The 1,153,433-nt window shown below is 45.8% G+C and overlaps 3 protein-coding genes and 2 non-coding genes across 10 annotated transcripts; 3 read left to right on the forward strand and 2 right to left on the reverse strand.

Annotated features, from left to right (window-relative positions):
• The first annotated feature begins 24,758 nt into the window (after positions 1–24,758).
• Positions 24,759–526,994, forward strand: PLXNA4 (plexin A4). Its single transcript, XM_059471897.1, has 32 exons — positions 24,759–24,831; positions 58,397–59,657; positions 80,365–80,547; positions 281,645–281,776; positions 361,298–361,398; positions 406,910–407,033; positions 410,599–410,752; positions 414,034–414,133; positions 417,543–417,657; positions 435,476–435,676; positions 445,986–446,082; positions 450,098–450,288; positions 454,873–455,024; positions 455,612–455,729; positions 461,014–461,150; positions 462,734–462,901; positions 469,206–469,299; positions 470,241–470,480; positions 471,413–471,559; positions 476,891–477,125; positions 477,555–477,697; positions 481,745–482,013; positions 485,681–485,747; positions 488,118–488,264; positions 493,706–493,865; positions 502,289–502,392; positions 504,757–504,856; positions 507,847–508,037; positions 510,509–510,678; positions 514,184–514,396; positions 526,004–526,154; positions 526,850–526,994. The coding sequence occupies exons 2-32, from the start codon at positions 58,479–58,481 to the stop codon at positions 526,943–526,945; spliced, it is 5,679 nt and encodes a 1,892-aa protein (XP_059327880.1). The 5' UTR covers positions 24,759–24,831; positions 58,397–58,478; the 3' UTR covers positions 526,946–526,994.
• A 70,412-nt stretch (positions 526,995–597,406) lies between these two features.
• LOC132074030 (U5 spliceosomal RNA) lies at positions 597,407–597,521 on the reverse strand. The gene has a single exon (XR_009418573.1). It is a non-coding gene; the product is annotated as a U5 spliceosomal RNA (small nuclear RNA).
• Positions 597,522–599,603: 2,082 nt separating this feature from the next.
• LOC132074029 (U5 spliceosomal RNA) lies at positions 599,604–599,718 on the forward strand. Its single transcript, XR_009418572.1, has one exon. It is a non-coding gene; the product is annotated as a U5 spliceosomal RNA (small nuclear RNA).
• Positions 599,719–869,132: 269,414 nt separating this feature from the next.
• PODXL (podocalyxin like) lies at positions 869,133–915,834 on the forward strand. 4 transcript variants are annotated; one of them, XM_059473188.1, is made up of 9 exons: positions 869,133–869,258; positions 898,972–899,811; positions 902,662–902,819; positions 903,306–903,371; positions 909,568–909,724; positions 910,483–910,544; positions 910,640–910,804; positions 912,489–912,545; positions 913,646–915,834. In XM_059473188.1, exons 1-9 carry the CDS (start codon positions 869,207–869,209, stop codon positions 913,838–913,840), a joined length of 1,752 nt encoding a protein of 583 aa, XP_059329171.1. In that variant the 5' UTR covers positions 869,133–869,206; the 3' UTR covers positions 913,841–915,834. The 4 variants fall into 4 exon arrangements, with proteins under 4 accessions (XP_059329171.1, XP_059329172.1, XP_059329173.1 ...); XM_059473189.1 differs by having other exon boundaries at positions 913,649–915,834; XM_059473190.1 differs by lacking the exon at positions 912,489–912,545.
• A 10,934-nt stretch (positions 915,835–926,768) lies between these two features.
• On the reverse strand, positions 926,769–1,023,918 carry MKLN1 (muskelin 1). 3 transcript variants are annotated; one of them, XM_059471971.1, is made up of 18 exons: positions 1,023,800–1,023,918; positions 1,007,358–1,007,427; positions 999,362–999,504; positions 997,922–998,010; positions 992,062–992,171; positions 987,537–987,729; positions 980,367–980,444; positions 979,151–979,216; positions 971,345–971,457; positions 954,908–955,120; positions 952,210–952,431; positions 950,575–950,704; positions 942,531–942,678; positions 941,360–941,474; positions 939,607–939,746; positions 937,308–937,410; positions 928,996–929,050; positions 926,769–927,096 (listed from the first exon to the last, which is right to left on the reverse strand). In XM_059471971.1, the coding sequence occupies exons 1-18, from the start codon at positions 1,023,892–1,023,894 to the stop codon at positions 926,975–926,977; spliced, it is 2,205 nt and encodes a 734-aa protein (XP_059327954.1). In that variant the 5' UTR covers positions 1,023,895–1,023,918; the 3' UTR covers positions 926,769–926,974. The 3 variants fall into 3 exon arrangements, with proteins under 3 accessions (XP_059327954.1, XP_059327956.1, XP_059327955.1); XM_059471973.1 differs by lacking the exons at positions 997,922–998,010; positions 1,023,800–1,023,918 and having other exon boundaries at positions 987,537–987,732; positions 1,007,358–1,007,398; XM_059471972.1 differs by lacking the exons at positions 997,922–998,010; positions 1,023,800–1,023,918 and having other exon boundaries at positions 1,007,358–1,007,397.
• Positions 1,023,919–1,153,433: the final 129,515 nt, after the last annotated feature.

Genomic DNA, 1,153,433 nt, shown 5'->3' on the forward strand with positions numbered 1-1,153,433 from the left:
CAGTGCTGTCCCCGTTACCATGATACTGCTATTGTTGCCTGCTTCTCCCCTCTCCCTCCCATTGCTGGGAGCAGAGAGATGATGGATGGCTGGATTAGATGCTGCACACCTACTTCAGGCTGACAAAGTGATATTTTTCTGTCCTATTTGGATGCATCTCTCTCCCATTGTGAGCAGGGAACAATTGTGGCAGGGCAGTGCCTGTGCCTTACACTGACGTGTGCTGCATCCTCCCATTCATGGCATTCAAAAAGAGAAAAAGCAGGCTGGCAAATATCATCAATTACAGCAGGAATGCTGCAAAGTGAAATGGAATAACCATGTGCTTCACTGTTCAAGGTTCACTGAAGGTCCCAGGCAGGGAGAAAGGAGGCATTGCTGATGGCCTTTAAGGACAGCTACCTCTCTCTGCTCTGAGGCTGAGTCCCATGTAATCCAATTTCATATCCTGCCTTTAAACTGTTATTGAATCTTCCTGGAATTCACAAAAGTTGGAACTCCCAGGAGGGAAACAGCAAGATCCCAAGACTCCAAAGTGTATTCACAGGGCTGGAGCAACACAAAAAAATTTTGTTCTCCTACCTTGTTCTCAGGCCCTGGAGCTGAAGGGGAGATAAAAATGAAACAGGTGGGTCCTGAAGAAAAGCTGGCAATTAAAAGTGTCCTCTCTGGGGCTGGACTTGCTCTTGAGGGGCTACATTATGCAGCTGAGTTTCCAACAGAGCTCTTGGTTTCAGGTCTATAATTTCCCCAATATTTCCCCAATCATTTCCAGCAACCTGGTCCAGTGGAAGGTGTCCCTGCCCATGGCAGGGGGTTGGAACTGGATGGGCTTTAAAGTCCCTTCCAACCCAAGCCATTCTGTGATTCAATGATTTAATGCTGGTAACAGTGACTAAATTTCAATCAAGGCAATCAAGGATCCTCTTCCCACATTCCCACCTCACTGAGACCTTCTGGGGGTCTCACATTGCCCTTGGGGGAAAGCCAGAAGATCATGGACAGTGCAAATAAACAACCCCATCTCAGTGAATCCACCAGGAGAATGTGGTCCCAGAAGGATGGGTGACACACCAAACCATCCTGGGACACCAGCCTCCCTCCTCCAACCAAAAATAAACCACAAGTGACCAAGAGACCTGCCTGAACCACCAGAGAGATGCTGGGGAGCTGCTGGAGTGGCTGGGGCCTTGCAGCACTGCTGTCACAGCCAAGAGAGGAGAGGGGATGGAAATTTCTGAATTCCCAGCTGCCACAGCAGCAGGATTCCTGTGGGGAGCATTTATTTGGAAATCTTGCAGTGACTGCTTTTACAAATATAGGCCCAGGATTTCCAGGGAAGGAGCTGTATCAGGAAAGATCTGGCACACCCTAAATAATAATCATTATTATTAGCGTAATTATATTAATTACTGTAATTACAAGCAGGGCAAGACACTACAGGAATTACAGATGAGTAGGGTGCGTGCAGATGCCAAATGTTAGCGGGTTTTCCCTTCCTCTCTGCAGTCTGAAAGCATCTGCAGTGCTGAGGAAGAGGAATGCACACACAACACACCCAGCGCACACATGGCTCCAGCCCGGTGTCAGGATCAGAGTGTCAGGTAGAAAATGCTGCCAGAGCCTGGTAGGCAAAAATTGACAAGAGAATCCAGTGTTATCTGGAACTGCTCTCTCCAGAGAGGCTGAAAATCTTTGATAGGTTCACTCCAGGGGAAATAACTTCGGAGGATAAGAGGCATTGATGTGTGCTGAGCAAAGGCAGCCCGCGTGCGGCAGCTTGGAGCTGACATGCATTCTTCTTTTCCCCAGCTCTCTTTTTTCCCTCTGCTCATTTTCCCATTTTCCCTGAGTTTTTTTTTTTTTTTCCTCTCTCTCTCTTTTTTTTTCCCTCTCCCTTTCTTATAATTTTGCTTTATTATCATTTTTCAAAGCAGCCCGGGGTCTCGCAGTGATGGTGAAGGATAGAAAGGATCGAGCTGTGCCAGTGGGGGAAATGAGGACCAGGAGATGAGGGGAAATGTCAACAGGCAAATCTGAAAAGCAAACCTGGGGAAGGGCTGTGTATCTAGGCTGGTGTGTGTGTTTGTGCTGATGGAGCCTCTGATGGAGCACAGGAAATATTTTCAGGATTTTTTTCCCCATCTTTGGAAAGGAGGGAAAGGTGGAGCCTTGTAGGAATGTGCCCCAAAACCATCCTTTGTCCCCTTAAAAAGGAAATAAGCCCAGAAGTTTCTCTCCTTAGTTAGGTGGAAATACATCTCATAGGACCTGGGGGATTTCACCTCAAATTTAAGGATGGCCAATTGGACAGGAGCCAAAAAGCCCCATCTAAGCAATTTACTAGAAAAAGGAGAGAACAAAGAAACCAATGGCTTTTGTGGGGTGTTTTACCAGGGGCAGGAGAGCTTCTTGCACCTGGATCGGTTTTTCTCTGTAAAGAGTTTTGTTATTTTGCCTTTTATTAAAACTTTTTTTGTTTCCAACACTGCCACCGAAGCCATCCTGCTGATTTTATGCCTTCCAAGGCAGCTGAGCTATGTTAGGTGTGAAATAGATCTCCAAGAGCTTATGAGATCTGTCTCAAGGAGACTCTTATTTCAGATCCTCCTTTGCCAGGAAAACCTGCAGCAATATTCCCATCCCTTTGCAATCCAGTGGTCTGTCCTTGTACCTCAGGGACTGCTGCTCCTGCCACGGCACAGCCCACACCACTCTGTGAGGGTTTGCATCCTCTTTAATGCCTTCCAACTTTTCCACTGCAAAACCATGCTGCAAAACCATGATGTCTCCCCGTTCTTCTAAAGTTCTTCTAAGCCTTCTGATGTTTGCAGTTTTGTAATGGAGTTTCTCACGCACTTTTCATGTAAATAATGATTGGTTTGCGTTCCTTGCTTGATTTCGCATTCCATTTCTGGAGGAAGAGAGAATTGATGGACTGTTGTTTTGATCAGTGTGGTTGGAGAGGTGGCAATTTCTTCCTCCAATTCATGGTCACTTTTAGAATTCTATAAATATTGGGGTTTGTAAATAAAACCCCCTTTTTTGCCTTGGACATCTCAGCGTGTGAATGTCATTCATTTCGTGTCCTATTTGTGACACCATAACCTGGGCAAGCACAAGCTCTGACACAACACAAATTCTAAATTCTGTGAACACAAATTCACAAATTCTAATTCTGGATGAGCTCACTGTGCTCACAGACTCTCGGGACTTCTCCTGCTCAGAGTGACCCCGAGATGTGTTAGAAAGTCTCTTTTCCCAGCCTGGCAGTCGAAGAAGGAGTCAGAGCTCTGCAGTTCTTGTTCTCAAGGTTGTTTATTGTTTCTTATCTATAACATTCTCTCTCTGAGGTCTGCCCAGCAGGTCAGACAGAGGCACACTGACCACCTTGGGGTGGTGTTGTCTTTTTATACTAAAAACTATGTGTACATTATTTACCATAAATTCCCAATGCCTATCACCCATGTCAGACAGTGAGTTTCTACCTTAAACCAATCCAAAAGTGCCAACATCACCCAGAAAATGGAGGCCAAGAAGAAGGAGAAAGGCTGGACATGCCCAGATTCCTCCATCTTGCCCCTTGAACCCCATTCTAAAACTCAAAAAATCTATTTTTAACATCATGACAAACTAATTATTATTCTGCTTAAACTTTTGTGGCTTGCAGATCCTCATATAAGGTTGGTAATTTTTTCCATGGGTCAAAATCAAAGTCACAGGTGCCTTGGGCTCTGTGCCAGGGTCTCTGAGCCCTCTGGCAAGGGTTTGGGCCATCCAGGACAGCCAGAGGGATGTTCTGAATTCCAGCAACAGTCTTTGCTGGTTTCAGGTCTGTGGGAAGCACGTTGCTCTCACTCTTCTCCACCCTTATTTCTGTTTAGGGCAACTGGTGGTTTTTTGGGCGTTATTTGGGACTTTTTGCCTCTGCCTGCAGCATGCTGAGGGCTGGGTGGTTGTGTCTGAGCTGCTTTATGGTCAGGAAAGAGGAGGATTCACAATTCTTGTCTCCCAGCTGGGCTGGGTTGCACGGGGGATTTTCCTCTTTCTCTCCATCCACTACAAAAGGCACCCAGACAACTCACGCAGATTCGCTCATCCCTGCTGATGGCACAGTGTGGGATCTCAGCACCTCAGGATGGAGGTGCAGAGAGGCCGAGAACACCCTTAGGGGGCTCGGGAGTCCTGGAATGTTGCCAGAAGTGTCTGGTGGCTGGACTTTGATCCGACACAGGAGACGACGCCTGTATGAGGACTGGGAGGGTTTCACTGGGTGAATGGTGAAGGGATAAGTTAATTAGAGTGTAAAACACAGGGTTTAGGATTTTGGTACAGGGGGGTCTAAAGAAGTAAGATGGAGGAATTGGGGCGTGTCCTGTTCCTCTTCTTCTTCTTCTTGGCCTCCATCTTCTGTGGTGATGGTGGCACTTTGGGATTGGTCATTACTAAAAGTGCACCGGTTAATAAGGGTAGAAGGTATTGGGGAAAAATGATAAATATTGTACACGTAACTTCGGGTATAAAGATAAGTGACCGCCCCGGGGGCTCGCAGTGTGCCCATGGCTGACTTGCTGTGCAGACCTCTGTCGGGCTGAAAGAAAATCTTTTAGATAAACAATTAATAAACACCGAGACCGAGACAAGATCAGAAGTCTCTTCTCATCCTTTGAAGCGTCGGCTCTTCAAGGCCATCCCTGGGCCTCTCCAGGCCACCTAGACAGCACAGAAAACTTACAGCACAGCAAGCTGGATGGATGGAACCTGGACAGGAATCATTCCTTCCTTTTCCAAGCCTGAGGATTTTTCTTTCATCCTGCTCCAGTTTTGGGGGTTTTTATGCTCCTGCAGGACAGAAAGGGCAGGAAAATGGTGCTGTGGGGGTTCAGACACCTTGGGGACATTGCAAAGCCTCTGGATGGAGAAGGGGGATCTCTAAATGTTGCTATGGGGCATCCAAAGAAGTTCTGGGATGGGATTCCAAACCTTTCCTTTTGCATAAACCCACCCACAGGGAGATGCAATGAACTCAAAGCCTTGTGGGACCACCACAGCCCCTCCAAACCTCCAAACCTCCCTCTCCTGGGGACACTGCACCCCAAAGTTCTTCTTCTCTCACTACACCTGCCCTTGGAAGAGGATTATTTTATTTAAAGGTGTAGCACAAGGCAGGAACTCTGGTTCTCACCAGGCTAAAGTAAAGGAAAAGAACATTCCCAAGTCCAAAGGGCTCTTCTTCTTATTTTTATTTTTATTTCCTGTTTTCTTGCATTCACCAAATCCCAGGCAGACTCAAGGGGCTGTAACTTCGCTTCCATCATGTGGTCCAAAACCTGTGCAGCATCCTGGCTAAACCAGTTCCCTGTGCTCTCTGTGTGTGAACCTCCAATTTCAGAGCTGTGCTGGTTTCACCAACCCCAGAAGGGCTGAACAAAGACAACAATTGTTATTATTCATTGCATTGCAGCAGATTTTACACATGCCAAGCAGAACTGCCATTCCATCCTTTTGGGAAGTGCAGCTTGGCCTCCTGCTCTCCAGCAATTCCCACTCCAAGTGCCCAAAGCCTGTAATCTGATCTGCAGAAGAGGAAGATGTGGCAGGAATTGCCCTTCCTGTGGATATAAACTCATGTTTTAACCACAAGGCCATCTCTGTTTGCTGTCCCTCTTCCAGTGTCAGAGGATCTGGAATGATTGCTCAGGGAGTGTGGCTGATTTATCCCCCTGGAATTCTCGTAAGGATAATCACTTATGGAATTTGGGAACAACAGAGAGCCTCTGTTAAGTGTCCCATCAACATTTTTCTGTCCCAGTTAAGCACAGTGCACATTCTCACTGGGGTTATAAAGGAAATTATGGATTTTAGGAGGATGAGTGTCCAAAACAGCTGCTTGTTGTTTGAAACCACCATGGATTGCAGTTCTAGGGAAGCTTTGGCTTTTTCTCTTCATTTCCAGCAAGAAATCAGGGGTTTTGCTGCACAGGTGAGAGGTGGTTCCAGCCTTGCAGTCTGTCCAGACACATCCCAATTCCACTAGCAGTTTTACCCCGATTCCACCAGCAGATTTACCTCAATTCCATCAACAGATTCATCCCAATTCCACCAGCAGTTTTGCCTCAATTCTATCAGCAGTTTTACCCCAATTCCATCACCAGTCTTTCCCCAATTCCATCAGCAGTCTTATCCTAATTCCACCAGCAGATTCTTCCCAATTCCATCAGCAGTTTTATACCGATTCCATGAGCAGTTTTACCCCAATTCTACCAACAGTTTTACCCCAATTCCATCAGCAGTTTTACCCCAATTCCATCAGCAGTTTTACCCCAACTCCACCAGCAGTTTTACCTCGATTCCATCAGCAGATTTACCCCGATTCCATCAACACATTCATCCCAATTCCACCAGCAGATTCATCCCAATTCCACCAGCAGTTTCACCCCGATTCCACCAGCAGTTTTTACCCAAATTCCATCAGCAGTTTTACCCCAATTCTACCGGCAGTTTTACCCCAACTCCGTCAGCAGATTTACCCCAATCCCACCAGCAGTTTTACCCCAACTCCATCAGCAGATTTACCCCAATTCCACAGCAGTTTTACCCCAATTCCACAGCAGTTTTACCCCAATCCCACCATCAGATGTGTCCCAGTTTCCCCAGGATAGCTGAGCTGGTGGGATGGGGTGCTCTGGGCCATCAGGAGCTCGGGCAGAGCTGTGGGTTGCAGGTAGCCCAGCGCCTTTTGGCCAGGAGCCTCAAAACTCACAGGGAAGTCAGTCTGAAAGCTCAAAAAGTTTAATTGGTTCAGGAGCCAGCTCAGAAGTCATCTTTGTGTCCCAGGAGATGTCTTCCAGATTAAAAAAAATAAATTTAAAAATTAAAAAAATCCTGCCTTGCCTTTGGAAAACTCTCAAATGCCTTCCTGGATTGACTTCTTACAACATTGTGGGCTGAGTTATGTGAAACATTTCCTTCCAGCTATTGCAGAAGGAGGCAGGCTGGAGCTGGAAAAGCCTTTCCCAAAATCACCCAGCACACTTGGAGCTTCCAGCACTGAGGATTTTGGAGCTCCTAGGTTCTGGTTTCGTGCTCGGGAGGCCATGTTTTGTCTCTGGATGAGGGAAAGCAGCCACATCCAGGGAAGCTTTTAGCCTAGGATCAGTTTCCACCTGGAAGATGCAGGATTTGTTTTGGAAAAATCAGCAGGCAACACTTATTTAGAAGGAAATAATTCCCAGTGAGAGATTGAGCTGACCTTATAAACTGTGCAAGTGAACTTGTGGGTTCTTTCCCTCCCCTGATGGAATTAGCTCCATAAAATGCTTCGCAGTCCATTTCTTGTGGTCTGCATTTATACATATTTTACTCCATAAACATACATTTAATGTCCCCTTGGAAATTATTTCCTGCCCGTACTTAAAGCTCCACATCATCCTAGGGCAGCAAGTGGATGAAAAATAATTGAAACCATTAAGATCAGCTTTTATTTCAAAGGAGGAGAAAAAAAAAAATCCCCACAAGGTAATTGCTGGAATGTGTCTTTTTCAAATTACACAGTCCCTGGGATGCCTCTGCCACCGATGTGTTTTAATGCTGTAACAAAAATGAGGTTTTCCAGTGAGTTGTGATATTACATTTCTGACCACGTGGCACCAGAGGGACCTGGTGACATCTGAGCTGTTCCTCCACCTCCAGCCAGGGACTCACCTCCATCCTCAGGCTGCTTTCCAACATTTCCAACAGTTAGAATGCCAAAAAACTGCAATTCTGAGAGAAAGGTGGGAGCATTTCTCTCCAGTTTTTATCCTAATGTTATTCCTAAAATTCTAACCCCTCGCTTTTCCTGGTTTGGCATGAAAAGGGTAACTCTGACTAGAGTGAGGCTGTTGTACTGATCCTAGGAAATTTGAGCTAAGTTAGGTTATTATTTTTCCTCTTTCACCAATTCTCTGCATCACCTGCCTAATTTCAGGTGAGTCTGCATGAGATTTAACACAGGTTGGTGTTTCTGTGGGCAGAATTGATGTGAGTGAAGATGTGTGAGGGGCTGAAGTGTGACAAGATGGGATCTTCAGAATTAAACTGATAGTTCAGATTGATTTCAGGTGAGCACATGCCCAAACAACCTCAGGCTGCTTTCCAGCATTTCCAACATTTCCAATAGTTATGCTCCCACCTTTCCCTCAGAATTGCAATTCTTTGGGATTCTTTTTCTCCAGTTTTTATCTTAATGTTATTCCTAAAATTGTAAACCCCCTCACTTTTCCTGGTTTGGCATGAAAAGGGTAACCCTGACTAGAGTGAGGCTGTTGTACTGATCCTAGGAAATTTGAGCTAAATTATTCTTTTTCCTCTTTTACCAATTCTCTGCACCACCTAATTTCAGGTGAGTCTGCATGAGATTTAACACAGGTTGGTATTTCTGTGGGTAAAACTGATGTGAGTGAAGGTGTGTGAGGGACTGAAGTGTGACAAGATGGGATCTTCAAATTTAAACCGATCCTCCAGGTTGATCTCAGATCTCAAACCATAATTGTATTTATTAACTGTATCTCACCAAATTCACCTGCAATGGCATCTGTGACATCTACACTGGGGTAAATATCACATTTTTAGACAGTTAACAGCACCCTTTGTCCACAGTGAGGGTCCTGGTGGTCATTTCCCACTGACCCTCTGACCCCCAGCTATTCCAAAAATTCCCACCTGAGTGAACTCCCCCCATCCAGCTCCCTGGTTTGCTTTAATTACAGCTGCTCCTGCTCGTTGCGGGCTCCTAATTAGATGTAAGTGGCAAAGAGAGAACCGATCTGAGCTGCTGCTTGAGAAACACAGCCTGAAATCAAAGAAATTGGGGTCAGCACCTGACTACACTTCTCTAATGCTGGCTGCTGATTAGCTGCTGTTTACACGAGTGGCTGCAGCTCCTGTTTCTGTGGGAGGCTCCTCTGCAGTGCTGGGCAGTGGGCACTGATGGATTTGTCAGCTCACAGCTTTTAATTGGCTGGAGGGGGCAGCAGGACTCATGGGAGTGGGAGAAATGTTGGTTGTAATGTTGGTTGTAACGTTACTAGAACACTACGGGGGGAAATGAGGCATGGATGGGGTGAGATAGGAATAAGAGCAGAGCCTAAATCAAGCAGATGGGTTGTCTGGCTGTTGTGAATTGTCCCCCAAATGATGGAGGGGTGGTTTGGAGGCCCAGCTCAGCCTAATTCCTTCCCAGCATGGCCTGGCCACGGTCCAGCAGCACAGAAACCCAGCTTGGGCAGCAGTGGAGGGATGGGGGATTCTGCCCCTCTCAGGTGAGACCCTGTCGGTTTTCTGTTTCTCCCGGCTGATTTATGACCGGAGATAGCTCAGGGACGCCACTTGTCGATTTCTCGGCTGTTTAGGTGTTCTGGAAAGGCCCAGGGATGGCCTTGAAGAGCCGACGCTTCAAAGGATGAGAAGAGACTTCTGATCTTGTCTCGGTCTCGGTGTTTATTAATTGTTTATCTAAAAGATTTTCTTTCAGCCCGACAGAGGTCTGCACAGCAAGTCAGCCATGGGCACACTCCGCAAGCCCCCGGGCGGTCACTTATCTTTATACTTGAAGTTACGTGTACAATATTTATCATTTTTCCCCAATACCTTCTACCCTTATTAACCGGTGCACTTCTAGTAATGACCAATCCCAAAGTGCCACCACCACCAGAGAAGATGGAGGCCAAGAAGAAGAAGAAGAGGAACAGGACACGCCCCAATTCCTCCATCTTACTTCTTTAGACCCCCCTGTACCAAAATCCTAAACCCTGTGTTTTACACTCTAATTAACTTATCCCTTCACCATTCACCCAGTGAAATCCTCCCAGTCCTCATACAGGCGTCGTCTCCTGTGTCGGATCAAAGTGCAGCCACCAGACACTTCTGGCAACATTCCAGGACTCCCGAGCCCCCCAAGGGTGTTCTCGGCCACTCTGCACCTCCATCCTGAGGTGCTGAGATCCCACAAGACCCTACCTGCAGAGCTGCCCCCAGTCCAACAGCAACAGCCCCTGGAGCTGCTGGAGAGATTCCAGAGGAATCATGGAGCTGCTCCAGGGCTGGAGCCAGGCTGGGAGAGCTGGGGGTGCTCACCTGGAGAAGGGAAGGATCCGGGAAAGGTTTTAGCATCCATGGCAGGGGTGGCACTGGATGGGTTTTAAGGTCCCTTCCAACCCAAACCATTCTGGGATTCCCTGAAATGAATGAAGCATGAGGATTCAAGACATGCAAAAGAATTTGAGAGTGGATAAACTGTGTTTGGTTCCATGTGGAAATAATTGAAATATGTGTGAGTACTAGTGCAGTGAATCAGTGCAGGAGAAACAGAACCTGGTGTTCCTGTCCTGAAACAGAACCTGGAGAAACAGAACAGGAGAAACAGAACCTGGTGTTTGTGTGCTGAGTGGTTCATGGAGCCAGGCTGGGGGAGCTGGGAATGTTCCCCTGGAGCAGGGAAGGCTCCAGGGAGAGCTCCCAGCACATTGCAGGGCCTGCAGGGGCTCCAGCAGAGCTGCAGAGGGACTGGGGACAAGGCCTGCAGGGACAGCACCCAGGGAATGGCTCCCACTGCCAGAGGGCAGCCATGGGTGGCATCTTGGAAGAGCCTGGAGCTGCTCAGGGGTGGAATCAACTGAAGATGTGGAAGAGCCCACACAGCTCTAACTCCATCCAGGGCTTCTCCATGGTGTGGATATGACTCAGGAAATGCCCATGGCAGGGTTGGGGACTGGACCCTTCTCTCCAAGCCTTGACTCAAGAGCCACCACTGGGCTGTGACCTTCAGTGGTCAGATCTTCTGTCAAAGTCAGGAACCTCCAAGGAGTTGGGACTTTGCAGGAGAAAGACTTTGGTGAGAGCTGGAGGATGAGCCAAACTAACAAAGAACTAATTGCTATGAGGACAGAAGAAAAAAACCCAAACAAACTAAAAAAATCTGTAAATGCCTATAGAATCACAGAATGACCAGGTTGGGAGAGACCTTCAAGGTCATGGAGTCCAGCCCAGCCCCAACACCTCAGGCAGCCCCTGCACCCAGTCTGAGGTACACCCACAGGGTGCTGTGTGCTAAAACTGAATCTGCCCCATCAAACAGGAAACTTGCAAACAGAGGTGGAGGAGACTCCAGATTTGTTTAGAAACCTTGGTTTTTTTCCACATTTGCTGTGGACATCTATGTGAACAAAATACTCCATCCTCTGGAAGCTCTGTGGTTTGGCAGCTCCAGCTGAGCTCTCTGGGCCTGTGACAGCCTGTGGGACCTGCCATGGTGCCAGGAAAAGCATTGCACAGGATCACAGAATGACCAGGTTGGGACACCTGTTTTTCTCATTGAACTGTTGAATGGTTTGGGTTGGAAGGGGCCATCAGGATCATCCAGTTCCATCCCCTGCCACGGGCAGGGACATTTGCCACTAGACCAGGTCGCTCCAAACCTGGTCTTGGAGAGAGGGAATAAAACCTTGGGATGTTCATGCAGCCTCTGGGTGTTGTGTTGGAGAAGGTTGGTTTGGGGAGGGTGTAAAATCACAAAAACCCAAACTTTGCCTTTCTCCTTCACACACAGAATTCACAGGATCCCTGGGTTGGGAGAGGCCTCCAAGGCCCTGGAGCCCAGCCCAGCCCTGGCACCCAGTGCCACCTCCAGGCTGGTTAAACACACCCAGGGGTGGTGACTGCACCCCCTCCCCGGGCAGCCATTGCAGAACTTTCTCCCCCTTGCTGGAAAAGCTTTTTGCTGCTCTCCAAGCTGGATTTCCCTTGGCCCAGCTCAGACTGTGTGCTCTGATTGTGTCAGTGCTGCTGCAGAAGGAGACTGAGGTTTGAACTAATTGCTACGAGGATACAAAAAATAAAAAACAAACCCAAACAAGCTAAAATAATCTGTCAATTGCTGTAGCTGAGGTTTGTGCTCTGCCACAAGCTCGAGGCAAGAATCATTGTCACACCCAGCCACGGACAGTGTGTGGGTTTCTCTCTGTGCAAGAGCCATAAGTTTAAAAAATTTATTGATTTTATAATTAAGGAACTCTGCAATACATAAAGTTAAAAGCCGTGCAAGCGTCTACACAGAGACCACATAAAGATAAACAAACATTTAGATTTAACACAGCATAAGTGCAATAATCACCCATAAATGTAGTCATCACCAACTGTTTAATATAGATCAGTAGCAAACAAAAGAATAGATGGGATGGAAATTATTATTTGTACTAGAGGAGCTGCAGAGGCCACAGGCAAGATCACATCTCTGCTGTGGCAAACAGCACCCACATGCATAATGAGAGGCAGCCCTGGGTGGAAACAGCTCCAAAATTAAGTCCAAATTCAAGAAGAGGAGCGGTGGAAGGAGGGACATGCTCCCATCTGGAGGTCACCAGATGAGTCCTCCTGGTGCCCAGATCCACTTCCAGCCCAGAGAATGCAAATGAGATTAAACTGGTAATTGCTTTTATTTCTTTTATGTAACTTTTATATAACATAAAATGATCAGGAAAAATAATGTGATTTCTTCCCAGGCAGTTTTGGCAGGGGTGGAAGCACTTTTTTCAGCTGGTGGGGTGTGATGGTGTTCACAGGGGTTCTTGGATTGGGGAAGAGATGAGGATCTGACTCCATGTTTCAGAAGGCTGATTTATTATTTTATGATATATATTACATTAAAACTACGCTAAAAGAATAGAAGAAAGGATTTCATCAGAAGGCTGGCTAAGAATAGAATAGCAAAGAATGATAACAAAGGTTTGTGGCTCAGACAGAGATTCTGAGCCAGCTGACTGTGATTGGCCATTAATTAGAAACAACCACATGAGACCAATCCCAGATGCACCTGTTGCATTCCACAGCAGCAGATAATCAATGTTTACATGTTGTTCCTGAGGCTTCTCAGCTTCTCAGGAGCAAAAATCCTAAGGAAAGGATTTTTCATAAAAGATGTCTGTGACAGTGGGGGAGCTGAGTTCATGGACCACCTGCCCAATGTGTGTGGGGAGAAACTCTCCCTCTTTCCTTCTCTGTTTTCTTTTTTGCTCTTTAGACATCACAAAATGTTCACTGAGCAGGAGCTCTGGACACGCTGTCCCAGCAAGGAGCTCACTGGGTCATTTTTCTTCTGCAGTCACAGGGTAGGATTCATCTCATTTAACCGGAGATATTTATATTTAAGATATATCCCTTGATGCTCTGCAGAAAAAAAAATAAATTACAAAACCCTTTTTTGGCTCTTTATGGAATGTTCAGAGATTTATCCAAGGCATGGCATCCCCTGAGTGTGAGCTGAGGGTGATGCCTCAGCTGGGTGCCAGGGGTGGCCATCGTGGTGATGTCCCAAATCCCCAAAACTTCATCTCATTTAACTGGAGATATTTATATTTAAGATACCTCCCTCAATGCTCAGCAGAGAAAAAAAAATTTAAAAATAATTTTTTAGCTTTTTAGGGAATATTCAGATATTTATCCAAGGCATGGCAGCCCCTGAGTGTGAGCTGAGGGCTGTCTGCAGTGGGATGATGCCTCAGCCAGGGGTGGCCATTGTAGTGGAGGTATCCCAAATCCCCAAACCTTCATCTCATTTAAATGGAGATATTTATATTTAAGATACCTCCCTTGATGCTCAGCAGAAAAAAAACTCAAAAAACCAAAAAATCCCAAACTTTTTTTCGGTTTTTAGGGAATGTTCACAGATTTATCCAAGGCATGGCAACCCCTGAGTGTGAGCTGAGGGTGCTGCCTCAGCTGGGTGCCAGGGTGCCCATCGTGGTGGAGGCATCCCGAATCCCCAAACCTTACTCTCATTTAACTGGAGATATTTATATTTAAGATACCTCCCTTGATGCTCAGCAGGAAAAAACAAAACAAAAGAACTATTTTATCTTTTGCTGGGTGCCAGGGTTGCCATCGTGGTGGAGGTGTCCCAAATCCCCAAACCTTCATCTCATTTAACTGGAGATATTTATATTTAAGACACCTCCCTTGATGCTCAACAGAAAATAAAAATTAAAAACCCCTTTTTTAGCTTTTTAGGGAATATTCAGATATTCATCCAAGGCATGGCAGCCCCTGAGTTCGAGCTGAGGGTGATGCCTCAGCCAGGGGTGCCCATTGTGGTGGAGGTGTCCCAAATCCCCAGATCCCCAAATCCAAACCCTCTCCCTTCCCTGCTGCAGCAGGAATTTGGAGAATGCTCTCCCAGAGCATCCCACAGGGCACAGAAGGGATGAGGAGCAGGATGGACTTGCTGTTGGTCACCACCTCCTGCCTTTGCCTGGGACATTTCCTCTGCCATGCGCTGCCCCTGGCATTGTTTGCCTGATCCTCTGATGAGCCTTTCATGGTTTCTTCAGCTCCTTGAAAATAATGGAGGTTAATTTGGTTAATTTATCACCTCAAATTGCTGCAGCATCTCCAAGCCATGAGGAGAAAGCTGTGCATCGTCTCTCCTGTTGCCCACCCTCCCTCTGCTCCAGTGAGGGCTGCGGTCCCAGGACGTGCAGAATATGTCAAGTTTCACGTTGTCTAATTCCCCCCAAAACAGATTTTTCAGAAATAAAGACAACTCCTGTGGCTTTGCAATTAAATATTAAAAGGCCTTGATTAAAGAGCCATAAATCACTGAAAGGCCTTTAGATTTCTGTGATGTCTCCTAGCCTGGCATTGCAATCTCTGATTGCAACCTCATTTTGCAGTGGTGAGAGACAGGTACCTCCAAATATTGGCCATTAGCTGTTGATGTCTACAAGTTAAAGGAGAATGGGGAAGGAGTGAAAGAAACATTTAAATCAGGGTGATAAAAATCTGCTGGTGGGACAAGAAGTGAGCAGGAGAGCTGGAAATGGGTGCAGCAAATGCGGCATGGGGCAAAGTGTAAGTTTAAAATCTCCTGGGGAGTGGAAGGTGGCCCTGCCCATGGGGGGGAGTGGAATGAGATTTTTAGGTCCCTTCCATCCCAAACTGTTCTGTCATTCTCTGGTTTTCACCTGTGGCTTTGTCCTGCTCGGTTCAGGGATTCCTGTGCAGGATGGAAGCAGAGCTGTGGTGTCTGCAGGGCTGGGGATTCTCCCTCCTGTCCTGTGCACTCCACGTCTGCTGCCCTGGGGAAAATCCTCATCAAATTCCCTCTGCTGGGGTGCAGGAATGAGCTCCAGAATGTTCCATCAGCACAGCTGGCCCTGGGCTGGAGCAGAGCAGGGATGAGGAATATCCTCATCATCCCCACAAACTCCAACTTCACCTCGTTCAGCTGAGGCCCATACCATGCTCTTTAAACTCTCCTTTAAGCCCACCATGAGTCCATTCCTGATGTTCTGCAGGGAAGAACATCTGGAGATCTGAGATCTCCAGATGTTTCTGCAGAAACATCTCCCTCTCCACTCTGGGCACAAGGACTGACAGATCCAGGATCTGCTCCTGCTCTATGTGCTCAGAATCCTTGGATCTTTAAGACTGGAAAAGTCCTGTGCAGGAACATTGGCTCAGGGACATGCCAGGGGAATATTGGCAATTTCTACATCTGTTTTGGAACCCCCAAGACCCTCATCACCAGCCAAGGGGGTGAAGAGGGGCTCCCCACTGCTGCCCCTCCTGTGCTGCAGAATTTAATGCCACGCCTCGAAACGTGGTGTGGAAATTAATTATTTGGAAATGAAGTGCGGGAAGGGAGGGTCAGACCTAGTGGATAATTTATTCATTACTAATATCTCCAGCAGCTGTAATTGAGATGCTCTTTTAATTGTCCAAGCCACTCCAAAAAAAAACCCCCAGCTTTTCTAACAATGGCTTGGAAGGTAACTATCATTCAGCTGTATAAACCTCTATCAAAGCTGGCTTTTGACTGGCTGATGGCATCACCCAGTGCCTTGGCTTTATTTTAGCTTATTAAAATTGATCCTAAATAAACCTGATCTGCCCCAAATTATTTTTTTTTTCCTTAAATTAATTTGAATGCAATTTGTTCTCAGCGAGATTTGCTGCCATGTTGCATCTCGCAATGCAAACACGAGTTTGTTGGGTCACTCTAATTAATTTGATTTTGTATCTCAGCCCTCCTACCCATCACCAGCACTAAATGGAATTATTTAGAAATAACAGAGATAATGCTGGCAAAATAACATGCTGTGACAGGACCAAGCTTTGCTTCTTTAGGAGGGAAAAAAAATATAATAATACACAACATATTGAGGTGGTTTATTTTTTGATTAAACGCTTCTGCTTCGCCTCGGCATTTATCTTTCTGAGACAGCTCCAGATCAGAGCAAATGCATCATTCCATTACCATTATCTCTCTGCACATTTGAGTGGGGGTCCCCAGATAATAAAGGGCTACAACGTGTGCGTGGCCAGCTCACACCTCCAGCAGCTCTGATTCCTTCAAGGGGATTTCTACAGGAGGTGTTGGCAGGGAAGGGAAGGGGGAGGAGGTTTCTGCCTTGTTGGTTGGTGGGGGGAGGCAAAAGGCTTCAAAGAGATGGGCGGAACAACTTAATTCAGAGATTTTTATAAGGATATTGGTGTCAGGAGCTGCTCACAGTGACCTGGGTTTGAGGAGAGGATGTTGGGTGATTTTATTCAAGAGCTTTGACACAAGAGCTCAGCAGCTTGAGGATGTGAGATATCTCCTGCTCCTGCAGGGTGTGGAAAGAGGAAAGGGAGACAGGCAGGTGTTGCAGGTGATCCAAAACATGGGAGGGATTTGGGATGAATGGATTCCCAAAAGGAGCACATGGTGGTGTAGGGGTTTTGTGCAGATTCTTTGTTTCTTTTTTTCTGTGGTCAGGATTAAATGTGTGAGATGGTATTGCTTGTTGGACTCAGATGTTTATTAGCTCTTATCCATGTCACACTCTCACAAACCCTGAGTTCTACAGCACTTCACTAACAAACTAAAAATGGAGCCCCATCTCTCTCTCTTCAAGGCCTTTTAAGGATAAACTGTCCAATTAAGAAATGAAACTTGAATTACTTTCACTTTTAACCCAATAACCAACCACCCATGGCTGAAATGGGGACTTTTTATTCAATTACACAAAATCACCCAAACCCCTGGAGAAGGAGGTGAAGAAGAAAGTGAAGAAGAAGAAGAAGAAGAAGAAGAAGAAGAAGAAGAAGAAGAAGAAGAAGAAGAAGAAGAAGAAGAAGAAGAAGAAGAAGAAGAAAGTGAAGGACCAGCACTGCCCCAAAACCTCTGTCTTGCTTTATATCTATCACTGTATTTTAAACCCTTAAACTCTGGGTTTCCCAGCCTGTGATCTCACACACTCCTGTTCAAACTGCACACCCACAGTCCCAGTTCCATCATTCCATTCTGGAAGCTTCTCCAGGCCTCAGGGCAGTGCAGGGTTCTCTGGTGGTCATTGCTGGCAGCACAGAAATCTCCAATTCTCAGCACCCAGGGTTCCAGCAGTTTTGGTTCACCAATTTGGGATTTCCCAGCCAATGCACTGCTTTGGGTGAGTGGTGGAATAAAATAATCCAGAATAATCCTGGCTGAGGGGAAAAATCCATTGTGCCCTTTTTGCTCCTGAATTTAGGAGAGCTTTCCATGAGGTGGGGAAAGCAGAGAGGGGGAGATCTCAGCATGATCCAGAAACAGAATAAATACTGGTGGTGAGAACATCCATAGGGATAACACATGTCAAAGGATGTTCCTCTATAGAGGGGAAGGCTCTTATCCCACATTTTGCTTTGTGAGTGAGGGCCCCAAGCACCCCCAGTGGCTTTGGCCAAAGGCTGAATTCCAGACCATCATCCCAATCTGCTTGGAAATATACATAGAGGTGGAAGGAGGTTAAAAAAAAAGGAATTAGGAGGGAAAAAAATTGGAATTTGTACACTTGAGGTGCTGCATCATCAGTTTGTAGCACTGCAAAGGGGCCACAGGTCTTCAAAGCTGTTTATTTTCACCATAGATGAATCCACCCAGGATAACAGGAGAGTGAATTCCCTGTGTTTTGTACAGGTCCTACCAGTGAACAAAGGAGAGAAAGCAGATGTCTTCTTGTGAATATGCAGTTTTTTGTGAATATATTTATATTTTTACTCAAGTTTTTAGGAAGGGCTGACTGCACCAGCCCCAGCCCAGCATTCCAGAAAGGACCTACTCTTGTGAATTTGGGAACATGATAAGAGGTCCTTTCTAAAGGGCCCAGAGCATCTCTCAGTCCGCAAACCCAGGGTACCCCACACCAACTATTTAACCAGTGACACTGCCCATCAGGGAAACATCTTCCTTTTGCCTTCCTGTTTGTCTCCTCAGTCTCTCCCCGCTGTTTTCTGCCATTTCTGCCTCTGCTCTCCCTCCCTGATGCCATGGTGATGGAGCAGACACGTAAGAGCAGCTACTCTTCACTGGGGTTCCCACAGCATCCCCAGATGAGCTCCTGCTTCTCCCCCTCTCCCGTCTCCCACCTTCCCTACGTGGGTAAATCTGAGTGCTGCCAGCCCCACGTGCTAAAAAAGATGGGCCAACATTCCCCCTCCTGCCTGCCTGTCTGCCTCCAACTGGCTTTAAAAGCATGAATTGCAGCAAGGAAAAAAAAAAAAAAGCACAAATGTTGGGCTTGGTTTGTGGGTTTTTCTGGTTTTCTTTGGAGCTCGGGGTTCTAACAAAATAAATCTTTCACCCCCTGCTGTTGACAGGGTCCACTGCTGGTTTGGGGCATTTTCAGCCAGATTTGACAGGCAGCAGGGAGATCTTATTGCTGCAAGTTTTTGGAAGTAGTTTTTGGCTGGGTGGATGTTCCCTGAGTGAGAGAAATGCCAAGGTAGGATTTACAAATCCCCCCTGTTCAGGATTAGCCTCCAGCGACATCCACGATTAGCTGTGAGATCTGGGAGGGTGTCAAGTGCATTTTGTGTGTCCTTTCTCCGCTATCTGAGGGAGGCAAACTTCCCAAAAGGACCTTTCCAGAGTGTTACCCACTGCAGATTCTGTGAAAATCCCTGCAGCTCTGTCCTGGCTCCTCATCTCTCTCCTGGAACCCACCGGGGCTGCACCAGCAGCAAGAATGGCCCAGGTTCTGAAATCCCAAATCAAAGCCCTAATCTGTGGATAAACCCTTCCCCTCTTCAGGCTGCCCTATTTCCCTTTGGATTTATTCTGATTTAAGGGCTGTTCCTCCTCAGGTGAACGCAGCATTCCCCTCTCTCCTTCCAGACACTCTCCAGCTCCTCCTGGGTATCCCTGGATTGTTTCCCTCTGATTTCTCCATCTCATCCCTCCATCCCCACTCCTCCTTCTCCTCTCTTCTTTCAGACACTCTCCAGCTCCTCCTGGGTGTCCCTGGACTGTTTTCCTCTGATTCTTTACCCATTTCTTCATCTCATCCCTCCATCCCCACTCTTCCTTCCCCTCTCCCTTTCCAGACACTCTCCAGCTCCTCCTGGGTGTCCCTGGACTGTTTTCCTCTGACTCTTTACCCATTTCTCTGTCTCATCCCTCCATCCCCACTCCTTATCTTGCCCCAACGCTCTCCAGCCCTCCTGAGCAGGGATTGATTGCTCTTCCTCCTGCTATTGCCCTCCAAAATGAAACAACAATGAATTCCTCTGACTTTCTGTGGTTGTGTATCTTATCACTCCACCTGCCTGCCTCCAATATTATTCCCTTTCACTCCTTGTCCCCTCTCAGATGCCCGGGTTTAATTGGCCAGGCCCAGCCTGGGTTTTTTGGTTCCCTTATCATGATGGGCTGAGTGCTCCCCTGGCTCCCATCTCACCCTGCCTGCATCCACCTGCCCCTCTCCCCTGTCCCTCCTGCCGCTGTTTTGTTTGGCCAAATGACGGCTTGGGTGTGACCAGAGGCGATAATGGTCGGCAAATATTTGAAGGGGGAAGGAGAAAAATTGTCCCTGGGGGGGTTTGGAGGGGAGGGCAGGGATGGGGTTGGGAAGATGTGCAGATGATGCTGTCGGCCTGAGGACATCATAAATCCCCTCTGGGTGGGCGGGTGGGGATGGGGAAGGAGCATCTCTCTCATCCCTGGCTCTGCTTGGAAGGGCAGGTCCTCTCTGGAAATGGCATTTTGCTGGGGAGATTGGAGTTGGAGCAGAGGGGCAGAGAAAAGGGGATGGGAAGGGAGAAAACGGGAATGAAATAGCAGCAAAAAGGGGAAACTTTGGCTGGAAATACTGGAAATGTTTAACTGGAGGGGTTGGTGAGTTGGTGTCTGACTCAAGTGCTAACATGGACTGGAGCACACAGTGATGGGAAGGAGCTCTGGACAGGGAGGGGACAGTCAGACCCTGCAGGTTTGTGGCTCCTGTGAATTGCTGGATTTGCCCCTGGGACAACATAAATGGAGATTCTGCTTCCCTCAAAAACACCCAAATAAATGGCAAAAAAAAAAAAAAAAAAAAAAAAAAGAGAGAGAGAAAGCACACCTCCCCTCTGTTTGACAGTTGATTGTGCCTGCTGAAGGGCTGGGAAGAGGGAGATGCTGCATTAACGGATAAAAATGTTATTTGTAAATATCCTATTGAAAAATCTGTCCCAAAAAATAAGAGGGAGATGCTGCATAACTGATAAAAATGTTATTTATAAATATCCTACTGGAAAATCTGCCCCAAAAACATCCCTGCAAAGACTGGCAGGGGAGTTAAGGGAGTTGCCAGAGGCTGTGCAGCAAATCAGTGACAGAGGAGAAAGGGCATGTGTAACCCCTCTGCTCCATGGCAGGACACCCCGAACTTCCCAAAAAAATCCCCCAAGACTCCAAGGGAATGCTGGACAAACACAAACAGAGGGTGGCTGAGATGGACCCTCCCAAGAGCTTTTTTCTCCACCCATCACCCAAAATTGGTTGTACAATGCTGCTAAAGAAGGGGAAGGAGACCAAGTGACACAATCCTGCTCTTCTTTACAAACTTCTCTTACATTTTTTTGGGGGGGGCAGCGCTCTCATCCCGTTTTCTGCCAGCACAACCCTTCCTGAGGCTGGCAAAAAAATGAGAGAGCGACACCCCTAAAGGTGTCACTTAGGGGCAAAGCTCACCCTGAGCTCACCCAGAGCCCTGGCCCAGCTTTAAACCAGCTTTCCCAGCATTCCCCACCCTCCCCAAGCACGACGAAGACATCCTTCGTCAGCAGCAGGGATGGTGACAGCTACCCAGGAGAGCCCAATTTTATTCCGTGTACCAGCAGAGAGGGGCACGTTGGAAGGACCTGAGAGACGCGAGGGCAGGAGGGGGTGACAAAGAGACCTGGAGGGAGGGGATTCCGAGCTGGCAGCCGTGTCCCCGGGCCGGTTCGGGGCGTTTTGGAGGTGCCACCAAGCGCGGCCGCTGCAGGTGGCGCTGCGATGTTGGGTTTGAGCGCTGCGCTCGCTGCAGCCCGAGCTGGAACCACCAGCGCCGGCTCCCAGCCACTTAAACACCGCGCTGCTTTAACAAACTTGTAAAATGGCGGGGGAAAAGAATCACGGAAAAAATCCCCGCTCAATCTGACTTAGATTTTCCGTCTCTCTCCATTTTTTCTTTTTTTTTTTTTAATTTTTTTTCCTTCTTCGTTCCTCTGATTGGCTCGTCCTCTGTTGTTGGAGCCTTGAGGTGTACAGGTGGATGTTCTGGCAAAAATGGGGTTTTACTGTTCTTTAGGTGTTGGTGGAAGTGATTCCTATGTGCCACTGTGTGTGGCTCAGGTAATAATGCAAGAAATGAAAGAAAGGAGGGAATGAGCACATCAGTGAGGGAGGAACCACAGAGGGATTCAGGGAGGCTGTTGGCACCCAGGACTTCAGGGGCATTGGGGGATCTTTTGGGACAGCAGGAGGGAAATCCGATGTGTGAGGTTGTTTGGATGGAGAGAACAGGATTTTGCCTCATCCAGATGATGCTGAGACAGCTTTGGTGCTGCTTGGTTTTCCCCTGGAGCAGAGAATGGGGTGCCCTCTCAGTGATCTCTGCTGTGACTTGGGGGGGAAAATACCCACCAGGGTGAGCCTGAACCCTGCTTGTCCTTGGGCCCTTTTGCTGCACAAATTCCCAGGTCAGGGGAGGTCACTTGGGTTCTGCAGTCCCAACCCTTTCCCGCCCCCGCTGCCTGGTTCATGAGCAGGCCTATAAATAAAGTCTCATTTGTCACTCACTCCTTCATGAACCCAAACAGCACGGGCATCTATTGACTCCTGCCATTGTCTTAAGAAGCAGAAAGAGCTGGTATTAATTTCTTCCTCCCCACCAGCTCGTGGGAAGTAATCTGAGCATATCCAGATTATCCGTGTTTAGGGAACAGGTTTTAAACACGAGACCAAATTTCCTTGAGATTTTCATATGTTTTTATTAAATGGAGCTGTGAGCCAGGCTGGACACTCAATAATGCTGTAGCCCTCAGAGCAGCAGTGATCTTTAGAGGTTACTAACCTGCCATTGTATCTCTCAGATTCCTGTCTGGCTCCTCCGTTGTCATTTCGCTGCGTTATTACTCTTCAGGCTTCGCATCGCATTCATTTCTCTGAATGAAAACAAATGACTCCTTGCGAGAGGTAGGAGATAAAGAATAATAAATACATTTTATGCACCACCTTAAAAAAAAAGAAGAAAAAAAAAGGGCTGTGAATCCCCCATCCATCCATCCATCCATCAGGAAATGTAAACGGGAGCTCAGGCAAAACACACACACACACACAGGCGCGCGCCGGGGAGATAAAACTTGTTTTAAGGAAAACATGATATTGTTTCTAAATAAATATCTTGGAGGATGCAAATAGACAGCCCCCGGCCCCCGTGCTTTGTGGCATAAATTTAAGATAATTAAAAATACTAAGCTGGGATTAAGGCTGATTTTCTGTCAATGGCTGTGGGGAGGAGGGGGGAGTCCTGCTGTGCTTGGTGCTGCACAGCCCCTGGAGAGGAGATTCCTGCCTCTGATCTCGGCTGCTGGCACCCCTTCCCCAGCACCCCCTGCCTGCCCGCCGGATGTCTGTGCCTTCTGCTGGGCGAGGGGAAGCTGCGGGGCCACTTGCAGAGTTTTCTCCTTGGCCTGAGCACGGCCAGCCCCCCTGGAAGCAGAGGAGATGTCCCCCAGCTGCTTCTCTCCTCTTTTCAGACCTTTGTGAGGAGCCCATCCTCGGGGACCCGGGGCTCCCTGGGGAGCAGCCCTGTTGCTGCCACCACCCCGAGAGCATCCCTGCCCTTCCCGCACCTGCTGCCGGCTCTGGCATCGCCTGCGGGGAGGAGCGCGGCTCTCACACACGGAATGAACTTTTGGGGTGGGCGCCGGGGGACACCAAACTCAGGTAGGAAGCACCAACAGCTTCTGAAAAATCCCTTTATTCCTGCGGCTGCCGGGAGTGGGAGGCAGCCCGGGCCAGGGGAGCCGCTCGCAGCCGCTCTCCGGGATTATTGCTCACCCCAGCTGAGGGATTGATCTTCCTCAATCCTCCCCACGCCCCGCTCCCCTCCTCGCTGCCTCCGAGCCGGGGGAGAGCCTCAGAGAGGGAAGGGAAGGCACGGAAAAGCGAAGAGAGATACCAAGCAAAGCCGGGAAAGGTTTTTTTTTTTTTTTTTTTGAGGAGCAGATAGGGGCAGGCAGCGAGATGCCCTTGATTCCGTGAGTGCGTTTTGGGTTTTATTCCTTTTTCGAAAATTTTTTTCCCCGATTTTTCGGGGAGGGCAGAGACGTTTCCCAATTAGCCCAATCAGGCTGGAGCTCCTAGGTGTCAGTAGTGAGTAGGAGCGAGGGAAGGCGCCGCGGCAGGAGGAATCCAGCAGCCGGAGTTGCAGCCGGGGGAGAGCGGCGCCGGCAGCCCCGGGAGGCGGCCCCGCTCCCCGCCCGTCCCCAGCCCCTTCCCCAGCCCCTGCAAACTTTAGGACGACGAAAAGCGCCTTGGGGGACCCCGGTCCAGAGGCAACCTGCGCTCCTCCGCCTTCTCCCCTCTCCCGGAGGTGGGTGGGCTGGAGAAAGGAGGAGCGAGCGGCCACTCTCTCTGCAAAGCTAAAAAAATAATAGGAAAGAAAGAGAAAAGGGATAGAAAGGGATTTTTATTATCGCTTCAATTTTTTATTTATTATTTTTTATTATCCCTCCCCCGTGCATTAGGCTGCGGTTGCCACAGCACTTCTACACCTCTCTCCAGCTATTCTTTCTTTAATTTTTTTTTTTTATTTTTTTTTTTTTCGGAAAGGGGTGTGTGCCTGTGTTTGCCAAAGAGCCTGGGTGTCCAAGCCGGCTCCGCAGCCACCATTGGAGAGAGAGGAGGGCTGGGGAGGAAGGAAGGGCTGGCTGGCGAGACAGCCGCAGTGCGAGCCCTCCCCGGCGGGCGGGCGGGCGGCAGAGAGGCCGCGGAGCCGGGCATGGCCCCGTAGCGCATCCCCTGCCCGCATCCCGCATCCCCTGCCCGCATCCCCTGCCCGCATCCCGCATCCCCTGCCCGCATCCCCTGCCCGGCTCCCCCCGCTGCCGGCTGGGTTAGAGGCGGAGGGGGGGAAGGGCTGGGGGAGGGAGGGAGGGGAGGGGTGATTTGGGGGGGGAGTGAAAACTGGAGCTGCGTTCTGGAGCTGCGTTTCCCCCCCTCCGTTCTCCCCCCCTCCTCCTCCGGCTCTGGGCGAGCCAGACACGGTTTGCCCAGTGCAGAGAGAGGGGCTCCGTGTTCCGCCTCCGTGGAGTATTTGGGATTGGAGAGAGACACACGCGCGCACACACACACACACACACACACACGCACAGAGACCATCTGCAGTGTCAATGCGGCGCCTGCTCTGAAGACTGAAGTGGGGGGAAAGGAGAGGAGAGAAATATAATATATATATATATACATATATATATATATATATATATACACACCAAAACCCACCCAAAGCAAGCCAGGAGCATTCCCAGGTAAGGAGCCCCCCCCCGCCCGGGCAGCGGGAGGATGCCCCGGAGGATGCCCCGGAGGATGCCCCGGAGGATGCCCCGGAGGATGCCCCGGCAGGGCTGGCGGGGCTGCAGCGGTACCTGCCCTGCACACCTGGCGGCACCAAGGGAGGGGGTCTGGGAGGCGCCCCCACCGCTGCTCGCCACCCGCGGGTCCCGGGAAGGGGGTCTGGGATGGAGGGATGGAGCGCAGGGACCCCCGGGGACCGCGGGCTGAGACGGGGCTTCGGGCACGGCCCCTCCCGGCCCGCCTTGGGAGGATGCTGGGCGGGGGGCGCGGCGGGGACCCCCCTGCTGCACATCCCCAGCGCTGTCCCCCGTTGCTGATGCCCTTTTCCCCATGCACAAGGCTCAACTTTTCTGCCCGGAGGTAGCGGCTCAGCCCGCAGCCCGTCCCTCCTCACCCTCGGCATCCCCGGCTGCGGGCTCGCCTCCCCTCGGGGGGGGTTTTCCCCCTGCGATGCTCCGGAGCTCTCCTCGGGCGAGGAGCTGGAGGCATTTCCAAACTTTTGCTGCTCCCGGTGAGGTTGCAGCTGGACTGGGCTGGAGACAGAGCCAAATTCCCGGGGAGGATAACCCATGGATGGGGACAGGGGACAGGGGACAGGGGCCATCCCTGGTGGTGAACACCTGAAAGGGAAGGGCAGACCCTCGTGGCTTCCCTTCCTGCAAGGTGCTGGAGAGTTTCCCTGCCCAAATCCCGGCTGCGGAGTCAGCGCAGCCGAAGCTGCCTCCTTTCCCTCGGTGCATGTGTGTGTGCTGCGTATCGATGCTCCGCGTTGATCAGACATATGCCCTTAAATGATGTACACCGGGAGAAGTGATCTGAACACCGAGCCGCGCGTTGTTTCGCTGGAAATCCTCGTTGTTTCGCTGGAAATCTAATACTCCGGCAGCAGCCGAGTTGCTCCCAGACAAACAAACCCGCTTGCTCAGCCCCAGCAGGGCTGTTTGGGTTTGTAGCGGCTGCATGTGGCTGCTCCATCCTGAAATCCTCCTCCCGGAGCTCCATCTGCTCGCTGTGCCGGGAAGGGATGGATGAAGGGATGGATGAAGGGATGCGGGGGTAGGAGCCCCGGGCAGGGCTCGCTCTGATGGGAAGGAGCCGCTGGATCGCGTTGTGGCTCCGCGCCTCTCCCGCAAAACTTCCCCACCCCGCTCTGCTTCCCAGCCCTGCTCGCTGCAAACGCACCTGACAGCCCACGGCTTCCCTTCGCTGCCGGGAAAAAGAGATTTTGGGAAAAGCGAGGAGGGTCTGGTGCTCCCCGGGCTGCGGGGTGAGTGATGCAGAGAGGTTCGGTTCGGAGCGGGACCCCCGAGATGCCGGGGATGCTCTCACGATCCGCGGGAACAATGACGGTGCCGGGGGATTTTTACAGCCCATGCAAAGTGCTGGCAGCCTTCTAGGGACTTATCTTGAGCGTGCACAGATATTTCGGAGGGTGGAAAGCGTGCTAACTTATTTTCCTTAGCTGCCCTCTGTTTCAGCCGGGTGTTGTTTGTAGAAACCCGCGAGCGGGGCACGGGGGGCTCGGGCTTGTGTGATTATTCTAATTTCTGTGATTTTAATTACGGCGTGTGCCTCCCAGCGTGGGATTAGGTGCTTCCTCCCCCCGCCTAAGCCTCTGGCTGGAGGTGCAGGGGATGCGAGCAGCGTTTCGCTTGTGTTTTTGTGTTTTTGTTGTTTTTTTTTTTTTTTTTTTTTTTGCCGGGGGAAGTGCGCGTTTGTTTGTTTGTTTGTTTGTGTGTGGGGGATCCTTCGCTAAGCCGGGCTTCAAGCGGTGCAACAGATGTGTGTGTGTGTGTTTCTCGTGTGTAGCCAGGTTTAAACACGCAACCCCAGCCCCGGCACGAAAGTCTGGGCTTTTTTCCCCCTCCTTTGCCCAGACCCACCCTCCGTGGGGTGTCTCCTTTCCGAAAGCATCACTCCAAGGCTTCTTCTCTCCCTGTCCCATCCCGAACGTGCGGCGCTCGGCGGTGTCGACACCACCTAAAATAAATGCCAGCCGCATGATCTAAGCGCTGTTTCTGCCCAAGACGGGTGTTTTAGATGCTCAGTCGCGGTGCTGTAGGGAAGCATTTGCTCGAGGATCGCCGGCGCTGCTGTCAAACGCGCTGTGCGCGGCTGGGGAGGGATGCTGCGAGCCCAAAGGGACGCGCCGAACTTCTCCGCAGGGAGAGCGAATATTTGAGCATTTTCTCAGCGGATTCACCCGCCAGCAGCGCAGAGAGCAGGGAGGGGGTGGGTGAGGCTCAGCCAAGGGCTGAGCAGAGGCAGGAGAGCGGCTGGGCTGAGCTGCGCTGCCGGGAAGGCAGGAGCCGTCTGTGGCAGCTCCATCCCGGGGGGCTCAGCCTTGCCGGAGCCGCTTTCATATCAATTCCTGCACTTTCGCAGGCTGACGAGGGGGAGGAGAGATGCCGGCGCCCCTTTTGTGTTGCATCTTTTTCCTCTTACCGCGCCGCTTTGTCTCTGCCTCCCGATGCCGAGGGGATGCAGTAAAACCAAGCGGCCAAACCGAGCTCCCGCTCGCAGCGCCGGGGCTGGGCTCGTGTGATGAGCCCGGCGAGGTTTTACGATGCCCGGGGTTGTGCTGAGGGTTAAAGCCGTGTGGGAATCAGTTTCTTGTGAGGAAGGGAGCCCTGAGGAGGATGCTGCGGTGCTCCACGCTGCTCTGGCCTGGGGAGGTGTCAGAGGTGGGGCTGCTGCTGAGTTTTGGAGTTTGCAGTGCCAGAGTTTGGGGCTTGGCACTGCCCGCATGTGTTTGGGAGCGGGATGGCGTGGTGTCCTGGGGATCGTTTGGCTGCTCCTGATCTATTTATTATTTATAACCCCTCTAAAGCGGGGTCCCACATAGGTGAGACTCCCAAGTCTCATGTGCTGCCCATGAGGGAGCTGTCCATGCGCTCCCTCCCCAGCCAGGGATGCGTTTTGTGACTGGGGAGGTGACTGCTCCCCCCAGCAAAGCCCTCAAACTGCTTCATGCTCTAACACAAAGCATCTGGGGAGCATTTCTGGCTCTCTGGAAGGCTTCAGAGGGCTCTTTCTCCCTCCTTGCTTCTGGCTGGAAGGGACAGCAGCTCCAGGCGCCCAAGGCAAGGAGGGAGACTTCCCGTCTGTGCAGAGTCCAGTGCCTTCCTGCAGGGCATCAGTGATGAGCGTGCTTCCCTGCCCGCCTGTCTTCCTCTGAAAAGTGCTTTATATCCTCAGCTTTGAGCTCTCAAGGAGCCTGTGACAAAAAGAAAAAAAGGAGAAGAAGAAGAAGAAAAAAAAATTACGTAGTGCTGCCCACATGTTTTTCACTCAGGCTCTGAGTGGTTTTAAAACAGAGCCATTCACTCAATTCCCGTGGTGTGGATGGGGAAACTGAGGCACAGGGTTTAAAACATCACTATTCACTCAGTTCCCGTGGTGTGGATGGGGAAACTGAGGCACAGAGTTTAAAACATAACCATCTACTCCATTCCCATGGTGTGGATGGGGAAACTGAGGCACAGGGTTTAAAACACCACTATTCACTCAGTTCCTGTGGTGTGGATGGGGAAACTGAGGCACAGGGTTTAAAAACAGAACCATCTATTCCACTCCCATGGTATGGATAGGGAAACTGAGGCACGGGGTTTAAAAACATAACCATCTACTCCATTCCCATGGTGTGGATGGGGAAACTGAGGCACAGGTTTTTAAAACAGAACCTTCTACTCCATTCCTGTGGTGTGGATAGGGAAACTGAGGCACAGGGTTTTGAAACATAAACATCTACTCCATTCCTGTGTTATGCATAGGGAAACTGAGGCACAGGTTTTAAATATAACCATTCACTCCATTTCCATGGTATGGATAGGGAAACTGAGGCACAGGGTTTTAAACATAACCATCACTCAATTCTTGTGGTGTGGTTAGGGAAACCGAGGCAAGGTTTTTAAAACAGAACCATTCACTCAATTCCCATGGTATGGATGGTGAAACTGAGGCACAGGGTTTAAAACATAATCATTCACTCAATTTCTGAGTAATTGGAAACCGAGGCACAAGGTTTTAAAACAGAACCATCCACTCATTTCCTGAGTGATTGGGAAACTGAGGCACAGAGAGGCAAACAGCTCAGCCCACATTTATTGATGAGGAATTCTCACTCACCAGCCTGAAATGCAAACTGAGCCCCCAGTGGGACTTTTATGAGAGCAGGGAGTGGTGCCCTGCTGTCCAGTCTGTGCTTCAACAGCCAGGAGCAGCCCTTGGACACAAAAGGACATTTTTGATTGAATTTTTTCCAGTTAAAATGGCAAATGGGTGCTTTGAAGTGAGAAAGAATCATGGAATTACAGAACAGTTTGGGATGGAAGGGACTTTAAAGATCACCTAGTTCCAATACCTTGCCATGGGCAGAGACAAGCAAATATTTCAGGTTAGAGAACTGGCCTGGGAGCAGCTGTGCGTTCATGGATCTCAGTCCCAGTGCCTTTAAAATTTGCTGCAAAATGTTTTTAATCACCTTTGGGGATGGAGACATCACTGCAAAAATGACCTGCTGAGTTCCCCAGCCTGTGTGGTGATTCTCTGTGTCTGGCATTATCCCTTGGGGCTTTTTTGACTCATCCCAAAGAACAGTCTGGGTTTTTTTGTTGGTGAATGAGCTCTGTGAGTTTGCCTCATCCTTGAGGGGCTGAGCAGCCACCCAGGTTAGAGGTGCCAACTCTGTGTCCCTGTGTCATATGGCTCTGTCCTGAACCCTTTCCTTGGTAAAAACCTCTGTGAGCCCTCAGAGATGCTCTGAAGGCCCTGAACAGTGGTTTGAAAACCCAATTGAAAACCCTACTTCATTTTAGACACCTGTAGCCCTCCAGTTGATGTGAATGTTGCCAGGGACATGCTCCCTTCCAAGGGGATTCCTGCAGCCATGGAGGAAGCCAACTTTTTGCTGAAATATGATATTCCCCACTGTTCCTACCTGAAATACCAATGCTTGTAGAAGACACCAAACTCTCAGAGGCTGAAGCCCTGGGGGAGAGCAGTGACTGGGTTCAAACCCCCATCCCTGGCTCTGACCTCACCTGGAATCACTACAGAGAGGGAGATAGATCATTTGCAGGCTCTGTGACTTGCTTTTACACCAGGCTTTGCTGCTGAGAGGGTTTCCCCCCCTTTAAAAAAGTGTTTTTTAAATGCTTCATGCAGTGAAACAGGAATCCAGACCCAAAAGTGAAGTGGCTGAGACTCCCAGGCTTCTTTTGCATGGGGATAAATAAAAAGTCCTGCTGAGCGTGGCAGGATTTGCACTTGTGACCCAAAAGGGAGATGTGGGACATCTGATTCTCCTGCTTCTCATGCCTGATCTCTGAGTTTCCTTCCACCTCTGTTATCCCCACACTGATCTGCTGGGACTTTCCCACCCAGCCATTGGAAATAAATAAATCTATGGGATTTGCCAGGACGAATGTGTGGCTCTGATGCAGATAATACAGGTTAGCTTTCCACTACAGGCATTTGCACGATCTAAACCCACTCATTTCCCCCTCCTCTGCTCTCCTGCAAGGGCCAGAGGGATGAATCTTGATCCTTGAGCCAAATGAACATAAATGTTTGTGAAATGAGGCTCCACGACCTCTGTGTGTTTCTCCTGGAGCTAAAACACTCCATGAGGGAGGAAAGGTGAGGTTGGTGAAAATGTTTATTCCCAGTAGTGTTTTCCTGGGAAACAGTGAGGTGATGCTGGCCTGGTGACCACCTGTAGATGGTTAATATTTCTATATTTGCTGGTTTTTCTGAATGAGGAGCTCACACTTGCTGCCAGCAGCGCCCTGATGCTCATTCATGCCGAGCCTCGCTGGAGACCGGCCGGGCATTCCACTGCTTGGTGATTTCTAGAGTTATAGGGATCAGGAGGATGAATTAGCAGTAAATTACAGCCTGGATGGCTTCATCCTCAGCAGTGACAGGGTTTAAATTAAAAATATCTTGCTGGGATGAAGCACCACTAAGTCAAGCTCTGGTGTTGTGTCAGTCTAGGTGAGAGCTCAGCCCCGGTGGAGCAGGAGCACGAGGAGCCCTCACATCGATTCCCAGCTGAAATGGGAAATTGCCACTTTGTTTCTCCCATCAAATGTTCTTCCTTTCCTCTCCTTTTTGCCTCTTTCCCCAGCTGGAGGGAGGATGGCCAGGCTGGGCAGGTGGGGGAAGCTTTGCGGATTCGCTGCACGCGCGTGTGGCCCTGTTTGACTTGGTTAGAGCATATTTGATTGTGAAAAGGGATTTATTTGTTTTTTGTGACAGGGGATTTGTCTATAATGTAGTGCTGGAAAGAAAACTCATTTAGAGACTAAGGAGGTGTATCCTGTTACAATTGCCTATTGATGGAATAGCAAGTGCTTGGTGTGCTACACAGCTTCATTTTACTTTAGGGAAACTTCTCCTGGGCTGCCGAAGGGAGACCTGGGTTTGATGGAGAGCTGTCCCACAGCCCTCAGGGGCTTCTTTGGCTTTTTGTTTCCCCATCTGTCAAAAGGGAGAGGTCTCCTAGAAGTCATTGTCCCTTCAGCCACCGCCTAATTCTTCCTTTGCTCTTATGATCTTTAAAAATGACTCATTTTTGTGAAGGGAGTAAAACCAGAGGGGGCCTTGTTGGGAACTCACTCAGCAGCTGAGGAATGGCATCATGTCCATGGATAATTGTCACTAATGGGCACTGTCCCACCACCTTCTTCTGCTGGCTGGGGAGAGGCTTTCAGAGGCGCTGAGGGACAGCAGGTTCTGTATTCAAGGCAAAGGCTCTGCCAGGGAGAGGAGGTGAGCTGGGAATACAACCACACCAATTGTGGAACCAATCAAAAGCTTGGGTTTTTCTTAAATGGACAATCTAGGGAAGAAAAACCCACAGCCAAATTAGGGTGGGCATGTGTGCCTTGGAAAAAATGAGTTTTGGGGCTGTTTTGGAAAACTCCTGCTTTGAAAAAAGGAGTTTTTGGGCAGTTTTGGGAAACTCGTTCTACTTGTCAGGGTTTTGGTGTAAGTTTCTGGGTCTTGCTAAAAGCAGAGCAACACATGGAGTTTTTAAGCTGTTCTCCTGAGTTGTGTGAGTGTTGAGGGGTATTTGCACGGATAATTCTGGGTGTTTCCTCCTTTTGGTTGTGCCTCATCCTTTGCACTCTCCCCTTTCCTGCTGGCTGGACAGTGAGTGGGGCTGTCCCCTGTCACAGCCTCCTTTCCTTCCATCCCCTCTGGATCCCAGGGGTGATTTGGGGGGTTTAATGACCTCAGTACCCAGTGCTTTTGAGCTTCCTACCCCCATCCTTCCTTGGATCCCAGCAGTGATTTGGAGATTGCAATGACCTCAATACCTGGTGCTTTTGAGGCTCCACACCCCAATCACCACTTGGATCCCAGCAGTGATTTGGGGGATTGCAATAACATCAGTTTTTGAGACTTCCTACCCCATCCCTCCTTGGATCCCAGGAATGATTTGGGGATTGTAATGACATCAGTGCCTGGTGGTTTTGAGACTCCATACCCCCATCCCTCCTTGCAACCCAGGAATGATCTGAGGGGTTACTATGACCTCAACAGGTTCTTTAGAGACTTCCTACCCCATCCCTCCTTGCATCCCAGCAATGACATCAGTATTATATTAAATATCAGTATATATTAAATACCTGGTATTTTTGAGGCTCCACACCCCAATCACTGCTTCGATCCCAGGAGTGATTTGGGGGATTGCAATGACATCAGTACCTGGTGTTTTTGAGATTTCCTACCCCATCCTTCCTTGGATCCCAGGAGTGATTTTGGGGGCTGCAATGACCCCAATACCTGGTGTTTTTGAGACTCCACACCCCAAATCCCTGCTTGGATCCCAGGAGTGATTTGGGAATTGCAATAACATCAGTTCCTGGTGCTTTTTAGACTTCCTACTCCATCCCTCCTTGGATCCCAGAAATGACATTAGTACCTGATATTTTTGAGATTCCCTACCCCATCCTTCCTTGGATCCCAGGAATGACCCCAATACCTGGTGTTTTTAGACTCCATACCCAAATCCCTGCTTGGATCCCAGGAGTGATTTGGGGATTGCAATGACATCAGTACCTGGTGCTTTTGAGACTCCCTACCCCATCCTTCCTTGGATCCCAGAAATGACATCAGTACCTGATATTTTTGAGACTCCCTACCCCATCCTTCCTTGGATCCCAGGAATGATTTGGAGGATTGCAATGACCTCAGTATCCAGTGTTTTTGAGGCTTCATACCCCATCCCTCCTTGGATCACAGCAGTGATTTGGGGTGTTGTAATGACATCTGTACCTGATGTTTTTGAGACTCCACACCCCAATCGATGCTTGGATCCCAGGAGTGATTTGGGGATTGTAATGACCTCAGTACCTGATATTTTTGAGCCTCATACCCCATCCCTCCTTGGATCCCAGCAGTGATTTTGGGGGTTACAATGACCTCAGTCCCCAGTATTTTTGAGCCTCATACCCCATCCCTCCTTGGATCCCAGGAATGATTTAAGGATTTCAGTGACATCAGTACTTGGTGTTTTTGAGACTCCACACCCCAATCACTGCTTGGATCCCTGACTGCTCCTCTCCAGCTCATGCCCACAGCTTCCCCAGGGAGGGCAGTGCTCAGGGACAGCCTGGAGGGGGACTTCTTGCTCTAAGTCCATCTGTGCCACCACTGAAGCCCCCTCTGGGAGGGCAGCTGTCTCCTCACCCTGAAGACGGTGGGATGAGCTCCGAGTTCTCTCCTGTGCTGAGCTGCTATGGTGATGAGTTGCTATAGAAACACATATTTAGCATTATTATTTATTATTGAAAGGTGCTTCTTTTCATGCCTTAAAAGCAGGGTTGTGCCCAGCAGACCCCAGCGGTGGCTGTGGGACACTGCCCACCCTGTCCATGTGGGAAGGGGGGGTTAAGCTTCCTGGGAATGCAGGTTTATCCACGCTGGAGGCAGGGAACCGTGCTGTGCTGGCCCAGCAGGCTGATCTGGTTAAACAAATCCCTCAGTTTGTTCCTGTCACAGGTCCCTTCCCTCCTCAGATCCCTCCTTTGGAGGGGGATTTCAGGGGGGATTTTGTTGTAATGAGCTTACTCATCTCCAAACTGGTAAATCTTGTGTCACCACTCGGGGTGCATCAAGTTCTGGGACAATGTCTGCTCATCCAGCACAAATCTGCATTCACAGCTCCTCGTGGGCATTGCCTGGTGAATACCTGCTCTTATCTCTGCCTCTGCTGCTCCTCAATGTTTGCTGGAGTCTGCAAGTCCCTCCTCTGATGCTCCTGTGCTGGGGTCCTGCTCTGCTGAGCCCCCCTGGGTCTGCAAGGGGCCAAGCAGAGCAAGCCCTGCTCAGGGCATGGCTCTGCCTGCCCTCCCCATCACTCCCCAGTGCCCATGGGTGGGATGGATCCTGCTTTGGTGGGTCTTGCCCCCCAGGAATGTGTGCAGGGGGTAGGAGCAGCAGGGACCCCCTTTATCCAGCACATCCCTGGGTTTTGGGGATGCTCAGGAGGTGCAAGAGGGATGCAAAGGGCTCTCCTGTATTCTCAGGGATTCACAGCTTCCCTTAAAGCTGGCAGTGCTGCAGAGGTGGCTCTTAAGGAAACCTCCCTGCTGCTGTCCTTGACAGCGTGGCAGCCCTGAGGATGCTGCACAGGGGTGGCTCGGTGGGGACAGGAGGTGCTGGCAGGATGGACGGGTGTCCAGGGGCACTGGGAGGAGTGGGGCTGCCTTCCCTCTCTGGCTGGGGCTTGGCTTGCAGCAGGGATTAGCTGTGCAGTTCTTTCTTGTTCCTTGGGAATTGCCTAGTGGGAAAAAAAAAAAAAAAAAAGAAAAAAAAAAAGAGAAAGAAAAGGAAAGAGAAAAGGAAAACAACACAGCTTTTCTAGATGCTGAATGAACAACTGGGAGGTGAAGTTCTGGAGCAGCTGCAGGGGGTGGCTCAGCCCCTCCTCTCACACAGGTGCTGCAGCTGCAGGTGGAGATGGGCCGGGGAGGGATGCAGGAATGGCTGGACCACTGCAGGATGCTGGGGAGGCAGAGAGAGACCTGGGCTTGGGGGAATCTCTGCTGCTGCTGCTTGCAGGGTGAGTTCCCTGAATGCCTGCAGGTCTCCACCTTTGGCAGCCTTTGAGGAAACAAAGGGAGGTTCTTGAAAGCACCCCCTCAGGCAGGAATAAAACACCTTCCTTTGCAGAGCCCTCTCCCTGCTTGAAGTCGTTCCCTTTGGGCTTTGCATTTTCATTCTTGGAAGCTCTGCTCCCTGCAGGGAAGAGAAAAAAAATTCCTGGGGTGAAGGAGCAGGGCTGAGGGGGATGGGGGCTGTTCCTGGAAATGGAGGAAGGGATAAAGGGGTTCAGTGGAGGGGTCTAGGGGTGAATGGAGACCCCAGAGTCACATCCAGCCTGGCTCTGTTGTAGGGATGGTTGGGAGCATCCTGAGGCGTGGGAGGTGCTCCTGCACATCCCAACCCCTTCTGGGGATGAAAGGCAGCAGAGTGGGGTTTCTCTGGCTATGGGAAATGAGGGCTTGCTGTGTCCTGGTTGGGTCACCTTTGTCCATGTGGGTCTAGAGAGTTTGGGTTTGCTTCTACCACCCCTTTTTTTCCACTCTGAGCTGCACCAGCTGCTTGCATATGTGATTGGGAGAGGTCATCCAAATGGTGGAATGGATTTGGGGCTGATTTGGGAATCCCTGTGGGTCCCACCAGCCCTGAGACCATCCAGTGTCAGGTCTGTCTCCAAAAGCCCACTGAGGGTGGAGTCATTTTGGCCACTTTTGCATCCTCGGGCTTTCCCTTGCTGGTCTCCAAGGCCACTCCCAGAGATCAGGAGCTGCTCACCTGGGCCAGGAGGCACCTTGGAGCTGCACCCTCTGCCTGGGTGAGGGATGGAGAAGGGAGGAGAGCCATGGCAGGAGCTGGGGACCTAAACCAGCACCCCTTAGAGCCACTCAGGAGGGATTTTCCCCCTCCTTTAGGAAGGAGTTGCTCCTTTAGCAAGGCAAATATTCATGGGGATGCCCCTGAATGAAAGCACCGACTTTTAGGACAAATTTCTCTCTGCATAATATCTCAAAGAAAGCAAAGAGAGGAAACAGCAAGCAGGCCTAATTAGGTAAGTATTCCCCATTAGGAAGGGGAAGGAGCTATCAAGTCGATTTCCATTTCCTCCTTGTTTTACATGCCTGATTGTTCCGCCTCTCCGGGAGGCGGTGTGTGAAGTAGGTCTCTCCTTAGCTTGGAGAAGTAAATAATCAGGACACCACCAGCTCCTGAAGCTCTTCCCAAAGCTTTCCAAATCTGGGCTGAGCTGAGGATTTTTAGCATCTTCACCAGCCTTCCAGGAGCTCCTCAGCATCCATGAGACCTGGCAGGGACTCATTTCCCCGTTTCATGCTGAGAACCAAGCTGGGCAGCAGAAATTGAATATTCCTGCAGATATTTCTCCCTGATTGACCTGTTCTGGGTGGAATTTCTGGAATTTCCTGGCTGCTTCCCAGTATAAACCTGGGTGTGAGCACATGGAGGTGCATTGGGAAATGAGATTGGGATCAGCACCCAGTCCAGCCCTACCTGAGCCCAGTGTGTCCCCATGACATCCCCATGTCCTCCAAAGCTGCTCTGATTGGCATCAGCCCCTAAACCCCCACCCAGCCCACCTCTGCCTGAGCCCAGCATGTCCCCATGATGTCCCCATGTCCTCCAAAGCTGCTCTGATTGGCATCAGCGCCTAAACCCCCACCCAGACTACCCCTACCTGAGCCCAGTGTGTCCCCATGACATCCCCATGTCCTCCAAAGATGCTCTGATTGGCATCAGCCCCTAAAATCCCACCCAGCCCACCTCGACCTGAGCCCAGCATGTCCCCATGATGTCCCCAGTGTCCCCACGTTGTCCCCACGTCCTCCTGGCCGTGCACCCAAATCTGCTCTCCTGGCTGTGCTCTCTGCTGCCTCTCAGAACAACACATTGCAGCGTGGGCTGCAATTATGGAGCCATCAACGGGTTCTTGTGACACATTTTGGCGAGCCTGGGGACGCTTTGTGAGCACCAGGCTGCGAGGGAAGCTCTCTCCTCCCCCCTTGTGCTGCCTCCCCCTGCTCCAGAGCCTGTAAGTGGTGTTATTAAAGGCTGTCATTGGCACAGTCAATGGCTGACACAAGGCAGCCCTCAGACTTTGACTCATCACACACACACACACACACACACACACACACACACACACACTTTGCAATGCATGAGCCACAAAAAAAGCCCATTTCTCACCAGCATCACCCTTTCCCCAGCTGCTTGGGCCCTTTCTCTGCATTCATTTCAGAGAAGAAGCCTTGATTGTCCTGCAGAGTGAGCAAGGGATGGGAGTTGCATCATGCTGCCTGCACGATTCCCAGCTCTCTCATTATCTTTTGCTGGAAGTTGTGATGCCTTTTTTTCTTTTTTTTTTCCCTAAATACAACTCCATATATATAGATATATATGTGTGTGTGTGTATGTTTTATACATATACATAAAAATACACATTTATATGCACATTGCTACACACAAATGCAAACTGCACATGCTTTGGAAATGCCAATCTGTTCACCCTGCACTTTTCACAGATCACTGCCAATTTTCCCTCACAGTTCAGGAAAGGTTCTGCAGGTCCAGATTTTTGGAGAAGGAAGAGCAGCCTTGCTGCAATAGCTGGAGTTAGGAGGGATTTAGGCAAAAAAATAAAAAAAAATTACTTTTTCCTGTAGCATCCTTAGATCAGATGCTGGTGGCAGAGAGATGTTTTCCAGCTGGTAGGGAGGAGAGGGAAGAAAGAAAAGAGTTTGAGTTTTTCCTCCACCACAGAACTGGGAATAAATAGAGCAAATTTGGATAAACCTTTGTGTCTGGGCATGCGCTCCAGTTGGGCTTGGCTGCCTCAGTGCATTTCAGAAGGTGCTGGTCCAGGCCCTGCTGGTGACAAAGGACTCTCTGAGGGGCTCTCAGGGGTAGGGGATGATTGTGAGCATTTCTCCTCCTTCCCAGTGGCTCAGCTGGACCCTGGCCACGAGCACTCAAGTGGGGCAGCACGAGGTGCCACGAGCCTGGAGGAGATCCCAAGCAGATTGGAGCTCCATGACAATCTGCTTTTCTGCTTTCCAGTCCTTGGCAGTGCATGGACACGTGCAGAGGTCTCCCTGCCTCCTGCTGGGTGATGCACAGGGCTCTTGGAGCCACATTTCCCTCACTGTCAGCCCTGCTGGCCATTCAGGCTGCTGCCCTGCTCTGCTGCCCTGCTGTGCCTCCCCTCCTTTGTGTGGGAGGATAATTCTGAGGCTGCTCCAGTACTTGTACAAGGATATGGGAAAAGTGACTCTGAGATGCTTGTGATGCCTCAGGGTTTGGCTTTTATATTTTTCACATTCTGTGCTGCTTTAGTGTGTGGCTCTGGGCTTCATATTATGGGATGGTGAGCTCTGTGCACAGAGCAGGGAGACAAAACAATTCCTGCTCCAGCTGGGCACCAAGGACAAATGCCCCAAATCTCAGCCCAGGAGCACAAACCCCGTGGGCTGGAGAGAGAAAAACAAGCAGGGTGGGACTGCCTGGGCTAAAGCTGCAATGGGACAATGAACTGCAAGGTGCAAATGGAGCAGAGCTGATCCCAGGGACAGACCCCGGCAGCGCTCGTGCATTTTGGGGCCGTTTTGGGTCATCTTGGGTGCAGCCCTGGCTGGGCTCTGGTGCTGCCCAAGATGCAGCCATGCAGGAGATCCTTTGAATAAATCCCTGCTTTATTTAATTCTGCCCAGCCTCTGTTCTGGGTCAGCCTTCTCAAGGCATCATCTGAAGCCTTTTCACTCAGTGATTTGCCTCTTGGTATCACTTGGTTGTTGTCTCCTCTCCTGCCTTGCCTCTCCCTTCCCAGGAACACAGGCAGCAGAATCAGCTTTATTTTATAAAAAGCAAAAAACAAAAAGGTCTCCCTCCAGGTGCAGGGCTGTTGTCACTGTCCTGCACTGCTCTCTGCACTTCTCTCACCACCCATCATCAGCCTCTCCCAAGGTCTCTCTGTTGCTGGCTCAGGCAGAAGGTTTTACAGTACTGCCTCTTCTCAAGCACAGGAATAAAATAATCCCTTCTTCAGCTCAAGGAGCAGGTTTTAAACTGGTTCCTGCTCATGCTGAGGCAGGAGGGGCCCAGCCCAGCCCCTGGCAATGCTGGGGATGGATGGATGGATGGATGGATGGATGGATGGATGGATGGATGGATGGATGGATGGATGGAGGATGTGTGTGTCGGGCTCCCCACGCAGAGGAAGGAATCAAATATCTGCCCTATCTCAAATGCCATGCCGGGCTCCTCTGGGACAGAGTTATTGGTGAGGAGGAAGCTGACCTTCTCCTGTGTTTATGAACTGAATCTCTGGTTCACTTTGGGTTTGATTTTCCTCCCCCCTTCCCTCCTGTTACAGAGTGCAGTACTCCATTTCAAAGGAAATAACATTTTCTTCATTTTCTCCTTTGCTGGGATTTTTTTAAAGTGCTGCTCAAGATGAACAGGATTTTTTGCCCTCAGTCTTCCATGCTTTACCCTTGGCTTGTCACCCTGGAAGGGGATGTTGCTTGCCCATGTTTTTGGGGCAGCAGGGATATTCCCCTGTTACAGCTGTTGAGAGTGCACAAATTCTCCTGGAGCTGGGAAAACACAGAATTATTTTAGTAGTCAAGCAAGTCTGAGAATTAAAAATTCTCCTTATTTCCCTCAGTGCCACATGGATCTGTCCTTCTTCCTCCTGGCTGACTTATCTCCAGCCTTCCCTGGCACAGCTTTTGCTGCAAATCCTCTCCTGCAAGGGCTGGACTTGAGCATCCTCAGAGCAGCAAGTCCTTTGGAGCCCCATTTCCTTTTCCTTCTGCTTCTACCTGTGGAGAGCAGATTTTAGGAAGCTCAAGAGCTCTGTCTCTCCTGTGCACAGGTCCCTTGGAGATATTTGAAGGCACTTTCCTGAAGTTCACATGTGACTTTTGAAAACCTTGGCCATTCATGTATATATAAGTATATCTGTTCTCTCTTCCCTCCTGTTTTCTTTCTCTGTCAGGAATCCAGCTGTGCAACATGTGGCACTTGTAGGGCTTGGAAGGCAGGAAGATCAAGCAAACACAGAGCTTTCAGCAAGAAGAGATAAATTTCCAGCATAAATTCAAGCCACGTAGGCCCAGTCTGTTTTAGTTTTAAAGCCCTGCTGGTAGTGATGTGTGGGAGCTGTAGATATAAAGCCAGGGAGAGAAGAAGAGTTTATTTGTATTATTTCTGGCACCTTGGTAGAAAGAAAACCCCAGCTTTGAGTTCGTGGGGCTTGGCACAATGTTTGTCTGCATGGTCTGGAGCAGCAAACTGCCTGTTGAGCTCTGCCTTCGTGTCTGGCTGGAAGGCAGAGGGAAAAAAGGGAATTATCTGCCCTGGCTGTTGTAACTGGAAGAGGAAAGTGCAGGATTTGTGGGGGTGTGTGGGATGCAGATGGTCCCAGAGGAGAAATATCTTGTTATTAATAACTCCTGGATAGCAATTTCCCACCTGTGTGGAAACGCCGCTGCCGTTTTTATCTCAGCACAGGAACTGGGGGCTCCCTGCTCAGGCAGCTGCTGGGGTTTCCTATTTACTGTGGAGACAGAGGGCAGGATTTGGGGTGTTGAGCCCTGATCATAAATTGGTCCCAGAGTAGAAATATCTTGTTATTAATAACCCTTGGAATTGTGATAGCAATTTCCCACCTGGGTGGAAATGCTGCCGCGGTTTTTATCCCAGAGGTGTGGCAGGAGCACAGCTGGGAGCTGGGGGCACCCTGCTCAGCAGCTGCTGGGGTTTCCTATTTTCTGCAGAGACAGAGGGCAGGATTTGGGGTGTTGAGTCCTGATCATAAATTGGCTTCAGAGAAGAAATACCTTGTTATTAATACCCCCCGGAATTGTGATAGCAATTTCCCACCTGTGTGGAAACACCGCCGCCGTTTTTATCTCAGCACAGGAGCTGGGGGCTCCCTGCTCAGGCAGCTGCTGGGGTTTCCTATTTTCTGCAAAGACAGAGGACAGGGCAGGATTTGGGGTGTTGAGCCCTTTTCACAAATTGGCTGCAGGGTGTGGTATTTTCTGAGACCCCTGATGAAGGCAGGAATGATGAATCTGACTCCATGTTCTCAGAAGGCTGATTTATTATTTTATGATGCTATATTATATTAAAGAATACTAAACTAAACCATACTAAAGAATACAGAAAGGATACTTACAGAAGGCAAAAAAGATAATAATAAAAACTCGTGACTCCTTCCAGAGTCCTGACACAGCTTGGCCCTGATTGGCCAAAGAGTCAAAACAATCCACAGCAAAATCCAATGAAACAATCGCCTGTTGGACAAGCAGCAAAACACAGGAGAAGCAAATGAGATAATATTGTTTTCCTTTTTCTCTGAGGCTTCTAAGCTTCCCAGGAGAAGAATCCTGGGCAAGGGGATTTTTCAGAAGATGTGACAGTGACAGCAGGGCTTTGGTGCTGTGCTCCTGGGGGTGTTTGCTGACCCTGACCTGGCAAAGTCACTCTGGCTTGGGAGCTGCTCTGTGGGCTGCTGCTTTTTCTTCAGAGCATCACTGAGTAGTTTGGGTGGGAAGGGATCTCAAAATCCTACTTCCAGCTGCCCTCAGGGGTGCCTTCTATCCCAGGGTGCTCCATCCAACCTGGCCTTGGACACTCCCGGGGATGGAGCAGCCACAGCTTCTCTGGTTACCCTGTGCCAGGGCCTCACCACCCTCACAGGGAACAATTTCTTCCAAATATCCAATCTAAACTTGCCCTCTTTCAATTTAAAGCCTTGTTCTATTTATTTTTTTTCCCAGAAGTCCTTTCCCCCCCCTATTTACTACTATATTTTTTGCTTTACTAAGGTAAAAATATAAATAAACCCAGAGGTGACCCCTGGATGCAATCCCCAGCTCTAACATTAGTTTGTTAGTCTTCTATGCTTAATTTTAGAAAAAAAAAACTAAGTAGTTTTGGAAGAATTTTTATTTTTACAGGATTTTCTTGGTCACAAAGAGATACTGTGCTCATGCTTGACTGGAATGTTTAGGATCTTATATGTTTTACATTTTTTTATGTTTCATTTGTGAGTTACAGTAGTATGGTGACAAATTCTATATCTTAAGATATAGACAGGTGACAAATTCTATATCTTCAGATATAGAATATCTAAGACAAATCTTATGAATGAAAATAAGAAATCTTGAAAATCTTATGATGAAATGAAGATAAGACATCTATATCTTATCTTTCCCAATAAGATAAAAAGCACAACAGCACCCAGCACAAAACATGCTGATTTTGGCCTAATGCCAGCACTAACAACCCAGACTTCATTTCCATCTCTTTCCCTCTGCCTGTTTCCTCTAATCCAGACTTCATTTCCATCTCTTTCCCTCTGCCTGTTTCCTCTAATCCAGACTTCATCTCCATCCCTCTTTCCCTTTGCCTTTTTCCTCTAATCCAAACTAAAACATTACAGGCTCTAACTCGAGTCAAGGGCAAAATTCAGCCCAGCTGAATTTACATTTATGTTTACAATTTTTATGTTTACATTTTTATGTTTACATTTTTTATGTTTCATTTGTGGAGTTACAGTAGTATGGTGACAAATTCTATATCTAAAGATATAGCATATCTGAGACAAATCTTACGAATTAAGATAAGAAAGGGCAAAATTCAGCCCAGCTGAATTTACATTTATGTTTATGATTTTTATGTTTACATTTTTATGTTTACATTTTATGTTTAGATTTCATGTTTACATTTTTATGTTTACATTTCTATGTTTTCATTTTTTATGTTTCATTTGTGGAGTTACAGTAGTATGGTGACAAATTCTATATCTTAAGATATAGACATGTGACAAATTCTGTTTTCAGCCTAATGCCAGCACTAACAACCCAGACTTCATTTCCATCCCTCTTTCCCTCTGCCTTTTTCCTCTAATCCAGACTTCATCTCCATCCCTCTTTCCCTCTGCCTTTTTCCTCTGGTCCAAACTAAAACATTACAGGCTCTAACTCGAGTCAAGCACAAAATTCAGCCCATCCTCCTGCCTGAGTGATGCTGGGTCATTAAAACCAGTCCCCAGATATGTCCCAGCCACACAGGGAGCAGGAGAAGGCCCTGTGTCCTCCAGCCCTGGGAGGTGGAGCGCAGGTGATGCTCTCCAGCAGCAGGGAGGATGCTCCTACCTCATGTCCTAACAGCTGTGATTGCATCCCCAAGGGTAATGGGCACTGATTTACAGCCTTTCACAGCATTAGAGGCTTGTGTGGCATCCCAAGTGCAGCTCTGGGGTCCTGTGAGGAGAGGGAAGGGAGCAGCAGGTCCTGTTTTGGAGGGAGTGGAGAGGTGGAGGCAGTACCAGGTGAGGATAAGGGGCTGGAGCACACATTGGTACAGTGCTTGTGGGTTTTACTGTTTTAGCACCTGGGCATCTGCTTAATAGTGTTTCTGCTTAATGGTGTCTCCTCAGCTCTTAAAAGCTGTGTTATCAAGGCCTCCATTTCCTGTGAGCAGGATTTCATGAACAGAGGTGACCTTTGCACGCCCCCCACATTAAAAACACCTCTTGCCTCAGCCACAGGTGCCTTTATCCTGTGCGAGCAGAGATGAACAAAGCAGATGGTGTTTGGATCTAGATTAAATTAGAATTCTGCTTGCAGCTGGCTTAGCAAACAAATAACTTTCTTCTGGGTAGCACAACCCCAGATCTCTCACTGCAAACTAAAGTGTCCTTTGCGGCCTGCCCTGCTCACGTGCCCCTCTCTGCTGCTGGGTTTCTGTCTAACACCTGTCCTAACACAGCCAGTGCTTTGTGGGGATGCATCTGCAATGATGAGGCTGTGCAAACAGCTAAAACAATTGCATCACCCTCCCTGTGGCTGCTCTGGGGTGTGACCGTGTTCACAGGGGTCTGAGGATGAGGGAAGAGACGAGGATCTGACTCCTTGATTCAGAAGGCTGATTGATTATTTTATTATATATATATTATGTAATATCATATATATATGATATATATTATATGATATATATATAATATATTATATTAAAACTATACCAAAAGAATAGAAGAAAGGATTTCCTCAGAAGGCTGGCTAAGAATAGAATAAGAAGGAATCATAAAAAAGGTGACACAGCTGGGCTGTGATTGGCCATTAATTACAAACATCCAACATGGGCCAATCCCAGATGCACCTGTTGCATTCCACAGCAGCAGATAATCATTGTTTGCATTTTGTTCCTGAGGCCTCCAGCTTCTCAGGAGGAAAAATCCCAAGGAAAGGATTTTTCATAGAAGATGTCTGTGACGTGGGGTGATTTGTGGGGCTGCTGATAGCACCAGGCACGATCTGTGCAGATGAAGGGTCAGGTCTGTGAAGTGCAGGGCACCTGCAGCCCCCATCGGTGTCTGAGTGGACATGGGGAGATATTTATGGGAGGAAGAGTGGAGATTTTGCCTTTTTGCAGCAGCAGCAAGCTGCCCACATGGAGCAGGAGGTGCTGGCAGTGTGTCCTCTCATTGCTGGTCAGTGCTGGGGAACACAGGGGTGAACTGCAGGAAGCTTTAGCAGCAGAGCAGCAGGAGCAGACACCTCCTCCCTTCCTGCCCCCGGCCTGCCAGGCTGGGTGCCAGCAGCTGGGCTCTGCTGTATCATTTCAGGACGTGCTGGATGCATCCCTGCATCCCACAGCTCAGCAGGGTGACCACTGAACTATTTGAAGCGGCTCCAGCGCTGACACTCGGGTGTGAGATGCAAATTCTGCTGATGCTGGGAAAGTGCTGGGGCAGGGGATGGGTGAGGACTGAGGGGAATTTATCACTGTGAGCACTTTGGGGTGTGTATCCCTCATACAAACACCGAAGGAGATAAGAAAAAAGAAAATCAGAGGTGAAGGAGCTTCCCCTGGTGCTGCTGAGTGGCTCTGTGTTATAGTAACTTTTTTGAGTTAGGTCTAATAAGCTCTTAGAGGCTTATAACCCACTTAAGATAGCTCAGCTATCTTTGGAGGCATAAAAATCAGCAACATAGCTTTTGTTGCAGTGTTAGAAACAAAAAAGTTTCATAAAAAGCAAAATAACAAACAGAAAAACTAAACTAGGTGCTAAACATTTTTGCTCTTAGTAAAACACTTTACAAAAGCAATTAGTTTTTGTGTTCTTTTATTTTTCTACTGGATTGCTTAAAGAAAACTTTTTAGTTTTTGTCTAATTAAATAGAGAAAATCATCAGTGAAGGAGGTTTCCCTGGTGCTGCATGCCTGGCTCTGTGTTATAGTAACTTTTTTGAGTTAGGTCTAATAAGCTCTTAGAAGCTTATAACACACTTAAACAAAACTTTTTAGTTTTTGTCTAATTAACTATCTTTAAATTTAAAGTCCTCTGGGTCCTATATAGTGTTTTTCATTTAATAAAAAAAAACTTATAAACTTCTTTCCTTTTAAAAAGACAAAAAATAATTTTATCACTCTATCAACAAAAACCACACTCCTACAGCTCTGCAAAATAAAAGTTGTTGCTGTGGCACTGAGCTGGGAATTCAACCTGTGGGATGAAGATTTGTCTCTGCTTTGCTGGCTCTGTGTGACCTTGGGCAAGTCACAGAATCTCAGACTGGTTTATGTTGAATAGCACAATAATTTCAATAACTATTAATAATAATAACACAATAACTTCAATATTTGTGGGCAGGGACACTTTCCACTAGCCCAGGTTTCTCATCAGGATCAAGTTCTCCTCCTCTCTTGGTAAGCTCAAGTTTGTCTGATCCATCCTAGGAGCAGTGGAAAAGTCAAAACTTTTCCTTGCAATATTTATGTTGTTAGATGCTCAACTTGGTCAAATTTACACAGACTTTTAGCCCCAAGAGAAGGAGCATTCTGATTTTTCCTCCCTGCCCCAAAGCCTGCCACCTTTTCAGTGAGGCAGCGGGAAGAATCTAACAGAGGTCAAATATAGAAAATAAAAAGTTAAAACCAGTAACTTGCAAAAACTTTTCCCCTAATTTAGTTCTCAGCATTGCCCAAGTCATTCTGAATGCAGCTTTCCACTGAGCTGGTAGCCTGAGGCAGACACTGAGCTCAGGAAATTGTCCCCTGAGTGGTTCAGGTCTGTCAAAGTAATGAGGACCTTAAAAGTGAGCCTTGGCACAGAACATGTCAGACAAGCTGAGCTGTAGGTGTTGCTGCTAATGCTCACTGGAATTATGCATGCCCACAGTGCCCTGCACGGGAATTGCAGCATTTTGGTGCAAAAATAAATGTGTCTGTACAGGATGGAGTCGTGTATGTCCCTGCAAACACTGTCTGTGTGTGTTTGTGTGTGCAGCAGCTCCTCTCTAATCTGCCTGTTAACAACCAGAGCATGAGATGATCTCCTCACCCACATGAGCTCTGTTCTGTCTCCTGCCTGCCTCTGATCCTGGCCATGGGTGTCCTGTCCTGCTCAGCAGCAGCTCAGGACTCTCAGGCATGATTTGGGATTATTTATCCTGCAGCAACAGCCGGGCTGGCCTCTAAGAATAACTTTCCTTTGGCCTTTGGATGTGTTGGCAGTAGCTGGGCTTGTCACAAAGTCACTGGGAGAGAGAATTAACAGCAAATTAATAATGCTTTATCCATGCTTTTATTTCTGCAAGGAGGAATTGAGTTTTGCAGCTGATTCTCTGCTTTTGTGGTCCTGCTGTGCCACCTGTAAATTGGGACATCACAGCACGGTGGTGGGACAGATGTCAGGCTGCTTTTTATTTTTTCTTTTCCCTTGAAATGCTCCCAAAGCTGCAGCTTATCAGGGCTTGTGTCCACAGTGCCTCATTACAGCTCTCAGCACAGAGAGTCCTTCCCCAGTGCTGCTGCTGGGCTGGAAATTGGGTCTCAGCTGGAAGTCTCTGCTTGGAAAACGTGGGGCTCTCCATCAGTGCTGTCCCTGCGCCTCCCTTTTGGCTCAGGAGCAGCTCAGCTGCCCTTCAGCCTCCTCAAAGCATCCAAGTCAAGTGGGGACAGAAGTTTTAAGTTGTTTTTTTTTAACCAGAATGCTCTGAGGGGAAGTGTCTGAAGAGGGCAGATCTTGTTTGGTCTGATCTTGGGTGTTTCTTGCTCTGGATGCAGCAGCTGTGCTGTGCCCTGGTTCATTCTGAACATCACAAAAAGTACTCTTATGCCAGAATGGTTTAAAATGATAAACAATTGTAATGCAGTTTTTATGGGGTTTGTAAGGGAAAGCCAAGAATAGCATGCAGGAAATTAGCATTAGTTTTAAAATGTCTGTTTGGTGCTATTATTTGTGAAGGAGAGGTCGTGCTCTGTAGCAATCTCATATCTGCAGAAGATGCCTGGAATTTGGTGAGCTTTGGGGCAGAAATATGGACTTTTTATCCTTCTGACACTCCTTAAAGAGCCCTTTCCAAGCCCTTGGAGGCAGCAGGAATAGATTACTTCAGCTGACACGTGCAAGTTTTGAACGTCCAGACTGGGACCTAATTGCCCTGGGTGCTACAAGATGAAAAAAAAAGAATTCACCTGACCTCATCTGACCTGCAGGAGGGCTGAAAGATAGGCAGCAGTTGGTGGAAGAGCTTTCAAGCAGAAGGCAGAGTGACAAAATGAGCAGCACATGTCTGCCCAGGAGGTTCAGGGTGCCTAAAAACCCACCCAGAGGCGTTTAGGAATTTGGTCAGAGTTAGGAAGTGCAGAGCAAATAAAAGGTATCTGAAAGTTTCTTTTTCAGAATCTCCTGTCAATATCAAAATTCTGCTAATGGTTGCACTGAAATGCAGCTTTTTTTTAGGGTTGGGAGAGCAAATGCCAGCAGCAAATGCTGCTTCCCAGGGGTGTGCTGGGCTGGAGATCTGGCTGGGATTTGGGATGGCCCAGGCACCCCAAATTTTATGTTTTATGGGGCTGGCCCATCTGCTCCCTGCAGCCACTCACAGGAGAAGCTGAGCATGAAGAATTTGCTGTGTCAGATCTTTTTCCCTGGCCTCATCCAGAGCTGGTGGCTGCTGCTCCAAAAGGGGCTGGATGCCTGCCATAAATGAAAGCAGGAGATTTTATGCTGAGTAAAGCATAAAGAGGGACTCTGTTCTCGCCTCTGCTGCAAACCCTGCGCCACAGAAGAGAAATTATCACACCTCTGACTCTGCCTGCCAGCAGTACAGCACTGCTAACAGCATTTCCTTGATGTTGCCACTCCTGCTGGGTGTCCAGCCCATTTCCTGCGAGGTTTGGAGCAGTTGCAGGATTGATGGTGATTCCCTGGGGGATCCTGGCTCTCCAGGAGCACACAGCTGTGCCCTGCATTAACCACATCAGCCTGGCCTTGTAAACTCTTCATTAGGGAGGAGTTCCCATTTGCTATGAGCCAGCAAATGCTGGTCACTGCTGACTGATGCCCCTCTGGTGTGCAGAGTGCCTGATCCTGTGCAGCAAATCCACTGCTCTGCGTCCCTCTGAAGCTTGGTTTCCAAACCTTATTCCCCATCCCCATCCAGGCATTGAGCAACCTGGTCTATGGAAGGTGTCCCTGCCCGTGTCAGAGGGCTGAAACAAGATTTCTTTTAGGTCCCTTCCAACCCAAAATGTTGAGTTTTTATCTATTTTTTTTTGCCAGAGTTGGGGTTAAATGTGTGAGTTGGTATTTATTGTTGGACTCAGATGTTTATTAGTTCTTATCTATGTTACAGTCCCACAAACCCTGAGTTTTACAGCACTTCAATAACTAAAAATGATGGAGCCCCATCTCTCTCTCTACAAGGCCTTTTAAGGATAGACTGTCCAATTAAGAAATGAAACTTGAATTACTTTCACTTTTAACCCAATAACCAACCACCCATGCCCACAATGGGGAACTTTTTTGTCCAATTACACAAAACCACCCAAACCCCTGGAGAAGAAGGTGAAGAAGAAGGACCAGCAGTGCCCCAAAACCTCCATCTTGCTTTATATCTATTACTTATTCTAAACCCTTAAACTCTGAGTTTCCCACCCTGTGATATCACACACTCCTGTTCAAACCGCACACCCACAGTTCCATCATTCCATCATTCCATTCTGGAAGCTTCTCCAGGTCTCAGGGCAGTGCAGGGTTCTCTGGGGGTCAGTGCTGGCAGCACAGAAATCTCCAGTTCTCAGCACCCAGGGTTCCAGCACCAAACCATTCTGGGATTCCCTGATCCTGCTATCATCTCTGATTTTCCCAGTCCTGTTGCTTTTACTTTTTCCCTCAGAGCACTCTGCTCCAGCTGTGTTTTGAATACATAGCAAAATCTCAGACTTTGAAGGCTGGGGATTCTCTGCTGCCTTCTTTGCCAGTGTTTTCCCCTGTTCCAAATTTAGATCTCAGTGCTCCCACAGCCAGCTGATCAAGGTTTTGGTTTTTTCCCTTGAAGTCCCATGTTTTGTCTCACAGAGATGCGGAGAGTGAAGTAGCCAGTGGCCACCAAGTCCCTGTGAATGCAGAGTGGCTCTCCCTGCCAGAAGAACAGTGAGATTTGGCTCCTGAGGATACACACTGTGCTAATTGTGAGCATTCAGCCTGACACGGGAGACTTGTGTCTCACAGATCTTCCCAAAATTGCCAGGAAGGGGGAAACATCCACCCACAGGCATCCAGAGCAGCATAAACTCTGCTAAAACAGCTTCAGCCAACAAGGAAACAGAACAGCTGCCTGGAAATTCATGGGGAAAGCCAGGTCACCTGTGCTAGGGCTCCCACCTGAACCAAACCCAGCATATTCTGATTTCTTCTGGGCTTTTTCAGAGCCCCCAAAGCCTCAAAGGGAATGTGTGAGCATAAGCTGAGCTTCTAAGGAAGGAAATGCCATTTTCCTCAAGGCTGTCCTAAAATGCTGTAATGGATACACGAGCAGGGGAGACCTGCTGGGATGAAACCCAGCTCATTTTCTTTTCAATATTCATCACTCCTTTAGGGGCACAGGCTGGGTTTATTCCTCTTTGTGTCTAGAGCTCATCAGGGTCTCCTTCCCAGTGAATTGCTGTCCCAGTTTCTGCTGGAATAAAGTTAATTTTCTTCCTGGGATGGTGTGTTTTGGATTTGGTGTGAGAATTGTGGTGATAACACACTGATGGTTTCAGTTGCTGTTAAATAGGGTTTAAATGAACTCAAGGACTTTTCAGCTTCTCATGGCCTGACAGGGAGAAGGCTGGATGTGCACCAGGAATTGGGAAAGCACAAAGCTGACCCTGAATATTAGGAACAGTCCATAAAATTTTAATTTTATTTTTGCTAACATGGTGCTGCTAACACTGTGAGAGCTGCACCTCAGTGAAACACAGCAGAGAAACTCTTAGTGCTGGGGAGAGCAGAGTGCCAGCAATGTGTGATGGCCTTGCTGGGGACAGGAATGAGACAGAAGTCAACCTGACATTGGCAATATTTCCCTTTTCTCAGTGCCTCTATGATCTCACACCCACAAAATGTGGGACCAGCCAAGCTGGGCACTGCTGTGACATGAAATCAGTGACCTTGGGTGCTCTTGCTACACCAGTTTGTTTGTTGGGGGGGGGTTTACATTCCTCCAGTTACTGTGATAAGGAGTCATTTCCATGGATTTGTCCTCAGGACACTTTCAGGAGGCTGGGAAATACCCGTGTCATGTAATTGGAAGGTTGGGTCCCTTCCAGTTCTGGATGTTCCATAACACCCAGCCCTGGGGACTCACATGCCTGTCTGCTCCAGAAAAGAGAGTTTAACTCCACTCTTTGGATTTGTAGGTTATTTCCATGACCTCAAAACTCCATTCTTGTTTCTGTGACACTGAATATTTGTGTTCTTTCATTCAGGTCTCTGTAGCAAATTCCTGGAGGAGCAGAGAAATCATTACAAACCCCTCTGCTCTCCCAAGCACAGAGGAACACAGCTCTGACCTGCTTTTGCTGCTAGAAAACCAAATTTGGAATGCAGGCAGAAACAACATCCACATGCAGTTTTATCACATGGGAAGAGCTGGGAAAAAAGGGAATAAAGTCCCACTCATGGCATGTGTTAATCCCATCATTTAATACTCTTCTGGCACAGACACAGGTAACAAGGTGATGGGCAGCATCTGAGTGCCTGAGAAAAATAATCTGTGTGATGAGGGAAGGCTGTGTTGTGCCTCTGTATTTTAATTCTCTTGCAAACAAACCGCTCCTGAAATAAATCCCTTTATTTGGGACAAGCTGCAGCTCCTGCAGGGATCTGTTCTTTTTGGTGAGCTCCAAAGTAAAGCTGCTCTGCTGTGGGGTGTCCCCAAAGTGAGACTTGCCCTCAGCTTGGGCAGGTTGTAAGTTCAGGGAGAAAGGATTTAGCCAAAGTTAGAATCCAGTCTTTGTTGGGGAAGCTGTTGACAATGTCCCTATATGGGTTTTTCTTGCCATGTTGGCTCCCAAAGAAAAGCTTCTGTCCATGGTAATCAGTGTTTATTAAAGGAAACCATGAACAAAAGTCTTTAGATGAGATTAAAGGGATTGTGTAGCTGCACTTGGTGCTGAATTGCTCTGTGCTGGCTCCAGCACTTGGAGTCTGCCTCATCAGCATCTCCTGCATCCCAGGCATGAACAGCCTGTGAAAAATGCCTATTTTATGATTGACTTTTCACCAATATTAAAATGAATGTTGTATGTGTTGTGTTTGAAAGTTAGGCTGTATTAATTTTCTTAAGTATGTGTTAAATATAGCGTTAGGTTATAACAAAATGTTAAAATAGAAACTATGCTATGTAGGATACATTTTTTTTTTCTAAAGAAAGGACTTGCAGTGAGATAGCAGCCACAGGACAACTGAATCTTTCAGAGAAAGAGAATTTATTGCTCCATTAGCAGGAGAAACAAACTTCTTCCCACCTTGCTCAGCTCTGAAGATGCAGTTAGGATTCAGAGGAAGAAGTTGACACTGCCCAGACAGAATCCTGTGTTTGAATGGAATTTATGCATCATGTATGAGGTGTATGAATATGCAACAGGTTATTGTTTTTAAGGGTTAATCCTCTATTGATGTGGGTCCTTTTTTGGGCTTATTTTGCCCAGAAATGGTACCCGGACATCCGTAACTCTTTGTTTCTATTGTCTCATATTGTCCTAATCCAAATTGTCCAAAACTTTTATTACATTAAAACATACTCTAATTACATTACTATTTTTATAACCATTTTATTACTATTAAACTTTTAAAATTTAAAAACAAGTGATTGGCATTTTTCACAAGCCTGAGTGTGGGAAAAGTGTCGCCACATTTCTCTTCACAGTGAAAAGCAAAGCACGACTTCCCAAGAATATTTCTGAGATTCACATTCTCTGAACCTCAGAGAAAGGAAAAACAATTCTTATCATTTGCTGTGCCTGTGTTTGTGCAAAAGTAGAATGCAATATGGAGATGGTTTACCCACAGTGATGGGGTTTTGTTTCCTTGGCCTGTCAGGGCCGAGTGTGTAGCCTCACATTTCTCTTCACAGAGAAAAGCAAAGCACAATTCCTCTCAAGAATATTCTTATCATTTGCTGTGCCTGTGTTTGTGCAAAAGTAGAGTGCAATATGGAGATTTTTTACTCAAAGTGATGGTGTTTTGTTTCTTTGGCCTATCAGGGCCTATCAGGGCCAGATGTGTGTGTGTGTGTTGGGACTGTTGGGACAGTCATGAGATTCTGTGCAGTGTGTGCAGAGTTCAGTGTTTAACAGATTCAGTTTATATGTAGTGTAATATAATATAGAATATTATAGTATAATAAAGTAATTAATTAGCCTTCTGATAAGATGGAGTCCTCCTCATCATTTCCTCCCTCGTTGGGGCCTACTCAGCACAGCTTTAGAAAAGCAAACACAGGAACGTGCTGCCTCATTAGCTGGGCTTCACTAACCACCCTGGCACTGCCCAGGAGCCCTGGGTGCTCCTGGCTTCCCCCCAGCCAGGTGGGCAACTCACCCTGCCAGAGCTTTGGGGTGCTGCCAGGCCCCATCCATGAGGATGTGCTGAGTTTTCCCACCCTCCCTTCCTCCCTCCCAGAGCTGTTTTTCAGCTCATTTTGGCTGTATTCAAGTTTTAACATGTATTTTTTTGCTCTGAGCTAGACCCAGGGTGGGATTGCTTCTATGGCTTTCTGTATCCAGGCTCTTCCTGCTGACTTTGTGGCATCCCTGCTGCCACACGTGGCCGTGACAGGGGACCTGGTGAGGTGGCTCTGTCTGACACCTTTGATGGCAGAAGGGCTGCGTGTGTGTGTCTCTGAGGAAATGCTGTGGTAATCACATGTTCTCTGAGCAGAGAGAAACACGGTTCTCCCAGGATTTTCCCGGGAAACTGTGAGAAGCTGTGGGAAACTTGGAGAGAAGGATTCAAACAATTATTATATCTTTCTGTAAAAAATTATATTAAAACAATATAAATATAAATATAAATATAAATATAAATATAAATATAAATATAAATATAAATATAAATATAAATATAAATATAAATATAAATATAAATATAAATATAAATATAAATATAAATATAGGGGGTTTTAACAGATATTTGGTTTTTTTTATAGATACGCTTCTCCAGAGTGTGCTGTTCATAGATCACCAATAGGTGAGAGAAGATTCCTTTCACCAAGGCCGATCAGGTCTTAGGTCCACCATTGTTTCTACAAAAACTGTAGATTTCTAATAAGGTGTCTTTTCATGCTCTCTGACAATGGAGTCTCTGTATCACCTCTGTCCCATATACCCCTTTGGTGGTAAAATGCTCTTATGTTCACCCAGTGTTGTGTTCCTTTCAGGAGCTGTCACTGGAGTGGGGTGGATTTGTCTCAGACTCCAGTTTAGGGACATGACCATGGATTTTGTGAGATTGTCAATCAAAACCCAGCTCTCTCTTTCCCCTCTCCCTGTACACTTCCTCCCGAGTCCTTCCCTCTCTCTCAGTTGACAGATCAGTCCTTTGTGTCCTCTTTATTCCTGATTTATTCCTACTTCCTCAGGCATAACTCATCCTTGACTTTGTCCCCTTGCACACTGCTGCATTTCAAGGATGTATTCATCATTCCCTAAATTTTCCATCTAATAATCAGAGTTAAAAGACATTTGGAGTGTTTCTTCCTCTGAGACACTTTCACACCCAAGCTGTTTTTGCCCAGAATCCCATCTATTTACCACACAGTTTCATGTTCTGGAATCTTGGGATTGTGTCCTGGAGATCCCTGGGGAGAGCCAAACTGCAACCTTTAACTCAGTGGTCTCAAACCTTTGCTGGAAATGCTCAATAACAACAAAAAGTAACCAGGCTGTGGGGTAGCACCATAATTTGCTGTTTTCCAGGGGGAAAACAGTATTTAAACCAAACTCTGGGAGTTCAAGGCACCTTCTGGGCAATGTGTTGTTTGCAAGCTATAAAGTCATGATTCTACCGGCAAGACAGTGGTGTGAAACCTCTGAAACAGCTGTGTGAAACAGCTGGATTTGCTCTGTGATCTTCCCAGGGACCTTGGGTGTGCTGATGGATAGGACATGTGGCAGGAGCCACGTTGAGGGGTGACCTGGCCTCACACAGGAGCCCTGTGTGGTGGCTCATGGCATCCCTGCTGGCCACATCCCCAGTGGAAAAGGCACTTTGGGTTTATTTTGGAAACAGCCAGCTCAGAGCCCAAGTCCAGCCCTTGCTGGCTGTGGCCTTTTGTTTATTTGCTTTGTTTTTAGAACATAATTACTCTCTTGTAGTCTCTGCATGTCCATGGCAGTGATTATTGCCTTCCCAGCTGCTGTGATTCCTGCCATCCAGACACAGGGAAAAAAAAACCCCATCCACAATTCCCTTCTCCTTGGTGCATCCTCTGAGGGCTTGTACAAACCCTGCTCTATTCTGCAGGCTAAACATCCAGGCCTCCTTGCCCCTGACCTCTGCTGGTATTTATTAATTAAGCCAAATTATAAATTATGAGGCTCCAGGACTGACTGGGGCTCCAGGACAGAGGGTACAGCACGAGCAGATGGGAAAGCAGAGAGTGCCAGCAGCAAGCAGAGAGAAAATCCTGCTCCTAGGGTCACTCAGATGGCTGCTGGAAGATGGCAAAACAGCCCCAGGCTCTCCCTGCTTTGTCCCAAAAAGCTGCTCCTGGTGCTCTCAGGCTGCTGATGCTCTTTCTTCAACAGGTGAGCTTCCTCCCCTGTGAGGTTCAGTGTTTTGGAAAGCATCCTTGCCTGCTATAAAGCCTTCCTGGAGTTTCTCACTGGAATCTCTCTGGTCTCCAGATCAAATTTGCTGTGTTTTCATAGAATGGTTTGGGTTGGAAGGGATCTAGCAAGGTTCTCCTCACCACTCCTTTCTCCTGTGAGTGATAGCCTGACCTCAAATCAATTCTCACCTGGATGGGCCTAGAAGAATTTATGTCTGGAGCCTGTCTCTTCTCATTTTGTGTTGGCTGTTTGTTTTAGTGGGCAGGTGCTGTGTCCTGGTACTGTGATGAATTTTGGACAGAGGGGCTGCTTGGTATCAGTCCTGGGATTGCAGCAGTTCTCGTTTCCCTGCAGCTCTGCTGACTCTGCAGAGCAAAACACAGTAAAATATAGCAAAATACCGTAACTCCTTCCTGGAGTTTCTCACTGGAGTCTCTCTGGTGTCCAGACCAAATTTGCTGTCTTTTCCTGCAGGGATCACAGAAGGGTTTGGGTTGGAAGGGATCTAGCAAGGTTCTCATCATTCCTTTCCTCTGCAAGTGATAGTGTGACCTCAAATCAATTCTCACCTGCATGGACCTCGAAGAATTTCTGTCTGGAGCCTGTCTCTTCTCATTTTGTCTTGGCTGTTTGCTTGAATTGGCAGATTTTATCCCATTTTTGCAGGTGCTGTGATGAATTTTGGACAGAGGGGCTGCTCAGTATCAGCATTGAGATTGCAGCAGTTCCCATTTCCCTGCAGCTCTGCTGACTCTGCAGAGCAAAATACAGTAAAGTAGAGGGGTAAAACAGGTACCTTTTTAGTACTTGAAAAGAATAATTTCTCCCTAGATCTGCCTAGCTCCTGATCAAACCAGTGCCTGTTAGAAAGGTGGATCATAACTCATCAGTGACGGGAGCTGGTGTTCAGGGTCGCCACGTGATGCTTCTGAACACAGGGCTCAAACAGGGACAGCTTTCCTCTTCTGCTGCTCCCTCAAGGATGGGCCCTTTTGAAGGAGGAATGGTTGTGGGGGGAGAGCTCATCCCACCACTGCTCTATCCATCATTATAAAGGTTATTAACAGCCTACGTGACCAGCCTGCCTATCCCTGCAGAGCCAGTCCTGCAAACTCTGCACTATAAGCTTGGTTTTATTAAATATTTGCTTGACCAGAGAGGCAAAGCAGAACAGGGTAAACATGACTAAAGCAAATGTGGGCTGACCTTTGTCCATCATCCATGCAATGCCTGCGGCTGCTGCAGCAGGGAGGGCAGCAGGAGGTGAAGGTGATGCTACAACAGACTGGGAATTCTGGCTGCTGTGAGAGAATTTTGAAATATTTGTGGTGGCATAAAAGTGGTGGCTGCTCTACAAGCCCAGACTTACCCTTTCCACTATCAGATCTTGAGGTGTTGTGAAGTCCCCAGGATGAGGTGAGAGATGAGAATTTGTGACTCCATGTTTCAGAAGGCTGATTTATTATTTTATGATATTATATTAAAAGAAATTATATACTAAAACTATACAAAAGAGAAAGATACATCAGAAGGCTAAACAAGAATGATAATGAAAGCTTGTGACTGACTACTCAGTCTGACACAGCTGATGGTGATTGGTCATAATTAAAAACAATTCACATGGAACCAATCAACGCCCAGACCACATTCCAAAGCAATCAGATAATTATTGCTTATATTTATTTTTTGAGGCTTCTCAGCTTCTCAGGAGAAAAATCCTGGCAAACGGATTTTTCAGAAAATATCACGGTGACAGGATCTAATCAGCCTATGGGTCAAAAGAATGTGGGGTTTATTCTTCCTATTATTTCTGAAGTAAATTTTTCAGTTTTACTGGCGTTAGCAGAACTGCAGAGATCTGAAAAAGCTGCACATCCAGGCCTGTGTCACTGTCACATCTTCCTCCCTGCTGGGATCTGCACGCAGGGATTTTTTCCTTGCCTCCTACTTGTGCCAGCCTGTCTGTCATCACTGATGACACCCCTGATTTCAGCAAAGTCACTCTGTGACAGAGGGGCTGGGACACGGCGGGAGTGGAACTGTTTGGCTTGTGTCCTTTCTAAAATCAAGAGCAGCTTTGTGATGTTCTCATCTGGATGACAGAGAGATGAAGGGCCTGGCCACCAGGTTTGTGTGGTCAGCGCTCAGTGAGGAGCTTGGCTTGTAAGGCCTGAGCTGGTAGAACTCCATGTCCCACATGCTCTGTGAGGCCATGAAGGGGTAAAGCTGTTCCTAGTACAGAAGCAACCAAAAAAGTGGAGGTAAAGGAAGCAGATGGATGTGCTGAGTAGGAAGAGGTGTTTCCATGGGGCTTGGGGATGTGCCCACCAAATGTTTGAACCTCACACTGCTTCCATCACCATAGTCAAAACCTGGGAGATTTTAAGGGACTGAGTGGTGCAAGGACAGCCTTTTCCTTCTCTCTGGAAAGGTACCAGGGTGGTTCTTGGGTTGTTGTTTTTCCTCCTTCACGGTGCTTTAGGCTTTATCACTGCTGGTGGATAAGCAACCCCTTTCTCCTCACTCAGCTGAGATCCCGAGGAGAGCTGGATCTCTTTTAGATGATATTCCCTTGGCTGTGAAGTGGTTGGAGAGTGGTTTGTGGTGAGAGCCCAGGGCAGAGAGGACACTCAGTGACCCTCTTGGTCCCAGCCCTTTGCAGATGTGGCAGTGACAGCTGGCACACCACAACCCCTGGGTCTGTACTGCAGGCTGGGCTGCTGTGAGGCCGCTTTGATCTGGATTCACAGAGCTCCTGCTCAAACAGAGCTGTTCTGGGCTGAGATCTCCCTGAAAGGATGTTAATGTCACACCAGAGCAGGCTCCTTCCTGGCAAACTTCAAGGGCTGCAGGAGAGCTCAGCATCCATCTGGCCCCATCCCTGTAGGCAGATCCCTGACCTTCTCCAGGCTTCAGTGCCTCATCCAGAAGAGCAGGACAATAATCCTTCTCCAGTTCTGGCGTCTCAGATAGCAAATCCACAGCTGGGCTGATGCTGGCAGTGCAGGCAGCAATGCTGGGTGATGTTTTTACCATTACCCTTCTGCACTTGCAGTCAATATTTGTGCTGCACCGTGGGGCATGTGGGTGTGTAATGGAGAGGGAAAGGGTGCTGATTTATTACTCTGCTGTGTGATTTCTGCTTTTTCTCCCAGCATCTTTTCTGTCAGGAGGGTTCCCTTTGTGCTGGTTTTAAGTAGAGAGCTCAGAGTGGAGAAAGGGAGGATTAGCAATTAAATACGCTCTGATGATGGCATGGTTGTGAAGGAGGGAGGAGGAAGGAATACTCCGTAGTAATGCACTTTTGTTTTCTTTTTTCTCTGCTTGTAGGACAGAATCTGCCAGGGAATTGGCGTTTTGAGTTGTACAGCTTCTAATCCTTGTTGCCTTGGGAATACAAACCTCTCTAATCATGTCGCCGGCCATGTGGAAATGGACTTGCCTGGTTTCCCACCTCCTGCTGTCCACCACAGTGTCACCTCTGGGCAGACAGCAGCCACCCCATCCAAAGAGGCCCTTCATCACCTTCACTGCAGAGCAAGCAGAGGGAAACTTCAACCACTTGGTGGTGGACGAAAGGACTGGGCACATTTACTTGGGGGCCGTCAACAGGATCTACAAACTCTCCAGTGACCTGAAGGTCCTGGTGACCCATGAGACTGGTCCTGATGATGACAATCCCAAGTGTTATCCTCCCAGGATAGTCCAAACCTGCAACGAACCCTTGACGCCCACCAACAACATAAACAAAATGCTCCTCATAGACTACAAGGAGAATCGGTTGATAGCCTGTGGGAGCCTGTACCAGGGCATCTGCAAGCTCCTGAGGCTGGATGACCTCTTCAAACTGGGAGAGCCCTTCCACAAGAAGGAGCATTACCTCTCTGGGGTGAACGAGAGTGGCTCTGTTTTTGGAGTCATTGTTTCTTACAGCAACATGGACGACAAGCTGTTCATCGCCACGGCCGTGGACGGCAAGCCGGAGTATTTCCCCACCATCTCCAGCAGGAAGCTCACCAAGAACTCTGAGGCTGATGGGATGTTTGCATATGTCTTTCATGATGAGTTTGTGGCCTCCATGATCAAGATCCCCTCAGACACCTTTACCATCATCCCCGACTTTGATATCTACTACATCTACGGCTTCAGCAGCGGGAACTTTGTCTACTTCCTGACTCTGCAGCCTGAGATGATCTCCCCACCCGGCTCCACCACGAAGGAGCAGGTTTATACCTCCAAGCTGGTGAGGCTTTGTAAGGAGGATACGGCCTTCAACTCCTACGTGGAGGTGCCCATTGGCTGTGAGAAGAACGGGGTGGAATATCGATTGCTGCAGGCTGCCTACCTGTCCAAGGCTGGAGCCATCCTGGCCAGGTCTCTGGGGGTTGGCCCTGAGGATGATATCCTCTTCACAGTCTTCTCCAAGGGGCAGAAAAGGAAGATGAAGTCCTTGGATGAGTCTGCTCTTTGCATCTTTGTCCTGAAGAACATCAACGACCGCATCAAGGACAGGCTTCAGTCCTGCTACAGGGGAGAGGGGACGTTAGATCTGGCCTGGCTCAAGGTCAAGGACATTCCCTGTAGCAGCGCGGTAAGTGAGCCCCTGAGCACCCCTTTGCCCTCCTCAACTGTCAACAGGTCTTGTCTTCTGATAACCAACAGGTCTTGTCTTCAAATAACCAACAGATCTTGTCTTCAAATAACCAACAGGTCTTGTCTTCAAATAACCAACCTTAAAGCAGAGGCCAAGGAGCTGAGACTGCCTTGTCCCAGTGCTGGCTCTGCCTCCAGCTCACCACACCACCCAATTTAACCAGTTCATGCCCCCAGTTATCTCATGGACAAGCTGGTGAAGGTATCAGAACAAGCAGAAATTCTGTGTTTGCTGATGAGCTAAAGCAAGGGGCCTTGGAATATTTGGGAGGAATATACCTGTTGTAGTTACTTCATGGTGCAAATCCTTGTCCCAGTGCTGGCTCTGCCTCCAGCTCACCACACCACCCAATTTAACCAGTTCATGCCCCAATTAGCTCATGGACAAGCTGGTGAAGGTTACGTCATGGTGCAAATCACAGGGGTGAAATCACTTAGACCCAGGTGCACTCTCAGCTCAAACCTAAACCAAAACAAGACCTAGAAATGTCACAGCTTGTGCCAGTTTCTGTGTGTGCTGGTGTCCTTTTGCTTCCCTGGGCTGTAGCTGGGGCAGGATTTATTCAGGGGACTTTCTGAAGCCAGGGCTTCATTTCATCCAGGGCTGAGAAGCACTGGCCATTAACCATCAAAGCCCATCACCTTCCGGTCTCCAGCCAGCTCTGCACTGAGAAATTAAGGCCTGGCTGCAGATCAAGGATTAAACACTGCAAGATTTAAGGGCAGGATTGGGGAAGAGGCTGGTCTGTCTGACCTACAAATGGTCTGAAGAAATTGCCTCGGTTTATTCTGAGTGCCACTGCGGGAATGTGCACAGGGCTGGCTTTGATGGCAGGCACAGACAGGGGCATTACAGCCCAGGGCTGCAGGAGCTGCTCCCCAGACTTTGATTGCCACCCTTAATGAGCTCTTTCAAGTGAGAGGCCAGTTCCAGTCTGAGCAAAGGGAATAGGGAGAAATGCCAGAGTGCTTTCCTGCCCAAAATCTCCAGGCAGGCAGTGCTCAGGATATGGGATTGCTCCTTGGTGCTCCAGCCTTGGTAGCTGGGGGGTTCTCCTGATGCTCCAAGGATGGCCCATGAGGAATGTGGATGGCAGTCTCATTGCAAGGACACTGCTCCTGCCTTATTCTGCCCTAATTCCCCTTTACACCCCTCAGTGTCCTTGCTTGACCTTGCCCTGCTCTCATTCTCCCACAGCAAAGGGACAAATCCTTGATTTCAGTTGGGATCTCCTCTGCCTAGACCCTCAAATCTCCCTGTGGAGCATTGCACAGGGAGAAAGGCTGTGCCCAAATCTGGCTTTGATTTTTTTGTTTAGCCTCAAGGCCTGTGCACATTCAAAGAGCTGCCTTTAGATTTAAGCTGGGAGCTTCCCACTGGAGTTTCCTTCCTGGGCTCTTAAGCCTCTCCGTGCATTTGCATATTTGCTCTGCTTGTGCTCCACACTAACGTTTTGCAGTGCTGGACCTCTCCAATTAGGAGGCCTGAAACCTCTCAGTCCTGCTTTCTGTGGCTTTAGACAGGAGCAAAAAAAGCCAACAGAGCTTTCTTGTGTCCCATGGGGTGAGTCCCAAACCAGGAAAACTGGTGTCAGACTGAGCAGGGACAGGAGTGCAGAGCTTAGAGAGAGGACACGGTGAGGAAAAGTGTCAGAGCATATTTATGAGTGTACATCTTCACTGTGAATCAGAGGCACTGCAAAAGGACCTGGAGATGCTTGAATTAAAAGCAGCAAGTCTGAAGTGCGTAACTAAGTAGGCTGAACTCCCCTTAAATGAGCCTGCTTAGAGCTGCTGGCAAGCCCTGCCTGAGATCAGCTGCGCTGCCTGAGGGAAGGGGTATTAGTGACTTGGCTGCTGAAAGGGGCTGCAGAGTCCAGCTGCTAAGCTTGGAAAATATTTGATGGTTGGTGAAGTGTTTTGGAGGCTGGATGTGTGTCTGTGAGAGCCTGCTCTCCTCTGCTGGTGTCCTGCTTGCCAGCCAAGCCCCAGCACTGCTGCTCAGCCACTCACACATGTGTTAGAGGCAGCTCTAAAAGCAATCACTGAGCCATCAGTGAGCCTTTCCCTGCCTTTGTGGGATGTCAAATGTTTCTCTGCTGGTGCAAACAGAGCCTTGACCTGCCTATGGTCCAGGCTGGAAATGAATTTCAGCTTTGCTGGCAGCTAAAATCCTGTATGAGAACAGGTCCAGTGGTGGGCACTGAGCATTCCAAAGGGACAGAGGAGAGATTTGGATTTGGTGTCAGGGAGAAATTCTTTACACAGAGGGTAGGGAGGCATTGGAACAGCTTCCCCAGAGAAGCTGTGGCTGTCCTTGGATCCCTGGAAGTGTCCAAGGCCAGGCTGGATGGGGCTTGGAGCAACCTGGGATAGCGGAAGGTGTCCCTGCCCATGGCAGGGGGTGGCACTGGATGGGATTTAAGATCCTTTTCAACCCAAGCCATTCTGTGATTCTTTGTAGGACCGAGGAGCTGCTTTCACTGCTCTGTCCTTGCCTATCAAGACACCAATTTGTTTTAGTAACAAACATTCTTCTATTTTTTCTAGTATTTCTAACCGGGCAATAACTGACTCAAAGGGGATCCACGTGACAGGATACTTCCGCTCCTTCCTTGGTGTAATCCTTGCTCAAGGCTATTTCGGGGCTAGAGAAACCTCCTGGCCACCATTCCCAGCACAACTCTGCACACAAATAATTCCAGGGATGTGGGGGAACAATGCTCTGGTCCCCAGCAGCAGATTCTGTAGCTCCCCTGGTCAGGCAGCTTGGTTACATCTGGAGCTGAGAGAGTTGAGGTCAGAAAAGACCTTGGCCGGACAAACATTGTCTCATGGTCAGTGTTCAGCAGGAGGCATTGAGTCCCCAGATGTCCTGCAGGGTTGGATGTCCTGGAGGCTTGTTCCAGTTTGGTTTGCAAAGGTCAAGGCAAAGACAAAACCAAAATAACTCTGTGATGAGCCTGTGGTTGCCCCCAAGTCCCTGTTGTAGATGTCAGCAGTGTGGTAGCAGAATTTCTAGAGTGGGAAAGGTGAAAGTCCAATGATAAATGGAGAATCCTCAGTGTTCATTCTTCTCCCATCTCTGTGTTACAGCTGTCCTCCCATTCATCTTCAGCATAAATCGAAAACAATGACAGATTTTTATGTCTGGGCAGTTGATTTGCAAATTGGTGATGTTCACTCAGGTGATGAATGGTCTCAGGTAATACCTCTCTGCAAAAGCAGGATAATAGCTGATATTTAAGCAGTACACTTGACCCCAAATGCTTAGAAATTCATATAATCAGAGAAAAATGAGGCTGGGAAAAAAAGGATTCTTCTGAGGTCATCTGATTTGCCCTTCTGCCCTACTTATAACGCTTCTGACAGATGTTTGTCTCACCTGTTCTTAACCTCTGGCTATGGAGATTCCTCTCTCTCCCTAAAATCTGTCTGTGCTGTGCTGAAGCTTTCCCTCATGTGAAATCTAAATCTCCTCTCTGGATGCTGAAACCCTTCCTGCTTATACAGTCAGAGGGCACCTTCAAACCCTGTGGACAAGCAGGGTGTTGGCAGAGGCAGGGCTGCTCTGGATGGGAAAAGAAAAGGTTTATCAAAACAGAAAAGCAGCTTCATGTTGGGTAAAGAAGGCTGTGGTTTCAGTGTCCTTCATAAATTTGGTAATGGGGCAGCCTGAGCTGGTTGAAGTTACCCCTGCTCATGGCAGGAGGCTGGGCTGGATGAACTTTTAGGGTCCCTTCCAACCATTCTGGGGTTCTGTGACAGTGTTGGGAAATGCTGGATTTCTTAAAAAATAAAAGGGAGGGGAAAAAAGGCAGTTTTAGAGGAGGATGGAGATGTAAATGTGTAATTTCTGTACAGGAGTTGATCACTGGGGGATTTGTTGATTGTCATCACGATGAAATTAGATTATTGGGTGCATTTTAAAGCCCGGTGAGAGTTCCCCTCCTGGGATGCTCAGCAGAGGAGGCAGGGGAGCCTTCCCCTGTACCCTGGGGACCAAGCAGGTGAAAGCTGTGAGACAAAAAGTGGATGAAGAAGAGGAGGGTACTGGAGACTGACCCCAAAGCAGCCTGGGGGTGTCAGGGCTGTGGGGAGAGCAGAGGAGCAGGAATCCTGCTGGAACTTTGGCTGGAAAGGAAGTCCCAAACCCGGGGTGCTGCTGGTGTGTGACCCTGGCTCACATCCCAGGGCTGCTCTCCTGGCTGATCCTGACTCCTCCTCATCCTCATCCTCATCCTCATCCTCATCCTCGTCCTCATCCTCATCCTCATCCTCATCCTCATCCTCATCCTCATCCTCATCCTCGTCCTCATCCTCATCCTCATCCTCATCCTCATCCTCATCCTCATCCTCATCCTCACCCACCTCCCAGCCTAAGAGACTCCAGTCCCTGTCATGAAACGCTGTCACCTCCACCACTGCAGCTTCCACCAATATCTGCCCAAGATAATCCAAGTGTCAGTCCCCAACTCCTGCCTGGCCTCTGCCTTTTGCTGGTGTTTTCCTTTCCTTTTGGCAGGAAATGGGGTTTGACTGTTTAAATTGCTGCATTCAGTCTCTTCCTGTTTTTCATGGCAGCGCTGTCACTTGGGGGAGAACAGAAATGTTTTCAGAGCTCACTGGCCAACAAAAGCCCTTGTGTGAAGAGCTGGGCAATATTTTCCCAACACTTTGCTACCAGAAGTGGATGTTTGGGTCCCAAGCCATTGTCTGACGAGTGACTTGGCTGTGAAGGCTTCCTGTGGCTGTTGGTAACTCCCCAAAACCTCTCTGCAGATGCTGCTGGGGAAATCTCTGGGAGTCCTGCACCACCTCCATGCATTTGTTCCTCAAATGGGCTCCTCCTGCTCTCTCCTGTTTTCCCTACATCCCCTGCCCATCCCTGCTGTTCTCATGGGGCTTATCTGCATTCAGGAGGAGTTTTGTGATTCGTTTTTGGATTTGGTCATGTTTGGAGGCCAGCTGGGTGCACAGACATTTTCCTTTAGCAGCACTGGGATGAACACTGCCTGCTCCTTGGGGATCACCTTTGGGGTCCCTCCTGCTCCGTCCCACCAGGTTAGGAAAGGCATTTCCAGCTCAGGTGGTGGACAGACTTTGTGTAAGGGATGGGACAGTCAGCTTGACTCCTGGGAAGGGGGAGAGATGGCTGAGATTTTGGGTTTTTCAGTCTATTTTATATTCTTCTTTCTCCAGGGCTTCTCTTTGCAATCACTGGTGTTAACAGGGATGGATTTTTCAGCCTGTTTCATGTTCCTCTTCCTCCCAGGCTTGTGTTCACCATTCCTGGTGGTCACAGGGCACAGAGCACCTCTGAGACACCAGGATGGGGAGCAGCAGCAGGCTGTTTTACAGGGGGGCTTGCTAAGGCAAAACCCCTCAATTTATGGCCCAGGGTCTCCTGGATCTTGGTGCTTTGCCCATCTGTTGCAGGAATTGGAAATATCTCCCTTGCTCTTTTATTTCTCTCTGGCATGGTGGGCAGAAGAACAGGGTCAATTAGAAAGAAGGACCAGTTGGAGCTGCTAGAAATAAGGGGTGTTTTGAGGAGAAAAATCACTTTACAAGCAAAAAAGCAGGAATTGCCACCCCTATCTGTCATTTTTCCCATTTTCCCTTAAAAATGAAAGGTTGTGGGAAAGGAGTGTTAGCTTTTGATGAGTCCTTGGGAAGAGGAAGGTGAGGAAGGAGATCCATGGGGTTTGGCAGCCCTGCCCATTTCTCCTGGCTGCACTGGTGAGGACGTGAGCCTGACTCTTTCCCAGGGGCATGGATCAATCCCAGGGATGAGTTATCAGCTTTATTTCACCTCAAAGTCTCCCTGTTTGCCAGCTGGACTATCCTAAATAAATCCCTGTGTGTGTCAGTGCCACTGCTGCTTGCACAACAGCACTCTTTGCTCATCCCAGTGTTATGGTGTTGTGTCCCCAGGACGAGGTGAGAATGAGAATCTGATTCCAAGTTCTTAGAAGGCGATTATATTATATTATATTATATTATATTATATTATATTATATTATATTATATTATATTATATTATATTATATTATATTATATTATATTATATTATCATATTTACCATATAATATCATATCATATATTCTATTATATTCTAAAATTATATTAAAGAAAGAGAAAGGGACATCAGAAGGCTTAACAAGAATGAATAATAAAACCTGTGACAGACTAGAGTCTGACACAGCTGATGGTGATTGGTCATTAAGTACAAACAATTCACATGCTGGGTAAACAATTCTTTAAATCACATTCTAGAGGAACAAAACATGGAGCAGCTGAGGCTTCTCATCTTCCCAGGAGAAGAAATCCTGGTGAAGGGATTTTTCATAAAATATCACAGTGACATCCCAGCTGGACAGATCATGCACAAGTTTTGTGCACGTCTTTATTCCAAATTTTACAGGCTGGAGTTTCTGATTCAAAGGGTTTGTGGACAGCTGAGGTCAATTCTTGGTCAATTTTTAACAGCATTTCTTCCTTTGAAAATGCAAATAAGAGCAGGAAACCCCCACAAAAACGATAAAGTTCAGTTTTTGGGAGGGCAGTACCCTGAGCAATGCTGTAATGCCTCTCTGGGAATGCTCGCTGGAGCAAACAGGCTGGTGGCTGCCAGATCTGTGTTTGTGCACTTGCTCACATCAGTTTGTGTTGGATGCTGGGTGTGCAGAGCTGGTGCTGGCCCAGCAGCTGTGATAAGGGGTGACAAGTGTCCTCCTGGTGACACTGGGGCTGGAGAGGGGGGGATCTGAGCTGGGGAGGAAGAGGGACACAATCACTTCTGATTGTGATGGGGTGAATTATGACATGTGTGTTGTCTCACCCTTCTCATGAGACTGAAAATGGAATAAAAGTTTTGAAATGTCTCTCATTGCCCCATCTCTGGGTCTGAAAAGGGTTTAATCCAACAGGTAGGGCTCTGGCTCAGGATTTCTGCAGCTGAGCTCTGGGATTTGCAAATCTCCCCCTGCATCTTCCATCTCCATCACCTCCCCTGCAAAGCTGGCTCTGCTCCGGGGTGAAAAACTTCCACAGAGAGAAATTCCAGCTTTTTCCCCACAGGAGGCAGCTCAGGGAGATACACAGATGGTATTTGTCAGGGTTGTGGTGGAAGTGGCCAGAGATGTCTGGGGCTGTGCCCTTTGGAAAGCAACTGAGTTCATGTCTCCAGTGCTCCCAGTAAGGTCCTGGCCCTCTGAACTGGGATTGGGAAATCCTCCCCAGTGTGGGGTGAGCTCAGGCAGAGTGTGGGTTCATCTCTTTGCCCTGGGGGAATGTTCTCTCTGCTTTCAGCCAGCAGGGATGAGGACAGGTCCCTGCCTCTGCAAAGTGCTCTGCACTCCAGGCAGGGAGAAAAGGGGCTTCGGGTGCTCTGGGGGAGAGCAAAACAAAAACTCTTAATCCCCTACATCAACAGAAGCTTGCACTTAAGGGCTGTAAATCAGGGCCTAATTGAGTGGAGAGGATGATTGTATTTGAGGTATTAAGTAGGTTTCTCAGTATTAAACACCTGTCCTTGAAAGGATACTGCCTGACCAGTGGGTGCAGAAGTAATTCTGGCAGTAATTAATTACCTTCACCATGAAACATCCCCACCCCGAAACCTCTCCTTCACAAATCCTCATTGTCCTGGGGGGAAAAACCCGAATATGCATTGGAAACAACCTTCTCAAACCCTTTTATTTCCTTCCAAAGCACAAACCAGGAGGAAAGCCTGTGCCTGAAAGTGGCTGGGTGCCAAACCCTCTCACAGAGCTGCTCTCTCACGTCGGGGTGACCCCGCTCACACAAAATGTTCATTGAGTGTGATGGTGCTCACAGGGGTCTGAGGATGAGGGAAGAGATGAGGATCTGATTCCATGTTTCAGAAGGCTGACTTATTATTTTATGATATATATTATATTTAAACTATTCTAAAAGAACAGAAGAAAGGATTTCATCAGAAGGCTGGCTAAGAATAGAAAAAGAAAGAATGATAACAAAGGTTTGTGGCTCAGACTCTCTGTCTGAGCCAGCTGGCTGTGATTGGCCATTAATTAGAAACAACCAATATGGATCAATCACAGATGCACCTGTTGCATTCCACAGCAGCAGATAATCATTGTTTACATTTTGTTCCTGAGGCCTGTCAGCTTCTCAGGAGGAAAAATCCTAAAGAAAAGATTTTTCATAAAAGATGTCTGTAACAATTGAGGGCAGAGCTGCTGGGTCTGAGATATCCCAGGCACAGCTCCCTCCCCCAGCATCCCTCTCATCCCTGCACCACTTGGCTCTTCAGGCAGCTCAGCATCAGCCCAGGTGCTGCAGCTCCCTGGTGTGCAGGTGAGCAGAGTCCCAGACCCTCCCTGCACCACCTCCCCGCCACATGCACAATTAGATTTATTCCTGGGAACTGCTCTTTGCTTCTTCCCCTGCCAGAAACCCAAGCTGTTTTCTTCTGTGGTCGAGCCCTGAGGTTGTCTGTGGCTCAGCTTTGCATTTTTGGAGGCCTCCACGTGATCTGCTCACATTCTCCCCCTCGCCAGGACTTTGCAAAGCTGACCTCGCCTTGCCTCGCCAGGAGGTCGCCTGGCAGGCCAAGAGACTTGTGCAAGAGGGTGGTTTTTTTTTAAATTAGAAAAAAAGAAATTGCAGAGAAAGCAAACCCCAGATGTCCTGGAAGAGCCAGAAGCAAAATGACTCCATCTCCCTTGGTGAGGCTGCTGCTATTTAAAGCAGCCGGAGCAGGGGCGGTTGTACAATGCCCATTCTGTTGAGGAGGGGGTCGAGGGGGTGCTGGATTCAGCTTTGCTCTCTGGGATAAATCCTGCACAGACCCTTCCTCCTTCACTCTCCTGATGCCAGTGGGGCTGTGGGGGTGGAACACAGTGCAGGCTCTGTCTCAGAACTTGGAGGCTCAGTGAAGATATTCAGCCTCCGGGAGCGACCTGATGTGTGTGTCTATTTATTGATATTCCAGGATTATAACATAAGACTTATCTGTTTTTTCCCTCCTTGAAATATCTCTATTTATCCAAATTGCATGGATGGGTTCCTATTGTACCTGGTAGGGTAACACATATATTTGAAGAGTGGATAGAGTGGAGATGGAGATGAAAAAAGATGTTTTACTCACAGAGAGATGCCTGAATCACATCTGACCATATTTCTGCCCCAGACACTCCCAGCCTGGCACCTGCACGGCTTTGCTGTTGGAGGATAGAGTTTTTGCTCTGAGTTTGTTTGAGAAGCATTTTACTGAGAATGGGACTGTGACCATGTTCACAGGGGTCTCAGCTTGAGGGAAGAGACGAGGATCTGACTCCATGTTTCAGAAGGCTGATTTATTATTTTATTATATATATTATATTAAAACTATACTAGAAGAATAGAAGAAAGGATTTCATCAGAAGGCTAGCTAAGCTAAGAATAGAATAGAAAAGGATGATAACAAAAGCTGGTGGCTCTGCTGTCTGTCCGAGCCAGCTGGGCTGTGATTGGCCATTAATTAGAAACAACCACATGAGCCCAATCCCAGATGCACCTGTTGCATTCCACAGCAGCAGATAATCAATGTTTGCATTTTGTTCCTGAGGCTTCTCAGCTTCTCAGGAGGAAAATCCTAAGGAAAGAATTTTCCATAAAAGATGTCTGCGACATGGGACAATATTTGGGTAACCTAGCAACAACTTTAGGACAAAATTTGGTGTTTGCAGAGTCGGCACAGACCTGGTTGTGCAGCTGGTGCATCCAGTTCAGGATGGAGCTGGAGTTCCATCTCTGGAAGTGCTCAAGGCCAGTCTGGATGAGGCTTTGAACACCCTGATTCAGTGAAAATGTCCCTGCTCATGGCACGGGGTGGGACTGACTGGTCTTTAAAATCTCTGTCAAGCCAAATCATCCTGTGATCCTTTATTTAAAGAAATACTCAACACTAGGAAAGGCAAGACAGCCAGATAGGACTGGAGCTAAATGGTAAAGACAGAGTTTGCTCTGTTTCCTCCATGCAGCACTGGGAGCTGGTGCAGCTGATGGAACATGTGGGTGACATTAGAGGAGTACGTTGCATTTCCCTGTTTCAATGTCATTACCCCGTCGTTGTCAGTGATCCAAAATAGAATAGGATTTGTACAGCTGATTTATCCTGTAAACCAGCTATATTAGCCAGGCACGTATTTAGACAAGGAGAGAGAGTGGGAGAGGCAGAGTGAGGGAATGTGCAGCAGGGAATAATAAAAATTCACTCCTCCTAATGAGGGAATGACCCGGTGTGGTGGTGTTTGAGGGTCCCCAGGACGAGGGAAGAGATGAGAATCTTGACTCCATGTTTCAGAAGGCTGATTTATTATTTTATGATATATATTAAAAGAAAATGATATACTAAAAGTGTACTAAAGAAAGAGAAAGGAGACATCAGAAGGCTAGAAAGGAATGATAATAAAAACCCATGACTGACCAGAGAGTCTGACACAGCTGGACTGGGATTGATCATCAAGTAAAAACAAATCACATGTGACCAATCAAATATGCACCTGTTGGTAAACAGCCTCCAGACCACATTCCACAGACATCAGATAGTTATTGTTTACAATTTTTTTTCTCAGGAGAAAAATTCTGGCAAATGGATTTTTCAGAAAATATCTCATTGACAACCCAGCACTCTTGGGTTGGAGCTGTTGGTGGGGATCCCACTCCAGGCAACACCGGGCTGTGACTGTGATGGTGTCCCTGCAGCCTCCCAACTGCTCAGTCCTGCTTCCAGATTCGGGAGCAGTTGGAATTCCAGTGAATTGACACTGCCTGGTACAAACGCTCTGAATTCCTCAAGCACCAGGATCTGCCCAGATAAGCAGCTACAAGCTGGAGATTTTCCCTTTCAGGGCTCGAGTGCTTTAGTTTGTTGTTCAAACTGATAACCAGGCCTCTTTAGTGCATCTTCTGTGAGATGATGGCACCAGACACATCTCCATTCTCCCTGATGCAGGATCTCCACTCTGTTATTTGTTGAGCGAGCCAAGCTCTCTCACCGTTTCCAGCAGCACATACATCTCACTCATTACAGCACTTAAATCACCTTTGCAGGACCGTGGTGAGGCTTAATTAATGCTTTTAAGAGGCTCAGGGCTCTCGGGGTGAAGGTGTTGCCTGCATGCAAAGCAGCTTTGTTATTTCATTTCTGCAGCGCTGCTGGCACGGGTGCCACTTTGCAGCCCAAATGATAATTTTTTTTTTTTTTTTGTTTCCCTGTGTAACAAAATAATAATTATGGCAATTGTGATTGCAGCAGCAGTGAATTGCTGGTGGTGCCATCAAAGGGAGGCAGCCAGACTTTATCTGACCAGTGCTGGTGTGTGTTCAATAGGAATGAGAGGGCTGATCAGGGACATCCTTTAGGATAAATGCAGCACCTTCTCTCAAAGGTGTCTTTCTGCTTACACAAAACCCCCTTTTCACCTAAGATTTCCTCTCTCTGGGACTCATTCTCCCCATTTCAGGTATATATATACCAGTGCTGCTGTGTTTCAGGTGTGTAGCCGAGCTTTGCTGCTGGAATAAGTTCTTACAGAAGAGCTCCAGCAGCTTATTTGATCAATACTTCCCTTTTGAAAAATCCCTAAATGCTTATTTACCCAACAGCCCGTGCCAGTTTCAAAGGCAGAGTCTCCACACTCGATAATCTCTTTTTTTTTTTGGGGGTGTGAAAAATTTTAAGTGAATTTTTCAAAGCAGTGATCTGAGAGGCACAGAGATTATATTCCTCTGTTTATCCCTCAGCGCCGCAGCCACACGATCCTCTGAGCCAGCAAGGGGAAGTTTATGGGACCACAGGAGAGCTCAGCTTCCTTTTACACCTTTTACAGTCACACTTGCTGCTCTTCAGCTCACATCCATCCTTCTGGCTCGTAGGAATGAACCTCAGTGGCCACACAGCTCTGGGGTGTGCTTTTCACCCCACCTGCATGGTTTGGAGTGCTGGGATTTGGAGTTGTGATGCTGGAAATTTTCTGGAGAGAAGGAAATGCAATATTGTGAAAAACGCCGATCACTTGTTAAAATTTTAAAGGTTTAATAGTAATAAAATGGTTATAAAAATAGTAATATAATTAGAATAATAATTGGACAATTTGGATTGGGACAATATGAGACAATAGAAACAAAGAGTTAGGGACGTCTGGGTACCTTTTCTGGGCAGCACAAGCCCAAAAAAGGACCCACGTTAACAGAGGATTAACCCTTAAAAACAATAACCTGTTGCATATTCATACATCTCATACATGATGCATAAATTCCATTCAAACACAGGATTCTGTCTGGCCAGGGTCAGCTTCTTCCTCTGAATCCTGACAGTATCTTCAGAGCTGAGCGAGGCAGGAAGAAGTTCATTTCTCCTGATAATGGAGCAATAAATTCTCTTCCTCTGAAAGATTCAGGTGTCCCATGGCTGGTATCTTGGTATGAGTCCTTTCCTTAGAAAAAAAGTATCTTACATAGCATAGTTTCTATTTAAACATTTTGTTATAACCTAAAACTATATTTAACACACTACTTAAGAGAATTAACACAGCATAACTTTCTAACACAACACATGTAATATTAATTTTAATATTTGTGAAAAGCCTATCATAAAATACACATTTTCCACAAATATGCAAAAGGGAGATTTTGCTGTCACAGGGATGTTTGAGATTTGAGATGGGAAGATCTCCATGAATGGAATATTTTATTTATTATGTTTTATTATCTCGGTCTGCATTGCTCCTGGAGGTACTGTCCCTTCTCAGACTTCTGGGGTCTAACCAAGGCAATGGAAATACCACTTAAATCACAATATCCCTTTCCTTCATGGAGAAATGAGCAATTTCACTTAATCACAGCATCTTAGAATGGTTTGGTTAGAAAGGACCTTAAAGCTCATCCAGTTCCACCCCCTGCCATGGACAGAGACCGGAGTAGGTTGCTCAGAGCCCACAACAGCCCAGTGCTGCTTCCAGAGCAGTCCCAGCAAAAATGGGAACCAGAGATGGAGAACAAATGAAAAACAATCTTTGCAATGGTGTCACCATGGCTGTGACAGGGTCAGCTGAAAGCAGGGCTCTGCATCTCTGAGGTGTGACAAAAAAATAAAGGAAAGCAGCCAGAATTATTTAAATTTTGTAATACTGAGCCTAGAAAATGTAGGGGCTCACTAATGGATTTAGCTTGTGCACATCTTTGGGTACTTAAAAAGGCAGAACTTGGAGGATGCTACATTTATAGCACAAATTTGCAGCACAATTCCTTTTATCCACAATTACTGACAATCACCCAGCTCTGAAAACTGAAGGAACCTGTTGCTCTCTGCAAGAAAGGCAGCCTCTTCTTCAGGAAATTGCAAATTTTACGACGTGGAGGAGCGTGGAGTGGACTGTTGGGGAGCCTCACACTCACAGCAGAGCAGGAACATAAATGCAGGCATAAAAAGTCTGTACTCCATTAAGATTCTGCAGCACTCTGGAAACTTGACACCAGTCCTTGAACTGGTGCTTAAACTACAGACCTAAAATCCAAATGCCTGTAGCAGTTCTAGTCAATTTGAGTAACTTTCCCTCTTGTTCTTGTGTTCCTGAGCTGTGTCTGAACGAAAACCTCTTCAGCATAGTGGGTGCAATTTCCCTATAATTGGTAAAGTTCCTGTAACTGCCCTGTCATTTGTATATGGTGACATGTAATTGCACAGCAAGCGCTGCTGTGGGTGCACAAGTGAAAAGCAGTGTGCAATTAGAATGTATTTCCAAATGCTGGCTCTTGATCCAGCTTCTGTTCTATCACTATTCTATCCCTGGGGAAACAGGGCTGGGTATTTTTGAATGTCACAAACTCCAGACTGACCACTGAGGAGGGGTGGGTTGGTGATCTGTGCTATCTTTGGTCGCTGCCCACCTCTTTGAACACAAAATTTTGAGCTGCAGATGACAAATATCTGCAACCAGGCAAACCTGGCCTTTTCCTGACCCAGGATGGGGAGTGTTGGAATCCTGGATGCTGAGAATTTTAGACTTTCTGTGCTTAATGGCACTGACCCACAAGAGAACACTGCATTTGACCTGAGGAGAAGGCTTCCAAAGTTGATTGATAGCACTGGGATTATAGGTGTGGAGTTGGTTAGAAGCGTTTAATATCACAGGGTGGAAAACTTAGAGTTTGGGGTTTTAGAATATAGAAATAAATATGAAGCAAGATGGAGGTTTTAGGGTGGAGGCAGGTTGTTCTTCTTCACCTTCTTCCTTCTTCACCTTTTCCTTCCTTCTTCTCCATGAGTTTGGGTGGCATTTTTTAATTGGACAGAAAAACCCACATTGCAGGTTTCAAGTGATCAGTTATTGGGTAAAAAGGGAAATAATCTAGGTGTCTTTTCTTAATTGGATAGTTTAGTCTTAAAAGACCTTGTAACAAGAGATTGTTGGCCATTTTGTGCCTTCTAATGAAAGGGTGCAGAACTCATGATTGTGAGGCTGTAACACTGATAAGAAATAATAAACAGCTGAGTCTGAACATGAACTGCCATCTCAAGTGCCTTCAATCCAGACCCAGAGAAGCCAAGAGGGGAGGGCACTGACAGACATCAAATTCCAGGAATTCTAGATATTTAAATATCCTATTGAGTGGACATGTGCCCACCTTCACCCTCATTCAGCTCTTGCAGCCAGGTGATGGAAAAGACCTTGGATGTCTCCTTGCAAAGACTCAAATGCCTGTAACTGTTGATTTCTTACTGCTGCTGGCTGCCTGGCCCTGCTGGCAGCACAGACATCCATTAATGTGTGTTCCCTCCATCCTCTGCCTCAGCCAAGCCTGAGATAACAGGAGAGAGGAGCCAAGTACCTGCCACCACATGATGAAGGCAGGGCTGTTAGGTATTAGCTGTAAATCAAAGGCAAGGCTTGGCCACTGGGACAGCCTTTATCCCTGGTGAGTCTGTGGAATTGCTTTGGAGCCTGCTGAGATATCTGGGAATAAAAAAAAAGCTTCCAGTGCTTTGATTGAGGAGGAAGATTCTGCTGGAGTGAAAGCAAGGAGGAGTGAGGGGCGGCTAATCCTTTATTGAGGCTCTTCCCCAAATGTGGATTAGGCTGTGTTTGATTATCAGGGGCTGCTTCAGAGCAAACAGTGAAAGCAGATGTTTAAGGGACAATTGGTGTATTATGAGCACTGTTTGCCCCTGTCTCCTGATATTTGGTGCTTCTGCCACTCCTGCAGTGCCAGCACACTCATTCCTGCTGGGAATGAGAGGAGGACAGGCAAGGAGGTGATGGAATCAAATCTCCAACCCTTCTGCTGAATTTGGGGTTTTGGGGGCTCAGCCAATCCCTCCAGGACTGAGCCAGCACCAGCCTTGTAAACCCACCCTCTCCAGGAGGGTTTGGATGTGTTAATTATTTATTTGATAGGTTTAATCCTGGAGGAGGCAAACTCTTGCCAGAACCCTGTAAATCAGGGCCACTCTTTTGCACACCCTTCCTGTTTCAGTGGTGGCTGTGACACTTGGCCATGGTGTCAGGGCTGCAGATGGTTGGTGACGCAGACAGAGGTGACAGGAGCAGAACACAACCAGGTAGAGAGGCAGCTGGTGGGACTGGGGAGGGCATTTATACCCTGATTGTTGTCTTATATATATCAAGAATTCTATTACCATTATAGGGCAAGGATTCCATATCACCCGAGCCTCGTACCGCCTCAATGTTTCTCACAGGCAACTCCTCTAAGCTCTGACTCTTCCTTGTCCTCACAGCAGCCAACTGACTCCAGTTCCCACCAATCCACTCTTTTATACCACTTATTGGCTACAGCTGTGGCCTGTTAACATCAGGCCTGCTCCTGATCTTTAGTAATTGGTTCAGCTGTAACTCTTTAGGGGATAAGATTACATTCTATATCACCTTCATTCACCCATACTGTATCCCCCTACACCCTGGGAGCTGCCAGTGCATCTCAGATGAAGATATTTTGGATATGCAGACATTTTGGATATGCAGACCACCTGTGCTTCTGAGTTTCCCTGGGGCAGGGTGGTGGTGAGAAATTTTCTCTTATTTGCAAGTGGGAATTTGGTGTGGGATGATGAAGTGGTTGATCCTAGCCCAGCAATCCAACTGCAGGGCCCCATTCCCTTCCAAGTTACCTCTGGCTGTGACTTTCTGGGTTGGATTTTAACTGCCCAGGATGTGAGAATTGCTGATATCATCCCCACCTCTTCAGACCTTCCCTTTGCCTCTCCCTGCTATCCCAGCCACCGCTAGAAGTGAATTCCTGCCCTCACCTCCCCCTTCATTCTGCAAAGTCGTTAACACGAAATTGCCAGGCAGAGAAGCTCCAGAGAGTTTAATGTGGCTACTTTATATTGCTGCTAGGAGTGTCTGGAATTGAAAATAAACCTGTGCTTGCAACTCCTGACCCTTTCATCATAAATCCAAACTTCCTTACGTGTCTGTCTTTGCTGCAGAGGATGACTGTATTTCTGGCTCTACAAAGGCCTGTGTGCAGCTGAGAGCCACAGCTGTGCAGGAGCTGGGTGCTGTTTATTTGGAGGGTTTTGCTTGCTGGCATTTTTTTGGCAGATGGTCCCCCAGAGGAAATAACCCAAATATGTTCAAAGAAAATAGTTTTCGTGTGGCTTGCTGGCCTTGTTTCTGGGGGAGGGTTGTCCACACGGCAAACCAGCAATGCTGTGATTGCTTCTCTGGCACCCAACCAGCAGCACACAGAGTTCTAGAATGGTTTGGGTTGCAAGTGACCTAAAGACCATCAAATTCCACCCCTGTCATGGGCAGAGACACCTTCTCTTATCCCATCCTGGCCTTGGGCACTTCCAGGGATCCAGGGGCAGCCACAACTTCTCTGTTCCCAACCCTCATCATAAACAATTTCTTATTTAAACCTAGTGTGACTTTACCTTCTTTAAAAAAATCTGCCCCCCTATTTCTGTGTAAGCCCTTCTTATAAGGATTCTCCTGTAACTAATGCCAGAGGAAAAAGATGAAATAAATTGGCTTAAGTTTAATTTTGTGTCAATGTGGGATTATCAGCCCCATTAAGGGTAGGTCTGAGCTCAGTTGGAGCCCCTATTCCTGTGTAAGCCCCTCTAATAAGGATGTGTTCTTCTGTAAATAATGTCAGGGGGAAAAAAGTTGAAATAAATAGGTTTAAATTTAATTTTGTGTCTGTGTGGGATTATCAGCCCCATTAAGGGTAGGTCTGAGTTCAGCTGGAGCCCAATCAGGTGCAGGGGGAACTACCCAGTGGCAATCAGATTATTGAAACCTCAACAGGTTGGAGACAAATCAGCCACGGGTGTTTGTGCTTAATGCTGTGATTTTGGGGGCTGTGTCCTCCCAGGCTCCTGCCCCTGGGGTTGGGAGGGTCTGGATGGAGTAGAAAAGCAGCCAGAGGAGTCTGTGGGTCCTTTCTGGGCTCAATGGCTTCAGCTGGAGGGGTTGGTTTTGCCTGTGCTCTGCTGGATTCATCTCATTTCACTGCTTGTCAGAATAATTTTCTCTGGTTTGGGATGGAGCTTTGCACCCTGCACCTTAGGTAAGATGTCTGCTGGCACTTTCAAGCTTTTCATCATCTTGGTGGTGGAGAAAGCTGTCCTGTTTTCCTTGGAAACTTTCCTCCCTTTGCCCTCTTTCTGCAGTTTGGGATTTTCCTGCTTTCAGCCTGATGTGACTCTTTCCAGCTTGTCAGGGTGAGCACTTAGGCAGTTTGGTTATACCCCTGAAATACAATTTGTGCTCATCTCTGAGCTTAATGGTTTCTGGGCAAATTGGGGCTGACTTGGAGACCTGGACGCTTGGATCTTACAAGATCCAAGAATCTAATTGTCACAGGACAATTCAGCTTGGAGGGACATCAAGCAGGGACCACACAGTTGGGCTGATTGGCGATTTGAAATTTTGGGGCCGATTGTGGGTTGGAATTTGGGGCCGATCACGGATTGAAATTTTGGGGCCGAGTATGGGTTGAAATTTGGGGCTGAGGAGATTTGAAACTTGGGCCCGATTATGGGATGAAATTTTAGGGCTGATTACGGGTTGGAATTGGGGGCCGATTATGGGTCGGAATTTGGGGCCGATTGGATCACCTGGAGTCGTTTTGTGGCCACCCAGCTGTGTTGGAAGGTGCATTTCCAGTTTGGTTGGGTGGTTCCTTCTCTGGCACACCTCCTTTCCCTGCTGATTATGGATTTCCACGTACTAGAGCTGGGTTGCAGATTTATCTTGGACTTGTTGCTGTCATTTTGGACTAGCAGCATCCTGCCTGCTGCTGATCTGCTCCCTAATTGCTCTTTTAGCTCTGCTAAAAAGGGCAGTCCACAAACACTAATGACTCCTGCAGGCCAGAGCTCAGGCTAGCTGATCCCTCCTAATGGCCCTTTGAATTCCTCCTAGGTTTTATGTATTTATAAACACATTTAGGACGCATTATTCTTCTATTCAGCAAAACCATCTGTAATTATTGCCCGTAATTGCTGGGTGAGGATAAAATGAATCAACTATCAGGCTTTTACTGCTGGTGAACTCAAGCAGGGACCATCACTTTTTTTAGCTGTGTTTCCAGGAAGATGTGAGCTCAAAGAAAATTGTCGTGGTCCTTTAGTTCTGATATATCAAAACTAGGCAACCTTCCTGTACACTTCATTATTGCTTCTCTAGGCCTTACCTAAACATTTTAAGTGTTGAAATCTGTGAGTGGCCCCAGCGAAGTTAATAAAGTCCAACTACTCTGGCTCATGTGCTGGGATATTTGGAGTTTTATTTGATTTATTCTGTGGAGATCTGTGACCTGTATTAACTTCACCTGCCTTGATGGTGCCTGAAGGTAGAAGAGCTGCCTGTGCCACATTCCTGGAACTCCCTGAAGCCCAAGGAAACACCTTTAGGGACAAATAGACATGACATTAATTTAAGTGAAAGGGATCCCAGTGGAACATCATGTGCTGAAAATGCTGCTGAGTTCAAATGCAGTGGGTGTTGGAGCTCAGGCAGCAGTATTGATGGATAGGAATTTTTCTCTGGTTGTTGGGAGTTCATGGGTATCTCCAAAAAAAAAAAAAAGCTGGAAATTCCTCATGGTAGCTGTGGAAGCTTCCCTCCTCTCCAAAGAACTACAGGAAATTACAGAATCCCAGTTAAATCACAGAATGGTTTTGGTTGGAAGGCACCTTAAAGGAAGGAAAGATGGGTGCTAATGTCCTTACATACAACTCGATGGGTGAGGGGTCTTTAGGAGGAATGGGTGTTAATGTCTTTGAAATGGGCCTAAATGTCTGTACCAACCACAAAACATGGGAATTTGGGAATTTTAACTATGGTTTGAACTCCTGAGCTTTAGGGTTGGACAAATGGGTCTGGGTAATATCTGAGGCACTTCTGGTGGATCCCCTGAAGGTAGACAGCCAAAACTGCTGAGTTTTGGGGGAAATTATAGGTTCAAGAGGGGATATGTGGGAGGTGGATTGGGAAGGCTGCACCTTCCTGGTAATGGGGAAAGGAAGAGGGTGAGTTTAGAATAAAAGGAGGCTGTGTGCTCTGAAACCTAGAGAGTGAAACCCCATGGGGGTATGCCCCAGTGAGCTCTCTCTCCATTTATTCAAATAAAATTGCAGAACTCCTCTGTCTCTTTTATGGACACTGGCATTTCACAGAGTGTTTTTTCCCCACACCATCCAGTCTCGCCCCTCTGCCATGGTCAGGGACACCTTCTGCTATCCCAGGTTGCTCCAAGCCCCATCCAGCCTGGCCTTGGACACTTCCAGGGGCAGCCACAGCTTCTCTGGACCATGTGTGCCAGGACCTCACCACCCTCACAGCCAAACATTTCTCCCCATGTAATGCTGCTCTCTGGCAGTTTGAAGCAATTTCCTCTTGTCCTGTCCCTCCATCCATTGTCCCAGGTTCTGCTCCAGTTCTCTTGGAGCCCCCTGAGGCACTGGAAAGGGCTTTAAGTTCATGATATTTAATTCTTACCATGGTCCCTTCTGCAGATTCAGCCTGGGCTGACCAACTGACCATCTCTCTCTTGGATAATGCCTGGGCACTCCATGGGGGATGATAATTTCCAAAGATGTAACATAAGCAACCTTACTGAGTTTAAAATTAGGAGAGGAGTGGCTATTTAGGCTTGGTAGATGTGATCTTTAGTGTTGGGTCCAGAGGACAGGTCAGGGTCTATTTTATAATTTTATTTGCCAGTGCAGATTTAGCTCAGTAGTTCTTACTCTGGATCTACAGGAATAGTGTACTTTTTTTTTTTTTTTTTGACAGAACTTAGGTATGTTTAAGACATTTTCAGCAGACTTGCACTTGATTGGTGAGTCTTGACTGGTAAAACTGACTGGTACAGCAGTAGGAAAAAGGCTTAATGTAATGTATCCTGCTGGGCTGTCATTCAACAGAACCAACTTTCCAGTTCTCCTTCTGGCTGTAACTCATTGTGTAACTTCAGAGAGGTTTTTTTTTTCTTTTTTCCACCTCTTTCTCCAGTCCTCCTTGATTTTTGTCAGCCTGCATAAGTTACAGGCACGTTACGCAACGGATGGATACTTTTCAAATGGCTGAAAAATTGGTGACTTCAGCTGTTTACCCACTTTTTTCTTTCTTCCTTTGCAGCTGTTAACAATTGATGACAATTTCTGTGGCCTGGATATGAATGCCCCCTTGGGAGTATCATCCATGGTGCGAGGGCTCCCCATTTTCACTGAGGATGGGGACAGGATGACCTCGGTGATTGCCTACGTCTACAAGAACCACTCCCTGGCTTTTGTGGGCACCAAGAGTGGGAAGCTCAAGAAGGTAAGACCTACGTGGTCCTCTAACTCAGATTTTCATGTTTTTATGGTGATTTAAGTGTTGCGTCGAGCATGAGCGCGGTCCTTGTCCTAAGGTGCTCCTATTTTGAGGATGAAAAATGGTTTGGTTGGCAAAGAAACTGCATTTCACCCTCAAGGGATAAAGATGATCTGAGAAAGGATAAAATCCTCCTTCCAAGTGGTTATTCATCAGGAAATTAATGCTTCAGAAGTCAAACCACAGTCGCAGATGGACGTGATGTGATTTGCATCCAACAGAATTTTTTGGTGTTCAGACCATCTCTAATTGAGTCATTGACCAAAGGGTGTCTGTGCATGCTTGGAGAAAATCAGACTGGGGCTGAAGTTTGGGAAACAGGATCCATGCTCTGGAGATCTTTCTTCAGGGCAGTGTGACTGGGTTGTGATCTCACCACGAGCCCAGCATGGGATCGGGGGCTGCCCTGCTGATGTCAGCCTGGGGTTTGTGCTGAAGGAAGAGGGTTTGCATCAAAGGAAAGCTGTGTCCTGAGCCATAATGAGCTTTGTGTTTATGGCTAGTTTATGGCCTCACAAACAGAATCAAGAGTGTGTCTGGGTTCCTCTCTGGGCATTCTCACTGAAATGTGGCCATTGCATGGCTGGGGTTTGCCTTGTGAAGCCCCCAGAGAGACTGGGGAGGTACCTGTGGCTTTCCCAGGGTAAGATGAGTTGTTGGAAGTGGGCTAATGATGGGCACTGGCTCCATTTCAGCCCCTCTGTGCCAGTCTGGCAATGTTGGTCTGAATGTTCAGCCCAGGGGTGTTGTAAGCCATTGCTTGTGCAAGGAGATGGTGGCTTGGCCATGGTCATGGAGATGGGGGAGAAGCTGGGAAGGGAGGTTGGGCAGAGCCTGGAGATGTTTTAGGATGCTGTTTCCTGTTTAAATCCCTTTTGTGAGTGAAGACTTCCAAGTTGGGGCAAGTAAGGTGATGTGAAAAGGTGACCCACTGTGGCTTGTGGGGAGCGAAGGGAGTTGTTTGTTCATGGATGCTTAGGGATAGTCTGGAATCTCTGGTTTTATTCTCTACCTGTTTCTTCACTTGAAAAGCAAATCTGGGCTGTAAATTCAGATGGCATTTCCCCCATGCTGAGGGAGGAATGGGATCCTGCCCACTGGCAAATGTCTCTGGCTTTGCTCAAAGCAGAGGAAAGGCTGCTCGTGCTTTTGAAAAGAAAATATGGTAGGTTTTTTTTATTATTATTCAGGCATGTGAAAAAGGAGCCAAATGGTTTTAAAAAATGGTCATAATAAAAATAATCTCCTCCCCTGGCTAATTAGCTTTTGCTTCCCTGTCATGTGTGATATCATAATAAACTGTTCAGTTCTCCAGTCAGTCTCTTGGAGGGAGGGAATGGGGCAGCTGAGATCTGAATGGTAAATATCAAAAAGACCTAAACACTTAATGACTGCTCTCCCTGCACTCACAAGCTTTTGGTTGGGGTTTTTTTTGGCTTCAGGAGAAGAAAACTCAGCCATGGCTCTGTCTTTGCCTTTGCAGGTTGCACTGCAGAGTCCAAGATCTGATTCCTCTTTAATAGGGGAAAATAGGAGAGAAATCTTTCTGTGCTTTATGAAGTGTGGTAGGGAGCAGGGACAGCCTTATAGGGTAAAGAATGAGCAGAGGAGAGCAGAAGTGGCTGGTGTAACTTGAGAAAGGAAACAAAATGAAGCTTTTTCCTAACATGCTGAATATTCCACTTGTGGTAGTTCTAACTTTGGGTGAGTTGGAGTGGGGCTGGAGCCTTGGGCTGAGATTTGCTCAGGTGAATGAATTTCCCCCAAAGGGGCAGAACACAAAGCAAAATGAGGCTCCCCTAACCATGTGTGATTGTTTTGGACCACTTGATCCAGACTCCTGGAAACCTTTAGGTCCACCCCAATCCTTGCTGTGTCTTCTGCAATCCCTGACTTTCCTCCTCACATTGTCCCCCTCCAGTGCTCCTGAGGGTGTCTGACCCTGGGACAGCAACCTGTCACCTTCTCTGCGTGGTTTGGCACTCAGGACTTTCCCTTGATGCTCCTTGACCCCTGCCATGGGCCTTTGGATGCTTTATTTTCCACCTTGGCTCATCAATCAGGTGCTGCCAGGAAAATGCTGCATTGGGATTGCAGCTCCAGCATAAGCCATTATTTCAGCACAAAGTTTGTTTTCTGTTCAAAAACACTGGTAAATTGGAGTAAGCCTTGTAGGATTAGATGTAACCCCTGGATAAAACCCAGGAGCTGGGATTTCTTTTTTATATTTTTTGTGCTGTTGGGTCCTACCAGGCGTGTCACACTCTGCTGCTTCTCCTGGTGCACTGCAGCTCCTCGGTCAAGCTGCAGTGGAATATTTGGGATGGCATGAAAAAGGAGTTCTTAGATTATCCCCAAGATAGCAGGATTTATTCTGTGCTTGGAAGACTTGCTGAAAGTCATTACAAGATGGTTTTGGAGAAACTTTGCTGCTTTTTTTCCCCTGCAGTTTCAGTATTTTCCTATGTGTTTTTTTTTTTTTTCATTTTTTTGTATGAAAGTGGCAGACTGTGTATCAGATTTTGATTTATGTGATCCATGAATGCTCTGCAAAATACCCACAGTCATAAAGCAATATCTGTTAGTTGATATACAAATGTCACATGTGTCAAAGGAATTTATCCAGTGGCACACACAACTGAAGGAAAATATTGTGCTTTACGGGAACATATCATTAAAATGAATACTAGCAGAGTATCAGGAGTCTGCCCATGTAACCAAGACAACAAAGAGGGAAAGAAAAGGAAAAACCAAGATAGAGATAGGGTAGGGAAAGTGTGAGTGAAACCAAATGACACGCTTGGCCCCAGCTATTTCACTGCCCCAGGCAAAATACATTTTGCAACCCCTGCTCATTCACAAAGCTCCCTGTGCAGTCCATCAGGAAGGCAAAGAATAATGTGCTGGAGAAATATTCCCTCCAATTCTGCTGCCTTGTCCATGGCACAGCCCTATTGTATTTGTGGGGTTCCCAGATGAAAGAGGGAATGATGAATCTGACTCCATGTTCTCAGAAGGCTAATTCATTTTTTATGATACTATATTATATTAAAGAATACTACATAAACTATACTAAAGAATACAGAAAGGATACTTAAGGTAGAAAGTTAAAAAGATAATAATGGAAACTTTTGACTCTCTCCAGAGTCTCAACACAGTTTGGCCCCACTTGGCTAAAGAGTGAAAACAACTCACACCAGAATCCAATGAAACAATCTCCAAACACATTCCACATGAGCACAACACAGGAGAAGCAAATGAGATAAGAATTGTTCCCCTTTTTTCTGAGGCTTCTCAGGAGAAAAATCCTGGGTGAAGGGATTTTTCCAGAGAATGTGAATGCCACACAGCCCAGCCCTGCAGAATGAAAAAATAAATAGGATAAAAATGAAGAGCTGTGGAAAAGGAAAAATTCTCCTTGTCCATATAAGAACTACTGTCCTTACATTAAAGGTTTCATGGGGATTTGTGGGTTCTTGAAGATGGAGAAGGGTGGCCCAGGGAGGAGAAGTTCAGTCCTTTGCTCTGCCAGGAACTTCTGGTGTGCCTCCATGTCTCGTTTCCTCTCCTGCAAATGGCAGGGAATGTTTTCCTTGCTCAAAGAGTGCTGGAGAAAGTTGTACTATAGGACACAAAAGAACACCAGCGCACACTGCTGCTCTCAAGGTGAAGAAAAAGGGAAGTTTATTTTCTGACTTAAACATTTATAGTTTTCCAAGAGTGACAGCGGATTGGAGGGTGACAGTGCCACCTCTCCAATGACACTGGTCAAACCAACAGTCCATCAACTTTCTCCTCCTCCATAAAGGAATGCAAAACATTGAGTTATTTACAGAAAGTGTGTGAGAAAGTTCAGTACAAAAATGTCAACATCAGAAGGCCTAGAAAATGTTAAAAAAACAGAGTGACAGAAAATGAGCGTGTTAAGTGCTGTGAGGTGTGTGATCACCTCAAACAGCTTAATTCAACAGATCAGGTGGGATGGAAAACCACTCTTGGCCACTCGTTTCATTTTTAATGAGAAATATTTAATCTTGCTGTGCTTTGGTTAGAACCCAGTGTCTGATTTCCCCCTGTGCTGGCTGTCCCACGTGTCTGTGCCACTTTGGTGGTGAGTGTTCCCACAGTTTGGTGCAATCCATGGATCCTGATGGGCTTCCTTGGCTGCCAACCCCTCTGCACCCTGGGGAATGCTTCAGGCAAAACCCGTGGCTGAAATGCAGTTGGCAACCCTGGGAGTTTTTAGTGATTTCTTCCAGGAGATGCGAAAAGAAACTCGAGTTTAGCAAATGTCTGGTTTGTCTCCCTGCAAACAGCACAGGAGCTATTCCTGGGATTGTTCTCCCTACAAACCACTCTGCTGTGAAACAACCAGGTGCCAAAATTCCCTGGCTTTTTATTTTTTCCTTTGCTCACTCTCTCATTCACACTCAGCTCTTCAGTGCAGGAGAAAAGCAGGGATGTACCCATGGGATTGATTTGGATTTCTTTCCTGGTGCCACTAATACCTGGCATCACTAAAAGAGCATAGCAATATTCCATATTCCTTGTATTCCCTCCCCAGGCATTTAATTTATGGGTCACTGCTTCTGTACAGATCATTTCCAGTCAAAGAAATACAACTTACCTGCAATAATTCTGTGTGGAGGTGCAGGTGTAAAGGGAGAGTTGAGCTTACAAAAATGTCAGCCTGGGAGCAGCCCCAGGAATTGTATATCTCACCAAAAAAAAAAAAAAAAAAAAAAAAAATCTGGTCTGTTTTGAAATGTTTATTTGATAATGGAGTAGTAGAAATTTTCATTTATTTGAAACTTGTAAGAAATTGTTTGGTTTTTTTTTATTCCATCCAAATATTTCACTCAAAGCCTTTTCTATGCTGAATTCCTTGCGGAGAGGGAACTTTAACTTAAAAACCAACACTTTCATTCTGTGGGCTGTATTTAATTCTTCATCAGATCCAATCAGTTTGTGGTCTTTGAAGGGTTTTTAGATGTGGAATGTTGTGTGGGGTGAAGGTTTTCTTTTGGATCCAACAGCTCTGAAATCTGGCCAGCACTTCCCACCAGGTATCAACTCTGTTTAGGAGAACATCCTCAGTTCCATGGTTTATCCATCCTCTGGATAACCCTGAGCCCTTGGGACCCTGCTTTCCCTGGATCCAGAGACAAAGCACCACAAGGAGTGTGACCGTGTTCACAGGGGTCCCAGGATGAGGGAAGAGATGAGGATCTCACTCCATGTTTCAGAAGGCTGATTTATTTTTTTATGATATACATTACATTAAAACTATACTAAAAGAATAGATGAAAGGATTTCATCAGAAGGCTGGCTAAGAATAGAAAAAGAAAGAATGATAACAAAGGCTTGTGGCTTGGACAGAGAGTCTGATACAGCCAGACTGTGATTGGCCATTAATTAGAAGCAACCACATGAGACCAATCCCAGATGCACCTGTTGCATTCCACAGCAGCAGATAATCATTGTTTGCATTTTGTTCCTGAGGCTTCTCGGCTTCTCAGGAGGAAAAATCCTAAGGAAAGGATTTTTCATAAAAGATGTCTGTGACAAGGGAGAATTTTAAATCTGGGAGCTGGGATTTGCAGTTCTCATTTTGGCCCCTCACTGTGGTGCTGGGGAAGTGCTCAGCTGTGACTGGAAGTGTTCAAGACCAGGTTGGATGACGAGGTCTCTGGTGTTGAGATGACCCCGAGATGTTGGAAAGCCTCTTTTTCCTTGCCCCGAGACCAAAGAAGAAGTCAAGATTAGTTGGTTCTGCTTTTCAAGGTTGTTTATTTTCTCTTATAGATAACATTTTTTTTCTCTGACCTGCTGAGATTTGTCCAGCAGGTCGGGTTGTGGCACGATCCCTGCCCTTGGGGTGGTGTTGGCTTTTTATCCTAAGAACTACCTGTACTTTACTTACCATAATTTTCCAGTACCTATCGCCTATGTTAGACAGTCTGTCTCTGCTCTAAACCAATCCAGAAGTGCCACCATCACAGCAGAAGATGGAGGACAAGAAGAAGGACAGAACACGCCCAGATTCCTCCATCTTGCTTCTTGAACCCCCATTCTAAATCCCCACAATTCTCCTTTTTCACCCTTTGACGAATTCACTATCATTCTACTCAAACTCTGATGGCTTGTAACTCCTCACACAAAGTTGGGAATTGTTTCCATGGGCTAAAATCAAAGGCACAGGTGTTTGTGACTTTGTGCCAGGGTCTCTGAGCCCCTGCCAGGGTCTGGAATCACCCAGGGCAGCCAGAGGAGTGTCCTGGGTTCCAACAGTTGGATGGGGCTTGGAGCAGCCTGGTGGAGTGGAAGGTGCTCCTGCCCATGGAATTGGTGTCCCAGTTCCAGCCAGGGGGTTGGGATTTACCTCCCATCTGAGGAGGGAGCAGCTCTGGGATTTCCATGCTTGGAATGTCAGTCTGATTGTAGCTGCACAGAGATCCCCACTGCTCCTCCAGGCCAGGGGGTTTCTGAATACACACAAAACAAGAAGCCCTGCTCAGTTTTGATACTCCCTGAAGGGAATTCTACAGCTGACAGCTCTGTGTGAATCCCAGCAGGGAAACTCAGCTCCCTCTCCTTCCCTCTGATGCCTTTAAAGACTTTGGGGATCTTTTGAATTTTATTTTTTTCCCCCAGCTGTTTGGCAGGTGGACTTGACTGCTATGGAAATGTGCTGGAGAGGCTCTGGCTCCTGCTGGGAAGATGGTTTCTGCAAGAGGGGCTGGTTCACCCAGGCCTCTCCTCACAGCTTCCTGAGCCAGCAGGAGTCCAGGTGCTTCACTGACTCGTGATGGAGCGATGCTGGTTCCTGTCAGAATTTGATGTTTGTAGATGTCTGTGCTCTACCTTGATGTGCAGCCCCTCTTTGAGAGGTTGGTGCCAGCGTAGATGCCTGGAAATTAGTTAATTTTTCTGGCTGAAGCAGTCAAAGTTGTGGTTTTGGTAGCTGTGGTGAACTCTGCACTTGGTTGGGTGAAAGGGGTCGTGGGAAGTTGTTGGTTTCTCTGGGTCTGGATTGAAGGCACTGGAGATGGCAGTTCATGTTCAGACTCAGGTGTTTATTATTTCTTATCAGTAAAACAGTCTCACTACTGTGAGTTCAGCGGCTTTTCATTAGAAGGCACAAAATGGCCAACAATCTCTTGTTAGAAGGTCTTTTAAGAATAATTAAGAACTGACACCTGGATTATTTTCCCTTTTAACCCAATAACTGATCCCACAGAGCCCACAATGCAGGTTTTTCCGCCCATTTACAAAATGCCACCCAAACCCATGAAGGAGAAGGAAGAAGAAGCATGAGGAAGAAACCCAGGATGGCACCTGGTGCCCTCCATCTTGCTTCCATCCACAACACACTAAAAATCCCAAAACCTCAATTTCTCACCAAGTGATGCACCTACACTGCTCTCTATAATGTATTGCACACTTTTGTGGGTTCCAGTCTATCTTGAAGTCCAGGAAACTTTCTCCATGGATGAGGGTCACAGTCAGTGCTGCCCTGGGGGTCAGGGCACCCCAGAGCAGACACAGAAATATTCCCAGTGCCCTGGGTTTCCACAGGAATCAATGTGGACATTGGGCAGTGGCACAATTTCTTCTGGGTCATTTAATAATCATTGTGATCATAAAGTCCTCAAACATCACCTAAATATGAATGGATTCTGTTCCATGGGTGAAATCAAAGATGCAGGTTATAGATGGAGGAAAAGTGATCACCTTGGGCTCAATTGCCAGGCCACATCCAGATGCTGCCCCCAGTTTTAGGCTACTCAGAGCAAAAGCTTTGTTGACAACCAGAACAAGTTCAGGAAAGGGTCAAGAGTTTGGGCAGGAGCTGGAGAACCTGCCCTGAGAGGAGGGGATGAGAGGAATGAGCTTATTCAGGCTGGGATGAGAAAACGTGGAGAGACCAGGTTACAGCATTGCTGTGCCAACAGGGAGGTTATTGAGGAGCTGGAGACAGGCTCTTCATGTTGGTGAGTGAGGAGAGGATGTGGAACAGCAGGCATAAGCTGGCATGAAAAAATTCCAATTGGACACAAGGTAAGGCTTTTTGTCCATGGGGACCTTGAAGAAGCAGTTCCTGTTCTTGGAGACTTTCAAGGCCAGAATGGACAAAACAACCTGGTCTGATCTCCCAGCAGAACCTGCTTTGAGCAGGAGGTTGGGTTAGATCTTGGGGTCTCTAGCTGGTCAGTGACCCCAAGATGTGTCAGAAAATCTCTTTTCCCAGCCTGGTGATTGAAGGAGGAGACAGAGCTCTTCAGTTATCGGTCTCAAGGTTGTTCATTGTTTCTTATCTACAAAATTCTTTCTCCTGTCCAGCTGAGGTCCACTCAGCAGGACAGTCAGAGGCACTCTGCCTGCCCCTGGGGTGGTGTTATCTTTTTGTACCAAAAACTACATGTACAATATTTACCATAACTTCCCAATACCTATCACCTATGTTAGACAGTGAGTTTCTACCCTAAACCAATCCAAAAGTGCCACCATCGCAGCAGAAGATGGAGGTCAAGAAGAAGAAGGAGAAAGGTTGGACACCCCCAGATTCCTTCATCTTGCCCCCTGAACCCCCATTCTAAAAACTCCAAAAGTCTATTTTTCACCCCATGATAAATTCACTATTATTCTGCTTAAACTTTCATGGCTTGAAATTCTTCATATAAGGTTGGTAATTGTTTTTTCCAAGGGCTAAATCAAAATCACAGGGGTCTTGGGCTCTGTGCCAGGGTCTCGAGTCCTCCAGGGCAGCCAAAGGAATTTCTGGGTTCTGACAGAGACCCTGTGAGGTCCCTTCCAGCCTGGATTACCCTGATCCATCCTCTGCCCTAAACCCACACCAGAGGGGCTCTGTCCAGGCTCTGCTGCTGACCTGCTGCAGCCAGCACTTGTTTGAAACACCCACTGAGGGTTCCATCGCTGCAGGTGGCTGCTTTGCCTCTCACATCCCTCATTTCCATTGCTCTGAGACTTCCAGCTACAACTTCTCCACGTCTCACACTGCAGCTTGTTGCAGTGTAAAACTGCAGGAGGAAAACTCTTTTTTTTTTTTTTTTTCTTTTCTTTTTTTTTTTTTCCTGTGACTTGAAGGCTGCTGTTCCTGGGAAGAACTGGAGCCTGCTTTTTGGCAGAGAGCAATTAATTTTCTATGTCTCTCCTTCGAGTACCCCACTCTGCTTTCTGACTACTCAGCAATCTCCGTGCTGGTGTGCAGGGTTTGGCTGAGCTGTGCTTTCGCTGGGTGCTTTTCCTACATGTGTTGAGTGCTGCTCTTTTTTTTTTTGGATATTCTGGTTTAGCTATGACTCAGAGCCTTGTCAGAGATGGAATCTTGTGATCATGCAGTGAGATTTGCAAATAACTGTCTAATCCCTCCAAATTCTACACCAGCAGTTGTGCACTGTGTGTTTTTGCTCCCAGCTCCAGGAGATAGAGCAGGCTCCAGTGAGCCCAGGGAAGGCAGCAGGCTGTGCTTTAATCTCTTCAAACCCTTCCTTTAAATGCAGCCTGCATTTGACAGCTTTGCAGAGCTGGGTTTCCCCTCAGAGGGCTGAGGATGTGCATTGAGCAGGCAGGGGGATGTTAGTGATAAAACCAAACAGGAGGGGACAGGTAACAATGTCCTGCTGCCTGTTCCTTGCTGGAATCCTTGGGTCCTGCAGCCTCCTGGGGGGACACCTGGCTGTGTCACCTGCCCTGTGGTGGAGTGTGACGGTGCTCACAGGGGTTCTTGGATGAGGGAAGAGATGAGGATCTGACTCCATGTTTCAGAAGGCTTGATTTATTATTTTATGATATATATTACATTAAAACTATACTAAAAGAATAGAAGAAAAGGTTTCATCAGAAGGCTAGCTAAGAATAGAATAGGAAAGAATGAATAACAAAGGTTTGTGGCTCGGCTGTCTGTCCGAGCCAGCTGGGCTGTGATTGGCCATTAATTACAAACAACCACATGAGACCAATCCCAGATGCACCTGTTGCATTCCACAGCAGCAGATAACCATTGTTTACATTTTGTTCCTGAGGCCTGTCAGCTTCTCAGGAGGAAAAATCCTAAGGAAAGGATTTTTCATAAAAGATGTCTGTGACAGTGGTGGTGGCAGGTGATGTTCTGCATGGTGTCAGGCTGCAGAGCCTGGCATGGCACCTTGATGGAAATCATGTAGGGGTGGGGTACAAGGAAAAGCAAATCCATTCCCATGTCCCTCTGGTCTGTTTCCTTCTCATTGTCCCTTTGTTCTCAGGGAAATGCTGTGGCTGGGACATCAGGTGATCAGCTTTGGTCTTCACCTGCTCCTTCTGCTCTCCAGCCTCCAGAGAGGCTGTTGAGCTCTCCATGCACTCCAGTGAATTCCCAGATGGATGCCCAGCCAAAAAGGCTCTTGTGGTGCCTTCCTCCTCTCTAGCCCCTTCCTTTTTGACTGGGATAATGACTTTTCAGGGAGCCCTTGAAGTGCCTCTTGCATCTGCCTTTGATTTGAATGCCTCTTGCCTGCTGACCTTTCTTAAGGGAAGTCGGCTTAAGTGTGGTTCTCCTAATTAGTTTTGCTTTAATTTAATAGTTTGAAATAATTTTATCAAAAAGAGGAAACCTTCTCCTCACTCCCTTATTTTATTTTATCGGCTTGTTTTCATGCACGGTCTCTGGGTTTATTTCTCTGTTTCCCTTGTCTCTAGATAGGACATCATTTGCATATTTGATTACGCTCCATATGTTATCAGGGAGCCAGTTGAAAGAAGACCAAGTCCCTGATAAGGTGCTGTGCATCCATCTCTCCTTTTCACTTTGCATGTGGTTGTAGCAAGCTGATCTTTTTAAGAAGTTCTCCTGATGATTTTTTTTGGGGGGGTGATTCTTCACATTGTCTTAATTTTTGTCTGGACTCCCCACTAAGTAGTTAGTGCTAGGAAAGCATTGAAGCTTTAGAAAATGGATGTAGTTTATTGAAATGCCATCTTTCTACAAACTCTTTGCAGAAGACCCAAAATGAGCCTGGGTGATGATCACTGGCCCTTGGCTGCTTGTTTCTCACTGTCCTCCACTCCATCATCTTCACCACCCTGCTGCTCTATCTGCGCCCAAAATCAGCTCCTCCCTCTCCCTCTGGCCACATGTGTGATCTCTGCCTCAGCTGCTGGTGGGGGAATGCAGAGAGCACAGTCTGACAGCTCCTGGCCTCAGGAAGGGATGGGCAGAGGAGAGGTGTCACAGACATCTTTTCTGAAAAATCCTTTCCTTAGCATTGTTCCTCCCGAGAAGCTGAGAGGCCTCAGGAACAAAATGTAAACATTGATTATCTGCTGCTGTGGAATGCAACAGGTGCATCTGGGATTGGTCTCATGTGGTTGTTTGTAATTAATGGCCAATCACAGTCAGCTGGCTTGGACAGAGAGTCTGAGCCACAAGCCTTTGTTATCATTCTTTCTTTTTCTATTCTTAGCCAGCCTTCTGATGAAATCCTTTCCTCTATTCTTTTAGTATAGTTTTAATATAATATATATAATAAAATAATAAATCAGCCTTCTGAAACATGGAGTCAGATCCTCGTCTCTTCTCTCATCCTCAGACCCCTGTGAACACGGTCACAAAAAGTTCTCCCCCAGAGGGTGGTGGGCACTGCCCAGGCTCCCCGAGGAATGGCCACATTCCCAAGGCTCCCTGAGCTCCAGGAACACTTGGACAATGCTCTCAGGGATGCACAGGGTGGGATTTTAGGGTGTCTTGAGCAGGACTGGATGATCCTCGTGGGTCCATTCCAAATGAGGATATTCTGTGGTTCTCTGGAGCTCCTTACAGGATCCCATTGTGCCTGTGGGGAATGTTCTGCACAGAAATTTCGTGTCCCCACTCTTCACGTTGACTCTGCTTTGTTGAGTCTCAGCTGAGCTATTTCCTGCAGGTAGCTGCTGCACTCAGGGCTGACACCTTCTCCCAGGTGCTGGAAATCACTGCTGTGCAGGGCTGGAGGGGCTGAAAACACAACAGCCACAGATGCATAATTCTGAAATGTATTTTGTGCAAATATGTGTATGAATGCAAAAAAAAAAATCTCCTAAGTAAACACATGCCTTGCAGCTTTTGTTCTCTGACTGTTGCACTATGAAAACAATTTGCCTTAAGCAGCTCTCCCAGCCCACCTCTAGGAACCCTCTAATTTGAGAGCAGCTGTGGGATGCCCCTGAGGAAATGCAGGGGAATGTGCATTTAACAGTAATTTTCTCCTCCTTTCTGCTGATGCTCAAGCTGGGGTAGGCTTTGTTTGGTTTGTGACCCATAATTAGTAATTTGTGGTGGTGATCAGAGTCCAACTCCTGGCCTGGCAAAGGCAGGGTGAGTTCATAGCAAACAAAAGCAGTGTAATTAGTTGTGTTGGAGCTGGAGAAGGGACACAGCTTGGAAAAAGAGCTTTTTCCCCTCAAATGACAACGAAGTGTAGCAACCAGAGGTTTGCTTTGAGCCAGCTTTTAATTAGAAGGCAAAAAGGAATGTGCCTCTCTTTGTTAGGATAAGCAGCAATGGGCTGGGGATGGTTTGGAGATCTCTCTCCACATCTCCCCTGCACACACCCCATGTCCTGATCAGTGCAGAGGCTGTGAACCCCCAAGAGGGAACTTCAGTGCCACCAGCACATCCAGGAGTTGTGAACGCTGCTGGTGGGGCTTAAGAAACAAAAGTAGAAATAAAATAAAATAGAATTAAATAAATCCCCCTTGCTCCTTTCCAACTTGAGCCCTTCCCCTCATCTTTCTTTAATTTTGGTTTAAGGACTCTTTGGAACTGTTATGTCCCATTCTGTGGTGCAGCCTGGCTGGGAAGGGCTCAGGCTCTGATGGATTGCTGGTGGTTGGAATGGTGTGTGAGGTTGCTTGTGCTGGTGTGGGGAGGCAAGCTTTGCTGGATTGCTGTTGTGTGAAGAGTTGTGCTGGTTTTTGGAGGCAAGATTTGATGGATTGCTGGTTATTGGACTGGTGTGTGAGGAGTTGTACTGGTTTTTGGAGGAAAAACCTGCTGGTTGTTGGACTGGTCTGTGAGGAGTTATGCTGGTTTTTGGAGGCAAGTTTGATGGATTGCTTGTTATTGGTTTGAGGAGTTATGCTGGTTTTTGAAGGCAAAAACCTGCTGGTTGTTGAACTGGTGTGTGAGGAGTTGTGCTGGTGTTTGGAGGTAAAAACATGCTGACTGATGGAATGGCGTGTGAGGTTGGTTGTGCTGGTTTTTAGAGGTAAGCTGTGCTGGATTGCTGATGTGTGAGGGGTTGTGCTGGTTTTAGAGGCAAGTTTGATGGATTTCTGATGGTTGGACTGGTGTGTGAGGAGTTGTGCTGGTTTTTGGAGGCAAGCTTTGATGGATTGCTTGTCTGTGAGAAGTTGTGCTGGTTTTTGGAGGCCCCAGCCTCCAAATTTGATGGATTTCTGGTTGTTAGACTGGTGTGTGAGGAGTTGTGCTAGTTTTGGAGGCCCCAGCCCACCTGGTGTCTGTGGGAGTGAAGATGTGCTGCTCTGTGGGACTCAGGGGTCTGTTCCTGCTTGTTCTGACACTTGTCTTTTTGTTTTTCTTTGGATTTTTTTCCCTTTAACCTCCCAAACCCTGTTGGTGACCTCTCACCTCTCCTAAATGGAACCATATGGAAGAGCTGCAGGTTCCTGGCCCCAAATGGAATTAGGAAGGCTTTGATTGCTGGGTGAGGGGTGCAGAAATATGGACTGAAGGCCAGGCCAGGGCAGTCCATCAAAGATGTGATTTGCCAAGTCCCCCTGGGTTGCTGTGCCTAGGGTGACACAAAAGAATCTTCCTGGCTGTGACAGCAGCAGCTAAACCTATAGACCTGCCTGTAACCTGGGGGTGTAAAATCTTGGTTGATGTCAATGATTTTTTTTTCTCATTATTTGACTCTAATTTCTTGGATTTCTTCATCCTGGCCAATGTCACTATGGCACCAAGGATGGTCTCTCCTCCTCTAAACTAAAAGAGACATTGAATTATAAAGAGTTCGAGTGGTATTTGAAAACACTCGAAAAACACTCCTAAAAACACTCCCAAAAAAAAGGTTTACCAGCTGGGTTGGTGTCCACACTCGACTAGAGATGGCAGGACTGTGTTTGTGGAGATACCCCCTAACCTATGGAACATCACTCCTGAGAGCTGTTCACCCAGGAGGCACCAAGCTGGGATCCCCCTTCCTTGGAGCAGCCAGCCTGGAAGTGTGTGCTGGAATCCAGTGCTGGAATCCATTGGAACACTCCAAGGTTCTAAAGAGAGATGGTTTGGAACCCCAGGGGGTGCCAAGAGAAGCAAAGTCTGTGTCACAGTCCTATTTTCTGTAAAAAATCCTCTTTGCCCAGGATTCTTCTCCTGGGAAGCTGAGAAGCCTCAGAGAAAAAGGAAAACAATATTATCTCATTTGCTTCTCCTGTGTTTTGCTGCTTTGGAATGTGGTTGGAGATTGTTTATCCAACAGGTGATTGTTTCATTGGTTTCATGTGAGTTGTTTTCGCTCATTGGCCAATCAGGGCCAAGGTGTGTCAGGACTCAGGAGAGAGTTACGAGTTTTCATTATTATCTTTTTAGCCTTCTGTCTGTATCCTTTCTGTATTCTTTAGTATAGTTTAGTATAGCATTCTTTAATATAATATAAATCATAAAATAATAAATTATCCTTCTGAGAACATGGAGTCACATTCATCATTCCTCCCTGCAATGGGGCACCCAGCAAATGCAATAAAGTCTGGAGAGGAAAGTTGGGAGCAAGTTCCTCTGTGGGTTTGAGCTCTGGTTGCACTCTTGTGCTGAACGTGTTCTGCTGGTGATTCCCAGGGCTGGGTCACTCTGGATAACAAAGCAGCAGCTCCTGGGGCGTTCTGGTGGCTTTGGGAAGCTGTGCTGAGGGTTGTTTTTGCAGCTGATGTGGTGCATTGGCAGAGGAGCCCAGCACACTCCATCTGTGGCACCCTGGCAGCTGTGCTGGCATCCCACCCTGCTGAGATCCTCATGGATGAGCTCTGGAGTCATCCTCCTGACTTCTTGTAATTTCATTAATTATTTTTAAACTGAAGCTGGCAATAAATCCCAGTGATGTCAGAGGAAAAAGGTTATCACTGAGACTAGCAGAATTCATCATATGAATTTTTCAGGACCCCTCCAGATGAATTCTAATTAAACACCACCACTGGCACTGTGCACATCTCCCTGTGTTTGTCATGTGGCTGATCAGGGCTGGGTTACCAGGGGGAGTTTATGGCTTGTGATATCTGCTGGGCTGGATGTGGTTTCACACAGCACAGGCACTTTGATCTTTTCCCTCCCACTGCTCACAAATTTCTGTGGGTTTTTCTCGGGTTTCCTGTGCCACTGATTGATCTCCTTGGGGTCTAAGGGAAGGTGTTGAGGACAGAGAGAGAACCTGAGTGACAAGGACACTTCTCCTGTGTTCTGGGAAGAGGTGGGACCCTGGCACCCTGTTAGTTTGGAGTGTCTCTTACAATGAGAATAACTCATTTTGTTGTTTTCTTATGGAACGGAGCAGCATTTTACAAGAAATAAACCCAACCCAAACGCAGCCCCGTGCCAAATCAAAACTGATTGCTTCTCCCTCCTCTCCTTTTCAATACAACAAACAAGCTGTGAAAGTTCTGTGGTCTATGAAACAACCACTTATGGTTATTTGACCTCCTCTCCTCCCTTTCCCTCCTTTCTTTTTTATTTTTATTTAATTAGTTCTCTTCTCACAGATATTTCTACCGTGAGATTGAAAAGTCAAAATGTTTTGATGCTTTCAAGCCCCTTCTCCCCCTGCAATGATGTAAATTAATTCCCCAAATCCCACCTAAATTCTGAATTTTTAGCTAATTTTTCTATTAATGTAGAGAGCGGGGTGGGGGGGGGAAGAGAATGTTTGCAAATTTGTGTGTCTGTTTTCCTTGCACGTCTCTCTTAGTCTGCAATATGTGGAGAGGTGGGAGATCTTATGAGACTGCTGCCTTTTAGTCTCTTTGTTAAACTTCTTCTGCCGGGTTAGCATTTTTGTCTGCTTGGAAGCTGGAGGATTGAACTCACCTGGGAGCTGCAGTAGTGAAATAAATTATCATAATAGAGCAGGAAAAGAATATATTTTAAGATGGTGAGCAGTGCAGGACTGCCCTGGTGTATTACATCTGTTCATGTAGAGATGTGAGATGTGGCTTTGGTGCACATGACTGGGATATTCTTATTTTGAGGGGAGGGGACTGAAAGGATGCAGGTAAATATAACATAAATACAATCCCAAACACATCCTGACACTGATAGCAACTATAATAGCAAGATAAAGCTGAGCACTGATTGTTAATTTGTGATTTTTCAGGCCAACCTCTCAGTTTTTAGAGGAATCTGGTTCTTCTTAGGGGACTGGCAGAGAGATGGAGGGCAGGAGATTGGAAGATCTCTTGTAATTAATATTCCAATGCTCTGCTTTAACAAATTGTCAGCACAATGGGTGGAAGTGCAGGTGCAGGGCTGTTCACCAAGGTGTTTTATGCCCTTCTGTTAAAAAAGCATGAATCTTTAGCTTGAACCAGAGTACCTGGCAAGGGGGATCTGAGCTCAACCTCTCCAGAAAAGCTCAGAGCAACAGGAGCTGAGCAACCCCAAAGTCATTACACAGATTCTGTCATTTTTTGTTAACCAACATTGATATCCTGTGGGGTTATTTATTCCCCCCGGGGGTTTTCACCTTGCTTATTTTGCAGCCCCTGCCCTGTGGTGGAGCCTCTGTGCTGCTTCCTTCCCTGTTAAGGAAATCTCAGGTTCTCCCCTCTGCAAGCCCTGCCTGACATTGCCATGGCAGTGCTGCCCTTCTCCTCACTGCTAGGAAAGATGAGATCACTGGCACTAAATATATCCCCTTGTCCATGCCAGGGATGCTCTGGCAGACTCTGCAGTGACTTATTTTCTATGTTTTGTCAATTCTCTGTGGCAGGTGATTTCATTAACTGCTCTTTGATGGCTCTTGCTTTTTGCTATTTTCACTCTCCTGATGGAAAGGTGCTGGTGGCAACCTTGCAATCCCTTCCTCCAGGTCAGCCTTGTCACCTGCCTCCCAAATTGACATCTTTATTTTTATTTTTTAAATAAAAATAAGCTTCAAAATGTGGAATTGGAGCCAAACTGCCCAGAATTTCCCTCTCAGGGTTTCAGGCTGGGATGGGATCTGCTCCCAGTTTGTTCCATGGGTGATCTCTGGATGATCTCAGGCATGTCTGTCTGCTCTCCCTGTTTATCCTGCAGTTATTCAAATGAAGACCAGGGTGGGAAGATGATGTTTGGGGCAGGACTGAGTTCCCCCTTTACAATATCTGGGCTGGAGATGGTGTCTTAGCAAGATTTTTCCCATATATATTCACTGGGACAGTCAGTGTGTGCTCCTGTGGATCATCCTCACATCTGCAGTGTTTTATGAGCAGTGTGACCCCCAGCTCTGCTGTTCTGTCATCTCTCCCCTTTCTTCCACTAATCACCTTGTCTCAATGTCCTTTTAACTTGCTTTTTAGGATATTCCAGTTCTCCATCCCCTCTGTTCCTTACCCATGAGGAGCTTCCTTCAAGCCCCCACAATTTTTTTACTCCTGGAGTGACCCTTTGGCTCTGTTCACCTTTGATGTCCACCTACAGTTTGATCAGACTAAAAGATAAGAATCCTGCACTCACTTCCTGCTTTGCTACTGACTTTTATGGACCTAGCTTTTGGAGAGTGGGGTTTCAGCTCATTAAATGGGGAAATCTCCATTCCCAGGAAGTTCTGTCAGCTTCATTCCCACTCCAAGGAGAGAAATCAGACCTTTCAACACACAGATCATCTCATTCTGCAAGGGAATGAGACTGCCCTAAAGCAGGGCAGGTGAATTATGTCCAAAAATGTTCTTTTTTTCTCTCCATTAGAGCTTAGGAGAGCTGAGGACAACTTGTTCAGATGTGAACATCCCTTATTTCTCTGTTCCCTGGCTGTAAGTGACAGTAATGGTGTTTCTCTGCTCTGATAAGGGTCTCATCAACAGCTGGTGGTCGTGAGGTGCTCCAGCATGATGATAATAGAAAAGCACAATGCAGGGTTATTTCATGCAGGGTTTTCCTGATGAAAATCTGATTTACATGTTCAGATGGGGCCATTTCTTTTGGTCCTTCCTGTTTTCTTCATTCTGCTGCAGGTGGAATCGAAACTTTTCTGTGAAGGTCAGGGTCTCCTACCTGGGCCAGGCAAAGAATATAGAGGAGGTGGCTCGAGAGCAGGGACACTGGGCTGCAACTTCAATTCAGGGTGAAAAAGGGGCTGGAACAGACCTGGCACATCAGCACTCCCTAATCCATGGATTCCTTTTGATGCCATCACAAACTGTCCCCAAACTGCTCAAAGCTGAGTGAAAAACCTTCAGCCTTGCTTAGAAGGGAAAGGAAGCCTGCAGGATTTATGGCACCTGCAGTGAGCAGGGGTTCTGCGTGTGAGTCCAGGGAGGAGGCTGGGACCTCCTTGAGATCACACATCTGACACTCACAGCTGAGTTTTGATGCCTCAGGTTTTGGCTTTTCTATTTTTCACATTCTGTGCTGCTTTAGCGTGTGGGTATGAGCTTCATATTATGGGATGGTGAGCTCTGTGCACAGAGCAGGGAGACAAAACAATTCCTGCTCCAGCTGGGCACCAAGGACAAATGCCCCAAATCTCAGCCCAGGAGCACAAACCCCGTGGGCTGGAGAGAGAAAAACAAGCAGGGTGGGACTGCCTGGGCTAAAGCTGCAATGGGACAATGAACTGCAAGGTGCAAATGGAGCAGAGCTGATCCCAGGGACAGACCCCGGCAGCGCTCGTGCATTTTGGGGCCGTTTTGGGTCATCTTGGGTGCAGCCCTGGCTGGGCTCTGGTGCTGCCCAAGGTGCAGCCATGGAGGAGATCCTTTTCATCAATCCCTGTTTTATTCTGGAAATCTAGCCCAGACTCTGCTTTAGCTCAGCCTTCTCAAGGCATCAGCAGCAGCACCATGGGATGCTTTGGGTGGCACAGCACACTTGAGAATATTTTGGAATGCCCAAAGTACTTCCATGTGATTTGGAGACTGGAGTTGGCAGGATGGGGTGAATTAAAGAAGCAAGGAAGTATTTAGGCATGCAAAGCTGAAATCAATATACCTTCAGGTGCATGCTTGCACTTACAGCAGGCCCTGACACCCAGGAACTTGCAATCAAAAGGGCACAAGTAACTGGAGCAGACCCTGAAATGGGTGAGTGTGGAGAAGAGCAAATTCCATAGAAGGAGTGGATGGGAAAGGCCAGCTTGGGCTGGGGGGTGATGTGGAGAGCATGAGGAATTGTCACTCTCATACTTTCTGGAAAAATCCCCTTGCCCAGGATGTCTTCTCCTGGGAAGCTGGAAGCCTCAGAGAAAAAGGAAAACAATATTATCTCATTTGCTTCTCCTGTGTTTTGCTGCTTTGGAATGTGGTTGGAGATTGTTTATCCAACAGGTGATTGTTTCATTGGTTTCATGTGAGTTGTTTTGACTTAATGACCAATCAGGATCAGGCTGTATCAGAACTCTGGAAGGAGTCAGGAGTTTTCATTGTTATCTTTGTAGCCATCTGTCTGTATCCTTTCTGCACTCTTTAGTATAGTTTAGTATAGCATTCTTTAATATAATATAGTATCATAAAATAATAAATTAGCCTTTTAAGAACATGGAGTCAGATTCATCATTCCTCCCTTCATCTGGGAACTCCACAAATACAACAAGGAATGGTCAGAAACAACCCAGTGTGAGATCATGGCAGAGCAGGAAGCCTTGATCTATTCCTGGCTCTGTTGCTGATTGCAGAATGACCTCGGGCAATTCACTCCCCTCTCCCCATCCCTGCCGTGCTCCTCCCCGAGCTCTTCAGGGGAATGGGCTGTCACTTGCAATGAGCCTGTCCTGAACACACAGCCACCCTTTGATTCCATCCTGATGCTTCCCAGGCTGCTGAGCCCAGAGTTCAAAGCTGGGTGCTGTCGTGGGTTCAGCTGCTTTCAGATGCAGAAATTTCCACGTGCAAAATTTCCCTGATGGGAGTGGGGGCTCCTCCCCTGTGTGTTTGTGCAAGGGCTTGGGCTGAGCTCTGTCAACACAAGGCTTTCCCCAGCTCCCTGAGTATCCCTGATTTCCTCACCCCCTCCCAACAGGTTGGCCATAAATTAGGTTCTGATGTGGGGATTGGATTTCACTCCAGCTGCCAGAGCTGTGGCACATCTGGGGTCCTCCTGTGGTTAATGACTTCACAAAAATGAAGCAATAAAGGTTATGATGGCTGTGTTTTAACCCCGTGGCCCTCGTTCTGCTCAACAGGAAGGTTTCCCTGTCTGCATTTAAATATCTCCCAGTGATGTGCCATCTCTGAGCAGCTTTTTATGAAGTGATTTGAGTTTTGAAATTTAACAAAGCTGAAGCATTTTTCGTTCAGGTTTTTATTCATAAAAGATAAACTGGTTCTCTTTAAACTGAAAAAAAGCTCTGTCTCTAATTTATGCCATGATTTAGAATTTACATACAGCAGAGCAGGGAGTGTAAAGAAGGAAGGGGGAAAAACCCACCTAAAATTGATGGGTTTTGGTGTAATTCTTTTTAAGGGATGATTTGTCTGTGAAGAGCAGTTCTCAGCTCTGGTCACCAATGATCCCTTCAAGGGATGGTGTTTCTACTCTCCAACAAATTCAAACACAAACTCAAAAGCCATGGTCAGGAAAGCTCAGATGTGACTTGGGGCACTGAGCTCTTGCTCCATCAGAAATGCTGGCATTTCAGAATGTGTGGATTCTTAGAAATCAAGGTGTCTTTTCCCAGTCTTCCTCTCCTTATAAAAAAAATCTCTACAGATTTTTTTGAAGGAAAGTGAAGTTTTGGTGCTCCAACCAAACCATGGTTGTGTCTGTTGGGAGCTGTGGATGCTGCTAAAGGTGCCACTCTGATTCTCCAGCTGTAGGATTTGGCTGCCCAGCAGATCAAATCAATAAATGTATTTATCCTCCCAGCTCTGCTGATAGGTGTGGAACTGGGACCGTCCCTGAGTTGCAGAGGGAGCAAAACCATTCAGGCTCTGAGCTAAAGTGGATTTACCTGGAAAAGAGGCAGATATTTAATTTTGAGAGTGGTTCACATCACCTCCTAGCCAGGATGTCCTTGTGTGTATAGTCAGTGGCATTCAAAGCATCATTTGTGGGTATATCTTGGAGATATTTGCCTATTTTCTTTAGAAATAACTCCAGTCCTTAAGGGGAGGGCCACATAATTCCCTTCCTGACTTGCTGCAGGGGTGGCTCCATGGGGGAAATCACAGCAGAAACTCTGGGTTTGCACCAAGCTGCACAACAGGAACAAACCTCAAGGTCCTTGGGCTGACAGCAAAATTATTCCCTTAATCACAGCAGTTGTCCTTAACAAGTTATTCTGCTGCACTTAGGGAAGAGGGTTTTTTCCCTGACCCTACTTCTGCCCTAAATTGTGTTTTACCCTTGGTCCCAACATCCTCAGGATGTGCTGGTGGTGCTTGGTGTGCCAAATTCTTGTTAAAAAGCAAGAAAGGCATGGCAGACACACACTCAGAGGAGATAAACATCTCCCATTTATTTATTTAACTGTTTATTCATTGCAAAGGACACTCATCTGTTATGAAGTGTATTGACTTCCCCTCCACAGGAGATTTCCAGGAGATTTGCTGCTCCAGCACAAATCCTGAGAGAGCCCTGGGTCAGTTTTTGAGGACCAGAGGGGCTGATGTTGGAGCTAATGAGCTTGTTATGAGACATATCCTGGGATCTCTGGCAGTTCCAGCCTCTGCCACCGTGTCCAGCCAGCCTGCAATTAGGAACAAGGTCTGTGACACTGCTTTATCCCAAATCTGCAACCAGAAAGAAATGTTTGATTTTCACTGAACACACAGAAACTCCTGATCTGCAGAGTGGGAACAAATTTTTCTTCTTTATGACTCAAAAATCTTTAGAAGTTCAGAAGTCCTCAAGGACTTACCTTTAAAAATTGGATAAAATTGGATTTTTTTTTTTTTATTATTATTTTTTGGCAGAGCTGCTGCCCATTTTTTCCAGGGATCCAGAAATCAGAACAGTGTTACCCCAGGTAGCTGGAGCTATAAGCCAGGGCAGAGTGCTCATGAGAGCTTGTTATGTAATTGATATTGATAAATTGCTGTGGTGGAAGGTAAAAGATTATCTGGATGGCTGTGACAGATGCAGAGACACACAGACCTGGGGCCATGCTGACTCCCTGCCATGGAATCATGGACTGGTTTGGGTTGGGAGGGATGTTAAAATCATCCAGTTCCAAGCACATCTCCCACTCTGCCAGGTGCTCCAAGCCTCATCCAGCCTGGCCTTGGACATGTCCAGGGATGGGCAAGATGGCTCTTGGCTGGAGCTGGAAGAGCTCAGTCATAATTCAGATGCAAATCCAAGATGCCAGAGCATTCCTGCAAGTGATTCCTTCTTCTTTGATCCAGATGAGTTAAATCAGGGAATACAGGTATGGAAGTGACCTCAGGAAATCTCCTGTGCCCCAAAGCAAAGCCAATGTAGCCAAACCATTCCTCTGGGATGTTCCCATTAACTCAGCCACTGCAGAATCTCTAGCCAGACCCTGGAGTCCAGTGGCCTCTGCCTGACTTGGATCATTTCTGACTGTTGGGTTTTCAGGTTTCACCCTTATTTTATTTTAATGAATATCACAAGCCTGCAAGGTCTGTCCTATATCTGGAGATGTGCTCTTCCGGGGGATTATCCAGCCATTGTCAGAGCATTCATCTGAATTACCCCATTCATTTCAGCCCTATTCACTCCCAGCCATCCATTATCCTCACCTTTCTTTCCCTACCCAGAATATCACCCAAGCTGCTCTTTCTTCCTGCCCTGGAAACTTTAAATATAGATAGATATGTTAATTGGAATCATTGCAACAAACGGTCCCAGTCACCCTGCAAGTCAGGGAACATTTCATGTTGCCATTTAAATGATGAGGGTTTCTTTCCTTTTTTTTCCTTTAACGCCACTGACAGCTACTTGTGTTTAATTCATTTTGATTTTGTTAGGAGGGGGAAGTTATCAGGATCGTATCATTAAAAATGCATGCTTGGGTTATTCATGCATGTTTCACATATCCCTGTGTATGATCCATCATAATTCAACATTAGCCAATGGGGATACCAAGTGGAAAAGGGTCTGCTGAGCATACACATAATTCAATTACACCCATGACGTCACATTGATTGGATTCTTAATGACACCTCTGAGCTGGGCTGGGAAAAAGGAGGGTCTGGGAAAAAGGAGGATTTCCACCAAGGCTACAGGGTTTGTGCTCCTGATCCTGGCTGGCACAAGTTTGGAGCTGCTTGGGAGCTGAAGAACAGACGTGAAGCAGCTCAGGCACAAACCCTGAGTGCCACAGGAGTTGTGCTGCTTGGGCTGTAGTAAAGAAATTCGATGTTTTCCGTGATGTTTTATGAAAGGGCTCTTACCAGGACATCAGTTCCGGTGTGTCTTGGTTTGGAAAGCCAGGTGTCTGCTAAGGAAGGCAGGAGCCTCCCAGAAATGGAAAATGTAAACCCCCTCCTTCTATAAATTATTATAATTTTGAAATTAAGAGGCTCTCAGACAAAGATATGGGAGTAAGAATAACAGTTCTGTACTGGGGAAATAGATGGGAATGGGAATAGTTCTTTATTAGGAAAAGATATGGGAATAGGAAAGTTCTTCACTAGGAAAATTAAAGATACAAATGCAATAGTACAAACATACACAGTCAGAGTGAGAGCAGGCCCTGCCCCCTGTGTGTCAGGGGGGTGTCCCAGCCCCATGCCATGGGGGCTCAGCCCTCCTGCAGTGCCAGCTGTGGCTCTGCTGCAGCAGGGATCCTGCACAAGGGGGGAGTTTTCCTCTGCAGCTCCAGGGCTGCTGCAGATGGGCCTGGGCTCCCTCTGGCCATGCAGGGCAGCAGAAAGCTGCTCCTCTGGCAGTGCAGGGGGCAAAGGCTGCTGTGCTGTGCCAGGCTCAGATTGGATCCAGGTAGGAATGCTTGGCTCCTCCCCTGGGCGGAGCATCTCCCCATGGGATGCTGGGATTGGATCAGCCCTGCAGGGACACTCAGTGGCCATGGACAGCAGAGATCTCCTGGAGGGAGGGTTGGCTGTGGCAGAGATAAAGAAACCTGCCCCATGGACAGAGAGAACTGCCCCACCTCTGACAGGAGGAAATAGAATATATATTTATTTTGCAACCCAGGACACCGTGGCACAGGGACAATGTGTCCTGTGGCAGCAAATCCTCCTGATCTGGGATAGCTCTGCTCCCACTGGAGCATTGATTTGGTTAAAACCCCTGTTCTCCTTGGTGGGTAATGTGGAACAGTGCATGGTGGAATTCTCTGCAGTTGAGGGGGAAACAGATTGATTTTTGATTGACTGATTGATTGATTTAAAGACAATGTAGCTGATGGCACCTTTATCTTCTCCTCTTGTCATACATCCTGACTTAGGATAAATCAGTAATTACACCTTCCTTCCTTTCACCTCCACAATGGTCTCTCACCCTGTTAGTGAAATGAATCCCTTTTTTCCCGAGCCTGCTGACAATATCCATAAAGAGGCAGTGCCATTCCTGGGGCTCCAGGTGCCAGAGGTCAGGGAATGTAAAAAAGTCCATTATTTTGATAGCAAGGATGGGCTCCCTCTGTGACAGGAAGGTTTGGGCTGGATATCAACAAAGGTTCTTCATTCAGAGGTTGTTTGGGCCCCAAGGCTGCCAGAGCTCCAGGAATGTTTGGGCAATGCTCTCAGGCATAGGGTGAGATATTTTGTGTAGTCCTTTTTGGGGCCAGGAATTGGATTGGATGATCCCTGTGGGTCCATTCCAAATGAGGATATTTTATCTGTAATTCCACCTAAGGCAGCACTGGCATGCTGAGCTCAGTTGGGGTGTCCTGGCACTGCTGCTCCTTGGCATCAGTCAGGTGGAGCAAGGATTGCTGATGCAGAGTTTTCTTTGATGGCCCTAAAAAAATAAAAAGGAGGGAGGCTCGGCATCCCTCGCTGCCTCTCACTGCAATATATTTAAAAATAACTCCTCTGTGAGCGTGTCCCAGCAGCTCTCTGCCTCAGCACTTTTGAAGCTCTGGTGCATTCCAACCCAACACTGGATTATCTCCATTTTACTGGTGCTGGATCACAAGCTGAGAGAACTAAAAAATATCTCTCCTTATGGTCATGGCTGGGAGGAGAAATCACTCCTGACTCCCAGAGCTCTGCTTTAAGCACATGAACATTCCAGCTACCAATCCTATTGATTTTCAATTATGGCTCAAATGGAAGTGGTTGTAGCTTTGTGTTTACCCTCGGGAGGCTTTGCCTTGTCATTGCTGCTGGGGAAATTCAGTGCTGATGTGGACGTGTGGTTTTGGGGCTGGAACTCACTCCTGGGCAGAAATGAGGGTTAAAACAACAAAATCCCTTTGTATGGGACTGGATGTGCTGTTGGGGGGTGTGGCATGGAGAAATCATGACTATAAATACAGAGCCAGCGTGGCGTGGCACAGAGTTATTGTTGGCATGAGAGTGGGGTATTTTTAATGACGTGGGGAGACTCGATTTCAAATGAGAGCAATGCTGAACCTTGTTGGCATGTCCAGGGTGGGCCAGGCAGGAGGCACATGAGAAGCTGGAAGCTGCAAAATTCACACTCTCCCTTCCATTATTTGTTGCTTGGTCAGTGTTTGCCATGGCTGCTGTGAGCAGGTGGGTGTGAAGGTGGCCTGGAAAAAACACAATTCCAGTTTTGAAGGGACTTTCCTCCTTGGATTTCTCAATTTGCCAAAGGCAGGAAATACTGGAAATACAGGAAATACTGGATATTCAGGAAACACTGGAAATACAGGAAATCCATTCCCTTGGGTGGGAATGCAAAGGAGTTAAATAATTTATAGAGCCAGGTTAGGATTATGGAACCACAGACTGGTTTGGATTGGAAGAGACCTTAGAGATCATCCAATTCCAATCCCTGCCATGGCTGGGATACCTTCCACTACCTCAGGTTGCTCCAAGCATGGTCCAACCTGTCCAACCTGAGATGCAAAGGAGTTAAATAATTTATTATAGAGCCAGGTTAGGATTATGGAACCACAGAATGGTTTGGGTTGAAAGGGACCTTAAAGATCATCAAATTCCACCCCCTGCCATGGCAGGGACACCTTCCACCATCCCAGGTTGCTCCAAGCCCTGTCCAACCTGGCCTTGAGCACTTCCAGGGATTGAAGGGCAGCCACAGCTGCTCTGGGTGCCCTGTGCCAGGACCTGCCTGTGTAAGAAGTTAATTTTCCTCTTTTCTAAAAGCTTCCTTTAGTCCCTGGAAGGGGCTCTGAGGTCTCCCTGGAGCCTTCTCTTCTCCAGGCTGGACACAGCAGAGGAGCTCCAGCCCTTGGAGAGCATCTCCATCACCTCCTCTGGACCCTCTTTGACAGGTCCATGTCCTGAGAGCTGTATGTGGTTCTCCAGCTGAAGTCTCACAAGGGCTGAGCAGAGGCCCCATCTTTCAGAGATTCTCTGAAATCCCTGAATTTTTCCCCCCAAACTCAAGGATTATCATTCTCCCCAGCCTGCCCAAGAGCTGAGATGTGTTTCCCAGGATTTGGATTTGCCTTGCCATGCCCTGCCCCACATGTGTGGGGTGCCCTGATCCCTGTGTTTGCTGCCCTGGCTTTCCCTGAGAGCCATCAGGGTGTTATTTATAGCAGCTGGGGCAGCTGGAGCCCAGCTTGGGTTTCCATCACCTGCTCCCCTGCCCTGCAGCAGGGCTGGATTTCAGCCCAGGGTCAGGAGCTGACCCTGACCCATCGCTGCCCTTGGCCACAGGGCTCTGGCTTCATCCTCTTCATCCTCATTTTCCCCTCAGGGCAGAGCCTGCAGGGAATGAAATGCAGCAAAAACCTGAATTATATATTGCAGGATGATGTTAGGAAGGACTAAAGGGAATATTCTTCAAGGTTTTATACCTCTGTAGTTTGTGTGTTCGCCTTGAGCCAAACCCATTTATTGTTAATAATATTAAAAATGAACACAATTTCTGTGCAGGAACGGGCTCTCTTTGGGATGTGCCCTCTTGAAGGTCCAGGAGATCTTTTTGGGGTCCTGCAAGTCAGTGCTGAGCATTCCTGAATGGCAGGAGGAGAGAATCTGTGTTAGATGGAATCAGGATCCTCACAGGGAAGGTACCAGGCTGCTCTGAGCTGTGGTTTTATCTCACTTCTTCTCCCTGGAGGGCAGCAAGCAGCCCTACCTGCCTCTTTTCCCTCCCTTATCAGCAGCATCTGGCATTATCACATTTGCTGTATCTCCTCCTTGCAGTGCTGACATGAGGGGACGTCTCCCAGGGTTGACAACAGCACAAAAAAGTGGAGAATTAGCAAAGCCTGGATGAGTCTCCATGAGTGCTTCCTTTCCAGACTGAACACCAGCCCTGGGGTGTTCAGGAGGTGACCACACTCCTCCTGCCTCTTCCATGGATAATGCTCCTCTGCAGGGTGCAAACTCTGTCCACATGCTGGCAATAACCAGGAGACAGTGGCCAGAGTAGCATTTAAAATAAACTGATTTTTATTTTGCCAGGGAAGCTGCTGAGAGCCAATCTGTATTTTTTTTCAGCCTGAGAGTGCCTGTGAGGAGGGATAACAGAGGTGGAAGGGCTGCAGCTTGATTATAGGATTCCTTTCCCTGTTTTTTTGAGTCCCAATTGGAAACAGCTCCCCGCAGTGGCTCTGCTTCAAACCCTGCTCCTTGGAGCTGACTCTGCATCCCTGTGGGAGGCCCTGGCTTCCCAGAAGTTCACAGCCTTCCCTCCCTGCCCCTTGCAGCTCCCTGGAAAAGCTCTGTGGGCTCCCTCCTCCCTCTGCCTCGCTGGGGAAATGCCCTTTGTAATGCTCCCAGCTTTTGTTTTTTGCATGAGCTGTGTTGGGGTGAGCTTGGCAAGCCTGCCAGAACATCATGAATAAGTTAGGAGGGAAGCAGAGCTCGGGGTGTGCACGGGCAGGGAAAGCAGGCTTGGTGCTCAAACAGCCTCCTGAGTGCCTTGTAGTGGCATTTTATACCCTCTTTATTTCTATACCCTCGCTGATCCCACATTTCTTCAGGAGTCTTCACTGGTCTTGTAGCTCCCCAGCCATGGCTGGCTTCATTTTTCAATTTTGGTGCCCTATCCTGATATTTTGATGTCAAAGAGGTTTCTTGCCTCAAAACATCCTCAACCCATAGAGTTCATGGCAGAGTTTTGTGTCTCCTCAAAGCCTCTGCCATCACAGCATCCCATTGCCCAAGGGATGTCCTGCAGGCTCTGGTTCTCCCACTAAAATAGAGAAATGTTTAAAAGGGCAGAGGGGACACTATGGTCATTCATTGCCACCAAACACACATGGCCCTGTAATTGTTGTTATTTTTTTATGCGATTTTCCTAGGAGATGTAACATCTGTGATGTTGGGGTGAAATTTCCCAAAACTATTTTTGCACAATTGGCCAAATGGGGAGCACCTTCCTCTTCCTGGGAACATCTCAGCTCCCCTTCTACTCAACTGCTGGTGCTTTTTGATTCCTGAAGGCCAGGAGTTCTCAGTCTCAGGGATGTCTCTGTGCCAGGGAGAACAGCCACACTTTGCTCTCAGCCTCTAATGCATCAGCCAGATATTTTTGCATTTTACCCCATTCTCCCTCTGTCTCTGAGCCCCTTGTCACCATGATTTCATTCATGCTGTACCTGGAGGGTCATTGCCAGTCACCTCTCTGCAGTTATTTCTGCACAGTTGGGGCTTTGTGATGAAAAACAAAACTCTCACTCTGCTTCGTTCCCAGAGCTGCTGGATCAGTTCCTGATTCCTTCCTTGGCTTCATTTCAAACCACAGCAGGTCAAGGAAGGAGGTAGATCAATGTCCTCTCCAAAATGTGACCTGCTCTGGATTAGGAGGACTTTTCTGACTGCTACATCAGGACTTGTTGAAGGGTCAGGGAGCAGAGCTCCTGTATCGAGATCTAGGACTGGAAAGGGAATTTTGGGTCAAATCCCTGTCCCTGCCATGTCATCCCCTCGTGTGCTTCTGACTGCAAACCTTGAAGGCTCCATCCTCGCCTTCATCATTTTCTTCTTGGCCCATTCTTGGCTTCATTCTTTCTGCTTGGCCCAGCCCAAGGGATCCTCACTGCTGGTGAGGGAGAGGTGGGATCAGCTGGGCCTAAACTCAGACCCAGGAACTGGGCCTAAACTCAGATCCAGGAACTGGGCCTAAACTCAGACCCAGGAGCTGGACACAGGAACTGGACCTAAACTGAGACCCAGGAACTGGACCTAAACTCAGACCCAGGAGCTGGGCCTAAACTCAGACCCAGGAACTGGACCTAAACTCAGACCCAGGAGCTGGACACAGGAACTGGGCCTAAACTCAGACCCAGGAACTGGGCCTAAACTCAAACCCAGGAGCTGGACACAGGAACTGGACCTAAACTGAGGCCCAGGAAGGTGCCTCCTCCACCAGATGTCCTTCCTGGAGCCCAGAGGTGACATCCTATGGCTGGGCCAAAGGCACTTTTTGGCTTAAGTGTCGGGAGAGAAGATCTCCCCAAACAAGGAGAGGTTTTTCATCTGTGTGCACAAAGCTGGTGAGCTCAGGATGCCCAAATGCTGCCTTGTGCAAGGTGTCTGTGGGGTGCAGCTGCTTTGGGGGTGCAACCCCAGCCCCAATGTCCCGTTCTCGGCTGTTTTTTATGGCCTGGAAAGGCTCGGGATGGCCTTGGACAGCCCGCGCTCCAAAGGACAAAAAGAGTCTTCAGGTTTTTTCTCCGTCTTCAGTGTTTATTAGTTTTTTATCTACAAGATTTTCTCTCGGCCCGACAGAGGTCTGCACAGCAAGCCAGCCATGAGCACACTGAGAGCCCCCGGGGCGGTCACTTATCTTTATACCCAAAACTACGTATAAGATATTTACCTATTTTCCCCAATACCTTTCACCCTTATTGACAAGTACACTTTTAGTAAGAACCAATCCCAAAGTGCCACCACCACCACAGAAGATGGAGGCCAAGGAGAAGAAGAAGAAGGACAGGACACGCCCCAATTCCTCCATCTTACTTCTCTAGACCCCCCTGTACCGAAATTCTAAACCCTGTGTTTCACTCTCTAATTAACCTATCCCTTCACCATTTATCCCAGTGAAATCCTCCCATCCTCATACAGGTGTCGTCTCCTGTGCAGGATCAAAGTCCAGCCACCAGATGCTTCTGGCAACATTCCAGGACCTCCGAGCCCCCCAAGGGTGGTCTCGGTGACTCGGCACATCAGTCCTGAGGTGCTGAGATCCCACACCCCAAAGCCACAGAACCATTGTCCCAGAATCATTGGGGTTGGGAAAGACCTCCAAGGTCATCAAGTCCAACCTGTGGCCACCTTTTCAGCTAAAGCAGAGCATTGAGTGCATCCTCCAGTGATTCCTTGGACACTTTTAGGGATGGGGACACCAATCCCTCCTTGTGCAGCCCATTCCAGTGTTTGACTGGAATTTCTTCTTTCCATGAAGAAGTTCCTCCTGACTCCAAGGTCATCAAGTCCAACCTGAGCCTGGCCTGTTTGCTGTGATGGGAAGTGACCCCAGCTTTGGAGTGATGCTTAAAAATTGCCTCTCCCATGGGTTTTTTTCCATAAAAAGCAGCAAAACCAGTGCATTGAGCATATCTTTTCTGCAAGTGCTTCCACCAGGAATATTTGATAGAGGCGTGTGCTCACCTCACACAGAGCAGCTAAATGTGATGAAGGGATTTATTAGCAGATAATATGAAATGTGCTCCTGCTGCTTCCTCCTCTGATTTTGTGGTGCAGAACAAGGTTAGTTTTGTCTTTTTGTTTGGTTTTCCTTCTGAGTGCTCCCCTGATGGCTGCTTTTCCTTCTGCTCTGTGTCCTGGGGGAGCTGAGTCAGCACAGAGCACCCAGCCCTTGCTCAGAGGAATTTGCACTGATTTTATTTGTTATTTTGGGTACAGCCAGTTCTGCTTTGCCTTTAATTGACAAGCAGGAAATATCTCTTGGTCTTTTCAGAGAGCTGAGTCCATTGTTTGGAGGAGAGGGGAAGCTCATAGGAAACTGGGGTTTGAGTGATTAGCAAACAGAACATGATTTTGTTGCAAATGTAGCTCTTAATACTCAAGGTGTCAAATACTCTGAGTAATGATCATGTTTTAAATATAGTTTATAACTTTCTTCTCATGCATACACCTCCTACTGTATCTGCATGGTGGAATTTACACCCAGGGTGGCTGTGTATAGATGATGTCTCTGAATAATTACACCTCCAGAGGAAGAGAGAGATCTGTTGCTGTTTATTTTTAAATATTATCTATATCTGTGCATCTAAAGAGAGAGAGGGTTTTTACACAGATGGAATCCCTTTTAGGTCACATTTCAATCATAATTACAACTTAATGATGCTGTGGCTATTTTATTTTATCTTGTATTATTTTAGCTGCTTCTAATAATTGCTAATTTCCCAACCACAAAGGTCACGGCGCGGATGAGAATAAACACGTTGTAAACTGGGTGTAGTAAATAAATCCACTCCCCAGAAGCCGTGGTGCTGAGCACAGTGAGAGTGCAAGGACTGGGAAAGCCTTGCCACTCATTTTCTGCCTGTATTAATGGCAGTTGTGTAATGAAAGATCAGACTGAGGTAATTGATTGCTGTGTCTTTGATGTGGGGTTAAACTTTTAGTAAGTGCTCTGTAGCTACAGGACCTTTTTTACAAGACCTGTCTTGGTTTGAAAAGCCAGGTGTCTGCTAAGGAAGGCAGGAGCCTTCCCAGAAATGGAAAATGTAAACCCCCTCCCTCTGAATTATTATAATTTTGAAATTAAGGGGCTCTCAGGCAAAGATATGGGAATAGAAATAACAGTTCTTTAATAGGAAAGTTAAAAATACAAATGCAATAGCACAAAAAAATTCCAAAAACCACAGTCAGAGTGAGAGCAGGCCCTGCCCCCTGTGTGCCAGGGGGGTGTCCCAGCCCCATGCCAGGGGGGCTCAGCCCTCCTGCAGTGCCAGCTGTGGCTCTGCTGCAGCAGGGATCCTGCACAAGGGGGGAGTTTTCCTCTGCAGCTCCAGGGCTGCTGCAGATGGGCCTGGGCTCCCTCTGGCCATGCAGGGCAGCAGAAAGCTGCTCCTCTGGCAATGCAGGGGGCAAAGGCTGCTGTGCTGTGCCAGGCTCAGATTGGATCCAGGTAGGAATGCTTGGCTCCTCCCCTGGGCGGAGCATCTCCCCATGGGATGCTGGGATTGGATCAGCCCTGCAGGGACACTCAGTGGCCATGGACAGCAGAGATCTCCTGGAGGGAGGGTTGGCTGTGGGAGAGATAAAGAAACAACTGCCCCATGGACAGAGAGAACTGCCCCATCTCTAATAGACAGGAATAGAACACACAGCCCCATTTCCAACCTAAGACACTGACCCAAAGTTATTCACTGGTTATACCTCCACCAATTCCTCCAGCTTGGATTTGTAAAGCTCCATCACCTACCTCCTTTCTCCTTGCTGTTGTGTTTGGGTGTTATGTGTCTGCTGAGATTTTCCCGAGCTTATTTCCTGCACTGGAGGAAAAATCAGTTTGCTCCCTGTGCCATCAAATGTCATCTCATTCCTTTTGGAGACAGGAGGCAAGATTTGGATAGACTCAGTACCACCAAAATCTGACTCTAAAACTTGTGACTGAGAGAGTTGCTTTGGTTTTATTTGTTTAGACCCTGGTTGAAGATTACTGGTAGACTCTGGTTTAGATTAGATTCTGGTTTAGATTACTGCTTGAAGAAAATTTGATGGGCCACAGAGGGCTGGGGCTGAGTGGCTGCTTAGTGTAAGGAAATTATCAGAGAATCCCAGAATGGCTTGGGTTGGAAGGGACATTAAAGGTCATCTTGTTCCACCCCTGCCCTGGCAGGAACACCTTGCACTGTCCCAGGGTGCTCCAAGCCCCATCCAGCCTGGCCTTGGACATTCCAGGGATCCAGGGGCAGCCACAACTTCTCTGGGAAACCTATCCAGAAAATTCAGGAGCAGTCTTTGATCAGCACTGCCAGGGATGGAGCTCATGGAGGGTGATGAGCTGCTGGCTGTGCCGAGGATTAACTGGAGAGGGAAGGTAATCCCAAGGGAGCAGGTGGGATATGCTGAATTTGCAGGACAGAGAGCCCACCCCAGAGGGAGGGATTGAGCTGCTGAGGTGCCAATACTTTCACACAGAGCAGTTTATTTTGGGTGTGTGTCTGGGATGTGTGAAACCATCCTGTGTGACCGTGTTCACAGAGGTCTTAGGATGAGGGAAAGATGAGGATCTGACTCCATGTTTCAGAAGGCTGATTTATTATTTTATGATATATATTGCATTAAAACTATACTAAAAGAATAGAAGAAAGGATTTCATCAGAAGGCTAGCTAAGAATAAAATAGGAAAGAATGATAACAAAGGTTTGTGGCTCGGACTCTCTGTCCGAGCCAGCTGGACTGTGATTGGCCATTAATTAGAAACAACCAACATGAGACCAATCCCAGATGCACCTGTTGCATTCCACAGCAGCAGATAACCATTGTTTACATTTTGTTATTGAGGCCTCTCAGCTTCTCGAGAGGAAAAATCCTAAGGAAAGGATTTTTCATAAAAGATGTCTGCAACAATCGTGGGTTTGGGTTTTTTTAGCTGAATGGGTAAAATACTTGTCCTGCTGAAACTTCTGTCAGAGTGGACAGCCCTGGAGATATCTGGGGGAATTCTGTGGCAGTGGAATGAAGCATCTTTTCTGGAGAGAGTGCTTGTGGGAGGAGGGGAGTGGATTGTTCTCACCTGCTTCCATCCTGCTTTCTGCACCGCTGCTCACATCTCAGTTATCTCCACCACAGTGCTGTTTTTTCACCCCTCCCTTCCAACTGTGCTGGCTCTGGAGGAGATAAAGCACAGCCTGACACATTTCTGTCTGCAGCTCTCCCTCTGCATGGCTGGGCTCCTCACACCTGCCTGCTGGGAGGAGCAGAGGTGGGAGCAGCTTTGGCTGCTTGGCTCCTGCCACACGATCCCACTTCACGGAATGTTCCTGTGAGACAGGGAACATCCTTTGTGCTGAGGGAGGAAAACCCTTAATGTTTCAGGGGCTGCTGGTTGACCTGGCTGCTTAAAAATGATTTTCAGGTGCTGCTCCATTGAGGGTAAATGTTTCTGCAGGTCAGATATTGGACCTGAGTTTGTTGGGCCCCCACAACTCTGTGTTCAAACTCTCAGCCGTGCCTGATCCTTCATTATCCCACCCAAACCATTCCATGAGTCTTTGTTTCTATCCCCTCACCTGGCTGGGGTGATGGGGTGGGTTTGGGGTGCCTGGAGGTCTCTTTGGGGAGCAACAGCCTCTTCCTCTCTCACACCTCTATTATTTCAAGCAATACCTTCTCACACCATCTGAAGGGATGTTTTCACATCCAGAGAACCTCCTGGACACATCCTGCATATTCTGGGGGTTTCCAGAAGGTGAGAGGTGGTGTTGCAGAAGCTCCTGAGGATCCCACTGGGGCTCCTGGCCCTTTTCTCCCTCTTTTTCCATAGTTTGGAAACACCAGAGAGCAGTGACAGGCAGTGCTGTGTGAGCACCCTGTGCTTGTGCTGCTGCTGCTTTCCATTGATAATTCACCCCGGGATCAGCACTCACAATTAATTCAATTAAAGGGCCCTCATCACTCATTTATGAGGAAGGGAGGCTTACAAAGGGCTGTGCACAGGGAACATCTCTTTGTGTGCTGAGGATGGAGCTGTGTCTAGCTGGGTGCTGTTCTTGTGGGGTCTGTGGTGGGGTACTGGGCATCCTCTGGCATGGGGAGGGCATCAGACTGGGGGTTTATGCAGTGATGTAGCAGGGAAGCCTGAGCTAACACTGAGCTGTGCTTTTGGCATGATTTGTGAGGTTTTGTGTCCAATCTAAACTATTTTAGTGGGGCAGTGCAGTGCAGGGATCCCTCCTGGGGGTGTGCAGGTGCATCTGCCTCTGGAATCCCCAGGTCAGCCATTTTAACTTTGATAACAGCCCCAAATTTTATATGTTTTCCTCTCCAGCTCTGTGATAAACACATTTTTTGTATTTTTAAAATCTGCCTCTCACAGATTTTAGCTCTCTGTCCCTGTCCTCATTTCATCCTGCCCTTCAGACCCTCTCTCCTCTCCAGCCACAGCTGGAGATGATCATCACAAGAGCTCTTCTCTCTCTTCTTCCACATCCACATTGAATCGTTGGCTGTTCTATCATCAGGGAGAGGCTTTTCCAGCTTGGAAATTTGGGGATTTACTTGGGGGTTTGGGCTCACACCATTGACCAGCTGGAACCTGGGTCTTTAGCTTTCCAGATTCTGGCTCACAATCTTTCTCCTGGAATGAGCTGGGAAGAGAGAGAAATGTTTGGCTTTTGCACTCAGGTGTGGCTGGATTTTTTTGGGAATTGGGAAATTTGCTTGACAGTGCAAAGGTGCTGTAAAAAAGGTGATTACTTCACCCCTGGTGCACTTGGGGACTGGGTAAACACTCCTGGTAAGTCAAAGTCCACCAAATGCCAACAGGATTGTGTCACCTCATGGGCAAAAGCTACCTGTGAAAATGATTTCTGGGTGACTTTTTTCCTCAAATTGCTTTTCCTCCTTCAGTTGTGGCTATTTGAGGTTCTCCAATCACCATCACAGCTCCACACCATCTCCAGGATAATGAGGATGGAGCACCTTGCTGTGCCTAGCTCAGGGTGGCAGCTGCTGGCGCTCCACATTTCCTAGAAGTGACTTGACAGGGAGCTGTTCCCAGACTCTGTCCTTTTCCTTCCTTATTTCTGAGCAAAAACCACAATTTTGACAGGCCAGTGATGCAGAAAATAACTTGCTGCTCTCCAACTGTTGCATCCCCTGACCCCAATTAGAATGTGGTGCATGTAGAAGTGTCAGCTTCTTGCTTTCTCTCCGCTCGCCGTCTCCCTGACCAAAATTCCCATTACAGAGATGACACCTGAGTGCTTCACGGGGCAGAAAGAGCCGCTGACCAAAGAGAGAATCTGAGTGGATGTGAAGTCCAGCTCCTCTGGGGTTTTTTCTGCCCTTGGTTCCAGGACAAGGAGCGGGAAAACTGTCAGAAAATGAGCGTGGTGGTGTTTGTTGATGGTTGGGTTGGATGATCTTAGAGATATTTTCCAGCTGTAGTGAGTTTATGATGGAATTAAATATTCCAACCTATGGGAATATTTCTCCTTCACCTGCCTTTGTAGGTGTGGATCCATAGGATTGAAATGTAAAGTTCCATTGAAATGTAAAGTTTCAAGGCCAAAGCACCTTGAAGTTGTGGCTGCCCCTTCCCTGAAAGTGTTTCAGGAAAGGATGGATTGGGCTCTGAGCATGCTGGGATAATGGAAGCTGTCCCTGCCCATGGAAGAGGTTGGAACTGGATGGTGTTGAAGGACCTTTCCAACCCAAACAATTCTGTGATTCCATGATAAATGTCTGTGTTCCTTGCAGAACTCCAGAGCTTTTCAACAACTGATGCCCTGAGGGCTGTGAAGGATAAATAATAGTGTCTGTGGAAGGGGTGTGAGGCAGCCCATGGATCAGTGGGATTTCAGTGGGTTTCAGCCCATTTCAGGGAGATTCAGCCCATTTCAGTGGGATTCAGCCCATTTCAGTGGGATTTAGCCCATTTCAGCGGGATTCACCCATTTCAGGGATATTTCAGTGGGATTCAGCCCATTTCAGTGGGATTCACCCATTTCAGGGATATTTCAGTGGGATTCAGCCCATTTCAGTGGTATTTCAGTGGGATTCAGCCCATTTCAGTGGGATTCAGCCCATTTCAGTGGGATTCACCCATTTCGGGGATATTTCAGTGGGATTCAGCCCATTTCAGTAGTATTCAGTCCATTTCAGGGGTATTTCAGTGGGATTCAGCCCATTTGAGTGGGATTCAGCCCATTTCAGTGGGATTCAGCCCATTTCAGTGGTATTTCAGTGGGATTCAGCCCATTTCAGTGGGATTCACCCATTTCGGGGGTATTTCAGTGGGATTCAGCCTATTTCAATGGGATTCAGCCCATTTCAGTAGGATTCAGTCCATTTCAGGGGTATTTCAGTAGGATTCGGCCCATTTCAGTAGGATTCAGTCCATTTCAGGGGTATTTCAGTAGGATTCGGCCCATTTCAGTGGGATTCAGCCCATTTCAGTGGTATTTCAGTGGGATTCAGCCCATTTCAGTGGGATTCAGCCCATTTCAGTGGTATTTCAGTGGGATTCAGCCCATTTCAGTGGGATTCACCCATTTCAGGGGTATTTCAGTGGGATTCGGCCTATTTCAGTGGGATTCAGCCCATTTCAGTGGGATTCAGCCCATTTCAGTGGTATTTCAGTGGGATTCAGCCCATTTCAGTGGGATTCAGCCCATTTCAGTGGTATTTCAGTGGGATTCAGGCCATTTCAGTGGGATTCACCCATTTCAGGGGTATTTCAGTGGGATTCAGCCTATTTCAATGGGATTCAGCCCATTTCAGTAGGATTCAGTCCATTTCAGGGGTATTTCAGTAGGATTCGGCCCATTTCAGTGGGATTCAGCCCATTTCAGTGGGATTCAGCCCATTTCAGTGGGATTCAGGACCATCCAAAACCCCTCCTCATGTTCTTTTACCACCCCATGACCCTGCCCTTCACGTTGAGCACCCACTGGCAGCTCCCTCACGTTCTCCTGCAAGCTTGGCATGAGCTCGGAGGCTGAGAGAGCAGAAAGCAGGGCTGGATTTGTGCCTGAGCTGGCTCTGGCTTCTCCTCCCACTGCTCTGAAAGTTGAGTTTTCGGGATGGGACATTGGGCAATGTTCCAAAGTGAGGCACAGCCTCTCCTCAGGTTATCTGAGTGTGATTCAAGGGGATGGCAGGAGGGCAGAGCTCCAGCCTCTAACTCATTCACTCTTTTCCCACTGCTGCTGTAATTCAAGTGGAAATCTCAGGAGATGGTGAAACCTTCAGGCATGTGAAAGATGCCAGGATTTGAGTGCATGTGAATGAATCCAGGGCTCATTTCTGAACTTGGAGAAACAGGGTAGGATTGCTGGGATCTGCCTGATGCTATGGAGGGGCAGAATAAGGGGGAATGGCTTTCAGCTGGGAGAGAGAAGGTTTAGATTAGATATTAGGGGCAAAAAATCATTATTGGAAGGGTGGTGAGGCCTTGGCAGAGGTTTCCCAGAGAAGCTGTGGCTGCCCCATCCTTGGAAGTGCTCAAAGCCAGATTGGACAGAGCTTGGAGCAACCTGGGACAGTGGGACATGTCCCTGCCCATGGCAGAGAGTGGAATGAGATGATCTTTGAGGTCCCTTCCAACCCAAACCATCTTAATGGTTGTATTTTTTTTCAAATGACTTTTCTGACCTAAAGGATTCAATGATTCTGTGATTTTTATCATGGTGAAGCTCAGGAGCAGCACAGGGACACAGCTGAGCATGCAGAGCAGGATGTTCCATCAAAGCTCCTGTGGGATTTCCCTCCCTGCTGGGTGCCCTGGGACCTCCTGTAATCACTGAGGATGGACCTGGCCATGAGTTTGCCTCCCTGTCAGGCCATTGGGATTCATCAGCATGCTCTGGATATTCCTGCTGGATTCCTTCGTGCTCCCTCTGACACTCCCTGTGGCCTTTTTAGGCAGATATGGAGTTGAAGGTGGAATATTCTCCTGCCATGGGGTGATGGAGCTCGGTGCCAGGGTCAGTGCATCCAGACCTCCCTCAGTCCTGCTCCTGACATCGAGTCTCTGCTCATCCTGACCTTCCCTGCAGTGCAGGGCACAGGGAGGGTCCATTCCCAAAGCCTGGGTGTTGGCTGTCCCTCACAGCTCCCTGCTTCCAGGAACCTCAAAGAGCTCCAGAAACCCTCCAGTGCTGCAGCAGGGAACATCCTGCTGGCTGGAAAATCCGTGAGGAAAACCCAAGCTGTGATCAGAAAGCTGATCAAATATTTCAAATCAAAATACCATCACTATTTGGATTCAAAATCACTGGAGGTATGAGTCATGCCAGAAAAAAAACAAAAACAAAAACCCCAAGTGTGACGGTGTTCACAGGGGTCTTAGGATGAGGGAAGAGATGAGGATCTGACTCCATGTTTCAGAAGGCTGATTTATTATTTTATAATATATATTACATTAAAACTATACTAAAAGAATAGAAGAAAAGGTTTTATCAGAAGGCTGGCTAAGAATAGAATAGGAAGGAATGATAACAAAAGCTTGTGGCTCAGACTCTCTGAGCCAGCTGACTGTGATTGGCCATTAATTACCAACATCCAACATGGGCCAATCCCAGATGCACCTGTTGCATTCCACAGCAGCAGATAATCATTGTTTACATTTTGCTCCTGAGGCCTCTCATCTTCTCAGGAGGAAAAATCCTCAGGAAAGGATTTTCATAAAAGATGTCTGTGACACCCAAACACCTTTTTTTTGGCCCTGGAAGAGTTCTTTTGCCCATTAAACAACAGCAACAACCACCACTGCAGCTTCCAAAGCTCCTGAATGAACTCTTTCCTTTGTTCCTGCTGTGTGAGGAGCAGGTGATGCCGAGGTGTTTCAGAGCTTCAGCTCTGAGGAGGTCTTTAATCTGAAGGAATCATGCAATCTGTGAGTGACAGGAGTAATTGTGACACTGATTGAGCTGTGGTGGCTCCACTCAGAAGACTTTTGTCTCTGCACTTGGGATGAGTGGCAGATTAAAAGATCTGCTTCTTAATTTGTGCCATGAGAGCAGGAGAAATGATGTGGGAGGGAAGAACTGAGCCCTCTGAACGGATCAACCCCTTCATTCATTTTCCTCTGCACTCTGCATTGGGATGGTGAAGACTGCTGCTCTTGGAAGGACCACTCCAGATGAGGAATGGTCTTCCATTCCATTTCTGATCCTTCTTTTTGCTGGCCATGAAAAAGGATCAGAAACTCCCCTTTTTTTCTGACCGTCTTCCCCAGAGATGATAACCAGAACCAGAGGGAGAAAACAGAAAATCTGTTCTGGTCAACACTGATGTCAACAAAGCCCTGTCTTGGCTCTCTGGCTGGAGAGCTCAGAACATGGTGAAAAATTGTAGTAATGTTTATTTTACAGAAGATAAGTTTAAGCTGAATATATGATGGTGTTTTGGCTGACAGCAATCGGGGAATTTTTTTTCCCCCTAAAATAAGAAAATAGCTGCCCAGTCTCCAGCTTCATTTTAATATGAAAAATGTTGGTGGCTTGACAATGGTTTGGAAAAAGAAATCTGGTTGAAAACCTAATGAATGGCTCAAAGTTGATTAAGAAGGAGGGGAGATGCTAAGTCAAAGTTTTCTAGCTAGAAATAGTGATTTATTATCCAGCTATCTTTACAAATGACAAAATAACTAATTAGATACAATTCGTCATCAGAACTTTATACTGCCATGGGTGTAAGATGGAAGGTTTTATGTAGAATTCATAGTCTCAAATTCTGATTTAAATGTAGCATAATATGTATTGAGAGTTAGTCAAACACACTGAGGCACTGGGAAAGGCTTAATCAGATTCTGCAATTCTGACCCCCTGTAGATTTTTTACTTTTTTTTCTGATGAAGGATTTGAAAAGTGCGTTTTGGAAAGATGTTTTATCTGGTAGGAGTCTTTTCCCATAAAACATCAGCCACAATAATTATTTTTATGCAGATCCCGAGGCACAGAAAGATTAAATGACTTTCTCAAGGTCAGACAGTGAGTCAGAGGCTGATCCAGAGAATGAAGGTGAGCTTTGATTCAGTTTTTGATTCTCAAGTAGCTCTCACTCAGATCTCCAGGGCTGCATGCACTCAATCTTTCTGGGTCTGATGTCCCAGCATCTCCTATCCCAGTCAGGAGGATTTCAACCCTGGAAGTGGATAATCCCAACCATTTTTTGATTTATCTTTGGAATCAGCATGACCTTCATGGAGCTGTTGATATCCTTGGTGGGTGAACTCCCCTGGGATCAGTGTGATGATGAATGGCTTCTCCAGTGGCTTCTCAATACTTAAAAAGGACTTATAAAAAAGGAGAGAAGGATTTTTTTCCATGGGCAGATGGTGATAGGTCACAGGCGAATGGTTTCATACTGGCAGTGGGCGGCTTTGGATTAGATGTTAGGAAGAAATTCTTTATTCAGAGGGTGGTGAGGCCCTGGAGCAGGTTTCTCAGACAAGTTGTGGATATCCCATTCCTGGAAGTGTTCAAGGCCAGGTTGGATGGGGCTTGGAGTAAAGTGGGATAGTGGAAAGTGTCCCTGTCTGTGGCAGGGGCTGGAACTGGACGATCTTTTAGGTTCCTTCCAACCCAAACCATTCTGTCATTCTTATTTGGCTGTACTGCCATACCCAAGGTGAAAATTGTGGGAAGGGATCAGGCAGAGACTTTCCTGCATGGCTTTCTACTGATAAAAGACCGGTCCTTAATTTCAAATCTTCACTGAATGATTCTCAAACCATTCCCTGGGATTACCTGGAGACTGGAAGCCTCAGATCATTCCTGGATCACCTGGAGACCGTCACAGACTGAAGTGCTGTGACATTGCTGCCTGTAAGAACACGTGTAGTGGTGAATCTTGCATTGCTGCTGCTGCTGGCCAGTGCTGGGGAGGGATTTGCATTCTGGCCTTTTTGCAAATCTCTGTGTTCAGCCCAGTTCAGCTGCACCAGCTCCCAGGGGACACACGAGCTGGAGAAGTTGTTCGCTCGCTCGGTGAAGTTGGATATGTCAACTGCATTCCTCTCTGGACATTGTTTGTGTCTCCAGATATCTCCTCGTGAATTATTAGCTATGGAAAAGACTTATTGCTAAGATACTGGGCTTAGTTTAGTCTCCTGGTCACTGCAGGTTTCTTTGCAGATATATTTTGTTCTGAGTGTCTCGAGTGCTGCTCCTCCCGACGTTTCCCCCCGGCCTCTCCCCTGCAGTCTGGTGGTTGTTGCTGTCGGGAAGTTATCCCTCATGCTCAGGCTATTTCTTATCAGTCTGTCACTTTTTCAACTCATTGGGCTGATAGTTCTCCCAGTGCAAGAGCTGTCTCTCTGTGTCCTTTTGCCCTGGTCTCCCCAAGGGAGCCTTTTCTTTCACTAAAAGGGGCTCAATGACTTTACAGATCTTTTTCTGTTCTCGTGCTCTGGCTGCTTAGAGTCTCAATTTCAGAGTCTCTAGATCCAGTCTCAAAGATTCTGGATCTGTCCTGCAATGAACTCTGGCAGAATGAGCAAAAGAACAGATTTTACAAAACAGAATCATGGAATCATTTAGGTTGTAAAAATCCTCTAAGATCATCAAGTCCAATGATTCCCTCAGTGCTGCCAAGGCCACCACTACTCACTGTCCCCAAGTGCCACATCCACATGACTTTTAAATCTCTTCAGGGATGGGGACTCACCCCTGTCCTGGCCAGCCTGTTCCCAGGCTTGACAACTCTTCCCATTAATTCTTTTCCCCTAAAAAATTCAACCTCAACCTTCCCTGGTGCAACTTGAGGCCATTTCCTCAAGTAAGCGATGAAGATTTTGGGGTCCATAAATCCCAAGGGTTAGACATTCTCATAAACATGAGAATTGTACCCATGAAGGTATGAAATGGTCCTTTCTGTCCTGGGTGTACATTATTTCTGGGGCCACAGGGAAAGCCTGAGTTTTTGCAGCACTGTTTCTGAGTTATTCCCTCAGCACTTCCGAGGCCACCACTACTCACTGTCCCCAAGTGCCACATCCACATGGCTTTTAAATCCCTCCAAGGATGGGGACTCACCCCTGTCCTGGCCAGCCTGTTCCCAGGCTTGACAACTCTTTCCATTGATTTTTTTCCCTAATATTCAACCTCAGCCTTCCCTGGTGCAACTTGAGGCCATTTCCTCAAGTAAGCGATGAAGATTTTGGGGTCCATAAATCCCAAGGGTTAGACATTCTCATAAACATGAGAATTGTACCCATGAAGTTGTGAAATGGTCCTTTCTGTCCTGGGTGTACATTATTTCTGGGGGCATGGGGAAAGCCTGAGTTTTTGCAGCACTGTTTCTGAGTTATTCCCTCAGCACTTCCAAGGCCACCACTACACAGTGTCCCCAAGTGCTACATCCACATGGCTTTTAAATCCCTCCAAGGATGGGGACTCACCCCTGTCCTGGCCAGCCTGCTCCCAGGCTTGACAACTCTTCCCATTAATTCTTTTCCCCTAAAAAATTCAACCTCAACCTTCTCTGGTGCAGCTTGAGGCCATTTCCTCAAGTAAGTGATGAAGATATTGGAGTTCATAAATCCCAAGGGTTAGACATTCTCATAAACATGAGAATTGTACCCATAAAGTTGTGAAATGGTCCTTTCTGTCCTGGGTGTACATTATTTCTGGGGCCACAGGGAAAGCCTGAGTTATTTCAGCACTGAGACTGTTTCTCAGATTTGCAGCAGGGATGTGAAGAAGCAGGGAAGAGAAGGCAGGAAAAAAACAAAAACAAAAACACAAGAAAGATGATTTTTGATGCTCATCTGAGGAACCGGGAAAAGGCTGAATCTGAATCTCCTCATAGATTCAGTTCAGGGCTTGGACACCACAGAAATCTTCCAGACACCCCATCCGTTTGGGGCTCATAAAGGCAGCTATCCCATCTTGGCTCCAGATGTGCACAGATGTTGAGCAGAGCCTTGCCCTGCCATGCACCATCATCTGGCATCCCCATCCTCCTCTCTGGAGGACACCTCAGCAGCTGGGCTGGAGAGGAGAGCAGCAGAGCTCAGTGCTGATGAAGCACTAATGTAATTAATAGCCTCTTACCGTCCTTACATTACCAACAACGTCAGCGTGTCAGGAACTATTTACAATATAACTTACACAAATGTCATTTTGCTACACTGAGCACTTCATATTTTGCAATTCTCTGCCACAGTAATAAAATCAGTCAGCCAGTCGGACGGGAAACACACCCAGGAGATATCCTTATTAATGGCACTGGGCCAGGCTTTCCACGAGCTGTGCAGGAGGCAGAGGAGCAGAGAGGAGCTCATTCCTGCACTGAGATGCCCTCAGGTCTCTGCAAGGATCACTTTGAATCCAGCTGAAGGAGGGCTAGTTTTCCAGTCAGCAAACTTGGGAAGGGTTTGTCAATTATCTCTCCTCGTGGTTAACATCATCCCAGTGTGTTACCCGGGGCTCTGCACAATTGGGTTTTAAAGGTCTCAAATAATTTCATTTGTCTTGAATTGATTGTTTCCTGCACTAAAATAACTTCCTGCTTAACATCCTGAACCATCCAAAGGCCCCTTGGCCTCGTGGGCTGGGGATTCTGCATTGGTACTGAGTGAAGGTGGCTTTGATGCCCTGGTGCTTTGTTTTGAAGTCATAAATTAGTAGATGGATGGGACCTTGGCATCCTTAATTGGTCATTTGCAGGGAGAGCTGATCTCTGACATTGTAGTCCAGGCTCATTGTGGCCTTGCAGCTCTTAGAGGGGTTAGAAAAAAGGGAGGAAGATAAAGGACTTTATCCCCAGGCAGAGGATGAGGGGAGCAGTTTTAAACTAAGAGGAGAGTTATTAGGAGAAAATTTTTCCCTGTGAGGGTGGGCAGGCCCTGGCACAGATGTCCAGAGAAGATGTGGCTGTCCCTGGATCCCTGGAAGTGTCCAAGCCTGGCTTGGAGAAACCTGGGATAGTGGAAGGTGTCCCTGCCCATGGAAATGGGGTTGGAACTGGGTGATTTTAAGGTCCCTTCCAACCCCAACCATTCTGGGATTCTCTGATTCATGAGGGTGTGAGGACACTTTATTACTGAAGGTAATAAAGCAGTGCAAAAATTCCTGCAGATTTCCCTGGGAGCTACACAGATCCCAAAAGGACTTTTTATATCCTGTTGTCTTCTCTGATGAGAAGAAAGACTTTTCACAGTGCCACCTTCACATGGATTGGTCTGTTGGCATTGATCTTCCAGCAAGGCCCAGCTTTGCAAAACTGGGATCAAATAATTTCCTGCTGTTGGCCCTTTATTTTCCTCTGCAAGATCCTAAACTTATCTATGCAAATCTGCCACATCAGGATCCAGGAATATGTGTGATTTTTATAATGGGTGTGAGACCCATTATTATGGATCTCTATGCAAGCAAATTATGTGACAGCATTTGAAGGTATTTTGCTGTGGTTTCAGATCTAACAGCAGCCATGGCAAATTCACATTTGTCTGTTAAAAAAAGAAAAAAAAACACACACAGGAAAAAGGAAAAATTCCCAGCACTTGATGGATTAAATAGTGCATTGACTGCCTAGAGCATTGGAAGTCTGGGTGGGATAAAAATGCACATCTTGAAATATGTATTGAAATCAGTGGAATCACATGAAATGTAGAATTTGCCCCCTCAGTCCCCACTTTTCACTGTCACATTCTGATGCCAAGGCAAAGCAGGGATAAATCAGGTACAGAATGGGGAAATGTGGAGCCTGTGTCAGCTAACACAGGTGCCTGAGCTCCTGCAAGCTCTTGAGTCCTTGCAGAAGAACTGATGAGCACAAGTGGCTGCAGGGAGAAACCTCCAAGGGCTCAAATCAAGCAGAAGTGTCAGTCAAGTAGCCTGACAATGCCTGGAAATCAGCTCTGAATTCTCCAGGAAGAGTGTGAGGGGAAAATGATGCCATTTGTTTGCAGTTCTATTACAGTGCATCAACAGATCCCTTGCAAAATGCTCCTAATGAAAATGTGCACGATGGGTGTGCACAACCAGAGGCTGTGAGGAGAGAGGGGATCTGGGCCTGGATTTGCTGCTGAAATTTGGAAGTGGTTTGGTCAGGCTGAGATGGATCCCACATATCCATAAAGTCAAATGTTGGGAGAGCATGGCAGTGAAAAAGGTCGGGTTTTCGTGCTGAAAAGGAGGTTTTGGTAAAGAAGGAGCTGTTATGGAATGGTTAAATGTTTGGTAAAAACAGCAAATGTGGTTTTGGTAAAGAAGGAGTTGTTATGGAGTGGTTTAAGTGTTTGGTAAAAACAGAAAAACATGGACTCAAAATATAAAGTCTGAATGGATTAAAAATCACCTGGAAACTGATACAGGTTTCCTACCAGACATAATTCCTCTATTTCACTTTCCTGCTGAGAAATCCAGCTTTTAGCACTGTTTGATTGTTGTTGCATTGGTGAGTTCTTTTTGGGGGTAGAGAGAGGAATTTCCATGGGAAATGGATAGAAATCAGCTTTTCATTGTCTTTTTTTGCTGTAAGAATGAGGGACTTTTTGCAGGGAATGAGTCACCTCTGGAATGATCTGGGCCTGGATTTGCTGCTGAAATTTGGAAGTGGTTTGGTTAGGCTGAGATGGATCCCACATATCCATAAAGTCAAGTGTTGGGAGAGCATGGCAGTGAAAAATGTCATTTTTGGTGCTGAAAATGAGGTTTTGGCAAAGGAGTTGTTATGGAGTGGTTAAATGTTTGGTAAAAACAGCAAATGTGGTTTTGGTAGAGTTGTTATGGAGTGGTTTAAGTGTTTGGTAAAAACAGCAAAATGTGGACAAAAGATATAAAGTTTGAATGGATTAAAAATCACCTGGAAACTGAGACAGATCTCCTACCAGACATAATTCCTCTATTTCCCTTTCTTGCTGAGAAATCCAGCTTTTAGCAGTTTGATTGTTGTTGCATTGGTGAGTTCTTTTTGGGGCTGGAGGGAGGAATTTCCGTGGGAATTGGATAGAAATCAGCTTTTCATTGTCTTTTTGTGCTGTAAGAATGAGGGACTTTTTGCAGGGAATGAGTCATCTCTGGAATGATCTGGGCCTGGATTTGCTGCTGAAATTTGGAAGTGGTTTGGTCAGGCTGAGATGGATCCCACATATCCATAAAGTCAAATGTTGGGAGAGCATGGAAGTGAAAAATGTCAGTTTTGGTGCTGAAAAGGAGGTTTTAGTAAAGAAGGAGCTGTTATGGAGTGATTAAGTGCTTGGTAAAAACAGCAAATATGGACAAAAGATACAAAGTCTGAATGGATTAAAAATCACCTGGAAACTGATACAGGTTTCCTACCAGACATAATTCCTCTATTTCCCTTTCTTGCTGAGAAATCCAGCTTTTAGCAGTTTGATTGTTGTTTCATTTGTGAGTTCTTTTTGGCGGTAGAGAGAGGAATTTCCATGGGAATTGGAAAGAAATCAACTGTTCATTGTCTTTTTTGTAAGAATGAGAGACTTTTGCAGGGAATGAGTCATCTCTGGAATGAAAAAATTGCAAGTTTTAATTATTTTCAAATTACTACTTTTTGCCAGTTGTACCAAGGACAAGCAGAACCTCAATCCTTTGCCCAGTCAGAAAAAAGCAATTAGGCTGCCACAGGAAAAAATAGGTGATATGGGATGACCTGTTGGGGATCTGAATAAAACTTCTGAGCCAGGTGATCTCAGGGATTACCTGGGATTTGTTGTTTTTTGGGGGGGAAATGTTCTGTGGATGAGAAACAAGCTGGTTCTGAAGGTTACTGGTGATCTGGTCTCTGCTTCTTCTGGAGTTTCAGCTTTTCAGGCAGAGGTGGGAATTGCTCAAAACTTTCTGCAGTATAATGTTGGAGGTTACAAGCATTTCCCTATGAGTGGGAAGGTTGAGTGAGGCTGGAAGCAGCAGTGTGATAGCACAGAATTCCCACTGTGCAGTCCATTTATCCCACAAACTGTGTGTCAAAAATACCAGATTACACCCATGGAACAAAGTGCCAGGTCTGAAAAGCTGGAATTCTCTGCCATCACACATCTGCTCATCTTGGCTTCAGATCCAGAAGGATCCATTGCTTTCTCCCTTAAAGGACTATTGGGCAGCAGAACAACAAATTCCTTGAAGGATTGGAGCAGAGCATCTGTGTTTTTCTTTCCTCCACCGTGCAAATATAAATTATTATGGCATTAAATATGGCCTGGTATGGTGGGAATACTCTGCTGTGTTGGCGCTGAGAATTTCCATTGAAGAAGGGCAGGAAATTGAGCTCCCTGACCCTTCTTACCTCCCTGGGATGATGCCTAAAAGATCAGGACTAATTTGTGTCAGGGCAGAATTTCTACTAATTATATATTTTTTAATGTAGATTTTTTTTTCTCCTACCTCTTCATTAGTTTTTTGTTTTCTCTGTCTTTTTCTCCCACTTCTGCTTCTTCCATTTTCTCTTTTCCCTAATGCTTCCATAAAGCAAAATAAATGAACTTATGGTAAAACACAGTTTTTATTGTCGACACTGAAATTTCACTGAAGTTTTACACCTGCTATTCCATGTGACCTTTCTTTTGTCTGGACTGAGAGAGGTTAAATAAGAAGTAGAGTTGTCTTTCATCTTCACACAGGTGCTTGAAGTGCTGCCTGGTCAAGGTCACTTTTAGGACCAGTGTGTCCAAAAAGTGAGCAGGACCCTGAGGAAGAGTGTGAAGATGAAGCAGCTCCATTTTCCCAGCTTCCAGTAGTGTAGGTGTTGTAAGGAAGAGTTCTGAGGGAAATTTTTAAAAAAAGTCATTGGGATTTAACCTCAATTTTTCATGAGGGGCAGCTGAGGTGTCTGAGCATCCTTTGGAGCATGGAGGTGGTGCTGTCTCTCCTGGGAAGATGGAACTGCTCTCTTCCTTTCTTTTCTCCATGCTTTAGGATGGATGATGCTTTTATGAGCCCCAGGAACATAAAAGAGACCTGCTGGCCCAAATAGGAGGAAAGCAGGGAGAAAAGAGTGATTTTGGGGTGGTTTGGAGGGAAACTGGGCAGGCTTTTAATTAATTGTTTAATTAATCATGTTTCTGAGAGCACCTGCACAACAGAGGAGCTGAACTGGACTCACTGCTGGATCTTTTCAAGATTGAAAAGCCCTTGACTATCTCACGGCTTTATATGAAGGGTAAATACTACCCTGAGCTATTTGACAGCAGGACCTGGCTGTTGTTATCACCTCTTGTCCTTCTTCTACTTTAAATTTACATTTTTATTTAAAGCTATTTTCTCTCCTCCCAGTAGATGGAAAACCTGGAGTTATCTCCAAGGTTATCACTGGCTGTCCCTTCCCGAGGTCTGTAGCACAGGTAATTTGGGGAAAGTCAAGCAGCAAGGAGAATGTGAAGGGAGTTCAGAGCAGGCAAAAAACAGATTTAAGTGGGAGGAGAGTCCAATTACCATGAGATGGAGATTTGCCTTTGGAACAAATAAATAAGGCTCTCTCTTTAGTCAGATCCTTTTTGCTCTTTCAGAAATAGCAAAACCATATCAGCCCTGGGAGACAGGGACAGCCCAGGCTGTGGTTGATGCTCCAGGTGTGAGGAGGACACAAAGAGAAGGAAGAGCTGCAGATAACTTCTCTCCTATCAGCACTTGAGGGAAATTCATTGCTGATGTCTCTGCTTGGATCCAGACTTGGGGGGGTGAAGTCTGCCCTATCACAGACCTGCTGTGAGCCAGCAGCTCCCCCCTGTCTGGGTGACATGGCAGGTGAATAATCTCTTTCAAACACTTGCTTTTATTCATGGGGATTGAAGCTTCCCTTTTGAACCATCAGATCCCACAGTGGAATTCTGCGTGGTGTACACAGGAGAAATCATCTTTTCTGTGGCTGCTGAATTCCTCAGAACGGGCTGGGGGTCGGGGGGGAAAGAGGCTCCCAGGAGCAGTTCAACTTTTGTGGAGGTTTGATAAAACCATCCCTGCTTCTTGTTGGTTTTCATTTTCTTTTAACACTGTAATACAGGGAAAGGATTTCCAGGGGCTGTTTCTGGCTAAGGTTCTGCTGGGGATGGCTTTGTGCTCTTGGTGCTTTTTTCCCCCCCTTTCCTCTGGTGTGGCTCTTGCCTTCAAGACTCCTTCTTTTTTAAACTTTTTTTCCCTCTAAGAAGAGATTTTATTTTTTTTTCCTTCTGCAGAGATAAACATGATGATTATTTCATGAGCATGGAAAAGCTCAGAAGCACTTGCAAAGCCCCAGCTCTTGTTTGATTTGTCCTTTGGACAAACAAGGGACAGTTCATAACTGTCCATGGAGGAGAGATTTGTTTGATTCCATCAGCAGCATTGCAGGGAGTTATGGTGGATTTGAGCTTTATTTGTCTTTTTGTTTTGTTTTGTTTTTTTATTTTTTTTTAAAGTGGAAATATATAAAGGAGAATTATTGATTTCATTCTCCCACAACTGTTTAATGTAAACTTCTCTTCCACAGGTGTAACTCTTTTCTGATTCACTTGACGACCTCTCATCTTTAAGGGAAATTATTTCCCTCCACCATAGTATAAATTACATGTCAGGCTGTTTTTAGGCACTTTCAGGCTGGTTAGTTCAGAGACAGCACTGCAAAAAGGAGGCAAATTGGCTTTTATTGGGGGACAATTTCCTTTCTCTCCCAAGCTGGCTGTTTTGTATCATAATGGATTTTCTGACCTGCAGTCGAGTGTGTGGCTTGACAGGCCTGGGCAAATGTGATATCCCAACAGGATCCACGTCAGCTTTTCTGGATTATTTACTCTTATTTACTTATTTATGCTATTTCTGAAGTGGAAGTGGCTCTTACTCAATATAGAAGCCCACGCTGTGCTGTGTGATAATGGAGGATTTATTCCTGTTGGGCGTAGAAAGGAGCCCCAGTGCACAACAACATCCCAGTCACTCGTGTGCTGCACGAAATTTTGCCAGAAATACTTCTCCATCTCCCTCTTTTCAGTTATTTTCCCATTGTGTGAGGCTGGAATAACCCTGGGAAGAGGATTAACCTTGCATCTGATGCACACCTTGCTCTTGGGAGATGACACGAGAAGATTTTTTGGGGTTTTTTTTTGGTTTCACTTGGATAACACAGCTGAGATCCACAGCCAGGAGGTGGGAAGGGCAGAGGAGGGTGACAGAGAAGAGGAGGTCACTTTTTCATACCTTGCCCGTGGAGGTTCAAGGCTGAGAGAGCAGAAAAACGGGCACATGTTTGTTATGAATGTGGATTTCAGAGTGGAAAACATCCCTCTGCCCATTTCCACCACATGGTTTCCTTCAAGGGCAAAGCAGGAAAAAATCCTAAAACTGATCTTCCCTGTCCTTAGGTCTCTTTCTGCCCAATCTAGGTTCAGCTAAAAAGACCCAAAACCAGACCCAGCCTGGTTTGAGGTCTTTTTATTTTCATTTCCCATTGCTGACAACACAGGTGTCCATGAAGCCTTGAAAAATCCATCAATTCTGGAATAAGTGCTGAAAAGTAGATGTAGGCAGGGTTCGGATTTCAGCCCCTGGGCGCAAACCTGTTAAAAGTTTGAAAATTAAATACTTCAGGGGGATAAGGAACTTAGAGCTTGTAGGTAAATGCAGCTTTTAAATAATAATTTATGTCTGTGCTTTTAGTGCTGTATATTTTATCCTTTTGGTTGTTTCCTCTCCCTCTGTACATCAGTGTATTACTGGGGATGGAATGAAACCTGAGCTCAAAGGCAGACAGAAAACTGGAGGGTAGAATATTACACACCCCTGTTTTACAACTGACTGAATTTGGGAATTCATCTGTGTGACTGTAGGACACAAAATATTCCCTCTGAGTGCTTGATTCTCCATTTCTCCCCAGCTGACAAAAATCAAGCAAAACTTGTATTTTCCACCTGGGAGGCCAAAAGGTTTCCAATAAAGTCCATGATGCAGGGAAATGAGGGATGCAGAATCTTCCAGGGCTGGGTGTAGGATCCAGTTAACAACACACTGGACAAGCTGTTCTGATTTCAGGGTTTTCTCTGTGCCTTTGCCACCAAATTTCTCAGAATCCTTGGCCAAATGCCTTGACCTGGTGTTCAGGTCCATGTTTTTAGAAAGTGAGGCAGTTCTGATAACATGCATGTGATAAAGAGGGAACCTTGAGCAGCAGGAAATCCATACTGAAGGCATGACTTTCTAACATTGACTAACATCATTTTGGGTTTGTTTTTTTTTCTTGGTTTTGCCTGTGGTTTTTGGTTTTTTTTGCCTCATGAATGTGCTGGTCTAACCTTGCAAATGTAAGCTCAACCTTATAGCCATGAGAAATGCTGGAGTAATTATGCATGAACATTAATTAATCCTGAGCATGTTGGGTGTCAGGGTATTGGGGGACAGTTATTCTCTTCCTCTGCTTGCATTCTGCATGAAAGTGTAGAAAAAGCCCACAACACTTAGAATTTTGTGTATCTTTTTTGCCTGTTCCCAGGAATTCCTATTTAGATGGAGGTTTTCCCAGCCAGGGACCACTTCCAGCAGCGTGCAGTGCCTGGCACAATGGGCCCCTGCTCTTGGTGGTGACCTCCAAATGTTGCCACAATAATAATAATAATAATAATAATAATAATAATAATAATAATAATAATAGTCTGTGGCTTTTGGCACATCACCTATTAATCACAGCAGCTGTCAGGCAAAGCATTAGATTGGGAATAGCTCCCCGCAAGAAAAAACAAATACAGCAACACCCTGTGGCTTGTGGAGCTCCAATCCACACTCTGGAGGGTGCCATGGAGGGAAGGAAGGGCTAAGCTGTGACATTCCACTCTGATTTGTTAACCTTGGCTGCTGTTCAGCTGCTCGATGCTCAGCCCAGGGGGTCCCCAGGGACATCCAGCACTTGAAATATTTACAGTGAGCACATGCTGCAGGGAAGGTGCACGGAGGCACCAGGGACACAGTTTGCTATGGGGAAGAGGAATTCCTGGCACGGTTTATGTGCTGAACCTGTGTTTAAGGCAGGTGGTGGATTTTTCTCCACTGAATTTTGTTTTGTGCAAAGAACTTTTTTTGTTTCAGGTCCATGGAAAGAGCAGGGAGCTTTACCAGGCACTTCCCTCAATGAAAATTGAGGTGGTCTGATGCCACAGACCACTTGTTTCTGTGCTCTGCCCTAGGCAGAAAAGTAGGCAAATGTGTTCAAAATTCACCCTCCAGAGGCATTCCCTGAAAATTGCTCCCCATGTTTATGCTTGAAAAATTCCCTGGAATTTTGTTTTGTGCAAAGAATTTTTTTTTTTGTTTCAGGTCCACAGGGTGATCCCTGCTGGAAAAAGCAGGGAGCTTTATCAAGCACTTCCCTCAATCCCATGAAATTTGGGGGTCTGATGCCACAGACCACTTGTTTCTGTGCTCAGAAAAGCAGGTGAATGTGTTCAAAATTCACCCTCCACAGGCAATCCCTGAAAATTGCTCCCCATGTTTATGCTTGAAAAATTCCCTGGTGCTGCACTGGTCCATCTGCAGAAAGCAAACTGGTCCATTAGAACATCTGCAGAGAGCAAACCCAAACAAATGAGATTACTGTCAATTTGTGCTTATTTGAATTACTGGATAAGTCCTAGTCATGGATCAGGGCTAAACATGTACAAATAATTGATTTTAGGTTCAGTGGCTCAAAGCAAAAACACATGGAAAATCTTCTGGTTGACCTAAACTACTCTTTTTTCCCAGTTTTCTGTTAAATGAAGGCATTTAAAAAGCAGCAAGAGAATGCAATTCTTTAACACAGAGCATTGTTAAATATTTGAAGCTTCATGAAATATTTTCCTCCTCACTTTGATACCTTCTAACTTTTGTAATTTAAAATATCTACTAAAAATTCCTTCAAAATGAAACGCCAACATCTTTAATGCTGCAATTTTACAAAGAAACTTCTCAAATTTTCCAAGTTATTAACAAATGTTTTGCTGTGGGTAATGCTGGCCCTGTGTTGATTGATGACAAGCCAACATCTCTATCCAGTTGTAACTCAGACCCCAATGGGAGAGATGCTGTTTAAGGAGTGAGCAGGAAGATTTTTAACTGAGGATTCTGACACTTCCTGCTTGAGGATTTTATTTTATTTTATTTTATTTTATTTTATTTTATTTTATTTTATTTTATTTTATTTTATTTTATTTTATTTTATTTTCAGAGGCCAAGCACATTATGGAATTTTGATCAGTTGTGTTAATTTTGCACTGTGGAATACTGGGGGAATTGGGGTGAACTTGGACTGGAGGTTGATTTGAACCCTCTAACCAAGACCTGCTGTTCTGGGGTTGAACCAGAGCTGAATTTCAACCTTTTCTTCTTGGACTCCTTATAAATGACACCATTACAAATCCAAGGAAAATTTCGCATCTCACAGGCTCCAGGCAGGAAACAGCAAAGTGTGCTTGGGCCAGACCAGTGGGAATAACCCAAACCAAGATCCCCTGTGTGCAGCGCTGAGGACTGAGCTGTTCACCTCCTCCAGGTGCCACCTCCATGAGCACAGTGTGTCCCTGTGTCCTCCACCCCAGCAGCTCCCTGTCACAGACATCTTTTATGAAAAATCCTTTCCTTAGGATTTTTCCTCCTGAGAAGCTGAGAAGCCTCAGGAACAAAATGTAAATAATGGTTATCTGCTGCTGTGGAATGCAACAGGTGCATCTGGGATTGGCCCATGTTGGATGTTTGTAATTAATGGCCAATCACAGTCAGCTTTTTGTTATCAAGCCTTTGTTATCATTCCTTCTTTTTCTATTCTTAGCTAGCCTTCTGATGAAATCCTTTCTTCTATTCTTTTAGTATAGTTTTAATGTAATATATATCATAAAATAATAAATCAGTCTTCTGAAACATGGAGCCAGATCCTCATCTCTTCCCTCATCCTTAGACCCCTGTGAACACGGTCACAGCTCCCTCTGGACCTTTTCCACCTGGTTTGTTCCCTACAGCCAGCAATGCCACCTGAAGGCTTTTGGGGCAGATTTGCAAAGCACCAAGGGCTAAATTTGGTGGTTGAGGAGGCTGTGGAGCTGTTTGGGTTGAGGTTTTCCAGGAGGAGGGGTGGGAATGAGGGTGGTGGCAGAGGTGAGTGTGCCTGGAGCATCCCTGGCACCCCATCCCTGCCATGGGGGAGGCAATGGGGCAGGAAGCCCCATGGAACAAACATGGAACAAACCATGGAACAAAGAATTTCCCTGTTCCCTGCCTCTGGGGATGCCTGGCCCCACCCATCCCAGCTCAGGTACTCTGGGAAGGGAGTGCACACCCCAGCAGAGTTTATTGGTAAATGCTACCACTGATTAAAACAGGCTTGAGCTGCTGTAGGAACAAGAGGTTGCCATGGAAACACTCTCTTGATGTGTCCAGGTTTTGAAACCACTTTTCCCTCCTCTCCCACCCTCCAGGCTGCTTTTCTGCTGTTGTTTTGTTGGAGATTTGCTCTCCTGGGGTGCGGTGGTGCAGGTGTTCTCTGGGGACCAGGAAGGTACCGAGAGAGCTGCTCATCCCTGGGAGGGTGGGAGACCCTCTCTGCTCATAGGGACGCTGCAAAGTGGGGTGTGGATGGACCCTGGAGGGTCACAGTGTTGTGGGGGCATGTCAGAACTCAGTGCTTCCCTCTGGGTGTCCAGAGTTGCCACTGGAGAACTCGGAGACCCTGGCATGCAGCCCAAAACACCTGGGGATTTTATTATGACCTGTGGAACAAATTACCAGCTTTGTACGAGGACCTGAAAGTCACAGAAGTTTAAATAGTATGATAATAAAAATTACCACAGGCTGAAAATGTAGATTTTAGGATTTTTTGTGTGGGGGTTATGGGGACAAGATGGAGGAAGTTGGGTGTGTCCAGCCTTTCTTCTTCTTGTTCTCCATCTTCTGCAGTGATGGTGGCACTTTGGGATTGGTTTAGAGTAGAAGTGCACTGTCTAACATAGGTGATAGGTATTGGGAATTGAATGTAAGTATGTTATACATAGTTTGTGGCATAAAAAGACAGCACTGCCTTGGGGGTGGTCAGAGTGCCTGAGGCTGCCTTGCTGAGCAGATCTCAGCTGGGCAGAAAGAAAATTTTATAGATAAGAATTAATAAACAACCTCAAGAGCAAAAAGTGAAGAGCTCTGACTCGTTCTTCAGACGCATGGGCCAAAACAGAGACATCCTGCACATCTTGGGGCAGCAATTAACAACCAACAACCCGAGAGGAGCAGGGGAGAATATCCCAGGGAAACCCTCTGCCATCAGAGCTGGGGTGCTCGGAGCCCCTGCAGGGCTCTGCCCCACTCATCTCAGTGGTGACTCTGCTCCATCCCCTCTTGGGAATGGTGGCAGTGATGGGAAGCCACCTTTGGAGCAATGGAAAGTCAAGCCAGTGCCATGAGGAGCGGTTCTGAGAGGCAGAAGAGGAGCCCCCTCCTCCTTCCCCATCCCTGCCTGGGCTCCCCACCTTGGCAGAGGAGCTTTAATTCCTCTCAGGTGGGTGAGAAGCAGCCCCTGCCCTGTGCTGGTGTCACTATGCAGCTGTGCTGAAGGGCCATTGAGGGCCCCTGCAAAGCTCTGAGGAGAATTTTCCTTGTGGATCATTCAGCCCTCCTTTCAGACGTGGAATTTTTTATTTTTGCCAACCTCCTGCCTTGTTTTTGCGTCTTCTTCCAAAACACAGAAGCATCTGCATAAGCATAGGCTCCTCCCTGTGTGCTGCTGCTTTTGTTTCTTCCCTGGGAACTCCCCTGGCTCTTTCCAAGTCCATCCTAAGCTCCTCAAATCCTGCATGAAACTCCTCTCTGCAGGAGCTATTGAGGATATGATACTATAATGTTATATATTGTTTTACTATATTGCTTGAAGGAGTTATTTCATTGTTTTACTGCATCCAGAGCATGCCTGGGAAATCCTAAACCTGGGATGGCTTTTCTGTTGTGTTCTAAAAGTTCCAAGGATTTTCCTCTACAGCTCTCTGGAGGGTGGAGCCAGGTGAGGGTTGGGCTCTGCTCCAAGGGAATAAGGGGCAGGACAAGAGGAAACAACCTCAAATTGTGCCGGAGGATGTTTAGATTGGATATTTGGGAAAATTTCTTGAAGGCCCTGAGAAGTGCTGGAATTCCCATCCCTGAATTTAAAATCTGTGGATGTGGCACTTGGGGACACTTGGGTCAGTGGTGGCCTGGGCAGTGCTGGGGGAACAGTTGGACTCGATGCTCTTGGAGGGTTATTCCAACCCAAATGATGGCAGGGGTTATGAAATCCGAGGTAACCTTACATGGATTTGCTAAAATAAATGGAAAATCTGTTAATTTTTTTCAGTATTGCTTCATTGTCCAGACTTCCTCAGCAGGAAGGAAGCTAATGACACTACAGTCCCAATTTGTGGTTTATTTTATGTATTTATGGTAAAATCCCCAAGTAACAGAGGCCATAAAGATAAAGAATATAAAGAATGACCTGCCAGGTCTCCCCTGAGCTTTGTGGAATCACAGAATGGTTTGGAAGGGACTTTAAAGACCATCAAGTTCCAACCCCCTGCCATGGGCAAGAAGAGCTCCACCAGAACCTTCCGCAGGCCCTGCTGGGCCATTTCAGCATCCAGGTGTGAACTCCCTTGGACCTGAGCTGCTCTCCAAAGGTGCCTTCCCCCTCTCATTGCCTGCTGCAGCAGCAGTGACTGGTTTCCTGAATTACCTTAAATTTATGTGATGTGAATCCAGGTCTGAACACTCCTTGTGATGATGGACCTCAGAGGAGATAATTTGTAAATTTGTCCATCTTTTTGTCTGTGTAATTCCCCAAATTTGGTCTCCACTGACTTACTTTAAATGACAAAATGGTTTTTTTTTGGACAAAGGTCTCCTAATGCTTTGCCTGCCCATCAAGACCTGATGATACGTGGGGAACACCCAGCAGCCAAAATTGGAGAAGAAACCTCCAAAAAGCCCGGCCCTTTTGCTCCAAGCTTGTAGGAACTTCTGTACATCCCCATGTTGTGTGTTATTTCTCAGATTTTTCAAATTTCAAGCCCTCCCTCAAAGCTTGGACAGTTCCTCACTTTCATGGCATCTTAAAAGGGAGCAGAGAGGCCCTGGAGTCCTTCAGCAGGAATGTCTCAATCAAAGGTGCCATGAAAGGGCTTTAATTTCAAAAAGCTCTGAATTACACCTCGATCAGGAAGGATGTGGCAATGGTGGAATTGCTGAGCTCAGGAGGTTAAAAATGAAGGGAAATTCACAGTTCACATCAGGATGAGAGAGCCTCCATCCTCAGAGCAGCTATCAAAGCCATTTCCTTGTTCCCATGCTTTTGGGAGATTTTTAATTACTCTGGTGTTGGTTAAGAGTCACTTTACGGCCAAAGAAGTGGATTCTTAAATTCAAGGGTGTTTGGTTCTTTTGCTCCCAGAAATAATGGCTGAGCAGCAAACCAACCCCAGCAAGGCAAGGAGGATGCAGTGAGCTCAGAGCTGCTCTGAAGCCAGATCAAATATCAGTTCACATTGCAGCCCCTGCCTCCACCTGCACCAGCATGATGACAGCAGAATTGCTTTGAAACCCTCTAAAAAAAACCATCCAAGACAGTGCTCTCCTGGGAAAACCTCTCCTTTCCAGGCCTCCTATTCCCTGCAGCTCTAATGCCAGAGGTGGCAGGTGGTGAACCTGTGCTGTGGGGAGGGCCAGGGGAATTGGAGAAGGGGAATTAGGCAGGTGTTCAGCAAGGCAAGCAGCAGCCATTCAGCGCTGGAATTCCTGGCTTCACCTCCCGGCCACCTGGAGCAACCTGGGCTCTTGTGTCACTGCAGAAAATTGGGAAAATACTGGAACAATGAGGGGCTGGGGCCACACAGGTGAAATGCCCAGCAGGACTTGGGTGTGAGGGGTATTTTATATTGTATTTGTGGGGTGCCCTGTGGCAGGGAGGAATGATGAATCTGACTCCATGCTCTCAGAAGGCTAATTTATTATTATACTATTTTATATTAAATAATACTATACTAAAGAATACAGAAAGGATACTTACATGATACCTAAAGGATACTTAAAAAGATAAAAATGAAAACTTGTGATTCTTTCCAGAGTCCCAACACAGCTTGGCACTGATTGGCCAAAGAGTGAAAACAACTCACACCAGAATCCAATTAAACAATCACCTGTGGGTAAACAATTTCCAAACACATTCCAAAGCAGCAAAACACAGGAGAAGCAAATGAGATAATATTGTTTTCCTTTTTCTCTGAGGCTTCTCAGCTTCTCAGGAGAAAAATCTTGGGTGAAAGGGATTTTTCTAGAAAATGTGAATGCCACACTCAGGTGGAGGAGAGGTTAGGGGTGTAACCTGGCTGAGCTACAGCCCCACAAGCAGATTTCCTTGGAGCAAAACATCCTTGGGGGAATGGGTTTGGGATGGTGCTCGTAATATGGGCACAGCTTTGTCCCAGTGTGTGGAGCTGCCCTTGGTTTCTTGCTGGCAGTCCCTGATCTTCCTGCTGGCACATCAGAGCCTGGCTTAGCTGGGAAATATTGCATAAACCTCACTGGGGACCTGGAGAGCAGATTAATTCCTTGAGCATCTTCCTTCTGGCTGCTGGTGAAGTCTGCTGCTCTGAGAGATCCAGCTGGTCAGGGCTGAAACCTCCCCCAGACACATAAGGCATGGCAGGAAGATTTCCCTTCCTCAAGGGCCCAAAAATGAATTTTTGGGAGAAACCCTTTCTTGTGGCAGCTTAGAGTGTCCAGCTACAGAAGGGACCTCTCTGAAGGTACCACAGTGATGATGATGATGGTGAGACAGTCAAGTTAAGGCAAAGACAGACAAAGCATGGCAGGAGGAAAGATTTCCCTTCCTCAAGAGCCCAATTCTCGATTTTTGGGAGAAACCCTTTCTTGTGGCAGCTTGCAGTGTTCAGCTGCAGAAGTGATCTCTGTCCAGGTACCACACTGATGATGATGATGATGATGATGGTGATGGTGAGACAGTCAAGTTAAGGCAAAGACAGACAAGGCATGGCAGGAAGAAAGATTTCCCTTCCTCAAGAGCCCAATAATGGATTTTTGGGAGAAACCCTTTCTTGAGGCAGCTTGCAGTGTCCGGCTACAGAAGGGACCTCTCTGTAGGTACCACACTGATGATGATGATGATGATGATGATGGTGAGACAGTCAAGTTAAGGCAAAGACAGAGTGTGATGAAGTTCCTCTCCCTCCCCCAGGCAGAGCTCAGACTGGGAAAATGCTTTGGATGCGGTGGCCTGTAATTATGTAATTCTTCCTCGTTATCTTTTCTAATTGTTCTCAGTGCTGTTTCCTAAACTGATTGGAAACAATGGCAGATGGGGGTGAAGTGGGAGGCAGACGTGAGCATGGCAGGCTGCCAGTGCAGCACTCTCCAGGAAGGGAAAGAGGAGAGGAAAAAGAGGGGAAAAAAAATAAAATATCCACGGTGGAGACTTGGATGGCAGGACCTGAATGGAGGGGACACCTGAACCTCTGCCAGGCTGGGAGGTGCTGCCTGGGGATGTCTCATTCAGGCTCATGAATATGGAATTTTCCGTGTTGCATTCAAGAAATTCCAAGCCTTCCCCCATCCCTGGCACAACTCTGCTCCCCAGAAAACAGCAGAGCAGCTCTGGCTTTGGAGGAGGACAGGGTAGCTCTGGTAAATTCTGTTTTTCCCCTCCCTCATCAGCATCTTGCCCAGCTACCAGCACTGCCAGGACATGGGGGCTGAGAGAGAAATTAAACACTCAGAGGCTGGGATGGGGAAGGTAAATCAGCACCAGGGAAATCATCCAGGGGTGGCTCAGAGCCTCCTCCAGAGCTGATCCTGATCCCAAAAGGACCAGGAGGGTTTGTTTGCTGTAGGGGAACCTCCCATCCCATAAGTGAGATACATCAGTGTGAAAAATGCCTATTTTATGATTGGCTCTTCACAGATATTAAAATGAATATTGTATGTGTTGTGTTAGAAAGCGATGCTGTATTAATTCTCTTAGGTAGTGTGTTAAATATAGTTTTAGGTTATAAAAAATGTTAAAATAGAAACTATGCTATGTAGGATACTTTTTTCCTAAAGAAAGGACTCGCAGTGAGATAGCAGCCACAGGACACCTGAATCTTTCAGAGAAAGAGAATTTATTGCTCCATTATCAGGAGAAACAAACTTTTTCCTGCCTTGAAGGCACTGTCAAGATTCAGAGGAAGATGTTGAGGATGACCAGACAGAATCCTGTGTTTGAATGGAATTTATGCATCATTTATGAGGTATATAAATATGCAACAGGCTGTTGTTTTTAAGGGTTAAGTTTTGGATAAAAATATTTACACAGCAACCAGACTCACCAGCATCAGCATCCTTGCAGCACTCCTGCTGTCCCTCTATCCTTTTCCTGTTTTTTTTTTTTTCCCTGGAATATTCTGTTTTCCAGTTAAATCTCCTCCAGGTCCCTGCTCCCTACAGACCTTGTTTCCTTCTGCACACAGGCAGCAGCACCAAAGCTGTTTTCTCCTCTTGGCCTCAAGTTGTGACAGGAAATGTCAAAAAAAGGTTGTTTAGCACTGCCCAGGGTAGTGGTGTCCCCATCCCTGGAGGGATTTGGGGATATTGGTTAGTGTGGGCTTGGCAGTGCTGGCTTCATGGTGGACTTGATGGTCTCAGAGGGTTTTTTGAGCCTAAATGAATTTATGGTTGTTTTTGCCTGGATTCCTTGTGTGTGAGGGAGTGCTCAGCTCAGAGGTGATCTCTGCATCCACTCCCCTCCTGTCCTGGTCTCAGGTTTCCCCATTTGAGCCATTGAATGGAGCTCCTGGGTGCTGCAGAAAGCTGTTGTGAGATGGTTCTTGTTCCTTTCCTGCTTCAGTGCAGCTCAGGGAGGCTGTGGAGGGCATGGGGACAGTTAGCCCTTGGTGGTGGGAACAGTCATGTCTTGACTTCTGGTCATCAAAAAATCCAGAGATGTTTCCTTCAGAGCTGAGCTGGGAAATCCCAGCCTCTCTCTTCCAGCCACGTTCCTCTGCAGGATCTTGCTTTTGTTCTGTTTACCTGAATCCCCTAGCTGCCTGTGGATTTGCAGCTCATTTTACCCAGTATAAAACCCTAAGTTGTTTTTTTAATTTTTTTCCCCCCTTCAGGAGCAATGTTTTTATTTGCTTGCTGTTTTTAATGCCTTTCTCTTTGGGGAGTCTGAGTCAATACACTATATTTTTTTTTGGTGATGAATAAACTTTGCTGTCTCAGTTTATCCTTGTGAATGACTTTAACAACCTGCCAAACGCTCTCTGCTTTGCTTCTGTGGCTCCAGTCTGATTTCTTGTGGTCCTAAACCCCCATAGGCTGCTCCCAACTCCATCCTGTAAATCCATATCCCTCCCACTTTCTGTGTCTCTCCTACCAGGGCACTGAAACTGCTGGAAAATCGGTTTCAACCTTCAAAATGAGCATTCAGAGCTGTCTGTAGGTGTAAGATAATGAGGCAAAACATTCACCAGGGGCTGTCATTTACTCCTGCTCCTCAGTGATGATCCAAAATCCAGGGCAGAGGGTGAGGCTCTTGCTGGAATGAGCTTCCTGATGCTCAGCTCATCTCATAAAAGTGCATTAAGCATTAAGGTATGGGCTTAAATAAACAACACAGAGCTCAAAGGGAAATCCTTCATGTGATGAAGGCCTATTCAATGACTAATTTGATTTAAAACCAGGCCTCAGAGCCATCCTTCAAGAGCTCTGTGCCAATATTTCCAGGGAGCCTGGGTTTTTCTGTCTCTGCACAGGTCAACGCTGCCATGAACTCTACAGGAGTGGGGCTGAGCTGTGTCCAGGCTGTGGCATGTTCAGCACTAACACAAAATTAGAGATTATTCAAGGCTGTCAAGCTCTCTGTGGCCTACAGAGCAGGGGTGCAGGGTATCCATCCTTTTGGACAACACTGACCCCTGAATCAAACCCCTGGGTTGAGGATCTCCTAAAACAATACTGAAATGGGCTGTGGCACTGCTGGTGCTATAAAAATGTTGCCAAGCTCCATTACAATCCCTGTAGTTTCATCTCATCTTCCAGAGCCATGTTAAACTCTGACACAAAGATCAGGAACCCCAAAACCTTCCTCTAAAACCCTCTGGTTTGGATGCAGCTCCTTGGGAAGCCCACTCACCTCTGAGCCCCGAGGAAGCATTTGCAAGGCAGAAAAGCTGCAGTGAAAATCCCCACACAAAGCTGAGTTCCTGGAGTTTATTTTCCAGGTTTGAAAGTGACAACTTGTTGGCCTTGAAGATTTTTCACCAGAGCCAGAATAATCCGGAGGGAGAGATTTCTACTTCTTTCTCAGACCATGGGATAATTAGCAGATTTTAATGACTGCTGGAGAAAGCTGGCTAATGAGCTATTAAAAACACCCCTTACTCAGCCCCTAAATGAAAGCCACAAAGCAGTTGGTCATCGTTCTGACCATGTGCACCTAAAGATATTTTTCTTTTCAAGCTAATTGTGGCTGCTTGGTATTTGCTGGGGAAAACTCCAATTGGGAATGCAGCAGGATGAAAAATGGTCTGTTCTGCTTCCACAGAAGTGTGGAGTATAGCCAGAGCCTGGTGCAGGAATTATACAATCCTTTAGGTTGGAAAAGGCCCTTAAGGTTGAGTCCAACCATTAATCTAACACTACTACTAACATTAACTACTAACTCAGCACTACTGCTGACTCACTCATGAGAAATCTTGTGCTCTCTGTGGCCTCTTGAAATCCAAATGCGTCCTGTGAGCCAAATTCCTGCCACATGGATGCTGATATAACATGGTAGCACCAGGGCTGGGACTCTTTGGTGCCACAAACTCTTGTTTTTAGAGTCATTTTCACACTTGGTTTAGTGACACCTTGGCAGCCAGGCTGCTCTGCCTGGCTTCCTTGGGGTGTTCTCTTAGGTAACAGGAAGAAATTCTTCCCTGGGAGGGAAGAGCTGCTCTCTTCCCACAGAGCAGCTGTGGCTGCTCCATCCATGGAAGTGTCCAAGGCTGGCTTGGATGGGACTTGGAGCAGCCTGGGATGCTGGAAAGTGTCCCTGAAGATTGTGGAAGATTGTTAAGCTCCTTTCCAACCCCTGGAGAGGGGCTGGGACACAAACCCTGAGGGAGCCCTGAGGGAGCTGGGGGTGCTCAGCCTGCAGGAAAGGAGACTCAGGGTGCCCCCAGCACTCTCACAGCTCCTGAAAGGTGCCTGTGCCCAGCTGCCCCTGGGCTCTGTCTGCAGCAGCACTGGCACACCCAGGGCACACAGCCTGAGCTGGGCCGAGGGAAATCCAGCTTGGAGAGCAGCAAAAAGCTTTTCCAGCAAGGGGGAGAAAGTTCTGCAATGGCTGCCCGGGGAGGGGGTGCAGTCACCACCCCTGGGTGTGTTTAACCAGCCTGGAGGTGGCACTGGGTGCCAGGGGCTGGCTCAGGGGTCAGGGAACAGGTTGGGCTCCATGGCCTTGAAGGGCTCTCCCAAGCCAGGGATTCTGTAAATTCTGTGCAATGCTTTTCCTGGCACCATGGCAGGTCCCACAGGCAGTCACAGGCCCAGAGAGCTCAGCTGGTGCTGCCAAACCACAGAGCTTCCAGAGGATGGAGTATTTTGTCCACAGCAAATGTGGAGAAAACCAGGTTTCTAAACAAATCGGGAGTCTCCTCCACTTCTATTTGCAAGTTTATTTCCTGTTTGATGGGGTAGATTCAGTTTTAGCACACAGCACCCTGTGGATGTGTGACCGTGTTCACAGGGGTCCCAGGATGAGGGAAGAGACGAGGATCTGACTCCATGTTTCAGAAGGCTGATTTATTATTTTATTATATATATTGCATTAAAACTATACTAAAAGAATAGAAGAAAGGATTTCATCAGAAGGCTGGCTAAGAATAGAATAGGAAGGAATGATAACAAAGGCTTGTGGCTCAGCGAGAGAGCCCGAGCCAGCTGACTGTGATTGGCCATTAATTAGAAACAAACGCATAAGACTAATCACAGATGCACCTGTTGCATTCCACAGCAGCAGATAATCAATGTTTACATTTTGTTCTTGAGGCCTCTCAGCTTCTCAGGAGGAAAAATCCTAAGGAAAGGATTTTCATAAAAGATATCTGTGACAGATGTCCACAGCAAATGTGAAAAAAACCAGGTTTCTAAACAGATCTGGAGTGTCCTCCACTTCTGTTTGCAAGTTTATTTCATGTTTGATGGGGAAGATTTAGTTTTAGCACACAGCACCCTGTGGATGTACCTCAGACTGGGTGCAGGGTCTGGCTGAGGCGTTGGGGCTGGGCTGGACTCCATGACACTGAAGGTCTCTCCCAACCTGGTCATTCTGCGTGTGAATTCTGTGAGTTCTGTGATCCTTCCTGAGCATGCTGAGCGCTGAGGTGAAGGGAGGACACGGCCAGGGTGGTCTGTGCTCCCCACGTGTCTGTCCTGCGTGACTCAGGCCAGGCAGGAGATCGCCCTCGGTGCCTCCCGTCTGTGCTCCCGCAGACACTGACAACTGCTCCTGCTCTCCACGGCAGAGGTGGACAGCTTTGCAGAGCGAAATAGCTCCACACCCTCTGGCTGTGAACTCTGATGCTTCTTCGCTCAGCTCTTGGCATGTTCTCCCTTCATTAGTGCTCCTTGCCTCCTCCCAGGGTTGTTTCCCTCCCTGTTCCCCTGTCCCCCCATGTAATGTGGTTTCAGAGGGACAAAATGTTAGCGTGACAAGACTGAGGCCCCTTTTGCTTTTTGAGGTGACTTCTTCTCCTGTCACTTGCCATTCTCTTCAAAAGCACTGAGGTTGTGCAACCCACAGAGCTGGGGTGGCAGCTCCTGCTCAGGGGCTGTCGCTCTCCCCATCTGCTCCCACCACAGGTCCTGCCCTGCCACACCAGGGAAAGAGCCTCGTCCCTGCTTTTGGGGAGATGCTGGCCTCTTGCACCTCTTACATGAGGACAAAGGACCTCACTGTGACACAAATCAGAGCATGTGGGGTTTGTTTAGGGATTGATAAGTGACAGGGTTTGTTTATCTCCTCCAGCCTTGACAATCAGCTGCAGAGAGGTCTTGGAGTCTCTGCTGCTCACAGTGACCCCAAGATGTGTTAGAAAGTCTCTTTTCCCTGCCTGGCAGTTGCAGAAGGAGTCAGGATTCTTCTGTTCTCGTTCTCAAGGTTGTTTATTGTTTCTTATCTATAAAATTCTCTCTCTGGACTGCTGAGGTCTGTCCAGCAGCTCAGACAGAGGCACACTGACCACCACCCTTGGGGCAGTGTTATCTTTTCATACTAAAAACTACGTGTACATTATTTACAATAACTTCCCAATGCCTATCACCTATGTTAGACAGTGAGCTTCTATCTCAAACCAGTCCAAAAGTGTCAATATCACCCAGAAGATGGAGGCCAGGAAGAAGAAAGAAGGACAGGGCACACCCAAATTCCTCCCTCTTGGGACCCCAAGCCCCCATTCTAAAAACCCCAAAAATCTATTTTTCACCCTGTGACAAACTATTATTCTACTTAAACTCTCTTGACTTGTAATTCCTCATATAAAAGTGGTAATTTGCTCTATGGGTCATAATCAAAGGCACAGTGTCTTTGGCTCTGTGCCAGGGTCTCTGAGCCCCCTGGCAGGGGCTGGAGCCATCCAGGACAGCCAGAGGGATGTCCTGGGTTCTGACAGAGAGGCTCCACATTTGCTCCTTCCTTTGGTGTTGGTGGGCACGAGCCTCAACTGGAGTAACTGGTGTCGCCCCAGTGAGTTTTCATGGGGTGGTTTGGGTGTTGCTTCTCCCCAGGTCCCATTCAGCAAACAAGAAACGTGGAGAAATTAAGTCCTCCTACGTGGCTGATTTCCTTTTCCAGCCTCTCATGTGCAGCTCTCTGATCTCACAGTCTGTTGTTATGGAAATAATGCAATTACAGTCACTGTGAGTAACGAGGAAACACAGTCTGCCACAGGGAGAAAAAGGAGACCAATTTTCCAAGGTTTCCTTAAGTATTTGGTGAGAGGAAGAGGAGGGAGAGACACAAGTGCCATGGGGCAGACCTGTATCGGTTTCCAGCTCTTATCCCCCTTTCCCCAAGCATTCACATAATTTTTTTTGCTCTTCTGTAGATAATGGCCAAACCTTGGCGAGTGTGTTCACTGCTGCTTGGCTAATTAATACTTCTTAATCAAGCCAGTGAAGGTGGATAGCTTTTCAAAACAAAGCAGGTCCCCAGCCTCCAGCTGTGGGCTCTGATGCTTTTCAGCTTTGGCCCTTGATGTATTTCTTCATTAGTGCTCCCTCGACCTTCAGGGGGCTGCTGGCACCTCCTGCCATCGTCCTTCCTTTCCATTTCCATCCTTCCCTTCCATTTCCATCCTTCCACTTCCATCTTCCACTTCCATTTCCATCCTTCCCTTGCACTTCCATCTTTCCCCTCCATTTCCATCCTTCCTTTGCACTTCCACCCTTCCTTTGTACTTCCATCCTTCCCTTCTATTTACATCTTTCCTTTCCATTTCCATCCTTCCCTTCCACTTCCATCCATCCCTTCCATTTCCATCCTTCCCTTGCATTTCCATCCTTCCCTTCCACTTCCATCCTTTTCTTCCACTTCCATCCTTCCCTTTCCATTTCCATCCTTCCCTTCCATTTTCATCCTTCCCTTCCACTTCCATCCTTCCTTTGCACTTCCATCCTTCCTTTCCATTTCCACCCTTCTATTTCCATCCTTCCTCTTCACTTCCATCCTTCCCTTCCACTTCTATCCTTCTCTTCTGTTTCTATCCTTCCTTTGCACTTCCATCCTTCCATTTTCATCCTTCCCTTCCACTTCCACCTTTTCTTTACACTTCCATCCCTCCCTTCCACTTCTATCCTTCCTTTCAATTTCCATCTTCCCTTCCACTTCCATCCTTCCCTTCCACTTCCATCCTTCCTTTCCATTTCCATCCTTCCTTTCCATTTCCATCCTTCCCTTCTATTTTCATCCTGCCCTTCCACTCCACTTCATCAGCTGCTCTCACAGGTACTGCTCCTAATCTGGCTCCTGTCACAGAGTTTCCAGCTCTCTGCTCTTGCAAAACCTCTGGAATTTCTTCTTCCAGACCATGGTACCAGGAGTGGTCTGTGCTGAGGGGATGCCTGAGAGCCTGGGGGAGGAGGTTGATGGAGCAGCCCTATGGAGCCCAAATGCTGCTGCCCTGTCCAGTGCCAACACATCAGACAGGGGAGCATGTGCAAAGATAATGTAAAAAGAGATGTGAAACAATGAGGGATGAGGCACAGAGGAGGAGATGGAGGCTCTGTTTGAGTGTTGGTTATGGAGTCTGTAGGATATAGGGAAACATATTTTTATTTCCTGTGCCTTTGTTCAAAAAGTCTTTAAACAGGGAAGATGAAACCTTAATTTTAACTGTCCTAGGGACAGGGAGTATTGCTGTCTCTGGAAGCATCTGACTTGGGGTGATCACTGATTTCTCTGAAGATGAAAATGTTCTTTTCTTTAAACTATTTGCTGTCAAGCAAGGGCTTGAATGGCTCCGATTGCTCAGGCCTGGGGCAGTGACCCATTCCTGAGGCCAGTTTGCAAATGACTCTGTGCTGCTCAATCCGACAGCATTCATTCCTCTCTCCTCCTTCCACCCCCCCCAAAAAAAAAGCTTCAGGGAGAGAAAGACAGAGAGAAACAGAGTGGAAGCTCTGGAAGGGTTGTCTCAGTTCCCAGCAGTCACATTGCTCTCGTCAAAGCCAGCCAAGTGGAACTGGTGACACTCACCAGAAGAGCTGCTCTAAATTAAGCAAAGCTGCACAAACTTTGTAAACAAGAGCTGAGGGCTCCAGGCTGCAGGAGGGAGAGGTGGCAAGTGTGGTTTTTCCTGTGGAGGAAACCAGAGTGGAGCAGAGCCCTCTGGAATGGCTCTGCTGAGATCTACATGATGTAGGTGTTCCATGGGTCTCCCAGTTAGCTGGAAAAGCAGATGCCTGTAAGTGCTCAGGACCAAACTGGAGCTGGGCTTTGAGCAGCCTGGTTGAGTGGAAGGTGCCCCTGTGATGCTTTGAGAAGGCTGAGCTAGAACAGAAACCAGACAGAGCTAAAGAATAAAGCAGGAATTCATTCAAAGAATCTCCTGCATGGCTGCACCTTGGGCAGCACCAGAGCCCAGCCAGAGCTGCACCCAAGATGACCCAAAACGGCCCCAAAATGCACGAGCGCTGCCGGGGTCTGTCCCTGGGATCAGCTCTGCTCCATTTGCACCTTGCAGTTCATTGTCCCATTGCAGCTTTAGCCCAGGCAGTCCCACCCTGCTTGTTTTTCTCTCTCCAGCCCACGGGGTTTGTGCTCCTGGGCTGAGATTTGGGGCATTTGTCCTTGGTGCCCAGCTGGAGCAGGAATTGTAATATGAAGCTTAGAACTGCACACTAAAGCAGCACAGAATGTGAAAAATAGAAAAGCTCAAACCTGAGGCATCACCTGCCCATGGAAGTGGGGTTGGAATAAGATGATCATTGAGGCCACTTCCAACCCAAAACCATTCTGGGATTCCGTGGTGTCCTCTGGGCCAGTGTGAGGAACAGGAACCTCACTGGGAGTTGGACAAGAGGCTGACAAGATGTACAGGCACAAAACAAGTAGAGGAAGAGTTGATGAGGTTTTGTCCAGGGAATTATTCTTGGTTTTGAGCGTCCCATCCTTTTTTGCAGTGAGGATATTCACCCTGTTCTGGATAACAGGACAGAGATGGGTTGGGACAGATGCTCATCCTACTCACATCTTTTTATATCCATTTTACAGCACTAGGCAGAGTAAGGAGGCTTTAATGTGAATTGGAGCCCCTGTTTTCCCTGTCTGGCCAATCCAGGTGTGTTTTACACATTGTCTGACTCCCTGAGAATCCCTCCAGAGGGTAGGAAGAGGTTGAATTTGCCAGGCAAGTGATGCTGCTCTGTGGTTAGCTTGCTCTGTGGAATTGCCCTGCATTATGTTTATTTTTGATGATTTCTTCTTGATTTTGATGGAATTTGGTGATTTCTCCTTAGGCTGTCCTACAATTGTTGGAGATACCTGAAGGTTCTTCCCAACCTTAACAATTCTGTGATGCTGTGACCTGGGGATTTGCTTTGTGGGCACTGAGGGCAGGGAAGGAGAAGTTTGAGTGTCCCAGCAAATTGTAATCTTCTTTTCCTTGTTCTGCTTCCCCTCTTCCCAGCTAGAAAAGAATCTCTGTTGTGTGCAAGGTTTATCATGAATTGGCTGTGTCTCATCCTGGAGAAAACCACTGCCCTTTGTGACTAGAGGAATCTTTCAAGATAAAAGAGCCCTGTAAGAAAATGCTTTTACTGTTGAGCATTTCATTATAATTACAATTTATTTTGAATCGCGTCTTACAGCAAGAATTTAATCTAATTTCGATTATCCAGAGGATTTAAACCTCTTCAGCTCCTGTCTTAACACGCATAAATAAAACTCCTATCTTCTTTAACTTATATTCCTCAGCAAGTCCTCCTGGTAGGAGAAGTTTCTTTTTTGTACCCCATTTCCAGAGCTATTGGCATGACAATATTGTGCAGAATGTAACAGACCAAACACAGAGGTCTGGATAACTTTTTCCTCAAAGAAAAAGCTCCCCATGGCTTTTTTTTTGGGGGAGAAAACACTTTATCTTGCTGATGTACTGCATTACCTTTAATTCCTACAAACTGCTAAAAGGAGGATCCTAAATATTCCTCCCTTAAGGGGCTCTTGCCAAGCTCAGTGCAGCCCTGAGTATGCAGTGAAAAAGTGGGGTGGGAAATGAGAGTCAGGAAGGGCCTGAGCCAGTTGCCGGTTTTCTTATTAACAATTAAAGTTTGAGGCAGCATCAAAGAGGGATGTGGTTGTCTCTGTCTGACAGAGACAGAAAATTGCTTCTCATTTCTGATGGATCCTGCCAGTCTGTGCCAAGGGCAGGGTTGCTGTGGCTTACCTGGAAAAACTCCTGCAGCCAGCATGGATTTCAGCTGTAAATGCCTGGGATAATGCTGCATCCAGAATGTGGGAGGTGAGGGGTGAAAATATTTGGACTGCTCTGCTCCAATCTCAGTTTCCAGAATTTGACTGTTCCACCAAAAACCCTTTACTGGATAAAAAAAACCCCTTTCCATTTACTGGAAAACCACCTGATAATGCTAAAGAAATCCCTTTTGGTGTTGACAGGCACTATAAAATATTGAATCCAACCATGATAATTATATGTCTAATTTATAATTTAGCTGTGTCCATTTCCACTGTATAAAACTAGTCTAGATACCAGTGTGGTGAGTACAATAACAATAAATATATGATCTTCTAAATGTCTAATGTGGATTTAGCCGTGGTCATTCCAGATTGATGGAATGTGTCAAATCTTCCAGAAGAGGTAAAAAAATCTTCTGCATCTCCAGATAGAACCCAAAACAAACAGGCTCCAGTTTTCTAAAGAAATCTCTTCATGGGATCTGAAAAGAAACAGCAAAATCCCGGTTAAATACTAGTTAGACACAATTATTGTTCTTCCTTTAATCTAATTAAGCCTTCAATTTAGTGAGAAAAGCAATTAGCATCTGAAAAGCCGAGAGGGGTGGTAGAAACAGTGGAGGAGGCAGGTCCCACACAGTGGGAGAGAGGAAAAAATGCTCTCAATTCCAGTGCAGAAGGGAGATGCCATCACTGAATATGGCCATAAAACTGATAGTTCTGCACAACCCATGGTCTTTAATTTCAGTGAAAACAGGAATTTTAGTTCCCCAAACTGATTTTGAAAATATTTTATGAATTTACAATGAAGGCCAAAAATGAAAAAAAAAAAAAAAAATCTGAGCAGGGTTATTTTTTTTTTTTAAGGAAAAAATGTTCCTCCCATCAATTCTGCTCATGATCTTTTTTAGCTCATTTTTGTGGTAGAGTCGTGGTTTTGTGCTAACTCTGTAGTTTCCATGAGGAACCTTGGGTTCTTTGGATGAAATGAGCTGTGTTTTGGAATGATCCTTCATGGAATGATCCAGGGGTTTGCATGGATATCTTGTAGAGCAGAGTTACAGCAGAGTTTGAGCTCCTTCCCAGAGAAACAAGGCGAGAACGGGAAGTGCCAAGGTCTGGTTTCATTTGTGATTTTTTGGCTCGTGGAATGTTTGATGGAAGAAGTGATTGCAGTGGAGACTGCTGGGCTGCTTGGAAGCTGGGGCACGGATTGGGAGAATGCTGCCACCAAGGCAAGGTCTTCACTCAACACAGCTTTAAATTATTTAATTGTCTCTGGTAAAATCCAGCATGGGACAGTATTCGGTAGTAGAAATTTAGAGATGTTGGGAGATTTTTATTTTTTTTTTTAGTGTGTGTGGTGGTTTTAGTTCAAAACCAGGCAGAAACTTCCATGGTGCAAAACCAGCACACTGTGATAGTTGTAGGAAAATACAAGTTAATTATTTGTTTCTGGTAAATTCCAACATGGGACAGTATATGGTAGTAGAAGTTTAGCGATGTTGGGAGATTTTTTTTTTTTATTGTGTGTGGCAGTTTTAGTTCGAAACTGGGCAGAAACTTCCATGGTGCAAAACCAGCACATTGTGGTAGCTGTAGGAAAATACAATTGGAGACTCAAAAAATAGTGAAAAGAATAAGCAGTTAAGACTAGGAGAGAATTATTCCTAAAATATTGAAGTAAAAAATTTGAAGGAGGGGGTCAAGAGGCAGAATAACCACACTTGGGAATATTATTACAAGGGTCTTAATTCCAGGACATGAATATAGTGATTCCAAAGGTATTTTGAGAAAATATTGCTGCATAAGGATGCTTTTGAGAGATGTGACCCAAATTCATATTAGCTGCATGCACAGAGGGAGGTGGAGTTATCCTAGCAAAGACAGGATCCATGGGGTGGCACTGAGGGATGTGTTGGCCAAGCAGCGAAGAGCTGCCGTAAAAACTTCCAAAACGTGAGCCCAGCTCAGCAGTAAGAGGATCCCAGCCTGGAAAGTGCTGGCATGGGATTATATCAAGTGCTTTCCACACACAAATGTATTTCAGAAAGTGTCACAGGAGTAATTGAAAAACATCAATAACCATTGATAAAAACACAGGACTGGACACGCCTGGCGGAACCTCTGTCCTCAGGAAGCCAAGAGTGAGGATCCATAAAGGGCTGAAATGAATTGTTATTCTCTTGCTACTTAGATGAGATTCACGGGAAAGTTGCTGATTTTTGCATGAAAAGATGACCTTGTCCTGCAACCAGATAAATCTCTCAAGTCTTTCCACCCATTGGAATTGCTTTATTGGAGTTGTGAGAGGAATTTATTTGGTCCGCAGTCAGGCAGTTTTGCTGGAAGCAGCATCCTTAGCTGAAGTTAGGGATCCCAAAGCATTAATTTTCCTCTAACTTTTAAGCTAAAATATTTGGGGTGGGTTAGCATTTGGACAGGAGCTTTAATACCCCAAAGTGGCAGAAGCTGGAGCAGTGGGACAATGGGGTGCGTGGTATTTTCTGGAATGTGCTGATGCTTTGGCAGGATGTTAGGCTGGAGTTGTTAAAGTTGTTAAAGTTTCATTCCTGACTTCCTTGTGGTTGTTTTAAATGGACAGTGCCCCACAGCACAAACCAGCAGACTGAGGTGATGGATCTCAGCATCCTGGCCAAGTCCAGTTTAGGTCTTCAGAACAACTTGAGTGGGATTAACTGTTCTGTGGGTGTTTTCCGAGTTCTTGGGTTTATGGACTATTTTTTTTTATTAGGACTGTCATGTACAATGTTTTCCTCATAGTATCTATGGATTACTTTGCTTTTTTCTCACCTTTTTATGTGGCTAGAGAAGGTGCCTATGGAGACTAAAAAACCATTGAGTCCTAACATTCTCCAGATCTTCAGGTATTGAGTAGGAAGGAGTATTAAGCTGATCATCTCGAGATGATGTGAAGGCGTTTTAAGACCACCTGTGGAAACCTCTCTGGGAGAATTTGGGTTTATCTTCATATAAACCAGGGCTGAGATTCAGAATCCTTCTAGAACACTTAGTCTAAGGTCTTAGACTAAGGTCTTCACTAAATGACCCCTTCTCTCTTTTCTGGATGTTTTCTATCCATGGCTGAGAAGGGAAGAGTTAGGACAAAGCTATAGGAAGAGAGACAAGAAAGAGTGAAGGAAAAAGTGATGTGCACTTTATGGTTTGGGTTGGAAGAGACCTTAAAGATCATCAAATTCCACCCCCTGCCATGGGCAGAGACATCTCCCACTATCCCAGATTTCTCTAAACCTTTTCCAACCTGGCCTTGGACACTTCCAGGAATGGGGCAGCTACAACTTCTCTGGGCAATCCTCACAGGGAAAAAATTCTTCCTAATATCCAATCTAAATCATCCCTTTTTCCCAGATGGATGTTGCATGGGTAGGCAGAGGGTTGTGAAGGCTGTAAATTAAGGGATGTGCAGTTGCAGAGAGAAAAAAAGCTGTGTGTCAGAAGCAGGAAAGCAGGTGCAGGAATGTTATGGGATAGGGAATAAGGATCTGGTTGTTTCACCCTGGCAGTGAAGTGAGGAAATGCCCTGACACTGCTTTGTTGTGGGAAGTAAAGGGGTAGAAGTGGGACATTAAACCTGGGACAAAGCAAGCAAGAGGAGAGCCACGTGTATCCCATGGGAATGTGGGGCTGCAGGAAGCTGAATCCCTGGGTCAGGAGCTCTGCTAGGACTGGGCTCTGGTGTCTTCTCATGTGTAACAAAACATTTCAGCTGTCTCTGATGCTGTGCTGCTGATTCCTGTCTGAAACCCTTGTCTGATCGCTGAGCAACATTTGGAACTCCTGTTCCTGCCCTCACCCTCCCCATGAATTTTGGATTGATTTATTCAGCCTGCATCTCAAATGTCCAAACCTCTTTGGTGCCTGATTGCTGTCTGGTGGTGGCTGCTGGTCCCTCCCTGAGCTCTGATCCTTTTTGACCATTTCCAACCCCCAGCCCAGCAATGGGTCAGCTGGGAGAGACAGAGGATTGATTCCTTTAGGAATCTCTGTGCCTGTGATAGGAACTGCGTTTGCACTCAGATCTTCTGTGGGTTGCTCAGTGCAACAGGTGAGTGTAGTTTGCAAGTGGTATTTCCTCAGACAATTTTTTTTTAATGCTTCTGCTTAGCCCGCACTAGAATTCCCTCATTTTTTCTTCTTCTCTTAGATGTATTTGATAGAGGCTTTCATGTAACTGCTGGGAAAGGCCTCCTCACTAAAATGCCTCTGTTCTTGAAAGCTTTTTTTGAAGGATTTAACACAGAAGATCTCTCCATTGAGCTATAGTCTTGGTGGTCCTCAGAGGGACTCTGATTCTGCTGAGATTTCTGCTCTTGCTTTCAGCTGGCAGTGCCACCTGTGTGCCCTGAAAGGCCAAGGTAAAGCACTGACCTCATGTGGGACAAGGTCTGCACTCTGAATTTGCTCCCTTGCCCCAGCAGTCTCCTGTGCACCTTTAGGAGGACGATGTAAAAGCATCTGGTGAAGCTGATGCACTAAGCTTTAGCTTTTATATTTTTCACATTCTGTGCTGCTTTGGTGTGCAGTTCTGAGTTTCATATTAAGTGTTGGTGAGCTCTGTGCACAGAGCAGGGAGACAAAACAATTCCTGCTCCAGCTGGGCACCAAGGACAAATGCCCCAAATCTCAGCCCAGGAGCACAAACCCCGTGGGCTGGAGAGAGAAAAACAAGCAGGGTGGGACTGCCTGGGCTAAAGCTGCAATGGGACAATGAACTGCAAGGTGCAAATGGAGCAGAGCTGATCCCAGGGACAGACCCCGGCAGTGCTCGTGCATTTTGGGGCCGTTTTGGTTCATCTTGGGTGCAGCCCTGGCTGGGCTCTGGTGCTGCCCAAGGTGCAGCCATGGAGGAGATCCTTTTCATCAATCCCTGCTTTATTCTGGAACTCTGCCCAGCCTCTGTCCTAGCTCAGCCTTCTCAAGGCATCAAGGTAGCAGCTCTTTAAAGGGATCTCCAGTGCCGGGAATGTTGTAAATCAGCTCCTCCCCATGGTGTTAGCAATGAGGATCTCAGCCCCAGTGTTCTGGGAGTTCGGAGAGTTTTCCTCAGACCTTTACAGACCTCAGAGCACCCTGCAGGGACTGAGTTCAAGCGTGGCTAAATCCTCTGTCCTCTGCCAGCAGCCTGCAGTCACTTTGCTTTCCTGAGGACCAATTTCATGGGTGGCATTTCCAAATCCAGCAGAAAATCCCAAACCATGTGAGCAAGGAAGAGAGGAAATCCAGGTCTCTATTCATCCCACTTAAAGGAAATCTGGGTGTGGATGAGGATGCAGCTGCAAATTCCCCACTTAGCTGAGTTTGGGTTGAGGGTGATGGTCCTGCAGTGTCCCAGTACTCAGAAAATGAGAACTGGGAGTGGAATGGGAACAGAATTCCTGGATCCATTGGGATGAAAAGGCAGCACAGATAAAATCCTCAGTAATACTGATGTGGAAAATGCCGAGGACAGCCTGTGCATCCCTTATCACTGTGCTGTGAGCCTGGCTCAGCGAGGTTTAATGAGATGAGACTTTACCCTGAACCTGATGCTGGAGACAAATCCAGTTTTGTTTCCAGTCTGCCAAAGCTGCTGCAGCTCCACCTCAGCTCCCCCATGGCAGATCCCTGCTGCTGCCATACGGAGGAGTCTCACAGAATTAAGCAACAAACTTTTCACTTTAGCCAACTTCTGTCCTGAGGAGTTTTGTACCTACACTGAGGTCCTAGAGGATGTTAAAAATAGCTTAATATAGTAACTCTGTGCAGAGAGGCTCATCCTCAGCTGTGCCATGGAATCACAGAATATTCTGGCTTGGAAGTGAGCTACAAGGTACATTGAGTCCAGCTCTTGCACAGGCACCCCAAAATCCCACCCTGCAGTGTCCAAACTCTCTCCAGAATCCTTGGCAGCCTTGAGGCTCTGCCCATTCCCTGGGGATCCTTTTACCCTCTGGGGAAAGAGCCTTTCCCTGATATCCAGCCAAAATCTTCCCTAACACAGCTTCCTGCAATTCCCCCAGGATCTGTCATCTCAGTGACACTTGGATGCACACCAGGGTTTGTCTCTGCTAAAATCCAGAGGAAGTTTCTCCATTGAGCACCGTCATTGCTGCTTCACAACCTGCTTTTCATCCTCAGAAGTTCCAGTTTGTCAATTTTTTTTCCTTTATTTTTTTTTCCTCTACACTTCTAAGCAATTCTAGAGAGCAAGAGGGATAAGGGGACTAAAGCTGTTGGCTTGGGACTTGATAAATATTTTGCCTCTGGAAGATTTAGTGTTTGCAGAAGGCGAGTGATTGATTCCGCCGGTCACTTAATTGAAGCAAAATGAAAAGCGAATTTCCAATAAGCTAAACCATTATTCATCCAGGATCTCCAACCTGCACCCAGGCAGCCCTCAGCAAACCCCAGGCTCTGTGTGAGTTATCAGTGGAGGGCTTGGGAGGATCTCTCTTTTTCATTCCTGTGCACTGGAGGGGCTGCACAACACCAAAACACTGTTGAGGATTTTCCTTTAGCTTTGGTGGGGTGCTGTGAGAACTCAGATGTTGCAGTGACAGCAGATCAAATAAATATCCTGGGAGATAGATGGCTGGAGGGGAAAATGAAGTTGGACTCTGTGGAATTATATTTTCTGAAAATTCCCTTGGCCCTGGATTTTTCTCCTGGGAAGCTGAGAAGCCTCAGAGAAAAAGGAAAACAATTCTTATCTCATTTGCTTCTCCTGTGTTTTGCTCACATGTGGAATGTGTTTGGAGATTGTTTCCCCACAGGTGATTGTTTCATTGGATTCTGGTGTGAGTTGTTTTGACTCTTTGGCCAATCAGTGCCAAGCTGTGTTGAGGCTCTGGAAGGAGTCAAAAGTTTTCATTATTATCTTTTAGCCTTCTGTCTGTATCCTTTCTCTATTATTTAGTATAGTTTAGTATAGCATTCTTTAATATTATATAGTATCATAAAATAATAAATTAGCCTTCTGAGACATAGAGTCAGATTCATCATTCCTTCCAGCAAACACAGTAGGACTCCACTCACTCTGTTCCTTGATGTGTTGGGGAAGTTTGGTGGTGCCTGGTCAGAGTTTCAGAGTTAACTTCAGCAGAGCTGAGGGTTGGCTGCTGGGTTTCCAGCACAGTGAAATGAGATGAATAAAAAAACAAGCATGGCACTTAATTGCAGCTCCTCCTGGGACCAAACCTGTCAACCTTTAAACAGTGACATGACAGCAAACAGTGCAATACTCCATGCAGATGCAGCTGGGATGGGTAAAACATGCAGGCAGGAGCTGGATTGGTTTTTATTTCCATTTGCAGTGAGCCTGTGTAGAAGTTGTAGGGTGCCCCTGTCATGGGAATGATTGGTATTTAGGTTTTGGAATGTTGAATATTTGTTTTATTAAAACTATATTATATGATACTATGCTATATTATACTATACTATACTATACTATACTATACTATACTATACTATACTTATATTGCAGAGAATATTAAAAAATACTTACTACTAACTAAAAACTTGTGACTGTCTGTAGTTTGACATAGCTTGGACTTGATAGGCTAATTAACATAAACAATTTCCACTAGAATTTAATTAAATAAATTCTTTTAGGTAACAACTTTTTCAACACATTCTACATATGCAAAACACCAGGAGCAGCAAGCAGAGATTAAAAACAAAAAATTTCTTTCTGTACTTCTCCAGGAAAAAACCTGAGAGGGAGAATTTTGTCTCTCTGTTCAGAGAATGTGAATGCCACAAGCCTGGAGCCCAGGAAGGCTGTGGGCAGCACATCCCACATCCCTGCCAGGCACTGAGTGCCATGTCTACCTGGCCAGGACCCAGAACTGCTCCTCCTGAATTGTGTCATGAGAGAGGAGCTGGTGATGAGACAGGGTGACAAAGGCCTGCCAGGAATGTGGCAGGAGGTTTATGCAGCCAGGTAAAATGTCACTGAAGGATCCCACAGCCCTGGGAGTGCCCAATGCCAGATTGGATGGGGCTTTGAGCAACCGGGGATAGTGGAAGGTGTCCCAGCCCGTGGCAGGGGATTGGAATTGGATGATCTTGAAGGTTCCTCCTGACCCAAATCCTTCTCTATAATTCTATTTTATGGTTTTATGATTAGTGTTAACAGAGAGGTCTCCTCTCTGGGGGGAAATTCTGGGCAGCAAAGGCTGGGCTGTTCTTGTTGAGCAGCTGCAGTTTCATGTCAAAGCCCAGTATAATCCCTTCAGAAGTCCTGAAGTGCATGTGGGCAGGGTGGTAACTTGTGAGGAAAATGATAGGAGTTTGGGGACTGAAGTTTAATATACAGCTCCTATAAAATATAATAATTGTGGTCTCCACATGTGCAAGCCAACCCCCACACATGGTTTGGATTAGTGCTGGGAGTGGGTGGAATGACCATGTTGGAGAAGCAGAGCTCCTTCAGCACTAACACCACATCTCCTGAGCTAAAATGTGATCCCAGCAGCCTTAAAAAATGGGATATTCATCTTTATTCAGAGCCAAACACAGATAAGGAATGTAATCCCAAGTCCTGATGCAGGGATCACGGGTGCAGAAGGGAAATCTTGGAGCTGAATGGGGATCCCACAGTTAAAACCCAACTTGCAGCAGTGTGTTAGTGATGGTATTTCTTATTGTGGCAAATGGATTGTACAGAGAAACCAAAGCAAATGCAGAGCCTGAACTGCTCACAGAATTAAGGTCTGCCTTCAATGTGGGACTGAATTTCTGGGGCTGGCTTTTGTCGTGCTTCCTTTGGCAGCCATCCCCGTCCCTCTTCACTTTCCCTGTAGCATTCCAGTTCAGTCTGCCAGGACATCCCACCCCTGATGGGATGAATTGCCCAGACTGCAGCCTTCCAACCAGAGTCAGAGGAGCTCAGGAAGCCACGGGGACACTGCTCAGGGATCAGCTGTACCTGTGGGCTGTGTGGCAGCAGCATTTCACAGCTCGGGCTGATCCAACTAATTTCACTCTTAGGCCATTGTGCTCATCCACTCCCCTCTATTATTAATGTGAAAACACACAATGGCAGGAGAGCTTTGTTTGGGGATGTGTTTCATTAAAATAAGCAGGTCCTGCTTAGTTCTAATTCCACAAATTCATCCCGGAGGTACCTGAGACAGATGAGCTGCTCGAATACTTTGCCATTTGTGACACTGGGGACTATTTTTGGGGAACAGCACAGTTTTCTCACAGTGCTCCAGAGAGATGCTCTTTTTAGGGGGTTAGAAAGTGAGGGATTATGGGGATTTTTGAAGGTATTTTCAATGAGTTAGAGAGGGACTTCTGAGTTGTTTTTGATGATGCAATTTATTTTCTTCTATATAGGCAGGAAGGCTGAGTTCAGCTCACATCTTCACTGCATGGCTCAGAAGGTCACAATACCCCTAGTTACAGGATCTTTTAAGAAGTTATTGACCAATAAAATACTACCAAGAAGGATATTTATGGTTTTGACCCAATCCTTAAATATTTGGTCTTATGGACCCATGCTACAGTGTGAGCTTTCTTAACCAATCATGTTATGGCACACAAACCTACAGTATTGCACTCTAAACTCATTGTTTACCTCTGGAACTGCTTTTATTTTTTCTAAAAATATCCTAAACTCTAAAACTCTAAACTTTCCTCTACTTAGCTTAAACTCTAAAACTCTAAACTTTCCTCCACTTAGTTTAATGTGTCTCCACTTCAAACTGTAAATCCACATTCTTGCTTCTAACACATGAGTTTGGAAGCCTTTTCCAAGTTCTCAAATCAAATCCTGTGTTTAGTTATAATCTTTGGCTTAGAATTAAAACCAAAGTTTATTTGGCTTTAATTTAATGGCCAAAGTAATTCTCAAAGTTCTGAGAATTCCTTACATTTCAGATTCCAACATGGGATGGATCATGAGCCCCATGTGAGTGTATGTGCAGATGTAATCAGAGCCTCCACCGTGTGTGACTTTATGTCAATACATGTTGTGTTGCATCTATAATATTTGTGTGGTGACTTGCAGGTGGTTTTTTTTTAAATGAATTGGGCTTGGAGGGAGGTCACATCCTTGGAGGGGTCGCACTGATAGCCACAACATTCCCATGCTGAGGTGTGCTGTGTCCATCAGTGTCTCTGGCATCACTTGCCCTTTTCATGCTGAGATGGAAAGGAGCTCAAAGCCCTCAGCCCAAGCTGCTGCAGCATCGCTGTTTTCTGAGCCTGTCCACTCAGCTGCTGTCTCCACAAACCCACAGGCTGCTGAGGGAGGAGGCAGGTGAGTGATGGCAAAGTTAGTTGTATTTTCCAATGGCTTTCCCTCGGCGCCGCCGCCATCGACCTGGGCTGAACCCACGGCACTCACAAAAATGAGAACCATTTCTCATCCCAAGCCTCTGCCCCGGGCTCTGTCATTTTTTTTCAAGAGAAATGCTTAAACACCTACCAGGCTCCACGTGCTGTGCTGAGGGAGCCTGGGAGCTTTGGGATGAAGCAGAAATGGAGCAAGACCAAAAAGCTTCTCCTCACCTCTGAAATCTTGTCCAGTAACATGCTGGATTTTTCTGCCTTGTCCCAGCCAGCTCTAGGTTATAGAGAAGAAAATGAAAATTATGTATGTTTGTAACCAGAGCTGCCCAAAATATGGGCAGAAGGTCATTTTCATGCTCTACCATGGAATGATGCTGCTGCTCAGCTGCTGTGGTTGGGAGGGAGCAGCAGTGGCATGCAGCGTATCCTGAAGAGCCAGCAGCTTTCCTTCTTCCAGCCCTGTTTGGTCTGGCAGCATGGCCCATGTGCCCCAAAATGCATCCAAATGAGTGGGAATACCCACTGCTGAATCAGTGCCTGTTTTTCTCATTGAATTGTTGAATGGTTTGGGTTGGAGGGGGCCATCAGGATCATCCAGCTACATCCCCTGGAGTTTTCACTAGACCAGGTTGCGCCAAACCTGGTCTTGAAGAGTGGCAATAAAACCTGGGCATGTTTGTGCAGCCTCTGAGAGTTGTGTTGGAGCAGGTTTGGGGGTCATATAAACCCAAACTTTGCCTCTCTCCTTCATATACAAAATTCACAGAATGACCAGGTTGGGAGAGCCCTCCAAGACCCTGGAGCCCAGCCCAGCCCCTGGCACCCAGTGCCACCTCCAGGCTGGTTAAACACACCCAGGGGTGGTGACTGCACCCCCTCCCCGGGCAGCCATTGCAGAACTTTCTCCCCCTTGCTGGAAAAGCTTTTTGCTGCTCTCCAAGCTGGATTTCCCTCGGCCCAGCTCAGGCTGTGTGCCCTGGGTGTGCCAGTGCTGCTGCAGACAGAGCCCAGGGGCAGCTGGGCACAGGCACCTTTCAGGAGCTGTGAGAGTGCTGGGGGCACCCTGAGTCTCCTTTCCTGCAGGCTGAGCACCCCCAGCTCCCTCAGGGCTCCCTCAGGGTTTGTGTCCCAGCCCCTCTCCAGCCCCGCTGCCCCTCTGGCCCTGCTCAGTGTCCCAAGGTCCTGCCCGGGCTGAGGGGGCAGAGCTGGCACAGCCCTGGAGCTGAGCCCTGCCCGTGCCCAGGGCAGGGCAGGATGACCTTCAGCCTCTGTGGAAGTTCAGTCCCTCAGAGTGGCAGCGGCTTCTGAGCTCCACTCGTGTCCCTGGAGTCCCATCACAGCAAAAGAAGGGATGGTAATGTAACTCAGTGCCAGGTCATTCCTTCACTTATTTTGTCCAGCCAGAATGTTCCTGCTGAGGGTAATGGAGTTTCCCCTTGTTGCAAGAGGACACGAAATGAATGACATGCAGAAGCTGGGACATCCAAGGTAAAAAGAGCATAGTTTATTTCTGACTCCAATATTTATAGACTTTCAAAAGTGACCACGGATTGGAGGATGAAACTTCTCCAGCCACACTGGTCAAACCAACAGTCCATCAAATTTCTCCTCCTCCAGAAAGGAATGCAAGACAATCATTATTTACATGAAAAGTATGTGAGAAACTCCATTACAAAAATGTAAACATTAGAAGGCTTAGAAGAACTTAGAAGAACAGGGAGACACTCCTCTTTCCTCTCCTTCTTGGAGAGGAAGTTTCAGAGTCTAATAGATGCTGCTCTCAGTATATTTTCTGTAGATACCACTCAAGTTTCTTCCAGCCATTCCTCATGATAATCAGTCAATATCCTTCTTTAGAGCCATTTCACCCTCCCGCTTCTCACCTTTGCTGTTTATCCAACCTAGCTCCACAGCTGAGCCCTCCTGAACTCCACACACTCTTTTCCCAATTTGCAGAAAGCTGGATTAGCTTTTCAGTCGCCTGGGTCATCTTGTGAGAGGGAAAAAAAAGGTGTGTTAGAGGGCAACCAATTTATTTGTTTAATATTCTGAGAGCAGCAGCCTCTTGTTTCCCCTGCCGCGTGTGCCTGTGTATAATAAATCTTCTGGGAAGCAGGGGTGGATAGATTGGGGAGCTTTTTTAAAAACAAGCCCATGGTGTGTGGAGTCATTTGGTTTGCTGAACGCCCAGGCTGCAGCAGAGTGCACAGAAAATTGCTCTGGCAGGATCAGGAGGTCTGGGATGTTTGGCAGCAGGAGCCGTGGAGGGCAGAAAGTTTCGCAGCTCCTCGGTGCTGCAGGTGGCAGGGAGCCCTCAAGGACATCACATCTCATCATATCCAGCTTTGTGTTGGTGTTCTCTGCAGTTTGGGATCACACCCAGCTCTCCTGAGCCCCAAACAGGGACCTGGGCACCTGTTTCATCCTTCAGTTAACAGGCTGAGTGTGGCCTTTCCCTGTGATTGGCATGGCAGCACACGAGCCACAGGAGATGCTCTTCCCAAAAAAAAACCCCAAAACACTGAAGATTTGTTTTTAGCCCAGCTATTTCTACAGCCTGTAAAACACACTACAAACTCCTCATCTTAATGCCCAAAAGGATGCAGCCACACGCCCCTCCAGTGGCACTAATACAATAATGTAAAATGAAATTAATCCACCTGCTAAACCCCGACATGTCACCAGATAATTATCAGCAACACACAATCTCCTCCAAGGAAGATCTTATTCTATTAAAGAGAAATTGGCCGACACTTCAGCTGCAAGAATGACAATGTACTCTTTAGATGAGGTTTCCAGTCTTGGAGTTAAAGCATACAGAGATCTCTGATAAGCAGCTTTTTTTTTTTTTCCCAGAAAACTCGGAGGCTTATTCCAAAATAAGGCGATTATAATTATTTTCAATAATGATTGTTTGTTGCAAACTTGCATCTGGGGTTTAGATGCCATCTAATCTTGCACAGTTAAGAGTTCTTGAAGGTCAGATCTTTCTGCTCAGCACAGAGGTGATGGACTAACACAGAGTTGATGGTTTCTGGAGTGAGCCTGCAATACCTCCACAGGAGTTAATTTGCAAATCCCACCTGATCTGAGTAATTAAGGGATCCATGATACACTACCAGGGATTCTTGGTAGGAAGAATGTGATCACCTAAGCAATGAGCAATCCCTGGCTTGCTGGGGGATGTGGGAAGCACCCTCTCTCTCTCAATTTCCCTACCTTTTTCCAGGGAGGTTCATTCTGCTGTCCCTCTATCCTGGGAGCCTTCAGCTGGTGAGATCAGCGTGGGACAGATTTTGCTGGATTTTTTTTGAGTGATGGGACGACCCCAGTGCACTCCTGGCAGCTGGTACTATTTTGTCGAGTTTACCATGTGGATTAACTTAAGTTCAGTCTCATTAAGGGCCTTTAAGCAAAATCAAATGCAACTTTCCCTTTATTACAAGACTTTGTGTGAGATCCAGTGGAGGAATGAAGCATTTTACATTTTTGTGTGAGATCCAGTGGAGGAATGAAGATTTTTCACCCCTCTTCTCCAGCCCTGATGGGGCTCTGAGCATCCTAGTGGAACCATGGTAGGGGTTGGGATGAGATGATCTTTAAGATTCCTTCCCACCCAAACCATTCTGGATCATGCTGAGATCTGACTCAGGATCCTCATGTTCTGTCTTCTCACTGAATGCCCAGGCTGCCCAAGCTCAGCTGGAATCCCACCCTCTCCTACATCACTGCAAAGCATGGATCAGCTGTGGGGTGCTCTGGCTGAGCTGCTTTTTCCTGAAACATCAGCGTGAAGCTCTGTCTTGGTTTAGAAGGACAGGAGCCTGCTAAGGAAGGCAGGAGCCTCCCCTGAAATGGAGAATGTAAACCCTCCCCGCCCCTCCAAATTGCTAGAAATTTTAAATTAAGGGGCTCTAGGCAAAAATATGTGAGCAGGAAATGACAGTTCTTTAATAGGGAAGAAAATAAAAAGATAAAATAAACAATGCAGTAAATCAAAACAACACTGACAGAGTCAGAACCCAACCTGACACCCTGTGGGTCAGGGTGTTGGTGTCAGTCCCATTGGAATTGTGGCTGCAGCCCTCCTGAAGTGTCAGGGGTGGTTCTGGTGGAGCAGGGATCCTGTAGGGAAGGATCTGAAGATCCAGTGGGAGAAGAGGCAGCTGCTGTTCCTCTGGGGAATCCCGTGGAGAAAGCCGTGCTGGTGTTCCAGAATCTCCAGATTATATCTGGGTAGCAATGCTTGGCTCCTCCCTCTGGGCTCACATCTCCCAATGGGATGTTATAGTTCTTATCAGTCATGCAGTGACATTCAATAGCTGTTATCAGCAGGTGTCCCCTCCTGAGGGAGGAGTGATTGTGGTCACTCAAAGAGAGAGAGATAAGGCAAACTGCCCACTTGACAAAGACAATCTGCCATACAGATGGTAATAGAAAACATCTTGCATTGCAATCCAGAACAAGCCCTGCCAGAGGTGGGATGGAGGCTGGAGGGAGCTTTGGCCCACCCTGGCTCCCAGCATCTCCCACCCCTCTGCCAGCAAAGTCATCAATGAATGGATGAATGAAGGAAATCATCTCTCTTTCCACCAGGAGGAAAGGGACTCCAAGATATTCAGTTCATTTATGGAAACAAAGAGACACAAATCAGAGCTGTCCCCTGGGGCAAATCTCAGTGTGAGCACAGGCCTTGTTACAGGACACCAGGGGCTCCATAGTGTGGGGCTGGCAGGAGAACCTGTTCTGAGGGAATGGCAGGAGGAGTGGGCCTTTAAAAGCTGAGCTTTGCACTGAGGTATTTGTCTAATAAGTGTGTGGCCAGATGTTGGTGCTTGGGAAAGCAGAAATTCCCCTTGCACGTGCAGCAGGAGCAGATGAGGTTTGCAAAGCCCTCAAATTATGGTGGTAGTTTATGAGCCTTTCTCCAGAGACTCAGAAACACTGGGTTTAAATAATTTTATTCTTTTTAAAGTATGAAACTCTGGAGTGTGGGGACCTCTGTTCTGCTCCAGCCCATGGAGCAGTGCATGGACAGCATTAGCAGCTGGATTTCTTCTTCCAAGGAGGGGATGGGATGTTGGGTGTTCCCTTGATCTTGAATGCCTGCTCACAGGCAGCCAGAGCTCTCCTGCCATGCAGAGCAGCTCTACCTGAGCTCTTTCCACCCAACAATCATCCCTCTTTCCAAGGCTACCATGCTCCCAAAATCCCAGTGCAGCCAGGAAAGGGTTTTGGGATGGCAAGGCAAGATCAGGTGTTACTGCCTGGAAGGGGTGTTTAAGAAGTGACAGATTAACAGCCTTTGGGAGCAGGTCCAGAGGAGGCCACAGGGATGCTCAGAGGGTTGAAGCCCCTCTGCTTCCCAGCCAGGCTGGAAGAGCCTGGAGAAAGCTCCAGGGAGAGATCAGAGCCCCTGGCAGGGCCTAAAGGGGGCTGGAAGAAAGATGGGAACAGACTTTTTATCAGGGCCTTTTGCAATAGGACAAGGAGGGATGGTTTTAAAGTGAAAAAGGTTGGATTTAGGTAAGTTAGAGAAGAAAGTTTTTTACAATGAGGGTGGTGAGGCCCTGGCACAGGGTGCCCAGAGAAGCTGTGGCTGCCCCTGGATACTTGGAAGTGTTCAAGGCCAGCTTGGAGCACCCTGGGATAGTGGGGGAGGTCTCTGCTTAGATTAGTTGACCCTTAAATGTCCCTTCCAACCCAACCCGTTCTGTGATTCTGGGTTCCTGGATAATGATTGTCCTCGTCCCACCTTCCCCACCTTCTAGCATTTCCTATTTTCCCTCAAAACACCATCAGCAGCCCACCAAAACTCTAAAATCCCCTTGGGATCCCTGTTCCCTGTGACTCTGTTCCTGCAGGGCTCCATGTCCATGACAAATGCATGGCCAAGGATAACCCTGCATTTAGAGCTTGGCTGTGACTGGAATCTTTCCCTGCTCTCTCCTGCAGAAAATAGGGGTCCCTGATGGCTGTGAGAATTGCGTGACATGGAAAAGGGGGCGCACGCAGGGTGTTGGGTTTCTTGGGTGCCTCAAATGACCCCCAAGGTGTTAGAAAGTCTCTTTTTCCATGACTGAAGAAGAAGTCGAGATTCCTCAGCTCTGCTTTTCAAGGTTGTTTATTTTCTCTTATCTATTCCATTCTTTCTCTGACCTGCTGAGATCTGTCCAGCAGGTTGGGTTGTGGCACAGTCCCTGCCCTTGGGGTGGTGTTGGCTTTTTATACCAAGAACTACCTGTACTTTATTTACAATAATTTTCCAATACTTATCACCTATGTTAGACAGTCTGTCTCTGCTCTAAACCAATCCAGAAGTGTCACCATCACAGCAGAAGATGGAGGACAAGAAGAAGGAGAAGAAAGACAGGACATGCTCAGATTCCTCCATCTTGCCTCTTGAACCCCCATTCTAAACCCCCAAAATTCTACTTTTCCACCCTGTGACAAATTCATTATCATTCTACTCAAACCCTTGTGGCTTGTAACTCCTCACACAAAGTTGGGAATTGTTTCCATGGGCTAAAATCAAAGGCACAGGTGTTTGTGACTCTGTGCCAAGGTCTCTGAGCCCCTGCCAGGGTCTGGAATCACCCAGGGCAGCCAGAGGAGTGTCCTGGGTTCTGACAGCAGCGTGGGCAGTGGAAGAAACGTGTTTCCTTCCTGAGGCAGACAGAGCGGGAGCTCCAAATCAATTTGGGAAGGTGCAGGGGCTCAGGCACTCTGGCTAATCCCTTTTCTGAGCACAGCTCACCTCTGTGCTCTCCTCCTCTCCTCTCCTTTCCTTTCTCCCCAGGGACTGATTTCCACCCCCTCCTCTCCCCTCTGCACATCCTCTTTGAGCTCTGCCTGCTGATCCGTCCTGCAGTGGCCGGGGTGCCCTGCAGCTCTCAGGGTTTGCAGGTGACCTATGCTGGGGGATAAATCTGTAGGGGGATACAGTATGGGTAGATGAAGGTGGTATAGAATGTAATCTTATCCCTAAAGAGTTGCAGCTGAACCAATTACCAAAGATTAGGGGCAGGCCTGATGTTAACAGGCCACAGCTGCAGCCAATAAGAGCAGTGTTATAAAAGAGTGGATTGGTGGGAACTGGAATCAGTTGTGTACTGTAAGGATGGGGAAGAGTCAGTGCCTAGAGGAGATGTCCATGAGAAACATCAAGGAGGTGTGAAACTCTGGCAATATGGAACCCTCACAATGTAATGGCAATAGAACTCTTGGAATATAACATAAATAACATAAATTATAACATAAATTTATAACATAAATCCTGCTGGGACACTTCAAATATTGTGTTATCCACAATAATAATGGTCAGGAACCAAGTGGGGATGGGGGGGCACCACTTTGCCATTTCCTGCAGTATCGTGAGTAGCACTGGGGGCTTTTTGGGGAGGGGGCATTTATGTTTGTATTTCCACGTATTCGTTTTTAAAGCAAGGCCACACAAATCAGGAACTTTGGAGTAGAGCATGGAGTGACAGGATGGAGGGGAATGATTTCAAACTGGTGGGGTTAGATGGGATATTGGGAAGGCTGGGATGGGATTCCCAGAACAGCTGTGGATCTCTGGAAGTGCCCAAGGCCAGGTTGGACAAGGCTTGGAGCACCCTGGGATAGTGCAAGGTGTCCCTGCCCATGGCAGGGGGTGGAATTAAAAGCTCTTTAAAGTCCCTTCCCATACAAACTATCCTATGATTCTGTAAATCTTTCTGTGAGGGTTTATTGATTTTGATGGGGGGGGGGGGGGCTTTTGTGCTGAAAGCAGCTACTTTGTGTTCGATCAGGAGGTAAAATTACGTACTTTGCCTTTTTTAATGAACTCTTGCCCTGCAATGTGTGGTTTTTCCTGCCATGTTCATTTAAGGAAACCCAAAGTGAAGCCTCCCCACTGACAATAAAGAAGCCTCCCAGTGTCACTCACAGAAATATCCAAATATGACATTTTATCTGCTTGAGCAAACACAAACAGAAGCCCAAACTTGTGGAATTTGCTGTGAACCAGAAGTTGGGGTCCCCACATAACTTTGATTTCCCAACTGCAGGGCACAGAAATTTGGGGTTTCAGACCCAAACCTTCCTGTGGCTCAGGTGGGAGCTGGGATTTCAGATCTGTTTTGACAGGAGGATCCTGAGCTCTCAGGCAGCAGCAAATCCAGTCCTGCTAGAACCAATTTTCTTTGAAACCTCAACCCTCATCAGTGATATTTCTCCTTGTGAGTTTTTCCAGCTCCTCTGCTCCTTTTAGGCTGCAAAACAAAAAAAAAAAAAAAGAGTAGAGGCCAGGCTTGAAGGCATATTGCAGGCGTTCAAAACTCAGTGCCCATGGAGGTAGTTTTGGTGCTTCCAAACCACCAAATGTCCCCTCATGTTATGTCACAGACATCTTTTATGGAAAACCCTTTCCTTGGGATTTTTCCTCCTGAGAAGCCTCAGGAACAAAATGTAAACAATGGTTGTCTGCTGCTGTGGAATGCAACAGGTGCATCTGGGATTGGCCCATGTTGGATGTTTCTAATTAATGGCCAATCACAGCCAGCTGGCTCAGACAAAGAGCTGAGCCACAAACCTTTGTTATCATTCTTTCCTGTTCTATTCTTAGCCAGCCTTCTGATGAAATCCTTTCTTCTATTCTTTTAGTATAGTTTTAATGTAATATATATAATAAAATAATATATCAGCCTTCTGAAACATGGAGTCAGATCCTCGTCTCTTCCCTCATCCTAAGACCCCTGTGAACACGGTCACAATGTTGACAGAATCTTTCTCCTGCTTTCAGTGTGTTTCTGCTCATGGGTTCAATCAGGGCTCTGCTAATTATTCCCCTTGATTAATTGCTTGGTAATTTTGCTGTGTGTTAAGTGTTTGTTAGTCCAATGGCGCAGCAGCTGCTGTGTCCTCCTGCCCTGTGTGTTTGCCCTGGCTCTGCTCTCCCAGGAAAAGCAGAGGCTAAGCAGGGACAATCTACTTCAATGGAAGTGCCACTGCTGGCCCCAGAGCTTGTGGTCACCTCTGCAATTAAACCTAAACCAAGGCCAGGGCTGGCTGGGCAGGAGAGCAAGGCAGGTGCAGAGGATGGAGTCAATTTTGGCACTGACCTCCAAATTTGAGGTTGCTGGTGGTTGGTTGAGATCTCCCACCCTGCTGTGAGGGCTGGAGACATGCACCAGGTAAAGCCTGGCTTGGATTTTCAGGCTGTGCCAGTGTGACCGTGTTCACAGGGGTCTTAGCATGAGGGAGGAGATGAGGATCTGACTCCATGTTTCAGAAGGCTGATTTATTATTTTATGATATATATTATATTAAAACTATACTAAAAGAATAGAAGAAAGGATTTCATCAGAAGGCTGGCTAAGAACAGAATAGGAAAGAATGAAAACAAAGGTTTGTGGCTCGGACAGAGAGTCTAAGCCAGCTGGCTGTGATTGGCCATTAATTAGAAACACCCACCATGGGCCCAATCCCAGATGCACCTGTTGCATTCCACAGCAGCAGATAATCGTTGTTTACATTTTGTTCCTGATGTCTCTCAGCTTCTCAGGAGGAAAAAATCCCAAGGAAAGCATTTTCCATAAAAGATGTGTGTGACAGTGCCAGGGTTAGAAGTTCCACCAGGCACAAGCTGTGGCCTATGGCTGTCCCCAGAGTTTAATTCCCTGCTCATGCCCTGATGAGGTTTGGGGTAGTTTGGGCTGGAGTTCACCCCAAGACAGCAGCTCAGCCCTGGTAGGAGTGTGGTCATGAACTGGTTTAGGAAGCAAGGAGAATATCAGCTCTGATCTGACTTATTGGCTTATCCACAGATGTAGCCACCCACTCCTCCAGAAAACGCAAGGAAAAAGGGTCTAAACCTGCTCTTCTCCCTGCCAGCAGCTGCTCCTCCAAAACCTGCTGGCACCAGGTGTAAAACCACAAGGTTTGGCCATTTTTTGTGCAATTTCTTCATCATCTGGATGTCCCTCTCATTAATGAATGAAATGCTTTTTTTGAGATTTAAGTCACACTTGGCCAGAGGCCTGAGCATGATCACTGCGAATAAAGCTTCCTCTACTGAGCCTCCCAATAAAGCATCTGTACTTATTTAAAAGAGCAACAAAATAACCCTCTGAAGCCTTATGAACCCTGAGAAATCATTGCATTATCCAGAAAATAGTAAATGCTGTTTTCCACAGAAAAATCACCCAAATTCTCAAGACTGTTTTGGGTTGGTTTGTTTGTTTGCTTGTTTTGCTGTCAGAAATCAGATAGATGGAGGAAATTGGGCTTTCTGCAAGTGGTTCATTCGAAATCCCCATTCCCCATCCTAATAATGCTTGATGGGAAATTTTCAATTAGCCCCGATCATTATCAACATTTTGCAAATTAGGGAGACTCAGGCACAGAAGCGTAATCATTTGTTTATGGGCGTTGTGCATGTCAGAAAGCAGATTAGGGCTGTCCCCTGGGCCATTCCTGATAGCCTGGCCAGTTCCACTGGGGCTGAACTCCACACAGGCCTGCTCAGAATGAGAAGAGGCTGTTTGTTCAAGGCTAATTTTAATTATTTTTGTGTCTTTTAAAGAGGAAACCCTGTCATAGATCTGGGAATCCGAGCTGTCTCTGCATGTTTCTCCAGCTCTGGTCTCAAATTCAGGTGATATGGGAAGTGTGGAATGTGTGACTTCAGTTTTCCAATTAGACCTTCCTGCTATGGTCTGAGACCTTAATTTTGTTTGATCTCCTAAATTAAACTTTGAAATTAAAAGAATCTTCCAAAACTGAGAGAAAAATAACCCCTAAGCTTCTGTGTCTTTTTGATTCATAGAATCATGGCATGGTTTGGGTTGGAAAGGATCTTAAAGGCCATCTCACTCCAAGCCTCTGCTGTGCTCAGGCACACCTTCCACTACGCCAGATTTTTAACTGCAGCACTCCAGAGCAGCTTTGATTCAAACCATAACACTTGGCAGGTGATCAGTCCATAAATATCCTAATTGCTGATAGAGTTTTAAATTAGATGTGTAATGAGATCCTTTTCCCCCTTTTCATCTATTTTTCACTACGGTTGCAGAAGGAATTTTTAATTTTTTTTTTTTTTTTTTTTTAGTGAATCGAGTGAGAAAGGGGAAAACAAAGTACAACAAACGGGCTGCGGAGCTCGATTCAGCTCTGCTTAGTGCCTGCTCATGCTTTATTAATTGTGAGAGCACTGCTGCCCCTCATAGGTGTTGAGCTGGGTCCCTGGGGAAGCTCATCTGTGTTTGTGTTTGTGAGGAGAGACACGGCAGGCTTGTTTGGACAGATCCTGGGATGCACTAATTAGGAGTTAAAGATCCACATTCTGGCACGAGATGGGAATGCATTAGAGCAGGGAGCACTTCCTAATGCTCTGACTCCTCGGCAACACACGCCGCATTAAAGCCCGTGGTGCTTCTTTGATCCACGCCACCAAAATAATTCCAGGGACGAACACAAATGAGGGATAATAACTAATTTAACTGGACTTATTGGAGAGAGACACTGCAGAAGATTAGGATATCCAGAGCAGACTGTAATTGCTGGGAGATTGGGGTCTGATGCCTGTTTATCTATTCTATTAATCTTTCTCTGCATCTGTCCTTCCACTCGATCAGTTGCCCATTAGCCATCATTTAGCTCCTGTTCCTGTCTTTCCTGCCTTCAGTGTCTCACCCTTTCTGTCTGCTTGTTAGCCAGAACAGATGCAAGGAAATTGCGTTCTGCACAGAACGTAAATGGCAGCTCTGAGCGGGCCAGATTTGGGTTTTGAATGTTCTGGTGTGACTTTGAAGAAGTTAAGAAACTCTTCAGCATTCAGAGCAGCACTGTGGCACCAAAATTGGTCCCCCACCAGTGATCCCCCCTTCAGTACCTGTTAAATCATCTCTACAGGATGCTGGTGAATGAGGGAGATTCCAGGTTTTAAGACATTGGGATCATGATTGGATTGTGACCATTTTTGGGGAAGCACTTTCCCCCTGGCAGGAAATAAATAAATAAAGGACAGTTGTTTATTTCCTTTATTTTTGATTCTCTTCTTGTGAGCCTGACTTGGTGTTCAAGTGCTGTTTTTAGGGAAGTGCTGAGGGGTGAAGAGCCAGGACAGGTCTAGGTTGAACACAGTGGAATTGCCTGCATTTGCCATCCATCCATCCATCCATCCATCCATCCATCCATCCATCCATCCATCCATCCATCCATCCATCCATCCATCCCTCTTCCTATTCCTGCCTCTCCTTGTGCTCTCCCACTCCTCTGCCTGTCCTCCCTCTGCTCTTCTCAGCCCTGGACTGTTCATTTAGACTCCATTTACCTATTCACTGTTGATTTTGCACGTTAAAATCCCTGCCCATCTTTGCTTAGCTAATGGGGATATTCTCTGGGTCTCATTTTCTAATAGGGCATTAATTAGACTTTTCTAATGGGATCCCTTTGGAATCGCACGTTGCATCCACAATAGACCTTAATGCTTATATATTTATTTTTTTTTCTTGTGGGAACTAAAGGAGTTGGACATGTTTTCACTCTGATCTTGAAGCCTGGCCACCAAGCTCCCAAAAAACAAGGTGTGCCTCAAGAGTGGGGCCCTGAATCCCCCTCTCTGTCATCAAAAACTCTTTCAATTCCATCTAGAGGAAACACACACTACACAGGAGGAACAAGGAGATGGAATTAAGGAGATATATTGATGTGTCTGTATAAAATGAAGAAAACATAGGCCTTGGAGACTTCTGGGAATGTTGGGCTTGAGTATTCTTAAAGCTTCCATGGATTTTTGCCTGTGTTAAAAATATTGTTAACCCCTGAGGAAATTCAGTGCCCAGAATCAATGAACATAACACACAGGTGTCTAATAATGGAAAATGGGATTGATGGGCTGGGCTGGTAAAATCAGCCCAGCAGTTAATTCTGCTGCCCCAACAAGCCTGTCAATAAAGCTCCCTGCTGATTCCTGCAAGGATTTATGGATACTGAAAGACATCTGGGGAGACAAGAGTTGAGTTTGCCTCAGCAGAGTTGGAAAAAAGGTGGGAATTCAGCTCCAGCAGGGAAGTGTGTGTTCTCTAGAACAGGTCTGGGCACTGAATCAGGGACAGCACATGGCAGCACCTCCCACTCCCAAATGCTGGGAAGATATTCCCCAAAACCCCCACAGCTCCAGCCTCTCGTCTCCCTCCCAGCTATTCCTGGCTGCTTTGGGGCACACTGACAGACTTCCTGATCTTTCCCAGGTTGGTAGGCTGAAAGAAAGTTTTCACTGCATTTCAGTTCCCTCTGGGTCAGACCTAGCACTGATTCTGGAGTGTGAGCAAAGCAATCCAGAATTTCTTGTTTTATCAGTAATTATAGAATCTGGGAAGGAATAAAAGTGATTTTCTTTACCTGACCCTTGTATGATGGTGCTGAGACCATGTGTGAAAGGAAGAGAGATTCATTTTGTAGGAGGCAGCATTTGGGAGACTGTCCTGCAGGAAAACATCCCAAATGATGGGACCTTGGGAACATGAGCTGCTGCCCCTTCCAGTCTCAGCACATTATGGTAATCTCACTCCTTCTTGGAGCAGATTAAGTTGCCTCTGGGTTTCTCTTCTGGTGGAGAAGTATTTGGCTCTCTCCTGCTTCCCTGCCAGGCTCTGAGCTGGGATTTATCTCCTGGATGTGTCCAACACCCCGAGCCACGAAGCAGGAGAGAAAGCAGGACAGCACCATGCTGATGTCGCCAGTCTTTGGGTCCTGTGCCCAAGGTTTTGCCTCCTCCATGCCACAGGAGCAGAAGTGGGGTTGGGATTGTTCTTGGAAAGAAAACCTCTGGCAATATTGACTTACAGATGTTGCTCATTTTTCTCTCTGTAATTTGCTCCATCAGGGGTTTGGTTGGACCTTTAAAGATCACCAGGTCCTACAAGAAAATGTTGCTCAGAGCCCTGTCCAAGCTGACCTGAAGGTTTCCAGGGATGGGGCAGTCACCACCTCTCTGGGCAACCTGTGCCAATGTTTCACCACCACTATCATCAAAAAATTGCTCCTTATACGGATGTTTCCCCAGCCTGAACTCTTTGTTTGCTCAGAGGTTGTCCTTGTTTTGAAGTTGATCCTCTTTTTTTCTTTCTTAAGCTCCGAGCTCATGAGGAAATCAGCTGTTGGTTGCTAGGCTGCAGCAAGCCCCAAAGTGCTGATGGAGCCGGGCTGTGTCTGAGAAATTTGGGTCTGAGGCCAAATTTTAGACACCCACAGATTTCAGGGCAGCCTAGATGTGACTCTTCAGTTCTTTCCCTTCGTGGGAGGTGAATCTCTAATCTCTTCCTCGGCTCTTCCCAGACACGGGGATTTTGGGGTTACGGCTCAGATCCACCTCTGTGTCTCTAAATAACAATAAGGGGATTATCCTCCTTGAGGGGTGGGAATTGGAGGCAGGAGTGGGCTCTGCAGGAGACTCTCTGGGACCCATATGTTGGGTGGATGGTTAATTTTTGCACTAGGCCAAAGACCAGCAAATCTGCCTTGTGTCGATGCTGGGTGCCCCAGATCCTGTCCTGCCTGTGTTTTATTAAGGATCAGGAAAAAAATTGCTGATGGTGCCCACTCCATGGAGAGGGGGGAGGTGTCTGGGCAAGTCTATTACATCTGGGCTTCTTTCCAGCATGAATAAAAACGTTCTGTATGTCCAGAGTTATCAACATACTCTTTTTTATTCCTGTCAATTAATCTGATCTGAATGAGTCGCTGCTGCTCGTGGAATAATAGCCTGGAATGTAAAGTCTTATTTCTCATCTGCTTCATGGACTACACTCCGATGTTGCTGGCCCCAGAATGATGCTGTTCAATTATTTTGAGCTAAATCAAGCCTTCTTTGGCCTAAAAACCTGCCAGCCTTGCTGAAGGAGCTCAGTGGTGAGGAGGGAGCATCCCAGCTCCACCCTGGCTCGCACACTGCTCTTCCAACCCTGTCCTGGCTCTTGGCACCTCTTGCCCTTCTCCCCGTGCTGTTTATTTTTCCTTCCCACAGATGAAAGGCAGGGAAGCAAACTGCACCAGGGCTAGATTGTTCATGGCTTATTGAACAATTAGTTTCAGCTCGGGGTCTAATCTTCCGGCATTTCTTTTCTTCCCTTTGTGTGCCAAGCGTGCCTTGCAAACTTGTTGGCTTCAGGGCTCGCGTGGTGCTGGGGCTCAGGGCTCCAACTCGGCTCCAGTGCCCGCAGCAAAGCAGGTGTGAACAGCTCTGACGGGAGCAGGAGTGGGGCTGCAAGCAAAAATAAAGAATAAAAGATGCAAAAATAAAGAATAAAAACTGCAAAAGAAGTGTTGCATGGTGAAGCTGCCTGCTCAGGCTGGAGTATGCCCCTCTGGCATTCCTCTTCCTGATGTCTCTCCATCAGCTGGATTCTCAGAATCTCTGCTGGTCAGAGTGACTGAGATAGCTACAAGCCTCTTTTTCCCAGCCTGGCAGTCAAAGAAGGAGTCAGGATTCTTCTGTTCTCATTCTCAAGGTTGTTTGTTATTTTTTATCCATAACGTTCTTTCTCTGGCCTGCCTCTGTCTGTCCAGCAGGTCAGACAGAGGCACACTGACTGCCTTGGGGTGGTGTTGTCTTTTTATACTAAAAACTACGTGTACATTATTTACCATAACTTCCCAATACCTATCACCTATGTTAGACAGTGAGTTTCTACTTTAAACCAATCTAAAAGTGCCAACATCACCCAGAAGATGGAGGCCAGGAAGAAGGACAGGGTACACCCAAATTCCTCCATCTTGGGACCTCAAGCCCCCATTCTAAAACCCCAAAAATCTATTTTTCATCTCGTGACAAACTAACTATTATTCTATTTAAACTCTCTTGACTTGTAATTTTTCATTTAAAGGTGGTAATTTGCTCTATGGATCATAATCAAAGTCACAGGGGTCTTGGGCTCTGTGCCAGGGTCTCTGAGCCCCCTGGGCAGAGGGGCTGAAGCCCTCCAGGACAGCCAGAGGGATGTCCTAGGTTCTGGATGAGGCTTTTTCAACCTTTTAACCCCTTTTCAAGTCTCTCCATGGTTCCTTTGGCTGGTGGGCTGTGTCAGGAATGCAGGATCTGGCTCCCTGGAGTTCTGGGAGGGTGTCAGGCATTGGGACACGTCTTGGCAGGGTGGGACAGTGCCAACACCATCCTGTGGCACCACAATGGGGCTGCACGTGCTCCTTGCTGCCTCCTGGATGAGCTTTGCTGCCGTGTGCCAGGAGCTGGAGTGTTTGTGCTTGTGGAGGAGGAAAGGTTTGGGTGCTGTCTCTCAGGATCTCAGGGCCATCCCAAGGCTTGGGACTGGGGGAGAAACCTGACTGAGAGGAGAGGAGAGCTGTGCCTCATTTCCTGCCCAGCACCTTCCTCCTCTGGGCTCTGCTCTGTCTTACTCCAGCCTGCCACATTTCTCATCCCCACTGTTTGTTTGGGATTTTTTCCAGCTGTAGCAATTCCTGACCTCTCCCTGCACAGGCTCACACGTGAATGGATTTTTTTCCTCCCACATTTGCGCCCTCCCAACCCCAGCTCAGCAATCTTGCTACTGTTCACTACTCCATAAAGAGGGTTCAGTTCACGTGATCCCCCCCTCCCTCCCATTAGCTGCTCCAACTTAAGCCTCGGGCAAATAGTCATTGAGGATTTATTTTTATTAAAAAATAAAAAAAAAAGTCGGATTAAATATTCTGATGAACAAGAATAACATTAGCAGCTGTGCCTGCTCAGCCAGCATGATCCCATCCCTCATATCATAAGCTGATTGCCTGGATGGGTCAGTCACTTGTGCCAGCAGCCCTGCGCTGATAATGCTTCACATGTTGTTTTCATAGTGCATGAGGGATCTGGGAAGGGTTGTGATACCCAGAGAGGCTCCACGGGTGCAGAAATCCCTTCTTCAGGTGCCTTTGAGTGTTGTTGAGCATGTCTGAGGGCTGTGGCTGCAAGAGCCCACCTGGCAGAGGTGCCATGCATGGCCAGGGTGTGCTCCCTGCAGCACAGAAACTTCTCCGTCTCCTGGAGGCGGTGATGGGGACGTGTCACAGACATCTTTTCATTAAAAATCCTTTCGTAGGATTTTTCCCTTCTGAGAAGCTGAGAGGCTTCAGAAACAAAGTGTAAACAATGGTTATCTGCTGCTGTGGAATGCAACAGGTGCATCTGGGATTGGTCTCATGTGGATGTTTGGAATTAATGGCCAATCACAGCAGAGCTGGCGCTCTCTCTGTCCGAGCCACAAACCTTTGTTGATTCATTCTTTTCTATTCTTAGTTAGCCTTCTGATAAGAACTTTTTCTCCTATTATTTTAGTGTAGTTTTAATGTAATATATATAATAAAATAATAAATCAGCCTTCTGAAACGTGGAGTCAGATCCTCATCTTTTCCCTCATCCTCAGACCCCTGTGAACACGGTCACAGGGACACTGGGGAACCTCAGCTCAGGTGGGGAGAGGTGACCTGGAGCCTTCTGCTCAGGCAGTGTGGAGCTTTGCCTCTGATGGCTCAAAGGGAGGCACAGGGTGCGGGCAATGTGGGGCAGCAAATCTCCTGCCACACCCTGAGGAGCAGGGCATGAGCGATGCTGTCACCCCCTGACATGAAACTGAGCGGTGTCCTTGGGTCACTCTCATTTCAAGGTGCTCAGTTATTACTTGGAGCAGTAAAATCCCTTCCTCTGCCCCCACAGCAGCCAGAATTAGGGTTCCTTCCCCCTGGGGAGCAGTCCCCAGGCCCATGCTCTCCCTTTCCGTGTTCCAGTGTTTGTATTAATGGTACCAACACTCACCTTAAATCCTGCTGCTGCTGAACCCTGGCCTGGCTCCTGCTTCACAGGGCCCTGCCAAAAGCTGTGGGATGCCCTTTGAAGATGGAGAAGCAGGAGCCATAAAATTATGCAGCCTTATTAGTGGTGTTATTATTTCTTCTCTGCAAACATCTGAGACTCTTCTTCATCCCCCCCTGCCCTGCTCCCAAATCCTGTGGCAGCTTCCAGAAACCTTCAGTCAGGGACACCACTCAGCAGCTCCAAACTGCACATGGGGGTCCCAAGGGGGGTGAATTCTTGTCCCCTTCCCAGATTCATCTCTCCAGGAGGGCCGTGTGTGCCTCAGAAGCTTCTGTGCCATGCAGCTCTGCTGCCAAGAGATAAATCCCAGTGTGGGCACTCAGCTTGGCAGAGGGGAGCATCCTCCTGGGCTGCCAGCCCTTGGGAGCTGGGCAACTGAGGAGAAACAGAGGAGAAAGCCCAGTTTTCACTGGAAATCGTAGAATTATAGAATGGTTTGGGTTGGGAGGGTACTTAAAGGTAATCTCATTCCAAACCCCCTTCAGGGACACATTCCACTATCCCAGGTTGATCCAAGGCCCCTCCAACCTGGCCTTGGACACCTCCAGGATGGGGAATTGACAACTTGGAAACCTTTTCCCAGCTGGAAAATGGGATCTTGTACCCTGCAGGTCTTGTCCTGAAGTGTGGGAAGGTGGATGAGGTCTTTCTGGGGTTTTCACCCTCATGTTTTGTTACTTAAGGCTTTGCCATGGAGGAAACTTCCCTGTTGGAAGTGGAAACTGCCACAGAGGCACTGCTGAGCCACATTCTCCTTGAGGGATTGGTGTAACCTCCAAAAGGCATCAGCATCAATAGCTTCTAGCTGAAAATCTGTTTGGTTTTTCATTGATTTGTTTTGTATCTTTTGTGTTATTTTTTTTTTTAATTTTATTTGCTTGTTTTTGGTTTGGGTTCTTTTTGGTGTTTTTTGGTTTGGGTTTTTTGTCTTTTTGGTTTTGTTTGTTTTATGTTTTACTTTTGGAGGATTTTGTTAGTTACAGTGTATGAAAAACAAGACTGTGACTTTGTCCATTTGTTGGTTTGGGCTTTTCTCTTTTATCCTGGAATATCTTGAATTATTTTAGGACCTCTGTCTGGATGTGTTTAAAAAAGACTGGACATGGCACGTGGTGCTATAGTCTAGTTGAGGTGTTAGGGCATGGCTTGGACTCGATGATCTGAGAGGTCTCTCCCAACCTCATGTGATTCTGTCTCAGCGCTACAAACTAGACAAACTGCAAATATTACATTTCTGCTCTCCGTAATCTTCCAAGAATTCCTAGTGGATGCAGGGACTTCCATTGGGATTTTCATCCACATGGCAGGGAAGTTGGAATCAGAAGATATTTCCAACCCAACCCCTTCTGTAATTCTGTTATTTTATGATGTTTTCTCTCTGTGGGGATGACACTGTCACAGGGATGAAGAGCAGAGTGTGTTTCTCTTCAGAGGGTGATGGATATGGTAGGAAATGCTGCACAAAGGTGTTGCTCCCCTTATTCTGCAGACAAAACCCTTTTTTGTGTGTTTGGGGAAAAGCAGCTGCTCTGTCCCAAAAAAGCAGAGCTTCTCTGGTGCTTCAGAAGTTGTTCCACAAATTTCCCTGGGTCCCTTGTGAACAGGACTTGTGTAAACATTGTGATCTGTGAGTTGAAGTTGGCCAGAATTTAACAGGGAAAAAGAGTCAGGAGAGGCTCTCCCAGCCTGGGACAATTATCCAACATAGAATCATGGTGGTGTTCAGGCTGGAAAAGACTTTGAGTCATGGAATAAAATTGTAGAATCATTTAGGTTGGAAAAGCCCTTTAAGATCAAGTCCAGCCTTTCCTCAGCACTGCCAAGGCCACCATTGACCCATGTCCCCAAGTGCCACATCCACAGAGCTTTTAAATCCCTCCAGGGATGACGGCCGTGATTATGGGAATGGGATAAGAGCAGAGAGTGGACTTGATGCCTAACCCTTGGCTTCCACCAAAAAAAATGAGGAATCCATACAAAAAGTTGCATTGGGATGGTTTTGTTGAGTTGCTGTGGACGATTTTTCCACCCCTGCACATTTAACTCATTTTCTGAACCCTTCCCCCAAATCTCCTGCCATTGGCACCCAAACTGCATCAGGGCAATACCTGTTCCATATTCTAGTGCGGGAGAGAATTGGAAGGAGAAAAAAAAGGGGCAGAAAAAGGAGCAAAAGACCCACTTATGACACGGGAGATTAAATAATTAGCAAATGTGGCAGGAAAGACTATGAAAAACAAGTGCAATGATTCATGTTCTATGTCTCCTACTGTAGAGAACACTTTCAAGTGTCAGACAGCACGACAGTCACTCTTTAAAGCCAATTAAAGTTTTATAATAAATAGAAGCCTTTTATTTTTTTTTAATCTCTCTCTCCCCATGAGATGGTGATGGAGTTCGCTGGCGAGAGCTGGATGTGATGCATTTGCCAGAAATCCACAACAAATGGGTACAGAGACCTGCTTTTCAAAAGCCTCTTTTATGCCAATTATTTACCTTCCTTAAATTCAGCTCCGGAGGGGAAAGTAGCTGTAATAATATCGCATTTTCTCATTGTGCTTTTCATTGGAGGAGATTACAGCCGATAACCTGGAGAGGGCAGGGAGAGGGGCTCTCTTTTCATGCTTGGGCAAGGTGATTTTCGGGAGCTCAGAGAACAGCAGAGCAAGACGTGAGCTGGCAGCAGATTTTGGGATCCCCGTGGGCAGGGATTTCATTTGGAGAAGGCGGGTTGCTCTGAGCTCTGCAGGTGGAGGTGGGTTTGGAGGTCAGGTGGGGGTCCAATTAAGTGAAGCAGGGTCATTTTGGGGGCCAGGAGAGCAAAGGATGCGAGAGAAGGAGCTGGAATTTTTATTTTCTTTGTGCGCCATCTCTCCGAGGGAGACTGGTGCTTGTTGACCTCTTGGACTGGTGACACTGGAAGATGCTGTGAATTGTGAGCAGCTCTGGTGAAGGCTGTGCAGAGGAGGGGACTCTGGTTTTGTGGCTCTTTTTCCTTCCCCTCTAAGGTAACATGGACTTGCACAGGATTCATTTCACCAAACTCGTCCTTGGCTGTTCATCCTGCACAGCTCATTGTTTTGTCTTTGTATTAATGGTACTTCTTGCCAAAAAACAAACAAAAGAAAGGATTTCCCACCGTTCCAGGCTGGGGGTAAGATCAAGTTCACAGCTCTGAATAAAGAGATCTTGCTGGAGAAGAAGCTGTGGGTGATGCTCCTCTCTGAGCCACCACGGCCTCTTCATCCTCCTCTCTCCCCATTTCCTCTCCCATCGACAGCGCTTGCGTTGGTGCGCCTTTATCACACACATACAAAAATACATCTCCAACCAATTGAAATGTTAATCCAATTAACACTCAAAGAAAATGAAAGGACACTGAAATTGAAGGTCCCCCTCGCCGTGGCCCCCAGTCTCCCTTGGCTGCAGTAGCTCTGTGAAGCTCCTCAGACCGGAGCCGCGATTCCCCGAGCGGCGCCACTTTCATGTTTTGGAGTGGGCAGGTCTGAGATGCAGGCAAACAGCTCCTTTGTTCCCCATCTCCTCAGCTTCTTTCGGGAGGGTGACGAAATTATTCCTCAGCTTTGCTGCCAGAGGGGAGCTGGAGGAGCGGTGTTCCCGCTATTAGGCAAAGATCCCTTTAATTGGACAGAGTGAATATTCACTCTTTAATAACGCCGGGGCTCTAATCCTTCGTTAGGTGCCTGCATCCCCCTCCCCGATGGTTTTTAATGACCCGTTGCCTGCATCATTAATATCACAAGTGCTGACACTGGGAGGAAATGCAACAATCAAAGGGACACCCTCAGAGGTCCGGGAGCAACAACATTTTCCATCTCCCCTTTGTTGTGGAAAATGTCCTGCACAACCAAACCGGCCTCAAGTTCTGGCCTCCCGCGGTGGGCAAGGGGAGGGTTAACTCCTGCAAATTGCAGGAGCTCAATTAGTTCAATTAGGAGCTTGATAACTAAAGCAGCTCTTCCTGAACACTGTCTAGGAGCCGTGGGCTCTGCCTGCAGGCTCTGAGCACTCCCACACTGCCCCGTTCCCTGGGGCTTGCAGCTTTTGAGGGCAGCCTCACTTCCAGAGGCAAGGTGGGATTCCCACCGCCTTTACTCCATCCTGGGCTGGAGCAGCTCTCTGTAGGAATCCATGCCATTACTCCTGCATATTCTTGAAGGCAGATTCTGGTCCAGGGAGTCCCAACTGGGAGATATTCCATAAATCAGAAGAAAAATGGCAAAATCCTTTTTTTCCCTCTGTTTTTTTCAGTGTTTTTTTGAGTGCCTTCCCAGCAGTGCATGAGCAATAAGCAATAACCAGTCACATCCATCCATCCCCAACTGTAATTTTTTTTTTCCTGCGTGACAGCACTTGCCTTTTGATAATCTCAGAAGGAGACGAGGGGGTATTAACATAACAAATCTGTGGCTGTCTAGAGAGTTCCATGTTGTTGGCACGTCACAGGATGTGTACGTTGAGCGCTGCTCAGTTCTCATTGTTCTAAATCCACCTTGTGTATTAAGACCTAATGAATTACTACCTGACAAATTAAGCAGCTGCTGCAAGGAGCCCGTGTTGGCATTGTCCTTCTCTCCCTCCTCCTGTGCCATTTGGATTTTACAGCTTTTTATCCTCGTGCTGTCAGTCTTGGGGAACACTTTCGTGACTCTGCATTGTGGTGAGTGCAGGGGATGCTCTGCAGAGCCACTGAATTAAAGGTACACGTGGTGACATTGGGAGCTGGATGTGGCCAAAGTGATCCTGTATGAGGTTTTTAGGCTTAAAATGGGAGGTTTTGTTCATAGAATCATACAATATCTCAAGTTGGAAGGGACCCATAAGGATCACAGAGTCCAATCCCTTGTGAGCAACCAAATCTGGGAAAGGGCACAGGGAAGGGCTCTGGTCTATCCCACTGTGCTGCACTCAGGAGAGAAAAGCTGCTCTCCCTGCAGTGGGGGAACAGCCCAGCAGTGCTTTTGACAGCTGTGGAGAGGGAGAAGTGACTCATCTCTCTGGGTTACATTAGATGAGAGAAAAGTGTTTGTCTAAGCTAGAATTTAATGAGAAAATAGGGGTTAATAACCTCCAAGTCCTGGCTATTCTGGGAATATTAGCTTCAGTTTTCATGTCCTTTTCCATCTAATTTATACCAGGGGGGGTACAGCTCACAGAGATGCCCCAGCTGTGATCTCTCCCTGGTGCAGCACAGGGCTGGGCTCGGAGCTGTCGCCTTCTTCCATCAAGGCACAAGGATGCTGCTCTGGGGAAAAAAATTATGTTTACTCCCAAGTTTCCTTTCACTTCCTAAAGTGCTCATTGATTGACTTCCCGGTCTCCTCGCAGTGCAGACAGTGTTTGTGCAGCTTTTATTACCTGAGCTGCTCTGGCAGGGGAAGTTGTGTGCCGTGGGTGAACCGCTCGTCTCTCCAGAACATCTCAAGTGGCCACACATCTCTCCTTCCATCTTCATCCTCCTGCCCCCTCGAGCTGCTGCAGGAAGGGAGGCAGACTCCTCTTGCAAACCACAGCAAGATGCTTTCCTCCTCCACCCCATCAGTCCTCTTGTGGCTGGCATCACCACAGTGCTTGTGCCAAGCCAAGGGTTTTGTGGTGTAGGATGCTGCGTGCAGACTGCCTGTCTCAGCCCTGCAGGATGGATGGGGTCAGGGCTGGGGAGATGCTGATGCTGATACCTGCTTGTCTTTCCACGCCTGGTTGCCCCAGCCTCAGCATGTGTTTGCAGCACATTCTCTGCTCTGCTCTTTGTTACTGCGATGTGCACCGAGGGGTGTGGACTGGAAAGGGTGAGGAAGGTGGGATGTTGGAATTTAGGCTTATGAGGGCTAAACCTGGTGCTGGAGTGATTTATAATAACATCAATCTCCTCCCACAGACCCTCTAGTCTCAAAGGAGCTGCTCATGTGGATACATTCATTGCCATTCATTGGGATGGGGCTTGGAGCAGCCTGGTCTGGTGGGAGGTGTCCTGCCCATGGAGGGGTGTGACCGTGTTCACAGGGTCTGAGGATGAGGGAAGAGACGAGGATCTGACTCCATGTTTCAGAAGGCTGATTTATTATTTTATGATATATATTACATTAAAACTATACTAAAAGAATAGAAGAAAAGGTTTCATCAGAAGGCTGGCTAAGAATAGAATAGGAAGGAATGATAACAAAGGTTTGTGGCTTGGCTCTCTGTCTGAGCCAGCTGACTGTGATTGGCCATTAATTACAAACAACCACATGAGACCAATCCCAGATGCACCTGTTGCATTCCACAGCAGCAGATAACCATTGTTTACATTTTGTTCCTGAGGCCTGTCAGCTTCTCAGGAGGAAAAATCCTAAGGAAAGGATTTTTTATAGAAGACGTGACACAGGGGATTGGAACTGGATGAGTTTTAAGATCCCTTTCAACCCAAACCACTCTGTGATTCCTTTTTCTGGAAGGTGTGAACCTCCAGGCTGGGCTTTTCTTTTGAGTTATAAAATCAGGCACACCTCAAATGGGATATATCCAGATAGTGGGGCTGTGACACTGCCCAGGGACTACTCCATGCTCCTGTCTGTGCCACACAAAACAGGTGGCACTAGCTGGGTTATCATCTGTTCTCAGATTGGATGAACATCATATCCTTGAAAACCGACACGTGGCTTCACACACACCTCATTGCAGAGCTCGAAATCACACCAGGCACTTTGCCTGTGCACAGTTCCCTGCTGAGCTGCTCTAAGAACCAGCTCCCAGGGCAGAAACACGCTCAGATATCTGTGTACAACCTCCACACACAGGGAACATCCGAGGGCACGCTCCTCTCCATGCAGAGCTGGAGGCAGTTCTGCATTTCTCCGTGGCTCCTGGATCCTGGCAGGCTGCCCCACGCCACAAGGCTCTGACTGTGCCTACTCTGCAGGTGCCACGCTCGGTCTGCAAGCACAGGCGTCCCACAGAGGGATGCTGTGTGGCCAAGAAGCCCAGCTGTCCCCAGTGGGTGTGACAGCTCCGTGTGTGACATCAGCCACAGCCACCCTGAGCACACGGAGTGACGCAGCTCAGCCTGGGAAATGTGTGTGCACCCTGGGGGAAAATGGGGATCTGGGAGTCCTGCTGCCTTGGCAGATATGGGGAAAGAGCTGGAAGTCCTAAGGAATGCTATCATGGCTTGCTGTGTCACAGCTCTTTTTGATACCTTCCATGAGACATAGAATAATTTGGGTTGAAAGGGACTTTCCAAGGTGTAGTTCAACCCACAGCTTCCACTATACCAGATTGTCCAGAGCCCTGTCCAAATTGAACATGAATTTTTCCAGGGATGAAGCAACTGTGCGACTTGTGCCTCATCATGCCCACTGTAAAAAAATTACTCTTTTACCTCTAATTTGAAGAGCTCCTGCCTGTGTAGCTGTGCCTGAATAGTCCCTCCCTCCCCAGTGCTCAGGAAGAACACCCCCAAATGTTGGACCATTGGTGTCTCTCTGGCAAAAAGATGAAAGAAGAAGATGGAACATTAATTGAACATGAATTTTTCCAGGGATGAGGCATCCAGAACATCTCTGAGCAACTTGTGCCTTATCATGTCTACTGTAAAATGATTTCTTCTTTACTTCTAATTGGAAGAGCTCCTGCCTGTGTAGCTGTGCCTGAATAGTCCCTCCCTCCCCAGTGCTCAGGGAGAACACCCCCAAATTCACAAAATCATTGTCCTGGTCCAGCTGGGACCCTGCTCCCCCAAAACCAGTGGAAGGAGCTCTTTGGTTAAGGGTTTGCACCATTGGTGCCTCTCTGGCAAAAAGATGAAAGAAGAAGATGGAACCTCTAAGAGCCTCTGGCAAAACTCCTGATCCTTGGAAGGAGTTATTACAACTTTTTGTCATATGTCAAGTCCAATAAAAGACACAACCACGTGAACTGGAACAGCTTTACAGGCCAGTGGGGACTATTTCTTGATTTATTTCCTTGATCTGCTGCAGACAAGTGTCCCTTTCCTGCATTTCATGGCGCTTTATTGGTATCACCTTTTTTGCCAGGCCATGTTCAATCATAACCATCCATGACAGCATTTCAAAAGCTTCTTACAGTTAGTACAAACTGAGTCCAGCTTCCCAGTATCAGTGCACTGCCTTCCCCTTCCCAATCTCAATTCTCTCCCCCAGCTAGCCCAGTTTAATCCACTTGATTGTTTTTTCCTCACCTTACCCCCTCTATCTACTCTGTCCCATCTTCCTTCATTCCCACCATCCTTCCCTCTTCCCTTTGCACTCTGACCCCTTAACCTGTGGCCATCCCTTCTGTGATGCTGCTCCCTCTTTGTCTTCATTCATCCCTGCCTTGCCTCCCTGCTCCATCCCTTCCCCAGTCTGTTCAAGGCTCCTGTTGCAGACACTCTCTCAGCTCTGGAACAGCACATGACACTCCTGGCAGTCGTTCTGAGCTTGGCTGCTGTCCCCAAGTTGTCTGAGGCTCTTCTGAGAATGATGAGAAGCTGCTGTGTGCCTTCAAAGTCACAGCTAATTGCATTAGCTCCAGATCATGTAACTCCTGTAGATGACAGCTGCCAAATTTAGGAGCACTTGAGAGGTCTTACAGAAGATGACGGGGATGGTGTGCTGGATTCAGCAGAAGGGAAGTCCTGGGTGTTTGCAAAGGCATTGGTGGTGGGTTCTGTGTTTTTCAAAATTTTATGCTCTCTTATTCTGTCTTTATGGGAGTATTATCTATATCATCTATATATTATCTGCATAATCTATATATTATCAATTTATTATCTATTTATCAGCCCATTCTTTAGCCCAGCATTGCCCACCATCCCCACTGAAAATTCAGGATATGGAGGAATATAATCTAAACAGAGTAAATCCTCAGCTCCCTCATCTCCCTCTGTCTGTTCTCCTCCCTGTTTTTCTGGTGGTCTCTGGAAGCAAATTGCAGTTCCCAAACCATCTCAAACCCCAAAGCACTTGCATCAGAGGCATCTTGGTGTTAAATACTGGCTTTGAGACCTGCTTTGCTCATCTCTGTCTCAGTGCTTTTTATATCCTTGTGTTGGCAGAATTTAGGAGAAAAATGATGAAATTAACCACCTCCACCAAAAGCTTGAGGTGGTTTGGATTAATATTTCCCTCTCCCAGGACACTGAAGCCTTGAGGTGGGACTTTTCTCTTTTTAGTCAGTCTCACAAGACCAGCTGCTGTGTTTTCCTCCTCATGGAGGATATTAACAACACCTGAACTTGAGAGCACACCTTTCTCTGGGGAGGTCACACACGCAAGTTCACAGAAGGTGGCATCCTTTTTCTCTAGGATCATTGATGATTCCTCTGTCTGGAGCAGTCCTCTCAACCTGAGAGCAAAACAAGCATCCACAATGCAGCAGGAGATCTAAACCCAGTGCTGGTTTAGATGAAATGAAGGCTGTGATCACCCAGGCCCTGTAGCTGGAGGGCAGAAATGTCACGGCCAGAGTGATCGGGGATAAGGCAGAAATTTTATCTGCTGAGATCTCACACAGCTCTGCTCCTGTTTATCTCAGGGTCAGATAGGAGCTCACACCCCAGTATCGCAAAATCCTGTGCTTTAATTTGGCCTCAGAAAATAATAATTTCTCTCATTAATAATAAGAGACAAGATTAAATATAGCATGGTTTCTATTCCTCCCTGCGCTTGCACTGCTTCCTTTGGTGGAGCCCACAAGAGATCTCATAGCAAGTTTAGTTCCAGCTGCATGGGAAGACCAAGGAGAACTTTTAAATCTGGTCCAGTTCCAGGTCACCTGAGGTGTCTGAGTCCTGCTGAGCAGGATGATTGGTGTGAAGGAATGAGCTGCATGGTGTTTGCAGCTCATTTCTGTCTGCTCTGTCTGGACACTCTCACAAAGTGTTTTTTTAGCACTCTTACAGATGATTTCTTTTTTTTCAAGTACCACAATTAATGTTCAGTTTTGCAATGAAATTTGATTCTGAAAAGTCAGTTTATGTGGTCAAACTGTGAAATTATAATATGGGGACCATACCTTCAGTCCAAAGAACTTGACATTCATTAATGATCACATAGAGCAGTTGGATCTGCTGCATGGCTTGAAATTCATTAATGATCACATAGAGCAGTTGGATCTGCTGCACGGCTTGAAATTCATTAATGATCACATAGAGCAGTTGGATCTGCTGCATCTGCAACCCAAGCAGATTAGGATTGAGATATTTGAAGCCACCTAACAGATTTAAGAGAAATGGAAAAAAAAAAAAAAAACCCAAGCCAACCCCTAAGTAAAGCCTTCCTGCTAGTTTGAAGGAATATTATTTTAAATCCCCTAATCGGCTCGGAGATGAACCTCTAAGCAGCACGTTCAGGGTCAGATGGGGAGCCTGTCGCAAGGGGGGTGCTAACCCACATCTGTGGGGCTCCAACCATGTAGCATCCTCCACTCACCTGCCTTAGGGAGCAGGCAATCCCTCAGAGCAGGCTTTTCCCAGGGAGGAGGGACCATCACCACCCTCCTCCCAGCACTCTGCAGGGCCATTCACTCCCTGGAAAGCATCAGCCACTTGTGGGCCGGCTGGGAATAATTTAAAAAATAAATTTAAAAAACCCACAAAATACTAAATCTTAAGGAAATTTTTGTTTAGTTTTCCATGCAGTAGGTGAGAGGAAAGGCAGCAATGTCTTGCCTCACTGGATCCAGTGAATATCACTCTGATGCTTCCCACGTTTTGCAGCCAGACGGCTCAAGGCTGTGTTAATCTCCCTTCCATGCCTAAGCCCTTCCCAAATCTCTGTGCTCACAATGCCCCCGTGGTGAGAGATCCCCCTTGTTATGGAAGGAGGAACTGAGGTGCAGCTCTGGCAGGAAACAGATGGGAACTCTGGGTGTATCCCCAATTTCCCCAATATTGACAACAGGCATGCAGAGCTCTCCCATCAATACTCGTGGGCAAAGCAGAGATTGCTGATTATTATTTATTATTTATTATTTATTATTTATTATTTATTATTTATTATTATTATTAATTTTATGCAGAGAGAAGCAGAGATGAAAACAACCTGGTTGATTCAGTTGTGGGTCTTGTATTTTTGGGGTGCCCCATGGCAGGGAGGAATGATGAATCTGACTCCATGTTCTCAGAAGGCTAATTTATCATTTTATGATACTATAGTATATTAAAGAATGCTATACTAAACTATACTAAAGAATACAGAAATAATACTTACAGAAGGCTAAAGTATAAGAATGATAACTTGTGACTCCTTCCAAAGGGCACAGCCTGGCTGTGATTGGTCATTAAGTCAAAACAATTCACATTAAACCAATGAACAATCACCTGTTGGATAAACAATCTCCAACAACATTCCAAAGCAGCAAAACACAGGAGAAGCAAATGAGATAATATTGTTTTCCTTTTTTTCTCTGAGGCTTCTCAGCTTCCCAGGAGAAGAATCCTGGGCAAGGGGATTTTTCAGAAAATGTGACAATGACAGTGGGACCCAAGCTGAGTTTCTGGGCTGTGTTTGCATTCAGGGCAGGGCATGGAGATGCTCAGAGGGAAACATCCCAAAGGTGACTCCAAGTTCTCCTGATGACAAATGGCTGCAAACTGATCCAGCAGATTCTCCCCAGCGTGGAGCAGGCTGAGAGATATCAGCAGTGCTCAGAGGTGATGTGAGGGCATTCTGTGCCAGAGGTTTTTCAGTCAGTGCCCACTGTACTGTCACATGGGCACAGAGCTGTTCAGCATCCCTCTCAGGCACTGGGAGCTTGTGCACAGGATGCTGCCATGGCCTCTGGGGATGTGGGGAAGGTCAGCTGGTGTAATTTACTCTGCATTAATTCTCCAGAGAGATGAGTCTGTTTGCTGTGTCCCTGATTCTCCAGGGTGCTCATGGATGCCTGGAAATGCCAGGATATCCTTCAGTATGGACTGAATCCTCCCAAGCTGGCACTGCCAGGTGAACTGCACCAGGGAGAATGGGAAATGTGGTTTATAAGGTTGATAAGATTTTAAACACAGATTTAAGAAGATTTGTGTCATGCTGGAGAAATTTCAGAGGGTTCATTAAGTGTTTGAGACTCAGTTGTTTGGTGACACACGTGAACCTTTGCGATGTTTGGTGGTGAACCCAATGTGCCCGATTTGCCTGTGAGATTTGCAGGCTTGCCACTGAGCCAGACTTCACATCTGAAAAGTCTTTCTCATGTGAGCTCAGATGGCTCAACTTCTGGCTGAGATGGAGCTGTGAAGAAACTGTGAAAGGAAAAGCAAGGGAGTCGAGAGGTTTGGAAACAGTCTCGTGAAGCAGAGGCAGCGTTGAGGGGAGGGAAAGCTCCATTTCCTTATCAGGTCAGCTCTGATTTTCCTTGTCATCATCTGGGCACGGGCAGCCCCTGGAAAGACATCCCTGTCTTGGGCTGGATGTGACTTGCTGATGTCTGGTGTCTTCCTGTGCCATCTGGACCCCGTTTAGCTCAATATCCCCAGGGGTTTACGGCGAGCTGGAGATTGGCTGGGCAAAGCTTCAGAGAAATCCCATCTTGGTGTGTGATGAGCTGTGCTCAGAAAGGAAATCCCACAGCTCTCAAACACCCTTTGGAGAGGGCCACAGACCTGTCATGTGGGCAAGCTGGCAGAGCTGGCACTGGAGCTGCCCAGCCAAGCTCTCCGGGCATGTGGAGCATCCCACGCTGGCGGAGGAGCAGGGATATTGGAGCAGGGATGGACCAAGTGAATCAGAGCTGATGAGTGGGAGGAATGAATGCTGGCATCAGGACTGGATTGGGATTGTGTGTCTTCTGGTGTGAGCTGAACTCGGTTTAGGATGGGAACTTTGGAGAAGCCATAAGGAAAATGTGGAGCCTGGACTGAGCTCAAAGAGCCCCTGCTCTCTGTAGGAAGCTGAATCCAGGCAGGAGCACATCCAGCATTTACCTGACAGCCCTAAAGTCCAGGATTGACTCATTTATTAATTCAAGACCATAATGAAAGGTACAATGCAGACACAATTTATGCTTCCCATCTCCAATTCCTCAGTTTAAAGAAGACCCAAGATTTGGAGAGGCAACAGGACTCAAATATCTGAATTTTACCATTCTCTCGTTGTCCTCTCTTTGAACTTTTCCTTCTTTTTTATAGAATCCTAAAATGGTTTGAGTTGGAAGGGACCTTAAAGACCATTTCATTCCAGTCCCCATGCCATGGGCAGGGACATCTCCCACCAAATATTTGCTATCTTTACACCCTTCCTGCTTCCCTCCAGAGAGAGATTTCACTGGACACAGTGGCTATTTCACAGTTAAAAAAAAATAAAATTCTTGCTTCATTGCTGTTGTAGAAATAAAGCCCAGGAGAGGCTGGATTAGACTGGGCTCAGATCTGAAACAGGAGACAGGATGGAAAGAATATAATCCTTTTCCTGGTCCTACATGCTGACCTGGACCTCACTCTTCCTTCCCTTCTGATGTTTTCCTTTTAAATCTCCCTTCCTAAGAGAGATTTAAGGACAGATCTTTAACATGCAGAATTTTGGGTTCCTGATGATCTGGGAGGGTGGATGGGACAACAAATCTCCCCCAGTTTCCCGTGTGCATCCCTCCCAGGGCCTGCGTGTGTCCCAGCAGGACCTGCCTTTGGCTCTCAGTCAGCCTTGGCTCCTGTCCAGAGGCTTGCACCAGGCCTGGCATTGCTGGGATGGGCTGCCAGACACAATCCTCAGATCTCCCCGCTCCTGAGTTAATTCAGGGCTCTCTGTGGATTAATTCCAGAGCCAAAGACAGATATGGAGAGCAGTAATTACCTCTCTCCCACACGGATCTGTTCCCCGAGACGGCACACGGTATTTTTGTGTCACTGGAAGTTTCTCACTGGCTGAGATCCTGCTGTGCTGACTAATGAATTAAAAAAAATAATAAAAAATTGAGGGAAATAAAAGGGAAAAAAGAAAAAAAATGGAAAAAGGGGAAAAATTAAAGAAGTGGTAAAAAGGAAAAGAAAAGAAAAAGAAGGAAGGAAGGAAGGAAGGAAGGAAGGAAGGAAGGAAGGAAGGAAGGAAGGAAGGAAGGAAGGAAGGAAGGAAGGAAGGAAGGAAGGAAGGAAGGAAGGAAGGAAGGAAGGAAGGAAGGAAGGAAGGAAGGAAGGAAGGAAGGAAGGAAGGAAGGAAGGAAGGAAGGAAGGAAGGAAGGAAGGAAGGAAGGAAGGAAGGAAGGAAGGAAGGAAGGAAGGAAGGAAGGAAGGAAGGAAGGAAGGAAGGAAGGAAGGAAGGAAGGAAGGAAGGAAGGAAGGAAGGAAGGAAGGAAGGAAGGAAGGAAGGAAGGAAGGAAGGAAGGAAGGAAGGAAGGAAGGTTCTGGATGTTATTGTAAATGGGTTAATAGCTGGACATGATCTCAGAGATCTCTTCCAACCTTAATGATTCTGTAACAAAACTGCTGTTTCCAGCTAAAAATCTCCCCATAAATCCCCATTCCAGTTTGCTTCTTTGTGACCTGTGTAAAAGCAGTTTAGGTGTCAATTTGACGTCAGTTTGAATCCCAACACGAAACTTCAAGCATGGAGAGAAACTCCACGAAGATTTGATGTCCTGGAGAGCTCCTTGGGTGGAGGGGATGAGGAGTCTGCCTGCTCAGCTGCTTCCCCTTGGGGGAAAACACCCTGCTTGGCTTTGCTGCACGCCCCGTGGCTGGGTTTTGGGGCTACAAAACCACGTCAGATGCCCTGGTGCGTGTCCAGGTGGCCCAGCCAGGCTGATTCCAGGCTGCTTGGAGAGGGAGATGCTGCTGCAAGCAGCTCCCCTTCCAGGCACACATTTGGGCGACTGTTTTTAGAAGCGAGCAGATGATGTGCTAATTAGAAACAGGGCCAGAGCCATCCCGGCTGGTTTCAAGTGTCTCTCCTTTCATCAGGGCCCAGACGGGGAAAAGGAGCTCCCTGGCTGGGGAACAGAGCTCTCCCTTTGCTGGGAGGAACAAAAGTCCCACAGAGACAGAGCTGGGAAAAGAGCGCCAGGGCTGGAGGCAGAGAAAGTTCACAGCAGTGAAAGGCTCCCAACAGGAGCTGGGGGTGCTCAGCCTGCAGGAAAGGAGACTCAGGGTGCCCCCAGCACTCTCACAGCTCCTGAAAGGTGCTGTGGAATTTGCAGGCAACCCCGACAAGGGAAGAGATGGGAATCTTGATTCCATGTTTCAGAAGGCTGATTTATTATTTTATGATATTTATATATTTAAAGAAAATTATAAATTAAATCTATACTAAAGAAAGAGAAAGGAGACATCAGAAACCTAGAAAGGAATGAATAATAAAATCTTGTGACTGACCAGAGTCTGACACAGCTGGACCTATGATTGGTCATTAATTAAAAATAATTCACATCCTGGGTAAACAATTCTCCAAATCACATTACAAAGCAGCAAAATGGAGAAGCTGAAGCTTCCCAGCTTCTCAGGAGAAAAGATCCTGCTAAAAGGATTTTTCATAAAAGATGTCAGTGTCAAGGTGCCTGTGCCCAGCTGCCCCTGGGCTCTGTCTGCAGCAGCACTGGCACACCCAGGGCACACAGCCTGAGCTGGGCCAAGGGAAATCCAGCTTGGAGAGCAGCAAAAAGCTTTTCCAGCAAGGGGGAGAAAGTTCTGCAATGGCTGCCCGGGGAGGGGGTGCAGTCACCACCCCTGGGTGTGTTTAACCAGCCTGGAGGTGGCACTGGGTGCCAGGGGCTGGGCTGGGCTCCAGGGCCTTGAAGGGCTCTCCCAGCCCGGGGATTCTGTGAATCCTGTGAATTCTGTGAGCTCTGTCAGCACTGTGGGAAGATGAGGAGGAAGCTGGAGTTGAGACTTTGGGGTAGGTGGTGTGAGCCCATGGGGAGGGAGAGTACCAGGATGCACTCTTGGGCTTGGTCCTTGGCATCAGGGCAGGAAAATACCTGCCTTGGGAGCAGAGGGCTGAGTGGTTTGGGTTCACAGGACGTGGTTTGGCAGTGCTGGACTCGATGGCCTTTGAGAGCTTCCCCAACCTCAATGCTTTTGTGATCCTGTGTTGTAGGACCCGTCACAGCCCTCGTCAGTATTTAAATCAGTGCACAGTACTGGGTCAGATGTGAATGTCAGCTGTGTCCTGGCTGCTCTTCCAAACTCATGAAGGAAAAGGCTTCCCATGACTGTTTTACATCTTGGTTTTCACTGTTGAGTTTGACTCAGTCCTCCTGAATTGCTGATCCTTCTCAAAGGCAGGCATAGAGTTAGGCAGGGGATAGAGGGGGTCCAGACTTATCCTTAATCTTTAGCCTGGATTCTGTAGTGCTCCAGAATCCCCTCTACTTTTCTCTACATGTGGATGAACTCCCAAGTTTCCTTTCAAGTCCTGGTGCCTCTCCCAAAGACTAGATTGTACCATGCAGGAAGAGCCCATCTGGGGATTCCCTGCATATCACAAATGGAGGAGGAAAGATTTGCTCCAGTTCCTGCAATTTTTGGTTTCCTCAGCACAGGGGAGTGAAAAGCTCTCTGTGGGTTTTGTCTGCAGCCTTTTGAAGCCAGTGGGAAACTCCTGTTACTTTGGGAGGCTCCAGGCAATGTGCAGAGTCATTTTCTTGCAGCAACGTTGGGTGAGTTTTATTCCAATCCCAAAAGTCCTCCCCTCCTTCTGCAAAGGCAGCATCTAGCTGTCCTTCCTCCTTTTATTTTTTTCCATGGTGCCTTTTGCTCTCTCTTTTATATTATCCCATTCAAGTCTCACAAACCACAGGGGAGTTTCCAAACACACAAATTTGAAGCCTTGTGGTCAATAAGAAGTTTATTGGCAGACCCTACTGGGGCCAGAATGAAATTCAGCTCTTGCACCCAGGTTTTCTTGGTGAAGGGTTTGGCAACTGAGGGTTTGGATTTACCTGACAGCCCTAAAGTCCAGGATTGATTCATTTATTAATTCAAGACCATAATGAAAAGTACAACACAGATGCAAATTTATGCTTCCCATCTCTGATTCCTCAATTTAAAACCCAAGCTTTGGAGAGGCAACAGGACCCAAATATCTGAGTTTTACCATTCGCCTTTCATCCTTTCTTTCAATCTTTGCTTCTTTTTTTATAGAATCCTAAAATAGTTTGAGTTGGATGGTGGTTCCCACTGTCAGTTCTGGGAAAAAGGGATGGGAACAGAAAATCACCAGGGATTGAAGAGGGTTGTGCCCCTTGTAGTGCAAATTCACACCGAGGCTCTTGATTTACCATGTTTCTGATTAAAAAGGCAATCCTAAATCCATGATTTTCATGTCGGGGTCATGGTGGGATGACCCTGACATCATGGTGGGATTCTTGGGGGTGTCCTGTGCAGGGCAGGACTCGATGATCCCTATGGGCCCCTTCCAGCTCAGGATATTCTGTGATGGGCTGAGGGAGGTGAATGAGGAGCAGGAAAAGCAGCTTTGCAGCCCAGGCCACTGAGCCAGCACCTTCCACAAATCCTCAGTTCCCTTTGCCCTGAACTCTGGAGTGGCTTGAACTCCATCTGCCCCCCTTCAGAGCAGTCATTTGCTCTGCTCCCATCCTCTCCCAGCGAGCTGCACAAACCCTCTTCCTTCCCTGCTTTATATAAGTCCCTGTTGCTCTCTGGGCTAATAACTTCCCCCTCATTTTTGCAGCTGTGAGGTTGCTTGATGGAGAGGATAATAAGTATGTCTGAGCTTTCAACTAAAAAACCCAAACCAACTGAAAAACAACCCAACCAAAAATGAAAACACCTAAAGGAGATAAAAAAGAAATCTTCATTGGAGAGAAGTGAACTCAAGTTTCCCATGCAGAGCAGCAAAGCAGCTCTGCAGCCTTCTCGCTGCCACTATAATCAGAAAAAGCATTTCTTTTTTCTTGTACCAGCGTGCATATCAGCACTTAAAAAGGGAAAATAAATTACGAGGAGTGGAGCTGGAGGCAGGAATCATCTTCCAGGAAAGAGGAATGAAGCCTGCAGCTCCATTTAGTTAATATGTTCTCACGAGGCGGGGGTGCTTGAGCGTTTTATATGAGCTCCTAAGCCACTGCAGGCAGGGAGTTTCTAGAGGTGGTACTACGGAGAGTAAGTCACTAGGAGAGCAGGTGTTATTTCTAAAACAAAGATTATGGTTTATGGCATTGCAATTACAGACTTCTTTCCAGCACTGTTATTGCTACTGCTGTTGGCTTCTGCATTCAGGCAATGTTTGGGTTTCATTTCAAAGGAGAAATTGATGATGCAGTTATTATCCCTTTGATGCAATCCCACTCTCGTATAAAGGATGCATAAAGTTCTGCTCCCTGAATACGTCTGGCAGCCAAACAACGGGGGTAAAGTTGCTTGTGGTTCCTTTTTCTACTTAGCACGTTGCCTAAAAACTTTCCCTCCACCCTTCCAGCTATCTATGGGGAGCCCAGCCTGATTTCTTTATGGCTCTGGCACCTCATCAAACCCCAGGATCTGAATCCATCCAATCCATGACTTCCAATCGGGCTTGGCCTCTGGGGCTCCTCTTCTGACATTGCACATGGACTTAGTTTTGAGCATTGCCTTCTGCTTCTTCTCTTTCCCTCCCCTCCCTGGGTGCCGGGCAAGGAGCAGTTCTCAGGCTTTCCAAATTTAATGAGGTTTTACCCAGCCCTCAGTGCATTGTTATTTATAGAGGTTTACCAGGAGGAGAACTCAGAACTGGTGTTCACCAGAGCAGATGTTCTTTAGAGAGGGCTGTTGTCTGCAGGCAGTACCTAAAATATCTGTCACTTCAAGGGAAATTTGAGGGCAGATGTTGTTTGGTTTTTTTATGCACCCAGTGCTGTCACCTCCACTTTTATCAAAGTAACTCCTTGCCTGCTGGTCAGCTTCCAATCTGGGGAGGGGGAGAAAAATGCAGGCAGAATTTGGTATTTCCAAACTGCAGCCACTGGGAGGAAATGGATTTGATTTTTGAGATTTCAGCCCACATCCAAGCAATTTTATCCCACTGGGACTCAGCAATGCACTGCCTGGAGGGAACAGAAGTGAAAGGACATGACAGGTCCTGGAAGTGTTGCTGCAAGCAGGAAAGAACATTTATTTGTGTCCTCACCTATTTGCTCGAAAAATCAGCCTCCTAAAAGGGGAGCTTAAAGCCTGTTGTAAATACTAAAGGAAGGACTTGCCTGGCTGTGCAGGCAGTGCAGGAGCCCTCAAATCCCCACAGCTTCCAGGAGTTTGAGTCCTCTGTTGTTTAACAGGGACCTGGGAAATCACAAGCAAAGCCTGGATCCTAATGGTCGATGATATCAGCAACACGGTTCCGGTTCAGCAGCACCAAACATTCCACGTCTGATAATGGAACTTCCTGGTGCATTCAACCAGAAAAGTAGAAACTAGATTGAAATAAAGATGCTACTGCCCCTGCCAGGCTCGGGGAGTGGGGTTTTGCTGCTTTCTGCACAGGGACACCCAGCCTATCTCAAATACATCTGGACTCTGCTGCTGCTGTTGCTTCATCGGAGCGTGTCTGGCCAGAGATGAAATAGCTGGATGCTGGTGAATGCACCATGCTGGCTTCTGACTCCTGGGTTTGAGCCCAAAGCAGGTCAAAAGGAAAGACAAGTTCTTTTTTTTTTTTTGGTGTGTTTTCTTATCCCAAGGGTGGAGTTTGTCCACATCATGTAACCAGGCTGACGATTTGACCTCGGTGGATTCAAGTGTGCAAGAGCAAGCCAAGGCTGTCCATGCATGTGAACACAGAATAAGGCTCTGCATCCTTCCTCTAGGATTTTAGAAGAGCCAGAGAAGCATTATGTGCCTAAAATAACTTTATTCCTTCTTATTATTGTGATTGTTTTCAGCACAAAGCCAGCTTTTTACTGAGCAGGTTTTATTTTCAGAAGAATGTGGACTATGCAGAGATTTCTGGTATTTCTATCAAAAGCAAAAATCCAGTAAAATAAAGAAGAAAGAGAAGAATACTGAAAAAGAAAATATACCAGCTGGGATTGGGGATTGCTATGGTTTGTTTGCTTGTCCTCCTTTGCTCCAGCAACAACACCCCAAATTTGCCAGAGAATCACAATTTTCCTTATTTGAGACAGAATTTGCCAATTTTCCCCATTTGCCAGAGAATGACATGATGCCTTTTTTTCCTACCACTCACAGTGTCCTGTAATGAGGGGCGGTGTTCATCTGGAGACCTCAGGCTGCCCAGAAGCTTGGAATGTGAGGGTAAACTTAAATTGCAGCTTTGAATGGGCTGCCTGGATTATAAAGAAACCTTTTTTTTTTTTTTTTTGGTGGGGAATTTCTCTGGACACATCCAGTATCTTATGGCTTTTCATAGCTTAACTCTGTTCTTGCTGTGTGTTTTCCAGCAGATCCTTTTTTGCCTCCCTCTGCTTTCTGTAAACCCCTTGGAAAAGTTGCAGTGCCCTGGAAGACATCTCATGGTTGTCTCCAAAAGCCTTGTGATGTCTGCACAGGGTGTAGTCATCCCATACCTTTGTGTGGGGAGGGATGGGAATTTCTGAACTGAAATCCTCTCATCCCACCTCAAAGAGCTCAGGGGGATGGTGCCCAGAGCTGCCCATTTCTCTGTTGGCTGAGGGTGGTGAGTGACCAGCTCAGGATGAAGGAAAGCACATGCAGCCTGAGTTTCTAGGCAAAGCTATGAGGTCTGAGGGGTCACAGAGAGATTTAGGACCAGCACATTGACTTCAGCATCTGCTTCTTTCTAAGCAAACCCCAGCAGGAGCTGAGAATAAACCAGCCCCACTCTTCCCTTCTGGTGACCAAGGGCAGGATGACTTTGAGGTGTTCAAGACCAAGCTGGACTGGGCTCAGAACACTCTGCTTTGGTAGAAGATGATCTTCCATGGCAGGGAAATTGGAATTTGATGATCTTTTAGGCCCTTTCCAACCTGAACCATTCTGTAATTCTGTGACCATTTTCACCGACCCACCTCTTGAGCAGCCACACTTTCATTTCTGATGTTCCCAGGCTGAGCTTCTCTCCTAAATTTCAGAACCCCTGAGACCTGCATAGGCTTCACAAAACAGAAGCAGTTTAAACAGAAATAATGCAAAACCAAGTGCTGGGTTGAGACTTTTTTTCTCTGATATCCTACAACCAACTTAAAATCTTTATATCCTCTGTGCCCTGCTGACCTGGCCTCAGCACCTTTGCTGCAGAAAGCATCCCAAATATTGATCAGGAGCATGATGGGGACACTTCCCTGCCTGTCCCTTCCTGCACACAACACGTCCACAGGCACACATTGACATGCAGGGTTTCCATTGCTGCTCTTAACCCAGGCATTTACAATTCCTCTCGCGCTCCTTGCGCTTTCTTCTCAAAGAAGGCAAATAAAAGTGTGAATAATCAATTTCCTAACTGGAATTAAAAAAGGCTCCAGTTAAAATAAGGGAAAGCGTGAACCAGCATGTAAAGTAGGATGGAGGGGTTATCTGAGCCCCTATTAGTATCCTGCTCATGCAGGAGAACAATTAACGTGTGCATGAGAACGATTAAGCAGAAGGTAAATTACACGGAACGCGCCCATCCACCAAACAGGAGGGCTCGTGGTCAGGGCTGGTGTGAGAGTTTTTATGGCTCAGTTGAAATGAGTGCCAGAAAAAAACCTTGTTTCTCTGCTTGCTCAGGGCTGGAGACCAAAATAGGGTGATAAAGATCCAGTCTCATCTCGGGCTTTTATCAGAAGTCTGTTCTGTCTGAATAAAGGCAGAATTGGGGTGGGTTTAATGAGCTCTTCAAAGGGAGATTTTAAGTTCTCTTGCATGTGGAGCATGATGTCAATGCTAGACCAGGGGCTGGGAGTGGGGTTTTCTGTGTGACTCACCAGTGAATGTTTCCTGGGGCAAATCTTTGCCTTTGATTGTCTCCTGGGTAGAGCGATGAGGGCAATGGCTCCATGTCAGGTTCGGATGCTCTTTGAAATATTCTTGTGAAAAAACTACCCGACAAATGTGAAATGTGGGGCTGCCAGCCCGGAACCTGAAGGATGCAGGAGGCTGGATGACCCCAAACCCTGTGCACAGCTTCTCAGGGATGGTGGAAGGGATCACGAGAACTGTGGCTGGCAAAGTGGCCAATTTAAGGAAGGATAAGTCCTACCATAAAAGAGAAAAGGGAGCAGCAGGATGTGTTTGGTTGCTTCTCCATGTGGAAGATTTCCAAGATCTCTCTAGTGAGAGCAGGTAATGGATTTTGAAGGTGATCTCAAATATAAGAACAACTCTGCTCATTAAAGTCTCCACAGCCACTACAGCAAATCACAGCAGACGCCTTCCAGGAGTTTTGACAACAGACATCAACCATCAACAAGGATAAAATAAGGACAAGTCAAAGGCTAGTATTGATTCCAGGAGCCTTTGAATTAAATCCTCATTGGCCCACTCAGCATGTGGAGCTCAGACCAGTTTCACAATGCCTGTTCTTTGTGGCTGTAAGGCTCAGTGATATATATCCTTAAAAAAAAAAAAAAAAAGGGTGAAAAAAGCAGAAAAAAATAGATTGGCTCTTGCTGTAATCAATAAACAGAGAAAGGGCAATAGAAACAAAGTGGTAATGGGAGAAGTGTGTGTAGGGGAGCCAGTCTACTGGTATTTGTAACAAAAGAGGGTGATAAATGAAGAATAAAAATGAGATAGTTCTCAGTAAAAAAAAAAAATATTAAGAAGAAATAAAAAGAAAAAGCCTAATTTTTAAGTGGAACATTTCTCCTAATGAGGGCTTTGTGTGCAATGGAAATATTATCTCCATGCTGTCAGATAAAGGTAAAAATGTGCTTTGGTGCAATTTAAAGAAAAGTCACAATTTTAAAAAGTCTCCCCAATCTTCCACTTTTTCTTTTCTTGTTTGGAATTAACATTTTCCTCACGGGTTGGGGAAAGTCTCTCAATAGTACAGCTCAGATCTGTTGGAATGAGACCCTGAAAGGACTGAAATCAGTCAGGCTCATCTCATCACCCAGGCAGAAGAAAGTGCCCAAAGTAACTCAATCCCAGTGCTGCAGAGAGGGTGAGTTCAGATGCCAAACTTGCAATTTCACAGCCTGGTTGTTTACAACTTTCTCATAATTTATGGCTCATTAGGATGTGAATCAGAGACTGCCTTGTCCAGGTGATGTCCTCATCCATGGATTTGACTGGTGTTAAACACCCAGGGGTGCTCCTGGCCTCTGGAAGGGAAATGTGCCTTTTCCTTCTTCCCTGGGTCTGTTCTCCTTTTCTTTGCTGCATTTGAGGTTTGTGTACAGCCTCTGCTCATCCTCTCTCCCGGGGGGTTGTTGTATGATTGGTGTCACGTGGAAGGCTTTTATAATAATTTTATAGGGGGTCAAGAGGCAACCAGGAAGTCTGTGGACCATCAAACTCACAGGCCTGATGTAGTGACCTCTCTAAAACTCAACCATTTCCCTTCTGCAAATCCCAGGGGAAGGGGAGGAAGAAATGAATTAAAAAAAAAAAAAAAGCAGAAAAATAGAAACCAGAAAGAGCTCTTTCAAAATTCATGAAAGAGGAAAGTGAGGTTTTGTTGACATTCATGTTTGATGAAGAGCAAGCACGCAGGCAGGACGAGTTCCCCCGTAAGCAAACACTGCTCCGGGCTGCATCCCGCTTTTCCTGCTCCAATCAAGTGATCTAATTAGCTCCAGGAGACTTCAAAGCGCGGGGGGCAACAGCAAGGGGACGGAGGGGACAGATCTCAGGTGGGGTGAAACCTTAGATGGCAGGGGAAGAATGGCGTTGGGGTGGCACGTTGTGGGTGGGTGGCAGAGGAGGGGGTCTGCAGGAGCTGAGCACAACCCGCGAGCGGAAAGGAGCCGATTTCATCCCTGGCCGCTCCCCACCAAGAATGAAAGGGCAGGGGATGTTAAGTCGAGTCCATTGAATCAGATTAAGGGAGATTAGCTCTTATGCTGTTGCTAGACTGGGAGATCAGTTGACCAGTTTTTTACTAATTTTCCCTCTTGGGGTTCGGCGTTATCTGAGATTGATCAAAACCCTGGGAGCATTTTATCTGGAAGGCAAGGGCCTCCCTCCCGGGCCTCAGATGTAAGCCCTGCATTCTGAGCCTTGATGAGCTGCATCTTGCCCAACGCCCCTTCGTTACAAAGCCTGTGTTCACTTGACACGGCTTGAAAGGTGCTCATTCAAAAAGATTTTCTTCCTTCCAGATGTATTTTGAAACAACTCTGAATGAGTTGTTTCAGAGGGTTGATGGGGGATGCTGTGGGCTCGGGGTCCCTCATTGTGTCTATTCATGTAGGAAATGGAAAAAGGGATTTTGAGGCTGACTTTGTCTGATGCTATTATTTTTTTTAATTTTTAATTTACAATCAGGGGAATAGGAAACAGTTATCTTTAATCATTTTTGCTTAGCTGTTGACATATGAACGTTCTTCCAGAGCATAACAGAGTGTGAATTTAAAGGCAGTGAGTTTTTCCAGAAGACAAGTCCTCGGGGAGGCAATGTTTCCACTGTTTTAATATAAGTGGATGAGCCCCTGGTTAATGCTTTGGGCTGCAATTTAGGAGTTCAAGGTGCAATTCCCAGCTCTGATGTAAAATATCTGCAGCTTTTGATGAGTCCCCAAAGGTCCCATCTGTTGCTGACCAGGACCATTTACAGAAGCACGACGTGGGTAAAAACTACACAGACCAGGGGATTTCTGGTTTGCAGCAATTATTGCAGCTCTGCAAGGAGCTGGGTGGGATTTCACTCTTAAGACCATTGCTCCCTACAATGTGACATGAGATAGGCCTTCCCTCTTTGCACCTTTGCTCACTTGATACCTTCAAAACGTTGACAGAGAAATGGCAGCTGCAGTTTCACAGAATCGTGGAATATTCTGAGCTGGAAGGGATCCACAAGGATCATCCAGTGCAGCCCCTGCACAGACACCCCAACAACCCCACCCTGGGCATCCCTGACAGCATTGTCCAAATGCTCCTGGAGCTCTGGCAGCCTTGGGAATGTGCCCATTCCCTGGGGAGCCTGGCCAGTGCCCCACCACCCTCTGGTTGGAGAAACTTTTCCTGATCTCCAACCTAAACCCCCCTGGCACAGCTCCAGGCATTGCCTCATCCCCTGTGCTTGGTCACAGAGAGCAGAGATTGAGCTGCCCCTCAGGTGAAACCTGCAGCCTTTGGTGAGTCTCCCTTCAGTCTCCTCCAGGGTTAAAGAGCCAAGCTGCCTCTTAAAACTCTGCTTCTGCTTTTGGGAAGGATTTCAGGCTGTGTTTTTGTGCGCATGGAGGGGCACCGTGGTGGAGGTGGTGGTTTTCTGCAGGACAGGAGGGTGTGATGGTGTTCACAGGGGTTCTTGGATGAGGGAAAAGACAAGAATGTTGACTCCATGTTTCAGAAGGTTTGATTTATTATTTTATTATATATATTACATTAACACTACACTATAAGAATAGAAGAAAAGGTTTTGTCAGAAGGCTAGCTAAGAATAGAAAGGAATGATAACAAAGGCTTCTGTCTTGGACAGAGAGTCCAAGCCAGCTGACTGTGATTGGCCATTAATTACAAACAACTCCATGAGACCAATCACAGATGCACCTGCTGCATTCCACAGCAGCAGATAATCATTGTTTGCCTTTTGTTCCTGAGGCCTCTCAGCTTCTCAGGAGGAAAAATTCTAAAGAAAGGATTTTTCATAAAAGTTGCCTGCGACAGGAGGGAGGCTCAGGAACATCAGCTGGAAGTAGGGAGCTTCCAAATGAGGCTGGCTTCTGAGGGAAGCACTGGGGATAACACACCTTGGATTTCCAGTGGAGACCTGCTCCCTCCATATCTTATTGCAAAGTAACATTGGAAGCAGGAAAACAAGACTTTCTGGGTCCTCTGCCACAGATCCTGATATTTAAAGCTTCTCTGCCTCAATCACAGGATGGATGGGGCTGGAAGGGAGCTCTGGAGATCACACAGTCCAACCCTGCTGCCAAAGCAGGATCACCTGGAGCAGATTCTTCATCCAGGCACATTCTGATTATCTCCAGAGGAGGAGGAGACCCCACAACCTCCCTGGGCAGCCTGTTCCAGTGTCCTCAAGCTCCCTACCTCCACAGGCAGGATGGTGTCTCGCTGGCTTCATAGAGGAGGTTGAAGTTCCCTCAGGTTGTGAGAAACTTTGTGGATTTGTCACCTTTCCTTGCTTGGGCATTTCCTTTGTGCCCAAATTCACCAACCTGACCCCAATTATTGCACTTCAAATGTCGCCACCACTCAGTCCTGGCTATGGGAAGGCTCCTTTCCCCTGTGTCCTGCTCTGAAGGGACCTGTTTTGACCTTGACTGGGATGACCAGTCAGTGCAGATCCAGCAAGTCCTGCCAGTTAATCCTGGCCATCTCTGACTGTGAGATCCTGTATTTGGAAGGCTGCAGGCAGGGCCAGAAATTCCTAAATTGATGCTCAGCAGGGCACCACAGATCCATTACGTCTTGTTTAGCTGCCCCCCACGTTCTCCCTTCTGCAGCAACAACCTGGCTGTGCCTCCCAGAAATGCATGGAGGAATATCACAGGGCAGAAAACGCTGCAAATAAAATCAGAAGTTGGCTGGACTCAGCTTTACAACCAGAACAAAGAATTTCCTTCAGTGCTGCATCAGCTCTGGAAGCTCCTTTTGGTGAGCTGCTCTTAGGAAGACACAATTTATTGGAATACATCTTTGATAACAAACCAAGAAAATCAAAAACCAAAATGCCCCAATGCTCTTGGGTAGTGCTGTGGCAGAGAATATTTCTCTGTACTGAAATCCATCCCAATTCAGGAGTATTTCTGAAAGATCTGGTGAGTGACGCTGTGTGACAGAGGATCACCCTTGGAACTCTAAGTGAAATCCATTTATGGAATCATATGTGACAACAAAAATGAATTCATCAGGGCCAGTGATCCTAATGAACATGATATCCCTGTCCTAATGAAAACCTAAAGGAGTTCTGCAGGGAATAAAACTCTAGAGGTTCACAGAAAACATACCCCTGATAATAAAAAATAATTTCAAAATCCAACAAAAATGCAGCAAGCAATCATTTGTAAAAATGTTGAAACTTTTTTTTTATTTTCATTTCTTTGTTGCTTCCAAAAAGAAAAAGTGAGTGTTGATTGTGCTCCCTCTCTTCACAGCTGCATGCATGTCTCTTTGATTTGGGCTGGCTGGCTGGATTGTTAATTGAATATAGTAAGGTCTTTTCAGATCTTGGAAAAGAGAAAGAAATAAAGAAAAAAAAATAAAAGGGAAGAGTTTTTTATTGCTGTTTATATTCCCCATCAGGGCTTGACAATCCAGCCTGTCTGTTCCAGAGGGCTTGGACCACCTGAGTCTAAGTTTAGATCATATCCTGCTACATTAAACTCCACACATAATACGTTGGCCACATGGGAAAATTTAAGGAAAATGAGATTTTATTAAAACCAGGAGACCGCCTGACTGCAGAGGGATATAATAACAGTGTTATGAGGTTCTTATCTCACATGAAAGTTTCACATTCCCCTGGTTTCCTTTCCTTTATGCTACTGTGGCCTCCCCCTCCCCCCAGTTCCATATGGGTGTCTCATTATTTAATGCAGCAGCTGAAAAGGCAATTAATAACCCTATCACCACAAATGTTTGATTGTTTAAGGAAGGCCCCATAGAAGTCCTAAATTAGCACAATGGCATCAAAGATTCCCATCGGCATCCCAAGCACTGGTGGGTCATGCAATCCCCCTTCCCAGAGGGAAGCAGATGGAAAGGGGAGAGCAAAGTTGGTTTGTGTGTCAAGGAGAGTGTCTTGGGCGTTGTGCTTGAATTCCTTCTGCTTTCACATTCTGAAGATGCTGTTCTGTGAGGTTTCCCCAGGTTCTGGAGGACATCTGGACTTCATGGTCCGCCAGGCACGTCATGGTTTGCTCTGGAAGCACCACAGATCTGAGCAAGCCTCTGTCACAGACATCTTCTATGAAAAATCCTTTCCTTAGGATTTTTCCTCCTGAGAAGCTGAGAACAAAAGGTAAACAATGATTATCTGCTGCTGTGGAATGCAACAGGTGCATCTGTGATTGGTCTCATGTGGTTGTTTTGAATTAATGGCCAATCACAGTCAACTGGCTTGGACTCTCTGTCCAAGTCACAAGCTTTTGTTTTCATTCTTTCTATTCTTAGCTAGCCTTCTGATGAAATCCTTTCTTCTATTCTTTTAGTATAGTTTTAATGTAATATATATAATAAAATAATAAATCAGCCTTCTGAAACATGGAGTCAGATCCTCGTCTCTTCCCTCATCCTCGGACCGGTGTGAACACTGGCACTACCCTCCCTGACCTTGTCTGCTGGAGCTGAAGGTGACATCCCCCATCTTGGGGACAGTTTTGGAATTCCTCTCTTGGATGGCTCCATCAGTTCACTTTCACACCTGGTGTCCTGTTTTGCCCTGGCCACATCTGTGCCCATCCTGAGACATTCCTGGGATGTCAAAGGACCTCTGAACAGCTTTGGCTCTTCTCAAAACTTGGCTCTGGTTGGACTCCAGCAGCAGATCTTCTATAGCTGATGGTGTGGTGGAATTATCAGAAAGGGGACAAATGCAGACTGGCACTAAGTGTTGGAAGTGAAAAACCTCCATAATTCATCTTCCTTGAATGAACTTTTGAACTTCCTTCATGAAGCCTGAGGATTCTTCTGGGTTTGTTTTTTTTTCCCCCTTACTTTTATCTCCTTCACTCAGATAATCGCAGAACTCGCCAAAGTTCACTAAAAAATCGTGTGCTTGATCACCCCAGTCTTCAGAGACCCACCTCAGCCTTCCCCAGGGAACATTCCTGCAGCACTTCCCACAGGTGCTCTGATCCACACATTGCTGTGCCTCGGGTTTGCTGCTCTAATTATCCTCCTGAGATCCATTCCGTGGCTGGGAGCTGTGGGAAGGCCCTCCAGAGACAGCAACAGGCAAACCTCTGGCATTCCCACTATTCCACATAGGTGAAATCTGAGGGAGGTTTTCTAATAAAGTTCTTTGAGTGGGGAAGGTTTTGTAGCACTGCTGTGCTCCTTCCCAGGCCCTTCTCAGGGCTTTGTCAGGAACAGATCAGATGTTAGATTAGGCATTCTGGAGAAATTGTATGAGAACTAAATGCTTTTGATGAGTTTTATGTTCAAAGCAATGCATTCAGGGCAGGGAAGGAGCGCTGGCTGCACACTTTGCACAGTTATTACTTTTTATCAGTTCGAGTCACTTATCTCTTAAACGATTTCTTTTATCCTTTCTGGGTTACTCCACTCCTGGGATGGTGTCTCAGGGACAGAAATGCAGCTCCTATGGCTTCTCCAGTCTCACCTTGGAGTTGGGGACACTTTTTCTGGGTAGCCCATCTGGGCAGCCTTGGTTTGTTTTCTCTGGGGATTGGCTGTTTACAGAGCAAGCAAGGTATTTAATTATGGCACTTGCACCCTGGTGGTTTGCTGGGAATTGTAATCAAAGAAGAGGCTTAGTGAAAAGCTTAATACAGCCTGTGCAAGTGATTTTTGCCTGAGGGGACGAGGAGAGTTGAAAGGAGCAGCAGTGGTCAGAAAAACAAACATACAACTCAAACTAATGAGACAATTGCCTCTTCCTATGCCAGAGCTCCTGTGGAGACCTCGCTGCTCCCTCACAAGGTCCACGAGACCTTCTCAGGGTGCAAGGTCATTTCCTTTCTTTCCTAATGAACTTCCAGGGAGGAAAAGGTGGGTAGAATGTATTGCTGTGCTTTTGAGGGATCTGTGCTGTTCTGAGCACATCTCCTGGCCCATGTTCTCTCATGGCCCTTCTGTCCCTGGGATGGGCTGGATGAAATCGTGCTCTTAGAGATGGATGCTGTGTTCCAGTGTGTTATCACAGAATCCACAGTGACCAGGTTGGGAGAGCCCTTCAAGGCCATGTAGTCCAATTCAGCCCCTGGCACCCAGTGCCACCTCCAGGCTGGTCCCCAGGATGAAGGAGGAATTGATGAATCTGACTTTATGTTCTTAGAAGGCTTAACAAGATACTAATGAAAAACCCGTGATTTCTTCCAGAGTTTTGACACAGCTGGCTGTGATTGGTCATTAAATCAAAACAATCCACATGAAACCAATTAAACAATCACCTGTTGGATAAACAATCTCCAACCACATTCAATTCCAAAGCAGCAAAACACAGGAGAAGAAAATGAGATAATTATTGTTTTCATTCTCCTCTGAGGCTTCTCAGGAGAAAAAAACCTGGTGAAGGAATTTTTCCAAAAAATATGATAGTGACGCTGTGGGATTGCTGAGACTGTTGTGGGGCAGGTTTTGGGTGGGATAATCCAGATACTGAGGTAAAAACCTGAGGATGTCCCATTATTTTTTACGTGGAACTGGTAGCTTCTATTTCAGAACTTGAATGCTGTGAAGAGAAACGTGTCTGAAGCTTGTGGTTCCTCTGCTGATGGAGAGCTGATGGATCAGGAAGGGTTTGTGTCCCTGGATGGGTAGCATGAAGGATTAAGGAAATGTTTTCTTCACTGTCTGTCCACTCTGTGGACTGCAAATGCAGTGGTGGAAGAAATGCATATTTGGAGAAATATAATAATTTGATTATATTTCCCCAAATCATGATGTTTGACTTTACATTTATGGGATTTTTTTTTTTCCTGCAATAGGAATCCCAAATTCAAGGAGGCATTTACCCACATTCTCAGGCAGGTGCTTGGGTGTGTAAGAAGGTCTTTGCCTTTGTATTTTAATTTGTCACTTGGACAAGAGGTGGACACGCTGATGGATCATGTATTCCTGGAATAGAGAGACAGCTGCCATATAACTTGGGAGAGGAACACCTGGAAAGAGGAGGGAGGAGAAATGGCAGCAGCCATGGGAGGATGGGATTGAGATGAAGGATCACCCTCATCCTCTTGTGTGTCTCATCAATGACCCTTTTCCCAGCAATGGCAGATAATTGCAATACATTGCAATTACATTAATTATAATACAGATGAATTTGCTCTACAGGGAGCAAAGAGAAGGCTTTTAAAAGCAGAAATCTTCCCTGTTTGTTTTGTTTTTTAATGTTAAGGCTGAACACTTTAAAAATTCCCACTCTTAAAGAGTCTGCACATTTGTTTCTAAAGGTTTAATAAAGGAGAAGAGGTGACATCACTCCTAATTTGTAAATATGGATATGTGTGTCTCTGGTTCAGTGAGGGGTGTCCCTGATCATGGCAAAAGGGTTGGAATTGAATCATCTTTGGGGTTCCTTCCAACCCAAACTATTCTGTGATTCTATATGGGCAGTGGTGCTGTGACCTGGCAGTGTCCAAGGCCAAGTTGGACAGGGCTTGGAGCCACCTGGGACAGTGGAAGGTGTCCCTGCCCATGGCAGGGATGGAATGAGATGATCTTTAATGTCCCTTTCAACACAAACCATTCTGGGAATTTGTGACTTGTCCAGCATGTGTTTCGGCAGAGCTGGGAATGGAACTGGATTCATGAATCCATTTTCCATACACACCTGGCAGCCTGGGACCCAAGGCTTATATTTATATTTATATTTATATTTATATTTATATTTATATTTATATTTATATTTATATTTATATTTATATTTATATTTATATTTATATTTATATTTATACTGTAATATATTTTATATATTTATATCTTTTTTATATTTATATTCATATATATTTATATTTAGATGTAGATTTATATTTTACAGTTTATTTTTGTTGTATTTTTATTTTTATTTGTCTCCCACTCTGCCAGTGTGGGAAATGCAGCTCCAGGGCTGCTGAGAGGCCATGTCCCTGTCCCCTCTGAGGCACATAAAGTTGGCTCTGGTGGCCACAGCAGCCTGGCTGCGATGGGATGGGGGCAGGGAGCAGAGCCAGCCCAGTAATTTGGTGTTATTGGAAATATTGCTTTCGCAGCCCAGCATTTGGTTTTCATTTGGTGCCTTGCTCAGCTCATTTCTGCTGGCGCTTCACTTCTGATCCAATTGAGTTATCGATGCAGGCAGGGAGAAGGAGGCAAACAAGATTGGTGTCACTTTTTTTTGTAGTTTTCTTCTTTCTTTTTTTTTTTGTTTCCCTACCTCCCTCTTGCTTCTTTGCTTTCAAAGATCAAAAGAGGACAAAATAAAACTTTCTATATAATGAAACACAGGCAGAGGGAAAAATGGCAGCGCACAAAATTGTTTTCAGTCTTCCTTTAAGGGTGCTGTTGGTATCTTTGATTTAGGCACCAAGGCTTTAATCAGAGTGTTGGAGACGACACAAAAATTATTCATCTAACCAAGTTCCCCTCTCTTTTTCTCTGTTTTTCTGTCTCTCTTTTTTTATTAATGTGGGTTTAAAAAGATTCTCAAAGTACAGTGCTGGCTCAATTTTGTTTTCCCAACTAATAACCCAAAGCAGGATCAGCTATTTTGCAGCTGACAGATCTGTCTCTAAACTAGATTGTCTTTCTTGCTGAGTTCATCCATCATGTATGAAGTTAAAAAAATACAGAAAAAGATAGAAAAAAGAAAAGGATAATAAAAAAATACTTCTTTTCCACGGGCTCATCTCTCCCTGCAGCAGCAATGACCTGAGCTCATCCATGCCTTGAAAATCCCACTCCCAGCATGGGATAACCAGGACAACACTGCAATAGCAGGTATCTTTTGGGGTGCTTTTCCTGCTCCCAGGGGGCTCAGTGGGGCATTTATGGGATATTTTCTAAGGCATCCCCATGGATCAACCAGTGCTGTTTGTGCCTCTGAGGGAGAATTGGGCAGCTCTGTTGTCACTCTGCCCCTTTTGTGGCACTTGGACCTTTGTGGTATTTTCTGAGTCCCCCATCATAGGGAGGAATGATGAATCTGACTTCATGTTCTTAGAAGGTAAATTTATTATTTTATGATCTGTATTTTATTAAAGAATGATATACTAAACTATACAAAAGAATACAGAAAGGATACTAACAGAAGGCTAAAAGATAACAATGAAAACTCGTGACTCTCTCCAGAGTCCTGACATAGCCTGACCCTGATTGGTCATTAATTCAAAACAATTCCCATGAAACCAATGAAACAATCACCTGTTGGATAAACAATCTCCAACCACATTCCAAAGCAGCAAAACACAGGAGAAGCAAATGAGATAATATTGTTTTCCTTTTTCTCCGAGGCTTCCAGCTTCCCAGGAGAAGAATCCTGGGCAAAGGGATTTTTCCAGAAAATATGAGGGTAACAAACCTTGTTGTGAAGAGGCCAAAAAATGTTGGTGGTGAGCACTGATGTGCTTAACCTGCACCATGGAGATGAACATGGAAATTCAGCTTCTCCTGGGTATCCTGTGGACTTCCAGCAGACAGTGGTGTAAGGAGTTCCTGAGGTGAAGGTTATATCCTGAGCAGTGTTTAACAGCTCTTAATGGACTCATCCTCCTTCAACCACCCGAGCTTTAATTTATTTTTTCTTTAATTCATTCATATTTTGTTGGCCTGCCTGACATCCTGCCCAGACCAGTTCTGTAATTTAATTACACACTGGATGAAAAAGTGCTTCCCTTCTTTTGTCTTCAACCTGCTGCCTGCTGCTTTCTCTGCCAGATCCCTTTGCTCCTGTGTGCCAGAAAAGGAAAATATGTTTGCTCTTCCTTGCCTCTGATCTGTGATTTCATAGACACCTCATCACTTCTCTCTTCTCCAGGCTAAAAGCTACTGGTCCAATACCTCCTTTTCTGAAGCTGTTTTGTACTTCTGCTTATTTTATGCCCTTCTTCTGCATGGAGATAACAAAATAAATATGAGGCATAAATATAAAAGCACCTGTTTGTGTCAGGCCTTCTCTCACACTGGCTGTAGCAGATCAATTCTGCATGGTACCAACCTGGAGCAATCTGAGCCGTGTTTTCCCCTCTGAGGGACAGGAATTATCCACAGGGATATGAGGAGGAGGAAGGGGAGAAAATTAACAAAGAGGTTTTTGAGGAATCGTATCCAATTTCCAGGCAGCAGGGGTTGTTAGAGGGGAGAGCATCCTTCCTTACAGGGTGAGGAGAGTCTGGTGACACTCTTTAACCCAAAGCTGTCAGATCTCTGTGGTGTTGGCTGTGCTTTGTTTCACCTTTTTCTCTAAAACTGCTTTTTTCCTTGGTTCATTTCTTAGTTTACTTTTTCCCTTTCCCTTTTCCTTTCCTTTCCTTTCCTTTCCTTTCCTTTCCTTTCCTTTCCTTTCCTTTCCTTTCCTTTCCTTTCCTTTCCTTTCCTTTCCTTTCCTTTCCTTTCCTTTCCTTTCCTTTCCTTTCCTTTCCTTTCCTTTCCTTTCCTTTCCTTTCCTTTCCTTTCCTTTCCTTTCCTTTCCTTTCCTTTCCCTTTCCCTTTCCCTTTCCCTTTCCCTTTCCCTTTCCCTTTCCCTTTCCCTTTCCCTTTCCCTTTCCCTTTCCCTTTCCCTTTCCCTTTCCCTTTCCCTTTCCCTTTCCCTTTCCCTTTCCCTTTCCCTTTCCCTTTCCCTTTCCTCCCCCCTTCCAGGACAAAATCCAACCATTTTATGGAAAAACAAAGAGAAATGCCAGAAAGGAGAGGAAACCCTCAGAATCTGGTGGTGGAAGCGCACCAGGAGGGGAAACCAGGACATGGTATCTCTTAACTGCAGTCCCCCAAAGGGAATATATTTGTTAAACATTATAATTACCCTTCAGTGCTGAACTCCACAGCAGTTGAATCCACAGCAATGCACATTATCATTTCTGAAATGATGCTTTCATTTAGATAAGGCATGCAATTATACATCTTGATTAGGTCACTGTTCCCAGGAGCTCCAGCTTATTTATGATGAGTTGCCCCCTTTTGTAAATCGTATGGTGAGGTTGTGAATAAAGTCAGATTCCCTCCCTCTGCTCCTTACCCCTTCCTTACCCTCCACAGACCCTTTTGCTCTTCTCCTTCTTCCCTCAAAGCACAAAACCAAAACCCCATCAGTCAAAGAGAGAAAAATGTCATATACATAGAGGGGACATTGCCATGAGAAGGGAGATCTGGGAGTTCTGCTCATCCCTTGGTTTCTTTGTGAGACCTGCTACGGGTGGTATTGAGGCTGGGATGCCCACCCATGCATTTTAGACCTCTAAAATTGCCACTTTTGACCTCTGAAATTGTCATTTTTTTTGCACAGCAGTCAGCTCAGGGATCAGTGGCACCTCCTGGGGGTGCCTTGTCTCAAGCTGTGACCTGGGGACCTGGTTTCCAGCCCAGCCCATGAGCTGTGTGCTCTCCAGAGCTGAAATAACTGCCCTGGCAACAGACCCCACGCAGGACTCCCCTTCTCTCCTCACTCCCCAGTTCCATTGAACCACTGCTGAAAACTCCCCCAGTTTCCACAGAACAAGTGGAAATGAGCTATGCTCCTGTTGATGAACAGGGAAGTGTTGGTTGAGGCAAGGAAAGTGGGATGAGAAAGTTCCCAGGGAAGAAAAGTGATATGAAAAGAACTAAAGAGAAAGAGCAGGAAAATTATATTCTTGAACTGTTTCTGGAGTGCTTCTGCTTTCATATTTTATGAAAAAGCCTTTCCTTAGGATTTTTTCCCTGAGAAGCTGACAGGCCTCAGGAACAAAATGTAAACAATGATTATCTGCTGCTGTGGAATGCAACAGGTGCATCTGGGATTGGTCTCATGTGGTTGTTTCTAATTAATGGCCAATCACAGTCAGCTGTCCAGACTTTCTGCCCGAGCCACAAACCTTTGTTATCATTCTTTCCTATTCTATTCTTAGCCAGCCTTCTGATGAAATGTATTCTTTTAGTAGAGTTTTAATATAATATATATCATAAAATAATAAATCAGCCTTCTGAAACATGGAGTCATATCCTTGTCTCTTCCCTCATCCTGGGACCCCTGTGAACACCACACAGCTTCTAAAGAGCACCTCCCTGCTGGGAACTGGAAGGGCCTTTTTTTTCTCCAGGCTGTTCCAGTAAATCCAAGTTCAGGAAGGGAATATTGAGGAATCACAGTCAGGATGAAGCCAGTCTGCTTCTATGATATCATTTTGGACAAATAAGGATCTTGTCACAGAATTATTCAGGCTGGGGAAGAACTTTGAGGCCAACCATTCCCTCAGCACTGCCAAACCCACCATGGAACAATGTCCCCAAGTGCCACATCCACATGGCTTTTGAACACTTCCAGGGATGGTGATGCCACCACTGCCCTGGGCAGCTTGTTCCATTGCCTGATGACTCCTCCAGTGGAGAAATATTCCCAACATCCAACCTAAACCTGCCCTGGCCCAGCCTGAGGCCGTTCCCTCTCCTCCTGTCCCTGTTCCCTGTCCCCTCCTGGCAGGGACTTGTGCAGAGCCACAAGGGCCCCTGAGCCTCCTTTGCTCCAGGCTCAGCCCCTGCCCAGCTCCCTCAGCCCCTCCTGGTTCTCCAGACCCTTCCCAGCCCCCTCAGCCCCTCCTGGTTCTCCAGGCCCTTCCCAGCTCCCTCAGCCCCTCCTGGTTCTCCAGGCCCTTCCCAGCTCCCTCAGCCCCTCCTGGTTCTCCAGACCCTTCCCAGCTCCCTCAGCCCCTCCTGGTTCTCCAGGCCCTTCCCAGCTCCCTCAGCCCCTCCTGGTTCTCCAGGCCCTTCCCAGCTCCCTCAGCCCCTCCTGGTTCTCCAGACCCTTCCCAGCTCCCTCAGCCTCTCCAGACCCTTCCCAGCTCCATTCCCGGACCCTCTCCAGCCCCTCCAGGCCCTTCCTGCCCTGAGGATCCCAGAGCTGCCCCCAAGGTTCCAGGGGGTCCCTCAGCAGTGCCGGCTCAGGGGACAGTCCCTTCCCTAACCCTGCTGGCCCCTCCATTCCTGCTGAAATCCAGGTGCCAGCGGCCTCCTGCCCACCTGGGCACCCCTGGGCATGTCCAGCCACTGTCACCAGCACCCCCAGGGACATTTCCAGCCCCTCTGGCCCAGCCTGTGGAGCTCCATGGGGTTGGTGGGACCCAAGGACACAACACTTGGCCCTGGTGAACCTCATCCAGCTGCTCCCAGCCCATGGATCCAGCCTGTCCAGATCCCTCTGCAGAGCCTCCCCACCCAATCTGGCGTCCATAAATTGACTGAGGGTGGCCCCAGCATTGTGATCCAGATAATTGATAAAGATATTAATATATGAGAGAGAACTCCTATCCCAAAGATTTCAATGTGGGATGGGCATAGATAGAGGCAATCCAGGTTGTATCAGGGTACAGGAATGAGAAATGGGACAAATTCACCAGGCTCAGGAGAGAGTGAGCAGGACCTGAGCAGTCCTGAGAGGCAAGACAGCGCCAAGGATAATCCTACATGGTCAGGGGAGAGATGGGCTGCTATTGATGGGGTTTTACACAGCTCTCAGTTGCCTTAACTGTTTCCATCTGCCACCTTCCAAAGCTGCCTCGGGGCCAAAGTGCAAGTCCCACCCCAGATGACCTGGAGGCTCATTCCTAACTCTGGCTCCTCTGCATCCACAGTTCCTCAAAGAACACAGCACATCTTAAGCAGATTAATGTAATCTTGATCTTCCTCCCTTGCAGATCTGTCATCCTTTCTCCCCCTCTGTGCATCCCAGCAGCTCATAATCACCTTTTGGGGTATTAAAGAGGTGTTTTCACTTGGTGCACTTGGCCTACCCCACTCTCCCCTCCCAATTTTTTAAGAAGAAGCAGAGAGAGGAGAGGTGCTGTCAAATGGGACAGTGTTTCCCATTTGCAAATATTTATTTGCAATAATTATCCCTTTTTTTTTGAGATTAAAAGAGCCATTCACATGTGGAAAGCAAACTGTCTTATCTCTCTTTTTAAATAATATGTTTAGAAAGTTTGACCGAGCATGAAAGTTCATCCTTCAATATTGCTACTTGTAATCCAACAAGAAATATTTACTGTGTTATAATTGGCATCATTAAGCTTAGGTGACGTTATTAATACTAATTAATACTAATTAAACTGCTATAAACCTAGTTTGCAGTTACATAAACACATCATCTCCTGAACCGCCTGCCTACATGTTTTGGCATTGGGGGGGAGGGGGGGGTTGGATAAAAGCAAATTCAAATGCAAATGATATGAACATACTTTAATCAGAGGATCAGAGGAATCAGACACAGGGAAGGCTGATTAGGGCTGCTCTGCTCTCCAGAGGCAGGGCTGTCTCCCCACAGAGACTCTCAGGAGCTTTGGGCAGTCTCACTCTAAATGCCCCAAGCCATGGGACTTGTCCTCTGTGTCTCAGGAAGAAATATTCCCAAAATCCCCCATATCAAGAAAAGGGACTTGATATTCTGTCAGAACCAGGACATCCCTCTGGCTGCCCTGGATTGCCCAAACCCCTGTCAGGGGACTCAGAGACCCTGGCACAGAACCCAAGACCCCTGTGACTTTGATTGTGACCCATGGAAAAAATTACCAACCTTGTATGAGGATCTGCAAGCCATGAAAGTGCCGCAGACATCCTTTATGAAAAATCCTTTCCTTAGGATTATTTCCTTCTGAGAAGCTGAGAGACCTTAGGAACAAAATGCAAACATTGATTATCTGCTGCTGTGGAATGCAACAGGTGCATCTGTGATTGGCCCATGTTGGTTGTTTCTAATTAATGGCCAATCACAGTCAGCTGGCTCGGACAGAGAGCCTGATCCACAAACCTTTGTTATCATTCCTTCCTTTTCTATTCTTAGCCAGCCTTCTGATGAAATAATTTCTTCTATTCTTTTAGTATAGTTTTAATATAATACATATCATAAAATAATAAATCAGCCTTCTGAAACATGGAGTCAGATCCTCGTCTCTTCCCTCAACCTGAGATCCCTGTCAACACCATAACATGAAAGTTTAAGTAGAATGATAGCTAGTTTGTCACAGGGTGAAATGTAGAATTTTGGGGTTTTTAGAATGAGAGCTCGGAGTCCCAAAATTGAGGAATTTAGGCGTGCCTTGCCCTTTTTTCTCCTTCTTCTTGGCCTCCATGTTCTGGGTGATGGTGGTACTTTTGGATAGGTTTAAGGTAGAGATGGACAGTCTAACAGGTGATAGGTATTGGAAAATAATTGTAAATAAAGTACATGTAGTTTTTAGTATAAAAAGACAAAACTGCCCTGAAGGTGGGGAGTGTGCCACTGACTGATCTGCTGAATGGACCTCAGCAAGTCAGGAAAAGAATGCTATGGATAACAGCAAATAAAACCAGAACAGAAGAATCCTGACTCCTTCTTCAGCTGCTGAGCTGAGAAAAGAGACTTTCTAACACATCTTGGGGTCATCCTGACTGCAGAGACCCCCAAGCCATGGGATTTCTCCTCAGTGTCTCAGGAGGGAGCTGCCTGCAGACTGACAGAAATGGAACTCTAAAATCAGCCTCTGCTTTCCTGCTGGAGCAGAATTCAGCTGCAAAACAGAGAAAATCCATTCTTGACTCTTGAAGAAGGGCTTGAGATCATACCTGAGGGCAGAGGAGAAGAGAAAGGCATTTGTAAGGCATCTCTAAAGCTGCCTGGAAAATCATCTCCTCCTCTTGGTTTGGCTTTCTGGCAGCATTGGGTCGTCCTGGCACCTCGGGCAAGAATTGGCCATAGGCAGCACCCAAAAGCTCAAACGTTTGACCCAGTTTCTCTACAGCAGGGAAATCCATCTTCTGTCTAGAATTTCCCTGAGTTTGGCTACTTCAGGAATATCCTGAGGACAGCATTTTCCCTGATCCAATGGTATTTGGGTCCCATCTGGAGCCACAAAATGCAGAATCATGTGGAGCATTAAAAATAGGAATGCCCTGAGGAGGCAGCTCCTGCTTGCTCCAAGTTCCTGCTCTCTCCTCCTTTTCCATCACCTGTTTCCCACTGGACCAGAAGGCTGTGGGAGCATCTAGGGCAGAGACCAGAGCAGCCCTGTCAGGATGGTGTTTATCCAAAGGAGCCCATGTCAGAGGCGCTTATTTCAGAAACGGCTTTAAAGCATTGCAGCTCCATTCCTTGGCTCATCTGCAGAGTGGCACAGATCACCTTAACTCTTAAACAAGCTTTTCTCAGTCCAAACTGACGGAAAAAGATCCCTACTACCACTGAGAAGTAACTCGGCAAAGCAAGGGCATGTTTTCCATGATGCGTGCACTACGAACATTGCTCTGGTGTTTGCAGGTGAGGTAAATGAATAGTGGAGGTTGCTCAGAGAGACTTTTGAGTCTCAAGTTCACAGCTGTGACTCTCAACCAGCAAATCTACCTTTATTCCTGATGTTCAGTAGCAAATTGGGGTTCCCAGCTTTGTTTTTCCTTCCTCTGGCTCCCCTGGGCACTGCCCAACAAATTTATCTGAGCTTTTTTAATAGACCTGATTAAAGCCAAGCGCAAAGATTGAGATCTCAGTGCAATCAAAGATTTTTGTCTAGCTCCAGCTACTCTCATGTAGTTTTACTGACCACTGAGAGGCAGGTAGGTCCCACAGAGTTCAAACTGGGCTGAGTGAGTGTCAGGGAGCCAGGACAGCATGGATAAAACTGTGTTCATTCAGGCCAATGGGAAGGGATGTGACAGCAAAAGGTTTGTGGCTGTTGGGAGCCACAGAGCCTTGCTGGGCTGTGCTGCCAGCCTGGATCCATCAGCCCCATTTGGCCTGTCTGAGCTCCCCAGATACATCTTGAAGCAATCCCCAGGCTGTTAGAAAAGGAATAAGGTTTGTTTCATCAGATGAAAAGCATAATCTTCTTGGGCAGCTCGATGTTTGTGCTAATGGGCTGCAGCTGCAGAGCTGTGACATGTCAGATCTCACCACACACACACACTCCCCATGCGTGGACAAATGCAGCCACATCTGGAACGTGAAATAACAGAATTTCTCCTAAAATCTACTTCACAAAAATGCCCATCCCCACCTGGGAGCATCCTTTGAAATTTCTTTGAAGAGAAAGACCAAACTCATTCCTTTTCTTAATATTCCACTAATGATGAACATGTTTGTCTAGGGACTATGGACTGGGAAGTTCAGAAGGGAAGCTTTAGTAGCATCCCCCAAAACTTAAGAGGTCATGGGTTGGGAGAGGAAAGACTCTAAAGCTTCTCTAGAAACTTTCATTTCTTGGAAGAATGGATCTTGAATCATCCTGTCAGGAAAACCTGAAGTTTGGCTGGACCTGGACTTAAACTCCTTTTCCTGATACCTTGAGAAGGCTGAGCTAGAGCAGAGGCTGGGCAGAGTTCCAGAACAAAGCAGGGATTTATTCACAGCATCTCCTCCATGGATCCCCCTTGGGCAGCACCAGAGCCCAGCCAGGGCTGCACCCAAGATGAACCAAAACGGCCCCAAAATGCACGAGCGCTGCCGGGGTCTGTCCCTGGGATCAGCTCTGCTCCATTTGCACCTTGCAGTTCATTGTCCCATTGCAGCTTTAGCCCAGGCAGTCCCACCCTGCTTGTTTTTCTCTCTCCAGCCCACGGGGTTTGTGCTCCTGGGCTGAGATTTGGGGCATTTGTCCTTGGTGCCCAGCTGGAGCAGGAATTGTTTTGTCTCCCTGCTCTGTGCACACAGCTCACCATCCCATAATATGAAGCCCAGACCCACACACTAAAGCAGCACAGAATGTGAAAAATATAAAAGTTAAACCTGAGGCACCATCCCCTTGCAGGATCTGCTTTATGGGCACCCCATCCCTGACACAGCCAGACAGAATGGTTGGTGGTATGAAAGATGGGTTGTATTGTTTAACAAAATTGTCACAGGATGTCACCAGGATGTGGATAAGCTCCTAACATCAGTACTGATGTACAAAGTGGTATTTTCATGGTGGAAGGTTCCTCTGTGTCTCTGGGGCTTCAGGAGGGCTCAGATGCCTTTTGATAGAGCCAGTTTTGGCACATTTAAATGTGAAATAAGGGACATTTCTCAAGGTGCAGGGTGAATGATCACTCAGCTCCTGCTCCTATTAAACCTGAGGTGCTCCACCCAGTATTTGAGTGAGTTTTGTTATCTCCTTCCCAAGTTTTCATATTTCATATGGGGTGGATGACTCAGGAGCAGACAGAAAACAAAAATTACTAATTTCTCCAGCATCTCCTTCAGAGGAGAGCAGCCTGGGGACTGCTGAGTGTAAAACCCACCACGTTCCACATGTCTGTGCACGTCTCAGGGCTGCTCTCAGTGGTTTTTTTGGGAGAGGGAGGGACGTGTCACAGAGAGCCCCTGACCTCCGAGCTCCTGAGACCCTCCCGTGTCTAATCAGGGGACACATGAAACAAGCCAGGTCGTGGCAGTGACTCCTGACTCACCCTCCCAGCACGGAGGGGACCAGCAGGGTCATGTTTTCATTACTGCCTGTGGCTCTGATGCTCTCAGCTCTCTGGAGGTTAAGTCAAGGTCTTGGCTTTGAGATTTTTTGTTGTTCTAACCTTGCACGGGCAGATACTTCACGTGAAGTTCTGGCAGGCAGGCTGCGGCCAAGAAAATGCCATTTTCTGCCCAGGCTGCCAGAGAAGCAGAGCTCTGGCCATGGCAGCCAGGCTTTGGCTAACAAACAGTGGTGAGTGCTGTGTTTTGGCAGCCAGCTTGCTTATCAAGTTGATATAGGAGCCTATAAGCAATTGCATCTGGATTTCAATGGGTTCCCCAGCCTGCTCGGCTGCTTGGGATCCACGCCAAGGGAAAGGAGAGGAGTTGTGAGGAGAATACCCAATTTCCCTCTGTGAGGACTGATTTTAGTTTAATGCAGCCTCCTCGCCCTTAAATCCAATTAAAAGCCTATATTATGTCAGTGGAAATTTATGCCAATCCTAATATAGTCTAATAAGCCTTAAAATAGCACTTTGCTAGTGAAAAGTCCTGTGGTTTAATTTGATTCTGAGCCTAATAACAGGCTTAATATGAGGGAATTGGCCCCTTTTTCTCTTCTAACGGGGCTCCACATGGCTGCTCCCTTTTTAGGAAGGAAAAGGTTCTCTCCAAAGCAGGGGCAGGAGACAGCTCACCTCAGCAGGTTGCCTCTTTTCCACTTGTTTCATTTGTTGGCTGTGGGAAGTCTCTCTAAAGGCATCCCAGGTTGGAATCTGTAATGAAAAGCAGTGAATATCAGACTGCAAAGGCTCAGGTCTCTCTTTCAGCTTTTCTGTGGCTTACTTTTTCTTAGGCACCACGGTCAAAATCATTACCTTGACCATCACTCAGTCCCAGCTCAGGATCTGACCTTCAGAACAAGCTTTTTGCAGGTGCCTTTCACTGACAGCTTCAGATACACAGCTCTTTCTATCCATCCATACTCCTAAAACTTTCCCTGGCCCCATCCTCTTTCAGGGTTTCTGTTTCTAAACCTCCCTGTGCCCTCCCTCTATGCCAACATTGCAATGTCCATTAACAGCCCATGGTGCCCTCTTCCCTGGCTTGCTTGGGAGATGCTCATTCTCTTCCGTAAATTTAGGATATTACAGAAAACTCCTCCTCAACAGCCTCATTATCGTCCCACAGTTTGTTCTCTGGGATAAATTTCATAAATCCCTGATTCCTTTAGGATTATTAGACCACAGCCTCCAACATTAACGTTTCATAGAATCACAGAATATCTCAAGTAGGAAAGGACCATAAAGATCAAGTCCAATTTCCTCCTCCTCTTCACAGATCTACCTGAAACTAAACCAGCACTGTCCAAATGCTCCTTGAAATCTGACGGGTTTGGTGAGACTTCCTTTCCCTGCAGGGTGTTCTCAGGAGATAAAAACTGCAATGTTTAGGCAATGGTCATTCTGGGGATGCTTTGAGGGAGCTTGTTTGGGTGGGAATCTGATCTTTTTAAGATGCTGATTAGAATCAGAGAATCACGGGATGGTTTGGGCTGGAAGGGACCTTCAAGATCATCCAGTGCCATGGGCAGGGACACTTTCAACTATCCCAGATTGCTCCAAGCTCTATCCAGCCTGGCCTTGGACACTTCCAGGGATGCAGGGGCTTCTCTGGGCTTCTCCACTCTCCCAGCAGCAAAATTCTTTTGTAATGTTTAATCTACAACTGCTTGGACCTGCTTCAGGCTGCTGAACCCTTTGCAGAGCCCATCTGCTCTGAGGTACCACTTGATTTGGAGGGGGGCTGTCAGCTCCAAGCTCACCCCCTGCTCCCCTGCCCTGGCTGTCCTGCTCAGCTTTCCTGCACACACTTACCCAGCTGCTGCTCTGCAGCCCACAGATGACTGAATTTCGGGAGTGGGCGGGGTGATTTTGATGTAGCACTTACTAAAATGCGTGGAGATAAAAGCCTCTGCAGGAACATAAAAGGCCTTTTGTACTCGCAAGTTGTTACTGTTATTTTTCGATTAAGAACAATAGTAAACAGAGCTGCTTCCAGGAAAAGAAATAAAGGGGGAATAAGGAATGATTTGATCTTAAAATAAGAGAAAACACTTTTTTTTTTTTGGAGCACCTACTATATTTAGGTGCCTAAGCCCCTTTGAGTCAAGCAGTCTGACACCCCAGCTGGCACAGCTCCGCTCTCCTGCCTGAACCAAAGGCCACAAACCCTCCCCATCGGGTCCAACCCATCTCTGGGCTACTCTCTTGGCATCAAACAGATTTATGCTGGTAGGAAATTTGGCCCAGAGCCCTGATGAGCAGCGCTGTGGCTCTGCAGTCCCAGGTGGCAGTTTTGTGTCTCCGGCACCTCTTATTCCTCCTCTCCTTTGCACGGAAGGCGACTTCACGCTGCCACCCCTTTATCCCTGTCCCTGCCCTGCCCAGCCCTGTCCCCCCATCCACCTAGGGGCAGGCTGGTGGGTTAAGGGAGCTTTGTTACTGCCCTAATCCTCACGTGTGCTCAGCCTGACAAAGCCCCGTAAATGTCCCGTGTCCAATCGATTGCCGCGCTCGCTCCGGCTGCTCGGCAGCTCCTCCAGCCAGGGCCAGATTGCTCTGGCAAGCTCATCCATCCTGCAGGGATGGATGGGGGCAGAAGGGTGGGGGATGGATGCCTGGGATTGGGTGTTTGGGATTCAGGGAGGAGGGAGAGCTGGCAGGCAGTGGGCAAGGGAAGGGTTGGAGTAGTGCAGGAGATGGTGACGGGCACGGAGCTGTCGTCTTCTTCATCCCAAAGCCCTCCCTATTGATGGTGACCCCATGCCAGATCTCAGACCCCAAGCCTCATTCATCCTGCAGGGATGGGGGCAGAAAGGTGGGGGATGGATGCCTGGGATTGAAGGGGGAGGGAGAGCTGGCAGGCAGTGAGGGAAGGAAGGGTTGGAGTAGTGCTGGAGATGGTGACGGGCACGGAGTTGTTCTCTTCTTCATCCCAAAGCTTTCCCTGCTGATGGTGACTCCATAATCTCATGGAGCATGTGGGATTTGATTGCACCACTCCTCATGGCCATGGAATGCTCAGCTGGCCCCTCCTCCTCATCCATGTCCCTCAATTCACTCTCACCCCCCCCAAACTCTTGTGCATCCTCAGCGACCAAGTGTCACAGACAACTTTTATAAAAAATCCTTTCCTTAGGATTTTTCCTCCTGAGAAGCTGAGAGGCCTCAGGAACAAAATGTAAACAATGGTTATCTGCTGCTGTGGAATGCAACAGGTGCATCTGGGATTGGTCTCATGTGGTTGTTTGTAATTAATGGCCAATCACAGTCTGGCTGTATCAGACACAGAGTCCGAGCCACAAACCTTTGTTATCATTCTTTCCTTTTCTATTCTTAGCTAGCCTTCTGATGAAACCTTTTCTTCTATTCTTTTAGTATAGTTTTAATGTAATATATATCATAAAATAATAAATCAGCCTTCTGAAACATGGAGTCAGATCCTTCATCTCTTCCCTCATCTAAGAACCCCTGTGAACACGGTCACAACCAAGGACATGGAAAAATGAAATTATTCTGCCAAGGTTTGTACTTCCCATCTCTGCCCCAAATTCTGCAGTTTCAATTCCTTGCCTAATCCTTCCCATAGCTCAGGACAGGCAAGTTTCCAAAATTTCTTGGGCCTAAAAATGTCTTTATAAGCGAGGTGGAGAAGTGGAAGTTCTCTTATCCAAGGGACTGGGTCTGCATTAGGAAGTGTCATATTTATTTCTAATCCTAGAAGCATTTAAATGCTAGATATAAAAATGTGATTTTTTTTTTAATGCATAGTGAAGCTGTTCAGGATTCTTTTCAAGGTTTTTATGGCTCCTTCTGTGCTCTGCATATTTAAGCCCAGAGTGACTCAGTCATCCAGTTTCATAGAGGGCAAGAATCCTTGTCCCAGTAAATTACTTTACAAACTTCTTGAAAGGTTCCTAAAGTTCCTTAAATGTCTCTGGCTTATTGAGGCAAGAGAGAAGAATGTGAGAAGCAAGGGGGAAATGGATTTATTTCCAAAGGCTGTGCACTGAGAGCCTCATGTGTTAGGAAATTGCATTCCCTCCTCATCTTTAAAGCTTTGTGCAGCAGCACAACTCATGTTGGTGTGTCCTGTGCCCCTTCCCTGCCCTGCTGTTTCCAGGAGTGGGCTTTGGGGTGCTCTTCCATGGGAAAAGGTGACACGATTTGGGAAATATCCATTCCCAGCCGTGGTACTGGGTATTTCCTCTCTCCCTTATTTACCTGTGTTCCCCAAGGCTCATGAATGCACCCCAGCAGCAAAGCCTGACCTGCTCCAAGAGAGCTGGAGAGAGACTTTGGACAAGGGTCTGGAGAGGCAGGACAAGAGGGAATAGCTTCAGACTGACAGAGGGCAGGGCTAGATTGGATGTTAAGAGACAATATTGTGGCTGATAGGAAGGAAGATGCTAAAGCCATGGTTTGAACCTTTCATGGAGTGAAAAAGCAGCACTGAAAGCCAGTGGCCACCTGGGGCCATCTTCTCTGCAGTCCCTCAGGTTCTGAAATCCTGAGTCAAGCATCAGGAATCATCAAATTTAAAAATTGTCATAAATTTGAACTTTTTTGGTTGTCTTACAGTTTCTCTGTGTTTGCGGCTGATTTCCAGCCTCCTTTCTTTATCTTGGATTCTCCTTGTATTCTGCAAGCCCTCGAGGCAGTGCTTTCTGTTTGGTGGTGTCCATAAAATGGGTGGCTGCTTCAAGATTGGCCCTGCTCAGTTTGAAGTAGTTGAGGTTGTATTTTGAGGCCTCACCCACCCAAGAACTCAGAATTTCCTTTTACACGAAGAAGCCAACTTTGGGATTCCAAATGAATCACTTGAATCCAGACGCTGGAGAATCCAGAAGCCTGGAAATATTTGAGCCAGGTTGGATGGGACTCTGAGCACCCTGCTCTAGTTGAAGACGTCCCTGCTGGTTGAAGGGGGACAAGATGACCTTTAAATGTCCCTCCCAACCCAAATGGTTCAGCGATTCCATGAATTCCAAATAAACTCTGAGCTGCTGTGAAAACCTCCCCTGATTCAGGAGAGCAGACAGGGAATAGCTCACACCAGACAGTGCCTTGGATGAAGCCAAACTCTCTGGAAGGCTCCAGGTCAATCCTTGCTCCGTGATGGTTTAGTTGCCATAGAGACAACCAGGTCTCACTTCAACCCCCAGCACTGTTGCTATTCACTGGTGACCCCTCTGGATTAAAGTTGGAGTGTTTTGGATCATTCTCTTTATTTTATCAGTGCTGTAGCACACTGCCTAATCCTAGCTGTACCTCTCAGGAAGGGAAAAAAAATAAAAAGAAAGAGACAAAAAAAAGCCAACCTCCTTCCCCACCATTTGTTGTAGAGGCCAATTATCCAAAGGGGTGACAAGTAGAAAAATGAATTAACCAGAGCTTTGTAATGTCAGCGTTATTTATCATGCCTAACTTTGCCCAGCTCAGCTGTGGATCAGCAAAGAAGTGCTTTTATTCTTTCCTCCTCTTTTTGATGCTGTTTTTACCTTTCCCCCCTTTCTTGGCCTTCTGTAGGTCCTTTGCTCTGCCACACCATTGTGACCGTGTTCACAGGGGTCTTAGGATGAGGGAAGAGATGAAGGATCTGACTCCGTGTTTCAGAAGGCTGATTTATTATTTTATGATATGTATTATATTAAAACTATACTGAAAGAATAGAAGAAAGGATTTCATCAGAAGGCTGGCTAAGAATTGAATAGGAAAGAATGATAACAAAGGTTTGTGGCTCAGACTCTGTGTCCAAGCTAGCTGGGCTGTGATTGGCCATTAATCAGAAACAACTCTATACCAATCACAGATGCACCTGTTGCATTCCACAGCAGCAGATAATCATTGTCTACATTTTGTTCCTGAGGCCTCTCATCTTCTCAGGAGGAAAAATCCTAAGGAAAGGATTTTCCATAAAGGATGTCTGTGACACACCATCCTTACGGAATATTTTTCTCCTGCTCCAAACCAGGTGGGTTGCCCAGCTGAGATGAGGGGTTGGGGAAGAGATGCCCTGCAGGAGGTGAAGGAGGGGAGATTCTCCATCTCTCATCTTCCCTTCTGCCCCTATGACAATCAAACCACTCTATTGGTTTTATCTCCTTTCATCTCCAACTCACACAAGAAGTAGGAGCTGAGACTGGAACCTCTGTTCCCCTTTTTCGCCCCCCCTCTGCCTTTTCCTGTGCACACTTAGCTGAGTCTACGCCCTCTCCCACCTGCTGCAGTGAAGACTTTTCAAAAGGGAAAAAAAAAATGGCACTTGCTGGCAGGAGGCAGGAAAACAAGGGACACTCAAGCAGGATCCAGCCTGAAAGCAACGCCCTGGCAAGGAGCCCACAAACACTTCAGATGTGAAGCACCGAGTCACAGAGAGCAAAGAGGCAAAAAATGCATCCTTGTAAAGCCACAGTGAGGCTGCACCTGCTCCAAACGGCTGCAGCCAGTACACTGTGACACTTCAAAGCTGCCAGGGAATGAGATACTGGAATCAGATACCCCTGGCAGGGTGTAAAAGTAGCCAAATCTTGCACTGAGGCAGCCGGAGTGCTGCTTGACGTAGGGAGCAAGCCTGGAGGATAGTATGTGTGTATCCAAATGACAGATGATGGGGAAAGAAATAAATTATCTTGCAGTGTGTCTGTCCCTGTGTGAGTGTTGCTGGCTTCCCTGCATGGATTTTGAGACCATCTTCACTGTGAATTTCTCCTTCCAACACCCACAGCCTGCAGATCCTACACATGCATTAATAAATCAGTCAAGTTATTGGCTCCAGAGGTGATAGCTGGTTTGCTGGTTCAACTGGGCTGGGTTTTGCTGTTTAAAATCCAGTTGTTTCTTCTCTGAAGGTATCTTGGTGGGCTAGGCCAGCCCAGATCCGACAGCACGTCAGGAATTTTCCTGGAGGAGTGGGCAGCTGCACCAGTGTGGCATGCAGGCTGTCAACTGGCAGTAAATCTGCTTCAAGCTCTTTTGTTGTGCCAAGCAATTGCTGAATAACTTCTCTGAATTACTTCCAGTCGATATCTCTTATATGAAAAGCTCACAGAAAGCTTATTATGTTCAAAATTCGCCAGATACGGATTCTCACACGCTAAACATCCATTAGCAACTGGATAAAGGCAACTCTTGGGATCACATTTCTATAGGGGCAGCTTTTTTACAGACATGCAGGTGAAGTTGGCTTTGTGTGAGGCATTTTCGATGCATTCTCATACGAGTGAAAATAAATTCTTAATAAAATCTGGTGGTTGACGCCAGGCATGAGATGAGCAGGACTGCAGGCAAAGCTAAAACATGGAATAATCCTGAAGAGAAGGGGAAATTTAGGTTTTTTGTAGGTGATTTTTTAGCTCCATCCTTCAAGGGTTAATTTTTGAGAGATGAGATCTTCGAATGGTGAGAAGAACATCTCTATCCCTGCTGCCTGGGCATGCTCTCAGCGCACTCACTGCCATGAGGCTGCTGAGTCTCAGGATCTCTGGTTGGTCAGAAGGACCTCGAGATGCATTAGAAAGTTTTTTTTCCCAACTTGGCAGTCAAAGAAGGAGTCAGAACTTTTCATTTCTCAGTCTCAAGGTTGTTTGTTGTATCTTATTTATAAAATTCTTTCTCCTGTCTTGCTAAGGTCTGCTCAGCAAGACAGAGGCACTTTGTCTGCCTGAGAGGTGGTGTTATCTTTTTATACTAAAAACTACATGTACAATATTTACAATTACCTTCTAATACTTATCACCTATGTTAGACAGTGAGCTTCTACTTTAAACTAATTTAAAAGTGCCAACATCACCCAGAAGATTGAGGCCAAGAACAAGAAGGAGAAAGGCTGGACATGCCAAGGTTCTTCTATCTTGTTCTCTGAACCCTCATGCTAAAAACTCCAAAAATCTATTTTTCACCCCGTGATAAATTCACTATCATTCTACTTAAAATTTTGTGACTTGTAATCCTTCATACAAGGTTGGTAATTGTTTTTTTCCAAGGGCTAAATCAAAGGCACAGGGGTCTTGGGCTCTGTGCCAGGGTCTCTGAGCCCCTCTGGCAGGGGTTTGAGTCCTCCAGGGCAGCCAGAGGAATTTCCTGGGTTCTGACAACTGAGTGGGCATTTCAGTGGATTGTTTTGTTTTAAATGTGAGGTGGTTGTTAACACACTGGGTAAAATGTCATGGCAGGGTTTTCAAAGGTGGCCAGCACAGGGCTGACCCTTCTCTAATTAGAGATCCTGGGGAAGCAGCAGAGATGGCTTGTCCCAAAATGACCCCTTCCAAAAGAGCTGCCAACAGCCAGATTCTTGCTTTAGAAGAAACAAGAGGCTGTACAGCTGGATCCCATGAAGGTGAAATTATTTCCCATTGTCCAGCTGCTAGAAATGACTTAAAAATAACCGGTTAAGTCAATGCACCAATTACTCTGTAGTTACAGTCTCTAGAAGGTAATTCAGATCTCATTTGTCCTGGCAAGGGATCTGTCTTTTTCCTGTTGACTGGATGGGAAGCCTGAGATGACAATTTCCAGCTCAAGATTGTGGCTAACTGAAGCTCAGTGGGGTAAAAGTAGTCACAAGCCTGGTTTTGACTTCATTTTTCTGTGCTAAGATAATTTTTTGTGAAAGGGGCTGTCACATCTCAGAAAGGAAAAGAAAAAGTGGAGTGTTGGAAAAGTAAAAACTAATAATTTATACAGCTTTTAGGGCCTCCTATTTGAACCAACTTGTGTTTGAAGCAAAAATTATCTCTGTTAGACTTGATATTGATTATGATGGATTCAAAGCAGAGCCCCAAAACCTCCAATCTTTGTTTTGAGGAGCTTTCAATGATGAATCAGACTATTTTTCTGGCCCTTCAGAGTTGATGTTCTGCACCAAAACCCACCATCCAAACTGCCACCAATCTGCTGCTGTCTGTGAGCTGAACTTCTCAGAGTTAGTCCTTGCTATTTTCTTCTGAGAAGACAAATCTTTAGAGATGACTTCAGGCTGAGTCACAGCTGAAGAAGACCCTGAGATCAGCTCAGTTGGTTGGAGGATGGTGCTAATAATGCCAAGATTGAAGGTTTGGTCCCCATATGGACTCATTTAAGAGCTGGACCCGATGATCCTTATGGGTTCCTTCCAGCTAAGAATATTCTGTGATTCTGTGTGATTGTTGTGGTGAAAAGTTGGATTTGGCTACAGTGAAAGGGGAGATCTCCACAGAGATATTCAAACCACTTGGGGCTGGTGGTTTGAATATCTCTGCAGGGACTCATGGTCTGTGCCCTGAAGGTTAGTCCACCCAGGCTTGGTGACCAATTGCTTTGACCCCTTCCAGCCAGACCAAGGTTCCACCTTTGCCATCTTCTGCAACTGGTCACCAAGCAATTGGTCACCAAGCAATTGGTCTTCTGGTCTCACCCCCTTGATGCTCCAGGCCAGCTGGACATCAGCCTGCTGCAAACTGGAAGCCACAGAGTGGCGCTGGTTTCGTTTTCACCCCATGGCTGTCGATGCCACTGGGAGCCCAAAGCACAGCCAGTGGTGGCAGCAGGGGCTGGGAAGGGGCTGGTGTGATATCCTAAATCCCTCTGTGTGTGTTTTTATGCCCATGAGTTCATTCATCTGGGACAGAAATCTGACCTGAACCTGCATTAACCCCTGAGCAGTGACTATGGGTAACATGGGAAGGATGGACCTGCACCTTTGCTGGCCATAACTTGTGTCACTGGTCTGGCTTCATTGCCACAGAGGTGGCAGGGAAAGAAATGAGTGGTGATTCAGGCCAGTAATATTTGGTATCATCCAGGCTCTTGGCCAGCAGGGCTGCTCTTCCCTCTGCATTCAGCAGCTTGAGCGATTTGGCCAGCAAAGCATCCAAAATTCCAGCATCACCTGATGGATGTTATCCACCTCTCTTCCCACTCTCCTGTCCTTTCATTCTCCTTGGGGCTGGCAGAGCAGGAATGCAGGCTGCCATGCGGGCAGCAATCTCATGGCCAGGGGGATTAAAAGGGTCTGGGAACGTGGGATGCTCCCTGGAGCTCCTGGCTTTGACTCCCCGCTGCTCAGAGTCAGATGGTGCCATGCCTCAGAGGCAGAGGATTAAAACCCATCGTGTCCCTCGTCACCCAGCTGTCACCAGGCTCCTGCTGCAGCAGGACATAGGCAAGGATGTGGTTTGTTTACTCGCTGCTGAGGGTTCATTAGATCCAGCCCTTATTCCTGGAAGTTTCCAGGATCCCAGGGGAAGCTGACACAATGCCCTGGGCAGCCCTGAGTGGCAGAGGAGGAGAACAGAGGGATGAGAGAGCTGGAAGCACCCATGGCATTAGGGCTGGGAAAGGACATTGCTCCATTTCCGCAGCAGATGTCCCAGTGAGAGCTGGAGCTTCTTGCCCAAGTAAATGCCTTCATTTATCATTGTCAGGGTGATTTCTTGACCACCCAGGCTCTTCTGGTTGTCCCATCTCTACTTTTCAGTTGCCACCACCTCTGGAGAACAGGGCTGCCCAAGCCCTTAGGGAGACCAATCTCCATTGCCTGTGCAACTGCAGCTCCCCACTTCCATCACCTGCATTTCTCTGACACCCTAAAAATGCCCTCTGGGGGCATTAGATTTGGGGAAATAGATTTGTAGAAAATCTATTTTTGGGCGAAATAGATTTGCAGAAAATTCTTAAGTGTTGATAGAATGTTTATATAGTATATAAGTGTATGTAAATATGTGTGTATATTTGTATGTAAATATGTGTGTATATTTGTATGGAAATATGTATGTGCATGTAAATATATATGTATGTTTGTATGTAAATATGTGTGTGTGTGTATGTATGTTTGTATGTAAATTTGTATGTATGTATATGTAAATATGTATATGTTTATATGTAAATATGTGTGTATGTTTCTACGTAAATATGTGTGTATGCTTGTATGTAAATATGTATGGGGTTTTTTTGGAGTATAATGATGTGTTTGGGGTTTTTTTTGAGGAGTTGTGGTTTTTTCTGCTGGTGGTTGGAAGTGGAAAGGTAAATTGAGGAGCATCCTCTGGATGCAGTGGAATGTTGAAAATATATTCTTTACTTTGATGACAACAAGAGGTTAGTTTTTTGGAACTATTGAAAGAGAAGGAAGTCTAGGCTGTAGATGGTTTATGTTTTCTATGATTTTGTTGATTGGGCTTAATCCAACATCCTGAGCCTTGCCTGTTTGCTTCACCACACTGGAGATGGATTATGCTCTAATTTGGGAGAAATGGATCTCACATCCATTATTTAGAGCTCCCCATGCCTGTGCATGGACAAGTGTGTTTAACATATTTTGTTTGTTTGGTGCAGGTTGAAATACACCTGTTCCTCCTGACATTTTGCTCTCCACAGCTCCCTGATGTTGTGGAGAGCTGGGGGTTGCTCTTGTTTCCCAGGTAACAAGTGATAGGACTGGAGGGAATGGCTTCACTGAGCCAGCTGAGGTTTAGATTGGATACTAGGAAAAAAATTCTTCATGGAAAAGATTGTCAAACATGGGAACAAGCTGCCCAGGGAAGTGGTGGAATCACTGCCCCTGGAAATGTCCCAAAAATGAGTAAATGTGTTGCACAGGGACATGGTTTAGTGCTGAAGATGTCAGTGTCAGACTGATGGTTGAACTCAATGATGTTCTCTGGCTTTAATGACTCCTTGATTCTGTTCTTTGATGGTGTCTCTTGGTTTGAAGATGTGGCTTTGTTTGCATATTCACTTTCCCCATGTTCACTGCTCATTTAGGCACCTTGGGAACATCTGTGAGAGTTTCAGAGGCTGAACAAACTTTCCATTGCTGCTGTGTCTCACCCTGAAATCAGCTGCATTTCTTCAGTGGATTAAGGGATTTTCTGTACTTTCTAATTTACAGCAATCTTGATATTCTCAGATCTGAGCTGGGTTCTCCCCTCACTCATCACTGCTGTAAACTGGGAGTGAACTTGACTGAAAGTTTTACATGGGCAGGTATTGACAGAGCAAGGATGTTTTAAAGTTTTAAAGTGTGTTTTGAGTGTTTTAAACTGGGAGAAGAGAGATTCAGATTGGTTATTAACCAGAAATACTTGTGAGGGTGGTGAGGCCTTGGCACAGGGTGCTCAGAAAAGTTGTGGCTGTCCCTGGAAGTGTCCCAGGCCAGGCTGGATGGGGCTTGAAACAACCTGAGATGGTGGAAGGTGTCCCTGCACATGGCAGGGGGTGGAACAAGATGATCTTGAAGATCAAACAATTGTCTGATTTTAAGAACTTTCCTATCTATCTATCTATCTATCTATCTATCTATCTATCTAATCTCTCTCTCTCTCTTTCTCCTTCTCTGTGGTGCTCCAAGAGGAGGATATAACTCTGATTATGCTGTTTAAAATCACAGTGTGCCCATCTGAAGTATAAACCTGGCACACTGGTGCACACTGGTTGATTTCTAGCCCTGGATGTGCATTGGCTCTAAATCCCCTGGAGGCATTTGGGATGGAAGTTTTTTTACAAAATAAACTGTTTAAAATGTTTAAACTCTAAGTTTTCCACCATGTGATAGTACACACTTCTATTTAAACTATACACCCATTATCCTTGCTCTATAATTTAATTTTGGACTCTTTTTCCACAGCCTCAGGTCAATGCAGTGTTTTCTTGGGGGTCAGTGCTTGTTAGCACAGAAAGTTTAAAATTCTCAGCAATCAGGGCTCCAACAACTATTGTCTGATTTTAAAAACTTAAAGAACTCGAGAACATCCCACTTGGGATGGAATTTCCTTTAACAAAATCATCTGTGCTATATTAAGTTCTGTGTGTAAACACTTGCACAAGGTTTGGCTTTCTAGAAATAAACCCAGAGGCAGCAGTTTGGGGTGTGCTGTGTACTAGGGCAACAAAGTGCAAGGGAAATGAGAGACCAGAGCCTTGAGGAGTTAAATGAACACTTTGGAGCTTCAGAACCTCCTGATGCTTCATGGGAATATGGGAAAATATTCTATTTAGAGACTCTACTGCTCACACATCAGATGTTTTCTGCAGTTCTCTCTCTCTCTCTCTCTCTCTCTCTCTGTGTAATTTTTTTTTCTTTTTTAAATTATCATCGGGGGCAATTTGCATGAGAGGGATCTTTGTCTGTGAAGTGCCCATCTGCTGTGCAGCCCCACCTCCCCCCTGACGACAGAGCCATCTGCTTTTGACATCACAGCCACGAAGGGCTGAGACCCAGGCAGCCTCAGGCACCTGATAACACCTTGCCTCCATCTCACCCTGCTGCCTGAAAGGGCTCCCAAATGCTTTCCCTGGCTTTTTCCCCCCAGACAGGGATGAGTGGCTCAGGATGGGCTGGGCTGCTGAGTGGGAGGTGCACAAGACCAAAGTCAGGAGCAGTTTTGAGCAGGGACTGTGATTTTTGATTTGCCTTTGTGTGACACGTCATGTGAAGGAGAAGTCCCCTTGTCTCTGCCTCCTGGGAATTGAATAATAATAATTATGAGGCTGATGATCACTCTTGTGAAGCAGTGCTTGATTAGCTTCACTTGCATCTGCTTGAGACACTTCTAATTACACAGCAGTGTCCTGGTGTCATTCATCCTCCAAACTAAAACTGATTTGCCCTTCAGAGCTCGTCCCACCCCAGTTAGGGATGCTCAAAACCAAGAAGGGAAAATATCCACTACAGACCTCATCTCTGACTGATTTACCTGCTCAGGGCTTAGGTATTACATGGATTAGCACAACATATCTGAAAAAAAATAAAGTGTATCCAACAGCCCAGATGGTCATGGCTTGGTGAAAACAGTGGCACCTTCCAAAGTGCCAGCACTTGTCTGGCTGTGTGTCCTCAGGTGGGTAACAGCACGAGCTGTCACCAGTGCTGCACATTGAAGGAATTTGCTGTGCTGAATTAAGAGAGTTGCCTTCAGGTTAAAGCTCTGCTGCATCTGGATTTTTGGGCATTTATATTAATTTTCCTGCCTAGAGTCCTTGTCCAGGTGGTGTTTGAGGTTTGAGGTTTTCATGTGCTGTGGTTTTTTTGTTTGGGTTTGGTTTTTTGTTTTTTTTTTTCCCTGTATATAAATCTGCAGTGGGTTTCTCTCCTTTGGGAAGGAGCAGAACCACTGCAAAGCCTCTCTGGTCTGGCTGCCATCCACCCAGAAACCCTGAGCAGCTCCCAGGCACGTGTAGGGATCAGCTGTAAATCCAGCACGTCCGGGAAGGGCTGTGCTCTGCCCAACCCCGCTGGAGCAGGCTGGGCGATCCCACTTCATTTCATGGAGTGTGGAAATGCTGCTGCAAGCTCTTTTTCCTGGTTATTTTAATCACCAAAAAGTGCAGGGTGATGCTAACTGAAAACTTGTATCGAATTCAAGGCGATTTTTGATTATTTTCTTTTCAATGAAAGCAATCTGTAAGCAAGGCTTGAATAGGAATTTGGAAAATGTTGTGGGTTTAGGGTTTTGTAAATGAAACTTGTGAATTGTTCCTCTGGGAACCGAGCTTATCTTCAAAATTCACTGAAACAAAACAGCCAACTGTAATATTATTGATTAACATCAGCATGGTTGTGACATTGGTTTTGATGATAATAATAAAAGACTAAGAACAGAAGAGGTAAAAAATATGTTTTGTTTCAGGTCAAGCAAGTTGTTTTGTTTTACCTGACCCATTTCCCTTCACTAGGCTTTCATTTAAGTAAGAAAAGCTCAGGAGACAAGTGGTGTGGATTAACCCTGACCAAAATTAAGACCAACAAGAGAGGTTTTCCTGGGCTTGTAAACAGGATGTTTGATCCTGGGAATGACCGTGGCGTTCAGTGTGTGCACAGCCACTCCTCACCACACTCCCTCAAGGCAGGGAGGTTAAATCCTGGAGTGAAGAGCTTCTAAGCATGTTCCCAGCCTCTCCAGCCTCTCCTGCTTTGCATGGGAAATACCAATGCACAATCCCAAATTCCTCTTGAATCCAGACCTATTCTTCCCCCTTCTGCCACGGCCGGGGGGAATTGAAAGAAGCAGCAGGGCAGATTGCTCCCCAAAGTTTTCCTTGCCCATCAGCAGGTCCATTAATCTCATTGCAGAGCTGCTGCTGCACCAGGTGCCCAGATTATTCTAATATTGCACCGTGCCTGCCAGGAGCGGCTCGTGCTGGATGATAACACTCCTCTAATCCACTTACTGAGGTGCTTTCTTGCTGCAGCTTGAATACAGCTTCCCCCTCTGATCGTGTCCCCATCAGTGCCACTGGAAACTCTTAATCCTTTGCAAGCATCTGTCAAATTCTTCTCCCACCTGGGACCCCTCTGCTGGTGAGCCCTGAATTCCATGGGAGACGAAAGCCAGCAGCACCTTGGGGGATCAAATGTGCATTTACAAGCTGCAGTGCCGGGGGCACATGGGTGCTTTGAAAGCTCCACGGAGAGTGGGCAGGAAATCCTCTCCTTCCCTGTCAGAACCCAGGACACTCCTCTGGCTGCCCTGGAGGACTCCAGACCCTGGCAGGGGGCTCAGAGACCTTGGCACAGAGTCACAAACACCTGTGCCTTCCATTTTAACCCATGGAAACAATTCCCAACTTTGTGTGAGGAGTTACAAGCCACAAGGGTTTGAGTAGAATGATAGTGAATTTGTCGCAGGGTGAAAAAGTAGAATTTTGGGATTTTAGAATGGGGGTTCAGAAGGCAAGATGGGTTAATCTGAGCATGTCCAGTCTTTCTCCTTCTTCTTCTTCTTCTTAGCTCTTCTTCTGCTGTGATGGTGACAGTTCTGGATTGGTTTAGAGTAGAGACAGACTGTCTAACATAGGTGATAGGTATTGGAAAATTATTGTAAATAATGTACAAGTAGTTTTTAGTATAAAAAGCTAACACCACCCCAAGGGCAGGGACTGTGCCACAACCCAACCTGCTGGACAGATCTCAGCAGGTCAGAGAAAGAATGGAATAGATAAGAGAAAATAAACAACCTTGAGAAAGCCAAGGAATCCTGTCTTCTTCTTCAGTCTCGAGGCTGAGAAAAAGAGACTTTCCAACACCTCGAAGTCATCTCAACACCAGAGATGACCGCATCACTTCCCAAATCTTGTCTTGGAGAGGCCATCCTGTAACAAACCCACCAGCAGTCGAACACTGAAGCATCCCCCTCCCTTCCTTGTCCTGGAGCTCGGGGAATGCCGGTGCTGGTGGGAGCTGGCAGCGTGCCGGGGCTGCACAGAAGGCTGGGGGGCTTGTGCCATGTGGGAGCCGGGCAGACTGGGAGCAGCTGTTGGAAAGGCAGCCAGTTTGGGCTTGTTTGCAAAGCAGGACGTGGGGGTGAGAGGCTGGGGGGGAGCAGACAGCCTTCCCCGTCTCCCCCTCTCGAGGGTGGGGAGCTGCTTTTCTTCTCAACTTAGAGAGGTTTATTTTCCTCTGTGCCCCGTGAAATAGGGGAGTGATGGAGTTATTCAAGTCTATTGAAAGCAGCGTGCAAAAGCTGCTTCACTTTGTGGGGCAGGTCTCCACCCAACAGGCTGGGGGGGCTTGAGGGCATTTTTAGCTGTATGCTGGGATTTTTCTCCACCCATGCTCGTGGCCAGTCCCTTTCCATGCAAGGGTGGCCTTCGCCCAATTTCCTTAGTTGGTCAAATTAATTGACTCTGTTTTATTAAACAACTCATAACTGAAGTATTGAAGGCTTTTGGGTTGCCTTAAAGCCTTGATCTATTACTGTGCTCGTCATTGTTTAAAGTAAAAAAATGTCTCAGTTATCCCTTTCTTCTCCTTGGGAAGTCCAAAGCAGTGAAGCTTTGCAGATTGTGGATGTCACAGAACATCATACATTTGTTTTCCCCCTTTTCTAGCAATTTAACACATTGTGCTTTTGCAGAGGTTCAAAAGTTCGCTCAACAACAGTTGGTTCCTGGAGCTCGTGCAAAGGCCTGTGAGGAAACTAAAAAAAAACCCCAACCAACACCATTCCATGGCTGCAGGACATAACAGCAACAAACCACATGTAATGCCCTTAATGTTGCTTAAATTATGCTAGAATGCAACCCCTCAAACCCCTGAAAACCCATGTTTTCTCTTTCCTCACCATATGTCAGTGTGTTCTGCGAGTCGTTAGAGGTAAAGCCTGACCTGGCGCTTTCTGACTTTCTTTTAATTTGACCCAGCAGCTGGGATCAAAGCCCTGGTACATTGAAACAGCCTAAAAATATGGAAAAAATCCTGTTTGTCCTTCAGCACGCTTTAGCATGCAGTGGGGAGAAGGGCTGGGTGAAGGGCTGGGTTAGCAGATGTTGCCCACACTGTGCCTGCCATTGGTGCCATCTCCAGAGCCAAGAGTTGGGCTCTGCTCTCCTAAATGCCTGCAGATGTTTGACGGCCTGACAGATGGGACCCAAAATCATGTGGAATACACCCAAACAGTGAAATCATCAAATGGGAATGGCTGCTGGGGTTTGATGGATGGTGGGGCTGGTTCATGAGTCAGCTGGAGAGAAAGGGGCATCCCCTCCTGATAGGAGAGGTGAAAAATGTCATGGGATGTCTGTTGGTTGTGAAGGATGGTGAGTGAAGGTTCCTCTGAGAAAGATGGTTCAGGGAAATCATTAATTTACTGGGTTTTATCTTGTTCTGAGGTAATTCAGGAGTGGGTAGCAGTGTGCGGCCTACCAGGGAAACTGGGGTGAGCTGGGTGCTCCTGTGGAGTGATTCTGCCTTCTGGTTTGGTGCTGGGAGGGCACTCAGGGTGACGGGGCCAGGCTCTTCCTGAAGCTCCTAAGGGTGACAATAATGACCCTAACGCACAAAAATTATGACAGATCTGATGAGCAGCCCTGAGTTCATTAACATTGCCAAAATCTGGCCCTGACCCTGATCATTGCAGGGGAGCTGGACTATGTGACCTTTAAAGTTCTCTTCCACCCCAAACCATTCTATGATTCTGTAATTCTACAATCAGGATTCGGACCTGCCCATGCATTTATCCACAGATAGGTGCACACAGCTGTCCCTGGGTACATTCTGCCACCCCCTCTTGTCCCAGTTCCAGCAGAGTTTTCCCCACACGTCCCTTCTGTAGCTGTAAAAGAGTCCCCAGAGCATCGCAGCCAGGCTGGTGACACGGGGGCTCACACTGCGTGTCCCCAGACCTCTGAGCAGCCCACAGGAGCACTCTGTGCACAATGAAGGTGGCAGACTGTCAAACCTTTAGCTGTGCTTTCCTGCCTCCTCAGCCAGCTTCCAGAGAGGGGCTGCAGTATCTTCTGGGCTGTCAGCCATGCCAGAGAGCTGGAATTCCGGAATCTGTCTCTTGGCACTGCTGCTGGCTGCCGTGCCTCCTCTGTCTGCTGCTGCTGCACGCACTTTGCAGGTCTTGTCTCTGGGAGGATGCTAAACACCCTCCCCGCCCCTTTGAATGCCCACTTTGTCTAATTACCAGCACATTTGCCAACGTGGTTTTGGCACCGGCCAATCTGTTGTGTCTCAACAAGGGCTGAGCTGCTCCAAGGGTTAACACGTCCCAAAACCCATCCTCAGTGAGCAGAGTCGAGGCAATCCCCCTGATTTGGTGGCAAAAGAATATGAAAGCACAAACCCAAGCTGTGCCATGTCATTTGCGGACAGCAAAAGTGATTGTGGCTCGTTTTACATTCCAGCTGGGAGTTAACAGAGGAGCCAGGATTTGCAGTTTGACTTTTTGCTCAGCAGCACCGTGGTGCTCCTGCACTCCCCCGAGCACCTTCCCTCCAACAGGAAACCCAGCAACACCTCCTTGGAGGAGATTTATGAGCCAGCAGAGCTGACACCACTTTGCTCAGCCCCTCAAGGCACAAGCAGAGCCCCAACCCTTTTTTTTTGTCAGCGTGGAGGGTCCCCTTAGCAGCAAAAAATGTGGCGTGGCATCGAACTTCAAAGGCTGCTTCTTCAAACTTCTCCAGTCTGGTGCCACATGGCGAGGAGGGACAGGGCTGGAGTGGCAGATGCACCCACACATGCACAATCAGGGGACAGATGTGCCCCTTGGCAAGGGGCAGAGCTGTAGGAGAAGAGGTGCAGACCCCAACTGCTGTTTCACACCCCATCCCTTTACAGGCTACCCTGTATTTTGTAGGGATTTTACTTTGATGGAAATTTAGTGGCAATTCCTGCTGTGGAGTGGAGCCTGGTCAGTATGTTCCCATCTTCTGGTTGGGTTTTGCGCAGGGGGATTTGGTTTTTGTGGTGTGACCTGGTGCAGACCCCAATTGCTGTTTCACGCCCCATCCCTTTACTGGCCACCCTATATTTTGTAGGGATTTTGCTTTGATGGAAATTTAGTGGCCCTGAGGGAAGGAGGAGCAATTCCTGCTGTGGGGTGGAGCCTGGCCTGTGTGTTCCCATCTTCTGGTTGGAGTTTTGCTCCGGGGGATTTGTTTTTTTCTGGTGTGATCTGGTGAGCAGCACATGGGGACAATTGCAGGATGCTGGTGGGCCACATCTCAGAGGATCCCCAGCTCCAGTCCTCAGGATGGCATTGAAAGGATTGAGACTGTGTGAAATAAATGCCATTAATTTCCCCTTAAATGGAGATTTCTTTCGCTGCCCTCTCACAGCACTTTCCCTGCAGAGTGCCCACACAAGCTGCTCCCTCCTGGGGTGCACTGGGACCCGCTAATTCCACCCTGGAGGTGTTAAACTGCATCTGCACTAGGTGCTAAAAGGTGTTCAGTCTGAGGAATAAAAGGGAACACGGAAAGAAAAAGCACTTATTTCTCCTGTCTGTGCACTCTGTGTGGCTGGGACATCTCCCCTGCTGCTCTTGGTGTTTTTCAAGTCTGGAAAAACATAGAAAGCAGGAGTTTGTGTGTCTGCGAAGGAATTCTCCCATAGCCTGGCAGCAAACCTCATCTCTTGGTCAAGGTTGGGAATAAGCTTTATTGTCCCTTTGTCGTCCCTTGTTTGTTTTCTGTATTTTGCCATTTAACTGCAAATCCTGGTGGAACACTGATGCCATGTGCCCTGCAGCCACACTGCCTCAGCTTCTCCATGGTGAATTATCCAGCATTGCAGTGCTGGGAATGAGAATAAAAGTGTATAAAAGTGGAGGAAAAGAGTATAAAAGTGGAGAAGACAAAGCTTTTCTTGCCCTCTTCTCCGTGCTTATCTCCCAGGTGTCCACAAGCAGGTGTCCACCGCCTTCCCTGGCTGCCTGGCTTCTCCTTGGACTCTGGAATTTCCTGCATTTGCTTCTTGACCAGCGGTCAGGCTGCCCAGGGCAGAACCTTGGAGGGTCCTGGGCAGAGCTGCATCAGGCTTGACAAATTTGAGCAAATCCAGAAGCAGTCTCTGCTCTTATCCCAACCTGCAAACACTCAGGGAGGCAAATAACCACAATTCACAACAAAGCAAAGCTGTTAGGATTCGCTTTCATGCTGTTAATGAAGGTAATTAAGCTGTATACAAAGAGACAGAGGTTGGAAGGCATGGAGAGCAGAGCATGATTTCACCAGAATATGATTTTTGTGGTTTCCTTTTTTAGGAGCACCTTTTATCCTTTAATAGGGTGAAGGGAAGGGGCTGGCAGGAAGAGCAGAGCTCATCCAGTATTCTATGAGATGTGCTACAGCTGCAACAGGTTGGAGAAAGGGTTTTTAGGGGTGGGTGTGAACAGGGCTCTTCCTGCATCCGTGGAGCTGAGTTTTTCTTTACTGTCAGTGGTTTCCTCCTACCCTGATGGTGGAGAAATTTTATCAATTCCTCCACTGGGACAGCACTGGCAGCTCCCACCATCTCTGGCTGTGTCCATTTAGAAGGAAGGGGACAGCAGAGTGTCCATCTGTCCATCCTGACAGGCAGGGGGCTGGAACTCGATGGTTTCAAGATCTTTTCCAGCCCAACACCACGGCACAGGAAAAGGGGGATGTGATTTCTTTACCACAACACAATCTCTCCTCCCTTCCTACAAAAGGAAAACAAACCCCAAGCCACCAGCCAGCAAATAAATAAGTAAATAAATAAATAAATCAGTGTCCCACTGCAATGGTGGCTGAGGGTGATGGTGATGATGATGAGGAGGAGGAAGAGGCCTTCCAGGCAAGTTGTGCCAGTGGATCCCAGTTAGCAGAGGTGTCTGGTGCCTGAGAGGGATGTCTATGAACAGAGGGAATTTGTGAAGCTGTGCAGAAACCCAGGGCACCGGGAATATTTCTGTGTCTGCTCTGGGGTGCCCTGACCCCCAGGGGAGCACTGACTTTGACCCTCATCCATGGAGAAAGTTTCCCAGACTTCAAGATAGACTGGAACCCACAAAAGCGTGAAATGGATTATAGAGAGCAGTGTAGGTGCATCACTTGGTGAGAAACTGAGGGTTTGGGGAATTTTTCTATGTTGTGGATGGAAGCAAGATGGAGGGCACAGGATGTCATCCTAGGTTTCTTCTTCATGATTCTTCATGGGTTTGGGTGGCATTTTGTAACTGGGCAGAAAAGTCCACATTGCAGTTCTGTGGGATCAGTTATTGGGTTAAAAGGGAAAATAATCTAGATGTCAGTTCTTAATTGGATAGTTCAGTCTTAAAAGACCTTGTAACAAGAGATTGTTGGCCATTTTGTGCAGTGCTTTTCCAGTGTGCTGAGCCTGGTGTGGACAGCGTGCAAAACTCTAGATAAGATAATACCAAACAAGAACCTGAAGACCGAAAAGATCCAGTGGGTCTCTTTCCTGACACAAGACCACTCCAGGAAGATCTCCCTGGACAGGGAAGCCCCCTGGGAGGGCCCAGCCTGAGTCCCAGAAGTCAGGGAATTGGCAACAGGTACTGTCTGGGTTTAGGGCAAATTTGGGAGAAAGCCTCCAAAGGGGCCCCTCCAGAAAGCAAACCCACCCGGCCCCTCCCCGCAACTGGTTTGGGAAGGATTCCTCGGAGAGAAGTGGAAAGAACCTGTTTATTTAACAGGCACAGCACCCCTCAGCACACAAAATGAACAAAACCGGGTGACAACACTCTTTCACTGCTCTGAAAAAGATGACAAATTCAGAAAGACTCTCTGGGGCTGGACACTCTGTTATCAGTCCCTTAGGTGCTGGGAATGGCTGCTGCCCAGAGTAGGCCCCAGTAGGCCACAAGGTGCAAACTCTTCGAGTTCCCAGGCCCCAGTCCAGAGCAGGCTCGAGTAGTTGCAAAAAAGGGAAAGGAGAAACAGTCCAGGGAAAAATTCAGACTGCTTAGCTAAACTAACTAATGAGCAGAAGCAAAGAGCAAGAGCAAAGCAGGAGCAAAGCAGAAGCAAGAGCAAAGCAAAAAGCAAAAGCAGCACTATCTACTGCCCTGTGTGTCCCACCAGATGTGGGGGAGCAGGCTGATAATAAAACCAAAACAAAACTTTCACTCTTCAGAGTCAGTCTTAAAGGCCCAGAACATGATATCCAGCATAAACAGAACACACGAATGGGGATACAAGCATCATAACGTCACCCTAGGACAGGCACCCCGGCAAAGCTGCTGCCACATGCTGCAGATGAGGCATGTGAACTCACATCCATCTTACCCAAACTTGGGGATTTGTTAATGCACATCTATCTCACCCAAACTTGGGGATTTGTGAACGCACACCCATCTTACCCAAATTTGGGGATTTCCTCCCCAGTTCTACAGGCTGTAGGAGCAGAGCTGCTGCACAAGGCGGCTGCTGCAGCCTCCCTCACCTCATTGTGGATTCCTGGGGAGTGCACATTGCAAGGGGGAGCAGGTGCAGCCTTTGGAGGAGGTGGGACTAGCAATTATCAGCCCGAGCGTTAATTGTTGAATTAACATCACACTGTGTAACACGAGTAAATAAGAGTCGGCAGTTTGGGTTTCTTGTGGAAACCTTCATTGCAAGGGCTTTGTGTCTGCTCTGATCTCTCTTCCACCTCACGTTACAGAGCCTGGCAGGAGCGGCTGGTGTTGTCTGAAACAGCCTGGATGATTTTTCCTCCCCCCAAAGTGGGATGAACATGCAGAACTGGCCTGGACATAATTTCTGCAGAAGTGCCTGTATTAACACAGTCTATTATCTGGCTGCAGATTGGGTGTGAGTGGCTCTCCATCCTTTTGGCAATTCCTGTGGTTTTTTTGCTGGTAACTTTGACGAGAAGCTGTTAAAAATCCACTGTGTGCATTCCGGCTGCATTTCAGGAGTGCAGTGACACTGGGAGCTGAACCCCCCTTTTCTCCAGGCATCTTCATCTGCCAGGCACTGCAGGTCCTTGGGGATGATTATAAGGTATTTATAGTTGAGGAGATGGATGACTTGGTCCTAACAGTCTGAGTGATATCTCAGCCATGGCAGCCTTAAACACAGACAGCTAGAGGTCACATTTGATTACATAAAAACTGGATTTCAGCCCAAGCAGCTGGGAGACATGTTCCTCCCTCCTTGAGAAATGACAAGTGCAAAAAAACCCTCCATCCTTCCTGACTTGGGTTCCTGAGACAGCCAGGAGCAGAGTGCAGGGTTGGGTGCCAGTGGCTCTGTTATCCTTGGCAGCAGGAAGCAGCTTGTTAGTGGTGGCAGCACAGCCCAGCTGGCAGGTTGGAGAGGCTGGATGCCCCCAGCATCCCTGTCCCCTTGCAGGGAGGGCACCAGGATGATGTGTCTGCTTTCTGTGCTGATTGTTCCTTTGTGGGTGTGTAAATTCCTGCTGCTATTACACGGTGAGGTGGTGCAGAACAAAGCTGCTGATTAACACATGCAGGAGCCATGGATGCTCCTGGGAAGGGACAGGGACTCTGCTCCAGACACTGCCAGCTGGACAAGGGCCTGGCCAGTCCCTCCAGAAGGAAAACCCAACAGCTCAGGCATCCCCCATGCTGGGAATGGTGGGATGGGATGTGCAGGTTGGTACTTTGTCCCCCATGCCCCAGAATAAAATAAAATGTGTGTGGGACAGGTCTCCTGCCCTAAATGAACTTGTTGGCATCTTCTCTGTGGTCAGACGTTCTCACAGCCTGGCAAAAAGGGACTGGTACAAGTTGGAGAATGTGACCGTGTTCACAGGGGTCCGAGGATGACGGAAGATACTAGGATCTGACTCCATGTTTCAGAAGACTGATTTATTATTTTATGATATATATTATATTAAAACTATACCAAAAGAATAGAAGAAAGGATTTCATCAGAAGGCTAGCTAAGAATAGAAAAAGGAAGAATGATAACAAAGGCTTGTGTGTCAGACAGTCTGAGCCAGCTGACTGTGATTGGCCATTAATTAGAAACAACCACATGAGACCAATCACAGATGCACCTGTTGCATTCCACAGCAGCAGATAATCAATGTTTACATTTTGTTCCTGAGGCATCTCAGCTTCTCAGGAGGAAAAATCCTAAGGAAAGGATTTTTCATAAAAGATGTCTGTGACAGGAGAGGACCTGGTTTTGTGTGGAGAGGGCAAGAATAGAACAGGAGAAGGGACAGGAGTGTGGGAAGTGGGAAGAGAGAGCCAGACACCAGAAAGCTCTGCTGGTTGGGAGCCAGGCACATGCACCTGAGGGGAAGAGAACAAAACAGGTGAGAGGAAGTGGGGCTGGCTCTGAGCTGTTGAGGCTTGCTGGCTTGGTTCCCTCTTGCAGAGACAGCACAGAGCAGAGCAGATCCATCACTGGATGGATTTTAGCTGGATGCTGCTCAGATGGAGAGCTGCCAAAAAGTGGCTGACCCTAGGAGAAGCCTGGGTCTGGGAGGGATCAGCTCCTGCAGGAGCCACAAGATTTGCAGTTTCTGTGGTCCTCTGGCTTTGCCACATCATCAAAACCAGAGAGGCTGAAGCTGCATCCAGGTGGAGACGAGGGTTGGAGGTGCTTCCAGCCAGGAGGGCAAAGAAGGTTTGATGGTGTCCTGCTTATCACCTTTTTCCTTTCCCTGTCAGAGTTTTCCTCACTCTCAGTCCTCAATTCCTGCAGCTCCAGCAGGAGCTTGCCTGCAATCCTCCATCCTCTTCCAATCTGGTGTGGTGCTCAGCCAGGCTGGGCTTTTCCAGACCCTTTTCCACGTGAGCTTTGTTGTCTGTTGAATAAGGCTGGGACAAAAAGGGAGGGCTGGAGGTTCTGCTGTCTTGCCAGAGCTGAACAACGATGGGGAAGGGAGGTCAGACCTGGCCCCATGCAGGCAGAGCTGCAGGAAACACATCAGCAGCAGCTCCTTTGTGTCCTCCTGCCCTCGAGCTGGAGGGGCAGTGGCAGGCATGAAATTGCCCCTGCAGTCCTGTCAGCCTGATGGACAGAGTGGCCCCTTGGCCCTCCTGAGGGTGTGGAGAGGCCAAGCAGCATGGAAAGGAGTTGTGCCCTGAGGGAAGAAGCAGCTTTGTGTGTCTGGGGTCCCTTCTGCAGCCTGTGCTGGGCTTATCTCACACAGTTTTATCACCAGTGTTGGACACAACCTCAGCTCTTGGGGCCACAGGGTTCATGGAAGTGAGTTCTTGCATTTTGTATGTCCCTGTGGATAAGGAATGTAGAGCACAGCTACTCCAGGGTCATCATCACCTTTCCAACAAGCTGCTCTGTGAAGGCTGAACATTTTTCCTACCCCTTAAGCAAACCCAGATTCCTGTCAGGAGCACAGCCAAAGTCTCTGAGGTTTTGTAGAAATAAACAAAAGCCACACAGAGTGAGCCCAGATGCGGAGCCCAGATGTGGGATGGTGGCCACATGTGCATCTCTATGCAAACCTTGCTGTCACCTGGAATAATACTCAATGCTGTGAAGCAGGAGGTGTTAATCACACTGATGTGAGAGACCTGAGCCTCCCCATTTGTGCAGCTATCCAGCTCTCCAGCAGTGATATTTGACCCACCAGAGGCAGGGAGATGTAGATGTCAGAGCCAGAGTGCAGTAGACCCTATTTTTCCCAAGCTGTCACTCTGTTTAGTGTTTTATCACAGACGTGTTCCTCCACAGCTGGGAAAGTATGAAAATATGTGTTGGGTGTCTTGATGGAGACCCAGGAGTTCCTGAGCTGGTTGTCTCCAGCTTTGTGTAGTAAACCAGAAACCAGAATTAATTAAACCAGAATATTTGTGTATTAAACTAGAATATCTATGTATTAAACCAGAAACACACAGGTGTATGAGCATGGGACACATGGGCAGACTCTGACCTGTCCACTTGGCTCTGGACATATGCATCTCACTGGGAATGGAGTGACTCCTTCAAAAGTCCTTTGGAGCACTTGGTGTCAAACAAAGGAGGGGTCCCAGACACCACAGAGCCATAGAACAGTTGGGGTTGGAAGGGACCCTAATGCTCCCGTGGTGAAGTTCTGTGTTCCCTGGACAAAGGAGTGGTCCCAGACACCACAGAACCATGCAATGGATAGGGTTGGAGAGACCCCTAATGCCCCCATGATGTTCTGTGTTCACTGGTAACACCAAGGCAGAACCCGAGAAATGAAGCCCAGGCTCTGGTAATTCCTTGGTGCTGGATAAGCATGGATTTTGGGTAAGTTCTGGCCAAAACCTCTGGCTGATGTTTGCATTTGCTTCCTGAGGATTCAGTGTCCAAGTCAGCTCCCAGCACTCCTCACTTATTGCTGACTCTTGAGCTCAGTGGTTTTGCTGCTCTGGGAAGTTATTCCCACCATCAGACTCTCTCAAAACAATCCTGCCAAGATGCTCTGACTCCCCCTGTTAAGCAGCAGGAAACTTCAGGCTGTGCCTCAGAATAATTATGCACAAGACACAGTGTCAAAACAAAGGCAGAGGATCCCAAAACACTCACGGCTGTGCTGCACTGTTCCCATCCGTGTCCTTGAGACACTTCAGCACCTTCCAGAAAAAGAACTATCAGGTGCCAAATGCTGGCTGCAGTCTGCAGTCCCCTTCTCTCCCAGGTGCTGCTTCTCAGGAGATGTAGACTTGGCTGGGAAGGGAACAGGGGTTATTCAAGGCTGTTTGCTGGGGATGCTGGGGTGATGCTGGGACAGGCTGTGGCACTGGAGCCTCAGGATGGACCCTCGTGGGGTCAGCACCAAACTTCCTCTGTGGGAAGGCTGCAGGCTTGTCACAGACATGTTTTATGAAAAATCCTTTCCTTAGGATTTTTCCTCCTGAGAAGATGAGATGCCTCAGGAACAAAATGTAAACAATGATTATCTGCTGCTGTGGAATGCAACAGGTGCATCTGGGATTGGTCTCATGTTGTTGTTTTCAATTAATGGCCAATCACAGTCTGGCTGGCTCGGACAGAGAGCCTGAGCCACAAAACTTTGTTATCATTCTTTTCTATTCTATTCTTAGCCAGTCTTCTGATGAAATCCTTTCTTCTATTCTTTTGGTATAGTTTTAATATAATATATATCATAAAATAATAAATCAGTCTTCTGAAACATGGAGTCAGATCCTAGTATCTTCCGTCATCCTGGGATCCCTGTGAACATGGTCACTCAGGCTCTCCTGTGATAGAGCTCTAACAGAGAGGAGCCAAAGTTCTGCAGTCTGATCAGGAGCACTTCAGGTCCCTCCTGTTTCAGACCCCCAAAGTCTGTTTGTATCTGCAGTTCTCTGCTTTTGGAGGTGAGCTGTGACCGTGTTCACAGGGGTCCCAGGATGAGGGAAGAGATGAAGGATCTGACTCCATGTTTCAGAAGGCTGATTTATTATTTTATGATATATATTATATTAAAACCATACTAAAAGAATAGAAGAAAGGATTTCATCAGAAGGCTAGCTAAGAATAGAATAGCAAAGAATGATAACAAAGGCTTCTGTCTCAGAAGCCTTCTGTCTCCGAGCCAGCTGACTGTGATTGGCTGTTAATTAGAAACAACCAACATGGGCCAATCCCAGATGTACCTGTTGCATTCCACAGCAGCAGATAATAATTGTTTACATTTTGTTCCTGAGGCCTCTCAGATTCTCAGGAGGAAAAATCCTAAGGAAAGGATTTTTCATAAAAGATGTCTGTGACAGGGAGCCACTGCATCCTGGGAATGCTGGCTCTAGGACCCTTTAGGATGTGGAGGCAAGTGACAACTGCACTGTTTTGAGCTGGCCTTACATCAGCTTTTTCCTCCTTTCCCTTGATTCCCACACTTTTATTGCATTTATTTTATAGAGAACCTTCTGAGGGAGGTACAGACATGAGGCTGTCATAGAGCAACTGTCCCATGGTGCCCCCAAGCCAGAGACATCAAATCTGCCAGCTGGGATGAATTTAGGGCTCCTTCCAGCCCATCTTTCCTGTTATCACTCACATGAGGAGCTTTGGGAGAGGCGTGGACATCACCAAGACATTTTCCAGACTATTCTGGCATCAGGCAGTGCAAAAGGAAGCAGCAGAGCTGTTTCTCTGGAGAATGCCCCGTGGGGCAGGGCTCTGGCTCTCCATCCTGCTGCCACCATCCAAGGCAGTGTCAGCAGCCTGGCAGCCACCAGCTAAGGGAGGCTGATGTCATTTGTGGCCCCACGTTGTGCTCAAAGCTCTTCAGCCTCAATTTGCAGCATGGGGGCAGCCAGGGCTGTGTCCCACTGGCACATACTCACAGATGGGTGGATCCATCCTCTCCTGCTGCTGGTGGAGCCAGAAGTTCCTTTAATCAATGTTCTTCCTTGGGGTTTTCAAATGTGGCCAGGCAAGGTGATTTTTAGGCTACTTAAAACCACAAGTTATCCCAATAATTGATGTATTGCCACTGTCTGAGGCTCTTTGGATGCTGGAAGCATCCCAAACTGGCTGTCACTGGAATGCTGGTCATGCTTTAAGCTGTAATCAGCCAGGTGAGACCACTGGATCCTGGCAGATACCTGCACCAAGAAGAGGTTATTTTATCCAGCCTATTCCCCTAATCCCTTTGATACACGCTCCTGGGGCTTTGAAGGGGATTTGGGATCCTGCACAGGGATCATCCTGTGGGATCAGCCCGGGGATGGAGGAGGGGATGGTGCCTCTGTGCTCCCAGGGTTTCCAGCTGCCTGTTGTTGTGCTCTGATGTCAGGGAGGCAGCTCTGCCAGGGAAATCACAAAGGCAGCCACAGGTGGGGCTTAAAATAGCTCTGCATGGAGGAGAGAGGGGAGGGAGGGGGACAGGGCGCTGCCTGCCACATTGACAGCGTTCCCAGGGAGCCTGGACTCTGCTGCCTGCCTGTGCTCTGCCTCTTCCCAAATGGAAACCCCCGAGGGGAGGAGGAACCTGGTGCCTCTTGGGTTCTGCAGTGCGTTGAATGCGAGCCAGCAGGGTGCCTTGGTGGCCAAAAAGGCCAATGGTATGCTGGCCTGGATCAGGAATGGCGTGGGCAGCAGGAGCAGGGAGGTCATTCTGCCCGGCACTGGGCACTGGGGAGGGCACAGCTTGAGGGCTGTGCCCAGCTCTGCCCCCTCAGTTTGGAAAGGTCTCAGAATTTCTGCTGGTCAGAGTGACTCTGAGATAGGTACAAGTCTCTTTTCCCAGCCCAGCCATCAAAGAAGGAGTCAGAACTCTTCAATTCTCGTTCTCAAGGTTGTTTATTATTTTTTATCTATAAAATTCTCTTTCTGACCGGCTGAGGTCTGTCCAGCAGGTCAGACAGAGGCACGCTGACCACCCTGGGGTGGTGTTATCTTTTATACTAAATACTATGTGTGCATTATTTACCATAACTTCCCAATACCTATCACCTATGTTAGACAGTGAGTTTCTACCTTAAACCAATCCAAAAGTGCCAACGTCACCCAGAAGATGGAGGCCAGGAAGAAGAAGGAAGGAGGACAGGGCGCACCCAAATTCCTCCATCTTGAGACCCCGAGCCTCCATTCTAAAACCTCAAAAATATATTTTTCACCCCGTGACAAACTAACTGTTATTCTACTTAAACTCTCTTGACTTGTAATTCCTCATATAAAGGTTGGTAATTGTTTTTCCATGGGTCATAGCCAAAGCCACAGGGGGGTCTTGGGCTCTGTGCCAAGATCTCTTGAGGCCCCCTGGCAGGGGCTGGAGCCATCCAGGACAGCCAGAGGATTCCAACAGGAAGGATGTTGAGATGTTTGAGCACATCCAGAGGAGGCAACGAGGCTGGAGAGGGGCTGGGAACACAAACCCCGTGAGGAATGTTTGAAGGAGCTGGGGCTGTTTGGGAACACAAACCCTGTGAGGAACGTTTGAAGGAGCTGGGGCTGTTTGGGAACACAAACCCTGTGAGGAACGTTTGAAGGAGCTGGGGCTGTTTATCCTGGAGAAGGGAGGCTCAGAGGTGCCCTCATTGCTCTCTGCACCTTCCTGCAGGGAGGCTGCACACAGGTGGGGTCGGTCCCTGACAGAACCAGAGGACACAGCCTCCAGCTATGGCAGGGAAGGGACAGGTTGGATATTAGGGAAAAGTTTTTCACTGAAAGAATAATGAAGTGCTGGAATGCTCTTCCCAGGGAGGTGGTACAATCACCATCTCTGGATGAGTTTAAAACAAGACTGGACATGGCACTGGGTGCTGTAGTCTGGTTGAGGTGTTAGGGCATGGGTTGGACTCGATGATCTGGGAGGTCCCTTCCAAACTCATTATTCTGTGATTCTGTGATTCTGGGAGGTTTCCAGCTGGCTGTGAGAAGGGGACAGAGTCAAAGTGGATCCCGGTGGAGGGAGGCGGACAGCCCCTTCCTGGCTGGTGGCTGAGTTCATTCCAGTGCCAAGTCCCCCTTCCCACATTCCCACTCCTCCTGTGGCATCCCTGAGATGCCAAGGGCAGTGATTCCATGGTGTTTGCTCACCAAGTCCCTGCAGATGCCAAGGCTGGAGGCTTCAGGGATAAATGAGGTGGTTGTTCAAGCAGAGAATGTGGCCACCACACTGAGGGCTGATAAACCAAAAAACACTTATAATGTCTTGTAATTAGGAAATTGTTGGCTTCTGATTGTGATGGAGTGAATTATAACATCTGTATTGTCTCACCCTTCACATGAGACTGAAAATGGAATAAAACTTTTTAAAATTCCTTGTGGTGTTGTGAGGTCCCCAGGATGAGGTGAGAGATGAGAATTTGACTCCATGTCAGTCATGAGTTTTTATTCATTCTTTTCTAGTCTTCTGATGTCTCCTTTCTCTTTCTTTAGTATAGTTTTAGTATAGCATAATATAATGTAATATAATATAATATAATATAATATAATATAATATAATATAATATAATATAATATAATATAACATAACATTATATTATATTATATTATATTATATTATATTATATTATATTATATTATATTAGCCTTCTGAGAACACGGAGTCAAATTCTCATCTCTCACCTCGTCCTGGGGACCCTCACAAACACGACACTCCAAGAGCTGCCATCACACCTGGTTAGTGCCAGTTTGGAGAGGTGTGAGGTTAATGCCAACACACCTCGTTGTGACTAAGCTGAGGAGATGTCCCCTAGAGCGGGTGGCCAGCCTGGGGAACCTCCTGGCCATACAGATGTAGATGTATTACGTATTATTTATGTATAATACTTCTGTTATACCCATAAGAGTATTTCCTGAATTCCTTTTTGGCAAAACCCGGCAGAATAATGCCCTTACAGCACCCTGGCTCTGTCTTCGCTCCACAACTCTAGAGCTGATAACCCACCTCTCCTCTGACCAGTTGGGATTTTTTATATCATTCCTTTTGCCAAGCTGCAACCTGTGTTGTGTAGTTGTGCTGATCCTTGTCTGGCACTCATAAATATTCAGCGTGTGCTGCAGGAGGCTTTGGGCTGGAGTGTGTCACACAGCAAGGAGCCTGACTTTGCTGGGCACACAGCACTACAGGAGCTTCCCTGACCCTCCTCCCAGGGGACAATGCTCCCATTCTGCACGTTTTTGTCCTTAAAATGGAAAAAACTTCAGCCAGAGGAACCTTTGGTAGAGCAGGGCTGAGGGGTTTGTGTTGGGGCAGGCAAGGTTTGCAAATTTCTGGTGCAGAGAAATTATGAAGTGCTCTGAGATAAGGTACATGACTCCAAAAATGCACTTTTTCCTTTATGGTTATCCCAAACACAAAATATCCCCAGTTTTTGCCATCTGATCCATGTCCCCTGTGCCCCCAGCAGTGCCAAACTTGACCTGTGTCATCCTGGCTGCTCTCCTTGGCAAAGAAGGGTGAACGTGACTCATGGCAGTGTCCATGTCCATGTGTGCAGCCTCAAACATTTTGTTCTGCTCTCTCCCCGGTTTGGGGCCCTCCTTTGGGGATTCCACATCTCCTGTTACCCCACAGCTTTCAGCTGATGTGAGGCTGCAGCCAACTTTCTGCTTTGGATTAAATTTACCAGGGGTCTAAGAAGATCACTGCTCTTCTCTGTCCTGTGTCCAAACTGGGATTTGGATGTATTACATCCAAACTGGGATTTGGATATATCACAGAATCATAGAAAGGCTTAGGTGGGAAGGAACTTCAAAGATCATCAGGGACACCTTCCCCTAGAGCAGGCTGCCCCAAGCCCCATCCAGCCTGGCCTGGAACACTTGAAAGAGATATTTAGTGCAGCATAACTCTCAGGCTGTCTGTCCTACCTCCCCATCCTCTAATTTAGGGACTATCTTGCCTGAATCAGATGAAATTCTACCTCAAGTTTCCTATAAAATCACACATTTTGTGGAAAAAATTGGGAATTTTTGTAACATGTGAACTGCTTTAAAATCATTGAGTCAGTGAATGGTTTTTCTTGAAACAAACCTTAAAGATCATCTTGTTCAGGGCAGGGATGCCACGCTCTATTCCAGGTTGCTCCAAGCCCTGTCCACCATGGCCTTGAACACTTCCAGGGGTTTTGAGCACCCTGGGATAGTGGGAGATGTCCCTGCCCATGGCAGGGAGTTGTAACTGGATGGTCCTGAAGGTCCTTCCAACCCAAAGCATTCAATGATTCCATGATCTCTCTGACAAGACCTTTTCAATAGCTCGGTTTGGAGTGTATTTTATTTCTTTGAAGTCTTGGCCTGCTCTCTCCAGGATGGGAGTTTGGGGCTCCTTTGTCTTTTTTTCTGCTTTTCTGTCTATCCAGAGAAGATACACTGAGAAATTATGCTAATTTCTGATTTTATCATCTTTATCTGCATCATTTAAAGTGTGACCATCCCACCTTCCACACCCACTCAGCCCACCTGGGTGAGAGATTTGCTGTGGAAGGTTTTACATCCTCAAATCTCCATTTTGTACTTTAACAAGGAATAAGCACTTCACAACTTATTCAATTCATAGCTGCAAAGATTAAACTCTGCTGGAGCCTCAGACCATAACCCTGAGCACATTTAATTCATGTAACAATGAACTAAATGCATTTATAAACTTGCACAACAAGCTCTGGATTTGTCAGGTAAATTGCACAGTGATTGACAACAAACCTGACTCAACATGACCCATTACCAGGAAGGTTTGGGAGCTGCAGGTGGGGATGGATAACTGCATTCTGTGTGCCAGGAGGTTCTTGTATGTCCAGCCTGAGCAACCATCCCTAAATCCACGATCTGGAGTGAAATTCCACCTAAATAGATTCACCCTGTGAATCTAGGAGGGGTTCTGTGTGGCTGCTGTGTGTTTTTTGGGGTCCAGCAGAGGCTGCACAGCCTCCAAGGTGTTTTTGCACCCCAAAGAGTGTTTTGACAGCTGCTGTTACCTTTTCCATGGCTTGTGCTGGGAAAAGGACCTGGTGGTGATATTTGTGATGGACTCTAGGACTGCTCTCCATTGCCTCTCATTCCCTGCCATGGACAAATATCCTTTGGTGTGCTGGTGCAGTTTAATTATTCCAGGAGGGAACACCACATTTTCCCCCCAAAAATCCTTGCCATATCTTTGCCCCCATGTGCACAGAAAATCACCTCCCATGGTGTCCAAGGAAAGAAGCAATTAAAAAGTGCTTTGTTTTCCTGCAGCACTGAGAACAACAGAGTGCAGCAAGATGCAGCCCATGCCCCGGGATAAATGTCCTCAGGAGAGCTGTGGCTCCCTGGAAGTGCAGGTGGCTGCTAATTTGAACAGTATCCACTCTTTGAATGAAGCCAGCAGGGGTGAGGAACAGGGATTTGTCATTTCTAGGAGGTGGCTTTGGGTCCCTGCCAGCTCAGCGGGGTTGGGAAGCTCCTCTCATCCAAAGCAGCAGCTGCAGAGTCAGCCCCAGCCAGAACCTCCCCTGTGCATGGGGAGGCTCTCCAAAAACAAGGGATAATTGTGTTGGGAGACACCTGAGAGCTTGCCCAGCCCATCCCACTGAAGGCAGGATCCACTCTTACCCACATCCAGCCTGGCAGAAGCTCCTCCAGCCTGTTAATCTACTTCCAAGCTCCCCAAACCACTAAAAAGCTTCTTCAGTGCCTAAAGCCAGCCTCCCTACTGTTATCCACAGAATACCCACCCCAGAAAGGGAGAAAGATTTATTTTCTTCATTTTTCTGCTCCACATTTGAAGCTGATTATTCTGCTTCCCCTCTAAACAACCCTCCAGTTCCTCCTGTGTTGCCATGGAATTTCAGGCTCTCCAAGGTCCCCCTTGAGTCTGGTGCCCTGGAGTGCCCCACTCCTGGCCTTGGCAGCACCATCCGGGCAGCTGGACTGTGCCATGTGCCCACATGGCCATTTTCCCTGGGACTGGGGTCTGTATCTGCTACAGCAGCTCATTTAAGCACATTTATCCCCCTTTTTCCTCAGTCCCACAGTGCCACCGAGTCCTGTTCTGACTCTGTGCTTTCATTTCTTGTTTCCTGAGTGTATTTGCCCTCCCTGAGTCCAGTCCTGTTTCTTTTTCCTTTTCCTGAACTGTTCTTTCAGTTCACCCAGCTCATTTTGCATCCCAGGCTCTCCAGTGCTCTCACAGCCTTTCCTGATTTAACAACCTTCTTCCTTCACCCTGGTCATCCAGGGAATATCAGCCAGCCAAAGGGCTTGGGTGTCTTCCCACAGCTCCCAGGAGCTTGATGCACCCTCCAAAAGCTCAGGCTGCCCTAGGCTGGTGCTCTCAAAGGAGGGATTGAATTCCCAGAGGCAGCAGAAGGATGAGATCTCTTGGAGATTGCTCACCTACATTTCTTTTCTCTTGCATCCCATGATGGGAAGGACTCCTTTGTCGGGATCTCTGCTGCTCAGAGTGACCCCGAGATTGTTAAAAGTCTCTTTTCCGAGCCCAGTGCTTGAAGAGGGAGTCAGAGCTCTTCATTTCTCGGTCTCAAGGTTTTTTATTGTTTCTTATCTATAAAAAATTTTCTCCTGCCCTGCTGAGGTCTGTCCAGCAGGACAGTCCCAGGCACTCTGGCTGCCCCCAGGGTGGTGTGATGTCTTTATACTAAAAACTACCTGTACAATATTTACAATTACTTCACAATACCCATCACCTATGTTAGACAGAGAGCTTCTACTCTAAACCAATCCAAAAGTACCAACATCACAGCAGGAGACGGAGGCCAAGAAGAAGAAGAAGAAAGGCTGGACATGCTCAGATTTCTCCATCTTGCTTCCTGAACCCCCATACCAAAAACCCCAAAATCTACTTTTCCACCCTGTGATAACTTCACTAATATTCTGCCTAAACTGTTGTGGCTTGCTGATCTTCATCTAAGGTTGGTAATTTGCTTCACGGGTCATAATCCAAACCACAGGGGCATCGTGGGCTCTGTGCCAGGGTCTCTGAGCCTCCTGGTGGGGGTCTTGGCTGCTCAGGACAGCCAGAGGGATGTCCTGGGTCCTGACACTCCTTCCCTCACCAGCAGCAGCCTGTGGCATCCAGGGCTCTGGATCCACATGCCCAGGATTTCCCAGCTAGTGGACAAGCAAGGAAGGATGGTTTTGAGGCAGGCAAGAGGATCTGGGTCAGGGATCCTGAAAACAATGGAGAGTTTTCCTCAGCAAGGTGCCAAATGCCCTTTGAAGTGTCAATCACATCATTTGGCATTGATTTTCCTGTAAAGCTTTCCCTGCTGCTGCCCTCCTGGAGCCAGGCTTTCTGCTGACAGGCTGTCTGGTGTGGGAATTTCGAGGATGTGCAGTGCAAAACTTCCACAACCTGCCTTGGGTTTGGGTTCCTGGAAATGGGGGCACCCCTGCTCCCCAAATGAGAGTGTTCCCATGTCCTGCTGCTGCACTGGCTGGGAACAGAGCTTTGCATGAGCAGGGAATTGGATGCCTGGTCCTGGGGGCTCTTCTTGGCAGGGAATGGAATTTAGGAGGTGATTTTGCCCTTGATGCTGTGGGATAAACCCAGAAAACTTCCATGTAGTACAACAGTGGGGTTTTCCCCATGGCCTTGGATGGCATTGGACTGACAACAGAGTAGGTATAGATTTGATATTAGGATGAAATTCTTCCCTTTGAGGGTGCTGAGGCCCTGGCAGAGGTTCCCCAGGGAAATTATGGATAAGCCATTCAAGGTCAGATTGGATGGAGTTCTGAGCACCCTGGGCAAGTGGAAGTTGTCCCTGCCCATGGAATGATCCTTAAGGTCCCTTCCAACCCAAACCATCCCATGATTTTATGACTTTGATTTCAATATTTTTTCTTTTTTGCTGGACTCACATCAAACCTCCAGACCCCTGTCCTCTCCAGGACATATTTCAATTACTTTTCACATCTTGTAGCAGGGATTCTACTTTTACTCAAAGAAGTGGATGTCTCTGCATTTAAATGATGACGTTTTATTTTCCTGGGACTGACAGCTGGGAAGTTCTAGGTGGCTCCAGCTTTATAATTACCTCTGTCTGTCTTGCCTGTGTGTTCATGCACACTCACACGTGCACTTGCACTCAAAAGGAAGCAGTAAATTCAAGGAACAGCTGGATCCACTATGTGACACGTCAGAAAGGATTGTTTTGCTTTAAACATCTTTTTATCTCCCTCTCAATGCTGCTTTTCCTGAATGAAAAACCCTGGAAATCCTCAGCCTGTTGAGGGAAAAAAAATAATGGAGGTTTGCTAAATATTGGTTGTGTCTGTGTGAACTTGGCTCCTGCCTGGGGATGGTGTATCAAGGAGAGTTCCCCAGGGATTGGGCTCCTGGGACTCTTGTGAGGAGGATGCCTTCAGGTTAAACTTCATGACAGGCAAGGCAGAACAGCCCTGGGGATGGCTGGGATTGAACCAGAATTGTGTTTGTGCAGAATTCCTCTGTTTCCCTCTGTCCTTCCCACTCCCTGCTCCATCCCGGTTGGATTTCCTCATATTGAACCCATCCTATCCTTTCATTGCAAAGACATTTAAATGTTCCATCTTCTGAAATGGAGAAACCATCCCTCTCCAGAGCATCTGTCTCTCCAGCAGAGAGATATCTGCTGGTCAAAGAGACCTGATCCCTGTGGATTTCCTTCTGAGTCCTTGCTCCATCCCAGTTGGATTTCCTCATGTTGGACCAATTCTATCCTTTCATTGCAAAGACATTTCAATGTTCCATCTACAGAAATGGAGAAGATCTTCATTTCTCTCTCCAGAGCATCTATCTCTCCAGCAGAGAGATAAATCCTGACCAGAGAGATCCTATCCCTGTGGATGTCCTTCCCACTCCCTGCTCCATCCCAGTTGGATTTCCTCATGTTGAACCCATCCTATCCTTTCATTGCAAAGATATTTTAATGTTCCATCTACAGAAATGGAGAAACCATCCCTCTCCAGAGCATCTGTCTCTCCAGCAGAGAGATATCTGCTGGCCAGAGAGACCTGATCCCTGTGGATGTCCTTCCCACTCCCTGCTCCATCCCAGTTGGATTTCCTCATGCCGAACCATTCCTATCCTTTCATTGCAAAGACATTTCAATGTTCCATCTTCAGGCAGGTGTCCAGCAGAGAGACATCTCCTGGCCAGAGAGATAGATATCTCCTGATCCCTGTGGATGTGTGGGCAGGCAGAAGCTGGGGCTGGGATTTTGGGAGTGAGATCTTTCCCCATCAGCCTGAGAGGCCGTGGAGCGAGGTTTGGAGAGGCCTCATCTCGCAGTCTGTTTCCTTTTCCTTTTAATGTGTTTGCTCTCTAATGTGTGTTGACACAGTAAATACGCATGTTTGTACAAACATCCCAGCTGAGGGCTGCTCTGAGAGCCCCTTGCAGGGGATGGGAAATGTGCCTGGCAGATGTTGGGAGCCTGGCACGCTCCACTTGTGGCAGAGGTGCTGGGAATGGTCCCCACTGGGAGGAATTCCATGGGACAGCAGGAGGAAGAGTGTTGGATTTTCTGGGTTCCCCAGATGGAGAAGGAAAAGATGAATCTGACTCTATGTTCTCAGATGGCTAATTTATTATTTTATGATGCTATATTGTATTATATAATCCTATACTAAACTATACTAAAGAATTCAGAAAGGATACAGACAGAAGGCTAAAAGGTAATAATGAAAAACTTGTGACTCTCTACAGAGTCCCGACACAGCTTGGCACTGATTGGTCATTAAGCAAAACAATTCACATGAAACCAACAAAACAATCACCTGTTGGATAAACAATCTCCAACCACATTCCCAAGCAGCACAACAGAGGAGAAGCAAATGAGATAATATTGTTTTCCTTTTTCTCTCAGGCTTCTCAGCTTCCCAGGAGAAAATCCTGGGCAAGGCGATTTTTCCAGAAAATATGACAGTGACAGAAGAGGAGGCTTTTGAGAGATTTTTTTGTTTGCTGCAGAAATACACAGGAGCCCAGTGCTGTCCAGGGGCAAAAAGTGTTCCATTGTGGATTTGAGCCGGTGTTGGATGTGAGATGGTGAGGAAAACATGGATAAGGGTGGGGAGAGGGGCACTGGACAGAGCTCCCATGGAGGAGGCTCTTGGATGGAGATGGAGCTGAGATTGTGGGAAATGAAGGGGAGAGCCAAAGCTTTTTGAGGTGCTGCCAAAGCTCCCTTCAAACCCAACACTGGATGTTGAATGGGGCAGGAACCAAGTTTCCCCATGGAAGTGGTGGAGTAATCACCCCTGGAAGTGTTCAAAATGCAAATAGAATTTGTGATCTGGCTTAGTGGGTGTGGTAGTATTTGGCTAAAGGCTGACTTGATGATCCCAATAATTATCTGATTTGCTTCTCCTGTGTTTTGCTGCTTTGGAACGTGTTTTGAGATTGTTTATCCAACAGGTGATTGTTTCATTGGTTTCATGTGAAATGATGGTGACTTGATGATCTTGGAGGTCTTTTCCAAGCTTAATGATTTTATGATTGTAATTTCTTCCAGATTGCCCTCACAGCTGATCAATGTGCTTTGGCACCTGAATTGATCCTCAGAGTTGTCTTGTGGGATTTTATTCCCAACCATAAAATGCAGGAACCAGGGTCATGGGGAGCTGAAAATTGGTTAAATTATGTTAAAACTGATTCCATTGTGAAATTATAGAATATCCTGAGTTGGAAGGGACCCCCAAAGATCATCAAGCCCAACTCCTGGGCTTGCACAAGACACCCCAACAATCCCACTGTGTGCCAGTTGAGTATAACAAGAAAAACAGAGATTAAAGCACAGTTCTTGGACCCTCTTGTTGCAATAGGCCACATTGAGCAAACCAAATTAATTAATTAATTTTGCCCTCAAAATTAAGATTTTCTGCACTAGCCCATGCACACCTTTTAGCACAGGGAAGCCAGGAAAGGTGGAGATGAGTGAAAGTGAGTCTGGCCCAGCTGTGAGAGATGCCAGACACTCACTGAGCCTGAAATTTGTCTCACCCAATGCTGGTCATCAGCACTGAATCGAAATGAGCTGCTGTTTATAGATAATGGAGAGAGACTGGCACCTCCAGAGAACAATTCACTCCATCTGCCTGAGACACCTATTTAGGATGGCACAGATCACCCCGTGGTGAAACCTGTCTCTTCCCATCCACTCCAGGGGAAACCTGCCTGACTCATTAGGTGAGATGTCTAATTTTGGGCAGGACCATGTTAAACAAGATGAATCCCACATTTAGTGCGTGCCTGGAGGGCAGGAAGGTGATTCTGGTGACAGCAAAATGTCTCTGGAGCCAGCAGAGCCTGGCTGCTCTCTCCTCAGCTGTTTGCTTTCAGGTTGGTTTCATTTGCCCCTCTTTACACCCAAAATATCCTGCTCTGAGCTGGTTTACTATGAGTGACACCTCATTTTGTCACAGTCAGGGGAGAGGATGGGGCAGTGTTTGTGACAAATGTGGAATTTAAAGGGTTTCTGCCACGTTTCTCCATCCTTGAGGCAGCTTCTGCTGCCCAGGCTTTGGAAGGGAGGGAGATTTCACTGCTGCCATAATGAAGGCATAGAATGAGTGACAAGGAAGGGCAGAGTGGGACTGGCACAGGATTTGATCCTTCCCAACACCAGGGATGGCTGTGCCCATGGATTTTTCCCTGCCCAGGTGGAGCTGGGAAGGCCAAGGGCAGTTTTTAACTCTTTGGTGGGTTAGAAACCTCTGTGTTAATGAAACCATACCGGTGGTGTTTGAGGTGGGAATTGGCTGTCCCCAATCCCAATGGTGTGCCCTGGGAATATGTCCTGGCAGTTGGTTTCAAACCTTCAGAAACACAGGAATTTGGAAATTTAGACCATTTTCACGCCTGTCATCTCTGGGTTTTTTCTCCTTCTAAACCCCCCTTCCAACCCTAAAAACCCTTCTATGCCAGGACATGCCACCAACTCAAACTCATGGATCATTTTGGATAATTTAACCTCTGGGGAAGAACTGACATCACCCTAAAATCCCCCAAATCTTCTGTGTGTAGGGCTTGGGGCAAATCCTGGCTGCAGTCTGTGGGACAAAGTTCTGCTCTGCCCACTGGGATCTCTGATGGAAGGATGATTCCCAAATCATTGCTCCAGCTCCGGGGCATCTCAGGGAATTGGGATCCCTTTAGGAACCCACTCCATAGAGCTGCTGACACCCTGTGGCTGTCGGGGAGAAACGCAGAGACTTTCACGGGAGGGTTGGGCAAATTTGGGCTTGAAAAATGTTCTTCCAGGAAAAAGAGGGAAAAAAAGGGACTGTTCTAGGAATTAAAAAAAAAAAAAAAAAAAAAAAAAAAAAGAAAGAAAAGAGGGAAACAAATGCAGCAGACATTTCCCAGCTGTGCTGCCACAGGGACAAAGGTGGCACCTGCCTGCCTGCCTGCCTGCTTGTGGCTGTCCCTGCTCCTCTCCCAAGGACATGGGCTGAGGGCAGGAAACTTTGTAGAGCTCCCAATTTGGGGTGGGGAAAGGCCAGGGCCAACAGAGATATGAGACATGGCCACTTCTTCACCAAAATAACTTCTTTAACTCTTTCTCCTTCCTTCTCCTCTCATGGTTTGTCACAGCTTCCACACAGAACAATATTTTCCTCTTGGTGTTCTCCTTCCCAGCCTCCAAGAGGTCTGTGTGAAAACACCAATCTCTCCCTTTTACAAGCCCCCAACTCCTCCTCCTCCTCCAAGAGAGAGCAAGAAAAGGAGAGGAAGAATAAAAAAAAATAGAAGGAGAGGCAGGATCATGCTCTGCTCCTTGACTCAAAAAGGGATGGGGGGAGTTGTTGGCCTGGAATAAAATTGGCAGTGTGATGAGTTTTAGCTGCAGCCTTTGAAGATGAGAGGAGAAGCAGCTGATTGTCGTGGAGGGAGCAGGCTTGGCCCTTTAAACAACAAAGCCTGCAAAGATAGATAGCCTCAAAAAGAAAAGGCTTCACACTGCCTGCCTCTGTCACTGCCCCACAGAAAAATGTTCATTTATTCTGAAACAGAAATAGCAGCCCAGGGGGAACCATTAAGGGCAGGATGAGAAGCTCCAGTCTCCTGCCATGAATGAAGGAGGGTGCAGGCAGTGGGAGGGGGATGGCTGCTGGTTCCTGGGGCAGCTGGATGGGGTCTGGCCTCCATCACCCAGGCTGGCACTGCCCTGCCAGGGATGCAGCTCTGCGCTCCTGCTGGGGAAATGAAGCACCTGAGCCAGCCCTGGATTGCTCCCAATGGTCCCTTTTGGGGTTTGTCCTTTGTTTCACCCTGTTTTAAACAGCCTGGGAAGAGCTGCAGGGCTGTGAATGATGCCAGGGTCCCAGGAGGCATCAAGTTTTAATGGCACATCCATGATGGAGTTGTGCCTCCTGCATCCCTGGTGGGCTTGTCCCCCTGTCTGGGACAGCTGGTGTGGCTTTTCATCCCTCTGAACTCCTTGGAGAGTCCTAAAATCCAGTGCTGGGGCCAGACTCAGCCAAAAAAGGGCAGGAGGGGACCCCCAGATGTGACCGTGTTCACAGGGGTCTGAGGTTGAGGGAAGAGACGAGAATGTTGACTCCATGTTTCAGAAGGCTGATTTATTATTGTATGATATATATTACATTAAAACTATACTAAAAGAATAGAAGAAAGGATTTCATCAGAAGGCTGGCTAAGAATAGAACAAGAAAGAATGATAACAAAGGCTTGGACTCTCTGCCCAAGCCAGCTGACTGTGATTGGCCATTAATTAGAAACAACCACATGAGACCAATCCCAGATGCACCTGTTACATTCCACAGCAGCAGATAATCATTGTTTGCATTTTGTTCCTGAGGCCCTCAGTTTTTCAGGAGGAAAAATCCTCAGGAAAGGATTTTCATAAAAGATGTCTGTGACTCCCAGACAGAGGGACAGCCTTTGGGATGGTCCTGGAGCTGTTGTGGGGACACTGGGGACAGAGGTGGCAGTGGGACAGCCACTGCAGCTGCGCCATCTGCTGCACACGTGGAGAAGCTCTGGCCAAAAAGGAGCATTTTGGGGTTGTTCGCTTCCAAAAATAATCACCAGCCCTAGCCCCTTCTCCTTCCCTGTGACCGTGTTCACAGCGATCTCATGTTGAGGGAAGAGATGAGGATCTGACTCCATGTTTCACAAGGCTGATTTATTATTTTATGATATATATTATATTAAAACTATACTAAAAGAATAGAAGAAAGGATTTAATCGGGACGCTAGCTAAGAATAGAATAGCAAAGAATGAATAACAAAGGTTTGTGGCTCGGCTCTCTGTTCGAGCCAGCTGACTGTGATTGGTCATTAATTAGAAACAACCACATGAGCCCAATCACAGATGCACCTGTTGCTCCTACTTTGGAGGTTAAAGTCCTTTTTTTAGCTGCAGTCATCAGCACACATGGATGTACTTCAGTCTTTGGTGCTGCTGGTGTGGGGTAACCTTGGTAGAGCCAGGGGTGCTCACCTGGAGCAGGGAAGGCTCCAGGGAGAGCTCCCAGCACATTGCAGGGCCTGCAGGGGCTCCAGCAGAGCTGCAGAGGGACTGGGGACAAGGCCTGCAGGGACAGCACACAGGGAATGGCTCCCACTGCCAGAGGGCAGCCATGGGTGGCATCTTGGCAATGAGGAATTCCTGCCTGGGCTGGCATTGCCACAGCAGCTGGGGCTGCCCCTGATCCCTGCAATGCCCAAGGCCAGGCTGGATGTGGCTTGAACCCCCCTGGGAATGGAACTGGATGAGTTTTAATGTCTCTCCCAACCCAAAACATCCTGTGATTCCATGATTTTCTCCACCACAAAGCTGATCATGGATACACCTGGTTGCTCTCAGGAGTGGTTGTGCTGAAACCTTCAGGGGGGGTTCAGCTCTGACACCCCTCCCCTTCCAGCCGCTTTTTGGCATGGCTTTGGTGGGGGGGGACCCTGCTGGGACACAGCCCATGCAAGGACAGAGCCAGGAGAGCCGTGTGAACGAGGGAAGGAGCAGCAGGGATGAAAGGAGCAGTAATTATGCATCTCAATGCCCTCCCTCCCCAGCAGTCCTCTCAGGTACATCTGATCCCAGCGCTTTTGTGTCCTGGCTGGCACTGGCTGTATTGAGGCTGAACTCCTGACCTTGCTTTGTCTCCAGCCACGACCTGATGTCAGAGTGGCTTTGGGTCGGGTTTCAGTGCCCGGGTTACCCTGAGGTCCCAGAGGAAAGTGATCCCTCTGTTTGTATGAGGGACATGATCCTGCTGTCCCTCCCTGCCCACGGGACAGAGGGGATGGCTGTGGAGACAGCAGGTGCTGCCCAGGCTCTTCTTCCATCACCTTCCCATCACCATGGGTGCAGCTGAGCTTGCTGTGTGTTCTCCTCCTTGATGGACATGTTCAAAATAGTGGGGAAATATCCAGTTTGGGAACCCTGGTGCAGTGCCGTGATTGTCTTAGGGAAGCAGTATTTTCCCCAAATTCTGCTGTCCAAATGTGCCAGGGGAAGTTTAGGTTAGAAATCCAGAAAAATTTCTTCACTGAAAGAGTGATTGGGCACTGGAATTGTCTGCTCAGGGAGGAGCTGGAGTCACCTGTCGAGAATTTGAGATTTCTGTGCTGCCAGGCACTGACCCCCAGAGAACCCTGCACTGACCTGAGGCCTGGAGAAGCTTCCAGAATGGAATGATGGAACTGGGATTGTGGGTGTGCAGTTTGAACGGAAGTGTGTGATATCACAGGGTGGGAAACTCAGAGTTTAAGGGTTTAGAATATGACAATATATATAAAGCAAGATGCAGGTTTTGGGGCAGTGCTGGTCCTTCTTCTTCACCTTCTTCTCCATGGGTTTGGGTGGTTTTGTGTAATTGGATAAAAAAGCCCACATTGCAGGCCATGGGTGGTTGGTTATTGGGTTAAAAGTGAAAATAATTTTGGGTGTCATTTCTTAATTGGACAGTTTATCCTTAAAAGACCTGGTAGAGAGAGAGATGGGGCTCCGTTTTTAGTTTGTTAGAGTGGAGTGCTGTAGAACTCAGGGTTTGTGACTGTAACAGAGATAAGAACTAATAAACATCTGAGTCCCAACAAGAAATACCAGCTCATTTCATGAGATCTACATTTAATCCCAGCCTTAACAAAAAAGAAGCAAAGATTCTGCGCAGTCACCATCCCTGGTGGTGTTTTAAAAAGCCTGGATTCCCACCTTTTGTTTCCATCTGAACGAGGGCTTCACTCTGATGGTCCTGGCTGGTGATTTACTGACATTAAAAATGGGCCTGCCACACTGTTATTTTAAAATTCATTTGAAATGGTTTTGGATAATTCAATCAAGAGGTTTGAATACACTTGTGGTTAATTCTGATTGATGTGCCAGGAACCCCTGTGATTAAGGGTCTGGGGATATGTGCCATTCTTGCACTATTGGAGGTAATAATTAAAATTATACAATGATAGAGTTGTTAAGGTTGGAAAACACCTCTAAGATCATGGAGTCCAACTAAGGCCACCACTAAATCATGTCCCCAAGGGCCACATCTACATGGCTTTTAAATCCCCAAGGGCTGGAATGAAATGATCTTTGAAGTCACTTCCAACACAAACCAGTCTGTGATTCTCTGAATGGAGAGGACCAACAAATTGTCTGGTGTTCCTGGAAGGAAAAAAAAAAGCATGAGAGACATCTTTGGGTCACTAAAGGAGTTTTTGGGGGCACAAAGACCTCAGTGGGACCTTTGCTGAGGTTGGCTGGTGGAAGAGCTGGGGCTTGCTGGGCTCAGTGCTGCTCATTTGGGGCTGGATGGGGAGAAAGGAGTCTGTGCTGGGGCTGTGCTGCAGAGAGTCCTCCCTGGTCAGGTGTCAGACACAAAATCAGAGAACCTGTGGTAGATTGGTAGCATCCTTTAGTCTATGGGACATGAATGGATGAGGCCTCGTCCACTGTTTCAGTGCTGGATCAGTTTTCTGGCCACTTTCATGAGAGGGGAGAAAGGTCAAATGTGAGGTTTTGTCCCCAGATGGTGCTTCCCTTTTATCTGAGGTAATATTGGAAGATAAGCATTCGCTTTCTCTTCTTCTCTCCTCCTTCTATTTTCTGTGGATAAACATAGATTATGAAGGTTAAAAAAGCTTTGAGGGATGTTTTTTTTATCTGATATTAAGTTCTTAATAGGTCACCTTGGCATTGAGGAGCCCAGGAGCTGAAAGAGTCAGCAATTGAATCACAATAACCTTTTTGCAGAGCGCAGCCCTGTCAGTGGGGCTGGGGCCCAGAGATATGTGGGCCCTCATTATCTCAACCTTAGCCCCAGGGGTGTCAGCTGACAAAAGGGGCTGGGGACAGCTTTTCTTCCAGGTTCCCCTTTCCCCTGGCCCTGGAGATAACATGTCCCCATTTGCTGACAGGGATTGTTCCCGTGGCACCCACCCAAACCCAGTGCTCTCAGTGAGGGAGTGAGGAAAGAGCTGTGGGTCCCAGATTTCTCTCTTTTCAGTGATGCACTCACAGCCCATCACTCTGCAATTCTGAAGCCATTTAGCACCAGCATCTGACACAAATATCAGTGCAAGAACAGCACTGTTCTCACTTGACCGGTGATATCATCTCTGGGATACGACTTTTGATATTTTTTTTTTTAAGAGAAAGTGCCCAAATCCTCAGCAAAGCAGGAGCTTTGGTCTGCCTCTCTTAAGCTTGAAAGGGAGATTGCAAATGTGTCTCTCTATCTCCAAGATTGAATGTGACAGGCTGTGATTGAGTTCGCTGCCCTTGCTGGTGCCTGGAGCTGCCCAGGGCCCTGCGCCACACAAGGTGTGGAAATGCCCTCCTTGGGATCTGATCCCTGGGTTATCTATCCCAGCTCCTTTTGGGGGAATGCCTGTGGTCTCCACAGGGTCTCCACAGACTCTGCTGGGTGTGATAGGACAAGGGGTGATGGTTTTATCCTGAAGGATGGTTGATTTAGATGAGATATAAAGGAGTTTTTACAACTGGCTCACGTTGTACAGAGAGCTGGTGGATGTACCTTCCCTGGAATCATTCCAGGCCAGGCTACACGGGACTCTGAGCAACCTGATCCAGTTGGAGATGTCCCTGGCTGTTGAACCATGTGACCTTTAGAGGTGTCCTCTCCAGCCCAAGTATTCCATGATTCTGTTTTTCTCTCATTTTTGGTCAGCACATGTGTGTGCTCATCTCTCCATCACCCCTTGGTGATCACATCCTCGAGCCAGGAGGATGATCCTGGATGATCCAGGTGCCTCCACACCCCCTGTTTTGCCTGCCTGGATACCCTTTCACACTGCTGTGCTGATGTATGCCCTGCTGCCTGCATCTCCACAAGAATTCCCGCGTCTCCATGAGAATTCCCGCGTCTCCACTCTTCCCTCCCGTTGCCAAAGGGCGGCTGGCTCCCTCTCAAGTGCCACAGTGTGGTGAGGATCCGTGGGTGTCTCCAAGCTCTCCCTGTCTGGCCACACTCAAAGGACCCTTTGTGGTGCTGCCCTGCACCCCCTCCCCATGGCTCCCAACCCTCGGGGTCAGCGCGTTCCTGGCGGGATGAGCTCATCCCTGCCCGAGTCTGGTCCCTCAGCCCCGTGAACAGACACTTATAAAGGGCTTGCATTCATCATCCAGCCTGTCTTGTGGTGCATCTGTCTTCATTCCATGCCATATTACTCCCTGACTGGGTTTTTGAGCTGTCCCACAGAAGGGTTTGTGCTCTGGGCCAGCTGCGTTGGGATCGTTGTGTCTGGTCAGTCCTGGTCACACACACTGGGTGAAATTTCTGAGGCAAAACTCTGAGTCTGTCTGGTGTTGCAACTTGTCTGAATTATTTTTATCTAGGGTTTGAGCTTTGCTGAAGAGCTGACCAGATTTGAGGGAGCATTTTGGTTTCTGCAGCTCGCGAGCTGACATCCATGCTCTCATATGTAAAAATTTAATTTTCATACTTTTTTTCATTATTTTTCCCTTAATCCCAATCAAAGCCACTGTGACCCAAAGCAGTCTCTTTATGAAGAACCAGGAGTGATGGTAATAACAGCCATAAACATTTAAAAGTTAGGAAGTTCCCAAAATATTGGTCTTTTAAAAGAAATTCCACCAGTTTGGGAGAAACAAAAGCACATGAGTGGCACTGGGGTGACCTTTGAGATTATCCACTGGGATCATAAATATGAACATCCAGCAGCAGGACCCTCTCTGTGAGACCTGAACTTTAACTCTGGGAATGTCAAACAGAGAATCCTCATTTTCCATGAAGGACCTGGAGTGGCTCTGCAGAGCACCCATGGCAGGATTTGTGCCTGAGAATGACCCAAGGATGAAGAGACTCCTCTGTTGCCAATGGGACTGAAATCCTGCAGAGCTTGGGAGGCAGACACAGAGCCTGGATGGGCTCCTGTGGGACAGGAGCAGAGTTGTCCCACCCTTGTCCCTTCCACAGGATGGTCAGTGGTGACATATCCTTCCCTGATGGAGTTTCATTCCCCCAAAGCACTCACTCAGCTGGACAGAGCTTGTAAGAGTCTGAGGCCAGAAATTTGGATGTTAAATCTGGTGGCTGCAGCATTCCAATGGCCTCTTTATTCGGCCAGGCACAATTTGGTGCAGTCATTGTCCTTTAGAGATGCCACTGATGCCAGCATGGGCTTTCCTAGGACACACCTGCAGGTCAACACCTTGAATACCCACCTTCATTTTCCATTGATAAAGGACAGAACACAGTTTTTCAAGCTTAAATAACTTCAATTTTAGGTTGCAAGGTTGGGGTAAGTGGAGAACAAATGTCCAGGTGATGCCTTAAGAAGGCTGAGCTAGAGCAGAGGCTGGGCAGAGTTCCAGAATAAAGCAGGGATTCATTCACAGCATCTCCTGCATGGCTGCACCTTGGGCAGCACCAGAGCCCAGCCAGGGCTGCACCCAAGATGACCCAAAATGGCCCCAAAATGCACGAGTGCTGCCGGGGTCTGTCCCTGGGATCAGCTCTGCTCCATTTGCACCTTGCAGTTCATTGTCCCATTGCAGCTTTAGCCCAGGCAGTCCCACCCTGCTTGTTTTTCTCTCTCCAGCCCACGGGGTTTGTGCTCCTGGGCTGAGATTTGGCTCATTTGTTGTGGTATTTGCTGGGTGCCCAGGATGAAGGAGGAAATGGTGAATCTGACTCCATGTTCTCAGAAGGATAATTTATTATTATATTATATTATATTATATTATATTATAATATTATATTATATTATATTATATTATATTATATTATATTATATTATATTATATTATATTATATTATATTATGCTATACTACACTATACTAAAGAATACAGAAATAATACAGACAGAAGGCTAAAAGCTAATAATGAGTACTTGTGACTCTCTCCGGAGTCCCAACACAGCTTGGCACTGAGTGGTCATTAATCTAAACAATTCACGTGAAACCAGTGAAAAATCACCTGTTGGATAAACAATCTCCAACCACATTCCAAAGCAGCAAAACACAGGAGAAGCAAATGAGATAATATTGTTTTCCTTTTTCTCTGAGGCTTCTCAGCTTCCCAGGAGAAGAAATCCTGGGCAAAGAGGATTTTTCAGAAAATATGACAGTGACAGTTTGTCCTTGGTGCCCAGCTGGAGCAGGAATTGTTTTGTCTCCCTGCTCTGTGCACAGAGATCACCATCCCATAATATGAAGCCCAGACCCACACACTAAAGCAGCAGGGAATGTGAAAAATATAAAAGCTAAAACCTGATGCATCACAGAAGAGAATCTGAAAAATATAAAAGCTAAACCTGAGGCACCACAGGGTCTGTGGGAGCAAGTGCATTCCAAATGTCTGGGTCTAGGGTGGCCACTGGCAGCATGAGCTGAGGAGGAGGAGGAGGAGGAGGAGGAGGAGGAGGAAGAGCAGGAAGAGCAGGTTTGGAGCCCTTGCACTGCTCACAGCCCTTGGTGGGGACTGGAACGCAGAGGCCTCACTCAGCCTGGTGCCATAGGTGAGTGCCAGCAGCCCCGTAATGGATTGCCTGGCAGGGCTCAGAGCTGAACACGGATGCTTGGCAGGCCATTACCTTGAAAAATGAGCCGTGCCGAGCTTGCCTTGTGTTGTTACAAACTAATGATTTGCATTGATTAGCACATGGCTCGTGAGTGTCTAATTTATCAATCAGGGAGCGCCGGGGGAGCGCGTGTAAACCACGCTCTCAAAAATGATGTCATCTGTCAAGGGGCTCCTGCTTGTGAGAGCTGCATATACCTGACAGCTCTCCCTGCTGGGGGACAGGGACCTGCTCATGTCCTTCCCTTCCCTCTGCTGTTTCACTGTGGGGTGAGCCCTGCAGTTCACTTCAAGCTGTAATTGTTAATTTTTATGGTGCTGGGAGCAGCAGTCAGAAGCCCTCACTGTGTTAGGTGATGTCCAAGCCCAGAATGAAGGGCTTGAAGAGAAAGTCATTCTTTGTAGGGGGATAGAATATAAGAAAATAAAGATAGTGTAGAAAGTAATCTCACCCCTAAGGAGCTGCAGCTGGGCCAATTATCAAAGATTAGGAACAGGCCTGACTTTAACAGGCCACAGCTGTAACCAGTGAGAAGAAGATGCTATAAAAGAGTGGGGTGGTGTTGAGAAGGGAACTGGAGTCAGTTTGCTGCTTTGTGAAGAAGAAAGAGTCAGAGCTCTGAGGAGCTGCTCAAATGCTAAGAAAGTATGGAACCCCTGCGATAAGATGACAGCAATTCTTTCACTTTGTCTAATTTAATTCATAACTCCGTTGCAGCCAGGAGTATGTCTTGCAATAAATGTTAATGGGGATGGGGCAGCAGTCCTGTGCTGTGGACTGGAAAAAGGGGATTTCTGTCAGCTGGGAATTTGTCTTTGGGCTTGAAGGACTCTCTGGCCCAAAGAAGGTGGCTTTAAGCTGACAAAGTGTAGATTTAGATTGGATATTAAGGAGAAATTCTTCCCTGTGAGGGTGGGCAGGCCCTGGCACAAGGTGCTCAGAGAAGCTGTGGCTGCCCCTGGATCCCTGGAAATGTCCAAGGCCAGGCTGGACAGGGCTCGGAGGAACCTGGTGTAGTCAGAGGTGTCCTTGCCCATGGCAGGCGGTGGAATGAGCTGAGCTTTAAGATCCTTTCCAACCCAAACCAGTCTATGATCCCAGTGGATCCCACTGTGCTGGATGTGTGTGAGACAGTGACCCACCATGGAACCCCAACACCCAGGAGCTCTGTCATGCACAGTGACCCACAAGTCCTCAGAAAACCAAGCAGATGCTGCCAGCATCTTGTCCCCTGTTTCTCTTGGGCCTCCTGAAGCAGGAGCCCTCTGCTCTGGCTCTGCAGGGTGATCTCCTCCTATCCAGCAGCCAGGCACAGCTGTATTTGACCTAATTTTCCAGGATTACACCAGAGGTCAGTGGGTGACTCCAGTGCAGGGATTAAACCTTGTGGCCTGCCCAATGCAGGCCCTGTGCCCCCTGGCCTGGGGTGGGGATTACACTGCAGTGCCTGCAGATGATCAGGATTAGACAGCAGTTATTCTAGGAAAGCTGTCTTCTTCAAAACCCTGTATTGCTGCTGGGAGAAAAGGGCCTGGGGGAGAGCTGAGGAAGAACCATTCTCCCTGGATGTTGCTGTGCTGTAGGTGCAGCAAACAAGCCTTGTTTGCTGACAGTAAGATTTGTTCTGTGAGATTGGATTTGATGATCTTGGAGGTCTTTTCCAACCTTAGTGATTCTGTCACATGAGAACTGGACAAAGGAAATACAAACCAGGAACCTCATGGGATTGCAAGGCCAGCCTGCTTTGCTGTCCCTTCTGTTTTGTGGGTGCACTCAGGGGCACCTACATTTTGGGACAGTGACTTTTACCTGGGTGATAGAGGAACCCTTTTAAAGTAAAAGAGGAGGGATTTAGATAAGATATTAGGCAGAAATTCCTCATTGTGAGGGTGGAGAGGCCCTGGCACAGAGGAGCTGTGGCTGCCCCTGGATCCCTGGAAGTGCCCAAGACCAGGTTGGACAAGGCTTGGAGCAACCTGGGATAGTGGAAGGTGCCCCTGTCCATGGCAGGGAGGGAACTGGATTGTCTTTAAGGTAACTTCCCACCCAAACCATCCCATGATTCCATGACTCTCCTGTCCAGATCAGCTCTCTCCTCTGCTCAGAGTGGCTCCTGTCATGGCACTTGGGGTTCTGGACTGCACTGAGAGCAGGAGCTTCAAGAACACTGGAAACACCAGGATTTCCTGGTGTCCACATGGCTGGAGGTGCTCTGAGATCTGTGTTTGGCTGGGCTGGCATGGTCCAGGCACACAGCACTTTAAAACACGTGTACAGGAGAAGAGAGACAGCTGATGGCTGAGGCAGGAGTTAAGGATACCTCATGCCTTGCTTTTTCAATTAGTGTTTCTAAAGGTCTTTAGGATCCGTGGATAGACAGGGCTATTGAAATGCCATGTTCTATTAGGAATTGATCTCCTGTTAATAGGCTTTAGGCAAATTAGAACAGATTATTTTACTGGAAAAAGGAGGGAAATGGGCAGAACATGGAGTGTCACCAGCCCTTTCCCTGTCTTTGCTGGGATCAATAGAGCTCCATAATGAGACCCAAATCAATGGAAAAGCAGGAATAGGTGATCAGCAGAAGGGCCTGACATGAGCTCATGTTTGCTGTGTCCTTTCTCCCTCTCCATGCCAGGAACAGCAGCCAGCAGTCCTGGCATCCTCTGGGGAACATTAGGTTCATAAAAGAGGGAGGAACTGCTATTGGAAAAGCAATGAAGTATTAGTGGCCCCTGTGCAGTTGTAAGGCTCTGGCTGGGCCCTTCTCAGAGCAGCCTGGATTGATGTGCTGGGCTCCAGGACTGCTTGGATGCCCTGGAAATGGTGTTTGGAAATGGTGTTTGCAGATCCTTAATCCAATAGTGAGAAATGATGATGGTGATTTGAGTGAGGTACCCTGCAAGAAGGAGAGGCAGGGACAGCAAAGGAAGGCTGCCTGAGAGGATGGGGAGGATAAAGCTTGTCCTTCCACCTCTTGCTTTCCCTGCCCAAAACATTTTCTCTACTTTCCAAGGCTGTACCACAGTCATGGTTGCTCCCTTGCACCCTGGCAGAAGCAGCAGGGCCTGATTCCATGACCTGAAGGATTTTCTCTTTGAAATCCACCCTTGCAATTTTCCTGGCAGCCCATTTAATCCCCTTGTCCTAGGGTGATGTTATGATGCTTGTATCCCCATTCATGTGTTCTGTTTATGCTGGTTATTATGTTCTGTGCCTTTAAGACTGGCTCTGAAGAGAAAAAGTTTTGTTTAAGTTTTCTTATCAGCTTCTCCCCCACGGCTGGCGGAACACAGAGATGGGGCAGTGCATAGTGCTGCTTTTGCTTTTTGCTGGGCTTTTTGCTTTGCTGTCTTGCTCTTGCTTCTGCTTGCTCTTGCTTCTGCTTGTTAGCTAGTTTAGCTAAACAGTCCAAGTTTCTTCCTGGACTGTTTCTCCTTTTCTTTTTTGAACCAGTTTGAACCTGCTCTGGACTGGGGCCTGGGAACACTGAGAGTTTGCACCTTGAGGCCTACTGGGGCCTACTCTGGGCAGCAGCCATCCCCAGCACCTGAGGGACTGATAACAGAGCAACCACCCCCATGAGAGACTTTCTGAATTTGTCATCTTTTTCAGAGCAGTGAAAGAGTGGTGTCATCTGGTATTGTTCATTTTGTGTGCTGGGGGGTGCTTTGCCTGTTAAATAAACAGGTTCTTTCCACTTCTCTCCGAGGAATCCTTCCCAAAGCAGTTGAGGGGAGGGGTTGTGTGGGCTTGCTTTCTGGAGGGGCCCCTTTGGAGATTCTCTACCAAATTTGCCCTAAACCAGGACACCCCTCCCTGGGGAACTGGGGCAATTTCATGGCCAAAAGAAGCCACCAGCATGACTTGAGTGAGAGTGGCTGGAAGCGCTGGGGCAGGATGTGATGAATTCCCTGGAACTTCGTCAGCCCAGGGGCTGCTGACACTGCACAAAAAGCAGAGTGGTGGGGAGGGATGGCTTGGCCGAGCGTGCCATGGTTCACCGAGCTCCTCTTCTGCTTAGTTATTGGTTTAATTATTTGTAATGACTCTCATCCACCCAGCGTCTGCTCCTGCTGCCTGCCTGGCTGGTCATTGTGATCTGCTCCCCACCATGCTCCCAGCATCACTAGATGGTTTTAAAGTGCTTTATACAGAGATATTAATTGAAGGGGACCTTATTTTAACTCTGGTGGGCCAGGAGTGATGGTTTTAAAGGAGCAGGAAACAGCTGAGCCCAGTTGGCACAGTGGAAGTTTTCCTTTTTTTTATTTTGCTGCCAGAGACCAGTCCAAGCTGCTTGGACAAATAAAATAGAAGTGAGGTTGCAGCAGGAGATTGGGTTAGGAGTGTGTTTCTGAAGTGAGTCTGGAGATAATTTTGAAAGGACACATTGCTAGATCAGGCTCCAAGTCCCATCCAACCTGGCCTTGAACACTTCCTAGGATGGGACATCAAAAACCTCTCTGAGCAACCTGTGCCAGTGCTTTTTCTTGAATAAACCAAAACTGGATAATGTTAACATGCTCCAAACACTGATTCAGTCTACAGGATCAGGCTTTGATGGGCCTGGAATAAAACTCCTGAAGTATATCTGTGTGGATGGATTTTAGCAGGAAATGTCCCTTTATAGGAAAGAATAGAGGTGCTAACAGAAGTATGTGGCCCTCTCTGGAAGGCAGGTGTTTCTGTTGCTCTGCTGAGCCTAAAAATATTTTCTTTTTTGCCACAATCATGATTTATCTTCCAGCAAAGGCACCACATGCTTGCTACCACCAATTCCTTTTGTCCTCCAATCCCACTGTTCTTTCCTTGACAATTTTGAGTCCATCCCCATGATTTGGAGGATTTATTGTGTCCCTCTCTTTGATAACTATGTGATACCAACCTCCATGCCCCTCTTAGAAGTGTGATTGAGGCATCTGCCACCAACTTGCTGGGGAAACTGTCCTTGAGCATCAGCTTCCTGTGGATCCCTCAGCAGCTGGGGAGGCCCAGATAAGGCTGAAAACCACCAGCCAAGGGATGGAAGGTATCTTTTACCTTCTTTCATCTACCAGACCCGTGGGCTGCTTGCCAGGGATGCCTGTGGGTGTAGCCATGGCCAGGGTGGGAGCTCAGAGAAGGCCGGAGCCTGTGTCTTTAAAGATTAATGGTGTTGTTTGCTCATTAAGGAGATCTTTTTGAAGCCAGAACATTTGAGTGCAAGCATCTGTTTGCTACTGGGAGAGGATATTTATTGTCTGATACTTCAATGGATGTAAATAAACAGCCAGCCCTAGATAATGTTCAGACAAACAAACAAACAGCTGCCAGAATGGGTCCCTTGGTAGTTGACCTTCGGGAAGCATCACGCTGATGTTTTAATAGCAGCCAAGCCCAGGGAGTGAAGCCTTCCAGGAAGAAACAGGATTAATGTGCAGCCTGAGAGTGCTGGGCCCTCCCACATGTCCGGGGTTAAAGGAGGACAAGGGAGCTGAGCTGAGTGTGACCGTGTTCACAGGGGTCTCAGGTTGAGGGAAGAGACGAGAATGTTGACTCCACGTTTCAGAAGGCTTGATTTATTATTTTATGATATATATTATATTAAAACTATACTAAAAGGATAGAAAAAAGGATTTCATCAGAAGGCTGGCTAAGAATAGAATAACAAAGAATGAATAACAAAAACTTCTGTCTTGGACAGAGAGTCTGAGCCAGCTGACTGTGATTGGCTATTAATTAGAAACAACCAACAGGGGCCAATCAAAGATCCACCTGTTGCATTCCACAGCAGCAGATAATCAATGTTTACATTTTGTTCCTGAGGCGTCTCAGCTTCTCAGGAGGAAAAATCCTAAGGAAAGGATTTTTCATAAAAGATGTCTGTGACAGCTGAGCATCTGGGGCTCTGAGGGGTGGGCATGTCCAGGACAGACATTCAGGGAGGGGCAGCAGGTGGATGATCCTGTTGTGGAGGTGATGGGGGTGTTTGTGGATTGTGGGTTGTGGTGGACTGGGTGTTTTGAGACTGATACATGGTCCTGGAGCCCTTCTGTCACTTATTGTCCCCTTCCCTCTTGCCCTGCTGAAGAGCTCATGGTTCACAGGCAGCTCCCAGAAGTGGTCCCCACTTGGACTGTTTGTCAGGTTCTCATCCCCCACAGCCCCCAAAAAACATCTTGAATATGGAAATGTCCATAATTCAGTCAGAAGAAAACTCCATCCATGCCAGCACCCCAACTTCAGGTGGGGCTTGGGGCTGAGGCCAGCAGAGAAGAGCAGGAGCAGAAGGAAGGGGTGGTACATTCTTCAAATTCCCTGCAGCTGGAAAGTTGTGTTTCCGAGCAGAGATTGTCTCTGGCTCCCTGACTTTAGTGGTGATCACTGCAGGCTTTGATGAGAATATTCCCATTTTTCCTTCACAGACTCTTCTCTGATTTTTTTTTTTTTTTCACCAGCCCAAGTGCCCTGGTTCTAGCAGGAGCCTTGGAGCCAGGAATAAATCTCTAAGAGAAAATCCAGTTGTGTTGTCTGATGCTCAGGACTGTGAAGAATGTGCAGGACAGGTGGAGATTCTCAGGGTTCTGTGCCTGGGGTCCAACATAGGAGAGAGAGTATTTAAGACAGGTAAAGGGATGGTTGGAGTTAGAGGCTACACTTGTGGCTGCAGTCTCCAATAATCACCTCATTGCTGGCACAGGGCTCGCACAGGCTGTGCAGCGTGGGTTGGTGTCTGCCAGATTTTCTGGCCTTTTTCTGAACTTTCCTTTTTATTAGCCACTAGATTTAATAGAGAGAGGGCTTTCTGTATGTGGAGCTCTGGGTGTGTGACACGTGTGTGTGTTTGCACATGTACAGCACAAGGAGCCGTGTCCCTCCTTCCCTCCCTCCCCCTATGCCAAATAATGACTTTTCAGGCTATTAGGCCAGCAATAGCTGTTAAATCACTTCCGAGTAGCTCTGCATTCCTGGTGTGAAGCCTCTGCAATCTTTTACCTGCACCAAATGCACAGGGGAGATCCCTGGGGGCTGTGCCTCCTGTCTCCATGGTTTGTTAACTCCTCTCCAGCCTGCCTCTTCCATCTCCGTTTTCTTTCCCCTCTAATGGGGCCTGGCAAAGGCTGAGGACAGTGAGTGAGCCCTGGGGTGATAATTGGCTGCTTACATATCTGGCAGCCTGCAGATCTGACCACGGTGGTGCTGGAAATTCAAGGTCAAAGTGGAGATGTGAGGTTTGTTTAGCACAGGGATCAGCAGAGAGTGAGGATGCTGTGATGGGAATGAGAAGCTGAGGGACTGAGGGGAGGCAGAGTGGAGACAGCAGAAAAAGCTCTCTGAGAGGTAGAACTTGGAGCTGGAAAGGCTCCTGTCCTGAGGGTATTTGGTGTGCTTGGAGAAGAGCCCCAACAGGGAGCCCCCTGTGCTCCTCAGCCTGCAGCTCCTCCTGCCTCCTTCCTTTCCCCTGCTTGTCCTAAGGGGAATGAATCAGCCCAAGCCTCTTGGCATCTTTGCCCTTGACCTCATGGGTGATTTACATCAGGGTCCACTTTCAAGAAGGAAGGACTCAGAGGAGCTGAATTTCCCTGTGAGAGACCACAGAAATGAGCAAGTCTTGGCTCCCAGGCAGCTAGAGCTTGTGGGAGTCAGGGATGTTCAGTGCTGGCGTTTAGGTTCTGAATTCTTTGTGTTTCAGTCATGTTCAGTGTTTGGACCCTGAATTCTTTGGGATTCAGACCCCAAATTCTTTGTGTTTCAGGGATGTTCAGTGCTGGACTTCAGACCCTGAATTCTTGTATTTCAGGGATGTTCAGTGCTGGGCTTCAGACTCTGAATTCTTTGTGTTTTGGGGATGTTCAGTGCTGGGCTTCAGACTCTGAATTCTTTGTGTTTCAAGAATGTTCAGTGCTGGGCTTTAGACCTCGAGTCCTTTGTATTTAAGGCATGTTCAGTGCTGGGATTCAGTCCCTGACCCCTTGGTGCATCAGGGATGCTCAGTGCTGGACTTCATGCCCTGACCTCTGTTTGTTATGCTGTTGGATGTGTGTTGCTCTCATCAGCAGCTCCATCAAAATGACAAATTAACTGCAAATCCTCCCCTGTCATTGGGGCAGCCCAGCAGCCAAGGCCAGCACGTGCTCCCACTTCTGGGGAGTCTGATGGATAATATGCAGGATCTGAGCATCCCTGAGCACCCTCCACGCCCTTTGCTGGCACAGAGAGCCCCTCTAAGTCCTTTCTGCTTCATTTTCCTTATCTTTCTTGGGGAAATAATATTCCTTTGTTGTCCCACAGCAGGTGAGCACATCAAGGAAGGACAAAGATAACAATCTGTATATCACTGCTGTCCTTTCCTCATACAGACTTTCCAGACCCTTTATCATTCCCTCTGTTCCCTTCTCTTTGACTTTCCAGTACAGAAGATGATTCAGGCTCAGTTTCTTGGCTGAGAGGTTGATACAGAAGGAGCAAACCCAAGGACTGTGCCCTGTGCCAGGGAATAGTGGGAACAGGTCTTGACACCATAAGTTCTCCACAGCTTGTTATTTCCCTTGGATGGGAAGGGTGCTTTTTGCTCAGCTATCCAACTGCAGGCTGGGAATCTTTGGTCAGGAAGGAATGGAGATGATAATGTGGGGCAGGATGAAGATCTCCTACAACTTTGTTTCTTTCAGGGAAAGGTGCTGTGGTGTTTGTGTTGCTGCAGGATAGAATATTTTCAGGAAGTGAAAGGCAACACATGGGAAATAGAGGGAGATAAGGAATGTGGAAACGTGAAACTGCAACATGATTGTGGGGTTTGCTGCTGTAGAGAGCCTCACAAGGTTCAGGAGAACTCCTGAGAACACCTATTTTATCATGACTTGCTCTATATTGAAAGAGGTTGCAAACCTTCTCCAGCTGCTTTTGAGCCCAAACTCTAGAAATTGTTTTTAAGCAGGCAAAGAAAAGTCTGTAATTTTCTGCATTTTCTTCTGCATCACTGGATCACTGTCAGGGACAGACTGGGACTGTTTGTCTGGTTCCTCCTCATAATCCCAGTTATTGATGTCCCTCAGTGACACCCTGTTATGAGAGGTGTCTGGAATCATAAGGTGCCACACTGGTGCAGGACTGATTTCAACACCTGATATATGCAATCAACAAGAGAAATAGTCTGTGTTGCACTGAACACCCTGCAATAATAAATTGCCCCGTGGAACATTAGCAATAAGAGCAATAATATTATCTGAGTGGCATGCCAGTGAGTCACTCCTGCAGATTTACATGGTTTTTTATCTCCTGCTCATCACCACCACAGATCCTTCCCTCATTGCCATCATTTTGAGCGTGGTGGATTTGTCCAGGCGGTGACAGGAGCATAGTGACAGTGCCAGATAAAAGCCAGCAGGATCTGCATTGTTCTTACAATGCTCTTGTGTTGATGGGAGCAGCAGAAGTGATGAAATCTGCTCTGTCCTTTTGGTGGGGAGGCTGGGAAAAGTTCACTTTTTGTTGGCAGTGGTTGTAGTCTGAAAGACCTGGGGCACAATGCGTTTGTCTAGTGATTATTTTGTGTAATATATATATAATATTGTATATTTATTTATATCTATCTATCTATAATATATATGTACATAGATAGATATGTATATATGTAAATAAATATACAGTATATGTTATATATTATATATTGTATTATATATTATGTATACACACTATATATTATATATCTATGCATACGTATATATTTATGATAACATATAATATATGCATATAATATAAATAATGTGCATATATAATATATCATTATGTATAAAAATAAATATATAACATATACAAAATATAACTAATGTAAATATTACTATAACTATAAAAACCATATAACTATAAATAGAAACATATGAATAAACCTAGGAATATAAATAAAAAAATAAAAATAGATATAAATTTTAAAATAAGTATATAAATATATAAATATATAAATATAATTTTGTGTATATATTATAGGTAGATATATATTACTGTGAGTGCAGTGAGAGAGAAGGCTTCCCAGAGCAGCTGTGGTTGCCCCTGGATCCCTGGCAGTGTCCAAGGCCAGATTGGACAGGGCTTGGAGCAGCCTGGGATGGTGGAAGCCGTCCCTGCCCATGGCAGGAAGTTTGGAATGAGATGGTCTTTAAGCTTCATTTCAACACAAAGCATTCTGTGGTTCTGTAATTATTTGTTTTCAGTGGAAGGAGGGGAAAATCCTCATGTTCTCCCTCTGCTCTTATTTTTGCCGCACAGATCCGCGTGGATGGCACCACCAAGAACACGCTGGAGTACGAGATCGTGCAGGTGGTGGACACTGGCCCCATCCTCCGGGACATGGCCTTCTCCATGGACCATGAACACCTCTACATCATGTCTGAGAAGCAGGTAAGGAACTCCAGCAGCCCGGGGTGCTTTATAAACCTTTCAGCACCATCCTGCTGTGGACATCAGGCTGCTCATGAATTCATGAATTTACTACAAGGATGTGCTTTGTTGTCAACCTCGGGGTTTTTATGCCATAAATCCATGGCATTTACACACTTTTGTAATATTGAGGGACCAGGGGTACAGAGCTCAAGGGGCAGGAACCACCCACAGAATTGCTTTGTCCTGCTGGCTGCTGGACAAGGAATTGCTGCTGCATTGTTCTCCATCCCCACCCAAACTGTGGCTGCATCTGCCACAGACACAGGAAGGTGTAGCATTGAATAATTTGGCTCTAACTGGAGTTTTTGGAGAGGCTGGAGCCTCTTTGGGACACTGGGCAGGAGTGCAGGATGCTACCAGCCAGTGTGCAGGCCAAGTTTAGTGTGGTGTTTCTGCTGTGTTGTTGGCATTGTGATTGAAAATGCTGGCAGCCAGATCCCAGGGAAGGAATCTGGGTATTCAGCATGGAATCCTGGCTGATTTCACTGGAATTCATGGCCTTGGGAAGTTTGCTGCTTGGGATGATGGTGGGAGGAGGAGCTACTTTTACATGAAGAACTCACTGTTTATACTTATTCCTGTGGGTGTGCAGGATTACTTGAGCTATCATACCTGGCTGATTCACAGATGCTCGTGAGGAGCTTTAAATCCACAAAAAGAATGGGAGCAATGAGGGATTGTGGTGGGTGATGGCATTTGCCCTGTAGTGGAGGCCTGCAGTTTGAGTGAGACATGTTCACCCATACATGTTCAATGATTTATTATAGGAGTAGTACTGGTTATATTTTTAATCTACAAGTGTCATTTCTTCCTCCTGCATTTCTTCCTCCTGCATTTCTTCCTCCTTCCAACCATTTCCCTCTACTGTGCATATTTATACCTGAAATTTGGTGTGGGGTGGGGAGGGGAGCAGCTCTGTAAATTCCTCCTGATTAAAGAGAGGTACCATAACTCAGGAGAAAGGACAGGATGACAGCTGGGATTCCTTCTCATCTGCTCCGTGCTGGGCACGGATGGGATTTCCCTTCCAGTCCTGAAGGGAGAACAGTTCCAATCACTTGTGAGATGGGTGAGAAGCTGGAGGCAGGTGATGCTGAACTCCTGTAAGGCTTTGAGCATGACACCATTCCTTTTCCTCATCTTTTTGCTCTCTGGGCACTTTCTTTTTCCTTCTGCACAGAGTGGGGCTCCTTGAGGGCCAAAACCCTGGAGAAGAACATTGAATGTGCCAATAACCAACCCAGGGTTTTCAAGTGTGCTCAGTGTCCTCTTTGTGCAGCCCCACCTGAGGTCACCTCACATGTTGGGACCCAGGACATTCCTCTGGCTGCCCTGGGTGATTACAGACCCTGGCACAGAGTCACAAACACCTGTGCCTTTGATTTTAGCCCATGGAAACAATTACCAACTTTGTGTGAGGAGTTACAAGCCACAAGGGTTTGAGTGGAATGATAGTGAATTTGTCACAGGGTGAAAAAGTAGAATTTTGAGGATTTAGAATGGGGGTTCAAGAGGCAAGATGGAGGAATCTGGGTGTGTCCTGTCCTTCTTCTCCTTCTTCTTGTCCTCCATCTTCTGCTGTGATGGTGGCACTTCTGGATTGGTTTAGAGTAGAGACAGACTGTCTAACATAGGTGATAGGTATTGGGAAATTATTATAAAGTACACGTAGTTCTTAGTATAAAAAGCCAACACCACCCCAAGGACAGGGACTGTGCCACAACCCAACCTGCTGGACAGATCTCAGCAGGTCAGAGAAAGAATGTCATAGATAAGAGAAAATAAACAACCTTGAAAAGCAGAGCAGAGAAATCTCGATGACTTCTTCAGTCATGGGGCTGGGAAAAAAGGCTTTGAATACCTTGGGGGTCATTTCAGGCACAGAAACCCAAGACTCTGCACCACTGCTGCCTTTGCACAGCCCTTCAGATTTACAGACACTCCCAGGGGCTGCCTCAAGCCTCTGGGGTAGAGGGCAGTGGGACAGCAACCTTCATTCCCTCACATCCTTAAAACATGAAATCTGGAACAAGAGAAACAATTCATTTTTCCTCCGGAGACTTCCAAAAACAACTTCCTGCTGGTCCGTTGACTATCTGCACTTCCCTGACCATGACAGCATGAGCAGGTTCATTTTGGACTTGGCTGTTCCAAAGTACAAATCAAAGCTGGTGTTTTTGGGACTCCCAAGCCCTGTAGAGAGCTCTTGGCACCTTAGTTAAGGTGTTTAGGGCATGGGTTGGACTTGATGATCTCAAAGGTCTCTTCCAACCTAGCTATTCTGTGATTCTGAGCTCTGAGCCCCCTGTGATTTATCAATCATCTCCTCCCACTCACCTTTAACGCCCATGGGTGTCTCTGTGAGAGAGGCTGGTGAAAAAGGCAGTGGCTGTTGTTATTTAAAATCTGATGTGAGCCTGTGAACACTGAGCACTACATCAGCCTTTGCCCAAATCTGATTTTATCTGAGGCAGGCAGTGTGAGTGACAGTGCTGCCATCCCAGCAGTGCAGTCACTACCTGTGTGCTCATGGCAGAACACACTTTAATGCTGGAATAAATTAACATTTGGAGAGCCTCAGTGAGTGGGTGCAGGGGTTTGCCTTTGCTGGAGGCAGGATTATGGAGAGGCTGCCCTTGGGGAGCAAATATCCCACCCACTCTACAAACCATGTACACATCTTTTATGAAAGGGTGAAATCTGACTTATCAGAGGTTTTCACTGCCCAAAGTGGTACTGGGGGATCTGTGGAGATGAGGGACAGGGGGGTGATGACTTAACCTGACCTTTTTAAAGATAGACAGGCACCAGGGCTTCTGCTATCCCTGGGGAAGGAGGAGGTTTCTCCTTGTTTTGTATTTTTTTTTTTTCCTCAGCTCAGCCCTGTCTGTGCCCCAGAGATAAGAGTGGTTCTGTTATTACCTGTATGGTTATTAAAAGCTGTTTTCACAGAATCATAAAATCATTAAAGTTAGAAAAGTCCTCTAAGATGATGAAGTCCAACCTTTGACCAAATACTCCTGTGTTCACTGAACCATATTATGAAGTGCCACTTCTACTTGTGTTTTGAACACTTCTGGAGATGGTGACCCCACCACTGCCTTGGGCCTCTTCTGTGACCGTGTTCACAGGGGTTTTTGGATGAGGGAAGAGATGAGGATCTGACTCCATGTTTCAGAGGGCTGATTTATTATTTTATGATATATATTACATTAAAACTATACTAAAAGAATAGAAGAAAGCTAGCCTTCTGATGAAATCCTAAGCTAAGAATAGAAAAGCAAGAATGATAAAGGTTTGTGTCTCAGTTTTGTGTCCAAGCCAGCTGACTGTGATTGGCCGTTAATTAGAAACAACCAACATGAGACCAATCACAGCTGCACCTGTTGCATTCCACAGCAGCAGATAATCATTGTTTACATTTTGTTCCTGAGGCCTGTCAGCTTCTCAGGAGGAAAAATCCTAAGGAAAGGATTTTTCATAAAAATATGTCTGTGACAAGCTTCTGCATGCGAGAGTTTTCCCCAGTGAACCTGGGGGTCCTTGGTTTGCACATGGGGGTTTTCCTATGGAGCTGAACTCCCTGGGCTCCAAGGAAGATGGAACCCAGCTCAGCCTTGTGGTCTGTGGCTGAAACAAGCCCTGCCTTGCTGTTCCTCTGGGATATGAGAGGTGACAAGCAGCATTGCCCACTCAATCAGAGGTGCGATGCTCTGAGGAGCAGAGTCAACAGCTTTTCACCATTATCTAGGAATACATATTTTATACAGACAGTGATTGAAGGAGGGAGAGATTTGTCAGTGAGACCCAGAGACCGAGCATACAGAGGTCCCATCATTTCCCAGAGGTGTGGACATCTCTGTGCTTTAGGTGTGAATGGGTTTCGAGTCCCTGTTGACAGAACAGGGAAGGGTTGGTGCACACATGGGAACTGCCAGGATGGATCAGGAGATCATCCCCGTAACTTCAGCCTTCATAAACACTCTGATGGAGCTACAGCCACTATCCCAGCTTGCTCCAAGCCCCATCCAGCCCAATCTTATATCTTGCATGCATCCAGAGGCAGCCACAGCTTTTCTGTGCCAGTGCTCATCCCCCTCATAGCCAAGAATTTCCTCCTGATATCCCATTTAAACCCACTCCCTTTGTCTGAAGCCATTCTCCTCCTGTCCCACAAACATCTCCTCTCCACATTTCTTATGGCAGTGCCCTGGAGGCTGGGGCAGTTTCTTTCTCCTTTTTCTGTTTCTGGAGTGCAGAGGAGCCTTGTGCCTCACATGCTGATCTTAGGGGATGAGGAGCAGATGGGAAATGCTGGAGGAACAGGAGGGTCTCTGCTGCAGCTTCTCTGCATCTTCCCTGCTCCTCGTCACACATGCCTGGGCTTCCTTCCCTCACCTCATCATCTCTGAATTTCTTTCTCTTCCCAGATGAGGAACTCCCTGGAAGTCCTTGCAGGGATGGAGATAATTCTTCCACCCCTTTCTCATTCTCCCTGCCTTTATCTCTGATTCTTTGCAGCCCTTTCCTCTAATTTCCAGGCTTGCACTTGCTTTTCCAGCCCTCCTGTGTGACCGTGTTCACATGGGTCTCAGGCTGAGGGAAGAGATGAGGATCTGACTCCATGTTTCAGAAGGCCTAATTTATTATTTTATTATATGTATTATATTAAAAGTAAATGATACACTAAAACTATGCTAAAAGAATAGAAGAAAGGATTTCATCAGAAGGCTAGCTAAGAATAGAATAAGAAAGAATGTAACAAAGTTTTGTGGCTCGGCTCTCACAGCCAGCTAACTGTGATTGGCCATTAATTAGAAACAACCACATGAGACCAATCCCAGATGCACCTGTTGCATTCCACAGCAGCAGATAACCATTGTTTGCATTTTGTTCCTGAGGGCTCTCAGCTTCTCAGGAGGAAAAATTCTAAGGAAAGGATTTTTCATAAAAGATGCCTGCGACACTCCTGCACTCCTGGCATCCCTGTTTCTCTGCTCTCCTGGCTGTCTCCACACTGCTGTCTCCTTGTTCCCTTGCTGCCCAAGTGTTGACACACACACAGAGCCCACCTCTGCATGCCAGGAGGTGCAGGATGCTCCCTCCCCTCTCCAACCTTTGGAAGGTCACCTCCATCACCCCTAAAAAACTGTTTCTGCAAGTTGGGCCCCTGGATCTCTCCCATCATTTTTCAAAGCTCATACAACACATGGAAGCAACTCCAAGACAGGAATCTCAGCCCTTCCTTTTGATACAGAGGTATCAAAGGCAAGAGTTGGAGGAAATAACCTTAAAGGCTCAAAATCCAGAAGGTAAAGGGAAAGAAGTGTCAACTTCATATTATTTAAATCTCATGGTTCTGAGCTTGCTCTTACTTTCGACTTACTGAAGGTTAGAGAAGACTGTTCTGCAACCAGGTTTTGAGCAACCTTGTGTTACTCATAAGTAACTTTACCCATCCCTGGAAGTGTCCAAGGCCAGGTTGGATTGGGGTGGAGCAACCTGGGATGGTGGAAGGTGTCCCTGCCCATTGCAGAGGTGGAAATGAGTTTTTATTGTCCCTTAAAACCATCCTGTGCTTCAGTATTTGCCCCAAGGAAGGAGATTTTCTGTCCCTCCCTGTGCAGGCAGGTTTGTTCTGTGGGTCAGCTTCATCCTCCAGTGGAAAGCTGTGCTTTTTCCCCTGTAAATTAGCAGAAAGTCACCCACAATCTGTGAATAAATCACATCTGTGCAGTGCTATCATTCCCTAAAACCATTACAGTGTGTCGGAGGTGAGGCTGGTAGGGTCATGCGTAGCAGAAGCAGATGGGTATTTTGGAGGCTCTTTTAAACTGTGCCAGCGAAATATCAAATAAATATGTACTTCAACTAAAGCGTGGCAGAAAGCACATTTGGTAAAAATTAAGTAACTGTACTGCAAATCATGTTGACAGGGTCTTTTTGGCCTTTTTGTGTCTGTTTCTCATTAAAATGGGGAAGGCTTATACCTATTTGTCTCCTGAGATTTATTCTTCTCCCCTCAGCCGCTGAGTCACTATCAGCAGCAGAATTATTGTTTGCAAATTAGCTGCCAAAGAGGAGGGGGTGTCTGGCCAGTTTACTTCTGGTTTCATGACCACTGTGATTAAAATCTTGTCTGCTGCTTATGTAATCGTATCAATTAGTTAAAGCAATCATTAATAACTTTGCTTAATTATGGCTTAATTTCTTCAAATGTGGTCTTTGCACAAGATATCAAGCAGCATTAACTCCCAGGGTTGGAGTGGCTGTTTCTAGGGGATTGTCAGTTTAAGGCTGTCCCCAAAAACACTGGCTCAAGATCACAAGTTTTAAAAATAACTCAAGAGATTTTGTTTGTTTTTTTTTTTTTTATTTTAACTTGAATTTGTTTGGTTGTGAACCATCAGGTTGTGTGCAGACCATGTTTTTCATAATTGAACCAGATCCACAAATTGCAGAAAGATCTTGTTTGAAAACAGAAAGCTGAGATTATCTCATAGGTGTGACTTTTTAACCTGGGGATTTAAAAGCAGCAGAGACACCCAGAAACTGTAAATTTTGGTGCTGTTGTTGCAGATTTCTGTTATTCTGCCATTTTGGGATGTTGATTTAGAAGGGACTGTGAAAGATGGCCACTGTGCACATCCACTCTTTGGAGATGCTCAGGTCTTCTGCAGGACTTCACTACTCAACTTCTGGAAGGGTATTGTCAGCATCATCTCTTCCCTTGATTAATTATCAGGCAATTAGGAAGAAATTTTTGGCTGTGAGGGTGGCAGGCCCTGGCACAGGGTGCTCAGAGCAGCTGTGGCTGCCCCTGGATCCCTGGAAGTGTCCAAGGCCAGGTTGGAAGGGGTTTGGGCACCCTGGCATAGTGGATGGTTTCCCTGGTGGAACTGCATGATCTTTAAGGTCCCTTCCAACCCAAACCATTCCATGATTCCATAACTGGCTGTTCCTAAACAAGTCTGGCATCCTACATAAGATCAGGGCCACCAGAGCTTCTAAGGCATCCAAAACTTGGTCGAATTCACCATTCCATGATTCCATAACTGGCTGTTCCTAAACAAGTCTGGCATCCTACATAAGATCAGGGCCACCAGAGCTTCTAAGGCACCCAAAACTTGGTCGAATTCACCATCTTTGCAAAAATGTGTCACATTCCTCTCCCTCTAAATCCTCCAAAGCAGAGGACTCCAAACCACCCATCTCCTTGCCAGCTGTCCCGCTCTTGGGCAGCCCTGCACGAAATTGATAGGCAAGAGCAGTTCCTAGAGTTCACTCAACCCCTCTCAAGCAATGAGTGTAATCCCAGTTGGCAGCAAAGGCAACTTTTGTTCTCTTTGATTGTTCTTTGCTGCCCCTGGAACACTCCTCATTACCCTCAGCAATATCAGAGGCTGAACTCCGCTCTCCCTCGCATTTGCTTTCACCTAATTAAGGGCTTGTTAAATAAGGTCAGATGCCCTCTGAGAAATGGATGAATAGATGGAAAATCCCGCATGGATGCTCAGCTATGGATGGAAAAGACACTGTGTGAGTGCCTGTGTTTCTCAGCCAAGAAGGATAAAAGTGATTTGGCCCACTGGCAAAAACAGCAGTGCATTGTGCTGCTGACTCTTTTGAAATAATTCTTTATCAGCAAAAGGCAAATTATTGCAAAAAGTCATAATTGAGCTTGATTTTAACTCATTTGCTGCTTTAATGTGGGCATTTTGGAGTAAGCTGGGATAATTCAGGGAGTAGGGAGTCCCTTAACCTCCTGCTGGGTTGGTTGTGTGTTCCAGAAGGGATGTGAATAACTGAGAAAGCTGAGCAGGAGAGGAACAGATTCGAGGTCTTGGAGGTGTCCCAAATGCATCATTCATGGCAAAGGAAGGAATTCCACTTGGGGCTGTCTCCATCCCATGAGATGCATTGGCAGCTGGAATTCCAGCTCTCACTTTTCCACAACCTTGGGTTTTTCACACTTGAACTAAGCTCTTTTTGTGCTTTGGAAAGGTTTTCATGAGCCAGTTGATGCTGTCTTCAAGTGTCTCACTTTGCTGTAAAACCAGGACTCTGCAAAGTGCGCTGGGAAGGAGGAAAGGCTGGGAGAAAGTCCTGGATTTGGGAGACCTTGAGTCATTCCCTGCCTTGCTCACAGACTCCTGGCACTCTTAAACACACAATATGATTTTTGGGGTTGGACTTGGTGATCCTTCCGACCCAGGATATTTAGGAATTTATGATTCACTCACAGTTGAGGGCAACAAGGCTGGAGAGGGGCTGGGACACAAACCCTGAGGGAGCCCTGAGGGAGCTGGGGGTGCTCAGCCTGCAGGAAAGGAGACTCAGGGTGCCCCCAGCACTCTCACAGCTCCTGAAAGGTGCCTGTGCCCAGCTGCCCCTGGGCTCTGTCTGCAGCAGCACTGGCACACCCAGGGCACACAGCCTGAGCTGGGCCGAGGGAAATCCAGCTTGGAGAGCAGCAAAAAGCTTTTCCAGCAAGGGGGAGAAAGTTCTGCAATGGCTGCCCGGGGAGGGGGTGCAGTCACCACCCCTGGGTGTGTTTAACCAGCCTGGAGGTGGCACTGGGTGCCAGGGGCTGGGCTGGGCTCCAGGGCCCTGAAGGGCTCTCCCAACCTGGTCATTCTGGGAATTCTGTGACATCAGCTGTGGGCAAACAGCAAAAGATCAGGACCTCTTTTGGAACTCTCTGTAGCACCTGCCACTGACCATTGAAAACTCAGCTGTCCTCCTGTCCATGCCCTGATGAGAGCTTTGGTTCCCAAAGGTCAGAAAGACTTTTGCTTTGTCACCATCAGATGTCCAGTCTGAGTTTTTCTGTGCATCAGAGAGAAATGCTCCTTCAGAAAACAATTTGTAGCCACCCTGTCCTCTAAGTGTCATGAGTTAGAGCTTCCTTGATCCCATCTAGAGGAACCTTGATGAGCCAAATCTGTGTGGAGAGGACCAGCAGGGAGCAGTTTGACAGCTGCTCACTGGAGGGAAGGATTTCACACAAAATGCAGGTTGGGATCCCTTTGCTTCGTGCTTGGCCTTGCTGATCCATGCCAGAATCATCCCAGAGAAATCACCTCCCTACAAGCACATTGCATTAATCACTGGGCCCAGCTGTGGGGGAGGATCTGCAGCTGCTGCAGGACTTTGGGTTCATGGATCCTGGTCATGGGCAGAGCCTAAACCCTCCCTGCTGGCAGGACATGAATTCCTCTAACTCTGGATTGTCACAGACATCTTTTATGAAAAATCCTTTCCTTAGGATTTTTCCTCTTGAGAAGCTGAGAGGCCTCAGGAGTGAAATGAAAACAATTATTTTCTGCTGCTGTGGAATGCAACAGGTGCATCTGTGATTGGCTCATGTTGGATGTTTCTAATTAATGGCCAATCACAGCCAGCTGGCTCGGACAGAGAGCTGAGCCACAAACCTTTGTTATCATTCTTCCCTATTCTATTCTTAGCCAGCCTTCTGGCTAAGAATATGATGAAATGATGAAATCCTTTCTTCTATTCTTTTAGTATAGTTTTAATATAATATATATCATAAAATAATAAATCAGCCTCCTGAAACATGGGGTCAGATCCTTCATCTCTTCCCTCATCCTCACACCCCTGTGAACACTGTCACACTGGGTCAGAGCACTGCTGGTGAAATTTTGCATCTGATGAGCATCCTTGGTTGTGCCTGTGAGAGAGCAGAGCAGCAGGACTGAGTCTCTGGGTCCCCCTGGGCCAGGATTTGGGTGCATTTAGCCCACATTAACACAATTTATTGCCTGTCACACTAAAAGACCTGTGTTCAGACACAGTGGTGGCATATTTGTGCCTGAACTCTCCAGTTGTATCCTGCTCTGCGTGTTCAATATTTGAGGGTAGAACCACAGCTTTCCCAGTGCCATCTGTGGATCTGCATTTGGCTCGAGCTGCAGCCTGAACTAATGTCAGCATCCATCTCTCAGCCTGCCAAAAAAGCCATGTCCCCATGCCAGGATAGCTCCTCCACAGACTGCTCAAAGAAGCAGCACAGGAGCTGGAGGATTCCTGGAGGGTTCTGAGGGTGCTGTGGTATTTAGAGATTGGTTTAATTCATCTTTGGGATTCCTTGCCTTAAGGTGAGGGGGATACACCTTCAGGGCTTTGCCTGCTGCCAGGACGTGAGGAATGGGATGGGTCATTCAGTCTAACCAGGTCTCCTTCCTCCTGCACCTTGTTTGTATGTTTTAACTATTCCCTCTAGTTCATGGGGTCTGCTGACAGCTCCCCCGACTTGCAGAGGAGACAGAAAACAACAAAGGGTGGAGGAAGGAGTGAGCAATGCCCAGAAATGCAGAAAAAAACCACTTTCAGAGTCACCCCCTGGGTGAGGAGAGCAGGGACTATTGATCCTGGGGTGGGAAGCCATGGAGATGTGTCCCCTGGGGCACAGTGCTGCCCAGCTCATGGCCTGGGGGTCACCTGGCACTATTGATTGTGCTGCTGCTCCTCTGTGCAGTCGCACACAGGCTGCTCACTGCAGCTGTTCTGGGAGAAAGAAGGTGGATGTGTGGAGTTTAATGCATCCCTCTCATGTTTTAAACAAATAAAACCACCCACTCTTATCTCCCTGAGTCCTGTCAGACTGGTAGGTTGTGTTTTCAACTAGGAATAGGTCACAGTATTAAGGGCAGCTCAAGGAATTGAGCTGGAAATCTGAAAATCTCCCTCCATCCCTTCCCCCAGCCTTGACCCTGTAACAGACCCAGGAGAAGGGGAGAAGAAAGAGGAAACCTAAGAAGTTGGTGATTACATGTGAAGCCTGGCAGATGTGTAATCCTGGGCTCCATTAAACATCTGTCTGCTCCAATCTCCCTGACAGCCAGGTCCCCTCCTCTGCTGCCCTTGCAGGTCACCCAGGGGCAGGGGTTGTTAATCACCATCCTCTGCTTTGGGGTTCCACAGCCCAGCCAGAGCTCCCAGGGAGGGGGATTTGGGCAGGACAATGCCTAAATTGGCAGGATAATGCCCCAAAAGGCACAGAGCTACAGGCACATCCACAGATCTTGGGGTGGAGCTTTTCCATCTAACACATCCTTGAGTGCTTTCCCAGATCCTGTGATGCCTCAGGTTTTGGGTTTATATTTTTCACATTCTGTGCTGCTTTAGTGTGTGGCTCTGGGCTTCATATTATGGGATGGTGAGCTGTGTGTACAGAGCAGGGAGACAAAACAATTCCTGCTCCAGCTGGGCACCAAGGACAAATGCCCCAAATCTCAGCCCAGGAGCACAAACCCCGTGGGCTGGAGAGAGAAAAACAAGCAGGGTGGGACTGCCTGGGCTAAAGCTGCAATGGGACAATGAACTGCAAGGTGCAAATGGAGCAGAGCTGATCCCAGGGACAGACCCCGGCAGCGCTCGTGCATTTTGGGGCCGTTTTGGTTCATCTTGGGTGCAGCCCTGGCTGGGCTCTGGTGCTGCCCAAGGTGCAGCCATGGAGGAGATCCTGTGAATGAATCCCTGCTTTATTCTGGAACTCTGCCCAGCCTCTGCTCTAGCTCAGCCTTTAGAAGGCATAAGGTGCCCAGTGCCTGTCTGGGACCATTCTCTTAATTATTGTATTTTAAACATTTTTCCAAAGTTCTTTCCATTTCAGGCTCATGTGTCTTATTACTTTCTTTGAGGCAAGTTATTTGCTCTCTTGGGGCATTTCCTTGCACCATAAGTGCACAGAGTTATCATTTTCTAATGCATTTTCTACTTTTCATGTGATATCCCTGAACTCCTAAGCACACTCTATGTTAGTGGATTAATAGGAATTTCATTGTAAGACTCGGGGAGAATTTTTTTCAATGTTCCAGAGTTTGCTGTGTCTTCTGCACTCATGGCTTTGAGTCTTTCTTGCTTAAGGCCCCTGCTAAATATCTTTCATCACTTTATATTACTTGATACAGTCATAATCATCATATGTAGTAGGAACTGGAAAATGAAATTCATTCCAGAACCTGCCCTTGAAAGGCAAACTGGCTTTTATGTTCTTTTCTATTAAAAAACCTCTTTAAAGTCATACTGTAATGTTATTTTTTCCCTATTTTTTCAGGGTTTGGGTTTTCTTCCCAGTTCTTGTGATTTTCCATTTTGTGATTGGAGACAAGAGTACTCAGCTACCCTGAAAATTATTTTCTTGTTTTATATCCTAACTGGATGAAGAAATAATGGGAATACTTGAGACCTAAATTAGTCTGTCTTGCTCTGTTGTTTGTTGTTTTGGTTTTGTTTATTTTTTGTTTTTATTTTTTCCTTTAGAAAGACATTTTGAATCAGCAATCTGAGCACTTGGTCAATACTCTGCTGTATTTTAGTTTGTAGTGTAAACTTGGCTTTCATTCGTGTTTGGGTGGTTGAGAAGATTTGAGGGGACAGCAAAATCCATGCAAAAAGTTGTGTGGATGAATCAGTGGCTGTTTGCACACAGAAAAGGGAATTTCTCTGCCAAATGTCCCTCATGTCCTTGCCTGGATAAAGGCTGTGTTAAGATTTTTTTTAATAATGGGATTTTTTGAAATAATGGTCCTTAAACTTTTAGTTTTACTGTCTCATCCCAATTGCAGCATTTCTCACATCATTCCTAGGAATCCTTTCCTTCAGTTCACCTCCTGAATTCACTTCTTTTCCTACATAAACACCTGCTCTTGTGTCCCTCCTCTGAGAGCCTGGATCCACGGATGCCTTCGTGATGGATTTATAACTTGCAAAGCCCTTTGGGTTTCTGGAGGATGAAAGACAGTGTTTGTACAAGATCCCTGCCCTCGTGACATAATTTGGGAAGCTTTCCCTGGAAGGAACCTTCCAAGCACTTGTGAGTTCATGTGTCAGTAGTTTCTGCCCCTAGGAGGAAAGGTAACCCAAGCATCACACCAGGAATGTGTTTTGATGGAGCATGGACCCCAGGGTGATTCACATAATTAATGCTGGATTCATGGAGCACTGGAAAGAGGGAGATGTTTGCACTGACCTGGGCTCCATCAGGACAAAGCTTCCTTTATTCCCACAAGTTATATCCTTGTTTTATTCCACTTTTTGGTTAAATGCAATAAAACAGTGAACAGTGAAGCCAAAAGTTGCCTTGTGTCTGTAGATCTCAGCTTTCTTCTCTCCCTGAATAAAGGATAACCCCATTCAAATTAATAGGGAATAAACCCAAGCCATCCCTAGACTCTTGGATGTTTCCTCTTTCTTCCTTTCCCCCAGAAAAGGACAACTCCATTCAAATTAATAGGGAATAAACCCAAGCCATCCCTGGGCTCTGGGAGGTTTCCTCTTTCTTCCTCTCCCCCAAAAAAGGATAACTCCATTCAAATTGATAGGGAATAAACCCAAGCCATCCCTGGGCTCTGGGAGGTTTTCTCTTTCTTCATCTCCCCCCAAAAAAAGGAAACCCCATTCAAATTGATAGGGAATAAACCCAAGCCAACCCTAGACTCTTGGATGTTTCCTCTTTCTTCCTTTCCCCCAGAAAAGGATAACTCCATTCAAATTAATAGGGAATAAACCCAAGCCATCCCTGGGCTCTGGGAGGCTTCCTCCTCCTCTCCAAGAGCATTATCTCCTTCTGAAACTTAATTCACATAATTAATGCTGGATTCATGGAGCACTGGAAAGAGGGAGATGTTTGCACTGACCTGGGCTCCATCGGACAAAGCTTCCTTTATTCCCACAAGTTATATCCTTGTTTTATTCCACTTTTTGGTTAAATGCAATAAAACAGTGAACAGTTTTACTGCCTTGTTCCTCTACATCTCAGCTTTCTTCCTTTCCCCAAAAAAGGGATAACCCCATTCAAATTGATAGGGAATAAACGCAAGCCATCCCTGGGCTCTGGGAGGTTTCCTCCTCCTCTCCAAGAGCATTATCTCCTCCTGAAACTTCCACCTCAGGCCATGAACTGGCAGCTTGGCCATTAGGACCCCCTTGGCAGTGACTGATGGTGGGGATCTCTTTTGCTGTGGAAAATGTGGAACTGATTGTGTGGGCGACCCCACTTGACCTGGGCAATTCTGCATTTAACCTGGCTTTAGACATAATAAACTGGAGTAATTAGCAGGGAAATTCAGTGGTGACACTTGTAATTGATTGGAAATGCCAGTCCCCGATGAGAGCAGAGCTGTGGTGAGGGCTGTGCTGGGAAGGGGTGGTGGGGATGCTGTCAGGAGGCAGGAAAATGCAGGCAAGGAATGTGGAGCCTGCTGGAGGTTTGCTTTTCTTTGCAGTTGAGAATGCTGCAGGTTTGCTTTTCTTTCCAGCTAATGGCCTTGGTGAATGCACTATCCATCACTAATTACTGATCCCTCCACTCAGCACTTTCCCAAGGTTGAGCTCACACCTCTGGGAAAATCCACCTCAATCTCTGCACAGCCCATCTCAACTGGGTTTGCAAAGAGAAAAAACACCTTTTGTGCTGCTCATCTGAAAATCCAGCAGTTTGTGGCCCACCAAGGAGGCAAAGATGGGGCTTTTTTGGGAGAACATTTATTTCAGATCATGGACTGATGGTATTCTAATCTCCTGTGTCAATGTGGATTAGTGATAGCCCTTCCTGGGCTTTGTGCTTCTAGATTGATGACAGCTGAAAAATAAAATATTTAAACTAATTTCTCTTTCAGAATTGTGTTTAAAAGTGGGAATTTTGCTGTCCTGGCTCATGGCAAGGCGTCAGGTCTGTGTTGGAGCAAGGTACCTGTGGCATGGGAGCAGGAATGGCCTGGGAGTGACTCCCAGACAGTCTTGGACATGGTTCAGAGATGACCACAGCCAGTGACAGTTCCTGAGAGGCATTTTGGCTGCAGCTGCTCCATTTGCAGGCTAAGGGAGCCAAATGAGGTGTAATTCTGATGTTCTGTGTTCGCTGGCCTTAGGAGCAAAGTGAGGGAGGCACACGAAACTTCCCAGTGCAGACAAAACTGTCCAGACTGGTACAAAATTGTATTTGCTGGGAAAGGCCCTGATGGAGGCAGGAATGATGAATCTGACTCCATGCTCTCAGAAGGCTAATTTATTATTTTATGATACTATGTTTTATCAAAGAATGCTAAACTATACTAAAGAATACAGAAAAGATATTTAATGCTAAAAAGATAATACTGAAAAATTGTGACTCTTTCCACAGTCCCAACACAGCTTGGCCCTGATTGGCCCAAGAGTGAAAACAACCCACACCAGAATCCAATGAAACAATCACCTGTGGATAAGCAATCTCCAAACACATTCCACATGAACAAAACACAGGAGAAGCAAATGAGATAAGAATTGTTTTCCTTCACTCTGAAAGTGAAGGAAAGCTTCTCAGCTTCCCAGGAAGAAAATCCTATGTGAAGGGATTTTTCCAGAGAATGTGAATGCCACAGTACAGGGCTGTGTGATTTGTGCAGGAGGGTACAGGGTCTCTGCTATTCTAGTGCTTAAAGAGAGCTTATAAAAAAAGAGGAAGAATGATTATTTACATGGACAGGAAGTGATAGGACAAGGGGACGATGGTTTTAAATTAAAAAAAAGGAAGGATTTTATTTAGATTATGGGAAGGAATTCTTGCCTGTGACGGTGGGCAGGCCCTGGCACAGGGTGCCCAGAGCAGCTGTGGCTGCCCCTGGATCCCTGCAAGTGTCCAAGGCCAGGTTGGATGGGGCTTGGAGCAGCCTGGGATAGTGGAAGGTGTCCCTGCTCATGGCAGGAGTTGGAATTAAATGATCTCCAAGATCCTTTCCAACCCATTCCATGATTCTGTGATACTTCACGGGACAGGAGCCATTGCAAGGTGTCAAGCATTTAGTGTTTTTTTCCCTTGTGGTGCTAATTAAACATTTAAAATCTTGATGAGGAGCTTCCTATAAACAGGAGTGAAAGAGAAAAGTGGGTCCCTGTTTGGGGAAAGCTGAAGCAGCCTTGGGAGGGAGATATATCAACCGAATCTTATAGAAAAAGGTGAGAAAATAAAATGTGGGGGTCATTGGCCTCTTTTATCTCATAACAGGGACACAGCCCCAGAGGTTACAGCTGTTACACCATGAGAAATCTCCATTTGCTGAGGTTTTTTTCTTCAAGGACTGGTTTTGTTGAGGTGCACCCTCCTCCCACCAACAGGAACCTCTGGAAACCAATCCTGGGCTTGGGGAACACTTTCCTGTGCTGGATCAATAAATAAAAAGGGAAAAGGCAATACAGTGACACCACCATATGCACTGAAGCATCCCGTGGAGATTGTGGAGTCTCCAAACAAACATTAGATGTGCAAACAGTGGAACAGCATTCCTTCACTGCAGACCCACTTATTGCCTTCCTGATGATTTATTTTCATTAATTTTCATAGCTAAACAGACAAAAGTGCTTGTGGCAAACATCCCTGCTCCCACACAACTCAACATCCCCCGTTCCTCTTTTCCAGATTTTCTTTTTCTGCTGACAGCCAATCCAGCTGCTGCTTCTTTGCGGCACAAAGTTTGCGCAGCCCAAAATTTGTAGGGACTCCTTTCCGCAGTCTTCAGTGCTCTGACACTTTTGGGATGTTATTCTCTCTACTTAAGAGGAGCAGTGGTAAAGGTGGAGATGCAAAAGATCTTTTAAATACTGAAATATTTTTGGGTATTTTTGTGTTTGTGGCCTTTTGTTTGCTTCCTCCTGCGCAGTTTGGAAGGAAGGAGGATTCACACCTGACAACTGCACTTTGGAATAATTTTTCCTTAAATCAGAGGGACTATTTGTAGGTTTAGGCATTGGCAGTTTTACCCCAGGATCCTGGAAAAAGAGAAAAAAGCATTTTTACTGGGTGCCTGGATGTGGCACTGGGTGCCAGGAGCTGCCTGAGGGGTTGGGGCTGGGCTGAACTCCATGGCCTTGAAGGTCTCTCCCAACCTGGTCATTCTGTGAATTCTGTGAAATTCTGTGATTCTGTGATCCTGTGCAATGCTTTTCCTGGCACCATGGCAGGTCCCACAGGCAGTCACAGGCCCAGAGAGCTCAGCTGGTGCTGCCAAACCACAGAGCTTCCAGAGGATGGAGTATTTTATCCACAGCAAATGTGGAGAAAACCAGGTTTCTAAACAAATCTGGAGTCTCCTCCACCTGTATTTGCAAGTTTATTTCCTGTTTGATGGGGAAGATTCAGTTTTAGCACACAGCACCCTGTGGATGTACCTCAGACTGGGTGCCAGGAGCTGGCTGAGCTCTTGGGGCTGGGCTGGACTTGATGCTCTTGAAGGTTTCTCCCAACCTGGTCATTCTGTGAATTCCGTGAATTCATGTCACAGAGGCATTACCTGGCACTTTTAGACATTTCTATATCCAAACCCAGCGGGATCACCTTATCTGCCAGGGAAGCATGGCTGGGCTGGAAGGCAGCCTGGGCCTGGCAGGGCACAGCACCATTCCAGTAATGCATCCACAGATGGGAGCCTGCCCAGGGGCTCTGGGGATAATGGAGTGCCTGGGCTAATAAAATTAACCTGGCATTCACAGCCTGAGTGGGGAGGAGGGGAACTGTCCCTTTCAGTCTTCCCAATCATCCCCTGACATCTCATTCCAGCCCAGGAAGGGAAGGAGGCGAAGGGGAGCCTTGCAGCAGAGTGAAAATGTGCTGCTGTGTTGGAGTCTTATTTTATAATGAACTGACCACCCATGGCCTGCAATGGGGACTTTTTTATCCAATTACACAAAACCACCCAAACCCCTGGAGAAGAAGGTGAAGAAGAAGGACCAGCACTGCCCCAAAACCTCCATCTTGCTTTATATCCATTACTGCAATCTAAACCCTTAAACTCTGGGTTTCCCAGCCTGTGATCTCACACACTCCTGTTCAAACTGCACACCCACAGTCCCAGTTCCATCATTCCATTCTGGAAGCTTCTCCAGGCCTCAGGGCAGTGCAGGGTTCTCTGGGGGTCAGTGCTGGCAGCACAGAAATCTCCAATTCCCAGCACCCAGGGTTCCAAAGAGTTAATTTCTGATTTCCTCTGGGATAATTAGGAATTGAGGGACAGCAGGTTGTTGAGTTTATCTTCTTTTTGCCAAGGTTGGGATTAAATATGTGAGATGATATTTTTTGTTGGGACTCATGTTTATTAGTTCTTATCTATGTTACAGTCTCACAAACCCTGAGTTCTACAGCACTTCAATAACAAACTAAAAATGGAGCCCCATCTCTCTCTCTACAAGGCCTTGTAAGGATAAACTGTCCCATTAAGAAATGACATCTGAATTATTTTTATTTTTAACCCAATAACCAACTACTCATGGCCCACAATGGGGACTTTTTTATCCAATTACACAAAACCACCCAAACCTGTGGAGAAAAAGGTGAAGAAGAAGGACCAACCCAAAACCTCCATCTTGCTTTATATCTTCTACTGTATTCTAAACCCTTAAACTCTGAGTATCACACACTTCTGTTCAAACTGCACACCCACAATCCCAGTTCCATCATTCCATTCTGGAAGCTTCTCCAGGCCTCAGGTCAGAAGAGAACCTTCTGTTCTCTTGGGGGTCACAGAAATCTCACATTCTCAGCCCCCAGGGTTCCAACACTGCTGCACTGATGCAGTGCTGGGGCCTCCTGAAGAACCAAAGGGGGCTGGGCTGTGGTGGCTCCAGCTGGGTGACAATGTCAGCACAGGCTCGGGGAGCCCTGAGCCACCATCACTTGGCAATACATTTGTCACCCCAGCTCCAGACAGCAAATGAGGCTGATTTAATTAACCCAGGGAGCCCGGCTGGCCTTGTCTGTGAGAGCTCTGGACAGCAGGACGTGGATGAGGGGAGGCAGGGAGAGGAGGGAGAGGGGAAGAGGGCAAAGACTCGAGGCTGGTGGAGCGTCAGGAGCCATCTCAAAGCACTTTGCTTCTTGCCACTGAAAGCCCTTCACAATTAGTCTTGATGTGATTTACATTTACTTTAAGGCATCTGCATAATGGGATGTAATGTGCAGGAAATGCAGTCATGAGCTCCTGAAAGCTTTTGGGGACTGACAATTCCTGCAGAGCACGAAATGTCCCTTTTCCCTGCAGCTGGAATTGAGTCTGGCCTTTACAGAGCGTGTGCTCATGGGCTAAAATGCCCAAAATTTCCCTTTTTAGTGTGTCTGAACAATCAGTTCTATTCATGAAGCATCCAGACTTGCCTTTCCTTTCCCACCTTTCTGAGGGATTTATTGGGACCTTGAACTTCTTACTTAAGCACCAAGCAGGGGGATTTTCATTCTAGATTTTAAAATTCTAGATCTAAATTCATCTGGATTCATTTTCAATCTCTAGATTCCCATTCTCATCCAGGTGAATGTTGCTTTGGGGCAGACCTGAGGCTGGGGGGAACTGAACCACCTCTGCCCACACCTGGCAGAGCTTTGGTGGGCAGGTTTGCTGTGAGAGACAATCCCTCCTGCCTGTAGAAAGTCACCTTGGCCAAGGAGCTCTGAAATTTTAATGCTCCCCACCAAATATTGACTCTCTGAGGGCGTCTGAGTAAGCCCTTAGTGGAGAAGTCGATATTTGTCTGATGTTTCAATGGATAATGTTGCTTTTCTCTGAATTTCCCCTGGACTCTCCCAAACTCGCTGCACAGTGGCAGAAGCAAGATAAAAATGTGGGAGAAGGAGGAGGAGGGAGTGATCCTCTTGGAGGGTTATTTAGTGCTGTCCACTTCTCCCTGCCTTAATGAGGCTCTTTGGTGGGTTCCTCTCTCCAAACTCAGCCTCTGAGCCTGGTGTAATCACTTCCAGCACACAGCAATCCTTCCCCATTTGCCTCTCCCTGACTCTCTGAGGAATTTGGACAGCCAAATTTCAACATGGACACATAGAAACATTGCAAGAAATGCAAACACATCAGCAATTTTCCATGACAAAAATTTCCTCTTTTCACTGGAGATCAGTGCAGGATAATCTTGTCACTCCATCCCAGTGGGTCTCACCTGTCCTGCTGGCAAAAGAAGCTCCAGGTGAGATTTTAGGCAGGGTTGTAGCCATATATTGGTAATAGAAGGCAAATGTGTCACTGTTTCCTTGCTTTACTACACAGCAATCCTTCCCCATTTGGCTCTCCCTCGCTCTCTGAGACATTTAGACAGCCAAAATTTAACATGGACACTGCAAAAATATTGCAAGAAATGCAAACACATCAGCAATTTTCCATTAACAAATATTCCTCTTCCCACTGGAGATCAGTGCAGGACAATCTTGTCACTCCATCCCAAGTGTGTCTCACCTGTCCTGCTGGCAAAAGAAGCTCCAGGTGAGATTTTAGGCAGGGTTTTAGCCTTATATTGGTAATAGATGACAAATGTGTCTCTGTTTCCCTGCTTTACTGCAGCTCCTCAGTTGAACTCTGCAGCAAAGGCTCCATCCTGCCCTTGTACATGGCCATTCTGCCTCCTTGGGCAATTTAACATCTGTCCCCTACAAGTCGGAGCTGCAGAGGTGTCCCAGTGGGGTACAAGTAAATACATTGCCTTGCAGGTAGCAAAATCACTGCTGCAGGTTAAATTTCTGCCAATTTACCAACCATTAGGGACTCAGTCTAAGTTGGCTGTGCCTCCTAAGAAAGAATAATCCTGTAAACAGTGTAGCTCTAATATACTGAACAATTAAAGAACTTGTTTCTGATTGAAGCTGAAATTCATTATATTTCCGTTTGCAAGGCGAGCTGGGCAGGTTTCAAAATAAGTGAGAAAAGGAGCTAATTTATATTTCTGTTCGTGCTTGTAGCAGCTAGTAAATAAATCCAGGTGCTCAAGGGGAGCTGGGGGAGACTTTAATTTCAATGGCAGCTTGGGTGTTTGGTAACCGTGGGAGTCTGGAGCTAAAATAAATGCAGAGGAACAGTTTTGAGCAGCAAAGAGCACGGGATTTGTGGGTGCATCTTCTTTGTTGTTTTAAATTTGTTCACAGAATCTCAGAATGCTTTCTGGTGGAGGAGACTTAGAGATTATCTCATTCCAAGCCTAACTCCCACTATCCCAGGGTGCTCCAAGCCCTGTCCAGCCTGGCCTTGGACATTTCCAGGGATGGGGCAGCCCCAGTTTGATTCCCCAATAGAGATTTTATCCCACCCAACTGCTGCTGGATGCCTCCCCAGCTCTGTGGCACATCTGAAAGGCATCCCAGTCTGGAACTGATGTTTTTGGGGTGGTCATCTCAGCAGGGCAGGCTGGGCTGGCAGGAGGTCTGATCAATATTTATGTGGCCAAGAAAGGGAGTGAGTGATGCTGGTATGAGCAGTGTCATATTTAAAAGGTGTCTCCACTTAACTGGAGGTCACAGTGTACACTCTCCTTGAGTGGTGGCATCATTTCATAAAAAAGCTTTTTCATTAATTAAAGTCCCTTAACCTTGCTTCGTGCTCAGGGTTTGCTATAGAAGCTTATTTTTTTTCTGATCAATATATATTACCATATTTCCTAGAAAGAAGCTTTCACCCCCTCAATTAGCTGAGGAAAAAATAATTGTGTGCATTTGAAAGCATTTTTGTGCCTCTAGTATCCATTAAGTAGATCATAGCTGCAGTTTGCTTGTTCTGATGGACTTTTGTCCATATCAGTTACCCAAAGGAGCAGAAAACATTGTTTGCTCTCATTCAGATGACATTTCAATAAATGCCAGAGGAAAATGATGATTCTGTTCTGCCTATTTTTATTTTATTTTTATTTTTATTTTTATTTTTATTTTTATTTTTATTTTTATTTTTATTTTTATTTTTATTTTTATTTTTATTTTTGCTTGAGAGTGACAGTATGAACTCATGAAAACACCCTAGCCCATAAATCAGGAGTTTTCGGGTTGTGATTTCTATGTGGTCTCCATGTGATCCCCAAGGCCACAAAAAGCTCTTTGCAGCAAGGTTTGGCATTTATTCTTACGTAACACCCAGAGCCACTGATTTTGGTGAGGTTTCCAGGCAGGAACATGCTTATTAATTTATTCTCAGAATTAATGGAATTGAGCAGGAGAGGAGAACTTGTTTCATCTCCCAAACCTTGCCTTGCTTCCAGCTCCCAGCACTCTGGGAAGCCTTTGGGCAACTCTGCACTCCCAACCCATGGGCAGAGCCCTGCAGGTGCACTCACCCCCCTCAGCAAAACGTCCTGCTGGGCTGGAATTAATATCCTTATTTCAATCCCTTTGTACAGGAAAAGCTAAAAATTAATTGCCTGTGCACAGGAGAGGTGAACAAGCAGATGCCCAGGAAAGCACAACAGAATTATTGAGTGATTCTGCTTTAATTAAGTGCATCAGAGAGCTGGGAATGGTGGGGCCCCGTGCTTGGTGCCAGGAACATCATTGAGAGGAGGATGTGAAGGGATGGCTGCTGCCAAGGGATGATGGAAGGTACTCAAGGAATATAGAAAGCTATTTTAATTCTGGCTTCCTTTGAGAAAGCTGCAGCTACGGCCAATAACCATAAAACTACTGGGGCAAAGCTGCAAATGCACCGAGGGCATCCCTCAAGCACTTATCTCTGTGAGCCCTGTGAGCAGGGACACCTTTTATCAATGAGAGGGGAGCACAGCAGAGCTGCAGATGTGTGTTCCCTGCCAAAAAAAGGGCTGCAGGCAGCATCTTTAACCTCTGTCTGGAGCTGGCAGCATCCAAACCCACCCAAGAGGGAGGAATCTGGGGGCATCCTCCCTTCTGAGCAGGTGAAGCATCCAGAGAAAGCATCCAGACACCTGCTGCTGGTGGGAGTGGGAAATTGGTGGGAATTGGGTGAAATACGCTGGATTTCCTGCAGGTTCAGCTTTAGGATAACATGAGGGACCCTCAGCAGTGGCTGCTTCACAGCAGTGCTTTGCAAAGAGAGCCAAAGCAGCTCATTTTAGGGAGTTATTTGCAATGTCTGTCAAAAATTATTTTTACTTCAAGTCTTTATAGCACAGCTAAGGGATCTTGGCTTGTCTCCAGTGTCTGTGTTTTTACTCCTCAGGATTCCCTGAGATCCTTACAGAGATGTTGGAATCTCTGGCTCTGCCTCCAAGGAGCAGCTCAGGTTTTTGTTTAAGGCTCATACCCAACAACACCCAATAACCAGGGTGTTGACAATTATTCCAATCATTCTGCCACAGTGGCAGCACATGCCTTTGTCTCTGCTGGGCAATAAATACATTTTCCCCCTCGAGGGAATGCATTCTCATCCCTTTGGGAGGGTGCAGCATTTCCCTTTTCATTTCTTTCCATCCCCAGCTTGCCCAGGTCGTTGCTCTCAGGTGGCCTGAACAGTGATGATTTTGGGGTCTGCCACCCAAAGAATGGCCAGAAATGGGTTCATCACTTCTTCAGCTTTAAATCTGAGTGCTTGGACTGAACATTCGGTCAAGCTCAAGCTGTGCTTTTCTTTAGAGTGTCATGGTTTGACACTGGTGCAATGCCAGTGCCCCCATGAAAATATATTCTTAATGTCTGCTGTGAGATGTGACCAGAAACAGAGCAGAGCAGGTTCAAGTGTGTTTCCTGGGGAAGCCTATGGTACAAGAGGGCCTTCTCTCACCTTGATGAACTGGGAGTTGATTACCTGAGGGGTGGTAACTGGATTGAGAATCCAAGGTTCTGTCTCACTGTGCTGTGGTGGAAATTGGGAGGAGGAGTCTCAGGTCTCTAGCTGCTCAGTGACCCTGAGATGTGTCAGAAAGTCTCTTTTCCCAGCCTGGCACTCGAAGGAGGAGTCAGGACTCTTAATTTCTTGGTCTCAAGGTTGTTTATTGTTTCTTATCTATAAAATTCTTTCTCCTGTCCAACCGAGGTCTGCTCAGCAGGACAGACAGAGGCACACTGCCCACCTCAGAGGCGGTGTTATCTTTTTATACTAAAAAAATATGTGTACAATATTTATAATTACTTCCCAATACCTATCACCTATGTTAGACAGTGAGCTTCTACCTTAAACCAATCCAAAAGTGCCAACATCACAGCAGAACATGGAGGCCAAGAAGAAGAAGGAGAAAGGCTGGGCACACCCAGATTCCTCCATCTTACCCCCTGAACCCCCGTTCTAAAAACCCCAAAAATCTATTTTTCACCCTGTGATAAATTCACTATCATTCTACTTAAACTGTCATGGCCTGCAGATCTTCATATGAGGTTGGTAATTTGCTCCATGGGTCATAATCCAAACCACAGGGGCATCTTTGGCTCTGTGCCAGGGTCTCTGAGCCCCCTGGCAGGAGTTTGGGCAGTCCAGGACAGCCAGAGAGATGTCCTGAATTCCAACAGAGGAGGAGGAATGTTTTGGAAAGTTTTCATTCTGAGTCCTGTGTGTGTTCCTTTTTTCACATGGTAAATTAATACTTTTTTTTTCCTTTATTCCTAAGCTGGAGCCTGCTTTGCTCTATTACTGGTCACATCTCAGAGCAGACATTAAGGGGAATATATTTATATATTTTCATGGGGGCACTGGCATTGCACCAGCATCAAACCATGACATTAGCTATTGAGATTTTCTTCTCACCTCCTTCTGTTCTGGCTCCCAGGCACTCTGTGAAGGACACATCACACTCCAGGGACACAGACCCCACACTAGAGATGACCCACCTGGAATCAGCAGCGTGGCTCAGACATCAAGGGGTGTCAGGATGACTGCACATGATCTCCCATTAATTAAAGCATTTTAGCCCTCAGTTCCACGGCTTTAAAGACCCAAACCCACATCACTGCTGCAGGAAATGTGTCTGGGGATGCCAGAGGTGAAAGTGCTGACAGAGAACTCCAGAGAAATTAGGAAAATCAGTGATCCATGGCAAAGCCCTTCAAGGACATTTGTGGGGTTGTTTCTCTGAGTGCATCAAGCACAGAGGGAAGCAGGGAATTTGTGGGAATGACTTCCTGGGGGAGCTGAGGTGTGGAAACTCCTTGGCTTGGTTCTTAAGGACAAATTGCAGTAGGGATCAGGACATTCTTCCTAAAATTTTGTTCATCCCCTGGGTTATTTCCATCCTCCTCTGACCTTCTGGGCACTGCACTGGTTCAGCTGCTGATTCTTAGATGTTGGAGGATATTCTGTTAAACATTGCAGTGGGGCTTCAATGCATAAAGTTGTTCTTCAAAAAAAAAAAAAAAAAACAAAACCAAAGTTGTTCTTTTTGAACAAGTTGTTGAAAAAGTAAAGTTGTAAAGTTGATCTCCAAATCACAGAATCATTAGGGCTGGAAAAGCCCTCTAAGATCATCAAGTCCAAGCATCAACCCGGCACTGCCAAGCCCAGCACCAAACCATATCCTTAAGAGCCCCATCCATGCATTTTTGGAACACTTTCAGGCTTATGTGTAACTGAAGGATAAACTTAACAAAAGTCCCAGATCAAGTGCTAAGGGTCTAGAAACAGTTAAAGGTGGACTTAAAGTTTAAACCAAGCTGAAGGAAAAGAAAATATAAATTATCTCCATTTATCATCATAACTGGAACCTCAAAGGTGCTGTCAAGCTTTGGTAGAGGTGCAGTGGGGAAGCTGGGCATGGCCTGTGGATGGAAAAATAGAGCTGCAGGAGAGCAGTAAAACTGAAAAACAGCTTCAAAACTGTGGAGATTTTGGCACATCCACTGTGGTGTTGCTACCAACCAACCTGGGACCATGGGGAGTCTTTGGGCACATTTGGGATTGTGTAGAGAGGAAACTGCAGGGAAAAATTAGGGAGATATTGGGGTCTTCATTGGTGTTTGTGCACAGTGGCCTTTTAGGGCAGCCCTAATCACATTTTGTGCATTTTGTGGGCATTGTCCCAGGTCTAGCACAGCCTGAAGATAGAGAGGAGATCATCTGGCAAAAATCACCTCTATACCCTGAAAGTGAACAGCCATTTCCAGTATCCAGAGCAAACTGGACCTCTTCCTTTTTATGTGCCCACAAAAACACTGCAATTCTGCACTGCTCTTTTAATTTTTATGGCATTTTGCTTCTTTCTGTGGCGTGCAGGAACTTGCAGCCTGCTCATAACAACATAAGATCACAGCGTGGTCTGCTTTATATCTGCATATGTACAGAGACACACAATGTTTCTCCCAGCATGCAGAAAGAATAAATTCTGGAGTAACTTTTTAATTGTTGCCTTTATGAGCTTCAAGAAAAAAAAAATAAACTCCAAAAGCCTCAAAAACTAATAAATAATTTATTCTGAAGAAATTGCAGTTTATTGTGCCAGACTTTAGATAGCTTTGGAGTGCACGTGGGAGCTGGGACATCTTGTCTATATTCTCATTATATAATTTTTATTAGTTTTTTTCAGGGAGTCCATGAAGTTTTTGTGTGTGTACTTGCATTTGTGGGAGAGCATGTGCATGTGAAGGCAACAAACAAGAACAAAGAAATGTAATTTCTGTCTGTACATGAACCATAGAATGGTTTGGCTTGGAAGGGATCTTAGAGAACATCCAGTTAATTATTTGTAAAAAAAAAGATCTCCAGCCCTCTGTTTTGGATGTGCAGGCTCCCTTCATAATCCAACACAAATTTGGATTCTTGACACCTCTCTCCAGAGCAGGACTGGTCACTGGTGGTCACTGGGACTCCTGGTGAGCTTTTTTTTTCATTCTAAACAACCATTTAAAACACACCAGATGAACTGTGTCCTCTTTATATCGGTACACATGTGTGGGGTTTGTGTAGTGGACCATAATAATATAATTTTATGTGGCTGTATAATTAGCAAATTGCAGTTTTCCAGGTGAGTGCCTGGTATGGGGATGCTGCATGGACAGAAGTGTCTGATCACAAAGCACTTTATAACACTACCCAGTGTAATGAGACACCAGAGAAAATAAACCCAGAACAAAATGACAAAATACCCAAATCTGTGGGGCCTTTTTGAGGGTCTGCCTTAGAACCACCAAAAAGGTGACATTCAGGGTCATCTTCTGTGACCGTGTTCACAGGGGTTTTTGGATGAGGGAAGAGACGAGGATCTGACTCCATGTTTCAGAAGGCTGATTTATTATTTTATGATATATATTACATTAAAACTCTACTAAAAGAATAGAAGAAAAGTTTTCATCAGAAGGCTAGCCAAGCTAAGGATAGAAAAGCAAGAATGAATAACAAAGGTTTGTGTCTCGGCTCTCTGTCTGAGCCAGCTGACTGTGATTGGCCATTAATTAGAAATAACCACATAAGACCAATCACAGATGCACCTGTTGCATTCCACAGCAGCAGATAACCATTGTTTACATTTTGTTCTTAAAGGCTCTCAGCTTCTCAGGAGGAAAAATTCTAAGGAAAGGATTTTTCATGAAAAGATGCCTGCGACAATCTGTAGCTGAGAGGCTGAAGTTACCTGTGGAGCCATGGAATCATGGAATGGTTTGGGTTGGAAGGATTTTAAAGCTCCTCCAGTCCAAGCCCTGCCATGAGCAGGGACACTTCCCAGCAGATCAGGGTGCTCAAGGTTTTATTCAACCTGCATTGGCAACCAGGCCTTCCAGAAACAGGGCTTTGCCACTGACCTCAGGGTAAATCATTTCTCTTTTCTCTCTTTGGTATTCTGATCTGTAGGAGATCAATCTATTAAATTTCCAGTGCCTTGTGACTCTTTTCTCCCTGAATTTTCTGCCTCTCTCATCATTTAGATGTGGACCAGAATGTCTTTTACTCCATGTGTGCAGCAGGGTTGGGGTGGGCTGGCCTTGGCTGGACACCAGGTGCCCTCCACCCAACCAGTCCATCACTCCCTTCCTCAGCAGGACAGAAAATGAGATTTTAAAACCTGGTGAGTCAGCATAAAGGCAGTTAAATAAAGCAGAAAGGAGAACTGTGCACAGAAGCAAAGGAGGATAAAAGATTTATCCTTTATTTTCCATCAGCATGTGATGCCCAGGAAGTAGGACTTCAGTATGTCTGGCAAATATTTTACTAACAAACCCAACTCCTCTTCCTCCTTTTTCTTATCTTTTATTGCTGAGCAGACACCATATGGTCTGCAATATCCCTCTGGTCAGTTTGGGACAGCCATCCTGGCTGTGTCCCTCCCAGGATCTTTCCCACCCCCAGCCTGCTGCTGAGGGGGAAATGTTGGAGAGACAGCCTTGATATTGTGGCCAAAACACTGGAGTGTTACCAACACCTTCCCATCTGCCAGTCCCCAGCACTGAGAGGGATCTGGGAGAATTAACTCCATCCCAGCCAGGCCCAATTGGAGGGCACAGCACCTCCCAGCAGGGAAACCTTGGCACATCAATAAAAGAGCAGAGATAAACGACTGCTTTGCCACTGGATGGTTTGATGCCATCGTTTGATGGTTGATGCTTAAAATGAAACAACCCCCAAATCTGCACGGAGCGGAAAAGAGGGAGCTGTGGAAAGCAATTCCTGAGCTCTTCCCTTGCTGATTCCAGGGGCTGGTTTGCATTGGTAAAGCCAGAGCAAAGCCTGGGATGTGACATCCCTGCGAGATGAGGTCTTAGGGAGATGAGGCAGCCAAAGCAGAGGGGCACGGGGTCGCTGCTGCTCCCGATTGCTGCTGCCCATTGCTCAGGCACGCTCCAGGATCAGCATTTCCAAGCAAAGCCGGATCTGTATTTCCCTTAATGTGCCACTGGCTGCTTGTCCTGACCTCTTCCATGCTGCCTATTACCTCAGCTCTGCTTCCCCTCCCTTCTGATCGAATTACTAAAGCACACAGTGGAGTCTCTTGGCTCAACAAAATTTAATGACAGTGACAACAGAGGAGGATAATAAAGATAAATCAGCTGCTCCCAGGAAGGAAAGATGAAGTAAGAGCAGAGTGAGTTAGAAGGATACACCATGTGGTGACCCTGGCGTGTGCACGTTCCTCATCATCCCTTTTCTCCAAACATCTGTGAGAGGAAAAGCAGATTTTCCTGCTTTTTGGGGGGATTTGACAGGGAAAGCAGGGAGCAGAGGGAACCAAGGCACTGGAGATTTCTGCCTTTGGCTTGTATTTGCCATGGAATTTGGGATACATCACCACCTCTTCCCCACCTCCTTGCCAGGCTGGAGGCTAAGAAGAGATCAGGAGAAGTTTTTCATTATGGAAAACCGTAATGAAGATCAGAGCTGGGGTTTTCATCTCATCCCTAGCCCTGAATACACATTACTAACTCAATTTCCCTTTACTAACTGTGTGGATCACATGAATACACATGGATTACATGTGTATTCATGTGATCCACACAGTTAGTAAAGGGAAATAGAGTTGGTAAAGGAGCTCCTTCATTCTCAATGCCTATAAACCCCTGGGCACACCAAGTCTTGTCAATCCAGCCTTTTCTGACAGGATTTCTCATGGAAGCCAATGGAAGCAGAGCCTTCAGTGACTGTGACTACTGAAATCTCTTCTCTGACATTCCCCATGTTTCCAGTTGCAGAGAATTTAGTTTTTAATGATAATTCCTGGGGAAAAAAAACCCTCACTCTTCAACCGCAATCCTCTCTCCCCTCCCATCAGGTTATTAAATGTTTACAGCCTTGCCCTAAACAGTGAGCTGTAGCTGAGACCTCCTGCAAGCTCAATAAACTTAATGGACGTCCTCAAGAACTTTTAAGTGGGAAGATTTAGTTCCTGAAGAAGAAGAAGGAAACAAACAGCCAGAGCAGCTTTGTCTGCCTGTTGTCCCTCATTTTGCCAGAAACAGCTGTTCACGCTGGGATTAGCTCAGAGGTTTGTACTGAGCAGAGTCTGACTCACAAGAACAAAAACAGGAGATCATTACATCTCAGTGCAGGCTCCAACTGCTGCGGGCTGCACAGGGAGAGAGAAAATTAACTGGAGTGGGAGCTCGATCTGCAGAGATGCTGCACAACTTGTGTGTGTGACAAAGCGCAGGGAGGAGGGAGCACATCCAGCACTGCAGGGCTGGGATGGAGCTGCAGCCAGGGGCATGGAGGAGATGACTGCCAGACTTCCCTCAATGCAGCCCCTTTGGTCAGGATTCCTGTGAAGCAAATGCTCAGAAGAGGAGGAACAAAGTTAATTATTTTACAAAGATGCTGCTTACGCAGAAATTCTGCTTCCCTCCAGACGGTGAGTGATGGGAACAATTTCCCCATCTTTTTAAGGCAGGTGGCAGAGTCTTCACCCTCACATGAATTTCTCAGTGAAGGATAATATCTGAGTTAGGTTTGAAGCATTATTTCCACACTTTAGTGAAAGGTGTCCCTGTGTGTGGCATTCACATTCTCTGCAAAAATCCCTTCACCCAGGATTTTTCTCCTGGGAAGTTGAGAAGCCTCAGAGAAAAGGAAAACAATATTATCTCATTTGCTTCTCCTGTGTTGTGCTCATGTGGAATGTGGTTGGAGATCGTTTACCCACAGGTGATTGTTTCATTGGTTTCTGCTGTGAGTTGTTTTCACTTTTTGGCCAATTGGGGCCAAGTTGCATCAGGACTCTGGAAAGAGTCACGAGTTTTCATTATTATCTTTTTAGCATTTAGTAAGTATCTTTTCTGTTTAGTATAGTAAATATTCTTTATTATAACATAGAATTATAAAATAATAAATTAGCCTTCTGAGAACATGGAGTCAGATTCATCATTCCTGCCCTCGTTGGGACATTTCCCAAAAATGTCCTCACTCTGTGAGATGACAATGAATCTGTTCCAGAAGGTGCTCAAAATAACCCTTGGAGACTTAACAGAGGGGAAATCTGAGCATTCATCCATCTCCCCACTTGAGAAGAGAGAGATGGAGCTGGGGTATAAATAACCACCCCTGCAAGGCAGAACTGGTGGGGCTGAGCACTAAAACACAACTCCAGGACTTTGGCCAATGTGGAAGGGTTGCCAGGGCTTCAGGAGCATTAATTACAGGCAGCCAAGGGGCCTGGTACCCCTGAAGCAGCAGCTCCAGGGCTTGTTGTCAGGAGGGTTTTCTCATCAATTTTGGCATTGGGGCTGGAAAGAGATGACCTTGAAGGTCCCTTCTAACCCAAACCATTCCATGCTTCCATGGAAATGGGTGATCTGCTTCAGGAAGTCATGTCGGACAAATATAAGGCTTGGAACAAATGTCTGAAACACAAGACAGAACCAACTGAGAGCTCTCCATCCTCACCTTATTATTGCTATAAAGAAGGAACCAGCATCCCTCTACCCAACATGACAATTTAATAGCATGTGGAATATCAGAGAGCAGCTACTGATTTAACAACAACTTCCTTTCTTCTAATAACTTCTTTTCTAACAGTGATGAAAGCCCTGGAGGTGGGGAGAGGAAAGCAGGAGGTTAAAAGGTTGCTTGGACAGTCTTTCACATTAAATCTGTGCTTGCAGCTCAGGGGCTCTGCTCTACTCATCCTTGTCAGGGGATGGCTTGTGGGTGGGAACAGCTCTGCAGACTGTTCTTATAAGTCCTGAGGAGCCCACAGGGCTTCACCAGACAGGCTCTCAGCCCCAGTTCAGTGCTGATGTGAACTCGGGGTCACCTTTCTTTTTCTTTCTGTCTTTCAGCCCTGTAACATAATAAACAGTGCCCCGAAATGCTCAGTAAGCCCATTCCTCCATGGGTAAGCCATCATTGCCTGGAACAGAGCAGGCTGCACTTCCATCATCTGCTGATGGCGGCTGCTAAGTAATTTTATTTTTTTTTTGGCCTTAATTTATTTTTGTACTCCTCATTAAATAACTCAGTATTGTCATGGCCCAGTGGCTAAACCACAGAGCACCAAAATTGATGAGAAAACCCTCCTGACAACAAGCCCTGGAGCTGCTGCCTCAGGGGTACCAGGCACCTTGACTGGCTGTAATTAATGCTCCTGAAGCCCTGGCAACCCTTCCACATTGGCCAAAGACCTGGAGTTGTGTTTTAGTGCTCAGCCCCATCAGTTCTGCCTTGCAGGGGTGGTTATTTATACCCCAGCTCCATCTCTTTCTTCTCAAGTGGGGAGACGGATGAAAGTTCAAATTTCCCCTCTGTTAAGTCTCCAAGGGTTATTTTGAGCACCTTCTGGAACAGATTCATAGTCATTTCACAGAGTGAGGACATTGGAAGGCTCTGCCACGTGCTGTATTGATCCCTTGACTTGATTAGTTGGTGTATTGAATACCCCTGCTTTTCTAATCTAATTAATGCAAGATAAATACTCCATGCAGGGGCCTGGAGTCACGTTCCAAGAGTAATCAGGGACTGGGACTGATTAAAACCAGAAGGCTTCAAGGATAATTTATGGACTACTTGACACTGCTGGCAGGTTGGGGTATTTTGGAGGGCTCTGTGTTGTCTCTGGCTCAAAATTGCCTCCTTGGCGAGCTCCACATCCAAATTCCTGCTCAACCCTCAGTAAGACAGCTTTGGGTTTGGAGGGGTTTCATCTCTGGGGTGAGACACCAGCCTGGAGGTGAGGACATCTGGTTTCACATCTCACCAGCAGTGAGGACACTGTGCCAGAAAGGCAGATGTGTCACTTCATCTTTGACCTTCAGAAAATCACGTCATGGTCTGGTAAAAATGCTGAGCACCAGGCATGCCAGGACTTCACTCTTATTTGGGAATCTGTAAGGAAATATGGCTAAATTATTGAGGTGGAGCTCAGTTCCAGTTTGTCCCTGTTTCAATCCAGATCTTGGTGTTTCAGCACAAATGAAGGCTCTGGATCAAGAGGAATAACTGGAGCTGGGAAGGTGAGAGTGGCAAATCATGTATCATGAATTAATTAATTAACTCACTAGGAGGGAAGGAACACAATCACTGCTGTGAGGAGCAGGGAAAAGACACAGAGGGGATTTTCATGCCCAAACCAGTGTGCTGCAGATGTGGTTGAGACCTTGGAGGTGAATTTGGTTCCAGTCCCCTCCTGAGGTAAACCCTAATCCTATGGAAGGAAGTCTGGCTGGGTAGGTTATGACAGAGAATTCATCTTCCCTCTGCTTTGTCCTCCAACCATGGTGGCTCCTGTGACACCTGGCCATGGGATGTTCACCCTCCCGTACCTGGATGAGTATGCAGGAGGGGAAGTGAGGAGTTGAAGGGTGGAATTCAGTGCAGTCTGTGGAGAAAAGGCTCTAAAATGTCTCCAGAGCGTGGGATGAGATTTCTGTGAGAGGTGGTTGGGCCAAGCTCCACCTGCCCCAATTGCAATTACTCTGTGTCACTGTCATGTTTTCTGGAAAAATCCCCTTGCCCTGGATTTTTCTCCTGGGAAGCTGAGAAGCCTCAGAGAAAAAGGAAAACAATATTATCTCATTTGCTTCTCCTGTGTTTTGCTGCTTTGCAATGTGTTTGGAGATTGTTTATCCAACAGGTGATTGTTTCATTGGTTTCATGTGAATTGTTTTGACTCTTTGGCCAATCACATTCAAGCTGTATCAGGGCTCTGGAAGGAGTCACAAGTTTTCATTATTATCTTTTAGCCTTCTGTAAGTATCCTTTCTCTATTTTTTAGTAAAGTTTAGTATAGTGTTCTTAATATTTTATCATAAAATTATAAATTAACCTTCTGAGAACATGGAGTCAGATTCATCCTTCCTGTCTTTGTTGGGACATTCCCAGCAAATGCAATAATGTAGTGGTCCCTTCTAATCTTAAAAGTTTTGCATTTATATGATGCCTGAATTAAATATCCTTGGCTTTTGTTTTATGTCTGGGAACCCCACAAACACAAGAACCCTGTGGTTGGAACAGCATGACCATTTTTTCCAGGGAGCAGGGAGCCTGGGCACGGGGTCACTGATAGGAATGGCAGGGCCATCTATCCCAATCCCTTCCTTTTGCATGGCTGTTTTCCCAGGCGGGAGCACAGCTCGTACAGCCAGGGGAAGGCAAGGGCAAGTTCAGCAGCCAGATGTAATTGCATTTTCTTCCACAATTGCCTGCAGGGCTAGACCACGGCCCGCCTGCGCCTGCCTCTCTCCTCACAATGCATCAGAGAGAATTGGTGTAAAATCCAGTTAAAAGGCCACTCTGGGGTCTCAGCTGCTGCTACAGCACAAATTGCGGATGAATTTCCCCTCTCCCGTATCTGCCTGATGGGTTTTGTCACCCAGCCCCATATGGCTGGGTTGGATTTCTGCTCTCAGCCTGCTCTGTTGGTCTCTCCTCACAGCCCCTGTAGCTGAGCTCTTTCTGCACTTCAGGCTCCCTGTTTTACAGCGCTGTCATTACACCAAGATTTCTCTCCCTACACGTGTAAAAGGGAGCCTGAGATTAATGGGGTGTTGGAGTGGATAATCACAAATCCAGCTGCCCCAAGGTAGCTGAGAACAGAGATGGTGCAGGGCAGGGGGAAAAGGGTAGTGGGGCCTGAGGGAGCTTTGTAGGGTGCATTTATCACACTGTTGGCAGAGATGCAATTTATATGGACGGAGCATAAATCCTGTTGGAGTTGCAGGAGGCTCCATATGGGCAGCTGAGCACCTGGGCCTGTGTTGGTGCTGGAGCCTGAAATGTGCTGCTGTGGCCGTCCTGCCAGCTCTCTGCTGCTCCCCTTCCCTCTCCTGCATTTCCTTTTCCCTTTCACGTCCTGGTAATTTCCATTCTCAGCCCTCCCTCTCTGTGGGTGCAGGTGAGCAGGAAGGGCATTTCCCTGTGCTCTGCTCACAGGGACACATCTCCGCTGGAGTTACTGAATTATTGGAAATAATTGGAGTTAGTGGATTACTGGAAAAGCACTGCTCACCAAGTTACCAACAGATTCTGCTCCAGGGATTGCTCTCCTAAGATCTCAAAGAACCACAGAATGGTTTGGTTGGAAGGGACGTTAAATCTCATCCAGTGCCACCCCAGCCATGGCAGGGACACCTCCCACTGTCCCAGGCTGCTCCAGCCCCAGTGTCCAGCCTGGCCTTGGCCATTGCAGGGATCAGGGGCAGCCCCAGCTGCTCTGGGAATCCCTTCCCAAAATCCCACCCCAGGCTCCCTCTCCAGGGAATTCCCTCCATTCCCAGCTCTCCCAGCCTGGCATTGGATCCATCCCCACCCCGACTCCTCTCTAGGAAGGGATTTTGGGGTCTGGGGGCTTCACTGGCAATCTCAGCACTCCAGGAAGGGTCTCCCTTCCCTTTGCCATCCCCAACTTCCATAAAAACCCCTGGGGATGGATTCTGAGTGTCCCAAATCCCAGAATGGTTTGGGTGGGAAGGGCCCTTCAAGCCCATCCCATTCCAATGCCACCATCCCAGGCTGCTCCAGCCTGGCCTTGGGCACTGCAGGGATCAGGGGCAGCCCCAGCTGCTCTGGCAATGCCAGCCCAGGCAGGAATTCCTCATTGCCAAGATGCCACCCATGGCTGCCCTCTGGCAGTGGGAGCCATTCCCTGTGTGCTGTCCCTGCAGGCCTTGTCCCCAGTCCCTCTGCAGCTCTCCTTTAGGCCCTGGAAGAGGCTCTGAGGTCTCCTTGGATCCTTCTCCTCTCCAGGATGAAGAGCCTGGGAATAAGGATGGTGTCCCACTGGTTCTCCCTGGGTTTTGTGCTGTACCTTCATACTCTTCCCAAAAACCTACCAAGCACATCTCTCCTATATCATTAATTGTCCTCTTAACATCTTGTTAAATCTTGTTTGCTTTTTCACAATCCTGAAAAAAACTTCTCCTTTTGGTTTTAGGTTTTAGAACACAGAGCACCAGTTTCTCCATTATTCTGTCCCTGTCACTATCCAGTCACTCTTCCCTGGATTTCAGCCATCCTTTGTTGCACCCTCATCTTCTACTCCCGATTTAACAACCACAAATTCGTTATTCAGCTCCAGTCTGCACACACACACACATGGAGAGGTCCCAAGAACTTGGAATAAGGCTTGGAAATGAAATAATAAATAGAGACCCTCCTCCCTCCCTTCCTTCCTCACACGTGTTGCTCCAGCAAACGTTGAATAAATCACTGAGCTATGGGGTAATAAATCTTTCATGAGATTAGGACCATCTGAACCTCAGCGATTGTGTGGGGAATGTATAAATTCACATGCAGATATAGAGTGCAGGAGGGGGAAAAAAAAAGAATCTTTAGATTAGTTATTAACTTTGGAAACACTTGATGAGTTTTGATTCATTAAGTGTTTCAAAGTCTTGTTAATTTAATAAGTACCGATGAGGCTGTAATGTAAGACAACAATCAGTAATTTGGAGGGGGGAAATAATAAAGTAGTCATTACACAGCAGAATGTTTAATCAAAGAATGTGGAAACTTACAGTTTCACATTAATTTGAAAAGGTTGGAGATTTAAAATTAATATTAGCTCTGACACAGGGAGGCTTTCTCTACAAGCAGATAGGGTTTATATAATTGCCTGGAATTAAAATGCCTGTAAATTTAATGGCTTCACCTCTATAACTGGATCCTCAGGCTCTATAGAATTGAAATAGACCTAAACCAGTCACGGTCCTTCAAATCCATTTGGAATTTTGGCTGCAAACCTCAGGCTTTGGTATTCTTCTGGTGTCCTGTGCTGGGATGGAAAGAGGAAACTGAGACACACCAAGGAAAACTGAACTAACTTTTGTCTACCATGGAAACATCTCTTCTTGCCCAGAAAGTTTTGGATGATCTTGGATCCCTGGAAGTGTCCAAGGCCAGGTTGGATGGGGCTTGGAGCAACCTGGGATAGTGGGAAGGGGGATGGAACTCAGGGGTGGAACTGGATGATCTTCAAGGTCCTCTTGATCCCAAATCATTCTGGGATGATTCTGTAATGATGATTTTCATAATTCCTTAGAATTGAAATGCCTGTCAATTTAATGGCTTCACCTCTATAATTGGAAGGCAGACACAGATCTTTAAGGTCCTGTTGAACCCAAACCATTCTGGGATGATTTTGTGATGATGATTTTCATCTGGTTTGTTACCTGAGACTCCACTGGCAGAGTTATTTTTATGCTGTGACCTCTCTCACTTCCTTAGCTGTCCGTACCAGGATTCCACCAATCCTTCCCCAGATCCTTCCTGCATCTCTGTGCTCCCCAGGGAGGCAGCATGGACAGCTTGTTTGCACACAGCCACGGGCATTTCACACATCCAATTTTATCCCCAGCTCTGTGTCTGCCTGTACCTGTGAGCGTGTGGGATGTGTTTGTGCTGTACCTGTTTGTAGGACAGGGAAGGCAAACCCAGGTGGGCACTGGTGCTGTGTCCAGCCCAAGACAAGCAAAGTCATTGCAAAACTACCTCTGGAGCAAGGGCAGCTGGATGAGTTCTTGGAGCTGTTGGTGCTCCACCTTTTGCCAGGCAAGCCCCATAATTCTAAGACTCATTATTTTCACATTTCTCCCCATCCTGACAGGGTTCACTCTACCCATGACTCTTCATTTGGTGTGGCTCTGTAGAGGACAGGGTGACACTGTCCAGCTAAGCAGAGTGGGAATGATGGTCTGACAAGCAGCAGGAGCAGATAAATGTGATTTAATTTGTCCTCTGTCTGGACTCAACTTAGGTAAGCAGGACAAATCTGTCCAGACACAGTTTGTCACTCTTTAAGTGTCTGTCCAGGCTTTCTCCTGTTCAAGGGCAGAAGGAGCAGGGAGCAGCCTCCTCTCACAGCCAAGCTGCTGGAAAACCCAGTTGGGATTCAGCTTGGATTCACCATTAGCAGGCTGGAAAGGTGGGCTAATTAGATGGATTTCAGGCCTGTGTGGGCTCAGCTTTGCCTTGCTGCTGCTGCTGGTGTCCTATGGGACTGCTGGGTATGGAAAAGAGCTGACTTTGGGAAAAGCAGAGCACAAGCCCTGCCTGGCTCTGCAAGGCTCTGCTTCCAGCATGCAAACCACCAGCTCCGCTCTTTGGGTGCACAGGGAATTTCCCCTCTGCAGAAACTCAAGAAATTCAGTGTGTTTCTGCTCTCCCTGGGGAATCCTCATTGTGCAGTGGAAAGAGAAAACCCTGGACAAAACAAGTTGGGCTATTTGGAGGAGTCAGTTTTTTTTGTAAAGGAAAAGTCTGTGTTCAACCACTTTGGAGAACAACCAATCTTGGATGCATATTTTGTCCTGAAAGCTATTGTTTAAAGACATGTTGACTTTCTCCTCTCTTATAAATAGAAGTTCATTTCTTCCCTTTCCTTGCAAGAGACAAAAATGAAATTATTTTTTCCTTTACAGACCACTTCAACCATTCTTAATTTTTTTTGTTACTGTCCTTTTGGTAAGGGGAGGGAAAAAACCCCACAAATATCCAAATTTCAGTTTGATCCCAGTTCCTAGATTTATTCTGAGGGCTGGCAGACATAACAAGAGAAAATTTGTTTACTATAATTTTTTTCCCTAACTTCTGCCCTTGTACAGCTTCAGTATTCTCCCAGTTTTTGACATTATTTCCTGCGCCCACTGAACACTTTTGCTCTGTATTTTTGACCCAGTTTCCATTGGCTGCACCATTGGGTTGACAGGTCATGCTTTCAAATGATCCCTGTTCTTCCAAATAATGTCCTCTCTAAGACTTTTTTTTTTTTTAACGATTATTTTTATTATGTGCTTTCATGGCACCAGGAGATGAATAATGATAAGGAGACAAAGACACCTAATATTTATAAGATTATTTCAAACTACTGTGTGTCCTCAGGTGGTTTTATGCTCAGCAAAGAGATTTATTTTGGGGTGAATAGTAGTTTCCAAATATATCTATATGGAGGCATGGATGATTTGTAAGCTCTACTGATCTTCCCACAAAAAAAAAAAAAAAAAGAAAAGGAGATTTTTTTTTTTTTCCTGAAAGAACTGAGTGTGTGATTTTTATGGCATTCCCTTGATGTAGGGATGCACTTTGTTCTTCCTGTGCTATCCATTAATTCCATGCAACGTTCAGGTAAACTGGAGGGCAGGCAGCCTCCAGTGCTGACCTGCAGCATCACAGCTCCTGCCACTTTCTGGGCCAGCAGATAGGGAGGGCAGTGAGATGAATTGTAATAAAATTTGTCATTTTCCTTTGTCCAAAAGTCCTGAGTCCTCCCATGACAATGGAGTGGGAATGAAAGGATTGGCTTTGAAGAGGGAATCAGAGGGAGCAAAAAGCTACAAAAGCCTCTAATGACCATGGGCACAGGGAAAAAACGTTGATGTAGGTGAGATGAAACTGATGATTCCTGAAGTGAGTTTGATCAGAAAACTGGCACAGAAGGAGCCCTGGAGGGGCTGGGAGTTGGGCTCTGTGCGCAGGCACATGTTGAGGTGTTGGCGACAGTGTTCAGACACCTGGTTCAGCAGCAAGTTGTTACAAGAGTTATTTTGAGGCTGGAATTGATAATTTAATTTCTTCTGCTGTTCTGTTTTATTTGTGGGGTGGAAATGAGCATATCCTGCAAGAGAAACTTGAAACGCAGGTTTTTCTCTGGCCTGAAACTGCATTTTTAGAGCCTTTTCTGTGCAGCTAAATGGTCAGAGCCAGACAGGGAATGCTCTAGATTTGAGTCAAATTAAAGAATAGGAAGAAAGGTCTTGGAATGCTGCACTGGCCCCCTTCGAACTTGGAGATTTAGTTTGATTTTTTTCTTTGAACTTTCTTTAAAAATTATGGAAGTTACAATGCGGATAGAAAAGATGAGAATAGGTTAAAAAATGTTACAGTGGTGCAAAACACTCTTCCCATTTACCTGTCTCTATAAATTCATCAGTGCTAACCCATTAGTGCAAATAAATGATGGTGTGCATGGGGAGATGTTTTCAGCAGCAGATGTCAGATTGTACCACAGAATGAAGATAAAAACCCAAATTTCCTGGGTTTTTTGGGGAGCTCTGGTGCCCAACCCAGAGCCTACAGGAATCTCAGCTCTTTGGCTGCCCTGTGGGGTGTGGGGGGAGCACTGTCCTCACTCTGACACTATTTCAGGATGAATTTTGTTCCTGTAGCCAAACTGCGTCCGTGACTGGCTTCTGTCATCATCACAAAGGTCCAGTTTCAGGGAGGGATGGGCAGTGATGATGTTGTCAAGAGCTGTGTCTTACACCTGCAGAAAACACTTCAGAAAAGGAGGAGAAGCTCAAATATTCCAGTAGAGAGGTGGAGGAAGGAGTCCTCAGGTGACAATGACAATTTTCAGTGATGGTCATCCCTTGTGGTGGTGTTTGAGGGGAGCCAGGATGAGGGAAGAGATGAGAATCTTGACTCCATGTTTCAGAAGGCTGATTTATTATATATATTATATTAAAAGAATATGATATACTAAAACTACACTAAAGAATAGAAGAAAGGATTCCATCAGAAGGTTTGCAAAGAAAAGAATGGAATGATAAAATCTCACAGCCTCGACACAGGTGGCTGTCATTGGTCATCAAGTAAAAACAGTTTCACACGCTGGGTGAACAATTCTCCAAATCACATTCCAAAGCAGCAAAACGTGGAGAAGCTGAAGCTCCTCAGGAGAAAAGATCCTGGCGAAAGGATTTTTCAGGAAATATGTCAGTGACAATCCCTAGGCTGTGTCTTCACTGGTTAGCCCCTGTCATGGCTCAGGGACTCCTCACAGGTGGGGAAGGTAAAAGTGGGATGAGAGCAGCTTTGTGTGTGCCTGGTGATGGATCTACAGGGAAATCCTGCAGCTCCTCTGCAGGGAGGATGCTCTGATCCCACAGTTCTCCAGCACTCAAATATCAGGCACAGCCAAGAGCTCCAAACAACCAGGAGCTTTCAAATCCACCATCTCCACACCACCTTCCCAGAAGGGATGGCCAAGACCATATTTTGGCAGGAACAGGGCTGATTTTATCTCTCACACCAAAGGATTTGGCTCTTTGACCTTTAGGGTGCCGCCTGAGCTCGTTGGGATAGGGACAAGGACATTCCCTGTGATCTGGTGTCACAGTCATATTTTCTAAAACATCCTCTTTGCCCAGGATTTTCTCCTGGGAAGCTCAGAAAAGAATGAAAACAATAATTATCTGATTGCTGCTCCTGTGTTTGCTGCTTTGGAATGTGGTCTGGAGATGGTTTCCCAACAGGTGAATGTTTGATTGGTTTCATGTGAATTGTTTTTCATTAATGACCAATCACAATCAGCTGTGTTGGACTCTGAGGAGTCAGTCACAGGTTTTTATTATTCATTCTTGTTAAGCCTTCTGATGTATCTTCTTCTTTAGCACAGTTTTAATATAGCATAATATATAATATAACGTAATATGGTATAATATAATATAATGTAATATGGTATAATATAATATAATGTAATATGGTATAATATAATATAATATAATATAATATAATATAATATAATATAATATAATATAATATAACGTAATATGGTATAATATAATGTAATGTAATATGGTATAATATAATGTAATATAATATAATATAATATGGTATAATATAATATGGTATAATATAATATAATATAATATAATATAATATAATATAATATAAATCAGCCTTCTGAGAACATGGAGTCAGATTTTCATCTCTCACCTCATCCTGGGGACCCCACAAGCACCACAGTCTGTGCTTGGCCCTGCTGAGGAGTTTGGGATGCTGTGCTGAGTCAGGGGCAGCATTGCTGATGGGGAGGCTGTTCCTGGGAGTGTTTGCAAAGCAGAGGCTGGCCTGGAATTCTCTCCATCTGCTGCAGAAGCAGGGCTGGTGCTGCCCATGCCATTTAATGCCAGGGATTTTCACACCGAGCTGAGCAGTCCTGGGCCACCTTCCAACAAACTCCAGAAGCCTTTGCAGGACAGCTGTCCCAGAGGAGCATCCTGCTGTGGCCTGGATGGACACACAGACCTGGCCAGACGGGCTTCTTGATCGAAGCCTGCAGGAATTTCTGCAATCCCTCTGTGGTCCCAAACCACATTGGACACACCAACTGTGATAACGGGAAGGGACAGTCAACAGCCCAGCCTGCTGCTCCTCGGTGCTGCCAGACCCTGCAAGCAGCACAGGAATGCCAGAATTCTCCTCAAAGCAGTCACATGTTTCAGGAGTGTTTCTCTCTATTCACCCTGTCAGGGGGCAAAGCCTGGCATTCCTGGCTAATTGTACATCTGAAAGGGTCATCAGGGGCACTGGAGTGGATTTGGTGTCTGATTGTGGCACAGGCAACACGTTTTGGGGGTTGATATCCTACCTCCCTCTAAGATATTACATAGACCATAAGATACTCTTATTTTTATGAATTTTGAATTCCCATCCATGGCATGCCTGGCTTTATCCACGACTTAACCTCCCTTGCTCCACTGTCTCTTTTTACCAAACAAAGCAAATTAAACAACCCTCTGTCACCATTTTCGACCTTCCACTATTTTTTGCCTTTTGCTGGGAATCCTGCTGAAACACTGGGATGTGCAGTGGTGGATCCTACAGAAGAGACTCCTGCTGCTGCCCAATATTCCAGACATTATCTGCCTTTAAATTTTCATAATTTTCCTTTGGGATACCTCAGCCAAGAAGGGATCTTAAATCTAGTGATGCTGCATCTATGGAAGGGTTTTAATTCTGCTCATCATGGACAAGTCCATCCCAAAATGCCACACAGCCAGGGCTTAGTGTGAATAATAATTGAGAAAACCAGGAATAAATGGCCTGTATATGCCACAGGATAAATGTGGGGGGATTTTTCTACATCTACAAGTCAGATAATGTGTTTAGAGAAAATGAGTTAAATGGAAGCATCGCCCTGTAGCAGATCTAATAATCAGCTTAAATGTCTGCAAAAGAAATGGAGAAAAAAAAGTGTGGATATTCAAGTCTAGCCCAAACCTGCACATGATTTATTCAATTTTGAGTTTATCCAATAAAAGGTGGGAATTTAATCTGTTCTATTTAACATTTTATACACAAAGACACAGATAGAGAGGAGCAAGAGATGGGTTGGAAATGGCTGGTCAGCTTGAGATGGGAGTTGGGCCTGCACAGTCTGACAATCCTGCTAGAAAAGGTAATTTCTAGCAGTAGAGCACCAATCCTTCAGTCATTGTAGGAAGAGAAGACAATCAAGAGGTGAGGGATGAGACTGAAGAGAGAATCAACATTGTTAGGGGCAGTGTGACAACCCAGCTGCTCTGATCACAGCTTTGTCCTTTTGTTATTTCATTTCCATTACTTATATTCACATTCATAACTTCCTCTTTTTCCTGCTTTTTTTTTTTTTTTTTTTTTCCTGTCCTCCTGCCTCCCTCCATGGCTGATAACACTTTTTTTTTGGAAGGAATGAGACAGAGAGTGAAGGTTCAGAGTGTCTCATGCATGCAGAGCTTTCCAGACTGCTGCTTTTGCCATCCCCATCCTGGAGATGAGATGCAAGATGGATCTCCTTTTCCCTTGACTTGTTTGACAAACCTAATGTGCAGCTGCATAAAATATTTTCCCTCCAGGCCGTGGAAATGTCAGACTGTGTCTCTGTTGGTGACACGAGCATATTTAAATTGGGTTTTTCTTACCAGACAGCACTTTAGGGGACTTTGTCCTGTCAAGTATCCCCCGGTGTTGGGCACTGCAGGGGATCTGGGGCACACTGCACACACACATGCCTGGCACAGGGGTGATGCAGCACCGTCTCTAATGTGTATTTGAACATTATTATTGCAGGATTCATGCGGTTGAAGCACACACCTCAATCTAGATTACAAACACTCTCCCATGAAGATAGGCAGAGAGAGTGGGGGAATTCAAGCTGGAGAAGGGTCTGGGGAGATCTTCCAGGGCCTGAAGGGGGCTCCAGGAGAGCTGGAGAGGGACTTGAGACAAGGGCATGGAGTGATAGGGCAAGGGGGAATGGCTTTATATTGACTGAGGGAAGGATTAGTTTGGATAGTGGGAAGAAATTCTTATCTGAGAGGGTGGTGAGGCCCCGGCACAGGGTGCCCAGAGCAGCTGTGGCTGTTCCTGGATCCCTGGAAGTGTCCAAGGCCAGGCTGGATGGGGTGTGGAGCACCCTGGGATGGTGGGAGATATCCCTGACTATGGCAGAGGGAGTGGAATGAGCCCCATCTCTCTCTCCAAGGCCTCTTAAGGATAAACTGTCCAATTAAGAAATGACACCTGCATTATTTTCACTTTTAACCCAATAACCAACCATCTGTGTCCTGCAATGGGGACTGTTTCATCCAATTACGCAAAACCACACAAACCCATGGAGAAGAAGGTGAAGAAGAAGGAGCAGCCTTCACCCTAAAACCTCCATCTTGCTTTACATAAATTACTATATTCTTAAACTTTAAAAAGTTTTCCCACCCTGTGATCTCACAAACTCCTGTTCAAACTGCACACCCACAGTCCCAGTTCCATCATTCCATTCTGGAAGCTTCTCCAGGCCTCAGCTCAGTGCAGGGTTCTCTGGGGGTCAGTGCCTGGCAGCACAGAAATCTCAGATTCTCGGCCCCCAGGGTTCCAACATTTTGTGGATGAGTTTTCTGGCAAGGATGAGTTTTCCATGTGTTGCAGATGTCAGCTCATGTTGTGGGGCATGTTCCTCCTTGTTTCTTAAATTGCTGCCCCTGAATTTTTTTTTTTTTTTTTTTTGTCCTAGAGGTGTTTTCATGCAGAAGAGGAGATTTTGAGCCTGAAGGGGAACACATAAAATAGAAACCCACAGGGGAAATGGTGAATCACGCATTAAAACATGCTGGGAGTCAGGGATTTCATTCTAATGCCATGGGACAACATGCACATGCCAGTGCCCCCAGGATGGCCAGAAATGCCTGGCAAAATTCTTTGCCCAAAGAATCTTGTTCTGTTGTCTCTTCTGATTCTCTTCTGACTCTTTAAGCAGAAGAGTCTGGCTTCCTCTGATGATGCCCATTTGAAAATAGTGTGATCACACAGGGCCGTGCTGAACTCCCAGCTCCTTCTCCCCAGGGAATCAGTGTCAAGCAGCTCTGGCTAGGAGCTGAATGGAATCTTCCATCCTTTTCTCAGGAGAAAGCAAAATAAGAGATTTTCAAAGCACTCCTAGGTGCCACACTAAAATCCAGACACTCAAGATTTATTCCAGTGTCCATTTTTAAACTGGTGTGTTTAGATGTGCTCAGCATTTTTTATGGTCCTGTTCTATTTATTTATTCATAGTTTCTATGTCTGTTTAGCTGCTGTTGGATGATGCAGAGCAGTAGCTCAGCTAAAAAAAAAAAAAACAAAAAACAAAACAACAAAATAAAGTTTTAAACTGAAATAAAAGTCAATGAACAACGTGCTCAGGTTGAAATATGCTAGTTGAAATTAAATTCTGGTTGAAATATGCTAGGTTAAATTAAATTCACATAAAGCTTGTGTGTAAACAAGACCAAAGTCTAACTTCACTTCTGTGGACATATAAACTGGTGGTTTTGGATGAGCCCTGCACTCAAATATACAGTTTATAGTGCTGAAGTTTTGCCCCACAGTGTGTGAGCTCTGATGATGAAATCCACATTTTTACCATGTTGTAAGAGGAGAAACCAATGAAAATGGAGGTTTGAGACTTAGTACATAGAAGAACAGAGTTTTCCTTTGCTTTTACTGGTTTATGACTTTTTTACTAAACTGAACAAATGGAAATTAAAGGAAAGCAATGCAAGCAAACCTTTTCCCAGGGTGGGGACTGCAAAACTTGTGCAAACAGCATTTGCAAAAGCAGCCCTGCAGGTTTTACATCTTGTCACCAACACCTAGAGCATATCAACATTTTGGAGTTGGCTGTAACACGTGCCTGGGGGAATAAACACAAGGATACAGCTAAAGGAATATAAATATAAGACTAAATATAACTCAGAGGAAGAAACGCAGGAGCTGCAACTTGTCAGGTATTTGCTCTAATGAAGGTTGATCTGTGAGGAATTAGCACCAGGGAGATCTGCACACCAGATGCTCCACAGTGCAGGGCTGGGGAGTTTTAACTCCAGAGTCCACCCAGGGCCAGCTCTGTGTGGCACAGAGGTGTCAGGAGCTCTCAGCTGCCTCTCACCACTGTGGATCTGTGGTTTAACTAATCCAGAACTCAACCAGCCCCGACTAACAACATGCTGATGTGGGTCTGACCACTTCTCCACAGCTGATCTTAATTTTGGCTCTGTTTTGGCCAGTTTAGGTTCAAATCAAGGAGCAAGATCTGATTTGTTTCTCCTGGAGAACATTAATGGACAGCTGTTTGTGGGGGGGAAGGGTTGTTTGATGATCAGTGAGCTCTGGAATTCAGCAATAGGTAGGAGACAGCTAAAAACTCTCCCATGGGAGAAGGAAGTCTTTGGTTTTACTTAGAGCAGAAAAAAAAGAAACCAAAAAATCAGAAGTACAAACCCCCTTCTGTCAGTGGAACAGACGTGGCCCAGTTTACCACTGTGCTGAAGGACCTTGGTGGAAATGCAGAAAATCAGGTCAATGGTTAATTTTCATCCTTGGACCTCACTGACCTCCTGGCCTTCAGGCCTTGCTAGTGCTGTCTGAGCTGTTTGCCTTCCCCTGATGCTCATCTCTTTTTTTTCCCCCTCTCCCTGTTCTCTCCTTCTTCCCATCCTCCTGGATCTGGTATCCAAAGGTTCCCTGTGTCCCTGCCCCTGGCAGAGGAGTGGAGCTGGGTGATCTCTAAGGTTCTTCCAGGCCATTCTGTGATAACCCACAGAAATCCACGGATTTCTGTGATAATCTGACTCAGCACAAGCAATTCTCTATGCTGGGTCCTCTGCAGTTCTGGGACGGGATCAGACACAAGGAAATGGGTCCAGGACAAGCTGAATTACAGATGTTTTATCCAAGCACCATTTCATTCCACGTCTCTCCAGCTGGCTTTCAGCAATTCCTTGCAATTCTGCACTCATTCCTCTAAGTTAATTCCAGTGATAAATGCCTGATATGCAGCTTAACAGGGAATCTGTTAATCAGGTAAATAATTGACTGTTAGCCAGGATTCCTGGAAGTCTTGCTGGGATTGCCTCTGCGTGGGGACACAGCAATGCATGCCACCAACAGGATCTTTACCTGGCATGAAACCATTTATTAAAGCAGGATCAGGATTATGAAGCATAAATTGCTCCTAATTTCATCAGCTTTCTCTGCTGCCCCAGGAGCCTTTCCTTGTTTGTCTTCCAGACTTTGTTATTTAACCAGACACTGATCAGGTGACGATGAGATAATTGCTAGGTATCAAAATTAACAAATCAATTAATTAAGAGGAGACCTAGGACTTCCTCTGGCCAGCAGTTCTCCACTTTGCTGAGTTGGAACAGAAATCACTGCCAGCTTTATTTGGGCAGAGTTGTGTGATTATCTGGGCAGTACTTGCCCTCTTGGGAAAATTACATTTGTTTGCATTTGCTATGCTTTTCCAGAAGTCCTCCAAAGGTTTGTTTGGGAATACAAGCCAGCTCCAGATGAACAAGCTGAATAGATAAGGTTGTCCCAGCCAGCTGGGGTCCAGGAGTTTGCTCATTGTCCCCTGCCACTGACCCTGCTGTCACCACCCAGCCCATGGAAATTTGTGGTTATTTTCCATTCAGAGACAACTGGGAGAATTTTCTGGAGGATATTCATCTCCCAAACTTGCAGGCTCCTGCCTGCCCACGGTCCCCATTCCCCATCTGCTGCACAGCCTCCCATTATGCAAATAGAGGCAGCTCGCTTCAAGTTTATTTCTTAATTTAATAAATGTAATTTAATAAATCTTAACACGATACATTTCTGGTGAATGAAAGGATAGCTGAGTGCACAAAACAGCATCAGCTGTCAGACATCCCGAGTGTTCTCCAGGAGCTCCGACTGCTCTGGGAATTGTTTCTTTTCTGAAGATTTTGCCAAATCAGATCTGTAGCTGTGCCTGGGCCTTGCTTTTGATCATGGCTAGGGGGAAAAATTACCTGACTCATCACTGAAATGGAGCCAGGAGAAGGAGGAGATGGCTGGAAGGAGAGGGAGTGTGTGCAGTGTGACCCTGGACGTGGTTTTCTGCCTAGGACAGCAGTGTCACCTCTCCTTGATCTCCCCTCTGTCCCTGCTCTAGAGATTCCAGCTCAGGGCTTCCCTGCTGCTTGTGACAGCAGAAGTAAGTGGGCACTGCATTTATCCCCTTCTGCAGAATTAACTCACTTCCTGGTGCAGCCCACCCAGATTTGGGTGTGCAAGGCACCAGATGTTTGAAAGGAACTTCTTTTGGGGTGTGACAGTTCAGCCTGGTGATCCCTATTTCCCAGGAACGCCCTCAGGATCTGATAAGACTTCAATCCTGCAAGGTGGGAGTGGACTGTGGCAATCTCCTAACCAAAAAAAAAAAAAAAACCCCAATAAATCAAACCAGGGACTCCCCTGAATGAACTCCTCTTTGAAATAGAGCAAAGGGTAAGAGAGGCTCAGGTCTTTTTCATGTCTCCACCAAGGGGACACATCAAGGTGTCCACTCTGGGCTAAACACCTGCTTGAAGGCCAGCTCAAGTGAGGTTTAAAGTCCAAATCCAAAGAGGAGGGTCAGCATTTAGGAGATTTTGCTATCTTGCATCAAGGCACCCCAAAGAAATTTTAAGGTTTCTGCACTGGGGGGCTTTACTGTACGTGTTTGAATAATAAAACAATCCCCATGCTGATAACCATAAAACTGTCTAAATATGATAAAAAACCCCATCCACAAGTAAAATTTCTCTGCCAAGTAGCAAGGATATATCCTTCAGCTGAAGCAGGAAACCAAACTGGGGACTGAACTATTGAAACTTTGGCAAAAATAAAGAGGAAAGAAGCAACTCATTGGAATCTCATTATGTGGATGCCATTCCTGCAAGGATGATTTTTCTGACTTGTCCTGTGCCATGATAACCTCATGCAGAAAGAGGGAAAAGTCCAACTTTTGTTTTCCCCATTTTTCCCTTTTTTGCATCATTATCGTAAAAAAAACCCCAAAACCCAATCAACAAAAGACTGCTCTGCCTTCATAAGGAATCTTGGGTCAAATGTTCAGCCACTTGAAAAAAATATATAAAATAAAACACATGTATGTGCTGTGGAGGCAGTTGCTGGGTGATGGGTAACATATGCAAGAAACCAGCATCCAAATGCAAAAGGAGGCTCTGGAGGCACCAACAAAGATAGATATTTTTGGTCACAGAGACAATTGTGCCTTTTATTTTTTACCTCATTCAAAATTTTTCATGAATGCATTCATCTCCCTCTTAATATCAGTCTTTTATTTATAGATTTTTATTTAAAACTTGACTGTCATTGTTTGGGAAAGACAATGAGAACCAAATTTGTGTCATTTCTTACTCTTGTTCTGTGATTTTCCAGGAAGAAAAAAAATTCTGTGTCTCTGTGAAAAAATTTCTCTGTGTGAATTTATTAAAGTGGAAAAAACCCAAAGAAATGCAAATCAGAAAAAAAAAACCCAAAAAAACCAACCAAAATACCAAACCCAGAAAATCCTTAAATTTCTTTTTCTACAGAATCAAAGAACTGTTTAGGTTGGAAAAGACCTCCAAGATCATCAAGTCCAACCTTTAACAAAGCATTTCCAAAGTCACTACTAAACAATGTCCCCACATGCCACATCTGTAAGTCCTCAAACACAGAGCAGAAGAACCATTATTCCACCTGATGGTCCCTTGTTAGGGTTTAGGATTATTAGGAAGATAAAAGACAAAATTCCTCTACCTGCTGGGTTTCAATGTTTGGGAGGAGGGTTTGAGAACTCATATTTGAGGCCCAAAGCTCTTTTCAACCATCCAGCAAACCCTTGGCCCCTTTCCTGCAGGTGCCTCCAGCAAAACTTCATTTGTATCTTGGTTTGGAAAGCCAGGTGCCTGCTAAGGAAGGCAGGAGCCTCCCCTGAAATGGAAACTGTAAACCCTCCCTCCAAATTGCTACAAATTTTAAATTAAGGGGCTCTCAGGCAAAAAATATGGGAGCAGGAAATAACAGTTCTTTAATAGGGAAGAAAATAAAAAGATAAAATAAACAATGCAGTAAACTAAAACAACACTGACAGAGTCAGAACACAACCTGACACCCTGTGGGTCAGGATGTTGGCTGCAGCCCTCCTGGAGTGTCAGGGGTGGTTCTGTTGGAGCAGAGATCCTGTGGAAAGGTGCAGTCTCTTCCTCTGAAGATCCAGTGGCAGAGACAGCTGCTGTTCCTCTGGGAAATCCAGTGGAGAAAGCCGTGCTGGTGTTCCAGAATCTCCAGATTATATCCAGGTAGGAATGCTTGGCTCCTCCCTCTGGGCTCACATCTCCCAATGGGATGCTGTAGTTCTTATCAGTCATGCAGTGACATTCAATAGCCTGTTATCAGCAGATGTCTCCCCAGTTGTGGAAGAGATAAGGAAAACTGCCCCCTTAACGGAAGACAACTGCCATCAGATAGCAAATAGAATACAATTTGCTTGACAACCCAGGACACATAGGAAGCATGGGAATGGAGTGCCTGGCTAATATTAGCATCTGGGAAGGGCCCTGAGCACAGCAATCCTCTGTGGAAAGGAGAGCATGGCAAGAGGGGCCATCTGTGGAGGAGCAGAGTCATCCTCTCTTGCAATCACTCAGCGCTGCAAATTCCCAGAAAATTCCTCCCTGTGCATCAGTCCCGGGCGTTGGGAGAGGACACGTGGGGCCGTGGGTGGGTGAAAAGCACACAGACTTCCAGCAGCTGGCACTCCTGCTGCCACCCACGGCAGAAAAAGGGCAAGGGAGTTGGAAAAACACCAGGCCCAGCAGAGAGAAGCTGCCAAAAATCCTCCTCATTCCTGTCGGCCGGCTCATCCGCACCGGGGTCTTGCTGACACAGGATTGGGTTTTTCCTGTCCTTCTGTACCCTGATTCACTCAGGGAATGCTCCTGCCCCAAATGGAGGCTCAGCTGGTTGAAATTCTCATGGTTTATGTGATAGAGAGCTGAGATGGCCTCGTGAGGTTACAGAGAAAAGGGATGCAGGCCCTGGAAGCTGCATCCAGCAAGGGCCCAGCTGTGTGTTGTCCATGCAGGATGAACAGGGGGGGATACAATGTGAGGAGATGGGCTGTGAGAGGGAACTTATCACCTCCAATAACTCCTGGGGGTTTAGCACTAGAGGAAACTGCCAGAGATCCAGCCAGGAGCTGTTATCACCTCTGGTGGGAAGATCTGACTGGGCCATCGCTGACCTCATTTCCCTGGCAGCATCATCTGGGTGCTCATAAAAGTATCAGGGAGATAAAGGAGGTATCTTTGCAAGAAATGTCTCTGTTGACTGCCAAGGAAGCTCTTTTTCCTCACAGATGGAGAAAACAAAGCTTCCTCACAGGAGCTTTGTTTTCTCCATCTGAGTCTGAGTTTGTCTGACTCTCTCCAGTTTGGATGCAGTTCCCACATCCAGGATGCAGGAGAAGGGTGTAGGAAGTCTCTGGGCTTTTCTCAAATTCACCATCTCTCACCTCTCTCTTTTTGGAACTGCTTTCTGTGTTTCTCCTGTTTCTGCCCTGATGGGAGTACCATTTATTCCATTAAATTCCAATTTATTTATTTATTTGCTCCCTGGTACCCTGCCTGATGTATCCATTAGAGGGGAATTGAGAGCCAAGGGAGAGCAACTCTGATGGATGAGACAATGTGGGTCTGTTCCCAGGTGCTTCTGGACAGCTCTCTGAACACAATTTTTCCCCCCAGTTTTTCACCAATTGTCCCTCACACTTGGTCTAATTTTGCAAGGGAAGATGCAGAAAGTCCTTGGCAGTTATACATCAGGAAAAAAAAAGACAATACTCAAGCTTTTATTTTAATTAGACTTTCCTCAGGAGATGCAAATTTATATAAATCCCCAGGGTTTGGCCCTGATTATGTGGATTCCCAAAAGGCTCAGCCCCAAGTGCTGAGAAGTGTCCAGGGAAAGGGTCTGGGGCTGACAAGAGCAGTGAAATTCTTGTGTCTGTCTTGGAGAGTTGGTGTGATCATGGCTTTCTGCTCTGGGCTGATCTCAGATTATTTAATCTTTTTCTTCACTCTGATGTCAGTGATGGCAACCCTCTACATCCCTTTGTGGATCTGGACACGAAGGTGCATAAATAATTGTCAAATAATAATTGTCAAATCAGGCTTGATTTGTCTATGGTGGCCTCTCCGAGGGTGCCTGAAGTTTGGCACTGGGTGGGCCTTGGCTTTCTTCTGAAAAAAGATTTATCCTTTATCATGGTACAGGAGCCAAGAACCTTTTGGGATACCCCATATCCCACCCACCCTCTGGGTTGGAGCCTCTTTCCTCTTCTAGCTTTGGGTCTGTCTTGAAAAATAGAATAGAAAGAATAGAAAGAATAGAAAGAATAGAAAGAATAGAAAGAATAGAAAGAATAGAAAGAATAGAAAGAATAGAAAGAAGAAATGGAAATAGAAAGAAGAAAATCTCTTGAAGCAGCACATGCCCCAATAAGGCTGACTCTGGTAGAAATGGTGATGGGTAATCACAACTATCCTAAATATGTATTTTTTTAAAAGCTCTGGTCAGGAGGTCACTGGTTAATCAAGTTTCAGCTAACACTATTTGCTTAAAGCTAGCTCCAGTTTTATTCATGTCCCTTTTGTAGCTTTTTACATATTAATACGAAAGATAATGACACTGATGAATATTGTCCAGTGAATGCAGGGGAAAATGAGCCATTATCTCCAGTTCACATCCAGGTGCAACCTTCTGTCTGTGTCTCCAAGAGGCCCCAAGTGATTTATTGATACAGCAATCTGATTTTGGTAATTAAAATTGATTTTCAGCTTAAGCTTTGTAAATACAATGATCCATAACAAACGTGGGTCATGTTGTGGGGGAAAGGGGGAAGAGGGAATCAGGTAACTGAGGATGCCAGGAGGAGTGATGTGGATGACACACAGTGCTGGAGGAGGAGAGAGGCAGGGTGAGGTCTGTGAGCTGGGCTGGGCTCTGCAGGGCATCCCACAAAAGCCTGGCAGAGTCCCTGGGAATGTGCTGATCCCACTGTTGGGTGGCAGCAGGGCTGCCCTGAACCTGGGTTCCAACATTATCAGCTCTGGAGGCTCCAAGGGCAGCCAAGAAAAGCAGCTGGGCCTGGGAGTAAAATCCTGCTTGCTGCTGAGACATGGACTGGAAAAGGAGCACAGGGAACAGCTGGCTCCTGGGATGAGCTTTGGGGACTCTGGTTGAAATCCCATCACTCACACCCTCTCCTTTAACCTCCTCCTGATGGAAATCCACTGATCTCAGAGCAGGCCCAGAGATGGGAGAGCTGGAGGTGTCCGGCCTGAGGAAGAGAAGGCTCTGGGCAGAATTTATTGTGGCTTTTCAGTACTTAACGACGGCTTAGAAGAATGCTGGCCAAGTCCTGATAGGAAGTAGTTTAAAACTAGAAGAGGAGAGGTTTACATTTGATGTTAGGAGGGAATTCCTCACTGTGAGGGTGGGCAGGCCCTGGCACAGGGTGCCCAGAGCAGCTGTGGCTGCCCTGGATCCCTGAAAGTGCCCAAGGCCAGGTTGGAAGGTCTTGGAGCAACCTGGGATAGTGGAAGGTGTCCCTGCCATGGTAGAGGTGGCACTGGGTGATCTTTGAGGTCCTTTCCAACCTAAACCTCTCTGTGAGTCCATGAAATTTGTCTGTGGCTACAGCTGAGGGTTGAGAGCAGAGCATCTCCTGCTGCAGGGCTCTGCCCACTCACTCCCTGAAGCATCCATCCATCCCAAAACCTTTCCTCTCTCCCTGTGGCAAGGACAGGCTGTGCCCACCCTGCACATGCACAAACCTCCTCTGCTTTGAGCCAGAGGGATCTGTGCTCCTTTTGTCACTGATCAGGGCGAGCCCAAGCACCTTTTCCGGCTTGTGCTTCAATTTCCTCACTCATTCAGGGCAAGGAAAGTTGGTTTTTCCTTCTGTGAGCAGCCTGTGCTGCCTTTGAAGAGTCTGGAGGAGGAATGATGTCCCTGGGCTGTCCCCATCCTGGGCACTGATAAACTGAGCTCTGCTGGCAGATGTGCACGTTGCAAAGGGCTGCGAGCTCTCTGAAATCCCAGCACAAGAGATCTCTAAGCCTGGAGCCCTCCACCTCCTTCTTCCCCAGGCCAAGCACTTAAATCACTCCCTTTTGAGGTTGAGAGGGAACATGGCAAGCCAGCCCACACACTGGCTGTTTTCTGCTTCTGAGCCATTTTTCCAAGCCAGCCCACTTTTGTAGCAGGGCTGCTTCCATTAGCAGATAATCTCACTGTACAACTTGTGCAATTGCTTTTGGGAAATCTCAGTGCATAACTTCTATTACATTTCCCTTGCCTACCTTGGCAGTAATGCTGCAGCTTCAAAGAACTCCCCACAAGTTAGTTAAGCAAAAAGACCTCCTGCTTGTAAATCCATGCTGGCTGTCTCCTCTAATCCAATTATGCTTTACAAGGTGCTTCCCTCACTAAATCCTGAAAAATTGTTTCTGATATTTTTACCCACAATTTATGTTAAGCTCCTCGGTGTATAATTGCTTGTCTAATCTCATGCTCCTATTTTTGAATAATGGGGTTAGGTTTGACATTTTTGCAGTTCTCCTGTGTCATCTGAGAACTGCTAAAATGTTATTACTCCTGACTTCACTCACGTGTGTGTGCTTATTTCCTCCAAAACTGAAGTTCATGCACCTGAACCGTGCTTGCACTGATGGCTTTGGTTGCCATTAATGTCCACTCATCAGCTGAACCCTCTTTTTTGACTCAAAACAGGTGGGAAATGCAGATGAAGTAGCACAAATCCTACTCACAGTAGTAATACTGCTTTTACTCTGAGTATGAGAGCTGGGACTTAATTCACTCTTCACCTTCAGGCACCAGGAACCATCAGCAAAAGATGTGGGGCTTTGTGCTGAGCAGAAAGAATAATTCCAATTATTTTCTGCATAAAATGATGCTCAGGGGAGACTTTATTACACCCTACAAATACCTACAAGGAACTTGTGGTGAGGTGGGTCAGGTTCTTCTCCCAGACAAGTGACAGCATGAGAGGAAACAGCCTCAAGTTGTGGCGGGGGAGGTTCACGTTGAATCTTAGACAAAATTTCTTCAATGAAAGAGTGGCTAAGCATTAGAAGAGGCTGCCAAAAGCAGTGGTGGAATTACCACCTCTGGAAACATTCAAAAACTGAGCAGATCTGGCACTTCACCCCATGGTTCAGTGGGTTTTAGTGGTTCTAGGGGTATTTTGATTGAAGGTTGGATTTGATGGTCTTGGAGGTCTTTCCCCACCTTGATGATTCCATGGTAAAGGACAATTAAATGGGTCTCCCACACCCCAGAATCTGAAGGTTTTGCCGCTCAAATCAGGGATTTTTTTGGGTTCTAGGGCTATTTTGATTGAAGGTTGGATTTGATGGTCTTGGAGGTCTTTTCCCACCTTGATGACTCCATGGTAAGGGACAATTAAATGGGTCTCCAACACCCCAGAATCTGAAGGTTTTGCTGCTAAAATCTGGGATTCTTTTGGGTTCAGGAAGACACAATACCCCTGATTAGGAAGCTGGCTTTAAGTTTTGAGGACACCAGCAGGTAGCAGGCAATATTAGAGGAGGGAGCTGAGCAGGAGGAGGTTTATTTGCCTGCCCTTTTCCTGTTTTCCAAGGCAGCAGCAACTTCCCAGGCAAATGTCTCTGTCTGTGATGGTGGCATCAGCTGGGAGTGTTTTTTACACAGCATTGGCAGGGAGCTCTGTTGAGATGTCACATCCTCACACAAGCAAGATTTAGGGAATAATCCGTGCTGTACCATCAGCAACACCATGGGTTTGAGCCAGATGAAGGAAAGTGGCATCCTCTGTGCTGGCAGCCAGGCAACAAAAGGGATGGAGCTGCACTGGGGATGGAGCAACAGATGGGTTTGAACCTTAAATAGACTGGTCTTTTCAAACCAAGAGGAAGAGTTGTGGTTCCTCGTGCTAGAATCCTTCCTAGCCAAATATCACATTTGCAATCCTCAGCCTTTCCTTAAAGTTTAACTGAAAAAAAATTTAAAAATGAGGAGAAAAGAGCAGAACAGCTTCTCTAGCAAATCCCTCCTTTAAGGTTTTAACCTCTAAAAAGGAGGAACAGCTCCTCAAGCCTGAGCTCCAGGTGAGATCCTGCCCCACAAGCAGCACCGAGCAGATTCCAGTTCCCAATCCTGCTTGGTGGCTGCAGGGACCTGGAGAAAACACAGCAGAAAAGGTAAAAACTGAAAACCAAACCAGTTTGTTAAAGGTGGATCTGCACTCTGACCCCCCTCCTTTCCCAATGATCCATGGGGTTTGTCCTGAGCTTATCAACATCCAGCAGCCAGAGGAGCTCAAGGATGCTCTGGGAATTCAGCTTTGTTTCCCAAGCCTGGGAATTCTGTAACAACCAGGAGAGGTTTTAATTTCCTTCCTTTTGGTGCACAGTTTGAAAAGCATCTCTTGCTCTCATGAAAGGTGAAAATTACCTGTCCTCACTCACCATTTCTGCCTCTCAGGATGTGCAACCCAGGATTTCAGTGATCTCTTGTAACAGGGACAGGTTCTGCAGAGAGATCTCCCAAACTTCTACTCATTAATGACTTATTAATGCTGGCTCATATATATTTATCCAAATTATGATCTCTGGAGGATTATTCTGCATCAGATCCTTCATCTCCTGTGCTTTGGGTCCAAGTTCTTCCCACCTCCCACCCCTCCAGCTGTCCCAGATAAATTGCTACCACAGATATTTCCAGCAGAACTCCTGATCCTCTAATTCCTTTCTGGGGGGAAAGGTTTATTTTGGAAAAAAAGATTATTCTTATTGCTCCTAAACCAGCTCAGCATTTCTAAGTTCAGGTGCACAACTTGCAAATTACAAGTTTTTTTGCCTCCTCTCTGATGTGCTGAGCCTAAAAACAGCTCCTTGCAATCTGTCAGGGCTCAGTGGACTGAATTCTGTGAAGAAGCCTCTCCCCATGGAAGTTTAATTTTTAGCCCTTGCAGTGGGTCCTGGCAGTGATTCTCTCCATTGCTGGACAGCATTTCCCCAGGACAAGGACTGAGGTGGTTATTTATGTTTTAGTCCTCATTCTTTCATTCTAAACAACATTCCTGGAGGTGCATTTGTAAGAAAAGACTGGAAAAAACCCACCCTCAAAACAAAAAGGAAACATTTTGCAGCTTAATGCTTTAATGTGATTTTTAATTTTAAAAATATTAACTACCTAGACATTTAGAAGACTTAAAGTATTCAGTTTATAAACCATTCTCTAGGTGCTAGAAAATGCAGACACCTAATACAAGGCCCTGGCTTTTATAGGATACTTTCCCCTTTTATGAAGCATCTCACTGGAACTGACAGCAGAAACAGGAGATGGAGAGGGCTGGATATTAGTTTTTATTAAATCTGTCGATTTCTAAATAATTAAGGAAGCATTTTATATAAATTGTACTTCTAAATCACGCTTTAATCTCAGTTATTTTGCCAAAATGGTTTCTTAGTGAGCCTTTATAGCTAAAAGCACCCCAGGGCATTTGCTCCCATCTGTGGGGTGATGGGGGAGCTGGTGGCCTTTAGCTCAGCTTTTGGCTTCCCCCACCTTGTCACTCAGAGGATAAACCCCCTGATAGATGGCAGAGTCCATAAAAAGGTTAATATTTTTAAAAGCTAGATAGATCTTTGTTCAGCTGCCATTTTGTGGCAGTCCTGCAGTTGTGTTAGGAGGAGCTTGCCCATCCCTGGGTTGACTAATTGGTCTCTGAGCTATCCTTTGCAAGGAGGGCCATGCATCAACTTCTGCCTGACAAATTGTATGAAAAAAAAATAAATTAAAAACCACAAACAAAGCCAAGGAAATGGAGAAGTTAATTCTAAACTATGACTAAATGTTCCGGTGAGATGGAATTTTACGGGAGTCATAGGATAATGAATCAATTAGATTCTTTTATGAAAGGATTATGATTTCTGCAGATATTATCTGAGAATAACTGTTCAGTCTACATTCAAAAAACCAGTTTTGATGATTTTTCATGGGCTATTCTGAATTTGAAGTTAGAGATTCAGATGTGGCCAAGTTGTAGGAACTACCAGTGATGGTTTCACTGATGCTACAGACCAACATCTTGGAGGAAAATAAATTTGGGCTGCCCCTGAATCCCTGGAAATGTCCAAGGCCAGGTTGGATGGGGCTTGGAGCACCCTGGGATAGTGAAAAGTGTCCCTGCCCATGGCAGGGGGTGGCACTGGATGATCTTGAAGGTTCCTTCCCATCTAAACCATTCTGGGATTCTGTGAAATCAGTAGGAAAAGACTGGGGTGTTTTTTTAAACCCTGGTCTAATTAGGTGGGAATAGATTTAATTACTCTCAACTTGGTAAATAATCTTTTACACCACCAGCCAACATCCTCCTCTTTCCCAGAGTTTCCAGCGTCACAAATGCTCTAAATCTGTGAGAGATTCCAAACCAGCAAAGAATTCAGATTTATGAACTAATATTTGAGGAATTTTGCTGGAATTGTGATAGAATCACAGAATTGCTCAGGCTTGGAAAAAACCCCTCCAAGATCATCAAGACCAACCACTAACCCAGCACTGCCAAGGCAAACACCAAGCCATGTCCCTAAGTGCCACATCCAGGTGATTTTGAACACTTCCAAGGATGTGATTCCTTGGGCAGGCTCCAATGTCTGACCACTCTTTATTTCCCTGTGAATTGTCTTAAAAGCCTGTGCTGTCAATAGGCCATAAAACCTCTGACATAAACAGGAAAATGAGGTGGAAAAGGGAGCCCCTAACACAGCAAGCTAATTGCTGGGACGTTTATGCATCAGCAGAAAACAAAACACATCTAGGGCGATGATAAACTTCATCTCTGCTGTCTGTGAGGCTCATCTGGAAGAGGCAATTCATCCTTGTCTGGCAAATATGGCAATTACTGTCCCAGTCCCATTACAGGCCTGGTCACAGGGTCAGGCAACTTGTCTTGTGAAATCTGCATCCTGATGGAGAAAATGGAGTTTAAAGCTGAGCGAGACGAAACCCGTCTGCTATAAAAATAAAAATAACAATAATAATAATAAAAAAAACCCTTTTCACTTCACATAAAGCCTGTGTGCCTAGCTAAGCTCTTTTCAGCCCAGGCTGACAATTATGGTTGGAACTATTTGGTGGCTAGTTATAAATTCATGGGATTGAAAGCAAAAAGAGACTGGTGTGATTGTCTAATGTGATCTGCATAACTCGGGTCACAGAGCTCCTCAGGGAGATGTCTGCTCTGAGCCCTCAGCTCAGCAATATTTCATATCTTTTAGGAAAACAAACTGAGCTGAGCTAAATGTTTCCAGGGATTCAGAACATGCTTTTCTAAACATCCCCCATTAGCACCAGGCAATCCCAGCAGTCCTGGAGCCTCACAGCATCCTTGGGAGCTGCAAATAGGATCTAACTCTTGCTGTGCATGTGAAAGGGAAAAAAAAATAGAAAAAAAAAGCCTGCTCCAGATTTATCCCACCTCCCTTCATAAGGAATGGGCAGAAATTGTCCTGGGTGGGGTTTGTGTCCATTTCAGAGATTCTTTGGCTGCATGGAAGGAATTGGAGATTAAATAAATTCTAAATAAAGGGTCTCTGGCCAGGGAGGGATTAGAGCTGGGCTCCTACCTGGCTTGTATTCCTTTCTTTCCAGACTATTTCTGTTTGCAAAGGTATAAATAAGATCTTCAGACAGGAAAGGATGTTTGGAGTTGCTGATTCAGGGAGTGATGGCTGAAACAAGAAATAAAATAAGTGTTAAACCTCACTTTTCCTTCACCTCCTTTTGGGACAAACACCTATAAAATCTGCGTGTCCTCTGGAGGAGATAAAGGAACAGGGGCATGAACTCTTGTGTTTCCCTGAAACGTGAGCCAAAAAGGTGATATTGTAACTCCTGGCATTAAAGCAGGACATCTACAGCTCTCCTCAGGTAAAATCCCAGACAGCTGGAAGAAAACTCTCCTCCTCACCCATTATTTTGGTGAGATTTGAACCTGATCCTCATCTGGCTTGGTAACACATCCCTAATTTCCTGCTCTCCATAAATGCTGAGGAAACCACTCTCCTGCCTGTGCCGGGTGAGGGCTTTTCTCCACGCCTGCTGTTGGGTTAATAAAGCAGGGGCAGGGATTGCTGCTTTGGGAAGAGGCAGCCTGTAATCCTGGGGAAGCAGAGGTGAAATTGCTCCTTCAGGACATCCATTATTGCCACCAGGCTGCACCCGTGTGGGTAGGAGGGAGACAGACAGACAGATGTCACAGATCCGTAACGGGCCGGCGAAAAGCTGTGGTTATAATTTTATGGTTCACTGGTGTGAAATGGAATCTGAGAAATAAAAGAAATGTTCCCCACAGCCCCTCTGCTGTGCTGTACAAACCTGACAGGGCTTACAAACACCGTGAGCTGGCTGCCAGGGTCAGGAGGAGTGGGACTGCGGATCATCAGTTTGAAAAACACCAATCAGTTTTAAAATTTTAAAAAGTTTAATGGTAATAAAATGGTTATAGAAATAGCAATGTAATTAGAGTAATAAGAGTTTTAGACAATTAGGATTAGGACAATATGAGACAATAGAAACTAAGAGGTATGGACAGTCAGACAGACAGTGGGATTGGGGGTCATCAGTGTGAAAAACACCAATCACTTGGTTTCAAAATTTTATAAGTTTAATAGTAATAAAATGGTTATAAAAATAGCAATGTAATTAGAGTAATAATAATCTGGACAACTTGGATTAGGACAATATGAGACAATAGAAACAGAGAGTTATGGACAGTCAGACAGTGGGATTGGGGGTCATCAGTGTGAAAAACACCAATCGGTTTTAAATTTTTAAAAGTTTAATAATAATAAAATGGTTATAAAAATAGCAATGTAATTAGAGTAATAATACTTTGGACAATTTGGATGAGGACAATATGAGACAATAGAAACAAAGAGTTACAGACAGTCTGGGTACCTTTTCTGGGCAAAATAAGCCTGAAAAAGGACCCACGTTAACAGAGGATTAACCCTTAAAAACAACAGCCTGTTGCATATTTATACACCTCATACATGATGCATAAATTCCATTCAAACACAGGATTCTGTCTGGGCAGGGTCAGCTTCTTCCTCTGAATCCTAGAGGTGTTGTCCTTCTCAAGCAAGGCAGGAAGAAGTTCATTTCTCCTGATAATGGGGCAACAAATTCTCTTTCTCTGAAAGATTCAGGTGTCCTGTGGCTGCTGTCTCACTGCGAGTCCTTTCTTTAGAAAAAAAGTATCCTACATAGCATAGTTTCTATTTTAACATTTTGTTATAACCTAAAACTATATTTACCACACTACTTAAGAGAATCAACACAGCATAACTTTCTAACACAACATATATAATATTAATTTTAATATTTGTGAAAAGCCAGTCATAAAATACACATTTTTCACAATCAGCACCTCTGCTGATCCTGTGCATGCCTCAAGCCTGTTGTGGCTGGAAGGAGGCCAGGGCAGTGTCCAGAGCTCAGGAGAAGGGATCTCAGCTTGCCCAGCTTCCCTGCACTTCAGCCAGTCTGTGCATCAGAGGGTTTCTTAGCCAGGCCGTGTGTGGCCATAGCAGTATTTATTCAGTGGCCAGATTGCTTTAATAAAACTGGTGTCAATTCTCATGCCAATCAAAGGATGAGTGTGTTTGACCTTCAGGCAGCCACTTCAGTGCTAGGCCTGGCTTTCTCCTCATCCCTGATGCTTTTTATTCCCTGTTCCCTTCCTGGAAGGGCCTGAGAGGCACAGGTGAAAAGCACTGGCCCTGTTGTGAGTGTGTGCGCATTGGCTGGAGAGAAGGAGGAGTAAAGAGCAGCAATGAGAAGGTCACCTCTGCTACTGAGATGGAGAAGGCAAGTGCCCTGAGCTCTGCAAGGAGACTCCAGACTCTTTGAAGCCACTGGTTTCTTTTTTGGGGTGAGGATGAGACACAGATAAAGGGATTCAGGAGACTTCAAAATCTTTGAAGATACTGGCTTCTTTTTGGGATGATGGTGAGACATGGATAAAGGGGTTCAGGGGACTCCAAAATCTTTGAAGCCATTGGCTTCTTTTTGGGATGTGGGTGAGACATGGATAAAGGGGTTCAGGAGGCTCCAAACTCTCTGAAGCCATTTGTTTCTTTTTGGGGTGAGGGTGAGACAGGGATAAAGGGGTTCAGGAGACTCCAAACGCTTTGAAGCCACTTCTTTTTGGGGTGAGGGTGAGACAGGGATAAAGGGGTTTAGGAGGCTCAGCAGTGTCCTGCCAAGAGGCAGAAATGTCACCTGCCTGTGAGCCAGCCCTGCAGGGAGGTGCTGGGGCAGTGAGGAAGCTTTGCCCTCCCATCTGCTGGAGGTGGAGGGCAGGAGAAAGTCCTTTGAGCTGCACAGGGTGTCTTGTGTTTCAGAGGTGCTCTCTGAGCACCTGGCACTGCTCCTTGCTCTCCTTTCTGTCCCCTTGCATGACAAGCCAAGCACGGCTCCCTCCTTTGTGACCAGGGACAAAAGGGTATGTAGGAGTTGTATTATTAGGGTTTTTTTTCTTTTGGTGAGCACTGTGAAATGCACCTGAGCAAATCCCCCAGCCCAAACCCTATTGTAAGGGAGGCAGGTGTAACCAGAGCCCTGGAGCCAGCGTGCCTTTGATCTTTGAGGTGGAGGGCTCCTTTAGGGTGCCTTAGCAGGATAATCCCGCCCTCATTCAGGGTGCCACTTTGGGAACCACATGGATGGAGCTGGCAGGGGCTTTGTGGGGCCTCTTGGGTCTCTGTGCTTTGTGCACAGGCCAGCTGGCAATGTTCACCTTGTTCATGAAATTTTTCTATAGATTTGGGCCCAGTATTGATCCCTGGAGAATACTACTAGGAAAACCCTCAGGCTCTTTGAGAGCTACCAAGTATTAAGCCATTTCAGAGATCTCTTCATGCTATTTTTAGGGTTTGGGACTTTTTTTTTTTTAATGGGAACAGGCTGTGGAGTTTTCTCAAGCACTGTGTGGAAAAGTAAAGACTGGGCATCCACAAAGAAAACTTCATTATTTCCTTCCAGAGTGGATCACCTATTTCCTTACGGATTGACAAATATCCTATTTTTTCCTAAAATCATACTGCCCAGATGCCATTTGGCCCAAATCAGGAGCTCCAGATTTATTCAACATTCTTTAATATTGCCCCTTGTAGCCCTCAGGAATCAGTAGGGCAGGAGGCTGAATGCTCCTAAATCATGAATGTAGTCCCCAGCATTTTAGATGTAGGACAACAAAGAAAATTTCATTATTTCCTTCCAGAATGGATCACCTATTCCCTTACAGACTGACAAATATCCTATTTTTTCCTAAAATCATACTGCCCAGATGCCATTTGGCATCCAAGAACACCATCCCCATCCCCGTCCCTGCCTCCCTACACGGCAGCTTTTGTGAACTCAGGGCTTGGCTGGAGGAGCTGAAACGGGATCTCCCTGTTATATACAGCACCAAAGCCGTGCCTCAAATCAAATTTGAATAGTTCCCTGCAGGGACAAAAGTTCTGTTTCTCTGCAGAGCCTCATGGCAGCTGTTTCTTTCCCCAGGAAATCTGGGCGCCGGGTCTGTCGCTCCATAAAAAGAAAGGTGCGGTGGGAGTCTCATCTTTCTGCTTTGGCTGGGGAGGAATGCGAAAAAACTCACCAGTGTACGAATGAAACTAATTGGAGGAATGAGAACCTTGTGTGCTGCTGCACAAGCTTGGGGATGGTGAAGAGGCCTAAATTTGGGGTTGTTACCTGGAGTCAGGAGGGTTTTGCAGCTCCACAGGTTTCCCAGGTTGATCCTGTGTAACTTTGGGATCTTCAGCAGGGAATTTAGGTGTAAAGCTACAATAAAGAGGCACTGGTTAATGCATGGCTCTTCTGAGGATCACCTTGCACACCGGAGACCTGAGTTATCTGACCTCTAAAATGCTGGGGACTGCATTAATGATTTAGGAGCATCCAGCCTCCCATTCTAAGGATTCCTGAGGTCTAGAAGGGGCAATATTAAAGAATGTTGAATAAATCTGAAGTTCCTCATTTGGGCCAAATGGCATCTGTTCAGTATGATTTTATGAAAAATAGGATATTTGTCAATCTGTGAGGAAATAGGTGAGCCATTCTTGAAGGAAATAATGAAGTTTTCTTTGTGGATGCACTGTCTTTACCTTTCCACACAGTGCTTGAGACAACTCCTCAGCCTGTTCCCATTTACAAAAAAAAAAGCCCCAAAACCCTAAAAATAGCATGAAGAGATCTCTGAAGTGGGTTAAAACTCGGCAGTTCTCAAAGAGCCTGAGGGTTTTCCTAGTAGTATTCTCCAGGGATCAATACTGGGCCCAAATCTATAGAAAACTTTCATGAATGAGCAGGAAGTTGATATTAAATCCCACAGATAAAATATTCAGTGGAACAATGATTAGCTCAGCATTAACCACCACCAGGGCACAGAGGCTGGGCCACTTTGGCTCCCTCAGACAAAACAAACTTTGCTGTGTCACAGGAAGGAATTTAGGTCAGGCTGGGGATTGAGAGACTGAAATGGATGAGGGGCCCATTTCTTCACATCCTTCCAAAGGGTTTTTTCCTCATCTGGCCTGTTGTAGAAGCAGGTTGACATCATCCTGCACTTTGAGGAGAATGGGAGAGCTGTAGTCATGCTCTGTGGCCAGGTGGGAAAAGCAGGACTAAAGAACCACAAAAATTATTTGTAGGAAGTGGGCAGGTCCTCATGGCGTTTGAAAGCATCTCAGTGCTAATTTATCACTAGGAATGTTGAGGGATAACTTGATCAGGATCTCTGAGCATCTTCATGGGGTGAAAACAGCATGTAAAAGGGCTTTACAACCTGGAAGAGAAAACCAAAACAAAGATCAGTGGTTGGAAGCCAAAGCCTGATGAATTCACAAGAAAAGTAAAGCATGTGCAAGCTTTTAATGGTGTGAGTGATTAGCAACCCTTGCTGCACTCAGTAGGAATTCTGCATTTGAAGACCCCTTTGTGAGTTAAAACCACCGAGAGAAGGAGCTGTGTAAGAGCCTGAATGAGAGATGTGGGACTCCAGGGGCTGTCCAAAATGCAGTTTATTGCATCCAAAATGCAGTTTATTGTATCCAAAATGCAGTTTATTGCATCCAAAATGCAGTTTATTGTATCCAAGGTGTCACAGCAGCCCAGGGTGGGTGACAGAGCTGTGCCCACAGCTGTCAGCTCCAGCTGCAGGCAGGCCTGGAGCCCCTTTGGTTTTGGTCACAATGCATTACAGACTTTTCTTTGCTGAGCATCTTCATGCAGTAGAACCAATCTATACCTGAACTGTTACCTACAGCCCATCATAACTACTGTAATTACCATATTCATGTTACTGTTCTCCAATCATTCAAAGTCAGTACATTACAGTTTAAGCTAGAAGTTGTTTTTCAGTTTTCTTGCAGTGGAAAATTCTGAGACCTTTTTTCTACTTGCAGCATTTGCTGACTTGTTTGCCTGTGCTCTCTTTGTGCTTGGTAAAAACATCTTCTTGTTTGGGGTGGGTTTATCCTTTGCTCTAAGCCATAAAACCCCTTCTAACTCACACACCCTTTGCCTCCTTGGTTATCCAGTCAGACTGGCTCAGCAATTCTTTTCTTCTAGATCAAAACTTGCTTCCAACTCTATTCCTTCATCAGACTCAAGATTTAAAAATCTTTCTGCTAGGCACACATATCTGTGAGACCTTCTTGTCAAACTTTCATCCTTCCCAACAGAGCTGGGCTTTGCTGGTATTTTCTTCCCTCTAATTCCACGCCAAAACAAACATCAGGGATATCTAAAGACAAATGGATGTGCCCCAAAATTGTGGCTGGCATCTCTGCCTGGCCACTGCCCCTTTTGGTAGCACTGATTACCCGCCAAACCTTGAGGGATCCCACAGGCACCAGCTGAGCAGGGAGTGCTGTCTGCTTTTCTCTCCTTTAATAAACTGACACACACATTTAAAGGTCTGGGAATTTTCACATCTTCTCCCTGAATCCTGCTTAGCTCTTGAGTGAAACCCTCAGGAAGGCTGCTGGTGGTGAGAGCTCTGCCGAGGCAGAGGTGCTGTGATAGCCCTGAAAACCCCAATTTTGGGGCTGTTGGTGTGTGTCTGCTCAGGAACAGCTGCAAGCAAACGTTATCACGGCTCTGCCTGCCTCACATCTGAAGATTCTGGGCTGCAGATTAAGCAGTGTGACCTCAGAACTCTCCAGCTGATGTTATCACTCTGATTGATGCTGCCTGTGGAGCTCCTGTCAGAGAGATTTGAGGGCACTGCTTGGAGAATGACGTGTGAAAGGAGAGGGGGTAGTGATAGGGGGAGAAAATTTGGGATGGGGTGTGTTTGAGGGTGTCTCCAAATGCCCCTTTTTGTGGGCTCTGAGGAGCTTTGTGAAGATCAGTGCCACTGAACACTCACTCTAAAAGCAATCAAGATTTATGAGCTACCTGCCTCTGATAAAACAGTCACAGGTCAACCTGATGTGCTGTGTTTGTCACCTGGGATGAGCCTGAGGGATGTGGACACCCCTGTGCATCAAACTGAGAGGTGACACCCTGCTAAAGGCAGTGATTTAGTAAGCGATTTAATAGCTTTTGGTGAGATAAGGGCCTGAGAGGGAGGGGACAAGATGGTGAAGGCTACAAAGAGATGACCGCCATGTAGCCTCTCCTTTTGCCCAACATGTGGCTAAAAAGGGTGAATAAATGGTTAAAAGAGAAAGGATGAGTAGAAGTCTGATGAGAAGAAGCTGAGGGAGCTGGGAAAGGGCAGAAAAGGAGGCTCAGGGGCCCTTGTGGCTCTGCGCAAGTCCCTGCCAGGAGGGGACAGCCAGGATGGGGTCAGGCTGTGCTCCAGGGAAGAGGGACAGGATGAACAACCTCAGATTGTACCAGGGGAGGTTTAGATTGGAAATTCAGGAAAATTTGTTCATGGAAATGGTGGTCAGGCATTGGAACAGACTGCCCAGAGCAGTGATGGAACCACCATCCCTGGAAATGCTCCAAAGCCCTGTGGATGTGGCACCTGGGGGCACATCAGTGGTGGCCTTGGCAGGGCTGGGTTGGACTCCATGACCTTGGAGGGCTTTTCCCACCTTAATGATTCTTCACCTTAATCTGATCAGAGGTTGTTTCCATGTGGGAGGTGACTGGAGAAGCAGGAGCTCCTCAGCCTTGAGGGAGGTGAGCTGGAGACATTGGCAAACTCAGGAGTGGCAGGAGGGGATGGATAGGAGCTGACTGCTCAACACCTCTGCAAATACAAGAATTACAGGGCATGAAATTAAACTGTTGAAAAATCAAGCCCTGAACAAATGAAAGCAGGTGATTCCTTCAAGCAAGAGGGGCTCTGTGGATCTGTGAAAATCCCTGGCAAAGCATACTGTGGATGCAACAATGCAATTTCAATGATAAAGCAGAATAATAAATAAATAAAGAAATAGCTCTTGGGGTTATGATGGAGAAACAGACAAAATACAGAAGTTCTCCTGAATGGAAATAGCTGAAAGCTGGGCAGCTGCTGGGGACATAAATGTGTTTACTTTGGTCTTATTCTTTCAGGCCATGGCTGATGGAACTGGGATTTTGGGGTGTTGCCCCAGCCAGCACAGCTTTTCTTGTGTGTTATTATGGGGGATTTAAAATCTGATTTTAAAGGGGCATTTATCAAACTGCCCCAGTTTCTGTAGCCTGGTAGTGCTGGCAGGGGTTGCATCCTGCCCAAGGGAGTTGGATCAGCACAGTCCTTCAGGAACTGCCTGGGTCCGGAGTGGTGGAGCCAGAAACCTGGGACAGGGTCAGGGTGCCAGGGCAGAGAGAGGAGGCAAAGTTCCTACAGGCTCTTGGATGAGGATGGAACTTCATAGCCCAGGGAGATATTTTACTGGTTTTGTGTCATTGAAATGGCTCCCAAGGTATTAGAGAGTCTTTTTTTTAGCCCCATGACTGAAGAAGTTGTTGAGATTCTTCAGCTATGGCTTTTAAGGTTATTTTCTCTTTAATACATTCTTTTTTGGACTTGTGGAGATCTGTCCAGCAGGTTGGGTTGTGGCACAGTCCCTGCCCTTGGGGTGGTGTTGGCTTTTTATACTAAGAACTACGTGTACTTTATTTACCATAATTTTCCAGTACCTATCACCTATGTTAGACAGTCTGTCTCTACTCTAAACCAATCCAGAAGTGCCACCATCACAGCAGAAGATGGAGGACAAGAAGAAGAAGAATAAAGACAGGACACGCTTAGATTCTTCTATCTAGCTTCTTGAACTTCTATTCTAAATCCCTAAAATTCTACTTTTTCACTTTGTGACAAATTCACCATCATTCTACTCAAACTCTTGTGGCTTGTAACTCCTCACACAAGGCTGGTAATTGTTTCCATGGGCTAAAATCAAAGGCACAGGTGTTTGTGACTCTGTGCCAAGGTCTCTGAGCCCCCTGCCAGGGTCTGGAATCAGCCAGGGCAGCCAGAGCAATGTCCTGAGTTTTGATAATGTTAAATATGTAAAGATGGAATCTGTAGTGGTGACAGGATTGAATAGATGGGAATGGACACAATGAGATACCTGAGAGGGCTGCTGAGGGGAATTAATTTACACAAAGACGCTCACTGATAACTGAGGATAAGGATCCCTTCCCATGATGGGGTGTTGGACCAGATGATCTTTAAGGTCCCTTCCAACCCAAGACTTCCTCTGATTCTGTGGTGGGAACATCTGGAAAGAACAACATGACCTGCAAAGCACCATCACCAGCAGAAACAACTCCTAACTTCTCCCTGTGTTTTTTAACTTTCCAAGCCTCCACCAAGAGCCTTCAAGGGTTGCTGAGCTTTAACAAACCCATTGCAGTGGTATGAATTCCTTCAGAGGCCCCAATTAAATCTATTTATAGCCTTTTTGGAGCCTGGGTAACAACCTCTCCCTTGCTCAGCAGCCACGCTCCAGTGGCCACACAGGCACCAGCTCTCATTAAGCCTGGGCTGGCCCTGCATTAATTGTGACACGAATCTCTTTTTTTGAAGGCTTTTGAACACAAATGCTTAGCCAAACCTCATTTGTTTCACAGTTTACAGAGTGAAACACTTGACCAGGGGATCAAGATTTATTGTAAACAGGGCAGGGGGAGTGTGAAGGTACCTGGATGAAGCAGGGAGAAACAAGGATGGAGTGGTGCAGGCAGGGGAAATCAGGCAGAGCTGATGGTTTGTAGGGTGGGGAAGAAGGTGGTTGGTTTCATCAGGTTTGGGTTAAATCATCTCTGTCTCCTTCCACACCTCTGAGCTGGTGAACCCTGATTTTTACAAGGAAAATTAAAGATTTTCCTGCCTTTTGCCAATGGGATGCAGTACCATATGAGGAAGGGTTTGGCACCCTTGGGTAAGGGAAAAATGGGTTAATTTGGTGGAAATCTGAACTGAAACCTCTGAATGTGTGAAACACTTTTCTATCACTGGCCGAGGTCTCTGTACAAATCCCCAACAGGGCAGGGCTGCTGGGAACGTGCCTTGAGCTGTTTGATTTTCCAGCACCAGCCTCATTCCATGGCTATGGCAATGGGAAGATGCCCTCAGCTCACACCCCAGGCAGCAGACACAGAACTCAATGTCACAGCTCACTTTAACAGTTTTGTGACCAATCCCACACAGCAAAAGCACATTGACAGCAGCTCCATCCAACCACTGTAAGCACAGGTACCTTTGGTTAAACAATGCTGGCTTATTTCAAATCCAATCCCTGCTTGTGAGCCTTAAACACAATGCACAGAGCTCCATTATTAAGCTTCAAACTTCTTAATATCTTGCTAGATGAACTATTCTGTAGCTTAGAGAGTTATTCTAGACAAGTGTTTATACACAGACCATTGCTCTATTTGTCCTTGCTTTTCTACTTTTTAAAAAATTTTCTGCTAACCAATCTCATAGCTGCTGCTTAGCTCCAATCACAGTTCTGCTGCCTCTGAGGCTGCCTTTTGCAGATTTCCTAAAACCCCTTAATTTTGTGGATTCCCACACTTTTCAACCCTCAGGATGCCAACCAAGGTCCCAGCAGGATGCTGTGTCCCTGCTCCTCCTGGACTGATGTTTTTGGGAGGTCAGTCACCAGGAGAGGAGGAATTCTTTGAAGAAGGGACAGCACAGGGCAGAGGCTGAGCAGGGAAAACTGGCAACTTGCCAAACCTCTAAGAAAAGGACTGAGATAATCTTTGTTATCTGTCCGTTCCCTTGTAAATACAGCCAGGAGAGAGAGCAGGGATGAGGTTGGTGTGAGGGCTGTGATAAAGCAGATGGAGAAAGGCTCTTGCTCAAACCCCTGTCACCACACAGGGGTTTTGGAGTTCTGCAATGGTTCACAAGCTGTGCAACATGGGGGATTTCCTACAGCACTCCCCAGGAAATTTAAGAAAATATATTTTATGTTGTGACACAAAATTCTGTTATTCTGGTGCTGTGATTAGGAAGAGGAAAGGCCTGAACACATCTGGGGATTGTTCTCAGTGATAAAAATTTGAGGATGAGCAGAAAATGTTCTTCCAGCAGTGTGGCATTGGTGTGGGAGTCACCTCAGCCAGTGACTGTGGTGTACATTGTGTCTCCACCTGACCTGGCTGTCCTTTCTATTCACTGAACAGACACAGAAACATCCAGGGTGTGATTTATCTCATCCCTGCTTGACATCTGAAACAGAGAGCAGACAAATCCTGCCCTGCAAAAGGCCTCTCCTTCAACAGAGCACGAGTTCCTAGCTCAGAATTGGACTCTGATGTTGCAGACAGAGTTTAGTGAGAAGGCAGAGCCCTCCCTTTTCACACCTGCCATGACAAAGCTGTTCCCTACGAGCTGCCAGACTGACAGACCTGATAGATCAGAAATGCAGCCCAGCATGGTTTACATAGAAAACCCCTGATCTGAGGGGTTTTCTGAGCCAGCTGCAGGGCAGGGTCCTGCCAAGGGGTGGATGAAGAGAAGAGCTGCACTGCAAGGTGTGCAAAGCCAATTTCACTGCTGTAGGAGCAGCAGTCTCATCCTGAGAGCTTCTCAGGGGAGCTGCCAGCACTCAGCCTCACCTCAAAGCTTCCTGGAGCTGTTGCCACAGACGCTGTGGGGACCAAATCATTCTGTTCATCTTTTCATCTTCTTGGCGTGCCTCTGTTGGTGTGAGTGTTGTGTGGTTGTGACTGGAGATTTGCTCTGGCAGTGCCAGAGTAGAGAAATCTCTCACCAAAGGTGCCCAGAACAGAGACAGGAGAGGAGGAGGAGGAGGAACAGCAAACACACAACTGGAGGTAGGGGTGAGCAAGGATATTTGATCAGGTAATTTATCCTGCCACACAGCAGGACACTGACCCCCACTTTAATTATTGTGTCATTTGTCCTTGACAGCTACTGCTGCTTCCAATTAACACCCTTAATTAAACCCCCCAGTTTTCCAAGGATGTAAGCATGGATTTACTGGGAAGAGAGCTACAATGAAGAGGCAGAGCTTGGAGGGGTCTGATGAGAAATGACATTCCCTGTCCCAGTGGGACTGGCAGGTTCTGTGCTTATCCTGCAGACGTGGCAGGCTGGGATCACACCCAGCTCCTCTCCCAGCAGTCCGACATCTCCCTGTCTGTGAGTCCTGTTTCTCACCAGGGTAAATAAATAAAAACTATTTATTTACCCTGATGATATATAAATTTAAACGAATATAAATATAAATATAAATATAAATATAATTTTTTTGCCTTCCTCTATTTAATAAACTGTATTATCATGAACACTCTACTCAGGGCTTTGAAATCAAATCAGCTCCACTCCTAATCTTCCTGCAGTTTTTCAGGGGTTCTCACCACGGTAAATAAATAATTTTTATTTATTTTTTTAATACTTATTTGCCCTGGTAAGATATAATAGTACTAATACTAGTACTAGTACTAATACTAATAATTTATTTTATTTAATTTTTATTTTATTTAATAAATTATTAATGTTAATAAAATATATCAATATTGATATTAATATATTATTTTTAATAATATATTTTATTTTTATTTATAGATATATAATTTTTATTTATTTACCATAGTGAGATATAATAATACTAATACTAATAATAATTTATTTAATTTCTATTTTATTTAATAAATTATTAATGTTAAATTCTTTTATTTAATAATGCATTTTATTTTTTTAATAGAGATATAATTTTTGTTTATTTACCCTGGTGATATATATAATAACAACAACAATAATATTCAAAATAAAATTTTATTATTTTTTTTATTTTATTTCATTAAATAAATTACTACTATTAATAATTTATATTAATATTATTAATAATAAATTAATTTATTTTATAGTTATTTTATTTTATTTTTTATTTATAGATATATAATTTTTATTTATTTACCCTCTCTGGGCTTTGCTTTTCCCTGTTCCTGCTTTTATTACTGGGTCTCTAGATCAGGTAATAAGGGCCAGGATATCAAACATGACAGGGAAAATCCAAGTCCCTTTGTCCATAATTCAGGCCAGAATAGAATCAGCATCTTGGGATGCTGTGCAGGTGATTGAACACCCTCACTGACTGCTATAAAGGTGCAGAAGTGCTTCAACCTGTGCTTCCTTCAGGTGGTTTTTTTGCCTTCCTCTATTTAATAAACTGTATTATCATGAACACTCTATTCAGGGCTTTGAAATCAAATCAGCTCCACTCTTAATCTCCCTGCAGTTTTGTGGGGCTGGCTGAGCCTTGAAAGATAGCAGCATTCACAGAACCCACATGGCTTGACAGAGCCACTGTTCAGTGTTTTGGAAATGTATCTTTTGACTGTTGGGAAGGAAATTGGCTACTTAAGATGCCTTTTTGTACATTTAAATTAGCTTAGTCCATCACACTGAATAAATCCTGCCGCTGTATTAACATCCAATTATAACAACAGAGATTGAGCAATGATTCAGGTTTTGACCAGAATGTTGGCAGTTTAAGGGGGAAAAGAGAAGTAATGTATATTGAAACAAAAAAGTCAAAAATGGGAGCCAGAAAATTGTGACTGAGCACATAGCAGGAGCTTTTGTGAATGCATAATGGCAGAAGCAGGAGCCAAATTTCTAACAGGATTAGCTGTTCCTGTCTATCAGATCCAAAAAAACTCAATCATTTTGTTTTAAACGACTTTTTATAACTCATTCATACTAGGAATAGGGAGGGGAAGGGAGGCTGGGAGCTGGGGAATGTGCAGTTTGGAATTTAGGCAGAATCAGAGGTGAGTGTTGTGTGAAACACCCTGAAGCAGCAGTTGAGCCCTGAACCATTCAGCACTTTGCAGATTTCGCCAGATTTTAAAGATGTCATTGTGAGCCAGAAACTTGTGTGTGATTTCTTTGGGGAGCAGTGAATGAATGTGTTGATGAGGTGAAATATCTCTTGCAATCCTGATGCAGCCATGGCAGCTGGGCCTGCTCATTGTCCCTGAGAAAGACACAAGAGTCACCTTCCCCTTGTCCAGCCCTGGCTCTGGGATTGCATCTCACTGGGACAGGGATCATCTGTCATCACCTTACCTTCGTATCTTCAATATTCCAATGAACCCAGAGCCTGAATATATTGTATTTAATAACCTAATTTACAGCAATTTGCCAAGAAATGGCAAATTTCAGTCCTCCAGGACTTCTCTCTTGTACCTATATCAGAGCCAGCAGCTGCTGGATGTCCACCAGGAGTGTGGACAGGCATCTGAAGGGACCTTGCCTTCACATCTTCAATATTCCAGTGAATTCAGAGCCTGAATATATTGTATTTAATAACCCAATTTACAGCAATTTGCCGAGAAATGGAAAATTTCAGTCCTCCAGGACTTCTCTCTTGTACCTATATCAGAGCCAGCAGCTGCTGGATGTCCACCAGGAGTGTGGACAGGCATCTGAAGGGACCTTACCTTCATATCTTCAATATTCCCATGAACCCGGGGCCTGAATATGTTGTATTTAATAACCTGGTGCTCAGTGAGTGGGTGTTACCTGAACTTCCTCCTCAAATGTGCTCAGATTCCTCTCACTGGGACAGGGATCATCTGTCCCTCTGCTCTGCCCTGGGCAGATCTTTGGAAGCACAGCAACTCCTGGATGTCAACCAGGAGTGTGGACAGGCATCTGAAGGGACCTTGCCTTCACATCTTCAATATTCCAGTGAATTCAGAGCCTGAATATATTGTATTTAATAACCCAATTTACAGCAATTTGCCAAGAAATGGAAAATTTCAGTCCTCCAGGACTTCTCTCTTGTACCTATATCAGAGCCAGCAGCTGCTGGATGTCCACCAGGAGTGTGGACAGGCATCTGAAGGGACCTTACCTTCATATCTTCAATATTCCCATGAACCCGGGGCCTGAATATGTTGTATTTAATAACCTGGTGCTCAGTGAGTGGGTGTTACCTGAACTTCCTCCTCAAACTTGCTCAGATAAGCCCAAACCTTCAGAGACACTGAGACAGCTCCTCCTTCTGCTGCTGAGACCTCACTTCCAGCTTCAGCTCTGCTTGATGAAATGGGGAGATGTGGGGATGCAATCAGGGAATATTCTGAGCTGGAAGGGACCTGTGAGGATCATCCAGCGCAGCTCCTGGTCCTGCACAGACACCACAGATGCCACCCTGGGCATCCCTGAGAGCATTGTCCAAATGCTCCTGGAGCTCTGGCAGCCTTGGGAATGTGACCATTCCTTGGGGAGCCTGTTCAGTGTCCCACCACTCTCTGGGGGCAGAAACTTTTCCTGATATCATGTATTTTCTTAATATATGGGATTTAAGCCCTGAGGACAACAGCAGTCTGTTCTTACATCCATATATTGCTCTGGCACAGTGAGACTAAAATACCAGTGAAGCTGTGACCACTGCAGGAATATAAATTACTCCAAACTGGCTCCTAATGCCCCAAAATGAAAGAAAGACGCTTTCCTTTTCTAATCCTGCTGAATCCCTGGTTATATGTGGGATATATCTCAGGCATGTGGTGGATTCTTGGAGTTGCCCTTCAATCAAGGACTGAACTTCAATGATCCTTGTGGGTCCCTTTCCAACACAGGATATTCCAGGATTCTGTGATATTTGTTGCAAAATGTTGAATCCAGGTTTCACCCCCACTAAGAACCAGGGGTAGGGACCCTCACCAAGGTCAGGGAATAACCTTGAAGAGTTTGTCAGGCTTTCCAGGGATGGAGAAGGGGTGGAGGGAGTGAGCACAGCCTGGTTTGCCATGGAGATTTCCACCTCCAGCACTGCCTTGGTCCCTTCATCACTATTCATCAAGTGAATAATGGCAAGGCTCTGTAACTGGGAGGCTGCATGGACTTCCCTTGTGCTGACATTTCAGTGGCTGTTCCCTGGAGGGACACAGTCAGCTCTCAAACCACTCAAACCCTTCAACGTGGAAAGCTGAGCTGAATTAATTACAGTTTATGCTCCAAAAAGGAAAATAAGACCTCTGATGTGCCTTATTTGCTTGATATTCTTCCTCTTTTCAGCAGAGGACCCTTAGGTGGCTTTTCTTTCTGCTGCAGCTCCTTTGTTTTTTTGTGTTTTCTTTCTGCATTAATTGGAAGGTCTGACACTTGCAGCCCGAGACATTTATCAGCGTGGTACAGTTTTAATTAATCTCACAATAAAGCTGCTAGAGGTGAGCTCCTAAAAGGACTTTTAGGGCAGGAATAATGCACACAGAGACACACCCTGGTGGGATTGAGAGGATTTGGGATGTGGGCAGCTCCTGACACATCCCTGTGGGCTCTGGGGCAGCAGCACAAGCCAGGTGTGCTCCTAAAAACAACAAATATCCCACAAAATATCCCCAAACACACTGAAAAGAAAACATTTCTGCAAAGATGAAGTCTGGGTTCCCAGTAGGTTTCTCCTGCCAATGAGCTTGGCTGTCCTTTGATGGCTAATTAACTAATAAGAGTAAAACATACAGAGACCAACTTTTATCTCCTTTTTTTACAGCAATTTGCCAAGAAATGGCAAATTTCAGTCCTCTAGGACTTCTTTCTTCTACCTATATCTGAGCCACAGGTGGATTTTAACTCTGAACATTCAAGCCAGGATCACCAGGTGTTGGAAAAGTTCATTTTCTGATCTAAACTTCTCAACCAAGGCTCACTTTTACCAGACAGGTGTAAACTGGCTCAGAAATGAGGTTGGATGGAACTATCTAGAGCTAATGAGGATAAATCAAGCAGCACCATATGTCAAACTGAGGGTGGTTTGGGTGGGAACTGCAGAGCCAAACCCAACTGTGCTCACAAAATTCTAATTACCAGGTGGGAATTGCATCTGGATTGAGGAATGGCAGGTTTAGAGTCTTTCAAAATTAAATTATCTGCTTCTTCTTCAAATCTTCTGGTGGCCACAGTGCAGACATGGCCAAGCTTGATGTGATTGAGATAAATCACAATGTATTTTTCTCAGGTGGAAATACAACATGGGAATGGCGGACATAATGAATTATAATGTGAGCCTGATAGATTATAAATTTATAAATAATAATTTGTAAATTACAAATTATAATGTGATATAATATATAATATACAATATATAATATATTGTATATTATATATTATACATTATATATTATATATTATATGTTATATATTATATATTATATATTATATATTATATATTATATATTATATATTATATATTATATATTATATATTATATATTATATATTATATATTATATATTATATATTATATATTATATATTATATATTATATATTATATAATATATAATATATATTATATATATTATATTATATATTATATGATACCTTTTGGTATCTTCTTGTAAAAACTTTTGTCTTTTTGGAATTTGGATTCAACACAGACTATTGGGTTCAACAAGTTTAATTGGGTGAAAACCTGAGGCATAAAATTTGTTCTTCATAAATAGGTGATACTTTCTTGATCGGAAGCTTGAGGAAGGTGAAACAACTTCATTCATGGCCAATCTTAATTTTTAAGCTTCTTGGAAGAATCATAAAATCTTGGAAAATACCTTTAAAAACATCAAATCCAACCATTAATTCACCACTGGCAGGGTCATGATAATTAGAGAAATCTCAATTACTCCCTCCCTGTCTTGTTCTTATAACTTTTACTGCTCTGTGGTTTGTTCTGATTGTGTTTTTATGCTCATGGCTATAGATGCACTTGAGAAAAGTGAGTTTGTGTTGGTTTTTGTTTGAGTTTTTTCCCCCCATTCTCACGTTTTCATTAAAGGCTTTCAGTAGCCGCAGTTGGCTCCTCTGGGTGACTTGGCACAGGCACTGGTGCAATGGTAAATAAATAAACTCCATCGTGTTTCTACCTGGAGTTTTCTAAAGCTTCTGCCACTTGCCAGAGGCAAAGCTGCACATTTTCAGCTTGTGCTTGTAGACTATCAACTGGGATTTGGGGTGAGAAAAACAATTTCTGATACAACCAGAAAAAGGTCTTCGTACGGAGCTGGAATTTTGCCTGTTATATATATATTTATATTAAAATAGATAAATATGAAAATTTAAAAGCCAGTTCTTAGTTCATTTGCAGACACAGTCGAGATGGATCTTAGTCTGTCACTCCACAGCTCAGACTCTCCTGAATGCAGTGCCAAGTAAAAAAATTGTCCCTGGGATCCAGGTGCATTCCCTCGTCATTTGTCAGGAGTAACTGTTCTGCAGTTTAGAGCTGGCAGCTCTCAGTGGCGTTTCATCAGGATAATGCCTCACTCCATCATCTGCGGGAATAAACTCTCCCTGCTGACAGGAACTGGGGTGAAGACACCAGCAATTGACTGGATATTACAGAGGCTCTCTGAAGCTTATTGAATGGAAAAGGGACTAGCAGGTCATTGGGCCCAAATTGTGTGTTTGGCTTCAAAAGCTGTGAGGGGCTTACAAAATGTAAAGGGAATCAAAATCTGTGAGACAGGAGGTCAGGCTGGGCAGTCCCTTCAACCTTTGAAACCTCTCGCTGAAACACTTTAATTAAAAAGGAAAAATAAAAGAAAAAATAGATGATAAAATGAGGTATTTTGGCAGTACCTGGATGTTTCAGGTCCTACTCTAATGCCTTCTGAGCTGCAAAAGCAGGGCTATAGGAAGAAAATATCCAGCCTGGTAGCCTTTGTCCCTTCCCTGCTGGGAGCAACCTCTCCTGGGATGGGACAAGAGATGGTTGGAAAGATGCATGGACAAAAGGGAGTGGAGTTAATCCTTCCCTGGGACCAGCAGTGGTGGTGGCAGTGGGAACTGGGGGTGGCAGGAGGTCATGGGAGGCAGACAAAGACATCACAAGACCTCAGTTCTCACAGGAAGCCAGAAAGAAACAAGAGTCCAAAACCAGAGAGATCAATGAGGTCCAGGGAGTTTAACTTACTGCAGAAGATCTCAAAATGAATTAACTTAATTTCACAGTACCACATCCCCACAGCTTGCCTAATTTGCTGATTGCTGGGAAATCCTGCAAGGCATGAAGGGCTACAGGGAATGTGGAGCAGGATATGCACAGGGATTGCTCCAGGCTGAGCTCTGGAGAAAACCATCCCCATCCCCATCCCCATCTATCCCCATCCCCATCCCCATCCCCATCCCCATCTATCCCCATCCCCATCCCTCTGCCTGCCAGCCGTGCATGGGTGTTCCTGCAGGAGGACAGGTGTGGCCACGTTTCTCTTCACAGAGAAAAGCAAAGCACAATTTTTCAATAATATTTCTGGGTTTCACATTCTCTGAACCTCAGAGAAAGGAAAAACAATTCTTATCTCATTTGCTATGCCTGTGTTTGTGCAAAAGTGGAATGCAATATGGAGATGGTTTACCCAAAGTGATAGTGTTTGGTTTCCTTGGGCTATCAGGGCCAAGTGTGTTGTCACAGACATGTTTTATGAAAAATCCTTTCCTTAGGATTTTTCCTCCTGAGAAGCTGAGGCGCCTCAGGAACAAAATGTAAACAATGGTTATCTGCTGCTGTGGAATGCAACAGGTGGATCTTTGATTGGCTCATGTGGTTGTTTCTAATTAATGGCCAATCACAGTCAGCTGGCTCAGACTCTCTGTCTGAGACACAAGCCTTTGTTTTTCATTCTTTCTTTTTCTATTCTTTACTAGCCTTCTGATGAAATCCTTTCTTCTATCCTTTTAGTATAGTTTTAATATAATATATATCATAAAATAATCAATCAGCCTTCTGAAATATGGAGTCAGATCCTCCTCTCTTCCCTCATCCTCAAACCCCTGCGAACACGGTCACAGTGTGTAGCCCCACATTTCTCTTCACAGAGAAAAGCAAGGCACAATTCTTCCCAAGAATATTCTTATCTCATTTGCCGTGCCTGTGTTTGTGCAAAAGTAGAATGCAATATGGAGATGGGTTACCCACAGTGATGGTGTTTTGGTTCATTGGTCTGTCAGGGCCAGGTGTGTGTGTGTGTGTCAGGACTGTCAGCTGAGATTCTGTGCAGTGTGTGCAGAGTTGAATGCTTGGCAGATTCAGTTTAGATGTAATGTAATATAATATAATATAGACTAATATAGTGTAATAAAGTGATTAATTAGCCTTCTGATACCCATGGAGCCCTCCTCCACCCCCCATTCCTCCTTCATTGGGGGCGAAAAAATATCCACTATAAGCAGGCAGCAGGGGAAGGGGACAGGGAGGGTGGCACTTCCACCAAGCCATCCTGAGTTATGTAAGGAGCCTGACAGGTTTTCCCTTTCCTCCTGCAGCTCACCAGGGTGCCCGTGGAGTCGTGCAGCCAGCACGAGACCTGCAGCGAGTGCCTGGGCTCGGGAGACCCGCACTGCGGATGGTGCGTCCTCCACAACACGTGAGTACCTCTGGGCTCTGCCACCAGCCCAGCCCTGCCTGTCCCACCTCCTGCCCTCACAGAAACACAGCTGAGGCCTGCAGAGGCTGCCTAGAGCAGAGGCTACTCAGGAAAACAGTAGTTTTCTTCATTAAGTAGGGATTTAAGTGGTTACATGAAGGTAATACGTATACCTGAAATCATCTTTCATGAAAAACCCGACTTACTTGGTAGCAAAGCCATATCCAGCAAAATGAAGTGAGCAGTGGCGTTATTAAAACCTAAGAAAACAGTGATGGTTGGATGATGATCCAACCCTTTAAGATGATAATCTTAACCCTTGATTCTAATGCAAACTCTATAATGGAAATATTTCAAAACTAACAGGTTCAGGGTGTTCAGTGTAACAGTTTTCTTTGGACCAAAATGTGCTTGCTTACCTCACTGCATCATCTCTTACCATTGTGAGGAAAAATGTGAGTACACTTCATTTTCTTATGTTTTGCACTTAGCAGCACACCATACTATGGTTTATTTCAACAGCCTAAATAATCACTCAACTCAATCCAGATTATTTATCTACTTTCCTGCATAGGGATTTCCTGTTAAAGGAATAAAGTAGGGATTTATTAAAAGGTCTTCAAAGGATACACCTTGGGCAGTGCAAGAGCCTGGCTGTGGCTACACCAAAGATAGACTCTGAGTCATGAGTTTTCACACTTTTACAAGTTTTGGTCCATTTCCATATTGGGGTCAATTGTCCAATTAGAGCTCCAGGTTATGCAGTCCCATCCTCCCAGATTGCTCTCTTCAATGTGCTGTTGTTTGTACTTTTTGGGTCCGAAGCTACAATGGTGTCCTTGGTTCTGGGGCTGGAAAAGGATTGTTCTGTCTGACTGAGCTGTGAGGAGAACTTGAAGTTAAGAGTTGAAGTTATATGAAGTTAAGAGTTACACACCAATGCAGAATCTGGAAAATATGAAAGCTAAAACTTAAGGCATCAAGGTAGAGGGGCAAAATGATGTCTCAGTCCCTGGCTGAGCCAAGAAACTCCAAAAAAGTCTCTGGGATTTGCTGGGGAGTGATTTCCAGGGTTTTTTTGGAAGAGTTTTTTTGGAAGACTCAGAGAAAGAAGGGTGGCAGAGGCTGGACAGAGCTTCTCCACCAGTTGGCTGTTTTGAATTCAGCACTCCAGCATCTCTTCTCTGGGTCACATTTTCCTGGTGGTTCCCATTCCATTCGAAGAAATTTGACTCTGGCCATCAGGCCCTGTCCCAGCACCTCCAGCTTTGCAATGCTGACCTGAACCTCTCCTCTTCTGGACTTGTCAGGATCTCCATCACCCTTAGAGAGGAATCCATGGGCGTCCACTCCAAGGGGTCCACTCCAAGGTAGTTTTCATTGGTACCTTATGGTTTAACAGGCCAAGCAGGGGCCTCATTCCTCTCTCCCATCACTTTGTTGTACTGGTTTATCCACTGCCTCACAAGGAATATTGGATCCAGGTGTCCTCAGTATTGGGATATCAGTTATTGGGATATCAGTTATTGGGATATCAGTTCATTGGGACATCAGTTCATTGGGATATCAGTTTGTTCTTGTTTTTCTTTAAGCTTTTTAGTGATGCCATTGATCTTGAAGATGCCTCTCTGCAGCCTTTCCCTGAGTGATCTCCTCCTGCCAAAGCCCTGCAGAGGGAGGTGTCAGCTTGGCTGAGCTCCTGGCCATGAGTGGCAGGGAGGTCTCCTTTGCCAAGCCCCCCTGAGCACAGACAGGGGCTGGGAAGGGCTGGGATCTGTCCAGCCCAGGGTTCCAGCTGAGAGTGGTTCTGCAGGATGCTGTCACTCCAAGGCTCACGGTGTCCTTGGCAGCCTTGGAGGGTTTTTCTGATTGTCTTGTTGGTCTTCACCCTCTGAGCTCACCTGAATGGTTCCTGTGAAGTTGCAAACCCTCCAGGTGGAGACAGGGATCCAGTTGATGTGATAGACTTTGCTGCCTCTCCTTGCAGGAACAGAAGGGAACAAACCTGGACCATATTCCAGCCTTCTGTCGGTGCTCTGAATGCTCTGCTTCTGTCAGCTTGTGTGACCCTCATCCAAAATCACGGCAGTCTGCCTGATTCCAGATCAGATCTGGGGGATCCATCCCAAAACATGCCCAAAAATGGGGCTCATGCTCTGGAATTGTTCAAGAGAACCTTGGCAAACCAGCCCTGAATTGTGGTGCGGTGGGTAAGAGCCCAGAAAACTTTCATACTGTGACCTGAGGATATTTCCATTTGACACAGAGCTTTATAGTGTGTTCCCACCCCATCTCATCCTGCATCCATCCTCCAGTGTGTTTGCTGTCAGTGAAGGGACAGCACAGAGATGTGCAAGCAGCGCAGAAAGGCATGAATTTGTTCACTGGTTCTACCACAGCCATGCTGGATGTTTCATCTCCTTGCATCCAAGGTCAGTGGCAACAAAGAGTCAAAACTTGCAGCAATAAATCCCCAAAGAGAGAGAAGGGGCACAGACAATGCAGAGTGAGGAGTGCTGGAAATGGAATGGAGGGTGATGGGTGGGTCTGGCAGATTGAATTTGGTTAAAAACACCTCTGTGCAGGCTCAGTCCTTGAGGGAGAAGTGAGGCTGGAGTCTGGACCTGGCTGATGGCAGTGTCCCCTCCTCCCTCTGGCCACTTAGCCTCTGATTCCTTTTCTGGAAAAGAGAAACTCCTCTTGTTTATGTACCTCGCAGCAGGGTCACTCAGATTGACTCCCCGAGGGGTTTTCTTGAAGCACTTTGAAGGCAATCGTTATCAAATCCCCCTTCAAGTCTGTTGCTTCCCTCTCAGTTAAGGAATCTGATTTTCAGTCCTAGTTTGGGAGGGGTTTTCAGGGCAGCCTCAGGTGCTCCTTTCTGAGTCTCAGTTTCCTCATCCTTTTGGGCAGCCCTGAGAGCAAAGGAGCCAATTACATCCCACTCAACAAGTTTTGGCTGTGCAGGATATTCAGGCTAAGGACACTGGAATACTGAGTCTCTAATTAGACATTTTTGCACATCAGAACCCCTCAAGCCTCATTAACAGACTTTTCCTCGAGTGGGACACGCCACCAACAACTCCTGCACGAGAATCCCTGGGGGTAAATGCCACAAACATTTCCCATCCTGGCTGCCAACCCTTCCCTCTGCCCTCCCAGTCAGGAATCCCAGGGGATTCTCAGTGCAGGGCTGGATCCAGTGATGTGGAAGGCACGGAGGAAGCAGCTGGGCTGTGCTGGAGCTGGGGTACAGCAGGGCTGGGAGCCAGATTATTGGGCAGAGCCACAATGTTCCCTCATCCTCCTCCAGTATAAACCGTCAAGAGGAGCAGAGGTGGACTGGGAGACAGGTGAAATCTGCCCAGTGGGTTACAGCAGGGTGGTTTTGTCTCTCCCATGCACTCTTCTGTCACTACAGAACATGAAATAAAACTACATCTACACTGGAACTTTTAAGGTAAAAAGAAGGGAAGTTTATTGTCACAGGCATCTTTTCTGAAAAATCCTTTCCTTAGGATTTTTCCTCCTGAGAAGCTGACAGGCCTCAGGAACAAAATGTAAACAATGATTATCTGCTGCTGTGGAATGCAACAGGTGCATCTGGGATTGGTCTCATGTGGTTGTTTGTAATTAATGGCCAATCACAGTCAGCTGGCTTGAACTCTCTGTCCAAGCCACAAACCTTTGTTATTCATTCATTCTTTTCCTATTCTTAGCCAGCCTTCTAAAGAAATCCTTTCTTCTACTCTTTTAGTATAGTTTTAATATAATATATATCATAAAATAATAAATCAAGCCTTCTGAAACATGGAGTCAGATCCTTGTCTCTTCCCTCATCCTTGGACCCCTGTGAACACAGTCACAGTTTATTTTTTGATTTTAACATTTATAGATTTTCAAAAGTGACAGTGGATTGGAGGATGAAAGTGCTACTTCTTTAATAATACTGGACAAACTAACAGTTTAATAAACTTTTCTTCTTCTAGAGAAGAATGTAAAACAATAATTATTTACATTAAAATGCATGAGAAAGTTTATTACAAGAATGTAAACATCAGAAGGTTTAGAAGAGCAGGGTGACACACCTCTCTTATTTTGGGATATTCCCTACAAGGGCTGATGTAACTCCTCTCCCCCAGACCCCCATTTCCAGCTCTCCTCAGCTCCCTCTCCCCATCCACGTTTTCCCAGCAGAGCTGGGCTCTCTGTGCCCAGGGCAGCACGCCAGGGCTCAGGAATTGATTTCCACAGCTCTGCTGTCCTAGCCTTACACTGAGAAACTCGAGTCCTCTGAGAGAGAGGCAGAGACAGACAGAGCCACAGACAGCAGAGAGGGGGGAGCATTGATTGGCTGCTGCCCCGAGGAGAGGAGTGATACAGAGCAGGTTAACCGAGCTTTTCATCTCTGTATCTTTACCCCCATCTTGTCCCCCCTCCTTTTCCCAGCCCTGCTCCCTCCCGGGCTCTCTCCGGCCTCTTTAGGTGGTGATGAATCATTTACTTGGTGTAAATTGAAATTGTGGCTTTGCTGGCTGGGGTGGGAGCAGTGGGGATGGAGCAGAGCTGGCACTGGGTGCCTGCTGCAAGGTCACAGCAATGTCACCAGCCTGGATGGGCTCTGCACAGAGGGCTGGGAGCAAAGGGAAGTTTACTGCGAGCCTGAAATGAATTCAGCAGCTTCCTCCTGTGTCAGAGGCAGCGCTGCCCAAAGATGCCACCCAAATCTGACCGCTCTTGTAATCCCCTGGCAAGTCACTCCTGCCTCGCCCACACCCAAGCTGTAACCACCCCTCTTCCTTTTTTCCCATCCATAGTTCAAACTCTTTATCCCCAGAGCACAGGTAAACCCTTCAGCTACTGAAAGAGCTCTCCTTAATTGGATATTTGGAAGGAATCCTTCCCTGTGAGGGTGCTGAGGCCCTGGCACAGGGTACCCAGAGCAGCTGTGGCTGCCCCTGGATCTCTGGAAGTGTCCAAGGCCAGGCTGGACAGGGCTGGGAGCACCCTGGGACGGTGGAAGGTGTCTCTGCACATGGCAGGGGGTGGAATTGGATGATTTTGAGGTTCCCTTCCAACCAAACCATTCCAGGTTTATTCTATGTACATTCCCTGGTCCATCTGCATGTGGTCACCACGCAGCTTTTCAACCCTGCACAGCATCCCTGGGTTGTGCTTATCACCCCAGACTGGAAATTTGGGGCAGAAAAGCAGCATCCCAATAGAGAAGGGCAACATTTTATTAGAGGGAAATCCCCTGCTGGGGGCAAAGGGACCTGTCTGTCACAGACATCTTTTATGGAAAATCCTTTTCTTAGGATTTTTCCTCCTGAGAAGCTGACAGGCCTCAGGAGCAAAATGTAAACAATGATTATCTGCTGCTGTGGAATGCAACAGGTGCATCTGGGATTGGTCTCATGTGGTTGTTTGTAATTAATGGCCAATCACAGTCAGCTGGCTCAGACTCTCTGTCCGAGCCACAAACCTTTGTTTTCATTCTTTCTTTTTCTATTCTTTACTAGCCTTCTGATGAAATCCTTTCTTCTATTCTTTTAGTATAGTTTTAATATAATATATACAATAAAATAATAAATCAGCCTTCTGAAACATGGAGTCAGATCCTCGTCTCTTCCCTCATCCTGGGACCCCTGTGAACACGGTCACAGCTTTCCCAGGCTCTGCTGTGTCAGTGACACTCCTGGATTTGGGCTTTGCTGCCTCATTCCATCCCATGCAGCATCCATCCAGTTCCAGGGGGATTAGCTGAGCACACACAAGCTGTCCTCCAGGAGGATGCAGCCCCAGGCAGGAGCCTCCTCCTGCTCTGGAATCTGCCCTTGCAGGTCTGGGGACTCCTTGCCTGGCAGGTCATTAATTGCAATCAGAGAGGGAAACAGTCCCATTTTCTGGGAGAACTTGTGATATTTCAAAACTTTTTTTTTTTCCCCTCCAGCTCGCAGTGGCCAATTATATTTTTAATAAGAAATGTTCTTGAAAGCTGTTCTGGAAGGGGCTGATTCTATTTAGGAATTGGAGAATGATTCATTTAGACTTTGGAAGTCCTCGTTTTGGGGTTTGATTTCAGTTTTTAGCAAATTGCTTGAGATTTCAAAATAAAAAATCATTCTGGAAGGAAGCATTATTACTTTTTAATTTTATTTTTTTTCCATTAGAATGAAACATTTGGGCATCTGTGATTTCTTTCTCCCCCAGAAACCTTTACCAGCCCTTGAGACTGAGCAAAGCAGTCAACAAGAGCTGTTGGTTTAGAGAAGCTGACATTTGCTGTGGAGGGAAGAGGGATTGTTTGGGCATCTCCAGTCTGTCCTGTTTGGAGATATCTGAGCCAGGAGCTGGCTCTGCTCCCTGCACTCCTCTGCTCAGCTCTGAGGAGCTGCTCGTGTCCTCTGTGTGTCCTTCTGGCACCCAGAGGCTCCCAAAGGCACCCAAGCTGGCTCTGTTGGCTTTGCAGAGCATGTGCCAGCAGATCCTGCTGCTCCTGAGCCTTGGGAATGGGAGCCAGTGGCCCCCTGAAGGCATCCTCACCCCATGGAAGAAGCAATGAGATAAATCCAGTGATCTCTAATGTCTGGGCCACCTTCCTGGATCCCTCTGACTCTGGGTCAGTCAAGGGATGGCCAAAATCTCCCCCACACAATTCCTCAGGTGGAGCTGGTCTGGATTAACTATTTAATTTTTGGATCCTGTTATAAGATGCCTCAGAAGTCGCTGTGATGCCTTGTGCAGGCTGAGCTAGAGCAGAGGCTGGCAGAGTTCCAGAATAAAGCAGGGATTGATGAAAAGGATCTCCTCCATGGCTGCACCTTGGGCAGCACCAGAGCCCAGCCAGGGCTGCACCCAAGATGAACCAAAACGGCCCCAAAATGCACGAGCGCTGCCGGGGTCTGTCCCTGGGATCAGCTCTGCTCCATTTGCACCTTGCAGTTCATTGTCCCATTGCAGCTTTAGCCCAGGCAGTCCCACCCTGCTTGTTTTTCTCTCTCCAGCCCACGGGGTTTGTGCTCCTGGGCTGAGATTTGGGGCATTTGTTGTGGTTTTTGCTGGGTGCCCAGGATGAAGGAGGAAATGGTGAATCTGACTCCATGTTCTCAGAAGGCTGATTTATTATTTTATGATACTATAGTATATTAAAGAATGCTATACTGAACTATATTAAAGAAAACAGGAAGGATACAGACAGAAGGCTAAAAGATAATAATGAAAATGCCTGACTCCTTCCAGAGTCCTGACACAGCCTGGCACTGATTGGACATTAATTAAAACAATTCCCATGAAACCAATGAAACAATCAGCTGTTGGATAAACAATCTCCAGCCACATTCCAAAGCAGCAAAACACAGGAGAGGCAAATGAGATAATATTGTTTTCCTTTTTCTCTGAGGCGTCTCAGCTTCCCAGGAGAAGAAATCCTGGTGAAGGGATTTTCCAGAAAATATGACAGTGACAATTTTTCCTTGGTGCCCAGCTGGAGCAGGAATTGTTTTGTCTCCCTGCTCTGTGCACAGAGATCACCATCCCATAATATGAAGCCCAGACCCACACACTAAAGCAGCACAGAATGTGAAACATATAAAAACTAAAACCTGAGGCTTAAGAGGAGAATATTTTTGGTCTCCCAACATAAACCAGCCCTGTCCAGAGGGGTTTGATGCCATTCTCTGGCACAGACACCCACTCTGGTGTCCAGGACTGACCCTCCACATCCTCCTGCTCTCCACCTCTTCCCATCCACCACAGCCCCTTGTGTGAGCAACTTATCCACCCTGAAACTACAGCTCTCCTTTATAACATGGCATGAAGAGGGAAAAAAAAAAGCCATTTAAACAAGCTGTTTTCCAGTGATCACAGTGGAGGGGGAGGGAGGTTTGTTTTCCACACTCAGACTCACTGCCAGACCGGGAGGAAAAAAAGGAAAAAGTTCCAAAGTGCAGCTCGTGGTGCCTGGGCTCAGCAGGTAACCTGATGCACTGCCTCTGGCAGAGCTCATTGATCGACCCTGGCTTTAACTTTCTTGGTCAAAGTCTTCTGAACCACCAGAGAGTCTCAGGTAACCCCAGCTGCCTGCACAGGCTGCAATAAGACCTTTCTTGAAGGGTCTTTTTCTTGTTTGACTTTCTGCTGTCTGAAAGCCAGTGACTCTTTCAGGCTGAGGGGTTTTGTTATTTCTTTTTTTTCCCCTTTTTTACCTCCTTGTTTTTGTCTCACAGTTTTTTCCTCCAGTGCTGCTTCCAGAAAGGGATGTGTGGGTCAGGCTGCAGGGACTCAGTAGGGCAGGAGGTTGGAATATCACTCCTGAGCTTTATCAGTGAGAAAAGAGGGATTTCCTGACTCTTATAGGGGTTTCTGATCCTGTAAACACTCAGCTGTCCCTGCTTGGTTCTCCCCACACTGTTTTTTCCCAACGTGCAGACTGGAGTCTCTCCAATAAGGCAGAAATTTGTGGGCACTTTGCACTCGCCTGAAATGATGAAAAAGTCATAGAATTAGGGAATATCCCGAGCTGGAACGGACCATATTGTCACAGACATGTTTTTTTATGAAAAATTCTTTCCTTAGGATTTTTCCTCCTGAGAAGCTGACAGGCCTCAGGAACAAAATGTAAACAATGATTATCTGCTGCTGTGAAATGCAACAGGTGCATCTGGGATTGGTCTCATGTGGTTGTTTCTAATTAATGGCCAATCACAGTCAGCTGGCTTGAACTCTCTGTCCGAGCCACAAACCTTTGCTATTCATTCATTCTTTTCCTATTCTTAGCTAGCCTTCTGATGAAATCCTTTCTTCTATTCTTTTAGTAGAGTTTTAATGTAATATATATCATAAAATAATAAATCAGCCTTCTGAAACATGGAGTCAGATCCTTGTCTCTTCCCTCATCCTCAAACCCCTGGAAACATCGTCACGCCATATGGATCATCAAGGTCCAACTCCTCGCCCTGCACAGAACAGCCCCAAAAATCACATCAGGTGATTTTTGAGAGAATTGTCCAAACTCTTCCTGAGCTCTGGCAGGGTTGGTGCCATCATCACATTTCTGGGGAGCCTGTTCCACTGCCTGACCACCCTCTGATTCTCACAATCATGGCTGGTGCCACTTTTATAGGAAAATCTTTCTCCTTTCCTGCCCCAACACATTCCCATCCTAAAACCCCAAAATTCTACCTTTTCACCCTGTGACAAATTCACTATCATTCTACTCAAACCCTTGTGGCTTGTAACTCCTCACACAAAGTTGGGAATTGTTTCCATGGGCTAAAATCACAGGCACAGGTGTTTGTGACTCTGTGCCAAGGTCTCTGAGCCCCTTGCCAGGGTCTGGAATCACCCAGGGTAGCCAGAGGAATGTCCTGGGACAGTGATGGGAACTGGAGCTGGTGTTTCAGAGGGAACCACAGCAGGGGGACATCAAAGCATCCTGCCTGAGCCCGGGGAATCTCTGATCTGCCTGCTGAGATACAGCTAAAATACCCATCCTTTCACACCTTTGGACAAGGAAATAGCCCCAAATGGGACAGCTCTGCAATGGCCTTTTGAAATGAGATCCCCAGGGAGGAGGAGGAGGGAATTCTCAGCACTGGGAGCGTGGCTATTGATGGTGATAAAGCCGTGGGTGAATCAGAGGCTCCTGGGAATCCTGTTTCTCTGCAGATATCTCTGAATAAACCCCTCTGAGCAGATCCCCAGCCCTGGAGTGTCGCCACATTTCTCTTCACAGAGGAAAGCAAGGCATGACTTCCCAAGAAATTTCTGGGGTTCATATTCTCTGAATCTCAGAGAAAGGAAAAACAATCTTATCTCATTTGCTGTGCCTGTGTTTGTTCAAAAGTGGAGGAAAAGGCTGACCTCTCATTGTCAGTTCAAAGTGCTGGAAAGCCACAAGTCAGCCTCAGCCCGAGTGGTTCAATTAAGGGCTGTGGCCAGGGCATTCCAGGAGTTTTCTCAATGTTTTTCAATACTATCAATGGATTTCTAATAGTTATTTGTGACGGTGTTCACAGGGGTCCGAGGATGAGGGAAGAGACAAGGATCTGACTCCATGTTTCAGAAGGTTTATTTATGACATATATTGTATTAAAACTATACTAAAAGAATAGAAGAAAGGATTTCATCAGAAGGCTGGCTAACAATAGAATAGGAAGGAATGATAACAAAGGTTTGTGGCTCGGACAGAGAGTCTGAGCCAGCTGACTGTGATTGGCCATTAATTAGAAACAACCACATGAGACCAATCCCAGATGCACCTGTTGCATTCCACAGCTGCAGATAATCAATGTTTACATTTTGTTCCTGAGGCCTGTCAGCTTCTCAGGAGGAAAAATCCTAAGGAAAGGATTTTCCATAAAAGATGTCTGCGACATCTTTTATTAGTGACCTTTTTTTTTTTTTATCAGAACCTTTCTCTGAGATTCAGAGAACATGAACCCCAAAAATTTCTTGGGAAGCTGTGCCTTGCTTTTCTCTATGAAGAGAAATGTGGCGACACCGGAGAAGCGACCCATGGCTGCATCCCTTCCCTCAATGCCATCGTGTCCCCTTTGGGAGCACTTTTCCTGCCCTGGTGAGCCAGGCAGTGCAGGGCAGAGCTGTGCCCTTCACAGGTTGATTATCTTTGTGGCTGTACCTGCCTGAGGCAACTCAGGGACGGCACTGGGCACTGTGGGCCATAAGACGCAGGCGTGTGGTAAATGTGTTTTGATAACAACCTTTCCTTTGATTAGCTTATTTTGCTAGAGGGCAGTGGGGAAGGGTGGGAAGATAATTAGTTTGTGCAGTGGGTTCCAGCAGAAGCTTTCTCCTCCTGCAGCCCTGTTAGTTTGGTGTCCTACTTGGGATTTGTCTCCGTCACAGGAACGTTGGCAGCTCGGGTTTAGCGTTGCTGAAAGTTCAGCCCCTCCAGGGGAAGGTTTCTGGGTGAAATGTCTACATATCCCACAGGAGACATCCAGGGAGGGAACAGGGACAGGGGAAAGCTGCATGGCCACCCCAAGCAGCTTTAAAAATCTAAAAATCATCAGACATGAGATGAAAAGTTACAAGAAAGGGGTATTCCCTGACTGGAATTGTAACGTGGATGTTGGCAAAGCCAGCAGGGAGATTCAGACCCTAGGAAGCAGCAAAATAAGGAATAATTCAGGTGCTTAAACACAGATGGATTGAGAATATAAGGAGACTTTGAATTATAGGTGGTTTTATGTACAAAAGGAACTCAGTTCAGTGGCTCATCCCTGTGACGGTGTTCACAGGGGTCTTAGGATGAGGGAAGAGACAAGGATCTGACTCCATGTTTCAGAAGGCTGATTTATTATTTTATGATATATATTATATTAAAACTATACTAAAAGAATAGAAGAAAGGATTTCATCAGAAGGCTGGCTAAGAATAGAATAGAAAGGAATGATAACAAAAGCCTGTGGCTCGGACTCTCTGTCTGAGCCAGCTGGGCTGTGATTTGCCATTAATTAGAAACATCCAACATGGGCCAATCCCAGATGCACCTGTTGCATTCCACAGCAGCAGATAACCATTGTTTACATTTTGTTCTTGAGGCCTCTCAGCTTCTCAGGAGGAAAAATCCTAAGGAAAGGATTTTCATGAAAAGCTGTCTGTGACACATCCCTGCTGTGTGCTGCAACTGGGGGACCTCAGGTGTGAGACCTGGGGCTGACAAATATGGCACAGAGTCTACATTTCTTCTGCAGAATAAGATGGGATCCTGAGGACATCTCAAGTGACTTTAGAGCTCTGCATGTTGGCAACACAATAGAGCCTAACCCCAGTTTGGGATGTTTTCCCCTTTCAAATTCTCAGAATGGACAAATTCTGTGGTTTTTGCAATGTGATCACTCTCACCCCTCCCCTGAATTTTAAAGTCTTGAATGCCCTAATTTGCAATGGAGCAGGGCTAGGCTTTGCTGCAGGGTTGTGGCTCTCAGTGAGTGCCAGGGAATACGGATGGTTCAGGGAGCTGGGCTGTTTGTAGGGGATATCTCTCTTTTAAGGAATCTGTGTTGCTGTCAGGTGTTCCCTGGCGTTTTTGCAGCCAGTGAGCTGCCAATGAGGGAAAATAGCACATAAAACCAGGGTGGGGAGGTGGGGAGGCATGGCCTTGTGCTGCCACTGCTGCCTCTGTGACATTTCATCAGCCTCCACCCGTGACAAGTCTCAGAAGGGAATGGAGCAGAGGGGGATCAGGGAGAAATCCCTCCTAAAGAAAAGCACAGCAAACCTTTAAGGTGTTTCTTTGACCAGCCTCAGTCTCTCCATGGATCTGCTCACACTCCTGCCCATAAATTCAGGCCATCAGAGAACCATTTGTGTGGGAAGAACCCTTCAAAAATCATCCCATTCCATGCCCTGACATGGCAGGGACACCTTCCACTATCCCAGGGTGCTCCAAGCCCTGTCCAACCTGGCCTTGGACACTTCCAGGGTTCCAGGGGCAGCCACAGCTGCTCTGGGAATTCTATTCCAGCCCCTTCCCAACCTCTCAGCCAGAAATTCCTTCCCAATATCTTCTGTTGCACATTCCCACACTCAGTGACCTGCCACCCAATCTGTCCTTCTGTCACCAGCACAGCCCCCAAATCTCCCCATTGCTCCCACATCCCCTGCACCCCATTCCCCAAGCAGAGCTGCAGAGGGAGATGCTTTCCCTTTGACTTCTGTACCAGGGAAATATTATTATTACTACTACTACTATTATTATTATTATTATTATTATTATTATTATTAATAATAATAATAATAATAATAATAATAATAATAATAATAATAACCACCTTTTGGATACAAGAATTGGGTATTTTTGGAACCGACTCTGCAGGGCAATGGTGACAGCATGAAGCCTTCCAGAGCTCAGGAAGAGTTTGGGCAACACTCTCATGCCCAGGATGGGATTTTTGGGATATTCTGTGCAGGACCAGGAGTTGGATTTTTGGGGTGTTCTGGAGTTGATCCTTGTGGGTCCCTTCCAACTGAGGATTCCCTTCCAAGCTGAGCTGTGGTTCCAGAGGGAGGCTCTGAGAGTTCACAGGAGCTTCTGGGCTTGAAGCTGATTCTCTCATCCTGCTCTGGGGCTTTGTTTTGTGGAGGATCCTCCTCAGAGTCTTGTTCTTTCTAACCCCAGCAACATCTGCATTTCTTTTGCCTGGTGAGTGGCTCTGAGCAACTCATTGTCCTGTTTCCTTGAACATCTTCTCTTCCATTGCTTCCAACTTCAGATATGGGTGCAAGAAACCAGGATATTCAAAGAAAACATGTTTTTTCTGCAGGGAAGCCTGAATTCCCAGTGAAGAACAGAGGTATTGGCTCTGAATTTCTCCTGCCACTGCTTCCTTGTGTGCTGTAGGGACATGGGGCAGCCCCAGAGCAAACAGCTTGGCTGTTTCTTGCAGAAAAGCATCCACCTGGTAATGGAAGGACGAGCAGGTTTCTTTGCATTTCCCTCCATCATCTTCCCTGCCTGGGAAGTTTCAGCAGCAATTAGCCCATCTTTTTGTGGCAAAAAAAAATAAAGAGGATAAAGAGGAATCTGAGGAAAAGTTGACATAAATATTCTGAGGAGGGGAAATGGGAAAGGGTGGAGGAGCTGGAGGATGATCCTGCCTAGCCTGGATAAAGGGATTTGAGAGGTCAGGGATGTAGGAATTGCTGTGGGCTGAAGGACTGAGTCACTGTTGTAAGACAAGATCTGGGACAGGTTCTGGCTGCAGAAAACACGTCCTAAAGCCCTTGGAACACTGAGAAAGGAACGTCAGCATGATCCACTGCTCACAGGGTTTTCCTTAGGCAAGAGAGAGCAGAATTAATTTCCTTGCTCTGCCATGGTACCTTGCGTGAATCTGGACAAATGACTGAGGATGGGATTTATCTCATCTGCTCCTTGGTTTCCTGTCCCTGCACACAGTGGAGACAGGGACTTTTCTGAGCACATTCCTCCTAACCCTGAGCTGTTGAAGGCAGTGGAATAATTGCCCTCTGGAAGTGCCAGTTTCTTTTAGTAGCCATTGAGGAACCTTAAAGGACAATTTCAAACAATGCCTGACTTAAAATGACTCCAATCCTTAATTTCCTTGTGTTTTAGCCCCTTTTTTGTAGGACAGGAGCAGCTCATGAGTGGGTGTGAGATCCTAAGGCTTAAAGTATTTTGGACAAGGGGTCGATTGCAGAAGTCCTGTCAGGAGCTGGATGTGATGACTGCAGTAAAACACACACATATATATATATAAAATACTATATATATATATATATATAAAATATATATATATAATGTATTTTATATATTTATTTTTATATATAATGTATTATATGTATAATACATTATATATATAAAATACATTATATGTATTTATAAATAAAAACATTATATATAATACATTATATATAATATATATGCATATATATAAAATGCATAAATATCTATAAATGCAGTAAAATATATAAATATATATAAATAGAAAACATATATAAAGCATATATAAAGCACAAAAATAATAATTTTATCTCACAAGTGTCTGAGTAAGTTGTGAGTTTGTGTAATTAGAGCAGAAGGAGCCTTGGCAGACATGACAAGGTGCAAACACACGTGCAATTCCTTGATTATCCCAGTGAAGCCCCTTCTGTCAGAGCAGGGGTGGCAGCAGAAGGGTTAAGGCAGACAGCAAACACTCCCCATACCTTGCTTCTCCCTCCCACATCTCATTCCCAGTGCCTCCTGCCCCTCTGCCCCAGGCAGTGGAGGAGATCTGCATTTTAATTGAGACGTGAAGAAAATAACCTCAATCTAACCGAGTCTACCTTCCCATGCCTGGAAGGCTTCTCCCTTGCTAGCTTGGTGCATATTTTGGGGTGAGGGTGGTTTAGAGCCCCATCCAACCTGACCTTGGATGTTCCCAAAGATCCAGGGATGGCCACAGCTTCTCTGGGCAGCCTCTGCCAGTATTTTACCACCCTTATTGGAAAAAAAATCTTTCTATATCTCACCTAAATTGACCCTCCTTCAGTTTAAAACCAGCATTAATGAGGGCCCTGTATTGATGAGGCCCCTGGATTAATGAGTCTCCTTTATTAAGGAAACTTCAATCTAATGGCACAGAGCTGAGGTGAGATGACCACAACAAAACCAAGCTCCCTTTGTCCTTCAGACCCAAGCTCCCACCACAAAGAGGTTTTGCCTGCAGATTTTCTCAGCTGTAGCTGAGGGACAGGAGCCCCCCTGTGTGCATTCACATTCTCTGAAAAATCCCTTTGCCCAGGATTTTTCTCCTGGGAAGCTGAGAACCCTCAGGGAAAAGGAAAACAATTCTTATCTCATTTGCTTCTCCTGTGTTTTGCTGCTTTGGAATATGGTTGGAAATTGTTTATCCAACAGGTGATTGTTTCATTGGAGTCTGCTGTGAGTTGTTTTCACTCTTTGGCCAATTGGGGCCAAACTACGTCAGGGCTCTGGAGAGAGTCAGGAGTTTTCATTATTATCTTTTTAGCCTTCTGTAAGTATCCTTTCTGTATTCTTTAGTACAGTTTAGTTTTCTTTAATAATATATTTAATAATGATTTTATTTTTATAGATTCATATTTATTTATTTATGTTTATGTATTTTACATAATAATATATTTAATAATAATATATTTCATATGAAAATATAAATATTTTATATTTATATATTTTTATAAAATATATAATGTTTTATATAATACATATTATTTATTTTATAAATATATAGAAGTAGATAATAGTAGTAAGTTATAAGGTTAATAATAATAATAATAATAATAATAATAAGGTAATAAATTAGCCTTCTAAAAACATGGAGTCAGTCAGATTCATTATTCCAGCAAATACAATACCCTTAGACCTTGTGCCTCCCCATAGCTGGGAACAGGCAGCCAGACACGTCCTGACCCCAACACCACTTTGGAAGGGATGCCAGCCAGCCCTGCCAGGGAGCACAGGGTTATTTTGTGCAGGGCTAGAGGGCAGGGATTCAGTTCAGATAACATTTGCCCGCTTTGTCTGCTCTCTCAGAGCTTGCCTGGCCTGATAAGGTGTTATCAGAGCAGAGCATCTCTGAGATGTGGCAGGGCCAGAGGTGGCTTTTCTGCAGGTGGTCCTGGCCCTTTTCCACCCAGCACTTCTGAATAGGCAGCCAGTTAATAACAGGAGGAGGAGGATGGTGTTGGGATGATTGCCAGGGGCTTTAGCTCTCTGCTTTTCTCAGGGAGAAGAGAAAATGCAAACGTGGATACAAACAAATCAACCTGATCCCTTCCTCATTCTCACCCAGCCCCAGCCCTGCAAACAAGCTCACAAATAACTTTCAGTGTATGATTAGCCAAGAAAGCAGAAATGATTTCTCCATCTTGAGGCTATTGCCTATTTCCAGAAAATTTTCTGAATTTTGGAGTACTTCTGGGCAAGGTCTCAGTGTACCTGGACCTGTGTGGTGGAGAGTTAAATTTTACCAGAATTGTAGGGCAACAGTAAATCTTTGTTCTTTGTTCCCCTCTCTGCTTTTAAGGACATAAAAAAAAAATCCTGACCTGAAGAATTCCCTCCTGGGTTTATCTGGTAGAAGATAATAGATTTAGAGAATCCTAGGATGGTTTGGGTGGAAAGGGACCTAAAAGATTATCCAGTGCCACCCCTGCCATGGGCAGGGACATATTCCACTATCCCAGGGTGCTCCAAGCCCTGTCCAACCTGACCTTGGACATTCCAGGGATCCATTTGGATCAGGATCAGAAAGGGCTGATGAGAAAGGAAGGGGAGTGGACACACAGCATAAACTCATCTGTCCAATTGACAAAATATCATTTGATGGCCTCTTGAGCTGTTGAGGAGCACATCAGTCCTGTTATTGAGTGTTATATTTGATCTGCTATTGATTGGGGTGAGCTGGAGAGGACAGCCTTCCCCACTTCCCCCATCCCCAAATTTAAAAATAAAATAAGTAAATGCTTTGACTTTTTCATTCTGCCTGGATGTTTAGGGAATTTACTGCTAATAAAAAAAAAAAAAAAACAAAAAACAAAAACCAAAAACCAAGCAAGAAAAAACTCAACCCTTAAGCGTGAAAACATGAGTAGAATGAATTATAGCAAAATCAATTAATACTAACAGTATCTATTAAATATTGCACTCTGGAGCTTTGCAGGAGTACATTGCTGCTCTGATATGATCATGACATCATTAACATAATATAAAGAATCAAAAAATCAATAGCTTGCTGGAGCCCAAAATTAAGGCCAAGCAGTGTGTTATAGCATATCTTTAAAAATCTGAAATAGCAACTTGTCTCTGTCATGTACAACCCATTTGCAGATGAAACATCTCTCCCAAAGTGGATGGGAATTTGTCTGGCCTGCCTGCCGCTCCTGCAGCTGCCCCTTTGCGATACTTGGCATGAAGTTATCTCACATTTTCCAATACAAATGGAGCAGGAAAACTGAGCAGGGTTATATTGGCATAACCCTGGAGGAGAAAATCTGAGCAGGGTTACGTTGGAGTAATTCCGGAGGAGAAAATCTGAGCAGGGTTACACTGGAGTAACCCTGGAGCAGAAAATCTGCTCCAAGGTAACATTGGAGTAACCCTGGAGCAGAAAATCTGGTTCAGGTTTACACTGGAGTAATCCTGGAGCAGAAAATCTGAGCAGGATTACTCTGGCATAATCTTGGAGCAGAAAATCTGTTCAAGGCTACATTGGTGTAACCCTGGAGGGATCCAGAGCAGGCCCAGGGTGACTGCACTGCTGGACAGACTGACAGATCTCTGTAGGGTGAGAACATGGGCCAAGTGTCTTCTGCTGCTGCCTTGGTTTCTATTTTACAGTGTTCATGTTGAGGATGTTCTTTTCCCTGCCTTACCAGGTTAGGACACTTCAACTCTTATGTTTGCATTGGGGAAAAATATCCAAAAAACCCACAAATAGAGATAGGAGAGGTTTTCAGGTGGGCTGGGAGAGATGTTTGGGCAAAAAGAGACTGGTGCGAAGAGTAAAATGGTTTGGGTTGGAAGGAGCTTCAAAGACCACCTCATTCCACCCCTGCCATGGCAAGGACACCTTCCACTGTCCCAGGGTGCTCCAAGCCCCATCCAAGATGGCCTTGGACACTTCCAGGGATTCAGGGGCAGCCACAGCTGCTCTGGGCACCCTGTACCACGGCCTCCCCACCCTCACAATAAAGATTTTTTTCCTAATCTCCAACCTAAATCTGCCCTCTGTCAGTGTGAAGCCATTAGTTGGTGGCAGGAGAACATCTCTGCACATTTCTGAGGGCAATCAGAGAGACACCAGTGGGAGGAAGCCCGTGGTGCTGGGCCATATAACAATATATTTACAGCAGGAATTAAAACAACTCCATAGAATATTATTAGACACTGGAAGACAATTCCTAAAGCTGCAAATTTATTAGGATGGAGTTTGCCTTGGGCCAGCTATGGCTCCTTCAAACAATTCCTGGACGTGTTTGGGCATTAAAAGGATCAGGGAGGGTTTCCAGGAGGTGTTTTGGAAGTTAATAGAGTTCAGTAACATGGCTGTGATCAGACCATATCATTTGCCCCCAGAATTAGGGAATATTTCCTGGTATTGTTCAGTGCACTAATGGGATGTTGCCACAGCTCCCAGTTGCAGGGGGACAGTGGGAGGAAAATCCTGAAGGAAAGACTCACACTGTTGAGATAACGGGCTAAAAATCAATGTTTTTATGGAGACATTTTCTCAAATGCAAAGCCAGGGACAGAGAAAATGTTTCACTGCATTAGTTAAGAAAACAGAGTAGGAAAAATCTGGGAGGAATAAGGAAACCTTTTCAAAGAATGGGAACTGACAGAGGAAGCAAGATATTTGTTGCCAGTTAAATAAAAATTAGGCAGGGAAGAGGTTTTAAAGGTTGAAACTCATTGTCTAAAGGTGAAGTCATAACATGCCTTTATCCTTGGAAGGCAATTGGATTGGAACTTGATGAAATTCAGGTTAAAGCATCAAAAATCAATGCCAATGAATGTCCCTTTTAATCAAGGCACGTGAGAATAGGCAATCAGGCAGAATTAAATATATACTTGCTCCTGTGCACAGACTGCTTTAAATGAAGATGCTAATGGGATACACAGCCTGAAACCTCGATAAAGGGAAGCTCATTTATGGCATAAATCACCCAGGAACAATAGAGGAGGCCAAAATGATAAAGGAAGGGCTTCCGTGTTAAAGAAAATGTAAAATCAAAGAAAGAAAATAAGGTCAATGTGCGCACAAGTGACAAGGTGTCCCCAGGGAAGTGCAGGGTGTTAAGGCTGCTTTATTGACCACTTGAAGGCTGTGACAGTGACAGTGACACGCTGAGAGAAATGCAGGAGGTTGGGAGGGCAGAGAATGTGGTAATGAGAGGCTTCAAGTGGCCTCGGTACCGAGCAAATGTCACAACGCTCGGAGCTCCTACCTGTGAACCCAGGAAAAGAGACACAAATGTGGGTTTATTCTTGATTTACTCCCAGGATGTGCTGCAGGACACAGATATTCAGTGCATTGCTCTGAAAGGGCGACCACGTGGTGCTCAAATCCTGTAAAGGCAGAGTAAAATAAATAAATAAAAATTAGCGGAGTTCAAAGTGGAGACAACGTAAAATTGAGTAGCTTGTTAAAAGGACCAGATAGGGTAAAAAAAAAAAGGTGCAGTGCCTCACAGTATCCTGCATAAAAACATCATGTAACAGGCTTGTGAAGTTATATGAGCTGTGAAAAAAGACCTAAAGATAGTAAAAGTGAATGAAAAAAGAATTAAAATACCTACTTAAATGGCAAAGTCAAGAGACATTATTTAAAATTAGAAGTTGCACTCAATGAAAGATAAAAACAAAGAATAAAATGATCACTGAGTCTGGGGTGTGAATTGCAAAGCAATCATCAGGCAGCCCACATAGGAAACACATTGCTAACCTCATAAAATTAACTGATTAAAATTTAACGAGGTTCCCCCGGAAGTTTACTTTCCAAAGGGCACAAGCTGTGTGAAGTGGCTGAGGCCTCAGCAAAAAAATGCTTTTACAGCATAAAAGTGATGTTCACTGTAAGATCTTGGGAAACTCTGGTGTGAAATTGCCACGTTATTGAATCTGCTCTACACCTCATTGCCTATTCTGGCTTTGATGGAAGAATGAAAGGTAGAAAACATATATATTTGTTGTTTTATTTTTTTTTTTTAATCAAACTGCTGAAAGGTTCAAGATCTGGAATTTGAAACCATGAAATTTGAATCCAGCTTTAGCTGCCCCATCCCTGGAAGTGTTCCAGCTCAGATTGGATGGGGTTGGGAGCAACCTGGGATAGTGGAAGGAAACCATGGCAGAGGGACTGGAATTAGATCATCTTTGAGATCCCTTCCAAGCCACCATTCTGGGATTTTATGATTCCGTGGAATATTTTTATTCCCATTGATTTGATTGAGCCATGATTAAGAATAGATGAAATAAAAAAAGAAGCACATGACACGCTGGGGGAGGGCGGTGGGTGTCACGAGTCAATTATTGCTCTTTAAATAAATCAAAGTCCATGTGATAGGGATGATGTGGTTAATACAAAGGAATTTATGCTTTTCCCATAGCTAGGAACCTCAACAATGCTGTCATGGGACAGGAAGATGAGTCCTCTGATAGATCAGCAGCCAGTTCAAAGGTGGGAAATAAAGATCATGAATAAAGGGTTGTGGTGGAGGGAGGGAGACTCTGAGAGGGTCCCATGGGAATGTCTGCTGCGGGTGTTTGGTGTATTTATAAATGGGCTAAAAATGGGTGAAGAATGAAGTAGAAAAGATAATTTGTGCTAGAGGGGGTTTTTCAGAGTTGTCAGAGGTACACAAGGAGAGATTGTGTGACTTGGCAATTTTCATCTTAAAAGAGAGATGACTGAGAGGGCCACAATAGATCCAGACAATCAGGAGGGCAATGAAGACAGGGAAGAAGGGATGATTACTGCCCATTTCTCATAACACAAGATCTGGGGAACTTTATATGAGCTTATCAAGCGGAATATTAAAACAAACAGAAGAAAGGACATTTTCATACAGTGTATCATTCATCTGTGCAGCACTGAGAGGCACATTATAGAGACCAGCAACACAACTGGCTGGAAAGCAATTAGACAAATTAATGAAAAAAAGATCTGTTGAGAGCTGTTCAATACAATGACATCAGTGCAGGCTCCAGGGCAGGCAGTCCCTTGCCAGTGCTGGCTGGAAGCTGGGAGCTTAAACCAGGAGAATTTTCACTTTATTATCTTTGTTTTGTCATTTTTATCCTGCCATTGGAGCGGGAGAATGAATGAAGGGCTCTATGGATGTTTGGGCTGAGCTGTTGCAGCCATTTCTACTTTTCTGCCTTTTCAAGATCCTCTGAAATGTAATTTTGCTCATGAAAACCCCCTGATCTGTGTCCTCAGCTCTCAGAGTCTCTCTCCTGCCTTCACCCAGGTCTGTGTGTGTGTCACTGCAAACTGGCACTGTCACTCCTCACATGTAAGGATTTCTCCTGGGAATTAAATTATTTAATATCTTTAGAGCTCTCTGAGTCTCTCTCCTGCTTCCCCCCAGGCCTATGTGTGTGTCACTGAAAACTGGCACTGTCACTCCTCACATGTAAGGATTTCTCTGAATTTTGTGGTTTTTGGGCCTAGGGAAGGAATTAGGGCTGGAATTAATAGCCTGGGCCTGGCTGAGCATTCCAGTTTGTCCCTGTCCTCCTTGGCAAGGCCATGGGCAGAAATCTCTGATTCTTTCCTTGAAACACCCATGAAATCAGAAGGAACAATTCAAGGCTATGACAGAAGCACAAAAAATACTATTTGTACCTCAGGGGCTGTGTGAGACCAGAGAGTGGGACATTTCCTGGGTGGGAATAGGAATTAATACTTCTCGCAAAGTTCTGGACCAACTGTTGCTTCCTCAGACCAGCTCCAACAAATCCCTCCATGGGTGCTGCTCATGCTTTAATTAGATATTGAATCAGTGACTAATAATGAGACCCCTCCATAAATGTGTCCTTGCCAGTCCAGCCCCCAGCACTGACCCAGAGCTGCTGATGTGGAACCTGATGAGCACCTTGGCCTTGCCCATCCAGTCAGGAGGAGTCTGGACACTCTTTGCAGACATGGAGCCACCAAACTGCTCTTCCCCATGCCCAGCACTCCTTGGAGGTGGCCCTGGCTCTGCTCTTGCAGGTTTGCTGCTCTGGCTCTTTGGAGTGGTGTTTGGCCATTTCCTTTGTGGCATTTCCCTGCAGCAGAGGCTTCTCTCCCATTCAGCCACCCCGTGCTCCTGCTCCAAACTGCCTCTCAGCCGCTGTGGATTTTGCTGGCTCACAGTCCAGACTGAATTGTGTTTGATTAGCTCAGTAAATCCAGGAAGGGGAAGCCAAGATTGTTGCAGAAGCCTTTCAGCAGCAGCAGCGGGGAGTCCAAATCCCCATTAAAATGTGTGCTCAGCTCATCTCCACTCTCTCATTTTTGCTGTGTCCTTCCATCCCCTCCTTTGTTTTCCTGCCTTTTTTGATTGCAGCTGATGAAGTTTGGATCAGTGCTGTCATGCTGGGTTCATTTTAAGTGGTCTTTTCCCTGCAGAATCCATCAGGATTCATGGTTTCCATCTAAAACTTGAGGTTCCATGGGTGAGTGATATTTCTCCTGTGGATCTCAGGTTCCACAGCCTGTAAAATAAAATAAAAAATTGACTAAAAGTTTTACTCCCCTCCAGCACAGGGGAGACATGTGCTGGATTTATGGATTCCCTTTGGACGTGTGATGGGGAATGCTTTAAGGGTGGATTTTGAAGGACAACTTTATCCGCTCATCTAAACGGTTCCAGCGTGAGGCGTGTCAATGTCACAGCCACCAGCTGGGCTAAAATTCAACCTGCACTCACTGTGACAAGGTCGTGAGAGATAGCAGGGTGGAGAAGTCCCTGAGCTGAGCTGCAGGAAGCCTTCAGGGAATTAGTGCATGCATCTTGCTGGACCTCAGACTTAATGGTAGATTTGAGAAAACTCTGAATGTGGATGTCTGGTGAGATCTGTGCCCACTGTGAGCTCTGAGATGAGCTGGTGGGCACCAATTCTGGTCAGACTGGGAATAAAGGAAGAGTTATTTTAATAGGATCAGTTTCTTGAGCCTGAGAGGGATCTGACTTGCTGCTGCTGGCTCCTCTTTTCCAGCCACCTCCTCAGTGCTGAGGATCTTTCTGGAAAGAATCCCCTTTCCTTCCATGTGACAATTGCCTAAGACCTGAAGGGGAAAGTATGGAAAGGAATCCATAAAGCAAACACAAACTGGGACTGAGCTGTTTGAAGGGATGGAAGGAAAGTGCAAAAAAAAGAAACACCAACCTTGCAGCAGGATGGAAATAATGATCAACAACCTGAATCACCCAGCATCCCACAGACCCTCCAAGTCAATTTCCTCTTGTGTTACAAGAAAAGCTCCTTAGAAGAGCTTCTCAGGATGCATCACGATCCTTGTTCCAGAGGAATTAAGTTTTTAAATATCTTTAGAGCTCTCTGAGTCTCTCTCCTGCTTCCACCCAGGTCTGTGTATGTGTCACTGCGAACTGATGCTGTCACTCCTCACATGTAAGGATTTCTCCTCTGAATTTTGGTTTTTTGAGCCTAGGGAAGGAATTAAGGCTGGAATTAATAACCTGGCTGAACATTCCAGTTTGTCCCCATCCTTCTTGGCATAAATCTCTGATTCTTTCCTTTCAACACCCTTGAAATAAGAGGGAACAATTCAAGGTTATTACAGAAGCACAAAAAATACAATTACCTCAGGGGCTGTGTGAGAGTGGGGCATTGCTGGGTGGGAATAGGGATTTGCTTCTCACAAAGTTCTGGACCAACTGGTGCTTCCTCAGAGCAGCTCCAACAAATCCCTCCATGGGTGCTGCTCATGCTTTAATTAGATATTGAATCAGTGACTAGAAATGAGACCCCTACATAAATCTGAGGTCAGCATCTCCCACCTGCTGTGCCTGAGCTGGCTGCCTCAGTGCAGGCAGAAGGTCTGTACCTGCCCCTGACCTTCCTCTAATTATTTGGAATCCATATTATGGACCTTGCTGCACAAGGCAGCCAAGGCCAGGTGTTAAATTAATAAGCTGAACCCGGTTTTCTGATCAGTGCTCTGGGCTGTGTGCCATTGCTTTTTCTCCTCAACATCTGACAAAATAACCCAGGGCTTTGGTAAAAAAAAAAAAAAAAGTATTTTGTGATATTGATAGCACTTTGAAAGTGTTGGGTATTTTTTTCCTGCTGGGTAAGAAAGAGAGAAAAAAATGGGGAAAACTGATCAAGTCAGGGAAAAAAGTAGGAGGGAAACTGATCAAGTCAGGGAAAAAGTAAGCAAAAAGGTGTTGGGGAGGACAGTGTGTAAAGGTGATCACAGACATCTGCTGAAGGTGCAGTGCTGGTAATTTAGTGCTGTTGAACTGAAAATACAAGGAGATAAAGTGCTGGGAAGATTTTAATCCATCCTGGCACACATTCAGCCATGGAATGAGCAAGGACAACTGCCCAGCTCTTACCAGTTCCATGATTCTGAATTAAGGTCTTGTTCGAAAGCAGGCTGAGGAACATCTCATCATTATGGCCAAAACAGCTAAGTCCACGTGCTGGAGGTAAAGAATTAACAGACTGGGGGAGGGAATATCAGTGTGGGACAGGGATTCTGCAGAGTGGCTGGTTGGGAGTGAACCTGTCACCTGAGACTGCCACCAGGGAAATCCCTGACATGGGCATTCATTTGCTTGTGGAGTACTTTTCCTAATAGAAGAGGCAGCAACACGTCAATAAAGCATCCAGGAGGGGCTGGAGAACATCATGGACTGGAAAACACAGAGAGGGTGGTTTGATATGTTGGCTCCAGGTTCAGATTTTGGGGTGAATAACTAAGAGGGGCCCAAGGAGCTGCTACAGGCAGAGCTACTGGGCGGGACCTACTGTGTCACTGATTTGCTGGTTCTCTGGAGAGATTTTGTGGCTGGTTTTAGGGCTGTGTTTGGGGTTGGAAGGCTCTGGTGTGCTCAGTGTGGTTTTTGGGATGGCTTGGCCACCTTCTCCCTATGGAGGAAGGTCCTACCACTCTCATCCTGCAGGGTCTCCCATGGGGAATCTCATTTTGGACTCAGTGATCCCTGAGGGTCCCTTACAGCTCAGGATATTCTCTGACTTTCTGGTTTTATGCTGCTTCTGGCAGCAACAGTTCAAGGTTGAACAGTTTGAGGCAGAGCATCCTCCTTGCGCACCATAAGGAGATTTTTGGCATCAGAACATGGGGTTGGAGGACAAAAATAATTAAGAAAGTAATAGTTGATTGATGTCTCTAAAGTTCACAGATATATCTGTTTTTTACATCCAGTACCCTCCTTTCGGTCACTATGCTGGCTGTAAATTTATTAAAGAGAAAACAGAAAGATTACAGAATTGTGGTATTTTTGGGGTCCCCAGGATGAAGGAGGAATTGATGAATTTGACTCTATGTTTTCAGAAGGCTAATTTATTATTTTATGATATTATATTATATTAAAGAATGCTAAACTAAACTATACTAAAGAATACAGAAAGGATGCTTACAGAAGGCTAAAAGATAACAATGAAAACCCGTGACTCTCGCCAGAGTCCTGACACAGCTTGAATGTTATTGGTCATTAAGTCAAAACAATTCCCATGAAACCAATGAAACAATCACCTCTGGGTAAACAATCTCCAACCACATTCCAAAGCAGCAAAACACAGGAGAAGCAAATGAGATAATATTGTTTTCCTTTTTCTCTGAGGCTTCTCAGCTTCCCAGGAAAAGAATCCTGGCAAAGGGATTTTTCAGAAAATATGATGGTGACACAGAATTTCTGCTGGAATGGACAGAGGGGAAGGTTCCCTCTTAAAGACAGCAGGGATAAAAACAGATCTTCTGTCCATCCATCCATCCATCCATCCATCCATCCATCCATCCATCCCCCGCGTGTAATAATCCTGATTGCAGCAGACATCTACCTCCAGGTATCTCTCCACTCCTCCCCATCAGAACAGAAATCCATTCAGAGCACAGGGAGAGTGATTGGTGTTGTGTGGATGCTCCTATGGATTTTTTATTGCACTTCCATGCAGTTTGCAAGCCCCCAGCCATCCCAAGGCTGCCTTTGCTTCATCAATTCTTGTGACTGCTTAATGCTGATGCTGTAGAGTTTGGCAGCCTCCATTAGGGATGGCTTTCCCCATGATATTAACAGGCAGGGGAGCTTTGTGCTGATGGATAAAGCCTGGTGTAAAACCTGATTGGAATCAATCAGAGTAATTGTCTGGATGTGTGGTGGTTAATAGGAAACCTCCTGCATATTATTGGCTGGTTTATGCAGCACAAGGATTAACTTCTGCTGCCTTTCATGGCTCACATCCTCTCCCGAGCTGCTGGGGGAGGTGATGGATCTGTTGGGAGGCTCATGGAGCTTGGGGAGTGCCCTGCAGCTTTTATTTGTCCCAGTGATTATTCTGCTTTTCTGTCTGTGGCTACCAACTGGGCAAAGGGCGACTGGCAGCCTGTTCCTTGGGTGATCTGAGCCCAGAGCAGGGAGCAGAGAGCAGGAGCAAGGGTGGAGCAGAGGTTCTTTGAGCCTCATGTGTGCCTCAGACTCACACACTGGCCATTAAACACAGCCCTGAATCCATCCAGGTGTTCCCATAGCTGTGTTTGGGAGGAAACACACGGAGAACCCACCAGGATCCCTCAGGATCAGGGTGCAGAGCCAGCCTGGCAGGGCTGAATGTGAGCAGGCACTGTCTCATCGAGCCAGGGACCACCACAACCGCCCTGGAACAGGCTTCAGAGGCAACAAACACAGTGAGGTGTCACCCACAGCCCAGGAGGACCCAGACAGCTTCTGCCTGGTGAGAAACTCTGTGATCAGACACTCAGCTAAACCCTCTATGGCTGCAGGAAGCAACTGGACCACAGCCTGGAATGGTTACACATAAACTGGGAGCAGCTCCCTTTCCTTTCCCTCTCCTCTCCTTTCCTGAAATTTCCTTTCCTGAAATTTCCTTTCCTGAAATTTCCTTTCCTGAAATTTCTTTTCCTGAAATTTCTTTTCCTGAAATTTCCTTTCCTCCTTTTCCCTCTCCTCTCCTCTCCTGTCCTCTCTTCTCCTCTCCTGAAATTTCTGTCCTTTTTCTCCTTTATTTCATCCTTTTTTTCCTCCTTTTCCTCCTCCTTTCCTTTCCTTTCCTTTCCTTTCCTTTCCTTTCCTTTCCTTTCCTTTCCTTTCCTTTCCTTTCCTTTCCTTTCCTTTCCTTTCCTTTCCTTTCCTTTCCTTTCCTTTCCTTTCCTTTCCTTTCCTTTCCTTTCCTTTCCTTTCCTTTCCTTTCCTTTCCTTTCCTTCTTATCAAAAAGCACATTAATCTTCCTCGGGGAAGCATCTCCCCAGCTGCCTGGCAGCTGTGGGTGCAGCATCCCCTGACCTGCATCTGTACCCCCAAATTCTACTGAGGCTGTTCTTGGCTGGCCTCTGGGTCAGTGAGGACTCAGCTTTCTCCCTGCCACAAAGATTGGGCTTTTCTCCCACTCTGCTTTGGAGAATTTATCATTTTTAAGGTTGATAAATCCCCCCAAAGCACAGAGACACCACTGGCGTTTCATGAGCAAGGGGCTGACTCTTGCCTCAGGTCAGGAGTAGTACCTTTAATTTAAATTCAGTGCTGGAAACTTCTGAATTCCTTAGAAAGAGATCTTGCTTGCCAAAGAGCAGGAGGGGAGGGAGGGCAGGGTTTGGCTAGGAGAGGCCAATTCCCCTCAATGCCCAGAGCCCTGGGTACCACCTGAAGTGCAGCAGGCTGGGATTTGAATGAAAGAGCTTCCTGAGCACTCCTTTCTTCCCTCAGTGAGTCGAATACTATTAACCTTTAAGGCAAAATTATATTTTGTGCCTCTGGGAAGCAGTAACATTTCACAGAGCTGCACTGGGGAATCAGGTAAACAATTGTTAACTCTCTCCAGCCCTATTTCGAGGCCGTCTGTGCAAACCCAGCCAGGCTGAGAAGGTCCCTGAGCTCAGGAACCCCTGAGATGGAAGGCTCAGCTGGAGATCCTCTGTCCCTGACTCAGCCTGAGGTCCCAATTTTGTGTGGCTGTTCAGTTGAACCCATAGTCCTGGCACAGAATTATCAAATCCCAGAAGGGTTTGGGTTGGAAGAGACCTCAAAGATGATCCAGTTCCTGTCCCATGCCATGGGCAGGGACACCTCCCACTGGACCAGGCTGTGACCAAAGGCTCAGCATTGTTATTTTGCCATTTCTCTGGTCCACACAGACTTTTGGGGAAGAGGCCTGGCATTTCATGGCTGAGGATGTGCTTTTTGCAAGTCAGGTTGTAAGAAACCATTCATGAACCTGTGTTGAGACATCTCTGACAACAGGGGACAGATCTGCTGTTTGCATCACTGCTATTAAACAAATACATGCTGGCTTTGAATTAAATATCCAGCTGTGCTTAGAAGCTGCTTCACAAACAGCTGTGACACTCCAGAGGCTCTGACCAGGTCCTGTCCTGTCCTTGGACAGAGTGTGGGACCCCAGCCCACCAAAGGCACGTGGACATTTTACTATCAGGGTGGAGCTGGTGTTGGCTGTGAACACCACCAAGCCTTAGTGTGCTTTGCACAAGAGCTTCTGAATCTGTTGAATGCTGGGATCCATTCCTGTGGGGAATAATTAAAAAAAAACCCAAAAATCAAACCCAAAGAGAATTAAAAAGTGAGGCCTTACCCTTCCCAGCAGCAGGCAGTGCAGGTTGGGCAACCAGCAGCAGTGAGGGGGCTCTGAGCCACTGCAGCCTTGGCAGGAGCCACAATCCCAGGACAAAGTCAACACCTTGGGTGGAAAATTAAATCAGTGAAGCAGCAGGAGCCAGAAAGCGAACGATGCACCAGCAGCAGAGCTGGCTTCCAAATTGAAATATGTTTGCTGGGGATTGTCCATTGGCTTGGGGAGTTGTTATTTCCATTTCTCTAGTTATGAATTAATTTCTAGAGGACTTAATCATCCCCTCCCTTTTCCCCTCCACAACCCCCTCTTCCCTTCTCCTTCTAATTTTCCACTTGACTGGGGATCCTCTGACAGTGAAAATTCAGGCTTAGAGGAGGTCCACGCAAGCTGCTCCATTAGGCTGGATAATCTCATTGGAACCAGTGGCTTGGATAATAACACCTTCACCTCCTGCACAGCACCTGATTCCAGTGGCACTTAACACCCTGGGCTGGAGGGATGGATACACAGGAGAAGGGGAAGGGGCAGAGCCTGTAGCCAGCACCCTTTGTGCCCTGTATTTGCCAATCTGCCAAGAACACTTCTGCAGTTTGAGGTAAAAGCCTTCTCCACTGCTGGGGCATCACAGAATCATCATGTTGGAAAGACGTCAAAGATCATCAGACTCAAACTTTGTCTTGAACCTCCCTGCCCATAGAGCCAAGTGCCACATCCACTCATTTTTTGAACATTTCCAAGGATGGTGATTCCACCACTTTCTTGGGAAGCCTGTCCCAATGCTTAACCACTCTTTCAATGAAGAAACTTTTCCTAATATGCATCCTGACCCACCTCTGGCACAACTTGAGGCCATTGCCTCTTGTCCTGCTGCTTATTACCTGGAAGGAGAGACTGAAAACTGGGAGGTGCAATTAAAAACCTAAATTCTGCCACCAACCCATAAGATGGATAGCTCAAATCCGGGATTCTGGATTGGATGTTGATCCTGAGGGACTTCAAGCAGGACATTTTTGCCCTTCAAGTACATAGATGGACTTCTGTCCATCACAAATGATCAGGTTGGGAGAAGATGTCTTGTATGGGTGGATGAGGGACAACACTTGAATTCCTGCCTCCTTCAGCATTCCCAGCCTTTTCCAACCACCTGCCCACACTGGATGCCTCCTGTGTTGTAGCACTGTATTGTATTTGCAGGGTGCCCCATGGCAGGAAGGAATGATGGAATCTGACTCCATGTTCTCAGGATGCTAATTTATTATTTAATGATGCTATATTATGTTAAAGAATTCAATACTAAACTATACTAAAGAATATAGAAAAGATACTTTCACAAGGCTGAAAGGATAATAATGAAGACTTGTGACTCTCTCCAGAGTCCTGACATAGCTTGGCCCCAAATGGCCAAAGAGTCAAAACAACTCCCAGCAGAATCCAATGAAACAATCACCTGTGGATAAACAATCTCCAACCACATTCCACATGAGCAAAACACAGGAGAAGCAAATGAGATAAGAATTGTTTTCCTTTCCTCTGAGGCTTCTCAGCTTCCCAGGAGAAGAGTCCTGGGCAAAGGGATTTTTCAGACAATGTGAATATGACACAGCACTGCATCAGCCAGAAGAAATAACCCCTTCCCACAGTCACTCCCATCACATCCTCTTGTCTGGCTCACCCAGCATCCCCAGGCATGCCCAGAGAGCAGCACCACATGAGCTGTGTCCAGAAATTCCGTGCTTTTAAAGGACAGGGAACCAGGAAATGAGTCTGGGAGAGGCACACCTGGAATGTGTAATGGATGGCTCCATCACCGTGCATCCGACAGCCCAGGCTGCTGGAGGTCACCCCCAGCACCAGGGCGATTTCTCAGTGCTTAACCCACCCCCTCCAGCCATGCACACAGGGGGGGAAATCCATCCATCACCTGCTGACAGCGTTTTCCTGGCAGCTGGAGTGTGAGCAGGGGTTCCTGGGGTAGCCTCAGGTCAGGGAGTGCTTCCCAGAGCCTCACGGTGTGAGGGGGGCTGTGCCTGACCTGATTGCTTCAGGAGAATTACTCCTAAAATAGGAATAATTAAAATTTTAAAAAAGCCAAAACCAACAACAACAAACAACAACTATTATTATTATTATTATTATTATTATTATTATTATTATTATTATTATTATTATTATTATTTATTTTGGCTGCATATTTAAACTACCAGAGGGATGAAGCCAGGATTGGTTTTAAGGTGTTTTGGAGCCCCAAAATTTTCTATTTCTGTTTCTTATGGCTTGGTTCTGGATGGATCCTCCCTCCACTCCAAACCTCTCTGCAGACCCAGCCCAAGAGGAGGCTTAGGAAGAGAGAAACTCAGCTTGTTCCTTGACTTTTTGGCTGGATCAGGCTTGGGCAGAGAAAGGCAGTGAGACTAAAATTAAAATCCTTCTTGCTCCATTTTTCCTCTTATCATTCTGCCCCCCAAATTCCCATTCCTAGAAGGAGCTGGGGTATGAAAGCCAGAATTCTTATTGATGTTTTTGTCAGAACTGGGGAGAAATGCTGATTTAAGTAGCTGGGTAGCTGCAGCTCTGATCCAAAGCCTGTGCATTGGTCATGTGAGGATCTGAAAACTGCCATGGAAACATAGCTTCTCCTTATTTCTGATCTCTGTTCACCTGTTGAAGGCTGTGCACCCAGCTCAGCCCAGCCTTTTTCCTTGCTCCAAGGAAACAAATAGCTTAGGGATGGATCCAGAGCCTCAGGCATGGTCTGAGTGGGGTTGGTGGAGGTGCATGGGTGCCTTTTTCAGGTAGCAAATCCCATCCCACTGATTTTACAGCCCACAGGGAAAGCCCAGCCTGGGCTGAGAGGTTCCTTGGCTTATTTTTCCCAGTTCCCTGCACAGTCTCCTCTCCCACCAGAGCCACGGAGCTACTGGAGAGTTCCTTCCCAGGCCTGTGAGGGAATGGGGACTCAATGCAACTCCCTCTGTGCTGTCCTCTGGCTTTTCTGGCTGCTCACTGCAGAAATTCTGCTTTTGCTGCAGAAAAGTCTGGGCCCAGAGGGAGGAAATGTCTCTGCCAGGAGCAAATACTGGAGTTACAGCACCCATCAGTGTGGGCTCTGCTGCTGGGGGATGGACGGACGGACAGACGGACGGATGGATGATGGAGGGATAGATGGATGGATGGATGGATGGATGGATGGATGGATGGATGGATGGATGGATGGATGGACGGATGGAGGGATGGATGGATGGATGGATGGATGGATGGATGGATGGATGGATGATGGATGGATGGATGGATGGATGGATGGATGGATGGATGGATGGATGATGGATGGATGATGGATGGATGGATGATGGATGGATGGATGGATGGATGGATGGATGGATGGATGATGGATGGATGGATGGATGGATGGATGGATGGATGGATGGATGATGGATGGATGGATGGATGGATGGATGGATGGATGGATGGATGGAGGGATGGATAAGGAGGAGGAAGGGAGGTTATCAGCAGTGTGAAAATAGAGATAGTGATGAAGATTAAAAGGAGCAGTGGATTGTGAGAATCAGGTTTGAGGAACTCTGTGGGATCCCCTCTGCCTCGCACCTTTCTGGGTAAAACTGCTCCAGAGGTTTCCAGGGGTGGGACATTTGGATGAGAAGTGTTCAGGCCTGATCAGCCTGTGGGTGTGGCATTCATATTTTCTGGAAAAATCCTTTTGCCCAGGATTCTTCTCCTGGGAAGCTGAGAAGCCTCAAAGAAAAAGGAAAACAATATTATCTCATTTTCTTCTCCTGTGTTTTGCTGCTTTGGAATGTGGTTGGAGATTGTTTATTCAACAGGTGATTGTTTGATTGGTTTCATGTGAATTGTTTTGAATTAATGACCAATCAGGGTCAGGCTGTGTTGGGACTCTGGACGGAGTCACAAGTTTTCATTATTATGTTTTAGCCTTCTGTAAGGATCTTTTCTGTATTCTTTAGTATAGTTTAGCATAGTATTCTTTAATACAATATAGTATCATAAAATAATAAATTAGCCTTCTGAGAACATGATTCATCATTCCTTCCTGCCATGGGTCACCCCACAAATACAATATGTGAGAATGTTTTCCCTCTCCTTGCTGTGCTCCCCCAAGGCAGGACAGCAGATGCTGACAGGAGAAGAGCAGTGAAACGAGATGCTGGTGAGCCTGGCAGGGATTCAGTGTCTGTGTGAGTGGGGACTCCTTCCCATGGCTCCCTGACCTCCTGGAAAACCTCCTTGAACACAAATCCTCATTTGCCTTTTAAGAGACAAGGCTGAAGTGGCACCAAACCTTCCCACCTGGAGGACTTTTTGGCCACATTTTCAACAGTCACTTCAAACTATACCGCCTTGAGAAGCAGTCCAATCATCTGGCTCCAGCTGCTCTGGTTGTTCCTTTATCTTCTCCTTTCCTCCTGCTGGCACAAGTGTTTGTGGAGCCAAGTGGGAAGGAGCTGGGGCCGGAAGGAGCCATTTTCTGTGCTGAGCTCATGTGGGTTGGTTCCCAGTGTGGATCACCCAAGAGCTGTGGGGATGCTGGTGCCAGCAGGAGGAGGAGGGCAGCACGCAGGGCTGGGTCACTGCTCCTTCTGTTGGCTTGCATCTCTTCCAAGTGTTTAAGACATCTTTTTAGCTTGAATTTTGAGCATTGGTTTCCAAATTCTTGTTACTGTTTGCCCTTTGTCTGCTGCAACAAAAGGACCTTGAAGATCAGCTTGTTGCTTGTGAGTGTTTGCAAGTTGTTATTTACAGATCATCCTTGAACACAGACCTGATTTGCCTTCTAAGACAAGGCTGAAGTGGCACCAAACCCTCCACCTGGAGGACTTCCAGGTCTCACTGCAGCCTTGAGGAAGCCTCAGCACCATTAATCAGGCACAGGACACCCCAAATTTGACCTTTCTGAAGGCAAGGGTATCTCCCATCATTTTCACCAACAGATATTTTGCATTTGGATGACAGTGACAGGGAAAATACCAAATGAATTTCCTTGGAGTTACTTGAGAGAAGCTCCCACGAAGAATTTGGGGATGATTCTCTGAATCAGGCCAGGAACAAAGAACCTGAGCCCCTTTGAACAGATCATTTGCATCAGCCTTGCAGAGGAGAGCATGTAGGAGCACAGGAGAGTGTAGGTGTTATCAGCCCAGGTTCTGGGGAAGACACTCACAAATATTATTAGCATGAATAGGAAGCACCATGATAGGATGCTCTCTGGGAAAAGTAATTTTGTTCATTAATTACTTGCCTTATCTAGCAGCCTCGTTCCCTTTTCTCTCTCTTTCGTCTTCTTTTAATTTTCTTTAAAATGCCTCTAAGTGAATTCAGTGTGGGGAAAGTTATTTTGCTGCCTCCTCAGAGACAGGAGCTTGTATTACTCAGGTAGCCTTCAGCTGAGCCTCCAGGGGTTTCTCCATCTCCATTTGAAGCTCAGCCATTCACAGGCAGATGGCAAAAGGCAGATTCCTGTGATTCCTTTTCTGTCCCCTGGACTGAGTGCAGTTCTCATGCCTTTGGCTCAAGTTCTGCCTCTTTTCTGTGGTTTTTGTGCTCTAAGATTTTCCTCCTGCTTTCAGCTACCAGGCTTGTGTTGTGCCTGGTAAGTTCAGCAGCAAAAGGAGCTGGAGGGCTGTGACTGAAGGGGCAGCAAAGCAGAGACACTGCAGCTTCAGAGATGTCCTTTCCTTGTGTCTTTGACCCTTGCAGAGGTTGGGAAGGGTCAGAGGATGGAGGGAGGAGATCCCCCATGTGTGCTGGCTGTTTTAAGGCTGCTTTCTACAGCAGGAAATTATTTAGGAATGGATTTTTGAGAGGAATTATTGGCTGTGAGGAAGGGGAGGCCCTGGCACAGGGTGTCCAGAGAAGCTGTGGCTGCCCCTGGATCCCTGGAAGTGTCCAAGGTTGGGTGAGGCTTGGAGCAGCCTGGTGTGGTGAAAGGTTCCTGCACATGGATGATCTTTATTGTCCCTTTCAAGCCAAACCTGTCCATGATCCTGTGATTCACTGAGGAACTCCACTTTTCCATGTCAACCAGCTGAGGAGTTGATATGGATGGATGGATGGATGGATGGATGGATGGATGGATGGATGGATGGATGGATGGATGGATGATTTCAACAGCTTATTTCAGCACCACCTTCCACAGAGCCCCTCCCTCATTCTCCCTCATTCCCACACCCTCCTTCCCCTGTGCCAGCAAACGATTTTCACTCTTCTATCGGACAAAGGCTCCAAATTTCCAGGGATTTGCATGTGAAAAATGCTCAAATCCCTGGTCCCTGGCCACACCCCAGCCATGCATGATCTGGGTTGGTTCTTGGGGCCACCCCATCTTAGATTGCAGATCCCCAATTTTGATGATCTGTTCCATTTTTCCAGTTTGGACTCTTGCCTGCAGGTACAGCCTGGCTTGCCATGGGCTCTGGCTGTGGTGGAAATTCTCAGATTTTCCCTTGGAGATGGGAAAATGGAAAATCATTGTCTCTTAGCCTGTCTTGATGCAGGACAGGATCTGGGCTACTCGTGGTTGCATTTGATGCTCCAACCTCGCCTCCCCTAGGCAAGATTAGCAGGGCCAAGACAATGCACAGCTCTGGAAATTTGGTGAGGGGGCTGGCAGAAAGGAGAAGGGGCATGAAATCCCCCAAAACAGGGGGGAGGGATGCTGAAAGTTGGGCGAAAGGAGAAGGGACATGAAATCCCTCAAAGGAGGGGGGAGAGATGCTGAGACTTGGGGAGGGGGCTCAGGGAAAGGAAAAGGAGCATGAAATCCCCCAAAGGAGAGGGAGAGGGATGCTGGGGGAGAGGAGAAGGGGCATGAAATCCTCCAAGGCAGGGGAAGGATGCTGTTTGTGGATCTCTTGGCTTTGTAGGGCGGGAGATGGAGGATAAATCCCTTGCCCCCACGCCCCGTGGGGCTCCGGGGGTGGGCTGGCACAATGGCTGGGCTGCAGGGAGGAGCCCACCTGGGGACAGAGATAAGGGGCGGGCGGGGGGATTGCGGTTCCGCAGCGTGAGCCGCACGAGTTATCAGGGCAGAAACTCGGCTTCTATTACCATGCATTAGAATAGATTAGCAGGCAGAGCAATTAGCAGCCTCGATCCTCTTTGGCCAGGCGACAGGGGCGGTGATGCTGGGGGGAGCAGCTTTGGCAGGGCAGATTTTCCCTCCCCAAACTGCAGCACAAGGACAGGGATGGAGTTCTGCTCTTTCAAACCAGGACTGGCCCGCTGGGACATTGAGAAGAGCAGCTTTGGATGGTGGTTCTGAAGAATTTTGTGGCTTGTGGCCCCTTAAAAATTGCATCCTTGGAAGATGCAAAGCTCCAAAGAGTGAAATTCCCAGTGATTATTCCCAGCAATAATCCAGATTTTTTGAGTTTCTACTTCCAGGTCCTTTTGGAAAAATCTACAGATCTCTTGGTGCCCATGTTAAAGACCCTACAGCTTTTACTTCCCCCAGTGTCTTTCCCCCCTCTTTGTCCAGTTTATCTCAATGCCCCACTGGGACGTTGAGAAGAGCAGCTTTGGATGGTGGTCTGGAGATTTTTGTGGCTTGTGGTCAATTAAAAATTGCCCTGAGGAGATGCAAAGCTTCAAAGAATGAATTCCAGATTTTTTGAGTTTCTACTTCCAGGTCCTTTTGGAAAAATCTACAGATCTCTTGGTGCCCATATTAAAGACCATACAGCTTTTACTTCCCCCAATGGCTTTCTCCCCTTTGTCCAGTTCATCTTTGATGCCCAAACAGCAGCTTTTGGTGAGTTGAGCCTGTTTGTGGTTAGAACCAAAGATGAAATATTCAACTCCTTCCTCAGATACTCATGAAGTTGCTGAGAAAACTCCTCGCCAGCAGGACAGGTTTCCCAGCAATAATCCTGTGCATTATCCCAGCTCAAGTTTGTCACTTTTCCTGGAGCATCTCCTGCCTTTTTTTGTCCAGAATGGAGTATCCTGGGCAGTTGGTCAAATTAAACTTCTTGGTGCCAGGGAGAGCTAAATTTCAGCCATGCCCTGGGCAGCCTGGAGGCCAAACAGAGAGGGCAGGGAGGGAGTGGGGTGTTCACCACATGGCCATGTAAAGTTTAAGGTCAATTATGTCTGTGTCTCGACATTTATGGCATCCCTGTTCTCAGGACCCCCAGGGAACCTGGAAAATGTCAAAACATTGCTAAAACTGACCTTAAACTTTACATGAGAGTGGGACTGAGTCTTCTCCCTTTTCCTGGCTCCAGCCAGAAAATTGCTTTGGCTGCAGCAGAGGGAAAGGCAAATTTCAGCTGCTCCCTCCTTCCCCAGCCTTGCTCCCCCTTGGTGATAAATCCACCTCAGGAGACCCAAAGCTGGCTCTGAACATTGGTCAGATTTGGGCTAAAACAAATTTCTTCATGCATCCCCAGATTCCTTTAATTGCTCTGTTCTCCTCTCACCCTTCTTTCTGACTGGAAAATCAAAAAAAAAACTTTTGCCCACTAAGGAATGAAGCTGTCACATTTCATCTCACCCTGAAAGAGGGACCAGACTGATGAGCCTGAGCCGGATAACTTAGATCTCCAGAGCCTCCCAAAGCCAAGCATCTCTGTCCTGAATCTTTCCTAGATTGCTGCCCCCCAGTTCTGGCTGAAAATTCCATTCCCAGGGTTTGCACTTGGCTTCCACTGAGCTCCCTCTGCTGATCACTCCCCAAAGGCACCTCAGACCTATCTGTTCCTCATGGGAACAGGGACAGGCACCCCTGGGTGATGCTGGCACAGTGCTCTGGGATCCATCAGTCCGTGCTTGCTTGGGGAATGTGGGGAACAGGCACCTCAGTCCTACCTTTTCCTCATGGGAACAGGGACAGGCACCCCTGGGTGATGCTGGCACGGTGCTCTGGGGATCCATCAGCCTCTGCTTGCTTGGGGAACTTGAGGCTATGTAGAGAGAGAGGGGGATCCCCAAGGGCTGCAGCAGTGTCAGTAACCCCTTTGCCACCTCCTAGGTTCCCTGCTGCTCCAGCTTAAAGTATGTCCTGGTTCAGGGCAAATTTTGGAGAGAACCCCCCAAAGGGGCTCCTCCAGGAAAGCAGATTCAATCGGCCTCTCCCCCCAGCTGGCTTGGGAGAAAAGACCTCCTTGGAGAAAAGTGGAAAAAAACTGTTTATTAAACAATAAAACCTAAACAATATTAAAGAATAAAACCTCTTGCTGCTCCAGAAAGAGAGACAAACTGACAAAGTCCCCTCCCTGGGTTGCAGCTCAGCTCACTCAGTCTCTTATCAGTCCCTCAGTGCTGGAAATGTCGCAGGCCTGGCCCGGCCCAGTGGGCCACAGGTGGGAGCTGCTGTGCTCCTCTGGTGTTCAGGCCAGAGCAGGTTTAAACAGGTCCAAAGAAAAGGGAAAAAAGAAAAAAAAAAAAAAAACAAAATCCAGGGAACTTCTTTGCCTCAGCAATGGATATAATAGAACCTTGAGTTTACCAGGACTTTGAGACCTTCCCGACGTGACTAGGCAAACTATTGGCTGGACTATGAGGACTTAGTCTCTTCACGTTTGGTAGCTATACTCCTGTCCTGGTTCAGGGCAAATTTTGGAGAGAACCCCCAAAGGGGCTCCTCCAGGAAAGCAGATTCAATCGGCCCCTCATCCAACTGGTCTGGGAGAAAATACCTCCTTGGAGAAAAGTGGGAAAAAACTGTTTATTAAACAATAAAACCTAAACAATATTAAACAATAAAACCTCTTGCTGCTCTAGAAGAGATGACAAACTCAGAAAGTCACCCCATGGTCTGTAGCTTCCAATCTCTTATCAGTGCTGGAAATGTCGCGGCCCAGGCTCGGCCTGGTGGGCCACAGGTGGGAGCTGCTGTGCTCCTCTGGTGTTCAGGACAGAGCAGATTTAAACAGGTCCAAAGAAAAGGGAAAAAGGAAAAAAAAAAAAAAACTCACAATCCAGGGAACTTTTTTGCCTCAGCAATGGATATAATAGAACCTTGAGTTAACCAGGACTTTGAGATCTTCCCAACGTGACAAGGGGAGGACCCTACACCACAAAGAAGCTTAGGAATGAAGAGTTTGGGGGTGAAAATAAGAATTCCAACGTGAAACTTGTATCTTATCAAAATATCCCACCCTGGCCTGGTGACCCCTCCTCACCCTGATTGCCCCCCAGCACTGGAGGGAAGGTGTGAGGAAAGGGGGGCTGAGATGATCCATCAGAGGCGAGAGAATTTATCCCCTGAGGGAAATAGGGAACCAGAAAGGAAAACTGAAATGTCAAAACCTTTTGCAAAAGCGTGATTCCAGCAAATTACCTGTTTGGAGGTGGTGGAAAGGTGTCATTTGGGGCTGCTGGGTTGACCCAAACCATTGAGCTGTCTCTGAGCTTTGCCATCAAACACAGATTTTTCACATCCCTCTCCTTCCCTGAGAGGCCACTTGAACACCCAGAGTCAAAAGAAAACTGCTGTGCATCAAATGGTGAGGCTTCTCCAAAAAGGATTAATTTCTTTAGAATTTATTTCTGGGAATTAAAAATTTTTGATGTTTTTTTTTCCTCACTGAATAAAAAAAAAAAATTACATTGTGTGCTAATTACCACTTGTAAAAAGCCCCCAAACACTCTGTTCTGAGTAGCAATTTCTGATCAGATCCAATCACCGCTCTTTTGTCTTGAAATTTGTTATTAATTAACAGAATTGCAGATAAGACCTTTTCCATTGCCAGAAAACTGACTTTTTTGGGTCTCACATTCAAAAAGCTGGATATTTTAGTCTGCTTCTTGGGAAATCATGGGGAAAAATGTCAAACAGAATCCAAATCTTCTCCTTTTTCAACAGTTATGGTTATGAGCAAGCAAGGCTTGGTCAGGAGAAAAATAAAGGTTATTTTTGGGGGCTGGGGGGGGTTATGTGTGTTACGTGGTGGTTTGGGGTTTTTGTCTACAACAGGATGATGGAGATGAGAGTCTGGCTTGGTTTGGCCAAGATTTAGGGAAATAATGGCTGGATGTAGGGAATTAATGGCCTGATTTAGTGATTTAATGATGATTTGGTGTCCCAAACCAGGACCTCCACCTCAGACTTTGCCTTGCTCTCAGTCTGTGCCTCGTTTTCCTGTCTCTGCCTTCTAATTCCAACCTCATGGACATATCCTGAAGTTTAATTAGCTGCAGGCAAAGCCCTCTGAGGTTCTCTTGGGGGAGAGACACGAGAGAAGAGGAAAGTATTAATTGAACATTATTAAAATAATTGGTTGGCGGCTGGCGAGCAGAGGGTGAGCACCAGTGGTATTTATTCTTAATGGGAGATGAGGAGGAAATCACATTCCTCATGGTTCAGTGGTAGGAGCAGCTCCTCAGTGTTTGTGCTGATGGTTTTGGACCAAGCAGGACACTTGGAATTGTTGAAGTCACAGCTGATGGTGAAAGAGAAGCTGCTGGTGAGGCACCCAGAGGTGTGTGGTGTCTGCACCATGATCAAAACAAGCTCAGGGGTGGGAAATGCTCTTTTAGTGGCCTGGAGTGGGATGTGGTGCCACTGGGTGGGAGCTACACATCCCCCAATTAAGGAATTAGGGAGTGTGGCAGTGGAAATAGATCTTGGAATGTTGGGGGTACAGAGATTTTATTATATATACAGGTGTTTTTTTATTTTATTATATTAAATTTGGCAGTAAAAGGGTTTTTTTCTGTGTAAACAATTATAAACACAGCAGGTGAGAGCCACAGGAGCTCCCAGGGTAGACAATGACTGCCACCAGGGACAGCAGAAATGATGAGTTGAGGTTAGGATATTTCATTATCCCTCCCTCAGCCCAGCTGCCTGCCAGGTGACCACTTTCATCAGCAGGGCCTGGATGTACTTGTTTATTAAAAGTCCATCTGCCTTTATTTACAGTTTGGTGAACTTCTGGGGCTGCCACATCCCCTCTGGGCAGATCCTTCTGTGACCAGATCCTTTGTCACTTTTGTTCCTGTGTCTCAACCTCACCACCCAGGGATCTGAGGCTGCTGCTGGAGGGAAAGACTTTCCTCTGCATGTGTTGGAACAACTTTCTCTGCTGTTTTTTCCTCATTTGGGGAGGGCAGAACAATTTTGGTGGTTCAAAGGAAGGCTGGAGGGAGAAGGTTGCTTTGTGTCAGGTATCTTTTTCTGAATTGTAGGATCACAGAAGGATTTGGGGTGGAAGGGACATTAAAAATCATCCAGTTCCTCCCCCTGCCAAGGGCAGGGACTATCCCAGGCTGCTCTAAGCCTTGTGCAACCTTGGACACTTCCAGGGATCCAGGGGCAGCCACAGTTTTTCTGAACAACTTGTGCCAGGGCCTCACCACCCTCTAAGAATTTTTTTCATAATATCCAACCTAAATCTCCCTTCCTTCAGGGCAATCCATCACAGGAGAACCCACCACATGGAGAACTTCAGCTGCAGTGCTGGGCAGACACCTTGGGTGATGTGTGAACCCACAGGGTGCTCCAGCTTAGGAGAGATGAGGTGGTCATGGGAGAGGGGATGGGGGAAACCATGGTCAAAATGATCTGAATAGGAGCTCTCGGAGTCTCTGTGGTCAGGATGACCCCGAGATGTGTCAGAGAGTCTCTTCTCCCAGCCTGGCAGCCAAAGGAGTCAGGATTCTTCTGTTCTGCTTTTCAAGGTTATTTATTTGCTGTTAACCATTACATTCTTTCTCTGACCTGCTGAGATCTGTCCAGCAGGTTGGGTTGAGGCACACTGACCGCCTTGGGGTGGTGTTATATTTTTATACTAAAATGACATTAATTACAATAATTTTCCAATACCTATCACCTCTGTTGGACAGTCTATCTCTATCCTAAACCAATCCAAAAATGCCACCATCACCCAGAAGATGGAGGACAAGAAGAAGAAGGACAAGGCACACCCAAATCTCTCCAACTTGGCTTCTGAACCCCCATTCTAAAAACTCAAAATTCTACTTTTTCACCCTGTGATAAATTCACTAACATTCTATTCAAACTCTTGTGGCTTGTAAATTCTCACACAAAGTTGGTAATTGTTTCCATGGGCTAAAATCAAAGGCACAGGTGTTTGTGACTCTGTGCCAAGGTCTCTGAGCCTCCTGCCAGGGTCTGGAGTCCTCCATGGCAGACAGAGGAATGTCCTGGCACCACCATCACTCCTTTCTGCATGCACAAACCTCCCAAAGCCACTGGCAGGTGGCTCCATCCCTTCATGTTTGATTCCTGAGGCAGCTGTGGGTGCTGACCCCAGAGCCTGAACCCTGACCCAGAGCCCAGCTCAGCAGAACTCCCCCACCACCAGACTCCAGCTCCAGGTATTTAGAGCTTTTCCAACTGAGGAATTGCACTGAAAAAGTCAGACAGTGAAAGTCAAAAGTTAGGAAGTGGCAGAATTGAGGTCACCGTGGAAAAAAAGGAATAATAACCTGTGATCCTGTAGTTAAAATCTGGCTTGCAGTGTGTGAGTGCAGGCAGCAGATTTGGAAGTACAGAAGCTGCTTTCAGTCTGGCAGTCCCTAATTCCTGAGACCCTGACACAGCAGCCTTAACATTATGTTAAACCCAGGCTTAGTTTGGTTTGGTTTTTCATAAATTCATGCTTTGGATGACGTTATTTTCACCTTATGGCAGATGATATCAAGGCTGCAACGCACATCAGTCTAATATGCAGCAAGAGTTTGGTCTGAAAAGTTTCATTTTTTAAATATGTATGACCTGTAAACAGCAAGGTGAAATGTGGATTATTATATTCCTGCTCAGTGGTGGGATTGGGAATACAAACCACAGTCCTGGATGCTTAATCCATATCCACAGATTTGAACTGAGCCTATTTAATTTTAGAAAATCCAAATATTTCTGTTGTGCTGCAGCTGAAAGAAATAAATGGGAGATAACTGAACATCTTGAAGAATTTGAGCGCTTGTGTTTTGATTCTGAGCCCAAAAAGGTTTCCCTTCCAAGCTATTCCTGGGAGAGGAGCTCCCACACACCCTGTGGAGCTTTAATGGCATTGCTGTGGCTGTTTGTTTTATGGAAGTGCTTGGAAAAATCTCAGGTCAGCATTTTGCCTTTTGGCTTTTGTCCCACCATGGGGGACTCAGAGTTTTGGGGATATTTAATGGGCTGTTGGTCCAACCCTCTGGAGAGTGCCCATTTAAAATTCCTGATCCAGCGTGTGGCAGTGCCAGAGGAGATTTACTGGGATGAGGACTCGTGGGGAGCAGAGAACAGGAGCTGCAGTGCTCCTTTTGCTCTCTCAAACCTGCAAAGTGTGCTGAGAATGGCCTAAATATCCCTTTATGGGTTCTTCCTCTGGAAATACAAAACTTTGCCAGAAAGATGGAGAAACTGGAGTTTGGAGTTGGGGTTATCACTTTATCTAGTCATTCCATAGAGAGAAGCCAAGCCCTGAAGTTTTAGCCAGCCTCAAGCTTTGTAACATTTGGATTAACCACATATAAAGATTTTTTGTGTGTGTTTCCATGGATCCTCATCTGCAAATCCCCGTGCACAAGGGTGCAGTGTCTGCTCCAAGGAGCAGGGATGCTGAGGGGTGATCTTGGAGCTCCAGCAGCCCCCAGGTTCTCTCACAAGTGAGACTCTGAAGTCTGGGAGCGGGTGAATAATTTAACATCCGCACTTAAGTCTTTATAGCTGCTTTTAATGGGGGGTAATAGCACTGCTAATAACAAAATCCATTGAAGACACCCTGTGCAAGTCCATAACATTAACTTAATGGCAGGAGGTAATTGGCATACAGCTGGAGCTGTCCTTTTGGATTAACCCTGTGGATTTCCAGGCAGACACCTTCCTTGGAGCAGTGGCCTTGGCAGCGGGTGTGGAGTGAATTACAGATGTGGTTTATGTTAAACGAGTGCAAACCTGGGTAGAAACGGGGGAAACAGCCACCAATCCACTTTTCTGGGTTGTGTTTGCACCTCACAGGTGAGATGAGGGGTAGTGACAGCACTGAAAACATCAACAATTAATGAGTGGTGTGAACTTCATGCATTTGTGCAGCCCAAGTGTGTGCACACAGATTTCACTGGGCTGTCACTTACTGGGGACACCTAAATTTTTAAGATTCAACTCTCAGCACTTCTAGTCAGCCATTTTCAATACATGTAGAATTATACTCTTTTCTGACCTAGAGATGGGGCAACTGAGAAGTGTTTTAAAAACTTTTATTCTATTTTTAGTCTTATGAGAAAGGTGAGACAACACACATGTTATCATTCACACCATCACAATCAGAAGCTAACTACTTCTGAATTACAATACATTATAAGTATTTATTGGTCTATCCCACAAAGGCAGATGCAAAAAACTCCTTAATCTGCAGGCATAACTGCTTGGGGGCTGGGGCTGGCTCCATCCCAGAGGTGAGGTACCAGCAGCCCAGAGGCACCACAAGTGCGCAGCATTCTCAGGAGAAACAAAAACCATGGGCTGTGCATGGCTTCCCTACAAGGACAGCCCTGCCTAAGGTGTTCCCCAGCCCTTGGGCAGCAGAGTTTGAAGGGCTGGGGGTTTGGCCCAGGGAAGGTTGTGCTGGTGTGTGGGGAGACAGAGAATTCCTGCAGCTGGGATGGAGCTTTCACCCATCACACTCCCTCCTCTTACAGGTTCCTTGTGACTCCTCAGTCTGCTTCAGCAACCCCACAGCTGCCAGCAGCAGTTAATGCTCTCAGACCCATGGTGGGGCTCTTGGGAATCCTGTGCAGGGCCAGGAGTTGGGCATGATGATCCTTGTGGTTCCCTTGCAGTTCAGTATATTCCCCACGATCCCATCAGCGCGCCAGGGCGCAAGTGTGGTTTTCCACTTGTGCCCTCCCAAAGAGCACAGAGCTGATTTTCTGTCCACACTAACTGAAATAGACACGGGCAGGAGACCTTTCTCCTTTTTAATGCCTTTATTAAAAGTGATCAGCTCGGGTGGGGAAAACTAACGGGTCTGTGCTCACGCCACCGCTACTCCCAGGAGTGACTCCAAGGAGGAGGAAGAGGAACAGCGCAGCTTTGTCCACTGGTCTGTGGGCAGAGCTGGGAGTTCTCTCCTCATGAGAGGATCAGGAGATTCTCTGCTTTCCTGGTTTAACATTTGAGGTCCTCTGTCTATCTGACAGGTTAGGGTGAGGGGTAAAAATGGTCTTAGCAGATACTAGATCCTGTTCTTCACGTCTAGACATCACTTTGATTCATCCATTTCATGTAAGCTCATTTTTTGTAGGGTTTTTGGCTAGGTTTGGTGAGGGGTCTCTCCTGTTGCATGAGGTCATTTGCATGCTAACTTCGAGGTCTCCTCTTCACCGTCTGGGTGCTATCCTCCAGGAAGCAGCAGGGTGTCACTCAACAAAATGGGGAATTCTTAACCATCAATGACAAGTGATTACAATAACAAACAGTTAGAACTCCACCCTGGCAGCAACTGGCCCAACCTGAGAACTCTGCAACATTTTAAAATAAATTGGCAGCTTTTTCTACTTATAACACCCTGCAGCTCAGGATATTCCCCATCATCCCATGAGCCGGAGCGCGCCAGGGCGCGAGCATGGTTTTCCACTTGTGCCCTCCCAAAGAGCACAGAGTCGACTTTCTATCCCATAGTGCTGCTCCCACTGCCCAGGTCTGTCCCCACACTGCCAGCCTGGCTGTGTGCTCACCCTGTCCCTGTCTGTTCGTGTTTCCCCAGCTGCACGAGGAAGGAGCGGTGCGAGCGCTCCAGTGAGCCGCGCAGATTCGCCTCAGAGATGAAGCAGTGCGTCCGCCTCACCGTGCACCCCAACAACATCTCCGTGTCCCAGTACAACGTTCTGGTGAGCAATGACAACCCCTGCCCCCTCTCCTTGGGTTTCACCTGCCTGTGCAGCATGGTAGATCCAGAGATTCAGCAGCAAGAGGTTCTCCAGATTGCGGTAACTTCCCCAGTGGCTCTGCTGGCGCAGGGAAGGATTCACCACAGGAGAAGGTTTTGGCATTGGTTATTCTCTGACATTTTGCCATTGGTTATTTTCTGTTTAGAAGTCTAGAAGTGGACTAGGAAGAGTCTTCTTTGTTGTCTATGAGGACAGGTCTGAAGGGACTCTGTGTCCTGCAAGTGTTTTGTGTTGCCATGGGAGAGGAATTAATGAATTGCTTCAGGCAAGGGACATTTTTGTGGTTAGAAATTGCATTCTAGAAGAAAGCCAAGTGAAGGATGATGTTAATTATGTCAGTGAGCTCCAAGTCCTATCATTTTGGGTGGAAATGTCTCCTTCTAAGTCCCCAGGAAGTCCATCCTGCTCCAGCACTAGGGAGGAGAGAGGCAGGAGGCCGTGTAGAGGAACCTGAGGTTTCCAGGGCTCCTGCTGTCTCCTGTGACTTTCCACATCACAAGGTTTAGCCTTTCTGGCTTCCAGCTACTCAGGCAGCAGCCAAGGAAACCACACAGTGAGTGCTGGCAGAGCAGCAGATGATCCTGATCATCCCTGGACTTGAGGCAGGAAATCTCTGCTGAAAACCTGACCAGTTTGTGGTTTCCCTCCTGACTCATGGCAGCAGCACCAGATGTGATAAGATCCCAACATGCCCCAAGAAGAAGACAAAACCCCATTTCTCTCGGGCTACCAGTGCTCTGTCTTTTTGACCATGCTAATTTGGGCTGCAATTAAGTTAATAATGCAGGCCCTAAAAGCTCCATCCCTAGACAAGCTGGTCATTAGCCCCACACCCTGAAAGGCCTAAATGGAATTTAGGCAGCTGCCAGACCCCTTCCAGCAGGTGACAAGTTTGGATTTCTCCAGGGATAATGAAATCAGCCTTTCAAAGCCTGCATGTCCAATCACTGCTGCTTTGTTTCAGCCTCTTAACTTTGCTGTGACTTTACTTTCCCCAGGCTTCAAACAAAACTGATCTGAGACATCTTAAGTTCTTTGTTCTTCTGGGAGTTCAAGGTTTCCTTTCCGTATTCTCTCAGTAGCTGTTGAATTCTTTCATGTTGGAATAAATCCTGGGGGACTGGCTGGCTCGGGGAGACTGAAAATGATAACAGAATAAGAGACCTTTTCCTCTGGGTTACTCCCAGGGTGAGTCAGCCCAGAGCTGCTGGGATCAGAAGTTGCCATCATCTGTTACCCAACATTCTGCATGGGCCTTTTGATGGAAGTCTCAGCCCAGTCCCAGCTAAACTGGTGACCCAGCTCATCCCATCACCAGAGGCAAACCAGGAGGGGAACAAACAGAGGGTTGATGGTGTCCTTGGCAAATCTCAAATCTAGAATGCTAGGATCTTGAGTTCTAGCAAAGTGTCAGTGACAGTGAGTTCTTGCCCATGGAGGCAGAGCAGGTGTTTGTGTGGTCAGCCATGCTTTTAAATTTTGGGCACTAACAGAGCCTTGGAAAATCTTACCTGAGTCTGTTTCACTGCTCTGGGCTCTCTGAGAGGAGCTGCTTGCCGAGGGAAGGGTCCAGGCTGTCCCAGGAGTGTGGGATGTAGGACTTCTTGTCTGCTTGGGGTATGCCCTGGCTCATGGAGGTTGTGGCCAAGCACTGCTCTGCCCACCAGACAGTGTCATCTTCTGCATGGCACAGCTTCCTCCTGCATCACCCATGCCCAGAGGGAGATTTGTTAAGAGGACAGATTCCAGATTCCACTGCTAGCAGGGAGAATGAATTCAGCCTCAGTATTAAATCCATCAAAATAACCAAACATTTTTCCTGTTCCCCATCCAAAACAAAAAAGCATCTTTCCCACTGCCATTCCCATGGCCCCAAAATGATCCTACTCTCACAAAGGCTTAATGGCATCCAGGACTAAGGCCTGTTTGCTCAGCCTTCCTCCCTGATGGTCCTCAGTGTGGAGAAACAGCTCCAGCCTTTCCCTAAGAGAGGAAAGCACAGTGTGTGGGAGCACTGAGTGTCACCTTCTCATCTGTCCTGGACTGACCCCTGCTCTTTGTGCTGGTACAACAACACCTCAGCATGCACCTGTGTCTCCTTTCAGTGGCTGTCACCGCAGAGGGACCTCAGCCAGCTCAGGGATGAGGCAAGTGTGGAGAACATCTGCAGTTGATCCTGTGCTGAGTGGTTGGCTCCAGTGTTTGGTCACAAAACCATTAAATTTACACTAATTACCAGGTGCTGGGGTCCCCTGGGGTGCCCTCTGTGTTCAGGCATGGCCTGGTGAGTTGAGCAGGACCCTCAGTGATGGAGAGCCGTGGGACAGGACCTTTATTTGGGAAGCTGGCAGCATGACTGTGCTCTTCCAAAGCATGGACATGGTGCAAACCAGCCCTGAGATTCATTTTCCCATGAGCAATGCCAGAGGATGCTGTGAACTCCAAAAACACGGGGAAATCCTCCTTCATGTTTTTTTCCCATATGGAACCCCAGGATAGCACGAGGAGCCAACTGGTGGGATGAGCAGGAGAGGTTTCTGTGCCTGTAGAGACAGGGGATTTTTTGTGGTGGACTGAAGGCTGTTGCGACCGTGTTCACAGGGGTCTCAGGTTGAGGGAAGAGATGAGGATCTGACTCCATGTTTCAGAAGGCTGATTTATTATTTTATGATATATATTATATTTAAATGATACTAAAAGAATAGAAGAAAGGATTTCATCAGAAGGCTGGCTAAGAATAGAATAGGAAAGAATGATAACAAAGGCTTGTGGCTCAGACAGAGAGTCTGAGCCGGCCAGACTATGATTGGCCATTAATTAGAAACAACCAACATGGACCAATCCCAGATGCACCTGTTGCATTCCACAGCAGCAGATAATCAATGTTTACATTTTGTTCCTGAGGCCTCTGAGCTTCTCAGGAGGAAAAATCCTCAGGAAAGGATTTTCCATAAAAGATGTCTGTGACAGGCTGTAACTAGACTCTCCTCACACAGGAAACTTGGGGACAGAGTGCTCCCCCCTGCTGGTGCTGGCAGAGCAGCCCGTAGAGAGTTAGACTGGAGCGCTCCAGTTTCTCTGGAGTCTGCAGAGTGCCTCTTGTGAGTAGCAGTCACCTTCCTCAGAAACCCTGGGGGCCACCACAGCCCTGGGACCCACGGCTGGCTCCAAAGACTCCCTGCCTAACCTGACACCTGCATGACAGACAGCGAGCACTCCCTGCCCTGCACCTCCCAGCCAGCAGTGGGACACTGCAGTGCAGGTGTCCCTGCACAGCCACCTGCCACCTGTGCCAGCACCAGCATCTCGTGCCCTCCCCTCCTCACTCGTCCCTCTCCCCAGTCGCTGCTTTCTGCTGAAGGAGGATGCTCTCTCTAGCAAGAGGCTCTTTGTGCGACCTCTCCAGTGTAATTCTCTGCTGCTGGCCCAGCTCTGGTGTTTGGCTGAGTGTTCTTTCTTCTCTCTTTTTCTGCTTCTCCTTCTCTCCCTCCGTCTTTGCCTGCAGCTGGTCCTGGAGACCTACAACGTCCCCGAGCTGTCTGCAGGAGTCAACTGCACCTTCGAGGACCTGTCGGAGATGGATGGGCTGGTGGTGGGCAGCCAGATCCAGTGCATCTCTCCAGCTGCCAAGGAGGTGCCCCAGATCATCACAGAGAATGGTGAGTACCCCACAGCTCCTCCACCTGCACCTCTCCCTCCCATCCTCACCCCACACCCTGCATCTGTCCTTGATGCCCTGTGAATCTGCCCTAGAGCAGAGGCTGGGCAGAGTTCCAGAATAAAGCAGGGATTTATTCAAAGGATCTCTTGCATGGGTGCACCTTGGGCAGCACCAGAGCCCAGCCAGGGCTGCACCCAAGATGAACCAAAACGGCCCCAAAATGCACGAGCGCTGCCGGGGTCTGTCCCTGGGATCAGCTCTGCTCCATTTGCACCTTGCAGTTCATTGTCCCATTGCAGCTTTAGCCCAGGCAGTCCCACCCTGCTTGTTTTTCTCTCTCCAGCCCACGGGGTTTGTGCTCCTGGGCTGAGATTTGGGGCATTTGTCCTTGGTGCCCAGCTGGAGCAGGAATTGTTTTGTCTCCCTGCTCTGTGCACACAGCTCACTAATATGAAGCTCAGACCCACACACTACAGTAGTACAGAGTGTGAAAAATATAAAAGCTAAAACCTGAGGCATCATCCTGCATCCTCACAAAGCAGGATTTGGCTCCTGAGAGCCTGAAGAGAGGGTAAGAAAAGCCCTGGGAGCAGGAGGGATTCTGGAGCTGCACATCATGACACGAGTTGTGTGGATGTGAATGTTTCAGAAGCGCCAGCCTTTAGCTGCAGCCCCAGCACCTGCCCTGAGGTGCTCCTCTGTGTGACACGAGGTGTTTGCAGGCTGCCACCGAGTGGCAATTGCACGAATCCAGCAGAGACACGACATGGATGTGAGATACTCCCTCTCCTTTTGGCCAGGCTGGAGTTACACACCAGGGGTACAGGCTTACAGGCTCCCAACACATCCCATCCCATATAACAGACAGAAATTCCTCCAGAGCTGGACAATCCTGCCTGTACTGCCTGTAATTTCACCCTGCTCCTCCCAGATTTAAGTCTGTGTGATCAGCTCCTTGTCTCCATTCCTGGCTTTACTGCCTTCAGTTGTTCCAGGTTTGCTTCTGGCTCCTTCTCCCACACTGGTCCAGCATAGAAAAATGCCTTGTCTCCAAGGGTGCTTCCCCTATCCACAATTTCCTGCACTTTTTTCTTTCCCTTTTTGAACAAACTTTCTAGGTAATTTCAAGAATTCCTGTGACTCTTTACAGGGACTTACTACAAAGACCTTTACCCTGCTATCACCCCCATCACAGAGAGGATGCTGCCAATTTTTGTCCTTGGCTTCCTGTGAAAATTTGCTGTAAAATTTCCCTCTGGGGATCCTCAGACCGCAGAAAATGAGGTGACAGGGACTGTCACCATCACCTGTGCTCTCCCTGAGCTGCGCACAGCTGCTGTGCTCTGCACTGCAGCCCCAAAACAAGCTCCCAGGAGGCTGTCACCACTTTCAAGTCCCACTGAGTTATCAGTCATGTTTGCTTACCAAGACAGGCACCAGAAATTCTTTCCTTGCATCTGTCCCAGGCCAGGCTATCATCAACCAGCAAACAAAAACAGCAGTGAAAGGTGGAGACAGGAAAAGAGGGAGAGATTTATCTGCTTTCAGGGCACCTGCAGCTTGTCTCAGCTTCAGAGGTACTGCTCTGCACCTCTGCAAAAACCAAGTTCTCCCTGCAGTGCCAGAGGCTGGATTTGAACCAATGGATGTGCGACTATCACACCTGGGGCCATCCAATCCTCATATCCTGGTTTAAAATCTGCAAGATGGTGGCAAAGTCATTAAATATGGCAGAGCAGATGTGCAGCAAGGCCAAGCAAGATGTGTCCGGTGGAGTGTGTGTGGGGTGTGTGTGCCCCAAGGTGGGTGAGAGAGCACCAGGTGCTCATTGTGACCCCTTGTCAAGTTCACTCTAGCCTCGATGATTAATGAATCTTCCAGGTGAGGAGGAAAATTATACAATTATAGACTGGTTTGGGTTGGAAGGGCCTGAAAGATAATCTCATTCAAACCCCCAGCCATGGGCAGGGACACCTTCCACCATCCCAGGGTGCTCCAAGCCCTGTCCAGCCTGGCCTTGGACACTTCCAGGGATCCAGAGGCAGCCACAGCTTCTCTGAGCACCCTGTGCCAGGGCCCCCCCACCCTCACAGGGAAGGATTTCTTTTTAATATCCCATCTAAATCTGCCCTCTTTCAGTTTAAGGCCATTCCCCCTTGTCTTATCACTCTGTGCCCTTTTATAAATAACAAGGAAAGGGCCACCCAGGTGAATCTTGAATTAAACCTGGGTCACTTCCACTGCACCCATTGATTGCCCTGTCTGAACTGTGGGGAGAAGCAGCAGCTGACTGCCCAGCTTGGGAGCAGTGGGAAAAGGGATGGGGAAATGGTATGGAGGAGCTGAGGTGAGAAGGGAAAGCTGCAGAAATGGGTGGGTCCCCCTGGAAGTGCAACGGATTTCACATCTCTCACACTGAGATGGGTTCTTTGCAGCCACAGGCTGAGGGGAATGGAGCTTGGGGTGAGTGGGGCAAGTGAACATTTAAGGAATGTCCACATGCTCTTTTTCTCTGGGAACATTGAGTGAACCAGCAGTACAGACCAATTTAAGGACAAAATTTTATTTTAATAGCCTCCAAATTCCAGACATCTGCACTCATTCGTTGAGCTTGGTTTTCCTACTTGATGAATTCAGTCACCACAGTTTGAAATCAGACCTGCTGTCCAGACGCTGCTACCAGGAACAATTTCCAGTGGCAAAGACACACCATACCTGTGGGAGAACTGGGCTCTAGAAGGAGTTTATAACACTTTTTACCTCTATTTTACATCTGTACTGAGGACAGCCCAGCCAAGGTGCTGTGGGACAGCTCCAGGCTCAGGTTGGTTTCCTGGCCAGCAGGGCTAACAGAGCAGTCATACCCTGATGTGTGATGGTGTTCACAGGGGTCTCAGGTTGAGGGAAAAGTTGAGGATCTGACTCCATGTTTCAGAAGGCTGATTTATTATTTTATGATATATATTGTATTAAAACTATACTAAAAGAATAGAAGAAAGGATTTCATCAGAAGGCTAGCTAAGAATAGAATAACAAAGAATGACAACAAAAGCTTGTGGCTCGGACAGAGAGCCCAAGCCATCTGACTGTGATTGGCCATTAATTAGAAACAACCAACATGGGCCAATCCCAGATGCACCTGTTGCATTCCACAGCAGCAGATAACCATTGTTTACATTTCGTTCCTGAGGCCTCTCAGCTTATCAGAAGGAAAAATCCTAAGGAAAGGATTTTTCATAAAAGATGTCTGTGACACTGATGTGCCTATTTTTCCCCCAGGTGACCATCACATTGTCCAGCTGCAGCTCAAGTCCAAGGAAACGGGGATGACCTTTGCCAGCACCAGCTTTGTCTTCTACAACTGCAGCGTCCACAACTCGTATGTTCAGTTGCTTTGGTACCTGTTTCTTGTGGGCACGTGTCCCTCAGGAGGATGTTAAAGTGTGGAGGTGACCAGGGGCTGGGGTCACTTGTGTGGTGCCCACAATGGTGTGTCCCTCCTGAGACGACTCAGAGTGTGGGGACCACTTAATCTGCAGGCAGAGCATCAAATTAGGAGCAATTTGCCACAGAATTCAGTCAAAACAGAATTGTGCCGTCAGCACATGTGACACCAGCCGTTCAAATCATGAACGAGATGGGGCTGCTGTGGAACGTGCCTTGAGCTGTTTTATTTTTCAGCACCAGCCTCATTCCGTGGTTATGACAATGGGAAGATGCCAGCAGCTCGCATCCCAGGCAGCAGACCAAGAACTTAATGTTACAACTTACTTTATAAGTTTTTTGACCAATCCCACACAGCAAAAGCACATTGACAGCAGTTCTATCCAACCACTGTAAGCACAGGTACCTTTGGTTAAACAATGCTGGCTTATTTCGAATACAATACCTGCTTTTAAGCCTTAAAACACAATACACAGAGCTCCATTATTAGGCTTCTAACTTCCTAATATCTTGCTAGATAAACTTTTCTTCAGCTTAGGGAGTTATTCTAGACAAGTGTTAATGCACAGACCATTGTTCTATTTGTCCTTGCTTCTCTACTTTTTAAATAATTTTTCTGCTGACCAATCTCATGGCTGCTGCTTAGCTCTAATCACAGTTCTGCTGCCTCTGAGGCCTGCATCTTGCAGGTTCCCAAAACCTTTTAGTTTTGAGGATTCCCACACACATGGTCCCCTTATTTTGGCTCCTCATATGCACCTCCAGCCCTCATCCATGCTGCCAGTCCCACCAGTAGCCCACCCCAGATGGTTAACACAGACTTAAACCTCCCAACCTGGAAAAATAAAGCTTGTGGTTCCTGCAGGACATGCACTGAGCCCAGCTCATCCTAGAGACCACGTTCCCATGATGTGAGCACCTTCCCTGCCTCACACCCCGTTTTTCTCAGATTTTGCTGCCACCCAGGATCTGCCCCAGTGGAGCAGACGCCCAAATACCTGCAGAAGATGTCCTTGCAGCAGGCTGCTCCAGCCCTGAGCAAGGCTGAGTGGCTCTGTCCCCACCACTGAGCCGTCACAAGTGCCAAAAGCAGATAATTACTGCGGCTCAGCAATTCACAAGGAAAGGCAAATCTTATTTCCATGTTCCTGCTGCTTTGACAAACAGTGTCAGAAAGCAAGTGTTGGGGAAGGCGGGGGGAGAGCAGCAGAGATGGTGCTGTTAAATATTTATGGCGTGTTTTGGTTTCTTACTTGACAAACTATAATACGCTATCCATTTTTAATTCGATATATCAGAGCAAGCACTTGTTACCAATTTGAAGAATAAGTTGCTGTACCAGAGCTGAGAGTGGATTGGGGTTGAGAAAGATTTCACAGAGACAGGAGAGAGGGGGTGTGTCTGCCTGTTGGGCTCACACAGGAGCTCTGGAGGTTTTTCTCCCCTGCCCATTAAAAACCCAGTGGCATAGAAGGACCAGGAAAATTCACTTCCCTGTAGTCTCCTCAAGGTACTCTCCAGGTACTGCAGCTGCATAGAATCAGAAAATTTTAAAGGTTGGAAAAGCCCTCTAGAATTGTTAAGGCTGGAAAAGCCCTCTAAGGTTAGGCCCTCTAAAAGCCCAAGCTAAAATTGTTAAGGTTTAAAAAGCCTTCATAGAATCATAAAATTTTTAAGGTTGGAAAAGCCCTCTAAGACCCCTAAATTGTTAAGGTTGGAAAAGCCCTCATAGAATCAAAAATTGTTAAGGTTGGAAAAGCCCTCTAAGATCACCAAGCCCAAGTCAACCAGCACCACCACCATGGTCACCATTAACCTTGTCCCCGAGTGCTTTTTGACACTTCCAGGGATGGTGACTCCACCACTGTCCTGGGCAGCCTGTCCCAGTGCTCTACAACACTTTCCATGAAAAAAAATTCCTAATATCCCACCTAAACCTCCCCTGGCACAGCCTGAGGCAGTTTCCGCTCATTTTGGCACTTGTTACCTGACACAAGAGCCTGGCTGTCGGCTCCTGTCAGGAGTTGTGCAGAGCCACAAGGTCCCCCCTGAGCCTCCTTTTTTCCAGGCTGAGACCCTTCCCAGCTCCCTCAGCCCCTCCTGGCTCTCCAGACCCATTTCCAGCTCCATTCCCTTCCCTGGACACTCTCCAGCCCCTCCAGGTGTTTGTCATGAAGGTCTCCAGAGTGTGAATGACCAGGACTGTGCAGAGAGCAGGGTTTGGTTGCTGCTGAGCAGACATCACATTAAATTGAAAGGGAAGTGTGATGTAGGTCCTGTCGGTGCTGTAACACAGCCAGGGGAGGTGTTTGCAGCCCTGACTCTGTGCACAGGAGAGCAAAACCTTGTAAGATGAAGGGAATGGCTCTTTCCTGCACCCAGAGGAGGTGATGCCCTAAATATGCCCTCTGCTTCCCAGGTACCTGCTCCACTAGTCTTTACTTCTCCTCTGAGATGAAAAATATGAGTTAATATATTGGCAGGAACCTCATCACCCTGAGCAGAACTCACACCAATAAACCTGTGTGACCCAGGGGGAGAAAATTCCCTGCTTCATCTTTGGTTTTCTGGCTTTGGTACATCCCAGTTTGTCTCTGGCCTCTGTGTCATGTGTGGGAGAATTAACCAGACTGGATTGTTGGTGCCCAGAGCAGCCGAAATATAATAAATATTTATTATTCCTCTAGTTGCAGTGATATGAATGTAATCTAAATTATTTAATCCTATCAGACATTTGAGATGCCAGTGACAACCAGCTCGGGCCAGAGAAAATCCAGCTCTTTGGGTCAGTGCAAAGCCTGTGTCTTTCTGCAAAAACAATTCTCCAGGCTGTGGAGAACATTTCCCATTTTCCTCTGGGAAAAGCTGTGAGTGGTGCCTTGGACTACCTAGAACAGAGGCTGGACAGAGCTAGAGAATAAAGTGGGGATTTATTAAAGGCATTCAACAGATACACCCTGGGCAGTGCAAGAACCTGGCAGAGGCTACACCAAAGATGGATCCAGGATTCGCCACAGTCACGAGTTTTTTTGGCAGATAAAAGTTTGGTCCATTTGCATATCAGAGGTTAATTGTCCAGTTACAGCTTCAGGTGATGGAGTCACATTCCCCCAGTTTGCCCCTCACAGTTCACTTTTGTTTGTGCTTTTTGGGCCTGAGGCTGTGAGGTGTCCTTGGTTCTCAGGGCAGAGGGATTGTTCTGTGTGCCCAAACTGTGAGGAGAGCTCACAAACACTGCAGGGAGTTCAGAGCTACACACTGAGGCAGGACAGGAGCTGGGAAATGTAAAAACTAAAATTTAAGGACCCAGCTGGCCGAGTGATTGCTCTCTGTGTCTGTTGCAGGTGCCTGTCGTGTGTGGAGAGCCCCTACCGCTGCCACTGGTGCAAGTACCGGCACGTGTGCACCCACGACCCCAGCTCCTGCTCCTTCCAGGAGGGACGAGTCAAGATGCCTGAGGTAGGCACAGGCACAGGGAATGTGCCACACAGGGCTGGCGTCACCTTCACAGAATCACAGAATGACTGGGTTGGAAGAGACCTTCAATGTCATGGAGTCCAGCCCAGCCCCTGGCACCCAGTGCCACCTCCAGGCTGGTTAAACACACCCAGGGGTGGTGACTGCACCCCCTCCCCGGGCAGCCATTGCAGAACTTTCTCCCCCTTGCTGGAAAAGCTTTTTCCTGTAGGTGGATACAGCGTGGGTAGATGAAGGTGGTATAGAATGTAATCTTATCCCCTAAAGAGTTGCAGCTGAACCAGTTACTAAAGATCAGGAGCAGGCCTGATGTTAACAGGCCACAGCTGCAGCCAATAAGAGCAGTGTTATAAAAGAGTGGATTGGTGGAAACTGGAGTCAGTTGGCTGCTGTGAGGACAAGGAAGAGTCAGTGTCTAGAGGAGATGCCTACAAGAAACATCAAGGAGGTATGAAACTCTGGCAACATGGAACTCTTGCAATGTAATGACAGTAGAACTCTTGGAATATAATGATGACATTTCCTGCTCTCCAAGCTGGATTTCCCTTGGCCCAGCTCAGCTGTGTGCTCTGGGTGTGCCAGTGCTGCTGCAGACAGAGCCCAGGGGCAGCTGGGCACAGGCACCTTTCAGGAGCTGTGAGAGTGCTGGGGGCACCCTGAGTCTCCTTTCCTGCAGGCTGAGCACCCCCAGCTCCCTCAGGGCTCCCTCAGGGTTTGTGTCCCAGCCCCTCTCCAGCCCCGCTGCCCCTCTGGCCCTGCTCAGTGTCCCAAGGTCCTGCCCGGGCTGAGGGGGCAGAGCTGGCACAGCCCTGGAGCTGAGCCCTGCCCGTGCCAGGGCACAGTGCCCTCCGTGCTGCTGTGCCCTCCAGTGTGGCACAGCCAGGTGGCACTGGGCCCTTGGCCACCAGGGCACAGTGACCTCCCTGCTCCTGCTGACCTTGTTAGACCACAAAGCCTTCTCCACCTCCAGTCCCACCCTTTCCCTCCTCTGCTCACTCTCCCCTCTGCTCTGCCAAACCCCAGAGACCTGATCCCTCCCTCCCTCCTGTACACCACAGGCAGCGTAATGTGGGAAATGGATTTGTAGAGAATTCTCAAAGCCTGACAGAGAGCTCACATCTGTATGCAAACTTTGAGATGAGAAATGCTGATTTAGGAGTGCCCTGGAATGGGACAGACATTGCTGAGAGAGAAATGGGACTGGAAACAAGTTCCAAAGGGTGGCCTTGCAAATAAGAGTGGATTCTTTGGAGAAACAGAACTGTGAAAGATGCATTGCAGTGGGACCCACCAGGGGTAATTTTAGATGATTGGCTTTAAGACATTTACAGACTGGTGTGGCTAAAGCTGATAGGCCAAGAAACACTTATAATATCTTGTAATTAAGAAATAGCTGGCTTCTGATTGTGATGCTGTGAATTAAAACATCTGTATTGTATCACCCTTCACATGAGACTGAAAATGGAATAAAAGTTTTTAACATGCCTCTCAGCTGCCCCATCTCTGGGTCAGAAAAGGGCATAATCCAACAGTGTGTGACCTTGGAAACTCATCACAAACTCCTGGCCCCAAAGCTCAGGGAGGGATGGTAAACACTGGTTGTGCATTTCCTCCAAGAGAGAAGGAGGTTACCAACCCCAGGGGAGAATTTAGGGCTTTGGCCGTGGGTTCAGTAGATCCCAGCTGTGTTTGGAACACCTCTGGGGCTTTGTGGGTTTGGTGCCTAATGGCAGATTCATCCAGCTGCCCCCCAGATTGCCACTGACAGAGCTGAACTGGAGCTTGGGTCTTAAGACAGAGCTGCAAATGCTGCCTGGCTGGTGTTGTAAGCAAGGAGCCCTTGCAGGCAAGGAGAATACAAATAGGAAACCACTTAATTCCTTCCTGGTGCCACATGTAGTGTCTGTGACATTGCCATTCCCTCCCACCCCTTCTGTAAATGCTGGTGGAGCTGTCACATTTGTGCTGGTTGAGATGTCCTGCATCAGATGTCCTGACCTGCTCTGGCACTGGGAAAAGCCATAAATACTCATGAGTTCTCCATCTGCCAGGATTCAGGATTTTCTGTAGAGCTACTGGAAAATGTGCTGAGGAGCTGGAGAGTTTGATACCCTGAGCTTGGTGGTGGAGGGGTGAGGAAAGGCAGACCTTTATTATTCCAGAATTTGAGTTATTCCAAAGTCTTGTCATACTTTGGCCAGTCCTGCTGGCGACAGGTTTCTGTCCCATCAACTCCAGGCACTGTGGGAACCTCATTTTCTCACTCAGTGGGATCTTCTGGGACATTTTGTCTTAGTTTTCCACTGTGCCATGTCACCACCACCACCACCCCTGCTCTCCTCTGGTGTGCTTCAAGCCCAGGACTCACCTTCCCAGCTCTCCTCCCCTCCAATCCCCTGCCCAAAGTGAGATGCCCACAAACCTCAGTGGATCTCCTGATCCACCAGAAAAGAGATCATGAGAATTATCCCAGTTTCTTAGGGAAGGGACAGGGGGTGGCACAGCCATTGCTCTTTGCTTTGTTCTCTCCAAGGTGTTGCTCTGCAGAGCTGGGGATAGGCAGGAATTCATCAAACTCTGCATGGTTTTAGCTTCATCACTTCTGTCTAGTTCTGTTTCTGAAAGATGTCCTCTTCAGGAGGCAGCTCCATTCTGGGGGGGCTTTGTCAGCAGAGTTTGCTGTTCCTCTCTTCTACCCCCTTTAACAGAGAATTCCCTGCTAAGCTTTGTGTACTCCCTTTATGATCTTGTAAAAGTGAGAATTTCATGGCAGCAGGAAGAGGCACAGACCTGACCTGGGAAAGCCACAACTGATCTACAAGGCAATGACAGCATCGTGGATGTCACACTGCTAATGGGGGCTGCAGCATTTTTTTGCCTTCTCTGGGTACAAATGGGATCTCATTCCTCTGGGATCGAACATTTGGAATTATCTGCTAAGCTCAGGAGCTGGTTTTGCTGTCTGCTCCACAGAGGAAGGAATGGAATGATAAAATCTGCAAGAATAAAGGGCTTGCAACTCCCAGAACTTTCAGAGCTTGCTTTGTGCCTGGCAGTGCGAGAAATGCCCTGCAGCTCTGGGCTCCTTCTCATTCCCTCTGAGTGTTTGTGCCTCTCAAGGGCTGGGGAAGGATGGCATCTCAAGTGCCCTCTGACAAACAGATTTGCAATCACTCTATGGCCAGAAAGGTTTTTTTTTTTTTGTTTTTCTTCTTTTTTGTCAAATGGCACTTTGAAGGAATGTCTGTCTCCCACGCTTCTCCTCAAAGACATCTTGTCACTGACTCACTGCTCTCACCAAAACTTCCACTGCCTGTTTTTCACTGTCACCTGCAATTCTATCATTTTCTGTCCTGTGCACTTTAGTGGATTCTCTGAGCAATATAAACCATTCAGTTCCCTGAAGAATCCCAGCCTGGCTCCTCACTGCCAACCCAAACTGTGACAGTGTTCGCAGGGGTCTCAGGATGAGGGAAGAGAGGAGGATCTCACGCCATGTTTCAGAAGGCTGATTTATTATTTTATGATATAAATTACAGTAAAACTATACTAAAAGAATAGAAGAAAGGATTTCATCAGAAGGCTAGCTAAGAATAGAATAACAAGGAATGACAACAAAGGCTTGTGTCTCAGAGAGTCCAAGCCAGCTGAGTGTGATTGTCCATTAATTAGAAACAACCAACATGAGAGCAATCACAGATGCACCTGTTGCATTCCACAGGAGCAGATAATCAATGTTTACATTTTGTTCCTGAGGCTTCTCAGCTTCTCAGGAGGAAAAATCCTCAGGAAAGGATTTCTCATAAAAGATATCTGTGACACCCAGACCTTCCCTGGTTCCTGGTGGTGCAATGTGACTCACTTGGTTGGCAAGACCCAGGTCTGTCCCCATCTTCAGCAGAGCTCAAAGTCACCCTCACTATAATAGTGGCTCTATTTTCTCTGGCCTCTCACATCCATTCTCCTTTCAATCCTTTCCTCTGCCAGCATTTGGAGCCCTGGAGGATGAGGAGAGGGAAGGCTTTGCCACCAGCCAGGCATGAGTACCTGCTAAGTAAATCTTACTGGGAAGCATGGAGTGGTTGGACCATCCCATTTGCTGTCTCTCCATGAGTTTGCTGAGCAATTAACTCAGGCATCCTCCCAAAACAAATATTGGTGTTACTCTGTCACATGGACCTGTGCCATGGACTCCTTCCCTCTGGAGCCATCAGTGCTGGCACACCAAGCCTTCCCCCTCCCCATCACTGTGGCCTTCACCTTCTCTTGCTATGCCCACCCTCAGATGATTTTTTTTTCTGTATTTGCCCATACAATATCTTGCCATCCTGTGGGAAAAGGCTTCCCACTCTCCAGATGGTCTGGGCTGCAAATGGGCTCATTTGGGCTGGCATCCCTCAGCCAGTCTGAGGTGCTCTCAAAGGAAGGTTGTGCCTTTGTGTCCTCATAACTCCATCATTTCCTTAGGATGCCTCACAAATTTCTGGGCTCAGCCTTTCATCTAGGCCTTATTTGTGTTCTCTGAGAGTATCTTGGGGTTTTTGCTTGTAGTGTGAGATGCTGGTTAGTGCAGGATGCTGGATGGATGTGAGACTGACCCAGAGGGACAGCAGAAAGGCTTTGGCAGTGACACACATTGTCCAGGAAATGCTGTAAGCTGCCATCCAAGGACAGCCTTTGAATTGCCTTGTGGATAGGCTGGGAATGGCAAAACAACCAGAGATGGAGAAAGGACAGGAAATGTCTGTTCCCTCACCACCAGCTCTGAGATCTGACTTTCTTACCTGTCAGGTGAATCAGCTCTGTCTGTAACAGATGTGGATCAGCCACTCTGGGAGCTTTGGGAAAGCCCAGGTTTGCTCCAGTGAAGAGCTCCAGCTTAGTCATAAAGCAGGAGTATTTATGATTGTGGCACTGATCTTAATCACAAAGGGTTCATGATGTCCCCAGATGATTTGTAGAAGAAATACTTCACCTTGGCGTGTAATTTCCCTTTACAGCGTGGTTTTTAAAGCCAGGCCCACTCACTTGAAATATACTGAGTGACTTCTTGCTTTAGAAAGGGGAGCTGATATTATTGTTACTGAGGCAGGAAGGGAAAGCATGAGGGAAAAAGGACGTTTTAATACTGGAGTGGGTTGTTGCTGCTGCTGTTGTTGTTTTTCCCAAAGAGCTGATGGCAAAAGTAGAGAGAATTAGTCTCAGAGATAGAAGGGAGTGGACTTCTGGGGGTTTTTCTTTGTCATCCTGTCTCTGCTTTTGACATCTGCTGCTGACCAGAGCTGAAGTCAGAGTGCAGGCTCAGAGTCTAAGCACAAACCATTGCATTGCAGATTCCTGTTCTGAAATCAACCCTCACCTGACACAATCCCCAGGCAAGAGAGGTCAGCCACTTCTTCTGCAAATGGGCAAGACAGTCAACAAGAACTGGGGGGAAACTGAGGCAAGAGGGGTGAAACAATGGATTTGAGGGTCTCCAGTGTGACAGGGGCTGTAGAAACAACACCTGTGGTTTCAATTAGATATCAGATAAAATATATCAATTACCCAATGCTGATTACATCATCTGTCTTGTCCCCATTCAGATCTGCTCTGATCCAGGGAGGAGTTTTCATATCAATGTTTCTGTAAAAGGATGGGATGCTGGGATAGCCTGCTTGAGTTGATGGGATAAAGGACTAAACCTTTTATTTGTGCTTTTTTTCTCTGAGATGAACATTATCTTGTTCCAGGCCTCGCAAGGATTTTAGCTTTGTGTAGGGAAAAAAAGGAGGGGAAAAATGGCACAAGCCAAAAGCAAGCCTAGATAACAAATCTGTTATTCACCAGGTTTAACAGATACATAATAATTTAATTACCTTGAAGGAGGTTTTCATCTCTTCCTGCTCAGCCGACATGTGTGTGCATGTGTTTTTCTTTCTCCCCCAAACAAGCCTTTCATTAAAAGGATTTTCATCTGCTGCCTAAAAAGGGGAGAGAAGAAAAGATCTCTCACTGAGGTGTTTTATGTGGAGTTGTACGTGCTAATGACAGCAAAGCCCACATAAAAGGAACAACTGCTTCAAATATTCATTTGTCAGGAGTGATGGGGAGCCCTGTGAGCTGCATGCTGGTGAGCAGCTGTTGAGGAGCAGAGCATGGCTTTGCTCCTGCCTTGGGCCAAACCAAGAGCTGCCCTGGTGGCCTCCATCACCCCTGCACTGATTTGGCTCTGCCTGGCTGCTGGTCCTTCTTGGGAAGGTGTTTGTTGGGAAATGGAGTGGAAGGAAGGGGGGGAAAAGAAGGAGGGTGATGATGCCTGAACTGACAGGCATCCAAGAGGCATTTGGATAATGTCGTTGGTAACAGGCTCTAAATTTTTGTTAGTCCTGAAGTGGTCAGGAAGTAGGGCAGGATGGTGATTGTAGGTCCCTTTGAACCAAAAATACAATATTTTATTCTACTCCATTAGGGAAAATTATTCTGTTCCATTCCTATACCATCCCAATTTATTTGTTTAATATCCATGTCTCCTTATCATGGACTGTGTAATAAACTCAGCAGTGCCTTCCCCATCCTGCTGCTCCCTCTCATACTCAGAGGGGACTTTGCCCCAAGGCCTCCAAAACCCAGACGTGTTTCCAGGCCCTCCAAATGTTTAGCTTTGTCCTCTTTTTGAGGTGCAGAAGGAAGTCACGGCACCCACCTGCTCCCAAAATGCACCCCAGTGAACGGGGTGGCTGCACTGGGGAGGGGACAGAGGACCTGCTGGGCCATTGGGGAGGAGCACGGCCAACTCCTTGCTCCCTTGTATCAAAAACCCTTCTGGTGATGCATCTTCAGCTGTTGCTGTGGCAACTGCTCAGTTTCCATCCCTCTCCTCTTTCCAGCTTCACTTAACCCATCTAGAGAGGCGACTGCTGGAAGCCTCAGTATGGGGAGAGGAGAAAACCCATCCCTGTTCAAATGAATGCACCTCTCCTCTCTCAGGGGCCGCAATGACAGCTCCAGCCAGGCCAATCCCAGAGCTCCAAACCCTCTCCTGGCTTGTCAATTATCCCTTCACTTATCCTGGCACCTGCCTGTCATTGAGGGGAGGGTGTGAGGTGGAGTTTCTATGGCAACTGCAGGCAGCTTGCTGGGCAAGGCAGGGGTGATGCCTTGAGAAGGCTGAGCTAGGACAGAGGCTGTGCAGAGCTCCAGAATAAAGCAGGGATTCATTCACAGGATCTCCTCCATGGCTGCACCTTGGGCAGCACCAGAGCCCAGCCAGGGCTGCACCCAAGATGACCCAAAACGGCCCCAAAATGCACGAGCGCTGCCGGGGTCTGTCCCTGGGATCAGCTCTGCTCCATTTGCACCTTGCAGTTCATTGTCCCATTGCAGCTTTAGCCCAGGCAGTCCCACCCTGCTTGTTTTTCTCTCTCCAGCCCACGGGGTTTGTGCTCCTGGGCTGAGATTTGGGGCATTTGTCCTTGGTGCCCAGCTGGAGCAGGAATTGTTTTGTCTCCCTGCTCTGTGCACACAGCTCACCATCCCATAATATGAAGCTCATACCCACACACTAAAGCAGCACAGAATGTGAAAAATAATATAAAAGACATATAAAATATGCCTTTTTTATACCTTGTATATGCCTCAGGTATATTATTTTATACCTGAGGCATCAGGGGCACTGGCAGCCACCCCATGCAGGTAGGATCTGCACACATTTCACGGTACCTGCAGCACAGGGGGTTGGTGTTTAGCATCTGTTTCACCCCTAGAAGGGTTTCCAGGCACGTGTGATGGAGTTTTGTCTGCTCTGCATCATGCCCAGGGAAGGCAGGGGTAATCCAGGAGGAGGCTGCAGCTGGTGGTTTGGATCCAGCTGTGCCTTGGGACTCCTGGTGGTTTGGCATTTCAGGCTGTGGCATTTCAGCCCCCATCTATCATTACAGCACTTTCCCAGAAAAGGAGATGTGTCCTGTAGTGGGTACATCCTCTTCAGAGGGGGTGCTTCAGATAATGATGAGAGGAAATTAAACACAGAAAATGGAGGCTGGGCAAAAAGCTGCCCTTTTTTCAGGGAGCCTTGTTAGAGCATGAAAATGCTGCTCAGAGCCACAGGTTCGATTTCAGCAGATGAGAGTTGTATTTCTGACTCTGAGTTGGCTTGGACACGTTCACCTTTCCGTGCCCCTGATTCCCTCACACCTTCTGATTTGGGTAAGCACTTCCAGTTAATGGGTGCTTGTACCATCCTTAGTTCCTGGAGCTGTGATCTCACAGTGGGGGCTGCTTGTGAGAAGCCTTTGAACACGTAAAAACAAATTAGATAATTTGCTATTGTTTGCCAGTCACGATGACTTGCACTGAGGTGAAGAAGAAGGAAAGTCTGAAGAGGCTTCTTCTGTTATTTTTGGGTATCTTTTGCCATCTCTGAGCCTTTCTGCCCTGCAGTCATCCAGCTGGCAGGGAAAAAGGCTGGTAACTTGTTCCATTTCTGCAGAGTTTCAGAGATGTATTAATTCATAGAATCATAGAGTGGTTTGGGTTGGAAAGGATCTTAAAGATCATCTCATTCCATGGGCAGGGACACCTTCCACTATCCCAGGGTGCTCCAAGCCCTGTCCAGCCTGGCCTTGGACACTTCCAGGGATCCAGGGGCAGCCACAGTTTCTCTGGGCAACCTGTGCCAGGGCCTCCCCACCCACAGAATAAATAATTTCTTCTTAATATATATCTCATGTGTCTAATATCTAATCTATTTCTGATCATTATGGTGGTGAATCTTCAGGAAATCTGCCCTGGTGCACAACAGCTCCATCCTTTCTCCTCTTGTTGAGATGTCCAACCAAACCATCAGAGGATCTGAGAAATGATGGAAAAGGGTTTTTCTGAGAGCAGCAAATCCTACCTTAATGCACATCTTGTTTTCTTAGAGCTCAGCCTCACCTTGTGAGTGACTCATCAAGGACCTGCTCGTGTGATTTCGAGGAGAGGCTCAGGGATGGAATGAGAAATACAAGAAACATCTGACACTCAGCACTGTGTCCCTGCTGTTTTTCATAACAGTTGGGCTGCTCATCTTTGTCATGCAGGATTATCTATCCCACAGGACAGAGTGATCTCAGAATGCAGCAGGCTAATGTTCATCTGTCCCCGCCAACACAGCATCCTTGACAAAACACCGGGAAGAGCTTATGTTGTTTTGAAAGCCCAGCTCAGTGCAGTGCTGTTGTAATGCCTCAAGTGGCTACAGGGTTTTCTGGCTCTCTGGATATCTGTCAGGACTGCTGAGATCCCTGTGGCACCCTGCAGTCTGAGGGAGGAAGGACAATTCCCCATTCACGCAGTCCAGGGTGATGTCTTGGCTTGGAAGAATTTGCTTTTCTGCATTGTAGCATCAGCTGCGTTCACCGCTTTGGGGGCTGGCCAAGGAGAAACATTCTCAGGATGTTGAGGCTGCAGATAAGAGGTGAGGCTGGAATGTGAGTCCTGCCTCTCTTGGGGCATCTCCAGGAGCCCAAACCCTCCTTTCCTGCCTGCACTTTGAGTATGAGTCCATTTGCTTTGGCTTGGTGTTATCCCACGTTGCCGTGGATCTCGGGGAGGGAAAGGATGATAAGAGCTCTGATATCGTGGTCTTGACCTTCCCACTGTGGGAGCCAAGCTGTGATGATTCCTGGGGCTTCTGTCCTGGTTTCTAAAGGAAGTGACCTCTGTGCAACCTCCAGCCCATCTGTTCCTCTGTCTCCTCCATCCTCTGCCAAGCTCACTGACCATTCTGGGCCTCGTTGGGCCAAAGTCTGGAGCCCTCAAAGTTCCAGAGAGTCTGGAGTTCTCAGGGTCCTAGTGACTTTCAAAATGCACAGCTTTAGAGGTGAAATAGGCCTTCAGTCCTCTTAGGAAGAAGGCACTACAGCTTGGGCTCAACCCTTGTTAGACCCCAGAAATCCCCATGGGAGGGTGTTGTCATGGGAATGCCTCCCACTTCTGAGGAATTCTTAGTTGGATAATGTCCCTTGTGTGTGCCAAATCCATTTCTTGGCACTGGTTAATAATGAACTTCATTGAGGAGTGACAGGTCAATGTCATTATCATAGAATCAGAGTGATTTTGGTTGGAAGGGACCTTAAACATCCTCTAATTCCAACCCCTCTGTTGTGGGCAGGAACATGCACAGAAGTTCTTGTGAACTTCTGGTAGAACTCCTTACAGAAGGCTGGCTGGGAAGGGTGCAGATTTATATAGGCATAATTAGAGAAGGAATTAATTACTGTTTTATGAGCTGTCTGTGCTCTACTCCGTGCCTTCCACAGCTTTGCACAATCCACTTTTCCTGTGTGAGTTGTTCGGAAGAACTCCCTTACTTAACCAGGGTTTTCCTTTAACAAAAAGCAGATTGCCCAAGTAAATACATGGTTTTCTTGTCTCTTGCACACACACCACCTTTCTCAATGCACATATTCATATTATTTATTATTTCCAAGCTCAGGAAGCATCAGGACTGAGGCTGCTCATGTGTCCCTAGTAGCCTCTTTCCAGCGAGCAGATGGACCTCATGACAAAACCATTGACTATTTTTATCAGTGGTCCACTCCCCTAATCCAGTGACCAGAAGGCTCCTGCTCTCTGGATCATTACTTCTCCTTCTGAGAGTGTGTCAAAGCAGCAAAGGGCTGAAAGAAAGCTAATGTTGTGTCTCTATTTAAAAAGGATAAATGTGGCGCTTGGATAATTATGGCAGCCTGACCTTGATCCTCGTGAAATAATGGACCAGCTAAGAAAGACTCTATTAATAAAGAATTAAAGGAGGGTAAAATCATTAATGTTCATCAGCAGTGATGTGTGGACTGACTTCAGAGGCAGAACAGTCCTGGGTTAGGATCAAGCTCTCAACAGACCTGGGTCATTTCCCAGCGCTGCCTGCCTGGCCTTGGGGGAATCACTTTGCTCCCAATCACCATGAGTGGGCAGTGAGCCATGGCAGGGGAGGTTGCTTATCTTCATTTAGATCCTGCTTGTGAGCAGCCACTCTCTGGTGATCAGCATCACTCCCCAGCCTCCACAGCACCAGGCCAGGGACCCAGGGCAGCTGAGCTGATGATCTCCAGTCCATCAGTGAGGAGGCTCTGCTAGAGGTTTCCCTGAGGAATTTTGGATGTTCCATCCCTGGGAGGGTTCAATGCCAGGTTGAAGCCACCTGGGATAGTGGAAGGGGGTGAAACTGGATGACTTTCAACGTCCCTTCCAGCCCAGCCCATTTTATGACCTGCTGGTCTCCCTCCAGCTGTGGTATCTGTGCCCTGATCTGTGCAAGCCACCACTGACGTGTGTCACAGTCATATTTTCTGAAAAATCCCTTTGCCCAGGATTTTCTCCTGGGAAGCTGAGAAGCCTCAGAGAAAAAGGAAAACAATATTGTCTGATTTGCTTCTCCTGTGTTTTGCTGCTTTGGAATGTGGTTGGAGATTGTTTATCCAACAGGTGATTGTTTCATTGGGTTCTGCTGTGAGTTGTTTTCACTCTTTGGCCAATCAGTGCCAAGCTGTGTCGGGACTCTGGAAGGAGTCACAAGTTTTCATTATTGTCTTTTTAGCCTTCTGTCTGTATCCTTTCTATATTCTTTAGTACAGTTTAGTATAGTATTCTTTAATATAATACAGTAACATAAAACAATAAATTAGCCTTCTGAGAACATGGAATCAGATTCAGTATTCCTTCCTGCCATGGGGCACCCCACAAATACAATAGACATGTGCAGCTGCCAGAGTGCACAGAGCTAAAACAGAACCAAATCTTTCCCTAGCCTGGCCACCAGCCTCCAGGCCAACCCCCTTTTGCCAGGCACCAGAACCCCTTGCAATGCCTGACAAAAGAGAGCTGGAATTTGCTCCTGAGTGAGTGGAAGACTCTTGACTAGAAAGGAGCCCCCAGAAGTGACAGAGATGCAGGGACTCAATTATTCCTTTGTTGTCTCTGCAGATGTTTACAGTTCCCGTAAATCCTGTTGCTTTCTCCTCATCAGCTGCCTTTAAAGTTCGGAGCGTTTTCCTCATGTATTATTACTTTTGCTGTGCCAATAAATAAGCACACCATCAATCAGGCTAACAACACTGTAAACTTAGGAAGTGCAGATAAAATATATGGTGCATTAAAAAATTCTTTGACCGGGTGAGCTTTTTTTCGGAGCTGGTTTGATTGCTGCTGGTGCCGATGTAAATTTGGGAGAAGTATATCCAGAAATTTATGGAGCTTGGATTCCTGCCTACAAGGCATTGACCTGATTCCACTTTATAACATAATAACGTTCCCCAGCACTGTTTGTGTAAATTTTAAATATAATTTTTACGACGCTAAGAATTAGTGGTATAATAATGTAAACACAGCGTGGACTGTAACTCACCCCTTCTCCTCCTGCACTGGGGATGGAGAGCTCCTTGCTGCTTCCTTCTCCAGACTATCCAAGGTCTGGGAGGCTGTGCAGGAGTTTAAAAGAAACCAGCTTGGCAGTCCTGGAGCCCTGGGTTTGCAGTACAGGGTGGTGACCCTGTGTGACTGTGCAGAGGTGTGAGAGACAACTTCAGGAAACAAATTCCAGGCAGTCCCTGCTGCCTCTCATTTGTAAACTTGCTTTTTCCCTGCGTTTTATCCAGGTGAAATCTGATTTCTGCAAGGTCAGTGAAAGGTCAGGGGATTTTTGCCTCTCTTTTGCCTTTTTTCCCTCTCCTTTTTCTCATTCTTTGTCTGCCTTTTCTTTCTCTTCCCTTGGTCTGTTTTTGTTTTTAATCTAGTTTTTTTTAAATTTAGTTTAATTTACAGAGCATCCAGATGCTGTGGTCTAGATATCTTTATAAAAACCCAATCCCTGCCTCTCAGCTCTTACCCTCTTGACTTGATTACAGCAGAGTGGGCGGGTGACAAAGCCAGAGGGAACGCAGAGAAAACAGAACATTGCAGCTCGGCAGAGCAGATGAACAAAAGATGTATTTGTTTACGTAATAACTGAGTAAATAACATTCTGAGTTTCATTTCTTACAGGGTCCCAAAGGGCCTGAGTGAGTCAATCTTGGTCACCGCTTAGATTCACTGTGTGGTCATTTTTTTTTTCAGGCAAGATGCCTTAGATAAGGTACAAATATGTTCGCTGGATGAGGGATATAGAAAGGAAAGTCTTAAAAAAAATCCTGTAAAGTTAAAGAAATGGATTTTAATGGCAGAAGAAAAGAGGAACTGGATGTTTTGAGTAATGATGACGTTAGTGCTGGAATGAAGTAATGAAGGAGCAGTGAAGGAATTAATGGTCTGTTCCTGAATGGAGGTGACTCCTACTCTTCTGGGAGAGGAAGGGTGAAAACCCATTGCCAAGGGTTGAGTAAAGAAATAAAGAAAATTAATATCTGGGCAGTGGTGCCCCCAGTGCCCTCAGCATTAGGTGAGCTTTATTTTTGTGCCATGAAGAGTGGAGATACAGGCAATGCTGCCAGGGATGGTGAGGGAGGAGTATGAAGGAAAAGCTGGAAAGGTTCCCTCCCCTGGATGCTCTGGCTGACAAGAGATGCACAAGTGGGGATGGGTGAGCCCCAGTAAAACCTGGGGGCTGTTCGTAGGTGGGGGGTTCATTGTATTAAACCTCCATGGATGTGTTCCCTGTTCCCATGTGGAATGCCTGCCACCCAAGGTAGATAAAACTCCTTTTCTACTGGGAACTGGAAAACACTTTGATGATCCTTTGGATCATAATCATGGCCAAAAATATTAACAGATAGACAAACTGTGCAAAATAAGTTGGGAGAAAGCCTGTGCAGTATCACAAGGCTGTGAGACATCCCAACGTGCCATTTCCTAGGAGAGGAACTTAGGATGTTTTGTCAGTCTCTAGCTTATACTGAGAAACAACACAGTGAAACCTCCATGAAATCATAACTCTGGATGTATGAAGCATCATAAAGAAACCAAACTAATTAGTTCAGGGCTAAGACCACACAGCCTCAGAGAAGCCTCCTCATCCTCTTTAGCAGCATCCTCTCAATGGCTCTCACATTGAGAGACCAACTCAGCTCAACACACATGTGAAAGAAAAGGTCCTCATATTTCTGAGACTTTATTATTCCTGCTAGCTACAACAAAAACACATTTGCAGGCGCTCTATGAGGAGTTATAAATAAAGAAAATTAAACTACCATCGACCCAATGAGTACAGCTCATTTCGTGCAGTGGTTTCACTGCAAAAGCTCTCTGACTTGGTAATTGGCAAAATTTTGGTGATGTGAGGTGTGCATCGCTGCTGATACCAGTAATTGGCAAGGGTGGAGGATATTATTTTAAATGGACTGACTCATTTGAAAGCATTCAAGAGCTAGAATGAAGCTACACACACAAAATGAATCAACAATGATTCTCTGGATTGCCAGCTCCCCTAAGAGTCAGGCAAAAGGTTTAATTTATTATATATCAAAGGCAAAAAAGAGATGGGATTGTGCCCATCCTTGGTGCAGCTGTTGGCAGTCTATGATTTTTTTTTTCCCTACGTCCTGTGAAAACTGTATTTTTCCAACCAAGGAGAAGGATGAAGAGAAAGTGTCTCCACTGCAAAATGTCCAAAATAACTCTTTTTTACAAAGCCTTCTGCTTGGGTCTGCTCTGGTCAGCTTGATGCTTTACCCTCAAAAATACAAACCTGGCCCATTTTACTCCCAAAATTACAAACCTGGTCTGTTTTACTCCCAAAAATACAAGCCACCCAAAGCTTGATACAGGCTGCAAAAGGAGTTCTGTGTTTGAATCTGAACCCAGAGCCTGGTCCAAGCTCTGAGGTTTTATGCAGTACATCACCCAATGAAATTGCCTTTTCCCCTCCCTGTTTCAATTAGAAAGAACATTAGGTCAATCAGATAAAGCCACATTGGGAGGATTTCCTCTTTATGGCGCTTGCCTCTTCAATTATCTATAATGAACTTCCTCACAGCACTGCAAAGCTTTTTATATGCAAACGAACCCTGTTTTGGGGCTGCCTCAATCACGGCTCGTTAATGAACTTGAAACAAGTGTTATCGGAAAGGTTACAGCACCAGTGGTGGAGGGGGACAGGATAAAGCCCCACAAGAAAGACCAGGCTGGAGGGCTGGGATTGGCCTGCAGGTAGCAGAGTGGACTATCTCCATCCTCCACGCCACAGCCCCCACCAGAGGCTTTTCTCCGTGACACACATCAAGTGAAACGCCCGCTCCTGGGGAACGGCTGCGCAGCGGCTGATAGGGCTCACCCACCCTCCTGCCCCGCTGATTCCCTCTGCCAGGGCATCTCTCTCTCTCTCAGCTCCTGGAAACAAACAAGGAGAGGCTGCTGCCAATGTCTTTCCTTGTGCCAGGAGAAAGAGAGGGAGCTGAGGCAGAGGCTCCAGGATTTGTTGGGCAGGTGATGGGGAAGGGTCAGGGGTGTTGAAGATATAAGGTCCCAAATCGTGTTTGCGTCTGCTGGTGTGATCAGTACTGAAAACTCTTTATTATAGCCTAGATCACCTCCTTCTTTTGCTCTCTGGGGTTTTTATTGGTCTTAAATCAGCCAGGATTATAGATTATGCCTCACTTTTTTGTGCTGAGCAGCTGCAAGGAGCCTTAATGCTGGTGTGCCACGGTATGGTGGAACCATTGGACCCAAGCTTGGGAAGACTTTTCAGATGGTTAAACCTTGCTCTTTTATCAAGAAAAATACTTCAGTGACACTTTACCCATTGTGTGTCAGCCTTAGGAGATCCCTGGAGAGGTTCCATCACAGAACAGAGCAGCAGTGAGGACAGGGAGGGCTGGATCAGGGAGTAGCTCCTCAGCCCTGCACCCCCAAGAGTGCAGAGGGTGGCAGTGATAAAGCTCATCCCTGCATTGCAGTACTGCAAGGGTTTTCCACCTCCAACCCTTCCTCCTTCCAGCCAGGTTAATGGCATGGCCTGTTAAGCCTTGGCAGCACAAATCAAGCCAGGCCTTGTGCCAGATTATCTCAGGCAAAGAGCCACTGGATCTGAGGTGGTTCAGCTCCACCCAGCTCCAGGGGCTGTGCTTGGCTCTCCTGCTCTGGTGCCAGCCCAGTTTAAGCCCATCAGTGGCTCTCAGTCACTTCCACCATGAGCATCACCCTGTAAATGCAGATAAAAATCATCTCTCAGCTCCTCAGTCTGGCAGCCCCTTAGGACAGATCCTCAGATCCTCTTTGGGCCTGGCGAAGGTTCTGGACTTCACTGCAGGGATGCATTGGGTGGTTACTGGATTTTCTGCCTGCCCCTGGCCAGGGATGAGCTCACATCCTCCATGTGCTAAGTGTTGGCTCTGTAATTCTGTCTCTGGTTGGTGAAACTACAGATGTTGCACATCTGATCCATTTCTTTATCTCCCTCAGCTATTTCCTTCGCTAAGATGCTCCCACCATCTGCTCTAACAAGATCCCAGGCTCTCAATGAGCCATAAATTCCACTTTTGAACCCTTCCCTACTCTTCTGTCCTGAATCAGTCACTTTCCTCTCGCCCTCACCTTCAATTCCCTGTCTCTACTGGAACCAACTGGATCTGGGTTTAACTTTGGGCAGGACAGGCAAAGGCTGCAGTAATTTCCTAAAGAGCTGATATTGCCCCAGAATCCATGAAAGGGACATCTTGCAGCTGTCTGACTGTGCTATGAAGAAGCAGAGCATGTCTACTCTGTCTAATTAAGCTGTGCTAATTAATGAAATTTTAAATGCAGCCACCTGTTAGGCAGCTTTGGGTGCCCAGGGTTCACCTGTGTGAGGAACCCATGAAGATGCACCACATTAGCAACATCCACTTGGCATTTCTCCTTTTGTGAGCCAGTGGGAAGCTTTTCCAAGGGGTCTCCATGCTCTTTGTGACTGTTGTTTCTTGGCAGCTGGGTCTAGATCTCTGTAATGAATATTTTCTCCTCTTCTGAGCCAAAATAAATTCTCTTTTTAGCAACCCTGACTCCATAGGTTCCAACAGGTCTTGCTGGAGCTGTGCCTTTTGTACAGGGGTGTGCTGGCTGTTGGGAACTGAGGAATTGTGCTCAGATTTTTCCTTGATTCACTTTTATCATGGCATTGTGACCGAGTTAAGTCTGTGGAGAGAACATGATTGCTTTTCCATTACCTGAATAAACAGGGCAGGTATGAGAAAGCACCAGAGGTGTCTCCCCTGGGTCCTGGAGGCTGAAATAAACCAGGGAGATAGGAAAGGATGGTATGTAGGAAAGGAGGAAGGAAAGCAATCCCTCCTCACTTGTTTATCTGAGCCTACCCAGGAATGCTCCTTGAGTAGCTCAGTAATAAACCAAAGCCCAGGGAGCTGCAAAGGCTTTGTAATCAGGCAAACTGAGAAGGTTGGGAAGCACCACAGTGTCACAGTGTTCACAGGGATCTTATGCTGAGGGAAGAGACAAGAATTTGACTCCATATTTCAGAAGGCTTGATTTATTATTTTATTATATATATTACATTAAAACTATACTAAAAGAATAGAAAAGGTTTCATCTCAGAAGGCTAGCTAAGCTAAGAATGGAAAGGAATGAATAACAAAGGCAGCTGTCCCAGACTCTCTGTCCAAGCCAGCTGGGCTGTGATTGGCCATTAATTAAAAACAACCAACATGAGACCAATCACAGATGCACCTGTTGCATTCCACAGCAGCAGATAACCATTGTTTATATTTGTTCCTGAAGCCTCTCAGCTTCTCAGGGGGAAAAAATCCTAAGGAAAGGATTTTCATAAAAAGACATCTGGGACACCACAGGACTCTTCCTGAGGCTGGCAAACCCCTGTGCTGACTTGCTTTGGTGTCTTCTCTCTCCCCAGGACTGCCCCCAGCTGCTGCAGGCCGAGAAGATCCTGGTGCCCGTGGAGGTGATCAAACCCATCACTCTGAAGGCCAAGAACCTGCCCCAGCCCCAGTCGGGCCAGCGGGGCTACGAGTGCATCCTCAACATCCAGGGCAGCGAGCAGAGGGTGCCAGCCCTGAGGTTCAACAGCTCCAGCGTGCAGTGCCAGAACACCTCGGTGAGCTGCAGGGGACACACGTGCCCACAGCACTGTCCCCAGGGGGCATGGGGTCCTGCCACAGCCCTTCTCACCTCATTCAGGGTGCTGGAGTTGGTTATCTGGAGGAAAGAAGGCTCGAGGGAGAGTTTATTGCTCTCTAGAACCACCTGGAGGTTGTGGTGGGCTTGGGGTTTGGCTTTTCTCCCAGGCTGCTGGTGACAGGACAAGGGGAAATGGCCTCAAAATGCCAGGGGAGGTTCAGGTTGGATATTAAGAAAAATTTCTTCACTGGAAGACTAGTTAAACATTAAAATAGAATGAAGGCAAGAGTCACCATCCCTGGGAGAGGTTCAGGGGAGGTTCAGGTTGGATATTAAGAAAAATTTCTTCACTGGAAGACTAGTTAAACATTAAAATAGAATGAAGGCAAGAGTCACCATCCCTGGAAGAGTTCAAACGAGGTGTACGCTTAATAATAGGGTCTAGTGGGCATGAAGGTGTTCAGTCAAAGGTTGGATTTGATGATCTTGGAGGCCTTTTCCAGCTTTCATGATTCTGTGGTTCCAAACTCAGGCAGGAGAAGGTTGGCTGGTAGCTTGAGACTGCCCATTTTTCGCCTTGGGCTGGCTGGTGCCACCACTCAGTTGTTGCTTCTGGGTCCCATCCTCAGGCTGGGCTGGAGCACCTCAGCTGTGACCCACAGGCAGCAATATCAGCTTAACCTGCTCATATTTCCACAAAAAGGGCTTACAGTGGGACAGGTGTGGATGTCAACGTGAGAGTGAAGGTTATTTTGGGGGAGTTTGATGATAAAACCCCATATGAACAGTCTGACACGTGCGAGCATGTAACAGATCAGGAAAAAGGTGAGAACACAGAATCCCAGAATGGGTTGGGTTAAAAGGAACCTTGAAGATCATCCAGTTCCAACCCCTTATGTGGGCAGGTGTGACCGTGTTCACAGGGGTCTTAGGATGAGGGAAGAGATGAGGATCTGACTCCATGTTTCAGAAGGCTGATTTATTATTTTATAATATATATTACATTAAAACTATACTAAAAGAATAGAAGAAAAGATTTCATCAGAAGATTAGCTAAGAATAGAAAAAGAAAGAATGGATAACAAAGGCTTGTGGCTCAGACTCTCTGTCTGAGCCAGCTGGCTGTGATTTGCCATTAATTACAAACAACCACATGAGACCAATCCCAGATGCACCTGTTGCATTCCACAGCAGCAGATAACCAATGTTTACATTTTGTTCCTGAGGCCTGTCAGCTTCTCAGGAGGAAAAATCCTAAGGAAAGAATTTTTCATAAAAGATGTCTGCAACAGGCAGGGACACCTTGCACTGCACCAGGTTGCACCAAATGCCATCCAAGGATGGATGGGATTAGGCTGAGTCAAACCTTCCTGCAGCCCTCACATGCCCTCTGAGCAGTCTGTGCCCACCTCCAGTTCCCCACCTGAAGGGCAGGACCTTGCAAGGACCCTGTGTGAGTCATGACAGTGCTGTCACCACAGCAATGTCACTTTGGGGACAAACCCAGTCAGCACCCAGTGCAATGGAGGCCCCTGCTTCTCCAGAGGTTTATCCATGTCTCCAGGATATGCATTGAGTCATCTCCATTGCTGCTGCTGTGAGATGATTTATTAGTCAAAGAGCTAATTACAGGCTTTAGCCACTCCACGCTGGGCAGTGCTTGTCACAACACATTCTGCTGCATTAAGCAGGGCTGAGGACTGCAGGCAGTTCACACATTTTACATCTGTTGCAAACAAGCAACTTCCCAACCGATGCTCTTTTATTTGTTCCTTTGTCTCTCTCCCTCCCTCCCATCTCTCCCTGATTTCCATTACTGGTTAATGACCTGTGAGCATTCAGGTTTCAGGTTAGAAATGGACAGACTGGGAAGTTCAGGAGGGATGCACATTTTATTTAGAGTGTTATTTTTAAAATGGTGGAAGCTAAGGGGGAATTGCATGGTGGTGGGCAGAGATTATATCTGTCCAAAGAGCCTTAGCAGGCAACAATGACCTTTAATGATCCTTTAGAGTCAGGAATTCTCTGGCACACGTAGGCATTCCAATGAATTATCCCATTTAAGGATTATTTAAGCAGAGTTGGGCTGAACAGGAAAGTAACTCCAGCCAGCCTCAGCCACTTTGCAGAACCCAACAAAAGAGTGGTTTTGACAGGCGATGGCGATTATTCCCACACTACCTGCATGCTCCAAGAAATTGCCAGTGCCTGGGACTGGAGAAGTGGGGTTTGATGAGTCCCCGGGTGGATTTGCTCATAGGATGCCTGAGTGCTGTGACTGCACCATTTTGACTTTAATGTGTGTTTTCCTAAGCCAGAGCTGCAGAGGGTGGCAGGGCTGAGCCTCAGGCTGGTGCCAAGGCACTGCAGGGCCTGACTTGCTTAGTGCTGTCTGCAGGATGCTTGTCCTGTGTTTTTGGTGGCCCAGGTGGATTTAATTCTTCTCCAGGGAGAGAAGCTCATTTGGGAATAAAACCAACTCTTTTCTATCCTGTTTCTGCCTCTTCTCTCCCTCTGCCCTCCCCTTTTCCTCTCCCTCGCTTTCCTCCTTTTTCCCTCTTTTTGCTTCCCTTGTCTTTCCTCCTCTTTCCTTCTCTTGTCTTTCCTTTCCACCCCTTTTCTTCCCCTTCCTTTTGAAGGAGCTTTGACTCTCTGATTTGAGGTCTTTCTTCTTTTCTTCTTTCCTCTTTTTTCCTCCTGAGAAATGTTATTTCATTGTTGCTTGGAATTTGCCAGACACTGAGAGAAAGAGATGTGGAAGGGAGAGACAGACAAAAGAAAGCAGCATTCAGAGAGATACAAAAAGGCAGCAGAGAAGCCCTGGCTGGTGGAGCAGGTGGCACAGGACACAGACAATAGGCAAGGAGTGCTGGAGATCTGTCTCCATCATGATTATTTCCTTCCCTGCCAGAATTAGCATTCAGGCAGGAGCCACTGCAGCACAATGAGCCTCTGCTCCGGGGGTCACCTGGCTTTGGAGAGAGCTGTCTGAGCCTGTTTGCAAACCCAACCAACCCCCTCTGACAGAGCTGTTTTACTCAGCACAGTTGCTGGAGGAGGCTCTGAAGGTAGCACCTGCATTGCAGGCTTGGAGGAGGTCCAGGGGAGGGTGGGAGCATGTGCTGTGATGGTGTGTCCCTGAAGGGATGCTGTCCTGCCAGCAGATCCCTCTGTTGGTGCTGCATGCTAGACTAAGCAATCATTCCTGCCTTGTTTTCCAAGATCTGCCCCCTCCCATCTCACACAAGGCACCAAATTTGTCTCTCACAGAAAAACTTCTGCAAAACTCAGGATTTTTCCTGTTTTCACACGGGATAGAATCAGGGAAAGAGCCTTAACTTCTGCTCTGCATTTCCTGATCCCTCAAGATTTACACCAAGGGTCAGAGCCAGCTTAAGCACCTTTTCCAAGTGGCTCCAAGTTCAGTGAAAGATGCTCTGAGGACACCCAGGTGTGAGCAGCCTGTGATGGTGTGTCCCTGAAGGGATGCTGCCCTGCCAGCAGATCCCTCTGTTGGTGCTGCATGCTAGTCTAAGCAGTCAGCCCTGCCTTGTTTCCCAAGATCTGCCCCCTCCCATCTCACATGAGGCACCCAGGAGCTCAAATGTCCCTCTTGCAGAAAAAGAATTCAGGATTTTTCCTACTTTCCACAGGATAGAATCAGGGAAAGAGCCTTAACTTCTGCTCTGCGTTTCCTGATCCCTCAGGATTTACACCAGGGGTCTGAGCCAGCTTAGGCACCTTTTCTAAGTGGCTCCAAGTTCAGTGAAAGATGCTCTGAGGACACCCAGGTGTGAGCAGCCTGTCTGTCACTAATGCCACATCCAGCACTGATGATCCCTGGGTGCTCAGCCCTGTCAGGAGGCAGATCTGCCTCTCTCCCTGTCTTTCCCAGAGATATTTCATTTGATAACAGCAATAAGTCTCTGCAGGCAGCACCATTCAGGACAATTATTGTTCTTGTCAAGTGGTTTGAGACTCAGCTCTGGGCTTTGTCCTCTGTCACACCACCCAAGGCACACAATTATCACTCACAGGGACCCTTCCTGCCATCCCTTATTGCGCTGGTGATAGCTCTGCCAACAGCCTGGACGTGGAGGGATGGGAGGGGATGAAAAGCAGGGGAGCTAAGGAGACGCAGAAATAAGGAAGTAAAAATGTCAGCAGGAAGGGCTGAAATTGCTGGATGTATAAGGGCAGAGTGCAATCTTCCCGGTGGGAAGCAATGGGAGCCCCAGCACTTCAATCAGCCCAAAATGATCGAGGAAGAGGGAATGGGGAGGGCTGACCCACTGAGCATGTTATGATCAGGGCCATTACCTGCTCCAGGGGCTGATCCCTCATCCTTGCTTGGTTCCTGGCCTTGGCACACCCTGGATCCCACCAGCAAAATCCCTGCTGATGATTTTGTCCTGAATCCCTCACAGCTCTGCCTGCTGTGAGACCCGAGGTGGTGCAGCTGGGAGTGCTGTGTGGCTCAGGGACAGGAGAGAAGTCAGCTCTATTTGTCACATCATTGCACTCCAGCAAGAGATCTCGGTGGCTTTTGACTCCGTGGTGTGGCTCACAGTGAAGGGAGTGATAAAAAAAAAAAATCCAATAGAAAGCAAAGCTGAGAAAAAAAATGAGCTATTCACAGAAATTATGGGAAAACACAGTTGTGGGTTGTGACCATGTTCACAGGGGTTTTCGGATTGGGGAAGAGACGAGGATCTGACTCCATGTTTCAGAAGGCGGATTTATTATTTTATGATATATATTATATTAAAACTATACTAAAAGAGTAGAAGAAAAGGTTTCATCAGAAGGCTAGCTAAGAATAGAATAGGAAAGAATGAAAACAAAGGCTTGTGGCTCGGACAGAGAGACCAAGCCAGCTGACTGTGATTGGCCATTAATTAGAAACATCCACATGAGACCAATCCCAGATCCACCTGTTGCATTCCACAGAAGCTGATAATCATTGTTTACATTTTGTTCCTGAGGCCTCTAAGCTTCTCAGGAGAAAAAATCCTAAAGAAAGGATTTTTCATAAAAGATGTCCGCGACAGTGGGTGGCTAAAAGACAAGCACAGGGCTGCGAGTTGTAGAATAAGAGAATGGTTTGGGTTGGAAGGGATCTTAAATCTCATCTAGTTCCAAACCTCCCACTGGGAATGTCACCCTTGTGCGTCCACTTCTCTAATTGTTATTTATCTATATTTAAATGAAAGAGAAAGCCCCATAATCACGTGGACTCCGTTTGTGGGTGATACCCAGATACAAAAATTCAGTCCCAGCTCTGGGAAGCAAAGGATCCAATGAAATAGAATGACAGTGAGCAAGAAGTTTTCTGCCTTTTTATGGCTGGAAAACTGATGCAAGGAAAGATTAAATGGTTTCCACAGGATCATGAAAGGGGTTGATGGCAGAGCCAGGTACAGAAATCAATCCCTGGATTTGAGCTCTAATCACAAAAGTGGTGTCAGAGAAAACAGACCAACACTAAAATTCTGCTAAAATTCTGCAGAAGTTTCCCCACTATTGGACATGTTTGAGGTACAAAGGCGAGCTATACCATGAAACCACTCTGGATTTATCATTCTGAGTGTGCTCAAGCCAAATTACGAAAGGGCAGAATGCTGCAAGTGGTCAGGCATAGATATGGATTTGCACAAACTGCAGGAGCATCTGATGCTATTGGAGAGTTTAAAAAGCAAAAGAAAGGATATTTGTGAGTTCTAAACGTTGCTCCTGTGAAGTGCAACAGCTCCTTCTAGTAGATTTTTGGCATTTCCTGAAGAGAGCCAGTCTGTGTTCCAGGCAGCACAGCCTTTCCTTCTCAGGAATTGCCCACAATTCCCTGCTTTGATGAGATTATTGTGATTAGAATCCAGACTGGTCAGACTTAGGGATCAGATTTACATATTCTGGGGTGCTTTGCCTGTGTTGGAGGCAGCTGTGCCAGGAAAGGTGGAGACACAAGCCCTGATGGTATGAGCATTGCTCAGGAGTGTCCAGTAAACTCCACTCTCCTGGAGATCGATGCTCCAGCCCTTTATTCTCCCCTGAAACACATTCCCATCTTATTGTCACGGCTGAGCAAGTCCTTTTCAAAGACTCCTGTTGAGCTCAGTGGGCTTTGAAGAGGGGTCACAATGAGTGAGCAGCTCCTGTGGTCTGAGGGGGACGGAGCATTTCCTCGCGGTTCCTTTGCAAATTGCTCTGTTCCACTGCCCTGCAGCCCACACAGCGTCAGATAGGCTCGGGCAGGGCCAGTGTGAGCATCCTCATCCCAGCTGGCTTCATCCTCACAGCTCTGCCATGGGATTCATGCCCTCACACCCCTTTCCAGCTCTGGATCGAGCCTGATGGGTTAAAAAGTCTAATATATCTAAAACTCACCTCCAAGGACAAGTAAAAGGAAAAGAACTTTTTGGAGTCACTTGTTTCTTTAAGTGAGCCTGTGGTATTTGTTTTTTGTTAATTTAAAAAAAAAAACAACAACAACAAAAAAAAACCCTGTGCTGTTACCAGTGACAGCTGAGATCTACTTTTCTGAGCTTTTATTAGGGGAAATATTTTCTCTGTTAATGACATGTGGTAAATAGCTTTTTTAATTATTATTAATATTATTTTACTGTTTTTATTCATTGTGGAATTTCTAGCAGGTGCTGAGCGTTTATTAAGGAAACGTGCTTGGTTGGGGGATTGACTCTGCTGGTGGATTCTTGTATTTTGTCAGTGGTAGCCCATTTTCATGAAGTCCCTGGAAGACTTGCTTACATTCTCTAAGTGACTTGGCAGACTCACTTCTGAGGTGCAAAGCACATACAATACTGAACATTTCTGGAAACAGAAAATATGTGCTAACACCCAGACACGTACTGAAACTTGTCTCAAAAATGCATATCTATGATTACAGTAGGAAAAAAAAAAGCCATAACTTGCTGAAATCAACAATCTCCAGCTTTTAATACAAATACTTGTCTTACTTTTTTAGAGATGAATATAGAATTTTTCAAAGCTAGATTGCTTCTTACAAAGGAAAACAAAGTTCTCGCTAAAGCAAAATGGTGAAGGTGGTGTCAAAATTATGAAACATTTCCTCATGGTTCCTTTTCAAATTGCCAGTGAGAGCATCCTCATCCCAGCTGGCTTCATCCTCACAGCTCTGCCATGGGATTCATCCCCTTTCCAGGTCTGGATTGAGCCTGCTGGGTTAAAAGTTTAATATGTGTTTGCCCCTGGTGCTGCAGACAGACAAGGTCTAAAATCCCAACTGAGCTCCTGCTGTGGGGTCTTCCATGGGAAGAAAGGCTCCAGAGATTCCCTTGCCTGTCCCTGCCTAGCTCTTCTTCCAGCTCAATCCCAAAACACACACAAGGCTCTGGGAGATCCTTTCCAAGACTCATTTTCTGACTTCAGGATGACCAGTTATTCTGAATATATCCCATTTTTCCATTCCCAATCAGTGTTTTCAAAGTGCTGTGCAAAGCAGGTGTTCCTGAGTGGCAGAAGTTTAATTATTCACCACTCTTCAGGCACTCTCCTTCCCATTCCTGTCTTCCCATCCTTGCATCCAGTGGTGTGAGTCCAGACAGCTCTGCATCATCTTGGATCTTGCTGGCAGTGACACCCAAAATTGTCCTAAAAATGCAAATCCTGAATGATGGCATGTCTACTGCAAAGCACCTGGCTCACCTGGGCTGCTCTTTACCTCCATGGAAACCACAAATACCCATCAATTCCCCACAACTGGATCATAATCACAGCGTTTTGCAGATTAATGGCTAATTGTGTTTAGTCTGTGCAAAGAGGAATTACTGAGCAAGCAGCTCCCACTCTGCTGTAATGGACAGAAATCACCAGTTACCATTTACTCCCCAATTATAGAGCAATTAATGGATCCAGGAAAACCTACCTGCAAAGCTCAGAGCTTTGGCATCTCTGTGGATAATCACAACAGGAGTTTAAGGGATGGGGGACTCTTTAGTGACTTTTTTGGCCCAGCCAAACCAGTTTGATGAGTTATATCTTGTTGGAAGAATATTTTTCTTTCAAAGTGGGATTTTGTCCTGCTGGAGATCCCAGTGTAGTGGGGGATCCCTGCTCTTAAAATTCTGCAGAAGTTTCCCCACTATTGGAAATGTGTGAGGTACAAGGGGGGATATACCATGAAACCACTCTGGATTTATCATCCTGAGTGTGCTCAAGCCAAATCACCAAAGGGCAGGATGCTGCAAGTGGTCAGGCATGGATATAGATTTGCACAAACTGCAAATTTGATGCTACTGGAGAGGGTAAATCCTATTGTACACTCTGCTCAGCAATAGTAGCAGACACAAAATGTTTCTCCCCTTCTTTCTTTCTCCCTTCTGTCCTTTCATCAAGCATCTCCTCTCCCACCATGAGGCTTTGGCCTTTTGGTGAGGTGCTGGGTGGAAGCTGCTGATGGAGGTGAGGAGTGGGGTGAGCCCTGGGTGAACTGGCTTGAGATAAATCAAAATCTAGGTGGAAAAAAGCACTCAGCACCACGTGGAGAGGGCCTCCAGAGAGCAGCTTCCATTTCCTTCCTTGGGGTCACCTCTGTGTGCCTTGACTGCCCCTGACAAGCGTTTGTTTAATTCTGTCCAACTCTCTCAGAAGATTTTTTTTTGCAGCTTTTTAAGACATATTTGCTGGAAACTGGATACTCCTTGCTCCAGCTGAAGCTTTTCTGGATCCAAGTAGGGAAAAGTGATTGCCTCCAGGGGTTTACACATGTAACAAGCTCTATCTGCTCCATCCCCAAAGGAGAATTGTTTGGGTTTTGGCAGCAATATGGCATTGTTGATTTACAGTCTGTTCATGATCCCCAGCACTCCCCAGACCCTCTCCTGCAGCACTGCCCAGCCACTCCAGTTTCAGAGCAGTTTGCATCAATTCCTCCTACTGAAAAAAATAGTCCCCATTTGCCAGCATTGAATTTCATTTGGTTGATTTTGGCCCGGTTCTACAATTTGTCAAGTTTGTTTTGAATTCTTAACCCTGGTGTTGAAGGTTCTTACAGCCCCGCCAGAACAGTCATGAAATCATCCAAGTCAGTAGTGAAAATACTGAGTAATGCCATACTCAGGACAATATTCCTTTTGAAACATCCTCCCAGCTTGACATGGAATTATCTGACTTTTTTTTTGTTTAATGGTTTTTTGCATAAACCTTATGGTGGCCTTTCTTAGGTCATATTTCCCTGGTTTGTTTATGGGGATCTGCTGTAGGATAGTAGCAAACACTCTCCTGAAATCAGGATAAATCACATCTGCTGCCTCCCCTTTATCCACAGTCATTAAGCCTGTCAAAAAGGAAATTAGATTGGGTTGACACAATTTGTTCTTGACAAATCTGTGCTGGCTGATTTTTATCACCTTATCATCTCGCAGGTGCTTATAAATTGATTATTTAATAATTTGATGTACTTTCTTTCTTTCTGGGAAGCCAAGTTAGGCTGACAGGTCTATAATTACACAGTGGCTCCATTTTCCCCCTTTTTCAGAGGATTTCCCTGATTTTGAGACTTTACGCAGCTTCCAAGAGTTCTTCAGGACATCCCAAGTGTAAATAACCTCACCTACCCCCTCAGCACCTATGGGATACCCAGCAGAGGCACAGCTGGATGCAAGACCCAGAATGTGTGATTTACACCTTAAAGTTGCTCCCAACTTGGGAAAAATACTTTTCAAAGCTGTGCTCAACACCCAAAAAATGTATTTCAAAGTTAAGGCCCATCACGTGCAAACCCACTTAGATCATGGAATATTTTTCTGACTGATAGGCCAAGAGGGAGTGGCTCTAAATTGGAGAAAGGTTCAGATATATATTAGGAAGGAGTTCTTGGCTGTGAGGCTCTGGCTGTCCAGAGCAGCTGTGGCTGCCCTTGGCAGTGTCCAAGGCCAGGCTGGACAGGGCTTGGAGCAACCTGGGATAGTGGAAGATGTCCCTGCCCATGGCAGGGATGGCACTGGATGATCTTTAATGTCCTTTCCATCCCCATTCTGGGATTCTATGAATGTTCATCTAATGGATAAATGGGTTTTTGTGAGGGGCATGGTTGATGCTCCACAGCTTTGGGAGCATCCCATGGCATTCTGGCAGGTGCTGCTGATTAGGGAGGTGAGTGACATCTCCATTTCTCTTGTTCTCCATGCTCAGCACCGCCTCTTGCCTCATCCCATCCCCTCCCCATCTCCAGGCACTCTCTAAGTCTGGTTTTGGGGTTTATTTTATTTTTTTGTTTGTTTGTTTTGTCTTTCCTCTCCCACTTCTAGTACTCGTACGAAGGGATGGAGATTAACAGCCTGCCAGTGGAGCTGACAGTCGTGTGGAACGGGAATTTCAACATTGACAACCCGGCACAGAACAAAGGTAAAGAGTTATTTCAACTTGTCCTTGGAAGCAGTAACCTTAGCAACGGGCCCTCGCTCCCTACACTTAACAAAGCCGCCACCGTCTCCCCGTGCTGGCTGCCGCACACTTGTTCTCTGCACTCTGCAAATTACCAATTTCTGAGTGCTTTGTGTGCCTCCCCCCAGCCCTCCAGTTCTCTCATTCCACCTGAGAAACGCGGCTCTCCCTCCCACTTGTGTTGCTCCCCCTCTCCCTTCACCGTCCCTGCTTCTCCCCGCATCCTCGTGTCTGCTTTTCACGCCCCTCCCTCTCCAGGTTTTTTTTTCTCCCCCTCTTTATTTCTCCTGCAGTGATGCTCTTCAAGTTAACATGCCAGGAGAACGGGCTCTCTGCTCAGAGGCAATTTAGTAATGAGCAGGGGAAGGCAGGAGGGGAGCGGGAAGGTTGCAGCTCTGCAGTGCGAGAATTCTGAGCAAAATGAAATGATGATGATGATGATAAAAAGGATCTGAAAACCACCTGTGTTTAACCACCACCAATGGCACAGGTTTGGTGTGCCCCTCGCAGAGGGGGCTGCGCATCCAGCCACAACCCTGGGTGTTTCTGGAGATGGATGGTTTGTCCACATCTTCTTCTTCCTTCTCGTCTTTCCTGGAACCTTCCCCCCAGGCAACCCCTCCCCTTGGCTCCCCTGCATTTGCAGCTCACACCTGCAGATTCTCTTCTTCTCACATCATCACGTCTCAGAAATGTCTCCCTCCCTCTCTTTACCTTGTCGTGGACACTTCCCACACCTTCTCCCACTCAATCTGTCCCCAGCAGGTTCTGCCATGATGCTGTCACACAGTTCCACACTGTCGTGGTTTGGAAAGACAGGTGTCTGCTAGGGAAGGCAGGAGCATCCCCTGAAATGGAAAATGTAAATCCCCTTCCTCAAATTGTTATAATTTTGAAATTAAGGGGGGCTCTCAGGCAAAGATATGGGAATAGGAATAACAGTTCTTTATTAGGGAAGAAAATAAAAATGAAATAATGCAGTAAAATAAAAAAACACTGACAGAATCAGAACACAACCTGACACCCTGTGGGTCAGGGTGTTGGTAGAGTCCAATTGGAATTGCGGCTGCAGCCCTCCTGAAGTGCCAGGTGTTGTTCTGTTGGAGCAGGGATCCTGTAGAAAGGTGCAGTCTCTTCCTCTGAAGATCGAGTGGAAGAGGCAGCTGCTGCTCCTCTGGCAGTGCAGGGGGCAAAGGCTGCTGTGCTGTGCCAGGCTCAGATTGGATCCAGGCAGGAATGCTTGGCTCCTCCCCTGGGCGGAGCATCTCCCCATGGGATGCTGGGATTGGCTCAGCCCTGCAGGGACACTCAGTGGCCATGGACAGCAGAGATCTGCTGGAGAGAGGGCTGGCTGTGGGAGAGATAAAGAAACAACTGCCCCATGGACAGAGAGAACTGCCCCACCTCTGACAGATGGGGACAGAACTGACATTGCTTGGCAATCCAGGGCACACACCCACCCTCATGCTGAGGGGTGGTGGGTGAGGTTCCCACCAACACCACATCCAACCTGGACAGCAACACAGAAGGCAACACTTCTCCCCATGGCACAGCCCCATCTGCCCTTCTCCCCCTCTGAATGGCAGAGATCTGGCAACAAAACCCCAAAACTGTGGCTTTTGAGGGTTAAATCCACTCAGTAAACACAACAGGCTGGAAATTCCTGCCCAGCCCTGGCACTCAGGCACAGCCTGTGCTGAAAGTGCCACCCTGCCTCTGCTCTGAAGTTGTCTCCTTCTCTCCAAGCTATGTTTCAGGACACTGCTGATTTCCATGGGCCCAAAGAGTGACATGGACTGGGAGAACCTTTAACAGTATAGGTTGAGGTCAGAATTTGGATGCTTGCCTCAGTCCTGATTAGTTTTGTGCTACCATAAAATGAGCACCCTTGACACAAGGTGATCCACACCAAAAATGTAAATCCTTTTCTTGGTCTGCGTTGAGCTATCCTAGGTGATGTGGGAGTGAAATAAATCTCATAATCATGATGACAATATTTTATGACTGTTTGTGCCAGTAACATAAAACAGACCAGGGGATGAACTCAAGAGTCATCTCCAGCACCTTCTTGGGTTATTCCAAGCCAAAATGTTGCAAATAATGACTAGGAAAAAATCTGGGAAGCAGCACTGGCTGGTGGCTCTCCCAGGTGAGTAATTTGGATATTATCATCATGATTTTGGTCAGGAGGAGAGTTTAGGCATGTGTCCATAGAGATACCACATGGAAGCAGTGCCACACAGAGGTGGCCAAGATGCCACTGCTTTCACATCCAGCATCACCATGGGCTGGGAGGTTCAAATGCCAAACTGACCCAAACCTGCTAAATTATCTACAGAAATACCCACTGGTAGCAGCTCGCAGAACAACTCAGCAAATTTGAGGAAATCCCACAAAAAAACTAATGAAAGAAGTATATTCCACGAGGTCTGGAAAACACTGTATTTGACAGATGTTTTTCAGGTACTTTTATATACTGTTCTTGCACACAGCCTGCAGAAGTAAAGAGTTTATGAGATTTTCTTGCATTGGCCAATACTTGCTGACATTAAGGGGGAAGGTATGGAGAGACAGAGCCTTTCAGCATAAATATTTCCAAAGCCTTTGAGCTCTGGGATTGTGTATAAAGATAAAAACCACTTTAGTCACCCACAGACACAGCAAAACACAAGCACAGAGGGAAAATTTCCCAACATGCCCACAAATGAAGGAAAGAAAAAAGTCTGAGAGCCTTGGTTCTGTCACTTTCATCTTCCAGGAGGAGAATCCTGCTATCAGTCTCCTGTGCAAGCCAGGCCTCCATTTCTACATCTGTAAAATAAGGATAAATAATATGATCTCATTTTGTAGGAGGACTTCAATATTTTTAGGTTTTATTAGGAAAACCTCAGAGTGCTTCTAATTACTTAACAGCTCAAAATGGAGCTAAGCATTAATCACTGCTGTCTGTATTAGAGTGGAATCAACTCTGCTTCAAAGCAGGAAGCAGACTGAATTTCTGGAGCAGAAGAAAGGGTAAAGGCTGGTTGTGGATCCATGATAATAATGAGCCATTCTGTATTTACTGTTGCCTTTTGGGATTTCTGTCAAGTGGGAAACCTGAGTGGCATCACCTGAACACAAAATCCTGGGGAGTTTCACACCCAAGTTTAATCTGTGGGTTGGCCAGTGTCACTATAGGACATGAAAGAACACAAGCTCACACCGCTGTTCTCAAGGTGAAGAAAAATGGAAGTTTATTTTCTGACTCTAACATTTATAGTTTTCCAAAAGTGACAGCAGAGTGGAAGGTGACAGTGCCGCCTCTCCAATGACACTGGACAAACCAACAGTCTATCAACTTTCTCCTCCTCCATAAAGGAATGCAAAACAATGAGTTATTTACAGAAAGTGTGTGAGAAAGTTCGCTACAAGAATGTCAACATCAGAAGGCTTAGAAAATCTTAAAAACCAGGGTGACAGGCCACGGCTAGAAAATTCCTTTAGGATGAAGTGCCGAGTCTGAGGCTGGTTGTTGGTGACACTTTATGACATTCAGTCTGTGAGAAAGGAAGGGACTGAGGCCAAATCACTGCCTAGGCATCATTTCCTCCAACCTCGTGCTTGTAGTCCCTCATCTTACTTTCTGCTCCCATACCTCTTCCTCTCCCATAACCTCTTCCTCTCCCGTACCTCCTCCTCTCCTATACCTCTTCCTCTTCATACCTCTACCTCTTCCATACCCCTTCCTTTCCCATACCTCATCCCTCCTGCTCTCAGTTTCCAAAACCACCATTGATGAAGAATGAACTAACGAACTTTATTTCAAGAAGGATGTCCATGTTTTTCGCCCATTACTCACCTCCCTGGAGAGTTTCCATCCTGCCTCTGGCACGAGCAGCCCAGAACAGTTTCCCCTCTTTCTCCCAGTGCCATCCCACCCTCCCCTGAGCTGCCTGCCTCCCTCAGGCCCTGTGTGTGTTTGCTGTCCCTGCAGTTCACCTGTACAAGTGCGGGGCCATGCGGGACAGCTGCGGACTCTGCCTGAAAGCCGACCCCGACTTCGAGTGCGGCTGGTGCCAGGGGCAGAACCAGTGCACGCTGAAGCAGCACTGCCCAGCCCAGGACAGCCAGTGGCTGGAGCTCTCCAGCACCAAGGGCAAGTGCACCAACCCCAAGATCACGGATGTAAGTCGTGGATCTGCCAGAAGCTGGGGGATTCCCTTTCCTTGGTTTGTTTTCCTGGTTTGGGCTTGGGTTGGGGACGGGGAGGTCAGGGCTGAGTTCTGATGGGTCAGGAAAAGCCTCAGGCATTCTGGGGGTGTGACGCCATGGTGCCTTCAAAGGCAGGAACAGAATTTTTATAGATTTTTTTTTCAACCCAGGGGTGACACTGGGTGTTGGAATCCTGGTTACTGAGAATTTCAGACTTTGTGCTGCCAGGCACTGACCCCCAAGAGAACACTGCATTGACCTGAGGCTGTGGAGAAGCTTCCAGAATGGAATGATGGAAACTGGGATTGTGGGTGTGGAGTATAGAATGTGTTTGAATAGAACTGTGTAATATCACAGGGTGGAAAACTTAGAGTTTAAGGGTTTAGAACATAGTAATATCTATAAAGTAAGATGGAAGTTTTAGGGTGGAGGCTGCTCCTTCTTCATCTTCTTCTTCTTCTTCTTCTTCTCCTTATTCTTCACCTTCTTCTCCATGGGTTTGGGTGGTTTTGTGTAATTGGATAAAAAAGTCCACATTACAAGACATGGGTGGTTAGTAATTGGGTTAAAAGTGAAAATAATTCAGGTGTCATTTCTTAATTGGACAGTTTATCCTTAAAAGGCCTTGTAGAGAGAGAGATGGGGCTCCATTTTTAGCTTGTTAGAGTTATCTATTGAACATGTTGACTGGGCCAAAGGAAAAGCTGGAGGAAAGGTTCAAAAAGGAAATAAGAGAATAGGAAGACCATAAAGACAAGGAGCAGAATAAGGGAGAGAAGGCAGGGGAGGCAAGTCAGGCCTGAAATCTAAAGGGATTTTTGTCTGCTGTCTTAGGATGCCATAATGCCAGGCACATTTTCAGGGTCACAGGACAGACCAGAGCCTTGAAAATGAGGGCTCCGTCCCTGCCTTGAGCATCTCTCAGTCACCAGTCACCAGGCCTTACCATGAGCACCCTTTCAATGTGGCCAGGGCCTGATTTACAAATGGGAAAATCAGGAGGGAAACGAAACAGGGAAAACACGGAGAAATGCAAAAGAGGAAAATCCAGCCTCCACAGTGGTGCTTTAATAGGAATAGTTAGGTGGGTTATTTTCCTAGAAAGCAAGAAAAGCTTTTTAAAGTTGTATTTGATTCAGATTCAAAAAGTGTGGGTGTTATGGAAGAGCCCTAAACCAATATCTGTGCTTGAACATTTGGGGAGAGCAAAGGCTGGGTTGAATCTGTTTTTCCTAGATGTTACTGAAAATAACCTTTTTTCCTGTGTTTTGAGCCATCTCCCTGTCATTCACCAGCTTTCAAAACTCTCTCTCAGTTGAACTGTTGGAGTTCAGTTTATTCTGATGTTTATGGCTCATTCTGGTGTTTCCAAGGTGAAGGTCTCTACTTTACTTGGATTTATCTCAGACTGGTAATTCTGACCCCACCTGAACCACCTGAAGCTGTGAAATCAAACCCAGACAGCCAGAAAGCACAGCTAAATTCAACTGAAAATTCAGCTTTGAGGTCTTGAAAATCACTTGGAGCTGGGGGAAACATTTAAAAATATTTTCAGATTCTCAGACCCTGTGAAACAATGATAGAATTTGGTATAGGGGTAGCTGATGGATGATCAGCTAAAGCAGAAATCCAAAACACAAGGACATGGGTGTGCAGAAGGTTCACCCACATTTCCCTGCCATGCTTTAACCCTAATCCTTCATCTCCAGCCTCATTTTGCAGAGCAAACCCCTCATTCTCCACCCTACAGCTCCTGAGTGCTTCAAATTCTGCTGGCATTTCCTCCAACAGCTCTCTGAGCTCAAACAGATCATTGCAACACTCACTCATGAAATATTCCAGCTGCCTGCTGCAAGCCTTAAGTAGCTCTTGGAAGGCCTTTTTTTCTGAGCCATTAGCATGGAAGTAATCTCAAGTGACTGGATATATATTGCAGCTAATGGTAGGTCTGGAGCAGTGGGGTGGGAGCATCCAGAGCCTGGAGGGGAGCCAGGGCTGGGTCTCTGCAGGGAAGAACACGTGTACTCACACTTGTAGGGGCACTCACACCCCCTGCAGCACTGATCCCCCCGTTTCTGTACCAGCCCTGGCATTTGCAGAGCCACACAGGGAAATTAAGGGACTCAGAGGCTCGCTGAGCCACAAAAAACTCCTTTAGGAGTGACAAGCAGCAGTTGATGTGAGCACAGACTGGAAATTGAGATGCAGCTAGCTCTGGGTCTTCCAGAGGAAGCTGAGGCTTCCTGGCAGCTTTTGTTTCCCTGCCTGGATTTTCCTCTCCAAAACTGACAGGTCTAGTGCCACGATTTTCCACCTGTGATAGAACAGACTCCTCCTCTCCTGCTGTGAAAACAACCTGGCAACACCTTCCTCTTGGTTGAATCTATGGCAGAGCTGTTAGGGTTAAAAAATCTTCCATGTAATCCTGGGAGAACCCCAGGCCCTCCTGATTTGAGGAAATAAGTGGTTTTTAAGGAAATAAGTGGGTTTTGAAGCTGGCCTTCACAAATAGAATATTGGCCAGGGAAGGATTCCGTGGTGCTGTGTTGGCTTTGCTCTAGGAAGTTTCCTGTTGATGCTTTTTGAGTCATAGCAAGAATTTTTTTAAATCTTGTGTTTTAGACAGCTTTCCCTTTCCCTTTCCCTTTCCCTTTCCCTTTCCCTTTCCCTCTCCTTTTCCCCTTTCGCTTTCCCCTTTCCCTTTCCCTTTCCCTTTCCTTTTCCCTTTCCCTTTCCCTTTCCCTTTCCCTTTCCCTTTCCCTTTCCCTTTCCCTTTCCCCTTTCCCTCTCGCCTTCCCTTTTCCCTTTCCTCTTTCCCTTTCTTTTTTCTTTCCTGTCAAACCACCGCAAACACCTCCTGGTTCCCTTTAGAGTCAGAGATAACTCACACTCACTGAGGAGCTGGTTCACAACACCTAAAATTACTATCCTAAAGTTAATATCCTGAAATTAAATATCCCCTAGAGGTGCCTGGCTCTCCCTCCTTTTATTAAAGGTTGGCCCTTCTAAAAATCACCCTTTGGGTGGGAATCACACCAACGCTGGTGCCAGGCTGGGTGCTGGGAGCAGCAGGGCATGGCTGCCAGCCCTGGATTCCCACCTGGCAGAGCCAGGGGCAGGTGGGAATGGGCCTGAGACAGGGAATTCCCCTTTGCTCACTGCAGGGAGAGCTGTGCCAGCCCTGGCAGATGGCAGCCGTGGCATCCTGGGCAGGCAGCAGGGAACACCCTGCAAGGGAAGTGTTTGAACCCTTCTCAAGAGGGCAGTGGCATGGCAAAGTGGGCATGGTGAGGAAGGGCAGGATGGAGATAATTAAGGGCCAGCCTTGTGATTCTGGTGTTGTTCCAATGCTCAGGAGACAGTTCTAGTGCTGATTCCCACCTGGCTCTGGACAAGGGGGATGGAGCAAGGCCCTGTGAGGGTCTGGTGCAGGGCCAGGCTGGCATGCAAACACCATTCCAGCAGCCCCCAGGCTGGTTGGGATGGTTGCTCCTCTTATGCTCAGACCCAGAGGCTCCACAAATAATCTGTCCATGCTCCCTGCCTACATTTCCAATGGCCCCAGCTCTCCCAGGAGGGAAACTGGAGCTCTTTCAGGAAGAGGTGTTGGCACAGAGCAGCTGCTGCTGCTGTCTCAGTCACCATCCACCTCCTCCACACCTAACCCAACACCCTCTTCCTACTGTGGCTTGGCTGGATATTTTCCAGGTGGACATTTTCAGCTGAATTTCTGCTGCATGGCCATTCCCTCCATGTGCTGTGGGCTGGGAATTTAGGATTTCAAGTGACTGGCTCAACCCTTTATGTCCTCGTCTTGTCCTTTCTCCCATTTCTCTCCACCGTGTCCCTCTGCTGCCTTTCCATGGCTCACGTCTACAAAGTGCAGAGCTCAGCTGCAGCTCCATGAATCCCTACAAAAAAATCTTCAACTCATCTCTGGATGTTTTGCAAGTAGTTAAAAGAGAGTAAATGAGGTCTGAGGCAGAATTTTGCATACTCTGTGTATCTGAAGTAGGTTTGTTCAGCATTTATAAGTGTCCCTAGTGATCCCCAAAAGTTGTCTGTTCTTTCACCTGACAGGTTTTGTATTTGTGTTGCCCCCAGATGAAGGCAGGAATGATGAATCTGACTCCATGTTCTCAGAAGGCTAATTTATTATTTTATGATACTATATTATATTAAATAATGCTAAACTTTACTATACGAAAGAACACAGAAAGGATACAGACAGAAGGCTAAAAGATAATAATGAAAATCCATTACTCTCTCCAGAGTCTCAACACAGCTTGGCACTGATTGGCCAAAGAGCGGAAACAACTCACACTAGAATCCAATGAAACAATCACCTGTGGGTAAACAACCTCCAAATACATTCCACATGAGCAAAACACAGGAGAAGCAAATGAGATAATATTGTTTTCCTTTTTCTCTGAGACTTCTCAGCTTCCCAGGAGAAAAATCCCAGGTGAAGGGATTTTTCCAGAAAACGTGAATGCCACAGCCAGGATTCTGGTGCCTGCTTTGATCGTTCTCCTTTCTCTTGGCTTGTTTCCCCAGATCAACCCTGTGACGGGCCCTCGTGAGGGAGGCACCAGAGTGACCATCCGCGGGGAGAACCTGGGGCTGGAATTCCGCGATATCGCCTCCCACGTCAAAGTGGCCGGCGTGGAGTGCAAGCCCCTGGTGGAAGGGTACATCCCAGCAGAGCAGTAAGTGGGGTGTGTGGCACAGCAAAGGCCACAGCACACCTAATGACATTCCTACCTACAGGGGCCTTCCAAGGGATCCATTCTGACTTGGGAATTGAGGGATGAAGAAGCCATTCCTCATGTACAGCTCAGGATAATCTATTTATTTCATAACCCAGTTATTACTGTGTTTGGATTGCATATTTAGGTGATCCTCATGGCAAATGCCCTGAAGTTATCCTGGTTTTCACCAAGCAGTCACCCCAAGCTGTTCAATTCCTGAAAAGCCTCTTGCTAAATGCAGGAGTGATCATTAAACCTTAGAGCTGCCTCCACCACACCAGGCTGGAGCTGAGAGGGATGGAGCCAGACCTCAGCCCAACATTTCTCTGTGCATTAAAGTGGATTTACACCACCTCAGCACTTGTCCCAGCCAGAAGCCACCACTTTCTAAAGAATAACTTCATCCACAATTTTGGTTCTGGATGGGACAGAAGAGGGTAGATTAATCTTCAGTCCATCCCCCAGCAGTGTGGGTTCTTAGCTGCAATTCCATCTTACCAAAACCACCCCTCAAACTCTGCTCCTGGTTGGTGTTTTCCTCTTAGGATCGTGTGTGAGATGGGGGAGGCCAAGCCCAGCCAGCACGCCGGATTCGTGGAAATCTGCGTGGCCGAGTGCAAGCCAGAGTTCATGGCCAGGTCTTCTCAGCTCTACTACTTCATGGTAAGTTCCTGAAAAAGTTCTCCTTGGCCCTGAACTCCTTGGCCTTGCTCCTCTTACTCCCTCTGTCCATTGTCCTTCACCACATTGTGCCTCCAAGCTCTTCGCTGCCGTTCTGGTGCACCAGATTGTTCATTCCATTTCCTTTCAACATCTTGTTCCCAGCAAAAATAGCTAGTCTAATTAAAGTTTGAACAACCTAATAATAGTCCAGATTATTAGTCCAGTTACAGTTCCATGCAGTCGCGGTCGAAATTAATACAGAAAATTCTCATTAATAGTTAAAAGTGCTGTACAGGAAAGAATAAAAAGGAGCTTAAAAGAGGAAAATTTCCCTAGTATCTTTTTTTTGGGGGTTGTGATGCTTTTGCTACCAACGCCCCTCTGCTTGGGGCCACTGGTGTCCTCCAGAAGAAATTTGAGGGCTGTCACTACTGATTGCAACCCCAGAATCTTCAGCAGCATGAGTGTGATGGTCTTGATTGGGTTTCTTTCTCCTCCTTCCTGGATTCCCCCAGGTGTTTATTCATCCCATCCACACCAGGAGCACTGGGATCAGGACAGATCCAGCTCAGGCTGCTGGTGAGCTGTAGGATGTGACTGGGGCTCAGTGCTGCTTTTGGATGCTCCATGATGAAACAAGAGACACCTGCAAGCTTCAGCTTCAGTTCAAGTGCAAACACATGTTGTACACTCAACCTGTGCTTTATTCCTCCCTTCTGATGATGTTGCTTGTCCAAGAGACCTGATTATTCCTCTAAGACCCCTTGCTGGGGACATGCAAGCATTGTCTGGCCTTGATCTGTTCAGATCTGTGCAGGTTTGAGATGAGAGGGTCCCTTTGTTCCCATCAAAAGCTCTCAGCTCTTGCAAGAGAATGGGTCTCTTCTGAAATTATTCACATGCCTGAGCATTTCTTTATGGTAAAGGGAACTTGTAATGAATGCAAATGTCTTGGATTCCCCCCTCGAGCTACAGAAATTCCTCTGTTCTCTGCATCTCCCAGTGTCACTCAGGTGTTGCAGTGGCGGGGGCACAGAAACACCTTGAGAGAAAGCCCCTACCAGGCAGCCAGAAGGGCTCTTTCCAGGACATTACACTTCAACGTGTCACCTTTTGCTACTCCTGGAATTACTGTCTGCTTTTGATCATCCGTGTCCATCTGTGACAGCTTTTCCCTCCGCTCACCGCCTTCCCGGCTGCCAGGGCGTGAGCACGAAGCCACCAGGGTTTTTCTCTGCTCAATACCTCCATACCTTTGTGCTAGACAAAAAAAAACCCCAAAATACAGGCACTCTGCAGCCTGCCATCATATTCCCTCTCCCGTGTCCTCTGCTTTCACAGTGGGAGCTGTATTTTTTTGGCTTCCTTGGGTTTTTTCTGCCAGGAGGGCAGAGATGCTGCTGCAGGAATCTCAACGCGCCTTGGCATCCCGCAGCGGTGCGTGGCAGCTTGAAGGGAAAGAAGATGTTTGAAAAGCAAGGAAGGGCAGCACCTGGGAGATAAATGTCACTTCTTGACTCATAGCAAATCTTCTGGAAAATTGGTTTTTGAGAGGTTTGAAGGAAAACTTGGTCAGAGTTGGCCAATTGGTTCAGCCTTTCCCTGTCTTGCAAGAATTCAAAGAGATGATGGTTTGGGCTCAGATGAGTATCTAATTTCAGTGTTTTAAGAAAGAGGTGGCTTAGTTTAGAGATGCCAGAATGGTTCTTCTCCATCTTTCTAAACCAGAACTTTTAAATTCAAATAGCTGCTCATTTGTTTTAAACTCGTCTGTGATCAAAACCTGCAAATTGCATTAGGAAGTACAATAAGCCAAGAGGGAAACAAAGCTGAAATGAAATTTATGATGATCTAAATGAAATATATTTTTTTTAGTTATTCATTTTCTTGCTGTAATTATTGCCCCAGTCTTTCAATGAAAAAAATGTTACATTTACTGAAGAATATTTATCTTTATTCTGGCTTTAGATGAAAATATTGTGTCTCAGTGCAGGTGTTGCGGGCTGCTCCACATTTCTTCCTAAAATCCTTGTTTTGGGGAGCACTTCCCATCCATCCTTTTCATCTTTTCCCCTCTTGCTGCTACTGTGGAACCTCTAGGAAGGAAACCCAGGTGCACAAGCTGTGTTTAAGTCACAGCTTGCTCTTCCTGTGTTCCCAGGAGGAATGGAATAGGAACCAAGGTCCTGACAAGCTCCATGGGGGACAGTTTAGACCCACCTCTGATGGTGCTTCTCTGTGGAAAACCTGTGTGCAGGAGATGCTGGAGGAAAGAAAGGGTTGGGAAGCTGAAGAAAGTAGATAACATCCTAAAAAATGCAGAAAATTTCATGTCCTCTTTCCCTCGTTGTCACTCTCCAGCCTATCCACAAGACTCTCTTTGCATTTTCCACCACCTTCCACCAGCGAGGAAATGGTGAATAATCTGGAGTTTTGCTGTGAATGTGCTGTGCAATATTCAGGAAGGCCACTGTGAAAAATTTAAGGCTGATCACACCTTTAAAAGCTGAGCCACAAACCCATTTGTAAGATTGACTCCAGGCACAGCAGGGCTTTGCCAAGGAGCCTTCCTGGTGTGGCTGTGGCCTGTGAGGATCCTCAAAATGCCATGGCTGCTTTATCTACCCCCAGGAGAGGGCAGGGAGCCCACCCAGGGGTGAGACAAAGCTCTTTTGGGTCTTTAACTCAGATATTCTTTATGATTTTTGAATCAGATACTGCTGCAGTGGTGCTGTGTGGGCTTTGGCACCAGGTTGGCCATTCCCAACCCATTTTCTGCCAGCCATCAAGGTCAGCAGGAATTTGCACTTGGTGGAGGTTTCCATCAGTAAGGGAGCTGCTATCAAAGCTTGAGGTGGTACCCAAAATATAAATGAGCAGTACTGAAGTGCATCCTTTGCATTTCCATACTCTTCCTGTGGTTTTTTATCCCATTTAAAGACAATGGTAGAGAATATTCCCAGAAAATCACACTCCAAGCTTGGAGAATGGCTGGAATGCTGCCCAATGAAAAAGGACCTGTGGCTGAACATAAGGCCAGGTGTGTCCTGGTGACCAAGAAGTCAACGCCACCTGGGTTGTATCAGGAATGGTATGGCCAGCAGGAGCAGGGCAGTGCCCACCCCACTCTGCTGGCACTGCTGAGACCCCACCTCAAATCCTGGATTTTGAGCCCCTCAGGAAAGAGAACAGAGCTGGGGAAGGGTCTGGAGCAGCAGGAATGGCTGAGGGAGCTGGGCAGGGTCTGGAGAACCAGGAGAGGCTGAGGGAGCTGGGCAGGGTCTGGAGAACCAGGAGGGGCTGAGGGAGCTGGGCAGGGGCTGAGCCTGGAGCAAAGGAGGCTCAGGGAGGACCTTGTGCTTTAGTTGTGGGTTAAAGCCTGGACTTAGCAGATCATAGGGGTCCTTCAAAAACCTCAAAAATTCCATGATTCTAAGTATAAAACCAGCTTCCAAACCATCAGGTGAAAACCAGCCAGGTTTAAACACACAAAGTGCCCAGCTCTGACAGCAGATCCTTCTACAGAGCTGTAAGTCTGGTTTTCATGTTCTGCCCTTCCTGCAAGAGCTGCATTTAGAACAGGAGCAAAATGGAAAAATGGAAATCTTACCGCTGTTTTTCAAAATGATTAAACCAGAGGGGCCTGGGAACAGAGGTGGCTCTGTGTGTGTGAGAGTGGGAGCTGTGGTGTGTGTCAGGTGGTTTTATAAATATGGATTAATGGTCTCCAAAGCTCAATAAGGTGACTGCATGATGTACCTGCTCGCTCAGAGGAGCTGAGAGCTTCAAGCACTTGTGTCATCATTCTTAAAGAGAGGGGGAAAGAAATAATCTTCATTTAAATGCATATAGTAGCTTTTCACTTGGGACTGAATGGAAAGTTTTTCTATTAAAATGCAAATGAAAGAATAAACTGTAACACCAAATTTCTCCCTGAATATTGATGTCTCCTCTCTGCATTGTGGTAACAGGGTGATCTGTGCCTTCAGAGTGCGAGTATTTTATCTTGATTTGGGGAAGAAGGGAGGGTGGCAAGGTAAGAAAAAGAGTTTTGAGATTTGGGGCCTCTAAAGGAATTGTGGCCCTTTTTGATATATTAACAGAACACTGTGTTAGGCTGGGAAAAGAGGCTCAGAAAATCAGCAGGAAAAGGGAAAAGGTGTTCAGGGGGCAGTGCTGCTTCTGAGGCTGTGGCATTTCAGAGAAGCACCACCATGTCTCACTGAAGGAAAGCTCAAGGCTGTCTCAACATCCAGGTCAGAAAAGAGAAAGATTTAGGGTCGTGTGTGAGCATTTTGCACCACGGCAGGTCCAGGTTGGACATCAGGAGGAATTTCTTCATGGAAAGGGTTGTTGGATATTGGAATTGCGCCAGGAGGTGATGGAGTCCCATCCCTAGAGGTGTTCAAAGAATGAGCTCTGTTTTGGTTGTCGGGGTGGGGATGGGTCACAGGCTGGACTTGGATGACCTTGGAGTGATTCTGGGATCCTGTGTGGGAGAGGCAAGAACACACTCAGGTGTTCGGCTGAGCTCTCCTCCATCCAAGGGGGATGGCTTCCCACTAGCAGAGGGCAGGGTTGGATGGAATATTGGGAAGGAGTTGTTCCCTGTGAGAGTGGTGAAGCCAAAGAAGCTGTGCCTCATCCCTAGCAGTGTCCAGGGCCAGGTTGGACAGGGATTGGAGCAATCTGGGATAGTGGAAAGTGTCCCTGACCGTGGCTGGGGTGGGACTGGCTGATCTTTGAGGTCCCTTCCCACTCAAACTATCCTGTGATTCTGAGAATCAATAAAGTTGAGTGATCTTCTCAAAATCAAGCAATTTTCATCACTTGTGAGTTGCACAGTTTGGAGGTGGAGATTCCCCATCCAGATGCAATCAAACCAGTTCACTGCCTGAGTTATCCTGCAGAGCTGGTGGTGTGTGACAGCAAAAGGAGCCCTGGTCTGTGCCAAACAAGCAGTGGAGATGAGAGGTTGTGACCCAGAGTGCTCCAGGCACGGACCTGTCTTTGTGGGATTATTTCTGAGTGGGTACAAGGGCAGATCTCGTTTTGGAGGAGTGAGAACAGACTGGGGTTGGGTCTGAACTCATCCCACCAAGCTGGCATTCGAGCAGGGAGTCTCTGACAGGTCTGGTGTCACTCCAGGCTCCTTTATCAGCCAGATGTGGCCAACTTCAGAATTACCCTGATTAATCCTTGGGGGTGCCTCCCTCTCTCCAGCACTAACAGGAGAGGGAAGGTCCCTGTGCTGTGTCTCCAACACCTCCCTTTGCCTCCACAGACTCTGACCCTCTCTGACCTGAAGCCGAAGCGAGGACCAGTGTCGGGTGGCACCCAGGTGACAATCACAGGCAACAACCTCAACGCTGGCAGCAATGTCATTGTGACCTTTGGGAGACAGCCCTGCCTCTTCTACAGGTACAGATGAGCCCTTCCTGCTGCTCATGCCTGAGTGTGAAAGATTAAATGCCAATTAAAGGCAGGAAACTTCTCCTGCAGTCCTGACACCTTGTCCCTCAAGTGCCTCCTTTGCTGCAACAGGACTTGTGCATTCTGCAACATGCACAGCCTTGCTGGCCATGTTTTTGGGGAAAGAAAGTAGGATTTATTTCATTGTTTTGACTAGTATTTGATGTGCTTTTTCCCGTGGCCTCTTGTCAGATTTCAGTACAATTCTCCACGGTCCTGCGCTCTGCTACTTGCTCTGGGAGTGTGTCGTTTAAAAGATTCATTTTCATGTCCCTGCTTTAGTGGAGGTGACAAAGAAAATCTGACAACATCAGTTCGAAGTACTAAACCACCTCCCTTTTATCCCAGAATAGTCCTGTAGTGCTAAGAAATGGATGATTTGCAACATTTCAGCTCCGTGTTGGCTCCTGCTCAATGGCGCTTCAGAGAGGCTTAATGTCAGTGTTACCTGCTGGATGTTCCCTGATCCCTGTGAGAATGAGCCTGAATCCCATTCCCAGGGGCTCCTGCAGCTCCAAACTACCCAGAGCAACACATTTTGCTGCCAGTAGAGATGGGGGCTGAAGATGAAGTTGGCACATTTCTCCCAAATATGTCCTTGGCAGAGGAAGAGCTCATTCACAGGAGACCTGGGAGCACTGCCCTGGGGCAATGCCCTTCCCTCTCCTGGCTGTGGGGATCCTCTTTAGCAGCCTGTCATGGCTGTGGAGCGATCCAGCATCCAAAATTCAGCAGGGTGAAGTCACAGGCTGTGATTTGAAATGCCAAGTGGGAGCCACAGCTGCTTGGAGATGCTCACTGAAGGCTGGGGAATTTTAGGAGGGATTGAGCACTGTCTTTTGGGGGAATTCAGAGGGCACCTGGAGGGTGCAGTCATTGGAGGTGTCTTACACTCCCATTTTAGGGGCATAAGGTGAGGCTTTGTGATTTGCATCACAAATCACAGGACTGGGAAGTCTGAGAATGTTTAGTGCCCGGATTTTTGACTCATTTTGAAAGAAACGCAGACCTGGAGCTGGGTTTGAGCCCTGCCAAAAAGGAAAGGTTTATGCAGAATCCTCTTTAATCGTAAAATGCTTCCCACTGTATTAGCACTTCCAGAGGTCCCAGGCATGCTGCAAACTGCACTTAAAACAAGACTTACAGTCCTAATGCAAAGCAAACTTTATGATCCCAGGCTGCAAAGCTGAGGTGCAAACACCCCTTTTACGAGCTGCTGCTGCACATGTCTGCAGGCAGGAAGGAAACATCCATCAAATGTTTAATCACAGAGAAATACTTCTGCAGAGAGGCCTGCTTTGGACTGCCCTTGGGGTTCAGATTTTACTCTGAGTCCTGAGAGATGAGGGCTCTTGTGGTTTTGTTTAACGCAGTGAAAAGGCAATGCCACTTCCCCAGAGACTGCTACAGGAACACACTGAGTTCCACCTCTTCAGTGCACAGGTTTGGGCCACAGGACATGAGAATAAATATCTGGGCTCTTTTTGGCACCATTTTGCTGCTGGTTCACATTTACTTTCTCCTCCTCCCAGGAGATCCACCAAGCACATTGTCTGTAACACCACGGCCTCCTATGAAGGCTTTGAGAAGGTGAAGGTGTCTGTGAGAGTGGACAAGGCCAAGATACACCAAGAGCTGCACTATGAATATGTAGAGGATCCCACCATCCTGAGGATCGAGCCTGAGTGGAGCATCTTCAGGTGAGAATCCCAGGAAAACCCTTCTCCCAACTCCCGTGGTTTTTTAAAGGAGCACTGCCCTGATAACTTTGGCCCTTGGTGTAGAAAACTGAATTCCAAGCATTGTGTCCACCAAGAATTTGTGCAGTGATACTTTCCAGAGCCAATAGATCCCTCAGGGTGGATTAGAGTGAAATGACACTGAATGATTAGTGTTTGTATAATATAATAGATATGTAAAAAATATATATATACATATATGTATAGATATATAGATATATAGACACATATATAGATATAGACACATATATAGATATAGATATATATGTATGTAAATATATAATATATATTTTATATATATATAGGTTTATTTTAGAACAATTTGGTTTTAAGAGAAAGCAGCTACAAAGCCATTCTGGTTGTTATTATCTCCAGCAATATGAAAATACAAAAGCCTAAAATATCACATAAGAAAAAGCATAAGGAAGAAAAGGAAAGGATGAGAGTAGAAAGATTGCACCTCATCATAGACTCCACAGAACTTGGTCATTGCAATTTTGATGTCTGTCAGTTGAAGTGATGGTCACAGACTGGATCCATCAGAGGCCAAGGGGATCCCAAAGAAATGATGAAGAAAATCCCCAGAACACAACCTCTCTTGGGTTTATACTCAGGTGGGAACACCCAGCAGGGAGTTTCCCACTGGATGATGGAAAGCTGTGGATCAGGGACACCTGGATGATGGAACGTGGTGGATCATGAGTTTTTTTACACCTTCTAAGTCAACATAGCTGCCTTTTGCACCAGCCCAGCTCACTCCATCAGAGTTTAGCTTTTATATTTTTCACATTCTGAGCTGTTTTAGTGTGTGGGTCTGAGCTTCATATTATGGGATGGTGAGCTCTGTGCACAGAGCAGGGAGACAAAACAATTCCTGCTCCAGCTGGGCACCAAGGACAAATGCCCCAAATCTCAGCCCAGGAGCACAAACCCCGTGGGCTGGAGAGAGAAAAACAAGCAGGGTGGGACTGCTTTCCATGACTCTATCAATATTTAAGTCAAGAACCATTTCATTCTCTCACAGTTTGTAAGCTGCAATTCCTGCCTTTCCCACACCCTGTATGGACTTGAAATTCCTGTATTTCCTACAGCCTTCATGGACTTGAAATTTCTACATTTTTTATAACTCTCATTGACTTGAAATTCCTACAATTCCCACAGCCTTCATGGACTTGAAATTTTACATTTTTCATAGCCCTCATGGACTTGAAATTCCTACAGTTCTCACAGCCTTCATGGACTTGAAATTTTACATTTTTCATATCTCTCATGGACTTGAAATTCCTACATTTCCCCCAGCCCTCATGGACTTGAAATTCCTACAGTTCTCACAGCCTTCATGGACTTGAAATTTCTACATTTTTCATAACTCTCATGGACTTGAAATTCCTACAGTTCTCACAGCCTTCATGGACTTGAAATTCCCACATTTCCCCCAGCCCTCATGGATTTGAAATTCCTATATTTCCCACAGCTTTCACGAACCTGAAATTTCTACATTTCCTCCAGCCCTCATGGATTTGAAATTCCTGTATTTCACACAGCTTCAATGGAATTGAAATTTCTACATTTCCCACAGCCTTCATGGCCTTGATGCCTCAGGACTAAGCTCTGCCTCCTTGGCCATGGTGCCTGGAAGCCCCAGGGCTCTGTCCTGAGATGAAACACAAAGGGAGCCCTGCTCCCTGCCCCATCCAAGAGCCTTTCTCCTCGTTAGGGATCCCTTTTTCTCCTCACCCCCTTGATGCTGCTTTGGTGGATTCACAGGGTTCACATGAAGGTGCCTGAGAGAAGCGTTTGCCCTGGTTGTGGAAAGCATCAAAGTGATGCCCAAACTCTCAGAAGCCTGGAGGAATGGCCTCAGGAAGGGAGAATTTGGTCATTAAATGCACTGGTATTTCCTTGAAAAGATACAAAATAAGAAATCTTAGTCTCCCCTCATTCATCCAGGCAGCTCTCTGCTTCCCTGTCAAACTGGACTGATTGGAGTCCCTGGGGATTAGGAGCAGGGCTTGTAAATCCCCCCACTTCAGCTCCCATCCCAAAGATGTTTTCACAAATCAATTAGTGCCTTTAATTACCATGAGGGAATTTACTGATTTAGCCGGATTGAGTCTTTGCACGTTGGGCTTGAAGCTTTAATGTCAGGATTTTCCATTTGGGGCTTTTATTTCCAGTCAGAGTCCAGGTTATCAGTGAAATGAGAAATCACTTTACTCCCTTAGAAAGCCAGTTCAGTGCTGCTTAAAAAAAGGTGCAAGATTGACAGCCTAGGAGAGTGAATTCCTGAAAATCCCCTGGAAAGCTGCAGCACAGGGACCTTCCTCTTCCTCTCTGGCCTCAGGTGTGTCAGCACAGCTTTGCCCAGCCTGCAGGCGCAGGGACTCTGTGTCCCATGGCTGGATGGGTGGGATCTCCCATCCCAAATCCCCCAAAAATGGAAATAAGGGTGAGGTGTTTATTTAGGGGGTACTGGGTTATTTGTGGGGTGTGTAGCTGCTGGGATGGATGGGATCTGCCATACCAAATCCCAGAAAAACGGAAATAAGAGTAAGGAGTTTGTTTAGGGGGTACTGGGTTATTTGTGGGGTATGTAGCTGCTAGGATGGATGGGATCTCCCATCCCAAATCCCCCAAAAATGGAAATAAGGGTGAGGTGCTTGTTTAGGGGGACTAGGTTATTTGTGGAGTGTGTAGCTGCTAGGATTGATGGGATCTTCCATCCCAAATCGCAGAAAAAATGGAAATAAGGGTGAGGTGCTTGTTTAGGGTGTACTGGGTTATTTGTGGGGTGTGTAGCTGCTGGGATGGATGGGATCTCCCATCCCAAATCCTAAAAATCCCAGAAAAATGGAAATAAGGGTGAGATGTTTGTTTAGGGAGTACTAGGTTATTTGTGGGGTATGTTGCTGCTGGGATGGATGGCTTGGACTTGCACATGTCTCATCACTCACGGAATTATTAAGGCTGGAAAAGACCTCTAGGATAATTGTCTCCAATTCTTTACCCAGCACTGACATGTTCACCACCAAAATGTGTCCCCAGCTGACACATCCACACAGCTTTTGAACACTTCCAGGGATTATTTGAGCATTTCCAGGGATGGAGCATTTTGGGGTACAATCTCTCCCCTTTGCTTTCTTCATCTGAAATCAGGAAGCATCAACTTGAGCATTTTTAACCAGACCTCTCCAATTTCATCCTCCTTCTTAAGCACTTTTGAGTCCTTCCAAAGGTGCACAACCCTCGAGAGAGAAGACGGAATATCCAGGATTATCATGGGGATTTGTGGTGTCAGGGACAGTTTTAGGTGCTATAACTGTGGGGCTGAGCTGTTCCCAGGGAGAGATGATTGCCACTAAACCAGCTTTGCAAAACCAGTGAAGGAATGCAGCAAGCCTGGCTTAAAACCTTTATTTTTTCAAAACAATAAAGAAAACATTACTGCTAATTTATTTCCATAGCCAAAAAAAAAAGTCACGCTGGGTTGGCAAGTAAATAAAATTTTATGACCTCCATTAATACTTTTGATCTCGGTTTGATTTGAGTTACATCCAGCAATTATCTGAGTCTGAAGGCATAAAATGATACTCAGGGTCTTTTGGGGCAATAAACTGTTAAATTCTGAGGGCTTTTGGCACCTCTGTTATTTTGCTGGGCAGCAGCAGGTCTCCAGGCTCTACTCCCACCTGGCTCAGCATCCAGATGCCAATGGCCAGTGATTTTCAAGGCAAGAAACAGTTTTATTTCCTTTATTTTCAAGCCAGAGAGGGTTTGGGGGCGATTTTAAGTCTTCAGCAAACAAAAAACTGCTTTCCATTTTTTCTTTCCCTCTCTCTGGTCGGGTGCTGTGGCTGTGTTTATTACCTGTGGTCTGAGCCTGCAAGCTCAGATTCCAACCCAAATAGAGGATATTTAACTCGTGGGTTTAAAGCTGTGTGCACAGATTTAGTTGATTAAATAAAAGGATTTGTCTGTATATAGACACACATACCTGTAGGTGTGTTCACACATTGGAGTTTTGTGGAACACATAAAACTTTCAGCCAGGTAAAGATATAAAATCCCTTCTAGTTTGAATCAGCAGAGATTAATTATAATATATATATATTTTATATATATATATATATATATATATATATATATATATATATATATATATATATATATATAAAAATATGTAATATATATACTATATGTACTAGATATAATATATATAATATATATGATATATATAATATATATAATATATAATATATATACTATATGTACTATATATAATATATATTATTTATGGTAGTAATTATATTATTATTAAATTATACAATAATAGCAATAAAATTATATTTTTATTATTAACATAAAGGCTCACAGCCAATATTCAGAAGACCCAGGACAGTGGAGAAAGAGCAGTTTGGTTTATACACTTCTGGGTTCTGAAGAATTCTCCCTGGATGATGTCAGGAATCTTTACATGGAAGCTGAATTTTGGAGAGAGGATATTTTTTTCTGTAAAGCAGGGAAGGTCTTTTGTAAGACATGTGAATTCATCAGGATCCCTTGTGCATTCAAAAAAACTCATCCAGATCTTATAGAAACAGCAATATGTGAGTTTGCACAGTAAAATTTCCCATTATAGCTGATATTTCAGAGAGAAAAAACTTGAGATACTCTGCAAAACTCAAGGTCAAATATTGCCCTAAGCATGGACCAGTCCAGCCCTTGAGGGAAAGACCACAAGGAGCCTCCCGGAGAAGTGTCCCCCAACATCTGCTGAGAGATGTGGTTGTGCCAATTCTCTCTGGATAAACCCCAAAAGTGTTTGGTTCATCGGTGTGGGCACCACTGGAGGGGTTGGAGCAGAGCTCACCCAAACCTGGCAGCTCTCCTGTGTGTGTCTGCATTCACTCCTGCCTCCCCGGCTGGTTAATAATGGAAGATCAATCAGGAGCACTGAAAACAAAGGTCAGAAACGGGGGAGATTGCTGCCTTCTACCTCCCAGGGTGTTTATTCTCTGGTGTTTCCTCATTTATAATGGACATGCCTCACCTTTCCTGTACGTGCAGCTTTACCTGGGGGCAGGAAAGGGATTCTGAGCTTTCTTCTCACAGCCCCATTGATTTCCACATGGCCTCCCTTTCCCAGCAGGAAATAAACTGCATCCTGGACAGTTTCCAAAGGGAGTTATAGAGGCAAGTGCTGAAACTGCTGAGAGCACTGTCCACCCTGGGAAACCATCAGAGATGGGGCTGTGTGCTGATGGCAAATCCTCCTCCTGTCCTGGCTGTGGGAGCCCTGACAGGTGAAGGTTTTGCTTTCTTGGACATCTCTTCTCCTTTCAGCCCTGGCTCACTCTGCCCCCACCTCCTGCTGTACCAGCCCTGCATCCATACCCAGAGGCTGCCTGACATGGCAGTTTCAGCAAAATGCAGTTTATTGTACCCAAAATGCAGTTTATTGTACCCAAAATGCAGTTTATTGTATCCAAGGTGTCACAGCAGCCCAGGGTGGGTGACAGAGCTGTGCCCACAGCTGTCAGCTCCAGCTGCAGGCAGGCCTAGAGCCCCTTTGGTTTTGGTCACAATGCATTACAGACTTTTCTTTGCTGAGCATCTTCATGCAGTAGAACCAATCTATACCTGAACTGTTATCTATAGCCCATCATAACTACTGTAATTACCATATTCATGTTACTGTTCTCCAATCATTCAAAGTCAGTGCATTACAGTTTAAGCTAGAAGTTGTTTTTCAGTTTTCTTGCAGTGGAAAATTCTGAGCCCTTTTTTCTACTTGCACCATTTGCTGCCTTGTTTGCCTGTGCTCTCTTTGTGCTTGGTAAAAACATCTTCTTGTTTGGGGTGGGTTTATCCTTTGCTCTAAGCCATAAAAACCCCTTCTAACTAACACACCCTTTGCCTCCTTGGTTATCCAGTAAGACTGGCTTAGCAATTCTTTTCTTCTATATCAAAACTTGCTTTCATTTTTATTCCTTCATCAGACTCTACGTTTAAAAATCTTTTTGCTAAGCATAAATATCTGTGAGACTTTCTTGTCAAAATTTCATCCTTCCCAACAACTTATTTCTCCCCTTATGAATGAATGAAAACTTTTTGTGTTGTTCTTCCTTCCCTCTCTAAGGGACTATGAGGTGTGGTCAGACACTTTGCCACCAACATTTAGGAACACAGATCACCCATTCCTGGTGTGATGAGCTCTGACATCCCTCACCTGGGTTTCTTCTTTAATTCCATTTCTTATTCTCCAGTGGCAACACTCCCATTGCTGTGTGGGGAACTCACCTGGACCTCATCCAAAACCCCCAGATCCGAGCAAAGCACGGTGGAAAGGAGCATGTCAATGTGAGTATGACTGCAGAGCTGGAATATTGGTAATATTCCAGTAGGAGGGGACATGCCACGCTGGGGACAGGGCCTGGCTGACACATCTGCAGCTTGAAATCTCCTATCGCAGCCCAAAAAAGAGGGCATGGTTTGTTTCCATAAGTATTACCCCATCCCTGAAAAACACACACACAAAAAAGAAGGTTTTTGGCAGGGCTGGAACCAAATTTCAGGGTCTTCTGAGACCTTCACCTTTTGTTTTTGCTTCTCCAGCTTGCTGGGATTCATTTCAGGTAACCTGATATCCAAACTGAGCACAACTGAGCATACACTGCACAAACACTTTTGGAAAAACAACCAGAGTGAGAGACCTGATTGCAAGGTGGTAGCAAGGTTTTGACTAATCTGTGCTGTGCAAAAAATAAGGGAAGAATCTTCTGTTTCCAGAAGGAAACAAAGTCAGGGGAAGATTCTGACACTGGCAACAGAGTCTGAGCTCTCTCAAGAGGCACAGGAGGCCCTGTTGAAGTGCAAACTGCTCCACACACCTGCCCCAGCAAGGCTTTCCTAACCTTGATTGTGTGGTGGGGAATAAGATAGGAATAACCCATGGGAGTCTGCTCCTCCCTCTCCCTGAGAGCCACCTGCCCACCAGGAAGGGTGGGGGCATTTCCCATAAACACTCCTTGTGTTGGGTCTCTCCTTCCCCAGAACTGTGAGGTGCAGAACAGAGATGACCTGCCAAGGTCCCTATTTCCATAAGCACTCCTTGTTTTGGGTCTCTCCTTCCTCAGAACTGTGAGGTGCAGAACAAAGATGACCTGCCAAGGTCCCTATTCCCATAAACACTCCTTGTTTTGGGTCTCTCTTTCCCCAGAACTGTGAGGTGCAGAACAGCACAGAGATGACCTGCCAGGGTGCCTATTTCCCATAAACATTTTGGGTTTCTTTTTCCCCAGAACTGTGAGGTGCAGAACAGCACAGAGATGACCTGCCAGGCCCCAGCTCTGGCTGTGGACCCCAATCACCAGTCTGAGCTCGCCGAGCGCCCGGAGGAGTTTGGCTTCATCCTTGACAATGTGCAGTCCCTGCTGATCCTCAACAAAACCAACTTCACCTACTACCCCAACCCCATCTTTGAGGTTTTCAATCCCTCAGGGATCCTGGAGCTGAAGCCTGGAAGTCCCATCATCCTGAAGGTGAGATGGGCACCAAGGACTGGACTGAAATTCTGCCTCTTGCCTCTCTGTGCCTGCCCGCACCCCCATAAATCATCCTGATTCCACCCCAGAAACTTCCTCTATTCCTCCATTCCAACTATATCAGAGTCACCATCAGCAAACACTAAGCACTGCCCACAATCATAACTAAAAATTATAAACCCCTGGGTGCAGCCTAAATTTGCACCCACTGCTGTTCACCAGAGAACATCTTCTACCCTTGCAATGTGGCTGATAAGGAAATACTCAACTCTGTTTCATTTCTTGTTCATTCAAGACCTTCCTCTTCCCTTTGTTTTAACCCAAATCAGTCCCTTGAAATTTCTGTAAACTTCACAGCAGTACAGAGAAGGAATTTTATGATGCAGCATTTCTGTATCACTATTTTTACACTGTGAATATGCAAAGAGGTTATTTTACCTGCAGATGCATTTTGCATGTTTGGAAAGGGGTCTGACTTGCTTACCTGCCTAGGTTTAGTGAGGGCTTTATTGTGCAGGACTTAGATGGAGCATTTCCCACTCAGCTGCAGAGAGGGAGGAGCAGGACAGGCTGTTGTGATGCTTTGAGTCTGTGACCACTCATGCTGTTCTCTGCGTGAGTTCCTAAATTGGCTTTTCCTCTCTGTGTGAGCAAATGGCGAGCTACAAATGTCATAATGGAATCATATTTACCTTGGAAGGGACCTTAAAGGCCATCTCATTCCAACCCCCTGCCATGGGCAGGGACACTTTCCATTAGACCAGGCTGCTCCAAGCCCCATCCATCCAACCTGGCCTGGAGCAGTGTCAGTGATCCCATCAAATGCAATATCAACACTTGCATCCCAAGAATGAACCAGAGGGGGAAAGAAAACTCTTTCCTGGTGTTTATTTGGTTATTTTTGGGGTGTGATGTTCCTCTCTGTGCAGGGCAGGAATCTGATCCCACCTGTGGCAGGAGGCAATGCCAGGCTGAACTACACCGTGCTGGTGGGGGAGAAGCCCTGTGCGGTGACCGTGTCAGACGTGCAGCTCCTCTGTGAGTCCCCAAACCTCATTGGGAGGCACAAGGTGATGGTAAGTGATGCCTGACCCCCAGCCTCTTCTCCCTGGGTGGTTTGAGAGGGCACAGCAGAGCTGGAGAGCTGGCAGAGGGCTCTAAGGGGTTTGCATCACTGCTTGAGTTCCCAGAAAGATCAAGACCCCTTCTTCATATAATATTCTCATCAAGGGTAGCTTGGAGAGGTACGACAGTGGAACAGTGACCTGGAGGTCTTTGTGTGCAGTGAGACACCTTTCATGATCAAACCCCAGTAGGAGAGTTTGCCTCTCTTCTGTTTTTGTATGGGCTGTATGAACCTTGAATTCTCATGTGAGATCACGTGTAACATGTTCCTACATGGAAGTGTTAAATTCAGCACAGTCCCCATCACTTTGTTGACAGGATGGTGACTAAAATTTGCCTTTATGTAAGAGAGAAAAAAACCCCAAAAAAACAGCATGTGGACAGTAGTGTGACTGGACTCCAGAATTTTGAGTTCTATAAAACTCAGTGTGCTCCTACAAATCCTTCCTGGATGAAGAATGGACCTGGTGATTACATCAGAGGGAGCTTCTCCTCCTCTCACCATTTATTTATTTACTCCTTTTTTTCACTTTCCTCTCAATAATTTGAATTCTTTGATGCTGGTGCTTGATAAACATCATATCAGCAAATACCCTGGAGTTGTACCAAGCTGTGGGTGGGAACAACAAAAGCTGACAACTGACATCAGTGTTTCTCATTCCTTGTGAACAACCTGTTCTTCTGTTGTGCCTCCCAAAGCTGTATCTGTCACATATTAATTTATTTATTTATTTCAGTGCAATGAGACTCAGAGAGTTTGATCTTTAAAAAGATTTTTCTGGGAACTTTGAAGGAAGCAGAGCTCATGATGACCATTTTGGGTCTTGTTTGTGGCTGCTGCTGGGATCCCTTGTAGTGGCTACTTAACTTCTCTGTGCCAAAGTTTGTCATCTGGAAAATAGAGGCAATAATCCTCTCCAGCCATGCAAATACACCATGACTCTCGATTCATTGCAAAGCACATTAAGACTCTCCAAGAAGAGCAATAATGAAGTGAGAGATTTTCTCTGTGTGAAAACCAAAGCTTTTGAGCATGGCAATAAATGTTCCCTGTAATTTTCATGGATATGATTAAACATATGGTTAGTCAGAGACGGACAAAGCCAATCCTGGGGAGACAAAACTCAAAGCCAGGTGAGCAATAATCAACCCCTGGGGATCCAGGATGATGGCATCTGGCCAGGCTGCACTAGTTGGGAAGACTCCCATGCTCCTGCAGCTTTGGACAGTTTAAGTGAAGCAAAGATTAAAAAACAATCCTTTTTTGAGAATGCTGGACTGCTGGGAAACTTGGAAGATGATGGAGGTGCTCAAGGATGGATTTTGCATCTGGAACCAGGGCTGGAAAATGCCTCCTCCAGCATGGCACAGCATCTCTGCTGCTCGGGCTGGGACCACGTTTCACACAAACTGATGCCTCACATTTTAGCTTTTCTATTTTTCACATTCTGTGCTGCTTTAGTGTGCAGTTCTGAGCTTCACATTCAGGGATAGTGAGCTCTGTGCACAGAGCAGGGAGACAAAACAATTCCTGCTCCAGCTGGGCACCAAGGACAAATGCCCCAAATCTCAGCCCAGGAGCACAAACCCCGTGGGCTGGAGAGAGAAAAACAAGCAGGGTGGGACTGCCTGGGCTAAAGCTGCAATGGGACAATGAACTGCAAGGTGCAAATGGAGCAGAGCTGATCCCAGGGACAGACCCCGGCAGCGCTCGTGCATTTTGGGGCCGTTTTGGGTCATCTTGGGTGCAGCCCTGGCTGGGCTCTGGTGCTGCTCAAGGTGCAGCCACAGGAGATCCTGTGAATGAATCCCTGCTTTATTCTGGAACTCTGCCCAGCCTCTGCTCTAGCTCAGCCTTCTTAAGGCATCAAATCATCTCTCTGATGCCCAGGATGACTGATAGAAGTTCCTCCTCCTGATTTTGCCAAAGATTTACTCTCTGACCTTGAGGAAATTGTTGAACAAACCATTTCTTGCAAAGTGAGGTGGCATAAACTGAGTGGGAGCCATGGGAATGAATCAACTGTTGCAACACAGATTATTTCTAAGTAAAGGAGCAGTGGCAACGACACACGTTGATGTCAACATGCTTTTGATCTGTCTTCTTTTGAGCTGTCTGATTTTGAGCTGTCTTTTACACAATGACAGAGTTAAGTGTTCGAAAAAAAAATAGCAAGGAAATAAAAGGTTTGGGTGATGGTTAAAAAGAAGATTGACTAAAACCCAGAGGCAAGTTTTTCCAAGGAAAAGAAAGAGATGTGAGAAAAATCCATGAGTGGCTATGCCAGAGAAGGTCTGCAGGGAAGATGTGGAACACATCTGAAGGGTTGCTGGTTTCTAACACAGTCTGAAAAGTGCACCAAACTCTTTATAATGAATGGAGAGATGGTCAAATGCAGCAGCTGAAGGTCAGGACATGATTCATCTCATCCTTAAAGGGATAATTTTATTTGCACCAGGAAAGACACTCCTTCAGAACTCCTGAACTCCTACAGGCGGCCACTAAGACTTCATTGGAGAAAACATTTAGAACATTTAGTCTAATTTAAGACAAATTCATTATTAATAGTCTATAAAAATGGCCAGATTGTTGTTCTTTGGTGGGTTCATGGTCAGTCTTCAGGAAGATAAAATGCGCTTCCTCCAGAACCACTGGGTGGATTAAGAAGTAAAGGTTGGGCCGCATGTGCATATTTTCTTGTGTTTCTTTTAAAAGCTCACAATAACACTGCAGCCTCATAGGCTTTCTTCTTCAAGAGCCAGATTCCCTCAGATCATGGTAGCTTCACTTGTGGATTGTGAGACCTTCCCAGTGATGAAACCACCTTTGAAGGGGAACACGCTGGGCCTGACTTTGAACATCTGCTTTTTTGGAGCTTAGATCCCCTTGTCATGAATGGAGAAAAATGGGAACTTTCACTCAATGAAATGCCTCATCCCAATGTCAAAAGTGTCGGGAGCAGCTCACATAAATCACATCCTGAAAGTGTTTTTTCTCTTTGTTGGCTCTGGAATCATGCTGCAGTGTTGAACTCGGATGTGCACGCGGAATATTTGGTGAGAGAAATCCCACCCATGGAGAGGGGCTGTTCTTTCAGCTTTGAGGATGGATCTGCACTGGGATTTGGGACTGGGGTTGTCTGAGTCTAGTCTGATATTCCTTGAATGGACTCGTCTGACTGCAGGGCTTGGAGAAAGAGAAAATGGAAAAGAATTAAGCAATTTATTGATCCACTGACGGAAGGAAAGCGTGCGAGCTGTGAGAAAATTTTGGGACAGCGGTCTAGGGCAAAAGGGAACAATTTCCAGTGCATGGATTAGGATGTGATTTTGGCAGTTTGCTTTCTCAGTTGAGCAGGCCACGTTCCAACAACAAACCTCAGGATTTATGAGTGAGTTGGATCTTTTATCTTGAAATAGATGGGAAAACTCATTACTGCTGCATCCCAACTGTGTGTCTGAGGTTCTTTGGCCACCGAAAATGCTCTACAAGCCCTTAGTATCATGGTAGCAATTGGTCATTCTGAAACTGTTACGTTTCAAGATGAGTTTAAGATTGGCTTTGTTTTTCATTGTGGACATTTCATCTCTCCAGTCCTCTCCCAAAATGGCATGAGCGGGATGGATGGAAATTAGCAGTTTTTAGACATTCACTTTGGTCTTGTCCATGACATGAGGGTTCTAGTTGTGTCTCTTTGGCCACTGAGGAGCAGCCTACACCTGGTGGTAGAGCAAAACAACCTTCTTCCCTGAGACTGCAACTGGGGCCACAATGACTTCTAGGAGATGATAAAGTCACTGAGATTCATGTCTCAGAAAGTGTTAGGGTGGAGAGCACCTGGGAAAATTCATTAATTCATGATTATGCCGTGTAGTCCCTTCTGCTGGCTCCAGCTGGCCCAGGTTCTTCCTCTGCAGCCTCGAGAGGAAACCTGAGTAGGTGCCTGAGCTGAGATGGGGGAAGCCCTGGGATTAGTAAATGCAGGCAGGCTGGAGATTAACTGAGAGCCAGTGGGATGCAGGACAAGGCTGAACACCAGGCTGGGGTGTGGGGGAGAAACGTGAGGAAATGTGAGGGAGAGTTCCTCACAACAGAGGAAGAAAACAGTTTAATTCCACACTGCAGTGGTCCCAGGTGCAATGGGAGCAGGAAACAGCCATTCCTGGGGTCTTAATTGCATTTCTGCCTGGCAATTAGAGTTTGCCCTTTGTGCAGGGCCAGCTGTGCCTCTCTGTGACACAGCTCAGCTGGGGTGAAGTGATGGAGCTCATCATCCTTCAAGCTCTTTGCATGGCATCTTCCCAGCTTTCTGCTGACCTCCAACCAGCATTCCCAACCACAACACAGCCCTAGAAGCCTTTTTATACTGCAGTCCAGCCAGAACAGCTTTCCTCCCACCACTCAAGCTTTGCCTACTCTACAAATAGCTTTGAACAGCCTTGCAGTAGCCTAAAGCCAGTGGTATCCTGTGGGATTCCTGCTGGGAGTGGTGTTCATGTTGTAAAAAAGGGCTCCAAGGGACTGGCTTCAGCAGAACATTTTGCTCAGAACAGGAGTGCTTGCAGGGTTTCTTTCTTTCTTGGTCGTTAAAACCAAGGCCCTTTCACAGCTACTTCTTCCAGAGGCTGGAAGCAGCTATGGAAACCTCTGGAAGTAGATGGAGAACAAAAAGCTGTGTTCAGCTCCTACTGGTGAACATCTGCAGTCACCCTGACAATGTGTGGCTAGGATAGGGGCTGTAAAGAGAGTGGGCCAGGCTTTGTGGGGTTTGTAGTGGATCTTCACTATCCCAGAGGCTCCCAAGTAGAGTTTTATCTGGTGGGAGAGTCAAAAGAAAATAGTGGCTCTGATTTCTGCAGTCCCACTGTACTCAATGGGTGAGCTCTCCTCTGCCCCACTGTGGGGTTAGGACCCATCAAACCATACCTTGAGCTCTGTTTTCTGGGTGTATTTTGGGCCTGAGTGACATCAGCGCCCCACACAACACATCAAGATGGGGTATGAAAAGTCCAGAATGAAACCCAAACTGATTTGGAGAAATTGTGATCGGTGACTTCTCTCACCACAAATCCTTTTGTGGCTAGGTTCATAGTGACTGCCAACAGACGTGATTCTATCATTTCAAGTGTTTTTAAGCTGTTCCATATCCAAATACCTCCCCTTTTGGCTTGAGAGACAAGGGGCTGTCACCATTCACCCTCAGCCAGAGGGTGACAGAGCTCCTCTGTGCTCCTGCTCAGTTTGACAGTCTCAGTGCAGCTCTTTGCTTCTTTCCCTCCAGGCTCGTGTAGGAGGGATGGAGTTCTCCCCAGGGATGGTGTACATCTCCCCAGACAGCCCTCTGAGCTTGCCAGCCATCGTCAGCATCGCGGTGGCTGGCGGGCTGCTCATCATCTTCATCGTGGCCGTGCTCATCGCCTACAAGCGCAAGTCCAGGGAGAGCGACCTCACCCTCAAGCGCCTGCAGATGCAGATGGACAACCTGGAGTCCAGGGTGGCCCTGGAGTGCAAAGAAGGTAGGCTGAGGGAGGCAGGATGACACTGTGTCAGTGTTGGTAGAAGGGAGACATCAGTCACAAAGCTTTGAGCCAAAATCACAGTGTTGAACCACGGTGTTGAACCCTGTGGGTGCGGCTCAAGCCTGGATCTAATCTGACATTCCTTGTTTTCACTTAGTTCAGACTTTCTCCACCCTATCCTAGAGTTCAGGAAAGTTCAGACTTTCTCTCACCCAATCCTCTCCTAACTGGAATTGATAATTCAAAATCCACAGAAAGCCTTGGCACATGCCCCTGGGGAATGGTGACCCTGCTCTCGTCCACCTTCTTCCTCTCCACATGTTGCCTTATTCCTTATTCTCATTCATGAGGGTCAAGAGTTTTCCCCTTCTGGTGAGGCTGATCTGGATTTTCACTGCTCCCTGAGTTGTTCTGCTTTTGTGCCAGCCTTTGCAGAGCTGCAGACAGACATCCATGAGCTGACGAGTGACCTGGATGGAGCTGGGATCCCTTTCCTTGACTACCGAACCTACACGATGAGAGTGCTTTTCCCTGGCATTGAAGATCATCCAGTCCTAAGGGATTTGGAGGTAAAACAACAACATTTCCGGTTTCTAGCTCCTCTCATGCCTCCCTGTTCGGTCCTGAATTCCAGAGATTCTGTGTCAGTGGTAGGAATGTGATGACTTTATAAAGGGTGAAACAGGTCCTTATTAAAATTCTGGTTGAAATATTTGATGTTTTCTTAGATCATATTGGATCATAAAATCATTTAGGTCATAAAAGACTTCCAAGACCATCAGTTCCAATCATCAACCCAAAGCTGTCAATTCCATCACTAAGCCATGTCCCCCTGTGTGACATCCACACACTTTTTGAAAACCTCTAGGGATTGTGATCCCAGAACTCCCCTAGACAGCTTGTTACACCATCTTTCATCCTTTCAATTAAGAAATTTTTTTCAATTTCCAATCTGAACCTCCCCTGGCACAACTTAAGGCTGTTTCCTCTCATCCTGTCACTTGTTACCTGCTAAATTCTGTTTGATTACTCCCTTATTTGGAAAACTCATAAATCATAGGTCTATTCAATTAAGCTTCTCTTTGGTCTTAACTCTTCTGTGGCTTGAGTTTTAGACTGGATTCAATATTTTCTGCCATGCAGGGGCAAGGAAAACCTGTTGTGTGACAGAGGAGCATGTTTGCCTGTGCCATCCAGCTTTGCATGACCCTCACACTACTACGAGGCCAGGTTTTCTTTGTGGCAACCCCTATAAAAAATAACCCACCCCTATAAAAATAACCCTCTGCCACTGAGGGAGGTTCACCTTTGCTGCATCCTGGTTTTCAGTGAGGTCAGAAAACACAGTGTCAGTCTGTCCATACACTGCCCACATCATCCTCCTCCACCCCAACGTTCTGGATGGAGATTTGTGAGACATTGTTCACAAACCTTGGGGTCTACACAGAGCCTGTATCACCTGAGTGGTGACAGGAGCTTGGTGGGAGCTCAGGTGAGGTCTGCCAGGCTAAAATGTGCTCCAGGCTCTGGCAGATGGACAGGCTCTGCTCTAGGAATACCTGGGCTGGAGAATCAGGAGCCACACCACGGCCAAGGTGTTGGCTGAGCTCTCTGCAAAGCCTTTGGCAGGCTCTGAGCTCCAGAGAGGTTCTGGCATGGGCCTGGGAGATTGCTGGAGGCCAGGCCTGGGCTTGGTTGGCAGGGAGGAGGAGCAGGAGCTGGCACAGGCAGGCCCACGCTTGGCTGGCTGTGTAATCAGAGATGCCTGCTCGCCTTTGCTCCTGACACGGGGAAGAGCCAAAATTCGCCCGACTGTGTGGAGAGAGACATTATAAAACCTGATCTGTCAGCAAGGAGGGCTGGTGGGGCTGGGCAGGAGGCTGAGTTACACGTAGCTGCCATACAGATTTGGAGTGCAGATTTGGAGGGGCTTCCAGCTGCTTTCCCTCAGGACGAGCAGCTCCAACAAAGGAGGAACGAGGGGTGCTGAACCTCCCTCTCACATGTGTGTACACACAAACATTTCCATCATCCCCAAGCCAATTTCCATCCCTACATTCATTAACCCCATCCAGCTGATACAGAGCAGCATCTGACCCCTGCAGAGGCCTTAGCACGGATGCTCCCCTATGTAGATACACACTGAGCTAATGTTCCAATCCAACACCTTTGATCTCTCCTTCCTTTCATTCCATTTGTTGGGTTTTTTTTCCCCTTAATCCTTTGTAAAGCTTCACCAGCTCTCTCTGTGTCAGCATCTTTGGCTACCAATGTGAAGGCAGCTCCCATTCTGCTCCCTTCTCTGTAGCACCCAGAAGGAATTGCTATTTATTGCAAAAGGCCCCAGCACAGATCCCACAGTGAGGCCTTACTTATTTCCAGTTCATTTGCTAATTAACTGCTTCCAGATGCAGCACAAAATACTTTTCTTGTTATTTTGTTTTAATTCTCCATAATAACCCTGGGATAGACAATATTAAATGTTCAAGTGAGTGAGTTAAAAATAATTATTGGTGGGATGGGTGGTGGTGGTTTGTTGGTTGGTTGGTTGCCTCAATCTATTTAGGAAGTAATTTATTTGTTGGATGCAAAAAGAGTTCAGAACTCCAATTTCCAGAATTAAAAAGTAACAACTCTATAAGAGGCCTTGCACTGCTTGTCTGTTTAAGCAAGCCAACTTATTTTGAATTAAAGTGCCACATTTGGGTGGTTATTAATTCACATATGCCTTGGTGACATGTGCTGCTCTGTGGTGAGACCCTCCAGCTTCCAATAAAAGTTTTCAAGGGCTGGAACAGCTTCAGCAAGTAGAGGGATGAGTTTGGGGTTCTCTTTTTAGGTTCCATCTTTGCCTTGAGCCAGAAGGATCTAAAAGACCTCTGTGGAGCCCAGAATCCAGCACTGAGGTCCATATAATTTGTTCCATATAAAAATGAGTTCATCAGTCTCTCACAGCTGAGAAATAAGAGACTTATCAATCACTGTTCCCAAAACAGCTCAGCTCCCAAGCCCTGGGGTTCTGCTGGAGCTCAGGGTGTGCTCTCACAGCTTCACCGGCCTGGCTCTTCACACCAAGGCCCAGTTCCATGGTCACCATCTCAGCCACTTCCTCACTGCCTCTCTTCATCTCCTCAAAACCTCACCCTGGGCTCTTTTCCCCAGTCACTCTCTTGCTGCCTCTCCCAGCTCCCTAAAGCTGAACTCCACACCTCTGCAAGCAGGATTCTTCCAGGAATGAGAAAGAAGTTTTGGATGAAATCAGAGTAAGACTTCAGTCTGACTAAAATAAAAACATGGCATGGTGACACATTTAGGCACCAGAAATCCCTTTTGGATGTATTGAAAGCCCTTGAAAACCTTTCTTGGAAGCTGGAGGGTCTCACCACAGAGCAACACATGTCACCAAGGCATATATGAATTAATAACCACCCAAATTTGGCATTTTAACACAAGTAGGACCCCAGCTGGGTAATAACTAGCATAGGCCCCATGCATTTCAGAAGGATGACTATAATAATCTTTATTAAGAAACCCATACTTTTATACCTTAGGTCACTACAAGTAGACCTAATTTGTCCTCTAATTAAAACACCATCACCATTGGCAAATTAAGAAACCACCCTTTGGTAAACAGATCTCCATAACACATTCCACACGTTCACAATACCAGGTGCAGCAAGTGAAGATAAGAATTGTTTCTCATTCTTTTCTCTGTTCTTCTCACAGCCTTTCCCAGAACAATTCCTGGGAAAGTTGTGTTTCTCTCTGCAGCCAGAGAGCTGCTGCCACAGGTGTTCTGATCAGAGAGGGGAATACAGAACTGGAAACATCATCTGAACGTGGCTGGGAGTCTTCTCAGGCTTCCTAATCTTTAGATAATATATGAATTCCCTTCCTGTCTTTCCGTAGCGGAGGAGCTGGAGGGATGAGAGCAAAGAGAGAGTAACAACAGTACATTTGGCAGTGGGAAAATGAGGGAAAGGGAAAAACTCCTGTTGGGACCCAGGACATTCCTCTGGCTGCCCTGGAGGACTCAAGAACCTGGCAGGGGCTCAGAGACCTTGGCATGGAGTCAAAGACACCTGTGCCTTTGATTTTAACCCATGGAAACAATTACCAACTTTGTATGAGGCTTTACAAGCCACAAGGGTTTGAGTAGAATGATAGTGAATTTGTTACAGGGTGAAAAAGTAGAATTTTGGGGATTTAGAATGGGGGTTCAAGAGGCAAGATGGAGGAATCTGGGCTTCTCCTTCTTCTTCTTCTTAGCCTCCATCTTCTACTGTGATGGTGGCACTTCTGGATTGGTTTAGAGACAGACTGTCTAACATAGGTGATAGGTGTGGAAAAATTATTGTAAATAAAGTACACTTAGTTCTTGGTATAAAAAGCCAACACCACCCCAAGGGCAGGGACTGTGCCACAACCCAACCTGCTGGACAGATCCCAGCAGGTCAAAGAATGTTATAGAAAAGAGAAAATAAACAACCTTGAAAAGCAGAGCTGAGGAATCCTGACTTCTTCTTCGGTCGCGGGGCTGCGAAAAAAGACTTTGAATACCTCAGGAGCCATTCCAGCAACACAAAACCTGAGAAACTCCCTTTCTTCTTGCTCAGGTCCCTGGCTACCGTCAGGAGCGTGTGGAGAAGGGCCTGAAGCTCTTTGCCCAGCTCATCAACAACAAGGTGTTCCTGCTGTCCTTCATCCGCACGCTGGAGTCGCAGCGCAGCTTCTCCATGCGCGACCGCGGCAACGTGGCCTCGCTGATCATGACGGTGCTGCAGAGCAAGCTGGAGTACGCCACCGACGTCCTCAAACAGCTCCTGGCCGACCTCATCGACAAGAACCTGGAGAGCAAGAACCACCCCAAGCTGCTGCTACGGAGGTAAGGATGGCTGGGCATGGAGGGAGCCGGGCTGGGAGGGCTGTGCCTGGGTTGGGGTTTTTCATGAACAGGATGGGAGTGCCTGGGAGATGTTCCTCGAGCTTTACTGCAGCCTCATTAAGTGGTTGAGATAATTGGAAGATGACAATAGCTGATGTACAACCAGCAGGAGCCAAAGATTTCTTTGTGTCTTGGTTTGAAAAGACTGTCTGCTAAGGAAGGCAGGAGCTTCTCCTGAAATAGAAAATGCAAACCCCTCCCTCTGAATTATATAATTTTGAAATTAAAAGGCTCTCAGTCAAAGATATGGGAGCAGGAATAAAAGTTCTTTACTAGGAAAATTAAAAATACAAATGCAATAGTACAAATAAAGAAACCAATTCACTGTCAGAGTGAGAGCAGGCCCTGCCCCCTGTGTGCCAGGGGGTGTCCCAGCCCCATGCCATGGGGGCTCAGCCCTCCTGCAGTGCCAGCTGTGGCTCTGCTGCAGCAGGGATCCTGCACAAGGGGGGAGTTTTCCTCTGCAGCTCCAGGGCTGCTGCAGATGGGCCTGGGCTCCCTCTGGCCATGCAGGGCAGCAGAAAGCTGCTCCTCTGGCAGTGCAGGGGGCAAAGGCTGCTGTGCTGTGCCAGGCTCAGATTGGATCCAGGTAGGAATGCTTGGCTCCTCCCCTGGGCGGAGCATCTCCCCATGGGATGCTGGGATTGGATCAGCCCTGCAGGGACACTCAGTGGCCATGGACAGCAGAGATCTGCTGGAGGGAGGGTTGGCTGTGGGAGAGACAAAGAAACCTGCCCCATGAACAGAGAGAACTGCCCCACCTCTGACAGATGGGAATAGAATACCCCCATTTCCAACCTAAGGCACTGTTACAGAGCATTTAAAAACTTCCTAGCCAATAGTACATTGCTAAAGCTTACACACAATTTTTCTAGCCAATTACTAAAAGCACATGTACACCTGCTTCACACAGTGCTTGCTTGTATGCTTTCTATTAGCAATACACAATTAAGCTTAAAACCTTCTATCTAAACCATTATTAAGCTTAAAACCTTCTACTGTCTTGCTGAGCATTTTTTCTGCAGTCTTTAGGTCTATCTTAGCCAACCCTAAAACTCAAGCTATTGTTTCATGTCTTTGCTTGCTTGTACTATTGTAACTTTTCCTACTTTCAGACATTGCAGCTGCAGCTAGTTCTAAGTTTTCCGTTCTTTCTATTTCTAAGGCCTGCTTTTACAGCTTTCTGGAAGTCTTCTTACTTGTAGTATTTCCCACGGTGCCCACATAAACATCATAATCATCTTTTGAGATGATTGCTCTGTTTCCTCCCTAACCAGAAAGTAATCAATGATCAAAATTTACAGAATGAATCTACCTCTGGATTTTCATGTGGATCCTCAGAAAGTTTCACAAGGAGAGGAAAAGCTCAATCCTTATTTTGAGCTCTTTGCATGCTTACAATATTAATTTATGCTTACATTTCCTTTTAATCTGAAAACCCTGATCATGTTGTGTAGGAGCTATAGGAATATCACTTATATAGTCTATTAAATCCCTGGTGAGAGGATGTCATCTTCCATCTCCTGCCTGGGACATGGATTTCCCAGCTTTGTCTCTTGTTCCTGAGTTAACTACGGACACCTGGAGAGTCTTCAGCTGCATTTTGGGATCTCATTTTTCTCCCAGAGCTGGGAGTTAGTGGAAATCAGCAGAAGAGAGGGACAACAGAACTGGATTCATACAGGGAACAAGTTTGAATTGATGCTTCTTGGCCTGGCCTAAGGTCTGAACTCCACAGTTATGGGGGAAGCCTCAAGTTTGGAATCTGCTGCTCGGTAATTCATGTCCTTTCCTTGCCTAGGGAAGTGCTCCCTCTTCTGCCTTTAGGATCAGATTCATCTCCCTTTCACAGATTGGACCAACCCTCCTGGTTCAAGGACACTACATAAAATCAGGGGGTTATTCTGGAGATGAGTGGCCTTTGCCACAGCTCAGAGCTGACTCTGAGGAGCCCCCAGATGATTACAATGGACAGCTTGGACACAGAGGAGATCTCTGCTGCCTGCTGGGCTGGGGGGATTTTTCATCTGGCACATGGCCCACTGTGGAGAACCAGCAGCAAAGGAGCAGAAGGCACTTGCTGGCATTCAGGGCAGCAATGCCAGGGGCAGAGGCTTTGCTTTGGTGTCAGTTGACTCCCTGACTCCCTGATGTGCCCTACAGCCTGGCTGGTGACCACCCTCCAGCTGTCCCCAGGCTTCCTGCCTGAGCTTCTCCTCTGATGCTGGACGGCACTGCCTCCCCGCTTCATTTTCTCCTTTTCCTTCCCTTTTCTCCATCTGTCTTCCCTTCTTGCTCACTCTGAGCATCCCATCCTTCCTCTTTCTCCTTCCTCCAGCCCTTTTTTAAGTCTCATCCTTTCTGTTGGACGTCAGTTGTGACCTTTGGAAGGAGAGCCAGTGAACAAAGAAGGCACATCCAGTGCTCCAAACCCTGGGAGCACCAGGAGAAATCAGAGAAGTTCAGCACTGAGCAGCACCAGAACAAAACATGTGAATAGCTCAGTGCCTTGGGTTAGATGTTGGTGTGAGGCCCTCAGACAGCTCTTTGGAGCAGCTGGATTCAACTTGGTGCTTCCCTTCTCTTCCCTCCCCATGAGTCTATGAAAGGGAATCTTTTGCAGTTTTGGAGTTTGACAGAAAAAAGGAGCTGGTAGAAGTGATTTTCCCACCTCACGTGTGTCCAGTATTCACCCTGCACTACATTTATGGCCCCAAAAAGATTTTCTGGACAGAGAGCAGCAGCAACAACAAGCAAGAACCTCTGCATGGCTTTGGTGAGAGCCATGACGAGGAGGACCCACTTTAATTCTTCCAGGCAGGGACTCTTCTTTTTTCTTGGTTTCCCCAAATTTCTCTTGTTTTCTCTTGTTTTTTCTCCATCTCCTGCCTAGGACATGGATTTCCCAGCTTTGTCTCTTGTTCCTGAGTTAACTACAGACACCTGGAGAGTCTTCAGCTGCATTTTGGGATCTCATTTCTCTCCCAGAGCTGGGAGTTAGTGGAAATCAGCAGAAGAGAGGGACAACAGTGCATGGGCTGCAGCCAGCACAAGTTTCTGCAGGAGAAGCTCACCCTGAAGCCTGGAGATGGATTTTTGTTTGATTGAGGACAGAGCGCTCAAGGGCAGAAGGATGAGCTCTGAGCGTGTGCCACAGTGACACATTGAGGAGTGTAATCACTCCCAAATGCCAGGGAGATAGGCAGTGCCAGATAACTGCTCCCCAGAGATTTAGATCTGTCTCTCCTGAGTATTTATCCAGCCTCCTTGACATATGGCCTCGCTCTGAGCTCCTCAGATTTGATGGATTTATCCGCCCCGAGCTCTTTGGAGAAGATTCCCTCAAATGTCATCAACTCCTCCTCGTTGTTGGAGACACTGGAAAACAGACACACACAGGGACTTGTAGCCACAGGAGAATCAACAGGGCAGCAAGGGTTTTCCTGCAGGTTTCCTAAATCCAAAACTAAAACAGGGAACCCAGGACGTGCTAAATCCTGATGGTGCCGTGCCAGATTGCCCACTGGGCAGGAAGATAGAAAAGTGCAATATTTTAATAGGACCAGCATGACAAACTCATTTCCAATCTCTCTTTTCTCCACTTTAGGACAGAGTCTGTGGCTGAGAAAATGCTCACCAACTGGTTCACCTTCCTCCTCTACAAGTTCCTCAAGGTAAGAGCAGGAGCATGCCTGGAAAAATAGCTGCTCTAAAGCATTCCTTCTTGGTGAGGATCACGTGGGGTGAAAACTTCCCAGATGACAAGTTAAAGGCTTTTTTTTTTGCCTCTGGAAGGAGGTCACTGCCTAATAGGAGCTGGGCTATTTTCTGACCCAGGGAGAACAAAGAGGGACAATTTGTTAGAGAGAGGCAACTTGTTGGTCCCTCTCTTGTACAGAGATGGGATCTAAGGGTCAGTGTGGAAATGGGAAGGATTTCAGAGCCTGCCTGAGACCTGTGTGGAAAAAGCTGTCCTTTCAACAGCAGCCTGAGGTCTCCATCATGTGGTGACCCATATTTCCAGTGCACAGGGGATGGAGATCTCCTTCCACCCCAGCTCTGGGGCAGCACTGAGACAGCCCCACGAGGAGTGGAGGGGCGCCCATCAGCAAAGCTTGAGTGCAAGGATTTGGGGCACCCCCTGAGCTCTCTCATTCCTCCTGGAAGGTCTCCTTGGGCTTTGTGGAGTTGAAAAAGTATTTCAGTCCTTGAGCCCTGCCACTGACTGCACGGGGATCCAATTTTCCCTGAGCCTCAAGAATCACAATTGCTAAGCTCAGAGCCAGCCTTCATGGAAGGAGCTGAGCTCTGCACCTCTCCCCCACTCCCACTGCAGCTGCTAAATATCCTCCCACCTCACATCCTCATTTGGACACAATAACCAACTCTGCCAGGCAATTTGAGGCTGCACAAATAAACCCCAATCCCCCTGAGCCTTCCCCAGTTCAAGGACGAGCACATGGGAAAGTTTTGAAGGTCCCTGGAAGGTAATTTCAGTGACTCCAGTATCAGATCCCTGCTTTCAGCTGAAAGGAAAGGATATAAGGAGGTGACTCTCTAAAGAGCTGCTTTTATAATAGGCTTTTTTCACCCCACTCAGCTACTTGTCTTCTTGCCTTAGCCTGAACAGAGGCCTGATAAGGGCAGGAGACAGGCACACAGAGGCAATATGCTGCTGGCAGATAAGCTAATTAAGTGGGAGACAGGTGTAGGGACTGAAAAAGGGGCCACTTTGCCTCGATTATTAACTTGTTTTCGCCGGGATTTACACCAGAGGAAAATGACCTGGCTGGTTGAGCTGGGACACGAGAGGAGAGGGCGAGGAGGGCAGGAAGGAGGGAGGGATGAAGGGGAAGGGAAGCAGGAGCAGAAAGCTCAGAATGCAGCAAGAGAGGAAAAACGTGGGAAGAGTGAGTGGAAACGATGAGGAGGAGAAATTAGGGACAGATGAGCTGGGCTGTGCCTGCCTGGGGCTGCTTTTGGCTGTCCTGTGCAGGGCCCCACACCTCTGTCACCTCCACACGGGTCCAGGGGCACATCTGGGCCTGACAATTCCTGTTTGCCTGCAGCATGAGAGTGCTCAGGGAGTCTGTGGACTCTGCCCAGACACCCAGGACATGGCACCAGCCATCCATCTCCCTTTAAAATCTCCTTCCAGGCCATTTGGGACCTATCCCACTACCTGCTCCACCAGTGCAAAGCTCTGGCCTGGTGGCAATCACCAGAACAGCCCTGGCATTGCCAGGAAACACCGACACCATGGCAGGACAGTCAAAGGGTCACAGAATAAGCTGAGCTGGAAGGGACCCAAAAGGATCATGAAGTCCAGCTCCTGGGGCTGCACAGGACCATCCCCAGGGGTCCCAAGGGTCTGAGATAACTTCTCCATGTGCTCCCATTCCCATTCATGTTGACCCCACATTCTGATGGGACACAGACTTCTTAATGACAGAACAGTGCTGGTGTCTTCTCAGTGCCCAAACAGTCCCATCCTTGAGTGACCCTGAAGCCCAAATGAAGCTGGTGGGTGATGGAGCAGCAGCACTGCATTTGGGAGACCCACATCACAAAACTTCCCTCATGAGCCCAAGAGCTTTGTACCATCAAGTCCAGCTCCTGGGCTTGCACAGGACCATCCCCAAGGGTCCCACCATGTGCCCAAGAGCTTTTTACTATCAAGTTTAATTCCTGGGGCTGCATAGGACCATCCCCAAGGGTCCCACCATATGCCCAAGAGCTTTTTACTATCAAGTTTAATTCCTGGGGCTGCATAGGACCATCCCCAAGGGTCCCACCATGTGCCCAAGAGGTTTGTACCATCAAGTTTAATTCCTGGGGCTGCATAGGACCATCCCTAAGGGTCCCACCATGCTGGCTGCACTCTGTGGAAGCTGAGGGTCACCTCTGATCCTGTGCTGTTGGAATGGACTGGTTTCCATTGATATCCACCGTGAGCGATTTTGAATGGTGGACCTGGGATGCCCATGCTGGACTCTCAATTCTGTCCTGTAGTTTCACCTGGTGGTTGCCTCTCATCCCTGCAGGAGTGTGCTGGAGAGCCCCTCTTCTCCCTTTTCTGTGCCATCAAGCAGCAGATGGAGAAGGGCCCCATCGACTCCATCACGGGCGAGGCGCGGTACTCGCTGAGCGAGGACAAGCTCATCCGGCAGCAGATCGACTACAAGACCCTGGTGAGTGCTCTGGGACTACAAGACCCTGGTGAGTGCTCTGGGCACGCCTTCCTCTGGGCTGATCCACAACCTTCCAAGGCCTAAAGGGCATTTAGACAGCAGAAACCTGTGGTTGAACCTCTGGGGTGATTTATTCTTGTGTTTTAGCAGGGTAATGCTGCCTAAAGCTGGGTACGAAAATTTAAAATTTTGAGGATTTCAGCATCAAGGAATAGTCAGAGACTATAGATAGACCTATCAGGTCAGCTCTAGAGCTGGTGCAACCCTCCCTCCTGAGAGAGCACAAGTCAAAGAAAAAGGAGCTTGATTTAAAGATTTCAAGGGAAAGAAAACCAATCCCTGTCCCTGAGCCATTTCCCCCAAAATGGAATTGTCTGCTTAGGGTAAGATACACGTTGCATATGTGCAGCTTTAGCTTCTGCTCTGAGATTACACCCTCTTCCCACTTGATTAAAGAGCATCAATTAAAGAGCATTAGATATCTCTTCTTAGAGTGTTTGTGGGCCTTCATTCTTCCCTGGATGCATTAAATCCACTCTAAGTCTCTGCTGGATGAAGAACACTTTCTAAGCCTTCAATGATCCTTGTAATTTTTCTCTTTCCCATCTTTATTCTCAGCAAATCCCAAGTTTTAGGACAGTCAGAAGATGCTCTAAACTGATCAGATTATTTTATTTGCACTTTCAAATGAGGGGAATTCATCTCACTTAGCTCCAGATATCTCTGAGGGCTGTGTCCAATCACAGAATCATGGGGTGGTTTGGGAGGGGACCCTAAAGATCATTTAGTTCCAAGTCTTAGATCTTAACCTGTCTTAGACCTGTCTGACTTTAGCCCGGGCAGGCTGATGCTAGAAATGCCCTTTCATGTTTTTCAACTCCAGTTTAGAGCTGAGCTTTGATTGAATCCAAGTCTGATGAGGGGGTGGACTTAATTCTTAAATAAGGCCACAGTTGTATTCTGCATATTAAAAACGTGACTTTCCTACTGAATTTGGCAGAGTGCTGCTTCTCTGCTGTTATGTGTGGCTGTCTAAAATTTCAGAAGACTGATCACACATGGAGAAAATGAGCAGAAAAGAGAAAAAAATGCAGCCACAGAGCGATCACTTTCACCCAAGGAAATCCCCCCGATCCTTTTAGGCTTGATCTGAAGCAGCCAGCAAAGGGTAGTAATTATACATCAGGCTGAACAAAGCTCTCCTCTGCTGGCTTTGTGCTGTTTGATGATAATCAGCTCTCCCTCTTACATCTCAAGAGCAGACAAATATACCCCGATAGGAATCTCAGCAGATTTACAGAGATCAGCTCTGGTGAAGGAGATTAGGAAGGAGCAGAATATGAATAGGATTGTTCTTCGTTTCTGTTTCTCTTTATTTCTGTTTTATTTTGTCCTTCTTCTACCTTCCTTGAGCTGCCTGGCATCTTTTATTAAAAATATAGAGTAATGAAATAAAGCCAGAACTGATTCAATGGTTGCAATATGGGAATTCCAACAGAAAAATGGAGAGAGAATATTTACAGAGGCCTGGAGTGACAAGACAAGAGGGAATGACTTCAAACTGAAAGAGAGTAGGTTTAGATTGGAAATTAGAGAAATATTCTAGCCTGTAAGATGGGGAGGCCCTGGGTACAGGGTGCCCAGAGCAGCTGTGGCTGCCCCTGGATCCCTGGAAGTGTCCAAGGCCAGGTTGGACAGGGCTTGGAGCAACCTGGGATGGTGGAAGGTGTCCCTGCCACCTTGGATTACTCCCTCACCATGGGAGTAATCACAAGCTGTGCCTTTATTATTTAAATGCCACTAATGTGTAGTGGAAATCAGGGCTTAGCTGAGCCAAGCTTTGCATGTACACAGGCACTCAGAGACAGATCATGGCTGGAAGAGCTGACAGATTAAAAAAAAAAAAGACTGCCCAAGGATGGAGTTAAAGGTCAATAAACAGAAATCCAGAGAAATGAGATGTCCCAAGGCCACACAGAGTCAGTGGGAGAGCAGGGCTCAGAGATAACTTCTCCATGTGCTCCCACTCCCATTCCCATCCATGCTGACCCCACATCCTGAAAGGACACAGACTTCTTAATGACAGAACAGTGCTGGTGTCTTCTCAGCGCCCAAACAGTCCCATCCTTGAGTGACCCTGAAGCCCAAATGAAGCTGGTGGGTGATGGAGCAGCAGCACTGCATTTGGGAGACCCACAAACCACAAAACTTCCCTCAGAGTGACCAGTCCTGAAAGAACAAAACCCATCATGGGTTTTGTTCTTTCAGGACCCACCAGCTGATATCAGAGATTGTGTTGAAGGCTCTGAGCAGCACTGCTGGAGCCCTGAGATTTGTTTCTGGCTTGGTTTGTATGGGTATGGAGAAAAGTGTCATACTCCACTCGAGAACAGCTGGAAAACTCCACTGGGAAGATGATGTAAAACCTGGGGAATATATGCCAAAGCCACTGTGCTCTGGAAGTGGAGTTGGCTTCCATAACTGGGGTTAGAATTCCCTAAAATGTTGGAGGGACAGCCTTGACAGTCATTGTAATGAACACAGAGGTGTTCTGGGGTTTTCAAGGGTCACCAACCGCCCCATCTGTGCCTGGAGCACAAGAACAGCCCTTGGAAGAATTGCCTGCCCTGCTCCTTCTTCCAGCTGAGCTGGAAAAGAGGCAAGCAAGGATTTCTGCAGGCAGGGTGGGATTGAGTGTGGTTCACTCAGACACAGTTTTTCCTGGCACCTTCTAAAGGTGATTAATCCCTGTGAAACTCCAGGATAACCCAGATCAAGTAACCACTGTCATCTTCCAGCTGGGTGCTGGTGTGGGGACACTGGTCAGCACCTTCAGGAGATTTTGGGGTATTCTGCCCCATCTGCTGGCCTGGCATCATCAGCTCAGATCATTTTAAAGATCACCAAGTGCCTTCTGTGGGAAACTGACCCAAAATCCAGCTGTTTGTATCAGAGATTTATCACACCACAGAGCTTGCCTTGACTGGCACCAGCTCATTTTAGCTGAGCTCAGACCACTGAGAGAGAAACCTGGAGAGTAACTTGGTCCCCATAGCCAGGTGTGACCCCAAAGAGCTGTCCCAGGCTGCCCTCACTGCTCCATTTCCCTGTGATAGAATAATTTAGGCTGGAAAACACCTTTAAGATCATTAAGATCATAAACTAAACACCAGTGCAAGTTTATGCAGCTTGTGGTGGGATTTTGTGCAGCAATCAGGTGGGATTTTCTGGATGCACCCAAGAAGTTTGCAGAGGAAGAGGTTCCTGTGGGCTGGGAATGGGCATAACCCAGGAGAGCTGCAGACCAACTAATGGCGTTCAACACTGGACTCATTTCAACAGTTTTGTGTACAATTCTGTGATCCTTTGAGATGAAAGGTGCCCCAGAACTGTAAATCTGTGCTGTTATTATGATGTGAATTGATGCTTTTTCAATACTTCTGGAAGTGACATACAAATAATAACATTATGATCTAATCAATATCTCCTATTTACATCTCCCCTTTCATCCAGCAAGATCACAGAGCTCTTTGTAAGCAGTATCTTCACAAGTCCCTCTTGGCTGAGCACATCACCACCAAAGGGAGCCTGGTGAGGCAGTGTGTAATTAGGCTGATGGGATTTCACCCCATTTTTGAGTTCCCACTGCATTTTAGGAGGTGAAGATGGAAAGTGATGCACAGTCCAGCACCTCTTGCATGCTACAGGAGGGAATTTAGGTCAAGTTAAAATTTGTCTGAGGCACCAAAACCAACATCTCTATGCTTGTAAAAGTGCCACAGGAACATTTTGATGACCATGTACAGCCTGGAGCATCACTGAACACTCCTTTCAAGTGCAAAGGTGTGCTAAGTTTATAAAACTTTATAGACTTCACACTTGTGCCACCAGAAATGAGCAGAATGATCAACAGAGACACAGGCAAGGCTTAGCAGGGAGATTGCTGTTAAATGCTCTGTGTTTAAGGTATCCCCCCTCACCACATGCTTTGCATTTACTCTTGGACAGAGCGGAGAAAATTAAATTTTCCTTCTGAGAAAAGAGAGGCCTCTCCAGTTAGGTTGATTTTCTTATTCTGTATGTGAAAGCAAAGGCTGCTGATGTTGCTTTGTGTTTCATTTCTTAAGGCGCCCTGCATTTCAGATGAATAACATTCTTCTGAGGAGGGTCTGCTCAGCTCCATGGCTGTGCTGATGGACAAACATAAAGCTTTTCACTGGGATTATCAAAACCAGGTGACAATGCAAGGAGGCCACTCCTGAATTAGGTCACCTTGACATCTCAATGAACATTTTTTACTGAAAGCACTCAGCTGGTGTTCATGGGTTTTCTGCTGTTAAGAAAGAAATTCTCCCCTGTGAGGGTGGTGAGGGTTAGGGTTAGAGGTGCCCAGAGCAGCTGTGGCTGCCCCTGGATCCCTGGAAATGTCCAAGGCCATGCTGGATGGGGCTTGGAGCAACCTGGGATAGTGGAAAGTGTTCCTGCCCATGGCAGGGGGTGGAATGAGGTGATCATTGAGAGCCCTCCAACCCAAACCCTTTTGTGACTCCATGATTAAATACAATGAAGATACCCCCAGGTGAAACCACATCTCTGTGCCCATGTGAGGGAGGGAATACCCTTGGTACCCATTTTTTGTGGCAGTCACATTTTCTGGAAAAATCCCTTTGCCCAGGATCTTTCTCCTGAGAAGCCTCAGAGAAAAAGGAAAACAATAATTATCTGATTTGCTTCTCCTGTGTTTTGCTGCTTTTGAATGTGGTTGGAGATTGTTTATCCAACAGGTGATTGTTTCATTGGTTTCATGTGAATTGTTTTTACTCTTTGGCCAATCAGGGCCAAGCTGTATCGAGGTTCTGCAAAGAGTCATGAGTTTTTCTTTAATATATTTTTAGCCTTTTGTCTGTATCCTTTCAGTATTCTTTAGTATAGTTTAGTATTCTTTAATATATTCTAGTATCATGTCGCTATAGGACACGAAAGAACACCAGCGCACACCGCTGTTCTCAAGGTGAAGGAAAAAGGGAAGTTTATTTTCTGACTGTAACATTTATAGCTTTTCAAGAGTGACAGTGGATTGAAGCGTGACAGTGCCACCTCTCCAATGACACAATGAAAGTCCATCAACTTTCTCCTCTTCCACAGAGGAATGCAAAACAATGAGTTATTTACAGAAAGTGTATGAGAAAGTTCACTACAAGAATGTCAACATTGGACGGCTTAGAAAATCTAAAAAAAACCAGGGTGATAGTATCATAAAACAATAAGTTAGCCTTCTAAGAACATGGAGTCAGATTCATAATTTCCTTCCTGCCATGGGGTACCCCATAAATACAACAATTTTCTGCACCCTAGACCCCTCTTGTAGGATGCAGACACCTCAAGGGGGGTGCAGGCAGAGGGTTTGAGTGCCCTGTGCAAGGTGTGGTGCCTCTCCTCAGGTGCTGAGCTGCGTGAACCCCGACAACGTGAACAGCCCCGAGATCCCGGTGAAGATCCTCAACTGCGACACCATCACCCAGGTCAAGGAGAAGATCCTGGATGCCATCTTCAAGAACGTGCCCTGCTCCCACAGGCCCAAAGCTGCTGACATGGACCTGGGTAGGAGATTGCTGCTGGCCGGAGGGGGATAGGGGTGCTGGGAGATGGACAAACTCCATGCAGAGACTTTCCTCTAGACAAAGAGCAAAGAGGTGTTTTGGGGTTTTCAGGGGTCTCCAACTGCCCCATCTGTGCTTGGAGCACAAGAACAGCCCGTGGAAGAATTGCCTGCCCTGCTCCTTCTTCCAGCTGAGCTGGAAAAGAAGGAAGCAAGGATTACTGCAGTTAAGGTGGTGTTGTCTTATATATCAAGAGTTCTATTATCATTATAGAGTAAGGATTCCATACTGCCAGAGTTTTGTGCCTCCTCAATGTTTCTTGCAGGCATCTCCTCTAGGCACTGACTGTTCCTGGTCCTTGCAGCAGCCAATCACTCCAGTTTCTACCAATCTACTCTTTTATAACACTCTTCTTATTGGCTACAAGTATGGCCTGTTAACATCAGGCCTGCTCCTGATCTTTAGTAATTGGTCCAGCTGCAACTCTTTAGGGGATAAGATTTACATTCTATGCCACCTTCATTTACCCACACTGTATTCCCATACAGGGTGGGATTGAGTGTGGTTCACCCAGGCAGAGTTTTCCTGGCACCTTCTAAAGCTGATGTATCCCTGTGCAATTCCAGGATATCCCAGATCAAGTAACCACTGTCACCTTCCAGCTGGGTGCTGGTGTGGGGACACTGGTCAGCACCTTCAGGAGATTTCTGCACCAGCTGCTGGCCTGGCAGGGCAGCTCAGATAATTTTAAAGAACACCAAGTGCCCCTCTCCACACTCCCTGCAAGGCAGAGAAACCACAGTGGGGCAGAGGGGACATTTTGGTGATGTTTATGCTCCTGGCTTAGGAAATGTTTGGCCATAAAAAGACAGTGCCATGCATTTCTGCCCATAGAATTCATCTTGGACAAGGGTTTTGAAAAAGCATGAGTGGGGCTGTTCTTGTTCTCTTGCCAAAGACCCCTGGAAAAAAGAAACCTGGAGAGAGAATGCTGTTTGTAGTCTGAATTTGGGGTCCACAGACAGGTGTGGTACCACACCTGGAGAATATGAAAAAAATGCAGAAAAATCTGGAGGAAATGAAAAATCGTAGAAAAATCTGCTCAGGCCATTGCTGAGATGTCTGGTGGGGAGCTGGGGACTCCATTGTGGCTGAATCTGCCAGAATTTGCTCTCAGTGACCTTCAGTGAAAGAGACTGGGCTGGAAAATGATGGAGTCTATAAAACCAGCTGAGCTGTAGAGGAACCAAAAGGAGAAGGAATGGACCGAGGCCAAGAAACTATTCACAGCAATAATGAAGGCAGCAATGAGAGGTCAGGGATTGAAGTTAAGTGTCTGAGTGTGTGTATGTGTAGGGGAGGGAGGAGTTCCTGACAGAAATTGCCCATCAAAGGCAGTTAGAATAACGGAAGGAGCTGCCAAAACCAGCAGCAGTAAAGAGCAGATCACGTACATCATCCAGAAGAGGACCCACGATGGCTCTGGAGTGCTGAGAGGTGGGGAGAGCCTGGGGGAAGGCAGGGCAGGGTGCCAGGGCACAGCACAGCACAGCAATGGGGTTCACAGCCACATCTCCTGGCCCATCTGGTGGCCACAGAGAGCAATTCCTGCAGATCTCAGGCTGGATGTGGCTGGGGATTGTTTGTTCTGCTGTGAGGATGAGGGATGTGTCCATAATGAGATGCAGGAATTTTACCTGCAGATTGTAAATACAGGGATTAACTGGATTCCATTGTGGTTCTGGGAACCAGAAGTGTGTGTGTGCGTGCAGGGTTTCAGCTGGGGCTGACAATTCTGCATCCAGAATTGCTGCTGGTTTAGGAAATATTGACCTCTTCAAGACCAGACTGGACAGGGCTTGAAGCAACCTGGTCTGGCGGAAGCTAGAAAGGGGATGGAGATTTCAGATCTCTTCCCACCCAGCCCAGACTGTGATTCTCTATCCCACCCAACACACTCTGTGATTCTGTCACCTCCTGAATGGTGCTGAGGAGCAGAAAGTTCCAGAAAGTTGGCATGAGCATGTGCACCCCCTCAGAGAACAGGCTTGCTCACAGTGATGACAGACTGGCTAATGGGCAGCTCTGGGAGCATTGATGAGGCAGCTGGGGTGGGAAAAACAATTAAAATATAAATAAAAAGCCCTTATCCAGTAGAAGATAGCAGCAATGCAGACAACAAGGTGAGAGGAGCATGGGTGAAACAGGAACAAGAGTGTAGCATTCACTTCTCTGAAAGAAATCCCTTTACCCAGGATTTTCTCCTGGGAAGCTGAGAAGCCTCAGAGAAAAAGGAAAATAATTCTTATCTCATTTGCTTCTCCTGTGTTTTGCTCATGTGGAATGCATTTGGAGATTGGTTATCACAGGTGACTGTTTCATTGGATTCTGCTGTGAGTTGTTTTCACTCTTTGGCCAATCAGTGCCAAGCTGTGTTGGGACTCTGGAAAGAGTCCTGAGTTTTCATTGTTATCTTTTTAGCATTCAGTAAGTGTCCTTTCTGTATTCTTTAGTATAATTTAGTATAGCATTGCATAATATATCATATCATATCATATCATATCACCTTCTGAGAACATGGAGTCAGATTCATCATTCCTCCCTTCATCTGGGGGGAACACAAATACAAGAGGGTCCACACACCCAGCCACAGCTCCATCCCAGCTTTTCCTCAAAGAAATGATGCTCCTTGGCACCTGGCATCCTTCAGAGATGCTGCAGGCAGCAAGGGGAGTGCAGAAAGCCCTGCTGGCCCTCGGGAACCATCCCAGAGCTCTCAGGATCAGCCTGCCCTGAGCTCAGGGGCTGGAGCGGAGCAGAGCAGAGCAGATGGCTGCAATCTGGCCTTGGAACCCGTGGCTTTCAAACAGCAGCATCATTTCCTGCTCCCATCACCATTTTCTGGGCTTTCTGTCCACGCTCAGGCCAGATTGCTCGCAAGGCAGAAAGCAAACAAGCTAATGAGTTGTTTTGAGCTGTTAAATGCAGGGTAGCTGCAGGCAGAGGGACTTGTGTGTGTGGCAAATGTCACAACGTTTGGCAGTTGCCCAGGCAACTCCTGGAGGGGGTTGTCAGCTGAAAGCCTTGATTTTGGACACCCTGAGGTTAGGTTTTAGTGCAAACCCCCAAATTGCAGCCCTCTGAGTAATGACTTCTTTCCATGGTGGTGATTTTTGTTATTATCATTTTTTAAAAGATCTCTCCCGCACATGAAACACCCCATCTCTGGGAAAGCAGTAAGGTGTGAGGGTCACAAAACAGGAATGTGGCTTCATGCCAAGGTGTTTGCTCTTCCCTGGGGTCTGGATGCTGTTTGGAAGGTGGTGCTGAGGTCAGAGGTGCTGGGAGGGAGCTGCTGGCTTGGCTTGCCCTCAGTGATGCTGTCCCAGGCTCATTGTGGACCATGCCAGGTGAGATTTCACTGCCTCACCAGCCCTGCAGGGCTGGGATGTGGGTTCATTTAAGCTGGAAACATTTAAACTGGGTCTAATTTAGCATGCATGGAGTAAGACAGAGAGTTTGCATTCACCTCTCCTGAAGACAGGTTGGGAGAGCTGGAGGAGACCCCAGAGAGACTTCAGAGCAACTTCCAGGGCCTAAAGGGGCTCCAAGAGAGCTGGAGAGGGACTTTGGGCAAGGGCCTGGAGTGACAGGACATGGGAAAATGGTTTAATACTAAAAGAAGGGGAGTTTCAGATTAGATTTTAAGAAAGAAATTCTTTACTCTGCGGATGATGAAGCCCTGGCACAAGGTGCTCAGAGAAGCTGTGGCTGCCCCTGGATCCCTGGAATGTCCAAGGCCAGGCTGGACAGGTTCTGGAGCACCCTGGGATAGTGAAAGGTTTCCTGCCATGGCAGGGGTGGCACTGGATGGGCTTTGAGGTCCCTCCCAACCCAAACCAATCTGTGATTCTATATTCACTCCATACAGGATGAAATATTTCTCTGTCGTTTCCCAGCTCCGTGTTCTGAGATAAACTTTTGTTCCCATCCCTTTCTCCACCCCAGAAACAGAGCTGAGTTTCTCCTCTCTTCCTAGGCCTGGATCAGAGGGAGATGTAACATTTTCTGTAGGATTTGAGGTGCAGGGTGACATCTCCCCATCTTCTCTCTCCTCACAGAGTCACCCCCTAGCCAGGCATTGCTGCCTTCACCTCATTGCCAAAGGGCCCCTGGAATTTCCTTTTTCCCAGTCAAGTTGAACAGAAAGGTTGTTCCTTAAAAAAAAAAAAAAAAAAAAAAAAAGAGAGAAAGAAAAAAAGAGGCAAAGAAGTAATTCCTGCGTGCAATAAAAAGATACACTATCTGCTGAATGAAATATAAAGGCTTCACAGCAGCTGTCTCCTGAGTTTGCATTTACCACTGCTCCTGATTGGAAGGCTTGATAAAGTTAATGGGATTTTTACCTCCCTCCCCCTCTCCTCCCTCTCTCTGGAAGGTGGGAGTGTAACAAATTGGATTGGAGTGTGTCTGTCCTTTGTGCTGGATCCCAGCAGAGAGGGGACAGGGTGCTGCCAGCAGGACAGAGCTGACACTGAATGCTGTGAGGATGGATGGCAGGGTCACCTTCTCCCTCCCCATTCCCTTGCAGGTCTGTTTGGGACCCCCTGAGCTCGTGGAGAAGGGGAGCAGTGAGGCCAGGAAGAGCTGGGGACAACTGGGGCTCCTTTCCCCATCATTTCCCTGTCATTGCTCAGGGGCTCAGTGAACTATCAGAGGTGGAGTGATTTGTGTTAGGGCAGGGAAATCAGGCTGCAAAACTGAGACTGGAGACTCCAAGCCTGCCCTGAAGGTTTTCCTCCTTGTTTTGTGCAGCCAGGCTGGCCCTGAGTCTTCCTCACAGGACCCTTCCCTGCAGGGAGGCCAAGGAAAGGCCTCAGGGATGCCCTGAGTCTCTGCACAAAAGACTTGATGAAACATCTCAGGATGTCCCTGGAGCAGGGGGAAATCTGCTCTGAGCGCCTTGTCCAGCCCTGGGATACAAATAAAGCCCAGGAACTATCAGAGGTGAAGTGATTTGTGTTTGGGCGGGGAAATCAGGCTGCAAAACTGAAACTGGAGACTCTAAGCCTGCCCTGGAGGTTTTCCTCCTTGTTTTGTGCAGCCAGGCTGGCCCTGAGTCTTCCTCACACGACCCTTCCCTGCAGGAAGGCCAAGGAAAGGCCTCAGGGATCCCCAGAGCCTGCACAAAAGACTTGATGAAACATCTCAGAGTGTCCCTGGAGCAGGGGGAAACCTGCTCTGAGCACCTTGCCCAGCCCTGAGATACAAATAAAGCCCAGAATGAGGAAATCTGTGCTCAAAAACCTGTGCATCCCTCCCAAAACATGAGTGTGTGTCTCTCCAAAGGTGAGCCAGGGCAGAAAACATGCAGAAAACAGGAATATGCAGAGCCATGAAGGAGGGAGGTCAATGTGACACTGTCCCCATGACCCCATGAGGAAAGCACACAAGAAACACTCCGTGACAGCAGAATTGGCTTTGGCCTTGAGTGGGGCACTTCCTAAGAGCACCATTTCCCATCCCAGCCCAAACTTCAGCATTTTTTTTGCTTTTCTAAGCAGTGTCTGGGAGCAATTGGATGGCAGGGATCTGGCCGAGGTGGGAATGAGCAGAGAGCATCATCCTCAGACTCCACAGGGATGATGTAGATATAGTGGTTTTTAATAGTTTATTGCATTTCTTTGTATTTGGTGTATGGTAGGGGATATGGTACACCCAATGTCATGTTCTTTAGTTTGGGTGCTAATAAGGTTGGTTTTGAAATTAGTTTTGTTGTTTGATTCAATTTTTTTAGGGGTATTATGTTTTTAAAGGACTTGTTTTTTAAGACCTAAGATGGTGTTACAGGCTATAGCATGAGGTGTAGGGTAAGTCTCTAATTATTTTGTGGTGGTTTTTATTATTGTGAGTACAATAAACATTGTGAGTCCCCAGTGTTTACTTTGGTGTGTTTGGGGTAGTGTGATATAGTTAATTTATTAGGCTTTTCTATACTTATATTTGGAATATTGTCCGCTATTCTGTATGGCTTTTATTTGTTTGGTTTGTTTGATGGTAGTCTCACAGTTTTTGATAATCTGAAAAAAATTGTTTATGGTTAGGTTTATTTTTTAGTCTTGTGCTACTTATAGGTGGTGTCTGTACCTCCTGAAAGTTCCTGAGCTTCTTTCACCTTTAACATTTGTTTTTCACAAGAGTGTGTACAATTTCCTGGTAGCTAGAAGCTTTCCATCCCTTCCATAAATGCCTCCCATGCAAAGCCACCCAGCAGGTGAGGATGTGAGGGGCTGCAGTGGCTGAAGGGCAGTTCAGGATCAGTGCTCAGCCAACACAACCCCTGCTCACCCTCAGTGTCTCCAGCCAAAGTAACACCCAGCAATAAGCACAGTTGCTGACCTCTCCCTGCTAATTTCAATGAATAATAAAGGCAAGTGCAGCTTTCCCATTGCATTTTAATTATGTGATAAGAAAAGTGCTGAAACCAAAAGAAATTTGCAGCGGTCCTTGCATTTTTATATTGGGAAAAACAAACAAGGGTGGCAGGTGATGTCTCCATATCCAAGAGTTCATTTTAATTAACTCCTGCTAATGAATGGACTTTTAGATGTGTCTCTGGCTAAGCTGTATTTGGCTGGGTCGGTGTGACTGAAATGTGACAACCAAGAATGGTCCAGCTTGAAAGCACAGGATGTTTTCCTTGCTTTAGACAAGTCCATGAGTCCTATGTGGGGAAAGCTGTAGCAATCCTCCCCAAGGCTCCAATATCTCAGAAGTCTTTTCTAACCTTAATGATTCTGTGAATTTATGGAAAGTTCTTCAAGATTTGAGCAAAAAATGGCACGCAGGGAGGTGAGGGGCTGCTCCAGTACTGCAGGATTCATCATTCCAGGGCAGAGCCTGGAGAAGTGGCAGAAGCAGGAGCCCTTCTGCCCACAAGCAGGTGCTGAAGATTTGTAAAATTTACATCCTCCATGGAGCAGAAGTTGGATCTGTCCCTGGCTTTTCCGCCCAGTTGTGCCCCTCCTATTTTTGCCTAATATCAAAAGAGAAAAACTTTTGCAATGGTGTTAAAATGGTAAAATAAAAAGCAGACCTTTATCTGGAAGCTTCCAGGTGTCCCAGTGGTCATGGGTATACCCAGTATTGCCTTTCTACAAGTTTTATAGGTTTAACAGATTATCATATCTAACAAACATTGGCCAATTGGAAGAGCAGTTGATTAGGTAATTTTCCCCCTGGATTCAGAATTCAGGCAATTTTACCCCTGGATTCTGCTCCATTGGATTTGATCCAGGGCTTCTTTGCGCCCCATTTCTTATTGTGTCTTCTCAGATTCTGACTGGAAAACAAAATGTTCTTCTTGTAGGTCCTCTCCCTGAAAATAAGACTAAACAGTATTTCAGGAATGTGTTAGAAGATTAGCTTATTATTTTAAAATCTAAGAGGAAGGGCAGGAAAAAATCCTAGGAGCTAGGTAGCTATGGAATAGCAGTCTACAGAGTGATGAGTGATGTGCCCACATAGGTGTGTCCACGTGGATTCTGGGCACAGGGAGTGCCAAAGTTCTGTCCCTGGGATGCCATTTGGTTTTTCCTTTTTTTTCCTACGTTCCCTGTATTATTCACTCATCACTCTCTGCAGCTCCTGAAAGGTGCCTGTGCCCAGCTGCCCCTGGGCTCTGTCTGCAGCAGCACTGGCACACCCAGGGCACACAGCCTGAGCTGGGCCGAGGGAAATCCAGCTTGGAGAGCAGCAAAAAGCTTTTCCAGCAAGGGGGAGAAAGTTCTGCAATGGCTGCCCGGGGAGGGGGTGCAGTCACCATCCCTGGGTGTGTTTAACCAGCCTGGAGGTGGCACTGGGTGCCAGGGGCTGGGCAGGGCTCCAGGGCCTTGGAGGGCTCTCCCAACCTGGTCATTGTGGGAATTCTGTGAATTCACACATATACTGGTAGCTCTGTAGCCTATTGTATTTATGGCTAGTTTTCCCAGTAATTTTCCATGTCCTTTCCCCAGGCAGAAAGACAACACAAATCCCAGAGCCCCAAGCCCCAGGAGGTACAGGGTCCCAGTGCTACCTTGGCTCTTCTTTGAGTTGCATTCTCATGGACAAAGCACAGCCAGTGCCAAGGGGAGCTCCAGAGAAGGGACTTGACCTGGTGGGGAATTGCATCACCACTTGTCCTCCTAACTGGTGCTTTTTACCTAAAACCTATAAAATCATACTCGTTGGACTTTTTTGGACATCTTTCCACAACTGCCCCTGAAGACCTTCAAATAAAGATCAGCTCTTATATTACTAAATGTTGCTAAAATTGCCTCGAGTTTCATTTCCAGGTGGGCAAAAAGGCAACACCTGTCTCGTTTATTTATTTATTTATTTATTTATTTGGTTGTTTATTTGTTTGTTTGTTTCTCCTTGCAGAGTGGCGGCAGGCAAGCGGGGCGAGGATGATCCTTCAGGATGAGGACATCACCACCAAGATAGAGAACGACTGGAAGAGACTCAACACGCTGGCACACTACCAGGTATCTGTGGGAGAGGGTGGGCAGGAGTTGGGTCTTCTTTCTGCCAAAGCAGAAAGCAAAATATTATTGTTTTGCCCACAGAAGTGGTGGAATCAGCACTCCTGGAAACGTTCAAAAACTTGTGGATGTGGCACTTGGGGACGTGGGTTGGTGGAGGCTTTGGCAGTGCTGGGTGAACAGTTGAGCTCGATGATCTTAAAGGTCTTTTCCAAACTTAATAATTCTGTGGTTTTTATTGTGCTAAGATGCAGAGGTAAAGAGAGGTTGAGTGGGCAGTAACTGGGCAGAACCCCCGTGTTGAGCACATCCCTCCTGCCCTTGTCCCAATTATCCTGAACAGCTCTAGAGAGGAACACAAGGGAAGAAAAAAATATCTTTTTTCCCTCTCAAAGGACGCCCCTGGTGAGTGGAGGGGGTGAAGAGGAGATGAGGACAACATGAGCTAACATTTCTCATGCAGACAAACAAATCCACGGCCTCTCTTGCCCCTTTTCCCAATGTATCCATGGCCTTTTAATGCAGGCAGAGTTCAGAAGGATGGAAAAAGGAAAAATGGAAAGAGAGAGGCTTGGTGACTGGAAAAGGGAGGTGGAAAACAGCGTGGCTGCAGAGCATGGAGCAGTGGAGTTGTTATTACAAGGAACTTTTTGATCTTTAACCTGGTCCAGGTGACCTGCTCTGCTTCCCTTCCTCCCTACATGACCTGAAATTCATAATAGAGGGTTAGAGATGTCTGAAAATGTCTTACACAAGTGGTAGATTTAATGAAAAAAAGTGAAGTTTTGGTGAAAGTCTTCTCCCTTGCAAAAAAAAAAACACCTACAAAAAAGACCTCATTAAATTTAATCCGATGCTGACAATTTTGTCATTTCCTCCATCACACCTCAGCAACCTCTGTTTCATAACAAGATTATTTTCTCTTGTCACTTAAGAGCTGAGCTGAGGAGGCAGCAAGCAATAATTTGAAAAGGAAACAAAACTTTTACTTCAGATTGATTGAAGCATTGCTGGCTGATTTTGATTTTATTTTTTTTCCCCCAGACAGAGCAAGGATGTTTCCTGCTTTATTTCATCAACAAACCAGGCATAATTTTCTTCCCTCTCTGTGCTTTTTCCATGTTTTCTTTGCCTCAGGCAATGAGCTCCCAGCTGTATGATGAGCTGGGCCAGGTCCTCAGGAAACATCATTTTCCTGGCTGTCCTGGAGGCTGACACAGATCATGCTGGGAGAGACACTGAGATTGCCTTTGCCTCAGTTTCCCCATCTATGGTGTGGGGCTAAAACTACAAAGAGCCAATAATTGCCTTCCCTGATAGCTGAGGGGCTATTTAATTAGCCTCTGCAGTGCTTTGAAGATGAAAAACTCCATGCAAGTGCTAATTATTATTATTATTATTACACAGACAAGAGTTAGATGTCGTTAGAAGGGATTATTTCACCCATCTCCTCTTTATGATGTCTTATTTATCACAGATGTTCCTGATACGGCTCTTTTGAGCCACGGGCTTGTTAACATTTCTGACATGGGACCCACATGATTTGCCTTGTTGTAGAAACAGAAAGCCTGGCTCCTTTAAAAGAGTCCTGTGGTCCCTCAAAACATTGTCCCACGACATGCTGGACATCAGCCACTCCAAACCTGCTGCTTTTCCACCCTCTGACACCACAAAGAGAGAGAAGTTGTGCCTGTCCCTTCAGTCCAGCAGTGCCTTTGTCACAGGGAAAGGTGACAGGATCACAGTGGAAAATTGTAGACGGGAATTTTTGAACCAGGCACCCAGATGTCACCTGCAATCCAGGAGGAAGGAATGGAACATTTCACATCAGTTTTATCATCCTAATGGAACAGCCAGGCCTGTTTGAAGTAGCTCAGATGATTTTATTATTCTCATGCTCCTTCTCTGCCTAAGAGCTTCCCTGGGATGAACCTATTGTCAGATTTACTGGGGTTAATGCAAAAACCACCCCTGGAAGTGTTTAAAAGGCCTCTGGATGTGGCCCTTGGGGACATGGCTTAGTGGTGAACACAGTGGGGCTGAGTTAATGGTTGAACTCCATGATCTTAAAGGCCTTTTCCAACCTAAATGACTCAGTGACTCACACTGTCGTCAGTGGGCTTTGAATCAGGGCCTGGATGGAGCAGAATCTGTTTGTCACCACTTGTCCCTTTGTCCAAGTGCAGATTCTGCAGCAGCTTTTGTCCCTTTTTATTACTAGACCAACTCAACAAAGCAAGAAATCGAAGCTTTGAGCGTAAAATGTGCCCTGGCTACGGAGACACTGATTTGCAGCTCATGCTGCCCTGGGCATGGTCCTCAGCCACTTTTCAGAAGTTTATTGACCCAGTCATTTTTGTAATGCAGGTCCCAGATGGATCTGTGGTGGCTTTGGTCTCCAAGCAAGTCACTGCCTACAACGCAGTCAACAACTCCACGGTGTCCCGGACGTCAGCCAGCAAGTATGGTAAGGGTGTGTATGTCTTGGGTTTCTGTGGCTGAAATGACCCCCAAGGTGTTAGAAACTCTTTTTTCCCAGCTCCACAACCAAAGAAGAAGTCAGGATTCCTCAGTTCTGCTTTTCAAGGTCGTTTATTTTCTCTTATCTATTCCATTCTTTCTCTGACCTGCTGAGATCTGTCCAGCAGGTTGGGTTGTGGCACAGTCCCTGCCCTTGGGGTGGTGTTGGCTTTTTATACCAAGAACTACCTGTACTTTATTCACAATAATTTTCCAATACCTATCACCTATGTTAGACAGTCTGTCTCTACTCTAAACCAATCCAGAACTGCCACCATCACAGCAGAAGATGGAGGACAAGGAGAAGGACAGGACACACCCAGATTCCTCCATCTTGCCTCTTGAACCCCCATTCTAAACCCCAAAATTCTACTTTTTCACCCAGTGATAAATTAACCATCATTCTACTCAAACCCTTGTGGCTTGTAACTCCTCACACAAAGTTGGGAATTGTTTCCATGGGCTAAAATCAAAGGCACAGGTGTTTGTGACTCTGTGCCAGGGTCTCTGAGCACTGGGAAGAGATCCCAAATGTCACAGTGGTCACCAGACTCTAAGCACCATCAGGACAATGATGGGCAGATGATTATTTGGTGAAATTAGGCAGGAGGGGAGGATTTAGCCATCTAAAACTCTGGCAGCTCATTCAAAGTGTTGGTCCAAGTGGTTGGGCTGCTCTTGGGAGGTTCTCCTCCCTCATTAATGAAAGGAGGAGTCTGTATAATTAACTGCCTCCCTCTTAGATCACCAAATGTCACTCTTTAGAGTCTGAGGTCTTTATCAGCAGATCTCAAGGCAGTGGACTGTTGTTCCCACTGTCCCCATGAGACAGCAGAGTGACACAGTTGTGGAAGGGACACCAGGTGGGAACTCCTCTGCAGGGCCGAACAGGGACCTCCTGAGTTTCACCGACCCCCTCCACACCTTCCTCCCTGCACTAGAATTGCAACCATCTCCTGTCTCACTAAGGTGATGCTGGACAGCAAAGCAAAACATCCCTGATGCACAACCAGGGTGCTGCAGACCCCCCTCCAGCCTGAATGCTGCTGTCATATACTTTATTCATATTTTTAATTTATGGAAGCATCTCCAATCCTCCTTACTCCCTTTATCTTAAAGGAAAGAGCAGTTACTCAATGTCCAGAGGTGCCCCCTTCCACTTTCTCCAAGGACATAAATGATCCATGAGGCCTTATTAATATTCATCCTCTTTGCCATGTTGTTGCAATTACTGAAAGACACAGTGACCTTTGGAAAGGAAGATTTGAGGGGGGTTAATTTCTGTTGGATTTCTTTAATTCTTTTGCCATTTGATTTTTTCAGGAGGAGGGAATAGGGAAGGAGGCAGGGGGAGGAGAAGATGTGGTGGGTCAAAAAGTGATTGTTAATTGCAATTAAGAAAACAGCATCCAGAGAGAAAAAGGATATTCCATCTGATAATTAATATGTAGAGATTGGTAATGCATTAATGAGGCTGATTCAGATCTTGCTACAGAAAGGTGCAACACTTCTGATAATTATGGTTGGAAAAGGCAACATTGCTAGAAGGTCAGGGAGAGGGGAATGCCTTGTGCCATCACACAGAGGCAAAGAGAGGTAAAATTTGGAGCCTAAAAGTATTCTTGGAAAGGAAATTTGTGGATATCCACCTGGGGTTCTGGCTGATTTCTGCCAAAACAAGATTTTGGAGCAGGGAGTAAGGAGGATGGCTGGGCAGGAATTGTTTGCTTTGATACCAAGGGAGGGAGGGGAGGCAGCTCCTTCTAAATCTGGGGATAAGGAGCTAAATAGGAGATCACATTAGAGACACCATTATTTTTATGTTAAGCAGCATGGCATGGCATGGCATGGATAAAATATGGGAAAACCAGTCACGTAATGAACTGGTTACCAAAAGGAACTGGTGCTATACCCTGAACTGAACCGAAATGTCTGACAGGGACAGTGACACTTGCCAGGGAGCATGATAAGAGGTAAAGATTATAGAGAGCTGGAAATCAGTGTTTGAACCTCACTTAATTTAGTAGTGTAGACATTGACATTGCACCTGGCTCTGTGACATCACACCTGGCTCGTGGTTGTTGAGCCAACCGCACGGGCAATGCTTTGAAAAACGCACTTGGTGGCACGTCACAAACAGAATTCCTGAAAACCCCAATATCAATGTTATGAATATGAACAAGGCCAAACTTTCTCTGGAGAAAGAGGTTCTAGTTTATTAAAATAGCTTCAAGGAATGGAGTACCCAGGATAAGCCCAGGCACCCACACAGCAAGCCAAAAACAGAACAGTGCACTAACCCCAAGTGCACTGGGTTCTCCCCACAAAACAAGTTTCCAAAAATAAGAACTTTGACCCAACTGAACTTCTGCCATTTATAGCCCCCTTTGAGTCCAGGATTGGTCCATTTTGGATCCGCATGGTGATTTGTCCATTTCCAGGCTTCTCATTGGTCTTTAACGCCGTTTATTCTGGGCCAATCATTTCTGCAGGGCTTCGAATCATGGTCAGATCTTCCATCCAATCCGTCTTCAACCTCGTCTTGTCCCGCCAGACTACTGTTCCACCAAACCCTGGACCCTTCTCCTAGAACACTCTAATCAGCCTCCCCCCACTCTTAACATAATACAATTAATATAACATCATTAATACAATATAATGAACTATACCCCAATTTAACATAACTTAACTTTTACTTATAACACCAAGAACTGCTGAGACATGTGGGGGACCCCTGTTTTTTTGTGTGTCTCTGCAGAAAACATGATCCGCTACACGGGCAGCCCCGACAGCCTCTTAACATAATACAATTAATATAACATCATTAATACAATATAATGAACTATACCCCAATTTAACATAACTAAACTTTTACTTATAACACCAAGAACTGCTGAGACATGTGGGAGACCCCTGTTTTTGTGTGTGTCTCTGCAGAAAACATGATCCGCTACACGGGCAGCCCCGACAGCCTCCGCTCGCGCACGCCCATGATCACCCCCGACCTGGAGAGCGGCGTCAAGATGTGGCACCTGGTCAAGAACCACGAGCATGGAGACCAAAAAGAGGGTGACCGAGGCAGCAAGATGGTTTCTGAGATCTACCTGACCAGGTTACTGGCCACCAAGGTATGTGGTGAGGGCAGGGGACAGGGCGGGTTTGAAAGCGAGGTGGAATTTCTTGTCGGAAAGAAGTGAGAGGCTGCTCAAAGGATGCCAAAGTTGGGTAAAAAGGGAGGAACAGAAGGGAAAAAGAGCAAGGGGAGAGTTCTGAGCATGTGGAGAAGGAGCTTGAGCTTTGAAAGCAGAGTCCAAAAAGAGACACTGAAAAAGCAAGGAGTAGTAACAATCCAGGGCCATGAGATTGGTGGGGAAAGCACAGCAGGACGTGCTGGAGTTGTCAATTATACTGGTTTGTAATTTGTACCAAAATTGAGCAAGCGAAGAGCCAGGGCAGGTGCTCAGAGCAAGCTCCAAAGATGTGTTGGGCCTCACAGTCTGAAATGGTTCCTATACCACAAAATCCTGAGTTTTGTGGTAAAAATCCTCCTCCACATTTTCCCTGGGCCAATAAAGACTCTTGTGCTGATGACTTGGAGAGGGTTACATTGACATTACAGTGAGACATGAAAACTCAGCATGCACAGAGAGAAAATACAGATGAAATCAAGCGGGGGCAGAGCAGGGACATCCTGACCTGAGTCTCCAAACGCATCCGTAACTTTTTCATTTTCTGTCAGGTATTAATAGGCACAAACACAATTCCCACATTTCCATCACTAGTTTAAGTCCTACTTTCCAGATTTACCTGCTCATTTATTCCTCAGCTCATTTTGCCTCTGATGTCTGGCTGTCCCTGCAGCCTCACTCAGGCTGGCTGAGCTGCAGAGGGATTTGGAGGAAAGGCAGCTTTGTCTTTAGCCCCTGGTCCATGCCCCATTCCCTGGCATCAGGAGGCTTTTATGAATCACACAGCACGTGAAAAATGTCGAAAAAGGAAAGTGTTGCTCCCCAGGGCTCAGGGCCCAGCTGGTGTAGACCAGCAAGCATTGGACTGGTGCTGATTTATGTTGTCTGGGGATGCAGCCCCTACCCCACCACTGAACTGCTTTTGCTTTGTGTTCTGAGTCACAAACTCAACACTTGGGTTGGATTTTTTGTTATGTGTTTTTTTATTGTTTTTGCTTTTTTTGTTTGGTTTGATTTTTGGGTTTTGGGGTCTTTTTTTGTTTGTTTGGTTGGGTTTTTTTGTGGAGATATCTGGAAAGCAGCTGCAAAACCTGCACAGCAACAGAAAGAGTAGGAAGGTTGGAGTTTTATTGTTTCCCCTCTTGGGCCGAGCAATTTTCTCTTCTGATTGTGGCCGTTTGAGGGAGGGAAGGAGAGAGAGCAGTTGCTGTAGCACAATCCCCAGGAAGACTTTGTTAAATTGACAATGATTTTTATTCTGGTAAATCCCTGACCTCTGATACCCAAGAGCCTCTTCCCTAAAAGCCTCAAAGGTTTCTGTGGCATTTGTGAGGGTGAGCATGTAGAGAACTAATTCCCTGCAGGAACTGAACCTGAGGGCAGCTCTCCCATGTCAGACCAAGAGGATTTCCCTCCTGAGCCCTTTCTGAGTCAGATGTGCTGCAGGGCTTTGTTCACCCCGCAGGAGTTCACACAAACAAAAAGGTGCCTCTGTTTGTTTCCCAAAGAATAAATCAGGTGGTGAATCAGCCAGAGACACCAGCTTTCTAATTAAGTGTTTGTTATCTCTAGGTAAACTTGAGCCACTCTGGTGGAACCTGGGGCTTTGTTTCTAGAAAGGAGACATTTCTTCCCTAGGTCCTTGGAGAAAGGGCAGAGCTTTATCTTGCAGGAGAGGAAATTTGTCATAGCAGGGAATTTTTGTTGGAAATTCAGTTGATTTTTGGTTATTTTAGCAGCTGTTTATCCACACATAAATGCTCTGGTGACAGAGAAAACGTGTCCTGCCTGGTTCTACCCCAAACCCAGCCTAGAACTCCTAGCTGTCCCCTTATCCAAGCCTGGCCACCCTCAGATATTCCAGCTCCTCTCCTTCCTGCTAAAAGTCAATTGTCCTCACAAGGGTGACTCCAAGCTCTCAATCTGAGATTCTTCTGCCAGTGGGGAATAGAAGATGAGGAGGCCTCTTGGGAATTGAAGTTTGTGTTATTTAGGACACTGGCCACACATTAACCACCCACCTCTCTAGGTTCTCTTGTCCTTTTTGTCTCTGTGACACCTTCTACAGACTTCTCTTCCCAGTTTAGATGCCCTGGGTGAAAGCCAGCCTGGAAAATGGCTAGGTTTTGTCTCATGGATGCACTAAAGCATTGAGGATGGGATGCAGAGAGAGGAATCCGAGTGGAAATGAGGTGTAATGGTTCTTGCCATGATGAACGTTCCTGCTTAAAGACATTTGTATTGAAATTCTCAGGTCATGTCACATTTAACTGATATTAGAGAGCCCTCAATTTTCTATCACACCTTGGTTTATCCACAGACATGCCCTGTTTTAGTGGAGTACCAAAATTAAACATCCTCTGCCCACTTGTACCTCATGCTCTTCTTTCCTTCTTTCTTTCTCCCACCAGGGCACCCTGCAGAAATTCGTGGACGACCTCTTTGAGACTATCTTCAGCACTGCCCACCGTGGCAGTGCCCTCCCCCTGGCCATCAAGTACATGTTTGATTTCCTGGATGAGCAGGCAGACAAGCACAACATCCACGACCCCCACGTGCGGCACACCTGGAAAAGCAACTGGTGAGTGAGAGAGACATCCCAGCACAGCCCAGCATGGATACTGGGCTGGAAGGAGACCAGAGGGAAGTGTGGTTGGCATCTGGTTGCTGGAAGAGCTGAGGAATCTGGTGTGGGGCTCAAAGGATGAGGCTCAGTCTTGCCAAGTCAATGGAGAAGTCAGAAGATCCCAAAATCTAAAGGATCAGCACTTTTTGGCTAAATGGGTCCCAGATTGCCCTGTATTACATGGAAATGACAGGATTTGTGAGGGATTTGATGAGGAAAAATTAAGTTTTTAATTGCTGCAGTGCCCAGGCTCTGCATAGGAATATGCAGAATATCCCCAGGCTCACACAGGAATATCTAGGGAGGCATGGGAGAGTATTCAACACCACTGCCTTCATCTGCACTGGGTGTTTTAATTCCCAGCCTATCTGTTTGCCAACACAGAGGTATCTCATACCAACTGAGAATTTTAAGGTACCCAAGACGTCCTCAGATGATGTGGAGCACCCACAGGAGATTTGTGCCCTCCTGAGTAGAGGCCAGGAGAGCATCTCCAATGGTGCAAAGTATTTAAAGGATCTGGAGCTGGATGTGAGTGCTCTTTGGAGTGAGTAACAAAGGGTGACATCAGTGGCAAAGTGTGACATCAGTGGCAATGTGTGACATCAGCCCCCTGCTGCATAGGAATATGCAGAAGATGCCAGAATATGCCCAGGCTCACACAGGAATATTTAGGGAAGAATGGGAGAATATTCAACACCACTGGCTTCACGTGCACTGGGTGTTTTAATTCCCAGCCCTATTTGTTTGCCCACACATGGAGCTGGATGTGAGTCTTCTTTGGAGTGAGTAACAAAGGGTGAGACCAGTGGCAAAGTGTGACATCAGTGACAAAGTGTGACATCAGCCTCCCGCTCCAGCTCCTCATCCCTGCAATGGGACAGTGGGAAAAGCCAGGATCGGTGAAGAAAATTCTCCTTTCTGCTGAGTCTCCCGGTTGGAAAGAGCTCCCTGGGGAATGGCTCCCTCCCCTTCTCCTGTGCAAACACAGGGACTATAAAAGGAGCAGCAGAGGAGAGCCGTGGGGCTCCCAGCTCATGCATTTTTTCCTTTTCCCAGCCATGCAGTTGGCAGATCGTCACAGCGCCGGTGACATAAAAAAAGAAACCCCATGCACCAAAGAGGCTTTCAACTAATGAAACATTAGCATATTATTAACATTATCTGCGGCACTAATCTAAGGCTGATTGCAGCCACTCAGCCTAAATGAGCAGGAGGTTTATTTAAGGGGGGAGGGGGGAAGGCAGAGCGTGTGTGTTTGTGGGAAAAGGGGCAGTGTGAAGAAATCTGTTCAATCAGATCAAATTAACTCAAAGTCACATCACAGGGCTTCTGTATTCCCAGCCAGGGACATCGTCCCCTATCCCCTCCCCACAGCCAGGCACACAAACACACACTCTGCTCCTCACCAAACACCTGCACAAGGACTTCTGCAAGGTTCACCCATCCACCTCATCCCCCCAGTGATGATTCTCCATTCCCAGCATAAATTCCCACAACTCCATCCTGTCTCATTGACATTTTTTACTTATTCTTCCCCGAGACCCTGTGGAACAGGCTGTCCAGAAAAGCTGTGGCTGCCCCATCCCTGGATTGTTCAAATCCCGGTTGGATGGGGCTTGGAGCAACCTGGCATAGTGGAAGGTGTCCCTATACCTGGATAATCCTTAAGGTCTCTTCCCACCCAAAGCACTCTATAATTCTGTGTTTTCCAGCATCTCTCTCTTCTCCTGAACTTGGCTGACCAGATTCCCTGTGTGGAGCTTTTCTTTACATTTGTTCTGTAATTTTGCTGCTCAGGAGAACACACAGAGGTTTAGGAAAACACTCTGTCAGGAAAGTTGTTACCCAAAATCCATCAGGCTCGGGGATGAGTTTTTTACAGTGCTGTGAATGCAATCAGCAAATGGGAGGAACTGGGGAGTTTGTCCTGAATATCAGGAGAATTTTTTAAGCTGAAAGATGCAGAGAGTGAAGGTAGATTTAGCAATCTGCCTGAGAGAGACACAGGGGCTGGGCTCTGTGCTCAGTGACACATTCCAGCTCCTGGGCCTGATCACTGCAGTGCATCTGCCCTGACAAAAGGCTCCAGGCAAAGGCTGGAGGTACCTCATACATGTACCTCAGGGCATCTCATACAAGTGAGCTGCTCTTTGGAGAAAAAGGGGGAAAAGGGCTTTGGGTTGCAACTGGAATAGCTTTTCCTTGGTTAGGGCAGATATATTTTCATATCAAAGGCTGTGGTACTTGTTTCCCAGCTCCTTTTTTTTTTTTTCCTTGAGGCAATGGGGCTTTCCCTGTCATGTAGCAACTGCTTGCTGCTCTGGGTACTGGGAGTGTGTGCAGGCTTGGGCTGGAGCAGCAGAGAGTGACAGGACATGGTGTCCTACAGGGTGTGCCATGAGCATTCCCAGTCTCCACCTGGGAGCTCTACCTGCCTCTCTTCCCATGGGATTGCTGTGAGGGATAAAAGCCAAGTCCCTCAACAAATGTGTAGAATCCCAGAATAGTTTGGGTTGGAAGGGACCTTAAACTCATCAAGTGCCACCCCCACCATGGTCAGGGACACCTTCCACTATCCCAGGCTGCTCCAAGCCCTGTCCAAGCTGTTCTTGGACACTTCCAGGGACCCAGGGGCAGCCACAACTCCTCTGGGCAGCCTGTCCCAGTGCTTCATAACCCACACCGTAGTAATTTTTGTGGGTTCAATGCCTGTCTTCATCTGATGGAGCAACCAATAGGGTCAACTTTCCATTGCAACTTAATACAGAGCGATTCAGAGTGTTTGTCATCATCACCCAAATTTTACTCCCATTAATTTATGGGCACCTTCAACAAGATTGTATAAAGACTGAAAAAAATCTGCCTTGTTTTACAAGGACAAGAGGTGATGTCTCTACCATCCTTAGACTTTGTAGGGGAGGGATTCAATTTCATAGCAATGTTAATCCCAGAATCTTCATATCCAGATTCAGATTCAGAGTGTTTGTCATCACCTAAATTTTACTCCCATTAATTTATGGGCACCTTCAACAAGATTGTACTGACTCTAAGACTCACAAAATCTGCCTTGTAATGATTACAGGGACAAAAGGTGATGTCTCTACCATTCCTAGACTTTGTAGGGGAGGGATTCATTTCGTAGCAATGTTTATCCCAGAATCTTCATATTGAGATCCAGAGTCTTTGTCATCATCACCTAAACTTTACTCCCATTAATTTATGGGTCCCTTCAACAAGACTGCATTGTCTCTAAGACTCACAAAATCTGCCTTATAAGGATTACAGGGACAAAAGGTGATTCCCAGACTTTGTAGGGGAGGGATTCATTGCATAGCAAAGTTTATCCCAGAATCTTCATATCCACAGCCCGATCTTTGATCCCCACCCTCCATTTGCTGCTGAGGTGTCTCCTATGAGCTGTGCCCTGACTGTGTCCCCTCTGCCACCTCTCCTGCAGCCTCCCCTTGCGGTTCTGGGTCAACATGATCAAGAACCCCCAGTTTGTGTTCGACATTCACAAAAACAGCATCACAGACGCCTGTCTGTCCGTGGTGGCTCAGACCTTCATGGACTCCTGCTCCACCTCAGAGCACCGCCTGGGCAAAGACTCCCCCTCCAACAAGCTCCTCTATGCCAAGGACATCCCCAGCTACAAGAACTGGGTGGAAAGGTGAGTTTCAGCTATGCAATGATGTCGATTCTTTATCTTCTTTTTCTGCCTGGGTCAGGGTCGGGATTAAATGCGCAGAGAGGGAATTTCGTGTTCGTACTCAGATGTTGATTAATTCTTATCTATGTTACAGTCTCACGAGCTGTGAGTTCTACAGTACTTTAACAAGCTGCAAAATGGTCCCATATCTATCTCTACAAGGCCTTTTAAGGATTATTAAGAATTTTAAAAATTACACCTAAATTGTTTTTACTTTTAACTCAATAACCAACCACCCATGCCCACAATATGGACTTTTTTATCCAATTACACAAAGCCAGCCAAACCCATGGAGAAGAAGGTAAAGAAGAAGGATCAATCACTACCCTAAACCCTCCATCTTGTTTTATATATATTATTATATTCTAAACCCTTAAACTCTGAGTTTCCCACCCTGTGATATCACACACTTCTATTCAAACTGCACACCCACAATCCCAGTGCTATCATTGAATTTTGGAAGCTTCTCCAGGCCTCAGGTCAGTGCAGTGTTCTCTTGGGGGTCAGTGCCTGGCAGCACAGAAATTCTGAAATTCTCAGCACCCAGGGTTCCAACAGAATGACATAAAGTGGCACAACCAAGCTCTGCTTTGTGGGTGGAGGTGGGAGGCAGCATCACTGTTGCTTTTGGAAACTGCCCTTGGGGCTTTTTTGTCTCTGACTTTTACTTAGTAGAAATCTCCATGTTAGCCTTTTATTCCTCTACCTTGAAGCAGAGATGGAAATTTAACTAATGGTGGGAGCTGAAGGTGTTTGCCATCGTTGTTTCCTTTGAGGAGAAACTCTTGAGAAGTGGCAGAGGGAGGAAGGAAGGGGAGGTGATGTGTGTGAGCCCCGGGAAGCACATGGGCTTCTCAGCCTTTCCACACAGGCCTGGAGTGGTTTGCTGCTCTCAGCACCATTGTGACAGTCCCCATACTGTCTGGATCCCAAGGGATTTATAATTATCCCCCAGCAAATTCCCTTGGAGGATCTTTGCCTTGAGTGAGATGCCGGACGAATGACAGGCTGCTGAATGAAGCTCTGCAGGTATTTTATGTCCACTCAGAGGTCTTTCCAAGCATTTTGTCCACACTCCCAAGACCTGTGGCTGTACTTCCATCTGCTGTACTGAGGGTCAGTGCCTGGCAAAGCTGCTCCACAGGGAATATAACCAGAACATCTCTTCCTGCAGCATGTTGGGGCCTCATTTTCCATAGCGTTTCCCCTAGGACAAGCAAACAGCACATCCTGTTCTTCATCCAGCAGGAGCTGGGCTTTGCTTTCCAATATTCTGCACTTGCCTGGCGTTATTGACAGGTTTGGGAACTGCACAGATGGGGAACAGTTGCTGCTCTGTAAATACAAAGGCGGGTTTATCCTACAGATCATTCCTGTGCACTGCACCCAGCTTCCAGCCTTGATTTCCTCTGAATGACTTCCCAGGCATGGCCTAAAATTGACACCATGTCCTGCAGGCTGTACAAGGCCTCTGCTGCTGCAGACACCTCACACTGGGCTATAAATCCCTGTATTGCCTTTGCTGGGGATGATTTTCTCTTGTTTTGTGACAGGAGCGTGGTTGATCAAAGAGCTCTGTCCCCTGCTCGGCACGAGGCAGCTTTTTTTCCCAACAATTCTCCCATTGGTCTGTGATTTGTCTGGACAATTATTTTTAGATGTGGTTAAACACTTCAGCAAATGTTGTTTCTAGGCAACCTGCAAGGCTCTTATGAGCTACCTTGCTTAATTATGACCTACTTTTGGTACCGTGTCCAAGTTTCTTAGAATGTATTGAGGCTGATTGCTGGATTGACCTGGATAATGGGAAGCAAGTGTTGGAGGTTCCATTTAGAAATCAAGTTTGCACCATCAGTGACCCAAAGGTGTCATTCTCTAGTGATGCTTTAGCTGCACTCTGTGTGGTTGGGCTGTTTCTGTAGACAAATAATGGTTTTCATCTCAAAGGGGTTGATTTTATCCTTGGAGATGCTACATGTGAGTGACAAACTGAGGTATTTAAGTGGAGAATGGGATATTTCCTTATTCAACAAACACCTTTTTTTCTCTTTTTCCTCTGGATAAACAAAAAGCTGCAGTTTCCATTTTGTTTTATTTTTTTCCAGTATTGATTTCACTTTACAGTTTTTTGGAGCTAAATCCTGGTGCCCAGTGATCTTCAGCAATAGGTGCTGCATTTCCTTGGAAGTTTTCCCAAACAACTGGGTTTGCAAACGAGGTACATAACACCTCCTGCTGCTTGTAAACAGCCCTGGATTCCTGTCCCCAGCATGTGCTGGGTTGTTATCTGCACTGATGTCTGACAACTTGAACTGAAGCCCAAGGGGAGACTGCAGGTTTTGGAATATGGTCAGAGCTTCCTCCCTGCTTTTATTTTTGTGTGTCAGTTCCACTGACTCAAGGCAGTGGCACCTGGATGCTGTGGGAGATGAAAGAAAAAACCTATCAGGGATGAATAAAATATAATTTGAGTTCTACCCCGAGCTAATGAATTCCTTCTCTCCGTTCTGCGATTGTGCTTTGAGGGAGTTTTTTCCAAATCCAAAGGCTTCCAGTGCTGGTTGGAGCTATTTCTGTAGTCAGCATCAGCTGGAGATGGCATCCTTCAAGACCACTAGACTTCTTCAAAGAGTGAATCAGGAGATAAAAAGTCAGGGAGTTTAAGAAGTGGTTGAGTAAATCAGAAAAACCTGAAATCAAACAAACTTCTTTGAGAAAGAGGAAACTCTAAGAGGGTTAATTAGTCAGTGGTAGATTGTACCCAACTTGAGGCACTCTGGATTAAAACATGACTGGATTTAGAGGTCTGGAAATGGAGCTGAGCTGAGTTACTCCAAGCCATCCCTTTTTCTTTTTTTTTCTTCCTTTCCTTTCCTTTTCCTTTCCTTTCCTTTCCTTTCCTTTCCTTTCCTTTCCTTTCCTTTCCTTTCCTTTCCTTTCCTTTCCTTTCCTTTCCTTTCCTTTCCTTTCCTTTCCTTTCCTTTCCTTTCCTTTCCTTTCCTTTCCTTTCCTTTCCTTTCCTTTCCTTTCCTTTCCTTTCCTTTCCTTTCCTTTCCTTTCCTTTCCTTTCCTTTCACCTTTAGGGCTCACAAAACCCAGAGCAGGGAATGACCTTGGCATGAGAAGGAGGCAGGGATGAAAGGACTTTTCTCCAATCCTTCAAAAATTTGTTTTCCACCTGGGAATGTGCATTGGGAAGGGAATAGTTACAGCTTCTGGCCTTACCAGTTGACCACAGGGTGGTCAACTGGAAATTTGATTCCAAAAGATTTCAACAGCAAGACTGTCAGGAATCTTCCCTGGTTTTATTTGTTTGTTTGGCTCATGTTTTAGCGTGGGATTTTTTCATGTTTTCACTTATTTTGTGGTGAGGCAAGTGTTGCCTTCAGAATCAGGATGCATGACAATGACTAATTAAGACATTTTAAAATTTACCAATTTTTGTAATTTCCTGTCGACCTAATGGAAAACTATATAAGAAATGGACATCTTCCATGACATTTTGGGAGGTTGGTTGTTTCAGTGCCCATTTCTATAATTATTCAAGATAGTGGATTTGCTGACAACAGCAATAGAAAGATTATTGTACATCAGTTAAATTTAGTTGAAGATTCTCCCTGCTCATTGCAGGGGGGTTGGACTAGATGACTTCTAAATGTCCCTTCCAACCCAAACTATTCTGTGATTTTATGAAAGTCCTTTTATAACATTGTTGGAAGCAGAGGTGGACTCTGCCTGCTGAAGCAATCCAGCTGAGAAATTCTGGCTTTTGGGAAAAAGCAGGTTCCCTGTTCAAATGGGACACAGAGAGCTGGAAACACGTGGCTAAAAAGTGTCCTGGTGCAGGCACATCTTGGATTTCCTGCTGCAGAACACGAGGCCTGATGAGGCAGGACAATTAACCCAGGAAATTGGGACAGGCTATTTGGCTTTTGTTGAAGCCACCACGAAGAGTCAGGCTGTAGTTCTAAAACAAAGTGGAGGCTTTTCAATTATCATTTAAAAAAATAAAATAAAAGGAAAAGAATGGTAACGATAGAGCAGAATCTCATCTGACTTCAGTTAGTAAAACTCCATAGGCTCTGCTGAATTTACATTAGAGCAGCTTCAGATCTGCATCTTTTCAAGTTTACTTCAAATGTCCCCTTTGAGCCTGGAAATCTGGAGAACTTGGGAGCATTTGATGCAATCCCCAAGCAATACAAAGGGGAGCCTGTTCTAATTGGGACTGTCTCATTAGCATTCAACACCACACTGAAAAATGACAAAGGGCTGTGGCTGACCTTTCATTTCTCTCCATGCTGCCAAGCTTATGATAACACTTGTTTGAACTTCATTAACACCATTTAATTGCCTGCATCACAATCAATATGATGTTTCCCTACTGGAGCCTGGCACGGAGGCAAGGATGTGGGAGACTGAAAAGGGGCAGAGCACAAAAAGCAGAAGTCAAAGAGTTTTTCCATTTCACACTGGTGCCCAAAACACCTGCAGGGCTGCAAGGAGAGGATCTGGTGCTCTTTTTTTTCCTCTCATCCCTGCAGGGACCTGGTCTCCTTTTGGCTGCTTATTGTGCATTGTAAAGGGCCCCTCTAAGAAAAACTTAAGGAGACATCACAAGTGTTCTTAACTTAGGAGTCATCCAATGAAGACCGTTCAAAATAGGTTTGCCAGGTTCATGATCAAAAAAAGCTTAAAGTGATCTGATACGTGGGTTCAGAATTAGAACATTTGCATTTCATTGTGTTAACCTGGGTGCAAACAGTGCCTGACACAGCTGGTGCTGCTCCTGATGCCATGATCCCATCTACCTTTTTTCCTTAAAAGTACAGATACTGTTAGGAGAAGGGGGAACAATTTTTAACTAAAAGGGAGAGATTTAAGTGAGATTTTTGGAAGCCATTCTTTACTCAGAGGGTGGGCAGACCCTGGCACAGGTTACCCAGAGCAGCTGTGGCTGTCTCTGGATCTCTGGAAGTGTCCAAGACCCAGCTGGATGGGCTTGGAGCAACCTGGGACAGGGGAAAGTGTCCCTGCCTATGTCAGGGGTTGGAACTGTATGATCTTTAAGGTCCCTTCCAACCCAAACCATTTTTGAATTGGTGATTCATGCAGCAGCTATGATTTGCATCCCATTAGCCTTTAGATGTCAAGGTCTAGGTCTTGTTAGGAAGAGCTTTATGAGCATGTTTGGAGTACACAAAACAGACAGCCTGTACCCATTTGGGATTTCACCCACCTGGTGTATCAGCCTGGGGTTTCAGGCCTCTCAAATCACTGGGAAATCTCTACCTGTGCAATGCTTGTCATGTCTGTTGGCCACTTTGCAGCTAACTTTAGAAAGAAAGACAAACTGGACCAGTTTAAAGCAATAAAAAGTTGTATGTGCCTTAACATTGTGAGTTATTGAGGTTTTAAGCAGAAACTCTGAGGGCTTTAAAAAAGAGAGGTGCAAATCCTGGCTCTACTTTAAAAAAATGAGTTTTCTGTGCCCCCTCTTTCTCTGCTGGAAAGAAGGCTCAAGAAGTAGCATACCAAAGGTCAAGGCAGGGGGTGTTGTCGGTGGAGATAATAAAAAACAGTGCTGGAAGGGGCCTCGGGAGGTCAACCCGACCATCTCCTGCCTCAGGGCAGGATCAGCTCTGTCTAAAGCCTTCCTGACAGATGCTTGTCTACCCCCATCTTAAAGGCCTCCAACAACAGAGCCTCTGCTGTCCTCAGGCAATTCATTCCCGTGCTTCCCTGTCCTTCCCATCAGAGTTTTCCCTGCTGGGCAGCCAAAATCTCCCTGGCTGTAATTAAAGCTCAGGCATGGCCGTGGCAGGGGGTACAGCTCATTCCCTGCCTCTCTGGGGCAGCTTTTGGTGTGTCTGAAGATTGCTCACTTGTCTTTCTTCACTTTTCGTCTCAAAAGAAAAAAAAATAAAATCATCCCAATGTTTTCTCATCACGCCAAGGAGCTGTTTTTACACAGTGCAGAAAATATGGCAAGATGAAAATGTGTCCATATGGGGAGGGTGCAGCCCCACTCATCTTCTGCTTTGAGGTGCTGCTGGATGATCTCCTCTCCCAGAGGAGCTACCTGTGCACCAATTCACAGTTCAGCCACCAAGGCAGAGCTGCCCATCAGCCCTGCACTCTTTATTCTGAGGGGACAAGCAGCAGGAAAAGCCAGGAACAGGCAAAATAAAAGCATTGCCCTGTCTAGGGCTTGCACACACAGAATTGTTCCTTTCAACAGCTTGGGTTGGAAGGGACCTTGAAGCTCATCTCATTCCATCCCTGCCATGGGCAGGGACACCTTCCACTGTCCCAGGGAGCTCCAAGCCCCAGCCTGTCACCACCAGAGAAAAGCAAGGCACAATTCTTCCCAAGAATATTTCTGGGATTCACATTCTCTGAACCTCAGAGAAAGGAAAAACGATTCTTATCATTTGCTGTGCAAAAGTAGAATGCAGTATGGAGATGGTTTACCCAAAGTGATGGTGCTTTATTTCCTTGGCCAAGTGTGTAGCCACATTTCTCTTCACAGAGAAAAGCAAAGCACGACTTCCCAAGAACATTTCTGGGTTTCACATTCTCTGAACCTCACAGAAAGGAAAAACAATTCTTATCATTTGCTGTGCCTGTGTTTGTGCCAAAGTGGAATGCAATATGGAGATGGTTTACCCACAGTGATGGTGTTTGGTTTCCTTGGCCTATCAGGGCCAAATGTGTAGCCCCACATTTCTCTTCACAGAGAAAAGCAAGGCACAATTGTTCCCAAGAGTATTGTTATTTGCTGTGCAAAAGTGGAATGCAACATGGAGATGGGTTACCCACAGTGATGGCGCTTTGGCTCCTTGGCCTATCAGGGCCAGGTGTGTGTGTGTGTGTGTGAGGACTGTTGGTGACAGTCATGAAGTTCTGTGCAGTGTGTGCAGAGCTGAGTGCTTGGGAGATTCAGTTTAGATGTAATCTAATATAATGCAATATAATATAGACTAATATAGTATAATAAAGTAATTAATTAGCCTTGGATAAGATGGAGTCCTCCTCATCATTTCTCCCTGCCATGAGGGTCGTCCTGTTTTGATGCCATCCAGCCTGGTCTTGGACACTTCCAGCGATGGGGCATCCCTGGATTTCCCTGGGCAATCCATTCCAGTGCCTCACCAGCAGCTCAGATGCTCCCCAGGAACTCAAAGTGCCCTTCTGTGTCAGTGCATGTCCTTGCAATGCTCCAGTACATCCCAAAAACAGAGCTGGTTGTTCCCAAGCTTTCCACCAGCCCTTCCCTGCTGGAAGAGCCCCCCAGATCCCTTTCACACACCTCTCCACCCTTCAGTGGTCTGGATCCAGCCAGCTATTGCATAACCCTAATTATGTTATTGCTGTAATTGCGTCTGCCGTCTGCAGCACATGGATTCGTTACAAGCTTTTCATATGCTAAAATGATTATTAATGAGTGCAGTCCCATCCCAGCGACAAACAACAGGCATGACAAAAAGATCTTTTGGAAGGCAATTAGCTCCATGCTAAGCTGCCTAAACCATGGGCTGTGCTGGGAAATTTCGGGCTGGGGAGGGAGCACTGGCAAACGTGGTTTTTCTCTTCTCTTTTGATGAGTTAATGAGTTACTGAGCGGCAGCAGGCACAGTCATTCTTGTGAAACAGCTCCACTAAGGAGCCTTTCCCTGTCGGTGCCGAGGGAAAGAGCATTTATCCCTGGATAAACAGAGGACAAAATGTATTCCCAGGTCGCTGTGATGGATGCCCAGGTCACTGTTGTGTCGCTTTCCTTGGGAAAACAAAACAAAACACAAAACAAAAAACAAAACACAACCTAGGGAAAGATGAGGTTGGAAGGACCAAGAATAATTATTTTTTCAGTAGAATAGTACCAGCTGTATCCTGGTACATCCCAAATCCTTCTCCATCCTCCAGTGGCAATGTGGGGTCTCTTGGGCTCTCTCTCCATTCAAGGCAGATTGGGGTGGGTTGTTTTACCCTTTATATCTGTGAGGACACATCCCATGGCCTGGTTATCCTCACATCCTGGAGTACTGGAATGATGGGTTCACCCCAGTTCCTCATCATTTTAATTGCTTATGAAGCCTAACGAACAAATTTCCTGTGGTCACATCAGAGGATGGAGAGCCTTGAGGCAAGAATGGAGGCTGCTCCTGTGAATCCAGGGAAACTCAGACACATAAGGCTGGATCAGAAGATCCTCAATCTGAGGATCCTCTGGAAACAGCTGGGGAAGGATCCAATGGAGATGAGCAAAACTGGATACAGCAATAGCAGCAAATCTGCTCAGGATTATAATTTTTAGGAGCAGATTAAACTGCATTTACTGCTTTGCTTTGCTATTTTCTGTCTCATTCAGAGAGAATATGGCTCAGTGTTGTGTTCCCAACCTTCTGCTGGCTGTGGAAGTGTGTCAGAGCCCTGTCCTTGTCTCAGGTGAGACCAGGTGTCCCTCCACAGGTGACAGAGCCCCTCTGTGCCCCTGGCACTGCCTCCCAGCCCAGCTGTGCTGTGGGAGCTGTCAGCTGCAGGGCTGATGGAAGCAGCACAGGAAATTCCACTGCAAATTCCAGCAGTGGGAATGCAAGGGCCTCTGGGGTTTGGTGACAGCTCCTCAGTGGTTTTTGCATTAGGGGTATGCAAATGGCAGAGAGGCTCTAAGCACCTCTGAGGATCTGGGCTGGAATGGAAGGTAAATAAAGACTCAGCAGGGATGTTGTCATCTCCCTTCTAGGATGCTTTAATACACACATTCATCATTTCTTTAGAGAGCACAGTGATGGCTTCATTAGAGACTCTTCTGCATAAATAAGTCACTGGGCCATGGCAGAATTTGGATGGAAGGATATTACATCTTCTCACTCAGCTAGATTGAGGCATTGGTACATGTTTGTTTCCACTTCTTTCTCTTTTATTTTTGCCCCAAAACACCTTGGTTGAATGGGAAATGGCTGTTTAGGTGTGAGATGCCAGGGAATTGAGTCTGGAGAAGACTTTGGTGGGTGATGGCCTGTGACCCCAGAACATCCTAGGAGTCTGTCATGGCCAGAGCCCTGAAACTGTGCTTCTTGAAACTCAGATCTGTGCATGCCATCCCTGGCTCCAGGGAACATTTCCTGCTGCTTTTCCTTGTTTGGATGAGTCACAGGAGTGTTGTGCTGCTGGGGAATGATCTCTGCAGGGCTGGAGAGGGGTGGGGAGCTTTCAAACCCTTGTGAGTCACAGACTCAAGAGTCTGTTTGCTACCAGGTGGAAAGGAAACAGGACAAACTTGCAGAAGGAGTTGGTAAGTGTGTCTGTGCTCCAGTTTTTGGGAGCACCCTGTCCCTACACCCACTATCCTGCCACCACTTGGTGACAGCTCAACCAGAGAGGAAAAGGAGGATTTTAACTTCTTGTCAGAGCCAGACTGGCATCTCTGATATCCTCCACCAACCCCATTTATTTTTGCTGTGATGAGAACCCTTCTCTTCTCATTTCACCCATCAGGAGGGTGCCTATCCAACATTCATGAGGAGCTGCTCCCTTTTCAGGGGTCATAAATCAATGCATTTCACTGCTTTGCAGCCTGTTTTCCCCACAAGTCTGTGAATTGTGCTGGTGGCACATGGATTTTTTTTTCCAGTGCCAAGCACACCTTGCTTTTTGACCATTAGATTCCTTGCTTTTTGACCCTCAGATTCCTTGTTTTCTCAGCCATGTTATGCATGCCACCAATTCCTATGTGCAGCACAGATCTGATCTTCTCCACAGGTGATGTCAAGACCTGTTTGGGTTTTTCTGCAAGTGGCAAACATCTAAGAAATATTTATTCCTCCTGCTCAGCATCTTCTCCTGGGGGCAGTTCTGCAGGACAGAGCCTCCTGGGATTTCTAGATGCTCACTTTATTCACTGTCCAGGTCCACCTGGACTTGGATCCCCAGGTCCACCTCAATCCCTGGGGACTGAGGGTCAGGCAGAGTGTAAAGAAAATCAAACCCACACCACTTTTCACTGGAGCACTGGCAATGAGGAATATTTAGACCACAGGACTGAGTTAGCCTCAGATTTCTGGCTGGTCCTAAGCCCAGAAGACAAAATGCCAGGGCTCCAGGGAGAGAGATGTTTCTGTGCCTGCTGGAAGTTGCAGTAAAATTAATGAGGTTTGTACAAGTTTTTATGGTGAAACAGAGTTTAGCTTTGGAAACTGTCAAGCAAGAAGGACCTCTGCCTCCTGAGCCTCCTTCTGCCGAGGATTACATCAGCATCCCACCACCAAAAACAGGTTATCAACAGGGACTGACTCATTGGGGTAAATCAGGGCACAAAACCAGACTGGGCACAGCTGGAGCCTCCTGGTGTAGAAGGGTTTCCCCCCATGCTCTTGCACTGCTCTGTCTTCACTCCAGCAGCTGCTCATCCTGCTCTGTCATGGAGTATTTTCCCATTCACCCACCTCAAGGATGCTCACCACACAGCATTTCCATGTCCAATTCCTCTGCAGTGGCACACAGCCCCCATCTCAGCAGGTGTCTCCACGCTGTTTACAGGACACCTGTCAGCTCTTTTGGCTCCCTGTCCCCTCTGCCTCCTAATTATAAAATTGTGGATTGCTGCAGCTATGGGCTTTTTTTTTTTTTTTTTTTTCTCCTTCTTCTTCTTATTTTTTTTTTCCTTCTGCACAAAATGTCAAATTGCAGAAATTAAAAATGTAAATGATGGCGTCTAATTAACCAGTTGACAGCAGAGCACAGCTGCGAGTGACAGTGACTGATTACCTTCTGCAAACCTTGTCCTCCAAGACCTGCCTTACCCAGGGGAGAAAGGACAACCAAAATAGCAACTTCCTTAAAGAGACATCACTCTGCACATGGAGCCTGCTGGGCAGTGGTTCTGGGGGATCCAGAGCCTATGGATAAGCCCCCAGTCCTCCTGAGCTCCAGGGGAATGCTGTTGACTCCTAGGAAAAGCAGATTCTTCTAGGAAAAGCAGATTTTTTCCCAGTCAGACTGGAGTTGAAGGCTGTTGCCACAAATATCAGGCTAGCTTAAAATATGGGGCAAAAAAGGAGATGCTGAGCAAGAGAGTTGTTGGGATAGACTGGACTGAGTGTGGAAGGTGGGGGATGTCAGCAATGGGGCAGATGTAGTGGTGAGAATGGTGCAAGAAAAAAATACAAATATTTAGGGTTTTTCTCTATGTGGGAGTGAAATCATGAGTGGGCAGCAAGATCTCTCTGGGAAGAGAGGCAGGGCTAAAAACCCTTGAGTATCTGACAAAGTGATCCAGCTTCAGTCCAGCTCCTGTTGACTGGGAAAGTTTACAGGATACTCTTTGGGGCTTCATTCTCAGATTGGGGTGAATAAAAAGACATATGTGGTGCTCAGGATGAGTGCTCAGTCACTTCCACCTTGGCTAAGTCACCTTTCTAGATGTAAAAGAAGAGCATGAGCAGGTGTTTGAGGAACCAGAAAAACCCAACACTACGTGTGGAGTTTTTTTCTCTGTTTTGCTTGTGCCTTTCACTTCTTGATCTCCTTCTCTTCCCCACAAACTGCTGTGTTTGTGCCCCTCAGGTACTACTCAGACATCGCCAAGATGCCAGCAATCAGTGACCAGGACATGAATGCTTACCTGGCTGAGCAGTCCCGCATGCACATGAACGAGTTCAACACCATGAGCGCGCTCTCCGAGATCTACTCCTACGTGGGCAAGTACAGCGAGGAGGTGAGAGCTTGGGGACACCTTTGAGGGGCCATGGGAGAGGAGGTGAGAGCCTGGGAACACCTCTGGAGGGCCAGGGGACTGTCTGCATCCTGGCTGGGAGGGTGGAGGATTTAAGGAATGAGAGACAAGGCTTGGGGTTTGGAAAGAGAAGGTCTGGGATTTTGGATCCCTGTTTTGTGTCTCTCTCATTCAGTCAGGCTCAGCTGAAGTAGTTGATGGTCAGATGTTAACTCACTGGAGCCCTACATGAGTTTTACATCCACAATGGCCAAAAATTCCTTAAGGACTGTGCCCAATGTCATTCCAGATACCCTAAACACCCCAAAATGGTCCAACACAGACTTGAAGGTGTCCAGCATGGTTCTTTGTACTGAAGGCCATGTGAGACCCCTTAGGGCATCTCAAGTGGCATGGCCAGGTGATGGATAAAGCTCATAAATAGATAAATAACAGATCACCAAGATAAAAATCCACTTGATTGGTTACAATCCAAAGGTCTGCATTGAGTCAGATCAAATCCAAACTCCCCACCTAGCTCCTTCCTGGCTGACTGACTTGCCTTGCATTATCTAAGCTAAGCCTGGGACGTGCCTTAGAGAAAGCTCAACCTCCTCTGCTGCTTTAAGATGCTGGACTCAGTCATTTTGGGGTAAAAAACTGAAATCCTTAGCACTTCTTCCTCTCTCCTTTTCCAGATTCTCGGAGCACTTGATCAAGACGACCAGGCTGGGAAACAGAAACTTGCCTACAAACTTGAACAAGTTATAACCCTCATGAGCATAGACAGCTGAGAACTGTCCTGCCAGGGACACCCTGGGAGGGATAAACCAAGTCGTGCCTCACTCAAGATCATCATCTTTACCAAGTGCAAGTTTTGATGGGCTGTAAGCAGAGTCACCCGAACAGCACTCCTCTCTCTCTCTCTCTCTCTCTCCTCCCCCTCTCTCTTTCTCTCTTTTCCTTCTCTTTCCAAACCTATGGACAAAGCAACAGAGCCCCAAGGGTTAAAAGAAAAGACTGCAGAGGAATCTTGGCTCTGGGGCCATGAAGACATTTGGGTGGAGCTCTCCTTTTCACAGCTTCCCCTCTGCCTTTTGCCCTAGAGAGAAACTACTGAACACACGCGAAAACCCCACCAACCCTCGCCCAGCATCGCATCCTCGCTCTGCAGAGGTGAAACTGGGGGGTAACTTCTGTCATGCTGCTTTAACTGCCCTCTGAGGGCTGTAGCCTCTGGAGAGGACATGGAAATGAACTCAGTATTACTCAAGTGTCCCCAAGGGGAAGGCAGCCTGCCTGCAGGGCTCCTGAAGGGCAGAGCCATTGCAATTCTATCCCTCGATAGCCACCCACTGGGAGAGGAGGCTCCCCGAAAAATGCCACAGCTGTGTCCAGAGCAGGGCCACCATGGCTCATCCTGCCTGTGCAAACAGCTGCTCTCCTGGGGCAGGGAAAGGGTCAAGAGGGGACGAGGAGACCGACGCTGCCCTGCCCATGTGTTTCATATGGTTCTTCTTATTTTCCCAAGAGCCGCGTGTCCCCCTCCGTCTTTCCCGTCGTGTCCTGTTGGTCGTAGCACTGCAGCAAAACGCTCTCTCTGCTGGGTGGCATCCTGTCTGTGGTGGTGGTCCTGCTCCTCCTGGCCATGGAGAGCACAGCATCATGCCCCTTGTTCCCACCTTGGCTTGGAAAGCAGGAGCCACAGGCCTCGGGTTGTTCCAGGCAAGGAGCTCAGCCTCAAAAGAAGAACCAGAAGGATTTTTTGTTTTGTTTTGTTTTTTTAAGCTGTTCTTTCCATTTTGTTTCCTCAACTGGAACACAGCTGTTGTTTTCCCACAGTGGAGTATCAGAGGGTTACTGAAATGCTTGCTGTGAAGTGAGGTGGTGCATGAGGCTGATGGTGAAGCCTTCCTTCCAAGCCGCTCCTAAGAGGAAATGTCACCACACACTTTGGAAGGAGATCTTGGAGGAAATCCAAATGAAACACTGCAAAAAAATTCTTCTACCTAGATCCCCTCAGCCGAACTGCCCGTCTCCTGGAGGTCTCTGAACTGCTGTGAGCCCATCTGCCTTTTGGTGCCAACTCCTGGCCTTTCCTCTCCTCCATTTCTGGAACCAACAGGCCTTGCTGAAGGCACAGTTGCTGCCTAGGAAGGATTTTATCTCTCTTTGCACTTCTTATCCCTTCAGGGATCACTGTCACCATGGGACAATTGTGGGGGATCACCCTGTCCCTGTGCCATCCTCTGCTCAGCTTCTCCAGAACATCTCGACTTGTTTCATGGCCAGCCAAAGGGGAGTGAGCTCCTGCATCTCTTTTTGCCTTCAGCTGTTCCATCCACACGGCTGCCAGCCCAGATAACACCATGACCAGAGACCCTCGGGGTGTGGAGAACCTTCCTTGTTCACCAGGGAGGCATGAGCTGCCTCAACATTCATCTCCCCAGCCATGAGCAGAGCTCCCTGGTAGATGGAGGAGCGGCTGGAGGATCAGCCCACGTCCACCTCGCCCCGTCCTTGGAGCAACAGCCTGGATCTGCTTTGCACCTGGAGGGAGGAAGGGGTGCAGGGTGTGTAAAGTGATTACAGAGCGAGTTTGTTTGGGTTCATTCCTGTCTCTTGCTGTCAAACCGGAACGTTTTGGGAGTGACAGATCCCGGGTGCGCGTGAGGGGTGGTGTGGTGCAAGCAGGAGCCAGGCAGCGGGAGGGTTTCCTTCAGCCAGGCAGATACACACGTAGGCGAGTCCAAAACCACTCAGTCCAACACTGGACGTGTCTGTGGGGAGAAAAATCACCAGATTCACGTTGAAACAGCAAACTTAGGGACACGTCTTGGTTTTAAACCCCCCAGACATTTCTCTCTTGATTGCAATTCCAATTATTTTGTGCGTGTGCGTGTGTATCTGTGTGCGCGTGTGCGTTTCCTTCCTCTTTTATTTTTGGTTCTGCTTGCTTTCTGTGGGATTGCTGAGCTGATGGACTCATCATGCACCTTATGGACGTCTCAGCAGTTTTAAGAGGCCTGCGCATTGGGGATGGTTTGGGTTTGGTTGGTTCTGCCATGGTTTTGTTGATCCATTTTAGTAATGTCGGCGCATGTTCCAGATCCATTGATTAATGGCTGTGAAAGTGGGAAGTCCCACCAGAGCCAGTAGTAAGAAAATGACAACAAACAACACACAAACACAGTATTTTTTATAAGTACGTAAATTTAAAAAAAAGAAAAAGAAAAAAAAAAAAAAAGAGGAAAAATTAAAAAAAAAAAAAAAAGGAAGAAACCAAAGGTTTTGACAAACAAAGTGCCACAACAGATAAATATGGACCCTATTGTCATGCCTTGTACTCACAGCTGGATGGTAGGAGTCTAAGGACAAAGAGCTGGCTTGGAGGGAAGTGGTTATGAGTGATGGGCGATCCTGCCTGGACATGCGCACATGAGAGGAAGAAGAAGCTGTTTAACAAAAAAAACCAACAAAAAAAAAAAGTCTCCAAATGAACTGGTGTGATCCTGTACTGTTACTGAAGTCAGAGGAACACCACAGGGGAAATCTGAGACTCACCCTGTTTCTTTTCGATGTTTTCAGGGCTGTGTTTTTGGTTTGTTATGGTTGTTTTCCATGGTTGTTATTTTATTTCTTCTTGCTGGTACGGAGTTTTTCATCTGTATATTATATATATATATTTTTCAAGGAAAAACTTGAACACCTCAGAGACACTGAGAATGAAACACTTAGGGGAAATGGGAAGCACCAGGAGATTGGTGTCTTAACCCTTTCCAAACTTCCCATTTAGGCATTTCTGCTTTTCCCCCACCCTCTTCTTTCCCCCCATGCCCAGGATTTGAAAGAAAATCTGCGTTTTGCTTCTCTTTCATCTCCTCTTTATTTCTTTGTCTTTCTGTTTCTCTTTAGTTTGGTGTTTGAGCTGGATTTGCTTTTTTGCTTGGAAAATGTGCCAGAATTGTGATGTAAATGCGTGGGCTTCCTCCCCTGTCCCCTTCAGTGCCCTTCCCATTTCCAACCAGTGTCCCAGAATCCCCCAGTCTATGAGAAGTCTTGGCATCTTTCTTCCCAGCCTCACCTGTTGAGCTAACTATTTTTTAAGTGCATGTAAAACACAACTAAAAACAAAGACACAAGCAGAAGAATGAGCCCTACTACAACACGGATGCTTTATTTTCCTTTTATTTCTTTTCCCCCACCTCCCTCTCAACACTTGACCAAAAATTCCTGATAAATAAGTAGTGTCCCACACTGTTTTTCAAGCCCCATGGAGAGAACTGGACCCAAAGTTCCTAAAAGCCCATGGACAGGCTCCTAATATCCAGAATATTCCAGATGATAGGCTGATATTTATGGGCATTTCTCAAACACTGCAATCAAATAATTAATGCTGGCACCTGCAGCACCATCTGAAACAGGGGAAAGGGAACTCAGGAAGGCTCTCTGAAGTTCTATGGAGAGAGTCAAGATTCTTCCTTCACTGCAGGGTTTACAGCACAGGAGAACAATCGAGGAGAAATTCAGCCACCTTCCTCTCCTAGCACAGAATCATAGAATGATTTAGGCTGGAAAAGACCTCCAAGATCACAGAGTTTGAATGTAATATCGTTCCCCAGTCCTTCTCTTCCCACTCTTTATCCTATCCTGAACATATCCAAAGGTTTGGTCCCACCCAGCACACATCAGCCTTGCTCCATTAGAGAAGAGGGCTATTCCAATTTTCATCCCTGTAGTTGTACCACTGCAGTTGTCTTATCTTGCATCTTTGACACTGAAGACCATAAAATTTATTGGGTCATAAAGAAGATTTACCAGAATTTCATTTGGTAATTGCTTAGATTGAAAAGTGATTATCAAATTTTCCCAATCTTCTGCATTCACCCACATGAAAATGTTTGCCATGAAGGGAATGAGACCAAGCAAATCAGATAATTGTAATTATTTTTAATGGTGCTGTTGAAAACCAATAGATCAAATTTGAGGAGACCAGTCAGCGATCAGCATTCCTGTGGAGTCCCCTCTGAATTTCCTGGAGTCTGGGATGCCTGTGAGGTAAAAACCCAAACACACAACAGCCAATATCAGAAGGACAATTTTTCGGAACTAAGTCAAAACATGAAATGTAGATTTGTCCTTCTCCAAGGCTTTAACAAAGTGCTTTGGGAAGAGACACTGCTATTTGGGGACTCTTCCAAAAGAGGAGAAAAGAAAATATAAGTAGTGAGAGTTGTCCTTCAGGGCAGGTGGAGGTTTTGGGATGTCCTAACTCTTGCCATCCAAACTTGGTGTGCTGTGTGGCAGGAAATTGGTGAAACACATGAACCTCAACATCATGGTGTGAACCTCAACCTCCTGCCCATTCCCAGCCTGAATTTTCCTGCTTTGCGCCTGGTGCAGCTCCCATTTCAGGGTAGTGCTTGGCCCATTAAATCCTGCAGTTTTCCCTCACCTGTGTGACTGTGCAATGCCCCTTTCCCAAAAAAAAAAAAATATTTTGCTGTCTTACTGGGAGCAATGACTTTATGCAGAATGCTTTGAAAATAGAGCTTGTCAACCGTGTTTTATTTGGGGTGGCCCAGTTCTCTACACTTGGAGAAGCATCCAAGGGGACACAGGCTTACAGCCAAAAAAAAAAAAAATTTGTAGAAAGATGTCAAAAAAAAGTTAAAAAAAAACCAAACAGGATTTACACTTGGAGAAATAAATAAACCACCAAAAACCCCACAGAAGTTACAAAGCTACTTAGTCTAATCAGCCTGTCACGTGTTTGATTTCTGTTGTCGTCGTTGTTTGTTCATTGTTTGGTTGGTTTGCTTTTTTGTTGTGTTGTTTTTGGGTTTTTTTTTTTTTAATCTTCTGTTCTAAAAACGGAGAGTTTACCTCAAGAAATTCTTTCTGCTTGGAAACAGATCACCTCAAAGACGCTCGCAGCAGAGAGCAGTGTGCAGGGAAGCTCAGTAAAGCAAACTTGGGTGTGGAAAACAAGAGGGAAAACCAGGACATCCAGGCTCTTCTCAGCATTCCCTTCTTTTACTGGTGTGGTCTGGCATTCCCCAGTGGAGAAGCTGCTGCTCACTTTCACACAGAACTGAGGCACAAGAGCCAGTTGGAGAAATCGAGGCACATGTCCAAGCTTGAAGTCCTTTCTGAAGTATCTTAAGAGAAACTTGGTGGTATTTAAACTTTCTATGCTGCTCTTTCTCCATTCCCTGGAGAAATTCCGCTTTCCAGCCCAGGCTGGGGTAAGGAAGCAGAGAGATTAGGTGCTAGCTAAATGCTCCCAGTGTTTTCCCCAAGGATTAGAGAGGCAACTGGATTATTTGAGGTCACAAGAGAGGCCCTTCCTTGTGTCTGACCCCGTGTCTTGGACATACACGTGAGCCCAGAAGTCTCATTCTCTGTTTTGCTAAAGCTTCCAACTCAAAATCAATGGAAAGACATTTCCTTTCACCACAGTGTTACTAACAGCCTCAAAGAGATGTCAAGACAGCATTAGAAAGGAGGTTGGGATCCTTTTTCTTAGGTTGTTGTTGTTGTTAGTTTGATTTTCTTTTGAACTGATCCTAGTTAAAAAAAAGAAAGAAATAAAATCTATACTATTTAAATTGGAATCCCGTTGTTACTTGGTAAAGGCAAAGCTTCTGTACCTTTGTTATAATTAATTGTATACCTGTGTATGTAAATATAAGGCATTCCTATTTTGCAGTCCAGAACAAAAAAAGAAAAAAAAAACCAACTATTTGTAATATAGAATAAAGTTTATTAAAAAAAAAATAAAGAAATAAAAATGCCCCAGGCTTTGATTGCTGCTTTCTGTGTCAAATGGAGCCAGAGGGAGGGAACTGAAGTCAAGGAAAAGTTAGAAAAAGATCTTAAAGATCATTGAGTCCAGCTGTTAACCCAGCACTGCCACATCCAGCACTAAACCATGTCCCCATATCCACATTTTGGAAACAAACTTCCCTTCCCTTCCCTTCCCTTCCCTTCCCTTCCCTTCCCTTCCCTTCCCTTCCCTTCCCTTCCCTTCCCTTCCCTTCCCTTCCCTTCCCTTCCCTTCCCTTCCCTTCCCTTCCCTTCCCTTCCCTTCCCTTCCCTTCCCTTCCCTTCCCTTCCCTTCCCTTCCCTTCCCTTCTTGTCATTTTTCCTTCCTCCATCACACAAAAAGACATTTATTGGATCATTTGATTTTTTTCCTTGCAGAGGTGGAATCCAGACAGGTTATACCTTTCCAAATGCTTTAGAGGTGTCATCAGCTCTATTAAAAAATAAAAATAAACAAAAAAATATTGACAAGCTGACTAATTCGGGGATGCTACTAAAGGAACCACATACGAGGTTTGTGGAAAGCAAACAGCTTTCCACAGTCTCAGCTCCATGGAGACCACGAAAAGGAAGCAAGAGGGTGGATTTCAGAGAGGGAAGGGAGTTGAATGAAGCCCTGACAGCTTCAGGCTGGTTCTGCTCAGCAATCTCTGGGCACCTATGGAAGAGCAGCATATGGACACCTGTAACTGACCACATCCAGCCATGGAAACGAGACATCTCTGTCCTGCTGCTCCTTGGGACACAGAGGAAAAGGCCTGGGGCTCAAATAATGTAAATTCTTTTGCTTCTTTTCTCTGCCAAGGTCGGGATTAAATGTGTGAGATGCTATTTCTTGTTGGGATTCAGATGTTTATTAGTTCTTATCTGTGTTACAGTCTCACAAACTGTGAGTTCTACAGTACTTTAATAAGCTGCAAAATGGTCCCATCTCTCTCTACAAGGTCTTTTAAGGATAAACTGTCCAATTAAGAAATGACACCTAAATTATTTTCACTTTTAACCCAATAACCAACCACCCATGGCCTGCAATGGGGACTTTTTTATCCAACGACACAAAACCACCCAAACCCCTGGAGAAGATGGTGAAGAAGAAGGACCAGCCCAAAACCCAAAACCTCCATCTTGCTTTATATATCTATTACTGTGTTCTAAACCCTTAAACTCTGAGTTTCCCACCTTGTGATCTCACACGCTTCTGTTCAAACTGCACACCCACAGTCCCAGGGCTGTCAGTGAATTTTTGAAGCCTTCTCCATGGCCTGAGGTCATGCAGTATTCTCTTGGGGGTCAACCCCAGCTCAGCCAGTCCAAGCAGTGTCACCCCCACGAGCATCCCCCACCAGAGCCCTCAGGCCAGCAGGGTGACTTGTGGGAATTGATGCTAAAAACTTCTGTGTGCAATGAAGAGCTTCAGGTTTTGGATCTTCTGAATTATCACTGGGTTGAGGGTAAAACCCAAAACCACCTCAAAATAAAGAATTACAAAGTGTTTTGTTTTCCAGGGCATTGTTTAAACCTAAAATATCTCACTAAAAGCTTCCTTTCAGACAAAGTGGTTGTATTTACACTTCCACCAGAGTAGTTTTAGGCTGTCTCTCCATCAGAAACTGCATAACAAGAGAGAGAATGTCCCTGTAGAAATAACAGCTTCCATGTCAGTAAGACCAGACAGGAGAAGGAGAAGGAAAAGGAAAAGGAAAAGGAAAAGGAAAAGGAAAAGGAAAAGGAAAAGGAAAAGGAAAAGGAAAAGGAAAAGGAAAAGGAAAAGGAAAAGGAAAAGGAAAAGGAAAAGGGGAACCTGAAGCACAAAGAGGTGAAATGGATTGCCTGGAATCTCAGAAGCAAAGCTCTCTGCAGCCCAATACCAACCCCAAGCCACCCAGTCACTGTTTTTGTGTCTGGCCACAGCTTTGGGAGAATCCATAGGGCAGGGCATGGTTGGCACCAATATTGTGACCCTGCTGATAAATCCTGGACCAGTTTCCTCTTGTCTCTCACGCCAAGACAGGGAAAAAACAAAACACCAACTATTCCCACAAAAACACCCTTCCAAATATTAAATGGAGCTGCAATTACTGAGCACAGCCAAGCAAACAGACTCCAGGGTTGTGGGAACTCCCTGTTGTCAGCTGGAAAATGTTTGTTTTGGGGGGATTACATGTGTGGGCTTCCTGCTGCTCAGCAGAGAATTTCCCTGTGGATTTAATGAAAGAACAGGAGGAAGGAGGAAAGGCTCTGACATGGATCTGTCTGCAGCAGGACAGGGCATCATTCTGATGCTTGGCTGTGGTCACATTTGTGTGACAGAGACTGGAGGCAACAGCCTCTTCTCCCAGTTCCAGCCTCTGGAATGGCTCTGTCCAGCTCCCAAATGAGCTAAGTTGGATACTCTAGGCCAAGCAGGTGTTTACAAAGGAGGCAGGAGCCACCTTCCCATCATTAAAGTTGGAACAGCACTCTAAGATCACCAAATTCAAATGGTAACCCAGCACTGCCAAGCCACATCTAACCCATGTCCCCAAGTGCCACATCCTTTCCCCAAAGTTTCTCTGTCGCAGACATCTTTTATGAAAAATCCTTTCCTTAGAATTTTTCCTCCTGAGAAGCTGAGAGGCCTCAGGAACAAAATATAAACATTGATTATCTGCTGCTGTGGAGTGCAACAGGTGCATCTGGGATTGGTTTCATGGGGTTGTTTCTAATTAATGGCCAATCACAGTCAGCTGGCTCGGACAGAGAGCCCGAGCCACAAACCTTTGTTATCATTCCTTCCTATTCTATTCCTAGCTAGCCTTCTGATGAAACGTTTTTGTCTATTCTTTTAGTATAGTTTTAATGTAAAATATATAATAAAATAATAAATCAGCCCTCTGAAACATGGAGTCAGATCCTCATCTCTTCCCTCATCCAAGAACCCCCGTGAGCACTGTCACACTCTGTCCATGCTGGATTCTCCCTCCCACAAGCAACAGAAAAGCGGCATTTTCAAAGCTTTCAAGGCTTTTCTGCTTTTATGGTCCATGAGAAATCAGGGCCATTTGCTGCACCTCAGTCCTTGCCTTCTTCCAGTTCCTCCAGTGAGGAAATGGTGACCATTTTCTTCAGGTCTGTGACATCCCTGGAGTAAATAACATCCCCCAAGTGTCCCACAGAAACCTGGCAGGGGAAAGGGCCTTGCAAAGCTCAGAGATGATCTTTATCTCTCAGGTAAAAGCTGGGAGCTCCTCTGCATCTCAGCTTCCCAAAGCAATCCCAGATGTCAGCTGAGACACCATTTCCAGCACCCTGCGGAGGATTCCATTTGCCTTTATGATTTCCTGTTTCCTGCTTTCTGCCTCTTCCCATGCTCCGTTGCCTGGATTGCATTAAGATGTTTCTCTCACCATTCCCCATCCTGCTTCAGCAGAGAATGACTCCAGCATCAGCTCTCTCTGGATATCACTTGTCCAAGGTGTCCCTTCCCTGTGTTCAGCCCCAGGTGCACCTCACCAAGGTGGTGACAGGGGTAGGGACCATAAATCTGAATCCTTTGCCATGCAGAGACCTGCCAGCTTTAGTGCCAAGGTGTTCCAGCTTATTGAGCAGCAAGAAAATGATCCTGGGGTCAATGAGGCTTTATTCATAAAACCACAGAATGGTTTGGCTTGGAAGGAAACTCAAAGATGATCCAGTTCCATCCCCCTGGAATGGGCAAGGACACTTCCCACTAGATCAGGTTGATCAGAGCAGGATCTCTGCAGAATCACCTCTTCTGATGAGTTTTCTGAGTGGGTGTTTTCTCCTGGGGGGCTTGTCCTGTCTCTCTGTGCAGCCACCAGTGAAAACTGAGCCCTTCCAGGATCCAATTAATCTCATTACAGCCCTGCTGCTCAGAGCAGTGGCTGACAGAGGGAAATGCTGTTTCCTCTGGCTGGCTCCAGGGAGGAGCTCACCCAGCTGCACTGTGCCTTTCCAAAGCCAGGTGGGATGAATCCCAGCAGTGGCTCTCCCTTGACCTTTTTCCTGTAATGGTTTTAGGAAGAAACTCTCTTTTTCTCTGCACAGCAGAGCCCTGAACTTCTCTGCCATGTGCTATGTGTTCCCACAATGAAACAAGCATTTGGGAGGAAAGCAGGAATCAATTTGGTATTTGGTCTTTTGCCTTCAGCAAAGACATTCAAGGAAAGAAAATTGAGAGAAGAACAACAACAACTTCTTCTTCTTCTCCTTCTCCTTTTTCTTCTTTCTTCTTCTTCTTCTTCTTCTTCTTCTTCTTCTTCTTCTTCTTTTTCTTTCTTCTTCTTCTCCTCCTCCTCCTCCTTCTCCTCCTTCTTCTCCTCCTTCTTCTCCTCCTTCTTCTCCTCATTCTTCTTCTTCTCATTCTTCTTTCTCCTTCTCCTCCTTCTTCCTATTATTATTATCATTATCATCATCATCATCATCATCATCATTATCATTATCATTATTATTATATTTACTCTTTGAATTTCCTGCCTTCTCATAAATTCTAGTGGGAAATGTACTCACTGACCTTATAACTCCCCAAACCAAACCACGATGCCACGACTTCTCCACAGGCCAGCTTTCCTCCAGATTGCCATCTGGGATGCAGCCCTCATTCCTACCACACAGGCAGGCAGGTCAGCACTCAGGCACAGCTCATGGCACACAAACTTGTTGTGGGGAGGGACATGGCAAGCAGAGAACACCAGCAGGAATCGTGTTTTTCCTGGCTGCATCTGTGCTAGTAAATAAAAGGAGGCCAAGGTGGAGAACCAGGCTCTGTGATGAGTTGTCTGTGGTGTTCAGCTGTTAGCAGACGCCCAGCACAATTTTTTGGATGATTTTCTCCCAGAAAATGGCCAGGCACAGCTTGGGATGAGCATCTATCATGGATTTTTTTTTTTTCTTCATGGATAAAAATGCATCCAGTCTGGCTCTCTCTGTCCCATAAGCTCTAAGACATTGTGGCTTCAGATGGCCAAATATACAGAGCTAAAGAAAAAAAAAAAAACTGGGAAAAGGTCTACTGGATCAGGAGATGTTTGTTAAAAAATATTGGAAAAGGAGGCGCTTTAAAGGTTCAATCTTCTCTGACAGTGACAGTGTGGTGTTCACTTCTTTGGGGCTGGTAGGGGGAGAGAATGAGCCCTAAAAATGGTCTGGAGTTGGATTTAAGTTTTGAAACACAGAGTTTGGGGGCAGAGAGAGGATGCCAGAGGGAAATCTATCGGCTGGAAAAAGTGCTGTATCCCAGGACACCCCAGCTTTGTCTCAGACTGGCTGGGGTCAGGTTAGTCCTGGACATGGGGTCCTGTTGGGTTGGATGAACTTTTGCTGGAGGAGCACTGGGGTGTCAAAATACAGACCCTGAGCTACCATCAGGACCTGTCCTTCTCTGGAATGTTATGGAATGGGGCCACAGGCGTGGAACTGAGCCAGATCTCATGTCCTGGATTGTAGCAATGCATTTGCAAGGTTTGGGCCACAGTGTGCTCCAGCCAAAGCGCTTTTGGTTATTCTTACCAGAGTAAGAATAACTGGAATTCATCAAGGTTGCTAAGACATAAATTGTGCTAAATTAAGAAAGAAGAGAGTGAGGAACAGAATGCCAAGACCACAAGAACTAGGTAGAAGAGGGTGGTGGTGCACCTGGACCAATCACATACCCTGAGAAGTGCATGAAGAACAGGTGGACAAGACAGAGGAATCAGACAAGAAATGCGTGATCAGTGTGAGCTCAAAGATGAAATGACAAAGTGTTTGTGGTGCTCTGACCTAGGCAGCAGCTCCAGAACACTTGGAATGTTTTTTCCTGACAATTGGTACAAATTTTGAGGGTATCTTGTGCTCCTGACTCTGGGAAGATTCTTTCACCAGTCAAAAATACAGGTAGGGTCATATGTGGGCTTTAAGCCAAATAACAAACCGCGAAACGTTATGGGACAAAGCATCTGGGAAAAAATGGATGAAAACAACTCTGAACTCTTAAAAAAACAACTGATAAGAAACCATCAAGGGTCTTGGTGAATCCCAGCAGAAAAGTGCTCTGTACACTGGATTGTGCCCTGTGATCAGCATTGTGGGGTTTCATTTATATGTATAAACTCTCCAGTTACTAAGATTACCCCATGTAATATTTGATAATACAGCCCCTTTGGGAAGCTGTAAGGGAAAGGAATAAAGCATTGTTCCAGATTTCTAGCCTGGGGAATTGCCTTAGAGGCTTGTTTTGGTTTACTTTTTTTGCCTTGCTATTTCTTGCCCCCCTTTGGAAATCTCTCATTTTTTCTTCCTTAGGACAGAATTTCAATTAACAGAAGGATAATGCCATTGGGAAGCACTGAATATCCTTGGAGATAAATCTAGCTGGGAATTGTCAATGCAATATCTGGAGCAGCCTGACAACAGAGGTCCTGTAAAGCTTAGATTACCCTTAAAAATAAAAAAAAAAAAAGACAAATAATCACTGTGCCTTTCAGAGAGAGAATGAAATGGGTGGGAATGAGGCTGTTTTATGAATTGCTGCTTTCAACTGCAAAAGAAGATGATAAAAGAAAAAAAGGGTATATTAGGGACACCCAAACCGCAGCATCTGACTCATAAAATGTCAAGATAAACTTCTAGGCACGCCTATAAACACTTTTTGGCTGGATATTTTCACCATCCAGCTGAAAGTTTCTTGTTGAACCTTTCCTCATGAGAGGGTTGACAGAGACCCATGAAAGCTGCAGGAACCCAGGTGGGGTGGAGGACATTGAGATGGTTCTAGAGCACTAATGAGCATGCAGGAGCCTTCATTTGGTGTTTTCTCATTCTTAAAAAACAGGATTTCAATGTAAGGTAACTTTCCTATTTTTGAAGTATGGGCTGATCCTAAGACATTGTACATGACCAGTTAATGGCAGATTTGAGTGTTGCAGACAACTTTTATGAAAAACCCTTTCCTTAGGATTTTTCCTCCTGAGAAGCTGAGACCCCTCAGGAACAAAATGTAAACAATGATTATCTGCTGCTGTGGAATGCAACAGGTACATCTGGGATTGGCCTATCTTGGATGTTTGTAATTAATGGCCAATCACAGCCCAGCTGGCTCGGACACAGAGCCGAGCCACAAACCTTTGTTATCATTCTTATTCTATTCTTAGCCAGCCTTGTGATGAAATCCTTTCTTCTATTCTTTTAGTATCGTTTTAATATAATATATATCATAAAATAATAAATCAGCCTTCTGAAACATGGAGTCAGATCCTCATCTCTTCCCTCAAGCTGAGACCCCTGTGAACACTGTCACATTTGGGCTTTAAAACTGTGTTTCTTCAGTCACTGTTGCAACTGAATGGGCATTTTCACACTAAAAACATTGTGTTTCAACTCCTTTTCTCTTTTTTTTTAATTACTCAACTTGCTTGAGAGTGGGATTTCTGCAGCAAGTTGAGTGTTTGTGCCATTGCCAATATCTCCCTTAAATATTTTCAGGATAAATACCTGCAACAGAAAAGTGTGCCCAGCTCCAGGCACCTGGCCAATGTCTTTGAATATTCACTATCAGCAAAGAGAAAAGAGGAGGAAAAAAACCCACTCTTTCCAGTCAGGAAGCAGAAACAAAAATCGTAATTAAAACATTAAATGCAGAACAAACCATGATTGCTTTTTGCAGCAATTTGGAGCATAAAAATCCTGTTTAAGAAATGCTGGAAAACATGTGACTAGCATAGATTTGATGAGGAATGTGACATAATTCACAGGAAAAATGGCAAATTCTCAGTCTGGGGGATGAGTTAAACCTCCAAAATAATCTGTCAAGTCCCACAGTTCAAGCCTGCATGGGGCCAGCAGCAGTTTTTGGAGGATGAACTCTTCCCTGAGACTTTCCTCAGGGTTAGATTCTGGCTTCTTTAAGAACAGCAGGAATTTCCTTGTGATGGGAGGGGAATCCCTCCACATCTTCATCTCAGAGGAGAGAGGACAAAGTGTAACTCAGAATAGTGGCATCAAAGGGGAGGAAACCACTCTAAGCACACAGAGAGAGGGCTCTGATCTGCAGAGATGCTATCAGCAGCAGAAGATTGAACACAGAAGATTTGGGGTTCCCCACAGGCCTGCTGAGCAATTTTTTGGGGACTTCTGCTTTGGTTGAAGCCCATATTAACCCTTCAAGCACTGAAAAGAGCCCAGCTCTGCCATCACTGCTCCCTGGTCCTGCTGGTGACTTCCCTGTGCTGAGAAAAATCTCCTAATTTTTTCTTTCTCAGTGACATGAAAAGACAAAAAAACCCAAAAGTCTTTCTAAAACCATGAGGCCAGTAAGTGTTGGTGAAACAATATTTCCTTTTCCAGTCACAGCATGATCTTGGGGGAAAAAAAATTCCTGTTCTGCCTTTATCCACCTGTATAGAGATCATTGCAGAAACATCCAGTGGGACTATCTGAGTGTCACCTTCAGCCTGAGCCTTGCAGGAATGAAATACCTCAGCTCTCCTACTCTCCTGTCTGCTGTGGGCTCAGCAATGCATGGAAGCACCTCTCAAACTCAATTTATTTCAAGCACAAGCAGCCCTGATGGATTAATGTGCCCTGAGACACCAGCAAATCATTCTGGGGATGTGGGAAAGGAGCTGAGCCATCCTCAGACACCAAAGCCACACTGGCTTGGCCATGGACTCCAAACTTGCCAGCCACCAGCATCACAAAGATTCCAGGTGAAGTTTCTTCTGTAGAGAAGTCATGACCAGTCCTCTGAGGCCAAAAATTGTCCCTGGAAAAAGACCTCAGGTGAAGTTTCCTTGGGAGAAAAGTCATGGCCAGTCCTCTGAGGCCAGAAAATGTCCCTGTGTTGAAGACTGCAATGCAAGTGGTTTTCAATTACCATCTGTATGGCAGATTGTCTTTTGTCAAGTGGGCAGTTTGCCTTATCTCTCTCTCTGAGTGCTCACAATCACTCCTCCCTTGGGAGGGGACATCTGCTGATAACAGCTATTGAATGTCACTGCATGACTGATAGGAACTGCAGCATCCCGTGGGGAGATGTGAGCCCAGAGGGAGGAGCCAAGCATTCCTACCTGGATATAATCTGGAGATTCTGGAACACCAGCACAGCTTCTCCACTGGATTCCCCAGAGCAACAGCAGCTGCCTCTTCTTCCACTGGATCTTCAGAGGAAGAATACATCCTTCTCTACAGATCCCCTTGCTCCAATAGAACCACCCCTCACACTCCAGGAGGGCTGCAGCCACAATTCCAATGGGACTGACACCAACACCCTGACCCACAGGGTGTCAGGTTGGGTTCTGATACTGTCAGTGTTGTTCTAGTGCACTGCATTGTTTGTTTTATCCTTTTTTTTTCTTTTCCCTATTAAAGAACTGTTATTTCCTGCTCCCATATTTTTGCCTGAGAGCCCCTTAATTTAAAATTCATAGCAATTCAGAGAAATGGGGAGGGTTTATGTTCTCCATTTCAGGAAGGCTCCTGCCTTCCTTAGCAGACTCCTGTCTTTCTAAACCAAGACACCCTGGAAAGACCCCAGGTGAAGTTTCCTCTGGAGAGAAGTCATGGCAAATCCTCCGAGGCCAAAAAATGTCCTTGGAAAGACCCCAGGAGAAGGTGAGCTGGTGCTGGAAGGCAGATCCAGTCCACAGGCACCCAGATGAGAAATGTGCATGGGGTTGTGTCTCCAGGAAGGAAGGAAGGGAAAGTTTGCAGCTCTTTTCTTTGCCTAGGAGGGAAATTACACAAACCTCAGGAGCAGCAAGCCAAGATCAAAGGGGAGAAAGTGAGGAAAAGAGAGAAGAATGGAGAAGTGGGAATAATTCATGCTAGGGTAGAGCTCCAGGGCTTGTTCTTTCTTCTGCTGAAGCTTTCAAGTCCACAGCGCTGTGGAATGCAGCTTTTCTTCTCCTCCTTGTCTTGTGAAGGGATCCCTCCTCTCTCCCTTGGCTTGGACACATGAGGTGCAGGAATTAAAAATAACAGAATTAATAATAAATAATAAAAATAATAGAATTAAAACTATCCCTCCTTGGCTGGGCTGGTCCCTTGGAGGCAGGTAGGGCAGATCACCTGCCTCCTCCTGGTTCCTGGGTGGACTTGAGCCACACCAGATGTCTGTCAGCAAAAGAGAAAAATTAAATTCTTACTCCTTGTTGCACATCTTGTTTTTTCACTTAAATTGGGCACAAATGTTTCATATTTTTATCCTGTTTTGGGCTCAGAGGAACCTCCCCACCTTAAATCATCAGCAAGGCTGATCCATCAGCTGGATTCAAGGGGGATGAAAATGCCAACAGCCCCACACAGGACTGGTAAAGGAGAAACATGTAATACAGAAACCTGTGGCTCAGCAGGAGCACCTGGAGGCTGGGCACATAATTCAGGGTGTTAGGAATGGTTAAAGAAGTGAAATACAAGATTTATCCATCCCCTTCTTTTCTTCTGCCATGGATGGTTTTACAGTGAGAAACAACAGGAAAAGCAGAAGGCAAACACAGTTCACAATCCTCAGCACTGAGAAAGTGAGAGGGCTGAGCAGCACCTTTTGGAAGCAGAACAAAACTCAAAGTAATACAGGGTCCAGAGGGCTGTGGAGCATTACATTTTGTAATAAAAAAATCTGCTTCAAACTTTGCCAGCTTCTCCCTTTAGCTGCCCACCTGCTTCTCTCTGTGCCCAGGGAAGGAGCAGAGGGCTCTCCCTTCCTACTGCAGTGTTGGTATATTGGAAACTCTGCCTCCCCTTGCACCAGGGGATCTGTCCTAGCTCACTGCTCACAGCCCAGGAAAATTGCCAGGGATGGGTGATGGCTGAGAGGAACCCCTTGGGGACCACAAAGATGACAGCAGCAATATTGAAGAGAGTGTGTTTGGCTTCCCACTTCAGTCTCCAGTCTGCTTTACTTTGGAAAACAAAAAAAATCTGTTTATTTCCCAGAGAGGAAGAGAGATAAGTGACTTGGATTAATGCACATTCAGGGTTTGCTAATAAGTTTCCTCAGAAGTTTGCCTGCAGAATGATTTTATACTTTTTGGGTAGGTCCACAATATCTGCAAGATCACCTAAGACTTGATCTCTCCATGGCAATGAAGTGAGACAATTCCTCAGAGGAGCCCAGACTCAGCTGTGGCACGAGTGGAAGCAAACAGGCTCCTGATGACTGATTGCTGAAATGTGTTCATTATCCCTTGGGAACATCAGCTGGCAGCAGCAGAGCTTGTGGGCTTGGAGTCCTGCAAGCCAGGCTGGGTGGGAGGGAGGTGAATCCCAGCTCAGGTGACGCTTGGGTGGCACTCTCGGGTTGTTGGTTGGTGATTGCTGCCCTGAGATGTGCAGGATGTCTCTGCTTCAGCCTGTGCAACTGAAGAACGAGTTTGGGCTCTTCGCTTTTCAGTCTTGAGGTTGTTTATTAATTCTTATCTATAAAATTTTCTTTCTGCCCAGCTGAGATCTGCTCTGCAGGGCAGCCACAGGCACTCTGACCACCCTCAAGGTGGTGTTGTCTTTTTATACTACAAACTTCATATAACATATTTATACTTAATTCCCAATGCCTATCACCTATGTTAGACAGTGCACTTCTACTCTAGACCAATCCCAAAGTGCCAACACCACTGCAGAAACTGGAGACCAAGAAGAAGAAGAAGAAAGGCTGGACATGCCCAAGTTCCTCCATCTTGTCCCCATAACCTCCATACCAAAAATCCTAAAATCTACATTTTCACCCTGTGATAATTTTAATATTATACTATTCAAACCTCTGTGACTTTCAGGTCCTCATTCAAAGCTGGTAACTTGCTCCAAGGGTCACAATCAAATCCCCAGGTGCTCTGGGCTGTGTGCCAGGGTCTCTGAGCCCCCCGGCAGGGTCCTCAGCAACTCTGGGCACCCGGAGGGATGTGCTGAGTTCCAACAGCACCAGCTGGGCAGATATCATTTTTTTGGTGGTACAAGCTGGGTATTTTGGGTGTCAGGATCAGAGTCCAGCTCTCTGCAAGGCATTTGGTGTGAAGTGCACCCCCAGCAGCAGATCCAGAATGTTTTCCTTCTGCTGGTCACTGACAATTTTACAAGGCAGTTTCTTTACCTCTGAACGATGTCTCCTCACATATAATCAGAATTGTAACAAACACATAATTTCTCCATCTACTACTTCCTTGACTGAGTGGTTTTTGCACAGCTTTCAAGGGTTTCCAGCATAGCAAACTGTTCTTTTATCAAGAACATGCTCTTAAATTGGGCACAAATGTTTCATGTGCTTTCAAATTTACAGCATATCACAGGCGAGGCCTTGGTTTTATAAGTGACAGGGCATACCCCTGAATGAAATTAATAGGACAACACAAATCAACCAGGTGCTGAAATATTTGAGTAGTGATTTATAGAAGTTGACAAAATCAACATTTCTGCTTTTAGGGTAATGTTAGTTGATCTAGAAGGGAGGAGCAGCATTTTGGCGTCTGGAGAAAATACAGAAAATTAAGGGTGAATCTCAAATCTGGTCTGGAAAAGGAAAATTTTGGGAGAGCAAGATGAGGGGAAAATACCAAGAAGCAGCTTTCTTGCTGGTGTCAGGTTAATTACACCTTCCCACGGTGTCACAAAAGAACAGGGAGCTCTAAGAGGTGTCTGTGTTGCTTGAGGGGTGTTTGAGTCAGGAGCCAGCCCAGCACTGGCTCTGATTAGGGCCTGTAAATGCTGTTATTATCATTAGGAACAATCAGGATCACAGAAATGGAGGTGGAACAGGGCTGGGGCTGCCCTGCTGCTGCTTCTACAGCAAAGGCAAGGAGAACAGAACTTTTAGAAGGGCATGGTGTGTCTTTGTCAAGGGCATTTTACAAGTGATTTTAAACAGAAATAAATAGGTTTATACTGGATATTAGGGAGAAACTCTTCCCTGTGATGGTGGTGAGGCCCTGGGACAGGGTGCCCAGAGAAGCTGTGGCTGCCCCTGGATCCCTGGAAATGTCCACGGCCAGGCTGGACAGGGCTTGGAGCAACCTGGGATGGTGGAAGGTGTCCCTGCCATGGCAGGGGTGGCACTGGGTTGTCTTAGGTTGAAAGATGTGGCTGGGAGCATTCTATCCCCACCTGTCAGAGGTGGGGCAGTTCTCTCTGTCCTTGGGGCAGTTTTTTCTTTATCTCTCCCACAGCCAACCCTCCCTCCAGGAGATCTCTGCTGTCCATGGCCACTGAGTGTCCCTGCAGGGCTGAGCCAATCCCAGCATCCCATGGGGAGATGCTCCGCCCAGGGGAGGAGCCAAGCATTCCTACCTGGATCCAATCTGAGCCTGGCACAGCACAGCAGCCTTTGCCCCCTGCACTGCCAGAGGAGCAGCTTTCTGCTGCCCTGCATGGCCAGAGGGAGCCCAGGCCCATCTGCAGCAGCCCTGGAGCTGCAGAGGAAAACTCCCCCCTTGTGCAGGATCCCTGCTGCAGCAGAGCCACAGCTGGCACTGCAGGAGGGCTGAGCCCCCATGGCATGGGGCTGGGACACCCCCTGACACACAGGGGGCAGGGACTGCTCTCACTCTGACTGTGGGTTGGTTTCTTTATTTGTACTATTGCATTTGCATTTTAGTTTTCCTAGTAAAGAACTGTAATTCTTATTCCCATATATTTGCCTGACAGCCCTTTAATTTCAAAAATATAATAATTTGGAAGGAGGGGGTTTGTATTTTCTGTTTCAAAGGAGGCTCCTGCCTTCCTTAGCAGACACCTGAATTTCCAAACTAAGACATTACCTCTCTTGATTCCTTTTTCCATCCCTGCCACCCACCTGGCTACAGCACTTCCCCAGCTCTGTTTCATCCCAGCCCCTCCAGCAGTTTTTCCCTCTCCCGCCCCCATTCCCTGCACCTCCAGCAGCATCCTCAATCTCCATTCTCCAGAGAATGACCTTTCCTCTGGCTGCCAGTCCCAGTTATCCTTCCCCCAGCTCCACCACACCCTGTAGGTGATATCTCTGTATGGTCAGGAATGGACATTCCCTCCTTCCCCTACAGATTCTTCACACCCTATTTATTCCTTCCCTGCCCTCAGCCCCCTGAGGAGGTTTCTGTGAGTCCCTGGCTGGGGACAAGCTGAGCTGTGCCATCATCCATCACAGTGACAGACACGCTGTGGAAGGGCTTGGTGGCACAGAGCCAGGGCTAATGGCCCGAGACACCACTTGCCTTCACTCCCAGCTGCTCTGGGAGCACTCCCAGGTGCCAATCCCAGCTCCCCATGGCCCCTGAAGGAAGGATGAGGTGGTTCAATGTCACATTCACATTTTCTGGAAAAATCCCTTCACACAGGATTCTTCTCCTGGGAAGCTGAGAAGCCTCAGAGAAAAAGGAAAACAATATTATCTGATTTGCTTCTTCTGTGTTTTGCTGCTTTGGAATGTGGTTGGAGATTGTTTACCAACAGGTGATTGTTTCATTGGATTCTGCTGTGAGTTGTTTTGACTCATTGGCCAATCAGTGCCAAGCTGTGTCAGGACTCTGGAAAGGGTCAAGAGTTTTCATTTTTATCTTTTTAGCCTTCTGTAAGTACCCTTTCTGTACTCTTTAGTACAGTTTAGTTTAGTATAATATAATATAATATAATATAATATAATATAATATAATATAATATAATATAATATAATATAATATAATATGATGTAATATAATATAATGTAATATAATATAATCCTTCAAGAACATGGAGTCAGATTCATCATTCCTTCCTGCCACAGGGCACCCAGCAAATACAATAGTTCAAGGCAGGGGGAGATTTGTAATGGTGGACCTTGGGAACAAAAGCTGCCAGCAGCTCTTGGGTTGTGCCACAATCAAGACAGAGTGACCTTGAAATCCCTCCCATGTGCCCCAGGAGAGCTGTGGTTTGTGGCCATGCTCTGTCCAGAGCCCAGGGCTCCTCATGGGTGACCAGCATGGAATGGGCACAGCCCTGCTCTGCTTCATCAAAGGACATGGAATAAGCATGGCAGCAAAATCTGCAGTAAAATTACCTAGAAATGGTATTTTAGAGCTGGGAATATCTCTTCTCCCTGAGGCCAGGTGTCACTGTCCATTACCCCATGGTATTTCTCTCTGTTTCTGGATGCCTGTTCACCTCTGATGGCAGCAGGAAACACCAATGGGGCCAAGAGGAATATGTCTCACTGAATCTGCTCTTTGCTTTCTGTGGCTTTGCCTTCACAGAGAGCCAGGAACAGTTTCTTTTGCTCCCTGTTTTATTTCCTTCTTCCACAGCCTTCAAATAAATGCTGTTCCACAACCTTTATTTCTTAAATGGCCTATCTTGCAGAGGGAGAGATGATCTTGTCAAAGCTGAATAAAACCCCATTTTCACCATGAATCCGTGAGGTAACAAAAATGTGAGGGAACTGTGAAGTGCTACAGCACCAAAATTTGCTGCCTCCACAGCCTGTTCCTGCACTCAGCTCAATAATTTTACCTTCCACCACCTCAGCCCCTGGGAGTTAACCTGATCATCACTGCTGGCCCTTCCCCTGACATGTTCACTGATGGATTTGCTGCCCCTCACCTGCACAGACAGATTGGTTATTCCTAATGTGGGGCTGGGATGCATACCTTGCAATTCCATCCTTTCCAGAGGACTCAGAAAGGAAAAGTCTTTTAAGGGGCAGCAAGAATTGAGTGAATCTTATTTATGTGAGGTGAAACTCTAGAGATCATTTTGACTTTTCAGGCAGCAAAAAAACATTGTGATCCAGTATAAAAATTATCTTTTTGTGTGAGAGTGGGTGTGTAGGAGATGGAGCCATCACACTAGTGTTCGCCAGACAGCCAATAGAAGGGTACATAAAACCACCACCTCTTCCACCTACCATGAGCAACACAAGACTCCCCAGTGCCTTCAGCTGACACCAAAAGCCTGTAAAACCTGTGAACCCTTCTGTGAAGAGAGCTCCTAGAGTTCTCAGCCATAGAAATGTTCGAAAAATGAGTGGATGTGGCATTTTGTGGTATGGTTTGTTGGGCAGGGTGCTGTTCAGACAAAGGTTGGACTTGATGATCTTGGAGGTCTTTTCCAACCTTAATAATTCTATAATTCTCTGCAGCTCATTAATGGCCCCAGTTACTTCCCCTTCCTTTTCCTTTCCTGATGTTGGGACAAAAGCTGTGACCTGTGGGGGAGGCAGACACTCCCTGACTGATCCAGCAGGGTTTTAGGGGCTGTAACTGCTTCCTCTTTTCACCTTTTATATGTGTGCCATCCCCACCTTGCATCCCCATTCTCCCATCCCAAAAGCCAAAAGAACCCTGCTGCCTGTGCTGATTGCTCTGCTCAAATGAAACCAGCCTTGATTCCAGCTCCAAATTCTGTTTGCATCCCCTTCCAGGCTGCTCTCAAAGCTGGGATTAAGTGAAAAAAATAAAACAAGGGAGAAGTTAGCAACATTTGAAAGCAATTTAACCAGAGAACAACTTTTAAATGAAGCCATTTAAGGGCAGATCCTCCCAGCTGTCTGGGTGTCCCTGCTGAGCCCGCTGCAAATCAGAGTTCAGGACATCCCTGTCACTGACTGCAGGCTGCCAGGGAAGATGCATTAGCCAGGAATGGCCAGAGCATGATTAATCTCTCCCTCCTCATTGGGATGCTGCTGCAGCTGCCACAGATGTTCCAGAGCCTCCTGGCAGTGACAATCCCTGCGTGGTCCTGACTCCTTACCAGGCAAGTAATGACAACAGCCACGGATTCCCAGGGCTGTGTCAGCTGGATTTTATGGGTTTCTTCCTCCTCTGGAAAGTTCTGTCTATTTTCTGGGATGAGTTGTGATGTGTTGGAATCATGCTTTGACTCTTTCCCACAGTCCACAGGGGTAGATTGGAGATCTGGATTGGGGAAAACATCCTCCTTTCTCATCATCCCAGCCTGGAATTTGTCCATGGAGGAGGAGGGAGGTTGCATCAGAGCAAGGAGGGGAGGCAAAAATCTGTGTTTTGCCACCAACCATTATTTTATTTTTAGGGAGAACTGGTCAATCTGTGGGAATCCACAAAATTTGAGGGTTTTGGGAAAGCTGCAAAAGGCAGCCTCAGAGACAGCAGAACTGTGATTAGAGCTAAACAGCATGAGATTGGTCAGCAGAAAAATTATTTAAAAAGTAGAAAAGTAAGGACAAATAGAACAATGGTTTGTGTATTAAAGCTTGTCTAGAATAACTCTCTAAGCTACAGAAAGTTTATCAGTGAGATATTAGGAAGGTAAAAGCTTAATAATGGAGCTCTGTGCATTGTATTTGAAGGCTCACAAGCAGGGATTGGATTTGAAATAAGCCAGCATTGTTTAACCAAAGGTACCTGTGCTTACAGTGGTTGGATGGAACTGCTGTCAATGTGCTTTTGCTGTGTGGGATTGGTCAAGAAGCTTATAAAGTAAGTTGTAACATTAAGTTCTGTGTCTGCTGCCTGGGATGCGAGCTGCTGGCATCTTCCCATTGTCATAGCCATGTAATGAGACTGATGCTGAAAAATAAAACAGCTCAAGGCGTGTTCCACAGCAGGGATCCCAGTTCCCAGGGGTAGATTGGAGATCTGGGGAAAACATTCTCCTTTCTCATCATCCCAACCTGGAACTTCCCTGTGGAGGAGGAGGAGGAGGAGGGAGGTTGTATCAGAGCAAGGAGGGGAGCCCAAGATCTATGTTCTACCTCCAGCCATTATTTTATTTTTAGGGAGAACTGGCCAATCCTGCAGGCAGCTTTGCTTTCCTTGCATTGCCCTTCCTGACATAGGAGCAGAGCCAAGAACCTGCACTGGGGCTGAGCCTGCACCTCCTGGGAGCCCATGGAAAACCAAGGATGAGGTGGGAGAAGCCATTCCCTGGGAGAAGGGGAAGCGACCAGTTCCTCAGGGTGCCTGAGAACCACAGAAACCCTGAAAAGTTTGGGTTGGGACAAGAAAGACCGTCGCAGACATCTTTTATGAAAAATCCTACCCTTAGGATTTTTCCTCCTGAGAAGCTGCGAGGCCTCAGGAACAAAATGTAAACAATGATTATCTGCTGCTGTGGAATGCAACAGGTGCATCTGTGATTGGGCCCATGTTGGTTGTATCTAATTAATGGCCAATCACAGTCAGATGGCTTGGACTCTATCCCAGCCACAAGCCTTTGTTATCATTCTTTCCTATTCTATTTTTAGCTGGCCTTCTGATGAAATCCTTTCTTCTATTCTTTTAGTATAGTTTTAATGTAATATATATCATAAAATAATAAATCAGCCTTCTGAAACATGGAGTCAGATCCTCATCTCTTCCCTCATCCTAAGACTCCTGCGAACACGGTCACAAAAGACCAGCTCGTTCCAACCCCCTGCCATGGGCAGGGATGCCACCCACCAGACCAGGCTGCTCCAAGCCCCATCCAAACTAGATGGACACTTCCAGGGATGAAGCAGCCACAGCTTCTCTGGGCAGAATTCCCTTTATTGCTCATCCTGAGTTCTCAGGATGCCCCTTGCTGCCCCCAGATTTGCTTCCCCTGTCCATAAACAGGGGTGTTCTGCCCTGCAAGGTGAGATTCCTTGCTGTTAAAACCACAAGATCCTGCCTGACCTCCAGAGAAATCAGACCACTCTCTCTTAGCTTTGAGGCAGGCATAGTTTTCTCTCATTCTTTAAAGGTCTCAATGGCAGGACTGATCAACTTATCTCACTCCTTGCCCAAGATGATTAATTTTGCTGATGATCCATCCCACCAGAAAAAAAAAAAAAAAAAAAAAAAAAAAAAAAAAAAAAAAAAAAACAAAATGACAAGTTTGCTTCACATTTTCATTTTAAATTTTCCACCTTCATTTATTTTCCACCTTCCCCTTCATGCCATCAAATCTCATTTTGCATTTGTCTGCCAGCTGCGTTCAGACAGTGCTGACAAGAGCCTTCAAAGGAAAACCCTTCAGCTCCTCCTCCTCAAGTACAACCCTGTTTACAAATCAGCAATGAACTTATTTTGTGTGGAATTACAAAGCTGCAACCCCTGCTTGGCAGACAAAAAGTCACTCAGAATTCTTCCCGCTCCTCGTATTATATCCAGCAAGGTGTATCCCACTGTCAGAGATGAAATCTTAGCAGCAACCACGAGAAAAATTACTCCCCACACTGCAGTGGCCATGCAAGCCTGAAATGTGAGGGATGTCATGTGCATATAAAACACTTCTGGACCCTGTGGATAAAATCCTGATGTGGAGAGAGGCAGCTGTGAAGCACAAGGACTCCAGTGGGTCCTGAGGCTCTGAGTCTCCTTTCCTGTGGATGTTGCTGCATTTCAGCTCACTCTTAGCTCTCATTCAAAGGGGAAGATATCCACAGGGCTCATCCAGCCTGCTTTTAGCCAGATCCAGGACATATGGCTGCATCCCATCCTTGGCACTCTTTAAGGTCAGAACTTTTGGGTCCTAAATCAAGAAGCCTTATGCACTCCCCAGGCTGTAAAGGCAGCTGTGGGTGATTGCCCAAAGAGAAGTGTCCATCTTATGCTTTAAATTGAAAGAAAGTTGGTTTAAGGTGGGTTTTAGGAAGAAATTGCCCTGGCACAGGTGTCTAGAGAATCTGTGGCTGCCCCTGGATCCTGGAAGTGCCCAAGGCCTGGTTGGACAGGGCTTGGAGCAACCTGGGATGGTGGAAGGTGGAGTTGTAATCAGGTGATCTTCCTTCCCACCCAAACCACCCTGTGATTCCATGATTCTGTGATTCTATGATTCCATGATTCTGTGCCCACACCCAGCCAGACAAATTCCAGGCAGGTCCTGGGTTTGCAGAGAAATCCCTGAATTGTGCAGCAGATGAAAACAGAGCCAGCAGCATCTGCAGAGGGCAGGACCCCACATCTCTGAGGCACAGCTGTCTCCACTCCTCTCAGGGGGTTGCTGTTTCCAAGCTCTGGTACAAGTCATGATTGCCAGTTGCTTTGATGCTGATTAAAAAATGCATAAAAGGAACCCCGGAGAGCCAAAGTTGTGCTGGCACTGCTTCCTTATGGTACCAGACGTGATGGATCCCGTCTCAGGCATGATCTTGGGAATAATATCCAGCCTCTCCCATCTGTCTTCCACTCCCATATATTCCCTGATAACTCTCTCTGTGAAATTGAGTTTCTTTGCAGGTCAGCACAATCTCATTTTGTGTTGGTGAGGAGGTAAATACAGTGTGCAGTTTGGGACATGAGTGTTGTCTTGGTTTAAACAGACAGGTATCTGCTAAGGAAGGCAGGAGCCTCTTGTGAAATGGAAAATGCAAACCCCCTCCTTCCAAATTATCATTTTGAAATTAAGGGGATTTCAGGTAAAGATATGGGAGCAGGAATAAAAGTTCTTTACTAGGAAAATTAAAAATACAAATGCAATAGTACTAACAAAAAAACCAAAACCAAACACTGGCAGAGTGAGAGCAGGCCCTGCCCCCTGTGTGCCAGGGGGTGTCCCAGCCCCATGCCATGGGGGGCTCAGCCCTCCTGCAGTGCCAGCTGTGGCTCTGCTGCAGCAGGGATCCTGCACAAGGGGGGAGTTTTCCTCTGCAGCTCCAGGGCTGCTGCAGATGGGCCTGGGCTCCCTCTGGCCATGCAGGGCAGCAGAAAGCTGCTCCTCTGGCAGTGCAGGGGGCAAAGGCTGCTGTGCTGTGCCAGGCTCAGATTGGATCCAGGTAGGAATGCTTGGCTCCTCCCCTGGGCGGAGCATCTCCCATGGGATGCTGGGATTGGATCAGCCCTGCAGGGACACTCAGTGGCCATGGACAGCAGAGATCTGCTGGAGGGAGGGTTGGCTGTGGGAGAGATAAAGAAAAAACTGCCCCATGGACAGAGAGAACTGCCCCACCTCTGACAGGTGGCAAATAGAACACACACTCCCAACCACATCCTGCATTTCCAGCCTAAGGCATTATTCCATAAATTAACTTTTCCTGGGAGCAAGCACAGGGAAGGGCTGATCAGGTGGTTGAGGGGCAGCAAGGCATGTTTTTGGAGAGGAGATTCACCACATTTCATTTCCTGAAGGAAGCTATCACTCAGAAAAATCCCACTGGACTGCGTGAAAACAAGGGAAGGTGGTAAAACCTCTTCATACAAGTTTAGGTTGGGTTTTAGGAAGAAGGGCAGGACTGACACCATGAACACAGAAAGAGAGAGATCAGAGAGCTCATGAATAAATTTTGGCTGATAATGAAGAAAAATCAGCTAAATCATCAGAACCAGATAGTTTAGATGAGCTATAATAGGAGAGAGGGTAAGGAACCAAGTTGCTGAAATGGATCTTAATGCCTTTATTTAAATTATTTTATTTAAAAGATTTTATAGTATAGATATCATAACAGCAGAGGACTGAGGCATCTCACCTGGTCTTGTGTCCCTAAAACCATCCCTCTTCCCTCCATCTTCTGTTTCCTTGCAGAAATGCAGAATAAAGGAGCCAGAAACCCCACAGCAGCCAAGCCCAGCCTGGGTGAAGCCAGCCCAAAGCAGGGCTAAGATTTAGCACAGAGGCTTGGGATGAAGGAGCAGGTGGAAATACCTCACACCCCAGACAAGCACCTGATTGATGCTGGCAGCCAGAGGGAGTCAAAGGGAGGACTTCATGATTCCAAGGCCACTAATCTCACCACCATCCAACATCCAGGAGAGGATGGATCCTTCTTCTTCCACGAGGGGGTCTGGCTGAAAAATGTGAGTGCCAGAGTGAGCAGCCATTAATTATCTTTATGAGCCAGCTCCTCTCTGGCTGTGCTGTTGGATTCACTGTCACAGCCCCATTCCCACTGCCCTCCCTTGCTTCCAGAGCTTCCACACCTCCCTGCCAGGCCTGTGACCGTGTTCCCAGGGGTTCTTGGATCGGGGAGGAGATGAGGATCTGACTCCATATTTCAGAAGGCTGATTTATTGTTTTATGATATATATTACATTAAAACGATACTAAAAGAATAGAAGAAAAGGTTTCATTAGAAGGCTAGCTAAGGATAAAATAGCCAAAAATGATAACAAAGGTTTGTGGCTCAGCTCTCTGTCCAAGCCAGCTGGGCTGTGATTGGCCATTAATTACAAACAACCACATGAGACCAATCCCAGATGCACCTGTTGCATTCCCCAGCAGCAGATAATCATTGTTTACATTTTGTTCCTGAGGCCTCCAGCTTCTCAGGAGGAAAAGTCCTAAGGGTAGGATTTTTCATAAAGATGTCTGTGACACCAAGCCTTTCCCTGTTGGAAGATCGCAGCTCTGCAGAGATGGGGCAGCTGAGTAGTGTTGTAAAAGATTTTATTCCATTTCCAGTCTCATGAAAAAGTGAAACATTCCATTCTATCAGAAACCAACTTATTTCCTAATTATAAATATTTTTCAACCCATTAACTTTTGCCATACAATGCTACCAACACTTCTAACACCAATCACCTATTATTTTACCCCACCTGATCTTACTACCATACATCTTTCACAGTTCTAATTCTATAAAATACCTGGTCTTTTTTGCAAAGCCATCTTTAAACTTGTTTCTAGTTTTTTTCTGCCAAGCCTTTCCCCAGCACCTCAGCATGTCAGGAGTGCTCCCTTCTTCCCTGCGACACAAATTTTCCTGCTCACTGTCTGGGTGTTAAAGACAGTTCTCCTTCTCCTGACCTCTGCAGTGCTGGCTCATCCATGCAGAGAAAGTGGATGCATATCCCATTATCCCTTGAAGTGTTTTATAGCTTATGTTAAAGCTTTGGAGTTTGGACCCAATTTTAGGATCATGATACCTATAAGGGGAAAAGTGATGGGATGTTATCTGAAAATTATACTAACCATCAGAAGACAGATCAAAGTATTTATTTTATTTATTTATGAAATCTGAACTAGATGGTACAGCTAGGAAAGGAATGAATAGGAAAAAAATAAACCAAATAAAAATGAACAAAGAAACCAACCACAAATATACCTAGAATTTAAATGATGTGAAAACTATCTCTTTCTCTGAATGGTTCAGCTAGCAAGAGGACAGGCATTTCCCTGGCTTCCCACACAATCCTCACTCCTTGGAGGAGCCCAAATCCATTTTTGGGGATGTTATGAAAAGGAACTATTTACAAGGGAATGAAGTGATAGGAAGTAATGGCTTGAAACTGATAGCGAGCAGGTCTTGATGTGATACTAAAAAGGAAATTTTCCCTGGGAGGGTGAGGAGGCCCTGGCATAGATTCCCAGGGAAGCTGTGGCTGCCCCTGGATCCCTGGCAGTGCCCAAGGCCAGGCTGGATGGGGCTTGGAGCAACCTGGGACGGTGGAAGGTGTCCCTGCCCGTGGCAGGGGGTGGCACTGGATGAAACTTAAGAATCATTCTATCCCAAACCTGTTAAGGACTCTATCACCAAAATTCAAACTTTTATCCATCAGCTGAAGCAATGAATCTTCTCTCCAGCATCTCACTCTGGGAATACTGGTGTCAAACATTCAGAAATTATATCTTGAATGATTTTGTGGAAGCACATTGCTGCACAGGCAGGAGGGACTTTGTTACAGCTTGATCTGGGTGAGGTCTACAAGAATAATCCATATGAAGGATGGATTAATAATTATTCTACAAGAATAATCCATATGAAGGATGGATTAATAATTATTCTACAAGAATAATCCATATGAAGGATGGATTAATAATTATTCTACAAGAATAATCCATATGAAGGATGGAGCAACTGGTGTCAGCCCAACCCTGCAAGGGGTGTCAGTGCCAATTTAACACCAGAGAATCCACTCCTGAAGTCTAAGGGATGCTTGTCCAGATGCCATGGGCAACATTAATTGCTAAAAATGCTCTTTTTTCCCATATGCAGCTTAGTTCCCATCCCAGCAGGGGCCATTTCAGCAGCTGGTGGCTTTTCTTGCACTACCTGAGTCAATCATTGACTGCAAATTAATTCCAATAGTTTTGGGTACTCATTTCCTGCAGTCTGTACTTGGAATCCATTTGTTTATCTCATAAGGCAAGAGAAGATTATTTCCTTGGCCAGACATGCCTTCACCATGAATTAGACTTGAATGGAGGAGAAATGCAGCAGAGGACAAATGTGCAGACCCCATTGCACCCGGGAGTTCACTCAGAGCCCTTTTAAATCCATGCTCATAAAGAAAAGACAACCAAACACTGATTTCCTTGTCCAAACTCTGATTTTCACTGATTGTCCCTGGTCCCCAGTGCTGCTGTCAGATTCCCAGTGCCCAGCCCAGGCACATCCAGATCTGATATTTTTCTGGGCACTGCCCTAGTCCTCAGGACATTTGTGACCCCAGAGATACCCAGCTTAAGGCACAGCAAGCCCAGAGTGGTTTTTTTGTTTTTTTTCAGAAAATAATCCTTCCATGCTGCATTTAGGATAAAACTGCCCAGCATAATTTCCATGAGTTTTTAAAAAAATAAGAGAACTGAGGGTTGAAAATAGCCCCAGAGTAAATGTGTTTCAGAGATAGGTCCTTGATGAATGGGATTTTCCCTGCAGAAATCAAATTGTGAAGTCAAGCATTAGAGAACTAAAGTCCCTTTCTGTATTTTCTATTTTGTCATGGTTTGTTTTCTGATAGGAGTTACCAGTGTGACCAAAGGATTTCTCATTTTTTTTGTTTTAACTTCACTCTTCAGCAAACTCATTATATCATAAATTCCTTCTCATGCAACATCAGACTGTTTTACTTTTATGACTGTGCCATTAAAGAAAAGAAAAAGAAAAAAAAATAAAAGAAAATCAAGAAACTCCACAACGCAGATCAGCTTTTAACTTTCTGTGAAAAGAAATGAAATCAGTTAGAGTTCCTAAAAGTATCATCTCCATTTTCATCATCCTTCAGGAATATGAAAATTGTAGCTGATCAATTTTCTCCTGCCATAATAGTTAATTTCTAATAACTGGGAAATGTCGTAAGACTCACTCAGGTTATTCAGCCATCCATTTACTGGTGCCATTCCTCAGTGTTTTCATATATTCCACAGTGAAAGCTATTAAGTCTCTTCTGTCATTCTGAAACCTTTTGCTAGATGAGGAAAAGTGAATTAAAAGTTAGTTATATAACCTGCAGAACCAAATGACAACTTAAATATAGCACATTCTGCAGTATGTGAACTTAGCAATTAATCTGCAGCTAATATTCCTCTTATTTGTCATTAATTTGTGGACAAAATGGTTTCTCCCAAGGTTAACATTTTCATTATCATCTGCAAACGATGGTACATCACCAAAGTTCAAGCCATTTGAATGTAGAGCACTTTTTACAGTTTTAAATATTCCTAATTCAGTTTTTATTGCTCTCCTGAAAATAATTAGGCAGAAAATGGATTATTCCTCTTTCAATGAACAACATTCTGAAATTTCATGCTTTCAGGCACCAGTGGCCACAGAGAGAAATATGCCCTTTCAACCAAGCCCTTAATTATTTCATCAATTGAAAGAGGAGCTAATATATTGTTGGCAATACACAAAGCACTGTCCTCCAGATCTGCATGATTTTATCCATGGGCTAATCCTGGAAAACAATTAACTGCCCCAATCCAGTGATCTACACAAAGAGCCACAATAATGACACTACAGAGCACCTCTGTCCCTCCTCCAGAACAAAAAAAGCCTTTTAAGAGTTTTGTTTTTAGGAGCTGCAATAGAACTATTTTTATCATCTTTTATATTCCCCTGCTTTCCTGTATTTGCCAATCTATGTCAAGCAACTTGGAGACAACTTTAATATTTCTTCTGGGGAAGGCTTTTTGCTCTCCCCAATGATCCATTCCCATTCTTTGGGCAGGAGCAGAGGATTCTGGCTGTGTTTGGACCTGCTGATTGATAAGGACAGATCCACGTGGGGATTTAATTCAATTAACTAATGGAAACCATGGGCAGAGTCCTCAGATTTGACATGAGGTCATGATTGCTTTCCTTGATTCATCCCCTGCATGTGCTGCCCAGAGATTTTTAGAAAATGTGCCACATCTGGGCCAGATTTAGTGCACAATAAACACATGAGATAAAGTTTTCTTTGGAGACCAAGGGGTTGGATGTCCAGGGCTACCCTCCTGCACTTCCAGCAGACTGGATCTGTTCAGCTTTTTGTATTTTAAGGGGGAAAAAAAATCATTCATGTAACATTGGGAGAAGAGAGTTAGGCTGCTGCCTAAGAAAGAAGATGGGAAACAACAAATTTGTTTTTATTTAAGAGATGGACAGTCACAAACTTAGGCTAAGTGCACCCCAACATGTTCAGTTGCCATGGAGATAGGCAGGTTTTTATGAACCTCTTCCCAAAAAAATCACCCCAATTAGATCTGCCTTCATGCATCACATATGCCTGAACTGTTCCCTGAGGTTCCTTAAGTACTTGTGACTGATTCATTCTCCTTGCTGACATCTAAAGAAATAACCTTTACTTCCCAGTTCCCGGGCCAGCTTCAGTTCTGGTTTCATCTCTCCACAGTTTCCCCACAGCCCAAAATGGGTCACTCGTTGCTGTAATCCTAAATTCCTGCCAGGGATCACCCAAGGAGAAAGGCCTGTCAAAAAGCATGGAAAAGAACCAAGTTTGGAGGCAGGAGCATGGGAAAAAGGAGGAGGAGGAAGCACCAGGGTGCCTCTCTTGTGCTGCTTGACAGCTGCAGAGCTTGGTCTTAAAAACACTGATATTTCCCAACCTGACCATGCTCAGCATGGCAGAGGCAGCTTTTTCTGGAGCAGGGAGTGGGACAGGCCAGCTTTAAGTTTCCCTTTTTATCCTGAGTTGTTCAGCTCAGCTCTGAGTGCCTGGAGGCTGCACATCTGCCATCAACAGGGCAGCACTCTGTCGCTCAAACGTTGCTTCCCAGCACGTCCCATCACCTTCAGACAAAACCTTGTGAGACTGGTGGGTCCTCCCATGATTTCAGAGCAGGAAAAAAGAGCACAAACGACCCTCTGAAGACCTGGGTGGGATTCCTTTGACTGAGTGCAAACATCTGTGCAGTAGGAGATCACATTTGGAACTTTTAGGGAGACCCTGGCATTTCCAGGGGATGATTCAGCTCACCCAAATGCAGTCAGGATTAAGGCAGGTGCTGATTTCACTTCAGTGCCTGTCAGAGGAGAGTTCAGCACAGCTGGAGGCCCTGGCAGCAAGGCCTGACTAAAATTAATTTCATGCAAACCCTTCTGAGTTCAGCCTCATGCTGGACCCACGAGCTCCCATTGACTGGTACCAATCGTGTTGGGAAATTCTAATGACACTGACTAATTTAGTTTTACAGAGAAATGCCACTTTTAGTGATTAATCTTCGGTGAATTGTTGCAAAATTCAGGGGGGTGGATGAAATGAACATTTTGGAAGGCAGAAAGAGTGTTATGTTAATTAGCTGCAATCATAAAGGGAGGAGAGAGCTTCTCCAAAAGCTGCACTCCTCTGATTTACAAGGATTTCAGCTGATTTTGCTGAAGCTGATTTTGTTGTCCATCTGAAAGGTCATTTCCAGCCTAAATGAGCCCAAGCTTTAAGGGGAGAAATTACTATTAAAAACTCACATTAAAGTGCAAGGTGCTTACATAATTGCATTATAACTGGTTACAAAAAGAATAATGGGAACTCTTCTGGTGGCCAAAGCAATTTTTCCTGCACATTTTGTGATGGTTTGGAAGCTGAAAGCCACGGGATTACAATTCTGACCTCCACAAGTTATCACAAAATCAGGTCAGCTTTGAGAGTCTGTGGTCACATGAAGAATTTCCAGATGAAACACAAAGATTTTCTCTGGACGGGCTGATATTCCTTCTAAACAGCCCCCAAAAAATTCAGGCTTTGTGCTGGTGATTCTGCAATCAGGTGAGTTCACAGGGGATGTTTTAAGTCAAGGCCAGAGGACATCTTTTGTGTTGTTTAAAACCACCCAAGCCATAAAAAAGACTCTTCACTTGGAATTTATGAACCCCATTAACTTCCCCAGGAAAAGTCCCTCTCTCTTATTAAATCATTCCCGGGGAAGAGACAACCACACAAGTCATCCTTGGAGGAGGGAAAACCACAGCACTGCTTTAGAGGCTTCCAGATAAAAATTAATTAGCAAAACACACTGTGTAAATTCAGCAATATGCAAATGAGAGAAAATCCGAAGGCGTGTGTGCAGGGCTGAGCTGGTGCTGAATTACTGTCATATTTTGCATAAAAAGTATAAATAGTTTACCTGTTTCATGAAATTTTCAAAGATTTGTGATGTAATTGGGGATAATAATGATACCATTAAATATACATACAGAGATAAAAAATATTTTGTATAATTTACGTCTTCTGTGGGTTCTGCACTCCCAGTTTATAGATCTAAAAGTGGAATTATTTTTTTTTTCAGTTTTAATTAAGGTTTAACAGGTTGTGTGCTTGTGTAGCTCTTAATATTCTCAGCAATAGTGAAATATATTTCTTGAGAAGAGTTGAAGATGAACTTTACAGAACATTTTTTGATGCTTTTCATGACTGTCCTAGGCAGCATTTTTCCCTTCTTCTTAAAGGTGTAAAACTTATTTTTGGGCAAAACAGACAAATGGGGATACAGGAATCATAAAGTCAGCAATAATGTATGTGTCTTGATTTAGGGTAAATTGGGAGAGAACTTCTGAAGGGGTTCTTCTAGAAAGTAGATTTAGTTGTCTCTTCTTTAAAGTGGTTTGGGGAAAATACTTCTTTGGAGAACAGTGGGAAAAAGTGTTTATTTTACAGGTAAAGTATTCGCTAGCACAAAAACAAAAAAAAAGAACAATATTAAAAAGTAAAATTTCTTGCTGCTCTAAATGAGATGACAAGCTCAGAAAGTGTGCTCCAATCCAGACCCTTTTCCAGAGCTGGAGCTGCGCGTTTGGGGACAGCACTCACAAGGTGTGTGGATATCTGTTGGGAAGGATGAAAGTTTGACAAGAAGGTCTCACAGATATGTTTGCTTAGCAGAAAGATTTTTGAATGTAGAGTCTGATGAAGGAATAGAGATGGAAGCAAGTTTTGATCTAGAAGAAAAGAATTGCTGAGCCAGTCTCACTGGATAACCAAGGAGGCAAAGGGTGTGTGAGTTAGAAGGGGTTTTTATGGCTTAGAGCAAAGGATAAACCCACCCCAAACAAGAAGATGTTTTTACCCAGCACAAAGAGAGCACAGGCAAACAAGGCAGCAAATGGTGCAAGTAGAAAAAAGGTCTCAGAATTTTCCACTGCAAGAAAACTGAAAAACAACTTCTAGCTTAAACTGTAATGTGCTGACTTCGAGTGATTGGAGAACAGTAACATGAATATGGTAATTACAGTAGTTATGATGGGCTGTAGATAACAGTTCAGGTATAGATTGGTTCTACTGCATGAAGATGCTCAGCAAAGAAAAGTCTGTAATGCATTGTGACCAAAACCAAAGGGGCTCCAGGCCTGCCTGCAGCTGGAGCTGACAGCTGTGGGCACAGCTGTGTCACCCATGGCCCTGGATACAATAAACTGAATTTGGGAGAGCCCCTGGAGTCTCACATCTCTCATTTAGGTTCTTACAGATATACACTCTTGATAAGCCCAAACATGATTTGTTCTCATGACATGGATCCCCATTCATGTACAAACGTGTTATGCTTAAAAAAACAACTTTATCTACTGCCAGGAAGAGAGAAAAGAGCAGGAAAAGAGTCCTGGACTATGGGAATAAATCACACAGACTCCATTTTCTTCGTGGTGGAAAAAAGGCCATTTTTTATACACATAACTCCTTTTTATACATGTTTATATAGCTCGTGTGGGACTCCAATTGGTTAGGAGATTTCTTGCCAATTACTTTATTGGTTAGTAATTGTTATTCTGCATTGATTGGTCACTCAAACTCTCAGGGTGTACATGTAGAGAAAGTTGTTTGTGAAAGATAGTTTTCATTTTTCTATCTAACAGTGTAAAACCAGTTTATACAGGTGCTGGTTGTTTTTACCCAGGAATAGATTGTTATGTTAATGAACTGCTCACGCCAGGATTGCTTTCACATGGGAACTTGCAAAATGCCAGCTTGGACAAGGCCAGCCACTGATTCCAGGAGAGCAGGCTGGGTTTTATGAAGCCTTTCTCTCGGAATATCTGCTGGTCAGGATGACCCCAAGATGTGTCAGAGAGTCTCTTTTCCCAGCCCAGCAGTCGAAGAAGGAGTCAGAATTCTTCAGCTGTGGTTTTCAATGTTATTTTTCTGTTATCCATAACATTCTTTCTCTGGCCTGCTGAGGTCTGTCCAGCAGGACAGACAGAGGCACACTGACCACCTTGGGGTGGTGTCAACATTTTATACTAAAAACTACGTGTACTTTATTTACAATAATTTTCCAATACCTATCACCTCTGTTAGACAGTGAGTTTCTACCCTAAACCAATCCAAAAGTGCCACCATCACCCAGAAGATGGAGGCCAAGAAGAAGAAGAAGGAAGAAGGATAGGGCACACACAAATTCCTCCATCTTGGAACCCCGAACCTCCATTCTAAAACCCCCAAAATTCTACTTTTCACCCTGTGGCAAACTAACTATCATTCTACTTAAACTTTTGTGGTTTGTAATTCCTCATATGAGGTTGGTAATTTTTTGCATGGGTCAAAATCAAAGTCACAGGGAGGTCTTGGGCTCTGTGCCAGAGTCTCTGAGCCCCCTGGCAGGGGTTTGGGCAATCCAGGGCGGCCAGAGAGATGTCCTGGGCTCGAAACCTTACTTTATGATTTTTCTATCTTATTGCAACACTGGACAATTTTCCATGACCTGTCTGGTCTGGTGTTGAGTGCAGCCAAGGCTGGATGGAGCTCAGCTCCATTCCAGCTGGAATTCCTTTGGTTTGACCTTAGACATCCCCTGGCCACCAAGCTGAGTTTGTGTCTGAGCCACTCAGCCACAAATCATTCCCGTATCCAAAGCACAATCCATAATTTTCTCCTTGAGGCCAAAGGAGAAAATTCCTGCCTCCTGCAGAATGAGGTGTGAGGTGTCTGGAGGTGCTTCTTTCTCGCGCTGCTCACAAGGTTTGTACAAATAACCAGGCAAGAGTGGATTGTCTTTTCAGGGTCCCCTAAACCAGGACTGATGGACGCTCCCCAAGCATCTCAGCAGTCTGGAGAAGAAAAAGCTCCAAGGAGATCTTACAGAACATTCCAGGACCTAAAGGAGCCAGGAGAGAGCTGGAGAAGGACTTTGGACAAGGGATGGAGGGACCGGGCAAGGAGGAATGGCTTAAAACTGCCAGAAGGCTGGGTCAAGTGGGATATTGGGGAGGAATTCCTGGCTGGGCTGGAATTCCCAGAGCAGCTGTGGCTGCCCCTGCATCCCTGCAATGTCCAAGGCCAGGCTGGATGGGGCTTGGAACAGCCTGGGATGGTGGAAGGTGTCCCTACGTGGCAGGAACTGCAACAAGATGATCCTTAAGGTCCATTCCCACCCAAACCATTCCAATATTCCACAATTAGACAGTTCATTATGAGCAGACACAATTTTACCCTGCTCCCCCCCCAGCAGGTCCCAGACTGGACAGAGGTCAAGCCCTTGCACCACATCTAGAGGAAAGATTTCAGTATTTCAATATTTCGGTGACTTTTAGCCAGGAAAATTGTTCCAGTGATTTTCCAATTCATGTTGTGCTCCTAAGAAGAGCTGTGCAGAGATTGCTTTGCATAAAAGACATGAATTTGAGTTGTGGGTACTGTCATCAGACATCTGAGATGGGGGAAGATGAATCCCATCACAATTCCACTCGGGCAAGTGGGCAATTAACCTTTCTTTCCCCTTTCCACGCTGAGTTATGGATTTATGAGGTAAAAGGGGCAACAAAGAAGTGCTTTAACGTGAATTATTTAGCCCAAAGAATTACCATGTACCTCTCCATCATTTGAGTCATGGCACGGATCTGATTAACAAAATGCATCATGTAGCAGCCTGCCCTCAGGCACCTTCCTGGGAGGAACAGGGGCTCTTCTCATGGAGAGTGGGGCAGGAGGGAGAAAAGTCTGGGATTTCACTGTGACAGGGAGATTTAGCCCATGAGGAATGACAAAGGACAAGAGCATCAGGGTGCTGGAACTGGGAAAGGTCCCTTGATCACCAGAGATATGGAAGAAGTTGGACAATGTTTTGCCCCCTGACAATCAATGAGCAGGATTGCTACAAGGATCAGAACAATCTTCCCCAATTGTTCCTCACTTTTCACTGTTTCCTAATATCAAGGTTAATCTTCCTGCTGTAATTTAACCCCATGGCTTTCCTCTCCTGCCTCAAATGTCTGTGGAGAATCCTGATTTATGTCATAAAAGGAACTGTGAGGTGGACACCACTGTCAGAGAAAGGGACTTAAATTTGAGGGCTCATCCACCCCATAAGGATGCAACAGAGAAATTGGTAGGAAACAGCAGGAAGAGCAGTGGAACAGGGAGAAAAATGGAATGACAAAGGATAAGAGCATCAGGATGCTGGAACTGGGAAAGGTCCCTTGACCACCAGGGATCCAGGAACAAGTTGGACAATGGTTTTGCTCCTTGAAAAACAATGATCAGGATTGGGGATCAGAACAATCTTCTCCTTTTCACTGTTTCCTAACATCAAGGTTAATCTTCCTGCTGTAATTTAACCCCATGGCTTTCCTCTTCTGCCTCCAATGCCTGTGGAGAATTCTGATTTATGGCATAAAAGGGACTGTGAGGTGGACACCACTGACAGAGAAAGGGACTTAAATTTGAGGGCTCATCCACCCCATAAAGATGTAACAGAGAAATTGGTAGGAACCAGCAGGAAGAGCAGTGGAACAGGGAGAAAAACAGGTATCTTGTTTGTTTTCCTTTTTCATAAAGGAAAAAAATGAAACTTATAAAAATTGCATGAGCTGGGTCACACAGGAATTCTGCAACAGAGCTGGAAACTGCATTCAAGCCTTCTGAGAGCCTGCAGGAGCTGTAACAGCTTGGTGGCCAAAACTTTCTCCTTTTTCAGCAGCTGTAAAGAGAATCACAGGTTCAAACCAACCAAATCTTTGTAAAAAAAATGGAAAAGTGCAAAAAATTCCCTTCCTTGGTCAGAAAGGAAAGCCACCTGCAGAAAAGCAAGGGACAGCAAATACAGATGTGCAGGCAGGAGTGTTTACGACATGGAGCAGTGCTGGGTTTGGCAGTGCTGGGTTAACAGCTGGAATTGGTGATCTTAGGGGTCCTTCCCAACCCAAATGATTCTGTGTTAGAGGCACAGGAGAGATCTGGCATGGAAGGTGGGGACCTGGCTGATTTCCACTCATCCTGGGTCATTTCTGTACAGTTGTGTGTTCCCAGGATTATGCTTCAATCCCAGCTGGTGTAAAATTCCAGACTTGTCTTACCTGGCGCTGGAAAATGAGGGATACAGAGGATTTCCCTTATTTGTTGTCCACCACCGCTCAGATGGTGCCCACAGCACCTCATTCCTGCCCAGAATCAAACAGCACTGGTGCATTTTCCACAAATTCTGTGTGACCGTGTTCACAGGGGTCTGAGGAAGAGGGAAGAGACAAGAATGTTGACTCCATGTTTCAGAAGGTTTGATTTATTATTTTATGATATATATTACATTAAAACTATACTAAAAGAATAGAAGAAATGATTTCATCAGAAGGCTAGCTAAGAATAGAAAAAGAAAGAATGAATTACAAAGGTTTGTGGCTTGGACAGAGAGTCTGAGCCAGCTGACTGTGATTGGCCATTAATTAGAAACAACCACATGAGCCCAATCCCAGATGCACCTGTTGCATTCCACAGCAGCAGATAATCATTGTTTACATTTTGTTCCTGAGGCCTCTCAGCTCATTAGGAGAAAAATCTGAAGGAAAGGATTTTTCAGAAAATATCATGGCTACAATTCTGCTAACTGGGATAGGTCTTGAGAGAGAGAAAAAGGTGGGGACACACATAAACCAAAACCAATTTATCCTCTCCTGAGCACTCCTCTTGCCTTCTGGCGTCCCTGTGCTCACATCTCCAAACAGGGGTGGAGAACTTGATCACATCCTCAAATTTCAGACAGAGAGCAGGAAAAACACTGAGGTTAACATTGCCATGCCAGGTTGTTTTATCAAGGAAAAGGGGATTAGCAAACAGGAGATGAAAAGTCTTCCCTGCACGAGCCATCTGCCAATTCCAGTGAATATAGACATGATCAGGAAGCCTCTCCTGACCTGGCAGCCTGTGGGACAGTGGGCTGGGACAGTGGGACCAGCCAGGATGGCTCTGTGACCCCAAGCCCTACAAGAACCCTCAGTGCCTTCTGCCCTGTCAGAACCCAGGACATCCCTCTGGCTGCCCTGGATGGCTCCAGCCCCTGCCAGGGGGCTCAGAGACCCTGGCACAGAGCCCAAGACCCCTGTGCCTTTGATTTTGACCCATGGAAAAAATTACCAACCTTATATGAGGATCTGCAAGCCACGAAAGTTTAAATAGAATAATAATTAGTTTGTCATAGAGTGAAAAATATATTTTTGGGTTTTTTAGAATGAGGGCTCAGGGTCCCAAGATGGAGGATTTTGGGTGTACCCTGTCCTCCTTCTTAGCCTCCATCTTCTGGGTGATGGTGGCACTTTTGGATTGGTTTAGAGTAGAAGCTCACTGTCTAACAGAGGTGATAGGTATTGGGAAGTTATGGTAAATAATGTACACATAGTTTTTAGTATAAAAAGGTAAGAGTGCCCTGAGGGCACGAACAGTGCCGCTCTCTGACCTGCTGGACAGGCCTCAGCAGGCCAGAGAAAGAATGTTACAGATCAAAAATAATAAAACAACCTTGAGAATGAGAACAGAAGAGCTCTGACTCCTTCTTCAACTGCTGGGCTGGGAAAGGAGACTTTCTAGCACATCTTGGGGTCATCCTGACCACAGAGAATCCGAGACTCAACCCCCTTTCCTCAAGAACAGGAACAGAGAGCAGAAAACAACCCAACCCAAGCTCCCCCCTCAGAGACTGATTTATTCTGTGCTGGCAGGAAAACGAGGAGCCAGCGTGAACTGGAGACAAGAAATGCAATTAAAAGGGAAGGGAGGCATTCCCTGGAATGGCTGTTTCCAGCAGGCAATATGCTGTGGATTACAACGGCTCAGGCCTGGAGTGGCAACATATGGCAAAACTCCCTCCGTCCCACATTAAATCCTGGCATTTTGCAGTTGTCAAGATTAAGCTGCTTGTATGAGTAACATTGTAGTTTGCTTATAGGGAAATAATATGTAGCCAGTTATGATTAATCAAGGTGTCCAAAAGCTGCTGCAGGCGCCTGGAAAAGATTGGGTTCCGTGGCAGGAGCTTTGTCTATTAAATTATTGACGTATTTTTCCTTTTTTGTTTTTTTCTTTTTCTTCTTCTGTGTGTTTTCTTTTTCTTCTTCTTTTCCTTCTCCTCCCCAGGGTGCACAGGCAGTTGGGAAGGGGCAGATTTTATCCCTGTGGTCCTCTCAGGAAAAATCCAACAGATAGGGCTGGCCTCATTCATCAGATGAGGGATGATGCCTTAGCTTCATTGACCTGAGTGGGCACAAGGCTGTTCCTTGCAGAGGAGAAAATGTCCTTTTCTTGGAAAAAAAAAACCAACCAAAAAACCAAACCAAAACAAACAAACAAAAACAACCAAAAAGCAAAACAAACAAACAAACAAAAAACACACCCCCCCAAAAAAACAACACCACAAAAAACCAAAAAAAAACCAAAAAAAACCAACAAAAAAAAACCACCAAAAAGCACAAAAACAAACCTAAAAACAAAAGAACCCCACAAAAACAAAAACAAAAAAAAAAAAAACAAAAAAAAAAAACAAAAAAAAACCCAAAACCAAAAAACAGAAAACAAAAAAAAAAAAACAAAAAAAAACCCAAAAAAACCCAAAAAAACCAAACCAACAAAAAAAAAAAAAAAACCCAAAAAAAATCCCAAACTTTCTGCCTTTGGAAATCTGGAGGTTTTTCTCTGCAAGGGATCATGTTATTTTTGTTGCTATAGATCCTGGCTGTCCCTCTCTCCTGCCAAGAGAACATGTGGATGCCTCACCCCTGGAAGAGTCCTTTGGACAGGTGTTTGTGTGCCCTTCCTGCTGGATTCTCCATTTGGGGGGATTCTCTTGTGCTTTTTCCCAGTCTTGCCCAAATCTTGTTTTTCAAATTGCACATAAGGCAGCCAGCAGCTCCTGATGGGAAGACAAAGAACCGGCTCTGTTCCTGGCTATGCCTCTTGGCAGGGAGGCTGTAAATCTTGGTTATTTAGGGGCAGAGAACAGGTGATGTACAGCAGAACAACTCTACAGAAATCAATGGGAAGTTATGCTAGAAAATGCTGCATGTTTTTCTGAGATCCTCCTGGGAAGGGTTTTACAGCCAGCCTGTCCTGGTTGTGACAGTTTCCTCTGGACAGTTCAACAGGACACCCAAATCTCTCCCTCTTACCTTGGGCAAGGTTTTTACCCAGCCTTCTATACAAACACACAGGACAAGCTTTGGGATCTGGCCTAAAACACTTTAACACATCCTATCCTTGCCTAATGATAACTCAACAGCCTTTTAATCTGCAGATTCATCACTGTTGTCCTCCCCCCACGAGCCCCCGAGGAGATTTATCCCTCCTCCTCTGCCCCATCCACATTTGTTGCTGATTATTCAATATTTTCAGGCTGATGGTTTGGAATAGGACGCCTGGCAAAGGCAGCCACCCCATCTCCCTGGATGAGCCACTTATGGGAAACAATCCTCTCCATAGGAGGCTGTTAATAGGGGCTGCAGGGAGAGTTATAGATAATCAATGCAGAAATCACATTTGTAAATGGCCCCTGTAGCTGCTTAATTAAGCACGGGGTTCTGGCATCAGGCATTAAAGCGCTTTAAGTCCTATTTGTCTTCACAGAAAGTATCCCAATAATATATTTGCAATTCTCTGCCAACCCAGCCTAATCTCACCTGCCTTTTGTGGATTAACAGGATAAAGTGATTTGAATAACAGCGAGGAACTCTGGGGCAGGTGTGGAATCAATGACAGTGCCAAAGGAATATTTGCTTTTGATGCTCCGCTGAACAAAATTTTTTCTCTCTTTTAACTTTCCTCTTGCATCTGACACCTGGGATGTGCTCTGCAAACCTCTGAGCCACCAGGAAACTTTCCCTTCCTAACAGAGAGCTTGGGATGTGGCAGGGAGCGCATCCTCAGCCAAATTATTCCTGCAAGAGGGAGAAAATGAGGGATTCAGAGGCAGGTAGGAGAGTCGAGTTGTTTATGCTACTGTTGTTGTTGTTATTATTTTATCTCCCACACTCCCTCCTAACAGATGTTCATTTTGAAAATGTCTTTGGGGATTGTTTTTTACCCTCCTCCTCTTCTTATCTCTCTTGCAATTCCTCGTTCTTCAGTCCCTCTCCTGCTTCCATCTCCGGTGCAAATTCAGTCTTGGAGCGTGTGATCAGCTGCTCCTGGGAGACTGGGCTGGATCTCAGGAGCACCTCAGTCCAATCAATGTCCTTCCCAAAATCCACCTGCTCCCCAGGTGCAAGACATCCAAATTCCCTCTCAGGTTTCCAGACAGAAAACAGCTGGGACAGAGATAATAAATTGCACATTTCAAACCTGCAGAGTTTGACCAAAACAAATCCCCAAATGCTGAAGTTTTTCCTCCTTTCTCTTCACTTTTCCACTAAGTCACAGCACAGATTTTTTTTTTTTTTTAAGTCTAAAAATGCCATGATGAGGTGCAGGCAATGCCACAGAAATTAGAATTGGGATCCTGGACAAAAGTGACTTCATCTCATATTAATAATATCAATTTTCATCTCGCTAAGAACCTCAGCTATTTAAAATAACTTCTTGCTCTCTTGACATTTTTATTTGCCTACTGCCAGAAAATCTTGAATAAACCCGTGGTGGTGGCACCCTTTCAGTGAATAAACCTGTCATGACTTTTGGGGGTGACTTCAGACCTCCCTCCTGCCAGGAACTGTGAAATTTGAAGGAGTATTATGCAAATCAAATGGTGGGAATGTTTCCAGGCATCATGAGGAAGGATTTACTTGGCTGCTGCTGAGCCTGGGAGAAGCCAGGCCCGTGGGTTGTCTGCAAATAGGTGTCATTTTAGACATCCCATTCCCTACCTGGCCCCAGCACAATTTCCAAAGGGTTTGGGAGTCTCAGTCTGTGTCACGTCTGCTAGCCTGGAGCATCTCAGATGGCACAAGGAAAGGAAATGCATGGTACTTGTCTAGGAAGGAAATTCAGACGTATTTTCAAAGATTATGTCAAAGAGAGCTGCAAAACAAAGCCAGGCTGTGCTAGACAAAACAATGAGGTGTGGAAAGCCCAAAATCTTCTCCAGCCTCCTCCCTACTACAGCATCATCCCAGGGAAAATCCCATCCCAGGAATGTGATTGAGCTTATCCCAGCCCTGTGTTTAATGACCAGGATCCCTTTTATCACCAGAGCTCACCATTTGTCCTGCACCTTGTCAGGGGGTGAGACTGAGGCAGAAATCATCCCTGTGCCAGAGGGGTGGGTGGTGCTGGGGTCTGCTCGTGGTTCATGGGCTGTGACGCCCTCTGTCCTCACAGCTTTCATTAATCTGCTGGTGACAAGGGCCATAAAGCACGGGGTGCTGCTCCTGCCTGCACGGGGAGTAGATGTTGGGATCTTTAGCTGCTCAGAGTGACCCCAAGAAAAGTTCAAAAGTCTCTTTTCCCAGCCTGGGCTTGAAGAAGGAGTCAGAACTCTTCAGTTCTCGGTCTCAGGGTTGTTTATTGTATCTTATCTATAAAAATTCTTTCACCTGTCCACCCAAGGTTTGTTCAGCAAGACAGTTCCAGGCACTCTGCCTGCCCTTGGGGTGTTGTTATGTCTTTATACTAAAAACTATGTGTACAATGTTTACAATTCTTTCCCAATACCTATCACCTGTGTTAGACAGTGAGCTTCTACTCTAAACCAATCTGTAAGTGCCAACATCACAGCAGAAGATGGAGACCAAGAAGAAGAAGGAGGAAGGCTGGACACACCCAGTTCCCTCCATCTTGCCTCCTGAACCCCATGCCAAAAACCCCAAAATCTACTTTTCCACCCCGTGATAACTTCACTATTATTCTACCTAAACTGTTGTGGCTTGCTGATCTTCATATAAGGTTGGTAATTTGCTCTATGGGTCATAATCAAACCCACAGGGGCATCCTGTGCTCTGTGCCAGGGTCTCTGAGCCCCTGGCAGGGGTCCTGGCCGCCTGGACAGCCAGAGGGATGTTCTGGGTTCACACAAGGAGGTGGCAGGGATGTAGGGAGATCCTGGAGGCACAGAGCTCTGGCAGCACATAAATCCTTGGCTGGGAACAAGGCTGGTGTGTCCTGGGTGTCTGCACATCCTCTGGGCAGGAAGCATTCCATGGGGGTGTAAGAGGGACAGGGAAAAGTGGGAATTGGTGATTGGAAAAAATAAAACAAAACATCCTCAGGCACAAGGTGGGGATGGTCCTGCTCAGGGCCAGGAGTCGGAAGGAAGGAAGGAAGGAAGGAAGGAAGGAAGGAAGGAAGGAAGGAAGGAAGGAAGGAAGGAAGGAAGGAAGGAAGGAAGGAAGGAAGGAAGGAAGGAAGGAAGGAAGGAAGGAAGGAAGGAAGGAAGGAAGGAAGGAAGGAAGGAAGGAAGGAAGGAAGGAAGGAAGGAAGGAAGGAAGGAAGGAAGGAAGGAAGGAAGGAAGGAAGGAAGGAAGGAAGGAAGGAAGGAAGGAAGGAAGGAAGGAAGGAAGGAAGGAAGGAAGGAAGGAAGGAAGGAAGGAAGGAAGGAAGGAAGGAAGGAAGGAAGGAAGGAAGGAAGGAAGGAAGGAAGGAAGGAAGGAAGGAAGGAAGGAAGGAAGGAAGGAAGGAAGGAAGGAAGGAAGGAAGGAAGGAAGGAAGGAAGGAAGGAAGGAAGGAAGGAAGGAAGGAAGGAAGGAAGGAAGGAAGGAAGGAAGGAAGGAAGGAAGGAAGGAAGGAAGGAAGGAAGGAAGGAAGGAAGGAAGGAAGGAAGGAAGGAAGGAAGGAAGGAAGGAAGGAAGGAAGGAAGGAAGGAAGGAAGGAAGGAAGGAATCTGAGTCCTAGAAGTAGGTGTGAATTAGAGTGAAGAACTTTTCTTTGTCTGCTCAGATTCCCTTCACACCCAGAGCTGTGCCTAGAAGATCCCACAAGGACAGATCAAAGCCTCTGAGGATCTTCCCTAGCTCCTGTTGCTTACCAGGCTGCAAAGGAGGAGCTCCAAAGAGGTTCACCCCAGGGACCATGACAGCCGAACCCCGTTCCATGAAGGAGCACATGCTGGTGAAGCCTCAGAGCTGCACAGGCAGAGCTGATTGATGATGGGGGAAGCTGCTTTGAAGCTGCATGGAGCCCTGGGTTTGAGTTTTATGAGGAGAGAACTCTCCAAAAATGTGTGCAAAATGAGCCACCACTCTCTGCCTTTAGTCTGTTGAGAGTTTTTTGCAGATTGAGGAGTTCTTGCTAGACAATGGCCATATTCAGACAATGCACAATCCAGCCTGCTTGTACTAATGAACAATGGACACGTTCACAAACGATGAATAATGGACATATTCAGAAATCGGGTCAGTATAGCCTTGAAAAAGATACAAGAGGAAGAGTCATCAGGACTCAGCAAGTTTGTCAGCAAGCTTGGGAAAGTAAGAAAAAAGTGAGTCACGGGTGGGCCAGATGACCACAGCAAGATGCATGAAAAATTAGAAAATCCAATCAGCATTCTATTTTAGACGTGTGAACAGCTAGGATTAACCAATCATGTATTAGCTAGAGATGCGTGGACAGTAGAAACTAATTATAAATATAGCCTTTTTAAGGATAATAAATTTGGCTTCACTGGATCATATTGGTTATGGTGTGATGTCCCTGAACCTCTGCAACCCGCATTAGTCCATCAGTTCTTTCATGGCCCTGAGCCATACAGAACCAAATGCATCAAGGCCAAAACCTACCCAAAAGAGAATCCCTTGTCCCTCCTGGTGTCATTTGCATCTCTGATACTGGAGATGAACTCCAGAGAATGTTCAGGAACATCCTTTGGGTTTTGTGGAGGAGGAGGGAGTGAGGAGACTCATGGGGATGGATTTCTGGGTGGTATCTCCAGCCAGGGATAAGAATTCTGTATTTTTTACTCCTCCACCTCTCCTCTCACACCCTCAGGCTCTTCCCCTGTGGAGTGTGAAAAGTTTCCTCATGGATACCAAACACTGGGGCTCAAAACCCACAAAGGGTTTGCAGCGAGCAGGGATTTGGTTTCTTCTGTGCATTTCAGGCATCGTTTTTCATCCAGAAAGCAACAGATGACCACAGCTGCTCCCTGCTGGGCTCCATTACCGCTCCCTGGCTGAGCTGTTCCCTACTTGAAGACAGCAAAGGGAAAAGATTTCCATACCCAGCTCAGAGGAGCAGGCAGGCTGGGTCAGGGGGACAGTCAGGACCCACATTAACCTCTCAACAACCGCACAATTCCCTGCAGGATCACTGATGGAGACAGCAGGCCAGTTTAAATCTCCTTTTCCTTTTTCCTCCCTTGAAGATTAAGTGCTGTACACACCACGGCTCGTTGGTTTTGGGGGAGGTTTTTCTCCCATTTGGTAAAAACAGCTGTTAAACTTGCAGACAGGTTCCAATTCAGACGCTAAATATCTTCCCCTTCATGTCTCTTCCTGCTTCCATAAAATCCCTCTCTTTCTTCCTCAGTGCCATGTGAAATAAATGAATAAAATATATGAAATAAAGGTAATATATATGAATTAAATCAGCTTTTGCTCTCCTGTATTCATGGCTGAAAGGGGAAATCTTTAAATTTGTCCCCACCATGTGCTCTGTGACCTTGCTTCTTGATCTAATGGTTATTAGTCTACCAGAGACTGAATTCCTAAGGTTATAATGATTCTTAAGAGCTTAAAGCAGAGATTTTTAAAACTAAATACCTCAAAAATACCTGTAAGTGATCACCTTTACTCCTAACTATTGAAATAAGCTCAAAATAGACTTGAAAACAATTTGAAACATGACTATTCCCAGGCTGGAGGCCAGACTGATTCCAGAATCCATCATGTTAAATCCTGGACATGGGAGATGTCCCAGGAGATGGGACAACACCTCAATGGCTCTTCAGTGCTGGGAAATGTCCTCTTGGCGTCTCATCTCGGGGCCTCAGTTGCTCTGTCTGGAGAAAGAAATTCATATTACTTCTGTTTTCAAAGTCCTCTGTGCCCTCCCATCCCTCTAGGGTGGAAAAGCTTTATTTTTTCAGTATTTATGCCAAAGATGTTCATCCTTTACTTAGTGACTGTTGTTTCTTTCAGTCCTAACACTCCAGAGGTAAAAGCTGCAGCTCATTCCAGGACCGATTTTCTCCTAAAGTTGATAAAATTCCGCATAAACAATGTCAGAGTTTTTCTGGAGATGCCAAGGGATCAATTAACAACACAGTTTGATTTTTTTTTTTTCATGAACAACAACAAAAAATCAGTTAAAATACTTTGAGAGTATAATGTAAACACAAAGTTTCCTAGTCCTTAGAATAGGTGCTGTTGGACTTCCTGCAGAGGGTTTTCTGGGGAGGGGGTGAAATTTTTACAGTTTGTTAGCTGAGAGTTCATCAGAAATGTCATTTCTCCAAGGATGTTTATCAGCAGGACACATGAGATGCCCCACATATTTCTGAGAATTAATTTCTCATGCCATTCATCACATTCCTGTGGCAAAGGTATGTAGAACATAGGATCTGCAGCTCATGGGGCTCTAACTTCCCACTGTGCTCTGTCTTGCACAGAGAGTCCTGGGATCAACTCAGATGGACATTTCCACCTAAAATTTAGCATCTCCTATCACAGAATCAGGTTGGAAAAGAGCTTTGAGATCATCCAGTCCAACCTATGACCTAACACCACCTTGTCCACCAGACCATAAAAACTCCTCAGTTTTGGGGTCTGTGAGGAACTGCTCTCCATGGGATTTGGGTGTCCATCCACTGCCAAATCATGCCAAACCCCCTAAAGCCACCAAAAAGTGCTTTATCTCACCCTAAAGTAGAGGATTTTGTGAACCCTCGGTTGATCACTGACACTGATGCTAAGATCTTCATGAGCTCATGTGTGGGTTTGTTTATAAATCCATCCTTAACTATAAATGTCATCGAACATCTTTGTTCACGCAGCTAAACTCCCCTCCCCTCTGGAGAATCTTTAATCTACAAATGTGCACCTGAGCTGAGTGTCCTGGCTCCCTGCAGGCAGCTGGGCTCGAGCTGAGATCATCAGTGCAGTTAAAGCTGTCGTTCAAGCAACGAGAAGCGGATGAGAGATGAACCACATGAAATTTCAATGCCCACACCGACTGTCTCTCCTGATAGAGATCACTGAGGGTGACGTGCTCAGAGGCAGATTCTCTGTTGTATCCCTGGGTGATTGTCCAGACTCCTTCCCTAATCACTGCTGAGATTGGCACCTGCATCCTGCCTCCCTTCTGGATGCCTCATGTGGTGACATGTCTTGGTTTGAACAGACAGGTGTCTGCTAGGGAAGGCAGGAGCCTCCCTTGAAATGGAAAATGTAAATCCCTTCCCTCTGAATTATTATAATTTTGAAATGAAGGGGCTCTCAGACAAAGATATGGGACCAGGAATAACAGCTCTTTAATAGGAAAATTAAAAATACAAATGAAATAGTACAAAAAAGAAAACAACCCACAGCCAGAGTGAGAGCAGGCCCTGCCCCCTGTGTGCCAGGGGGTGTCCCAGCCCCATGCCATGGGGGCTCAGCCCTCCTGCAGTGCCAGCTGTGGCTCTGCTGCAGCAGGGATCCTGCACAAGGGGGGAGTTTTCCTCTGCAGCTCCAGGGCTGCTGCAGATGGGCCTGGGCTCCCTCTGGCCATGCAGGGCAGCAGAAAGCTGCTCCTCTGGCAGTGCAGGGGGCAAAGGCTGCTGTGCTGTGCCAGGCTCAGATTGGATCCAGGTAGGAATGCTTGGCTCCTCCCCTGGGCGGGGCATCTCCCCATGGGATGCTGGGATTGGATCAGCCCTGCAGGGACACTCAGTGGCCATGGACAGCAGAGATCTGCTGGAGGGAGGGTTGGCTGTGGGAGAGATAAAGAAAAAACTGCCCCATGGACAGAGAGAACTGCCCCACCTCTGACAGATGGCAAATAGAATAGACCCCTCAATTTCCAACCCAAGACATGACAAATCTGCAGTTTGCTCCAAGCCGTGGGACACCACCAACACCACCACGGTCACCTTGAGAGTGTCACCTCAAATTCTGGTTGTCCACCCAAGAATGTGAGCAACCCTGGAGACACCATGTATGGATTGAAAAACACCTCTCAGTGGAGGCAGATTTCACTTGCTCTGTATAATTTTGTTCTGAAACACAAAATCAGGGAATTACAGAAAGGTGTGAGGTGGAAGGGGCATTAAAGATCATCTTCTTCCAAACCCATGGGCAGGGACACCTCCCACTAAACCAGGTTTTATTTCAAGCTCTGTCAAACTTGGCCTTGGACACTTGCAGGGATGGGACCGCAGAGCCCAGCTCTCAGTGCAGCCTTGAAAGTGTGAGCTGGAAATATCCATGGATATTCATGTGGATATCCATGAAGGTGTTGAGGTGGAAATATCCATGGATATTCATGTGGATATCCATGAAGATGTGAGCTGGAAATATCCATGGATATTCATTTGGATATCCGTGAAGTTTTTGAGGTGGAAATATCCATGGATACTCTCATGGATACCCATGAAGAGGAGAAAATATCCATGGATATTCATGTGGATATCCATGATGAGGAGGAAATATCCATGGATATTCATGTGGATAGCTATGAAGGTGTGAGGTGGGAATATCCACGGATATTCCTGTGGATATCCATGAAAGTGTGAGCTGGAAATATCCATGGATACTCATGTGGATATCCATGAAGAGGAGGAAATATCCATGTGAATAACCATGAAGGTGTGAGGTGGGAATGATGTGCTTGGATCCTGTGCTGTAAATCTCAGCATCCTTCCACCAACACCCTCCTGCAGGCTTTCAACCTCACCACAAGAGAGAAATTAAGGATATACTGACAAAAGAACTATTTTGATCCATGTCAGCTGCAGATTGGCCCCACCCCAGGCCTGCACATGCCCATAGAAGCAGAAGATGAAGCAACTGTTATGAAAGATTTAGTAAAGGAATAGAAATGCACATTTGTTGATTAAGAGTTCCCTTTGGCTTTGCCACTGAATCCCACTACAAAAATACTCCTGTTGTTCTCCTCAGAGGGATTTTTTTATCCTCTTCTCCACCAAAAATTGAGAAATATGTTGTGTGAAATATCAAGACTAATTAGACCAAATGGTGCTCAGATCTGTTGCTGGTTTTCTGGAGGATTGCTGACAGCTTAGGAGACTTTATTTTTCTTTCCTGTTAACTAATTACGAACAATTCTCCACACAGTTGAAAATTCCTATGGAGGCATTAATGAATATAGCATGGCTGTGGGAATGGAGAAAGTGTGACAGCATGTGTGGGGTTGAGAAAGGGGATGTTTTTTGTGGTGGGATTGGTTTTGGAGTGCACATGTGGGGAGGGAAGGAGTGTCTGTCCTTTGAAGTGTGTGTTTATGGTTTTCTAAAGCAGGCAGAGGCTCACGGCAGCATTTCTGAGGGTGGGGAGGTCTCTCTTGTGGTGGGAGGGATGGTTTGCATGAGGAGCTGCTGCTCTGTGGGGCTGGGCTGCAGATGGTGCTGCAGATGTGGAGGAACACAAGGGTTTGGGACGCAGAGCTGGCTGTGGGATGGCCTGGAGAGCTCGGGCACAGCTGGATCATTGTCTGAGAATGGCAGCAAATAATCCAGGAGTGGCTGCAGAAAGGACCAAGGCATGGAGCTGTGCCAGGGAGTGTTTGGGTGTCAGGAAAAGGTTCTTCACCAGGAAATGGTCGCAGCCCCAAGCCTGACACAGCTCAAGAAGTGTTTAAACGATGTTTACAGGTACAGGGTGGGATTTTTGGGGGGTTTTGCAGAGCCAGGAGTTGGACTCAATGATCCTTCTGAGTCCCTTTAAACTCCCATGATTCTATAATTCTATGAAAGCTGAAATCACAGAAACCTGGGGTAAGCACCAGGGAGAATTGTGACGGTGTTCACAGGAGTTCTTGGATGAGGGAAGAGATGAGGATCTGACTCCATGTTTCAAAAGGCTGATTTATTATTTTATGATATATATTACATTAAAACTATACTAAAAGAATAGAAGAAAACCTAAGAATAGAAAGGAATGATAACAAAGGTTTGTGGCTTGGACAGAGAGCCTGAGCCAGCTGGGCTGTGATTGGTAATTAATTAGAAATAACCACATGAGACCAATCACAGATGCATCTGTTGCATTCCACAGCAGCAGATAACCATTGTTTTCATTTTGTTCCTGAGGCCTGTCAGCTTCTCAAGAGGAAAAATCCTAAGGAAAGGATATTTCATAAAATATGTCTGTGACAGAGGATGAAGAGGTACTTCATAAAATGACAGTGCTAACATCACTGAAAATGAGGATAAATAGCCCAGGAATTGGTTTAGGGTGGGAATTAGAGTTAAAACTCACCCATTCCTGTAGATCAGCCTCCCTTCAGGACCAGAAACAGAAGTGTTAATTTGCTTCCTCCTCACTTGATCTGATGGAGTGAATGTGACAGGGGAGAGAATGACCTTATACCACAGTCTATCCTGGACACGCTCTCAAGGGTTGTTTCTGAGAGGAAATGTGGAAATCATCTCACTTCTGCAAGAGGAACTCCAGCTCTCCTGTTCATAAAAGCTGTGACTTGGGTTCCTTGACTTTTGGGAGGGTTCCTGAGCTGAGCAAACACCTCAGTGGGGATGCTGAATCCTCCCTCTCCGTGTTCCATGTGCTGTGAGTAAATGTCAGCGCTGCAGTGAATCCACAGAGCTGAGTTAGTCCCAAATTCCTGCCCCAGGGACGGAGCTGTTAGAATGAGTGCCCCATATATAGAGGAGTGCTTCAAGTCCTCTCAAGCAAATCCAAAATACCAAATGCCTCTTCAGCATCCTCTCCCCATCATGCCAGACCTCGCAGAGTGCCAAACTCCACCATTTCTATGAGCAGGGGTGGTGCAAACCCTGTGGTGAGATGTGAGAATCCAAATCTTGTCTCCAGCTCACAGAGGTCCCTCAAGGAGCAGGATCTTAGCAGCACCACTGGCAAACCTGGACTTCACCATCTCCTGCTCTCATCCCAAATTTGCCCCAGTCCTGGCCCCTCTCTGCCAGTCCACCAGGCTTTCATTTGTGTGTTTCTTCTCCTTTTCCTTTCCTGTTTTTTTTTTTTATTCTGTTTTTTTGTGGGTTTGTGGGATTTTTCTTATTTTTTTTTTTCTCTGGTGTTAGTTCCCAGCATACTGAGCTGACAGCTGCATTAAGAGAGCTGAAAATACCATAGCAGAACTAAAGCAATTATTGTAATGTAGTTTAACAGAGGCTGTAATGAGAGAGAATTAAAAATGTGCCAGTCTCATCATGATTTGGTGTTCCTTTGACCTTCCAGGGGTACTGTCAGATGAGGAACTGAGCAGCCCCTCTGCTGTTCCCTTCTTTTTTTTCTTGTCAGAATAAGGAACAAGCAAGGAAGAAAGCACAAATTAACCAGATGCACCAGTCCTTTCTCCAGGGCTGTGTCTGGGTCACCTTCACTCTGATAGTCAAGGGTAGAGAGGTGTTCATTCATCTTGGAATAAAGTCCATCACTCCCCATCAAGTCTGCCTGGTAGACCCCACCACTGCTAAAGTGAAATTTAGGATATGAAGAGGCAGGAAAGTGATGGGGGTCTGGAAGAGGCCTGTGAATCAGCAGGCAGATAAGGCAGGCAGAGGTACATTGCTCACAAGCAATACCCTGGAGGAAAAACAGAAAAAAAATGTTCAAAGTTTCAAGATGAGACAGAAAAAGAGTGTTAAATGGTGCTTTTTTGTCACAGACATCTTTTATGAAAAATCTTTTCCTTAGGATTTTTTCCTCCTGAGAAGCTTAGAGGCCTCAGGAACAAAATGTAAACAATGGTTATCTGCTGCTGTGGAATGCAACAGTTGCATCTGGGATTGGTCTCATGTGGTTGTTTCTAATTAATGGCCAATCACAGCTCAGCTGGCTCAGGCTCTCTGTCTGAGCCACAAACCTTTGTTATTCATTCCTTCCTATTCTATTCTTAGCCAGCCTTCTGAGATGAAACCTTTTCTTCTATTCTTTGAGTATAGTTTTAATGTAATATATATCATAAAATAATAAATCAGCCTTCTGAAACATGGAGTCAGATCCTCATCTCTTCCCTCATCCTGGGACCCCTGTGAACATGGTCACACTTTTTATCCCTATAATAATGCCTCACCAAGCACAGTCAGGTCAGGGAGGGAGCTGAGGTCCCACAATCCCCATTTCTTAACACCAATTTACCCCTAATTTTTTGCATTTCAGGATTTTCCCCTTCCCTGCAGCCCCTCTGGACCTCCCAGCTGCTGTTCACCTTCCTGACCAGTGAATCCTTTAAGAAAGGTTTCACCAGGGTGACCCAAACCTCCCCACACCTGTGACCGTGTTCACAGGGGTTTTCAGACTGGGGAAGAGATGAGGATCTGACTCCATGTTTCAGAAGGCTGATTTATTATTTTATGATATATATTATATTAAAACTATACTCAAAGAATAGAAGAAAGTATTTCATCAGAAGGCTGGCTAAGAATAGAATAGGAAGGAATGATAACAAAGTTTGAGGCTTGGACTCTCTGTCCGAGCCAGCTGACTGTGATTGGCCATTAATTACAAACAACCAACATGGACCAATCCCAGATGCACCTTTTGCATTCCACAGCAGCAGATAATCAATGTTTACATTTTGTTCCTGAGGCCTGTCAGCTTCTCAGGAGGAGAAATCCTAAGGAAAGGATTTTTCATAAAAGATGTCTGCGACACACACCCACCAGGGCCCTTCCCTGCCCGCTGCAGACCAAATGTCCCTACACCTCCACACCTGCACCAGAGAAAGCAGCAGGGCAGAGGATCCACCTGAAAATAACATTTGGTGGGATTTAATCTCCCCTTCTCCCAGTTCTGACCTTCTCCACTGAGTGTGAAAGTGCTCTGACCAGTAACACCATCACCAACACCAGGCTGTGAGTTGGAAAACATGCTAAAATTATATTTTTCTCATCCAGATAAAATCCAAGCCTTGCAAATGTAGGAAGGATTCCTCATCTCAGCTTTAAATAGGCTGCATGGAGAGGCCAGGTGAGAGTTTCAGCAGCCACCAGACCAGCACCTGCCATCAGATTGAGACATAAGGCAGGGCTCACTGTCAAGTTTATTTGCAAGGCGCAGGAAGATTTGTGGACTCAGAGAAGCCAAATTTCACTCTGGGGACAGGCACAGAAGGGCTGTGGCTGTGCTCTTGGTGTAGTTTTATTTTCAACACAAAGTTTATCCCAGGCACTTGGAACAAAGTGGACTTTCCTGTTTTCCTGCATAGAGGGAAGATGTGAGACTCTCAGGGGCAAGATCAGGAGCAAAAAACCAACATCTGAAAATTAGAACAGCCTTGCAACTCTTTGGAGAATTCACACTACCTAAAAACACCAAGTAAAAGTGGCAGCAATGACTGGGTCAGGAAAGGGATGGCATGGAAAGCATTGGAGCATCCACCAGCTCAGATTAGAGTGCTGGGGGGTATCATTAGGAGGTGAAATCTTCACAGATAAATATCTGCAGGTTGTGCTTTGGCAGCAGCCCTCAACTGCACCCTCCAGGGAGAAATCTCTGTCTCCCTGATTTTTTAAGATTTTCTAAGATTTTCTAAGCCTTCTGATGTTGACATCCTTGTAACGAATTTTCTCACACACTTTGTGTAAATAACTCATTGTTCTGCATTATTTTATGGAGGAGGAGAAATTTGATGGGCTGTTGGTTTGTCCAGTGACCTTGAGAGGTGGCACTTTTACCCTCCAATCCACTGTCACTTTGGGAAATCTATAAAAGTTGTAGTCAGGAAATAAACTTCCCTTTTTTCACCTTGAGAACAGCAGTGTATGTGTTGTGTTGTTTTGTGTCCTGTAGTGACACATCTCCTTGGTTATGGACCTCCACAGGGCAACCTCTGGGCTCTAGAGCAGGGAAGAAACTCTGATCCCCCACACTGCTCTTCTGTGACACATCTGAGAGTGAAAAGAGGCTTGAGAAATTCTTAAACCAAGGAAGGGATCAGGAGGAGGCAGTTCCCACGTGGCAGAACCCGATGTGTTTGTTTTGCACTGCTCTGAGGCTTCTCTCTGTAGGAGCAGGGCCAAAACCACAGGAAAAGCTGTTCTTTGAAAAGCAGGCTTTTGTGCTCATCATTAAAAGGGGCTGTGGGAAGTTATGGCTGAAGGGATGAACCAAAATGCAGAATGAAGTGGAAAACAGCCTGCCTTTCAATTATGTTCTCATGAAACCAAGACAAACAGGTCCCTGAGCCCAGCATTTATCAAGAAATATTCTTCCATTTTTCCATTTCTGACTTTGGAACAGCTTGGAGACAACAGCACCAGATATCTCCTCTGTTTCCTGCCTATATTTGGAAAAACAGTGGATGTCAGACAGCTCACCTGGCCTGGAGGTCACAGGAGTGGTGAGGCACTTTTCTAAATGCACCAACAAGTGCCACCTGAGATGTCCTGAGGGTGGGGGACATGGCACAGGGGTCACAGGAGTGGTGAGGCACTTTTCTAAACGCACCAACAAGTGCCACCTGAGGGTGGGGGACATGGCACAGGACCAGCTGGAGAGCTGTGCCCTTCTGGGCTGGAAGTGCAGGCCAGGTGGGACACGCTGGGACATCTCAAGTGGCATTTGCTGGCTGTGGGTGCCATGGTTTGATGCTGGTGCAATGCCAGTGCACCCATGAAAATATTTTCTCCTTAATGGCTGCTGTGAGATGTGACCAGAAATAGAGCAAAGCAAGCTCCAGCTTAGGAATAAAGGGAAAAAACTTTATTAACTTACAATATATAAAAGAAACACACAGAGCTCAGAGTGAAAACCTTCCAAAAACATTCCTCCTTGGATAGAATAGAACCTTGGATTATCAATCCAGTTACCACCCTTCAGATAACCAACTCTCAGTCCATCACCACCATTTAGATAATCAATTCTCAGTTCATTAAGAAGAGAGGAGTCCCTTTGTACCACAGGAAACACAGTTGAGATCTCTTGTGTTTCCATGTCACACGTGACACTGTCTGGAGATCATTTGCCATCGTGACCTCTTCCTTCCACGTCCAGTGCTCTCACCATTGTGCATGGACCAGAGCTGCTTCTAGGGTTTCCATTTTAAGGATGCTTGCCCAGTTCCAAAAAAAGCAACAGTCTCTCACTTTTGGGACACCTATCCCCCCCAAATTCACCCCCTGGGGCCGAGGGGTCTTGAGAACAGAGATCATCTTCTTCACTGAAGATCAAGGGCACCATCACCCTCCTCATCCATCATCTCTGTTCATGCCACTCCTTCTCATGGGCAGCTGGATCCCACTCCTGCAATTCCAGCCCCAATAAATGCAGCTGGCTGTCTCATGGAAGCTTCACCCACCCTCCTCTGTCATCTGCTCTCTTCAGCCCCACCGAGGGCAAAGCTGAGCTTCCCCCAACACAGTGTAGAGCAAGGAATGGTGATGATGCAGAGTAACTGCTCAGAGAGGAGACGGTTTTTCCAGGAGAACACATGTTGCTTTTGAGACACTTCTGGGTTCAATTTTAGTGCCACAAGACACTTAATTGCAGGGTGTTCTCCTGTGTTTTTCTGGCAATGATGGGATCAGTTTTAGGCAGCACCTGTGGAAGCACGGTGGTGAAAACTGCAGAGACAGGTATGTCACATAATGCTTTTGATTCCATTATAATGCTGTTTTCTGTGCTGCTTTGCACTGTTAGCATAACTAGAGTAATAACCAGCATTTTGATCCAACTGCTAATACTGTAATTAAGCCAAAAATAAGAGGGTTTTTTTCCTGCAGACAGAGTGTATCCTGTTAACAAGATTTTGAGGGTCAGGAAATGAACCTGCAGAGCTGCCTCTCTGTGATCAGCCACTTTCTCTTTTTTATCTAAATGAGCATGCAAATACAAACCACAGGCCCACTCTTTTTGCCAGTTACTCCCTGCAATCCTCTCCAAAATTGGCCTATCATTTTACAGAAGGCTCAAGAAGAGCTGGGTAAAATCTTTGCAAGTTTGTGTCCTTTAAAATTAAAAAATCCTGTGTCAGGGGGACAAAAATGCAGTGAAAAAGATTGGATCAAGATACCCTGCTCATTAAAGTCAGGAAATGGTACAATCTGTAGGGTCTTAACTTTCAGTCCCAAAATAAAAATGCCTTTTCCTCTCCCTTTTATTTCTTCCCAAGCCATTTCAACGCTGCTTACTGCTGCAAAAACGATCTTGATAAACTTTAAAAATGCTGCAGATCCTCTGATTTTATTGGAATTCCCCGTTACAGAAATATCTCAGCTGAGGACTGAGTGTGCTGGGCACTGAAAGTGCTCAGCTGTGTGCTGCAGCTCTCAAACAGACAGCACAGATTTGCTTTTGGGTCTTGGGTTTTTCAGAGCAGAAGGAATTTTTTTTTCTTTTTTTTTCTCTTTTTTTCCTTCTTTTTTTTTTTTAAGGAAGAAGATTGACAGCTTGTTGAGGGGGACGATCCTTCCCCTCTGCTGAGGATGCATGTGGAGTGCTTCCCAGTGCAAGAGAGGCATGGACATATAAATATAAATAAAGAAAACATGTTTAAAGGAATAAAAAAAAATTAAAAATTTTAAAAACTCACCAAAAAACAACTATTTTTTTTTTTTCTGTGAAGGTGATTGAGCACTGGAGAAGGTTTCTCTGAGAAGCTGTGTCCAGGCTTGGGGCAACCTGGAATAGTGGAAGGTGTCCCTGCCCATGGCAGGGGTTTGGAACTGGATGGTCTTTAAGGTCCCTTCCCACCCAAACCAGTTGTGCAAGAGAGGCATGGACATACTGGACATATAAATATAAATAAAGAAAATCTGCTTAAAGGAATTAAAAGAAAAACCAAACCAAAACAAATGAAACAGACAAACAAACAAACAAAAACCTAAAAAAACCCCCAAAAACAAAAAAAAAACCAACACTTTTTTCTGTGAAGGTCATTGAGCACTGGAAAAGGTTTCTCTGAGAAGCTGTGTCCAGGCTTGGAGCAACCTGGAATAGTGGAAGGTGTCCCTGCCCATGGCAGGGTTTGGAACTGGATGATCTTTAATGTCTCTTCCTACCCAAACCAATCTATGATTTGATGTTTCTTTGAAAAACTGGAGTTTTATACCAAACTGTAATCAAAACCATGAATCATCCATGGAGCCAGATGGGTGACAGCAGGAAAGGAGCTGTGCAGGAATTATTAGACCACTGGTGTTCTTGTGGCATCCAGAATTAAGAGGTATCCCACAGAACCTGATGGAGTAGCCTCTGGAAAGAAGGAGGGGTCTCTGTGTTTGAAGGAGTTTTGATGTTAACTGGTTCTTTTTGACACATTTCTGTCCCCCTGCCACCTGAACCCTGCACAGCCACACTTCAAACACCTTCCCAGCTGGAAATAAGCTGAAAAATAGTAGATTTACACATATTAAAGCACTTTCCTAAATAAACCTGGGGTAAGCACCAGGGAGGATGAAGAGGTACTTCATAAAATGGCAGTGAAAATGAGGATAAATAGCCCAGGAATTGGTTTAGGGTGGGAATTAGAGTTAAAACTCACCCTTTGCTGTAGATCAGCCTCCCTTCAGGACCAGAAACAGAAGTGTTAATTTGCCTCCTCCTCACTTGATCTGATGGAGTGAATGTGACAGGGGAGAAAACGACCTTATACCACAGTCTATCCTGGACACGCTCACAAGGGTTGTTTCTGAGAGGAAATGTGGAAATCATCTCACTTCTGCAAGAGGAACTCCAGCTCTCCTGTTCATAAAAGCTGTGACTGGGGCTCCAAGTACTCCTGAAGCTGGGAATAGATTTTTTCCTGGGAGGAGGTTGCTGCAAACAGCTGGAGAAATGCAGAACTGCTTTTACAGAGGCCACAAACCCAATTTTCTCCAGAACATCCCCATGCTTGTTGTCCATGTGAAGGCTGACATGGCAGCTCAGAATTCATCTTCTCAGAAATAAAAATTCAGATTCTTTGCCCTTTGCAAAAAAATTTAACCTCAGGAATTTTCCACTGTAGAGAGTGAGCAGATGGGAGGAACTTCCCTTAAATGCCATCTGCAGCACGGCCATAATTTCATAACTCTCTCTGTTGAAAGATCCCTTTTTAAGTCAAAAGAAACCTGATCTGGAGGAGAAAAAGGGACATCTGAGCCTGCATTCCCTGTTTCCCTGTGTTGGCGCACAAAGAGGAGGTAAACACTGTGAATCCAGCTTTGGCAGACTGATGGGTGGCCTGAACAGGTACAGATATTTCTGATGACATGAAGGAACATGATGGCCCCAAGACACCTGGGTTTCTTCCTCCACACCTCCAGTGACCACTCCATGACACCTGATCCACACCTGTTTCAGGAAAGGGTAATTTTCTCCTTGGAAACTCGTCTCTCTCTCTATGGACACTAGAAAGCTCTTGGAAAACCAGCTTGGGCTAGATACCTGTTACATGGCTAAAATTGGACATTTTATCCAAGCCTGCACAACTCACTCAAGAGCAGGCAGAAGCAAAGAACTGATTGACTGGGGCACTCAGCTGGCCTCTGGAATAGCTCTGGAAGTGCCAGATCCCAAATATCTTCTCTTGGAAATGCAGACAGAAAAGCTAAGACCCTTCACCACAACGCTCATCATGCAGGACAGCGCAAGATGGTTCAGTCTGCATTACTGGGAAATGCACACCAGGAATATTCCGACAGCTGAAGGCTGCTTGGCCCTAAAATTTCACAGCAACACATTAGAAAAAACATATTTATCTCCAAAAAATATGGCAGGAAGGGAAGCTCTGTGTGTGTGGTGAAACTAAAATTCTAAAAATCTAAAATTCAGTCTCCATCTAATATAAATAAAACAAGTTTTGGAGCAAGGCAGAAGGAAGGAGGTGGGCAGGATGAAGGGGTCCGTGGAGCAGTTTCTCAGCAGAGACTAGGCCTCCCTGCTTCTACTTAATTGATTAATTCCTCCTTAGCAGAGTCATCTGTTTGATGTGCTTTTCCATGAAAGCAGTTCAGGAAGTTCATGGGAGTTAATCCGTGAAGATGGCTGGAGCTGCAGAGCCGAGCATCTGATTAAAGGACGCCGAGATCGCTCACAGCTTAACTGCTTTCAAAGTTGTTCTCAAAGTCTTTGCTAACCTTCATATTTCAAAGTTCATTTCTTGGCACTGGGGAATTTAAAGGGGAAGGTTCCTTTTTAGCAGTGGGATTATTACTGTGATCAAAAAGCCAGGGGAATAAATTCCAAGGGAGGCCGCACGCGAAGTCGCGCACACCCGTAAAATGCAGCAGATAAAAGATCCAGAGGAAAACCCACACACAGAGGCTTCTGTTCCACAGCCACTCTCTCTCAGGTTTAGCTGGGTGTGTGTTCTATTTGCCATCTGTCAGAGGTGGGGCAGTTCTCTCTGTCCATGGGGCAGGTTTCTTTGTCTCTCCCACAGCCAACCCTCCCTCCAGGAGATCTCTGCTGTCCATGGCCACTGGGTGTCCCTGCAGGGCTGATCCAATCCCAGCATCCCATGGGGAGAGGCTCCGCCCAGGGGAGGAGCCAAGCATTCCTACCTGGGCACAATCTGAGCCTGGCACAGCACAGCAGCCTTTGCCCCCTGCACTGCCAGAGGAGCAGCTTTCTGCTGCCCTGCATGGCCAGAGGGAGCCCAGGCCCATCTGCAGCAGCCCTGGAGCTGCAGAGGAAAACTCCCCCCTTGTGCAGGATCCCTGCTGCAGCAGAGCCACAGCTGGCACTGCAGGAGGGCTGAGCCCCCATGGCATGGGGCTGGGACACCCCCTGACACACAGGGGGCAGGGCCTGCTCTCACTCTGCCAGTGTTTGGTTTTGGTTTATTTGTTTGTACAATTGCACTTGTATTTTAATTTTCTTAGTAAAGAACTGTTATTCCTACTCTCATATATTTACCTGAGAGCCTCTTAGTTTCAAAATTATTATAATTCAGAGAGAAAGTGTTTACATTTTCCATTTCACAAGAGGCTCCTACCTTTCTTTTCAAACCAAAACTATCCAAACCACTCTGCTCTGAATGCAGCACACATCCCACAGATAAAGGCAGAGCCATCTCTTGTGTGAGGGCTACCTGCCTGTGCCCAAGGAGCTGGAGAAGCAAACATCACAGGAGTGTTGTTATCCTAGGGTGACGTTATGATGCTTGTATCCCCATTCATGTTTTGTTTCTGCTTGGATATTGTGTTCTGTGCCTTCAAGACTGACTCTGAAGAGTGAAAGTTTTGTTTTGGTTTTGTTATCAGCCGCTCCCCCACGGCTGGCGGGACACAGAGACAGGGCAGTGCATAGTGCTGCTTTTGCTTTTTGCTGGGCTTTTTGCTTTGCTCTTGCTCTTTGCTTCTGCTTATTAGTTAGTTTAGCTAAGCAGTCTGAATTTTTCCCTGGACTGTTTCTCCTTTCCCTTTTTTGGATCTACTTGAGCCTGTTCTGGACTGGAGCCTGGAAAACACCGAGAGTTTGCACCTTGTGGCCTACTGGGGCCTACTCTGGGCAGCAGCCATTCCCAGCACCGGAGGGACTGATAACAGAGTGACCCACCCCCAAGAGAGACTTTCTGAATTTGTCATCCTTTTCAGAGCAGTGAAAGAGTGTTGTCACCCGGTATTGTTCATTCTGTGTGCTGTGCCTGTTAAAGAAACAGGTTCTTTCCACTTCTCTCCAAGGACTCCTTCCCGAACCGGTTGTGGGGAGGGGCTGCGTGGGTTTGCTTTCTGGAGGGGCCCCTTTTGGAGGTTTTCTCCCAAATTTGCCCTAAACCAGGACAGTTGTCTCTGCAGGGGTGTGCTGGCTGCAGAGCCTGGCCAGCAGCATGGAAAGGTGAGCAGGAGCCCCAAGGGGGCCATAACTCAGGTGTGCTGGTGCTGATGAGGTGACAGAAATCCTCTGCTGGTGCCCTGAGAGGCAGTAAGGATGAGGGATGATGTGGGAGGCTCGCACAGGGACGTCACACTGCCGAGCGATTCTGTGACTAAAGAGCAGCTGAAATTCAGGGGAAATAAGTGCAGGGTGGTGCTCGCGGGGAAAAGAAAGCAATCCTAACTTTACCTACAGTGATGAGCTTTGAATGGGCTATTACTTACTCAGGAATGAGTTGGTGTTTATAATGAGCAGTTCTATGAACATGTCACCTCCGTGCTCAATGGCGGTGACAAAAAGCAAATTGAATGTTAAGAATTAATAGCAAAGGAATGGAGATCAAAATAGAAGCCATTATTACACCCCTGTGTAAATTCAGCGCGTGTCTGCCTCGGGAATGTTTTGAGCAGCTCTGCTGTTCCACCCACAGAAAGGATGCAGCAGAACTGGGAGAGATGTGTAGAAGGGCAATAGAGTGATCAAAGGTACAGAACAATGAAGTACTCCAGGAATATTTCATCTGAATAAGAGATGACAGCAGCAGAGTATGATAATAGTCTATCAGATTATGAGTGGCATGAAGAGGATGAAAGAGAGCAACTATTGTTTTTTTGTTCCTTTGAAAAGACAAAAAAAAAAAAGGTGCCTGAGATGATAGCAGGTCAGAACAAAGGACTTGCTTCACACAAGGTGAAGGTAATCAAGAGATAATCCCCCCTTGCCCAGGTATACTGCAAATGCTGGAAGTTTACTCAATCGAAAAATGTTAAAACAACTTAATGGGGAAATATTCATGGGATTCATAGTAAATACAAAGATACTTCAGGTATACTTATGATTTTTTTTCTCTAGAGGATAGAAAAATATCTGTATTATCCAGTGTTTCACCTTATACTGGGTTGAGTAGACCCACAGTGCGGGTGATGTTATCAGTGCTTGATTTCCTGTCTCCTCCAGAGGATGTATTCCCCTGGAAGATTTATGGGGGAATCACCATGCCAGCAATAGTTCAAAAAATGTGTAGATGTGGTGCTTAGGGACCTGGTTTAGTGATGGACTTGGTAATAATGGGTTAGACTCAATTATCGTAGAGGTATTTTACAACCCCAACTATTCTATCAATAAATGGTGAAAGACTTGGGACTTTATCCTGGCTTTTCAGGAGGGCAGCTCTCTGTAATCTTTTCTGGATCAGCTTCAAGGCTCCCGAAGAAATTTTTCCACACTAATTTTTCACATTTCCTGAATTCTGTTATGCAGGATTTGAAGACCTTGAAATTTTCTCAGGTTATTGCAGTTTGGAGGACAAACCAAACCTCACTGCTCTGTGGTTGTATTATGAAGCTGATGTTGCCTCTCTGAATTAGGGGCAGATCAGGAGAGGAAAAGGATTTAACTCTATTAAAGAGTATTTTCTGTGCCAGAATTCAATTCTGCAGGACCATGTAAGGCCCCAGAAGCAGAATCACAGTGCAAAGGGAATGAGATCTGCTGTCATTCCTGTATGACCTTGTCCATGGCACAGCACCTCCTTCATCATTCACACCTTCTCTTCTCTCTTCTCTTCTCTTCTCTTCTCTTCTCTTCTCTTCTCTTCTCTTCTCTTCTCTTCTCTTCTCTTCTCTTCTCTTCTCTTCTCTTCTTTCTCTTCTCTTCTCTTCTCTTCTCTTCTCTTCTCTTCTCTTCTCTTCTCTTCTCTTCTCTTCTCTTCTCTTCTCTTCTCTTCTCTTCCCCTTCCCCTTCCCCTTCCCCTTCCCCTTCCCCTTCCATGGAAAGAAACCCTCACTCTACAATGGAATATTAGTGAGCTAATCTAAGGAAATTTATGCAGGCAGATGATTCAGAAATATTTCTCTGTCCTCTAGCAGCAGAAACAATCAGTGGGACCCTTGACTGCTATGGACAGAGCTGGATATTTTCACTGGTGAGGCACGAGAGAGTTTGAAGAAGGCAAAGCCCTTCTGAAAGAGTAGAAATGGCAGAGTTCAGGTTATGAAGTTCAACCAGGTCATGGAACGACTGTGGACAGGTGTTTTACAGCCCTACACGTGCCCTGCCTTGTCCCCTCCCTCTCCATCCCTCATGAAGGCTTAGCTGAGGTACAGAATAATTTTTATGATGGATTCACCTTGTCCATTTACAAGCCAAGGTGCGCTGATATCTTCAGCCCTGGAGAAGTGATGAAGGGCCACACACACACTTGAGAGCCTGCAGCACCCAGGCTAGTGCCAGAATCATCTTGGGAACCCGTGGGCTGGGTGTGGAGGCAGAACAGATGGTTGTCAGTGCTGTGTTTAGAAACATGGGACAAGGAGGTGGAGCAGCAGTCAACAGTTTGTGGTCATGCATCCAGTGGAGATTCAATCCCTGTGTCCTGCATGACATCCCCTAAAACTCTTTCCTTCTGACAGCCGCTGGTTGGAGAGCTGTTGCAGACATCTTTTCATGGAAATCCCTTCTTTAGGATTTTTTTCCCCCGAGAAGCTGAGAGGCCTCAGGAACAAAATGTAAACAATGGTTATCTGCTGCTGTGGAATGCAACAGGTGCATCTGGGATTGGCCCATCTTGGATGTTTGTAATTAATGGCCAATCACAGTCAGCTGGCTCGGACAGAGAGCTGAGACAAAAACCTTTGTTATCATTCTTTCTCTTTCTATTCTTAGCTTAGCCAGCCTTCTGAGATGAAACCTTTTCTTCTATTCTTTTAGTATAGTTTTAATGTAATATATATAATAAAATAATAAATCAGCCTTCTCACTTGGAGTACTGTATCCAGTTCTGGGCCCCTCACTTTAAGAGGGACGTTGAGTTACTTGAGCGTGTCCAGAGGAGAGCAACGAAACTAATAAGGGGCTTGGAGCACAAGCCATACGAAGAGCGACTGAGGGAGCTGGGGTTGTTCAGCCTGGAGAAAAGGAGACTCAGGGGCGACCTCATCCCTCTCTACAGCTTCCTGAAGGGTGGCTGTGGTGAGCTGGGGGTCGGCCTCTTTCTCCGGGCGACAACAGATAGAACAAGAGGACACAGTCTCAAGTTGCGTCAAGCTAGATGTAAGTTAGAAGTAAGAAGGAAATACTTCACAGAAAGAGTGGTCAGAAACTGGAATCATTTACTCAGTGAGGTGGTAGAGGCATCATCCCTTGAAGAATTTAAAAAAAGACTGGATGTGGCACTTGCTGCCATGATCTAGCTGAACAGTTAGAACATCGGCTGGACTAGATGATCTTATAGGTCTCTTCCAGTCTTGAAAATTCTGTGATTCTGTGATTCTGAAACATGGAGTCAGATCTCCATCTCTTCCCTCAACCTGAGACCCCTATGAACACCATCACAGAGAGCAGCACGAGCAGCACCCAAACTGGGCAGGACTTGGGAATTTGGAAGTGATAGCCCACAGTGGACAGGTGGAGCAGTCACACAGAGTTATCATCTTTGAGGAAAAGAACTCTGCCCAAAGGGATTGGGATGAGTCAGGCTAAGGATGCTGTAATTGAATAAAAATACTTGTGCTTTCCTGCAGTTCAGCTAATCCACATTAGCAGTTCACTCAGATTTCATTCCTTCTGACAAGAAGAGCACAGAATTGAGGGATTTTAGGGCAAAAAATGCACCAGGTACATTTTTAACAAAAGATGATTTAAGTGAAATGTGCTGGCCACCTTTCCCCTCTCCTCCAGTCAGACTGACCTTCCCCCAATCTGCCTTTAGAGAAGAATTTATCTAGGGAGTGAATATGCAGCAGGTTGCCTTTCCCTGGCCATATCTCTGTCTCCAAGTACACAGCAGGCTGAGGTCAGCACAGGGAGCTGAATTTTCATCAGGAACAGATCCTTTTATTGTGGTTTGCAGTTCTGGACACAGAGATCAGGAAGGAGATCAGGTTGCCTGCTCTTACCTTTATCAGGACTTTCTTTCAGCAGGTGACATCATCTTATTGATGAAGGTCAGCTCCTTTCTGAGTCATTGAATATTAGAGATGGCTGGAGGCAGGGGGAGGCAGTGATTTGATGTGACAGGGCAGGAGGGAGCACACCAGCAGTGCAGCAGGACACAGGCTGCAGGAAAGGAACATGCCATGATCCATTGTGACAAGGGGAGAGCTGTGGATGGATGGTCCAGCAGCCTGGAGTGACCCAGCAAGGGCAGGATGGAGAGATGCAAAAACCCCCATGGTGTGTGTGCAAATGGGACAAATCCAGAGAGGCAAAACCCCTCAAAAACCACCCACGGTGTGTGTGCAAATGGGACAAATCCAGAGAGGCAAAAACCCCCATGGTGTGTGTGCAAATGGGACAAATCCAGAGAGGTAAAAACCCCCTTGGTGTGTGTGCAAATGGGACAAATCCAGAGTGACCTTCCTTAGCTGAGGATGGGAGCAGTTTTATTCTGTGAGATCTGACATCATGAGCCATGTCCTTTTCCTAAAGCTCATCTCATTCCACCCCTGCCATGGGTAGGGACACCTTCAACCATCCCCTTCCAGGGATCCAGGAACAGCCACAGCTTCTCTGGGCAGCCTGTGCCAGGGCCTCACCTCCCTAACAGGGGAGGATTTCTTCCTGACATCTCATCTAAACCTACTTTATTTTGGTTTAAAGACATTAATTCTTTGTTTTAAGATCCAGAGCACAGCTGTCCAGGCTGGACCCAGGATGTGGATCCAGCAGAGCAGGGGAGAAGCAGCAGCAAGCAGGGACTCTGCTCTGTGCAAAAGAGCCTGTGATATCCATCACTTGCCATGTGCTGCTTGACTAACCTGAACATGCATTTAAAGACATCAGGTTTGCTCCCAGGAGATTTCTCCTTCCTCCAAAGGGCTGTTTCTCATGCATTCAGCATCCAAGCATCTTGAGGAAAGGGCTCTCTGTTCCTGCAGGCTCAGGAAGGCAGGGACAGCTGGTAGCTGTTTCCTCCCAGCCTTCTTCCTTTCCCATCCTGTGAAATTTCACACCAGCTGTGGTCACCTGTTTGATTGCTCTTTGAGTGCCTGCCTTCCTCCACAAATTAATTTTGATTATTGTCTTGCCCGGCAGGGAGGGAACTCTTATTGGTGTGAGCCTGCAGCACTCACTCTCTTTATACTTTTCTCTTTTTCCCCTGCACTGAGGCTAATTTTGTGGTTCTCTGCCTTGCCCAAAAACAACCCTCAGACCCAATTCTGAAGTGTCATCTCCATTACATCACAGCTGCCTGCAGACAGGGCTTGTGGCTCACAATCCACTCGGTTACTTGTGATTAAAACTGATTGCAAACCCCATCCTGGCTGCTGAGCCTGGGAACTGGGAATGTCTTCATCATTTCTGACAGCAGATCTTGAGGCCTTGGATGAGCCTGGCAGGACAAGATCTTCACAGGCTGCTGGGAGTGGGAGAAGAATATGGATCTGTGAGAAAAACATGGGCTTTCTGTGAGAAAGACAGGGCTGAAGATAACAGACTTTTTTAGGGAAAAAATAAAATACAGGAGGGCCCAGGTTAGAATCCCCCAAGCTGAAATTTGGGAAATGAAGGGGCGAAAATAAAGCTCAGCTCTTTGGACTGCCAGGACCATCCTTAGGAATAGGTGATGGAGGAAATGGGGTAGCAGAGAAAAGCAGATCCCTGCCCAAGCCTTCACTCAGTTTGGGGCATCAGAAACTCATGGAATCAGTGTGGATGTTCCTGGAAAAACAAAAAACAACTGTTGTGCTTCTTCCCAACAGCAGCAACAGCACATCCCAGTCTCAGGACTCTCCTGCACTTCTGCCTCTGCTGCTGCTCCATCCTGTTCCCTTTGTACAGCTGCAGCCAGTCATCCCCTGCTGGGTCAGGGCAGGGCTGCAAAATTAAATTTTGCAGAGTGATGGAGCCTTAAATGTGCTCAGAGGGCTTGGATCTTGCTCCAGACTGAGCTGCACCACCTTTCTGCTGACCTGAATTTTGACTTGATTTCGGAGATTTATATACCTGGAATTAACTATGGACTTTACATTTAGTATATAATAAATATATTTTTAAAAATAATAAATAAAATATTGTAAAATATCATAAATATTACATATCTTTATATCATAACCCACTTGTTTTTTCCCACCTGGAATTAGCTATGGACTTGACATTTAGTATATAATAAATGTATTTTTAATCAATTAATACAATATTGTAAAATATTATAAATATTACATATATTTATATTATAACCCATTTGTTTTCCCCACATGGAATTAACTATGGGCTTTACATTTATTATATAATAAATGTAATGTTTTAAATTAATAAATAAAATCTTGTGAAATATCATAAATGCTACATATCTTTATATCATAACCCACTTGTTTTTCCCCACCTGGAATTAACTATGAACTTTACATTTATTACACAATAAATGTAATGTTTTAAATTAATAAATAAAATCTTGTGAAATATCATAAATGTTACATATCTTTATACAATAACTCACTTGTTTTTCCTACCTGCTCTTGTTTGGGATCCAGTGCTTTGCATTGAACCACAGCCTGATTTCCAGAGTTTGTTCTGAGGTGACAGAAAATCCACCAGATTGCTCAGGACCTTTTCCCAGCATGTTAAATCCTCTCCCTAATTCACCTCAGTCTTTACCTCCTCCAGCCTGATCTGAGCAATGTTTTCTCTCATTTCCTCTGAAACTCCCCTGCAGAATCAGCCAAACATCACCATAAGGAGGTGCCTCTCCAGTGTCACCCCCAGGAACTGAAGGGGGTAATTTTGACACATTTCCCACTCAGAGCTTGTCCTCCAGACTTCTGGGTCACTTTTGCTGCTCTCTCCAAGCCCTGGATGCTCCCTTGCAGGCACAGACATCAGAGCAGGGTGTCCCCCGTTCTGCCATGCCCAGATGAGAAATGACTCTCCTCATCTCGCTCACCACGTCCCATTCTGCATCCAGGGGCTGAGTCAGCCCTGCTCAGGGATCTCAGGCGTTGCTCTGAGGTTGTTTCTCAAATCATTGAGCTGGAGTTGCTGCCCTCCAGCACAGATTCTCCCCCTCCTGCCCATGCTCCAAGAGATTTTTTTTTTAAATTAAAACAAACCTTTGCAAAGAGTGTGTGCCCAGTAAGACTGCCTCAGCAATTCTTTTCTTCTAGATCAAAACTTGCTTTCATTTTTATTCCTTCTTCAGCTTCGAGATTCAAAAATCTTTCTGCTAAGCATAATTATCTGTGAGACCTTATTGTCAAACTTTCATCCTTCCCAACAGTGGAGGATCCTGAATCCAAACAACTCATTCCCTTCAGTTTGAACAGGCTGGATTACTACCAAATACACTCTAACCACCTCTCGGCAACAGTTTCTATTAGAAAATTCACTATACCTACTCTTTTTTTTTAACCAATAAAAGTGCAGCTCTGACAAAGCAGAGCCACCAAAAATTCCCAGTCACTCCTGACTGTTCCTCTCCACGGAAATCTTCAGTAAAAGGCAAAAGATTTATTCGCTCTGAAGAGAAACCAGAGCATGCCCTCCTCGCCCTGCCCAGGCCCTGCCCTGCATGGAGGTTCCTCTGCAGCACAGGGTCACCTGTCCCACCCCCAGTTTCACCCTGTGCTGTCCCCAGACGGGTCCACTGGCAGGGTCACAGCCCAGTCCCGTGTCCCCACCCAAGTTTTCCCGTGGCAAAAGTGGGAATTTGGAGCAGAGCTGTGCTGCTGGCCCGCAGTGCACCCTGGGTATGCAAATTGGCTGAATGCTAATGAGGCACAGGTAATGAGCTCTAGGGGAACATGAGACAAGCGCCCTTTGTCAGCTGGACAGAGCCTGGGCTGGCTCAGCTCTGCTTCTGTTCCAACCAACACAGAATGCCAGCAGGGGCTGGGTGGGAAGGGACCTTAAATCCCACCCAGTGCCACCCGTGCCATGGCAGGGACACCTCCCACTGTGCCAGGGGGCTCCAAGCCCTGTCCAGCCTGGCCTGGGACACTGCCAGGGATCCAGGGACATCCTGAGAGCCCCTGCTGATGCAGAAAATGAGACTTTTTTGGGTGTATCTGGTGACAATCTTTGTGACTGGGCAGCTGGCAGGGGCACATCAGCCCCATGCCTTGAGTTAGATGGTCCCAGGGCAAAGACTCTCTGCAAAGGTTTGTTTTATTAAAAAAAAATCTCCTAGAGCGTGGGCAGGAGGGGGAGAATCTGTGCTGGAAGGCAGCAACTCCAGCTCAATGATTTGAGAAAAAGTCTCAAAGCAATGCCTGAAATCCCTGAGCAAGGTTGAATCAGAAGGATAACCAAGGAGGCAAAGGGTGTGTTAGTTAGAAGGGGTTTTTATGACTTAGAGCAAAGGATAAACCCACCCCAAACAAGAAGATGTTTTTACCAAGCACAAAGATAGCACAGGCAAACAAGCCTACTGATGTGGCAAGTAGAAAAAAGGTCTCAGAATGTTCCACTGCAAGAAAACTGAAAAACAAAACAACTTCTTGTTTCAAGTTTAGTGCACAAACTTTGAGTGATTGGAGAACAGTAACATGAATATGGTAATTACAGTAGTTATGATGGGCTATAGATAACAGTTCAGGTATAGATTGGTTCTACTGCATGAAGATGCTCAGCAAAGAAAAGTCTGTAATGCATTGTGACCAAAACCAAAGGGTGTCCAGCCCTGCCTGCAGCTGGAGCTGACAGCTGTGGGCACAGCTCTGTCACCCATGGCCCGTGACACCTTGGATACAATAAACTGCATTTTGGATGCAATAAACTGCATTTTGGAGAGCCCCTGGAGTCCCACATCCCTCATTCAGGCTCTCACACTCCTCCCTGGCCCTATTGCAGTGGTTCCAGAGGAGGATCCAGAGCTGCTCCAAGGGCTGCAGCCCCTCTGCTCTGCAGCTGGGGGTGCTCACCTGGACAGGAGGAGGCTCCGGGGAGAGCTCAGAGCCCCTGCCAGGGCTCAAAGGGGCTGATGGAGAAGGAGGTGTGTGACTTGACCCCAGCAGTTACTGATAGTGTGAGGGGAAATGGATTTAAACTAAACCTGGGAGATTTAGGTGGGATATTACACAGAAACTCTTTATTGTGAGGGTGGTGAGGCCCTGGCACAGGGTGCCCAGAGCAGCTGTGGCTGCCCCTGGATCCCTGGCAGTGTCCCAGGCCAGGCTGGACAGGGCTTGGAGCCCCCTGGCACAGTGGGAGGTGTCCCTGCCATGGCACGGGTGGCACTGGGTGGGATTTAAGGTCCCTTCCCACCCAGCCCCTGCTGGCATTCTGTGTTGGTTGGAACAGGAGCAGAGCTGAGCCAGCCCAGGCTCTGTCCAGCTGACAAAGGGCGCTTGTCTCATGTTCCCCTAGAGCTCATTACCTGTGCCTCATTAGCATTCAGCCAATTTGCATACCCAGGGTGCACTGCGGGCCAGCAGCACAGCTCTGCTCCAAATTCCCACTTTTGCCATGGGAAAACTTGGGTGGGGACACGGGACTGGGCTGTGACCCTGCCAGGGGACCTCTTTGGGGACAGCACAGGGTGAAACTGGGGGTGGGACAGGTGACCCTGTGCTGCAGAGGAACCTCCATGCAGGGCAGGGCCTGGGCAGGGTGAGGAGGGCATGCTCTGGTTTCTCTTCAGAGCGAATAAATCTTTCGCCTTTTACTAAAGATTTCCGTGGAGAGGAACAGTCAGGAGTGACTGGGAATTTTTGGTGGCTCTGCTTTATCAGAGCTGCACTTTTATTGGTTAAAAAATAGATTGGTTTGTGGGAAGTGTTGTAGAGAGGAGTTAGAATGTATTTGGTAGTATCTGCGCAGCTGTGGCTGCCCCTGGATCCCTGGAAGTGCCCAAAGACCAGGCTGGATAGAGCTTGGAGCAGCCTGGGACAGTGGAAATTGTCCTTTCTCATGGCAGGGGGTGGAACTGGATGATCTTTAAAGTCCTTTCCAACCCAAACCACTTTTTGGCTCTGTTCTTACCTGTGAAACAGCTTCTGGTGCCAAGGGGAAGAAATCGCTCCTCCTAAAGGGATGTACATCCAAAATTATGGGTAAGATTTGCCAGGTTATGGCTGTGTATTTACCAAAGTGGCACCTGTATCTTGAATTCAATATGCCCACTCTTTGGGACTGTTTTCCCCGTAACTAATTTTTAAGGTTATAAAAGGAAGACTTTAGACCATTCACACCCCTCTCCTTCAAGAAATGAGTTTCCTGCCTTTATTTTTTGCATGCCTTCATTTCCTGCCTTCATTTCCCCTGCTTTTGAAAGGAGCAGAATTTTCTGTTTGCACAAGTGAAACCCAGTGTGACAAATATTCCCTCCCAGAAAACCCCTCCGTGTCTGGGTGAAGTGTGGCATCTGTCTGAGAGCACAGGGAAATGTTTTCATGTGTTCAGAGCAGCCCAGAGTCAGGTCCTGCTGCATTAATTGGGACCCTGAGCATAGCACTGAATTTATTTGGAATAATAAAGGGAAGTGTCCCAGGTGGGAAGTGTCCAGGGCACACTGCACACCCTGGATGAGATGCCTTGCTTGCAAGGTCCTGGCTTGAAGTGTTTTGCTGCCAACAAATCATTGCTGGCATCTTGGCAGTGCTGTAAACACCACAGACATCCCATATTTTCCTTTGGCTCCTGCCCCAGAAGCCCCTCTTGTCATCATCTCTTGATCATTCTGCACAGACACAATTTGGATGCATTTGTGGCTGTGGTTGTGGTCACCTTGCTGTTCTGGAGGCTCTAAAATCACCTTGAAGACTGCATGGACATCCCTGGTGAGTGGAAAAGGCTGGAGGGAAAGATGCTTGGGTTTACAGGCTGTTAAAAATGAAAATAAAATGTGTTGCATGGGATCTGTGGGCGGTGGATGATTGTTCTCTGCAAAGGCAGAGTTTGGAGGGAGAGAACATTCCCACATCTGCTGTGGGACATGTGAACTGTCCCTCCATGGCACAGAGTCAGAGCCACTCATCCCTCGCATGAGTGGGATGAGGTGGAACAAAATTTGAAGGGAATTTGCATCACCAGGCTCACATTTTCCCTACAGCTTTTTATGGTTTAGGCTTCCAAACCCAGCCTGGCTACCCAAAGCAGACTCCTGCTTTTAAACAGCACTGAAATTAAGGGACAGAGTTTCCCCCACAGGAGGCCTGGGATGCTCAGTGTCAGTGCCCAGCCAGAATTAACATGCAACCTGCAGCCAAGAGGCTGCCAGGGACAAACAGCAGCTTTGAAGGTCACCTCTCCAAGTAGATAAGTAAATAGTAAATAAGTCAGGCAGCAATGAATAAACCAGAGACATTCCACTGGCTTGGACTTGATTTTTTTTTAGTTTTTTCCCTGCTCTTTTCACTTTCACATCCTCAAAGGCTGGTGCTAACAGGAGACCCCTCTTATTTCTCAAGCCCACTGCAGCACCCTAGCCTGTCCCAGAGGCCCTGAGACCAGCCCAGAGCCCAACTGGGAGCACAAATCCACAAATCCTGTCATCCCCACAGCTGATGTCAGTCCTTCTGTCAGTCCCAGCCCATGGCAGGTGGGAGGATGCTCTGCAAATACTGGGTTTGCCTCTTGGACCACTGTAGTAGATGACTGACCCCCATCCAGAGAATAATGTGCTCTGAATCCATGATTCAGGAATGCTGAACAAATGCTTTATTAAATTGCACCATATTACACTAATGCTATACTAAATTAAATACTAAAGAATATTTGTGGAATTCACATTCCCTGAACCTGAGAGAAGCAGAGAAAAGAATGATCAAAACAATTCTTAACTCATTTGCTGCTCCTGTGTTGTTCACAAGTGGTATGCATTGTGGAAGATTGTTTACCTGAAGGGAATTGGATTCTGGTGTGAGTGTTTGGATTCACTGACCAATTGAATCCAGGTGTGTGTGTCGGGACAGTCACGAGATTCTGGGCAATTGAGTTGAGTGCTTGGCAGATTCAATTTAGATGTGATGTAATATGGTGTAATATAATATAGAATAATGTAGTATAATAAAGAATAATCTAATAATATAATGAAGAATAAATATAATAATATATTATTCTTTATTATACTATATTATTCTTGACCGATTTCTTATTTCTGATAAGATGGAGTCCTCCTCATCGTTCTTCCTGGACATCAGGCAAAAACATCACCTATAAATACTAAAGAGATATCGTATTAAAGATTACTAAAGAGATACTGTACTAAAAAGATACTCAAGAAAAGCCCATGACTGTCTCCAACCATCACAACACAGCCTTTACCCAACTGGCCAATCAATCCAAACAACCCTCACCTTCAGCAAACAATCTCCATTAACACATTCCACATGTGCCAAACAGCAGCAGCAAGTAGAGATAAGAATTGTTTTGTCTTCTCTGAGCTTCTCACTGCCTTCCCCAGGAGAAATCCTGGGAGAGAGGGAATTATAATTACCCCAGACCACAGTCTTTGCCTTTTTCACCACAATCTCCCTTGCTGAAGGGACGTGGTGGTGCCAGGTGTTTGTTTTCCTGCTCCTCCCTGCTGTGCCTAATGAGATCCTGGCTCTGCAAAGCTCAGAGTTGACTTTTTCCAGCAGTTCCTGCAGCTTGGCCACATGGCCAGGGACGAGACAGTCTGAAATCACACAGGGAGCTGTGCCAGAGCTATTTCTGATTGTGTTGGTGCCACGCTGGACCCATCTGCTGCCTCTGAAGGGCTGCTCACAGCAGAAGTGCAGGAGATGGAGACTTCATTCTTTCTTCTTGATCAGAGAGGCTCACAGCCAAGAGAGGGCTGTGCCTCACCTCTCAGAGAGCCCAGGCTCTTGGGCACCCATCCATGATTAATCAGTAATTTTCCTCTTCCTTCATAATTTTTTTTTTTTTTTTTTTATTTAAGAGCCACATCCAGTGGCTCTCTGCAGGCAGGACTCTGGGTGAGCTGACAGGACAGTTTCCCAGGGATGCTCTCCATGTGTAGATGCTGCACCAATTGAGCCCAGTGCTGTCCCAAAAGGGACAATGCTCACTCAGGCAAATTTTTGTCATGCTCCAGGTCATAAAACTCATTTCCTGGCACCTGACTTGGAAAACAACACATTGAGGGCCATGACATTCCTAGCTGCCAACCAGCACAGCTTTAGCAGGACTCAATATTTTGCCCTCGTCATGTGGGCAAATATTTTGCCCTGCCCACGTGCAGTCCAGTAGAAGCCAGTGGTGGATGACAGGGAAGTTTTTTTCCTCTTAAAGAAATGCACTCTCAGAACATGCCCATATTCACAGATTTTGTCCTTTTTGGTCTGCCTGTCACTGACACTTTTGAAATGAGACCAAACCATCCAGCTGAAGTGGTTCAGGACACTCAATCAGCATCTCATATTGCTGCTCTCCACCTCTCCCTTTTCTGCTGGGTAGATTTATATATCTATAAAATGTGGGATCCCATATGCTTTAGGATCCCTGACCAGCAATGTGAAGAAGAGCTCTCATTCCTCAGCAGTGTGAAGAGGAGCTCTCCATATTCTATGGAGAAATTCCATGTTTCCCTGCAGGCTTGCAACCATGGAGTTCACCCTGCAGTGCAAGGAAAAGTAGGATGCCTGTTTAGGGAAAACCCTAGCCTTGAACCCCATATAGCAAAAAACTATAACTTCTGGAAGCAATGAAAAGAGCATCCCTGAGGGAATGCGGGACAGTGGGGACAGGCAACAGAAGTTGTAGACACTCTAGGAATAAACAATTTATTATTATTATTATTATTAAAGAAATACTAGGTTTTTTATTAAAGAAATAAAGATGTTTTCTTCTTTCTGTTGTAGCAGGAAGATGTCTCAATTTCTTCACATCTCAATGAACAGGGTGCCCAGAGAAGCTGTGGCTGCCCTGGATCCCTGGAATTGTCCAAGGCCAGGTTGGATGGGGCTTGGAGCACCCTGGGATGGTGGAAGATGCTCCTGTCCATGGCAGGGAGTTGGAACTTGGATGATCTTTAAGGTCACACCCAAACCATTCCATGATTCCATGATAACAAACCCTTTTCTCATGGGTTAATACCTGTGATGGCCAATGCTGGGAACAACCAGGCTGACATCTGGGTTAAACATCTGGGTTAAACATCTGCTAACTCCTCACCTCATGGACACATCCATCACCTCAGGCTGATCCACCCCCTCCAAGCAGCTCCTTCCCAGCCCTGCTCTGAGATGTTCCCACCAGGAACATTGCCACTTCCAGCTTTCCCAGCAGCCCAGGAAGGACAAGGAGGACGCCAACATAAATCGGAACCCACCAAAGCTCTCCTTTCCCTACCTGCAGCTCTGATGGGGTGGCTCCAGGCATGACCCTCCCTACATAGTGGCAGTGCCTGTGTCCCCAAAACTGGCAGGAGTTGTCTCCTAGAAAGTGGAAAGTGGCTGGCAGGAGACCAGGTGATCTTATCCTGATTTCCTCACTATTGACTCTTCCCCAATTAACATGATAATTGTTACCCTGTGGGCCAGACATGATTAATCAGTAATTTTCCTCTTCCTTCCTTAGTTTGTTTTTTTTTCTCTTTATTTAAGAGCAGCTGGGAAATGTCATTCTCTCTCCTCCAGTAGAGTTTGAAAGCTCCTCCATCTGGACAATCAAATTCTTGATGTAAACACAGGGAAAGGAGGAGGGACCAGAAGAATGGGGATCCCCAGGGAGCACCTCCACACCCCTCCTGTCCCTGCCTGAGGTGACTTTTCCCCCTTCCCTCATTGTCCTGGCCCTTAGGAACAGAGCCAGCCACTCCACTGAAGGGGAACTGAGTAAGTGACTGTAAATTAAAATTAACATCCAGCAGCAAGGAGTACAAAGCCATGATTAATGGCCTTTTAATACTCCACTGTTCCACACTCAGAGCACTTTGTTTTAATGGCAGCATGTGGGGCATGGAGGATGAAAAGTGAGTGGATGTGAAACCAGAGCACATCTCAGGAATTCTCACCTTTAAGGAGAGATAATCCCTCTCTCTTTAGCTCAGAATTACACAGCGAAGGCTCATATCCACCTCATCTCATCAAGTGCATCACAACTAAAAATGGAACGGAGCAAAGTCATTAAAAGAAATGTCCTCTAACCAGCACTTACCCAGATAATTGTTTTTCTGCTTTGGGTTTAATTATAATGTGGACCAATTGATTAATTGAGTAAGTTTCTGTAACCTCCTCCACCCTTGCCCTAAGGAAGGCTCCTGTCAGACTTGCTGAATGATAATTATTTGTCTTTCAGCCTGTTTTAAGAGTTACAGCTTCTTTAGGGCCGTGCCCATGGGTAACACTTCCAGCTGTTCATCATTCCATGTGTTGATATGTGCCAATAATTATCCACATCACTTTGCCGCAGGAAAACTTGGAAAAGCCACACAGGCAGCAGTCATTCTTAAACAATCCTCTTCTGTTTTTCTTTTTTTTTTTTTTTTTTTTTTTTTTTTTAATTAAAAACTGCCTCCTAAAAGCATTTTCAAATAACTTCTGTCCGAGAACATGATCACACCACGCTCAAGTTTATCCAGTGTGAGTGCAGCCAGCACCTAATGACACATTGTGATTTGCAGCAGGGATGATCAAGGTCAAACTGGAATGAAAGTGTGATCAAGTGAGATAGTTATTAGTGAATGAGATACTTATTAGTAAGTGAGATACTTATTAATGATCCCCTCAGCTCTTGGAATAGCTACTCCATCTGCTGTTCTGTGATGAGTAGGCCTTTCCTCATGATCCAGTTTGGATTACTGTTGGAAAAATGAATCAGGTTCTTCAGGCATTATTTTGACTGTAATATCTCAGATTATTGATTCCCTTGGAGCAGCTTTTCCCCCTGGGGAGGAAAGGGTAGGATGAGGATTTCATGTGGTGATGTCCACACGTAGATTCCTGCACCTGCTGAGATGAACTCCGTCCTTCCACTCAGGCTGACCACTCAACCTTTGGCTTTGGGAATCTGCTTAAAAATCCTCCTGCTCAATAATACACTGCAAAAGGTCTCTGGTGCTACAGGTCCCTGCATCGGGTTCTTCAGGCATTATCTTGACTGTAATAATTCAGATTATTCGTTCCCCTGAAGCAGTTTTTTCCCTTGGGAAGGAAAGGGTTGGATGAGGAGTTCATGTGGTGATGTCCACACGTAGATTCCTGCAGCTGCTGAGATGAGCTCCATCCTTCCACTCAGGCTGATCACTCAACCTTTGGCTTTGGGAATCTGCTTTAAAACACTCCTGCTCAATAATGCACTGCAAAAAAATCTGGTGCTACAGGTCCCTACATTTCCTTAGGGATAAACTCCTGCTGAAGGAATAATCTGCATCAAAGACAGACTGTTGGAAAGAGAGCAGCAATACAACAGCTTCAGACTTGGCAAGTGGCTCCTCCAGGAAACCAAAGCATTTTGAATTTTTCTGCTCCCCACCACACTGACCCTGCTGAGATTTCTGATTTTTACTTTGCAGGAACAAGTACAGGGAGATTTATACCCAGGAATATTGCTTGACACCAGTTGAATGGTGGGTATAATTATGTATAAAAGCTCTCTTGTTGCAGAATAAAAAAATCTGGTTTGTGGGTTAAAAAAAGGAAAACAAAACCAGTCTATTCCACAGTCAGACAGAGGAGATGTTTGTTAGTGCTGCTATTGATCAGTAACTATGGCAAAGCTCTAATGTGAGTTTAATACAAGGAGCAACTGAATCATCTCATTGCAGGATTCACGATCCAGAGCAGGATTTGAGCTGCTGATGGTCGAATCTTTGCCCTCCTCTGCTCCCCTTGTAAACATCTCCTGGCAGAAACTCCTTGACAGTCTCTTGGTGCAGCTGGTCGCCCTGGACTCCCAGCTGGTTCCCCTGGGGAGTGCAGAGGTCCAGCTGGTTTTTCTGGAAGAGAGGCTCTTCTGGAGCATCCCACGCCGTTCTGGATGGCAGAATGTGCACAGCACTGCTTCCATCCCAGCTGGGAAAGCTGACAGCACTGGGAACTCTACCAAGCACAGGAATAGCGAACAGGATGCTGTGATGGCTGACAAAGGCAGGGAAATATCCAAAGGAGGCAAATCATCAGCCTGTGTAGCCCATAAACCTGATGGCACCACAATTTTGGAATTTTTGAGTCAATAGTTCACCACCACAGGCTATCTCCCTACAAAAGCAGAGCACATTTGGGATCTACCTGTGGCCTTTTCAAGGCTAAATGACCCGACAAACTTTTAAAAAGATTTTGGGTTTTTAGGAGGTTTTGGGTTTCTCCTTGGGAAAACTTTGGCAAAGCAGGAGGACACACATTCCATGAGTGGTGTTATTTTCATGGCAGTGCTGCTGATGGTACCAGGAAGGGTTTGCAAACAGCAGGAACACTTGTTGTAGGGTAAGAGGCTCATCAGTGGTTTGATGAAGCCTGAAAACACATCCCATGTCCCAACACACTGCTCAGGAATCACTGGCAAGGACTGAGGACAGCTTTTCTCTGCCGTGCTGTTACCAAAGCTTTGGGTTTTTGGAGTGAAATTGTGATTCTCGCCCTTTCTAAGATGGGGAAGGCACCTGTGCCAGCTCACTGCTGCTCTCCCTCCATCTCATCCCATTTATGCTGATACCATTCACTCACATCCACACACAGATGTGATCCTCACAGTTTTCCTTTATAAAAATGGAAAGTATTCCAAAATGGAAGGTATTCCACCTGGGAGGCATGGGATGGATTATACCAGTCTGGCACTTTAGATCCTGATGACTGAAAAATGCAGAAGACTCATAAATTTCAGAATTCTCATGCCTGAACCATTCTCCCTGCTGTCTTGGTCAAGATCTCTGGATGTTTTGGAAGAAAGACAACTTGCCAAGTGGAATAATTTGCACTTCAGTGTAAGCTGAATTCATCCTGAGTGCTGCTCTTTCTCTAATTTTCCTGTAAGTGTCAACTTCATCCATGTATTTATGCACAGGAGTGATCTCCCTGACAGCAAATCAGCATAGTTAGAGAGATGGAGAATGCTGAGATTGTGGAATCATGGAATGGTTTGGGTTGGAAAGGACCTTAAAGATCATCTATCTCCAACTCCCTGCTAGGGGCAAGGACACCTTCCACTATCCCAGGTTGCTCCAAGCCCCATCCAGCCTGGCCTTGGGCACTTCCAGGGATCCAGGGGCAGCCACAGCTGCTCTGGGCACCCTGTGCCAGGGCCTCCCCACCCTCACAGCGAAAAAATTCTTCTTAAAAATCCAATCTAACCCTATTCTCTGTCAGTCTAAAGCCATTCCCCCATCCTGTCCCCTCTGCTCTTGCCCATCACCTTCTGCTCTCTCTGTCTCTACAGGAACCACCCAGTCCACCATGGCCCCAACCTTCCCCTGCTGCTCAGACCCTGTTTATCACCTCTGCCTTAACCTCCCTTTCTATTCCAGCCCTGCCCTGCTGACAAGGGGTGTGATGGTGTTCATAGGGGTCCCAGGATGAGGGAAGAGTCAAAGATCTGACTCCATGTTTCAGAAGGCTGATTTATTATTTTATGATATATATTATATTAAAACTATACTAAAAGAATAGAAGAAAGGATTTCATCAGAAGGCTGGCTAAGAATAGAAAAAGAATGAAAACAAAAGCTTGTGACTGGCCAGACAGTCTGGACAGCTGGGCTGTGATTGGCCATTAGTTAGGAACAACCACATGAGCCCAATCCCAGATGCACCTGTTGCATTCCACAGCAGCAGATAATCATTGTTTGCATTTTGTTTCTGAGGCCTCTCAGCTTCTCAGGAGGAAAAATCCTAAGGAAAGGATTTTTCATAAAAGATGTCTGTGACAAAGGGGTCTCTGTGGCTGTCACTTGCCAAGGGATCTCCCCTGTAGATATGATGTGTTACACGCTCCATTCATCACAGCCAGTGAGAAAATCTGCAAATTGCCTGGCCAGACCCACAGAGGGCCTGACAACCTGCACTGGAGAGCAGGCTCCATCCCTCCAGTATTCATCTTCCCCTCCTCAGTCAGTCCCTGACTCTCCCCGTCAGCTCTGTGGCTGTCCCAGTGCTCACTCCCACTCTCACAACTCTGGATTTCTTCCCTTTTCTGCTTTGCTGTGATGATTCTGAGATTCGTGGCTCACTCCCAGCACAGGGACTCAGGACCCAGCAGCAACAGGCAAATAGATCATGTCCTAATGAAGGGAAGGTTCCTCTGAGCCACTCTGGCACCTCTGCCAGCAGTTCTTCACCAGGACAGCGCTGGGCACAATCCTATCAAAGATATTACAGTCAAGAGTTATTGGAGCATAAGTGGTGGCAATGATCAGCCCCTGACACCAAAAATAATGGGAATATTACTACTCCTAACAAAACAAACCTGTTCACGTGGCAGGCTGGTGAGTGGGCTGAGTTCCCATGGCAACTGTCGGGCGCTGGAGCTTGTAGGAAGAAAGTAAATATTCCGTTTGAAATGGTTCAGATTCCTGCCACAAAGTTCACACAGCATGGAAACATTCATCAGATCCCTTCGTTAGCAGCACAAAATGTCCCCCATCCCCCCTGGCAGCTTCCCAAACTGAATTATCCATGTCTGCTGTGCCTTTGAGGGCTGAAATTCTCACAGAGGTTTTAGGGAAGGGATTCCAGATGTTGGATGCTTTCACTCGAGCTGTCTGCCTGCCTCTCCCCTTCAGTCCTCCTTGCTGCTGGCTCCCAGTTCCCTGCCAAGGTGGGTGCAGGAGCTTCATCGGGATTTCTGCTGCTTGTTTTGGGTATAGTACAGGCAGCCCTGCTCCCTCCCTGGGCAGCCCAGTGCTGCACACATCTGTGTTATTGTCACATTTTCTGAAAAATCCTCTTTGCCCAGGATTCTTCTCCTGGGAAGAAGCTGAGAAGCCTCAGAGAAAAATGTAAACAATAATTTTCTGATTCGCTTCTCCTGTGTTTTGCTGCTTTGGAATGTAGCTTAGACATTGTTTACCAACAGGTGAATATTTAATTAGTTCTATGTAAACTGTTTTAACTTAATGGCCAATCATGGCCAGCTGTGTTGGGACTCTGGAAGGAGTCACAAGTTTTTATTATTCATTCTTGTGAAGCTTTGCATCGGTATCCTTCTCTTTCTTTAGTACAGTTTTAGTATAGCAAATATAGCGATATGATATGATATGACATGATATGACATGACATATAACATAACATAACATAACATAACATAACATAACATAACATAACATAACATAACATAATGTATTATTGATATGAGATATGATATGATATGATATGATATGATATATATGATATGACAATGTCATAAAATAATAAATCAGCCATCTGAAACCACAGAGTCAGATTAATCTCTTCCCTCATCCTAAAATCCCTCACAAACACCACACATCTGGACTTCAAGACTTGTAGGGGGATAGAATATAAGAAAAAAAAGATAGTGTAGAAAGTAATCTTACCCCTAAGGAGACAACAGTATGGAATCCCTGCAATAAGATGACAATAAGGACTAGCTTGGATTTCTCCAGAACTGTGGAATCTGGCCTTAAGGCTGCAAAAGACCTCCAATGTCATCAAGTCCAATTTGTGACCAAACAACAGCAACTAAACCGCAGCCCTGAGTGCCACATCCAGTCATTAGTGCCACCTCCAGCCATTAAAGTATTATTAAAGTATTGCCCAGGGCTGGGGATGGATGATTTGTGCCTTTGCCTCTCACACAGCTCCTTCCAGGGGACAGAGGAGTTGCTGGAATATTGATTTAACTCAGTGAGAAAGAAATCCAGGGCACTGCAATGCCAAGGACTCTGAGAAAGCTCTCACAGAAAATGTCCTCAGTAAACACTGTAGAGACAACACAAAATGGGTTTGGCTGTGGGATTTCCTTTCAGATTGAGCTAATGGTGTTTATCCTCAGAAGAAACTGGAAATTGCAGCCCACAGATTCACCTGCCTCTGTGCAGATCCACCCAAGCTCTTCTGAGGAACTTTCTGATGATGGCAGCTCATGGCTTGGGACAAAGCCAGTTGCATCCAGAAATTCTGATGGGGAAAAAAATGTGATTAAATCATCTTTCTGTAATTTCAATGTACCAACACTCCCCCAAGCCCCCTCCATCCCTCTCCCCCTTTGATACCTTTTTCCACGAGGTTGAAATAACCTTTGACACCCAGAACAAGCATTCCTGTGTTGGATTATTAAGGGGTTTGAATGGGAATGGCAGCACCCAGAAGAAGCATTCCTATATTGGATTATTAAGGGATTTGAGTAGGAATGACAGCACCCAGAACCAGCATTCCTGTGTTGGATTATTAAGGGGTTTGAATGGGAATGGCAGCACCCAGAACGAGCATTCCTGTGTTGGATTATTAAGGGGTTTGAATGGGAATGGCAGCACCCAGAAAAAGCATTCCTGTGTTGGATTATTAAGGGGTTTGAATGGGAATGGCAGCACCCAGAACCAGCATTCCTATATTGGATTATTAAGGGATTTGAGTAGGAATGGCAGCACCCAGAACAAGCACTCCTATGTTGGATTATTAAGGGGTTTGAATAGGAATGGCAGCACCCAGAACAAGCCCAAAAGCAGCCCCTGAAGTGCTCAGCTCTGGCAGAAGGGATGGTCAGGAAATTCTTCTGCTCTCCACAACATGTAGGGTCAAGGACACGTGGTTGTCACCCATGCCCAAGGTGTGTGTCCCCAGCGTGGCCAGGAGGGTGCTGAGGACAAGGGGAGGTCACAGCACTCCTGAACCCACCAGAAAAAGGGAATTCAAGGTGTTTTTGGGGAATGCAGCCCCCCACCAGCCCACCCACAGCAGCTGCAGGGTGCAGAGTGCCTGGAGAGATGGAGACCATCAGTTCTGCTCTGGAGCATGGCCAAATCCCTGTGTCAGTGCATAAAAACCACTGGGAATGAAAATAAATTTGATTTCGTATTTGATTTGCTGGGTCAGAGGGTCAGACATCCAGCCTGCCTCTGTGCCACTTCCTTCTCTGCTCTGAGGAGGTGGAAAAAGAAAAATGCTTCACTCCTCTGCTGGGAAACAGAGACATAGTGACTTGCCCAGGGAAAGCAAGGGAAAGGAAGATTCACACATTTCATTAAAGGCTGGTGCCTGCAGCCACTTCTGCACTGTGCACCCTGTGCATGGCTGAAAAATCACCTCTGTGAGGGAGAGCTGCTCCCAGGACAGCCCAGATTAATCAGGATCCAGGAGCTCCCATCTCCTCCTGTGGGATCTCAGCACCTCAGGATGGAGGTGCAGAGTGGCCGAGACCACCCTTGGGGGGCTCGGGAGTCCTGGAATGTTGCCAGAAGTGTCTGGTGGCAGGGCTTTGATCCTACACAGGAGACGACGCCTGTATGAGGATGGGAGGAATTCACTGGGTGAATGGTGAAGGGATAAGTTAATTAGAGTGTAAAACACAGGGTTTAGGATTTCTGTACAGGGGGGTCTAAAGAAGTAAGATGGAGGAATTGGGGCGTGTCCTGTCCTCCTTCTTCTTCTTCTTGGCCTCCATCTTCTGTGGTGATGGTGGCACTTTGGGATTGGTTATTACTAGAAGTGCACCGGTTAATAAGGGTAGAAGGTATTGGGGAAAAATGGTAAATATTGTACACGTAACTTCGGGTATAAAGATAAGTGACCGCCCAGGGGCTTGTGGAGTGTGCCCATGGCTGACTTGCTGAGCAGACCTCTGTCGGGCTGAAAGAAAATCTTTTAGATAAACAATTAATAAACACCGAGACCGAGACAAGATCAGAAGTCTCTCCTCGTCCTTTGAAGCGCCGGGCTCTTCAAGGCCATCCCTGAGCTATCTCAGGTCATAAATCAGCAAAAAGAAAAACAGAAAACTTACATCCTCCTTGGCCGTGAACCAGAGCTGCACATGCCGAGCTCTGACAGGAAATAAACTCAATTCATTCCAGCCAGGAAAACTGGGAATAGATCCAGGCTTGAGTCTCTGTCCCCCAGACTCAGCCTGGCTGTGGTGTGTTACCTTCCCTTTCACACGGGAGCCAGCAGTGCAGGAATGGTCCTGGGGATAGGGACAGAACTTCCTGCACTGTTTTGGTGTTAGGAAGATCCTGAAATACTTTTTGTTTCAGTTTTTTAGTTTTAGTTTCAGTTTTTTAGTTTTAGTTTCAGTTTCAGTTTTTTTAGTTTCAGTTTTAGTTTTTTAGTTTTAGTTTTTTAATTTCAGTTTTAGTTTTTTCATTTCAGTTTCAGGTTTTCTTAGTTTTAGGTTGTTTTAGTTTTTTAGTTTTAGTTTAAGTTTCAGGTTTTAAATTTTAGTTTCAATTTTAGGGTTTTTTTAGTTTTAGGGTTTTTGTTGTAGTTTTGGTTTTTTAGTTTTAGTTTTTTAGTTTCAGTTTTTTAGTTTTAGTTCCAGTTTTAGGTTGTTTTAGGTTTAGTTTTGATTTTTTTAGTTTTACTTTTAGTTTTGTTTTAGTTTTAGATTTAGTTTTAGTTTCTTAGTTTTAGTTTCAGTTTCAGTTTTAGGGTTTTTTTAGTTTTAGTTTTTTAGTTTTAGTTTTAGTTTTTAAATTTCAGTTTTAGTTTTTTAATTCCAGCTTCAGTTTTAGAATTTCTTAGTTTTAGGTTGTTTTAGTTTTAGTTTTCTAGTTTTAGTTTTTAAATTTTAGTTTCAGTTTTAGGTTGTTTTAGTTTTAGTTTTAGTTTCATTTTAGTTTTAGTTTTAGTTTTTTAATTTTAATTTCAGTTTTAGGGGATTTTTTAGGTTTAGTTTTACTTTTTTAATTTAATTTCAATTTTAGGTAGTTTTAGATTTTTGTTTTAGTTTTTAGTTTTAGTTTTAGTTTCAGTTTTTTAATTTTAGTTTCAGTTTTAGGGATTTTTAATTTTAGTTTTAATTCAGTTTTAGTTTTAGTGTTTTCATTTTAGTGTTTTTAGTTTTAGTTTTTTATTTTCATTTTAGTTTTAGTTTAGTTTTAGGTTTAGTTATAGTTTTTTAATTTTAGTTTCAGTTTTAGGTGTTTTTAGTTTTAGTTTTTTAGTGTTAGTTTTAGTGTTAGTTTTAGTTTTAGTTTTAGTTTTAGTTTTAGTTTTAGTTTTCATGCCCTGATGCAATTCCCAGGCATGGTTTGAGGCTTGGCCATGGATATGTGCAGCCACCTCATGCAGCAGCTTTGGAACTGGGCTTTGTTTGTTTGTTTTTAACTAATTTGCAGGGATCTGAACTAGATATGGCACAAATCTGGCTTTGTTTGTTTGTTTTTAACTAATTTGCAGGGATCTGAACTAGATATGGCACAAATACTGAAGAAAGAGATTTTACTGAACCCAAGGACTTCAGAACCAGCCTCTGGAGACACCAGAACTGCAGAAAGTTGGGGAAAAGAAGCTTCAAATTGGACCAATTTTCCAAGAAAAAAAGCGGATGGGGCTTAACTTGTGTTTGTAAATGATGTCTCTGACTGGTGAGATTGTGATCAAAGGGAAATGTGACGGCTCCTGTGTGATGTTAGGGAGGAAATCAGGCCAGGGAAGGGACAAGAAGGTGACCTGAGGACATGTGGCAGCAGGGAGCAACTGGGGGCAACAGCAGAGGCACAGAGTGTCAGCAGGCAGGGACAGAAGTGAGCAACCCTCCAGCCTGAGGATATCCAAGCTCCCTCTCAGCTCCTAAAATTCATGGAGGGGGATTAAAGGCAGCATTAATATGTATGCAGCAGCGTGCTGCTCCTCTGTCACGTCCTGGCTCCGGTATTTTTAGAAAATTTGGGTTGCTGAGGAGCAAAGCCTGTCCCTCAGGGTCTGTCTGCTTGTTGGGATCATTGCCCTGTCTGATGGAGTTGGGAGAGGGAGGGGAGGACATTGACCATTACGGGGAGAAACTGGAATTAACAGGTTGGGAGGAAGGGTCCCTCCTTTTAGCGAAGTTTCTCAGCCCAAATGTGTGGTTTGACCTCCTTGGCAGGGCTAAGAGGGCTCAGGGAGCTCTGAACTGGACAAAAGCAGCCCAAAACCTGTAGAGACCACAGCTAAAGGTGTGTGTGAGATGGGGCTTTTCTGGAGAAATAGAGACAAATTAATTCAATATTATTTTCTGTCCCAGTCTGGCAGTGCTGGTCCAGCCTTGGTCAAGTCAGGCTCAGAGAGAGGAGTCCCTGCAATATTTTGGCTCCTGAGTGCTCGGGAGTCTCTCTCACATCCATTTTTGGGGACAAGGGATAAATCCAGATGTCTCCACCTTGCTTTGGAGCTCAGGGGTCTCTCTCACATCCATTTTTGGGGACAAGGGATAAATCCAGATGTCTCCACCTTGCTCTAGAACTCAGGAGTCTCTCTCACATCCATTTTTGGGGACAAGGGATAAATCCAGATGTCTCCACCTTGCTCTAGAACTCAGGAGTCTCTCTCATATCCATTTTGGGGGACAAGGGATAAATCCAGATGTCTCACCTTGCTCTGGAGCTCAGGGGTCTCTCTCATATCCATTTTTAGGGACAAAGGACAAATCCAGATGTCTCCACCTTTCTGTAGAGCTTAGGAGTTTCTCTCACATCCATTTTTAGGGACAAGGGATAAATCCAGATGTCTCCACCTTGCTCTAGAGCTCAGGAGTCCCTCTCACATCCATTTTTGGGGACAAAGGAGAAATCCAGATGTCTCCACCTTGCTCCAGACGCTGCAGGAACACTTCCAGGGGTGGGACAGCCAGAAGATCTTGCTGAATTCTTACAAAATCCCTCTCAGGCATTCACAGGATCCCTCTGAGCCTCATATTCAGGGTTAAATTCCTGTGCATCAGTTCCTGCCTCTTGTCCTCCTGCTTGGAATCCTTGGGGTCCCTTAAACCCAGAATCTGTCCCGGGGTATTTGCCCTCGCCCTCCACCCTGGGTTTCTCTAATTAATAAATTGTCTTCAGTGATGTAATCATAATTTTGAGCAGACATGATGTGCATTACTGACTTTTGAGAGGGTTCAAACACCAGCTCTGATTTTTGCCTCTCTCCATTATACTTTTTTTTTGAAGTGTGCTGTGAAAATGTGTCACCCCTTGTGATTACACTAAGGGGAAAAAAAAATGCAGAAGTGACACAAATTACTAATTACTTTATTATGCAGTGATTAAAGAAAAAAAAAAGGAAAAGAAAAGAATTAAAAGCCAGAAGTTGCTTCAGCAAATCCTATTTTTAAAGAAATAATTATTGAGTTTCAAATGTATTAAATTAGGTAATTCTCTGCCAGATTTCTTCCCCACTTTTAATCTTCATTCTTGGCTGCGTGGCTGGCTCTGCAGTCAATGCTGTGGTGGGGTGATGTGCTCAGCCCAATAATAATAATAATAATAATAATAATAATAATAATAATAATAGTAAGCTAAGCAGTATGGGCAAAACACAGAGCCTCTGAAAGGTGTTGTGTGAGCACAGAGGGAGGTGTGAGCCCAGGAGAGCTCCTGGGCTGGAGAAACAAGTCAGCCTAAGCTCCCACATTTTCCAGAGATGCCTCATTTCCTACAATTCTTATCCACATGGTCAGAAGGCTCTGGGGACAGACCATGCCACAGAGAAAAATCACTTTTGTGCCTGCCTGTGTGTTTCTGGAGGGTCTGAAGTGGGAATTCTCTGCTCTGGGTCTGGGAGGACCTGAGCTGCGAGGATTTCCCATTTTCACCACAGCAATGGTGAATTTTCCTCTTGCAGGGATGTGGGAAAACCAAGTGGGATGTTCTCACTGACTCCAAGGGAGATGCTCAGAGATCAGGGAAGCCAGCAGGGATGGAAGGGGTGTTGGAACAACTGAGCTGTGCCCATGGAGGAGCCCCCAGGCCACCTCCAGGACTCAGGAGAGCTCCAGGTCATGGGGAGCACCCCAGGAGACAGCCCAGGATGTGCTGGTGATACCCTGAGAAGGCTGAGCTAGAGCAGAGGCTGGGCAGAGTTCCAGAATAAAGCAGGGATTCATTCACAGCATCTCCTCCATCGGTGCACCTTGGGCAGCACCAGAGCCCAGCCAGGGCTGCACCCAAGATGAACCAAAACGGCCCCAAAATGCACGAGCGCTGCCGGGGTCTGTCCCTGGGATCAGCTCTGCTCCATTTGCACCTTGCAGTTCATTGTCCCATTGCAGCTTTAGCCCAGGCAGTCCCACCCTGCTTGTTCTTCTCTCTCCAGCCCACAGTGTTTTATGTTTTTTGGGCCTGGATGGCTGTCCTTGTTCTGAAGCTGGAAAATGATTGTTTTGTCTGCCTACCCTGTGAAGAGAACTTGCTAATACTTAATATGAAGCTCAAAGTTGCACACAAAAGCAGGACAGAATGTGAAAAATATAAAAGCTAAAACATTTGGGGACAGAGCAAGGCTGGAGGAGGTGACAGGCCCAGAGTGTGGGTCCTGCTGAGGGGAAGGAACAGTTTAAAAATCAGGAGGAGAGATCCTGGTTAGTGGCAGGGTGAGAAGGTAGGAGTGTGAAGTCTGCTTGGAGATACCATTCCCCAACATCCTAGATCCTGGATCCAGTGAAAGACACTTAGGTTTCTTCTTGATGAGGTCTCAGGTTCAGGAAGGACAACAGCTGTGACTTTGTCCCACCTGAAGATGACGTCAGTGACTTTATCCAACACAATGCACGAGGAATCTCAATTCTCGAAGGATCAGCTCTGTAAAATCCCCTTTCTCTCCAATCCCAGTCTGCAAAATGTTTCCTGTCCCCCTGGATCCCAGCAATTCGTTCTGGCAGTTTCACAGCTCTTCAGCAACCCTCTCTGCCAGGATAACTGCTGCCTAACTTCATGCCAAGCTCACTAAGTCCTGTTTCTCCTTATTTTTTTCCTGTCATGCAGATTTTGGTGAGCCTCTGTCCCCCAGAATCTCCCAGGACCTCCCCTTCTCCCCTTTCTCTGTAATTAAACAAGAACTGTTGACAGATGCTGTCGAAGCCAGTTCCAGCTCGCCAGAAATTTTCAGCAAATAATCAGAGGAGCTCAGAAATGAGAAGTCAGAAGAATTCAATTAATAGGCAAGAGACAAATTCTCAGCAGCCTTAAAGTGCCTTAATTCAGAGAAGTACCACTGACACCACACAAGAAAAAGGAAAAACAATGCCTTATTTTTATTTTCTCTGTGATGAGACACCAGAATAGAGAGTTTCACAAGGCATTTTTCTTTTTTTTTCACTTTTTACCTTCAGATTTGGGTCACTTGCCTTGCACAGGGTGTCTGAGCTGGAGGATCTGCTGTAAATCAGGGGATTTCAGTAAAAGAGGGTGCACACCCAAGATTTGCCAGGGAAAAGCCACCAGGGAGACAAATGAGGTGTGGAAAAGGATAATGTTTGGAGTGAACTCCCTGACATCATTTTCCTTGCCAGGAGTTTGAAACACCACGGGGTCAGAAAGGATTTGTGGTGAACATTTCTCCAAGCAAGGAATTTGACAGATATTCCTGCTCTGCTGAACTTGCTTTGCTGACTGCTCCCTAAGTCCTTTAAACAATGCTGCTGCGATTTAAAATGTCACAATACCAAAAGCATCATAATTGCAAAAAACATTCTCGTTAACAAAAAAGTTCTCCTTTCAAATTCCCCTATTCAGGCAGCTCTGTAAGCTTTTAATCCTTCAAGCACCAGTAAATGACATCTTTGCTAAGAATGGCCAGTTTACTTCAGCTGGGGAGAGGCTGGGGAGGGGATCTGGGTTTGCTGCGGATGGAGGGGGAAATGTTTCATGTTGGCTCTCAACTTCCAAGAGAAATTCCTCTTTTCAAACTCACAGCCACAAGTTGAGAGGCTCAAAAGCTCAACACCAAGACGCTGAGGCGGTGATGATGATAAGAGGAAGTGATCTATCACAGAATCCCAGAATATCCTGAGTTGGAAGGGACCCCCAAGGATGAGCAAAGTCCAACTCTTGATCTTTTTCTGGAGGATGTGATTTTTCATTTGTGCCAGAGAATGGACAGGTCACATCCCTGGGCTCACAGGGAATTAATTACCTGAGCAGGTCAGGAGGACACATGAAAAATAATGGGGTTTTTAGGTCAGTGAGACCCAGCTATGACCTCAAAATGAACCCAAATTCAGATTAAATTCTCCCAAATCAAGCTCCCCTTGGTGCCCAACTTCCAGACTGGCCTATTTGCTGTGCTCTGTTTTTCCTCCAAAATCCAGAAGGCAACAGAACAGCTTTCCCAGGATCCAGTGACACTCCTGGGGCCATGACCTCAGTTATATGGGACAGCCAGACCATGCTCATATGGAAATATCCCATCCATAGAGGTGTGGTGCCAGCAGAGTGATCCAAGACTCATCCCTGAAGGGTTGGGAAGGATTCCCTCCACAAGTGTGGTGGTGCCCCACTACTGGAAATAAGAAATATTTAAGACAAACAAGAAAAATACCTCTTCTGTTGACTTTGGAAATGGCCAGAAATAGGTTCACTTTACATCAAAGCTGAAAAAGAACCCACAAGTGCAAAGGCCAAGCTGGTTGCTTTTGACCCAGAATAATTATTTAAAAGGAACATAAACCTACAAAATCTGAGAAGTCATGTTTGTGACTCGCTGCCCTGAAACCAAGCAGTTTTGTTTGCATTTGTGTTTTAAAAGCAAAACATTTCAGTCAACAGGGAAAAATAATTTCCCTCCAAATTCATGTTTTCTGTTTTGGTCCTTTTCCTCTTCGAAAATTGGGTCAGTTCTTTGAATTAAAATCCTGCTTTGAGTCACCTGAAACATTCTTCTTGAAATTGTCCAAGCACAAGGGTTTTTTTAAATTATTTTATTCCCGGAATTCCCCTTTCATCTCCTCGTTCTAAATTACTCATTAAATTCAATGTGAATTCAGACTCATTTGCAAACTGCTCGTTTTGTTGGGTTTTTTTTAAAGATATTTACCACTCCCTGTTTGTACACCTATGTGAGAGTGCATAAATATCTGTGCACGGAATGTGATTCAATTTTTTGAGTCGTGGAGAAAGATTCTCAGGGAGACTGAGACAGAAGGAATTGCCTGTTCAGGAGGTGGGGGTAGAACTTATTTCTTTGCAGCTCCAAGGACGAGCAAGGAGAAGGCATTTCAGACATCCTGCTGCCAGTGCCTGCCAGACTTTGGCTCCCTGGAGAGACGAGGCAGAGCATCCCAAATATCAAGTGTCTGAACGTGTCCCTCTGTCACCACCAAATCCTGCCTGTCCCAGCTGGCACAAGGGAATTGCTCCTTTCCCCACTCTGCTGAAAATCAAACAATCCATTAGGGCTTTGCTGTGCGGATCTGACATTCCCAGGTGTGGATTAACACCCCCTCAGGGCCACGGTGCTGTGAAAACCAGTGAAAATCAGCTCATCAAAAATTCAGCTCATCCTTTGTGCCTCGCTGCCCATCGATGCTCCCAGTGAGGAGGAGCCCCAGAGCCTTCCAAGAGTGGTTTTCCAAGGTGTTTGGCTTTCCCTGGAAGGGATGAAGGGGAAATGATGGCATGCTGTGAGGTGTTCAGGGATAAGAGGACTATTTTACCAAAACTGAGAGAAAAACAAAATCTCTCCAATAATATTTTCAGTGTTAATTAAGGCATCACTCTGTTCTGGCCAGGATGTGCAGCAGGACTCATTTCATCCACACATTGCCTGGGTTGTGAAGAGAAAATCACTCCATCACACGTGATCTTCACGAGATTTTTCACAAACTTTGTACAGTCAAAATCCAGAGAAATTCATTGGTTCAATGTTCATTGGTCCCAAATTGCACAGGTTTTAGTATTTGATTTCCTATTGGTTATTGATCCCTTTGCCTACAATGTTAACAAGGTCCTCATTCTTTTATCTCTCCTTTCCCAGGCCAGGAGTCTTGCACCAAGCCAGAGGTGATATTTGGAGTTGATGTCCATTAATGGTTGTTATCTTGCGCATATCTTTTGTGCTACTCCCAGCTTGTTGAAATGTTAAGCTCATCAGGCCTCAAGTGGTGGAACAGTCCTTTGAAAAGAAACTTCAGCCTCCTTTCCCCCGGGCAAAGATGAACAAAAACCCCCTGACTAAATTCAGTTTAAAACTGTAGGAATTGTGTAATTTCCAACAGTAGCTCAGGGTATTCCCACCTTGACTCGGTTATCCCTTTGGGTTGTGGATTCACAATGTCTCTGGAGATGGAAGCAGATTTAAGTTCCCATTCTCTTGTAAGACTCCCTGTCTTGCACATCACCAACATGGAAATTGGGGTTGTTTTCCTCCATCCCTCCCTGGATAATGATGAGTATCGCTGCTGGAAATGATACAACCTCTAAAATTTTTTAAATAACTAAGAATTGTGTCATTTGGGACCAATGAACATTGAAAAAAAGAATTGGTTTGGTTTTGTGTGGATAAGTATGTGAAAAATCTAATAAAGAACCATATGGGCAATGTGTGGATGAAATTATTTCTCTTGCACATCCTGACCAGAATAAAGTAATGCCTTAATTCTGGAACACTAAAAAAATGCAGTTGGAGAGGTTTTGTTTGTCCTGCAGTTTCGGTGACATCACCACGATGGTTTTTGCTCTGGATTCTCTTCCATTCTTGTTCCCTCTGCCTATCCAGGCACAAAGCTCCATGCAAACCTCACCAATACAGCTCCATCCCAAAGCTCTCCTTGTGCTGTTGGAGACTGAGACCAATCCCACCCCTCAGAGAATCCCACAGAAATGCAGGGAAGCCAGAGGAGCCACTGCTCACGTAAATAAGGGATCATTTACAAAGCTGACAGGAGTTAAAGGATAAGAACAGCCAGAGCAGATCCAGCAGATCATTCCAGCTCAGTGTCCTGCTGCCAGGAGTGGCCAGAAGTAGGTGGCAAGTGTTTATCTAAAAAAAACCCATGTAAATGTGGTTTTGCTTCCAGCGAGCCACACATCATGAATGTTTTGAGTTTTTATATTTACCAGCCCTGGCTGGGTTTTCCTGCCCATAAATTTGCCCAGTCATTTATCTATGGGAGCACTGATATGGATTCAGGAAATGAAGGTTCTTTGGTGTGCCATGTTGGAGAACAAACCCAGGCAGGATCTGAAACATCATGTTTAGTGTCACTGCAGACACTCAGGTTACCCAGGAGAGTGGCAAAGGTGACACCAGCCCTCATAGGCTATAAATGTACTGGCCTGAAGCTGGGCTGGTGCAAAAGGCAGCTCAGGGAGGATTTTCTGGTATCTCACTCTCCTGTCCCACTCTTGCTTCTTCCCTTCCAGCACTTTTTTGACATTCCAAGTGTCTGCTCTTCATTTGTAGCCCGATTTCATCCTTCCATGTACAAAAAATCTACACTGATTCAGGGACATAACAGAGCGACAAAGCCAGGAATTCAAACCAAGTGCCAAGCTGGTCCCTAACATTCTGTCCTAATAATTCAAGGTGCTTCAATTTCTCCTGTATCTATTCCTGTTTGGAAACCCCTGGATCCTGCTCTCTCCAGCCTGCACAAAAACCAGCAGTTGCTCCTTCACATTGCACCTTTAAAAGGACAAATGTTTTCCCTCCCAGCATCCCAGTCAGGAGCAGGGTGAGAGCAAAGGCTCTGGGAGAGGGTTCAGAGTGGGATGCACAGGAGTGTTCAGCCAGCAGCACAAGGACATTAAAAGGGAGGGAGCAAAACTGGGTTCATTAGCTGGCAATTAGCTCTAAATTGATGATCATATGGTACAATTGAGCTCGGGAGGGAAAGGTGGATCTGCCAGCTGGAGACAACAGAGTCTTTGGAGGTTGATCCCTGCTGGATGGGGCAAGACTTATGGGGAGATCAGTCCAGCTTTGTGTGCTCTGGACACCTGAGAAAAATGAAAATGTTGGCTCCACTACTGTCAAGAGAAGGCTTTGGACAGGAAGAGGGGGACAGTGATTTCCTTTTGTTCTTGAGTCCAAGGAGAATTGCAATTATATTATATTATATTATATTATATTATATTATATTATATTATATTATATTATATTATATTATATTATATTATATTATATTATATTATATTATATTATATTATATTATATTATATTATATTATATTATATTATATTATATACTAAAACTATAGAGAAAGGCTACAAACAGAAGGCTTAACAAGATACTGATTAGAAACTCATTACTGCCTAGAGTCCCTACACAGCTGGACTGTAATTGGTCATTAAATCAAAACAAGTCACCTGCTTTATTCTTTAAATAAAAAGAATAAGGAATAAAATTCTTTATTGTTTAAAGAATTAAATTAAATTTAAGAATTAAATTAAAAATTCTTCATTATTTAAAGACTAAAAGGAATAAAGAATAAAATTTGCCAGTTGGATAAACAATCTCCAAACCACATTCCAAAGCAGCAAAACACCAGAGAGGCAAATTAGGTAATATTGTTTTCCTTTTTCTCTGAGGCTTCCCAGCTTCCCAGGAGAAGAAATCCTGGCGAAGGGATTTTTCAGAAAATGTGATGGTGATGGTGATGATGATGGTGATGGTGCATCTCCCCCACTCTGAGGAGCTGACGGAAGGCAGAACCTGGTGACACGTGGGGCTGGGGTGAACAGGGAGTGTGTGAAAGAAAGGGTGCATAAAGAGCAGATTCAGGGGAGGAGTTAATCATGAATGCTTTCCTTGCAGGTTACTGATCTCCCTTGCACATGGAACTCCCCTGGGCTGAGTGAGCATAAGCTTGAGGAGAAGGATTTAAAATGAGTAGGTGTTGCAGTCATTAATTTGTGGCTCAGTCTAGACCCATCCATCAATTAAACTTCAGCCACTGCAGGCTGAGCAGCAGCCAGGCCCTGTTTCCCTGGGCACAGAGCAGGCAAAATAGATGGTCTGGAAACACCTCCATGCCAGGGGCTGCAGTGGCACTGCCCAGCCCCGAGGGCACAGCTGTCCTTGAACACACCCAGTCCCTACTGAGGCAGACTGGGCCATGGATGTGGGTTCTGTGTGATCCCCTAGAAATCCCATCCCTAAATGTCAGTCCTGCAGGCCAGGCTTGGTGACTCCGGCACACAGCTGAGATGAATGCTCCTGGTGGTCCATCCATCCCAACGTACCTTTCCCATTGCTCCCATCCCTCCAGGCCCCTGCTGACAGACTCTTGCCATTAGATATGATGGAGAGGGCTGTTGCCCCTACACAGGCACACTCCCGTGCTAGGGAGGCTCTGGGAATAATGGGAGCAATTAAATAAATGAAATAAATCATGCCAAGAGCAAGTGGCTGTGATGAATTAGGAGGTGTTAAACACTCAGAGCAGACAGGGCACTGCCAGCCCTTTTCCCCAGCAAAGCCACAAAGACAACGGGCTCTGGGGCTTGCAGGGCCTGTAATTCCCTTTTCATATTTTGCCAGGAGTGCTTTCAGAGCAGGTTTGTTGATTGAATTTGTCAGCCACCATTCTGGAGATAGCAAAGCTGCTCTCGCTGCCTTTATTGTGGAGCTCGCACGAGGAAATTCCAAAGCATCTGTATTCATTCCAGGCAGCATTAGGTAGCTGATGATTCAGCCAGCTGCCAGCAGATAGCTGCTGTCTCCTTGAGATGACTGAGTAATACAGGAATAACCCGGGGATTTTGCTCCCCTCTGGGTTTTATTTATTTATTTGGGGTGGATCTCATTTATCACCGAGTTGTGAGCGCTGGCATCCCCTTGGGAGTGGAGAGCAAGGCTGCTCCTCATCTCCTTTGGACAGCTCTGTCTCACCCATTAGAGATGAAACCTCGCTGGGCTGGGAGATTGGAAGGTGTGTGCAGAGAAAAACACAAATTCCACACTTTTGGAAGTTGTGCGCAGAGAAAAATAGGGATTTCTGGGTGTGGGTATGAGGGGATGGGTGAGAAGGGAAGAAAGTGGAAAAATCAGATGGGAAGAAGGAAAAGGAAGCTCTACTTCTACAGGGGAATTGGAAGTTGTGTGGGGAGAGAAAAACGGATTTCTGGGTGTGGCTATGAGGGGATGTGTGAGAAGGGAAGAAAGTGGAAAAATCACGTGGGAGGAAGGAAAAGGGGGCTCTCTACTTGCACAGGGGAATTGGAAGTTGTGTTTGGGGGAGAGAAAATAGGGGTTAAACAGGATATAGGTTAAATAGGAAAAATAAGGAAAAATAAGGGTTTCTGGCTGTCTATACGAGTGGATGTGTGAGAACGGAAGAGAGTGGAAAAATCACATGGGAAGAAGGAAAAGGGAGCTCTGTGCTTCCACAGGGGAATTGGAAGTTGCGCTTGGGGAAGGAAAAATAGGAAGGAAAAATAAGGGTTAAATGGGAAATAGATTAAATAGGAAAAATAGGAAGGAAAAATAGGGTTTCTGGCTGCGGATACAAGTAGATGTTTGAGAAGGGAAGACTGTGGAAATCAGGTGGAAAGAAGGAAGAGGGAGATCTGTGCTTCCAGAACAGGCTGCTGTAGTGGATACTGATGGTCCCTGGGTGCATGGAAGCGTCTGGAAGCAGGCAGAGGTGAACAGTGGCAGCAAAGTGGGGATTGTCTATTGCAGGAAATCCAGGACTCCTGACCAACTGACCAACATGACCAAGCAGAAGCTTTTTATTGTTTACATTACACACACATTCATGGATTCTACAAACTACTGAGTAGACACTTCTAGATTGGTGCCTTTGTCTTGTTCCCTCATTTTCTGCCTGCATTTCTCAAGTTTATGACTGGTTACAGTCCAGGTGTTTCACAGCCCTCTCTTATCCAGTTCTTTCTGTCTTGGTACTTGGTTTCTCAGCCTCTTCTTTCTCAATTTAGCACAATTTATGTTCCAGCAGCCTTGATGAACTCCTGAGGCTTTGATAACCAACTTAGAAGCAGGCTGGCTGGTGCACCCTTGGGAATTCATTGCCACAATTGTCCCTTGCTTTTGAAAGTCTGGCTTTCCCCTGAGTGTGTGCTGGGACACCAGTGGGTCCCAAAAGCCCTGAGCCTGCTCTGGAGCCTGCAGGATCTGTAGCAGAGCTCCTGGCCTTGGATGCATTCCGGGGATCTCCTCCGGCCTGCAAGTTCAGCTCCTTTCCCAAGGCCTTGGCCTGGGCCCCATCTCCACACTCTGGAGGGAGATAGGGAAATCTCAGCCTCCTGAGAGAGGTGTGTGAGATAAGTGGGCTTGAATCTCACCGAAGCAGCTCTGATTTCTCTGTGCTGATTACAGAGGGAATTTGATGACAGCCACAGAGCAGCCCTGGATCCAGGCTGAATCCACTCTGGGCACTCAGGATTTCTCCTGCCTTTCCTCTGGGAGTCATAAACCAGGTTTTGAAAGTGGGATTGTCAGTTTTCTGTGCTCCCCCAGTGACCCCAGGCACAGGACAAACCTGCCCTGAACTCTGGACATTTTTCCACAGGAGGACACTCAGATTTTCTTTATTTCTCTCATTCCCTGAATTGGAGACTGGTGTCTTTCCAAACACCACAAGAGTGCAAGAGGGAAAAACATCTTTCCCATGGATCATTCCCTGAGTTGGAAACTGGTGTCTTTCCAAACACCACGAGGGTGCAAGAGGGAAAAACATCTTCCCCTTGGATCGTCATCAACCTAGTACTGACAATTTTCATTAATTAATCAACTTGCCAAAATTTGGACACAGGCACAGAGCATCAGGAAAAGAAGCATCCTGTCATCATGGCCAGTGTATGGTGCCAGAGAAGTGCAGATCCCACATCCCATATCCTTTGTCCTGGGGGTAAATTCATTTTGGTCACTCCACGTGGTCAGTACTCATGGCTCTGAGATGCACAAGCGTCCTAGGTTGAGAAGGAAGTGAGCTTTTTGGGAGTTTGTGGTCAAACCAAGGAAACCTCTGGGAGAGCAAGTCCTTATCTCCATCTCCACTTCAAGACAGAACAACTTGAGTCTCATCCCCTAAATCACCTTTTCCCCTGAGATGTTCCTGCATGGAAGCCTGGGGATGTTCCTACAGCTCTCAAGGACAGAGAAAAGGGTTTGGTAACTTCCTCCTGAGATAACCTGAAGCACCTCCTTCCACATCCATGTCCTTGCACTGCCTCTTTTTCTGACCTTTTCCCATTAACACGTGTTGAATTTCCTTTCCAGAGGACAAAAGTGGAGCTGTCCCTCAGGGTCACAGCCCAGCTCTTCTGTCCATCCCTGCATTCACTGGGAGGAAAACTCCTCCTGTCTGTGAGGCAGGAACAGAAGGGAGAAGATGAAAGGGGGAGAGAGAGGGAGCATTTCAGGCTTGTAATTCAGTTACAGCACGGAGAATCAATTCGCTGCAGCTCAGGGCCCTGCTTGTTTCTGCAGGAACAGGGGAATGAGTCCAACAAGGCTGCTGTGACAATCCCAAAGGCAGGGGAGGATGCCAGGCCAGCCCTTCCCCAGGTGCTGCCTCAAATCCAGCATGTTGCATCCTGCACACAGGTGAGGTGGGGTTATGGAGGGGGGAGCATGGCAGCTGGTCTGTACCAGACACACTGGGGGAAAAAAATCTGATTTTGGCAAGGTTTTCTCTGACTGAAAAGAGAACAACAACCTCTTGGGGTTCCTGAACACCTGAAATAGCGTTTCTGATGGCCTGGAAGAGGGAGCATCTGAATGGGATTGCTCGTGGCTGAGCTGAAGGGATCCTGCTTGCTTCAGGCATCTCAGAAAAATAAATTAATCCAGGCTCAAAAATTATCCAGAAATGTACAACAAGAGCAGAGAGAGAGAATAATGGGGAGAAAATGTGGAGCAGAGGGTGAATTGTGTCCCCCAGCAGTCCCTGTCCTTCCAAGAGTTAGGTGGGTGTCAATTCACATTTTCTGAAAAATCCCTTTGCCCAGGCTTCTTCTCCTGGGAAGCTGAGAAGCCTCAGAGAAAAAGGAAAACACTATTATCTCATTTGTTTCTCCTGTGTTTTGCTGCTTTGGAATGTGGTTGGAGATTGTTTATCCAACAGGTGATTGTTTCATTGGTTTCATGTGAGTTGTTTGGACTTAATGACCAATCAGGGCCAAGCTGTGTTGAGGCTCTGGAAAGAGTCACCACTTTTCATTGTTATCTTTTTAGCTTTCTGTCTGTATCCTTTCTGTATTCTTTAGTATAGTTTAGTTTAGCATTCTTTAATATAATATAGCATCATAAAATAATAAATTAGACTTCTGAGAACATGGAGTCAGATCCATCATTCCCTTCCAACCATGGGGGGGGCCCAGAAAATATCACAGGTGGGCACTTGTCATTTCTCTTGTCTGTGACAAGACCTGGCCACCAACTTCCATCAGTGCTCAGCGCTGAGGACCCAGAATTCCACCCAAATTCATTTAACTCTCAAAACCTGCCCAGAATATTCCTGAGGAATCTCCCTGTGAAACTGCTGATGTTCCTGGCTTTGGGACACAACCCCACCTCTGGCTGGGCTGGGCAGCTCTGTTCTGTGTCCCCTGCCCTTGGCAGCGACCTCAGGAGTGACAAAGCCCAAAAAGGATGGGAAAGGAGCAAAAACAACACCAGACTTGAAGAACAAAGGGCTGAAAGATCCCAGGTGGTTGGGCCTGGCTGAAAACCACCAGGCACTGCTGCCACCCTTCCCTCTGAGCCTCCCTGGAAAGGGAAGAATGAAACCCATTCCCTTTCCCTGCCCTTCTGTAGGGCAGACAGGGCCTGGGCATCACCTGGCTGGTGGCACATGGGGCCACACAGGACAGGGGGAGGATGTGCTGGGAGCTCAAGAGCTCCTGAACTGCCCAGGACTGCAGGGGAGGTCAGAGCTGCCTTCCTTGAAGAGCTTGGACACATGCAGGGACTGGAGTTACCCAGAATTTCTGGTCTGTGAAAAAGGAGCAGCACAAAAGATAATGGCAGAGCAGTGAAAATATGTGGGTGCTGCAGGAGCAGGGGGCAATTCACCAAGTCACATTCCCTGAGTTTGGGAAGGAGGGAGAAGAGCTTGGCCCAGCTACCTACAATACAAAACCTTCATTCTGAGCATGCTTTTGAAAGCAAAACAGTTTTCATCCCAAGAAAGCGCAAGAAGACAAAGCAGAAATGAACATCCTTTGACCAAGCACCCTTTTATTTTATTTTTGGAGTTTTCATTATTCAAACATTGCAGTCAAGAATGGAAAATTCAGGTTGTTGACCATCCTGCTGCTCTCACTTTAACCTTGCCCTGTATTTAACAGAGGCCCGGGGGTGCTGGAGTGACTCTCTGACACAGAGTGTGCAGGATGGAAAATCCAGAGATGCCCAGGGGAGCTCTTCAAACCAAGGATTGCAGAGCCTGAGCTGTTGGCTGCTCCTCAGAGTCAGTCTGTGCCTTGAAATCACCCAGTCCAAGGCAAAAATAAAAGGAAGGTTGACTCCTAAAATGCATTACAAACACTCCCTCTGGTACAGTGTCTGTGACCGTGTTCACAGGGGTCTTATGTTGAAGGAAGAGACGAGGAACTGACTCCATGTTTCAGAAGGCTGATTTATTATTTTATGATATATATTACATTAAAACTATACTACAAGAATAGAAGAAAAGGTTTCATCTCAGAAGGCTAGCTAAGCTGAGAATAGAAAGAGAAAGAATGATAACAAAGGCAGCTGTCCCAGACTCTCTGTCCGAGCCAGCTGACTGTGATTGGCCTTTAATTACAAACAACCACATGAAACCAATCACAGATGCACCTGTTGCATTCCACAGCAGCAGATAATCATTGTTTACATTTGTTCCTGAGGCCTCTCAGCTTCTCAAGAGGAAAAAATCCTAAGAAAAGGATTTTCATGAAAAGATGTCTGTGACAGTGTCCGTGGGTATAAAGCAGCACCTCCAGGGCTGTCCCTTTTTGTCACAGGGAGCAGATCCTCTGGGAATTTAGGTGGGGAAAATTTCCCAGATTGTGTCACTTTGGGAAGCTGGAGGTGAACAGCATTGCAGTTAGGAATGGGAATAAAGCTCCAGCAAGCTCTTTCAGAGCTGTCTCCTTCCCCTGAGGGCACCTGGTGGCCTCTGCCAAGGGGACAAATCTCAGTGAGAAACTTCTGAGAGCTCCTTGTAGTGACCTGGCTGGCCAAGTTCTGTCCTTTGTCAGACAAAGGACACAGGAGAAACACAGAGTGAAGGAGGAAAAGGTAAAAAAAAGAATGATGCCCACACCAGCCTCTTGCAGAGCATCTGCCATGGTCATCCTGGATGTCACCCTCCTGTCCCAACAGGGAGAATCCTTGCACCAAGCCCCCTCACCCAGAGGCTCACACTGAGGAAGGGGATTTGGCTGCCTGGTTTTTGCTGCTGAAGGGTTTTAGGGAAGGTCGCTGCCCCTGTCAGCCCCACAGCTGGGCAGGGGTGCTGGCAGCTGTCCTGCAGATACGGCAGAGGTTGATCCCTGCCCTGCCTTACCCAAGGGGAATTGATATCCACAGAGGATTTTAAGGTGCTTCCCGTTTAAAAAGTAGAATTCCTTCAATGGGAACAGACAGAGAAGGATCAGCCCCTTTCTGGGGAGCTGCAGGCCCCCAGTGCCCCCAGCCCTGCTGCTCCCCATCCCCTGCAGCTGCAGGATTTGGGATGGCTGCGGCGCAGGGTTCCCTCTGCTGGCCTGAAAACCCCACGGCTCCGAGCCCACGGAGCCTTTCAGCGCAGGGAAATGTCTGTTTAGAGACATTAATTTCATTTATTTTATTTAGACGTTTATTTATTTTAGAGAATCAAAGGGGAGCGCTGGCTCCAGAGGGTCCCTGACCTTCCCCCGGTGTCAGGACCCAACTCCTGCCCAGGGCGGCTTCCATTCCCTCAGCACTGGAGCTCCTGATCCTCTTCCCATCCCAAATAATTCCTGCCTGTTTCTGTCTGATTTAGCAATGCCACTCTCTCCAAATCCCACATGTGCAGGGAGGACACAGGTGACCAAAACCAAAATACAGCATCCTCTGTAGCTGGCCAAAATTCAGGTCTGGACATCCCTGGGAACAGCTGGGGATGGCCAGGAGGGCCACAGGCAGGGGACAACCAGGACCTGACCCTCCTACCTGGGATGAGGGACACTTTCCTGTTGTCCTTCATGCCACAATCCTTCTGTGGGTGTTTTAGGAAAGGAAAATGTGTGCAAAGGGAACGTATCTACATCTCTAGGAAATGCTAACAAAGAAAAGGAGGATTGAAAAAGAGATAAAAGTGAGTGTTTAACTTCACTGAAAGGTATTTAACCAGCTCAAGGTCTTAGAGGTCAGAACATGGAACAACTAACACAAATAAAGGGGAATTTCCACCCCTGTGATTGCACCCCAGTGTCTCTGCTCCATCCTTTGTCCCACACACGAGGACCTATCTCTCTCCTCCCCTCATCCAACCTCTGTCTTTATTATTATCAAAGTGAAATTTATGAAGAGCTCGAGGCACTGGCGATTTCCTGGATTTCAATATAACTTCTTGCAATCTTAAGTGAACAGCTTGGTTGCTTCTGCCTGTCAGGGAATTTAAATTGCAAATTGAATAGTGAAATGCAGCAGCCAAGGGTCTGTGTCAGTGACTTTGGAGAGCAGAGATATCGCTTAGCAACTGGAGGCAGAGAGGGATGGAGGCTGCTGTAAACACAGGAGCTGGATTTTGGGATCCCCTTTGCCCCTGGGATGCCAGAAGAAATAACCCATTAGAGAGCTGGGGGTGTGACTTGGGAAGGAAACACCACAATCCTGGGTGTGCTCATCCTGACAGCTTGCAAGGAGAAGTATTTTCTTTGTAGGCACCAGCTCCAGCAGGTGACAGAAAAGGCAGGGCTGTCCCCAGAGAAGCAGGGAAATGGCCAGAGCTGGTAGCCGCTGGTTGAAATTTCCAGTTTCAGCAGGAAATAAGAACAAAATCATCACAATTTGGCACAGTTGGGTCACTGGGGCCCACACAGGTGATGCAAACTGTACATGAGAAATCTTTTGCCACTCCTGTGGAGGAGGTATGGCCCAGCTTTGAAGGTGGCTTTGTTTTGAGCTGGAGGTAAAACCAGACACCTCTAGGGGTCCCTTTCAACCTGTGCTATTCAACAATGCCATCCAATCTCTTTGTTTTTAATTAAAGATGTTTAAAAATTACTTCCACACTGCCAGAAACTATAACAGAGAAGAGTCCTGAGGAATCACTTGAGCCTCCCCCTGCTCCTGGCAGGTTGAGGGACATCCAAAACTGTGCTGTCACCTCTTTATTGGGGCTTTTCTTGCAAGGAGGGACATCCCACATCCCCCATGGACATTCTCTTCCCATCTGTGTTGCTAGAAAATGTTTTCCAATGTTAACCTTGCCTAAATGAGCTTCAGCAAGCTTTCAACCCACTAGCTTGGAGTTACAGCTTAAAAACACAAACCTTCAGTGCAGCCACCATTTAAAGGCACAGCAAACTCTAATGCCCTGCAGCAGCGGATTCCACCAGCCTGTTGTGCTCTGAATTAAAATGAATAATGGCTCTTCATGGAGAATCCAACAGGCCAAGAGGGAAGGGATTCTCCTACTCTGTTCTCCCTGATCACAACCCCTGAAATTTGCATGGAGAAATCATCATTCAAGTCCACCTCACCCTAAATATCTCCAATAAGCAGAGCTCTGTCACTCAGTGAACCTTGTCCAACACCCTGTGGCCATGGACATCTTTCCTGAAGAAATTCCATAGGTGAGATTCCCCAGAGTGGTTTCCCTGTAGGACCTGTTGAAGGAGAGGCATAGACATTGTCCAGGAGCTGTTCATCTCATCCTTTCCATGGATCTGTTCCCAGGTGATTTGGATTGCTTCATAATGGTGGTTTTTTCCTGCATAGAAAGGGATGAAGAAGGAGGAAGGTACCTGCAGTGCTTATTTCCAAAAAAGCTTTAAGAAAACGAGTCCCAGCCCAAATATCCCACACAGGGAAATAACCTGTGGGCCTGGAAGCTGTAGGAACTCACAGGAAAAGGCCTGGTAAAGTCATTGGAAATAATGGAATTAATTGGAAATAATTGGAAATAATTTTCCAATGGGAAACCTGTGTTTTGGGAAATGCTACAATCAAGAGGGAAGATTTGTTTCCACTGAGGCTGTGCCGAAGCAATTCCTTGATGTTCTCCTTGGGGGACTACTCTTAGTGCCAGAACAATGTGTTCCTGAGGAGAACAGGTCCAGGAAATCTTGGCAAGGAATTTTTGAGTGAGGATCAAAGACCCAACAGCCACTAGATCATAGAATTATATCAAATTCAGGGCAACCCCAGGGTCTGGGAATGATTGGCATCTGACTCCATTGATCCAGGATGCTGAATAATTTCTTTATTAAAATTATATTATATTATATTATATTATATTATATTATATTATATTATATTATATTATATTATATTACTATGTTATGTTATGTTATTATGTTATGTACAAAAGATACTAAAGAAAAACCCATGACTGTCTCCAGACAGTCAGGACACAGCTTTGACCCAATTGGCCAAGGAAACAAAATCCTCAGCAGAATCCAATTGACAAATCACTTCAGGTAAACAATCTCCCTAACCCATTCCACATGTGCAAAAACAACAGGAGCAGCAAGTAGAGATAAGAATTGTTTTCTCCTCTTCTCTCTGTGCTTCTCCAGGAAAAATCCTGTGAGAGAGAATTATGTCTCTCTCTGTTCATCTAATTATTATTTGACTATTACCTCTGTTCAGAGAATGTGAACCCCACAGTGGCTGGGGTCAGACAGGACCTTAGAGATCACCTGGTTCCACAAAGGGCAGGGCTGCCACCTACTAGATGCACATCCAAGGCTATTCAGGGAGTATTTCCTGTATTTGTCCACTGTTCCAGAATAACCCCAAATTATTTCCCCCATTGTAAAACACCCTCATAGGCTGTGACTTAAAAGGAGCAGGGATATTTCTCTGTCCATCCCTCACCCCCATGGGCACAGCACTGTTTGCTGGCTGGCCTCAAATGCTGGCATGGCTTCAGCTGTAGGAACCAGCAAGTCTCACCCCAGAACCAACTGCAATTTCCCAGTCAGTGCTAAATTCCCTGAAATCCCACACTTCCTCTGGAAGGGTGTTGACATTTACTCAGCTGCTCGTCAAGCGTCTGGAGACGTGAACGTCTCAAAGAGGAGCTGTTGTCATGGAAGGAACACAAAGACAGGTATTTAGCATGATTTGGGGAGAGGTGTCTGGTGAAAGGGTGTTCTGTGTCTGCCTGCCTTTCCCCAGGAAACAGTTGGTGCCAGGGTAGCACATCAGATGGCAGAGGAGTTTTGTGGGATAAGCAGAGAACATTCAGATGTGGAAGACCAGCAGAGATGTGGGAAATTCCCCTGTCTCGGTCATTCATTTTCTTTCTTGAAAAAAGGATTTGACAGGAGGTTGTAGACAGGTGGGTTTGGTCTCTTCTCCCAGGAAACCTGCAAAAAGATCAGAGGAAACAGCCTCAAGTTGCACCAGGTGAAGTTGAGACTGGATTTTAGGGAAAATTCTTCACTGAAAGGGTGGTCAGACATTGGAACAAGCTGCTCAGGGAAGTGGTGAAACCACCAGCCCTGGAAGGGTTCCAGAAACATGGATGTGGCTCCTAGAGACATGGTTTATTGGTGGTGAATCCACCAGCCCTGAAAGCATTCCAAAAACCTGGATGTGGCCCCTGGGGACATGGTTTAGTGGTGGTGAATCCAAAAGCCCTAGAAGGGTTCCAAAAACCTGGATGTGGCCCCTGGGGACATGGTTTAGTGGTGGTGAATCCAAAAGCCCTAGAAGGGTTCCAGAAACATGGATGTGACTCCTAGAGACATGGTTTAGTGGTGGTGAATCCACCAGCTCTGGAAATGGTTCCAAAAACATGGATGTGGCCCCTGGGGACATGGTTTAGTGATGGCCTTGGCAGTGCTGTTTAATGTTTGGAGTCAGCGATCTTAGAGAGTTTTCCCAACCAGTCATCCTGTGAAGCATCAGTGACACTCAGGTTTGGCTCACCCCAGGTGCCAATCACAGCTCCTGAAATGGGGGGAAAACAGAAATTTCCAGCATCTTTTCTGTTTCAGGATGAGCTGAGCTCTGTCCTCGTGGTGTAACCCTTAGGAGCTAATTAGTCTTTGTGCCCTTCATTTCCCATGGTGAGAACACCATTCCCGTGATTTCTTTATTGAGCCTGGGCCTTGGGCTGTTTTTTAATCTTCCATGAACATCTCCAGGTGAGAGAGGTCTTGACACCATCCTTCACAAACCATCTTGATGTGAATTATATCCCTGTCCCCAGGAATTCCAGTCCTTAACCCTGACCCTTCAAGCCCCACAGCAGCCTGAGGGAAGTGGAGCAAAATCCTGGTGGGGCTTCAGAGGCCCCAGTGCGTCCATGTCTCAGGTTTCTGTGGTTGAAATGGCTCCTGAGGTATTAAAAGTCTTTTTTCCTAGCCCCATGCTCGAAGTAGAAGTAGAGATTTTTTGGTTCAGCTTTTCAAGGTTGTTTATTTTCTCTTATCTATTCCATTCTCTCTCTGACCTGCTGAGATCTGTCCAGCAGGTTGGGTTGTGGCACAGTCCCTGCCCTTGGGGTGGTGTTGGCTTTTTATACCAAGAACTACTTGTACTTAATTTACAATAATTTTCCAATACCTATCACCTATGTTAGACAATCTGTCTGTGCTCTAAACCAATCCAGAAGTGCCACCATCACAGCAGAAGATGGAGGACAAGAAGAAGAAGGACAGGACATGCCCAGATTCCTCCATCTTGCCTCTTGAACCCCCATTCTAAATCCCCAAAATTCTACTTTTTCACCCTGTGACAAATTCACTATCATTCTACTCAAACTCTTGTAGCTTGTAAATCTTCAGAAGCTGGTAATTTTTTCCATGGGCTAACATCTTACAAAGTTAGTATTTTTTCCGATGGGCTAAAATCAAAGGCACAGGTGTTTGTGACTCCGTGCCAAGGTCTCTGAGCCCCCTGGCAGGGTCTGGAATCACCCAGGGCAGCCAGAGCAATGTCCTGGGTCCCAACATCCATGGAACATGTAGAGCCCCATGTCCTCGTGTGTGGCATCACTGGGGAGGTTTGTGCAGTGCTCTGTGCTGGAGTTTCAGAGCCTTGTGAATTTAAATCCCCTACGTCTCATTTTCCAAGAGGCAGCCTCTAAGAGAGGGGCTCTTTCCCTGCAGGCTGAGGTTAATTGGCTTGTGCTTTTAAAAGGATAAAGCTGCGGAGGCTCGGAGTCAGGGCTGTTCTCCAGATTTCCATTATAATCTACATTGCAGGAAAATAGCTTTCCTGATCAAATCATCTGTCCTCTCGGAGCAGAGGATAAAGAGCTGGTGATGTGGGAAATCTGCAGAGGGGGAAATCTGCAGTGTCTCTGCACGACCTTGCTGGACAGAGGAGAAAGAAGAGGCAAAGACTTTTCTCTGCTCTGAGGAAATGTGAGAGAGGTGCACAGCAGCACTGAGCAGAATTAGGGCCATTCCTGAGCTTGGTGTTATGCATCTCTTGAAAAACAAAAACAAATAGGAAAACAAGATGGTGCACAAGAGTGGGAATTCTCTGGGAAACGATGTGAGTCTGGGACCAAGCCCAAAAAATTATTAAAACTTGTAGCACTCCTGTTTGACAGTGTTCACAGGGGTCTGAGGATGAGAGAAGAGATGAGAATGTTGACTCCATGTTTCAGAAGGCTGATTTGTTATTTTATGATATATATTATAGTAAAACTATACTAAAAGAATAGAAGAAAGGATTTCATCAGAAGGCTAGCTAAGAATAGAAAAAGAAGGAATGAATAACAAAGGTTTGTGGCTTGGACTCTCTGTCTGAGCCAGCTGACTGTGATTGGCCATTAATTAGAAACAACCAACATGGGCCAATCACAGATGCACCTGTTGCATTCCACAGCAGCAGATAATCATTGTTTACATTTTGTTCCTGAGGCCTCTCAGCTTCTCAGGAGGAAAAATCCTAAGGAAAAGATTTTTTAGAAAATATCATGGCTACACTCCTGGCCCTTGAAAACTGCCAGAACCTTGTCCAGGTCAAAGACAGGTCTCAAACACCTGTGGGAAAGAGGCAGCAAGAGGTGGCAGTGGGGCCTCCCCAGAACCAGGATTGCTGTCTCAAGCTTGTAGCTCGTTCCCCAGAAAGCCTGGAATATCCCCTTTCCTGTCAGGACTGGGCATATATGGTTTCCATGCAGCTTTTTTAAAATTAAACCAAAACCAAACCACCATTATTTTGGCCAAGAAATCAATTTGTTCTATATTTCACAAAAGCAGCAGCAACCTGAAGAAAGACAAACCAAGTGTGAGGACGAGGACTGGGAGGAAGAACAAAGTGTTTTTCACCTCTTCATTCACCACCTGTGGAAAGGGAACAGCAAGATTCACTTCCCAGATTTGTCTACTTCAAACTCTCGATTTTGATCTTTTCCTTTGATTTTTCAAACTCTTGACTCTGGTCAGCACCCAGTTCTCCAGGCAGCCTTCATCCCAGCAGAAACTGCAAGGAAAGCTTTATCCCCAGCCACACAGAACCCTCCTGGTCCTTTCAGCTCCCATCTCTGGGAATTCTCACCAATGCACACCTGAATATCCCTCTGGGTTCCCATCCCAGACTCAGCCCTCACAAGCACACAGCACCTTCTATACAACTTCTTTTATGGCACAGGAAGAAAATTCACTCAGAGAAGTTCACCTCACTATTCCTTTTTCTAAATTTCTAGAAATCATATTTAAAAAATTCTTTAAAAATTGATGGGACCAAAACACCCAAAAGTTCAAAGCCTGTGGTGAAATTCCTTGTCTAGCTGGGTTTCTCCAGGTCCAGTTGTGGCTCAACCCATTTCCCACAGAAAAAGAGGAATGACTGGCAGTCTCTGGGAAGAAAACTGCATTTCTCCATCCATCCCCTGTGTGGAGATGGCCTTGCAAAAGAGGAGGATTCATTGCATTCTGTGGGCTGCAAAGCTCAGGGTCAAGTTTGGCTAGAGCATCTTCCCTTGAAGTTTCTTTTCTGAGGCCACCAGTTGAGACTCACTAGAAAAGTGAGTTAAGTGTTCAAGGCTGGGCTGGATGGGGCTCTGAGCAGCAGAATGTCCCTGCCCATGGCAGAGGGCTTGGAATGAGCTGATCTTGAAGGTCCCTTCCAAACCAAAACATTCCATGATTCTCTTCCATGGAAAAGGACTCAGTTTTCCTTTCTCCTCTAGCTCTTACCTGGTACACACCCAATCTTGGGTTTCTATGGTTGAGATGACCCCTGACGTATTAAAATTCTTTTTTCCCAGCCCCATGACTGAAGAAGAAGTTGAGATTCCTCAGCTCTGCTTTTCAGGGTTGTTTATTTTCTCTTATCTATTCCATTCTTTCTCTGACCTGCTGAGATCTGTCCAGCAGGTTGGGTTGTGGCACAGTCCCTGCCCTTGGGGTGGTGTTGGCTTTTTATACCAAGAACTACGTGTACATATTTACAATATTTTTCCAACACCTATCACCCATGTTAGACACTCTGTCTGTACTCTAAACCAATCCAGAAGGGTCACGATCACAGCAGAAGATGGAGGACAAGTAGAAGGACAGGGCACGCCCAGGTTCCTCTATCTTGCCTCTTGAACCCCCATTCTAAACCCCCAAAATTCTACTTTTTCACCCTGTGACAAATTCACTATCATTCTACTCAAACCCTTGCGGCTTGTAACTCCTCACACAAAGCTGGTAATTGTTTCCATGGGCTAAAATCAAAGGCACAGGTGTTTGTGACTCTGTGCCAGGGTCTCTGAGCCCCCGGCAGGGTTTCAAACCACCCAGGGAAGCCAGGAGAATGTCCTGGGTCCCGACAACCCAACAGCCACATAAATCAGCACCAAGGCTGACAAAAGTTGTGCCAGGTACTACAAGGGGACAGAAAATCCTCCCCTCCTGTGTTGCATTCACATTTTCTGAAAAGTCCCTTCGCCCAGGATTTTTCTCCTGGGAAGCTCAGAAGCCTCAGAGAAAAAGGAACACAATTCTTATCTCATTTGCTTCTCCTGTGTTGTGCTCATATGGAATGTGTTTGGAGATTGTTTACCCACAGGTGATTGTTTCATTGGATTTCTGGTGTGAGTTGTTTTGACTCTTTGGCCAATTGGGGCCAAGCTGTGTTGGGACTCTGGAAAGAGTCACGAGTTTTCATTATTATCTTTTTCGCCTTCTCTAAGTATCCTTTCTGTATTCTTTAGTATAGTTTAGTATAGTATTCTCTAATATAATATAATATAGTATCATAAAATAATAAATCAACCTTCTGAGAACATGGAGTCAGATTCATCATTCCTTCCTGCCATGGGGCACCCCAAAAATTCAATAACTGAGCATCCCCCTCACCTACTGACACCCAGAACTGTCACCCACCTCCCCTCTGCTGCTCAGCACTCCAGGGAAGTGCAATCCAAAGGCCATCTCCACTCCATCCATCCTGTAAAATGTGCTTAGGATTGAGAGAAAAACAAATGTTGAGATTTCTCCCTCTCTCACAGCCGTATATTCTCAGTGCTGAGCTCCTGCCCATAAAGTTTACAAGATGTTTGCCACAGGGGTGATTTGTATCAGAGAGGATGTTTACCTATGGTAAATCACAGCCTGCTTCTTTGTGTTCTCCTGAAATTTCAATTACTGAAACTATTCCTTTCTTTCTTGCTTTGCTGTATGTTTTTCTCATTTAGGCAATGAGCAGCACCGTTCAAGTTTGTTCCTATGTGACTCAAGGTTTTATATGACCCTCATTTTGCCTTGATGCTTTATGCTCTGCCTGGGTGTATTTCTCTCTTTGTATTCCCATTTTCTGCTTTGAGCTATTTTATAACACCTTGCTCCTGATGAAATTGCTGCTGCAGCTCCAGGTCAGGTTTTTTTGGGTTCAGGAACAGGACTGTGAGCTTTGTGTAAGGTTGCAGCTCTTTCCCCTCTACTTTGCATCACTTTCTGACCTGAACTGCCACGTTCCACCCCTGCTGGGGAAGGTGGTGAGGGCTAAAAAAGAGAATTTGCAGGGAGAGCAGTGGCAGGGAAGTTTAAGGCTGGTTTTCATTGCCCACCTGGAGAAATGGCTTGGTTTCACTGTGGAGACTTACAGAGCACAGGACTGATGCAGACTCAAACCCCAACAGGGAAAGCTCTGCCTGTTCTCCAGGACTGATGCAGAATCCATGGCAGACAGAATAACCCTTTTATCAGTTTCCTAACTTGTAAAATTGCTTCCTTCTCCTGGCTGAGCAAGCTTAATAACCATGTCTGGGCCCTGGGTCAGGTGTAAAATCAAGAGTCCAACCTGCCTGACATGGACCCTGAGATCAGCTCAGCTGGTTGGAGCATGGTGCTGATGATGCCAGGATTGTGGGTTAGATCCTGTGAGGACCATTCACTCTAAAGCTGAGCTTGATGATCCTTGTGGGTCCCTTCCAGCTCAGAATATCCTATAATTCCATGTCCAAGCCCATCCTGATTGGTACCTAAGTGCTATTTCTCTTTCTCAGTCCTTTTAACATTTTACAGGGGCTCTGCCATCAGAGCTCTCCATTCTCACACCTATTTTTGCATGGTTTCCATGCAGCTTTTTTCAAACTAAAACAAAACCAAACCCAAACCACCATTATTTTGGCCAAGAAATCAATTTGTTCTAATTATTGTGGTGCTTAACAATCCCTTCTCTGTTTTGGAGCACAGCTCTGACCATAGCACATCTTGGCCCCTTGCCTGCAGTTATTGTTGTCTGAGATAATGTTTATGATTGAGTTCAGCGAGTTGTGCATTTCCTTATCTTTCCACATGTCTGTGAATACCAGTATTTGGAGTCAATCCAACAGAATCCCAGGATGATTTTTCAGAGACAAGCCAACAAGAGAATATGAAAAGGGAAAATGTGATGGCAAGGGTGAGAATATGAAATTTCTTCTACAGATGCAGTGGGTTTGATAAACCCTGGGCATTGCAAGCTCTGAATTGTGGGGTCCAGAAAGAACCTAAACAAGACACAAAAATGCCCTGTGTGCACTGGGACACAATGGGAAATCTCCTTGTCCTGCTGTGTCCTCTCCACAAACACAGAAGAGTAGAAATAAACCCTGTAAAAGAAACTTAATGAAACAAATTATTCCAATACAGTTGGATTTCTCATCAATTATAGAACATTGAAGTAATTTTAGAGGCAGGAACATCAGTGATTGTGGCTCTCTGAGGTGTTGTGCAAACTTCAGGATATCCTTAAATGATGTTCCCTATTCCATCAGCAAATGGGAATATCAGTAGAGACTGGGCAGAAATATTTGCTATCACCACGTGCAAAGTGCTTTGAGATCCTGGTGTGAAAGAAATGGAAGATGAGCAAAGCATCTTCCTCACTAAACTCCTTAGCCATGGTAATTCTACACGGTCATCATTCACAGGAAGAATGTTTTATTTGGGAAGGAATAATCACATCTTGCGGCCAAAACATGAAATCCAATTATGCTGTGAACTAAAGGCTGTTTTAAAGGGTTTATAATTTCTCAGCTTTATCCTCATCAGGATATAAAGTGAGTTTTCTTCCCTTCCTTCCTTCACTTTTAGAAGGGCTTAGTCCATTTCCATCTTCCCTGAGTGACAAATTTCCCTTCTCAATGGCAGAGTTAACAGTTGGACTTTGCTTGGGATTTTGCCTCACACCTTCACTATTTCCCCCCCAAAAATCAAAGCAAACCTGTGATCCCTGCTTTGGTTTTTGTTTCCCACTGAATATGAAATGCAAAACCATGGGAGTATTGAAATTGGGAGTTTCTGCCTGTTTCATCCTCTTGAACAGACTTTGTGGCTAAACTTTGGATCCAGTCCCTGTAAAATATCCATCCATGGGGAAATACTTTTTTTAAGCAGTTATTTAAAGAAGTGATGTTTCCTTTCCTTTCCTTTCCTTTCCTTTCCTTTCCTTTCCTTTCCTTTCCTTTCCTTTCCTTTCCTTTCCTTTCCTTTCCTTTCCTTTCCTTTCCTTTCCTTTCCTTTCCTTTCCTTTCCTTTCCTTTCCTTTCCTTTCCTTTCCTTTCCTTTCCTTTCCTTTCCTTTCCTTTCCTTTCCTTTCCTTTCCTTTCCTTTCCTTTCCTTTCCTTTCCTTTCCTTTCCTCCTTTCCTTTTTTTCCTTTCCTTTTTCCTTTCCCTCTCCTTTCCCTTTCTCCTTCCCCTTTTCCTTTTCCTTCTGTCTTGAACAATAAATAACATAGTTCCCTAAGAATGGAAATTTTGTGTTTATGGTGTGTCAAACTCCTCTCTATCCACAACTTTAAAACAGAAGGACTAAAGACTCATCAGGACTGAGAATTTAAAGGCAGGAGAATGGGGTTTCTTCCTGTTGCTGCCACAGATTTTTATTAAAAACACAGGTTTGGGAAACATATGGGGTAAAGGCGCTCCTTGTGGTGAGACAGCAGGGAGATGGGGTCAGGGTGGGACTTGGTAAAATTCTGCTGCTCTGGAGAAGGATCTGTTATACATGAGAGGAAAGAATCTCATCAGTGGATAAAGCAAGAAACTGATGTTTTAAAGAATGGTTCAGGATGAGAAAGAGCCCTGGTGGCATTGGTGTGTTTAAGGAGGTTGGCAAGGAGGTGATGGCAGTGGTAGGTAGGGCTGCCATCCTCCAGAGGCTGAAGAAATACATTTGTCAGGAACTAATTAGGTGTAAATGACCCTGCCTTGCTGCCTTTACAGCCCTAATTTCCAGTGACTGAGGAAGTCCCTTGCCGGGTTAAGCCTCCCTCTATTAAACCCTGTCTGTGTAGATTGTAAATCCTCTCAACCAGGCTGAGCCTAAGCTCAGAACTGCAGTGGAGAGTCACAGGTGCAGCCAGACCCAGTTCCAGTTGCAGGCAGCTGCAGGAGACCCCAAAACCAGCCCTGCCAGCAGGGACAGACGTGCACTGGGCTGGACTGACAGCTGTGCCATGTGGAGTCCTCCTGCCTTTTCCCTTGGAATGAAATGGGGAGCTCCTGACCCACAAACTGGACTCCAATTTAGCATTCAGAGCTCCCAGGACTACTGAAAACACTCCTGTGCCTTCAGCCACAGAAACCTCTGGCTCCTCCTGCTCCTCCAACTGCAGTAGCCTGGTCTGAATCCCGTGACAGCTGGAAAGCCAAAGATGGATGAGCTGCTTGCCTTTCCTCCCTGATTCCTTGATTCATTAGTTAATGTCTGAAAAGCACTTTGGAGCTCAAGAGTGTTAAGTGCTATTATTATTAGAGACCTTTCGTATGAATGTTGATTGAAAAAGATAATTGTTACCTTTCTACCTTTCATTCTTTTTTTTTTTTTATTTTTCCACATTTTTATTAAAAAGAACAGTAACTGGCTTCCCCAAGAGGTGGAAAGGAAGAGTTGGATGTGCTATTGACACAGGAGATGATGGTGCAGTCATGACGAAGGACATTGAGAATGGAAAAAAAAAATGGAAAAACAGCATGGGGGCTTTTTATCCTTGGGCCAAGAGATAAAAATCGGGGAAGGGACTCAGACTCTGCATGCTCCAAATCCATGGATATTTCTGAGCTTGGCTGGGTGGGACCTCTAGGGAAGCAAATTTAACTGGCACTGTGTCTTGGATGGTGGTGGTGTACAGACCTATTCAGGTCTTTTACATCCTGAATTATTCTGTGATTCTTAACTCAGGAAGGCAAACTGGACCTCTGGGTATCCATCCCTTCCTGCTGGGTGTAAAGGGAGACAAGTGAAGGGCTAATTCAGACAGAGAATTCTACATCAGAGACCTGTGAAGGTGTGGGTTCATTACCATGCAACCAAGTTTGAATGTCTTTTCACAGCTGTAAACCAAGACAGGCTTGTAAGTGGGAGAGTGGAAAGCAGGGCTTGCTACCAGTGATGGCTGAATCACCCCCAGGAGGTCTTTCTCCACCAGGAGTAGGTAGAGTTTGGATAAATGGAATAAAAGTCCTTTTTTTGCATGGAGAAAAAGAAGGAGAATAATCCATCCACCATCTTCTGCCTCTAAGAAGTTTTACCATTACGGGTTTGAAGGATTTGAAGGTTCTAACTTGAACCTTTAGGCAGAAAATCCTGAATTTGCTTGAGTCCAGTGCTTCCCTGACCTTCCTGGATGCTCAAATGGCTGTTTTGACCCACCAGAACTCATGGGAAGGTGAATTAGTTGAGTTCTGAGACCTGGAACACATCTAGCCATGGAGCACAAGCAGATACCCCTGGAGATCTGCAGCTGGAAATACCCAGCCCATGGAAGGAAAGAGGAAAGCTCCTCCAGGGCACTGTCCAGCTCCAGTTTAGCACACTGGGAACAAGCCTGACTGCCCAGGCTCAGCTGCATCTATGTCTGACTCCACACCATCATCTTCTTCATCCCACATGGGATTTCCATGGAAAGAAGCAGAAAAAAAAAATGACCCAAAACAGAGGCCATGATGCTCTTTGCATGGATTCTCTTTCCATGGAAAGAAGCAGAAGAAAATTATCCAAAACAGAGGCCATGATGTTCTTTGCAAGGTTTCTCATTCCATGGGGACCAAGACTGCCAGCATTCCAGTCTCCTAGAGGGGCAGAAAGGTTTTTCTGGGACCATGGGAACAGCCAGGCCTCTCCTGGCTCTAGGACAGGTGGGACCAACCATGGCCACAGTGCAAAATTGGTGTTTAAACAGAGGCTCTTCCCATGGAGCTCTAGAGTCACTTTCACCCTGGATACCCCACAGAATTGTCCTCCCTTTTCCCAGCTTCATTTCCCCTCTGATGGCTCTACCAGGTTGGAACTCACTTTTCAATCTCCCACCTGGAAGCAAGAAACAAAGTGAAAAACCTGTTCCACTTCCCACTGATGATCCCTGCCCAGATTCTTTCACTTTGGGTTAATGGGAACCAGAGATGCTCATTTTGCACAGCTGTGGAGTACAATCATCTACACAGACCAAAGATATTGCTCTCACAAAAATAAATTTGCCAAACTGCTATTGCCCTATCTTCCCATTTTTATCGAGCTGGGGTTGCATTAACATTAATGAGATGTTAAAGGAGAAGGGGAAAAAAAAGGAAGAAAGAAAGTCTTCCTGAGCAAATAATAACTACTCAGTCATAATTCAGAGGAAAATTATGGCTCTGTTACATGTTTGAAACTTTCCACTGTATTTCACTCCTGCTTTTGCTAAATTATGTGCAAATGATGGAAGTCCATACATACACATGAATGTGCCTTGCAAAGTTGAAATGTTTTCTTTGCCTGGGAATGATTTCCTTTTCCAGTAACTCTCTATCTTGTTTCTTTCCCCTGTTCTCTTTCTGTCCATGCAGTGCAGATGAGAGGAAATTCTTCTTTCTTCCAAGTTCCAGCCTTGTTTAACTGGGACAAAGAATTCATTTCATGACTGAGTGGAAGGGACATCAACTGAGATTCTTGGACTACAGAAGAATAATCCCAGAAATCCAGATCTCATTGTTATTTTTGTTGAGATTGGAAAATGGCAGCACCACTCAGCTGAGCTCTATCAATTTTTCTTCTCTGCATCATGGGCTTGTCATTCTGGCCCAGAAAAGCTTTGGTTTATTTTCAGTCTATTTTCCTGTTGTCCTGCAGGTTCTCAATCACCTGGAAAATACAGAGTGAAGCAGCGAAAGCTACAGGTGTAAAGAGAAAACTGTAAGTTGTTTTGGACTTTCTTGATGAAGAGTCTTAGGGGGAGTTACTCTGGTGTTATGGATGGGCTCAGCTTGTGCACATCACACCAGGGACCTGACAAAGTGCTCTGAGAGAGGGCAGCCAAAGCCAAAGGTAATTCCCACCTTTCCTGCTTCAGAAAAACTCTCTGACAGCAGCAGATCTGAAGGGGAGCTGTTGAGACAGACACCTGAGTGATGTGTCTGTGCTTGTTTCTGTAAAAACACCAGGCTGCTCAAAAACACACGGGTTTTGTAGGGAGAAAATAAAAGAGTCCAAGCTGGGATTTCCCCTTCTCCCAGGAAAAGGAAAGCAAAACAAAACCAACCCCAGAAAACCTCATGGCAAAGTCTTTCTCAGGGAAATCACTTTGTTCTGTTTTCCTGGGACAAGGAAAGCCTCAACACAACATCTCCCTTTCATGTGGCTTATGCCCTTTGGTTACCTTTTCCTGCCATGGTTCCATGTGTTTTTGGAGGCCAGGGAATGTGGGAATACCTCAGGAACACTCATCCTTTGCTGACAGCAAAACAGAGCAGCCCCATATCAGAGATGTCCCCTGCATTTACCCCCAGGAGCTGAAGAAACAATTCCAACCCATACAATCCACAGCTCACCAGGAGATAGATATGCAGTAATAATTCCCCTATTTATAATTTATTTTAAAATTTTAAAATTAATTACAATGTATTTAAATTTTTAAAAATTAAAAATTTGTAATTTATTTAAATATTTAAATTTTACCTTATGTAAATATAAAATATATGTAAATATGTAAATATATAGGTAAATATATTTATTATTAAATTATATATAAAAATGTATATAATTTTAATATAATAGATTTAAAATATTAGATTATATATAGGTTTATATAAATAATTTATATAAAAATAATTAATAATATCCATATTAATATGTATAAATTTATATATATATATAATATAAATATTTTAAAACCTTTGTTATTATGAAATGATAAAGGGTTTTGTTTAGGAAAATGACACAGTGATCAGGTTCCACAGTAATAATTCCCCTATTTAGTCTTCTGCAACTCACAGAACTTATCTCTAAATATGCATGACCATGGCCTTGGAGTGCTGCATGGGGCACATGATGCTCTGGACCTGTTTGAAACCCCATTTGAGGCCTGAGAAAGCAATCTTGGCTTCCTTGTGAAAGTTGAACTTTAGCCCATGATGCCTTCCTGGGCTTTGGCCACAGTTTTTTCCTGCACTGAGCCTCAAGACTCCTCAGAAAGTCCAGAATTTGCTCCCATTGCTGCTGCAAATGAAGCTGACTGAAAACATGATCCTATTCTACCTCGTTTTATACAAACCACCTTTTCTCTTCATTTACCCAAAGCCTCCTTTTGAAATCTCTTGGCCAGGTCCTCTCCAGACCGGAGGCCACGGGTTCATTCTCAACTTCTTCATTTTTTAATAAACTTCTCAGTAAGCCTCCCCTCGGTTTCAAAGCTGGCTGCAGCATCCCTGAGCCCCGGGGCTTTGCAGAGCTTTGCCTTTCCAAATGAAAGCCTGATGCTGGCTCATTGTTCCACAACCCCTGCTCCAGCCTGACCTAAGCCCAAAGCCTAGGATGCAAGGCAGTGTCAGGATTACTCCTGCAAGCTTGGCAGGGAAAACACATCAGAAAAGAACAATTAACACTTTGTTAATGTGCCAAGGAGCAGACTGATCTGCGTGCTGGCCAAAGGCAACAGAGCGACTGCTGTTTACCTTGATGTGTCCGTGCTGCTGTGCAGCAGCTCTGATAGCACAGCTTAGTCCCAGCCTTAGAGCACAAGGACAGATGAGAGGTCCTCCTCTAATTTCCCGTCCTCTCCATTAGCAGGGAATGCAGATAAAGCCAGCAGCAGAACCCTGCAGTCCCGGCTCCTACCTGGCAGATAATAATGCAAATTACAGCGACAAAAAGTGGCGAAAATCCGCGGCAGGGAAATAGATGAATAGGGCTGATGTGGGCTCCGTGGGACAGCACCAAATGCCACTCCCGAGGGAGGCTCAGGTTCTGCTCAGATCTCTGCTGCTTTCACCAGGCATTAACATTCACTCCCATCTGGGATTGCAGGCTGCCATCGGAGCCCTGGGATGCTGCTGTCACCAAATGTGACACAATACCTCATCAGAGAATAAAGGAGTTTTTGCAAGTCTCTCAAAAACTATTTCTGCCTCCGTGTTCTGCATCCTGTGCCTGGCTGGGAGAGTTGAAAGGAGTCTGATACTTAGGGCAGATCCCAGATTAGGGGCAGCAGATGTCTCTGCATCCCACTTCACATCACCATCCTGCCTCCAGTCCCTCCCAGAAACCCTTCACATGGACAATTTAATACCAAACAGGGAATATTCAACTCAGATCAGCCCAATTTCCCTGCTGCCTCCCTTTTACCCCAGGCTGGTGCTTTCCTGCCCCTCTGGGATTGTTCCCTCCAAGGATGTACCCACTGTGTTCTCAGGGGTCTCTGTGGTCAGGATGACCCTGAGATGTGTCAGAGAGTCTCTTTTCCCAGCCCAGCAACCGAAGAAGGAGTCAGGATTCTTCTGTTCTGCTTTTCAAGGTTGTTTATTCTTTGTTAGCTGTTACATTCTTTCTCTGACCCACTGAGGTCTGTTCAGCAGGTCAGGCTGAGGCACACTGACCATCTTGGAGTGGTGTTATCTTTTATACTAAAAACTACATGTACATTATTTACCATAATTTCCCAACACCTATCACCTATGTTAGACAGTGTGTTCCTACTCTAAACCAATCCAAAAGTGCCAACATCACCCAGAAGATGAAGGCTAAGAAGAAGGATAAAGACTGAACACACCCAGATTCCTCCATCTTGCCTCCTGAACCCCCATTCTAAAACCTCCAAAGTTCTACTTTTTCAATCTGTGATAAATTCACTATCATTCCATTTAAACTCTCGTGGCTTGCAGATCCTCATATAAGGGTGGTAATTTTTTCCATGGGTCAAAATCAAAGGCACAGGAGTCTTGGGCCCTGTGCCAGGGCCCCTGGCAGGGCCTCGAGCCATCCAGAGGAATGTCCTGGCTTCCCACACTGTGCCTCTGGATAATTCAGTGATTCCTGGAGAGAGAGGGGCCAGTCCTGTCCTGCTGAATCCACGGTGGGATTGCTCTGCCCACAACAGGAATTGCTGCCTTTGCTCCTCTCTCTTTTCATTTTGGCTCAGGCCCTCCCTGCCAAACCTCGCAGCTGAGGAGAGGCAGTGATTGATCAGGGGAAATTTCACCAGCAAAGATGCAGTTCTGCAACCTTCACTCGAGATGGAATGGAAGTCACCAGGATAATAAAGATGGATAGGTGGATAGACAGACGGACAGATATGGAGATAGACACATAGATAGATGACAGCTTGAATCCTCTGTGTTAAAATTGTGGACAATCTGTCACCCAGCCTCCCTTCCCTTTTTTATCCCTCCCCTTTCCTAAATTATGCCTATTACTCTGGTGAAATTTATTACAATGTAAGAAATAATGACTTTTTAAAGATATTTTTTACTTTTTATGCAGAGGTGTGAGGGCTCCCTGAAAACAAATGGATGAAGATGTGAAAGCTTATTGGATTGTCACGTTGGATACATTATCCCCAGGGCTCTGAATGAAGAATTAGACCATGGAGATCTTATTTGACATTAGATGTTTCAATTTCTCCAAGAACATTAGGCATGTTGGATTCAGCACTGAATTCAATAATAAACAACAAGCATTGACCCTCCCCCCTTCCCCTTTTACCCCTTAGCATTTTAAGTCCAAGACATGCTATTAAGATTTATTTTACATTTTTATTATTGCGCTCACAAGGAAAGGGAGATCATATTTGCATAATTCATTTTTATACAAACCTCTCTGTATTACTTACAGCTGCCCATTTCTCCCCCCCTCTAATATATGTGTTTATGTGGCAGTAAAACAATGACATTGGAACAACACACTGGGAATTATTTACTCCAACCCTGCAGGTATTGCTGTCTATTTATTAACCCCTGGGAATTATTTTGATGGAAATCCCTTTGGGTAATGCTCATCAAGAGGCTGAGGTTAAGCAGTCTGTTCCTAGAGAGAAGGCAGGAGTTTAACATCAGCCCCTCCTGGGGTGGTCAGGGAGTGGCCACTTGGCCATGGAAGCAGTTTGGGCATTTTTAGGGCTGGATTTGGGTGGGATCTGGGTGCAGGATGAGTGCTGGGACAGTGAACGTGGGGATGGAATTCAGAGTTTTCCCCATGGATCTCTCCACATCGTCTGGACCAGACCACCACAGCCCCACACACTGCCCAGCTGAGCCTCACCAGACACAAATCCAGGTTCTCCACATCACCCCAGCTCCCAGGAGCTGCTCAGACCTTCCCTTGTCAGGCTGTTTGGTTCTCTGAGAGCTCTCCTGGTCCTTTCCCAAGGGAGATGCCCACTCCCCCAAACACACCCAGGGAGCTGCACCCCAAACTCTCAATTTTTTTTCTTAATTTTCACACTCTGCACTCACTGGTGGTGCTGGTGGTGCTGGTTGAAGGTGGTTGTCATGGAAACTCCCTTTTCTCTTTCTGCTAATTCTGCAGGATTTCTTTCTACGGCATCGATCTGTGAGCGTGCCTCCTTTTCTTGCTCACCCTTTAAAATAACAGCTATTGGGAATATTTGAGGAATGTAAAATTTGCCAGGCCAGGGGGCTCCTCAGAGTGGTTGATATTGAAATTATACCTACATCCAATAGCTGCACCCTCCAGCTGCTTTCAAAGGAAGTCTCAAGGAGGAAGACTTTCCTGACCAAAAGGTTTTTCCCTCAACCCAGTGGGAGCAGTGATGGGTTCTGCCCCTCATGCCTGTCCAACCTACAGAAATTCCCACTCTTTTTCTCCTTCACAGCCTAGTGCTCCTCTGAGACCTGAATTCATGGTATTTTTGACATCCTGGCACAGCATCTCCCACATTTTAGCTATGGAGAAGCCAAACTCAGTGTTTAGTTTTTCACTTCACCATTGCCCCACTCATTTGGGAAGAGGCTTCAAATTCCCTCTAATACTCAGAATAAAATCTGATTCATTTTATTATCTGCTATTTTAGATACCTTCTTTTACTCTCCAAAACACCTTTCCTGATGTTTTCCAGGGTCTTTGTCTGGTTGTGAGCAGACAGAGTGTGTCTGGTGAGGAGGGACAGCTCTTTTTGACAAATGATCCTCTCATTTCACAGAAATTTCCAGGAAAATAAAAAGGAAAAACAAGAACAGGTTTTAGACCTTTCTCTCTTAAAAGACCCACAGATGAAGGATCCTCACAAAATAGGAAAATTCTGTTAATAAATTATTCCATCAGGGGCGTGGCAGATGGATCTGGATTTTTTCACTAGAGGAAATTTAATCTTAAAATCTCTCTCCAGCTTGTTTCTCTTTCCTAAAAACATGGGTGACCATTTTTAGGCTGCCATCAGAGTCCCCTAAGGTGAATACAGACATTTTCTGTGGTGTTTGAGGTCAGGGGAACAATGAGGAGCAGGGACTATCTGCACTCCAACACGCTGGATTTAATGACACTTCCATCAGGGAACGCTCCCCAGAGCGTCCCTCACATCTCTCCTGGAGTCAAATTGAAAATTTATTCACCCAGCTGGGGATTTATCTCACCTAGCCTCTCCTATTTCAGCACAAGCATCACCCTCTGAGCCAGCTGTCTGGATGCTCTTTATAATCAGGGGAGAGAGATGGGCGCTTCCAGAATGAGATTTGTCTGCCCTGCTTTCGACAGCTCTGTCTCCAGACGAGATGCTCTGAACACCAGCAAGGCACGTTTCTCTCCCAGAGTGATAAAAGGGCTTAGAAATGCTGTCAAAATCCTGTTGTGGGACAAAGGGAATGTGGGAACCCAGGACATTGCTCTAGCTGCCCTGGGTGATTCCAGACCCTGGCAGGGGGCTCAGAGACCTTGGCACAGAGTCACAAACACCTGTGCCTGTGATTTTAGCCCATGGAAACAATTACCAACTTTGTGTGAGGAGTTACAAGCCACAAGAGTGTGAGTAGAATGATAGTGAATTTGTCACAGGGTGAAAAAGTAGAATTTTGGGGGTTTAGAATGGGGGTTCAGGAGGCAAGATGGAGGAATCTGGGTGTGTTCTGTTCTTTTTCTTCTTCTTGTGTCACAGTGTTTGCAGGGGTCCTAGGATGAGGGAAGAGATGAGGATCTGACTCCATGTTTCAGAAGGCTGATTTATTATTTTATGATATATATTATATTAAAACTATACTAAAAGAATAGAAGAAAGGATTTCATCAGAAGGCTAGCTAAGGATAGAAAAAAAAAGAAATTACACCAAAGGCTTGTGGCTCAGACAGAGAGTCCAATCCCAGATGCACCTGTTGCATTCCACAGCAGCAGATAATCATTGTTTCCATTTTGTTCCTGAGGCCTGTCAGCTTCTCAGGAGGAAAAATCCTAAGGAAAGGATTTTTCATAAAAGATGTCTATGACATTCTTGCCCTCCATCTTCTGCTGTGATGGTGACACTTCTGGATTGGTTTAGAGCAGAGACAGATTGTCTAACATAGGTGATAGGTATTGGAAAATTATTGTAAATAAAGTGCATGTAGATCTTAGTGTAAAAAGCCAACGCCACCCCAAGGGCAGGGACTGTGCCACAACCCAACCTGCTGGACAGATCTCAGCAGGTCAGAGAGAGAATGGAATAGATAAGAGAAAATAACCTTGAAAAGCAGAGCTGAGGAATCTCAACTTCTTCTTCGAGCATGGGGCTGGGAAAAAAGACTTTTAGTACCTCGAGAGTCATTCCAGCAACAACAAACCTGACAAGGGAAGACCATGTATCAGAGCTAAAAATTTATTTTTATATCAGTAACTGTTTAAACAGTCTAATAGTTAAAGTTATCCAATTAGTATGATAACATTTCATTCATGATGTTGTTCAAACTGCTGTACAGAGCCATTCCTGCCTTCCCAGTGTCCATCCTTCACCTCTGGTGTCCTGCTCACCCTGCTGTTGGAAGCCAGGACATCCCTCTGGCTGTCCTGGATGGCTCCAGCCCCTGCCAGGGGGGCTCAGAGACCCTGGCACAGAGCCCAGGACACCTGTGACTTTGATTTTGACCCATGGAGCAAATTATCACCTTTATATGAACAATTACAAGTCAAGAGAGTTTAAGTAAAATAATAGTTAGTTTGTCATGGGGTGAAAAATCGATTTTTGGGGTTTTAGAATGGGGGCTCGGGATCCCAAGATGGAGGAATTTGGGTGTGTCCTGTCCTTCTTCCTTCTTCTTCCTGGCCTCCATCTTCTGGGTGATGTTGGCACTTTTGGATTGGTTTAGAGTAGAAACTCACTGTCTAACATAGGTGATAGGTATTGGGAAGTTACTGTAAATAATGTACATGTAGTTTTTAGTATAAAAAGATAACACCATCCCAAAGTGGTCAGTGTGCCTCTGCCTGAGCTGCTGGACAGACCTCAGCAGGCCAGAAAAAGAATTTATAGATAAGAAACAAAAAACAGCCTTGAGAACGAGAACAGAAGAATCCTGACTCCTTCTTCAACTGCCAGGCTGGGAAAAAGAGACTTTCTGACACATCTCAGAGTCACTCTGACCAGCAGAGATTCTGGGACCCTCCCAGTGTCCTCTTCACCCCAAATTGGACAGATCCAGTGCTTCTCCATGGAATGAGGAGGGGGGATTAAAAGCCATCACCACTCTGAGCTCCTTGCTGGCAGGGCTATGATGGCCATGCTGGGGTTTCCTCTCCTCACTCTTGGTTTGTCCATCCCCCTGTCCCCACCTGTGGTAGATGGGGTCAGGCGCTCAGAAAATCTCGCGATGTCACGGAAAGCAGCAGGATTCCTCTCCCCCCAACGCCCAGTGATAAGGGATCACCCAAGAATGTAGTCCCCCCTAACATTAGTAACTTTCAACTCCTTACTAACCGATTACAGTAAGGTAAGACCCCCTGACGTAGAGAAAAACCTTCCCGAGTATAAAACCCGACGAGACGGGACAATAAAGGCCTTTAGACCGTCCACCATACTGGTGCCTGCGTGCGTCTTTGGCCCGAGTGACCCTGGGCAGTGGGTCGCCAGGCTGTTTCCTCAGAACCAGGTCGCCTGCCTTGCATCAGAAGGCAACACCACCCAGGGCTGGGGTTTGCTGGACAGTGGCCATGGGGTGTCCCCAGTGCTGAGCTCAGGCACAAGACCCTTATTCATGGGACACTTGTTGTCATCACAGGGACACCCAGCTCTGGGCTCAGCAAATTTAGAGACATCCTGAGCTCCCCCAGTGTCAGGTCAGCTCAAAGCCAGTGGCCTTTCACTACCAGTGGCTGAAATCACATTAGTTGGGCTGCAAAGGACAGCACAGAGATGTCCCAGGGTGTGTATCAATGTTATTCCCAGTGGCATTAACCACAGGGCACTGACCTCTTCTTGTTCATGATCACTGTTCCATTCTCTCCAGCCTAAAATGTGCTCCAGCCATTCCTTCTCTGTTTTTTTTTTTATTTTATTTTTTTTTTAACACTAAGTTGTGGAATAAATCAGGCTTAAATCAGGTTTCAAGTGACCCATGGCAGCCTTTGCTCCAAACCCCATCAGGGTCAATAGAGAAAGTTCTCATGTCACAGTTAGATGAAGTCGCTCTGCAGGAGAAGCATTTTCGTGGAAAACCTCTCCAGCTTGATACTAACGGTGAAATAAGAAATATCTGTTCCATTGCTAAAGTTGATTCTCAACCCTTTACACTCAGCAACTGTTACAAGGAGAGGTTTCAGGTGCCCTGAGCATTTATTTATCTCCTGGCACAAAAGAGAGGTCAGAATCCAGTGTTAGCTCCACTTATCTGTCACCAGCACTGATGGGAAGGCTGCTCTTCCCCCAGCACACGGAATTGCATTTCATGGACACGGGATTTGAGAAAGCATTACCCTGCAGTTTGATCCTGCCTTGTTTCAGAGCATGTAGAGAGATGTGCCTTCAGCTTTGAAAGGAAAAGGAGAAGGCACTTAATCAATAACCATGTGAGTGATAAGCACATAAAAAAGATGAGCTTGGCCAGCCTGGATAACTGTCAGCAGGACCAGATGGGAAATGCATTATTCAGGAAGAAAGATGACCATGGTGGGGATGGTTTTTATGAGGGTCAAGACTGCTTAAGGAGTACTCAGTTATCTCATGGAGCCTCTTACCTGGAGTATTCACAGCTCTTTATTAGGATGAGGAGGGAAATAGCAATGAATATTTTTGGCTGTGTCCTGGAGAGGACAGAAACAGAATATTTTGACTTCCAGGATCTCCTGTCCGGAGCATAGAAGAGGGCAGAAAAATGTTATTTTTTTACTTCAAAATGTTATTTTTACTACAAAATCTCCTGTCCAGAGCACAGGAAAAGTCAGAAACCAGGTTGTTTTAACTTCCAAAATCTCCTGTCCAGAGCAAAGGAAAAGTCAGAAACCAGGTTGTTTTAACTTCCAAAATCTCCTGTCCAGAGCAAAGGAAAAGTCAGAAACCAGACTGCTTTAACTTCCAAAATCTCCTGTCCAGAGCAAAGGAAAAGTCAGAAACCAGATTGCTTTAACTTCCAGAATCTCCTGTCCAGAGCACAGGAAAAGAAACCAGGTTGTTTTAACTTCCAGAATCTCCTGTCTAGAGCATAGAAACACGCAGAGGCCATAAAGAGAATGCAATAAGAATTTTTTTTATTTTTTATTTATTTTCTCTGCCACGACAAACATTTTTTCACGGATGCAGTGCTGCTGTAGAGCTGGAATCAAACAGGCTGAAATCTGTAACCTGCTCTCAAAGAAGCTTTTCTTCCTCCACCAACGCCAGCAGCTCCTTGTCAGGTTTGAACCTGCCTGACTTCAGCCTTGCTGCAGCTGTGCAGTGCTGAGTGAAGAGGAATACTCAGGATGCACTTCCAGCTCCAGCTGCGCTTCTTGAAGCGCTTACAGCTCCCAAAGGCACCTGCAGCTCTTTATCACCTTCCTCCTGCTTCCTCCAGCTGATCAGCCCAAGCGCTGCTGTTGCTCCTTCCTAACTCCCCGCGTTTGATACGAACTGGAATAGCAGAAATAAACTTCTGAAAGTGTTTTTTGAGCAGCCTGGCTCACTTTGGCTGTGACAGGTTGGGGAGCAGGATCGCAGACAGCCAGTGCCTCTTGGATAGGGGTGAGGTGATAACAGCATCCAGCTGAGGCTGGGCTCACTTCAGACCATTCAGAGGGATGCTCATTCCAGACAGAGAGAATTAAATAGTGCAGGGCTGTTTAAGCAGCTCCCTTCTGTACCAAATCCATGTCGTTGTTTAAAAAAAAATTAAAGTACATAACGGTCATTGTCACATTTTCTGGAAAAATCCCTTCGCCAGGATTTCTTCTCCTGGGAAGCTGAGAAGCCTCAGAGAAAAAGGAAAACAATATTATCTCATTTGCTTCTCCTGTGTTTTGCTGCTTTGCAATGTGGTTGGAGATTGTTTATCCAACAGGTGATTGTTTCATTGGTTTCATGTGAATTGTTTTGACTTAAAGACCAGTCATGATCAGGCTGTGTCAGGACTCTGGAAGGAGTCACAAGTTTTCATTAGTATCTTGTGAAGCCTTCTGTAAGTATCCTTTCTGCATTCTTTAGTATAGCATAATATAATATAATATAATATAATATAATATAATATAATATAATATAAATAATATAATAGCCTTCTAAGGACATGGAGTCAGATTCATCTGTCCTCCCCACGACAGGGGAACCCGAAAATACCACAGATAATCACTCCAGTAGTCATAGTAAGAATCAGAGAATTATAGAATCATGGAATGGTTTGGGTTGGAAGGAACTTTAGAGATCATCTCATTCCAACCCCCTGCCATGAGCAGGGACACCTCCCACAGTGCAGGGTTATCTGAGCTCCAGGCAGCTGGTTGAGAGCAGGGCAAAGCTGCCTCTCTGAATACACAGGGCACCATGATCTTCCCACTGAGGTATTGGCATTATATAATAACTAAATACCAATAAAAATAAATAAATACCAATAAAATAAATAAATAAATACCAATAAATAAATAAATACCAATAAAAAATTGGTATGATATAATCCATATACATTGTTGTATTGTTTGAAAAAGAAGAAAAGCAGTTGAGGCAGAGAAGTGAGCAACCATTTGGGTAAGCCATGAAATGGCATTATTCTAACTGAATTACCTGGCTGAAAGAACAGTTTGGTCTGTCTTGTTTGTGTTGACTGTGTTTGAATGAATGTGTTCCTTTGAGATGGAGGCCGTGTTCCTGATGATCCCAGAGTCCCCAGGAAAGGCATTACAAACCAGAAATGTCTCTTGGTCATGGAAGATGCTGGAAGTAAAACCTCATCCTGGCACCCCGTGGTCAGCAGAGGTGATTCCCACTGTGGGACAGAGGCTTTGGCTTTCCATTGCTCTGCAGAAGTTGTTAAAGCAGCCAGCCTTGGCAGGAAGGAGCAAAACCCAGGAAAAACAGAGGAGAGGAATCCCATGGCCAGTGCTTTACAGATGATCTCTGCATGTGAAGCTTCTCTCCACCCCACACCTCCCCTGGCTTCTTTGGCGCTTCCTCACCCCACCTGCAGTGCTGTGCCCAGCTCTGGAGAGCCCAACACCCCAGATTGCTCCAATCCCTGTCCAACATGGCCTTGGACACTTCCAGGGATGGAGCAGAAGAGCCAGGGACACTGATTTGCCATCAGCACTTACTGACTATGGTGACTCTGCTCTTGTGAGACAACAGTTCTCTCCTAGCACAGGCTGATACATCACAAGAAAATCGTTGTTCCAGAACTTAACCTCTAGCAGGAGGAACAAACCAGCCCATTCAGACCAATGGCTTTGCCCCCTGGAAGGGACAAGGGCTGTGTGATAAAGCCACCTGAGTGTCCTCTCAGAAATCCAGCTGTTGTCTGACAGATGTCATTCAAAGCCCAGAAAGGCCAAGCAGAGCCCCTTGAGTTGCCATTCTCATGTCTGGTCTCTCCCCACGGTGGAGTTTGTGGTGACAGAATTAATGTGGCTCTAAAGGTAATTTGAAAGCGTCAAGAGAGGGAAATTATCACATAAAAATGCAAATCGTGCCTTATCTGGGCTGTTCCATGGCTGCTATGATTCATCATCATTTCTTCATCTGTTTTTTTTTTTTTCTTTTCCAGGTGAGTTCTCAATTAAAAAAAAAAAAAAAAAAAAAAGAAAAAAAAAGAAAAAGGAAAGAAGTAGTGGTAGAGCAGAGTTTCAATTGTCAGGAAAGATTTATGGCTCCTTTTATCTGAATGTGAAACATCCTTCAACAGGGCCGGAATATTAAACATTTCAAATCACCGTCTATCACTCAGCCCTGTCTCTGATGGTGACCACACATTCCTCACACACAGCTCAGGTAGCTCTGCCTTGTTCCCCAGGTTCAGGGCAGCAGCACCCTCCCACCACCTTTCCATACTGGACCAGGGGTGTAAAGCTGTATTTACACCTCAAATTCCACTGAAGCTGCACAAATCCACCCTAGCAGAAGATCCACAGTGCTGTTCTCCACATTTCTCCTGCAGAACCTCCTTCTTAAATGCAAACCATGGTGTGATGGGGTCACATCATCCCAGCAAACCTCATTTCCCGAGTGCTGAGTGTGGGATTTACAGACCTGGCCCATTTTGCACTGGTTGCTGATGAGTGTGAGGTACAAGGAAAAGGAAGCAGGGTCTGATTGCTCCCAAAAGAAGGGAGAATCATCAGAAGGTAAATTCAGCATAACTGGGTGGAGATACTTCACACACAAAAGTTCACCTCTGAAATTCCCTGTCTTAGGATGCTGTGGTGGCTGAGCATACAAATGGTTCAAAACTTAAGGAAACTGATGAAACAGAAACATAGAAGGGGCATTAAACATGAAAACATAATTTCAGGTCTTTTACTCCCAGAAGGCAACAAGATGTAAAAATGCCACAATGTACCAGCCTCATTTTTTTCTATTTTCCTTCAGTCAGTTTTGGAGAGGGGACACAACTCCATGGATTGAGAACATCTTCTCTCCTCTCTGCAGTCTTGGACATTCTGTGGTGACCTCCCAGTGCAGCATGTGTGGGAGTGGGAAGCAAGGCTGCCAAAACCTCCCTCCAGCTGCCCTTCATCTCAGCACTCCAGACCAGGAACTGCCCAGGCAGAAAACCAAACCCTGTGGGTGCTGTGACATTCCCCCCCAAGTGATTCTGACACATTTCCCCATCCATTTTCTAAGGGACACAGACAGCACATCAGACAGACATCAGTGCTCCCAGCACTGCCCCTCTGAGCAGACACAGCAGCAACCCAGCAGCAAGGACACTTTGGGATCTCAGGGAATTATGAAAATCTGAATGGTCAGCAGGCTGAGCAGAAGATTTCACCTCAAGCTGATAAGGCACTGGGGTCATGCCCTGCCTGCACCAGAGCTGTGGATCCTTACAGGATGCAATCTGCCCCTGGCGGTGCTGAATTTTACTTTTCCTGCCTTTTTGGCCAAATTGTGGAAACTGGGATAAAAGATAAATAAGATGCTCATAGTTGAACTGTCAGTTAAGGAGTTGGACTCCATGATCCCTCTGGGTCCCTTCTAGCTCAGGATATTCAATGATTCTGTGATTTATATTACACCCTGCAGCATAAATACTTTCAGTTTTCATTTGGAAGTGACAAAGTCTCACAGAATGGTTTGGGTTGGAAGGGTCCTTAAAGATCACCCAGTTCCAGCCCCTACCATGGGCAGGGACACGTTCCAATGGACCAGGCTGCTCCAAATCCCATCCAACCTGACCCTGGACACTTCCATGGTGTAACTGAGGTTAGCTGGAGTATCCACACCTGCTCATGAAGGCAGAGCTTCCAAACACAAGGTTTTAAGAAACAACAGTTCCACGCAGATTATGCAAAGAAAAACACCCCACAATTCCATGGAGGGACACCACAGCACTCCGGAATCATCCTGTGGGCACATTTCTTCACTTGACTGGCTGTCACACCTCAGGTACCCCCAGAGAATGGAGACAAACACCATTAACCCACCCAGGTGCAGGGTGTCAGTAAATGCACAACTCACAGGCAGTTAATCTGCATTTGCCACTGGTGGTTGACACTGCAGATCGGGTGTGATATGCACAGATAAATGACCAGGCTGCTCCAAATCCCATCCAACCTGGCCTTGGGCACTTCCATGGTGTAACTGAGGTTAGCTGGAGTATCCACTCCTGCTCATGGAGGCAGAGCCTCCAAACACAAGGTGTTAAGAAACAACAGTTCCGTGCAGATTATGCAAAGAAAAACACCCCATAATTCCATGGAGGGACACCACAGCACTCTGGAATAATCCTGTGCATTTCTGTGGGCACATTTCTTCACTTGACTGGCTGTTACACCTCAGGTACCCCCAGAGAATGCAGACAAACACCATTAACCCACCCAGGTGCAGGGTGTCAGTAAATGCACAACTCACAGGCAGTTAATCTGCATTTGCCACTGGTGGTTGACACTGCAGATCGGGTGTGATATGCACAGATAAATGGCAATTAAGCATCAATACCTTCATATCCCAGAGCTGGCCAGGCTCCTTTCCAGAGCAGGGCCTGAAAGGAAAGCTTTGCCATTATCTGCACCCTGCACTGTGAGCATATCCATATCCAAACACCACTTAGGAACCACTCCAACAAGTGATCATCTTAACAGGGTCAGCACCTTTCCTCCCCAGGACCCCGTAACAAACTTAGCATCAGCTCCTAACTAATTGAATTGGAGCATGATCAACAGTCTAATTGAAGACTGCCTCACATCCATTTCAAGCTCATAAGATTTCCCAATTTGCTTTCTGAGCTTCTGCTCAGAGTTAGGAAAAAGGCAAAGGCAAAAGAAAGAAAAGAAAAGAAGAAGGAAGGGAGGAAAAAAAAAAGCAGAGGGGAAAAAAATCAGCTTTACTTAACAGTTGCTATTTTGGTATCAAAAGGAGTCTGCATTGTTGATTAGAGGGAGAGATCATTATCCCTCTTAGGAGCTCGATGAAGGTCGTTGTGTTAACCTTCAAATCACTCTGTAACTGGAGGATGCTTTTTTCTCCTGCTGAGCCACACTAGGAGGAAAAAAAAAGAGAGAGAGAGCAACTCAAAGGAAACAAGTCCAGCTCTGCTGCTGCAGACTGGAAAAGCAGAGTGACAGGGTGCGATTAGCTTTGGATCTTGTGTATTGTTCATGTGTCGTCAGAGGAGGCAGGATGGAGGGAGAGGGAAATAAACAGATTTAAATGTTTCATCTGTCCTGGTGCTCACTGGACAGCAGCAGGAAGGCACCCTGACAGCTAAAAATCAGCTCATTAAACACTTATGTGTGAGGAAGAGTTTATATATTTATTCCAGTAGTAATTATTGTTATTTTACACCCAACAAACTGCCCCTGACAAGATGATTCAGGTCAATGCACAGACAGATTCTTGTCTGCTGCACACTGAATGATGCTGCTGCTCCTTATTCTTTTTGTTTTTATCCTGTTTCCTTCTTTTGTTCCTGTCCTGGCACAGCAGGTCCCAGCTTTACAGTGCAGGGTTATCTGAGTTCCAGGCAGCTGGTTGAGAGCAGGGCAAAGCTGCCTCTCTGAATACACAGGGCACCATGATCTTCCCACTGAGGTATTGGCATTATATAATAACTAAATACCAATAAAAATAAATAAATACCAATAAAATAAATAAATAAATACCAATAAATAAATAAATACCAATAAAAAATTGGTATGATATAATCCATATACATTGTTGTATTGTTTGAAAAAGAAGAAAAGCAGTTGAGGCAGAGAAGTGAGCAACCATTTGGGTAAGCCATGAAATGGCATTATTCTAACTGAATTACCTGGCTGAAAGAACAGTTTGGTCTGTCTTGTTTGTGTTGACTGTGTTTGAATGAATGTGTTCCTTTGAGATGGAAGCCGTGTTCCTGATGATCCCAGAGTCCCCAGGAAAGGCATTACAAACCAGAAATGTCTCTTGGTCATGGAAGATGCTGGAAGTAAAACCTCATCCTGGCACCCCGTGGTCAGCAGAGGTGATTCCCACTGTGGGACAGAGGCTTTGGCTTTCCACTGCTCTGCAGAAGTCGTTAAAGCAGCCAGCCTTGGCAGGAAGGAGCAAAACCCAGGAAAAACAGAGGAGAGGAATCCCATGGCCAGTGCTTTACAGATGATCTCTGCATGTGAAGCTTCTCTCCACCCCACACCTCCCCTGGCTTCTTTGGCACTTCCTCACCCCACCTGCAGTGCTGTGCCCAGCTCTGCAGAGCCCAAAATAAGAACGATGGGGATGTCTCGGAAAAAGTCCAGAGGAGGCCACGAGAATCCTCAAAGATTTGGAGCAGCTCTGCCTCAGAGCCAGGCTGGGAGAGCTGGGGGTGCTCACCTGGAGCAGGGAAGGCTCCAGGGAGAGCTCCCAGCACATTGCAGGGCCTGCAGGGGCTCCAGCAGAGCTGCAGAGGGACTGGGGACAAGGCCTGCAGGGACAGCACACAGGGAATGGCTCCCACTGCCAGAGGGCAGCCATGGATGGGATCTTGGGCAGGAATTGTTCCCTGTGAGGGTGGGCAGGCCCTGGCACAGGGTGCCCAGAGAAGCTGTGGCTGCCCCTGGATCCTGGAATGTCCAAGGCCAGACTGGAGAGGGTTTGGAGCAGCCTGGGACAGTGGAAGGTGTCCCTGCATGGGAGGGGTGGCACTGGATGATCTTCAGGCCTTGCACCCTTTTTGTGTCTCACACTCAGGCCGTGCTCCTCTCTCCCCCCTGACCCCTTGTGACATATTTATGACTTAATTATGCAGATTCTCCCATGGATGTGATCCATCCTGTCCCCATTATCATGGTGGCTCTCTCCATTTGCTGTTAGGAATGCTCTATTTTCTATGCAAGGCTGGAGCAGCTTTGCAAGACATTGGATCCACCTGTTGCCACCCATTTCCCTTCCCTGTGGTGCTGTTGCCCTTGCATTGCTAATCCTCCTCAGATAACTTCTATTCTAAATCAGCCATGTGTCAATTTAGCATTCACCTTTTGTTGAATCTTAAATCCTTTTAATCCCTGTCCTTGCTTCTACATGTTAAACAAACAAAGCTCATATTTCCTCCTGTCTCTCTGCCTGCTCCCTGTGCCTGGTGGGGAGCAGGCTCTGAGGTGACATCTCCCATGCAAGGCACACAGATGGAAATCTCTGGGACAGGGAATGTGTGCAGGACACCTACTGTATTTGCAGGATGCCCTGATGAAGGAAGGAATGATGAATCTGACTCCATGCTCTCAGAAGGCTAATTTATTATTTTACGATACTATATTATATTAAAGGATGCTATACTAAACTATACTAAAGAATACAGAAAGGATACTTACAGAAGGCTAAAAAGAATAATGAAAACTCATGACTCTCTTCAGAGTACTGACACAGCTTGGCCCTGATTGGCCAAAGATTCAAAACAACTCACACCAGAATCCAATGAAACAATCACCTGTGGGTAAACAATCTCCAACCACATTCCACATGAGCAAAACACAGGAGAAGCAAATGAGGTAAGAATTGTTTTCCTTTTTCTCTGAGGCTTCTCAGCTTCCCAGGAGAAGAATCCTGGGTGAAGGGATTTTTCAGGGAATGTGAATGCCACAGAAAGCCATCTCAACCTGGTGACAAGGTGAAAAAAATCCCTGCAAAAAAAAGAAGAGGCTGGTCCTGTCCCTGCCCTCACCACCTGTGACCCTCTGAGACATTTCAGTGGGAGGAAATCTCTTCAGAAACAACATTCCTGCCAGTCCAGAAAAGGTCTGAAACGAAGAGAAAAATTCATGTTCTGCTAGGCTTTAACAAAAGCAGTTCCAGTTCCACTTGTATGCCCTTTTCTCTGTGCCTCACTCCTGATCTGCAGGCTGTGGGATGCTGCCACACCAAAGAGGAATTTATCCAGATTTTGCCTTGGTTTTTATTTTAATACATCTTCCCTGGGCAGTGGTGCAGACAGGGATAAATGCAGGCAATTTCACCTGCTCACCTCTGGGATGGGCAAGGAAAGCTCATCCACAGGTGGATGATAAAGGCATTGGTTCATCTGCTCCATCACTGCTGCTCTTGGCCACAGCACCTAAACATGGCAAACGTGTCATTTTTATTATATATGACACATACACATCATAAACGTGGCGTTTTTTATGTGCTCAGTAATTCATATTTTGCTACCATAATCCCACAGGAGCAAAATTTTGCCTTTCTGATGTTGTTGTGCCTGCACAAATCCACTTCTGGTCTATTTGTCAGCCAAGGGTTTCAACCTAAATTCTACTTCACGTTCATGCTCAATAAAACTCAAAGATTTTTGGAAGAGCCCTGAGATGGGAAGGGTTAAGTGAGGAAAATGGTGTCAAGTGAACCAAAGGAAATGAATGGGCACAATTCCTTCACCACAGGGGCCTGAGATCCTGCCAGCCATGTGGGGAACACAACACACATCTCCACTGACTCCTGATTTCTGGAATTCCAAGGGAATGGCTCTGTCTCTAATCAAGGCTTGGTGCTGGTGCTTGGGCATCTGGTTTTCCATCAGAGGGTTCCAATAGAGTAGCATTGAAATAGAATAAAAATAAATAAATAAAATTTAAAATAAAGTGAAATTACATAAAATAAAATTAAATAACATAAAATAAAAATAAAATAAAATAATGAATTTAAATGAAATAAAATAACTAAAATGCGATAAAAGCAAAAAATGAAATTACGTAAAATTAAAATTACATAAAATAAAATATAAAAAATGAAATTAAATGAAATTACAAAATACAAAAATAAAATAAAATAGAATAAAATAGAAAAACTAAAATAAGATAAAAACAAAAATGAAATGAAATGGCATAAAATAAAAAAAATAATAAAAATATAAAAAATAAAATAAAATAAAATAAAATAAAATAAAATAAAATAAAATAAAATAAAATGAAATAAAATAAAATAAAATAACTAATAGAGGATAAAAACCAAAATTGAAGTGAAATGAAATTACATAAAATAAAATAATAAAATAAAATAAAATAAAATATTAAAAATGAATAAAAATAAAATAAAATAAACAGAATCTTTTTCTAGGCAACTGAACACATCTCCACAGAAAGAATCAGCCTTTCCATCAGATGTTGCACGTGGAGAGGGATTATGTTATTTAGACTGACAGAGAACTGAGCCTCTCAGGGTCCTGCTTCTTCACTCCAGACCTTCAGTGTTCCTGGGGCACGAATTAGAATTTGGGTGACTGAGTTTGCATATCTGAAGAATGTTTGTAAATTCACCTCTTGGACACCTCAGTCTGTGACTCAGAACCACAATCTCAGCACTCCTTTTGTGGATATCTCCCAAATGCTTCCAACTCCTGCCCCAAAAGTGAGAAATCCCAATATTCCCTTTGAACTCCAGGGGTGTTGGCAATTTCAGCCAACACCAAAGTGATTTAAACCTTGAACCCACGCAGAGAAGGAGGATTTACCTCCCTTGAGGGACACAAGTCTTCTCAAGACTATGGAGAGGGACTAGAAGAGCTTCATGCTCCCTCTGGAGAGGAGAATTATTGTGCTGAAACCTAAAAGTGCTTTTGGGCAGGGCTGCCACACTCCTCCTGTCACTGTCCAAAATCCATCCCTCACCCCAGGGGCTTCCAGCAGCTTCTCCCACTGTCTGGGGCACGGGCTTTTCCAATTAACCTGTCAGGAAGAGCAATGTATTATTTTCCAGCACCCGAGTAATTTAAAAGCCATCAGATTTCAGAGATCTGCCTGGCGTGTTAAACTCCCAGCCAGTGCTGAGGAGCTCGTGAGGCTCAAAAATGCAGAAGCAGAGAGACCCATGGCCAGCAGAAGGTGTTGCACCTGCGGAAGAGGGGGACAAAACCACACAGCCAAGGTGCTAAAGCATCCTTTGGGAAGGTTTCTGAGTTATTATAGTTATTATAAATCCATATTAATTCTGTCACTGGCAGAGCCCCAGTTTGGAGTGCCATGCCCTGATTCACAGGGTCAAGAGAATCCAGGATGCTGAATGGTAACTCTGATAACTTAGATAAATTCATCTCTTGACTCAAGCTGCTGAACCAAAGGGATGTTGTCCCATTTTTGACCACATCCCAGCATCTCCATCACCAATCCCTCCATCTCCATTCTCTGGAGAACCTCTGGAAGTTTTGGATACATCCAAGGTATTCATGACTGTTACTGACATATTTTATAAAAATCCTTTTGCTAGGATTTTTATCCTGAGAAGCCTCAAAAAGAAATGTAAACAATAATTATCTGATTGCTTGGAATGTGGTCTGGAGATGGTTTACTAACAGGTGCATCTTTGGTCTCATGTGAATTGTTTTTACTTGATGATCAATCCCAGCCCAGCTGTGTCAGACTCTGGTCAGTCACAAGATTTTATTATTCATTCTTTTCTAGCCTTCTGATGTCTCCTTTCTCTTTCTTTAGTGTAGTTTTAATATATAATATTATATGATGTAATATAATATAATATATTATATGATATGATATATGATATGATATATGATATAATACGATATAATATGATATAATACGATATAATACGATATAATACGATATAATACGATATAATATAATATAATATAATATAATATAATATAATATAATAATAAATCAGCCTTCTGAAACATGGAGTCAAGATTCTCATCTCTTCCCTCATCCTGGGGACCCTCAAACACCACCACATTTGGTGACCCCAAGTGAGTGACACCCCAACACATGGCCATGGTCATGTTGGTGGAGATAAGCCTCTCACGGCAAAAACACAAATTTCTCCTCTGGCATCTTTCCCTTCCTGGAATCAGCCATGCCCTGGCTGATCATGTCCCAGCAAAGCATTTCCAGACAGAAACTCACACCTGAGCTCTGGCCTTCAAAGCACGTGTGGATGCCTGGGGACCTGAGGAGGGGTAAGTGGGTTTCTTTGCAGGCTCCTCCTGGGCTCCTGGGGAGATGATGTGGGTTTTTTTTTTTGCTTGTCTTCCATCACAGAACAAGAGCTAAGTGTTATTGATCTGGGACCTAGGGGGAATATTTCTGAGCAGCTCACCCTGGCATTAGTCCATCACTTAGCTGGTATTTATTATTCAGGGCTGGCAAGGGATTCCTGGCAGCGTGCCCTGGCCAGACAGCAAACTAGTGACAGAGGAGCTGAGCCAGTCAAGGGCAAATGAAGAGGGAAAAGAAGAGAAAAAAGAAACTGCAAACCAGATTTTCCTTCCTTAAATTAACTTAGGTGGGTCCCGGAGCTTCTCTCTGCAAAGTTGCTCCTGTGTGCATGAAAAACCCCAAGCAGGGTGTGCACACAGAGCTTGGCAGATGGTCAGTGTGAGATGATTTCTGGCTGAAAGATGATGGAAAAATGCAGATAAACAGGACAAGAATAGGACGAGGCTTCACCCACCAAAAAATCATGAAGGGCGCATGTGAGGGGGCAAACTGGCAGCTTTGCAGAGGGGAAAGCTGCTCCTCACAGCTGGAAGGTCCAAGAGGAAGAGCCATGGCAATGAATGATGTAATTTGGGTTATTCCCAGCACTCCAGAGAGGTTTGTCCTGCCTTATAATGAATGAAAGGATGTGTTAGTAGATCTACCCAGTCCCCTCTGAAGGCAAAACCATCCTTTATTCCATGATTTGGCATGATCTGATAGAGGAATTCCTCTTGAAGGCTCACTGGAGCAACAGCCCAGCAGAGGCAGAGCATTTCTGTGTGCATAAGGATCTGGGAAATAACTGAGTCTGAAGCGGGACAGGAAGCTTTAATGACATCCATCGTGTCCATGCCAAGGAGAAAATCAGGGAAAACACAGCTTCAACAGCCCATTTCTGTGACAATTCCCTGTTCCTTTCTAATGCCAGTCCACTGTTGATCCAGGGGTTCATTCTCAGGTGCTCTGGGGATAGAAGTGGCAAACTCTCAAGGATAAATTAGATGAAAAAACCATCTCTGATCTCAGCTCCAGGTCTGCTGTCCCAATGCCAGATTTGTGGGCACTTTGCAGAGCTCCTGGCTTTGAAGAGTTGTTGTAAACCAGCAGTACACCTCCAGTCTAGGGAGCTGAGTAAGGTTCTTCCCAAGGGATTGTAAAAAGGGCCAGAGGATCTCCTGGGAGGAAGGGAATTAAATCTCTGCTTAGCCTAACCCCAAACATTGCAGCAGGGCTATGGCAAATCAGGAATAGCTCAAACTCTCTGTGAAGCTGCAGGAAAATACATAAAAATCATCTTCTGGACAGACAGCAGGGTGGGCACAGCCTTTGAGAAGTTAAGCACATGGCACCTCTTTCTCCTTAGGCAGTGAACACACTGCCTGTGTGTCTTCACAGGCAATAATTTGGCCAGTTTAAGAGTTCTTGTAACCTCTGCACTAAGATAACATTGGCAGAAAAAGGGGGAAAAAGTCCCTCAGGCTTGGTCAGATTAAAGAGCCCTGTCTGCTAAGGTGTAGTGAATTCTTCTGCTATTGATCCCTGGGGTCATCCTTGAGACAGTGAACTAATGGACCAGCACATTTCCTTGGACTTCCTTAAACTAAAAATTACATTAAGTTCAAGTGGGACATTAATTATGATGATAATGATAATAGCAATATAATAATAATAATAATAATAATAATAATAATAATAATAATAATAATAATAATAATAATAATAGCAGTAGCACACCATTCCATCTCTCTCAGACAAACAGCTGCAAGGCTAATCCAGCTCTTACTGATTTTACAAGAACCCCCAGGTTCTGAGTTTTTGAGTTTTCACATCTTGAATCTTTCTGTTCCCTCCTTCTCAATGTTTCACACCTCCCCCAAAGTGTCCATAGAAAGACTATAGAAGAGCAAAATAATTCCCAGTTTGGCTTCCACCTTGGAAAAAGTGTTTGATTTATTCAGCTCAGTGGTCTGGTGTTGAAGAATCTTCTATGAAAAATCCTTCCCTTAGGATGTTTCCTCCTGAGAAGCTGAGAGCCCTCAGGAACAAAATGCAAACAATGATTATCTGCTGCTGTGGAATGCAACAGGTGCATCTGTGATTGGCCCATCTTAGATGTTTCTAATTAATGGCCAATCACAGTCAGCTGGCTCTGACAGAGAGCCCGATCCACAAGCCTTTGTTATCATTCTTTCTTTTTCTATTCTTAGCTAGCCTTCTGAGGAAATCCTTTCTTCTATTCTTTTAGTATAGTTTTAATAAAAAAAATAAATCAAGCCCTCTGAAACATGCAGTCAGATCCTCATCTCTTCCCTCAACCAAAAACCCCTGTGAACACCATCACAGTCTGGTAGTCTGAACTTGGCCTCATTACAGATGTTGATCTGAAAATGCCCTATAAGAATCTCTCCAATTGCTGTTAAACCAAAACAAAACCAATCAAACAAAGCAAAAAAACAACAGCAACAAAGTTCCCTGAGCTCATGCTCTGTTAGGTGAAGTTTCCAGAAGCAGAGCAGATGTGGCTGCTCCTCTCTTCGTGGCACCAGCTCTCCCTGATCCTTCACATCAGTTATTTGTATACAGGTGCAGAGAAAAGGCTGGAAAACTCAGGGAGAAGTGATGGATGCCTGCTCCCAAGAGCTGCAGAGGCATCTTTTGCCAGGAATTGTGCAGTGCTGCCGTGTCTCACACCCTCAGTGCTGCCTCTCCCAAAGCAAGGCCCACGGAAATGAAGCGATCAGCGCGGCTCCGTAATTACGGTGGCAGCTCGTGTGTGCTCAGAAGGTTTGGGCTGAAAGGAGGTGTATTTTAATTATTAGCATCCAATTAAATATTGAATAAGTTCCATTATTGAAGGGGGATTTTGTGCCTCTCAGGGACCCTCCAAAGAGTTAATTAGAGAGCCTGCACACTTGTAGACATAATGTGTATGTGCCTCCACCCCCTCCGGTGCTGCCGCAGATCCCAAGCTTGCAGGTGTTTTCTGCTCTGTGAGCCTGAAACTGGATTTTTCCACGTTCTTTAAATTGTAAGGTGTCAGTCCATCTTCAACAGCAGGAATCTTGGCATAAACTGCCAAAAGAAAAGAGCTGACCAGCGCTGTTCTGGCTGAAGAACTGATGAATTTCCATCAAGCATGTGCATGTCTGTCCCTGCCAGCCTGGAGCAGTCTCCAGAGGATGGGCACATCCTGCTGGTGATAAGAGCATGTCCAGAGTGAGCTGTTCCCTGGCTGGACACAGCTCTTGCTGCTGAGCTAATCTCAGAAGCCTTCCTGGGAGTTAGAATCTCACCAGGCCATTCCTGAGCTTTTCAGCAGCAGTGAGAATGGGTCAGGATTTATTTATGTAGGGATTGAGCACAGTCCTGTGCTTTCATTGCTGGCATTTTCCTGATTTTTGACTGATGCTGAACAGCCCAGTCTGGGCATTGGACAGGGAGGTGTTCCAGGGGTAGTACAGGTGGGGAGTGTGTTATCAGGGATAAGAGAGATCAATCCTGGCAGAGAAACCAGCAGCAAGAAGAGCAGAGCCTGCACATTGCATCTGCTGGAATATATGTGGCTATTAATTATAAATTAATATATAATATTAAAATTATAAATAAGGCGGCAGAGGTGAAGAATTAACCAAACAGAGGCACTGGACTGTGACCCATCAACATTTAAGGGTGGTTCAATGTCCAGTATCAGAGGGAAGAGAAGCAACCCAAGGTGTCAGTGGACAGCAATGCAATCCTCTCGTGGTGGGGAGGAGGAGGAGGAGGAGGAGGAGGATGTGGCTCCAGCTGGAAATCAATCCACACGTGGCATCCATCAGGCTGCTGGGAAAGCAGGCTCCAAATGGAGTGCTTGTCATTAGGAGAAGCTGCATGGAAGAGCCAGAGATGGGGGAATAGCACATGGGGGGCTGTTTGTGAGGCAGCCCCATCAGGCAAATAGGATTATTTGGGAGTGATGAGATAATTCACCAGGAAGTCCTGTCAGGTTTAACTGACCCTCCCAGATGAGGGAATGCTGGGGAAGAGGGGGGTGAGAGCTCCCAGCTGGGGCTTGGCCTTCATCCAGAGCCCAGCACAGCCTCTGCACTCGGAAACTGGGTGAACTGGGAATGGAGGCTGCAATCTTTCACAGTGAAATTATCTCTTTTATCTTGAGAGGATCCCTAAATCTTGCAAGCAACATTTCACACTGAAACTGAGTTTGTCTGTGTTTTTAAGCCTTCTGTCGTGCCACAGCCCATCTGCAATGCATTCCCAGAGAATAATGCATCCCAGAGGAACCAACACAAAACACAGCCAAGCTCCACAGGCAGCAATGGGAGGTAAAGGTTCTAAACCCCTGGCCACTATGAGACCAGGCAGCCTCTCCAAAATTCAGGAACCCTCCCATGGAGATAAGCCAGCAGAACCTGCCCTCTTCAAATCCCCAGCAGAAAAGTTGTGCTCATAGCTAGGCTGGCCTAAAATAAGAGTCACTCCGGTTTCTTCACTAGTGTGTAAAGGACTTAAAATATAAGTCCTTTAAAACTCTGACAACACTTGGATAAATCTCCTGCCCTCCTCTCCATGAATGTGTTGGCAAATATAAAGAACCCTCTGACCGTGGCTCTTTGGAAAGGAATATACTTATTTTTTAAAGAAAACAAAGCTAAAAATGCTTTTAACAATGGAGTTACTAATTATTATTTACATAATTAATTATATATATATATATATATAACTACATATATTTATCTATATAAAATATAGATAATTATATATATTATATAACTATAGAAATATCATCTATATTTATATAATTAATTGTATATTTATATAATTAATTATATAATTATTATTTAGTTCCCAACATTTTTAGGGCAGCTCTCACTAGATGGATGCACAAGTAGGAATGACAAAGCTGCTGTCTCCCCATTCACAGCAGCAGAACTGGGTGATTTTTTGTTTTGGTTTTGTTTTTTTTTTATGACAGCCTTTTCAAATGCTTGGGGATGTCTGCAGGAGGGATGACAATAATTAGATTCATAACACATTAACGATGGCTGTGGCTGTGTGGGCTGCCTGGAGCAGGGAAATGAAGTGACACCCAAGGCTGTGGATCTGCAGCCATTCTGTTCCCAGCTCTGCCCTCCCCAGGGGAACCCACCACTGATAAAGAGCTGATGGACACAGACAGCTGACATGAACCAAACTACCCTTCCCTTGTAAGGAACTGCCAGAATTTGTCAGAATTTGAGCAATGTGGCCTAGTGGGAGGTGTCTACAGCAAGGGGTTGGAACTGGGTTATCTTTAATGTCACTTCCAACCCAAACCATCCATTGATTCTATGACAATTAAGCAATTTCTCAGTTTTCTCCATATTTTGCAGATTTCTTGGCCCTTCAATCTATCAGATCCTGTACAGACCTAAAGTAAAAGTGATGGTTCATGCCCCATAATAAAATAAAAAGAGGTTAAAACATACACAACTCAAATTTCCAAGCCCATCTCTTTCCCAAAATCTTATTAATAGGGAGAAATCTCATGCTGAGTTTATTTTTCTTCTTCACCTGACAAGTTGTTCTGGGAGCAGACACTGTCTTTCAGAAGAAGAAAACAAATTGATCCCATTTAAAATTCTTCTTCATCCACGACCAACCCAATTTAAAATGCTATCAATCTGCATGGTGGCTTCCCCACTGGAAAAGGTGCAAACCAAAGGCTTGGTGCTTTTATTTTGGCTTGTGTTGGATTTCTTCACTCATGTTGTTTGCATTCTGATGTGTTTTTAATAACACACAGACACAACTGCATCTTCTAGGTGAGGGCAGCTCACCAGCTGCCACTGTTTATTGATTTGTTTATCTTCATTTACCTTTTCAGGACAAAAATAGGGAGCACAGTTTGTGTCCTTGCTGTGGCCAGAGTCACAGCAGCAGGGATTCCAGGCATGTGCCTGATGATGGAGAGAAAGACCTTGAAGAACAGGAGAACGACAGCCTTTGAACACCTGGTGGCCAAATTATTTCAACTGCAAGAGTGCAACTGGAATAGAAATTCCTGTGGAGGCATCACAAGCAGCAGAGGAGTGGGAAAAGTCACCTCATTGCAAAGTGGGGTGGGTTTGACCTTCTCCTTGGTTCTACAGAGGGGTGACAGCTCTGCCTCTGATCTACAGGGCAGAGTGGGGCTGTGTGTTCTGTTTGCCATCTGTCAGAGGTGGGGCAGTTCTCTCTGTCCATGGGGCAGTTGTTTCTTTATCTCTCCCACAGCCAGCCCTCCCTCCAGGAGATCTCTGCTGTCCATGGCCACTGAGTGTCCCTGCAGGGCTGAGCCAATCCCAGCATCCCATGGGGAGATGCTCCGCCCAGGGGAGGAGCCAAGCATTCCTACCTGGATCCAATCTGAGCCTGGCACAGCACAGCAGCCTCTGCCCCCTGCACTGCCAGAGGAGCAGCTTTCTGCTGCCCTGCATGGCCAGAGGGAGCCCAGGCCCATCTGCAGCAGCCCTGGAGCTGCAGAGGAAAACTCCCCCCTTGTGCAGGATCCCTGCTGCAGCAGAGCCACAGCTGGCACTGCAGGAGGGCTGAGCCCCCATGGCATGGGGCTGGGGCACCCCCTGGCACACAGGGGGCAGGGCCTGCTCTCACTCTGACTGTGGGTTGGTTTGTTTTCTGTAATATTGCATTTGTACTTTTAATTTTCCTAATAAAGAGCTGTTATTCCTATTCCCATATCTTTGCCTGAGAGCCCCTTAATTTCAAAATTATAATAATTCAGAGGGAGGGGGTTTATATTTTCCATTTCAAGGAAGGCTCCTGCCCTCCTTAGCAGACACCTGAATTTCAAACCAAGACAGGAAAGCCCAGTGCAGTGTACTCAATGTTCATAACTTTTAGGGTGCTGTGGACAAAAAGGCTGTTGGCTTTTAATGCAAACCTGAGAAAAATTACCCTAAGGAGGAAAAGTGAGGCTGTTCAGACTTCAGGAGCTATTTGCCCTGTCCCCAGACAAAAGCCCATATCTGGTGGACTTCTCTGTCAGAGGCTTTGCAATATCTGGGGAGCAGGACTGAGCCAGAGAATAAATATCCTGCTCAAAACTGGTCAGAGCTTTACATGGCCGTGGTCAGAATTTGGTATGAATTGTTGAAGGGAAATTGGACTGTAAAGGGGGAACAGGAATCTGTGTGTTTACAGAATCACAGAATAATGAGATTGGAAGAGACCTCTCAGATCATCGAGTCCAACCTGTGCTTTAATACCTCAACTAGACTATAGCACCAAGTGCCGTGTCCAGTCTCTATGACAAGTCTGAGGAAAGCCCTCTGTAAATTCCTGTCTGTGTTGACTTGTACACCCTCCCCTCACTCTTGACCATTCCTTCTTTGATTCTGAGCAGTTTCTGCTGCTGGCAAAGGCAAGTGGGGCTCTGGCAAGTTTGGAAGTGACTGGCAGTAAGGCACACAAGTCAACCTTTGCCCTGAAAGAACTTTCAGAACTTTCAGTGTGAGTTTTACCCCTTGTTGGGATGAGTGCATCCCAGTTGTCGCAAACCCAAATGCCTACACGGGTTTCTCATGTCATTTTGCCCCCCAGACTGAGTGCCAGGAGAGCCCCAGTGCACCCCGTGAAGCTGGCAGACCTGAGGGCTGCAGTGCCCCATTCCCAGCTGACCTTGAGCTTCTCTTGGGGCTGAACCAACAGCTCAGTGCTGGAGGGAGAAGCCCCTCGTGAGCCAAGAGGAAATCTGTCAATAATGGGAAACCACAGCCATTTAGCATCAATCATAACAATTGATTCTGCCAGGGAGGAGGGCAAGGGGAGGGAGCTGTTGGCTGGGGGACCTGGGACACATCACATGTCCCTGGAACCGGGGCTGTTCCTGCACTTTAACACGGCTGGAGCAGAGCGAGGAGCCATTAATTGACTTTTAGCTCCAACTGTAATCCTGGTGTCTCTTGGATGTCAATTAACCGCCAGTAATAGGTGGCTAATTGCTTGAGATGGCCTTTCAAATGAGATGTAAGACACAGACCCAACCACTGTGGTCATTAAGGGTCCTTCTGCACATTGCACAGGAGCAGGGATGCTCAGGGCACTTTTCTCTGGCTGTTTTCCAGTCTCTTTCATTACATCACACCCTGTGTCTGCACTGGATAATCTTTTATTCAGGCTCTACCTTTATTATAGCTCTTTTCTTGTGCTTTTATCCATCCAGGGGGGTACAGAGTTGTATTATTGCCATTTTATTTAAAGGTCAAGGCAGAATACCTCACAGGTGCATGTTATGGAGTCTCACAAAAACACTGTCTTTCAATACAGGACAGGGTGAGAAAAGCCTCTCACAGCTCCTCCCATGAGCTGAAAGGTCAATTTTGTAGAGAGAAACTTTTCCTGCCTGAGTGTCCCAAGGTCTGAACAAGTCCAGGTATCCATCTCCTCATATGGAGATGATCTAACCTGCCCTGCAAGGTTAGAACATCAACAGAGGGAGAGAGAAGATAAATCCTGACCTGATAAATCCAGGGGATTGTCAGTAGGAACTGTGCTTGCAGAAGGATATCAGGGTCTGAGCTTCTGTCCTCCCACACCCCTGGCAAGTGCAAACCACAGACAGGACATTCAGCAGCACCATTTACCCCTAAAATGATGACTTTTTTAAGAGCTGAGAGAAATATTTCCTTTCAACAATGTCAATATTTTCTCCTTTTTTTTTTAATCTGTATGTTCCCCAAAGTCCTCTGAAAGTCAACCAATCCAGTTTTTGTCACTAGAGCTTATATGCCCAAGTAGAGCATAAAATTGTCACTTTTGCTACTGTGGTAAATTGGAGATGGATGAAAGTTTCCTTCCCAGAAGCAGACAAATTCCAGAGGTGGGGACTAAACTCTGCTAAGCCCTGCAGAAAGCAAGATGTGCTGTCACTGCACAGCTGGATTTCTGTGGCTCTGAGATGCAAATCTGATGCAGTCACTGGAAGTTGCAGCTCACAGAATCACCCAGCTGCATCAAGAGCACAGACATGCTCAAAAAACCCTCCAGACATGACATCCACCACAGCAGACAGACTGAAACCCCATCATTGCAGCATTTAATGTGATTTTCCAGTGCCAGAACATCACCACAAAGCCAGGCTGCAGCCACAGCTGAGGTTTGTGATTGCCTGGCACCCGACTCAGCTCACCTGACAATTCCATCAATCCAGGGCCTTGCACCTTCTGCTTCAGTGCCTCCTTGTGTTCTGACAGCAGGTTGGAGACAGCAGCTCTGAGCAGGACAGGTGACATCAACACCCAAGTGTGAGACTGATAAGGAAATCACTCAGGATGTCACTACAGGAAAAACTACTCTTGTGTTTAAGGAGCATTTTCCCAGAGTGGGGGGAGTGCATTACTCTGCAGAAAGGGAAAAGAGAAAGCAAAACCTCTTTCCTGAGTGGAGTTTACTGTCCAAGGAATTGCCTTTCTTCACAATTATCCAAAATTTTGCACCTGCAGGTGATGGAGACTGGATGCAAAGTTGACATTGGGGGTGCAGGGTGGCCCCTGGTGTTCCAAAATCCTCCAGGAGGAAATGCCTGGCTGAAATTGGTATGGCCACATCTCCCTCTAGAGACTGCATCCTCCAGCAGCTGGGATTTGCATTCTGCTGATGTCCCAACAGTTCAGAGAGCAGGGATGGGATGTTATATCCAGCAGCTGGAGGTTGTGCCCCTGTGGATACACCATGAACCGTGTTAGCATGGTGCTGCCACAGGGAGAGACCACAGGAGGTGCATCAGGAGCTCACAGACAGTATTCACATCCCCCTGCCAGAAGCCTCATAATTTGGAGCTCCCCAGAGGGGAAAAAATGGAAAAAAATATAATTTTCAGGACAGTAAGTAGGAGGCTTAATTGTATGGCTGGGTCACCCAGCTACACTCGCTAGTCTGGTTTTAATGTGGGATAGAGAAACACCAAAGAATCAGAGAATGGTTTGGGTTGGAAGGGATCTTAAAGATCCCCCTGCCCAGGCAGTGACACCTTCCACAAGACCAGGTTCCTGAAATCTGTATCTAAACTCACAGTGCCTAAGGAGTTGGATCTTGCCTGCAGGATCTGTTTTCCCTCTGTTCAAGCACCTGAACACTGTGTTGGAAAATGCCATGGCAGGGGAAACTCAGAGCCTGGATGAGTGAGCAGACACAGGGGGAAAGCTGGGAGCACAGAGGTTCATTGAGGGGAAACTGAGGTAGCAGCAGAAACCAAGCTCAAATCTGCAAAGCTTTATGGGGTCTGGTATCACCTTGATGCCTTGGGAAGGCTGAGCTAGAGCAGAGGCTGGGCAGAGTTCCAGAATAAAGCAGGGATTTATTCACAGGATCTCCTGCATGGCTGCACCTTGGGCAGCACCAGAGCCCAGCCAGGGCTGCACCCAAGATGAACCAAAACGGCCCCAAAATGCACGAGCGCTGCCGGGGTCTGTCCCTGGGATCAGCTCTGCTCCATTTGCACCTTGCAGTTCATTGTCCCATTGCAGCTTTAGCCCAGGCAGTCCCACCCTGCTTGTTCTTCTCTCTCCAGCCCACAGGGTTTGTGCTCCTGGGCTGAGATTTGGGGCATTTGTCCTTGGTGCCCAGCTGGAGCAGGAATTGTTTTGTCTCCCTGCTCTGTGCACACAGCTCACCATCCCATAATACGAAGCCCAGAGCCACACACTAAAGCAGCACAGAATGTGAAAAATATAAAAGCTCAAACCTGAGGTATCAACCTGAGATTCTCCCATGGGGATAATCTGTGATGTGAGCCCAACTGGAAATCCCAGATTCTCTGCAGGGGCATTGGGATGTTCTAGGAAAAAGACTCAGAGCTGAGTCTGTGTTTGAGCAGTTGAACTGCACCCTCTCATCTGCCAATTTACAAGGGGATGCACAGAGGCAGCCAGATTGGCAGGAGCACTCAGGCCAAGATAAAGGTCATGTGCTCTCAGGGGATGTCAAAGCTTTTCCCCACAATTTGGGTTTGCATAAGCAAACACCAATTCAGGGGAGCCAAAAGTACTCATAGCTCCAGAGAGCTCCCAATGAATGTGACATTAAAATGGTTTCTCAGGTCCTTCCCGGGCCAGGGCAGCCCATGTCGCATCCCACATGTTTTCTACTCTGGACATCCCAGAACTCACACATCAGGTGAGTTCTGGGATATCCAGAGTAAAAAATATCTCCTTTCCCCTCTCTAGGGAGCACATCAGTGGCTTAGTGTTTTCACAATGCAGGGTAAAAAAAAAATTTTTGTTTAAATTTGAATTATTTTCCTGCACAGAGAAATGGTAGAGTTTGTTTAAGTTATTTCCTTGAACCTGTGTTTGAAGCAACAGGTTTAATCTGTCATGAGCCAGGGGGACTAGGGGAGGAGAACAAGCTGTGTAAGAACATTGGGAAACTGTTGTCATTGGTGCAAGAGTTCTATTGTTATTACATTGCAAGGGTTCCATATTGCCAGAGTTTGGTACTTCCTTGATGTTTCTTGTAGGCAACTCCTCTAGCACTGACTCTTCCTTGTCCTCACAGCAGCCAATTGACCCCAGTACTCCTCAATCAACCAATCCACTCTTTTATAACACTCTTCTGATTGGCCACAGGTGTGGCCTGTTAACATCAGGCCTGCTCCTAATCCTTAATAATTAACCCAGCTGCAACTCTTTAGGGGGTAAGATTACTTTCTATACTACCTTTATTTACTTATATTCTATCCCCCTACAGCAAACTGAGAAGAAAAGTGGAAGATATCCCACATTTAAAAGTGGTTTGTGAAATCCTGGGCTGAGATTGATAAAATACAAGGTGAGCGCAGGGCAACAAACCACTTCACCTGCAGCTCCCCTCTCTCACTGAGGCCAGCACAGCTGGACACACCAAACTCCAGCTGTGACCCCACCAAACACCGTCATCCAGCTGTTTCCTCGTCCCAGCTGAAATAAACACAGGCAGGAGACCTTTCTCCTTTTCAATGCCTTTATTAAAAGTGATCAGCTCAGGTGGGGAGAGTTGATGGGTCCACACTCACAGGGGTGACACGGAGGAGGAGGAACAGTGCAGCTTTGTCCACTGGTCTGTGGGCAGAGCTGGGATCTCTCCTCATAAGAACACCAGGAAATTCCCTAATTATCTGGTTTAACAGTTGAGGTCCTCTGTCTAGCCAACATCTTGGGGTTAGGGTAAGGAGTAAAAAGGCCTTGGCAGATACTAGATTCTGTTCCTCACGTCTAGTCATTGCTTTGATTTGTCAATTTTGTGTTGGCTTGTTGTTTTAGGGGTTTTTGGCTAGGTTTGATGATGGGTCTCTCCCGTGCCATGCTGGATCCAATGTCATTTGCATGTCGACTTGATGTCCCTTCCCCTTCACTGTCTGGGTGCCATCCTCTAGGAATCAGCAGGGTGTCACTGGACCAAAGGGGAATTCTTAACCATCAAGGAGAGGTAGTTAATGAAAACGACAGGTGATTAGAACAACAAACAGTTAGAACTCCACCCTGGCAGCAACTGGCCCAACTTGTGAACTCTGCAACCTTTTAAACAAAATGGACAGCTTTTCTGCTCATAAAGCCCACACCTGAAGTGCCTTCAGAGCGCCCTTGCCGTGAAGGGCTTGCTTTGCTCAGAGGCACTGAGAGATGGAACCACTCTCAGCATTCAGAGTGACATCCCCAGCGTGAGACAGACAGACAGACAGGAGACAGCAAGGGCAGCACAGGTCAGGGGGCACGGTGCCTTGTGCCTCTGAGACCTCTCTGCCCAAAGAGCAGGGCTGCAGATGAAACCAGACTGGGGCTTTTCACTCCTGCTTCAAACACTTCTGAAGTTTCTCTGTAAACAAGGATTAAAACAATATAAATAACAACAAATAAAGAAAGAAAGAGTGTGTGTGTGTGTGTAGGAACTGCAACAAGAAGCACGAAAAATAAAGGAGGAGGCAGCAAAAGTTTCCCTGAGCAGCTGCCTGAGCTGCTTTGGGGGGCTTGGAATATCTGCTTTGCACACATAGAAACACACAGCCCTATAAGCAGTGATAGTATTTTGTAATTAAAGGTGCCCCACAGCAAGGCTGTTCTCAACAGAATAATACCATAATCTTTACAAATGCCTTTGCTTCCTTGAAAAGATGCAGCTAAGTCAAAGACGGAGACATAGGGAAGAAAAAAAAATAATAGCACCAAAGGCACTCAGGATGCAATAAAATAGAGGATTAGATCTACATTACTTTCATTACATTATATTGTATTTTTATTATTAGGTCCACAGTTATCATTTAATCTTATAGCTGCTGTGTCTGATAGAGTGGAACAAAAACAAATGGAATTCATCCCCCACACACACACCAAGGAATTGGAGATTAAGGAAAGATTAACATCATGTGTAAATGAATGAAAAATGCAAATTGCAAAAGAAAAAAGGAGGGAAATGAGGGGTGCTGGGGCTGGGGAAGCAACCCTGGTGTGAGGTTAACTCTCCTTTATCTCTGCCTATTTCCCTATGGCAGGAGGGAGAACCAGGGACCCTGGCCACTGCTGGGCATTCCTGAACTAAAGGAATGAATTTCACTGAGGATCCATCCCCTTGTGATGGAGCCAGGCCCTAGAGAGCAGGACTTGAGCACCAGGCAGATCTCAGCACCCTGGTGGTGTGACAAAACCAGGGTTTACCTCTCTATGCCCTTACCTGGTTTACAGTGGGATTCATTTTAGCTTGGGAGGCTTAAATCTCATTTTCCCTTCCCTTTTCCCTTATTTCCAAGAGCAGTGACCAGGCAGCAGCTCTGCTGCTCCATCCTCCTGCTGCCAGTATGTGGGGCTCAGCACAGCCTCACCAACCCTGACTCTTCTGCAGGATTAATTTCTGGAGGAGAGGAATGGCTGACACAATCCAGGTATTTCTTGGCGGCAATCCTATTTACCCAGAGCATTCACAAAGGATTTACAAACCTAAAGGGGGATTTAAAGGGAATTTGGGCACCTAACTCTGAAACAGCCAACCTGAAAATCCCCACTCATCCATCACCTGATCCCAGAGGTTCCTCAGCTGCACAGATACCATTTTTTTTTCCCCCTGTACTGGCATGTTCAGAAGATCTTTGGTCATGGCAAAGCTGAGCAGTTCCTAACCAGAAATCCCCCTGCTCTTTAGTTAACCTACCCCGAGCATCCCTTTATCCCTCTGCAGTTCCCAGACAGCCTGAGGCTCTCTGCAGCCAGAAAGGCAGAGCTGCTGCTGGTTTACTTTAAAATGCAGCAGCTCCTTCTTCCCTCAATCCATAAAATAGCTTGGGAGAGTCTCCTGGGCTGTGGAGACCCAAATCTTGGTTTTTCCTCCACCTGAATCAAACTCTTCCCTCCTGTTGCACACAGAGCATCAATGAAGATGATTTACTGAAGTGGATGTTTTTCCCCATTTTTTCACAGCAATGAGTTGTGGCATTCACATTCTCTGAAAAATCCCTTCACCCAGGATTTCTCTCCTGGGAAGCTCAGAAGCCTCAGAGGAAAAGGGAAACAATTCTTATCTCATTTGCTTCTCCTGTGTTGTGCTCAAATGTGGAATATGGTTGGAGATTGTTTACCCACAGGTGATTGTTTCATTGGGTTTCTGATGTGAATTGTTTTGACTTAATGGCCAACTGGGGCCAAGCTGTGTCAGGACTCTGGAAAGAGTCACGAGTTTTCATTATTATCTTTTTAACATTCAGTAAGTATCCTTTCTGTATTCTTTAGTACAGTTTAGTATAGTATCCTTTAATATAATAGAGTATCATAAAATAATAAATTAGCCTTCTGAGAACATGGAATCAGATTCATCATTCCTGCCTTCGTTGGGACATTCTCAGCAAATACAATAAAGAGGGGCAACCTCCTGCCTCATCCTGAGTCCCCTAAAGCTGATGTTTGAGAGAGGTTAAGGTGTCATTTTGGGACATGACAGAGGTGGACACAAATGTTGTCAGGCAAAAGTAGAACACCAGCTATGCCTTTGAACATCACAGGAAAATTACCTGGAGACAAGGAAGGAGGAAGAAAATGGTGGGAAGGGGGGGGATGAATTTATCCTGGGGACACCCATGAGGGAGGAGGAAGAAACCTCAGCTTAAAGTGTGAAGAACAAACTACCACATTTCCCTGCTTTGACTGCAGAAGGAGTTGACAAAAATAGATATTTAATCCCTGGATAATTAAACTGAGGAGAGAATGTGTTCTCAGGTCACACAGCCCAGCTGCTGGGTGGGCCATGGCTTTGGGCAGTGGATTCTGTTCCTCCCAGTTCCAGCACTATAAAGTGTTTTAATTGCTGTTTTCACCTTGTTTGAAATCAGGGTGATGATCATTCCTTATCTGTGCCTACAAACGTCTCTCCCCCAGACCTGGTGCTGGCCACTGACCCTTTCCAGATTAGTGGTGCAGCCAGCTCCAGCTGTTCCTGCCTGCAAGCATGACTTGATGGAGCTTTTTAATTCAATTGAGGTTTCTCTGCACATTCTTTCTCCATGGCTGAGGGGTTCCCCTCCATCCTTCCCACCTGAGGTTGCCTCTCAGCACATTGAAATCCACTTCCCAGAGCAATCTGGAGTTCATCTGAAGCCACACCATCAGCAAGATTATATTTTCCCCTTCCATTCCTCGTGCAATGCTTTGCATTGCCCACACACGTGTGGTCACTGTCCTGTGCTTGGAGTTACAAGCAGCAAGGAAAATTAATTGTCAAATAAATAGGTTATTAATGACATTGATATTCCTGCAGCTAAAATAATCTGGTGGGTTGTAGGATTATCACAGAAGATCTTAAAAGTTCATACCAGGCACAGGTCTGTCCCATCCCTGTGATCTATCTTTTTTTTTCTTTCAAAAGAAAACCCCCAAACCTCAAGCTTTCAGTTCTGGAGGAAGCCAAAACCAATTCCAGTTTCTATGGCACATTTCATGAAGTTTGAAGTGACCAGACTGAGAGCAGCTTACAGCTGCAAATCAGCCACATTTTGTGCTGTGATTATTTATTCTCTGTCTTTGAGCAGTTGCCCAAGATTGCATGCAGGATCAGAATCCCATGGGATCCCACTCAGACACTGAGATGTGTTCACTAATGTGGCAAATATTTTCATCTAACATATGAAATACCAAGCAGAGAGCTAAAAGGGAAGGACAGCTCTCAGGCAAGGTGACACAATTTCTTCAATTCCTCAGCAAACTGAGAACCAGGAAACTTTAGTGCAGTTGGCCACTGCATGGGGTAAAGAAGGATGTGTGAAGTTTTAGCTCACTTGAAGTCATCTAAAAAGTTCAGTGAGGATCTGGTCAAAACCCCACAGAAATCAGCAAGAGCCTTTTCGACAGGTTTGCATCCCCTGAAGGATTGTGCAGCAGACACAAGGCTGCAAGTTCCAACTACAGAGAGTTGCAAATCACAGGGCATCAAAGTTTGGGAAGCCTCTGAACATCCCTCCCTGCAGCAATCACTTCTCTGCCAGCTTTTGTGCTGGGGGGAGGTATCAGCTACCTGAAGTTCTGTTTGCAAACACGTTTCTCTCTCTGTGTGACTTTCCAGGAGGCAGGCAGGAATATAAGTAAAAGCAGCCCAGGAGTGGGCATTGCTTGCTGGGGAATAGAAATTCCTGCAGAGCAGGAGGATTCCTGGAGTTTGGAAGGAGCTGTGAGTCCCTGCAGGTGTGGTGGGATGGGAAAGGGAGGCGTGGAAATACACCTGGAGGGGGAGGACCCAAAAGTGAGGAGGTAAAAACAGCACCATGAACATCACAAATCATCCAGGAAAGTTCTCAGGGTGGTGACAACTCTTCATAACTTTCTCTGATTGTGCTGAAGGGACTGGAATCTGTCAACCCTTGGGTGCAGAGGGATGTTGGCAGGACCAGAGAAGAAGGGAGGATGCTGGAAAGCTTCCTTATATAACAGTTTTAATGTAATTATAACTGAGTTTCATCAGCATGGATTATGAGTGTGAGTTAATTAACTTCCACATTATACTTAGATGGGCTAATAATAATATTTTTTTTGGCATGGGGGCTGCTCCATTTCACACACAACAAAACTCTAAGTGTTATACCAGGACCATTTCAGACCAATTTTGAAGGAATATGGTGGCAAATGACCCAAAAAACCCCAACAGCTGAATTCCACAATGTAGTTTCGTTGTAGGGAAAAGAGGGAGTTGCAGCTGAACAAGACCATGTGAGTCCCAGGGGATGTGAATATTTATTGGAGAAGAAATGCAGCAGCATGTGATCTAGGGAGAGCTGAAATTTCTGGTCTTTTCTTTTAATTTCAGAAAGGAAAGAAAAAAAAATACAGGGGGAAAAATGCTGAAAATCTAAAGGTGAAAGGTAACTTCTCCCAGGAAATATTAGTGGCAGTAACTGTCACTTTATTAAAGAAGTGAAGGAGTAGAAACAGCAAAATAGAAACAGGCTTGACAAAATGGGCAACAAATGTGAAATAATGCTGCTTCCTTGGTAAACAGGCTCAGTAGCAATGAAATAAATATTGGCTCTTGCTGAAAGAGTCCATCAAATCCATATCAGCAAACCTCAGTGTCACAGGAAAAAAACAAGGCAGGAGACCAAGATGGTTGTACCAGGAATGCTTTAAAAGCCTGAATATTTGGTCAAGGAAAACAAAAATTGCACATAAAGTGGGAGGGAGGCTGCAAATTTAATGAAAAAATAAAGGAAAAGTGCAACTATGGGGGAATAAAACCAGGAATGAAAAAATAAAGGAAAAGTGCAACTATGCAGGAATAAAACCAGGGAGTTTAATGCAGACAGTGAATAAAAGTGAGTTAACAACAAAAAATAAAGATCTGGAAATCATTCAAAATGAGGGGATGGAAAAAAGAGCAAGTCTTGTATTTCATTGGGAAGAAAAATTTACATCCTGTGATGCAGAGATGGCATGAAGTAGACCATATCTTCACAAAGTTGGTAAGACATTTCTATCTTCTTGCAGAAAGAAAAAAAAGAAAGGTTAATTGTGATCTGATAATACAATTAATAATAAAATTGATGGAGAAGAAGGAGCCCTGTGAGGGAAGTAGAAGTGGTGTGGGGGTAACACAGATGATCTGAGCCACCAAGACCTCGTGGAATCTTCTGGAATGCTAAAGGAAGTGAGCAGTTTGCTCCTTTTAATAATCCAGGGATGGCAGGGGAGGCCCCAGAGGACAGGAGAGCAGTGAGCATGGAAGTGTCTTAGAAGGGAAAGAGAAAAGCAAAAGGCTGGGCAGCCTAATCTCAATCCTAGGATGATCTTGGGAGAAATTTCTAAATTATTATTGGGGGTTGCATCTGCCCCACAGTATGATTTATACTGTGATATAAACTGGTTTATACTGTGATATAAATAATATTTAACATGCAACCCACCATGAAGAATGTTTGATAGCACAGCTTTCCCCTAGATCAGGGAAAGCAGGAGGTGTGATGGACAACCTGAAATCCCATCCTGAAGGGTTTTCTGGTTCCTTCAATAGAGTGAGGTTTGTGTGACATCATGGTCCTGCAGGTGGAATTGTTAAATGCCAGGCTCAATGACAAAATAATTTATTGTATAGCAGAAGGGGATCCCACTTCTCATAGGATCAGGCCTTAGAAGGGATTCAAATGTTCAATATTTCCTGATGACTTCCACAAGGATGTTGACACCTCAGAAAACATTCAGAGGTTTAGGTTGGTGAATAGAGAAAATTTCTTCACTGAAAGGGTGGCCAGGCTGCCCAGGGAAGTGGTGGAGTCACCAATCTTTGGAAGTGCTGAAGAGATGTGTGGATATGACATTTGGAAATAATATGCTTTGGTAGTGCTGGGCTAATGGTCAGACTTGGTGATGTCAAAGATGTTTTCCAATCTGAATAATCTACAAAAATAAATCTTTTCCCTTCAAAATGTTTTCCCATCTCACCAATCTGCCTCAGCACCCACACATGGAGATATTTTGACCTTCCACACCCCGAGAGGCAAACCCAGCTCAGTATAGGAGGGAGTGACAGGTTCCAAGGGTCACATGAACATTCTGCCTGAGATCCCATCACTGATGTCACTCATGATGCTGTCAGGTGTAGGCTTCTATTTTTACAGCAATATGGGCGGCCACAGACAACAGTTTTCCCTGCTCTCATGTGCCAGAAGAGATCTCAAGAGGAAAATGGAGTGGGGAGATGAGAGAGGTTTGGAATTATAGTGTAAAGTACCCATTTTTTTGGCCATGTTGCCAAGTGGATAGATTTATCTTGTCTCTAAGGCCTGTTGGCACAGTTAAAGAAGGCACAGAATTCCTGTCCTCTGGTTCCAGCAGACACAAAACCCACCTGTCCTCTTTCCCCTCTTACACCAGGAACTAATTCCAACAGATCAATGCAATGCATCCTTTAACAATTCAGCTTCTGGAAGCCTTCTTTGTTTCATTGATTTAATACATTCCTGTTACGTCTTTGAAAGGAAAAATGACACCAAGATTGCCCCATCATGTGGCATTCACATTCTCTGAAAAATCTATTCACCCAGGATTTTTCTCCCGGGAAGCTCAGAAGCCTCAGAGAAAAAGGAAAACAATAATTATCTCATTTGCTTCTCCTGTGTTTTGCTCATGTTTAGTGTATTTGGAGATTGTTTACCCACAGGTGATTGTTTCATTGGATTTCTGGTGTGAGTTGTTTTGACTCTTTGGCCAATCAGGGCCAAGCTGTGTCAGGACTCTGGAAAGAGTCACGAGTTTTCATTATTATCTTTTTAGCATTGAGTAAGTATCCTTTCTGGATATGATATCATATGATATGATAATTATATACTAAAACTATACTAAAGAAAGAGAAAGGAGACATCAGAAAGCTAGAAAAGAAGGAATAATAAAGTCTTGTGACTGACCAGAGAGTCCAACACAGCTGGACCTGGGATTGGTCATTAGGTTAAAACAATCCACATGAGACCAATCAAAGATGCACCTGTTGGTAAACCATCTCCAGACCACATCCCACTGCAATCAGATAATTATTGCTTACATTTCTTTTCTGAGGCCTCTCAGCTTCTCAGGGGAAAAATCCTAGGGAAAGGATTTTCATAAAATATGTCAGTAACATAAACCTACCCTCCTGAAGCTGAAATTACCTCGGAGTCATTTCTCCTCCTTGAGATGCCCCTAGCAAAGGAAAACCCTTCCCCACAGTTCTGTCACCCTAGAGCAGACCCTGGCCCAAAGGAACCAGGATTTATGGTCGACTCATCTGAAAGAGTCCAAGGGCAACCGGCCTGACAAGGTCTCTGGTGTCAAGATGACCCCAAGGTGTTGGAAAGTCTCTTTTTCCCAGCCCCAAGACTGAAGAGGAAGACAGGATTCCTTGGCTCAAGGTTGTTTATTTTCTCTTATCTATTCCATTCTTTCTCTGACCTGCTGAGATCTGTCCAGCAGGTTGGGTCGTGGCACAGTCCCTGCCCTTGGGGTGGTGTTAGCTTTTTATAATAGCTTTATTTACAATAATTTTCCAATACCTATCACTTATGTTAGACAGTCTGTCTCTACTCTAAACCAATCCAGAAGTGCCACCATCACAGCAGAAGATGGAGGACAAGAAGAAGAAGGACAGGACACGCCCAGATTCCTCCATCTTGCCTCCTGAACCCCCATTCTAAATCCCCAAAGTTCTACATTTTCACACGGTGATAAATTCACTATCATTCTATTTAAACTCTTGTGGTTTGTTCATCTTCATACAAAGTTGGTAATTGTTTCCATGGGCTAAAATCAAAGGCACAGGTGTCTTTGACTCTGTGCCAGGGTCTCTGAGCCCCCTGCCAGGGTCTCGAGTCCTCCAGGGCAGCCAGAGGAATATCCTGGGTTCTGACACCAGCTCAGCTTTGGCTGGCTACACTTAATCATCCAAATCCCATCTACAGTGACAGTGTGGTCCTGCTTCCCTCACAGTTGAAAAGGTCCCTGTAATCTCCAGGAATAGCAGCAATAGTTGTTGGCTTTTGCTGATAACCTAGCCATGTATTATTTTCTCCCAACAGCAGTACAGTTTGTTTGGTTTCTCTCGTACAGGACTCTTTAATCTTTGTTTTGACCTTAAAAGACCTGCCAATGTTAGTCCATGAAATCAGCTTAACAACTTTCCCATCCTTTCGCTCCTGCTTTATGAGAATAATTTCCCCATTGGTTCCACTTTCCTCCTTCATCCCCTCAATTTCGCATTTCTTGTTGTCGTTACTGGTTATTTCTCTTTCTCACCCCGGTCCCCTGCAATTCCAGTTCCCTGCAGAGAAATTACAGATTGCAGTAATAATTAGTTGCTGGTGTTATCTGCTTCTGTCCCTCTGATAGCTCTCAGAATAAAGCTGTCACCCAACACTGACCGTCTCATGTAATCAGAATAATATAAAAATAACCTTGCTCAGCACTGCCAGAGGTTTTCTTGCTTTGGTGCCTTAATTATGTTTGTTAATCAGAAAACACAATTAATTTCCCTGTTTCTGCATCTACAGGTTCTTTTTTGTTGTTTGTTTGGGTTTTTTTTCCCTTTCCAAGATGAGATTGTGATCCTATTTATTTGGCTATTTGCTACCACTTTTCTGCTAAAAATACCATCATCAAACTGGGGGTGGGGAACTCCATGATTTTATTTGAGTGGATTTTTTTGCTCATTTTTGCTAAGTTTCACCAGTTATCCTGGTTTCATTCTGACCATGATTTAAACCTATTTTGAAACCTGTTTGGGACTGCACCATTTTAAAAAATCATCCCTTGGAATCTGTCCTCAGTCCGTCCTCAGTCCATCACTCACATTTCCCTGTGTCACCTGCAGCCTTGATGTCCTCAGCTGCACCCCTGACCCTGACTGGTGCTTGGTGACATCCCCTGAGTTCTCCAAACTTCTGCAGTGACCACTTGGGAGCCTTGGTCAGGATCTTCAAGCAGCTGCTGATTCTAGTGGGAAGAAATCTGAGGAAATTCTGGGTCTTTTGAGTGCAAAATGAGGACAAAATGTGCTTCCTGTGGGTGCTAGGTAATACAAGGTTCTGTGAGCACCAATCCTTCCAGGAGATGTTGCCTGAAAGCCAAACCAACGCTCAGAGTTGTGTCTGCTTGGAGGAAATCTGGATCAAGTGTTGGAAACACAGGAGCAAATCTTGTGAGCAAAGTGTCCCAGTCTCATTACAGAAGAGCCATGGAGATGGTCCATGAGCATTTCAGCAAAAAAAAAAAAAAAAAAAAAACCAGCCAAAAATCTTCTGCTGCAAGACCAACACAGAGGGAACAACTCAGAGGAACTGAGCAGCAGCTCCTCATCACACCCAGAGTGGTGGGAGCACATTCCAGGGGTACCCACAAAGTCCTTGCTTAAAATTCTCTCCAGCAGAGGTTGATGCTTGGAAAACACCTGAAATCCATTCTGTGAGCAGGACTCTGGGAATTTCTTCCTTTAAAATAGCTGGGCTGCACAGCTCAGCTGTCAAATGCGAGACACATTCCAGGAAATCACTTCTGAACAGTCCACTGAGAGAAACATCAGCAGGGATTGCTTCAAATTCAAAGTAGCTGCAATCAGCTGATAGGCAAATTATTATTCCCTGCCACAATTATCCACCTGGTTTCTGTTACAACGCCTACCAGCTTTAAAAGTCAACATCCCTCTTTCCTGGTGCTAAATCTGGTAGGAAAGAGAAAGATCAGGGAGCAGAGAAAATGGACTGAAAAAGAAAATAGGAGCAATTTGAACAGGGACAGAACATCTTTTGGGGCAATGTGTTGTGTGTAGGGCAGGGCAGCAGCATTCCAGAATGATATTTGAAAGCTGTCACAGACCACAGGATAAATTTCTGGAAGATTTGGGATAAAATCCTTAGGATAAAGTTGTTATTCTTGAGCACATGACAGCTTCCAGCAAAAGCTGTGCTCCTCCCAAAAAAATGTGGGGTGAGTGAAGAGTCTGGAAAGGCCACAAAAGGGCCCAGAAAATAAATCCTGTTGGGAAAGTCAGTGCTGCTCAGCAGAAAGGAGACAGGACTGAGAGGTGGTTTAAGAATGGTCTTCAACAGGCAAAAAATCTTTATCAAGGCAACACTGCTCCCTGTGCCTGCTGGTGATGGGGATCTCCATGGGGGACACAATAATGAGCTTAAAGGGCAGAGAGAGACATTCAGGGGAGAAATTGGGAGAATATTTAATGCTTAAGAAAATGCCTTTGACAGGTGTAGAGATCTCCTCATTGAAGGTTAATGAAAGCAGGTACAGAAACCAGGGTAGGATGGGTTCTGTCCTGGGACAGAGGAATAGACAAAATGAAAAACCTCTGGGTTTTTCTGGCTGTCTGCAGGCTTCTACTGGCCCATAACCTACATCAGGTGCATGGTCTTCCAGATCAGCTCGTGGGAGTGAGCAAGCACAAAGATTTCAGGAGTCACAGCACAGTCCAGGAGTCCAAAAGGTTGGAACAATTGAACTGATGAAGCAGTAAAATCCAAGTAGTGTAAAGCTCCTGTCTCTTCCTGAAAGTTTTGCAATACTTTTCCTCAGGTCAGCAACAGCTTTACCCAGTGTCCCTGCATAACCCATGAGAGGGAAAACTAAATCCATAGTTAAGGATGATGCTTGCCTGTATCCAAAGGCTGTCACCCTGTGATAATTCTCCCAGTTTCTCCTGGAAGCCATCCTAACTCACCTTCTCTGCTCATTATTTTCCAGCCTCACAGTCTCAGGGCAAAGATAACATCCCGGAAATCAGCTTCAGGTGGTAATTACAATATATATTGGTTTACAAATTCAATTGTTTAGCAGGGCAGGCTGCAGTCAACATTCATGGGAAGAGGAGGAAAGGAATCAGATTAGAAATCAGGTGGAACAAAGGAGGCTTGGAATGAGAACATGAGGGAAACAGAGGAGGTCAGCACAGAAACAAAGATACCATGCATTGGTCATTTAGTACTAAGGTCAGATTTAGTCTGGACTTGACATCTCTGGCTGTGAAAACTGAGTGGGTGTTTAAAAATTGGTTTAAAAAAATTAAAAATTAAAAAGAAAGGTCAAACAAAAGATAACAGGGTTTGGATACATAATTTTCCCCATAAAACTAAGGGACAAGGCTTTTATTTCTATCAGCTTTAATTGGAGACAAGAGCAGCACAGGGACTGAAAAAGAAAATAGGACCAAGCATAGGGTACCAGTGAAAGGAGATGGTTTTAGAGAAAAGCAGCCTAGATTTTGTCGGATTTTTCCTCTTTTTTTTTTTGGATTAAGGGTTTTTTAAGAGCTGGGCTGGGATCATCTGAACTGAATGGACATCTGCCTTCTCTTCTGGCTGTCAGTAACTCAGCAGACGAATCAATCTGAGGTTGATGCCCTGGCTGCTTGACCAGCCCAGTCCCCTGATGAGGAAGCACAAATTGCTATTAAAGGTAACATGAAGAGGCTCGCAGGCTGGGTGCATCTGTAACAGCTGGATTTTGGCAGCTGGCTTGTTAAACCACTCCAAATGCAGAGGGAGAAGTGCTGGAGAGCAGCTGCAGCCACTGGAAGACGCTGTGCAAATCCACAGGAAGCGCTGGTGAACAGCTGGAACGCGCCACATTTCCCTTTTTTGTGTCTGGTTGATGAGCTGGTTTGTACCAGTCCTGTGCTCCTGCTCAGCAGTCAGTTTGACAGACAGAAAAACACATCTTCATCTCAGCAGCTCCATCACCTCCCTGCACTGGAGCTTTCACCATTTCTTGTGTCTGTGCCCCAGAGCAGGCTTGAGAACAGGGTGGCGATGCTCATCTTAGGCCAACACACCTGGGTCTGGATGGTGAGGCAGAGATTAAATTCTTCTTTTCTTAAGGATCTGTGGAAGAAAGATTGGTCTAAATAATTAAAATTTGCCATGTGCAAATTGCTGGAGGATGGAGGAACCTCTGGAGATCATTTGGCCAAATCCCACTCTTCAAATAGGAACAGTTTGACCAAGGGCTTTGTCCAATTGGGTTTTCAATATTTCCATGTATGGAGAGGCCACAACCTCCCCAGGCAATCCATAGTAGTATTAGGTCACCCTCACAGTAAAAAAAAATTTGTTTTCTTTTTATGTTTAAACAGAATTTCCTGTGTCTCATGGGAGCTTGGCCACTCCCCAAAATCCTTGTTGTGAAACCCTCAGAGAAAAGACCCTATAAACATCTCAGGCTGAGCTGCAGAAAAGTCTTATTTCAGCTCAGAAGGACAAGATTTGCAGCCCAAGAACAAGCAAAGATGACAAGTCACATCCCCACATGAGACTTGTCTCTCCTGCCTGCATAGCTGCAAAAGTCAACTTTTTATTTTTCTTCGTCCAGGAACATTGTAAAATAAACTGGCTGATAGGAAATGGAGATTTCTGATTGCTCCAAGCATTTCAGGAGACATTATTGTTTCAGCTGAAGCTATCCTGCCTTAAATATTGCATTTAAATCTACTTCATAAGTGACCTTTTCAAGGGAGAGGCTAAAAGAGAGGATGGCACAGAGCTGATTTAAAGTTTTCTCTTCAATGCTTCTAACCAAAACACAACCACAGTAGGAGGCATGTAAATATGTGTCTGAATTTTCACCTGCCAGACTCAGGAAAAGTCTCACCCTGATGCTGAAAGCAATAATCCTGTAGTCATTTGCATGCAAGGCCCCTCTCAGACTTTGTGTGAGTTTTGTGTGCTCAGTCTCACGTTGGTGCCCCAGCCAGCAGGCGTGGGTCCCTCTGCCCTTTGGCAGATGGCTCTGAAACCTCCCAGTCCCATGGCAGGAGCCAGGATGTTGGAGTCAACAGCAGGTCTTTCCTTGGGGACTGCAGAACCAGGCTTCTCTGCTTTCACAAATTTCACAGAGCTAAAACCAAAGGAAATGAATTCCCAGTTCTAATCTGTTCCCTCACTCGTTGGCACAGGGCTGGATTTTACCCAGACACTCAGAGTTGGAAACCTTCAAGTGACCCAGTTACAAGGTGCTTTACAACCCCGTGCAGGGCTGAGAGAATGAACTCTCCCAGCTCATCTGCAGCTCAAAGGGAGGGAGGAATCATCTGCTACATCAGCTCATGCACCTGGCAGGAGTGGACGAGCTTCAGGGCGCACAAACCCTCTGTCAGATTTTTTCCAAGCAATTAAAACCAGCAGAGAGGGAGCAGATCTCCTGTGGTGAGAGCATTGCTGTGAGAGTCCTCCATCCCTCTTTACCAGCTGAGTGAGGCTGATGAAGTGAGAGACCAGGCATGGAAAAAGGAGCTCTCTTGTCTTGGATAACAGCATGTCCTCAGAGGCAGGAGGGATGGTGGTTGAGAGCTGATGGCTGCTGAGCATCCTGTGAAATGATGAGCCCCTGGCACAGGGTGCCCAGAGAAGCTGTGGCTGCCCCTGGATCCCTGGAAGCATCCAAGGCCAGGTTTGGAACAACCTGGGATAGTGGAAGGTGTCCCTGCCCATGGCACTGGAGGATCATGAAGGTTCCTTCCAACCCAAACCACTCTGTGATCCTATGATTTTAAGAACCTATTAAATTATTATTTTTTTCTCCAACCTGTTCTTATCACTCTGCTGACTATCTTAGAACACCACAGTGGCAGCTGGCACTGATGGACACTCTTCCACAGTGTCTTGGGGAAGTTCAAGAGCTGAAAATTTTTGGAAGACAAACTGGAGAGAGAAGGTGGCAGTTCTGGGCAGCCTGATCAGGGCTGTGGGACACAAACCTGAGCCTCTTTGTGCACAAACACTGACCTGGCACCTTTCACTGGCCCTAAATGATTTACAGAACAGTTCTGCCTGGGAAACCTACAAACCTGAGCAAGCCATATGCATTATTTATAGCAATTTCCTTGAATTCCAGATGCTCATCACAATTCATTTGCATCTCATTCAGCACAACTCAAGACAGCCAAAGGCTGTACAAGGGCTCAAATTCCAACCATATGCCAGGGCATCATGACCAGCATGACTCTGCAAACACCTGGAAAGGTCAGTGATGGTTTGCTCTCCCTGCATGTTCCTGCACTTCTTGCAAGCCCTGTCTGACCTCTCCTGTACAAACACACACCAGGAAAATGCTGATTTCCCTGGAAGATCTCTGCCTCATTTATCCCGGTACGGAGAAGAGAAGAAGCAAAGCCACAGCACCTCAGCCATGCTGCAGCTTCTACGCTGCTTTCAGGTGCTGCATCAAAGATTTTCAGAGGTGTCTATCAGGGAGGTGGATGATTTTATTCCAGATCTGTTGCAGCTATGTGGGTTTTAGCCTGGTTCAAGTCACTTCGAATCCTGCAGCAGATGAAGGCAGTTCAGCTCCTCATAAGCTCAGACTGGAGCCTGTTAACAGCCACAACATGGAGAGAAATGCTTTTGTGGTAATTTCTGGGTCCCCTGTTGCTGGGAAGAATGAATGAATCTGACTCCATGCTCTTAAAAGACTAATTATTATTTTATGATCTATATTATATTAAAGAATGCTATACTAAACTGTACCAAAGAATACAGAAAGGATACAGACAGAAGGCTAAAAGATAATAATGAAAACTCCTGACTCTCTCCAGAGTCTCAACACAGCTGGCTGTAATTGGCCAAGAAGTAAAGACAATTCACATAAAACCAATGAAACAATCACCTGTTGGATAAACAATCTCCAACCACATTCCAAAGCAGCAAAACACCAGAGAGGCAAATTAGGTAATATTATTTTCCTTTTTCTCTGAGGCTTCTCAGCTTCCCAGGAGAAGAATCCTGGGCAAAGGGATTTTTCCAGAAAATATGATGGTGACAGGCTTTGATTCATAGCTCTGTATAATCCTGTTACTATGAGAGGCCACAGCAGAGTGAGTGAGTTCATACAATCACAGAGTCACAGGATGGACTGAGTTCAAAGAGACCTTAGAGATCATCCAGTTCCAACCTGTCTTGGTTTGAAAAGCCAGGTGTCCACTAAGGAAGGCAGGAGCCTCCCTTGACATGGAAAATTCAAACCCCCTCCTTCTGAATTATTATCATTTTGAAATAAAGGGGCTCTCAGGCAAAGGTACGGGAATAGGAATAACAGTTCTTTACTAAGAAAATTAAAAATACAAATGCAATATTACAGAAAACAAACCAACCCACAGTCAGAGTGAGAGCAGGCCCTGCCCCCTGTGTGCCAGGGGGTGCCCCAGCCCCATGCCATGGGGGCTCAGCCCTCCTGCAGTGCCAGCTGTGGCTCTGCTGCAGCAGGGATCCTGCACAAGGGGGGAGTTTTCCTCTGCAGCTCCAGGGCTGCTGCAGATGGGCCTGGGCTCCCTCTGGCCATGCAGGGCAGCAGAAAGCTGCTCCTCTGGCAGTGCAGGGGGCAAAGGCTGCTGTGCTGTGCCAGGCTCAGATTGGATCCAGGTAGGAATGCTTGGCTCCTCCCCTGGGCGGAGCATCTCCCCATGGGATGCTGGGATTGGCTCAGCCCTGCAGGGACACTCAGTGGCCATGGACAGCAGAGATCTCCTGCAGGGAGGGCTGGCTGTGGGAGAGATAAAGAAAAAACTGCCCTGTGAACAGAGAGAACTGCCCCATCTCTGACAGATGGCAAATACAATACACAATATTTCACAACCCAGGACACAACCTCTCCTGGCTCCTGCCATGGGTAGTGTTGCTCTGTCTTAGTTTCTCTGAAATGAAGCTGATGCCATTTATTTTTCCCAAGCCAGTGCCTGCAGGGCTTAACGGTGGTCTGAGGTTCTCAGCCCTCCATCAGCTGTGGAGCAAAGAGCAGAGCAGGACTCTCAGTGTTGTCTGAAGCAAGGAGAAGTGGAGTCATTTCCTCTCCTAATCTCATCATATTCTCTGGATTTTCCCTAATTTGCATGGCTGCATCTCCCAAATGACTCACACTGTGGTCCAGACCTCTCCAAGGCTGGTAGGCAGCACCTGCCCATGGCACAGCCCTTTGGACAGCACATTCCTCTCTTGGCACTTCCCAGCCTCCCAGAGCAGATTTTTTCATGCTTTGGATTTAATCTCTTGCAGATTCACACAGCCAGACCAGGGCAATGGGTTATGTGTTTCCCTTGTACTCAAATTTGCTGTTTTTCTAACTCTGAGATGTCACCTGACATACACACCTTTCCCCCAACAGCCATCCACGTGCCTCCCCCCAAAAAACAAACACTGAATCACTGCTAATTGAAAATAAATTGAGTTTGAAAGAGACAGGAGACATCTGCATATGATGTTGTTTTATTATTACAATTAGGCAAATGAGGTTTTCAAGCAAACTTGAAATAAATTTGGGAGAATTTATGCTAGCATTTAGTCAAACATAATAAAAAGCCATTCACAGAGTGGGATTTTTTTTTGGTGTATTTTTATTTTTTTGCAGCAAAACAAATCCATTTAGTGTTTTATTGGGACAGGAATGGTTGAGTGAGGTGATGTCTTCAAGCATCCAAAGAATTCAAAACCCCTTCACAAAGCTGGGGATGGTTGGGTAAAATGATGAGCATTTTGGTGTTCTCGTGGCTCTTTGGGAAAGAAAGCCCTGATGCAGGAAGCTCAAACTTCCTTCCTAAATTCCCTGTTTGTCTGAGACTCAGCCACTCAGCCAGCTTAAGGAAAGTGCTACAGAGAGAGTCATAGAGAGCCAGTCCATCAGGAATACTGGACAGAAGGACTTGTTGGGAATTCAGTTGGGTTGAATGAAGGCTTCAGATGTTTTACAGGGAACTGGAGTTATTCTGAGAAATTGTCCCTGAAGGGCTGGAAACTTGCAAATGCTGGTCGGAATTTAAAGCAACAGCATCTCCCAGCCAGAACTTGTGCCTGCACACACACACACACAGAAACTCCAAATAAAATTGGAGACAAAAACCAGATATTTGGCAGATCTCTGTGTAAATGACTGTAAAACATTCTAAATTTTATTATAGATGATCTCCCTGCAGTAGCATTTGTACTTTCCCATGCTGCATTACAGCCAGGGCCACACACAGCCCCAGCATTGCACTGAGGACCCCAGGGAGCTGCTGAGATTCCCAGGACAGATCAGGTCTGCTTTCCATACACAAACCACCAGGACCACTCAAAAAGCAGGTGTCAGGGGTTAACAGGAGCCTAGCACTCTGCCCTGTTTCTGCTGCACATCAGCAAAAGGGCCTTTGCTTTGTCAGAGCCTGGATCTTTATTGCTGTTGATATCTCCGTGACCTTGTGTGTGGAGAGACTTGGGGAAGGAGGGGGAACACTGGGGAGTCTGACAGCTCTGTGTGGCCAGAGTGCCAAACACAATCAGAATCACATGGAATTGGGTTGGAAAGGACCTTATAGATCATCCAGTGCCACCTCCTGCCATGGGCAGGGACACCTTGCACTATCCCAGGTTTCTCCAGGCCCTGTCCAACCTGGCCTTGGACACTTCCAGGGATCCGGGGGCAGCCACAGCTTCTCTAGGCACCCTGTGCCAGGGCCTGCCCACCCTCATAGTAAAGAATATCTTCCTAATATCCAATCTAAACTTGCCTTTCATCAGTGTGAAGCCATTCCTTGTGTCCTGTCCCTCCAGGACAACCAACCAACCAACCAAAAAAAAAAAAAAAAAAAAAAAAAAAAAAAAAAAAAAAACACCAAAAACTAAAGAAAACCAGGAAAAGTTCAGGAAGAAGAAAGGAGAGAGGACATTTTATTATGGTAGAAGAAAGGCAGAGAGTCACAATGACACTGCAAGAGAGTCACAATGACACTGCAGAGAAAAAGCATCAAAGGAGGAGAGGTTTAAGCTTAGCTCTGCTGCTGTCAGGAAACCTTGAGCCATGCTGGAGCACTCCAGAGTTCTTGAACAGCAAGTCCTGACATTCTCTATCCATTATTTCACTTCAGCTTTGTCCTGGAGCTCTCAGGTGTAATAATATTGTGTTAAATAAAGTGTTAAATATTGTAACCAAGGCATGATGCTCCTCATTGACGACTTCCTTGCTGCCCTCACTGATAAAATAGGAAATGTTTCATATCTAAGACAAGCATCACCATTAAGCTATCACTGGCCTAACCAAGCTCTGTCTATACCTAACCAAGCACTCACCCTCCACCACCCACATGCTTGGCAATGTCTCTGTGGCCAGACAGGACTGTCCTGAACGCCACTCAGGGGTTGTCCCATGCCAGGGCCATTCCCTACAGAAATTGATGTGGGGACAAGGGGAGCTCAGCAGTGTGGATGCATGAAGGATGAGAGGACTGCCCCTGTATTGTTTTGTTTCTGCCTCTGTGTGCTTGGAAGACCCAGAGCTACTCATGACCCACCTCCACTCCCTGGGTTATAGATGGATAATGAGATTATTGGCTCTTGAAATTAAAAGATAACCATTGTGTGAATATTAAAAGAAGCTTTAGTGATGTATAGTTATTTCATTGTAGTTTTAGTTATGTATATAGTTCTTGTTATGTTGTTGTAGTTTAGATGTCCTCTGTTGTCCCCATAGTTCCCTTTCCCCCCTATATTATGACCATCACACAGCCTGGGCTGCCTGGGACAGGTGTCCCTTGCATGGGGAAGCTGGGAATGGAAAAGCTTGGTGCTTAGGGATGCAGCATGGCAACACCTGACCTCCAATCCAGTTAAAAGCAGTTTCCACCGATAAATGGCAAAGAAGAGCTGACTGACAGACTTTGGGAGGGGCCAGGGCTGGCTGATGTAACCCCCAGGGGTATAAAAGACTGAGCATCCATCCTGAAGATGAACCAGCCATGTGGTATGCATGAAGGGCAGTTGCCAGTGCTGTGAATTTTTCCTTATATATTCCTTTTGTTGTATTTTTATCAAAGTTTAATAAACCTTTTTAAATTTTCAAAGTGAGCAGTTGTTTCTCACACTAAGCTCTGGCTATACCTGACCAAGCACTCACCCTCCACCACCCACATGCCTGGTGATGGGTCTGTGGCCAGACAGAACTTTACTGAACCCCACTCAGGGGTTGTCCCAATCCAGAGCCATTCCCAACAGAAACTGATGTGGGGACAAGGGGACCTTAGCAGTGTGGATGCCAGGCATGAAGGATGAGAAGACTGCCCCTGGATGTGGCATTCACATTCTCTGAAAATTCCTTTGCCCAGGATTTCTCTCCTGGGAATCTGAGAAGCCTCAGAGAAAAGGAAAACAACTATTATCTCATTTACTTCTCCAATGTTTTGCTGCTTTGGAATGTGTTTGGAGATTGTTTACCCACAAGTGATTGTTTCATTGGCGTGAGTTGTTTTCATTCATTGGCCAATCAGTGCCAAGCTGTGTTGGGACTCTGGGGAGAGTCACGAGTTTCTATTGTTATCTTTCCAGCCTTCTGTAAGTATCCTTTCTGTATTCTTTAGTTGGTTTAGTTTAGTATTCTTTAATATAATACAGAATCATAAAGTAAAAAATTAGCCTTCTGAGAACATGGAGTCAGATTCATCCTTCCTTTCTGCCACAGGCACCCCACAAATCCAATACCTGGATTGTTTTTCTGCCTCTGTGTACTTGGCAGACCCAGAGCTACTCCTGACCCACCTCCACTCCCTGCACCACGTCCCCCTCCTTGGCCAAGTGCTCACAGGAGGCTGTGGCTGCTCCGTTTGCTGTGGCTGCTCCGTTTGCTCTGCAGCCTGGCATTTGCAGAGGTTTTCCAGGAGGCAGATGTAATCTCTCTCCCGGCCTCCCAGGAGAGCTCCCAGCTAGCAGATCTCTGGCGAGGCCATAACACAGACCTTTTGCTACCTTTATCTACCCAAACAGAATTTATGAGCAGGGAAAAAGTCAGAGACCACCTTATTCTTTAGCCTGAGTTCACAGGAGTCCTGGTTTCTTGCAGCTTGGTCAGATGAGAGTGGAAATGTGGCACCCTCACTGCTAACAGGGTTTTGCCTCAACCTTAAAATAGAAAAAGAAGGAAGTGGGAAAAAAAAAAAAAAAATAAGCTGGATTGTTATTGTTTGGGGGTGGAAAAAAGAAAACAACTTTCTGTCATTTTGACAAGGTCTCATGACGGAGGCCCCCTGAAAAACACTTGCAAAGTTGCAGCGAGCAAAGCTTCCAAGTGAGGAAGCCACAGCAGCCCGTGCCAGAGACCAAAGGGGATGATCAATGTTTGCAATTAAAATCTCCTTTGTTTTGTGCCATTCACACATGGCAACCCTTACATTTTGGCCATCAGAGCGTACTCCACGAGATGGTGAGCCCGGGCTTTGTTCTGTGTCCTACTCATTCTCTCCAGGCAGGGAACAAGAGCCATCCCAGGCAGCCAATTGTCTGAACCCTGCTCGCTTTTGTTTGCAGCAACAGCAGCCAACACAAGGTTTCCCCCCCTCGCCTTTATTTTTTAATTCCCCACAATACATCCTTCAAAACTAAATTAGCAATACTCTGTATACTCTAATTGTGTTTTCAGAGGCACAACAATGCGGGCGCAGGGAGAGAACAATGCAGCGGCTCGTTATTAAAGGGAAAAAAAATAATTAAAATCTCAACAGAGATGATACTTCGTTTGGACAACAAAATAAAAGAAAAAAGGGAGTTTGAGTACATTTTTATTTCCCTGCCTGTCTTCTGTAACAGCTTTGCCTAATAAGAGGTTGGTTTGATTTAAACACAAGCAAACAAGGAGTGAGTTTCTTCTCCTAAGAAACTGTACCAGCTTGGGGCAGAACTGCCCCACTTATCTCTAGGATGGAGCAACTAAAATCACTGAAACTTCAAATGAGGATGTGCCCACACCCCACAGAAGGACCTTCAGTGCTGCAGAACAACCCTCTGTCAATTTGAACCTACAGGTCTGGTAGAAATGTAAAGCTGTTATCACCTAGCAAATGCATCATCCTCCTGAAAGAGAGTAAAAGGAAAGGAGAGTCTGGGGAATCAGGGACAAATCAGCCTGGCTTCAGTGCTCAGAAAAATCTTGGAGTGAAGAGTCAAGCAATCTGTCTCTTAGCACCTAGAAAATGGCAAGGGGATAAGTAGCATCCGGCCTCGATTTCTGAGGAACAAATCACATCCAACCAACCTAATTTCCTCTATGACAGTGTAATGACCCTCGTGGGTCAGGGGAGCAGCAGCAGATGTGAGACAGCTTAACCTCAGCAAAGCTCTTGACATGCTCACGACACGTCCTCTCCATCAATAAATGTCTTGGTGACTTGGTCACCCCAAACTGGCAATTGGTGTGATCAAAAATCAGCCAAATTGTTTGGGACAGCTGGCAAAGATCCGTTTGGGGGCCCCTCTCTACCACATTTCATCTTGCTGAGTCAAATGCTTTGGGGAGCTGCCAAGGGGGAGCAGGAAGAGGATGAGAAAGAGAGGAAGAGAAAGAGGAAGAGAAAGAGAGGAAGAGTTGGAGTCTGGAGCACAGACAGCATCAGGAAAGGAGGTTGGAGCTGATGATCCCACTGCTCCTTTCCAGTCATAACCATCCTCTCACTCTGGAGGACATGAGAGCCACCACCTCAAACCAGTGGTCAGAAGCACTGACCACTCAATGATCATTTCCCCAGAGTGCTGGTGGTGAGATGCAAATGCTCAGGGGAGTCTCCAACACATCAAAAATACCCCCCAAAACCATTCTCATGTCTCTCCTGACACCTGCAGGTCTCTCTGTTGAAGTGATGGGATGGATCTGCAGACACTGGCCATGATATAATCCCTTGATGGGAGGCAGAACTGATCCTTTCTACTTGGAAGGAAAACTCAAATAATTGACTAAAAATGCAATGCAGATTCTGCAAGCTTCTCCAATCCCACACACTGGTCTTGGGACTAATGGAAAAACATCATTGCTAGATTGGAAAGTTAAAAAAAAAAAGCGGGGCAAAGAAAATATTTCACATCTGGCTTTGAGACACATTTAAAAATAAACTTTGAACCCCTAGTCATGGAGATTGAAGTGAAATACCAACTCCCTACCCTCCTGCACTCAAATTGGGAGATATTGATGGCTTAAAGACCTTGTCTTAATTTTCTCCATGACTAATCTATTCAGTTTTCACTTAAGGAACCCTCTGTGGTATAATGAGACAGCTGTTGCCTTCTATCCCTCCCCCAACTCCCCCAGCTAAGAAATTAAATTTAAAACCACTGCTTTAAATGGGGCTGGCACTGTTTCATCTCCTCTTGAGCTGCTCTGGGAGCTTCTTATCCTTAAGTGCAGGTGTCAGGTCAATCAAAATTCACCCAGCTCTTTAGGTCTGCCCAAGTCAGTGATTTGTAAGGAAATGGAGAGATAAAACTTATAGATCTCACCCCTGTGGGCTGTGGGTTGAGTTGGGTTTATTGGTTGTTTATTTGTTTGCATGTTTCTAAGTGGTAAATGTATTTGCTTTGGGGTTTTGAGGTGAATCATAGGATTCTAGACTAGGTTATAACAGAATAGAGATAAGGAAGGATTTTTTTTTTCATGATGAGGGATCCTAAATGTCAACTCTTTCCAGCTCCCTGCCGTGGGCAAAATTCCACTATCCCAGGTTGCTCCAAGCCCCATCCAGCTTGTCCTTAAACACACCCAGGACAGCTGGAACAGCTACAGCTGGGAGTCACTAAATTGCCTCTGGTTACTCCAAGCTGGGGGCTGAAATTTCATGTCTCTTGTTGGCCTCTACAGTGGGATCTGCTGGCTCAGAGTGGACACTCAGTGTCCCAGGGCCACCCTCACCCTGCAGGTTTGGAGATTTGGTCTCACAAAAGCACTTCAGTCAAAGGTGCCTTGGCAATTGCTCCCCTAATGACTCTGGAATTAGCAGCTGCAGACAGAAAATGAGAGGCATTTTAATGTAAGATAAGATATTCCTTTGCTTCTAGGCTCTGACTGGGAGGAAATCACATGAACAATAACAGACTTTCCTTTCATGTGAACAACGTGGTTTAGGCTCTCACCTGAGCCCCCCTTTCATGCTGCTCCCCTCTCTTGCTTGTACATTTCCTTCCTCTCACTCACCTTTAACTCCCTTTGATCTCTCTGCAGTGTCTGTCTGTTTAGCTCAGTCTTCAGCTTCAGCCAAATCTGCTCCATTACCGACCAAGCCCTTCCTTATACCATATCCTTATGGCATTTCCTTATGGCACCTGGAAAGAATTGGTGAACATTAGAGAACATCTGGCATTGCAATCATATAAATCACTGCAGCCATGATTTACCTGGAAGGTCACCACATCTGTAGAAGGACACAGGGGAGGTTTTGGGGAAAAATAAAAAGGATTAACTTCCTGAGAAATGTCTTCTGCAAATAAAGCCAATGAAATTACACTTTGGTATATTGGAAAGGGGGGAAAGGGCAGAGCCAAGAGGATGCACGTAAAATGAGGGAGGTAGGCTGAGAATGGCTCGCTCTGTCTCAGACGACAGGAATGAGACAGATATTCAATTCAAAGGAAATCTCTTGTCTTCCAAAGTGTAATTAGACTGAGGGACTCATTTCCATAAGATGTCAATGAGGCCAGGAACTCAGCCAGACACAAGGATGGCTCAGACATTTGCGAGGATAACCCGAACATCTGAAGTTGTAACAGCCGATGTAAAATAAAAAAAACTCTCAGGAGGGATCTAACATCCTATGCTTCAGACTTTAAATTAATCTCTTAGTTATTAGGAGGATACCTTGTTATGGGGGAGCAAATTATTTTCCCTCTGTCTTGGAGTTTACCAACACTTTTCTTTGAACCTTCTGCCAATGACCTCAGCCAGGAGCAGTGTCCTGCTCTGACAGCCCAGATCCCTGGGTGCTGGGAGAACCCCTGTGTTTGAAAAGCCAGGTGTCTGCTAAGGAAGGCAGGACCCTCCCCTAAAATGTAAAATGCAAACTCCCTCTCTCTGAATTGTTATAATTTTGAAATTAAGGGGCTCTCAGGCAAAGATACGGGAATAGGAATAGCAGTTCTTTACTAGGAAAATTAAAAATACAAATGCAATAGTACAAAAAAGAAACCAACCCACAGTCAGAGTGAGAGCAGGCCCTGCCCCCTGTGTGCCAGGGGGTGTCCCAGCCCATGCCATGGGGGCTCAGCCCTCCTGCAGTGCCAGCTGTGGCTCTGCTGCAGCAGGGATCCTGCACAAGGGGGGAGTTTTCCTCTGCAGCTCCAGGGCTGCTGCAGATGGGCCTGGGCTCTCTCTGGCCATGCAGGGCAGCAGAAAGCTGCTCCTCTGGCAGTGCAGGGGGCAAAGGCTGCTGTGCTGTGCCAGGCTCAGATTGGATCCAGGTAGGAATGCTTGGCTCCTCCCCTGGGCGGAGCATCTCCCATGGGATGCTGGGATTGGCTCAGCCCTGCAGGGACACTCAGTGGCCATGGACAGCAGAGATCTCCTGGAGGGAGGGTTGGCTGTGGGAGAGATAAAGGAAACTGCCCCATGGACAGAGAGAACTGCCCCACCTCTGACAGATGGGGATAGAATACACACTCCCAGCCTAAGACACCCTGTGTGACAAGGGAGAAGATATTCCTTAATTCTGTGTGTTTGGTGATCTAGTTCAGATGCCAAGTTGAGAGCAGAAGGCAAACTCTGCACAGGAAGACAAAATTTTGCTGGTCCCAGCTCATGTTTTTTGTACCCTGGGGTTCTTCACCCTGAATCCTCTGTATGGGCCAGAACAGCAGGGATGTATCTGTGCCCTCAGCCCACGAGGAACATAATTTCACCTTCGTTTTTATGTTGTATCCCCCACTCTGGACACCCAGGAGCCCTCACTCCCTCAGTCATTATAGCCACGAGGAAACCCCAACCCTCTTTGCCTTTTTTCTGCTTCTACACTGCCATCCCCTGTGTTCCCTTTCCAATTTTAAGGGTTTATGGCTTGAGACAGCATTACTGGTGTGAACTTTGTGGATAAATCAGCCAGAGAGTTTGCACTAAACACAGGGATTTTACAGGCTAGGAATTCCTAGGCCAGTGGGTCTCATAATGAAAATCTGTGCTGTGGTATGGAAATCAGCCTCATCATTACGATGTGTTAATCACTTCACTGCTTCAAACCTGGAGCAGTACCCTGTGGTTGAGGTGGGTTGGTTGATGGTGTGGCAGGAGGGAGCAGGAATGTTGGTGGGCTGGGGCTTGCTGGGGGTCCTCAGGTGATTTTGAGCAGCAAAACATCCCCTGGGATGAGAGTGACCCATGGTGAGGCTGCTGTGGGACCAAACATCTCCCACTCCAGGTTTCTGCACCCATCAAGCCTTGGGATTTCATCTACCACATTTCCTCTGCCCGAGGTCTCTCTCCCCTTCATGTCCCCGAGAGCCCTACAGCACCAAAGAGCAATTTTGGACGAAATGCCCATTTCCCAGTGGAAAAATGCCAGGAGCTCGCATCTTTGGTTGGATGATGGGAATCTTCAGATGTATTCCAGCTACAGAAAAATGAAAATGTTCTTTAGATCAGGGTAACTAATCCTGCTTATGCTGTAAAGCCCTGGATGAACAGTCGATTCCACTTTCTTGTCAGATCCTAATCTGACATACTGATAATGAAGAAAGGGAGGAGAAATCACAGGGAGGAAATCAGGAAGAAAGCTGTGTCATCAGGGAGGGGTGGGGGATTTGCAGGTCAGGAGGGGAAAGGGAAGGGGGAAACGGAGGGAGCACGGACAAGCTTTAAAATTAAATTGAATATTAGGAGCTGGAAAATCTAACGGAGACAGGCTGCCCTGAAAGTGATACAGGCTGGAGATGGAGAGAGACAAAGGATGACAGGGGATCAGTTTAAGCATGAAAGAATAGAAAGGAAAAGAATAATAATGTTGGCTTGTCAGGCTGAAATCAGATTACAGTTTCCTCCAGTGAATTAACTCTCCCCTAATGTAGTGCAGGGGGCTTTGCAGAGCTGGTGAGATTCCCCTGTTGGGTGGCACTGGCACATTAAACTGAGATGTGTGTGTGTCTCATTGTAACCCTGCCCATGTTAAATCTCTCAGAGGACACCCATGCATGAGGCATGTTCTGAGTATTCCTGTGGAGAGGGAGATGTTAGAGGTGTTTGGAGGAGGCCATACAGTGAAATGGACACCTGTCTTTGTGTGATGGCGGGACATTAAATTTTGCTGTGTGTTTCTGTCAGCCAAAGTCACCCTAAAATACCAGGCTGTCTCCTCAGGATGGGGCTGAATGGGAGCCACCTACAAATGGGGGTCCCAGGGTCTCCAGAAGCTGCTGCCCCATCCCCAGCAGGTGAGATGACCCTGCACTGGGATGGAGAAGTGTCTTGGTTTGGAAAGCCAGCTGTCTGCTAAGGAAGGCAGGAGCCTCCCTTGAAATGGGAAATGTAAACCCCCTCCCGCCAAATTATTATAATTTTGAAATTAAGGGGCTCTCAGGCAAAGATATGGGAATAGGAATTACAGTTTTTTATTAGGAAAAATATAAAAATAAAATTAAAATGCAGTAATACAACACAACTCTGCCAGAGTGAGAGCAGGCCCTGCCCCCTGTGTGCCAGGGGGTGTCCCAGCCCCATGCCATGGGGGCTCAGCCCTCCTGCAGTGCCAGCTGTGGCTCTGCTGCAGCAGGGATCCTGCACAAGGGGGGAGTTTTCCTCTGCAGCTCCAGGGCTGCTGCAGATGGGCCTGGGCTCCCTCTGGCCATGCAGGGCAGCAGAAAGCTGCTCCTCTGGCAGTGCAGGGGGCAAAGGCTGCTGTGCTGTGCCAGGCTCAGATTGGATCCAGGTAGGAATGCTTGGCTCCTCCCCTGGGCGGAGCATCTCCCCATGGGATGCTGGGATTGGATCAGCCCTGCAGGGACACTCAGTGGCCATGGACAGCAGAGATCTCCTGGAGGGAGGGTTGGCTGTGGGAGAGATAAAGAAACCTGCCCCATGGACAGAGAGAACTGCCCCACCTCTGGCAGATGATAACAGAACACACACCCAGCCACATTTTGCAACCCAAGGCAAGGAGGCAGCTGGAAATCAGGAGGAGGGTGTGGGATCTCACAGTTCTGGTGCTCCTCAATGGGACTGAGAAGAGTTTGAGATGTTATGGGGGTACTGAGAATCCAGCTAACAACCAGCAGCATCCTCTCCTTGGTGGAGATTTGGCTGGGGAAGAGAAGCCTGGGTGGGAGCCAATATGATTTTTTTTGTGTCAGAGCCAGCGGAGCCCAGCCTTTGGGTTGTTGTTTCTCCAGCTCTCCAGGATCTTAGATCAGCCAGTGGGATGAAGTCCAGCTCAATAGGCAGCCTTCCCTCTCTCCCTCCTGCCAAATCTTCTCATTTGTTTTCTTGTGGCTGTGGCCTGTTAATCCTGCCCAAGCAGGATTATTTTAATTTGAAATTATCAGTGCAAACACCTGAGCTCTCCCAGTGGTTATTTGTTAAGGGGGGACATGGAGAAGCTTTCATCTTCATGAGACCTGCTAGGATCCCTCTCCTTAGTGCTCCCAAACCATAAGGTGTGAATGGAAAACCTTTAATCAAAGAGGAAAAGAAGACATGGAGTCATGGGACTCAGGGAAAGACAAATGCAGGGATGCTCAAAGAGCTGGAAAGAGCTCTCCATGAAAAGTAAGAGTAAAATCCAGGATGCTGCAGAGATGACTAGGAAGGCATGAGATGGAATACATAAAATCAAGAGTGCCAAGGAAAGGATGAGTGGGTAATGGTTGCTCATGGACTTTTCCAGAGCAGGAACTTGGGGGTCCCAGTGAAAGTGCAATCAAGCTGTGGAGTTTCTTGCCAGGGATATATAGTTGGTGCTCAAAGTTAACAAGGGTTCAGGGAAGAGCAGAGAAGTTCAAAGAAAAATCCAGACTGTGTTATTAAATTCAGGGAGAACATATGGAAGTCCCTGAGTCTCAAATGGCTGGAGGCAGGGAAAGTACCAGGGAGGAAACTCCACAAACCCTCGACTTGTCCTTATGCATTATTCATGTGCCTGGAGCTACTTTTGGAGAGAGCCAGTTGGGAGGAACAACCTGTGGAGCGGCTCTGCTATGGGTAGGGACAACTTCCACTATCCAGGGGTGCTCCAAGCCCTGTCCATCCTGGTCTTGGACACTTCCAGAGATCCAGAGGCAGCCACAGCTTCTCTGGGAAACCTAAGCCAGGGCCTCCCCACCCTGAAGGGGAAGAATTTCTTCCTAATACCCAAATCTAAATCTCTCCTCTTTCAGTTAAAAACCGTTCCCCTTTACCCTATCACTACCTGCTCATGTAAAAAGTCTCCCTCCCTCTTTTTGATAAGCCCCCTTTAAGTACTGAAAGGATAAACCTTGGATGCCTGAGAAGAGTTAAAATCACAGCTTTTTTTTCTTAGATCAAGCCTGACTAAGCCTGAGTGGTGTGACAGCACTTGAAACCAGAGCAAGGCTTGGCTTTTCCCCATGGTAACACAGATTCTGGATGGCAAAGATGTGACTCTTGTAGTGGAGTTTTTTTTTGTGCCTTCTTTGTGGCCTTTGACTCCTCTGTATTGCAAACACAAAGCAATCCTCAGTGTGTTTCAGATAAGGGCAGGCCCATCCATACCCTGGTGACGCCAGGCTGTGATAGTGACACACCCAATCCAACTTTCCTCAGCAGCTGCTGGACAGAGTGCCCGAGTGTCGCAGACATTTCTCCACAGAAATCCTTTCTTTCGGATTTCTGCGTCTTCGGGAGGCCAGAGGCCCCCGAAGAGAAGGTAAACAATTATTATCAGCTGCTGTGGAATGCAACAGGGACACCTTGATTGGCTCATTTCCTATGTTTATAATTAAGGGCCAATCACCAGGGCAAGTGAGGGGACTGAGTCCCTGGACACAACTTTGTCTGGGATTCTTTTCTATCTATTCTTAGCTTAGCTAGCAGCTCTGCAAACTCTCTCTATATTCTATTAGTATAGTCATAATGTATTATATATAATATCTTAATAAATAAGCCTTCTGATCAAGATACAAGATTCACCGTCTCTCTCTCACCAGCAGTGACCCACTCAGGTCGCTGTAATACCCGAGGAATTCATGGTCCTCTGGGATAATTAACCCTGTCACTTGTGCTTATATGGGGTGCTTTGTTCCACCAGGGCCTTTAGGATTGCTTCTCTCTGGTCATTTCCTCCCAGATCCCTCGATCTGCTGGGTGATAAATGTCTCCCTGCTAAGCACTCTCTGTGTTTCTGCAGCACCTTGAGGAAAAGTTATCACCGGAGGAGCTGCAGATGATGATGCTGAACTTCAATTAGGCCTCAAATTAGTTGTGCAGGGTGACATTTTCCAATCATGCAACATTAGCATCCTCCCTAATTATGAAAATGTAAAGCTAACTTCTGTTTCATAATAAATTAGGCTTGTTCTCTGTATCTAAAACACACAAGCCCTCACACAGCACCATCTCCAGCAGGTCTTGGCTTCCTGTTTTGCTGATGCTCAGGGACAGACTGAACCACGGTGACCTCCCTGTCCTCTGAAGGTCAGGAATGGTGTCTGGTCAGTGTGCAGGGGAAGGGAAATCAGAAAAAAGGAGAAAAAGACACTGAAGGAATGGGGCTTTATCAGCCTTGGGTGATCTCACAGCAACTAGCATCTTTCTTCAAGGAGAGAGAAGGGGCAGGAGGAAAAGTCCTGTCCTCTCCCTTCTCCACTGAGCTTTTGCACCTCAGGTTTGCTCAGCCCACTTGTCCAACCAAGAGGTATTGGAGCCTCCCTTCCACCACAGTGCTGACAAATCCATAGGAGGGTGAGATTGCAGGTATGCTACCACACACCTGATCCTATTTATTCCCAAAAAAAAAAAAATATCAGGCAGCAGAGTGTGCAGGTGAAAGGACATAATAAAAAACAAAGGAGCAACCAGCACGAGCTTTTGTATCAAAGAGCAGTTTATGTAAAAACCACAACTACTGAAGAGTAAAAGAAAATCAGGTATTTTTTGTACAGTCAGAAGAATTAGAAGAAATGTCTTTTTTGGAGCATTTCCACAATGGCTGGGGAGTATATCTCTATTTAAGAGACCACTTAGAGCTGCCTCATTGTGGTTTATGCTGGAAAAGGGATCAAAAACTACCTGGTTTGTGCAAGAGAAGTTTTGCAGCACTGCTGTGTGTTTCCTGGAGCAGACATTGCTGAAAGTAAGTGAAGTCACCTTTGTGCAGGGTCTGGGTCACAGATCCTTCACCCCTCCACACATCCCAAGCTGTTCTGTGTCACTAAAAATAATGGGGCCTCTACAAACAGCCTGGAAACTGCCGGATTTTCAGCCTGGCTGAGTTTAGTAGGTTCAAGTAATGCTGAAGATGCCTGAAAAACAAAGCAGCCAATTATTGCATCTCTGCATCAGAAGGAGCAGGGAGCTGCAGAGAGTGGCTGACAGGCAGCTAAATAATGCACTAACAAGCAGGGTGGCTGGAATCTGTCACAGCACTAATGAAGGTCAGGACAAGACACCTGCATATTTTAAGGAGTGATACGTGTGCATCTGAAGATGCCCAGATGTGACATTTAAAGGCAGAGATCATAAACTGAGTGCAATCACTGCTGAGAACTGGAGCCTGGCATTGCACAGGATACCTGGATAAAAGAATTAGGAACAGTTTAAGAACTGGAAGTGGAGTCTGTGGAGAAGCTGGAGAACCAGCAGCTTCTGAAGTGAAACTAATCCAAGGGAGAAGCCAATTCTGCTGTGTAGAAGCCCCCACAAGGTGGATTAAATTTTCCAAAAACTGGAGGAAGAGAGAGAGCCCTCAGCCTGCCATGCAGGGAAAAGGGAGCAGCTGAAGCAGAGAAGGGGATTTGCAGTATCCTTTTCTACAGAGTAACCTAATTCACCATGAGAACACTGCAGAGGAACTTAAATAGGGCAAGGGAAAAAGCACTGTGTAAGCAAACTCACTGCAAAGCCCAGGGAATGCTGGAAAGCACAGAGAGTGGGTTGCAAACTGCAGCTCCTCTGCTTTCAGCTGCAGTTTTCATTTGAAGGCTCATTTATTGCTGCAAAAGCAAAAAAAAAAAGAAAAAAAAAAAAAACAGGCTAGTTCAGTAATCAGTTAAAATTAAACTTCCTAAGCCTCCCCTTTAGGAGCCCAGGATGTGAAAGGGGCAATGTCCTCCCTCCCCAAAACTACCTGCAAAAGTGCTAGAAGTGCTGTTAGGCAAATCCTGTGGTCCTTGTGGTTTTGAATATCCAATTCTCATCACAGCCACAGCTCTGAGTGCTCCTTCTCAATCCCACATGCTGCACATAAGTAAAAACCCAACAATATCACAATAATGCAATAATAAAGCAAAAAATTACAGAGACTTGAAGGAAGATTTGTTCCCTTCAGACATCAGGATCTTTCCTCTGCCTGTTCCTTTCCCATGCTCTGAAATAATCTGATTTTTATCTGCCACGGTGGGTTTTTTTTCTTTTTTTTTTTTTCCCCCCCAATCAATTCAATTGCTGCAGTGAGCCCAACAAGCATTTTGAATAATGAGTTTGTTTTCGGGGTTGAAGGGTTTTGCTTGCTCATCCTGGCTTTGGAGAGAGCTGCCTTTGTGTTCGCAATGCCAAAAGGGAGCCGGGGCTGCAAAGCACACGAGGAAGGATCAATACTTTAAATGCATTAACACTGGTGAGTTCCAAATGAAGTTAGTGGCTGCTGAGCATCACTGATTTCACAGTAAGTCTCAGTTCAGTTGGTTAATTTTTCTGAAGGATCAATGCCACGGCTGATGGTTACTGAAGTTTCTTCCTTCGCCAAGCACAAGGGGGTTTGGAAATGAGCTCTACGGGGGATCACAAACCAACTCGGCCGTGTAAATAAGAGGAGCATGGGTAATTCTCTTAATCTGTCAAGACCAGCACGGCAAAGACACGAATCATAAGACCTGAACTAAACCAGCTTCGAATTTTGGACCTAAATTTCACAGCTCCTCTCATTGTGCGGGGTCAGTCAAAACCGCTGGGTCCGACCTCGCCAGAGCTCTCGCGGAAAATGGACTTGAAAGCCACAACTTCCCTCCAAACAGAATGCAAATTTTGTGTACAATTCTTGTAATATTGGGTCCTTCAGGATCTTAAACCCTTTAGGCAATCTCATGTAAAGTGATGCCTTTATACTGTCAATAAACTTTGTATTGATCTCTTCTTTTCACTGGGGTTGGAGTCATCTCCCTCACAGAATGAAGCTGTCCACAGGCAGAGTGCATGATTCCCACTCCAAGAGAGAGAAAGGGGATGGAAATATGGGTTCAAGAGGGCAGGCAGTGGTTTAAGAGGAGATTGTATGTCAGGAGGAGAAAGAAACCCAAGATCTGGAGGGAAAGAAGAGGCAACAAAGCAACCAATGTGGAGAAACTTTGGTGGGATAGAAACTTGGGGAAGCATCAGTAAGGGAAATGGAGAACAGAAAAATTCATGCGTTTATACTGTCAATAAACTTGAAATTGATCTCTTTTTTTCACTGGGGTTAGGTCAAGTCTCCCTCACAGAATGAAGCTGTCCACAGGCAGAGTGCATGATTCCCACTCCAAGAGAGAGAAAGGGGATGGAAATATGGGTGGAAGAGTGCAGGCAATGGTTTAACAGGAGATTGTATGTCTCCCACTCCAAGAAAGAGAAAGGGGATGGAAATATGGGTTCAAGAGGGCAGGCAGTGGTCTAAGAGGAGACTGTATGTCAGGAGGAGAAAGAAGCCCAAGGTCTGGAGGGAAAGAAGAGGCAACAAAGCAACCAGTGTGGAGAAACTTGGGTGGGATAGAAACTTGGGGAAGCATCAGTAAGGGAAATTGAGAACACAGAAATTCATGCCTTTTTAGGGGTATTTATGCATGTCAGCAAAACAAACTCACTAGTCAAGACTCAAAGAACCCAAGAACTCCATGTGAGGAGTTGAATTTGTTGTTATGAGGTAATTAAGCTAATCTAGACTATCTGAAGGAGAGTTTAACTCCATTACTCCCAGTTTAGCCAGGATGGCTCCATCATAACTCCATGTTTATCATGGATTTGAGTCTCAGTCATTTAAAGAACAGGAATGCTCAGCCCAGAATTCCAGCTGAATTTAAGGCCCTAAAGACTTAAGTTTGTACTTGCTGTATCTACCTTTTTAGGTATCTGAAGAACTTTTCGTATCAGTTTTCAGACCTAAGGAGAAGGAGATCTACCAAGGAACAGAATAATGGAAATGTCCACCCACAGCTGACCTAGATACAAAGCCTTGTCATTATTTTGATTTGGTTTTTTATTTTATTTTACTGATTGTCACAACTTCAAGCTGACAAAATTCCTACCTTCACCTGGAGGCAATTGCTACCTTGCTACAACCTTCATATGATTACCCTGTAGTAAGAAATACCTTTGGTTCTTTCTTGTAAGCCTTGTTCTGGATTCCCCAGCCCTGGAAGTGCTCCAGGCAAGGCTGGGCAGGGCTTGGAGCAACCTGGGATAGTGGAAGGTGCCCCTGCCCATGGCAGAACTGGATGATCTTTAAGGTCCCTTCCAAAAAAACCATTTTGTGGTTCCATGATTTCCAATATGGAAAAACTATGGGGCAAACTCCTTCTAAAAAAACCACCCATATTTAAGTAATAACTAAGCTTTCCATACTTTGCTTTGCTTGAAATGGCATTCCAAGCATTTTTTGCCCTACTGTATGGAGGCTTGGAACACTCTTGCCTCCTTTTCCAAGCAGAAGACAAGAATCACAAGTAATCTTGTGATGCTCATAAAGGTGGTGGATCTTTAAATAGAGTTTCTTGATGCACTTGAAATTTCTTGACTAAAACAAAAAGGAAAAAAACCAAAATAAACGTTTTCATGCATATTTTCACAAAAAAAAAAAAACAAAAAAAAAACCAAAAAACAACCAAAACCAACCAAACAAACAAAAAGCCAACAACAACAAAAAAACAGCCAAAACCAACACATCTTTTATTTTGGGATAGGTGGCCTTAGCTTAAAAAATAGGATAATGATATTTGTGCTAAAATTGGAGAGCTGTCAACACTGTGCGTTCTTGCTATACATTAAAAGTCACTTAGAAAGGAGCAGGAACTCATGTATGCACAGAACAGGTGGGGAATCTGCAAATTGCTGACAACATTTTCAAATTTCACAAAAAAAAAACCGCAACAGAAAACTTTGCCCTACCCCCCCCCAAAAAAAGTTTGTGTTTGTCCTTCCTTCATTTCCAGAAACTGGGGATTGTATGTTAGATTGTTGTTTTCTGGCTCTGATATTAGAAGATTTTTCAGTCCAAAAGGGAAAATATGATCTACTACCCTCAGCAGCAGGGGTATTAAAGCCTTTATTCATAGACCCACAGGATCACAGAATGGTTTGGATTGGAAAAGGTCTTCAAAGCCCATCCAGTTCCAACCCCTGCCATGTAGGGACACTTTCCACTATCCCAGGTGTTCTAAGTCCCATCCAGCCTGTCCTTGGACACTTCCAGGGATGGAGCAGCCACAGTTTCATGGACAACCTGTGCCAGGACCTCCATTGTGTCCCCATGAGGAGCACTCTTGGCTGGATGTTTCCTTCTAGGTGACAGGAAGAATTTGGAACTGACACTCACGAAAAAATTTTCCCAGGCAGTGAAATCCTTCCCCAAGCTCATTGGCTGGCACTCTGAGGACAGAGACTGTGTCAGGCTGTTTAATCTCTTTCCTGGATGGCCTCGTTCCCCACAGAGATGCACAAGGCTTTGGAGAAACCCACAGAGGTATTTAAGCCTTTATTCGTAGACCCACAGGATCACAGAATGGTTTGGATTGGAAAAGATCTTCAAAGCCCATCTAGCTCCAACTCCTGTCATGTAGAGACACTTTCCACTATCCCAGGTTGTTCCAAGTCCCATCCAACCTGTCCTTGGACACTTCCAGGGATGGGGCAGCCACAGCTTCATGGACAACCTGTGCCAGGGCCTCCATTGTGTTACTCTTGGCTGGATGTTTCCTTCTAGGTGACAGGAAGACTTTGGAGCTGACACTCACGAAACAATTTTCCCAGGCAGTGAAATCCTTTCCCAAGCTCATTAGCTGGACGTTGGCTGGCACTCTGAGGACAGAGACTGTGTCAGGCTGTTTAATCTCTTTCCTGGATGGCCTCGTTCCCCACAGAGATGCACAAGGCTTTGGAGAAACCCACAGAGGTTCAGGCCTCAATGCTGATACCTCCTGGAAATAACAGCCACGGCCTGATTGTGTGGAGCTGTGTCTGCTTTCATCAGTTTGGAGTCTGGCACCTGGAGACCTCAGTGAATATCTCCTTTTTTTTTTTTTTTTTTTTTTTTTTTTTTTTTTTTTTTTTTTTTACTGCTGTATTCTCTCTGCAATTGATGCAGGGGAATGAAAAGGAGCAGGTTTGCACTGGCAGGAAGAAAGCTGCAGGTGCTGGGAAGATAAGCACTGCAGGGTTTGAAAGGCTTTTAGGTGGGTTAACACTTGCTTAACCAGCTGTTAATTAAGCAAAACATGCAGATAAGTTACAAAAGTGCCTCCAGTGCCCCCTAATGCTCTTCCTAACTATTGATACAGGCTGAATTAGGGGACAGGACATTTTCAGAGGCCACAGCACCAACTCTTTGATCCTCTGAGGTTCACCAGCCAAGTTCTCAACTTTGTTTGACCCCTTTTAATTAATAGTATCCAGCAGTATCATCAGGAAAAGTTGTTGGGGGATTTTTCTTTAAGAAAAGCTCCATGAGTTATTTTTTGAGAAGAAACAAGGAGTCCTAATTTCTCTGGGGTAATTACTGCAAGACAGGCTGAGGCAAAGCAGTTGAAGTACATTTATTTCATCACAGGCACAATGCTAATTCAAAAACCTATTAAAAATGACAGAGACAGGAGGAGTTCAGCCTCCTCCATCCCTTCACAGCTTTACACTTCCTTAAATTCTTTCCCATGTGTGTTGTATATTCTCCCTGAACTGGGCAGAATTTTGTATCCACGCAGTCTGACCAACGCTGGAAAGTCTCTGTTCTTTATTTCCCAGGCCATCAGCAAGGGAGCAGACATCCATCTATTTTCTGTGACAGGACAAGAGGAAATAGCCTCAAGCTGTGCCAGGGGAGGCTCAGGTTGGATATTAGGAAAAATTTCTTCTCTGAAGTGTTACCAAGCATTGGAACAGACTGCCTGGGGAAGTGGTGGTGTCACCACCCCTGGAAGTGTTCAAAAAACCTGTGAATGTGGCACTTGAGGATGTTGTTTAATGGTGAAGATGATGGAGGTGCTGGGTTGATGATCTTAGAAGTTTTTTCCGTCCTTAACAATTCCATAATTTAAACAACTGCTGAAATCAAGTAGTGCCATGAAGTTAAGCCATTTAATTATCACAGATTTTAATTTTTCGAATGCTCTGCATGTATTTTACAGCCCTTTCTCCACTTCCCTATCAGCAGCAGCCCTCCTGCTCTGGGGTAGGAGTCCTCCACACAAAATGGATTAATGCTTGTAAGGAAAACCAACTAATTCTACCCAGGATCTGCATCTGACAGAGACTAAACAGACCTCTTTAGCAACTGGATAGCCTTATACTTCAGTGGTATTGATCCACTGAAGTGTTATTTTGGCCATATTTCTGCCTGCAAAAATCTTTGATGCCATGCAAAATTACCCAGCAGACAGGGTGTGAATTACAGTCTATAGCCATTAGCATACTGCTAAAAAAGATTTGCTTTAATGCTCTAAAAATGGCACACGTGGTCCTGATTCCATTCACATTAATGTAAATCTGGGGAGGGGAAAAAATTGCTTTCTTTTAGAATTTGTTTCTTCATAAGTTAGGATGACTTAACAATACCTACATGACTGGAACAGGTTGCTCAGAGAAGTTATGGACGCCCCATCCCTGGAAATGTTCAAGGCTGGATGGGACTCTGATCAAGCTGGGGTAGTGGAAGGTGTCCATGAACTTGAAAAGGAAGAGAAAGCCAGGGATAGAGGGGTTAGACAAACCTGTAGGATGAACACAAGCACTTCCAAAAGAAACAAGGAATGTGGCAGGGGTAGGACAAGGTGAGTGGGTTTCGCCCCACTGTCTGGTTTTCATTCTGATTCAGGTGCTACCAGGCAAGACCTAAGCGCTTTTGGTTAGATGCCATCTCAAACAGGGCACAAGGAAGAGCAAAATCCTAATTTCATGAAGCCTTCATTCACTCTTTGCTCCATGCTCACTGTAGTAAAGCTGGGGGATTTTGGCTGGATCAAGAAAGGGAACACAGAAAATGTCAGGCCAGTCTGCCCTCCAGAATGGGGGAACACACCCCTACACTTTTTAAAGGAGAAAGGACAAGAAGGGGCATTAAAGCCCCTACAGAAACCCTCAGGAGTGGCTCCAGCCTCTGGAAAAAGGCAAGGCCAGTGGCTCATTAAACAGGGCTGGGCTGTGGGGTGGAAAACCCTTTGTGGAAAACAGCAGCTCCTTTCCCACACCTGTGAACGGGGCAGTGGCATTGACCTTCCTTTGGAAAAGCACACAGGGATTTAAGGATGGAAAGTGCTGCTTCAGCACTGTTATTTTTATTCAGAGGGAGTGCTTCAGAGGCAGAAGGGGTTTTAGTACTTCTTTTAATTTATTTTTTTTTTATGGCTGCTCATCCAAGAGCACTAAGGGAATTCGGCTCTCATCCTTTCTGGGCTGTGTGAGGCAGCACATGTCACACCTGTGCCTCTGTGTCTCACCTGGCAGTGCTCTGATTTGGGACAGAACACACCTAAGCAGGATGAGAATAGATTAGGAAAGGTCCAGCAGAGCTGGTGAAGCTTTTGGGATGGTGCAATATTATTTTCCTCTTCCCTTAAAGAGGAAAATAGAAAAGTGAACTGCTCCTCTGGCCCTCGGCAAGGTCTTCCCTGAGTCCTGGTTGGAGTTCTCTTAATTCTGTCCTTCTGCCAAGGGTCAGGGACAGAAATCTTAGACTGAAGACATCACAGGAGAGGCTGTTCCCTTTGCATTTCCAGCCCTGTTTTATGCTGATTCAAAGATATGAATATTTTGTTTGAATAATTAGCTGCAACTTCTATCTGATCTGAGCCTCAAGCACTCCAGGATTTTTCCCATTTCTGCTATGGAGCCATGGGATTTATTTCTCCTGTGGCCTGTTACAAATTCAGATCAGATAGCTGGGGTTGATCCTGACCTGACCTGACCTGAGTTCACCCTGATTTTCCTCCTCCCCAAATCCAGGAAAGCATCACAGGGAGAGCGCACTCAGGTTAAATATGCAAGGTGCATCCTGCAGACTGGGAAAGCAATCCACTCCTTTAGCCTGAAACTGCTTTCTCCTCCCTACCTTAGGTGATAACTAAAGCCTGGATTGCTCTTTAAAATATTTAACTGGGGAAAATGAGTTGTTCCCTTCAATCTGTTTATAGACAGAGTGTTTTTTTTTTTAATATTAGAGAAATCAGCACATTTTTCCCTGCAGCAGCTGCATTTTGGTTTCTATTAGAGAGAGACTGATAACTTTACAGAACAGCACTCACAGCCCCTCTCTGAAACCCTCAACACCCACTCACTCCAGAGCCAGTTCCTGCAGAAAAAAAGAAAGATTTACAAGGCTGGGGATGGCAAAGGAAAAATTCTGGTTGTTAACAGAGCAGGGTTTACCTTCTCTCACTTGTAGGACAGCAGGAAGATGGGGTTGGAGGTTGGATGGGGTTGGAGGTTGGATAATAAATTCAGTTTTTGGACAAACTTTGGGAGCATGACTTAACCCATTCAAACATTCCTAAAATCTCAGGTCTTCTCTGACCACATGATCCTTCTAGCTGCAATCAAGAAGGGTCCTCCAGTGCCACCCCACTGTAAAAGGATCCATGCCAAGCCCTCAGGATTTGGGCTGCCAGGCAATTTATCCTCCTCTTGCGTGAGGACATTGGTTCATCAACCAACTCAAATGCATTAAGGGTGTTGCTGGGAGAATAAATCCAAGGGGACAGGGAGGACAGGGTGAATTGGCTCCTCTTAAGCTCCTCTAGGTCTGAGCAGGAGCTAAAACACCCTGAAAAACACGCAGATTTGGGGAATCCCTGAAAAAAGAGTGGGGATGCAACCCTAGGCTGGTTTGGCATGGGAATGGGCACTGTTGGGACTGTCCATGAATTTGTAGAGGATAAATGAGTGGTAGGGAGAAAGCTGGAGGGATCTTTGTGCCCAGGGCTGGTGATTCCACCTCGTTCTGTGCCACCAGGTCTTCTGCTCCCCACCTCCATCCCTGCAGTGTCGCAGAGGGGAGGAGGGAGAAAATGGAAAGGGAAGCACAGCTCCCCAGGCTGGCATTTTAATATTGAGAGGCTGTGAAATCTAATAAGAGCTACAAGGGAGGGTGATGTATATTTTCCTCGTGCTAGGATGAAATTGGGATTCAATAACTAAATGTGACAAAATATGCAATTTCCCATAGATTTCATGCAGCAGGGCGCTTCCTGTGTAATAACCTTAAACCAGGATTTTTTTTCCCTTAGGCCAAGGAAGATCTCCTGCCTCCATCTTATCTGGGTATTAGTTCACCCCCATGAAGTACAGGCTGCCACTTTAGCTGCACCTTATCACTGTCTGTTGGCACATGGTGAACAAAAGTTGATTTTTTTCCCCCTTTTCTTCCCCATAAATGATATCTTCCTGCTTCTTCCTGTGAGAAATAAGCCTGAGCTGTGAATGATGGGGGAAGAGTAATTTTTAGTTGGCCGCAGTCTCTTTTATGGTGCTGAGGTGTGAAGAGCCTTTGAAATGTGTTTCATTAAGACCTCTTGGAGATGCCTGTTGATTTCAAGGCCATATTGACCATCTCAGAGATGGTGGGAAAACTGCAGCAAAGGTTCTCCCATCCCCTGGGGTGAAACCCTGCCCTAGATGTAATTTTCTAAGTGGGGTGACACGTTGGACATGGGCTCATGACCTCGATCCACACATTTTGACTTTGGAGCTGGATGTAAATCTGATCTTTGATTTGAGTTGGACCAGGTGACCTTCAGAGCTCAGTGGCCACCTCAATTATTTTGTGCATAGTTTTGCTTTAAAACCCCTGGTGTGAAGGGCGAGCTGGAGGTGTGTGTAAATAAAGGGCATGGGGACAAAATCACAAGTGCTCCAATGCCTGCATTTTCACCTCTTATTGCCTGTCAGCAGTAATGGCCTGTCTCTGTAACCCTCCCCTTCCCCAGTTTAGCAGAGTGGGCTTCTCCCACAGGCTGTTCACACGCACTTAACTCCCCCTTCACTGAAAAAAACCCAGAAACTCTTGCTTAGCCCCCTAACTGAGCTTTATTCTTACGTGTGCATCCACCAGGACCTGCAACATGTTAGCTCGGATTGCTGCCCATTCCTAATAATCTGGAGCAGCCAAGTTAAAAAGGATTATTAATCAATAAACAATCTGCCTTTAATCAAACACGTTTTACTCTGCAGCCCAGGGAGGGCTGAGCACATGGGCTGGAGGGCTCAGCAGTCCACAGGAACTTTCTGAGCTGCCCAACACTTTAATTGCTTGGCACGGTGTTGAAGACTGCAATGCAAGATGTTTTCAATTACCATCCCTATGGCAGATCACCTTTGTCAAGTGGGCAGTTTGCCTTATCTCTCTCTTTGAGTGACCACATTCACACCTCCCTTGGGAGGGGACATCTGCTGATAACAGCTATTGAATGTCACTGCATGACTGATAAGAACTACAGCATCCCATTGGGAGATGTGAGCCCAGAGGGAGGAGCCAAACATTCCTACCCGGATATAATCCAGAGGTTTTTGAGACGCCAGCACAGTTTTCTCCATGAGATTCCCCAGAGGAACAGCAGCTGCCTTTTCATCCCCTGGATCTTCAGAGGAAGAATACATCCTTCTCTACAGGATCCCTGCTCCAACAGAACCACCCCTGACACTGCAGGAGGGCTGAGCCACAATTCCAGTGGGACTGCTGCCAACACCCTGACCCACAGGGTGTCGGGTTGGGTTCTGACTCTGTCAGTGTTGTTCTGGTGTACTGCATTTTTTATTTTATCCTTTTTTTTTTTCTTTTCCCTGTTAAAGAACTGTTATTTCCTGCTCCCATTTTTTTTTTTTTTTTGCCTGAGAGCCCCTTAATTTAAAATTTCTAGCAATTCGGAGGGGTGGGGAGGGTTTACATTCTCCATTTCAGGGGAGGCTCCTGCCTTCCTTAGCAGACTCCTGTCTTTCCAAACCAAGACACATGGCCAAAGTGAGAGCACACTTCCCGCCTCCAGGAGGCTCTGATTGCCAATCCAGGGATACCCTGGCTAGCTAAAAACTCCCTCCTTCCCTCTCTGCTCCAGCATGGCAGGGAATTAAATCCCCATCACCGTGAGCTTTGAGAGCTGCAGTAATAAAATGTGCAGAATGACACCCTCCCTCTTTGCTGGCCATCAAAAGGCTCTGCCTTTGTTATTGCAGGCAGTTTGATTTTGTCTTATCACTTTCCAGCTGGGCATGTGATGATTTTATTGGTGTGCACTGTTGCTTTGCCTGCCCTGGGGAGGCAGAGGTTTCGCTGGAGATGCAGGTGACCAGAGTTTTTTATTTTTGCTCTCGTCTAGCCACGCTCCATTAAAGAAGAAAACCCGCAAAAGCAGCGAGCTAATAAAGCAGCTCCAAAGGAAACCCTGTGTAATTAAAACCTCTGGTAACACCAGTCCAGCGTGAGGAGGGTCAGACTCAGAGCTGGCATCTTCTCTCTCTCCTGTTAATGTTTGACTGGAATTTCAGCTCCGGAGTTTGAGTGTGGAAATTTAATGGCCCATCTGATTCAATGGAACTTATTGTCATCGCCAGTTAACTGGGGTTGATATCAAGATAACAGCTTATGAGCAGTTTCTGTGTGGTCCTGATCACTGCTATTGATTTCAATAAGGTGTGGGCTGGATCCTTGACACTCTAATTCTGAAATCAATGGAGCTGGGACGCTTCACTCCGCCTCAGTGCCAGGGAAATCAGGTACATGCCTTTAACAATAAAGCAGCCATTTAAATTATTTGTGCAGTCCTTTAGGGAGCTCTGCCAGGCAAAGCAGAGATCCTGCAGATGTGGAGAATATGTGATACAGGAGAAAACGTTCAGGTGCTCAATGTTCAGGTGTCTTGAGCAGAGGATGGAAGAAGGGAATTTGGTGATTCTTACTCAAAGCACTGTCTGGTGTATTTATGGAAGAGCAGTGCATGAGGGAGCCAAGTAATCCCATCCTGGGGGATGTGAGCACTCAGACCAGCATTCCCATTCATTTGGGATGGGGATGTAGGGTCAAAGTTGCTCTGAGTTGCAGAGCCACTAATGCACGCAGTGAGTCCTGCATGATTATTCACAGCAAATTGGACCTAAAATTGATCATGGAATCCCATCCCCAGCCTAATTCCAGAGTGCAGGAAATAAAGCAAAGATGTTAAGGAGAGGGGACAGAAGGTAAGGAAGGATCTGGAAATGCACCTGCATTCCTGCTGGAGCACTGTGCTGCAAACTGCAGCTGTGAGAGAAATACAAAACCCCTCATATAAGTGGAGCCCTGGATGAATGGCACTGAGCAAGGGTTCTCTCCAGAAAATCTAGAAATGCCTTTTTCCCTTTCTTTCATCTGGTTCAGGAGAAAGCGTGGTGCCTCCAAAGTGAATCTTAGAGCCTGCTCCATGGATAAGATGGAAGTAAACCTCATTGTGGTGGCACAGCAGGGCTGGCACTCATTACCAGAGGACACCATCCAGAACTCCCCATAGAAGGACCCTTGAGGAGAGTTGCAGAACAATAAAGAGAAAAACTTCCTGCCCTGAAGACTAGAAGATGTTTCTTTTTCTGCCATGAAGTCTGGGAGATATTTCTTTTCCAACACTCCAGCAGACATTGATGGTTGCACACTAAGGAAGAAAATGCTCACTCTCTTCTACCTTCTAAACAGGTAAATATTAGCTTAAAGGTGACTCTTTAATGCTTTTTTCCCCCATTTGTAAGTTGGTGCAGACTGATACTCTGCAGGTTGCTGAAGGTCTTGGATGCACTAAAGCTCCAGCAATGGCCTCAGCTGAGGTCTCCAACCTCATTCCTCCTCTCAAGCACAGGGTTTTTCTTGCAAGCAGGGAAGCCACACACAGATCCTGCAGGCAGCATCACTCCTTGACCCTCCTTAATTCCTTCTGGCCTTACAGAGGCCAGATGTAAACCATGCCAGTGCAAAGTTCCTCTAAGGGAATGTTGTCGCCATTACCAGTTAGAGGTGTCCTGCCACATCTCTTGTTAACAGAAAACTTATTTTACTCTACCACTCTTTGTCAACATCAAGAATTTAATTAGATTTATCTGGGAGCTGAATTTAAAAGCAATGGACTTCAGATTTTCACAGGTTCAGGTGGTCCTGAATCACAAAGATTCCTCAGAGTCTGGTCCCTCGCTCCCAACTCTGGGCATGGATTTCCTCACATGGAGATCTCACTGCCATGCCTGTGGCAGTGCTGTAGCCTAATAAATAAAGCTGAATTTCCCCAATATTTTGCTTTTTTCCCTCCTTCTCTCAGGAGAACTTAAAATAGTTCAGACAATGTGTTCCACACTGGTGCTGAGGCCAGTATTGATTTATGCAGGTGGGAGATAATAATTATTTCTTAAGGTAATGGCAATAGTCCAGTAGCTGTGAGCATGCGGGAAGGACAGACAGCCATGCCAGTTTATTTATTTACTCTCAGTACCTTCCAGATCAGCTCAGCTCAGCTGGGAAAGCAAAAGAAGGGGTTGCTTTTCTCTTACTTTCCACGCTGGGAATGGCACCTGGCATGTGAATAACCCATCTGTCCATCATTCAGCATCCACCAAGGGAAGAGATTCTGCAGGAGAGCTTTCAGCTGCAGTTTGGGGGATAACTTGGAGATTTTGCTTTTCTGCTGCTTTCCCAGCTGTGTAGAGGGCTCGGGGATGCAAGTGAAGATGAGGACTTGGAGGATGAAGGAGGAATAAATTCAGAATCCCCTGAGCATGCCGAATCACTGGACCATCCTTCCCCTGAGCATGCAGAAATGTTCACTGAGCTCTCTACCTGTGATCTCCAGCTGGACGCAAGCACAGCACTGCAATCTCCCTCTTCCCCTCCGAGATTGGATGTGACTCCTTTATAAACTCCCAGTTTGTCTCTCCCTGCCTGCTCTTGCCCTGATAAATGCTCTCCTCTTCCCAGGAGCCTGCAGTGCTTAACCCACTCCATTACCATTCCCCTGGAAGGTTTACACATTGTTTACAAACAGAATTTCCCCCGTCACTGCCAAAGTGGTGCCTTTTTCCCAGAGCATCACACAAGGTGAAGCTCGGGGAGAGGTGCAGTGACACAGTTATCCACCTTGCCTGGCTCTGTCTGTTCCCCATGGATATGGGAAGCAACACATTTCCAGCAGGTAATTACATGTTGTCATCTCACTGTGCACTGTGCAATGCTCTGTGAGAAGCCCTGAAATCCCCTGGAACACGTTTGAGAGAACCAAGCTGAGGTGAGAGCAGTGAAGGCAGATTATTCTGCTGTAACCTGGGAATAGCACTCCAAGTGTTACTTTGGGGTGATCCATAGAGTTTTCTTCAAGGTCCCTAAAAATATCTGATTTAGAAAAGCAGAGCAAGGAGCAAAACCTTTTTGAATTTAAAATTACAGAACTGCTTAGGTTGGAAAAGACCTCTGAGATTTTTGAGTCCAACCTGTGACTTATCACCACCTTGACAACCAGACCATGGCACTGAGTGCCAAATCCAGTCATTTCTCGAACACAAAATGATCCAGCAGTTGCAGCCTGAGCCCCATATTTCATCTGGATGCAAATCCAGATGTTGACCTTGATTCTGAAGAAGTCCAGGCCATGCCTGAGCTGAAGCTTCGCTCCAGATGTTTATCCTCACATCCAAAGCTGTGTTCCGCTCTCCACAGCCCCTGCTGATTTCCCAGTGAGAGAAAACAGAGGTGAAGGAGGTGAATGGCTGCTCTAAGAGGAGGAGCAGGAGATGAGGAGCCAGAAAGGCGAACATTTTCAGTGAGATTTGCCATTTTCACACACACTTCTCTGAATTCCAGACAGCTCTTCTGGGTGACAGTGTCCATATCCATTGTCATTTGCTGTTTGGGAGCATTCCCACAAAAGGATTCAGCTTTAAAGGAATGCTCATTTTCCCAGCAAATGTCCGCATATGCATAAAAAGAAGGATAGCAGTGTGAAAAATAAATTATAATTCCCTGTTTCTCCCTTGCTTCCCACTCTGAACTTTTAGCCACCCACTTGGTACCAAAAGCACTTTGCCACCACCAGCACTGGGTGGAACAGCAAGGAAGAATTTGGAAAGAAATCCCTGTTTTGAAGCTGTTTCCCCAAACTAGCTGGAGAAGAGTTATGAACAACAATAAGCATTCACCAAAAAATCAGAATCCCTTCAGGGACACATGAAAAGATCTCCATTCATCCCCCTGCCATGAATAATTCAGTCCTCCTGAACTTGGGAAAGAGGGAATTTCGTGTGCTTTGCAGAGGAGGAAGAGGATGGAGATCAGAGGGGCTGAGGAGTTTGGAGATGCCTCTAGGAGGGTTTAGGAAGCCAAGTTAAAGACACCTGGGAGGTCTTTGGAAGGGCAGGAAATCCTGAACAGGATCTGAATGTTCTCAGTTGGCCCATTCCGGGGTGAACAGGTGCAATAAAATAAAAATCCCCACCTCCGCTAACCTGGCTCGCACATGGAGAATTGGGGGGAGAAGGTTTCAGAGCTGGAATTACTGCACTGCAATCATTACAATAAAGATTCTGCTGGGGAAGACAAGGGGAATTTTCTGGCTTTTAAGCTGAGGGGGAAGCACAGCTCTGCAGAAGACACCTCAGACAGGCTTTTGAAGACAGCACACAGGACGTTTTCCACGGCTCTGCTGCTCACATCTTTTTAAGCACAGGATTTCAGCAGCCCCTGCTTTCATTAACCAGGGAGCATTATTTGCAGGGGTGACAGCTTCAGATTCCCTAATTTTTTTCATGGATGTGGAATTCCCTTGCCTGCCTGAGCTCGCTGCTGTTTCACAGCACCCGGCTCATCGCCTCAACCCTCCCGGGCTTTGACAGATGGAATTAGGATACAGCAGCACTGCAGCAAGACTGCAGATGGCTTCAAACAACTGACTTCAGCACCAAAACGCTTGTAATTCCCATTTTTAAATGGGGCTGGCTTCCCTGGGGAGAGTGCCTGGCTCTTCTAGGTGTTGCAGTGAGTTGATAGAGAGAGAGACACGCTCCAACAACCCAGTGCTAATAAAGAAAATTAGGAGTAACTTGCCCTTTGTGTTGGAGGAAAGCCATGGTGGGGGAGAAAATTCCATGAGTGTTCTTCATCTGAGATGAATTTTCTTCATCTGCAAATTTCACTGAGCTGCACCCAAACCATTGGCTGCTTCCAGAGGTGAAAGTACCCTTATATACGAGTTTTTGAAAAAAAAAAAAAAAAAACAAAAAAACAAAAAACCAGCACTGTCAGAGATTTTCTCGCTGAAAGCCAGGTGGGTACAGCAGAAATAATAACACTAATAGAAAAATAAAAGTAGCAATTGTAGCAACAATAATAACGCAATAACTCGGCCTCAAACTACAGCCCTTGTTCAGGGAGCTGCTCCAGATTGCAGGGGGAGAGGACAGGGCTTTTTTTTTAAGGTGAATTTTGATTTCATCAGACTCTCTGTGGCTGCTGGAATCTTTATCCTGGCACAAAGAAGGGGCCAGGGCAGCAGGGGAAGCATCTGGGCAGAAGGTGAGAAATGTCCCTGCAAGCACCTACTGTAGTAATGATTTGTTTAAAATATAAGATACATAAATTAGATATTAGGAAGAAATTCTTTATTGTGAAGGTGGAGAGGCCCTGGCACAGGGTGCTCAGAGAAGCTGTGGCTGCTCCTGGATCCCTGGAAGTGTCCAAGGCCGGGTTGGACAGGGTTTGGAGAAATCTGGGATAGTGGAAGCTGTACCTGCCCTTTGCAGGGGTTGGAATGAGATGAGTTTTAAGGTCAGGGAAATTATTTTGCTTTAAAAAAACCCTCATTTTATCTGAACCCTTTCTGATTCTGCCACAAGTTTCACACACAGTTAAGGGGGTGGATGATGAGGATCTCCACTGGTGGCTGTGGGGAACTTCCAGCTGCCTGGAGCACCATGGTGGGATCTGGACTGGAGCTGTTTCCTTAAAAAAAAAAAAAACAAACCAAGATGATGACAATGATGACGATGATGACAATGATGACGATGATGATGTTAATAATAATAATAATAATAATAATAATAATAATAATAATAATAATAATAATAATAATAATAATAATAATACTTCACCATCAATAACATCAATAATAATAACAATAGGCAACCAAAATATTGGGGAGGGAATTAAGTAGCTGCAGCAGCAATTTAAAGAACAGAAGCACAGCAAAGGTTAAAAGAGAATTTAAGGCAGCAGGCCCTACACGCTGCCCAATTTCAAAGATTCATTCTGCTTCTTGTTGATGAGATTTGTGGGTTTCAAGGCTAAATTCTAGAGAAAAAAATAAGCTTTCCAAATTGACCCGAGGCGATATTTCACACCTTTGGAATTAAAGACATGCGGTGTCAAGTGCTGCATCCACAAACAGCTGACAGGGCTGAGGGTTTCTCAGAGTGAGCTGCAAGGCTTGAGTCCCTTTTTCCCTGAAATGGCAGAGGGAATGTGGAATTGCTGAGGTCTCCATCCCTGGAGGTGATCAGGAGGTGTCGGGCTCTGGGTGGCCCTGTATGAGCAGGGAGGTTGGACCAGGTGACCTCCGAAAGCCCTTTCCAACCTCAATGAGTCTGTGACTATTAAAGTTGGTTGAGAAACTATTTTATATCCTGCAAGAATTCAAAATAATTTCTGTTTTATCTAGGGATGCATTCAGAATCTCAAATTTTGTTCCTGAAATGCAGGTGAGAGCAAAATTCCCCTTCCTCCCATCAGTTTTCTCCTGGCATTTGCAAAGCTGAATGTTATGTCCCTGCTGTGCCAGTTACAGAGCAAAGAAATTCCTCCATCCTAAGAAAAATGTCCTGGGGATTGGTCTGCAGCTAGAACTCTTCATTTCAGTAGGAGTTACCAGAGGGTTGTGCTGGTTCATGCCCTGAATCTCCACCATCAGGGAGGAGTGGGTTTATGAGACTGTTTGCTCTCCTGGAGCAGAAATTCCCTGTTGGCACAACTGTGGATTCCTCCTTGCACGAAAATGTTCAGATAAAATGAGGGTTTTTTTAAAGCAAAATAATTTCCCTGACCCATCCTTTTGCAGCTCTTGTGCTCTGGGGTGAATGGGGCAGAGAAGGAGGAGAGGTCCCAAGGCTTTAAGACCAGGTGAGAATGGGATTGCAAGGCTGTGGGAAAGGCAGGGCTTCCCTGGGAAATTAACTGAGCAACAGATGCAGAGAAAAGCCTTAAAGAAAGCACCACTGCCTCAGGAGTTTGGGGCAGGCATCCTGGTGATCCCTGATGCATCCTGGTGCTGACATCCTGGTGATGCCACTCCTCCTTCCCACACCTCCATTGCCACAGCTGGCTCTGTTTCCTGGCCTCAGGGCTGATATCAAGGCACAGACATGATTTTATAACTCAAATCTACACCTGGCCACCCCACCCCAGGAAACCAGATGCCTCCCAGAGATGGAGGATGCTGCAAATAACTTGGGGACATTGAAACTGTGGGAAAAAACTCAGAGATGAGACCCTGTCATCGTGATATTTTCTGAAAAATCACCAGGATTTTTTCTCCTGGTAAGATAAAAAGCTTCAGCTTCTCCATGTTTTGCTCCTCTGGAATGTGATTTGGAGAATTGTTTACTCAGCATGTGAATTGTTTTTATTTAATGACCAATCCCAGTCCAGCTGTGTCAGACTCTCTGGTGTGTCAAGAGTTTCTATTACTCATTCTTGTCCAGCCTTCTGATGTCTCCTTTCTCCAGTATAGTATTAATATAATATAATATAATATAATATAATATAATATAATATAATATAATATAATATAATATAATAGCCTTCTGAGAACTTGGAGTCAGATTCTCATCTCTCACCTCGTCCTGGGCACCCTCACAACAACACCACAACAAGACTCCTCTTAACTTCTCCTGTGTGGAGAAGTGAATCGAGAGGGGGAATTGGGGGAATCCTTAAAAATCAGAGGGTTTTGGGAAAGCTGCAAAAGGCAGCCTCAGAGGCAGCAGAACTGTGATTGGAGCTAAGCAGCAGCCATGAGATTGGTTAGCAGAAAAATTATGTAAGGAGTAGAAAAGCAAGGACAAATAGAACAATGGTCTGTGTATAAACACTTGTCTAGAATAACTCCCTAAGCTGCAGGAAAGTTTATCTGGTGAGATATTCGGGAGTTCTAAGTTGATAATGGAGCTCTGTGCATTGTGTTTGAAGGCTCACAAGCAGGGATTGGATTTGAAATAAGCCAGCATTGTTTAACCAAAGGTACCTGTGCTTACAGTGGTTGGATGGAGCTGCTGTCAATGTGCTTTTGCTGTGTGGGATTGGTCACAAAACTGTTAAAGTGAGCTGTGACATTGAGTTCTGTGTCTGCTGCCTGGGGTGTGAGCTGAGGGCATCTTCCCATTGCCACAGCCATGGAATGAGGCTGGTGCTGGAAAATCAAACAGCTCAAGATGTGTTTCCAGTAGTCCTGTCCTGTTTGTGATTTGTTCAGAGACCCCATCCCAGGGATATCCTTGAGGCTGGGAAGTTCTGAGTTGCTGCAGCAGCACAAAACAGGGTAAAACTCCAGAACCCAGAGCAGATGCTGTGCAAAGATACCCAAGTTATTGAGGCCACAAGACAGAGCAATAAATCACAGCACATTAGGGGCATGATTTCGTTATCTTTGTGACGTAAAACCCTTCCTCCTCCTCCTCCCAGCCACCTCCTGTCCCCATGACTTGTGGCAGAAGCAGCCCGCTGCATTTTTGGGAATGAAATCATCAGGGACAGCAGCAGTTCAGCTCTGGAAGCAGATGGAGAGGGGAATCTTGTATCTAGAGCATGTGGGAAAACTTCAGGTTTGCTTCTGAAGGCACAAGGTCCTGCAACGTGCTCTCTCGTCCCTCTCCTGGCATTCAGCTCGTGCAAAAAAAAAAAAAATCAATTCATGCCGAAAAACCATTTGGTCTGATTCTGTTATCTCTTTTTCCTGCCAGGAGGGCTCCCTCGTGGGGTTGGAATGGATGTGAGCAATGCCTTTAAGGCTGGATGCTCTCAAAAAAAACCAGCTTTTGTCCTGCAAACTGCGTCCCACCGAGCTTTGAGGAGCCATTCCTTGCTCAGAAGTCCATCCAACCTCCCCATCCTTCCCAGAGAGCTTTAGATCAGCGCTGAAAATAAATAATCACCCAGGAAGGAGTTTATGGAGGGAAGGGAACTCAGCCTGGTGGGAGGGTTGGCAGAGCAGATGCTGCAGACGGGACCACGAGCGAGCTGGTGAGGGAAAGGGCAAACATGGGAATTGCATTTCCTGGAGCTGAGTGAGATTTGGGCAATAAAACGAAATATTCTCCAAATGTGAGGCACGCTTTCATTTTTTTTTTTCCCCAGTCTGTGGTGAAAATGCCTTATGTTTGCAAATGTTCTTATGGGGAAAGAGGCTGTTTTCAGCAGGGTAGGAGGGGTTTCCACAGCAGCAAAAATTTGAAGGAGAGCAAAGAAAGAGCAGGACCCCCAGCAGACTCCTTCCCACTTATTACACATTTGCAGCAGGGAGAAGTGAAAATAAATATAAAATATAAAATATAAAATATAAAATATAAAATATAAAATATAAAATATAAAATATAAAATATAAACACATTTCCCAGGAAAATTAATTCATTAAAAAAATAAAAGTCATTGTTGCATCCATGAGTTCTCCAAAATCAAACTGATAAAAGATCCATTGAGTCAAAAGTCTCCAAAATGCATCTATTAATATAATAGAATATTATATATTCTATAAAATATGGCCAGGTTGTTTGACAGGGTCCCCCTCTTCACTCCTTCCCCTGAGAACCACTGGTGACAGCTGCAGTTGATATTATTTAAACATTTCAGTATTACATTTCTGCTTTCATTTTTCATCACCTTTCGGTTGAAATTCTCCAGGCCTGGCCAGTTCAAAGTAAATAGCTGGAGGAAATGAGAATAATTTAAAAAAAAATTATAAAAAGTCCCAGCCTACTAATTTTTTTTTAGAATTGTATGATTCCAAAATTAAATAAAAGCCTACATATCCTATTCCAAATCATTTAAACAAACAGATTGGGAGACTGAGAGGGAGACAAAATTAGATGGGGAGTTACATTTTTCCAAGGAAAATGGGACTGACCTGGACAATGCTTTTGATGTAAAGGTCATCCCACAAGGACACAACAGCTGTGCCCATTTCCAAAAAGTGAAGAGGGCTAAAAATAAAGATATAATAAGGAGTAATAAAGATACAACTTCTGTCCCAATGAAGCATGGCCAAATAATTACTCAGAAATGAGAAAGTCAAAGACAGAAAGTCTCCCACGTGGCTTTTTTCCCTGATTTATTGTGGGATCCTGCCTCATACTGGAGTTGTATTTATAGGCATCAGATATGGGTGCAGCTTGTGGAAGCAGGATCAGCAAGTCTTGTTAGGGATGAGTCAGGAAAGATGTCAGCAAGCCTGATCCTTCCTTTCCTGAGCATCCTGGATGCTCAGCCACCCCCTTATTTACCACCCTGTCCTCACAGCTTGAGTTTAGCCCTGAAATTCAACTTTTACCTCCAGCCCAGCCTCTTTTCACTCAGGTTTTTCCTTCCTTTTGGAATTGTGTCCTCTAAAAAGGGCTCAGTGCCTTGAAGGGGCAAACTGTGCTCTGCAAATTGCTCAAAAATGGCACTGAAAATCAAGATACTCAGTGTTATAATGCTGTAAAGTGAGTTTAGAAACCACACAGCTCTCCCCTGAGCCCCACCTGAAGCTCCCATCTCACCTGGCAATTGACCACTACTGTTGTCTTGGCACGACAAATGGCCACAGAAATCTGAAATGTGGAATGAAATCTGAAATATGGAGTGAAATCTGAAATGTGGAATGAAATCTGAAATGTGGAATGAAATCTGAAATGTGGAGTGAAATCTGAAATGTGGAGTGAAATCTGAAATGTGGAATGACATCTGAAATGTGGAGTGAAATCTGAAATGTGGAATGAAATCTGAAATGTGGAATGAAATCTGAAATGTGGAGTGAAATCTGAAATGTGGAGTGAAATTGAAATGTGGAATGAAATCTGAAATGTGGAGTGAAATCTGAAATGTGGAATGAAATCTGAAATGTGGAATGAAATCTGAAATGTGGAATGAAATCTGAAATGTGGAGTGAAATCTGAAATGTGGAGTGAAATCTGAAATGTGGAATGAAATCTGTCTCTGCTGCAGGAGTCAGGGCACAGGATGGCAGAACAAGCTGTTTTTAGATGGGGCACAGGTAATTTTCTTTCTAAGGCGATTTGGGCACATCCTAATTTTTGAGGTGCCACTCACAAAGCTCAGGGAGGTGTGCACATCATTTTAATTTTTATATGGAATCACGGAATGTTTTGGGTTGGGAGGGACCTTGAAGCCCATCCAGTTCCACCCCATCAGGGACAGGGACACCTTCCCCTATCCCAGGTTGCTCCAAGCCCCATCCAACCTGGCCTTGGACACTCCCAGGGACGGGGCAGCCTTTAAATTGTCTCCTCTAGGAAGCAGGACAGCAGAGTTAAAGGAGATTTAAGGGGATTAACCTCTCCAGCTGCCATTCACCACCACTCTCCGCTTCTGCTTCTTCCAAGGAGAGCCAGAGCTCTGCAGGGAAACACATTCCAGCTCCTCCAGGCCCCAGCTGGAGGCACAGATGGGACAAGGACCTGCAGGATGCTCAATCTGCCATAGAGAGCTCCCTGCTCGAGGCTGTGCTGGCTCCCAGTGCCCTCAAACCTTCCCCAGCAGAGCCCTCCCTGTGTGCCAGGGTGGAGCATCAGCACCCCAGGAGATGCCAGGGGGTGAAGTGGCTTTGCCAGTCCATGGGAATGAATTTTGGTGTCACCTCCTGGCTTTGGAGGCAGAGCAGCCCGTTGGAAATGTGGTGTCCCCTCCTCTCACCAACAGATTGGCCTCCTGAAATAGAGGCATTTAGACTCTCACAGGCAAAACTGGCTCCAAAATGCAGCGATTTAGCTCTCAGATGAGCCAGCAGAACAGGCAGAAACAGGGAAGCAAAGAGGGCCCAGCTGTTCCAGCCCCCTTTGGTGGGAGAAATAAATTTATACAACAAATGGGGTGAGGAGAAGGCATTGAGGCTTTCAGAAGGAACCCGTTTCCCTCACAAATCCCAGGCTGAAGGGTTCAAGGTTGCTTCAGGGCAAGAGCTCTGGTGAAATGGCCCTTTTATTTTCACAGCATTTTTGCTGTGCCCATAATTTAGCTCCCCAAATTAAGAAAAAAGGGAAGTGTGGAAGTACCCTGGGGGAGTGTGTGGTTTGTGTCTGAGCTCAATATTGGTCCAGACAAAGCCCAGGGAGCCCAGCTAACCTTGGGGCTGCCCCAGGAGGAGCAGGGATCTGTCAGCTGGACGTGTCACACACTCGTCCCTGCACGCAGCACTTGATGGATGAGATGATTTGAAGTTTTTGACAACAGCTTTTTGCAGTGGGGGAGAAAAAAAAGTGGGTTTTTTTTGGTTTTTTTTCCAGCAAGTTGCAGATAAATGAGAGTTTGCTCGAGTGCAGGGAATGCAGAAAGCAACAGAGTCAGGGATTCGTGAGGGGAATGGAAAATGCAAGGGACTGGTTTGAAAATTAAGGTGTGGAGAGAGAGAAAAATCTGGTATTTAAAGGGAGGAGAGGAGAGGAGAGGAGAGGAGAGGAGAGGAGAGGAGAGGAGAGGAGAGGAGAGGAGAGGAGAGGAGAGGAGAGGAGAGGAGAGGAGAGGAGAGGAGAGGAGAGGAGAGGAGAGGAGAGGAGAGGAGAGGAGAGGAGAGGAGAGGAGAGGAGAGGAGAGGAGAGGAGAGGAGAGGAGAGGAGAGGAGAGGAGAGGAGAGGAGAGGAGAGGAGAGGAGAGGAGAGGAGAGGAGAGGAGAGGAGAGGAGAGGAGAGGAGAGGATGAAATGTTTTTAAACTAAAAGAGGAGAGATTTAGATTAGGAATAGGAAGGGAATTGAATAGGAATAGGAATAGGAATAGGAATAGGAATAGGAATAGGAATAGGAATAGGAATAGGAATAGGAATAGGAAGGAATCCTTCCCTGTGAGGGTGGGCAGGCCCTGGCACAGGGTACCCAGAGAAGCTGTGGCTGCTCCTGGATCCCTGAAATGTCCAAGGCCAGGTTGGACAGGGCTTGGAGAACCCTGGGACAGTGGAAGGTGTCCCTGCACATGGCAGAGGTGGCACTGGATGGGCTTTAACCCCCTCCAACCCAAACCATTCCATGATTCCATGACTGTAGCACTGCTGCAAGAGAGTCCCAGGGCAGGATTTATTCCCTGATCAAGAATCCCCTACTCCCCTCACCCCCTGTCCCATGGGATGCTGAGGGTGACATGCAGCAGGGCCTGTTGAAGCAAATCTGGTTGTAAATGAAATGCAGAGGATTGTGAGGGTCCTGGCCAGCTGATGGTAACTGAGGATGAGTAAATCAGAAAAATCACCATTTTTATGCAGGGTGGGCAGGAGCCAGGAGTTTCTCATGGTTCTCATCCAGAGGTGTGTCCAAGAGTGGCATTCAGGGTGAAAGAAGCCCATCAGTGAAACCTCAAGCACAGAAATTGTTATGCATCACAGGAGGACGGTGAGGAAAGGACACAAAGGACAGCAGAAAAAGGAGAAGATAATACAGTGACTTCATATAAGTATTCCAGGGGTGATGCAAGGAACGTATTAATGTCATCAAAGTATTGGCACTGGCTTGAAAATCTAAAAACCAACGTTAAGATGTTTCATGGTCTGTTAAATCACATGATGAAAGGCATTTTGAACAACAACAACAAAAAGATTTTATATGAGTGAGCATTGTTCTCCAAGAAAACAGACCATTACCAAATGGACTTAGTACAACAGAGAGGAAAGTGGCTAATAACAATAAAAATAATAAATCCTGCCATTAGATTTTCACAGCCTAATTATTCAGAGGGTTAGTCACTAATGGCCTGAGACATCCCCATCACAGAGAACACAAGGAGTCAGGAGAAATATGATTGCAGATAAGTGGCCTGAATTAGGAATAATGATAAATAAGAAATATGTTTTACAATTCTTTCATACCCCCAGTCTGTGACTCTCAAAGAACTTAATGAGTCCATGTGACCCTTTTGGTGGCAGAAGATTTTGGTCACCTTAATATGCTGCGTTTGGGAATTAATTAGGCAAAATGTCCAATGATCCCTCAATTTCTGACTATTAAGCATTTTGCCCTCCATAATCTTCATTCCACTGTTCTCTGACCTTGGACTGGAGAATTCTGGAAGGACCTGACAAAATTTCAGGTTCTGACAGGTTTTCAGAGCAGTTGTTGAAATATTTTCATGATGTTTATGAGAGCCTGGGAAGTTGTTTAGGATTTTCTGCTTTACTCACAGAAGAAGAGAACGAGAGGTTTGTCACCATCCTGGGGTGTCCAGGGTCAGATCCTACACCTCACTCAAGTCTAGAAAATTATTCTATATTTTCATTTTTGGAAGGTTGACAGGTGCAACCTTTACTGCTTCACGTTTTGCAGATGTATTCTTTGCTTGTTGTTGGGAGTCTCAGAAACAGCTGACACCAGATATCACAACATTGATTGATTTGATACATTAATTTTCTTGATAACCCAGGTGTTTTCCTTGGAAAGGTAAAAAAAAAGATCTCTGACCTAAAGTAATAAGCTAATAGAGTTCGTGTTCTGACTTTAGAGAAAGGGGGAAAAGAGACGAGAAATTCATAAATATATTTATGCTTTCAATCCACTCCAAATGATTAAAATCCCTCAGGCTTGTAAAAAAAAAAAAAAAAAAAGTCAGTGCAAAGGAATTCTTGGATTTCCTGGTAAGCAAATCATTCATTAATAAAGAACACTTCATTGTGGATAGAAACACCTTCTGTTTGATTCTTTACAACACAGAAGCATCATCAACTGCCTGGCATGGAACTTTGGAAAGGTCAAGATTAGCATTAATCATATTTTGGAATGTTGATAAAGGGTGTTTTAGCTGCTAGCCAAAAAAAAAAAAAAAAAAAAACCAGAAACAAGACTTCTTCTTACTTACATATTGCCATCACATTATTCAAAGCCAGAGAAAAACAATTTCCAAACTGATTTGGAAACAGCAAACCTGATCCTGTGCTGATTGGCAACCAGTTATTATTGCTCTTCATTATTTGTACGCCGGTAGCCTGAGGATGCACTGGAGTGATAAACACTGGGTGCACACTCTGGAATGGAAAGTTTCTTCCCCAACACATCCCAGCAAAAATGGGAGGAGAGGGAAGGAGTGGAGGGGTGGAATGATTTGCTCAAGGTTCCTCCATAGGCCAGCACCAGATGTGGCACCACTGTCCCAGCCTGTACCAAACACATCTGATGCCTCAGGTTTTGCCTTTTATATTTTTCACATTCTGTGCTGCTTTAGTGTGTGGCTCTGGGCTTCATATTATGGGATGGTGAGCTCTGTGCACAGAGCAGGGAGACAAAACAATTCCTGCTCCAGCTGGGCACCAAGGACAAATGCCCCAAATCTCAGCCCAGGAGCACAAACCCCGTGGGCTGGAGAGAGAAAAACAAGCAGGGTGGGACTGCCTGGGCTAAAGCTGCAATGGGACAATGAACTGCAAGGTGCAAATGGAGCAGAGCTGATCCCAGGGACAGACCCCGGCAGCACTCGTGCATTTTGGGGCCGTTTTGGTTCATCTTGGGTGCAGCCCTGGCTGGGCTCTGGTGCTGCCCAAGGTGCAGCCATGGAGGAGATCCTGTGAATGAATCCCTGCTTTATTCCGGAACTCTGCCCAGCCTCTGCTCTAGCTCAGCCTTCACAAGTCATCAATTCAATATCCTTGGGTTTCAGGTGGAGGAGTTGAGCTCTCCTCTGGACATACCCCCTCACTTGCTATCATATTGTACTATTTATAAATTTGTACTATTTGTAAATTGTGTGATTTGTAAATTTGTGTCCCTGCCCTGCCATCCTGCTTTGTCCCTGAGAAGAGACCATGCAGTGCCAGAAGAATTAGGCTGAGAGAACTCGGGCTGTTCAGCCTGGAGAAGAGAAAGAAGTTGACAAGAAAGATGGAGAGAGTCTATTTACAGGAGCCTGGAGTGAGAGAACAAGGGGGGAAAGCTTCAAACTGAATGAGAGTAGGTTTAAATTGGATATTAGGAAAACAAATCTTTACTGCAAGAGTGGTGAAGTTCTGGCACAGGTTGCCCAGTGAAGCTGTGAACTTCCCATCCATGGAAGTGTTTAAGGCCAGGTTGGATGGGGCATGGAGAAACCTGGGATAGTGGAAGGTGTCCCTGCTCATGGCAGGGCTGGAACTGAGTGTTGTTTAAGGTCCCTTCCAACGGAGGCCATCCTGTGGAGACATGGGTCATGTTCCTCCTCTCCCATGATGGAGACAGCCAGGCACTTTGTTTCCCTCTTATTTCAGCGCTGACTAACCCAGGGAGCACGATAACCAGATGTTTTAATTCTGGATAAATTACTCCTTCCTGCAAGAACTGCTAAAAAAAAAAAAATTTAAAAAAGAAGCCTGGAGGGATGAAAACACGGCACAGCTTGCTCAGCGCTGCTTCAAGGAAAGCTGGAATTCTGGGTAATGGTTTTCTGGGAAGGAGTGCAGGCATGAGGGGCTGGGGGGGGACCCTAAACAACCTCTCTGCTCTGCTGAACAGAAGGAGAATAGGAGAGAGCAGCAACCAAGATGCCAAAGCGATGATAATGAATACGGCTGCTCGGCAAGAGGCGAGCGCCGTGACTCATGTAGTGTCAAGGTAAATACAGAAGTTGCTCTGTGTGTGCATTTGTTGCCTGTGGGGCTCTTTTACAAGGGAAATGAGACAGCTCTGTGGCTGGGATCACGGTGGGGGGGGGTGTCCATCTCTGATGTGTTGACAGGTCGCTGGGGAGGACGCGGAGGTTGCGCAGTTTTGCTGCCCATTTCCATTTTTCCGAGGTTACCTGGGCTACCACAGCCAGGCAGTGAGACCATCCCTGCTCCCAAAGGGGGCTCTGAGTGTCTCTGGGAATGTAAATCACTCCCTGCTGAGCCTGACCCAGTGCAGGATGCAGGATGTGCTCCTGCTCTCCTCCTGGGGAGGTCACCCAGCCACTCAGCCGGGAACCGCGGGAGATGATGCTCTTGCTTCTGAAACGTTGGGGTTCACTTCCCAGCAAATGGAGAGATGGCAACGCTTGAAAAATGAAAAATATTCCTCTTACTCAACGCCGTGGGAGGCATCAGCCCTGGGGCAAAGCCCTGCCTTTGGAACGTGACTGGAGTGCCTGAATCAGGAGCACTGGTGTCCTGTAACTCCTAATGCTCAATAAAGGCAGAGGATGCTTCCAGAGATGGTTGAAGCATCTTCTCAGTGCTTTGCTCTCTCCAATGTCACTGGAGCATCTCAGGGCAGGGTTTCTGCTCATGCCAGGCTGACAAACTGGTTTTTAGAGCAGCACTGAATATCTTTCATGACCTCCATCCTGGATCCCCGGGAATGGAGCTGTTAGGCTGTCCATTGCTGTTTGGAAAGAATGTAATTTGCTGCAGAGCAGTAATGGGAAACAGATGAGCTATATAACCCAGCAGGCCATTTATGCTTCATTTCTGCAAATGCAGGCTGGAACATACGGTTGTATTTATGTTTTGGGTGTGCAGAAGGGGAAAAAAAAACCCTAAAACCTAAACCCCTGTTCTTTATCATTTGATTGGCCTGGACACTCTGAGTATAAACATTACACCGTGGAGACAGGAGGGCAAAATTTCTTAATGTCCTGTAGTGTCTAGACCTAAAGCAATAAAGGCTCATGCTGTCCTGTGCACCTCATCATAATGTCATTATTCAGGGGAGAACCTGTCAGATGGGCTGAAAAATGGAAGTTTCACCTTTTTAAAACTAATTTGATAACTTCATTACCCCCTGAGACAGGGAAGTGATTGGAGCCAAGGCATACACTAATGTCTTGTTGAATGCTCTTTGATTTTATTTTTTTTACAGCCACAGGAATCAGTCAGGAGTTCTGCATTATCTCATTATAATTGTCCCAGGAGAGGTACTTCGATAATTTTTATTACCAATGGGAATGAAAATGTATGTTTTATTTGGTAATTTCATAATAAGGGCTCCAACTCTGTAACAAACTCTCAATGAGCTGAACCCTGGTCCATCATTATATACTCACTCTGAAAACACAGGATGCAGGAATAAGACAGCCCTCACAGCAGGAACAGGAGCTGGCAAGTCCCTCTCCATGCATTTTAAACAGCAGCAGGGGCAAAAAAAATGTAGAGAGGAATAACCACAACCGTGGCAGCTGCCTATTTTACTGCAGTGAAGTCAGCTCCAGCCTCCAAGACCTCTTGCATCCTGGCCTTCCCTATTTTGCTCTCCCTGGGGGATGATATCTTAGCTCCAGAAGTGCTGATGTCAACCCAAATTTTTGTAACTCATGACAGTTCACTTTCACTTGTTCCCTCCATGATTTATCATTTTCTCTCACCACCCAGGCTGTGCTATAGATCTAAATGGGGTTGGGGGGACCTTCCAGCCTCCTGGCTGAGGTCAGGAGCAACCTCAGGTGGACTTTCAGGAACCTTCATGAACATTCATGCTCCATCCCTGGAAGTGTTCCAGGCCAGGCTGGATGGGGCTTGGAGCAACCTGGGGTAGTGGAAAGTGTCAATTGGAATCAGAATCGGAATTGGAATGAGGCGATCTCTAACATCCCTCCCAACCCAAACCATTCTGTCATTTCACAATCTCCATTTTGGTGCTCAGCTCCAAACTCCAGTCAATGCAATCTCCTTTCTGGACCAGCATGAAGAAGATGAAGAGAAGGTAAAGGTTCGTGAACTCTTAATACCAAACCCAGAGTTCGTCCTGTGGCATTTTGGGGCTGACCAGAAGCAAAGGACATCCATGTGGCCTATAGCAAAGCCCAGGTACTCCCAGGAACAGCAAAAATCCACTCAGAGAGGACAAATGAAATCAAGGGCTTCTAAAGACAAAGATAACAGCAATTCTCAACCCCTTTACCCACCTGCTGGAGACAGGCAGAACATATTGCAGAAGCATCACTCTGTGCTGCCACGTGCTCGCACTGCTCCCCAGGCATCTGCTGTTAGCCATTTCTGGAGGCAGAAAGCTTTGTCTGACCCTCTACAGCCCATCTTATGCTCGTATCTCTCATGGAACAACACAGTTCTCAATCTGATAGCTCAATGTCTGCCTGCTCCTTCTGCACCACCTGGCTGCTGCAAGCTCAGAGACCCTGCTCGAAGCCTGGGAGCCACGGACTCGAAATCTCCCTGCCTCCAGTCACTGCCTTTATTATCATTCCATGTGTTTCCCATGGCAGAAATTCCATGGTATGGCTGCCCCCAAAGCAATTTGTATGCTACGACTCAAAAAGAGCCCCAGGCAAGAGCTGGCCTGATTTAAGAGAGTGAGAAAAAATTAAATATCTGAGTCTGTCGAGAGCAGTCGTCTTCTAGATCCAGAGATCACTTCCCCCAGATTTTCTTTATTCACACTCTGCTGAAGGTTACAACCTCTCCAGGAAGAATCAATTCTCTCATTTCTTGGCTTGTTGCAGACAAAAAATACATTTTTTAGTAAAGATATACTGATTATGTCCATTCAATTTCACTGATGCAGGTTAGGATAACCTCACCGGAGAGCTCTGTCAGCTGATAAAAGGAGAAATCTGTTACAGGATACAGCAGTCAATTTTAGAGAATAATATAATGTGGTATGATATGATATGACATGATATTATATTATATTATATTATACAATATAATATTATATAATGTGATAATATAATATAATATAATATAATATAATATAATATAATATAATATAATATAATATAATCAGGATGGAAAAGAGCCCATGCTCAAGCAGGGCTTGTCTACCCAAGTTTTGAATGTCTCCAAGGACAAAGAGCCAACAACCTCTCTGGGAAACCCATTCCAGTGTTTCAGCAGTCACAGGGTGCCTTTTTTTGTCCATTATATCCAATAAGAACGTCCCACGTGCATCACCTCTATTTTTTCACCTGTGCCCTGGACAAGTGTGGAAAATGCAAGCACAGAAAGCTCCCAAGGACTCAAGCTCAGAGATAGAAATGGATAAGACCTTGGAGAAGGCTTGATGATTTAGAATAGAATAGTGAAACAGACACAAAATAAGAATAAAGATTTGTAGTTTAAGCAGAAATATGTTTTAAGCAAGTGCATATAGGTCTCATATAAGTGAAGAAATATGCCAAGCAAGATAGTAGAAGATTTTGTAGTTTAACAATAGAACTTGTAGAGTTGATGAAAGGTAGAAGATACAATAATAAGTTTCTTCTTATTAGAAGAGTTATGTGATTGGATAGAAAAAGATGCATTGGGGTAAATAGTGTAAAATGTAGCAATTAGCAATTGGTTGTGAAGATGCTGACGACTTTGTGGAAGTCGCTGATTGGAAAAGAAGTTTCTCACCGTTCCATAAGATTGATTTTGCAATAAACCATCTTTTAAACCCTTCAGTCAATCTCATCTTTCTGTATCCTGAACAAGCAGGCTCCACCCGTGGAAGAGGTTTTACAGTGACTTCTGTGAGCCAGAGAGAAGTTTGATAATAGGATCCATGTTTGATTAGAGGATCCATGTTTGATAGGAGGATCTATGTTTGATAAGAAGAGAATCCATGTTTGAGAAGAGGATCTGTGTTTGAGAAGAGGATCCATGTTTGATAAGAGGATCCATGTTTGAGAAGAGGATCTGTGTTTTATAGGAGGATCCACGTTTGATAAAAGGATCCATGTTTGAGAAGAGGATCCATGTTTGATAAGAGGATCCATGTTTGAGAAGAGGATCCATGTTTGATAAGAGGATCCATGTTTACCCCTGAAAGAATTTCCTACCAAGGTCATTGGCATAGAAACCAAGACAGATAGAAGGATAAATCAGAGAAACTGCAATTGCCTGTTCAACAAGCACCTTGTTTGTCTCCTGTGACCAATGAGTGAAGTGTAAACTGATGAGTTGTGTAAGAATGTATAAAAAGCATCAATGCTGGAATAAAAACAGTTTGAAGCCTTCTGAAAATGGAGTGTGTTGCTTTGTACTGTCTCTGTCTCGACTACAACATCCACCTTCTCTGCAGGGCCACATTGGATATTGCAGATATCAAGACAAGATGTCTTGCAGATACCAAGACAAGGCAAGATGTCACCAAGCTTTCTCTTGGGCATGCTGAGCACACCCAGCTCTCAGCCATTCCCACATTGTGTGCTCCAGGACCCTGAACCTCCTGGTGACACTTTGCAGGGCTCACCCCTGAATTCTCGGGGGTTTTTTTGTTCTTTGGTTTTGTTGTTTTGGGAAGCACAGAACTGGGCCCGGCATTGCAGAGGCGGTGTCAGGACTGCTGCTCAGAGGTGAGGAATCCTTTCACTGGGCCTCCCGGTGAACACTTCCCTGAGCACAGCTTGCCACGAGGATGCACTGCTGACTCACGAGCTGCCAAAAACCCCCAGCTCCTCCTGCACAGAGCTGCTTCCCAGCCAGCTGGCACCAACCCACCTCCTTGCACGGGGTTATCGAGTGCTAGATGCAGCATTTTAATCATGGCTTGAGTGGTAAGAGCAGCTAAGAGCTCTTACATTTCTTTAAGTTCTCTTAATTAAGGGCTAATTGAGCTTCCAAAGCTTTGTGCCATCTCCTGAGATTACCTAATGAGCAGCGTGGCTTGAAGTACAGTGATGCCACCAGGCCCCACTTCAGGCCCACAGAGCTCGCAGTAAGTGTTGAGGGAGCTGCTAATGCACTTCAGGGCAGGTTTTCCCACCCAGCTTCCAGGTGAATGTTCAGGGAATGAGGTCCTTAAGACACGAGAGGATTTTCATCCATTCCAAGCCATGAAGAGGCGCCAAAGTTCTCCCAAATTATCTTCCAAAAAATAACATTTTTTCACATGGTTGCAGTCCAGCAGACAGCACATAGATGTATTGCTGGCTCAAACAGCCAGAAGTGTCAGGGCTGGAGTTAATTGCAAATTGATTGAATAGGATGTACATTAAAAAAGAAAAAAAAATATTCCAGAAGTAACAAATTCTTTAGCTGGGTCGAAAAAATGCTTTGTGCTTATTCAGTTTCTGCCATCCAAGCTCTCTGTAAATGTTTATGAAGCAACAACTGATGCTGTCCATGCTTTGAGGTGTTCCACATTCCCTTTATTTACCAGGGGAAAAATCTAAGCCACAGGAAAACATAAAACTGTAATATATCCCCCAAAATGTTAACATATGGTACCTTATTTTATCTTGAGAACCAAGCACTCGCCTACCTGCAGAAAGGTTCTCTGGCATAATTAGAGTTGCCTTTCTTCAACAATTTATTAATGCAGCCCTGTGAAGAATCAAGGTCAGTGTTTGTGGATTTTATTAGATAACAAACAAACCTGAAAATCCAGAGGACTGTTAACCCAAGTATAGAGGAGGTTTTGAGTTATTAGAAATTCACTGCTTATATCTTCTTCCCTTTGCCTGATGTGGCACATCTCCCAAATAATCTCAGCTTTAAATTATATCCTGAGTTTATTAACCATGACATCAGAGAGAAAAACTACCCACTATCATCTTTTTCCTTCCTAAGGCTGAAGATTTCTGCCAAGTCATCTCAAAGTCTCTTCTTTTCTATTAAAAATAAACTCCACTGCATTAACTCTACTCCATTAACCTTTCCTCTTGGTTAAAGGTTTCTAAACCACTCCAGGGGCTGCTTCTTCCTCTGGTTTCATCCTGCATTTATTGTGAAGTGAGAATCAGAGACAAGAGGAGAGGACAGGGATTGACAGGCTTTTCAAAACTGATCAGGAAATGCAAAATTTTACAACCACTTGGGCAAATTCTCAGAGCTAGACCACGATTCTTCCTCATTGAGAAAAGGAGTTGAAACTGTGCTAGAAGAACACAATAAATGGAAATAAAGACAGGCAGCCACCAAGCAAATCATCACAGCTCTGCAAATCAACAAGGGTCAACACCAAACACTCATCATGGGTTGAGATTCAGCCTGTACCAGTCTCATACAATGCTGATATTCCAGTCCTTTTCTCAGTTTAAAGGGAAAATCTGGTCATTGTTCCTGGTGGGCAGTGAAGCCTTAATGCCATGCCTGTCTTTAGGGCAGGTGTTAGTGCAGGCTGTGAAAAGAGCAGCTGGTTTTCTCTGGCTGGATTCAGTCCCTTAATGAGCTGTTAATTAGAGAACAGGACATTTCCAGCCCAGATCTGGCCTGACCAGTGCATGTGGGCAACAACCAGAGTCTGAGGGCACTTGTAATTTATAGGTTTGCAAGAAACTGGTGGATTTAACAATGGTAAATTAGCAATCCCAATACTTGTGTGCAGTTCTGACACTGATGATGATAATGGGGAATATCATGGAATTCTCCTTTGGTTTATGGACAGAACTAAGAAGTAGAACTCACCTCACTTGTGAGGATTCACTTGTGAATCCTTTCACTTCAGTAAGGAAGTAAAAGATGTTACAAGATCTCATGCTGCATAAATATCACTGTCCCTAAACAAATCACCTGAAGGAAAATTTTTCAAATTACTCCATATTTGTGAGTAGGAAGTTTGTTTCACAGATGGTGTGGATTGAACTGCTTTGAGAACTCAAATTCGGGTATCTCCAAGGGTTTAGATAACTGGACCTCAGCTCTCCATCAACACAAAAAAGCAAAGAGATTTTCCTTTCCTCTTCATCCATAAACCTTTTTTCCCTCATTGAGTTGAATGCCCAGTCTTAGATGTGCTTTCATTTTGTGTGTGAAGAGCAGCTCCCAAAGTCTCAACCAGGACTTTTCTCCACGTTTGGTCCAGTGGTTTCAAACACACCTGAACTTCCAGAACCTCTCACACACACAATATCTGAGATACAAATTTACATTGACTCCTTAAGGTTTATCTTTTATATTTTTCACATTCTGTGCTGCTTTAGCATGTGGGTCTGGGCTTCATATTATGGGATGGTGAGCTGTGTGCACAGAGCAGGGAGACAAAACAATTCCTGCTCCAGCTGGGCACCAAGGACAAATGCCCCAAATCTCAGCCCAGGAGCACAAACCCCGTGGGCTGGAGAGAGAAAAACAAGCAGGGTGGGACTGCCTGGGCTAAAGCTGCAATGGGACAATGAACTGCAAGGTGCAAATGGAGCAGAGCTGATCCCAGGGACAGACCCCGGCAGCGCTCGTGCATTTTGGGGCCGTTTTGGTTCATCTTGGGTGCAGCCCTGGCTGGGCTCTGGTGCTGCTCAAGGTGCAGCCATGGAGGAGATCCTGTGAATGAATCCCTGCTTTATTCTGGAACTCTGCCCAGCCTCTGCTCTAGCTCAGCCTTCACAGGGCATCAGGACATCCACTTTTCAGTTTTGACTGCTGAATGCAAGAGAAGCATTTCACATCTCTTTGCAGGAAAGAAAAACCCTTAATTTCTCCTCTGATGTGCAAGATTTCTCCCACACACCAACACTTACCAGTGCCTTATGCCTTTGCAGCAGAGCTCAGAGTCATTACCATGACACATCTTGCTGCATCACTAATGGGTCCTCACTGTGAGACTGCCTGTGCCCACCCAGGAGACAAAAATCCCTGCTCCTGGTGGCTCTGAGAATCCCTTCTTGGTGATTAACTCAACCCCCAGCTCTCCAGCTGCAGCCCTGCTGATGGAGCCCTGCTATGGAAGCTCATTTCAGAAACATTATTGAGGTTTAAGATCAAGACCCAGCAGTTTGCTGTCCAAAGTCATGGATAGACTTCATTTGATTTAATGCTAATTTGTTATATTCGTTTCAGCAGCATGGGCTCTGTAAAGTGATGATCTCTGTTTTGCCAACAGAGAGGAAGATATCAATAGACATTTGGGTCAGGAACTCTCCTCTGACACAAAGAAAGTTCTGCTGGAAAGTTAATCTTTTTCTCAGTTCTTTGGAAAAGGAAAGTGACCTGTTTTGACTTGCATTGTGAGTGATATTTTTTTCCTCATTAGTTCCTAATCTCTTTGTTAAATGCTGGGATTCTTCTGTGATAACTCTTGTAGAAATCAATGGCCTGTGCTTTGGGTTATGGTGTGGCTCTCTCTTGCTTTTAAGAGTGTGGCTTAAGAGCATCTCTCCCTGATAATGACTGAAAGATAACTTTAGTTTTAGAGATCCTCCGGGAATGAAACAGCAACAGGAATGGACAGGAATTTGCAGGAATGAAAGGCATGAGCAGAGGCAGCTCTTGAAGTGGCACAGCAGGAAGGCTCATGGCTCAGGATGGTTAAAATTTCTTCCCTCCATTCTGAATCAGGAGAAATGGTGTAGTGACTGGGAATCATCATCTATTCCCATAAGTCCTTGTGTGAAATATTTTACCCCCATCAAATCCAGTGACCACATTTCTCCCAAGCAGCCTGTAGGAATTGATTTCACCTCTTCCTCCAGCGCTCTTTGCTGGTGTTACCTTTCACATTAACAGCTGGCAAACAAAAAGTCTTTCTGATTTATTAGCAGAAGCCTGACCTAAATATTCACCTGAGCACAGAGCCATGAACCCTCCTGTAAGGAACCCTGCAGAAAGCAGCCCCTGTGATACATGGCTGGGACAGAGGCAGAGAGAACAGGCAGCATCCTCATTTCCCTGGGAAAACTGCCACCTACAGATACTTCCCGTCATCACTGCTGAAAATCACAGCATTCCTGCTATTGCCAGTGCTTAACTAAAGCTGCAAACTCCCCAGCAAGGCCCTCATTTTTAAGGTCAGCTGCTGTGAAGATGACTCTGCCTCCAATGGAAGCATCAAGGAGAGTGTTCCCAGACAAGGCCTGCCAAGCTCATCTGCCCGTGTTTGGTTTCCAGCCCATCCCTCAGCAGAATGGCACCTCCCAGCTCGGTGTGAAAAAGTCAGTGATCCCACAAATTCAGGAGGCTAAATGTCATGCAATTGCCTGGGTAGCATTAAAGTGACTCAGTGACCTGGGAATGGGATTGATGGTGGAACAAGCCCACACCTGCTTCCCACACTCTGGGAGTCTAAAGTTAATGGGGCTGAGCTGCTCCTCTATGCAAAAAATAAGAAGTTGACATGCTTTCCATGCATCCCTGCACTCCAAACCAACTTCTCTACCTTCCCTAGCTCTGATCCTGACTGAGAATCATGGAATTAATGGATATTTTAGGTTGAAAGGGACCTTAAAGATCATCCACCGCTTCCCATGGGCAGGGACACCTTCCACTATTCCAGGTTGCTCCAAGCCCCATCCAGCCTGGCCTTGGACACTGCCAGGGATGGACCATCCACAGCCTGTCTGGGCAACAACTTCCTCAGGCAAAGGATTGCATTCTGAGATCGGACATGCCATAAAGGGTTTGAAGCTGTTGCTGCCTCTTGAAAAGAAAAGATTTCAAGGATATTCTGCAGCAGTCCGGCAGAACACTGCAGGGACAACTCGCTCCCAGCTACAGAGTGTTGGTGATCTATATTTCATGCTTCTGATACTCTCTTCTAACAACTGACACACTCATTTTCTGGCTCCCACAAATAATTATTTCAGTTTGGATTCAGCCGTTTTCTCCCCCTCTAGCTTACAACAACAGTTCTAGAATTGTGTCAAATTCACAGAGATCTGTAAATTATAAATTACAGAGTGCACATGTCCATCAGTGCCAGTGGGCTCCTTCTTTTGTTTTACTTTGTTTTCTTAACTTTTCTAAGGGATGCTTTGCCACCTTTGCAGGCACATTCACAGGAGTTTGGGAAATAGAAGGATGAAGGTCTTACCCAGTGGAAAGTTGATTCCTCCAGATTATATTGGGAATTCAGACAACTTGCTGGAATTTATGCTGAGTTATCCCATTATAGACCAGGAAGGAGGTGCCACAGTATTTATCAGTGCCCCACACTGATGATAAGAATGTAATTCCCAGAAGAAAAGTTTGGACATCTTTCCATTGTTTTCAATGTTGGTAGTAGGAAACATTTGATGTTTAAAAAACACTTCAAACAATTTAAGCAATTTGTTTGCTTACATTAGCTTATCTTCATGTTCTTTCTCCTATATTATATTTTGCAACACTTCAAGTTTTTAAACATCACAATTTTTGCAGAAGTTCTCAATTAGCAAACTTCAATTTGACTTTCTTGTTTGGCTGGTTGGTTTTTTTAATTATTATTTATTTAACTGTTTCCAACACCAGAAACAGTTTGAAGGAACACTTGGAAAAGAAAACCTAATACAATAAATTTTTTTAAAGGGTGTGGAAAGTTGAGACAACATTACTCCTTGTGCTGAGCAGGAAGCAGAAGATTGAGGAAGGAAAAAACAGTCTTTATTACAAAGCTGAAATAATTTTGAAAAGTGAAAGCTTTCTGTTATAAGCTTCAGAAGTCTTTGATTTGAAAGGTCATTTTTGTGTCACCAAAAACAGTGGAAAAGAAAGCTGTAAATGGGATAGACAGAGAGAGTTGATTTGGACATTATACATACAGTTTCATACAGATTTTGCTGAGGCAAATAATTCTCTGCCCTTGGGAAAACCAGACTTTCTAATATAAGACAGGCAAAAAAACATGGCATCACAACAAGCTAAACTTTCCTGTTGAGTTTCCTTACTGATGTATTTTGCAATGGGCTGACTTCTGACTCGAGTATTTGATTAGGCAAAACAATAGGGTGGCACCACTTTTCCTGTACCTGAAATCCCAGATTATAGCAGAGAAATATGATGGCATGTCACATTCGCATTTTCTGAAAAATTCCTTCGCCTGGGATTTTTCTCCTGGGAGTCTGAGAAGTCTCAGAGAAAAAGGAAAACAATTCTTATCTCATTTGCTTCTCCTGTGTTTTGCTTATGTGGAATGTGTTTGGAGACTGTTTATCACAGGTGATTGTTTCATTGGATTCTGGTGTGAGTTGCTTTCACTCATTGGCCAATCAGGGCAAAGCTGTGTTGGGACTCTGGAAAGAGTCAAGAGTTTCATTATTATCTTTTAGCCTTCTATAAGTATCCTTTCTGTATTCTTTACTATAGTATAGTTTAGTATTCTTTAATATAATATAGTATCATAAAATAATAAATTAGCCTTCTGAGAACATGGAGTCAGATTCATCATTCCTGCCTTCATCTGGGGGCAACCCAAATACAATAATGGAATCTCACTTTAGCCAATGCTGTGTGATCCCCAAGGAGACTCAGCCTTTCTTCTTGAAGAGTGGCCTTACAAAGTCAAGGAAGATACAGCCAAGAGACCAATCTAGAGCTGCAAAATCTTTTCTTCTGGGTCTGAGAGCTCCAGAAAGCAAAATAAATAAAGTATTCTTGTTCTCCATTCTGCATGTCTTAGGTTGGAAATGGGGGTGTGTATTCTATCCCCATCCGTGGGGCAGTTCTCTCTGTCCATGGGGCAGGTTTCTTTATCTCTCCCACAGCCAACCCTCCCTCCAGGAGATCTCTGCTGTCCATGGCCACTGAGTGTCCCTGCAGGGCTGAGCCAATCCCAGCATCCCATGGGGAGATGCTCCGCCCAGGGGAGGAGCCAAGCATTCCTACCTGGATCCAATCTGAGCCTGGCACAGCACAGCAGCCTTTGCCCCCTGCACTGCCAGAGGAGCAGCTTTCTGCTGCCCTGCATGGCCAGAGGGAGCCCAGGCCCATCTGCAGCAGCCCTGGAGCTGCAGAGGAAAACTCCCCCCTTGTGCAGAATCCCTGCTGCAGCAGAGCCACAGCTGGCACTGCAGGAGGGCTGAGCCCCCATGGCATGGGGCTGGGACACCCCCTGGCACACAGGGGGCAGGGCCTGCTCTCACTCTGGCAGTGGGTTGTTCCCTTTTTTTGTACTATTGCATTTGTATTTTTAATTTCCCTAGTAAAGAACTGTTATTCCTACTCCCACATCTTTACCTGAGAGCCCCTTAATTTCAAAATGATAATAATTCAGAGGGAGGGGGTTTGCATTTTCCATTTCAAGGGATGCTCCTGCCTTCCTTAGCAGACACCTGAATTCCAAACCAACTCCGCAGTGTCTCTCTGACGGTCAGACCCCACGGGCAGCACACACTCCTCCAGTCCTGGTCCTAATTTCCCACACCAGGCAATGCTGGAGCTTCAGAGACACCAAGGAAATGCCCCGTGCTTTAATGTGAGATGCTTGGGTTTGAGGCTGTTGCCTTTCATGCCTCCTGGAAGACAACCAATGTTCTTAAACTCTCCCAAACCCATGTTTCCAAACCCCATTAAAGGGAGGGGATGAAAAAAAGGCCGGGCAGCCTTAAATCTCTGATTTCTTAAGGAAGAATTTCTCTGTTGTCTCTGCTTCTTCTTTTCAAAAAGCTGTGAAACACCCTGGCTGAATTTAACCAAAAATCATGAAGCACCTTACCGGTTTTAAGGAAAAGGAGCAACTGGGAAGAGGAGAGACTGATAAAGAAGTGTTTGGTTCATCCCAAATGAAGTTCTTCTGGAAACCAAACCCTGTCTCTGGTGCCATGGGACTGCTTGTTTTTGGTGAGAAAAGTGTGATTCATCCACAGGGTACAGCTCACACTTTTGTGTTGGGCTGAATGCCCACCCCTCCTCCCACCTCACTTTTATTTTGCAAGCTCTCCCCTTCACTCTAAGTACCCTGTTAGATTTATGGATGAGTATTATTGCAATACACTGCTGCTGCTTATCTATTCATCATCCCTTTTTCTGAGACTTACCTGGGGATTTAAAGTCTCCTTGATTGTAATGATCTTCAGGAATTAAGGGTATAAAAGAGATCCTAAAGTCCCGTATGCCTTCTAGGCATTTTTGTATCTAAAACTCAAAAAGGAGTAAACATCAATTATGCCAGAAAAATGTATCATTAACTCTTCAAATGTCCACCTCTACATTGTTCATGTGGAACAGAGATTTATAAAAATAATTTATATAATTTATAATACTGGGAGCTTGCAGGTAATTTTGGTGATGTGTGACCTGGATGATGAAGGATTAAAAGGGGGCATTTGGAACCTTTGTGGAAGTGACAAGCAGGAGTTTGGCCACACATCTGTGGGAGGCAAAAATGCAGAGCCATGACTTCTACTTGACTTTTCACGTGCCAATTTTCATTACTGCAGCTCTGCATGTCCCCCTGAGAGCTGCCATACCCCTGATTTCTGGATGTCAGACCACCACTTTCACCATTTTCATCATCATCATCCAAGCACTGGTCTGGGAGATGAAGAGCATCATGTCCTGTGCTCACTGTCCTGACAGAAAGGAAAATGATCTGCTTGTTCAGGTTTGAGAACCCTGAGTGATTCCTGCCCTTCCAAGTCCTGCAGCCCCTAATTTAGACCCACAGAGGTTCCCCTTGGCCCATACATTTGACAGGATCTCAGCATCCCAGACAATCAAACAATATAACAATATCATCATTTTTCTTTCCTCATTCCAGCACAGATTTTCTGCCTCTGTGTGCAGAACAGGGGCACATCTGGGATGCACTTGTGGAAAAGGAAACAAGCAGACCCACAGCTGCTGGAGATGGTTTTGGAGACAAGGGTGGAAGGGACTTTTGCCCTCATTAAATCAGTGGGGAAGCTCAATCTGAGCAAAGCCTAAGCTGGAATGGAAATAACAAACATCTGGTTATAACTTCTTTTAGTTCTGTCCCTGCTCCTCTCTTCCCCCAAGGGAAAAACAAATAATAACTGAACCAAAACAACCAATAACCTCAGGTTTAACACAAGGAGATGGAGAGTTCATAATTCCTGCCAGATGCCTCGGTGACAGGGTCAGAGAGGAACAGACTCACTCTCAGCCTGAGCAGAGAGGGAAGATTTGCTTTCTGAGCTGACAGGGCCTGCAATCCCATAAAAGGCCATATGCTCAGGCAGCCACAGTACAAGACACACAACTGTTGTTTGGTGGTGTCTCCAATTCCTCTCTCTCATACTTTTTTCCCCTCTTGCTTAATCCAGAAAAATACAATCACCAAAGTTTGGGTTTTTTTCCCTGTGAGCAGACCGAGTCAGCCAGTTTGCATTAAAACAATAATTAGTAAACTCTGTACATTAGTCATGCATGTATAGGCATGCTAGGGGGCCTTTTCCCTGGAAAACTCTCCAAAAACACTGGGAATAGAAACACTTCAGTGCAAAGGAGAGGTTTTGTGACAGTCCCATATGCAAAAGGAAACTTTTAGTGGAAGAGGGGTTGATAGGCCCCCCAAAGAAGGCTGGACACAGGTGGGGACTCAGAGGGGGGATTAATTATTCTGCAGGTGTTGGGGCTGAGTAAGAGATGGTTTGGCACAGACCAAGGTGCCTGAATGGCACCCATTAAAGGCCATATGCTCAGGCAGCCACAGTACAAGACACACAACTGTTGTTTCGTGGTGTCTCCAATTCCTGTCTCTCATACATTTTTCCCCCTCTTGATTAATCCAGAAAAATACCATCACCAGAGTTTTTTTCCCTTTGAACACACGAGTCAGCCAGTTTGCATTAAGACAATAATCAGTAAACTCTGTACATTAGTAGTGCATGTCTAGGTGTGCTAAGAGGCCTTTTCCCTGGAGAACTCTCCAAAAATATGGGGAATACAAACACTTCCGTGCAAAGGAGAGGTTTTGTGAGAGCCCCATATGCAAAAGGAAAGTTTTACTGGAAGAGGGGTTGATGGCCCCCCAAAGAGGGCTGGTTACAGGTGGGGACTCACAAGGGGGATTAATTATTCTGCAGATATTGGGGCTGAGTGAGAGATGGGTGCTGGAATGCCATGCAGCTCCCAGCCCTGTTTCTAAGAGGTTTCTATGAGAGGTGCCAATCTGGAAACAAGATATGTTGTAGGTCCTCCCATGCTTTCCAATCCTTACAAGATCACACCTGGGAAGACACAAGGCAGAGTGCACCATTCCCATAAATAAACCTATCCCAATTTAAACAGGAATTTTCACATGCCTCCCTCTCCAGTCCCCCCAGAGCTGTGAAGAACCCAACACTTCCCTTGAAATCCTGGAGGCACCATTATTTTGAACTTCAGGATGTAGAGAACCAGCTCCTCACCAGGAAAATAAATTCTGAGCCCTCCACAGATGCAGTGACCACCAACGGGTCAGACTGTGAAGGTGCAGGAATCTGAGGTCACTTACCCACATGGCTTCAGTTTCTCAGAGTAACCTTGAAAAATAAAGGGGATAAAAGTCCCCCTGACCCTGCTTTATTTATTTAGGCAGTGTGTCCATCTGTCTCTTCCTAGAGGGACAAACACCTTTCACATTGTGCTCCCAGACCCAGCCAGGCCTCAGTCCACCATCAGGTAAACAGGAGTGAAAGATGAGGCTGCTGCCACTGTGGGCTATGAGACTCCAGCTCATCACATCCAATCCTCACTAAAAGCTTCCAGCTTTCCCTTTAGGATGGATTTTTCTTTTTCCTCAGGGACACCTCGTTACACTTCTTCTTTTCTTTTTTTTTTCCTCCCTGCGCTGCTAAAGGTTTCTTTACAATAAGGTCAGGAAAGAGGAGGATTTCTAGCTATTGCTTACTTTCCAGACCATTTCTCATCCTTCCTAGTGCTCCTGGTAATACTTACTGAGAGACAAAGCCATTCATCTTCGCACATTCCCAGCCAAGTGTGGTTTGAAGCAGTTCACTTGCACTGTCAGAAGAGATATTACTCGCTATAAAAAGCTGCCTTATTCCCTCAAGTTGCCGTGCTCAACGTGTGACCCTTTTTTGCTGAAAGATTGGCACGATGATTGCTTACTTCTAGTCACCTGGAACTCTTCTGTCTGCGAGACATTTTATTGAAAATCACATTGTACCAGTCAATCACCCTCCCACCACCATATGTTGCTGTAGCAGGAGGGAGCCTGGCGAGCCTGTTCATTGTGCTTGTGAAAATGCAGCTTGGGTGACCTTACTGCAGACATCACCTGGCTCTGCAGAGGGGTGGCGGGAGCAGCTGGGACAACTTGTCTTGGATGCTTTTCCCTGTAAATTTCAGGCTTTTTCTTCTCAATCCTTCTCCATTCCCAGGCAGGTCCTTTCTTGTTCATGCCTGTTGTCAGAAACAGGGAAAGTTTTTGTGGTAATTTCCACTTGGGAAGTTTGGGAGGTGGTGGGACAGCAAACTGATTGGGTGTGTCTTGGTTTGGAAAGACAGGAGTCTGCTAAGGAAGGCAGGAGCCTCCCCTGAAATGGAGAATGTAAACCCTCCCCACCTCTCCCAATTGCTAGAAATTTTAAATTAAGGGGCTCTCAGGCAAAAATATGAGAGCAGGAAATAACAGTTCTTTAACAGGGAAAAGGAAAGAAAAAAAAAAAAGGATAAAATAAACAATGCAGTACACCAGAACAATACTGACAGAGTCAGAACCCAACCCGACACCCTGTGGGTCAGGGTGTTGGTGTCAGTCCCATTGGAAATGTGGCTGCAGCCCTCCTGCAGTGTCAGGTGTGGTTCTGTTGGAGCAAGGGGGATCCTGTAGAGAAGGATGTATTCTTCCTCTGAAGATCCAGTGGAAGGAGAGACAGCTGCTGTTCCTCTGGGGAATCCAGTGGAGAAGCCGTGCTGGCGTCTCAAAAACCTCTGGATTATATCCAGGTAGGAACGCTTGGCTCCTCCCTCTGGGCTCACATCTCCCAGTGGGATGCTGTAGTTCTTATCAGCCATGCAGTGACATTCAATAGTCTGTTATCAGCAGATGTCCCCTCCTGGGGAGGTGTGAATGTGGTCACTCAAAGAGAGAGATAAGGCAAACTGCCCACTTGACAAAGGTAATCTGCCATACAGATGGTAATGGAAAACATCTTGCATTGCAATCTTCAACAGGAGTATGTCACCCTGATTTTTTAAGATTTTCTAAGCCTTCTGATGTTTACATTCTTGCAGCAAACTTTCTCACACACTTTCTGTAAATAACTCATTGTTTCACATTCTTTTATGGAAGAGGAGAAAGTTGATAGACTGTTGGTTTGCCCAGTGTCATTGGCGAGGTGGCACTGTCACCCTCCAATCCACTGTCACTTTTGGAAATCTATAAATGTTGGAGTCATAAAATAAATTTCCCTTTTCTTCCCCTTGAGAGCAGCAGTGTGTAAGCTCGTGTTGTTTTGTGTCCTATAGGTGTGTTGGTCCTGAAGCTGAGTGAGCACTCATGCTGGACCCACCAAACAGAAATTATGAAGCCCAGTGAGATCCTCAACCCACTGTGGAGCAGCAAAGAGAAAAGCAGGAGGTGGGAATGCCCACAAGCTGCCCATGGAGTATCTCCCACCAGGCCAGCATCAGGCTGGAGCTCTGGGAAGACCCTGTGGCAGCCCTGAGGTCCTGGAAAGAAGAGCTGCCACACCAAGTTCTGGGTGCCTGCTCCTGAGAGAGGAGAGACACTCTGTGCAGTATTTCTGTCACACAGGAGGTTTATAATAAACCCACTCAGTTTATCTCCAAGACAGCGTGAACATGACAGCAATTTTCCCTGCCTTGATGCAGATTGCAGAGGTGTTGGTGGGGCCCTCCTGCTTCAGATGTCGGTCCCTGAAAGCAGGACAGCTTCCCCATCACACCCTGCAGGGATGGGGTCCTGGAGGGAGGCTCTTGGTTTGCTGTAGTCACTATGATTTGTAGGAAAGCCCATGGTCTTTACAAGGTGAGTAGGAATCATAATTTTTTCTCCAGAGGGCAACATGTCAGCACATAGTTTAGGGTAATCCACACACGTATGTAATTCCTTGTTTCTAGCTTAGGTTTAAGAAACTACAAATATCCACTAACTGGGGTTCTAGATGTGGCAATATCAGCCTCAGCTGAATAAATCCTGTTGTTCCCCGTGCTTTTTTATCTGCTTTTCCCTCCCCTCTATCCTATGAGGTCCCCCCTTCCCATTTAAATTCCTGCAGACACTTTTACATATTGCCTGGGGATCACCAGCTCTGTCCTACCCTCTTCCCTGCATCTCTTCTTGCCCTGAGGCTGTTCCTGAGCCTTGACAGAGAGCAGCAATTTCTGGAGAAGTTGGAAGCCAGCCTGGTGACAGCCTCAGCCAGTGTTTCCCTGCTGGTTTTACCTGCACAGCCACAGGGAGGACTGGCAGCCTTAGCCATGCGCAAATCACGACTGCACATGCATGTACAAGGAACCTGAGCAGGCAAATAATTACCTGATGGAGGGAGCAGGGATTCATTTCTGTGCCCAGAGGAGATGGATCTGAGCCCCCATGGGCTTTGGGAGGATTTAATAACTCCTCCTTGCTCTAGGAATGCATGCCCTGGACAGGCAGCAGTCATTTGAGCTGAGCAGTCAGGCAGGCAGAGTGATTTCATTGCTGCCTTGCCAGGGCTGGTGCACAGGCATTGTCACTCTGGGGCTCTGCTCCCAAATAAAACAGGCCAGGTGTGGTGGTGTTTGTTCACAGGGTTCTGAGGATGAGGGAAGAGATGAGGATCTGACTCCATGTTTCAGAAGGCTGATTTATTATTTTATGATATATATTATATTACAACTCTTCTAAAAGAATAGAAGAAAGGATTTCATCAGAAGGCTGGCTAAGAATAGAATAGGAAGGAATGATAACAAAGTTTGAGGCTTGGACTCTCTGTCCAAGCCAGCTGACTGTGATTGGCCATTAATTAGAAACAACCACATGAGACCAATCACAGATGCACCTGTTGCATTCCACAGCAGCAGATAATCAATGTTTACATTTTGTTCCTGAGGCCTCGCAGCTTCTCAGGAGAAAAAATCCTAAGGAAAGGATTTTTCAGAAAATACCATGGCTAAAGCCAGGGATCATCTCCTGGGTTGGCAGCACTGCTCTCATCCATATAACTAAATTTTTGTTCCTACACCAGAATCAGGAAGCCTTGATGGGATGCTCTTAGCCTGTGTTGTACCTTAAGAAATTGAATAAGATCATGCCTAGCAGATGTTGGTCAAAACACTGCTGTAAACAGAGCCCTGGTTAGTTGGCTGCTTTAGGGACAGCTCCAGTAAACTCTGCCCTGCTCTCCTGCCTGTCCCCATCTGGCTGCCCCAGCCCTGGGCTGTCCCAGCTGTGCCCCCAGATGTGCCTGGAGCTGCAGCTCTCATTTCAGCACTTTGGGGGATTGAGCACACTTGGAGGGAGCAGCCTCAGAGCAGAGTAAACCTTATTTTTTACAAGTCAGACCTCTGAAAAGGTCTTTGGCCATCAGGGAGTCAGCAGCCAAGTCTTGTTACACTGCAGTCCAAAGGTGTGACCCTTTCCTGCCTTGCAAGAGCAACAAGTTCCCCAAAAACCTTTTCCTGATCAATTTGATATGAGGGAACACAGCATTTTTACCACGTCCTTCCCTTTAAATGCCACCGAGCCCCTTATTTGGATTGTCTGGGGTTGGGTCACCTCACCCCAGAGAGGTGTGCCCAGTGTCCTGCTGCCAGCAGGAAGCACAGCTCATATCTCTGTTCTGCTGTTGAGACTCTGACAAAGCTTGGGAAAACAAATCCTTTCCTCCTGCTTTGCCCACCTAAATTCCTAAGAAACCCTTTCTTGTGAGGCACCCACAGCCTTTGGTTACTCTGCAAAGAGCGCCCAGTTTTGGTGCTTGGAGACTGCCCCACTGGATTTCTGTCACCTTTCTGTTACCAGCTTTTCTTGATTGACATTATTTGTCATTATTTAGGAGTTGGTTGATTTTGGGGGAAGGTTTTGCTGGGTTTTTGTCCCATATTTTTACAAAGAATTTTATCTCCTGATTCTGAAACAGGCTTTCCCCTGGAAAATCCTCCAAAAATACTGGGAATACAAACATTTCAGTGCAAAGGAGAGGTTTTGTGACAGTCCCATACACAAAAGGAAACTTTTACTGGAAGAGGGGTTGATGGCCCCCCAAGAGGGCTGGTTAGCAATATAGCAATTAGAAATTAGCAATCCCAATTGTTATTCTCCAGAATCCCTCTCATTCCAGTTTTGTTCTTACTTCTAGGCTTTCCAAAGAGATAAAAGGAAAATATTTCCATGATACCAAAAGCAGCTGCATCATCCTCACATTAGGAAAGTGCAAACAGACCAAAGCAGCAATGCTTAGAGGCAGGTCTGGGTCTGAAGTCCCTCAAGGACAGGGGAAGCTGTCTCAGGTGTTTTCCCTCACATCTGCTACAGCAAAATTGAGCCAAAGCATGAGCCTGGCCATTCTCTGCATTAACTGCTCAAATACTGCAGTGGAAATGCACAAATTGGTCCATCAGGTGGATTTTGTGCCCGCATCCTAAATCTGTGCTATTTGTGAGTCTCTGAGTTACAGATCAGCTTTGGGGCTGGACGTGGGAGGGTCAGGGGAGGGAGGCAGTGCCATTATCAGAGGGTGGCAGCACAAAGAGCCTCTAACCCAGCAGTGTGAATCCATCCCACCACTCTGACCTCCCTGCCTGGGAGATGCCAGAGCCAGGCTCTGAACAGGGCAGGAACTGCAGCAGAGGCACATTTATTATTTTATTGCTTCCCCAAGAAATGAAAATCACATTAATGAGTGTAATTTATAAGCAGGGGGAGCAGACAAAACCAGGCTTACAGTTTTGTAAGCTGTGCACTGCCTGGGGAGGGCCAGGGAGGAAGAGATGGGTAGATACCGGCTATTGTGTCTGGCTTGCAAGGTTCCTTGTTCTGATAGAGCTTCATTTCACATCTATCTTGGAAAACAAATTCCCTTTCAGGCCTTTTCATAATGAAGAATAAAGAGGCTATTGTTGCAGAAAGTTAATTGTGCTTTTAAGCCATTTTCTGCAGCATCTCCACGTCACTTTGGAGCAGCCAGCGAGCCGGGGCTGCTGGAGAAGGGGTGATGCAGCCTCCCCTGGACACCTATGGCTACAAACACACACATCTGTGTGCCCAGCACTGAAAAATCACCATCTGTGGCAACTCTTAGTGATGCTTCAGCAAGCTGCCTTGATTTTTTTCCCCCCAGGATTATAGGTGGGATTTCTGTTATTGCCAACACACTCCATGGATCCACAGAGACACAGTCTGCAGTGACCCTCAGCACTGCTGTAGACAGATGAACTTCCATCTGACACCCAAAAAAAAAAGGCTTTTCCTCCTTTATTTACCCAAATTCATGCACCATTTGGCCTGCCCTGAAAGACATGTAATGGTTAAAAAACTTACTGTGCTTGATTTTCTTTCCTGAAATTCCATTATATTCTTCAGCATTAGTTGAGCTGAATTATATTTAGAAATGTTTCAGCCACGTTAGAGTGGTTTTAAGACAATTTAGTCTCAGGAAATGTTACCCAGAGGGAATACAGGAAGAGCAATCATTAAGGATGCTTGTCATTAGACTTTTAACCTTCGTGCTTTCCCTGTCTCTCCCTACCAGGCAGCTCCTGCAAGGATCATTCTTTCTACAGCTCGTTCATTTATCTCTATCTTTCTGCTCTCACTGAAGTCAAACATCAATTAAAGCTATTAAAGCAGAGCTGTTGTGTAGGTATCTTCAACAGAAGCATCTTCTCCCTGCTGTCTTTATCCCTTTTCTCCGTCTCTTAAAACCCCAGCAGTGTTCAGCAGGCAAAGTGAATTTTCCCAAAGCACACCTGGCAGCCTGGGAGTGCTTTGCTGTCTCCCTGACCTGGTGTGACAGGTCAGTGTGCTGCCAGCAGAGCCAACAGGCCATCTGCCAGCTCCACCTCCAGCAGCCTGGCCAGCAGCCCAAACTCAGGGCCAGGTTCCTCAACATCAAGAGACTGGCTCAAAATTGACTAAATAAAGATTAAACGTGATAACATGGGCTGCTTTTATTTGCATCCTGGATTTTCACCCTTAGGTTACCCTAGGATAAATATTTTCCGGCTTCTAAAGACAGGGCAGGGCAGGCCACAAATCATGGATAAAGCCTAAAAACCTCTGTCAATTAAGAAAAAAAAAAAAAAAAAAACAAAACCAAAAAACCAGTTTTTTTCTTCTAATGCAAGGATTATCCCTGAATCACAGGGAATTCAGGACAAAAGAACAAGTCTTGAAATACTCACAAGAAAGCCGTTGATGACAATAACAAGCATGTACTGATAGATCCATGTGCTTGATTTTCTTCCTTGCTTCACGTGCCTCTCCTGCACCATTGCCATCAGTAAATCCTTTGGAGGATCTGAGCATTCCCCACATCATCCCCTGGCAGCACAGATTCTTCTTCCCCCTCATGTGTGATCCAAAAAAACCCTTTGGCTTCCAAGAAGTATCCTTCAGGTCTGGCAGGTCAGGCTGAACGTCAGTTTGACATCTGGTGTCAGAGCAGAGGTTTTCCACGTGTTTTGGAAAATTCCAGCCGAGTCTTTCAGGCCTCCCCAATCACTCCTGGCCTCTGAGTGGTGGTCAAGCCCACAGACATGATAGCTGGAGCTATCACCTCAAAATTGGCATTTATTTCATGCTCACAGGTGGGGTTTTTCTGTGCTCTGGTTCCTCTGCCATGCCCAGAGAGTCTCAGGAGTTATTCTGACACCTCTGGTGTTGTCTCACATCTTCTCCAGCCTGCAGCCATCCCAGATGGGGACAGGTGACAGAGCAACCAGCCTTGATCCAGGTACCACAGTCTCTGAGCATCACCTTCCCAGCTCATCCCTGTGCCAGGCTGCTCATCCCAACAGACATTTATTCCTACCAAGCCCTTGCCCCAACAGCTTTCCATCCCTCTTCCCAAATCCCATTGCCCCAACAGCTTTCCATCCCTCTTCCCAAAAAATCCCATTGCCCCAACAGCTTTCCATCCCTCTTCCCAAATCCCATTGCCCCAACAGCTTTCCATCCCTCTTCCCAAAAAATCCCATTGCCCCAACAGCTTTCCATCCCTCTTCCCAAATCCCATTGCCCCAACAGCTTTCCATTCCTCTTCCCAAAAAATCCCATTGCCCCAACAGCTTTCCATTCCTCTTCCCAAATCCCATTGCCCCAACAGCTTTCCATCCCTCTTCTCCAATCCCATTTGTGGGCCAGTGAAAAGCAAGTCAAGCACAGGCCTTCAGTATTTTTATTTACTTTGGGAGCTGCTGCGGGAAGAGAAACAGGAACTGGCTAAAATTTTCCCTACTGAGATTTAGTTCAGATTTAACCAGCTCTGCCAGAGGAGGGTCTCCATTATAGGAGGGGATGGATCTGTCTCAAGATGAGAGGAACTCAGGCTACAAATTATGTTGATTCCCCACTGTTCTGCAGCTGGATGATTTTGGAGCTGAGGCATGGGCCCTGTGTGATTCCCATCTCTTCTATCAATACAGAAAAATCTTTTATGGCCTTTCCAACACATACTTTTGGAGGGAGGGGAGGTTAAAGGGTCATCAGAAACACTGCTGGACCTCCTTGGAGCTTCATTCCTTCATCAATAACTCTCACCAGAGGATTTTATTCCTTATTCCACACGAGCAATATTATATCATCAGAGAGATGGCACGAGCAAAGGCCAGAGTCATCATGCTCATAGAGGTGCCATTAACAAGCACAGACACAAAAATCAATGCTCTGCACTCGGTGCCTTTGACTGCAGATCCACAGTGACCCTGTTATCTGACTCACCCTTTGCAGCACAGACAGACACCTCCCAGCACACTGGATACCCCTTCCCACATCCCCATCCCTGCGAAAATAAATAGCTCAAAAAGAAAGAAAATCAGGTTGGTAAACAGCAATTTGTCTGTAAGGTGAGAGGCAAGGAGACAGAGGCTTATTTAAAATTAATGTCAGCCCCAAAGGATGTTTCTTCTGTCTCTGTGGTGCAGGGTTATTGAGGTAATGCTGTGGTGCTGTGGCCTCGTGGAGTCAAAGGGGACAAAACTTGTTCACTTTATAGCAAATCACCATCTTTCCCTTATTTTGCTGTTCTTCTTTGTCCTTTCTCATTTCAGGAAGAAGAGGCAGCGCTTCATCTTTCCTTCCCAGCTTGCATTTTTGCTCAAGAGTGGAGGGCCCTTCAGATTTCTCTCTCAATGTTTTGTAGTTGGCCTCTTCTACCTGGGCTAACTGCAAACCATTAAAAGCCCTGAATAATTCACAACCAGCAATTGATAGAAATAGAGTCAGCTCCTGCCTTCCATTTTCTGGTGGCATCCACACTTTGCAAAGGCAGCTAAAGGATTGCTTGATATGTTGTGGTGTTTGTGAGGGTCCCCAGGACGAGGTGAAGGATGAGAATCTGACTCCATGTTCTTAGAAGGCTGATTTATATTATATTATATTATATTATATTATATTATATTATATTATATTATATTATATTATATTATATTATATTATATTATATTATATTATATTATATTATATTATATTATATTATATTATATTATATTATATTATATTATATAATATAATATAATATTATATTATATTATATTATATTATATTATATTATATTATATTATATTATATTATATTATATTATATTATATTATATTATATTATATTATGCTATACTAAAACTATACTAAAGAAAGAGAGACATCAGAAAGCTTAACAAGAATGAATAATAAAAACCTGTGACTGACTCAGAATCTGACACAGCTGATGGTGATAGGTCATTAATTAAAAACAATTCACATGGAACCAATCAAACATTCACCTGTTGGTAAACAATGTCCAAGCCACATTCCAAAGCAGCAAAGGCACAGGAGCAGCCATCAGATAATTATTGTTTTCATTCCTCTCTGAGGCCTCTCAGCTTCCCCAGGAGAAAATCTTGGGCAAAGAGGATTTTTCAGAAAATATCATGGTGACAATATGTCTGTCTCTTTCCTTCATTTTCTAAGAGTTCTGATTCTAGTGGATCTCTCAAATGTCCCGCCCTACACCTACAAAGTGTTTATTTCTTTTGCTTTGCTCCAAGTATAGTGAACTACTCAGAAAGTGACAAATGGGAATAGTTTGGCACAGGTTTGACTCTTCCTATGGTGAAAAACTCTCAGTACTGCAAAGCAAAGGGATAAATGTGGATTAACAAACCCATCCCAGACCTGTGCTGGGGGCAGAGATGCTCACAGCTGATGAGGAAGCCCAGGAAGAGTGAGGGCAGATGGAAAAGGAGTCCTGAGTGCTTGTTTTGGGAAGTTGAGCTGTGTTTCAGCAGGGATAGGAAAGCAGAAGGTCATTACCCTTCTCCATTAAAGGAACACTTCCTAAAGGGAGACTCTTGAAGGGTCACAGCTCCTTTCCAGCTCCAGGAGCCCACGTACCAGGTGTGGCTGGCCAGTGCATCCCCAGATACCCTGGCATGGAGCTCCTGGAGTGGGCAAGCTGCAGGAAAGGGCAATTCCCTGGCCACAAGCCCTTCAGAGACCTCACAGAATGAGAGAGGACAGATCCTGATGATGTGGCATTTAGACTCTCTCTGGAGATGTTCCTCAGTGCTGGCTTGTGGGAATCCACAAAATCAGAGGGTTTTGGGAAAGCTGCAAGATGCAGGCCTCAGAGGCAGCAGAACTGTGAGCAGAGCTAAGCAGCAGCCATGAGATTGGTCAGCAGAAAAAGTATTTAAACTGTAGAAAAGCAAAGACAAATAGAACAATGGTCTGTGTATTAACTCTTGTCTGAATAGCTCTCTAAGCTACAGAAAGTTTATCTAGCAAGATATTAGGAAGGTTAAAGCTTAGTAATGGAGCTCTGTGCGTTGTGTTTTAAGGCTCACAAGTAGGTATTGTATTTGAAATAAGCCAGCATTGTTTAACCAAAGGTACCTGTGCTTACAGTGGTTGGATGGAACTGCTGTCAATGTGCTTTTGCTGTGTGGGATTGGTCAAGAAGCTTATAAAGTGAGCCGTAACATTAAATTCTGTGTTTGCTGCCTGGGATGTGAGCTGCTGGTATCTTCCCATTGCCATAGCCATGGAATGAGGCTGGTGCTGAAAATCAAACAGCTCAAGGCACGTTCCCAGCAGCCCCGTCCGGCATCACTGGCTTAGGAGAAGAAATTTGGGTGCATTAAGGAAATCAGCAGGGAAATGTTCTGGCTCATTTTAAACTCTTGGTTAGGCACAAGCTCATTATCCCACCTGAGCCAGAGTGATCAGGAATACCTGTAAAGATCTGGTAGGCAAAAATAAGGCTGAGGTACAGAGTGGTCACTGCCCAGCCATGAAAACAAACACCCCTCAGTAATTCCGTCAGCTCAAAACCAGGAGCTTCACACAGACCAGCTCCACACCCAGCAACTTCCTGGGGAAGCCAAGTCAAACCACAGCTCGACAAAAAATAAATAAATATAATAAATAAAGTAGAAATTTCACTGTCTCACCTCAGCCTACAGGTATATGCTGGCCAGCAAGTGTAGGACAGAAATACAGAATGACTCACCGGGACATCTGCTGCCATTCCCTCTGTAAGGTCTCCAGCCCAGCCCTCATCCAGCTGCCTCCACGCCTCCCTGCTTCCCAAACCCACCTTTTGTAATGCAAAATAATAACAGGCCTTGTTCCCTGCCTTGCCTGCTTTTCATCTAAATTAAAACTCGGCTAATCTCATTAATGAGCTCACCCTGGTGCCACCGTGTTCTTTGCATGCCCCCTAACATCATTAGGGACTTATGCAGGGAAACAAAAGGGCATTACTCCATGCAGGGAATGAAGAATTAGTGCAAGGGTGGGGTGTGCTTTGCAATTGTCCCCCTAATCACTTGTTTGTGTGCAATTAGGGGCTGTAATCTCCATCTCATTGCCACTGTGGGCAGGGGGGATGCAGGGGTGGCCAGGGGACAGCAGCACACTGGGCAGAAGTGCATCTATAGAGGTGACGTGTCCAGGTGGCAGGAAAGTGGAGGGAAGAGGTCTCAGAGTGAGCAAAAACCAAAATATTCGGGCATTTCATCAGGTGAGGTGTCAATTGGTGGCAGGGCAAGGCTGAGAAGGAAGAGAGACACCTTGGAAGGGACAGCAGAGCTTCAGAGCACCCTCCCAGGGGATGCACCTGGGAACACATGTGCAGGGCCACAGGGCATTGAAAGAGAAGAGAAGATTAGATTTATTTATGTCCCTGTCCTCAAAAACAAGAAAAAACAACAAAAAACCCCAACGAAAAACAACAAAAAATAAGAAAAAACCAACCAAAAAAACCCAACAAAAAAGTGGATATCAAAGACCAAGCAAAAGGAGGAAAAACAGAATCAAAGGAAAATACTTTCCCCAAATTCACCAGGGTAAATCACTTTCCTGGTATGTCATGGAGCTTCCAACCCTGATCCAGTCTGACGAACACTTCCATTCCCTTTCAGATCATTTGAGAAAGGAAGTTTCTTCATATCTCACCAGATTTGGAACAATGCAGATGAAAACACTTTTCTCTTTCAGGCTCTCCTCCTGAGGGCCACTATGATGATTCATCTCCAACCTTCTGGCGGTGTGTCCCTGGGGCAAAGAAGAGGGAGGAGGTCACATTTTCTGCTCTTGGGATCCTGGATCCCATCCTGATCCATTGCAAACCAACTCCCTGTTTCCAATCTGATCCTCCCAGCTTCCCGAATATTGGGTTTTTATTATTATTTTTAGGGCCTGTTCCCAGGACAGGATTGTCTTTGTTGCTCAGTGGGGCTGCCACCATCAAACACTTGAGCACTAATGTTGTTTTGTCTTAGAAGTGCAGCTCTGCAGTGCTGGAGTGGGTTTTCTGTTGAATTCCTGGGTTTGATCTGGCAGGGCTCTGTGATGAGGGGATGCTTTGCCTGAGATCAGAACCTCAGCAGCACTTTGTGTATTGGTTAACTGAGGGAATTGCCATGGTTTGGCTTCACAGCCCATTGCAGGACAATTTTTTGTTCTACAGTATCATGCAGGTTTGCAATTTTGGGGTAGCAGTGATAAAAGTAAGCTTGTTTCAGCCAGAAAAGGAAAATACACCAAACATCTCCTTCCTTAAAATAAAACATGTGGCTTTATCACCCTGAGGTGTTTCAATCTCTGGGACTAATTTCTTTGGAGTTCTTGATGCCATACTAAACCTTCAGAGGTTTTCAGTACAGTTATTTGTGTGGATACGCCTTGCAGTAGTTTGTTAGTCAATGCTCAGCTCTTCAGGTGGTTTCCTTTATATTTTAAACCAATGTGGAGATGAAAACTTTTCATTTCTTCAGTACAGTGTTTGAGAGGTTTTTTTCCCTGAGGCTTCATGCTGCCCTCTGAATCCAACTGAGAACAAATTTGAAAAAAAAAAAAAATAAAACCCCTAAAATCACCACCTTCTTCCTCACGTTTTCACTCATTCAGGCAGATTCACAAAAAAACAAAGCAGAATTTGGCAAAAACAAAAGATCTGGCAGAGATTTTGGAGGGGAAAGGCAAGAGGGGAGAGAGGAGGGACAGGGAGAAAGATGGGCCTGTCTGCGGTGGGGTGGGAAGGACACAGCAGCATTTGAGTAAATGATGAGCATTTAAGCCATCAAAACAAGTCTGGGAGCTGTAGGTAAGTCTATTAATGTCAAACCAGAGCTGTGAGGGATTCCTGGGAGTTATGGAATGTGAGGGAGCACTTCAGGGTGTGTTTACAGGGCTGAGGATCAGTGGGGTGTGTGAGTGGGACTGTACAGAGCACAGCTCATACTCTGTACACAGAAATGCTAGAGAATTATTTGGTTTTGGGGTTTTTTTTCCAAGCTAAATTATGCTGTCCTTTCCCAGCTCCTCTCCAAGTGCCCCCTCCCTCCTGAGACAACGCATTAAAGCATGGGAAAAGTGATACTTAACATTGAGATTCATCATTAATTCCTCTGTCTTTTATTGTCGTAACATTAGCCATAATGAACTCCTCTTGCACTGATGTCGATTTGGTGTGTCACTTTCCCTAGAAGTGCTTCATAACTTAGCATTAATTAATGGTGACTTCTTGCAAATTGTGTTACAGAGCTGATAGCACTTCTGGGTAACCAAGTGTCACCAACTGCAGCCATCAAACTTGCTGTGGTAGCCAGGCATCGGGCAGGATTAATTGCTGTATCACACCAGGACTTCACCTCTGGGTCTTCCTGGGGAAGGGGGGAAACTTCATGGCTTGGGAATTTAACTTGGTTCAGTTCTCAGCTTTGCTGAGACCTCCAGCACTGGGCAAATCAATGGGGATGTTTGCACCAATCTGTGTGAGGATGGGGCAGGTGGGAATCCCAGGGGCTGGGTGATCACTTCAAAGTTCTTTCCAGGTGGAAAAACACACTTCAAGGTGTCTCTGCTTCGTGGAGCTTTGACTTCCAAAGGATCTGCCCACCTTGGCTCACCCAGGCGTTGTTATGTCACTTCTTGCTCCCAAATCCCAGCTGGGTGCAAGTCCTCCCATGGCAGCTTGGTCAGGGGAGTTTGCCTTGAAATTACAATAAGATTTTACTCCAAAAGACAGAAAGTCCCATTTGACTGGTTATTGAAGGAACCTGAAGGGAAAAACTCATTTACAAACATCTACAGGTTTGATATCAAGGACTAGAGCTGGGGTCACAGACAGAGACGCCCACATTTAGTCCCTGTTTGAGCCCTTGGTGTGGAGATTTGGATGATGCAGCGTACAAACTGACCATAAAATCACTTGCTTAAGACCAAAAGATAAAATAAGAGACCAACTTTCATCAGCAATAAGAAAGACACTGAGAGGGAAAAAAAGTTTAGTTCATTACAAGTCATTGTTTATCAGATGGAGCTGTGCCTTTTGGCTCAACAGGACTGGGGATCCAGTCACAATTCTAGCACTGCTTTAAATATAAATCTAAACAGATTTGTTTTCCTTGGAGAAGAGACTCAATCACCTTTTTCACAGATATTAAAAATGCAGAGAGAGGCTGGTGCTTAATGAGTTCACTTGCGAGGTACTAAAGCCAGCTACCACCTGTCAGGATCTTCAGATGCGCTCCTAGGCCTTAATTAAGAGCTGTTCTTGGTTTAATTTCATTCCTTCTCCCCCCAGCCCCACCCACCTGCTTCCCCCCTTTTTTGGTTTGCCTTGTTTCAGAAGACAGAAACCAGCCCCAGAGAGACGCCTTCCAAAGTCAATCAAAAATTAATTTCAGGTGGCAGCCGAGTCACAACTTCTCATTTATTCATCAAACTCCAGCGACTTCCCAATCTCCTAATCACAGATTCATTGAATCATTCAGCTTGGAAAAGGCCTCTAGGATCAGCAAGTCCAACTATCAAATTCCTGCTGAACGATTCCAGCTCTTCCAGCTCCTCCTGTTTGTTGCCTAGTGGTGGGACAAAAGCAGCCAGCCAAGCATGCAAATCAGATTAACAATTTGCACCTCTGTGAAAGGGATTAGCTGTTCTGCCTGGTGCGGATGCTCTAAGAAATCAGTCTGCATCTGTCAAAATCTGTAACCTTTCTTGTGTCCCTGACTCCATACTTGGGTTGGTTAAGATAATAATAATAATAATTAATTAACAGGCTGCTTTAGATTGCATCTTCTCCCATATGGGATTAAGCTTGTATTTCCTTAGGGAGCTGATTTTCCGGGCTGGCTGTGAATTTATTCTTTGCTGCTCTAATACATGATGGTGTTTGCATGCTTTCAGGGTCACAGCTACAGCAGGGAAAGCATAGGAGTTAAAGCAGTGGAGCCAGTTTAGGATTGTGTCCAAATCCCATAAATGCCACATGTGACTTCAGATAAGTCACTTAATCACCCTTTCTCACACCCTATATTTACCAGATCAGCCAAGGCAAGCGGATTTACAGGGATGATTCATCCCAAAAAGGGCCAAGGGACATTGCTTCTATTCCTGACTCTGCTCTGAAACTTCACTAAAGTCACTTTTCTCACACCATCCCCACTCCCCAGCTGCATCTGCTCGGCTCTAAAACCTGAGTGACAGCCCTCAGCCAAGACAGAGACATTCCCAGCCTTCAGTGTCCTTTTGGGGAGAAGGTCACTCTGTGGATGGTGGCTTTTCAGTGGGCACCATGCTTCTGATCTCAAATGGGGATGTGTCACCTTAGGTAACAACTCTAAATCATCAGCTCCCCTGAGTGACCATTAGGTCTGAGTTAAGTCTTTGAGACTAAAAGTAGTGATAAACCTGAACTTCCCCTACAAATTGGAACAAATTCTTGTCTGACAAACTCTCTTGTACAAGGTAAGGAGGAAGGGGTGAGTATAAAACTCACAGTAGCACTTGCAATGCAGTCTGGGGATGCTGCAAACCTCCCCAAGCCCCTTCTCCAAACAAAACAACACAATGACCTCATTCACTGAGGTATTAGGGCAAAGAAACCAACTTTGCAGTATCCATGAGTTCTCCCAATTTTTGCTTCACTGTTGCCCTTTGCAGACTGATACCCTAAAGGGAAGAGACCAGCCCTGCTTGGAAGGTCCAATCTCCTTTCTGCTAGTGTGACAGCCAGTTTGAGGCCAGCAAATGCCATATTCCGCATTGCAGTATTCCATATACCTTGCAAAGCTTTCCCTGTGGATGTTCTGCGTTTCCATTCCACCCAGTGCAGAGCAGGGTGGCAGAGAGATGCTGAGCAGCCTCTTTGGACATACTCTGGGCAGAAGGATTGGTCTTGATGGTGCAGTCTGGAGCCCATCACCACCAAATTTACCTCAAATTTACCCCAGATTTACTGCTTTAGAGGCACTTTGGATGAGGGAACTGCATCCCATTGGGTGGGCACAGCCTTGGCCAGACAGCAAGTTTTCCTTTCCAGGGTGTACAGAACACTTCCATTAAAAGTTACCTTTCTGTGGATTTAAACTTTCACCTTCTCTAGTAGAAGTCTGAGTTCCTAAAATTATTTGAACACTCCCAAGTCCTCAATTTCTTCTTTTTCCATCTTTTCAAGCCTTCTCCAGAGGAAGAATTGTTCCCAGCATCTCTCACACCAGGGGCAAGGAAGTTCACCTACATGATGCTACTCTGCCATGCAAACATCACCCACCATCTCCTGTCTCAGTCAGACTATTGGTGACTTTTTGTCCTCTATTTCCTCTCAGGAGGCTCCAGAAAGTGCTGCAATTCAAGCAGTTGTTCCATCATCACAACCCAGGCTTGTCCAGCCTTCAATTTGCATGACAAGGACAAGGACATTCTCTTCACACCATAGGCTGGCCATGTCAGCCTGGGACCAGAAAGAATCTGATTCTTGGCACATATGGAGATCCCAAAATGGGTGCTCACCTTCATCTGCAGGCAGAGTGAACCCATGAGAAGCAGCAGCAAGCCAGGTTTGGTGGAGATGCAGCAAGAGAAGGAGCAGAGCAGGGTTCGTGATGAGCTTGTCAGGCAAAATTGTAACTTGGATCAGGCATCAGGGAAGAGCAAAGGCCTGAGGGAAGTCCTGGCACGCCAGGACCAGCAGCCCCTGGGACTATTTAGGTCTTGTCAAGCAAGGAATGACATCTCCCTTTGAGCAAATGTCCATCTCTGGAGCTGTGGTGACAGCCCATCCCTGTCCATCCATTAAGGGTTTTGTTTTTGTGACAGCTGACACGGTGATGGCTCGGTGTGAATTGCAATCACAGCCCGAGCACAGTGAATCTGAACTTCCCAAACAAGAGGCTTTAACAAACCAACAATTCTGCTCACAGGAAAGGCCTCCTCCTGGGAGAAAAAGGCTCCTGAGGAGCTAAAAGCTCTTTTCCAAAAGGGATCTGTGCCCAGACAACAGCAGGGCTGGGCTTTGTAGGGGAGGAAGCTCAGGTGTTAGACAGAGAGGATATTTTTACTTGTTCCTTTGCCAATCACTGAAAGAAACAGGAGGACCCCTGGACTGGTGCCATGCCACTCAAAAAGCCCACAGGTAAACAAGGAAGGTCTCCCCCAGAGTGAGGGAATCAGAGTCTAAAATATAATGGGAGCTGGAAGAAATTAATAGGAAAAAAGAATAATAATAATAATAATAATAATAATAATAATAATAATAATAATAATAATAATAATAATAATAATAATAATAATAATAATAAATGTATATTATATAATAAATGGTTATTTTTATACATATTTTATATATATAATATATATATTTATATATATATAAAATACACTTTTTTATTATATGGGAGGGGTTTAAGTGCGTGAAATCTCACACATTTTAAGAGTGCACCTTTTGGGTTTTAACCCTCCAAGATCTCCACTCTCAAACATATCTCCTTCAGCCCCCTCCCTGCCAGCTTTCACTGTGGGCCACAGGAGGGAGGGAACTGCAATCCTGCAAAGCCAAGAGTGCAAGGATGTCCCATGGAGACGCCCCAGAAGGTTCCCATATGGCTGGATAAGCTGCTGGAGCTGATTTCCTGGCAGCAGGCGGGGTGCACAGTTGGAACAAAGCTGTCCCAAGACGTCTCACCTCCCTCGTGCGTACCAAGCACAGCTGAGCCACAGTGGATGCCAGAGCTGGAGCTGATCAGGAGACCTGGAGCTGAGTTCTGAGCTGCTCTGGCTGCACACAGGTCACCTCTCCAGCAGACAGGAAGGTTTCTTTTATGGACAAGACTTTCCAGAGCACAGTGAGAGTGTGGATGTTGTGAGGCTGAGCAAACCAGTGGAAAGGGAGATGCATCCAAGCTGCCAAATGCACTTGCAGACACAAACTGTGCTTTTGGGCAGCACTTTCTGTTTGTGTGTTCCCAAAGAGCCACCCGCACCTCTGTCCCTGCCCTCAGAGGCTGTTGATGGCCATGGTGGAGGTGGGAAATGCCCAAGTGTGGAGGAGGTTTTACAGCAACTTCTGTGAGCCAGAGAGAAGTTTGATAAGAAGATCCATGTTTGATAAGAAGAGGATCCTTGTTTGATAATAGGATCCATGTTTGATAGGAGGATGCGTGTTTGATAGGAAGATCCATGTTTGAGAAGAAGAGGATTCATGTTTGATAAGAGGATCCGTGTTTGATAAGATGTTCCATGTTTGATAGGAGGATCCACGTTTGATAAGAGGATCCATGTTTACCCCTGAAAGAATTTCCTACCCAGGTCATTGACACAGAAGCCAAGACAGACAGAAGGATAAATCAGAGAAACTGCAACTGCCTGTTCAATGAGCGCCTTGTTTGTCTCCCGTGACCGATGAGTGAAGTGTAAACTGATGAGTTGTGTAAGAATGTTTAAAAAGCATCAATGCTGCAATAAAAACATTTGAAGCCTTCTGGAAATAGAGTGTGTTGCTTTGTATTGTCTCCATCTCAACTATGACACCCGACCTCCTTGGATCCTCTGCACTGCCTCCAGCATTCCTGGCTCTGCTTTACCCTCTTCCTCAGTTTCCCTGCCTTCTTTGCTGAACGTACAGCTCATGGGGCAATAATTGCCCTTGACAACAGGCACACAAGAAGTTTTTTTCCTTTGGCCACATCTCTTTAAATTCACTTCCCTCAACCCCTCTTTCCAGTGGCTTTACCTGGCCAGACAGACAATTCTAACCTCTTCTTTGCAGCCTGCAAAGTCCACTGCTTTGGTTTCTCTCTGGGGGTGGGATTCATCTCACCTGGCGTTTGATGTGCACCACGTTGGTGTCTGCAGCCACACACTGGTCACCTTCAGACACCTTTAGAGTGTGCAGAGAGAAACAAGCCCTGCCAGGACGTGAGTCATCTGACCTATTTGAGATGTCTGCTTCAGAATGAGATTAATCATGCCCTGGAAGCACCTGTTTTGCTGCAGCTAAAGCAGGAGTCTAGACAGCCAGCTCATGAATTCAACCTCAATGTCTTTTTAGGTGCTCATCTCCCCAGGATCGTTGGCTCTAATGAACCCTCCAGCAATTTTGTCAGTCCTGCTTTAGCTGAGCTGTACTCTGGCCCATGCTGTGTGATGACAGCTAATGATGAGCAGTGTGACCTGATGAGAGCAAGGGCTGCTGTTGTCTCCTGAAAAGAGAATTCTGCCCTTCAGAGAAGGTGTGTAAAGGTAGCAGACTAGGCAGCCACGCTCAGGATCTGGATGTGGGTGGATTTTGGGGGTATTTTTACACTGCTCAGATGGTGAGGATCCTGCTCAAATAGAGCAGAAGAGATATCAGAGAGCACAAGTAACTTAAGGATATGCTCAAATGGTGAAATGATGAGTGTTGTGCTCTGTCTGCTTTTCCTGATAGTGCTGCCTCTCAGCCTTGCAAAAGTCAAACAGGGAAAAAGGAGCAAATCCAGAGTCCCAGAGCTGGGGAGCATCTCCTTAGAGAATTCAGTGTCCCATCCATGCAGCATCATAAACACCTACACAGAAAACCTTTGGAAGGAGCTTCAGGTGTGAAAGGGGCAGGTGAAGAGCTGCAGCCAACACATGTGCCCATGAGCTGGACAAAGACCTGCCTACAGTGCCCACACCTGATAAATACATCCAGGGCTCAAAATGCAGGGCTGAGACCCACTAAAAAACTTGTGTGCATTAATTTCTTGCTGTGTTTCCAGAACGCAGGCACCATTTGTGTCTAAGTGAGTCCTTAACAGTGCTGAGCCTGAGCTGGCAGAAGGGCTTTGACCTCGACTTAATTAATAGAGAAGACATAATCTTGATGTATGGCTTGCTGTTAGCATCCCTGGTTTGATACAGGTTAATTTAACTACAGCAGGATCTGTAGGAGAGCAGGATCATGGGATTTGGCTCTGGGGGCAGTTCCAGGTTTCATTATTCCACTGATTAATGACTATCACAGAATCACGGAATGGGTTGGATTTAAAGGGGCCTTAAAGCTCATCCAGTTCCACCTCTGGCTGTGGGCAGGGACACCTTCCACTAGTCCAGGTTGTTCCAAAACCCATCCAACCTGGCCTTGGACATTTGCAGGGATCCAGGGGCAGCCACAGCTTCTCTGGGCACCCTGTGCCAGGGCCTCCCCACCCTCACAGTCAAAAAATTATTCCTAATATCCCATCCAACCCTGCCCTCTTTCAGTTGTAGCCATTTCCCCTTGTTCTGTCCCTCCATCCCTTGTCCCAAGTTCCTCTCCAGATTTTCTGGAGCCTCTTTAGGCACTGGAAGCAGCTCTGAGGTTTCCCCAGACCCTTCTCTAGGCTGAACCACCCCCATCTCAGCCTTCCCCAACAGGGAGAGTCTGAGCCCAGCTGAGTCTTTACTTGTTGAGTTTGACAATCAAATACTTCCAGCCATTGCCATCTCTTTGTCACCATGATATTTTCTGAAAAATCCCTTCACCAGGATTTTTCTCCTGAGAAGCTGAGAAGCCTCAGAAAATAAATGTAAGCAATGATTATCTGATTGCTTGGAACGTGGTTTGGAGGTTGCCTACCAACAGGTGTATCTTTGATTGATTCCATGTGAATTGTTTTTAATTAATGACCAATCACAGTCCAGCTGTGTCAGACTCTCTGGTCAGTCACGAGTTTTTATTAATCATTCTTTTCTAGCTTTCTGATGTTCCCTTTCTCTTTCTTTAGTATATTTTTAGAATATAATGTAACGCAATGTAATATAATGCAATATAATGAAATGTAATATAATATAATATAATATAATATAATATAATATAATATAATATAATATAATATAAATCAGCCTTCTGAGAACTTGGATTCAATTCTCATCTCTCACCTCGTCCTAGGGACCCCAACAACACCTCAACAACTGGTGACTACTCTCTGTCACAAAGATGAGATCCTTGTCCTGTCAGTGGAGCAAAACCTTGTAAAATTGAAACCTTTTATTGCTCTTGGAACCAGCCACCACCAAGACAGGGCAGGAAACACACAGGGAGGGCTGAACTGCCTCTCTCCTGGTACTGGAGGCCATTGGAGAGGAAAAGAATTTCCCTGCAGTGCCTCACAGAGGGTTTGTTCTTGGCTTGCAAAAGCAAAGCAGTGTTTAACACCAGATGAAATCAGTGAGGAGGAGCACGGGAGTGGGGCCAAGGGTGAGATGATGTTTTGTGATAGAGTTAAGGCTCGCAGCAACCTCAGTGTTTTGGGAACAGATAATACGAGATGGGAAGTCTCCCATACGTTTTTCTTTTCAAGCATCGCTGTTCTTAGAGGAGCCACTAATCCATTAGGATAAAAAATGTATTTGAACAGCAGGAGATGAAGAAGGGCTCAAGTCCCTCTGTCCCAGAACTTGGCTAAAGTTTCAATGCAGCCCTCAGTGAAAGCAAACCAGTGCTGGGGACTGCATGAGTCTTTCTCAGGAGCAATAAAATCCAAGCTAAATCAGCCAGCTTGCTGCTATGACAGTCCCTTATTTTTTCATCTCTTGTTTCAGGCAGAAAGGGGGACACGAATATAAAAATGCAAGGAAAATATGGAAGAAGAGGAGGAAGAGGGTTCAGATTGGAAGACAGCCAGTAAATATTGTGATCCTTGCCTGTGGCCACAATACTCTGTATTGAGCAGGAGGGACCACCCTGTCCATCCAAGGGCTGCAGTGATTTAATCCAGTCCTCAGGAAGCTACAGAGAGTAGGAAGTAGGGAAGGATATTTACTTTGTCACAAGAACAAAATCCAGGACAGACCAACTATTTCTGAGAGACTTTTCTTCAGCCAATAAAGCCCTCTAGTACATCTGCTCTCTGTTTTATTTTCCCCACATTTATCAGAGGACTCCAAGCAGGACACCCCGGGGACTGTGACAGAGAAAAGGTCTGCAAAGGAGGAAGCATTTGAAGCTGGTTTTCCACTGGGAATATCTTTTAAAGTTGAAAATCTGCACTGGCCAGCATTCTGCCCTTTCAAGACTCCTTCATCCACACCCACATTTTCACATGAAGGTGCAAATTCCCTCTGCTGTGCTGACATGCAGGATGCTTTCTGACACCAGCCTCTGCCGGCAGCTCCCCTCAGAGCCTGTTAAAGTGAATTGTCTGAACCCCAGAGAAACTGGGCTGCGAGTCATTGTCTTGGTTTGGAAATGAGAATGTGAACCTCCCCTCTCTGAATTGCTATAAATTTTAAATTAAGGGGCCGTCAGGCAAAAAATATGGGAGCAGGAAATAGCAGTTCTTTATTAGGGAGCAGGAAATAAAAGGATAAGATAAGCAATGCCGTAAACTAGAACACTGGCAGTCAGAACCCAACCTGACACCCTGTGGGTCAGGGTCAGTCCCATTGGAATTGTGGCTCAGCCCTCCTGCAGTGTCAGGGGTGGTTCTGCTGGAGCAGGGATCCTGGAGAGAAGGATGTATTCTTCCTCTGAAGATCCAGTGGAAGAGGCAGCTTCTGTTCCTCTGGGAAATCCAGTGGAGAAGCCGTGCTGGTGTTCCAGAATCTCCAGATTATATCCAGGTAGGAATGCTTGGCTCCTCCCTCTGGGCTCACATCTCCCAGTTGGATGCTGTAGTTCTTATCAGCCATGCAGTGAGATTTAATAGCTGTTATCAGCAGATGTCTGCCCAGAGGGAGGAGCGGTGTGGAAGAGATAAGGAAAACTGCCCACTTAATAGAAGACAACTGCCATACAGATAGCAAATAGAATACATCTTGCCTTGCAATCTGGGACAGTCATTTCACCTCTTTCCTATTTCTCCAACATCTAGCATCACCCCTTGGATTGATCCCCACATTTCTGTGCTTTTCCTGCTCGTTGAAGTGTTGTTCCTGCCTTGGTGATTTCTGGGAGAGTTCTTTGAGCTCTCTCCAGGCCAGGCTGCAGATGATGTTTGCCAGCTCTGAGCCTCTGCAGAAGCTGTGAATCTGCCCCCAGCAGCTTCCAGGTACACAAAAATCTGCCTTCCAGCACTGTCCTCCTCCTCCTCCACAGCCACCCTGGGCAGGTATTTTAACTGCATTAATTAGTTGCTGTTTGCACTACCCAAGTCTCACGTTATCACTGGAATACTCATCTAAATCTGGTGGCCAAACAAATTAGAACTAATGAGGCCATCAGGGTCATATTAACATAGGAGGAAGATGGGAGAGCTTCTGGAGGAGGTTTCATTGCCAGACTAGGCATGTGCCCACACCTCATGCTGCCAGCAGAGCTTGATTTCCAAACAGGAGCAGATGAAGTGGATGCAGGGATGATCCAACACCAGATCTGGTGTTGGAACTCAGGACATTCCTCTGGCTGCCCTGGAGGACTTGAGACCCTGACAGGGGGCTCAGAGACCTTGGCACAGAGTCACAAACACCTGTGCCTTTGATTTTAGCCCATGGAAAAAAATACCAACTTTGTAAGATTTTAGCCCATGGAAAAAATGACCAACTTCTGAAGATTTACAAGCCACAAGAGTTTGAGTAGAATGATAGTGAAATTATCACAGGGTGAAAAAGTAGAATTTTGGGGATTTAGAATGGGGGTTCAAGAAGCAAGATGGAGGAATCTGGGCGTGTCCTCTCCTCCTTCTTCTCCTTCTTGTCCTCCATCTTCTGCTGTGATGGTGGCACTTCTGGATTGGTTTAGAGTAGAGACAGACTGTCTAACACAGGTGATAGGGATTGGAAAATTATTGTAAGTAAGTAAAGAGATTTGTGGACATAGTATAAAAAGCTAACACCACCCCAAAGGCAGGGGCTGTGCCACAACCTGACCTGCTGGACAGATCTCAGCAGGTCAGGAGAAAGAATGGAATAGATAAGAAAAAAAAAATAGAGAAAAAGAAAAGAAAGAAAAAAAAAACAAAAAAAAAAAACAAAAACCAAAACCAATCTTGAAAAGCAGAACTGAGGAATCTCAACTTCTTCTTCGGTCACGGGGCTGGGAAAAAAGACTTTTAGTACCTCAGGAACCATTCCAGAAACACACAACCCAAGAATCTGGGGTGTGGCAGGATGTGGCAGCAGTTGCTTGCTGCCTCCTGGGGAGTTTGGTAATGGCAAACAGCAGCAGGCTTGGATGAAGGACGAGAGGCAGAGTGGATGGAGAGAATCTGGCACAAAGCTCCAGGGATCCTTGGCTCAGCTCCCTACACTTGACCTCTGCTGGTAAATGAGCCTGGTGCTCTAAGAGAGACTTCAGAAAGGTCATCTGAGTAACTCCCATGCAGGAGATGCCAAGGAAGCAGAGGGGAGGGGATGTGAAGCCAGGCGCATCCTATCTCCCATGCCTTTGGCTACAGATGGGCTTCCATGGCATTTCTGCTGGCCCAGGAGCCCACAGGGGTGGAGCTGTTGGAAGAGGCAGATTTAATGGGAAGATGGACAGTTCTAGAAGATATACAGCTGACACAGACATGAGGATGGGTCCTCTAAGGGGTAACAGGCCCAAATAGAAAGTCCATCCATACTGAGATCCTCTCTGTCCTGCAGGCACTCCTCTTAATGACCAATCACAGCCAGCTCTGTTGAAACTCTAGAGAGTCACAAGTTTTTCATTCTCATTCTTGTTAAGCCTTCTGTATGTATCCTTTCTCTATTCTTTAGGATAGTTTTAGTGTAGTATTCTTTTATATAACATAATATAAATATAATGAAATAATAAATTAGCCTTCTAAAAACATGGAGTCAGATTAATCCATTCCTCTTTCGTCCTGGGGACCCTGAAAATACCACAAAAGGTGACCTCAGATGTTGGCTGTAGCCTGAGCTGAAGAACAGACCCACACTTGGTGCCATCCCTGTGGGTTGCAACTGGATCATTTTCAAGGTCCCTTCCAACTCAAACCATTCCATGATTGTGTGGGAAGTGCCAGCCCCCCTAACACTTCTGGAAATGGTGGAGAAAATTCCATACCACCCCTCTGAGACAAGAACCAGAGCATTCCTGCTCCCCCTCTGCCTTTGAAACACAGACAGTGGGTATCAGGAGGGCAGATGGGACTCAAAGGGTCACAAACTGAGGATGCCTGAGTGGAAAGGGCATCTCAGGACACATACAAATGTTTCAGAACTTTGATAAGACCCTCCAGACATCTCCTCTTTATATTCTGTCCTTCCTCAGGCACCAGAGAAGCAACTGCTTGGGAGAGGCATGACCAAGATTTTTGGGAGAAGTTGGAACCTTCAGCAAGGCTCAGAGAGCAAGACAAATGTTATGGTTAATACCTGTAAATTTGGCTGTTGCTTTCTGAGATTTATTTATTTTATATTTTTATTCTGCAATGAGTTTCTTTGCTGCTGCAGAGGTAGCACTGAGATTATTTGCTCATATACCCAATACTATGGTGTCATTTCTGTTTTGTTGGATGGATGAGGGTCACTTTTAGACCCCTTTTTGTAGGAATGAACTCTTAAAGGAGACATTTTAAAATGTCTTTCCCATAAGCATTTATGCTAACGAAGAAAGCATTTACAGAAATCTCCAAAAAGCAGCACTGAATCACTCCTGCTTGTCTTCTTTTCCTGGAGATCATCCAAGACTGAGATAATGCTCATGTTCCTTTGCAGGGTTAGAAGGTCTTAGAAGCATCTCCAGAGGTTCTTCTGCTTTTATAACAGCACTTGAAATCTGTGTAACAGCCAAGAAATAGCACAGATACCTTCTGATAGTAAAATTACAGATAACTGAAGTGTCTGGTGGTGGTGCCTTGGTCACAAACCCTCACCTTGTGCTGCCAGCCCAAACATGGCCTCAGGTGACACCAAGAGAAAGCCACCATCATCTCATGTTGCAGGAGTGACATTTTATGGGACATTGGCCAGCTCTTAAAGAAGTCAGTGATGTAATTGACAATTAGGAATGAAATCTTATCTCACTACCAGAGGTAGTTAAATGAACACTGAGGCCTAAAGGTGATCTGATACTGAGGGAAGAGTTTATGACATTCCTTCCAGAGATGCAGCAGGGAATTCTGCATGTGCAGAATCTGTATCCTTCACACAATCATGGAATGGTTTGGGTTGGAAGGGACCTTAAAAATGATCCAACCAACCCCAGGGATGCCACCTAGTGTGGGTCTGTTCTTTGTCTGCTCCTCAATGTCTGAGGTCACCATTTGTGGTATTTTCGGGGTCTCCAAGATGAAGGAGGAATTGATGAATCTGACTCCATGTCCTTAGAAGGCTAACTTATTATTTTATGATATTTATATTATGTTATATAAAAGAATACTATTCTAAAACTATAGTAAAGAATAGAGAAAGGATACATACAGAAGGCTTAACAAGAATGAGAATAAAAAGCTTGTGACTCTCCGGAGCCTCAACACAGCTGGATGTGATTGGTCATTAAGTTAAAACAATTCACATGAAACTAATCAAACAATGATAAACAATCTCCAGACCACATTCCAAAGCAGCAAACACAGAAGAAGCAGATAATTATTGTTTTCATTTCTTTCTGAGGCTTCTCAGCTTCCCAGGAGAAGAAATCCCGCCGAAGGGGTTTTTCAGAAAGTGTGACAGTGACAACCAAGGAGAGCAGCTCTTGAGAGGACCAAAGCCACCTTCCCCAGCCATCACCAGGAAACAGCTTTCCAGGGCTTTAATTGGTAAAAAAGCAACACAGCGTTGATGGAATCAGTGAGTGACACCAACCCCTCCATCAGCTCCAGCACACATCCTCATGGATGGTGGGGCTGTGGGGAGGGTTTCATTCCTGCCCTATCACCCTGCCCCATCTCCCTGGCCACTCTGGGCAAAAAAAAGGAGCAAGAGCAAAGAAAAGAAATGCAGTGATGGGAGAGAGAGTTAACTTTTAGGCTGTGTGAGGAATAAGGGAGCTGGATGTCATTGTGCTGCAGAAGTGACCTACTTTCTCTTTATCTGGCTTATCTCTGTTTGCATTGGCTTATTGATGGCAGGAGATACTGCTAAGTGAGTGGTGCTCCCAGAATACAAATGAAGGTCGAGTGCAGCCCTTCTGCCCAGGGAAAACTCTGGCAGGGACCAGGAGCAGCTCCTCCACCCAGCTCCTGGCAATTAGCAGGCAGATCTAATGCAGGGAGGTGATGGGCTCTGAGGCAGTGACCAGAGCACTGTCACTGCCATGCCTTCTAATGAGCAGGCAGAAGCCAGGCAATGAGCCCTGCAGCAGATTGTGATGGGGCAAATGCTGGTTTAGTCCCACAGGAAGCCTGGTCCAGCTGGGGTAGACTTTTCCTTGGCCATTCCTTGAACTGAAGCATGAGGAGGAAAGACAACTGCTGGAAAACTGCAGCTCCAGGTGGAATTCTCTCCAGGAAGGACAGTGAGATGCACATTTCTCTCTCCCATTTTCTGGCCACAGCAGTGTCAGCCCAGGGTTGCCACGGCTCTCCATGTGGGCAGGGCATTGTGCTCCTGGTGTGCTCTTCATCCCTCTGCAAAAACCTCCACCTCTGAGGCTAAGCCTGTAAAACACACAGTGCAGGGCCAGGAAAACAGCTGCTGGCACAGCCTTGGCCAGTGCCACCCTCACCCTGACAGTCCAGCACTGCCCTGGCAGGGTTGAGGACGTGGCCTGGACACCACCTGAGCCCATCAGGCCATGTGGTGGAAGAAAGGAAAATGATATTTGTGGACATAAATACCTGTACTACGTACCCTCAGCCTCAGGGCATGTGCCCTGCTGTGTTTCATTACATACATTACAGCACCTATGAAAACTTCCTTTAGCCAGACAAAAACTTTCCTTGGAAAGTACATGGACTGTAACACGGTGGTGCCACAATTCTCAGCATCCTTTTGCCTTTCTACAGGGACTGAATCCCTTTTCCAATCCAAATCTACCACTGAGACCTGGGCTCAGCCCCACTTTCCCCCCACTCCACACCTTCCCTTGTCACAGACATCTTTTATGAAAAATCCTTTCCTTAGGATTTTTTCTCCTGAGAAGCTGAGAAGCCTCAGGAACAAAATGTAAACAATGATTATCTGCTGCTGTGGAATGCAACAGGTGCATCTGGGATTGCTCCATGTTGGTTGTTTCTAATTAATGGCCAATCACAGTCAGCTGGCTCAGACTCTCTGTCTGAGCCACAAGCCTTTGTTATCATTCTTTCTTTTAGTCTTCTGATGAAATCCTTTCTTCTATTCTTTTAGAAGAGTTTTAATATAATATATATCATAAAATAATAAATCAGCCTTCTGAAACATGGAGTCAGATCCTCATCTCTTCCCTTATCCTCAGATCCCTGTGAGCACTAACACATTCCCTCACCTCTCTCAGGTCCCAAGCTGGTTCCACACCTTGTTTCCAGGATCCTGCTTCCCACCTGCACAGGGCTGGTGCCACACTTGGAAAAATCTCCTCATCCTCTCCTTTCCTCCTCCTTTTCCCCTGCCTGCCACACCTGTATTTGCTAATCAGCTCACAGCATGCTCAGTAATTGCCCACGAGGAAACGCGGGTGCAGATGTGGTGGGGAGGCAGGGGCACGCACAAAATGAGATTCTTGTTTTCCAAACAGACACCAAAATTTAATTACAGCCTCAATAAGCGGTTATTAAAACCCTCTTCACTTTGTTGTTGTTCTTCCCCCCATTGTCTCCTGGCTCTGCATTATTGAATCATCAGCTCCTGTTGTCTTGTTTGGATGCTTTGAGGAAAAAAGACAATGCAGGAGACTGAAAACACAGTTTGGACCCACACGGCGTCTTCCCCCTCTCTCCTCCTCCTTTTCTTTTACCGCAAATTTTCCCTTTCTTTCTGATAAAAATACATAGCTGAGAGTTGTCACCCATATTTTTTCTGTCTGTTTTCATCCCCAGGAATGAATGGAATTCTCAATCCTTGGCGCAGGGAAGGGAGAGAAAGAAGGAAAAGGGGAATTTGCTGCAGGAATTCCCAATCCTTGGCAGAGAGGAGAGAGAGAAGGAAGGAAAAGGGGGATTTGCTGTGTTCTGTAGGGCAGTGTGTGCCAGTGGGATGTGTTGGAGCCCAAAAAGGGGGCACAGCCTGCTGCAGATCTCCATGATGGGATGATCTCCCCATCCCCTGCCCAGACTGACATTCCCCAGGTGTCTTCACGCCAAGGGAATGTCTTCTTGCCTAAAGATCAAGGGAGTTTTGGGTTTCCAGCCCAAAGGGATCATCCTGCCTTGGGCTTGAGCAGTGTCCTCATGTTATCCTGATCTTTGAGGGGATCAGAATGACCTCCTCAACCAGGCCTTTCTATGGAATATCTGCCATATCTTTCTATGGGATATCTGCCATAGAAAGATATGGCAGATATCCCATAGAAAGATATGGCAGATATCCCATAGAAAGATATGGCAGATATCCCATGGAAAGATATGGCAGATATCCCACGGAAAGATATGGCAGATATCCCATGGAAAGATATGGCAGATATCCCATAGAAAGATATGGCAGATATCCCATGGAAAGATATGGCAGATATCCCACGGAAAGATATGGCAGATATCCCACGGAAAGATATGGCAGATATCCCATGGAAAGATATGGCAGATATCCCATGGAAAGGCCTGGACGCCCTTTTTCCTATAATCCTGAGGTAGTTAAACACTCCTGGCTGTTTGCAGCAACAGCTTTCAGCTTCCCTAGGAAATTGTGCTTGTTTTACCCTCAGGGTAGGAGTGAGGATTGACATCCCCACTGCATTCCTGTAGGGAAAGAAGGAGATAGAGTTTTCCTGAAGCTGGTGCCTGTGAGGATTCTTTGCTGACTCCACCATCCCATTTCCCAAGGACATGGAGAGGCTGTAGGCTGTGTCACCACAAGGTCCCTGTCAAAGGGTCCCAAGCTGTCCTTAAAAAAGGCAGGAATTAAATCCTGTCCATGTCCAGCTTCCCTGTGAGGCTGTTCAGGGCAGAGGGCACTAAGAAAGCTTTGCTGCTACACCAGGATTCATTAGCACACCATGTTAGCCCTGGGCATGCATCAGAAATGTTAATCAGAGTTTCCCCCCTCCCTCCTCCCGGCTTTAATCCCTCTATCAGGATCCCTAAAGGTTTGACATATGCACCCCAAGCCTGCTCGCAGGGCTTGGTGCTATCTCTGCCTCCATCAGGAGGAACCAGCCAGTGTCTAAGCTCCCCTGCTGCCTGCTGGGTTTTCAGACTTGATTCCATCTCCTTCCTGCATAATCCCTGCTTGTAATTACAAATATCAGGCGTGGGGGGCCAGGGGGGCCCATCTGTGGAGATAACAACTGCCCTGTTTGCTGACCAGAGCAACCAGAGATGGCTCCAGCTACTTGCCAGCTCTGCTGCATAAATCCAAAGGGCCTAAAATTGTGTATTTACATGGCTCCTTAACTGCCTTCTTGTCAAGGGCAGCCTTCCCACCACGGATGGAAATAAAAAGGTGTTTATTTGCACAAGCCCTGAAGCCTGGCTGGCCTGTCACATGGGTGGCAGATTTATCCTGCTCATCCCTTAGAGCCAGACTAGGACACATGGAGATGAATCCTGAGTGTGGGCAAGAGGACCAGGATACAGGTACACCCTCCAGAGAGCAGTTTCCCACACAGAAATAGAGGGGAAGTGCTGGAAAAGGTTTCATCTGGCTGAGAAAATCTGGGTTAGTAAGAGGGAAAGGCTTTGATACAATAAGAGGATGGTCCCTGAAAGGATGGACATGAAGTGAGGCATGACCACTCTCAGGAGATGCTCCAACTCCTCAAATCCTTGGCTAGAATTCACCTCCAGGAAAAGGTGCCTTCTCCACTGTTCCTCACTTGGGGTCACCAAATGTGGTGGTGTTTGAGGGTCCCCAGGACAAGGGAAGAGATGAGAATCTGGACTCCATGTATATCAAAAAGCTGATATATGATTATAATATTAATATATTATATTTTATATATTAATAATATACAAAATATATTATATTATATTATATTATATTATATTATATTATATTATATTATATTATATTATATTATATTATATTATATTATATTATATTATATTATATTATATTATATTATATTATATTTTATTACTACATTAAAGAAAGAGAAAGGAGACATCAGAAGGCTAGCAAGGAATGAATAATAAAATTTTGTGACTGACCAGAGAGTCTCCCACACAGCTGGACTGGGATTGGTCATTAAGTTAAAACAATCCACATGAGACCAATCAAAGATGCACCTGTTGGTAAACCATCTCCAGACCACATTCCACAGTCATCAGATAATTATTGTTGACATTTCTTTTCTGAGGCTTCTCAGCTTCTCAGGAGAAAAATCCTAGCAAAAGGATTTTGATATGTCAGTGACACTCCCCTGGCTGGCCTCATAAAATCAATATTCTCCAATATCACCCAAGTCCAACCATTAACCCAGCACTGCCAAGGCCACCCTTAAACCATGTCCCCAAGTGCACGTTTACATGTCTTTTAAATCCCTCCAGGGATGGGGACTCCACCAGTGCCCCAAGCAGCTGGACAACCCTGGTGGTGAAAATCACTTGACAGGAGGGGAAAAATTCACCTGAGTGCCTTCAGACACTGTTTGGGCAGTGGTTTCTTGTTGGAGCCCTGGAAGCTGAGAATTTTTAAACTTTCTGTGCTAAAAGGCACTGACCCACAAGAAAATACTACATTTGACCTGAAGCCGTAGAGAAAGCTTCCAAAATTGATTAATAACACTAGAACTGCAAGTGTTTAGTTTGAATAGAAGTGTATAATATCACAGGGTAGAAAACTTAAAGTTTTAGAATATAGTAATATATAGAGAGCAAGATAAAAGTTTTAGAACAGAAGCTAGTCCTTCTTCTTCTTCGTCTTCCTTCTTCTTCACCTTCTTCTTTCTTTTTCTTCATAAGTTTGAGTAGTATTTTAAAATTAGACAGAAAACCCCGCATTGCGGACTTTGAGTGATTAGTTATTAGGTTAAAAGTAAAAATAATTTAAGTACCATTTCTTAATTAAATAGTTTAGCCTTAAAAGGCCTTATGGAAAAAGATAGTGAACCATTTTGTAGCTTGTTAATTAAATACTACAAAACTCACACCTAGTAAGGCTGTAATATAAATAAAAAATAATAAACACCTAGGTCTGAACATGAAATATCATCTCCAGGAACCAAAAAGGGACTGGGCATGGTACAAAGTACCAGCTACAGCATCCACTTTATTTTGTTGCTGAACATTCTGCCACAGGTAAGGGACCTGCTGGAGATCTCACAGACAATGCCAAGTGTGAGTCAGACTGCTCTGTTTGCCCTCAAGGCTGAAGAGGGCAAATCCCTGGCCCTCTTTATTTATTTGCCAGCACAAACAAAGCCTTTGATCCCTCAGAGTCCCTGGAGGAGCCTCCTGTGCACAACTCAGAGTGCAAGTTGTGTCATCCTAAAGCAAACACCCACTCCTGGCCCCTGACTCACAGCCCCAGTCTGGTGATGGTGTCAATTAGATCCCTCTTATCTACACAGCTCACAAGCCACCCACCTTTGAGACACTCCAAGAGGTGAATCCCACCTGAGATCTCAGCCCAAAGGGGACCAGTTCTGCACCAGGGTTTAAGGAGATGCAGCAGAATCCATCCCTCCATCACCCAGCTCCTGTTCTTGGCATAGTTAGTGGATGAGCTCTGTAAAAAGCAGATGTGAAGGACAACAGTGTCACAGACATCTTTTATGAAAAATCCTTTCTTTAGGATTTTTCCTCCTGAGAAGCTGCGAGGCCTCAGGAACAAAATGCAAACAATGGTTATCTGCTGCTGTGGAATGCAACAGGTGCATCTGGGATTGGCCCATGTGGGTTGTTTCTAATTAATGGCCAATCACAGCCAGCTGGCTTGAACAGAGAGTCCAAGCCACAAGCTTTTGTTATCATTCTTCCTTTTTCTATTCTTAGCCAGCCTTCTGATGAAATCCTTTCTTCTATTCTTTTAGTATAGTTTTAATGTAATATATATCATAAAATAATAAATCAGCCTTCTGAAACATGGAGTCAGATCCTCATCTCTTCCCTCATCCTCAGATCCCTGTGGACACGGTCACACAACAGGACCAGCCTTATGGGATGTTCCAGCTCCCCAACAGGCCCTCCTTGTCACATCACAACTGGACCCTGGCTGCTTCTCGTGAGGGCAGGAGACTTGGATGGGTTAAAAAAACCCCAACCAGGCCCAAATTGTCACCTCTATCTGCCCTGGAGACAGTGAGCTCACAGCTCCTGCTCATGGCTTTTGGACAGGATTCTACATGAGAGTTTCTTCTCTTTGCATGGATCTTTAATTCCTGACCTTCCCCACATCCTTCCTTCCCTGCTGCCCTCCCTGGCCTCTCAAATCTTTTCTCCTGCCTGTGCTGAAGGAAAATTCCTCTTGCTTTTGGAAGGGTCACTGTGTGAGCAGCAGGGAGATGACAGCAGCGCTCTGAGCAGCCACCAGAGATGTTCCCTAAGCATTCCCATCCCCTTTCCCCCTCCCTTTCTCCAGAAGTTCCAGTCCTTTATCACACTCATTTCCGCCCAACTATTTATTGTGCAATAACTCATTACCATTCCTCCTAGGACACCTTTAATAAAAGCCTACGCTTGCATATTAAATATTAAATTTATAAGATGTATAATCCTTCTAATTAAGTTGAATTTAATCTAGAGCTCTAAATTAGGAGGAAAAGAGTGGGGAGAAAATAAGAAGGGGAGGGGAAAAAAAAATCAGAAAAGCCAAGCATGGCAGAGAATATCTGCGTGTGCCAACCACCCTGTGGTGTCATTGTCTGAGAGCAGAGACCTGAGGGGCTGCCCCCACTGAGATGAGAGAGGGCAGGGGATCCACAGAGCCCTTTGAAGGTTCATTTCATGCCACTCACAGGCAGCACAGCCAGAGGCAAGGTGTCCACCCATCACTGGAGTCTGACAGACCTGGTTCCCTGCCTGGGCCTGGCTGTGGGGAAAAGGTCCAGATTCACAAAGGGGCTTAGGAGCTGTGTCTTGTTTGAGGCAGGGCTTAGCTGCCAGCAAAACGATTCTGAAAGCTCCTGACTTTGGGGAGTTTGGGTCCACGTGCCTTTCCAGCCTTTGGATTTCACGCAACATTTGGCTTCCTTGTAAAAGTCAGAGAACATAATCCCAAATAATTTTTGTTTTGTGCTGGTCCTGAACTGCAGTTCCTGCACACAGGGGTAATTCCAATTGCTCCTGCAGAAGACCTGTGTATCTGCTAGATCCTAAAGCAATGGGATCACGCCTGGATTCTTCAGGAATGGAACCTCATGGAACCAAAGAATGGTTTGGGTTGGAAGGGACCTTAAAGCCCATCCAGTTCCACCCCTGCCATGGCAGGGACACCTTCCACTGTCCCAGGGTGATCCAAGCCCTGTCCAACCTGGCCTCGGACACTTCCATGGATCCAGGGGCTTCTCTGGGCACCCTGTGCCAGGGCCTCACCACCCTCACAGGGAAGGATTTCTTCTGTAAATTTCATCTCCTGCTCCTTGGTTTTGATGCTCTTCTAATGCTCAGAGGAGACAGCAGGCCTATGGGGACTGCCACTGATGAATGTACCCTGTCACTTGTGAAATATCTTATTTTGCTCTTAAAACATCTGGATTTCCCATCTTACCAACCACACAGCTATATGGCTGTCATTAATAAATTAATAAATTAATAAATTAATTGTCATTAATAAGTACAGTAAGTACAGTTATGGGTTTAACACAGTCCTTAAACACCCCTCACAGCCTTTTTCCATGGGATATTTTTCCATGTGATATTTTTTAAAAGCAAGAATAAGGTGACCATCATGCCTGGCCAGAAGCTGGAGAGTGGGGGAATTATGCTGTTGTAAGCAGAGTGTGTAAGTGCCATTTTAAAAAAGCATTTTTAAAAAAAAGTTGTTACAGGTTTAGGACAAGAGAAAGGAAATATTTGGCAAACTAAGCACTGCACTGGGTTTACTAGGTTGTTGGACAAGTAGTTGGAAAAAAACTCACCAGGGATGCTCCTAGCACAGCTGGAAGAAAACTCTCTTGGGGTATCTCCAGCACATCAGAAAAGAGCTGCAATGGATGTCACTGACAGGACTGGAGGTCACCAGAACTCTATCAGCACACCAGAAAGGAAAGGTGATTATGATATTCCCAACATAACCTATCCGTGTTTGAAGACAATCCCACCAGGACACAGTGGCACATCTGGTGCCACGTTCTACCAAGATGCTCCAAGCCCATCTGGCAGCACTAGAGGAGTTAAAAAGCACAAGAACTGGAGTGCTGGGAAAGAGGAATGTGAATTATCTCTCCTAACAACCTAATCTTCCTTCCTACCCACTGGGTGAACGAGACCCACAGCCTGCAAAGCATGGAAACCTCTCTCCTTGTTGCCTCTATCACACCCAAGTTGTGCTCCTGCCTTTTTTCAGTCATTAAGAGACTCTTGCAGGGCCATAAAGAAAATAACTCACTTACTGGCATTTTCTTCAAAGTCCATATTGTATGCATTGCTTTTCACAGGGAATTGGATTTTCAAATTCACAGGCTCTAAAGGTCAAGGATAACAGGCTATCAGCGTTTAATATGCATTCCAGGGAAAAGAAAAAAACTATAAAATTTGAAATAAAGGCTGCATGAAAATTCATTTCCAAAAAACCCCAGATCAAAACACCTCCCTTCCCTCCCTATGAACTGGCATCTGCTCTTTGTTGTTGTATCTGAAATGTATTAAAAGTCTCCTGCTAGCACCGTGGCTTAAGTCAACATCTGCAGCATTGATTCCTGAAGGTGATCCAGTAAGGAGGGGGGTTGGAGCCAGGACTTTTGTTCAGCATCAAAACAACAGCAGCAGCAACAAAGACCATGGCAGCTTTTGTGGCTGCGTGTGCACGTGCCTGTTAGAGATGCTGAGGTGGGTGAAGGTGTTGAAAGGGATTCAGCACGGATTTCAAACAGCTCCCTGCTGCTGGAGGGACGGGGAGGAGCACACAGAAAGGAGAATGTGAAGCCCTGAAGCTGTCTGTGTTCTCATTTCAGTCACACCAGCCATTCTCAGGAAGGGCAATCAGCTATTCTGAGCTTTGCTGTGTACTCCAACAGGAATAAGACTGAAAAGGAAAGAGGAAGGAAATTTGCTCAGAATCCCATATTCTGACCAATGGGATGACTGTCTTCTCCCTTAGAGGGTTCCACAGATAATACCCAAAAATGTTCCATGTTGTCTTGCACATCTCTGAAACAACTCTCTCCTCGCTGGAGGAATTCAACAACATCACTGAAACAACTCCCTCCTCAGTGGAGGAATTCCCTTTCCCTTAGGATCCACCTAATTGTAGAATTTAGCAAGGTAAGTGCCCAGGTTGAACAGCCACTTTGGTAGCAGATGGATAGAGACAGACACTTCCAGAAGGTTGTTAGCCCAGCTGGAGAGAGCTGGACTGAAATTTTCCCTGAAAATTAATTTGTCTCTCTGCCACCTCCTCCAAGAAGTTTAGACAACTTGCTTTTACAAGAAATTTCACTTTTCAACAGCTGAGAAGGGCCTCTCCCTTTGAGAACTGCCCAAATCCTGATTTCAACAGAAGAATCACTCCCTGCCTTTCCCCCAGCCTGTGACAGACCTCTCAGCAGCAGTTTCCACCTGGATCACCTCATTCCCTGAATGAGGGCAGCAGGGACACAGGGACTCACACCCACACACAAATTCCAGGAGTGGAGCAGAGCCAGAGCCCAAACCCTCATCAAAGATATCATGATTCATGGGTTCCCTCAGATGTGGAATCATCTCGAGTTAAGGCAGGAAGAGAGGCACAAGGAAAAGAATTCCCAAAGTCCCCTATATCCCCATTCACAGCCTTATCTGTTGTACCACACATCCCACAAAGCCTTCAGCTGGAGGAAAACCCATCAAAAATGCGCTGAGTGACTTCAACGCCACGGAGTGCTAAATGAGTCACCATGACTCAGGACCTGGTGCAGGGAAGGAGAGGGAGGAAAACTCGATGGGAAAACTTTGGCAATCCCTCTTCCCAGTCAGCTGCAGGGTGGGGTCAGTCTGCCTGTGCTCCCCTTGCCTGAGCAAGGATGTGCTTGGGAATCACTTCAGCACAGGAGATGCTGGCTCCTAGAACAGGTATTTCACATTCCTCCCTGGAGCTCTTCAGGATTTCCTCTCCATCAGGTTTCTCCAAAGCCCCCAGTACTGAGACAGTGTTCACAAGGGTTTCAGGTTTAAGGGAAGAGAGAAGGATCTGAATCCATGTTTCAGAAGGCTGATTTATTATTTTATGATACATATTACATTAAAACTATACCAAAAGAATAGAAGAAAAGGTTTCATCAGAAGGCTAGCTAAGAATAGAAAAAGAAAGAATGAATAACAAAAGCTTATGTCTCAAACTCTCTGTCTGAGCCAGCTGACTGTGATTGGCCATTAATTACAAACAACCACATGAGACCAATCACAGATGCACCTGTTGCATTCCACAGCAGCAGATAATCAATGTTTACATTTTGTTCCTGAGGCCTCGCAGCTTCTCAGGAGGAAAAATCCTAAGGAAAGAATTTTTCATAAAAGATGTCTGTGAAACACAAGGATCTTGAGGAGGAGGCCAAGGCACTCCTCAGATTATCCACAACTGCAATCCAGGTTGGATTTGCCAGCCCATCCTCTCCAGCAGCCTGTACTGATGCCTTGGACTTCCTAGAGCAGAGGCTGGACAGAGCTAGAGAATAAAGTGGGGATTTATTAAAGGCCTTAAGTAGATACACCCTGGGCAGTGCAAGAACCTGGCAGAGGCTACACCAAAGATGGACCCAAGATGGACCCAAGATGGACCCAAGATGGATGATGGTCACGAGTTTTTTTGGCAAATATAAGTTTAATCTGTTTGCATATCAGAGGTTAATTGTCCAATTGCAGCTTCAGGTGATGGAGTCACATTCCCCCAGTTTGCTTCTCCCAGTTCACTTTTGTTTGTGCTTTTTGGGCCTGAGGCTGTGAGGTGTCCTTGGTTCTCAGGGCAGAGGGATTGTTCTGTGTGCCCAAACTGAGAACAGAGCTCACAAACACTGCAGGGAGTTCAGAGCTACACACTGATGCAGGACAGGAGCTGGAAAATGTAAAAACTAAAATTTAAGGCATTACTACTCCCTTGCCATGGCAAACAGCCCCTCTCCCTTCCACCAGGCCTGTGGCAGGGTGCTTGGGGCTCTCCACAGAGAAAGGGTTAATCTGCCCCTCTGTGGGACAGAGCCAGACACCCAAAATCAATCCCTCAGCAGCCAATGTGAATTAAGCCAATTTCTGCATCAAAGCCTAGGCAAACCTGGTTGCTGTTAAGGCAGCATTTATGAGGGGTCTGGAGGTGTTGTTACATTGGGAAAGTTTCTCCTACCCCAAGATCAAGGACTCCTGGACAGCAAGCCTACAGCTCAAAGCAGCACCTTGTGGTGAGGAAAACCAAACTGAGACAAACTGCTGGAAGCAGCTTAAAAATCAGCTCAGAGAGAAGGTCTGGGAGGTGAATTTGTTTGGTTTGTGCAGCACAGGGCTCTCCAGTAGAGGAAAGAAACACCTGAGGATTTCTAAAGTTTGGTCTGCTGGGGTGGATTGAAATTAATTTGACCCCACCATGCAAGGGCTGAGAGGTTCCCAGTGAAAAAGTCAGACCATCAAAACTGAAGCCAAGGGAGTCTTTGTTCACAAAGTTCCTGGTCCATCAGAAGAAATTTTTGCCTCAGGATATCAGGTATCAGTAAATGTGCAACAGAGAGAGCAGTTTGCATCATCCATCTGTAATCCTGAAACACACAGTGCCCACTGCTCCATCTCCAGTCAGGAAAATCTGTCTGGATTCTGAGTCAACTCTTCCAGACATTTGAAGATGTTTGGTTGAAGAAAATACAGGTTTTCTGGGAAAAGGCATTTCCCTCCCTCACACCTACCTGCTTAGAATTCTGCCCAGTGAAATAAGCACTGAAAACAAGAGGGAAAAAGCACCAGCAGTGCAGGAATGCTCCTGAGTGTGTCCTTTCCTCATCCAGGAAAACTGAATTTTTGCCCCTCGTTCCCAGTGCAAGTGGCTGAACTTATAAAAGAGAATTGGATATGACTGAAAAAAGGGAAATGATGGGATAGGCAGAAATTTGGAACAGAGAATTGGGGACATGAATGGAGAACACTCGGAGGTTGAAAGCAAATTCATTTTGGCAGATACAAAGGAGAACACTGAGCATTTCTGTACTCCGTGCAGATAGGAGGACAATTCCTTTCATTTGTCCCTGGAGCTCTCCAAGAAAGCCAAGTTGCTTAGTTTGCTTAATTTCCAGCAAGGGTTGCTGACACGAGGAAAATTGTCTTCACACCCAGGCTGTGAAACACTGGAGGAGGCTCCTGGGGAGGGAAAGCAGCAACATCTTTGTGCTGGGACAGGTTATCCTGCCTTCCTCCATCTGCAGCAACATCTTTTGTGCTGGGACAGGTTATCCTGCCTGCTCTCATCAGCACAGACAGCAATTTCATGGATGTCACAGGTGTAGGCAAGCCCATGGAGTGACAGTGACACTCCTTGGGATTGCTGGGCACTGGCCAGGTGCTCTGCCTGGTCTGGTGGGGTGGAGATACTCAAAATGGCAAAATATCATGAATAGCAACGTTTTCACCACAGAAACAGGGACAGGAGGTGGTTTGGGTACACCCTGGTGGGCGCAGGGTACAGGGAGGGGGGATAAGGTCTTTTCCCAGCCTGTGTTATCTGGAAGCTCTGGTTTCTTGATAATAACAAGGAACCCTGAGATCCCACAGCCAGCTCATGGCATTGATCCCCTCTGACCTCAGCTCCTTCAATGGGGAACAGAAAAAGGAGAATTGTGACAGTGTTCACAGGGGTCCCAGGATGAAGAAAGAGATGAGGATCTGACTCCATGTTTCAGAAGGCTGATTTATTATTTTATGATCTATATTACATTAAAACTATACTAAAAGAATAGAAGAAAGGATTTCATCAGAATGCTGGCTAAGAATAGAAAAAGAAAGAATGATAACAAAAGCTTGTGGCTTGGACTCTCTGTCCAAGCCAGCTGACTGTGATTGGCCATTAATTAGAAACAATTACATGAGTCCAATCCCAGATGCACCTGTTGCATTCCACAGCAGCAGATAATCATTGTTTGCATTTTGTTCCTGAGGCCTCGCAGCTTCTCAGGAGGAAAAATCCTAAAGAAAGGATTTTTCATAAAAGATATCTGTAACAGAGAATGTCCCTTTTTTCATTCTCCTCCCTTGTTTCCACCTGGATTTTACAGGTGGCTGATGATTCCTGCTGCCCTTGTGGGCTAGATGCACCAGTAGTGCCTCAGACTCTGAGGTGTTGCTGCAACCTCTGCTGCTACAATCACTGCTTTGTGCATGTGCTTTACATGAAAAAAGAAGTCCAGCTCCACCTGAAAAGCCACCAGTTCTGGTGGAAAGTTGCAGGATTTGTGGTGGAGTGCCTGATGGGAATAGGGGAGGACCTTGGGCATTACAAACTGAAGGTTGGTGGCAGGCAGGTGGTGATTGCTCTGTGCTGGCCAAGCATCAGGTCTCTGCTTCATCCCCTTCCCAAACACAGCAACCAGACAGCTTCCAGCCTCCTGCTTGCCATCTGCTGTGGAAATGCTCCTGGATGAGTGGTCTCTCCTGCTTTCTCCCCTCTCATCACGGAGCAGACTGAACCAGAGGTGATTTCCCCTGTTAATGCCTGAGGAAGAACAAGGCCCTGGGTAGAAGGTGTGCCCTCAGTCACCCCTGGGGCTGTGCTGGATTCTGCTTCCCACACCAGGGACATCCAAGCTGGTTCCCATCGTGTGTAGGATGAAGGACACCAGGAGGGCATCACGTCTGCATTGCTCAACTGGCCCTAAACACACAAACCTGGAACATCTCAGCTCCATCAGACCCCAGTACAGCCCTTGCTATTGAAGGGAGCATAGAACCTGCCTCCCCTGCTCCATCTCAGGCTTCTCCATGGCAGAAAGAGAGGGACAGAGCCATTCCCTGTGCAGCCATCAGCAGAAAGCATTGCCATGTTTTGGGGCAAAAACCTGCCTGGTAATCCCTGCACAGCCAGCCTCCCATGGCAGCCAGAAGTGCCTCTGTGCAGAGCTTTGCCTTTCCTGGGGAAGCAGAGAAACAAGTGGTAAAAATTGTTTTTCTTTAGCTTGGGCAAATGGGCCTTTTTTTTTCAGTTGCTTTTTTTTCCCCTTTTCTTTTTCTTTTTTTTTTTTTTTTTTTTTCCCCAGCAATAGCACAGCGTTGCCTGCATACTAAGCACCCTGCAGCACTCTAATTATCCTGGCAGCACACACAGCCCCTGCTTCTGCTGATGGCTGCAGGGAACCTCTGGGAAGGCAGGCAGGGATTAGAGAGAGGCTGTGGGCAGAGGGAGAGGGATGCAGGACCTAGCCCAGGAGGTCAAGCTGAAATCCCCGCACCGTAATGGAGGGGTGGGACACCCTGGAGCCATGCTGGGGACAGCAAGGATGCCCTGGGTCTGCTAAAATCTGCCTGGAGGTGCTGGTGGCTCACTAAAGTGTGGTGAGTTCCTCCCATGGGGTGCTGGGTGATGATTTGATGGTGGCTGCAGGATTGTGGGTCAGTCCCACATCCCACTGGTCATTCACCACTGAATGGAGGCTCTCAAATGCTCAAGGCTGGGAGCATTGTGGCCCCACCACAAATTCTGAGTTTGGCACCTCATGAGAAGGACTGGACCTTGTCCAGGGAAGAGAACAGAGCTGGGGAAGGGTCTAGAGAACCAGGAGAGGCTGATGGAGCTGAGAAGGGTCTCAGCCTGGAGAAAAGGAGGCTCAGGGGGGACCTTGTGGCTCTGCACAGCTCCTGACAGGAGAGTGCATCCAGGGGAGTTTGGGCTCTGCTGCCAGAGAAAAAAAAGAGACAGGATGAGAGGAATGTAATAATTAAGGTTGGAAAAGCCTTTTAAGATCAACCATAATTGAGAAAATGGCCTCAAGTTGTGAGGAGGTTTGGATGGAATATTCAGAAAACTTTATGTCTCCCCCTCACCAAGCACTGCCCAGCACAGTCCCTGGCACTGCTGCACCCCTGCTAAAATCCACAGGAGTCCCAGAACTGTGACCTGCTTCTGGAGCAGCTGGTCCAGTTTACCCAACTTTAAATTATCACTGGAAGAAGGCTTGGAGCAGTCCAAGAATATCTAATTTCAATCTGTTCAACAAAACCACTGAGGTTGTGGTTGTGGTTCTGGCTGTGTCCAGCCCTGGCAGAGCAGTCCAAGGCAGGGGTGGAGTTCCCATCCCTGTAGGGATTTAAAGCCATGTGGATGTGGCACTTGGGGACATGGATCACTGGTGACCTTGGCCTGATGACCTCAGAGGTCTTTCCCAAATCCAATTCTCTATGGGGAGCCAGGAGGACAGAGCTGAGCAATGGGAGACCATTTTTTTATGGTCTCCTGTGAAAACTTTCCTATGGAAATAACGTGTCTGTTTTCAGGAACAACATGGACCTCCAAAACACCCAGGAGCACTGGGAGAAACAGCCAGGAATTGTCTTCTGACAGGTGAAAAAAAATTTAAAAAAAAATAGGGCTAATTTCTTTCCTCTTTTCTTTCCTATTACTCAGCAAAGCCAAACTGGATTTCTGCAGCGATTGTTTCTCTTTTTATCTGTCCTGGTTCCTAAAGCTTTAATTAAAACCCTACTGGGGCCCCATAGGATGCTCACAGTTAGTTCAGAAGAGTCCTAATGCCTTTCCAGACTCAGACCAGAAAAAGTGCTGAAATGAGGGAACTTGGGCTGAAACCTGATGGGATTTCAGCTGTCAGGACCAGAGAAGGAAATCCTTCTTTGCAAGAGATTCTGACTGCTCTGGGTGTCAAGTCCTGGGCATGGCCAGAGTCCAGTTCTGTGTGACTGATGTCTTCAAATGAAGAGAGCCCCAGGCTGAGGGGACACAAGAGCTGATAGATTCAGTGGAACAGGGGATAACTCCAGGCTAAAAAGGACCTCTCAGATAACCCTGAGTTCCTACAATGCCCATAGCTGGAAATCAGTCAGTGCTTGTTGTATAAATTGTGCTGATCTCTCCAAAACTTACTTCAGATTTTGACTAGGGGACAATCCATTCTCCCTTTGGGGAGAGGAATGCTGTGGCTCCTTTGGCAGGTTATTCCAACAGTTAATCTCAAAATTACTTAAGATAATTTACCTCTATTTATGACCTGTACCTCTATTTATGACCTGAATTTGTCTATGTTGACTTTCCAGGTAGCAGCAACTTTGCTTTGCTGTAGGAGAGGCCTGAGCAGTGTTACGTCCTGTTCATTGGTCCATTTAAAGGCACAATTTCCCACATTTTATGCCATCCACAGCTTTGATTTTCACAGTTAAGTCTTGCAGGAACCTTGAGCTGTGTTACCATGCAGAGCCAAGCTGGGCGCTCCCAGGCTGATGTGCCTCTAATCTGCTGTGAGATTCCTCCAGTCCCTCCCAGACCATCTCCAGTGACCCCTTAGGAAATGACTCCCAGGTCAGTATTTGAGATTTCCTTGATTTTGTTGTAGAGCTGTAGAATTTCCTGACTGTCTTAGGTTACAAGATGTGGCTGGGGGTGTGTATGCTATTCTGTCAGAGGTGGGGCAGTTCTCTCTGTCCATGGGGCAGGTTTCTTTCTCTCTCCCACAGCCAACCCTCCCTCCAGGAGATCTCTGCTGTCCATGGCCACTGAGTGTCCCTGCAGGGCTGAGCCAATCCCAGCATCCCATGGGGAGATGCTCCGCCCAGGGGAGGAGCCAAGCATTCCTACCTGGATCCAATCTGAGCCTGGCACAGCACAGCAGCCTTTGCCCCCTGCACTGCCAGAGGAGCAGCTTTCTGCTGCCCTGCATGGCCAGAGGGAGCCCAGGCCCATCTGCAGCAGCCCTGGAGCTGCAGAGGAAAACTCCCCCCTTGTGCAGGATCCCTGCTGCAGCAGAGCCACAGCTGGCACTGCAGGAGGGCTGAGCCCCCATGGCATGGGGCTGGGACACCCCCTGGCACACAGGGGGCAGGGCCTGCTCTCACTCTGGCTGTGGGTTGGTTTCTTTATTTGTACTATTGCATTTGAATTTTTAATTTTCCTAATAAAGAACTGTTATTCTTACTCCTATATCTTTGCCTGAGAGCCCCTTAATTACAAAATTCTAATAATTTGGAGGGAGGGGTTTGCATTTTCCATTTCAGGGAAGGTTCCTACCTTCCTTAGCAGACACCTGGCTTTTCAAACCCATATGTTGACTTATCCCATGGAGAAGAGCACATTCCTTTCCCTCTGTGCTGCTCTTCTGCTGCTTGAGAGGTGCCCCCATGCCTCTCATGCCCCCACCTCAGTGAATGAAGCATTCCTCATCCTCCCACCTTTCCCCATGGACAGGGAGCCCTGGGATCTCTCTCCTCTTGATTTTTTCTAATGGGTCCATCTAAATGTCATAACCCAGCTGAAGGCCTCACATTGATCCATCAAGGAGAAGAATTGCACCGAGATTAAGTAACCACAAGCGAGGCCATTGCAGTCAATCTTCCCTCCACAGAGGCATCAACAGGGGGAACTGTCAGCTGAAATGCCTCCCAGCATTTTAAAACCCAAAGAGCTGCATGTTTTCATCTTCATAACCAGCCTTGCATGATGCATCCAAGCTACTGTTTATTACCCTGGCAAGAGCAATCTACTGCAGTCCCAACAAATGTAAAACAGAATGGCTTTTCCTTATTTCCTTTTTTTTTTTTTTGTTTTAATTTTTTCCCTTTTTTTTCCCCCTTTTCATAAAAGCAATAAACGCTGAATAATCTCAATATCACCATTGGCTTTATTGGTTAATCAAAAGCCTTTTTTCTCCTTCTGAGCCCAAGCCAAGCTCTTAACTCCATATTTAATGGGCAGATATTTTCTCCAAATGCTCTTTTTTCATTCCCATAAGCTAACTATGCAATGGATAATGGCTTCTTTTTCCTGTTGAAGTGGGCTCTTTATCTACCTATTGGTTCCAGCTGATATAAATCCCTCCTTTTTCAAGACAGACAATATTCCTAAGAGGGAGACTGCCTGCATCTGTCCTCAAAACCCCTCCACTGTCTGTTTTTCTTTCTTTTTTGCCACAACCCATATGAAAATATTGGAATTGTTGCCCAAAAATAATTTTATATAATTATGATTATTCTATATATGTGTTTATTTATTTATATCTCTATTTTTTTGTTTAAGTTGTAGTGAATGTCCATCACCAAGCTTGACAAGACCAGGCTCTATCCTTTCTGGTGAGGAGAGGACAGCTCAAATGACCCATCTGCCACTTGAATGTCACCAGCCCCACAGTGGGTGAGCTCAGAGTGGGTGCCAACACCACAGGGTGGGCTCTGGGTACAGCATTCTACAACAGGACAGGATGAAACAGGGAAAAACTCTTCTCAGAGACATTATAATAAAAAGACATACCAATAAAAAGGTTCTCTGCTGGACATGGAATTTTTGGGACTAAGGGGTTGCATAAGGATGCTTCCTGCTACTCCAAGTGCTGGGTCCTCACTCAGCTCCTTGCCCCACGTCCTTTTACTCTCTTCCCCCACCAAAGCCACCCATGCAATTGTGAAAAAAAAACATAAGGAAAACCACTGGGATATTCCTAAAAAGAGAATCCCAGGGATGGATCCCTCAGCCTGCAGAGCTGTGTCACCCCTCTGCACCATCAGCCCCAAAGCTTCTCCCAGCCAGGTCTGCCTGAGCCACATCCTGGGAATTCTAGGCTCCAAACTGCCTGCCTCAGCCTTCCAGAGGCAATGAGAATATCTGCACTTTAGGTGGCTTCAGCAGCACTCGCCTCCTGCAAAAGAGCACTTCATAAATGGATGTTTTTCACTCACAGATTTATTTTTTTTTTCATCTCCCATGCTTGTGGGTTTTTTTTTTCTGAGCTCATTACTGGCTTGGCTGTTAATCCCTTCCACGACTCTATCCCTCATCTTCAGGGGCAGTTTAACAGTCCCTCTGTCTGTGAAAGGGCCTTCAGATGCGGGATCACAAAGCATTAATTATGGATCTGCAGTATCAACTCCATGCCACTCGCCGTATTCACGAGCTGCCAGAAATCAATGGCAAGTTTGTGAGAACTGCTGGCTGGGATTTAAGGCTCCTTCACAAGGAGGAGTTGGGAAACCTCTGCATGGCTTCTGGGGGAGAGGTCTGGAGCGTGGGAGGTCACTGATGGCTTTGTGACACCGTTATTTCTAGGGGAGAGGATGGCTTTCCACTGAGCAGCTCACTTGTGGGGTTGTCTTTGCACTTGAGCATCCAGGGATGAGCAAATCCTTGGATCTGACCCCAGCCAGCAGCATCCTGGCCCTGTGAAAGGGTGGCTTCACTACACCAGCAGGACTGGTCTAAAAAATCCTCTGAGCTTGCCTCTTCTTCACTCAGACCATCCTTGGTGACACTCTGGCTCTTGCACAGCACCTGTGCGACAGTCCAGCTCTCTAAAGAGGAATAAAATTAATCCAACTAAAAAAAACCATTGGGGTTTTGGCAGATTATTATTTTGAATTGCTCCAGCACAGGTCCAGGTAAGCATCCACACCAGATGAGAAGGAAGTAAATCTGCTTGCCCTTTAAAAAAATTATTTCTTGTGTTCTGTCCCAGTGCTGCCTGGACTCTTCACGCAGCCCCTCCTGCCTTGTGCAAAATCCTTCCCAAACTCCAGTCCCACCTCCCAAGGGAGCTCAAAGCCCTCCCAGGTCACACTGGGAGAGGTTTTATAGCCCTTTCATGGCCAGGTAAAAAGCTAATGGTAAATGCAGGACCAGAAAAGAAATCTCCTGTGCCCCACCATCCTTGTTCTCCTCCCAAGGCCAGGAGGGGGTGGAGGAAGACGCAGGAGGATGACAGAGGAAGGTGCTTGATGGTGGCTGGAGATGCTCTGTGGGGTCTGCTGCCCAAGGCAGAACAGTGAGCAACCCACAGGCTCTGCAAGGCACAAACCTTGAGGCACCTGTGCCAAAGTGGGCACAAAATGCACTTACACCAAGCACAGAGGGTGCTGCTGCCCTCTCCTGCTGGACCAAGCCACCTTCCTCCTCACCCCAGCCAGGGTGGAGCAGGGTTTCTGTCACCTTGTCCCTTCACTCTGAAGCTCCCAAAAGTGACATTTCTCCAGGGTCTGCTCCACACAAAGCCACCACTGCCTTAGCTCAGCAGCTGGGAAAAAGCAGGGGCTGAGCAACAGGAACCCCTTGGGTCCATCCTGAAAAAGGGGAGAATTCAGCTGCAAAAAGCTCCTTTGGATGGAGACTTTGCTTGTGGCAAGGAAGCAAGGTCCCAGCTTCTGTCCAGCCTGGCTTCTCCTCACCCGAGGGCACAGGGGCAGGTTCAGCTGCCCTCTGGGTGTATCCAGCCCCAGGGAAGGGCCGGGATGTTTCAGGAGAAGGAAGAATTTCTGGGTGGGGGAAGGCGGCACCTGGTGCCTGGCTGTGCTCTGCCACAGCGCGTTGCTGCCATCGTGAGCCCAGAGACAAGGACTGCTCACAGGGAGCAGAGACAGCTGTAAAAACATCAAAATAACTCCCCAGAGCAGGCATTCCTTTCACTTCACTCCTGAGGTGAAGGGCTGCAAGAAAAGCCTTGCTCTAAAGGATGCAGGAAGGATTTAGCCTGTGCATCAGCTTTGCCTGTTGTCCTCCTAACACGGGCTCTGAGCCACCCTGACCTGGTTTAAACGCCCCAAGGAGCAACAGGGGCCTGTGCCACCATCCAGAACAAACCTCTAGGGAGACATTTCTGAGTTTCTCCAAAGAGTTTTCCCCTGTTCTGGGGCAGGGAGAGATCCCTGTGAGGAAGAGCTGCCCCAGACCTTCCCATCCTTGCCGTGCTCTCTCTGACCAGTTGCTCCAGGTCGTTCTCTTCTGCCCTGTCCCCTCCTGCTCACCATTGTCCCTCTCTCTGGGGACAGACTCTGTGGTCGAGCACAGGGGTCCAGCTACCGTGGTGTCTCTCTAGAGTCTCTAAAAAACCAAATTAAGGAGTTGGAATGGGGAGAAGTGAGTGGAGTTTCTGAAAACAAACTCTGCGCTTCTTCTCTCTCCCCCCTTTGTTCTTGGAACTACTCTTAAAACTTATTATTTAGCATAAATAGAAGAGATTATTTGGGATATATGTATTATATAGTTAATTTAGGATATTTTATATTACATCCTGAATTCCTGATTATTTATAATTTAGGATATTTTATACTACATCCTGAATTCCCCTGATTTAACAGGCCTTTGGAACAGCAGCAGCAGTGCTCTGTCTGTGACAGGGAGCTGGAAAGGGAATCAGAACATATTTGGAATATTTGTTTCTGCTTTTAACAGCATTATTTCAACATAGAAATAATGAAAAAGTGAATTCTTTTCCTTGCTTTTTCAGTCCTGAGGAAGAGCAGTGTGGCATGAAGATTTTCCCTCTCTGGGGGAATGTTCCTTTGGGAGGTCAAAGGCAGAAGCTCCTGATTCCTGCACAGCCCCTAACAAGGAGCCAGGGTGTTTGGTTTGTAGCAAAAAGTGCTTTTCCTCTCAATCATCCCGCAGGTGTTTCAGCTACATGCAGGTAAATGAAGGGTGCAAATTAAACCAGAGCTAGGAAAAAAAATTCTCCATCCCTAAATATTAGTCCCTTCACACTTCTCAGTGTTCAATATTGCAGCCCCATCAGTTTTCCAGTCACCCATGGTATCTTTCAGGAGTCTGAGGCACATACAAGCAGGATAGGAGAGACCAAATTTATTCCTAATGCAAAAATCAAATGGGGAGAAAATCATAACCTTTCACATCAGTCTCAGACATCACAAGAAAGCAGCAAAAACGGATTTAATTCAGTTGTGCTTTTCCTTCAGGAACAGCCCTTAAACACAAGCACTACCTGTGCTGATTTACCTGGGAACATCAATTAAGCACACTGATTTGCTGTTTGCCTATTAATCCAATTACTTTATTAGACAGAAGGGGTTTAGTGAGGGAGCCCTGAGAGGTGCAGCACAGATAAGTCTGGAAAATCTCCCACGCATTAATGACATACAACCCCCGTTCAGGAGGCAGCTGCTGAGGAAAAGCCTCAAAGCAAAGAGCAGATCCTGGCCCCAGCACACAAGTGGGGCTGGTACCATCCCCAGGCTCTGCAGGGAAGTGAGCATTCCCTGCTGAGCTGGGAAAGCATCCAGGAGGTCTTTTTTCCACACTCTCACTTGAATACTCTGTATTTACCCATGGAAACCTCCAAGTAGAGCACCACTCTGGCTCCTACCAGGGAATCATGTCTGGGATCACATTTCCTGAGGAACTTGAGCTTAAAGACAAAGCCACCAGTCTGATGGCTGAGGACTCTTGTGGCTTTCTGGAAGCCTCTGCCTCTGGAGTTATGTGAATATTCCCAGACTTTCAGATTTTTTTTTTTTTTAAATTTCTCTTCCAGTTTTTGTACTTGTGGTTATAGAATCCCAGAATGGGCTGGAAGGGATATTAAAGATAATCCTGTTCCAACACCCTGCCATGGGCAGGGACATCTTCCACTATCCCAGGTTGCTCCAATCCCCATCCAACCTGGTTTTAGACACTTCCAGGGATGGAGCAGCCACAGAAACCTGTGCCGGTGCTTCACCGTCCTCTGAATAAATAATTTGTTCCTAATATCTAACTTAAACCTGCCTTCCTTCAGCTTGAAACCATTGCCCCTTTTCCTATCACTGCCCATCATACAAACTCCTCTCCCGCCATTCCACAGACCCCTTCAAGCTAGGGTGAAAGGCTGGGAATTTCAATATTTGTGTAGGCAAAGGTGAAGTTATTGAGAATTGATAGTTTTGGGTTCCAGAGGAGAGGATGTTGCTCTCCTTTAGCCAGAAATCCTGCTGGGTAGCTGCTCCCACAAAACCCCAGTGTGACACTCGGTTCCTTCCCTCCCACACCTGAGACCTGAGGTACCCTGCCACCAAAGGGGTTCCTGGCCAAGGAATGATGAGGAATGACATGGAATTTGCCTGCCTTAGGAAGCATTTGGACTTCTTCAATCACAGCAGCCAAGCAACCTTCTCCCACCTTACAAAACACCTGGCAAAATATCCAACACAGGACAACACGGATCTGCTCCCCCAGCTGTGTCCCACACAGTCCCAGAGGAGGAAAGGGGCTCTAAATGTAGATGGGAAGAGTGGGGAGGGGACATCAAGGAGTTTGTCCCCTCAGGGGATGACATCAAGGAGTTTGTCCCCTCAGTTTGTCCCCCTGCAGGGCATGAGATTCACCTGCCTTTGAAAGTCAACCTGAGCAGCTGTTTAGCCCCAGCAGCCAATTTTTCCCTCCTGCTTGCACTTTCCTGGAGTGTTTGGTCTGTCTCTGTGGCAGAGAGCTTTTATTGCTGAGATGGTTACTTCAGCTTTGTCTCAATTTGCTTTTCGACTAACAAGCAATGTAGCTGCAAATTAAAAAGATGGAAAACAAAAATAAGCAAAGCTCTGCCTCTCTCCCCATCCCTCCTCCCTTCCGAGAGGACGCTGGAAGATTGAGAAGTGAGTCACTGAATGATCTTTCTAGGTCACAGAGACCTTTTCTTAATGCACTGTGAATAGAGGAAGGAAGGGTTTGTGATTGCTGGGCAGGGATCTGGGCTCAGAGCCTCACCTGGCTGCAGGCTCACAGTCTATTTTTGCATCTATTAATTACACAACTCCAGGGGATTAATTTATACAAAATGAGTAAATAATTCCCCTTTTTCCAGTCTGGCTGCTCAGTTTAGAAGGCCACATCACTGGGGCTCAGACTGCTATTTTTGGGGAGAGTACAGCCCCAGGTACCCATCAACAGGCTGTAAATCACAGCCACAATGAGCAGCATGAACTACAAGAGCACAAAACACCATTCCCTGGCCCCAAACCCACCATTCTTTATCATTTCACTTTTTGGCATTGTGGTCACACTGTTTGTAGCTGGGGTGGCTGAACTATTTGTAGGAAGGAGTTCTTTTCTGAGGGAACACAATCTTGGTATCTAAAGGATTTGGAACACAGACTGTGTTCTTCAAGTGTGAAACAGAAATTACAAGCTCAAAGAAAGATTCAATAGGCATCAATTTTTGGTAGAAAAGGGAAATTGAAGCTAAAATCCTGACTTCTGTTCAGCTTCCCATTCCTACAGAACCAAACAATTTTGGCCAAATGGAAACGACCAAGGGAACCAAGCTGAGCATGAGATGGGTGTGGGTTGGGCAGAGGAAGTGAGGTAACTTAGGAAAACATGAAAGGCATTAACAGGTTAATGGGCAGGACTGGGGAGTTCAAATATGGCTGGGAAAAGCTCCCTGAGCAGTCTCTTGGATATTTGACTGTTTTCAAAGGGAAATACTGGAAGCAGCTGCTCCTGGAGATATTTTATCAACTTTGGGGAGGCCAAATGCTGTAGGACATGGTGAAGGGAATATTTGCATTAGCTGGGAGGTTCAGCTCTTTTCCAAGTGTTGTTTACCTGCTCTGCTCCTCTCCCATTTTCTCCCCTTTGCCTTTGAATGCTGTGACACAGAAGACACCCCATAGTGCAGAGGGATGACCCCAAGGAGATTCACAACCCTCCACCAAATTTCACTCAGGAGTGGAATTTGCAGCATGTGGGGCCTCAGGATGGCATCTCCCTTAGCTGGGCCTTGGAGGGTGTTGATGGACCCACAACCTCTGTCTCTGTATTGTAGGAAAGGCCAGAGAGGTTGAAGACCAAGAACCACAGAATGGTTTGGGTTGGAGGGACTTTAAAGCCCATCCAGTTCCAGCCCCCTGCCATGGGCAGGGACACTTTCCACTGTCCCAGGCTGCTCCAAGCTCCATCCAACCTGGCCTTGGACACTTCCAGGGATCCAGGGGCAGCCACAGCTTCTCTGTGCCAGGCCCTCACCTCTCTCACAAGGAAGAATTTCTACCCAATATTCAACCCAAACCTACCCTCTGTCAGTTTGAAGCCATTCCCATTTGTCCTGTCCCTCCAGGCCCTTGTCCAAAGTCTGTCTTCAGCTCTCCTGGAGCCTCTTTAGGTACTGGAAGAGGCTCTAAATTCTCCTTGGAGCCTTCTCTCCTCTGGGCTGAAATCTCCAAATCTCTCAGCCTGTTTTATAACAAAGGTTCTCCAGCCCTCTGATCAACTTAGTGGTTTCCTCTGGAGCTGTTCCAACAGGTCCAAATCCTTCTTGTACTGAGGCCCAAGAGCTGGATGCAGAGACAACTCTGAATCCTGATGGCAGTGTCAGAGAGAAAGAGAAACCTGGCAAACAGAAAACATTTGCAAATTTTGCCTTTTTTATGCACACTGACTGCACAGCCAGTGCAGACCACTTGAGCATCTCCTCTCAGGAGGAGGGCTCAGGGTTTTGAATCCTGACTAACTGCCTGTGCCACGAAGAAGGAGCACTTTTATTTTTCTGGTGGGTTGGCTGAGACACAGAGCACTGAACTCGTGTTCTGACACAGCTTCTCTCCAAATCTCAGCATCAAGTGGGATCAGCAAACAGAGCTTAAAGGAACTTGGAGATTTTCTAAACACTCCTCTCTGCTCAAAGCCAAGACTCTCTATGCCTGTTATTCCCAGCCATTCCTAATATCAGTTGTTTCTTGTTTTTAGAAGATCCAGTATTAAAAGCATCCAATTCATCTGCATTTTCCCCTTATTCCTGGATTTTAATTAAGTTAAATGAGCAGCAGGTGCATTTCCTCTCACTTCTGTATTTCTGTATTCTTCTGAAGGACAGAAAAAAAAAAAGCAAGGAGAGACACAAGGTTTCTTAATTGTCCAAAGAGGCCACTGACAAATTGGTTAGTTTTTACTGACTCTCAGTTTCACTGCCGTGGGCTTTTTTTTTTCCCTACAGAAGAAAAGGCCATGCCAGAGGAATATTTATGAGCCTGCACAATGGGGAAATGGCTTGTAAAAGTATCTACAGCAAAGCACAGCACAGACATGTCTATTTGCTAAGGAGCAGGACCAAGTTAGTGAATCTGGGGAGCCACTGATGTATGCAGTAATAGAGTGAAATCAAGCTCCAGAATAAAATGTGCAGTCAGGCAGAGACCCAAATGAAATGCCATTGCCGGATACAAATGAAAAATTATCAAAGGATAAAATGAAACCCATCAAAACACAATGTCCTTCACTTTGTTGTTTTTATTCTAATTCAGAAACATTCGGGTTTCATCTCCAGCCAGGCCCTAAACAGAGGCAGACTTGCATGTTGTATTTCAGGCGTTCTTGCCTCGCTCTTTTGTTCTTCTGTTTCTCTTTTTAATTCTTTTTTTTTTTTTTAAGGAGGAAAAAAAATTGCTGCCTTTGTTTCTAACCTGAGCAGTTTGCCCTTTGCCTGAGGCTCTGCCCTCAAACCCCAGCCCATATTCTGACCTTGCTCCCTGACCTCCCACATCCCCATGGCTTTGCCTTGAGCATCCTGGTGTTAAATCCAGAGCCTGAGCTGGGACAAGAGGGTCTGTGAAAAAGAGATATCCAGATTTTCTTTCCTTAGAGGACAATCCACCTGGTCTCTATTATCTTTTTCTCCTCCGCCCTCCATCAGTACAATGTTTTAAAAGTGTAATTTCCCCAGTTTGAAACACTCACAAATGATTTTCCCCTTGCCATGGATGCCAGCTGCATGGATCTTTTGCTTGCTGAATGGTCAGGCTCTCTGTTCTAAGAAATCTGCACCCTCAAAGGGATTGACAGAGAGAAGGCAGTGGCTTTTTACACCATTCTGCAGTGAATTCTTTACTGAAGCAGAGGATTTCCAGGTCTGGGCACCAGACTTGTAGCACTGACAGACATTGCTGCTGCCTCCCTGGGGCAAGGAGAAGAAAATTGTCTGTGTTGTACTAACAGAGAAGGCAAATTATTTCCTGGAGGTGATTTAACTAATCAAGCACAGTCAGAAGGTACAGATGTCCTTTCCTCTGCCTGTGCATCCCCAGGGATGCAGGCTGGGTGCAAGACATGCTTGAAGTGATGGCCAACAGCTCTGCTTTGGGTATTTTTCACAGGTTTCCATGGGTCTGTTTTACTTCCATGTGCCATTCCTGAGATCATTCGGGCAGAGCTCTGGTGGGGTGTACCTTGAAACTCTGCTGTTGGTGAGCAAAACCAAAGAGATTTTAGAGATGTAGAGGGTAGATTTAGATTGGATATCAGGAAGAAATTATTCTCTGTGAGGGTGGGGAGGCCCTGGCACAGGGTGCCCAGAGAAGCTGTGGCTGCCCCTGGATCCCTGGAATGTCCAAGAACAGGTTGGATGGGGATTGGAGCAACCTGGGATGGTGGAAAGTGTCCCTGCCATGGCAGGGGTGGAACTGAATGGTTTTCAGTTGCCTTCCAACCCAAACTATTCTATGATTCTCTGTTTCTATGGTTTGGGGCAAAACCCCATCTGTTGTAGAATTTGAGGACATTTCCTACTCTGAGTGCTGAGGCAAGCCCAAAAGTTGATGTCCATCACAAGGAAACATTAAAAGGATCTGATCAGCACATCTTGTTCCAACTCAGGTCAATCAGGCTTCAATTCACCACAGGAAAATCTCTGTTCAAATCCAGGCTTAGAATACATTGGAGTAATTTCCCATCAAGGTTTTATCCTCGGGGGCATTCAGAAACATTCACCCCAATGTGAAAGTTCCCAACAGCCACCTCTCTTTAAATATGCTTCTTCAAATCTTATTTTTCCATACTCATTTCTTAGCCCTTCTAGCTGAGACATTCAGATATTCTGCTCTTTTTGACCACACAGATCATTTCAAGCACATATTATTGCGTTGCTATGGTTATATTAGGATTGCACTTTCCCTTTGTATTTGATTCAAACCTGAAATGAGTTCTTCCTACAGAACCAGTTTTCTAATATATAGATATCACAATTGTGGGGTTGGTTTGTTGGTTTTGTGTTTGTTTTTTTTTTTTTTTTTTTTTGCAGCCAATATCAAACATGATTTCAACATTTCAATGTAATGGAAAGGCTGATGTGCCCCAGTCAACGCAAAATTCAATCTACCCTCGGAAGGAAATTTTGTAATCAGTTACAATTTGGCTGCTTAACTTTTAGATGAGTAAAATTAGAGAAGATGGATGCTGGTTGAAGAACTGAAAATATGATATTTCCAAGAGAACACATTTCTGCAAGGGTACAGGAGGTGAATCGTGAACAGTCATTGCAAAAAGGGGCCAAACAATTTAAAACCCTTTCATTTGGATTGATTTCTTAATTAACACAAATCCCAGCATCAGACTTGGGAGAAAAACCAATTTTTGCCAGAGATTCAAAACTATGTTCCTTCCTGCTAAGGTGAAAATACTCACAGAAAGTAGCTATGAGGCTCCTGCAAACTTTCTGGTACAAAGCTGAAGGAAAATGGGGATTGGCAAAGCAATTTTGGAGACCAAAGATTAATCTGAGAGGAAGATACTGATAAAAACACAAAACCTGTGGAGAGTCTGGTTCTAGCATGGCTTAAAGAAAGAGGCCATGAAGGTATACAGCAGAGGGAAAAGTAAAAGGTAGTTGTAAAGCATTTCCCAGGCTTGATTCTATAAACAATTAGGCTCTCTCAAGCACCACTTTGTAAACAATAAGGTTCTCAGACAGTCTTCCCATAGCAGGCAAAACGCTCTGTCCTTGGGCTCTCTGGGAACAGATAGCTGCTCTGGGAACAGATATGGAGGTTTTGGGAACTTTTCATATCACAGTGAGAACGCTGTCCTGTTTTCAATAAACAAACCACAGGTATTGTAAAACAAAAGGAGGGGTTAGAGTTTTCTCTGTAACCTATCGTGAGCTTGGATTTTGCAATATGCATGAAGTTAATTAACACTGTTATATAAAGTGGCTGATTTAATCAATAAATTGAAGTCAATGCTGATCAACGACAAGGTGGGTTGGCTTCCTTCGCTTTCAACAAAAACCCTTTAGGATTCAGGCTTAAAATTAAGGGTACAAGAGCAAATTTTATGCATCTTTCTTGCACATCATCTTGAGATGGGAAAGGAATACAGAAGGACCACTACTCACAGTTGTTCCCATCACAAGGACTTTTCTCATTGCCTGGCCAGCATCCTTGCTCAGGGATGGGAGATGCAAGGATTTCATGTTCCATCTGCCTGCCTGGAGCTCATTTTCCACCAGTTGCTGGGGTGGGATAGTCCCACCTGAGTGGGACTGAGTGCCCGGACTGAGTGCCCAGCCTGAGTGCCCAGGTAAGAGTGTCGGGGGTATGACAGTTGGGACAGACTGAGACAAGAGATCTCTGAAGCCAGGTGGTGGAACTTGGGGTTCATTGCACAGGGCCTGGGTGCAGGGCCCTGCTGGGATTTGGGGTTTATTGCACAGGCCCTGGGTGCAGGGCCCTGCTGGGATTTGGGGTTCATTGCACAGGCCCTGGGTGCAGTGCCCTGCTGGGATTTGGGGTTTATTGCACAGGGCCTGGGTGCAGGGCCCTGCTGGGATTTGGGGTTCATTGCACAGGGCCTGGGTGCAGGGCCCTGCTGGAGCTGCAGCCACAGCTCGGAGCAGGCTGAGAGAAGAGAGGGGTAGAGAGGATGAGAGGGTGAGAGAGTAAAAGCATAAGAGAGTAAAAGGGTAAGAGAGTAAAAGGCAAGAGCTAAGAGGCAAGAGCAAGAAGTTCCTGTTACAATACAATAAATCTTCTTCTGTGTTGAATATTCTGATTTTCACTAACCAATCTAGTACAAGATACAAATCCTATAGCATTTACATACAGCCTGTAAGAATCATTACATTACCACACTGTGCTACATTTTAAACCCTAAAAACTCCTCTTTGGGCCCCTTCTGCCAAGCTGTAGGGTCTGCTCTGACCCTTGGGCCTGTCTGCAAGCAGAGGGTGTTGTTCCATCAAAAGGGGATTCCCTTCAGCTGGCCACACCATTTTTTCCCAGTTTTTCAGTAACTGAGGTATCTCAAAGCTTGCTTTCATTTCAATCTCGCTTATAGTTTCTGTATTCTCAAAATCTTTTGTCAGGCAATCATATTTATAAGGCTTTCCTGTTTCATCTTCCCCAACACCCAGGCAGGGCTGCTCCATCCCAGGGTGTTTAGAGAGTGACCCCTGAGGCTCTTGGGGTCTTCTCTTTGTGCTTCAGGGTGGGAGGCCCTGGCACAGGTTGCCCAGAGAAGCTGCCCCTGCACCCCTAGAAGTGTCCAAGGCCAGGCTGGACAGGGCTTGGAGCAGCCTGGGATGGTGGAAGTTGTCCCTGTCCATGGCAGGGGATGGAATGAGATGATTTTAAGGTCCTTCCCAACACAAACAATTCCATTTTTCCAGTGCAAACCCCCAGCGCTCCTTCTCTTCCATCATTCCAGCCCTGTGGTGCTCAACACCACCACCTCCCATCCCAGCCTCCCTCCAGGCCCTCTTTTGGGATCACCCTGAGTTGTGGAGATATAAAACAGGGGCGATCAGTGCAGGAGGCACGCTGAAGGCAGTGCTGCTTTATTCCTTCCCCCATCTCCTCCTCCTTTTCTGTCAGGCTGTGTGAACACCCAGCACTGATGCACGGGCTTCTCCTGCCCTCAGCTGGCTGCTCTCTGCAGTGCAAAGGGCTCAATTCCCAAAATCCCAGTCACCTCCAAGTCAGGAGGAAGAGGAGAAATCACCTCAGCATCATTCAAGCACCGTTTGATGCCACCTCTCTCTCTAATGAGGAGACACAACCAGAGCTGGGAGCATCAGAACAGGGAAAAGCTGAGCTTTCCATGATGGGCTGTGTTAATTCTTAATTCTAGTGTCATAGCTAGCAGGGAAAGCCCTGGAAATGCTGGAAGAGCTTAGAAGGCAGAGGTCTGATTTGTAAAATGTTGGTGGTAGACAGGGAAAGAGGGATTTACCCTTGATAAGGGGGTGAGTAGTTGTGGGAACCCAGAACATCCCTCTGGATGTCCTGGACGGCCAAGACCCCTGCCAGGGGGCTCAGAGACCCTGGCACAGAGCCCACGATGCCCCTGTGGGTCTGATTATGACCCATGGAGCAAATTTCCAACCTTGTATGAAGATCAGCACGACACAACAGTTTAAGTAGAATAATAGTGAAGTTATCACGGGGTGAAAAAGTAGATTTTGGGGTTTCTGGTATGGAGGTTCAGGAGGCAAGATGGAGGCAACTGGGTGTGTCCAGCCTTTCTCCTTCTCCTTCTTGGCCTCCATCTTCTGCTGTGATGGTGGCACTTACAGATTGGTTTAGAGTAGAAGGTCACTGGCTAACACAGGTGATAGGTATTGGAAGTTATGCTAAATAATGTACAGGTAGTTTTTAGTATGAAGACATAACACTGCCCTGGGGGCAGGCAAAGTGCCTGGGACTGTCCTGCTGGACAGACCTTGGCAGGGCAGGAGAAAGAATTTTATAGATAAGGAACAATAAACAACCTTGAGACCGAGAAATGAAGAGCTCTGACTCCTTCTTCAAGCGCCGGGCTGGGAAAAAAGACTTTGAACAATCTCGGTGTCACTCTGAGCAGCTAGAGACCCCAACAAGTAGTGTGGGCTCCCAGAGCACAGGGTGCTAAACTGGGTGGGGTCAGCTCCTGGGCAAGAGGAAGGGGAAAAACTCCCTTCCACAAAACAGGATATTTAATGAGGTCTGTTACTCTGGCATTGCAACCCTAAAATCACAGAATATCCTGAGTTGGAGACCTACAAACATCATCCACTCTAGTCCCTGGCCCTGCACAGACACCCCAACAACCCCACCCTGTGCATCCCTGGGAATGTTCTCCAAACCCTCCTGGAGTTCTGGCAGCCTTGGGGCTGTGCCCATTCCCTGGGGAGCCTGGCCAGTGCCCCACCACCCTCTGGATGAAGAAACTTTTCCTGATATTCAACCTAAACCTCCTCTGGCCCAGCTCCAGGCATTGCCTCAGGCCGCATCACTCAGACCATAACTCAATTAGCAGCAATGCTCTTTTTAATGTCACTGTGATGTCATGGGACTGAGAGGACATGATGCACCCTCCTGGCTGCTTGTGGGCCCACATGTAAATCAGTTTAATGATTATAAAGTGTCTGAATGTTTTTTAGGGCAGATTCTCAGGAAAATGGAAGCGCCTTTCAGGTGGGTTTTGCCCTGTTGGCACCACAGAAGTTTCAATGCCTTTGGGGAAAAAAAACCCCAAACTGTTTCTTCATCACAGCACCTCCTGAGACGTGATCTTGCTTTGTTTTAGGAAACTTCTTTGATGTTTGTTTTGTGGTTTGGGGTTTTTTTGTGTTGGAATTTTCTTTGGTTTTAATTTGACCAACACTAATTCAGAGTGTTCCTTTCCTAGATGAACTTTGGGAGAGGGCAATTCCTTCCCTCACCTCTTGAACCCCCAGTGTCTCTGGCTGGAATGCTGATGTGACCCAGGGAATGCCCCTCCAGAGCTTCTCTTTCCCAGGGAATCCCCTGAACTTCGGAAAGCCAGATGTCAGAAAGGGATGTTTTGCCAATTCCACCACGCGAGGGCAGCCTCTTCCACCTTCCCGTGTCAAAAATCTTCCCAAATCCAGGATTAAAGGCTCTTTAGCTTGTTTGAGGTCCCTTGATGATAGCATTGCTGTGGTGACACCGGCTGCTGGATGATTTTCAACGAGAGATGTACAAACAGTTGGACTTGATGATCTTAGAAATGCCTTCCAACCCGAATTATTCAATTATTCTATGAAATATTGTTCTGTTATATTAAAGGAAAATAAAAATCATCACAGGGCTTTCGAAAAGGATGCCTGGAGCTACAGGAACATTGCTTAAGGACAGAGTTGAAAGTACTCCCACACCTCGAACTGTGGCCACTGAAAGCACGGGGTTAAAACAAATGAAATAACTGCAATGACTGATGAGTCCTGTGTGAGTAACACTGAATTCCTGGCCAAGTCATCTCCAACAGACACAAACCTCATTCTTCTGGCTCTTACATCAAGAGCCACCACGTACAGCAGATAAATAAAAGCTGATTTTTGCAACCCAGAGGCAGCATCAGATTTATCAGCTGCTGTTTGCTGGAGTCACTGCTGTGTGTGGGCAGAGAACATCCCACTGAAGGCGTTGAATTACACACATATTTTGCCCTGGGTTGTGTCCTCCTCTTGATTTGTGCACTCACAGCCCAGTGGAGGTAAAGGAGCTGCTTTCCCAGAGCAGAGAGCAGCAGCATCATTAAAACCCTACTGTCTCCAAGCTGTGGATGCCAGCCTGGCAGTCAGCATCTCTGGAGAGGAGGAGTAGCAGTGACCATCATGAAGTGAGCTTGTTTCTGTGATCACTCCTGGAGGACTGCTCCCAGATTTCTCCGTGAGGTGCCTTTAAAGAATTTTATGATGAGTTATGTTTAAACTCTGTGTTATAGGATTCCTCCTTCCCCTCTCCAAACAGAAATGATGTTTTCCCATGGACTGAGCCTTCATCTCAGCATCTTCCTGGGCTTGCCACAACCCAAACACAGCAGGCTGGCCAAAAAGACCAGAGCCCACCCTGATGAACAATCACAGCCTGTGCAAGCTGAATTTGTGCAGAAATTCAAGCCTTGAGCTTGATTCCCCAATGCCTCAGCTCTGCAGACTGTCCCAGCAAGTTAATCAGGAAGATTATCAATTTACACCCACTTTGCTTGAACATGAGCAATTGACTATCAGAGCAGGAGTGAATTTGGCACCAGCCTTAACATATTAAGCAAATTAAGAGCTGGGATAAAAATCATTATATCTGACAGAACAATTTGTGCATCAGAGGATGGTGTGCTTTTAATTCGTTGGCAAGAAGGAGGGGGGAAAGGGGAGCATCCATTCTCTGCAAACCCAAAGATAACTGGGTGTGGTTTATTCTGGTGCCAGCCCTTCCAAATAAGAAATAAATTAGCAGGCAACTGGCACAAAAAGATAAACATGTAAAAGAAGAATTGGCCGTTTATTGCAGAGAAATTCGTCCTCTTATCCTGGCACCACGCCGAGGTAAAATGTGGGATGAGATAAAAGTGGGTTAACTCAGGACACCCCAGGAAAGGTTTGCTCAGGATAGAAGAGCTGTGAAATCCTCTCCTACTTGGCACCCTCATAGCTCAAACAGAGGGGATCAGGGCATGGAGAGATTTCCAGGGTGGGAGGAAAGGCTGGGTGGTGGAAAGGTGAATACTGGCATTCCCCTTGATCCAGCCTGGGACCTCAAATGAGAGAGATGACACCTTGATTTCCACCTTATCTGCTCTTCATCTGTGTGGGAGGACATTCATCAGCCTGAATCACAGGATGGTTTGGGTTGGAAGGGACCTTAAAGCTCATCCAGTGCCACCCCTGACATGGCAGGGACACCTCCCACTGTCCCAGGTGCTCCAAGCCCCAATGTCCAGCCTGGCCTTGGGCACTTCCAGGGATCCAGGGACAGCCCCAGCTGCTCTGGGCACCCTGTGCCAGGGCCTGCCCACCCTCACAGGGAAGAATTCCTTCCTAATATCTCATCTAAATCTCTCCTCTTTTCATTTAAAAATGTTCCCCCTTGTCCTATCACTCAGTGCCAAAGGAGGTGGCAAATGAAGAGAGAAAAAAACTGTAACTGTAAACTCGTAAATCATCAAAGTCCTAAAATCCCCCTTGTCCTATCACTATCTGCCTGTGCAAATTCAGTTTTCCCTCTTTTCATCAGCCCCCTTTAAGTACAGGAAGGCCACATTAAGGTCTCCTCAAAGCCCTCTCTCTTCTCCATGCTCAACAACCCCATTTCTCTCAGCCTGTCAACATAAACAGTGCACCTTTGTTTATACTAAAAAAAAAACCTTCTACTTAGGAACTATTTTCTACCTAAGAGCTGTGTTCACAGGTGCTGCATGACATTGAATGGGTTCTGCAAGTTAGGGTAGAGCGGGAAAATTTGGAGTGATAGGGGGAAAAAGCAAATTGATGGGTTATTTTGTCGCAATTGATGGGTTATTATATCACCATCATGGAGGACATGGAGGACAATTCATCAGCCTGCCCATCAGAGCAGCTGCTAGATATCTTCATTCCTTTGTCCTTTTTTTTATGATGTCCCTTCAAGTCTGAGACCCCACTGAGGACTGCTTTGAATCTACTGTGCTGTGACAGGAAATTTCTGCGAGGGTCAATGCAGAAGTGTCCTCTGACAAAAAGGACACAGGACTCTGCCACAGCAGCTCTCTGTGCTACCCTTTTGATTTAGGGGATAAAATACCCCAAAGCTGGTTTAGAGGTTACTGTTCTTTCTGCAGGGGTGGCAAGCAGCACGAGGGCTCTGATGAAAGGTGTTTCAGAGCTTCTGCAGCACCAGGTGCTTTGAAAGAGCAGAGCTGAGTTGGACAAGACACCAGCAAAGTTCAAACCAAGCTGCCCTGAGAGTCAGAGCTTCCCCTCAGCTCACAGTGAGCTCTGAGCTGCTCCTGCCTGGCCAGGGGTTTTCTCCTGCATTCAGGTAAGATGAGGGACAGGCAGGGATGGCCAGGTACAGGGCAGCTGCTGAGATGTGATGCCTTGGAAAGTAGAGGGCATGGCAGAGGGGCTTGGCAGCCAGCTGGTTTGGTTTCCCCAGTTCTGAGTAATGATCTTGACAAAATTCCATCCACCTTCTCAGACAGGCTGAGAGAGTTGGGAGTGTTCAGCCTGGAGAAGAGAAGGCTCCAGGGAGACCTTAGAGCCCCTTCCAGTGCCTAAAGGGGCTCCAGGAGAGCTGGAGAGGGGTTTTGGACAAGGGCCTGGATGGACAGGGCAAGGGGGGATGGCTCAGTGCCCTCAGAGCCTTTTCCAGCCTTAATGATTCTATGGCACATGAGGGATGGGCATTCCCCAGACACTCCCACTGCCTGAGGAGGGGTATCTGGAGGATGCTGCTGGTGTTGGAGTGGTGGGATGGGGTCCTGAAGGGTCACATTGTGTTCTCTGGTGCACTGCAGCCATCCTCAGATCTGCCTTCTCATGCCTGTGCATGCTGAAGGATGGGGACTCAAACACCTCCATGGTTTTTTATAGAATCACAGAATGGTTTGGGTTGGAAGGGGCCTAAAGATCATCCCATGGGCAGGGACACCTTCCACCGCCCCAGGCTGCTCCAAGCCCTGTCCAACCTGGCCTGGAGCACTGCCAGGGATGGGAATCCACAGCTACTCTGAACAACAAGCAGGCCAAGATTTCTATTTTCCTTCATCTCCTGACACCAAAGGAGAATTGTTCATTTTTCTGCTTCCACACCCAAATCCTTCCCTTCCCCACACTGGCTCCTTGGCCAGGTGAAGGCTGTGAGGAGAAGGCCTCTGGAGCTGTACTGCTTTAGGAAACATCTAAAGCCCCTTCAAACCATCTCAAAGACACATTGGGGCCTCACAGGCCTCAAAAGACATCTCCTCCTTTTAGGAGAAGCTGGCTCACAGTCAGTGCCAAAGGAGGTGGCAAATGAAGAGAGAAAAAAAAAGCTGTAACTCTGTAAACTTGTAAATCACCAAAGTCCTGAAAGAGAAGGAAAAAAAAAAAAAAAAGGCAAGAACCCAACATGGCCTTTTTGGTTTGCAGATAAGCACAGAGTTTGGCAGGAAGGAGATTAGGGCTTTTTCCAGTGCACCTCACAGTCGATAATTCCCACAGCAACAGAGCTCCAGGCTGCAAACAGCCACACGTGTTCCCCTGCAGAACATGGGAGAGGGCAGAGGGGCAGGGGACAGCTCATGATTAACTTTGCTGACACCAAGGGAAGGTCCTGGCTGATCCTCTCCACACATCTTCCAATGGAGAAGCATTTTTGCCTTCTTTGTTAATTTAGTTTTTGGAAGCCCCATGGGGTTCCTGGGAAACCCCAGCCTGGCTCTATCAGCTCTTGCCAGCAGCCAAGGGTTGTTATGGTTAATAACAGTAGAAAACTGCCAAAGGCACACAAAAGGAATTAAGTTGTCACCAACATTTAAAAATCAACGTTAGGCCATGGGAAGGATGGGGGAAGAAGGTGACGGTTGTACCATATCTGCAGCTTCTCACTCTCTCCACAGTTCCTCCTGGGCTGGCCTAAATCCATCCTGAAAATAAACTTTCAAAAGTTTAAATGACTTTTAAAAAGTAATTAAAAATAATAATTTTGATATCAAAACAATCAGAACAATTTCATAAATAATTTAAATTATTAACTTTCTAAGTCATGCTTTGTGTCACCAGAGTCCTGCCAGACACCAAAGTGCCATTTAAAGGATGCAAAGGTCTCCCATGGTCTTGTGCCACATCTGCCACTCCTCTGTGGGCACTGGAGGTGCTCTGGGACATCTCCAGTGACATGAGTTGTGTTCAGGTAGCTTCATCAAGTCCCTGCAGTTCTTCCTGGGACAAAAACACCGGAGAACCAAGTGAGGGACAACAAATGTCACCCAGGTACCAAGTGACAGGATGAGAGGAAATGGCCTCAAGTTGCACCAGGGAATGTTTAGGTTAGATTTTGGGAGAAAAAAATCATAGAAAGGGTTGTAAAGGATTGGAACAACCTGCCCAGGGAAGTGGTGGTGTCCCCATCCCTGGAAGTGTTACAACCATGTGCATGGTGCACTTGAGGACATGGTTTAGTGGTGATGAACATGGTGGTGGTGCTGTGTTGGTGGTTGGATTTGATGATCTTAAAGATCTTTTCCAACCTAAATGAGTCTATGAAATGGAAAGGACCAGGGATGGTGGCTAAATACAGCAATAAATTCAAGCAGAGTTAATTGTAAGGAGATACAGAGCCAAGAGTCCCCCTGCTCCATGAAGGATCTTCCCCTGCCCACCAGGGTTGAGCTGGAGATGCAGGAGGCCAGAAGGGAGAAGCAGCAAAAATTCTCTAAAATCAAGCATCTCTTTCCAGGCTGTGAGCTCAGGGCTGGGGGAGGGAAAAGAAAAGACCTTATGACTCCAAGGAACACCTCATTGTGTAAATCAAGGGTGAGAAGTTGCTGGAACTGCACAGGTTTCTTAAGAAGGTGTTTCTCCCACCTCTGCAACTCTTTGTGCCCCCCATTCCCACAGTGAACACAGGAGGATGGACCCTCCAAAGCATCTCCTGTCCATTCCTACATGCCCTGACCATGGTGGAACTCCCAACCCTCCAGCCCAGTGGCCCAAGGAAGCTCCATTCCATCATTCCTCACATCCCTGACTTGCACAGGTGACAGATGAAGCAGAGACAGGAAAGGGGACTGTGGACATGCCTTCCCCTCTTGTGGGGGTCCCAGTTGCCAGGGTACCAGTTGTTGGTTTTTCTGGGTCTGGATTGAAGGCACTTGAGATGGCAGTTCATGTTCAGACTCAAATGTTTATTTCTTATCAGTAAAACAGTCTCACTACTGTGAGTTCAGCAGCTTTTCATTAGAAGGCACAAAATGGCCAACAATCTCTTGTTACAAGGGCTTTTAAGAGTAAACTATCCAATTAAGAACTGACACCTGGATTATTTTCCCTTTTAACCTAATAACTGATCCCAAAGAGCTGTAATGGGGACTTTTCTGCCCAATTACAAAATGCCACCAAACCCATGGAGAAGGAGGAAGAAGAAGCATGAAGAAGAAACCCAGGATGACACCCTGTGCCCTCCATCTTGCTTCCATCCGCAACACACTAAAAATCCCAAAACCTCAATTTCTCACCAAGTGATCTCCTTCCAATTAACTCTGCTTGAATTTACTGCTGTGTTTATCCACCATCCCTGGTCCTTTCCATTTCATCGACTCATTTAGGTTGGAAAAGATCTTTAAGATCATCAAATCCAACCATCAACACAGAACCACCACCATGTTCATCACTAATTTCTCTACACTACTCTCTATAATCTATTTCACACTTTTGTGGGTTCCAGTCTATCTTGAAGTCTGGGAAACTTTCTCACTTTCTCCATGGATGAGGGTCACAGTCAGTGCTCCCCTGGGGGTCAGGGCACCCCAGAGCAGACAGAGGAATATTCCCTGTGTGCCCTGGGTTTGCACACCCTCTCGCAGTGGGGGGTATTTCCCTATCAGGAGCTGATAAGATTTGGGCAGAGCTCTGCTCCCCACAGCATTCCTCGCGGGAGGGAGCTGCAGCCAGCAGGGAGTGGTGGCCCCAGTGGCAGGGACAGGCTGTGGGATGTCAGTCACACTCCATCCCTGGAGCAAGCCCAGCCTTTCACAAGGCACAGATGGCTCCTTTCCGTCATCTGACCTCATTGTTTAATCTGACCTGATCCGGTGCTCCAATCTAACTCCACTTTAATCACCACTACGAAGCCGGGATTGTTTCCCTGGGCTCCACCCTGAGTTCCTTCCCTCTTAGGGCACACACACAGAGCCCAGATCCATCCTCCACCCCAGGGACACCCTCAGCTGGCTCCTCTGTGGGGTTTGAGGGGTGCTTCCAGAGGAGATGGTGCTGCTGGCAGCCAGCACTGTAATAAAAGGATGTTTCCATTTGGTGAAGTCAGCAGAAGTGTCTCTTATGACTGCTGCAGGTCACAAGGGTTCCTAAGACCCTCGGCAATTTTTGGTCAGGGCTTTTGTAGTGTTTGGGGGCTCCTAAAAAAGATCTGCAATTATAGAACCACAGAATGATTTGGGTTGGAAGGGACCTTGAAGATCATCCTGTTCCAACCCCTGCCATGGGTAGGGACACCTTCAACTACCCCAGGTTACTCCAAGCCTCTTTCCAACCTGGCCTTGGACACTTCCAGGGATCCAGAGGCAGCCACAGCTTTTCCAGGATTACATCATGACTCTGCATGACCTTGGTCAAGTCGCTCAGCTTTGGTGGCAGCACCTAAACTTTTCCCAGTTTCCTGCTCTGCTTTGTGTTCTGATCCTGATTTGGCTGTCAATTCACACCAAATCATCCAGTGGTGATTCCCAGCCCATCCTTGGTTTTCCCTTGATTTCCATCCTTGGGAGGTAGCAGAGATCACAACCCCAGGGAAGCTGCAGTGCTCTCCAGTTGTGACAGTGTTCACAGGGGTTTTTGGTTGAGGGAAGAGACGAGGATCTGACTCCATGTTTCAGAAGGCTGATTTATTATTTTATCATATATATTACATTAAAACTATACTAAAAGAAGAGAAGAAAGGATTTCATCAGAAGGCTAGCTGAGCTAAGAATAGAATAAGAAAGAATGATAACAAAGGTTTGTGGCTTGGCTCTCTGTCTGAGCCAGCTGGGCTGTGATTGGCCATTAATTACAAACATTTAACGTGGGCCAATCACAGATGCACCTGCTGCATTTCACAGCAGCAGATAATTAATGTTTACATTTTGTTCCTGAGGCTTCTCATCTTCTCAGGAGGAAAAATCCTAAGGAAAGGATTTTTCATAGAAGATGTCTGCGACATCCAGTTTATTTTATGTTTGCACATTAAAATAGCCTCATCTCAGTTCTCCCTCTTTGAAAGTCTCAGCCCAGCCTCTCCAGGTCGAAATCCATGGATAATGCAGCCAAGAAGCACCAAATGCAGCTGAGCAGGGCTGCAGACACCAATGTGTCCCAAATTTGCTCACACAAATCAGGTCTCGGCCAGCTGTGGGACTCGTGCTGGTGCTGCCTGTACCCAGGAAAGGACTGCCCCACACATCCCCTTCCCTACAGCCAGAGGGGGCTTATTGCCCCCAGCCCCCCCCTGCCCACAGCCTCAGAGGGTGGGAAGGGGCCTGGAAAGGTCACAGAGCCCATGACATCCCCCAGGGCAGGATCAGCTCTCCTCTGGCCCTCCTGGCAGATGTTTGTGTAACCTGCCCTCCTGCAAGCAAGGCCACGTCCTGCCCCCAGCCTCCTCCTCCTCCTCCTCCTCCTCCTCCTCCTCCTCCTCCTCTCTCAGGATTTTCCCACGCTGTCTGGATTACACAGCATCCCCCCAAGCTGCAGAGAGCCCCTCTGCTCTCAGCTGCAGCTCTTTTCCCAGACTGAATGAAGAGAAACAATTTGCCAATACCTTTGCAGCGTGGAAAAATAAATAAATTTTTAAAAAATCCATTCCAGGCTGTCTTTGCCTCACATCAACACAGAGCCCCTAACTCACAGCCCTGTCAGCACCGGGGAGGGGATGTGGCTCTGCCAGGATCTGTCTGGCAGCAGAAGTGTTCCCAGCTCTTGCAGAGGGAGATTCCCTGCAATCTCATGGTAAGGAGTGAGAATAAAATGTTATACTCCTTTTCTGTCCCTACCCCAGGCTGTTCTGGGATGATGCTTGCTCAGGTGCCTTGTTCCACACACTTTGTCCCACTGTGGTCTCCCAAAATCTTCTGTTTCAATGAGTTTTGCCTCCACCTCTCTCTGCAATCCTTATGAAAGGGCACTGACAGCTTCACTCTGTGTTCCTGCAGAGCCCTCAGGTGCAGGTGGGCTTTGCACAGCGAAGGTCCCACTTCCAAAACACCTCAGAGTTCTCCATCCTCTCTCTTTCCACCATGGATAATTTCCCTCTACATTAAAGAAGCTGGCAGGTGAAAAGCAAATATTTATGCCCAGACTGATGGGTGACGCTAAAACTTCTGCCCAAGGTTGGAGCTGACCCTTTGGAATCTCAGCATTGATCCCCATGTGCTGCTCTAGGGCAGCATCTCCTCTTCCCCCTGTTCAAGTTTTGTCACTGCCTGTTTTAAAGGCACCTCTGAAACCCTGCCCAAGACACTGATTTCCCTTCTGAAGGGGAAGCTGTCCTATTTTGCCATTTTTCTTTGCAGTCAAGTGTGCTCCAACTGCAGTGCAATTCTAGGAGCTCCAAGACGCACCATTACTGCAGCAGCTGGGGCTTTACATCCAAAAGACACATGTGATCAAATTGAAAGGCTTAGCAACACCAATTCTTCTATTTCCCCTGGTATTACACTGACTTTCTGGCTGAAACAATTTTCACTGCAGTATCCCACCAGTGAAACTGCTCCCAGATGCCTGAGCTTAGGCTGCAGATTTGGCTCTGAAGCCAAGTTTCCCAAAATGCTCCTGGTGATTTTCTACAGAGCTTGGAAATCCTGGAGGGTTTTTTTTCTTTCTTTTCTGTGTCAAGTTCACTTTATTTGATTTGGTAGGCTGAAAAGCAAAAAGAAGATCTCTCAGCAGCCCTATGTAAATGTTATTTAAATGTGCTGTCACGTTGGCCTCAGAACTGCTTGAGAAATACTCACTCATCTGCCCCCTTGGAAAGCTGTGCAATCCAGGGATTGCAGACAGGAGGATGATTTCTTGGTGCAATGCACCAAGGGATTTAAATGCTATGTGCTCTTTTAGTTCTGAGGCACCTCTTAATTAAGAACTGATTAACGTTTGGGGATTATTTTGCAACATAATCACTGTTTTACAGGGACTGGTGCTCTGCCAGGGCTGGCTGCACAGGTTACACACTGGGCATTCAGGGATCTCAGGCATCTGGGGCCAGGTTCTTTTAAAGGTAGATGTATTTAATTTGCAGAAGGGGTTTTATCCCAATTCTTCATCCCTCAGCCCCATGGCACAGTTTGTGTCCCAGATGTGGCAGGAAAGCTGCAAGCTGTGCTTTAAGTTAAATCAGAGAATTATGGAGCAGTTTGGGTTGGAAGGGACCTTCCAAAGCCCCTCTAGTCCAACCCCTGTATTGGGCAGGGACATCTTCCACTAAACCAGGTTGGTCCAAGCCCTGTCCACTCTGTCCACAAATCTTTCCACTTATGGGGCATCCACCACCTTTCTGGGCAACCTGTGCCAGTGTTTTACCATTCTCATTGCAGAAAAATTCTTATTTTTGTATAAATGGAGCCTCTTTTAATTTAAAACCATCTCTCCTTGTCCAGTCATTGCAGCCCTGCTAAAAGGTCTGTTTCACTCTCTCTTATAGGGTCCCTTTAGCCCTGGAGAGGACTCTTGGGTCTAGCAGACAACTTTTTTTTTAGGATTTTTCCTCCTGAGAAGCTGAGAGACCTCAGGAACAAAATGTAAACATTTATTATCTGCTGCTGTGGAATGCAACAGGTGCATCTGGGATTGGTCTCATGTGGTTGTTTGTAATTAATGGCCAATCACAGCCCAGCTGGCTTGGACCCTCTGTCCAAGACAGAAGCTTTTGTTATCATTCTTTCCTATTCTATTCTTAGCCAGCCTTCTGATGAAATCCTTTCTTCTATTATTTTAGTATTGTTTTAATGTAATATATATCATAAAATAATAAATCAGCCTTCTGAAACATGGAGTCCGATCCTCGTCTCTTCCCTCATCCAAGAACCCCTGTAAACACCGTCACACTTGGGTTTACCTGGGGCCTTCTCTTCTCCAGGTGAAGACCCCCAGCTCTTTCAGCCTGGTTCCAGCCCTGAGAGCATCTTTGGCCTCCTTTGGTCTCGCTCCAGCACCTCCACATCCTTCTGATGTTGGGAACCCCAGGGCTGGAGGCAGCTCTGCAGGTGGGGTCTCACCTGAGCAGAGCAGAGGGGGAAATTCCCCTCCCTGGACCTGCTGCCAGGTGTGGTGCAGCCCTGGACACGGTGTTCCCTGGGTGGAATGAGCAAACCCAGCCCTGCTGCCAGGAACCACAGGAATAACTCCCTCCTTTCCCAGCCTTCTCCCATCTGATTCCAGCAAAGTTTGCCAATTTCGAGCTTGGCACCACCCTGTTGGCCAGGGCGAGTGGCAACAAACAGAGACCATTTTCCATGGGAAAAAGAAGTCATTTCCCCACGGTCTGGGTATCAGCCCAAAGGGGGCTTTGGGGGCTCTAAGGGCTTGCTGGCTCCTCCTTGCTGGCAGCTTTAGTTTTGGAGAAATCCAGCAAAGTTTGCAAATTTCTAGCTTGGCACTGCCCTGTCAACCAGGGCAAGTGGCCGCAGAGGCAAATTTCCATGGGACAAAGAAGTCATGTCCTCAGGTCTGGGTATCAGCACAGAGGTGACCTTTGGGGCTCTAAGGGCTTGCAGGGTCCTAGTTACTGGCAGCTTTAGTTTTGGAGAAATAAATGTTGCCAATTTCTAGCTTGGCACCCCACGGTCTGCCAGTGCGAGAGGCCTCATACAGAGGCCATTTTCCATGGAAAAAGAAGTCATTTCCCCAGGGTCTGGGTATCAAATTAAAGGTGGCTTTTGGGGCTCTAAGGACTTGCAGGGTCCTAGATGCTGGCAGCTTTAGTTTTGGAGAAATCTAGCAAAGTTTGCCAATTTCTAGCTTGGCGCCACCCTGTCGGCCAGGGCGAGTGGCTGCAAAGGGAGGCCATTTTCCATGGAAAATGGAAGTCATTTCCCTAGAGTCTACGCATCATATCAAAGGAGGTTCTAAGGGCTTGCAGGGTCCTAGTTGCTGGCAATTTTAGTTTTGGAGAAATCCAGCAAAGTTTGGCCATTTCTAGTTGGCAACACAATGTCAGCTAGTGCGAGTGGCTGCCTACAGAGGCCAGTTTCCATGGGGAAAAGAAGTCATGTCCTCAGGTCTGGATATCAGCACAGAGGTGGCTTTTGGGGCTCTAAGGGCTTGCAGGGTCCTAGTTGGCTTTTGGGGCTCTAAGGGCTTGCAGGGTCCTAGTTGCTGGCAGCTTTAGTTTTGGAAAAATAAAAATTTGCCAATTTCTAGCTTGGCACCCCACGATCTGCCAGTGCGAGTGGCCTCCTACAGAGGCCATTTTCTGTGGGAAAAAGAAGTCATTTCCCCAGGGTCTGGGTATCAAATTAAAGGTGGCTTTTGGGGCTCTAAGGACTTGCAGGGTCCTAGATGCTGGCAGCTTTAGCTTTGGAGAAATCCAGCAAAGTTTGCCAATTTCTAGCTTGCCACTGCCACCCAGGAGCTCTCCCCAGACCTGGGCTTGTCTGTGTGGGATGGACAACAGCCACAGGGCTCCTTCTCCTCCCTCTGAGCCTCCTTCATGGCCTCAATCATCTCCTAGCCCACAGCAAATGTTTTTCTCTGCTCAGCCCCCTCCACCTCACCGTATCTGCTCTCCCATCGTGGTGTTTACGCTCTTCAAAGAACCGAATGCCGTTATCCTATCTTGGCCTTAGTCATAATTTGGCCAGGACTTACACATTTCTTGCTCCTTTTATTTTCTAATCTGCCCTCTCAGGTCTCTCCCATCAGGAGGCTGCTCTCACAGGCTGCTTGGGTTTCTCTGTTTATCTTGGAGCGGGGACAGAGCAGATTTTGCAAAGCTAGCTGTGAAGCAAGAGACTTTCACACTCAACAAGCTCACGGGTGACAGAGTGCCATGGGACAGCTGTGGAATGGAAAGGGATTAGAGGAACTAAGTGGATGCCCCTGGGACGTAACCCCAGTCCCTTCAGTCCTTTCTCCAGCAGAGGGACTGATGTGGGCTGTGCTGTCCCACCCTGACAGAGCACGGACCTTGGCAAGAAACTCCTGTGAAAACTTCATGAAAATCCCATCATGGGGCTGGAGTGGGAGGGCAGCGTCTGCTCTCTGCAGGATCAGCCTGGGCCTGAGAAATGTGTCTTTCCCTGAGGCTTTCCTATGCCTTTTCCTGGGCCTGGTATATCATGGGATGCTTTAATCTCACCCCTTCTCAGTCAGATCTGTCAGAGCAGGTCCAGAGGAGGTCACCAGGATGATTCCAGGGCTGGAGCACCTCTGCTGTGGAGACAGAGTGAGGAAGCTGGGGTTGTTCAGCCCAGAGGAGAAAAGGGACAAGGGAGATTTTATTGTGGACTTGAAAGGAGTTTATGAAAGAGGTGGGGAGGGACTTTTACAGAGCAGATAGTGATAGCATGAGGGGGAACAATTTTAGACTAAAAGGGGAGAAATTTAGATGTTAGGAAAAGTTTCTTCACTGTGAAGGTGGTGAGGCCCTGGCACAGGTTGCCCAGAGAAGCTGTGGCTGTCTCTGGATCCCTGGAAGTGTCCAGGGCCAGGCTGGAGAGGGCTTGGAGCAACCTGGGATAGCAGGAGGTGTTCCTGCCCATGGAGCTAGATGATCTTTAGGTTCTTTCCAACCCAAACAGTTCCATGATTTCATGAGGTCAACTTGAAAACAGGCTGGAAGTCAGAGCTCACCCCAGCTGAGTCTGGCTGGTGGGGATTTTGGAGGAAAAGACAAGAAGTTACAGCAGGAGTGAAGGAGGAAACCAACCCTGAAATTCCACCACCCCATGTGGTGGGAGAGATTCTGTGAGAGATCACGGAATCATAGGATCATTTTGTTGGAAAAGACCTCCAAGATCCCTGAGTCCAACCATTAACACAAGTCACCACTAAGCCATGTCCCCAAGCACCACATGTCCCATCTTTTGGCAGGTCTGATCATTGCCTGATGGGAATAACATGGGGAAAAAACTCTTCCCATTTTAAGATAAGGGTAAATGAAGCCCCAGAGAAGTTAATGAAATAAAATTTCTGCCAGAAGGCACTGAACCATCACAGCCCTTGGGGCTTGGATTAAAGTTTTAGTCTGCCTGTGACATTTGTGCTTTCTGTCCCTGCAAACTGAAACCTCTCACTGTTCACAACTCCCTCAGGTTTGGGATGGATGAGAGAGTGAAATGAGAGTGAATGGTGTGTGGAGGTGCCCTCTCTTACCCTGCAGAGCAGTGACTTCTGCTGGGTCAGCACTGGGCACAGGCTGTGCAGCCTTGGCAGGGCTGTGCCATTCTGACAGGCCACCAAGAGTGGCAAAAAGTGGCACAGAGCTGGGTTTGGGGGGGTTTAGACTGGGTATCAGGAAAGGTTCTTCCCCCAGAGGGTGGTGGCTCTCCAGGGAATGGGCACATTCCCAAGGCTGTGAAATCGTAGGAGCATTTGGAAAACATTCCCAGTGATGCACAGGGTGGGACTGTTGGGGTGTCTGTGCAGGGCCAGGAGCTGCACTGGTGATGCTTGGGGGTCCCTTCCAGCTCAGGACATTCTGTGATGCTATAAAACATCATTTTTAGAAGTTATTTGTGTCCTAATCCTTGCAAAAATAAAGGCAGGCAGGAGAGCAATGTGATCCCAAGGAAGAGCCAGCACAGGGTCATGAGATACCAGAAATCCCTCTCTTGGCTCAGCACAGGCTTGTGTTGAGACTTTGGCCAACTCCACTGCTCTTTTCTATTTTTCCCCCGCTTCCTTTTGTGTTGTTGCATTGGAAGCTCACGGGAGGGTTCCTCTGTGGGCGTGTGGGGGTGCCCACATGTGTGTGCAACATTCTGAGGTCTCTCAGTACAAAGGCAACATAAATTATATCGTGTCAAATTCTTGGAGTGGTGGTATTGGCAGTTTCCTCCCTCGGAGGCTTTGCAAAATAGCTACCTGTGAAATTAAATTGAACATTTCTTCTCCTGGGGTTTAAACAATACACTCCCTCCAAGTTGGGCTAAGGATTTCTTCATGCTGTATTACTTTATAGATTAATACAGTGCAGAAAATTAATCACCTTTTATTCACTAAGACTTTTTTTCCCCCTTGCACATTTTAGACTTTCAATTTGCAGAGAAAACTGAGGGGGGACCACAGGCAATCCCACGTATGTGAGGAATGCAACCTTAGGGTCTGGTTCCTGGTACCTGGTCTGCTCTGCCCCTGGGATCTGCTCTGCCTCCCCCAGCTGATAAGAGCACTGCTGGGCCTGCCTGCCACGCTCCTTCCATTCCTCCTGACACTGCCTTTTGTCTCTGGTGCGCTCGGGACAGGCACAAATCAAAGCTGTCATATCCTGCACAGCCCTGCTTTGGCCTGGAGTGCAGAGATCTCTGAACTCTGCCTTGTGCAACCATTTATTACAGGCAGAAAAATATGCAGGGTAGAAATCTGGATGCCTTTTTTGCCTCTTTCCCCAGCCTCAAGCACTGATGTTGAAAGGTGAGGTTTTGCAGCACTGCATTGACCAGAGCTCTTTTGGTGGTCCAGGGAGTGCAGCTGGGAGGGGAAGAGCAAAGCACCACTAAGATCTTATCATAGCAGGGGATTTGAGGGGCAGTAAAACATTAGTGAACACCCTCTTTGTCTTCCAGATCATCAGGCAGAGACCCCAATGGAGTCTGTGTAAATTTCCAACATTTCCCCTTCAGGGATAAATAAAAATCCCTCTGTCTCACTTTGCCATGAATTTTTTTGTTTGTTTGTTTGTACTCTTGTTCCTATAACTCGAAATCCTTTTGGGAGCAGCTTGATGCCCACCTCCACTGCCACCACAACACCTCTGGCCATGAATCCTCTGAGCAAGGAAGATGCCAGAGCTGGCAGAAGGCAGCCCAGCTGGAAATCTGGCCAGGGATGGGTTTGGGCAGCACAGGTACCACCACGTTCCAGATGTCACCCACACACTGCCAATGTTTTCCATGCAGAGCTGGCTCAGGGAGGGCCTTTCTGAAGTGCACAGGGCAGTAGTTTTATCTGTTGCAGCTGGCTATCTTAGGAGAATTTTAATAAATCAGTGGGATTAGAAACATTCCAGCCTCCTCCGAGGTGTTTAACCCCGCCAGGCTGGGCGGTGAGGAGGAGAGCTTTTGAAAACTGATTGCATTAAAAAAGGGAGGTCTGGAGGAGTTTGTGGTTATATCCTCTTGAGCAAGTGCTAAAGGGATGGTGCCAGCTTCCAAACCATCCTCTGGGGATATTCATGCTTGTCTCAGCTCTGATAAAGGTGCCTGCAGAGAAGGAAACCTCTGGATCTGTCCTGCCCTGGCTCCATGGCACATTATCTCCATTGCACAGTGGCAGAGACCTTCTTGTCATCTATTAATGGTGTGAATAATTTCCACAGTTCTCCTCTGGAAGCCAAGACATTTGGTCCTTGATTTTGGCAGTTTGGGAAGTTTGTCTGGGGACCTGGAGAGGAAGGAGGCCTTGAACTTCTGGTGAGCAAAGCAGAGGCAGAAGTTGTCCCAGAGCTGGCCTCAGACACCCATGCAAGGAAGTCCCAGATTATCCAGCTCAGTTATTGATTATTATATTGATTACATTGATATGATTATCCTGACAGGTGAAACAGGGCTCTGAACAACCTGATGCAGTGGAAGATGTCCTTTCTCACTGCAGAAGGTTGGACTAAGTGACCTTTAAGTGTCCCTTGTAACCCAAACCATTCCATGACTCTACAATTCCATGACCTGGAGGGCCCTGAAGAGTGTGGGAGCACATTTCTGCAAAATGGCCTGCAAGGAAAAACCCACATTAATTGCCTCTGCAGGCACAGTCTTCAAGCCTCACAAGTCCAAGCCTTTGCCTCTAGTAGAGCATGACAGAGGTCCTGAGCTTGACATTCCACATTGTTCCCCAGGGAATGGTGTCACTGGAGTGACTCTCTGCCATCAGGGTGTTTGCAGTCCACACTGAGGACCTCCCCAAACCATGACCCTGAGCTTGCCTGCCCAACATTAGGCATTATCTAATCATCCTTTGAGGTTGTTCCCTAGGGAAATGTGCTTCCCATCCCAGCAAAGCCTTTTCCACCAACAGAGATGGAGCACTGGGTGAGTTGAGAGGTGCACAGAGACCTCTCACCTTCCTTCCTGGGGTCTTTGTGGTGAAATGCTGCTCAGTGCAGCTCCTTTTCCACAGTTGTGCCACAGCAGGGAAAAATCCAGATACTTCTGAAACAATTGAATGTGGAAAATTCACCAGTGTTTTATGCTCAGAATAGCCAGCATATGAAATAAGGAAAACTTTGACTTCAGTAGGATTTAGAATCTAATGTTGCATTTAACATTATTGATAATATAATGCTACAATTTTTTTTTCCTAGAAATTCTCAGTTCTTTACAGACAAAGCCCAAGAATCTCATACAGCAGTCTCAGTGGCAGAGGATGAACAATAAACATGAACAAAGCACAAAAATATTTGCTGAAAACATGGTATTGCCACCTCATTTCTCCCTTTCCCAGCTCTCAGGGAACATGACCTGAAGTTCCTGACTTTTAACTATCCAGAGGCATGGAGCAGGTTCTGCCTCTGTTTTCCCCAATAAGCAACACCAGGTGAATTTTTCATGAGCTCAGGGTACATTTGGAATCTAAAATAAGGTCCAGACATTGGCTCTGCAGCTGGTATTTTCCAATTAGCTGTGAAATTAGCAGCCTTGAAGGGATGATTTTCCTTGTTGGTGCTCTCATACAAACAGGGCCCTAAGCTCTGGAGAGATGCAGCAGCCCAGTCACTGAGGCAGAAGAGAATAAGAAGAGTTAACATAAATTTACAACGGATAAAGAATTTAATCTCATAGCTTTATTTGTCTGTTCTCACTGCCCATTGCTCCTGGTTCATGCTCAGCTGTTGATCACATCCATGAGGGTGGCCAGATCCAGCTCTGGGTTCGGGTGCACCCTCCAAGTTTGGTAAATGCCAAAGATGAGCCAGCTCTGGGAATGCACAAAAACTGTTTAAAACACATCTCTGAGTGTAACAAACTGCTACCAGATCCAACAAATATCAGCTGGCTGCACCATGCAAACCCTGACTCTGAGCAGGGCCTGAGCATCAATTTCCCTTGTGGAACTCCAACTCAGATGAGTTCTCAACAAGGAGCCCAAAGTGATTTCTGATTGTAGAAGAAGCTTACATGCTAATTAAGTGGAGGAATGACAAAAACCAGCTGCCTTCCTGAGAAGAGACCCTCCTTACCAATCTCGTGTTAACAGGAGGAGCAGGAAGATGCCGACAGCTGCACGGAATCACTGTAATTAAAAAAGGGAAAAGACAAAACTTTCCAGTAAGCAGAGAGCAGTGGGGAAAGGTTAATTCCAGCCTCATCTCCCAGCTGGCTCCATGAGGACAGAGGTTAAAGATGAAGCTGTAACATACACATGTCAACACAGCTCAGATCTCTGCTTAGCAGTCACCCTCCCGGAGCCTGCCCCGAAAACACCATTTCCCTCCTGTTTGGTGAAGGGAATCCACCTCCCAGCACGTTTTAATGGAGTTAAAAAATAAGTGTTATTAAATATGAATGCTTAAGAGGCCGTGTCTCCAATTGAGACGTCTGGTCTCAGGCTGTAGAAGACAAGTATTGTAAAGAGAGATCCCTTGAGGGCTCCCAGCGAGACAAACTTCTGAAAATAACTGGAAGCTGGAAAATATCTGAACAGGGATATTACATGTGCTTGCCTGGCTTGGACCTTTCCCCTGGGGTCTGCTTGCAGCCACACTTGTGTTGCCTTTCCTGTTACAGACAGGGTTAGCCTGTCCTACCAAAGCCAAACACACCTCTTTGAAAAGAGGAAAAACTAAAGGGAGATGGGGAAAATCTGGGAAAAAAATGTTTAAAGCCCAGGAGCTGGTGGGCTTCCAAATGGTGCTCTGGGAGGAGTCCTGGCTGGACAAGGGAACAAAAACTGTGTCTGCTGCCTCTCTCCCACCCTGGTTTGCTCTCTTGCCAAGGAGATCCTGTTGTTAGCTGACACTTTGGAGGAGGAAGGTATAAATACAAAGATGAAGGAAAAGAACAAACAGTTCCTCAACAAGAAGCTGTGGAAGGGTGGCTGCTCATTTTTGCACTGCAGAAGGGACAGGGGCCAGAGGATGCTGCAAACCATCTTGTGCCAGCACTCCCAGGCCCTGCAGGAACATTTTTCCCTAGACAAGCATCCCCTAAGTTGTTCTCTGGCTGGCTGTGGTTAATGCAGAGAGGGGATGGAATATAACTGGGACTTCTCTTACACAGCCCAGTGGTAATTAATACAGACATTCATGGAACCATGGGGTCATTTGGATTGGGAGGGACCTGAAGATCATCCAGTCTCACCCCTGACATGGCAGGGACACCTTCCACAGTCCCAGGGTGCTCCAATCCCCATCCAGCCTGGCCTTGGACACTGCCAGGGATCCAGGGCCAGCCACAGCTTCTCTGGGCACCCTGTGCCAGGGCCTCACCACCCTCACAGGGAAGGATTCCTTCCTAATATCTCCTCTAAATCTCTCCTCTTTTAGTTTAAAAATGTTCCCCCTTTTCCTATCACTATCTATCCCTGTAAAAACCCACCCTCTCCCTCGTTTTTACAACCCCCTTTCAGTACGCCTGGAATGGTTTTACTCCCTTGCTGTGAGGGTACCCTCAAAACCATTTTGGGAAGATGCATAACTCTCCCCTGTTTTGACAGCAATTCCTTCTCTCAGTCCCTGTCCTCAGCTGTGCTCCTCAAAACCCTTGTGCCTCAGCAGAACCCCAGGATCTACCCTCACCCATATTTTTCTCCATGCAGCCCTTACTGAGCTTGCCCTTCTGCCACACTTCAGCATGCCAGAAGGCTGATGTGTTTAAAAAGTGATGTATTGGAGCAGCATTGCTCATTCTCAGGTATCAGAAAGTCTCTGTGCTCTCTTGGAAATCAGAAAGCCATCCTTGAAATGATTCAAAGGAAAACAAATGAAGCAGCCCTCACAGTTGTGTTTCCATGAGTTTAACTGGTGTGACTTGGTGCTGGGGTGTCCATGAGCAAATTCGATTCTCATCCTCTGCAGAAGTGAAATTAAATAATTCCTTCACTAAATAATTCCTTCACAACCAATCCCAAGAAGCGCAATTTAAGTTTAGAGTTTGAAAATGGGGTGGGAATGTAGGATATAAAAACACAGCTAATCTGAGAAGTGTGTAAACTACAGAGCAAACTGAGAAGGACATTAACTAAATCCTTGAAGATTGCAGGGCAACATAAATCTTACCCCTACCTGAAATGTGATTCCCTGCATGGGGGGTCTGGGTGACCTTTACCTCTGAAGGTTTCCTATAGGCATCCAACCTCTTGTACTTTGAGCTTAGGACAGCACAAGTCAGGGATTGGATTTTAAATTCCTTCTAAAATTTTGTGGAAAACAAGCCAAGTGTTTTTAGTGGATGCTTTTTCAAGTGGGCAAATTTTTTTTTGTTTTGTGGATGGAAGTGTTTTCTTACAATGGCTTTTCCATGTGTGTTTGCTTGCTTGTTTGTTTTATGAAAGCCCCAGAAGTGGGAAAAACAAACAAAGAAAATATGATTTTCACCAAAAAGGCTGAACTCTCTATCTAGAAGATTTAGAGAGGTTTTTGTTTTGAGGGGAGAAGGTGGCGAGTTTGAAAAATTAGAAGTTAAAAATTAGAAAGGTTTGGTGAAGTGTTTGCCTGCAGAGATGGGGACAGATTTTTTTACAAGAACCCGTAGTAATAGGACAAAGAGAACTGGTTTCAAACTAAATGAAAGACTGTAGATTCAAACTACATAAAGAAGAAATTTTTTATGGTAAGTGTGCAGAAACACTGGCACAGGCTGTTTAGAAAGGTGGTAGATGTCCCATCCCTGGAAGTATCCAAGGTTGGATAGGGCTTGGAGCAGCCTGGTCCAGTGAAAGGCATCCCTGCCCATGGCAGGAGGTGGAAGGAGATGAACTTTGAAGTTCCCTTCCAACCTGAAGTTCCCTTCCAACCCAAACCATTTTAGGATCCCATGATTCCATGAATGAAACTCTAGGAATGCTCTTGGAGGATTCCCTTCTCTATCCCCTGGGCCTGTTTGAAATGGGAAGAAATTGGATTGAGGATTTCCATGGGGAAGCTGTGGGACTCAGTTCTGTGGCTGGGCCCTCACAACAGAGACATTGAGTCTACACAACTCCCCTCCTCCATCCCCTACCCTCTGATATCACAGCCATTCTCAGTTTTTTTCCCTTAATTCTGAGTCATTTCTGTAGCTTTTCTTCAACATAGGAAATAGAAGGGGTGGGTTTGCTTTTTTAAAATTATTTATTATTAAGCACGCATTTGCAGCAAAGAAAGAAATGAGAATTTGCACCAGACATGCAGAGAAATGGTGGAAAACAGCAAAAGAAATATTCCAATCCTTTCTGAGAAAACAAGGCAGAGGCAACCTCTGGGAATCAAATAAAGTGCACATACATATGAACAGCAAAAACCAAACATGATACATATTAATTCAAGCCAACTTATTTTTCAGAGCTAGAACTTGGAAAACATAAACAAGTTCCTACAAAAACAGAGGAAATTGGCTGGCATTTCCCAGCCTTCCTTTCACAGTTTTTGAAGATGTTTGATAAGAAATCCTCTTGGTCTTTTGAAGTCAGGGACAGTCCAGTTCCAATGCCAACCCAAAGGCAGAGTCATCACTTTCAGAGGAAACAATGGATTCCATCCCTGCTGCACAGGGACCAGACTCCATCCTCTGGATCACAGCTCCTGCTCCAGTGGGACAGAGCAGATCAGAAGGTGCCTGAGCACTCCCAGACAAAGTCTCCTTAATCAGGGGGGCTCATTAAATGTCAAATACCCAGAGGAAACGGGCTCAGGCTCTGAGAAAGTGGCCCCTTTTGAAGACAGAATTCTTGTCACAATACATTCAACACTTAAAGCCTTTTTTTCATCCTCAAGTCCCAGTGGCAAAACACCATTTTCAGTCAGAAGCCTGGCTCCACCGCTCATCTCTTTCCATTGATTTTCCTTGGCAGCTGTATGGATATTCCAAGGATTGGGGCCACTGGAAGGGCTTAGCTCAGCAGTTCCCAGGGCATAGAAGACCTTAAGGTCATTCAGAGTGGTTTGCACACACACCAACACACACACACGAGCTGAACCCATGTGTGCAGATGGACAGATTTTCAAACCTGCCTTGGCAACTTTTCCTGGGGCAGCTCTTTGGGCAGCAGGCACAGCTGGAATATCTCAGCTCTTTCTGCCTCTGCTCACAGTGCAGTGCTGACTCAGGTGTTGATGCCAGCATTCCACATCTTCCTCCTCCTCAAGGCTGCTGTGCCTGAGAACCACTTCAGCTGGCAGATAAAATTACTTGTGTCTTGGATAGAAACCCTGCTAATCCCCCTCTGTGGCCCGCAGAGGTCCAAAGGAGCTCAGCAGAGATATCAGAAGTCACTGAAACGAGCACACTGCTCTCCTCAGGGTGTTTGTGCTCCTGCCTGGACTGAGCTGTGTTTTCTTATATATCAAAAGTTCTATTATCATTATGGTGCAAGGATTCCATACTACCAGAGTTTCTTTCATACCTCCTTGATGTTTCTGCTATTTCTCATTAGCATCTCCTCTAGCACTGACTGGTCCTGGTCCTTGCAGTAGCCATCTGAGTCCAGATTGCACCAATCCACTCTTTTATAACACTGCTCTTATTGGCTACAGGTGCGGCCTGTTAACATCAGGCCTGCTCCTCATCTTTAGTAATTGGTTCAGCTGCAACTCTTTAGGGGATAAGATTACATTCTATATCACCTCCATACTGTATCCCTCTACAGAGCTGAGTGACTTCCCTTCTGACCCATGGAGTTTCACATGTTCAAGCCTTTTTCCGTTGCTGTGTAGGCAAAGCTGTCAGCATCTCCTCATGAGGAACATCTGTGCTTGGCTAACCAACCTGGAGGAGGATTTCCTTGGGAAATCCAGAGAGACAGCTCAGAGAAATTTTCCAAACTCTTCCCAGGACATCAGCTCTTAGCTCCCATTGACTCCAGTGAGAATATTCCTTAGAAAATGTTGGATGAAACACACCAGTGGACCTCCTTTTTATCTTCTGAGCAGGTGATGTGTTGTCCTTTGTTGGTGGTGCAGGGTTAACACTTGGACTTGATGATCTTAGAGCTTTATTAAATCTTATTAATTCTATAATTCAACTGAAGTCAGACCCCCTGGTGGTGGGAGTGTTTCTCTTGCTGGTCGTTGATAAACATCAAGATCACCTTCAAATAAAGTGGTGGCATTGCATGTCAACCTTTGCTGTCTTTGTGCTTAACACACTAATTCCAGGTGCTCCTTTGCCAGGAAGCTCAGCCCATTGGCAGTGCTTCTATTTTATAAGGAACATCTAAAGGTGATCATGGCACAAAGATCAGACAGAGCCCCTGAGGTCCCTTCCAAGCCTTAGAGTGTGATATTGGGAGCTGGCTCCTACCAAAACTCCAGCCAGGAGCAAACTGTGACTGGTTTGTTTCTCCCAATATTGCTCTTAAAGAGATTTTTGGGATTTTTCCTGGACAATAAGGCAATCCTCTAAGCTGCCAACACAGAGCAAAACAGGCAACTCCAGGATGCAATTCTTCTCCTTCTACACCAGACAGCCAAGCTTGTGTGGGCAAGCAAATCCCTACAGGTGTCTGTTCCTCACCTTTAAATATCCAGGCAGCAAAAATGAGCAGGTGACGTGGAGGAATCTGAATTTGGTGAAAGTAAACCCTTTACCTTTGTCCTGCCAAAACAAAAAGTTCTTTTGCCTCCCCAGAGCAAGCAAATGTCTTGTCCCTGAGGATACCTGTCAGAATATTTTTTACAGTTTGGTTTTTAGTTTGTTTTTTATTTTAAAGAAGAAGCTACTTTATGCCAGTTGCCGTTACAAATGTGCTTTTATCAGCAGTTGTGGAGGTCAAGTCACAAGTCCGTTGGTATAAATCGCTCTCACTCAGCTGACATCCTGTCAGGAGCTGGTTAAAAGCACTTTTAGGGCTCAGAAAGAACCCTGTAAAGGACAAAAAGCCTTCAGTGGGGTGAATCACCATCTGCTCTAACAGAGACACATCCTTCCCAGGGCTACTGGGAGGACCTGTGTTCAGGAATGCTTTATTCTTGGAGGAAGCCATTAAAAAAAGTACAAGGAAGGGTGGGGTCACAATCTCTGATGTTATAAATGAGTAAAACCTTTTTCATTAACCCATCATCTGATCTGCAGTAACTAAATACTCACACTTGTGATCCTAAAATTCAGGGATTGCCAAAGTGAAGGGCTGGCTCAGGCCACTCCTACATTTCTCCAGGTGGGATGTGCTGATGCTGATCAATAATCCTTCAGCACCGTGGCTTTGTGGGCTTAGAAGGGACATAGAGGAGTCCAAGGCTGGCAATTTTTCTGTCACTGCTGAGTTGGAAAAAGGCTGCTGAGCTCTGACTTACAGAAAGCAGTGATCTCTGCATCATCCAGGAACACAGGAGATGAAAGGGAGGCTCTGGGGAAAGGAGATTTAGGTTTCAGACTGAGCAAGTCTGAGAAAAAAAACCTCTGGGAGCCATCTGACCTGGGCTTTGCTATTTGCTGTGCATTTCTTGTCTAACACAACTCATAAGGCTGGAATGTGTAGTAGCCCTAGAGAGAGCCTGTTTGCATTGTATATGAAAGCACAATAAAAGCAAAGCTTGCTCCCAGAGAGCTTTAGTGACTTAGAAAAAAATGTTGTTCATGTTTGAGAGGACAGAAGAAGGATGGAAAAGAAAACAATGACACAGCCAGGAATAAACAGGAGGTAGAAGTAGAGTAAGAGCCTGAATGAGAGATGTGGGACTCCAGGAAGCTCTTCAAAATGCAGTTTATTGTATTTTATTGATTTTATATTATATTGATGTTACAGCAGTCCAGGGTCATGGGTGACAGAGCTGTGCCCACAGCTGTCAGCTCCAGCTGCAGATGAGCCTGAAGACCCTTAGTTTAGGTTACAAATGCATTATATATTTTTCTTTGCTGAGCATCTTCATGCAGTAGAACCAATCTATACCTTAACTTTTACCTATAGCCTATCATAGCTACTATAATTACCATATTCATGTTACTCCAATCACTCAAAGTCAGTGCATTACAGTTTAAGCTAGAAGTTGTTTTTCAGTTTTCTTGCAGTGGAAAATTCTGAGTCCTTTTTTCTGTTTGCACCATTTGCTGTCTTGTTTGCCTGTGCTATCTTTGTGCTGGGTAAAAACATCTTCTTGTTTGGGGTGGGTTTATCCTTTGCTCTAAGCCATAAAACCCCTTCTAACAAACACACCCTTTGCCTCCTTGGTTATCCAGTGAGACTGGCTCAGCAATTCTTTTCTTCTATATGAAATCTTGCTTTCATTTTAATTCCTTAATCAGATTCTACATTCAAAAATCTTTCTGCTAAGCACACATATCTGTGAGACCTTCTTGTCAAACTTTCGTCCTTCCCAACAAAGTAGGTAGGAGATGAACCCAGGTATGCTGCTTTGTCCTCTTGCCCCCTCTGACTAACAGAATCAAAGGCTGGAGGAAGGAAAGGACTGGCAAAACCAGGCAGATGTGATTTTTAGGAAGAATACCGGTTTGCAGGGGCAGCAGATTTCCTTATCTCATTGATGCTCCTGTTCTCTGAGCATAATTATTCACTCTCCCCTTCTGCCACCAGTATCAGCAGCAGCAGACAGGCACTGCTGCTCTTTTTCTGTGCTTCCCATGCCCATCCATTGTCCCCTGCCATTTGCTGTGGGCATAGAGTATGCAGCCCAGTGACAGAGCAATGGCCCTGTGTGATGGACTGCATCTCCCTCTGTGGCCTGTTTGCTCTGCCACAGAGACAGCCCCAGATCCAGCAAGGAGCAACAAAGAGCCCATAAAGGAGATCATTTATCCCTTTCCCAGACACATCCATGAAAGCAACTTATCTTCCCCTTCATCCACCCAGAGCCAGGATGTGGCTCTTATCTGCCTGTAAACCAGACAGAGTGTGGAGCATGTTGCCCTTTAAGGTCAACCTGTTGAAAAAGAAGGAAAAAAAAAAAGAAAGGGAGAAGTAGCAGCATTTTTAAGCTTTGTTTTTTCCCCTAGCAGCTCGGGTGTGTTGGACATGCCTGTCATCATGGCAATCCCTGGGAAATGGGACCTGTGCCTGCTTTTTGTGTTCTTCTTGGAGCTCTTATACCTAATGTTTGAGCTCCATTTGCTCAAACCAGCCCAGAGGAGGCCACAAAGATGCTCAGAGGGCTGCAGCACCTCTGCTGTGAAGAAGTCTGGAGAAGAGAAGGCTTTGGGGAGATCTTATTACAGCCTTCCAATACATGAAGGGGGTTAAGAGATGGTATGAAACTTTTTACAAGCACATGAAAAAGACAAAAGTGTAGCCATGATATTTTCTGAAAAATCCTTTTTCTCCTGAGAAGCTGAGAGGCCTCAGGAACAAAATGTAAACAATGATTATCTGCTGCTGTGGAATGCAACAGGTGCATCTGGGATTGGTCTCATGTGGTTGTTTCTAATTAATGGCCAATCACAGTCCAGCTGTCTCAGACTGTCTGGTCAGTCATAAGATTTTGTTATCATTCAAATTCTTTTTCTATTCCTTTCCTTGCTAGCCTTCTGATGAAATCCTTTCTTCTATTCTTTTAGTATAGTTTTAATATAATATATATCATAAAATAATAAATGAGCCTTCTGAAACATGGAGTCAGGATTCACATCTCTTCCCTCATTCTGGGACCCCTGTGAACACAGTCACACAAGAGTTTTAAACTAAAAAAAATAGATTTTGATTGAATATAAGGAAGGAATTATTTTTCGTGAGGGTGGTGAGGCCCTGGCACAGGGTGCCCAGAGCAGCTGTGGCTGTCCCTGGATCCCTGAAAGTGTCCAAGGCCAGGCTGGATGGGGGCTTGGAACAGCCTGGGATAGTGGAAGGTGTCCCTGGACCATGGCAGGGGTGGGACTGGATGATCTCAAAGGTCCCTGCCAAAGCCAATCATGCTGTGATTCTGTGGTTTTGTGTGCAGGGAGCTGGACAATGCACTCAGTGGCCAATGAGGTGTTACACAACCTCTGCTAACAGAGAGCTCTCCAGTGGGTGAGGTGAATCACATTCCTACCAATCCTGCCTCTCTGTGGAGCCTGTCCCCAGCTCAGGAGTGGCCTCTGGCACAAAAGGTGCCCAGTTCAAGTGGGGTGAACCCACTCTTAAAGCTCAGCCAGATGAATCCCACCCTGGTGACTCAGAGAGAAGGAATTGCAGTCATACAGGCATTTGTGATGAAGTATTTCCTTTCATTTCTCTTCCAGTCTCACTCCTGGTCATTTTACTGAATGCATCTTGGTTCCTGTATTATGAATAATAGTGAGTAACCACTTCCTACTCACCTTCTCCATTGCTCCCTACCTCTCATAGTTCTAAAATGTGATTTTAGAAAAGAAACTGGAATGATTCCACACAAAAGACAAGGCTACACTGCACATTTAAGCAGCTCCATTCTGTTACTCTCTGTTTTGTTCACTATTCCAGTAATTCCTAACATTCAGTTCCCCTGGGCTCTGATGCCAAGATCTCTTTTGTGAGTGGAAATAGCTACCCCAGAGACCATCACTGTGTATAAATATTTAGAGCTGCATTTCCCACAAGTGCATTACTTTGCATTTACTAACGCTCAGTTTCACCTGTCTCTTTGTTGCCCGGTGTTGAGATGATCCTACAATTCCTGGTGGGAATATTAGTTTCAATTACCATGAATAATTCTGTGTCATCAGCAAATTTCATCACTCTTTTATTGTCACTCTTTTCCAAATCATTTACAAGTGTGCTCAAGAACACAGTTCCCAGTGGAAAACCCTGCAGGACTCTCCTGGCAATATTTCCCATCATCAAAACCAATCAATTCTTTGTTTCTTACCTTTTAATAAATTAATAATCCACAAGAATAATTAATCCCACAACTTAATTTTTTGACTGCTCTGTTGAAAGACCTTGCTGACAACTCCCCATTTCCACACAGCTGGGTGAATTTACCACACGTTCACAAACTCCATCCAAACAGTTTGAATTGTGGGGATTAATTCCTCTAAAAGAGGGCTTGTTGCCTTTTCCCCAACGTGTTGCATTTAGCCCTGGGACTATGGATGCTGCTCCTCCTTGCAGACCCCACCAGTGGGTTTAATTCAGATGTCAGCATTAATTTCCCAGGTCCTCATGGTGCCCTTCTGAAGAATTCCCAGCACAATTGCTGTTTTATATTCCCCTGCAGCTAAGTCTGATTGAAGTGACAAGCTTCCCACCACGATTAATAATACAGCAGTTTTGTATCTCCATTCCCTCTTGAATCATGTTTCCTTTCTTTTCATTGATTTTTTAGAATTTATTTTACTGACCCTTCTGTGAGGGATCATTCCTGTGATTGACTCTCTCCCTCTTCTTCCCCAAGATCAATGTTGGTGTAGGAACCATCCGAATCCACTCCATATTTAACAGGATTAGAAGAATTCATCAAACCTTTCTGCTGCACACAGTGACCATCTCTTTCTCCCTTTCATCCCTTTTACTCCACTTGAAAGTCCCTTAGAGTCCCTGGCAAATTCTTGTACCAATAAACTGGAGAGAGGTTTTATTGATATTTCATTCCTTTAGTAAAATGTTTCTTCAAATCTTGTTGGCATAATTTATTGATGTTTTATGTTAAACTTCCAGATATTGAGTTTCTTCTATGCCTCATTTGTCATATAGATTTTATTAAGGATTTTGTCTTGCTTCAATCACTTTTAGTCTTTTACTAAGCACTTATTTATCTAGATTTAGTCTTTTTTAAAGATCTTTTTAATACATGATATATATTTATCCTCTGAGCATCCAGTTTGTTGCCTGCAAAATATTTACTCTACCATATATAAGAACTTTGTAATTTTTGCCATTTCTTATAGTTTCTTGTTGAAAGTTTCCCCCTTTTTGATTAAGTTCAACCCCTTTTGGGGCTTTGAGTTTCATTAGTGGACTTTTTTTATCTTTTCCTCCCTTGCAAATATTTGAGTTTATGTACATTATGTTCACTGTCAAAGCATAGCTGCTGGAATTCCCAGGCTTCAGGAACAAGGAAATAAAATCCAGTGATTCCTCCTGTACCATGTCATTCTTTGAACAGTTTTTTTTAACCACTTTTTTTAACCACTTTTATACCTCTGGTAGAGAGCAGAAAAAGCTGGCCTCTAAGAGGTGAGATTACTCTGAGGTTCACCCATCATTTAATCATTGCCTGATTATCATCAGAGTTAATTTCAAAGTTAGATTCTCATCTAGTCCAACTTTTAACCTCTCCAAGGATATTCTGAAGCTGTTTCAATAATCAGTCATGCCCATGCTGAAGAATTGCACCTTGAAACCAGACAGAATGTCTTTTTCTGCTTTTATTTTTACTTTTCTCTTGCTGTCTCACAGTTCACTTTTTTCTTCACTGAGCAAAGTCCCTCTCCTGCTGCAGCCTCATGGCCTGCCCATCCAGTCCCCATCTCTCCAATCTGTCCACAGACATGTGAGACCATGTCAGAAGTGCTGCTTCAGTACAGGTAGGAGACATCAGCTGCTCTTGCCTGTCAGCTCATCCCAGGAGTCAAAGTTGTCCAAACACAGCCTGTTCTCAGTAAATCATGTTCATAATCTGCTTTTTTTTAAACTCCTGTGCATGTAAACAGTTCACAGAGGGACTTGTCCCATTATTTTCCAAAGGTCTGAAGAAAAGTCAACCAGACTTGTTCCTTGGATCCTTTTTACCTACCTCTTTGGATCTGAATGGGATATTTGCCTTTTTCCATCAGGAAACCCCAGGAGTTGCCACAGTCATTCAGACATTGGCCAGCACCCTCAATCTCCTTGTCCTCTGCTGGACTTGTAATTGCCTACAAATGATTTAATCCTCCTCTACTCTGAGTAGAGTCTTTCTTCTCCTGCCACAAGGCAGGTAGATCTGGGAAGTTTAGAGAAGTCTCCAGTAAATACTGAAGCTAAGAAATCACTTGATTATTTTCTTATAATGCATCCTACACAGTTTTGCTGCAGCAGAGAAAGCAGCTGCCTCTGTGACTTTTTCCTGGAGCACTTTAAATCACAGACAGGATATTAGGGGTGGCTTTTCTGTGCAATGTCATCACCATCAGAACAGAGCTAGGGGAGACCTGGTGATGATATCAGCTGCTTGTTTTGGAGATGCTTTTTCTCCAGATGTTGTACAAGGCTCAGTAAATGCTAACCTATCCCACAGATGCTGGATTTCAGCAGAGTGATTAGAGAGCCCTGCAACACATCTGATATTGCTGAGTAGGGGGCAGGAGGAAGAGGATCCTCTTCATCACTGCTGCAGGTTGAGTAATCCATCAGTTATCACTAACCCACAGCTGAGGATTAAAGTCCAAAAATACAAAAACCACACACTGCCTGCAAAGCTGGGCTGCAGGAGAGGAGGAAGGAGAGTTGCTGCAGCCCATCCTGTTTTTGTTTTTGTAGGATGAGGTTCTGCCTTTGGTGTGCATGCAGCTTTAGTTGGGCCTCAGGTCTTCAAAGAGACACAAGCAGTTGTTGGTTGCTATAAAGTTTTTTATTACATGAATATATCAGTCTCAAAGGCAAACAGTTCAAGGTGTTAAAGTCCCTGCTAAAGCTTTCTGGAATAGAATCCCAAGCTGGAGCAGCAGCTGCAAGGCTGCAGGACTGCAAGGCTGCTCTCTGATGTGCAGTGCAGGTTCTGTGCAGGAACAGCAGCCGCAGCACAACAATTGTTCCCTGGCACAGAGTCCAATGTCCCCAGCAGCAGCAGCAGGGACCACAGCCCCTTTTTCTTCTTTTTTCTTTTTGTTCTTCTTCTTTCCTTCTCTTCTTCTTGTTATGGTTGTTTCTTGCCCCCCATTACAGGGCATTTTATTGATAAAACATCAATCAGCAAAAAACACAATTCTAAAACATTCTTTCCAAACCAATGTGAACTTGATTCTAATGTGCAAAAGGAGTACAAAAGTAGTGTCAGTTCTTACCTAAAAACTACACATTATCTATTTATGCAAATATACTTTCTTACTTAAAATCTACATACATAAGTTTATCTATTTACATTAATAGTTCTATCTATTTACATATACAGTTCTATCTGTTCTAGAGATGCGAGCAAGGTTCTGCTATGTTTTTGTTATGTTTGGAGCTAAATTACTGAACTTTTAAACTAGGCTTTAGGGCCTTTATTAGCTAACACAGTTCTTAAGGGACTTAAAATATATTTCTACTGACTTAAAACTATAACTTACACTTACACTTACTTAAAACTTAAACCTGCACTTCTGCTTCATATCTGTATGGCTTAATATATCTTAAATTTCTCTAAAGGCTTTAATTCAACCCCTGCATTCATCTCTCTCTCTGAGGAACTCAGAGGCTTGCACTCCAAGGGGTGTAGCTCAGCCCTTGGTCCTGATTTATCTCGTAGCCCAAAGCAGAGTCCAGCTCTGGGATCATACAGCTCTAGGATTCCTTTCGCCCTGCCCCACTGTTCCTTAAATCCAGACCTTTTTTATTGTGGCTCTGATCTGAATTCTCACTGAAACCTGCCTTTCGTTTCTCTGCCTTTCCCACATGCCAGCCTCCCTCCCCTCCCTCTGCTGCCTGTAATTTACGTTCTGCCCCTTGCCTGACACAGATGGGATTTCACATTTAAACAATGTTCCACCGTGTACCATTTCCCCCTGATAAGTAGACCCAGTCCCCGGGTTACTCAGCCCTGTGGCACGCAGGTAATTTCTGCAGCTCCTTCTCATGGCATTCCTCTCCCGTGCCTGCCTGTGAGAGATTCTCACATTCTGCTTGTCTGTGTGTGCCTCGGGTGGCTGGATGACCTGTTTGCAGCGCACAAAGATGTGATGTACAGATTTAATAGAAATCTTCACAGCAGCTCTTTCTTGAAAACCCCGAATTGTGCTCATTAGGAGAAAAAATGTTGAACGTTCCCGGGATGGGGCAGCCACACTTCTCTGGGCAATCACTTCCAGTATTTCACCACTTTCACAGGGAAGAATTTATTCCTAATATCCCACCTAAATCTCTCCTTTTTCTGCTTAAAACCATTCCCCCTTGTCTATCACTACATATCACAAAGTGCCACATCTTGTTTTTTGAAAAAGGATTCTGCCACGTCCCTTGTTACAATGCCTAATCAATCTTCCAGTGAAGAAACTTTTCAGAATATCCAACCTGAACCTTCCCTGGTGCAACTTGAGGCCATTCCATCCTCTCTGCCCCAGAACCACACATCCATTTTTGCTGATGAATGTTGCAGATTTTTCTCTGTGGCTGTTTTTGAGCTGCCTCATCTCTCAAGTGAGCGGTTGAGACGGGTCGGAATAACACCGTGAGGGACCCTGCCAACACAGATAGACATCACCACAGACAGAACTGCAGCTTTTTTTCCCTCTAAACATATGTTCCTCTTGTTGCCATAACTGGAATCAGCTTGTTGGAGAGCCAGGAGAAGTGTCCCAAAATAAGTAATAATTCACTCCTCGGATCCGATGGGTTTGCGTCAGGATTGCGAAGGCAAAATCCGAGACAGTTACAAATCCATGGAGTAATGGTGCACTGATAAAAGGGAAGAGGGAGGAGAATCGCATTCCTCCCAGCCCAGCAGGCTGCCAGGGAAAAATTCCTTATTCCAAAAGGAATAAGAACATTTAGTGCTCTGCACACCAAGTCCTCAGCCTGGCAAAGGGTGTGAGCCTTATCAGCTGGACAGGGACTTTGTGCCTCCCCAGCACCTCTCTGAGCCAGGTCACACCTCTGAGGTGTGATCTCCTTCCCTGGTTTGCTTCTGCTTTGCATTTCTCAGCTGGGCACTTCCCCATCCCCAAAAACCCCATTGGATGGGCTAAATTGACCCACATGTGACAGGAAATTTAATTGTCTGTTTTCCTTCACCTTTTTTATTCTGCTACCGCAATGTCCAAAAATGTATCTTCTTTTTTCCCCCCTCTTTTTTTTTTTTGAGCTTTGAGTACTGACAAATTCCTTTTTTCCAGTTGACCAAGGGAGGCTTAGAGGGGTCAAAAATGTGCTTATTATAGGTTTTTCTCAAGGCTGGCAGGTCAAGAGGGTCCAATCTAATCAAGGAAAAACATCCTCCTCCAAACAAGGGTCCTGCTGGAGTGTACCACAGGTCTGCCTGTGAACTGCCCAGAGAAACACTGTCAAATATGAAAAAAAACCTATAAATGAATAAATAAATAACTCAGAGATGTTGAAAAAATCACTTTTTTACTTGCTTTCAGACTGAAAAGGTGAAGTGCTAAATTGCAAACTTTGCTGTGATTTAAGTTGACCTTTCTCAAGAGCTTGCAGGGATAAGCAGAAAAAGCCACCTGATTTGAAATGTTTCATTTTAAGACAAACCCAAAGTGATGACTCAACCTGGTACAGTTTTTGCCTGCTTTTTGCCTATTTTTGTGAAGAAAAAAAAAAAAAGAAAAAAAAATCATTCTGGTTCAACCAATATCCACATTTTGATTTTTGACTGACTATATTTTCTGAGAAGAGCTTCTGAGCCAAAAAAAATCTCCCAGATGAAGATGTAACACTCGATCTGACTCTGTGAAGCAGCTGATAACCACCAGATACTTTCTGTGTTCTTATGGAGGTCACCTACATTTAGATAGGTATTTCTGGCAAATATATGTGAAAACAGGAAACTTCAATTCCCTGTATCAAGAGCAAAATCAGAAATCCCTCCCAAGTTCCTGGAACATCTCCCTGTGCTCAGTCTGCTGTAAATGACTCTCTTTGAACACACCTGCACCTAGGGAAGGACCTTGAAAATGAGGATGGACCCAACTAAAGGGCCTGACTGAACACCCAAAGAGCAGATATCCTCCTTTATTTCAGATTTCTTTCCCATCTGACTCTATTTATTTGTTTCTAACCAGCAAATCTCCTAAGCTAGCTCCCTTCATGCCCTGAAGATGCACTGAATATTGTGCTGTTTTCCATGTCTGCTCTGAGAGGAAAGTTGGACCAATTCTCACGTCCCAACTCAGATGCAAAGGTGAAGTGGTTTTCAGGCAATGCCTCAGAAAGAAAAGCAGGTTCACCAAAATAAGTTTGTGCCTGGCCTGGTTACCTCCACACACATTTTTAAGCAGCTGAGCCAGAGCTGTGGGATCAAAGTTAGGAATCTGTTTAAATTTTCCATTGCAAATCTGTCTGAAGAGCAGGAATGTCATGGTGGTGTCACCAACCCATGTCCCCGATCCCTGAATGATAATAAATCATGGTCAAGTCTCCCTTGGTGCCTTTTGAAAACAGAATAGTCTGAATTAATGCTTTAAAATGTTTATCCCTTGTGGAGGAAAAACAGTCTGCAGTGCTACAAGGGGAAGATACAATCAGATATTTTGGAAAAGATTATTAGATTATCTTACAGGTTTACAAGATGATTTTTAGGGTCCTGACGAGGTCTCTGGTGTCGAGATGACCCCAAGGTGTTGGAAAGTCTCTTTTTCCCAGCTCCGAGACTGAAGAAGAAGTCAGGATTCCTTGGCTCTCATTCTCAAGGTTGTTTATTTGCTTTTATCTATAACATTGTCTTTCTGACCCACTGAGATCTGTCCAGCAGGTTGGGTTGTGGCACAGTCCCTGCCCTTGGGGTGGTGTTGGCTTTTTATACTAAGAACTACATGTACTTTATTCACAATAATTTTCCATTACCTATCACCTATGTTAGACAGTCTGGCTCTGCTCTAAACCAATCCAGAAGTGCCACCATCACAGCAGAAGATGGAGGACAAGAAGAAGGAGAAGACGGAGGACAGGGCACGCCCAGATTCCTCCATCTTGCCTCTTGAACCCCCTTTCTAAACCCCCAAAATTCTACTTTTTCACCCCGTGACAAATTCACTATCATTCTACTCAAACCCTTGTGGCTTGTAACTCCTCACACAAAGTTGGTAATTGTTTCCATGGGCTAAAATCAAAGGCACAGGTGTTTGTGACTCTGTGCCAAGGTCTCTGAGCACCTTGCCAGGGTCTGGAATCACCCAGGGCAGCCAGAGCAATGTCCTGGGCTCCCACAGGGTCCCTTCTAACCCCAAACATTCTCTGGTTCTGTGAAAATATGGTGTCTGCTCTGACCGGTGCAGAGGAGAGGCACAGAGACATTGTGCTATTTGCCTGGAGGAAGCACAACACCAGTGACTATTTGCCTTACCTCTTTGCAAACAAAAATGTAGATTCTTGCTCTGAAGCTGATTCTCATTCACTTTTTGCATCCACCTTGCACACAGTGCAGACCCACTCCCTGCCTCATGCTTCAGCACAGAGATAACAAGGTGGGATGTGCTTTAGGATGGTCACAAAGGAATACCCAGGGCCCTTGGGCTCAGCTTTCTCCATCTGAGGGCTCTCAGTCTGTTCCAGCAGACAGCCAGGTCACTGCAGTGCTTGCCAACAATGCTTGGCACAGGAATGTGGTGCTGATCACACCCTCAGAGCTTCCTGCAGCCGCTGGCACAAAGTCAGCTTCCCTGTGCCAGGCCAGCACAGCAGCTCCTGCAGCCAGGCTCGAATTTTTGCCCTCAAACCCTCAGTTTCCTTCACTGGGAACCATGGACTGATTTGGGTTGGAAGGGAAATCAAAGACTATCTCATTCCAAGCCCCCTGCAATGGGCAGGGATACCCTGGAAGTTTTGCTGTGCTTCTCCAGCTACAGTTCAGAAAATTGAGAAGAATTCTGGTCGCCTGAAGACTAAATGTCATCATTGCAAATTTAGAAAATTTTAGAAAAAGGAGGGCTGGGGTGGGCATGTGCCCTGCCCCAATCTCACCACAGCAGGAGAGCTGAGCTCATCGAGCTCCTCAGCTCCACACCAACCAGCAATACTCCTTGCAAGACTTCCCACCATCACCCTTTAAAGAAATCTTTGTGGATAAAGAAATTTTTTTGTATCCCTCTGGATGTTTCCCTCAACCATTAATGCCCTGTGTGGAACCATGGGAGTGTGTGGAGTACGTTATGCCTTGATTCCTCTGAATTTTAAACTTTATTGGCCACTGTGATTATTACTACATCAGCCTACCCCAAAACTGCTCTTTTGGCCCCCACCTTTTAGTCACATTGACTGTGTAAAACTTAATTCTGGTTTTCTGTCCTTGCTTCTGAATCTCTCAAGAGGTTCTCCTTACAAAGATGGCTTTAGATAAGTGGGTATCAGCTGTTTCCTTCTCATGAAGTGAATTTTCTTTTATTTCTTGAATAGGAATTTGTGGAAGTGTAGACCAGGTCTCAGTGATCAGTGTGTCCCTTTAATTTTCACATACTCTTGTCCTAAAAAAGGAAATTTTTCAATTTATTCAAAAAGAAAACTCCAGCGACTGCCTCTTAGTTTGAAACTTCTTTCAAGTATCTCCACTAAAACAAAGGTTTCACTTAACAATGCATTTCCTTATGCTCTTTAACTCTCAAGAGCATGGGAGCATATAATCAAAATCCTGGCTAAACAGAAGTTTATTTTAAATGGAAATATCTATAGAAATTGTCAAGAAGGATGTTCCGTCAAATGTCACAGCTCCTGCCAAAAATACATCTCAGCTGGCATTGTATGATGGCCTCAAACCCACAGAAAGCTCCTTGAGGATAAACAATGCACTCCACTGCACTTCCAGGCTGCAGGACAGATGGTGACACAGGAGCTGTTAGCTGTGGCTGAAGGGAAAAAATCTAATGTCCCAAGAACTCGAGATAATTGATGTGCCGGAGCTTGTTACCAGATAAAATATCTCAATTCTAGTGCTATTTCAGAATTATGCCTGGGCTCTCTCCTCTCTGCAGGTTCAGGAGGCTGCCTGCTGTGACATTTTGTGTTGAATTCTGTGTGCACAGCAGAACCTTTTGGGATGAATGCTCAGGAAGGTGTCTCCAGTGGGTCTCTGCAGTCCCACTGCACAAATAGTGCTGCCTCAGCTCTAACCTGGGCAGTTCTTCCTAGCCAGGAATATGGAATTTACTACCCAAATTCTTTGGTTTATGATTCCCAAGGTTGGTTGGATGAGTTTTGGCAGGTTTGAAATTTTGGGGGGGTAGTTTTGCTTGCAAGCAGTTCAGAATCCAAAACTTAGTGTTCTGTTTGGCCCTGAAAACCAAACTTGGTGTAATTTAGGTGCTCGGATGGACTGAAATGTGACCCTTAAGTAGCTGAAGGCAGCCTAGAAAAAAGATTTATTCACAGAAAGAAAATCCCAGTCATGGAAAGGGACTTTTACAAAAGCATGGAACAACAAGACAAAGGGGGAATGGCTTCCAAAAGAAAGAGAGTGGGTTCAAATTATAAATTACAAAAAAATATTTGTTGTGAGGGTGGTGAGATACTAGAACAGGCTGTCCAGGGAAATTTTGGATGCCCCATCCCTCAAAGTGTCCAAGGCATGGTTGGAGAGGGCTTGGAGCAACCTGATCCAGTGGAAGGTATCAGAGGGAGTGGAGCTGGATGATCTTTCCAACTCAAGCCATTCCATGATTTTGTGATTCCATTAAAATGACTGTCCAGTGCAAGTGCACAGTTGTGTAGATACATGTGGCAAAGCATGGAATTTCTGCCCCCATTACTGGAATTTTCTTTCTGTGAATAAATAGACATCACATCAATAACAGGCATCACACCCTCATTGCACCAACCACACACTGAATGAGATTTGAAGCACATTGCAGCTCTGATCTAATCACCAGTGACCAACTTCCTGACACAACAGCCTTTTGGTTTAGGATCCACAATGACAAAACTCTGTGAGGCATTAACTTTCCTCAGCAGGAGGGTTTGAAAATTAACCTTATTTGCCACAGTTCATCTCCATCAATCAAGATGACTTTCAGTGCCACAAATACTCTGGGAATATCAAGATTTCCTTGTCTGGTGTCCATTAATTTCAGTGATGTTTCTAATTTAAGCCTAGAGAGAGAGTCCTCAATGACAGTGAGTTACCCAACCACAAGGAGATGATTTAAGAGCAGATGCAATGATGTAGTTGTCAAAAGTTTCCTCTCTGTCTGCCTGGCTGGTGAGTTCAAGATATCCTACAGGATGCCAGTACATAAGTGCTTCCTGTGACTGGAATCAAAATATGCCCTAAAATTCTGCCCATGACACAGAATGTGTTTGGGGTGATGTCTTTAAACTGACAGAGGACAGGTTTAGATTGGATATTGGGAAGAAATTCTTACCTGTGAGGGTGGTGAGGCCCTGGCACAGAGAAGCTGTGGCTGCCCCTGGATCCCTGGAAGTGTCCAAGAACGGGTTGGATGGAGTTTGGAGCAACCTGGGATGGTGGAAGGGATTGGAATTGGGTGATGTTTAGGCTCCCTTCTAACCCAAACCCCTCTGTGATTCAGTCTGTGATTCCATCCTTTTGAGTTTGGTGTTTAAACTCCCATGGAAGCCAACAGAGACTGAGGGCTCAACTCAGCTGAGCTGTGACACCAGCTGAGGTGCTCTAGGATGTCATAGAATACCCTGAGATGGAAGGGATCATCCAAGTGTCACTGTCATATTTTTTTCTCCTGAGAAGCTGAGAAACCTCAGAAAAGTCAACAATAATTATCTGCTGCTGTGGGATGTGGCAGGTGCATCTTTGATTGGTCCCTTGTGAATTGTTTTTACTTAATGACCAATCACAGCCAGCTGTGTCAATCTCGCTGGTCTGTCAGGAGTTCTTATTATTCATTCTTTTCTACTTTTCTGATGTATCCTTTCTCTCTATAGTTTAGTATAGCAAAAATATATTATAGTATAATATATAATATAATATAATATAATATAATATAATATAATATAATATAATATAATATAATATAATATAATATAATATAATATAATATAATATAATATAATATAATATAATATAATATAATATAATATAATATAATATAATATAATATAATATAATATAATATAATATAATATCAGCCTTCTGAAACATGGAGTCAAGATTCTCATCTCTTCCCTCATCCTGGGGACCCTCAAACACCACCAAATCCAAGTCCAACTCCTGGCCCTGCACAGAACACCCCAGGAACCCTACCCTGTACCTGAGAGTCCTCTCTTTGGGATATAGAAAGCTTACAGATGTATCAGAGACCTGACAAGACAACCCAGATGATGCAATAAACCTGTGACCAGGCAGCTGAATCCCACCTACTGTGCATGGCATGGTCAGGAGACCAAAGCAAAGCTCAGCTTGAGGAATAAATGACGTGGAAGGTGGAGGACACCTGCACTCAGCAAGAGCTTCTTCACTAAGGGAGCAGAGACAGGTCAGGAATACCAGACATTATATGGGATTAGTTTGCACAGCCAGAGACAGTTCCCAAAACAAAACTGCTCTGGATCTCATTGTTCTGTGAGGGGCTGGCTCAAAGCAGTGGCTGGTGGCACAGCCAGCTGTGTGCTTCCCTGTTTCCATCTCTCAACCCCATCTCCTGCCCCCCCAGAGGCAGATCCTGAGCCTCAGGGGCTGGAAACACACCAGAGGTGTTTTGCTGCTGTTTGTTAGGCCCTGCCAGCAATGATGGAAACTAAATATAACCTGGCTCGGGCTCACAGATTTCATTATCGAGCTCAGAAGAGGAAACACCTGGAGCAAGGGGAGGAGGGGCTGAGCACAGCCAGCTCTGGAGCTTGCAGGGAATACCCTGCCCCAGAGGCAGCAGTGTTCCCATCACAGCCTCCTAACAAATACCAGATACTGTTTTCCACTCCACTAACACGTCCCTTCGGAGCCACAGTCCACCCTCGGGCTGTAATTGCTGCCCCAGGCTGCTGCAGGCTCCCAATGGATCCATCACTCATTGGGAGAAACTTCTGCTCACTTTGAAAATTTAAAGAGGTTTATTAAACCTTAACAAAAATACAGCAAGGGACTACATAAGGAAAAAGCTGCACTGCCAGGAACTGCCCTTCATGCATACCACATGGCTGGTTCATCTTCAAGGTGGATGCTCAGTCCTTTATACCACTGGGGGTTGCATCAGCCAGCCCTGGCCCCTCCCAAGGTCTGTCAGTCAGCTCTTCTTTGCCATTTATCAGTGGAAACTGCTTTGTAACTGGATTGGAGGTCAGGTGTTGTCATGCCCCACTCCCTAAGCACCAAGCTTTTCCATTCCCAACTGCACCATGCAAGGGACACCTGTGCAGCCTTCTTTTACCTGTCCCAGGCAGCCCAGGCTGTCTGATGGCAACAATACAGGGGGGAAAGAGAACCATGGGGAGAACAGAGGATATCTGAACCATAATAACATAACTATACATCACTAAAGCTTTTCTTAATATTCATGCAATAGTTATCTTTTAATTGTGAGAGCAAATCATCTCATTATCCATCTATAACACTCATTGAGGCATTGGGGAGGATGAGCAAAAACCATCCTGTCCACCTGCCAGCCCTTCATCATCTTCTGCTGGCCAAGATTTCCCTCGCAGGGCACAGGGGTGTCCTGCACAGGTTGGGTCCCTGTCAGAACCCAGGACATCTCTCTGGCTGTCCTGGATGGCTCCAGCCCCTGCCAGGGGGCTCAGAGACCTTGGCACTGAGCCCAGGACTACTGTGACTTTGATTTTTACCCATGGAGCAAATTACCACCTTTATATAAAGAACTACAAGTCAAGGGAATAATAGTTAGTTTGTCAAGGGGTGAAAAATAGATTTTTTGGGTTTTAGAATGGGGGATCTGTGTCCCAAGATGGAGGAATTTAGGGGTGCCCTGTCCTTCTTCCTCCTTCTTCCTAGCCTCCATCTCCTGGGTCATGTTGGCACTTTTGGATTGGTTTAAGGTAGAAACTCACTAACATAGGTGATAGGTATATTGGGAAGTTATTGTGAATGTACACATAGTTTTTAGTATTAAAGACAAAACCACCTCTGAGGGAGGTCAGTGTGCCTCTGTCAGACTTGCTGAACAGACCTCAGCAGGCCAAAAAGAGAATGTTATAGATAAAAAATAATAAACAACCTTGAGAACCACAGCCGAGGAATCTTGACTCCTTCTTTGACTGCTGGGCTGGGAAAAGAAGCTTGTACCTATCTCGGAGTCACTCTGACGAGCAGAGATTCTGAGAGGTGCCCATCCCACTGTCCCCAGTGTTAAAAACAAGAGCAGGCTTCCAGTACTAGAGTGATTTCAGCATTTATTACAATAAAAATAAAGGCCTAAAGCAAGCGGGCCTGTGGGCTGAGCAGGAGCGTTCCCATCGAGGATGCCGCAAGGCCTGTAGCAATGTCTCCGATGTCCCAGGTGGAGCAGCACAATTCAGTGGGTCAGAAGCCCCTTTTTATCCTGTTTTTTGTCCCTTTGGCTTGGTTTCTGTTTGGATCTTTCAATTGCATGAAGGTTTAAGGCTCTTGATTTGCCTGTTACAGTTCTATCCAGGCTGGCTCTTTTCACTTGGGGGTGGTGCACTTTACTGAGGTGTAATTTATTATAACTACCCTTTTAACCCCTTTTACCATAACCAAACTAATAGTACATGTTAAAACCGAGAGCAGGCTCCCAGTACTAGAGTGATTTCAGCATTTATTACAAAAAAACCCAAAGGCCTAAAGCAAGGGGGCCCACAGGCCAAGCGGGAGTGTTTCTGTTGGGGATGCTGCAAGGCCTGTAGCAATAACCCCGATATCCCAGATGGAGCAGCACAATCCAGTGGGTCAGAAGCCCCTTTATATCCTGTTTTTTGTCCCTCTGGATTGGTTTCTGTTTGGATCCTTCATTTGCGTGAAGGTTTAAGGCCTTGAATCGCCCATGACAGTTCTGTCCAGTCTGGCTCATGGTGCACTTTACTGAGGTGTGTTATGGTACATTGAGTACCCTATTTCTTATAACTACCCTTTTAACACCTTTTACAATATAACAACCCAACTAACAGTACATACTTAACAATCTATCAACTATTTTACAACAGTTTCTGACCTATTTTTAGCATCCAGCACCACCTAACTCATGGCATTTGCCTTTTCTCCCTTCCCAGCCTCCAGCTCCATCCACCTCCTCCATCCCCAGCGTGGACTCATCAAAGGGCTCTGTGTTGTGCCTCCCGCTCCCACTGAGGTCGGCACTACAAATTATCCTTTCATTTGGCACAGCACTCAAGTCCCTGTCCCCCCCCTTACCCTTCCCAAGTTCAAAGCTGAAAACAAAAATTACATTCTGGGTTTTTTCCCCACAAAACACAGCCCACCTGCTCTGACTTTGGTCCCCATCCCATTTTGTGCCCTTCCTTGGTGTGCTGCCTGTTCTTACAGGAAAAACATCCACAATGGAGGGGATCAGAGGCGGTGGGGAGGATCCCACAGGAGCCAGCATCCATCCAGACAGCTGCTACGGCTCCACCAGCCAGCAACAAAGATTTTGTTTTCCTCTCTCCCTTCACATGCTAATCACCCTGCAGTGATTAGAGCTGCAGCCTGACTCCAAGGGAAAGGAACAGAGGCGAGGGGCCGAGGGGAATTTTTTCAGCGATGAAAAAAAGTAGAAAGGGGGAGTGGAAAGGGGGGAGAAATTGGGGAAGGGAAAAAATAAACCAAAAAAACCAAAAGCAGCAAAATCAAGAAATGGGACTTGAAGAAGCTTCATTCCTTATGGTTGGTCACGTCCATCCTTTTCAGCATTAAATCCCAAAGTGACCAGGCAAGGGGCCTATTAAAGATCCCTATTTTGTTATTAGTATTCCTCCCTGCCAGCCGGAGGAGGTGGCGAGGGGGGGAAAGGGAGATGGGAGCAGGTCTGGGGAGGGCGCTGGGAAATTCCTGACATTTTTCTGCCTTTGTGTCTGGGGGCTGAACTGAAAGGGAGGGATGCCGGGCTGCATTAAGCCTCCTGCCCCCTCTAGCAGAGAAGGGATTGCGCTCCCAGAACTGAGAGCCTCTTTATCCCCTCCCTTAGAAGGCTTCCAAGAAAAAATCCTACAAATTCGTTGGAGTTTTGAGGAGGAAATCGCTCTCAAGGGAACTCTGGGTTCTCCCTGCCATCTCACTGGGTATCCCTGACTCCTTTTGATCCTTGTAGGAAAGCAGATTTTTGTACATCCCTGAGGGCTCAAGCCCTTCGTTTTTTTGGGCTGGTTTCACTTCATAATTGCTGTTTGATGGGGCTCCCCTGGCTCTTCTTTTGACACGATTCTACTGTGCTTCTTTTTACTGTCAGATCCCTCAGGTCACATTCCTCAGGGAACAACAGCCACCAACCACCGTGGAGCTCAGCAAAGCCTGGCCTGAGCCACCACCAGGTCCTCAAAATAACTGGGGATGGATAAAGGGGGAGAATGGGAATGGAGGAATATTCCTGGAGAGTAGAATGAGAATTGCAGCAACAGCAGATCTCCCCAGGAGCTCAAGCACGAGGATGATGGCCCAGAGCATCACGTTCATCAGCCACCAGTATTCACATCACCAGAATTTCATGTCCTCCATGAAATTTTTTCAGCTTTTTTTCATGTTTCTGCTCTGCACATCATGCCGAGGCAGCAAGAGCCACATCTGAGCTCCTCCTGGCTGTTGCTTGGCTGAGGGATGCTGCCCAGCTGCTGGAGTTGGGGGAAGGAGCAAATGCTCCTGCCTCCTCCTCCTCCTCTCCCTCCGGATGCTGTGACCCTGCTCAGCTTTCTCCCCTGCAGACAATGGGCACCCAGTCTATTCTTACACAAAAGCCATTCGGGGCTTGGAATTGTTCCTGGTGCTTTTAGCTTTCCCAGCACCATTGTATCCCCCTGAGGTGTGGGATCAGCATTGTGCCCACCATACAAGGGCTCAGAGCCCAGGTGGATTTTTTTAAACAATATTCTTCTCATAAACTCTAAACTCCAATTTGACCTTTTTGACTCTGGCTGAGTGCAGTGATGACATTTCACTCCTTCTAAGGATGACACCCTGGGAATGGTTAATTTGGGACCTCTGTATGCTCAGGCTGCTTTTTTTTTTTCTTTTTTTCTTGTGCAATCTTTTTCACTTTTCAACATCAAATATAGGCTGTCCCTTTTCCTGCTCGCTTCCTGCAGACTGGAAAAATATCCTTCAGCAGGTTTTCCTGGTGAGTTTTTAGTAGCATAAATCTCTGCTGGTTTCACTATTCACCCCCTTTGCCAGATCAATCTGAGCAGAGCAGTACCAGCATCATGACTCTTCTGGGAAAATCAGCCACGCATTCCTGTCCTTTGTTCCCCAGCTTTAAACATTCAATTAATCCACTGCAGCCTCTGAATAAGGACAGTAGGAGAGTCACTCCAGGAATTGGATCAGTCCCATCAGATCAGATTCTGCCCATGTGCCAACTCACCCATGTTATTGACAGGGTCTAGCAAAAGAAAGTGCCCAGTGGCAGGATGGCCTCACTCCTGAGGTTCAAACTGTCCAAACTGTTCAAACTCTTCAAACTGCTGCTTTTTGGGTGCTGTCAGAGAGAATTCCCACAAGAGGCTTTCCTGTAGTCCACATCATCCTGTGAGAAGAGAATGTGCCTAATAGTATGAGGTTCAAGCATTAAATCATAGAATCAAAGAATACTTTGGGTTGGAAGGGACCTTTATAAGCCCTCTGCAATGAGCAGGGACACCTTCCACTAGAGCAGGTTCCTCCAAGCCTGATGTTGAAAGTTTCCAGGGATGGGTCTTCTACCACCTCTCTGGGCAACCTGTGCCAGTATTTTTTCACCCTTTTTGTAAAAATTTGTTCCTTAGAGCTAATGTGAATTGACCCTTTTTGTTTAAAACCATCACCCCTTGTCTTATCAAAACAGGCCCTGCTGAAAAGTTTGTCCCCATCTTTTTTCAGTATTGAGAGGACACAAGGTCTCCCCAGAGCCTTCTTTTCTGAGTCCCCAGCGCTCTGCCTGGATTGATTTTCCCTGGGGGAATCATCTCATCTTACCCCACCTGCAGGACACATCTCCAACCCTTCTCTCCTCCTCCATCCCACTGGCACCAAGAGGGAGAAAATGTGCAGGATTTTACATCATGGGGAGCTACCATGGGAGCTACGTGTCCAGATCTGTTTCCTGGAAAGAATTGCCAGGAGCTGGCAAACATCCACACATCATCTGATAGCTAAAAATAGGGAGTGTCCAGCAGGAACCACCAAGCCCCACCTTGGCGTGCCCATGGAGCACGGGTGGGATGTGTTTGCAGCTACACAATGGGAGATGGGGAATGCTAAATATAGGGAGAGCTGTTCTTTAGCACAGGGAGACGTGCTGGGATGTGTGCCATGCCTTTGGAGAGTGGCCTTTGGCCAGTAAATAAGAGATGACAACAGTCAAGGAGGAAGAACTTCATTTATTCCTGGATACATGCTGTCTTGTGCCTCTGTGTGCTGCCAGGAGTGACCCCAGGGAAACAGGGAGCTCTTCACCACCTCCTGCTCCTCTCCTTCCCTGCTCCTCTTTCTGCTTTGGATTTCTGTGTTTACCATTCTCAGAACATGCACAAGCACCCTGCAGTGAGAATCTCTCTCATTCATTGACAAATAAATGTCTCATATCCAACCTACTGCATGCTGGAGAGGAAACTCTCCATGACTAATACAACAGAGGAGGTTTCAGGCTTCCATTTTGTTTCTCACTATTTCCTGTGATTATCCTGTGCTTTTTAATGAAGAATGAGCAGTCCAACCCAGCCTGGTGCTGTAAGAGCCAGGAAAGCACATCAGGAAAACTCAATGATGTCATATAAAAATAGGAAAACAGAGATCCCCGCCTGGGCTGGTCACTGCAGTTTGGCTCTCTGGTTCTCACTCATCTGAGGTTCAGTCCTCAAAAAGGACAACTGAATTGGGAGGGTTTTGAAGGTGAGGTCAGGCCTATCATATTTTGGGTTGTTATCTGTAGAAAATGGCCATAATATTTCCTGTTTTCCATGTTTGCCCTCCTGTGTGCAGGACTAAATGCTATTCTGTAATGCCATCACAAGCAGACACCTGAAAGAGAAAAGAGTTTGAGGAGGACAAAGAGACTCTTTCTGGAGAAAATGTTGGGGTTTTTTTGTAATTCAGTGTGTGAGCTACAACGTTGCAACATCAACCTGTTCTTCAATCCAGAATCTTGAAAAGCAGCATTAGGAGTCAACATCTGAGTTTGTCATCTACCCCGTGAATTGAGTAGCCTTGAGGGAGGTGAGGCTCTTCCTGCAGGGGAGATTCTCACGGGACAGCAGTTGTGTTCACAGTCCTTGCTCCACAGAGGCTTTTCCACCTTCTGAAGCAGGAAGTTTGCATTGATCCAGATGAGGCCTTATACATTAAATAGCCACGTTCCTGAAGTCTGGGTAGGAATTAATTTTGTTCTCAGGACCTTGGAGACAAAAGGCGGAGTTCTTTCCAAGGTTAGCTGGCTCTCCCCAGTGCTGCATCTCCCTTATCACCTTTGTGACCACCCTGCTCCTTCCACCCTGGGTACTCCAGATATCATCAGCATGGCTGCACATGCTGCACATGGATGGGCAACCCTGCCTTCAGTGATCATCTCAATGCACAACCCCAGTGCCCAGAGGCTTATACAGAAATATTACATATTTCACCTTTTCCTTATTGACCAGAATCCTAAAGAGTTATTATGTTATTATGGCACTGCCTTCTGTGTTGTGAGGGGGCAGCTGTGCCACATCTCACATGTCCCAGAGAAAAAATGAACATCCACATTAATCTCTCTCTGTGCATCCCATCCAGGGTAATGGAGGAAAACCTCTCCATCCTCTCCAGTGACTGGAGAGACCCTGAAAGGAGAGACAGCCTTGAAAAGGTCCAGCTGCTGGTGACCCAGGTATCATCAGCATGGCTGCTGCACATGGATGGGCAACCCTGCCTTCAGTGGTCATCTCAGTGCTGGACCCCACTGTCCAGAGGCTTATAAATACAGAAATATTACAGATTTCACCTTTTCCTTGTTGTCTCGAGATCCTAAATATTTCCAAGTATGAAGGAAGTTATTATGGCACTGCCTTCTGGGTTGTGAGGGGGCAGCTGTGCCTCATCTCACATGTCCCAGATTAAAAATGAACATCCATGTTAATCTCTCTCTGTGCCTCCCACCCAGGGCAATGGAAGAAAACCTCTCCATCCTCTCCAGTGACTGGAGAGACCCTAGAAGGTGAGACAGCCTTGAAAAAGTCCAGCTGCTGGTGACCCAGGAGCCATAGCAGCTCTACAGTGGATATGGAGCATTCACTGATGGGGTGTGGGTTGAGACTAAGCCTTGCCTCTGGTCCAGACCAAGAAGCATTTGATAAAGACCAAAGTACAGATGGAGATCAATAGTATGGATTCCAGTTCCACCCTGCTCTGCAGCTTTGGGATCCAGCTCTGATCCTGCACTAGGTCCACCAGACAAAGCATGGAAATCACACCCTCTTCATCCTCTGCTGCCTGATTTGCCCAACCCAAATCCAAAAACCCATCATCAGAGCCATGGACCTCTCCAGTGTGGTCACTGCTGTGGTGTGTTGAGGTCTGGCTGTTTGCAAGCCTGTTGGGGAAGGAATTGCAGGTTTTATCTGAGTGGATTTGCCATTTGCTAGCAGGAAAACCAATCAGGTTCAGCCTGGAGAGAGAGGTCAAAGCCTTGTATGATCCTTTTGCATCTTTTGCAGATGTTCTCCTCAATTCTCTCTCACACACAGGATGCACAACATAATGACAGCTTCCTTCAGTCCCAGAAATTCAGCAAAGCTCTCCCCAAAACGGGGGCCTTCCCACCATGTTTCTTACAGGAGCAGGTCCAGCCCAGCCCCCTGTTCTTCCCAGAATTTCCTTTTATTGTTAATCTCAGCAGAGTGAAACACAGACCACATCTGGAGTGTTCTCCTGGACTCAACTTTCCCACCAACCACCCTGGAGAGAGGAGACCAGGCCACAAACCACAAATTGCTGGGGATTTAATTATTAATTTTATTTAATTGCCTTCTTTTTCTCTCAACTCTGGCTTTTAACTCTTCACTTTTTATTATCTTGGTAGAGATGCAGCCCATCACACTGCAGAGTGCCAGAGTGCCCTTGCAGATCTCCCTCCTTCAGGATGCTCAACCTCAGAGCCAAAACTGACATTTTTAGGACAAAACAACTCCCCTGCCATCACCTCCTGCATCTGTGGGCTGAACCCCTCCTCTTGCAGGTAGCAGAGAGCTGAGGCACGAAGCAGGGCTGCATCTGATGTAAAATACCAAGGTGCAGGGTTGTGAATGCTGCTAATTGTCCTTCACTAAATGTCAGCTCCCCAGGTTCCTCATTAGCATCCTTAACACAGCCAAGAGGATGTGGCTTTATGCTGTGCTGGGACAGGAATGCTCTCCATGCCTGTTTGCACAGCAATGAGCAAAAGGCAGCTTTTGAATCCATTTGAGCTTTCTGAGATCGATCTGAACCACAAGAAAGAGCAGTAATATTCCTTAGCTCTAATAAACCCCATCTCATTGCCAATGTCCCAGGCTGAAAGGAGAATTTCTTTTTACTGGTAGAGGCTGCAGGCATTCTGCAATCTCAAGGAGGTGAAGTGTTTGCATGAGGTCTCCTGGCAACAATTTCCCAATGCCTGGGCAGTTTGGTTTAAGCCAAATCAGCAGTGACTCCACATTTGGGATGATTTGGGTTAATAATTCCTGCCTAACTTATCCTACATCTGAGTGCCACAGAAGAAGTTAAAGCCACCACAGATTCACCAGCACTCAGCTGCAGCAGGGAAACCACCACAAACCCTCCCCAAGGTCAGCAATTTGCTGGGAGCCCCAGCACCAGCAGAGGGGAGATGATGGCAGGATCTCACACCTTCATAATATTTCCTTTCCCAGCTGCTTGGAAAGCTCTGAGCTGTCTTTTCTTTTCAAACACCATGTAAAAATTGTCATGCTTGCAGTTCTGCTGGTGTGGGCACCTGCACAAAACTGCAGGAATGGTGAGGAGCTGGCTGGATGGAGATTTCCCCTGCTGCCTCTCTGCATCCCCCCTTTACCCCATGCTATTTATTGCTATTCTTTTGCAACTGGAGCTGACTTCTTCTGAAGAGTATTTTATCCACAGGTTTTGGTGCGAGCAGGAATTCTCCTGTCCCTACACTTCTCCAGCAGGGAAATTGAGCTCCATCCTTGTCAACCCTGCAACCAATGTCCTTCTGTAATTCCCATTACTGCTGATGAGAGTGACGCATTTCCACTAACTGGGTGAATGTCCCTTAAATTAGTCTTCCCTGAAACATGGAAGCAGGAAAATAAAAGGGAAGTAGTGTTTCAATTAGCTCCCAGTTTGTTTTCAGCCTTGTCTTTAAACAGGAGAGCTCCACATAAAGTGTTTAAAAACCCTTCACAGCTGAGGAAGAAAAAGAGAAAATGTGTTTATCTGTACCAAGCTTTAGCTTATGCAAATAATAACATTTATTATTTCCACTGCATGTTCTGTCTGTAAATGTCAAAACCTTTCATAAACTCAGCCCATGACCATCTTGTTGATCTTGTTGAGATGCAGGATGTAACTCAGAGCTTGTGTTGAGAAACTGAGGAGCTGGAAGGGAAAATGGCATTTTAAAAACCAAACCAACCTGAGCATTAGAAATGAGACTTAGGAGTGGGGTTCACCTCATCTGACTGTAAGAAGTGACTCATCTGGCCTAGCTTGAATTCCCTCTACAGAAGTGAATCCCCTTTCCAAAAGCACCTTTCTTACCTTAATTTACCACAAACAAACACCGGCGTAAGGATTGGGGGTGCTGCGGTGGAACAGGATTCACAACTCTGCCATGCTGATATCCAGGGAGGGGTTTTGGGGGTGGAAGGAGATGGAGATGGGAAGTTTTGGGCATGGAAGCCACCTGAGCTGATTCATGTCTCAGCAGCCCATGGCTTGCACCAGGCATGAAGGAAAGTGCTCACAAGGCAGCTGGGAGCACCAGTGTCCAATAGTGGACATTGGAGTGGAGAAGAGAAAATAAGATTTTTGATAGTGCTGGAGGAACCGGAGGGGTCAACCACTACTCTGGCACATGAGGCTTTCATTTGACCCCTTCTTTGCTCTTTTTTTTTTTTTTTTTTAACCAAGTCTAAAAAAGCACAAGGAAGACAGCAACTGAAACACAGTCCAGGACAGGGACAGAGACACAAACAGGGATTTGCCCAAGGCTACCTGACCAAACCCAACCCTCTGGCCCTCACTCCCAGCCCTCACTGTCCTCCAGGCACCCTCACAAATTCCCAACCACATCCTAAATGCTCCATGGAGAGAATCCACAAAGACAAGCCACGAGCTCCCTCCCATCCCCTTCCCCACACCAGGCTCCGAAAAATTCCCCTCATCTCCAATAATTCAACGAGCTTTGTTATGACAGGGCAATGCACTTAATGGAGAGTGAAATTGAAGAAGAATGTGTGGAAGTTGCAGCTTTTATCTCTAAAACAAATAGTGAATTCCTCAGGGCTGCTGCAGCCCCAAACAATGATCCAAGCTGCCGGACCTTTGCAGGTTGCCCTGGTAACTTCCAGGCTTTTTTTGGGGCAGATCTTTGTCAAAGGGAAGAGGTGGTGGCAAGGCCACTCCAAAGAGATGTGGAGCTGGAGTTTGGAGAGCAGTGGCAGAAGATATTTAGGTTGTAGAGGTGGGCTGCACCTAAGGGTCATCTTGGGAAATTCCCACTGGATCCAGACTGGGACTTCAAGGAGTTTCCCTGCTCCATCTAGAAGGAAGTGTTGCTGATTCCTTCTCCAGCAAAATGGTGCAATCCATCCCAAATTTCTTCTCGAGGTCTTCCACTGGTCCTTCACAGCCCACAGACCTCTGCAGGAGTTTGTGGGGAGGATGAACACGAGGGATTTTGGAGCAGGAGTCATCCACTCACTATGGCCTTGGAAAAACAGTTGTTTGAATTGGTCTCTGCACCTTCCTGAGGAGGTGAGGTGGAGATGGAGGTGGTGAGCTCTGCTCCCTGATATCCAGTGACAGGATGTATTGGAATGGTTCAAAAATGTGCCAGGAGAGGCTCAGACTGGACATGAGGAACATTTCTTTACCAAGAGGGCAGTTAAACAGTGCAGGAGATTTCCTAGCAGGAACGTTGGCAGCTTGCTGAAAATGAGTCCTCGATTTTTCTCTTGGGAAGTTAAACCCAAGAGAATCAGAAATTGCACCTGTTTGAGTGATCAAGTGCAGTGAAAAGTGGAAGAACAGAAGTCTTCAAAATAAATCACTGCTGAGACCAGGAGATTATTTCAGAACTGAGGGCTGAACCTGGATTTTATAAATCTTTGTCTAATACCAATAGGATTTTTGCCTCTTCACTCACAGAAGTTCAGGAAAAGACAGCTGGCATCGTGAGCAGTATCCTGGGCTGTTCTTGGCTTTCTCAAGACAATTTCTGCTCCCGAGGCAAGCTGCATTTTGTTTCCTTCTCCTGGGTCAGGTCCAGGCTAAGGAACAGATTCCCACGTGACACTTCTGACTCCCCATCTTTTGAGATACAAATACAAACATCAGACCACAGGTATTTTTGTCTCTTGATGACAGGAGGGTAGTTTGGCTTTGGTGGGTTTTCTTTTTTTTCTTTCCTTCCTGAAATAGCCTCTGATGATCTTCAACCCAGGAGTCCACAGGCTGTTGCTCACACTGTTACTCACATCAGAGGAATCAGCCCTTCATCTTCCCCATCTCAACCCCAAATCTGAATTCCAAATGTTATTACTTCGTGCGTGGTCTCACAAGGAGATAGGTGACGACATTCAGTGAAATCGGATTACTGGCAAGTTAAATGATCCCAAGCTGGATCTCAGCCCAAGGATTTTCAAGCTATGCAGGCTTCCCTCGGTTATTTTCTGTGAGAAGAGGTAAATATTGCCAGGGTAAATATTGCCAGGCTGCCTAGAGACGTCAGTCAAACGTTGTGACAAATCCGAACGCAGCCAAGAAGGAATTACAAGGTGCAGAAGAGATAAAACTGTCTTAGGGAATTAATCCCAGCACAAGAGCACCTCCTACTTTATGTTTTCCTCTCCTTTGTCCACTTTCCTTATAAACTGCAGAAGAAACGGGGTGTTTGTACCCTTTGGGGAATCACAAAAACATTTTGAGGTTTCCCCAACAAGGAAATCTTGTATCATGTGGAGTCCTCCTCCTCCCTAGAGGGTTTCAGCCCAGCTGACTTGCATACCTTGAAACCACTGACTCCCTGTGCTCTTCTTTCAGAGCCTTACATAAATATTTGGCTGGAACACACAGACCTAGGTAAATGTGAACCTGTGTGCAGCCACATCAATGTCAGAATTAAAAAACACACTTGACTCACTTAAGCCCATGAGATTTTAAATAATCATAATGTCAATAATACATTTTAAAGCAAATTCTTATTTTTGGCTCCCACTTCTCAGACAGATGTGCAGGCCATTCTCCAAAGGGTTTCCCTTCACCTCTGAGACATTCATGTTTGGAGTTGAAAGCAAAAGCCTCTACATAATTTCCTGGCTCTGTGGTTTTGGTATTTAGGAAAACCTCCAGAGCTGGGTTGCTGGTGAAAAAGCTCCTAGTTAGCAATGCTGTTTGTCTTTCTTGGGGTGTTAATGACTGTTTTCATCTTTCTGGCAAACACCAATGCCTTTTTGACACCCCCAGAAAGTGCCCAATTTCCCAAATTTGGGTTTTTTTCCTGACCTTTCCCCCAGCTGATGGTTGGGATGTACTTTACCAGACACCCAGCTTTTAAAGCAGTCATGCTAAATATCCCTTTCTTTTTGCCAGCAAAGGCAGATTTGGAGCTGGCACAAGTGGGAAGGTGCCTGTACCCTGCAAAGCAGCTGGAATAGTGGGAGACCTTCCTGCTGCCCTCCTGCAAAAGGAGGCTCAGCTCCATGTTTCTGGATGAATCTCTGTTTCCAAGAAGTAGAGGCCATGCTGTTGTTTCAGCCACCGTGGTAATTGCCAGCAGCCAAGATTTGAGAGAACAAAAGAGAGTTACATCCAACAAGTCTGCTGAGAAGTCACAAAACTCCCTGTGTGAGTACCAAGCTGCCTTTTGTGATAATTAAGAGAAAACCTCCATCCCAAACCAGCAATCTAGAGGGACTCAGAGGCTCAGGGGGTGAGGCTCCCTCGTCTTTGCCCAAGACCGAAGGACCAGCACAGCCCAGATCTGCTGATGGGACCAACCAGGCAGAATTCTTCTCCTAACTATCTTTAGTTACAAACATCACACAATAAAACCAAATCCAGCCTGACTTTTAAGTGGATTTCAGACTGTTCTGTTCTGTTTTCCTTAGGCTGCTGCCAAGGGAGCTCTGTTCTTATCTGTTATTCCCACAGCCCTGAGATAGAGAGGAGACCCAGCACTCTTGGGGAAAGCCCCATCTCCCAGGCAATGAGACACAGGATATTTTTGCAGTGTTTTATGGGCACTGGTGCCATAAACAGAGAGTTTGAGGAGTTCAGCATCACCTCCCTTCTCTCTTTCCCAGAATCTGTTCTACTGAAGCAGCCCAGATTTTTCCCTGGGCTGTCTTGGCTTGGCAGTTAACACCAAAAATTGGGAGAGTGTGAGTATGTGAATGGGATCTGTTATTAAAAATACTCCTCAGGGGGAGAAGGAACAGCCACTCTGATACTGGCAGGATTAATAATATGTACCAACACTTCCATTCATTTATTGCAACTCGAGTTTCACAGTTTTGGCTGCTGTGTAGTGCACAGTTGTAGCAAGAAGAGGTGAGGCTGAGCTGAGGCACCTGGAACGTCTCTCATAATCATGAATATAAATTTATGGTTTTTGTGTTCAATGTTTGGATATTTTTTATATTAATTTAGATTATTTTAATTTTTAGATTTTTAAGATTTTTTTAAAGTTGTACATTACATTGGTTTGAGTTTGCGAAGATTTTTTTTTTTTATTTTTATATTTCTTTTTTAGTATTAAAAAATTTTATTAACTGACCCCGCAGTTAAATCAGGACAATAAACCTTTTCTGGGGACAACATGCAAAGCAGGGAGGGCTGAGCCAGCAAACCCAAGCATGTCCTCATCTTCTGAAGGTGACCTTGCAACAAGAATAAAGTCCACCTTTAACTGAAAGCATCAAGAGAATGGTGTTGGAAAAGTCCTTTTTGGAGTGAAAGTTGTCTTTACCCACTCTGGGTCCAGGCTGGGAAGGTTCCTGGCTTGGCTGGATCCAGCAGAGCCAAGAGGAGGATTCAGTGCAAAGCCCTGGGCTTATTTTCAGTCTCCTCCCAGCTGCAGCGAGCACTCCTTGCCTGAGCACGGCACCACAAAACAATTTCAGTGCCTCAACACAAAACTATGCCAAGGTTTGATCATAATTTTGTCCTTCATGCTTTGGGTGCATGGCTTCCTTTGAGACATTCTCAAAGAGGTAGAAATTTTTCCTAGAAAACATCCTGTGAAAATGCACATTCTCTGGGGGGAAGAGAAGGGTCAGTGTTTGTGTGCAGAAGGTGATCCCAAATTAATCCCACCTCCAGATGAAAACTCCAAATAAACCCCCAGCCCTGCTGAGGATCCCCAAATGAACCCAATATGGATGAAAATCCTCAAGTAATCCACACCTGGATGTGAATCTGAAATCAAACCCCAAACCCCCATCCAGATGAAAATCCCAAATCCACCCCCATGTGCTCATCCTGATAAAACCCACACATTTTTGCCATGCAAGTAGGAATCCCAAAGAGATCCCCAAGTCAGCATCCAAACAAAAATCCTAAATCCTTGTTCATGTGAGTGGGAATCCAAAATCAATTTCCAAACCACCATCCAGATTAAAACTCCCAATCTCCCACAAGTTTTCACCATGATAAAAACCCAAAATCCACCCTCAGCTCCCCCAATCACTCCTATGATCCACACAAATCATCCTCACTCCTCTCATTCCAATAAAAATCCCAAATCTGCCCTAACATCCCAAATCCAATGAAAACCCACACTCCCCCACATAGATGGGAATGACAAATCCCGCCTCAAATTGCCCACCCTGACAAAAACCCCAAATCTTTCCAAAGTCTTCATCCTGATGAATATTCCAAACTCCCTCCATGCAGGCAAGAATCCCAGAATCCCACCACCCCCAAGCCCCCATCCCAATGGAAATCCCAAATCCACTCCTAAATCAAATGAAACCTCCAAATCTCCCCATGTAGTTGAGAATCCCAAATCCCCTCCCCAGATTACCACAAATCCCCACCTCAACGAAACACCAAAATCCTCCCCAACCCTCCAACTCTAACAAAACCCCATGCAGCTGAGAATCCCAAATCCCAACCCCACATCCCTATCCCAGTGAAATCCTCAAACTTCCCCATTCAGTTGACAACCCCAAATCCCAATCCAAACAAAACCCCTCAGCCCTCTCCAACCTCCTCACTCCAAAGAAACACCCAAATCCCCCTAAAGCCCCTCTCCAACTAAACCCCTAAACCCCTTTACAACCTCCCAACTCAAATGAAAGCCCCAAATCCCTCCATGCAGTTGGGAACCCCAAATACCAATAAAAACCCCTAAACCTTCTCCAAACTTCCAACCCCAACAAAACTCTCAAATTCCGCCATGCAGTTGAGAACTCCAAATCTCCCCTTACCCTTATCCTAAAGAACCCCAAGCCCTCTACAACCTCCCAATTACAGGGAAACCCCTAAACTCTCTCCAACATCCCAAGTCCAACAAAACATCCAAATCCCTCCATGAAGCTGAAAGCCCCAAACCCCATCTTCCATTCAGCCACCCTAACAAACCCCTTAAACCCTCTCTAACCTCCCAAATCCAATCCCTCCATAAAGTCGAGAACCCCCAAACTCCCCCTCCCTTACCTCCATCCTAACAAATCCCTTAAACCCTCTCCAACATCCCAACTCTAACAAAACACCCAAATCCCTCCATGAGGTTGAGAACTCTGAACTCCTCCCTCACAATTCCATGCTAACAACCCCTTAAACGCTCTCCAACCTCCCATCTCCAATGAAAGCCCCCAAATCCCTCCCCCCAAATGAAGTTGAGAAGTCCAAATCTCCCCCAGACCTCCCATTCCCTCCACAGGTGCATCCCCTGCTCCTTGCTACCCATCCCCATCCCCATCTATTCCCATCCCCATCCCCATCCCCATTCCCATCCATCCCCATCCCCTTCCCCACCTCCATCCCCATCCATCCCCATCCCCATTCCCATTCCCATCCCCATCCCCATTCCCATCCCCATCCCCATCCCCATCCCCATTCCCATTCCCATCCCCATACCCCTCCATTCCCATCCCCATCCCCATCTATCCCCATCTATCCCCATCTATCCCCATCCCCAGCCCCATCCTCATCCATCCCCATCCCCACCTCCATTACCATCCATCCCCATGCCCATCAATCCCATCCCCATCCATGCCCATCCCCATCCCCATGAATTCCCATCCCCATCCATCTCCATCCCCATCCCGGCGCTCTCTCCCCCCGCGCCGGGGGCGGAGGCGGGGGCGGTCCGGGGCCGTCCTGCGCCTCCCCCGGCGGCGGGGGAAGGGGGGGCCGGTGCCGTGGCCGGGGCCGGGGCCGGGGCCGGGGGAGGGAGGGCATCGCCCGCCCGCCCCGCCGGGAGAGAGCGCCGGGAGCCGCGCCGGGACGGCCGCGCCGAGGCACCATGCGGGCTGCGGGGCTGCTGCCGCTGCTGCTGCTGCTGCTGCTGCTGCTCGGTGAGTGCCGCCCTCCGCTGCCCGTGCCTTCTCCCCCGCTCCGAGCATCCCTCGCCTTCTCGCCGCGCTCCGCTTTTCCCGTTACTATTGGCGAGTTTGGCGGAGCAGCAGCCGGGGGACGCGGGGCGCGCACCCGCAGCCCCAATGCGGCTTTATCGCGGCTCTTATCGGCACAGCCAGCGCAACTCGGAGCCGCAGTGCTGCTCGGGTCTGCGGGGGGATGAGCTCCAGCTCTGCCCTCCCGCATCCCGCTCCGGGGCTCTGGGGAGAGCCGAGCTTCCCATCCCATCCCATCCCATCCCATCCCATCCCATCCCATCCCATCCCATCCCAGTTTTCGGGGTCCCATTCAGCCAGGGGGGATTTTTGGGCTGTTCGTGCAGCGGTCCAGGTGCTGCACCCGCGGAACGGGAGGCGGGGATGGCGCGGAGAGGAGCGGGGAATGCTGCTGGAGCCAGCGATTCCCGGGTGGGATTGATGGTGGAGTTTGGGAAAAGGTGGAACTGGGAGTTCTTGGGGAGGTTTGGGAGTGGAAACAGCTCCTGGAGTGCTGCGGTAGTGTTGGGGTTCGGGGTGGGAGCTGTGGTGCTCTGGTGGGGTGTTTTGGTGGATAAGTGGCCATAAACCACATGGAAAAGTAGCAGGGAAAAGAAAGGTACTAAAGCTTTCCAGAGTGAATAAAGGTAGGGAGGAGTGGGGCATTTCTTCCTTATAATCGGGCAAGGAGAAAGAGGTGAGAAAATAACATAAAATAAAACAATAAAATAAAATATTAAAATAAAATAATGGAATGAAATAAAATGAAATAAAATAATAGAATAAAATAAAATATAAAATGAAATGAAATGAACTAAAATAAAATGAAATAAAATAAAATAAAATAATGAAATCCTGCTGCAACTCCCGGCTCCCAGAAGAGCCTCTGCAGAGCTGAATGTGCTTTTATTCAAGGTAACAAAAGCTGGGGGATGCTCCGGAGGTAAAAGCACAAGTGGAGGCAGGGCCCTGGGGATTTAACCCTGGGGTGAATTCCCAGAGCTCTGGCTGAAATCTCTGCCTGCTCCTTGTTTTCTCCTGTTCCTCTTGGGACTCATGGGGTTTGGGGGGCAGGCAGGTGTAAACCCCCCTCTGTCCCTGATGCCAGCATGGGTTTGAAAAGAGATTTCTCTTCCCTTTAAAACTCAGGAAGCCTCGAGCATCATTACTACAGGCATAAAGTAGGAGCTGCTCATGCAATTTTTCTTGTGCTGGCCAGAATTTAGCTGAGTTTAGCTGACTTTGCCTTCTCAGAAGGTTTTGTTCTGTTTTCCAAAATGAGGTGATAAATACACTGGGATTGGGGCAAAATAGGCTTGTAGTGTGTGGACCTGTTTCTATAACACTCTGAAGTGATCCTATTACATCTTTATCAAAATTAATTGATTAAATCCTTCAAAACAGTGTTTTCTGCCATTCCGTGCTGCTCTTAAATTTTGAAATAAGCTCCTGAGAGATGCTTTTATGTTGCTCCCAGGGTATTGGAACCAGGATTTTCTTCCTTAGGGGCCAAGATAGACAGACATCCCTCTTTGCTGAGTGTGTGGGCTCAGAGTCCCAGCAGTGCTTAACTCCAAAACTGGGATCTGCTGTGGTCATCTGAGTTCCTCAAAACCTAAAATTCATCTTTTTTTCCCCCTTCCTCCTTTGATGGGAAGAAGTTTGGTTTGTAAGTGAAGCTGTAATATTTTGGGTATCTTAGGAAATAAAGACTGGGATGGAGCCTGCATGATTTGCTGTGTTTAAATTGGATGTGAAATGAGAGTTGGGGATTTCAGAGCTGCTTTTTGGAAGGTGACTTCTGTGTGTGGGGCAGAGCAGAACCAGCCCAAGGCTGATGAAGTTTATAAAAGCAGCTCTCTGGCATACAGCAATTTCCTTAGAAATACTGATTTCCAGGCTTGTACATCCCAATCCTCTGATTCTGCATAGATTCCTCTTTATATCCTTGCTTAAATCAGAAGAAAATCAGCTTTAGACAAGGCAGAGCCAGTGTGTGCAAGAGATGCAGCAAATATAGCATTAGGTAAAAAACATCTTTAAATTCCACCAGCTGAAGAGAGGCTCAGAGTTACCCATTACAGCATCTTCATGGGATATTTTATTTTATTTATTCTTTCTCCGCACTGCATCTTATATTCCCACCAAAACTGCATCAGGAAGAGACAAAAAATACTTTTTATTCTCAGGGGATCCAAAAGAGCCGCAGCTCAAACCTGTCCTGGGGGCAAAAAAGGGCAGGAAGGGTTTTTACCAGAGATCAAGCACCGAGCTCAAAGCAAGGCACAGATTGATGGGTTTGGAAGCCTTGTTGCCAAAACACAGCTTTTCATTATTCCCAAAGCTGAATTCCCAGGCTACCTCCCCAGCACTGAGAGTTCCCTGGTACTGGGAGTTCGTGTTTGTGGATGAGCTGTCAGAGGTGCGCGTTTAAAAAACAAACATTTTACCCATTGAATACTAATCCTGACACGAGCAGGAGGAGGCAATTGGGGCCATGTCCCCAGGAGGAGAAAAAAAATGTTTAACCAGAGGGGGTTTTAGAATCAGCATCAAAGCAGAGACACTCTTGTGGGATATTTTGTCTTGGAGGAACTTTGATAAGACTTTTGCAAGGTTTTTGCCATTTTAGCCGTGCAAAGCCTTGGATTCCCTGCACAGACACAGTAATACCACCCCGGGGGCTGTTTGGGCTTAATTAAAGGATTGTTTGTAAATCACTTGAAGATTCCTGGATGAAAGGAGCTGGAGCCGTGCAATATACTGATTTAATTCCTGGGAGTCGCTCTGAAGGCTTGTGGGGAGGGTGATCATTCATGCTGGTGGCTGGAAATATCTGCTCCCAGCATTTGCAGGGAGGCTGGGGTAGCACTTTGGGTATTGTTTTCCCTATAAAACGTGTATTTTGTCTCCCTATCTGCACCTCTATAAGGTCTAAACCCACCAGCATGGGCTCTGGGGTGTTTTTTGGGACTGAGGGAGGTGATTCACAAACAGTGAGAATCCCTCTGGCTGTGCCCCATTATCCTGGGAGTTTTATCACTCTATAAGAGCAGAGAGGAGCTGTTGGGGTTTAGGTACCCTAAATTTTGCCCTTTTATCCGTGATGCTGCTCTGGGTGGCCCCTTTGCTGTGTTCCCAAGGACTCACCACACCAGTGGTAAAAGCACAAGTGGAGGCAGGGCCCTGGGGATTTAACCCTGGGAATTCCCACAGCTCTGGCTGAAATCTCTGCCTGCTCCTTGTTTTTTCCTGTTCCTCTTTGGACTCAAGGGGTTTGGGGGGCAGGCAGGTGTAAACCCCCCTCTGTCCCTGATGCCAGCATGGGCTTGAAAAGAGATTTCCCATTGAGACTCAGGAAGCCTCCAGCATCATTAATACTGGCATAAAGTAGGAGCTGCTCATGCAATTTTTCTTGTGCTGGCCAGAATTTAGCTGAGTTTAGCTGACTTTGCTTTCTCAGAAGGTTTTGTTCTGTTTTCCAAAATGAGGTGATAAATACATATCATAGGGATAGGGACAAAACAGGCATGTTATAGGAGTGGGGACCTGTTTCTAGAACACTCTGAAGTGATGCTATTACATCTTTCTCTAAAATTAATTGATTAAATCCTTCAAAACAGCATTTTCCACCATTCCTTGCTGCTCTTAAATTTTGAAATAAGCTCTTTAGAGATGCTTTTATGTTGCTCCCTGGATATTAGAACAGTGAGTGTGTACAAGAGATGCAGCAAATGAGGAAAAAAACACCTTTAAATTCACCTTTAAATTCCACCCAGAACCCCTTGAAGCCCTGCAGAGCCAGGGAAGGAGTGAGTGGGGTTTTATCCTTACAGGGTGGAGGTGAGGTCCTGTGACCGTGTTCACAGGGGTCTGAGGATGAGGGAATAGATGAGGATCTGACTCCATGTTTCAGAAGGCTGATTTATTATTTTATGATATATATTACATTAAAACTATGCTAAAAGAAGAGAAGAAAGGATTTCATCAGAAGGCTGGCTAAGAATAGAAAAAGAAGGAATGATAACAAAGGCTTGTGGCTCGGACAGAGAGTCTGAGCCAGCTGACTGTGATTGGCCATTAATTAGAAACAACCACATGAGACCAATCCCAGATGCACCTGTTGCATTCCACAGCAGCAGATAACCATTGTTTACATTTTGTTCCTGAGGCCTCTCAGCTTGTCAGGAGGAAAAATCCCAAGGAAAGGATTTTTCATAGAAGATACGTCTGTGACAAGGTCCGGCTGTAACATCTGTGCTACAGGGGCTCAATCCCCAAGCACAGGAGCCTTCAGCAGCTTCATCTCCAGGTGGTCCTGGCAGGATGATGCCTGTACCAAACCCACCTGTGGATGGGAGGAATTCCTCCTTCCCAGGCAGGATGATGCCCATCCAGTAGCAAACCCACCTGTGGATGGGCAGGAATTCCTCCCTCCCAGGCAGGATGATGCCCATCCAGTAGCAAACCCACCTGTGGATGGGCAGGAATTCCTCCCTCCCCACTGCTGAGTAGTGACACTCAGAAATGTGCCGGTTGTGATCCTGAGCATGCACCTGACCTGCAGTGCTGTTCCCAGCCTGACACCACCCCTGCACCACCAGGAGCCACCCCCAGAGCAGCAGGAGAGGGTTTGGGCCCTGCAGGAATCCGGGTGGCCCGGTTGGGTCCGTTCCCCGTGTGCAGGCATGTGAAATCTCAGCAGCCTCTGCGGAGCTTTCACACGCTCCTGGCAGCTTCCTGCTCCTCAGCCTGTTTACGTGCTCAGCCCCTTCCACCACTGGCCCATCTCCACCTAAGGATGTTGTTTCTGAATTCTTGCAATGCCTGCCCTTTCCTTCACACAGAGGTCCTGAGCAAACCTTGCTGCTTTTTTTTTTTTTTCTGCTTTTTTTTTTTTTTCTCTCTTTTCCCACTCTCTCAGCAACGCACACACAAAGTCATCTGGCATTTCTTGTTCTCCAGCTACCTGTGCTCAGTCCACTGCCACCCCCAGGGCTTTGCCAAATACTCCACCTTGCAGAGAGCAGTTCCTTTAGGCTGGGAATTGCCAAACAAATCCATGAAGTGTTTCACTTGTAGTTTGTGAGGCCACCTTGATTCTCCATTGGGGTCTTGCAGCTCCTTTGGGAATGTGGCATCCATCACTCCCAAAAACCTGTTTGACACTTTTTTTTTTAATCCTTTTTTTTTTTTTTTCCCTGAACTGCCTGGTGGGACGGTGTCCTACACCCCAGAGGTGCTTCCTCCAGTGCTTTGTTTTTTGGGGACATTTTTTTCTCAGCTTCATTGGGTTTTAAGTGCTCTAATTATATATTTGTTGTTGTGCTGGGCTGAAGCCTTGCAGTGTTTTGCTCTGGGGATCCTTGGAGAATACACAGATCCACTGCAAACAGGCAGGAGGGATGTGCTCTGCTCATATGACAGCTCCAGAGGTGCTCAAAATGATGCTAATTTTTATCCAAAAAGATGCTAATTTTTGTGCTAAAAAGCCCTGTCTGAGAAGATAGAGCTGGGGAAAAACAGATAATCTTCCTTGCTACTGTACAAAAATCACATAAGATTTTTTCAGCTATAAACTGAAGAGGTGAAATGCTGTTTAAAGAACTGCTGTGTGGAGTTCCTCTCTCTATTTTTCAAGTGTTTGTTGCCCAGACTGTGCAGTGAGTGGTCAGGGACAGGGGAGATTCTCTCAGCTGGGGCTGCTGTGGTACAAATAGCATCAAGAAGTGTTCAGAAGGGTAGATGTGGTGCTTAGGGACATGGTTTAGTGGGGGACCTGGCATGTTAGCTTAATGACTTAATGGACTTAATGTTCCTAGAGATCTTTTCCTACTAATGATTCCATGATTCCATGGGCAGGGACACCTTCCACTGTCCCAGGATGCTCCAATCCCCATTCAGCCTGGCCTTGGACACTGCCAGGGATCCAGGAGCAGCCACAGCTGCTCTGGGCACCCTGTGCCAGGGCCTGTCCACCCTCACAGTAAAGCTGAGGTTCCTTCAAAGATGACTAAACCTGTTTCAAGTTACCTGCTAGCTTTGAATTGCAAATAATGCTGGAAATAGTGATTATTGGTGGGAATCTTGGAAAATGCTAATAGTACCTTTCATGACTTTAGGGAGCGTAGAGCTCTGTGGTGGCTTATTTAGGGTGACTTTTTGAGGGTCACATGCCCATACACACTTGATTTGAGTTGTTGTATGTCTTAGAGCCAGCCTTTGGCACTGAATGTTGCTCAAGTCCATTGGGAACCAGAAAATACCAGGACACCCTAAAGAGAAAAAACCCCTCTCTCCTTCAAGAGGTGAAACTGATGCCTTGGGAAGGCTGAGCTAGAACAAAGACTAGATGGAGTTAAAGAACAAAGCAGGGATTTATTAAAAGGCCTCCATGGCTGCACCTTGGGCAGCACCAGAGCCCAGCCAGGGCTGCACCCAAGATGAACCAAAACGGCCCCAAAATGCACGAGCGCTGCCGGGGTCTGTCCCTGGGATCAGCTCTGCTCCATTTGCACCTTGCAGTTCATTGTCCCATTGCAGCTTTAGCCCAGGCAGTCCCACCCTGCTTGTTTTTCTCTCTCCAGCCCACGGGGTTTGTGCTCCTGGGCTGAGATTTGGGGCGTTTGTCCTTGGTGCCCAGCTGGAGCAGGAATTGTTTTGTCTCCCTGCTCTGTGCACACAGCTCACCATCCCATAATATGAAGCTCAGAGCCACACACTAAAGCAACACAAGAATGTAAAAAATACAAAAGCTCAAACCTGAGGCATCATTTTTCCCCCTGAAAGCTCAAACCTGAAGCATCAAAGCGAAGCCGCTCAAACTCCAAAAGCACCAACATCCTTCATTACTCATCTGCCTGTTGGGTCCCAGGTCTTGCTGATGGAAGTTTTCTCACCACCAGATGTGCCTGTTTAGCAAATCTTTGCATCCCTGCAGCTCTGCATGCTGCAGGCACCTTTTCTGCCCCGTAAATAACGTGTGTCTCATGCCTGGCTTGGCCGCGGGCCAGGCGCTCTCAGCAGACACTGGTGACACTTTGGTGACAAAGCATTGCAAGGACACAAGGAGAATTCAAACAACTTATTAAAATCCACTCAGTGTGGTGCCACAGCACCCAGCAGAGAGCAGGAGGGGGAAGGAATAGGAGTGAACCTTTCTTTTGGGCAATGGGAATTCCAGCGCTGCTGGAACATCTGCTTTTGGATGTGCATCCAAAATGAGCAGCAGAGGGAAGGGAACAGGCCAGGCTGAGATTTGGCTTTCAGCAAGGCTCCATTTGTGAATAACATCCAAAGTTCTGTGTCTCAGGGCTGGGTGGGGATGGGTTCCAGTTTGGGCAAACTGGGATGACTGGACTTGAGGAGGAAGGGAAAATTGCAGTCACTGTGTGATTCTTCTGCCTTTTCCTCCCACTGAGGGACACAAGGTAAGGCCATGGAGGTTCAGATATTTAACTAAGGTGTTCAAGGTTGTAGCTGAGTTATCCTTGAATCTAGCTGTGCCTTCTGAAGGCAATTCAGATATGTCTTGGGATTATTTGTCCACTAGAGATGCTTGTTTCCATAAATGCTCCCCAACATGGTCTGATGTTGCATCAAAAATATCCAGGACCTGCCCATGGATACACTTATGTTGTGTAACACTCTCTGCATACACTCAAAAATGTGAAAGAAATGGAGCTTGGGATTTGGACTGACTTCTTGCTGGTGGGTCAGGAGTGCACCCTAAAGGCTGCAAAATGAACAGGCAAATAAGAAGAACATGGTCCTTGGGTTTAAAAACCAAATCTGTGCCTGTTGTCAGGTGCAGGACAGATCCTTAGAAATGGGCAGAGATGGGATCTGAGTTAAAAGCTCCTCCAAAACTGAATAGGAATTTTTTTTTTCTGAGTTGGTCCCATTTTAGATGTTGCTTTGAGGTCTGGTTCATATTCTTATCATCCTGAATAAAATTGGATTAATCCAGTGGCTTTTTCTCTGTTTCACAGGCTCTGTGTGCAGAGAGCTTTGGTCTTAGTCCGCATGGCTGATGAGGGTGGTGAAAGGGGAAGGAAGGTCATTTTGCAGTGGAAGAATAAGGCCTCAGTTATTAATGGCAAAGGCTGAAATTTTCTCTCTCAGCCTTAATTGATTTTGGCAAATTTAACTGGCGGAGAAAGTAGAAATTGGCTTAGAAATTAAGCCCTAATACTTAAATATATATTAGATCTATTGTAGAGAAATGAGGAGACAGCCTTGTTAAACTTTTATTCTAAGTGGCTTCTGCTGGATACAGGCAAAGAGAAAAATACCCAATTTCTAACTTGGACAAAGGGGACTTGAAAGGCTCTTCAGAAAGGCTTGGAGAAACTCTGTTTGAGAAAGTGCTTCTTTGAAACCTAATAGCAAAGACCACTTTTTTTTTTTTCCCCCTCCCTGGAGTCTAAAGGCAGGAGGGCAAGATAAGACATTCCACCACGTAGGCAAATGGGGAAAAAAAAAAGAGAAAAGTTTAAATGATAGTGCTGCAGGCTGTGGAAAGTGGAGAGCTCTCAGGGTGACTATTATGTGCTGCTTATCAAAATGCTGTGAGCCCTGACTGTGAGAAAAAGCAGAGTAATTTAAGAGATGCTCTGTGCCAGCACAGATCTGGTTAGCAGTGGTTGTACTGGAACAGCATCAAGTAACCAAGGTCCTTGAGATATATCTAATCTATATCTATATGTATCTATATCTCTATCCACATTAAATAAGCAATAAAGTTGTCCTCACTGGACATTTCTAATTAATCAAGCAACAGAAGAAATGTTTAAAGCACAGGTAAGGGAAGTAAGTTTTTTACCACGTACTGGGTCAGTTGATAAAGGAGCAGCCTCAAAGCAGGTTGTGATTGCAGAACTCCAAATCAGTATTCTCATCATGCATTTCTTGCAGCCATCACTCTCTGCTGGCGACCTGGTTCGTTTTTTGGAGCCTGAAGGAACAAAAACAACAAATAAACAAGAATTTGTTCCTGTGGGTTTCTCTTGGCAAAGCGGAGAAAGTAGCAACACGCAGTAAAAGCAGAAAACAGCCTCCTCCTGTTTTATTTTCTTTTTTGTTGGCTTTTTCCTTCTAACATTGGTCTCATTTTCAGATGGATCAGCACCCTGATCTGGTTTGACAAATGCCAAGAAATGTTTGTGCTCTCCACTGCCTCATTCTAAGGGAACATAAATTTATACCAAATCACAGCATTGCCATAAACACCCCAAAATCCTGTGTGGCAAAGAAAAGCTGTGATACCTGTGCTGCAAATGGGAGGAACCAGCAATTCTGGGGCTCCCAGAAATCCTGATCCAACTGAGAGACAGCCAGGACAAAAGATAAGCAAAATGGGACAGGGCATTGTGTCAGCTGTGAAGCCAGAGAGCAAAATTCACAGCCTTGAGCCCAAATTTCAAGCGTGCAGGATTTAATCTCCCCATCACCTCCACTTTCCCAAGGCTCAGGGTCATTCCCATACCAAAAGCCAAGGAGAGGTGCTGATCTCTTTGACATAAAGAATAAATTTTCCTGTCCTGTACAGTACACAGAATACTGCGGAAAATGAAAGTTTAGAGATTAATGCAACACCCTATTATAGAAAATCATTTTGTTTCCTTAGTATTTTCCCAGCTGGCTAAAAAAAGCCCTCAAGGCTCTCAGTCCATGTGATTTTGTGGGCTTCTAAGACAGTTCCTGCCCACAAATGGCACAAATAAATCCCCATTAACCGCATTCAACAGGAGAATGATCTTTTTTTTCTCATTAAAGCTTCACAAAGGGTTCAAAACCTCATTTTATGGCAGGGTGCTTTGATTTAAATTGATGTGGCTTAAATTATGAATTTTAATCACGACTTAAAATACAGAAGGAGAAAGTTATAATTTGAATGATTTGATTTTTATCATGTTTTTCATTTACAATTCATAGCTATATCCCTTAAGCAGGGCTGATTCTCCTCATTGTAAAAGTTGGAGATTTACAGCCCACTCTTGCCTTTCAGCTGTGTTTTCTAACCAGGCTGGCACACTCTGAACATATTTGTGGAAGGAATTTTATAGCCTGAGACCTCTCTATTTTGATCCCTAATTTATGCATCTCTGGAGTCGTCCTTGGTAATGATGAATAAAACTAATTTAGGTTTATTGGTGGAAATCACTCTTTGCTTGTAGAGGAAATTTCTGTTAAACTGACAAATGCAAAGGAGCATTTACAATTCCTTTAAGATACATCAAATAACCGAGGACCTTGGGTACCTTATGCAATAAACTTTTCAACAAACTTTTCAGTTTAGTGCTAAGCAATTCACTGAGCAAAACTCCAGCGTCAATCTGTGATGGAGTTAGTGACTGAAATGAATTGTTCTGTGTCCCTTGAGGGTTTCAAATAAACAGGAGTCATTCTCTTAAAATTCACTTTTACTGTTTAAAATGGGAGAGGAAACAATTTTATTTTTCAGCTGCTGGTTTCCAGTTGTTTTTGCAGTTTGGAATTAACTGTTGGTGGAGCAGCTGAATGTGTTTCTCCTTGACTTGGAGAGGGAATTTCAGTGGATAGCTGAGGTTTATGCAAATAACTTTTGATTGTCTAAATGGGACTGACTATCCCATGTCTGGATACCCTGGATGTCTGCCCATAGTGTAGGCAGAAAGCAATTAAAGAGAAACAAAAATTAACAAAACTTCCTTTAATTGACTGCCCTGTTTTTGTCTCATATCCAAATCCAGCCCCACTTAGTGCTGGAAAAGCTGAGTTCCTCAAGTGCCACGAGTGTCCTGGTTGGGTTTGGTCTCACTGCAATATATTTAATGTTCTTTTTGGTGCTAGATGATAAAATCTCCCAAAAATTAGGGAGATATTTGGGCTTGATGGATTGTGGCTCATCCAGGCTCATCCAGCCTGTTCTGATGTGTTCTCTTGCTGATCCAACATGACAGCATTTTCTCCAGCAAGCTCGGCAAATAAAACTTTGCTGTTTAAAGCAACAGAGAGGAGGAAATGAAGGAAAATAAAATAATCCTGAGGTGATTGTGATTGCCACTCCTGCCATCACTCTTCGCACAAATCCATCCCAGTGAGAGGACGCATCTGCTTCTGCTGCAACACATCAGTTTAGGCTAAAAAATGTCTTTGATAAGCTGTAGTTTGACCCAGCTCAAGGTGGAGGATGCTCTAACAGACCCTGGGCAGGTTCCTGCAGCCCTCACTCTGCATTTCCCTAGTCCAAATCCCTCCCAGGCTCTTGGGAGGAGCAGCATCCCATTCTCAGGATGGCCATGCTCCTGAGAAGTTCTTCCATGGTGAGTGGTTATCAAAACCTGGCCTGTAATTCACCATCTCACTCCCAAACATTATTTTCTGGGGAGTTTTCCAGCCAGGAGAAGGTCAGTAGAGGACAGGGTGGTGTTGAGGAATTCCTAATGAGGACAAGGATGGGCAATACAACCCCCAGTGAAGGACAAAACCTGTCACCCATCAGTGTCCACACTCCCCATTCCAGGTTTCTCCAAATCACAGCTTCACTCGCTGGGGGTGATTTAGGGCAGTCAGTTTGGGAGGGGGAAAAAAATAAGCTTTTATTTTGGCAAAGGAAGTGGTTCAAGCACAGTGGAGTGGTGGAAGAGCAGTGAAAAGTAGAAATGTGAGGTTGGGTTGGTGGCAAGAGAAGCAGGAGATGTCGTGTCATGATGTGTGTACTTACAAATGCCCTTTAGAGGGTTGGGGGAGGAAACACTGGAGTCCAAACTGATGGTTGAGAAAGCAAAAAGATGGTTTTCTGCTTTAGAAAAATCCACCTGTTTCTGTGTTCCTATTACTGCACCTGGCCACAGGTAGCTGATAGCTGCACCTGGTAAATTCTGGGCATTTAAAGGAATTTGGGTGTGACAGGAGAACCCCAAAGGAGCAGTGCTCTTCCTCCCTGATCATGTTAGAAATGAAAATTCCAGCATTTTTTAGCATCCTTGATGGAAGCAGTGACCTGGCCCCACCAGCCTCTCCTGCTCTTTCAGGAGTCTGTGCATTTAATCCCTGGCCAGCAGAGAGGCTTTCAGCACTGCAGGACATTTAATGGATAATTGCATAGGCTCTGGATGGGTGCAGAGCCCCAGCATGATGAGAAATTCATGGGGTGCTATGGACAGTGGGTTATTTTGGCCCAAACCCAAAGCCACGCTCTGGAGTGGTCCCACTGCATGCAGCTCCTCGTTATCTCTGCTGTGTTCTCACCCTGAAAAATCCCACTGCCAATCCTGATAAAATACTGCAAGGAGGGAAAAAAAAAATAAAATAAGTCAGGAAACCACCAAAAGAAGCTCCATGTGCCTTGGGGGTTTGATGGGGAGCACTGGGGGAACAGCCACGCCAAAGGAATGCCGGCTATTTCGGGCTGTGTTTGTGTTTGAGGCAGGAGCAGGAGGAGGAAGAGGAGGAGGAGGAGGAGGAGGGTTGCAGCTCCACGCTTTTTCTGCCGTGAGAGCCTTTTGCATGTCTGGCAGGATGGCTCCAATCTGATTAGGAGGAGGTTTGATTAGGAGGGGGCTCTCTGTGGGGGCAGCAGGGGGATGGATGTAAAGCTGCTTTCCCTGGGAGCAGCAGCCAGGGGATGCCCCGAGCCCAGCTGGCCTTTTAGGGAGGGTTCCCTCCTAATCCAGCTCAGAAGCAGTTTTGGGGCAGGGGTTTATCTCTGTCTTGGCTGGTCAGATTGGGACCCTGAGGTGCTGGACGAGGAGTGTTGATAAAGTGGATGGGTGAGGAGCAGAGGCACGAGGAAACCTCTGTAGGGGAACTGCCTTTGAGGCTGGATTTTGGGATCTCACTCTACTTATTTATTAATTAATAATTAACTAATTAATATATTTATTTATTTACTCCCATCCTGAAGGCTGACACTCATTACAGTTACAGGGAGGATTAAAAAGGTGCAGGCCACGAGCTGTTCCTGCAAAGATTTTGACTCTGTCTGAGCAGAGGCACTCACCCCACAGAGGGACAGGAGAGAGAAGGGGTGCTAAGGTTTTGTCTCTGCTCAAATCTGACAAGATCACATGCTCACAGTCTCTGTCTGAAGAAATAAGAACCATTCCTGCCTCAGGAATTTATTTCTTAGAGGAATTTTTTTAGAAAGGAAATTGAGGAAATATTGGAGGAAATATTTATTTCTGAGACCCTCGGATCTCTCAGCCCCTGTTTTAAGTACCAAGACTATTCCTTGCTGAGATGGACAGTTATGCCTGTGGGCAGATTTCCCCTTTTTCTGCTCAAAAAAGGCAAGAAATTACTTGTTACAGGAACTTGGTACCACCTGCATCTCTCAGGACTCCCCAAAGCCAAAGAGTTGCAAATTTTCCCAATCTGTTCAAGCTATGGCTGTTGCCATGAAACTGCCAAGAGTGGGGAGAGAAGGAGCTCTCTGCTTGATAATCTAGATTAGGAACAAGGAATTTGTTCTGTAGTAATAAGGATCAGCTCTGGATCTGCTTGGATTTGGATTTGAGCTATCTGCCCAGGGGTGAGGGCCCAGCATCCGAATGTCCTGATGCTGTAACTCATCTGCATCACACGTTTGGGCTGCCCTCCAAGCATCAGGGTTAGGGTTTGGGTTTGCAAGAAAGGGATTTGCTCCACACCTTTCTTTCCTCCAACATTGTTTCTGCTTCTGTTTGGGAGAGCTGATTTGAATCCTGCAGCAGCACAGGACTTGGCCATCTGCTGCATCATCCTTAGTCCCAAAATGCAATGCCTGGATTCCAGTAAATATTCTATTTATTTGGCTGCTCTGCTGTGCAGAAACTTCCTGGGCAAAGGAAGTTTCAAATGCATCATTTGAGCGTTTCAGCCTCTCATCAGTGACTCTGTGGCCCACATTGAGAGGTCTGGGTATTGGGAGGGACTGGTGATGGAGAAGCAGAGCAATTCCAGGCCAGGCTGAGTGGAGTTCTGGTCTAGTGGGAGGTGTCCCTGCCAGCAGGGCTGGAACGAGATGATCTTCAAGGTCTCTTCCAACCCAAACCATTCTGTGATTCTGTGGTGATTCTGTGCCAGCCACCAGGGCCAGGAGCATGCCTGCACCACAGAGCAGTGTCTGCAGTACATGGGCTTGTAACTAATTAATTATTTAAAGCAATCAGTTGCTAAGAATTTAAAACAAACAACAATCAATTACTGAGAATTATCAATGAGCATTGCTGGAAGTTGTCATTTGTTTTTGATGGCTCAGCTCTTTCTTGCCTCCATAGTCAGCAGGCTCAGGGCTTGATTTCTGAGTGGTGTCCAGCATCATTTTATCCAATTAGAGAATAATTTCCAGAGATGTCAGGAGGAGATGGGCTCAGGGCAGCGAGAGGGTATTTTTGCACAGCTGATTGTGCTTCTCCAAATGCACATTTGAAATGTGTGTGGGGTTTTTTCAGCTCTTTTCTGCCTAGCTGTAATCAGAGGTGCTGTCTTCAGGTAGTTTTGGCAGCAAAGCCATGCTTTGATTTGGCCAGGGATCACTTGCAAACATGCCAGGAATGTTCATGCAGCTGCAGCCTTCACCAGAGCAGAGGCTCCAGCTCCAGGATTACAACCAGCAGCACCCACTGAATCCCAGCTCAGTGCTCCCCTCCCCTCTGCTCTGCTGGTGGCTTTCTGTGGCTCCCATCATGTCCCTGCCCTCTCCTCCCATCTCCATCCCCACCATGAGTCCAGTTTCCTAAAGGAAATGCCCAAGCTGACGTGTCAGAGTTTCCCTGCTGAGCACAAAGCAGGACCTGGTGTCTGTCACCCCAGAAGCAAAGGAATTGGGATATTCCCATCAAGCCCAGCCCCACAGCTCCCTCCTGTACCCAGAGCTGTGGATCCCCTCCAAGGTGAGAACTCAGCCTGGTGTTTGCAGACCTGATGGCCTCTCTTAGGAGGAAGAGGAGGATGATTAGCAGCAGGGAGGGGATGCAGCTCCTTCTTCCTTCCTGCTTCCTTTGCTCCCTTCCCTTGCCCTGCCACTGCCTTCCCTGTGGCACAGCCTCAAGGCACTGCCCTCGAGAGAAGGCTTTGATGGCAGGGAGATGTTTTTGAGCTCAGCAAAGCCCTGAGCTCAATAGGTGACATGGACAGGGTCTGTTCCATCCAGCCACCCTGGGTGCAGGTGCTGTAAGCTTTGCTTTCCTCTAGATACCATTTAGGTTTTTCCTCCCTGCCTGGCAAATCTCTTTGTGCTCAAACTCACTACCTATCATGGGAGTTTTGAGGACCTGAGTATGACCCTTGTTGTGTGCTGTATTTTTTTCATATATTATATTTATTTTTTGGCTTCAGTTTCTCAGCATGCAACTACGCCATTGAAACCTACTAAGTGCAAAGCATTGCATCCCCAACCAGCGAATCTCTTTCTGCTCAAACTCACTACCTGTCATGGGAGTTTTGGGGACCTGAGTTTGACCCTTGTTGTGTGCTGTATTTTTTTCATATATTACATTTTTTTGGCTGTAGTTTCTCAGCACGCAACCACACCACTGAAACCTACTGAGTGCAAAGCATTGCATCCCCAACCCAGTGACATCCCACAACTTCCCATGCTCTTCTGCTCAGCTGTAACCAGGCAGGAATCTCACTCCTTGCTGGGCTGCTGGGTGGACAACATTGTTCCCCTATTGAGTCATTAACAATGAGGTCATTGGGCTGGAAAGAGAATGTCATTCAGCAGCCAAGAACCCAGCTGGCTGATCCCGGTTGTGTCTCATCTCCTATGACAAAGCCACTTTTAATTGACTAATTAAAGCTTTTGCAGGCTCCATCTTGGAAGGGATGACCAAAATAGACATTGTTCTTTGTCAGCATTAAGTCAGGCCAGTTGGCTGATTAAGAAGCAAGACCTTTCTTCCTTCTCCACTTTGCCACTTGCTGTGCAGGCCTTAATTTCTGGTCCTGGCAATGGGAAAACCTCCTCAGAGATATCCCACCATGTGTTGCAGAGCAAGCTGTTTGACTGAGGCCCCAAGGACCCCAAGAAAGCTCACCCAAAGTCCCCTCAAGCCACTTTGGGATGCCCTCTCTGTGTTACCATCACACCTTTTGTTGGACACTTGGTATTTTGGGTTCCCAACTCCTCTAGGGGTTTGATATTGCACCCAAACCTATTGCATTGTGGTGCTCCCATACCCTGCAGGCCTTACAAGGGCAATTTGATCCACCGGCTGTGGGCCAAGAGCATTTTTCTTCCCATTTCTGGGCCATCTTTATGCTGCTAACGTCCTCGTCCTAACCTGAGTAGGCAGCCAACCAGTAGAACACTCATTCATCATCGTTGGTCAACTAACCTCATTCACTTACTTAATAATCATTCTAGTTTCATTCCCCCTTGCAGCTGCCCTAGAAAATAAACTACTCAAACTCTAATTAACTCTAATAGTTTATAAAAATTTATGTACTTTTTGGGTGGTACAGTGCAGGTGGAAAGCAGGGACATGCCCAAGCACTGGCAAGAGATGTGTCCACAGTAAATTCTTGCTTCCCTCAGCTGAGTGCTTCTGCACTGCCAGGACCCTCACCACCCCCTGAATGAAGATGTTTTGAGCCCTGAGACCACTGGCCACTTCTGCTCTTTGCATCTCTTGCTCTCATTGCCACTCTGACTAACACCATCCCCAAACCAGAGAACAAATGTGCCCTGAGGGACTCCACAGGACAAACCCTGCTTTGTGCAGCTACCTTGCCATTTCCATGAAACCCCCAGGGTTTTTTCAGCCTGCAGTGTGATTGTCTCAAAGCAGATTTATCTCCTTTTTGCTGCCCAGGCCCTGCTGAGCAGGAACGCTGGGTGTGTGTTTACCAGGGCCTGTGTCCCAGCCCTAAAGCACAGCAGCCGCTTCTTTTGAAGAACACACAAAGCAAGGAAGAGGAGCAATTGTTTGGGAGGAAGTTGAACCATAATGTAATAGACTCCCATGGGATTTACTATTAGTAATTATTTGTATTGCTCTGGCACCCAACCAAGGTTGGGGCCCCGGTTAGCAAGGTGCTGGATCAGCCTGCAGATGAAGACAGCTCCTCTGTCCAAAATCTGTCCATTCTGGCAGGTAGAGATGGGGAAACTGAGGCAGGGAGAGGTTGACAAGTGCAGCAAGGGTTGTTTTAGAGAGTTGTGGCTCAGCAAGGAGGTGAACCAGCACACAGTGCTTACAGGAGCACCCTTCCTCTCTGGGGGCAAATCCTAGAACATGGAACTGCAGAATGGTTTAGGTGGGAAGGGACTTTAAAGACCATCTCATTCCACCCCCTAGGAAGGGATACCTTCCTCTGGATCAGGTTGCTCAAATCCCATCCAAGCTGGCCTTGGACACTTCCTTTACTTGTGCTGCTTCCAGTTCCACTGAAGAGGCCATTAGGTAACAAATATGCTGTGCTGGAGGGTCCTGCCCTAGGACAGCAGTGCAAAAGGTAGTTTCTCACTGTTTGTGCCTTTATAAGTGATTTCTGTGATCATGTGCATTTATTTTAAGGAGGGGAGGAGCAGGAGCTATCAAAGAACACGAGTGCTTCAGATGGAAACCAAGTCCCACTTCTCCTGAAAAACAAAACAAAACAAACAAATAACAAAACAAAAAGCTAAAATGGATTTCTCTTTCTGTAAAGCTTCAGGAGAGTTAAATAATGAGGCAATTACAAATTTGGCAACAATAGAAGTAGATCAGATTACACAGGCCTGTAAAGCCAGGGGCCTGCAAAGCCAGATCGTCACTGGGGCCATTTGGTGGGAAAGAAACTCAGTGCCAGACAGTCTTTAAATAGTTTTGAATAAGAGGGAGGGTTGGCTGTGTCCTTCCCTTCCGAGGCTCTCCCCACCTAAAGAATAGCACTGAGCCTCCTGCCAAGTCCCTGCCCGGAGGCTCCACTCACAGGCCCAGTATATAAATATATAAATATATAAATATATATATAGGTGCTCATGCATGCAGTGTGTATATATAGAGCTTCCCAATCATCTGGGAAGACCCCACCCTGAGGGAGGTGTGGGTGTGGAACTGGAGGGAAAAAAAAAAAGAGAAAATTAAAAAAAAAGGTAGGACCCAAAATAGCATGGACACACAAAGGATCCCAAGGAAATGTGGAGCTCTCCTCACAGCATTGACAGGAAATCTCTGGGCTGCTGGTTCGGTAACCCTGGCCAGCCAAGGTCATGGGGGACTGATTGTGGTGGATGGAGAATCCTGACATCCATCCTCTGCAAAAATCCTGGGGTGAGGGGTGTGAGGTGGAAGTTTTTATGTCAGTGAGGATTTGCAGGTGTCCTAGATATGCCTGCAGAGGAATCTGTCTCCAGCATAGCCTGAAAGAGATGCAAAGTAGTCAGAACTGGGGAGGATATTTAACCAGGAATCACCCAAAATTTTACTTAGAGAAGCTGGGATGCTTGAGGGCATCACCAGTGCCTCTAGGAGGTGGCTTCTATGTCACTTGGCATCACTTGTGTCTTTCACATCACCTTAGAGTGTCAATAAACCAAATACCTCAGAATTACAGATTATCTGCAGCTGGAAGGGACCCACAAGAATTATCCAGTTCAAGATATTTCAAGTCATTCTCTTTGGGCTGATCCTGGCCTGGTGGTGGGTGGTGTGCGAGATGAGCTGGGGGAGGCAACATGACTTGCCACCTGGGAAAGTAAATTTTCTTGCTGGAGGGCATAAATTTGGGCTGATTTGTGACTCATCAGAGGCGCTGGGTGTACAAAGGAGGGTGAGGCTCTGGGCCTTATCCTGTCCCCACCATCTCCTTTTCCGCTGGTCCATTCTGGTCTCAGGACAGGCAGGCAATGTCCGAGTCCTGCCCTGAGCATGACCCTGGGCACTGGCAGCCTCCCCACACAACCCACAGGGGTGGCAGGAGCAGGCAGAGCTGTTTCTGAGGGCGATTCCTGCTGTAAATCTTCGGGGGAGGTGGAGAGGAAAGGGAGGTGCAAGAGGCAGGGCACAGCGTGTGGCAGTACCACAGCAGCACCATGCCAGCACAAACTCACCTCCCACTCACCCACCTCCATTTTTCCCTTGTACGAGAGCAGCCTGTGCCCAGGCCAAAGTCTCCTTATTATTTTGTGTTTAGACTCTCTTCCTCTTGTTTCCTGCCCCTTAGGGCTGTGGTTTGGACCTCCTGTGTGCTGGGCCTGTAAGTGGGCCTGTGAGTGGGCCTGCATCTTCAGCCTCCAGCTGAGGATGGCATCCTTGGTTTTGATGGCACAAGTTTGGGCATTAGATCTCTGCTGCTAGTACCAGCTTTAACACCTCTCTGTGGTCTGGCTTTGCCAGGCTGTGAGGTTCCAGAGAAGCCTGTCCTCAAGCTTGGGGTTGATCCTTTTCCTTCAGGAAGAGCCCCGGACACAAGAAAGGGAATATTCCCTCCTTTCCTCTTCCTCAGTGGAAAAATTAGAGTGACACTCACAAAAAGTGAGGTGTTTTGTCTGCACAACCAACCTACAGGAGCTCTGCTCCAGGAGATCCTTGTGGCCCCATTTCCCGTGGATAAAGTCTAGACACATCGCTGATGCACGGCACCCAACTTGAGTGACATTGGATGTGACAACTCTTCCCCGGTGCCAGCCAGCTGGCAGAGGTTCAGCTGGCAGGATGAGTAGCTCAGGGCCAGCTCCATGAACCCAAATATGGACCCAGCCAGCTGGAGAGGAGAGCAAGGCAAAGAATTTCACCCCCCATGCCACCCAACAACTTGTAGGGTGCTCTCTCCTCTCCACTGCCTTCTTTGGTCCTGCCTTTCTCCATGGCAAAAGCTGAGAAAAACTGAGTTCCAGGGGGACATAATTGTGGCCTTTCTGTAGTTTAGGGGGATTATAAGAAAGATGGGGACCAACATTTTAACAGGGTCTGTTGCAATAGGACAGGGGATGATGGTTTTAAACTGAACAAGGTTCAATTTACATTAGACACAAGGCAGAGATTTTTGATTATAAGGGTGCTGAGATGCTGTCACATTTTGTGAAGCCGTGGATGCCCCATCCCTGGAAGTGTTTAACACCAAGATGGACAGGACTCTGAGCAACCTGATCTAGTTGAAGATGTCCCTGCTCATTAGAGGGGTGTTGGACAAGATTTTAAACATCTGTTCCAACCCAAACTAATCTATGATTCTATGATGTGACATCAAATCTGACATCAAACAAAGCTTTCCATGTCCTGGAATTCAGAAGGGCCAACCTCAGTTAGAGAGGAAGGTGTGCCCCATCCCTGATGTCTGGTCAGTGCAACATTTAGGAGCTTGTTTTCTGGGGAACATCTCCAAATTTCTCCTGAATTAACCTTCCTAAAGTGCATCAGCTCCCCCTCATTATTCGGTTTAAGAGCTGAGGAGAGTTTGATTTAACTTACTTCATTTAATCCAAATTAAATACAGAGTGATTTAAAGCTGAACAAGAGTAGCCACCTGGTGGGTTGTGTGCACTTTGACTAATCCACTCTGAAGTCATACCTCCTTTTAATTTTAGATTAATTTTTTCTGAGTACCCCTGTGTAGACAAGCCATCAGGCTGCATCAAGATCAGTTCCTGTCTCGTGGGCTCACGTCCTCACTCCTTCCCAAGATGTCTGGAGTCCTCCAGGAAAATCCAGCAAGGGATGATTCATCTTTCTAGGGTGAAAAGCAGAGGGAGGAACTTTTCTCTGTCTGAATTAATAAATCTGTGTGCCCAGACACCCTCGTTGGTGAGGGTGGAGAAAGGAGGTCAGCTGAGCTCTCGAGAGCAAAGCTGATGCTTTGGCCAAGCAGTTCATGGTGTTGGCTTCTCCAAAGGGCTCCTTCCCACCACCCTGACAGCTCCACAGCTCCTCAGTGTTGGAATCAACTCATGGTCCAGCCCTCAACCCTGGGGTGAGGTGGTGAAGTTCCTCCAACCCTTCTTCCACCCCGGAGAGAGGTGGTGAAGGTGGATGGGATCCTCATATGTTCGAGGTGGAATTCCCAATCTGGCAGGCCCAGTCTTTAGGTTCTTCTCATGGACCTGAAATTCCTGAATTTCTGAGATTCCAAATTCAGAAAAATCTAGACTTTTAACTTATTTGCCTTTTCTTTAAAAAAAAAAAGTACTTTTTTAGTGCTCATGCCATCAGACAAAATCCCAAAAAACCATTGTAAAGATTTACATCATTAAAGAAAAACCCCAGCTATTCAATGCATAACAAAGTTCTGTATTCTTACAGTTATCATGAGGTTTTCACTGTAGTGTTGACTCACAACCACTGCTTTGGGACAGAAGCATCTGTGCTTTACCTTGATCTAGAGAGACTTTCTGGCTCATTCCTCGGTGCAAACCTTGAGTTTCTTCCAAAGTCCTCTGTGATTTTTGCAGAAATAGAGGGGTCTCAGGGCTAAATGTAGCAGACATCATGTCCTTCAGCGATGGGTGATTGATGCTATCTTGATACAGGCCACTAATCCTCCTCCAAAGCAGCAAGGTCATCATGGGGCAGCTCCACTCCAAGGGTACAAAGGATTCAGGTGAGGACAGGAGTGTGGCCAAGCTCTTTGTTTTGGAGGGCCTGGGATGGGAATGGAAATATCCTCTTTCCCCTGATGGAAAGAGGATTATTTCCAGGCTTAGTGGTGAAAAATGCCTGTGGGTTTCATGGATAGAGGTGGGCACTTGTGTTTGTGTTGGTTTGATTCCTTAACAACCTCCTGTGAAGGATTTTGGAAATTTCATTTTCCACAGTGGTCTTCCTGTCTCCTTCTGGTGTTTTTTTCATCTTTCCCCTTCACTTTTTAGATAGCCACAGATTTTTCCATGAGAAGAGTGGTGGAGACACAATCCTAACTAGGATGTCCTATGTTTATCCCTAAGAGAGGCTGGGCTTCCCACTGCTGGCATTCCTCACCTCTGGCTGGAGCTGGCCATGGGGTGCAGAACAGCCTGGGATGGACCAGCTGGGTCCACTTGAGTGAAAAATGCCACTGATCACGAATTTCAGACAAACTCTGAGGAGAAGTTCAGAAGAGTTCCAAGCATGGCATGAAGGAAATTCAACAACAATGTTTTTGAGAAGGTGGGAGTGAGGAACACTGAGATATTCCTGCTCCCTCAAGTCCACTGTCTGGTCATTAATTAGTGCAGCAAATTAACCCATTTCTGCCTCCCCAAATGTGGTGTTTAGAGGGACCAAGGGAGTGTGAAGAGAGCTACAGGAAAAGAGGAGTATGGGGAGGTGTGCCTTGGGATGATTATTTTTAATATTTGTCACACTTCCAAATGAAACAGCAGATGAGCTGAGCTGGCTCAAACACTTGCAGAAAGAGCTGATGGGGAATTTGTTAATGAAGCAAGTTTGTCATCAGAAAACGCTGGTTCATCAAAACCTGGGTTCTGGGGACATGAGTTACACTCCTGGCAGGAAAAGTGTATCAGGCTGTGGGTAGGTTTTTTGAAATCAAGGAGGTTTAAAGGCTGTTGTGTGAATAAAATAAAGCCAGGCAGATCTAACAGAGAAGATGAAGCAGCCAAAGCTCACATGAGGTTTGCTTCAAGTCCTACTCTTTGGGCTTCAGGCTTCTTATACTTTGTAAAAATAGGGAAAACTTGAATTTTTTCCAGTTCTCAAAGCAGAGTGGCCTTTTGGCTACCATAGGGATGTGACTCACTGCAAAATGCTGCAGACTCAGAGTCCTCAAGATGACGCTAAAATGCTGTGAGGACATTCTCCAGATCTCCTGCCGAGGGGTATCTCCAGGCTGGCAGTGGAGTAGGAAGCCCTGGGTGCTCCTCTCCATCTGGAGATGAGGCAACACTGCTTGGGGCTTGAAGCACATCCATTTCTTCCCCCTGCCCTGCTCCAAGTCCATACAGTAAAGGTTTATTGGGAAGGGTTTCAGGGCAGAGGCTGTGGCTGCAGATTCCTTCAATTTGGCAGTAGAGAGGAGGGCACTGTCAGCATTATTGCCTCCATCTCACTGTCACTTCCACACACTATCTAAACAGCAGCAATTTGAAGAGTTTTTCTCAATAGAGTCTTTTCACAGGGGGGCAAAGGAGGTTCCCTGCTGACAATAAACCCAGTGGCTTTAAATAAGAGTCCAGGCACACTTATTTCATAGAACCATAGAATGGTTTGGTTTAAAAAGGACCTTAAAGATCATCTCATTCTAACCCCACTGTCATGGGCAGGGACACCTTCCCCAATATCAGGGTGCTCCAAGCCCCATCCAACCTGGCCTGGGACACTTCCAGGGATCCAGAGGCAGCCACAGCTGCTCTGGGCACCCTGTGCCAGGATCTCACTCCCCTCACAGCCAAGAATCCCCTCCCCTGACCTGCTGCCCACACCTCTGATGCAGCCTCTCCCCTAATTAGAGCCAGCCATTAGGTCTCATCTTGAACATTTTGCAGAGCAATTCTATCAAAAGTGTTCTGCAGCAGTTTTTATTGTGGCAGGGGTTTGGAGAGGATAAGTCTGCACTGGATGATTGGACTGATGGATTAGAGGCAAATGCTCTGGCAGATGCTGTTGGACCTTTCCCCATTCTCTAACCCAGGAAGCCAAGCTGGTCTTTGGCCTGGGTGAAGCCATTTCATAAAGCTGATGGTGAGGCTGGCAGCAGAGGGGTTGAGTGATGCTCATTAGGAAAGCATCTTAAGACATGGAGAGTGCCAGGGTGGTGTGTAAACTGTCCTTGAACCACATCCCTCACTAAAATCTCTGCAGGCAGCTCAGGAAGACCCTGTTTGGATCCCATCTATCCCTAAGCCAATGGAAGGGAAAGAGCATCTGCACAGGCAAAATTAAAAACCCTGTGAAGTAACCACTTGCTCTGGTAGCCCAGCTTAATTCCAGGATAAATAACACTGCTCTGTGATATTCTGCCAATCTGATCCCTCTCACAGTTTCAAAAGGAGGTGACAGATTTCCTGTCCTCTGCAGTGGCTGGGCTCTGCTGCACCTCAGATATGGCTGCATTGCAGAAGGATAGATAAAACCCTCCTTTCTCCCAAGAGCTTCTTGCAGGGCAAAGAAAAGAGCTTCCTCACTCCCTTTGGCAAATGCTGTCCCCTAGGAGAGGCCACCCCTGGAGCCTCAGCCCCTGCTTTGCCTTTGATGAACTCAACCCGCTGCCCCTGTTCAATCAGGAAAGGCTGCACAAAAGGGGAGGAAAATAGGAACTTCCTCAGGGCCTGGCTTACATCCCTTCCCCTCCCCGGGCTGCTCAGGCTCCTTGGCTTTCTCATCCCGCCTTGGGAGGAGCAGGACCTGGCTGCCCTAAGGCTCCGGGCCCGCCGGCCTGGGGTGTGTCACCCACCATTTCCTAAGTTATTCTTTTGAGTTTCCTTTTCTCACTATTAATAGAATTTCAGCCAATATGTGAGCTGTTTGAACAAGGTGGATGGGGGGGAGACAGGGGGAGGCGTTACCAAAATAGGAAGGGGAAGCTGTAGGGGAGGGAATAATCAGAGGAGCTGCCTGGAGAGGGAATAATCGCTGGCTTTGGGTGGGCTCTGGGAGGATGGACGGGACGTGTCCTTTCACTTTGCATTTTAAGCCTCTTTGATTCTCTTTTTGCTCTCCAAGCCTTGACCTTTCCAAAAAAGCTTCTTCCCTGAGTGCCTTCCCCAGCCTGCAAAATTTCACGTACTCACCGCGCTGAGGTTACAACCAAAGCATCACTCCGTGGCATGGTTAAACTGGGAGAGAGACACTTTATACTAGATATTAGTTGGAAATTAGTAGGAAATTTCTTCCTATGAGGATGATGATGCCTTCAGAAAATCTGTGTCTGCTCCATCCCTGAAAGTGTTCAAGAGTTCAAGGAGCATCCTGAGATAGTGGAAAGTGTCCCTGCCCATGGCAGAGGGTTGGACTAGAGGCCCTTTAAGGTCCCGTTCAACCCAAACCGTTCTGTGATTCCATGAGTTAGAGATGGTGCAAGCAGCTCAAAGTTGTGTCTGTACCTGCTATTGTGAGGAGCTGTGCTGGCACAAAGGAGATCACCTTTCCTTTTACATTTTGGGTGACTGTGACCTGTGTTCACAGGGGTCTTAGGATGAGGGAAGAGATGAGGATCTGACTCCATGTTTCAGAAGGCTTGATTTATTATTTTATTATATATATTATATTGAAACTATAGTAAAAGAATAGAAGAAAGGATTTCATCAGAAGGCTAGCTAAGAATAGAAAAAGAAAGAATGATAACAAAGGCTTGTGTGTCGGACAGAGTCTGAGCCAGCTGAGTGTGATTGGCCATTAATTAGAAACAACTAACATGGGCCAATCCCAGATGCACCTGTTGCATTCCACAGCAGCAGATAATCATTGTTTACACTTTGTTTTTGAAGCCTCTCAGCTTCTCAGGAGGAAAAATACTAAGGAAAGGATTTTTCACAAAAGATGTCTGTGACAGGTAACTTTCCACATCCCACCAGCCCCTGACCAGAGAGCTCCCACCCCATCCCCATCCACAGAGGCTCTGTCAGCCTCCCAAATGGGCCGAACGAGCCTGTCTGGGTAATTAGCAATAAAGGAAAGTTGTGTCCCCTCCTGGCTGTCCCCAGCTGTCCCAGCCACACTGTGTCACAGGCCTGGCTGTGGGATACACGTATCCGGACATGAAATCATGTTTTTGCAGCGCTCCCATTTCCTCCCGTTTGGCCGCGGTGCCTGCAGGCCTCGCGGCCTCCTCCCACAGATCCATCCCACAGCCAGGCCCAGAGCTTTGGCTTTTCTGAGGGACACAAAAAGAGAAGCACAGACCAACCTTTGGACTCACTGCAGCCAGGTCAAAATACCCCTGGTAGCTGCTAAATCACTCTCATCTTCTGTAAAATGGGGAATTGGTGACGGTCCAGAAAAGTGAAATCAGAAAAGCGGCCTTGGCATGCCAAATGCAGCCAGGAAGGTCAAGGGCAGGTGGTTTTTTTCTGCCTTCTGGAAAACAGGTTGAGGGACTCTGGCTGAAATTCAAGTGGACTTTCTTTTGGGAAGGGTCTCCTCTGGGTAAGGGGAGCGATAACTTGGAGGATCTCCATGCTCCATCTTCCTCCTCTCTCATAGATGTCTTAAATCCTTTTATCTCCGGGCTCATGGCATGAAGGGATCACTTGTCCCCTGCAAAAGGACTTACTGTATCTTTTGTGAGTGATTTTCATGCTGAAGGGGCCCCAGACATAATCCTGTCCTGTCTGGCTGTTCTAACCAGGGCTTTTCTCCTCCTTCAACCAGATCCTTTTCATTTCTTCTGCTGGGGACAGTTGTCAGGCAATACTGGCCACCAGCCCAGGCAAACAGGGGCTCATTACCAGTTATTACCCTTGGGTCCACCACTGAAATTTGGCACAGGTGGCTAGTGAGGGGGGAAGACATTGAAAAAAATCCCATTTTCTGGCATTTGAAAGAGACACAGTATGTGTGGAAGGAAAATAGTGACTCCTGGGACTGTGGTGCTTGCTCTGTGGTTGTTTCTGCTTTGGAATTAAGTTTGCAATGGGTTTGGCCTAAGTCAGCTCTTCTGTGGGTGGTGATCCTGCAAGACATCAAAAAAATAAAAAAGCAATTTTTCTAAATGAAATGCATTTTTTCCTAAAGCTGCAGTGAGACAGAGTCCCTGGACAAACAACAACATTAAGCTCAGAGCAATAAAGCTGCAGGAAGGTATTGAGCCCCATGACTGCAGCAGCACCTGGTGCAGCAGCAGAGAGAACACAATTTAATTTAATGCAGCAGGATAGAAAAGGAAAATTATGCTGACAGAAAGGTGCCCCAAAACCTGCAGGAGGGGTGTGGAGATGGATGTTGCTGCTCCTCTGTAGCTCTGTAGCCCTGTAGCCACAGCCCCTCTCCACTGGTGTGCTTTAGGTCCAGTCCATGATGCTTGATTCCACTTAATTCACTGGTCCTGGCTTAATGAGGAAGAATAAATGGATTTTTAATGTCTTTTGACCTTAGTGAAGAGGAATACTAGGAGTGGATGCAGAGATACAGAAAGATAGAATACTAATGAGATTTTTGGGCAGCAACTTGAGTCTTGGTTCTTCTCCCAGTCCTTTTTTGGGGGGGGGACTGTATCACTCTGTGCCCCAAAAAAGACCCTGCTACCACCCCAGCCAGGACTAGCCTGGAGGATCTCACCAGATCTCTCCATTAACAGAATAACCCCTTGCTTTGGGTTTTTGCTCTCAGTTTTTTTTGCTAAAAGTGGTAAAATCCTATCTGTATCTCCCCAGGGTGGGACAGGAAAGTGCTGGGGCAGGAATCCTGGTTCCTTGGATCACAGGGTGGTCCCAGCTGGCCACCAGGACTGGCCCGGAGCCAAAGCAGGGTCCTGTCCCCTTCTCTTGGACTGAGTTGAATTGAATTGTCTTTTTGACCTCTGTTGGGAGCCTTTAGTTTCTGCCCCTCTGGGATGAGCCTGGAGCATGAAGAGGAAATGAGAGCAGTGGGGGATTTCCTCCTTCCTTCCTTCCAACCCTTTCTTTCTTTACATCTCTTTTGTATTGTTTCTACCTTTAGGGGATTTTTTTGGTACCTCTCTTTTGTTGTCAGACCCCCTGCCAAACTTTTACACCCTATTTATGGGACAGACCCATTTTGTGGCTCACTGAATGCCTGGTCTCTCCCCAGCTTGGTGCAACCGTCACTGATAATTCAAGCCACACAATTTGATAACACAACTAAGGAGGTGGTAGATCAAAACTCCCGTCTATCTTCAGCACCTGGGTGGGGTTTATCTGTCAGGACCCTGTGATGGTGTTTTACTTCTTTACCTCTTCTTCTCCTGCAGACAGTGGTCAGCCTATAGGAAACATGACTTATCTCCACAAAAGCCCTTTTCCTGCAGATGTAATGGAAATGTTTTCTCACCAGCCAAGTGTTTCCTAAAATAATTCATGCTGCTGCTTTCAGTTACACTCAGATCTTGATTGTGTTTCCAGGAGTGGCTGCTCTTGGTGGCTGGTGAGGAAACCATGTTTTGGGAGGAGATCTGAACTTTTACAAAGGCACAGAGTGACACGACAAGGGGTGATGGCTTTAAAGGGACAGAGAGCAGGGTTAGATGGGATATTGGGAAGAAATTCTTGTCTGGGAGTGTGGTGAGGCCCTGGCACAGGGTGCCCAGAGAAACTGTGGTTGCCCCATCACTGGAAACATTCAAGGCCAGGCTGGATAGGGCTTGGAGCACCCTGGGATGGTGGAAGGTGTCCCTGCCATGGCAGGAGGTCTTGGAATGAGATGATCTTTGAGGTCCCTTCCAACCCAAATCACTCTGTGGTACTGTCATCCCCCTGAAATGGTCAGGCAGTTGTATGAGCTGATCAGTGCAGGTCCATTCCAACTGAAATATTCTATATTCCATTCCATTCCTTGTTTGGATGCCTATGCAAGGCCCAGCTGTAGCTCCTCTGCCCCCTCCAAACCCACCCTGTCCCCAGGCAGTTCCCACAGGAACCCAAACTTGTTGCAGCCACCCCATCCCAAACGCCATTCCCCAGCTCCTTCTCAAGCCAGATCCTGACATGGTGGAGTTAAATTTTCCCACCAGAAACTTGAGTTTCATCATGCACAATCAGTGTCAATAGACAGGCTCTAAAAGAGAAGATACTTTGCCTCCATGCCAGCATGGAGGAACAAAGAATATTTCTGGAGAGCAGCATTAGGCTAAAAATCAATCCTTGGAAGTGTGACTCCTGTTTTGGAGGGTTGGAAATAATATACGAATTCTTCATGGGAAAAAAAAAACTAATTAAATATAGCAGTTCTTGTGCACAGTCCCCAAGTGGAAGAACCTTCTCTCCAAATCAGGTCGTTGCTTTGACTCCAGAGGGATCCATGGATAAAGTGGCTCAGCCCATGTTTCCTGAAAGGTGAAAAACCGATCAAACTTTTCCAGGGGTGAATTTGAGCAAGAGCCCAGAACTGGTGATTGCCACATAGGGAAATTCTCTGTGGCCAATGATGGAGCTCCTGCAGTGATTACAAACGGAAGAATAGACCTAGGTTTTTATACTGGTTTAGCAGTGAAAATATCCCATTTTGGCATTGCTGCACATTGCAGAGCTCTCTGCAGTGGGAGAGTTCTCTCTTGTCAGGTGAGCTGTCCTTCAGCTGCAAACCCCACTGAGGAACAGCTTCATCATTTGAAAGTTTAAAGTATTCTTCAGAAACAAACACAGATCTCTTTGCATGTGATAATGTGAGGTAATTTGGCTTCATGATCTTGGAGGTGTTTTCCAACCTTAATGACTCTGTGATTCTGTGTCACCTTATCTCTTCAGGGATGGGGGAGACCCTCCTAGCAGGGATGGGCACTTGCAGTCAGTGCATCCCTTGGCTGTCCCCTTACAAGGGCTGGACCTGCTTTATTTTGGGAACCACTTGCAGGGCTTTTCATGGAAGCTGCTGGACTTCCCATCTGAGGGAAACCTGTCCTGAGACCCAGCAGGCCTTGTCCTCCTGCTCTTGCTCTAAAGTACTGCTAGTTTGACTGTGTTTGGAGGTTCCTCTTGTCCTTCTCTGCTGTATTTCCTGCAGGACACAGTGACACCAGAACATGGAATTTGATATGACTTTGGAGAGCACGAGGCAAGCCCTGAGGGAATGACTCCTGGTTTATACCAGTGTTTACTTCTACAGATACACGTTCTGAGGGGAAACCAAGGGCAGTTTCCTAAGTTCAGCATTGACTTTGGTGTTTTCTCTTTTCCCAGGTGTCAGATCTCAGGATTCTGCAGACCTAGGACAAGCCACGACCACCAGAACCGCAGAAGCCACCACGACGACCCCACCTGCAGGCCCTAAAGAGACCACACCAGCCAGCACTACACCAACAACTACCACACTCAAACCCACCACCACCACTGTCACAACTCAGACCACTGTGTCAACAGCCACCCCTCATCAAAGCATCGCCACCACCACCACAACCAGCCCGCGAGTGGCTCCGTCCCCCACTACTGCATCTCCTGCCCCGGTGGCAGGGGCCGCCCTCACGGCATCAGGGAGCACAGTGCCTGCTGCCCCCCCTTCAGCCAGCACGTCTGGGCAGGACAGCCCCGCACAGAGCACCCCTAACCCCAAAACCAGCCCTGCTACAAGCCCCACTGGTCAACAGCAACCCAGCACTACAGCCAGTTCGGGAAGCTCAGGCACCACCACTGCTGCACAATCTGTCGTCATCACTCATGAAACCAATTCTCCAGGAGTTACAGGGGCTGTTGTCACATCCACTGCCACCACAGAGTCTCAGGGAAAGCAGCCTATGGATCAGGATCCTAAGCCTAATATCACTACGAGCACCACAGTGCCGAGGACTGACTCTTCCCAAAGCTCCAAGGAGTGTGCTATCACTCCTCCGCCATGTGCCACCAAGCAGCCTACTCCTTCTTCCAGTTTTCCAGCCCAGGGACCAATCCCTTCCACCAGTCCTGGAAGCACCAAAATTGTTACCCCTCCAACTGGATCCCTGTCCCCAACCACAACTCCGATGTCACAACATGGCAGCAAAGACACGGTCCCAGATGCAACCACCATGACAGCTCCTGGGGCAGGTAACGGGATAGGAACCTTGGTTTCTTGTGCTGGGGAGGCCTTTTTGTGTTTTCTCTCCCTCTGGCTACCTAAGCACCTCCTGCCATTACAGGCTGTCACCACCTTGTCCCATTTTAGGCCTTTTTAGTGTGGCTGTCTGTGTGACAAGCACTGTTGTCTGTGACGGTGTTCACAGGGGTTCCTGGATGAGGGAAGAGACAAGGATTCTGAAAGATGACAAGGCTTGATTTATTATTTTATGATTATATTACATTAAAACTATACTAAAAGAATAGAAGAAAAGGTTTCATCAGAAGGCTGGCTAAGAATAGAATAAGAAGGAATGATAACAAAGGCTTGTGGCTTGGGGCTCTCTGTCTGAGCCAGCTGATTGTGATTGGCCATTAATTAGAAACAACCAACATGGACCAATCCCAGATGCACCTGTTACATTCCACAGCAGCAGATAATCATTGTACATTTTGTTCCTAAGGCCTCTCAGCTTCTCAGGAGGAAAAATCCTAAAGAAAGGATTTTCCATAAAAGATGTCTGTGACAATTGTCCTTGGTGGAGGTCGAGTCAATGCAGGCAGTGAAATCCAAGGAATGAATCAAGTGGCAAAGTGCAGGCATTGGCTTTTGGATGGACCAAATGGTGCCTGAAGCACCATCAGCTGCAGTGGCTCGATCTCCAGTGACAGGGAACAGGAGCAGCAGCAATGGGCTGGGGACTGAAATGGGAGAATTGGGGAACCAATGTGACAGCCCCCAAAATGCTGCCCCTGGGAGATCCCTGGTGCAGCTGACAGCTTAGGCAAGGCTGTCTGGGCATGCACAGAAAATGAGCTTTAGATGACTAAGGGGATTTTGTGGCTGAACTCTGAGTTTACAAGCCCTGAGGAGTCTGACTTTGGTAGGACGTCCGTCAGTGCTGCAGGAGGGCGTTGGCTGCTGTCTAGGCAGCAGTAGGAGTGTCCACGTGATGTTTAGGACCTTGCTGAACACCAGTAAGGTGTTTTCTCTGACCCTCTGGAGCTTTACAGTTGTGTTAGCTCCTGGGTGTCCTGGTGAGGCACAGTTCAGCCTCCCAAACTGGCATTTTGTCTGGTTCAGCCTCCCAAACTGGCATGTTGTCTGCTGGCATCCACAGGGAATCCACAGACCCTGTGAGGGCTCCATGGGGCCTTCCAGACTTGGCTGGGATTGTGGGCTCAGCTCACATCTGGCCCTGAATAAAAGCTGTGATCACACTGGAGCCCTTCATTATCTTCCCCTGGAAAATGCTCTTCTTGACCCAATTTCCAGTTACCTGGAATACAGAAGCCACTCAAAAACCATCTCCATGCCCCTCAGCCTCTCAGCTGTTGGCACCATTGAATGGGCCAAGGTTTTATTGCAAGGCCATCTTCACTGGCTTCCCCCAAGTCATGTTTTCATGTGTGGGTAGGAATGAGGTGAAAATATCCATGAAGGATGTTTCTTTTTCCTTTCTTTCCCCTCCTGCTCCACAGGACTGTTCTCCACTGAAGGATCATATATAAAATTATGTTAATTCAAATTGGGCCTCAAGCATTTAAGCCTGAAGAGGTCTAAAAACCCCTTTATATTTAATAAATAGCTGGCAGAATTCATGAGAAACAGATGGCTTTGGAATTAATTCTCTCCTGGAGCCTTCACAATGTGTCTGGGAGAGAAATATCCCTCATTTTTACTGTAGAAGAGGTAGGAGTCCCGAGAGCAGACAGGCTGTGAACATCCTGTGGCATTTTAATTCTCTTTGTCACCACTTAAGGATCAATTAGTAAGCCAAGGATGAAGATCCATGTCTTCAAAGGGATCTGGGGAGGCAGGAGGCTGCTGTGCTCCTTGCCCTGCTCCCACTGCACAAATAATTCTAAGATGATTCAGAGCTTAACCAAGTCCTCAGAGGTGAGCTCAGGTATCAGAGACACCTGAATGGGGCTGGCAGATCTGGGACTTGGAATACCAGGCAGGACACACCAGGCTGTCTCCTGTAGAACCAGGCACTACTCCTAAGCTTGTCCCCCTGGAATTTTTCCAGGGAGGTGCAGTCAGCAGAAGTTATGGCATCCCAACCGTGGCAGATCCAGGTCTGTGCCTGTTGAGGAAATCTCCATGGAAGACACCCCAGATAAAGTGAAAGGAGGGTCACCCCACACTTCTCAGTGATTACCCAGCTACCCACACACAGCCATCTGTGTCAGTGTTCACAGGGGTCTTAGGATGAGGGAAGAGATGTAGATTTGACTCCATGTTTCAGAAGACTTATTTATTATTTTATTATATATATTACATTAAAACTACACTAAAAGAATAGAAGGAAAGGTTTCATCTCGGAAGGCTGGCTAAGCTAAGAATAGAAAAGAATGAATAACAAAGGTTTGTGGCTCGGACAGAGAGAGAGCCACCTCTGCTGTGATTGGCCATTAATTCCAAACATCCACACGAGACCAATCCCAGATGCACCTGTTGCATTCCATGGCAGCAGATAACCATTGTTTACATTTTGTTTCTGAGGCCTCTCTGCTTCTCAGAAGGAAATCTTAAGAAAAGGATTTTCATCAAAAGATGTCTGCGACAGCCATCCAATAGCCTTTGGTTCCTCTCTCACAAGTTTCAGCAGCAGAAAATAAAATCAGTAATCAGATTCTTTCCATATCAAAGTTAAATAAAAAAATAAATAAAATTAAAGAAGGAATCTAAAGCCTCTCCAGCAGAATGAGCTTCATGGTAGAACTAGAGATGAAAAGTGATTTTGAGGTGATTCTTAACAGGGCTGTGCCAGCTGTACCCTCTATCCTGTGTCAGTGTCTGTCTGCTTGTTTCTTTGGTGCATGCTGGGGAGCCAGACCAGAGCACCCAGGGCGCTGGACCTGCGTCAGCCGAACCCAGCAGTGCCTCCCAGAGCCCTGCCAGTGCCCAGCCTGCAGCCCCGGGGGACCACACAGACCAGGCAGAGAGCTGCACCTCTGGCCACCCACAGCCCAACATCTCCTCCTCAAACGAGGTAACAGCACCACCTGGGGAGGTGGGCACCTCTCAGCGGGGTTAATCCAGCTCCATCCCACGTGCACGTGGAGCCTGCGGCTCTTCCCGCTGTTCCCGTGTCAGAGAGAGTGAAAATCTGCCAGCAAAGCAATTCCAGGTTGCAGAATCCCAGAACTGTTTGGGGTGGAAAGGACCTTTAGAGGTCATTTACTCCCATCCCTTTCTCCTGGAGCTTTCCAGAGAAGAGAAAATGAGGATGGAGGTGAAGGGGAGCAGGGAAGGGGTCTGGGGCACCAGGAGCAGCTGAGGGAGCTGGGAGGGCTCAGCCTGGGGACAAGGAGACTCAAGAGGGACCTTCTGGATCTCTACAACTCCCCGGAGAGTGCAGCCAGGAGGGGGTCAGGCTCTTTTCCCAGGAAACAAATGATGGGCTGTTGGATTGGTAACCAACTCTCCTTCCAGCCTTTGTCCACCACTTAGTGATGTTTTCCTTCTGCCTTTCCAGCTCATCTGTAGAGAAGAGGTGCAACATACCAGGCCCTCCATCCACCTGAAAGAGCCCAGAACCTGTGTAAGTATCACCTTTTTGGCTTCCATGGAGAATTAGCAGCTGTTGGAGGTTCAGATTTTAACCTGTGGTGCTCTGAGGATGTGAGGAAATGCTCAGAAATGATGGAATTTCATCAAAGGTGCCACCAATGTAAAATGGTGAATGCAAACCCACGTTCAGCAATGTCACCAGTGGGGGATGTGGCAGGAGGACAAGAGGCCAGCATCGCCTTCTCCAAGTAGAAGCACCAGCTGAACCCACCCACATCTTTCAGAAAGACAAATGGAAAATTTTAAAGGATAAATCTTTCCCTATGCTAGCAGGAAAGCTTTTTTCCTAAATTGAGGGGCTGAAATTTTGTCCCAAAACTCAAGAAAAAAATTGAGGTGTTCCTCTACAGTTATTGTGCACTTGTGAGGTCTTGTACCTCACACTGGGCTAGGGTGGCATCCAACTGCAGAGCAGCTGGGAAGCAGAGGAGCCTGGAGTTTGGGACTCACTGTGCTCTTCAGTGCCCTCATAGAACCCTTAAATGAGAGGGAAAAATTCCATTTCACTGGTTTCTGACCCTTTGCAAGACCAGGGAGCAGTAAAATGTGGTGGGAAGGCTGGGAGCAGGGAAACCCAATTTAGAACCACACACCAGGACCCTTTTTGGTGGGTGGGCACTGTCTGCTGGTGGTCCCTGAGGGATATCCAGAATGGTTCTGGTGGAAACTGTGAGCTTCCTGCAATAAGGAAGATGCACTGCGCTGACAAGTTCCAAATAGGAAGAAGTTTAAAGTTGGTGATAAAGAGGAAGAGACACCAGAAAATGACTGGGGAGGTCCTGACAGTGGGGTAGGGCTCAGGGATGGGGTTTGGCATGATAATGCTCTGGTTTCTGGCAGTCTAAGCAGTGGAAAATTGGCACCTTCTCACAGCCTGTGCTAGGGGCAGGGACACCTTCCACCAGACCAGGTTGCTCCAAGCTCTGTCCAGCCTGGCCTTGGACACTTCCAGGGAAGGGGCAGCCACAGCTGCTCTGGACAACCTGCTCCAGTGTCTCACCATCCTCACAGTAAAGAATTTCTTCCTAATATCTAATCTAAATCTCTCCTCTTTTAATTTAAAACTAATTAAAACTAGTTAAAACTAGTTAAACTTATTAAAACTAACTAATTGTCCTGTCACTCACTGTCCTAAATGAATCACAGAATCAGCCAAGTTGGAAGGGGCTCTCCAAGTGAAGTGTTCACAAAACCCCTCCAGACACATTGTGAATGCAATTCCTGAGCACAGCAGCTCTTGAAATTCCCTGTGCCTGGGTGAAGGCCTTGCCTGGCAGCCCTGGACAGGGCTGGGACCTCCCAGCATCACCCACAGGGCTCCTGGAGGAGGGCAAGCACCTGCCTGCTGTCTGTTGTCACCTTTCTTCTCTGGGTGTAAATGCTCCTTGCCCACACACCTGCAGTAGTGGTGACGTCCTTAGTGATGCTCTGAATGCTGAACATGATTCCAAGGAGGGCCCTTATTTCCATGGAGCTCCAGCAGGATGGTCTCTCCTCAGACCATCCTTTTCCCCATGTAATGTCTGGACACGGCTGCAGGTTCATGCTGGAAAACCTTCTCATCAAATTTTGTACTGAATATATAAAAATATTCAATCAGATTGACAAAATCCAATTTTGGAGCCTAAAGGGATTTAGGACTGGGCTGGTGTTTAAAGCTTCCCCCCTCCTTCTGGGCACAGTGATGTCCCAGAGCTGCTGTCCTTCCCATGGAGTTGTCCTGGAAGAATTTTGGAAGCAGGGATGGTGAGGCTGGGAAGCACCAGCGAGCTGAGGGATGGGCAGAAACCACATCTTGGCATCACAGCCTGCTCCAGGGCCATGGAGCATTGGAGCTGGAGAGCAGGGGAGTCTCCCACCCTGCTTCCCTTTGATTCTTCTGGGTGCAATAACGAGCCAGAGCATTGTTAGCACAAAATGCCAATAACACCCCAAAACAGCCACAGAAAGGCTGCAGGGCTGCATCCTCCCATCCCATCACCCTCCTTGGCTGACCAAGCACCTCCCTCTCAGCTTGCCCTTAACTTTCCACTCGTTGTATTCCTGAAAATCACAGCCCATTTTGTGCCTCCCAAGCTGAGCAGATAACAGAGAAAAGGCACTATCTGGTTTCCCTGCTTTGTAGGCCTGGTAAACACGTCTGTAGCCAAATCCTGACAGCAAAGTGAAAAAATCCTCTGTGTTTCACAGCCCGTGGGAAAACAGGAAAGTGTGTGCTGTAAGAAGTGTTCCAGAAACAGCTCCAACCCTGCTCGAGGAACAAGCCAGAGTTGGGGTGGCATTGTACTAAAAATTCAGATCCAGCAAGAAGCCAGGGCTGTGTGGGGGGACCAGTGGTGGGGGACACGTCTGGATCACACAGGGAAAGGGAGAGGACAGTGCAGAGCCACCCACCCCATTCACAGCTGGGCTGGTGGGGCAGCACCAGTGAGGGGGGTACCCAGCAAACAGCTGGGACTGAACCCAGGAACTGCAGACCTTTCACCCCACCACACATCACTTTCTCCAGAAAACAAGGAATTCAAACTAGAAATTCTTTTAAAAAGTGCCAAATATACAGCTGGTACCACTTTGTGGACTGTAGGTGTTTCACAGGCTGGTTGGTTCCCTGCATCCTTCCCCTTCAGGTGATGCTTTGAACCAATGCTGAGCAGGTTGGTCCATGTTCTCCACCTTCTCCTTCTCCTTCCTTTGATTACAGCAGGATCTTAATGAGTTTTTTAGTAAGGCTTATTAGCTCAATACTTTACATTCTGGAGGATGATTTCTTCTGAGGTCTGGCTCACAAATGCATTTTCAGTTGGGTTTCTCCTGCCTTGGAAGGAAGGGATGGGTGGAAGATGGATGGATGGATGGATGGATGGATGGATGGATGGATGGATGGATGGATGGATGGATGATGGATGGATGGATGGATGGATGGATGATGGATGGATGGATGATGGATGGATGGATGGATGGATGGATGGATGGATGGATGGATGGATGGATGGATGGATGGATGGATGGATGGATGATGGATGGATGGATGCTCTGCTCCTTATCCCAACCCCAAAAGGAGTTAGGTGAAGCAAGAAGTGATGATGACAGAGGTGGTTGGTGTAGCCTGGAGAAAGAAATAACCAGAATTATCCAAGGAATGAAACAAAATGCAGATCATCGCTTTAGGTCGTCACCAACTGCACATAGAATCTTTAATAAGTTGTGTCATCCCATTGTAGTTTTGTTAATATTATTTAGAGTAAGTTTGTGGTGTGTGGTTCAGTCCATCTCCCAGGTGTTCCTCCTCCATCGTTTCCCTCACCTGGGCAAGGAGCTGAGTCAGTGATGAGCTGGGGAGCACCAGAACATGCAAAAACCACAGCAGGACCACTGGAGCCCACTGGAATTGCTGTGTGACACCCACTGGTGCGGGGATGACACAGGACAGTCCCTGGAGCAGGCAGAGGGACTCCCTGGCCGAGCAGGGCCGTGTTCCCCCCTCAGCCCGTGCAGCTGGCGGGCCGGTTTGTTGACTCAAGTGCTGTTACCTCATTCGGGGATGTTGGTTTTAGGTCCCCGCCAGTGTGGGAACCGGATCCGAGCTGCTCGGCAGCTCCTGTCAACTCTGGCCAAGGAATGCAGGCGGCGCAGGGGGAGCTGCCAGGGCATCCCTGCCGGCCCAGCGCCTCACCCTGCCCCTGCAAAGGGCAAATCCCTCCAGTTCACCCTCCAAAGGGCTTCAGGCACTGCCCACCAGCTGCCCCTTTGTAGTGGCAAAAACCTCAGCGAGGTTTTAGCCTCGCATCCCGTTTCCCTTCACACCCACAAAATTATCTTCTTTTATCCCCCAAGGGGTGGTAGGGGAATTAACAGGTTATTGAGGGCTGGGGTAAAGCAGAGCTGCGGCAAAACCAGGGCAAGGAGGATGCAGGGAGGCAGCAGAGGCTTTTCCTTCCTTTGCCAAGCAAAAGCGCTGCACAGACAGGGACTGGTAAATCTCGGGGACATTCCAAGCGTAGGAGCACAACCCAGCGTCCAGACGTGATAAAAGCACCGAGCTGCAGCCCCCTCCTCCCTGTCCTGCTGGGAACCGGCTTCGCAGGGAATGCTGCCCTGGGGCTGGGGCACATTTCCCATCCAGCTCTTTTCCCAAGGATGGAAAAGGGACCCCACAGAGGGGCCCCGGGGAGCTTGTGCCGGTGCAAAGCGAAAGGACAGGCGAGGGACAGTGGCAGCTCCCAGGGACAGGCAGGGGACAGTGGCCGTTCCAGGGACAGGCGAGGGACAGTGGCAGCTCCCAGGGACAGGCAAGGGACAGTGGCTGTTCCCAGGGACAGGCAAGGGACAGTGGCCATTCCCAGGGACAGGCAGGGGACAGTGGCCGTTCCCAAGGACAGGCAAGGGACAGTGGCCATTCCCAGGGACAGGCAGGGGACAGTGGCCGTTCCTGGAACAGCCGGGGCCTCCCGTTGCTGAGCTCTGTACCCCGGGCCAGCCTTCCGCCCCGGCAAGTTCATCCTGTCTCCACTGCTGCTTCCCAAATATTTAGATAAGATGGGGTGAGATTAGATGCGTCCCTGGGTCGGCAGCTGCCATCCCTGCAGTGTTCCAGCCATCAGGGGTGTTGGGATGGGAGGGGAAGGGTTGGGGTGATGGAGCAGGCAGGAGCAGAGCCTTTCCCACCTCATTTCAGCAGGAATCAAGGACTTTTACACACAGGATCACCTGTGTCATAAAAGACTTGTGCACGCAGGAGCTGTAAATACAGCACCTCTCACATAGGACCTCTCTGCACAGAATTATGGAAGGATTTATGTTGGAAAAGCTTGCTAAGATCATCAAGTTCAACCATTAACCCAGTACTGCCAAATCCACCCCTAACCCGTGTCCCTAAGTGCCACATCCACACCTCAGGATCTGCGGAGGCAGGAGGGAGCACTTTACTGAGCTCCCAGATGCTACAAAGCATGGAGCCAAAAAACAGGAAGACCCCAGAGGGAACGTGGGCTCCATCCACCTCTCTCTCACCTCTCCAGGGATGCTTTGGGTTGCCCAGAGAAGCTGTGGTTTCCCATCCCTGGACATGTTGAAGGCCGAGTTGGAAGGGCATAGAGCAATCTGGTCTGTGGGAGGTGTCCCTGCCCATGGCAGGGAGTGGAACCGGATGATGTTTTGGGTCTCTTCTAACCCAAACCACCCCGTGATTCATTCTGTGATTCCATCCAAAAGCAAGACACGCTCTCTTGCTCTTCCTTGCAGAGCTGTAGGGAAGTTTTGGGCAGGACAGGGAGCTGTGTTGGTGGGGACAGAGGCCAGACAGGCTGGAGATGGGGAACTGTGGGTCTGCACAGCCCTGCCCTGCTCCCGCTGCGGCCCCCTGGCCTCCCCAGCCCCCCCGCCCCGCTTCCCTCAGGGACCTGCTATTCCTGGAACACCGAAAGCTGCGGCTCACAGATAAGGCTGGTGCAGGGCCCCGCTGAGGAACGGCAGCCAAGAGCTCGGCTCCTTGTAAAGAAACTCCTTTTAAACCTTTCCTGTTCCCCGGAGGGCCGGCGGCAGCCGGGCAGTGCACAGGGAGGAGGGGAGATCACCGAATCCATTTGGTTGGAAAAGACCTCTGAGATCACCTATGGATGTCCAACCTATGACCCTTGTCCACCAAACTGTGACCATGTTCACAGGGGTTCTTGGATGAGGGAAGAGACGAGGATCTGACTCCATGTTTCAGAAGGCTGATTTATTATTTTATTATATATATTACATTAAAACTATACTAAAAGAATAGAAGAAAGGATTTCATCAGAAGGCTGGCTAAGAATAGAAAAAGAAAGAATGATAACAAAGGCTTGTGGCTCGGCTCTCTGTCTGAGCCAGCTGACTGTGATTGGCCATTAATTAGAAACAACCACATGAGACCAATCCCAGATGCACCTGTTGCATTCCACAGCAGCAGATAACCAGTGTTTACATTTTGTTCCTGAGGCCTCTCAGCTTCTCAGAAGGAAAAATCCTAAGGAAAGGATTTTTCATAAAAGATGTCTGCGACAACCAAACCATGGCACAGAGGGGCACATCCAGTGTTAAAGGGGTCATTCTATAAGGATGGGACATCCTGCACCCCTGGCAATGGGGCAGGGTGCAGTTCCTGGGTGGGGGAGCAGTGCTGACCCTTGTTGTCACTGCAGGATGAGTGGATGGCTGCCAGCAAGAACAACTCCTTCTTTGAGAGCTTCTGCTCCACGGCCCAGCAGGGATTTGATGCCAGCAGGGACTGGTGCACGGTGGTGCTGACGGCCTGCGAGAGACCCTCCCACCACTGGGCTGTGAGGGTGGTCCTGCACTGTGAGTATGACCCCATCTCTGGCACTGGGGACCCCATGCTGGAGGCCTGGCAGAGCCCTCGCATCTACTAGAGCTTGGTCCAAGGCTTTGTTCTGCCCCATCCCAGTGGTCTGGGAGAGGAACAATCCCAGAAATGAGCTTTGCGCCCCAAGGAATGCACCAGATTTCCATCCACCGTGTGGAGTCATGTCCATCCATGTTCCTCAGTCTCCAGAATTCTTCCCAGGTGGTTAAAACTGGGTGCCCAGTTTAAATCCTTCTCCAAAGATCACAGAAAGGATGTTCTCGCTCATGTCAGCTCAGCCTGGGTGTGCTCAAACATTGCTTTAGGACCAGGGTGCCTGGGAGATGGAGACATCCTGCTGTCCTAGCATGAGGGGGAGGAAGGCCTGGGCTCCATCTGCTCTTACTCATCATCAGAACAGGAGCCGGGTGGGTGATCCAAACTCCACATTCAACCTCAGGGAAGGCAGTGGAGACTAATCCTTGAGGAGACAGGTACAGCCCCTCACTGGGCTCACTTGTAAATCATCCACTTGAGATGTATGGTGGGGCCTGGAGGCTCTGGGGCTGTCCCCCTTCCACAAGAGACCCTGGCTCCTGGTCTGGCTGTGAAGCACCTACAAGGGTTGGCTTCATCCCCACACATCTTCATCCCCCTCCTCCAGAAACTGGGTCACCCCTCTGACAAGGGGATGGTGGCACAACCTGTTCCCTCTCCACACCTTGTGCTCACTGAAGCCTTTTTCTTCCCCCAGCTCCCCTGGACTCTGGAGAAGTCCTCATGGGGCTGATGGAGAAGAAGGACAGGTTAGAGGAGGTAAGTGGGTCCCTGGTCACGGCACAGCTGCCCCAGGGGTGTTCCCCAGTGGTGAGTGGGTGGCACAGGAGCCTGACCTGTCCCTTCCATGGCAGCTTGGCATCGTCAACGTCACCTCTGACAAGATGGTGGAGGACATGACCATCAAGGACGAGTTCAGCACGCCCCTGATCATCACCATCATCACCCTGGCCGGCTCCCTGCTGCTCGTCGCGGCCATCTACGGCTGCCACCAGCGCCTCTCCCAAAAGAAGGACCAGGTAAGGAGGCAGGAGGGTGGGACAGGTATGCCAACACCTTTTCCATCCCAGAAGCATCTTCAGGAGATGAGGATCATCAGTGTTGCTGTCTCTGCTGGTGGAGACTTGGTTTGCCCAGTGGGTACCACCCTGGGTTGTAATTTTGACAAGAAAGGCTTTCTCAATCCAAAACCCCATTCCAAAAACAAGCTGGGGAAAAACCAAGGGAGCTGGGGTTGTTCAGCCTGGAGAAAAGGAGACTCAGGGGTGACCTCATCACTCTCTTCAACTTCCTGAAGGGTGGCTCTGGTGAGCTGGGGGTCGGTCTCTTTCTCCGGGCAACAACAGACAGAACAAGAGGACACAGTCCCAAGCTGCACCAAGGGAGATCCAGGCTAGAATTAAGGAGGAAGTTCTTCACAGAAAGAGTGGTCAAATACTGGAATCATCTACCCAGGGAGGTGGTGGAGTCACCATCCCTCGATGTGTTTAAAAAAAGACTGGATGTGGCACTTGGTGCCATGATCTAGTTGAGGTATTAGAACATGGGTTGGACTCAATGATCCTAAAGTCTCTTCCAACCTAGAAATTCTGTGATTCTGTGATTCTGTGTAGACCTCAAAAAATTTTCTTGAAATACTTTTACAAGTAGTGGAGCTGGGGTGGGTGCCAGGGAGCCCCAGGCTGTGTGCAGAGAAGAAGGAGGGTGTCAGCAGGAGGGGCATCAACACTGCAGAGCTCAGCCTTTGCAAGAGCTGGGCCAGGGCCAAATTTCAGAGCAGCAGCAGCAGGATTTAAGCAAGAACCAACACAGAAAGAGAAAATAATGTTATTTTTATCTCAGGATGCACTCCTAGGTGATTTTAGTGTAGCATCCACCTGCAAGGACTCATGGCCATTCCCACGCCCTGGGGCACTGAGGTTTGCACTGGTCCCAGCTGCTGTTCCTGCTCTAGGGCAGACAGAAACAGAAAATTATGAAATCAGATTATGCAATCAGGGTAAATCACCCTCCTGATGGAGAAGCAAACCTACTTCAAATTGCTTTCCCCTGGACCAGCTCATCCTTTCTCAGCGATTCCAACCTCTGAACCACAGGAAAACAAGGGATAAAACTTTAAATATTTACAGTGCAAGGTAGGTGAACACAGGAGGGAGGGAAGAGCAAATTAATGCCCCTGTCAGACTTGTTTGCACTTACAAGGCTTGATTTTTTGGGAAGAAATAGGGGAAGAGGCAAGACCTCAATAAGTATTTGACCTGCACTGTGGTCCCCTTGGAGCTTCCAGGGTTTCATCATCCCTTGCATGAAATGCTGGCATGAAAAACGTCCCACCAGGGACAGATAGCAGCATAACACACCCCATGTTGTTCAGAAAATAGGATATTTCTAGTGATGGGAACACGTATCCCTAAAATAACCTGGTGCAGAGGAATAGGTACCAGTCCAACTTGGATGTTCCAGAGGTAAATTCCCACCAGACACAGGATAAAACAGCAAAATCAAAGCAAGGGATGCTATTTCCAAAAATCAAACACATTCCTCCTTTCTGCTTTTGTTTTTGGGTGGTTTCTTTTGTTCTCTTTCTGTTTCGTTTCCAAAAATGACTTGAAAGTTTTTTTTTTCCTATTTTATTTTTTTTTTCTCTCCAACCCTCCTCGCCCTCCACCTCCCTCCCTGTTGTTTTATCTTGGAAATACCCAGAACATCCACCCTGATGTCCCCGGGTTTGATGATGGACATGTGGCCCTGATCTTTAATGTGAGTTCCAACACAGGGATCGGAGGGGCGGGCGCCGCATCCGTAACACCCCCAGCTCTCACCTCCAGTGCTTGGTAGGGCCCAGGAGCTTTTAACAGGACTAAAGCCCAGCTTTACAGCCCCTTTCCCCTTGCTGCATGGCTGGAAGGTGCCTTGCCATGGTGGGAGACCAGCAATCCCACAGGGCAGCAGCACTTGGGAGAGCCCAGGTGTGTGCTCTGCTTTTGGAGCATCCCATGATCCCCACCCTGGCACAGGGAGTGACACAGGGGACTCCCAGCAGCGCCTTTGCAGCCCCTCTGCCAGCACCAAGCCCTGCAGTTTTGCTTCTCCATCCCTCTCCTTCTCCATGGATTCCCTCCCACGCCTGTCTCCTGACATTTATAGGAGCACTGTAATAGAGCAAGCTGTGAATCCAGGCAGATTTTAACAGGGCTCCCCAAAAAGGGCTGAGCAAGGACTGCAGTCCCCCACTGAATCCCTCTAGGGAAGGATGGGGATGCAGGAGCCCAAGGGAATCCAATATTAGGACAGGCTGGGGTTCTGCCAAGGGATGAAGGGCTGAGCTGGAGCCTGAAGCACATCACACCAAAGGACCAGGGTGATAAAGTGTCTGATTCCATCTCTCCCTGCCTGGTTTGCACTGAAAGTTCCAGAATGAGGAAGGATAATGCTCAAGATCTGGCAGATGGGAGCTGCCCCTGAGTAAAGGAGAATGATAAAGCAACCAGAAAAAGGACAGGGGTGGATAGAAAGGGGAGGGGAAGAGCAGATTTGAGGCAGGGAGGCAGGAGTTGGGATGCAGTGTTGCTCAACCTCTTCCCAAGGTCCTGGATGGAACAAACTGAAGATGGCAGCTGCTCGTGGAGGTTTTCCACACGTCTCTGGCTGCTCTTTCCTCCTTCCCATCATCAGCAGAGTCTTCCTCTTGCCAGCTCCATGCTATCCCCTCGCTGCCCCCTGCCTCAACCTCACCATGAAAGTCTCTATAAGTAGCTATATAACTCTGTATGGGCAGCTGTCTGTCACAGCCCTGAGGTGACCCTTGCAGCAGGGCCCAGGTGCTGTTCAGTGGGGTTTATGGCTTTCTTTCCTCATAGCAGCGCCTGACCGAGGAGATGCAGACCATGGAGAATGGCTACCACGACAACCCCACGCTGGAGGTGATGGAGACCTCCTCTGAAATGCAGGAGAAGAAGGTGAACCTCAACGGAGAGCTGGGGGACAGCTGGATCGTTCCTCTGGACACCCTCATGAAGGAGGACCTGGAGGAAGAGGAGGACACGCATTTATAGGATGCAGAACTTGATCAAGAGAAAAACAACCACCACCCCCAAAAAAACCCCATAAACCCTACACACACACACACAAAATAAGGCAAAATTCCCCCCCAAAAAAGCAGAAAATCCCTTGATGAACTAATTGTGGCCCCTTGTGGCACCACATGGGGTGCAGGATGGAAAAGGACATGAGAAGACACCTCTGGGGCACAACAACACAAGCCACTTTGGTGGCCACATCTGGCCAAGCATCCTCCAACCCCGACCCACCTCCCACACCAGCCATGGGCTGACAGGGTGGATCTGCTCCTGAAGAGCTGCTGGTGTCTCCTCCAAGCATGTCCCCTCCCATCCCACATCTGACCACGCCATCCTCCAGCTACTGAACGACTCAAAAATCAAGAGAAATAAAATAAATAGGACAGGAGATGGAGTGCATCTGACAGCAAAGCAGCACCTGGCAATTACAGCTCGACAAATCCTCTGGCCCACGCTGTTTAGTCATCACCCTGCCCTCCCTGACACCCAGGTAGTGAATGAAAAAAGCTGGAACAGCCTGCTCCTTTTTAATCCAGTTTCCAGCCTCTTCCCAGAGCTGAAACGCACAAGAGCCCCTCGTTGTGCCATGGGCAAATGGGTGCACCCAGAGCCAGGGGGATGGCAGGGATGCAGCAGTGCCAAGGGATGCTCAGCCCCCGTGCCAAGGGCTGAGGAACAGATCCTGCACCCACCTGGTGAGAGAGGTGCAGCAGCTTCTTGTTTTGAAAGGATGAGATGGAGGGAGAGGAAAAGGAGGAATTTCTTGAGTTCATCCCTCTTTAGGAAGGGTGTGGAGAGCAAGAGTGATGTCTGGTCTCTGGCCCAGGCGTGATGTTGGGGGTTTTGTGGTGCAGGAGCCCAGCTCTGGTGCTGCATTTCCCTCTGGAAGGATCATTTGCCTTCCAGGAATTACACAGCAGCATCTCACAGCCCTCACCCATCCTCCGTGACTGTGGGACACAGGCACCACGATGGTTTGTGATTTTTGAGGGCACATTTTTACTGCATGAGCAGCAAGTAGAAGGGGCAGAAGAGCAACAGAATGTGAGCCAGGGAGCTCAGTGGCATTCAGGTGGCCTTGGTGTTTCACGCCCTCAAGGTTTAAAAGCTCAGCCTCAAGCTCTTCTTCACAAGCCTCTAAAATAACAGACCTGCAAAGCAACTCCCAGCTCAGCAGCAAAGCTGGGGCTGAGCTTTGTCCTGCAGCCCTTGGTCTGTCCCCCAGGTCTCCCTTTGTTGAAGTCTTTCAAGGGGAGGAGAAGAAAAACATGGCTGGACTGAGGCCATTTCTGGATTTTGACTCCTCACCACAGCTCTAAAAGGTTGGGGAGAGTTTCATGCCTTTGCTCTGGTGAAGCAGCTCAGGGCTGGCAGAAGCAGGATCATCCTCCAGGACCAGAAGGTGACTGGGCTGAGTCCCTCTCCCAGAGTGAGGATGGAGCTTGTCCCAAACCCTCTGCAAGCCAGAGGAGCTGCAGATCAGAGTGAAACACAGCCCAAACACAGCCCTGCTCCTCTGCTTGCCATACACCAAGGCACAATGGGGACATTTCCTCTGGGCTCTGCCACCAAGTCAACCCGACTGGGATCTGCTCCCACGGCTGCACTGAACGAGGGGAAAAGCAGAGCCGAGCAATGGGAAGCTGGGAGAAGCCCTGGTGGAGTTGGGAGTACTCAGGAAGGAGGATTGGGGTGTTCTGCTCAGCCCCAGGACAGGAACTGGCAGAAGATACAAGTGGCTCTTCCCCCTTCTGTCCTGCACTGAAGGGCAGAGTCTGAAGTGTTCAAACCTTTCTATTTTTGTATGTAAATATTCCTGCTATTCATTAGCAATGTATTCCGCACACTTCACTTACCTGTGCACTGCACTATGGGGAAGTCATTTTGGAGGGGAGGGGAAATAACAAATAAAATAAATTTAAAAAAACTTAAAATCTTTAAAAAAAAAAAAAAAAAAAAAGCAAGAAAAAGCTAAAGGCCAGCCTGGTAGGAGATAAAAATTTGACATGAAGCAGAAAAACACCTCTTGCCCAGGTAACTTTGTGCCACAGCTTTGTCCCTGTTCTGGCAGCATCAAGTTCAGCTCTCTAGCATGGCTATGAGTCTCAGAGAATGGACCTCGGCATCCACAGCTGCTCCTGTGAGCACTGTGGCCTCCCTGCTGCCCTGACAGACAAGCAGCAGGTCCATTCCTCACATTTCTGTCCTTCCCAGAAAACAAACACAGGGAAAACACAGGGCAGCAGCAATGCTGTGGCCACCAGGGCTGAGCTGCCACAAGGACACCCCTGGATGGCATCTCCAGGCTTTGGCACGTGCCTAAAGATTCCCCCTTCCCAGCAAAGAGATGCCAAAGTGCTTTAATGAGTCAGGTCCAAAGACTTTCCAAGAGAATCCTACAGAGGCTTGAGATCAAGTAACCTTAAATCTTTCCGAGCAGAGACCAGTGAGGATGTTAACTGCTCAGCAAGTGCTTATAGTGATTTATATTTGAATAGGAATTGTACATTTATTTATTTTTCCAGACACCATATTTTTAAACCACTCATATTTTATAGTAGATTTTCCTTCCCCTATTTAAAAGAACTATTTCCACAGGAAAAGAAAACAGTACATTTGTTGTTTTTTTTTAATGTTGAGAACATTCTTTTTTTGGAAAAAAAAAAAAAATCAGGTAGGAAATGCAGCAATGAGCATCTTTGGCCTTAACCCTTTCCTTCGTAGAGTGTAGCCATAATTGTTAGACCAAAAATAATAAATAAAAAAATAAGATTTACCCAGGCATTTCCTTCCTCCCTGCCCCTCCTCCCTTCCCTGTGCTCCTCTTCTCTGCCCCAAACCAGCTTTAACATCCCACACATTGTACAAAGAGATTCCTGCTCTTACCTTTGGGCGAGAGCTTTACAAGCAGCTCAGATGTCCTTGCAAGAGACTTTTCTATTTTCAGATTCAAGAGGAAACGTGTAAATACTTTAGGAGCATTTTATCTCCCGCTCACAGTGCCGTGACCCAGCTGATGAGGTTGATACTGTGACTGCTGCCTACAGAAGACACACAGAAGTCATAATCCATGAGGGACTGGTGAAGGAAAACCTAATTCCCCAGGTGGTTTTTACCTGTTGAACCTTGCACATATAGTAGAGCTCTTACATACTGTGTGTAGCAGCACCTCTCATGGGGACAGGAGTCTGATTTACACTGGAATTTACTGAGGAACTGGATTGTAAGAGATTATTCTTGCATTTTCCTACAAATATATTTTGAGAGCATCATGTATTTCTGTCAATAAACATTCTTATGTAAAAGATTCGTGTCTCTGGATGAGTGAGGAGGGGTGGCCAGGTCAGAGGACAAGTTCCAGGGCCACAGCTTCCTGCCCTGGAGAGGCTCCATGGGAAAACACTGGAACAGCTGGAACAAAACCAACCCAGACCCTTCAAGGTAGCCAGCCATGGAAAAGCCTGTATTTTTCCTGTGCAGAAGGAAGTATTATAGTGTTGGAAAACCTATTAAATTTAAAAACCAGAGGACTCAGAGGGGTGGGAAGCTGGGGTGATGGTGAGGGCATCCCCAGCACAGCCTGAGCACTTGTTTGAGCTCTTGGTACCTTCAGGCTGTCAGAGGGAAAGGCAACTCACCCTTATTTCTGCATTTCACCCCCATTTCTCCATTTCAGCCTTTTTTATTTCTGCATTTCAGCCTTATTTACTCCTGCATTTCATCCTAACTCACTCTGGTACAGCCCTCCTCAGGTCAGGCTGTGGAGGAGGGAATCAAACCTCACACATAAAGCAGAAGAGGCATCACCCAAGGGCAGCACAGGGGCAGCAGCAGCGTGGGCAGTTCAGCAACTCCATTGGCCTTCAAGCACCCAAAATAAAACATTTTGCTCCAGGTTAAGTTTCTGCTTATGTAAAGGAAAAAAAAAAAGCGATTTGTTGCAGTCAGATAATAAAAATCAGTGGTTTGCTGCAGCCTGTGTTCTAACTCTGTGCTTCTCCCCAGAAAAAGTTCCTGTGAATGTGTGGAGTATGTGCTGGATTTATGGGGTACTGACTGAGCTCGTCAGGGAGGTCAGGCAACAGGGCCAGATGGAATGTGCCACTAGTTTCACAATTTCTCTACCACTAAAAGACCTTCACAGGCATTTTTCCACTCTCTGAAGCAATGCGAGAACAAACAGATCTTAAATCAACACCTTTGCTAGCATATACATTTTTATTAAGAAAAAAATGAACAAAATACATTCTCTCCTTATGTACATTACATACAACATAACTACATTTGTAAATATTCCTCGTGTCACTCATTCATTTATGTACAGCATGGGGCTCACACACAAACCCAGAAATCATCAAAGATGATTTATGCCAAGGAAGAAAATTAACACTCCAGGCTGAACAAAGATCATCCATAAAGAAAAGGGTGGGAAGGGGAATCACCAGAGTCCAGGGAAGGTGCCTGTACCCACCATGGGCTCAGCACAGGAGCAGTCAATATTTGCCCTGCCTATTAAAACACATGAGCAGTTCACAGCTTTCACCACCCCATGGATGCTTCTTTCCAGCCCAGGGCTGTCCACACCTCTCAGCTCAGCTCTCCTGTGCTCACGTGTCCCAGACAACAACTGCAGGACAGACGCCAAAGGGAATCCGGACGGACACCAGAGCCTGCAGGATTGCTCCAAGCTGGGTGCCAGAAAGAACAGAGAGGCCAAATGGTGGACAGGGGGTGGACACTCACACTTCCAGCACTAGAGAACCAGCTTCTGGGGACCACACTGGGGTGCAGAGGACAAGATAATGAACACTGAAGGTCCAGACACACGAACCATCACACACTACAGTGATACCATCAGAGTAGAGGCAACAGCTCAACAAACAGCTCAAAACCCCACCCCAATGAGGTGATGGTGCCCAGCCAGCTCACTGGTGTCTGACCCCAAGCTACCCAGGTCCTGTCCATGCCACCAGCTCCAACTGCAGCAATTTCAAAGGGCAAACATTTAACAAGGCTCAACACTCCCAAAATGAGACACGCTGCATCTCAGCATCTGAATGCACAACATGCACAACACCACCAGCCCACAAGGATGGGAATGTCACCTCCAATTAACTGGGAATGAGCCCACAGACTTTCAATTCCTGTCCCTCAGCAAAGTGGTCTGCGTGGTTTGGGGCCTCCAACTCGCAAGACTCCCATGAACACGTTTGTTTGTATAATCAGGCTCTTTTCTCTGGCTTATGGTCTCCCCAGCACCCCCTCATTTCCTGCTGTGGAGGAGGGAGTGCTGGAAGGGAGCAGAAAATACAGCTTTAGCAAATGGCAACAGCTACTAATAACGAGGGGTTTGTTTTCTTTTCCACTAGCCTGCACAGCAGCTTCTGAAGTGAAGAGTGTTTTGCACATCAAAACATCAACGGGAGGGACAGGAATGAGGAGGGAGAGATGAAGGCAATATTCACTGCTAGTTTGCATTCCCGATGACCACAGCTGACAGGAGGGGAAAACAAGTCAGCAGCACAATGGTTCTCCTCCATTTTCCCCTTTTAAGAGCTGAGTTTTTGTCAAAACCTCAAAAAAAAAAAAATCACTTTTCAGCCTCAAAGTGGCTTTTTTAATGAACAGACCCTGTTCACACACAGCAGCACTTCTATACTTAGTGAAACACTGAGTAATTGATTGAATCCCTTGGTTACTAAGTCAGGATATTTAAAATATATTTTCCTATCATTGGGGAGTAAAACCTATCCATTGCTATTTGGGATGTGGAGATGACTGCAACCACCAGAGCCACTATTATGGTCTAGCCTCCCCACCATCATATTAATTAAAAAGCACCTAATTTCCTTTAATCAAACTGGCAGATTTCATCAGAAAGCTCAAAACATTTTTAGGTTTTAACAATCCCTTAAGGCAACCAGACCTGATCCAAAAACCAATGGGGCTGCACCACCTCAGGTCTGTTTGAGCAGGGTTAAGCCCAACTGGCTTCCTCACAACTCCTGTGGAGAGAACAGAATTTGTATTATTCTCTCTGGTGTCTGGGGTGGAAAGGGGCTGAAGCTTGAGGTGAAGCTCCAGGACTTGAAGATCCTGATATTGCATCACCTCTCTCTGAAAAAGAGCCAGAGAATCCAGCTCTCATTGTTAAAATCAGCTCTAAATAGCAAAGCTACTGTTAGGAGAGTCCTTTGAAGCCCTTCCACAAAGACAGCACCTTACACACCTACTCACATCAGCACCCCTGTATTAACCCCAAGATTATTTCTCTTCTCATTCCTTCTACCTTGCAGAAATAAACCAAACACCCCAATACCCATGGAAGTTTTGGGATTATTAGAGCAGGTTGCAGGAACCTAGGACAACTTAAGGATTGGTATTATCACCTTTTTCTTCTTCACAAAGTAAACCCTGAGATGGGACGGAAGGAGCATCACAGCACTGAATGTGAGGCCATGGAAGGGCACAAGTAAATAAGTGTGAGCTGCAGAGGGAAATCATCTCCCAGGCTTCCCTGTCCTTACCCAGGGTGAGAAACAGCCCTGGAAAGAACAATGTAAATCACAAGGATCCTTCCTGACTGTTTCAGAGGCAGCAGGAGGAGTTTTGCAGAGGAAACAAACGAGAATGATGTGGAGACACTGATGCCTCAATACCCACTATGCAGCTCCAACCTTTAATTCCTCCATAGGTACCCATTAAACTCAGGGAAGTCTGAAGCACTTTAATAGGAGTGAACAGCCACACAGAGAAAGAAAATTCAGAATAAATGGGGGAATAACCAAGGGGTCATGCTTTAACCATCACACCTGCTAATGATAAGACTTTCCTTTCAAAATGAGTAGCAAACCCAAACATCTAACCTGACAGAGCCAGTTTTGAGCTGCTCATTCACATCCCTATTTCCAGGACTGAATTGCAATTCCATGCTGGAGCTGAACAGTTGAGTGAGTTCTGACAGCACTCACACTCTCCAGGTCATCAGTAAAAGCTGTGCTGACTTACAGCAAACAGCTGGAAGCCAAGACAACATGGAGCTGTGTCTGCACCAAGCATAAATTGAGATTTCAGGGTACCAAGGTGAAGCACTGATAGCAGCTCAACTGGAAACACAGCACTGAATTTGGGTCACAGCAATACCTGGAGTTCACCCCTATCAAACCAAGCCCATGAAAGCAAAGCAGACAGCAGCAATGTGTTATCCTCAGGATCTGTGCTTGGGGAAGGTGCTGCCCTGCAGAGCTCCACACCTCAGCTCTGCAGCTGGAATTACACAAACCCCACGCAGCTGGAATTGCACACAACCCACACAGCTGGAATTGCACACAACCCACACAGCTGGAATTGCACACAACCCACGCAGCCACTGCCCCCTCCTCGGAGGTTTAGGACACAACCAAAGCACACGTGGATAATCCCAAACTCCAGGCAGCTCTGTGACTCTGCCCTGGCATCCCCATGAGGCTCCCCTGTAGGACTCTCCAGCAGCAATAAGCAGGTCATTAACTGGCTTCCACTCCAAAACCACGTTTGGATCCATTGACTAAGGACAAAAGCATCTGGAGTCAATTTATCCAAGCACTGAGCCATGGACTCTTATCCTGGTTCCAGTACATTTAACCTACTTTCTCCACTCCAACTTTTCATTATACTAGAAGCTTTCAGTAAAAGAGGGATTTTGCCTATAAACCATTACCACAACTTGAATAATCTCCAAAATAACCTTTTCCATGACAGGATATGATTGGGTCTCCCATTCCCACAGGCATTTAGATACACTAACAAGCTTCTGACAGCACATTTACATTTCAACAGTATTTACAGCTTATATACTACTAGCAATCTATAGCAAGAACAAGTCATATAGCTGTTCTCAAACTCTCCTCTCACAAAATAAGACCCATGTCCAAATTAACACAGGTACTTATTAAAATAGGCCAAGCTCAGAGTTTCTATAATCTTTCCCCTAAATTAAGACACCAATAATTTTAATTTTTCAACTGGGTCCACCTCTGTTTCTGTAGTAAGTACAGCTATAAAACAACACAAGCACTTCCAGAGACATACATAAACTGCTTTTACTGTCAGGACTTCACTTGACAATAGCCAAACATTCCTTAACTCTGAGCCAACTAATAAGCTAAAATTCAAAGCATACACGGGGACTTCAAAGTTTCACAAGACATTTCTCCACTTTTAAAAACAAAGGGACCGAGTGGAAACATATCTGCTAATTTTTGCCATTTTCCCCAGAAGTGGCACAGCATTACATCAGCAGAATTACTGCCTGTACAGAGATGGAGGTTGTACACAAGTTATTAAAATTTAAAGTTCACTTAGTAAGCGCTACAAAAGTATTTATTTCTCGATTCTGAAATGCAGGAGGCAGTAAGAGAGCTGATGGTATTTGTGCTACAGGTACCCACCACCCTTCTGCATGACACAAGCAGCATTAATGCACATCTTCCTCACAGTAAGAGCAGCAAACAAGTTTGCAGCATTCCTCAGGACTCTGCTCTGAACCCATCACTCACCAGGGCAGGTTGGCACAGCACAGCCAGGTCAGCACAAAACTCTGGGACAGAGAAAACTCCCTTCAAAAAATCTGCACACATCAGGAAAATGGTTCGGCCAACAGCTGTTCCACAAAGCCCCATGGAAAGCCCTCTTCCAGAGTCATTACTCTGCTTTGGAAGGAGCTTCTTCTGGAAGAAGGAATAGCTCATGGAGCCCTGGACTCTTGTGGCTGCCAATTAAAGAAACACACTTTTGAGCTGTGGCAATCCCTGCCCACCCGCCCCACATCTCTGCCACCCTCCTGCAAACAGGTGGGTCCAGTTAATTTGACACTGCCTCCTCAATCTTTAAACTGTAATCATTAATCATTCAATTTTCAGGCTGGGTAATTATTATCAATGACCAAAAGCTTTCAGCAATTTAATTTAACTTTGTTACTCCACAAAGGGAAGCTTTTCTATGCTCTTTAGGAAAATCTCTAATTTCACTTCAGTTGCCACTGCACAAGGCAATGCCTTAGAAAAGCTTTTCCAACTGGGTGTTCCGAGACTGATTTTCCAAAATAAGACTTTGCTAACTGAAGTTCTGCTAGGAAGCTCCAGCATGATCCCTGAGCCAGCATGTACACCCAGAGCCAGGTGCCCAGGCAAACAAAAACCAAATTCCAGAGGTTTATTTACACAACTGGGTACAACTACCTTAACTACCCATGCAAGATGCCACCCAGGGAAAGGGCAAACTGAACTTTTCCAAGACAAAGTTCTCCTTCCTCATTATGCTCAGCAAAAGGAAGAGATTATAAGAATAATCTCTTATTCTTATAAGAATCACATCACAAATATAAAGAGTCAGAACATAACAACTACAATTAATTTAAATGAACATTTTGCATCACCCTTCAGGCCTTCCCAGGACCAATACTAACTAATGGGATCCTCAAAAGAAAAGAGGCAAAAAGGTGGTTAAAATGGTTATAATCTCATTTAACAACATGTAACAAAGTCCTTCTGCCACATGACAACATTTTGGGTCACACTGCAAGAGCAGAACATGCTTGGAGAAGCAATTTTGGGAGAACTCTTAACAAGTTCTACCTCATGCTTACTAAGAGGGGTTGTGTAAGAGGAACATTAACAAACTCACTTAATTCTACCTAATCCAAGTGACCAAAAAAATTAATTCTGAAGGGTTCTATTTCTCTAAGAAAATGCATCACTTGATAGGAAAAACATAAAGAATAATTTCTTGTTTTCCAAGGAGATGATCCACTAAAGGTTATTGTAAGGGTCAGAGTCAGTGAAGAACCAAACATAGGGATTTCAAAGGATATTTTTAAAAAGCTAAATCAAGAGTGAAGTCTGGATGTCTGTACCCCACCCTGACTTCCTCTAGCTTTAAAAGACATACCAGAACCTTGTAACTTTGGCTTTAAAGACCCAAAACATGATGAATGAGTCCCTCTCTGACAAGGAACGACGCTTTCCTTCGCAACACCTTATTTACAAGTTAACACAGAATTTACAGATAGAACTACTCACTGTAGTGCAAAGATTATGTGGTGTCAAGTTCATACACAAAGTCACCTTATAATCTAAAGTAAAGGCAAATAGAGTATGTTTGTCTTGTCTAAGCTAAGGAGCAGCCTCAGACACAGCCTGCAAGCAATGATGGGTGAGGTTCAAAGACTTCTCACGCACAGCTCGGGTATTTATAACCTCGCATGCACTGGGCTGTGAAATGTTTTCAGGTGGCTGTTTCCTGATCCAGTGGGTTTCTTTACTGTTTGTATTTTGGGCTTTCTGTAATGAGCACATCAGATGCTTTCCTGGAATATCATCAGCGTCTTTAAAGATCAGCATGCAATGAAATTCAGACTGCTTGTGTCACTGCCTGACAACAAGTGGCTGATTTTAAAAGGAAATTTATACTTCACTGCTCAGAATTTTTGGTTAGAATTTAAAGCAGGTAACATAGCATACATCAATGCAAAGAGACCATTTGACTCCTAGCTTTAAGGACAAAAAGAAGGGAAGATTCTTGGCAAAGCCACAAGAAGCCTTCCCTTTGGATTAACCTCTCTGGCCACACGGTGCCTCTGCTGCTCAACAAATACTGCAGAGCTGAGGGAAGTTTCTGCTGGTTAATCAGCAGCTGTAATCCATGAACTGCGCTGGTGCGAGCGGCATCGATCTGCTCGGGACCAAGGCAGGTCAATATTTGATCATCCTGAAGTGCTCTCGTTAGCTGGGACTGTCAGTCCTGCAGCAGCCACGTTCCCCTGGCTCAAACAAATCATTGATTTGCACCGTGCTACAGAACACGGAGCCGAGGCTGCCGGGCTCCGCGCGCACCCCGGCGCAGAGGACAATGAGTTTGGATCGAATTCCTGTCACACAAATCCGACCTGACACGATGCACTGCTCGCCAGCAATGCCGCTCACAGCTCTCTGGCTGCTCCTGAACTTCCCCTGCCTGCTCACCAGGGCTTCTCCAGGTGTATCTTTTGCGTTCTTTCAGCCGTCCAAGGTGGACACACAACAGTTTATGAAGAGCTTGGTTAATTAGAGAACTGTCACAAAGAGTATTTAATCATCTGACTGAAGCTGAGGATACACAAGCAATGAGATCAAGTGGTAAAGGAGCACAGCAGCAGTAAATTTAAGTACTAAAAGGTTGCAGAATTTTGGCTGGTTGCAGTAAAAGTGCTCATTTTGATCTCAATGGAAGAAAGAGCTCAGCTGGAATATTCCCCCAGTATCTACATTTGTACTGTATAAACTCTACATTACTTAACAAAGCCTCAGCACAGGTAGCACACCACAAAGCCCAGCAGTGATGTAAAACTTTCTGTGTCAATAGGAAAAAAACCTGCCATGTTCCAAAGAAACAATTTCATCAGATTTCATTTCCCACACAGAGTGAATTCTTCGGCAGACATCTGATTTGCCATCCACTGAAGTGCACAGTGTCTGAACAGTCTCAAGTGACAGGTTAAAAACACTTCATTTGTACAGTCCTCCCTGAAGACAAGCCTGGCCTCTGACATACTGTTCCTTTCTAAGTGATTAAACACTAGTATGAGGTTTTGAAATTTATTTCTAATGCACCAGGACTACAAAAGTTACACAAAGAACATGATAAAGAGGCAATACAATCAAAGCAAGCAGACACTCGAGCTCTGAAAAAGACACTTGACTAACTCTTTATTTCAAGAGTCCAAATCATTGCACACACAGGACTTCCACCAAGTTCAACAGGAGCCACAGCGGGTGCAGCGACGATACCTGACTGGCATGAACACTGCTGGACAGAAAGTTTTGCAGTTTCATATCAATATTTACATCTGCCAGTGTATACTGAATGCTCACAGACACTGAATGCAGAGTTTCTAACGCTGGGTATGCATGTCCTTCATTCAACCTCACAGTGCAGCACCAAGCCCTTACAGTGTTTATAAAGAAGGCTTTCAGCAAAAGGAAGAATATATTTTCTATACATATGCATCAGCTCATTTTCAGAGATTTATGCTAAGAAGGCCTCCCTCACATCCAGATCTAGGTCTAAAATGCTTTGACAAGGGAGTTGCACTTACATGGGAAGGAGACAAGCTGTTGGGAGCAACGCCCTGTACACGTACACACAGACAAACGCACACAGAAACGCTTCACATGGAAATGAAGACAATCTGCTTCAGAAATCCTACACCCAACCTGGGGGCAGGTTTGCAGAGGTTGGGGATGTGTGTGGTGGAAGACCCAGTTCTGCCAGGCTCGCTGAGGACCCACAGGGTTTCTCAGTGGATGAGCACAGCAGCAAAGAGATCAATCCCTGAAAAGGGGCGCGTGTGGGCAGTGACCGCACTCCTGTTTTCCAGCTGTATCTCAGGTTCCCTCTTGCCTGCCAGGTTGAACTGGAAGGCCCCAGAGAACAGGAGACAGGGATGTAGGTCATCAGTTTAGGTGGAGTCTCAGAAGCAATTAGACATGACTGTCACACAGCTCTGGAAGGGGAGACAGACGGTTCGGAACACACGCTCGCCTTCCCGCGACACACCGTGAGTGCAAGACTCAGGACATCAATTACATCATCTCAACAGCTGCCAGTGTCCTGCCACCAGGTTATTCAGCTGCTGAGGACGGAGTTGTAGGATAAAGCAATACATCATGACTAGTTACAAATGAGGAAAGAAAAACCTCTTCCCCCTCTTCCTCAGGAAACACAAAATAAAACCATCATCTTTAATCCCAGACAACTCACATATCTCAAATTTTCCCCCATAGGCAAAAAGATCACTGCATGACTGGGTTTTATTTTTCTTTTTTCCCCCCACCTTTTCATCTTACATTTGCTAACTCAAAATCCAAAGTCAGAAAAAATATATATATTTAGTCAGAAGTACGTCAGTTACATTTTATTAACCTACTCCGAGGGAAAAGCTCCAGGGATTCACCATACAAGTATAAAACCCCTTTCAAACACCTAGGGGTTACTATATTAACTTCATCCCAGCAGTCAATCAATGCAGTAAAAAAATTAAAATACTGAAAATGGAAGCTTTTCCCCTCTTCCATGTGTCCAGTGATTGCTCCATTACAGCGTGATGAGGTCCACCAGGTTGCCTTTAGGAGGGGTCATGTTGTCTGGGAAGAAGTTGACTAACGTGTCAAACAGCTGAGTTCTCTGGGCATACGTGTGGTCAACGTCTGAAAATCCTGGGGGAGGAAGGAAAGGGGAAAGTAAGTCACTCCTCCCAGTCCCAACACTCCATTTAGCTGTGGAATTGTCCATTTGGGATAAATGTTAACGGCGCCCTCTGCCTCCACTAATAAGGCTACCAGCTCTCCGTCCCACTACTGTGAGCACATATAGAGAGATTATGTCACCCCAAGCCAGCACTGCCATCAAGATGCCATAAAAAGTAATAAACAAATGCCTGTCAAGCTCACTGACAGCCCTGAAGAAACAGGGGAAGCAGGAGTTCTCAGGGGACTGCTCTGATGTCCCAGAAAACAAAATCCATGCAGCTATTTTTATTTGGTGCCTCATTTCTTCTGTCCTCGGGCTTTCTTCATTACCTTCACTGCCATAACCAGAACTGCTCCTTGGATTGCTTGGAGTTTTCCTTGAGAAAAGCTGTGCTGACAGCAGGAGTCCCAACTCAGAGTTGGTATTTACTCCCTGGACTTGCACCTGGCTGCATCTTGGCACACAGGAGCTTTGCAAACTGGTTTCTGGAGTGCTGCCTCCCAACACGGCAGGGTTTGGTTTGCATTGTTTATCCAAATCCTACACTAAAACCATCAGCAAGAACAACAGGGCAGGCACACAATGCTCTCCTCCACTTTGGATTACTTCCATTGCTGCTATCTCAAAGGAATGCTTTTTAATTCAGTGAACTGACTCCTCAGTTAATCAAAGTCAACCAACTTAATCAAATCAAGGAGGGCTGGGGTTTTTATTTTCAAAGCACCTCTTGATGTACATATCCTCCTATCTGTAAATCCAAAATCTGGATAAAGTATTGTACTGAGTCAAGAACTAATTCATCTTTTAAAATGCTTAAAACTAGGGAAAAGTTTTGAGGGTGGTGAAGCACTGGCACAGGTTGCCCAGGGAGGATGTGGATGTCCCATACCTGAAGTGTTCAAAGCCAGGTTGGATGGGGCTCGGAGCAACCTGGGATAGGGGAAGGCATCCCTGCCCATGGCAGAGGGGTTTGGAATGAGATGATTTTTGAAGGTCCCTTCCAGCCCAAACCATTCCATGAGTCTATGAAAAATCCTACTTTTTTGAAACTTGGGTTTTCTTTCTTTAGAAGAAGTTGATCCTATCAGTCAACTTGATGTCTTCCAAACCACAGGAACACAGCAGAGCTTCCTCATCCAGCAGGGCAGAACTGCAGTGAGCTTTAACCTTCCCTCAGTTTCTCAGATTGGGAATTATACCTCCATCAAAAACTGAAGTTCATCCATTCTCTTAGCGAGAGTTCAGTGACTTGAGGACACCCCAGCAGTACAAGGATGTCATTTCTGCCTGTACCTTTCCTCCAGCTTGCCCAGGATGTGTCTCTGAGATCTCTCAAAGGGTTAACTGGACAGAGCAGTGAAACAAATCATGGCTTTGGCTCAGCCCTCCTGTTTCCAGCCCTTCACGCCACTGTTTTCTCCACTCTTGACACCCTGCCCAAAGAACTCGTTCTGCAGAGAACAGAGCGAACCAAACTACTCCAGGAATTGCAGTTATCACAGCAAACAGAGCCGTAGCCATCCTGTGAGATTCCAAAGTGACATGACAGGAGGTGCTTTATTCTGACCAAAGCTTCTGTTTACTTGGGTAACAGCGAAGGATCAGATGCAATTAGAGACACAAAATGATCCCGGGAGGCATTGGTTTAAAACTACTGATGTTGACAGATGTTTTAAATGTGGGCTTGAGGTATTGGACACTGGTCATTATAAATAACCTCTCAAATGTCTGGGTAGTGGCACTTTGCATATTGAAAAGAGCCTGCAATGTTCATAGGAACTACAACATTTGACATAAAACCAGTAGAAACTAAGAGTAATTATCAAAGAGAACATCATGTAATTCCTCTGACACACAATACTCACCGAGAGTCGTGAAATCCGAGCCAGACTTAAATAATGCTGAGGCAAGAAGCTGAAACTGCAGAAGAAGAGGTAAAGGGACAAAGAAAGAAAAAAGTGTTATTAACCACAAAGGCAAAAACCCCAAGGGATTCACAGAAGTACAAGTAGCTTTAGAGTTGCTGTGTTTTCTCCACACAATGCTCCTAACTCCTGTGCCATACACATGAATAAGAGCAAGAGGCACTTTCACATGAGCACCACAATTTGTCACCTTGGCACAAGTTAGATGCTTTTTCCTAGAATTAGAGCAGTGTTGATGCAATGAAAGGTATTTGACTGAGAGCTCTAAAAATCTCATTTTTTTACACATAATTTTTTGCCTCTTTGGCAGAAGGTAGAGTCCCTTCCGCACAGTAACATTCCCAGGGATTAACATGGTACAGGCTCAGCAGCCAGGGATTAGATGGCACAAACACAGGGTAACTGCTGGAGTGAGCATGAACTTCTTGAACACAGAGAAAGTTCTACCCCTCAGAGAGAAGCTGTGGATGCCCCAACCCTGGCAGTGTTCAAGGCCAGATGGGACTGAGCAATCTGATCTAATGGGTGCCATTCCCTGCCCATGGCAGGGGGTTTGGAACTCAATGATCCTTAACATCCCATCCAACCCAAACCATTCTAAGATTCCAATAACAACCCTTCTGAACTGCCAGAGATCTCACATCACAAATTTAAGGCAATATCTTCTTAACTAAAAATAAAAATTCTTTGTTTGGAACATCAAGACCACGAATATAAACATTTTACTTAACACATTCATGGTTTTATTCTCCCTTCAAGTTTCACTGATAGATGGTGACCACAGCATCTTCCTCTGGCCCTGACTGCTGTTTCCAGGAACTCAAGGAACAGCAAAGCTTAGTGCTTTGTCATGCTCCTGCAAGGAAAGAGTTGATTCCTTAAAGCCTTGAAATCTTGTGTCTCCTGCCTGTGTGTCTTTTCAGCACACAGCCTGAAGGAAAAGAAGGGAGGAAAAAAACCAGAAGAGAAGCAAATATGTTCAGGGAAGGAGTGGAAAGAACAGCCAGGCATTACATATCCATCAGTTTAATTTCAATTTCAATAAAAAATGGGAACACAGACAGTTTGTAGGCATGTAGGAGTGGAGAAGGTGATGAGTAGCAGCCAACGTGAATTTGGCAACAACAAGTTGAAGCACATCAATCTGATTTCTCCTATGAGGCAGAAGGCCCTAGGGATGGAACTTGGCAATAGACCTTGTCCATTCTGACTTTCATAGGAATTCTAACACTTTTATATGATATTTAAGGCACATTGTCAAGGCATTACTTAGATTAAGCCAACAGGGAAAGGCAAACAGGTCAAATAACTTTTCTGTGGGTGGCCATCAATGGTTTGACATCAAAATGGAGCCTTGAATCAGGAGTGATTCATCTGTGCCCCAGGGTCAGCATCACCCTGGTTTTCAGTGATAACCTGCTTGGCAGAACAGGGCAGGATCACCAGACCTTACACCACACTCAGACTGACTGCCAGCATGGAACAGACAGCCTTCCAACTGTTTTTCCACTTAATCCAAATTATAATGATGGATTGAGGTGCATTTCACCAGGGCCAAGTGAAAATCAACATAAACAAGAAAAATCAGCAATACAGAACAGGTGCAGAGGCTCTGTGAAAATGCACTTAGGCACTACAACAGATCACTATCACTTTATTATAAAACTGACAAATGCATGAAAAGGAGCAGAATCTTTAAATAAAATACTCTTCTTGTTATCAAGGTTTTAAAGTCACCTCTACAATAAGGAGCCCATTTTGGGATCCCCTGTATCAGCTAGCAACATATAAGGAAAGCACTAGAAAAAAAAATTAAGTGTTCTAAAAGCAAGTTCTACAAAGAAAGCTCAAAGGAGTGAGGGCTGCAGAGAACAATGGCCAAACACAAAACTGCCAGAAATCACACATGCAAAAAGTAGAAAAAAAAAAAGAAAAAGAAGTAGAAAAAGTGCTACAGAAAGTAGATCTACAACCAAGTGCAAGAAGCTACAAAAACACTACAGTGACATCAGTTTCAATGTGACATCAAGGGGAAAATCAGGCTAAAATAAGGGTAAGTCTGGGGTAAGTCTGCATCCTTTGGGGAGAGTATGGTGAGACAGACACAGGATTGAGAAACTGGAGATGAGGGGGAAGGGGCTGCAAAGTGCCCTCCTGAGTGCAAGGCTGGTCACACTAAATCACTGCAATGCCCCACGTGGGTCCCACTGTGAGCCTCATTTGTGAGAGCAGCTTGGCTTCCCAGCAGCACCAAACTCAAACAGCTGCCCAGCAGAAATAGCTCCAGAAGTTCCAATAAACCCGTGGCTAAATCCTTGCAGCTTCTGAGAGGAAATGCCAGGCTCTGGCCATCCCTCCCTCCCACAGGATGGCTCAGGGGATGCTGCCAGCTGCCTGGTGGCACACCAAGCTGGGATAAAGCAGGTGCCACGTGCTCCCAGGGGTGCCCATGCTCCTGCAGCAATGCCCTGCTGGGAGCACAAAGCCACACTGGGGCTCAGGTGCCTGACCAAGAGGCCACGTGAGCAGGGTTCAGCCAAGAACTCGCTGAGCTGAGACCAAAACCCTGCTGAAAATGGCCGCTGCCAAGTTTCCAGCCTCATCTGCACCAGGCATGATGGATTTTCATGGCTATGAGTTTCTTTGCAGCTTTGTGGGGAAGGAGGATCTTGTTCCCTTCTCCACTGGTGGTGCCACACTTGAGTTAACCTTGAGGACTGTTGTTTGTTTGGTTTGAAATTTAATTTGTGTATCAGCTCACACTTGGAAAGCACTTTCTGATAGAAAAGTCAAGCATGTGAGTTAAGAACATCAGTTAAGGACAGTGCTGAACCCAAGCTGGTTCACTCTGCATTTGTATTACAATCCCAAACCCTACAATGCTCTCCCATAGGATCCCTGTGTTTTTCCCAAAGTGCAGGACAGTTCCTGCTCACTCTATACCAGGTCTCCTACACACCATTCCCAGCAGATATCCAATGTACTGTTTTCTTCACAAAGTACAAGCTCTGCTCTAAAGAAGGAATTAATTTCTTCATTGACTTTCTTATCATATTAATTGTTATTCTAACAGATGGCACTTCAAACTCTGATTAATTTTGGGTCTATTTGAAACTAACAGTATCTGATTTTTCAAAATATGTGGTGTTATGCAACAGCTTCTGAATTCGCAGAAAAGCATGGCCCTCAAGCAAATCACACCTCACATCTCTCCCATCAGGCACCAGAATGAAACATCCAATTAATGACCATCTAGGAAAAACAATTTGCTTAATATCACACAGCAACTCTGTTATGGAGACAAGAGCAGAATTCAATTATCCAGCAGAAGCATCCAACTGCTTTAATCACACCACCACCCATTTTCTTCTGACAATCCCTCTGGCTCACTGGCTTCATCCATTCCAAATTAAGCCTCCACTCCAAAGACAGCATTTCCCTTTGTTACACAATTAACTTCTCTCTCTCTTGGAGACCCAACCAACCTCCTGAACAGAGGCAGGGGTTCCTTGGAGATAAACAGATCTGGTTAACTAATAGAAGGTCACATACTATTGTCTATTTTTATATATTTGCTGCACACCTCTGCCTTTGCACACACAAAATGATTAAGGGGGAATGAGTAACTCTCGTTTGGGATACCTGGCCAGTTGTGTGAATCAGACACAATTCTCCCTCCTCCTCTGTAATGCCTGTGTGAGAGTGCTCAGATCACAGCATAAACCAGTTCTTCAGCTTTGACCATCTCTTAGGGGCTGGTGAGACCCAGCACAGGCTCAAAGAGGCAAAGGGAAGCTCAAACCCTTTGAGGATGGAGCTGTTGCTGAAATTGGGAAGGCTGAACGCTGTTTTTGTAAAGGCTCCTTGGTTCCAAAGCCTCTGCTCCTGCAGCACTCAGGCTCTGAGGCTTTACAAAGAATCACAGCAGGACACAGAGAGGAGAAACAGGCTTTTCTTAGCTCCTTCCTAGAACTATTTTTCCCATTTGGGCTTCAGTTTTCCCAGAAATACCAGTCTAATGCAGATTCAAACAATACTTTTGGGCCCTGCTGGCTTTATCTGTCAAATTTATTAAAGACAAGGTCTTAAGAATGGAAAGTATGAAGCAGCCTTGAACAGGGGCCTCCAGCCTCAGTCTACAAGCAAGTCAGGCCTCAGATTGGCCTCCAGGTCCTTGCTCTTTCTCCTACCACGCTCCAAGAAAAACATACTGTGAGTTTTCCTTGTGCTTTGTATCTGTTTTACAACAATCATGGGATTGAGCTTCATCAGTTGTTGAATCTCCATGTACAAAATCATGCTGCTCTCTCATACTTGGAAAGCACTGGACATTTTTTGTGTCATGTTGATTTCTACTGCAGCCCATTTAACAGCAGCAAAGTTCTGGGTATGATTACTGCAGTGTTCAAGGAGCATCTTCAGCTTTTATACATGAACTACTGATGTTTTTGTGATTTAACAGCATCTGTTTTTCTCTAAGCACAAAATTTGGAATTAAATTTGATATTTATTTTGACCATCCTCTTATCTTTAAAAGCCTGCTGTTGTAATCTTCCACCAAATTCACATCTGTGTGTGACAGAGAAGAACAGCCATGCCAGCAGAAAATTTTACACCAGCAAATGACCCATTTATACAATCTTAATTTTAATCTGTTAAATCAGGGGCAAAATTCCCCCTTTTCTAGAAATTTACCCTCCTTTTCCTATAGTGTCAGGGCTATTGACCTACAGCCACTAAAAAGATCCACTGATTTGGGAACACTGAACTGACTGAGGAGGTTTAAGTGATGCCAAGCAGAATCACAGTTGAAGACTGGATCTGCATTTGTGGGCAGAGAAGTTGCTGGCACACAGCCTGTGGATACTAAACCAAGCACCCATGCAATACCTGTTACTTGCAGGCATCTACTTCATTTCAGAGTAATAAAAAAGGGGGAAAAAATAGTCCCTAAAATTCACAGCAACAGAATGAAAATCTTGGGGTATGTTCCTACTATCAATCATTCATGCTACTTTAAACAAAATCGGTTACTAAGGCCAAAGTAAGTTTCAAGAACAGTCTGTTTGTTTTCCTTGGCATGCAACTGCAAACAGCTGAACAGACTTGCCTAACTAAGTCAGAAGGAATTACTTCTATTACAAAGCAAGCAAGCCTCACCACAAGGGGAAATTCTGCTTGTAATGGTATATAACACCACCCAGATCTCCATCCATAAAACATGAAGCCATACAGGCCACTCTCCAGAATTACTGCATGAAGTTGGGGATGAAACTATTCAGTCTGGTCCTTCCCAAATTTAACAGCTGCCCTGGAAAGAGGGAAAACAGGCAGGAATTGATTCCCTGAAGTTCTAAGATGCCTTTCAGCATTTAATGGCTGCAGCCAATCACATCTATCACCTTTGCTATTAATCGAGATACAAATCAAATAAAGGCAGGGTATGGAGGTGTCTGGGCTGAGAGACACAATCAAACTGGTGCTTGAAATTCGATATGGAATCCAAAATGCCTGCGTCAGTCAGTCCTTTGGAAAGCACAGGAGCTATTTGAAGATGCAATGCCAGAGCAAAAAGCCAACTCGATGTGATAACCGGAAGGTAAATTGACGTCAGCTGGAAATGCACCCAGTCAGTACCAGCCCAGCAGCTGGCTCTGTGCCACAGCCCTGGCAGATCTGTCCCAGTGGAAAAAAAAGCTTTGGATGTTAAGGCTTTATGATCAGCACAATGAGTAATAATTAAAAAAAAAAATCCAAACAAAAAACAAAATAGCAAAACCCAAACAACAAAGCGTCCCAGAAATTGTGAGATGAGCTTTGGAGATGGCTGGGATGGATGGAAGCTTTAATTCTGCTGAATGGTGAGTGCTGATCTGACAGCCCAGCACGACAGACAGAAGCTATTGGATTTTGTTTGGATCAGACATTAGGCCTGCAGAGAAAGAATCCACAATATATTCACTCAGCTGGACTGAGCTATGTAAGCTCATTCACTGGATCATTAATGTTCAGAACACCAGTGAGCTCTCTGAAAAGGGGTAATTCTTTTTTTCATTTTATTCTGCTTCTACTGGTATGATACAGCTTCTACATTCCCCAAAATCTCAGAGGAGCCATGCAGGCATGTAAATTCTCCATTCCTACAAGGTGGACAAGTTGAACACTGAGCAGGGAAAAGGAAAAGGAGGACATTAAAGGTTTTCTGTGCCAGATGTGCCTAAATGCAGCTTCTGCAGCAGCTCCCTCGGTCTGTGGGCGACAGGAGGCAGCAGGAACTAGCAGAAGAGCTTGCTCATCACACCACAGATGTTTGCTGTTCAGGGAATAATAAAAAGGCCCAGCCAGCCATGAGATTCAAGATCTCCTTAGGAATAACTGGCAGAGGAGAGGCAGGCTACCAGCACACAGGTGTGACGTGGAGAAAAAAGGAGATCAGAGAACACAGGACACATCTTATAGGAGTGGGAGGGAAAAAGAGAGCATCTGGATGGGGGCTTGTACTGTGTGGGTTAGTACAGGCTTGAACAGGAAGAAGAAACCTTGAATTCTGGGCTCAGTTTTGGGCCCCTCACAAGAAGAAAGTCACTGAGGGGATGGAGTTTGTCCAGGGAGGGGAATGGAGCTGGGGAAGGGTCTGAGGCACCAGGAGGGGCTGAGGGAGCTGGGAAGGGGCTCAGCCTGGAGCAAAGAAGGCTCAGGGGGGACCTTCTGGCTCTGCACAACCCCTGACAGGAGAGGGCAGCCAGGACAGGGTTACTCCCAAGTAACAGAACACAGGAGAAGAGGAAATGGCCTGAAATTAAGACTGAGTATCAGGAAAAAATTCACCATAAGGGCTGTCCAGCTCTGGCACAGGCTGCCTGGGGAAGTATAATCCCCTTCTCTGGAGGTATTTAAAAGCCATTAGATGTTGCACGTGGGGACATGGTTTAGTAGTGGCCTTTGCAGTGCTGAGGCAATGATTGCACTTGATGGCCTTAAAGGTCTTTTCCAACCTCAGAGACTCTGGAAGTGTTACCACACTGGGAAGACAACACATATTGGGGGGGAAAAAAAATTTCCTTCCCCACTTTAAGAAAAGCAGGATCATCTGCAGTCTTTCCTATGCTAGAGATGGCTAGAAAGGATGTGAAACTACTTGATATGGAACAATTTGAACAAGAAACCATTTAGAGAGAACAGAGAGTCACAGCACTTAAATATTTTGTTGAATCACATGTTTATAAACACTGATTACAATTTATGACAAATGAGATCACTTCTAAGATCCCGATAAAACTTTTTTCCTCATTCTAACCCTACAATTCCATCCTGTGCACATGCAAGAATATTTTTATATTCTCCCCCAAGACCTTTCAGTGTCTGTATAATCTTTTCTTTAGCTAAAGTAGCAAGTTAAAGCCACCAGATTAAGAGATTTAATCCAGGGACTCAGCGTGGAATAGAACTGCCCCTCCTCCTATCGAGATTTTATAAATGGAGCTGTTGAATCCCTTCCCATGTCATTAAGGAAAGAAGACAGCAAGAACCCCAGACTCTTCCTTATCTACCCATCAGGAGCTGAATGTTGGCACGTCTCAGCTGGCTGCCCCAAACTCCATGTGGAAATTAATGCCAGAGTCAAATCAACCACCTTATGTGACACTTCTGACTATTTCTTTAATCTGTTTTGTAAAGTGACACGCACTGCAGTACTGGAATCAAAACAGGAAATGGGAACAAATTCCTGGAATAAATAAAGAACATGTCTACTGGATAATATTCAAAAGGCAAAGGACATAAGATTTTAAGGGTAGCAAGCAGTGTACAGGTATAAACTACTTCAAGAAATATTGATCATATTGATCATCTTTGGAAAAGCTTTCCCTCCCCAGAGATGCTGAATATTGAGAAGCCTGGGCATGAGTAAGTTTCTATTCCCTTTCTATTGCACAACCAACTACAGACTGGTGACATTTCAGAGAGTTTACATTTCAATTAAAGCTCCCAAAATACACACCAGCACACTGGAATTAAAACAAGGCTTAGCCTTCACTCTTAGGAATACAAAAGCTATTTTATCTGGACCTGCAGTTGTTACATGACTGTTTACAAAACAGTCTGACTTAAGTGCAGAGAAATACGTGATACAGCAAAGTGTCTGGCACCTGCTGAGCTTTTACAAATTGAATAAAACCCAGATTTAAGAAGCCCAAAACTTTCAATGAGAATGCACTCTAAATTTCTTTAGGACAAGGTTCTTTGATCCTCACCTCCTTTGTCTCCTCAGGGTCCGAGTGATCCACAGTTACATATAAATCATTCTGCAGGTACTTCAGTGCGCTGAGAGGGTCAGTCTGAGCTTTCTCCTCAAACCTGCAGAGAATAAACAGAAAATTTGAGCACAGCCACATCCTTCAGGACTAAACTGGTTCAAACCCATCTAACAAACCCAGTATTTCCAAAGAAAACCACGCTAGTGAGCCTCATGTTTGATGGGATCTCAAGCCAGACTGAAACATGGAAGAGGTTTTTTGGGGTGTAAAGGAGTTAAAAGGGTAAAGTATTACATTCTTACTAAAAATATTCAAAAGCATATGCACAGAAACTTCTTAATATATAAATATAAAATCTTGAGTACAGCTTGTCTTCCACAAATGAAGTCAGATGTGAGCAGCATCTCACAGAGCAGACACAGGCAAGCCTTGAGCACTTCAGCCCCTGGGATACTGACATCCCACCTTCAGAAAGAGCACAGCTCCACAAAAATCCTGTGCACCACCACCATTATTTCCCCGTTGTCTTTTAATGAACAGGAACTGCAACTTCTGTGAATTCCCTCAAGAAGTGAACAGAGCCCTCAGGATATGATTCTGGGCTCAGCACACTCAGTGAGCAGAGCTGCTTCCCTGCAGCACTGAGCTGGTTGCATAAGCCTGGAAAGGATGAGGTTTAAAATCATCTTTTTCCTCCTCTCACCTACCCCTGAGTGCAGCATCACACTATTTGTCATTTTATCATATTGTTATTTTTTAATTTGGGTCATCTACCTGGCTATTTATACCACAGTGGACATGTGCAGCCTGAATTTTGAAACTGCCTAAAGATGTCAGTGATTGAACAGCACAGGGAGCACAAAGACCTGCTGCATCTGACAGTTTGGTCACTACACATGGTTTCAGACACTGCCAGAGATTTTCTCAGATGACACCACCATGGTCCAGAGAGCTGAAGTGCTTTAAATGAGTGGAATCACTGTCACCTTGCTCCTTCTCAGCTGCCCAGCCTGGCTGACTGGTACTGAACAAGCTCATAGGAAAAACAGGACCCAGGCTGATGCTGTGGGATTGCTGTGGATGCAAGGCCAGCACCTGTTCTGGTACCCAGAGTCTGGGGCAGTGCAGGTAAAGGGCAGGCAGTGACTCCACAGCAACTCAGCCCCAGCCAGGCATCCATCCCACCATTCCTGGTTGCTCAGGTCTGGCTCCTTCACAGAAACCCCAAAAATGGGAGCATGGTGCATAAACCCCAAACTTCTGCCAGGTAACACGCAGCAACATTTCCTTCAAGTGCAATTTAAGCAAGTAGAAACAAATAATTCAGAGCTGTCTCTGCACAGCTGCATTTCCATACCATCACATCTGGGTTTAATAAACCTCCCAGATAACTGGGCAAGGCCTTTATTCATTCTTGTAGGTATTCACATCTACTGTGTGGCTAATCTCAGTGTCTCACCCAGCCACAGTGGCTGGGAGTTGAGTACAGCAATTTGCTTGCTGCCTCAGAAATAAAATACCATCAGGTATTTTAACCTGACCTTCTAACTCTTGGCAGAGCCTGATAACAAAGTATTCTCCCCCAGAATGCAGGGAGAGCTATTTACTGCTTTCAAATGATTTGCTGGGTCCTGAAAGGCTCTCTCACTGCTGCAATTTCTTGACTAAGGCAACACCATAAGCTTGATTTTGAAAAGCTGCTGCCCTTAATAGCAAATACAAGGCAGCTCTGAAGCATCCAGAGTGCAAGAAGCACTGCAGTGTAGCTGAATTCTGCCTAAGTGAGCTCTTTCAGGAGTTTCTGAATGAGAAACTCTGATGACCTCACCACAGTTGAGTCTCAGATGTGCAAAGGCATCCAGCCCCCAGACTTCATTAGCATCCTTGCAGGCTGTTACTATCTCCAAGCAGTGTTTCCAAAACATACTCCATTTCCTTGGGAGGTGACAGCACCAAAACACATGCTGATGAGCAGCACAGTGAAAAGGGAATCTAAAAATTCCCCATGACTCCCCACACAATAATCAGATTTTTCTACTTTTAGAATAGCATGGGCAAAATGAATCAAGTTAATTTTGTAGTTTAGCTCTGGTCCACTGCTTTTTATTAAAATAATTTAAAAGAATAATCAAGAAAAGTGCAGAAGGTTTAGAAGGGACCTTGAAGATCATCTAGTTCCATATAACCAACAAAGTGATATTTCACAAGATGGTTTATGAGATATTTGAGTCTTAGCAACTTGAAAAAAAACCAGACACCTGGAAAAGGAAATTGCAAACCACCTTTGCTTCTATACCTGTGCTTTCTGATGAGGTATTTGCAGTGTCTTAGCAGATATTCCTTTGAAGGTCGACAGAGCTTCAGAGACCAGAAATCATCTAATCTCATCTTTGGAGAGCATGATTTACCAGGATTCCCTCCAAATAAGTAATGAACCTAAGGAAATGAGAGGCAGATCAAAAAATTGATTGTTTGTGTAAATCTACTGAACAAAGACAATTTACTGTGTCAGCAGCTTTGCAGAGGTTTATTCTGGTGGGATAAACTCTGCCTTTTAGACAAGTTGCTCCATCTTATTATCAGCATCACTTTGTCCACTTGGAGATGAAGAAAGTTCTCCTGAACAATTTACATTTTAAGGTAATAAAAGAGTTGTACTCTTACAACATCCCTTTAGCAGATACCTGAGATATTTACAAATCAACATCCAAAATTCATGCAAACTCTTTCTTTAGGAAAAGCCTATGAGAATGATAAATCCTTAAGCACTGACAAAGTGAACTGGAAGTCTTGAAGATCTCCAAAGTAAAGTGAGAGCAAGCCCAGTCCAGCACAATCTAGACTTAGAGAGAGGCAAACTTCCAGAAAAGTGGAAATGTCACAAAAGAACTGTTTATTTCTTTGCTACATTTTTCTTCCCATCATGTGGTAACTTCAGACTCTGAACTGTTGATATTAAACATGCTACAAAGGACCTTCAAATAGTGAAGTTTAACAAGTCCAACAGCCTACCTTTCCCCATGGCTTTAAAAATAATCACTCAAAACAATGTATTCTGCATCCCACTGCTGAAGGCTCTCCTTATTTATATCAGAGGAGTTTAGAAAGGTCATTGGAACAGAGGTTTCTAAAAATAAGACTCTTCAAAACAAGCACATCAAACAGCTCCTCAGATAAAGCTGGGCAACTGGGATGATTTAGCAGCCTTCAGAGTAACTCAGAAAATACTACTCTCTCATGGTGCCTTATACTTAGAAGTAAAAGCAGAACAGTATTTACTTATTTACTGTATCATTACAGTGAAGACAACAAGCAATGCAATTTCCCCATACAGAATCTGCACACATTCCTCCTTAAAATCCCCCAAGTTTTGGGCTAGCTGGGTTTCCCAAATTTGATAACATTCCGCAGAATGCAAGACTAAAATATGTTTTTCTTTAACTCAGACTGTTTCAGACTAGGGAGAATTTTTAGAAAAATCCATGAAAGGACCAGTAAACGTGTCACAGTAATTTAAATTCATGAGTTTGTGAACCTAATCTGTGGGTTTGTGCTTTACTGGTTAATATGTACAAAGCTTTAATTTTACTGAGCTGTCCCATACACTAAACCAAGTTTTAAGTCCATTTAAGTATGAATGTGTCCATTGGAGTCTGACAGTGCTAAAGAATGACAGTTCCTTCTGACATGCAGGGCAAAGTCAGGCACCTCTGATTCAGAGGATTCTTAGCTGTGATTAGTTCACTCAAACACATCTTTTCCTAGAAATTTTGGTAACTACCTGTTCTCATTTATTCACCAACAGATGAGATTAAATCCCTGAGGATAATGAATGAAGCTTTGTGTGTTCTGAAGTGTGAGAACAGATCTCATGTTTACTTCATACTGACATTAAAAGTACTTCAGCACCTTATTTCAAAATGTGAGAAGTTAGAGTTATTCACCATATTAATCCAAACATTCAAAAAGGATATTTATTGTACCATCTTTAAGGAAATAGCTACATCTTCAGAACAAAAAGACTTTAAAAATTAAAAATCACTTTTTACCTTGTGCAGCTCATCATACACCAGCTGATGGGCAAACCTTGGGCAGGGCTCCTCTTCCTGAAGGCTTTTACCTGGATTCTCTTTTGCTGCTTGGTCATTCTTATAGACACAAGACCTGAAATTTAAAGCAGTAAAGAATTATTAGTTGTACCTACAGGAAGCCCAAAAAGTTGCTGAAAGGCTGGAAGCCACAAATGATGTAAAACACCAAAGGTTTTCTTACTTCTCTTAATGTTGTCCTCTATTATCCCATCCCATCCCATCCCATCCCATCCCATCCCATCCCATCCCATCCCATCCCATCCCATCCCATCCCATCCCATCCCATCCCTTCTCTCTACAAAGAACCCAGCCAGCAATCAGAGGTCATCTTGGCTGAAAATAGTCCTCAAGCACAAGCCAAAAAGGAAAAAATTCCAGAAAATTATTTGTCATAGGCTTTGGGGATCTCTTCAGATGTTACATTATTTGCCTACAGAACTGTCAGCTTTAAGTATTTTTTTATTATGGAAGAAAACATCTTGGACCCAGCAGAGCTTTAGACCACATATTATGGCAGAGGTGGTATTTCAGTCAGTGATTTCCAAGCAGACTTAAGTTATAACTGAGAATTCACTTTTAAAAAACAACACTCACACCTTTGAAGTGGTTGACCCCACTTGAGAAGAGGCCTTGAACACAAAATCTCTGCCAGTTCCTCTGGAAAGGAACAGTGGCAAGGAGCTACTAAGTACAAAACCAGGAGATATTTTCTCAGAATATCCCTTTTGGCACGAAGACTTCTCCATCACCATTCACTTGCACCAGTTTCCTCAGTTTCTAAGAACTAGAGCCATGTACACTGCTATTAACAACTTACACTGGTCTGAATTTGCTGCACTGGATCTGAATCCTGGCCTTGAACCCTTCCTGCAGGAAAAGCCTTTTTGAACTGCTCACTTCCCCTCATCCCCTCCACCTGGCTCCAATAAAGATGTTCACATGATTTCCCTCTCTCATTTGGATTATTGCCATTATTACCTCTAAAGACAATGGGAAAAAGAGGTGCCTAAAGGGAACTCAGCTGTCTTTCACAACTTTCAACAATTCCATGGTTATTAGAGGTTACAGAGCTGCCTTACAGAGACAGGATTGCTTTCTAAATAAAGTCAGTGTGGAAGTCAGGACTCACCAGCTGTTCCTCACAATGTCATAAATCCAGAAGGAATTCCTCACGTTCTCTTCCCGCTTCTCCTTGTCTTTACTGAGCCCTGACAAGACGTGGATTTCATTCAGTTCAGGATCAATGGTGGCCCTTTGAGTGAAACCTGTCATTGGAACTGAGAAAAAAAATAAAAGTTACATGCTGGAAACATCACAGGATGCAGGAGGGATCCAAACATCAGGCAAATGAGTTTCCTTCCCCCTGCAATTCAGCAATCACCATGCAGAGCCCAACTTCTTCCCTGTTAAAGCCAAATCCAATGAAAATTCTTTTCTTCTCTTCCTATCTCTGATTCTTGGAAGAAAATACAAACCATTCTGAGAGCTGCTGTTTCGTAGGAAAAGATATGGACAGAGCCATCTGGGAGATGACCAGCTCAGAAATGAGGATTGGCTGTCTAATATAGAGCTGAATGACCAGATGACCCTTACAAACATGAATGGAGTGTTTTTGTTATTATCTCATCTGTAAAAGGAAGCATTGATTCCAGAAAGCTTCATTGCAAAAGCTGGGAAACTCCAAAAAATTCAAGATGACCTCTCAATTCTATACTCACAACCCTGCAGGACAAAGATATCAAAGAAGCTTTTTGTATTTTCTGAAGAGTTGTGGCGTAATTACCAAACTATTCTTCTGTCCCATCTTCAGATTTGGAAATATGGTGAAATCCCACGGATTCCAATAGTTTTCACCATAATTCCCCGAAAAAAAAGGTCAGCAAATTTGTTTGGCAGTCCTTTTTGTTTGTTGTGTAATTCCCCATTTCCTGTTTCCCTAGGCAACCATCCTTCCAAAATGTATTTGTGAAGGGCACGTGATCTTTGTTTACAGATCCTGTTTGTCCCCTTTCTCTTTCTGGGTCAGTTTACAAAGGCTGGTAAGGGTTCCTGGCCTTTGGTCAAGATTTTGGCATGAAAAATTCTCAGAACTCTTGTATTTTGCAAATTCTTCCTTGCAATTAACTGAACTGCCCCCACGGCCTAGAAAAAGAGCCCTATGTTAATAAAATATTTAATATTGCCGTTGGGGAATACACAAAATGGTATTTTGGAAACCCATTCTGTAACTGGTTTCATCCTCACACTTCACTCTTTTCATTTGTTAGGCCAGGAAAGCAATAAAGGAATTAAAAAATTCTGAGTAGAATTTGGTTTTCTACAATTTTAGCCCCTACTGAAGAATTTAGCAACACCATAAAACCTAAGCATTTCTTTAAAAAAAATTAAATGCTTAATTCCCATGCAAATTTAAATAGAAACTGGAATATATTTGGATAACTCATTCTCAGACTTCCTTTGACAAAATCCTTCCTTATGATTTTACAGGAGGAAGAGGCTTTGGAGCCCTCATCAGCATAAACCTGTCTAGTTTGGCCTCCAATTTTGCCACAACGTTTTAAAGGAAAATTAATCCAGTTTAAAAGCAAAATGAGTGGTAGAAAAGAGAAAAAAATAAGGAAATAACACTGACACAACAATGACTACACACATTGTTTTATCTGCAAACCATAAAGAACTTGGTTTTTAAATAATACAAATGAGGACTGTGAAAGTCATCCCATAAGGAAATTGAGAACAGAAAGATGACTATAGACTAAAAATTGCTAATTTTTGAGAAGTATCGTGCAATATGTTTGCTTGCATAGCCAGGGACTAAGTTGCTGACCCAAAAGGATTAAATTCAAGGCCTGCTTGAGACATTTCTGGCAGGAGAGCCATCTAAATTTGATCAGCAATGCTAATGCACATGGAAAATGTCTTTGCAACCCTATCTGCTGCTTTGAACATTTGAGACCAAGCTGGGAATATTACAAAAAAAAAAAAAAAAAAAACCCCGTGCAAATCTTCAGAGCACTAATACCTCATTGAAATGAAAATTATTGTAATCATGAGGAACATAGCTGCTCTCTTACCATTGATACTCAAAGCATCTGAAACTTGTCTATGGAAGTCCCATCCCTCCTCCTGAAATGTTGTTAAATAAATTAATTTTGTATCTCGTTTCTGCTCGATTTCCCGAAGCTGAAATTATTATTTAAATAATGAAGGAGGGAAAAGCTGCCAAAGTTCAGTGCTGGTGGTTTTTTCCTCTTGATATTAAGAATAGAATTCATCTGCAGTAACTGCAATCAAACCAAGATTCAAGTCAAGTAATTTCAGGCTTCCCTCAGCTGTAAATCAATCTCTTCTTGAGACTGTTTGAAATGCAGAATGCCTAGAGAAGTATCAGAAATATAAATCCCCACATTTACTAAGGGCCAGAGACAAGGAGTAACTTACATAAACTCTGTGACCTATCTAAGCAACTGGGTAGAAACTGTGTTCAAGTAGTGCCTTAGGCAAGAAACAGTTGACATCTGGTCTTTTGCAGAGGAGGACAAAATGAGAAAGTTGGATGCAGTGTCCAAAGGCTTAAAAAAGCCCCATAACACAAATTTGATAAACAAGTCCCTGAAAATAAATAGACAGTAAGACAAGATACTACACAGTGGGCAGGAAAAGCTGCGATGCTTTAAACCCAACAGAAACGTCAAAAAGATGTTTTCCAAGGAAGTCTGATCCTTGCCAGAGCAAAAGGGCTCCACATAAAAACCTCAGGACTGAAATACTTCCACTAGGGGGTAAGAGAGGTTCATCATCTGCAAGTGCAGCAGACTGGCAGGAAATGTTGGACAGAATTCAAAGCAGAATGGTTGGAGTATGAGAGAGGGACACGGGCTGGAAACATCGGAAAAATTCTTGTGACATTTAGGTAACGAAATGTGCACTGGGAAGGAAATCGAATTGATTTGAACCTGTAAACATGGGTCTATAGCAGTGACAATAACTGATTGCTTAGGACATATCTTGTTAAATTTTAGGACTTGGGAGAAAAAAGTCAAATAACAAGGGGTGAGATCCAGAGCACTTCCAGATCTGTTATCTGCAATGTATTAGATCCAAGGGGCGAATGAAGTGTAAGAAAGGCTCCATGCAAGTTCCCTCACTTGTGCTTCTTCACAGAGATGTAAAATCAGCTTTGGAGCAAATCCCCACCAATTCCACACCTTTCAGGGCACCTCTTGGGCAGCCAGCTCCAGGGACAAAGCAGTGACTGAGGACTTAGCCCTGGGTGTTTTAACACTGGCCTGTGGCTACGTGGTATTAACTTGGCTCCTGTGACAATACATCACTTATTGACGAGGAAAAGCTGTAGAGAGAAATCACTGAACACCACACAATCCTAACAAGTCTAGAAGATGGTGAATGCTTTTCCTGTGCTACTGAATGTTTTCTTCCCCCTTAATCTCATTAACCAGCCTATGGTAGAAAGGCAGTAACTATCTGAAAATAAGAGGTCTGAACCCTTGCCCAGGAACTTAGTATTTTCATTCATTTTTACACAGTAGAAATTAAAAGCTTGGGCCTCAATATTTAAAACCAATATTCAGCCACAGAGGCCTGGAGTTTGCAGCCAGTTCCATAAGCAAGCAATAACTCCTGAGCAAGCTCCGAGGAGATGCTGTGCAGCTCTGTACAGTGCAATTTCCATTTAAATACAACACACAGGAAAAGCTTTTCTCTGAAAGTGACACCTAATCATGGAACAGCCAGGTTCCCTCTGCCACAGTCCCTGCTTACAGGAGTTTATGGGATCACAGTGATCATCTCAGCCAGCTGAATATTTTTTTGGCTGGTGTGTGCAAACAGCTACAGTTGTTCAAGCACAACCTTGGCTGCTGCCAGTATGGAAGCAAGAAAACAGCTTTAACACAGAGACAGGGCTTGCAAAGCAGGAAATTGAAATTCATGGAATTCTAGGGTGGTTTGGGTTGGAAGGGATCTTAAAGATCATCCAGTGCCTCCCCCTGCCATGGCAGGGACACCTTCCACTACTCCAGGCTGCTCCAACTCCCATCCAACCTGGCCTTGGACATTTCCAGGGATCCAGGGGTAGCCACAGCTTCTCTGAGTAACCTGAAGTCAAGTTTATGGTTACACAGATGTAGTTCTCATAGCAGTGGACAGCATTTTGGGAATAAAATCTCATCTCTCACATTTGAGGGGATACTACAGCAAATTTTTCTACACACTTTGAAACAAGCAATGGCAAAACAATTCTATAAATTTCTAGTCTACAGGCCATTCCTGAAGGATTCATGAAGGATAAATAAGGGAAGCAAGTTCAGTGACAGCGTTTTAGTGCCACCTGAGTTATGAAATGCTCAGAACGTGTGACTGCCAGTCCCACTGCAAGCGATGCACAAGTATCCTCCCTCCTTGTGCTGCCTCGTGATCACAAAATTGGGAGAAAACTTCATCACATGGATTCTGCTGCTCACCAGAACCTGGCACCTCCCAGTGGATTAATTTTTAATAAGTGGTAGGTGCAAATTATTCCAAGCCACTCCTTGTAGTTCCTATAAAGTGGAAGCATCACCTCCCCCAGACTTTAATGGAGCACGTCATGGTGAGTGATAGCACCAGGCCAGCTGTTGACACAGCAAGATAATGATTATCCTCTTGGATTTTTCCTGATGAGACTGCATCTGGCAGTCTGCCAAGAAGCAGCTAAGGAGACCATCTGAACAGTTTGGTTGTCATGTTGACAAAGCAACAATCCAATGTCCAATGCTGGGATGTCTCTGAGATTTTTGGAAAAAAACAATCAGTCAGTAAATCTGAATGGAATTCTGAGCTATGGCAGCTCTGCAAAGCATCTCTAGGATCTGGTGACTGCCTGTCCCCCTCCTCACCTTCACAGGTAGAGGAAAGATTTGGGGATTAGCTCTGAGAAGCACCTCACAGGAAGAAAAGCACATAAAATCCCTCAGAAAACAAAATGCTTCCATGGCAAGGGATGTGCTGGCCACAAACCTCACCTGAACACAGGCACAATATGCCAGGTGTCACAAAGAGGTGATGAAAATGACACACTGAGGCTGCCTGTCTGAGCTGGATCCCAGCCATGCTGAACATCTGTACTACCTATTTTGATTCATTTTTTTCTGACTTTGCCTTGTTTCCTGGGCTGGGCTGTGTCGCCTCTGTCCGTGGTACTTAACCATGAAATTCCCCATCCATCAGGTGCACAGTTGTCTATGTGAAGTGAGCACCTGCCCAAAAGAGCCCCGAGAGCTTAAAATCTAGGCTTAGCTTTAAAATGTGTAGGCTGCCCTTAAGAACCTCTTCACCACTACAATGAGCCACAAGAACTTTTAAGGCTTGCTCACATTTGACTTTGGAAGTTACTTGATGCCAAGGGATAGAAGATGCTCAGCACATCCTCTTGCAGAAGGAATTCTCCCTCTGAGCAGGAGCTCTGACACCACCTGAGTCAGGGCCAGAGGGGATTGTCACAGAAACCTCAACCACAAATGTTACCATGAGCTCTCTCAGAGCTGAAATGACTGTCCACAATTAGTCATGGGACTAAGGGACTCAGGAAAGCTTCCAGTCCAGCCCTTAGGGACACCTGGGACTGGTGGCATCTCCAGACCACCTGTATGTTTCAGATACACACAATTTTTGTTTGCTGGGGGGGTTATGTTGTTGAGTGTTGCTTATGTGCTTTTTAAAGCCATTAAAATATAAAACTGCTCTAAAAGTGTGTCCATCAACACAAACATTTCTGTCTCTCCTCCAAACACTCTCTATTTATGGTACTAAAACACCTCTAATTTGCACCTCTGTTGTCTTCCTTCACATACAAGACATCACCACAGGTGCATGTCTAAATTTGTTAGAATTATGTATTTTACTTCAAATTAAAAAAATTTAAGTGATACTTATCACCCATCATTCCCAAACACATCAGCCATCCAAGGAGCTGGTCACAGGATCAACATCAGAGGCACAAACAAAGGCAACCGAGAAACGCTGAACAGCACAAATATCTCAGAAGATGAAAGCAGCAAAACCAACATATCATTACGACGGTTTTATAGCACAGCAAAAACTCTGTGTTACTGATAATCCTTATTATCTATTTCACTACTTTTTTTAAAAAATTCCCTACTCCACGAGATATTTAAACAAATGCACAATTAAGTTCTTTTAGAAAGGGTAAAAATCAAAATAGCTCAACTAAGAATAGAACTGAATGCCACATGCGAGCCAGGAACAAAATGTAATCATGGGACTTTATAGGAACATCTAGGTCAGGCATCCTCAACTTGACTCATCACACTGAGCAGCTTAAAACTTCACAGCGACCAGGCAGGCAACCACTTTGTTCAGACAGATCAAAATGGTGTCTCACCACCTAACAAGAGCACAATAAAGACTTGCTTTTTTGGGGTGAAAATAGTGCTGTCAACATTTGCTGTCTGAATGTAATGAGCATTTTGTTCTCTTCCTGTTAAAATGCAAATTAACTCAGTGTTTTCTTTCAAAAGCAATGGAAACGTTCAAATCTCTTTGTTTACTTTCCACACACAGGAGAACAGTAAACTAAAAAAATCTACTTGTGAATTATTTCCAGTGAGTCATTTTCTCATTAAAAAAATACAAAATCTTCTATTCATCACTTCAGGGCCTGTGGGAATGGGGAGAAGGGCTAAAAATTTACTTCAATTCTCATTTACTTTACTGAACACTGAAGTTCATGTATGAAAAGCAGAGCTCAGTGTCCTGACAAACTCAGTATCTTTAAATCTGAAGCACACAAAGGTATCAGCTTAAAGCCACATATTTTCAAGCTTCTAGCTATGAAGACATGTAGCTTGAAAAGATCAAAATGGAGAATGTTACAAATTTCCTGGAGAAAAGAAAATCTATTCTTTAAAAGCTCTAATGACAACAAAGGGAGCGTGGGTGTGTACAGAGCAGCATCAGGCAACGTGCACCTGAATAAAGGAGACTGTCAACAATATGAGCTGGTTCTTTCTTGGAAGCACTTGAGTAAATAAATGACTCCAGAGAATTAGAGCTTGGGCACTTTTCTCCCTTATTGGCATAACTAAATTAACGAGGAAACAATAACTCGTCACCACCAATAATTGACTTCAGAATTTCAGTTAAATTACTTGTTAAAAGTTAAGCCTGATCAAAAGGAGGAGGGCAGCCTAAATTGAAGATTAATTACCTTCCTGGGGTTTTTAGTAACTAGAAGAAGAGAAGGCTGGGACTGAACATAGAAAACATGAGAAATATTCATAACTTCTGTCCCATAGTGGTACACAGTGCAACTCAAATTTCAAATTCTGACTGGCAGGATGAAGATCAGGGTATTTGTAACAGGAAAATGATGTGCTTATACATGCAGAAAGGCTTTTCGGGAAGAAAGGAACATTTTTCTCTGTCATTTGAGGAGAAAAGGCATGAAATCAGTTCTTCATGGTTATGTTACAGGCCTTCTGGGTGTTTTTAAAGACTTCTGTCATACAGAACTACACACAGAATATGTGGCTCTAGTACTATGAATCACACAGAACTGGAGCCCTGCTCCCTTCTCTTCCTTTTATTCACCCTTTTCTGATATTTATTACAAATATAACAGGACAACAACTTGGTCTCATCTTTCTGGTGAAAATAACTTCTGTGCCTCTACTCCAATTCTCTGCCTCTGAGCACCCTACCTGCCTTTCTGCAGATTGTCTTTATCTTATGGCAATTTATACTTAGTGAAAACTACCAAGATCAGAATTTATTTTCTCCCTTCCAGGCTTAAAGAAGCTTTTTTTTTTGTCTTTGTTAGAGTTTCTAGAAGAGGTATTCTTAGTTCTTATTTTGCTGGTTTGTTTTTTTTGTGTATTTTTTTTCTTTTGAGGTGCTGTGTGGTTTCATGCATCAATTATTTGTATTGTGCTCAAGATGGAGAGTGTCAAATGACAGAAAGGAGAGTTGGCAGAAGTTTAACCTGTACAGTGTGGAGTTTACCCAGGTATGAAGGGTTAGTTAAGGATGCCAACCTGATCCCACAGGTTGAACCTGTCCTTTCACCTCCATATTTCTCCTTTTACAGTATTTCATCTTTCACAGTATATTTCTCATTTTTACCGAGGGAAATGATTATGTTGTTATCCTCTTACCCATCCCTGAATCTTTCTTTGTGCCATCTGAGATAATGTCCACGTGGTCGCTGTCCACATCGTAACTGAAGAAGTCATTCAAGTAAGTCTTTGATCTCTGGCCACCAAACACATACAAGCAGCGATTTTTCTGGAAAAGGAGGGGGAAAAAAAAAATCTTTATGAGTGCAAGACAGTATGTTGGTCAACTGTGATCATTAACAGCAATATTTATCACAGAGTCATACGTGGTTTGGGTTGGAAGGGACATTAAAGCCCATTCAGTTCAAATCCCCTTCCATTATTCCAGGTTGCTCTGAGTCCCATCCAACCTGGCCTGGAACATTTCCAGGGGCAGCCATTAATGAATCAAAGAGGAACAGAGATGTCTCTTCCAAGTTTAACATCATTGCACTGATGCAGCCCTGCCTCATCCAGCTTTGACTTCAGCACATTAAAGCAGCAGCTCATCTTTCAGGTTTATTATTAAAAAATTACCAGGCCTCGTCTCTAAAGTCCATCATAAAATCACTGTTAAAAACACAACAGGAACAGAAGATAGACTGTAGGAGAAACCATCCAAGCACCAGCACATTACTAAATTCAGTACAGGCAAAAGGCAAGGAGCAAGCCAAGAATAACAGGTTTATTGCTTCTTTCAAGTCTGCCAAGTGGAAAGTCCGTGAGAGGCAGATTATTTTTCTTTCAAATGGTTGAGAAAACAGAAAAGGACTTAAACTTCCATGACCTGTGCTTACAGAAACCAGTATTCTTACATTTACCACGGACTCCTATTTGAAAGATCCTCAAGTTCCTGTGCAGAATTTTGTGGGGCAATATGTTCTCCCACCAGATTTTAAAGAACCATTCAAAACAAAAATAAAATTAAAAGCTCAGAAAGCCCAGTATTCACTGTGAAAATTCTGATCTTTCACTTGAAAGGGCAAGAGAAATAAAATCAGCAATTTCTTCAAATTGGTGGGTTTTGAGTTGATGGTATTAGTAAATATTTAAATGTCACAACATTAATTTCAATTCTCCTTAGTAGTCTTAAATAGACATGTGGTTGATGAACACAATTGGAAACATATACCCAACATAGAATAAAATGCTTATATACACCTTTCCTCCATCCTTCTGCTTCTCCAGGAGGCTCTGGATGAAGTGTCCATAATCCCAGCTGTTTACAGCTGTCTGCAGCTGCTCAGGACTCCAAAGAGCAGCTGGATGCTCCAGCACCAAAGGCTCTGAGGCCTGTGCAATTCAATGCACACCCATTAAGTCTCATTCCAGTAACAACACAGTGTATCTACCAGACCAGAAGCTTCTAAAATGCTCTACTAACTTAAAAGGAATACATTTTTAGATCAAAATGAACTACATCCTTTGCTTTTTTTACCATTATTATATTAAAATCAACTCTTTAAAATTCAGCTTGATTTTTACTTGAAATTTTATTCAGTTGGAGTCACGGAAGCTCCGAAACTTGAATTAGCACCTCCTGCACTTACCAAAGCAGCATCAGCAAACATTGAATTAACTGAGACAACACATCACTCAGGAGATTAAAGAGCTCAAAATTGGCAAGAAAAACCAAACCCAGATGTTCTCCCTAAAGTCAGCCATCATAAATCAAAGCAGGGTGTGGATACTGACAGAATGGAACAACATGCAGTGTCCTATCCGGGACTGGATATCCTCGGGTCCGGCGTTGCAGGAATCCTCCCTCAGAAGTTTCCACGTCTGGCACTGGCAGTCAAAAGCAAACAAGCCACTGAACTGGGGCTCACTGGCTCTGCTGTCGTCCACACTGCCATTGCAGGTCAGGATTCGGCCCCCAAAGGTGTAGATCATGTGTTTTTCAGAATCCATGCACATCTGCAAGAAGCAGGGAAGCAGTTTTAAGCAGGTAAGACCTGAACACTTTGAGATCTAATATTAAACACTCCTCTCCAGCAAGCAATGCCTACTAAGCTAAGACAATGCTCTGCACATCTCCTGAGCCTCCAACAAACAGAAAAGGACACACATCTTCATGGTTGTCAGGTATTAATCTCTTAAAAAAAATTTAAAACACAAGTCTAATTTCTACATGCCATTTAATATGCAAAAGAAAAGACTAAATGTATCCATCATCACCCAAAAAGCCTGCTGATTTCAGGGAAAAGTACTTGAAAGTCTTTTACAAGGATTCACAGGGTTCTTTTCCATAGATTCCACAGAAAAGATCCATGGGGATCTTTCAAGGTACGTCCTTATAGCCAGAGTTAACAGAGTATCACCTTGGGCAATGGTTGTGCAAGGGAAAAATTCAAAATCACTGCTAATTCACTGCCCACCGATCAACTGATGCAAAAATCAGTCTGTGATTTGTTACTGAGATTCCACCACATTTACTCTTACCCCATTACTGGAACACAAAGTGGGGGCTTAACCCAGGCAAAGATTTCTCCTGGGACTGCAGCAGAAACCTGTTTAATCTCCAAACCTAAACTGAGGTTATGGCACCCATGAGGAGCAATGCAGCACAAATCAAACCAAACCTCCTGACTCCAGGTGATGTTTTCAGACAAAGTGCAAAGCAGAGGGTTACAAAGTACCAGAGGGAAAAAAAAGGCAAACCAACAAACAGACAAGATTACAGTAAGATAGAGATGCTATTCAGCAAAGCCTACACAAACCACTTCTAGTGCAGCACATTTCTGAAGGTTAAATAAAAACTGCCATTGCAGTAGGTGCTGAGGGAGAGAAGAGGAAGAGCTGCAGACTGACAGAAGTCAGTGAGGCCCTTCATCCCTGAGAGACACAACAGGGAAAAAAGGAATCATTTCAAGAGGCAAGCAAGGTACCCAGAGTAGCTTTGCCAGCTGACAATTTCCTTGTGCCTCTTCCCCAACACCTGGGAGACTGGCACAGGTTATTAATAGAACAGAAAGACTGATTGGCTTTTGTTCTGCAGACATGGTGTATCTTTAATTTTCGGTGTCAGCAGAAAGGCACATTGTGCTGGCAAACAACAGCTTTGGTTACAAAACAGCCAGTACCAATAAAAGCTGATCTTGGGCTGCTTTAAAAATGAGTCCTGATGTGCTGTTTCTTGGCAATGCTTCATAAAAAAAAAAAATCAATTGAGAACAAAATACCTTTTTCAAGTAGACAAAAGCCACTGAACACAACATAAGTAAAGAAGAAAGAAGTTTCCAATTTGAACACGTGGACAGATGTGACTTTTTAAAGAATTAGTAGCCATTCCTCTAAGGTGTTTTAAGCTCTACAAAGAAAGCATAATCTACAATTTTTAAAGGTAACCAATTCGGAAAGGATCCTGCTCCTGTGCTGGCCTCAGTCCAGCAGCTTGCTTGGAGCATTCTTCCAAAGGTACCATACACAGTTTAAAAGTTGCTCCCCAAGGCCCTCCAGGCAAGGCATATCTGCAAACCCAGCTCAAGGAGACTGATTAAAACCAGATGAACTGTGCTTTGGGCTTTAATAAAACGTGTCTTAATAAAATGCATTTGTTTGCAAAGGTTTTTATGATTCTTCTGACTCGGTTTGATTAGAGCACCAGCAGCCAGTGGCACTGAGCAGCAATGCTATCAGGATTTAATTGAGTGCAGATCACACCCTCTTCATCCCTGCTCTGTTACCTGCTACAGCACCTCAAAATCACAGAGACTACAATCAAAACTGACTTTTAAACACTGAGAACTTGCAGCAGGAGGATGAGTGTATTGAAACAGGATGACCCCCATGGCAGGGAGAAATGATGAGGAGGACTCCATCTTATCAGAAGGCTAATTAATTACTTTATTATACTATATTAGTCTATATTATATTGCATTGTATTACATTACATCTAAACTGAATCTCCCAAGCACTCAGCTCTGCACACACTGCACAGAATCTCAGCTGACAGTCCTGACACACACACACCCGGCCCTGATAGGCCAAGGAATCAAAACACCATCACTGTGGGTAAACCGTCTCCATATTGCATTCTACTTTTGCACAAACACAGGCACAGCAAATTATAAGAATTGTTTTTCCTTTCTCTGAGATTCAGAGAATGTGAAACCCAGAAATATTCTTGGGAAGAATTGTGCCTTGCTTTTCTCTGTGAAGAGAAATGTGGGGCTACACATTTGGCCCTGACAGGCCAAGAAAACAAAGCACCATCACTTTGAGTAACCAATCTCCATATTGCATTCTAATTTTGCACAAACACAGCAAATGATAAGAATCGTTTTTCCTTTCTGTGAAGTTCAGAGAATGTGAAACCCAGAAATATTCTTGGGAAGAATTATGCCTTGCTTTTCTGTGTGAAGAGCAATGTGGTGACACGAGTGTGGCTGACCTGATGATCAAACACCAGCTTGGGGCCTCCATCTGCTGCAGTGTCCTCGCTCAGCAGCATCCAGGTGTTGGTGTCGATGTCGTAGCGGTAGAAGTCGCTCTTCAGGGACTTGCTGTTCCTCACAGAGGAATCCAGGTACCTCCCCAGGGTGTAGATCTGCCTTCTCTGGATGTCAATGCACATCTTGTGACAGGACCTGGCACTGGGACCGCTCTGAGAAAGCAAAGGACCACAAAAATGTAGAGAGTAATGGATTTGATATTGCTCAGGTAGGTCGTTAAGGGAAAACAAGTATTAGCAGCAGCTAGAAATCCTTGGGAAATTCAGGAAAATCTGCTTGTAATCAAATACAGGATTAATATATAACTAACTACAAGAGCACATCCTATAACTTCTGTCCTTTAGAAAGACACCAGCAAAAAATCTAAATGCATTTTTGTCACAACAAAGTTACGATTTGAAACCTTCTGTCAGATTCATTAGAAAACAGTTTCACCACAAAAATGAAGAGAGTAATGGATTTAATATTGCTCCAGGTAGATTGCTAAAGGAAAAGAAGTCTTAGCAGCACCTAGAAATCCTTGGGGAATTCAAGAAAATCTGCTTGTAATCAAATACATGATTAATACATACTAACTACAAGAGCACATCCTATAACTTTAGAAAGACACCAGCAAAACCCTTAATGCATTTGTCACAACAAATATGATTTGAACCTGTTTTGTCAGATTCATTAGATAACAGACAGTTTCACCACAAAAATGAAGAGAGTAATGGATTTAATATTGCTCCAGGTAGGTTACTAAGGGAAATTAAGTATTAGCACCAGCTAGAAATCCTTGGGGAATTCAAAAAAATCTGCTTGTAATCAAATACATACTAATTACAAAAGCATATCCCATAACTTCTGTCCTTTAGAAAGACACCAGCAAAACCCTTAATGCATTTGTCACAACAAACTTCTGATTTGAACCTTTTTTGTCAGATTCCTTAGAAAACAGACAGTTTCTCCCAGAAGTGATCCTCAGAGGCGTGTGAAAACTACTTGATCTTTTAAAATAACAGAAGTCGATGCACATGAGAGGCAAATTAAGATGTCACGGCCTATAAATAACTACACAGGAAGAAGATTAAGAAGTGCTCTATTACAAGAGGCTCTGTTTTATTAATAGGCTGTTTTCTAACAGATCATAAGCAGACACTCCCCCAAGCAATCATATCCCATAATGGCTCTGGGAAGGTAACAAAAGCACTCCCTGTCCTTCACAAACAGATATGGCCCTCCCAGGCTCCAGCTGAAAGAAAGTTTCCCACGGTAAGCAAAACTGCCCTGAGTTATGATCTTCGAGAGAAACACACAGAGTGCCCCATGTGAAATTATTATGGGCTTAATCCATCCAGGAGTGCTCAAGTTAAATCATGGAGTAATTTATTTAATGACATTATGATGATGATGATTATGCAGGCCTGGCCAGTTTCCTTTCTGCATCCCAAATCTCTTTTTAAGGGCCTTCATATGCTTCTTCTTGAAGCACGAGAGTGATGTTCTGGTACACCAAAACATTAGAAATCAACACTTGCAAAGCCTTATGTGCAAGATATCAGATTAAAAACATCATATCATTAATATAGATAAATTCTGTAGTTTATTTTGACACAGTTGGGTGCAAGACACAAAGAATGGCTTCCCACCGACAAAGGGCAGGTTTAAATTAGATATGGGGAAAAAAATTCTTCCCTGTGAGGGTGGTGAGGCCCTGGCACAGGGTGCCCAGAGCAGCTGTGGCTGCCCCTGGATCACTGAAGTGTCCAAGGCCAGGTTGGACAGGGCCTGCAGCAACCTGGGATAGTGGAAGGTGTCCCTGCCCATGGCAGGGCATTGGAATGGGATGATCTTTAAGGTCCCTTCCAACCCAAACCACTCTGGATTCTATACAAAAAAATCTATTTAAAACCATTGAAAAGTAAAGATTAGGCAAGTAGGCAAGGATATAGCAAATCTTTAAAATGATTATTGAAGACTTATAGTTAAAGAAGAGTAAGCCATATCACATCAAATAATCAGCACAAGAGTTGCTCTGTGTACTACCTTATGTGGAATGTCTTATGAAAAAATCTTGATAACTGTACCCTTTTACTTAAATTCTATTGAAATTTAAAGTACACTAATGGAATGCACATCACTAAATTGGATAAAACAAGAAAGGAAGCATTACATCTCTGCTGCCAAAAGCCTTTACTATTCATGTTACAGAATTCAATTTCTTGATTAAGAAATGGTTCCAGGAAACTGTTTACAGAAACTCAAAAGACCATGTGAAGAGGTGAACTCAATTGTTCATATTTTATAAATATGAAGCATTATGTCAGCAATGATTACAGCTTTGAGGATTAGTTACTTCACGGTAATTAGGATAATTTTATTTTCTGAATACAAAAGTACTGATAGCAGTGAAATATTAGCATAAAATCCTGAAATGCAGCAAAAAACTCACTGATTGCCTTTGGTCATGAAGGAAGATTACATAGAAGGCAACAACACAATTACTTTTGTTCCTAGAAAATACAAAGTATCTCTCACCTCTATGTGGACTAAATTAAATCCTCTCAAATTTGTTCAAATAGTGTCTTTGGCACTTTCAGGAGTAAATCTCCAATTCAGCAATTTCCAAATCTGCCTTGCCATGAAAAGCTACACCATCAACCAAAATGTGTCTGAGCAGAGACACAAGGCTTAGACACTTCACAACTCAACACCCATTTCAAGGCAACGGCACCAAAACCACAGTTGCTACACTAAATATGCAACATACAGATTTCCTAGGACTGTTTTAAAACGAGGAAAGAATTTAAGGAAAATACCTTTTTTTCTTTAATTACATCCTAGCCACATCTCACACAGTAATAATCTGCTTTCTTAAAGAGCTCTTAAGTTAAACATTTCATCTCTACAGACACAGAATTTTCATCACCCCAAGTTCATGCAAGAACTTCAGCTCTACCAAAAACTGTCTCTTGTAATACAAGAAACTTCATCCAATTTGAAACCTGTTCTCCAAGAAGACTGGAGTTCTGCCTGCACACCACTCACAAGGTCACAAGGAACCTGCCAAAGTTTCCTCCTTAGCCTGTTTACCAAAATGAGTAAATATCTCCATTAACAGTGATACATGCTGGCTTGACATTTAAGGCAGAAAAGGGGAAAAGTCCAAATCTGTGTTCACTTCTGAGTTCAGCTTGACCATGGCAGCCCTTGCAGCTCATATGTACTTCAAAAAACCACAGAATTCAGTTACAAAGACACTACAAAAGAGTAAAAGGCTTCAAGGCACATGTGATGAATCAAGTGCCCGTGGGTGGCTCTGAGGGTTCATCCAAAGCCCTGTGCTCCATGTGGTTACAACAGCAGCCTGTTGTTCAGGGGAACACTCTGCCACAGCTTGCCATGGACACAGCAATCCAGAAAATTCAAACAGGAAGGTTTGTTGATTCCACAAGTGTTCAAAGAATCTGACTCTTTAAAAGCAATGAGTGAGAAAAAGTGACCATGACAGAGATGACTCTCTAACCCAAGGGTGAAGAGATTAAGCATGGCTAGAGGGCATTGCCCTTTTATCCTCCTGTCAGGATGTAGGCTGATCATGATCCATTAATTAATGTCCCAGGCTGAGTGGATCTTACTAGAGATCTCTAAGCCCTTCTTCAAATTCAGGCCTTCTCACCAAGTCACAGTTTTGACAAGTTGTTTCTGTGACTGTCTGAACTCATAACAAACCTGTGCAAAACTCCTCATCTCTGGAAGTGTTCAAGGCCAGTGGATGGGGCCCTCAGCAGCCTGGCCTAGTGGAAGGTGTCCTTGCCCATGGCAGAGGGGTGAAACTAGAGGGTCTTTAAGGTCCATCCCAACCCAAACCATTCTGTGAATTTATAATTAAGTACTTTACTTTAGATCTGGTTTCTTCTAAGTTTTTACATGTGGAATCCACGTTTTTGCAGACGAAGCTTCACGACCTGATTGACTGAGGTAGCAGAGTGTCACTCCCCAAACAGAGCCCATCTTCCATAAGACTCTGAAAGCCACATCCAGCAACAGCACCCCAAGGACCTGAACAAACACTGCCTCTGGGCACTCCTTCCAACCCCCATCAGAAAGCTCCTGGCACACACACTGCAGAAACCACACGTGAAAGGGGCTTGTGACTGGGCTAAGTCCTTATTCAGATGGCAATAAGTGTGTCAGGCTGCTTTGGCCAGTGCCTCAGCTGCTGCCAAGGCTGTGACGGCAAGAGGAAAGCATTAGCATATCACATTTCTAACCTACAGGACACCAAACAATACCAAAAACTGCTAAGCACAGGCACTGCTGGGCTTGTGTGGGACTCAATAAGTGCCTGCACAGAGCCAGGAGTGACCTGAACAAAGTGGCTCTGTGCCACCCAGCCCTACCACACAATCAGCACAGCACAATAACAGCTAAAACAGATTAAACAGCATGTGCAGGGTCCTGTTTGGAAGTGCTACAAAATACCAAGCTTTATGCCCAGCTCCAAGGCTCTTCTTTAAACAGGTTGGTGTTGATGCAACTCCTCTGGTCTCTACAGCACAGATAAATGCCCTGGTGAGGGTGGGATGGTGGGGAAAGGAAGAGAGGCTGTATGGCCAGGAGCACTTAAGAAAGGCTTTCAATCCTTTAAGCACCCAGGGCCAAATAGGATTTTTAGGTTTCGTCAGTGCTACACGAAATTCAATTGTGCAATGCCAAGTGAATACACAGTATACTTTATGAAAAGCCTTCTCAACATGCTAAGCCACTTTATAAAATCTAATTAGAGCTTTCTTCATTTAACTTGCAAATGCTGAAAGCAATTATCCCACTTAAGGACTAACTTACAAAACGTTTTCAAAAAGCAACACAACAGCACTGAGAGACAACACTGCCTCCTTAGAATAATTGATTTGTTCCTATACAGGGGAGAAAGGATTGGGACTCAACTCCTTAGGGTAGGGTCTGCTCAAACCACTATTTATGCCAGAATCAGCAGGCATCATCTTAGCAACAGCATCCTGGAATGCTACATTAAGGCACAAACATGATAGCTTTCATTTTTTGGTTTGTTTTTAAATAAATGTCCTATGAACCTCCTTTAATGAGAACATGACCGCAGGAAGCCGGTTCCACTGCCCATCCCAAACAAAAACTGGGGGAGCCTGGCTTCTTCTGGTTATCATAACCTTTTGCAAATAAAGGGGTTTCAGTTGCAAGAAAAATCTGTTTTATTCAGACCAATCCAGATGAAAAACCTCAGGAGCAAGCCTGGATCCTGTTCAAGAGTCAGGGAAATAAAAACAAAGAACAGCTGACTAATTCTCCGTTCCTGGTCCTGTAAAAGACTGAGTGGAATGTGAACACTGCCTCCAGTATGAAGTTCAAAAATAAGCGTCATGAGGTAAATGCTCTTGTCCTAAAGCAAACTAGGACGAGGACATAAAAAGACACAAACAACCTACTTTGTTTCCAGTCCTGAGAGCAGCCTGTCAGGCAACAAATAGTCCCTCCTGCCTACACACAACTGCAGAGATTAATTGCTCTCATTTCCCAGTTTTGGACTATAATTCATTTCCTCCTCCACCCCCCCCAAAATAAAAACAAAAAAAAGGGGGAAAGTTCTCCACAAACTTGAAAATGAAAGGAAATGCATATTATTCCTGGCATTAATTCAAGTCCATGTGCTTTAAGATTAGAGCTTGTCAGTGCTTTATCAATGCCAGTCTAGAGCTAATGCACTCCCAAAATGTTTAATCTGAGCCACAGCAAGGATTTGCTTTGCTCTAGATGAGCACTGAATTCAGCAAGAGAAACAACTGCAGCTATACAACAAAATAAAACATTTTCATCCCATACAGGTTACTCACAGAAGGTATTTTAAGTTTATCATAACCAAAAGGTGCTAGAAATGTAAGAAAATAATTTCATCTATTCTTTTTTTATGGTAGCATGGAGGATTTGTATGGTCCCTAAACACAAAACAGGAGCTGGGGACTGATGTATCCTTCCTATCAACCACAAAATCACTGATGATGTGCCAGGAGCACCAAACCACCAGAGGGAGGGTCCTGCACGTCCAGTCACACAACGGGAGCATCACAACCGTGCTCAAGGCCAGAGCAGCCCAGCACAGGCACATGGCAGGGGCTCAGAGCCCCCTGTAAGGGTTTCTGCACTGTGAAAGACCCTCCCTCAAACAGCACATCCCAATTTCCTACTCTGGATGATGGCAGAAATCAGTGCCACCTGTGTCATTTGATATCCAAGACCAGACAGTTCCAATACTAGAACTAAAAACCTTTGCATGTCACACAGGGTAGACGCAGCAAAGGACTGAATGTTTCTAGGACCATAAGATGGGAGTTTACCTCCAGAAAATATTTTTTGGATACTCTATGTACACTCCATTCTTTAAATTACTCTGCAAATAATCTCTGGAAGTGTTCAAGGCCAGGTTGGATGGGGCTTGGAGCAACCTGACCCAGTGGAAGGCATCCCTGGCCATGGCAGGGGTTTGGTGATCTCTAAGGTCCCTTCCAACCCAAACCTTTCTGTGGCTGATGAACTTGCATGTTCTTAGAAATATTCTTTAGAACTGCTAAAGGAGCTTTAAAATTAAGTTGGAATATCTGTTACTTTAATAAATAATGGCAAGAATAGTGGAATGTTAAAAGTTGAAAATCTCAAATCTCATCCAGTCCCACTCCCCTGCCTTCCACTACCCCAGGTTGCTCGGAGTCCCTGGGACTGGACACTTCCAGGGACAGGGCAGCCACAGCTTCTCTAGAAAACTGTTACATATAAATTAAATATGTTCTGCCAAAAAATATTTTGTGAAGCCTAAGAAATAGATCAGAATCTAAGAGTCAGCATGCTGAAAACTCCTCAGGACCAGTACTGGAAAGCCATGAATTTACACAATTTTTCACACAAGAGAGTGAAATGCCTTACGATAAATATTAAGTTTGGATATTAAAAAGTTATAATTAACTATTAATAAGTCCAGGCAGAACCAAGACAGGAAGACACCCTTGGTCAGGCAGTTGACACAGAATCTGAGCTATGGCTAATCTGCTTACTGGTGCCCTCCCACAGCGATGCCACGGGATAGATTTACCAGCAAAGTCCTTTCTGGGCATCTGACTCAGACATGATGGAGCAGATTAAAGTCAGAGGCAGCTTTCAGCACACAGTTTTGTGTGCACGTCTCTTCAAGGTGGGAAAATACTAAAATTCAACAGCGTGAAGCTTTCTTTTTCCCCTTCCTAAAAGCATGTTCACATTTGGGACAGTCCTAATTTCCCAGTGTTGATGCTGCATGGCCTTGAGCTGAGCCTGCCACAAAGAGACTTTCTCTGCTTAAATTAGAATTAAAAAATAAATGGCCTGATGTTCTATTTTTGAAAGAGGGTTCAATGAGCTTATAAGTCAAATGATCAGGCTCAGGGATCATACAACACAATCCTTATGACAGCACTGGGCTGGATTTGATGACCCTTGACAGCTCAACCCTTCCAGTCTGACACAAACTTGACTCCAAGTCTTGGCTCCATCCTCCAGGGATCAGCACAGGTTTATCACAGCACAGACTCAGTGCTATGAAAACAAACAGATAATGCTCTATTCTCATGAAATTAATATTTATTAGCCTCCCTGCCACCTGCTTGTAGAAATAACTAAATTGAGAGTATTTTCATAAAGGAATGAATTAATATACAATCTTCTGGCTTCTGATGTGCCCTGACCAAGGCACCTCTAAAGACCAAGTGTGTCCTCACAGCTGAACTTTCCACAGCACCAACACTGTGCTTTGACAGCTGTGCTGCCTGAGTTTCCTACAGTGCAGGAACAGCTTTGGCAGCCACTGCCAGAGGAATTGCCAGTGCAGGAGCCACATTCCTGGATCTCCTGTGCTCCCTGCTCTCACACCAAGGTATCATCAAGGCCTTCCAGCAATTCATAACACCATGGGTCTTATGCTGCAGAAAAACATCTTAAAGGCCAGTGGGAAGGGGAAAAAGCTCCCACATCTTCAAGCACGCAAATAGGGGGAAATAATTGGTGGTCACTCAGTATTTAAAATGGGGTTATAAAAAAAGATGAAGGGAGACCTTTTACACAGGCAGATAGTGACAGGACAAGGTGGAACAATTTTAATCTGAAAAGGAAGACATTTAGATCAGCTGTTAGAAGGAAATTCTCTGCTCAGGAGGGTGGGGAGGCCCTGGGACAGGGTGCCCAGAGAAGCTGTGGCTGCCCCATCCCTGGAAGTGCTCAAGGCTAGGCTGGATGGCAACCTGGGACAGTGGAAGTGTCCCAGTGCATGGCAGGGGGTGGAATGAGTTGATCTTTCCACCCTTCCAACCCAAACTATTCTGTAATTCTTTAATTTATTTGAAGAAGGTTGCAGGAATGTCTATGAAGGTCTTGTGCAGGCTTTAGTTTACAGTCAAAAGTAAAAGTCATCCAACCTTTGTGATTCAGCTTACAAATGCAAACAAGAGAAGTACTGAAGGAATACCCCAGTACATGGTGACCTTGCAGCAAAAGGACATCAGCTCTGTGCTATTTCTAACAAAAGGCACAATTCACCTGCAAACAAAGCGCTGCTCACACTGCTGAAATGTGAAAAAAAATTCAACTTCTTACATTTTACCAAGTAAATTGTCAGTTTGCTCCACATCCAGTGCTCAGCTTTGCTTTCAGCAAGGCTGATGAAATGTAACAGACAAGGCACCAGAGAGCCAGAGCTTTCACCAGCTCCGAGATGGGCCCTCAGGACAACGTCCCTCGTGTGCCGAATTTAACTAACCCCATTAACAATTGCAGGATGTTGAATGAGGTCATTTTTGCATGCATCACAAGTTCACTCTGTCCTCTCATTACCAGTAACAATGGCCAGCAAAGGTCCAGCCAAGAGAGATTTTTCCATAGACACAAACTACTCAGCTGGGCTACAGCCCCACTGGCAGACCAGAAAGCTGAAAAAAATTAACTGGTTGCTTATAAACTGTTTAGCCACAAAGGTTACAATCAAGGCTACACTTTTGGAAGTTGGTTTTTTTTTTTTTTTTTGTAATTAATTGTCCTTAAGAAGCTGGTGATAAACAAACATGAAATTCTAAGTCTAAATCCCTTGACAGCCACAGGCTCTCAGATGTTTCTGAGAAAGTGAAGACAGTTTTGAGTGTGACAAAAGAGTAGTTTGCACCTGAAGGTGTTGGCAAGCTGGCTGTTTAATTTCCTAGAGCCCACTATCAGTAACATCTCCATCACGTGCAAGCCCTGGAAAATTCAAGGATTAAGTCCTATTAAACACACGAATCTCTTTCAGATAGATCTGAACTCAACACATCATTGCACCAGCCACTGTGCCAAAAAGTTCTCTTGAGACACTCCAGAAAGCTCAATTCCCAATTACCTCCATAGCCCAGTTGCTGAAATACCTCAGCAGCAAGGTCTGCAAAAACTTACTACATTTTCAAGCACGTAATTATCCAGACAAGTTAGCTACAGATTTGTCTGTGGTACTACTTGAGACTGCTTCCCCTATGTTACCACCCTGGGATAAGTGATATTTCTTTAGGGATTTCTGTATTTGCACAGACTGAGCAACGTTAATGTAACATGAATGTAACAAATCTCTCAGTGTAGCTGAAATAAGACATTACTGTACTCCCAAGGCAAAGTTGACTGGTGTGTGAAGCTACTTTCACTCACCGGCAAAAAGAGTTAAGTTTTCCTTCCACCTCTACATATTCTCCTATTTCTTTATAATCCTTTTCTTTAAATCCCTTCTGTGTGAAATGCTGGGGTCCTGGCATTCCAGCTGGCCATCTCACAGGTGCATATTTCTGTGTCTTTAAAAGCCAAAAGGATATAAATCAGAATTCCTTGTACCAACATCAACCTCTTCACTAAATCTTTACCTGAAAATCCTGTAATGTCATTTTCCCCTCAGGATGCATCCACAGCCACCCAAGAATGACTATACCCTGCCTCATCTACAATATACAGGGAATTGCAAAATGCATTAGGATGATGCAATAATGTCCTAATAAAGCCATGTAAGTAAAATAAAGTTCCATTCCAGACCAGAGATCAGAGCATTAAACTCATCATAAGCTGCAGCTGAAGTGGTGATTTTTATCGGAACATAAACGCCACAAATCAACCCTGCCTGATGCATTACTTCAAGGACTAAAAGTAGTTTTACATTGCAACTGAAAGCTTTATGATGGCTTGGAAATTCAGCATAACCTGAAGACTGGCATGCACAAGCTCCAAGGCTGCCAAAGTTGTGCAGCCTCCAGAACATTGGGCACAAGGCATTTATTTAATGCTCCTTTCTCCACGAGACTGACTTGAACAGCAGCGTGTGGAGGAAAGGACCTCCACACATTCAAACACCTGGTGTGAGGAATAACTGAAGTTTGGCTGCTTTTCTGGGCTTTTTTTCATGCTGGAAGCAAGAAATACAGGCACCTAGTGAGGAAACTGAGTAACTTAAGACCTGAAGCTGTTTTCAAATATGGATGATCTTTTCCTTAAAAAAATGTCAAAGTTAAAAAAAAGAAAAAGACAAATAAACCAAGATTAAGAGGACAGAACTCTTGAGGCACACAAGGTAGCATGAGCACATAAGTTAGCTTTAAAAGCCGAAAACCTTTTCCAAAAAGTTTATTTAAAAATAAAGTATTTAAAAGCTGAGGTGGTACTCACTCAACAGGGTTTTTTTTTGCTTTCCCAAAATGTTTATTTAAAAATAAATTATTTTAAAAGCTGAGGTGCTGCTCCCTCAACAGGGTTTTTTTGCTTTAGGCTGCCTAAGTGGAAATCACTGGGGATGTCAGTTAGGCATATGTGAAAGTCTCTCTCAAACATTCTGGTGAAAGAATACTGGCTTAGAACATTTTAAACCATTATGCTACTAAATAGAGAGGAAAATAAACCATTAGCCTGTGATATTTAGGATCAGCCTAGGATACTTTTCATTTAGTTCACTCCAGCATCTGCTGTCTTTGTCCCTACTTTTGTAGGCATTTGCACTATTTAGGGAGTTGGCTCCGAGCTACGTCTGCAGTATCCAAGTTTCTTTCAGGGACAGCTGCTTTCTCCCTATGTGCTTTTGCAGCACCAGGAATCTCCTACAACTGAGCATCTGTACCACTGCAACTGCTCAGCAGTAGGACATGGTACACTCACTGTATTAGATATCAAGTCTGTAAACATCACAATATTTGCCACAAAAAGCCCCTCAAGTCACTTGATGTGTCTTCCAAACTGTATCACCATCTGTGGGAAGAAGTCAATATTTGAGACTAGTTCAGTTCCTACACTTCAAACAGCACAGGGTAAAAGTTTTACATTGATATGCTCATATACTTTTGCATCACATCCAAAAAAAACAGTCAGAGGTGTCACAAACTCCTACAAAAAATACTTCTGTGGTAACATGACACTGAAAGCTTTGGGTAAATTCATCCATGTCAACAAATGCAAAGAAATGCATGCAGAGACTGGAGAAAATTTAACTGGAAATACAATAGCAGCTGAAATTCCCCCTGGCTCTCACCATTAGGAGATCTTTCCACACTTGTCAGCTTTTACTTTCAGCATCCTGGAAAGGCACTTTCTGTTCACAGCAAACTGTCACCTCACAATATATCCATTTTCTACATCATTTTGAACCTACTGAACAGGAGGCACTTGTTGACCTACACTTTCCTTCACTGTGAGCAAAGATTTATCCTCTCAAGCAGTTCAACCATGACAAGACCTTCACTTCTACCTTTGGTACAGAAATACTCCAACAATTTTTGAGAGAAACACAGTGTCACCTAAACCTAACCCATTTACACAATTTCCATATCCTTCACATTGCTGATTTGTGAGCAGGATTCTCCTCTGAAGAAGCCAGAATGAGGATGAGCCAATGCATTTCCCAAGAAGCAGCACAGAAGGTACCAATCAGTGCAGTGACACTGTTTGAAGGGAGATCCCCCCATCTCTGGTCTCTAGGAAATACTGGAACAAGGTACAGGAATACCAGAGACACACGGAATATGCCAACTATCACACTGCTTCAGCCTCATTTATCTGATCTCCAGAGGCATCAACACCCCTCAGCATTTAGATCCTATTTCAAAATCCCCTGACTATCAATTTACACCAAACAAAGTCTTTCCTACATTTAAAACTGTCCTCCTGCACCGATTTTAACTAAATTACCCTTCAAAAGAGAAAGCTGCTGCTTGGAAACTAGAAATAGACATCAAAACACACTCATGAAATTTCCCTGTTAACTGACACTGGCCTAGAGTAAAAACATCCAAGGAATGACAAGGTTTGTTTTTTAAAAACTACTTATTCCCTAATCCTGAAGGGGTCTGCTGATCTACAGTCACTAAAAAACGCTGAAGACAACAGCATTTGTCAGAACATTCCAATTGATTCAGGGTAGAAACTCTTAAAGGCTCTTAAATGAAACTCATTTTGGCTGTGCCTTGTGCCAGCTGATTCACAGGGCTGTCACACACTGCAGACACAGGAGCTGTGGGGAAGCTGAGAGGTCCTGAGCTGTTCCAGGGAGCATCTCCCTGGAAGGATTCAGGCTTGAGGGAGAGGATTTGATGAGCACAGCAGGAATCCTGCTGGATCCAAACTGTGAAGGGATGGTGGGGTCTGTCTGTCTGTCCATCAACAGTGGTGGTGTGCTCAGCAGCAGGTCTTGCAGACCTCAAGGTGATCAGCTACTCCAGCAGAGCCCTGAGCATTCTGTCCAGACATACAACACAGACATAACGAGCTGGAGCATATCCAGGAAAGAGAACAGAGCTGGGAAGGGTCTGGGGAACCAGGAGGGGCTGAGGGAGCTGGGAAGGGTCTGGAGAACCAGGAGGGGCTGAGGGAGCTGGGAAGGGTCTGGAGAACCAGGAGGGGCTGAGGGAGCTGGGAAGGGCCTGGAGAACCAGGAGAGGCTGAGGGAGCTGGGAAGGGCCTGGAGAACCAGGAGGGGCTGAGGGAGCTGGGAAGGGTCTGGAGAACCAGGAGGGGCTGAGGGAGCTGGGAAGGGCCTGGAGAACCAGGAGGGGCTGAGGGAGCTGGGCAGGGGCTGAGCCTGGAGCAAAGGAGGCTCAGGGGCCCTTGTGGCTCTGCACAAGTCCCTGCCAGGAGGGCACAGCCAGGAGGGTTGGGCTCTGCTCCAGGGAACAGGGACAGGAGGAGAGGGAACGGCCTCAAGTTACACCAGGAGAGGCTGAGCTTGGATATTTGGAAAAATTTCTTCACTGAAAGGGTTTTCCATCCCTGGAAAGACATCCCATGGCAGTGATGGAGTCCTCATCCCTGGAGGAACTCAAAAGCCATGTGGATGTAAGACTTGGGGACATGGTTTAGTGGTGGCCTTGGCAGTGCTGGGAGAACCAGTTGGAGTTGAACTTTGAGGGCTTTTCCAGCTGAACTATTCAATGATTCTATGAAAAAGAGCTATGAAAAAATCAGCTTTGGTGTCTAATTGTTAAAAAAGACAAATGCAGCTTCAGGTGACAAAGAGACACCTCACTGGAAAATGTAGAAAAACAGCAGCAAAAACATTTTTAAAAAGGTCACACAACGTTCTCCTAATGCACTGCAACAGAAGCTCCCAGTAGCCTTGTCCCAAAGCATTATTCTGCATTATCCCTACAATAACACTGGACAGGATGCAACTTTCACCATATTTCACTCTTATCCAAATTTCATTATTAAGTGGCGAATTTAACCACTGTCACTGATTAATTAGAATAAAAAAGCCAGAAGCAGAACTAGCACAATACAACAAAAAAAGATTAAGCTCCACTGGAATCTACTCTGAATATTTTTTAAAATTCCATGTCAACAGACATTTCCTTTTTGCAAATTGTTTGTGAGCAGTTGATGTCCCTATTAGACAAACATCTGGAGTCTTTGTTTTTGAATATACTCCTCAATATTTGAGATTGACCTTTTCATTTCTAAATCAAGTTTCATCCAGATCTCTTCAGAAAAAAAAAAAACCCACAACCCATTGCTGGTTTCTAGTGATGTTAAGTACAGCAGCTGGCAGCTCACTGTACCTCAGAAAGTCACCAAAAACCTGAATTATACTTCAGGATGCCCCCTGAACACTGCTGAATGTATCACAGAATCATGGAATGCTTTGGGTGGGAATGGATTTTAAGCCCATCCAGTGCCTCCCCCTGCCATGGGCAGGGACACCTTCCACCATCCCAGGTTGCTCCAAGCCCTGTCCAGCCTGGCCTTGGACACTGCCAAGGATCCAGGGACAGCCACAGCTGCTCTGGGCACCCTGTGCCAGGGCCTGCCCACCCTCCCAGACAAGAATGCCTTCCCAATATCCCATCCAACCCTGCCCTCAGGCACTGGGAAGCAATTCCCCCTTGTCCTGGAACACCATGCCTCTGTCCCAAGTCCCTCTCCAGCTCTCCTGAAGCCCCTTTTAGGCACTGGAAGGGGCTCTGAGCTCTCCCTGGAGCCTTCTCCAGGTGAGCACCCCCAGTTCTGCCAGCCTGGCTCCAGAGCAGAAGTGCTCAAGTCCACATCATCATGTTGAGCTTGCCAGCCACCAACACTCCAAGTCTTTCTCCTCCTCCTCGGGGCTGCTCTTGGATCCATTCTCTGCTTGGCCTCCATCTGCTCTTGGAATTGCCCCAATCCATGTGCAGGACCTTGCACTTGGCCTTGCTGAACTCCACAAGGCTCACAGGGGCCCCACCTCACAAGTTTGTCACAGAGAGTCCCTCCAAAATTCCCTTTCCAAAGCCATGTTTCTTTACACTTTTCTCCATTAAGTACATCCCTTCTTCAAAACTCCTCACACATTTAGCAAGCCTCCACTTTTAAAAATTCTTCTTTCTTCCTCTCCTCACTAGACCCTTCCCATCTGAATTTCCTGAGCTTCCATAACACTCTACTAACATCTTCCCCTCCAAAATCCCTTTATAATCATTTAATCACATAAAATCCCAACTCTTCCACTGTGTCTCCTCCACAGCTCTCCTTTTGTGCATTCCTCCTTTCCCCCACCCCAGCCAGGCCTCCTAAGCTTTAGAGAAACTCAACTGGATGTGGCAGGACCCCAGCAAGAAGGAAATGTGTCCCTTAAACACCAGACTGACCCACACTGGTTCGTGCAGGAAGAAAAACACAGCAGCCTCTTTTTGACTAAATACAACAATTTTACCTCTCCACAGCTCTGTTATGACAGAAACCAGAGTATCACATTCAGTTTTGTTATTGCCCATTTTGTAAAGGATGTTCCAATCAGTAAGAACATGACACAGAGATTCAAGAGCTACAGGAAATTCCTGTGAGATTTTTTTTTTTCAGCTCAGGCTATTTGTCCTACTTGATCACAACCTCTAAAAAATCTTTGCTATGAAAAAAAATGAGAATATTAAAGTGTTATTTAATCTGGTAAGGAAGCTTACAAAATTAGCCATGACAAGAAACTGAAAAATACAAATGAGAAATTATGTTTTCATACTGTTTTCAAATAGCTGAGGAAATCAACTCCTGAATTTGTCAAAAAGTGGTGGGATCTCAAACTTTTGATACTCCAAGAAGAGGTGGCATGAATTTTCCTCTGACAAACAAGTAATGAACACAAAATACAATAACCACAAAAAACTTGAAGATGTACAGTGAAATAAACTACAGAAGCCAAAGGTCTTGGACATTTTTTGTCTGGTCCTATAACCCAAGCTACATTCATTTCAGGTTTCATACGTCAAATACTGAGCAAGAGAGGCCAAGGAAAATGGTTCAAATGAATTCCACGAAAGCTCTCGGGGTTGTGTAGCCTTTGGCAGTAACCCCTGTCCTCTAGATTTCCATCTGGTCGTTGTCCATTTCTATTCATTTTTGACAGAAGCTAAAAAAATAAACAATTGGTTTCTGAAGCTCAAACACCAGGATCAGGTCTGAAATGTTCATTAGCAAGTTCTTGGAACCTTCCAGTGGGAGGTGTCCCTGCCCATGGCAGCAGGGCTGGAACTGGATGATCTTTAAGGTCCCTTCCAACCCAAAACATTCTGTGATTCTGTGATAAGTCTGGATGTTCAGCCACAGAAAATTATTTAACACATGCGCTACTTGCTGAGCTGATTTTTTGGCCGATCATTTCTGCTTTTGAGAAATAAACCTTTCCCCTCCAGGAATCTCAGCACTTCAAAGCCACCTCCAGCTCATCTTTTCCTCATGTAAGCATTTCAAAAGTCTTCAGAACTTGAAGGTCTGAACTCTGTGGCTCTCACTCTTATACTGCACTTCTACACAAGTACTTTAGGAGGGGCATTTTTGAGGGCAACCATTGATGTATTTTTCAAAATCTGGATGCTTGCAGAACTTACCTCTTTCTCAGTATCCCTGGATATACAGGTCCACTGGTTTTCCTTCACACTGTATGCCCAGAAGTCAGCCAGATCCTGAGTTCCATCCCAGCCACCAAACAAATAAACCGTTTCTATTTAAAAAAAAAAAAAAATTAAAAAGAGAATGTGTTTAAACAGGCTAATGCCTACAAAACATCTGTGACAGAGACAAAGTATCAGAAGATAAATTTAAACTCTTTTTTTTTTTTTTTTTTACTTAAAACACCACTGCTTTTTGAATGGAACTAGTCATCAACACAAAAATGTGGTTTGGTTTAGTAATGGAAGATTTTAGGATTGATAGACAGCCAATTCTCAGAGTCATTTTCTATTTCCACATTTACATAAGAGGCAATCAAACCCACAGCCTTCTGATTAAAATTCCAGACAGACAAATGAACAATATTTAACATTTTGGATCCTGTGCATGTAGTCTATCAATGACATCTCATCCTGTGCCCTGTTTGGTGCAGGATTTATACATCAACAAGATTCTGGAGATAGGAGCAGCAAAGTTTTTCTGTTTAGTCCATCCCTCAGATAGAAAAATCAAGTACAAAATCCTCTTCAAGGGAAATGCCTTGCATAAAGTAACTTACCTGATGCCACAAAAGCTAGTGAGTACAAGAGTCACAAATTTAAGTGAGTGTTTCAGGGCTGTCACCTCAAACCCACAACTGCTCTGTGTACAGCAAGTTCTAAAGCTTCCCAGACTCACTGATAAAGCCAGATGAAGCCTTTGGAAAGGGGAAACATTTAAAAAAGGAGTTTCTGTTCTGCCATGGAGAGATAACCAAACTGCTTCCATTATAGAAACAGCACTATCTGGTCTCAAATTCTAAAAATACTTCATTTTTAGACTGCATTAAAACAGAACACAAAGCCAAGCCCAAGAAGAACAAGTTCCTCAAGACTTGCAGAGCTTTGAAAAACTCCTTTAAAATCCACAAACCACTTCCATTATGGAGGTAATGGCCAATTTTTAATCCAACACCAATTAAAACACGGAGTTAGAGCACGATTATAAAATGGGACTGGTCCCTGACCCTTACCTACCATCAGGATAGTGGTCATCACCATGGAAAGGTTACCCTGGTTCATTAACTTTAATTACCCTTCCTCCTGGACTCAGGGCTCCCAGTGTTCCCTGCAAAGAGCAGGTCCCTTTGTGAGCATAAATTCTCACAGCTCACAAAACCCACATTACCACAACAGCTTCATTGATAGCCGAGAAAAATAAAAGATTTGGCACCAGCTAAAAATCCTCCTGGGGCCTTGCCAAAATGTCAGGCCTGCCTGGAAAGGCTTTGTTGGCTCACATGAAATTTAATAGCAAACCTGAATGACTCTGATGAAAACTCAGATTTTGGAAGTTACCTAACCCAAGCTGACAGAATTAAATGTGAGCACTGAGAGAGGAGCATGAGCACCCAGCTGGTGCTGAGCATCCCTAGAGCAACACCCTGAACACAACTGGATGTGAACTCTGTGCCAGACCCATTTTACATCAAGAAGTAAAACTGCAGCTCACATGAAAGAAAGGCTCCATCACTACCTAGACCCAATGAAAATAATTTTTTGTTTATTGCCTTATTGCAGGAGTATATACATATTTTAGAGGAAGGTTCCATGTTTTAAAAGGAATGTTTCTTAGTGCATAAATGCATCTGTTGCTGGTAAAGTCAAGTAAATAATTTTTTATAGTTCTCCTAAAATTTGTAATTGCTTTCCCATGGCATAAAGCAAAAAAATAGTTGTTTGGTGGTTTGTGGGATTGTTCTTGTTTAGTTGGGGTTGGGTTTGATTGTTCTGGTTTGGTTGGGTTTGAGTTTTTTGGGGATTTTCAAGTTTTTTTTGAAGTCTGGCTTCACTCTGTTTCCCAACCAGCATCACTGCTTGCATTCTAGCTGTTAATTCAGATTTTATGGAGGGGTTTTTTTCACTCTGCATACAGAGACCCAACCAGGACAGATATGAAAGGCCAATATTCAAAGAAGAGGACAGAGGCCACAAAGCCCAGGCAGCAGCAGTGGGGCAGCCCAGCAGTCTCACACCAATATAACTCTGGTAGCACTGGGGAGCTCAAGGAGGAAAGGATCCTCCCTCTGCATCCAAGCAATATGGAACACAGCAAATTGATGCTGCTTTATTAAAGTAAGTCTCTATTCAGCTTTAGGAGCAGAGCAGGAGAATTTTCAAACCTAGCTGCAAGGCAACAAGAAAAAAACATGAAAGCAATTATATTTACCCAAAGCTTTTACCAGCATCGTTTAGGAAGTCAAATTTCTCCTCCAGCATCCTCAGCTTATTTCCTCTACATTTTTTTTCTGAATACAAATTCAACACTTTGAATTAAATATGTTCTATGAGTCTTTCTAAACTGCTTGCTCAGTCAAAAATTTTTCTGTAATGTCTGAGTTCTTTTCTTCCCTTACTCTCTAAATGATTAAAAGGTGCCAGAGAAGTCCTCAAATTAGAGGACGTACATTCCCAACAATCCACATATTTCCTGTCAATCTCTCCTTAATTTCTATTTCTCAGAAAAGCAGCACAGCAGCCTTCTCCAACCCATGAAATATCAAAATTCCTGGGGTGGCTTCAGTCCAGGTTCAGACACATTCTCAGGGACAGTTCTCTAACTCCTGTTATCTGCGTTTTCTCCATGTGCTGAAATACTTGGTGGGATTCTGGTACAGGAGGTCTTCCTCAGTGAGTACATTGCAGTCCTGCTGACATATTAAACTACATTCTTTGGTCAAGTAGTATTTCCATGTCTCTGCTAGAACAGTTATCTAAGGAATATAAAAAAATTGTGGATCTACAGTACTTCTGCAAGGTCCATCAGTCATCCCCCAAATCCCTCACAGGAGGGCTAACTTCAGCAGAGACCACATTGCCCAGGGAATTATTCAGTTATACTTTGTCCAAGGAGGGACATTTCAGACTGCAATGACTAATTTACTTCATTACAATTTTTCCCCCTAATATCCAACAGGATTTTCCCTTCCCGCCCTTTATCTTATCCCTCTGCTGCCCTCAGAATGAGCCTGGGTATCTCCATGCTCTCACCACTAGCTCTAGGACAGCTCTAAGATCCTCCCAGGAACCTTTTTTCAATCAGAATCTGAAGGATTCCTCTCAGAAATAACAAACCAACCAAGGTGTAAGATCTCTCAAAAGCCTTCTACAAAAGGATGTCACTTCTCCAAGCAGCACCCACACCTTTAGTTACGTGCCAGCAGTGCTGCCCACTTTGTGAGGAGCATTTAAGAGCACAAATATAAAACCAGCCTTAAATCTTCTTGCAGTAGCACACTCCTTGGGTTCTGAGCCACAGTTCAGCTGGATACAAGTTGGCTGAATACAAGGGTTTTTTTAAAGATAGGCACACAGTCTCAAATGTGAAAGCCCCATGAAGTTGAGTAACCTCCAGGATTCAGCAGCTGTTTGTGTTTCAGAGCTTAGAAGCCATCTGTGTTTTGTTTCTGAGATCCCTTCATCCTGTACACAAGTCTTGTCTTTAAATATCTTGTGGATAGCAGTGTTTTCCTCAGGCAAAACAGCATCCTTCATGTCTGCTGCTCTCTCTTCATCTTTTTCATCTTTCCATGCTGCTTTTGAAGGAGCCTTGTCATTTCTGCTGTGCTGCCCACGTACACAATGGGCACGCTGGGCCCAGTGCTCTGAATCTCCCTCTGCTCCCAGCCTACAGATTTATCCTCATTTATCTAATGGAAGGAAGCAAACAGAATTCCTCTGGACGAAAGGAAAAGCAAAAATGATGTACAACCAAAATTACACAGCAGTTGCACTTCAGTGAGAGAACAGAGGTACCACATCAGTAAAGACCATTTCACTAATGTTTTCTCTCAAAAAATTGTTTCACTTGCCAAAGAGAAGAGAAATGGAGACAGAAGAAAAATCATCCTGGTTGCTTTGCTGTTATTTCTAAAGCAGGCTCATAGGAAAACTTCAACATTTAAGAAAGCCTGATATAACACCAAATATCTTTTTTTTAATAGAATGATTTCTACATGGTCCCTATTTCTATTGTTACCAAAACAATTACAAGGCTTTATGGACTGCACTGTCATTCACTGTGTCTGCCCTGTAAGAGCAAATAGATCAATTCCACCTTGCCTATGGAATTATAAACCACATCTCCAAAACACAACACACATACTGCTCCTAAGTACCAACATCACTCCTTGAAACTTGCTTTTGGCAATTCACTTACCCATTCCCTCTTCCACAATAAGCACTGGAATGTTGAAACATGTGGCATATCTGACCCATCAGGAGGCCAGGGAGGGCAGACACAAAGAGCTGGTAATAAGGAACCAGTGCCAGATGCTGACACCCTCATCCAAACCTGCATTAGGGCTCAATTCCCTGGGAACACAGTTCTGCACACGAGCCTGAGTGTTACTGCCCCAGTATTTCCCCAGGGCCTACACAAACAGCTTCTCATGCCTGACATGCAGCACACAACACTGTTCTTGTGTACTTTTGGGGTTGTTTGGGGGATAATTTTGTTTTAATCTATGTACCTGGGTTGCAACTACTCAAATGCTTCTCCTTCCTTGTAGAAAAGCAAAGAGAACTCTCCCACATGGAGAGCTGCACCTTGCAGGGAAAAGCAGGAATAACAGGAGCTTTCTGTTTTCATTTGCAGCCTAAAGCTTTAAAGTACCTAACAGTGGTTTCAACTGTAACTGTGAATTTTTCTTTGTTTATGTTTCTGCACATATAAACCAAATCCAACTTTCTAATTCTCCCATCCAGAGTCATTCCAGTCTCAGTGTTAATGTGATTAAAATGATGGAGGATATTGAGGGAATCACTAACTTCCCATTTTTAATTTATCTTTGTTTTATATATAGGAAGATATCAGGCTGCATTCTCAGTTCTGCATCCCACAATGCCTCCAGTTCCATTTCAAACTGCTTTAAGAGATTTCCAAAGCATCAGGAACACTGCACTTACTCAGCTGTGGCAGGTATCAAGAGCAGGAGTACCAGATGGAAATGAGCTCCAGCACTGGCTGCCAGCAGAGATGTTAAATTCTCTTTCAGTTACTTTCAGCCTACTCTAAGTGAAAGATAAACCATGCTAAAAGGCAGTTTAGACCAAGCTGATCCATGTTCCACCCAAAACTGATAAACAAAGTCTCAGTGACTCCAAGCAGCAACTTCAGATCTAGTTCAGCTACTCACCAACCCATATCATCTACCCTGACACCAGCACCTGCATCCAGCTGGTAAATAAATTAGAATTATTTTTCTAGTCAGTAATAAGTGGTTAAAATCTCTTTGAGGTTAATCAAAATACTGAACCATGCTAAAAGGCAGTTTAGACCAAGCTGATCCATGTTCCACCCCAAAACTGATAAACAAAGTCTCAGTGACTCCAAGCAGCAACTTAAGGTCTATTTCAGCTACTCACCAAACCATATCCTCTACCCTGACACCAGCACCTGCATCCAGCAGGCTCAGTACTATTAAATCAGAATTATTTTTCTAGTCAGTAATAAGAGGTTAAAGTCTCTTTGAGGTTAATCAAAATATTGAACCATCTCTAGTCTATTTATAGCTACACCAGATCTGGACATCAGAGATGAAAATTTGCTTCCAATGCTTAATTCTACATGATCTGAAACTTCAGAATCTCCTTGTAAGTATGATTTTTGCTGTTTCACTTCACTTCCAAAAGATTCAAGTTGAAGAAAATACTGATTTTTGAGAAGGACCTAACTCCTTTAACAAGGACTGCAAAGTGAGATGATTTTTCTTCAGTTGCCAAAGTCTTCTGAAAAAATCCCACTCAGCAAGTGTGTGAGTAAGGAGGGAGGATGTCTTTGAAGGGAAGAGTACACCACTGCTCCTTTTTCCATTAGCACTGGATCTGTCCAAGGTTAGCCAGGGAGCTTTCCAGCTCCAGTCTGTAAAACACATCCTGACATACCTGGCTACATTCCCACCAGCTCATTAAACTCCACCTATATTCAAAAGGAAAACTCCAGCAATAAGCAATGGGAAACAGCCCCAAGAACTTCCCCTGGCCTGTCACGAGCTAAATGAAATGGCAAAACTGATCATCTCAAAAACATTTCAGCTTTTACAGGCCTCAGTGGACCTGGATGCAAAACTGAGAGCAACTTCCCAAAGAGCCCACAGGGAAACTTTGGGAAGGTATCCCAGCACCTGTAAAGAGAGCTACAGCAAGAAAGGACCAGCCTGAGGAGGGGAGATCCAGGACTCCACCTTTGTGGGTAGTGTCCAGCCACTTTTGTGTAAGCAAAACAATTAAAATAAATTTTTTATTGTATATATTTGATAATTTATATTATAATGTATAATATATATATACATACATTTATAATATAATGTATTATACATATATTTCCATAAATAATATAAATATTATATATTAAATATACACATGTATCCAAAGCAGATATAATACATATAAAATGTATCAAGAATTACTAAAAAATATATGGATGAGTTTCAGTGCCTTGTTAAAGCAGAGTGAAACTGAAGTCAAAGGCAGAGCTGACAACCTTAGAGGGACTTTGGAGAAGAGCAATGGAAAGGAAGGCTCACACTGCCATGGATATTTTATTTTCAGGACGTGTGCAGGACTATCATTTCCAAGTTGACAAGGATCATGTTTCTTCCACGCTCTTGTGAAACACTCACTGCTAATTCCTGAGGCCACTAGGGAGCGTCCCCAGCCTCTGCATAGACAAACACCAGCAAACCCTCCAGCACTGTTTTGTTCTAATCAATCTCAAACCTCTCCCACCAAATGAAAGAAGTTTACTCTCCTATACCAAAGAACTTGAGTGCTTCCTCCAGTGCAGTAACTCCTCTGAGCAAAAGCCAGAGGCTGCAGCAGCTACTGCTGCATTTTTGCTTGTTCACCATGACTTAGCAAATTACTCTGGAAGGTCCTGTCCTGTCACATGCTCTGTCCCCATCCTGTGACCACAACAGATATGGCCATGGGCATTTTTTTGCCAGCTCCTTCAATGCCACCCTATATTCCTGTCCAATACCCACGCCCTGATCTTGTTTCTCCCTTCCCAAGAACAATCCTTTCACTCACACAGCAAAGACTCGGGCAGATGCTTTCCTTATTTTAGTAGGGACTGACGTAGCACAGAAATCTGATTAAGTAACAGACAAAGATATAAAAAATTATGCAGCACAACAATCACTGGAACTGCTCCTGATACACCACCCCACTTTCTTTTCTCTGTATGTTCTCTGGAACAGAGGCTGAGCCATTCCTTAAACTGCTACAGGAAACGTTTTTGCAAAGGATGTCTAAAGAATTATATTTAACAGGAGTTTCTTGCACGCTGTGGGAATTAGAAGCCATTCCAACCAAAATACAAGGAATGTTTCAACACATCAGATCTATTGCTTGAGCACAGCCTGTAGAAGATAAGGGAAATTATTTTCCCTAATTTCTCTTCTCTTGTTTGAACTCCTGCTCTAAGATGGTAGGAGGAACAAAAAATTAAAACCAATTGCTCTTGTCTTAGTTAAGACAAGACAATGGCTAAGGCATAGCACAGAATTATCAGGGAAGGAGGAGAAAGGCAGCTGGAATATAGACCCAGAGAGGAAGCAGAACATTTAATCCAACTATTAGAAAGAGTAATTTTTTTCCTCAAAACCTGAAGCTAACACAGTATCTGAAGAAAAACACATTTGCATATTAATCTGGAAAATAACAGATGAAATAATTTAGTTAAGAAATGTAACAACTACTCACCTGTCTGCACATCTATCACCATCTGATGGCCACCTCTCATCCCTGGCCGACTGTCTTCCCCATCACCTTCAGAAAAAGAGGAAAGGGAGAATTTTCCATTTTAAGATTTTTAAATCAAAGAAAGACACAGCCTCAACATGGAACCTGAGGAACTGAGTAACTCACCCTTCCTTAAACACTAGCACATCACTTTCTCCAGGTAATATTTTTTGAGCATTATAAAACTGTACAAAGTTTTATAGTGAACTAGCTGGTGACTGACAGTACAGAGGGCAGAAGTGAATACTGCAACTCTCAGTGCCTTGGAGAGGAGCTCCAACGTTCCTGACACACTTGGTGCACACAAAAGAGCTCTGAGCTGTCCTTGCAGCTCTCCAGAAGGATGACACAGCCACCCTTTGGCTCCCCTTCCATCTCTCCACACCTGAGAGCTGCCTGAGGGCTGAGCTGTGAGAACAGATACTCAAAGGGCAGGGAAATGAACCCCTGGGATGGGAGCAGGAGGTGATGCAGACCACAGAGCACAGCCAGCTTTGCACCAGCTATTCTCACAGGTAAGGGAATTCCAACTGTCCAATTAAAGCAGCTTTCCAACCACTTTATGTACCTTAAGCATTCAGGACAGGTGACACAGATAACCCCTCCCAAGGGGCTTGGGGACAGTGCTCCACACTTGGCAATTGTCACCTTGGATCCTGCATTTGCTCTCTGACAGTGATTTCTGTACTTTGCAGTTAAAGATGCTGCTACAATTCTCTTCTCAAGGCAGACAGAAATGGAAAAGATTCTGCAGTTTGGATTTACTGTGTAACAGATCAGGACTTCAAAAGATGCACCTCATTTAAAATACTCCCTGTTGAGATAATGTATTTATTTGCCAGCTCCTCAGTTTAAATTGAATTTACAGCAAATCCATGTGCTAAATCCAGTAACACAGATAGCTGTTCTCATGTTTAACCAATATTCTCGGATTTGTTACTAAACTGATGAGCTGTTGTTGAAGTTATAACTAGTATTCCTACACTGATCCTTACTCAACCAGGGAGCAGACTGAATTTCACTGAATTTGCAGACAAATGCCACTTTTTCAGAGAAGAAACCATTCCCTAGAACTCTCCTAGAGGAGACTTTCTTGCATCATTCTCTTGCTCCATATTCTCAAAGGAACAAGACAGAACTGGCAGTACATGAGTTCTGTCTTAAGAAACGTCCTTACCTTTGGTGCTTTTGGGGATAATCTGCCCCCAGCGAGGTTTGTACTCTTGCTGACTGATATACTGATTGAACAAGCCATCTGCAAAACAAAAATTTTGCTGGATAAAACAATTATCCTTCCATTTTAGCAAAATCACTATTAATGTGGTAACTTCAGTCTAACTCAATCCAGTATGCCACTCCAAAGCCTCCATTTTCAGCGAGTTCTCCATTATGTGTCAGTTAGTTTGTTAAACTTTTGTTAGTTTGTTAAACTTTTGTTAGTTTGTTAACGAACTAAATGCGTGAGCACTAAAATAAAAAGAATACTTGCTACTAGATCAATCAGGAATTATCCAGTTTGCCTGCCAGGTCGTGCCAACTGTCTATAAATCTCCAGTGTGGTGTATTTAATTAAGAATAGAATCCCTCCTCCTTATTTAAGCAAAAGGAAAGTTGCCAGTGCATATAAAATTCAACCATTTTAGTGCATGTTGAGTTAAAACTAGGTCAGACAGCATCTCTGGAGCTCCATCTGAGAAGGGAGGCAGAGCAGATTGTTTAAATGCTGTGATATGGGACAACCAAGTGCTGGATGAAAAACAAAACAAGAGTTTACATCTCTTCAGAGAGTTAAGCAAGAAGAGCAACAGAGGAGGCGTTAGATCCTGGGCCAGATGTGCCAAGTGCAGCATTTCTGTGAGCAGCACTTTATCCACACTCCCCTTGTGCTCTCCACCTCTTCAGCAGCCAGAGGCCAGTTCCTAATCCTGTTCAGATGGCAGCAGTCCATCACACAAACAGCAATTTTCTGTAAAGGAGAGCTGTAACACCCACACTCCCCGGGACTGCACGTGGGGAACTTGGTGCTTTTGTTCTTCAAATGTCTCCTCTGAAACACCTACCTTACCTTCTGTAGCACAACAAACTATGAGAGCACCTGAGCACTGTTTGCCTGGCTACATCCCACCCATCACCCACCATCCCAACACACAAGCTCTTCCTGACAAATGTTCCTGCTCTATTCATGTATGAATGCACTACCTGGAAGAAAAACAATAGGAATTCAATAATGATGAACGCCTCTGCTTATTTATACAAAAGCCCTTTGGAGGTATATAGGCAAAAAAGAATGATCCTTACTGAACGCATCCCTATTTATTTAGGAAAAGGTAAAAACTCTTTGTTAAGCACGACACAAGGCTCAGAGAAAATTTTCAAGTGTTTCCTGGCATCCTGTACTTTGTCGTGACTGAAATCAGGTTTTAATTAAAACCCAAGCCAGCAAGTATTTCCTGGGAGAAGACGAAAACTCTATTTAGAGACCATCCAACAGGAAAACAAGGGCACTCAAGAGCTCCTGAAAAGTGATGAGTTTGGTCTGAAAATATAAAACTTCCATAAACTCAGCTGTGCAAGTTTTTCCAAATAAATACTCTGAAAACAGGGCAGGTTTTACTTTCACCTCAGCAGCAAAACCAGCAGCTCTCCCCCCCACATTAGGTAATCGAGGAAAGCCAGAAGTTTGCTCAACATATGTAGAAGGAAAAGTGGTTTATTTTGGGTTTAATAGCAGGGTTCTTAACTCCCACTTCTTCAGCATTTATGAAGCTGGGACAACACACTAGAGGCTTGAAGCTTGAGATCTCATAAATTGTGATTCAGAAAAGCCAAGCCTAATAGAACAAATAAATGCATGTGCTGTAAGAAATCCCACAGTGACTCAGCCACAAACCCAGACAGAAATGCAGCTTTTCGGTTATCGTTACAGCCTCGGGTCTGCAAGACAGAAACCAAAACCATATTTATCCCTATGGCAGCCAATAGATAATTGGACATAAATAGCTCAAAAGGATGAATTACACCACATAGGATCTGAAAGGGTGATTTAACCTCTCTCCCATGCTCTACACCCACAGGCTGCACTTGTCAAGATATGACACTTCTCTCCCACTGTGCCTTCGGCCTCTTTTAATAATGCTTCTCGTCTTCCATGGGACATTGGTTTGGAAATAGTCCAGCTTGCTTCCCAGAAATGTTTCCTTCTGCTGGAAGCAGTTCCACATTCACTCTACTTGCATTGCAAACCAGCAGCAGCTTGTTTTGGAAGCTGAATCACCACCTGTCTGACACCAGCAGGGAAAAAAAAGAAGGATTTCTAGGTGGATCCTGTACCCGACGCCAGACCTACGCCAGCGCACTCCTTATGTTCCCTGTCAGGAGAGCACTGCTGACCAAAAGGTCTCCAAAGCTCCTGTGAGGCACTGAGCCTCACAGCTAGGCCTGCTCAGGTCTGTCAGCTGCTCCCAATGAAACAGGAGTTTAAAATAAATTTCAAGACTCTTGTCAAAAAAAAAAAAAAAAAAAAAAAAAAGAAAAGAAAGCGCTGAGTGGAAGTTTTTAAATGAAGTGTTTTCTGTCGCTCCGGAGACCTCTCACTTCAATGTCCATGTTTACTAAAATTACAGCCAAAAAAACAACTTTGTACTATTTTCAAGCCCTTTGCAGTAAGCCATGACGCATTTTGGATGTAACAACACGAAGTTCACCGTGATTAAAGCTTGGTAAATTCTGCCTCTCTGATAAGCCAAGACTTATTTTGCCAGCTAATTGCAGGTTACCCAGAAAGGATTACGACAAACGTTGTGGACAAAAATATTTAACTTGCTGAAGCCAATCAGGAGCAAGTTGTATAAAAGTTTGGGGGTTTTTAGACAACACACATCTCCAGGTAGGGTTGCTGAAATCTGTTCACTTCACTGCCAGTGGCTCAAGAATCTTCAGAATGACATTTAGACCAGAATTTCTGGGAGCTGGGGTTTGAGGTTTTAAGATTTTTCTCAAACCAAAGAAAAGTAGTCAAAATACCTAAACAGTTTGAGGCTTTTTGAGTCACAAACTACATTGTAAAGAAAACCTAAAGGAGAGACAGGATCTACCAGATAAAAAAAAATCCAGCCATTACTTGACAATTTCCTCAAGACGTGGGAGAAACAAGGAAACACGATTTTTTTTTCCAGCCTCAGACCTGTAATATTTTCTTGCAGTTTGTTCTTCATGAAAATGAAACAAGGTTTGCTCTCAAATCCATGTAAGTTATCCTTCCTCTACACAAACCTCTACCATTTACTTCCCAGAGGCTCTGGATCCCTAGCCAGCCTCTCCCCTCCATATATCCCAGTATACAGAACAGCTTTCTCAGAACTAAATCCAAACAATATTAAATGGGAAAATTCAGGTATACATGTCCGTCTAGAGTTTCCAGGGGAATCCAATTGTTCCTGTGAATCATGAGTTCTGGGAGACACTGGAGCCTGCAGGCTGCACATCACAAATTCTTGTTTGTCGCACAGGACTGACTTGTCACCAGATAAACACATGTCACATACTGACACGAGCAGTGCCAAAAGGAACACCTCAGTCCCTGGAATACTAATGGCAAACCAGCAGTTCTTCCACCATGCCAAGCAGCTTTCCATGTCTACAGGAGCTGTGAGCAGTTCAACCAAGCAATTTGCACTCCACATACTCTCTGCAGGAATATTAAGCAGATTTTTTTTTCCCTTCAATAATATAGGCCCAAAAGCTATAGGAATGGATCCAAATGTGAAGCATTTGAACCGAGTCTGTGAACCAGCTGAGATTTAGGGAACCTTTTCTTTTTGAGACGAAGTCAGGCAGCTGCCAGAGTTTCCATTTGCCCATTTTCGAAGTGTAACGCACAAGTCAAAAGAATCAGTGGGAAAAGTGTGGCTGCCTGCCACCGAGCTCTCAAAAGAAATCATCTGGTGATGTGAGGTGGAAGACAGCGTTCATCATTAGCAATGCAAAAGAACAAGAGTTAGCTCTGCCAGCACTAATTCTTGACCACCTACTCTTTTTCTACATGACTAAGCCTATGGAAATAGCCCGCCAGAGATGCAGAGCGTTGCACTTTGTCAATACCCACCACTGCAAATATCAGCCTCTCCAGAAGACATTTCAGGCTGAACTGAGTGTGCAGTATCTCTGTCAACCTCGCTGCACTTCTGTTTGTGCCTTTAAGGCAATGAACTCCCAGATCAGCAAGCGGTCAGGAGTTCACATATTCATGCCCAGTCTGCAACAGAACAGTTGCTCTTTGAACGATTTCAGGGATAATTTAAGGATCTGTATGTCTCAATTAACTCTACACTTCAGCTACAGTACACAGACACAGGACTAAAGTTAATCCTCTTTTATTTGGAAAAACAACGCATCAGACAGGAGTTCAGTGGTAAGAACACCCACACCTTAGAGACTAAGCAGCAAGCTACTGAGACTTCACAACAGAGCTGCTAGGAAAGTAAAATGATAAAAAATCATCACAGAATGGCCTGGGTTGGAAGGGACCTGAAAAATAATCTGGTTCTAACCCTCATGCCATGGAGACAGGGACACTTTTCAGAAGACCAGGCTGCTCAGACAGATGCAGAACAGAGTAAGGACAGGTAACTGTGGAAGATCACAGGGAGCAGGGATACTGCAGGAGAACATGCTGAAAGCTGAAAACCTCTATTCCCATCCTACCAAGAAGAATCCAGCTGTTAAGCACCATTAATATTCAACACCCTGACTGCCACAACTTCAGACAAAATGTTCCAGCTGCAGTTTTGGGGGGTTTTGTGGCTATCAGAAGAGGTTTGCCCTGCCCTCTCCCCCACCCCAGCCTGATCAGCTCCCTGTCTGGGCTGGCCATGTGGCAGCACGAGCACCAGTGCCAGGGACACAGAGTCCTGAGCAAGGGCAGGATTGACCCAGTTAGTGAAAAGCCGCAGTGGTGTCAGCTTAAAGCAAATATGGGATGCAGCCTCGGTGTCTCGGGATAGATAGCACTTCTCTCCAAAGAGTGCTGGGAGGCCATAGAGCTTTAAATGGGTACATTTAAAGCTGAAGACAGCATAAAGAACGGCAGGAGCATGGGGGAAGGAAGGTTAATGTATTCCAAGACAAGCAAAATCATTAAGGATGACCAACAGAGCGATGGGAGATGCACACACTGACATTTAGCTTTAGCTAGCCAGGTGCTGGATTAAAATAAAGCAAAATAAACATCACCATGCATATTTTTCTGTCCCTTAGAAGCAGTGACAAAACCTAATGATGCTCTAGAAGACTCTCCTGCTAAATTATCCACTGTCTGTTACTACCAAGACTTGCTGGAACTAAAAAAAGGCTGATAAAACAAGCTGCAGCATATTCCTTCAGCTCACCTAAGTGATGCCAGTGAGCTCCTCAGCCTCCAAAAAGGGATGTGATTACAAAAACCAGGGAAGGAGGATTATCCACATCAAATCTGACAGGAAACAAGTGTCTGTCAGGCAGAACAATACAAGACCTACAGTTTCCTACCAGGCCAGTCCTTTGCCAGTATTTCCACACCTGGAAAAGCAGAGCACTGCTGACAGCAGCCCCACTCTCAGCAAACATTAAGTAGTAAAAGAAATTAAAATATAAGAGCTCAAAAAATGAGGCTACAAATATTCACTTCATTAGCACCCAAGAAAAAATTCCATTTTTGAGAGTACTTTTTCAGCACATTCTTAGACTTTGAGTGAAATTCCATTCAAGAAATCATTTCCACTCCAGCCTGCAATGAAGTGGAAAGAGGACAGCCTCCAGGCACTGAGATTAAGCCATGGCCAAGGCAGCAGAGCGAGGCAATGATAAAATCATCACCATCAGCACTCAGCACTCCTCTGGCTGCTGCTGCATCATGGTGGGCTCATCAGCTCCCTCCAGGCACTCGTGTCTTTAAGACACACACAGAAACAGCTCCCTGCTGCTTTTCCAGCCTGCAATCCTCCCTTGCCCTTATGATTCAGGAGGAAGCTGCCAGCTGCAAAATGCCCCTGCATTGCAGGAAGCTGTTCACACTCTGCTGTCTCGGGAGGGTGAGGATGAACATGGCAATTCTCAGTTTCAACACTCGTAGCTGCTCATGGAGCTCAGCACAGGGCAGGTCTCCACTGCTCTGTCTGAAGAGAAACCTTGAGCCAAACCCATAGAAAACCACTTACTGCAGTTTTGGAAGGCCTGTTGCAATAAGCTCCTTAAAACTGCGCTCAGTTGAACAGCTTAGTGACAAAAAGATGGTGGGTTTTCATGGAAGACAACCCTTGATTTCCAAGCTATCATTTCTATCACATTCTGAGAAGCACTTCCAGCTTCAGTGGTACAAACCACATTGATGGGAGTAAAGCAGGTACAATGGCATCTTTCCAAAGGTATTACAAAATGACTGATTAGCCCAGAATTAAAGAATAATATCTCTGGTGCCAGCTATCCATGAAATTGGTTCACTAAGTCCCTAACTCCGCTGGCATCAGACACAAAGTTTTCCTCTTACACCCGTACAAGTCTCCCATAACAAATGACTGCACAGAGTTAAAAAGCTCTACTCTACACCCACAGCCAAGAGCACCTTTGTTTTATCAGACTGCAATCCAAAACTGCTGCACAGGTCTTGAGAGTCACTTCAGTGCAACAGCCCCACTCTTTCTGTATCCCATTCGATCAGGAGAGAGTACATCTCCCTCCTTTTAGGAGCTGAGAGCTGTTTATACACCGTGTTTTTAAGTAGAAAGCTTTCAAGTAAAAGATTAATAGCAGTTCCAATGAAACTGACTGGCCTGCCAAGGTCCCACTCTGCAAAGGAAAACAGACTCTGCCTCCAGTCACTTCCACAGAATTGCCCAAGAATTATCTTGCCCATAAGCAAAGAGAGCATCCTCATCCAGACACAGCTGAAAACTTCTGCCTGAACACCAACTCAGTGGTGAGCTCCAAGCAGAAACCATGATCCAGATCACCACTGAGAACTCCAGTCTTCTGCTTCCCTGCTCACCATTCCAGTGACTTTCCTGACAGTTTAAGCCCACCTTCAGCTTGCCAACACTTACATGAAGAACTTGTCTTTACCCACTCAAGTGCACCGCCTTGTCATCTCTGGGGGAAAGTGACTCCAAAAGTAGCAGCAATGAGAGATTTCATGAATTTTTATCCCTCATCATACACACACTCACAAGTCCAAAAGCTGACAGCACACCAGAAATGAAACAACACATGGACCTGCCAACTCTACTACTAAGAGCACACTAACATTCAAAAGAAGGTAAAATTTCAATGCACTTTTTTTTTCAAACTAATGAATCACTTCCTCTGATTCTCTTACCATTCACAGCTTTTTCTATCAGTTCTTCACAAGCATCGAAGTCCCCCTTCAACACCAGTTTGTCGTGCAGGTCTGTCAGCATGGGGTGCTCCAGAGCAATCTTGGTTTTCTTCTGCAGCGACTCGAAAGCCTCGGTGTAGTTGTGCTGCCGAAAGTGCTTTAGGCAAAGGCGAATGGCTTCCTGTTCACGGTACTACTGGAACACAAGAAAACCTCTGAGACATGGAGATGTTTCCTCTGACCAGCACTGCTGGCAGCTACCTGTGACCCTGCCCAGAGACAGGCTCTCTTATCCACGCTGCACAAAGGGCTCACGGAGAAAGGCTGTGTGAGAGACATTACAAGCTGTGCAGGCATTTACTTTCCAACAGTATAGAAATTATACAATTTGGTATCATCCAATTTAATAAGCATACAAGAAAAAGAGTGCATGGTGTCCCAGATCTCTGGGGTGACCATTATTTCCCCCCCATCTGCTTGGCCCTGCTGTTCGAGGCCTACACGAAGCACAGAGCAGGAAAAAGCCGTCGCTATCAGCGTTACATAATTTGATTGTATGACTCTTACATAACAAAATAATTTAGAAGAGTAAGTAGGTCACAGCTTTTCTAGAAGCAGAAGGAGAAAAAAAAAAAGCTGTGAGAATGGGAATACTTGCAATGACCAGCACTCCTGCCACGGAAAGGCAGAAGGCTGACCCCAAATCCTGTGGGCTTGTGAGGGTTTGGAATCGCAGCACCAAGGATTTCTGTGCACACCAAAGTTTTAACTTCTAAATATTCTCCTGCATCTTGAAGCAGAACCTCTGTTTTCACACCACGGATGGAGCCACAGCTGCCCATCTCCCACTCAGCTGTGGGAAGGGGTGAGAAAGGTGAAAGAAAACCCACGCTGGGTCAAACATCCTGGCACAGACACACGAGGGAGTAGTAAACTCTGAGTAAGAGCTACAATTTCCAAAGCTGCTAACAAGATGTATAAGAAACACTGTTTTTTAGGTTGATAAGTAGCAGAAACACTTATTTTAAATAGACTTTTCAATCCTAAATTCTTAAGCATTAAAAAAAAAAAATCTCCATTTCCATCTTTAACACACAACTACTGTGGTAAACAGCAAATGTAACTTTAAGCATCTATAAGACTGATCAAATTACAGACAAAAGATTTTACTCCTAAATGGACACTACTGCTAAAAGTGAAGTTTATAGTATTCAAATGAACAGAATCTTTCTGAAAACCTGGAACTAACACTGACATTCAACAAAATTTAATGCTCTCGAAAGAATGGCTCGATAGCAAGAATCTCATAAACTGAAGCAGCTAAAAAGAAACACGGCCATGTGCTGTATTTTTAGTTCTTAATCCATCAGTATTTCACAGCTGCAAATAGCCAGAACTATGCATTTTTAGAAAACCAGTTCCCAGCCCACATAAAGGCCAAGGACATGTACCGATAAGAATGCAAGGCTGCAGCAAAGAATTATTAAAGCTAAAACAGTTTTACAGCACAACTGGCAAAAAACAACTCCTTTTTTTTCTTTCCAAGAGATGCCTGAGACACTCTCTAAGCAAATCTTCGCTTGCATGAGTCAAGGCCAAAACCAATTTAGATTTTTTTTGTTCAAAGGGATAGCAAGCAAAAGGAGAGCTGCACACCAGTAATTCTTCTGCATTTTTAGATCCTCCAGTTTAGAAATCAGACAAAATGTAGACATGAGACAGAGTCTCCTCCCTTTCACTGAGCCTCTCATGACTGACAGACCTGGCTTAGATAGCCAGGAATGACTTGGATGGAGTCTGGCCACTTGATGCAATATAAAAGTTTATATTCAAGTTTATATTCAAGTGACATCATAGTAGTACTTCAAAAGTTAAATGTAAGAAGCTGCTTTAAGCAAAAAAATGTGTATAAAAAGTATATAAAAAGCTCCTTTTTAAATGCTGTCATACAGGTTTAAAGAGATGACAACCCAAATAATAGCTTTGATCTGAAGCTGTAAATAATTCCTATGGTTAAAAACGTAACAAGAGCAGGAGACTAAGACATCAACACTGTCAAATACACTCGTAGAATTAAAAATACTTATGTGCTCATTATCAGAAGTGGTACCCAGTGATAAAGTACCCCTTCTTGTGGGATCTCAGCACCTCAGGATGGAGGTGCAGAGTGGCCGAGACCACCCTTGGGGGGCTCGGGAGTCCTGGAATGTTGCCAGAAGTGTCTGGTGGCTGGACTTTGATCCGACACAGGAGACGACGCCTGTATGAGGATGGGAGGAATTCACTGGGGTGAATGGTGAAGGGATAAGTTAATTAGAGTGTAAAACACAGGGTTTAGGATTTTGGTACAGGTGGGTCTAAAGAAGTAAGATGGAGGAATTGGGCATGTCCTGTTCTTCTTCTTCTTCTTCTTGGCCTCCATCTTCTGTGGTGATGGTGGCACTTTGGGATTGGTTATTACTAGAAGTGCACCGGTTAATAAGGGTAGAAGGTATTGGGGAAAAATGATAAATATTGTACACGTAACTTCGGGTATAAAGATAAGTGACCGCCCCGGGGGCTCGCAGTGTGCCCATGGCTGACTTGCTGTGCAGACCTCTGTCGGGCTGAAAGAAAATCTTTTAGATAAACAATTAATAAACACCGAGACCGAGACAAGATCAGAAGTCTCTCCTCGTCCTTTGAAGCGCCGGGCTCTTCGAGGCCATCCCTGGGCCTTTCCAGGCCACCTAAACAGCCTAAACAGCACAGAAAACTTACACCTTCTCAGGTGCTGAAGTATGTCCACTCTCATGAAAGAGGGGTGAGGCTGTTTGGAGGCAGTAGGCTGAGCTGGACAGCAAGGAGAGAGTGCTGAGGAATGTTTCAGTCCTCATCCATTATCCCCAGCTCCACTCCCCACAGGAGAGGGAGGTTTTGCTGGCACAAAACAAAAAGGAAGGGCAATGTGGTGTAGAAGTTCTCTCATCTGATGTTGCAGGCGGTGAAGAATTATTACACTTCAAAGACTCTGAGATTTCCAAAAACACTCGTGAAAATATTCCCACCATCTCAAAGAAGTGGAAGAAACAGGTCAACCTTTCTGCCTTTCCCTAAATATGGGACAGCACATCCCTCTCCACGGATCCAGCAACAGTGGCCTCTCTTCTGTGAGACAGGAGAACATCAGTGGCACGTGCACTCATCACCAACAACTTGGCAGTGGATCCCAGCACAGCTCACACCACCATGACTCAGTCTCTGCACTGCTGCTCTGGGGCTCCAAGCTCCAGGAGAACAATGCTGGCAGCCCTTGAAGAAGCTGTCCCTACACACAATGCTGACCAGGAAAAGTGCCCATTCCATGGGAGAAGATGGAACAACACAGATGAAGACATTGTCACTGCATGATTCCTGACCAAAAAAGAAAATAAAAATCAGAACTTCCTGCTTGAAGCAACTGGTCCAAACTGCCAGACACGCCACCACGTGCAGAGCCAGCAAAAGGAAAATCAGCAGCCTCTGTCAAGTGGACTTCCATCATCAGCTGACTCATGACCACAAAGCAGCTCCAGACAACTTCCACTGTGCTGGTTATTTAAATCCTCCACAAAGCAGCTCATGATGTTGGTGTAAATGGGCACGAGCCAGACACCACAGCACCCTGAACTAATCACACACAACCTCTATCCCCTTCTAAGCTCCTCCTTCTGGAAGCAGGATACACCACTGCTCCACTACTCAGTCCTACTCACTGGGAAGGGATGTCTTCTCTGCAACACAATATGAGTTTCATTAATTGTTCCAGAGAAACCAAAGCACAAAATGTACCAATAAAATGTGTTCTGCTTGTCAGTGTGCACTTCCCTCCCAGGGGAGAGGCATCTCTAATAGTCAATTAAATACAAGTTATAAAAATAAAGCTTGGAAACCCTTGAACTTTCTGTCTATCTAATGACAAATGACATAAATCATCTCATCTCACAGGCCAGTGGCACCAGCCCCTGGACAGTGAAAAGACAGTAAGAGGAAAACATCTAAAGAGCAAGACACCAACAAGGATTCTCTTTTAAAAAAATGTCATTTTTATACCCTGTAACAAAAGGTGCATCTGTAACCCAAAAGGTTCTGGACTCCACGGACTGGAGTTAGAAGAATCAGAAGATAATAAGAGGGAGAAACTGACGGTTTTGTGAAGATTCATTTCCCTTTCAATACAAATACTAATACTTTACTAATACTGTCCCCTTTGGCTCAGTGTTCCCTTCTTGTGGTATCTACCTGTCAGGTCTTTTGGGTGATGCTGGTGGTTTTGGGGTTTCTTGGGGCTGTTCTGTTGGTTTTTCAAAGAGAACAAACAGATGAAATTCAGAAAGTTTCCCTTAGGGTCAAAGTCAGCCACATGGTTCCAACTATGCATGTTTGCTGTTTTAATAGCTGATGTTCAAGGAATGAAAAGGTCACATCACTCCAGTAAGAGAAGTTTCACAAGATTCTGAGACTGGGAATCTTCAAACAAACAGGCATCTATAAAATGCAGGCCTACCTTGCTGTACCAGTTGAGGCACGGCTGGACCACATCTGGATCATCAATGCCATTTAGTTCAACATACCAGATACTAAAATTGAAGCTAGGTCCCCACGATAAGAGTGGAACTGGAGAAGAAAGGAAAAGGAGAAAAACTATGCATAAACATCAAACAGTCATTATTGCAACAGAATGATTTTAAAGTTTACACAAAATTCAGTGTTTCTGACTTAAGTTCTAGCTCATTTAACTTAGCTTAGGAAAATTACCAAATACATCATGTTCAAGTTTGTCATTTAAAGCAACCTGTGCTGAGCAACATTAACACAGCAGATCATTACAAAGCAGAAGCTTGCTTTAAGCAGAAGAGCAAAAACATTATCATTAAAAACAGCTCCAAGAGGCAACAAGCTTTGACAAGGATGGGAATCACAAGCATACTAGAGACAGTATTTGCTCTTCAAAGTACATTTATTTCCCCATTTGTCAGCAACAATTATTTTCCCTAATGGTGAAGACAAGAAGCTTGGGTAGTTTAAATTTTACAAAATTAGTAACATCTGCAAGTTGTGGAGGAGCGAGGGAGGGATAACTGTCAGTTTCTAACTTAAAAACTCTATTTTTTAAAAAGCTTTATTTAATTCGTGCAGGTTTTTTGCTGGTACTATTTTATCTGAATATTGGAAAAAATGGACTTGAAATACTAAAAGACCCATGAAATACACTACAGCCTCTCACCTATGGCTTCTCTACCACTCTGGGTTAGGATCTGTGGCCTTGCACTGATTTTGTGGTTAATCTGCAGGTTAAGACCTGGTTCTGCTTTTTGAAGCAACTCCAACCCCCAGAAAGCTTGTGTGTGAACTCTGACTCATTAAAACTGCAGTGAAATGGAGTAGTTTCATTTCAAATACTTTTGTTTCCTTTTTATCTGACTCTAACTGATAAACAGGAAAAGACAGTATTGAAGTTGAATGAGCAGTTACCAGCAACAGCAAGGAGTCCACCACCTCCTCCCTTCCATTATTTTTGCCACTAAGAAATTGCTGTTGAAACAGGCACCATGAAATACCACTGATATTAACCTGCTGAACTCACGTTTTTCTGACCTACTCCTTGAGGAAATAAAAACCCCAAACTCATCATAAACCTGTTCCTGAGTTCTTACAGGTTCTAAAGTATTTATACCTCAAACAAGCAACATCTATGATTGTCTGCAATGTGTTTGGGCACAAGGCACATGTTCAAACACATGATTTTCTAAGTTTTAGACAGTATTTACAAACCTATTGCTAAAGACACACAGTAACTTCTGGGAACAGTCAAGATCCAAACAGACTTTGTATATGCAACTCTTAACTGATTTTAATATCCCTAACAAGGTACTTTCTATTGTACAGCTCTCAAAACATCTTTTCAAACAGGTTTTTTTTCAACTTGGTTATTAAGCACACAGCGTGATGCTTTCAGAGCAGTTCCTTGTAGGTGCATGTTTGTGGAGAGAAGAGAGAAGTGAGGTGGTCAGAAAAACCAAGAGTCACCTGTCTCCCATCCACATTGCACACTCTCTGGCCAGGAAATTTCCCTCTTGCTGACTTTCATCCCCTGCGCAGGCTGAGTGCTGCCAGTGGGGTAACCTAACACCATAAAACATGACTGCTGCTAAATTCAAGTTGGGTCCCGGATATCCTACCCATCACTGCAGCAGTCTGGCAAAACACCACATCTAAGGGCAGCACCTCTGGTCTGTCCTCAGACCTGAGCACTCAGAGCAGACCAAACTGAGGTTAAATTTGGTATTTGGTCAGCTATAAACGTCAAAGTCTATCCAACAGCTCACTGAACTGAAACACTCAACTAAACCACAGACCACCTCAAATGGGCCAAGACCATCCATTTCCTGATGGCAAACCTGAGGCCAACTTCCAAACTGAAATATTGTCACCCTCTCTATCCACCTCCATTTCTTTTCAGCCATTCTCCTCAAAAACCTTCTATGAGCTTCCCTCAGAAAACAAATTAAAAATTCACCCTCCTCCCTTTGATGCTAGCTACAACCCCTAAGAAGTTATTGGGATGTACACAAGAATCTGGGGCAGCTCCCACCACAAGAAAAAGCAAAGCCATCAACTTGCTGACATTTGTCCTTCCCACAGTTAACTCAGACTTCCAACAGTCTTTTGTACAATAAGGAAAAAACAAAACACCAGAAATGGTGATTTTTAACAACAAGATTCTCAGGGTGCAATCTTTTCTAAGGAAAGCACATTAAGATGTACAGGGAAGGGAAGGAAAACACTTCCCCAGAACTGCACAGGCAGAGAAAACTGAACCTGACTCCACAGGAGCAGAAAAAGAAACAAAGCTGAAGGTTGAGACTGAAATGTGATTTCTATTCCAGTTAGGCAAGTTGAAGTGTTCTGCTGGATCATCTCCCCATTTCTGAACTTCTCTCCTGACTCCCAGGAGAACCTCTCACCCTTTCTTCTGCCCTCTCTCTTTTAAGGCCTCTACAGGAGCTCTCAGATCTTCAGAAAAATCTCCTTTTAGAGCACCCACAATCTGACTTATACCTGGAAAGAGGAGGCACTAAGTGCAGCATGGAAGCACTTTTTTCTGCACACCTTTGAGATGGAAATGTGCTACAATCAAAGATGTTGAAGGCCTAAAGGTATATAATTCCTCCACTTTTTATCAAAAAGCCACCTCACTATGTTTTTTCCTGCAGGTACCACAGCAATCCATCCTAAAAAGGTGTAACTGCTCAGAACTGTTCAATTGTCACTCCACAGTGAGAGGAGTTCAGCAAAGGAAAAAGAAAAAATTAAAAAATCAATATTCTTCTGAGAAACAGAAGGTATGTGAGTCACTTAAACACTTCTTAATCCATACCAGGATGATTTTAGGGGATACTTCTGAATAATAGCTATGCCTAGACAAGGACTGCAACTCTATTGTACAGAAACTAATAGCTAAGGCATTAAACACAGTAATTTTAAATATCTCTCTCAAGCTAATTTCTGTGCGCAGACATACAAACAGGTACACTTGCAAAATGAAGAAAATATCCACTTAAAAAGTATCCCTCTTTTCTGTTCCATCAAAGCCTAAAAATCTTTAAGCTTAGTTACCAAATCCCATGCAATTAAAATTACACCTGGCATTTTTCAAGTTGTTTCATGGCAATCAGTCTTTACACCTTCTGCTTTCAAGGACACAGCAAAGAGAATTCTCTGCTTGGAGGAATCACGAGAACAGAGCCAGAAACAAAGCTCACAGACATGAAAAAGATTATTCTTTGATATTTTGTCCAGATAAAGACTTTCTTCTCTCTCTCCAGCTCTTTAATGACCTACTACATGAAATGTAAAAATTACCTGTCAAGTAAGTCAAAAAGCCTGCACAAGTGGGCATTTCAGTGCTCAGGAACTGCAGCTGAAGTAATTAAACTAACAGAAGTGCAAGGCTTTCCCTGACCAAAGGAGAGAGGTTATTCTTTCTGCATTTTATGAGCCTGGAAACTCCTCTGCTATGTGAGCAATGGAGGCTGGAGCAGGAACTTCCCCCTCTCCCAGATCTGCCCGGGGTTTCTCCTGCCCCGTGCCCCCATACAGACCCCACTGTTGTGCTGTTGTAGGTCCCTGTGCTGCTCTGGGGAATCATGAAGCCCATTCCTGATGCAAGTGCTGTGAACCCCCAAACCTCACTGATAGCTGGATTTCGCCCTGTCAGTCCCTGAGAGTCCAAAAGGGCAGATTTTGGCCTTGCTTCCTGGCACTGGTACAAGGAACACAGCACGGTGCTTGAAATTTTGAGTTACTTTGGCTAGCAGCTTGGAAATTTTAACAAACTCAAAACATTTTCAAGCTGTGAATCTGAAAAATAACAGAATTTCGTAACAGTGTTTTGCTGTTGTTTCACAGCAAAAAATGCTCTCATAGCTTCATCAACAAAATGACACCAGCCATCAACCAGAGGCTTTCATAGGTTTAGGTGAAAAGACCATTTCCAGTTCTGTCTTAGCACAGGAATTTCCTCATGAAAGACATTTTCAGGAAATGAAAGGCTATAGATAAAGGAAAACTCATCTCAAACTATAACCAGTGAGGAAGTGGCAGCTCAATGCAAACCTAATATTAATGTAGATAATAATGTTTATTCATGGAATGGTTTGGGTTGCAAGGCAACTGCAAGAGCACCCAACTTCACCCCCCTGACACCTTTCACTAACCCAGGCTGCTCCAAGCTCTGTCCAGCCTGGTCTGGGACACTTGCAGGGATCCAGGGGCAGCCACAGCTTCTCTGGGCACCCTGTGCCAGGGCCTCACCACCCTCACAATCAGGAATTTCCTGCTAATATCTAATCTAAATCTACCCTCCTTCAGATAAGGCTGTTTCCTCTTGTCCTATCAGTACATGCCCTTGAGAAAAGTGCTACATGAAGATCCCATCCCAATAAAACAAGGTACTGATGTAATTGCAGAAGAAAACATCCTGGTAATGGGAATTAATCAGCATTTCAATTTCATAACAAGTTTCAACTCACAGCTACACTTCATTTCATCAGAACACACTTTCCTAGAATACAATTTACACATCCAAAGAAGCAGCCAAAAATCTTTCCACTGGGCCCTTTAGCCCTCCAGGAACTACTTGCTAGTTTTTAGCCACCGAAAAATAACATTTTCCAAAAACTTAATGTTGGAAGCTTCAGAATAAAAAATAAAAATCTTTTAAAAATTCATTTAACTTTCCTGATGTAGTCAACCTTTAACTTGATTCCTCTGCTACTCTTGAGGTTTCCTAAAGCCAAGCACTACAGTTGCTTCCAAAAGTAGCAGCCAGAAACCAGCCCAGTGAAGAACCAAATCCTCTGCTTCTCTAAGAACAGGAAACCCCACAAATGATTACTGGATTCCCAGCCTGAAGCTTTCAGTTCCTGACAAACATGAGGAGATTCAGGAAGAACACACTGGAGCAAAGGGCTCAGAGGGGAGCCCCTACACAGCCACTATGATCAGTCTTGGCAAAGGAATTGCCCAACACATCAAAACACTCCTAAATTCATCTAAATTAGCCAACAGGATCTTATCTCATTTTTCAGCAACTACCTCCTTGCTCTATTTTTAACCTTAAACAGCTAGTTTAAACCCAGTCATTCTTGTACTATCTCAGTAGGTAGGAAGGGAAAGATAAATTTACTGAGCAAGCTGAAAGGCTCCAAATGCTTGGATTAAATCCAATAGCTCTAAGGCTCTTGCTCTCTCAGGCCTGCAGAAAGCAAGGAGGAGATATCCTTACCTGCTCCTATCACAAATCCAGTAGCTGGCCTTGGGGAGCACCCCCTCAGCCCCAGCCAAACCAGAAATCAGGGGGTACAACCCTCCCCTGCCCCTGGGTGTCACCCTTGGCCAGAGGTGAGTGAGACATTGTGATAGGAGCAGCAGGGAGAGAACAAGGGAGGCTTCTGCTGTTGCTTTACATGTTACAACTGTGTTTGAGAACAAAACTTTTCAAGAATAGAGGGCTGTCAATATAGAAACTTTTACTGGTATTTAGCTTAGTTATTTCTTTAGAGCTCTATACAGCAATTTATAGGAGGACAGTAAGCAGCTTCTGCCACAATTAGTTGACTCAACAGCTGGATTTCTGAAAATTGCTCTATTTTGCTTTCACTCCCCAGGATCTAAATTATGAAGCTACTATTTCTTATTAACAGGACTTCACTGTGTTCCAATCTAACCAGCCTAAAAGATGATAAAATGGAACAGCTATTGTGGATACTGTGCCTGAGTACAATGAAGTCACAAGTGCCAAGACAGGCACAAGTATCAGAAGAGATTATTTTCTACTCAGAATGCTGAAAAAATGCATTTACCTATCTTAATGAATCGACAGGGGAACATCTGTTCATCAATTTTATGCTTCAAGGTGAATGTTTCTTTGTTATAATCATTCTTTAAGCCACTGTGGGAAAAAATAAATAAGGTTACTAAATCTTACCTTGTATTTAAGGACTAGCTAATAAATGCAATCTAGGTCACACCTTGTTTCACACCACCCTGAACCATCAGTACACGTGCTGGACCCAGCCTGGGCTGCTCTCCACCTACCTGTGCCTCCCTGGGAGGCAGCACTGCCATTTTGGGAGGGAATTGCCTTTGGATCAGTGCTGCTCCTCTGCACCTGGAACCCTGAGACTTCAGCTCCTGATGTGCTGAACTGCACTCTTCCATTCTCAAGAGGGAGATGGATCAGGTCTTAAAATTATCACCCTGACAAAGTGCTTTGTGATTCATTTATGGGCATTGCTTTCTAAAAATATCAAACACTTAGTATCATTTATAAAAAAAAACTTAAGTCCATATTTACTGAAAATACAAGTACAGGTCCCAAAATGAGGATTTTCATTAAACCTCAGCAGAAGTGGAACAATATTAAATGCCAACAATTACTATGGCTCTAAAAGACTTTTCCCCCCACAATTGTAACAGCAATAAAGTCAAATTTCAAGACAGATCTATCTAAAGAGGGCAAAAGTGTGGGAAGGGCTGTGGATAGATTCTATATGGTCTTGAATGATACCTGCAGCACAGAATTTCCCATATTTGTCCATGGCTACTCTGCTTGACTACAGATGATATACCCCAGAGATGGACTTCTTATCTGTAGGCCCCCCAAAATACACCAGTTCTTGCCACTCTTTTCTCTTGTACTCCTGGATTTTAACTCTCATTTCCCTTTCTGAAACAGCACACTCCCTAAAAGGCCCTTGCAAATTTACATTAGCAACTACTCAGAAGTTCTGGATAACCTGAACAGCCCCAAGGCTCTTTTTTTAGTACCTATCAGTACAACTCTATGAAATGCAACTAAACAAAGGAAAATGCAGGTTTCCATTTGCCTGTTGGATTTATTTACCCATGTGACAAAGGCAGATCAGCTGACTAGTTCAGATCTTTAAGGCTGCAACAAGGGTTTTGATAAGGGGATTGGGCTTTTAAAAGTTACTTCAGTTACCTGGGGAAACATTTTTGCTATGCCTGAAGCACATGGAAGGAAGGAACTGCAATCCAGCAACGCTGCACTCAGCTCTTCCAAATCCCCAAGAGCTCGCTCTCCACAAACTCTGTGGTTAGAGCAGGGTAAGGAAGGCTCCTGGAGCAAGGGTTGGGATTGCTGCTCTCTGACCTGACCACAAACATGGCAGGGTCACAGCCACAGCTCTGCCCCTCTGCTGGCCATGTGTGTGCTGGGGAGCCAAGGGGGATTTGGTCCAGCCTTTATGATTCCCAGAGCTGATGGAATCACATCTTACCTGGATAAGAGATCTGTCATATTCTCCTCATTCATCCCACCAAAGACTTTAAACTTCTTTAAATTGCAGACATGTGTTTTCTCATATTTGCCAAATGTGATGCTCTGGACTATGGCAGGTCTTTCAAGCTTCAAAATCAAATACTGTGGAAGAGAAAACAGTGAGTTTGAATATTAAAGCCAAGGCTACAAAACAAGCTAAGGGAGAAGCTTTATGCCCTCCAAATACTCATAACAAAGCCAGAGAATGAAAGTGAAGATGAAACCTCCCCATTATGGTATTTTTTCATTGGTCCTGGAATGAAGAAAAGATTTTTTTAAAAATACTATTTTTAAATCAGTTTACCTAGGAAAAAGATTTGGTTGAACTACTTATGCCAAGCAATTCTATTCAGAGCTTACATACATTCCTTTGAGTTGGACTCAAGACTTCCTGAAATCTGGCAAATGGGATCCAACTCCAGAGAGTGAAGATTCAAACGCCCACTAGAGCCTGAAATGAAACCTAAACTGAATACACAATTAGATAAATACAGTATGTTCCACATGCTAAGAGAACACCAAATTACTTTTCCCCCCTGGGCTGATGCTGTTTAACCACTAACACAAAGTTTGGTGTGTGGCAAACAGCGGAACCAACTGCTTATTAACCATCCCAAATAAAACTGAGCCACTTAATTACAGAAAAGGAGCTTTACATGGAAAATGATGAAAATGTTCTCCCTTGTGAACATTTGCTCCCCTCTCACACTGGGTGAACCACAATCTGTGTATGAGAAGTGAGATTATTTAGACTCAGGTCACAGGTACCAGCTTCACCAGCAGTGCTGGAGGAAGAGATCTGTTCCCATGGAAAAGGAGGAGCAGGGAAGCACTTGCACCACTCATCAGGGACCACCAAACACCTTCCCCTACCAAACAGCTCTTGGAGGGAGTCTGGAGACACCTTGGTTTTTTTCACCTTGCAGAACACATCAAGTTTTATATCTGAAAATAATGTGTTTCACTCTCTTCCCTGATGTCTCAGAAATAAGCAGTGCACCACAGAGGCAAAGCACAGAATGACAATTACTCATCCTGCTGGATTTTGTTAGAAAGCCCTGCCATCAGGGCTCCAGCACCAGCAGATCAGCACTTTGTAGGACACCTCCCACCGCAGCTCTGCTGGTGGCCCTGTCCTCCAAGCAGCAGCACTGCCAAGCCAGACATGATGCCTGAGTTTCGGTCTTTCATCAGCATCAAGTACAGATATCTGCATCTGTGTGGCTGCTTTCTGGGGATCCTGAGCAGCATCTCCTATGCTAAACATCTTAGGAGAGTATCTACTATCCTAGACAAGTCCATCAGTAAGGCAATCTCACCCTAGAAAGGTAACTTTTGAGAGAGCAGCAGAAAAAACTTGCTCATCCATTTAGTTCTCAGTCTTCTTTTTTTTTTTTTTTCTCTCAACCCTACAAAGCAAATAATTCTCAATCTAGTAGCAGCACTGATGTTGCTCTGGAGAGCACCAGGATAAAGGTTTCACCTCAATGGCTGGCTCCTACTGTTCTTACAAAAAGCTTAGATTCAGAGAAATACTTGTACACAGAGCATTTACAGATCAGGGTGCAGACTGGACAGGTACAAACAGCAGATTTACTGTCAAAGATGCTTCAAGTATCTCAAATTTTTTCAAAATTAAGAAAATAAACCAGAAGCAGCACTGTGGGGGTACAACAGAATGCTTCAGTGCTTTTCCAAATGCCTTTAATGACAAATTTCTACTTTTGTGAAGAACACCATCAACTTAAATGTCAGAACCCACCATTTATGCAGCAGCAAGCCATGCTGTTGTCTCAAAGTACTTCCCAAACTTCAGGGGGAAAACACCCCACTAAAATTCTAGAGAAAACTGATTTTCTAAAGAGAAAAAAAGGAAAGAATAAGCAAAAGGATGGTCCTTTAATGAGCAAGGCAGCACTTGATACATGGCACAGCCCGCTGCCAAAATTCCCATACAGAACAGACAGTACACAATGTCTAAGAACTCCTCCTACACCATCATATCTTCACTGCACATTTCTCCCAAAGCTGGAAAAGTGAAGCCAGCACTACCAGCAATTGCAATTCTTAATCCTGCTGGAATCCCAAACCTAATGCCTGGGCCATGAACACACACTTTCTCAAGTACCACACAAGATTTGCAAAAACTTGGCACAAACGTCATCCTGCATTATTCAATTCTTACCCTAAATTAAGGGAGAGAAAACCAGGACTGCAGTTAAATCCTTTATGCCTGGAAGGGAACAAGGCACAGCAATTACTCCACATGGGCAGCAGTGATTTCTTAACCCTACAGACAGGAGAGGGAACTCTGCCACCCACCACCTGCTGAGTCATGCAGACCTTACAGAAAACAGAAGCACAAAAGCTAAACTCAACCTTGTTTTGTGAATTATCTGCTGATTGATGTGGAAACAAAGGACAGATTTGCTATAAAACCCTGTGCCTAGATATGTGTTTTTCAGGTTTACAATGGATATACACACACATCAAGCTGAAAAACTTTCAAACTAGAAGATACATTAGGAATATTATTAGGATAATAAAAGATACATTAGGAATAAATTAGGAATAAATTCTTTACTGTGAGGGCGGTGAGACCCTGTGCATTCCCCATCCCTGGAAGTGTCCAAGGCCAGGTTGGATGAGTGATATCATCTTGGAGCCACCTGGTCTAGTGGAAGCTGTCCCTGCCCATGGCTTGGAATGAGATGTTTAAGGACCCTTCTAACACAAACTATTCTGTAATTCAATGATACATGTAAAAGTAGAGATGTACTTTTTGGGATTCTGTACACACACCACTGGCACTGTGTGGGTACCAGCTATGAACCTCAGTGATGTTGAAAAAACACACTGCCTCAAGAGCTCCTAGCAGCTGGCTGCATGAATATTTTTGGACTGCTACCAGGATTTTAGCTGTGACAGACTATTCTCTGTAGCTCTAAAAGATGTGACAGAAGTGTCTGTAGGATCAAGTGATTTATTCAACCTGGAGAGAGAACAAGTCTATGAGATTTCAGGCAAATACATCAAGATATTTGACACTTTTTCCATTTTATTGCTGTGAGTAACATCAGTACATTTAATGTCCACGTATTCATGCAGTATTCCAAAAATCCAAATTATAACTGAAGTGTTTGTCCATTACAACATGGCACACAGATACTAATTGGCATGACTGAGCAAAAACCTCAGCCCAGTTGTCAGGCCTCAGATCACAACACTAACAAAAAAGATGCTGCAAAACACCAGAAGAGGAAAACAACTGGTTTCTGAAGTAAATATGCACAAAGAGCAGAGTAAGTCACATATGGCACTTCAGCACCCAACAGCTGCTTACAGTGCACCCCAAAAAAAAAAGCAAGTCCAGCCTTGTCACTCTGGGAGCTGCAGCAAATTCCAAACTTTTCTGAAGTTCTGGTCTGTGCTACCATTTAATGACAACCATATGCAGGCTGCTGCATCACACAACAGGGTGTAAATTTTATTAATGTACTCTAAATTAATTCCTGATACAATCTACACAGCAGCATTGAAATCAGAGGATAACTGGTCTTCAGATGCAAAATTGAAACCAATTGTTTGGACAATACCACTAACATATGATCTTTAACTGGTCAAAATTCACAATTCCACAAGACTGGAATTGGCTGCCCAGGGAGCAGGTGGCAGAGTCACCATCCCTGGAGGTGTCTAAGAAACCTCCACATCTAAGTGGATGTGGCATTTAACTGGACCCTGGCACTGAGAAGGTGCTGATTGGTAAAGGGTTGTGCTCTGATCTCTGAGGTCTATTCCAACCTAATTGATTCTGTGATCAAATATGCAGAACTAGACTCCAAATTGCACTACACAAGCTGCCTGTACAATTAGAGTCACACAATCTTTTACCAATTTCTTTTTCTTTAACCAGTTCTGCTCAAGCATATTTTTTGATTAGGGAACAGTGAAACTTGCATTGCATGTAAAAATAAAACCCACAAAATAACAAAATAACAAGGGCTGTCCTTGTCCACAACACAAAAATCTCGACTGCTCTTGCAATTAAGTTGGTGGCTAAATAAAAATCTATGCTCTTGTTCTACATGTTATTAATCAAGCCACTCAGGGGAATTAAGTGCTCTGCACAGTGTTCCACATCAGACCATCACTGGAATCATCAGAATGAGCCTTTCTGACAGGGCCATGGTCTCCAGCATCACCAGCCTCATTGCTTCACACTTCCAATGTAAGCCGAGAACAGAATTAAAAATAGACCCATCAGCCCTCTCCTGCCTGAATAGGTTACTACATAACAGGTTTGTTATTAAATATACAATTTCTGGGTCATCTATTTCAAGACTCAAGCAAGATATCTAGTGTAATAAACAGAAAAACAGCTGTCAGATGTATTTCCTTTCACTGGTACTCATTCATAACCAACTGATGGCTTTCATGGCCATGAGAATTATTTAACTCTACCATACCCACGAAGCCAGGAAAACCCTTTACTAAATATAGTCACGTGGCAGCATTTCAAGTGCCTGCACTTCCACTTTCATTTTCTTTCTGCTTTTAAAAAGGTTTGGTAGGGACTTTAGCACATTTACTGCATTTTCATAGAGCTTGTGAGTACATCTTTGGTTTTGCCTATGTTCTTCTGATTTGTGCTCTGAAAGAAAAGGTGCCTGGAAAAGTTTTGTTTCAGTCAATAAGGGAAGGGAATAAACCAATGTTTAGGGACTCATGTTACCAGGCTTGCAAGGGTTCCTCAGGGGTGAAGAGACAGACGACAATCTTGACTCCACGATCAAAAGGCTGGATTTATTATTTTATGCTATAAGTTACATTAAGTCTATGCTAATAGGAATAGAGAGAAAAGTTCAGAAGCTGCTAAGCTAAGAATAGAAAAGGAATGAATCAACAAAGGAGCTCTCCCCGATTCTGTCCCAGAGAGAGCTTGTCTTTGATTGGCCCTTAATTGTAAACATGGAACATGGGCCAATCACAGATGCACCTGTTGCATTCCACAGCAGCAGGTAACCATTGTTTGCATTCTCTTTCTGGGGCCTCAGCTTCCCAGAAGAGGGAAAAATCCTAAAGAAAGGATTTTTCACAAAAGATGTCTGTAACAGACTCACTCGTATTTTTACCCTTAAGGCAGCACAGCATCATCACCTCAGCAGGGAATTGCTAAACCCTGGCATTAAGGTGAGGCACTGAGGAGACAAACACGAGCGATCAGGGCTGCAGAGCTTATTAAAATATCTCACATTGAGCATGCTGGACATCATCCTTGTGTTGTGCCTGAGCCCTGGTTTCAGCTAATAAAGCTGGGAACAAGGAGAGCTTTATTTCCCTGAGTTTTAGTTTGCTTCCTGTCCAGACCATTATGGCCACCCACACACTTGAGCAAGTGCGTCACCGCACGAGTGACCAGTTTGTAAATGGAGAGCTGCCAACACAACACCTAGAAAATGCCTTCCAGCTTCATTTTCTAGCAGTTCCATGATGTTTATTCCAGAGATTAAAAGTCATGTGTATAAATCAACATTTTTTGGAATATGAACTATTCAGCTTGATTTTCCCCCAAATTCTCTCCTCACCACATTTATAATTCAGTCATCCACTGTTTCAACTGAAGTTTTCCAAGCCAAAATTTTGCTGTAACAACTTAAGCCACTGGAAAAAAAAAAAAACAAGGAAGCAGAACACCTATATAAATGTTTTTCCTACATTTAATTTGGCAGTCTTTCAATGGACAAGGTGCAAGAACTATTTCAATCAAAATGCAACCAAATCTGGAGTTCTTTCATCTGTCAAATATGAGACAACACGAATGGGAACTGCTTCCTTATACACAGAAATAACAAAAACTGCACTCTTTGCACACAGGGCTCTTCTGCAAATTTCAATTCCCCACTTCCTCTTTCCAGCTGATTTTTCTACAGAAAATTAAACCATAAAAAATGCTTTACATGAATAATTAAACACTCAGATTAGAAACATGAGAATTAGCTGCAGTATATAGTACTTTATATAGTACAAAGGCACTGCAAACACATCCTCTCTCTTACTCAGTGTTTAGGATTGGGCTTGCTGAACACATGAGCAACTACACAGTAATTTATATTCTCATTATTAGATACAAAAATTCAAGCAAGAGGATACAGCAACATGGTCTTTTCCAGTCAGGCAGCCAGGTTTTCTGTTAGCTTTGTCATTAAGTAAGAGAATAAAACTCAAATACTGTCTTGCCAATTTCAGTTGATACATGAGGATTTTTTTTGCAAGCCAGGCCTTAATTCTGGATACCCAATATATGTCTTGGTATGTGACACACAGGTAGACAATGCCACTATTAATTCATCTCTCTCCCACCAAGAAGTTTGGGTTAAATGCCTTGCTTAGCATGCAGAACAGTGCCCAACTCTCCAGGGTTGGAGTCAAGTCATTCTGCACTATCTCCATTCAGGTCACGACTTGTACACATGAAATTTTTGGAAGACATCTCTTTAACAAGCTCATGTGGTTTGTACAGAAGTCTGCCACTCTAATTAATCCCTGCTTAATCTACATGTCTGAGTACAACCTGCATCACTCCTTGTCAGCCTGAGTATAAATTGGGAATATTCTAAAGCATCCACTTACAGGAGGTGTGTTTCCATTCCAGAATCAGATTTTTAAAAGGACTAAATGTTCATGATGGCTCAGAAAATTAAAGAGTGAATTTAAGCCACAACTAAGAGCACATGTCAGATGAAAAATCCAGTCCAAAGACACACCATGAGCCAACCCTGCCTTGGGAACAAAAGCACCCCAAAAAAACATGTGCTTCCTGCACAAAAGCAAGTAAAGGATGGCACAGGCTGGGATACAATCCATGCTCAATACTCATTACTCTGCAATCCATAGTTCCTAGATAGACTAAACTGCTTCAGGCTATGGATTAAAATTCTGCATTCTTTATCAAAATATAAATAAGTAAAATAATCAAATTCAAAGAGCAGTAGATGCACAGAGGCATCAAGAGGATCAATACCAGTCTTCACAATCAGGTTTAAGGAATACAAGGATACCTTTCCTTCTCCTCTAAAAAACCCAAAAACCTTATTTTACAGACACAATGACAGAGGATGATTGATCAGAAAACCCAGGTGAAAGCTCTTCAGTGGCAGCAGATGAGCCACCAGTGCAGACTCTGGATCTTCCACACAATTCCAAGACAAAGCTGGAAGATTTACCTGTGAGATTTCACTCAAGAGGAATACTTGGATTAAAGAAGTAGATAAGCAGAACTTTGCATGAGAGGGACACTGTGCAAGTCCCTTTGCTGTGTATCAGTGCTTTAAGCAAAGAATTGAAAACAAGCAGCATAAGAGACATAGAAGCTGATCAAACATGTCAGAGTAAGAAGGTACAGATCTAACACAGAGAAAAGAAGAATATTCACTGGAAAGAAAAAGTGGAAAAGACTATTCTGGATAATCTAACAACCTTAAGAATAGCAAGAAAGCAAATTAAATGCTAAAATCAATACAAATCTTATTTTAATAAGATGCTTAACCAGCAGAAGAGGTGACATTTGTGTCTCTAACCAGAGGCCACACTTCTGAACGTGCTATAAGGAGAAATAAATCCCAGCTCCTTAGATGTGGGATTCAAGGCCAAGAACCTCCAACAGCCTCCAGTAGTGCTGACAAAGGGGGGCCTGCACGCCTCATTAGCAGCTTAATCTCACCAGAAGGTTTGATTATTTCCAGCATGACCACGACTGCCAAGGAGGAAACCTGAAACTTCCCCCACAATGAAGCACTTCTAGAAAGATCACAAATTGCTAGAAATGTAAATATCTCATGTATCAACAACCTGCATTTTACTCAGGGAAGGAAGCCTATAAATATGTCCACGTCAATAGCAGCAGCCCACATTTAAAATAAAAAACCCAGAGCAGCAGAGATTCAGGAGCTTACCTGGGGAGGATAATTGCTTTCTGAAGACCATCTTGAGGACTGATCATTTGGTCTATCCACCAAGATATTCCTAAGAAACGAGAAGCCAAGAGTAATTTAAGTAACAGCTGCATATTTTACATCTCCAATAAATGTGCTGTACATTCAGATCAGTAACATTCTCATGCAACTACTAAATCATTAGGTACAGACTCAGGTTCTCCCCCTTTTTTATTAAAGGTTTTCTAAATTGCTATTTTACAGGACCCATCAAAACATGCCTTCGAGCTTTGTGGTTGTGAAACAGAGCTGCAAGTTGCGAAATAAAAAAAATTCAAATTGTGACATAAATGTAAAACAGATGAATTTACATAGGCATAAGTCTGTAATGAAGTGGGAAAAAATGGGCTTATACAACTCAGTAGGGTAAGAATTTTTCAGAAAGGTTAAAATGATGAGCAGTTGGAGGGTTAGTAAGGAAGGGAGACAAAGGGCTGCTAACCCACTTAAGCTTTCCTGGAGCATAGAAAGTTGACCATGCCAAATTTTAACAAGTATTTTTCACAAGCTATAAGCCCTGAACAACACACAAAAAAGTACAAGTTCAAGTCTTCAACCAGCAAAATTGAGTTGCTTTCTTCACTTTGAAACAGTACAAAACTTAGGTAATTATTAAATTCAAAATAGTTATTTTTTGGCTAAAATGAAACAGATTCATTATGACAGTTACATGACACATCTGCTTTCTCTTCTATAACCACGCAGTAAAGCTCACACCCCAGATTAAACTAAAAAAAAACCCCTATAAATCCCTAAAATATATATAATTATTGGCAAGGTGACAATGCACCACCTGCTGGACAGGGCTTGTGAGCTTCACCATTTCCAAGTAACGAACTCGTCAGCTCATAAAACTTCTGTAAAAAGAAGGAAACAGTCATCAAAAGGCTTCTGCCATCTCCATCTGCTGTGTAGGAGGAAAAGAACACGAGCATCTGGATTACTACAAAGGGCTGGAGGAAAAAGCACTCCCATGAAAGCTGCAAAGGGAAAGAGGAGAAGTCAGAGGTTGAGCATTGCCAGACAGAAGCCAGCCGGCTCCTTCCACACCGGGCAGCCCCAGGTCACCGCAGCAGCCGCGGTATCCAGGCAGGCCCATGGTGGGACAAGGGACACGGCCAGGAGCCGCTCCAGGGTGGCCTCCTCAGTCTGAGCACTTCTGAGAGCTGGCCAGGTGCCTGTGTCTATCCATAGGCTTGGAAACACCTCCGGATTTTCACACAGTGCAGGAATAAAAGTGAAGCTCCCCCTCCCTTCAGCTGATTCCCATCACAGCACGGCATTTATTAACACAGCGATGGCAGCACCCATCCAGGTCTGTGGCTGCTTTATTCACCCATCCCCACTGGGGAAAATGCGATGGAACAGCACTGCCCTCTGCTCCAACCCCATCCAACATAAAAATCACGGCTCTGCATCATTCAACATCCAGCTAACAACATCATCTGCACTGCAAAGAGGCTCAATTACAAGAGAAAACCTGGCCCTGCCTTTAATAACAACTGGGACAAAACAAACCAATCTAAGCAAAGGGAAGAATTTGGGAACTGAGACACAAATTTCTAATAAAAGCTGCCAGTTTGAAAGCTAAGTCACCATTAGAAACCACAAGACACTTGCTTTTGAGAAGAATCACCTGCAGTTTCCTGTACCATGCCACAGGCAAGACATGGTATTTAATAAATTCTTAATACCTCAACATCTGAAGAGAAAAAAATGCTAAACTTAAAGATATGTATCTTATATTAAATACTTTAGGGATACAAAGGCAGATAAAACTAGATAATGCTGTATGGCTTTTCTCCTTTATGGAACTTTATTCTAATCCTGGAACACAAGAAGACAAGTTACCCTACGGAATAAATTTTATTTATGATTCCATTACATTTGTTTAAACATTAGACAATAAACTCTTCATACACTGAACAACACTCACAGGAATTGGCACTGCTGCATGGTCAGATTATGCCCAGCTGGAAAGAGGCATTTTGTACCTGGGACAGATCCCAAATATTGTATTTTTAGAAGCAGATTTGTTTGCTTCTCCAGGTCAAAGATCAGTTTTGCCACAACCAAGGAAGATCTCAATCAGCACAGCTAGACAAGATAAAAACCCTTCCACAGAGTGAGAGAAAAGGGACAGGCAGCTCACACAAAATAAAGGCTAAAAAGAAATGTGAAAGATAAAGATAGCAGTATCAATGGAGTTAGAAATGTTTAAAATACATGGGGTATTCATTTATTAAGATTAAACAAACACTGAAGACAGAAGTCCATATGTACAAAGCCAATTTACCACAACAGTTTAGGAAAACTTATGGACTCGGAGGATTCAAGCACTGCAGCAGCCGTGAGCAATAAGAAACAAACAAATGCATGTCCTAACAGCAGATGCCTTTTTCCATGTAAAACCCTTTTTCTGGACGTCACAAAACTCCTACACAGTACCCGGAGGGAGGCTTTGCAGATGTAACACTTAGATTAAAACCTGAGAAACTTTAGAAGTGAAAACTCCATTAACACAACGACTTTCCATGTCATTTTCACAAGACATTCACAAAGGTATTTGTAAGCCCTCGAGCTACCACACGTACCGAGGTTTTATGAAACTTTTCCTGTGAAAAAAGCAACCCATGAAACGTGGTTTGAGAGAGCTTCCCATCATCAGCTGTGGGTACAAGATCAAGTCTAGCACAAATTTACAACACTGCCAAAGGGACCAGCCCACCCACTCGCAGAGGATCCTCCCCCTCCCTACAGCAGCAGCTATAATAAAGACTTGCATAAATAACTTATTGCATCAGAGCAGCTCCCAGCTCAGCTCATACCAGCACCAGCACAAACTGAGATTAAAATACGAGCAGCTGGATTGGGATAAGGGGTTCCACTGCAGTGAACTTCCAATCCCCCCTTTCTGCTGAAAAGAAAAAAATGAGATTATGTGATGTTGGAACTCCGGATGCTGAGAATTTTGGACGCTTTGCTTTTGGAATTTTAGCACCTCTGCTATGAAAAGCAAAGCAGGAGGGGCCATTTTATTAACACAAGCAATTCCAGAGGCAGCCCTGGTGTGCCTTATTCCCTAACCTGGCTGCCTGCACAGCTCCCAGCAGCCAAAGCTCCCTGTAAGCATTCCCATCACTGAAGAGTGGATGGTTCCATGCAGAAAACTCTTGGCAGGGCACAGTGCAAGTTTCTTTTCATTACCCAGGCAGACACCGCTCTCACAACTGCTGGAAGGAGATAATTTTTCCTTTTACCAACCCAGAAACTGTAATATCCTTTGTGCCAGCTGTTGGCTGATCTCTGCTGGAATGACAGAGATGTCCCCACGCCTGGGGACTTCTCTGTGCAGAGATCCGTGGGTTCAGGCACGACAATCACTAAAGGAGAGTTTTCCTTTGCTCCAGTGGGAAAGGGAGAAATAAGATGACTTTGCAGAATATGCTGCAAATGAGCTTTAAGGCTGCTAGAATTTGCATCTAACCTAAATATTTTCATGTGTCGCAGACATTTCTCCACAGAAATCCTTTCTTTCAGATTTCTGCGTCTTCGGGAGGCCAGAGGCCCCCAAAGAGAAGGTAAACAATTATTATCAGCTGCTGGGGAATGCAACAGGAACACCTTGATTGGCTCATTTTCTATGTTTATAATTAAGAGCCAATCACCAGTGCAAGCCAGGGGACTGAGTCCTTGAGCACAACTTTGTTGTAGATTTTTTTCTATCTCTTCTTAGCTTAGCTAGCAGCTCTGCAAAACCTCTCTCCTATTCTTTATTAGTATAACTATAATGTATTATATAACATATTAATAAATCAAGCCTTCTGATTCAAGAAACAAGATTCACCGTCTCTCTCTCACCAGCCGCACCCACTCAGGTCGCAGTAATATCATGGAGCTGCTATTAGGGAAATCCATGACTTTAGGAACAAGTCTTTGAGAATAAACAAATCCCAAACACTCTCTTTGCTTGGCACATTCACAGCTGAGCAGGAAAGGGCACAGGCTTCACTAAGAGGACTTGGAACTCACACTCTCTTCAAAACCACAGAGCTACCACGCCATTACACTGCAAAAAGGCACTCAGAGTGCTAGGAAAGCACAGACTGGCTAGAAATGGACTAAATACTTGCTCCAGGGTTGTCCACGTGATGATTCTTTCAGTTTTTCCTACAACTATCCCAAAAGAGATTGGGAAGAATACAGCAACTGGAATACAGGGACTAAAATTTCCACTAAGTCCACTGGAAGATGTGGTGGATGGAACTATTCCAAACATGCAGAGCCCTCACAGCAGCCAGCAGAAAGCATCCACGGAGATAATCCTGCCCAGCCTAGACACTGGAATGTACACACAGCCTTAACCAAGAAAAACAGGGGGAAAAAATGACTTACCACCTAAAAACCCAATGGATCTGGAAAGAAATACAGGTTTTTTTAGTCCTGAAACTCCCACAACTCAATAAAAGCCCTGCTGGTTTCAAACCACCTGGCTGCAATGCTTGAAAACCTGCATGTACCTATAGCTGTCCCCTAAAGCAAGTCAAAAAACACATTTTAGGTTCTGCTACAGTTTCTCTCCTTCTCACTGGAAAAGTTCTCTGCTCAGAGTGGCAGAAAGATGCAAAGCCATGGAAATGTCTTGATTGAAACACAGTAAAAACAGGAAGTTATTAAGCAGATCCATTCAGGAAAAAAGGTGGGGGGCTTTTGGGGTTACTTTTTTACAATATAGGATTCTTAACCTCTTGCATAGCAAAACAAAGTTTGAATTGAACATGCACAGGAGCGCAGTTTTAAATATTATAATGGCACAAGATTGGCCAATTTTCTGCTCAATTTTGCTTCATCTCCTCAGCAGTCTCACACTGCCATCCAGTATATTATAAACTATTTCTATTTTAAAAAAATAGCTTAGTAAATACAGCATTACAAAAATAAACTGAAGAATTTAGAAACCTTACAGAAATATATTCATCAGATCACAATGGACAACAAACCTGGGATTACTTAGTTCTGGCCTAAAAATAGCCCAATTAAAATCAGGTTCTCAATTTTTTCAATGAAAAGTTTGATTTTGTTTTTTAAGCTGCCTATCATCACTGTCAGACCAATCAAACTGCTTCTTAAATGGTAAATGACCTTGTTGTAGATATTTCCAATGAGGCAAGTTAAGATGTACTTTTTTATCACTCCCCCATCTAGTTAAGACTGAAACACACTGGACAACAAACCTGGGATTACTTAGTTCTGGCCTAGAAACAGCCCTATTAAAATCAGGTTCTCAATTTTTTCAATGAAAAGTTTATTTTTGTTTTTAATCTCCTATCATCACAACCAGACCAACCTTAAATGGTAAATGACCTTGTAGACATTTCCAGTGAGGCAAGTTAAGAAGTACTTTTTTATCACTCCCCCCATCTAGCTAAGACTAAAACAAGACTTGTTTGATTTTGATTAATCAGTTCTTGCTAGAGCCATGACAGGAATTGTGGGATCTCAGCACCTCAGGTCTGATGTGCAGAGAGACCGAGACCACCCTTGGGGGGCTCGGAGGTCCTGGAATGTTGCCAGAAGTGTCTGGTGGCTGCACTTTGATCCTACACAGGAAATGACGCCTGTATGAGGACTGGGAGGATTTCACTGGGTGTATGGTGAAGGGATAAGTTAATTAGAGTGTAAAACACAGGGTTTAGGATTTCTGTACAGGGGGGTCTAGAGAAGTAAGATGGAGGAATTGGGGCGTGTCCTGTCCTGTTCTTCTTCTTCGCCTCCATCTTCTGTGGTGATGGTGGCACTTTGGGATTGGTTATTACTGGAAGTGCACTGATCAATAAGGGTGACAAGGATTGGAGGGAAAAGGTAAATATTGTGTACGTAACTTTGAGTATAAAGATAGGTGACCGCCCCGGGGGCTCTCAGTGTGCTCATGGCTGGCTGCTGAGCAGACCTCTGTCAGGCCAAGAGAAAATCTTTTAGATAAACAACTAATAAACACTGAAGATCGAGAAAAAACCTAAAGCCTCTTCTCGTCCTTTGAAGCACGGGCTGTCCAAGGACATCTCCAAGCCTTTCCAGGCCATAAATCAGCCGGGAGAGATCCGGCAGGAATGAAATAGTGACAATAATGACTAAAACTGCAGCAGTGCAGTGCAGGAAGTTACAGAACCACCTGGGCTTGGGAAATCCCAAAGATCACCAAGTCCAACCCTTAAACCAGCACTGCCAAGGCCACCACTAAACCACGTCCCAGGTGCCACATCCACACATCCTTAAAATCCCTCTAGGAATGGTGAATCCAGCACAGCTCTGGGCAGCTGAGCCAGGGCTGGACAACCCCAGGTAAGGAATTCCTTCCTGATACCCCATCTAACCCTCCCCTGGCACAACTTCAGGTCATTCCCAGAGCCCATAAATAACTTCTATTGCAGTGACTCAGCAACCCTAAATCACAGATTAAACTTTTGACTGTATCACTGAGAGATTCAAATCCTTGGTGGCAAAAGCTCCAGGCTGGGAATATCACTATTAGCACAGAGGAAAAACAAACAGGAGAAAAAATCAAGTCAGGCTTATTTACTTGAGTTGGTACCCACAGTAACTTCATGTATCACAGATGATTACCAGCCTAATTGTCCCAACATTTAGAGATTAGAGTTTAGATGCAATTTCACTGCTAAGTGATGCTGAGAATCTCCTAAGCTTGAAAAATTACCAAGGTTCGTTCTCTCTGTGCACTAACTTTGAATTTAAGAATTGTTAGATCACTAAAACTGATCTTTTCTACATATTTTGATTAATGTCTCTTTTTTTAATAAGAAAATAACTTAAAATGCCAGTGGTATCAGTGAACTCAGTGATAAGATCATCTGATGCAGTTTCTTTTACTCATTTCATACTCAGTGTTCACCAGTACATATAATTACCTGTACATATATCACACATGCCCACTTGGACATATTATTATTATCCTCAGGATATTTGAGCACACAAGGATATCTGAATTCCTGCCTTTTAACCAAGCTTAGGTGAGATACCAGAAGACTCCCTGAACAGAAATAAATCCCTGGGTTAATAAAAAAGTCCAAGAATAGCATGAATTCTGTCCTTCAAGACTCAAGGATAAAGAGATTACACTCTTCAGTTGACTGAATTTGTAGCCAATAGATAAAATACTGGAGTAAAATCCTCCAGAATTTAAAACATCACCACCCACAACCACTGGATAACAACGTTCAGTTTTCATTCTGAGAAAATCTCCTATCTGGCTTGAAAATAGTTTGGATTGTGTGTGAACATCGGGATTTCTACAGCCAGCAATCACCACAAAAACTTGGGCTTTAGAAATGTTCCAAAATTCTGGTGGAGCAGCCCACTTGAGCACTGCTCACTTCTCATTTCCAAAAGCATTTTCTTGGGATGGGACAGATCCTTTTTAAGGAGATGAGAGGAAAGCAATGTCTAGCACACATCTATGTAAATTCCCTGTGCTGTATTTTGGAAGCATCACAACCTCAGTAAAATATTTCTGTTTGACTAATGCACATATGGAAAAACTTAACAAAGGCCAGGAAGCAGATCAAGGCCTTCCACGATTTCACAACAGTGCAAGGATGCTCTTCTATTCCACAATATCTGTAATGATTCCACCCAGGGGAAGCCACAAACCCAGACTGAGTGATGATATGTAAAGATATACATTGCTAAATGTAAGCCATAAACACATCTTTAATACTATTATTAATATTAAACATATCTTTAATACTCATCAGCACTGTAACCTCACACCCAGTAAAAGCTCACCCAAAAAATGATGCCTGTAAAAGAATTTAAAGCAGACCGTGTTCAACAAAACAGACTGAAGTGCCCTCATGCCCAAACTGATGTCAGCTTTGGAAATGTTTCCACCAAAACTCTATGGAAAATGCCTCCTGGTTCCAGGTGGGAAAACTTTCCCAGTTTTCCTTTCACAATTAAGCTTCTCTCACTGACAGTGCAACTCAGGGAGTGCAGAAGACAAAATACAGATCTGGGAAGAAAAGGAAGTTTCAGTCTGTTAAGTGCTGGTTATGTGGAGAAACACAGCACAGGTCAAACATTTAACCCTGGATGACATTAGGGAATAATTCCTTATTTTGGATCAATATACATCATTCATGTTAAAGGATACAGCAGTTCCCAGGCCAAAATTACTTTCATATTTGGCAGTTTTCAAACCCTGTAGCAGAAATGAGGACTTTTAGAAGACAAAATTGAAGTTAGCAATAGTACACTGACACAGAAGAGTGGAGTGGGAACTCATTCATCAATTCCTAATTCATGGGTCAATTTACCTAACCCAAATTTTTACCTCCAATTTAACACTCTGTGTTAAGAGCATCTCTTTACTAATAAAACTTTCAAGTGCAGAACAAGCTGGGAAATTGCTGTTTAAATATAATTACCATAACAGCCAAATGCTGTTTAAACTATGTACTGACAGAAAAGGATTCCAGAAAAACACAGGTCATGTCCTAAAGAGAGTTTCAATGTTTTTTCAGGCACCTTCCCAGAGCTTGAGCATGACATTATGAACCCAGGCAGTCTCAGGAGGAAAGACCAAGGAAAACACCAAGTTCAACCTGACCAGAGCACAATTTTTGTCCATGATGAAGATCCTGTTCTCCTCCAGGAGCAGCAGAAGGTGCCAGCAAAGGAAGAGCAAGTGCTATCAGCCAGACTGCTCCTGCAGCTGAAATTCAGGCATGCAGGCTGCTGTCCTCAACTTCAATAAATGGTTGTGCGTCGGTTTCTCGGCTGTTCAGGTGGCCTGGAGAGGCCCAGGGATGGCCTTGAAGAGCCGACGCTTCAAAGGACGAGGAGAGACTTCTGATCTTGTCTCGGTCTCAGTGTTTATTAATTGTTTATCTAAAAGATTTTCTTTCAGCCCGACAGAGGTCTGCACAGCAAGTCAGCCATGGGCACACTGCGAGCCCCCGGGCGGTCACTTATCTTTATACCCGAAGTTACGTGTACAATATTTATCATTTTTCCCCAATACCTTCTACCCTTATTAACCGGTGCACTTCTAGTAATAACCAATCCCAAAGTGCCACCATCACCACAGAAGATGGAGGCCAAGAAGAAGAAGAAGAAGGACAGGACATGCCCCAATTCCTCCATCTTACTTCTTTAGACCCCCCTGTACCAAAATCCTAAACCCTGTGTTTTACACTCTAATTAACTTATCCCTTCACCATTCACCCAGTGAATTCCTCCCATCCTCATACAGGTGTCGTCTCCTGTGTAGGATCAAAGCCCTGCCACCAGACACTTCTGGCAACATTCCAGGACTCCCGAGCCCCCCAAGGGTGTCTCGGCCTCTCTGCACCTCCATCCTGAGGTGCTGAGATCCCACAGTTGTGCTCCCTGATTTAAATTGATTCAGGAAATGATTTCTCAAGGATGATGCACCCTGAGTTGGAAGTAGTGACTGAAATAGCAACTACCTAAAGCAACAAACCACTCTACACCTTCAGTGCTCCTCCTCCCCTTCCAGGAACTGGTGTATTATGGAATTGAAACTCTGTGAACTTACAGCTCACTCTTCCCACAGAATTCAACAGGCAAAAAAAGCAAAATTACATCTGGGTTTATATTAACATGCAATAAAGTTTATATAAACTGGGTTTACATTAACATGCAAAAAATGCATTGCATGAAAAAAAAGCATATTTTATGCATAACATTGCATAAGAAAAAGCAAAATTACATCTGGGTTTACAAGTTTATATTAACATGCAATAAAGTCAAGCACTGGCTTGCTTTGGAACAAGTCACCTCTATGTAAGTGATGGAATCAGTGCTACCCACACCACTTATCTCAGCAAAAAAATCAGGATCAGATCACAAAATTGGTGGTGGTGATAAACATGATCATTCTACAGCAATCTGATAAAAACATAATGAATGTACAGAATTAAAAACCATATTCTTGGCCATGAAAAAAAAAATCAAGCAGACTGTATGTGATGCCTGAATAATAACATTTATCCCAAGGAAAACTCTGTTTAATAACTAGTCTTTAAATCAGTAATTAGTCATTAAAGGCTGGAAAACTTTTATTAAACTCCCAGGCTATACAGCAACACACACAGCAAATGATCCACAATCTGATGATGTTAACACCTCCCATGAAAATTTTACATTGTTAATGTTCTGTGAAATGCCATCCCAGAATAGGCTGAAGATCAGAGCACTGCAGGTTCTGCCAGGTTGGGCACACCAGGGAACCTGAGCAATGAGCATTTCACCTTGCTGCTCCTGCCAGTGAATAAACCTGTCTCATCTCTAAAATAACATCTATATTTTACCTGCAGCCTGAAGAGCTTTCTCCTGATACTACAGCACTTGTGCTTTTACCTGGGGAGCAAGAGATATCATAACTCATAATCCCTCATAACTTCATCATTTTGTGATTTTTTTCACTCCTCCACCTCTGACATTTTTCTTTCTCACTAATTAACTTTATCAGACACCAAAGAAGTGTTTTATAGTTGTGCATTCAATCTGTAGGCAACTTTATTTTCTACAGAAATATTTTGCTCTGTAATACTGAATTTCAGCACTCACAGAAAAATCCTACAGGCTACAGAAGTGATGTAAACAAGAGGGAAAATGCCTGTCAGAACAGGAGGTTGTCTAGAAACATCCACAAAGTCCACACAGACAAGCAGAGGAGAAAAAATATTTCCCACAGGCCACTGGAAAGGATGAAAAGCAGAACTGAGAGCATTTCTGTACACAGGGCTCAGAGAGACAAGCAGAGGGGCGGCTCACTGGTTGGCCAGGATTTGCATCCCCTGCTCATTTTAATAAATGTTGGAAGGATTGATCAATATTGAAATTCATCAGCAGCTACAGAGCCAGCCCCTGTGCCTTCCCCTATCTAAAGGCAAAGCAACTACAACAGGAAAGTCAATTAACTATGTCAAAATACTGAAATAAAGCTAGAAATGCTGACAACTTAAGCTGAAAAAAAGTACATTAATGGTTATTATTAGTGCAAAAAACCTCCACAATTACAATTCTACAACTCTTCCACCATTTGGGTCTGGTTTAGGTGGCTTTGAAGTGCTTAGACCTCAGCAGAAGGTATCCTTGCCTTGTAAAGGGAACAGAGCTTGGGTTCAGGGAACATAATATTAAAAATAAACCTTTCATTAGTCATGACTGCTCTCAGCTTGAACAGGAGATTCTTCAAGAGCTGGATGCATCTACAAGGAACTTTATGAACCTCTGTGGTACAGATCTGAGTCATCATTTTCATGTGGTTGGAGGAGAAACTGAGAAGCACATCTCACTGGCCACAAACATATGTTTTTTCCTGTTACAAAGATCTCAGCGAGCACAGGAGCTGGAATTCAGGTTATTTTTCACCTGGGGCTTTTTGTTTGTTTGTTTAGCTCTGTTGCTTTTAATTCTTATGGACTTTACCCCAAAAAGTTTGCTGCACGTGTTCTCTTCATCTTCTGGATCAGGTTTTGCAAGATTTGAAACATTAGAGTACACTTTTTTCAGGGTACAGCACTGCAGCAGGACATTTTAGTTTGGCCAGGAACTTACTGTTACAACCTCATAACTAGAAAGCAAAAGTTAAATTTGCATTCTCACTTTAAAAGCCTATGACTCACTCATATTTTACTATCAAAGTACCTTACACTAAGTTTTCTTCCCCTGGTTTGATGGAAATACAGCAAACTGATGAATAAATAAAATTATTTTGAGTGTATTTTAACAAATCAACTAGATACTTCCTAGCAAAGGGACAACAAAGTTATTCAGCCTTCAGCATATGACACCACTCAAGGCAACAAACTGGAGAAGACTGGAATTCTCTGAACAACTGAAGTTAGATAATAGATAAATGTGAGTTGCAATGAAAAAGTGACACCAGCTAAGATGTTGTTGATGGTATTTAATTATCAGCTAAGAAACCAATCTTAATTTATAATTTTAATAACAACCTTAGCACAAGAAATAAACAAAACACTAATTAAAAACCTGGAGTCAAACACAGGAAATATACTGATCTTCCTCTACAGAGATTCCATGCAGGAAAACTTGAAGCACTGAAAATTTGAGCAACAGAAACAGGATGAACATTCCTTACTGAAGTATGTGAATAGAGGAACACAGCAAAAAGCTCTTGTTGGTCTCTGAAGTGGGATTTCAGCCATATAAAGCAGTGACAGAAGGACCTGAGTGCATTATCAAACACAAAATGCCACCAGTCCTGATGCTGATGCAGCCACTAGAACCCACAGCCCCAGGATGCAGCAATCTGGCAGTAAAAAAGGGCACAAAGCTGCCATCACACAGAGCACAGCACTTCACCTCTCATTCACCTCAAGAGCAAGTTCAAACTGCAGCAGGTACAAAAACAAGCCACTAAAAAAGTCAGGATATGAAGTGCTTCTCTCAGTGAAGAGCAAGAGCTTCTGGTTCTATTCCTTATTAAAGAAAAAAAAAAAAAACAAAAAGCCAAATTGGAGCAACCTGCATTACCTTCTGCAACTCTTCATTCCCTCCTTGTCAGAAAGAAACAAAGTGACTGAGCTCATCACTCCTGCAGGAGGGCAGAGAAGGGAGAGGAATGAGTCCATCCCCCGGGCTCTGTGCATGTCTGAAGACACCAGCGCTTGTTTGTGTCACTGGAGTGAAGCCACCGCCATGCTGGGACAATCCCTAGGCCACCCCACGGGAGGCACCAGGGAGCAGCCTCTCCTCCCCCTGGGGCTCCATTCCTCCCCCTGGGGCTCCATTCCTCCCCCTGGGGCTCCATTCCTCCCCCTGGGGCTCCTCCATTCCTCCCGGGAGGAACCCTGGAGAGACAAGGAGTGGATCTGACAGAGCAGTCTCAGGCAATGGGCTGGGCTGAGCATTTTCCAGGCTGGACAAGCTGAAGCCTCTCAATGCTGAACTGGTGCTTCTGTGTCACAGACATCTTTCATGGAAAATCCTTTCCTTAGGATTTCTCCTCCTGAGAAGCTGCGAGGCCTCAGGAATAAAATGTAAACATTGATTATCTGCTGCTGTGGAATGCAACAGGTGCATCTGGGATTGGCCCATGTTAAATGTTTGTAATTAATGGCCAATCACAGCACAGCTGTCCGAGCCACAAACCTTTGTTATCATTCTTTGCTATTCTATTCTTAGCCAGCCTTCTGATGAAATCCTTTCTTCTATTCTTTTAGTATAGTTTTAATGTAATATATATCATAAAATAATAAATCAGCCTTCTGAAACATGGAGTCAGATCCTCAGCCTGAGACCCCTGTGAGCACTGTCACATTTCCACATAGGCAGAGCATCTCTGGAAACATCAGATGTTTCAACACCAAATTTCCTCCTGGATCAATTCTCTTCCCAAAAGCACAACCTCCCCTACAACACAGCCACTATTACCAGACCAAATGTTTGATTTCTACCCACAGTTTCTAAAATAAATATCCAAGTCAGTCTTGATGCAGGTACAAACCAACAGACATCTCCAATGATTTGAAAAACAGAAGTATTTCTTTTCATTAAGACAATCCTCACTTAATGTCTGGAAAGGTCCTTGCAGACATGCAGGTAGCTGCAGCTCTGGTAAAGCTGCCAGAAACAGGATCCAGCACTAACTAATCCTCCAGCACCACCACCCAATGCAGAGGAAAGGCACTGGCACTGAGCAGAGGAAGCTTCTCTGTCCCTGAAAGAAATGAGTATTTTTCAATAGGCTACTGATCCTCAGCTAGAGCATGACCAGAAAGGCCTTTGAAAAACACTTTTTGTTTGCCTTTGTTTAGGCTTTTTTAATGAAAAGAGAGGTTATCAGATGATTTCAGTGTTGTGAAAGTTTCAATGTCAGTTCAGCATCACATAAGCAGGTGAGATGGCACTAGACATTTAATTTCCTCCCTGGTCAGCAGTGATGGAAGTTTTACATTCCAGAACTCTGTTTTACATTTAAAACCATACAACGACTTAAAGCAAGTGTTTAAATCATCCTTAACTCCTCTGCTGCTCCTCCCTGAGCACTTTGTCTGCAATACCACAACTCCCAACAACAATCAATAATATTTAATAGGTTGTATATTCACTCCTACATACATGAGGGCAGAGCCCCTTTTCTCCTTAAAGGTTAAAGCGGTTTCTCTCTAGCTATGCCAGCAAATTTATTTAAACTACAGCATAACCAGAATTCCCAATGTCACAGAATCATGCAGGATGGAAAACATCCTCTAAGATCAAGTTCTTCCAGACAAGCATCATTTTGTTGTATATATTAAATACTAAGGGAACCTTTAGCTGTGTGTGCATGCTGATCCCACAGGGTGTTATGGTCTTGTCCCAGAAATTTTTAAGATTTCCTTCTTCAGTCCCTCCCCAAAAACCCACCTTCCCATACATTTCTTATTAAACTTTCTCTTTTTGAGATGCTGATCTTAAATCACAGGTCAAAGCCTCTCCCTTCCAATCCAGGCTGCATTCCAGCTCTCTCCCAGGCCATGGCAATAAAAAGTTGGAAGCAAAAACCAAAACTTCCATAGCAAGACCAGAATCCCTCAGACCAAGGTCAGCACACCAGAGCCCAAGCCCATTGCTGGGATTACAGTGTTTAAAAGCAGATAATAAAATTGTTTTCACTGATGACAAGCACTTTTAAACAACATCTTAAAAGCAGCCAAATGCAAGGTCACACATTTGTAAAATATAAAATACCATCCCAGCTACAGGAATGGGAATTTGTATCAGGGAAGGCATTAAGGACTTTGGGCAGCACTGCAGATGCCACGTGAAACTTAATTCCTGACACGAGTCTGTAGCAAAAAGGGACTAATGGGAGCCTTGGAAAGGAATATCAAGGACAAAGACAATACTCTGTGTTTGTACAGCATCACTGAGATCAATAATGGACTGTCACCCCTCTCCTCAGGGACCAACACTTTAACAAGATTTTAAAAGCCAGAAATGCCAGTAGAAATAACTACAAGCTCATCAGAGAGCTCAAAGAGGCACCCTAAGGGCAAGCTGTTTAAAAGGAAAGGTAAAGGGATGGCTTCATTACCACCAAAGATTACAAATTAAGAGAAGAAACCAGTTCTTTTCCACATCTAACACAGAAAATATACAGAAAAACAAAACAATTCAGAGTTCAGTTAAAAACCTGGATTTAGAGGTTTACTTCATTTTGCAAAGTGGAGATAATTGAAGATATTAATAATTAACAACTAAGGCAACTCTGTCACTTGTTGATAGCAGGTGAGTTGAGGATACATCAATCAAAGGTCAGCAAAAGCAGCACAATCGATGATGGGATGAGTCTGGACAGCCCATAATGACCTCGTTGTGCTGTGACCCCAGCAGTCCTCCCGAACCCAGCACCAAGGATGGCTCATCCCAAAGGTGAACCAGAAACATCACACCTAAACCACGCTGTGGTCACTCCAAACCTGTCAGTGACTAGAGAAATCCCACAGGCTGCAGCTGGATGTCAACACAGGATGGGATCACTCGGTACAGCAGCACAAACCGATGGCTCTAACAGCTCCTGCCAGCCCCCAAATTCCTAGGGACAGGCCATTAGAGCAGCAGGTGACCCCTCTCCCCAAAAGCCACACACGGCAGGGGACACAGCCCAGCACTGCACAGGTCAGGGGCAGGACAGGACGCCCAGCTGCCAAAAAACACAGAGCCCACAAGCACCTGACAGAGGCAGGGCAGGGCAGGGGGGGCACTGACCCTTCTCCTCGTTTCACCCAGTAACTGCCCAGCCTCTGCCACACCGGCGCCTGTTCTTCCCCCAAATCTGGGGTCAGCTTCTCCTCTTTAGCTGCAACTTTCCTCTCCCCATATCTCGTGCTAAAGCTACCCCCAAACCTGACTCTCAAGGCCTTCCACATTTAACCCACCCCCCCATAACCTGCAAGCCCAGACTCTCTGCCCCACGCAACTCCTCCCAAATCACTTCATGAACCAGTGCTCCAAACACAGCCCCGAGTGATGGTGCCCTGCCCGTGAACCTCCAGCCCTGCTGAGCACCTCCTGCCCCGCTAAAACCCCCAAATCCCGCAGTACAGATCTCCGCCAAACGCAGCCCCCCAAACCCTGCTGGAGAGAGCCCTCTTACACACAGCCACCCCAAACTCTCCTATAGACACCCTGCTCACCCACAGCTCCCCCCAAACCTGCTGCCCAGAGCCCCCTCACACACAGAACGCCGCTCACACACAGCTCCGCTCCCACTCCCCCCGCCGCGGCCTCCCCGCGCGGGCCTCAGCGCAGGGCCCGCGCAGGCCGCACACAGGCCCAGCCGACCGGCCACCCCCAGACCCGAGCCCGGAGCGCGTTCCAGGCGCGCCGCCGAGCCCGGCACTCACTCGGGCAGGTAGGTGGAGGAGAAGCTGCTCCAGCGGTGCAGGCTGTAGCCCAACACGCGACTCTCAGCGCCCGCCGGACCCGCCGCCGCCGCCATCTTGTTGTCAGCAGCCGCCCCGGCAGCGACCGCGGGGGGCGGGGCCAAGATCTTAAAGGGGCCGCGCTCTTAAAGGGGCCGCGCCGGCGGGGGTGGGGACGGTCTGAGGGGGGTCGGGGGCGGCTGAGGGGGGGCTTCGTGGGACTGAGGGGTTCAGACGCTGCCCCTTGGGGATCAGGGGCCGTGAGGCGTTCAGGGGGTGCCCCGTGGGGCTCAGCGGGGCTGTGGAGCTGAGGGGATGCCTTGAGGAACTCAGAGGATGTGCCATGGAGCTGAGGTGGCCTGAGGAACTCAGAGGGGCTCTGGGGGATGCCCTGAGGGACTCAGAGGATGTCCCATGGAGCTGAGGGGCTCAGAGGGGGCTGTGGCTCTGAGGGGATGTCCCATGGAGCTGAGGTGGCCTGAGGGGCTCAGAGGGCCTGTGGGTCTCAGGGGATCCCCTATGGAGCTGAGGTGGCCTGAGGGATTCTGGGTCTGAGGGGATATTCTGAGGGACTCAAGGAATGCCCCATGGAGCTGAGGTGGCCTGAGGAGCTCACAGGGGCTGTGGGTTTGAGGGGATGCTCTGAGGGGCTCAAGGGATGCCTCAAGGGTTTGAGGTGAGCTGAGAAGTTTGAAGAATGCACTGTGGGGATAGGGGGCTGAGGAATGCTAATTACCAAATGCTCCTTCCATGGCCCCGTGTGGGTGGGTAATTGGAAAAGAGATCAAGAGAAACCCAGTGAGGTTTGATCCTGCACCAGCTCCTGGATTTATAGAATTGTTAAAGTTGGAAAAGATCTTTAAGACCATTGAGTCCTACCATCAATGCAGCACTGACAGGACCAGCACATAAGCTGGGCATTCTTTAACAAGCTTTCCTCTGTTTGAGGTTGTTGTAGAGTTTTTCCTAGAGAAGGGAGATGTTTTCACCCAGAGCTCTCGCCAAAGCAAGGGGGAAACTTGGGACTCCCCTGAGGGAGCTCTGGGCTACTTGAGAAAGAAGAGGAGATATTTCAAGAGCAGGGGGAGGAAAAAAAAAAAAGCCAAACCAATAAACCACTGTCTGTTGGAAATGACAGATTGGAGAGATATTATGAGGCAGGACAGCAGGATGCCTGGCTAGATTAAATTAGCACAAGGATTCTTTTATTTTTTTCCCCCTTTATTTTAGGAAAGTGAGTGAGAATGTGGCAGCAAAATCTGCCTGCGGATGAAAAACTCGCTCAGCAGCCTTGAAGGCTGAACACCAACTGGGTGTTTCTAAAGTGAGGGGGAGCAGAAAGCACTTCATCTCAAGACCCTTTCCCAGAGGGGGTTCACTGTGTTTTCACTGGTATCAAAGCCACAGGGCTCAGCAACAACACAACAAAATCCATGGATGAGGCACAAACATCCACATCTCCTTCTGCTGCTTCACTAACGAGGCCTTTTGAAGTTTGTGGCCTTCCCGTGGCATTTCAGACTTCACTTATCCCAGCTCCAGCCTGCAGGCATCTCCCTCCCAAAACTACCACAGGAGTAATAAAACAAATACTTTGCTGATAATAAATTCTCAGTCCCAGAGGAAGAGATGCCACCTCAGTGTTCGGAGCCTTGCTAGGGGAGCAGTGCCATGTGAAACCTGTGACTTCTGAATGTGAAATTTAGGGGGCTGGGAGTGGGGATAACAGCCCTGCAGCAGCCAGGAGGAGGAGGAAAAGGAGGAAGAGCCAGCAGCTCGCTGCTACACACTGAAACCACCCCAGGATTTCTCTGCCCAATATCCTGTTACCACTTGAATCAAGACCTGGATGCCAAGCCAGCGTATTTTTAGCACATTTTGGACTTAAAGCGAAGGGAATGCTGGTGAAATACGCAGTACTGACAGCCCTGGAAAATCTTTATTCATCTGCAGCACAGGCAGCGGGGAAGGCTGTGAGGAAGCAGAGCAATCCAAAGCTGCAAGCTGAGCCCTCTGATCCCTCCAGCACAGCCTGCCAGTCCTGTGCAGTCACCACTGGCTGCTGGAGAAGAGGGTTTTTCCACACTCTGAGTGGACAGAGCACGGTGGGGAGGAGGGTGATGTGCAGGGCAGTGTTGTGCTGCAGATTTGGATGGCCTGCAGCCTCCAGATGAGCTCTCTGTATCCCAACCAGGGCAGCTGCTGGAGCCCAGCTGGTGATGGGGCCATAGAAGAGGAGCGAAAACACAGAAAATCTGAACCCCACTGTGGTGGTTCAGGCCTGTGCTGTGTTTGCCAATGTAACACTGGATCTGAGCAATGTGGGGAGCCCAATGGCACCAACATGCCTCATCCTACCTCCAGCAGTGACTGAGACCCATTGCTCCAGGAAAGTACCACAAAGAGGGCACTACAAATAGAATCACAGAATCATTGAGATTGGAAAAGATCTCCGAAATTATCAAGTCCAACCATTAACCCAGCAGTGCCAAACCCACCACTAAACTATGCCCCCAAATGCCACATGTCCATGATTTTTGAATACTTATAGGGATGGTGATTTCACTACTACTCAGAACAGCCTGTTTCGGTGCTCGACAACACTTTCAGTGAAGAAATTTTCTGAAGACTTTTCCTCTCATCCCATTGCTGGGAACAGACACCAACCCTCACCTGGCTGCACCCTCCTGTCAGGGAGCTGTAGAGAGGGAGAAGTTCCCCCCTGAGCCTCCTTTTCTCCAGGCTGAGCCCCTCCAGCTCCTCCCAGCTGCTCTTCATCACATTTGTGCTCCAGGCCCTTCACAAGCTTCCTTGTCCTTATGAAGCTAACCCTGTGCAGGGTTTTCCTCCTTCTTCCCCCCTCACTTGGGACCTCACTGAAACCTTCCAGCACATTTTGGTGCCTCCTAGCCCAGAGCTGGCTGGGTGGATCTGTGCTGCCTGTGGCTGGCTGCTCTCTGAGGATGGGGCCGCAGAGGGGAAGAGAGAGCTTTCCCAGCAGCAGAAGGTCCCTTTGGCGTTCAGGGACCAGCCTGCCAGAGAGCTCGGAGGTCCCTGGACGTGTGCCTTGGACAGTAGCTGGAGTTGCTGGGAAAGGCCAAGGCGACCACAAGAGATGTTCCCCACGTCTCCTTGCCAGGAGGATGCACAGACAGCATTCACATGCTTGTCATCAGCGAGCTGGAACCCCAACTGCAGGAAACTTGGGGATTTTACAGTTGTTTGTCAGCCTTGAGACAAATATCTCATCCCCCCCTATCAGAAACTTGCTTCTCTACTGCGCGTGTGTTTCGAGTTTCCTCATGCAAAACCTCGCGTGGGCGTTTGGATATGTAATGAGCACATAGTTCAGGATGAAAACAAGTTTCGTGGAAGAGCCAAGTAACGGCAGAAAAATGAAAGCAATACAAACAACAACATGGCACGCAGCCATACCAGCCAGCTCGTGGGCCAGCCGGATCTCACGTCCTCCCCGGAGCTGCGGAGCCGATCAGCTGTTGGAAAAAGAGACCTTTAAAGACAAGCGAGAGAGGAAATAGCATTGGCAGCACAGGCCGCTGCATGTTTCCTTCCAAAGCAGGACAGAGCCAAGGACATTAGGCAGAGCTGTAACATTTGGGGTCTCGTTGCTCAGCCATGAAGCGAGGCAGAAACCTCAAGTGGGCTGCATTTGTTTAAACTCCCATTGTTCAGGGGGTGGAAGCGGAGCGCTGGCCCGGCGGGGTATTGTCCTACCAGATTTTGGCGGTGCTCACCTAACCGAGCTCCTCCTGCAAGGCTAGGGCCTCATTTAACTCATGGTGCAAAGAGAATAAAACCTCCTGCCTGCACTAGACCCAAGGTAAGAGCTTCCTCCCATAGCACATTCAAAGAAAAATGTTTCTAACCTGTGGGCAAAGCTGGAACAGGACCAGAGGGGATTCCAAAAGCTCCTCAAACTGACCTCACTCATCTTCATCTCTCATTTTGATGCCATGATGGAAAAAAGTGGCAAAGCTCATTGAGACTCATTTCTTGTGGGGCTGCCATGCACCTCCACACCAAAAAGGGATGAGAACAAGCCTTAAAACCAGATGATGTTTTATTTCTCCCCTTAAAAAGAGGGATCATCTGTGCCTCCTTACAATGCAGTAAAACAACACCTCCTTCAGCATAATAAAATACCTCTTCTGATCTAGGCCCTGATCCAAGCATCTGCTCCTGGGCTAAACACTCCAGTACCTGCTTGAGTCCTCTTCACTGCCTCTTGCAGCATCCGTCCTTTGGTTGAAGGCTTAAATCAGTGAAAGACCTCACTGACAATCCAGAAGATTGAAAAGGGCCCGAAATGCCAGCGCCTCCATGAACACATGGGCATAATTCTCTGCATAAAAGCCAGCTTTAAAAGGCTTGTTTTGCAAAGTACAAGTGTGCATTTTTTTCGAATCAAGGTCAGTAACTCAGCTTCATTCACTAGTCTCCAGCTGCAAAACAACATGCCCCAGACAATGGAGGAAAGTGTATCTGAGTCAGAAGATGCCTTTTAAGGGATGCAAGTGGCTCTGAGCCACACTGGGGAAAAAGATCTCTTTGGCATGCTCAGCCCTGTCTGAACTGAAATAGGGCACCCGATGGCAGGGAAAGACAGTGAGATGGGAATGGTGGCACAAATCACACTGATATTCTCCATCCTTTGGTAAAATCACAGAATGGTTTGGGTTGGAAGGAGCCTAAAGGTCATCTAGTCCCAACCTCACCTGCCATGAACAGGGATATCTTCTACTAGGTCATGTTGCTCAAGGCCTTATCCAGCCTGGCCTTGGACACTGCCAGGCTTGGGTCATCCACATCCTCCCACTGGTGATCCAGTGCCTCACCACCATGACAGCAAAGAATTTTTTCCTAATATCTAGCCTAAATTTCCCCTCTTTCACTTTGTACCCATTACTCCTTGCCCTATCACTACAGTTCCTGATGAAGAATCCCTCTCTGACTTTCCTGTAGGCCCTTTTGGATACTGAAAGATTGCTATGAGATCTCCACACAACCTTCTCTTCTCCAGGCTGAACAGCCCCAACTTCCTCAGCCTATCTTCATGAGGGAGATGTTCCTGTCCTCTTGCCAGCTTTGTGGCCCTCCTCTGGACTTTGCTCAAACAATTCCATGTCCTTCTTTTTTGGAAAATGCAGTTTTCTGACGTCACCCCCATGCCACTCCCTCTGTGCCCACCGGTGTGACACGCCACCACGCTCAGCTCCACTCCACAATTCAGCACTCGTAGGAAGCAGACTAGACACTCCCAGCTGTGCCTCAGGCTAAAAATATTTACTCATCTCTTCCCCCCCAGGCAGGTGTGTTCATCCCAGGCAGGACTGCTCCCACAGGGATGCTCCTCCATGGCAAGCACTCGCTGCTCATTGTACACTGCAGAGCGCTGGGGTGTTGTGATGATTCCTCTGAATCACCCAAAGAGAGCTCTGTCCTGTGTTTCAGATGCAAAATGTGCATTGGAATTCAATAGTTGCTATAGTGCCTAATTACACATTTTATGGCGTACTTAGTCACAATGGCTAGAGCTCTTGTTACTAGACTTGAGCTCCTTCTGTTGCTAAAAAGCTCCTCCTTTTGCTAAATGTTTTCTCTCTGCATTAGAAACAGTGTATTGCAGCGTTTTTTCAGTCCAAAAATATCCCAAATTCATGGAGCACTGGTCATCAAATTGATAGCAGCGAGCTTGCAGCCCTCTTTCTGTCTGTGGTGCTCCCCAATGCTCACCAAAGTCAGCTCAAATGACAGCAGCAAAACATTTCCCAGGATCCAGGAGCTCTTGAGCACTGGTCCTGGCAGCACTGCTGTCTGTGGTTTGGAGACAAGTCACACTGTCTGCTTGGGGCATCCACACCTTCTCCTGGGGGCTTACAGAGAAGGTGGACTCCTCTTCCCAGAGGATGATTCAGCCCATCATAGTGGGACACGTCTTGTGTGAAGCTGAATCACTCCTGAGGTGCTGGTCTGTCAAAGCACATTCTAGAAGGGCTCAGCTTTATTGCAGATGGCTGAGATGGGTAAGACAAGCCCCATGCTCTGCATTCCTCCTGCAAACTGGTGGAATTCAATTGGAATTGACTGGAAGGTCACACCCCACCTAAGGTGCTATGTTCATCTCTGGAGCCCCCAATATAAGAAGAACATGGAGTTGTTGGGGCAAGTCCAGAGGAAGCCATAAAGATGCTCCAAGGGCTGGAACAACTCTGCTTTGGAGCTGGGAGAGCTGGCGGTGTACATCTGAAGAAGACAAGGCTCTGGGGAGACATGAGATCTCCTTCCAGTGCACAAAAGGGCTCCAGGAGAGCTGGAGAGGGCTTGGAACAAAAGCATGGGGTGACAGAACAAGGGAGAATGGCTTCCCACTGCCAGCAGGCAGGGTCAGATGGGATATTGGGAATAAATTCTTGCTTATGAGGGTGGGGAGGCCCCAGCACAGGTTGCTCGGAGAAGCTGTGGCTGCCCCGTCTTTGTCATTGTTCAAGAAGAGGCTGGAGAGGGCTTGGAGCAACACAATAGAAGGTGTAGGGAGCTGGAATGAGATGATCTTCAGCATCTCTTCCATCCCAAACCATTCTCTGACACAGGCACAGGGATGTTCTCCACCCTATAGGACAGGACTGGTCTGTCCCCTATTAACCTCTTTTTGTGCCTGGTTTTCTTCACAAGGAGAACGAACCTAAGTACTTAATTGCCTACTTTCTAAGGAGTCAGGCAGGATAATTAACTAATGTTTGGGTAATGTGTCATAGGGTAGGAGTGCTAAGTAGTGTTCTGTCAGCAGCACAGTGGGAAAGTGAAGGACTCAATCCTGTTTTTCAGCCGGGAATGTCACGGTCCCCCCCAAGTCCATTGTTCCTATTGACTGGTTTGCTGAGGGCCGGGAACTTGGGCAAAGTGTTTAAAGGAAGAGGATGTGAGGGGACAGCAGAGAGCTGTTTGTAGTCCAGAAGAACAGTCAGAAAAACTAGGTGAATTTTGGAAAGAGAAAACTGCCAATGAAGCCAAAAGCAGGAAATATGCCTGAGACTGCACAGAAAATCCTTACATTTATAAGTGTGGTGTAAATATTCAACAGCAATATCCTCTGAGTGAAAAAAGTGCATCAGAGAAACTTTTCTTGCACTGCACTTATTGCACACAGTCAACACAGTGGGAATTATGGTACAAGGACCCATCTAACTCACCCTGGAGATTGAAGCAGACTCAGCCCAGCAGAGATTTCACATCTTTAATTTTTATTACTGTGCAAATTATGTTATGGATGAACTTCAAGCCCTCCTCATGTCCGCTGATCATAATTGATGAGATTTCAATCTCACCTCCTTGAAGTTAAACATCTGAGAGATGCTTTGGTTAATAGTTTGCCTTTCAGAGCAGTGCATTAGTTCTCTTGTGCTCCTGTCTGCTTAATTTAGAGCGAGTGGCCAAGAATGGTGCAATTAAGGAAGGAGGAATCTTGGGCTGAAGCTCTCGGTGCTTTCAAATGACCAGCAGACCCTTCAGTGCCAGATTGTTTTTTTTACAGTAGCTGGAACAACACTTTCCATGACTCACTGCTAATTATGCTCTGGATTTGCAAACAAAGGTTTTTAACCTGTTCTGATTTCATATGAAAATTATGAAATTCAGTGCTCTCCCAGTGCTCTCTTAGGATGTTCTGGGCCACCTCTGCAAACCTGACTCTTTCCAGGCCAATCCAGGGAGGCACATTCTCCCTCTGCCTCTCTTCTAAACAGCCCAAGGTTTCTCACTCTCTTTAGTTATTTTCTCCTCTTGAGGACAGTCTCATGCTTTGATCTGTGCAGAAGATGACTTTTCCAGTGAGGCTGTTGGGCTCTCCCTGTTTCCTGTGGAGTGTCCAGCCACAGGCCACATGGAGATGATGCCAGCTCCCATCCCTTTTCCTTGGAGTGGCTTAGCCAGCTGCAGACCATCTCAGCAGCTTCTGCCAACTGCTCTGACATCCTGTACAAACTTCTCACTTGGAATCTCCACAGCCAGGAATAAGGAGAGGAAAAACCATGGATAACCTGGAACTGATCCTCCCCACCACAGGTGTCCTCTGATTTTTCACACAGAGATCCATTAGGAGCAGTAATGCCTCTGGAAAAGGAAAGCCATCACTTTCCTTTCACTTCCCAGGCCTGACAAAATGCAATTATATGGCCACACACATGAAACATCCACATGCCAAACCCACCAACCCATCCCAGCACTTCCTGGGGAGAGGTTGTGCCCAGTCTCCAGTCTCTCAAAAGCTGCTTTATTCCAGAGCATTGCTTCCTGTTGTGTCTGTTCCTAGTTTTGTAGATGGAAATACTGGCAGCAGGTCTGGGAAGGGCAGGGCTTGGGGAAGGATATGCCTGTTCACCAAGGTCACCCTCCATGGCCATAGATGCTCCACTTCAGACCCTCTTTAGCACTCAGGCACAAGTGGAAAATAAGGGGAACATACTGCTCCCATGAAGAGAGAGGAATTTTTCTTCCACTTAAGAGAGAAATAATATTCTATGGAGGAATAAGCATTTTCACTCAGTACAGGTCATTCAGGGATCTCAACCTGCATTTTACTGTTGCCCCAGCAGCAAATCCACCCAAACAGACTCCTCTGTTCTGTCCAGAGCCCAACCCCACTCCCACCAAAAGGCTTTTTGAGAGGGGCTGAGGTGACACATGGTCTGGGGCTGTTTTTATCTACAGATCCAGAAGTTCTCAGTTCATTGCAGGACAGTGCTTCCAGTTTTTTGGGAAGAGAGAAGAGCCACAGACCCAGCAGGAGGCTTGTTTTATCCCAGGCTCAGCTTCTCCTGCCTCATCAGAAGCAATTTCCCAGGAGCCACAGACAGGTGTGGACTGATGCCTGAGCCATGTTCTGCTGGTCCCTGTGGTTACATGGGTTTGCAATTTGCTTCCTGGGAAAAGGAGGGAGGCAATGGTCCTGTGAGTGCTGGAGGTTTGGGATGGGCTCGTGCTCACAGGCATCATCTCTGTGGGCTTGGCAGGTGGAGCTCAGAGGTTTGTGGGATGTGGGAGTGCCATCCCTGCTGCTTTCCTGTCCTGTCCCCACATCCATGGATTGACTGTGGGGCTCAGGGGCCTCCCCACATTGCTGAGAGGAAGGACTTCCTCTACAGAGATGCCAGAAGAGGATACACAACACAAAGTCAGAGAAGAGAGACAGGAGTATAACCCAATCACCACATCCTTCAACCTGAGCACCTGGAAAAGCATAGTCCAGGGAGTATCAGCCCAACATGTGCTGGAATAAAACAAGCTCCCTCCTAATCCCATCCAGCACAGGTTTTTCTTTGCTGGTTTACGCTGGGACACAGAACAACATTTGAGTTTTATCCTGAAGTGGTGCTACAAGCCAGGCAAACCCCAGTGTCTCCTGGTTCTGCTGCAACAGGAGGGACACCAAAAAGCAGATTTCCCTTTTCCAGTCTTGGCACTTTGAAAGAGACTTCTCTTCCTGCACAGGTCATCCCACATCACTTGCTGGTGTATTCCTGTTTGCCCAGACTTAGGTGTGGAAATTCAAGCTCCTTGGCCGCTGCAGGGGGTGAAGGGGTTTGCTCTGCATAAGCCCCAGGTTAAGAGCCTTTGTGCAGACACCTTGTTCCTGGGATTTGTCTCAATGGGGCCTAAGTCTGGCTGTGTCCTTCTGCAAGGTGAGGCCCTGATCCCATGGGAGCCCTCCAGTTCACCCTCTTTATCTTCCCTGAGGCCCTTAGATCTGCCCTTGGCCTTGAATCCAGTCATCTTTGGCAAGGATGAGAAATTTGGCTCCATGAAAAAGTGAAGGAAGCTCAAGAGCATGTTGTAACCTCATGGAGTATGTCCCTACACATACCCCAAAGCTACAGATTTGCTTGTGATTCCTAGCTTGCTGTTTGTTCTGGATGTCTGGGGAGCACCTACCACGCATGAGAGCTGCAGAGCTCTGAAAATGAGCCCTGGAAAAGCAGTCTTGCTTCATCCAGCAGGACAGCAGCAGCAGCAATGTCCCCCCTGAGAATACACAGCTCTGAGGGTAAAAATAACAGGTCTGGAAATGGAAAAGGGCAAAGCAAGCAGGTTTTCTGGAGAAAAGGGAAGGTGAGGGGATGAGCAACAATGCAATTCTGAGCTGAGGGTTGATCCTACAGAGCGGTAAGGGGACATTGAGGCTCAAGAAGTATCAGAGACACAGATCTTCCTCTGGAGGACAAGGACTGACAGATGTGTCCCTGCTCTGTCACATTGCCTGGGCAGTGCTGGAGGGGATGGCCACAAAAACCACATTCCCAGGCATGCTCTGAGCCCTGTGCAAAGCTTTCCCCTCACAGCACCAGCCCCACCGAGCTCCTCCCCAGCTCCTACATGTGTCCTTCAGCGCTGCCCCATCCCATGAAATGATGAAGATCACAGCACTGGGCAGAATGGAGGTGCCAAACCTGCCCATGATGGCTGAAGTGCCTCATGTCAAGAGTCATTCCAGCCACCCACTGCTGCTGCCTGCTTAGACCTCATCTTCCTCTGCTGCCTGCGAGCAGCAGTCACGGCTGCGTGGGCATCCAGAGTGCGCAGCTGAATGCGGAAGCAGGAGTGGTTAAAAAAGAAGGTAATTCCAAGAATATGCTTGTGTGTGGTAAGCAAGGACAATGTGTACTCCAGACTGCTGAGAGAGTGACCTTTCAGAAGTGATGGAAAACCAGGCAGATAGCTGGGAACTTGGAAAAGGAAACGGAAAGAAGAGCAATCTTGGAAATTTTTACCTGGCAATTCTGACTTCGGTCCTGAACACAGCAAGGGGGAAGGCAGGGAGTGACATCAATCTCTGACCAACGGAAAGATGATGGGATAACAAAAGTTAAGGAGTAGGGCTATTGAGAATGCAGAAATGGAAAGATTTCTTATCATTTTGTAAAATGAGTAGATATGGGAACACCGTAAGGCAATAAATCAACCCATCAGTGAAGAGTTTGATGTAGCATCTAACAAAACCTTTTCATTTTTTATTTATTTTTAATTAATTTCTCTTGGCTTGCATCTGAACATCATCATGCAGGCTGAATATTGCAATCTGAAGGTCCTCTTGGGTGGCCACACGGAATCTTGATTCCTCCCAGATAAAGTTTGTGTGTTTCTGTTAAAGACCCCACCCCTCTGCTGAGGCTGGTGCTCTGCAGACTTGAAACCACTGCATTCATCTGCTTCCTCCAACCTCAGTGCAGATAAGACTCGACAAACACTGCATCCTGCAGGATGGAGGCGGGAAGCGAGAAAGCCAGCGAGTGACTCATCCCAGCCTTACGGGCAGGAGTTGCCTGGGATCTGCGCTGTGCAGGAGAAGAGCTGTGCTAGGGGCTTGCAGGAAGCTGCTGCGGGTCCTGCAGGAATTCTGGACTCTTCCCAAGGATCACTCTGTGCTAGCATCATCATCATCATCAACAAAAAATCATAGAATTAATCATAGAATCATAGAATGGCCTGGGTTGGAAGGGATCTTAAAGATCATCTAGTTCCAACCATGCTTCTGTGAATAGGGATACCTTCCACTATCCCAGGTTGCTCACAGTTCCATCCAACCTGGTCCTGAACACTTCCAGCACCCTGGGCAGCCACAGCTTCTCTGGGCAACCTGTGCTGGAGCCTCCCCACCCTCACAGGGAAGAATTTATTTCTGATATCCAATTTAAACCCACTCCCTGACAATTTGAATCCACTCCCTCTTGCCCTGTCACTCCAGGTCGGTGTAAACAGTCTCTCTCCATCTTTCTCATTGGCTTCTTCAGGTACTGGAAGGACACAATTAGGTGACCCCACAGCCTTCTCTTTTCCAGGCTGAACAATCCCAACCCTCTCAGCCTTTCGTCAGGGGAGAAGACCTTCATCCCTCTAATCAGCTTAGTGTCCCTCCTCTGGACTTGCTCCAAAAAGTCCATGTCCTTCCTGTGCTGCATGCAGAACTCAGCAAAACCATGTGCCAGTCCCCACCATGTCCTTGTCTCCCTCTCTTCTCCTGCAGGACCAGAAGCCATCTCTGCTGGTTTTCCATCCGGGAAGAAGTGTCTTCAGAGAGGCTGCAGCAGTGGTTTGTGGCCAAAATCCTACGGGGTGTAAATATAGGCCACACTGCAAGAGAAAGTGGCTTTCCAACTGTGTGGCAAGAATCGTCCCTCATTAAGGAACCAAAACACGATCCATCAAGGCTGTCTCTTGCAACATGCCCAAGTCCTGATTATGGTCATTTTCCTCCCTGCTTCCACTGCATGCCTGGGAAAGGGCCGCAGTAATTAAAGTCTGAATCTCATTAAAACCCAGAAAGTGCTTGGCTTTCTGAGAATCCAATTATCACAAACGCTACGTAACGCCAGTCGGGGCACGGCTTGTTTTTGGTGTTTGGAATTATTTTTGTTAAACATACAAATATGGTGTGAAATCAGATTTTCCAGAGGACATTGCAAATCCAAAGAGAGCACAGTTATAAAAGCAATTGAAGAAAAACACTTTGGAGAGGGAAGGAGAGGCTGCAAGGAGGAGGAAGTGGGGGGAACATAATGATGCTGCTGAAGAAGGACAGAGCTGAGGTGCCAGGCAGAAGGATGATGCATATCCTGTCCAAGGCCCTCCAGGGACAATCTGTCTGGGTCTGCATCCCGTGGATGTGGCATGTCCCAGCTCCTGGCTGGTGACTTTAGGCACAGAGCAGTGGCCTGTTGTGGCTCAACTATGTCCCAACTGTCCATACTCACCACATGGCTGCTTGGGTTTCACAGGGAAAGTCCTTGAGTCAGTGGGTGCAGCATTTATCCTTGGGTTGGGCAGGAGATGGGAAATTACATGAGCTGGGCAGCAGGAGATGAAGCTGCTCTTCCTCTCCCTCCTCAGTGTAGCAAGCCCTACAAAAATACATTGTGGGAAGCAGAACCCTGCCACTTTGCAAGGAAATTGATCTTTCTCAGAAGAGCTTGACTGTGGAAAGAGAAGAGGTGGGGTCTCCATCCTTCACTAGGATGGGAGCCTTTCTGAGGACACAAACCATTCATGTCAGCACACCTAGAACCAGTTCCTGTGGCTGTGCACCGACTCTGTGGGTCTTTCCCAAACTGTGGTGAGCTGCAGCATCTCCAGATCCCATCTGAAACATCCTTCTCCTCTGCTCCCAGCTGATCCCCGGGTTTTGCTGGCAGTGTGTGGCAGCATCCATGCAGCCAAGGGTTATGGAGCTGGAATTGGCAGTGGAATTTGGGATGCCTGGCTTTGCTGCTGAGTCCCCAGGGGAAAAGGCGCTTCACTGTTCTGTGCCTCAGTTTTCTCAGCTGTAAACGTGTATTAAAACAATTTACTAATTTGTTGGGTGCTGACAACCTCTGGCAGTGACAACGAGGAGCTCTGCCAACCTGGGGGAAAGGTGCTGGTTTGGTGCAGAACAGTGCCATGGCTTTCATGGCACACTGTGTCTGCCATACATTGCACTTATGTAACATTTCCTAGCACTCAGTCGGCACTTCACATCTTTAACTAATTACATACATTTGAACCATTTACCAGCGTGAGCAGAAAAACATCCAATAATGACTGATCTGGAAGGGTTGGACTGATTTCCAGATTTCTTCAAGAATGAAAATGTGCAGAAGGTGAGAAAAAGGGCTTTGAAAAAGAAAGGCCAAACAAACAGATGTATTAAAAGGGAAAAAAAAATTGTACAAAAAGTGTGTCTGCATGGAAGGAATTGCAGGGTGAAACAGCTGACTGCAATTCCTCATGGAAACACCCAGCCAGACCTCAAGCTGCACCATCTCCAAAGTGCATTTAAAATTCACCTCCTCCTTCTTTTTGCAATTAAACACATATTCTTATGCACCTTGACATTTAAAATAAATAATGACAATTTTTAGCGCTGGCAATTAAAAGCAACGCTGTTTACATTTTAATGAGCTCCTCGAATGTGACTAGCTCAGCTTCTTTCAATCAGAAATGGATGGATTTAGAAACAAGACATCTTTGAATTCACTTCAGATTTCTGTAAACAGTAGCCCAGCTCTGCTTTCAGGTTCTCAGGGTGGAGGGAGCAGAGAGGCAATCTGCTGGACAGAGAAGTCTGCACAGCTTTTCTTCCTCGTGGCGATTCTCTGTGGGAGTGCAGAAAAGGAAGTTTGTTTTGGAAGTGAGAAAAATAAAGCAAGGTTTTGTTCCAGGAGAACACAAAAATAAGTAGCATCTGTGCAGCTGGAAGTGCTGCATGTGGCTGTGAAGCCCATATTTACAGCTGCAAAATGCCAGGTACATTTTTACATCCTGGTAAGACTTCAGAAGGCATCAAAGTGCTCCCAAGCTGGTTTCCAAGATGTATTTTCCACCCACCTTTGGCTTGCACTTGGAAAACCATTAATCATGTTTTGGCTCAGCACCATCCAAGGGTCTTGATTCAGTGTAGTAAGAGTGGATGAAAACTTTACTGCTGATTTCAGTAGAAATAATTGTGTTGTTCCAGCCCGGGTGATACAGGTGGGGGACACTGGACCCTAGGGCTCTACAGATCAATGCTGCTCCATCTGAACCTCCTCCAACAATTCCAGGGCAGCAAGCAGCCAGTTGGAGCTGGCACATCTGCATCTCAGATGCAAACCTCTTGGAGAAGAGGTGGATGTCAAAGTACCACTAGAAAAGCTTTTGCTGCTAAATAATTCCAGCACAAACAGCAACTGAGAGTAAGTTGACAAAGCGGGCAAAGGAGAAGGAGGTTCAAAAATCCAGCAATAATAGGAGCAGGGTTGGATTCAGCGCTGCTAAGCAATATTCTCCTTCCTGCACCCTCGTGCTGCTCAGTGACAAGGTGTCAGCATTTCTGACTCACAAAGAGACTCAAGCTTGCACAGGGCAGCAGGAAAGACTGTGGAGGTAGGATGAGGATTTAATGCTCTTTTGGGGAAAGCTCTCATAGAATCATAGAATGGCCTGGGTTGGAAGGGACTTTAAAGATCATCTTGTTCCATACCCCTGCCATGGTCAGAGACACCTTCCACTATCCCATGTTCCTCCAACTCCTGTCAAACCTGGCCTTGGACACTTCCAGAGATGGGGCATCCACACCTTCTCTGGGCAGTTTATGCCAGAGCCTCACCACTCTTATAGCAAAGAATTTCTTCCTTATTTGTAATCTAAATTTACCCTCCTTCATCTTAAACTGTGCTCAAAAAATCCCTGTTTCCCAGTTATTTCAGCCCTGGCAAGCTGGTAAGGGAGAAGTCAAGAGGCACTACAGCTCCTGAGAGGTCTAGCTCTGAAAATTGCATTTTCTTTGTCTCTCTGCTTTAGTTTCCTTCTACAAGCAGCACTCTTTGGTATGGTGTTAATGTAGGGAAAATGCCCTGAAAAGACCAAGCATTGTCATGAGGTTGGGAAACAAAAGATAAGTCCCTGATTTTAAAGATAATAGAGCAACCCTGCCATGGCTGAGGGTGTAAGGAGAAGGAATGAGGTATTTGGGGTGTCTGGGGTATTCCCATGGGGAAATGACTCCTCTGTTCAGGAGAAAAAGGCTGCAGAGATCCTTCCTTGGGTGATTCCTGAGGATTCCTCATGGAGGTAGCTTCTGGTGAGTGAACCTCCAGGCTGGTCCCTGCCAGCCCCAGCATCCCATAAACCTGAGACCTTCTCTCACTGCTGGTCTCCAGACTCACAATAAGCAGATAAATTAGTGAGACCTTCAAGGGCTTTGTGTTAACTCATGGACACTGTGAGCTGGGATCTGCTGGGTGCACGCAGCCAGAATCACGCCCTGGTGCTGAGTCACTTTCAGAGAAATCCATCAACAGCCAGGCTCTGGGGAAGGAGAACAACCTGGAGAGAGCCAGTCCATAGGGAAATGCAGTCTGCAGGCTGACATCACTGCTCCTGTTTGCCCAGTGAGGTGATGACCACTGAGTCTGTGTCATTTAGCAATTATTCCCCATGGCAGGGCTCAATTCTGATATTGAAATCTCAGTTTAATCATCACAGTGATTGGAGTGGTGTGACGGTGCTCACAGGGGTCTTAGGATGAGGGAAGAGATGAGGATCTGACTCCATGTTTCAGAAGGCTGATTTATTATTTTATGATATATATTACATTAAAACTATACTAAAAGAATAGAAGAAAGGATTTCATCAGAAGGCTGGCTAAGAATAGAAAAAGAAAGAATGATAACAAAGGCTTGTGGCTCAGACTCTCTGTCTGAGCCATCTGACTGTGATTGGCCATTAATTAGAAACAACCACATGAGACCAATCCCAGATGCACCTGTTGCATTCCACAGCAGCAGATAATCAATGTTTACATTTTATTCCTGAGGCCTCGCAGCTTCTCAGGAGGAAAAATTCTAAGGAAAGGATTTTTCATAAAAGATGTCTGTGACAGAGTGGGATATTTTTTCCCATTTTTTGTGCTTTATGTGTAGCAGGGGTAGTATTTCAGGCAGAGATGGGCATCCCTCAAAATCCTTCTGCATTTGGAACTTTCATCCTTTTCCCTTCCACAGAAGCCCTGGGTGATGAGTTCAGAAACACTGGCACAGAACATGTCCCCCCACCAAGGCCAGCACAGGGGATGTTTTACCCAAAGCCAGGAGCCTCACTGCTGTTTTGGGAGCAGCCTTGCCAGTGTCTCTCCTCAGAGGCCCATGCTCCTGGCTGCCCAAGGTGAGGACGCTGCCAGCAAGGACCAATTCCTGATGTGATGGGGCAGAGCCTGGAGGCAGCACAAGTGCAGGAGAAACCAGAGCTGTCCCAGCTGCTTACAGCTGCCCGCCCTGAGCTTGAGTTGCTTTGAATCTTCCTTGGATGCTTTGAAAAAAACCCTATGGCTCATTGGCTCCTGTTGTGAGGCTGAAGGACCATCCCAACCTCCCAAAAACTGCTGGGTTGCTCTGTCTTGCTGCTTTGACGCTGCACTTTGCTTTTACATTTTTCCAGCCAATCCTCCACCCAGTCCCTGCTTCTCTCCAACTCAGCTGCTCACCCCAAAGTAAGGATCCAATGCAAGGATCCAAAGCATGCACTCATGTGATGAGTTACACTTTGGAAAACCTTCCTAACCCTGCCTCTTCCAGACTGGAAATGGATGGGAAACCTTGGACATGCAGCTTGTGAAAGGAGTTCAGCTGGGCCACAGTGAGGATTGCATAAAGAAAGAAAAAAATTACAACAGGGATTTGGGGGGTTTTAAGTTTCTGCTTGAAGGGCCAGTAAAAACCAGAGGTGAGGGAGAAGGCTGGAAAATCCCAAGGAAGGGTCTACCTAGGGCTGCAGTCCAAGAGTTTGTCCAACATAAAAGTTGTCCAAGGCTGAGTCTCAAGAGGCTCCTCAGGGATGGGGAGCCCTGGACAGATGTGCACTCCCGAATCCAGCTGTGCCACTGGACATGCTCCTCCTCCAGCCTTTTCTCCCACCCCCCAGCTGCTCCAGCCCTTTCAGCACAGAGCAGCATCGCTCCTTGGAGCAGATTTGGGGTCAGAATGACACACCACAGACACCGTGGTGCAGACTGTCCTGTGCTGCTGGGGATGGTAACAATTACCCAGGGCACAGTGACGTTTCCAGCTGGCACAGCCCTCTGCAGGGTGGACATCTGCCTGTGGATGGAAAATGCAGGGAGATAACCACATGGGAGCCTTTTGAGACAGCTAAGAATTGTTAGGAGGAGGACAGTGAGCCAGGCAGCAAAACAGGTTGGTCTTCACTGAAGGATTAAGAGGGAATTTATACCCAAAAAGGAAGTAGGAAGGTAAGTGAGGAAGAAAAAGTCATTACTGACAAGCCAAAAGGGCCAATATTCTGAATGATCCTTAACAAGTGCAGGGAGAAAGAGGAGAAACTTTATATTTAAGAAACCATTCTGTGTGGGTTGCAGACATTCAGTATTCATTCTCAGCTGCTAACAAGAGGTTTCTTTAATGAACATATTGATCCTTGGGTGGTTGCATTTTCAAATCCTTGGACAATGTGATCCTGAGAGGCAGAAGAAAGGAAACGAGGTGGTGATTTAAAACAAAGAAAGGGAGAATATAATTCTGGCAATCACCAGCCTATAAAAGTAGCAGAACAAATATTCTCTAAAAAATCATGAAATATTTAGAGCTTGGTTCTGTCCACACAATAGTGTCAATGGGGAGAAAATTTGCAGAAGCCAGATGCTGAATAAAATTACCATGAGACAACAGTCAGACTCAAGGGATGATGGGCACAGAAAACTGCCAGTTTTCTTCTTTTCCAACTTTTTTTGGTGCAGAGAGAAATGCTGTTAGAGAACGTCATGGCCAAAGGATGAAAGCAGTGCGGCCTTTTATGAACATGTGTTTTTATTTTCACTAATGTATTTTGCTTCTTTGTCTTAGGAAATACAAAAATTAGGGGAAAAAAGCCTTGGTCTGAAATGTGGTTTATGCAAACTGAAAACACACTGGGATGCAGTCAGTAATCCTGAACAGGAGTGGGCTACATGGAGCAAGGCCCAGTTACTAGGGCAGAACAAGAGTCAGGGCTAAAGATCAAGTTTCATTAACATCTTTGCTAATGATCTGGAAGGGCACTGCATAAAATGAGATGCACAGAGGATGGTAAATTTGAAGCAGTTTGGTAAATAATAAGGAGTTGTCTCCACTTTTCTTGTGAACACCTGGAAATTTCCATCCAATATCAAGCGGTGTTGAGCACGCTGAAACATCTCCTCTCACTGAGTGACATCTCCATTACTCACCACTTAGCCCACTCAGTGTCTCTTTTTAACCCTCCCAATTTACTTATGGGCATAATTCCCAGGTCTTGCTGCAGACCCAACCCTGGGTTGATATTTAGAGAGACATTTCTGGAGTAAACAAAGCAGCCCAGCACACGCAGCCGCCTTCTCCAGGTTCATTCTCCTTTCCCCACCTGCAATGAGCACTGCTGGAAAGGATGATGATGATGATCACCATGCCTTCAATGTGTGTTCCACCGAGCTTCTCCTCCAGTGCTGTGACACAGCGTGGCTTAAACTGGTCCCCCCAGCTGCCTCAAGGTCTGTGCTGGCCTCATGTTCCTCTGGCCGCCTCCTCTTTGCACTATTTGGGTGATTCACGGCTGTTGCTCAAGACCTTTCCATCAGTGAGGGCTTGAGCAAGAGCCGTGAGTCGCTGGAGGGGCCTGACCCAGGTCCCTGGAGCTCTCTGGGCCATCAGGAGACAGGGAGCAGCAGGGGACAGGGACCTGGCAGCATCTGTGTCCTCTCTAAGCAGGCTAGAGGGACACAGGATTTTTCTGAGGAGGATTTCATTGCTTTTTGTCTTTCCTAACAGAACAAGTGGTGGAAGAGAATCAGAGAAAGCGTTACCCTCAGTATGGGAACCAGGAGTCACTATGGGAAGGAGACTCCTTCCTCTGTCAGTGTTCTCAGGACCTGCTGGGAAGGGAGAGAGGATTGCAGAAGTGGTTCTCACCTACATTTTCTGTGGTCCCAAATCCTCATTCTCTCTCCTGGCTGTGTCTGCCTGTGGCAGATGCCCTGGTCAGAGCATGACCAGCACTGTGGTCTCAGACACCAGCAGCACACCAGGAGCCGAAGGCCTGAAGAAGGGAGGGACATAAAACCTTGACACCCCCAGGTCTGCAGGTGTGGTGGGATCTGGTCCTCAGGAGGTGCATTTTGCAATTCCAGAGCTTGGATAAAACTTTAAACAGGAGGTAGGGGTTGCAAACTCTATCATCACCCACTGGAATTCTCAAGTGCCCCTGAGGTGGAGGAGGAAAAAACTTGAAGAGAGCAGAAATAATGGACGCAGTGACTGATGAGGGGAGCATGAGCAAAATTACCAAAAATTACCAGGGCTGGGGTCTGCTTGGGTCTGCTCTGGAGACCATACCCTGCACAGGGCAGGAGCAGGCGGTGTGGGATAAAACTTTCTGGAGAGACAATATTTATCCAGTTTGGTTTGAGACTGTTTGAAGCCGCTGGATAATTTGCTCCCAAACAACCAAACAAATAGAGGAAAAAGAAATGCATGTGAATGGATCCAAATGTCTCCTTATGGTGTGGGGTTCCTTCCCTTCTTTTATTTTCTTAATGAAATTTGTGGATTTTATGTTTGTGGCATGTCAGGGCTAATTTTAGGAATTATTTTCTTTAAAAAAAAAATAGCTGGGGGGAAGGGGGGGAGGGTTGCAATGGTCTTCACCCCCAAAGGCTGAACCTTCGGCTTTCCTGCCAGAGCAGCAGCAATCCCTAAGGTGGGAGGGCAGGCTGTCAGCAAGGCCCTCCAACCAAGCCATGATCCTCAAGCAGGGCAGGAGGCCAAAGAAAAATTCTGCCTCCAAGCACGAGAAGCAGGGTGGCCTTCCCAGGGAAAGCAGCTCTGGGATCACCAGAAGCTGGTGGGACCTGCTGTCTGGTACCTCCTTGTCCCTCCAGCCTCCAAGGGAGCTCCTGGCTCAGCAGGGACAACACAAAGCACAGCTGACCCTGTCCCCTCCCCTCACGCTGCTCCCCAGGCCATGCTGGAATTGGCCACGGGCACCTCGTTCTCTGACTCAGCCCTTATATCTGGGGAATTTATGGCTTTTCCTTCCTGCCAGCCCTAGTAAATAACCCTGCCATCTGACTGGCTTTTGGGAGTGACCAGGAGCAGGAGCCTTGCTGGCAGGCTGAGAGAAGGAGCTGCACCCCAGCAGGAAGCAGCACTGCCAGAGCTGGGGGTCCCCAGCAGGAGTCTCAGTTGTGGCATCGCTGTCCCCTCCACTGTGGGGCTCTCACCATCCCCAGGGAGACCCTCAGCCATGGCACCTCCATTCCTGGTGGGATCCATGGCATCAACATCCCCAGCAGAAGGCAGAGCCAGGAGCAGGGGGTCGAACCCAAAGTGTTTCCCCACTCAGGAAGGGGAACACTGGGCACAGCTGTGCTCCCACACCCTGTGACACCTGGCTGGGATTTGGCTTTGATTTTCCTTTTGCTTGGAACATCATCCATGAAACTAGAAGGAGGACAGGAGGGATAAGGGGTATTGAGGCCATGGAATAAACAGATCTCCATCAGCCACGTGCTTCAGCACTGCTGGTACCTCCTCTGCTTCCCTATTCGCCCAGTGGGAGCTGCCCAGGTAGAGAGATGCTTTCACCCAGGGCATCCCAAGGAACCAGGGGCTCCAGTGGGCTGAGCAGAGCAGGGAGACCCAGGTTCTGCCTGGTGGACACCTCATTGCTCCAGGACAGATCAAAGTCACCTCCACAGATTCCCTATAGCCAATTTGGGCATCCTGGCTTGCCCCCTGGAGGCAGCCCCACGCACTTGGATGGAGGCAATGAAAACGATGCTGGCAGCAACAAGTGTGAGGATGAGCTGATGGAGGAGCTCGAGCACCTTTGAAGGGCTGTGGGGAGGAATATGCACTTTGGGATGTGGAAGCAGCTCTTTTGGATAGATGGGACCTTGCTGGACTGGGGATGGGATGAGCCAGAACTTAAATCCAATGTCTAAGCCAAGGCATGTCCCAGGACGGATGCTCATCCATCCCAGAGCAATTTCTCCCATTAGGCACCTCAGAGTTAATGGGAATTTTGAGCAGGAAGATCAGAGAGGTATTTTATTTTAACTCCCTGTGGTGAGGGAGGTCAGGCTGAGCCTGCTGTGGAAACTGCCATCCCTGTGCCAGGAATTATGTGCTGCATCCTCCTGGCATGGGCGTGGGGAAATGCCTCTTCCTTCCTGGCCTTCCTCTCCCCTGTCATCACCTCGGCAGGCTTTGAGGACTGCTCCACCACAGGGTCTCTGCTCCCCGTGTCATTGCTGGAGCCTGGATGCCAATGAAGTGCCATCAGGCAATGGGTGCCATCTCTCTACCCCCCTTTCCAGGAGTTTGCCCTAAGCAGCCCCTCCTCACAAGACTTTTCCCTGTTGTCTCCTGCACCAGCCAGTTCTCCCCAGCATCCTCACATTGCCTGTCACCAAGGCTGCCATTCTCTATTTAACAGCCCCACAGCCCCCAAATCCCTCTCCTCCCTGCCATGGGGCTGCACAATGATCTCAGCTGGGAACTGATGCAGCACAGAATAACCTTGCAAATAAAACCCTCCCCACGCCCTGCTTGGACAACACAGCCACCAGAGAAATGTTCCTGGGTACTTTAGGAGTGAGGCTGGCACATCCCTGCATCCACAGAATCACAGAATGGTTTGAAAGCACCTTAAAGATGCCCTAATTCCAACCCCTCTGCCATGGGCAGGGACACCTTCCATGAGAAGCAGCCCTGTGCCACTCCTAGAAGGCTTCAGCACACAGTGAATTGGAGGAACAGCATGGAACGAGAGCTGACCTCCAGACCCTGGAGTACCTGTGTGTAATCCTGGGAGCTGAGCTGCACAAGGTGTAAAATATCCTCTGTCTCATGGCTGAGCATTATTTCACCTTCTGGTGGATGTTGAGCAGCTGATAGTATGTAATTAGTTTCCTGTCCAGTGTGCACTTATCGTGTCTGTGTGTTCTCTGCATTGGGTGGAGAGTTCATAAATCAAAAGCTCTCAAGAACTCCTCTGTCCCAAAGTGCTTTCGTGGGCAAGCAATCCCTAGAGGCCCCAGAGCAGTGATTAATAGCACCCATCTCTCTGTTTGGGCTGCTTTAGGGCAGCCTGAGTTCCTGTTCTCACTGAGAAATTCGTAGGTTGGCACAACTTCTCACCCCCAGAAAGCTCAAGGCAGCAAATCCTTGTGAAACACCAGAGTCAAAAATAAGTGAATAAATAAAAAGTGCTGCTGAGAGCCTGATGGAGACCCCGCAAGACAAAAATTGTAAAGACAATCTGCAAATTGCCACTCTGGACCAAGCTGCGGAGGCAGCCTCTAATCACCAGGCTGATGTAGGGCTGCCTTAGTCATCCTTTATTGATTCCCTTCTCTGTGAATCATCAGCTCCTGGCGGGGAAGGAAGGGCTCTCCAGCTCCCCGGCTCGGAGAGACGCAAATTACCAGGGGGCAGCAGCACGTAAACAGGAGCGGGAGGGCGGAGATGCCGACGGAGGTGCCCTCGGTCATGTGCCCGGTAATTTGGGAGGGAGATTAGAGCTTCTATCCAGGAAAAAAAAAAATTAAATTAAATTTTCAGTGGGAAAATGAGCCGGGTGAAAGGTGGCAGGCACGCAGAGGAGGCTGCTGGTCTTCTCACCAAGAGAAAGTCACCTCCTGTTCGCTTTCCAGGGAGCAACAGGGAAGGGGTTTCTCCCTTTGATCGAGCACTCTCAGTGCTCTTATTCCATCAGGTGAGAGGCTCCTCGAGTCTGAAGCAGCGGGAACACGTCGGGAGCAGTGATTTGCGGTCACCTACATCTCTCCAAACCCCTTTGAGCCATCCACGCCCCATCGCACCCGACCCATCCCCTCCCCTGCTCATCCCAGGACATTGCTCAGCCGCCAGACCCGAAATTTCCTCTGCTTGCTCTGACTGTGCACGGATCGGGGGGGGGGGCTCTGGGGAAGGATTTGGACCTTTTGGGGGTGTCACAGCCCTTGAGGCAGCTCCGGTCGGTGTGCTGGCTCTGGCACTGAGCACAGCTGGCCTCTGAGCGGCTGCAGAGCATCCCTGGCGCTCCGCGAACACCAACTGCAGCACCAGCCTCGCGGGTGCCGGCCAAAAACCGGGCTGCTCCCTAAACGCTGAGGGCTGGGTCATGCCATTAACCCCCGGGAAGGGCTGGGGTCCATCCCTGCCCCAGCCTGGGGTTATTCCAGAGGCAGATGCCGCTGCAGGAGCGAGGCAGGCGGCTCCCCTGCAATCCCGAGCAGAGCGAGGGCGAGCAGGCGCTTCCGCTGCCAGGGAACGAGCTTGAAAGGGATCCAGCGGATAAAGAGATATTCAAAGTTCAGCTAATGAGTGAGATGAGTCACTGGCTCAACGAGACAAAGGTTAGGCTGGAAAATAAAAAGCCCTCGCTGCAAGGAGCGGGGCTGGTGGGGATGCAGAAGGCAGAGGATGGGGCGTAGCTAAAAGCAGCAAGCGCTGGCAGGGGCAGAGGGGCAAAGCAGCGGCTGTGGCTTGGTTGTGACCTCGAATTTGCCCCACATTTGGCCCAGGATGAGTGCAGGGAAGCTGGGAAGGATGTTCAAGCACATCGCAGCTCCCTCCAGCAGTCAGCAGCCCTTCCAGCCCCTCTCTGGGGTGAGGCACAGCTGTTTGGGGGCCCAAGATGTGAAACACAACAGCCAGTGCTGATGAGAAGGGACAGGGGATGGTCAGACCTCAAAAAACACTAATTAATCACTGGGAAGCATCAGCCTACTTCCAATGCTCTCATTGTTACCACTGTACCCAGAGAAGACAAATACTGTGGTAAATGTGGGTCCTGCTCCAAACCATCCCAAAAATGAGGACAGGGAAACCATTACCTTCCTGCTCCTTGAGGGTGGTACCAAAAATCCTGTTAGAGCACCCCTGTGTCAATGCTGAGCAAAAGAGAGGAAAAGTTCTTCTCTCCCCATGGTGTTTTACAGTCCAGAAACCAAAAAGCTGCAGCTTATAGACAGCACAGCAGGGGTTTGTGTGGCATGGGGCAGGTGCAGTGCTGAGGGACTTTGCTAGAGATCTCAGGACTTCATTTTTGGCTGGGCTTTTATTTCCTTCCCAAACAGGTTCATCCCGGGCCAGCTGAGTTGCCACCTGAACTGCTACACTGAAAAAAACATTCCCCTCCTCCTGAGAAAGTGAGAAAAAGAGAAATGGGAAAGGATGTCATGCAAATACTAAATTGAGTACATTTGGAGATTTTTATGGTCCTTAACATGCTTTGGAAGCAATAATTAATCACCCAATAGTTTTGCACACTCGAACTGGCTCTGCTTTGCCAGGTCACTGTGCCTCTGCCCACGAAGACCTGTGGGACAGGCTAGAAACAGTGGGATGCACATAAAAATTCCTGGCATGAGGGCTGGTGGTTTTAAACTGGAGGAGGGTTGATTCAGATAAGTCATAAGGAAGAAATTTTTACAATGAGGATGGTGAAATATTGGCACAGGTTGCCCAGAGAGGTCACAGATGTCCCATCCCTGGAAACACCCAAGGTCAGGTTGAATTAACAGAGACATCTCCAACTAGATCAGAGCTCAGAGCCCCACCCAGCCTGGCCTTGAGCGTTTCCAGAGGTGGAGTCACCTCTCTGGGCAGCCTGTACCAGTGTTTCACCACCCTCTTTGATTTCAGAGCTAAATGTGCAACCTGGGGATGAATGTCTGAGCTGGGCTGCCCCAAATGCATCACCTGCACTGGCAGTGTTAGGAAAGCCAGCTCAAAGAGGTCCTGCTGCAGCCCCAGGTGCTGTCACTGCCAGGAGCTGGACCTACTGCTGTCACCAGGGCTGATGGAAGCTCCTCTCAAGATGTGAGGAATTGGGTGGGTTGAGCAGAGACAAATGGATGGAGTCATCAGGGAGTTCAAAGAAAATGGTGACAAGTCAGATTGTTCTTAAAAATTATTTCCACTCTAGTGGTTGAAGGCTGCCACAGATTTCTCTCAAAAGCCCTACTGATGGAGAGTGACTCAAAAGAATGTCTTCTGGTAATCAGAGTGTTGGCATTCCTCAGGCTGCACAAAGAGGGCATGAAAAGATTTCTATTAAAATAAAACAACCCTATCACAGATTGATGTTTACAAAATAAAAACATGGTTAAAAGGTATCCATGTGGACAGAATAAAGCTCCTCACACCAAGAATCCTCAGAGCAAATCCATCTCATCATCATCAGTTGTAGACAGGGGAATCCAGCCTACATCATGGAACAGCCACATCCCACAGGCTCCAATCCTGCCCCCACCTCTGCCCCTGTGCCCCTGTGCTGTGATCAAAGCCCTCCAACTGCTGTAGACTGCCATGATTTGCTTATTTTGGTCACAGTCCTACCCAGGGCTTGAATAATGTAGTAACAGAGTAATTGCCCAGAGAAGCTGTGGCTGCCCCTGGATCCCTGGAAGTGTCCAAGGCCAGGCTGGACAGGGCTCGGAGCAACCTGGGACAGTGGAAGCTGTCCTTGCTCATGGCAGAGGACTGGAACTAAAGGGTCTTTAAGGTCTCTTCCAACCCAAACCATTCTGGGATTCCATGATTCCATGAATGTGCACGGGGGGCTTGGAGAAAAGTTTCCTTGTAACAAAAAGTTTTGCCTGTGCATATTTTCTTGTGCATCTTGAGCTAATCCTTTCCCAGGGTGTTGCTGACGAGCTTATTAATTTTATAAGAGTGAAAACCTACCAAAATACCCTATTTGTTTTCAACCATTGGTCTGAAATGCCCATAATTAAAGCGGAAGGGAAGGATCTCCTGCACAAAAGTGATGCAGCCAAGCCCTCAGCAGCTCTGGTGCTGGAACAGCATCATCCCAGCTCTCCCCTGGGAACAGCACGGACAAAAAACACCTTCTGAAAGCTTTGAATAAAACACCACTTGTAAGGACGTGAAATACAAATGGGTTTGTGTCTGTACAGCCAGAGTAAAAATGAGACAAGGAGGCAAATGAAAATAAACAGATCGGGGTTGAGAGCGATTTATGCCCAAGGGATGAAGTGAGGGCTGGACTTTGAGAAGTCAGCACTGTGTTTTTGCCATGGGCTTCAGGGCAGTGAGTGTTTCAACAAACATTTACCCTTTTGCATGCATTTATCACTCTTTTTTCCACCTTCATGCACGACCTGGAGGAGACTGGCCTTTCTGATGATGGACGAAAACCCAACATTTGTGCCAGAGGGGCGTGAACAAGGAGGGGACCTGATGCAGGGAATCCATTCTGCATCATCTCAGGCACCTGGGAGCATTTAATTCACCCAGATGATGCTCCCAGGCCAAACAGACTCATCCCTTTAACGTGACATTATCTCGCTGCTGCTGTGACTCCTGTTATTAGCTTGGAAACAAGCTTTAGGATGAATTGCCAGGGGGATAAATGCGAATACAGGGGTGAAATTAACAGGGGGAGTGTTTAGGTTAAATGCTGAATTTTCTCCTGGTGGAAATACAGTAAGTTGCCTCCAGCATGCTCACTTGGTCAAGGCTGAAGATCAGAAAATAAATAGAACAACTCTACACTGGCAGGGATGAGGGCTGGGTGACCTGACATATCTTCCCTCTCTCTATGGTCAGAGCAAAGATTTTGCTTTAATTGGCTTTAAACCATCCATCTCAGTCACTCCCAGTACTCCAGAACCTGAACAAGAGCCAAGTTTTTAATATACTCATCCTCATGCAGCTCTGCAGGGATAGGAAAATACCCAGACCTGTTTTGTATATGGAAAACTGAGGCAAAGAGAGACCAAAAGCCTTAACCTCAGCTTGCAGGGTGGGATGGCTTCACCATTGGGTGGGATACAGTGTCCTTTCCCAAGAAATGGCCAAAAGCATGGCACATCCCTTAGGATGCAGAGAATGGCACTGACTGTGGCCAGCTTGAGATGCTGGACCATCTTGACTGAGCTGGCTCTGTCCTGGCCAGATTTCAGTGGAGAATTTTCAGGTGTTGTCTGCAGTGTGGGTTCACCCACAGACACCACATGGGCTAAGGGTGTGAATCCTCTCTCCAACACCTACACAACCCTGCCATATTCCAAAATCCTGAAATGTGCTCCACTCCACACAATGAACCAACCACACTCCAGCACTGCAGAAAAATACTGCTGGCAACTTCTGTGAAATACCTGGATCTCCTGTGAGTCACCTGGGAAACATCTCCCTCTCAGTGATGTAGAGCAGGTCTACAGCTGCTGGATTTGATGCCAATTTACAGTTTGTGTGAGCCCATGCCCCCCTCAGCAAGGCCATTGAGGGCATTGCTCTCCAGCACCTCCAGCAAACACCCGCTCAGAGATAAAGACATCCTTCCTTCAACAGAGCAGCTCTTCACTTGGATGTTCTGCATGACTTGATCCACTGCCAGGCTTTGTGCTTTGGTCTTCATCCAGGAGAAGCAGCTACCAAATTCATCAGCTTTTGCCTCAAAGTGTCCAGGCACAGGTTCCAGTGTAGAGCTGACGAACCGGTGCGACCCAAGGTTGGCCAAAGGTGACTCCGTCATCAGCAACGACTCCAGAGTGATGTGTCAGCTCCTCTCCAGCCAATGGCACAGCAGAGGGGGATCTCAATTTTCCAGGCTCCTGTTCCACTGTGGAGCTGTTGCTCCTTGTCCCTCGTGGCCTCTTCCTTTGTGGTCGCTGAAGGCGATTCCTTGGTGAGACTCCAAGGCGATGGAGCCACACTGAGCAGGGGAGGACTTTACTCCTGCCCTGTCTTTGCAGCTAGTCCAGGACAAGGGTCAGTGTCTAGACATGAGTGACTGGCAACAGAACAGGATCGTTCTGGGCAGTCTTTGCAAGTCAGCAGTGGCTGGGTTTTGGCAGGGGCAGCGGGGACCAGCCTGGCACAGGAGCCGGCGGTGACACGGTTGGGCACCATCCATGGGCAGCCCGAGGGTTGGAGCTTTTCCTCTGCACAGTGAGGCAGGATTGTCCTTCCTTGTCCCAGCAGGACAGTGCCAGACTCCAGAGAAAGGGACAACACTCATCTTCCCTGGCTTTGGGGGCAAACAGGAGCCTTCTGCTGCTCTCATCAGCCTCAGCTCCCCTCAGTAACAAGCTAAGGAGAGACGCAGCTGCACCTGGAGGCTGGTCTGTCACTTCTGATGCCAACCTTAAAATGAAGCAAATCAGCCCCTGCTGCTGCAATTGGCATTTGTAATGTTATGATCTTTGTTTCTCATGAGTTATAAAGGTGCTTCAGTGAGACACTCCACAGCCCACCCACAAAACCTGACCTATCATGTAAATGGTTCTGTTTGTCCTACAAACATCTCCCAGGTCTTTTACCGTGTCAAAGCCTGCCATCCATTTAAGGGGCGCCACATATTGAGTTCACAGGATAGTACAAAGTTAATCCCTACAAAAGCTTTTCATTCCTTGTGGAAGTACCTTCTCTCATTTATTACCATAGTCAGCTCAGAATCTGTGGGTATGGAGCGCAAATCAGGAGGTCCATGAGCAGTCCTGCCCTGGCTCACCAGAGAGCTCTGTGCAAGCCACATCTCAAGGTCTCATTCTCAGGATTTTGCTCCAAATACCTCTTACAGATCTTGAATATCCTTCAGGGCTTTGTTTCTTGCCTCTGGCATGGTGGAACCCTGGGCAGTGGGGAGTCACCAAGGAGATGGCTTTGCTGGCAGATGTTCTGCTGCCAGCTCTCAATTTGGCCAAGGCATCCTCTCTGTGGCAGTGATGTTGGTCCTGCATTTCCACATCACGTGGGGAGGAAGGGGATTGCAGACCTTGCAGGACTCTCAGGAGCCACATCCAACGTGATGGGAAGTACACAAAGACCATGAGTTTTATTATCAAGTTTTAGAGCTCTGGTACTCTCTAAAATGGCTTTATCCAGGCTATCTATAACACATCAGGTGCCCTTTTTGTTCAGTTTTGTTTTCCTTAGTTAGTACATTTATGAAAATTTCTCCCTCCAAACAGAGACCCTGCACTGGTGGGATTGCAAGAGGTGTGGAAAGACACAAGGTGTTTGTTTCTGTGCTTATCATGGATATTTCTGATTTCAGTATTTCCTCATTGTCTTTCATCTCACCAGACTGAGATTATAATTTATTGTTAGTTCCATAATTAATTTCTGTCTCCTGAACTCTTCAGAAACCCTAAGGAAACCAAATGGATTTTCTCGTATCTTTGATGGCTTGTTTGTTTAAAAGATTTTTTTGGGGGAAGAACAAGCAAAACATGGCTGAGTCTAATCTGGAAATTGGATCTTTCAAATTGTTCCCCTTCCTGCCTGGCACTCAGCTGAGCTAAGCTGCTCCCTGGAACAGTTAATTCCACTGAGTGATGGAGACATATGATTTTTAACTTCTAGGTAGCACTCCAGGATGGGTTAGTAAATCACCCAGAGCTTCCCACCGGAAGATGTATTACCTTGCTTTTAACACTGTGAACTCTGGAACATTGGGGCACAAGTTTTCTGTGCTGAATGTTTTGTACTAATGCTCAGCCTTCAGCCAAAACCAGGCAGCCATTTCTGAGATCTGGAGTAGGGAAGAGTAAGATGTTTCTCCCTTTTAAGAAAATATCTGTGGATTTCAGCTGTGGAGGGGGATTGATTGTTTGGATTCCATCATCTTCAAAAATGGCCATTGGCCAGCATTCAGTGACAGCCCCTGAAATCCCAGGGCACTCAAAGCCCACCAGGGGCCTTCCCTGCACCTGCAGAAGGAGCAGGAGTATCCCTGCTCCACAGGGGCTGCCAGGTCCATCAGCTCTGCGGGGCTCAGCCTGGAGCAGCCAAGGAACAACACTGATTAGCTGCTCATTAACTGAGCACAGCACATCCTGAGCACTAAATGAAGCGGCAGCTCAGTGCAAAAAATAGCTCAATTAAGGGCCATCAGGGCTCACCCACACAAGGGGGATCGTTGCAGGTTGCAGGGATATTTTTAAGCCAGGGTCTTCCCAACTTTCATTTGCTCATCTTTGCTTGGTGAAGTTGCCTCACCACAAAAGTGCCTGGAGTCTTTTCTGCTGAGATTTTCATCTGTGACAAAAAGTACTAAAATTGAGCGGCGATTTCTTCTTTCCCATGCCCAAAAAGGACCTTGCATGCCCATGTGGGGCAGACCCAAGAAGAGCCACACTCCTTTACTCACAGAAGCAACCACTCTCATTACTCCCAAGGCAGAACAAATGTTCCAGCAGCACATCCCAAGCGCCTGCCCCATCCCACCAAATATTTGTCACAGGTCCACCCGTGGTGGCAGGAGTAAGGTGACCCTGCCCTGGCTCTGCAGGGTCCCTGTGTCACCTGCCCTGCTCCAGTTTCAGGGTGTCACACGGGGATGAGGTAACGCCCTGTCAGCGTGACGCCATCGCCTTCCCCGTAAAGCGCCCTTCTTATCGCCTTCCCAGTCATGCTTTCCTGGCTGGCAGCCCAGCCAAGGGATATGGTAATCTCCAAACGCTATCAGGGCCATCAGCTGAGGCTGGGATATCTCCCTGCAGTGTTTGTGGTGATAGCATCCGTCCCCATGGAATCAAAGAGTCGTCCTGGCTGGAAAACATCCTTAAGAACACCAAATCATGCAATCATCTAGGCTGGAAAAGACCTCTTGGATAATGAAACCCAATCATGAACCCAGCACTGCTGTATTTACCACTAAACCCTGTCCTCAAGTGCAAACAGGCTTTTGAACACTTCCAGAAATGGTGATTCTACCACATCCCTGCTCCAGGGCTGGACACCTGTTTCAGTGAAGACATTTTTCATAATACTCAACCTACACCTCTCCTGGTGCAATCTGAGGCTGTTCCCTCCCCTCCTGTCCCTGTTCCTCTTGAGCAAAGGCCACCCTGACTGTCGCTCCTGTCAGAGAAGTGTGCAGAGCCACAAGGGCCCCTGAGCCTCCTTTGCTCCAGGCTGAGCCCCTGCCCAGCTCCCTCAGCCCCTCCTGGTTCTCCAGACCCTTCCCAGCTCCCTCAGCCCCTCCTGGTTCTCCAGACCCTTCCCAGCTCCCTCAGCCCCTCCTGGTTCTCCAGACCCTTCCCAGCTCTGTTCCCTTCTCTGGACACACTCCAGCCCCTCAGTGTCTTTCTCATCATCGGGGCCATCAAGACAAGACAGAGATTTGTGTCTCCCTCAGGCTCTCTCCCTCATCTCCTGTCATTCCTTCCCGCTCTCCTCACGCCTCTCTCTTTTCCCACCCCCTCTGTCCCTTTTTGTTCTCACCACTGCAAATGGAACCACCCTGCTGCTGTCTCCTGGCCCTTCCAGAGTGATACAGAAGTGTCTTTTGAACACTTCCAGAAATGGTGATTCCACCACATCCCCGCTCCAGGGCTGGACACCTGTTTCAGTGAAGACATTTTTCATAATATCCAACCTACACCTCTCCTGGTGCAATCTGAGGCTGTTCCCTCCCCTCCTGTCCCTGTTCCCCTTGAGCAAAGGCCACCCTGACTGTCCCTCCTGTCAGAGAAGTGTGCAGAGCCACAAGGGCCCCTGAGCCTCCTTTGCTCCAGGCTGAGCCCCTGCCCAGCTCCCTCAGCCCCTCCTGGTTCTCCAGGCCCTTCCCAGCTCCCTCAGCCCCTCCTGGTTCTCCAGGCCCTTCCCAGCTCCCTCAGCCCCTCCTGGTTCTCCAGACCCTTCCCAGCTCCCTCAGCCCCTCCTGGTTCTCCAGGCCCTCCCCAGCTCCCTCAACCCCTCCTGGTTCTCCAGACCCTTCCCAGCTCCCTCAGCCCCTCCTGGTTCTCCAGACCCTTCCCCAGCTCTGTTCCCTTCTCTGGACACACTCCAGCCCCTCAATGTCTTTCTCACCACCAGGGCCATCAAGACAAGACAGAGATTTCTGGCTCCCTCAGGCTCTCTCCCTCATCTCCTGTCATCCCTTCCTGCTCTCCTCATGCCTTTCTCCTTTCCCACGCCCTCTGTCCCTTTTTGTTCTCACCACTGCAAATGGAACCACCCTGCTGCTGTCTCCTGGCCCTTCCAGGGTGGTACAGATGGGGTCTCCATGGGGTTCCTCATCTGGAGAGGAATCCTAGGTACCAAGTGTGGGTTACCCTGATGCACAGCCCAGCATGGATTTTAGAAATCCACTTTTTTCCCCCTCTGGATGGCATTCTTGTTTCTCATGGGAGGTTTCAGCGTTGCTGACTCATGTAATTTTATTATAAATCTTGTGATATTTCATGCCATCGGTGACGCAAGGGTGGCCAGAGTCACATGGTTTTGTGACAAGGAGCTTTTATGAGGGGCAAAAATAGTCTGGTGTATTTGTGCTTCTCATGCTATGAGGGAAGCAGGAAAATATGCCCCCTAAAGGTTTGGAAAGCAGGCACAGAAAGGAAAGAAAAACCAAAACACAGCCTAAATCTGGATGGTCATTTACAAAAATGCCATGATTTTTAACCTGCTGTGATTTTTCCTGGTGCTGGTTCACAATTCCTGCTCTCCCAGGAGCAGCTGATGTGCTGGTTTCCAAGCTGTTCCCTGAAATGTGGAAATCCCCCTTACACAAACAATGGCACTGTTAGTCTTGCTGATTTTCTGGAAGCACAAAAACATGTTTGTTTTCATGATCCTCTGAGGGAATTTCCTCCCTGATTTGGAATTTGGGAATTTATTTTTTTTTTATTCCTCTGAAAGCCATTTTCCCAGTTTCCAAGATCCTTAATAAACTACAATCACCAAGATTAAGAGCATTATGTGGCTGGCATCAGGCACAGAAACAGACCCTGAATTGTGATAGCTTTGGTGGAATCTGGCAGGAATAACTGAGTGAAATGATCCCTTCTCCTGCAGAGGGTGAGGGTGTGGAATTGATGTGCTCCTGTTTGGGATAACAGGTCGCCTGTGGCAGGAATTTTGCTTCCATGGAAGCTCAGGCACCTGCCCCAAGTGCTGAACTGTGGAAGAAAGGCAGGCAGGACCTGCTGGCTGCATCAGGAGGTGCTGCTGGGGCGTTTGCAGGTTCATGGAGAGGAGGTTCGAGGGCTTGTCCCAGTAGTGGCTGAGTCCCTGGTGCTGCTGGTGGCCAGCACATCCTGTGTGTTCTCTCCCATGGCTCTCGGTGGGAATTTGATGGAGGGTTGGATGAAAGGGAGGGCAAAGGACTCAGGTCACCACATGGCTGGGGGACAGGGAGGAACACACTGTCCTCATGAGCAGCATGAGAGCATCACTCCTGGAGCTGGTGCTGGGTTTGAGGGCATGCACTCCTCTGCAATGATCCATCCTGACACGTGGAGGCGGGAGGAAGAGCTGCTCCATGGGAAGAGCTTCTCCATTGGCATCCCTGGCAAATGCTCTCGTGGTTCCTGGAGCTTCCCGCTGCTGCTGCTCCAGCTGCTCACGCGCCCTTGTCTGGAGAAACATCAGCAACACCAAATCCCGCCCAGAGCTCAGGCGTGGCCGAGTGCCACCATGGAGAACAAACCCTGACCCATCCCAGGAGGCTTTTGGGAGCCAGATGAGCTGCAGCACTCGGAGCTGCCAGCGCCGCCCTTCCTTCCTTTGTGTGTCACTGCCTGTGGCCACCCTGTCCCTGTGCCCCGAGCCTGGGTGGCACCTTGAACCCTCTGATCTGTGCCACAAACTCAGCAGGGCCCTGCAGACACTCAGCAACACCCAGCCAGCTTTGGGACAGCCCTGGGTGCCTCAGCTGAGGGGTCTGGGCAGATCCGAGGGGAGGTGTGACCCTCCTAGGGCTGCAGAGGTGGGCAGTGCCACGAAGGCTCCAGCACATCCCTCCTGTGGGAGGAAGAAGCTCCTCTGCCAGGTACACTTAAGATCTTCCCAGTAGGGAAGACAGCAGTAATTCAAGGAGGAAGTCTTTGAAACTGTACTCTGCTGCAAGTAGCTCAGACATCCTCAGTGACCCCGGGATGAGTAAGAAAGGACCTTTTTTTTTTTTTTCTAGAAGAGGTTGAAGGATATGTGGGATTTCCTAAAATCCTCCTATTTGTGTGGCCATGTAGCTTTGATTCCAAGCTGCCAGGCACGTTAGCAGCTCAGCACATCCTTTGGAGGACAGAAAGTGCTGTTGACCATGGTGGACCTTTCCACCAACAGGTACTCAGTGGAGACCCAGGTGATGCCAAAAATTTGCCAACGTCCAGGCACCCTCAGCAGGCTTTACAAAACTATCCAAATCTGCCCTAAAAATTGTTCCAAGGGAAGTCATCTCCTGCCACATCTGCAGCTTGATGGTGGGACTGCAGCCAGTGCAGGAGGATGAGGAGCCCTCACCCCTTTTTCTGAGATACTCAGCACTGAGCTGGATCCTGTTGGGCTCAGGAGAGCATCCCACAGATGGGAGTGCAGCAGCAGGAGCTGTGCCCTGGTGGGCTCAGGAGGAGAGCATCCTGCAGACAGACACGCTGCTGTTCCCACGGCGGCTCCCCTGCAACGCTCCACCAGCGAGAGAGAGAGAGAGAGAGCTGCGAGGGAGGCAGGACTTAATTAGAGGGATCTGGAGAAAGGCAGATTTTGTCATGTAAATGATTCCTGTCACAGGACACCTTCTAAATTTGGATTCTGAAGCTGGGGCTGAGCAGAACAATCTCTGCCGTAGCGTGGCAGCTGTCAAAGGTAGGGAGAAGCGTAGAATGCCTACAGGAGTGATGGCTGGTGCCTTTTATTTCACTGTGGGGTGCTTTCAACCTCTGAGCACATCAAGTGATTTCATATTGCTGGACAGGAACGATCCTGGGAGACAGCTTCCATCATCCCCACTCCTTTTAACTAAGGTAGCCAAACCCCCAAGTCCGTGTGGGCAATAAAGGGAGTTGTTATCGCAGACGTGATTTGATCCTGGATTTCCAAACCCCCGGGCCTGTGCTGAGGCTGTCAGCCAATATCACAGCCTGTTTCTGTTTAATATTTTCTTTCTGGGCTGCTCAGGCCTGCACAGCATCACAATGGGAGGCAGCACTCTCTGCTCAGCTCCACCTGCTAATGGTGCCTCTCACTGTGTTTTTCTTCTGATGCTGCACCACAAGGTACTTATTCCTTTAAAATAACAAGTTTTAAATAAATTTTGAAACTCCCCAAAGTAGGTATGGTAGCTATAGATAAGGTTCCTGATAAGGATGCCTCCAGAGTGTGAATTGTGCCTCATGGGGTTGAGGCTCACCTTGCTTGCAGGCAAAGGTCTGACCAGAGTTCATTTCTCTCTGGATTCCCTGGGGAGTTGCAGTCAGCCTGTAATCTTTCCTTTCCTTGCTGCTCCCCTTTGCTTGCTTTCAGTAATGTTCCAAAAATGCTCATAGAATCACAGAATGGTTGGGGACCTTAGATGGGTCCCAAATCACAGAACCCAATCACAGAAAGGTTTGGGTTAGAAGGGACCTTAAAGACCATCCACAGTTCCAGTCCCCTGCCATGGACAGGGACAGCTCCCACTAGACCAGGATGATCAGAGCTCCATCCAGCCTGGCCTTGGACACATCCACGGATGGGGCAGCCACAGATTCCCTGGGCAATTTTCACTTCTCCATCTGTTAAATTCAAATGGAGATGCCCACCAAGTTCAGCAGCTCTAAGAGGAGCTGGAGAGGCAGGAATGGAAGTGTGGCTCCAAATAAATGGTGCTCAAATGCATCAGCCTGCTTCCTTGGGAACCCAAGCTAACAGGGAACAGTAAAAACTCTCCTTGGAGAACAGCTGGAACAAATCCTGCTGAATGTATAATGTGGATAATGTTCCAGCATCTGGGAGAAGCACTGAGAGAACCCGAGCAGAGCGCTAAGTGCATCATTCATAAGCACCAGCTTCTTTAACAAATGTGGCTCCTTATTATGCTCGTGAATTATCCATGGAGGAATCACAGCTCCTGATGGTGTTGGGTGCCCCCCCAGGTTCACATCCCTGCATGGACCAGGCACCAGTGCTGCTCTGGAGCTGATTCCATTTGGATGGGATCATTCTGGCTGGCCAGGAAGCATGGCTGCTCCTGAATGACTGATTTTTATTATTCCAACATCTTCAGCCTCTATGTAAACCTCTCAGCTGTGAATGTTTAGTTGTAAATTTGATGTACAGTTTCTGTAAGCTGGTAAAAGTTCACCTAGACTGGCAAAACTGTTATTGAGCTAAAGGAGCCCACCCACTCAAAACACAAATCTAGCAAATCTCCTGGAATATGGAAGGGAATAGAGGCAAAACACGATTGGCAGCATCTGCTGAAGGCTCTGAGAGGCAAAATACTACTGGCAGCATTTGCTGAAGATTCTTTGTCAGATATCAGTTCTGTGACCCATAAAGCACATCCGTATCGTATTAAATCAAACACACCATCCTAATAAATCACTTTCAGGAGTAAAGCTCCTGAGGGAGAGGTCCAAAAGTCAGACTGCTTGCTGTGCCATCACAGACAGCAGCGCTCAGCCCTCCTCCTGCCCTCTCCATCTGCAGGGAGCGAGAAGCAGCAATTAGCCAGCCTGGGGGAGTGTTCCCTGCTTGGGCTGAGTGACTCCCTGAGCCCAAAAAGTTCAGGTGTGACCCTGTTTGGTGGCAAACCTGGCTTGGGTTCAGGCAGCCAGGGGTGAATGGAGCTCTAAGGTCAAGCTGAGTTTGCAAAGTGGAGAAACCCAGCGAGCAGCAGCCTGAAATCACACCCTGAGTGCCTCAATCCTGGGGCAGACCTGTGCCAGGCTCAGGACACCAGGTCCTGGGCTCTGGCTCATCTCCCACTCAAAGATGTGGTCCTGATTTTGGAGACCTGATCCTGAGCTTGGCTCAGCTCCAGGATGGAGGAAATGACTCAAGTGACTCTTTAGCAGCAGCGGCAAAGAGGAAATAATAAAGAAATCCTTGAAAATAAAAATATACCATCATTAGCAAAGGACAGTGAAAATCCATCAGAGTTTTTGTGTATTTTTCCCCCAGGTGAACAACCAAACTCAGAGGGAAGCAGCACATGGTTCAGATTCTTGCTGTACCTGGGACTGTAGGTGTGGACCAGGATGGGCTGTGCAAGGAGCACAAACCCAGAGCAAAGCACTCACCTCACCCCAGGGATGGCTCCCACCTCCTGTGTTTGGCACAGGAGACAGCAGATGGACTCAGATTGAAGGACACATAAATGAATAAGAGATCTCAGTGACAAAGCCATCTGTCTAGCCCAAGTCACCCACTTTTGTAGTCTGTGAGGCTTTGGATCCACCCACTTGTGTTGTGGAGCCAGACTCCGAGCTCAGTGATTCTGCCTCTGGTGGAGTGTGGTGTCTCTTTTACGGGGAGAAGGATTGTACCCCAAGGGTTTGTACTTCTCTGCATTTACTGCAAACCCAGAGCAGGATTTAGTTGTTGTTTTGTCATCTATAGTCAACACATCCCAGGCAGACACTCAACAGTTCAGCTCTTGCCCCATTAGAGATAGCTTGTTAAAGTGTCTTGGTATTTAGGGCTTAAGTGATGGACAAGCAAAGAAATTCAGGATACTCTGATGACTTGGCCCAATAGCAACAGGATTTGTGCTCAGAATTCTACATCTTCTCACTCACTGACACCTGAACACATCTTCTCCCAGACTAGGAAAAATTTAGGAAAAATTCCTCCACCAAAAGGGCTGTCGAGCACTGGAAAAGGCTGCTCAGGGCAGTGGTAAGATCATATTCCCTGAAGAAATTTAAACTATATGTAGATATGTCACTTGGAGGAGTGGTTTAGTGTTGGCCTTGGCAGTGCTGGATTAATGGTTGGATTTGATGGTCTTAGAGGTCTTTTCCAACCTCAGTGATTCTGTGATTCTGCACTCCAAGGGCCCTGTAGGAGCACAGTGAAATAAAGCCTTTGATATTTTGGTGCAACAATCTGCTCCAGCTGGAAGAGAGGTGAAGTTCCCTGCTGTGCCACGAGTTTGCTTTTTGGTTTTGTGTGCTTGGACGTGACGAACTGACTGCTCACCCAGCCATTCATCCCAGCTCAGTGTTCCCTTTGAGATCCTGCACACTGGGAGCTGGCAGGAACACCTTGAGTGCACTTGGGAGCACGGGCCTGAAGGGAGAAAACACCTTAGAAAGAAGCCAGCCAAGAACTGCCATTAGTTTTGGATTGGGCTGGCTTTGTGCAGGGTTTTGTGTCTGCATTGGCCCCACAAGGCTCCTGTGGAGCAAACCCAGAGCCCCTGGCGTGGGGCTGGCTCCCTCCCTTCCTCCCCACCCGTGCTGCTCACGAGGACCTGCTGTCCTTCATAATCCAAAATGAAGTTGCCATGTCTCCACCTCCATGAATCCCTAATTTCTACCTAATTAATAGCCCAGTGGGTAATAAACCAACCACTTCTGCTGGTTTGTCCCACTGCATGGAGGGGGCTTCGCTTGCTGAGGGATCCTGGGGCTTGGTAGGATTTTGTTTTCACGTTGTTATTTTGAAATGTCAGGGCCACTTTGCGTTTTGCTGCTTCAGGACATCAACAGGAGCCAGCCCACCACCCATATGGGACAGGACAGGGCACAGGGAGCTGCTCCAGCCCTGGCAGAGCCTGAGCCTGGCAGGGATTTGCAGCAGCCAGCCCAGAGCCCCAGCGCTACAGTCAGGCAAGGCGGCAGCTCTGCTTCCAATGTGTTTCCTCTGCTGTCCTCCCACCCAAGCTCCTACGAGCTCCTCATCATCATTTTTACAGCACAGCTGACAATTCCCTCCCGTATTTTCTGTCCCTGAGAACTCTCTGTTCAAAGCACCAGCAAGAACTGCCAGGTATTTAGACCGAGGGCTCACACAGGTTCCCCCTAAGAGCTGTTTCTCCACTATTTACCTGTTTGTTTTTTTTTTCTTGAGCAGTCTGCAAAGTATTTGAGGGAAAGACATATTCACCCTCTGGGCTCGTGGGCTTTTTTGTGGAAAGAGCATCAAAAGCTCCAACCTTTCCAAGCTGTGCTGCAGAGCTTCTTGCGGAGTCATCTCCGTCCTCTGGCAGTGACAGTCTCGTTAAAATACAGGTTCCCATTATCTCTGCCTTGGCCAGCAGTGTTACAGGTGCCTTGCCAGCCCTGCACGTGTTTCTCCTGCAAATGCATCACTTTCCTCTGGTCAGGCTGATTTTTCCAACCCTTCCCATGGCCACTCATTGATTCTTTCAAGCAAATTGCAAAGCAAACAAAGAAAGAGAAACAAACCACACCAAAACCCCAATACAATACAAAACACAAAACAAGCACCCCAAGCCTCATCAACGTGTGTGTAGTTTAAAGCCAGAGAATACATTAAAAATTTCCATCATGGAAATTTCCTAGCTCAGCATGGAGATTTCCCAGTATATTAGACTCTTCTGTTTTTCAGGGCTGCAAGCAAAGAATGGAAATTTCCAATTACTGCATCAAAGGCTGCTGCTCTCCTGACAGTCTGCTTAGCAGGGGTCATCTTCTGCTCCTGTAGGACATTAAATAATTTAAGGGAGGGACAGGGAGGGTTTGCTCAGCTGCACCATTTCCTGCACGAGGCGTGAGCATTTCCTCTGCTGCTGGGTGGAAGGGAAGGACCTCAGGGTCAGGATTTTGGGAAATGCTTCTCCCTCATGCTGGCAGCCTGGCGCGCAGAGGTGGGACCAGGGGAGTCTGGCCACCTTTGCCTTGACTGGAGCTGTCCAGCCCTTGACCTGTTGCACAGCTGAATTCCCACCACTGGGATGCAGAAAACTTCTCCCTGCCAATGGATCATCGCTCCTTTCTCCTCTCGGAGCACTGGGCTGGGAGGAGAGGTCAGAAGGGAATATGCCAGATCAAGAAGGGATGATACAAACCCCTCACTTTGCAGCTGTGCCCGACCAGCACAGGCTGCAAAAAATCCTCGCGGGGCATTCCCAGCCAGGGTGTGGATGAAGGAGTCAGAAAGGCAGGAGAACCAGCCCTGCTCCATTCTCCCAGCCCACCACGGCGCCAGCAAAGCCCCCCCAGCCCTGGCGTGCTGTTTGGCAAAGGGGGGTGATGCTCAGTGGGGTTTAATCAGTCCGTGCTCCAGCTCCCAGCTGCAGGTCCTGCACAAAAGTGCCAAGTAATGCCATTACACGGGGATTTTCCTTAACAAGGCTCGGCGCTGCAACACGAGAAGCGCTCGGGATGATGCCATTAACAGTAACCAGCTCATCTCCTTTGGCAAAAGCAGCGGGGAGGGAGGGAGGAGAAATGAATACATATGAGTCCTGGGAGAATTGAGATTTGAACTCGGGGTCTGATTTTTCACAGGCCGTGTCTTATCTGTCTTTGTAAATCTGGCTCCGGGGCATTTAAAGGAGCTCTTTTGTGCTATTGCTTCTTCTGAGCTCTGGTACTTACAGTGTGTTTTTTGTAGGTCCCAGCTCATTACAGGGGTAATCATGTGAGCCTCTTTATTTAAAAGGGAAGCTAGATCTGAATGTTCTCCAGACCCAGAACACCTTTTACGAGCATGAGTCTGCAGTAGTAAATGCCTGTACTTCTGCAACCTCTCCCATCCAAGAAATTCAGGACCCTTTAAAAGCAGAGTTGATGTTGTTTCCCTTAGAGTGACAGAGAAATTGAGAGAAAAAAAGGTCTCGTCTCAATGTTTCTTCCTGATTTATTGGTAAAACACGATTAGAAGCTTGGTCTTGTAGGCTCATTTAACTTCTCCACCCTCTCAGTTTTCAAATCAAGCCAGGCTGATTGTAGTCAAGCTCAAGAGCAGGTATTTGTAGCATCTGAGAATCAAGATGGGTCACACAGTTGAAGAAAAAAGTCAAATGAACTTTTTTACGAGTTCATCTTCATACCACATTACAGAAAATGCAACTGTTGTTAAGGGGAACGTCAGCATGAGTCAGGTGTAAGACAAGTTTCCAGCAGCCAGCAGAAAAAAACATCACCAAGCCTTCTCAAAATTAAAGGAGATCGTTTCTGACACAAATGGTCTTGCACCAAATGTGAGCCAACTGGTTCAAGCCTCATTATGACAGATAAAATTATATTTATCACGGGGCTGGAAGCTGGTGGTTGTTCACAGCCTCGTGAACATCACCTGCAGCAGCATTTGGTATGAACTAAGAGAGAACAGACCCAAAGAGAGACACAGCAGCTGGTGGCACAGTAGGTTTCCCAAAGCTGTAGAGAGAAATGGGATAAAACACTGAGATGGAGCCCCTTGAGTGGAAAAGGCCAGGTTGAGAGGAAGAGGATTTTATAGGATGTCCAAAAAACTCAAGTGTTCAGCGTGGTGCTCACCTTGGTGAATAGCAAGATGAAAGCAGCAAGAAGAAATAAAAAGCAGAATACCATCAGCAAAAAGCAGGGGTAGAGGGAGATACAGACACTGGACAGAATGTGTCATGCACCAATTAATTAGGGGAACTGTAACTGAGAGAGGCAACACAGGAATGGCTGGGCTGAGGGGCACAAGGAAGACAAGGAGAAATACTTGAGGCCAATGAGGAGCAAAGGGAATGCTTGCAGTGGGGATGTTAAATCCCTGCCAAAAGGGAATGGGGCTACCCAGGCTCAGTGCCTGATGCAGCCACCTGCTTTGCCTTTCTAAGCAGCTGATGGAGAGAGAAACCTCTCCTGGAGAGTGATTCAGTCACTCCAGAGATGGGTGGGATGAGTTGTTCTAAAACTGCTTCCCTCCATTGACTAGAGAGGGGGAGGCCAGACTTGGCTCACACCGAACACCTGACGTTCTGGCAGCTAAAATTAGGTGAGATGAGTCTCATCTGTTGGTAGAACCAAGGAGGATATTGGATATCTACTACAGACAAATATTTTTAGATTAGCCATCGAGGAAATTTGCATCAAGTGGTCCTCAGGAGCTGCCTCCATAGGCCTCTGGATTGATTGTGTTGATATTTCTGCAAGCCTTGGCACATGGAGGAGCCCCTGAAGGCCAGGAGAAGGATAATCATAGAATAATCAAATCCTAGGATGGTTTGGGTTGGAAGGGACCTTGAAGATCATCCATTCCAGCCCCTGTGCCATGAACAGGGACACTTTCCCCTAGGCCAGGTTGCTCCAAGCCCCATCCAAGCTGATTGATGACAAGGCAAACAGGACACACAAATAATTATAGGCATGCCAACAGTCCCATGCAAAACAGTGGACACACAATTCAGTCCGTATGGTATAAAATGACAAGAATATAATCAGCATCAATCAAGTCAGTTTTGATAGAAAACCAACATTTTTAACTGAGTTTGGCTTAGCATTTCTGAGTGAAATTACAGGTTTGTTTGATAGAGGCAATGATGACAGTACAAAATGCTCAGACCTTTGTCCTTGTACCCCATACTCCCACATTGGGGATAAATTTCCATTAAAAAACTGGCACTGAAAATGAGCACAAATTATTATTTGCAAAATGGATTAAAAAGTGTCTGCCTGGCACACCTCGAATTCCAGCTTTGGCTGGGAACTAGCACCAAAGGCAATTTGGATGGTGAGGTGTCACAGGGATGAGCAGGCTGGTGGCAAACACGGAGTCACTGCTGCTGATGTGCCTCTTTCTGATCACACCTGGTGGGATGGATGGATGGATGGATGGATGGATGGATGGATGGATGGATGGATGGATGGATGATGGATGGATGGATGATGGATGGATGGATGGATGATGGATGGATGGATGGATGGATGGATGGATGGATGGATGGATGATGGATGGATGGATGGATGGATGGATGGATGGATGGATGGATGAGGGATGGATGGATGGATGGATGGATGGATGATGGATGGGTGGATGGATGGATGGATGGATGGATGGATGGATGGATGGATGATGGATGGATGGATGATGGATGATGGATGGATGATGGATGGATGGATGGATGGATGGATGGATGGATGGATGGATGGATGATGGATGGATGGATGAACGGATGATGGATGGATGGATGATGGATGGATGATGGATGGATGATGGATGATGGATGGATGGATGGATGGATGGATGGATGCATGATGGATGGATGGATGGATGGATGGATGATGGATGGATGGATGGATGGATGGATGGATGGATGGATGCATGATGGATGGATGGATGGATGGATGGATGGATGGATGATGGATGGATGGATGATGGATGGATGGATGGATGATGGATGGATGGATGATGGATGGATGGATGGATGATGGATGGATGATGGATGGATGGATGGATGGATGGATGGATGGATGGATGATGGATGAACGGATGATGGATGGATGGATGGATGGATGATGGATGGATGATGGATGGATGATGGATGATGGATGGATGGATGGATGGATGGATGGATGGATGGATGGATGGATGGATGATGGATGGATGATGGATGGATGATGGATGATGGATGGATGGATGGATGGATGGATGGATGAACGGATGATGGATGGATGGATGGATGGATGGATGATGGATGGATGATGGATGGATGATGGATGATGGATGGATGGATGGATGATGGATGGATGGATGGATGGATGATGGATGGATGGATGGATGGATGATGGATGGATGATGGATGGATGGATGGATGGATGGATGGATGGATGGATGATGGATGGATGGATGGATGGATGGATGGATGGATGGATGGATGGATTGACTTGGGCTCCCCAGGCAAACTCTGCTCATTTAAATACTTGCTGATGGAAAATTCTCCACCCAGGGAGAAGGATGGCTGGTCATCCCTGTCTGCTGAAGGATTATAACTCTGAAAGACGGGATCATTCAGGAAAGAAAGAGCTCAATATGGTCTGCCAGTGTGAGACTGGTTGGAATGGTTGATGCAAACCCTGTGTAAGAAGCAAATCATCCTTTCTGTGCATGGTGGGGAGCTCTGTCCTGCTCATGGTTGTGAGAGGATATTGGGAAAGGGGCAACAGGATCAGGAGAGAAACGTCACACCCAGAGTAAGGAACAGAGCTGGGGAAGGGTCTGGAGCCCCAGGAGGGGCTGAGGGAGCTGGGAAGGGGCTGAGCCTGGAGCAAAGGAGGCTCAGGGGGGACCTTGTGGCTCTGCACAGCTCCTGCCAGGAGGGGACAGCCAGGGGACATCAGGCTCTGCTCTCCAGGAACCAGCAATAGGATGAGAGGAAACAACATCAAGTTGCACCAGAGGATGTTTAGATTGGATATCAGGGAAAATTTCTTCACTGAAAATATTGTCAAGCACTGGCACAGGCTTCCCAGGGAAGTGGTGGAGTCCCCATCCCTGGAAGTGTTCAAAAGGCATGTGAACACATCAGCTGGGGATGTGGTTTAGTGGGGAGCTTGGCAGTGCTGGGTTAATGGTTGTATTTGATGATCTCAGAGGGCTTTTCCTGCTGTCATGATTCCCTGATGCTGTGATCAATGCCTTGGGGACTGGAGGCAAAGTTTTGGAGGGAATGGTCAGGAAGTTCTGGCTTTTAGCTACTGATAAGCTGGGCAGAAGTTTGCCTTTCCACAGGATGTGAGGGAGTAGGCTCTCATGGGCTCTTTAAACATCAAACAGTCCCAGCAAGACCCAAGGACTCCAGACAAGCTCAAAGAAGAGAAGAGCTTCAAAACCACAGCAGGTGACCTGATCTGCCAGTGGTGAAGTGAGTGGTGGCTCCTTCCCTGTGTGATGCTTTTCTGGAGCGCATGGGCATGTGCAGGGACCCCCATGCTGGGCAAAGCAAGGCCCAGCCAGATGATCTCACACCACTCATGACTCTGACTGAGCTCCCCACATCTCCCTGGGCCGGAGCACTTGCCAAGCCCATCTCCCCTCCAAAGGGAGCTCTGTGTGAGAAGGAGGAGCCCTGCAGAGCCAGCAGTGCCTCCTCTGAGCCAACTGTGCACCACTCAGTGCTGGGATTTGCTCCAGCCCTTGGGGTTTTTGTCCCGTCCCCGCTGCCGGTCACACGGCGGTGACAAGGCCCTGAGTCACGATGGATGTGCTGTGTGTGCATGACTCCATCTGCCTCCCTGACCCACTGCTCCTGCACCCAGTGCTGATTGCAGGCTCTGGATGGTTTCCTTGCACCAGCTCTGATGACTTCAGCCACAATATTTCCCGAATGCCCACGGCTGCTCTTCCTGCAGACGCTTCAGCAGCTGTTTGGCAGCATTTTGTGCTACTGTGTCACAGACATCTTTTATGAAAAATCCTTTTCTTAGGATTTTTCCTCCTGAGAAGCTGAGAGGCCTTAGGAACAAAATGTAAACATTGATTATCTGCTGCTGTGGAATGCAACAGGTGCATCTGGGATTGGCCCATCTTGGATGTTTGTAATTAATGGCCAGTCACAGCCCAGCTGGCTCAGACAGAGAGCCGAGCCACAAACCTTTGTTATCATTCCTTCTTATTCTATTCTTAGCTAGCCTTCTGATGAAATAATTTCTTCTATTATTTTAACTATTTAACTATTATATTAACTATCATTTAGCTATTTAACTATTTATAGCCTTTAAACCATTATTTTAGTACAGTTTTAATGTAATATATGTAATAAAATAATAAATCAGCCTTCTGAAACGTGGAGTCAGATCCTCATCTCTTCCGCTATCCAGGAACCCCTGTGAGCACTGTCACACTGCTGCAGTTGGGATGGAGGACAGTGACCACACCAGCAGTGAATTTTGGGGTTTGCAGCCTGTGGCAGGGGTGGTGACACCCCAGCTGGCACTGGTCTCGCTGCCAGCCAGGCAATTCCCCGTGGCAGCTCAGCTCAGCTCAGCTCAGCAGGGATGAGCCGCGCCACCCACGGCCTGAGCACAGCCTGGGGAGGGAGAGCTTCCACACAGGGATCTGCCTCAAAAAACTCCTTCTCTCCAAGGACTCTCCCACCACGTGGAGAACAAGACAGCTAGAGGATGGTGGCTTCACCAGGTGCATCTTACAAAGTGGGATTTGGCCTCCTCACAGCTTGGGAAGGAGACTTGCAGGTGCTGCAGGAAATGCTGTGTGTGAGCTGGCAGTGATGCTCCTTGCCTGTGTGAGGGGGATCTTATGGAGCACATGGAGGAAACACCCTCCATTCCACATCCAGCCTGTTTGGTGATAGCAAATCTGTGCACCAACATGTCTGGTGATAGAAAAATCTGTGCCCTCATTCCCCTGCACGTGCCTCAGTTTCCCTGTTTATAAAACCAAATTCCATAACCTGAGCAATACAATGATTCCCAGTTGCATCCCACATGTGAGGTGGGAAAGAAATGTCCTGGCCACGGACTACAGAAGGTCTTGTTCTTCCAAATGTTCTTCTTGGCTGAATCTACTAATTTTCTTGAAAATTGTTCCGTGTGAGAGTGATGAGGCCCTGGCACAGGGTGCCCAGAGCAGCTGTGGCTGCCCCTGGATCCCTGGCAGTGTCCAAGGCCAGGCTGGATGGGGCTTGGAGCACCCTGGGATGGTGGAAGGTGTCCCTGCCCGTGGCAGGGGATTGAAATTGATGAGCCCCAAGGTCCCTCCCAGCCCAAACCATTCTGAGATTCCTTCAGGCATCCTTTGCATACTTGGCCACCCAGCTGGAATTTCTCCTCATGCTCACAGTGAAGGTAAGGGGATTTTCTCCCTGCCCCATTCAGACAGGTTGTGTTGTCTCATTGGAGGCACACCCAGCACTGTGGAGGATGCACCATTTTGATCCCATAATTAACCCCTCTAAATAATGAAAAGATCACTGAATAATTCAGTCTAACCTTTCACACTCAAAGGACAGTGTTTTATGGACTGCAACACATTTTCCAGACAGGCTCTACTGCTCTCCTCATACCATTCTGGACTTCCAGGGATTAATAAATAAATGTGATATAACATAGGATGCCTTTGTGCCAGCCAGTTATACTTTGAAAACAGAGTCAGAGATTTGCCACATGAATTGGCAAAAATTACTCCAGTAGCCCAATAAAAGCATTGCCAAGGCTTTTTTTCATGGGATGCCCAGGCAATGATGCAATCTAATGCTTCTTGCAGCTTCACTATATCATGCAGAGACAGCAAGAGTAGTGTGCAGAAAGTGTCCAAAAGTCCTGGGCTGAAATCCCAGAAAATCTGGTGGCAGGATTTCCATCCATTTCAGTAGAGCCAGGACATCTCCCCTGAGAATTCCTGCTGGCTCTGCTGGGCTGTGTGTACATCTCCAGCTTTTCTTTTTTTTCTGTTACCAATAGAAAAGACACAGGAACCTGTTTTCCTCACAGAGGTGTTGGGCATTTTTAACTCACCCATTCTTGCATGGTGGGTGGGAATTACCTTTTTGGAGGGTCAAAATGACCTCATTATTCTCTTTATTGCCTCAATTTCTGCCTGTGCTGAAGGGCAGGAGCAGATTCATGTTCCCAGGCCATTCTGTGCCGCCAGATGTGAGGTTTGTTTTTGGAGTTCTGCTCCATCTCCCCATCCTCCCTCATTACAGGTTTTATTTTTTTAACATGAATAATGGGATCAGAAATGGGTTTTCCTGGTGTTTCCTCTTTCCTGCCTGGAGCACAGGTGAAATCCAGCCCAGTGGGATGCCTGGGCTGGGAGCTGGACCAACATTATGTCATTGTCACATAGGGATCCATCCATCCATCCATCCATCCATCCATCCATCCATCCATCCATCCATCCATCCATCCATCCATCCTCTGGACAACTCATGGGTTCTCCTGCTCTACATTTTCTGGTCCAAAAGTAAAGTACCAGCTCCATGTATTTTTTTAGACATTTTCATCATGTCAGTCGCTTTTGCTCTGTGTTCATCCCGGACCTTGGGTTTATATCCTTCAAAAAAAGCAACAAAACCAGGGCTCAGACTGTGCTGGGGGTGGTTTCCTCCAGGAAAGATTCACAGATCTTCATTGCCAAAGTTGGACTCTGTTGGAAAGAACCATTCCCAGATGGTTTGGTTCCCCAGTGAAACTGGTGGTGGTTGAAAATCCCTTCAAAACACAGAATTATAGAAACATAAGGTTGGAAAATACCTTCAAGACCAGCAAGTCCAACCTTTGACTGAAAAGATCAAAGGATGGTGAGGTGTCCTTCATCTTCTCCATTGGATGAGCAAGGGTGATCCAGTTCCTCATGAGTGTGTCATGCCCACGTCTTCCTGAACAGCGAGGAGATATTTGTGTTTAAAGACTGAAATTTGTTATCCTAAGCAAAAGAGAGCTCCTGACACAGCATCCCTGTGACCCCAAGACAACGGGAGAGGGCTTGAAGTTCAAAGAGGCAGAAGTGTGGAAGCCAGTTTTGCCACTGGATGTGTCATAGGAGGGTCAAAGCCAGGAAGAAGGTGACATCACAGGTTCATCACCCTGCAGATACAAGTCATGGGTAGGATGGGAAACCAAGGGATGAGTCAGAGCCAGCTGCTGGGAAGGAGACAACACTGGCGTGTGTGGCATTCACATTTTCTGGAAAAATCCCTTTGCCCAGGATTTTTCTCCTGGAAAGCTGAGAAGCCTCAGAGGAAAAAAAAAAATAAAAGAAACCACAATAATTATCTGATTTGGTTCTCCTGTGTTTTGCTCCTTTGGAATGTGTTTGGAGATTGTTTGCCACAGGTGATTGTTTCATTGGATTTCTGGTGTGAGTGTTTTGACTCAATAGCCGATGAGTGCCAAGCTGTGCTGGGACTCTGGAGACAGTCACGAGCTTTCATTATTATCTTTTTAGCCTTCTGTAAGTATCCTTTCTGTATTCTTTAGTACAGTTTAGTTTAGTATTCTTTAAGATATTATAGTGTCATAAAATAATAAATTAGCCTTCTAAGAACCTAAAGTCAGATTCATCATTCCTCCCTTTGCTTGGGGACAACTGCAAATACAATAAGTGTGCTTTGTGCTGGGTCTACATCCCCTTTGCTGTCCCAGGGGACTGCCTTGCTTGGGTTTACAGCTCAGTGTAATCACCCAGTGAGGTCCTGGAGGATTCCCTCTGGGGGATGGACTCCTGGAGCAGGAGGCTGCCATACAGCCCTGGTGGGATCTATCCCAGCCTTACCTCTGGTATCCTGTGTGTCCTCCAAGGTCCCACATCCAATCCTCTGAGAGCTTCCATATCCCAGGTGAAACATGGGTGGTTTTATCCATCCTCACACTGCAAAGCCAGGAGCACCACAAGGGATTTGCATGAACCCAAGGAACCAAAGGGAGCCCCAAAGATCTCGCCAGCAGACTTTTTCCTGGAGAACGTTTTCAAGGCTTTCTTACTTCCCAAGCCCTGGGCTGGGAAGTGCTCAGGTAAGTTGCTGCAGCTGTGCCCATCAGTTTTTCATGTGGTGATTCAGATCCCTTGTGTGGCTTCACCCCGAGCACTCTGTCCTCGTGCAGTGCGGAGGCAAACACTGCCAGGAGTTTGTGAGTCTGAATATTCCTGGCTAGCTGGAAGCCAAGGCTTGAGCTGTTCAGCACTCAGGAGCGTTAGAGGAGCCCTAAATGGCCGAATTGTTACTTGTGCTGAAAGAAGCAGGCATGGTGTTTCCAATTATTCTTCATTTCAGACAACAGCGAGCTGTTTTGGTTTATTGGAGCAGCAGCTGGGTAGAGGAACAATATTGAGTAAACGATGCTGAAAAAGGCTCAGTGTGAGGCAACAAATTTTTCTGACATAGACCCAACCTTACTCTGGAATATTGCTGGCAAGTCAATAATAGGTAGGGCAGAAATCAATCGGGAATAATGTTGCAAATGAGGCAGGGAGCACAAAAAGTTCTTTCAGTGCCGTAAATAAATCCCTGTTTGTTCGAACAAGTTCACATTTATGACATGATATGGAGCTCCCAAAAGCAGAGATTTGGGCAAACAGGGGAACACGTTGAGTTTATTAAGCAGACAAGAAATAGGCAACCCAAGCAGACAAGAAATAGGCAACCTCTTTCTTCTTTTCCTTCCAACATTGTGGAGATGAAATATTAGGGGAAAAAAATGCAAGCAAAGAGTTCTGGAGCTAAAACATCTTACAGGGAGATTCAGCTGGGGGAAGGCAGTCTCCTGCTAGAGACGATGTTCTCTTGGGCATAAAATTATTTTTAGGTTACAAACCTATGTTAAGATCCTATAGAATTTAACAGGAAATTATACCTCTCTCTCAAGCTCTTAGCTGATATTAAATCAGTGCAATAGAATTTTAGAGGTTATTAAAAACTCTGTAAAAATTAAATTATTCTCTGTTTAACTCTGCAGATTTTAAAATAACTTCTATAAAACTGAGTTACATTTCTATTGACTCCCACTGCTTTCTTTCCTTACCCAGTTCTACGAGATTTTTTTCCCCATAAAGCTGTATTACGTAACATTAAAATTGCAGTTGATTTTCACTTGCAAGTGGTCTGTCTTTCAGCTATTTTAGTATTTATTAAAATGCACAACTTGATAGTACTAAAAAATCAGTAGCATGGCAGAAAAATTGTGTTAAATATCCACAGATACATATGAAAAGAAATGTGATTGTTAAAATCACTTAAAATATATTGAAATTGTGGGCTTTAAACCTTGGAAGGTCTGGTATCATCTAGATACTGAAAACACTAAGGGAGAATCAAACTGCAAACAAGGAAGGGCATTAGAAAAAAATCAGATTTTTTAATGCATGAGACAGAGTAAGGAAACCTGGAAGGAAACTGGCAATCTTTCAGATCATCAGAGAGTAAAAGGGGCAATTAGGATGTTGCAGAGAAGAGAAATGATTTCTTTGTGTCTGTTTCCTATCCAGAGGTTGTCAGTGAAATACTTGTTCTGTGCTTGCTCATTGCATGTAATAAATCTGGGAATATTGTCAAAGAATTAGGCTAAACTCAAACATTTTGCTGGAATAACTGCGTCAGCAGAAGCCCATGTGCTTTTTATATTATAGCAGCAAAAAGTCAGCATAATGCAAAAGACAGCTTATTCTGCTGGAGGGAGCCTGTTTACCCAAAATTAACAAAAACTGAAGTGTCAACAGAAGATAAGTGTGTGTAATATCCCCAGTGAGGCTGCACAGCCCCGTGACTTCCAGGATGGGTCAGGAAAGACCTGCAGGGTTCAGTAGCTCCTTCCCCATAGAAGCGTCCAAGGCCAGGTTGGATGGAGTTTGGAGCAACCTGGGACAGTGGAGGCGTCCCTGCCCATGGCAGGGAGTGGAACTGGATGGTCTGGGATGTCCCTTCCCAGCCAAACCACTCTGGGATTGTGTGTTTGGTGGCTTAAGAAGCAAGGGGCCAGCCTGGGAGTGACGGGAAGAGCCAGGCAGGAGAGCATGGGTAGGGTTCCATGGGTGCTGCCTCAGGGGCACCCTGTGCCAGCCCTGCTCCTCTTGCTCCAGGGCTTGTGCTGTGGGCCTCTCCTGGGGGCTTGGGTGTCCTTGGCACACAGGACAGGCCGGTGCACGTTGGTCTTTCTTGGGTACAGATTTAGGACATGGCCATGGAATCACAGAATCATTAAGGCTGGGAAACACCTCTAAGGTCATCCAGTCCAACCACTAACCCAACACTGCCGAGCCCATCACTAATCCATGTCCCCAGCTGCCACATCCACACTTCTTTTAAATCCCTTCAGGGATGGGGACTTCACCACTTCACTGAGCAGATTGTTCCAATGCTTGACCACCCTTTCAATAAACAATTTTTTCCTAATATCCAACCTAAACTTCCCATGGTGCAACTCAATGCCATTTCCTCTTGTTCTGTCCCTGTTCCTTGGAGCACAGCCTGATCCCCCCTGGCTGTCCCTTCCTGTCAGGAGCTGTGCAGAGCCACAAGGGCCCCCTGAGCCTCCTTTGCTCCAGGCTGAGCCCCTTGCCAGCTCCCTCAGCCCCTCCTGGTGTTCCAGACCCTTCCCCAGCTCTGTTGCCCAGCTCTGGACACACAAAGAAGGCCCAAGAAGCAGGGAGCTGTTTTCTCAGTATGGGCACTGCTGATGTCCCTTTTACAACATCCCAGGCCAAGCCTCATCCCATGGATGAGAGATGGTGGATTGAGAGATACAGGGATCAATTCAGAATATACACCTGTAGTGCCTGTTCCTGGTCCTTAGAGGACATTTTTGGATGTTCTCATGCAAACCAAATCAACAATCCCCAAGAACGAGCAGGCAAGTGCCCAGGGCAGTGTCCCAGCCATGGTTTGTATGTGCTGGCTGTGCTGCCAAGTGCTCTGCTTTGGGACAACCCCAACTGTTGAGTATTTCCTAGCACCTCTCTCTGAAGTGTTTATCTGGAGAAGTCGTACAAGGGCAGAAAGAGATGCTGGAAAAAAATAGGATAAACTTAAGAGCAAGAGATTTTTAGGACTATTTCATGCACCTCCACATATTTTGGGGAAAATTAGCAATGAAGTATTAAAGCCATTAGGAAATACATGTGTTAATTGCATTAAAAGTCTGTGACAAAGCAAAGGCCTGGAGCACATCTGGGTAATGGTGTACTCTGCTATGAAAGAGCAGAGGAGTATCAGCAACACTGGCTGTCTTCTCTGGCCCTGATTCCAACTGGCAGCATCTGACCACCAGGATAAGCTCCTTCATCCTCCAGAACAGGGACTCTTAGTCCAACTGCCCAGCAGAAGAGCTCAGACTCGTGCCCCCACATGATCTGGGAGAGCATTCATTAGCCTTGGCCAAAACTAGACCAGGGACCACACTAAAAATTTATCAACGCTTGTTCCTGTGCCCTGATCCTGGTGTAGATGTCCCTGCTGGACCACACCAAGCTCCAAGCAGTCCCACAGACCAGCTCCTGCAATGCCCCCACACCCATGGGGCTGTTTGCAACAAGCAAGTCTCCACCCAGGAGGAATTTGTGACTGTGGGATCTGTCTCACGTCCTGCAGCATTGCGCAAAAACAGGAAAGCCGTGGCTAAAAGTAAATTCATGATGAGCTAATATGTTTTGCTCTAATAGTAACATAGTGATGTCTGGTGCTAGCTCAATAGCCAAAAATGACTGGTGATAGTTACACCCTGTGCTTTGCACAGAACAATAAATAAATGATCCAACAGAACTGCCTTGCTCGGCTTGTCCCGTTTCCTCGCTAAGGTGCAGGCAGGAGTGCCAGTCCCAAGCTCCTCAAGCCAGGAGTTGTCATGTTTTAGGCTGAGAAGACTTCCAGCATCCTCCATTTATCACTGTCCTCAGTAGTCTTCAAAAATCTCAGCTATGAAGCAACTATCCCAAGTGAACGTGACAGAAATAGTTGTGCTGGTGAAGGCTCAGCTTGTGCCCTGCGTGGTCACTGCCTACAGCCAAAGAGCTGCAGGCATGCAGGGGAGACTTCTCTCAGGTTCATCAAGGCCACAGCACGTGTTGGGGACAGCTTGTGTTCCCCAGGGCTGCTGCTGAGTGGCCTGGTGAGGGTAGAGAGGCAGCCTTGAATTCCTTCAAGGAGCACCGTGTCCGTCCAGCAAGAACAGCGTGATGGGATCCCAGCTCACCCCACAAAGCAGAGTTTGTAACAGGCTGGGGCTGCCCCATCCCTGGAAATGTTCAAGGTCAGCTTGGATGGGGCTTGGAGCAACCTGGGAGAGTGGAAGGTGTCCCTGCCCATGGCACTGGGTGATCTTTATAGTTCCCTCTAATTAAGCTATTTTATAAAAGGGCAGCAAGCACCTGCTGAACCTTTCTCCCTTTGGTTTCCAGCTGCAGAGCACTTCCCAAGGAGCCAGGCAGCATCTGGCCCAGCAGGAATGATGTGGCTTTGAGCTAGTGCTTTTCACCTGTGGCCCCCAAAGCATTTGGCAAGGGGCTCCCCTCACTTCCCTGTAATTGCAGTAATCTCAGCAATGCACGTAATGAGTCAGAGGTTTTATCATTACATACCTTTGTGCAAAGGACGTGGCACAAACCCGCCTCTCTGCAACTCAAAATAATTTTCCCTCGTTAAGGTTGCAGTCATGAGTTAATTGCAGGGAAGAAAAAGCAGAAGACTCCAGATGCAATCCCAAGAAATTGTTGCTGTCATTCATCCAGCTGGTCCAAATGTGACGATCAGGATCAGTTACTCAGCAACTGACCTGGCATTGGGCTCCTTTGATTTAAGGTCCCGTAGACTCACTTGAACTTGCAGGCAGACATGAGTTCCCCTGAGGACAGATAGTCTCCTCTTGGAAACCCAGTACTTCTTGTGAATCCTGGAATTCCTTTGAATTGGAAGGGTGGAGTTTTTTCCATAGGGGAGCTGACTGCTTGTGAATCAGACTTCTGAAGAAAAAAACTTAATTTGGTGATAATTTAAGATTTAGCTAATGCACAGGACGATCTTTTGGCAACAGTGTGATGCAAGCTTGACGTTTTCAGGTTATAAACCTCAAGCAAATAAAAAGAGAGAGAAGGATGGCTCCGGAAAAGTTCCATTGGGCTGTAAGTCAGAGGCTGTTCCACAACATTTTATCTCTGAAATGTCATGCTGTACTGGCCTCAAAGCAAGAAGAACAGACGGTTCATCTAATACAATTATTTTAGGATCCTTTCATCATAAGCAGTGTGCATGCCAAAATGAAAACGTATCATGGGAAAGCATTTCTCATTGAAGCCTGAATCTCCTCCCTAATGTTTATTCTATGTCATGGAGAACACTAGGGGCCAAATACACTCTGGGTTAAAAACACTGGCATCAGTTCTCGCAACACAAACCTGGCAGGGACTCAGGATGTGACAGCTGAAGGAGGCTGCAGCCTCTCTTGTCCCAACAAACCACTTGGTGCCCAGTGCTGGTCAGTGAGGAAGGGGGAGGATGAGGAGGAATCTGGAGCAGGCTGAGGAGGTTTGGTCCCTTCTGGAGATGCTGGCTGGCACCCTGGATCGTGGCTGTGGTGTCCCAAGAGCCTGCAAGGTGCAAAGTAGGTGGGTAGCAGCAATATCCTCCTCCTGTCTTGATAGAAATCCCTGCATGGTGGTGAATGTGCCTCCCGGCAACAGCTCTTTGAATGCTATCCTGGGTGGCAAATCAATCTCTTCTTCATCTTCAAGAACATCCTGAAGTCTTTTTCTTGGAACAAAAAAAAAAATTAATTTTGATTGCTGTTAGTTGAGTTGGGGTACTGCAAAATTTTCTCAGCATGTTCCCATTTAGTGGATTATTTGGGCTCTTTTGTTGTTCCCACACTCTGGGCTGTTGTCTTTTTTCTTGCCAACACAATCCACACATTTAACAACAGTGACACTGCACTTTGTGGCATTTAAATTCCCCTTATTTCCTTGGCTTTCTCCTGCCATGAGTCTGGAACTTCCACGTCATCTCCAAGTTTATCAGTGATGATTATTATCATTTCCTCTGGGTCAATCCCAAAGACACTGAACAACCCAGGGTCCAAAATAAATAAATGGAAGATTTCAATATCTCTAGTCTAATTGAATTTCAAATTGCATTATAAGATCTCTTGCTGAAATAGTTTTTAATCCATTTAGTACCCCAGATTAGGTTTTGTACCGTTTTCCTTTAATTGGGACTGTGTTCAGGAACTGTTCAATAACTTGCAGAAATCTAACTAATTTATAACAGGCTTATCTTTATTAACCAAACTTACATTCTCATTAAAAAAACATTCATTTGTTTGACATGACAGACTTTCCATAAAACTGCTCAGGCATATCAATCAGGTTAGCATCCTTTAATTCATTACTAATCACAGCCTATATCAGATTTTCTTTGATGCTGTTTGGGACAGGTTTAAACCAATGAATTTGTAATTACCTGGGATTTTCCTATTATACAGTCTTTGGATTCTGCACAGAGTACCTTTACAAATTTATGCAAAACAGAAACAGCTGGGGCAGCTTTGTAATTTTGCTGGCAATCAGCTGGAATGAGCAGGACAGCAATAGGACTGCCCCAGACCCACCCATCCAGGATTTCAGCATCACAGAGATTTGGGGAGGGAAAGACCTTCAGGGATCTCCAGGCTCCTCTTTCACACCCTCCCATCAGATTTCCCAGAGCCTTTCCCTGGGAAAGGGGAGGACAGAGATCCCAAAACCTCTCTGGACTCCTGTTCTAGCTGTTAACTACTTTACTTGTGTTTTTTTCCCCTCCTAATATCTAGCTTTAACATCATTTTCTGCCACTTGGGTTGGTTTCCTCTCATCCTATCACTGTGCAACTTCAAGCAAAATCTGATGTTGTCTTTTCCATAATCTCCTATAGGCGGGTAATGACATCAATAAGCCTTTTTATCCTAATAATCTCTACTCTTCTGGGTCCCACCAAGTGAGCCCAGGGCTGCCTCCAGTGTGGAGAAATGCCCAGCTTCACCTGCAGCCCCTCTGAGAGCTGCTTGTTTAATGCTCTGTGCCAAAATAGAAGATATATTCACCCAGATAATATTCACCCAGATAATATTCACCCAGATATATTCACCCAGATATATTCACCCAGGTTAAAGGCTCCCTCAGTCCTTGGACCTGCTCAGTGGAGAGTGCCCATGAGCCTGGAGAGCCCAAGGAAAGCCTTGAGCAAGAGTCAGCTGTGTGCAGTTGATGAGAGACAAGTGGATCTACGTGGAACTGCAGGTCTCTGTGACCTTGCAGGCTTGTGTTCTTCCTTGTTTAGAGATGTAATCATTTTATGAAGAACAGTGACCCAGAGAGCTGGGGACTTAATTTGATACATCTTATATAGGCCTGGGTTTGTTGTCTGATTTATTAAAAGATAGCAGCATGGTTTTTGGTGGGAAAAAAAAATGCCATCTCTGGGCTGGACACTATAAAATCTGAAAGGTAAAGGGATGTTTCAATGCATGGTACACTCAGACCCTTTAATTGCTTTTCCTAAAAGCCTGCTTGGTCTCACACCAAGCTGGAGAGGGGAGCTTCAGCAGGCAGGTGATCTCTGTAGGGCTTGCAGGAGCATCATCCTCATCCACCACCCTAAACAGGGTTTAAATGAAGCCTCCTAGCTCTAAATTCAGGCCCTGGGAAGAAGAGGGAAAGAGATGAGGAGATGGGAAATGTCCTCTTCCAATCCTTCTGGATGGAGAAAAAAGACAGGGCAAGGACTGGCATATTGCAGAGGTGAGCATGGGTTTAAGAGACAAACTCATTATTAATTAGATCTGCAATAATGGACTAAAATGAATAATAGTTTCCTGTCTGGTAAATGAGCCAAAGGGTGCTCTGCAAACAGAGACTGTACAAAAACTGCCTTGCAAGCCCAGCAGGAGGGTGTGAAACTGTGTTTGGAGGCAGCAGAAGTGCAAAGGGTGGAGCAAAGTTCCTGTGGGACAAGGACATTGGAGCTCTCTGGGACTGGACTGACTAAAGGGAGGAGATGGCTGAGGACAGGAAGATGGGGGTTAATTAAGTTGAGAGATAAGAAAAATGATGGAACATCTTCCTCCAAGAAAAGGAAGGAGTAAGGGAAGCGGAAAACAAGAGGATGAATATCAAGCTGTACAAAGGTGGGAAACAAGGCTAGGAAAATTATGTGTTTAAAAGAATAGTGTGACTATGGAGGACCAAAATGAGAAAGACCAGGGGCAAAATGAGTTTCAATTAGGAAGGGATATAGAGGGTGATAAAAGGGTGCTCTGCAAAGGTATTGAAGTAGGAGGGAGGCAATGGAAATTATACATAACTGAATTAATGGAAAATGAGAGAACAGAAATAACAATAGAGAAAAGACTGGAGCATTCATTAGTTTTTATGCTTTAGCTATGGAAGGAAATAAAATATTTTTTTTAAATATTATGAAGTGGTACTTATCAGGACCGCTTTTACTGCAGAGGGCAGGACAATCCAAACTAGCAAATAAACACCACTGAAATCATTCAGAGAAGTCAGGCAAATTCAAGTCAGCAGGACTGGATAAAGTTCCCCCTAGAGCACTTCAGGCACTGGCCAGAGCAATCTGACTCATTAGCAATTATCCAGGAGAGCTCCTGGAGAAGGGAGGAGATCCCAGAGCAGGGGAGAAGGGCAAACACAGCGCCCATCTTTAAAGAAGGGGAAGCAGGACTTGGGGGATTACACAGCAGCCAGTTCAGCGTGTAATGCAAAATCTGTAATACAATAAACTGTGCAACAATCTCTTTGTGAGCATTTGACTCACAATAGAAAAACATACAGTCAGTCAGACTGCATTTGTCACAGAGGAGTGATGCTAAAACCATCCAGATTCCATCTTTGAACCCAACAACTGTGTTGTAGAATGGGGAAGATGGAGCATATGTCATGTATTTTGAATGAAGCAGGGTTTTTAACACAATTTCACATGACATTTCCATAAGCTGACCAGGAACTCTGATCTCTGTCAAATCATCTTAAGATACACTTAACAGAAAATAAATGTATTCACACAAGAATTACTAATTCCTTCCCTTTGGATTTAGAAGGTTTTCCAAAAGGGCTCCCTCAGGATTTGCTCCTGGATCTGATTCTAATATTTTCATTAGTTATTTGGATGACAAAATAAAGACTATATAAATACTCCAGAGGATGTGTTCCAAAATGTGGCTGGGAAATCAGAGTAACAGTATAAAATCAACCAGATTTGGTTTAGTAAAGTAAAAAGCAACAAAATATGTTAATGCAAAGTGGCAAAACTCTGGTCAAGCAGGCTTTCAGCAGAAAAAGAGCTGTGAAAGAGGCACTGGAGAGGACACAGCTGTTTCAAAATAAGGAAAATCTTATTCTAGGGTGTATGAACACAAATGAAACATCAGAAGCAATGATTCCACTCTAACAAGGAAATACCAGGTGTGGGTTTGGATGATGTGCTAGGAGAAGATAGAAGAATGTCATACACAAATTGTACAGGAGCTGGAGGAAAGCAATGAGAATCATGAGTGGTTCCAAAAAATTGGAGGATCTTCTTTGCTTTTTCCAGAAGGGAAAAAACATGTGAGAAGATGAAAACTGCCTTCTAAGGCAGCAGAGACTTATAAAAAAGTTATTGACAATTGTTCTGGGTCCCACAGAAATAAATTGGTGAAAATTGTTGTTACTGGATATCAGGGAAAGAAGAAAACCCCACAAATTAAACCCAAAAGCTTTCTAATTCAGAGCAAATTTGTATGAATTAAAATTTCTAAATTGGTTTGTAAGTATTCCTCTCTGGAAGTTGATTAGCTTCTCTCAGGGATGTTTGGATCCTGCTCAAGGCACTGAGGAGGATTCGTGGACTTTCTCCATCTCCCCTGTTCCATGACTGTCTCCTCAAGGCATGACAGGGCTTCCACCTTCCCCATGCCTGGCCAGAATGTGAAATATTGACACAAATCCTGTGTTTGCACTTTAGCAGAGCTTCAAACACTCCTTTGGTGTTAATTAATTATCCACCAACAGCAGGAAGCCCCTGATACCAAAGGCAGCAGAGAGCTTCCCTGGCCAATAACAAAAGCAATCCTTCCTCCTGTGCACTGCAGAGCTCCACCAATTCCCTTCCCTAATGCACCAGAAGCAGAATGAGGAGCCTCCTTCTCTGCAGACCTCCCACAGACAGCGTGTGGCTGCTGGGGATGAATGTGGCGCTGAGGTCCTCGCTCCTGAGGGCTCCAAAAACTCAGGAGTGAGCTGGAGGGCAAAGCAGCCCTGCAACAACACACGCTGCATGTCAGAGAAACAGTGTGATCCTCATTTTTCCCTAAAATGAACATCTAATTTGTGAAGAAAGGAATAATACATGGATAAAGTTTGCCAGAAGTGTTGTTCAAGAGGAGCAGGTGGTGAGGAAAAAGGAGGAGGACGTTTGCAGGCTATATTCCTATCTGGAAGAAATATACTTTCTCTGAACTCTAAGAAGATTATGAAACAATCTGCTGGATGTCTCTGGGTAGTGATAAAGGAAAAGAGAAATCAAACAAAACCAGGAGCAGTCTCGTGGTAGAGTCCATTGTACTTCAACTAATGAAAAAGAAAAAAAGGAGATATAGGAGCATGTTTTTTGAAAAAGAAAGCAATTATGTAATGAACAAGTGCTGGTGGACCTGAAGGAAATGATACATCAAGGATATTGTGAATTTTAAAGTGAGAGAAAAAAGGAAAAGAGACTAAAATGATGAGAGGAAGAACTTTAGATTTTGACTGAGGGCAGCACAGTCCTCAGGTCTTTGGGAATTTTCTGGTACTCTGAACATGTTGCCTTCTTCCTTCTTAAACTAGCACCAAGTTCTGAATGATCAGATGGCAGGGATGGGTTTTGTGGGCATCTTTTTCTTGCAAAGCACTCAGCTTCCTCCATAAAGGTACCATGACTGAAGACTGAACTTCTCAGTGTAGATATGCAGTGTGAATTTGAGGAGGGAAAGATACCCATCTATATTTTTAGAGAGGGCAACAGGTCAGTTCAGCTGGTCAGGCAGCATGGACAGACCCTAGTGCCTATGGATTTGCTGCTATGTTTTACCTTGAATATTTAACAAAGGCATGGTACCAAAGGTTTTCAACTTAAATATCACTTTATGAATCTTGTATGATGCTCACAGCTATGACTGTATGCTGATCCCCGTCCAGCAACTAAATAATTCCTGTTTCCAGGAGGATGACCAAGAATTCAATAATGTATATTTGGCAAATTTGATGCTCCTTAAAGGTGGCACCCCTTTGTTCACTGGGGAGATGAGGTGTGAAATCAGTGTTCTCTGCACCTCTCTGCTCGGTCGCTGGGGTGGCTGCAGCTACTGCACTTCTCATGCTGCTAAGAGGTGCATGAGGAAATGATCAGGGAGGGTAGGATGTGGTTAAAGCCTCAGTTTGCTAACTGGGGCTAATGTGAGGGAAACATATTGTATCTCACATCCATTAAGGCCTCCAGCAATCACCTCCCACGAAGGCGAAGGAGCGGTGGAGAAGGAATTGTGACTTCCTGAGTCCCAGCAGCTCCTAGAGCTGTTCCTGTTAATATTCAATTATGTGCCGCTGGACTTGGAGCAGCTTAGAGCTGAACTACATCTCGCTCCAGCCCTGAGGCTCAGCTGCAGCAAACACAGCTGCAGGAGGCTGAGCCACAGAGAGAAACAGCCCCAAAACAGGGTTATCACACCTCCCGCTGCCTGTGCGGAACCGGCGCGTAGGAGGAACTGCTCTGTCCACCCCTGCCCTCTGCAGCTCTCCTCTCCAGGCTGTGAGGCTTTGGGGAGTTGGTTATTCTGTGAGCTGTGGCCAGGGTCATCAAACTCTTCCCCCTGTTTTTTACCCTGGATGTGCCAATTGACCACGGAATGCTCTGCAGGTGCTTCCTCTGTATCTCACACCACGCAGCTTCTGCTGTGGCTTTTCCTTCATCTCATTCCCACCCCCCCTGAAGTGTGTCCCATCCTCACTGACCCACCCACCCCCTGGTAAGCCCCTTCCACTTCCAGATCATGGTATTAACTTGACATTTGCAAAAGGTCACCGTGTTTGCTCTGCCTGAGTGTTATATTGCTCACTCTTTTGTTGTTCTGCTTTGTAAGCTCTTCAAGGCAGAGGTTATCTCCTTGGGTGTGACTACACAGTGGCCAGGAGGACGAGGCCCCTGGTCTCAGCTGGTGCCTAACAGCTAAACCAAAAATAATAACTTGGTCATCGATGAGGAGGCTGGCTCCAATTTTATAGATTATTCATCAGAGGATAATGAATCTTGATTTAAATGCAAAACCCTTCCTTCCAGAAGAGGTCCATAAGCAGGATCACAACTAATGTCTTAATTTCAAAGACTACCAGCATCAGATCTCTGCTGTATTTCCAGGAGTCCGCTTGGACTGCGTGCTATTGCTGGAGCATATGCCATTTGCTGCAGGAACAAATGTGGGACATAAGGGAGGTGACACACAATACATACTTGGTGCATCCAGTTTATGCAGATGAAGTCCTGGCTTTTTTTAGCCTGGAGTTTGTCATGCTGGAGCTGTTTGTTGCATCAAACTAATTGCAATGGAGATGAGCACGTATGGTATGTGCAGGGTCAGGGTGTCCCCCCTCCTGTGGCTGCTCCCAGCGAGATCAGCTGGTGGAGAAAGGACACATAAATTAATCCTTTGCTCTCAGGTGGGAATGGATCTGATCCTGGCTGCAGTCCTGACCTGACCAGCATTCCCTGAGGTGGAAATGCAGGTCTGGAATGCTCCCATCTCCCTTAGGCAGCCGGGAGGGCTCCAGCCAAGGTAGAGACCCAGCACCACCCATGAGGAGACACCCCAGGCTCAGCTCTTCTCAAACACAAACCAATTCTGAGCCTCAGCTGCAGCCAGGCTGTGCCAGAAAGGAAGATGGGAGAGGGGGCTGTCAGATGCAGTGGCCTAAAGCCTGTGGTTGAGGCTGCTCCTCACCTGATGCTGGCATTGCAGAGGAAACACGTTCACGTCTGGAAGAGGTGCGGGTGGGGGATCTTGGCCTTTAGCTTTAGTGCCAAGAGCAACACAGCACCAGACTGACAGCTGTGCTGGCTCTAGGAACAGCCTGACCTGCTCCTCTGCCATGTTTTGTTTTGGGACTGACACAATAGCTAAATCATTCCCACAAACAATGTACAGCCATTCCCAGGTATTAGCTTGTCCACTGCTTATAGCGATACTCCTTAAATCCCTCTATTATTTTGCCTTGAAAGCAGCTCATTCCCTGAGTTAGCCCAGCTCTCCTGCTTCTCCCTGATATCCCTTGCCAGGCAGAGAAAACTGTACTAGGCAGGCTAGGGCAGTGCTGTGGCTCAGAGTCACTACAGTACAGAGATTAATTGCCTGCCAGGGTTGGTGGGTGGCTTGAAGGTGGATGCCAGCCTGGAGGCGTCAGGGCTGAGTTCTGCTTCAATTCCTGATGCGAGCCTTCGCCTCCTGCCCGTGTGCACCTCACAGAAATATAACTGAGTTTGAAGTATCTGTTTCCTCCCAAATTTGTCTGGAATTCATTAATGGGTTCAGAAGCTTTTGGGAGAGGGGGATGGACACGTACCTGCATAGAAAAGCAGCGCAGCAGAACCTTTATTTCCTTAGAGAGGCAGCCTAAAGAAATATTAGCATTTATTCTCATCTGTTGCTGAGCTTACGACCCACACAAATAACAGGGAATAGCGAGCGAGCAGCCGGCTGCAGATTGGGAACAGGGAAAATGACTCAGCAAGCTTGGCACCAGTCTGGAGAAAATGCAGGTACATTATAACCTTGCTTGAGCATCAATCTCATCCGTGACATGACGTAGAAACAGCAGCCAGTGGAGATATTTGGATCTGATGGAAACATTCCTTCTGATAAATGATTTAGCCCTGCTCTTGCAAGTAGTTATATCCAGGAGCAGAGCAGGTGAGAAGCTGCCTTCATATATGCCAGCAAATGAGAGAAAAAGTTCAGTGAAAACCTCTCACTGCTTTATAAATATGCTTTTTTTCTTCTGCTATCGGTTGACAAATAGCTGCTGAATTATAGTTTCATGCTTTGTTCATGTCATTTTCCCCAAGAACAGCATTTCCTGCTACATCACCTTAGAAACTCGATCAACAAACACTCTGCTCTACACGTAAACAAAGCTTTATTTTACCCCGTTTTTGACAGCAGACAGCATTTCAGAAACCAGAAAATTTTGGGTTCTCTGGGCTATTTGCCTCAATTTCCCAATCTGATTTAGGTTTTGAGGGCCTGTCAGCATTGTTTATACCTATATTTGTTGGAGTAGTGATGTTTTTGTGTGAGTGGCAAGGAAAATATATTGCTGCAAATTGCTCCTGGAATCAGACTCTTCTCTCAAGAGTCTAAATGAAACTGCACTTTCTAACACATGGGAACTAAAGAGAGAAATGAATAGGAAAGAGAAGTGAAACAAGAAAACTCAGTGTCAACAACAAAAATGAATAAAAAAGAAGCAAAGACAACTCTGAGAATTAAGCAGGACCAGCTTCAAAACTCACGCTCCAATAAAATTCAGGAGTGTTACCTCCAACAGAGCACCTGAAGAACTCTGCAGCCAACTTCAGCCATTTCCTTGTGTAATAACATCATGTCCTGATCTCATCACAAGGTCTTTCTTTTTAACTGTGGAAAAACAAGATCAGAGCCCTATAAAGTTTTCTTCCTTGGTTTCACTAGATGAGCATTTCCCAGGTAGCTGCTGTGAGCAAACAAATTAATACAACAGCAAACAGGGGATTTTATCTGGCAGTTTTTTAAAACCTGCACAGGAACCCCAGCTACTGAGCCTCCTGTGATCTGCCACCACACAGAGTCCATCAGTTAGGGATTAATTTTAAGGCAGATATTAAAGCCTATCACATGATCAAGGATTTTCCTATATGTGGACTTCAATGGGATGCTTTAAATCCTGTGTGTGTGCATGGATACACACGTGTATGTGCATGCTGGTGTTTATTCATACACAGCCTCAGGCTTCTTCAGGCCTTTCCAAGGAACATAAATTTGGGAGAGGGGACAGAGAGAGAGAGGAGTCATCTTTAAACTTCACATTTTTGAAAGCAAGTTTTTGAAGGAGACAGGCTGAGGGGGAGAGAGCCAAGATCGTAAAGATTTTATAACTAACAACATTTTTTAAGAGGAGACAGAATCTCTGTTCTTTTTTAGTGCAAGATCTTGCAATAATTTAGAGCAAATTTGGGAAATAGCTCTCTTTTGACAGAAATGTTTCATTTTCCTTTTCTGCTGGGCTGTAACCTAAAGTGTCTTGGCTCGAGAAAATGAAATAAAGCTGAGCGATGACGCGCTGTCACTGCTGCTGCCGCCACTCTGCCTCCTGCAAATCTCCCAAAATCGTGCACAGCTCTCCAGGTCAGAGCCCAGGAAGGCAGCAGTGCCTTCCCCTTCCAGTCGCAATCCTGCACCAGACAAACTTACACGGGGCTTTGTAAAACACGGCCGGGGCTTGCAGCGAGCGGCTCTGCCCGAGGTGCCGCTTCCAAGGGTTGGTGTGGAGAGGAAACTCTTCCCATGACACAGCAGAACAGCCACAGCAGCAGCAGCAGAGTAAAACAGATCAGGTCTGGCAGTACTCCTAAAAGACTACTTTAAATCCCAGCTCCAGCCTCCTCCTCCTTTAAGCATGATCGGAAGAAAGGAATATGGAATAAAAAGAGGTTTAGTGAGGCAGGGAAATGAGGCCCGGAAATATGGGAAGCAAGGCAAATTGTAGTTAGGCTCCACAGCAGTGGGACAGCCTGGATAAATGGCAGAAAGGAGCCCAGAGAGGAAATTCCCTCAAAATTGGATGGCAAGGAGAGATAAACATAAACAGTGTGGAAGGTGGATGAAGGGAAGGCGCTGAGAAGAAGTAAGGAAAGGAGGATGAACTGCTCCTCACTTCGTTAACTCTTTTTAGTTAAAATCATTAGTAATTTTTACAAAACTAAAAAAAATTAAAACAAAAAAATAACACTAGAGATATCTGAAACAGTGATCTGTTAGATATACAGCTCACTGCATGGGCACTGGAAATGAGAGGGGCAGAGAACAGGTATTCCCAGTCCAAGGTACAATTGGGAGAGCTGACGGAGATGCTCCACCGTCACTGCAGGATTGGGCCTGTGCTGGGTGGCCGGGCAGCTCCGGTCCCCTCCCGTGGCTGACAGCCATCAGCACCAACCCAGCAGTTAAAAAAACGTCGTTTATATGACTCCCTTCAAGAAAACGTGGTGGGACACTGAAGAAATTAAATCCCCAATTTAAAATTTACTGCATCTGTGGATCATGGTTTTTTTTAATCTGCTAAGGAGCTGCTGGAAGCTGTAAAGGAGTGAATGCGGGATTGCTTTTCCTCATTCAGTTTTTAACAACAAATCTATGTCTCCTTTCTCAATCTAGCCCCTAAAGCCTTGCACTTGATCACCAACACTGACATGATGCCACCAGTTTGGGAGCAGAATTTGGGGGCCTCCCACAGGAGCCTTCCAGAGGGAAAACCCCGAGAGCCCCCTGCGCGTTGTCAGCCCGGCGGTGGGACCGTGGAGCTGATGGGCTTCAGCTCCCTCATCCCAAATCCAGGGGGCTGGTGGAGAGCAGGGAATAGAACCCACTTCAGCACCGCAGGCGGAACAGCAGCCGGAGGAACGCGGCGCTGCCGCCGGCCGGCCCCGCACCCCCGGCGGCTGCGGCCGGGCAGCGGGATGCGCGGGGAACCGGGGGCTGCCCGAACCACGGGGAATTGTCGGCATCTTCCCTTTGCTTTTCCGTGAGGGCTGCCTGCTCGCTGGGAGCGTTGCAGTGGCCAGCGCACATCCCTAGGAGCGGCTCCTTCCAGCAGCTCGGCACAGAGCCGGCTGTCGGGAGCCGGCGGTGCGACGGGTCGGGACGGTGAAATCGCTTCGCTACCGACTGGCGGAGTTCAACGCGGCGGTAGCGACCACCGCATCGACCCCGCACGGGCAGAACCGCTCACATCTGCTCCTCCGCAGTCCGACACAAACAAGGGGTTTTTCTGCCTTATTTATATTATTTTTATTTTTCTTTTGGTTGTTTCGAAATTTTTTTGTTGTTGTTTTTCTCCCTCTTCCAGCACCGGAGATCCGCCGCGGCCGCAGACGAGCACCGGATCCCGCAGCCTCCAGGAGCGGGGTCCATCCTTCCGCACGGTGCCTGCCCGGCCGGTTATTCCCCGGTTATTCCTTTCTGCAAAAAGAGAAGGGGAAAAAGAAAAAAAATACCAACCCAAAATCCAAACATCAAATCAACACGTAATAAATAATAATAGAAGAAGCAAGCGCAGCAACTTGCTTTAAGCAGAGAGCGGTAGGAGCAGGCAGCGTAGCCCCCCGGGGAGGGAAGGGAGGTAGCAGAGGGAGGGCAAGCGGGCACCGGCGGGGCTCGCAGCCCCCCGTGGGTACCGGCGGGTCCGGCGGCGGCGGACGTGAAAGTCCCCTTTAAGTTTCCATAGAGAGGCCTCCGGGTGTCACATGATGGACATGATATAACGAAACAACATCGTGGGGAGGGACGGAGGGAAGCAGTGGGGGAGCCCGGGGAGGCGTCGGGGAGGTGGCGGTGCCCCCCGACCCGCCCGCCCCGGCTGCACCTGTCTCGGCGCGCCGGGAGCGCGGTGTCCGCCCCGCTGATGGGGCTGCGGGCGGCACCTTCCCCCGGGGAGGAGGAGAAGGAGGAGGAGAAGGAGGCGAGCCGGTGGCGGAGGTAAGTTACCGGCGGGACCGGGGCGGGGGGCGCGGGGCGCGGGCGCGGTGTGTGCGCGGAGGGGTTGCGGGGTGTGAGTGCGCGGGGTGTCCGCGGTGTCCCCGCGGAGCGCCGGGCGTGTGCGCGCCCTCCCGCCCTCCATGTCCGCATTCCAGCTCATGTTGCGCAGATAAAATTCAAACTTGAGGTAAACACAAGCGGCGGGGGGGGGGCGGACGGGGAAGTGGGGGGGAGGGAGGCTCGCTCCATCCCGGCTCCATCCCGGTTCCATCCCGGCTCCTGCCGCCCCCTCCCCGCCGCTCCCCCCGCTCCGCACCCGCGGAGCCCCCGCGCACCTGGGGGAGCGCCGGCATCGCGCTGCTTCCCCCGGGGAGGGAGAACGGAACGTCCCTTTCCCTGCACCCCCGGTAGGACACGGCGGGTCGGGGGCGGGGGGGGACGCGGCGCGGCAGGTGCGCGGGGCGCTGTCGCGACATGGCGGGGGGGGGTGTGTGCGTCGCGACATGGGGAAAGCAGCCAAGTGACAGCGCGGAGTGGTGGGGGGGGGGAAAGAACGGGGCTGCGCCGCGTTGTTTTCCTCGGTGTTGCGTGGGTATCCCGATTAGAGCGGGCATAACAGCGGTGCCCCCCCCCCCCCCCCCCGATCCCGCTTTTCTCCATACGCATTTCCAAGTGCGTATGGAGAAAACAAGATGCGGAGCGGGGCGGGCCGGGGGGGGGGGAGGCAGGGAGGGCCGCACTGGCGTTCGCAGCCCCGGTCCGTGACACAGGCGGTGCCGCCGCGGGGATATTTAAGCGCTTGAAGCGGGGCGATGATGGAGGCGGCCGAGGGCGCCCCACAGGTGGGTGCGTGCACGGAGAGGGGCCGAAGCGCTGGTCGTGTGGGGAGCGCCGGAGCGGTCCCGCACTCCGCGGACTCGCGGCGGGCGGCGCTGCCGGGGCTGAGAGTGAAGTGGGGTGCGGGGACAAGACCTGGCAGCCGCGGGTTGCCGAGTGGCGCAGCTCCGGGAGCCGCGAGCGGTGCGGGGGTGACGGCGGTGCCGCCATGGCGGGTGTGAGGGAGCGGCGCCCTCAGGGGGGTCCCGCGGCCCCGCCGAGGGCGGGAAAAGCGCGCGCGGCCCCCGCCTGGCGCCTCCTCAGCACTGCACCAAGGCGGCGGGGCGGGAGGGGGGGGCGTGCAGGGGGGGAGGTGGTGGCCACGCCCACCGCGCCCCCCCGCCGACCAATCGCCGGGGCGGCGCGGCGGGGACACGCCCCCCCCGGCGCGCTCCGCGTCCTTCCGGCCAATCGCAGCGCAGCTCGCCCCCCCTCCACCGCCCCCCTTCGCCCACCCGCCTGTTTGTTACGGTCGGGGCCACGTGCCGGTGCCTCGGGCCGGTCACGTGGCCCCCGGGGCCGGGGGGTCTGAGGGGACCGTGGGGTCTGGAGATCTCCTGGCCTTGGGGGTCTGACGGGACTGTGGGGTCTGATGGGGACCGTGGAGTCTGGAGATCTCCTGGCCTTGGGGGTCTAATCAGGACCGTGGGGTCTGATGGGGACCGTGGGGTCTGGAGATCTCCTGGCCTTGGGGGTCTAATCAGGACCGTGGGGTCTGATGGGGACCGTGGGGTCTGGAGGTCTCCTGGCCTTGGGGGTCTAATCAGGACTGTGGGGTCTGGAGATCTCCTGTCCTTGGGGGTCTGATGGGGACCACAGGGATCTGGAGTTCCTCTGTCTGGGGGAGTGGGGGTGTCTGATGGGGACCTGGAGACGTCCTGCTAGGGGATCTGATAGGGTGACACTGGCGACCCTGGAGCCCTCCTGTCCATGGGAGAGTGATTTGGAACAGGGGTGTCTGCAGCTCTCCTGTCTGTGGGGTCTGATGGTGAACAGGGGTGTCTGCAGCTCTCCTGTCTATGAGGTCTGATGGGGAACAGGGAGTCTGCAACTGTCCTGTCTATAGGGTCTGATGGGGAACAAGGGGGTCTGGAGCTGTCCTGTCTATAGGGTCTGATGGGGAACAAGGGGGTCTGGAGCTGTCCTGTCTATAGGGTCTGATGGGGAACAGAAGGGTCTGCAGCTATGCTGCCTATGGGGTCTGATGCAGAGCAGAACTGGCTGCCAGCTTGGGCAGAGCCTGCAGTCCCCCAGCCCAGAGGAGTCTGACCCGGCCTGACTTTGGCTCCCTGCCCATGGAGGCTGAATCCCCCCATGCCAGGGAATGTGGCCAGCACCCTCCTGCCATTGCCCCCAGGCCCTTGCTCGCCATGAGCGTCCATTCGGCCCGGGCCCCATTAAACCTTCTCCAAAGGGCCTGTCCCTGGCTGCTGTTCCTGTCATGGCCGAGCCTTGACAGCCTGTCCGTGGCTGGCTCTGGCCTCCGGAGAGGGAGGTGTTTCTCTCCCGAGGAGAGCTGTTTATGCCCAGTGATTTTTTTTTTTTTGCTTTTTTTTTTTTTTTTAATTTCTTTCCCCTCCCTCCGTGCTCTCCTGCGTAAGCCACAGCAGCAGCTCGGTGTCTGCCCAGCCCGGCAGTGTCACGGCACGGCTCTTATGTAGGTGAAGCCGGGGAACGCTGCAAGGATCATGTGGAGCTCTCAGTCTCCTGAGCCTGGAGCTTTGAGCCTATTTATAGGTGGGTTGGGCAGTGTTCTGTGTGAAGGACTTGCTCCACGTCCGAATCCGTGGCAAAAAGAGGCGTCTTAAGCGATGGTGTTTTGGTTTTGGGTGGTTGTTCCTGGGAATGGGGTTTTGTGAAAGGCTCTGGAGCACAGGGTGTTAGTAGGTTATGTGGAGGAAAGGCGAGTCAGTTTGGAGTTAAGGAACGTGATGCCATTTTAATGCAACTTCTCGGGTGGCAGAGCAAACAGTAAGGGGATACTCGGTTCTAGATCAGCAGCTTTCGGCTCTGCAGGCATTGGACAACTCAGGGTCAGTGGGAAGCCACAGAGGAAAGGACATTGTGTTTTCTGTAGGCTTATGCTCATTATACTGTTTTCTGCACTGCTAAAGATTTTGTGGCCGACAAGCTGGGAAAAAAAAATATGGAAATCCACTATTCTAGATCCTTGAGATGTTTTGGTTTAGAATAAGTGGAGGAGGGGTGGGAAAAGACCCCTCAACTGTGTGTTTTGTTGTGTATGTTTCTATTGTACAGCTCAAAAATGTAAAAAATCAGAGTATTTTTAAGAGTTACATAACCTTTAGTAACGTGGTGAGTCTCAAGTAGCCTTCAAGAGTTAAATAACAGCAGATCAACGAGGCTGGGTTGAGAAGAGGAAGAGAGGGTTTTATAATGGTGAAGACTATACACAGATATTTAAAACTGTTTTTGGTGTTGCACTAGAAACAAGTCTTTGCTTAGGAGGAGGAGGTTTTTAATACCCTATAAATACAGAACATGAGAAGGAGGATAGAAAGATGAGGTTTGCAGTTTTATGCTGCTCTAGTCCGGTAAAAGGATCAGGAATAGTTTATGATACTTCACATTCTTCAGCTTCTCTACCATTTTGACTTTTTCTGTGCAATTTTTTTGCAACGACGAGAACTTCCAGATATTGACCACTGTGGGTGAAGAAGGAAATCTGACCTGAAAACAACAAATTACAGAAAGGAGTGAGGGGCACTGTAGTGGTGAAAGAACTGGGGTGGTGACACGTCCTGAGAGAGAGAGAGAGCCGGTGCTTTGTGTTGGTTACAGGAGTAATTCGACACGGAGTTACCCACAGAAAGATGTTTATTCAGCCTGGGTGGTTTGTGCTGCCATATCCGTGTTATCTTTGTATTTTTGGGGGCAGGGAAGGAGCCCTGCCTTAACAGAGGAAATTATGGGGAGCAGGTGACGTGCTGGAGATGTGAGGATAGCTGGATATGCCTCAGAATTCGGAGTGTACGTGGCAGCGCTGGCATGGAATTGATGCAGCAGGAAATTGCTTTCTCTATTTTTGTTGGTGAGATGCAGTTAACGTAAAACGAGCCCTTTGGATCCCCTATCCCATTTCTCTTTGATATAAGTAAGATCATTTATCCTGTCAGGTGGAGAGAAGGGGGGAAAAGAAAAATACTTTGGTTTTGTAATTTGGTTCACCTTCTCTTGATTTGCTGTCAGCTCATGACAAGGCACAATGTGTGCTGCACACTGTGTTCCACTGAGCTGTTTTGGTGACAAATACAACGTATACAAAAAAAGGGGCTATGAAAAATAGGTATATTGTCAGTTTTTATAGGAACAATCTCCATTTTTCTCTAAGATACACAGAAAGTGTCATATTAGGGTCTTATGCCTTGTCAGTTTCGGTGGCAAAAAGGTCGATGTTTTAGTCTTCGTAAGTATTCAAAATGCAACTGAAAAGGAAATATTTAAATTAGTGTTTGTATTGGTTTTGCGGTAGGAATAGTAAAACCTTTTGTCAGTTTTAATAAAAAGGGAAATTGTGAACTTACTTTAAAAATGCGATTGTTCATGCTGTACGAGTCTGTTTATTGTTAAAATTAAGAGGATTTCTTTAATCCAAGTTAGATTTTAATTGCTGTAATCATGTGTTTACTCTATTTCTTTTGTGTTTATAAATAAAAACAGAGAATCATGGTTTTTTGACCTCGTGTATAGCATGACTGGCTGTAGTTCATGCCATATTTGCACGGTGTTTTTCCATAAACATCTTGCTCCTGGAATTATTAGTAGCTCCAGAATAAGAGCTTGAAAGTACTGTCACTTAAAGGGTTAGAGCACTTGCAAATAGGAATGCTGAAATTCCAAGTTAAAAAAAAGCAGCCTCTCCCCAGCAGTTCTTTCAAGTCAGTTTGATGATAATTTTGGATCCCGACTCGTGGGTTTCTAAATGGCTGGAGATGGAATTAATGGGGTTGCAACTCTTTGTCATGAATTTCAGCATAAACAATATTTTTCTTTCGGCTTTGGATTTCATTTCAAATGCAGTGAAAAATCCCCTGTCCTTTCCCAGCCCCTCAGGATGCTGCACCTCAGGCAGCAGACGTAGTGTTGTTGTCTAACAGCGAGGCTGGAAATGGGAGTTGTTTGTGCTGAGTTTTACCCTTACCAAGGTCAAGAGATTTCATCCTTCCTTAGATTCCTGATCTGGGAATTTAACACTTGCACTGGGTCCTGATTTAGGAATTTTCATGAACTTCTTGGAGCTCTGGAAGGAATTTAAATGTCCCCATGTTGTTCCAAACCTAAGTTTGGAAATGCCTGAAATGGTGACGTCTGTGAGGCAGAAATATTCATGATGGTAATAAAGCAGTCAAGCTGAAAATCCAAGTTTCTTACATAAAACTGATTTAATTGGCAGGACAAACAAAGGCGATAATTGGAATAATATTCCTGTTTTAAATAATTTTGGTCCATATGGACATTGAAGTTTTCTTTTGACAGTGGTTTATGACCTGTGGGAAGTAATTTGGATGAAGAGAGATGGTCCTACTCTGTCTCTCAGTGGGCTGAATTTCAATATACTTGAAATGTGTTACCTGAGAATTAGTTTTTCATAATTATGAAGTATTAATGAGCCCACGATGAGTGGCTCTTTTTTTTTTCCCCAATTCTTTCTCTGATAGAAATTTCTTACTAAAATATAAGCAAAGGAAATGGAGAAAAAAAGAGATTGAGAGGGCATTTATAACACCACTTGTAAGCCCTGATTTTACAAACACTCCTCTGAATGTGTCTTGTGTAAGGAACAGGTTCTATTAGGGAACGTAAATTGTGCAATTGTGTAGAAAATCAGCAGAGTTGGTAAATTCTGAAGCAGTCATCCTGGTTTTTCTGTCCTATATTTCAAATCCTTGCTCTGTTGCAGCCAAGCCCGTGGTGTGCTTACATGTGCAGAGTGCTGAACAGTAGTCTCATCTAAACAAAAAACTTGTGAAGTCAGCCTGCCAGTAACAGTGACATGATATTATTACTTATTTTATTTTATTTTTCATGTGTGCCATCTTGCCAATTACCAGAAGCAGCAATTAGTTGTCTGGGGGGGGGAAGGTGAGGTGAACAAGATGGGGAGAGGGAAACCTGATAAACATAATTTTCTAGTGTTACAAAATTCAGCTATTTCTGCCCCAATTTACCTGTGTCCAGTTTCACTGTGGAGCTGAAGTAATCCCTGTTTTTTGTAATGATTATTAGCAAAATAATAATATAAATATGATAATCATATTATTACATGATTATCATTATAATGATTATAATGAACATCGTCCACAGAACTTCTCCTGCTACAGGTGGAGCATGTTTGGATCTCTCTGGAAAATATACTTTGAATTGGGCTAATTCTTTTTTTATCTTTGTTGTCATTGGGTATATTTTTTGGTAGCTTTCAGATTTTCAGAAAAGCAAGATGATTTTTGAGCTCGTTTAATAGCATTGTGTGTGGAATTCCCCTAAAATGTGCTGTTTTGAATAACGCCTGCATTATGCTCAGGTTGCTGAATTTTAACACAACTTCAGGAGCTTCTGCAAAAATAGAGTTGTAAAATGAAGGCAGGTACTGGCCTTGAATAAATGGAATTTTGCCTTGAGGAAACAAGGCAAAATCAAACCGAGGTTCAGAACTAAAACAAGCATTTCCCCGGCTTTTATGCCGATGATTATTTACATCAGCACAGGAGGGTGGTTTCGGTGATCAGGTGCTGGTGAGACGTGTGTGGAGCAGGAGGATCCTTGTGTTTGGATTATTGGAACTTGGGAGATTTCTTGCTCCTGTGAGCGGCTGTCAGCTCTCCCGGGAGGGACGCGGAGCCTGCGGCCGCCGTGTTTACTTCCAGCAGGAGGAGGAAAAGGACATTTCTGGCCATTATCCGCCTGTGTTTTGTAAACTGAAAGCGCTCTTAATGCTCCCGAGCAGGGTGTAGTTGCTGTATCATTCTGCAGCGACGTTCCCCACCCCTTTATTTATTTATTTTTTAATTTGAGCATAACTTCAATGTTCGGCTGGCTGTTGATGGGACCATCCGTAGCTCTTGGGCGATCCTTACGTGCTAATTTCTCTGGCTTCGTGGCGGTGCTCCAGGACCCTGGAGGGGTCGGGATTACATTTATCCCATGGGCAGAGAGCAGGATCCCAAATGTGGAAAGCAGCACGGGTTTATTTTCGCTCTGCACAGGAGATCCGAGGGGAGCAGAAGCCGCTGGAGCCGCGGGCTGCGGGCGCTCCGAGGCAGATGCCGGCGGTGCCTCGCTTCCATGGAATGAACGCTCCGCTCCTTCCCAGGCGGTTTTTCCAGCGTTGCCCTCTGCCGGAGGAGACCAGGGATTGCTGTGTGGGCTCCCTGCGTGGAGTGCCTGGCGCTTCCTCGGCAGCTCCGGCTCCAAGAGCCCACCTTCCTCCTGGAGCCCCCGTTCCAGCCGGAGCATCTCATTCCTTCTCTTCTTCTGGAGCCCCTGTTCCACGCAGAGCATCTTATTGCTGCTTTTAAGGAGCCCCTGTTCCAGGCAGAGCATCTTATTGCTGCCTTTAAGGAGCCCCTGTTCCAGGCAGAGCATCTTATTGCTGCCTTTAAGGAGCCCCTGTTCCAGGCAGAGCATCTCATTCCTTCTCTTCCTCCTGGAGCCCCTGTTTCAGTCAGAACTTCTCATTGCTGCTGTTCCTCCTTCTGGAGCCCCTGTTTCAGTCAGAACATCTCATTGCTGCTGTTCCTCCTCCTGGAGCCCCTGTTGCAGGCAGAGCATGTCATTCCTTCTCTTCCTCCTGGAGACTGTTCCAGACAGAGCATCTCATTCCTTCTCTTCCTCCTGGAGCCCTTGTTCCTGACAGAGCATCTCATTCCTTCTCTTCCTCCTGGAGCCCCTGTTCCATGCAGAACATCTCATTGCTGCTCTTCCTCTTCCTGGAGCCCCTGTTGCAGGCAGAGCATCTCATTGCTGCTCCTCCCTCCTCATCTCTGTCCGTGGGCATCTGTTCAGGGAACCCGCTGGTTATTTGGATAAACTGAAAGCCAAACACTGGATCCAGCATTGTGGGATCAGCTGCTTCTCCAAAGGTTATTGTCCCGTCGGAGCCACAGCTAATTCTGGCAGGGGGTTGTGCAGCTTTCCCATAAAACAGCTTGCCTTTGGTAATCCAGATGGTTTTAAAACAATATCGATCTAAAAATCAGTATTTTGAATATAAATGCATTAAAATTTGCTTTAAATTTGTTTGGTGTTGACACAGTATGAAACAATAAGATCGGAGCAATTTAATGTACAAAATTTCACTAACACTGCCTGTATCTGCTGTTCTGATCAGCCTGTACTGTAGCACAGCTATATCTTGTGGGTTTTCTTGGTTTTGGTTTTGTTTTGTTGTTTTTTGGGGTTTTTTGTTGTTGTTGTTACTTGTCTGAGGTTTTTTTTTTTTTTTTTTTTTCTTGGGGGTTTTCTTTGTGGTTTGTTTTATTTGGTTTATTTTTATTTATTAATAATAACAAGATAATTATTATCAGGGTTTTTTGTTGGAGGGAGTGAAATTTTATTTATTAATAATAACAAGATAATTATTATTGAGGTATTTTGGAGGGGGGGAGATGAAATTTTATTTTCCTTTGTGTTTTTGTGACTTAGGAGAAGGCCTTCTTATTGGTTTTCAAGAAACTGCAGATTGCATGTGTTGCTGGTGTTGATGTGAAAAGGAGTTAAGCAGGGCAGAGCTCAGCTGTCCTATTTCAGTGGGATTTGAGTGGGAACCTCTGTTCTCCCAGTCCTTGTTAATGGAAGTGCTGACATTCCCAGGCAAGTCCTTGCTGAATGTTGGGGACAAAAAAGGCAGAGATGGTGACTGTGGAGAAGCAACCAGGAATTGTGAGCTGAAATGCTATTTATTTATTGAATAAAACTGAATTCCTCAAAAGCAGCATTACTTCAGCAGTGAATGAATCACATCTATAAGCAGCAATAATTTGTGCTGGAGCCCAAAATTGTGTAATACAGTGGGGGAAAAATGCTGGTAGGGATGTTTGATAGGTTAACCCAGGCCTGCAGCATTGTGATGGGAGAGCAGCATCTGTCAGAGCACTCTTTCAATTACAGAAGCATGGAAAATAGATCCTCATTGTGCAGCCTGCATGGCAGGATCCAGCCCTTTGCTGCTGCACGGAGATGTGCAGTGTGATTCCTGCAGCAGATTTCAGGCTCCAAATTGGAGCTCTCATTGCTCCATTTTTCAGCTTTTCTGTGCCCTTCCCCCTTTCCAGGATATAGTGCAATCCCCTGTCGTTTAAAGACCACCGCTTTCAAAAACAAGCCCTTGTAGCCTTTTCCTGTGAAGCAAATTTCGTGTTCCTGTGGGTAAAGTTACTCTGAGAAGGTTTATGGAAGATTATTCTCCTGGTTGCCTGGATCAGGTAAATAGTATAAACATAATTTGTCATGTCTAATGTTCTCCTGGTCAAGTTCTCTGTAGGATATATCTGGTTGTATTTATCAGTTTTGTTGATGTTCTCTTGTGCAATTACAGAGTACTCCTATATCGTGAAGAGGTTTAATTCTGTTCCAGATGCTATGGGCTGATAAAGTGCTAATGGGTCTTCTGGCAGTTTCTTGTGAGATCAGTTTCCATGAAAAAATTGTATTTACCCAAAGTAAAGTCTGCTTTGGAGCACAGGTTTGTGATGTGCGTACAATTCCTGCTAGACAAGGACTGCAATTTGTTTTTTTTCCTAATTCTGCTACTTCAGAAAAACCTCCCTGGCTAGATGAAAACTGTAAGTCAGCTCTGAGACTTTCAGATGCAGTCTCTTTGGTAGCTGTGTCAACATTAATTATTGTATAGCTCTAATGTTACGTATAAAGCGACACCTCTTCTGGCCTGCAACATTTCTCCTGGGCAAACTCTGCTTGGCTTATTTAGTTTTCATATTTGATACTTAAATCTTTGTAAACATCTTAAACAATGTTGTTCAGCTGTTCATTGTTCTTTCTGGTAACGTGGACAGATACGCATCATGTTTTTGAAAGAGATTGCAGTGATTCTTTCCCAGTTCACGACTTTTCCCTTGAAATGTTCCTTCATGGTTGTGCCTGCAGTCAGCGTCCATCCTAGGACTTGTTTTCAGGCTGCTGCTGCCTTGCAGGAAGCAAAAATGAGGTGACTAAGTCTGTCCTTTCCCTGCAAGTGGCATTCATGATTTGTCTGGTTTTTTCAGTTGTTTTTCTGCGTTTCCTGCAGCAGAAGGAGACTTTGCCTCATTCCTGAGAGCTAGGTTATCTCTGTGGTTTGTTGATTCTGGATATGCAAAGAAAGAATCTGCAAGAGCAGGAATTCCAGCAGGGAAGGACAGCAGCAGGGAGGTTCTCTGTCCTGAGGTCAGCTTTCCATCCTGATGAGAGTTTTGTTCCCTTCTGCCCATCACTGCCACCAGGGATCCAAAGCACAGGGATGGGCAAAATCCATCAGCACTGCTTAAAGCAATGTTCCCATGGATTGCAGCAGTGTGTGGTTCATAACTTAGAGGTTTTTGGAGTAGGAATGGGATTGTGGAGTCATGGAATGGTTTTGATTGGAAGGGGCCTTAAAGATCATCCAGTGCCACCCCCCTTGCCATGGGCAGGGACACCTTCCACTGTCCCAGGCTGCTCCAAGCCCCATCCATCCTGGCCTTGGACACTTCTAGGGATGCAGGGACAGCCACAGCTTCTCTGGGCCAGCTTTCCATCCTGATGAGTGTTTTGTTCCCTTCTGCCCATCACTGCCACCAGGGATCCAAAGCACAGGGATGGGCAAAATCCATCCTGGGCTCTCAGCGCTGCTTAAAGCAATTTTCCCATGGATTGCAGCAGTGTGGCTCATAACTTCGGGTTTTCTGGAGTAGGAATGGGATTGTGGAGTCATAAAATGGTTTTGGTTGGAAGGGACCTTTAAGATCACCCAGTGCCACCCCTGCCAGGGGCAGGGACACCTTCCACTGTCCCAGGTTGCTCCAAGCTCCAAGATCCAGCCTGATCTTGGACACTTCCAGGGACCCAGGGGCCACCACAGCTTCTCTGAGCACCCTGTGCCAGGGCCTCCCCACCCTCACAGGGAAGAATTTCTTCCTGTGAAATAATCCTTCCAGTTTTTTCCTCTAGACCGGGGCCTGTCTAGATTTCCTGTCCTGTGGTTGTAAATTATGTTTTCCTGGTATCTCCACTGTGTATGTTAGATGGATGAAGGTTTTCAGTATATTTGATTTTAAGAATGGTTTTCTAGCAGCCTTTCTTGCATAACTGACTACAGAATGAATTTCCCTGCTAGCATTTAGTTTAAAATGGATGAAGATTATAAATACATGTTTTTTCAGCTAATCTTACTCAGCTGACCCCTCTACTTCTACATTCTGTGTCTCTCAAGGGTTTTGTTAAGTAATATTGATATTAATAGTACCATCTACTGCCGAATCCCTCCTGTGGTTTATAAGAGCATATTTAAGTATTACATTATGTTAACCAGCTTCACTGGTAGCTCAGAATTCAAGCTGTTTGTATTTGCAGTGCTGCTGCTAAGTCCCTCATCTCCTGTGAGTGTTGGAAATGAGATTTGGACCTGGGCAGCAGGGGCGGGGATTGTCCAGCCCCGCAGGGAGAGGGGATGTCCAGAATTCCATCCACAGCCACCTTTGCTCCTGGGGAGTTTGGGGTGTGTGCGTCACTGTCACCAGCACTGCCGAGGAGATGGGGAGGGGATTCTCTGTGAGAATCTCTGATGTCTGTGAGCACAGTGTAGAAACACAGAAGCCCCAACTGGGTAAGATTTAAAAGTCAGAGACTGTGAAGAAGAGACAAGTGGCTAACATAGGGAGACCAGGGTAGAATCATAAAATAATTCACATTGGAAAAGACCTTTAAGATTGAGTCCAGCCATTAACCCAGCGCTGCCTTGTCCACAGTTTAATATAAAAAGTCAAACAGAACTTTCCTCTGTACACAAAAATCAAATTTGAAGAGTTCATTGAATTTCTCTATATTATATCTGCTTATTACTAATTCATGTTCCTAGTACACATTATTAGGCATTTTTTGCCAACTTCAGGAGCCTATCAATTGACTTTTATAAACTCTGTGTTATATTATTATATAATTATTATATTATATAATATAATATATATTATTGGTGGGGAAGATAGCTGTGTATCCATCTGGTAAGATGTTATCTCATGCTCAGCTCCAAGACAAGGCAGCAGTTCTGAGGCTCCCACTTTGCTGTCTCATCTTCCTGCATGTTGGATTTCTTCTGGGAGCTTCCATAATCCTTCCAACTGGCTGTGCTTCCTGTTGATTTGCTTGTTGCTCTTCCTAATGAGTGCTGGTGTTCAACCTGGTTGTGTAAACACAGAAGGGTTTGGTGCCTTTTATTGAAAGAAACTTGGAATTGATGGAGGAATTAACTTCAGGGGTGTCAAATGCCTGCAGCTGTGGTGCAGAAGTTAGTGTAGATATAATGCATGGATCTTAAATTTAGATTTCGTGGAAAGATATGTCTTTGTGTTGCTACTAGATTAATGTGTTGGCCCAAGATAATGCTGTCTTTTGAAGAGCTTATCTTAAAATGTTTAAAAATCTGTTCTTGTGTTTTACCATAAACTGATGTGGTCCAGCAGTCATCTGGCTCACATACTGGAAATATTTTGTTTTTCTTTTAACATGACTCATTACCATGCATTTGTAACTATGGTTATTTTCTCTTAAAAGATTTGTTCTGCCCTTTAATTATCATGTTTTGGGGCATTCAGGTTTGACTTATTACTAATGTAGGAATTCCTCCAGGGACTTCTAGCTTCCAAATAAATGTTTTAGGCTGCTTGCCCGTAAAATTACCAGTCCTTATTACTTCTCCTTAGTCTAAATTAGATCTTCAGTGAGGTTATGTTGCCCTAGTGCATGTGTGAATCTTACAACTTATTTAAGGTGTTAAAAGTGTTGCTTTTGATGTGTTTGGGGGAGTTCAGCTGCTGGAAGTGCTCAGTAGCAGTGGTGTGTGTTTGTACTGATGAAATAACAAGCGAATGGTTGTGGCAGATGTGATTACTGATCATTTGGACTTGAAAAAACATGGAGAAGCATTGTCCATGTATTCCTGTTCTCAATAATATATTCCATCAATAGCTAGTGACAATTTCCCTTTCTCTGTGAATTATTATGTATGTTCTTCTGGTTTCTCTTAAGAGAAGGAATTCTTAAGAGGAAACCTCTTTTTTTTTGTTACAGTCAGAGAATTACAATATCTGTTTTTGTTTGCTTTCTGAAGGATGATCTTGCAGTTCCTGTTCATTTTTTTATTGCTAAAGGGGTTATTTTGAATAGCAGAACTTTTGATTGGGTCAGTTTTGTTCATTATTTTTTCAGTATTGGATAATTCTCTTTCCTTACCTTGGTTTCCTGTCTAAGACAGTTATTGCTGATGATGTTTGTGATATTCCTGAGAATTAATGCTAACTGCTAGTAAGAATATTGAACTAGAAATGGTTTCCTAGGATTCTAAGTCTTGTCACTTGATATAGGAAGCCTGATGTTGTATAATTGCTATATAATTTGAACTTTAAAATAATCAAACTCCATCTTAAGGACAGGGTGTTTTTTTACTTCCATTATTGGAATTAGAAGAAAGACTCCAATTTTCAGAGCATCCAGGACCTTAAAAGTCTTCAAATTGCCAGCCTAACATTTTGAAGAGCCATTTCATGCTCACTTTTTAATAATAATTGCAGGGTTTGCCTTATGCCTCTTTGCCTATTTATTGCTCTAATGCTTTTATGACCAGGAACTATATCAGTTACTACCTCTTCAGTCAGGTAAGCAAACAAAGCCTCCAGTCTGCATTCAGTATTGAATTTTCCATTCTCCCTAACTGTGCCTGCCCTGCATTCTTGGCTCAGCTCAGAGCTGGCGTTGCACCTTGCTTTGCCTGCAGCCAGAACAGTTAAACCAGCATGGGGACACAGCGTCCCTCCCTGAGGATCTCTGTATTCCTCCAGAAGCTCTGCGGTGAGCTCAGCTCGCCATGCTGGGCTCTGACTTGCACTTGGAATGGCTCATCAAAGCACAGACATGATTTCAGGAACTGTTCCTAATCGTGTTGCTGTTGTTTGCCGCAGCTGAGGCTGCGCGAAACGAGCGCTCGGCTCGCCCTCCATTTCCTGCCTCACAAACCTCATGGTCCTGCCTTTCATTTTGGAGCTGGGGCTGCCCTGTTCTGGCCCAGGGTGGAGGCTGCAGGTGCTGCTTCTCCTCTCTGCCCTCAGCTGATTCCTGCATGGAATGCTTGAGCGCAGACCATGGATGGAGCAAAGGATGGCACAGCAGGAGCTTGTCCTCCTCCTTCAGTTCTGGGAGGCAACAAGAACCAGCAGCCACTGCCCTGTGACTCTGACACTGATCTTGGCTGAGAAATCACTCTGAGGCTACAGCTAGTGCTCAATGTCCTTATTTCTTTGGTTTTTTGGGTTTTTTTTGGCATTTTTGTCATCTTAAACTCGGGGCCAGTTCAATCTGCCAAGCACAGAACTTGCATCTGCTGCCATTCCTGCTACCTAAACCCACCTTTCTTTCCATGCTCCAGTGTGAATCCAGTTCCCTTAAGCAGGGCACGCACAGTAATTAGGTGAATTTTCCAGGCAGCCATAAATTGGGGTCATGGTTGCTTTATTTAGCAGGTGTGTCACTCTGATGATCCATGGTCACGTAGTAATGAGCTAGGATTTTTCCTCCTTCATAGTTCCCAAATTAAGGAGCTGTTCACCTGGTGGGAATATGTGTTTTACCCGGGTATATGACTCCACATCTGCTGCTGTAGAAATTCAGCCTACTTTTATTATTTAAGTCTATTTTTAAAGTTCTTTTTGTAGATTTTCCTGGTTCTGCTTTCCTAATTCAGTTTTATCAAAAGCCATAAACAAAAGCCAGGATTACTAGTGGGGAAAAAAACTTTAAAACTCACCCCAACCTGACAAATTTATAATTCTTAGCATCTAAACATATCCACCAACCAAGATCAAGACTAGTTACATGTGAAGAACTTAGTGCAGCCCATGTGTTGAGAAAAAATTGAATTTTTGCTCTTTTAGCAAGATTTAAAACTGTCCCAGGATATATGGGTGGATTTAAAAAGTGGATGGTGAGGTCTTCTTGGAGGTGTTGCAGCTCATTTGGAAATACTCTGCTCAGTGAGGTAAAGCAGACAGAGATCCTGCAGATGTGAGAATGGAGAAATGTAGAATGTTCTAATCAGTGATATAAGAGCTCATAAGAGAATGGTTACATTTTTGTGTTAATTGGGTAGAAATAATCAAGGCTTCAAATCCAAATGCTTGGCTAAGTTCATTAAAGAAGAAACAACATAAAGAATGGAGAAAGGATTAAACCTGCTTTAAAAGAAGAGGAGATAAATAGAACCTGAAGCCACTCTAACACATGTCAAACAGTGATAAATACATTTCAAATAGTCTTCAGTCAATTCAAATCAGAAAAAGAATGGGGAAAGCACAGCTCTCATTGCAGATGGTGGCATTTAACAGTTACTTCCATCCTTTGTGAGGATGAGGAAAGGGTAATTAATGGACATGATGGTTTAAAAGGTGGCTAAGAGGTAGAGAGAGGTGGTTTTGGAAGGGAAGGAAAAGGGGGGGGTTGGTAGAGAATATATGGATTTTTGGTGGTTGGTATGGCTGTGAGGGGTCACATCATCTGCCTGTTGAGGCTTGGCATAATGAAGTTAATATTCAAAATGTAAGAAAATCATTGAAAGGTTGTGATATTACAGATACTTAATTATGTTTAACTGTTTAGATATGGCATGAGTGTTGCATTGATCTTTATTTTTAGACCTGTAAGAACCTGATCCCTTTGATCTGCAGTTTTCATTGTTGGGTGGCACTGAGTGAACAGTGAACATGCTAAAAGAAAGAAGCAGTGAGAAACTATTGCTCCTTTTCATGTTGTCATTGTGTGGTGTTTACATGAAGCTGTGAGGTCACTGGCTTCCGGTACCAGCCGCTTCCTGAAAACCTTCTACATGGTACATCTAAAAATGTACTTCTTAGAAAAACTCAGCTGATTGCTGTTTTTCCTTCTTGTGCTGCTGCCTCACCACCTGACTTTTGTTTCTGCTGCAGAGTTTGTGTAGCAGTGCAGGATGGCGATCCCCTGGAATGGAGGTGATGCTGCAGGAGGCACAGGATGCTCAGAGAGAAATTGGGCTCACAAAACCCAAATCAGGCAGTGGGAGCGTGGAAACAAACACTGGCATGTACAAAGTATTGATAGTCTCAGGCTTTAGCAAACTGTGAGTCATACATTGGCAAGTGATGCAGTCAGGTTTGAAATAATGAGGTAAAACCAGCATCAGCAAAATTGCTCCGTGTTCCTATTTTCCTCTTGAGTTTCAAGTATGTAAAAAGTAATTAGTTACTTGCAAAACCTGTTGAAATTTAATAATTCTGTTTTTTTAATGCGAAGTTCTAATGCTGTTGGTTGCTTCTAAGCTTGTTTGCTTCTAAGATCATGAAACCTAACCATTCCCTCAGAATCGGAGAAAAACAAGTTCCCAAATGCCAGATCTTCATGTCCTTTAAATCCCTGCATGGTTGAGGACTCTAATATGTCCTAGGCAGCCTGTTCTAATGCTCAACAGCTCTTTTGGTGCATAAATTTTCCATAATATCCAACCTAAACCCTCCCTGGTGGAAATTGCAGCAGTTTCTTCTTGTCCTGTCTCTTGTTGCTCAGGAGATGGAAGTAGCCATCAAATTTCTGTAAGACATGAAGGATTTGGCAATAATAAAAAACCCCCAAGCATATATATGTGTGTGTGATAAAGGAAACAGGCAGCCAAGCTTTATTACTCATCACATAGAACACAGTTTTGGATTGTGTGACATTTATAATGTAAGAGAGTTGATTCCAACCAAAATGTGTTCTTTGAAGTGAAATATGGTCCTCATAGAGCAATAGATAAATTAACTAAACTGTGGCAGGTCAGCATGTGTGGGAACCAGGGAAGATGAAAAGCATGTCTGAAGGAAGAATTAGAATTCTGAAGTAGTTTTAATGGGGTTACGTCTGTGGTTTTAATTTTTTTAAACTAGATTAGAAGAAGTGACGTATTTCAAAAGTATATGTATTTCTTAAAAATAACAGTATAATCCTAAAATGCCTGGATGAAATATTAGAGTTGAATATTTTTTCTATTTTGTAGGGATTTTTTTCTTCATAGTAATTAGTTAAAATACTTCTTAAGGCTAATACCTAACCTAGCAGAGTAAAGACTAACTAGAACAACTTTAAAGGAGTGCTTTTATTTATAACTGATCTAAGGGTTGCAGTATATGAAAATACAGACGTTCTGCTGTGAAAATGAGTGTTTGAACATCATGTGTCAGTTTGAAAGTTGAAGATAAATGTGAATTTCTGGGGTTAGTAATACACTCATTAATATCAAATCAGGTTATTCTGTTTGATGACCATGCACAATACACTGCAACTTGCCAGACTTCACAGAAGTGATAACAATGGGAAATTCTTAAATACAAATAGTTCTTAAATTTACGAGCACTTTTAACAAAGTGTGGTTTTAGCCAGTCATCACGCTGTTTTATAACAGCTATAAACTCTGTTTCCAGAAAGACACACTGCCTGTCAACCTAAAGTTGGCAACATTCTGTGAATTTCCATGGTAATTTTATTGGTAATTAGCATTTGTCAATAGCTTGTCTGTCATAACCCTTGCATGTCTCAAACTGTTCTATAGCAGTGAGATTCCTGAAATTCATCTTTGTGGTTTTTGTCATCCCTGTAGGAAGAACCAAGGGTTTAAACTCCCTCAATGTATTCATGTTCACTGTTTTGTTGATATTGGTATTGTAGTATTTTTTTTTCCTCTCATTGTCTGGGTTTTAAACTTGTAGCTGTGGCACCAACATCCTCATCTTCTGGTGTGTATTTTCTTTTGTCCTGAGTCTTGGGGGGGGATGCAGTGTGATCATAAGAATTGCAGGTTATCCCAAAAAGTTATACTGGCTTAAGTTTCAGGTGAACTTTCAGTCTGGTAGAGCCTTTGATGATTTTTGCATTTCTCTGTAGGTTGGTGTTGTCATTCATCTGAAATAATCTGGGAATATCTCTTTAATTGGTTTTTTTCAGTTCTGGGGTGAGTGCATGACCACCTGACAGGTGGAAAAAAACCTCAGATAAAGTTCTGTTTTGGATGAAATGCAATAACCTGTGATAGAAAGGGTTCAGATAAAGTGACCTAAAGCCTTTGGCCTGCAGAGCTGTAGTCCAGCTGCATTGTAGAAATGAAGTCCATGAGTCTTCAGCAGTGATCACACTGGAGGAACATTCGTGTGTATTCACATTTTAAAAGTTTTGTCTTTGGGTGAAACTGGCACATAGACTTAGCTGAAAATTGGGTTGGGGTAACTTAGTTTTCTTTGTTGCTTAAAATCTTAAACCTTGAAGTACTTTGCACTTTGTGTGTTCTTCTGAAATATTAAATTCTTCTATTGGTTTTACATTTGCTTTGCCGTAGTTACTAGTTATCTGTGCATCTTGATTTTATCCCCAGTGAATCCCTGGTGCTGAGCTTGTGGGAGCTTTATTTGGGTGAGTAACAGCGAGCAGTATGTGGCTTGGCAGCTGGAATTTCCCAAAATCAAAGCAAAATGAAGGAAATTAGGAGTTAAAGCAAGGACAGGAGCTTGCAGCAGCGGATCAGTGCAGTTTCAGATAGTTATCACTAGGAGGACACACAGACCGTGATATTAAAGAACTAATTGTTTATCTTTTCCTATTAACTGGTTTAGTACTGAAAATTCTGTCTTGAATGGGTGCCATATAGTAATGTGTTAATTAAGATACTTGATTTTACTAGAAATTAAAAAGGGTTGTGTAATGGACAAAACTGGAGTGTGATGACATGAGGAAATCTCCTGGGGATTACTTTGTTGGTGAAGCAGAACACGGATTCTCGAGGGCGTTCGTCTGCCAGAAATAGGTGACATTTAGGTAGAAATTATCCCTTTTTTTACCATTTACTTTACAGCTTTGTGTTGCAAGGAGTTCCTTACACCTTTCTGGGAAATGTTTGTGGTGTTTGCTCTGGTCAGGGCACGGTGGGAGGTGGATCAGTGGCTGGGATTTGATGCGGCGTTGGCTGTAATCTTCATTTAATCTGTTTGTTGGTTTGCAAATAGATTGTCTTTTACTGGTCTATATGTGTTTACTTAGATTCTGATGTACAGTGTCTGTGTCAGGTTGAGTAATATGGAAATTAGTCTAATTGATTTAAATAGTTTGTAGACTGCCCATGTTGCTGAGGCAAGCTGTTACCTAATAAAGACTTTGGAATCTGACTCTTTCTGTATAGAATCATTATTGATATCACACATGCAGACAAAGATGATAACTGAAGCATATGCTTCAAATAAAATGACACGAGAAAATGAAAAATGGTTTCAAATTTGAAGTAACTGAAGGATGCACGGAAATAACACCAGATGGAGAGAAAGAGAAACTAAGACAGAGATTATTAATAAGTGTGGTGCCTTGCTGTGGTATAGAATAGAATCTTACAGACTTTCAGTGTAGAAATCTTGTTGTTACTTTGCTTATAGTCCCTGTGACTTTTACAAAGTGAAAATGCATCATTTCACTCCTCCAAAGTAATAGTCCCTGAGGCTACAGAAAGTAGCACAAGCCAGTTCAAAGTCACTTTGGGAAATGTACTAACAGTTTTGCCATGGTAGATGGTCAAGATTGAACTATATCTTCCTGAAAAATAATATTTCTGGAATGAATGTGATTTTATATCTCTGGCTTCATAAACTATCACTGGGAGACATTTTCCTCAATATTGGAACTTGTTTCTGTAGTTGGATTTTGTCAGACTAAAAAGCAAACCAGTGAAGTCTCCCTTTGATAAATCATATGGTCTGGAACTGTTGAATTGTTGTTTTGTCAAAATTTCTGTGTGGGGACGCACTGCTTCACCTTCCCCTCAGCATCTGTGTCTAACACAGTTTAATTTTTCACTCATTTCTTTGATCTTTGCATTTTACTTTTCCTGCAGGCTACAGTTCCTGTCTATCCATTTGTACTCCCATCAGTTCAGTTGACTTTATCATTATTTTTTGTGGAATCAGTCTCTGCCTTCTAACAAAAACTTGATATTCTGTGTGAGGCCCTCAATTGTTGGAAAATGAGGATCCAGCCTGGTTCCAAACTCTTCTCATCTGTTCTAACTCTATGGACAGGACTGGGAACTCTGCAGATCTCAAGCTTCAGCCTCTTGAGTCAATTAATTCTTCATCATTTGGGCTAAATTGTCAGGGTTTGTCAGGGCACAGTTTGATTTTCTGACCCTGCAGAGATTTTCTCTATTTTGCAGAACTTTCTACAAGTCTGGAGTATGACCTGACTCAGCAAAGTAGTTCTTTTTATTTACTCTACAAGTTTTAATGACTGAGGCTTCTCAGTCTGTCTTTATGATTTTTAAAAAGACCTTTCAATCACTCATCCTAAAAATAGCCTGGAATACTCTAAACAGTAATTGATGGATGAGCAGAAACGCTGTTTGATGTCATTAGAGGTCTGCACTGGTTTTCTGAATGATCTAATTTGAATTTTGGAAAATTCTGAGCATGGAAGGGGAAGATGAGACCTCATATTACTACGCAGAGGAAAGATGAGGATCCTTTTTAATTTTATGGGGAGAATGAGGATGAGGCTGCAACGCTGAATGTTAAAAATAAGGGTTGGGTTTTGTTGGAGGGGTTTTGCTGGTTTGTTTTGGGGTTTTTTCCCCCCAAAAAGTGGGTGGAATTCTGTGTGCTGAGAAGTTATACTAGATTACTGGAATAAGAGAAGTTGATCTCAGGATGAATAAATATTGAAGTACATTTCTTGTTCATACTACGGAGTAGTTGATGGTTCTGTCAGAGTGTTAACACAGAGAATAATTATAGTAACACAGAATATTTGCAGTGTTGTAGCGAAGCAGATTTGTGATTATTCAGGCCCTTTAAATTAAAAATTGCTTTGTAAGTTTACATTCAATTACACACATCAGTTTGATCAGGTTTTTGTTTTACAAACAGAGATTCTTAACCTGTGACTAAAAGCAAGTCCTGTGGAAGTCATTCAAGGTAATCATTCAGATTTTGAGAGCAATGAAAACAGATCAATACTGACTTCTTGTTCCGTGAGCAGTAGCAAATTAAATCCTCATAAACTCAGCTGGGAGACTGAGGGATGGACAGCTGGGGAGGCAGGATGGAGGGAGGCAGGAGGGGTGGAATCTTCAGAAGGAGCGGTGTGATGGCACCACTGCTGGATTGGTATTTATTTGTAGGATAGCACATGAGGATCCCATGTGCATTTACCACTAGGAGTGTACTCACTCCTCGTGAAATCCCAATTTCTGCAGCCTTTAGGCTCCTCTATGACAGATTTGCCAGACTTGGTGTTTTGCAGCCCCGTGAGGTGTTGCGAGGAGCAGATCAGGGATGAATGAGGCAGCTTTTTCTGCCTTCATCTTCCCAGGTGGATAATGTGGGATGGGGGAAAGGAATTCCTGAACAGGGCAGGGGATGAGGAAGTTTTGACATGCTGAAATAGAGTGTTTATCAGCTGGTTGCCAGAACTGCAGTGCTTTTCCCAAGTTCTTGTAGATTTATTTCCAGAATATACCAAACATGAAGCATCTATTTTGCTCTAATTAGAAGACCCAAAAAAAAAAAAAAAAACAGCTAAAGGGTAAAGCTTTCCTTGTCTCCACAATACTTTGGGATTTTTATGCTGTTTTTTTCAGTGACTAATCAGATTTGGTACTTGTTTGCCTTGTTTGGTGCTGGTGAAAAACTCTCTGTTTGGAACACTGTATTGCCATCTTTTATATGGTAAAGGTGGACAGAATCAGATCCTGTTACTGTAGCCTGATTTGTTGTGGTTTCTCTGCAATTATTGCCAATTTCTGCCAGTATAAGCCTAAAACTAAGAAACCAGTTTTGCATGACTAACAAAATTTTCAAGAAATCATCTGCATTTGGATTTCTGAAAATTCTAAGGATAAAGCAGAAATTTTAAAACTGATCTTACAATCATAGCCAACAATCAAAAGGTTATATCAGCTATTCTCCAGTAGTAAATGTGTCTTTTTTGCTAAACTCAATATTTGGTAATTTCTTCCCTCCTTCTTTAAAATCTTTTTGTCCTTTTTTTGTTTCCACCCTTAAAGCTTTTTTTTTTTAAACTAATAATGGTTTTGGTTACTGAGTGGGTTTTCTGATTTTAAGTGCCACAGGTGGCAGCAGTATTGGGGTGCTGGGTGAGTTTGGGAATGACAAAGAACTGTGCATTGTGTAGTTGTCAATGTTAGAATGTGATCTTTTGTTTTGACCTGAAGGATTTGTTTTTACAGTAAAGCAATTTCTGTGTCTTTTGTGTCTGTATTGTCATGTAAATAGTTCTGGGAGCTGCAGCAGAGGAGTTCATGCTCTCAGGGGCTTTACCCAAATCCATCTGTTGTTTTTTACCCAGATGCATCAGTTTTGATGGAGATGCAGGGTGCAGCAGTCACACACAGTGCCTTGGGTGGCAGAGGAGTGTTTTTACACTTGTTTTTGGAACTGTCTTACGGGAAATGGATGCTGCAGCCCAGTGGAGTTGGCTTATTGAAGATGAAAGGTAATTGAACCAACATGGGATTAAATAAGGCTTTTCCATCTCTCCATGTGACCTGTCTTAGCAGCTTTTAACCAAACAGTGGAAAAGTACAGAGTGTGTCCGTGGCCATTTGGCAGTCAGTTTCTCCAGACACAATTTCCAGGGCCTTTGGTTGTTCCCTTCATTTGCTTTAGTCAGTTTGTTGAATTTGATAACAGTATTTGATGTTATTTGATAACAATATTTGATGTTATTTGATAACATATTCTTCAAGTTTAAATTGAAACAGAGTGGCAGAACAGAGAAGAATGAAGGCAAGGTATGCACTCTGTATAATGTGAATAGAATAGAAATAAAGAAATAAATTTTATAAATTCTTCTGTGAAAATGGTGGCTAGGGTCTGCTCAGTGCACAAGGGCTGGTCAAGTGGGTTTTTTTCCAACAGAAACAGTGGAAACTGATATCTAGAGAGAATTTCCCAACTCCATTTATTCTCAGTTATCTCAGAGCTGTTGGCCACTGAGGGTGAAGCTTGCTCAGCTTGCTTTAACCACAGGACTGATAAATTCCAATGGAATTATGGCTCTGTGTGTCAGAAGATGCCTTGAAATTTCTTGGGAGAGGAAGATGACTGACAAAAATGGATCCTAACAGGAAAGGAAGGATGTTATTCTTGGTATTGTTCAGGGTGTTTTTCTCTTCTGTGGAATACAGTTGGATCAGTAACAGGAATGACAAAGTAGGAGGCTTGGAAGGGAGTGCAGTGATCAGACCTGATAGTGCTTGCTCAAGGAATCAAACCTCTTGCTGACACCAGGTCTGTGTCAGTGAAGTGCAGGTTAAAACAGCCCAGGAGCCTTTCTGGATCTCAATGTGGCAGAGACTGAGTAATAGGTAATTTTCTTTTTGGGTTAGAAAACTTAGGAGTTGATTAATCTTTTTTAAATTTTTTTTTTTAGAGAAAGCATTGAGTTTGCTGGGCATATTTCCATGGGTTTTTAAAATTTTTATTTTGGTATTCTGTTTTGGTTTTCTAACCAAATGCTGAGTAAATTAGTATTAAGTGTTTCAATCTTTCAGTCTTGCACGTTGTTTCATGTGGGTAACAATATTGTCGAATTATAAGACATAGGTCACTGCTCTTTATTGCGAAGGGGAGAAATTGTGCTTTGCTACCTCCATTTAATTTCTGTTTCCTCCACTCACAGCATTCCAGTGCTGTCCATGTGTTGTCAGCATTGATCAAGCAGAGATCGTTCCACAGTGAGCAGCTCAGGCCTGGCTTTTAAAAAAGAAATGGAATTTTCTTGTGTTTTTTAAAACATGACCATTTAAAGAAGGTTCTTGTCTATCTGTTGTATCCTCTCTAGGTATAAAAGACTGAGCAGTTTCAGGAAATAAAATCAGATGTAATGGTGCATTTATCTCTTAGAAAGATGAAAAATCATCTTTTCAACAGAGGGAGGTTGTGGTAAGAGCAGGAGGGCAGAATGTTTTTGTCCTGAGCATCATTTCCTTGGCTGATGACCATGGGGTCACTGTGTCTTTAATTAATATTCTGAGCTTGCATGTATAATTTTTGATACCAGAAGTGCAAATCTTCCTTTTGCCAAGTGTTTAATTTTTTGGACAGGAGCACTACCTTGAAAGCACCTAGGAGAAACTTAGAGTTGCCAACAAGATGATGAATCCCTGCAGACTCCAGGAACAGCATGTCAGGGAATGACTGATCTGAGCAGGTCACTCTGGACTTTACAGTCAGTGGAGGGATGCCTTAAGAAGTTTAGGATGGGATTCCTCATTTTCTCATGGAGGGAATTTGATTTAGTGAAGTGAATCATAATGGAAGCTCTGCTAGTTCAGGAAGACCTCCTTTACCTACAGGGGTACCTGGACAGCTGGTACTTGGTGTGGACAATTCATATAAATCCCAATATTCCATTATTAGATTGCTGTGCTTTGTTAGAAATAAGGTTTTATTACAGGTGTGGAGTTTTTCTGTGAAAATGTGTAGAATCCAGGTCTTTTGTCTGTCAAAATGACGACAGTATATGCCACAATATGCTTTTGAAAGCACAATCAAAAATTATTAACATTGCACTTCTCCTTTTTTTTAACATGTGTTGATTTAGAGTCTTTCTGGAGTTGTAAGAATTGAGTCAAGCAGTTGGAGGGGAATGTACTGGGTTAGAATAAAATTAGTCTGTCAAGTGTGGATACATAATAGACACCATGGTGCTACCTTGGCCACTGTGTCATTAAAATCCCAGAAATAGTCCTGATGAGTTTTATTCTGTTCTTGTAATCAGACTCTGCAGTGCAGTTGACTACAGTCTTAAAATACTTGTATGGATTGAATAAGAGGTGCAGAATTACAGGGATGTGCTCTGATGTTCCCAAATAATTTCACCATCTCTGGACAGGTCACCTGCTGTTCAAATAATGGGAGGAAAATTAACAATTGAGTCATGTTGGTGAAATTAGAGATTTTATTGGAAGGTTTAGGTGGGCACTAAGTGCCCTGCTGAAAGGATTAGGTGGGGTTTTTCCCACTTGGTGCTTGCTTTACACCCAGGTGTAAATGTTAGCATGGAGTAGAATATTGCGGTTGGAAGGGAGCTACAGTGATCATCTGTTCCAGCTGCCTGAGCAACTCAGGGCTTGCTAAGGGGTTGAAGCATCCAGGTCATTGATAAATACATTGAACAGGGCTGATCCTTGAGGAGCACTGCTGGTGACAGTCCCCAGGCACCTGGAACCTCTCTGAGCTCTGCCCTTCAGCCAGTTTGTCACCCAGAATTTGCTCATCCCACAGTGGGACAACTTACCCTAAAGGATGCTGGGAATGCCAAAAGCCTTGCTAAAATCCAGAAAAAACTAAATCCCCTTAATTCCTTGGGGAGTTGACTTTATATAGATAGATATCAAATTATTAACCTTGTGTTGATGGTGCCTGGCAGATATATTCTTCAAAAGACCCTCAGCAGCACCCAGTATAATCCTCTCCATATTTTTTTCCAGGAATTGAAAAATGGCATAAAATAAGGACTGACAGGACTAAGTCTGTCCTGTTTTTGGCTGGGATAGGGTTAATTTTCCCCAGTAGCTGGTGCAGAGCTGTGTTTTAATTCAGTGTGAGAGTAGGTTGATAACACACTGATGTTTTTGCTTGCTGCTGAGCAGTGATTATTCCAAGTCAAGGACTTTGAATTTCCCAGGCTCTGCTGATGAAGAAATGAGTGGGACAATGGCCCTGGACTGGCCAAAGGGATATTCCATACCATGGACATCATGGCCTGTATATACACTGAGGGTTGTTATCCAGGAGTCAGGGGTATTTTGGGATATGCTGGGCTTCAAATCAGTGACTGGTGACTTGTGCATCCCTTGTTGTCTCTCTTTTTATTATCTCCATTCTCATTATATTATATACTATTATTATAATAATATTTGACTTAATTTAAATTATTAAACTGCTCTTATCCCACCCCATTTTTTAACTTTTCCCAGTTCTCCCCATCCCCCTGAGCTGGGAGCAAGGGGCTGTGTGCAGCTTAGTTCCTGGCTGGCATTAAACCACAACACTTTTTGGTGTAAATTCTTCTCCAATTATTTTCTGCACAAGTGGATGTCTCTTGCAGATACAGTTTAATTACCGTGGATTATTTTAGGTATCGTATTGATGACATGGGTGAGCAGAAGGAAAGGGAATGGGGTTGTCATGACTACTGTGATTTTTTAAAAAATTTTTTGTGCTTAGATTTAAAAATATTTTTATCTCTAAATTTTTAGGGATAAGTAATATCCTTTGCTGATTTTAAATTACTGGTCATACTTCAGATTCCAGTAATTTTAGCAGAAGCAGTTTTTCAAGACGTTTTTTCCTGGAAATCAGAGAAGGGTGAAGGGAAAGAGCATTCTCTTGGCAACTTATATAAAAGAAAACTGGGTTAGCTTAATACTCATGTAATAGTTGAGTATAACTTACTGTGGTGCTCACAAAAGGGCTTGATTTGTTTCAAATCAAGGGATTTTATGTAGAATTTTTATAGAAATTTTTTTAACTGCTGGTAATTTTTGCTTGAGCTAGTAAATTCCTGGAAGCTTGCAGCTAGTATTACTAACAATAATTTCACTGTTTTATTTAAATCAAAATAATTGTTTTTCCACGAGGAGATTTTGCAGTGCTCATGCCTTACTTGTGGTCAGGAATGAGTTTCTCATGTGGAACTGCTTTACGCCTTTAATTATTTTATAGCAAAGGGAAAACTGATGCAATTGTAAGGTATTTTCAGTCATTCAAAGGGTAAATGAACTTCTTCATGACTAATTAAGTAAATATTTCTCTAATGTACAGGAGTGGGTGTCTTTTTATGTTCTGGGTGTGTTCATTCTTGACCTTTGCATTACTTGGACCATAAACACAGTAATTCAGGGACAGAATTTCAGTGTTTCCAGCATTGATCAAGCAGGGATCCTTCCACAGTGAACCAGGTCTGGCTTGCAAAAAAGAGAGGAATATTCTGTATTTTTAAAAATATATTCATTAAAAAAAAAAAACAAACCAAAAAAGAAATAAACCCCAAAAAACCACCAAAAAACCCAAAGCTTGCTTAGATTATCCCTAAACACACATATTTATGTGATTATTACCTCCACAGTTCCCTCCTGAATTTGATTGATGCCTCTGGCCTCCTTTATGTGCTTACTCAGCCACAGCAGTGTCTCTGCTCTGATTCCCAAGCTGGTTTTAGCTCGGCTTGGTGATATAACCAGATCAGTCCAAGCTGAAAATGGGTTCATTTGTCCTGTTTCTCAGCCCTTGCTGGATTTGCTGGTACATGAGTAGGCTGCCACTTGTCCCCCTGGCTTGCTCAGTCTCGTTCTTAGACAGTCTGGCAGTCAGTGTTGGAATTAAAATGCGGAAAAAAAATCATTTCTCAGTCATCCTTTGATTGCTGGTATCTCTTAACTGGGTGGTTTTGTGCATGTACTGCAGGCTGATAATATCAGGTATTAATTTTCTGAAAGACTGAAATGCTTTTTTTTTTGGGAGGTAATTAGAAACAACACTGATTTTTCTTTTTGTTTTTTTGTGAAACCTAGTTAATAATATTGACTGGTATAAATTATAGGATGAGGAATCTCCAGCAATGGATTTTTATGCTGACTGTAACGTGCAGCTCACTCAGCTGAAGAGCTTGTCTTAAATCCCACACCTGAGCTACTTAAAGGAGCAGATCTAAACACAGAATTTGCAGGAAGTGTAAAAGGACTTTAAAGCCTTGTGTTGCTGAAGATATTTCTGTGCAGTGTCTCCCTTTACAGTTGGTTTTTAAGGTGTGTAAAGCCAGAAGCATCAGGTGTGAGAAGTGATGGGTTTGGATATCCCAGCATTTCCATCCTGTGTATCCATAGCTGTTCCTGACCACTCTTCCCCAATCCACAAATGCTGGATTTAAAAATACAATTTGCCCATGCTGGTGACAAATTCCACTTTCCTGGTCACACTGAAAGCGGGGGAGAATTGGAAAAAACCCTGTTTTTTTCATTTTTTTCCCCCCCCTGCTTGTTTTATTTCTACTTCTCTGACAGGTGTTGCTATGTATGTCAAGGATCTTGTAGTTCAGCGAGCACAGTCTTTATTTTAAAGTGCAAATAGGATTTTGGCCGAAGTTGGAAGATGCTCCTGCTTGCCCTGAGCGGATTGTTTCTTTCCAGGGTGTGTGTGTGAGACAGAGGCTGGAAAAGAGAGGGATAAATGTGTGTGGGCACTGGCAAGAGGCCACACTGCTCAGGCCGTGCTCTGGATCATCCCTCCCTTCTCCCATTGCCTTGCAGAATGTATGGGCTCAGCTATATAAAATAATACATTTATTTCAAAATTGTGCTAAATGAGCTCATCTCAGTCACTCACTCAGCAGTTATGAAATCCTGCCAAGTGCTACACGTCTTGTAAATTTAGAGGGTTTTTTTTTTTTTTTTTTGTTAATTTGCAAAGCATGCAATACTACACGAGTTACTGAGGCAGAGAGAAGGCATCTTCCCTCACCCATAACATACTGAGGCACGAAGAGAGATGCTGAAAGCCAAGGTTTGTGATCTGACCCCTTCTCCTCAGAGCTCCTGAACGTGAAGATTCCTGACTCACAGAGGCTGTCTGCTCGTGGCAGGCAAAATTATCATTTCTTGCACTCACAGCTGAGGGTTTTGATGGGGTTGGTGACCAGCTCTAGCACAGCACAGCTCCTTTTCCTTCTCCTTTTCCTTCTCCTTCCTCACCAGCTTGGAGCCAGGAATGGGTGAGACTCCTGCTGCTTCCCTCCTAACGAGGTACGAATTCCAGATCAAATGTTAAGGGCTGCTTGTTTCGAGGTGAAGAAATCAGATTCAACCCCTGGATTTGTTCCAAGCAGGGATATCACTGCATGTGACTCTTGTCTTTGAAACTGTTAAAGCCTGCTGATCTGACACAGCTAGGGATGGAACTAAAATATATCAGCATTTCAGAGATGGGAGGCAGAAGGAGCTGTTGGGTAATTTAGTCTGACATTTAGGGTGTTGCAGGTCATTGCATGGAACTGTTACTCTCTGTTTCGAGCTCAGTAGCTTATGTTTGACTGAAAAATTGAAAAATTAACAGGCATCTGCTGAAAATGCTTTTCAGAAGGGCAGGCTGGCTTTTTAGGGAATTACATAGAAGTGAGGATTTCAGTATCTCTCTTAGTAATTTGTTCTATGGGACAAACAGTCTATGCTTGCTTCCTTCTCTTTTTTTTTTTTCCTTTTTTTTGTGTTTTGCTGCATTTCTGAGTTGGAGATGCCTAACTCTCTGTAGTTTCATGGGGATTTTAAGCTGGCATAAACCAGCAGAATTGCTGAAAGAAGCACTTAGCATCCCCCATTTCCTGCTGGATACCAGCTGGACCCTGGTCCTGGCTTGGTGTTCCTATAACCATGGGTGAACCCTCTGTAGAACCAGTCACAAAAGCAGCAAAATCAGATTTCTCCAGGGTCAGTACCAAGATCTAGATCATGGCACAGCTGCATGAAGGGGAATGAGCAGTCAGGGACGAGAAATGGGTGAAGGTGGCTTCAGCAGCAGATGGTGAAGCCACAGAGTTACTTTCAGCTGTTGGTTCTTCCTTTTCTGGTGGGAATATGTTGGTTCTTGGCCCTTTCCTAATGGGAATAGTGGTTGTTTGTGTTGCCCTGCAGCCAGCAGTGTGTCTGGGTTCATTCTTCTGGTGTTAAACACCAAAACTTCACGACCAGGTGTGTGTCAGAATGCTGGAATGAAAAAAAAAATTACAGTTACTTGATGTAGCAAAAGCTGTTCAAGTGTTATGTAGGTATTAACATTTACCTTGCTGTTGAGTTTTCAGTATCTGTGTTGTAGTAATTGGTAGCTATACACAAGGGAAAAGGGCTTTGGATTTACTGGAGGGCTTATATGAGGCAAATTAGTCTGAGTGTTGGCAGGTAGAGTGTGGAAATCCTCAGTATGTGATGACTGTTTTTAGTAAAGATTTAAAAAAAATAAACCCTGCTTCAAAGACACAAATTGGTATTTATTTTAAGACCAGATGTTGAACAGTATTTAGTGCTAAACCAGGTGACCTTTACACTAAATAATTTTGTTCTCTCAATGGAATGATTATTTCTCTTAGGAGAGCATTTGGTAAGAAATCTCTGTGCCAGCTCTCATGCTTTTAATACTTTATTGTGGTTTGTAATAAGAGGAGAGCATCTTTAGCCTCTGTAAGTCTGAGATTTGCATCACACTAACATGGTATTAGTTTATTGTGTGTCTGTAGTCTGAGGAGGGTGAGGTTTTCTCAGATAGAGGAAGAAAGAACTGAAACTGTGAAGACCAAGATCCAAGGACAAGTCAACCCCAGCAAGAGAGGATTTTGCAGCCTGGGCGAGGGACTGTCTGTCACCACAAAACACTCTAGAGTTACAAATTAGAAATTCAGAATGTGCCCATCTCCTGGAGCATCACATACTGATGTTTTCTGTATAGATGGAAAAAGATTTTTTTACAGATACTGCTGAAAGTGTTGACTGATCATTTTTTTAGTACTGTCAAAATAATTTTTGTTGTTTTCATTTCAGTTTACCAGGAACTCTTACTGTAGTGAAAGTTGTTACATAAAATTGGCCTGTGTTTTCTTGCCAAAAGACTACAGTATTGTTTAAGCAGAGGTGCTGAGTGGTTGATTCCATGTTTCTCCTGGTAGCACTGAGCAAAACTTCCTTGTATTTAGGACTGAAAAGTATTCCGTTTTCTTTTGAGATGGATTTGGTTTTGGATAATTTGTGAATTATTTCAGCAAGAGCTCACCTTCACAAGTTTCAGCTGGTGCAGGTCTCATTTTACCCATGGGAGCTGCAGAACTCAGCTGTACAGGTTTGTTTTGTAGAGGAATCTTCTTTCCTTTTCCATTTTTGATCAGGAGCTCCTGACAGCCCAGGTCATCAGAGCTGTTGCCACCACTTGTGTGGAAATCCTTTTTCTTGAGATCTGACCAAGTGTTCATTCAACTCAAAAACATCTTTTTGAGTGACCATCTGATTTTGGGCTGCTTTAATTGAAGCTTCTCAAAGTTGCCTGGCCACACTTGTCCCAAGGATGTTCTGCTGTGGTACCATGACAGTATTGGGTTCATGGTTGGGCCCACAGGTGTTTTTCCAACCTAAATAATTCTGTGATTCCCTTCTTCAGGTGTTCTTGCTGTTACTGACTGGGCCTCCAAACTTAGATACCTTTCCTGCCTGTTTTACTTCCCTCTTTACTTCATTTCTGGTTGGCATCTCATCCTGGGTACTCCTGTCCAGGCAGTGCCTTGTGTCCTGATAATCCTTTTCCCCTGTATTTTGTAAAATCTTCTGGTTGAATCTGTGGAAAACCTTGCTTCCAGAAATTTTTCTGGCAACCTGCAGTTTTTATAGGGGGGATTACCATATTTCTCATTTAAAATTCTTACTTTAGGCTTTTATTGAAGACAGCAAAGAGTGCCTTTTCTGGTTTTGTTTTTGATTTTTTTTTTTGTTGGTGGTGGTTTTTTTCTTGTTGTTATTATCGTTTCTCTTTTTCAAAATATTTCTTTCAGTATTCATTGTGCAGATGTGTATTACCATAGCAAAGCTGTAAAGTAGCCAAGCTGTGCTGATCTTCACTGGAGGTGGAATAGTTTAAAGAAGACTTTGTGATCTGCTTTAGTTGTTTATACTTCAAAATAATCTAAGAGAAAGGTGCCTTTTTATTTACCAAGCATTTGCAAGAAAACCTTAAAAACCCATCACAGCAAATAGTAAATAATTTTCTTTACAACACAAGACCTCTTTTTCCTGAAGAGATGGGATTCTTGCCAGCCTTCAAAGTTTTCAGAAGATTGCTCCTATTTTCTCCTTATTATGTGTCAAATTGTAAAACATAAAAAATTGTTGACAAGCTTTAAAAAAATAAAGATATCCAAGATTGACACCTTTTGCTAAAATACCATTTAACTTCTTTTCAGGTAGAAAATAATGGCTATTAGAAGAGAAGATCAGTGAGCAATGCTGAAATAGAAGTTGTTTGGGGGTTTTTGGCTTTTTTGTGTTTCTTTTTTTATTTTTTTGGTTTTTTTTGTTTTTTTTTTTTTTTAAAGAATCTTAAATTATTAATTGCTTCTGAGACCTTAATGCAGTGGCTTTGGAGTTTTCCACTCTCAATGCAGTTTCAATCTGCTGTTGTATCTATAACTTATAACTGGTATATATATTTATATATTATATAATATTTGAAACATTGAATAAAAATGAAGTTTTGGACTTGGTTCAAGCTGTCTGGGTGCCTTCTGGGGATGTAAAAGTATAGTCATCAAGGAAATATCAATTTTCTAGTTGGCTAAAAAAGGTGTTTGTGGTTGTGTATCACTTCTATGCATCAATTCTGAAGAATTTTAAAAAAACCTACAACTAGAGAAACCAAAAGCTTAAACTAATGGTCATCCATCTATTCACTGAGCTGTGACTGAAACCAAGAACAGGGCAAAGAGCTTTGCCCTAAGAAGTCATGGCTAAAATGTACCAGACATGAACCAAACAGGAAATTCTGCAGAGAAAAAGGGGAAATAAGAACTTGGATCTTGTTAATTAAAGTTTTGGCAGGCTGACCTTCAGGGCCTTTTTGAAAACTCCAGTGTGGGATGCATCATGACTGGTGTTGGAATTTCTTGGGTCTTTTTTGACCACAATAGGGGGGGAAATGTGTTTGCCATCAGGTGCAAGTCTCTGGTAGGAGGAGATGGAGCATTCCCTGAAAGTATCTGAGGGTTTTTTTGGGAAGCAGCTTTTTGGAGGATGGAATAGAAACTGGTCAGAAAGGAACATTTGACAGGAATGGAGACAAAACCAGCAGTTTCTGGAAATGTTCAAACGGGGAAAGAAAGACTTATTTCAAAGATGCATAGGGATTTGTGAAATTAGGTTTTTAATGGATTGAGAACAAGTTGAAAAAAAAAAAAAAAAAGAAACCACAGTGGACCAGGGGCGTTACTTAAAAGTCTTTTATTCATCTTGCTTTTAATTTTGCTATTCATGAGTCCCATGTTTTATGTATTTTACTAATAACTTGGAGCTCTGGAGTTTACAGTGCTTTTAGTGTGTTTAATGATGCTCATTCTGAAGGAGGGAGCAGAGCTCCTCCATCACTCAGTGACTCAGGGTTCCGGAGCAGGGGGTGGGAGAGGCAAAATGAGAACCTTGATGCAGCCAGGAGGCTGGAAATAAACAAAAACCTGTGTCCTCTCAAGGCTGAGACAGAAGGTTTTCTTTGTATTTTGAAGAGTCAGTAGCACTCTTCCATACAGATCTGGAAAAGAATTGCAGTGTGACCTCCCTTTCTCCAAGGGTTGGTCAGAAAACTCCGTGTCGATCCAGGTATGAGGTGGATGAATGTTACAGAAAACAAAAGAAATCCAAGTTTTTCACTGAGTTCATCCCACGGCTCCCGTGCATAACCTTTATATGAAAAGAGAGGAAGTCTAAGAGCCCAAGAATGCAGACAGATCACCAGACAGGCAGAGATTAAACTTGGATCAAGAAGTTTGAGCAGGAGGAACATGGCAGAGATAAACCAATGCACAGGTGGGGTCATTCACCAAATGCCTGAAGAGTATGTGTTAAAATGAGCATGTTTAACATAAATACATTGTATAGAGGTTTCCAAACTGCCTATTAAAAAAAGGGAAAAAAAGCTAAAAGCTAGCAAGAACTCTCTTACAGTCTTTAAAGTTATTTACTTAGTCTGAGATGCTAGGATGGGCAAGAGATGCAGTGGTTTCATCACCTCCTATAGGTGAAGACTTCAGAAATCAGCTGGTTCAGGCATTCCTGTAGAAAAGTATAGGATTTAAATCAAGTTAGAAGAAGACTTGCAACACAATTTTTGACTTAATCTCAGGGTGATACTGCTCTGAGAATAGGGTAGATGAGAATGACAGGCGTTGGTGCCTGCTGAGAACTGGATGCCCTGGTTTTCAGAACACCGCAGTGGGTTGAAAGGACTAACACTGGGAAACTGGTCAAACAGCAGATTTGGTCTGAGATAAAGTTCACCTGTCTGCCCTGTGAGAAAAAAAACAAAATGTGGGATCATGAGTGCAGAGTGAGGATGTGCTTGCGAGTACTGTTGAGATGCCTGAGGCAGGGATGAAAAATCCACCTTTCCTCAGGGGAGAGAACCATCTGTGATAAAAGGGTCATTTTGAGGCTCTGCAGGCTTGGTTTGCCAGAGACACTTGAGGGAACTGGGGCAGAGGAGAGGTTTTCTCCTCCATTAGCAGGACATGCAGGAGGTTAAAGCTGTCACTAGGGAGAGGAGAACAGAGAAAATGCTCTGGATTTTCCACAGTGTTTTAGAATCCCCAAAAGATGCTTAACAAACCAAACCAAACCTTTTGGGCTGAAAAGGAGGCATATTTCCCCTCCCAAAATATGGAGGTGGATGGCTGGATGGCAAGTGTGCCCTGGGCTGGTGGGATGAGGGAATTGGAGAAAGTCTCCTTCATCCTAAATTGCATCCAGACAGGGTTAAACAGGTCTCACTTCTGGCACTGCTGGGAACAAGGGAAAGAAAATTCCTGGTTTTGTCATGTCGTTTTTCAGAAACTTTGTTAATAAATGGGAAAATGAGGTGACTGGAAGAGGTGTGGAGAGGGGAAGCAAGAAAGGGAAAACTGTGGAACCCACCAGAATTTGCTTTGTCCTTGGTGGGATTCAGTGACAGAGAGAAAGAAAATTTTCAGTTTCTAATTTTTAATCAAGCAAGTGACTGAAAAAGGCAAGAAAGAGAGAAGGACCTGCCCTGGAAGGGCAAAGTGGGCACAGAGGAGATCACTCAGAAACCATTTCATTTCTCTTACTTCGCTGTATTTTTTTCTGTGCAATGAATGTATATTTAATCTAGTTGGTTCTAGTAAAACTCAGCTCTGGAATTAATAAATGTGCTCTGGTGTCTTTTGGGTGTCTCATCATGGACGGGTGGAAGCAAATCCACCTCTTGCTCTTGAGGTGCTGCCAGGCAATTTGTGATAGCACAAATCCAGGCACTTATATATGAGTGAGGTCTCCAGAAATCACTGACTCTGACATACTAATCATATCAGAAAAGAGAGGGAGGCCTCTGAGTGCAGGAGTGGATATTTCCATCATGGATAGTCTTAATGAAAATGATTATTTTTAAGTCTTATGTTAACCTGTATTTTTGTTTAAGAAATGAAAATGGGGAAACAAAAAAGATTTTTGAAAAATTTAAATTTATAGTTTTGATCAGTAGCAGAAAGCATAATAAGGTTTTACTTTGGTTTGGTTTTTGGTGGTTTTATTTATATATTTATGTGCAAATTAGCAGCTTTTGAAATGATGAGAAATCAGAGAGGAAAAAGGAAAATCTTTTGTACTTTTAGACCAGCGACACGAATGCAGAATTGGATGCTTTGCTGAACTTCTAGCTGTGTTTAAAGTAAAGAGAATTTTCCTAGTTTTTCAGGCTGAGTGAAGTTGGGAGCAATTTGCTGCGTGATACGGAATACAGTGAATCAGCATTCGCAATGGCAGCTATTTATAGTCACCCTATTTTTATTCAAAGCAAAACAATAGCACTGAATTTCAGGCAGTTGGACCAGACACTCAGGAAGGTCTCTCTGGAAGCTGAGGGGGAAAATAATCTCATCTTGCTGGATCCTGAGGGCTGAGCTCCGCCGGCATCTCCATTTCAGTGCCGTCCTCCGAAGGTGAAACCCGGGGAGCTGTGCTGGGGAGCTGCAGGAGCAGATGCCTCTAAAATGTGATTTTTACCCACTCTTCTGAGGCTGTCAGCGTTCCTTGTGTTTTCTGCTTGAAGGGCTGAGCAATGTAATTAATGCCTGTTAATTTTAACCATCTCTTGCAGGTTTTCTGTGGCTGTTGCACGTCCTCCTGCTGCATCCAACGTGGATCCGAGTGCCGTGGCTGCAAAGGCTTGTCACTGTCTCATGCTGGGTCCCTCACATCCAAGAGCTACTTGGCAGTTTCCAAGGCAACCACCTGTGGAATAATTAAAAAGGATGAAGTGTTAGCGTGCCAGATATAAGGAATTCTAGCCTGGAGAGAGCGTTTCACTTTCTTCACGTCTTGAAGAATCCAAACGTGCTTCTGCCAGCAAAGTTAAGGTAGTACAATTAAAAAGTAATGGTTTATTTTTCTGGAAGTTTTGAGGTGGAGCAGCAAGCCTGATATATGGCTGTATGATGTACAGAAATGACCATGGTTCCTTCTGGGTTAATATTTTGGGTAGGTTTAAATGGAAAATGCACGAGAAAGGTGGTGATGGGAAGGCAGTAATCAGAATTTTGTATTAGTAAAACAGTTGCATGGAGTGGTTTGCACTTCACGCCGTCTTCCCTGGGATGATTTTAAGCTGGGAAGGACTAAAATGGAGCATACATTAGTTGGAGCATAAATATAGGAAGTGCAGCCTTCATGCCAAGTACACTGAGAATTCTTTGGCATTCAGTGCAGTGATAGATATAAAAGGAATCGAGGAGTGGGCTCACTGCAAAATGACAGTCGGAATCAAGGCTTGGTCTTCATCCCAGAGCTTAAAGGGTGGGCAGTGCCTAAGTCCTTGCTGAACCAAACTGATAATCAGGTTTAGCTGCTTCAGTGAAGCAGCAGCTAAAACCATTTTGAAGTCACATATTCCCAGATTCAGAGCTGAAATTGCACAGTGGGGAAAAAACAAATATTAAGCAAAAGAAGCCTGTCAGAGTAACAAAAAATGGCAAATTTGTTTCTGAAAGTTTGAAATGTTGCTTCAGAAGTTGATGGCAGAGGTGTTAGACTTCAGAGAACTGCAAAAGTTCTTCTCCAAGTATTCTATGTTACTGGATGTATTTGCTCATTATATCTTCCTTCTCTGCCAGTCATTCAAATATAGTTGAATAGAAAAATATTCATTTCTGAAAATGGAGTTAAATGGAGAAAAACCACATTCCCATTCATCCCATAGTCCAAATAACTGCTTAGTTAAGTCTGGTTACCTTGCCTGATGCTCTTGTACAGTTAATTTTAGGCGTGATGCTTTTGTGTGATTTATTTTAAGGAAAAAAAATAAGAGCCCTAAATTTTGAAGTAGAAATATTTGGGATGCCATCTGGGCTTTACATAATAAATTTTTCCTGCCAAAATGTTTGTGGGATTCTGTTGGGATGTGGATGGGATTTCACATTCCATCCCTTCCCACAGCACAAGAAGATCATTGTTTTTTAGATATGGTGGGTCCAGGAAGAAATAAGAATTGTGTGGTGGCAGCTCTGTGATCTGAGGGAATACAAATAGAATATATCCACTAAGGACTCTCACCTTTTACAGATGTTACCTAATTTCAACAGCAAATATTTGCAGGTACCAACTGAGTACAGCTGCAGTTTTCCACCCTGATGCTTGATTTTGTGTCCATTGGTTGGTTGTCACCACATCTGAAATGCCAGAATGGTTTTCTCTCTGCAGTAATTCTTCAGCCTGTTAATTCCTTTCAGTGTGGAGCTGTGGAAAGTGTTTCTTTCAGGCAAATGCTGTTGTCACATGTGGAAGGAGTGTGCTGGCAGAGTGTCTGCAGCAGGCACAGTGAGGAGGATGCAGAATTGAGACACTCTGTAGGTAGAATGAAGGTACTTGGTGTGTGTGGATTCAGATCCTTCCTCTTTCCAAGCAGCATCAGTAACTCTCAGAGATGGAATTGGGTACTTGTGAAAGAGCACAAGAGTGGATTTGTGGATGCCTGGTGTAGCAGCAATCAGACACACTAATGCAGGATTCCCAGGAGTGCACACAGAGGGGTTTCAGCTTGGATGCATCTACAGAACATCCCAAACACATACAAATATCTCCATTTTTCTGTTTAAATGCTGTGGGTGAGGTTTTACTCATGAAACTTAAAGGTTCAGGTGCTGCTGAAGCCATAGGGAGCAGCTTCCTGACAGTTCCTGTTCCAGATCCCTTTGAAGGGGATGACTTGTCTCTAAAAAGGTGCCTGTAGAAATTAATCCATCTTTTCCATGGATGGTTCTGCCTGGATTTAGATGATTTACCACTGGTGGCAAACATTCCAGGAACTTCAAGTGTGCATTTAGATATATTTGTATATAAAATTAATTCATCTATGCTTGTTTCTCCATATTCCACTCCTGTTCCAGACTTCTCCAGAGCTGAGTGGAGTTGCATTTGATCACTGGTACATCCCCCTTAATCATCCTCCTCTTCCCCACTCTGATGTTTGACCCTGTCAGTTTTCCCAGCCTTCATCTGCAAGCCTGTGCTTCAGTGTCAGGGGTAGTGAAGAGCCCCACAGAGTTTGTTAACATAGTTTGTAAGAGAAATAAAAACAGCCGTGCTAAATTTAGGCAGCTGTGCTGTGTGAAAGAAAATACAGTAACAGGCAAAATTGATTTCTGATGTTTTTTATGTAGGTTATGTTCTAACAATCTTTATCCCTGGGAAGTTTTACAAGACTGAAGGGAGGGAGTAGGTGGTTAGAGGCAGTGATTTGTTCAATAATTTTAATCTCTTAAAGTGATTCAGTACCTGTTGACACAGAAGTTGCTTCTGTAGCCTTGGCTTTAAGAGTTGGTGCTATATGCACCCAGAAAAGTAAAATTTCCTTTTGAATTCTCTTTTCTGTGGCAGAAGAGTTGTTTTGCTCCATGTTGGAGTAACTTGGTGTCTTTTTGAGAAGAAAAAAAAAGGGAAATAGTGATATAGTAACTCTTTCAAAGATTATTTTGATACAGTGGTTAATATTTTCCTATTTTTAAACCATCAGATCAACTGTATCAAGAGTCAGTTACAGTGTGGTAGTCTAAAAGTGTCATTAAAATACCCATTAATTTTGTTAAGTGAATTAGGAGTGTTTCCTGGAATAGGTAGGACTTTTCATCTTGTTGCTTGGAAATCCAGGTGATTTTTGAAAGGGAGTTTTTCCTTCTAACAAGAGTGGAAATGTAGGGGAAATTCAGGGAAAGAGCAATAAGCTCAAGCCACCTTTGTGGAAAAGGGAACTCAGATAATGAATGGACCCTTTTACTTAGGCTTGATTTTCCTTTGAGAATGAGGGAACTGTTTTGTTGCACTTTGGTGGGTGGATGTTTTATGGGGAGCAAAGCTGCATTGCAGCTTTGATGCAAACAGAATTATCTACAGGGGGACAGACTTTATGTTAGGCACCTGATCCCTCCACCCTTCCAGCTGCTCCTGCTGGGCATTTTGGATATGCTTTTCCAGCATAGTTCTGATGATTTTCCCCTGATAGACAACACAGAAAGTCTAGAATAGAATAAAAAAGAATAAAAAAGCCTGACGATTGCAGAAAGGTACTGAAGGTAGGAGGAGAGAAGCAGCTCTTGTAATTTTCTGACCTAGAGCAGTGATTTGTCTCCAGCAGTGGCCACAGGTGGGTTTTGGAGGAGCAGAATGGGAACAGGATCCTCCTCCTGCACACCCTTCACTGTCCTGACATCTGCAGGACAGGGATGGTCTGAGCTGGGTGTTTTTGGGGTTTTTTTTTTGCAGTGTTTACTGGATTTGTCTTTTGGAATTCATTAGTGAGAAGCAGTGGGGAGTGTAAAGCTCTGTGGTTCTCCAGCTTAACTAACACATCAGCCTGTTCAGTGAGGAACCATCTTCTTTTGTCAACTTTTGAGCCTGAACTCCATTTAAAATCCACTCCTTGCACTGGAAAAGGCTTAAGTAATTCATACATAACTGTTTCCTTTGCAACCATAATTTTCTAGAGCTCTGCCTGCTGCAAGTGTTGAGTCAGTTCAAAGCCTGCTGACCTACATACATGAAATAGGGCCACTTGCCCCACCTCCACTCATCCTACTTCACCCTTAATTTCATTGAGAGTCCTCATTAATTTCACTCCTGAATTTCATTTCAAGATTTTAATGTCCTGTGAGTTATCTGCACGCATCTCTTTTTTTTTGTTTTTCCTACTTATTTACTGCCTTTGCTACTGTGAATAACTTTACTATCATCAGCAGATGTTGTCATCTCACTGTTGAGCCCTTTTCATGTCATTCATGAATTCATTGACAGTGCTGGGAACAGATCCCAGCCCAGATCCCTGTGGAAAGAAGAGCTGAAATGGCACCAAGTTCCTGCCAAAAGCAGGGTGGGTTTGCCCACTTCTGCACGTGGCTCAGCTGAGTTTGTGGTAAAATCCCTGTCCTGTTTTGGTACACTTGTAAATGTGGAGTCACTGTAAAATACTTTGTAGGAATGGATAATAATATTGGAGATACAATGTCATTCTTCATCATAGAATTGGTGTTAAGGTTGGAAAAGATTTTGTTAAGGTTGGAAAAGACCTCTGAGATCACCAAGTTCTGCCCTCAAGCACCACCATTTTTATTCACCACAAAACCATATCCTCAAGTGCCATATTCATGCATTTTTTGACTCCACCACTTCTCTGGGCAGAGTATTCCAGTGCTGCCTATTTGTAATTTCACCTTTGAAATACAGGGTGGGCCAGGGATTCACCTTTTTGGATGTCTGAGGATGATGTTTAATGTTTAAAAGGTGCACTCCTGCTTTGTTCACATTTTTCATCTTCTGAGTTTTTAGTCTCAGACCACACTTGGTTGGAACCTGTTGGTTTGTCACTCTCTGCGTTGCCAGAAAATATTGAATGAGGGAAATTAGGTAAGAGAATCAATCTCCACATTCATAAAAACACACTTGTTTTAGATGTTTAGATGTAGGAAATTGCCTGAGCAGTAGAACTTGTTCTTGTTTTTCACCATTAATGTAGCAAACATCGAATGTTTGTAAAACTGGGCCAGATTTAAAGGATCTGTAGCATGAAATAACTTTTCCAATGGTGTTCTGCAGCTGCAGGTTGGGGAAGTAGAGAGTTGAGGACACAAAAGTGCTGCACATGAGTGCAATGTACCACTGCTCCTTCCTCTTACCACCTCTCTTCATTCCTAGTTACTCCTGAAATTCTGTTTGTTTTTTCACTGCTCCTGTTGTCAACCACTGTGAAAACTGTATTTTCACAAAGCTATCTGCAGTGACTTCAAGGTCTCTCCCAATCAGGAAAAAGACTAATTTAGAACCCCTCATTTTCAGTGTGTAGTTGGTTGTTTTTATCTGTATACAGGGCCTTAGAATTAATCTACTTGAATTTCATCTTCTGTTTTCTCTCCCAGTCACGCTGTTTAATAACTAGCTGGGAAAAAAGGCTGAGGATAACTGCTTTGGTACATTTACTGGTTTATCTGCAATAGACCTGTGACCCCACAGTGTGTCCTTTTCAGCATAATTTATTGTTCAGTTAAATGAGAGAGGTCTAACTCCAGACCTGTACAGGAGTCTGGTTTTATGTGTGTGTATAAGGGTTTATGTTCTCTGCATGTAAATTAACTGTTGATTAATAAGATCCTTCCTCCTTTCTGCTCTACAGCAGAGTTTTCTTCAAGATTTTGTGCAGTTGATAATTTTTAGGGACTCCCAAATCCACAGAGCCCTTTCAGAGCCCTCCTATCTGTGACCTGCAGACTGCAGCCCATCAGTTGGTATTTTTAATAATTTGGTTTCCTTAGAAATCTGGCTGTGTGCACGTGCTGCTGGCTGTGTAATTCCTGGTAGGCTTTGGCAGTGGGCAGTGCTCAGCTTCCCGCACAGGATCCCCTTTCCTGCTCCTCTCTGCAGGCAGGCGCCAGGGCTGGAGCTTCCCTGAGCTCTTCTGTCCTGAGCACTGAGTTCATCTGGGTTTTCATGTGGCAAAGAAGAATTGCTGAGGTTTTTTCCCCTTCCCCACAGCTTTGTCCTGTCGAGCCTTTTATCTTCTGTCACCTGCTGGCCTAGCAGGCTGTCTCATAAGCTTCACCCTTCTGGTGCATTTGATAAAATTTCCTCTTACACATCAGTTCTCAGTATTTTTTTTCAGCTTAAAATTTTGCATTTAGTTTGTTGAAGTCTTTTTTTTTTTTTTTCCTAGAATCACAGTATGACTTCTGTTTTTGAAGGACATGCTTTTGAACTCTTTCTTAACATTGTTCTTTATTTTGTTTTAAGTTGCACTTAATCTATTCTTCCATGTGCAATATGGGGTCTTTACCTTACTAATACCCTTAATATGGTAAAGACCCCATAATACCTTCCCCTTAATACCTTCCCCTTTTTTTGCCTGTTCATTTTAGGGTTTTTGTATAGCAGTTTCCTTGTTTTACCATCACAGAATGCCTGAGCTTATTGAGGACCTGACTAAGATCACCTGGTCCAACCCTTAATACCTGCCCCTTTTTATGTCTGTTCATTTTAGTTTTCTTTATAGCATTTCTCTTGTGTTACCATCACAGAATGCCTGAGCTTATTGAGGACCCGACTAAGGTCACCTGGTCCAACCCTCATGCTCAAGCAGGGTTTTGTTTGTTTTTTAGTTGCACAGCTAAAAATAGAGAAAACTACTGTTTCAAGTAATTAACTTGAGTGCTTTGTAATCAGCAATGCAGCCACTCTTCAGCAGTGAGGATCCTGCACACAGGTCAGGACTAGGTCAAGCTCTGCCTCTCATGTGGGTTTTGGGAGTTGTTTGAAGGAGTGCTAATTAATGGTGTCTAAAAATGCAGTGCTCACATTACAGTGACTACACTGGGAGTTTATCCACCTCCAAAATCCTGCAGTTTGGCCACTTTAATTTCAAGAGGTGATGTTTGATGCTGATAAATGTCAGGTACCTTCATGGGGCTGGGAAGTTCCAGAACCAGAGAATGGTTGGAGTTGGAAGAGACATTAAAAACAATCCAGTTCCACCCCCTGCCATGGGCAGGGACACTTTCCAGTATCACAGGTTGCTCTAATCTCTGTTGAACCTGGCCTTGGAAATTTCCAGGCATGGAGCATTGTCTGGAACTGGAAGTCTCTCTGTGCTGCTGAGCTTGGTTTTCTGTCTTTTCTTTCTTGTTGTGCTTTTGTTGGAAGGAAGAAGTTTTGAGCTTCATGGGCTTCCATGCACTTTGAGATGCTCCTGTCAGACAAAACGACACACGAAAGTTTTTACCAGAAATTTTCTCCTTGTTGTGGCTCTCATCCTGCTGGAATAATTGGAGGATGCTGCCCCAGCCAGTGAAGTGGAATGAGCAGTTTGGTTCATCCTTCTGCCACCATCCCTGTGTGGTCAGATGAGCTGCTGTCTGCATCCCCTGAGCTGTAGGGAGGGATTTAGACACCCAGAATCCTCCTAGACCCAATGCAGGTATTTGAGATGGAGTGAAATAAATCCCACCCTGGTATTTCAGTGTTCTGAACTCACCAATGTTTTCACTTGTAGAGAGTTTTTTCAGTCATGATGGTTAGGAAAGAGCAATTTGATGCTTGATGAAAAGCAAGGAGAAAGCTTGCAAAGTCACTTTGGTTGAAAAGAAGTTACAGGTCTGTGGGTGACCTAAAAATATAAAATATGAGTGGAATTTTAAATCACCTATAAAGGTGTTACAAAATAATGTTGATTGCAAGGAACAGCTTGGTTTGACTTGGGTGCTTGATAGTTTCACCTGTTTTTCCTCATTCTTATATAAGTAAGTGAAAAGTTTGCAACTTGGAGATGTCCTCAGAGGCTGCATTTCTAGCAGTATATATTCCATTTCAGAGACTATTTCCAAAAGCATGGGGTGGCAGGAAAAGGAGGAATGGCTTCAAACCGAAAGGTAGCAGTTTTAGATGAGATATTGGGAATAAATTCTTTACTGTGAGGGTGGTGAGGCCCTGGCACAGGTCACACAGAGAAGCTGTGGCTGCCCCATCGCTGGAGCGCCCAACCTGGGATAGTGCAAGTGTCTCTGCCCGTGGCAGGAGGTGGGAGTGGATGGGCTCTAAAATCTCTTTACTGAAACCATTCTGCAATTCTGTGAAATGAGGAAAAACCCCAGCATACTCAACAGCAGAAACTGGGTGAGATTAATCTGTCTTTAAAGGTCAGGCTGAATTTGTGTTTTACCACTTTCTGTTCGTTCCGTATGGTCAGTGGCAGCATCAGCTGAGCTGTTTCTGAGTTTTTAAGATGAGTTTGTGTCTGGACTTATTCACGCACTACCAAGAAAAGGAAAACCCTGAAGCAGGTCTTTTAAATTATTAGTTGTTAGTGGTTGTTCATCCAAATAAAGGACTGATCTGACTCGCTGGAAATTTTTTGGTGCTTTACCCTGGTTATTACACGATTGCAGGGCTCAGGTTTGTGTGGGTGAGTGGGCAGTCCTGTGTGCAAATTCAGACTCCTCAGCAGCCTCTGGGCTGAAGTTGATGAACTTTTTCTGTTCTCTTTTGTTCTGTCTGTACCTTCCTCAGTTCTGGGCTCTGCAAGAATGCAGACTGGTCTCAAAACTATGTAGATTACATAATGCAGGGCTGGGTTTCTTCCAGCTCAGTGTTAGCTGATCTCGGTTTCTAGCAGGTTTGAAAAGCTCTTCTGCCCACCAAACCTTAGAGCAGGTGTTTGCTTCAGCAGTGGCATTTGCTGATCTCTTTGTTATGTTAATTTGGGGAAAGATACTTTCTGGAAGTCTGAAGGATACTGAAAGCTCTGTGTTTATTTGTTCCCATCAAATAATTGTGGATGGAATGCAAATGTTCAGGGATGGTGTCAGGACAGAGAGGGGTGTTTTCAGTTAATGTCTGCCAAGAATTAAGGAAAATTAACACAGAATTCTTGTGGTTTGGGACAATACTCACTGGAGGAATTGTCTGCTCCACAGATGGGGCTGTACAGAGTACTTGGGATAACTGGTTTGGAGCAAGGTTTGTGTACAGTATGCAGGGGGATGCTTGACCTTCTTTAGATACAGCAGTTTGTAGTTAGCTGTTGAGCAATTCTCAAGGGAAAGATCCCCCAGTCCTTGCTCAGGCAGAAATCTGACTGAAATCAGTAGTAAGATTTGTTGGTATCAAGGCCTTTGCAATCAGTGAATAATCACCTTGGTGTTTACTCAGAGAGTTTGTTTCCTTCAAGTTGTCTATTTTCACCTTCTGTAAGGTCCTCAGGTTATTTCAGGAATGATGTTTCTGGTGGTGTCTATTTTAGGCACTTGACGTGGGATTTCAGACTCTGCTGAGGTGTTGGCTGTGGTACAACATGTGGCTGGTTTATGGTGACTCCTGCTCAGATTTGTGAATTTGTGATGCAAATACCATCTCTCCTGCAGGTTTTCAGAGCTCTGTTTCCCCTGCAACTGAGGGTTTCACCTAACCAGCATTGTAAAAAGTGACGTCCATGTTATCCCACTGGATTAAGATTAATCTCACCTGGGTATCTGATTTTTAAAGTGAGATGAACTTTATCCAGAGTCTCCTAATTGGTGGAATAATTCCAAACAACAAGTAGTAAGATCTTATCTCCTTTTTATCATCATGGTTCTAAAGAGGGAACTTGATCTTCCTTCACTTCCTTCATAGTTATTTCTTGGTGTTCTGCCATATAAAAAGCCTGTAACAGTCTAAAGATAATTGGGCAAAGGAAACTTGGTTCTGGATATGGAGGGGTTTTTTTGTTGGTAGAAAATCATGAGCATCCTGAAGATTTAAGTGAAACTCACTTAAAAAAACCAACTTGATTTGGTATATAAGCAGTGTTTTAGAATGATGCTGCTGCTCCTCCTTGAAGCTCTTCCAGCTGAAGCACACACTGCCATATGCTGCTGGAATACCAGCACACGAGCTGGATTGAAATACAAATGAGCAGAACTGCAGTTTGAGGCGTTAGTTCTGCACAGGGATCCAAAATGGTTCCCTTTGTCACTCTACTAAACACCTAAAGTTAGTTTTACAACATGCCTGTGCAAAACATTTCGGTGGCTTTGGGTCTGAAACGGGGATGAAGAGGTTAAGAGGGAGTGAGAAGGAATTTTTCCAATTTTCTTGTCTTAATCTAGGGGCAGGCACAGGTGATGTGATGCCACTGTACCACCTAAAGCAAATAAAGAGAAAAGGGAGATTTTGTAAGCAGCTCAAAGAGCTTGGATACTTCACTTGCCATCCAGCTATCGTTTTCCATGAGATTAATCAGATGTTTGGTAGCTTCCAGAACTGTAGCCATAGCTCCACACTCGTCTCAACTGCTGCTCTTTACTTAAAATAGCTTTAAGACACCAATATTTAAGTGTTAGCTAGGATTTGAACTTTCTAATGTGTGTTTTAATCTTTAAAAATCTACTTTTGTACTGTAGGAGAATTTGTGGACCATATAAACAGCCTTTGTAATTGGGAGCAGATAGTTTAGATGTTTCATTTTAATGCTTCACATAGATACTTGCTAAGGAAAAATGCAAAGTTTCCCAGCTAGTCCTCTGCTGAAAGTTGTTTTGAACCAGAGTAATGATGAATAATAATGAGCAATAAATTAACAGGGCTGTATATTGCTGTCATTGATGGGGAAGTGCTCCTGCTGATTTTATTCCAAACGCTGATCCCATAGTGGTTGATGCCATGATACTGGGAGGAAACATCTTAGTTTAATTCATGTGTTTTATTAAAGCCATAGATACTTATTTTAATAAAAACATCAGGTACTTGCAATCTTTAAAAGGCTGGAAAACTGTGATGCAAACCAGTCTCCTCTTCTCTTCTCTCTCTTCTCTTCTCTTCTCTTCTCTTCTCTTCTCTTCTCTTCTCTTCTCTTCTCTTCTCTTCTCTTCTCTTCTCTTCTCTTCTCTTCTCTTCTCTTCTCTTCTCTTCTCTTCTCTTCTCTTCTCTTCTCTCTCTTCTCTTCCTCTCCTTCTTTCTTCTTTTTATTTTTTTTCTTCTCCTTTTTTCCCCGGATAAAGAAGACCTGATAGGAATGCATGGAAATTATCAACAACATTCCTCACCAAGTATTCAGGAGCAATTGGGCTACTGGTATTTCAATAATTGATAATTAATGAGGCTTTATAAATAACACTTTGAGTTCTTTTTACGTGCCTGCTGGGGTTTTTTTTGGAAGGGGGAGGAATGTCAGACAAATTTCTGGCGTTTCTGTGCTACCTTGGAGACTAGAAAATGTTTCATTATTGGCATATGAGATTCTTATGTAACTTGGTAATTCTGGGAACAAGAATTTTCAGAAAAATGCTGAGCGGTTCGAATCCCCTCGTAAAATTAGAAGATTTAAAACCACTGTGCTAAATACTTCTGTGATAAATTCCCCAGAAATACAAGCATTTCAAGCTCCTGGAATGCATTAATTTCTCTAGGATTGCATCCTCAAGGAGTTAAAACTCCAAATCCCATGGAGTGAGCGACACACTGGCAGTCATTACATAAACCCAGTGTGTTTGCTTGTGCAGAATATTAAATTGGGATGCAAGGGAAGGTGAGGAGCTGCTGCCTGGTGGCATCAGGAGCAGAGCTGGTGCCGTTCAGGATGTGGTTTGTGTGTGCAGCCCCCAGCATAGGGCACTGGGAAGGAGGTTGCCCTGATCTCTTACTGCTGTCAAGAGGTTTTTTATTTGTTTTCTCCAAGTTCAAGGTCTGTAATTCTAGTGGGACGAGCCAGGAAAGGACTTGCCCTACTTTTTTTTTGTGTGTAAAACAGCCTGGCTTATCTTATCCACTGTCTTCAGAACTCTTGTTATATTCCATAGAGAGGGCTTGATTGAATTTTATTTGTTTCAGTATAAAGTGAAAATAGTGGTTTGTTAGTGTTCACACCTGCTGTGTGAATTTCCTGATTCTTAGGCAGATTAGAAATTGCCTTATCCTTTACTTTCTTGGGGGCAGATAGTCTGACACAGGAATCCACTGATTTGAGATGACTCAGAATTAAAAATGAGTCAGTTATGCCCTTCTTGGTTTAATTTTATTTTTTTGACTTACAGAATTAAAAATAAACAGAAGTTCAGAAATTATATACTTTATTTCTTGTGTCAGGAAATGATCTTCTTTCATTAGATAATTTCCTTTTGTGTTTTTTATTTCTCAGGGTTCATTTGTGGTGTTGGCCAGTTTGTTCTCTTTGTTCCTCTCTCCTCATGGAATGCAAGGTGTTGGTAGAACAAGTACATCTGAAAGTCTTATTTTTTCCTGGGTTACTGAACTGGGTGTGCTGTGCACTTTGGTGCCTCCAAGCACTGTCTTAACTTCAGTCAAAAATTCAGGTTCAGGATTTGCAGAAGGGGTGGCAGTAAAATGTGTTTGGATGATAGAAGGGCTGGAAAGAGAGAGCTGTGTCATGCAAGCAGCAAGCATGTCTTTAGTCACTTCTGTTAAGTGCTTTTCTGGCTAAACCAGTGTCCTCTTGCATAAATTCTCATCATATTCTAATAATACACAATCAGTTACCATTTGCTTTCTCCCAAATTAAGGTCACACATTCTCTTTTTTTTTTCTCTCTTTATTTTCCATGTTACTTCTTGAGGTAATGAGGTGCAAGAAAAATAGCAAATCGGGTATTTTCCATGCCTGTATTTTTGCAGATAAATTTACCAAGGAGGAAAACAATCTATAAAATGCTTCTTTCAAGGCAAGGGAGCACAGTTGATCTTGAGACAGCATAAAGCAGCAGGCATTATGTAGCAGTGATACTAAAATTAAACACAAAAATTAACTTCAATACTAACTTCAGGCTTTTTATTTTTTAGTTAAAGGCAAGCAGTGTTAGGACAAGGGAATGGATTAAAGCTGAAGGAGAGTAGATTTGGATTGAATATTAGGCAGAAATTGTTGGCTATGAGAATAGGGGGGCCCTGGCACAGGTTGCCCAGAGAAACTGTGGCTGCCCCACCCTTGGAATTTTTCAAGACCACATTGGATGGGGCTTGAAGCAACCTGGGATAGTGGAAGATGCCCCTGCCCATGGCAGAGGGTTGAAATTGGATGGTCTTTGGGGTTCCTTACATCCCAAATTATTCTGTGATTCCATGGAATTTTTAGTTTCACGTCTCTTTATCAAGCCTGTGTGGTTCTTTGTGAAAGAAAATAAGAACTTTTCCTCAGAAGTGCATCTTCTAAGGACTGCTCTTAGAAGCTCTGCCACCCTAAAACACCAATGAATGCTAAAAATTTAGCGCTGCTGTTGCTAAAAAGCGAGAAGTTACTTCCAATTCAAGCTTGTTTCCCTTCCAGCTGTAATATCTTGCTGTGCCTTTCTCTCCAAGGATGGAGGAGCTGTTTGTTACTTGTCATATTCACAAAGTACCTATGAAAACAAGGTCAGGGACTCGTCTCCCTAACGCAGGAGGGGTTTGGCCTGGCGTCACAGAGTCTGTATCCCAGCCAGACCCACTCTTTTCCAAACCCTTCCCTGAACTCCTGCCAGCCCCTTGGCGTCTCCTCAGCGTGGGTATCAGAACTGGACATGGAGTTCTAGCCTAGAACTCAGCTTGATTTGTTGCATGAGCACAACGAGTCTGATGTCATCGGCCAAGCAAATCCAAAATGTGGATTTGCCCTGCACTGGCTGTCCCTACCAGGGTGATTCAACCCTTTCCCGGGAGAAAATGTCCAGGTCATGGAGGAGTAGCCTGAACTCCTTCAAATCTGGGTGACGTTGATTTGTTGGGATTAAAATCAGTTGTTGGGATTAAAATCAGTTGTTGGATTAAAATCAATTCTTAGGATTAAAATCAGTTGTCAGGATTAAAATCAGTTGCTGCCTTCAACCGCTGTCTCGCTGTGGAATGTTTACTGTTTCCTCTGCCAATTCTTCAGTTATCCACAGACTTAACTCTCAAGTATTATTGTTGTTGTTGTTGTTGTTATTATTATTATTATTATTATTATTATTATTTAGATTTTGGAAATCCAGGGCACAGGGAATATTCTTCTGTCTGCTCTGGGGTGCCCTGACCCCCAGGGCAGCACTGACTGTGACCCTCATCCATGGAGAAAGTTTCCCAGACTTGAAGATGGACTGGAATCCACAAAAGTGTGAAACAGATTATAGAGAGCAGTGTAGGTGTATCACTTGGTGAGAAATTGAGGTTTTGGGATTTTTAGTGTGTTGTGGATGGAAGCAAGATGGAGGGCACAGGGTGTCACCCTGGGTTTCTTCCTCATGCTTGTTCTTCCTTCTTCTCCATGGGTTTGGGTGGCATTTTGTAATTGGGCAGAAAAGTCCCCATTGCAGCTCTGTGGGATCAGTTATTGGGTTAAAAGGGAAAATAATCCAGGTGTCAGTTCTTAATTGGACAGTTGAGTCTTAAAAGCCCTTGTAACAAGAGATTGTTGGCCATTTTGTGCCTTCTAGTGAAAAGCTGCCCAACTCACGGTAGTGAGACTGTTTTACTGATAAGAAATAATAAACACCTGAGTCTGAACACAAATTACTGCCTCAAGTGCCTCAATCCAAACCCAGCAAACCAAAAACTGGTACCCCCAGAGTAGATGGTGTATAAAATTTCCAGGGCCCAGTCCCATGTCTGTTTCTCCTTCATGTCACCCATTGCTCTCATGGGGAAGCCACCATCCTTTGCAACAAAAATCAGTTACCAGCTCTGGAAAAGATGAGAGGACTTGGGTATCCCAGGTGAATATTCTTACGGACAGAATGAGTCATTTTTGTGTGGACTTCTAACATGTGGGTGAGTGAATCATCAGGTGTTGAACAGATTAATCTTTTTTAATAGGACATGCACAAGATAATGTTTTCTAACTGAGACAACTTGTAGCTGCCTAAAGACAGTATTGCAGATGCAGAAATACAGTGATGTTGTATGTTTTGGAGTGTGATACCTTGGGAGATGATCCATGAAACAGCCCAGTGTTGCTTTTCATAGCTCTTGGAGTGCCTTAAGTGGCCTTTAAAGAGTTGTTAAGAATTGAAGATTTTTGGTGGGGGGGGGAATAATTAAAAGTTGACTGATAGTTGTGTAAGAAATTGAGTGAAGTTTGGCTTTCTGATGTGCTTGTGTTACAAAGCCGCTGTACGTAGGTTGTGCTTGTCTTTTCCTGGTGATAGGATGGGAGGAAACGGCCTCAAGTTGCAGCAGGATTTTAGTAAAAATTTCTTCACCAAAAGGGTGGTCAGGCCCTGTCACAGGCTGCCCATGGCCGTGGTGGAGTCCCTGTCTGTCCCTTGCTGTCCCTGGAGGGATTTAAAAGATGTGGCACTTGGGGACATGGTTTAATGATGGCCATGGCAGTGCTGGGTAAATGGTTGGGCTCTGTGATCTTAGCAGGGTTTTCCAACCTAAGTAATTCTGTTTAAATCTGCACACCTCATGATGTTGATCCAGCCTGTATCAAGAGCATGTGGAAAAATAAAACTGAAGAGCTGTGCACACCCAAGGCCCATTTCAGTAGGGAAAAAAAAAAAAAAAAGCTGAATTTCTTAGATTGTCTAAATGTTGGGGATTTTTTTTTTTTTCAGTCCACAGCCAAGTTTCACTATCCAGAATTATGCTTAGTGCTGGGTTTTAATGATGTCTGAAAATGACAGAGCAAAACCGTCTTCCTGTTATGGCTGATTTAGGATAGGAGATGAAATATGACATTTAGCCATGGGTTGGCAGGGATGAGGGCTTCAGTGAAAACTCACCACAAGTTTACGTGAAAAGCTGGTGGTTCTTTCCTAGAACTTCATTTAAAGCTTAGTCTTGTACCAGCACTGTGAGCTCAGGCAGTTTTCTTCAGGTTTCATTGGAAAGCATTTCTCAGTAGGTGTCCTTTAGAGAGTTTTGAAGGGATAAAAATTATTTTTATGGACAAAACAATTTTCTGAGCAGCATCACTTTCTACGCAAGTCAGGACTACAGGCTAGAAACATATATTTTGGTCACCAAAGTAAATTTGAAGAGAGATTCATTCATTGCAAACAGGGATGCAGATGCTTTTAGAGCCTGACCAAATCCTTGTACGTAAAAGCATCTTCATGCTCCCAGACTCCTGAATATGGATTTTGTATGGAGTAGAAGGGTTGAACACCAGAAGTGCAATAATAATAATAAAAAAACACAACACCACCCCCACTCTTCACACCTTCCCCTTCCCAGCTGTCTAGCTCAGTGAATTTCACACCACGGTTGCAAGGCCAGAATGATTATGAATTAGGGTTAGCACAAAATCTAGCTATTTGAAAATTTTTACAGCATTTTACTGTAATGTAAAGGCTAGAACTTCTCCAGAAATCAATTCTGAAAAAAGCACAAGGGCAGGGAGGTCTCACTTTGAAAACCCAATTCATTGTGACAGAAAATGTGATTTTTAACCTTGTCTTTCAATCAGAACAAATTGTGCCTTGTCGCCTTGCACTTTGCCATTTGAGTTCTCATCTGTTCTGCACTCCTTCAAGCCAGGATCCACATCCCCACTTGAAGCACATTAAAAATCTTGGGTATAATCACTGTTTTTTGACTACTGGTTAATTTTTGATCTTTTTGCTGAGTGTCCTTGGGCAAGGCTCCAGGCTGTCATGACCAAATTCACAGAGGTGCAGGCTATGGTGAGGTTTTTTTGAAAGCATTACACTGTGAAGAAACTCTCTGAGGGAGTATCTTTATTGTGGTAAAAGTCATACAGCAGCTTTTCACTGTGATTGCAGCTTCAGCATAGCTCACTGTAATTTAGTTAGCCCAAGGCTATAACATACTGCTTTTCAGGATTCTAGAATGGCCGTTAATGGGAGTTTGCTGAGAGTGGGTGTGTATGCCTGAAGGAAAGCGTGCATAAAAAATTAAAGCCTCCTGCTCACGATGTGGTTGGCGTGTGCTGTTGTCCTTGATCTAACTTAGCTGGGTACTGCAGGTGAGAGCAGCACAGCAGTTCTCTAAATAAGTCACTTCAGCCTTGAAGTCTGCATTTGATAAGATTTTGTTGGCCTCAGTAGTGTGCAGCTGGTTCTTACAAATGAGTGTTCATCTCTGGGCTCAGTGGTTTACATCCCTGCATACAGAGAAGTGTCTTTGCTTTATGGATGGCAGAGCATACATGGTTTTCAACTGTCCTGTGGCTTTCAAATACCCTTACACACAGGTGGTATTTCATTATATCTTACGGTAATTGGTGATTGAGATAAAAGTCCAGTGCTCAGTGCATGACCCCCTTGCTCTGGCCAGTGTCACCTTTCCTTATATTGGCTTTTTTTCTTTACATATGAAAAGAAGGCAGGTTTAGATGGGATATTAGGAAGAAGTTCTTCCCTCTGAGGGTGCTGAGGCCCTGGCACAGGTTTCCCAAAGAAGCTGTGGCTGCTCCATCCCTGGAAAAGCCCAAGGCCAGGTTGGACAGGGCTTGGAGCAGCCTGGGATAGTGGAAAGTGTCCTTGTCCATTGCAGGGAGTCTGAACTAGATATTCTTGAAAGTCCTTTCCAACCCAAGCCATTCTATGACTCTGTAATGTTTAATAATACTTTTTTTTCCAGACTGTTGCTATTCATGGCAATATCAAGAGGTAAAAATTCTTTTATTGCTGCGGAGGAGTATTTATAGAAATAATCTCCATCCCAGCTCCCTGCTTGCTGCCATGTTTTAAAGGAGGTGTGAGAGCTGTGAATGCATCCTTCAGGGTTCCAGGCAAGCATTGATGCTTCAGTGTGCTGAGCCAGAACACCTCAGTGTTTGTTAGGATTTAGTGACATCCCCTAGAGATAAGTCAGAGTTCCCCAAGAAATCCCAGACAGAAAGGAAAACCAGTGTGCATGCAGGAGAAATGGTGGTTGCCACTGTGGGTTTAACAACCTGCCTTAATTCTCCTGAGACAAAGTGAGGTGGCTTGGTGGCTCCTCTTCTTCCCACTCCTTCAGCACAGCTATTCCTGTGGGGTTGTAGGACAGGAAAACTGCTGTGTTCCACAAGGCACTGCCACACAGGGCTCTCTTATCCCTCTCTAATTATGCTCAGTGTGGCAGCTACTGCTGTTAAGGACATGCTGCACTCATGGAAAAAAATTGCTAGAATTTAGCTTTTAATTTATTTGTCCCCCCATTTGGAGAGAACACTTAATGTGATTTTGTGTAATAAAGCCAACTATGTGTGCTGCCACAGAGGTGATTTTTCTAAATTTAAGGTTTCCTTTGAATTTATTCTTATCTCAAATAGATTGGATTACTATAGGCTGTGTCGGCGTGAGTCACTTGTAAGTGCCTGTTAATCAAATAAATCTGAGTGGTTTCTTATGGAAATACTATTTTCTGATTTCTATTTATATGATGGTCCTGGTCTTGTTGAATCCACACTGACTTCACTGGAAATACCTCTTTGGAGAAAAAAATGGTACAATTTCCCGTGCTAATGGAAATTGCAGTGAAGCAGTAAAATGAAAAATAGCCTAAAGTAATTAATAAATGGTTTAGAAGTTCTTTGTGTCACCTTGATTAGCAATACTGCCTGAGACTAAAAAGAATCATCAGAGGATGTTGTTTTTTTGTGTTTGCTTTATGGGTTTTTCTCCCCAGTTAATAATGCTGTTCAACTCTCCATACTGTATTTTTACATTACCCTGCAAGTTTTTTTCATTCACTTGTTGCCACTGCCCTGCTCAGGGGTGTTGGTATTTGCATCACTTTGGGCATTAATTTCCCATCCATAACATAGTCAACTACTGAAAACTAAACACTTAAGTAGAGAAAAGTAGCTGTTTTAAAATAACTTCAGCCTTTTTCTGTTTTACTTGTGCAGCAACTGGTATTTAGCGGCAGCAGAAGGCAAAAGCTTTGCTTTGGTTTGGAATTTTTGCCTGAAATAAGAAGGAAAAAATCAGTATAAGATATGTTTTTCCAGCCTGAGATCAGTGTGGTTCTGTACCAGAGAGGGAGGGTCTGAACACTCCTAAAAGCTGGCTGGTAAAACCTGGTCCTCATTTGAGCTAGAAAGTGCCGAACATAACCATTTATACTATGCATTGGGAACTTCTAGTGCTGAGGTGGGGAAAAAAATGCATTTACTGGAAATAGTTTGACAAAATTCAGTGTTTGTAACGCGTGTAACAGCGCTGCTACTGTAAGGCACCACAATTTTCATAATCTTAAATTTGCTCATATGTACCAAGTTTCCAAATACCTTCCTCCTCTCTGTCTCTGCTGTTGAGTACGAGGGATGGGATGCTGAAAATCCCTGGATCTTTGACGTGTTAAGAGAGGCTTGTGTGGATGTTCCCTGCCTGCTTGGTGACACATGGAATGTTTATTGAGCCTGTGCAGTAAAATGCTGCTGAGGCAGCTGGGTCTGTAGTGGAGGGGATGAGAAATTTTAATCCCTATCTGACGTTATGCAGAGGCAGCTCAAGACTGTGAGGTTGAGATTTTGGATCTCTCTTAGTGGTAGTTGTTAATTGGTGTCGACTCCAGATCCTGATTAATTGGGATTTCAGCTAATTTTGCTAGGTAAACATATGACCTGGTCTAGGGGAAGGTCTTAGTCTAGTGGAAAGTGTCCCTCCCCATGGCAGGGGTAAGAAATAGAGGATTTTGGAGGTCCCTTCCAACCCAATCCATTTATGATTCTGTCATCTCTCCAGAAGATGCTTAGAAATACAGAGGTTTGAAGCTTTACAATGTCTAGAATAAAATCACAGGACAAAAGGGAAAACAAAGCTGTGAGTCACATTGATATATTAAAGATAAGTCACTGGAAAAGCAGATACAAGGATACAATTTTAAAATCAATGTAAAAGCATATTAGAAGCACAGAATGGTTTGGGTTGGAAAAGACCATCTTGATCCACCCCCCTTCCATGGGCAGGGACATCTCCCACTGTCCCAGGCTGCTCCAAGCCCTGTCCAGCCTGGCCTTGAACACTTCCAGGGCTGGGGCAGCCACAGCTTCTCTGGGTAACAATTAGATATGGTTTATATGAAAATCAAAGGTACAGAAAGATGGATAACCAGCATTGCTAAGGAACATGAAAAAACCCTTGTGAATACATTGGGAATTGGAGGAAGTCGAGGGAAAACGCAGCTCTCCTTAGCAGAGTGAAGATAATAAATCAGAGACACCACACTGAATAAAACTGCTGAGTGTAGCTGTGTTTAATCATGGATCTTCTGAAGGAACCAAAATCCCTTTGGGCTTGCTGTGGGAATAATTTTGGTAATTAACAGGTTTCTTTTGAAAACAGTGAATTGTGATTTTTCCCATCTGAGACCAGTGCAGACTCTGGCATTTTACTGGAGAAACAGGTGTGGGCAGTGTGTGTGGGCAGGCTGACTGAGAGGCTTGGATGCCAATTTTTTTAAAACACTGCTAGTTTAGAAATAAGGAATTTATAAGTGTTTAAGTTAAAGTATATTTGTTGCAGTGGATTGAGCAATTTAGGTAAGGCCAGATTGATGTGTCTGACCCAAACAGGCTGCATAGCAAAAAGAGCAATGTATGGAGGGATGTGGAGAGTAAAGCTGTGGTCTGAAACAAACCTGCTGTTTCCTAGATAAAGCTGGTTTCTAAACCCAGTTTTTATTTCCTACAGAGGTTAAAATTTAGATTTCTCTTCTATTAAAAGCACAGACCTGTTTCAGAAAAGGATTCTAAACCAAGAAAGGGAGGGCACAAATGTTTCCAGTACTGGGACATGGAATTTTTTTTTTAATTCGTGGCCAGCAATGTGGCAGAAATTGCCAAGACCTGGGTTTGAAAGTATTGTTCCCTTCTAAACACAGACAGTAACCATAAAACCTAAAGAAGACCATTTTTTTGTGGTTTATGACCTTGTTGCACTCCCACAGAGTGGGCGATAAAGGCCCTTCACCGCAGGTACTTGGGCACATGAATATGGAAGGCTGAGTTCACGTTGTAGGTTTGCTGGTTTATATGGAATCATGGAGTTTTTGGGTTGGAAAAGACCTTTTAGGTCACTTAAATCCAACCACCAGCTTACCAGCACCACCATGTTCGCCACCACATGATGTCCTCAATTGCTAAATTGCTATATCTTTTTTTTTTTTTTAAACACTTATAGGATAGTGCCTCCATCCCTGCCTTGGGCAGCCTGTTTGGTGCTTGACCACTCTTGCCATGAACAAATTCTTTCTAATATCTAATGTTAACCTCCCCTGGCACAACTTGAGGTCATTTCCTAAAATGAAAGGTTCAGTTAACAGGACTTTTTAACAGAAACAACAACAACAAAATGACGCAGTCCGTTCCACAGCCTTTGTGCAAAACTGGTGTTCCCTATTGGTGCTGCATACTCAAATGGAATTCTTTATTTCCCTTTAAGAGCAGGAGATCCAATCTCTGTGCCATTTGATGGGTTAGGTTTGGTGCTGGCTGCTTATCAGACATTGAGAGCAGTGCAGAGAGGGAAGTAGGGGAAGGAAAAAACCCCCAAAAGTAGCAGCAGAAGATGTTTTGGCAGTTAAGTAGTTCTCTTGTAGAATTGTTTCCAGGACAACAAGGTTGATGGAGTTACAGAGTGAGTGTGTGTTTTCTTTCCTCTTCAACTGGTTAATCAGTGAGGTAGGAAAACTTGCTTAGTAGGTGACTTGGGTTACATGAGTTATTTTTAGTCTGCACTTGATTGTCCATGTGGCCCTTTTCAGCTATTTAGGAGATAACTGACATGCAAGAAATCACATTTGCTTTGTGGGTTTTTTTAAGGTCATACAATGTTTTTTAAAATGACAATCTAGACTATTAACAGCTCTTTTTGGTGGTTTTTTAATGTGTTTTTTTCTCAGAGAAATAAAACAGCTTTGTTGCTTCAAGTTTCTAGCTCATCTCACTGGTGGGATGCGAGTTTCTTTCACTGTTTGCACAGAATTTTCCCTCTGTTGGTATAATACATTTTTTTTTGTATATACTAATGATATACTGTCATGCAAATGAATTTGGAATAAATTAAAGCATTAATTTTCTCCCAGAGTATATTCAGCTGTAGGATTCCATTGTGAGATCTATTTTCAACTGGAGTTTGGAACTTGGAATAAAGCAGCACTGAATTAAATGGAGTTGCCAATTTTAAAGGGGCACAGCTCACATAAAATCACACCCATCTCCAAAATATGTTGATCTATTTAAAATCTGGAGGAGTATGATGAAATCTGTACTTGAGTGGTTTTCCTTTGTATATTTGATTGTACTCTGAGTTTAATTTTTTGATTGTTTTTTTTTTCCTGCACAACAACATTTTAAGAAAGAAATGCCTTTTTTTTTTTTAAACCACAAATATTGGCTGTGCATTTTAGAGGCAGAAATAACAAAAATATTGTCCAGGTCATTAGTGACAAACACATTCCGTAAAGCTCTATTGTTCTGCTAAATTAAATAGCTTCAAGTTTAACTGTGCCCCTTATAAATGAGTTGATGATTTCATACCCCCTAATGATACATGTATTTATTTCATATTGAGATTTTAGAATTTAGGATTAAGAAAACACTTATTGTGCATAGTTTTCTGATGAATTAATGAGATGCTCAGCTTCTTTCTGCATGTGTTGGGGTTCTTCTGAGGCTGAAGGTTGGATGCCATTTGCTAAGACCTGGTGGTCACTTGAGAAAAATTAAGTTTTATTCTCCAAATCCATGATCTTTTATTGTTTTAGGAGAATGACATCGCATAAAAGCGGCTATGCTCAGGTGATTCTGGTGATCACTGAATTATTTCTGTATTCTGGGGCTTTCTAACTTTTTGGAAAAGGAAGGGAAGCAGTTTGACAAATCCACGCTGGCATTTACTTGTTGCTTTGTTATCCCTTCCTGGCAGCAAACTGTAGTCAGAGTCAGGATTCTTTCTGTCCTCCTCTTTCCATCTCTTTTTTTTTCTTTTTCTTTTTTTTAATACTTTTTTTTTCCCCTTGCAAGTTACCATTTTCAGCAGAACAAGAACTGCGCTGACCTTGAGCGATGAGATGTTCTGGGCTTCATTTTCCACTCTGTCCCCAGTTATTTAGTTATTCCATTATCTGGAGCAATCCAGTTCTTCTTTGTGGAGGTTTGAATAGTTCTTCCAGGTCGCTGCTTAGCCTAGTAAGGGAATGAGGAATTCTTTTTTGCTACTTCTGCTGGAAGTTTGCTAATTATGTGGTTAAATAGGGAATGTAGCATCAGAGCATTCTTTCTCAGGACAGTACTCTCACAGCTCTACTTAGATTTTTCTGTTTGTTTTTCTGCTTGCTTGCTCTTCTTTTGCTTCAGTTCCCAGTAAGGTATGGATATAATTTTTCTGTTTCTATAGATTTGAATCCAAAGCACAAAGCAGGACATAAGGAACAACCCTTCCAATATTCAACTCCCACTGAAGTGTCTTAGGGTGCCTGGAACACAGGGGTACCAGGTATGACTCCAAACCAAGAGCAAGTCATCACCTTTCTGAATTAGGTGCTGGAGGCCAGCAAGGAACACTCACAGATCTAAGAGGACAACACAAAGATATCTTTGAGCAATAAAAACCCTTTAAAAAAAAATGTTTATTCACTTTATCTGTGGCTACCAGGAATTTCTTTGGTCAACTCTGCAGTAGGTTTTGGAATTTATTTCTAGTTTGTCAGTGTTATGCTCAAATCACCAAGCAGTCTCCAAGGTTCATCTTGATAGAGCAGTTTCAGGAATACTCTGGCAATCAAAATCAGAGAAGCAGTCAAGAAGGATGGAAATATTTTCCAGTGTTGACTAAAAGCAAGCAGTAAGCTTGAAGCATTACTTAACAATGTAATGAGAAACGTCAATTCAAGCAAATACTTTTTTTTTAACAGAATTTGTTTTCTTTGTTGTGTTGCAGAAAAAGGAACGGTGGCTGAGTTGCACAAGTGAACCAGGACGACACAAAATTAAGCAAAGTGGAGTGCTCATTTTACTATTTTGTAAGTCTGTTGCTCAGCTGTTCTATAAGACATCCATTTAATTATAAAGGCCATTAGTTTTCCCCATTTCCTGGTTTGTGAGTGCAGTTTGTAGAACTGTCTGGGTCCCCTGGTTTTGATCTCAATGTGAGGGGCACAAGGTGGATCTTTTCTCTGCCTTTGCCATCACTGTGTCAAGGCACAAAGGAGGTCAAGGTTTGGTTGTGTCTTAATTATTGTTGTAGCTGTGGTGATCCAGGGATGTGAAGAGGAGAGGTTTGAAGGCAGGAAGGGCTGGAAAGGGATTTTGGCCTCCAAAAGTTGTTAGTATTGTCTGTAATAAGGTGTAAGAAGAGTTTGGACCTTACTTTGAAGCTGCTGTAGTTTGATTATTTTGGAATACATTTAAAATGTTCACTGGGTCCTGTAAGAGCTCATGGTTTGATGAGGTTGGAGCAGCCTGGTCTAGTGGAAGGTTTGGCACCAGAGTTTTTCCATTTTGGTCAAAAGAGCAGCGTGTTCTTCAGTGGTATTTTGCATAGCAAGCCTTGCAGACCATCTTTGTGATTCACTTGTAGTTATTCAGTGGCACATTTTAAAGAGAGCTGCTTCCAACTGTCTTGAGCAGAGCGTGTTCTGTATGATAACCCTGCAGTTGTAATAACAAAACCCAAGGTGCTTTTACTGAATCTGGTTTCACACCAGCTAACAAGTGGACTCATTATAAGATGATGTGAGGTTTTCTATGTATTGACTCAACTCTAAAATATCCAAAACTCTGCAAAATGCGTCTCAGCTTGTTTACTAAGCGAGAAGTGTTATTTTTAATGCATAGGTTTTGAAATTATTGGTGACTCCAGTTTTTCCGACAGCCTTTGTGGGGTGTTTTAGTTAAAATTGTTTTGTACTTTTATGGATGCCATTTTAATTTGTACCTATATCTTTATTTTTAATTTTTTCTGTCATAAAAGTTTTAAAGTAATTCTCCAGAGTTGCTTTTTATAGACACTCAATATTAAAAAAAAAAAAAAAAGTGATAGAACATGTGTCAGGCATCTGCAATTCCTTCAGCATCATGTTTTCCACAATGATTTAATAGCTATTGAGTCTCCTCAAATATCTTTGTTTCCAAGACCTATTTTATGGTAATAAATCATCTTGGCTGTTAAATTCTTGAAATGATTCAGTAGGACAGTCGTTTCCTTAGCACATTCCCTGAGAGATCATAGATAGAAATGGAAAAGTCCTTAACCAGGTCAGCTTTTTCCCTGCAATACATGTGGTCAGTGCTGGAAGTGATAATGAAGTTGCCAACATTTGTTCTGGTAAGCTGCAGTTGTCCAATGTTCCCTGTTCATTGCTTGCTGATTTACAGTGAGTTTTCTGTTAGAGGTACTAAATTGCATTGAGAAATTCTGAGCCAGATACAGAACAAGAGACTTGTCATAGTGTGGTGGAACTTCTAATTTTAAAAAAGGTCTGTCTCAAAATTCATATAAAATACCAATGAAATTATCCAAGACTGCCTTAATTTCCTCTTCCATTTGCACCTGGGCTTGTGGTGGTGCAGTCCTTGGGGTAGAGGTTGATTTAATAAATTGTCAGGTATGTGAGGGTGGTTAAGTTGTGATACCTGCTCTGTCTGTCTCTGTGACGTAGTCATGCATTATGTAACCTCTTGTGGCTTTCTGACACCTTGAGAAAACACTGTTTAAATTGGTTATTGCTTACTGGGGGCAGGCAAGGAGGTAATTCAGCTAAGAATTACCAAGAGTACGTGAGGAGTTTTCTGTATTAAATAGCTCATCTAGAACATCGCGTGTGTAAAGAAAAAGATGTGGTTTTGGTCAAAATTCTGGGCATCTGGAGTTCAGGGAAATAACCAGCAGGTTAGAGAGGGATTCAAGGAGAGATGGTATCCCTTGACCTAAGGTGTGTATCTCTGTGAATTGCTGCTGGTTTCTTTCTGTGATGTTTTCCAAGTTGAACATCAGATGTGGTTGCAACCTCTATGGTAGCCCAGAGCAGCTGTGTCTGCTCCATCCCTGGAATGTCCAAGGCCAGGCTGGATGGGGCTTGGAGAAACCTGGGGTAGTGGAAAGGTTCCCTGCCCATGGGAGGGGGTTGGAGCAAGATGATCTTTAAAGTCCTTTCAAATCCAAACCTTTTTATGATGCTTAAATCATCCTTTAGGTTGCGTGCTGAGGACAGCAGTAAGTTCTGGTCTTATTCACATAAACATTTCCTTAAAATCATCAGGGTTTGTGATCTGGAGTTCTTGGTTCTCTTTCTTGCCTCAGAAAAGGAAGCAAAGCAGCTTCCTCAAGGTTTTGAGCAGATTAATGAATAAATTAGATTAAATCTCTTACATTT

The sequence above is a fragment of the Ammospiza nelsoni genome, chromosome 5 (genome assembly GCF_027579445.1).
Source record: "Ammospiza nelsoni isolate bAmmNel1 chromosome 5, bAmmNel1.pri, whole genome shotgun sequence".
Lineage (NCBI taxonomy): Eukaryota > Metazoa > Chordata > Aves > Passeriformes > Passerellidae > Ammospiza > Ammospiza nelsoni.

Excerpts from the sequence above, each read along its gene's own strand:
- PODXL (XM_059473188.1), top strand. The coding sequence starts at position 869,207 with ATGCGGGCTGCGGGGCTGCTGCCGCTGCTGCTGCTGCTGCTGCTGCTG. Across the intron at positions 902,820-903,305 it reads ACATCTCCTCCTCAAACGAG|CTCATCTGTAGAGAAGAGGT; the intron begins GTAACAGCACCA and ends CTGCCTTTCCAG. Across the intron at positions 910,545-910,639 it reads AGAAGGACAGGTTAGAGGAG|CTTGGCATCGTCAACGTCAC; the intron begins GTAAGTGGGTCC and ends CTTCCATGGCAG.
- MKLN1 (XM_059471971.1), bottom strand. The coding sequence starts at position 1,023,894 with ATGGCGGCGGCGGCGGGTCCGGCGGGCGCTGAGAGTCGCGTGTTGGGC. Across the intron at positions 952,432-954,907 it reads AGCTGGTGTTTGATCATCAG|ATGTGCATGGATTCTGAAAA; the intron begins GTCAGCCACACT and ends TGCTTCTTGCAG. Across the intron at positions 942,679-950,574 it reads AAAGAAAGATTCAGGGATGG|TTCCAATGACAGGTTTCACT; the intron begins GTAAGAGGATAA and ends TTTTTTTCTCAG.
- PLXNA4 (XM_059471897.1), top strand. The coding sequence starts at position 58,479 with ATGTCGCCGGCCATGTGGAAATGGACTTGCCTGGTTTCCCACCTCCTG. Across the intron at positions 450,289-454,872 it reads CCAACCCCAAGATCACGGAT|ATCAACCCTGTGACGGGCCC; the intron begins GTAAGTCGTGGA and ends TTGTTTCCCCAG. Across the intron at positions 514,397-526,003 it reads TACAAGAACTGGGTGGAAAG|GTACTACTCAGACATCGCCA; the intron begins GTGAGTTTCAGC and ends TGTGCCCCTCAG.